At 42.4% G+C, this 963976-nt stretch overlaps 6 protein-coding genes, 1 long non-coding RNA gene, 1 other non-coding gene and 1 pseudogene across 18 annotated transcripts in view; 4 read left to right on the top strand and 5 right to left on the bottom strand.

Annotated features, from left to right (window-relative positions):
- Positions 1-16364, bottom strand: part of MRPS35 (mitochondrial ribosomal protein S35) — a 39695-nt gene extending 23331 nt beyond the window's left edge. Inside the window, exons 1-5 of the mRNA XM_061582516.1 lie at positions 16141-16364; positions 14384-14436; positions 13147-13314; positions 9965-10025; positions 6218-6357 (exon numbers count right to left, since the gene is read on the bottom strand). Coding sequence (XP_061438500.1) covers positions 6218-6357; positions 9965-10025; positions 13147-13314; positions 14384-14436; positions 16141-16264 — 546 coding nt within the window. The 5' untranslated portion in view covers positions 16265-16364. The remainder of the gene's footprint in view (positions 1-6217; positions 6358-9964; positions 10026-13146; positions 13315-14383; positions 14437-16140) is intronic.
- Positions 16365-41214: 24850 nt separating this feature from the next.
- LOC133363374 (potassium voltage-gated channel subfamily KQT member 1-like) lies at positions 41215-607450 on the top strand. The gene is made up of 16 exons (XM_061582770.1): positions 41215-41621; positions 62536-62626; positions 74513-74639; positions 77304-77382; positions 79117-79213; positions 83299-83439; positions 91929-92039; positions 92218-92313; positions 94709-94834; positions 102991-103153; positions 110876-110990; positions 303255-303330; positions 312327-312421; positions 320628-320668; positions 323761-323822; positions 607295-607450. Exons 1-16 carry the CDS (start codon positions 41215-41217, stop codon positions 607448-607450), a joined length of 1983 nt encoding a protein of 660 aa, XP_061438754.1.
- On the bottom strand, positions 201690-201824 carry LOC133363533 (small nucleolar RNA SNORA5). Its single transcript, XR_009757700.1, has one exon. It is a non-coding gene; the product is annotated as a small nucleolar RNA SNORA5 (small nucleolar RNA).
- Positions 607451-770962: 163512 nt separating the features above from the next.
- LOC133363203 (uncharacterized) lies at positions 770963-796047 on the top strand. Of its 3 annotated transcripts, none has more exons than XR_009757619.1 (4): positions 770963-771049; positions 787855-787934; positions 791945-791978; positions 793250-796047. It is a non-coding gene; the product is annotated as an uncharacterized LOC133363203 (long non-coding RNA). The 3 variants fall into 3 exon arrangements; XR_009757617.1 differs by lacking the exon at positions 770963-771049 and adding an exon at positions 778530-780210; XR_009757618.1 differs by lacking the exon at positions 770963-771049 and adding an exon at positions 783967-784043.
- On the bottom strand, positions 774413-779733 carry CDKN1B (cyclin dependent kinase inhibitor 1B). Its single transcript, XM_061582515.1, has 3 exons — positions 778670-779733; positions 777478-777611; positions 774413-775764 (listed from the first exon to the last, which is right to left on the bottom strand). Exons 1-2 carry the CDS (start codon positions 779160-779162, stop codon positions 777490-777492), a joined length of 615 nt encoding a protein of 204 aa, XP_061438499.1. The 5' UTR covers positions 779163-779733; the 3' UTR covers positions 774413-775764; positions 777478-777489.
- A 30974-nt stretch (positions 796048-827021) lies between the features above and the next one.
- LOC133363433 (5S ribosomal RNA) lies at positions 827022-827140 on the bottom strand (annotated as a pseudogene).
- Positions 827141-850722: 23582 nt separating this feature from the next.
- LOC133363201 (cyclin-dependent kinase inhibitor 1-like) lies at positions 850723-871269 on the top strand. 3 transcript variants are annotated; one of them, XM_061582514.1, is made up of 3 exons: positions 850723-851003; positions 859103-859524; positions 868084-871269. In XM_061582514.1, coding segments are annotated over exons 1-3 (492 nt in total). In that variant the 5' UTR covers positions 850723-851001; the 3' UTR covers positions 868152-871269. The 3 variants fall into 3 exon arrangements, with proteins under 3 accessions (XP_061438498.1, XP_061438496.1, XP_061438497.1); XM_061582512.1 differs by lacking the exon at positions 850723-851003 and adding an exon at positions 851034-851160; XM_061582513.1 differs by lacking the exon at positions 850723-851003 and adding an exon at positions 852365-852447.
- Positions 871270-893299: 22030 nt separating this feature from the next.
- GPR19 (G protein-coupled receptor 19) lies at positions 893300-910281 on the top strand. 5 transcript variants are annotated; one of them, XM_061637882.1, is made up of 4 exons: positions 893300-893377; positions 895767-895906; positions 896609-896778; positions 908871-910281. In XM_061637882.1, exons 3-4 carry the CDS (start codon positions 896738-896740, stop codon positions 910138-910140), a joined length of 1311 nt encoding a protein of 436 aa, XP_061493866.1. In that variant the 5' UTR covers positions 893300-893377; positions 895767-895906; positions 896609-896737; the 3' UTR covers positions 910141-910281. The 5 variants fall into 5 exon arrangements, with proteins under 5 accessions (XP_061493866.1, XP_061493863.1, XP_061493861.1 ...); XM_061637879.1 differs by lacking the exon at positions 893300-893377 and adding an exon at positions 893733-893981; XM_061637877.1 differs by lacking the exon at positions 893300-893377 and adding an exon at positions 893733-894336.
- Positions 910282-912118: 1837 nt separating this feature from the next.
- On the bottom strand, positions 912119-937368 carry CREBL2 (cAMP responsive element binding protein like 2). 3 transcript variants are annotated; one of them, XM_061582510.1, is made up of 4 exons: positions 937351-937368; positions 921035-921232; positions 918009-918156; positions 912119-914183 (listed from the first exon to the last, which is right to left on the bottom strand). In XM_061582510.1, the coding sequence occupies exons 1-4, from the start codon at positions 937351-937353 to the stop codon at positions 914179-914181; spliced, it is 354 nt and encodes a 117-aa protein (XP_061438494.1). In that variant the 5' UTR covers positions 937354-937368; the 3' UTR covers positions 912119-914178. The 3 variants fall into 3 exon arrangements, with proteins under 3 accessions (XP_061438494.1, XP_061438493.1, XP_061438492.1); XM_061582509.1 differs by lacking the exon at positions 937351-937368 and adding an exon at positions 926400-926426; XM_061582508.1 differs by lacking the exon at positions 937351-937368 and adding an exon at positions 925873-926081.
- Positions 937369-963976: the final 26608 nt, after the last annotated feature.

Here is a 963976-nt window from a genome sequence, read left to right as displayed (position 1 = left end):
GTTGTACAGGATGGACCTCCTGATAAGATAGGATCTGCAGGAGGCCCTCACCTGCAGAGCGCAGTGATCAACTGGGCATATAAAATATTGACTACCAAAGCAATCTAAGTCATTGAAGGCTGGCGGGAATGGAGCCGGCAGAAGGGCCCGCCACATCCAGCTGCTGTTCAGGAGCCATTGGGATGGGGGGATGCTGGCTGTGCTGGCAGGGCAGGGTGGAAGGAAACAAAATGTGTTTTCTTCTGCCACCCTGTTTCCCGATGTAGTGTCTGCTGGGATCAGGAGGCTGCAGGACAGAGCCAAATGGGACCTGGTTGTAGTGTATCTCTCATCGACCCTTTTCCAACATGCCCCCGGAATACCCTTTTTTGGGGCCTTGGGCCAGCTTCCCTTACACCAGACTGGTGGATCCCTGGCTGCGCTGGGTTGGGCCAGCTGCCCTGTGGCTGTGCTGGGGGGGGCGGGGCTTTGGAACCTGTGTGCTGGCAACTTCAATCTGATGGCAAGGGCCAAAGTTAGTCGGATTTATATTGGGCAGGGCTGGCCCAAATCAGGCCTGATTGTTTACCAAGATATTCAGACACCTGGCCCTAATAATCCCTTTCATTGGGTTGAGTTAACTAGGGAGGCAATAACTTTTTCAAACCTGAAGATTGCATGTTTGATTACCTAGCTCACCAAACAAACGAAACAAGTACCAAACTTTGGTGTCATTTTTCTCTCTCCAACTCCCTCTCTCTGTTACCAGACCCCACAAAATGATCGGACAGAATTCAATGTGAAAAATATGCAACAATGCAGAAATTCAGATGGGGCAAATACTTTTTCACGGTACTCTAAATCTGGGTTCATAGAATCAACCAACTGGAAGGAACCTCAAAGACAACCTACTCTAAATAACGTAGGAATTTAACTATTACAGCATCCCCACTAGGCAGCCATCCAGCATTTACTTAAAAACTTCTAACGGAGAGTCCACTGTGTTCCAGGCAGTCTGTTCTGCTGTTGAACAGCTTGTACCTCCAGGAAGTTCTTCCTAATGTTTAGATGAAATTCCCTTTTTATAATTTGAAGACACTGGCTTGGATCCTGCCTTCTAGAACAGGGATGAAGAATCTGTTGCTCTCTAGGTGTTGTCAACCCCAGCCAGCCTGGTCAATGGTCAGGCATGATGGGAGCTGTAGTCCAACAACATGTGGGCCATAGGTTAGCCTCCCTTCCCTAATACATCCAGGCTAGCTCCCTGTAATCAAAGTGTCTTCCCCCCCCCGCTCAAAGTATCTTTTTTAAATGCTCACAGGCTGACTGCTTAATTAATTACTTTAGAACATTCCTAGGTACACACATCAAGCTGACCGGCTGGTTGTTACCTGGGTCATCTCTCCTCCCACCCCCTTTAAAATTGCAGACATTTGCTTGCCTCTAATGCCAATAATTATAGACAGAGGCTCTGAGATTGCATCTACACTCATTTCACACTCTATATGAAACCATTAGGAGCTGTCATCTTGGGATTTGGAACATGGCATCAACAGTATGCTGATGATACACGACTGTCTCTCCATTCCATCTCAATCAGGAGAGAGAGTGACGAAGCTGGACCCGTGTCTGGAAGTACTGAAGGAGGCCAATAAACTGACGATGAATCCTGTGAACACTGAGGTGCTGTGGTGGGTCTTGTGTCTGGGAATTCGGTGTATGACCTGTCCTGGCAGGGACTGCACTTCCCCCGAAGAAAGGAGTTCATTGTACTCTTGGGTTCCAACTTATCGCAGGAGTCCCAAGTGGCTTCTGTGGCTAGAAGTGCTTTCTTACTATTCTCCTGATTCTTATACTGCATTTTCCACAAATACACATGTAATCAAAGCTGTTATGCCCAGCTTAGGCTGGTTTGCCAGCTATGGTCATTCTTGGACTCAGATAACCTGGCCTCAGTTGTCCATGCTTTAGTAACTTCCTGCTTAGACTACTGCAATGTGTTTTCTATGGGACTGCCCTTGAAAATAGTCCAAAGGCCACGTGCAGAATGAAGCTGCTAGATTGGTAAAATGATGGGATTGTGTGTCACCAGTCCTGAAAGCTCTGCACTGGCTGCCAGTGAGCTGCCATGCCCAATTCAAGGTGCTAATACTATCACTCAACCCCCTAAATGGCTTGGGAGCCAAGTACTGAACTCTCCCATTATCAACCATCTCAGGCCCTGCAATAGTCAGGGAAGGTCCTGTTGGAGGCAGGGCTTCTGGCTGCTGTCTGGTTGGCCTTGACCTGTGACAGGGCCTTCTCAGTAGCAGTTCCTGTTTGTGGAATGTCAACCCTGGTGGGATGAAATCTGTATCCCTCCTTATTGACGTTCAGTAGAAATTTAAAAACATTTCTGTATATCAAGACATTTGATGGTTGAAAGATGCTGGCCATGGCAACTTTGAAATTAGCAACAGTGACGGTATGCGATTGCTTTTAAATGTTTTAAGATGTTCTAAATGTTTTTAATATATTTAATTTTAAATCGTTTTAACTTTTTGTTTTTTTTTTTACAATAATTTTTATTCAAATTTTCATAAAACATACAAAACAATCATAAAACATTCAAAGACAAAAAACAAAACAAAACAAAAATGATTAAACAAAAAAATAAAATGTCGACTTCCCATTTGTCGCAAATCAAATCAGTTATAGGTCTACAATATATAACAATCCTGTCTCTTAAATTATATTATAAAATCACTTCCCTCCAGTAGTTACCTTAATTAATCATCAAATCTTATAAACATTACTTTATTCTTTCCACAAAAAGTCAAAGAGAGGTTTCAATTCTTTAAGAAATATATCTATCAATTTTTCTCCAAATAAACATGTCGATTAATCCATCTCGTTAATAATAATAATAATCTTATTGTCATAACCATAGTCCAAATAAACATATCGATTAATCCATCTCATCAAAATCTGTTAGGTCCAATAATTTCAATAGCCATTATTCCATTATCCCTATTAATTCCATCTTCCATCTTCAATAGTCCTGTTAAGTCCAGTAATTTCAGTGTCCAATCTTCCATTATCAGTATTCCATAATAATCTTGCTGTCATAGCCATAGTCATATAATAAGAGTCTGATGGGAATTTCCTCTCTCCCAAATATTTTCTTGCCATCAATTCTGAATAAGTTGCTGAAATACTGTTGTAAAGTCATATCTCTGTTCTTCTTTTTTACAAAATGCACTGGTTCATCTCTTGAGAGTTTTTCCATTGTCACATGGCTGCTGTTAGTTCCATAGATTTTCTCTATATCAAGCTCCATCACGTCATTCCAGTCCAGAAGATTATCCAAGCCATTGATAACTTTATCTCTAATATCTTCATTAATTTCTTCAGAGATAACGTTAAATTCCAAACAGTAGATTTTATTTCTAATATCCATAAACTCCAGATCTTTTTCCAATTCCACATTTGTTCCAATCTCCAGGGCTTGTATCTTCCCTTTATTGTTTCTTTTCTCATCTCTGATCTCATTCTCCTCTCTCACAGGATCCCCTATTTCTTTAAGCTCCTGCGTCATTTTGCTCAGTTCAATTTTCAGCTCCTTACTGCCCTGTCGCAGGGTTTGTTTCGTTATCTCAATCTCATCCTTATTTTCTGAAACATAATTACTTCCAGATTCTCAGCCACTTTCTTGATTGCCATTTTTTAAAACCACGAAAACAAAGCAAAACAAAAATAAAGAAGAACTACTTCTTATTTCAGCAACAATTGGGTTAATATTCCAGGCTTGATGACATCACAGTATAAACAGAGCAGCCTGCCTTATCTCTCTATGTTCAAGAATACAAAACAAATTTAGTTCCCAGCATCAAAACAGTTAGCGGCGTCGTGAAGAAGCAGATTCGTCAAAATAAAATAGACCAAAAAGAGAATAGTCCCAGACAATATAATGTTCCTCGGAATAGAAATCCCTCTTCTGTGTATATCTTTAGAATGCACTTCCAGGACAGCTTTTTGCAATAGAAACAGAGATAAGCTGTTAATTTCGTGAATAACAGAGAAGAGTTATGACTCACCCAGAAGCTCTTTAAAGCTGATTAAATTGACAAATCTCTTTTTGCTGCAACAATTTAAACCAAGTAAAAAAAATAATAGAAAGAAGGGTGCTTGCCTGTTAGTCTGTTTTCTCTTTGAAGAAAAGATAAACGTATCGCATTAAACAGATAGAGCTTGTTCGGAAGTCCGTCCGGCATTGCTGGCTGGACCTTTTCTCATAAATTAATGAAATCCAGTCCTCCCAACAAAAACAGGCTTTTGAGGTTGATCTCTACGTTTCTCCCTGCCCGGGAGAAATTTCATCAGTCAAAAAAAAAAATGTTCTGACTGATTTATATCTGAATAAGCTTCTTTTGAGGCGGGAGCCCGTCTCAAAAGCAGGCACAAGCGAAGTCACCCTTCCCGGAAGTCAATCGTTTTAACTTTTTGATGTTTGCTGCCATAGGCGTCTTCGGAATGAAGGGCAGGATAGAAATTTAATAAATGAATGAATGAACGAACAACATATTCAGACTCATTTCTGAATTCAAAAACAAAATCTTCAGACTCATTTTGCAAAATCACAGGTGCGTAATACACAGGGAGCTCAAAAGGCAAGATACGTATTTAAATATATTCTGAAAATGTCAAAGTTGCAAGTTCTGACAAGGTAATTACATAATGCATTAGATGTACACAGATCTTCACAAGTCACTCATTGAAGTAGCAGTCCCATGTCTGTAAGAGTGGACTGTATCACTTGATCACATGTGGGGACTCAAATAATGGGATGCTTCCCCACAGAAAACACTGTCTGCACAAAAAAGACAAGCACATCAGAGAAAGATAGACTAGACCAGATATGCTCCTTTTTGATGCACAGGGAAGGGGTTTCCATCCTTCCAGGGAAGCGAGGAGGATTCCATCATGAAAGTCTCCACATGCAGTTTGAAACGGTAAAGTCCGAACACAGCTTTGTCAATCCAGTGTGCTGTAGCCCCCATTCAAAACAGTCTCAATACTATCTGCTTTTCACCTTCAAACCTCTCCCTGCCCCATTCCTCCCAGCAGATTATGTTGACAAAAGGTTAACAGGACACCATCACAAGACAGGATTATCAATCACATTTCATCTGATCATAAGTGCTAGGAAAAGCCATATGGCGGGTTGCTGCATGTTTTAAAAGTCTACATTACGTGCTGCCTGTTTCAAAAGATACATCTAAAAACAAGCACATGGTTTTATACAGAAACAACTGCATAAAGTAATAATTGGCAAGATTGATTGCTTGGACATTATTTTGATCAGTATCTTGCCATAGAGATAAACAGCACCTCGTAAGATTATTTTAAGGATTACCAAGAATGCAAGTAAAATGCTTTAGATACTCCAAACACATTACATCAGGTTGAGGAACCTTTGACCCTCCAGATATTGCTGAACTACAAATTATATTAGCCCTAGCAAGCAAGGCCAACGGCAAGGGACATATGAAGGCCCACGGGTTCATCACATTGCACTAGATAGCTTTTCTTTGCCAAACCAGTTATGTTGCTCCAAGCTTCTCAAATTCATTAGCCCTAGTCTCCATCATCCCTCAATGCCTCCATTTTCTCCTTTAGATTTTAAGTGTCTTGGGTAAGGCCTTTTCTACTTCTGCTAAAGAGAATCATGGACACTGATGGGATAGTAATAAATGAAGGACCTCAAAAAAGTTTAGTCTAATAAAAGTATGGCCTCATAGATCCATTATATATCTCCAAACATTTTGTTCAACATTTCTTACTAAAACTGCACTGCTAAAAGATTCTTAAAGAAGCACCCAAACAAGTATGAACAGATGAACCCACTCAGCCTTTACTCAACTATATTACATGTTACTTTATTTTCTGCCAAGAAATGATTGTTTCCTTGTGGGCAGTTCTTAACTTTTAAAGTTGGTTGCTTCAGCAGTGCAAACACTTCTTGTAAAGTCTTTCTTAGTATACCAGCAGGTTGTATCCAAATAAGTCCTACTCAGAGTAGACCCAATGAAATTAATGAACTTAGTTAACCATGTCTATTAACTTCAATGGATCTACTCTGAGTAGAACTAGCAGTGAATCACTCATTGTTTATTTTTGCCTGCCTTGCAATCAAACCAAATGAACTCATTTTAAGAGTCCAATATTAAAAACCAAGCGTCTTCTGCAATTTACTTACTCTTAGGGTCACCACTCTTGCTTTAGGATTACGAACAGATGGGCCTGCTGAAATGTAGTCTACTGTGTCAACTTCAATGGGAAAGTGCTGCAAACATTTCTCATCATTATCCAGGACAGCTGGCCACTCTGTGCAGAAGCCTGAAAAGTCAGCAATGGGAGTAAGATCATAGCGACAGCAACTGCGACTCACAGCAAACGTTTTAATAACTTCAGGGAGGAATGCGACATGTGAATACACCAGCCAGAGGTACATGGAAAGATTGAAAAGTAAGTAATGCCTGCAGGGTCGCTAAAACTCCACAGCTCTGCCCCACATGTCTTTACCACTTATTTTTTAATTTATTTTTGTAGATTATAAATTATTTTACCTGCTTTCTAGTGTTTAACCATATTGCACTGGCAATGTGAACATTGCTACTCCATGTCACTCAATGAAGTGTCAAAACGTCAATGCATGAAACTAGTGGACCCAGTTGCCAGAGAAATGTGGGAAGGACTAAAAAAAGAGAGGTGGTAAGAGGTGGTGTAGCATAATGGCTAAGGGATTACCTCCCTGGTTCGAATCTCACCTCTATTGCAGAATACTCTTTCTGTAAAGCAGGGATGGGAAACATGTGGCCTTCCAGAAGTTACTGGATTCCAACTCCCATCAGCCCCAGCCAGTGTGACCAATGGTCAGGCATGATGAGCAATTATAGTCCAGCAACATCCAGAGAGCCATACCAACGCTACAGTATTCTCTCAAGGGTTGATTTGATTTAAATCAAATTGATTTAAATCACTTTTCTGAAGGACTCAATTTTAATGATTTAAATCAGTTTAAATCACTAGTGAGGGAGATTCTATTTAATCATTTTTAGTAAAAGTACATTATTGTTTAATAAAACCTTCATACATATTCAGAGATGTAGGTTTCATTAGAAGGTAGGTACACACGAAGCAATTATTCTAAATTGTTTTCAGATTAATTTTCATCAAAAATGGGATGATAATTTGGTCATTTTAGTACTAAAGCAAATTAACCTGTAAATTCATTCAGGAGATGAACCAGATCCAACTGTTGAATTAATCATGATATTTTTGTCATGATGTGCCAGAATCACCACCACCAAACAAGCTTTCAAATTGTACTAATAAGGTTGTTTAATCTTCTAGTTAGGCACATGGATTTTTGCATGGTTAATTATTTCAGTTGTTAGATAAATGAAAAGTTCTTTAAAAAAATAAAATTTAGGCAATTTCAATCAAGTCAACATGAGAAACTTAAAATATTGGGTGGTACATTTAACTCGGTCTTCTTCACTTTTTTCTTGTTCACTGTCTGGAAAAGAAACGCAAGCTTTCCTGCTTTTTCAGTTCCCAACTTATTTCTCAATTTACAATGAATTAGTCCAAAAGAAGAATAAATTCTTTCTACACCTGCAGAAGAGGTTACTGCTAAGAGCTGGATTACCACTTCAGCGGTCTCCTCCTTGTTCAGATCTCCCCTATCTCCCCAAATTCTCTATTTATTGACCTTTATCTTTGCACTTGGAGACAGGCAAGGCCTTGAGAGGGAGTGCACTTCATGTGCACCACCTGCAGAATAGGACTGATCAAGTTATCTCCCATCTCCATAAGCTGCTGTTAACATATTAATTGAATATAATTAGAAGTTGTATAATTAGTATTCATTGGTATATCTTTGACCTAGGCTCTTTTTAAATTAATTGTTTTAAGAAAATTTTAAAATCCAATTTCAATTAAAAATCATTTTTTTTCAATCACTGATTTTTTTATCAGCCCCAATTCTCTCATTAATGCTTTTTCACCAGTGTACAATTCCTACACAAAACAGTTCATGTTGGACATGACCCCATGTCTGACTTGAGAACCCCTGGACACTCTAATCCAGGTGGTCACTGCCATGGTGCCCGTGAAGGCCTTCAGCGGTGCCCCCAGCAGGTGGTCCAGAATCCAAGCTTTCATTTTTTTTAAAAGAGGTAAGTCTCTAGCCCTCCTAGAATGAAAGTTGTGGAGCAAAATGTGCAAGTACCCTTCTAAGCAATGTCCGTGAAATAATCCAGCCTGGTTGCTCCTGCCTGTCAGTGTTATTAGCCAATGAGTGAAGTCAGAGCTGTGACTGATGTGCGGTTTTTGGACATCAGGCGATAGGAATCCCTTGGGTCCTAAAGAGATGCTGTTTTGTTCTTCCCACCCAAGCTCTTGGAATCTCTATAGTTTGCCCTTCGTTTTCCCCTAGCAATCAGGATGCATCTTTCTTGGCCTGGGTTCACTGAGATCAGGTAGTCCCTATAAGTTACTTTCTGTCCCGACCCGCCCCCCCCGGCAGCCATTTTGTGACTGGTGCCCCTAGCACTCTCTCAAAATTTGAAATGTGTCTTCTGGTCCAAAGTTTGGCCACCCCTGCTCTAACCATCCTCTGCAGGCTTATTCCAAGAACATTACCCTACATGCTGATTACTTTGCATTTGTTAACCTTGGAGACAGAGTTTTCATCAGAGAATTGATAGCCTTTAGAATCTTTTAACTTGAGTGGTTGAACTGCTTATGGAGCGGGCAGAGCTGCACATACAAGCTTTTGTTAGCTTGCCCACCAGCATCCAGCAATATGGCATGAATTTCATGTCATCTTCACTTGTAGCTGCAATGATGTGGAAGCTGCTTTCCTTTAATTCCGTGTTTGAACGTCACAACCATATGGGTAGGACCAACTGCCTACATCTTTCCTACCTTGCTCCAAGCTGTCAATCAAGTAGAAAAGACTCACAGAGTTGCATCGTTCATATACAGCCCACAACTGAACTGGATGACACCATGATGGCTCCCATGTTACTGCAGCTACATGTGAAGGAAGACTTATACATCCTGACACAAATTTGTTAGTAACTATAGATCTTGATGGTTCTCAAGTCAAGCAACTCACAGTTAAATACAAGCTGTGTCCATTAACCATTTAAGGCTTCTTTATAATTGTAAAGTGCTAGGTGGTTTACAAGTTCCTGACCTTCACCTCTTTGTTTAACAGAGCTCAAGTGCTGAGTACACAGTATTGCCTTCCATCTCTATATTTTATTTACAGTATTTGTAGCCTGCTCTTCAATGAATAATTTCAATCCCAGAGCAGAGAACAAAATAAGATAAACAGAAAAAAATACAAAACATACAAAATCATATGAACAGGCCCAGTATACAAATTAACAATTCTGTCATAAGGCAAGCAAGCAAAACTACAATGGGGACAAAAAGTAAAGTTTTCAATTTAACTAAATGCCTAGTAGAGCAACAACAACACAGGACATTGAAACATATTAAACAATTAATGGGTTAGGGTTAGCAAGAACTCCACTTTTCACTGATGGCAGCCTTTCCCCCCCCCAATCTCTCACACAAAGACTGCCCCACTCTGTACCAGCAGACACTCACTCTGTGGCTTTTGAGCAACTTAACACTTTCCACCTCCACTCTCCACCCCAGCCAAGCTCTCAACCTGACTGGTACGAAACATCGTCCACAAGCACCCCAACCCTTGTCCATAGTAGCAACAGAGCAAAAAAACAGACATAAAAGAAAAAGACTGGCAATAAGCCACAACTCATGTTCCTCTTCCCTTACCAGTCCTGACAAAACGCACATGCCCCAAGGTCAGTAAGGCTCCTAGGGAGGGATGTACAGGTGGATTTGCTGGCCTCTCCCTTCTCTCTTCTCCATAAACAGCATTAAGGGGGGGAAATCTGAAACTTGCCTTTTAGAGCAGCACAATGCTTCCTGATGGCAACTGGTGTCAGATGCAAAAAATTGGGGATCTGAAATTAGATGCAGCTTATTAGATTTAGCCTATAATTTAAAACACCTAAATGATGGCAAAGGATTCATTCAGTATTTCTAAATACTGGACTTATATGGACTTGCTTTTAACAGCCCTCTTAACTGTATAATAACAGTGAATCCATATGTAGGATTACATTTAACATTACTGCTTTCTTCAAGTTTCATACATGAGTTAGCAGGTGCAAAAGGTGCATTAATATGAAAAACAGTTGTAATTTTCATTAAAAATATAATACCAGAAAGTTTTCACTGAACTGTTTTGAACAGATGGAATGAATAGTTCAACTATTAAGCTTTGGGGACACACCAGTCCAAGATAGAGTATGTATTTGTGACTCAGCAGCACTGGAATATCCCCCTCCCTCAAATTACTGAATGCCAGCTTTATACTAATATTATAGAACACTATTTGAAGTCCTTTTTAAGGAAGGTGAAGTATTGGGAAGTGAAAAAAAAAAGCTTTATATTACAAGGAACTTACATGACTTGGAGAGTAGCCTGTTTTGCTAAAAAGGCTTCCAGCCTCAGGAAAAGACATCTGAGACCTTTTCAGTTAACTGCTGTGGAGATTCTGAGATTTGAGGGTATGAACTTATTCCAATATGCATTTCTTCTAATATTTTTAGTTTTGTTTTTGTCTTGTATATTGATTACTGAAACCATCTAAGGCTCAATTCAGGTATCATGCCTAACCATGGTTTAGAAAGCTTAAATATAGTTTTTCATGGATGGATATACTATAGCTATAGCTTCAAAGGCCACTGTGCCTGAAGACAAGAGTCTTGAGCCAATGGAAAACAAAAGCAGACAAACCACTTTAAACCATGACCTGAACTGAGTTGTACGCTGCAATCCAATACACACTTACCTGGGAGTAGTTCCCATTGAACCCAATGGAGTTTATTTCTGAGTAGACATGTATTCTTTGCAAGCCTTAGTTATAGTAAAAAGAAACTAGGCTGCATTATTTTGAGGACTGACGTACAGTTAAAGATTGCCATGGAAGGCAGCTGTTCTACAATTATGTTGGTGGTGCTGCCTCTCGCTGCTGGCCAGCTGGCACTGAGCCTAGTTGATAGGGCCTTCTCAGTGGTGGTTCCCTGTTTGTGGAATGCCCTCCGTAGTGAAGTGCACCTGTCTCATCACTGACTTTCAGGCAAGATTAAAAAGCATTCTTATTTACCTAGACATTTGATGGCTGAAACAATACCAGCCATGGCAACTTGGAAAACTGTAAGAGTATGTAATTGCTTTAAAAAAATTGAGATGGTTTTTAAATTGCCTTGAAATGTTTTTATTGTATTTTAAATTGTATTGCTTTAACTTTTTGATGCCCGGGGCTCCTTTGGGAGGAAGGGTGGGATAGAAATTGAATATATATAGACATTCTTACCTGACATACAGGCAGAACATCTTATAAACCATCTTATAGCCACCTAAGGAGAATTAGAAACATCTGTCTACCCTCTACCCCTTTCTAGCATTGGTACAAGGATACAGGGACACCGGAAGCTTTGCTGAGGAGGTGGGCTCCTCCCTCCATCAACTGTCACCTGGCAGAAGCCAGAATATTAGGTTGCAGCTGAGGAGAGGGAGAAAGCGGGACGGAGGGCTCCATCTGAGCTGCTGAAAAACCAGAAGCTTTTGGCTCCTCCTCACCTTGAACTTTTCCATCCCAGCTAGCTATTAGAAGTTGTAACTATGAACTTGAACCCCTGTTCACTCCTTTCTTCCTTCTCCCAATTTCTATCAGTTTTTTTTTTTTTTAAATGTAAGCCTGAGGGGAGGTACTGTCTTCTTTCAGCAATTTGTAAGACACTCTGGGCATCTTTTTTTAGCTGAAGAGCTGGATAACAATTGCCTAGAAGCGACTGTCCCTTATCCAAGCCAATGCTAATCCTTAGAGCAGGCTTGCTGTTATCTTAACGGTGTGGAGAAACAAGCATTCTATTTATAGCCTAATGCAAGGATGACCAGAATGTTTTAATTTGGATTCCTGCATTGAGCAGGGGGTTGGACTCAGTGCCTTACAGTCCACTTCCAGTTCTGACTCTCTGATCCCCCTAAATTGGATTGCTAAAAACGAACATCTAGGAAAAAAATAGGAGTGGATTTTTGCGTGAAAGGACTTGTGAACTTGGTTGTGTTAGTGGTCACACATTCCTAGGCTACGTAAGTACTCAGAGGCATCCTGGCCCTTAATTCTTTGTGTATGTTCACCCAGTTGAGTCATTATTTTGCACCTGGTTTCAAATGGTGGACCTATGGGTTCAAGTAGAAAAGCAAAGGAGCTGTCACAATCCTCAAATCTGCCCACCCTGCTCTACTGTATTACATTTAATAACACTTAGTTCATTATCACTGTTAAAAATGTTTTTAGATGTCCTTAACGTTTTGAAATTTTTATTTATTTATTTAATTTATTAGTCGCCCATCTGGCTGGTTGTCCAGCCACTCTGGGCGACGTACAAGATAAAACAATACATTAAAACATTAAAATTTAAAACCATAACAATAAGAAACCTAACCCACCCCAAAAACCTGACTGAAGAGTCAGGTCTTCAAGGCCCGGCGGAAGCTTATCATAGAAGGGGCATGGCGGAGATCATTTGAGAGAGAGTTCCATAGGGTGGGGGCCACTATTGAGAAGGCCCTCTCTCTAGTCCTCACCAGTCTAGCTGTTTTAACTGGTGGGATCGAGAGAAGGTCTTCTGAGGCTGATCTTGTTGAGCAGCATCCCTGACGATACTGAAGGCGCTCCTTCAGATAGAAATGGCTTACATATGTTTTATTTTAATTGTATGTTTTACCACTTTGTATGTTTGCCACCCTGGGCTCCTTTGATTAGAAGGGCTGAATAGAAATTTAATTAATAAATAAGAGATACTTTGTTCTGTGTCATGTTCTCAAGGCCCTCTGAATTCATCAAAAACAAGTCAGGGTCTTAGAATCAAACTGTTTAGGAGAAAACTGCTAATTATTTTATCCTTGCAACTTGTGTAGAAAGTGCCAGACTACACTGTACCACATCAGTTTCCTGCAACTACATTCTATATTGAAAAAAAGTGTCTTTAAAGTAGCAGCATACAACCTTACCTTTAAGAGTTCCAAGTTCCCTTCTTTTTCTAGAGGTACACCCCTTTTCACCGGGTAGCCCATCCGAACAGGAAGGGGCACAGAGGAAGGTTTAAAAGCAGCTGCAGCTGGGTACACATTGGTCCAGTCCTGATCAACCTCCATCTTCACAGTCCTGGGAATTCCATTCTAATGAGAGTTAAAAATAAAGTTTTAAAATATGCAACAGATCTAAATTTTTATCACAGAAAACCTGCTTTCACATATGTCAGGTCTGAGATGGTCTAGTACTCCCCTTATATAACACATGGGTTTTAGACTCTGATTGGAGTGATCTTGGCTCAAACTCCTGTTCAGCCGTAGAGGTCAATACATAGCCTTGGACTAGTTATTAGCTCTGAACTAAACAGTTTATCTGATGGAGTGCCTCCAGCGCCACCAACCATGCCGCCCAACAAGATCAGCCACACAGGGCCTTCTCTCAGTCCCGCCAACTAAAACAGCTAGGTTGGCGGGGACAAGAGAGAGGGCATTTTCAGTGGCGGCCCCCACTCTCTGGAACTCCCTCCCGTATGACCTTCGACATGCCCCTTCCCTGAATGTATTCCGCCAAGCTTTGAAGACCTGGCTCTTCAGACAGGCCTTTGGGACTTACGGGGAGGGTTAAATTTTTACGACGAATAGCCTACTACTCTGTACTGGAACTGTTTTATTGTTTTATTGTATTTTATGATGTATTCTATTATGATGTAATGTATTGTTGTTAAATTGTACGTCGCCTAGAGTGGCCATTGGCCAGATAGGCGACCCACAAATTAAATTATTATTATTATTATATAACCAAGGTCAAAGCAATTCACACCTTCATTACATTCTTTTTTAAGCTGTTGTTTGACCATGTTTGAACAAGAACTGATACCAACTACTTTCTGGAGAACCTTTTCTGAACTATTCAATGGCTTAATTTTGTAATCTTGCTACATCACAAGTAACTAACATTCAGAAGTACATCTTTGTTAGTTGGAAGCCTAAAATGAGCACGACACCACTACAGATTTAAACCTATTTCATATCAGTATAGCCATGGATCCTCATCCCCTTGTGAGAATTTTTTTTGCTAAAGTCCTAATCCTTTCACAAAGTTTTAATTTCAGGGTTTCTTATTTAGGATCAGTAACAGTTGTGGACATACTCAACTTGAACAAGATTCTATACGGTTAAAAAATTATGTGACCCACATGCATCCTGAGCTCCTTACCTCTCTCCGGGATTTACCATTTTGAGAGGCCCTTCCTCCTCGTACTGATGCACCTATAATGTAAGAGTATACTTCAGCAGAATACATGCCTTTATCATTCAAAAAGCAAGCTGTAAGAAACTTTAAAACTCTATTTAAAGTTTAAACCATCAACAGCTTATGGTGTAAAAAAACCCTTCATAGTAGATAGGAAGGCACAGATAAGATTTTGGCAACACAACACCATAATCTGCTGAAATTTGAGCATCACCAATATTATTACTTACAATCAGACACAGAAGCAATATAATAGGGGCTGGGGCAAGGCATTCCTAAACGAGGCATAGTCTCTCCCCTTACCATAGAATATGAGCACACTGAAAGGATCTACACCGTCTAAGCTGTGCCAAGACTCGGTTCCAAAATCCATTTTCAATATTGGGGCAAATCCCTCATTAACAACTGAAGTACAGTCTCCTCATGTGTAGAGTCCTTTTTGCCTCCCCATATCACCTTGATGAAGAAAAAAGGCTTCCACAGCAGTTTGAGCACTGGCATCCTTTTTTCACATATTGTGTGTAAAATCACACAAAAGCTGGGATCAAAACCAGGTAAGCCAGTGTTTACAAACAAGGATATGAACGATTTAAGTAATAGATGTCTACTACAATAACTTTACCATGATGGCTAAGAGGAACTTTTATTTCAAGACACTGTTGCTCTTAGTAGTGGATTTTTTGAACAGGATGTTGGACTAGATGGACTTTGATCTGATCTAGCAGGCTTTTATGTTCTTTCACAGTCTTGTCATTTAGTAATGATTTTGCTTATGTAACTGCTTGATCCCATGCTTCTAGATCTAGCGTTATACTTCAACTTCTGTTCATCTACATTACCACCTACCTGTTCTGCTTGGAATTATCTTCCTCTGGATTTCATCTGTCTTCCTTTAAAGGTCTTTTTAAAAAACATCTTCAGTAACGTGTATCATCCATGAAGCTAAATTCTTGCTCAATAAGCCTCAACTCCCCTATTATCTCCCTCCCTTTCCTTTCCATTCTTACATATTTTGAAGCTTGCAGATAGAGATGATAAAATTAAGGCTGTGATCCTACACATTTACTTGCAATCACATTGCACTGAATTCTGTGAAACTTGTCCATGTTATTTTTACTGAAGAATAGCACATACTGATGGAAGGAGTTGTCATTTACCCTTGCTTGGGTACAGGCAGTAAGCCTTATTGCTAGTGAGAAATTGGTTTGTTTTAACAGGGAAGCATCAGTTGGGCATATTTACTCTTAAGTATATCCCATTTATTTCAGCAGGACTTATTCCCTTTTAAGCGTGGCCAGGTTTGCAGTGCTACTAGAGAGTAAGCCTTATTGAAATGTAGAACTTACCTCAGGTACTGAATGATACTGCAAGCCTAGGCATGGTAGGTTGGGAGTAAGTCCCATTGAAATAGATGCGACTACCTCAACACGTTGACGTGAAAGAAAGCCTTGTTATTCCTTTTAAGGGGCTTACTCCCAAGCAGATATATATATATGGGACTGCAGACCCATATATGTTATGTTCATCAGGATACAGCAGCTTTAATCTAGGCATACTACTAGCAAATCCCATGGAATCCAACGGGCGTTGTTTCCATGGAAGATGGGCACGTGCTCAACCCTATCTATTCACTATCGAGTAAGCAGGTTGTAAGAGTCCTTTAGGGTTTCCACGACGGGAAAGAAAACGGCGACAAAAGAGGGGGACCTCCAACACCGTACCTTTGTTCCGGCCACTGTCGACCTTCAGGGCGGTTGAGTAGTAAACAGAGATCCGATTTAGCCAAAAAAGGCGCCCTTGTAGCAGTGCACTGAGACCCGAAATATTTCCACAGGCGGCCACCATATTCGCAGCAGCGCAGAGCAATCACGTCAGTCTACGATGCCCGAGAGCAAGAACCGTCGCTTCTCTTTCACCCGCCGCTGTGACGCATCTAGATCGGCGCATGCGTAGTTGTATTCAAACGTGCACTCTTGTCATTTTAGGCTGGCGGGCGCATCTCTTAACTGAGAATTAGCTTTGCTCACCAGCGCTTACGGTGCAATCTAGTACGTCTACTCAAAAATAAACTCCATTGGATTCAATGGGACTTACTCCCAGGTAACTGTGTATTGGATTGCAACCTAAGTTTCCTCCTCGTTATTTCTAAAGTCCATTGACAATTCAGGTCAACAGCCAGAAATAATAATCTTATTGAATGCTATGAGTCACTTTTTACATTTGTCCCAAGGCGATTTACAAATATTTCATTAAAACAGCTAAAATAGTTTTAACAACAGTATAACAACTAAAGACAGGTTCAAAAACAATACAAACACCTAAGGCCTTTTAATGAAAAGCTTGTTGAAAGAAAAATTTTTTTTCCATTGTTTCTAGAAAGTACAGATACTGGGCTCCTGCTGTACCCCTACAAAGATGCTGTTCCACACAACGGGTAGTCACTGAAAATCCTGCTCTTAGTTACTGTGGAGCAGGCTTCTGATTTTGGGAGGATTTTCAGGAGAAACCCCTACAAAAAGTACTGGGATAAGTCTATTAGAGAAGAGATCTTTCCCAGTCTGCATCTACACTGGAATTGTTTTTAATATTTTTTTTGCATTTTAATGCTTGTTTGTCATCCTGGGCTCCTTTGGGAGAAAGGGTGGGATGTAAATTTAAAGAAATAAGGGGGTCTCTCAAGTAACCTGGTCCAGAGCTGTATAGTGCCTAATATGATAGTACCAAACCCTTGAACTTGATCCAGTAGCGGAGTGGCAGCCAATGCAAATCTCACAAACAAGGTATTATGTGCTGACAGTGGTTTGCTCCCACAAACAACCTAACTGCCACATTCTGGATTAGCTGCAGCCTGTAGACCAACCTCAAGGGTTGCCCTGCATAGACCATATTATAGTAGACCAACCTTGAAGTTACCAGTACATGGATGAATGTGGTCAAGCTATCCTGATCCAGGAATGGCTGTAGGTATCTTACCAGTCAAAGTTGGTAAAAGGCACTCCTAGCCACCAAGGACACTGGTTCCTCCAGTAACAGCTGGATCTAGGAGCACCCCCATATGACACACATGCTCCTTCAAGGAGAGTGTGACCCCATCCAGAGCAGGTAGCTAACCAACTTCCCAGACCTGAGAACCACTCACCTACACACCCTCATTATTGCCAGGATTCAGACTCACTTTATTAGCTCTTATGCAGCCCACCACTGAATCCAGCACTGATCCAGGCCCCACACAGCCATTCCCAAACCAGATGTTACAGAGTCATAGAGTTGGGTATCATAAGCATACTGATACCATAATACCTCACTCCAGATCTCCTAATGACCACTCCCAGTCCCAAATGCTTCATATATATGAGGAGGGTAAGGAACCTCAATCCCATGGGCCAATCACTGTCCTTCAGACCATTTTCTCCAAACTGCACCCATCTATCCATCAGCTAATATCACTGGTGATGTCAGCTAGGGTTGCCAGGCTCAGGGCCTGAGTCTGATCCTGTATCTTTAGGAGAAGAAAGTCAGCCAAGTGCAGGTGTTCTTGCAACACTGTAATGGGAAAAACCACAAGGTGGAATTCTCCCTTCCCCCTGCACAACTTTTAAAGATACAGAAGACCTCTTGGTTGCCAGTTTCTTTCAGTTTTGTAGCCAATACGTGAAGTCAGGATTGTGATTTGTTGACCTCCAGGCAGTGCCTAGACTACATTGCAAGGCCAGAAAACTGTTGCTTTTTCCTCTTTATCTGAAAATCTCATAAATTGAGTATGTAGCTTTCAGTGTTTTTTCTCTTGTGTTCAGGAGTCAAACAAGTTGAAGAGGGCAGTGTTTTGAAAAACCTTCCCAATATGAAGCTTTAATCCAATACTTGCTTCTCTGGGAGTAAAGCTGCAATGCTAATCCCACATATGCGGAGTAAACCCCACTGAATTCAATAGGACTTACTTTTGAGTAGACAAGGTTAAAATTGTGCTGTAAATTAATGTGACTTTTGTGTTGTAAATCTTTCTCTTCTCCTCCAATCTTATTTTTTAAAGCAATGTCAGGGCTTACTTAGGTATCACATCTTTTATTATTTAGGAAACTAATACTGGTTTTTTTTTAAAAAAGTTCTGCAATGACCAACTGGTTTTGACAATAAACTATTATATGGGGTGTATGTATTTTTACATTTCGTGTGTGTGTGTATGTGTGTGTGTAGCCTTTCCAACAACCCTGTGAGGTGGGATTGGTGATTGGAAACCAAGGCAGCTCACAATAAGGAATAAATCCCTTTAAAATCCAATAACTATAAAAGCAAGTATAAACAGTTGCAAAACAGCATAAAGTGTTATGATTCTGAATTTTGGGTTGGGTGAATGAAGTTCCTTTTCACTCAAGGTTGCAGTCATGTGCACACTTCCCTATTTGAGTAAGCACCACTGAATACATTTGGACTTGCTTCTGAGTAAACAAATGTGGGATTGCTCTATAAATATCTTTACAGGTTGTATAAATAATAAACATCTTTGACAGTCATGCTTAAATATTTCTTCATACTATGTCCCAATAAGTATCTGATTTCACACAATGGTTGTATATTTGTGACCATCCTGATATCAAAGCCATCAGCTTTGTGGGATCTAATCAAGCTAGAGAATATATCTATGAAAAGGGTTCCAGGAATGGCAAGAGAGTGCAGGCCAATATGGTAAAACTATGCATCTGTGTTGACATCTCTGTTCATAGGAAAGCTGTTGATGATCCTGAAAACACTTTTAAAATAGTGATAATTTTAATGCCTTGAGTTGTAATTCTGATGTTTTGGTATTTCATTTGAAAATGGGAAACTTTGAAACCATTGTTGACATACAGTACATTTTAAACATGATTAACCCCAAACCTTTAAATATATATTCAGTAACTCTTAATTCTCTAGCAGAACATTTCAAATATGTAAAAAGCTTTTTGTGACTCCCTTTAATCCTTGCTTTGCATTAGATAGAGGTGATCCAGTGGACATAGTGTACTTAGACTTTCAAAAAGCGTTTGACAAGGTACCTCACCAAAGGCTTCTGAGGAAGCTTAGCAGTCATGGAATAAGAGGAGAGGTCCTCTTGTGGATAAGGAAATGGTTAAGAAGCAGAAAGCAGAGAGTAGGAATAAACGGACAGTTCTCCCAATGGAGGGCTGTAGAAAGTGGAGTCCCTCAAGAATCGGTATTGGGACCTGTACTTTTCAACTTGTTCATTAATGACCTAGAATTAGGAGTGAGCAGTGAAGTGGCCAAGTTTGCTGACGACACTAAATTGTTCAGGGTTGTTAAAACAAAAAGGGATTGCGAAGAGCTCCAAAAAGACCTCTCCAAACTGAGTGAATGGGCAGAAAAATGGCAAATGCAATTCAATATAAACAAGTGTAAAATTATGCATATTGGAGCAAACAATCTTAATTTCACATATACGATCATGGGGTCTGAACTGGCAGTGACCAACCAGGAGAGAGACCTCGGGGTTGTAGTGGACAGCACGATGAAAATGTCGACCCAGTGTGCGGCAGCTGTGAAAAAGGCAAATTCCATGCTAGCAATAATTAGGAAAGGTATTGAAAATAAAACAGCCGATATCATAATGCCGTTGTATAAATCTATGGTGCGGCCGCATTTGGAATACTGTGTACAGTTCTGGTCGCCTCATCTCAAAAAAGATATTCTAGAGTTGGAAAAGGTTCAGAAGAGGGCAACCAGAATGATCAAGGGGATGGAGCGACTCCCTTACGAGGAAAGGTTGCAGCATTTGGGGCTTTTTAGTTTAGAGAAAAGGCGGGTCAGAGGAGACATGATAGAAGTGTATAAAATTATGCATGGCATTGAGAAAGTGGATAGAGAAAAGTTCTTCTCCCTCTCTCATAATACTAGAACTCGTGGACATTCAAAGAAGCTGAATGTTGGAAGATTCAGAACAGACAAAAGGAAGTACTTCTTTACTCAGCGCATAGTTAAACTATGGAATTTGCTCCCACAAGATGCAGTAATGGCCACCAGCTTGGACGGCTTTAAAAGAAGATTAGACAAATTCATGGAGGACAGGGCTATCAATGGCTACTAGCCATGATGGCTGTGCTCTGCCACCCTAGTCAGAGGCAGCATGCTTCTGAAAACCAGTTGCCGGAAGCCTTAGGAGGGGAGAGTGTTCTTGCTCTCGGGTCCTGCTTGTGGGCTTCCCCCAGGCACCTGGTTGGCCACTGTGAGAACAGGATGCTGGACTAGATGGGCCACTGGCCTGATCCAGCAGGCTCTTCTTATGTTCTTATGTTGTTATGTAACACAGCCGTATTTTCCTTGAAAGTCTGAGACTATTTAAACTAGTTGTTTAAAGATTAAGGTTTCATTCATGTTTCTGTTTCTGTATATGGATATTGTTTATATATTTTGCTTTGTAAATTAACTTGATATGTATTGTACCTTGTGTATTCTGTTGTAAACCGCTTTGAGAGCTTTTAGATAGTAAGTGGTCTATAAATTGAATAATAATAATAATAATAATAATAATAATAATAATAATTCCTCTACATTTTGTGCCCTTCTTCCTTGGAGTGTTCATGGTTCCCCTTTAGTTGTTTTCATCCTGAGGGGCAGATAGGCTGAGAGATGGCGAGTAGCCCATGGTTACTCAGTAAACTTTATAGCTGATTTCCATTTTAAAAAGTAATTAAAATGATTTACATGCAGGCAACATTTATCAAGTAGATCCACACAATACATTTAAAGCACATCCAGTTTGCATTTAAAGTATATGACTTCCCTCAAAGAATCCTGGGAAGTATAGTTTTCCCCTCACAGTGATAGTTTCCACCACCCTTAACAAACTACAGTTCCCATGTTTCTGTGGTGTAATTCATGTGCTTCAAATGCGTGTTCAATGTGCTTTAAATGAATGGTGTGGATCTGCCCTCAGTATGATGTGCATTCATTACAGAATTGAAAAGAACAATTTTAAAATATGTTTTTTTAAACAGGGGAAGGGCTATAGTTCAGTGGTAGGGGACATGCTTTCCATGTGAAGGTCCAAAATCCAATCTCTGGAAAAGACTATTGCCTGGAATCCTGAAGAGCCAATGCTAGTCCATGTCATCAGGACTCAGCTAGATGGTACCAAATGGCCTGAGTTAGTATGATGCAGATCCACTATATTGTAAAAAATCTCAAAGTGGTTTACAGAAGGAAAACAATAAAATTATTGGCAAAAACAGTTAAAGACAGGTATTTAAAAACGTTCAAAAATAATTTATTTATTTATTTTATTTTATTTAATTTATATAATTTATATATAATTTATATAATTTATATATAATTTATATACCCTAAGCCCATTAACCAACAATGAATTAAAAGCAGATAAAAAACTCAATAGCTTCTACCTGCCTGGGTAGGCTTGCATAAACATGTTTTTAGCAGGTGCTGAAAAGAGTAAAATGAAAGTGTCTGCCTAATGTCAACAGGTAAGGAGTTCCAAAGCATAGATGTTGCCACACTAAAGGACTGATTTCTTACAAGAGCAGAACAAGTACTATGTGGCACCTGTAATATGGAAAGCACACCTTGAACGTGGCCTGGTAGCAGTGCAAAGGTATTATGTGCTGATAGGGTCTCACTCTTGTCAGCAATTGTGCCACAGCATTCTGCACTAACTGTAGCCCCTAGGTCAGGTTGTGCTGCACGGGGATTTCTATGACTGTGGCTGACAGGAGTTTTTTAGTTTTTGTTTTTGGTTATGAATCATGACTGGTTGTGGGATGCTGAGTTTTCTGCCTTACCCATAGGAATTTTGTTGGGGTTGGTATGGTCTTGCATTTAGGAAATCCTCAGGGTCTTTTTTCTTTCTCTGTTTGCATTTCATTTACCTTTAACCTCACTCCCTTACATCCATAGAAGCAACAACAGTGGTCCCATGCGCTCAGCTCAACCCCCTTAAACCCACTTATGATGCACCTTGTTGGTTGCATGACTGTTTGTTTCTTGCCCAACAGTAAAAGAGAATTCACATACTGGCCAGCTTGGCTGCAATTGTTGTTGTTCCCAAGCTGCTGTCTGTGAAGGTGGACCAAACCCTGTGTTTTATCTCTTTCAATTATTATTCAGTGGAATTGGGTTGGCTGTCAAAGTGAGGTTATAGCTGCCCACAAAGTAGAGGGTCAAATCTGTAAAGACGTTTGGAGCAGCCATGTTAAAAGATACAGGCAGGGGGTTGCCAACCCTGTTTGGATATGGATATCTTTGTAGAGGATCCCTAGTCAAGTTTTACCAACAGCACAATCAAAACCATATCTACCTATTAGAATGGTCCGCCCTAGGCGCCTGATGGATCCGGATGGATTCCTAACTGCGCTAGGGGAATTGGAACCTGCTGAAGGTCGCCCGGTCGAAACCCTGGTGAGGGAGTGGAATGATGGGATCACCAGCGCATTAGACCGGGTGGCTCCAAAACGTCCTCTCCCCCTGAATAGAACTCAGTTAGCACCGTGGTATACACCACGGTTGCGTTCTCTGAGACAGGAGGTGAGACGACTAGAACACCGGTGGCGGAAATCCCGCTCCGAAGATGTCCGGACACAGGTTAGAGCAGCACTAGCTGCCTACCAAGTGGCAATAAGGGCAGGAAAGAAGGCTTTCTTTGCTGCCTCTATTGCGTCTGTGGAGTGCTGTCCCAGGAGGCTGTTCCAGGTGGTTCGAAGCCTGGTCGGTCCAGTTGCCCAAGAACCCTTGGAACAGTCAAAGGCCTCCTGTGACATATTGGCAAAGCACTTCGCCGATAAAATCGAACACTTATGGAGCTCGATCCCGTGCGCTGTGGATACAGTAAGTGAACCAGAGTTGGCCAGCTGAAGGCCGGTAAGTTGGGATTGGTTTCGACTTCTCCCTTCTGAGGATGTGGACAAGGTGCTTTCGACTGTGAAGCCTACCACTTGCCTAACTGATCCTTGCCCATCGTGGCTCCTTGTGAGCTGCAGAGAGAAACTGGGCATGGGGATTAAAGCGGTGGTAAACGCATCCTTGCAAGAGGGTGTGATGCCATCAGCTTTCAAGGAGGCAATTGTAAAGCCCATCTTAAAGAAGCCCTCCTTGGATCCCCAAGTCTTCAATAACTTTCACCCAGTTTCGAACCTACCATTCTTGGGCAAGGTCATTGAGCGAGTGGTGGCCAACCAGTTGTCAACACACTTGGATGAAACGGATTATTTGGATCCATACCAATCGGGTTTCAGGACTGGTCATGGAACGGAAACAGCCTTGGTCGCTCTGGTAGATGATATGAGGAGGGCATTAGATAGGGGAGAATTCACCTTTCTTGTCCTCCTCGATCTCTCAGCGGCTTTTGATACTGTCGACCACAGTATCCTTTTACATTGCCTGGAGGGATTGGGAATTGGAGGTACTGTATTGCAGTGGTTCCGTTCCTTTCTCTCCGATAGGTATCAACAGGTAGCATTGGGGGAGGAGGTTTCAGACCCTTGGCCTCTCAATTGTGGTGTGCCACAGGGCTCTATCCTCTCTCCCATGCTATTTAACATTTATATGAAGCCGCTGGGGACAATCATTAGGAGATTTGGGCTGCAGTGTCACCAATATGCAGATGACACTCAGCTCTATCTCTCGTTTAAATCTTCACCAGAGTCGGCTGTGGAGACCTTGTCCAAGTGCCTGGAATCTGTGAGTGGATGGATGGGAAGGAACAAGCTGAAGCTGAACCCCGATAAGACCGAGGTACTACTTGTGGGGGACAAGAGAAGGTTGGGAGATGTCGACCTGAAGTTCAACGGGGTGAGTCTATCCCTGAAGGACCAGGTCCGCAGCCTTGGGGTTGTACTTGATTCCAGGCTGTCCATGGAGGCTCAGATTTCGGCAGTGAGCCGGGCAGCCTGGTATCAACTACACCTCATACGAAGGCTGCAACCCTACCTTCCTGTTCATCAGCTCCCACTGGTGGTACATGCCCTGGTCACCTCTCGATTGGATTACTGTAATGCGCTCTACGTGGGGTTACCCTTGAAAAACGGACTGGAAATTACAACTTATACAAAACGCGGCGGCTCGACTACTTACGAATAGTCGCCGCCGGGATCACATCACACCAGTGTTGTTGGAACTACACTGGATTCCAGTTGTCTTCCGGGCCCAATTCAAGGTGTTGGTATTAACCTTTAAATCCCTATACGGTTCCGGCCCAGTTTATCTAAAGGAGCGCCTTCAACGCCACCAATTATGCCGCCCGACACGATCAGCCACACAGGGCCTTCTCTCAATCCCGCCGACAAAAACAGCTAGATTGGCGGGAACTAGAGGGCATTCTCAGTGGCAGCCCCCACCTTCTGGAACTCCCTCCCACAAGATCTACGGCACGCCTCTTCCCTTAATGTATTCCGTAAAGCCTTAAAGACCTGGCTCTTTCAACAGGCCTTTGGGATTTCCGGGGAGGGTTAACTGCTATGATTAAAATGCCTCTTACCCTGTTTAGTATTGCTTTTGCTGCTGCATTATTGTATTATTGTGTTTTATTGTACTGTGTTTCAATTGTTTACATGTACGTCACCTAGAGTGGCCATCGGCCAGATAGGCGACATATAAATTAAATTAATTATTATTATTATTATTATTACTGAGAAGTTCTGTTGAGTTCTATGGGGCTTAGTAAGTGTGTTTAGAATTGCAGCCTTCAGGGGCATCCATCTTTACTCCAGAATGTTCCTGTCTAATATCTCTACAACACTAGGCTCCTTTCTTCCAAGAGTGGCCTTCTGGTGACTGGCCTGGCCTGAGGACACTTATACCCTTCTTGGCAGAAGCAAGTAGGCTAGATTAAATGTTCCCTACCTAAGCTCTATCTTTTAGCTAAGATTTATGTCTTGACTTCCAATCAGAGAAATGTTTTTGTTTGAATTGTATGCTCCAAGCAACTGTGGTTGATGCTTAATGTATCATGCTTAATGACATCACTAGGGCCCGCCCCTGTGACATCACTACGACCTGCCCCAGTGACATCACTAGGGCCTGCCCCTGAAATCTCAGGGTTTGGGATGTTTCTGACCTGGCAACCCTAAATTGTGACCTGTGGGGTTTTTTTATCTGTAAGATGGGGAAATCATACACAATTGGGCCCCTTATATTGGCTTGTAGAGCAGATGCAAGTTTCTTTCCAACCCTTCTTAGTAGACATTTCCTGTATAGCATGTCTACTAAACCAATCATTTCACTTTGATCAGTCACTTCAAGTACAACTTTTGCCAATAGTTTGTTCCCTCCACATTATGAATGGGGGTAAGAGTGAGGGATCCTTTTCCAGTGCATTACTAACATTTGAAGCAAACCTACTAATACAATGCTAGGACACTTACTATAATTGAAGGAAGGGATCAAGTAACAGCTGAAGCTCAGCGTACAGGAATTTGTATTGTCTCATTGTTTGAAAGCTTTCGACTGCTGCCATCCGATACCTCTTCGATAAGAATAGGCCTAATATTGCAAGCAGTAATTCTTGCCTGCTTTTATGTAGCTCAATGGAGAACGTTGAGTATTACAAGTGTACAGTGTCTTCAACACACCAACTTATTCATTCTTTCCAGTCATTTATATTGATAGAATGATGAAATATGGATTTTGTAACATACTGCATTGATGAAAAAAACACATTAGACTCATGACTTAATTTCAGATTACCAGCCTGTCCTATTCTGAGAACATGCAGTTGATGGACACAATGAACTATAAAACTGGGAAACAATAAAATGTTATTAACATATTGCATAAACTTAAATCTGGTTACTACAAGTGTGGTTCACTAGAAGGCATTGAATTTAGGCTCCTGAGAGAAGATAGGATATTTTAAAAGTGAGATTCAGCTGACTACATTTTTATTTATTTAAAGAAAATTTATATACCTCTTACTTGATAGAAAACCTGTAAGTGGTTTACAAAAAATATTAATTAAAAAAACAAAAGCAAATATTAAAAACAAGCTGGTATATTTTTTATTAAAATATAAATAAAATCAACAATTTTAAAACAATGATACATAATAACATTACATGTTAAAAATTATATGCCTGGGTAGGCTCACTTAAACAAAAGTTTTATCAGGCTCTGAAAACAATACTGTACAGTGAAGGGGCCTTCTTAAGATTAATGGACAGGAGGTTCCAAAGAGTAGGTGCTGCCATACTGAAGGATCAATTCCTTACAAGCACAGAACAAGCATAATGCACTTAAAGTGGTTGAATAGGCACATATGGGGTAAACTAATCCTTCCAAGTAAACTGGACTCAAACTGTTGTGAGTTTTATATAGGAATAGTAACACCGTACATTTGGCACGGTAACAAATCAGCAGCCAGTGCAAATCTTCAAACAGGGATGTAATATGCTGACAGGGTCTCACTCCGGTCAGAAATCATGGTGCAGCATTCTGCACTAACAGTAGTTTTCAGACCAAGCACCACATGCATAAAGTATATCACAGTAATCCAGTCTTAGTTACCAATGCCTGCCCTGCACTACTGTGGTCAAGCTATCTTGATCCAGGAACAGCTGCAGCTGTTGCACCAGCCAAAGCTCATAAAAGGCCCTTCCAACCTCTGAGGCCACCTGGGACTCCCTTGACAGAGCTGGATCTAGAAGCACTCCCAGACTTGCATTTCACAGTGAGTGCAGTTCTGCCCACAGCAGGCAATTGGCCATTTTTTTTGGTACGCAGGAATCACTTACCACAGTGCTTTTGTCTTGCCAGGATTCAAACTCAGTTTATTGTCCCTAATCCAGCCGACTAAGGCCTCCAGGCAATGATCCAGGGCCTGCGCAGCCTCTCCTGATTCAGATGTTACAGAGCTGAGTATCATCAGCATACTGATGGCACCTTCCCCCCAAACTCCTAATGACTGCTCTCAGCAGCTTCATACTTGTATTAAATAGCGCTGCAGATAAAACAGTGTCTTGTGACATCGCATAGCATAACGGCCAAGGGCCCAAAAGGCGCTGCCTCAATGTTACCCTCTGGATTCGGCCACATAGGTAGGACTGAAGCCACTACGTCCCCAACTGTATGATACATTTAAAGCACTAGTATTACACCATTTTAAAATCATGGCTTCCCCCAAAGAATCCTGGGAACTGTAGTTTGTAAAGGGTGCTGAGAGTTGTTAGCAGACTCCGACTCCACTCACAGAGCTACAATTTCCAGAGTTCCCTGGGAAAAGGGACTGATTGTTAAACCACCCTGGAAAAGTACTTAATCATTTTTCCTTACAGGAACAGAGACTGGTTTGGAGCAGAAAAAATAACTGCTGCACACTCCCCCAGCAACTGATATGGGATTGGTGACTATTGCCTCAGTGATTACAACCCTTCTCCAACAGGAGGATCCCCCATGCAGATAGCAAAGGCCCCATCTGTGGAGGAGGGAGGATGATGCACTTGGGCAATGTCTGTCTCTCATTCATTCACCAACACCTTCTGTGCATCTGTCCAGAGACATGGACTTGGTTCTAGTTGCTCCTCCATTCACATAAAGGGGGAGGATTTCTGGTGGTTGCTGGTGGTCACTGGACCTGGCAGGGTTGCTAGGAGGTCATAGAGCAGCCTTTCCCAACCAGTGTGCCTCCAGATGTTGTTGGACCACAACTCCCATCAGCCTCAGCCAGCATTGCCAATGGTCAGGAAAGATGGGAGTTGTGGTCCTACAACATCAGGATGCACACTGGTTGGGAAAGGCTGTCATAGGGGCATGGCCAACCTCTAGTCTTCTTCCCATCCTCTTCCCTTGCAAAGATACTACGGACACTTAAGCATTGCAATTGTACCAACACTCAGCACCTAACTAAACTGAAAAGTGTTTTAAGGCTGTTCCACCTGCTCTAGTTCTTTCTTTGCAGAAACAGTGGATACTTGCAGTTGTATAAATAGCTAGTACTTAACTAAGGTTGCTTACACACTTACCCATTTATGGCACAAAAGTGTAGTTTTTCTTAATACAGAATCATTCATGCTGCTTTCAATCTCGATTGATTGTAGATCCTGCTGTCCACAAGGGTGGGTGTGGCTACTTGATATGTGTTTGAAAACCCTCCTCTTGATCAGATTACACATGTGAAAACCCTCCCCCTTGTGATCTTGGCATTTGCCCACCCACAATGCCTTTGGGGAAGTGTGGATACACCCCCCCCATTGCTTGGACTGCCTGCATCTGTTTTCAAAGGGACACACAATGCAGAATCAAACTGCAATGAGCTTTTATTTTTGGAATGAAACTAGTTTGTCAAGAAATCCTTCTCAAGAGCAAAAAATATGCAGTAGGTCTAGATTGTGTGTGTCTAGTTAGAAAAAAACAAGACCTCAGTCTCGATTGATTCTATAATAAGATGCCATGTTTATGCAGCCTCAATGTCCTTCTTTGGTTAAGAAGGGGTCCCTGCTATCACAGATTCTAGTGTGGATTCATGTCACAGTAACCATATATTTTTCAGAAACAACCCCCACAATTCCGTGGGGATTGCTCCCTGACAAGTGTGTCCATGATTGTAGCCTGCATTAGGTACAGGGTATTCTCTGAAGGCACATGAGGCCACCACCTTGCTGAAGCTAAGCAGGTCTGGGTCTAGTCAGTGCCTGGCAGGGCCGGCACCAGGCATGCTGGGGCCCTTGGACACCAGCCTGTCTCGGGCCTCGACACCTGCATGCATGCCCCACCTACCTACCTTTCCCTTGGTGAATGCTGATTGTGCTGCAGGCGCAAGCCTGCCATCAACGATGGCGGCCGAGTTTTCCTTAAGGGGTTGATGCCTCCACCATCATCTTGGTTGATGGCACGCATGTGTGCTATGCGTGTGCATCCCTGCCATCAATCAAGATGGCAGCAGAGGCATCAACCCATTAGGGAAACCTCAACCACCATCTTGGTTGATGGCAGGCTTGTGCCTGCAGTGCAACCAGCATTTATGTCAAGGGAGAGGTAGGTGTAGCATGCAGGCGGGCATTGCGGGCCTGCACGGCAGTAGGAGGGGTGCCTGGGAGCTCCATCTCGCGATCCGTGGCAGGGTCGGGAGCCGACACTGCCGTGGATCACGGAAGCGAGTGCTACCCACCTACCCTAAGAAGGGGCCCTTCAGAGGCCTTCGGCTAGGCCTGACTTGGCCGCCTTCTGGCTCCGGCCCTGGTGCCTGGATAGGAGACCACCTAGGAACCACATGTATGCCGCTTTGACTTCGTTGGTGAAAGAAAGATGGGATATAAATGTAAGAAAATGAATAAATGAATGAAAGAGCCTGTTGGATCTGGCCAATGGCCCATTTGGTTCATCATGTTGTCACAGTGGCCAACGAGATGCCTGTGGGAAGCACGCAAGCAGGACCTGAGCACAACAGCACTCTCCCCTCCTTCAGTTTCCAGGAACTGGTATTCAGAAGCATATTGCCTTCAACCATGGAGGAAGAGCATAGCCATGATAGCAATCATGGCCATTGATAGCCTAATTTTCCATATACTTGATTGTTAGCACTCGCTACCCCAGCAGTAGCAAAGAGAGAAGGCAGCCAGATTATCCACCCAGTTAGAGAGTAAGTAGTGCACGTTAACGTTTATTGACTGCCATCTCTCTGCCTGTGATACTCTTGCAGGGCAGTTGGGCTCTGCAAGAGGGTTTGGGTTCCTAGAGGTCCAGCCAGGCCTGATTCAGCAATTCCAGATTGCAGGCACCTGTTTCTGCTTTTACCAGCAGCTCCACAGGGGATTATAAGGAATGCTGCCTTGGTTGGCGGACCCATCGCCAACGGGGTTGCCACCAAAGGGATAACACCAAATGGATGTGTCCCTTTGGGAGCCACTCGGGCAAAGGTGCTACCCCCCTGGTGTGTTTGACTGCTGATTGGGTTGATTACTGTGTGAGAGCCAGGAGTAACTGGGAGGGTGTGTATATGCCTAACCCATCCTCTTGGTGAGAGGAGTGCTGGGAATGGTGACCTGGTGAGAGCATGGCAACCATTCATGGGCATATACAGAGGATGCTTGTTGGGTGGTTAATGTGATATTGAGCTCTCCTGTTTGGGGAATGAGCAGTAGCTGTGGGACAGAGAGGAAAATCAATAGCAGAATCATGTACCCGGGCCAGAGGAAGCAGGCATAGGAGGTTCAGGGGGCTGCTATTACCAAGGTCCTGGGAATGGGGATGTATAGAATGGGAGGGTAGGCAATAAAAATAAAAGAGCAGGGAGGAGACATTTGTCACCTGTTGCCCCTGCTCAGCCTCCACCCATCAGAGGCTTGGGTTGCCATGATGACCTACCCTCCCACCTAGTGGTGCTGTTAATTAATGCTAGATGAGTCTACAATAAAAACGACTCTCATCCACGTTTTGATCATGGATTATATGGCTGATCTGGTATGTATTACTCAGACCTGGATGGGTGAGCTGGGAGGCCCTGACCTTACCCAGCTTTGTCCACCTGGGTATTCAGTGCAGCATCAGTCAAGGTCAGAGGGACAGGGAGGGGCGGTGGTAGTGATCCATAAAAATGCCATCATTCTCATTAGGAGGCCAGTCCACCTGGGAGCTGGTGTTGGGAGACAGAGACAGAACAGGGATCTTGTTGGTTTACTGTCTGCCCTGCTGCCCAACAACCTCCCTGACTGAGCTAGCATAGGTAGTTTGTGGTGTGGTGTTAGAGAATCCCAGGACACTAGTCCTGCTCCCTGTTGAAGCTAAGCAGGGTCAGGTCTGGTCAGTGCCTGGATGGGAGACCTCCTGGGAACCATATGTAAGCTGCCTTGGGTTTCATGAAAAAGAAAGCTGGGTATAAATTTAATAAATAATAAATAAATAATACATAAATAAATAGTCTTAGAGGATTTCAATGTCCATGTTGATTTTGCCTTGTCTGGACTGGCTCAGGACATCATGGCTGCCGTGACAACCATGGAGCAATTACATCGTGCACCCAACACATATTGCAGGTCATACCCTAGATCTGGTTTTCACTACAGGCATTGGGAAGGATCCATTGATCAGGGAGGTGACTATTACCCCATTGTCATGAATGTATCATACCCTGTTGAGGTTTGGATAGGCTGTGACTGACCTTCCGCTGCAGGGACCAGTTAGATCGGTCTGCCCCAGGAGACTGATGAAAGCTAAGGGATTTCTGAATGCTCTGGAGAATTTTCCAGGTAGCATGGCTGGTGCTTCTGTCAAGGCCCTAGTTTCACTAAGCGACCTCTCCGACCTCTCTCTGTTTACACTTTGAACTCTCAATTCTCTCTGTATTGCCATGAAAATTTAGAGGGTTGTTAAGCAAGCGTTTCTGAGTTCAGGACCAGGGCCAGCTCCAGGCATGCGGGGGCCATTGGGCATCAGCTTGCCCTGCCCCCCCCCGGTGTCTGTGCGTGCTAAGATGGCGGCAGCAGCTTCAGTACATTAGGGAAGCTGCAGCCGCCATCTTCATTAAGGGCAACGCTAAAAAGCCAGCTGACAGGTAAGTGGGGGGCGTGGATCGTGGAAGGGGAGCGGAGGGCCCCTCAGGGGCTCCTGTAGCTCCAGGGCCCTCGGGCCACTGCCCAACCTGGCTGCCCTTTAGAACTGGCCCTGTTCAGGACTATAAGTTTTGTAAGGTTTTGTTTTAAAATGAGCTTATGGGAAGCATCAGAATGGCATGGGGGGTATTTTCCATTTAACATTGCGGAATGCAAAAAATCCATGCTGACTATAGTATACACTCACTCTCGTGGCTGTATAATTTTTGATGATATACTTCTTTTGGATCATGACAGTAGCTGCCCAGTAAATTTTCTCAAGCAATTGTGGTATCTTATCATCACTTCATATAGAAATGTTTATGAGATAATTTGGATTGCTAAAACGCATTTAGGACTGTGGAAATAGTTATACATGCATTCACTATCTGTAATGAGAATTTTTGTGTTTTACAAAATCCAATAATATCCAATTAGCCTTTTGTGTTGTATATATGTTTTATTATGACATATGATTTTACAAATAAATCAACTAACTGGTTTATGCATATCTTCAGAGGTATTAGGGCTAGAAACTTGATTTTAATAGAATCTGAATCCACTCAATACCAACATACACACAACCATGAACAAATCTGGATAGGAATCCTTTAAGGTGGTTGGAACCTGAGGCCTGCTTTTGTGTTTCTACAATGCTGCAAGCCTCTCAAACCTTCACGTGTTTAGTTTCCCTGTAATAGGTTTCACACCTTTGTGTGGATAAAAGTACAACAGAAACTCAGTGGGATGTCGCAGTCTGCACATTTACTCTGAAGTAAGTCCCAATGGGGCTTACTCCAACCCTAGTAAACATGCATAGAATTGCAGCCTTAATGATGCAAGACAACTGCTATATTTTCATAGAGTGTTTCATGAATGAATTCTGCCGTTGAGATGCAGTTCTAGGAACAGAATGAAAAGAGTCACTATAGTTGTATATGAGGGCTTGGACATGCCCAATTTTAATTCTTTTCTTTCTTTGAATAATAGGCCCCCACCCAGCTCAAACAAACCATGACCTCCACTTTGGATGAGATTGTGGTTTGTTGCTTGATCACAGTAAACCATTAAATATGGTTTATAATGATGTGTGTATGCAGCCAGTATTCATTAGGAAGCTCAGGAGTTTTGTATTTCCCTTAGAAGTGCATTAAAAAAAAGATTTTGTACGTACCTCTACCAGCCTGCACCCATTTCCAATTCGTAATGTAAATGGCTAGACTTGCTCTTGAATATTCTGAATTCTTTTTTCTTCAACAAGACAGTTCCAAAATAGCAGCTGTGTTGATGATGTCTAGTTGGTACAATTAAGATACAAGGCATGCTGAAATTACCCTGCGTGGATTTCAGTAAATCTTCATAGGCATTTTTAACACTCAAGGGGGCTGCAGATTCTTCAAGCTTTGCTAGTGCCATGTCTGAATTCAGAGGAAATATGAAAACTGTGCTTAATCCACTTGTTCTGAATCTGAGCAGAGGGAAAAATCTGCCTGCCCAAGCGCTCCCCCCATGCTAAGAACTGCAAAGCAAGGGAAAAGCCACATTTGGCCATTACAAAATGATCAGCACCATCAAAATGATACCCTCCAGGTTTTCTGCCAAAGGAAAACTAAGGAGACATGGGGAGGCCCTCTCTCTGGTTGGGTAAGGGTGGGGTTTCATCAGCCAGGGGGCAGAGCCAGACAACTCTCTTGCTGTTCCTATCCTTGGATTATGCCATATGGTGCAGAGGGAAGCACAAAAACCAACATGCAACAGGAGAGGGTATGTCCCGCTTTCCAGATGGCTTCAGGTTTTGCCTTTTCTGTGTGCATGCATCAAATCAGGAGGATGTATTAACAGTAGCTTTTCAGTACAAAGATCCACTTTACGCTATCAGATATTTGTCTGGGTATGTCAGCCAATTTTATTGCTTAAGGATTTGAACATGCAAACTTCCTATTTGCTGTTTTATAAATTCTTCGTGAAATGTTAAACTTAAGGGTAGAAACATTAAATATTCCCATGTTCTATCACTAGAAAACTGAGGAAATATTTATGGATAATTTACTCAGTGGCGTTGGAAATATTTAATCTGTACCATATCAAGGGTTTACACAAATAGATGTATTTATACAATGGAACTGTTTAAAACTTTTCAAAATAACAATTTATTGTTAGTAATACAGAACAAATTCTGGGGATGGGCATGTTTTGACAAGAAGTTTAAGCCTTAAATTCTCCCATCCAAATGAGGGAAGGACAGACTCTATGTTATGGTATGTTTTGAAGTTATTCAGTTAGAAGGTTGTTGAAGCAACAATGATGATGATTGACTTGAAGACAATTTTAGTACTAATGACAATGTTTTCTTATGTTTTGATGTGAAACATGCAAGTCTTTTTCTCCATTTTCTTTTTGATAATATAGGATTAATTTGTTCAGAATTTGTAAAGCAATTTCCTGAAGGAACAAAAGGCAATCCTCAAGGGGGTGGGGGTTGTGTGTGATGTGTGTGCGCTTATACAGACCAAACACAGAGACACTGAATGCATTAATATTGGACATGTGCCTAATCTTGTAGTGAACTGTAAAATACCAAAAAGTTTTACTTGCATTTGGGCTGCGGGAGCTTCCTATCTTCTTTGGAAACTCTGTGTAAATTCTTACTGACCAAATGTAAAGGATACAAATTACAAGACAATAGCAGTTTAACTACTATGGGTTCCCCCCCCCCATAATTGAGTGTACACAAAGGAAAACAGCTAGTTCACATAGATACTAGAAATAATTACTTATAAAATGCCTAAACTTGTATATACTTGTGTAACTTTTCAATATTTCATAGGCAGAAGCCTGGCCCTTTCAGAGCATTGAGTATCTTGTCTGTCTTATCTCAATGTCACCACTGGGTTTTACAAATATAACTGAGTGGAATCTGGATGCCAGACAAAGCAGCCAAAAATGCTGATACAAAATCTAAAATTACTGGTGTCAACTTTACAATTGTTTTGCTGCCAGGTCAAACTGATCTATTTGCCCAGGCATTTTAAATTTGGTAGTTTAGTCTGCTCTGATTGTTTAGTTGTCCGTAATTGTTTTTATGATGATTGTTTAGTTTTATTATATTGCACTGGTACGTATGGTATACCTCCCTGGTATCTGCATGGATGGACAAAGTAGAAATGGCTTGAATAAAATAATAAAAGTAAAAGGCATCTAAGCAGTTCTGCCTTGCTGTTTAACTGTACGGCCTTTTAATACCTTACCCAGCAAATTCAGGTCCGCCACAAAAAGAGCAGTCAACAGGGAAATGCAGCCAGTTCCAGTTATCTGGCATGTGTTTGCCCCATTCAATTTTCACTTTTAAATGTACACTTAAACATCTTAGGTGAACTATCTCATAGACAGAACTGTTAGGTGAATTTTGAAGTAAATAATATGGCTGTCAGAGATTATGTCTAAAATTATACAACCACAAGAGTGGCTGTATACTATAACCAGCGTGGATTTTTCACATTCCGCAATGTTAAATACCCCCATGCCATTCTGATGCTTTCCATAAACTCATTTCAAAAGAAAACCTTACCAAACTTACAGTCCTGAACTCAGAAACGCTTGCTTAACAACCCTTTCAATTTTCATGGTGATACACAAAACAGTCAGAGAGAATAGAAAGTTCAAAGTCTAAAAAGAGAGAAAAAAAACCCAGACCCCTTTTGGACTTTTTTCTCTGAGAGTTCTCATAATCTGTTGAAATTCATTAAAAATCAGCCATATTCACAGAGGACCTGTAATCCTATTACTGACCTTGCCCCATACTCTGACCTTCATCTACTGCAATTTAAAAGTTAAAAAAAATGCCTGGCAGATTTTTAATTAATTTAAGAAATTTCGCATTGATCTGAATGATAATGTCGGGCATGCTCAGTAAGAACCAGCTGTCAGTGTTCTAAAAGCCTCACAGCTGCTGGGCTTGGCTAATCAGGGGGCCACACCCACATCAGACTTTGATTTCACCTGAGACAGTCATGGCTTCCCTCAGAGAATCCTGGGAAGTGTGGTTTGTGAAGGGTGCTGAGAGGAGACTCCTATTCCACTGACAGAGCTCCAGTGGCCAGACTGGTTTAACAGTCAGCCACTCTGGTTGAAGGTATGTGAGGGGAACAGGGTGTCTCCTAGCAACTCTCAGCACCCTTCACTAACTACACTTCCCAGGATTCTTTGAGAGAAGCCATGACTGTCCAAAGTGAACTAAAGGCCTGGTGTGGATATGGCCAGGGACAGCTTTGGTTTACATTTGGGTGGGAGGCTACATGTGCCTGCTGTAGAATAAAAAGGTGAGGGAAACGCTGAAAAGCAATGATACTGTTCATAATGTTTTCCTTTTGAAAAGGGTTTTCCATTCTGCCCAGTGCCCACCCACCCAATCTCCTCCCCCTCCCCGCCACTCCCCCAGGTCAGTGTTGGACTAGGACCTGGGATTGGGTTCGAATCCCCACACAGCCATGAAGCTCACTGGGTGACCTTGGGCCAGTCACTGCCTCTCAGCCTCAGAGGAAGGCAATGGTAAAACCACCTCTGAATATCATTTACCATGAAAACCCTATTCAAAGGGTCACCATAAGTTCGGTCAACTTGAAGGCAGTCCATTTCCATTTTCAAACATGATTGCACAGAAATAAATCCCATTGAACTCAAAAAGTATGCAAATGATCAAACTAGGGTTGCCAGGCCCAGACTCCAAGAGGTCTTCTGTATCTTTAAAAATTATGCAGGGGGAAGGAAAATTTCACCTTGTGGTTTTTTCCATTACAGTGTTGCAAGAAAACCTGTACTTGGCTGAATTTTCTCTTCTCTTAAAGATTCAGAATCATTCTCAGGCCCTGAGCCTGGCAACCCTAGATCAAATCCACCCTCCTTTCTCCCTCCTATCCACTCTCTCTTGCCCCTTCACTCCCCCTTCCTTTGCCCCTCCCTCCCCATCCCCTTCCAATCCCCTCCTTCCCCTTCCTCCTCCTCCCCGTCCCCTTCCTCCTCCTCCCCATGGTCAGTTTTTCCTATCCTAACCATGATTGCATAGGAATAAATCCCATTGAACTCAATGGGATTCAGAAAATGGAAGTCTTGTCCGAATGAAGAAAATAAAAAAGAACACAAACTCTGGCAAAAGAAATACAAGAAGACAATAAGGGATGCTAAAAAAGAATTTGAGGAGCACATTGCTAAGAACATAAAAACCAACAACAAAAAATTCTATAAATACATTCAAAGCAGGAGACCATCTAGGGAGGCGATTGGACCCTTGGATGATAAGGGAGTCAAAGGTGTACTAAAGAACGATAAGGAGATTGCAGAGAAGCTAAATGAATTCTTTGCATCTGTCTTCACAGTGGAAGATATAGGGCAGATCCCTGAACCTGAACTAACATTTGCAGGAAGGGATTCTGAGGAACTGAGACAAATAGTGGTAACGAGAGAGGAAGTTCTAAGCTTAATGGACAATATAAAAACTGACAAATCACCGGGCCCGGATGGCATCCACCCGAGAGTTCTCAAAGAACTCAAAGGTGAAATTGCTGATCTGCTAACTAAAATATGTAACTTGTCCCTTGGGTCCTCCTCCGTGCCTGAGGACTGGAAAGTGGCAAATGTAACGCCAATATTCAAAAAGGGATCCAGAGGGGATCCCGGAAATTACAGGCCAGTTAGCTTAACTTCTGTCCCTGGAAAACTGGTAGAAAGTATTATTAACGCTAGATTAACTAAGCACATAGAAGAACAAGCTTTGCTGAAGCAGAGCCAGCATGGCTTCTGCAAGGGAAAGTCCTGTCTCAGTAACCTATTAGAATTCTTTGAGAGTGTCAACAAGCATATAGATAGAGGTGATCCAGTGGACATAGTGTACTTAGACTTTCAAAAAGCGTTTGACAAGGTACCTCACCAAAGACTTCTGAGGAAGCTTAGCAGTCATGGAATAAGAGGAGAGGTCCTCTTGTGGATAAGGAATTGGTTAAGAAGCAGAAAGCAGAGAGTAGGAATAAATGGACAGTTCTCCCAATGGAGGGCTGTAGAAAGTGGAGTCCCTCAAGGATCCGTATTGGGACCTGTACTCTTCAACTTGTTCATTAATGACCTAGAATTAGGAGTGAGCAGTGAAGTGGCCAAGTTTGCTGACGACACTAAATTGTTCAGGGTTGTTAAAACAAAAAGGGATTGTGAAGAGCTCCAAAAAGATCTCTCCAAACTGAGTGAATGGGCGGAAAAATGGCAAATGCAATTCAATATAAACAAGTGTCAAATTATGCATATTGGAGCAAAAAATCTGAATTTCACATATACGCTCATGGGGTCTGAACTGGCGGTGACCGACCAGGAGAGAGACCTCGGGGTTGTAGTGGACAGCACGATGAAAATGTCGACCCAGTGTGCGGCAGCTGTGAAAAAGGCAAATTCCATGCTAGCGATAATTAGGAAAGGTATTGAAAATAAAATAGCCGATATCATAATGCCGTTGTATAAATCTATGGTGCGGCCGCATTTGGAATACTGTGTACAGTTCTGGTCGCTTCATCTCAAAAAGGATATTATAGAGTTGGAAAAGGTTCAGAAGAGGGCAACCAGAATGATCAAGGGGATGGAGCGACTCCCTTACGAGGAAAGGTTGCAGCATTTGGGGCTTTTTAGTTTAGAGAAAAGGCGGGTCAGAGGAGACATGATAGAAGTGTATAAAATTATGCATGGCCTTGAGAAAGTGGATAGAGAAAAGTTCTTCTCCCTCTCTCATAATACTAGAACTCGTGGACATTCAAAGAAGCTGAATGTTGGAAGATTCAGGACAGACAAAAGGAAGTACTTCTTTACTCAGCGCACAGTTAAACTATGGAATTTGCTCCCACAAGATGCAGTAATGGCCACCAGCTTGGATGGCTTTAAAAGAAGATTAGACAAATTCATGGAGGACAGGGCTATCAATGGCTACTAGCCGTGATGGCTGTGCTGTGCCACCCTAGTCAGAGGCAGCATGCTTCTGAAAACCAGTTGCCGGAAGCCTCAGGAGGGGAGAGTGTTCTTGCACTCGGGTCCTGCTTGCGGGCTTCCCCCAGGCACCTGGTTGGCCACTGTGAGAACAGGATGCTGGACTAGATGGGCCACTGGCCTGATCCAGCAGGCTCTTCTTATGTTCTTATGTTCAATAAGCATGCAAATGATCAGACCTGCTTTTCCCCTCCTTCCCCTCTCCTCTCCCTTTCTCCGTCCTCCTCTTCCTTCTTCCTCCTCTTCCTTCTTCCTCCTCCCCTGCCCACTCCAGCCGTCCCTTCCCCCCGGTCAGTTTTACCTATCCTAAGCATGATTGTACGGCAGTAAATCGCACTGAACTCCATGAACATGCACATGATCAAACCTGTCCTCCTCCTCCCCTCCCCCTCCTGCCTGCTCCTATCCCAGTCCTCCCCTCTGCCTTTTCTCCCCTCCCTCCTCCTCCTCTTCCTTCTCCTCCCCTCCCCATCCCCAGTGGTCAGCTTCACCTATCCAAAGCATGATTGCAGAGGAGTAAATCCCACTGAACTCAATAAGCATGCAAATGATCAATCCATTCTCAGCAAATTTGCACAGGATCCCATTTCTTACCTCCTGGATTAAAAAGCAGAGAAATTCACTAATAGGCAAAAAACCTTGCGGTTTAAGGATGTACCTATAGCCAAAATTTATTATTTATTTATTTATTTAAAACATTTATAGCCCGCTCTATTTTCAAAGAACTCAGAGTGGCGAACATAAACAATCAAGAACAGTAAAATTAGCATAAGAACAACAATATTAAAATACACATAGTCAACAACGAAATATATCAAAAGTTAAAAACATCCTATGTAACATTTAAATTAAATGCTTGACGGAATAAAAACGTCTTAACCTGATGACGAAATATCATAAGAGAGGGAGACAACCGTACTTCTGCTGGTAAAGAGTTCCAGAGTTGGGGAGCAATTACGGAAAAAGCCTTAGTTCTAGTTCTCATCAAATGAGCTTGGGAAATTGAAGGAATCACAAGAGGTTCAACAGAAGACCTTAAGGGCTGAGAAGGCTCATAAAGGAATATTCAATCAGACAAATAGCGAGGACCCAACCCATGTAAAGCTTTAAAGGTCAAGGACAAGATCTTAAACTGCGCCCGGGAACAAACCAGCAGCCAGTGTAATTGTTGTAAAAGGGGTGTTGTATGAGCTCGTGAGTCCGCTCCCATTAGCATCCTAGCTGCCGCCCTTTGCACTAATCTAAGCTTCCGAGCTGTTTTCAACAGAAGCCCTACATAAAGCGCATTGCAGTAGTCTAATCGAGATGTGACTAAGGCATGTGTTACCTTCGTCAAATTGGATGTCTCTAGAAACGGGCGCAGTTGGCGAACCAGTCGTAACTGGGCAAAAGCGCTCCTGGAGACTGCCGAAACCTGGGCTTCTAAGTTCGAAGCAGAATCCAGAAGCACACCCAAACTGCGAACCTGAGACTTCAGGGGGAGAACTACCCCATCCAACCTTGGCAAATTCCCTACTTCCAGATCAGTCATATGACTAACAAGGAGCACTTCTGTTTTATCCGGATTTAATTTCAGCCTATTCAACTTCATCCAGCCCATCACTGAGGCCAGGCACTGGTTCAGGGATAAGACGGCTTCACTAGTATCTGGAGGAAAGGAGAAATAAAGCTGAGTGTCAAAATGTGTTTGTATTTTGACCAATTTGTAGGGCAGTCCAATATCTCAGAGAGGAGGTCAGGTCTCCTGCTCCCCTGGTGCATTCACTATAGCTGCCCAATTTCCCTGCTTTTTAAAGTTTGATAGAAATATCTGTGGGCTATAAGTACATTCTTAAACCGCAAGGGTTTTTTGCCTATTAGTAAATATATTATTGGGTCATTGTCAATATTTCATCACTTTAATCAATGTGTTCATTTGTTATGGAAGGTGCCTCTGTCGTGTGCTAATCTATGAATAACACTCAACATGCCCTTGACTTGCTTTGCTTTATTGCATAGTGACTGTTTAATTGTTCTCCTTCAGAGCCTTGATCTCTTACTTGAGACTTCTGCTATCTAAATATCTTCTTGTGATTTCATTTCAGAATCCCAGTAACACGTGACAGACTGCTGTATGCAGTGATGTTGCAGAGGTGTCCCACAATAATATTTGACTTTTTATGAGGCGGCTGAAGAATGCAAAAGGTAGAGAAGATATACAATACCTTTTATTATTTTAAACATTGATCAAGCTGATCAATACTCCTACTTCGTTACAGAATGTCTTATGGTAACGGTGAAACTGGTGGGTACCCAATGTATCACCTTTGCAGTAGAGTTCAGTGTCCTGATTCACAAGTGGAGAACCTGAATGGACACAGGAAGTCTGCAATCATTTTGGAAGTAGGAACAAACTTAAACAGTATGCAGTACTCTTCTGTGGCACTTGATCCTGATTCTTTGGTGACGAATGGATCAAAAATCCCTCCAAACTCTGAAGAGGAACATTCACATAATCCTGCTTTCCAGATAAACAGTGAATCTATGACAGGGAGTGAGGTACGCCAGCCCTACACTACAAAATGCTTTTCCAGCCCGTATTTAACCAAAACTAGTATGCAGGGAGATGTGTACAACTTTCTGGAACGGCCCAGTGGATGGAAGTGTTTCATTTATCACTTTACAGTGTAAGTACCTACCTTTTTCATATGACTATTGTCTTGTTGTGAACCTGCACTTTTTTGGTTGCAAAGAAAGTAAAGTATTGACCTTAATCTGCAAATACATTCTCTGTGAATGTGGATCAAATAAAATGCTAGCACCAGAACAAACCAGGATACAGTGCCTTGCAAAAGTATTCAGACCCTTGACCAATGCTCTCATATTACTGAATTACAGATGGTACATTATAATTTCGTTCTGTATGATATTTTATTTTGAAACACGAACTCAAAATCAATTATTGTAAGGTGACATTGGTTTTCTGTTAGGAAATGTTTGTAAGAAACATAAAAAACTGAAAGATGTTGCTTGCATAAGTATTCAACCCCCACACATTAATATTTGGTAGAGCCACCTTTCACTGCAATAACAGCTTTAATTCTTTGGGGATAGGTATGTACCAGATTGCACACAGAGGAATTTTGGCCCATTCTTCTTGGCAGATTCGCTGTAGGTCATTCAGGGTGGTTGGATGTTGCTTGTGGACTGCAAATTTCAAAGAGTGCCACAGATTCACAATGGGATTGAGATCAGGACTTTGACTGGGTCACTGTAGAACATTCACCTTTTTGTTCTTGAGCCACTCCAGTATCGCTTTGGCCTTGTGTTTGGGATCATTGTCCTGCTGAAAAGTGAATTTCCTCCAATGCTTCAGTTTGTTAGTGGACTGAAGCAAGTTCTCTTGCAGTAATTCCCTATATTTTGCTCCACCCATTCTTCCTTCAATTTTAACAAGGTGCCCAGGCCCTGCTGACGACAAGCATCCTCACAGCATGATGCCGCCACCACCATACTTCACTACAGGGATGGTGTGTCTTGAGGCATGGGCAGGTTTGCGCCACACATAGTGCTTTGAGTTTTGGCCAAAAAGCTCTATCTTGGTCTCATCTGAACACAAAACCTCCTCCCACATCGCAGCTGGGGCATTTTCATGCTTTCTGGTAAACTCCAGATGTGCTTTCAGATGGTACTTTTTGACTAACGGCTTCTTTCTTGCCACCCTCCCATACAGGCCAGTGTTATGCAGAGCTCTTGATATGGTTGACTTGTGCACCATTACTCCACTCCCAGCCACTGAACTCTGTAGCTCCTTCAAAGTGATTGTTGGCCTCTCTGTGGCTTTTCTCACAAGTCTCCTTCTTGTTTGAGCGCTGAGTTTTGAGGGACGGCCTTTTCTTGGCAGTGCCTGGGTGGTGTGATGCAGCTTCCATTTCCTGATTATTGATCCAACTGTGCTAACTGGGATATCCAAACACTGGGATATTATTTTGTACCCTTTTCCTAACCTGTGCATTTGTATTACATTATCTCTCACTTCTGTAGAATGCTCTTTGGTCTTCATTTTCCTTCAGATCCACAACCTGACCAATGATCCTTCAACAGAGGTTTTTATCCTGACAATGTGACAGCAACTTTAATAGTTCTCAGGTGGAGGCCAATAGTAAGGTAACTGTGTCCTCAACAGGGCAATTTCTTTCATCTGTGGGAGCTTCCACAGCAGAGAGGTTAAATACTTATGCAAGCAACATGTTTCAGTTTTTTAATGTTTCTTACAAAAATTTCCCAACATAAAATCAATCTCACATTATAGTAATTGATTTTGAGTTTCAGTGTTTCAAAATAAAATATCATAGAGAATGAAATTACAGTGTACCATTTGTAATTCAGTAATATGAGAGCATTGGCCAGGGGTCTGATTACTTTTGCAAGGCACTGTATGTGAAGAACCCACCCATCCACTCACTAACTTTTGGTTTCCCTCAAAATTCCTTAAATGTTTGCCAGAGGATGAATCCTCAAAACCACTCTGAGTTTTTTTTATGCAACATATTGGTGACCATTCTAGAACACAATAATGTAAATATTTATCTGGTGAGATGTGTAGTAGCTAAGAATATGATCCATGACTAAGAAGTCTCTTACAGACAAATCTTACTTCAATGATGAAGTTACCAACTGTCCTTAGGTAAACTGCTGTTTTCTCAGCCTTAGCACAATACATACCCTCTATTTACAGTGTCAGGGTAATGCTGACCAAACAGACTATTAGGAGAATGTGCATGGAACACTCCCACACTCAGAAAGCACTATATCAAGTTCTAAGGTAGTATTAATGGTTCATCTGAGCACCTGCATTGACAAATCTACCTTTTCTTTAGGCATTATTGAGCCTTGCTTTATCAAGGCTCACTATTTTTTACCCATCATATTTTTATAATTATGTGGAAACAGGTAACATTAATAATGAAATAATTCCATGTAACTTAGCATCAGACCTCTACATAAGTTCCTTTGAAGCTACCTGCAAAAAGGATGACTGAAGTGGTTTAAAATGTTCTAGGCTGTGTACACACTACAGTTTAGTATGCATTCAGTGAGGTCTGTGTACAACTTTTTTTAGCATTATGCACATGTCAACCCTGATCCAGACATATCCCGTTTCTTTCAATGTTAATGCATTTTTTCACAAACCACAAAATCTGATTATTACAATGCTATATGTCAGTCTTCTTAACGTGCCTAGATCATAGCAACCAATTCTGACTGTGCAAATTGTGACAGATTTTAATCATATGAATTTACCTGAAAATAAGTTCCATGGAAATTGCAGTGCAACCCTAACCATATCTTCCTCACATAAATAAGTCATGTTGAATTCAATAGGGCTTGCTTTCAGGTAGGTGAGGTTAGGATTGCAAGTTTATGGAAATTTGAATACATTTCCATAGGATTAGACTGTACAGAGTATGGAGTAGGGTTGCCGATGCAAAACAGAAGGCTTCTGCATCTTTAATAGCTGTACAGAACACAGCTATTACAGGTACAGGCGTTCTGCGTTTTTTTGCATGTGGTCGCCCAATCCCATGGCGACACATTAAAGTACCCCCATTTCCTGCTTGTTTCTGTATGTGGTCTCAGTGTGATGGGGGAATGACATTAATTTTTAGGCCCCGTCAGAGAGCCTGAACCTGGTCTCAACTTTGGCTGTTTTTATTAAGAAGGCTGGGAGGTGAGCGGAGACTGAAAACAACCACCCCCCAAATGAATAGCTTTAATATGAGAAGAAGCTATCTCTGTATGACACAACAGATACTCCTGTTAACGCATGTTTGCTCTTTATTGTCCTCCCCATCCCTTACTGATTTTGTAAATAAAGACTGTTGGCGAATCATGAGAGCTTGCTGAGTGAAAAGAACAAGACCTCCTTTCAAGGTCTATACTAAAAGTGTATAATCAAGTCTAAAGCTTAAACAGATTTCATTTTTGTTGATTCAAATATATAAATAGTCATGGCTAAGCCTATTTGGAGCTAGGACTTAGTTGTCTCACTAAAAAAGCATTTGAAATATGAAATATTAGTGATGAGAGCAAACAGTGTGACCTTCCTTTTTTACATTTTAAACAGAATCATTTCACAGCAATATTCCTAGGAGACTGAGACTTCACAATTGAAAGCTTTTTACATATCTGACTAAATGTAACCCCAAATACTTACTGATTTTAAAATGTGAAACTTGAACTTCATCAAGGAAAATAAAAAATATTTAATACTATGAAGGTAACACAGTAGCCAGCATATACTTCTCCTACTGAGGCTTGAATATAAAACATTCAATGTATTTATAAAGTGCTGATTGCAGGCTTATTAATATACTAGGCTCTGCACTCCTGCTTCTTCCATTTGCCAGCACCACCCCACCTCCCACCTCCATTAACCTCCTAGAACTTCCCCTTCTTTTCCACAGTCTGAACTCCATTTCTGAAACCATTTCACTTCTATTATGAAGCCCTGCCTTGCACCCATTTTCACTTACACCCCAAGTACGTTCCTCCCCCCTTCCTTTTGTGCAATTCCCCTTTGCAGACAAACCACCTCCATAGTAACCTCCTACACCTTCCTCCTCCCAAACAGGCCGGACCTGGCAACCAAGAGGTCTTCTGTATCTTTAAAAGTTGTGTAAGGGGAAAGGAGAATTCCACCTTGTGGTTTTTCCCATTACAGAGTTGCAAGAACACCTGCATTTGGCTGACTCTCTCTTCTCCTAAAGATACAGGATCAGTCTCAGGCCATGAACCTGGCAACCCTACCAGGAACACATTTACTTTAACTGAGGTATTACTGTATTTAAAATGTATACTTTATACACTCACTGTGTGTGTGTTGGTTGTGCACTGACATGCACGTCACTGTGTACAATGTACTCACAAGATTTACTGACACACAACAAAGTGCTGATGAAGACAGACACAGAAGACAACACAGGTGTAAATAAAATGCAAGCCTAACCTAAAAAAATTAGGGTCAAAATTCAGGGGCACTGCATAAGTAATTCAGACCGAGGAACATTTTTTTTCTTTTTTAGAATAAGGATGGGACTGGGATTTATTGGGAAAGAATAGAAAACAAACAGGTATATATGAAAGCTGGTAGGGTATTGAAGGAACAATAAAAGACAAGCCGAACAAATGCCACCCAACTCTTTCTAATGTTCAGAGAACTTACAGAAGAGTAATAGGCAGTGAGAGGAACTGCTTTTAACCCTTCACCACCCCCACCGCCCAAGCACTGTGTTTGGCGAGTATTGGGTGAGATTCTGGATCTGGACTGGAAGCTAGAGCTGTTGATGAGCAAAGTCCAGCTCCCCTCTTGCCCCTCTTTCCACACTGACATTCTCATTGTATGTTGCAGCTCTTGGAGACAGGCTGTCCGGTTTTCTTAGAGTGTTTTGAGCTCTGACGTGATTCGGATCCAACCCTATGGCCAAGATGGGGGGACATAAAGAAATTACACTTTTCTTCTCCTTTACACATGAGGACTACCTGTTTCTTGCTACGTGTATAGTTCAAGCTTTTGCCTGCACTGGAAGACCAAGCCAGGGGATGGGGGTCACTAGCAGAATTTAACCTGCCGATTCTGTTATGTCTGTGAGCTTCCTACTTTGGATTTCTAAAACATTGCTCTCTTTGGCCAGGTCATATAGCAGAGGTGAGACAGACAAAGTTAGGGCAGAATCTGTCACAATCGGGACTGGAGGAACCTGAAGGGCAGGGAAAGATCTGTGTCAGAATTTTCTGCCTAAGATAAGATGGAACCTGGTAGGTTAGGGATGAAGGAGTCTGGCAGAATGTCAGGACTGGCACCAGAGGGTGGCTAGGTTGGGCCCTGGCTGAGGGTCCTTGCGGTCCAGAGTGGCCCCTGAAGGGCCCCTCCTTAGGGTGGGAGGGTTATGCTCCCGTTCTGCCATCTGCAGTAGCATCAGCATCTGACCCTGTTGCGGATTGCAGAGAGGGAGCTTCCAGCCCCCCCCATACAACCACAGGGGCGCCCCACCTACCTCTTCTTTTGCAATGAATGTTGTGTGTACTGCACGTGCATACCCACTATCAACCAAGACAGACTGGGTGTCTGATCTGCGGGTGGCGCAAGAGCAGAATCTGTTCTTCAAGGAGAAGCTCTCCGAATTAGCAACACAGCCTCCCGAGGGGCAAGAGGACTTTGCGCTGAAGGGGGGGGTATTGTATCACCGTGATGCCATTTATGTGCCTCCTGGAGAGACGAGAGCCAAGGTCCTGCATCAGTGGCATGATTCCCCACTGCTGGGCATTTCGGAGTCTTTAGGGCTCTATAAGCAGTAACTAGGGAGTTTTGATGGCCTTGGATGAAACGAGCACTACATTCGGTCCTGCCCCACTTGTGCCCGGCCAAACACACCATGGGACAGCCGGCGAGGCTTTTAGAGCCACTCCCCACCCCTCAGAGTCCCTGGCAGATCGTCACCATGGATTTTTTTTCACCGATTTTCCTGCTTTGCAAGGAAAGACGACCATGTTAGTGGTGGTGGATGCTTTCACAAAGATGGCCCACTTCATTCTGTGCATAGGACTCCCAAGTGTGAAAGAGACGGCCTGCTTGTACGTGCAGCGTGTATACCGGTTGCACAGTCTGCCGGATGGTTTGGTCTCGGATTGAGGGATACAGTTTATGGCACGGTTCTGGTGTGTGATTTGGCAACTTTTACAGAGTGAACTGCGATTGTCGTCGGCTCATCACCCACAGATGGACGGGCAAACAGAAAGAGTGAATGCCACGTTAGAGCAATACCTGTGCTGTTATGTCAACTACCAGCAAGATAATTGGGTCTCCTTTTGCTCCTGGTGGAGTTTTCCTATAACAATGCTGTGCACATGACCATGCAACAAACCCCATTTTTTGCTAATCTAGGATATCACCCTCGGGCGTTTGCCGCCCCACGAGTCAGTCTGGCCATCCTGGCGGCAGAGGACTTTGTGCAAGAGCTTTAGGCTATGCAGCAGCTCTTGAAGGAGCAACTAGAGCAGGCGAAGGAGGACTACAAGAAGGTTACGGATCGACATTGTCAGGAGAGGGCACCTATCCGAGTGGGGACAGAGTGTGGTTGTCCACGCATTACTTACCAACACAGGGACATTGTCATATGTTAGAGGATCGCAGGGTGGGACCCTCTGAAGTGGAGGTGCAAATCAATCCAGTGGCCTTCCGCCTGAAACTGCCTCCCACCTTCAAGATACACCCCATGTTTCTTCGCTCCTTGCTGATGCCAGAACACCCCCAGATCCTCACAGAGTGCCAGAGAAGCGGTTACCCCATCTCATCGTGGATGGCCAGGAGGAATACAAAGTGGAATGGATTCTGGACTCGCAGAAGCGCCGGGGAAGACTTCAGTATTTAATTCACTGGAAGGAATACGATCCATCGGAACGCTCTTGGGAAGCAGTGGGTGATGTTCATGCACCAGACTTGGTGAGGGAATTCCATGATGCCTACCCAGACAAGCCCAAGCCCAGGGGGTGGAGGGGAATGGTGCATGGAGGGGCGGGATGATGCTGAGCCCCAGCTATCCCAAGCGCATCAGGGAGAGTGGGCAGAGGAGGATGAGACTTTTGAGAGCATTGAGGGAGAGGGAACACTAGCCACTTTCCAGTTTCTCTGGACAATCCTCCGGGCGACTTAGACCCTGCTCCACCTGAAGGTGCCTTGCCACCGGCAAGTGCTCTGCCAGAGCCATTGGGGAGCAATCTCTTTCGTGTGCCAACTCCAACCCCCCAGGACTCCCCGCCTGGACCTTCAAATGTTCCCTGCCAACTTGCTCCCCACCTCCTGAAGCCAAGCCAGCACCTAGCGAGCCTTTACTGTCCGATGAGCAGTCAGAGGCTCGCCCTCCCTCGCGCAGGGCGAGATGACGCGAGAAGCCGGACAGTCAGAGGGTGGAACCAGGCAGGAGTCGGAGATTACGGGCAAAGACCTTCCCTACTTAAGGCGGCGCCCCCCCCCGATTAGAGTGCTGAGTCAACTTACTCCACACACTGCAGAGAATGTGCAGGTAGCATAGTTAGCATCAGTAGTGAGTCAGCATAGATAGGTCTATGAAGCGCACTGCTTTTGATATAACTGTGACTCTAATAAAGCAAGAATTATTGCCAGTCTCGCCTCCATCTCCTCTGTCGGGCTCTGGGCGGGACAGCTTCAACTGAAGTCTGCAGGCATGGATATTATGAAAAATAATCAGAAGAATTAGACTTGCTTGGACAGTATATCAGAGTATAAGCCTGAAGCTGCAGCATCCAGCGTTTAATGCAGGCTGGTGGTTGGAATGAAGCGTTGGTGAACATAGGTAGTAGCAGCTTATGATGTGTGATAATTGTAAAATGTGCGTACAGGTACAAGTGGAAGTGTAAACAACCCCACAGTACAGCAAAAGCTTCTATTTCCATTTATGAATAACGACATTCAACTGCTGAGTATCACTTGCATGTGCTATGGTAAAGATACGGCCATTGGAGTCAGTTTTTGTCAATACAGCCCCAAACACAACAGGCTCGCTTCTACTATGAATTATGTGTTTTTCTGGAGATCAAGATATGTCATTGTTGTGTCACTAGAAAGGGCTGCTTTAAGGTGTGATAAACTGTTTGATGCTTATCATTTCAAAGCTTTGGGTTTGCTGGTGAGCTCCCTGAGTTATGGGACTGGATTTGGGATGAGACGGTCATAGCATGTGGCAAGGCTGAGTTGGTTTCTGAGTTCAGATGAAGTCTGCGGGTCTGCAGCTTCTTGTATGGCTGCCACTTTCTTTGAATCAGGAGAAGCACCATGTGAAGAAAAAAAATAACCAAAAACTCTAGTTTTGTTTCGTTCTCATACTTCTCAGGATTCAGTGTGAGATTGTACTGCTGTAAGTGACTCAGAACTGCTTCAGGTCTGTCATAATGTTCCTTTTGGGTTGCCCTAAGCACAGGAATGCCATCCCTGAGGTTGAGCACTCCAAGGAAGCCAGAAAGAGCTTCTCAGATTACACTCTGAAAGATTTCAGAGGAAGAAATACTAAAGCTTTGTATTTTGTATCCCCAAAGACTCGCATGAGTGATAAATGTGGTGTTATATCTGGATTCAGGGTGAAGCTCCCGTTGGTAATATCCAGCTGTGAAAATAGGTTTGGAGAAAATTCTTGTCCAATTTAGGTCCAAAATAATGTCATACACAGTGGGTGTATGATGGCATTCTCATTGTATGGCTTTGTTGGCCAGACACATATACAGAGTCTGATTTTTCCTAGTTATGGGTTTCAGGGCAACTGCAGTTGGTGAAATTCATGGGATACGGCCTTCCACCTTCTCAATTGTATCCAGTACTTCTAAGCATTTCAGTTCCTCTTCTGCTAATTTCTACACATAAAAGGAATCTGATTATGTGGTAAAGCTGTAGGCTTCTCATTGCCATCGATAGTCCATATGCTTGTCTGTGCCACTGGACATCTTTGCGTGAGCTTGAAGAATCTGGTCTAGACAGGTTGGCTGGATGGAGATATTATGGATGAGCTTTAGAGCAATGGCTGTTTCATAGCTGAGAAGGGCATCAGTGCCATCATATGCAACATAAAAACATAGCTGTTGTATGGAGTTGCAGCTGTGTTTGGAACCGTCCACATATTGAAAATGGCTGTTGTGATCCACATGGATAAAGCTTCACATTTGTTTCTTGTCAAGTAGGTTTGTTAATGACCATGCTATAAATTCATTGTAGCATGACATTCACTCAGGCACCTGTATTGACAAAAATCTCTGTTTGTTGTTCATGTATGAGAATTTTACACCATGGTGAAACTCTACACCCAGTTTGTGCTTTGTATACTGGTAATATGGTAAAAGCAAATGGGTCTCTGAGAATATTAGCGGTTGAGAGATTACCTGCCACTGAAAATATCCAGCATTATCTGCAGAGTGAGAATCAGGATCAATTGCGTTAGCAGCCTTCTATTCCTTTGGATTCCTGTAGTGAGATGGCCTGACACATTTTTAGAGGGTGACCTTTATGATCTGCAGACTGCAGCAAAATAGCTCAACTTGTCACATTTACAACAGATATTCCCTTTGGCTGGCCAAGTGTACTCTTGAAGATATTGTCCTTCACAATGATAGCATGTTGTGTAACTAATGTGTGTGTCGTTCAAAGTCAGGCTCTCCCCATCACAGGCTTAATTACCACTGCTACTGTGCCTCTGCTAGCAACAGTGCAGGCATCCATTTGCTGAGGATGTATGTTTGCCATCTCATCATGCGAGCAGTGTCCTGGAGTCTAGGGAGCCGCAAATCTGAATCCCTCAATATTGCCGTCCTGAGGCATGGGAGAGGCATCCTTGTAATATCTGAGCTGACACCTGCCTGTTGATATTGCTGAATTCACGGGAAGCACCTAGGTGTCTCAAACATGCATGAAACTGATCCAAACATTCTCCCTGGTTCTGTCTGGCCTGGCAGAACGTAAATACTTCAAAATCAAAGTTTTTCTTTGGAGTAAAGTACTTTGTCAGTGCTTTCTTTGCTTTCATATAATCATCATTACCTCCTGCATCTGGGAGGATGGTAAAGATGTCACATACTTGTTCTCCAGCATAATGCAGAAGGAGAACACACTTTCTAGTATTGCAGTCTATTTCCATAGCACAGAACAAAATTCCCAGGCTCTAAATCCATTTATTGCAGCATGGCCATAAGGTTGTGTGAAAATGATGTGCATCATATGAGGGAAAGCCATAGTGGGTCTAGTTTTCTGCAGAAATTGGCCATCCCTGTACTACACCATACTGGCTCTTGTGGCACCAGGAGGAAGTACTGGAATAACATCTTTCTACTTGTGACATCACCCTTCCCCCAGGTCCTGTGCCACCTGGGAAAAGGAGATCCAGCCACAACAGAGTGCACCCCTCTGTCCGATCATTCTTTCCCTGCTTGCTGCCACCAGATAAAGGGGGGAAATGTTAGTACTAGACTGCATAAAAACCCTTGGGTCTCTCTGAAACCTCTCAAAGTAGCATAGTTTATGGCTCCTAGGCGTGGGAGGTATTTAAATAGAACAGAGAGCACAGCAGGTTGATTGCAGTGGGGGTGGGGGAAGTACACTAAGACAAAAGAATAAGGAGTTTTAGGAAAAGGATATTGTGTGCAAAAGTTGCAGAAAAGCAGTTTATTCCCCAGTGAAGCAAAACAAAGAGTGAAGCACAATCTTCTAACACTGGGTCTAACGACATAACCTGTAGCTATATCAGCTAAATATTTGCCGCCCTGGGCTCCTGCTGGAAGGAAGGGCAGGGTACAAATAAAATAATAAAATAATAAATAAATAAATATTCCTCTGTTATCCTCCATATAAACCCCATACACTCTCCTTGCCAAGCTTTTGAGCTTTCCTGAGTTCTTTCTTGGACTGCCTGATTCCAAGCTCGCTACCTGCAGATATAATCGCTGTTTACCTGAACGCTGCCAATCACAGGTTCTGCCCAGCAGCAGGAAGTTTGTAGCTTTTAGTTTTCCCTGGCTCAAACAAGAGATATATCACCCCTCACATACATAATGGAGTTCTGCTGCCTTCTCATTTGAGCCCCAGGGCAGGTATAGCCAGTAAACCCTATAGTCCCCAAACGGATAGAGAAGATATTCATTCCCATATGCTGCACAACAGTCCATAAAAGCCAAAAGTCCATGCCAACAGTCAATTTCAGCAAAGTCTAATTCCTTCACAATACTAAACATTAGTTTTTCCCTTCTTTCTCTGCCTATGTAGTGGATGAAATATGTTAGAAAACTAAAGGGCATCCAAATGATGAAGGGCCAGTACCACTCTAAAGCATATTGCTGCCTGAAGCAAAGCACAGCTGATGTCCTCCCCAGCCAGCCACCCTGCCCCAGCCAGCCACCCTGCCCCAGCCAACACTTCAGTGTTTCAAGATTCATACTGCAATTCCTGCCTTCATCTACACCCCCTCATGGTCTCACCTGAAGTGGGTCACTTCACCCTGCAGTTTGGCAACACTAACCCTGTGTTAACACTAAGTACAGTCATATTTGGTAATTTCTGGGTGGAGTAAGAAGTGTTTTAAGTACATTTGAGGTTTGAACTTGGAGACTAGGATGCTTAATGTAACAGTTATCTTGGTTACTGATACTAAAAACATTTGCAAGCAAATTAGCAAAGTGTTGCTCTCAATATTATCATGTTAGACCTTCACTCAGTTTTTATCTGTCGGGAAGAAGTTATCTTAAACTGCTTGAATTCTTAGAAATGCTATTTTTAGGTTGGAGCTTGATCCCCAAGCATGTTGTCATTCATATATGTATATAAACTTGCAGTTAGGTACTCATGCAGGTTACACAAGTTATAAGTTACGCACTCTTTGCTAGTTTTGTAGAATATTGAGGTGGAACAGAAGAACTGCTACACAATTGACTCCAAGTGGTTTTTTTTAGCTCTAAAAGAAACGTGAAGCTTGTTTACAACATAGCAGCATGATTATTCACTAGTGTTGACAAGAGTAACGTTAGACCTTGTTACAGAGTAGCTTGCTTCAGCTGAAACTCTGTGCATGAGACAGAATTGTTGGAATGTATGAGGTTCAACTCCAACTTGGTGGGTTGAGGCTGCATGGGGTTAAAAAGGGTAGCTAGGGTGGAGACCTCTTGGTTGCTAGGCTATACCTGTCCTTTGATCCTTGCGTCTCTCGTCTCTCCCCTTCCTGCTAGACTGATATGCAAATGATGTTGATCCCAGTTCCTTCCCGCCTTCCCAGTTTTTTCTTCACTCTCGAGAGGGGAGCAGACGTCTTTCCTTTGTCTTTCCCTCTCAACCAGCATGAGAGCTGCACTGGGACCAGTGCAGGCTGCTCCAGCATAGCTAGTTAGCTAGATATAGAACTCTTTCCTATCAAGTATGTACTTCCAGAACAAAGTAGTTCTTTCTTATTTTGAAGCTTAAAGTCTCTGTCTGAATAATTTGCAGGGAAGGTAGAATCTTAGCAAAGATTGACTCCAAGTGGTTTTTTTTAGCTCTAAAAGAAACGTGAAGCTTGTTTACAACATAGCAGCCTGATTATTCACTAGTGTTGACAAGAGTAAGGTTAGACCTTGTTACAGAGTAGCTTGCTTCAGCTGAAACTCTGTGCATGAGACAGAACTATGTGAGTGATTTTGCTTTACTATGAGCAAAGAGAGCATAATTACAATAAAGCACAGTTTGTGTACAGTTCAGCATGGGTCAGCCACAAGCAATTGGATGTGATTGCCTAATTGATCCCCTGGAACTTGGTGACATGTCTAATCCAAGCAATGCCTCTAATTTGGCCAGTATTTTTAGTATTTTAGTATTTTAGTTTAGTATAGGTTTTTTGGAAATTTAATGAGTTATGTTTTAAATTGATTAATGTGTGGTTTTTAAATTGTATGTTGATATTTTGATGTTGTGAACCGCTCAGAGAGCTTCAGCTATGGGGCGGTATAAACATTTAATAAATAAATAATAAAATAAATATTAATCATCCTTTGCAAATGAATGGGAGCCAGCCAGCAAGTATATCCAAATGCCCCTTTTGCCTTCCCTGAGAGGTCTAAGCCAATTCCTCTTTCAGCAAGAGCAAGATTATGTTCCAAGAATAAGGCTGTGTCTGTGAACACACTAGTTACCTACAGCAGAGCGTTTCCATTAGCAACACCTGGAGGGGAAACAGGTTGATCTGCCAATCAGCTACAAAATCTCTTTGAAGCTGATTTTTTTTTTAAAAAAATGCACTCAAGCTGATCCCACCAGTTTTACAGTGAAAAGGACCAGGGTTTGACTAACATTGTGTGCCCCCATTTTCAGAAGAGAGAAGTGAAGATGCACTGGAGCTGGCAGAACAGTGAGTTTGTCTCTACTCTTAAGATTTGAGGGATGGTGATGCTCCTGTGATTTGTTGTGGAGACGCACTCATTGTTCTGCCAGTTCCATTGCATATCCACCTCTCTTTTCTGAAAACGGGAGCACACGACGTTAGTCAAACCCTAACCCTTTCTACTGTAAAACCTGGTGGGAGCAGCTTGAGTGATTTTTTTTTTAATTGCTTCAAAGAGATTTTGCAACTGATTGGCAAATCAACCCATTCCCCCTCCAGGTGTGGCCAATGGAAACGCTTTGTGCGATTATCGTGTTCACAGCCTTGGATTTAGCCTTGTGACGTGACACCTGGTTGGTATGACTCAGTCTGTCCCAGGAAACTTTACACTTGTGCCTTTTTTGTTATGTAATGACATTAATATGACATTAATATTAATCTGTGAATAGCCCTGTTCAGATTCAAAGCAAGGCTCGCTGATACATTTTTCCTTTAACTGGATGTACAGTGCAACCCCAATTTGTTCAGCTTTTTGGGACTACACCGCACAGCTGCTCTGTGCTACTCTTTTTCAGATCTTTTACACATCCCTCCCCAGTGGATGGTGGTGGGAAGAAGTGGCTTCTTTTCCCTTCTTTCTTTGAACTAAGGAAGGGCCAACTACAGTAATTCCAAGGACTACTAGAAAATAAGAGAGAAACAGGCAAAGTACACTAAAGGGGAAGCAGCTCTTTAGGATCCCAGGAATTCCTATTGTCTAGTGTCCAAAAAGACCCTCCGTGGCGCAGAGTGGTAAGCGGCAGTAACGCAGCCGAAGCTCTGCTCACGGCCGGAGTTTGATTCCAACGGAAGGAGGAAGTCGAATCTCTGGTAAAAGGGGTCGAGGTCCTCTCAGCCTTCCATCCATTTGTGGTCGGTAAAATGAGTACCCGGGCATATGCTGGGGGGTAAAGAAAGGCCGGGGAAGGAACTGGCAATCCCACCCCATACATACGGTCTGCCTAGTAAGCGTCGCAAGATGTCACCCTAAGAGTCGGAAATGACTCGCACTATAAGTGCGGGGACACCTTTACCTTTACCTTTAGTGTCCAAAAAAACTCAATTATTAAGCGCAGTTCTGACTTCACTCATTGACTAAAAATATCAACTGTTAGGAGCAGCCAGGCCAGCTCATTTCACAGAAATCACTTGGAAGGGTTCCTGCACATTTTGCATCATAACGTTCTTTCTAGGAGGGCTAGAGATGTACTTTTTAAAAAAAGAAACATCAGAGTCTGAGGCCCCTTCCTGGGGGTTCCAGTGAAAGCCTTCATGGGCAACATGGGCACAGGCACTGGGTTGGTGACCACCATTCCATGTAGTATCTTTTCTGTATTGATGTTTCAAACTGCAAAGCCATTAGCCTCAATGAATCTAATGTGCTATTTTCTAAATAAGGGCTGGCTAATCTGTGGCCTGGGTCCCGTCCCGGCTCTCCCCCCCTTTTCTGATGCCAATTAAGATTTTATGGCCATGGTTATAGATCAGCTGGGGTTCCTCCACCATATGGTTGGGCACCTTGTAACGAAAATAAGCCCATTCAAAGGGCATTTTAGAGGAATTCTAAAGGGTAGCAAACCATGGTTTGTCACAGAGTGTCTGTGCAAAAATCCATTCCATTCTGAAGTCTGTTGCCTATCCTGAATGGGGTTGCATGAAGGAGCAGTTGTGTAGCTGGGAATGCTCCTAGACCCAGCTGTGTTACAGGAGGCTCAGATTATCTTGGTGGCTAGGAGTGCTCTTTACCAGCTTCTGCTGTTAAGACAGCTACAGTCGTTCTTGCATTGTGACAGCTTGACCACAAAGTTGTCCATGTATTGGTAATGTCAAGGTTGCCGTACTGTAATGCACTCTATGTGGGGCTACCTTTGAGGTTGGTCCAGAGGTTGTAACTTGGGCAGAACATGGCAGTTAAGTTTCTTATGGGGGAAAACTAATTTCAGTGTCATGGGTCCCTCTCAGAGTTCATAGCAGAGTGATCAGGAGAACTGGGATCCAGTGGGCTGTGATGGGAAGCGGCTGAAGCAGGAGAAGGCTTTGGTAGTCTAGACTCCCCTTAGCTCCTGTTCAGGGGTACAGTCATCCAGGGTCTCAGGGGGTCTTTGGCCCCTTACGTTTTTGGGAGCAGGGTCCCAAGACTGTCCCTATGCCTCCAGCATCCTACAATCCAATTAGCATAAAAGCGGAGTGTGTGAGCCACCAAGAAGAATTTTCCAACATGCTTCCTTGTCCTTTCCTGCTAATTAGAGCCAATCAGAGTGAGTCATTCACTGAGAAGACTCTTTTCAATAGCTACCACTCTCCCCTTTCATGCTGATTGGCCCCTAAGGATGCCTGTTGTTGTGGAAGAAGGCATTAACAAGCATCTCAACCCAGCAATAAAAAAGGGGTGTGTGTGGCTGTGACTATCATGAAGGGACCCTGCAGTTCTGAATTTGCCACTACACTACAATTGAAAAAGCACTACCTGACAACGAGCTGGCCCTTCTCCCATTTCTCAGCCCTGCCTTGACGCTCAAGCCACCACCTGCACTTCCTCCAGAGGAGGAGGAATTGGAGGCTCAACCAGAGGCGGTGTCAGAGGAGGATCTGACTGAGGTCTCTCCACCCATGTTGTCAAGGATGCACTGGCACTCCTGTTTGTAGGAGTGCCTAATTGCTAATCCAGCTCTGTTCTGAGAAACCTTCACCACACAGATAGAAAGCCCGCCTTGAACCTACTTAAAGGGTCTCAAGGGTCATGTCCCATTGCTGTGACAACAGCTTAGTTTGAGCAGTCATGCCTAGTTATGCTGTATAGAAATGCAGAGTCCTGTGTAGCTTGTAAGCTGATCCATGAAAAGCTCTCAACTGAGATTCAATATTAAACATAATGGAGAAAAACACACCACTGAGTCTAAGTTGGAATCCAGTGGGGTTGGCCAGGCCCAGGACAACCAGCATATAACATCTTGTTTGTGGGATTTGCACTGGCTGCCAGTCTGCTATTGAATCACATTCATGGCTTTGGTACAAGACCATATACAGTGCAGGACTAGGTTATCTGAGAGACCACATTATTTATTTTATGATATTTATTAAATTTAATCCTGTCCTTCCTCCCAAAGGAGTCCAGGGTGGCAAAAAGCAAGCAATAAAACATAAAAATTCCAATACAGATGTAGATGACTACTACTACTTTGAGGGAGAAGACATCATTTTAAATGGTCCTTGGAAGCTTCTCTCTTTATGCTTTCTGATGTTCCCTCTCCCACCTTCCCCCCACCTCCAGTTCTCAGTTATTTCCCCCCTAACGGTCAGCCACCATTTAGTGGACATTGGACATGTTCAGTCTTCTCTGGGCTGTTTTGGGATTCGGGGGGGGCTGTTGTGGGGAAGAAACAAGGAGTCTGACCACATTAATATAGAATGTGATGGCTTTATTTAAAACCCATTTGCGCGCAGGTGCGCGCACACGCACACACACAATTGCTAGCAATGAGAGAGAGATCCCCCAACAACAAGACTGGAAAAGCTCTCTCTGACCTCCATGAGCATGAGGTCTAGTATTTATTACAAAATTACAAGCTAACATCATTAATTATGTAAAAGAACAAAGTGATGGGTCATGAAGACACGTTGCAAGGGACTTTCCAGAGTTCATCAGACAAGTTATTTTGACATATCAGGTCCAGGTGTGTTTCTCGGTTATCTCAGAATCTGCCCCAATTGGTCGACCACGAACGGTCCTTATTCTATTCCTAGTGCTTAGATCAGCCTTTCCCAACCAGTGTGCCTCCAGATGTTGTTGGACTACAACTCCCATCAGCCTCAGCCAGCATTGCCAATGGTCAGGAAAGATGGGAATTGTGGTCCAACGACATCTGGAGGCACACTGGTTGGGAAAGGCTGGCTTAGATGCTTTCAGTGTCCTTCAGCTGACTTCTCAGAAATAACTTTTATGTCAGGCCAAGGCGATATGAGAGAGCAAAATGGATGCTAAGTAGATGCTAAGGACAAAATGGATTCCAATTGTTATTTTTTTCCTCCACAGTGTCATAAGATTGTTTTGTATTTCAACAAACGTCAAGATTGTCCTGAATCTGTTCTTGCTCATGGCTATTGCCATTTGGGTTACACAAGCGATATCATTCAAAAAATTGAATTGGAATTTAGGGCGGGGGGTTGTGGTCTGTATATGTGTATACATAACATTAATTTAGTATATATAATGTATGTATACATGGTAACTGAAATGAATTCTTCTAACTTTTGTTTCTGTGGAATTTATTCCAAGTTCAAGAACTCTAAGCAAAGCAAGAAATTAAAGACCTTGTTATGCATTGAAAGAGATCATTATAGAATTGAGGTGCAATGTACGGGGGTGTCAGTTCATTCTTGGTGGTAAGTCTTATTATTTTGCCATGTGAGGATCATGGACCTGAGCTTGGTGTGGTCTAGGATTTATTCAAATCTGCTTTGTATGTGCACGTGACAAACCAGCTGTGATCCTCAGATTAAAACGAACTGACCTTTTTTGCTTGATCCTAATTTATAATTGTATAGCTGGTTATACCAGTGACAGATTGTCTTTGTGCTGCTGACAGTCTATTTGAAACTGTTGTTTTTGTTTTAAAATGTATTTGCCTAATGCAGAGTTTTAAGTTAAAACAGTTAATGCTGTCAGCTGAAAATTACCATCCATGGCAGTTACACAGTAAGACCCAGAATACTCTAGAGAAGCTTTTCTCAAAACACTTGCACCAGTGAGGCCTAATTTCCTGTAAAATTGCATTATTGCTGTATAGCAGACGTGATTAACTGAAAAACAGAAGTCAGCAGATATCTTACAAAAGCATACCAAGTTAGCAGCGAGGGCCTTTTTACTTTATTTATATAGAAAGTACTTACATGCTGCTCAAATGTGGCTTACAAAAGACAGTGTCATAAACATGATACTGTATATAGGTGTTGCGCAAAGGCGGTGTACTTATTACTGATCACCGAACAGAATCCACAGCATCACTAAAAATGTAATATTTTATTTTTGGGAAAATGTGATTCCTGTACTCCCTCCCAAAATTACTTTTTACAGAGTTGGTGCATTTTGTACTGTATCCAAACTGCCAAAGAATCACTAATCCCTCTTGGCTAGTGCTCATAACATGACTATCTGCCTTCCTGGCCATACCATTATTTCTTTTTACTTTTAAATTGTAAATTAAACTAATTTTAATTTTAAAATGTGCTGCTTACTGCTTTAGAGGAAGAATACGGGGCCACTGGGCCTATCCAACAGATAGTGCTGAGCATGAAGCCCTTGAAAAAACAACAAAAGTAGCAATGAATGCCAGCAATTCTCTCCTCCCCTCTTCTCACTGATGTGCTGCTATTTTATGAAAAGTACAATTTCTTTTTCTCTCCAGCACAACAGAGCACAGTTGTCCGTTTTAAAAAGATTTGTGTCAGGCTATCTTTGTTGAAAAGCACATGTACCCTGTCCAGGAATACGTTTAGGTCTCCTACTCTACTAAGAATAAGTAGTGTTACTCTCTCCATTAACTTGCATTAACTGACCATGCAGTTAAGCATGCATGCACCTAAATAAAACGGAAGTGACCTTTCAAACGCTACCTGCACAATTAACCCTATCTAGATAGCGTTGCAGCTGGGTTAACAGCCAAAGCGGATGGAAGGCACTTATCAAAATCTCTTGTGCCTCTAGTGACAGAAGTGGAGCCAGAAGAAACCCCAAGCTGTGCACTTACTCCTTTAGGGGGAATGCAACCCTTTGCAGAATCCTTTCCAGGTCCTGGCAATGGGGGGTATAGCTACACCTGCCCAATAACGTTGTGGGTGGGCATATACCAAGATCACAATCACTGGTTCTTCTTCATCCACCTGGGGCATGTGCTGGTAGGAAAAGGGGTGGATAATCTAATCAAATAGTGTGTTTTCAAATGCATATCATGTAACCACACTCATCCTTGTGGATGATAGGACATAGAATCAATCTAAATTGAAAACAGCATGTTGAAGAATAATTCCAGTTTGGGAAAAACTACATTTTTGTGCTATAAATGGGTTAGTGAATATTCAGCCAACATGCTGCTTTCAATCTAGATTGATTGCCTCACCCTGATAAGATACACGTTTGAAAATCCTCCCCTGGTGGTCTTGGTATAATATACGCACACCCACAACATCATGGGGCAGGTAAGGGTACACCCCTGCCCCATTATTGGGATCGCCTACATCTGTTTTCAGATGGATACACAGTAAGGTAATGCAGAATCAATCTGCAATGAGATTTTATTTTCAGAATGAACCTAGTTTGTCAAGAAGTGCTTTTTGGCTACATACACACAACACTTTATTCTAGAATCAACGGAGACTGAGTTCTTGTTTTTTAGTCCACACATGATCTAGTTCTATTGCATATTTTTTGCCACTGAAATGTGCCTTCAGGGGCAAAAACTATGCAGTAGAACTAGATCGTGTGTGGACTAGACAGAAAAAAACAAGAACTCAGTCTCCGTTGATTCTAGAATAAAATGTTATATGTACCCAGCCAAAATGAAAAAATGGAAATGGACTGCCTTCAAGTCGATTCCGACTTACAGTGACCCTATGAATAGGGTTTTTATGGTAAGCGGTATTCAGAGGTGATTTACCATTGCCTCACTCTGAGGCTGAGAGGCGGTGACTGACCCAAGGTCACCCAGTGAGCTTCATGGCTGTGTGGGGATTTGAACCCTAGTCTCCCAGGTTATAGTCCAGCACTCTAAACACTACACCACACTGGCTCACCCAGCCAAATCCTAAGCAATTTATGCTGCAGTCTTATACATGCTTACTAAGGTTAGGGAGTAAGCCCCACGGAATTCAGTGGGGCTTCTGAGTGGACATGGATAGGAGTCCACAGTTACTGTGGCATAAACCCAGTCTTGCACATACAAGGTTATGTCACATGTTTGTTGGGTGTTGTAGTTAGAGTAGCGTGAATGGACAGAAGTTCAGTCCTTGATGCCGTTACATAGTCTGGTGGAGTATAATCCTATCCATGAAAATGGAAATTGATGGCCTTCAAGTCGATCCTGACTTATGGCTACCCTATGAATAAGGTTTTCATGGTAAGCAGTATTCAGAGGGGGTTTACAATTGCCTCCCTCTGAGGCTGGTCCTCCCCAGCTGGCTAGGGCCTGCTCAGCTTGGCACAGCTGCACAAGCCAGCCCCTTCCTTGTCCGCAACCACCAGCTGGGGGGCAACTGGGCTCCTTGGGACTATGCAGCTTGCCTGCAGCTGCACAGGTGGCAGGGCATGTAACCCCTGAGCCACTCCCTGTGGGGGTGATCTTTAGCTGGCCCTTGACACCCAGGAGACACGAGTGGGGATTTGAACTCACAGACTCTGGACTCCCAGCCAGGCTCTCCTCCCCACTGTGCTATACCAGCTGTAATCCTATACATATTTACTCAGAATTAAGTCAGATTTATGATGAGATAATCATATGGTTGTTTCTATACGTCTTAAGGCATCTGTACTTAGTAGCAGGCATACTTTATTGCTAAAATTTCTGTATTTGCCTTTTTGCCAAATTAAGCACTATTTTAAAAAATGTAAGAATACATGGGAACTACAGCTATTTTTAATTTAGTGCATATTCCTTTTTTATTCCAACAGATTTCTATTGGTGCTGGTTTGTTTAATTTTCAGTGTTCTATCCACTATAGAATACTATGCAGAATTTGCCACTGGGACACTTTTTTGGATGGTAAGTGATTTAACTTAAAATTTTAGAAAAAATATCTGTATGTAGACCTGTTTGAAACTTGCTGTAAAAAGCTGAACAAACAAAAATTATCCATCTTTATTTATTTATATATTGTTTTATTCATCGCTTACTAAGAGTACAATCCTAACCATTTCTACTCAAAACTAAGTCCTATTAAATTAAATGGGGCTTATTCCCAGGTAAGTAGGGCTAGAACTGCAGCCTTACTTTTATTTATATTCCATCATTCTTCTGTTGTGGAACACATCTAAGATGCTCTCATAGTACAATCCTGTACAACTACATATTTACTCAGAAGGAAGTACCACTGTCTAGAATGTACGTGTGTATATGATTGCAGTCTTATACCCAATTACCTGGGATTAAGCCCCATTGTAATCAGAGGGATTTACTCTTGAGCAGACATGTATAATATTGCACTTTAAGGCTGCAGTCCTGTGTACGTTTAGGAATAAGGCACCTAGAAGTGTCACATCCACACTAGCTATCACCAGATGCTACAATCACCAGAATTCTCTGGGAAGCGGGGCTGGAGCTCTGCCAGGGGAATAGGAGTATTCTAATAACTCTCAGCACCCATGACAAACTACACTAGATTCTTTGGGGGAAGCCATGACTGTTTAAAGTGGAATAAATGTCTGGCATGGGTGTGGCCCTCTGATTAGCCAAGCTAAACAGCTTTTAATATGGCTTTTAAAAGGCTGACAGTTGGTTCTTACTGAGTATGCCTATGCTATCACAGACTCCAATGTTAATTTTCTTAAATTAATTAAAAATCAGCCCTGCATTTTTTTTAACTTTTAAACTGCAGAAGAGTATTGGGCAAAGTCAGTAACAGGATTACAGGTACTCTGTGAACATGGCTGATTTTTAATTAATTTCAACAAATTATGAGACCACTGACAGAAAAAAGTCCAAAAGGGGTGTGGATTTTTAATTATTTTTTTAGACTTTGCACTCTGGATTCTGTCTGAGTGTTTTGTGTATTGCCACGAAAACTTAGTGGGTTGTTAAGTGTTTCTGAGTTCAGGACTGTACATTTTGTAAGATTTTGTTTTGAAATGAGCTTATGGGACGCATCAGAATGGCATGGAGTATTTTCAATTTAACATGTCGGAATGTGAAAAATCCATGCTGGCTATAATATACAGTCACTCTCATGGCTGTATAATCAAGGTATAGTAAGTGATATGATCATGTTCTCATTTTCAAGGCAAAGAAATATGCTTTCAAATTCTAAGAAATGAATATTAGTTTTGCATGATGTAGTGACCAATTTCATTTTTTGGGGGGGTCTGGTTTGTTTTGTTATTCGATATTTTATGAGATGGTTTTCATTTGCATGCTTTATGTGTGTCAGGTTATGTATATACTTGAATGCGTTTTCGAAAACCAATAAAAGTTATATGCCCAAAAAAGAGAGAAATGAATACTACACCTCTTTTTATTTATTTTGCATGTAACATACATGTAACATATCATTTTGCATAATTATATGTACTGAGTGTATGTGCTTTGTAACTGGGAAGCCCTTACGGCTAAATAGTGGCAATTTTATCAGGTGGTTGGGATCAATTTCTTTTTTTCATGTTTGCGCTCTGGACCAGAGTTGGGAGAACCGTATAGGTTCTAAAAATACTGAAGGCCAGCCATTCCTGCACTGGAATAATGTTTTCAGGTTTTTAAAATGAAGTAAATGAGACCAACGTAGCATTTTTAAAAAAACAAAATAGGGGCAGTACATCTCCAGAATTCATGCATAGAACTGGTGTGTCCATGGTAGGCGCATCTGTCTTGTTTCAGTTAGCAGTATCTGGTCTGGGTATGAATGTCTAAGGGGAAGAGTAGACCCCCTGTGGGTTTCTGTGGGTTTCAGCTTGAAAATATTATGAGCATATGTTTCTTAGAGCATCTTTATGCTGGCATCACCAAATGTTATAAGGCCTGAGCATATAACTTCTTCTGATGTTGAAAGCTTAGCAGATAAATGCATATCTATTTGCTGCCCTGGGCTCCTACTGGGAGGAAGGGCCGGATATAAATCCAATAAATAAAAATAAATATATATTTACACATACATAGTGATGTAGTTTGCCATATGTTTTCGTCCCATATGCTCTCTGACAGACTGTTTATTCTTCCTGGGCCGTGGCTGTCCGTGATCTGCAAAGCTACATCTTTTCCATCGCACTGAATTATAGTGGCAGAATGTGACATTATTGATGATGTCTTGTCTAACAATTGTTTAAATGTCTATCAAATAGATAATTTCTACATCAAATTTAAGTTCCGATACTGCTGATGTTATCTCCCTGTGTTTCCTGATTATTTTTATTCACAAATCAATGAGCCAGCTGATTTCTCATCAAGTAGTCATTTGCCCCAAGGGTTATTGTCTATCTGGGACATGAATAGTGAAAGGGCACGAACAACATGGTGAAATGATTAGGCTTGCTGAGCTGAGCTGAACAGAATCATTTTTAAGTATTTTGCAATGGTGAAACTGAACGCACTAACCTACCTTGTAGGTTTCTTGTGCAGCTCTGAGAAGCAAACATGTGGTAAATTTACTCCAACGCTAACATGATTATTGTCAGCAGCAGTGCTTTGGAAAACTGTTTTGTTAAGATCTTATGATTTTCCTAAATACATTGTTCAACGTTTGGATTGCAACGCATGCACTATATTCTTCTGGCCTGATTCTTAGACTGTGAATAATAACAATAATAAACTTTTATTTATTAGTCGCCCATCTGTCTGACTGTGAGTGAGTGAGTCCTCAAGCATCCAGCAGCCGTCAGGTCATTCACAACAACCCTACGAGATAGGATGACATCTTTCATTTTTTTAACCATCACAAAGTCGCACACCGAGCTTCATGGTTACACGTGCATTTATGCTGATGTATCAGCGTCAAAGGACATTGTCTTTATGAAACACTGGTTATGGTTCCAAAGCAAATATGTTTAGGATTGTAGCTTGTTTTAAACTGTTCGTAATGTTGTATTTTAAATTGTTGTGACCTGCCCTGGGACCTTAGGGTGGAGGACAGATAATAAATTGAAGTACTAACTTTAACACTAACACTAATAATTTATCTGCCCTTCAGTATTCCTTAAAATATCAACTAATCTATACTAGAGCTGGATACAGTCCACCAGTACAGACTAACGTTTGGTTAACTTTTATGCTTCAGTTTCTCTCATACCAGTTATGTGATAGCCTGAGTCCCACTCCCCCTGCCCTCACCTCCTTTATAATAATAAAAATAAATTCAGCGTGCTCATTTCTGTGCCCACCCCAGCTTGTGCGTGTTGTGATTGTGAAAGAAATGACTGAGTCATTTCATTGATCGGATTTGCCAAAGTGCCAATGTGGCACACACTTAGAGAAGTCAACGTTTAGTGGAATAAAAACAGTGTCAAAAATGACCTAGTTTTGTTAATGATATTGTAGAGGCCACCAAACTTTTTTTAAAAATGTGGTATCTGCAAAAGCCGCAAGCGTTTGAGTTAAATGCATCCATTCCTTGCACAAGGCGAATGTGTGAACTGATTCAGAATCCATGCTTATGTTCGACTGAAGCAGATTTCTCCCTCATCCCTAGGCATACGTGATGCTACACCTAGCTTTTCCTGTAGTTATATTAATGACAGCAATTTCTAGGGGATGGTCAGTGGCTCAGTGGTAGAGCATATGATTTGCATGTAAAAGATCCCAAGTTTAGTTCCTGGCATCTCCAGGTGGGGGTGGGAGACCTGACTGAAACCTAGGAGAGCTAATGCCAGTCAATGTAACAGTACTGACCTAGATGGACCAATGATCTGACCGGTATAAGATAGCTTTCTGTGCCTGTTTTGCCAAGGAAGCTTCTGCTTTCAGTAAAATATCTGCACAGAAATAATAATGTTAGCTAATGGAACTCTTTGGCTGCATATCATACATACATTGAAAAGTGCAGCTTATTCTCTTCCTGCTGCTCCATCGCGTAACCGTTTATCCTTCTGGAAATAGCAATGGATTTCCCACTCTCTCTCTTTTTTTTTTTACAATAATTTTTATTCAAATTTTCATAAAACATACAAAACAAAATCATAAAACATTCAAAGACAAAAAACAAAACAAAACAAAAATGATTAAACAAAAAAATAAAATGTTGACTTCCCATTTGTCGCAGATCAAATCAGTTATAGGTCTACAATATATAACAATCCTGTCTCTTAAATTATATTATAAAATCACTTTCCTCCAGTAGTTATCTTAATTAATCATCAAATCTCATAAACATTACTTTATTCTTTCCACAAAAAGTCAAAGAGAGGTTTCAATTCTTTAAGAAATATATCTATCAATTTTTCTCCAAATAAACATGTCGATTAATCCATCTCGTTAATAATAATAATAATCTTATTGTCATAACCATAATCCAAATAAACATATTGATTAATCCATCTCATCAAAATCTGTTAAGTCCAATAATTTCAATAGCCATTATTCCATTATCCATATTAATTCCATCTTCCATCTTCAGTAGTCCTGTTAAGTCCAGTAATTTCAGTGTCCAATCTTCCATTATCAGTATTCCATAATAATCTTGCTGTCATAGCCATAGTCATATAATAAGAGTCTGATGGGAATTTCCTCTATCCCAAATATTTTCTTGCCATCAATTCTGAATAAGTTGCTGAAATATTGTTGTAAAGTCATATCTGTGTTCTTCTTTTTTACAAAATGCACTGGCTCATCTCTTGAGAGTTTTTCCATTGTCACATGGCTGCAGTTAATTCCATAGATTTTCTCTATATCAAGCTCCATCACGTCATTCCAGTCCAGAAGATTATCCAAGCCATTGATAACTTTATCTCTAATATCTTCATTAATTTCTTCAGAGATAACGTTAAATTCCAAACAGTAGATTTTATTTCTAATATCCATAAACTCCAGATCTTTTTCCAATTCCACATTTGTTCCAATCTCCAAGGCTTGTATCTTCCCTTTATTTTTTCTTTTCTCATCTCTGATCTCATTCTCCTCTCTCACAGGATCCCCTATTTCTTTAAGCTCCTGCGTCATTTTGCTCAGTTCAATTTTCAGCTCCTTACTGCCCTGTCGCAGGGTTTGTTTCGTTATCTCAATCTCATCCATTATTTTCTGAAACATAATTACTTCCAGATTCTCAGCCACTTTCTTGATTGCCATTTTTAAAACCACGAAAACAAAACAAAACAAAAATAAAGAAGAACCACTTCTTATTTCAGCAACAATTGGGTTAATATTCCAGGCTTGATGACATCACAGTATGAACAGAGCAGCCTGCCTTATCTCTCTATGTTCAAGAATACAAAACAAATTTAGTTCCCAGCATCAAAACAGTTAGTGGCATCGTGAAGAAGCAGATTCGTCAAAATAAAATAGACCAAAAAGAGAATAGTCCCAGACAATATAATGTTCCTCGGAATAGAAATCCCTCTTCTGTTTATATCTTTAGAATGCACTTCCAGGACAGCTTTTTGCAATAGAAACAGAGATAAGCTGTTAATTTCGTGAATAACAGAGAAGAGTTATAGCTCACCCAGAAGTTCTTTAAAGCTGATTCATTTGACAAATCTCTTTTTGCTGCAACAATTTAAACCAAGTAAAAAAAATAATAGAAAGAAGGGTGCTTGCCTGTTAGTCCGTTTTCTCTTTGAAGAAAAGATAAACGTATCGCATTAATCAGATAGAGCTTGTTCGGAAGTCCGTCCGGCATTGCTGGCTGGACCTTTTCTCATAAATTAATGAAATCCAGTCCTCCCAACAAAAACAGGCTTTTGAGGTTGATCTCTACGTTTCTCCCTGCCCGGGAGAAATTTCGTCAGTCAAAAAAAAAATGTTCTGACTGATTTATATCTGAATAAGCTTCTTTTGAGGCGGGAGCCCATCTCAAAAGCAGGCACAAGCGAAGTCACCCTTCCCGGAAGTCCGGATTTCCCACTCTCCTGCAATGCTGTGTTGGGGAAGAACTGGTGTCGTCAGTTGATATATTTAGTACTAAAGGAAGCTACCTCATACTGAATCAGCAGTTGTCTTCACTGGTTGGCAAAGGCTCTCAAGGGTTTCACATGGGATCTTTCCCAGCCCTGTCTGAAATGTCAGTTGTGAGGCAGTTATAGGGTGTGGCCTCCCATCAGTCAGAGGGAATAAATGCAGTCAACATCTATGAGATGAAACAGGCCACAGCTTTATTGGTTTACAGCATGTAAGGTTCAGTCTATTCATGCCTTCCCATCTGTGGTGAAGGAGATGGGGCTCATCCTCCCTGGCTCCACCTCCAGCATCTTGTTCTGTGCTGGAGGCAGTTCAGCAATAAGAGGTGGGCTGAGAGGCGGGTCTGCTGCTGAAGGCAGGGAATGGAAATGAGCTGGCAACAACTCAGCCCACTCTCTCATGCCAGGCGACACCTTCACGCCTGAGATGGCCACAGGCAGATCACTTGACCCCTCCCTATCAACCTCATCCATTAGGCCCAGATCACTGGGCCCCTGTCCCAAACCCCAGTCCTCCTCTTCGTCAGACCACTCTGGCCACAAGTTCTTGCCGAGGCTCATGACCGCGATCTCGGGCAACTCCAGTACTGACTTTGGTTAGGGACATCTGAGGCTCCACAGCCACTGGCCCCAGCAACTGGCTCTTGTGAGTCCTTCCAAAAGGTAAAGCACTGCCTCATGGGCAGGATAAATGTGTAGAAAGAAGTGTAGAGCCCAAGGATGGATTGATGCTGGGGCCAATGCCGGGTGACCAACCCCATCCTTATGCTCATCATTTCTTGGCGGCGGCAGGGGGGTGCCCCTCCTATTGCTAGATTGGGGAGACTGCCAAAAGCTCCAAAAGGAGCCCTGAGCTGGTTGGGTACATGTGCATGCAATCCTGGAATGTGGTCCTGAGTAGGTCTCACTGTCATGGGCATGTTTGTACCTGCATTGCTTGCATTTTGCTTGGTTGTACTCCCAGCAAACCTTTCCTAAAAAGTGATGTCGAGAAGCTCTTCTGCTCCTACCCTCACCTGACTCTGGCTTGCTGGAACTAAGCAGCTCCATCCACAGCATGCCACCAATTAGGTCTCAACATATGTGCCTGTTCTTGATCGTCCTGCAGTGTAAAGCCTCAGTGTAAGTGATGGCTTCTTCATCACCGGCATACCACCCCTATGTGATTGGAGAGGTGCCAACCTCTTTTGGGATATCCTGCCTACACCACTCCCATTAAGACTAGGTACCCCTCTACCCAGTTGTCAAATGACCTTTCTACTTGTCTCCTATACCCCATTCATGTCACACTGGCCCTTTTTAAGTTCCAGTCTCAGGAGGAACAATATAACAATGTATCTGCAAAGTAGCCTTCTAGGATCTTTTTCTGGGTCCTGCAAGACCCAGGACCTAGGGGCTCCTGCACTCATTGGGCTGAAATATCTAGCTTTCTCCCCCAAACAAAACCCCTCTCTTGGAGAAGTTGTTGCCATGGTCAGCTCCTTTATCCTGCATCATGCTTAACCAAGGAGACTGGATATGGACTCCTTGTTTCTTCAAAAACTTAGACCCTCAGAAGGGAACTCTTCATCTGAAGATGCCTCACCTGAAGATCCTTCACTATCTGAGTCACTCCTATCCCTGTGATCATGTCTTCAGCTATTGTGTCTTGAATGAGACGTTGACTTGCATGGTCTCACCTCCTTGATTGTCAACAGTTTCCCAGAGTCAGGGGTACTGGCAGTCTCACCCACTGCTGCTGGTACTTCCATCTGTGAAACCCTTGAGTCCCTTCTCCCCCTGCTGTGGATGACTGGGGTTGATGGCCTCCAGCACTCAACTGCCCTACTTTATCATTAAGCTCCATCAAGACACACCACATAGTAGAATTATCATGTACATCTGTGGGATTGGCCAAAGAGTCATGTGCAGCAGGAGCTGCATGTTTGCCCCTCCTATTCTCAATACCCTTCTTACATAGGGGAGAGAGGGAAGGTTTGTGGGTTGCAGCAGCCTGTTTTGGGGACCCATACATGGTGAGAGAAACTGCAAGATCGGTTAGTGACACTGGAAGAGAAGCAAGTTGAATGAAGTAAGCTCTCATGAATTGAGCCCGACCATCCACATGCCGTCTTGGGTATTCAGGCTAGGCATTGCTTCAAGGTAACCCAGTATTAACAGTATTAACAGCAGGGCTGGTGCCAGGCATGACTGGGCCCTTGGACAGCTTGTTTAATCATGGACCAAGTTTAAAGCCATAGGTAAACAACATGGAATTGCTAGGGGATGAAAATCCTATTCAGAAGGTACTTGCAAATGCGAATCTGCCTCAAGCAAAAACAGGTACATACATTTGATTATGAAGTCACGATTACGTTATTTTAATATGTTTGATGTCTGTGCTCTGATGATAATGTAGAGCTAAAATAAGTGATTAATCTGAAGAGCCACTGTTCTGTTAGAATAAAAAGTATCTGTTTGGCATGCATAAAGGTCTCTGGTTCAATCCCCCACACGACCCCCATCCTGTTCCTAGCTCACAAACCTGTAACGGAGAGGGGGTGCCTGCCTGGTTCAGAGTCTGACTAGTTTTCGATGAAAATCTTGAACGGGGGTGCTGGTTTCTGCCTTAACTTCTTTCCAGTAACACTCTGTGCCACATGGATGGATGTCCAGGTGAGGAGGCGGGGAGAGAAATGGCAAGGGAACAGCTGGGAATAAAGTGTTGAATTATTGTTCCTTTGTTAGCCTACCTAGGATGAGTGAGAAGGTTTGGATTGTTGGGGGGAGGCTGGGGGGAGGGGAAGAGCACAATGGGTCTCTCTGGCATGTTTCGAAATGCTATTATATGGCTGGAATTGTTCCTACTTCCTAGCACATCAAATAGCTGAGGCCACATTTACACAGAAGAAACAATTTCTTAACGCAAAGAGGAAAATGATATAAGAGAATGAAAGAGAGTTAACATGATTTTTAAATTATAAGGCCAATTGAATTGATGCGTGGAAAATGTAGTTTACAAAGTGCAGAGCAGTCTTACCTCTGCTTAGCTTAAAGCCTTAAACTAAGAAGCATTCTAATAATTATTACTTCAGGTAACTTGTCAGGTATGATATGATGTTGATTGTGATAAGCCCATTTATGAATGCAGATAAAAGAAGAAGAGTACATAGAAATGAAAACAATTCATTTAAAGAAAACTGTTTTAAACATAAATATTCTTTATAATTATTGGGTGGGTGAAAACAAAACTTTCTTGGAAAAATGGATTTAGCCGACCGCTTAATTTTCTTACATTTTCAAGTAAACGTGCTGAAAAAAAAAGAAAATAGCGTATGTTAAACATACAACCCCCCCATGAGCCTGAGGTATATTAAAATATAAACTGGAATGATGCTATGAATATATTACTGCTGTAAACCTCCCAGAGAGCTTTGGCTATGGGGCGGTATATAAATGTAATAAATAAATAAAAGGCAGAGACAATGGACTTAATTCTTTAGTTTTGTGAGTCAGCAGCATATAATTCCATTTCCTGCTGGTGCTGTACAGCTCCTGTGAGGTGAAAAAGAAAGGGTTAAGAATACAACAAACAATGAATTGTAATGGCTACAGTCATCAACACCTCATTGTCAGAAGTGAAAGGCAATACACAATTCAGCAGTTAACACAGATGGTTGACATAGATAAAAATAAATGTTCACAATATCGATCATTTCCAGGGGGATTTTGGAAAAAAACAACCCCAAACCCTGGTATCAGAAATATCCATGGAAAGTTGCTGCTTCAAAATCCTATCCTCAGAAATAACAAATATACAAACTATTAGAAAATACGATGTGAAATCCAAATTCTGCAAATTTCTTGCCTGTCTCTGCTCTTGGTAGACTTTGACAGGTTGAAAGCACTCAAAGCAAGCAAGGAAGTCTCTCACTTTTCATCGACTTGAGCAGAATTCATTTCCGGCATTCAGTGTTACAACTTTGGGCCCCCTCTGTCAAGCTTTGTACCAAATCCTGGGCATAATCCTGACTTAAATATCTCAGCTGCCTTATATATAGCAGTGATAAAAACAGTTCTGCTTTGATGTTTCTTTGAAGCAAATAATTATGGAGGTTTTAGTTGAAGCCACATGTTCATGTTTTATGTTTAAACTATAGCTAATGCTCCAGTAAGGAGTGCTTGAGTACCAAAGCCAAAGTTTGTATTTGGAAACAAATTTTCCCAAGGACAACATCCTGATATTTACAAATAAAAATGCTTCTACCCTCCAATATCAGTAATTATTATTCTTCCCAGGGATTGTGAATGCAATGACCCAAATTTGTATCTTTTTTTATGTTTCGTTTTAATTTCAATTAAATTTCCCCTTTATTTCCTTATTTCTTATGTGTTTTTGAATTATATGTTTTTAATTAAATAAATAAAAATATATTTTTAAAAGAAACAAACTAATGTGCAGATAACATTTTGCAACCACAAGATAGCTTCTTGAGTGACTCCTTTGGATGCAGACCCCTAAAAACTTCTTTTATGTTACGGTGAGTCATGTAGAATACCCTGCGACTGGAAGTCCTTGTTTGGTAGATAAGGTCATGAGATGATGCACAATTCAATTGAGTTGGTATAATCGAAGAAAACTTCTTGATTTCTTTGGGACTTTAGAATAGTTTCTCTGCATCTTTTTCCATGGATGTTTGATACCATCTTAGTGTGGCAGCACCTACACTTTGGAACTTCCTGCCTAATGACATCAGGCAGGTGCCTTCACTGTATTCTTTTTGGTGCCTGCTTAAAATATTTCTATTCAGGCAAGCCTATCCAGACACATAGATGTTGATGTGTTTTAATCTCTTTTTAAAATGTTTTTAGTTATTTGTTTTAAACTGTTTTTATAATTTTAGTGTTTCTTGTAAACTGTTTAGAGTTGTTTAAACAATCAAGCAGTATATATATTTTGTTAAATAAATAATACCTTCTGTCATAAGAATTGTCATTTACACTGGTGGCATTTTGAGGTTTGATCTGGTTTAATTAGGTACAAGGTAACTCTGAAAAGTTGACGAATGTTAGATTTGGTCAGGGCAGTTCAGAAGAAATACAAAACTAGAACAGAATTGATTCATTTGGCGCCTCAGTCCTTCTTATACATCAGTGCAGAAAGCTATTGGGCGGTACATAGATGACAGCTTAGTAACACATACTTGCTATTACTTGGTTTTGGAAAAATCATCCCTGCTGCCTTCCAAGGGAAAAAAGTCAAGTGTCTGATAGTTTCAGGTAGAAACAAATCAAACGGCCTATAGCCCTTTTCAGACCCTCTGTTCGGGTAGGTACACTGAATGTGGGGAAGAGAGAGAGAATCATATGTACTCTCCCCCTCCAGCGTACACAGCTTCAGCTGAAGGTTGGAAAGAGCAGAGCCTATGTGTATTGGGCTCTCTATGCTATCAGAAATCCTGCTTTTGCAGGGTACAGCCTACTCTGACCTCCAAATATATGGACGCTTTAGCTGCTGAGAAAGTGTTCAAAGTACTAAGTCATATCGTCCAGTCAAAAAGCCAAAGATCCTGTGAGATCCTGGGTATGCAGTCAGATAACATCTCTATTAATGAGCTTTGCATTTACGCTGGTGATTCCCAAACATTTTGATATGTGTGTGCATGCAAGCATATTCAGCGTTCCTGTAGAGAAGTATTTATATAAATCCATCTTACTTCTTTTGTCTTTATGCCTTTGAGACAAAAGAAATATTAAAATAAACTTTTATTTTGTTAGTTGTAGCTACCATATGTATAATAGAACAATTATGAAAATGTAATATATACACAAAAGCCTTTAATATTGTTTTTAATTTCAGGAAATTGTCTTGGTGGTGTTTTTTGGTGCTGAATATATGGTGAGGCTCTGGTCTGCAGGTTGCAGAAGCAAATACGTTGGTATTAAAGGAAGAATACGTTTTGCTAGGAAGCCTATATCGATAATAGGTGAGATGGCCTGTTTTAAATATAAAAATATATCTGGAAATCAAACCCATGGCCTTTTCAGTGAGCAGCAGGACTATGCTGGCTCTATGTACACTTGAGTTGACTGAAGTTTCCAGATGGATATTTTTATTAGACTTCTTGGGAGGTGGTCTGATACAAGAATATGAACTAATACATTCCTGGTTGATATTTCCCCTTGGTGATATTCTAGGTGGCCTTAGCAAAGTCATTATTATCTTATCTTCAGCCCCAACTTCTGTAATATGGCAATTATCACACTGGCCTACCTTCAACCCTATTTGTCTTTTTTCTGAGATAGAATACTGTACAAAGGCTAAGTACTGAAACATGGCCCTATCTAAGGGGGATTCTACAGTTTACTATGTCAGCTGAAAATATTGAAGCACAGCTGGTTAAATTTTTTTAATGTGGTGGTTGGATATACAGATGTGTATATTAGAAGAAATTTACACTAAAATGCTGATGAATTTTCATGAGGACCTTTTTAAGAGAAATCACAAACTGATGTGGAAATGTGGAGAACTGAAATTAAGACTGAAAACATGAGAAATGGAAATTGACAGGTTTGCCCATCCCTACTTGAGGCTGCTGTCCTTTGGGATTCGGCTTGTTGAAATCAGTGGGATTTGGGGCACATCTGTAAGTGATGGCAGCAGGACTCAGCTTGGGTTCACATATAAATTAGCACATGTTTTCCATATGGGGGACGATATTGAGTCCAGCATGGGTGCAAGGGGCTGAACCCACCCTCCATGACCATTCTTTGCCACTAGAAACAGGTTTTTTGGGGTGGCTGTTTTTCCACTGGTGGGAGTTATTTCTACCCTCAACATTTTACTGAAATAAAAACAGCTATAAAAGCAGTTGGGGGAGGGATGCATGGATGGGAAAAGGATTTAATTCTTCCACACTGCACTTCTGATTTCTTCCATCTTCCCACAGCTTTATAAAGATTCAGACATGAATACTTGCATGTGGTTGCTGCCATCACACCTGGTTACACCCTGAATGAACATGGGTAGCACTGGGCCACAGATTTCAGTGGAAGGCTAAACACGTATTCTCCCTCTCTCATTGAAATAAGTGGGAATTACATGACTTTTTGCTGCACTGTGCCTAAAAAGGAAAACTAGGAAGGTCTTCTGTGGCACATTGAGCTTTCAGATAAGGCAGTGGCACCGAAGGAGTTGCAACTCTGGGAATTGCATTGACCTGGGATTAATGCATTTCTTTATCTAAGGAAAAGAAAATATAGATTGTAGTAAATTCACCCCTAGAGGTTGCCCTGATCTGGATTCCTTTTTGGTATCAAAATAAACCCAGAGCTTGGAAAAGTTACTACTTTTTTGAACTACAACTCCCATCAGCCCCAGCCAGTATGGCCAATGGTCAGAGGTGATGGGAGATGTAGTTCAAAAAAGTAGCTTTTCCAAGCTCTGAATAAACCTTTTGTCTTAGCACCTGTAAGCCAACATGTGAATTATTAAATGAAAAATGGAAATGGACTGCCTTCAAGTTGATTCCAATTTATGGCGACCCTATGAATAGGGTTTTCATGGTAAGTGGTATTCAGAGGTGGTTTTACATTGCCTTTCTCTGAGGCTGAGAGGCAGTGACTAGCCCAAGGTCACCCAGTGAGCTTCACAGTTGTGTGGGGATTTGAACCCTGGTCTCCCAGGTCGTAGTCCAACACCTTAACTACTACACCACGCTGGCTCTCAGAATAATTAAATAGGAAGCGTTTATATAACACTTTAGAATATTTAAGTACTTGGCATATACTGAGGTGGTTTGCACATTATGCTAAGCCAAAATGTGGCTTAGTATGAATGTGCAAGTTTGTGGGACCTTGGGGAGGTTGTCGTTATAGCTGCTTTGCTCTGTACTCCTGTTGCTGCACTGCTATGAGCTAAGCCATGGTTTGGCTTAGTGTGTAATTGAAAATGAAGCTCAAGCCATAAGCCCAGGTCTAGACAATATACTAACTAAGCCAAGCCTTGGCTTAGATCATAATAGGTAGTAGCAGCAGCAGGATCAAAGGAGAAGCAGAGTGGTACAAATGTGATTCTAGTTGAAACTGGAGGCTTCCAAATTCATAGCTAAATTTCTGACAAGTTGTACACACTCCAGAGAGATCGTTTATTTCTGAAATAACTACAGTCTTACCTCTGCTTTATGTGATTTGTACACACAGACACACTATGGATATTTTCTTCTACTCTGCAATATAAATTATTATTAGATACATACCTAAAGGATGTATATGCTAAGGGAAATGTCAGTTAATGTGAATATTAACCAACAATTGTGCACGTTTGCTAGGTGTCATGGAGAATGTGCACGTAATCCTTCCATGAAGAGGGAATTGTGCACATTTCCAGTCGATATACATAACCTCCAACAGGCTTTGAGAAACATGCATATATCGACTGAATTTCTGCCATTCTCTGGCCATTATGCATAATCCCTTTGGGGAATCTGCATCTCTTGGCTGAATTTTGTACATCAAAGTCAGGGATTTTTGTGGCTTTGATACTGAAAGGCTGAAACATCAAATCTCTGTTTCATAGGAAACCCCTTCCCCCAACTTTCCTTGGATGGTGTTCAAATGTATTAACAGTTTCATTATCCATTTGTCAACAGATCTCATTGTTGTGATAGCTTCAATTATTGTTTTGAGTGTAGGATCAAATGGACAGGTGTTTGCCACATCTGCAATAAGGTATGTCTTCAATAAGATATGTCAAGTTTTATATTTGCTTCCTCACGGTAAAAACAATTAGATATCTGTTTCAAAATTTTTGAGTTGACATAAATTGTACAAAGACATTTGTTTACCTCTAGTTGCATTATGTGCTGCTCAAAAAAAAGTTTGACAGCTTCTTACCTCAAGGGGCTTAAAATAGGTACGGAGAAATGGAGGCAGGGGTAAACAATGGAAAAATATGTGATTATTTCAATCACACATACTTTAACTTAGTTACAATAGGATATTCAAACTCTTTCCAGAAAAGGCGAGTTTCATGGAGCGATTTGAAAAAAGTAAAGGAAGTGGTTGCATGGAGGCATTCTGGAATGCAATTCTATGCATAAAAGTCTGCAAAGGAGAAAAGGAGGTGTCATTTTAGGGAATAAAGCCTCTATAGCATTTTACTACATTTTCTAATGACAGTGTTCTGGGAGTTAGAAGTAGGGATGGGATCCGTTGGCCAGTGCTGCTTCAAAAGCATTCTGTCAACCTAACAAGCAGTATAGATTTGAGTTTGTTCTTTGCTTGCTGTCTATTGTTTTCACTGGTCCAATTTTTGTTTCTCCCCCAAAATATCAATATTAATATTGATATTTTGAAGGAAATGATCAATATTTTGAAAGGAATATCAATATTTTGAAAGAAACGATCAATATTTTGAAAGGAATTACGGATATTTTGAAAGGAAACGCTTTGCGTCTTCCTCCTGCTCTGTTATAGGCTATTATAGGCTTGGCTTGCTTCCTTCTTGCTTGGAGCTTGGATTATTCGAGTGGAGGGGGGATGGAAGAGAGAGAGAGAGCTGTACTGCTGTGTTGTACTGTGAGTGAAATCAATAAAAGAACAATATATTCAAGGGAATGTTTGAGGGGGAGAAATCCAATGTCGGGGGAAAGCTGCTGAAGTTCAGAGCAAACAGGATCACTGTGCAAAGATGAATATGTGGACTACTGAAAAATTTGGTGCTAAATCTAAATTCAGTTAAATTCTTGCCCAGCCCTAGTTAGAAGTGTATTTTCCTGTGTCAGACAGATGTCCTCAGACTCCATATTCAAGTTCCCAGCATCTAACAGTAAGAGCAGATGCACTCAGGCATAACATTACAAAGAAATTCATACGCCTGTTGCTATTTGAGAGTACACGTTACATATACTGCAGAAGGAAACACAACAGCTACTTGTGAGCAGGACAGAAAACCAAGGTCAAGGAGGAGCCATGCAACTGTACTTTGAACTAAAAGGAGAATCAGGGAAGATACAAAGAGCTCCTTCCCGCCTTCCCTCTGAGCTCACTGGGGCTGCTGTGGGAATCAGATGGTGAGACAACGGGTGCTTGATGCTCCCAACCCATCCCCCTCACAACAATATACACAATCAAAGAGTGATGTAACATTAAAATAGTAAGAAAACTTCTTTCTTTTCCTCAAAAGTGGAAATGTGCACAATTTGCTTGACACACCCAAATTAAAGTATTTTAGGGCTGACAGGGACCAGATAAATTTTCCTCCCCTGTCCCATAAAGCTGCCATTTGGCTATCTATGACCTATATATTATTTTTTTGTCTGAATACTTTTAGTACTGAAATGCTTTCAAATTCCATGGCAGTATTCAGAATAATATATTTTCACTTTTTCAAGAACGGGTCTTCTATGTATAAAGGGCTCTCACTTCATTCTACCATTTTTTCCCATAACTCTTTCTGTCAAGGGGAATCCGTTTTTTGCAGATTCTTCGCATGCTTCATGTAGATCGACAGGGTGGCACTTGGAGGCTGTTGGGATCTGTTGTATTCATTCATCGTCAGGTATTGTATATGAAAAGGTCATTGAATATGTTTGACATGTGTAAAGCTTTTATCCTAACCTCAAGTATGGTGAAAATAAGAAAATGTAGCATTTGGGGTATGTCAGGGGTTGCCAACGTTTTTGAGCCAGCAGGCACAGTTTGAATTTTGTGAAAGCACTGTGGGCTCCAGTCACAAATTGGCTGCCATTGGGGGAGTAATATAACACAAAATGGAAGCTGTGGGGGCATAGCATAAGTCAAACGTAAAGAGAGTACAGTCATTGCTGCTTCCTGCCCTCCTGAACAACCTTAGTCTTACCTTGGGAAGTCAGTTGTACGCTGCTGGTCCTGACTGTGGAGATCACAGAATATTGATCTCTCTCTCTCACACACACACACACTGATGCTGTTTCCTTCTCATAACAACAGGGAGCACTCCCTAGTATGAGGAAAAATAAACAATATATCATTTCCCCCAAAAAAGCTGTCCTCCTCCTATGTAAATTACTGCTGGCAATCTTGTTCTAACCTTGATTCCTGTTTACTTCTCACTCCAAATCATGTTATTTTTGCTCTGATTTCTGCTTTTGCCATATGTTCTAAAAGTTCTTTTCCCAGAAGGCACGTTTAGGGTGATACCAATGAGGCCTATTTGTGACTTTGGAAACTGAGCGGCTTCTGAGGAACACAAAGGAGTCTTCTGAATTAGCATTTGGGGAACGCTCTTGGATTCAACCCAGCTTCTGGAGAGCTCACAGCAGTGGGAGGCATGGTGTTTTGTTTTTTAAATCAGCTTCATCTTATATACCAACTGCACACTTTCTTGGAAAAAACAAACTTGGCCTTCCACAGTAGACTATTGTAATGAGCTCTACTTGGGGCTGCCCTTGAAGACAGTCTGGAACTGCAACTGTCAACAACACTTTATTGCAATCTGAGCCATAGGCCTTGTGCAAAGTTACATACATACAATACCTAAAAAATATATATAGATACTATTAAAATCAATGTCAGTTCAGATCGTCTAAGTCTTTGACAAAGGTTTTCCTCAGTTTTTGGGCCGCCAATGCAAAATTGGCGACTGCAAGGGTCACAGAATTATAATTATCATTTAAAAGAAAGTTGACCCTCTCATTATCTGTGCAAAGTGCTAAAGGGACTAGAATTAAGGATAAAAATTTCTGCCTAGGGTCCTCATATAAGGGGCAATATAGTAAATAGTGAACAATCTCTTCTATCCTGTTAATTCTAAATTATTATATTTTGATTTTAGACTGTACAGTTTTTTGTACAGTTTTGTATTGTGTTATTTTTATTGTATTTTTAATGTTCACCGCCCAGAGAGCTGTTGCTAGTCGGGCGGTATATAAGCTTAATAAAATAAAATAAATAAAATAAATAAATAAATAAAAATTGCCTTACAGCCGTAAACACATTGGCGTTGAGCCACAGGAATACCTCTGTATCGGCCCTCAATATAGGCCGTGGGTATAGCTTGAAAGCGAAGGGAAGTAAAAGCTCTTCTAATTGGGGCACTGTCAAGAGCGTCTAAATAATTAGACATAAAATGATTAGTTTTAAAACAAGGAAACCACGATGAATAAGGGGCCATTTCTATAGATAAATGATCCTGGGCAGCGTTGTTATCAAAAATCCAATTGCGAAGAGCATCATTGCTTAATTCCATCATCTGGCAGTTCTTAGCCCATCCTCCCAGCCGCATTTGTTCTAACCAGCATTGTTTTGCTAGGGTTGAATCATCCATGTTGAGAATTCGGAGCCAATATCTAAGGTATGCCAAATCAATGCGAGCCTCAACTGAGGGAATCCCCAATTCCGCCCTGAGATGGGCTGCCGGAGTCCCCATGGGAAGTCCTAAAATTTGCTTCATAAAACTATTCTGGAGAGTATCCATATAAGATCTTGCAGTTACCCCCCATAATTCTACTCCATATAAAATCTTCGGTAATATTTTGGTTTTTAATATTTTTATCATAGGGGGAACAAATTGCCCCCCCCGCGTAAAAAAGAATTTTTTCGTCAAGCCCAAGGCTCGGGAGCCGATTAGGGTCATTGCCTTAATCTGTTCTGTCCAGGAGAGTCTGTTGGACAAATATATACCAAGATATTTAAAATTAGAAACCTGTTCTATTGGGACCCCATTTATTGACCAGTTATTCTTTGCATTCATGAATTTGCCGCACACCATACTTTTAGATTTTGCTTGATTGATCTTTAAATTCTGAGAGTGGCAATAATCCTCCAATTTTAGGATCATGCGCTTGAGGCCTATTTTTGTTAATGAGCATAAGGCCACATCATCGGCATACAAAAGAATTGGAATCTTATTTGTATTAATTGAGGGGGGAGGAAATTTAGACGATGACAAAGTCTCAACAATATCGTTTATAAAAAAATTAAATAAAAAGGGAGCCAACAGGCACCCTTGTTTAACCCCCCTATAAACTGGGATTTTAGGTGATAAAGTGCCGTTATTCCCTAGTCGCACCTGGATGACATTTGATTGGTAAAGAGCCCTTATCAACCATAATAGCCTTTGGACTATATTTGTTTGTGCCAGCTTTTGCCAAATAAGGCCTCTGTCCACTGTGTCAAAAGCTGCAGCAAAATCTATAAAGGCAATATATAAAGATTGATTGGCTTTAGCTCTTGTTTTCTTTATTAAATGATGCAAAATAAAAGCCTGATCTATTGTGCTCATGTGTGGTCTGAAGCCAGCCTGTTCTTTGCATATTATCGAATTATGCAACTGTCAAGGTTTTGACTAGTAACAGTAAATCATAACACACTGCATCTATCTTATACAAGCTTCACTGAGTGGCAGTCTGTTTCCAAGCTTAATTTGAGGTGCTGGTTTGACCTTTAAAGCCCCAAATGGCCTGGAACCAGAATATCTCAAGAAGTGCCTTTTTCCACAGGAGATTGACTAATAATGTTAGTCTTCTCCTGAGATTCTGCTCTGGGTCCCTTCACTGTAAGAATTATGGTAGGAAGGTATCTGATGAAGATGTGTTTCCCAAGACATAGAACAACTTCCTAAACCCCGGCTCCATCACAGTTCCCTTGTAAATAGACAATGAAGAGAATTTTATTTTTGTGAGCTTTTGCGGAATATTCTTAATATGCTTTTAGGATGTTGGTGCTATTTAGTTTTCAGATTTTTAGTTTGTTTCTGTGAGGGGTTTTTAATGATTGTGTATTTTAATCTTGATTGTAAGACATCTTGGATATTTTTATAGAAAGTTGGAATATAAATTTCAGATGAATGTTATGTCAAGGGCCACATTCCATCAGGGGTAATCTGCCAGGGATTGCATGGTGGGGCTGAAGCCCACAGTGGGCAGGGCCAGAGTTTTTCTCTTTCTTTCTGCCACCCCTTCTCCCTCTCTCTGCCCACCTTTCCCTCCCCACTCAGTGAGCTGCCAGACGTCTGAACTGATTGCTTGCAGAGGGCTTTTGAAGTTAGGGTGAGGGCTGTAAGTTACCTACCTGTTACCCGCATTACAGTATTGTAGATTCTCCGGTTTTTGCTGCCAGAGCAAAGCACTACAATTAACAGGTTTCTTCTGGCCAAATGTGTTATTTGGGTAATTCTAATGTCAGGCTTGTATAGTCTGTTACAGTGTATTCATTTATAATTATGTGGTTATGATCATGTGCATAAACACATGTTCCTTACCTGCACCTGTTGAGGTACCACATAAATTAATCACACACATTTACTCTAGTGCTTGTTATCCAGAAACATGGCACTTCTTCATAATTTTGTGGGTATATGTATAAAGGATAGCATAACAATTCAAAGATGAGACATGCTGGGAGGCAAAGGCAAGGTCAGAATAAGGGGTTGTTGTCCAGGTGCCCTTCCTTACCATGCCATTGATATATACATATAAATGTGTTTAATATGCAATCAGGGTACAGTAAATGACTGCCAGTGGTGATAAAACAGACCAGCATCACTGGAGGGGTCTTATTAAAAATACTAGATGGTTACAACAATTTTTTTAAATTAGAATGAACAATTGTACTATATGCAAGTGAATAAGCTTCCAGTTAGTAATTTAGTTTTGTTCCTATTAGGAACTAATAACTACACTGTATATTGGATTCTTGGGACTGATCTTCTCATCATACTTTGTGTACCTCGCTGAGAAGGATGCAGTGGATGAGGAGGGACAAACAGGGTTCTCTAGCTATGCTGATGCTCTCTGGTGGGGTGTGGTAAGTGTATCTCTTATTGCTTCTTATTGGTTAGACTGATATTCTCAGGGCTATCATCACTTCTAGTTCCTTCTCCTTCTTCCCACAATTCTCTCTCCCTACCTTTTGAATTCAGCTAATGTAGATGATTAGCCTTTCCTATCCATGTGTACTTTCTTAATAAAATGAGTTTGTTTTGTTTAAGATGAACACCACTCTCTTTCATAGTCTTTTTATATCTCCAATGAACTCTGCTGCATAGAGTAACTCTCTTCATAGGGTATGGGCCCAGACATAATTGGAGATTTATAAAAGGAAAAGGAAAAAGGAGTCTGTGGAGTCTATAATACAGACAGATTAGATAAGAAAGGATGGCTACTTCTGAATCTGCTCAGAGGTCTGATGCCACTGAGCTGCTAAGTGACTCAAACTACAGAAGATGGTCCTTTCAGATGAAAATGATGCTGAATACTTTGAGGGTTAGCCTTTGTCCTTGAAGAACCAAGGGCAACGGCGTCTGGAAAGAAACAAGATGAATTGGATGCTGCAAACAGGAAAGCCATGGAACACATATTGAAGATAAGAAAACTGCAAGTAAAATGTGGGAAAGGTTGAGGCAAGTTTTTCAACATAACACAATGAATGCACAAGTTTCCCTGATGCTAAAACTCTGTAACAAGAGGCTTAAAGATCCAATTAATATATTGGAGCATATGAGCTCTTTCTTGGGAACAGTGAGATGGAGCAACAGGAGATAAATTTTCCTGAGGCAGCTAAGATTGGCCTTTTGCTCAATACTTTGCCTCCAGAATATGAAGGAATAATTAAACTGCTTCAAGTTAAGGAAAATATAAATTTGAGTTTTGTCGAGGAATGTTTGCAAGAATTTAATCTAAGAGAACAGATACAAAATGAGGAAACTAAAAACCACGTCTACAGACTGACTCAAGGCAAGCATTGTTTCTTTTGTGGTAGTAATCAGCATTGGAAAAGTGCTTGCCCTCACCTGAGAAAACCCCTTAAGGGCAAATTCTAAGGGAATGAGTCAGCAAGACCAAAAGACAAAGGGGTAAGGGGGATTGCCTCTCCAGGAAATAATTTTGGAAAAGGAAATAAAATATATATTGCAAAAGAAATAATTTGTAGACTTGATTCAAACCAAGCCCACAACAAGATTTACATAGGCAGTGGGGCAACTTCACAATTTGGATATTTTCTCAGATATAGATATGGATCGTGAAGTCTCTGTGTATCTTGCTGTTGGACAATGTAAACTGGGTGAAAAGAGCACCAGTGAGGTGTGTGCTCCTGGAACTTACTATATGCCATCTCTACATAACAGTTTAATGAAAGTAAAAACAGCTACAAAGAGAGGATGCAGAGTTTTGTTTAGGAAAGATTGTTGTTTTGTGTTCAAAGGCAGAGAACTACTTATGAGAGTATTTTAAAGTAATGAAGACCTTTATGAAGTAGACTCTGTGAGACCGCAAACTAATGCTACTAAAGAATGTCTTCATAAAGATTGCATGGGGTTGTTGGATTGCAGATTTGGCCACAAAAATGTTGAAAGCATTTCAAAACTTGTGAAAGACAATTTAATAAAGAATATAGACATAAAAATATGCAAGAGTGTGTTGATTGTGTTAAAGCAAATGCAACTAGAGCCAACTACAGGTCATATCCTGAAGTGCAATCAGAAAAAAAAACCTGGTTTTAATCCACAGTGACATCTGTGGACCCTTACCTGTCATGACACTAGGAAGGAATGTTTATTTCCTTACTTTTATAGATGATTTTTCAAGATATGTGTACATCTACCTCCTTAAAGGGAAAAATGAACTGTTACAAAAGTTTAAAGAGTTTGTGACTAGAGTGAGCAATAAATTTGAGAGAAAGCCCAAGACTCTGTGCACTGACAATGGTGATGAATACACAGGGAAAGATAGTGACAAGAAAGTGACAAGGCATTAAACATGAAAAATCAATTCCTTGTATCCCAGAACAAAATGGAGTGTCAGAAGGGAAAAATAGAACACTGTTAGAAATGACAAGAAGTAGGCTTCTCGATGCTGAATTGCAAAACAAATATTGGAGGGAAGCAATTATGACAGCCACTTAATTGCAAAACAGGTTACCCACCAAAGGCAGAGAAGCAACACCATTTGAACTGTGGAATGGAACCAAACCAAGTGTAAGGCATATTAGAGTATTTGGATCTAAGGTGTATTCAAACATGTAGGTTACAACATACAAGATTGACCCCCCCTTCACTCCTCTCTCTCTCTCTCTCTCTCTCTGTGGGGGGGGGAGGGTGGAGATAGGAGGAATATTTGGCACAACTTTAGTTGTATAGATTTTATCCTGGCATTTGTCATCTGTGAAACTGTATGTGAGGATATCCAGTAAATGGCGAATTCAAATAAAGTTTGCCTTACCCTTTAAATATGAAGACTGAGCAGATATATAATAGCACTCTTCAAGGAAAGGTTGTCACAAAGAGGAGGGCAAGGATCTCTCCTCAATCATCCCAGAATGCAGGATACAGTACAACGGGCTCAAGCTACAGGAATCCAAATTTCGACTGAACATCAGGAAAAACTTCCTAACTGTTAGAGCGGTACAACAATGGAACCAATTGCCTAGAAAGGTAGTGGGCTCCCCAACACTGGAGGCATTCAAGAGGCAGCTAGACAGTCACCTGTCAGGGATGCCTTCAGTTGGATTCCTGTATCGAGCAGGGGGTTGGCCTTGATGGCCTTATAGGTCCCTTCCAACTGTACAATTTAGGGTTGCCAGGTCGGGACCATTCAAAAACCTGAGAAAATGGGGGCGGGCCCTAGTGACGTCATGGGGCGGGCCCTAGTGATGTCATTAAACGTGATACATTGTATCAACCACAGTTGCTTGGAGCATACCATTCAAAAAAAAAATCTCTGATCAGAGATTAAAATAGAAATCTTACCTAAAATACGGTGTTCCTAGGTCCATCTGAAATGACAAGGTCATTCTTTCTCACAAGCTTAGGGAGTATGGATGGAAAATGGAAATGGAATGCCTTCAAGTCGATCCCGACTTATGGTGACCCTATGAATATGGTTTTCATGGTAAGAGGTATTCAGAGGTGGTTTACCATTGCCTTCCTCTGACTTTGGACACGTATACTTTGGACACATAATGAGAAGACATGATTCATTAGAAAAGACAATAATACTGGGAAAAACAGAAGGGAGTAGAAAAAGAGGAAGACCAAACAAGAGATGGATTGATTCCATAAAGGAAACCACAGACCTGAACTTGCAAGATCTGAACAGGGTGGTTTACGACAGATGCTATTGGAGGTCACTGATTCATAGCGTTGCCATAAGTCGTAATCCACTTGAAGGCACATAACACACACATACAATATGAAGAGAGATTCCATTCTATGCTTATATGTAATTAACCTATGAAAGTGATTGTCACATAACGTCTACTAGGATATAAGGGTAGACTTATAGTTGGCTAATAGCATCATTAGGCAGAAGTGAAATCTCCATATTTTTAGAGATGATACAGTACATCTGACTACCAGGCATAAAGGAACCTAGGGGAAAGAGATCATCATGTCATGCTTGAAAAATTCTCGTCGTGTCTTCTGGCTGGCAACTATCGAAAGAGAAAGTTCTGAATCAGATGCATCATTGTTCTGATACTGCATGGCAATTTTGTTGGAGTAGTGGAGGAATTGGTCAGAATTTAATAGTCAGAATTTGGTGATGCAAGCCATGTTGCATATATGACACCCTGTCTTCTAATGATGAAAGTTTCTTGCTGTTTAATGCTAGAAAAGTAAGAGACATGACATCCCATCCCATCCCATCCTGTGGCTCAGTGCAACATACAGTAAAGTGATGTTAGTTGTGCACCCAGCTATATCATTGCAATGGGCAGTTTGCATCTTGAGTGCTCACCTGGGTTTTTGCTCAACATGTTTCAGATTTTTTTTGGAGGGGAGCAGAATTTGGAAAACATTGTTTCTTGTCACAGAGTTGGGAAAGCAACTTGGGATGTGTAGGAAAAAATAGAAGCAATAATTTAGAGACAGAGGAACCCAAATGTAGAATCCTAGGGAGGAATTTTTGCTGACTGAAGACCTATTTTCTTGAACACCGCTACTTGGATGGGAACTCTACCCAATTCTTTTTCTATTTATTTACTACATTTGTATTTTGCCTTTCCTCCAAGGAGTTCAGGGTGGCATACATGGACTGACTCAAGAACACCTAGTGAGCTTCACGGCTGAGTGGGGGTTTGAACACTGGTCTATAATCTACTACTCTAACCACTACATCACACTGGCTCTCTGGTGCTTATAAAAAAATTTACCATGCTGGTTCTGTAATTGCCTATCTGCAGCATGGGCAAGTAAGGGACAAGTATGTTCTGAAGTTGTTACTACAGATGACTGCGTATATGCCTTGGGTTAGCATTACATCTGTTGCTGCTCTGAATAGAAAAGGCCAAATGCTCTTTTGCCACTGAATGACTTAGTGCAAAAGTCACATCTACAGTAGGTGATGGAAAGAGAATGAGTTGGGGGGAATCAAGAAGATACAGATGTATTTCCATGCTTTATAAAACAGTATTCAAGCTTTCTACAGCAGTGGATATGGGCAAAATATACTGGAAGGTCTCAATTTGTTGACATCACTAAATCCCTTATTCTTTCCCTTGATACAGTATTATCATGTTCCCTGTTTGAGGAATGTGGAATACCACTCCCAATGGAAATTACCCTGCAATTTTCCAGTTTCCCAATTTTTAGCTTGTGTGCACACATTTTATTTTCTCTGTTTTCTAATCTTTCCAGTCCTTATTAAATGTGAAGTATTTCTGGGTCTGTACTTTCTCCGTATTCTTTCTTAATAGGGACTGGATGAACTGTACAAAGAGATTGCGTTTGGTTTTCTAAGTCAGGCCACCTCTCTTTAGATTACAGGGATAGTTTGCAGAGGCAATGTACCGTTATGTCAAAATTTAATTAAAAATTGAATGATGCAGTGGAATATGAAGCATGTGCTTCCTGATTCTTATTAGGTCTGGAGTCTATGGTGAACCTGCCTTGAAGTAAGTTAAAATAGCACAAAGACACTGCAGGTGCAGCCAGGAACAGAACTCAACTTTTCCTTAACTGATGTTTGAATACTGAGGTGTAGACTTCTAAGCATGGGATGTGGCCTAATGACGCTTTTGCAGGGGAAGGTATAATCCAAGAGCATAACATTTTTTGAGCAGGTGAAGCTTTGTAGGAGAAAATAAATGGAGTACAAAGAGGCTTCATATCAGCCTTAAGAGTTTTAAATCTGGATAATGTGCAGAGGCATGTTATTTTGCCTGCACTTGGAAACTAGGCAAAGATGGCAAGAATGAGCCTTTCCATAACTATTTCCTGTGGGTTTTTTGTTTAGTATGTTTATCAAACAAGGAATTTGGGGAGATTGTTCATTGCTTTAGATAGAAGTGGTGGTCTTAACATGATGGCATACTGTATCTAATGTCTGGCTCTACTTCTGTAAATTAAGAGAGCTGCCTTATAGATAAATACATACCACATTGTCCTTGCCTCAAGAGAGCTCCCAGTCACCAAAGAACAGTGAAGTGGTACAATGAAAGAGAAAATAGGGATTCAGTACAAATGTAGATTGCTTCCATCATCATGATCTAGAATTCTAACTTCTTGGTCTGCCTTTTCACATTTTTCTGATGAAAGGGAAGTATCCTCAGGATTTTTTTATATTGAGTCCAGTTCAGGCATAGCATCAAGGAGGAGATTTTAAAGTTGTGTAGATCCTCCATAAACTAACAGCTTGTGGATGACTATAAGGACAGCACCATGTAAAGGTTTGGTAGTCAAGCTTGAACAAATCGGAGTTTCTGTTTGGTTATTTTACCCTCCCAACTGTGATTTCAACATTCAGATTAAAACAAGGTTTGGAAACTTTCTTTAAGCAAAGCTCAGAGATTTGCTACTGATAATGGCAGGGGTAGTAAGATCTAAGAAATTCTCTCTCTCTCTTCAGCCTCTCTATCTCTCTCTCTCCAGCCTCTCTATCTCTCTCTCCAGCCTCTCTATCTCTCCTGCTCAGGCTGCAAGGCCGCATGGGCCCCGTCTTGGCAGCGGTTGCTAGGAGACGGCTTCCGAGTGGCCTGCAAGCCTCAGCAGGAGTGGAGGCCGGCCAGGGCCGGCTCCTTCTTAGCCCCAGAGCCGTTTCCCCTGCTCCAGAAAGGACGGCCGGCCCGGCGGCTTCACCCCTCCTGCTGTGGGTGCCACTGGGTGGCAGCGGCCGCGATGGGGCTCAGCAGTCTCTGGCTGGGGGGGCCCATCGCGGCCGCTGCCGCCCAGCGGCACCCACAGCAGGAGAGGTGAAGCAGCCGGCCGTCCTTTCCGGAGCAGGGGAACTGGCTCCAGGCCGGGGCTAAGAAGGAGCCAGCCCAGCCTGGCCTCCACTCCACTGCCACTGCCCCTTCACGGGCTCCTGCTGAGGCTGCCAGGCCGCTGCTGCTGGGGGGGAGTCGCTGAAGGGGCGGCGGCTGGACGGAACCCACGTCATCGTGGCAGACGCGGGCCAGGAGGCTGCCCTCGCTCAGCCAGGCGGCTGCGGGCTCCACGTCCAGCAGCACCCTCACCTGCAATTGTGTGTGGGCTCTGGGTGGTGGCTGCTGCTGCAGCTGCGTGCTGGGGGGGTCCCTGCAGGGGTGGCGGCTGCTCAAGTCCATGCTCTCCAGTGGTCCCTGCCTGACTGACAGGGCAGGAAGGCGGCCAGCCACAGCCCAATGTATGCATGTGTCAATCACGCATGCGTGGCTGAGGGGGCCAATGAAAAGCCGGAGATCTCCCTGTTTAAACAAAGTATTGCCGGAGGCCGGAGACGGCCCCCTTTTGCCGGAGACTCCGGCAGAAAACCAGAGACCTGGCAACCCTAGTACAATTGTATGAGGCAGCCAAGGGTTTTCATTTTTTATCTGTTCTTTTTCTGAAACCATAATAAAATAAAATTTAAAAAGCCTTGCACAGCTTCAAACAATGGCTTGGCTTCTTGCAGCAATGCTGCATTCCTGAACAGAATGTCCCTGGGCTCAAATTTACATCATGATGTAGCATCTTTCCCAGGTCCATTCTTGGTAGAAAAAGATGATTTCCCCGTTGCCACATGTTTAACATGAAAAAAAGAAGAAGCAAACTTTGTATAAACAATTGGAAAACTACTCCAGGGTCTCTCTCTGTGCTATGCATAAGCAGTAGAGATGGGCAAGAAGTCTACCCACTTCATATTTAAAACTGGAATTTTAAACTTCTACTGCAGACCATCTATGTTACAACATATAAGGCTCCCCTCCTGTTTTTCATGGCAAAGGGGGGTACAGCATTTAAAGGGATAATTAAGGAGATAATTAAAGAGACAGAGGGATAATTAAAGAGAATAAAAAAGAAGTCTAGAGAGGCTTCCGCACATTAAGGCAAGCCCCTCTAGGCTTCCCTGTTAGTCTCTATAGTGTTAATCCTTTAAATACATTTTCTGCCTACTTCCTTCACTTGAACAAATGAAACCTGAAGTTATCGGGGGGGGGATTCCAACCCTAATCAATAGATATTAGTCTCCCCCTGTAGTCAGTCTTTCCTGTGATCAGCATAAATGATACTGAAACCTGCAATAGTGTTGGTTTTTATGACCTTTGCTTCAGTACACAGACCGATATATGATTGCCTGGAAGGCAATGAAGGTGTTTTCAAACCATGTCTGCCACTTTTAAAATATTACTTCCATCTTCATACATAATTATGATTTGTATCAGGAAGCAGTTATATGTAGTCCTTAGGTTATAACTTTCTGCTGTTTGCTTGAATCTCCCAGAGCCATCCTAAGCACATCCACTCAGGAAGTGTGTTTGGGATAGAAATTGTGTGACCAAAACATCAAGACCAGGGTGCAATTCTTACTTGACCCTACTATGTGTCTGTGAAGCTGTACAGATAAACCTAGAAATAAACTCACAGATTTAAGGAGCTATAAACACACATTGAAATTGGGACTTGCTGGGTTTTCCCCCCTGTCCCTCACAATTCATATGACAAGCATACTAGGCAGTGAACTCACAATGCTGATTCAATATTCTGTTGTGTGTCTCCCACAGTGCCTCAGGCAGACTTTTAAATGTGTGTGTGTGTGTATATATATATATACAGTAGGATTCTTGTAGAGTTAAACAATCCAAATAAGTGCTTGTTTTCTTTTGGGGGTGGGAAAATGCCCTGAATGTTTTTTTAAAAAATGCTGCAAAAGTGCATTGGAACCACTAGCCAGTCAGAACTGTGCACATCTGACTTCTACTGCAGACCATCATAATTGAGCCTGACAGGAATGCACAGTAGTTTCATTTTAAATCTACTGCAAAAGAACACAAACATGAACCAGCCTTCAACCTAGTAGCATTACAACCTTTTTGTAAATGATTTCTTATCTATTTTATAGGTTACAGTCACAACTATTGGCTATGGTGATAAAGTGCCTCAGACATGGATTGGCAAGACAATAGCATCCTGTTTCTCTGTGTTTGCCATCTCCTTTTTTGCTCTTCCAGCAGTGAGTGGAAATCTTAAATAATTATCAAACCAATTAGTAAATATTGCTAATGTCTTGAAGAAACTGGTTGATGTGTATGCTGTATTGCTTATTGGGCATTCCATACCTTGGATTGTTAGTTTTACATGTAAGCATTAAAGAAAGTTTTATTTAACAAATGACTGCTTTTGGCTTTCAGGGGATCCTGGGTTCTGGCTTTGCACTTAAGGTACAACAGAAACAACGTCAGAAACATTTCAATAGGCAGATACCTGCAGCAGCATCTCTAATTCAGGTAAATGCTTGATTATCAATGCCCAATAAAATATCCTTTATAAAGCATTCACGTATATAATCAACTCAAGAGTTTCCCCTTGCAGTGTTTTAGCAACACACACGTGCATTAGTAATATGATGGGTACATGAATGAAACTGAGGATATAACAGCCGTGGTAAAACTGTGTATGCAAAAAGGTCTACAAAGTTCAACAATAAATAATGGAGAATATTTAATGCAAAAGTTCCACTCTGGAAATAAGGTCAGGTAATTCTGAATTTGAAAATCTAAGAGAAATGAGAATTTTAGATGTGAGAATTGATGATGCTAAGAACAATGCCATGTGGCCAACTTGAAGCACCTCTGAGCCCCTCTAATTGTTGATGGGTCATGGGAGAAAGACAGAAATGTTTAAGTGCACTTATATCACTTTTTTAAATTGACTGATAGCAATGCAGGAAGTGGATTTACAGCTGCATTTCAAACTTCTTGTGTTTGGTGTGCCATTGTAAATAGAAGCTTTCTTTCTGAAGTGCATGTTTAATACTCTATCTTCTGAGCTGTGGGGATATTTAAACCAGGAAAAGCATAACTTGTGAATGGTGGCAATTAGAGGTAGGGGAGAAATTTGATTCAGTTTGCATTTCAAGCTGAATTTATCAAATCCACACTTTCTGAAACAATATGAGAACTGAAAACAGCTATCTTTCAAAATTGGCGCTTACTGAATTTTGTGGTGCTGTCCAACCAATGTTTACAAAAATGCATATATTAGGGGGAAATTTTCATAAAAATGAATATTTTATGTTATGTTATGTTATAATGTTTATTTATACCCCACCTTTCGGCCAAAAGGCCCTCAAGGTGGCTTACAGAAAAAGTAAACACAAATATAAAAATACATCAACAAGGCAATACATCAATAAAGCAATACATGAATAAAGCAATACATCAGTAAGCAATACATTGTACAAAACATTAAATTAAATAGCAAATAATAATATATTAAGAAAAAATATCCATAAAAGACATTCCGTCTCGCCTGAACTTACAGCTATTTCAAGAGGCAGTACACGAGTCCAAAACGGCGACAGCCTGCGGCTCAGGCCAAGAGTAGTACAGCTTAATGCTAAGGGTCTCCGTCTGCGTGCCCTGGCCCATGACACTGCCACCACCGCTGGTAGAGTAGAAATAGGGTGGCGGCAACCGGCAGGCTGACCAACTGGTCTGGCCCGCGGGCCCTCTGACGCTGCAGCGGTAGCTCCCAGGCCTCGTAGTCTTGCAGTTCTTCCAGGGCGGTGGGTGCCACCATAAGTTCCTCTTGGACTGGCTGAATGACTTGCTGGCGGCGTTTGCGGGTGGAGCAAATAGACCTGGTAGATGTATACCTTGGTCAGCCAGTTGTCATTGGCTTGTTGTTGTCGTCGGGCAGCATGGGATTGAAGAAGCCGCAGGCCACAGCGTGGATGACGGTGTAAAAGGGGCCAAGACGGTGTGTGGGTGCACCTGCTGGGGTGGCTTGCTCTCATCGTTGCAGTTGTAGTAGTGTAGCAGGTGGTGGCAGAGCAGGTAGTCCGGGCACCGCAAGTCCACAGTGACTTTGAAGGGCCCCAGTGTGTAGAGGAGGCAGTGGGGCTGCAGGAAGCTGCTGTCACGCCGGCACCCCTATTAGTGAAGATAATGTACAACAGTGCATTATATTAGGAGAAATTGCTTGCAAAAATGTGTGCATTAGCCAAAACTGTCTACAAAAATGTGTTTATTAGGAGAAATTAGCATTAAAATGCTGGAGAATTTTCATGAGGATTTTTTAAGAACAAAAATCACTAATTGCAGCAGAAATGTGGAGAACTGAATTTATGATTGGAAAAATGAGAAACTGAGAGCTGAAAATGACAGATCTTTCCATCCCTAGAAGAGATGTGATAGAATCCCACCGAATTCAGATTTGGTACTGAATTTTCCATTAATGTGCTTATTCGCTATTGTTGCAGATTGTATTTTTATGTAGTGATTTTATCCTGCTATTTTTGGAAATGGATTTCTTTTTAAATCAGCATCTAAAATATTGACATTAATATCAATATTTTATTGATATTTCCTTTAAGTTATCAATATTTCCTTTAATTTATTGATATTTCTTTTAAAATATTGATATTAATGTCAATATTGTTTCTGAGGGAAAACAGATTGGTAAAAGCAGTGGTTTGCGGACAAAACCAAACTTGAATCAATACCAGCCTGTTAGACTGATGGAATGCTTTCAGTCAACAGAACCCATCCCTAGCCTGTGCTAGAAATCTTTTGCACTGTTCACATTGGACATGTAATGCTCTTTGTTTACAATTGACAAGTTCTGTATTTTTTCATTTATATATGATATTAGTAATAACTGTGTGTTTATGTCCTGCAGACTCTGTGGAGGTGTTATGCAGCAGAGAAGTCATACAGCTCCACAGCAACATGGAAGATCTATGTCACACCAGCTCAAAACACAAAGAGAACAGCAGCACCATCTAGCCCTAATTTCAGAAAACAGGTCAGAAGGACCATGTTTGTTTGTTAGTTACACTTACATTCTGCCTGCCTTTCCTCCAAGGAGCTCAAGACAGCATAAATGGTTCTAGGACTCTATAGAATAAGTCCAAGTGTTAGGACAACTTGTTGAAATGGTACTCGTTGTATCCCACTCCAGGAAGCCTTGATTTTGAGTGCATGTTTCACATTTTAAATAGTAATTTACCATGTTGTCCAGCTGTTCTACCCTAAGCATGGCTTCCTGTAAAGGAAATCATTCATCAGTTAGCAAGGAAAGCTTTGTTCTAGGACAACTTTTAACATATTTTATTTGCATAGGGTTCTCAACTTCTTCCTCACAGTAGACCCACTGATGACTAACTTTGTTGTTGTTATGTGCCTCCAAGTCGACTACGACTTATGGCGACCCTATGAATCAGCGACCTCCAAGAGCATCTGTCATGAACCACCCTGTTCAGATCTTGTAAGTTCAGGTTTGTGGCTTCCTTTATGGAATCACATGACTAACTTGGCTCCATTGATTTCAGTGGGGCGACTCTAAGTATGTCTTAGTCAGATAGTTATCATATGTCATATCCTGGAAGGCCCACAACAGAACAGAATAAAATGTAACCAAATTGATGGAATTTCTCCATTGTTTCCCCATCATAACCATGAGCCCCAAAGGCTACCCATGTTGGATGTTGTATCTGGCGCAAGCAGATGCCCAGAATGCAGAACAGAATAGTGACAGGCTAGATGCCAGTTGAAGCAATGAGCCGGACAAGCAATAAGTTTTAAGAGTTACTTTACTGACAATATATCACAGCTCTCTCTGTACAAACTCCTTGACCCCCACACTCACAAGTGTCTGCTGGCCCTCTATATAGATAAGGGCAGCTGCCCGAGCCTAGGTTGCATAGCAACGTGTCCTTGAAGATGGCTCGAGCTCTGCCAACTTTCGCTTCTAAGTCACGTAGCTCACTTGTGGAAATTTAACCTCTGCTTTCTCGGTTTAATAGCCAACAATCCCTCACCTTAAATTTCCACATTCAGCCAGTTACATTTCTTTTCCATTTACATGTGTTACATTTCATATTTACATTTGCATCATCTGGTTTTACAGCCATTACATTTCATTAGAATCTCAGCATCATTTTTATTACATACATTTATTACAGCAATTATTCTTCATGATTCCCATCATCCCACTTTCGCTGTCATACCTACTTGATTTATCAGTTTTAAGAACTTGTCTTCACTTAGTGGTTTTGTCATAACGTCAGCCAGCATATCAGCAGTGTTACAATAAGTTAATTCCACAAACCCTTGTTTAATCATTTCTCTGACATGGTGATATTTGATGCTGATATGCTTGGTTCTCTTGGTGTGTGCTTCTGACTGAGCTAGCTTAATGCAGGTCTGATTGTCCTCATATATTTTGATTGGTTTGTCTATGCCTTTTCCAATTTCAAACAGTAGATGGTCGAACCAGGTAAGTTCGTTACAAACCAGAGACTACGCTATATATTCAGCTTCTGAACTCGATGTAGCCACTATAGTTTGCCTCTTACTGCACCAATCAATCACTGAATCATATAATAGAATGACAACACCAGTAGTAGACTTGCGGCTACTGGGATCGCCAGCATGATCCGCATCTACATAGCAGCACATACTCCCGTGTTTACTGCTGGACAACACTAGACCTTTACTGCTAGTACCTTGCAAATACCTCAGGACTCGTTTTATTCCTTGCCAATCTGTCTCAGTAGGCTGTTCTACTTTTCGACTTAAGATGCTAACAGCATTACAAATGTCAGGTCTTGTTACCTTAACAAGATATTGCAACTGTCCTATGATGTGTCTGTACCTAGCAGGGTTTTCACAAGCTGTCTCTGTGGTTTCTTGTTGAAATGATGTTGTCATGGGAGTCCCTACTGCCTTACATTCAGACATCCCACATTCTGCTAGTATTTGTTTTATCTTTCCTTCCTGTTTTAACACGAAACTCCCATCTGAACCCCGTATGACCTCTGTACCTAAATAATGACTTACAGGTCCCAAACTTTTCGTTACCACATGTTGTTTCAGACTATTATGGAACTCTCTTTCGTCTTCCTCCCCATGGGAAAAGTACAGGATGTCATCTACATAAACTAGGCAGTATGTGAGCCCCCCCTTTGTTTCTTTCACATACACACAGGGGTCTGCCACACAACGCTTGAAATTCATTGACTGCAGAACATCATCTAATTTTTCGTTCCAACAGCGCGCACTCTGGCGCAGACCATAAAGGGATTTCTGTAACTTGCAAACTAGACCTGGCTGTGTTTCACATCCGGGAGGCTGTTCCATATAGATTTCTTCTTTTAACTCCCCATGTAAAAACGCCGTGCCGATGTCATAGTGGCTTACATGCATGTTTTCTATGGCAGCTATTTTTAGCAAAACCCTGATTGACTCATGTTTCACCACGGGAGCGAAAACTGCATCGTAGTCCGTCCCAAATTGCTGTGTAAAGCCCTTAGCTACTAGGCGTGCCCTATACCTTTGTATCTGTCCTGTACTCGACCGCTTATGTTTAAATATCCATTTACACCCTATAGCTTTCTTCCCTGGGGGCAGAGGTACTAGCGTCCATGTGCCATTTTTTCGCATTGCTTCCAGCTCCTCTTTCATCGCTGCATGCCATTCATTCTGCTCGGCTATGGGTAATTGTTTTATATCCCCGAGGCTTGAGGGCTCTTTGTCCTGCTCTGTTTTATTAGCCACAACATCAGCATCAATCACTGGTGTCTGTGCTTTCACTGACTGTGTTAGGTTAATCCCTATTGAACCTCTATGTGTCCTGTCTGTGTCTTTACTGAGGACTCTCAGCTGCATATAGAACAGTGACTTCTTTACTATCCCTTTCATGAATATTTTTTCTCCTCTCATAATATGCACTGAACCCCTTTTGAACATTACAATGAACCCCATTTCATTGAGTTTTGACACAGCCATAATGTTGACTTCAATGTCAGGAACAAACAGCACATCTGTCATAATGGTATTGAAACCTGCTAATTTCACTGTACCCCTACTTTTGATCAGTTTCTTAGATCCATCAGCCATTATTACATGATCCTCTACGTCACAAAATGTATGAAACATAGATTTATCTTTGATTATACTATTTGTTGCCCCACTGTCAATTGCCCATAAATCTTTACAGTTATTTCCCTGCTCATTGTTACTATATTGCTTATTCTTACTAGCATAGATCACCTATACACATGGTTTTCTTCCTCTTCCTCTTCTTCTTGCTTCACAATTCCTTTGAAGATGTTGCTTGGAACCACAAAAATAACATGCCTTTTGTCCATACAGTCTCTCCTCTGCTGCTTTGTTGTTATGCTTTTCCACGTGTTTAGACTCAGTCTTTTCCTGCTTTGCCATTTCTTGCCTTCTTTGAAATTCTTGTAATAGTTTTCCTTCAATATAATCCATGGTTAGGTTTGCGTCATTCATCGCTTCCATAGAACTCACCAGAGCATCATAACTTGAATCCAGACTTGGTAACACAATATAAACTTTTTGTATTTGGGAATGTTCAACGTCACGTTCCGTCAATTCATCAAATTGTCTATTCATCTCCAATAAGTGCTCTGACATGGTTGTATCTCCAGATAAGCGCATCTGATATAATCTTATGGCAAGATATATTTTAGAACTAGCAGTCTTTTTCACATGAATATTTTTCAAAGTTTCCCAGGTTTCCTTTGCTGTTACTGCGTCACGCACGTGCAGTAATTGAGAATCATCAATAGCAAGAACAATTAACGCTTTTGCCCTCTCATCCAGCCTTCTCCAATCTGCTGGAATTGGCACCACGGCGGGTGGGTCTTCTGCGATTACATTCCAAACTCCTCCTTTCACTAGAAAAGCCTGCATTCTCTGTTTCCAACTGCCATAATTTTTCCCTGTCAGCCTTTCCAAGGGAATCCCGGCCAATAACGTAACAGACATACTTTCACTTTTCACAGTTTACCGCCTTTGTAATTAGAGCTTCTCACCTCCGTCCTTCAGTCAGTTATTCCCACGGCTCTCTCACAGCTTTCAGCTCAGCTTTCGGTTTCACCGTCTCTTCACACGCTTGTCCTCTTTACTCCTCTTTTGGCTTTTCTTTGGACATCCGTCTGCGCATCGAAACCATCCTCTGCTACCACTTGTTGGATGTTGTATCTGGCGCAAGCAGATGCCCAGAATGCAGAACAGAATAGTGACAGGCTAGATGCCAGTTGAAGCAATGAGCCGGACAAGCAATAAGTTTTAAGAGTTACTTTACTGACAATATATCACAGCTCTCTCTGTACAAACTCCTTGACCCCCACACTCACAAGTGTCTGCTGGCCCTCTATATAGATAAGGGCAGCTGCCCGAGCCTAGGTTGCATAGCAACGTGTCCTTGAAGATGGCTCGAGCTCTGCCAACTTTCGCTTCTAAGTCACGTAGCTCACTTGTGGAAATTTAACCTCTGCTTTCTCGGTTTAATAGCCAACAACCCATTATAAGGCTTCTGAAAGGAGGCCAGGTTTGGAATCTGTAACGAGAGGAAAGGCAAGCAACAGATCTACCTTTCTGGTATCCTTTCTGATGTATAGACAGCACTATTAGGTGGGTGACACTTAATGGATCTTAAATATTGTAATGGAGCACAAAAGAACATGTAGTTGGTTCCAAGGCATTAAACATTCTATGTTGTCTTTCTTACCACCATTTAATGGAAGTGTAGTCATTGTGGCAGCATGTCAGTACTTCTGTCTGTCACTAAAGTCACAGTGGGCCCCATTTGGACCAGTAAAAAGAATGAAAAATCAGGGTTTTGCTGAAATCCCTCTTTTTGCTCGTTTTAACTTGGTTTCTGTGACTTGGTATCTTATTGACTTATTTGATCAGTTATACACCATCTTTCAGAAAACCACTTCAGGAGGTTTACAATATAAAATAATACATTCCTGGATAAGACATAATTATCTGGATCAATGCCAATCTGAGTTTAGGCCTGGGTTCAGAACAGAATCAGCCTTGGTCACCCTGATAGAGAGAAGGACATGGGGAGTGTAACCCTGTTGCTTCTACTTGATCTCTCAGCAGCTTTCAGTATCGTCGCCATGGTATCATTCTGGACTGACTCTGCGGTATCAGTGGTACTGTGCTGGGGTGGCTCCATTCCTACCTACAGGATTGTGTAAAGAAAGTAGAATTTTTAGAATGCTCTTCAGCCCCCTGGTGCTTATGCTGTCGGGTGCTACGGGATATCATTTCCTCCCCAATGCTGCTCAATATCTATGTTAAACCATTGGGAATGGTCACGAGAAGTTTTGGAACAAAGTGTCATACATACTCTGATGACACCCAGCTCTATTTCTCCCACTAAATCTGAGTCAGGAGAGCTATGCAAGCCCTGGACTGGCATCTGGGTGCAGTAGTGGACTGGGTCAAGATCAGTAAACTGAGCTTGAATCCTGGAAAAGTGGAGGCCTTGTGGGCCAGTGGTTCCCGTATCAAAGAGATAGGTCAATTGACTGTTCTGGATGGAGTTGCACTCCTTCTAAAGGACCAGGTCTGCAGTTTGGGAGCCTCTGTAACAAGTGACTGGGAAGCACCTAGTGTAACACCAATTTCTAAAAAAGGATCCAGGGATGCAGAGATGGTCAGAACAACAGATTATATAGAGTTAAGAGATGACAATAGGAATGTTTATGATAATTTATTGACTTTATGAAGACTTGGATAGTCAGTTATAACATGTGCAGGAGATATAGATGAATTGCCTGTTGTAGACAGGGTTGCACTTTCCCTGAAGAAGCAAGTCTACAGTCTGGGTGTACTCCTTGAGCCATCTCTGTCACTAGAGGTCCAAGTGATCTCTGTGGCTAAGAGTGCTTTCTACCACTGTTATGCCAGCTGCAACCATTCCTGGACCATGACAGCTAGACCACAGTGGTCCATGCATTGGTAACATCAAGACTTGATCACTGTAACACGCTTTATGTGGAACCACCTAATGTATCTGGTTGGAAGCCACAGCTAGTACAGAATGCAGCAACCAGATTGCTCTCACCTAGTGGCAATATGTTACGCCTCTGCCGAGAGAGCTATACTGGTTGCCAATTTGCTACTAGGCCAGGTTCAAGGTACTTGGTTTAACTCACAAAGCCCTAAACAACTTGGGCCCAAAGTACCTTAAAGATTATCTGATTCTTTATGCTCTACCTTGTTCGCCAAAGTCCTTTTTGTGGTTCCTATGCCCCTGAGATTCAGTCAGGCTTTACTAGGGACAGAGCCTTTAGTGTGGCAGGCCTTGCCCTTTGGAACTCTCTGCCAGCAGAGGTTTGGCAGGAATCATTCCTACTTTCTTTTATATGTCCCCTAAAAACTGTGTTATTCAGATAGAACTTCGTAATGCAAACTTCTTTTTAACAAGCAGTATTCATTGATGTTTTTATGGATATTTATATTGTCTTTGTAATTTTATATTATTATTAATTATTTATTGTATATCCTCCCCTTCCTCCCAAAGGAGCCCAGGGCAGCAAACACATCAACAAAACAATTTGACCCCCCTCTCCCAAAAGACAGAACAGTTACAGTTAAAAACATTCATCCAGAGATCTCTGGGTTGCCAGGAACAGTCTCATTTAGTTATCAAATGCCTGGGTAAACAGGAATGTTTTCAAATTCTGCCTAAAAGTCAACAATGATGGAGACAGATGCACCTCACTGAGGAGGGCATTCCACAGATGGGGAGCCACCATAGAAAAGACCTTGTCATGGGTCAATGCCAACTGGGCAGCCTGCATCCCACCTTGTTGTATTTTTATGGAAGTGCAGTCTATAAATATTTCAATAAATAAATAAAGGCTTATTGTCTAATAATATAATTTAAAAGAAAACAAGATACAAACAAGGATAATAGAAAAATCCAGGTACCAACACTCACAAAGGAGCTGTTCCCTGTTACCGCTGGAAGGTTTTAATTTAAATAATGCAAGGCATTTGAATACAGGAATACCCCTCATTAACGTACGCAATGGATCCAGAGCAAGTACGTAAACCAAAAATGTACTTAAAGTGAAGCTCTACCTTTTTTCACTTGTGCCGCCACTGTGCCACCTCTCCTTCACACGGAGCCTCAAAGCCCCGCGCTAAAGCCTCTGCTGCTGCGCCTCTCAGCTGATCTTGATAGCGCCTCCCAGCTGATTCGCGGTTGTGCGATCGCGCCTCTTTCTACCCCCCACCGAAAGAACAGGCCACAACCCAAGGTTAAGTGTCCCTTCTTGCAAAGCAAAGTACGTAAATGGGAATGGTGCTACTGTAAGTATGTATGTACTCGCGAGTGTCCGTAAAGTGAAGGTCTGTATAGCGGGGTATTCCTGTACAAACTGCCCTGGGAATTTGTGGAAGGGCAGGTTATAAATCAATCAAACAACTGGCTTGTAGATGGTTCCCAAATACATACTTGCTGCTGCATTCATCAAAAATCAAGCAATATGCGTATGTGAGTGAGCCATCACACTTCCTTATTAACTCATCCATTTGTGTGAAGGATGCCTTAAAAAACCCCACTGAACCCAATGGAACTCTGAGTTGACACATGTAGAATTGAACTCTAGACAGCTGGAAAGGTCCATATAGAAATACGGTCTCCTATATTTCCGGCAAGAACCTGGCGCCCACATTTTTAGGATGTCTGGGTGTTACAGTCATTTCTTCAGAGAGCAAAAATACTCATGATAGAATGGAAGACTGACTTTCTGTGAGGGAGCTGAGCTGTGGCTTCATGGCAGGCTCATATGTATAGACAGGAGACACACAACATGCATACAATATATATCAGGTGTGTATTAATATGTTCTGTTGTTGCCCACTTCATAAGAAGTGTGAGATGAAAATACATGCTGATTGTTTTGAATGAACCTTTTAAAAAAACTTAAGTCTGATTTTGTTCATACATTATCTATTTCATAGATTCATAGAATAGTAGAGTTAGAAGGGGCCTATAAGGCTATTGAGTCCAGCGCTCTACCCAATGCAGGAATCCAAGTTCTATATATACCTCTTAATCATAGTTTTTAACCTCTACGTTGACATGTTTGGGGTATGGAAATGGTCTTTTACTCTTTATTACAGAGCAAAAGAAACAAGAGGAAAGGAAAACATGGGCGTGATAATGGTTCCACACCTATAATAAATCCAGGGGAGACAACTTTGCCTGCTCCACAAATTGCTTATGACCATACTGATGAACGAAAAGACAAGAAAGACATGAGCTTCTACCTTGATGAGCCTGGAGGTAACCTACTATCTTACAATGAATCCTTTAAGAATACGTCAGCCATGTGTTCCTCTTTCAATCCTTGATTTAGTTCTCATTGGCCATGATGCTAAACCACAGTTATAAATTAACTGTAGATTAATATAAATAAGCAGCATTCTGATACATGCTGCTCATTAGGGCCTACTTCCCCCATGCTTCTGACTTTGCCATGCTGGATGGACACAAACCAGAAACTGCTTAGCATTATGTGTAGACAAACACACTCTGAGTGCTGCTTCGCACATAACGCTAAGCCAGCCTCTGGTTTGTTTCCTCGTGGCACAGCAAAGGCAGATTTGGCAGAGGAGCAATGCAGGCACTAAGGAATTCTGTGTGGTGTGTCCCTGGGGCAAGTGGGGGAAAAAACAGGAATTGAAAGAAGGTCCAGAGGGGTAATAATTAAGCATATTCCCTTGTTTGCTCTTCTTCTGAACAAATGCAGGGAGATGCTCTTCTGGCTACCAGAAGCTCCCAATATAGGTGGGTAAGGCTCAGATGAGGGTTTCTATAGGATATGAAAAGGATGGGTGGCGACATGCATCTTCACTTAAAATGGGCCTCCTGCAGAGTTTAATATATTCCAGGGATAAGTTCAAGCATTTGTTCTCAGTGTCAGAAGTTAATTCTGGAATATATTAAGTAAAAATTAAAATGCATTTGAATATATTAAGAATGCATTTCCATCACAACTGAGTTCTCTTACCTCAGAAATGATCACTCGCCAACCCCTCCGCCAGCCCCCCCATTCCCTTTGCCACTGCCATCCCAAGCACTCCCACTTGCCTTGCCTATTGCAGCATTGCCGCTGCCCAGGGCAAATTCTGTGGGTACTGTCACTGGTTTCTACACTTCCATGCAGCTGCTCAGTCTTCAGCCACTGCTGCATAGCCCTCTTGCCTGCCAACCCCTCTGCCCACCACCATATGCTCCACAGATACCCACACTCCCCATCCCAACCTGCTTGCCTCAGCCGGTCAGCCATGATTTTTTTCTTAACGCACTGCCACTGTGCCTGGCCCCTGACAGTACATTGTCTAACATCAACACAGTGTGACGGCGTAACATCTTCCATTTTTATTTATAATGTCTGTGTATATTTATGGCAACAATAAACCCAGAAGTTGAACAATGAACTTACAGAGATATATTGCTGATTTCAAAGAGTGGTAGGCCAGCTAACCACAGAAAAGAAAAACATACTGAGTTTGATGCTGCTTTAACCTGGTGCTTGCAGGCAAAAGTAACTCAAAGAGGAGCAAAAAGCAGCTTGCAAATGCATGCATCTGATTGGCTCAGATTCAAATGCATGCCTCTGAGTGGTTGGGGAGACTCTTCATAGTGCTCGCCTTATGCTGAGGAATTGGGAGCTATAACGCAAGGTCTGAACGAGTGATATCAGTGAGATTTCACGGGAAACATATTAACATAACCATCCAAGTGTATGCTCCAACAGCAAACACAGAAGAAGAGGAATTGGAGAGATTTAACATAGAAGTACAGGAAGAAATTGATCACACACCCAAACAAGATGTTCTGATAATCACATGGGACTGGAATGCAAAAGCAAATTTTGCATAAGTGCCACTTTTGAAGGATGGCTGTGTTTTGGTTCTCATATTGTTTTGGAAAGTGCAAGCTTGATCAATTCAGCTTTAAATGCAATCTGAATTAAATTTCTCCCTTATTCCTAGGTGGAATGGATATAAACTCAATAATTAAATAACGATAAGGACAAACATCTATTGCCAGCCAGCCTGTCCCCAATTTTGAAATGGGGTGTGTGTGTGTGGCCAGATTTGAAATTTTGGGAGAAAAAACCCCAACCTAAAAAGCAAAGAAAAAATAATCTGGGACACAGCCAGGATATTCAGGCCTATAAACAGTGGACTTTACATAGAGGTCATCAGCAAGTATAGTATGTGTCTGTCTGCTGGAACAGGCTTGCTTGGGCGCGGTGTGCAGGCAGGGTATGGTCTATGTTACTGTGCTACATGTAAGCTTCACACACTGAGTTCTCATCTGAACCATGCCCTGCACCATCCTACTTTTTGTGATGGCATGTTAAATCTGCTAAAGCATTTTATAGTTTCTTTATCCTCACAACAACCCTGTAAAATAGATCATAATACATGTTCCAGCACGCTGTTGAAGAAAGCCCCCCTTCCTCTCAACATAAGGCTTTACTGCTACAGGATTAGCAAACACACTTAAAAAAAATAATTTATGTCCTTCCAATATCCCCATCTATTAAAAAGATGGTATAAGTAAAAACCATTTGCAGCAATATCTCAGTTAATGAAGTACATGTAGGGATTGAATCCTCTCCTTTTTTACGTTTTGTTTTTAAATGTGGCCCCCTGGTGGTCATTAACAATCCAATTTCTCCTTCCTCTGATATTTTTTCATTTTTCCGATCTCCTTCAATATAATTTGCGGAGAATTATCAGTATTATAATTGCTATTTATTAATGAGTCTTTACTGGTATTGATCTTTATTCTGAACTCTGTAATGATGACCTCTTTACATTCCTTTTCAAGTGCACTACAGAGCAGACAGATAAAGGCAGATAATCAAGTCAGTGTCTTCCCCCCTGCTGCTTACAATCAGCAACTCATTCCCCCCTGCTGTTTTCTGTCAGTTACAATCAACACTTCATTGGCATCAGTGAAAGGGAATACACATTTGAAGAGCTCACATAGAAAGTAGATTGATAAAAGTATCACTCACACTATTAATGATTTCAAAGCAATGTTTAAAAAATCAGAAAAGAATGAATGAATCAGAAACCAGGCGCGGAGAGTTGCTACTTCAAAATTCTCTCTGCAAAGATAGAGAATATCAGAAATAATAATTAATCCAGTGGCAAATCTGATTATTGCAGAAATGGAGCCAATCAGTTTCTGGACATTATATCTTTAACAGAAACTTTGGTACCAGACGTAACAACATGGAAAGAATAGGGGTAGGTTTCTACACTACCAAAAAGAAGATCAGTTCAACATATTTCAGCAAACTTTTTATTCAAAACTAACAATATGCATGTCTGAAATGAAACAACCAGGTCAGGTAAGCCTTGCATACAGACCACTTGAAGGCTTCTTCAAAAATGTTTCCAGGGATGCCTGCCTTGCCTTTTTTCTTTAATCATGTAGCATCTTCCTATAACAATCTAAAGCTTTGAGTAGTTCTCTGCATACACTTGAGCAGACAGGAAAGCCACCCCCACTACCCTTGCTCTCTCTCTCTGTCTCTCTCTCTCTGCCATCCTCCCCTACACTTGAGCAGATGCATATACAGTAAACAGTGCTTGCAGGGCATCCGAAGCACTGTTTACTGCAGAGGTGTCTATGCCACCTGGCAAGGAGCGCTATTCCAGCCATATATGAGGGAGCTGCCTGCAGCGACTGCAATCCAGTAGACAAGCAGTCACATTCTGACTATGTCAGAGTGTACATGCCCCATGCCCCCCATAAAGACTTTGTTAAAAAGAGCTTCTTTCCTGGAGGATTTGTTGATTGAGGTATTACTGTATTTTACAAACAAGACACAGTGTGTCCAGTGGTGCTCACTCAACACAAAAAGGCAGTGAAAGAAAAAGAAGCAAACAGCAAGAAAGTAAAAGAAGCAAACAGCACATTGCTGGGGTCAAGGCCAACTCTAGGGTGATGTCCTATTTAGAGTAGATCCATTAAAGTTAATAAACATGACTAACTTAGGTTTATTGATTTCAATGGGTTTGAGTAGGACTTAGTTGAATAGTCTGGAGCATTGGGCTGAAAACAGAATGAAATTTAACAAGGGATAAGTGCAAAGTTCTACGCCTAGGAAAAAGAAGCTAAATGCAGTTGCAAGATGGGGGATATTTGGCTCAGCAATACTACATGCAAGAAGGATCTTGGAATTGTTGTTGACCACAAGCTGAATATGAGCCAACAGTGTGATGTAGCTGCAAAAAAAAAAGCAAATGCTATTTTAGGCTGCATTAATAGAAGGATAGTTTCCAAATTGTGTGGAGTATTGGTTCCCCTCTATTCAGCACCGGTTAGGCGTCATCTTGAGTATTGTGTCCAGTTCTGGACAGCGAACTTTAAGAAGGATACAGACAAACTGGAACAGTTTCAGAGGAGGGCAATGAGGATGATCAGGGGACTGGAAACAAAGCCCTATGAGGAGAGACTGAAAGAACTGGGCATGTTTAGCCTTGAGAAGAGAAGACTGAGGGGAGAAATGATAGCACTGTTCAAGTACTTGAAAGGTTGCCACACAGAAGAGGGCCAGGATCTCTTCTCAATTGTCCCAGAGTGCAGGACATGGACATTTTCACGAAGAGCACTTATTCAGAAGCACAATCTTGACATTTTGTAGACAAATACATGGGAACAGCCTAATCAAGCAGAGCTGATGGAGAACAGGCACATTTCCCTGGTAATTCAGTCCTCCCCTGAGGGATTTGTTGAGACTTGCTGGATAAGAGGAGAACAACAAGAGGATTACTTTCAGGCATGCTTAACTGTTAACTATCTTTAATTATTTGTAGGGAGGATTAGCTCACGAGGTGGAAAGAAAGAGCAAGGGAGAGACCTATTTGCAGTGTCTGAATGACTCATTTGCAATATTAAGCCCTGTCTGGAAGCACCTGCAATCTGTACAAAAGTCATGAGAGTGGCTATTTCTTACAGGACCTTTTTTTTAGGTGCTCAGGAAAGAGGCTTGGAGAAGGTGGAAAGGGGTACAGAAACTAGTAATTAACTATGGCTGCTTTGCTAGACTCTTAGCCTATGATGTTATGTGTGCTTACTTTGCAGTAAGTTTCATTGAAAGTATGACTAACTTCTGAGTAAACATGTATAGGATTGCACTTTAAAAGTGGTAGTATTTATTTATTAAGCACCTAAAAATAGTTGGAGGAAATTGAGTTTTAGATCCTTTGGAATCCCATTGTGAATTGTTGGCAAGGCACATTGAAGGTAAAGTTGCTCGTCTCTATAGCAATCTTGACACTCCATCCACATTTATTGTTGTTTCCAGTGAGGTGTCCAGTACAATGTCCGCTTCATCTTCTTGGGATCAGCTTCAGATTATGTGGTCTGGTGATGTGGACAATGTGCTTGTGGTGACGCAGCCAGCAATGTGTATTTTTGACCCTTGCTCTTCATGACTTATTGAACCTTGATTGAGGGGGTATGACCAAGTGGATACAGGGTGTGGTCAACAAGTCTTTGCAGGAGGGTCCCAGACACCCTGCAAGAGGTGGTGATCCAGCTGCTCCTGAAAAAGCCCACCCTGGACCCATTGGTTTGTGATAGCTACTTTCCAATTGCAAATAACCCCCCTCCCATTTTAGGGAAGGTGATTGAGAGGGTTGTGGTACGGTATTTGCAAGTACTCTTGGATGAAACGGATTATCTTGACTCATTCCAATCTGGGATCAGGCCTGGTTATCAGGCTGAATGAGCCTTGGCCACTATAATGGATGACCCTTACCAGGAGAAGGACAGGAGGGTGCGACCCTGTTATTCTTACTTGATCTCTCAGTAGCGGTTGATACCATTGACCATGGTATCCTTCTGAGCTGACTTGGTGAGATGGGTGTTGGAGGTGCTGTTTTACAGTAGTCCCGATCCTATTGCCAGTGTTGGTTTCAGAGAATAGCATTGGGTGATTGTCTCTTGGCCCCCAGCGCTTGAGCTGTTGGTTGCTGCAGGGTACCATCTTGTCCCTAATGCTGTTTAACTATATGAGGCCATTGGAAGTGGTCATTAGGAGATTTGGGGCGAGGCGTCAGCAGTATGCTGCCGATACCCAGCTCTATTAGTTGGTAACACCTGAATCGGGAGAGGTCATGCAAGCCCTGGACTCGTGCATGGACTCAGTGGTGGGCTGGATGAGTTCCAATAAACTGACTCTGAATCCTAGCAAGGTGGAGGCACTCTGGGTAGGTGGTTCCAGAGTCCGGACAATGGGTCCATTGCCTGCTTTATTTATTTATTATTTGATTTATATCCAGCCCTTCCTCCCAGCAGGAGCCCAGGAACATGTTTTGAATGGGGTCGTACTGTCTCTGAAAGAACAGGTTCATAATCTGTGGGTGCTCCTGGATCCATTTTTGTCGCTAGAGGCCCAGGTGACCTCTGGCTAGGACTGCCTTTTACTTTTATCCTGACCACTGTTGTCCATGCACTGGTAACCTCCATGCTGGATTACTGAAATATGCTCTATGTGGGGCTGCCCTTGAGGTTGGGCCAGAAGCTGCAGCTGATGCAAAATGCAGCAGTGTGACTGCTCACTGGGACAGGACATTGCCACCATGTTACCTGCTGCTGAAAGAATTGCACTGGCTGCCCATTAGCTACCAGGCTAAATTCTAGGTGCTGGTTTTGGTGTATACAGCCCTATACAGCTTGGGACCAGGATAGATGAAAGATTATCTTATCCTTTATATACAAGTTGATCTCTGCACTCTGTTGGTGCAGATACCATCTCATGAGGAGGTCTGTTCCACACAATATAGGAATGGGGCTTTAGTGTTGTGGCACCGACACTTTGGAACTCCTCCTCTTAAATATTAAACAGGGACTGTCTCTATTGGCTTTTGGCACCTACTGAAGACCTTTCTCTTTCAACAACCTGTATAAATAGAGATGTTTTTAAAGATTTTTAAAGATGTGGACTCATCCCAGTCCACATCTGTGCTGGAATTGTTTTATGCTGTTTTTAAAGATTTAAAAAAATATATTTTATAAAAATACTGTGTTTTAAAGATGTTTTATTTTTAAGATGTTTTGTAGATGTTTTTAATATTTTGTCATTTGTTTGCCGCCTACTGTTAGCAATCCATGTAAGATGTGATCCTAAACATGTTTTCTTAGAAGTGAGAAGCACTAAAATTGTGATAGGACTGGACTTTGCAGCTCGCAGTTACCCAGTAATCTACTTGTTATATTTGTGCACTAGTTACTTTAAGGCAGAAAATATAATAAATCACACACAAAATGTTTATTGATCCAGAGACCATTACACAGCAAATCTTGATTTCCTACATATGCGACAGAGTCCAATTAAGATTTTTGACACTTTCAAAGTCCTGAAATAGTATTTAATCTGAGACATACTTGTGGCTTTTAGGATGGTTAAACCTGATTTTCTAATGGAAAACACGGCTTGAAAAGGATGCGCTGAAAACTGCATGGCTTGTCTTTATGTGTTTAGCTCTTTGCAAAATGCAATTTTGTGCAGATACAAAGCTTGTCATAAGGATGGGCACATCACTAATATTTACATAAATATTTCACTTGTCATTATTTCCTTTGTCTTTCTGTACACTATGTCCATACTACCTTTAAAAAAGAATATTGCGTGCACCGATTTCATGCTCATGCAGGTCTTCCTACTTCCAATGGACCTGCTGTCCTTGTTCCTTGGCTAATAGGGTCAGCCTTCCCTTCTCCTCTGCATTGAAATGAATAGGAAGTCTTTGCAGATAAAAAAAGAAACCCCATGGGCATATGAGCACTTCTACCTATAAACAGTTGCTTTGAGGAAGGAGAGAAATAACAGGATGATGTATTTGGACAAATTGGTTGAGGGGCATTAGGATTAAATGGTAACAACTACAGCATAAATTGAATGCCTTTGGGCGATGTGAATCTTTATGTTCTATATCTCTAATGTGTTGCATCTTTACATACTTTGTTTAGTAAAAAAACGTTTGGAAGGGAACAGCGGTGAAATGTCAAGGGCCAACAGTTTCACAGAAGACATTGACCTCATTTCTGAAGAGGCACCTCTGCCTGCTGTGTCTGATGTGTCACAGTAAGTGCAATAATTATTATTGCTTCTTAGTACACTGGCATTTCCAGATGCTGAACAGTCACCTGAGTGTACAGCTGGATGCCAGTCAATTTGGAAATATATTGTTTTTGGCCAGTGAATTGGTGCTGTGTTTTTGGCTCTAGTTAATTGTGTGAATAGAATTAATGTGTCATCCTTTGTTATATAAATAGCAGCTCTGGGGAAGCCTGAGCTGTTTCAGGACCATGAAGGGTAGAGAGGGAACATTGAACCTTTCCTCTCTTTGCCAGGGTCCCAACAAAAAAACCTGCCTCTCCAATGCGCCATCTGCATTTCAAGCCCTTCTGGCATCACTGAAGGTTTCCCTTGAAATGCAAATAGCTGCATAATAAAGAAATGCACATTAACTGGGCTGAGCACCGGCCATCTGATTTGGAGCCCTGACCTGACCCAATGCCCTCTGGGACTGATATGACCCAGGTTCCGAATCAACTTGAGATTCACAATTTTGGAGAACTTTGGAAAAACAAGCAGTGGCTTCATTACTGTCAGGAGAAAGGACTTATATAAGCTAACAAAAAAAAACCCTTGAGACAATGGAATAAGCGATATATTGGAACACCTCAATTAGTGCATATGTAGTGTCTTTTCAGTTTGAGGTTTGTGATAGAACTTAACAATTTACTAATTAAATCAGGTGCTTTCCATAGGATAGATGTTCACTTCCATAGGATAGATGGTAACCAATATTTTTATTTATTTATTTATTTTTAATGATAGTTAAATTTATATCCTGCCCTTCTTCCCAAACCCTTGAATAAGGTCTGTTTATTAGCGTCTCGTGGGTAAGGTATTGTTTTCGTCTGTATGGCCTATTTAGTTTTGTTTTTATACAATGTGCCAAACAAGTTGAGTGTGTATTATAATGTAAAAATAAGACTAGTAATATTTAAAGTTCAGGGACGTACACACTTCAGATATCGCCTTTTACCTGATGTAGCCCTTTGCCTATTAAGACTTATTTCGGGGCCCTGTTTTGTGTACCATCACTATAATCAGCAAGGCTTCAGGGAGAAGTGGGGCCTCTTGGCAATGGCGCTCAGGCAATGGAATCCTCTTCTAGAGGAAGATTAATAAAGCAGAGTCTTATGGGGTTTAGAAGAGATTTATTTATTTATTTATTTATTTATTATTTGATTTATATCCCACCCTTCCTCCCAGCAGGAGCTATCTTGCTCCTATCAACAACCTATCTTTCCCCCACCCTTCTTGTTTTTTAGCATTCACTAGCTGATCACGAGGGGAGGTTATTGGTGGCATTCACTGCTGCTACTCTTGTTTTCTGAAGTTTCATTGATTCATTTGTTTCTGTAATGTGTTTCATGATAACTATACTGTATGGAAGCGGTGAACATGCTGACTGTAGGCTGGTGTAGTTGGTGGGTGGGTCCTGGGGCCTGTTTGAAACCATTGGATCCTAGGCCACCTCTGATCCACCCCAAACCTGCCTTGGAACTAGGGATGGGCAAGAAATTTGGTTCAGTTCACAACTGAAGCTGAATCTGTCAAATCTGCACTTTCCGAAACAATATGAGAACTGAAACACAGCCATCATTTGAAATTCACATTTATTTGAATTTTGTAATGCAGTTTGCCAACAAAACAATGCTTACCAAAAAAAAAGCATATGTCAGGGGAAAGTGTGCATAAAAATGAATATATCAGTGAAAATAGCATACAAAAAAGCATTATATGATGCAAATTGCTTGCAAAAATGTGTACGTTGATCATCAAGACTGCCTACAAAAGAGTGTTTATTAGGAGAAATTCACACTAAAATGCTAAAGAATTTTCATTGAGGATTTTTTTAAAAAAAATCACAAATTGCTGCAGAAATGTGGAGAACTGAATTTAAGATTGGAAAAATGGGAAACTGAGAGAACCAAAATAGATTTTCAATCCCTTCCTGGAACACCCTGTTTTGATGCCTGTTGCCAGCAGAAACACAGCCAGCGATAGATTTACATGCACAGAGCTATTTGTGGACATACTAGGAACACCAGCGTGGAGGTCCGCTCTCTAGTAGTGGAGGGTCACTTCTACCCCACCCTAATTTCCTCTAGCCAGTAAATTTGCAAATGCAAATTTAGAATATCAATTGTGTTTAGAGTATCAAGGGATGATGAATATGGAAACAAAGCTGAGCCTTTAAATTTGATATCTATTAAAGTTCATCTTGTTCAGCAAAACATAGCTTCAGCAATATTAATGTTTTTGATTAAAAGAATTAAGTGTATGTAGCTTTCTTAAAATGGAAAGTGTGCGTTAAAACATTTTTCATGGCTTTTAATATTCATTGTCAACATTTTGTTGTGGTGCATTAATGCTCTTCAGGAAAATTGATCTAGAAATTACAAAATAGAGGCACTTGGTGTGTTCTGAAGTCAGATGTCCTGCCAGACGTTTGAACCTCAAAATAGAAATTTCAGAGAGTAAATAAAGATTATGAATAAATGGTTTTATAAGGCATGGTAAATGACCATAATGGCAGAACTTACTGAAATCATATACTTATGTGATGATGGAAGACAAAGACAAGAATACGTTTGAGAAGCTTTGGCCTCTTCACAATATTCAGAAATTCAATGCAGACATTTTCTTATAAGCCCTTTTCACTGCAATAACAATAACAACAACAAGAAGAAGAGTGGATTATTGCTACATTGATAATACATATGTATTAATTTATTCAAAGTATTTATAAGCCACTTCTTAATGCCAAGACCTCACAAAGCAACAGCCACAATACTCCAAACGTATTAGGCTCCTGCAAGTTTGGAAGTTTGATTTCAAGTTTTATGAAGAACTCAAGCATAATTGCCATTTCGTGAGCCTGTCCCAAATGCACCTGTTTAGTACACTAACATGGGGGGGGGAGCTCTTTGTTACTGTGTTTTGTTACTGTGTTCCATGATATCTTTAAGGATGCAAGCAATAAATCTGTAATGTTTTTAATTCCCTGTACTGAAATGTAAGTTGTTTGTGGGATTTTAGAAATGACTGGAAAATGAATTCTCATTCTCTGACATCACTTCAGTGACTATGCCTATAGCCTGCGTTTCTTACCTTCCAACAGCAGCAGTGTTGTCAGAAAATACAGCAATAAGAGCAGGAGTGAACAACATTTTTCCATCAAGAGATGAATTCCCTTAGAGATAATCTGTCAGCAGTGGGCAGGGCCAGAACTCCCAGTGGGTCCCTCATACTTTCTCTTCCAGCCCTATTCCCTGTTGGGTAACATTTTCTCAGTTGGTTAGCTCTTCCCTTTACTGCAATCCCAATGATCATTGGCCTCATGCTGCTATTAAGCTTTTCCTCAAGCTTATGATAGTTGATATGGGGGACAATTTTAATAAGATTGTGGGAGGGAGAGGGAAGGTTTTAAATTCCCCTCTTCCTGCAATCCATTCTGTGGTGCTCAGCTGACCAGGAAACAGCTGAAAGTGAGGTAAAAGAGGTTGGACTGAAGAAAAATGTTAATCTGGAGCTCCATCTTTCCCTCTGCTGAGTGGAAGGCCCATGTAAGATTAGACAGTGGGCCAGAAACAGCTCAGGGAACACAAATTGCACACTTCTGAACTAGAGATGGAAAACAAAGGCATGTCTCTTGAAGGTTATACATAATGACCAGCGAATGTACAAAATTCAGTCAATATATGCACATTCTCCAAGGCCTGTTGGAGATTATGCATAATGGCTGGAGAATGTGCAGAATTCAGTTGATATATGCACATTCTCCAAGGCCTGTTGGGGGTTATAGATAATGACCAAAGAATGTGCAAAATTCAGTTGATATATGAACATTCCCCAAGGCCTGTTGGGGATTGTGTACACTGACCAGAAAATGTGCATACTTCCCTCTTCATGGATGGATTATGTGCACATTCTACATGGGGCCTTTATGCACATTATCTGCTCAACTTACATTCCCCTTAACATATGCGTATGCACACACCTCCATCTTCCTGGAAGAGGCAAATAAATGGCATTTTCTCAGTTCAAGGACACATTCCAGCCAAGTAAAAGCACTCAAGGAGGGTGCAGAGTAGGGCCAGTAAGAGGTGTGGCCTGGTGAGGGGTTGTGGGCTAGGTAGGATCCCGTCGGCCAGATAGAGGGGCCTGGAGGTTTATATTTGGCCCCAGGCCTGAGATTCTCCAACCCTGCTGTAACCCCTATGAGGTTTGTCTAGCTGACTGAGTACTTTGATGGAGAAAATGCAAGGATTAATTTGAGCTAGGAGTTAGCCCCCAGGACAATTTTCAAATGTCAGGGTTCAGAAGTAAAACCATTTTTTCAAGCATGTGCAGAATGACTTCTTCCCCACCCTACTCCATCAATTTGTTTAGGATTAGGATGTGTAGTTTGCAGGTCAAAGCATACCATGGTGACTTGTATGTGGTCTCAGGCTTGCAGTGTGGATACTGTAGATCAAGGAAGGGAACTGCTGGAAAGGGAGAGAATAACACAGGTAATTAGTTATCTGAACCAGTGGGAGGGTGCTAGGCAGAAAGAGTAATGTTTATGTTCCTCTCACTGCCTGTTTTATAACTTGGTTGTTTGTTTGAGACTCTTTTCCTCCTCCTTCTCAGCCCACATTCCCTCCTGTGTTCTCCGTTCATGTTGTAAGGATGTGCCATCCTAAGCTTTCACTCAGAGAGATGGCTATGAATTCTAGAAGTAAAGAAATCTTAACTTTTCTTTCTCACCTTTACCAGTGGTCTTGACAGTCTGATATGTTTGCAGCTGCTGTGTAACTCTGAACCAATCTTGGCCTGCCAGGGGTCCAGTTTAGCCCGTGAGGCTCTCTTCCCCAAACCATGTAGATAGCATTTGAAAGACGTGTGGATTATTGTATGTGTGTGTTTCATTGGCAGGCTGAAACACTTGCAGAAAACTCACATTAGGATGCAAGTTTATTCAGCCATTCTCATTGATTTAATAAAATATACAGTTTTATTTAACCATACTTGTGGTGAAACAGAATTGAAATGAAAATCAGTAGAATCATAGTGTAGTATACCATATTTTTATTAGATATGTAGCTATGGAAAAAGGTTAAATGGGTTTCTTGGATGTATTATGTAAGGTTTTTTTATAGAATGAATAGGTTTTCTTGGTTTCTCTTAAAAATCTGTGAATCAGGTAGATTATTTTAAACACTTGCATTGATACTTTTCATTACTGGCATCTTCATCATTCACAATGGTGGTAAGAAAAATAAGTACGAATACCACACCCGTTGTGGCAGAGAAGACCCTGTATTAGGTATGCACCACACATCTATGACTTTAATGGGAAAAGGGCAGGCCAGTGCTGACTGGGGCATATGAGAAGCACTAGTGGATTGGCAGGTGCTTTGAATGGGGAACTAGATGAATACTAGCCAAATGGTCAGGATTTTGAACGGGGGTACTAGCATGCATAATTAAGTCACTTCTGCCTCCCTAATCAGGAAGAATGTTCTATTTTAAAAACAATACGCACACAATGAAGAGGATCTGCAGATGCCACTTCTATATGAGAAGAAAAAAACAGCTGCCTTTAAATTGGGAACAAAGCACACTCAGGCTAAGATTCAAAACCAAAATCAGAATTTTCCTGTGTCTCAAAAACTGTGTATCCACTTCAGTGGATAAATGTCCTGAACCATTTTATGCAGAAGTATTCACAGGTGGGGATGTGTGAAACTTACTATATTTTTGTATGTCTGTTGGTAAAACCATTGCAGATTTTGCTAGATGACAACTTTTGGACATTAGAGGGCACTCTATCATAATAAAATGGTGAAAAGCACTTCACCTTTCAGCAAATGTGCTTTTAATATTAACTGATAAAGCACCTGTAGTGAACATACATTTTGAGACATACATTGAATGAAGTAACTAATTAAATACAGGGTAGCTGCATTTGGGTGGTGCATCATGCTCTGTAGTAGCACAGACACATGTTTATATATAGCAGATGTGGGGAGAGTTTGGCTTTCCAGATGTTGCTGAACTACAGCTCAAATCATCCCTGGCCATTGGCCATGCTTGCTGGGGCTGATGGGAATTGTAGTTCAGCAAGGGCTGGAGGGCCCAAGGTTCCCTAGCCCCGATATATATGTCATGTAACATACTGCTTACCAATGTTTTAACAGAACTAAGCATCCAGTGTTCTTTAATGAAACTAGTGATAATCATAAAGCAAACTGTAGTTTTGGGTGTAAATTGGGTTAGCCAGGTTTTGCCCAGTGGTCATTTTGGCCATTAATTGGCCCAGATTCCCTCTTTATTTAAAATAAAGGAGGGCAGGTAAGCATGTTTCTGGCTCTGGCATAAAATATGATGTAAAATGTACAGGCAATGTTCTACTCATTTGTTTACTGAGATACAAGCTTTCTCTGACCATTCTCTGAGGAAGACTGACATGTAAGTGAAGCAATGATATCCTGTATATACTTAGTATGATAGAAAAGACTAAAGAGACAATTTAGCTTTCTGGAGATAGGACTATCTTTAAAGCTATCATTTTCTCTCTCTGAAGTGGAAGTGAGAGTTGTCCATAGAGAGGAATGGACAAATCTCAGAATTGTGGCATACCTGGGTTAGGGCAGTGATTATACAGCCACAAGAGTGGCTGTATACTATAGCCAGTGTGGATTTTTCACATTCCACAATGTTAAATTGAAAATACCCCCATGCCATTCTGATGCTTCCCATAAGCTCATTTGAAAATAAAACCTTACAAAACTTATAGTCCTGAACTCAGAAATGCTTGCTTAACAACCCTGTCAATTTTCATGGCGATAAACAAAACAGTCAGAAAGAATCGAGAGTTCAAAGTCTAAAGAGAGAGAGAAAAGAACCCGGAGCCTGTTTGGACTTTTTTCTCTGAGAGTTCTCATAATCTGTTGAAATTCATTAAAAATCAGCCATGGTCACAGAGTACCTGTAATACTGTTACTGACGTTGCCCCATATGCTGACCTTCATCTTCTGCAGTTTAAAAGTTAAAAAAAATGCCTGGCAGATTTTTAATTAATTTAATAAATTTTGGCTTGAACTCAATGATAATGTCGGGCATGCTCAGTAAGAACCAACTATCAGTGTTCTAAAAGCCAGACTCTCAGCCGCTTGGCTTGGCTAATCGGGGCCACACCCACACCAGACTTTGATTTCACGTGAGACAGTCATGGCTTCCCTTAGAGAATCCTGGGAAGTGTAGTTTGTGAAGGGTGTTGAGAGGAGACTCCTATTCCACTGACAGAGCTCCAGTGGCCAGACTGGTTTAACAGTCAGCTGCTCTGATTGAAGGTCTGTGAGGGGAACAGGGCGTCTCCTAGCAACTCTCAGCACCCTTCACTAACTACACTTCCCAGGATTCTTTGAGAGAAGCCATGACTGTCCAAAGTGAATTAAGGGCCCGGTGTGGATATGGCCAGGGACAGCTTTGGTTTAAATTTGGGTGGGAGGCTACATGTGCCTGCTGTAGAATAAAAAGGTGGGGGAAACCCTGAAAAGCAATGATACTGTTCACAGTGTTGGAAAGGAAAGCAGCTTCCCCTTTGCCTAGTGCCAACCCACCCAATTTTCTACCCTCCTCCTCCCCTCCCTGCCCCTCCCCCAGATCAGTGTTGGACTAGGACCTGGGAGACCAGGGTTCAAATCCCCACACAGCCGTGAAGCTCACTGGGTGACCTTGGGTCAGTCAGTGCCTCTCAGCCTCAGAGGAAGGCAGTGGTAAAACCACCTCGGAATACCATTTCCCATGAAAACCCTATTTATAGGGTCACCATAAGTCAGGATCGACTTGAAGGCAGTCCATTTCCATGTTCAAATATGATTGCACAGAAGTAAATCCTATTGAACTCAAAAAGTATGCAACTGATCAAACCCACCCTCCCTTCTCCTCCTTCCTATCTCCTCCCTCTTGCCCCTTCCTTCCCCTCCAATCCCCTCCCCCTCCAATCCCCTCCCCCTCCCCATGGTCACTTTTACCTATCTTAAGCATGTTTGCACGGGGGTAAATACCATTGAACTCAATAAGCATGCAGATTATCAAAGATGCCCTGCCCCTTCCTTTGCCCCTCCCCCTCCAATCCCCTCCTTCCCCGTCCCACTCCCATCTCCCCTCCCTTTTTCCTTCCCTCTCTCCCCTCCCCCTGCTCCTCCCCCTTGGTCAGTTTTACCTATCCTAACCATGATTACATACGAGTAAATCCCACTGAACTCAATAAACATGTAAATGATCAAATCTGCCCTTTTCCTCCCCCCCTCCCCTCCCCTCCCTCCTCCCCCCTCTCCATCCCCTGTGGTCAGTTTGTTTATTTATTTATTTATTGCATTTGTACACCGCCCCATAGCCGAAGCTCTCTGGGCAGTTTACAACAATTAAAAACATTAAAAACAAATATACACATTTAAAAACACATTTTTAAAAAGCAATTTTAAAACACATGCTAAAATGCCTGAGAGAAGAGGAAAGTCTTGACCTGGCACCGAAAAGATAAGAATGATGGCGCTAGGCGCACCTTCTCAGAAAAATCATTCCATAAGCATATTCTAAGCATGATTGCAGGGGAGTAAATCCCACTGAACTCAATAAGCATGCAAATGATCTATCCATTCTCAGCAAGCTTGCACAGGATCCCATTTCTTACCTCCCGGATTAAAAAGCAGGGAAATTCACTAATAGGCAAAAAACCTTGTGGTTAAAAACGTACCTATAGCCCACAGATATTTCTATCAAAAACTTTAAAAAGCAGGGAAATTGGGCAGCTATAGTGAATGCAAAGTAAATCAGACATATTGAAAGTGACTATCTGAACTATGTCAACTGTCTTAATAATGTTGCTTTTTCCCTGCTAAAACAAGATCAGCACAGCATATGTCTTGTTTTTGTTATTTGGGCGGATTGCAAGTGTTGCCATCACTCACCATATGCTCAGAGTCACATGTTGCCAAATTCTTCCAAGCTACACAGGAAGTGGATTGGACTGTGAAAGACCAACCCAAATTGTGTTTGCTTTTTTATAAATTTGTAGGGCAGTCCAATATTTCAGAGAGGAGGTCAGGTCTCCTGCTCCCCTGGTGCATTCACTATAGCTGCCCAATTTCCCTGCTTTTTAAAGTTTGATAGAAATATCTGTGGGCTATAGGTACATTCTTAAACCATAAGGTTTTTTCCCTATTAGTAAATATATTTTCATTTCTCCTTCACCCCAACAAGAGCTATAAGTAAAGAAAAGAGCTCGTGCTCTTGGGCAGAGCAATACAAACCCCCTTTGTTCCAGATTGGTTTTATTCTTTTATTGGGTGGATATGTCCCTCTGCCCAGCCCTTCTGACATCTAGGTGGGTAGAAGTGCTTGTGGTGGTTTCCTTTGCCAGCACAAAACCCTTAAATGGGAAGTTCCAAAGTTGGGGAGGGAGTGGTCCTGGATCAGTAGCATCCTAACTGAGCCCTACTGCCATCACCTGGTGGCAAAAGGCCTAATCTGGGACCAATAGGCTGGCAAGATGATTTGCCTGTCCCCTACCTTCTGTCCAGCTACTGTGCGCAGCAGGGCTGCAGAAGTTGTGGTGGCTCTGCTGCTTATATCAGCCCTTCCAGGGACAACACACCTGTCAATCATGTGATGTCATAATGATTTTGTGTGATTGACAGGTGGGTTGCACTGCTCACCTATCAAAGTTAGCCCGCAGTAACCAAAAACATGATCTATTAAAACGGAGGGTTGGGTTGGGGGATTAAGTGGGATGTAATACAGTCAAGTAGCATCAAAAGATGCTGACCAAAATATTGGTTTTACTCTCAGCAGTTAGACAAGCTGTAGCTTTATTTTGAAATTTCCAAGATGTTTTTAAATTTCAGACTCATGAACATATTTGTACAGGATGTTGTGCCTCAGGCACTGCAGCATGAAGGCATGAACCAGCTTCATTAATCTATGAGACAAAGAATTAATTACTCAACAGCCACTTGATTATAAAAGCTCACCATTCTGTTTGCAAAAAGGTCAGTCCAATATGAACTGTGACCACAATGGTAAACAATTCCAAGAATGTAAGATCTGCCGTAAGCCCCCTAATTTTCCCATTGTCAGGTCAACACTTGGCACACTAACAGCCCTGAAAGTAAATACCCATGCCCCAAAGCCAAACAGCATCAGAATGAACCTGCATTTCAGCTTCAAGGAATAAATCACTCTGCCAAAAGCAAGCACCATTAAACTCAAACCAAACCTACAAATCCTGCATGCCACCAGAGATTCTAAGCTAATGGTGCATCCCAAAGGTTTCTCAAAAAGGCCCTATCTGGAATCATGGCCTTACGAGCAAAATTAAGATGTCCAGCTAAACCCTGCATGTCCCTGAGGGTTATCTTACTTGAAGCTATGGCAGCTGCTACTCTGTGCTTTAAGCCAGCCAGTTTAGCAAGAAGCAGTCTGGACTCCTGAGTCTAAATATCCAATTCAACACCTAAGAAAGTTAGAAAAAGGATAGGGCCATTAGTTTTTTTCAACAGCCAGGGGCATGCCCAAATCTTTAGTTTCTGAGGCTTTAGCTTCCAAAACCTGTTCATGAGAGCCAGACATTGGCCAGAGTAACACTTTCCAGCAGAAAAGGGAATCATTCAAATAATGGGTGACACAGGCATAAACCTCACTGTTTGAAGCAACATGGCCTCTTGCTGCAGCGTCCCTTGGAATTAAAATAGAACAGAGCAGGTGGGGTTGAACCCCTCTGCCCTGCAGATTCCATACATGTGGAACCTGCAGGAGACTGGACCGAAAGGTAGCCACTATCAGAGTGCTTAGCCAGAACTTTGTGTTCAGGACCAAGGGCCTGTGTCCAAAGTTCCTGCTGTGTAACATCCCATGTGAGGCTGGGGTTCAGGGCACCCATCATTCTAAACTTGTCATCATACCTGAGCCATGTGGGACCCAGGTACTCATAGAAGGCCTGATGGATAATACAAAACCAATAGCCTAGTTAGAGTTGCCAGGTCCATGGCCTGAGACTGATCCTGTATCTTTAGGAGAAGAGAAGGTCAGCCAAATGCAGGTGTTCTTGCAACTCTGTAATGGGAAAAACCACAAGGTGGAATTCTCCCTCCCCCCTTGGCAGCTCTACACTGCATCAGCAGTGTCAGGGGGGGCTGGAAATTCCTGGGTCTTTGGCAGGGAAGGAAAGTCCTTAGCCAGCAGTCGGGTTGTAAATCTGCCAGGCCTATCCGAAGCGTACTTGCCGAGTCAGAAGTCCAGAAGCGAGGTCAGTGGAGGTCCAGGATCAATTGCCAAGGAGGTCAGTCAAAGAGATGCTGCAGGGAAACTAGGTCTACACAAGCCACACCTGACGTTGCAGTCAGCAACAAGCTACAGCCAAGGTGTGCCTTATAAAGAGCAGGATGGACAGCAGGTGTGAGCCCTCAGTGTTTGGGCCTTAAGGAGACAGGCCTGCCTCTCTTCTGCCTGACCTTCTGCCGTCTATGTTCTGCAGGTGAGGGGGGAGTATTCTGTTCACTGTCTGTGTCTGGCTGCAGGGCTCTGCTGTCCCTGGAGTGCTCTGCAGCTGAGGGGCAGAAGGAGCTGGATTCTCAGGAGGCTCCTCCGTGTCTCCTGCTGCTCCTGGGTCTGCTGCTGTTACTCCCGAGTCGTCCTCATCTGAGGAGTCCTCTGACGGGGCCATGACACTATCCCCTGCCCCACGACCAACCCTCCGCCTCCTGCCGGGGCCCGGCTTAGCCGGGTAGCACTGGTGGAAGCACCGGACCAGACGAGGGGCATGCACCTGCGCCGCATCTTCCCATGAGCGTTCCTCAGGGCCGTACCCCTGCCAGTCTATGAGGTACTGGAGGCGGCCCCGATGCCTCCGGGAGTCCAGGATCTGCGCCACTTCGAATTCCTCTTCCCCGTTGACTTGTATCGGTGGTGGGGGCCGTGGTTGACTACCCAAGGGGTGAGGCGGGAGAGCGGGAGTCAGCAGTGATCTATGGAAGACAGGGTGAATGCGGAAGGAGGCAGGGAGTTGGAGCCGGAACGCCACCAGGTTAATTTGCTGGGTGATCCGGAAGGGACCTGCATTCTGAGCCTCCAGCTTGTGAGACGGCCGTTGTGACCGCAGGAATTTGGTTGAGAGCCATACCCGGTCGCCTACCTTCAGCGGCGGGCCTGGTTGGCGGTGGCGGTCAGCAAAGCGCTTATACGTGTCCTTGGCCTGCTCCAGCTGCTCCTTCAGGACTGCCTGCAGGGCTTGCAACTCCTGCAGCATGACATCCGCAGCGGGGACTGGCGACGGGGGTCGCACTGAGGGGAAGAATCGGGGGTGGTAGCCGTAAGAGGCAAAGAATGGGGTCTGGCACGTGGAGGCATGCACGGAGTTATTATACACGAACTCCGCCAGCGGTAACAGATCCACCCAATTGTCCTGTTGGAAGCAGGTGTAACACCGCAGGTATTGTTCGACGGTGGCGTTGGTACGTTCTGTTTGTCCATCTGATTGAGGGTGGTGGGCAGAGGACAAGTGGATCTGGACGTTCAGGGCCCGAAACAGGGCCTGCCAGAACCGGGCGGTGAACTGGGCTCCTCGGTCAGAGATCAGGTGGTCGGGGAGGCCGTGTAACCGGAAAACCTGGGTCAAGAACAGTTGCGCAGTTTCTGGGGCAGAGGGTAGGCCGGCACAGGGGAGGAAATGGGCCATCTTGGTGAACAGGTCTACGACTACGAGGATGGTGGTCATTCCCCAGGAGGCCGGTAAGTCCGTGATAAAATCCAGGGAGACCGAGCGCCAGGGCCCGGGGGGGTAGGCAGTGGGAGCAGGAGCCCCGGGGGCTTGCCGGGGTGGCTCTTGGCTCACTGGCAGGTATCATAGGCCGCTACATAGTCCTTGACGTCCGCTTGGACCCGGGGCCACCAGAAATCCCGTAGGACCGGGTGGAGGGTTTTATACGTTCCAAAATGCCCTGCCGGCTGGCTGTCATGACATAGGTGGAGCACCTCTCCCCGCAGAGCTCCCGGGGGAACGTACAACCGGTTCCGGTGATACAAGAGGCCCTGCTGCAAGGAAAAGGGGCTGTCCCGGGCGGGCATCCCTGACTGGAGCTCTCGCTGCTGGGCCAGGGCGTAGGGGTCCTTTTGCTGCTGTTCCTGCACCCGGTCCAGGAGGGGTTGTGGCTGGTGGGTAGCGGCGAAGTTCTCTGGGCGAAGAATTGGGCGAAGAGGGCGATCGACCTGCTCGGCTCGGTATTCTGGCTTGCGAGAGAGCGCATCTGCTAGGGTGTTTCGGCAGCCAGGGAGGTAGGTGACTGTGAACTGGAACCGGGAGAAAAACAGGGACCACCGGATCTGGCGTTGGTTCAGCCGTTGGGCGCTTTGCAGGTGCTCCAGGTTTCGGTGGTCTGTTCGTACCTGGACCGGATGGCGTGCCCCTTCCAGGAGATGACGCCAGGTCTCGAAGGCTACTTTGATGGCCAGTAACTCCTCCCAAATGGTGTAGTTCTGTTCTGAAGCATTGAGTTTCCGGGAGTGGAACGCACAGGGGAGCAGGGACTGCTTGCTCCCCACTGGCTGAAGTAGGACCGCTGCCACTGCCTTATCCGATGCATCGGCCTCCACTATGTAAGGTTGGGTAGGGTCGGGTTGCTGGAGGATGGGTTCACATGTAAAGGCGTGTTGGAGGCGCCGGAAGGCCTGTTGAGCGGCCTCGGTCCAAACAAACTTCTCTTTGCCTCGAAGCAGGTCTGATATGGGCGTGGTGAGTTCGGAGAAGTGGGAGATGAACCGGCGGTAATAGTTGGCGAAGCCCAAGAAGCGCTGCACATCTTTGGGGCTTCGCGGAGCGGCCCAGTGGAGGATGGTCTCAATTTTGGCGGGGTCCATCTGGATACCCGAGGGCGAGATCTGATGGCCTAGGAAATCCACGGTCGTGAGGTCAAAGGCGCATTTTTCGAGCTTGGCGAAGAGGCGGTGCTCCCGCAGGCGCTGCAGCACCGCTCGAACGTGCTCCTTATGTTCCGAGGGGTTCCGCGAGTAGATCAGGATGTCATCCAAGCAGATCACCAGGAAGCGTTCTAGGAGGTCCCGGAAGATGTCATTCATGAAGTGCTGGAAGACGGCAGGAGCGTTGCACAAGCCAAACGGCATCACGGTGTACTCAAAGTGCCCATAACGGGTGCGGAAGGCCGTCTTCCACTCATCGCTCTCCCACATACGCACCAGGTTGTAGGCCCCTCTCAGGTCTAGTTTGGTGAAAATGCGAGCGCCCCGCAGCCGCTCTAACAGTTCTGGGATCAGGGGCAGAGGGTAGCGATTCCGAACTGTAATCTGGTTGAGGGCGCGGTAGTCATTGCACAGCCGGAGTTCCCCACATTTCTTTTTGACAAAGAGGACAGGGGTGGCTGCAGGGGACGTGGAAGGGCGAATGAACCCTCGGCGCAGGTTCTTGTCGAGGAACTCTCTGAGGGCTGCCAGTTCGGGTTCTGACAGGGAATAAAGCCGGCCCACGGGAATCTTGGCTCCGGGGGGCAGATCAATGGGACAGTCGTAAGGACGATGGGGTGGCAACTGGTCTGCCTCTTGCTTCCCAAACACATCCGCGAACTCCCGGTACTGTTCCGGTAAGGCCTCGGGCACGGAGCTTGCCTCCTGGGTCATCAGGATGCGCTCCTTCGGCCTCCAGCAGTTGGCTTGGCAATAGGGGGATCCGAGGGTCAGTCGGCCCGTGGACCACTGGATGATGGGGTCATGCCGCTGGAGCCATGCCAGGCCCAGCACGACCGGGAAGTGGGGTGCGGCAGCCAGGTAGAACTGGAGGCTTTCCTCGTGCTCCCCCAGGGCCATGTTGAGCGGCACTGTCTCCTGTACTACAGGGCCCGAGGCGAGAAGCCAGCCATCAATAGTCTCCACCAGGAGGGGGCGGTGAATGGGTTGACTAGGAACCCGGTGGAGCTTGGCAAAGGACACGTCCATAAAATTGCTGGTGGATCCTGAGTCCAGCATGGCGGGTACTTGTAGGGTCCCCCTTCCGGGGACTGTCAGTGCGATCAACACGGTCAGATGCTTGGGTGGTGAGGAACTGAGGTGGCAGGCCCCTTGACCCATGAGGTTGCCCCGGCTCAGGGGCCTGTGAAGGCCAGGGCATGGGCGTTTCCCGAGGCAGGGGCTGTGGGTCGTGTCGCGGAACACTGGGCTGCAAAATGTCCCAGGGCCCCGCAATACAGGCAGAGGCCCTGTTGCCGGCGTCGCAGCTTTTCGGCCGCAGAGAGACGTGGCCGAGCCCCTCCCAGCTGCATCGGTTCTGCCGGGGGTGTAGGGTCCTTGCCGACAGGCTCCAAGGGCCCAGCCACTGGGGCTGATGCTCTGTAGACTGGCGGGGTCGGTTGGCAGCACGCCTGCTTTCCAGCCTCCCGTCAATCTGGAGACACAGGCGTATGAGGGCTTGCAGGGTTCCAGGGCGCTCCACCCTAGCTAGCTCATCCAGGAGCTCATCCGACAGCCCCTCCTGAAACTGGTCCATGAGAGCGGCTTCGTTCCAGCCCAGGGTTTGTTGCAATAGACGAAAGTCTGTTACATATTCCCCCAAGGGGCGTCGGCCTTGCCGCAGCCTGCGTATCCGGCGGTTGGCTGTGGCAGATTGGACTGGGTCCTCGAACATAGCCTTCAGTTCTCTGGTGAAGGCGGCTAGGTCGTTGAGCACGGGGCTCCGCTCGAGGAGCAGGGACGTGGCCCATCTAGCTGCCGCCCCGGTGCAGAGGTTAATCAAGAATCCCACCCGGGTCTTATCATCTGGGCGTAACTCCATGAAGAGCTGGGCCTGGGCCAAGAAGGCTGAGAGCTGGTCGGAAGCCCCAGTAAATTTCTCTGGGAGAGTCACAGGGCACTTGGCTCTCCCTGTAGGGAGAGGGGGTGGGGCTGCTGCTAGCTGGGTTTGCAAGCCTTGGACGGCCAACAGCAGCTGGTCTACTTGTGAGCGCAGGAGCAAGTTTTCCTGCTGGAGTTGCTCCATGGTCAGCACTTCCCCCACTCCTTTGTTGCCTGCTTTGTTTGGGCTGACTGCAAACTGTCAGCTCTACACTGCATCAGCAGTGTCAGGGGGGGCTGGAAATTCCTGGGTCTTTGGCAGGGAAGGAAAGTCCTTAGCCAGCAGTCGGGTTGTAAATCTGCCAGGCCTATCCGAAGCGTACTTGCCGAGTCAGAAGTCCAGAAGCGAGGTCAGTGGAGGTCCGGGATCAATTGCCAAGGAGGTCAGTCAAAGAGATGCTGCAGGGAAACTAGGTCTACACAAAGCCACGCCTGACGTTGCAGTCAGCAACAAGCTACAGCCAAGGTGTGCCTTATAAAGAGCAGGATGGACAGCAGGTGTGAGCCCTCAGCGTTTGGGCCTTAAGGAGACAGGCCTGCCTCTCTTCTGCCTGACCTTCTGCCGTCTACGTTCTGCAGGTGAGGGGGGAGTATCCTGTTCACTGTCTGTGTCTGGCTGCAGGGCCTCTGCTGTCCCTGGGGTGCTCTGCAGCTGAGGGGCAGAAGGAGCTGGATTCTCAGGAGGCTCCTCCGTGTCTCCTGCTGCTCCTGGGTCTGCTGCTGTTACTCCCGAGTCGTCCTCATCTGAGGAGTCCTCTGACGGGGCCATGACACCCCTCCACAACTTTAAAAATAATAATAATAATTTAATAATTTAATTTATGTGTCGCCTATCTGGCCAATGGCCACTCTAGGCGACGTACATCTCGGTTACAATGAAATACATCATAATAATACAATAAAAGATACAGAAGACCGCTTGGTTGCCAGGCCCGACCTCCAAGAGGTCTTCTGTATCTTTAAAAGTTGTGCAGGGGAAGGGAGAATTCCACCTTGTCGTTTTTCCTATTATAGTGTTGCAAGAACACCTGCACTTGGCTGACTTTCTCTTCTCCTAAAGATACAGGATCAGTCTCAGGCCCTGAGCCTGGCAACCCTACAGCTAGTAGCCAACAGTAAATGGTTGCCTAAAGGAAGGCCAGTCTCTCCATAAGGCAAAGTGCCCGTGCTATGGGCCCTAGAGAGAGCCTGACTACCAACAACTAAAGTCCAAGATAGGCTACCCCAATGCAGTTGCTGGCCAACTGGGATATGAGAAACACGTTGTCAGACCTAATCACGGGGAGCCTAGGAAGGAAGATATTAAGAAGCCCTAGGAAGCTTAACAGAGTCGACTACTGGAGTCATGGTTGGCCAGAAACTGGATGGCCATGTAAATCTTTAGCTGTATCAACAGGCCTCCGAAACCAGCTCCCTGCATGATCCTCCCTGAAGGACCTTAATTTAAAAGTACAGTGACAGCCCCTGGGGAATGTTGGCTTCCACACTGAGAGTGAAATAAGGCGATCTGACTGCCCTTTTCCAGCCAGAAGAGAGGCTTGCATAGGAGTGGACAAAATGGTGCCCATGCCTCCCAAATCCTCTGAATCACCCCTAGAAGGGGATTTTATTCTCAAAGAAGAATTTATATTCCAACTCACTTCACTAAAAGTAGTGCTGGTTGATACAAGGAAGAACCTCATATTCCCTTTGGAGACAAAAATATCTGAAATTGGCTCACTCTTAGAGGGGTTAGCGGAAATGGCTTCGGTGGCCATGGATTTAAGCACTTCACATGATAGACTATACATACATTTTGAGACATACATTGAATGAAGTAACTACTGTAATGCCTTAGAAAGGAGAACCAGGAGATTAAAAACAAGGTGGAGAAAGCTGAGAATTGGGCAAGACATAATTTATGCTTGAGAGAGATTAAGGAAGGCATGGAAAGGGACAATTTAGCTGATTTTGTGGTGAAATGGTTTAAATCTCTTCTCCCTATGCTTGAACTATTGGTGAATGATTTAGAATGGGTGCATAGGGCTGCTATGATGAGACCAAGGGAATCAGCTCCCTTGTATGATTCAGAAAGAAGAAATATTGCAACAATTCAGGAGGGATAGAAGAGATATTGCATGACAACCAGCCAGTGATGGTATTTTAGGATCTTTTGCCAGAAACCCTGAGAAGGCATTGGGAACTGTGCCCCATCACAAACAAGATACAAGATGCAGGAGTGAAATGGCAGTGGGCCTTCCCTTTCCAACTGATGGTTGTGTGAGGGAACTCCACATTATCTGGAGCAACCTTAGGGAGGTGATCAAGTTCTTGGTAACCCTGCTCACCAGATATTTTGGCTCTTTTGGACTGTAAAAGGGGAGGGTGGTTGACGAAAGTGATGGCTTGGCAGCAGGCGCATGGGAGACTGGCAGGACTGGAAACAAAGCCCTATGAGACTGAAAGAACTGGGCATGTTTAGCTTGGAGAAGAGAAGACTGAGGGGAGATACGATAGCACTCTTCAAATACATGAAAGGTTGTCACATAGAGGAGGGCCAGGATCTCTTCTCGATCGTCCCAGAGTACAGGACACAGAATAATGGGCTCAAGTTGCAGGAAGCCAGATTTCGACTGGGCAGCAGGAAAAACTTCCTAACTGTTAGAGCCATACAACAATGGAACCAATTACCTAGAGAGGTAGTGGGCTCTCCAACACTGGAGGCATTCAAGAGGCAGCTGGACAGCCATCTGTCGGGAATGCTTTGATTTGGATTCCTGCATTGAGCAGGGGGTTGGACTTGATGGCCTTATAGGCCCCTTCCAACTCTACTATTCTATTCTATGATTCTAAGGAACAGAAAGAACAGAAATGCAAGATGGGCAGCAACAAGACTGGAGCCCCCACAGCACTGGATAGATCTCACGACTTACAGATGGTGAAACAAAGATAGGAAAGACAGAAAGTGAGTTGGGTATAAGATGTTTATATCTCCCTCTCACATTGCCCACTGTTTGGGTAATCTGGACTACCCTTTCTTGACTTTATGATTTATCAGGACTAGGCTGTCTCTTCTGCTGCTTTGCCTCTAGGGAGAGCAGTTGGGGAAGCTCTTACTGATACTGTGACTATTTTTGGCCTTAGACTGAGCCGTGATAGTGCTTTGCATAAAAAGCTGTTCTCTCCCCACACCCCCTTAGATGAAAAGATTTCTACATTTGCTTCTCCTAATTAAACTTGCTGTGAGTTTTCTTGGTCATTCAGGGGTGGGAGTGCCCCCATGTGGTTAACGGGAGCACGAGCTCAGTCAAGTGTAAATTTATTTCATTTTCTAGGTTATCTTTTGTTTTTAATGGTGCTAAGGAGGTTACTATTTAAAGCATATATGGAGCAGGCACCCTTTGTTGCAGTTAATCTGAGGATCCCTTTTTCATCCTGGGGGAATGTTTTTTTTTTTATTCCTTTGAATAGTCATGGCAATGGACTTTAAAGCAGTAACTCTAAATGTTAAGAGGATGGGGGACTCAGTTAAGCATAACAGAATTACAAACTTTTTCCCAAAGATGAATCCTCATGTAGTATTCCTTCAAGAAATCCACAAGGCTAATCCAAAAATTCTGCTGTTAAACCATAGATGGTTGGGAGAGCAATTTATAGCTGGGGGAACCCCCTAATTCTTCATTCTCACGTGAACTTTGAACTCAACAAGGTCCTAAAGGGCAATGGGTGCAACTTGTTTGTTGAGGGTTCTCTGCAGGACTCCTGCTTGGTCACTGTGGGAGCTATATATTCCCCTAACAGTGGTCAACTTAAATTTCTATGTAATTTTTTTAAACATCTGGGGGACTTTTCTGATGCAGAGCTTGTCTGGGGGCAGGGGCTGTTAAGGGCATGTATTGAATGACTTATTTCGTGACAGATGGTAATGCAACTATGCTTCAGCAAAGGATTGGAAATATTACACAGACCAATTGGGCTCGCTGCAGATTTTTAAGGTGTGATATATGAGGGATATGTGGGGAGAATTACACCTGGGGATAGTTGTTCTTCTTTTTGCTCCTGCAGGTTCCACTCACAATTCCGTACTGACTTTTCATAGAATCATAGACTTGGAAGAGTCCTTTGTTAGTCTCTGTGTCTCTATTCCACTTAGTTTGTTCTGTTTGTGTGGGGCTTATTCACATCACAGAACATGCCCCAGTGGAAACCACCATGGAACTTATTCCCTCAGAGTCCAAAATGCCTGCATGTTCCTTTAAAATTACTTTACTGACCAAATTGTGTGTGAATCGCTACAAGAGACACTGTTCACATATTTCAGGGAAAATGATACCCCAAATGTCTTGAACTCAATTTTGTGGGAGGCAATGAAGGTTGTTATAAGAGGAGTCTGTATGAAAGATTTTTTTTTTAATGAGGCAGAGAACGCAAACGATGAGGTTGGAGCAAAATGTATCTGATTTGCTGCAAATGTATAGGGCGACTGGTTCTGAAAGAGTTTATAAACAAATTGAATGCAAACACAAAGAATTGGAGACTCGGGAATTTAACCAAACCACTATTAGCTTGTTGTATTTACAGCAGAAAGTTTGGTGGGAAGGGTTCTAAACTTATGGCGATAAATTGAGGAAGAAAGAAAACAAATCTAGAATTTTGGGGATTGTGAAGAAAAGCAGATGTAAATTGTTCTCTACTTCAATTTGTGAAGAATTTGCAGGTTTTTACAGCTCTTTATATGACTTCTCTCCGCCTCCCTCAGCACTGATTCAAAATTTCGTAAACTCCTGCTTTACAACTCCTGGTGCTGGGGGAGATGGACAGGATCTTTTTAGGCACTGCTTGTATCCACAGATGAAATCATGGAGATGATTAAAAAAAGCTTAAATCTACAAATATGCCAGGCCTAGATGGCTATACAGCCTCTTTTTTAAAATGTTCCAAGAAACCCTTACTTGCTGCATACACTTAATGATGAGATTGAAGGTGCTCCATTACCACAGACTTGATGACAATTCCGTATAGTAGTTATTCGAAAGCTGTTCACCCTTCCCTAGTATAATCCTATCACCCTATTTCTTTGCTAACAAGGATTCCAAAATATTAACTTTGTTTTTAGTTAATTGGCTGCAAGGTTTTATTGGAAAATACATTCATGTGGATCAAACCTGTTGTGTCCCACATGGATAGATAGTGGACCTCATTCAAAAACTCCTCAATATAATACAATCATTGCAAAGTAAGACAACACCCTCTGGCAGTCATGGCACTAGATATCTTCAATACGTTTGACTGTATGGAACCAAAATGTCTAACTGGCATTATGGGAAAATGTGGATTTGGTCCCAAATTTCTCACAATACTCAAACATATATACAGTCGTTCATTTGATAAAATTGGATAAATAATTTGGAATCATGACAATTAGAAATGTGGCATGGGACAAAACAAGGTTGCCCCCTCTCACCTCTGTTATTTGTTTTGATTATGGAACCTCTAACAGACAAATTAGATCACTGGGTGATTTCCTAGATATAACTATAAATGGCAAAACACATACCCTCAGTCTCTACATGGACAACATGGTCCCTTTTACCGTACATCCTATGGATGCAGCATCAACATTCATTTTGCTCATACATGATTTTATTATCTTGGTGACAAAGTGACCAAATTTTTAAACAAATTGTATGAAGCTAATTATGGGGCAGTCTGGAAAGTTCATAACAGAGATGTGAGGCATTGGAATAAATTCAGTCTGTCTATTATGGATTGATTGGTAGCAATAAAAATGATAGTTCTTCCCTGCCTTATGTTCCTGTTTCAAGCACTTCTGGTTTGGATTCCCTCAGCACACCTGAATCTGTGGCAGAAAAAAAATGGAATGCTTTCATATTTGAGTCTAAGCATCCCAGAGTATGCAAAGCACTGCTATATTTCCACCTAAATGGCAGCTGGGGTGTTGCAAATCATCGATGTATTATGATGCCTGTCAGCTTCAGCAAATGATACCTTTCATTTTGGACAACAAGGATAAACAGTGGATGAAACTTGAATCCAGAGTATATGAGGTGTACCTATGAGTCTCTTTCCTTTCTGGAAGCCCAAATGTCAGAACTTAAATGGCATAGTCAACTGATTTACGTTTACTCTCATTAGAACTTGGGTAAAGTGGGTGGCCTCCCTTGATCTGGGGTGTCCTCCCTAATCCCACTGTTTTACCATCTGGCTTTCAGAAATAAAGGAAAACTTACAATATTCAGTCAAGGAAATGGTACAGCTTTTACTGCCTGTGCAACTTTTACAAAGCGGGTATACCATAACCAATGGATGTTTTAAAAGAATCTCTGTGAAATATCCCCATCCCTTGGCTTCTAGGCTGTCAAATCCATTCTTTCCTGCTCAATTCGACAACAAAAACAGTTGCCACAAGGCAGTTATCTCCATTTGAGCAATTAATGATATGAGGGTCTGGTTTCAGTACTGTATCAGATGCTTTTAGATGCAACATTTGGTTTAAATTTCAGCCAAAGGCAATGGTGGGAACAAAATCAAGGAGTTCCTATAGGGGATGAGATGTGGTCATGTTTGTGGTCTAAGGCTCTGTATAAATACCTCTCAGCCCAGACCAGGGAACTCTCCTTAAAAATACTGCATGGATGGTACCTAACCCCTAGGCCAGCCTTTCCAAACCTTTGGGTCTCCAGATGTTGCAGGACTACAATTCTGATCATTCCTGACCATTGGCCATGCTGGCTGAGGCTGATGGGAATTGTAGTCCAACAACATCTGGGGACTCGAAGGGTGGGAAAGGCTGCCCTTGGCAATACTTGTTCATGCACCCAGGCACATCCACATGTGGTGGAAATGCTCAAGAATCTATGATTTTGCAGTACAAATTTTTGTGGAAATATCATCAGTCACTAGGCAGTCTATTCCATCTAACTGCCTACCTGGCTCTTCTAAGTCTTTTTGTTGGTAATGACAGGAACATCAAGAATAAGGAATTGGATACACACGTTTTGGGCCCTAATAAACTGCTTCTGTTTGACAACAAAGTATTTTTACTGCTTCGTGACTGACCTTGGCATTCCTAAGGAACCGGTTTCCTCTTTTGGTTCTCTTGTTTTTGGTGCCTCCCTCCTGCATCTGTGTCAGCTTTTGTCATACACTAGAGCACAATAGCTAAATTTGGAAAATATTTAATCTGACTAATCTGGAATGTTGGTATAATAAGGTGTGGCAGGTGGCTCTACTAGAAAAAATATCACAAAAATTGAAGGCTACTAAGGGATAAAGTATCCAAGACATATTTTTTTGTATATGATTTTATTTCATATACAAATTACACAGACCAGTCACTCTGTTCCCCAGCATATGCTACTACTGGGTTTTGGTAATTGGGGTTATGTTACACTTACACTGCTGTTGAATCAGCTCCTGTGTGGCCTAAAGCTCTTCTCACTATAATGTTGTTAGATTTTTTCCTGTAACAGAATAAGATTTGCTTTGTATTAAGTCTACTCCATTGTATCTAATTTTCTATATTTTATTTCTAATCATTTTGGAATTTGGTCTTCCTTTGTCCCTCCCTGTTATTGTTACAGTTTTTATTATTATTTCATGTCACTGATAGTTTTGATTGAACAATTTTGCTTTGTACCAATGACCAACTTCAATTTTTTTTAAAGAAAAGAAAAGAATAATAGAATAATAGAGTTGGAAAGAGACCTATAAGGCCATCGAGATCCAATAGTGACAAGCCCACCAAAGCAAGCAAGGCAACATCCAGCCCCTGTTGTTACCATGGAAGAGGGGAGGCAGCACAAAGCAAATAAGTGTTTTGTTAAAGTGAGGGGGCAACAGGCAACTATCCTTGAAATAGGACATAAATGAGCACACCAAGCAAGAGGGAGAGGTGGGGAAGCCAAGAAATCCCACAGACAAATCCCCTTTGATGTGGGGTTTACCCCAAAGAAACACCTGAGAGAACAAGGGGGAGGGGAGAGAGAATCCCTTGCAAACCGGGCTGGCTAAAGCTTGCAATGCTCCACCTCGCTGGGGGTGGAGTGAGTGGAGGTGGTCAAGTGCTACCAAAGCTGCCAACTGTGCCACACACCTGATAGAAACCTCAGTGCATCACAAGAAAACAAGGAGGCCACAGCAGAGCAAACTGAAAGCCATGTGCTTCTGCCAGAATCCAATTGCAGAGGAGGATGAGGGAGCACCAGGCGCAAATCAGTCCCTTGGCATTCAATCCTGGACCTACTCCCATCCCCAAGGATCCATCCCGTGTTTCATTGCTCTATGCTGACACCAGAGGCTCACACATCCATACCAAGGTGCAGCTCAAGGCTCCCCTTGTTGGAATACGTGGTTGAACTCCAACTTGTGGGTTGGTACTGCATGGGGTTAAAAAGGGTAGATAGAGAGACCTCCTTATTGCTAGGCTATAGCTATCCTTTGATCTCCTGCTAACTCTTCCTTCCTGTTAGACTGATATTCTCAGGATGTTGACCACATCTTCTTCCCTCCTTCCTTCTTCTTTCTCTTGAGAGGGAGAGAAGACACCTTCTCTTTGTCTCTCCCTCTCCAAGCATGAGGGCAAACACTAGGCTTAGTGTTTGCATTTCCAACTTAGCTAGTTAGCTAGATGTAGAACTCTTTCCTATCAGTTATGTATTTCCAGAATAAAGTAGTCATTTCTTATTTTAAAGCTTAAAGTCTCTGTCTGACTAATTTGAGGGGAAGGTGTAATCTTTAGCAAAGATTCAAACACCTAAAGGCTCACTCAGTCTCTCCATTCCCAATTTCGCCACTCTGCGACACCCCTCACACCAGAGGTGATCGGCAGCCATGAGGAGTATGAGGTGGAGCAGATCCTTGACTCCTGCTTTCACCAAGGCAAGCATTTGGTCCATTGGAAGGGCTATGGACCAGAAGAGAGGTCCTGGGAGGCAGCTTCAGATGTGCAGGTGAGATGTTTCCATGGGTGCCACCCAGATAAGCCACAGCCAATGAACTGGGGAGGGGAGGAGGAGTTGGGTTATGGTGGGAAAGGTTATGATGTCATGGGCCCTGCAGTGAGCTCTTGGCAAACTGCTTCTGACAAAGAGGAGGAGGGAGAATCAGGAGAGGTACTCGGGTATCAGCAAGAGGGGGCTGGTGGTCTGAATGGGGACAGCCATGAGTTGTAATATGAGAGCTTGAATTCGAGGCAGAAGATTCCTGTGGAACGGGTTAATGAGACAAGCTCCTGCCCCTCATCCGCATCCCTGCCAATTCAGTCACTGCCCACTTCCCCTCTGAAGGAGATGGGAACCAGCTGCAAACAGAGAGCACGGAAGTGGAGCCCTCCCCATCCCTGTCAAGCCATCCACTGCTCGCTGCTCCTTCTGAAGTCAATAAGGGCCAGCTGCAGCCAAAACACTCAAAAGAAGGGGGGCAGAGGGTGAGTTGGCAGACACCCCTCACCTCAATTGCCAAGGATGTGTTGCAAACTACGCACACGTGAACAGATGGAATCCCCCATTCCCTGCCATAGAACTGTCAGTTTGCCTCCCCAGTTCCAGTTTGAAAGACAGTTCCTGCACAAGAAGACTGCCCACCCAGATCCTATGTAAAAGGGTCTTGGAGGCATGACTAACTGTTGCAACAATGTTTGAGGTTGTGTAGGCTTGCTTGCACAGGTCTTTGTGAGCTGCTGCGACCTGTATAACCTGTAGTTTGATCTATGTCTCATAGCCCTTTTAAATGGTACAATAAAGCTTTAACGAAAAAGACTTCCAGATCCCCTGAGTCTGAATCTGAGAGTGACGAGAAGGACATGAACAATATGTTAGAGATGCTATCGCTGTTCTCTCTGTGTCCAAAACCACACGCGCGCACACACACATACAGCACCCTCTCTCTAATTGCTGAGCTGTTTGTTTGTATTGCTAAGGGAATTTATCTCTGGTCTCTAGGTCAAAATAAATGTATCAGACCATAACAGTACAAAAAGGTTAGTGTATGGCCACTCAAGCCTACAGCCTTATTGAACACTATATTGGGTCCTGCGTGCCTTTCATTCCATGTGACTGTTTGACTTTGCAGTGAGCTGTAATGGCATTTCTCATAAGTTACTGATACTTATCTCATCCTGGTTTACTTTAGCAGGAGCGCATACAGCCAGATAGCAGTGGCTAGATCATCATAATGGCGCCTACTTAATCTGCTGTCAGCAATATATTGTTTTGTGCTCCTCATTTCCTTGAATGATAGGAAACCTCTGGGGAGCAGCTTTTTTAAAGGATGAATTTTCTCAGGAGAAGAGGGCACTGGAGACCTCTGTGTTTGCAATCTGTTTATTTACAAATATAAGCATAGAGCATAAGGATACAGGCAAACACTCAGTAGAAGTCTGTAAAGTAGCAGTACTCATGTAACTGTGGAAACCCCCCACCTCCAAGGCGACTTTTTCTCAGCCACTGTAAAACTACCTTCTTCCTTCTTGGCAAGCTATATTCGTTACGTTTCTCTCAGGTATCCAGCACACATTGAGGTACTGTATATGCATACTTCAGTAGCGAGTAGATACCAGGCAGTAATGTTCATTTAAGCGATCATCCATTAATGAGTGTTAAAGGATTATGGTTAGCTATTAATTGTATAAAAACTTAAGGGATGGTTCTTTTGTGTGGCAAGTTAATACCATATTAAATCTCAGCACAGTTGGGAATGTCTGATTCTCTACTGTCTGCCCAAATGAAAATTACTGCCGGTGCATTGCAAAATTAAAATATCAAGGAGGAGAGTTCTAGGGTAGCCTTGACTTTCATGTCTCAGTTTTATATGTGCATTATTATTTATGGAGCTCATTCAAACGTGCAGTTCCCCACTTATAGACTGTGACATAATCAGGAAAATATCGTTGTAGGGACAACATACTATTTATTTTAAAAAGAAAACACTCAACAATATTGCATAGAAGCTGGTTTTGTTTTATATGCTTGTGTTTTATTCATGTTTAATAATTCAATCAGTCTAAAATTTGTGAAATCATTGATAGGTAGATACCTACATTGGAAGTGACAGAATCTGTCATTCTGAGCAGGCACTTAAAATCTGAATTTAATGCTAGACCCCCCCACAGGATGTTTACTCATGAACTTGTTGCAATGAAGTCAGGAGGAAGGTTTTAAACTTACATCTAAAGCTTTGATTTCTCTTGTGTACAGTGGATAATATTAGATTACAAATATTAATAGTGTTCATGCATTAATCTAGACAGTAAAGTCTAGACTTAGGTGAAGAAAGTAATCAAGCTTTCCATTTGGAATAAATGCTTAAAGTAAAACAAGACCTTAGCAAAAATTACCTCAGCATAAGCTTTCAAAAAGCTAAAGCCCATTGTTTGCTAATACAGGAACTGACTTTTTCAGCATAAAAGCATACATGCCTGAACAGTACATATCTGTCAAGACTTGAAAGCAGTCATGCATGGAGGTCTAACGTTTCCCAACTTCTGTTTGGGACGTGGCCATTTTGTGGTAGTAGAGGTGATACTCTTGGCCCCAAAACATCCCTGAAGTGGATTTGGACACTCAAAGAATATAGTGAGTGGGTAAAGTGGAATTCAATTTAAAATTAGTCTTATTTCCTCTCTTACTGCTTCATTGGAAAAATCATAATGAATTTATGGCTTATCTACACTACAGACAGAAGCTGGCTTGACTGTCATTCGCTTTTCACCAGTAGCCCTGGGAATGCAAGCGGGCAGATTCATGGGAGAGGGACTGCTAAAGGAAAAAAGAAAGAAAAAGTCTTGGATAAGAACATGGAATACATTGACCAGAGACACACAATGTGGTGTCCGTTAGAGATGGTACAAAAAAGCAACCTGGAGAATAGCATTGATACTGATATTAGTGAAATAGCCATCATGATGTGAGGCTAATATATGGCAGTCATTCATTTCTGTAGAAGAAAGCAAAGGTGTGATTCAACCATGGAGGAGGGGTGATGGCCCACGCAAGAGGAGGTCAGAAGGTCATGGTTGTGAAGGCAAAGACACTTTGGACTAGAGTCCAAGGTGTGGGTTCAACACCACAGATGATGCTCACACAACCAAAGCCAAGATGTCCAAGTTGTCTCAGCGAGGGCCTAAAGCAACTCTTTTATTGCAGGACTAGGTAGTCACTGACTGGAGGACACCCCCCTGTGACGATCCCACCTTTGGCTCCCCCTGTCAGGTTCCCACCTGCTTGTGGCTACTGCCTTTCACTAGGGACCACCAGGGACACCACCATAGACAGATAAATATGTCTTCTATATAAACAGCACTTACCATATTTACAATATAAGCAGGAACATCACACCCCCCTCTGAGTGTTCCCTCCTGGCTAAGCTGGCATCTTTGTTGTACCGTCTTTGAATCCTGCTAAAAACATTTTTGTTTAGGCAAGCCTATCCAGATATGTAACTATAGTTTGGTGATAGTGGCCCATTCATTGGGAACCTCTAGACTTGATTACAGTAGTGAACTTTATGTGGGGCTGTTCTTGAATTTGGTTTGGAAGCCGCCGTTAGTGCAAAATGCTGTTACACAGTTGCTTTCTGGGGCAACCTATCAACAACATGTAACACCTCTGTTTTGAAAGCATTGCAGTGGTTGCCAATTTGCTACCGAGTTAGAGTCAAGGTTTTACTACTGGTGCTGTTCTATAATGTGTTATGCCTCAGCCTGAGGATTCCTCATCAGTACCAGGCTAGAACAATATATTTCTACCAGTACTGTGCCTTGTACCTTACCCTCTGCTTGCCTGGGATTGGACCTTGGACTGCCCCTCAACTTGACTCTTGCATGAGCCCTTACTTGAACTGCGGCTTGCTTGGGACCTCAGACTGGCCTTGGATGTTGCTGCTGCCTGCACCTATGATAGGTCTGTTCCTCTGGCACCCGGGACCCGGGACCCAGCTAAGACAAGACATCACATATAATTTTGGAGCAGGTTATCTGAGAAGCTGCATGTCCCTCTACATCCCATCCTAGTCACTTAGATCTATGGATGAAGATCTGTTGGTGATGGTGCCATGTCATATAGTTACGGGATGTTTCTTTCACAATGCATGCACTTTTAGTGCGGCAGCACTAGTTCTTGAAATTCTCTTCCCTTAAAAGTGCAGCAAGCCCCAACATTCTTTTGTTTTTGATGTTTAAAACCTTTCTCCCAAGTCTTCCCAAATTAGCCCATTTTATTTCTGCAGTTTTTAATTTGTGTTGTTTTTTTGTCTTAATAATGTTTTTTTTTATATTGTAAGCTCTTTTGTGGAGGAAGTTCCTCAAAAAGCAGGGTGAACATTTTTAATTAAATAAATAAAATAATATTTTATCATGTATGTTTAAAACTGATTTTATCTATATTTTGGTAATGTTATTATGTCTACTGTTTTTAATGTCTGTCTTATTGCTATTTTTAAATTAATGTGTTATACTATTTAATGCAAGCCACTTAGGTTTTTTTAATAAGCAGTAAATAGTGCACATCTTGCTAAACAAAGAAAGAGGTAAAAGACCAGTGTCTTCTGCTGCAACTGTTGGATCCCTTCAGGGTAATGGTTTCTAGCTATGTGGATCTCTTGTCAGAGCTTTCTTGATCCCCTGTGGACCAGTCATCAGAGTCTGGTGGCAGATGTGCCTCCTCTGGTATCAGGGAGGCGCCAGTGTTTGTAGTCCCACATGAGATGGACCAGGGTGTGAATTAATCTCATCTTTGGAGCTGCAGTTTCCTGAGGACTCTGACTCTGAGGAGTCCTGGGCCATGACAGGTATAGATTCAGGAATGCCACTGGAGTGGAAGTGAAATTTGCCCTTCTACTCTTGGTGACCCCAGTGTCTGGAATTGCCCTGCCACAGAGGGGTTTGTGTCCCTGATTATAGCCCCTATAGTTTATGGAACTTAATGGAAGCCATTAAGAACTAAGCCACCCCCATATCTCCATAGCCCTGCTGGGAGATCTGTTTCTTGGTTACATCAGTCTGTGACAGAACTGTGGGATAGCGTGATGGGATACTGGAAACTAGCTTTACCTATAACATAACGGTAACAAGCTACCAATTCCAAATGCAAATGTGTTGTTATATTGTGACTTAGGAATCACATGCATATAAGCAAAGCGTTTCTTCAAATAATTTCATTTGAGTACTGCAGCTCTTCTTGAGCTCCCTGAAGACTTAAGGATGTAAGGCTTTCTGAGTGTTACCTCATTCACCTATATGTCATAAAGTATTTTATGATGGTTTCAATGAATGAGTTTTTCTCTCAAGAAATGTTTTGTTTACTGCTGTCCTTAGTTGGTAGGGTTTGTTTAATATAATCTCTCTGGTATGCAAAACTTTCTGTTAGTTTTAAAATGGCGGAGGCAATAATACTTTCAAAAAGGGAAGTGCTGAAAACATGCACATGATCGGTGGCATGTGGCTGAGAAGTGGGGATGAAGCATTCTCTTACTGGCAAGACTCCAAACTGGTAATGGTAGAATAATTCAGGCAGAATGAAACTTCTTGCACTATCTTTGCTGGGTGACCTGGCAGGAACCCACACTATGGCTTGGTCCCATAACAGCATTGCCCATGTTTCACAAAAACTGTTGGAGAACATATTGGTAGACTTCTTCCATGTACGTGTGTATAGCAAATACGTGTGTATAGAAAAGTCAGAAAGGAGTTACTTTTACTTGCTTTTCCGAACAGTAACTGTATTGGTCTGACATATTTGCTCCTGGCTCATGATCTCTCTATGGTTTTTGATATCATTGACTAAGGATGCATAGGAATGGGGGAGAAATTCAATTCAGTTTGCTTTTAAAGCCAAAACTATCAAATTTACACGTCCTGAAAGTATATGAGAAGTGAAACACAGCTATCCTTCAAAATGTGCATTTATCCAAATTTTGCAACACAGTTCTTCAACATGTTTACAAAAATGCATAATGCATTAGAGAAAAGCATGAATAAAAATGAATGTCAGTGAAAATATTAGAAGAAATTGATTGCAAAATGTGTACATTAGTCAAAACTGCCTACAAAAATGTGATTATTAGGAAAAAAATTCACACTAAAATCCTGGAGAACATAAGAAGAGCCTGCTGGATCAGGACAGTGGCCCATCTAGTCCAGCATTCTGTTATCACAGTGGCCAACCAGATGCCCATTATTAGTTATTAGATTTATTAGTTGCTTGATACCCGAAGGTCCCCAAGCGACTTACACAATGTTAAAACAAAAACAAATAAAACACACTATAAAAAGATAATAAACAACAACAAAACAGTAGCAATAGCAACCCCATGCAGCCACAGGAAGGTTTGGCAGCATATTAAAACAAAACATCATCACAATCTATCAAATGCCTGGGAGGAAATGTTTGTCTTTGCCTGGCGTTGAAAAGATGACAATGAAAGTGCCAGGTGGACCTCACTGGGAAGCATATTCCACAGATGGAGAGCCACAACTGAAAAGGCAGGCCTTTGGGGTGGGCTAGATTTTAACATTGCTTTTAGATTTTAATGTTATTGTATTGATGTGTCATTTTGTGCTGTTTTGCTTATTTTGTACGTCGCCCAGAGTGACTGGTTAGCCAGCCAGATGGGCGACTAAGAAATCCAATAAATAATAAATAAATAAATGGCTTTCTCCCTTGTCACCACCCTCCAAGCCTTCCTCAGAGGGGGGACCTGGAGGAAGGGGCTCAGAGGGAGACCTAATGGTCTAGGTAGGTTCATATTGGGAGGGGCATTCCAGAAGATATTGGGGCCCTGAGCTGTAAAGAACTTTATAGGTCAAAACCAGCACTTTGAATTGGGCTCGGAAGCCAGGCAACCAGTGCAGTTGGATCAGGATAGGTGTTATATGCTCTGTTTACCTTGAACCTGTCACCCCATCATGGGAAGCCCGCAAGCAGGACCTGAGGGCAAGACCATTCTCCCCTCCTGCAGTTTCTGGCAACTGGTTTTCAGAAGCATATTGCTTCTGACTATGAAGGCAGAGCACAGCCATTATGGCTAGTAGCCATTGATAGCCTTCTTCTCCATGAATTTGTCTAATCTTTTAAAACCATCCAAATTGGTGGCCATCACGCCTCTTGTGGGAGCACTTTCCACACTTTAACTATACACTGCATGAAGAAGTACTTTCTTTTCTCTGTCCTGAATCTTCCAACATTCAGCTTCATTGAATATCCACAGGTTCTAGTGTTATGAGAGAGGGAGAAGAACTTTTCTCTCTCCACTTTTTCCATGCCATGCATAATTTTATACACTTCTATCATGTTGCCTCTTACTCACTTTTTCTTTAAACTAAAAAGCCCCCAAAGTTGGAAACTTTCTTCCTATGGGAATTGCTCCATCCCCTTGATCATTCTGATTGACCTCTTCTGAATCTCTTCCAACTCAAACTGGAGAATCTTCATGAGGATTTTTGTTTTATAAAAAAATGCCAAATTGCTGCAGAAATGTGGAGAACTGAATTTAAGACTGGAAAAAAGAGAAACAGAGAGATCTGAAACTGACAGACCTTCCATCCATATCATTGGCCATGATATCCTTCTGGACTGGCTCCGTGGAATGGGAATTGGGGGCACTGTGTTACAATGGCTCCAGTCCTACCTATGGGACCAATTCCAATTCCAATTCCAGAGAGTTTCAGGGGGATTCAGCCCCCTGGCAGTTACACTATGGGATGCCACAGGTCACTATTCTATCCCCAGTGCTATTTAATATCCATATCAAGCTGCTGGGAGTGGTTGTGACGTCCTTCCCTGGTTCTCCCTGTCAGGTTCCCACCTGCTTGTGGCTACTGCCTTTCACTAGGCACCACCAGGGATACCACCAGTCCAGACCGTCCTTTATATGGTTTCTCACTCCGCTCTAGCACAGATTTCACTAGATCCCCCTGCTAGGCAGCACCACCAGTCACGTCCTATAACCAATACTCCCAGAGACTTTGCCTGAGTCTCTCTCTAGCTGGTTACTTTGTGACTGTGTGCTTATGCTGTTCCCAACCCCTTGTAGATAACGCATACAACTCTGGGTTGCTCTGGATACTTGAATTGTTATTATTCCTCCCTTCACCGCTGCTACCATTAGATACTGTTTCTGTTCAGCCTTGGTAATTACCTTGCCCTCCCTTCTGGTCTGTATATCCCCAGCCAAGGATCAGGCCTTTGGTAAACCAAATAAGTATTTATTAAATATCAGAAATAACAAGATTAGTTTTAGAATGTTTCACAAGCGTATGGTTTCATCTATTCCTGTTTTGTACTTGACTTATTATTAATCAGAACTCCAACTCCCTCTTTCTCCACACTCCTGACCTCCACCCTCAAACACCTCTTTCTCCACACTCCTGACATCCACCCAGATTCAACTGTCATTCTTCCATTTATACTCCCAGCCATTCAAACGCTCAGCCAATCATCCAGCATTCTACTGCTCATGTACTCCCCCCTCCTCTTTCACTCCACTTACCATATGTCTTCTATATAAACAGCACTTACCATATTTACACTATAAGCAGGAACATCACAGTGGTCCTTAGGGGTTTTGGGACAATGTGCCATTCGTACACTGATGACACTCAAGCTCTGTTTCCTCATAATATTTGAATCGTGAGAAGCCGTGTGGGCCCTGGATCAATGCCTGGATGCAGTGGTGGGTTGAATGAGGAAACATAAGCTGAGCTTGAATCCTGGCAAGACTGAGGCACTGTGAGTGAGTGGTTCCCATGTCTGAGAAATTGGTCAATTTGGTCATGGACCCAATGGAGAATGCTTTGCTGGACTAGGAGGATAGAGAGGGGTTTGGTTGTGTTGTTAAAGGAAATGAAGAAATCACAGAGGAAAGGCTTCCAGAAGCCTCTTGGCCTGCTAGATGAATTGCTCAGAAAGTCCTTGACCCCCACCATCTCTATCAGTCAGTGAAGAATCTTCACTGACACCCAGCCCAGACCTCGCCCTTGAACAGACTGTAAAGAATCAGTCTAGAGTTATGAGGATTCTCCCTCAGAAGGAGGGCTGACAGTTTCCCTGAGGTCACATAGAAAAGCCAAAAGGCAGTTACAGTTAGATAAATTCTCCTCTAGGGAGCCCACACCTTCCTGAAAAGGGTAGAAAATACTAGAGTTAGCCGGTGCAAGTAGTGTGCCTGCCTCCCTCTCCTTTTTAAGGAGTGTCTGGGGGAAGAATCCTTGTTGCAACCACACTCAATTGCTGCTTCCATGCCTAGTTTGCATCTAGCAGTGCTCTGGTTCATGCCTTGAATGTTTGATGCTGTGTTCCTGTACTGACCTTAGGAATAAAGCTTCATGAAAACCCAGTCCTGAGTCTGCTTCTCTGGTTAGGAGCCATGATGGGTTGCAATCCCCCTAAAGAAAGAGGTATGTCAACTGGGGGTGCTTCTGGATCCAGCATAGTCATTAGAAGACCAAGTAGCCTAGAAGGGGCTAGAAGTACCTTTACCAACTACGCCTGGTAGACACTACAAACTTCCTGGACTGGGAGAGCTTGACCACAGTAATTCAGGCATTGGTGACTTCAAAATTGGATTACTGCAATATACTCTATATGTGTGGCTTCCCTTGCACTTGATTTGGAAACTGCAGTTAGTGCAGAATGCTGCAACATGGTTGTTGACAGGAGTGAGAGCCTGTCAGCATAGAACACCTCTGCTCAGAGATTTGCAGTGGTTGCTGATTTGTTACTGGGCCAGGTTCAAGGTGTTACTGTTAGTGTATAAAGCCCTTAACATCTTGGACCAATTTACATGTAGGATCGCCTTACCCCACATGTGCCTACTTGATGGCTTTGAACTGCAGAACTGGCACTGTTACAGGTGCCACATAATATTCATTCAATACTTGTAAGAAGTTAATCTTTTAGTGTGGCAGCACCTTCATTTTGGAACTCCCTGTTGTGTGCTCAGAAGCAAAGTATTTCCACAAGGACAGTAAAACAGGCAATTGTGGGGTTAAGCCAGCAATGTGTTCGTGCCAAGGCCAAACTGCAGATGTTGCTGAGCAAGGGCACAGAATGAGATATAAGCGCTGGGCAAACCGAAAGCAAGTGTGGGGGTTGTATTGGAGCTTGTGATTCTTGTAACTGAATGTCTTTTGGAATTAAGACTCTTAAACCTTTTAACGCGTCTGAATCTCTACCGGACCTGATATCCTTTAACCAGAATACTCTTAGCAATCTCTTGTGCCAACTGGGTTCGCTGCATCACACAGAACAACAAGGGTTATGGGCCCAGGCTACCCAGCGTAACACAGAGGTTACAGGTTCGAGAAGACGTGTAAAGACTGTGGCTGAGTGTTGGAGAGGTGAGCAGAAGCGTGCTGCTGAGTATGGCTGTGGCAATGTCAGCAGGGTTACCTCTGGAGCGGCTTACAGAGAAGAATTACAGTAGCTGGAAACTACGGATGAAAGCATTCTTGACTAAAGAGGACCTCTGGGAGGTGATCGATGCAGCCCCACCGGCGGCTCCGCAGAGTGAATGGCTCCGCAAAGATGATAAGGCAAGAGCGTTTATAATACTGTCATTGTCAGACTCTCAATTGCTATATGTGCAGCATGAGCCGACTGCTAAGCGAATGTGGTCTGTATTAAATGAGATCCATGTGAGACAGACAGCGGGATCTGAAATATTTCTGGCCCGGAAGTTATATCAGATGAGACTGGAAGAAGGCTGTTCCATGTCTGAGCATCTAATGGAATTCAGACGGCTGTTCGCGGAATTAGAGGAGAGAAATGTGGCACATTCTAGGCTTCAAAGGGTGTTTATCATATTGTCGTCTCTTGATAAATCCTGGGATTCCCTTGTGACGTCGATCGAAGCGATGCCTGAAGCCGGTCTTAATGAGGAATATATTACGTCTAAACTTCTTCAGGAATGGCAGAGAAGAGAAGAATCAGCAAAGACGGAGCAAGAAAGAAGCAAGAAGCAGAACTTCAAAGACACTGTGAATGGGCAGAAAGCATGTAATTCCTGTGGAGCTACAACGCACTTACAGCGAGACTGTGCAGCCAAGCGTGGCAGACGAGGCTGGCAGCAATCCAGCGTGAAACTGGTGAGTGAAAGAGCTCATAAATCAGAACCTTGTGAGTGGATTTGTGATTCGGGAGCTTCTCACTGTTTGATAAATGATCCAGAACTGTATCATACATCGAGATCCGTGTCAGAGACTGTGGTATTGGCGGATGGATCAAGAAGTGAGGTTTTGGCTAGAGGAACATTGAAATTAAGTAAGCTGCAAATGATAATAACAGATGTATTGTGTGTTCCGCAATTGAATTGTAATATACTATCTGTCAAGAAACTGAATGAAATGGGTTATTCTGTATTATTTGACAAAGGGAAATGTAAAGTGATTAAGAACAATGAGGTCTGTATGGAGGGGTGCCTTAAAGACGCTCAATATGTGATTCAAACCAAACATGCTTGGTGTGCTAAATTCATGTGAATAAAGAAACTGAGTGTGTGTAAACTGATGAAATGGAAATGAACTGAAATGGGATGGAAAACAATGTAATGTAAAATTATCCACTGTCTTGTGGAGGTGGGGGCTGTTGTGTGCTCAGAAGCAAAGTATTTCCACAAGGACAGTAAAACAGGCAATTGTGGGGTTAAGCCAGCAATGTGTTCGTGCCAAGGCCAAACTGCAGATGTTGCTGAGCAAGGGCACGGAATGAGATATAAGCGCTGGGCAAACCGAAAGCAAGTGTGGGGGTTGTATTGGAGCTTGTGATTCTTGTAACTGAATGTCTTTTGGAATAAAGACTCTTAAACCTTTTAACGCATCTGAATCTCTACCGGACCTGATATCCTTTAACCGGGATACTCTTAGCAATCTCTTGTGCCAACTGGGTTCGCTGCATCACACAGAACAACACTCCCTGCCTGTTGAAATCAGGCAGTTGTCCTCACTGTACTTTTTTCAGTACCTGCTCAAAACATTCTTGTTTACGCAGCCTACCTAGGCATGTGGATGCAGATGCGTTTTAATCTCTTTTTAGCTTGCTGTTTAATCTTAATTATTTTGTAAATGTTTTTAAATCACGGTTGTTTTATTTATTATATTATTTTATGGTAAAATGCTTAGAGGGTTTATTACAATCAAGCAGAATATAAATTTTGTTAAATAAAAATAAAATAAGAATAAAATGCAGTGGAGTTTCCTTATGAATAGACCTGCATAGGGTTAAGAATCCTAATGTGAGATAGCTGTGTTGACAATAGAAGGAGGGCCATTTTTTCTGAATTAGTTAACTGTTGTCTCTGACTCTGCTGGGGTGGAAAGATCTGTCAGTTTTGGTTCTCAGTTTCTCATTTTTCCAGTCTTAAATTCAGTTCTCCACATTTCTGCAGCAATTTACGATTGTTTTTAACAAAATCATTATGAAAACTCTCCAACATTTTAGTGCAAATTTCTCCTAATAAACACATTTTTGTGTGCAGTTTTGACTAATTACCCATTTTTGCAAGCAATTTCTTGTCATATAATGCATTTTTGCATGTTACTCACTCATATATTCATTTTTATACATGCTTTCCTTTAACAGAAGCATTTTTGTAAACATTGGTTGCTTGGTGAACTGCATTGCAGAACTGCAAGTTTTGAAGGATGACTGTTTTGGTTCTCATATTGTTTTGGAAGGTGGAAATTTGATAGATTTGGCTTGAAATATGAACTACACAGAATTTCTCACCCATCCCCAAGCTGTACCCATAATTGGCTTCATCCATCCCTGGCATACAACCCATGATTGATTACCGCCAAGGTTGCCTACCCCTGAGATACATAATGTAGAAAGTAACTGTACTACATCAGTGCCTTACATTGCAAAGGTCTCGAAATTTTTCCACGTGCCCAGAACATTATCTTCTTGGCCAGTTATCAGAATCAGAGGTTCGGGCTTCCTACTGTTAGGATGTTGAGGAACGCTTGAATGTCTGCACACTGCAAAGGATTCTGAAATGTAATCTAGGGCACATGTTTGGCTCTCAGGAGTCACTGGCCATTCCTGTTGGGCCTTACTGTTGGCCAGTGAGGAGTTCTGCTCAGAGCACACTGAACACTTCACTACATCTTGTCACTGTTCAAGTACAACAGTAGGGATCATTCAGTATGTGACTTAAGGGGTTAATTCTGTTATTGGTTTGGTTGACAGCAGATTCTGATTGGCTGGAGGTTTTAATCAGTAGGAAGTCAGCTGTCAGTGAGGGAGATTGTTGAGATTCCACAGTTGGTGGAGTTGGAAGGAAAAATGTTTCTGAAGGAGTTTTTTAATTATGTAGGCCTGACCTAAGAAAGCCAAACATCTCTGTTTATTTTCTCCTCATATCATATACTGTTTTTGTTTGTTTTACCTCTGTAAAATATCATTTTCTTTTTTCTCTGGACTTCATCTGCTTTATTGCAATCACTCTGCTAACAGTCACTGCAATGTGGATTTGTAATGGTAGGAAAACATGTCTTTCATTACTATTATTCAGTTTGAGGAAACACTAATATGCTCCCAAAGAACTCTGGAGTTCCCTGGCATTAGGGATGTGTGAATCTGTCAGGTTTTTTCCTCTCTGTTTCTCATTTTTCCAAATTTAAGTTCAGTTCTACACATTTCCACATCAGTTTGCGATTTTTGTTTTTTAAAAAGCCCTCATGAAAGTTCATCAGCATTGTAGTGGAAATTTCTCCTCTTATACCCATGTTTGTATGCAAATCTGCCACATACACTTTTCTGCAAAGCAATTTTCCCTGACATAATGGATGTTTGAATGTTATTTTCACTAATATATGCATGTTTGTACTTATTATTTGGCTGGAGAGCTGCACTGCAAGATTCAGAGAAGGATGGCTGTGTTTTTGTTCTCATATTGTTTCAAAAAGTGAAAATTAAATGTGAATTGAATCAAATTTCTTCCCCATCCTAATATGGGATGCAGCTTGAAAACCACTGCACTGGATTTAGGCCCTTGATTTGGCTGTGTCCCGCCCTGTTGCAAGTATAGTGCAACAATTAATTTAGCCCTGTTTGTGTCTCCAGGGGAAAAAGACCTTTTTAATGAGCCTGTTAGTTGTTTTCCAAGCTTTATAATAATGCTGCTGTTTCATTGACTGTAACTTCTTAATTAAATAGTAAAAAGGAACTTAGAGAACAGGCTAGCTGGTCTTGAATAGAAATGTATTATTTATCTGTAGGGTTGGAACATTTCTAAAAAGTACATTATGGCCCTGGTTAAAATAACTGTACTTGGAGCATCTAATTAGAGTCTCTGAGATCACAAACCAAAACGCTTTCTTTTTTTTTTTGCATTGTGTAAGAGGCAAAGAATGCGGTGATATCATAGATGATTATGCCGAGTGACATACAGAGTATTTCTTCCTTGTGCTGAAATGTGTTTATTTTTATGAGTTTTAAAAGTCGCATTACTTGGTGCTTGCTATATTGAAACGGTAGAGCATTGGATGCGAAAATGTAATTGTTTTTGCATGTTCATTTTCTTGAAAAACAAACTAAAGCTGAAGATTAACTATAGTCCTCAAGAGTGCTGACAGCTGTGTGAGAAATGTTTTACTTCAAATACACATTTCCTTGTCCCACAATTTCTTGTAGTTAAACAGATTTTTCAGGTTGTTTTTTAAAAAAACATTTTTTCAATTGATTTTTCCAATGTTTCCACTCTACATCTTTACAAAAAATTCTCAAAGAGTTCCGCAGAGGTGAAAGTTGGATGAGTGTATGCACAACACTGACAGCTTTTGAAATAAAAATATTCTGGTGCATCAGTAGAGCCTTCTGGGTCAAAAAGGAGATCAGTATATGTTCAGTAAGGAAACCAGGGAGTGGAGAGCATGGAATAGTCAGGTTCAGAGATGGGCCACAATGGCTTCTAGTGGCAGAATTGGCTCCAGGTTTCTGTGGGCTCTCAGCATGGCCCCCCTGTGCCTGTGGGGTACCCTACTACTATGGGTGATACCAGGTACTTTCTTTTGTCTTCCCGCCCCTCTGTCCTATAAAAGTCTGATGTTTTTGGCAGACAGGCAGCAGCTCCCTATACACAGCTGTAAATGAGAGAAGGTGATGGTAGTATAGCTGCAAGAAGCAGAAGCACCGGGGGGGGGGAGAGGGAGGAGAAATAGTGACAGTAGAGACAGTGGTGTGAGGAGGTGGTGCCAAGCTTGGCAGCTGCCTGATTATACTACTGGCTCTGTCTGATGGATCTGGGGGCAAAGACCAGCACAAAGGCTGTATACTCACCTAAGGTGTACAACTGAACAAGCAAACAAAATGAGTGTGAGAAGAACAGCCTTGCTCCTTCCTTTTTTAGACATAGTACACACCATAAGCAGCAACTCTCACAACCATTTTCAGCTCTGTTCAATGGCTTGTCTCCAGCTTATGATACTTGTCAATCCAGTTTATCCTTGCTCTGAGAAATCAAAATACAGGTTGGTTGGGGTTTTTTTTAAAGTGAGACAAATAAAAGGGAAAACATGAGTTCAGGTAGCCCAGACTTGTACATACATACATTTCACATAAATCAGAAAAAAAAAATTAAAAGTGTATTTGAAAGTTCCTCCTCAGGTGAAATTTCTGAGGAATGTTGAAAGAAGTCAAAGGAATTTCAATGAACGGTTACTTCAAAAACAAGCAACATTTCTCAGCTATGTTCCTTACAATCATAGTCGTAAACTACACACACAAAGAAAACATTCACCGCTGCTGTAACATGTAGTATAAATGAAGCCAATGTGATGGGGTCTTGTTTACAGGGAGGTTATTCTAGGCATAGAAAAGCAGTGTACAAGAAATGAACAAGATACAGAGAATGAGAACAAGAAAATAACACTTTTGATGGGTGAAGGGATTGCTAGCTGCAACGATTAAAAACTATCATTAAGATTTTCTCAGTGTTTAAGAGATTGTTCTGTTCTTGATCAGTTAAACAACAAACTAAAACTCCCTAAGTAAAATGCAGTTCTTAGAACCTGTGTGACATATGATGTACATGTAAATCATATATTTGCATGCAAGAAATCTGGATTTCGGTAACAACATTCTGTTTGCTAAATACAAATGTGCTGTCTCTGGTACTTAGTAATGCAGACTGAACAAAATGGAGTGATCTAAGAAATCCATGTGTGTGAAGCAGGGCTGCACCCAATTTTTGTAGGGTTGATTTTCCACAGTGAAAGATGCTGTTTGTGGGGGAGGGGAGGGATGAAGTTTGAAAGAGGGAGGCTCCCCGGCAAAAAAAAGTACTCTTTCGAAGAAAAAAACCCACCATCCCTCCTCTTTTGGCAAAGCATTTACCTAGGTGGGAAGGTATGCAGTGTTCATTATTCTTTATATGAGGGGGCTACATACCTCCATCTTTCTTCATAAAATGTCTGACCAAGATGATATTTGCAGTCCACAGTGATATAAGACCTTCTGAGTGCATGAGATGAACAATTAGGGCCCCTTGCTTACCACATTCATGATGCAGTCAGGAGGTGGGGGGATTTAACATGCAGTACTCAGTGTGAGTGTGAATTGGCTCTGTATAAATGCCACTTCTCCTATTAGCAAGGCCAAATGTTTCTGCATACAAAAAGTTCTGCTGTTCTTTCTTCCTTGTTATTTTGCTGTTATGGTACAAGTTAAATCCAAAAACCTCTGAGAGATGAACTGAAAGTATTAATGGAGAGAGAACTGAGTGTCTTGAGGCTTTTTACATGCAAATACAACAGGTCCTGAATGAGTTATTTTTAGCTGCTGTTTTCCTCAGAGGGCTTGATAAATGAAATCAGCTGTGACAGACAAGATTTCACTAGCATGTAAGAGGTTGATAAAATACAGAACCAACAAACAAACCCAGAATGTTTCAGGGAGAATAAAGATACAGCGGTAAGTACACTAATGGAATTCCTCCTGAAGAAAAAAAGAAAAATCCCAGGGGGATTGAAAGAATGTCTTCACAAATTCTCATTACATACAGCTTGTCTACAATAATGGGTGTATTCAGTGCTAGTCCTACTCAAAATAGAGCCACTGAAGTTAATGGACATGACTAACTTAATTAATTTTAATGGTTCTACCCTGAGCAGGACTAACATTTAATACCACACTTAATGTTCTCGACTATAAAAATACAAGGATTGGTGGAAGGTGGAGGTGGGGTAAGAAGGAGAAAAAAACAATGGACTTTAGATGGCTTGAGATTTTAAAAAGTGGATCTTGGGGCACATCAATATAGCTCTAATTTCATGATCGAGGGGTGACTGGGTGCCTTTTCAGCAAAGAGAGAGTTGTGACACAACCAGGAATGGGCAAATCTGTCCATTATGATTTCTCATTTTTCCAATTTCAGGTTCACTTCTCCAAATTTCTACATCAATATGTGTGTTTTTTTTCAAAGTCCTCAGTGAGCATAACGATATAGTGATGATATAGTGGGCATAACGGAGACCTGGTGGAATGGAGGAAACCTGTGGGATACAGTTATCCCTGGATATAAACTATATCGGAAGGACAGGGAAGGACGTATTGGTGGCGGAGTCGCTCTATACGTGAAAGAAGGCATTGAATCCAGCAAGCTGGAAACCCCAAAAGAGGCGGACTCCTCCACAGAATCGTTGTGGGTGGTGATACCATGCCCCAGGAGGGATTTAATTCTGGGAACGATCAAAATGCTCAGGGAGACCTTGAGATGAGATATGAAATTGAGGAAGCATCCAAACTAGGAAATGTGGTAGTAATGGGTGATTTCAACTACCCAGACATAGACTGGCCGCATATGTGTTCCAGTCATGACAAAGAAGCAAAATTTCTAGATATTCTAAATGACTATTCCCTAGACCAGTTGGTCATGGAACCAACCAGAGGGACGGCAACCCTGGACTTAATCCTCAGTGGGGACCGGGACCTGCTGCGAGATGTAAGTGTTGTTGAACCGATTGGGAGCAGTGACCATAGTGCTATTAAATTAAACATACATGTAAATGGCCAATTGCCAAGAAAATCCAACACGGTCACTTTTGACTTCAAGAGAGGAAACTTCACAAAAATGAGGGGATTGGTAAAAAGAAAGCTGAAAAACAAAGTCCAGAGGGTCACATCACTCGAAAATGCTTGGAAGTTGTTTAAAAACACTATATTAGAAGCTCAACTGGAGTGCATACCGCAGATCAGAAAAGGTACCGCCAGGGCCAAGAAGATGCCAGCATGGTTAACAAGCAAAGTCAAGGAAGCTCTTAGAGGCAAAAAGTCTTCCTTCAGAAACTGGAAGTCTTGTCCGAATGAAGAAAATAAAAAAGAACACAAACTCTGGCAAAAGAAATGCAAGAAGACAATAAGGGATGCTAAAAAAGAATTTGAGGAGCACATTGCTAAGAACATAAAAACCAACAACAAAAAATTCTATAAATACATTCAAAGCAGGAGACCATCTAGGGAGGCGATTGGACCCTTGGATGATAAGGGAGTCAAAGGTGTACTAAAGAACGATAAGGAGATTGCAGAGAAGCTAAATGAATTCTTTGCATCTGTCTTCACAGTGGAAGATATAGGGCAGATCCCTGAACCTGAACTAACATTTGCAGGAAGGGATTCTGAGGAACTGAGACAAATAGTGGTAACGAGAGAGGAAGTTCTAAGCTTAATGGACAATATAAAAACTGACAAATCACCGGGCCCGGATGGCATCCACCCGAGAGTTCTCAAAGAACTCAAAGGTGAAATTGCTGATCTGCTAACTAAAATATGTAACTTGTCCCTCGGGTCCTCCTCCGTGCCTGAGGACTGGAAAGTGGCAAATGTAACGCCAATCTTCAAAAAGGGATCCAGAGGGGATCCCGGAAATTACAGGCCAGTTAGCTTAACTTCTGTCCCTGGAAAACTGGTAGAAAGTATTATTAAAGCTAGATTAACTAAGCACATAGAAGAACAAGCCTTGCTGAAGCAGAGCCAGCATGGCTTCTGCAAGGGAAAGTCCTATCTCAGTAACCTACTAGAATTCTTCGAGAGTGTCAACAAGCATATAGATAGAGGTGATCCAGTGGACATAATGTACTTAGACTTTCAAAAAGCGTTTGACAAGGTACCTCACCAAAGACTTCTGAGGAAGCTTAGCAGTCATGGAATAAGAGGAGAGGTCCTCTTGTGGATAAGGGATTGGTTAAGAAGCAGAAAGCAGAGAGTAGGAATAAACGGACAGTTCTCCCAGTGGAGGGCTGTAGAAAGTGGAGTCCCTCAAGGATCGGTATTGGGACCTGTACTTTTCAACTTGTTCATTAATGACCTAGAATTAGGAGTGAGCAGTGAAGTGGCCAAGTTTGCTGATGACACTAAATTGTTCAGGGTTGTTAAAACAAAAAGGGATTGCGAAGAGCTCCAAAAAGACCTCTCCAAACTGAGTGAATGGGCAGAAAAATGGCAAATGCAATTCAATATAAACAAGTGTAAAATTATGCATATTGGAGCAAAAAAATCTGAATTTCACATATACGCTCATGGGGTCTGAACTGGCGGTGACCGACCAGGAGAGAGACCTCGGGGTTGTAGTGGACAGCACGATGAAAATGTCGACCCAGTGTGCGGCAGCTGTGAAAAAGGCAAATTCCATGCTAGCGATAATTAGGAAAGGTATTGAAAATAAAACAGCCGATATCATAATGCCATTGTATAAATCTATGGTGCGGCCGCATTTGGAATACTGTGTACAGTTCTGGTCGCCTCATCTCAAAAAGGATATTATAGAGTTGGAAAAGGTTCAGAAGAGGGCAACCAGAATGATCAAGGGGATGGAGCGACTCCCTTATGAGGAAAGGTTGCAGCATTTGGGGCTTTTTAGTTTAGAGAAAAGGTGGGTCAGAGGAGACATGATAGAAGTGTATAAAATTATACATGGCATTGAGAAAGTGGATAGAGAAAAGTTCTTCTCCCTCTCTCATAATACTAGAACTTGTGGACATTCAGAGAAGCTGAATGTTGGAAGATTCAGGACAGACAAAAGGAAGTACTTCTTTACTCAGCGCATAGTTAAACTATGGAATTTGCTACCACAAGATGCAGTAATGGCCACCAGCTTGGACGGCTTTAAAAGAAGATTAGACAAATTCATGGAGGACGGGGCTATCAATGGCTACTAGCCATGATGGCTGTGCTGTGCCACCCTAGTCAGAGGCAGCATGCTTCTGAAAACCAGTTGCCGGAAGCCTCAGGAGGGGAGAGTGTTCTTGCACTCGGGTCCTGCTTGCGGGCTTCCCCCAGGCACCTGGTTGGCCACTGTGAGAACAGGATGCTGGACTAGATGGGCCACTGGCCTGATCCAGCAGGCTCTTCTTATGTTCTCAGGAAAATTCATCAGCATTTTAGTGTGAATTCCCCCCTACACACACATTTTGTATGCTTTTTACACTAATATATGCATTTTATGCACGCATTACCCTAGTATATGCAGTCTTGTACACATTACTTGGCTGGAGAACTGCATGGAAAAATTCAGAGAAGTGTAAATTTCAAAAGATGGTTATGTTTTACTCCATGTTTTGTTTTGGAAAGTGTGAATTCGGTAGGTTTGCCTTTCAATCAAAACTGAATTGAAATTCTCCTCCTTCCCTGATTGACACCACTGGACCTTTGGATGCATTGTAATACTAATCTAATGTGATGCCTAGTGCAGCCTTGCAGCAAGTCAACTGGCAAGGGTTCTTGAAGACAGAATATTTTGAAAAACACATTTTTAGGCCATACGGTATCAGGCTTGACAAATGCCTGTATCTATGTCCTACCTAGTGATTGGCAGACCCATTGAAGTCTGGTCCGCCCCAGTGCTGCATGGGGATGGGGCTAAGTCTATCCCATCCCATTTCTGGGCAGATTTTAAATGGAAAACTCTTGAAAACCCATGCAAAAACACACTTTAAGAGAAATGAAATTATTTATGAAGAAGCTCAAGGGTTGCTTGCTGCCTCCATTTCTCTAGAAACAAAAAAAATCTTCTTTTGAGCTTGCAAAATAGGGCATTGTAACTGCTCCAGGCTGTAGGGAAATTGTGAGGGAGGGCTGTGTGCCACCACAAACATTTGAGTGCAACTACAGTGAGTCCCCCTGGGAGCAATGGGATTTGATGATGATCCATTGCTCTCAAGGGGAATTGTACAGAAAAACCATGACTGCTCCCAGATAAACACTGCGGCAGCCTTGTTTTTTCCCTACAATTCCCTCTGTGAGTGACAGAATGTCATCAAGTCCTGACACACAACAATACAAGTTCAGCTAAAATGTATATCACAGATCGGAAGAGGTATTTTAATGAGCAGAGTCAAGGAAGTTGTTGTTATTAGTGTTAGTTGCTTGTTACTTGAAAGTTCCCAAGCAACTTACAATACTGTTAAAAACATCAATAAATATATCATACAATTTTTTAAAAAACAGTAAAACAATAACAACTCCCATATAGCTACAGGAAACTTTGGCATAATACTAATAACAAATAGTATCATCCTTGTCTATCAAAAACCTTGAAAAAAAGATAAGTCTTTACCTGGTGCTGTATTAGAGTCCAAATGAGGAAAACAAAAAGGAACCCAAACTTTGGTAAAAGAAATGCAAGTAGACAAAGAAATGCTAAAAAAGAATTCGGGGAGCACATTTGCTGAAAACATGAAGACTAACCATAACAGGTTCTTTAAATACAGTCAAACCAGAAAAGGGGTTAGGGACACTATTGGACCTTTGGATGATAAGGGAGTCCAAAGATGTGTTAAATGAGAATAAGGAGATTGCAGAGAAGCTGAACAAATTCTTTGCATCTGTCTTCACAGTGCCTGGACTAACTTTCACAGGCAGGGAGCTTTAGGAACTGAAGCAAATACTGGAAACAAAAGAACAATTCTAGTTTTTATTGACAAACTGGAAAACTGACAAATCAGTGGGTCTGGATGGCATCCACCTGGGAGTTCTTAAAGAACTCAAATGTGAAATTGCTGATATGTAACTTGTCTCTAATATCAGCTCCCACACCTGAGAACTGGAAAGTGACCAATGTAACACCATTTTTTTAGCAAAGGATCTGGTGGGATACTGAAAATTACAAGCCTAATAGCTTAATGTCTGTCCCAGGAAAACTGGTGGAAAGCTTTGTTAAAGATAGAATTCCCAACCATATAGAAAAACAAGTTTTGTTCAAGCAGAACCAGCATAGCTTCTGCAAGGTTAATGTGGCAAATATTCCCACTTCTAACCTAACCTAGCTGGACCCAAAGACAATGGAAGATTCAGAGCTAATATTTATATTAATAATTCCTCTCAACCAAATGGGGCACAATTAAATCTGATTCACAGGGTATAGTCATCCTTTTGTCTATTCATGATGGCATCTGATAGAAATAGGGTTGCCAGGTTCAATCCCTGCGACTGATCCTGTATCTTTAGGAGAAAAGAAAGTCAGCCAAGTGCAGGTGTTCTTGCAACTCTGTAATGGGAAAACCCACAAGGTGGAACTCTCCCTTCCCCCTGCACAACTTTTAAAGATGCAAAAGACCTCTTGGAGGCCGGGCCTGGCAACCAAGAGGTCTTCTGTATCTTTAAAAGTTGTGTAGGGGGAAGAAAGAATTCCACCTTGTGGGTTTTCTCATTACAGCGTTGCAAGAACACCTGCACTTGGCTGACTTTCTTTTCTCCTAAAGATACAGGATTAGGGATTGAACCTGGCAACCCTAGATAGAAACCAGAGAACATCTTTGGTGCTAAAACATCTCCAGCCATAAAACCATAAACTTCAAGGTTATCTCAAAGACATAAAATCAGGAGCAATTCAATCACACTGATAATAAGGCCATTAATTTCCTATATTGTAAATTGTTAAGTGTCAACTTTAAGGGTACATAAATCTTCTGTTGTCATTACTTTAGTCTTCTTGACGTTCGGCTGTAGTCCTACTTTTGTGCTTTCCTCTTTAACTTTCATCAGCATTCATTTCAAATCATTACTGGTTTCTGCTAAGAGTACAGTATTGTCTGCATATCTTAAATTATTAGTCATGTCCAATAGGTCTATTCTGAGTAAGACCAGCATTGAATACCACCCTCTGTTTTCACAGTGGCCAATTAGAAACCCATGGGAAGTCAGCAAGCAGAACCCGAGTATGACGGTGCTGTCCCCACCTGCAATTGCTACTGGGATTCAGAGGCATTAGTAGAGGTAGAATATAGCCATCATGGCTAGTATTCACTGAAAGCATTATCTTCCATAAATTTGTCTCATCCTCATTTAAAGCCATCTAAGTCAGTGGACATCACTTCTTCTTATGGGGGCAAATTCCATAGCTTAACTATGTGCTATGTAAATTAGTGCTTCATTTTGCCTCTTTTGCATCTTCCAACATTCAGCTTAACTGGATGTCCATGAGTTCTAGTATTATGAGAGAGGGAGAAACACTTCTATCTACTCTCTCCACACCACGCATAATTTATATACTGCTAACACGTCCCCTCCTAATCACCTTTTCTCTAAACTAAAAAAGCTTCAAATGTAGCACTTCCTCATAAGGGGACTTGATCCATTCATTTAATCATTTTGATTGCCCTTTTCTGAACCTCTTCCAACTCTACAATATCCTTTTTGAGTTGGGGCGACCACAACCATGCACAGTAATCAAAGTATGGTCACACCATAGATTTGGATAACGTCATTATGATATTGGCAGTTGCATTTTCATTCCTTTTCCTAATGATCCCATGCATGGAATTTTCCTTTTTTCACAACCGCCCCACAGTGGGCTGTGATGTTCCTCTATTAGTGTATATATGGTAAGTGCTGTTTGTATAGGAGATACATGGTAAGTGGAATGAAAGAGGAGGGGGGAGTGAATGGGCAGTAGAATGCTGGATGATTGGCTTAATGTTTAAAATGGCTGACAGTATAAATGGAAGGATGTCAGGTAAATCTGGGTGGATGTGAGGTGGAAGGTGGATGTGAGATGTGAGGTGGAGTGTGGACGTTAGAGGGTTGTTTGGTGGGTTTATGAGAGGAGAGTGTGGAGTTCGGATTAATACTAAGACCAGTACCTCAGGAATAGATGTAACCATATGCTTAAGTGCCTTTATAAAGTAATCTTTGTTATTCAATAAATACTTTTGGTTTACCAAAGGCCTGATCCTTGGCTAGGGTTTCACAGACCAGAAGGGAGGGTAAGGTAAATACCAAGGCTGAAGAGTGACAAATGGTGGCAGCGGGGAAGGGAAGAATAACACCACAAGTATTCAGAGCAAACCAGGATTATCTGCATTGATACAAAGGGATTGGGACAGCTTAAGCACGCAGTCACAGAGGTAACCTGACTCAGGCAGAGTCTCTGGGAATACGGGTTATAGGACGTGACTGGTGCTGCTGCCTAGCAGGGGGATCTGGTGAGGTCTATGCTAGAGCGGGGAGAGAAACCATAAAAAAGGACAGTCTGGACTGGTGGAGTCCCTGGTGGTGCCTAGTGACAGGCAGTAACCACGAGCAGGTAGGAACCTGACAGGGAGAGCCAGGGAAGGGCGTCACATGGGCTGACGTCTTCATTGAACTATCCACTATGACCCCAAGGTCTTGTTCTTGGTCATTCCTCACCACTTCAGACCCCATGAATGTATATGTGAAATTTAGATTAGGAGAGAGCATTTTGGAGCTCTTCGCAAAGCTACCCTGAACAAAATTAGCTATCTCACTGCTCAGCCTTAACTCTAGATCATTTTTGAACAACTTAAAAAGCACAGGTCCTAATACCAATCCTTGGAAGACTCTACTTTCTACATTCATCCACTGGGAGAACTGTCCATTTATTCCTCCTCTCTGCTTCCTGTTACTTAACCAGTTCCTGATCCACAAGAGGACTTTTTCCCTTGCTCCATGATGCTAAGCTTACTCAGTAGATAATGAAATAAAGAAAAAGAAAACATTGTATCATATCACAAATACTTTCTGCATTTCCAAAGGTTAACACTAAAGCCAGAGTGAAATATAGAAAATTATGTTTTACAACTTTTACAATTGTCTAGATTTTATCTTATAAAATAAGTATATTGGTTCAAATTAAATTACCTCTAATACTGCTGTTCAAACATTATTATGTTGAGATTTGTCATTCCAATATTTTACAAGCTTATACCAAGGTTCTGATACATTTCTTTGTCCATTTGCTGAACCTTCTCATAACCTTTTATAAGATGTGATCTTAGGTACAAGCACCCTGTGCCAAACAGCTATTTCCCATTCCATGATTGATGGAATTTGCTTCTTTCCCCAGTAGTTTACAACTAATGTATGAACTCCCACCAAAAATATTTTCCATCATGTCTCTGACTTTCTTTGGGACCATTTCTTTTACCTTGCCCAAAAGGAAAAACCAAAGGAGTGCTGTGTTGACCTAGCCGGAAGGCTGTTACAAAGTGAGACACTGATTGCCTGTCCTCTGCCTCATTTGAGGAATGGCAGGATGGGCAAAGCAAGACAGACTGTGTCTGACCTTCCTAGGCACACCATGCAAAGTGATAATTGACAGTATGGTCCGACGGATGGGCTCCTCAAAACTTCAAGCAGCTGCACTGAGGTAGAGCAGGCATTTGGGAGAAGGATGACTACTCTCAGTCTTTTGTCTCATGGAACAGGTTGCTCCCTGCTTCCCCTAACGAGAGGGAAAAGAGTCTAACTGCAGTGGTGAGCCTAGTAGGTTTGGTGAAAAAGATGCAAACATCTTGGTGAGTTGAGGGGAGGGCCCTCTGCCTTCTGGTGGAGTGTGGAAAGAAGCAGCAGCCTCTCGTTGTGGTGCTTAAAACAGCTGCTGGAATTAAGTGTAAGAAAAGGCTTGGGCAAAAAAATACAGCCACACATTGAACTGAGAACAGCTCTGGTGAACTGCAGATGCAGAGAAGGCTGCAGGCAGAACATCTCAATGTTGACTCCTAGCCCCAAATCCTCCAGGAGACGAAGTGCGATGATGAGTGGGTGATTGAAGAGGCCCACAAAAGGCCACCAGATGATGTTGGTGTGTGTGGGGGTGCAGGGCAGCGAGGACTCCCTCCAACCTCGGCAGCGGCCCACCTCCATTGGGTGTGGTGAATGCTGGCCTGTGGCTGGACAGGGAGTGGGCGTCAACAGCCTTAGAAGCGCTAGGAGATGGAGGCCTAGCAGCCACCACTCAGCCATCACCTTCCCCCACCAATCAGCCCAGCAGCCCGCAAACTGCATATGGGGAATGAGGCTGAAGGCTCTAGATGGGTACAGAGCTGGAGGCTTAGCAACAGCCTCCCAACAATCGCTCCACAACTGTCCCCGTGGTCCTTCACAATCACTGTGTCCCGTGGGGGGGGCATCACCTGCTAAAATGATCTCTTTCAGGTTTTCAGAGACTGAGAACAGTGGCAGTTGGGCAGTTCAACTCAGCTTACCCAAGCACCCCTTTTGATGTTTAAATCATATCCCCTCCCCAGCTTTAAACATGAATGGGTCAAACTTGTGACCAGGCTGGGACTGGCAACCAAGAGGTCTTTTGTATCTTTAAAAGTTGTGCAGGGGGAAGGGAGAATTTCGCCTTGTGGTTTTTCCCATTACAATGTTGCAAGAAAACCTGCACTTGGCTGAATTTTCTCTTCTCCTAAAGATACAGGATCAGTCTCAGGCCCTGAGCCTGGCAACCATAGTTCAGGTACGTCTGCTTTCTATGTTTAAATAAATAAATAAATAGATAATTATAGAAACACCATGCAACTTCAGTATGCTGTCTTCACAAGGAAACTGATCTTGAAATTCCTAGAATTCAGGGACCTGAGGGAGCATAGAGTAATTATTTACTATGAATTAAAAATGTATTCACAGTGTAGCTAATTAGAGACAAGGATAATGCAACTTGTCCATCTTTTTTCATCCCGTGTCCTAGAGCCACATGTTTAGTTGGCATTTGCTCTCTCTCTCTCTTGCACAACAAGTTCTCATTCATTTCTGGCTGTGTGCAGCTTTTGACCTTTTCAATTATAGTACATTTAGATCCCTTCTGAGAACAAGTAGGCAAAAGAAACAAATGTATTTATTAGTGTGCGTAGGATAAAACCCCATGTCTTGTGAAGATGTGCACATGGCTAACTTGTGTGCAGTGACAAACTGTTACTCTGGCCTGGTGCCAGCTGGAGGTCAGATTAGGCTGAGGCTGACAGGGGCCCCTTTGGCTAGGTGGGTGTAGCTCCTGTTCTGTGATCTGTGCTAGTATTGGGTTGTTGAGCATGCATTCTGTGACCCAGTGCTGGCATGAATCACGGAGAGGGAGCCACCTTCCCAGGCAACACCACCCGCCACCAGGGCAGGGTGACCACAGCACTTCCTATGTTGCTGCGCATGCTAGGTGTTGGGTGATAGCAGGCATGCGTGCACAGCGCTCTAACACACTGATACGGCCATTTATTTAAGCCCCTGCCGGTGATTATGGTAGTGCCACCACGGCACCACCTTCAAGTGCTGCTGCAGCCTGGTACCCAACGGTCCGCTGAAGTCTTGGTACCATCCCTGCTGTTACTACTGTCCTCAGTTTCTCTCTCTGTCTTCATAAGTATGTAAGACTTGCTTTGCAGGATCTTACCAAACATCCCATGCATAATACAACATGGCCGCATTTCTCACCTGGTAAAGCATTTGCTTTGCATGCAGAAGTTCCTCGGTTCAATCCCAGGCCTATCCAGATAGGGCTGGAGAGATCCCTGTCTGAAATCCAGGAGAGCTGTTGCCAGTCAGATTTTAAGATAAGTGAATGGAAGACAGTTCACAGAAGAAAAGGTCTCTGTTCCCTTCTTGGTCCTCCACTGCCTGATCTCCTTCAAAAGCCTCGCTTCTGGAGGGGGAGTGGGGACTCTCCTGAACAATATGGATGGTGGGGTAAGGAAGTTGATGAGGAGGAGAGAATCATTGGTGGAGGCATCTTCCATGAATGTCCAATTTGGAGTAATAGTCCCTTTCCCCTACATACCCCCACACCCCATCCCATATTATTCAGGAGGGTTCCTCCAACCCTTCCCTTCAGGTAGGGATCTCAGGGTGCTAAATTGGGGAAGAGGGAACAGAAACTTTCCTCTCATAAAATTCCTTCCATTCACTTATCTTAGGATCCAAACCTTCATATGTAACTGAGCAAACATTTAATGTGCTCCAGAAAATAATGGGAAGAGTTACTCCGGACGATCCACAATGGTCATAGGAAGCAGTATTGGGGGTACTCTGACAATTTATCAGGAGACGATTCCCCATTCCATTCCTTTATATTCATCTGTTTCACTCTGCCCATTGTTCCACTGTTCCTGAATTTCAGTTGAACAAGGAGAACGTAACTAAGAAAAGAGGCAAAAGAGGAAGGAGGCACTTCTTGCATTCTTATGAGGCTGCAACAGGTTGCTAGTTATTTCCCAGGCCCAATGAAAAGTGCTGACATTTACATTTAAAGTCTTCAATGTCCTGGGATGCAAATATCTGCAAGACTCTTTCTTCTATATTTACCTGCTGTGCTTTAAGATCACCAGATGAATTCCTATTGAGTGGTTTCATAGAATCATAGAATAGTGGAGTTGGAAGGGGCGTATAAGGCCATCGAGTCTAATCCCCTGCTCAATGCAGGAATCCAACATAAAGCATATCCAACATGTGGCTGTCCAGCTGCCTTTTGAATGCCTCCAGTTGGAGAGCCCACCACCTCCCTAGGTAATTGGTTCCATAGTTGTACTGCTCTAACAATTAGGAAGTTTTTCCTGATGTTAACTTGAAAGCTGGCTTCCTGTTAGTTGAGCCCATTATTCCGTGTCCTGTACTCTGGGACGATCGAGAAGAGATCCTGGCCCTCCTCTGTGTGACAACCTTTCAAGTACTTGAAGAGTGCTATCATATCTCCCCTCAGTCTTCTTTTCTCACACCCAGTTCTTTCAGTCTCTCCCCATAGGAATTTGTTTCCAGTCCCCTGTTCATGCTTGTTGCCCTTGTCTGAACCTGTTCCAATTTGTCTGCATCCTTCTTAAAGTGCTATGTCCAGAACTGGATGCCGTACTCAAGATGAGCCTAACCAGTGCTGAATGGAAGGGAACTAATACTTCACACGATTTGCCTTTTTTGCAGCCGCATCACACTGTTGGCTCATTTTCAGCTTGTGATCAACAACAATTTCAAGATCCTTCTTGCATATAGTATTGCTGAGCCAAGTATCTCCCATCTTGTAACTATGCATTTGGTTTATTTTTCCTAGGTGTAGACCTTTGCACTTATTCCTGTTAAATATAATTCTATTTTATTTATTTATTTATTTACTTAGTTACTTATTTATTTTATTTTATTTTATTTATATCTCACCCTTCAACGCAGAAGGAGCCCAGTGTGGCAAACAAAAACATTGAAAGCACTTTAAAACATCCTAAAAACATCCTTAAAACATATCAAAACAAAAGATCTATAAAAAAAAACCCATTATAAACATCTTAGACAGCAGTTCCAGCACAGACGCAAAATGGGGTACAGTCTGTGCTTAAAAGGCTTGTTGAAAGAGGGAGGTCTCCAATAGGTGCCAAAAAGGTAAGAGATGGTGCCTGTCTGATATTTATTATTATTTAAAGTCTGTTTTTATGATGTTTTAAAGTGTTTTAGTGCTTTTGTTTGCCACCCTGGGCTCATGCTGGGAGGAAGGGTGGGATATAAATCAAATAATCAAATAAAGAAATAAATACATATTTAAGGGGAGGGAATTCCAAAGTGTTGGTGCCACAACACTAAAGATCCACTTCCTATGTTGTATGGATCGGACCTCCTGATAAACTGGTATCTACAAGAGGCCCTCACCTGCAGAGCGTAGTGATCGACTGGGTATATACGTATATAGTTCTGCTGTGTAGTAAACACTTTAAAAATCCATAAAGGATTATGTCTACTGCTGTTAGATATTTGGGGTGGTAGTCAATGCTAGTCCTACTCAGAGTAGATCTATCGAAGTTAATAGACACGGCTAACTTAGGTCCATTAATTTCAGTGGGTCTTTTTTGACTAGAACTTAGCTGAATATAACTCATAGCTTGGAGGTCTTGCTTAACAATATTTTGTTGTCACAGAGTAGAAGGGGTTTGAACACTTTACGAAGGAAAGCATGTTGGCTTTCCGCCAGTGGAACAGGAACGAAAAGAAAAGAAAAGCAGCTACTACAAAGACTACTTCTCTGGCTCAGTAGCTTAAATGCATGTGTGGTAGGGAATTGGAAGGGAGTATGGAGTCTATTAATTTAACAAACCCTGAATTCCATCAAATACTAGCAGCTGCATGTGTGTTCCCTTGTTTAGGGATTGGTCGGGAACACCGTCATATTCCAAACTTATGTTGACTGTTTTGTTAGTCGCAAATGTTTGGTTTAATGACTTCTAAAACTACATGCCGCTCACTTAAATAATAGACTTTCCTCTGCTTTAATTTGGAAAATATGGAAAATGTCATAGAACTGAAATAGCAACATGGGAGAAATTACATTAAATGCTCTTGAGTTCCCACATCACTAGCAAATACTGCAAAAATGGTACTCTGTGATTTACTCATAAAAGATTATCCTGGCTTAACACCCTATCCCTGCCCCAAATATTTTAACTGCATACACATTTTATGCTGTGTAGCTCAATCAAAGAAACTGATTATTACTTTATGAACTGAAATTTTATTTTTGTCCTAATACGGAGCAGCTGGCATTTGGTCACTAAATGAATAAATGAAGTTAGGACAAAAGGGAGCCTGAACAGTCTCTTGACTTCAGAGCTAAGGGACTGTGGCAGTGGATATAAAAGCGATCTGGCATCTGACTGAGGAGCTGGGAGATCTTCAGCTAAAGTCCTAGGAAAATGTGGTGGCAAGATCTGAGGGTGCCAGCTGAGTACAGAAGAAGAGCCCTCCTACATCAGACCAAAGGCCTGTCTTATCTAGCATCCTGTTAGGAGAAAAGCTCTGTTTTTTGAGGTACGGTAACCAGAACTGTATGCAGTATTCCCAGTGGCCAATCAGATATCTATGGGAAGGTTACAAGCAGAAAATGAGTGCAATAGCACTCTCCTCACTTGTGACTGTGACTTGAGTAAAGCAGACAAAGTTTAGAGACAAAAAAAATCCTGATAATACTTTACTGAGTGAAACTGAACAAGAACAGATTATAACTTGAGGGAAATTAAAGAGACAGTATTTGTATTTCTTAGGTCAGCCTTTCTCATAGCAGGAAGATATTCAACAACTAAACATATAGGAGAAAACTCCCTCAGAACTACACAGCCAGTCAGAGCACGAGTTGTCTCAGCAAGGGTCATGCCATTCTGATCAGTTGCTAGGAAACAAAACTACCCTCTTGGCTAACTGGCAAACTGTAAACAGAATTAACCCTTAGGTTATTAATTGATGGATCCCTGCTGTTACATTTCCAAAAGTGATCCCCAGCAACTGGTATTCTGAGGCATACTGCCTCCAACATTGGAGGTAGAACATGGCTAGTAGCTATGGCTTATCCTCCATTAATTTGTCAAATCTCCTTTTAAAGCCATCCAAGTTAGTAGCCATCATCAGGTGGACACATATTACATGGTTTAACTATGTGGGGAAAAATCTTCCTTTTACCTTTCCTAAATCTCCCAGCATTCAGCTTCATTAGGTGACCTTGAGTTCTAGTAGTATGTGAGGGAGAGAGAGAAAGAAAAAAACGCTTATGAATCCACTTTCTCCACACTATGCATACTTTTATACACCTCTGTCAGGTCCCCCTCACTTGCCTTTTCTCTAACCTAAAAAGCCTTAAGTGTTGTAATCTTTCCACATAGGGGAATTGCTGCATCCCTTTGATGATTTTGGTTGTCCTTTTCTTAATCTTTTCAAGCTCTATTTTTTGAGGTGCCATGACCAGAATTGTATGCAGTATTATAAGTGTGGTCACACCACAGATTTGTGTAAAGGTATTAAGATATTTGCAGTTTTATTTTTAATCTCTTTCCTAATGATCTCTAACATGGAATTAGCCTTTTTTCACAGATGTCACACCCTGGGTCAATATTTTCATTGAACTATCCACCATTACCCCAAGCTCTCTTTCCTGGTCAGTCACTGGGTCAGAAAATGGGGAAAGAATATTTATAATTACAGAGTTAATTCAAGGAGAGCAGGGGGGAATTCACCCATTACTTTTTCCAATGGTAATAGTAAGACACTATGCTATTGCTGTTTGGAATTTTTTCTAATGAAATTAATCAATACTGCCTGCTAGGCATGGGGAGAAATTTCATTACATTAGCGTATAAAACCAAATCTATCAAATTTTCATTTTCTGAAACAATATGAGAATTGAAATACAGCAATCCTTCAAAATTCACACTTACTTGAATTTTGCAGTGCAATTCTCTAAACCACCTATGTTTGCAAAAATGCATATATAAGGAGAAAATGTGCATAAAAATGAATATATTAGTGAAAATAATATTCAAAATGCATTTTATTAGGAGAAATTGCTTGCAAAAATTGCATTAGTCAAAGCTGCATACAAAAATGTTTATTAGAAGAAAATCACACTAAAATGCTGAAGAATTTTCATGAGGTTTTTTTTTAAAAAAATGCAAATTGCTGCAGAAATGTGCATAACTGAATTTAAGATTGGAAAAATGAGAAACCGAAACTGAAATTGACAGATCTTTCCACCTCTACTGCTGTATTTTTTAGGACATGAACAGGGACCCTATGACAGAGGTTCATTTGTATTATATGACAGTATTAAGGCAATGATTAAGGATGGATTTTACAGAAGTGTTAATCCTAATCCCACTTACCTAAGAGTAAACCCTATTGAATTCAATAGGACTTACTTCTAAGTGGACATGTGCTTGAAGTTTAGTTTGGACTCTGCAAAAGCTGTCAGTTTGGACCAAATCATACTGGGACAAAATAGCAGCTCCTATTTCCTCTTTAAAACCATAAAAGCAGTAGTTTAGATAATTTACTTGTCAGAAAATCTCTTGCTTTTGGGGTGAAGCATATTTACATGGACCTCTGAATATAATTTGGGGAGGCTGTGTTGAATATGCCTCACATTTTGATTTTGAGGCCAATTGCCTCTTTGAAGGGAGTAGTAATTTATAAAAAAAAAACTACAAAAACACAACATTTTTGGAGTTGGATCCAGACTTGGGCATACTTAGAGTAGACCCATTGAAATACATGGAGCTTAAAACAGTCATGATTAACTTCATTTGTTTTAATGGGTATATTCTGACTAAGTTTGGATCCATTTCTTTTATTCTTTTAGGTATTATTATTTTCATTAGCTGCAATAGCAGCTGCTGCTTAAGGGCCATTTTTTTCCATTGCTCTGTCCTTCTTGCACTACCCACATAGTTAATCCTAGCCAATCAGTGATTGCTTAGATAACATAAGTAGTGGGCTCTCCGACACTGGAGGCATTCAAGAGGCAGCTGGACAGCCATCTGTCGGAAATGCTTTGATTTGGATTCCTGCATTGAGCAGGGGGTTGGACTTGATGGCCTTAGAGGCCCCTTCCAACTCTACTATTCTATGATTCTATGAAAATGTTAAGATGCTACATAGCCAATCAGGGATTACCACATATTGATCTTCAGTGAGAGCAATGCTTCCTGAATAGGCAAGCACTTTCAAAACAGTTACCAAAGAAGCTGTAAATTAGAGGATGCTTTTCAATGCTGCTAAAGAAATTCATGAAGAGTAATGAGTGCTTTTGACAGCCCTACCAATTATTGCTTAATAAATCAAAACACCGATATTCATTGCATTTCTATGAGCTGTGATGTTCACCTATCCAGCTTGTTCATTTGTGTCCTTTGAACTTGCTGTCAACAGTCATAGTTCCCCCCCCCATGGCTAGGATGGAGAAATGTTCCCCATCTGAGGGTGAAATAGGTAAAAAAAAATGCAACTTTTAAGTTTTTGTTGATTCAAGTTCTCTCAACTAACACTAGGATTATTGCCATAACTATCCCATATTACACCTTTGTTTAAGCTTATGAAATTCTCCCCAGATTTTGAAGTCCTAAATTACTTTAATTTTTTTGTCATCCATGTGTTAGCAATTTCCATTCTATTTTTTTCCTTAGAATTTACCGATGTGTTACAACAAATATTTACTTGACTCATAAACCAAAGGGCAATCTTGATGTGATTTACAATCACATCAGGATTCCTTTTTATGCTGTGATTTAATTAATGCATGTGTACATATGTGCAGATTGAAATGGGTACAAACATGAGAAGTGTAGCAAAATAACACTTCTGAAATTAATTCTAAAAGTCCTTCAACCTAAACTGGAAAGTCAAACAGAATGCAGTGCAAAGGTGAACTCGTAGAGCATTCATGGAAAAGAATGGGGGAAATTCCTAATTTTTATCCAGTTTTGACATAGGTATTTCCAAGTAGCATGCATATTTTAATCTTGCATGGGATTACATCAGCTTTGTTCTAGAAATCTCTGCCTAAATAAAGTAGCTTTTTCTTATTTTACTAAGTCTTAAGTCTCAGTGATATAAATACAGGGTAAAAGCCTGCTTCTTAGGTAAATACACACTGGCACACAAAGCTCAGACCACTGAGATACCCTTCATATGCATGACAAAGTGGTCCAGTAAACTAAATTAAACTAAACTAAACTGAACTGTGAGTCATGACTGAAAGCTAAAAATCTAAGTACTGTGTGTGATTTACAAAAGAGATCAAAAAGAGACTTTAGGTTAGAGAAAGAAAAGCAGAACAAAAGATAGAAAATCATGGCTGAAGAATCAACACTTAAGACAAGTGTCCCAAGGCTGGAGAAAGACAATTATGCGATTTGGAGTCTTTGAATGACAGCACTTTTGGAAAATGAGGATCTGCATGGAGTCCTAACTGATCCTGAACCCACAGCAGAGGATCAAGCAGCCACTGCCTCCTGGAAGTGCAAACAAGCGAAGATCAAGTCACTTCTTATTTCTGCTTTATCAGATGAGGCACTAAACATTTGAATGGGCTGTAAAAATGCTAAGGAAATATGGGGAAAGCCTGAGAAAGTGCATCAGAGAAAATCTAAAAATCATGTGATGTTTCTCTATAAGTCACTTTACTTGCTGAGACAATGTAACACAGAAAATCTCAATAAACATCTGGACAGATTTATAAGTCTGCTCCGAGAATTAGGAAGTTGTGGAAAATCTTTAGATGAGGGAGAAAAGTCAAGTACTTCAAAAATTGAAGGACTATATCCTAATTATCTCCAACAAATTTGGCAGAAAGCCACAAATGATAAGATCTGACAATGCAGGAGAATATGTGTCCAAGGCTTTGCAAGTGTTTCTACATGAAGAAGGCATAGAGCACCAGATTACTGTTGTTTATTCTCCAGAAAAAAACAGGGTCACAGAATGCATGAACCAGACTCTTGGACACATGATTCGTTCCATGTTGGAAGATGCACAGTTACCACAGAAATGTTGGGGGAAGCAGCACCACCTATCAGCTGAACCAACTTCCAGCAGCTCCAACCAACAAGACACCTTTTGAGTTATGGCATGGGTGCACATCAAGAGGGTGTTTGGGTGTGTTTGGGTGCAAGGCCTTTGTGCACATCCCAAAACAAAAGAGATCAAGATTTGACGACACTGCAAAGGAAGGAATATTAATCTGATATTCTTCAGTGCAGAAGGGATACCGAATTGTAGATCCCCAAACTGGCAAACCTGGAGTATACAGAGCTGTCCACTTTGATGAAGGAAAGTGTGCACACCAACCAGAAGGGGCGCCACACCAAACAGATGACAATGAAATAGAAGCTGCGCTATTCTTCCATAACAGAAGGGATCACAGTAATACACCAGCAGAGAAAGGCAAGGAGTCTGAGCCAGAAGAGGCATCAGAGCCAGAAGAAGCAGCTGAAGCACCAATACCCAGATGCTCTGAACACACCAATAAACCAGAAATACTTGCTTACCTCATGAGAGATGAACTTCCAGAGCCAGAGACCTGGAAAGAGATTGAAGCCTTACCCAAAGCTGAAGCTGAGAGGTGGAGGCAGGCAGCCAAGGAAGAGCTGGAAGAATAAAACACAAGGATAAAACTTGGACACTGACAAAACTTCCTCAAGAAAGAAAAGCTGTTGGCTGCAAGTGGATATTCAAGAAGAAGATGGATGCTGAAGGAAATGTTGAGTGATACAAGGAAAGACTACTAGCCAAAGGATACTCTCAAAAGTATGGAGAAGACTATGGTTAAACATTTGCTCCTGTAGTTAAACACACAACCATCAGAACCTTTCAACAAGAACATGCAGGTGGAGCACAGGGATATAAAAACAGCATTCTTGAATGGAGAAATACAAGAGGAAATCTACATGCAACAACCACCAGGGTTTGAAGTTCCAAGAAAAGAAACCCTAGTGTGTAAACTTCAAAAATCCATCTATGGACTTAAACAGGCTGCCAGAGCCTGGAATGAGGAACTAAACAAAATGCTCTTGAAAGAAGGCTTTGTACAAGGCATAGCAGAGCCATGACTGTACAGCAGATTCATGAACAACAGATGGACTGACTTACTGATCTTTGTGGGTGATCTACTGTTGGCCCATCAAGACCCACTGGACAAGCAATAACTGGTGAATTATCTCAACAAAGATGTTGAAGTGAAGTGCCTAGGTGATGTCACTCACTACCTCGGAATACAAATTGAAAGAGAAGATGATGGATCCTTCTTGCTGAGTCAAAGACAAAAGTTTCAAAACCTTCTCGAGCATTTAGGACTGAAGGATGCACATCCTGCATCTACTCCAATGGTAGTAGTATACCTGAAACCAGACCACAACCATGAGAAGACCATGAGAGCTACAGACAAGCCATCGGGAAACTTCTGCATATCAGCAGCGGCAGAAGTGGGATACTTGCACAGAAAAACCAGCTCACCAACCAAGAAGGACAGGGAAGCAATCAAGAGAGTGGCGAGATATCTGAAGGGCACTGCAACCATGAAACTGAAGTTAGTGGCTATCCAAGATCCCAAACTAGTGGGATATGCAGATGCTGGTTGGGCTGAAGACACTACAGATTGAAAATGCACTAGTGGCAACATCTTCTACTATGGAGATTCAGTGATCATCTGGGCAATAAGAAACAAGAGACTGTAGCACTCTCTTCCACAGAAGCAGAGTATGTGTCAGCTTCTGAAGCAAGCAGAAAGTTGAAATGGCTACTTAAACTGTTCAAAGAATTAGGCATCTCTATACCTGGGCCAATCATGCATCTGCTCACCTGCTGTGCCCACTGGGATGTGTGTGTTGTTGTTTAACACCAGATCGGTACACAATAAGATGACACTTATCCATGGTTTGATCATGGATGAAGGTGCCGATTTGGTGTGCATTACTGAGACTTGGGTGGTTGAGCTGGGAGTAGTTGATCTGAACCAGTTTTGCCCACCTGGATACTCTGTGCAACACCAGCACAGGCTGCAGGGACAATTGCTGTGGTCTATGGAACATCCACCTCTGTCACCAGGAAACCACTCTGTAGTGGAGCTGGCTGTGAGGGCGTGCACCTGGTGTCAGGCCAAGGAGACAGTAAACTAGGGTTGCTGCTGGTGTACCATCCACCCTGCTGCCTGGCAGCTTCTCTGACTGAGCTGGCAGAGGCTATCTTGGCAGTGGTATTGGAGGAGACCAGAACCATAGTCCTGGGTTATTTCAATGTCCATGCTGAGGCTGCCTCTAGTCTTCTAGCTCAGGACTTCATGGCCTCCATGATGACCATGGGGCTGTCTCAAGGTGTCACCGGCCGGACACAAAGGACAGGGCACAGCCTCAACTTGGTTTTTGCTCCAGATGGAGGAAGGGGTGGTCTGGAGATGGGGGGGGTGGATGTTACCCCATTGTCATGGTCAGATCACTTCCTGGTGAAGTTTAGACTTATGGCTCTGATCCTCCCCTACAGGGGTGGTGGACAGATTAAGATGGTCCACCCCAGGAGACTAATGGAATCCACAGAATTCCTGAATGTCCTTGGGGAGTTACCAGTAGATACAGCAGGTGACTCTGTTGAATCCCTTATCATGTGGTGTTGGAGGAGAGCTTTGCGCATACAGTAGGGCCCCACTTTACGGCACTTTGCTAATGTGGCGGTCTGAATTAGACGCAATTAGACTAAAGCCCCACTGATACGGCGCTTGTTCCGCTTTCATGGCAGTTTTGGGGCATTGTGCACTGTGATGTTCCTCTATTAGTGTAAATAGGGTAAGTGTTGTTTGTATAGGAGATACATGGTAAGTGGAATGAAAGATGAAGGAGGAGTGAATGGGCAGTAGAATGCTGGATGATTGGCTGAATGTTTAAAATGGCTGACAGTATAAATGGCTGGATGTGAGGTGAATGGGGGGAGAAGAGAAAGAGTGGGTTTGAGAGAGTGGTTTGTCAGGAGAGCGTGGAGAAGGAGGGGGGTGGAGTTCGGATTAGTATCAGATAAAACCATATGCTTATGTGCCTTATGAAGAAATCTTGTTAGCTTGTTATCTGTGTTATTTAATAAATACTTAATTTGGTTTACCAAAGGCCTGATCCTTGGCTGGGGTTTCACAGACCAGAAGGGAGGGTGAGGTAAATACCAAGGCTGAAGGATAATATGGTGGCAGCGGGGAAGGGAAGTATAACACCACAAGTATTCAGAGCAAACCAGAATTATAAGCAGTCTGAGTAAATCAAAGGGATTGGAGACAGCTTTAGCACTCAGTCACAGAGGTAACCAGATTGAGGGAGACTCAGGCAGAGTCTCTGGGAATACTGGTTATAAGACGTGACTGGTGGTGCTGCCTAGCAGGGGGATCTGTTGAGATCTGTGCTAAAGCGGGGAGAGAAACCATAAGAGAGAGCGGTCCGGACTGGTGGAGTCCCTGGTGGTGCCTAGTGACAGGCAGTAACCACGAGCAGGTAGGAACCTGACAGGGAGAGCCAGGGAAGGACGCCTCACATGCACCATTCTATTCAATGAGTTCCTCTTTACAGCAATTTTCGCTTTACAACGGGGGTCTGGAACGTAACCTGCTGTATGAGTGGGGCCCTACTGTACCGTGGACTGCGAAAAAGACAAATAATTAGATGTTAGAACAAATTAAACCAGAACTTCACTAGAAGCTAAAATGATGAAACTGAGGTTATCATACTTTGGGACACATTATGAGAAGACATGATTCACTAGAAAAACAGCAGGGAGTAGAAAAAGAGGAAGGCCAAACAAGAGATGGATTGATTCCATAAAGGAAGCCACAGACGTGAACGTATAAGATCTGAACAGGGTGGTTAATGACAGATGCTGTTGGAGATCACTGATTCATAGGGTCGCCATAAGTCGTAGTCGACTGGAAGGCACACAATGGTTAAAAGGGACTGTTTTAAGTGGAGGTTAGGTGCTGTGTCCAAGTAATATATGCAGATGCTACAAATTCCTTTAAAACTCTTAGGGTTCTAAGTAGCAAATCTGTCAATGGGCTCCTTATTGGAAAAAGGGTAGGATATACTTTTAAATGAAATGTTCGCTCAGTTTTTCATTTTTCCACTCAAGTTCAGTTGTCCACATTTTCACATCACTTTGTAATTTTTTTAAGTCATGAAAATTCATCAGCATTTTAATGCAAATTTCTCCTAATATACACATTTTTGCAAAGCAATGTCCCCAAATATAATGCATTTTGCTTTTTTCTGCACACTTTATCCTATTATATGCAATTTTTGTACAAATTACTTGGCTGGAGAACTGCATTGCTAAAACTGTGAATTTTGAAGGATGGCTATGTTTCAGTTAGTATATTTTTTTAGAAAATGTGAAATAGCTTTGCCTTCAAATGCAAACAGAATTTAATTTTCCCCTTATGCCTAGTTCTAATTGGTTTTAAACTTCCTTCTTGTAGGGAGCCCTTTCCTTTCCACATTGACTTGTCTGCTAAGAAAACGCAAAAGATCTGCTATGAAAGTATTGTGCTGGAAGTCTTTTTCTAAGATGCACGTTCACTTCACATGGAGCATTGACCAGGCCTACTGGGCCTCACCATTGCCCCACATGAACCAATGATGTGGGATGTAAAATGCTACATTTTTCTGAAGAAAATATTCAGCTTTTAAAAATGCATTGTTTCATAAATTAATAACAATGAATGAACACAATATATATGTTAACTTGGGTTACTGAACTGACTACTATATTAAAAAATGTAAATGTACTGCCTTCAAGTCAATTCCAACTTATGGCAACCCCATGAATAGGGTTTTCATGAGGCTGAGAGGCAGTGACTGGCCCAAGGTCACCCAGTGAGCTTCATGGCTATGTGGAGATTCGAACCCATGTCTCCCAGATCGTGGTCCAACACTTTAACCACTACACCACACGGGCTCTAGCGACTACAATATTAGTCAAGTCTAAAATCAAATTTGTAATTTAACTCCCCCACCCCAATAACTATCCTTAAAAAACACACACATTTATGCACATGTAATAAAAATGATTTCTAAGTAAAGCTTTCCAGGTAAAGCACATTGTTGGACGGACACACCCCACATCACTACTTGGGGCTACTGAAAATCTTTTCTGGTGTTATATACAACAAGTATAATATACTTTTTTGGAGTTTTGTTTACCAAAGGTAAGCCAAACAGAATGTTAAATCTGGCATCCGTCAATTTAGGGTAGGAGAATACACACATCAGTGACACCTAATGCTACTCTGCACATGCATTGCAGGGAAATATTGGGAGCAGTTGGGCTTTTCAAGGGCTCCTGCCTACCTTTCCATGATAAACAGAGGCTTAAAAAGCTTCAGTCTGTTTCCAACCTTTGTTAGCGTAAGTTGCTCACTTGGCGTTATCTGTGGTCCTGATCTTCTGACCTGCTTCATCTCCAGCCTTGTATTCCCTCCCTCCCTCTCTCACCCACCTCCTGCCTTGCCACCTTCTTCATGGGATCCCACATCAGATTGGAACATGATGGGTGGTTATAGTTATCGCCTTTGAATTTTGACAGGTGTCAATCACCTGACACCATTGTGACATAAGATGATTGACATATGGATAGTTTTGCCCACTTGTCAAAATTGGCCTATGGGGGATGGGGAATTTGGGAATCAAGCTTGCTAGTTGGTTCCAGTTCCATATGATCACAGGGAATTCCCCTATCCTACCCTAGTCTGACCTAGTGAATCTAGGGTTTGGATTGCATAGTAAATAAAGTTACTGTTCTCTGGTTGAGAAAGAGCAGGGCTGGCCCAATAAATTTTAGTGCCTGAGGCAAAGTACAAAATGCTCTCCAGCTCCATGTACCAAACAGGACTGTTAGTTGAATTTTTCTCCATCACTGGTGTTGTCCACCACACCTGAGGGCAGCAGACTGTCTCAGGCGGTACAGCACTGGCTGTGTAGCACACACACATCTGGTGTTGCCCAGTCCCTCATTGCTGCTTGCTGTCCCCCTGCCATCAGCAGCATGTACCCCCCTCAGGCAACTATCTCATTCTGTGTTATGTTAGAGCCGGCCCTACATAAGAGAGAATCAATTCCCTATTTTAAATTTTGATCGATTTCATTTGTAGAGTTCAGCACATATTGGTTGTTTGTTACAGTTGATTAAAATATTTCTTGAGCATTGCTGAACTGATTTCAAAAGGTGTTCTTATATCAGACACAGTGGCAGAAATGCTGTTATGTTTGAAGTACTGTGTAAACGACCCAATCAGATGTGATTTTAAATGTGTCTTTGCATTTAATGAGAATTAAAAAAAAGCAAATAGAATTATCAGCATCACAGCAGAGGGAGTTTGTTTTCCTTCCCTTTGCCGCAAAGGAAAGCACTGGCACCAATGGGGACTTTCCTCCCAATGCTTTGGAGCTTTGGAGGACCGTTCTGGGATGTGGAAAGACTGTGTTCTCCATTCATGCTTTAAATTGTACCCACCCATCTCCACTTTACATGTGAATGGGGCACAGCAACATTTAAAATGCGTGTGCTACCATCGCATGTAGCTTGGTCCTTAGAAAGAGCAGGCATTTAAATTACAGTGCTACTTTTTTCAGAAATGAATTGTGATGAGAGCATGTTGTGTATTTTAGCAAATTATAGGAATTAGCAGGCTCATATTTGTTCTAAATTAGTCTCCCCACTTCCAGCCCTCTCAGTTCTCTTCTGGAATGAGTAAATTTTATGTTTTTGAATCCATACTTTATGGGTAACTATTAAGGAATGACCTACGGTATTAGAATATTTTTATTCAGGTTAAGTATAAAACAAATATATTACTGAGGGCAACCTTTATCACCCTTCCAAAGCAATTAGCCTTTTTGGTACCAATGGTTTAGCTGAGGGACATGGGATTAGCAATGTGTTAAGTGAAAAAGAGGGAGCAAACTATTTAAAAAACTGGTTACATCTAATTTCTCTGAAAACAGCAGGAAAACTAGGTCATGGAGGCTCAGGACTGTGAGTCATGACAGCTAGAGGCTGCAGAAACACTGAAGCATGGGAGGTCATTTACAGGGCATGAAAAGAATCTGGAGCGTGTAGCACATTGTAAGGTGGTAGGAGGGGAGATTGCAGTGTAACTTATTCACAATATTTGTGAGTAAAACAACGATACTTCCTGTTTCTGTTTAATGTCTTTTAATCTGGTTACTGTGCGTATACCAGGGCCTGAATTGTCTCTATTTTTGCTGTGATCAATAGATAATTATTATTTATATCATGCTTAAAAACTAAGCACTGTATCAGGACAAATGGGAAACAGAAATAGGAAGTGTAATATCAAGGGAGGAAAGGAAATGGGTAGACTAGAAACCTGAAGTATAAATGCCACAGGGGTTGAGTCAAAATTCCTCAACACCTAGAAACAGCCATTCAGGTGTGAGTGGAACTACTAGAGAGCAGGGCCAGACACACCCAGTTCAGGCAGTTTCTTCAGAAGGACACCGTGCTCAATGATACAGAAAAAGCTAATGTAAGGTCTGGGGGGAATCAACAGGGTGGTCTTCTCCCATCTCTCTCTTTAAACCCACAATATGTAGAGCTTTAAAGGTTGTAACCAGCACCTTGAACTGAGCCTATATACTAACTTAGAATCATAGAATCATAGAGTTGGAAAGGGCCTTGTAGGCCATCAAGTCCAACCCCCTGCTCACAGCAGGAAATCCACAGCTAAAGCATCTCCCGCAGATAGCTGTCCAGCCTCTGCTTGAAGACATCCAGCGAAGGGGATCCCACCACCTCCCTAGGCAGTCGGTTCCATTGCTGAACTGCCCTTACTGTCAAGAAGTTCCTTCTAATGTCCAATCTGAATCTACACTCCTGCAACTTAAAACCATTAGACCTAGTCCTACCCTCTGGGGCAGCAGAGAACAAATCTGTACCCTCCTCTATGTGACACAGCCCTTCAGGTACTTAAAGAGTGCAATCATGTCACCCCTCAGCCTTCTCTTCACCAGACTGAACATGCCAAGTTCCTTCAGCCTTTCCTCATAAGACTTGTTCTCCATACCGGCTATCATCCTCGTCACCCTCTTCTGAACCCGCTACAACTTGTCTATATCTTTCTTAAAATGAGGTGCCCAGAACTGAACGCAGTATTCCAGATGAGGCCTGACTAATGCAGAATATAGTGGGACTATTACTTCCCTCGACCTGGAAACTATAGCTCTGTTTATGCATCCCAAAACCACGTTTGCCTTTTTTGCCGCAGCATCACACTGCTGGGTCATGTTTAACTTGCGATCCACTACAATTCCAAGGTCCTTCTCACACGCACTACTGCTAAGCTGGGTATTTCCCATCCTGTACCCGTGCATTTTGTTTTTGTGGCCTAAATGCAGAATCCTGCATTTGTCTTTATTGAATGTCATTTTATTAATTTCAGCCCAATTTTCTAGTCTATCCAGGTCCCTTTGGATTTTATTCCTGTCTTCCATTGTGTTAGCTATCCCTCCCAGTTTCGTATCATCCGCAAACTTCATAAGGCTTCCCTCCACCCCATCATCTAAGTCATTGATAAAGATGTTGAAGACTATCGGCCCCAGGACAAAACTTTGTGGCACTCCACTCAAAACCTCCTTCCAGTCTGAAGCAGAGCCACCGACGACCACTCTTTGAGTACGGTTTTCCAACCAGTTGTGAATCCACCTGACAGTATTTCCATCTAGTCCGCATTTGACCAGTTTGCTAATCAAAAGGTCGTGGGAGACTTTGTCAAACGCCTTGCTGAAATCTAGATAGATGACATCTACAGCATTTCCACCATCTACTAAGCTAGTGACCCGATCAAAAAAAGAGATGAGATTAGTTTGACAGGACTTTTTCTTGACAAACCCATGCTGGCTCCTACTAATCACAGCATTGTCATCTAGATAGTTGCCAATGGACTCTTTTATTATCTGTTCTAATATCTTTCCCGGTATTGAAGTCAGACTGACCGGCCTGTAATTCCCCGGATCTTATTTTTTACCCTTTTTAAAGAGCGGGACGACGTTTGCCCATCTCCAATCCTCCGGCACCTCTCCCGTTCTCCAGGATTTCTCAAAGATGTTGGCAAGAGGTTCTGAGAGTACATCAGCAAGTTCCTTCAATACTCTGGGATGCAGTTCATCAGGCCCTGGAGATTTGAACTCATTTAGGTTAACTAGGTATTTCCTGACTATCTCCTTATCAATCTTGAACTGCAATCCCAACCCTTTACTGAGATTGCTACCGATGCAAGGTTGCACACTGTTCCCTTTTTGGGAGAAAACGGAGGCAAAATAGGTGTTGAGCAGTTCTGCTTTTTTCTCGTTATCTGTCAACATTTTGCCATCCTCATTGAGCAGCAGTCCCACCGTTTCCTTGGTCTTTCTCTTGCTTCGAACATATCTGAAAAACCCCTTTTTGTTGTTCCTCGCTTCCCTCGCCAGCCTCAGCTCATTCTGGGTTTTAGCTTTCCTTACGCTATTCCTGCAAGCCCGAGCCACTCGTCGGTACTCTTCCTTGGTGATGCGTCCTTCCATTCTTTATACATGCTCTTTTTTATTTTGACCTCCTCCACCAGTCTTCCGCGTAGCCACATTGGCTTTTTCTGATGTCTTCCATTTTTTTCCTCTTTGGAATTGTTTGGGATTGCGCTTTTTGTAATACGTTCTTCATGAACTCCCACGCTTCTTGGGCTCCTTTTTTCTTTAGTCTATCTAGCCACGGGATCCTACCCATCATTTCCCTGAGCTTGCTAAAATCGGCTTTCCTGAAATCCAAGGTCCTTATTTGACTATATTCTTCTTTGGCTTTCCCCAGAATCCCGAATTCCAGCATTACGTGGTCACTTTCCCCCTAGGTACCGACCGCTTTAATTCCCGTGACCAATTCATCCCTGTTAGTTAAGATCAGGTCCAGGATTGCCGATCCCCTTGTTCCTTCTACTACTTTTTGAAAGAGGAAATTATCAGCAAGGCCCATCAGGAATTTGTTGGAGGTTTTGTGCTTCGCAGAGTTTGTCTCCCAGCAGATATCTGGGTAGTTGAAGTCCCCCATCACTACTACTTCTTGCCTCCTTGAGATTTCAGAGATTTGTTTGAGAAAGGCCTTGTAACTTGTAACCAGGAAAGCTGTCTTTAATTTTGTTTCACCAGAAATAAGTCATTTGCTGTCTTCTTGTCCATCTACAAGAGTAATGTTTACTATAGAAACTAAGTCTTGAAAGATTGGATACTGAGGTTTTGCCGTTACAGCCCACTCTAAAAAGGCTATTTCTTAAGTTCTCCACACAATTTTGGAAATAAACAATTTTCTGTGTTAGATATATGTGTGCTAAGGCTTCTGGTATGAATTATGAAATGTTTCAGCTCAGAACACAATATTGCTTTTTCTGATCTCAGATGGTTCACACATAGAGAGCAGAAACAAATTGTGTCTGTGTCTGTGTGGAGCAGCTAGTTTTAGGTTAGCTTTGGACCACCTTTTTGGCCCCATAGGCCACATGCAGTAGTGGGTGATTTGGGGGGGGTCCTCTCTTGTGCCTGCATACACATGCTCACAAAACCTTCCCTTCCACTAATGTCTCACACAAAGATGCATGCAAGCACCTAGGCTTCAACATGCTCACTGACACACACACACACACACACACACCCCTTTCCCCATCTCAGTACACAAGGAGGCACATAAGTGGAACAATATTTCATGCTTCTCAGATCCTGATATTGGATGCAGACAAACTGGAACAGGTTCTGAGGAGGGCAACAAGATGATCAGGGGACTTGAAACATGAGAGACTGAAAGAACTGGGCACGTTCTTCTCTTGAGAAGAGAAGACTTAGGGGAGATATGATAGCACTCTTCAAGTACTGGAAACATTGCCACACAGAATAGGGCCAGGATCTCTTCTCGATTGTCTCAGAGTGCAGGACACAGAATAATGGGCTCAAGTTACAGGAAGCCAGATTTTGGCTGAACATCAGGAAAAAAGTCCTGACTGTTAGAGCCATACGACAATGGAACCAATGACCTAGGGAGGTGGTGGGATCTCCAACTCTGAAGGCTTTCAAGAGGCAGCTGGACAGGCACCTGTCAGGCATGCGTTAATTTGGGTTCCTGCATTGAGCAAGGGGTTGGAGTCAATGGCTTTATAGGTCCCTTCCAACTCTACAATTCTATGAATTAACAAAATTAAAAAATAAGGGCAGGTGCAGAACTCAACTAATTCTTGTAAGGAAGCATCCCCCCAGATGACTGTGCATGTACTTCAGTAGCTGTGGTTCTCCAGCCAAGGATGTGGAATAACTCTCCCAGTGGGTTAGTGGTAGGGGAAGAAATGTTGATCCAGAAAGCAAAGTATCTGCTACCTGAGGAGGGTGGTTTTGATGAAGAAAACATTTAAACACTGGTATTATGAGCCATTTGGTAGCTTGAAGGTGGTAATGAATAAAGCCCCATTTACATGGCAAGGACCCTGCTGAATTGGACTGAAAAGCCCTGCAGAATCAGCCCAAAGGTCTGTTTAGTCCAGCAGCTTATTGACAGTAGTGGCCAGTCAGATACTTCAGGGAAGCTCAAAAATAGGGTATGAAGGCAACACTTCTCCCACATGTATGTTCCAATACCTTGTACTAGCTCTCAAGGTTAATAGCTATTGTGGGTTCATGGATTTGTCTAACCTAAAAAGCTATCTAAAATAGCGGCCTTCACGATATCGTGTGGCAGCGAATCCCACCATTAGCTAAATATTGTGTAAAATAGTACTTTGTGTGGCTTGATGTGAACCTTCTGCAAATCAATTTCACTGGGTGAACCTGAGTTCTAACATTATAGCTACAAGAGAGGGAAGAGGGGGATCTCTTTCTTGTCCTCTCAGTCAGTTGCCATATTTACTAACCTGAAAAGCTCCAAACATTTTAGTCTTTTTCCATACAGAAAGTGCTCCAGGTGCTTGATCATTTTGCAATTGCTTTTCTATCTCTTTTCCAGCTCTGTGCCATTCTTTTTGACTTTGGGAGGGAAGAACAGTAAATTGTTTGAACTGAAAGTAAGTTAAGTCCAGGAGGGCACAGTTTTTACAATCTTCAATGAACGGATTTGCCTACACATTTGTGTGTGTGTGTGTAAAGTTCACTTTGGGCTTGTATTTATGTTTTGGGACAGGGATTCATATGTTGACACATATGGAGGAGCACATCAGCATTAATGCTAACATAATACAGCAGGAAGAGACCACCCAGCAATGTCAGGATGTCTGGGTGGCCTTACTTGACACTGGTTCTTTCTCTTGCAATCCTTAATTCTTAAATTGCTACCAAATAACTTCTCAGGAGAATCTGGTCAGAATGACCCAGAAAAGGGGCTATGGTTTCAATTTCAAAGCCACCCCAGGGTGTGTCTAATGGGAATGCAGAAAATATATCTGAACCCTTTTTCACCCCTCATCTGTCAAAGTGAAGCTAAATGTATGAAAAGATGGCATAAATGTTCATTTTAAAGTTTCTGAAAGAAATACCTACCATTATTTAAGTTTTCAAACTAATATCTTATGATTCTTTGGGTGGAGGCACTGTACCGTATGCAATACTCAACTACAAGTTTTCGATTGGCTGAATCCCTTTGGGCCTAATGGTGCATTACACATTGTTAGGTGTGTTTGCTCAGATGCTCTTTTTTTAAAAAAAAAAAAGCAACAAAAGGGAATTTGAAGGAAAGGAGTGGGAGGTGCTTAACCCTTTCTGCAGCAGCAGCTGTTCCATCACACCTCCCCATCCAAAAGCTTCCTTGCCCCGAGCAGAGTTTCAAATACATTTTTGTCCTGGTGTGCACATGTTTAAAACTAGGGGGCAGGAAGTGGCTTGGGTAATCTGAAACAGAAAAGTGACTTCCAGGAAAAGGGTTAAGCACCTCCTGCCACCCCCGCAAACCAACTTTGATGAATTAGGAAGAGGAAAGACTCCAGGCTCTGTGACACATGTTTGCATGTAACGTGTAGTTCTCATCCAATTGAAATGAAGTTAAATATATGTAACTTCATTTACTGCCGTCCATCTTTTGTTGCCTGTTTCCCCTCTTTCCTTCCTTCCCTTCTCAACTTTTGCTAGCTTCCCCCACCGCTCCATAAAGCAGAGCCCTGTTTCCGTTTTATTATGTTACTCAGTATAGCACTGTGTATATTGGTGACACTGCAAAAATAAGGTTTATAAAAAGTTAACATTCATTCCTTTATTTTATTATTTTACTAGCATAATATTTGTCATTATGAGTGCAGAGCGGAGGGGCAGAGAAAGGACCTGCCCTGCAACTGCACAAGCCCCAGAGACAGGTTGCCAGAGCAATGACATTGCCAAATATAGTGCTTTCTTGGCCACTTAACTTATATAGAAGAAATTAAAACACTGTTTCTCTAACTGTTTCAGAACCATTTCAGATGTGATGAAAATGAGAGGATAATGAGAGGAGAGATCATATTGGTTGTAGATGCCCAGTAGCCTGATCCAGAGTAAAATGGCTTTATAAATAGTTACCTACTCATAATTAGGCATATGCAGTGCTGGCTTTTTAAAATCTATTTCAGTTGATCAGGTGGCACAAAGGGCAGGTAAAGTAAAACACTTGGAAGCACAACGCTTTTGCTTTTAAGAAATGATATGACAGAAGTTTCATCATTGTTCTAGTTTGCTGTGCCAAAGACTCTGTTGTGGATCAAAAATGGATCACTGTGGAGTGTTTCATGCCAAGTTCCAGTTGACTGTGAAAGTTCCTGGCTCTTGGATTCTATTAGGGTTGCCAGGTCTCCAGTTTTCTTTAATGCCTCCCTTTCATGTTTGTAGCCAATAAGTGAAGTCAAGGTTGTGATTGACAAGAGATTTGTTGACCTCCAGGCAATAGATAGGACCTATTGCAAGTCCAGAAAACGGTTGTCTTTTCCTGCTTGTCTGAAAATCTCATAAGTTGTGTGCAGGTCAGGAGATACAGAACAAAAAATCACAGCAGGATCTTGGTAGGCAATTGTTTACTGTAAACAATTTCAGTTATGATTATAAAAAAGTGTACATGCAGAGTTTTTTTAATTACTTGCAAAAATAGCATATTATACATTATTTCAAATTATTTTGAACAGAAATTTAAAAGAAGTGTACATGCAGCTTATGATTACAATGTGTAATAGTTTTCTATTTTATAAATTTATTTATTAAATTTATATCCTGCCTTTCCTCCCAGTATTATGAGTCAAACAAATTTTAAAAATACTCCCTTAAATCCATAGAAGCAACAACAGTGGTTACATGTGGTCAGCTCAACCCCCTTAAACCTACTGATGATGCAACTTGTTGTTTGTTCCGATTTCAGGGGTGGGCTCTAGTGATGTCATGGGTGTGGGCCCTAGTGATGTCATTAAGCATCAACCACAGTTGCTTGGAGCATACCACTCAAACAAACAAAAAGTCTCTGATTGGAAATTAAGATAGAAATCTCAGCTAAATGAGGGTGTTCCTAGGTCCAGCTGAAGTGACCGGATCGTTTCATCTCACCTGCTAAGGTAGCCTGGGTAGGGAACATTCAATCTAGCCTACTTGCTTCTGGCAAGAAGGGTTTAAGTGCCCTCAAGCCAGGCCAGTCACCACAAGTCCATTGTAGGAAAAAGGGAACCTAGTGTTGTGGAGATGTTAGATGGGAGCAGTCAGAAGTGAAGATGGATGCCCCTGAAGCCTGCAGTTCTAAACACACTAACCGAATAAGCCCCATAGAACTTAACGGGACTTACTTCTGAGTAGATATGGTTAGGATTGTGCTGTTGGTAAGGCTGGACTAGGGTTCCCTTGCAAAGATATCCATATCAAAGAAGGGTTGGCAACCCCCTGCCTGAAATGCCCTGCCTGCCTTTTAATGCAGCTACTTCAAACTACTTTACAGACTTGACCCTTCACTGCAGGGAGAATTTAAGAAACGAGTTAAGAAGATACTCTACCCTTTTCAGCCTACCGAGTGGGCTGCTGTAAACTCACTTTGACAGCCAACCCAATTCCAGTGAGTAATAACTGACAGAGAAAACACACATGGTTTGGTCTACCTGCCCAATGCCCAGTATGTGAATTCTCTTATACCACTATTGGGCAAGAAACAAACCATCATGCAGTCAACAAGATGCACCATCTGTAGGTTTAAGGGGTTGAGCTGAGCACGTGGAAGCACTGTTGTTGTTTATGTGGATGGAAGGGAGTGATGTCAGAGGTAAATGAAATGCAAATAGAAAAAGAAAAACAAAAGACAGTGATGATTTCCTAAATGCAATACCATACCAGCCACAACAAGATTCCTATGAGTATGGCAGAAAAGCATCCCACAACCAGTCAGGGTTCCTAACCAAAGCTAAAAAAATCCTGGCAGCTAGTCAGCTGAGTTCACAGAATTCCCCATGCAGCACAACCTGACCTGGGGGCTGCAGTTAGTGCAGAATGCTGTGGCACGATTGCTGACATGAGTGAGACCCTATCAGCACATAATACCTCTGCTCTGAAACCTGTACTGGTTGCCGATTTGCTACCAGGCCAAGTTCAAGGTGTGCTTTCCATTTTACGGATGCCACATAGTACTTGTTCTGCTCTTGTAAGAAATTGATCCTTTAGTGTGGCAGCACCAGTGCTTTGGAAATCCCTGCTTATTGACATTGGACAGACACCTTCATTATACTCTTTTTGGCACCTGCTAAAAACATGTTTTGTTTCAGCAAGTCTAACTTTAAAAGAAATGGAGGTGCCACAGCATCTGATTGTCCTGATGTGCAACCTATACTCTGGACAAGAGGCTACTGTAAGGACAGAATATGGAGAAACCGATTGGTTCCCAATAGAAAAAGGTGTGAGACAGGGGTGTATTTTATCACCCTATTTGTTTAATCTATAGGCAGAACATATTATACAGAAACCAGGATTGGACCAAGATGAAGGAGGTGTGAAAACTGGAGGGAGAAATATCAATAATTTAAGATATGCAGACGATACCATACTACTAGCAGAAACCAGTAATGATTTGAAACGAATGCTAATGAAAGTTAAAGAGGAAAGCACAAAAGCAGGACTATAGTTGAACGTCAAAAAGACTAAAGTAATGACAACAGAAGATTTATGTAACTTTAAAGCTACATAACAAGGACATTGAACTTGTCAAGGATTATCAATACTTCGCACAGTCATTAACCAAAATGGAGACAATAGGCAAGAAATCAGAAGGCGGCTAGGACTGGGGAGGGCAGCTACGAGAGAACTAGGAAAGGTCCTCAAATGCAAAGATGTATCATTGAACACTAAAGTCAGGCTCATTCAGACCATGGTATTCCCAATTTCTATGTATGTGTTGGACAGTGAAAACTCCTTTGAAATGTGGTGTTGGAGGAGAGCGTTACTCATACCATGGACTGCAAAAAAGACAACTAATTGGGTGTTAGAACAAATTAAACTAGAACTATCACTAGAAGCTAAAATGATGAAACTAAGGTTATTATACTTTGGACACATAATGAGAAGGCATGATTCACTAGACAATAGTGCTGGGAAAAAGAGAAGGGAGCAGAAAAAGCAGAAGGCCAAACAAGAGATGGATTGATTCCATAAAGGAAGCCATAGACCTGAACTTACAAAATTTGAACAGGGTGCTTCATGACAGATGCTGTTGGAGGTCACTGATACATAGGGTCTCCATAAGTCGTAATCGACTTGAAGGCACATAACAACAACAAAAAAATACACCCACTGGAGATGTGAAAATACATCCACCCTATATAATAGTTTATGGTAAAAATCAGTTGGTCATTGCAGAACATTTTTATAGTTCTATTTTATAGTTTCCTATAAATTAAATGCAGTGACGCCTAGGTAAGTCCTGCCTAATTGCTTTAAATATAGGATTATATATAATAGGAGGAGAGAAAGAGTTATAACAGAAACACAATCCTTTGCTATGTTAATTCAAAAGTCCCATTGACTTACAGCACAATCCTAACCGTGTCTACTCAAAAGTAAGTCCTATTGAATTCAATAGGGTTTACTTCCAGCATGTGGGATTAGCATTGCAGCTTTACTCCCAGAAAAGTGAGTATAGGATTAAAGCTTCATATTGGGAAGGTTTTCAAAACAGGCTATGAATTAGACAAATAAACTGCCCTCTTCAACATCCCAGGAAAATTTCAACTTATTTGACTCTTCATAATTACATTATAACATTGCAATCACAAGCTCCATGTACATTTCTTTTAAATTTCTGTTCAAAAATTATTTGAAAGATAAAATGTATAAAATGCTATTTTTGCAAGTAATTAAAACCCCCCTGTATGTACACTTTTAATATAACTGAAATTGTTTACAGTAAGCAATTGCCTACCAAGATCCTGCTGTAATTTTTTTTCTACATCTGGTGCACACACCGAGAAAGGAATTTTTGCTAAAGCTATATACTTACTCAATTTATGAGATTTTCAGTCAAGCAGGAAAGGACAACAGTTTTCTGGCCTTGCAATGGGTTCTAGCCATTCTGCATAGGTCACCAAATCTCTCATCAATCACAACCCTGACTTCATTCATTGGCTACAGACCTGAAAGGGTAGGGTTACCACAGCCAGCTACAAGCTCATTTAACAGAAATTGGGGGGCAGTTGACATTTTGGTGTGTATCTCTTGAACCAGACCACTTAGAAATTTAATTTTTTTAAAAAATGAAAGCCAAGTGTCCGGAGATTGGGGTGACTCACCTGGGGACCCGGAGAGCACCCCAAAAACCCAGAGTCTCCAGCCAAAAACCAGAGACGTGGCATCCCTACTTTACAGTGAAATTAATAAAACTATATAAACTTAATACTAAAACTATAAACCTATGAAATATTGTACATTAGAAAGCAACGTTAGAAGACATCACATGAAACAAGATTAAAACCAACAGATCTGACTAATATGGCAGGACAATTGGTAAATGCTCTCCAACATTAAATCATCTTTTATAAAAGGAGGAAGACAAGAAAACCTCCCTGGGTGGGCAGCCCCATAACTGGGGTGCCACCAGATCTCGTTACCTTGAAAGAAATGAAGAAACTCAAATAATCAGAGATGGAAGCGATGGAATTTTGGTTCTCTCAGTTTTTCAGTTTTTGAATCTTATATTCAGTCATTCAGTTTTGTGCAGTAGCTTGCTTTTTTAAAAAAAAAAAATCCACATGATTTTTTTTTTGCATTTTAGTGCGAGTTTCTCTTAATAAACACTTTTTTCTAATATTTTTTGTAAACATTGGTTGGAGAACTGCATTGGAAAATTCGGATAAGTGTTTTTTGTGTTATTGTATTGTTTTGAAATGTGCAAGTTTGATAGATATGGCTTTAAATGCAAAGTGATTCAAATTTCTCCCATATCCCTATATGTAGCTATTGATGTATTTGCCATAAGTTTACTATATTCTAAAATTCTCTTCTGATTACTCCAAAAATATTCCCCCAGATTTTCTCTAAATGCTTGAATACTTGTTAAATATTTTGCCATTTACATGATGTCCTATGTTTGATTTCAGAAAGACCAGGTGATAGGGAGGGTGCTATTGAGCACTGCTACCCAAAGGTACATGGAGCACCTTTGGACAGCAGTGCCCAGTGTTCCTATCTGAGGAGCATTTCCTGAGGGAAAGGCCAGGTGAAATGGCATGCTGTGTTGGACTATCCAAAGATGCATGGAGCACTTTTGGTCCCCCTTCCCAACCAGTCTTTCCTAGGGAAAAGGCTTGCACAGTTAGATATAGGTGCTGGAACATTCATGGAGTGGGCCCAAAGGCCCACTGGCCTTTTCTTTCGGAAAGTCAAAGATATTGTGTGGTGTTGTATGTCCGCCGTGTTAGGTTTGCCTTTGTCAAATTGATTGTAGCCAGTACTCAGTCCTTTCTTTTCCAGTTTTTGAAATGGGCAGTATTTATCAGGATGGGAGAAATTGGGATGATCAAAGAAAGGGAGGGGGGAGAGGGAGATGGGGAAAGTTTTTTGGCTAATTTTTGCCAAAGCATGAAGGTTATCTGGAGAAAGGGATTAGAAAAACATTTAACTTTAGAAAATGAAAGAGATAAAAAGGGCATAGAAGATAACCTTGGAGAAGTGGCGGAAAAGTCCTTTGCTACCCATGGAATAGCAGTATCACATCAAATGATACAATATGTATCATTTGTTTCAATTGACAAGAATCATAGCCATAAATCGAGGAACCCAAAGCCTCCCCATTGAGTAGGTCAGTAAAGCACAACCTTATGTAACCCAGACTGCTTTCCTTGTCCACTGAAGGTCCAATGCCATTAAAAAAAAACAGCATCTGGTATAACAATGGGGAGAGTTAGCAATAGAAACAAACTTTTGGAGGGACATCTTCTTTAAGACAGCAATCCAACCAAGCCAGAATAGGTTAACTCTAGCCCATCCAGCAATTTCCTTTTTGACAGATTTCAGTGAGAGGTTAAATTTTATCCTTCTTAATTACATAACTCCTTATTGATGTGTACTCCAAAACAGCAGAAGCTACTAGACGACAAGGAAAGCCCCAGCTCAAATTTTAAACATTCCTGTGTTGCCTTAGAAATAGTGATACGTAAGAGTTCTGACTCAAAGTAATTAATTTCCAATCCTGCGCAAGCATGGAAATCACTTAGGTGGTTTTGAAGGTGAGATAATTTGGAGTGGATTACTAAACATGAGCAATATATCATCTGCAAAGAGATTGGTTATATGTATCTTGTTATTGACTAATTCTGGTGATGTCTGGGTCAGTTCTCCAGTTTTCAACTAATGTTTCTATTGCCCCAGCAAACAGAATAGGGGATAAGGGGCAGCCTTGTTTTGTTCCACAGGAGAGTGTGATAAAGGACAAATAAAAAGTATTAACCCTGATAGTGGCAAGGAAGTCAGAATATAACTGTTTAACTGTGTTCAAGAATAGCAAGTTACAATTAAGCTTATTCAAGAGATAAGACCATTCCAGGCAATTAAACGCCCTGAATGCAGCCAAAGACAGCTAAGCCAAAGGAGTTTGTTGAACCCTACTATAGTGGATTGTGTTCAAGACCCTTTAAATTGAACCTGGGAACTGCCATCTTGGCATAAAGCCCATTTGGTCTTCTTTGATGTAGATGGTAATGAACTTATCTAGTCTCATCACTAAGATGGCTGTAAAAAACTTGGTATCTTCATTAGGCAATGCTGTTGGGCGGTATGACCCTAGAAACCCCAGGTCTTTGTGACTTGGGAATCACTACCAATCTAGCTCTACGCTAGGTTTTTGGGATCACAGCCACCTGCATAGTATCATTGAAGAGATTTCAAAGGTGCAGGAGGAGAACAGCACCTGCCACCTAATTTGTCCGACTCACCCAGTCCAGTCATGGGGCTGGCCCTTGCCTATATAATAGCTTTCCTTCACATATTAACTTTGCTTTAAACTTTATAGACATATTCTAACTCATATTATTTCAAGTACACAGTCATATTCCAGTAAATTTCCCATTAATTTCAATAGGAGAGAAAAGTGCATCCTTAAGTCTGCATTAAAATGGACAGAGGGCTTTAAATTATCTTTGGCTGAGGCATCTCTACTAGCTTTCTTGACAGTGAGAGGTTTCTGTCTTGTTTGGTTCCAAACACTGAATGCCATACACTATCTACAGGATATATCAAGTAACATCAAATACTTGATAACTAAAGTAACCACCTGGCTAGGGATAACAGCTTGAGAATGTGATCGCTATGAATGAGGCAGTGGGCAGGTGAATGAATTGTTAACTCCTGCAGGCAAATGACTGAGAAAGTAAAGTGTAACTTAAAACTTGAGCACCAAAATGCATGTTGACAGACTTTGCCAGGATGTGTCTATCAATAGTACATTCAATGGAACACCATATGGTTAGTTGCATTATAGAAACGTCTCATGCCGTGCCTGCATATGGCACCCACTATTGAAAGGAAGCGCTGCTACATGTTGTTAAAAAGCTAACATTACAACCTCCTTTCCTGTCTGCCAGTTGAGGAGTTAGGTTACATAGACAGGACCATCCAGCTTTTCAGCTCCTGTCTGGATAATTTCAAGATGCCTACATGGGATTTTGTTGTATGGGATGCGTTAAGATGGAGAGACTGAGCAGACAGGAACTGGAGCAGCAAGAATGTCTTTACTGAGGCCCAAATGACATTTGACACTTAGGCAAGTGTAGTTTTTCTTTAACTTCTTTTTCTTTTTTAAACAACAAAACAAAAACCAAAATCTGCAGAAGCTGAAGCCTTGAACAGAGAATTAGTGAGGAGAGGAGCTTCTTAACCCTTTGACTTTCAACCATTTTCTGCTCCACATTGCCTCCCCAAGTAGGGCGGCCACATGCTCTGCTTTACAGAAGACAGTCATTTATTTGAAGGTATCTTCTATTTAAAGGTCTACCCATTATTTATCTTTAAAGATAAAGAACCATAAGAAAGGAGAGCAAGGGCTTTGTAGTTGCTCATCAAGAATGAGCACCTGCCACTTGGACAGCAACTATGTGAGATGTATTGTTTTTCTATTTAAATTATTTAAAAAATGCTAAATTCAAATCTATGTATTATCATATATGAGGTTTATGCAAATCTGCACCCTCTTTTCTCTTTTTGTAAGTGACCACCCTATCCCCAAATAATGGTTGACTCTTGGGGAGGTGTGTGTATGAGGGAGAGGGAGAGGGAGAGGGAGAGGGAGGGAGAGGGAGGGAGAGAGAGAGAGAGAGAGAGAGAGGGAGAGAGAGGAATACTTATATTGGTTCCCTTCACATCTCTACCTCACCTGCATTTCTTTATACAAGCCTTCACATCTCTTGGTAGGGGTGATTTCTGAATGTGAAAATGGCTAGAAGTCAAATTAAAAAAAGTGCCCTTTCTCCTAGTTCTTTGCAAGAAGATTTCAGCCTTTGTAACTGGTTTTATTCTTTGAAAAACTCAGGGAGAAATATATTTGTCATGATGCTTGGTCCTAACACAGCAGATCCAGTCCTGCCATTAGATGGAGGTGGTAGTTCCTCTGACTCCCACCCCCCCATTATTCCCCATGAGCCCCCATAGCCATTTCCTTCCTCCTGAGTCAGCATCCCAGTGGCAATGATGCTTGCTTATTGCTGGCCCGGCTGGTTGGCTTTTGTGTCTAGTTGCCGTCGCTCAGCACATCACAGACAGCACCAACGGGAGAGGCTTCTGACCAAGTGAGGAGGCAGAGAGACAGTCAGCCAGACCAAGCCTCACACTTCACAGGCTTTTGGACCCAGTTTCCATATTGCCCTGAATATGTGGTATGCACGGATGACAGTGCTGCTGGACTGCAGGATTTCAGCAGATGCCAGGCAAAGTGATGACTGAACACCACAAGATGTATAGGACAGAGCAGGGGTGACACATGATCTGACCTGCACTCCTTAAACTGGCATACTGCTCTCAGGTGCAGGACAATGTTCTGTCATCTGTGTTAAGAAAGATCAAACTGCCAGTCCGCTCAGCTTCTATACACAGAGAGGGGTGCTATCTTGTCCTTTGTCTTTGTACCAGCCATGTAACACATCAAACATGTTTTAAAACTCTCAATCGGAAATACACTGAGCAGTCTGGCACAGAAGACAAAAAACACTATTCATTTAATTTGAGCACAAAAGGATTTTAAGACTCTTTGTAGTTTATGATATTGAGACCAATGTGAATGTTGTTCTAAGCAACAATAAAAGTAGTATTAGCCTAGGTGTAGCAAGGATTTTTTTGTGTGTGTGGTTGCATTGCTTAACCTTTTGTGGTTGCATTGCTTAACCTTTCCTGAGTCAGGAAATTTCTTTGTTATAAAGTAAGACAGATTTCTGGAGTTCACCTAGAACTTTCTCCAGCCTGTCAGGTCCTGGGCCACTCTCTTAATAAACAGAGGTCGTCAGTGGCAGTGCAAGGGGGAGAGAGGTTTTCCCCGCCATCTCTCCATCCCTATCTTGGGACATGGGATGTTCCAGGCCATGCCAGATGTCTACCTACAATCCCAGTGACCCTCTAATGAGTAAGGGGGGTGTTACTAAATATGCTTTTGTACTTCCGCCACAGAGCACTCCACAAGGAAAGGGAGCATGGCAGGTCATTTGTCACAGCACAAGGAAGAGCTCCTAATGAGAAACTTGCTCTGACAAGAGTTGGAAGTTAACGGAGACCTTTTGAGCTGCTGCCTCCAGTGCTATGCTCCACCTCCTCTTGGAGAACTAGAAACTCTTAAAAGTCCAACTCTCTGACATGAAAATGGACATTTTTCTTGTACTCCATGGGGTACTCCTGTGACATTAGACCGGTAAGGTAACATGAAAGTCACTTGAAGAAGGTGTCTGTTGTTGGGAGTGAAGCACCAATGCTTGTAACAAGTAACCTGAACTGGGGAGTGGTGGTGGGAATAGACAAAAAGACAAGTTATTCTCCCCTCACTGATTCCTTCTTTAGTAACTACTTGTGTTTTTTCCTCAGGCTTTACTTCCTTCCTCTTCCTTTCTAGTCAGTCAGAGATAGTTTCTTTCAGTGCAAGCTTCATGGCTCTACAATGGCCACATGTATGCCTGTTGTCAAAATGACTTTATTTCTCAGTGGTAATAAACCTTAAGTTGCTTTATTCTTTCAACCAATGGTCTTACCAGACTATTTTATTCTGCACTCTGCTGCAATATATAAAAAACTCCAATCCCTCTGAAGCCCAGGCACCAGTTCTATGAGCCCTGGTACTGTGGGATCTGGTTCAGTGAGCTCCTGCTTGCCAGTGTTGGGTTCAGCAATCCCCCTGATAGCCAGTATCAGGCTTAGAGCCAGGAACCCGGTCTGGCTCCTTAACTGGTGACCCTGTAGCCTCTGATTCAGTGTCCTGGTCGCTACTGCAATCTGGGGTTATGACACCTCATTCAGATCTTCTCTTATGGGATGTATAGTAGATTCTGCTTCCAAGATGAAACATCTGTTGGGGAGCAAGGAGTTGGTACCCCCTGTCCTACTGGTTCATAGCCTTTTTGGGATATGTGAAGTGAGCCTCAACCATGTAAGGTCTTTTTGCATGTACCCACAGTGAACTCTGAAGTTTTGGCAGAGCAGAATGAGATAATTTATTCTACAAAACTCGACAGAGCAGAACTGAGAAGTTATTGTCATTCGTAATTACAAAATACCCCTAATCTTAAAATGTACATATAAAAGGCTTCCCAAAACACACAGTGAAATTTATGCCTATTGAATGTATGAGCCTGATTATATGAAAACCCTCTAATCCTTGGTTTGCAATTATAATTTTGTTGAAAATTTAATGTTGGGCTAAAATAATTTGGGTTGACCCTGAAAACAGCAATTGAGGTGGGGAGTGAAGTTTTCAAGAGAAAGGAATGTCTAACCCTGCTGAGAGTGATAGTTTAGTAGCTGAAAAGTTAAACATGCTCCCTCTCTCTCTGCTGGCTCACATTCTCCTCTTCACCCCACCCCACCCCACCCCACCCCACCCAGTGACTACTGTAATGGTGCTAAACATTGATGTGCTGCTGACTAGCCTAGTTTTCAGAAAGATAGTATACTGTGTTTGGACTGTACTACTTCATACTGCAGGTAGTGGCTCACGTAATAAAATGCACCTCCATTAAAACAGACAGACACACATACATAAAGCACCCCCTTGCACATAAACATTGAGCATGACAGGAAAGAGGCTGTTGAGAAAACCCTTTTGATAAAGCCCACATTGAACTCCACCAACCTATATAACTATCAGCCACTCCCCAATTTGCTATTTGCCAGCAGATGGTGGAGCACAATCCTAACATATGGGATGGCACCTCCATCTGGGTGGGTTAGGCAGGGTCCCTGTCAGTTTTCTGCTCCTCTCCAGGAAGAGGAGCCATCCTACACTCCAGACCGTTTGGATTTGGTTAGATCTGACTAAGCCTCATCTTTATTAGTCTTCCTCTAGCGTAATGTCATGTTTTTGTGTTTTTAAATTTTATTTTCACATTTGTCTGTGAAGATCCACCAGGTATCACCTCAGACAGAGCAGGTTTTGCTGTGACTGTCCCTTTAAGGCAGACCCCAAAATCCAGCAGCTGCTACCACCAGGGCCTAATGAAGGGCTCTTCGAGTAGATCAATCAAGTGGGGGTGGCAAGTGGCTTCCTGGGAGAGAGGGGGAAAGGAGCAAAGACCACCAGCTCCCCTGCAGGCCTTCTCCTATTTATAGGGAGGCACAGGGAGCCCTGAGTAAACGCCTTCACTGTTTCCCTAAGCCTCTTGGACAAGGATTTGGGAGGACCATCTGGGGTGTCCCCAGAATATCTTAAACGGAGGCTAGTAGCAGAGCCCTTAGACCTTTCACATCCCAAACTCTTGAATCCTGGGGAAAGGGGCTATTGAGGGTCTTGGGATGCACCATTTGAGAAACTGTGATTGTACTGCCTGAGAAGGGCATATGGCATTGGGCCCCCGATCCTGTGCTTAATGCTATGGCTTAATAAACTTAATAAGCTTTGTCAGAGATCCTCATTCCGGGCTTGATTTTGAGCATATTCCTCCATGGAGACCATGGACCTTGAAGCACTTGAGCTGCCCCTTCTGCAGGTTGGTATCACATTGTCCTCTCCTGTTTATTTTATTGCACTTTTCCTCGTTTTACTTTGATTTTTTTCTTCAGTTTGTGTGTTAGCTGTCTCCTTACTATCTGTGGGGCTTTGTTCTTTCTTTTCCCTTTCCCTGGTGGTGTTAGGGGCAAAGGGGGTGATGAGATGAAAAGGGTTGTTCACCCAGATTTTCCTCTATGTTTGGCTGTGGAGATCACTGTTTAGGGGTATGGAGGTTTTGGCAGGTCTTGCTAATAATCTGGTAAGCAATTTTGGATCAGCCATGTGTGTCTTTGACCTTCTCTTTCTGCTTCTCAGCTCCACTGTTCTGGTGAGCCCTGCACCAAAAAAACCCCAGCGGGATCACCTGTCTCCCCCTCATTGCTGTGAGACAGTTTCTAAACTGAAGTTAGTTCCAGAAATCTAGTAGAATATAGTGGAAATTTAGTGCTAATTTTTGTGATAATACCAGAAACAATCCATTTGCAAGCCTGGGAACCCAGAAGATCACGGAAAGTTTGTGCTAGCTGCAGCCAGTCACGTGACAGGCATTCCTGCATGCAATGCTTTGCCTGATGAAAATTGTGCCAGTATTCCTGCATAGGTGTGGGGAGCGGCATTTCCTTCCACCTTTTCCCACACACACCTGTGTCCAGGCACTAACTCAAGCAGGAAATTATAGGGGAACTACAGTGTGCATGTGTTCATTGCAGCAGTGTGAAAGACAGTTGCACAAAATGCCAGTATATCAGCCGAAAAAGCCACAGTTCCTTAATCCAACAGGTTCTGCGGTGTGAAAGGAATTTTTGAAATTGGGACAGAATCGCTACCATTTTAATCCATTCAACGAGCACAATAGACCATGTCGGAATGCAGCCCCTGGCTACAGGAGCTAAAACTTGTTTTCTTCTCCCACCAAACCGCCTACAGTGCTTTTAAAAAAAGCTTTCAGTAATATTTGGACGGTTGAGTGGGCTCTCTCCAATAAGTTCCTGCCTTGATGGCTGATGTCAGGTCCCTTTACCCAGAGTTTGTCAGCTGGAGCAAAAAGTGCTAATCAAGATTTTGGGAGATTGTGTTCATCACACGTGAAGTCAGAATCCACTACAGGTGGCAGGGTAGCTCCTGCCTCTTTGTTTTTCAAAGAGTGGGACTATGGATTTGTGTCGTGTAATCACTGCAGAGGGGTCATATGGTGTGTCAGATTGTTGTTCCCTCTATGTTGAGGGGTTACAAGGAGATTTCCTCAAACCTTGTCAACCTTATGTCAGTTCCCTCTCCACTCAGAAACATGAGAGTGGCATGTCTGGTGTGGAACCCTAACAAGTTCCAGGTTTGTTCCTGTGGAGAGGTTAGACACTTTCCTTCCCAGAACAGACAGGGGTGTAAGAAGCTGGGCAGAGATACGGGAGTAGAGATGTGAAAGCCCAGGGGAAAAAACAGAAAAAATTTGGGGCAGGTCGTTTTTTTCATTTTTTTTCCTGAAGCATTTTTGTTTTTGTTCTTCTGAAAAGAAAAAGGTAAAAATGGGAGAACTTCCCCCCCAAAATGTTTCCGTTACTAGCATAATATATTTGATGGTACTCACTCTTTTTCAAAGGTAGGGGCTTCCTGATTAGGATTTTTTTTTTAGTGCTACACTACATCATCTCCCTAATTCAAGAAGTAGGAAGTTACAGTTCATGTCAATAGCAAGGACCCAGTTAATTCACCTATACTAGAATGTGTTGGGGCAGAAAGGGGACAAAATATGATAGCAAGGAGTTCTTAAAATTGAATTAAAAAATAGAAATGGGTTTTAAAAACTGATTACAACACATATGAACTGGTTTATATCTTGAGCAAAGAAAAAACAGGTTGGGTGTACATTTATTAAAGGGAAGGGGGAAAGTGCTGAAAGATTTTTATTATGTGAGAAAGATAAAAAAACCCTAAGGAAACATCTGGACAATTAATCTTTTCAATCTTTGTATGTAACATAAAGAAAATTCCTTAGATAATGGGGGAGTGGTATCCAGAGACAAATTAACCATTGTAAGGAGAGCATTATAAATGATCAAACACGTAATTGGATCTTAGAATTGGGTGCACCTTTCCCAAAGAGGCAGATACGGAGGCGTATCTAAAGTGCACTCACCTTAGGAATAGGATGAACGACATGCTTGTCCTCTACTTTTTTGTAGTTCTGAAATGATTGCTTTTGGCCAGACAAACTCATCTGTCAGCCTTTCAAGGAAGCTTGTGTCATTGCAGGAGAGATTTCTTACAAACTGCTTGAGCCTGGCTGGTTTCCGATGAATGGAATAGGACCCTGCAGCATCTGGTAGACCTGCTGTTGCTCTTAGGTGTGTGTACATTATGTAGCAATCATTCTCTGTTCCTCCGTACCTGGTGTAGAGTTTCACAATGTCCAGGAATGATGGCACTTGTAGTTCAGCAACATCAGGAGGGCCAAAGGTTCTCCATACCTGCTCTACACAATAATAACAGGTGAATGAAGAGATGGTCACACTTGTATGGGCTTGTGAAACACCTGTTTTGGGATATGGAGAGTTTAACCTGACATTTTAAAAATGCTTTATTGATTTTTGGAGATTGTTGTTTGGACAAACGGCACTCCTTAATCCTGATGCTGTATCCATAATCGGGCAACATTATGACATTTTATAGCTGGTAAGTCTGAAACATAATGCACAGTTGCATGTATGGGTCCTCTGTTTCTTTTAAAACTAACCACAGTTGTATGAGACTGCAATCATAAGCAAAGGAATAGGGCAGAGGCTGCTTGACTGTCAATCCTCCAGCAATTCTGGTACTCAAAATTGCTGCCCACGCTGCATTGCTTTCTTTTACTTGATAGGGAAAAGATATGGGTAGTGTCTTCCTGTGCTCACATTTGCAGGTTCCTCTGGCTGCTTTTGTTTAAAAATCAAAAATATCTGGAGAAACATATGAATTGTGTGTCACATCTTTCGGCCAGCAATGTGTCCTCTTGACCCTTGCCCTTCTTGGCTTATTAAAGCTTGCTGAGGGGGTTTGACCAAGTAGATCCAGGGTGTGGTCAATGCGTCATTGTGGGAGGGAGTGGTTCCAGCCACCCTGAAAGAGGCAGTACTCCCACCACTCCTGAGAAAGCCCACCCTGGACCTATTGGTTTCTGACAACTATCGCCTGGTCACAAATACCCCCACAATGCTTGTGATGCAGCAATGGCAGGTACTCTTGGATGAAACAGATTATATTGACCCATTCCAATCTGGGTTCAGACCTGGTTATGGGACTGAATCAGCCTTGGTTGCCCTGATGAATGACCTTTATCAGGAGAAGGATGGGGGAGTGCAACCCTGTTATTCTTATTTGATCTCTTGGTGGCTTTTGATACTATTGACCATGGTATCCTTCTGAGCTGACTTGGTGAGATGGGTGTGTGAGGCACTGTTTTACAGTGGTTCCGATCCTACTTCCAGAGTCATTTTCAGAGAATAGCACTGAATAATTGTCTTCCTGGCCCCGGCAGTTGTGCTGTTTGGTGCTGCAGGGTACCATTTTGTCCCTGATGCTGTTTAACATCTATATGAATCCCTTGGGAGTGGTCATCAGGAGCTTTGGGGAGAGGTGTCAGCAATACGCTGACAATACCCAGGTCTATTTCTCTGTAACATCTGAATTGGGAGAGGCCGTGCAAGGCCTGAACTGCTGCCTGGACTTGGTGGTGGGCTGGATGAGGGCCAATAAACTGAGTCTGAATCCTAGCAAGATGGAGGCGCTGTAGGTTGGTGGTTCCTGAGTTTAGATAATTGGTCAGCTGCCTGCATTGGATGAGATCGTACTCCCTCTGAAAGAGCATGTCCATAGTGTGAGGGTGCTCCTGGATCCATCTTGTCACTAGAGGCCCACGTGACCTCAGTGGCTAGGAGTACCTTTTAACCAGCTTTGGCTGGTAAGATAGCTGTGGCTGTTTCTGGACCAGGATAACTGCAATGTGCTCTGTGTGGGGCTGCCCTTGAGGTTGGTCTGGAAGCTGCAGCTGGTGCAAAATGCAGTGGTGAGACTGCTCACTGGGGCAGGGTATTGCCAACATGTCACCCCTCTGCTAAATGAATTGCACTGGCTGCCTATTAGCTACCAGCCTAAGTTCAAGGTTCTGGTTTTCGTGCACAAAGGCATATACTGCTTGGGACCAGGATACCTGAAAGACCGTCTTACCCCTTATATACCCAGTTGATCACTACACTGTGCAGTTGAGGGCCTCTTGCAGATACCATCTTATCAGGAGGTCTATTCCGCACACCATAGGAATAGGATTACAGGTACTCTGTAAACATGGCTGATTTTTAATTAATTCCAACAGATTAGATGAACTCTGACAGAAAAAAAGTCCAAAAGGGTTCTGGAGTTTTTCCCTCTCTTTTTAGACTTTGAACTCTCTATTCTCTCTGACTGTTTTGTGTATCACCATGAAAAATTAGAGGGTTGTTAAGCAAGCATTTCTAAATTCAGGATTATAAGTTTTGTAAGGCTTTGTAAATGATCTTATGGGAAGCATCGGAATGGCATGGGGGGTATTTACAATTTAACATTGCGGAATGTAAAAAATCCATGCTGGGTATAGTATACAGCCACTCTTGTGGCTGTATAAATAAACACATTTAAAATTTGGAGGGGCAGGAGGGCCTGGTGCCAGTGTCTGCAGAAAAACTATGCTCAGAGCTCACAAAGAGTTCTGAGGCCGATGAATGACAGATCGTTGCTGTGGCAGCTGTTTAGACCAATCCCCACCACAGGAAAGGCAGACAATGAATTTGACACAGCTGCAGAGGCATTTGTGGATAGAAACAGACTCATCAACACCCCAAGAGTTTTTATGTGCATAGAAAGCTCTAGTTACCTCAATGAGCAGATGGAAAAAAAGGAAAACCAGGAAGCCAATCCTAAACTGAGCATGTTCTGCACCAGGGATCTCCTTTATAGACCAGTTTGACCCTCCTTTAAATTTACTTTGTGTTGGAGTACCTCAGTTCTCACCTCGCCCTCCTCTTCCAGTTGATCCATCAGTGCCAGAGAGGGCCTCTCCTTTAGGCATCAGAACTCACTTTTCTTATCTTCTGTCAGTGTTAAACACAGCTCCAGATGCTTCAGCAGGTGACTCAGGAGCTCGCTCTTGTCTCTCTTCATGGTACTGGCAGCTGCATACTCAGCCAGGGAAGGGAAGACTCTTGGAAGTCAAGCATTTCAATCACACTACCAACCTCTCTGCTCCAGCCCCACCAAATGAAGACTTTTCAGAAGGTTCACCAAAGGGAGACATTCCAAACCTGAGAAAGCTGGACGGAACAGGAAGTTTTTAAACATGGATACAGAGGATTGTCACAGTGCTCTTGAGATTACTAACCGTGAAGTTAAAGAAAAAGATTATACTACAGAAATATATACGCACACCTTTCCCCAATTCTGCGGTAGAAGCAATCAGATTCCACGAGCAGAGCTGCACAAACGATTTAAGCATCCTTACTGAATTTGCACACTAGATTTGGAGAATAGAATGAGGCAACTTCCCCATAATCCAGGAAGTAAGGAACTCTCTGGACACCATTGAACCTTTTCTGTCCTCTGCCCTAAGGGGGAAACTTGGTGGGGTTTGTCCATTAAGTGCAGTTTCCATTTCAGATGGCCTCCACAGCCACAATTTACCGGGGTGGTGGTGGATATGGCCCTTTATTGTACAAAGATGCTTTGCTCTGCTTAAACAAACCAGAATTTGATGCCTATGATACAAGCACTAAGTCCTCTTTTGCATTTTATTCCTCCATCTTTATCTCCACAACAGCCTTGTGAGGTAGGTTAGGCTGAGAATTCATAACTGGCCCAAGGCCAGAGTGGGAGGCAGTGTAGCATTGTGCTTAGAGTGTTGGCCTAGGACCTGTGAGACCAGGGTTCAAATCCCCACTCAGTGATGAAGCTTGTTTTGTGATCTTGGGCCATTCACTATCTCTCAGAGTAACCTACCTCACAAGGATAAAACTGGGAGGGGGAGAACCGTGTATTTTGGAAACTGCACAAGGGCTCCAACCACATTAATCCAGCCTTGACTGTTGCATAAATTTCATGGATTACCAGGAATTATGCACCTGATGTAGTAGACTCTAGCCCAAGAAAGTTCATTTTTAGTTTTTAAGATGGTAGTACTGTTCTGTTTTGCTAAAATGGTACTGTGACCTACATTACAGGATTGTTGTGAGAATAAAGGACTATGAAACATTTTGGCAAATTCTGGCAAATTTAAAATGCTATTACAAAAGTAGGAAGCTTCAGGGGATGGTTCAGATGAGAATGCCGTGTGCAGAGCCTATATGTAATATGGGAGCATGGATTACACCCTGCCTGCGTGCACATGCACACCTAGCCTGTCCCAGCAAACAGCCACCCATTGGATTTGCTGAGGGCCTACATGGAAAGTTCAATATTTGTAGGTCTGAATACCCTGGTTGTGTCCCAGATTCTTTTTTCTTTGTTTTTGGGGTTGGGTTTTTCTTCATGATTCCAAAGCTGCACCCCTCCCCACCCCAAACTCAAAATCAGGGACAGACAGGCTGGAGAGAGACTTTTTATTTTGATTATTTCTTATTTATCAGCATTACACTTTTATCCATTCCACCTTTCATGGCATTCATGGTCTCCTTTCCCCCCATGTTATCCTCACAACAACCCTATGTTGTTCCCTTGAGCATTTTCTCTGTATGTTTCCTAGTGCATTTCAGTCCATTAATTTGTCATAATTTAACTTAGAATAAGCTCTGTTTACAGTTCTGTTGCTTTCATGATTATTTTTCCCTCACTGTTGTCTCCTAACACTTTTAAGTTGTGGTAATATCTTTTCCAGACCATCTAAGTTTGAAATGTCTTGTTCGGTTGTCTTCTATATGTTCTTATTCTTCTCCAGTACATTTTGAGCAGTGTGTTCTTGCAGCCTGGCTTCTTGCCAAAGCAGCTTGCCAAAGTGGTAAGCCCTTCTAGCTGTGCTGCTCCAGCAATGCAGTGTCTGCAAGCTGTTAAATGAGCAAACACTGGTCCTCAAAGCACCCGGAAGATGTTCTGGCACAATACAAAAGCCCTCTCCTCTCAGTCGGAGGGGTCGGGTGTTCTGCCAGGGGTCTGCAAGAGGTTTGTAGGGATTCAGACAAGGCAAGGAACACACCAGAAAGTTCCTCTATCATTTATTTTATTAGAGGATAAGCCATACAAAACAAGAGAGCAAAAACAGATATACAGACTGACAAGGTTGGAGGCTGGGCCTGGCAACCAACTTCTGTATATTTAAAAGTTGGGCAGAGGGAAGGGAGAATTCCACCTTGTGGCTTTTCCCATTACAATGTTGCAAGAAAACCTGCACTTGGCTGAATTTTCTCTTCTCTTAAAGATACAGTATCATTCTCAGGCCCTGAGCCTGGCAACCCTACTCCATACCTGTGGATTAGAAAGTGGCTAATGTAACACCAATCTTTAAAAAGGGATCCAGGCAGGATTCCAGAAATTACAGGCCAGTTAGCTTAATGTCTGTCCTGGGAAAACTGGTAGAAAGTATTGATAAAATAACCAAGCTGAAGCAGAGACAGCACCGCTTCTGCAATGATAAGTCTCTTATCAACCTATTGCAGTTCTTTGAGAGTGTCAGCAAGCATATAGACAGCATTTTATTTATTTATTTATTATTTGATTTATATCCTGCCCTTCCTCCCAGCAGGAGATCAGAATCAGAATTGATCTGGTTGACATTGTGTACTTGGACTTCCCAAAAACTTTTGAGAAGGTATCTCACCAAAGATTCCTGAGTAAGCTTAGCAGTCATGGAATAAGAGGAGAGGTCCTTTTGTGGATCAGGAACTCATTAAGCAGCAGGAAGCAAAGAGTAGAAACAAACGGACAGTTCTCCCAATGGATGGATGTAGAAAGTGGAGTTCCCTAAGGATCAGTATTGGGATCTGTGCCTTTTAACTTGTTCATAAACTATCTAAGGTTAAGGGTAAGCAGTGAAGTTGCCACCTTTGCTGATGACACTAAATTGTTCAGGGTTGTTAAAACAAAAAGGGATTGCAAAGAGCTTGAAAAGGGCATTTCCAAACTGAGTGAATGGGCAATAAAATGGCAAATGCAATTTAATGTGAGCCAAGTGTAAAGTGATGCATGTCGGGGCAAAAAAAATCTTAAATTTATATATATACTCATGGGGTCTGAACTGGCAATGACTGACCAGGAACAAGACCTTGGGGTCATAGTGGATTTGTTGTTGTTATGTGCCTTCAAGTCGATTAAGACTTATGGCGACCCTATGAATCAGTGACCTCCAAGAGCATCTGTCGTGAACCACCCTGTGCAGATCTTGTAAGTTCAGGTCTGTGGCTTCCTTTATGGAATCAATCCATCTCTTGTTTGGCCTTCCTCTTTTTCTACTCCCTTCTGTTTTTCTCAGCATTATTGTGTTTTCTAGTGGATCATGTCTTCTCATTAGGTATCCAAAGTATGATAACCTCAGTTTCATCATTTTAGCTTCTAGTGAAAATAAAACTGCTAGTATCATAATGCCATTATACAAATCTATGGTGGAACAGCATTTAGAATACTGTGTTCAGTTCTGGTCACCTCACCTCGAAAAGCATATTGTAAAGTTGGAAAAGGTTTAAAAAGGGCAACCAGCATGATCAAAGGGCTGGAGCGACTCCCTTATGAGGAGTTGCAGCATTTGAGGCTTTTTAGTTTAGAGAAAAGGTGAGTAAGAGGTGACATGATAGAGGTTTATAACATTATGCACAACATGAATAGAGAGTTTTTCTCCCTCATAACTCTAGAACTCATGGGCATTCAGTGAAACTGAATGCTGGAAGATTCAGGACAGATAAAAGAAAAGCACATAGTTAAGCTATGACATCTGGTCCCCCAATTTGGACAACTTTAAAAGATTAAACACATTCATGGAGTAATAAGGGTATCAAAGGCTACTAGCCACAGTGTCTGTGCTCTGCCTCTGAATACCAGTTACTGGAAACTGCCTGGGGGGGGGAGAGTGTTCTTGTGCTCAGGTCCTGCTTGCAGGCTTCCCATGGGCATCTGGTTGAGAACAGGACGTTGGACTGGAGGGGCCACTGGCTTGATCTAGCAGGTTCTTCGTCTGTTTTTAGACAACAGGAAAGGTGTAGCTATAAAGTGTAGCTACTTCTTTTCATTAACTTGAGTTTTGCATATCACTGGAACTTGTACTTCCCCAGGAGAAGTGAACCATAATAATGAACCATAATAATAAAAAGACCAGCACTTCTGTGTTATAAATAGAATGGGATGAGCTGCCCTATTCTACTCTCAGTCAAAACGCCAAATCATTCTGTGCCGCAAAACTTTGGACTGGATAACAGAAGCCAGAATTGTTTCAACAATTCATTTCAGCTTTGCATAAAAACTCATAGCATGGCTTAGCCTCACTGTATATTCACAGCAGCTCAAGGGGTGATGTTCTTCTAACCAGGGGGAAAGCCTGTGAATTTGTAGGGTACCCAAAGGTGATAGGAAAGAGTCTGGAATTGTGGTTCCTAGTTTTGGGGTCCCCAGGTCTGACCACCTCAGCCATTAGAGCTACATTTCCTCTAGAAGGCTTGTTGACGGAACTTTATTTCTCAAAGGCTCCACCAACCTGTCTTTGACTTAACATTCATACATCTGATCTTTGTGTGGCACCTTGGCCACTGGAATGCAGGGTGGAACTGAAGCCTAGTGTGTGTAGCTCTGGTGCACTCTTCCACAGAGAATGATTGAATGGTGAAATCACATACCCAGTGTAAAGATGTGGTGGAATTACCAATCCTCAAAGAAGACTGATTACAAGGAGCCAAAGCACTGAATCATGCAGTGGTGCAGTGATGCAGTGGTGTACTTTGGGCTCAAAGGGATCCTTTAATTGTTTAATTTCTCGTGGCACATCAACAGTTCTTTCACAGCAAACAGGTTAGGAATTACTCTGCTAAATATTTCTGTGCCAGGACTTTGCTATAACATCCATTCTGCCTATGTCTAGGTTGTTATAATTTGTTGTTATAACCTTCTGTCCTTGAGCATGAGCCATGACGTAACCTTTGTCAACTGAAGAGAAGACCAGCATAAGTTACATTTTGTATAGTAACTCTATTGGCACAGGCTTTATTGTTCTACATTGGTGACTGCTGAGGTAAGATATCTGTCCCAGGATGGGCAAAACAGTGCACATAACATGGAGATTATCTAATTAAATTGCTGACTGGTGTTTTAGCTAGTGTTCATTTAGGTAAATCTCTGTTTTTCCTGTTGCATTCATAACAGCAGAAGACTTCCTGTTAATTATAAACTTCACTCTCCAGTCATAGTGAATCTGGCAGGCAAAGGTTGGGCTTCTGTGTAGCCAATTTCCCATCTTCCCTTCATTTATTGTGAGCAATCAATACAGCTATATTTTAGTGCTGAGCTTCAGCCAATTTTTTTCCGTCTGTTCATATGGTAAAAATAAATCACCTTGCAAAATTGGTGTGGGGAGGGAGAATTTCAGCAAAATGTTCAAAGGTGAGGTTGCGAGTGCTGTTGTTATATGCCTTCAAGTCAGTTATGACTTATGGCGACCTTATAAATCGGCGACCTCCAAGAACATCTGTCGTGAACCACCCTGTTCAGATCTTAGAAGTTCAGGTCTGTGGCTTCCTTTATGCAATCAATCCATCTCTTGTTTGGCCTTCCTCTTTTTCTACTCCCTTCTGTTTTTCTCAGCATTATTGTCTTTTCTAGTGAATCCTGTCTTCTCCAAAGTTCGATAACCTCAGTTTCATCATTTTAGCTTCTAATGATAGTTCTGGTTTTATTTGTTCTAACAGCCAATTATTTATCTTTTTTGCAATCCATGGTGTCCACAACACTCTCCTCCAACACTACATTTCAAGTTAATTGATTTTTCTCTTATCTTTTTTTTTCACACTCCATGTTTCACACCCATACATGGAGATCAGGAATACCATGGTCTGAATGATCCTGACTTTAGTGTTCAGTGACACATCTTTGCATTTGAAGATCATTTCTAGTTCTCGCATACTTGCTCTCCCCAGTCCTAGCCTTCTTCTAATTTCTTAACTATTGTCTCCATTTTGGTTAATGACTGTGCCAAGGTATTGATAATTCTTGACAAGTTCAATGTCTCCATATAATTTCCCCATTTCCATAGCATCTAATTTATTCTACTATTGACCCCATACACATTTTAATTGCAAGGTAACAAATCTTTTCCAGTTAAGGTGGAGTAATCCATCATATCTGCCAAGACTGTTAGGAAATCAAATGTAATTCTATGCAAAGATCAGGTAAATTATGTCAATGGTAGCTTTCCAATGTTGCTTTGCTTTTCTGCCATCTGCTCAAAAGTGGGGAGAAAAAAACTATGTTGCAAGCAAAAATCATAGGACAAGCTAAGGTGAATGTCAAAAGTCAAAAACACTGTTGAAGAGAAAGTCAACATTAGCCAGAAATTAAAACTGACTGAACACTCAATTACTCCTCAGGGTTATTTGTTTAAACACTTAACAGCACAAGAATAAATTTGTAGCCATTCACTACAAGACCTTTAAGTGTATTCTGTTTTAAAACCCTGTACCACATTTTAAGAAAATCACAGCAATAATGTGGGTTTTAAATTGCACTTGGTTAACATAATTTAATCTGCAATTTCACACAGACAATCTAAACATTTGTTACAGGAGTTCAAACTTTCCCATGGGAACGTTACATTAGTTTTTTTAAAAAAACAAACAAACTATGTGTGTATTTGGGAGTGAGAAAGATATTATAAGGCACAGACTTGGGAAATAATATGGAATATTATTTGTATTTTATTTACAAACTAATAACAATCATTTGACTCCCAACTGGAGTTATTATTTAGTGAATAAGTTAAACATTTTTCTTGATTTTTAAATGATAGCTGTATGTGATGCTAACTTGCCTCTGCTCTAGCCCATTACTAATCTAATGATTCCATTTAGATAACTGTATGGAAGTAGGGGCTGTACTCTTGCTCACTCCACTTGCCAACCCCAACATTAACCCCATGGCCCCTTCACATCCCATACAACTACTAAGCTCCCTGTTCACCTTCCCAGCCCCACTGTTGCCCATGGCCTGGTAACTTCCAGGCTGGGTTACTAAAATGTATTCTGTATGGGGCTGCTCTTGAGGTTGATTCAGAAGTGTTTACTAGAGTAGGATATCGCCACTGTGTTACCTCATGGCTGCCCACTAGCTATTGGGCTAAGTTCAAAGTGCTGGTTTATAAAGCCCTAGACAGGACCAGGATACCTGAAAGATTGTCTTACCCCCTATATACCCAGTCGATCACTCTGCTCTGCAGGTGAGGGCCTCCTGCAGATACCATCTCATCAGGCGGTCCATTCCACACACTATTACCACCCTGGGCTCCTTCTGGGAGAAAGCACAGGGTATTACTACTGCTACTGCTACTGCTGCTGCTGCTACTACTCCTACTACTACTACTAAAGTCACTTCTCTCTTCTATTCTGCAGCCCGACTCTGCACCCGTTTTCAATTTCACCTCCATGTCCATGCCACTTATTGCCCCTCCTTTTGTGCAACTTCCCCTTGCACACAGACCACCCTGATGGTAACTTCCTACGTCTTCCTCCTTCCACGCTTTGCAACTACTGAGCACACTTTTCACCTTCCACCCAATTACAAAGCCACCATCTTTGAGGACAGACTGAAAGAACTAGGAATGTTTAGCCTTGAGAAGAGGAGACTGAGGGGAGATATGATAGCACTCTTCAAGTACTGGAAAGGTGGTCACACAGAAGAGGGCCAGGACCTCTTCTTTATCATCCCAGAGTGCAGGACACGGAATAATGGGCTCAAGTTACAGGAAGTCAGGTTACTGAACATTAGGAAAAACTTACTGACTGTTAGAGCACTATGAGAATGGAACCAATTACCTAGGGAGGTGGTGGGCTCTCTAACACTGGAGGTCTTCAAGAGGCAGCTGGACAGTCATCTGTTGGGTATGCTTTAAATTGGATTCCTGCGTTGGGCAGGGGGTTGGACTTGATGGCCTTATAGGCCTCTTCCAACTCTACTATTCTATGACTCTATGGTTCTATGATCTTCTATTCTGCAGTTCCCTTTGTACCCCCACTTTCAAGTGTATCTCCATTTACATACCTCCTACTCCCTCCTTTTTTATAACCCCCTTTACCAGTGGCGTCACTAGCAGGAGTGCGGGGGGGGTGCGGAGCTCTGGTGCGTGCCCTGCCGTGCGCGCACACACGCACACGTTCCAGGCTGGTGGTGGAAGGCCCGTCCTGGCTTCACCACCAGCGAGCGGGCACCTGCTATCCATCTCGCCCGCCCGCCTCCGAGGAAGAGTTGGCTGCGCCGACCTGGAGTGCTTCTCAGCTACTTTGGTGGGCAACGGCGCAGGGCGGGGCGGCTCTGGGTGTCACCCCCCTCAGGGTGTCACCTGGGTGCGATCCGCACCCTCCGCACCCCAGTAGTGACGCCCCTGCCCTTTACACCCCATTTTCCTCCCTTTCTTTATTCAACTCCCCCTTACACATAGACAATCCCTATTTCCATGCCTCTCCCTCTCTCTCCTATTGTGCATCCCCTTTGCACATCCACTCCATTTTCACCTTCACCCACTTTCCCTACCTCTTCCCCCTTCTTTTCTCAAGTCCCCCTTGCACACATTCCATCCCCTTTCCCATACCTCCTCCTCCGTCTTATTCTGCAGTCCCCTTTGCATGCACACCCTGTGATGATATATATTACTGTATCTTTAAGATGCATAGAATCTAAAGAGCAGGCCTGTGAGTTTAGCTTGTTCAGTTAGAGAAAGTTAAGTTCAATTGATGGATGTTGTATATATGTGTATATTTCCTTGTTAATAAAATACCTGTTCTAAATAACTACATTGAATCTAGAACGTGTCTTCAATAAGAAGACAACAATGGTACCAGGAATGAAATACATTGGGTGAAAGTACTAAGGAATATTTGAGGGCTCCACATCCTTTGTCTCTCCTACATGAGGCAGCTCATGAATAAAGGGAGAAGTCTGAATAGTGTGCGGCAGCTGTGAAAAAGGCAAATTCCATGCTAGCAATAATTAGGAAAGGTATTGAAAATAAAACAGCCGATATCATAATGCCATTGTATAAATCTATGGTGCAGCCACATTTGGAATACTGTGTACAGTTCTGGTCACCTCATCTCAAAAAGGATATTATAGAGTTGGAAAAGGTTCAGAAGAGGGCAACCAGAATGATCAAGGGGATGGAGCGACTCCCTTTCGAGGAAAGGTTGCAGCATTTGGGGCTTTTTAGTTTAGAGAAAAGGCGGGTCAGAGGAGACATGATAGAAGTGTATAAAATTATGCATGGCATTGAGAAAGTGGATAGAGAAAAGTTCTTCTCCCTCTCTCATAATACTAGAACTCGTGGACATTCAAAGAAGCTGAATGTTGGAAGATTCAGGACAGACAAAAGGAAGTACTTCTTTACTCAGCGCATAGTTAAACTATGGAATTTGCTCCCACAAGACGCAGTAATGGCCACCAGCTTGGACGGCTTTAAAAGAAGATTAGACAAATTCATGGAGGACAGGGCTATCAGTGGCTACTAGCCGTGATGGCTGTGCTCTGCCACCCTAGTCAGAGGCAGCATGCTTCTGAAAACCAGTTGCCGGGGACTTCCGGGAAGGGTGACTTAGTCTGTGCCTGCTTTTGAGACGGGCTCCTGCCTCAAAAGAAGCTTATTCAGATATATCAGTCAGTTTTTTCTTTTTTTTTTGACTGATTAAACTTCTCCCGGGTAGGGAGAAACGAAGAGATTAACCTCAAAGCCTATTTTTGTTGGGACGACCAGATCTCATTAATTTATGGGACGAGGTCCAGCCGACGAAGGTGGGACGGATTTTTAACAGCAAGCTCTATCTGATAAAGCGAACGTTCACCTTATCTTCTAAGAGAGAACGCACTAACAGGCAAGCACCCTTCTTTCTATATTTTTCTTTTACTTGACTTAAATTGTTGCTGTTTAAAAGAGATTTGCCAGATTGATCAGTTTTTGACATCTCACTGGGGAGCCATAACTTCTCTCTGCTACGCACTAATTAATAGCTTATCTCTGTTTTTGTTGCAAAAAGCTGTCCTGGATTTGCATTCTAAAGATATACACAGAAGAGGGATTTCTATTCCAGATTTTTATTTTGAAAAATATTATACTGTTTTGAGACTACTCTCTTTTTGGTCTATTTTATTTTGACGAATCTGTTTCTTGACGATTGCCATTAATTGTTTCGATCCTGGGAACTGCATTTTGTTTACTTAACTATTGGAGAGATAAGGCTGTCTGCTCTGTTTATACTGTGATGTCACCAAGTTTGGAGTATTAACCCAATTGTTGCTGAAATAAGAAGTGGTTTTCCTATATTTTTCTTTTAAAATGGCAATTAAGAAAGTGGCTGAAAATCTGGAAATAACTATGTTTCAGAAAATAATGGATGAGATTGAGATAATGAAAATTGAATTGAGTAAAATGAAGCAGGAGATTAAAGATATAAGGGTCCCTGTGAGAGAGGTGACCCTGGAAGGGGTCCCTGTGAGAGAGGAGACCCCGGAGATTGGAACAGGGGTCCCTGTGAGAGAGGTGACCCTGGAGACTGGAATAGGGGTCCCTGTGAGAGAGGAGATCCCGGAGATTGGAACCAACGTGGAACAGGAACAAGATTTGGAGTCTATGGACTTTAGAAATAAAATCTATTGTTTGGAACTCAATGTTATCTCTGAAGAAATGAATGAAGATTCTAGAGATAAAGTTATCAATGGCATGGATAATCTTCTGGACTGGAATGATGTGATGGAGCCCAATATAGAGAAAATCTATGGAATTAACTGCAGCCATGTGACAATGGAAAAACTTTTAAGAGATGACCCAGTGTATTTTGAAAAAAAGAACAGAGATATGATTTTACAGCAGTATTTCAGCAACCTATTCAGAATGGATGGCAAGAAAATATTTGGGATAGAGGTAATCCCCATCAGACTCTTACTATATGACTATGGCTTTGACAGCAAGATTATTATGGAATACTGATAATGGAAGATTGGATATTGAAATTACTGGACTTAACAAGACTACTGAAGATGGAAGATGGAAAATGGAACTAATAGAGATAATAGAACAATGGCTACTGAAATTATTGAACCTAACAGATTCTGATGTGATGGATTAATTGAAATGTTTATTTTGACTATGGTTATGACAATAAGATTATCATAATTAGTAATGAGATGGATTAATCGATATGCTTATCTGGAAAAAAAAATTGATAGATATATTTCTTAAAGAATTGAAACCTCTCTTTGACTTTTTGTGGAAAGAATAAAGTAATGTTTATGAGATTTGATGATTAAGTAAGATAACTACTGGAGGAAAGTGATTTTATAATATGACTTAAGAGACAGGATTGTTATATATTATAGACTTATAACTGATTTGATCTTTGACAAATGGGAAGTCAATATTTTACTCTTTATTTTTTATTTTTGTTTTTTTTTTCTTTTTTTCTTTTTGTTTAACTATTTTTGATTTTGTTTTTTGTCTTTGAATGTTTTATGATTTTGTCTTGTATGTTTTATGAAAATCTGAATAAAAATTATTGAAAAAAAAAAAAAAATGAAAACCAGTTGCCGGAAGCCTCAGGAGGGGAGAGTGTTCTTGCACTCGGGTCCTGCTTGTGGGCTTCCCCCAGGCACCTGGTTGGCCACTGTGAGAACAGGATGCTGGACTAGATGGGCCACTGGCCTGATCCAGCAGGCTGTTCTTATGTTCTTAACAATGGTACCAGGAATGAAATACATTGGGTGAAAGTACCACGAGCTAGAGGGAGCCCCAGCTGACGAAGCGTCAAGGCCCCAGCTGACAAAGCGTCAAGGCGAGTTAAGCAGCAGAGCGAAAAGAGGGTAAGTAGCTCCCATTTATTCCATTATTTAATTGAAGTAAAACAGCTCAGAGCAATAAGTAATAAGGGCAGCCCAAGGTCACCCTGAGCTAGGAGCCAAATCCTGAAAGAACCTATATCTTAGGAGACAGATCCTAGGAGAAGGAAGCCCATAGAAAGCTAGTTTTCAACACCACCCTAGCAGGAAAGCTTCAGGGGACACTGTAAACAAGGCTAAATTCCAGTCGGAGAGAAGGGGGAAAAGGAAACTCCACCGACACATACAGGGAGAGAGTCAGCTCAGTCCTTGCTAAAAAGGGCAGCTTCAGCCTTCCTGAAACACAACCACAAGCTCTGTTTCCCTAGGTTAAAGAAAGGTCAGGCTGTTCTAGGTGGGAAAACAACAAACACAAAAGACTTGCCTGGAAGGCGCAGCCCCTTGATTAGATTAAAAGCAGCCAAAAGCTTAAACAGCCCCGCCCCTCGCTCAGGAAGGAAGGAAGCCTGAGAGAATACTAAAGAGTTAAGCCCCAGCTGATAGCCATCAGCCTCAAGTAACACATCATTGGCTGGCAGCAGTAGCTGGGAGGAACCAGCCACACATATAAAGTCAGAGCACCCTAGTGAGGGAGCCTGCTCCACGAGCTAGAGGGAGCCCCAGCTGACAAAGCATCAAGGTGAGTTAAGCAGCAGAGCGAGTTCGGCAGCAGGGCGAGGAGGCCAGGGCCCCCCACTCTGCCCGTCTGTTCCCTGACCTCAACTAAACACAGTCTCCAACCCATTAACGTAATAAACCTTAAACAAAACTATGCAGGGAAGAAGCCAGCAGGGGTGTGGGGGCTTTCCAGTGTTTTGCACCGCCTGCAGCATGTACGACTATCTGCCTGTTGGACAGAAATCGTGGGTGTGCTCTCGGTGCAATGAGCTCCTGGCTCTCCGGGAACGACTTCATTTCCTTGAGGCCAAGGTGGTGGACCTGGAAAAGCTGAGAGAGGCAGAGAGGTGTGTGGAGGAGGCCTTCAGGGACGTTATAGCTGTGTCCCACTCCAATGATGATAGCTCTCCTGCTATCATGGAGAACGATGGTCTCGGGGAAGGAGAGCATCCAGCTGAGGAAGAGGGAAACGATCCCTTAGAAGGGACCCATTCCTTGGGGGATGAGCAGCTATCCTCTCGTGCCAAGGATATATCTCCAGGGGGTGGAGGGATCCTTGTAGTGGGTGATTCGATCATTAGGAACATAGACAGTGGGGTGTGTGATGGGCGTGTAGACCGCAAGGTGTTGTGCCTGCCTGGTGCGAAGGTTGCGGATATCGCCCGTCGTTTAGATAGTTTGGTAGACAGTGCTGGGAAGGAGTCAGTGGTCGTGGTGCACGTTGGCACCAACGACATGGGGAAATGCAGCCGTGAGGTCCTGGAAGCAAAATTTAGGTTGCTAGGTAGGATGCTGAAAGCCAGGACCTCCAAGGTGGCTTTCTCTGAAATGCTACCGGTTCCACGCGCAGGACCAGCCAGACAGGCCCAGCTTCGCAGTCTCAATGCGTGGATGAGACGATGGTGTCGGTTGGAAGGGTTCGGATTTGTTAGGCACTGGGGAACATTTTGGGACAAGCCGGGCCTGTACAAAAGGGACGGGCTCCACTTGAACCAGAATGGAACCAGACTGCTGGCACTTAAAATTAAAAAGGTGGCAGAGCAGCTTTTAAACTGACTGAGGGGGGAAACCCGACAGGAGCTGAGAAAGGTCCGGTTCGGAATAAACCTCCCCCCTGGGATAAAAACCAAAGAAAGGATGAAATTTTAAAAGGGGTAGGCCTAGAAGTAGGCATTGTGAGAGCAGGGGCACAGGATATAAATTCAGAAGAGCAAAATTACCACAGGCCTAACCACAAGTGCCAAAGACACTTGAAGAGAGACACTGCTTACAAGTGCCTGTACGCTAATGCTAGGAGCCTGCGAACCAAGATGGGAGAACTGGAGTGCTTGGTCTTAGAGAAGAGCATTGATATAGTGAGCATAACCGAGACCTGGTGGAATGGAGAAAACCAGTGGGATACGGTTATCCCTGGATATAAACTATATCGGAAGGACAGGGAAGGACGTATTGGTGGCGGAGTCGCTCTATACGTGAAAGAAGGCATTGAATCCAGCAAGCTCGAAACCCCAAAAGAGGCAGACTCCTCCACAGAATCGTTGTGGGTGGTGATACCGTGCCCCACGAGGGACTTAATACTGGGAACGATCTATCGTCCCCCTGATCAAAATGCTTAGGGAGACCTTGAGATGAGATATGAAATTGAGGAAGCATCCAAACTAGGAAATGTGGTAGTAATGGGTGACTTCAACTACCCGGACATAGACTGGCTGCATATGTGTTCCAGTCATGACAAAGAAGCAAAGTTTCTAGATATTCTAAATGACTATTCCCTAGATCAGTTGGTCATGGAACCGACCAGAGGGACGGCAACCCTGGACTTAATCCTCAGTGGGGACCGGGACCTGGTGCGAGATGTAAGTGTTGTTGAACTGATTGGGAGCAGTGACCACAGTGCTATTAAATTAAACATACATGTAACTGGCCAATTGCCAAGAAAATCCAACACGGTCACATTTGACTTCAAAAGAGGAAACTTCACAAAAATGAGGGGATTGGTAAAAAGAAAGCTGAAAAACAAAGTCCAGAGGGTCACATCAGTTGAAAATGCTTGGAAGTTGTTTAAAAACACTATATTAGAAGCTCAACTGGAGTGCATACCGCAGATCAGAAAAGGTACCGCCAGGGCCAAGAAGATGCCAGCATGGTTAACGAGCAAAGTCAAGGAAGCTCTTAGAGGCAAAAAGTCTTCCTTCAGAAAATGGAAGTCTTGTCCGAATGAAGAAAATAAAAAAGAACGCAAACTCTGGCAAAAGAAATGCAAGAAGACAATAAGGGATGCTAAAAAAGAATTTGAGGAGCACATTGCTAAGAACATAAAAACCAACAACAAAAAATTCTATAAATACATTCAAAGCAGGAGACCATCTAGGGAGACAATTGGACCCTTGGATGATAAGGGAGTCAAAGGTGTACTAAAGAACGATAAGGAGATTGCAGAGAAGCTAAATGAATTCTTTGCATCTGTCTTCACAGTGGAAGATATAGGGCAGATCCCTGAACCTGAACTAACATTTGCAGGAAGGGATTCTGAGGAACTAAGACAAATAGTGGTAACGAGAGAGGAAGTTCTAAGCTTAATGGACAATATAAAAACTGGCAAATCACTGGGCCCGGATGGCATCCACCCCAGAGTTCTCAAAGAACTCAAAGGTGGAATTGCTGATCTGCTAAGTAAAATATGTAACTTGTCCCTCGGGTCCTCCTCCGTGCCTGAGGACTGGAAAGTGGCAAATGTAACGCCAATCTTCAAAAAGGGATCCAGAGGGGATCCCGGAAATTACAGGCCAGTTAGCTTAACTTCTGTCCCTGGAAAACTGGTAGAAAGTATGATTAAAGCTAGATTAACTAAGCACATAGAAGAACAAGCTTTGCTGAAGCAGAGCCAGCATGGCTTCTGCAAGGGAAAGTCCTGTCTCAGTAACCTATTAGAATTCTTTGAGAGTGTCAACAAGCATATAGATAGAGGTGATCCAGTGGACATAGTGTACTTAGACTTTCAAAAAGCGTTTGACAAGGTACCTCACCAAAGGCTTCTGAGGAAGCTTAGCAGTCATGGAATAAGAGGAGAGGTCCTCTTGTGGATAAGGAATTGGTTAAGAAGCAGAAAGCAGAGAGTAGGAATAAACGGACAGTTCTCCCAATGGAGGGCTGTAGAAAGTGGAGTCCCTCAAGGATCGGTATTGGGACCTGTACTTTTCAACTTGTTCATTAATGACCTAGAATTAGGAGTGAGCAGTGAAGTGGCCAAGTTTGCTGACGACACTAAATTGTTCAGGGTTGTTAAAACAAAAAGGGATTGCGAAGAGCTCCAAAAAGATCTCTCCAAACTGAGTGAATGGGCGGAAAAATGGCAAATGCAATTCAATATAAACAAGTGTAAAATTATGCATATTGGAGCAAAAAATCTTAATTTCACATATACGCTCATGGGGTCTGAACTGGCGGTGACCGACCAGGAGAGAGACCTCGGGGTTGTAGTGGACAGCACGATGAAAATGTCGACCCAGTGTGCGGCAGCTGTGAAAAAGGCAAATTCCATGCTAGCGATAATTAGGAAAGGTATTGAAAATAAAACAGCCGATATCATAATGCCATTGTATAAATCTATGGTGCGGCCGCATTTGGAATACTGTGTACAGTTCTTGTCGCCTCATCTCAGAAAGGATATTATAGAGTTGGAAAAGGTTCAGAAGAGGGCAACCAGAATGATCAAGGGGATGGAGCGACTCCCTTACGAGGAAAGGTTGCAGTATTTGGGGCTTTTTAGTTTAGAGAAAAGGCGAGTCAGAGGAGACATGATAGAAGTGTATAAAATTATGCATGGCATTGAGAAAGTGGATAGAGAAAAGTTCTTCTCCCTCTCTCATAATACTAGAACTCGTGGACATTCAAAGAAGCTGAATGTTGGAAGATTCAGGACAGACAAAAGGAAGTACTTCTTTACTCAGCGCATAGTTAAACTATGGAATTTGCTCCCACAAGATGCAGTAATGGCCACCAGCTTGGATGGCTTTAAAAGAAGATTAGACAAATTCATGGAGGACAGGGCTATCAATGGCTACTAGCCATGATGGCTGTGCTCTGCCACCCTAGTCAGAGGCAGCATGCTTCTGAAAACCAGTTGCCGGAAGCCTCAGGAGGGGAGAGTGTTGTTGCACTCGGGTCCTGCTTGCGGGCTTCCCCCAGGCACCTGGTTGGCCACTGTGAGAACAGGATGCTGGACTAGATGGGCCACTGGCCTGATCCAGCAGGCTCTTCTTATGTTCTTATGTTCTTAAAGTACTAAGGAATATTTGAGGGCTCCACATCCTTTGTCTCTCCTACATGAGGCAGCTCATGAATAAAGGGAGAAGTCTGAATACAGTGGGAAAGGAGAGACACTCAAAGGAAAAAAGTGATAGTTATTAAACAATGGCAAAGGTTTGCATAAAGCAGGGATTGAGGAACACTGAGAGGGAAATGGTGGTTTTAAACAACGGCAGAGGTTTGAATAAAGCAAGCGGGGACAAACTGAGAAGGGAAAAGTCATGGTTTAAAAAAAGATTTGAGTACAGTGATAAGGGAGTTTGGAAAACTGTTGTGTTAGGTTCTGTGTTGTACCCATCCCAGCCATTTCTCTTTGTTAAACTTTAAAAACAACAACCCCCCAATGTTCCTCCCTTCCCAATCTAGTCAGACCTCTTCCGTTGTCTCAGACCACCACTTTCCCCGCCAGTGTCCCTTCCTTCTTGCTCCCGCTTGCAGCCGCTGCTGTGGTGCAACCTGCCTTCTCCTTTGCTCCCCTACCCCACCCTGACTTCATGCAAATCCCAGGATTGTGATGAAGCACTAACCATCCTCCAATAGGGTATGCGTGATTACACATATTTATTATATGTAAGAAATATTGATATTAAGTATTCATTTCCCCCTCCTTGAATTTTCTTCATTCTTCTATTTCATTTTTAAAAAAAACACAAAATAGTAAAGTAAAATTATGTTTTCTTCAAAAACTAGAGTTGAAAATAATGAGTAAATACTAAAAATGTACAAATTTTGGGTGTGATTTTTTGAATGTGATTTAAAATGTGAGTGTTTTAGGTTAGAACTGAACCAAGTTCTGACCCCAACAATGTTGGGGCCTAATGAAGGATTTCCCCTTCCCATCTGGTTTTCTGTCTCCCTCTTTCAACAGTAAGCCAGCCATACTAAAACAAAATAAAATAATATCAAGAGGTGGGTGGAAACCATCCTGATATGCCACCTTGAGTTCCTTGGAGGAAAGGTGGGATATAATTGTAACAATAAACAGTCAGCCAGCCAGCATTCTGAAACCATTGAGGCTGCTCAATCCTCACTGGGTGGTTTGGGAGTATTTTCTCCACCTTAGGGGCTTTCCCTAAAGGTTTTGGGCTTTTTTATTCACTCCTGCAAAATATGGGGTTCCCCAAGCCTGCTAATACCTTCTTATTCTGGGTGGTGCTATTTTTGATTGGTAGGAACTAAATTGTAATCTAGGATGATATAAAATGATTAGATGATATTTGATATGGGAACATGGGAGAATTTTGAAAAAAGTTTGGAAGAAAATTGGAAGGGTAAGGGTTAGGATTGAGGATGAAGGTGCCCTGCCCTTTTGTGGCTCAGGATATGGGATGCTGGTGACAGGAGGATCTCTCTGTTACAGGAAAGTTGAAATTAGGGTTGCCAGGTTAGTAGCACCCCAAACACTGAGATTTCAGTGGTGGGTCCTAATGATGTCACAGGGGTGGGCCCTAGTCATGTCACAGGAGCAGGCCCTAGTGATGTCATTAAGCATGATACATTAAGCATCAACCACAGTTGCTTGGACAATGCCACTCAAAAAAAATCTGTGATTGGAAATTAAGATAGAAATCTTAGCTAAATGAGGGTGATCCCAGGTCCAGCTAAAGTGATGGGATCATTCCTTCTCACCTGTTTAGGGAGCCTGGAACATTTAATCTAGCCTATTTGCTTCTAGCAAGAAGGATTGAAGTACCCTCAGGCCAGTCACCAGAAAGCCATTGTAACAAGAAGGGAGCCTGGTGTTGTGGAGATGTTAGATGGGAGTACTCAAGAGTGAAGACTGATGCCCCTGAAGGCTGCAATTCTAAGCACACTTACTAAGGGAATAAGTCACATAGGATTCAACAGGACTTACTTCTGAGTAGATATGGTTAGGATTGTGCTGTTAGTAAGGCTTGACTAGGGATCCTCTGCAAATATACCAATATCCAAGCAGGGTTGGCAACCCCTTGCCTGGAATGCCCTGCCTACCTTTTAATGTGGCTGCTCCAAACTTTTTTTACAGACTTGACCCTTAACTACTTCGAGAGGTTTGAGAAATGAAGATTCTCTACCCTTTCCTACCTATCCTGTGGGCTGCTGTAAACTCACTTTGATAGACAACCCAATTCCAGTGAGTAATAATTGACAGAGATAAAACACACTTGGTTTCGTCTACCTTCACAGGCAGTAGCTTGGGAACAACAGCAGTTGAAGCCACACTTCCCAGTATGTGAATTCTCTTTTACCACTATTGAGCAAGAAACAAACCATCATGCAAACAGCAAGGTGAAACAATGGGTTTAAGGGGGTTGAGCTGAGCACATGGAACCACAGTTGTTGCTTCTGTGGATGTAAGGGAGTGATGTCAGAGGTAAATGAAATGCAAATAGACAAATGCAAGCAAGCGAAAGTGGGCTAAAAAGAGAAAGGGGCTCACCCTGTCTCCCCGGCCAGAGAAGGCGTAATGTGAGATGTCTCACATGGTGTGGGTGATCCGCACAGACGCCAGCAGCGGGGGCGCCTCAACACCCACCTCCACACCGTCTTCTGCCTTCGGGCCAGACTCCTGGTTGCTGGATAGAGGCTACGTGGGCTGTTACTTAGCCATGCTGAAAGTGACCCAAATGTTATTACTGCTGATCAGATTCATCTGCATAAGATCTTCACGGTGGACAAATCACAGTACATACACCTACTTAGAAATTATCTCCATGTATGACTTAGTTATGATTCTAATTTCCTACATTGTCTACATCTTCAGAATTTACCGAATGCTGGCCTGCGTCAACTGGCCACTTGCAGACCTTTCTTGGGAACTTCTGAATTGGCAGGATTCCCTTGACTCCAGACTGCAGCAGGGCCTTTGAAATGTGATGCACTCTGCAATCTGCATTTGTAGCTGCCATGGTGATCCAATTTAGGTTCCAGTTTGTAATATCATTTATTCTACATCAACAAAAAATGTTGATTTTTGTCTTATTTGAATTTATTGTTGGCTTTTGTAAACTTGCTTCTCTCCGTACCCCCAGCGCTTCATATTTTGATATTTTGAATGTTCATTGTGAGCCACTTTGGGCACAGCATGCTGGAGAAAGGTGGCATATAAATAAATTCAATCAACCAAATAGAAAAATAAAAACAGAAGATAGTGATGATTTACTAAATGCAACTCCATACAAACCTCAACAAGATTACTATGAGTGAGGCAGAAAACTCAGGATCCCACAACCAGTCAGGGTTCCTAACCAAAAACCAAAACAAAAAAACTTGTGGCAGCCAGTCAGCCAAGGTCACAGAAATCCCCGTGCAGCACAACCTGACCCAATGGCTGTAGTTAGTGCAGAATGCTGTGGCACGATTGCTGACACGAGTGAGACCCTATCAGCACATAATACTTCTGCTCTGAAATCTGCACTGGTTGTCGATTTGCTACCAGGCCAAGATGAAGGTGTGCTTTCCATGTTACGGGTGCCACACGGTACTTGTTCTGCTTTTGTAAGAAACTGTTTTTGCCAATAATTTTATTGTTTTAATTCCTTCTGTAAACTGCTTTGAGTTTTTTTACAATAAAGTGGTATATAATTGTTGTAAGTAAAATTAATAGATAAATTTCTGAGTCGCTGTGGCCCTTGGGTTTCTTTCTTCTTTTAGAAACAAAGGAATCTGCCTTATACCAACCCAGGCCTTTTGGTACTATCTAACTCAGTACTGGTGACATGGACTAACATTGGCTCTCCAGGATTCCAGGCAATAGTCTTTTCCAGACACTCCCCCATGTGGGAGAACGTCATGGGGGATGCACATTATTTATTTATTATTGTTCATTAAATTTATATCCCACCCTTCATCCCTGAAGGAACCAGGGCAGCAAACAAGTGACAAACCACTAAACACATATTTAAAAACTTCTTTATAATAAAACATATTTAAAAACAATTCCAGTAGAGATACAGACAGGGCTAACTTACCTTATGAAATGTACAAGGTGGCAAAGGGGGATATATTTTCCTTTCAAGCTTTTAAATACTGCCAACTTCACTTGCTGTGGTATGGGGTTCTTCACAGAAAGGCTTACATCCTGGCAGCACTTCCTAGGATACCCATGTGACTATGCAAGTTTGCCAACAGCTGTAGTGAATGAGGGAAAAATAAAAATACTAGTTAATATCTTACTATATAATATTTGTCTAACCATCACACTACCTGTGAACACTTCTCTGCTGACATGCACCTGTGCAGAAGCAGTCATGAGTAGCATCACACTGCGAGGTGGGGCGGCAGAAGCAGTGCTCAAGGCGCCTGGGCAGTAGCAGTGCATGGGTGTGTGAGCAAGAGGGGTGGAGGCAACTGGGCATGGTTGGGCCTGGCCAGGCCTGGCCCTCAGTGGGTGGGTGCGTAGGAGGGAGGCCCATGGGGGGAGGGGAAGAGTGCTGATGACCTGTGGGAGAGGGAGGGATGCACTGGTGACCTGTGGGGGGAGGGAGGGGAGAACTGGTGATGTGGGTAGAAGGACAGAGGAGTGCTGGTGACCCTTGAGGGAGAGCACTGGTGACCTGTGGGGGGGAGGGAGGGGAGCACTGGTGACCCCATGGGAGGGAGTGCTGGTGACAGTAGGCAGGGTTGGTAATTGAAGCGAGCAAGGGCAGAGCCCCTAGTTAATAATATTTACTGTGGTTAGCAATTGGAAATGATGCTGATGCTGAATTTGAAAGCTGTGGCTAAATATGCCCACAAGGTTTAATCATAATTCTTAGCAATGAGAATCAAATAAAATGTAAAGAACACAGATAGCAAGCTTTTTTTTCTAAAAAAGTATGCAAATAAGGATGGATTGATTGGGAAAGAACAGAAGACATACACAAGCTGAACCTCCACCTAACATTTCTGAGGCAGAACATACAAAAGATTTCTGTATTTTAAGACTTCTCCTGAGTACTGTGATTGGAGAGTGTTGGGCGGGGTGGTAGCAGTCAAGCCTTCATCCCTCTCTTCCCACCCTGGTGTTCTCTTTGTATGGTGTTGTAATTGCTTCATTTCTGGGTTCATTAGAGACTGTTTTGAGCTACAGATCTGTACTAATCTCTACAGATTGATTCATGACTAGCCAATCCTCTCTTTAGAGATTTGTAGCTGCTTCAAACCAATCTGGACAGGATACAAATCAGCCCAAATCGACCCAATTTAATTTGTGATTTGTACGAATCCAGTGCACAGACCTCCTTACAGCAGCACAGGACTCTTCACTCAAAGGCTTATATCCTGGATACTGTGGTCCATCTTCCATTACTGTGTGAGGTCAAGTTGACCTCAATAAGGAGCAGGACTTTTTGGAGGTGGCCTCAGGGCTCCAGAATGGCCTCCTAGAAGTAATCCTGACTTTTAGGACATCCCTTTTTAAAAAGGGCTGCAAGCCTTGAGCTGTGTACTGAAGTGATGTTCCCAGTGTTATCATTCACTTCTTGCAATTAAGACATTTTGTCTCCAACAGTGTTTGTGATCTTTTAATGGAGCCCTTGTGAATACAGGAGTATCTGTGTCTAAGGTATGTTCTTGCATTTTGCTGTGAGTTCCCTAGTTGGTTTGCCTTGCTGCAAATTCAGAATTGATGCTTTGAGTTTGCTGTAATGAAACATGTAATTTTACAATGTTTTATATGGAAAAAGAAACATTAGGTGGTATCCAGCTAACATGTTTTATCAGTGCAATGATTTTTGCTTGTGAAGGGAACTTTCCACTCCTCCCCCTCCCATACACCCCAAAATCTGTTCTGGGCACACATGGGGAGGGAGGAAATTCCATTCAGCAAGCAGAAATCCATGTACTGATGGAACGAGCCAGTTGGTTACTGCCCATAGTTTAGTGTTTTTGACAGTGGATTTTGTGAGACTGATGTTGTTTATTTATTTATTTATTTTATTGCATTTGTATACCGCCCCATAGCTGAAGCTCTCTGGGCGGTTTACAACAATTAAAAACAAATATACAAATTTAAAAACATTTTTAAATCACATCATGTTAAAGATGATCTTACAAACATGAGACTTTTTGATATTGTATTTTAAGGTCTTTATATGGTTTAAGTATGATTTCTGAATTGTTAGATTCCTTACAGTGGTTCCTATCTTACCTATGGGATTGAATCCAGAGAGAAGCTTTGGAGAAATGTCTCTTAGTTCCCTGGCACATGCAAGTCTTTGAGCGCTATGTGGATGTAGTGGGGGGCTAGATGAGGGCCACTAAACTGAGTTGAAATCCTGGTAAGACAGATGCACTGTGCATCAACAGTTCTCATGTATGGTAGATAGGCTAGATGCCTGTATTGGTTCCACTCTTTCTGAAGCAGTCACCGGTACACAATCTGAGGATACTCCTGGATCTAGCTTTGTATCCTGAGGCTCAGGTTCCCTCCATGGCTAGGGGTGTCTTTTGCCAGCTTTGGCTAGTGCATCAGCTGCAACCATTCCTGTACTGGGATACTTTGGCTACTATACTGCCAATATTGTAATGTGTTCTGTGTTGGGTTATGCTTCAGGCTGATTCAGAAGATGCAGCTGGTGTAGATTTCTGCAGCCCAGTTGTTATTAGGTGTTGGCTACAGGTAACATATCACACCTGTGCTGAAGGAGCTTCCTAACCGGCATTACACTACTCAGCCACCTTCAAGTTCTTACTATCAGTATATAAAGCCCCAAACAAACTGGGGCCAGTGCACTAAAAAAAACTGCCTTATTCATTGTATTCCTGCCTGATCATTGTGTTGTCTCACTGATGACACCTGGCAGTGTCAGACTGTCCTCAATAAGAATTTCTGCATTTAATGTGGTGATACTGGGATTATGGAGCTCTCTACCTAGTGAAATCAAGCTGGCATTGTCTGTAGTGAGTTTTAAGCACCAACTTATGACCTGACTACTTTAGCAAGCCTTCTTATGAAAATGATTTATTGTTGTTTATAATATTGTCAGGTGACCCATTTTTGTATGTTTCTTTAAAGTATTCTGCTTGATTTTGTATGTTGTGTTGGTTTGATTTTGAGATTTGTACACCATATAGATACACTTTTATATGGCTTTGTGGTACAGAAGTGTATGAATGGATTATGATTTGCCTCTCTCCTCAGTCCTCTGCCACCATTTTTCTTGCCCCTGACATAGACTCCACTCTTGTGTCTGAGGACTTGGCCGGGTGGGGGTGTCCCCTGAATTCCCATGCTCATTTGGCTGTCCGGCTATAAATGGCCACATCTACATGATATTACAGCCATCTCTCCCTTTGAGTGGAGCTGTAAAAACGTATTATTAAAGAATCATAAACCCAGACTGAGAACATTTTATATTACTGGCATAAATCCATATCTGAAAGTTAGAGGATTGTCAGCTATTACAAGGAGGGGGGGAGGGGGGAGAGGGAGGGAGGGAGGGAGGGAGGGAGGGGGGGAGAGAGGGAGAGAGAGAACCAGTAAAGATTTTAAAACTAAATATTGGACTCATTCATGGTCATGCTTGTAGATGCTCTGTGAACAACTGAACTAGCTAAATAGTATTTATTATTAGGCACTCAGTAGTGTTGTGTCTCACTTCACAAAACAGTGAGTAATTACTAATTGTAGATGTTTGAATAGTTAAACTTTTAATCCAATGAACAGTAATACAAACTGCCTCCAACGATTCAGATAAAGACAGTGAAACTGCCAATTAGTTTTTAGGCTTAATTCAAGGTCCTAGTTTTAACCTTTAAAGCACCTAAAGGCTGCCTTCTTCTCTATGCCTTCTGCAGCTACCAATTATGATCTGGGCCCCAGCTCCAAATCCCTTAATCCTGGCTGTGGTCGAGTACCTTTTCTGTTGTGGGACCAACCCTATGAAATTTCTTGTCAATGGAGGTCTGTCAGGCAGACTCTGTGGAGAATGGTGTATTACCCAGCACAAGAGTGGGTGTATACTATAGCCAGCATGGATATTTTGCATCCCCCAATGTTATTGAAAATACCCCCATGCCGTTCTGCTGCTTCCCATAAGCTCATTTCAAAACAAAACCTTACAAAACGTATAGTCCTGAATTCAGAAACACTTGCTTAACAACCCTCTAAATTTTCATCATGATAGACAAAACAGTCAGAGAGAATTGAGGGTTCAAACTGTAAAAGGGGGGGGGAACCAGACCTTTTTTGGACTTCTTTTTGTCAGTTCTCATAATTTCTTGAAATTAATTAAAAATCAACCATGTTCACAGAGTGCCTGTAATCCTATTACTAACCTTGCCCTCTTCTGCAGTTTAAAAATTGAAAAAATGCATGGCTGTTTTTAAAATAAATTAAGAAATTTAACATTGCAGTCTATTATTATGTTACGAATGCTTAGTAAGAACCAACTGTTGGTGTTCTAAAAGCCAGACTAACAGCTATTTGGTTTGGCTAATCAGGTGGCCACACCCATGCCAGACCTTTATTTCACTGTAGGCAGTCATGGCTTCCCCCATAGAATCCAGGGAAAGGTAGTTTGTGAAAGGTGCTGTGAGTTGTTATGAGACTTCTCTTCCCCTCACAGAGCTCCAGTGGCAAGAGTGGTTTCACGGTCAGCCCGTCTTCTGGTGATTGTAGCTGTGTGAGGGGAATAGGGCCTCTCCTAGCAACTCTCAGCATCCTTCACAAACTACACTTCCCATGATCCTTTGGGGGGAAACATTACTGTCTAAAGTGAAATAAAGGTCTGGTATGGATGTGGCCAGGGACAGCTTTGGTTTAAATTTGGTGGGAGACTACATGTGCTTGCTTTAGAATAAGAAGGTGGGGAAAACCCTGAAAAATACAGATACTGTTCACAATGTTTTCCTTTTGAAAAGGAAAAGGGCTTTCCCTCTGCCCAGTGCCCACCCACATAATCTCTGAAATACAGAAAAATGTCATGTGCTGTGCTGTGCTGATCTGGTTTTAGCAGCGAGGAAGCAACTGTTAATGCAGTTGATATAGTTCAGATAGTCACTTTAAATATGTTTGATTTACTTTACAATTTTAGTGAAGTTTCCTATAGTAAATCATTTCCTTTTACTTCTGTTTCTGTGAATATGTGAAGTACAGCAACATTTTGCAAAATTTGCACTAAAAGCACTCCAAAAACAATTGTGGAATAATGGCACTGACTGTTTTGCACAGCGCCGGTGCCAGGCATGCTGGGGCCCTTGGGTACCAGCCTGCCCTGGCACAGGCACACATGCATGCACGCTCCACCTACCTACCTACTTTTCCCTTGGTGAATGCTGCCTGCGCTCTGCACACATGCCTGCCATCAACCAAGATGGTGACTGAGGCTTCCCTAAGGGGCTGATACCTCCACTCGTCTTGGTTGACAGCACGTGTGCATGCTATGCATTCGCATCCCTTTTGCCTGCAGTGCAACCAGCATTTACATCAAGGGAGAGATAGGTGGGGCATGCAGGCTGGCTTTGCAGGCCTGCGCAACAGTAGGGGATGCCTGGGAGGTCCCTCTCGCAAACATGGAATGGAACACTACCCACCCACCCAAAGGAGGGGCCCTTCAGGCATCCCTAGGGACCCAGGGGCCTGACCTGACCACCCTCTAGCACTGGCCCTGGTTCTGCAGAATAGTCTCCAGTGGACATGAGGAGTGTCTCAGTTTGCACAGGATAAACAGTCGGAGTTGAAAGAAATTCTAGTAAATATATAGGTGAGCTCTACGCTTTTAATTGAACATGCCCACCCTTCCTTAAGTGGAGTGATTTAAGCATAGCAGGCTAAAAACATGCCTCTTGGGCAGGCCAAGTTTGTTTTTTGCAACAGCTAGATTCATTCCTGAAGTAGCAACATATTGTAATCAGTCTGATTTTACATCAAACTACAGTTTCAGATTCAATTGTTAATGCACCCAAAATAGAAATAGAACACAACCTCCAGTTTGAAACACAAAAGGATGTCTTCACCATCATATCACATTGACTAATGAAAAGGCTTTGAAATTAATAAAAATAAATTTGACACAGATTTCTAGGATGAATAATGATAGAACTATACAGGAATTCCAGTGTTTGAATCTTTTGCACTTGGGACCCTTGTGTCCTACTCTGGCTTTTATACTGTGTATATGTATACAGATATTGTTCTTGTTTTTTGTTTTGTAAATTAATTTGATATGTTTTTATTGTACCTTGGCACAATAAGGTTAGATTCTAGGTTAGATTCTCTGTAAAAATAGTAGTAACACAGGAAAGAAGCAAAGGAAGAAGACCAACGAACATTCAAAAATAAATTTCTCCATCACTCACCATATGCTCAGCGGCACACATTACCAAATTCTTCCAAGCTACACAGGAAGTATATTGGACTGTGAAAGGCCAACTCAAACTGTATTTGCATTTTGATCAATCTGTAGGGCAGTATAATATCTCTGGATTTAGAAAGGGAAGAGGCACCAAAGACCATATCGCAAACATACGCTGGATAATGGAACAGACCAAGGAATTTCAGAAGAAAATCACCCTGTGCTTTACAGATTACAGCAAAGCCTTTGACTGTGTAGATCATGAAAAACTATGGAATGCTTTAAAAGAAATGGGGGTGCCACAGCATCTGATTGTCCTGATTCACAACCTATACTCTGGACAGGAGGCTAGTGTAAGGACAGAATATGGAGAAACCGATTGGTTCCCAGTCGGAAAGGGTGTGAGACAGGGATGCATTGTATCACCCTATTTGTTTAATCTATATGCAGAACATATCATACGGAAAGTGGAAGTGGGCCAAGATGGAGGTGTGAAAATTGGAGGGAGAAATATCAATAATTTAAGATATGCACATGATACCATACTACTAGCAGAAACCAGTAATGATTTTAAACGAATGCTGATGAAAGTTAAAGGGGAAAGCACAAAAGCAGGACTGCAGCTGAATGTCAAAATACTAAAGCAATGACAACAGAAGATTTATGTAACTTTAAAGTTGTCAACGAGGACATTGAACTTGTCAATGATTATCAGTACCTCGGCACAGTCATTAACCAAACTGGAGACAATAGTCAAGAAATCAGAAGAAGGCTAGGACTGAGGAGGGCAGCTATGAGAGAACTAGAAGAGGTCCTCAAATGCTAAGATGTATCACTGAACACTAAAGTCAGGATCATTCAGACCATGGTATTCCCAATCTCTATGTATGGGTGTGAAAGTTGGACAGTGAAAACAGAAGATAGGAGAAAAATTAACTCATTAGAAATGTGGTATCGGAGGAGAGCTTTGTGAATACCATGGACTGCGAAAAAGACTAATTGGGTGTTAGAACAAAGAACTAGAAGCTAAAATGATGAAGCTGAGGTTATCATATTTTGGACACATTATGAGAAGACATAATTCACTTGAAAAGACGATAATACTGGGGAAAACAGAAGGGAGTTGAAAAAGAGGAAGGCCAAACAAATGATGGATTGATTTCATAAAGGAAGCCATAGACCTGAACTTACAAGATCTGAACAGGGTGGTTCATGACAGATGCTCTTGGAGGACACTGATTCATAGGGTCACCATAAGTTGTAATCGACTTGAAGCCATATAACAACAAACAATATCTCAGAGAGGAGGTCAGGCGTACTGCTCCCCTGGTGCATTCATTATAGCTGCCTAATTTCCCTGGTTTTTAAAGTTTGATAGAAATCTGTTGGCTATAGGTATGTTCTTAAACTGAAAGGTTTTTCGCCTATTCGTGAATTTCTCTGCTTTTTAATCTTGGAGGTACGAAATGGGATCCTGTGCAAGTTTGCTGAGAATGGACTAATCATGTACATGCTTATTGAGTTCAGTGGGATTTACTCCCCTGCAATCATGCTTAGGGTAGGTGAAACTGACCACAGGAGATGAGGAGGGGAAGAGAGGGATTGGAGAAGGCAGAAGGGGGAGGGCAGGTTTTATCATTTGCATGTTTATTGATTTCAGTGGGATTTACTCCCGTGCAGTTATGCTTAGGATAGGTAAAACTGACCTTGGGGAGGGAAGTCTGGAGTGGGCAGGGGAGGAGGAGGAAGGAAGAGATGGGAAGGAAGGGAAAGGCAGGTCTGATCATTTGTTTGTTTGTTTGTTTGTTTATTATTTAAACTATTTCTATCCCGCCCTTCTACCCTATAGTAGGGCACTCAGGGCGGCTTACAATATAATTGAACCCATACATAATAAAATTGTACAAAATAAAGGTCACAAAAACATTAATATATATTAATATATCTCTCCTAACTATCACCGAGCAATCAGGGAGAGCTACCAATTGCTGGCAAACTCTGAACATTTTGCTAGAGCCATCAGCAGGCTTCCTGTTGTAGCATTTCACCAGCCTCCTAATTTGCGCAGACTGTTAGTGAGAGCTGAGCTTAAGCCACCTATCACCAATCCAGGGTCTCATTCATGTCACTCCAAACGCTGTATCACCTGTGTGTACCTCAGGGAGACAGCCACTTTTACAAGCACTAGGACAGGCAGGACATATTACATCAAACAGAACATCACCTGCAGGTCCTGCAATATAATTTATGTCATTGAGTGCAAAAGACCAGGAAGTCATATCCAATACGCAGGACCACAGCTGACCTACACACACACTTCAGAAACCACAAAATGGCAATCTTAACAAAAAAGTGGAGCAACCAGTTGCAAAACGTTTCAACATTGAGGGTCACAATTCTATAACAGCTATAGTCCAGCAGCATTGACTAAAAGGGAGAACTTTTGGATATACTCTCTGGACACATTGGCACCGCATGGCCTGAACCTGGAGGACAGTACCACCACTACTTAGCTTCTGCAAATGAAGCCCTTCTGAGCATTCCATCCTCAAAGCTCTATAACTGCCACCTTGGTAACAGCATTTGTATCTTAGCAGCTGATGAAGGCGGAAGCAGCTGATGAAGTGGGTTGATGGGAGCAGAAGGAGGGGGAGGAGGAAGTAGGGGAGTGGAAGGGGAGGGGGAGGGAGAAGAAAGGGGGAGGGAAGAGACATAAAGGAGGTGATGGGAGGGAGGGGGAGGGGAGGGGAGGTTTGATCATTTGCACGCTTATTGAGTTCAATGGGATTTACACCCATGCAATCATGCTTGAAAATGGACTGCTTTCAATTTGATTCTGAATTATGGTGACCCTATGAATAGGGTTTGCATGGTAAGCGGTATTCAGAGGTGGATTACCATTGCTTCCTCTCAGGCTGAGAGGCAGTGACTGGCCCAAGGTCACCCAGTGAGCTTCATAGCTGTGTGGGGATTCGAACCCTGGTCTCCCAGGTTGTAGTCCTAGGATAGGTAAAACTGACCATGGGGGGAGGAGGAGGGGGGAGGGGATTGGAAGGTCATTGGGGAGAGAAGGGAGGGATGAGGGAAGGGACAAGACAGAGGGGATAGGATGGAGGAGGAGGGGAGGTCAGGTTTGATCATTTGGATGCTTTTTGACTTCAGTGGGATTTATTCCTGTGCAATCATGCTTAGGATAGGTGAAATTGACCAGGGGGAGGGGTGGGGGAAGGTGGAAGGGGGAGGGAGGGGGAGGGGATTGGTGGGTGGGCACTGGGCAAAAGGGAAGCCCCTTTCCTTTCCAAAAAGAAAACATTGTGAACAGTATCATTCTTTTTCAGGTTTCCCCCCACCTTTTTATTCAACAGCAGGCACATGTAACCTCCCACCCAAATTTAAACCAAAACTGACCCTGGTCACATGCACACGAGACCTTTATTTCACTTTAGACACTTTAGACATTCTCCCAAAGAATCCTGGAAAGTCTCGTGGCTGTATAATTCTTCTTCTTGGTGATCACTCGTGACCGAGTAAGAATTGTCTTCCAAAATATAGTCTTTAACAATGGATCCGTCTGAATCTGTATCTACCGCCGATGTACCAGACCATGACTAGGGGCTTCTGGATTTCACAGTCCTGCCCCCATCACCATTTGCCAATCGCCATGGGACTTTTGTTATGGAAGACGCCTGTGCGTGAATTTGTTTTATGTGGGGAGATCGGTGCACCACGATCAACACACAATCTTGACAGAAAAATACTTTAATCCAATGGCATGGGTACCATGACGATTGGAAGTCCTTTATCTGCTGCAGCCTTCATCCGCCTTCACAGCCATTGTAACATACACATTGTTATCCTCCGCCTGTTCTCCAATTGAGGACTTTCTTGGATCGTTCTTTGTCTGGTTCCTCTCCCTTGACCTTACCGCCATGGGTGACCCTGCTGGGAGTACATGACTCCTGACAGCATCGCTCACAGGGTTCATTGGAACACGCAAGCCCAATCACCACTACAAGGTGATGATCCAGCGAGGGGGGCTGTATAATACACGCTACTAGGAGTGTGTTGAAAGTATTTCTGAGTGAATTGGTAGCAGTGGAAAATTCATGAAACAGAGATACCTAAGTTTGTGTTTACACAAAATGAGGCTGAGGGAGCCGGGATCCCTAGCCAGCCACATAATTATACTGTTGCAGACTCTTGTTGAAGATCTGGATTTTAAAGGGGCATGTGATTAATTATGTAATATTTGCTTGCTTAGTTCTATGTTGCTTTGTACTGCTGGAATTTGTTAAACAGGCTGAATATTGTTAACTTGAATGTACGTTCGTGTTTAAGACACTTTTTTCCTGCTTTTATTACTATTTGTTAGCCACCTTGAGTCTGTTTGGAGAAATAATCTGTACAGAAATCTTTAAAATAAAATTTCAGAGAAGTGGCACCTTGTTTCAGTTCGAAAAATAATTTGTGTGGATCACAGGGACCTGGGAACCAATAATGCTATTGGGAAGCAAAAATTAGTTTTCTGGGTTTTCTGGGCTTTATATTTGTTGAAGTACAATCATAATCATAACTCTTTCCAACACTTTCCATCCCACTCTGTTGACATACTATCACACTGTCACCAAAAAGCCACACTTGGGGAAGTCTTTGCAGATAGGGAGGTCTTAGTTCCACATGGCTCCCACCCAGTTCTATATAGCAATATGTTATACTGTTGGGAAGGGAGCAAAACTGCTTCCACACATCCCACCTTCCAAGAAGTTGACTTCGTCTGATTCAAGTTTAGTTCCCACTCCAGTGATTTCCTTGGATACATTCCTTCACTTTTCCCCATATAAGCAAAAGGTTTCCATTCACATATATTTGGGGGTTGGATGTAAGGGACCACACTTGAGAATATTATGGTTGGGCACATAACTCGCCCCTGATATTTTGGGGCCCTCTCTACTAAAAGGATCCTACATGGCCATTTGGATAAGGAGCCATCAGGTCTACAACCATGTGGAACTTTTTGGATTTGTGCACTGCATCTCCTTATAGAAAGCCCATTGGGTTTTCCTGAGCTGTTGCAACTGTAAAAAGCTTCTAGAGCAAGTCTGGAGTTGCCTGGGCAATGTCAACTTAGCCTTGTTTGATTGGCTGCTGCTGTACCTGGCTCTTATTCCCCTGGCTGAGTTTTAGTCTTCTGGATACCCGCTTGGCCCCAGTTCCAAGGACTCCTATCCTGCTGGCTGACTTCACTGCCTGCAGCCCATATGGGCAGTCTCTTTTCCTCCTTCCTCAACTAGCTTTTATCAGCCATGAGAAACATGGGCCAAGAAGGCGGGTGGCTGATCACATTGCTGTGACCACCTTATCCATGTCATTGAACTGTAACAACTGAAATTGATTCCATAGAACAGTGGAAGGTAGTACATTGGACACCTCACCTGAATTTGCCACAGTGATAATATCCAGGCCACTGCAGAGCTGGTCAACTAAAGTACCAAGCAAAGAAATCACAGCTGGATTCTGAAGCAACCAAAACCCCATCAACTGGGGCAGATGGTAGCAGTGTTTGAACTACTCAGAAATATTTCACTGGATGGCCACTAGCAGATGTGATGGAAGCAGCAAAGGAAGTCTTTTTTGCTACCTCTACTGCCACATGATAAACACAATTATGTGTTATAAGGGGTGTTTGATCAGCCTTGCAGCCTTGCTTCTCCAGTGAAGTATTTATCACTCCCTGGACCCACCCAGTCAACCCCCTAAGGCTAGCTCTAAGAAGCCAAGATGGGCAAGGGTGCAGGTAGCTAACCACACTTCTTCAAGCAGCTTGTCCACAACCTCGGGCCACAGCAATCAAACCTTGATCTAGTACAGATGGAATAGACAGTGCTCTGGACACCTTTGTTAGACTTGCTGTAATGATGGCATCCAGCTCTGTCCAAATCTGAATGATTTTGACCCTAAACTGCCTTGTATAGTTGTTACAGCAGATCTCCAGGGGTGTCAGAGCAACGCTTTTTTGACCAGACAACAAAAGCCCATTCACCATTCAGAAAAGCTCTGCTGGATGGCTACTTGCAGATGCCTTGATGGGGTGGAGAAGTATACCTTCTTTGCTGCCACCTCTGCCACATGGTAGGTATGATGGTGCAACCTTACCCGTGTTTGGTCAGGTTCAGACCAAGATTTATGCCACCTGCGCTCCAGCCACCGACTCTCCTGTTTCATTGCACACAGATCACTGCAGTACCAAGGTGACCTACGTGTCCATTCAAGGGCCAGTCCTGCACCACACTTTATCTAAACCTTAACCTACATATGTTGCAGTCCTGAGGTTCTAGAACAGATTGTACCACTACAGATGGAATGCAGGAGAAATGTTTTTAATTCTTCCCTAGATAAAATAAATTAACTTGTAAGTGTCAAAAATAGCACAGCACAAACTAGAACTGGGCTGAAACATTTCTGCCAGGGTTTTAAAATATATACACACTTCGAGAAGTTTTCCTTTACTATAATTCTCCTGAAATACAGTTTATTCTTGAAAGACGGGCGGGGGGGTGAGAGGAGGTTTTTTTTTGTAAATAAACAATGTACAAGAAGCAAATACCAGACTCCATGTCACCAGTTTCTCATCTAAACAGAAACTATGTCAGAAAGCCTCCAAGTTCAGCCAACACTAGGTCAAAGGAAGAGTGTGCCCAGATAGTAGTTAGAGGCTCCATGATTCTAAGGAAAGATTAAAAAGATTTGCTTCATCACTTCCGTATAATCACCACTTAAGTTACTGCAGAAATTGTTCTTGTGTTGTCTGTGCTCAAATGAGGAGACACTGAAAGTAAATTATTTAGGTCAAAATCTCAGTGGTCATATGTTTTCACTAAAATTGTAACCAAGCAAACTGCCTTCAGAAGGAATGTATTCAGAAGAATCCTAACTATATTATAGCTGAAATTCAAAGTTCCTTTCTTCCCTACCCCCCAAGTATTCCACTACTTCTGTATCAAAATGGGATGAATATAGAACTGCCTTGGTAGGTCAGGCAATGGCTATCTGATCCAGCAGTCAGGTGCCTCTTGGTGCTCACAAGCAGAGTGTGAATGTGGCAGCTGTGCCATTTTGTTTGCTCCCAGGATCTGGAATTCAGAAGCTACACAGTAGCTTCATTTAGTGGTACTAGGACTGTGCCCCTGCTTGCTTCACTTTGCCTGCTCAAGCCACCACCGCCACTCCTCCCCTTACAGCTCGCCCAAACTACCCCCTCCACCCCTTAGAGCTTGCCAAGAGCCTTTTGTGATTCTCCCCACTTCTCCTTCCCCCCCCCCCATGTTGGAGGTGCAAAGGAGAAGTGGGGGGTGATTGCAAAGACGCAGACCTTGTTTCTACCTCATGCCACCACAGCCACCAAGCAGGAGGAAAAACGGGCCCAGTGGGAGGAGCAGCATGGAAAGGAGAAAGGCAGCCGGAAGGCAGCGAGGCGGCCTGGGAATCGGTGGCTGCAGCAGCAGATTGCCCGGCTGTCTGGCCACCACTTCTGGCTGTCTTCCTCCTTCCCACACTGCTCCTCCTGCCAGACCAGCTGTTTATCAGGCAGGCAGCACTGCAGGCTGACTGGGGAGGAGGAAGTTTGCCGGAAGCAGCACCAGCCGGCCTCAGGGCTGGCAGGCTGAGGAGCCACTGGAGCTGGCGCACTGCTGGAGCCTGTTCTGACTGTCCCTCTGTGGCTTGCCTCAGCCGCCAGTCCACCGCTTCTCATCCTGTTGTAGTTCGCAGCACCATCTGTCTATGCCCCCAAAACTGCAGCATGATAACATTCTTACATTTTTATGTAATATGGAAGGAAAGAGAAGAAGAGGAAGACCAAACAAGAGATGGATTTATTCCATAAAGGAAGCCACAGACCTGAACTTACAAGATCTGAACAGGGTGGTTTATGACAGGTGCTACGGGAGGTGGCTGATTCATAGGGTTGCCATAAGTCATAATCAACTTGGAGGCACATAACACACACATGGAAGAAATGGGTAGCCCTAACCCTAAATGATTTGTTTAATTCTTTTTAAAGCCAGTGTAAAGCAGTGAATTCCATATTTTAATTATGTGTTATATGTGGAAGTAATTTTCAAAATAAACTTTATTGTGCCATCCTGAATTTCAGAGCTTGGAAAAGTTACTTTTTTGAACTACAACTTCCATCAGCCCAATCCAGTGGCCATGCTGGCTGGGGCTGATGGGAGTTGTAGTTCAAAAAAGTAACTTTTCCAAGCTCTGCTGAATTTTAATATGATGAGAGGAGGGGGATGCCTGTATTCTTTGCCTTTATACATAATCCATAATTTTGTAAATGTTGTCTTTTTTAAAAAATTAAAAGTACGAAATGCTTTAAAATGATAAAATGTACCATTAATAGAGCACTAGAAAACTCTCTAAAAACTTTTATATACATGGTCTTCTTTTAATCCTTACAACAACCCTGTAAAATAGGTCTGTGTTGTTATCCTCATATTGCACAGACCAGGAATGAGGGAGTGTTGAGTCTGACAGAAGCAGGCTTGCCTAAGGCTAGTTAGTGAATGTGTAACAGGTGTGTGATTCAAACTCACTCTTAGCCCCTCAACTACGCCAAGTGTTAATTTTTAAAATATAATGATAACCTTGCCATTGATTATAAAAGAAAGCCCATTATAATCAAATTCACATTAAAGTCAGAGCCCTTGTTTGGTCTGGGGCGAGGGCATGGGGAGCATAAACATTGCTTCCCATTATTAGGTCCTGTTGGCATGCTGCTGCTGTTGGAATGGGAGACTTGTATTTAGTTATCTGAATCAGTGGAGGGTGATAGAGAGAAAAAGTAATCCTTGTGTTCCTCTCCCTGAATCTCTTGTAACTTGTTTACTTATTTGTTTTTTTAGCCTCTCTTCCTCCTTCTCAGACCACACTCTAATTTGTTCTCTGTCCATGTGTAAGGACGTGCCATCCTGAGCTCCCCTCAGAGATGGCTTTGTACACTAGAAGTAAATAAAACTTTTATCTTTCTCACCTTTATCGGGAGTCTTAACAGATTGGTTTTGCTGAAACTGCTATGTATAACTCTGATGACTTCCAATAGTTGCCCTGCATATGGTGTGCTTGCTGGGGTAGTCATTTAAGGCAGTGGCATTGGAAAACACCACTTGCACAAGAGAAGTGCAGGGCAGAGACAAATGGGCCTCCTAACTTGTAATGTGATGTTTATACCAGAGAACAACATCAGTGTGCATCATAGATGAGCAATCTGTGGCCTAGCAGTCACATGTGACCGCAAACTCATTTTATGTAACCCGTCCTGAAGATGTCCCTTTCTCCCATCCCATCAGAGTTCATTCCTTCCTGTTTGCTTCTTCCTTGTCTTTCTTTGTTTTTAGGAGTGTTTTTCCTTCTTTCTGTGTGGTTTTAGAATTATTATTATTTTATTATTATTTATTGGATTTATTAGTCGCCCATGTGAGAGGTTGCCCAGCCACTCTGGGCAACGTACAGCCAAACATATAAATTACATTCGACAATAAACGTAAAAACATTAGCACATCAAAATCTATTGGAATGGGCAGTATTCCAATAAATTGATTAAAAAAATAGTTGTATGGCTGGAGGAAAAATGTTTCCTGAGAACAAATTGGCAGGCCTGCCTCTGTGTGTGTGTGTGTTTGTTTGTGTGTGTGTGTGTGTAGCACACAACAGTCAGAAAGGAATTACTGTCAATAGAGAATGATGAATGGTGGGCACTATGGAATAGAGTACCTTATAAATCAGTTTCATCTTGTACCCCATTAATGTCGTTAAAAACTTCTGAATGGATGGAACTTAACCCTGCAGCTAACATTGCTTATAAGCCCGGGCATCTCCCCCAAGTGTTTGAGGGGTTATCAAGTAGTAGAGATGTACCAACACATGTAGTGAGACTACAAAGATGTGCAGGAACAGACAGGGGGAAATCCGGGAAACTTCTAAAATTAGCAGCAATTAATCCAGCCAGATTTGGGACTCACATTATTATACAGCCACGAGAGTGGCTGTATACTATAGTCAGCATGGATTTTTCACGTTCTGCAATGTTAAATTGAAAATACCCCCCATGCCATTCTGATGCTTCCCATAAGCTCATTTCAAAACAAAACCTTACAAAATATATAGTCCTGAACTCAAAAACACTTGCTTAACAACCCTCTACATTTTCATGGCGATACACAAAACAGAGAGAACAGAGAGTTCAAAGTCTAAAAAGAGAGGAAAAAACACCAGATCCTCTTTGGACTTCTTTCTGTCAGAGTTCTGTTGAAATTAATTAATAATCTGTTGAAATTAATCAAAAACCTGCCATGTTCACAGAGTACCTGTAATCCTATTACTGACGTTACCCCATACACTGACCTTCATCTTCTGCAGTTTAAAAGTTTAAAAAATGCCTGGCTGATTTTTAATTTGCTCAGAGGCACAATGTTACCAAATCACACACCTCTTACCAAATTCTTCCAAGCTACACAGGAAGTGGATTGGACTGTGAAAGACCAACCCCAATTGTGTTAGCATTTTTACCAATTTGTAGGGCAGTACAATATCTCAGAGAGGAGGTTAGGTCTCCTGCTCCCCTGGTGCATTCACTATAGCTGCCCAATTTCCCTGCTTTTTAAAGTTTGATAGAAATATCTGTTGGCTATAGGTACATTCTTAAACCGCAAGGTTTTTTGCCTATTAGTGAATTGAATATATTTTCAGACCCATTGAAGGATCTGTTATCTAAGATGCTTATTTCACATCTGCTTAGTACTGCTAGAGCCATTATTTTAGAACATTGAAAGGATTTAAAGTATTCAGATTTGAATCAATAGTACAAAAGGGTGTGGCATATAGCCATACTGGAAAAATGGACAAGTAAAGTCAGATTAATGAGGAAAAATATATTGTTTCAATGTGGTATTAATTTATTGACTGTGTTAACGATTCTGGGGTTGGATGTCCATCTCCACAGAGATATGCTTCAGTATGGCACAAATAGATTTCTGTAAAAGAGAAAATGATAATGAATCTGATATAATAGAAAATATTTATTTACTGTATGACATAATGATACAATATAGATATAATGAAAGGATTACTCTACCTAATGTGTTTGGCCTCACCTCCAATGAATGGATAAATATATAAACGATATAATGTATTTCCTCTCACCTCTTTTGTGGAAGTAAAACATAATGAGTTCCATATGTATGTTAAGATAACACACATACTGAGATATTAATTTTTATGTTTTATAAATATTTAAAAATATATATTTAATTAGAGAGGAATTACTGTCACTTGCTTTCCAGAACTGTGGCTGTATTGGCTGTTGTCTTAAAAATATTCCTCTGTATACTTATTAGGAGAGTAGTGCCATCAAATCCAGTAGGTCTTACTTCTGAGTTAATCTGCATAGGATTGAGAATTCATACCTGAGATAGCCATTGTGAAAACTGAAGGACTGTCTTTATTCCATTTTAGTTGATCCAGAGCTTTTTTGTCTGCCTACTGCCAGCATGTGGCCCCGACTGATTAGCCCTGAGGGAATGCAGCCCTTTCCTGTTTACATGGTGCTTTATAAGAGCTGGTATAGCACAGTGGGGAGGAGAGCCTGGCTGGGAGTCCAGAGTCTGTGAGTTCAAATCCCCACTCGTGTCTCCTGGGTGTCAAGGGCCAGCTAAAGATCACCCCACAGTGAGTGGCTCAGGGGTTATGTGCCCTGCCACCTGTGCAGCCGTGGGCAAGCTGCATAGTCCCAAGGAGCCCAGTTGCCCCCCAGCTGGCAGTTGCGGACAAGGAAGGGGCTGGCTTGTGCAGCTGTAGCAAGCTGAGCAGGCCCTAGCCAGCTGGGGAGGACTAGCCTCAGACGAAGGCAATGGTAAACCCCCTCTGAATACCACTTACCATGAAAACCCTATTCATAGGGTAGCCATAAGTCGGGATCAACTCGAAGGCAGTCTTTCCATTCATTTCCATTATTAGAGCTGGTATAGCACAGTGGGGAGGAGAGCCTGGCTGGGAGTTCAGAGTCTGTGAGTACAAATCCCCGCTCGTGTCTCCTAGGTGTCAAGGGCCAGCTAAAGATCACCCCACAGTGAGTGGCTCAGGGGTTACGTGCCCTGCCACCTGTGCAGCCGTGGGCAAGCTGCATAGTCCCAAGGAGCCTAGTTGCCCCCCAGCTGGCAGTTGCGGACCAGGAAGGGTCTGGTTTGTGCAGCTGTGGCAAGCTGAGCAGGCCCTAGCCAGCTGGGGAGGTCTAGCCTCAGAGGGAGGCAATGGGAAACCCCCTCTGAATACCGCTTACCATGAAAGCCCTATTCATAGGGTAGCCATAAGTCGGGATCAACTCGAAGGCAGTCCATTCCCATTTAGCTTGGAAAAGTTACTTTTTTGAACTACAACTCCCATCAGCCCCAGCAAGCATGGCCACTGGATTGGGCTGATGGGAGTTGTAGTTCAAAAAAGTAACTTTTTCAAGCTCTGCATTTACACAATTACATTTTAAAAAGAACAGAAAAAAGCTACGTCTCTGCCCTGAGGGACTCATAATCTAAATTTCAACCATGGAGGGAGAAGATAAAAGGAGGGAAGGCAAGAAGCAGAGGAGAGAGGTGAATGATGGATGAATACAAACAAGTGCACTTAAACATATTTATACTTCATTTCAGTTGGGAATAAGGAGAGGCTATACAGAAAAGATGGATTTTCAGGACAAAGGAAAAATAATTATTCAGATTGGACTAGGAATGGAAGGATCTGTCAGTTTTGGTCCTCTGTTTCATATTTTTCCAATCATTGATTCAGTTCTCCACATTTCTGCAGCAATTTGCAATTTTCTCATGAAAATTCTTCAGCATTTTAGTGTGAATTTCTCCTAATGAACAAACTTTTGTTTGCAGTTTTGACTAATGTATGCAATTTTGCAAGCAATTTATCCTAACATAATGCATTTTTGTATGTGATTTTCATCAATATATTCATTTTTATGCACATTTCCCTCAATATTTTCTGTAAATACAGTTTGGTTGGAGAATTGCAATGCAAAATGTGGGTAAGTGCAAATTTCAAAGGATGGCTGTGTTTGTTTTCACATTGTTTCAAAAATGTGAATTTGATCGCTTCAGCTTTAAATGTGAACCAAGTTGAATTCCCCCCCCCCATCCCTAGCCTCGACTGGTGTAGTGTTTCTGTGGGACATTTTCTCTTGGCAAGTCTTGATATGCAGTGGACACAATGGCTACTAATTAACATTTAAATGAAAAAAACTAGTAAGTGAGTAAGGTCAAGGAAGGACAAGTTACATTTCCAGAAGTTATGTTCACTTGGAGAGATTGCACTCTTTTTGAGAAGACAGGTTAGCATAAAATCTCTGAGGTTAAGAATTCCCATTTATCATTTTCATGTCCTGGCATGGCAACATTGTCTGAGGTTCTTCCTCTGCCATGCATTGAGATTGCTGCTTGCTTGGTGGGAAAATAGGATTTGGCAGTAGCACATCTGGTGAAAAACCAAGATGTAGAGCTGCCAGTAGTTTTTTGATCTATGCACAAAAATGTGTTGCAATTTGCATTGACAGCAGTGAAACCCAGCCTCCATCCATGCAACTGTCAGAGCCTGCTGGCTATAACAGATGCTTTTTGCCTAAGACTAAGCTACTTGTTTACCCCAAGTAAAGGGTAAAAAAAAGTTTGGCATGACTCATGCACTGCAACATCTGTAGTCAGAGGAATTTGAATTGGCATGATTCAAATGATTTCTTCTATTCAAAGTGGCAAGTTCCTGACAATCCTTTAATAAAATTATTCAAATTAAAATGTTTATATATAAAAACGTTTTTAAAATGGCAAGTTCTTTGCTATAGCATACACATTATAAAACTATTTGCAGAGAGAAATCTCATGTTCATCGTATTGGTAATGATGGTGATGATAAAGTTGAGGATGTATAGAGATTATCTGTCCTATGTTCTCTTTCCTTTCCCCCGGATTCCCTATTGTAAACCTCAAATGAATATTCACAAATGTCCAAATGTTTCTAATTTTGCCATTTATGTTTTGAATGTGACATTTAAAATTTATTTTTTTTAAAATTTAATTTTTTAAAAATTTATAATATGAGTTTACCTCATATTAGGACTTGTAGGCATCTTTTGTTTTGCTAGATAAAGAGAAAATATGACCTCTTAAGCTGTCCACTGTCGAATTCTAAATACCATTGCATATGATGTATCGAATGCTAAATGGCATTACAATTGTGTGTGATCACACAGGAGTAGGGAACGTTTTTCATCCAGAGGGCTACATTACCTCATGAGCAACCTTCCAGGGGACATGTGCCGGTGGTGGGCAGGGCCAGAAGCAAACATTGGATGGAGCAGTACATGTGACTTATATTGTACTGCAGGCTACATTTCAAGCATGCAAAAGTCAGATTTTTTAATACACAACCTGTCCATCCTCCATCCAGGCAAGTATCACAGTTCAACAACACATTGTAGCTAGGCAAAAGCAGTTGAGGGGGATTGCAGAGCTGGACCAATATTATCATCATCATCATCATCATCATCTATTATCATTATTAGTCATCTCTTTTCCTAACTAAAAAACATCCAAAGTCTAACATGTGATATATGTTGTATAAGGTTTCATAATGGAAGTAAAGCAATGACTTAGGGGATACTGAAGGAGGAGCTAGATGTTATCAGGATCCTTGTGCTAATTTATTAAGTGTTGGGCACCTGCTGGAGTGAATTGCTGGGTGAAAGTGGGTGTTCTTCACTCCCCCCCCCATTTCTGCATATGTTCCCAGATGCATTTATCCCAGACAGGTTCAGAGAATAGAAATAAGGTTGACTGTTGGGATGAATTTATAAGAAAGCTGGTAGAAAGATTTAAGTACCTCCTTTCCGGTTTTCCCTTAAAAACCTCTCTCTCTCTCTCTCTCTCTCTCTCTCTCTCACACACACACACACACACACACACACACACGTGTTACCTTGGCAATCATGAGTTGTAGTCAACTAATTCCTACTTATAGTAGACCTTAGTTGTGTCCATTAACCTCAATGGGTCTTACTCTGACTAGTGCTGAATACCACACCATGGATTTGGAAATGTGTTTACTGGGGTAATATGTAGTTCTACCCTAAGTAGTTCTACCCTAGTTCTACCCTAAGATGCTCTTGGAGGTCACTGATTCATAGGGTCGCCATAAGTTGTAGTCGACTTGGAGGCACATAACAACAACAACAACCCCTAACTATTTAATTTAAGATACGTGGATGAAAGATACCAGACGCCTGTTGCAAGTTATTTTCAGTGTCAAAATAACTTTGTCCCATTGATGTTACTGTCAGTAGCTGTGGAACTGCCTCACAGTGAGTCACAGTGTTGTTCCACCAAGTTCAATATTGTCTACACAGATTCACAGCGGCTCGCCAGGTTTTCAGACAGGGTCTTTCCCGTCCCTAGAGATGCTAAGAACTGAACATGGGACCTTATTTATTTATTCAATTTATATCCCGCCCTTCCTCCCAGTCAGAGCCCAGGGCGGCATGCAAAGCATTTGTCCTAACTCTGAGCTATGGATCTTAAACCTAGCCTAATGTTATGATGCCACTTTAATCACATTCTCATTTATCCAGATTTAGGACTCTCATAACATTCTTACACATAAAAATGCTATGACAAGAGTTGCTGTAATTAACCTGTATGTTGATATAACTTCCTTGAATCTGTGTTGTTGAAACGTATGATTACACAGCACATTCAGACCAACGACCTAATGTTTAAATGTTGGATGTCTGTTAATGCAGTAATCATTATAGTTCCAGAAAGAAATATGGATTGGCTTGGAATTTTTAAACTATTTAGCTTTTAGGAGCCAAACTCCCACCATTCATAAACACTCTATTTTGCACTGCAGGGTAGCTGAGACGGAACCAATCTCAGGGCCCTGGAACCCCAGGCAACTCAGACAAGTGGCATGCAATTTATTGCAGTCTGCTGTGCTGGCTCGCTTCACTTCCTTTATCTTACATCTTTATTCTGCCTACAAAGATGTACAGTAGGTGGAATCTGTCAGGCATAGAGCCAGCAGGCAATGTGGAAGTGGAGACGGCTGGCGTCAGATTGATTAAGTCTGTGCACGTGTCTGCAGAGAGCAAGACGTGAAGTTTAATCACTTGGCTGCATTGCTGTCTGCTCTGTTTTCTGGTAGTTAATCTGTTACGCAACATTTTAGTTTGTGCAATGTATACTGCAGGAGCTCTCCTGTAATAGCACAAACCTATCCATGTTTGCTTGGAAGAAATACGACTTACTCTCAGTCAAGTGGGCACAGGATTGCAGCCCTTAGAAATGTAATCAAACAATACTTCCTTTCCCTAGGTATACTGCTACCTTCTCTTACCAAAAGGTGTAGCAGATTTACACTTGTGTGGTATAGTTAATTAGTATAGGCTAATTGGATGCTTAATTTGTTTACTTTAGTAAATAAATGTAGCTTTGTTTCCATATAATGTTATCCTGATATGTGAAACATCTGCTGTTTCCATACGTGCTTATGTTGCTTCAAAAAGTGGCTTGTTTGGGACACTTATCTAGAAATAAGATAGGGTTTTTATATTATCCTGTGTTAGTTTGGATCACTGTATTGTTTTTAGAGTTGGAGGGACAACAGCTCAGCAGTAGAGCACATGTTTTGCCTGCAGAATATACAAGATCAACCACTGGCATCTTCGGTTAAAGCAAGGTTGGCTAACCTATGCCCCTCCGTAGTGGGTGGGGCTGATGGGAGTTTGTGTCCAGCAACATCTGAAGGGCCATGGGTTCCCAACGTCTGAGTTAAAGGATCTAGATAGTAGGACTGGAAAAGACAAGTGATGGATGAATGTACCCTATCAGAATTCATGATTTGCTCACTGAGTTATGGATTCCATGGTACAATCTTGGACAAAAGTTCTCCTGCCTACGAAGTGGAGTAAAGGAATGGCAGGGGCATGGAGGGGGTGGCTAACCCTTTCAATGCTGGCTGTTCTTCCACTCCACATTGTCCCTCAGTTGCTTCTAATTCCATGAGGTATAGGCAAATGCTAGGAGTGTACATGGAACCAAGTATTCCCCTTGAATACTGTATACTATGGTTTCTTTGTTTTTGTTTTTTTAAAATCTAATCTGTTTCTAACTTGCTCTGTGCTATTTCATTTTGAGGTTCAGGTTCTGAGCCACTTGGTGTAAAGTAACATTCTGTGTTTCCCATTCACTATAATGGGGAATCTCAAAATGTCGATAACTTTTCTCCTTTTGGCAGAAGAAAATGAAATTTTGCAGGCACATGAGCCCCCCCGAGTGAATTTTGCCAGCCAAATTGCAGACAATAGGTCCAGATGCAAGGCAAATTTGGGGTCCATGCACACACCTATCTACATATCTTAAATTGTGGGGTGGGTGTGGGGGGATCAGAGCATAAAACTGGCAAATTTTCTCCTTTCATGACTGTAGCCTCACAAGACTGATTTTTTAAAAACTGTTTAGATTTCTATAATTGTGTTTTTTTATTCAGAAATGATCAGGCATAGTGGTCTTTCCACATGATAAGCTCATTAAATTCATGTGCACATTTTGTTGGCTTTGGATCTTCACTGCTTCTCCAGAATATTTGGATATTGTTGCTGAGTGCTTGCATGTATGTTACTGTCCTGGCCTGTGGAATATCGGCTGCATAAGAAAATCTGCCAGGGAAGTCATGGGGGAGAGGGGGCAGAGCCTTTCCTTTAGTGCTTCCTTTTCTTCATTAACCATATCTTCCAAGGCCTTCCTTCCTTCTGCCCCACTTCCTTCTCCTGATAACAAATATGTAGTGGCATATGTGGGCCTCAATTCCATTCTTAGTATATTTGAAGTGCTATACCACTGAAGACTGGTTTACTGATTTTTAAAATTTAATTTTTTTTCATGTATTAGCTTTTGACACAAGCTCTTAAATACATAATAATGCCAGCTAAAAACAGTTAGGAGACAGTTGAAGCCAACAGTATAATACCAGTGGTATAGATTGCAGGGTAGGATTGCCCCTATTGTGATCATCATGGACACAGGAAGATATGGCACTGGGGGGTGGTCTGACCAAGTAAAGCGAGGAGACCATAGACATCTTAGGCAACCCCCAGCTGACAAGGTTTTGGTGGTTCTCCAAAACAAACATGGTGGTACTGTTAGTCAACACCAAGAGAATCCATAATAAGTCATCTCTCATCCATGACTTAATTGTGGAAGAGGTGGCCAGCTGGCATGTATTACTGAGACATGAGTAGGTAAGCTGGGCAGTCCTGACCTGACCTGACCCTATCCAGCGGTACTCGCCTCCACACTCAGTCTAGCGCCATCATAGGGATATGGGTCAGAGAGATCATCATTATCATCCCTAATTCCCAGTCATTTATGAATAACTTTAAAAAGCACTAGTCCTTATACTTTTTTTTTCAATTAATTTTTATTCCAATTTTCAGAACCAAAACAATACAAAAAGAAAACAACACAAATCAATAACTAGTACAATACAAAAAGAAATATATATATATATATATATAAAAGAAAGAATATTGACTTCCGATTTGTCATAGTTCAGCTATAAATCTATAATATATAACAAACCTATCTCTTAATAGATTATAAAATCACCTTCCTCCAGCGGTTATCTTAGTTGGTTTCAAATCTCATTAACATCATATCATTTTAATCTTCCACAAAAAGTCAAAGAGAAGTTTCCAATCCTTGAGATACATGTCAATCAATTTTTTTTCTAAATAAACATGCCAATTAATCCAACTCATCAAATCTACTAAGTCCAGTAATTTCAAATCGCTATAATTCAGCTATAAATCTATAATATATAACAAACCTATCTCTTAATAGATTATAAAATCACCTTCCTCCAGCGGTTATCTTAGTTGGTTTCAAATCTCATTAACATCCTATCATTTTAATCTTCCACAAAAAGTCAAAGAGAAGTTTCCAATCCTTGAGATATATATCAATCAATTTTTTTACTAAATAAACATATCAATTAATCCAACTCATCAAATCTACTAAGTCCAGTAATTTTAAATCGCTCTTCTGTCATTATCCATATTGGGTCCATCTTCCATCTTCCATCTTCACACACCCAAAAATCTTGCTGTCATAGTCATATAATAAAAGTCTGATAGGAATTTCCTCCATCACAGATATTTTCTTGCCATCAAATCCAAACGTATCACTGAAGTATTGTTGCAAAGCCGCATCTCTGTTCCTCTTTTCCACATGATACACTAGTACATCTCTTGAAGGTTTTTCCATTGACACAAAACAGGGATTAATTCTGTTAACTATAAGCACTAGTCCTTATACTGACCCCACTTCTTACATCCATATATTGGGAAAACAAATTATTTCTGCTCTCTGCTTTCTGTTCCTTAACCAGTTATTGATGCATAAGAGGACCTGTCCTTTTATCCCAGGACTTCTAGGCTTACTTTAGAAGCCTTTGATGAAGCAGTTTATGAAAGCTCTGTGAAAGTCTAAGTACACAATGTCTACTGGATGAGTACTATCCATATTATTACTGACACTGTCAAATAATTCTAAAAGGTTATTTAGAAAGGTTTTATCCTTACAGAAGCCATGATGATGCTTCCACAGCAAGACTTGTTCTTCTATATGCTTGGTAATTTTATCTTTAATAATAATTTTCCATAAGTATTCCCAGAACTAAACGTAATTTTCCACATCTTTAAAAAAAATGTGTTATATTGTCCACTTTCCAATGCTCAGCTAGAGAAGCTGATCTTAGGGACAAATTATTTATTTTTTGTTGGAACATCAGCAGTGTCATTTGATTTCTTTAAAAAGCGACAATAAATAACTGTTGAGTGGATACCATCTGGACCTGGTGATTTGTTTGATTTTAATTTGTCAACAAGGCATACAACTGAATCTCTTGTCACCACTATTTCCCTCAGTTTCTCAGATTCCCCTACTAAGAAAGTTAGTTCAGGCACAGGGATGTGCCCTATATCCTCCACTGTGAAGACAAATGCAACGAATTCATTCAGCTGCTCTACAATCTTCTTTTCCTCCTTTAACACATGTTTGGCACTTTTGTTGGCCAATGTCCAACTACCTCATTAGCCAGTTTCCTGCTTTGTGTGTATGTTATATAGGGATGGGGTTCAGTAGCTGGTTCCTATCCATTTGAATTCTGACAGTCGGGCTTTTAGTACCGTTTTCCATCTTTTGTTCCTGATTGTTTGTGTAATTGCCGATTTGTGGTTTTCCTGCGAAAAATATAACATAATTGCTAATGAAAATGCTTATGCTGTAGGCACTTGTTCCACTGAGTTAAGAATTCATCAGCTTAGAGGAAAGCGGGCCGGGCAACCAAGAGGTCTTCTGCTATGCTAGTGGGGTGGTATAAAAATTCAATAAATAAATAAATAAATCTTTAAAAGTTGTGCAGGGGGAAGGGAGAATTCCATCTTGTGTTATTTCCCATTACAGTGTTGCAAAAACACCTGCACTTGGCTGACTTTCTCTTCTCCTAAAGATACAGGATCAGTCTCAGGCCCTGAGCCTGGCAACCCTAGTGGAGGAAAAAAAAGAGAGGGGGTGGTGGTGGTCAAATATCAATGCAAAAAGGAGAGGGGGTATAAAACCCAAATGACCATTAGCGTTCTGAAGTTGTTTATTTTATTTTGTGCTACAATACAAACATATATACATTTGCATAATTAATACTTCATTTGTATTACATTTAAAATTCTTAATAAACAATAGGAAAACACACATTTGTAAAAACTTTTTACTTACATTTTTCTTTGTCTATTTGTTTCTCTAACTGTTTATAGCATTCTCTTTACCTTCTTTCTGTGTATTTGTTAAAACTAGATGACATGCTTTTATATGTAGAGTGGTACTCAGCTGAGATGTGTATTTCATTATCTATTCAGAAATTGCCTGTAAGGGATCCTCTAAAAACTCTGTATCACTACAAAAGAGGAAGAAAATCCAGTTCTCCATTTAATCCTGAAGGAGACATGGTATTTAAAGCCAAAATCCACCATATTTCTCTTTTTAGGAGTCTACTGTTATTTTGTCCCCACACTTTTTCTACACCCCAAAAATGAAAATCTTTCATAGTGTGTTTATATTCAAGAAAATGGTCTACTAATGGTGAACCCTTTCTGCTGCACCTTATATTACTAAGATGTTCTCCTATTCTTACTTTCAAGGGTCTAGTTGTTTGTCCTATATATAATTTTGAACAGCTACATTCTATGGCATAAATGACATATGAAGTTGCACATGTAATGTAATTTTGTAAAGGAAATTCTTGTTGATTCTGGGGATTTTTAAAGAATGTTTTCTTACTTGTATATTTACAATATGTACAATGTCCACATGGGTGATGACCTGTTGGTTTAGGAATTTCCATTATTGTTCTTTGTGTATCCTGTTGCTCTCTATATGTTCTTTTAATTATGTATTCTTCTATATTTTTTGTCCTTTTAAAAGAAATAATTGGCTTTTCTGCACACCCTGGAATATGTTTCAAAATATACCAGTATTTTTTAATACTATTTTGTAATCTATTTGTAATATGATTAAATGTTAAGCTGCAATGCATTCAGTTAGAAATTTTCTTGGGTTTAGATGTTAGAAGGGTGGTACGATCTTGTTGTAAAGCTGATCTAAAGCTCTCTTCTACTCTTGATGATGGATATCCTCTATTTATTAATTGTTGTTTTAAAGACTGTGAATGATCTATAAATTCTTTATTGGAACTACAATTCCGTCTAATTCTAAGAAATTGTCCATAGGGCAGATTATTTTTTATGATTTTTGGGTGTGAACTTTCATAATGAAGATACGTATTTCTATCAGTAGACTTTTTGTATAATGTTGTGGAAAGTTGTTGACCACATTTAATGACTTTTATATCTAAAAAATGTACAGTTGTTTCACTATATACTGAATCAAATTTTATACTGGGATGTTTATTATTTACCCATACCAAAAAGTCTAATAGCTGTTCTTTTGCTCCTGTCCAAATAAGAAATACATCATCTATGTATCTAAGCCAGCATTTTATGTTGGATTTGAATGGACTAGAATTAGTTATTTCTAGTGGAGGGCCTATGCAGGATATATAACACTGAAGTATTGACTATAGTTAGTAGGTAGCCTCTTCTGAATTAAGACACATTTTGGGTTCTCTTAAACCAGCGTTTCCCAACTAGTGAGCCACCAGATGTTGTTGGACCACAATTCCCATCTTTCCTGACCATTGGCAATGCTGGCTGAGGCTGATGGGAGTTGTGGTCCAATAACATCTGGAGGCACACTGGTTGGGAAAGGCTGTCTTAAACTGAGTCACTTGCCATTTTACACATTCATACTGGAGTTTAAAAAGGATCTACCCCAAAATAATTAAATGGGATTCTTCCCTGCTTGAGTGTTACTAGGCATGTTCTGCTGTGTCTGGCAAGCAAGCAATGAGAGCACAGACAAGAGATTCTTAAGCACATGTGGCTGAAAAGTACCTATTTTAAAAAACTTGGTTTCATAGAACATAATGAAAACGCCAAAAGGAAAGGTCATAGTATCTTTTAAAAATATTTCGTATCAGTTTTAATGCTGACTTATATGAAAGCATTGTGATCTCATTCTTCGCATTTTACTGCAAGTATATACTTTACCAAAACTTAGATACGAAACTTCTAGGTGCTTAAAGGGCAGGATACAAATTAAATAATAAATGAATAAACTACCAGGGGGCCCAAAGACAGTCACCCAAAGCTATTCTCTGAGAGCGACCCTAGAGGTGTAGACAGTAAACAGTGCCTGCAATACCCATCTTACCAAGTCGGCCCAGAAGGATACCATGGTCAATGGTATCAAAAGCCACTGAGAGATTGAGGGCTTATCCAAACGGAGCGGGATAATCCACGGTTTCCATATTTGGTTTGTCATCTGATAGTCCTCATATTGCCTTTTAGTTCGCTCTTTCCCAATTAAAAAAAAATGCTTTTTTGCACCCACACCCGCAGCGGTAAGACCCCTACATTCTTTTCGCTTTTTCCAAGCTCCGCCTCTAAAACCTCCACCTATCAACCAATTGGTCAGCAAAAAAATTACGTATGCTCCTCTCCCCCTTTGCAACGAAGCACAATATGGCTGTAAAGGAGTTCTCGCCTGGGAAGGAAAGGCTGCTGGTCGGTTTCACGCCTGCTTTCCCACGAGAATGAAATTGACAAAGCTTTCCGAGCAGGCTTGAAACCGACCAGAAGCCCTTTTCTTGTTTGCATTTGCGATATTACACTTAAACGAATGTATGCTTTTCTGCCTTTATTGATATTTAAGGAGATACACACGCTGGCAATTGCACTTATTTCTCCAAAAAAGCAAGAAACGTGTCCCCCCCTTCTCCCTTTCCTTCCCACGGAGAATGAAATTGACAAAGCTTTCTGGAGCAGGCTTGAAACCGACCAGCAGCCCTTTTCTTGTTTGCATTTGCGATATTACACTTAAACGAATGTATGCTTTTCTGATTTGAAGCAAAAACCCCAGCAAGTAGAATGAAATTGACAAAGCTTTCGAAGGCAGGCTGAAACCGACCATTCTCCCTTTCTTGCTTGCTGTGCATTGCAAATCTCACCCAGAGCGGCCGCCCAGTTTGCAGGCTGGCAAAAAATAAAATGCATCTGCGCAGTAGTTGCAGACCCCCCCCCAACACCCCACCATTGCGATGATTAGTTCAATTCTCCCGGGCTTATTCTCGCACATGCGCAAAAGTGCAGATACGTGATTGGCTGGAATGAGGAGAAGGGGCAAGGGGAAACGCCCAAGAACCACCCATCAGCTGTAAAGTCCGTGGTATTGCATCCTAACTCCTGAAGGCACAGCGGATGATTCCCGATTTTAAACAGTAAATCGCATTTTCTTTTTTTTTTTTCAATAATTTTTATTCAGATTTTCATAAAACATACAAGACGAAATCATAAAACATTCAAAGACAAAAAACAAAATCAAAAATAGTTAAACAAAAAAGAAAAAAAGAAAAAAAAAACAAAAATAAAAAATAAAGAGTAAAATATTGACTTCCCATTTGTCAAAGATCAAATCAGTTATAAGTCTATAATATATAACAATCCTGTCTCTTAAGTCATATTATAAAATCACTTTCCTCCAGTAGTTATCTTACTTAATCATCAAATCTCATAAACATTACTTTATTCTTTCCACAAAAAGTCAAAGAGAGGTTTCAATTCTTTAAGAAATATATCTATCAATTTTTTTTTTCCAGATAGGCATATCGATTAATCCATCTCATTACTAATTATGATAATCTTATTGTCATAACCATAGTCAAAATAAACATTTCAATTAATCCATCACATCAGAATCTGTTAGATTCAGTAATTTCAGTAGCCATTGTTCTATTATCCCTATTAGTTCCATTTTCCATCTTCCATCTTCAGTAGTCTTGTTAAGTCCAGTAATTTCAGTATCCAATCTTCCATTATCAGTATTCCATAATAATCTTGCTGTCAAAGCCATAGTCATATAGTAAGAGTCTGATGGGAATTACCTCTATCCCAAATATTTTCTTGCCATCCATTCTGAATAGGTTGCTGAAATACTGCTGTAAAATCATATCTCTGTTCTTTTTTTCAAAATACACTGGGTCATCTCTTGAAAGTTTTTCCATTGTCACATGGCTGCAGTTAATTCCATAGATTTTCTCTATATTGGGCTCCATCACATCATTCCAGTCCAGAAGATTATCCATGCCATTGATAACTTTATCTCTAGAATCTTCATTAATTTCTTCAGAGATAACATTGAGTTCCAAACAATAGATTTTATTTCTAAAGTCCATAGACTCCAAATCTTGTTCCTGTTCCACGTTTGTTCCAATCTCCGGGATCTCCTCTCTCACAGGGACCCCTGTTCCAGTCTCCAGGGTCTCCTCTCTCACAGGGACCCCTGTTCCAGTCTCCAGGGTCTCCTCTCTCACAAGGACCCCTAAGTCTTTAATCTCCTGTGTCTCCAAACAATAGATTTTGTTTCTAAAGTCCATAGACTCCAAATCTTTTTCCTGTTCCACGTTTGTTCCAATCTCCGGGGTCTCCTCTCTCACAGGGACCCCTTCCAGGGTCACCTCTCTCACAGGGACCCCTATATCTTTAATCTCCTGCTTCATTTTACTCAATTCAATTTTCAGCTCCTTACAACCCTGTCGCAGGTTTTGTTTCGTTATCTCAATCTCATCCATTATTTTCTGAAACATAGTTATTTCCAGATTCTCAGCCACTTTCTTAATTGCCATTTTAAAAGAAAAATATAGGAAAACCACTTCTTATTTCAGCAACAATTGGGTTAATACTCCAAACTTGGTGACATCACAGTATAAACAGAGCAGACAGCCTTATCTCTCCATGCTTAAGTAAACAAAATGCAGTTCCCAGGATCGAAACAATTAATGGCGGTCGTCAGGAAACAGATTCGTCAAAATAAAATAGACCAAAAAGAGAGTAGTCTCAGACAATATAATATTCTTCAAAATAAAAATCTGGAATAGAAATCCCTCTTCTGTGTATATCTTTAGAATGCAAATCCAGGACAGCTTTTTGCAACAAAAACAGAGATAAGCTATTAATTAGTGAGTAGCAGAGAGAAGTTATGGCTCCCCAGTGAGATGTCAAAAACCGATCAATCTGGCAAATCTCTTTTAAACAGCAACAATTTAAGTCAAGTAAAAGAAAAATATAGAAAGAAGGGTGCTTGCCTGTTAGTGCGTTCTCTCTTAGAAGATAAGATGAACGTTCGCTTTATCAGATAGAGCTTGTTGTTGAAAATCCGTCCCACCTTCGTCGGCTGGACCTCGTCCCATAAATTAATGAGATCTGGTCGTCCCAACAAAAATAGGCTTTGAGGTTAATCTCTTCGTTTCTCCCTACCCGGGAGAAGTTTAATCAGTCAAAAAAAAAAAAAATCTGACTGATATATCTGAATAAGCTTCTTTTGAGGCAGGAGCCCGTCTCAAAAGCAGGCACAGGCTAAGTCACCCTTCCCGGAAGTCTCAACAGTAAATCGCATTTTCACCGGTATTGCAAGGAGCAGATTTAACCCGTGAAAATGCATAACAGCGCAAGATGTCATTTGGACGACCGAAAAATAATGAACACACATAGCGGGTGTGTCACACATTTGCAGTCGTCTGGATGAGCCCTGAGTAAGAATATCAGGGTCGCACTTGCCCTGCCCTTCTCCCAATAAAGGTAATCCATCAGGGCAACCAAGGCTGGTTCAGTCCCATAACCAGGCCTGAACCCAGACTAGGATGGGTCAAGATAATCTGTTTCATCCAAGAGTACTTGCAATTGCTGCGCCACAACCCTCTCAATCACCTTCCCTAAAAAGGGGGTATTTGCAACCTGTCAGTAGTTCTCACAAACCAATGGGTCCAAGGTGGGCTTTCTCAGGAGTGGTCAGATCACCGCCTCTTTCAAGGCTGCTGGGACCACTCCCTCCCCTGATTTAGTCCCAGATTTGGAATTTCTGGTGTTTCCCCCACCCACCACCCAACCAGGACAGAAGTTGGAACTGACCATAAAAATCAATTGAGAAATCCAGGGTTTTAGAGCAGCTGTGACTGGACACTACTAGTATGTTTCCACAAAAACAAAAGGTAACAGCAAAGACAGGAGTTTCTGCTCTTTCTAACCCAGGTCTTATTTTGTGTGAATTGTTAGGGCTTTTTGGCATTCATAAGAGTAATATGGCAAATGAAACAAAATACTTCTACATGCAATTGAGTGTTAGATTTGGGCTGGGAAGAGACAATTTAAGGAGATTGACTTTTGCTACAACCTCAGGGGTGTGTTGTGTTGGGATTTTTATCTGGAAATACAAACCAGCTTCACCCCTCCTGTAATCTGCAATTCTAAAACTGGTCTATGCAGGACTGTTGTATGCTACTCTTTTAGCCTTAGCTTCCTCAGCCTACAATATTGTATTGACACTGGAATTTGAATACACATGGGTTTTTTTTTTAAAAAAAAAAGTTTAGAAACTCATAAATGTTTCATATTAAAACCTGAGTTAGAAATGACAGGAACTACTCTCCTTTTTTTGGGTGGGGAAGAATAAATCACACTAGTTCACAATCATAACTACTAATATCTTTGATTTCTCCATAGATTTCTGCCCCAAGCATATTTAAAAAATGTCTTCTCCAATGAGATCACCTATGCAAATATTAAGATACCTGTCTCTGTGGTTTTATTTTATTTTATTTTTAAAGACATTCTGCCATTTTAAAAATAAAAAATGGGTTGTACAAAGACCTATTGAAATGAACTGATATGGCAAACTTAGGCCCATTCTTTTCAATAAATTGTATCAAACACCACATGAGCAGCATTCTGCTTGCACAATGGAACTTCACCTTCTCCGCATGCATCTCCCAAAATCTGCTTCAGAGGGTCCCCAAACCCCTGAAGTAGATTTCAGAGTTCGTGGGAAGGTGCAGAGGAGAAGAGGGGAAAATTCCGTTGCACAAGCCTGTTGCATAAGCAGAAGGGCAACATAGGATAGAATCTAATGGGTCTATTCTGCATAAAACTTAGTTGGCTACAACCCCATGCTTAAAACTACAATTCAAAAAAGGAAAAATAAGTCTCTGGTAGGCCCCTTTAAATAATGTATGTACCATATAAGTCTATATGTCATTAATTCCAGATGACTTTTTAAAATCTGCATCTCTATAGGATGGAGTACATAGACTAACTATGAAGGAGATGTTCCGAGGAGGATCTTAACTTGGGAACCAAGGATCAAACTAAAATTTGAATTTAATCTTCAGCATAAATTTCTAAGAGCAGCTTTTGATGGGTAACTAGACATATCTCTGTATTGGAAACTATCTGTACGTGAGGATGAGTGGGGCTGTGGTAGTAGATCAAGATTACTGAACAGAGCCACAAGCAGTGCTGATAATGTTGCAGTATATCGAGCGTATATTTATTTTTACCAACCACCACTGAAAGGAAGGGACAAATTTTAGGTTCTCTAGAGATAACTAGATAAGGCAATCACAACAGAGGTTTGGGATTTGCTGGTAATAGGAATACATACTCACCCTACAGATCTTAGCTTGCTAGAAGATTATGTCAGGTTTATATTTTTTTCATCTGAATAATTGGCATCAGTGAGGAATGCTTTTGCAGGGGAAACTTAAATGTAACTGAGTCAAGAGCTTCAGTATCTGGTGAGAAGCAGGTTAAGAGTATTTTGGCAGTAGAGTATCAGAAGAGCCCTACTGAACCCCCCAAAAGTCCATCTAGGCCAGCAATGTATTATCTACATTTGCTAGTCAGATGCTTAGTTTTCCGGGTTATAATGCTAGCGCTTCTGTCTTGATTTCTGATGTTGCTTTTACATTGCAGTACCTATTATATTATGGAATGGATGGTCTTCGGTTGATATACTACCATGCTGAATTCAGTTTCATTCACACCAGTGGGCATGGTCTGACACAACAGAACATCATTGGATGTGCCGCCATTCCCCCACCCTTTCCACCCATGCACCATTCTGTTCCTGCATGGTATGCCAAAATGCTACCCAAAATGTTGTTATATGAGTGGTAGGGGCATCATCCATGAAAACCACAGGAAATTTGCAACAGAAAACTCCCATGATGTGCCAGGTTTCTAGGGTTGCAAACAGATTTTTTCTGGAAGCAAATAACACAGCACTACATTTCTACTAGATTCTATTAGAGTTCTAGAAATGGCTTTTATGTCATGTGAAAGATCACATAAAACACAAAATTAACTGGTAAAACAGAATAAATTAACAGGAAGACAGAATAAAGTGCCATCTAAATGCAGCCTTAGTCATTAATATTCACGCCAAACATGAAGAAAATCAGAACTGGGGGGAATTACATTTCCAGCAACCTACGTCATTAGATTTTAAAATCACATCCAGTCTTTCACAGGTCAAATTTGTTCACACAGCATTTTAAACTGGATTTTCTTGGGCGTAAGCTAAGGGCAAATATCTGAGTGGAGATAAATATATATTTCTTCCTGCTTGTAGCGGTGAATGCTATTCTTAGATCATTTTCCCACTTAATGTTATATTGATCTTCTTTAGGTAACACTTCTCAAGGGATATTATACATTGTAAATGATGGTCCTTTACATTTCTGAGCTATCAGGGTTAATTTTCCAACCTTAGTTAACACTTTCAATCAATAAAAATCTTCCATTATATTTTGCAACAAAGAGGAACCAGAAATGTTATTGTTGTCCCAAGAGTTTTTCTGCTCAGAATGCAACACAAGTTCCTGAATATGCGCTGAGAGTGATTGTATCTATTGTTATGCCAACTCCAGTGCTCAGTATTTAAGGCTAAAGAGACCTGTGGGAAAGCCCAATGATACTCCTAACCATGGGGGGTGGGGGGTGGGGGATGGAGAAGCTGTGTAGGCCCAGAACCTGTCTAACCAAGTTCTCGAGAGCTTTGTAACCCAAACAGCCAATAGAAAAGGAAAGCCTTTTATTGCAGAGTCTTGCTAGTTATTCTCCATTACTTTGTTTTTTAGTTATCTCTTTGACTTATACTGAAACAAAATATTTTTTAAAAAAGTACCCCTAGAAATATTCGTGTTCAGTTCAAATTGGTGAGAACAGTGGACTACAGCAGCCATATTGATCAGGTGAAGAACAAACAACAAGAATTCTATGACATCGTAAAGACTAATGAATTAGTTAGAGGACTGAAATGTTGTTTTCAGTATAAGAAAAAACTGCATTTGCAGTATCCTTTATGTTATTCTACTGCAGCCAAGATATTTTTTAAAAGTGGAAATGTCCAGAAAAATTCAATATTCTCGCTTGATGTATGATGCTGATAAAAATCATGTTTGCATTTTAAATAGAAAGTCTAAGAACCATGCACCCTTTGAAATGTAGCCGCTTCAGATTGGTTTTGTTTAACAACTCCATTCCCAGTCTCACATTAAAGATTCGTGGGTTCTACTTTTAATAACGATGCCACATAAAGATGTTTCCCTTTGAACAGTTTCCTCATGTTCAGCCGTGCTCATTAGGAAATCCTGTGTTTCAAAGATCTTATCAAGTTGTATGATGTCTGTAATTATGCCATAATAGCAGTCTCCAAGGCCCTGCTTTTAGCAGTCTCCAAGGCCCTGCTTTTTAGAGGTCTCCAATTTTTCCATTTCTTGTTAATCTTCTTGGCCCTGCTTCATTGTGTTACACTCTCTAGTCAGAAACAGCAGAAACCATCACTGCATACAGACACTAAATTGACAATTGATAAGTAAACTAGAAGATAATTACTAACTTGGGGAAGGGGAAATGTAGCCAGACAAGCAAAGGCCACTTCTTTGAGTCTGTGTTCAGAACGTATAATTGTTCCTCCAGTTGATGCGTAGGGAAGGATTTGAATTTCTACTTACTGTAGTTGCTTATTGAAGAAGTATCAAGTGAATATAAGGAATACTCACTGGTGCTCAATGTACGCGTTATATGGATTTCCATGATTTTGTCCTTTCTTTCTTTTTTAACATTAATCCAAAGTGGCATAGGCAGATTACAAACTACATGATGGAAGAGTAATTGGGAAGAGAATGCATAACACTTTCCCTTCCTATCATTTTCCAGCTTAAAATAATGCTCCACAAGCAATTTTTTTCACCCATGTGAGAGGTAACTTGGAAAATATAGGGACCCTATCCTTCTTCTGCACAAGCAGAGCCTGCTTGGGGGTTAAAAACAAACAACCCCACACAGAGAGAAAAGGAAGGACTATAGAACTCTGTGATATGTTCTTTGTGGCTGACATTTCACCTAAAGCAATTGTCAAGCCAAGTAATACAAGGATATAGTCATTGAGGGTCCCTGTGGGGTCTTAGACCTCTTACTTTTTTGGGAGCTGGATTCCAGCCCAGTCCCTATGTTTCTGGCAATCTTTCCTGCTGATTGGAGATAAGCAGAGTGAAAGGAGGCACATCAACTATTGAGAAGACTCTTCTCAGTAGCTAACATTGCCCTTTCATGCTGATTGGCTCCTAGGAACAACTGTTGTTGTAGGAGAAGGCATGCTTGGGAAGGACTAAAGAGTGTGGAGACAATGATGAGGAATAAGCAAGCAAGGGAAAGTGGAAAAGGAGATAGGATAGGGGAGAACTTGGGCTGAAAAGGTCTCTCTCTCTCTCTCTCTCTCTCTCTCTCTCTCTCTCTCTCTCTCTGCTGCACAGCCTCCAGTTCATTTGTTTACAAGGATCCTATTCTCTACCTAGCAGCAAAAAAGGGAGAGGAAGATGTGTGAATTTGTACCAATCCACAACTAAGAGCTGTAGAAGGGGAGGAAAGACAGAGGAAAAAAATGTGTTCAAGGCAGGGGAAGAAAGTGTGTGTGTGTGATGGTGCTTCAGCTTTTAATGACATTCTGTATATGTGTGTTGTGCATGATAAGGTGAAATACAATTGAATATGCCAGTGAGTGTGTGGTGCAGCCAACACGAGAGGTTAAGATCAGGAATTTCCATACTTACGTTTCCTCCTAAATCTCATAAGCTATGCCCAAATGTAGTTACTCTTAGTCTTAATGTGACAACCAAGAAGGGAAACTCAGCAAAGGAAGTTCCTTACCTTTCAGCATCTAAATACATTTGCCCTTGCATGTGCACAGAAAATAGTAGATCTGGCTGAAAGGCAGCACATGGTGATTTGGAATCATCTTTGCAATGCATCAGTAAGGGAAAGTACTCCAAACAAAGTAAGAAACTGAAAGCTCATCTTATTATATAATCTTAGTCACTGCCTCTCAGCCTCAGAGGAAGGCAATGGTAAACCTCCTCTGAATACTGCTTACCATGACAACCCTATTCATAGGGTCACCCATAAGTCGGAATTGACTTGAAGGCAGTCCATTCATTCATTCAGAAGTTTGTATACTCTTAGAAGGGTGCATGGCTGTGTGGAGGTGTGGTATGACTATCATGACGGGACCCTGCACTTATGAATTTGCCACTACACCATTTCTGTGTATTAAAAATTCTGAAAGGAGCTCTTTAGGTAACTTTGAAAGAAAAAGGCTGGTGAAAAGGGGGGCAGCAAATCCTCAAATGTTTGGAGGTGGGAAAATAACTGGATTCTGAAGGTTGAAGATTTGAAAAGAGGGTGTGAGCCTCATTTTTTAAAACATAGTGTTGCCCCTGCCTGAAGTGGTGGCAGTGCTTCTTAGAAGGATGCTATGAAGGAAATGGCAGCTGTCAGAGCTGTTGATAGCTCCATCATCCCTTGCAGCAGTGACATTATATATTACAAAATACACATGTTGCTGTTTATATGGCTCCCTTGTCATTCTGTCTACCCAGCTGCCAACTCATCTATTCCTATTTGGAACTATCAAGGCTGGGCCATGAGCAGCAATCTGAGATGAGCCAGGAGCTATGAAAGAGTAAGCTACAACCAAAGGACAACCAGGAGACAGAGTCAGGAGGCAAACAAAAAATCATGATCAAAGAGCAAATCAGGAGCAAAGGGCAATTCAAGAGCCAAGACTGTGCAAAAAGTCAGAAGTGAGAATGAAGGACAACCAAGCAATTCAGAAACATACCAGAGCTCGGGCAGACCTTGTTGCTTCAGCAAGGATTATTTGGAAGATGAAGCCTCCTTATGCTCCTTCCTACCTGGAAGGATCAAGTTCAGGGCCTGAGAATACAAAACTGGCTATGCAGGAGCTGCTGCATGCAGTTCAGTGGCTCATCACATAGGAAAGCCACACAAGCCCAAATGCTCCCAGTATAGCCCCTACCAGAGGGGAGTCTCAGATCGCCGACATTTAAAAGTATACTATCTTCACTAAAGTCTATCTTTTTTGGACTATTATAAACATAGGAGCTCTGTTCCCCAATGCAACTACTCCCCTTAATATGAACATGCTGCTTGGTAACTGAAAAAAGTATCACACAGTGAATACCACACTGTGAGAGAACTGGTAATTTGAAAATATCCTGTGGAGACAGTGAGACTAGACTATTTAAAGACAAATAATTAAAAATTGCCAAGTCCAGCATATTTTACCATGTTTCTTATACTTATTACTGTGAATCTATATATGTAGGAATGGGGGAGAAATTTGATTCAGTTTGCATTTAAAGCCAAGTCTATCCAATCAACACTTTCTGAAACAATGTGAAAACCAAAACACAGACAACCTTTGAAATCTGCACTTATCTGAATCTTCCAACGAACTTCTCCAACTAAAGAATGTTCACAAAAATGTGCATGTTAGGGAAAGATGTGCATAAAAATGAATATATTAGTAAAAATAACATTCTTGCAAAAATGTGAACATTAGTCAAAACTGAATACAAAAATGTGTTTATTAGGAGAAATTCACACTAAAATGCTAAAGATCTCATGAGGAAAAAATCACAAATTGCTTCAGAAATGTGAAGAACAATTTAAGATTGGAAAAATAAGAAACTGAGAGATCTATCCACCCCTAGTGTGTTGTATTATCCATGGACTAAATTCTCTGGTCATGACCATGCAGATTTCAAAACAGGCCAAAAGAATCTTCAGTTCATATTAAGAAAAGGCAGCAGGCTCAGAGGTAGCTCGGAGATCTCCAGAATGCATCCACATACTAGAAGGAGGTTGGGAGTCCTTGAAGCAGCATGGTTTCTTAACTCCATCCAGTGCCACTGTTGCTAAAACATTTTCAACATGCCTCTGTCTGCCTCTCCTAGTCCGGCACCCACCATCTGTTAATGTATTGAGATCCTTGTATGTAGCCATATGTTTGTAACCATATGTATACTTCTCATTAGGGACATTAATCCCACTCTGACATTAGAAAAGTAGTAGAATAGGATGCCTTCCTGATCCCATGAGAAAGGCAGTGTGGCTATTCCGCCAAGGAGCATCTCATCTGAACATATGAAGTTGTATTTTATTATAAAGCCACAAGAGTGGCTGTATACTATAGTCCCATGGATTTTTCACATTCTGCAATGTTAAATTGAAAATACCCCCATGCCATTCTCATGCTTCCCATAAGCTCATTTCAAAACAAAACCTTACACAACTTAAAGTCCTGAACTCAGAAACGCTTGCTTAACAACCCGCTAAATTTTCATGGTGATACACAAAACAGTCAGAGAAAATCGAGAGTTCAAACTGTAAAAAGAGAGAGAGAGAAAACAGACCCCTTTTGGACTTCTTTTTGTCAGAGTTCTCATAATGTGTTGAAATTAATTAAAAATCAGCCATGTTCACAGAGTACCTGTAATCTGATTACTGACCTTGCCCCCTACTCTGACCTTCATCTTCTGCAGTATAAAAGTTTTTAAAAAGCCTGGCTAATTTTTAATTAAGAAAAATTAAATTCTTAAAAATTAAGAAATTTAGCATTGAACTCAATGATAGTGTCGGGCATGCTCAGTAAAAACCAACTGTCAGTGTTCTAAAAGTCAGACTCACAGCTGCTGGGCCTGCCTAATCAAGGGGCCACACCCACATCGAACCTTTATTTCCCTTGAGATAGTCATGGCTTCCCCCAAAGAATCCCAGTAAGTATCGTTTGTGAAGGGTGTTGAGACTCCTATTCCCCTGACAGAGCTCCAGTGGCCAAAGTGGTTTAACAGTCAGCCACTCTGATTGAAGGTCTGTGAGGACAAGTGGGCATCCCCTAGCAACTCTCAGCACCCTTCACTAACTACACTTCCCAAGATTCTTTGGGAGAAGCCATGACTGTCTAAAGTGAAATAAAGGTCTGGTGTGGATGTGGCCAGGGACAGTGTTGGTTTAAATTTGGGTGGGAGGCTACATGTGCCTGCTGTAGAATTAAAAAGGAGGGGGAAACCCTGAAAAAGAATGATACTGTTCACAATGTATTCCTTTTGGAAATGAAAGGGCCTTCCCCTCTGCCCACCCACCTAATCATGAAGTGGATTGGACCGTGAAAGACCAACCCAAATTGTGTTTGCATTTTGACCAATTTGTAGGGCAGTACAATATCTCAGAGAGGGGGTCAGATCTCCTGCTCCCCTGGTGCGTTCAGTATAGCTTCCCAATTTCCATGCTTTTTAAAGTTTGATAGAAATATCTGTTCATTTATTTATTGTATTTATATACCGCCCCATAGCCGAAGCTCTCTGGGCGGTTTACAGCAATCAAAAACATTAAAACAAATATACAATTTAAAACACATTTTAAAAACAATTTAAAACACATTTTAAAATTTAAAACAATATAAAAACAATTTAAAACACACACTAAAATGCCTGGGAGAAGAGGAAAGTCTTGACCTGGCACCGAAAATATAACAGTGTGGGCACCAGGTGCACCTCATCAGGGAGATCATTCCATAATTTGGGGGCCACCACTGAGAAGGCCCTCTCCCTTGTTGCCAGACTCCCAGCTTCCCTCCGAGTAGGCACCCAGAGGAAGGCCTTCAATGCTGTGCGTAGTGTACGGGTGGGTTCGTATTGGGAGAGGTGTTCCATCAGGTATTGTGGTCCCAAGCTGTGTAAGGCTTTATAGGTTAAAACCAGCACCTTGAATCGAGCTCGGAAACATACAGGCAGCCAAAGCAAGCGGGCCAGAATCGGTTTTATATGTTCAGACCGTCTGGTCCCTGTTACCAATCTGGCTGCTGCATTTTGCACAAGCTGCAGTTTCAAAGGCAGCCCCACATAGAGTGCTTTGCAGTAATCTAATTTGGAGGTTACCAGAGCATGGACAACTGAAGCCAGGTTATCCCTGTCCAGATAGGGGCGTAGCTGGGCCACCAGCTGAAGTTGGTAGAAGGCACTCCGTGCCACTGAGGCTACCTAAGCCTCAAGTGGTTATTGTTAAAAGGTTGTGATGACAAACTTCTTTTTCTGTCCTTAATGTTCACTGTACATTGCCATGATATTTATAAGCCAATTAATATTTCACTTCCATAACTGATAAATGTTTGTTTATTATTGGTTGTGTAGTCTTTTTTACTCCACGTTATTGTGCAGTAATTGTTCTATTTTATTTGCATTTTTGTAGTTGTTGTTATGTGCCTTCAAGTCGATTATGACTTATGGCGACCCTATGAATCAGTGACCTCCAAGAGCATCAGTCATGAATCACCCTGTTCAGATCTTGTAAGTTCAGGTCTATGGCTTCCTTTATGGAATCAATCCATCCCTTGTTTGGCCTTCCTCTTTTTCTACTTCCTTCTGTTTTTCCCAGCATTATGGCCTTTTCTAGTGGATCATGTCTTCTCATGATGTGTCCAAAGTATGATAACCTCAGTTTCATCATTTTAGCTTCTAGTGACAGTTCTGGTTTAATTTGTTCTAACACCCAATTATTTGTCTTTTTCGCAGTCCATGGTATGCGCAAAGCTCTCCTCCAACACCACATTTCAAAGGAGTTGATTTTTCACTGTCCAACTTTCACATCCATACATAGAGATCGGGAATACCATGGTCTTAATGATCCTGACTTTAGTGTTCAGTGATACATCTTTACATTTGAGGACCTTTTCTAGTTCTCTCATAGCTGCCCTCCCCAGTCCTAGCCTTCTTCTGATTTCTTATTGTCTCCATTTTGGTTGATGACTGTGCCGAGGTATTGATAATCCTTGACAAGTTCAATGTCCTCATTGCCAACTTTAAAGTTACATAAATCTTCTGCTTTCATTACTTTAGTCTTTTTGACGTTCAGCTGTAGTCCTGCTTTTCTGCTTTCCTCTTTCACTTTCATCAGCATTCATTTCAAATCATTACTGGTTTCTGCTAATAGTATGGTATCGTCTGCATATCTTAAATTATTGATATTTCTCCCTCCAATTTTCACACCTCCTTCATCTTGGTCCACTTCCGCTTTCCGTGTGATATGTTCTGAGTATAGATTAAACAGATAGGGTGATAAAATGCATCCCTGTCTCACACCCTTTTCGATTGGGAACCAATCGGTTTCTCCATATTCTGTCATTACAGTAGCCTCATGTCCAGAGTATAGTTTGGGCATCAGGACAATCAGATGCTGTGGCTCCCCCATTTCTTTTAAAGCATTCCATACTTTTCATGATCTACACATTCAGAGGCCTTGCTGTAATCTATAAAGCACAGGGTGATTTTCTTCTGAAATTCCTTGGTCCATTCCATTATCCAATGTATGTTTGCGATATGATCTCTGGGGCCTCTTCCCTTTCTAAATCCAGCTTGGACATCTGGCATTTCTCACTCCATATATGGTAAGAGCCTTTGTTGTAGAATCTTGAGCATTACTTTACTTGCATGGGATATAAAGGCAATAGTTTGATAATTACTGCATTCCCTGGGATCCCCTTTCTTTGGAATTGGAATGTATATGGAATGCTTCCAGTCTGTGGTCCGTTGTTTAGTTTTCCATATTTCTTGACAAATTTTTGTCAGAATTTGGACAGATTCAGTCTCAGTAGCTTGTAGCAACTCTATGGGTATGCCACCTGTTCCTGGTTGTTTGTTTCTTTTATTTATTTATTTATTTGTTTATTGGATTTATTAGTCGCCCATCTGGGAGGATATCCAACCACTCTGGGCGACGTACAATCAGAAGTATAAAATTACAATGAACAATAGACATAAAGACATTAATACATTAAAATCACCACCAATAACTGCAGAGCCCACAGAACCTAATTTTAAGTTGTTCTGAGTTTATGGCTAACTTTAACTTATTTAAACTGTATCCCTGTTGTACCTTGCTTGGAAAAGGCAGGATATATTTAAATACATAGAAGTATTGAGAAGATCCATTTGAAATCCACTTTACCCATCCCATCTTGAGCGGCTCAGAGACAAAAGTATTTTAAGAGCAGCTTTCACATTGCATTCTGAAATTTCCTCCATGAATGAATCTGTCATCCTGGCATCTCTTTTATATAGTTCTTCAGTGTTTTGCTTCCATCTTCCTTTTATTTCATCTCGGTCAGTCGTGTTTCCCTGTTGATTATTCAACATCTCTACTCGTGGTTTAAATTTCCCTTTCATGTCTCTAATCTTTTGGAATAGGGCTCTTGTTCTTCCCTTGTCGTTGTCCTCTTCTATTTCTATACAATAACTATTGTAATACTTCTCTTTGTCCCTACGTAGTAGTCGCTGTATTGTTGTATTTAAGGATCTGGCCATGTTTCTACCTCCTTTTGCTTTTGCTTTCCTTCTCTCTTTAAACATGTTAAGAATTTCATCAGTCATCCATTGAGGTCTTTTTCTCTTTTTAACTTGAGGTATTGTCTTTTTGCATTCTTCCCTGATAAAGTCTCTGACTCCACTCCATAGTTCTTCTGGTTCTCTGTCAACTAAGTTGAAAGCCTCAAACCTGTTTCTTATTTGATCTTTATATTCTTCTGGGATGTTATTTAAATTGTGTTTTGGCATTATGATTGCTTTGTTGTTCTCCTTTAGCTTTACTCTGATTTTCATTACGACCATTTCATGCTCCTGGTCTTGTTTTTGCAGAAAGTATGGAACTTCTCCATCTTCTGTTGCCAATTATATAATCAATTTGATCCCTATATTCACCATTTGGTGATGTCCACATATACAGTTGTCTTTTTGGTTGTTCAAAAAATGTATTCGCAAGAAACAAATTATTGGCTTCACAAAATTCAATAAGTCTTTCTACTGCTTCATTTCTGTCTCCTAAGCCCCCTTTCCCCACAATTCCTAGTTCTTCTCTGTTCCCTACTTTTGCATTCCATGCCCCCATGGTTATCATCATATCTTGTTTTGGTGTGTGAGCAATTTCTTCCTGTACTTCTGCATAAAATCTCTCCAATTGCTCTTCTTCTGCATTTGCTGTTGGAGCATAGACTTGGATGATGGTTATATTAATTAGTTTCCCATTTAATCTTAGTGATATCAGTCGCTCAGACCTTGCGTTGTAGCTCCTAATTGCTTTTGCTACATCACTTCTCACTATTAAAGTAACCCCATTTCTTCTTAATTTCTCATTTCCTGCATAAAATATTTTGTAGTTGCCTGATTGAAAATGTCCCATTCCCGTCCATTTTAATTCACTCACACCAAGTATTGTAATGTTGATATGTTCCATTTCTTGCTTGACAATTTGTAACTTTCCCTGGTTCATGCTTCTCACATTCCATGTTCCTATTGTGTGTGTCGTACAACTCTGGACTCTCCTTTCGCATCTGTGCACATTGGCCTTTGGGCTTCCTTTCGGCTTTGACCAAGCTGCGTCATTAGCCACAGCGCTACTTGTCCTTGTCCTTTGTTCTTCCCCAGTAGCTCAGTGAGTGCCATCTTACCTGGGGGGTCTCATCTTCCAACACTATCTCATGTTGCATTTTGGATTCTCTGTTCATAGGGTTTTCATGGTAAGAGGTATTCAGAGGTGGTTTACCATTGCCTTCTTCTGAGTTTGGATGCATCTTAGTCTGGTGTCTCAGCTTTTGACCATTCCGCCATGGGTGTCCCTGCTAGGGGTCTAGCCTCTTGGTGTAGACTCCTGACGGCATTGCTCTCAGCTTCTTCAACACTCTCAAACCCCCTCACCACGTTAAGGTGTGCATCCTAAAGGGGGTGCATTTTACAACAACAACAAACTTTATTGCAAACTAAGCCATAGGCCATGTGCAAGGTTACAAATGTACATAGAATAACAAAAGATAGAAGTATTTTTAAAATTAGTGTCTTGCTAAAATAAATGGGTTAGCTTTTCAGGGCGTTGGCCCTTTTACAAAAATTTTCCTCAGTTTTTGGGCCGCCAAGGCAAAGTTGGCGACTGCCAGGGTCACTGAATTGTTATTATCGCATAAAAGAAAATTGACCTTCTCTTCGTCTGTATGGCAGGTTAAAAGGGCTAAAATTACGGATAAAAATTTCCCTCTGGGGTTTTCGTGTAGAGGGCAGTAAAGTAGGTAGTGGACTAAATCTTCTATTGCCTTACATCCATAGACGCATTGACGTTGAGCCACTGGTATACCGCTGTACCTACCCTCTATATAGGCCGTGGGCATAGTTTGGAATCGGAGGGATGTAAAAGCTCTTCTGATGGGGGCGGAGTCGAGGGCGTCTAAATAGTTAGACATATAATGGTTAAGTTTGAAAGATGGGAACCAAATTGAGTAAGCAGCCGCTTCTATATGTGCATTTTTGTAAATATTGCTAAATGTTAGCTGCATTTGTCCAGTAAAATGCTTTCTACAAGGTACTTCAACAAAGACTCCTGAGTAAGCTCAGCAGTAATGGAATAGGAAGAGAGGTCCATTTGTGGACCAGGAACTGGCTAGGAAACAGAAAGCAGAAGAGTAGGAATAAATGGGCAGCTCTCCCATTGGGGGAATGTAGAAAGTGCATTGGTATTGGGACCTGTGTGGGACCTTATTCATAAACTATCTAGAGTTAGGGGTGAGCAGTGACGTGGCCAGGTTTGCTGATGATACTTAGGCTGTTAAAACAAAAAGGACCTCTTCAAATTGAGTGAATCAGTGATAAAATGGCAAAAGCAATTCAATGTAAGCAAATATAAAGTTATGCATATTGGAGCAAAAAATCATAATTTCACATATACACTCATGGGGTCTGAACTGGCAGTGAGCGACTAGAAACCTTGAGGTCATAGCAGATAATTCAATGAAAATATTGACCCAATCTGCAGCAGCTATGAAAAAGGCAAATTCCATGCTAGGGATCATTACGAAAGGTATTGAAAATAAAACTGCCAATATCATAATACCATTATACAAATCTATGGTGCGGCCAAATTTGGAATGCTGAGTGAGTTCTTGTCACCTCACCCCAGAAAGGATTTTGCAGAACTGAAAAAGGTTCAGAAAAGGACAACTAAAATGATCAGAGGGATGGAGCATCTCCCCTAAGAGGAAATGTTGCAACATGTGGGCTTTTTAGTTTAGAGAAAAGGCAAGTAAGAGGTGACAAGATGGAAATGTATAAAATTATGCATGGCATGGAGAAAGTGGGTACAGAAACATTTTTCTCCCTCTCTCATAACACTAGAACACATAGACATCAGATGAAGCTGAATGTTGGAAGATTTAGGATGGACAAAAGCAAGTACTTCTTCACACAGTGCATAGTTAAACTATGGAATTCACTCCCGCAAGAGGCAATGTTGGCCATTAACTTGGATGGCTTTAAAAGAGGATTAGAGAAAGTAATTGAGGACAAGGCTATTAGTGGCTACTAGCCACTATGGCTGTGCTCTGCCACCACAGTTGGAGGCAGAATGCTGGACACTGCAGGAAGGAAGAGGGCTCTTTGCGCTCAGGTCCTGCTTGTGGGTTTCCCCTGGGCAACTGGGTAGCCATTCGGTGAACAAGATGCTGGACTAGATCAGCCACTGGCCTGATGTAGCAGGCTCTTCTTCAGTTTTTATGGACCAAAAATAGATAATGATGGTGCCAGGCATGCCTCCCTAGGAAGAGAATTCTACATGCAGGGGTCGGAGCACCACTTGTGAAAACATAGATTATCTTTATATGCATGTACAGTATGTATCTTATTGTCCAGAGGGTCACATCACTCGAAAATGCTTGGAAGTTGTTTAAAAACACTATATTAGAAGCTCAACTGGAGTGCATACCGCAGATCAGAAAAGGTACCGCCAGGGCCAAGAAGATGCCAGCATGGTTAACGAGCAAAGTCAAGGAAGCTCTTAGAGGCAAAATGTCTTCCTTCAGAAAATGAAAGTCTTGTCCGAATGAAGAAAATAAAAAAGGACACAAACTCTGGCAAAAGAAATGGAAGAAGACAATAAGGGATACTAAAAAAGAATTTGAGGAGCACATTGCTAAGAACATAAAAACCAACAACAAAAAATTCTATAAATACATTCAAAGCAGGAGACCATCTAGGGAGGCGATTGGACCCTTGGATGATAAGGGAGTCAAAGGTGTACTAAAGAACGATAAGGAGATTGCAGAGAAGCTAAATGAATTCTTTGCATCTGTCTTCACAGTGGAAGTTATAGGGCAGATCCCTGAACCTGAACTAACATTTGCAGGAAGGGATTCTGAGGAACTGACACATAGTGGTAACGAGAGAGGAAGTTCTAGGCTTAATGGACAATATAAAAACTGACAAATCACCGGGCCCGGATGGCATCCACCCGAGAGTTCTCAAAGAACTCAAATGTGAAATTGCTGATCTGCTAACTAAAATATGTAACTTGTCCCTCAGGTCCTCCTCCGTGCCTGAGGACTGGAAAGTGGCAAATGTAACGCCAATCTTCAAAAAGGGATCCAGTGGGGATCCCGGAAATTACAGGCCAGTTAGCTTAACTTCTGTCCCTGGAAAACTGGTAGAAAGTATTATTAAAGCTAGATTAACTAAGCACATAGAAGAACAAGCTTTGCTGAAGCAGAGCCAGCATGGCTTCTGCAAGGGAAAGTCCTATCTCAGTAACCTATTAGAATTCTTTGAGAGTGTCAACAAGCATATAGATAGAGGTGATCCAGTGGACATAGTGTACTTAGACTTTCAAAAAGCGTTTGACAAGGTACCTTACCAAAGACTTCTGAGGAACCTTAGCAGTCATGGAATAAGAGGAGAGGTCCTCTTGTGGATAAGAAATTGGTTAAGAAGCAGAGAGCAGAGAGTAGGAATCAACGGACAGTTCTCCCAATGGAGGGCTGTAGAAAGTGGAGTCCCTCAAGGATCGGTATTGGGACCTGTACTTTTCAACTTGTTCATTAATGACCTAGAATTAGGAGTGAGCAGTGAAGTGGCCAAGTTTGCTGACGACACTAAATTGTTCAGGGTTGTTAAAACAAAAAGGGATTGCGAAGAGCTCCAAAAAGACCTCTCCAAACTGAGTGAATGGGCGGGAAAATGGCAAATGCAATTCAATATAAACAAGTGTAAAATTATGCATATTGGAGCAAAAAATCTTAATTTCACATATACGCTCATGGGGTCTGAACTGGCGGTGACCGACCAGGAGAGAGACCTCGGGGTTGTAGTGGACAGCACGATGAAAATGTCGACCCAGTGTGCGGCAGCTGTGAAAAAGGAAAATTCTATGCTAGGGATAATTAGGAAAGGTATTGAAAATAAAACAGCCGATATCATAATGCCGTTGTATAAATCTATGGTGCGGCCGCATTTGGAATACTGTGTACAGTTCTGGTCGCCTCATCTCAAAAAGGATATTATAGAGTTGGAAAAGGTTCAGAAGAGGGCAACCAGAATGATCAAGGGGATGGAGCGACTCCCTTACGAGGAAAGGTTGCAGCATTTGGGGCTTTTTAGTTTAGAGAAAAGGCGGGTCAGAGGAGACATGATAGAAGTGTATAAAATTATGCATGGCATTGAGAAAGGGGATAGAGAAAAGTTCTTCTCCCTCTCTCATAATACTAGAACTCGTGGACATTCAAAGAAGCTGAATGTTGGAAGATTCAGGACAGACAAAAGGAAGTACTTCTTTACTCAGCGCATAGTTAAACTATGGAATTTGCTCCCACAAGATGCAGTAATGGCCACCAGCTTGGATGGCTTTAAAAGAAGATTAGACAAATTCATGGAGGACAGAGCTATCAATGGCTACTAGCCATGATGGCTGTGCTGTGCCACCCTAGTCAGAGGCAGCATGCTTCTGAAAACCAGTTGCCGGAAGCCTTAGGAGGGGAGAGTGTTCTTGCACTCGGGTCCTGCTTGCGGGCTTCCCCCAGGCACCTGGTTGGCCACTGTGAGAACAGGATGCTGGACTAGATGGGCCACTGGCCTGATCCAGCAGGCTCTTCTTATGTACTTATGTTCTTAATACTCATTTCCTAATTGAAGTTTTTATGGTGCCCAGATCTATTGCTTTGCTATTTGTTAAAAACATACAATAAAATAATGCTATACACCCCCAAAATGGGAGGGTGGAGGGGAACAGAAACTCTGGCTTAAGCCATCCCAATCTTTCTGTTTTCTTTCTGAACAACAACATGGAATAAGAGGTAGGATAAATCCTGTCATGGAAGATAAAATGGTGGTGGTGGTGGTGGGGAGAGAGACCAGTCTACAAGCAATTATGCAGTTTAAAAAGTATTGCATTTCTCCTGCAGACTATGAAACACTTGAAGACAAATGAGGAGTTGAAGCAAGGTTTACAATTCATTGAGTGTACTGTTTTGATTTTGATTTTGTACTGTTTGGCAGGATTAGGCATGTTGAAGGGTTAGTGGGTAGGGGATTCCAGTTTTTCAGCCTGACAACACATAGTGCTCTCCATCGTAGGTTTAATGAATTTACAGGATTAGCTGAAGCCTCTCTCTCTCTCTCTACCTGCGCTATGCCATAGTAATGGTGATAGTTGAATAATACCACTTCTCCTTCGCATCCCTTCATAAATTGCATCACGTGTCCTAAAGAGGCCTGCCAATGGGTCAGTGAAGGGCAAGCACAGAAATCAATTAAAACATTATCCTATTAGGCACTTGACCCTTTGTGACCTGAACCAACCAGCTTTTGGGACAGTAGCCTACTGTGTGCTTTATGTCAGCAGCTTTTTAACTAAAGCACCAGTTCTGTTCTGTTCTTTTCTTTTTGCAAAAGATATAAAAGGCTGACAAGAGGACTGAAACCCGTTATAGGGAAGCGTAACAAAAAAAAAAAGGAGGGGGGATTTCTCCAGCTAAAAACTGAAGTTGAAGATCATGTAATTTAAAAAAACCTAAAAACAGTACATGACTTTCTTGCATTTTGCTCCATGTCCCCAAAAGCTTCAACTTACCCACCTAAGGCAGCTATTCAAATGTGAAAATAGAATTAACTGCATATGAAATAATATTTGGTATGAAAGGGACATACTTGAGAAGTGATCATGCAGCAGTCTCACTGCATTGACTGAGTCCATATCTGAAGGAATGAGTCCTCACATATGTTTGCTCTCATTTCTCCATAACAGGCGAGACATTCTTAGCAGGGCCGGCTCCAAGCATGCCAGGGCCCTTGGGCATCAGCTTTCCCCGAGCCCTGGTGTGTGCATGTGTGTGTGCACGTGCGCGCGCATGCACATATGCGCACACACACCCCATACCTACCTGTTGCCTGTCTTTTAGCATTGCCATTAACCAAGATGGAGGCCACGGTTTCCCTAAGCGGATGAAGCCTCCGCCGCCATCTGGGTTGACGGCATGCGTGCATGCTATGCATCCGCATCTCTGCCAACAACCAAGATGGCAGCAGGGGCTTCAGCACCTTAGGGAAACCTTGGCCACCATCTTCATTAAGGGCAATGCTAAAAGGCAGGAGACAGGTAGGTGGGGCAAGGGAATGGAAGCTCCTGCCCTGCAATCCGTGGCGGCTGCTGTGGATCACAGGAGGTGAGTGGAGGGGCCCCTCAGGGGCCCCTGGTGCAGCTCCAGGGACCCTCGGGCCAGTGCCCCACCTGCCCGCCCTTTAGAACCAGCTGTCTTGCCCAGAGTGAGACTCACGAGACAGAGACGAGGATGGAATTAATTCCTGTTTTATTAAAGAAACATCAAAGGCAATACGTTTCATAGGCACACTATGCTAACTCACTGCAATCCCTAACTAGGCTACCTAAGTACACTTTGCAGCATGTGAAGAAAGTTGACTCAGCACCAGGTCAGAGGGGAGCACGCTTAAGTAGGAAAGGTCTTTGCCCGTAATCTCTGACTCCTTTGAAGACTCTCCCTCTGACCGAAGCACTTCTCCTGGCGTCTGGCGCGGGGCGAAAGGGGTCGTGCCTCCGCTGGATCATCTGACAATACAGTCTTGATAGGTGCCGACTCGGCTTCAGGAGGCAGGCAAGCGCTTGAAGTGGCTCAGGGGGGTGGAGTTGGCAAGCGCCAAGACATCACCCAACGGCTCTATGGGGGCATCTGGAAGTTGAGCGCGGTCTTCTTCGGCGGAAGAACTGTCCGTGGGAACTGGCACAGTGTCAATCACACCCCCTCCCACCTCGTCCTCGAAAGTCTCAACACCCTCTGATTCTTCCCCTTGTCCTAGCGGCCGGAAATGACGTTCAGCCAGCCCCCCTCCTTGATCCTCCAGAGGGAGCTGGGGCTCGACACCGGCCCTGATTCTTAGGGTGGACTCTAACTTATCAGAGGCTCCAAAGGTGGCAAGTAGATTCGGGGCCTTTTCCCAGATCCCTGCCTTTACAGATTTCTCCATTTCCATAAAATACAAAATCTCTGTTAAGTCTTCTATAATGAAATTTGTTTGATAGCATATTGGGACTAAGTGTTTACAAGCATGTTATTATGAAAATGGCAGAAGTTGTAGGCAATATCCTTCATCAGATTACCTAAGGGAGAATTTTGGATCACTGGGGAAAGATTGACGGTGCTGTTTCATAGATTTCTGCTAGTTATTTAATGGCTTGATACTTTATTCTTATGCCATGGTTTTATTGTATGTTTCAAAGATAATTAGCATTTGATAGTAGTAGGGTTGCCAGGCTCAGGGCCTGAGAATGATTCTGTTTCAGTGTCAGGGCCCAGGCTCCAACACTATTCCCATGATGAGGGAGAAAGCAAGACTAAATTGTAGATTATGCTCGTGGATAATTATGGACACTTATTTCTAGAGCTTGGAAAAGTTACTTTTTTGAACTACAACTCCCATCAGCCCCAGCCAGCATGGCCACTGGATTGGGCTGATGGAAGTTGTAGTTCAAAAAAGTAACTTTTCCAAGCTCTGCATTTACACAATTACATTTTAAAAAGAACAGAAAAAAGCTACGTCTCTGCCCTGAGGGACTCATAATCTAAATTATTATTATTATTATTATTATTATTGCCAGGCTCCGGGCCTGAGAATGATTCTGTATCTTTAAGAGAAGAGAAAATTCAGCCAAGGGCAGGTTTTCTTGCAATGCTGTAATGGGAAAAACCACAAGGTGAAATTCTCCCTTCCACTTGCACAACTTTTAAAGTTACAGACCTCTTGGAGACTGAGCCCAGCCTCCTATCCTACATTTTGTAATAGTATTATAAATTTGCCAAAAAGAATTACAGTTTTTTATCTTCACAACAACCCTGTAGATCATAGTGCAATTTTAGTAAAACAACAAAAATAACAGTGCCAGCACCTTAAATAATAAATATATGGCATAGGCTTTGTTGAGCTAGGGTCCACTTCATCAGAGGCATCACTTTTGGGAATCCATGAAGTTTAGCAGTAATACATTTGCTGTAGCCTTAAAAGTGCTACTGGGCTATTTTTTTCATTTCTGCTATAAGCAATGGCTAGTTGGCCACCAAAGTGTACTATACCATTTTAGGTATAATTACTGAGAGTAATGTACCCAACAAAAGATGGCGACTGAGGCGGATGCTTAGCCGGGAGCTCCGCGCTTCAACTCAAAAACATCTTTAAAAAACTTCAATACCATCAATACCATCATTATCATCTGCCGGTTTGTCTGCCTGTCACTACGGGCTGAATATTGCTGCATACCTGGGGCCGTTGTCGCCGCCGTTACCCGCTGTTGTCGTCCTTGCGGGCTGTGCTGCCCGGGGCTTTGCTGCTGCTTGTGTGCGGGCGTCGTTGCTGGGTTGTGCCGCAGCCACCGCCTGCCCGCTGCTGCCGCTTGCCCGCCTGCCGCTGTCGTGGTTGTGTTGCTGCCTGGGCGTTGCGGCTCTGTTTCATCGCCGCCGCTGCGGGCCGTGCCGTGCTGCCGGGGTGCCGTTGTTGCGGCGGTCGGGCCGCTCTTCGGAGTGCCGTCGCAGCGGCTGGGCCGTTGCTTTTCGTCGCGGCCTGTGCTGCTGTTACCGGCGCCTGCCCGCCCGTGTGCCGCTGCGGGCTGTGTCGCCGCCCGGGGCGCCGTCGCTGCGGCTGGTGCTGTCGCCGCCGTTGTTGCGGGCCCGCCCGTGTGCGGGCGTTGTGACCGCTGCCTCTGGCGCTGCGGGCTGTGCTCTCGCCCGGGTCGTCATCGTTGCGGCTTGTGCTGCCGCCGCCATCGTCGCCCCCGCCGCCGCGGGCCGTGTCGCCACTGGAACGTCATCGTAGCGGCCGGGCCCATTGCTTTTCCACTGCTGCCGGGGCCTTCGTGCCGCTGTTGCTCGGACATTCTTTCGGCTGCTTCTGCCTGCTCCTTGTTGTTGTTTCATCGCTGGATCGTTGCTGCTGGGCTCCGTTGCTTCTGCCTGCTCCCATGTCTTTGTTTCATCGTGGCTTTCTGCCTGCTTGCCGCCACTCCATTCAAGTTCGCTGCTTGGGGCGTGTTTTACCCTTTTGGCTTGCTTACTTGTTTGTTTGTTTATTGGGTCGTGGGCAGATATTTTACAACTTTATTTGCAGATATTATTTATGGACGAAGCTTGATGCGGAGGAGTATTCTTAATACCGGCTGCTAGTGTTGATGTTTGGGTGTATTTTAACTTGTTAGTTAGTTTGTTTGTTTGTGCGTGTGAATGAGATTGTATGGATGTGTTTGTGTGCGTTTATGTGTATTTTATGTGTTGTTGTGTGAATGTGCCTGTTGTGTTTTAGTATTTTTAAATATGTGCCTGGGAGACCATATTTTGCATTTAACGGGGAGGCTTTTGGGGGCCCCAATTAGCATAGTGACGGGTTATGGGAGGTATGGCGCTAGGAGGAGAACGTGCCAGGTAAGGGGAACTCGCCCCAGACAAGTTGTGTCTGTGCCTTGTTCCGGTTCTCCTCAAGGCCACAGAACTGCTGGTTGTTCTATCAGCCAGCCCTTAGATCTCCAGGTGCTGCTTTTGAATGCCAGGTCGGTATATAATAAAATCTCCCTTGTCCACGACTTAATTGTGGATGAGGGTGCTGACCTGGCATGTCTAACTGAGACCTGGGTGGGTGAGCAGGGAGGAGTTGCTCTCTCTCAGCTTTGTCCTCCTGGGTATACGGTGCAGCACTATGGTAGACCTGAGGGTCGGGGAGGCGGGGTCGCTGTGGTCTATAGGAGTACTTTCTCTCTCACCAGGCATCCTGTCCAGATGGCGACTGGTCTACAGTGCCTCCACCTTGTGCTGGGTCAAGGAGACAGACTGGGAATCCTGTTGGTGTACTGCCCACCTTGCTGCCCAACAGCTTCCCTAGCTGAGCTGACAGAGATAGTCTCGGAGGTATTGCTGAGGTCCCCCAAACTTGTGGTGTTGGGGGACATCAACATTCATGCCGAGACTGTTTTATCTGGGGCGGCTCAGGACTTCATGGCCTCCATGACAACCATGGGGCTGTCTCAATTTGTTACTGGCCCAACGCATGTATCGGGTCACACTCTTGATTTGATCTTCGCCACTGGTCATGGAAATGGTGATCTGGAGGTGGGGTGTTTTTCATCTACTCCATTGTCATGGACAGATCACCGCCTGCTGAGTTTTAGACTTACGATGACTCTTTCCCTCTGCAAGGGTGGGAGACCTATTAAGTTGGTCCGCTCTCGGAGGCTTATGGATCCTATTGGTTTTCAGACGGCTCTGGGAGTTTTTCCAGCTGATAGTACTGGCGCTCCTGTCGAGGCCTTGGTCGAACTGTGGAATACGGAGATGGCCTGGGCTATTGACACGATTGCTCCCGCGCGCCCTCTTCGATGCAGAGCTCATACAGCTCCGTGGTATACCCCGGAGCTGAGAGTGATGAAGCAAGAGAGAAGGAGGCTGGAGTGCAGATGGAGACGAACTCCAGACGGATGCAGTTATGCTTTGGTAAGTGCCTCCACTAAGTCGTATATAAAAGCAGTAAGGGCGGCGAAGAAGTTTCACTTCGCTGCCTCTATCAGGACATTTCTCTGCCGCCCTGCAGAGCTTTTTAGGGTTGTACGAGGACTCTTACATTCTGGTCCTCGAGATACTATTGAAACATCTGAAGCTCGCTGTAACGACATCGCAGGGCACTTCCAAAATAAAATCGCATGCATCCGTAGGGACCTAGACTCCGATGTTATGACAGATGAATCCATTGGAGTGTCCAGAACACGGTCTTGTCTTTCATTATTGGATGAGTTTCAGTTGGTGCAGCTTGAGGAAGTGGACAAGGTACTTGGATTGGTGCGGGCGACCACGTCTGCTCTAGATCCTTGTCCATCTTGGCTAGTGAAGGCTAGCAGGACTACTACCACCGGCTGGGCCAAGGAAGTGATAAATGCCTCCTTGAGTGAGGGAGTAGTCCCTAGTAGCCTCAAGGAGGCAGTAGTAAGACCTCTCTTAAAGAAACCTTCCTTAGACCCAGATGACCTGAACAACTATAGACCGGTGGCGAATGTCCCCTTTTTGAGCAAGGTTCTGGAGCGGGTGGTTGCCGGTCAGCTCCAGGTGCTCTTGGATGAGACCGATTATCTGGATCCGTTTCAATCCAGTTTTAGGCCTGGTTTTGGCACTGAAACAGCCTTGGTCGCCCTGTATGATGACCTTTGTCGGGAGAGGGACAGAGGGAGTGTGACTCTGTTGATTCTCCTTGATCTCTCAGCGGCGTTTGATACCATCGACCATGGTATCCTTCTGGGGAGACTCACGGAGTTGGGAGTTGGAGGCACTGCTTGGCAGTGGTTCCGCTCCTACTTGGCGGATCGTCACCAGAAGGTAGCACTTGGGGAACATTGCTCGACTCCTTGGACTCTCCATTGTGGAGTCCCTCAGGGGTCGGTTTTGTCCCCCATGCTTTTTAACATCTACATGCAGCCTCTGGGTGCCGTCATCAGGAGTTTTGGAGTGCGTTGCCACCAGTACGCTGATGACACGCAGCTCTATTTCTCCTTTTCATCTTCTACAGGTGAGTCTGTGGATGTGCTGAATCACTGCCTGACCGCGATAATGGACTGGATGAGAGCTAATAAACTGAGACTCAATCCAGACAAGACTGAGACACTGTTGGTGAATGCCTTCCCTGCCCAGATGGTGGATGCTTACCCTGTTCTAGATGGGGTTACACTCCCCTTGAAGGAACAGGATCGTAGTCTTGGGGTTCTTTTCGATCCTTCCTTGTCTCTGGAGGCGCAAGTGGCCACGGTGGCAAGGAATGCATTCTACCACCTTCGGTTGGTAGCCCAGCTACGCCCCTATCTGGACAGGGATGACCTCGCCTCCGTTGTTAATGCTCTGGTAACTTCTAGGTTGGATTACTGTAATGCGCTCTACGTAGGGCTGCCCTTGAAGACAGTTCGGAAGCTTCAGCTTGTGCAAAACGCAGCAGCCAGACTGCTGACGAGGACCAGCCGGTCAGCGCATATAACACCGGTTCTGGCCCGTTTGCACTGGCTACCTATTTGCTTCCGAGCCAGATTCAAGGTGCTGGTTTTGACCTATAAAGCCTTACACGGCGTGGGACCGCAGTATCTTGTGGAACGCCTCTCCCGCTATGAACCGACCCGGTCACTTCGCTCAGCGTCTAAGGCCCTCCTCCGGGTACCAACCCATCGGGAAGCCCGGAGGACAGTTACTCGATCTAGGGCCTTTTCTGTAGTGGCCCCCGAATTGTGGAATAGCCTCCCCGAAGAAATACGCCTGGCGCCGACGCTTCTATCTTTTCAGCGCCAGGTTAAGACCTGGCTATGCTCCCAGGCATTTTAATGCGTTTAATGTTACAATTTTAAATCTCTTTGTTTCAGTTTATTTATTGTGATATTTTGTATTTCTGTACTTTTAATCTTTTGTACACCGCCCAGAGAGCTATTCGCTATGGGCGGTTTAAAAATGAAATAAAATAAATAAATAAATAAATAAACATGAACACTAACACCATGCCCAGATGTTGGAAGTAATTTGTTACAAGTAACAAATTACTTGTAATTCATTATTTTTTGAGGAATGAGTGGGTATTTCCTTTACATTTTGATTGTAATAGAACTAGGAGTAATTTTATTACTTTTGTGGAGTAATTGTAATGTTTCCAGCATTACCTTTGGGCATTACTTGGGGGGAGGGGAAGTAGGGGGAGTCCTTTGCTCCTCTGATTTGTGGATGGAAATCATGTGACTCAAACGGGGCTTCTGTGCAGCATCGCTCTTCCCTTGTCCTCTGTGGGTGGGGAGGAGGCAATGAGGGAGGAGGTGAAGAGCGAGATGGGGTGGAGTGGAGAAAACAATTGTTTAAAAAATGGATGGATGGTGGTGAAGAATGGAGTGGAGGGAAAAAGGAGCCGGAGGGCTAGAACATGGATAAAGGAGAAGGAGGCAGCTGCAGAATGGAGATAAAGAACTGTGGAGGTGAAAGAGGACAACATGTGTGTGTGTGAATACTGTGTTTGCACTTGGCACACAAAGTGGCCTCCACCACCCTCTCTGGCTACTGTGCTGCATTTGCAATATTTTAACATTTTTGCATCTCAGGGAAAAATGTTTGCTTGGGTGAGTGTCCCTTAGTTGGTGGCAGAGCAGGGTCCAGGAGGTGGTTAAGTGAGAGAGATTATGCTGGCTGGCTGGGGGGGGGTTGCACTTGGTTTGACATGCAAAGATCTGAGTAGTGGCCTCTGCCTCCTTCCCCACCTCCCTTACCAGGGGAGAGACCACCACTGCTATCTTATGGATAAAAAGAATTATTTTACCACCTCTGTATGTGTGTGTTTATTTTTAATGTTGTTTTAGGCTACTTAGATGTGCAGCAGCCAAGGCCAGCACCTTGTAGGCATCTTTTTTAAAAAGTAACTGAAATGTGATTGTAGTGATTACTTTTGGGGAAAGTAAAGCAATCAGTTACTTTCAGAGCAATTGTAATTGTAATTACTACTTTTGTGGGCCATGTAATTGTAACTGTAATTTATTACTTTTTAAAAGTAATCTCCCAAGCTCTGACCATACCATGAGTCTTGGACAAAAAGGAAGAACTATAAAGCAACACTCAAACCCTCAGGGGGCTGGTTGGGGGGGGGGACTGCAAAAACAAGACTTTTGCCAATTGGCTTCCAGAAAAGGAAAATGTACAGGCAATCAAGTGATGTTGCCTAAGGAATTTCTATGAGCACCACCAATCCCTCCTGGTCACCGACAGCCTCCTCACACAGATTTGAGCAGGGAGAGGCATGGTTAGGAACTATTAGCCTCAGAAATAAAGCGCATAAGCATGGTACAGAGTGCACCTTTCTTGCCAATTAGAAACCTCTGTTTGCATTTAATCAGATGATTCTACAACACAACAGTAACTTTAGCCTGCAGTAAATCCTTGTTTTTGTTTGCCAGCCACATGATGAATGGAATCACAGCTGTTACCACTGCAGGAACAAATGCTGGTCAAAAGTAGGGATGGAAAGACCTGTCAATTTCAGTTCACTTAGTTTTTCATTTTTCCAGTCTTAAATTTAGTTTTCCACATTTCTGTAACAATTTCTGAATTTTTTAAAAAAATCTTTATGAAAATTCTTCAGCATTTTAGTGCAAATTTCTCCTAATAAACACTTTTGTAGGCAGTTTTGACTAATGTACACATGTTTGCAAGCAATTTCTCATCATATAATGCATTTTGTATTTTATTTTCACTCATATATTCATTTTTATGCACACTTTCCCCTAACATACGCATTTTTGTAAACATTGTTAGTTGGATAACTGCATTGCAAAATTTGAATAAGTGAATAAGGAACTTCTCATTCCTTAAAGAGGAGGGGTGGGGAGAAAACCAAGTTGAGTTCATGCCACCCTTCCTTAAATAGGACCAGCTGAGTCTGTTACAGCTTTGGGACAAGAAACTCTCAGGAGAATGTGTGTATGGACTGGTTGATTCCAAGTTCCCTCCGTCCCCCCCGCCGCTGCCAATAGAGTCCTGGGTTGCTAAGGGGCCAGGGTGTGTGCATTAGCCTCAACAGCCTGGGATTGCTTTACACACACACCATTAGAGTGTGCACTGACCCCCACTCTAATTTGTGTCCCCAATTTGTGAATACAGATCAGGCCCAATCCAGTCTGGACAGATTAGAAACCACCCTGGATCGGAATTTGGCTCTCAATCTGGATATTACAAATCTCCAGAAATCCCATTGACTTACATTGCAAAACTGAAACAACCATAACTTTCTTGTTATTTTACCTAGAGATACAAAATTTTGAGACAACGGTAGCTGCTATATAGGAGATTAAACCTGCAAAGGTGCAGTTGGATAGTTCCAGGGGTTTTCATGCTAGCCACCTTCAATGTTTAAAATGTTTTAAAAGTAAAACAGACATAACAGTTTTGTTTTTTCACACATTTAGTGGCAAGATAACCCCTATAGATGGAACTAACCCTGCCAAATGTCAGGTGGGTAGCTCCAGGAATTTTCATGCTACCCACCTTTAAAGTTTGCTTTACAAAATTTTTTTAAAAAGAAGACTGTGAGTGCTCAGTCACGCCAATTCTCATGTTCCTGTGTTTCCCCTGTTCCTTTCTTCAATAATAACAGCAACTACTCCTACTACTGTTGTTGTAGTTGTTGTTCAGAAAGCTGTGGCTGAACCACAAGGTTTATTAATCATTCTTCGCAATGAGAATCAAATCAAATAAAAAATAACAAGACATTTTTTTAAAAAAAAAATGTAAATAAGGATGGGACTAGGATTGATTTGAAAAGAACAGAAAACATACACAAGCTGAACAAATTACACCCAATCCCCATCAAACATTTCTAAGAGATAAAACTTACAAAAGATTTCTGCATTTTAAAACTTTATCCCTTCCAAGCACTGTTGTTGGAGAGTGTTGAGTGGGGTGATAGCATGCTAGCCTTCTTCCTTCTCTTCCCACCCTGGTATTCTCTTTAAATGGTTTTATAATTGCTCCATTTCAGAGACACCCTGTCTGGGTTCATTAGAGTCTGTTTTGAGCTACTGATGTGTCCAAATATCTACAAATAAATTTGGAACTAGTTGATCCACTCCATAGAGATTTGTAACTGCTTCAGCCCAATCTGGACAGGATGCAAATCAGTCCAAATTGGCCCCATTTGGTTTGTGATTTCTGATTTATACAAGTGCAGTGCACAGCCTTACATCCCCTTGCTGCCACATCACAACACCTAAAGTTGAGAAGATGTGTGTGTGTGTGTGTGTATGCATGCGTGCACACACACACATGCATGCATGCACGCACAAGCACATCCTGGAGGACTTCTACAAAGGGCAGCCCGCTTCATGCCTTAGCCTGTCCTGATGATGGGTCCTTTGTGTTGCCATATGATCATGAGGGAGGAGCAGCTTGAAAATCAGAGGGAAGAAGCAGTTTTTAAAAGCCCACCTGCCTCAACTCGTCTGGGAATGCACCCCTTCCTCCACACTTCTTAATGTCACATAATGGGTCCCTTCATGCTGTCATGGAACCAGTAAAGAGGAACTTGAAAATCAGTCAAAGACTCAGGCTGCAATGCTATCCCTTCTTTCCTGGGAATAAGCCACATTGTAGGGCTTACTGCTGTTCTGAATAGAGAAGGTTAGGACTGCAATGTCAGTGAGCAGTTTTAAAAAGCCCACCTGCCTCAGCTTGGCTGAGAATACACACCTCTCCAAACATCTCAATCAGCCTAATTGTGAGTTCTTCTAGTTGCCACCAGGAAGCAGCTTGAAAGTCAGAATGAAGAGTTTTTTTTGAAACCTCAACTCCAACTAGGGAACCTGCCCCGCTCCCCACTTCTTAATGAGCCCAAGAGTAACTGGAAACTCAATACGAAGAAGCCTTCTGGGCTGCACCACCCAAAAATGGTTAATCCAAGCTCAGCACAGCCCCATTCTGCTCTTGTCCCCCAAGTATAAGCTGAATTTGATGGGCCTCTTGATGACTCCCATGAACCCTCTTACATTACTCAGTCTTTCAGACTGAACAGTCTCTCTTTACGTGTCCAGGTTTCTTTCAGTGAAAACACACTCTAGCTTCTGTCCTCTGCCTGAGGACTTTGCCTGCCTTGAGAGCTGTCTCCAGTCGCTCAGTCTCCTTGCTTGCCCTCTTTTTCTTCCTGCACCTATACTCATTAATTAGCCTGCCTTTAACATTTCTAGAGTCAGTTCTGGTTTCGGTTCTGGTTCTGGTCTCAAGGGCATTAATCAGGGCACTGTATGATTAAGGGAATTTGCGCAACTGTAGTGCTGCAACATGACTGTCCTTCAGTTCCACCCCATTCCCCTTAAGCAGCTCCACAATTTCCAGCATGGAATTCACATGCTCCCACAGCCCCTGAACCCTTTGCAGCCTCATCCCATACAGCTTGCATAGCAGGTACAGCTTACTGTTTAAGTTTGCATGTTCCTGTAGCCTTTGTAAGTCATTCCACATACCCTTAGCTGTACCCTGCTTCTTTATGTGAATGAGCTGGACATCTTCTGTAAGCAGATTGATCACTGCCTTTGCTTGCCTGATTTTGTTTTCTGGGTTTTCAACAGACCTATGTTGAAAGATTGTCTTACCCCTTACATACCAAGTTGATCACTGCACTCTGCAGGTGAGGGCCTCCTGCAGATACCATCTTATCAGGAGGTCCATTGCACACAACTTAGGAAATGGACCTTTAGTGTGGTGGTGCCTACCCTGTGGAATTCCCTTCCCTTAAATATTAGACAGGTGCAATCTCTATTATCTTGCAGCACCTACTGAAGACCTTCCTCTTTCAACAAGCCTTTTAAATTGAGACCTTATCCCAGTCTGCGTCTGTGTTGGAACTGCTTTTTAATACGTTTTTAAACCTCTTCTTTTTTAAAAAAGATGTTTTTAAAAGCTTTTTTAAAATATTTTTTAAAGATTTTGTTTTAATATATTTTAAAGTCTGTTTTTATGATGTTTTAAAGTGTTTTTGGTGCTTTTGTTTGCTGCCCTGGGCTCCTACTGGGTGGAAGGGCAGGATATAAATCAAATAATAAATAAACAAATATGTTAATAACTTCCCACAGGTCATCCTTGGAGAGAAGCATTTCTATCTTGAACTTCCATAAGTGGTAATTCCCATTGTTCAGTTTCACAATTTCCAGTTTAAAGTCTGAGCTCCTTGTAATTTTTTTCTCAGAGATCTGCTCTGCTTTGGGCCTTTCCTTTTCTCTCAGAGTCACAGTCACTGGTTATGGTAGCAGTGTTTCTGGGCCCATAACCTGTTAAGAGTCATTAGAATAAAGCAGATGAAGTCCAGAAAGAAAAAGAACATGATAATATTTTACTGGGTTAAACTAAATAAAAATAGTATATGATATTAGGAACAATAAAGAGAAAGGTTAGTCTTTCTTAGGTCAAGCCTACACAGGAGAAAAACCTTTAGAACCACTTTTCCCTTCAACTCCTCCTGCTGTCATATCTCAACTGTCATCCTTGTTTGTGGCAACCTCCCAGCTGACTAGAATCTCCAGCCAATCAGTGTGCTGTCAGCCAGACCAATAATAGAATCAACCCCTTAAGTTACTGACTAAATGGTCCCTGCTGTTGTACTTCCAACAATTATCCACCCCTTTTCTATATGAAAGCTCTACTTCAAAAAACTAACTGCTGGAGCGCAAACATACAGTATTTCTCAATTATATCCTATCTGTACTTTTTATTACTACTACTATTAATCATCTGGAACTAAGCTCAGCTATTCTCAAATTTAAAAAAAGTTGAACACAAAGGAAGAAAGAAATGGGGTTGATCCTTCCTGCTAACAGCAGTATATATGGCAGAAAAAGAAGCTGGATTCCCTTTTCAGTAATATAGGTGTTAGTTGTCAGTCCCAACTTTTTAAATGCCAGTAGCTACTGGGCAAGACTATTGTACCAAAACTATTGACAAGAGTCCTTTATCTTCTGTTGTTGTTGTTTTTAATCTGGGCCAGCGCAAGACAGTGGCTCCCTCCTCCACAACCACCACCTGCTGCCACTGCCACTTCCTCTTCCTGTTTCCTCTAGACTGTCTGGCTCTGAGGAACGTAGGATCCTATCACGAAGGAAGAAGAACACCTGCGCTGCCACTGCTTTTAAGTGGCAAATACTGTTTAAAGTTTCACTGTAATAAACCATGAGCTCCACAAAAGGGGTGGGGAACCTTTGGTCTTCCAGATGTTGTTGAACTATAACTCCCATCAATCCTGTCCATTGAACTCTTGCAAAGTTATGCAGAAAGTTACACCAACGCTAAAACACAATGTAAACAAAAATAAAGGGAAGGGCCCTCGCTCAGTGGCAGAGCATCTGCCTTGCATGCAGAAGGTCCCAGGTACAATCCCCAGAAACTCCCAGTAAGGGCTGAGAGAGACTCCTGTCTGAAACCCTAGAGAGCCAGTGCCAGTCAGTGTAGGTGATACTGGACCAGTGGTCTGTATGAAGGCATTGGACTCTGCTGTCCTGGACTATTAATACGGACTATGAATTTTTATGGAATGCTGTGTATAATATGGGAGTGCATGTCTTTGCTTGTTCGTTCATTGGGGATTATAGGGTTAAGTTGTCCAAAACACCTGGTCTAGCTGATCACATGACCTGGGCTGGGGGCACAACTATCAATCAAGTCAGTGTGACTGCCATTGCATATGCGTGGAAAGCCACATCTCAGTGGGGGGGGGCATTCATGACTTCCTGTGTCCTACTGGGGTGGGGAATATGACTGGCAAGGAGAGTCTTTAACAAGGAACGGCCATCTGGAGTTTTTTTTTAGTTTAAGGACTCCTGAGATAACCAGCTTTTCGACCAAGGATCTCAGTGTGATAAGGCAAAGCATGGTAAGCCTGGGAGGTAGGCAAAAACCAAGAGGAAAGGCTGCTACTTGAGAGTAAGATTCTCCTGAGAGCCCGGTGAATTTAGGGATTGTTTTAGACTAGGGATAGAGGATGGCATTTTAAATCATTTTGTTTTCTTAATTTGCTCCAAGGAAGAATATACTGATTTCCTGATATTTTTTCTGTATTGCATATTTTTCCTCAAATCTCATATTTTTCTTTCTGTTTTAGTAAACTATTTGTTTAATAAACCTAGCGTGGCCTCTTTATTTTAACCCATTTCTAAATACTGTGCTACCTCAAGAGGCTCCTGAGAGATCCCAGGTAAATTCAGATGCTGGTTGATAAGGGGCAGCCTTCTTAAACTATTTAATTCCTTATCCAGTGGCGACAAGAACCTCAAATGGGGGAAGGTAGGGCCAAACAGAGGGGGCACACTCTGTTGTGGCCAGATCTCCCCCAGGTGGCCAGGGACCCAGAGTTGGCTGGGTGATGGCCATCAGAGTCTGACTCAGTTTAAGGCAGCTTCCTATGTTCCTATAAAACAATAACAACTATTTTTAAAATGAACCATATTACACACTATAAACTCAGCAGAACACGGCGGTGTTTTATAATCATTACATGCACACTATACATTCAGCAGCATAAATCATTACACACTGTAAATTCAGTAACTCGGACCTTGAAAAAGATGTTTCTGAAGTGAGCTCCTCCCCATTATGTCTCAAGACAACAGTTCAGAACTGAGGTGGCACTCCAGGCTGCTTAATAAAATGTTGCACTGGGTCTCAGTTGAGTTGGGAGAAAACAGCTTTAGCCCAGTAATCAAAAAGTAAAATGCACCACATTGATTATACAACTGATTATAAAACAAAACAGTGGTGTGTTCTGAAACAAGCTGCATACTGAAAAGAACAAGGTTGTGTATGTATGCGTAAAACAACAAGATTAGAGGCACTAAAACAAAAGGAAGCAAGCAACTTTCCAGCAGGACTCCTTGGGGGGGAAAAGGTACTTACACTTTAACATTGCAAAGGGACATAAATTTCCTCACGAGATTATTCAAGTGTTTGCATAGAATTCCAGGCCTCGCTTTCTTTGCATTGTAGCTATTTTTATCAGAAGGTATGCTAACTCTGTAAACAGATAAATCACATATGGTGTTAGATATTAGATATGCTGCGTTCCATGTGACCACGTGCATTACTCTCTCCTGTCTGCAGTTATGCTAAAATTTGCACATTCTTGATGTGCGTACCCAAGGCGGAAATAGCATGTCAACTGCTAAAGAAGAATGTAACCTTTGCATCTATATTTTCTTCACAATCTTGATCTTTGACCTTCTTAAGTATGCATTTCTCGGACCACTTACACTGGAATAGTCCCAGTGGAGTTTGAAGGTAAAAATGGTGATTTTCCAGAGCTAATGGCTTGACTATGTAGATGAAGTCGCTGGGGCTAAGATGGTTCAGGCACAGCAGGCTAACACCAACAAAACATTTGCACTCTTAAGGTATGAAAACACAGCTCTTTCTGTCCCTGTCTGTCCGGCTTCTCTCTTGTGTCTACATTGTCTCAACCCATCATATTATTTTAATGCCGCTTCTCATATCTTGAGACATACCTCCATCAATAACTCTTGCTCTCGTGACTGATGGGAGAACAGTGGAGTGTTTCCTGCACACATTACCAAAATACCATTTCAGACCACATGTGAAGCACCCGCATTTCTGGCCAACTTGCTGGCTATATACATTGAGGAACTATTGTTATAATCTTACTATTTAATGGTGTCGAGGGCAGGGCAGCAAGAAACAAAGATGGCTGACCAGGTGTAGGGTGTCCAAGGTAAGCAGGTTGGGGAGGGGACTGTGGGTGTCTGGTGGTGGTGAGGGGAAGGGGGGTTGGCAGGGGGTGAATGAACAAATGAGTGGGCTATATGGTGGCAGTGGCAGCAGCAGCCCTGGGACGCCAGCAGCAGTGGAGCAACAGCCAAGGCAAGTGGGGTGGGGAGTGTAGTACCTGGTAGGTAGCAGTGTTGAGGGAGGCAGCAAAGAGGTGCTGCAAATTGCAGCGTGACTGAGTCGGGAGGTTGGGAAGGAGACCAAGCAGAGATCCAGAAGAATGTGCAAACACTGGTGCTGGTCTGGCTGACCTGCTTCATGGGAGACCTCACAGAAGGGACAAGTCCTCCCAGGAGCCAGCTCCACACCTCACCAAGGTCACCACCACCACTGCCCATGTGCTTGCCTCCCTCTGGTGAGTCACTCACTCACTTGATCTCCAGACCATGTGGTGTAAAGGTCTATAGGGTGAAAGGGAGGGGGCTTAGTGAGGTCTAAAGGGGGGGAGAGAGGATGGCTTAGCTGTCATGAGCTGTGTAGAATGTCGGTGGAGCAATGATGAAGAAGAGGAGGAGATGGACTGGGATCTGGGGGAGGGCCCTAGTGTTGCACAGTCAGAGGGTGTTGAAGTTGAAGGTTCCACCTCTGTTAACACTGACAGCTCTGCCCCATAACTCCAGTTACAATGGAGGAGATGTTACCTGATCAAGAGACTCCCCTTTCACCTCCTTTGCACCCCCTTCCCCATCCATACCACTGCTGCCACACTCTCCTCCTCACAAGGAGGAAAACGTTGCAGATGTATTTCTGGCACCTTTGTCCCAGACTTGGAGGCAACTGCGCTGGCAGGCTCAAAGGCTTCTCCCAATTCCTCAGATGAGGAGTGCTCAGATGCATGTGCTTGTGCTCCCATTTAGTGACATCTTCACACAAGTAGATGAAATTGCCCACACTTACTTAAGGGTTGTAAGGGAATGTGCCTAATTGCTCTGACAATGTCTTAGCGCAGTGTAGCCATGCCTAGTTATGCTGAATAGAGTTACAGTGTTCTGTATAATCTGTAAATTGATCTATGAAGCATTCTGAACTGAAATTTTCTATTAAACATATTGAAGAAAAGCACCCCTTCACATCCGAGTCTGACTTCAGCAACCTAAGGCAGAACATTAGCAAGGTCTAAAGGGGGAAAGACAGAGGGTGTCGCGAGGTCTAAAGGGGGAAAGGGAGAGGGCTTAGCAAGGTCTAAAGGGGGAAAGGGAGAGGGCTTAGCAAGGTCTAAAGGGGGAAAGGGAGAGGGCTTAGCAAGGTCTAAAGGGGGAAAGGGAGAGGGCTTAGCAAGGTCTAAAGGGGAAAAGTCAGGTCTAAAGTGTGGAAAAGAGGGGGCTCAGCAGTTGCAGGAGGTGAAAGGGGAAGATGTAAGGGGGCAACAGGGTTGGTGGGGGAGTTTGGTGATGGTAGGATGGATTGGCAAGCAAAGCAAGCAGGGGTGGCAGCCCTAGTATATTTACACCATTTCTATGCCGCACTTCATTTAAATGATAGCAGAGCAGTTCACAATATACAAACTCAATACTGCTCCCCACTAAAATCGAAATTGTGACTACTGTCACCACAATGTTGTAATCATGGCCATTTACAGATTTAGGTCATATTGTCCATGTATGCTATTGGACAACAACCTATGCTGCATCTTGGGCTATTTCCGCATCGTGCATTTGTGGAAGTTGGTTGAAGTCCATGAACACTTATGCAACAGTAAATCTGTTCATCTTTAAGTTTCCATACGAAGTAATGTTTTTGCTGCTATGCTCACCCAGATGGATACTCATATAGCTGGGCTAGAATGCTCATGACACCACTGACAAGCAGGCAATCCCAGTGAGGAATGAACATGCTGAATGGGGATAGAATGCTGACTGATACTGGGGAGGACAAGTGGAAAACTGGGGGGAACGGGGAGTGGAGTGGGCAGGCTGCCTGGCTGGAACACTGAATAGGAGCACTCCATGCTGCAACATTTTGTTGTATATCCCACTTGTATCATACCTTGCCTTAAAGTGCTTTTTCTGGCAACAATAGCTCCTCAAAATAACCCACATTTACTTTAATGCAATCTCTTTGTATTTGATTAGTTGTTGTAAGCCTCTAAGGGGCTTCCATCTTAACAGTAATTTGTGCACAAATCAAAATCTGTGCTTTTAAACATATTTGTTAAATTTTTTGAATTTTCCTTACTCCCTCCTTCCACAGCGAAGAATGCCAACAGCCCAAAATTTTACTGGTTTGAATAACCACATTCTGGCAGGTGACCATAATGCATCTGAGGGCTGAAAGGCTATTAAGGTTCAGAGTGGGCCAACAAAGAGAGTTCAGAAATCATGCAGTGATGACTTCATAGAGGGATGAGTAAGAAACAAAAATATGAGGAAATAAGAGAGTTGGGTTAGAAGGCACATAGCAATCACACCAGGAGAAATGGTTTTCATAAGTTAACCATTAACACACAAACCACTGAAGGAAGGTGCATATTTGCCCTCATGTCAAGCAAAGATTGCTACCTACAGGTAAAATAGAACTGAGATTAGATGTAAATCACAGCTTCGGCGTTAAGCAATAATATGGCAGGAGCATCAGGACTTGGGTCCGCAGTGGACCTTGAGCAGGTGACCTCAGGGCTGCTAGGTGGGAATTTAACCTGTGTGCCATCATCCAGCTGTAAAACTGTAGGGTTGTGTTGGGTTGTGTTATAAGTAGGGGAGCCATGCTGGGGTGGGGATCAGGGCAGGGAGTAGGGGCATTAACCTTTCCTCACTCTGTGACATTTTCCTGATTTTAATCACCCTCAAATTTGCCCAGGATAGGAGACTGACCTTCCTTAGGTGCTAGTTGCTGTCTTGGGAAAACATGCAAGCATATGGTACCTGTGAGGCAAATAGTCGTTTCAGGGGGGGAATGTAGAACACAAAAATGTTCTTAATCCCCCCTCCCCCAGTACTGTAGCCCAACAAGTTCCTTTAAACCTCCAAAAGGGGGGGATGCGGTGTCAGATTCAATATCTCAAGGTCTCATGGCATCTTGTCTAGGTTTGCTCTTACAAACCTGCTTTTTGCAAATCAACGGTGAGAGGGACTTCTCTCATGAGCAGGAATGCCTGAAAACAAAGGGGGCTGCTTGGTTTGGCTGTGTGTACCTGTTCCCTACTGGCACACAGCCAAAGTAAGCAGCCTCTTTTTTTCCAGGCGTCATGTGAGCAAGGGAGAAGTCTCAGCTTTCCTTCACCCATCTGATACTTGGGGGGGGGGGGGAAAGGGGGCTGCTTATTTTGGCTCAGCCAAGCTGAGCAGGATTTAAGCCCCTGCTCATCAGCTACTGAGCAGTTAAATCCTGCTGCTAGGGCTGCTGGCACCTGTTCCCTCGTCGGGACAGGCACCCATAGCCAATGCAGAATTGAACCATGCCCTCCTGCCTATCAGCAGATGTCATAAGCAATGTCAGCTGATTGACAGGTGGACGTGAGTTGGGGGGAAATTGCCTTGCAGGGTATTTAGGACCTCTGGTGGGCCAGGATTGGCCCATAGCCCGGGGGATCCCCAGCCACTGCTCTAAGAGATGGGCTCTTGCTGACTAGACTAGAGACTGTCTTTGCTCTCTCCTCTTCGCCTTGCCTCACTGCACACATGGAGAATTCTGAAAAAGGAGCAAGAAAAGACTTTTGAAAGTGTACAATTGTCTACATCCTCTTTTCTAGATTGTCTTTGGCTGTTTGTATTATGTGTGTGCTGGTTACGTAATAGGGAAGGATTCATCCACTTCATATTCTTTTGTTTGTTAGTATCAATATAATTTTGTATGGGAAGGTATTCCTGTTGAGCAAGGGTGTTAGCAACCCAAGAGTTGCACTATGGGTAGTCAGTCCTAGAGGGTAGCCTGATGCCTACCTGGGTAATCAAAGTAACCAAAACTTTACACTGGTTAAGGAGAGGGGACACTTAAAGGAAAGTATTTTAAATATCCTGGCTGTTACACATGCTACCGAATTGATCTCCTTAATACTTAGGAAGGAGTAAAATTTATTAATTCACAAGCCCTAACTCCCATGGGGTTTTATAACCTCGTCGTATTACTGCTGGTGGTGATCATAATAGTTGATTGCAATCAAGTACCGAATTGGCTTTGTCCCGACAATAAATGTTTCTCTAAAACAATAATCTAACACTGTCCAGTGAAGGACAGAAACTCTATATCTTGACTTCATTGCAATGTTAACTTCAATGCTGAGGAAGGTTCTGCCAATTTTGGATTAATCAAATCAAGCTGGAAACTTTGTCTCTTCTAAGTCAACGTTGACATTCATTTTTATTGCATACATATTTTTAGGAAGATAGATGTGAGAACCTTTTTGTCTGATCTATACAGTAATACTTTGATATAAATGTATTTGCTTGAACAAATATTTCTGGAAGTTTAACACAAACACGTGGCACAGTTTTCAAAGCCTACCATGTAATTACACAGACTAATATTTATATACTTGGCCTCAGGCAAGTTAAAAATGTTTATGCACCGTTCCTTTACTGAACAGTAATATGCCATGAAAAAACTGCTGGTGTGCTTGAGAGAAATAAAGTTATGGCTCATGTAAGCCCCAAGTCCCTGCCACCGTATCTCTGTATGATTCTCTGTTCTCGCCTTGCTTCCTTTCAGTTAGCCTCCAAAATGGCTGGGTGGTTCAACTTCATCACTGAAAGTGTCATTGGACTGTGAATTCCATCCCTCAGAAGAGGGTGTATATTCATCTCTGCATGCTTCACTATTCTAGGCTTGCTTCTTCTTAAGCAAGCCATGCCCAGATCTTAGAAATACAGGCTCCTGTGGGGTTGTGTAATTATCAGAAATTTACAGTGAAATACTGAAACCCTATATACACTAATCTAGAAGTAAGTCCCACTGAACTCAGTAAGGCTTCCTTCAGAATATTTTGTTACCTTTTGCAATTTACTATTTATATACTGCTCTTCTACAACAAATGCTCAGAACAGTTTACAAAAAAGAACATATAGAAACATTAATATGAAGATTCATGAACATGACCAAGATCTTTTTTTTCCAACCAAACATAACACAAACATATAAGTACATCATAACATCAAGTTTTAGAGTGATAAACTGGAATCCACACAACATTCACAAATGCCCCATTTAGACTGCCTAAATCCTTCACCAAGTGTCCATCAGTAGAGGCATCATAAGGTTACTGCTATAGCATGTGGCTTGTCCAGAGTACATGAGTGCAACATCAGTTCACAGTAACCTCTTTGAACAAAAATAATCTCTCATGGCAGCCTCTGGTGGATGCCTCCACTGCTCACAAAAAATCAGGATGTGAAGCTGATTTTCTACTTAGCTAATAAATCCTCACAAAGCTATGCCATCTCTCATGGGGAAAGGCAAAATGCTGGTTCAGTGACCCACCATCTTTTCCACAGTGAGGATGCAAGGAGGAAGAAGGGGCATTCATGGGCTCTCCACCTATCTGTGTTGCTCTGGCCATAGCCAGAGTAGACATATAGGATTGCACTGTATACACCTAAAGATTTTTATTATTTTCTGGGGGGAAATATACGGGGTTATGCATTTTTCAGCAACTGAAATATAATAGAGAAATAAAAAGAACAAATTACTTTGTAATCATCTTTTAATGTTGCTAAATGAAGGACCAGTGGTGAATGGGCTATGTAAGAGGTCCTAGGAGGTTTTATCTGCGATATCTCCAGCTAAAGGATTTCGGGTACCAGGTCTGGGAAACAGCTCTGGCTGAGTTCAGAAATGCTGCCTTTCAGAGAAGGTTAGATGAGCCAATGGTCTGCATTGGTATTACGCACTTTCATAGATGTCATGGTTCCCTCTGAGGTCTCTAATACAAACCAGGAGTGGGAGGCTGTGACGATCCCACCTTTGGCTCCACCTGTCAGGTTCCCACCTGCTTGTGGCTACCGCCTTTCACTAGGCACCCCCTCAGGACACCACCAGTCAGGATCGTCATTTTTATTTTTTCTCACTCCGTTCTAGCACAGATCTCTCAAGATCCCACTGCTAGGCAGCACCACCAGCCACTCCCTGTAAACAATACTGCTAGAGAGTTTGCTTCAGTCTCTCTATAGATTGTTACTTTGTGTCTGGGTGCCCTTGCTGTCCACAACCCCCTTGTATCTTTGTCTATAAAGCATATAATCCTGGGTTGCTCTGGATACTTGACGTTGTTACTATATCTCCCTTCACCTCTGCCACCATTCATTACTGTTTCCCTTCAGCCTTGGTCATTACCCTGCCCTCCCTTCTGGTCTGTGTATCCCCAGCCAAGGATCAGGCTTTTGGTAAACCAATAAAAGTATTTATTTGATAACACCAAGAAATAACAATATTACTTTAGGAATGTTTAACAAGCGTATGGTTTCATATAGTGTCACTCTTTATGTTTCTGGTCATATATATACTGTCTAAATATCAGCCAAATATAATCCAACCCTCCCTCAGAACTCTGCCAACCAACCCATCCAAATAACTCTCTAACGACTCTACAACAATTCTCACCAACCGACCCCCTCTCAACTGTCATCCTCCCATTTATACCTTCAGCCATCCAAACACTCAGCCAATCATCATCCAGCATTCTCCAGCCTTCCAACCCATGCTCTCCCCCCTCTCATTCAATTCACTTACCATATATCCCTTAATAAACCCGCACTTACCATATTTACAGGTTTTAACATATAAGGACATCACAGAGGCACATGAGGACGAGAACTTGGAATGGGAGGGGGGAGGAGACTATGCAACAGAACCTGCTTGATGAAGTTCCCCCTCTGCCCTTGGATGCACCAGACCTGACAAAGTAGAAGACCCAGAGGCTGCCACTTCCCAGCCTGTGGAAATGAGGGGGACTCAGCAGGGGTGCAGGCTGCTATCTAGGCATGGTGGAGAGTTTCGCAATAATCTAACATGAATGTGAGCTCTGCACCTCTTTGCTCTTTCCCAGCCCATCCAGTTGGTTGCTCTCCGTGTGAGCACTAGCGATCTTTTCTTTAAAAATTGCAACATTAATGGCAATGTTTTCAAATCTAGGACATATTTAACAATGATTTCTTATACTAACAGTAGTTGATCAGAAATCAATCAAGTAGAATCTGTTCTTGTTACACCCTTTAGTGAAGGAAAACCCTCCAGAACTGTCTATGGGCCATCAGTGATTCATTAACAAACTATAAAAAAGGAAACCACCCTACATCAAAGGATCTTGGCTCAGAATGTCCTCTCACTCTTCAGACTGAATTAGTCAATTTCTCAGAGAGGGCTAGGGACCAGATATGACTATATCAATTGTCCAGTGTGAAGTCTAATGACATTTTCCACCCTCCAGTGAGTGTCGTTTGTGCTGCAAGCAAAACTAAATTGACGAGGTCTGTATGTCATAACTTGTGACCTAATTGCAGGGTCAGAAGGACTAAAGCAGGAAAGTTGGGAATAGATTGTTTCATGATTTTAGAGAGGTGATCAAACACAAGTTCCTAAAAGCTTTTGGCATATGAACATTGCCACTAAATATGGAAGAAAGGTCCTCTAGTGATGCAGCCTGTCCAACAATTAGGGGACATATTTGTAGCTCTACATAATTCATGTAGCTCTAATGAGCAGGTGTCAAGTGCCACCTTTAGTGTGGCTTCCCTAACTGTTGGTGATATATCTTTAAGGAAGGTCTCATCTATAATGCATTCCAAGCTGCATCATGTATGGTTTCCCTCAAGTTCCCTCCCAAGCCATTTTAACTCCTCCCCCAAAACTTCCATGCAAAATTGATGTATGCATTTGAAAAACTGTGTACAGTTCTGGTTACCTCACCTTAAAAAAGAATATTGTGGAGTTGGAAAAAGTTCAGAAAAGAGCAACTGAGATGATCAAGTGTCTGGAGCAACTCCCCTATGAGAAAATGTTGCAGCATTTGAGGCTTTTTAGTTTAGAGAAAAGGTGAGTAAGAGGTAGGGTTGGAATCCTCTCCTTTTTTATGTTTCTTTTTAAGCGTGGCTCCCTGGTGGTTGTTAACAACTCAATTCCTTTTTCCTCTGATATCTCTTCATTTTTCCAATCTCGTCCAATTTTTTTTTTTGCTTTGCAGAGAATTATCAATATTATAATTGTTATTTATTCATAAGTCTCCACTGGTATTGATCTTTATTCCAAACTCTGTAATGACTGCCTGTTTACATTCCTTTTCAAGTGCATTGCAGAACAGATTAATGCAGGTAATCAAATCAGTTTCTTCTCTCCTGCTCTGCTTACAATTGACATCTCATTCCTTCCTGCAGCTTTCTGTCTGTCAATTACAATCAACACTTCATTGACATCAGTGAAAGGGAATACACATTTGAAGAGCTCACACAGAAAGCAGATTGATAAAAGTATCATTCACACTATTGATGATTTCAAAGCGATTTTTTAAAAAAAAATGAATTGGAAAAAAAGAAGAATGAATTGGAAACCAGGCACAGAGAGTTGCTTCTTCAAAATTCTCTCTGCAAAGATAGAGAATATCAGAAATAATAATCCGATGGCAAATCCGATTACTGCAGAAACAGAGCCCATTCCTAGTAATTAGTGACATGATAGAAGTGTATAAAATATGTATGTAATGGAAAAATTGGATAGAGAAAGGTTTTTCTCCCTCATAACACAAGAACTGATGGACATCCAATGAAGCTGAATGTTGGAAGATTCAGGCCAGACAAAAGGAAGTCCTTCTTCATATAGCGCACAGTTAAACTGTAGAATTCACTCCCACAAGAGGCAGTGATAGCCACCAACTTGGATGGCTTTAAAAGAGGATTAGACATTCATGGAAGATAAGGCTATCAGTGCCTACTAGCCATTATGGCTATGCTCTGCCTCCATAGGCAGTATGCTTCCAAATACCAGTTGCTGGAAACCACAATAGGGGAGAGTGCTCTTGGGATCAGGTCCTGCTTGCAGGCTTCCCATGAGCATCTGGCTGGCCACTGTGAGCACAGGATACAGGACTAGATGGGCCACTGGCCTGATCCAGCAGACTCTTATGTTTTTATATAAGCATGTCATAAATTGTAGAAATTGTCCCCTTATTACAATCAGACTGCTGAACACATTCATTCTCAAATGGCATTAGAGGCCTATTCAGACCCTCCCTCTCCTTGAACCTCCTTACAAACCTATGCTGTTGAGCAGCCTTGAGCCAGGAAAGGGGGTAAGCAGTCTTTCATGAGTCAGCAGCTTTCAGGGATCGATCATTCAGCCTCTGGATGCCCCGTCTCCCACTCTTTATACTGATCATATCATTCATTGGTGTCTAGTAATCACTGCATTGCTTTCAAGGTGCTTACAGATTGACCGCTTTATAATCTGCTCCAGAATTGTACAGAGGATTGATGTCAGGCTGACTTATCTGTAGTTCCCAGGTTCCTTCTGTCCTGTTTGCCCTTTTTGAAGATGGAGACAACATTAGACTTCCTCCAGTCATCCAGCACTTTACCAACCTCCATGATTTCAAAATAGTTCAAGTATCATAATAATTAAATGACATTTAAACATTAAAATAATATTAAAAGATAGCAGCAGCTAAAAGAAAAAATCAGATTTCAAACAGGGAAATAAACAGTCTAAGTTCTATATGAATAAGAACTGTATTTAATAATATCCATATCTTTCTGGAAAAGAGCAATATCCAAGTGGCACCCCAACCCAATTGCTTTAACTACACCATTCCAGAGTTCTGATATTTTACAGCAAAATACCAATGAAGAAAGGTTGCCAAAAATAGGATTTTTTTTGGGGGGGGGAGACAAAGATTAACAGCACAATCCTATGTCTACTCAAAATCCCATTGACTTTCTGCACAAACCTATCTACTCAAAAGTTAGTGCTGTTGAATTCAATGGGGTAATAAGACACAATAAATGAACACACACACACACACACAGCCAGGAAAGCACCCTCCATGCTTTGATTGCCACAGCACACTCCTGATTTTTTACAACACACAAGCCTCTTTGTAAAGTGTTCCGTTTGCATTTTTTTTTGCAGGGTTTGGGGATTTGTTTATTTATTTATTGCATTTATATCCCACCTTTTCATCCAAGGAACACAAGGTGGCATACCCAGTTCTCCCCCTCTGGCTCTGGCTAAGGCTGTGGCAGAGTGGAAACAGGCAAGACGAATGAGCTGTGGTTAGTTATTTTTCAGTTACTAGATTTGGCCAAAGGTCACCCAATGAACTTCATGGCCAAGTGAGGATTTGAACCGTGGTCTCCCGGTCCAACCCTCCAGTCCTATTTTTAAGCAATTAGGCAGGGCTTACTTAGGTATCACTGCTGTTATTTGACAGGAAACTAATACTTTTTTAAAACAAAAGTTCTGCAGTGACCAACTGGGTTTAACAATGAGAGAGAGAGAGAGAGAGAGAGAGAGAGTTTTTTCCCAACAATCCTGTGAAGTAGGTTTGGCTTAGAGTTGGTTCAGTCAAGCTGCACATGCGTGTTTGTTCATTGGCAACGTGTTTTGGGTTTTTTTGGTTCATATTTTGCTGTAAAATACCAGAACTGTGAAATATTGCTATTAAAGCAGGGGGGGGCTGTTTTATGCATGCTTTTTGCCCCACTGTGCATGGTCTGTGAATATGACACGATATATTTGCACTTCTCTTTTCTTCTGAGTCCTCCTTCCCACTTTTATTTTTGCAACAATCCTATGAGGTAGGTTAGGGGAAGAGTTGCTTCAGTCAAGCTGCACATGCTTAGAGTACTTTTGTGTGTGTGCTAACTCCTGCTGGAGCCCAGAGTTGGACATGGGGTTCTACTTGTTTCCCTGGATAGCAGGTATGTGGGAGACCAAATTGAGAAGTTGGGGCATGGAGGCCAGAGCACTGCCCACACAGGGCCATTTTATTGCCATATTTTATTTTAAATTCATGCAAAATATTCACAATTCTGGGCAGAGACTGAAAGGAGGAGGAGAGCCTCTTCCATCCACATCTAAGAGCAGCACTTACAGGAAATCAACCCAGGCAGCATAGGTAGCACAGGGGGATTGGGGAATCAGAAAAAAAACTGAATGGGCAGAGGCAATAGGGAAAGGACCTGCAGGGAAACCACCAACAAAGAGGACATGAGGCAGATTTACACATTTCTTCTTTGACAACACTAGAAAAAGGGGGGGGGGAAGAGAGTATATGCTTGAAAAACTTACCATGAAGAATATCTTATCTGGCTTATTAACACCCACTCACATTAACTGTATAGTAGAATCTGCAGAAACTAACTCATGATGATTAAACAGAGATTACAAAGAGACAAGCCATTAGGCAGAGAGGAGAAAACAGCAGCTTTTAATTCACTTGCCAATCATCAATCATAGCTCTGACTTCACTCATTGGTTAAAAAACCTGAAGAGGCAGGTGAGCTCATTTTGCTGAAATTGTGTGTGTGGGTAGGGGGGAAGGCTCACCGTTTAATGCCTAGTTTTCTTTCTAGAGCAATTTGAAAGGGTTTTTTTTTTAAAAAAAAAAGAAAGCTAAGAGGGAAAAACCAACCCTTTTTACCGTCTGTTGGCAGCCCTGCTTCCACCATCCCCAGTACCAGGGTATTGGGGCAGAGCAGACAATGGGGGACAGGACTGGACAGGACTGATAATGAGCCCACTCTCTAGTCCAGCCTTTCCCAACCAGTGTGCCTCCAGATGTTGTTGGACCACAACTCCCATCAGCCTCAGCTAGCATTGCCAATGGTCAGGAAAGATGGGAATTGTGGTCCAACAACATCTGGAGGCACACTGGTTGGGAAAGGCTGCTCTAGAAGATATCAAAAAGCACAGGCAAGAGCATGCCTAAAGTCTGTCAAAGAGCTGCTGCCCTGCTGCAATGTAAGAATTGACATGAAAGGCGAGAACGACTTGCCAGCCTATGGTATAAGACCCTTCACTTCCTTTCCTTCTTCTTTCGGATCCCTGGGGCCTTCATCGGTATCTGGTTCTCCTCCTCACCATCTTGCCCCAACTGCTGCCAGGCCAAAGGATGCTTGAAAGCTCAGCCTTCTCCGCTTCTGCTCAAAAGCTTGGCAGATAAGCAGGGCAAGTTGCTGGAACAACTTCACAGCTCCTGTGCAGTTCTGGAACTCTTTCTACTAATTTTGGACTCTTGAACCTGGTCTTTGCTGTCAGACCGGATTTATTGTTGCTACTCCATTAGATTGCTATAATAAAAGTTTACTTCTTTACTTACAAGTAAATGCATTTGTCCAGGTTTAATTTCTCTGTGGCAGAAACTTGTGGGCACCTTCAAAGAAATTGAAGGCTATCACGGTCAGGGCTGGCACCAGGCATGACTTGGCCCTTGGGCACCAGCCTGCCCCAGCCCCGCAGTGCCTGCCCATATGCCCCGCCTACCTCTCCTGTCACCTCACATTAATGCCAGGTACACTGAGTGCGCAAGCCTACCATCAACCAAGATGGCAGTGGGGGCTTCCCTAAGGGGCTGACTCCCCTGCCGCCATCTTGGTTGATGGCACACATGAATGCTATGCTACATGTACACATGTCTGCCATCAACCAAGATGGCAGCAGGGGTGTCAGCCCCTTAGGGAAACCTCCGTCGCCATCTTGGTTGATGGCAGGCATGCTCACACAGCATTCACGACAATGAGAGAGGTTGGTTGAATGTGCGTGCAGGCTTATTGAAGCCTGCACAGTCTGTTTGGGAGGGATCCCTGGGAGCTCCCTCTCTGTGATCGGCAGCTGGGTCAGGAGTCAACACTGCTGCGGATTAGGAACAGCAGCGCTACCCTCCCACCCTAAGGAAGGGGCCTTTCAGGGGCTCCTCTGGGCCACGGGGCCTCAGCCAGGGCCCGACCTGGCCACCCTTTGGTGCCAGCCCTGGTCACAGTGCTCCATATTTGCCTGTATTGTTAGTTGCTTGCACTGATGGTGATTTCTCCTAATCTCCAGAGTTGTCCATACTTAACCTTTACTTATTCTTGTTTAATGTCTCAAACCACTAATTGCCAAATTGTGCCAGGGCACATCAGTGTGCCCTGAGCAATGCTAGTAGAATAATTAGAGGCTTCTATAAACCTGACCCTGCTGCTTCTCTGCATGATCCACTGCTTGGCCTTGCCTTCTTGCAACCAGGAACAGAGATGTTTGAACAGTGACTTATGCAAGGAGACAGGCACAGATGCAAAAGGTGAGCTCCTTTGAGGGCAGGTAATTCTTTCTCTTTCACACTCTAAACCATTTTGGGTATGAGCACAGTGTGTGTCCATTCCGAAATCAGCTGTCAGAAACTTGGAGGATACTATACAAAATTGATACAATAAGGCAAAGTACAAACAGCTAAAGGAACATGTATGCTTAATATACTGTTGTAAATTTATACTGAAAAGCTGTGTATTTAAATTTTTAAAAATATGTCCCTGGTTTGTTTTGTAGGCTAACAGAAGCACACCGAACAGCTGTCAAAGTCATAAGGAGAATGCAGTATTTTGTAGCCCGGAGGAAATTTCAGGTAATAAATGCCAACAGCAACAGAACCAAGTAGGGCATACCATAAATGTTTGAACTAATTTGTTAAACTGAACTGGTTCATTCCGTAACTTTGTTAAGCCAAACTAGTTCATTCCATGCATTGGCCCTTCCCTTGGAGACCCAACAAGGAGGCGGAAGCCCTGAAACTTCTTGCCAAACCCTGAGACCTGAGAATTCTACTTATGTACTACCTTTCTGCTTACAAGAAAAACCCAACCATCGATGTAGGGATGTTGGGTGTTTGTTGGGGGGGGGCTGAAAACCAGGGGGAATGGAGTATTGGAGTATATATATATATATATACACACACACGCACACATTTATATCCCACTCTCTATACCTTGGAGAAATTTAACAATGTTACATTTAAACCTGAGGTACTGCGAACAGTAACAAACATGCCAACCCTTTCTAAATTGCCTCCAACACATGGTGTACTGCAGCAACACTATGAACGAGCATACCTCCAAAAAGCACTATACAAGTCTGCCAATCTAATTAGTTCACCTCCAACAGACCCTCTGGATTTTGGATGGAAGATTTTGTCAACTCCATCAGAGGAGTACACACCTTGCAAGCTGCCACTCCTCTAGCACCTAAAATGGTACTGAATCCTATCAGATGTTCATGCACCAAAGGTTGTAGTCATGCATGTGGGTGCAGTAAAGTCCAATTAAAGTGTACAACATTCTGGACCATCTAAAATGGTAAATGCAGTAATAAGTGCTGTTTTTAATTCTGCATTTTTGTTTGAAGGACAGCAACATGCTTAATAGTCCTGTAAAAGTGCCCCCCAGTATCCTTCGATCCATGACTAATCATTGTTCTCAAAATTCTTAAATAATTTTAAGATGCTTATCATCCAAATTAGATGAGTCTCATGCAGTTGAATAAAATGAAGAATAAAAGAAAAACAAAAAGGTTCAGTCTGCTATATTGAGAAATTTAGAATTGAAATTGTGAAATTTAGATTGTGGCACTCTTAGGATTCAGAGTCAGTACATCAAAACCATAAAAGTAAAGTAAAAACACTTTATATATGATGAAAAGCAAGGTTCAACCAGAAAATAGCCCTTCTCCCCCAGATAATATGGGCAACTGGGGGGTACCCTTAACAGAAATATTCCACACTGCAGCATTTTGTTGTAGACTGTGGGAATGCTGTGGACATAATATATCTCGACTTCAGCAAAGCTGTTGACAAAGTGCCCCATGGTATTATGATTAGTAAGGTAGCTAAATGTGGGCTGGATGGAACAACTATCACGTGGATCCACAGTTGGCTCCAGAATCGTATTCAAAGAGTGCTTATCAATGGTTCCTTCTCAAACTAGATAGAAGTAACGAGTGGGGTACCACAGGGCTCAGTCCTGGGCCCCGTGCTCTTTAACATTTTTATTAACAACTTGGATGAGGAGGTACAGAGCATGCTTATCAAATTTGCAGATGATACAAAATTGGGGGGGGCATAGCTAATACTGTGGAAGACAGAAAGAAAATTCAAAGGGACCTTGATAGGCTGGAGCATTGGGCTGAAATCAACATGATGAAATTCAACAGGGATAAATGCAAAGAACTACACTTAGGAAAAAGAAACCAAATGCACAGTTATAAGATGGGGGATACTTGGCTCAGCAGTATGACATGTGAGAAGGATCTTGGAATTGTCGTTGATCACAAGCTGAATATGAGCCAACAGTGTGATGTGGCTGCAAAAAAGGGAAATGCTATATTAGGCTGCGTTAACTGAAGTATAGTTTCCAAATTGCGTGAAGTACTAGTTCCCCTCTATTCAGCACTGGTTAGGCCTCATCTTGAATACTGAGTCCAGTTCTGGTCTCCACACTTCAAGAAGGATGCAGACAAACCGGAACAGGTTCAGAGGAGGGCAACAAGGATGATCAGGGGACTGGAAACAAAGCCCTATGAAGAGAGACTGAAAGAACTGGGCATGTTTACCCTTGAGAAGAGAAGACTGAGGGGAGATATGATAGCACTCTTCAAGTACATGAAACGTTGTCACACAGAGGAGAGTCGGGATCTCTTCTCGATCATCCCAGAGTGCAGGACACAGAATAATGGGCTGAAGTTGCAGGAAGCCAGATTTCGACTGAACATCAGGAAAAACCTCCTAAGTGTTAGAGCCATACGACAATGGAATCAATTACTTAGAGAGGTAGTAGGCCCTCTGACACTGGAGGTATTCAAGAGGCAGCTGGACAGCCATCTGTCGGGAATGCTTTGATTTGGATTCCTGCATTGAGCAGGGGGTTGGACTTGATGGCCTTATAGGCCCCTTCCAGCTCTACTGTTCTATGATTCTATGATCCCACTTGTTCTGAACATACCATCATCAAAATCAGTAGAGGATGAATGTTGGGACTAATTTGCTTCAGCTATATCTTAAGGCTCCTAAGTAGGGAGACATCTTATTCTAAATGGTGGTTCCATTAAGTTGTATTGTGCAGCATGATTAGCTAGTGGTGGTTAGTATTCAGAACCTGGCTACACTATGCTATTCTACACTATAGACATTAAATATACGTTCAGTCGGCTGAGAATTCTGAAGTCTGTTTCAGAAACAGGCAAAGAAAACTGGATGGGAATGTATAGTTTGGTGACTGCCACTCTCCACCTGTGGTTTTTTTAAAAAAATCTCTGCTTATTTTACCTCTTTTTACCAGCTTATTCTCTGTGCCCCTCTCCCTCCCAAGCCCTAAGGAAAGTTAGTTGCTTAAGAAGAGGTAAAAGAGGATAGAGAAAAAGGCGGGCAGTGGCTCTAAGATCCCCTCTGGCTTTCTCTGCCTGTCTTTGGGGAGCCTTCAGCATTCTCTACCATCACAACCTGCCTTACACAATGGTTTTGTTTCATGTGATGAGGGTAATGTGTAGCAAATCTCTCCCTCTGGACTGAATGAGTCATTGGCATAGATCACAATCAGGTTTTGTTGCAGCTTTTTATTTTTCTGGCATTTACACTTCAAAAGAACCATGCAGAAGATGCCCCTCCCTTTTTGCTTTCGTTTTTGCTATTGGGTTTTGAGTCATCCTAAGCATTTTACTGGTCCTCCGTGGCGCAGAGTGGTAAGCGGTGGTAATGCAGCCGAAGCTCTGCTCACGGCCAGAGTTCAATTCCAACAGAAGGAGGAAGTCAAATCTCCGGTAAAAGGGGTCGAGGCGAGCCTCCCATCCATCCGTGGTGGGTAAAATGAGTACCCGGCATATGCTGGGGGGTAAAGAAAGGCCGGGGAAGGAACTGGCAATCCCACCCCATATAAACGGTCTGCCTAGTAAGCGTCGCAGGACGTCACCCTAAGAGTCGGAAACGACTCGCACTACAAGTGCGGGGACACCTTTACCTTTTAAGCATTTTACTGGGCTAGTCCAGTAAATACTTTACAGCATACATATTTAATGTGGGTAATTCTATATTAACAAAAGGAGGTTTGGAAAAATAAAATTTATTAGGAAATAAGAAAATTATGCATTTGGGTATCCTTTTTTCTGGTTTTGTTTTCAAAACCTTTATAGTACATCTAGGCTCTGTGCCATTATGATTCAATAGAGAGCCTCAAAACTAGATTTTGGGAGTGGGTAGGAGGGGTACGTTTAGACAAACTACTCTCAAAGCACCTCTGCCAGTCATTCCAATGAGCGATACTGGCATAGTTGCCCCGTGGGAGAGACAATTATCTGTTTTTTTTCTGGACAGGAACGATGATGTGTCAGCATCTGCAAGCAATGAAGTTGGGAGGGGGGGAACAATAAATTTGGAGCCTTTAAAAAATGGAAGTATAACAGTCCTCTCTTCCCTCCAAGCACACATACACACATGCCAAGAAAACAGTGAAGCTGTGTTTCCCAAAGCCTGTGCCCAGATTGCTGAAGGCTGCCTAAATAGTTTTGTCTGTATGGTTTTCTGCTTTGTGGAGGGAAGGGGTGGTTTTTTTCTTTTTTGCAAGATTTGTTTTTCCTCTTTGCTTTTATCTGCAATTTCTAGGATCCCATGGCTGCCCTCCAAGCATGACTCCATCGCACACTGGAGGTGTTTAATGCATGTTAATGGCTCTGGCTGAGGCTGTGGCAGAGTGGAAACAGACAACAAGACCAATGAGTTGTTGTTAGTTAGTTTTCAATTACTAGATTTTTTCACTGTACCTTCCCCCCTTTTTCTACTCCCCTGAACCACTGCCAAAGGGGAGACCCATCTTGCCCCCAGATTCCCCTGAGTTTATGCAGATTCCAAGGCAGCCAAAGCTAGTACAATCTCTCCACCTCGCAACTTTTCCTGGTCTTTCTCCATTAATATTAGCTCGTGTATATTTCTCCAAGTTTACTTTTTCTCTTTATCTTCTATGAAACTCAGTCACAGCCAAACTAGGCAAAGCCTTGGATTTTCAGCAGCAAAATAGTCTGATAGCAAATTAATGCTTTTGCGTTGCTTTGCTATTCCCACTTTAAATTTAACATGTATAGTACATCTGTATGCAGGGATGGGGTCCCAAGTCTTCCCCACATCCAGCATTGCATGATGTGCTTAGTTCCAAAATGGGTATCACCAAACTCATATTTATGCTCATAGGGTTTCATTGTGGAAACAATAAGGAGAATTGGATTTTTTTCTGCAAAATAGTTTAATTATCAATCCAAATATGCCATTTTGAAATTTCCACAGTTTGATAATCAGACAATGAGCCAGTTCACACACTCACCAGCTGATGATGATTCTTCTTTGTTATGGAGAGGGGTGGAGTTCTCAGACATGTAAGTTAATGTAGGCCTAAGTATACATAAGTATCAGCCCCAGTTCCTGTGAAGCTGAAGGCAAGGTAGTCTGTAGCCAACAAAAGGAGCTGGTCAACTAAGGAGCAAGTCTGATGTAGATGATTCTGTTCAAAACCCACAGCAAACTTGACTTCTGATACCAGACTTGGTTTGTCAGGTGACACACTCATGCCTTTTGCAGAGACAGACTAGGGTTGCCAGGTTCAGGGTCTGTAATGGGAAAAACCACAAGGTGGAATTCTCCCTTCTTTTAAAGATACAGAAGACCTCTTGGTTGCCCGATCTCCAAGAGGTCTTCTGTATCTTTAAAAGTTGTGCAGGGGAAGGGAGAATTCCACCTTGTGGTTTTTCTCATTACAGAGTTGCAAGAACACCTGCACTTGGCTGACTTTCTCTTCTCCTAAAGATACAGGATCAGTCTCAGGCCCTGAGCCTGGCAACCCTAGAATAGACCCTTCTTGAGTTCAGCTATAAAATCTGCAGCTTCCATTTCCTGTAAGACCTGGTTTTCCAAGGCCCTAATATAGTGGCAGAGGGACATTTAGCCTGGGGGAGGCTTTAGGGTTAAAAACAATGCACAGTGTACTTTGAAAGATTCTTTATTAAAAAGCAGAAATGAAATCAGCCATGGTCATATATATTGGTTATAGTTCATTTTAGAACTCATTTAAGGAGCAGGCAAACTTCTCCATGTTAACTATTTGGTAAGTAGGTCATCTGTATTCACCCAGACAGAGCATTATCCAATGAAATAGTTCTGTTAGCCCAAGGTTTTCCATTTGTGCAACAGAACCTCCCCTCTCTCTCCTCTCCCAGCATGCCCACACACCCTTCCCAACCTGGTCCAGAGGGTTGGGAGGGAAACCAGAACAGATTTAGGGGGTGCATGGGGAGGGGAGGGGCGAGGGAGGGAAAGTTTCATTGCACAGCCAGAAGTCCTTTCACTAACATAACTACATAACAGTTGGATACTGCTGATAACATATTGTTATGCACACCCCTTTTTATTCTCTGAGCTGTGAGAGATTTCATGTGTCCTAGTGTGTGCCCCAAGACTGATTCACTTGGAATTGAATAGGGATGGTGACAAACTTCACTAACATCAAGCACAAGAGTGATCTTCAGGGGAGACTGCACATTCGTGAATGGACGAATATTCCGCCAATAATGCAAGAGATTATAAGCAGTCTGTGATACTGAATCTTCTGATAATCTTTTTACCCCAAACATCGCCTCACTGTTCTTGATCTCCAAGCTAAAGCTCAATTTTTTTAAAAAATTGAATGTGTATTGGAAGTTGAAACTTGTCTATGCACTGCACTCTGTCTTTGTTTTTTTAAATGCAAATTCTTTGTGCAAATTGTCTCCACTATGGCACTGCCAGCAATCAGTGTGTGCACTGCAAAAAGCAGAAAAGAGGAAACTAAATGGGACTTACTTTTGAGTAGACATGTATAGAATTGCACTGTTAATGTAAAACTAACTTAATGGGGGGGAAATTCACCAGACATCTCCTTGTCCTGCCTGCGCCCCCGTCCCCAGCCTGCTATTCCATGTTTCTTTCTCACTTTTATCTGAAACACCCCTCAAAGCTGTTGTGTTTTTATTCTTTTTATGTACGTCACCTAGAGTGGCCATTAACTCAGCCAGATAGGCGACTCAGAAATAAAATTTTATTATTATTATTATTATTATCATTCATGAGGATGAAATCCTACTCCTATTTAACTAGGAGTAAGTCCCAGTGAACTCAGTGGAACTTACTTCAAAGGAGACTCACAAAAAAACCCCTCTATTTCTCCCTCAAACTGACAAGAGCCTCTAATTGGATTTTTGGGCAACACTGTGTGTTTCTGAACACGCTCAAGGGCTCATTAACCTCACAGATGGGAGGTTGGCTGGGATTATCCCACTGGTTGTTAAACTGAGTTACTGGTCTTCAGCAGGCTGTCTCCCAGTTCTCCAGGAAAGTTGTGGCTTGCCCTGAGGTACCCCGAAACATCCCCTCCCCCAAAACATTACAGCAGGTCTATGCTTTGCAGGCAAAGAAAGAGCTGAATATTAAAAACATGCCGTTCTTCTTTGTGTAATGTTTGTTTGCCTTGGGAGCAGATGATTTGCATTCAGGTTGACATCAGTCATGACGTTTGAGCTACAGCTTGAAACTTTCAGCTAGTTGGGCACCAGAGCCAATTTCAAGGTCAAAAAACTTGGTACGGGCCAACCCTGTTCTGCAATAGTGAACCAAATGTTGACACGAAGCAAATGGGCATGACAAGAAGCATGAGCCCATAATGAGCCCATGCAAACAACGACCCCCATCCCTAGAATAGAATGAAGGTCACTGGAGACTTGTGGCATTTCTGTGACATAAAGTTTTATTTTCACCTAGATACAGGTTGGACACAAAATGGACGATTCACGGCATCAACTCTTTCACCCACAGACACCTTGATGACATCACCACCAGTCAGTGGAGGCGTGGGGGGAGGGGGAGAAGACATGTCTCTTTTCAGAAGCTCTGCAGCGATTTCCTTTCTAGGGCAACACATTTCCTGTGTTTGACCATCTCTTTACTTATGCCAAGGTCCATGTTCCCAACAAAATCTGCCAGGCTCAACTTGTTCACTTGATTTGATTTCTTTAACAATCTCTTTTTACAACTAGTCATAGGATTGGGAGAATGATTTTGACCTTTTTTTAAACCAACCCCCCCCATCTCATTGTAATATAAAGGGAACTTCTACTATAAATGCACTTCAAGTGCTCCTGAACAAATGAACTAGACAAATGAGCATATAAATCCCTGCCCATTCCCTCCCCACCCCCCATATTCAGCCGCTGCCTACTCCTAATCTTCATTCCACTCCAACAGGTGACTTTTTTTTTTTTAAAGTCCCTGCAGATGAATGCTCAGATGTGAATCTTTCCATGTTGGCAACTGGCTGCAGGACTCTTAGTGAATTTTCCCCAGACACAGCAGGAGTGAGTGGTCAAGTGGGGATGAATAAACATTTTATATGCTGGTATGGTTTTGAGCAGTGGCAGCTGAGGCTTCCTGGGGTTGATGGGTCAAAGAACAAGGCAGGGAGGAGCTAAGGGTAAGCAGAGCACCTTTGACAAATTCAGACACAGTTGATGCACACAGAGTTTACGGGGAAGGGAGAGAAAGGGCAAGGCTTGAAGGGGTCAGAAACAGTGAGGTTTATGCAGGGAGAGCTTTTCTGTACTACTGTAAACAAGGAAGTCATGTTCTCCCCCCACAGCACAGAAACCAAATGATCTTGTCTTAGTTTCCTCACCCTTCTTTAAATCAAAGCAGCATTATCTGTCTGCTGCTTCCTGCCAAGTCTCATAACTGGTGAGTTAGCTACATTTCTCTCCTTCCCCCCCCCTTCCGGAACTGCAGAAGTAGTAAAGTGATTGGTTGCAAACATCCTGAATGAAGTCTGATTGGTTCAATCACTGAAGGGGCACCATTCAGAGTAAAATTGGAGTGCTATCAGAGGATTCTTGTGGGGGTCATTGTGGAATGAACCACTTTTTGCAAATTGCAGCAAGTGAATGCATACTTAGTGATTCACTAGGTGATTTCAGTCTCAAGAAAAGAATAATGGAAGGCCTACCTGAGTGGCTAGGAACAGGCCACAGAAATGCAGCCTTCAAGAGCTCTGGGGTTAGGGGAGGCAAGGGCTCCGTATACAGTTTTCGGCTGGATTTGAATGCTTATAAGATGTATCTCTGCACATGAATCTCTCCCTCTGCATTAGGGCCAATGTTTAGTCTTTGATGAAATAAAGCTTCCACATGCCTAGGATACTTTAAAGGTCTGTAAAGAGGATATATTTTTTATGTTTGAGGCTGGTTAGTACCTTAGTAGCTAAGAGACTGAGCTACAAATCAGGAAGTCCCTGATTCAAGTCTCATGTCTGCCATGAACTTACTAGTTGACCTGAGGCAAACCCCTTTCTCTCATTCCCAGCCCACTTCCTGTCTGAACAATGGAGATGATGATAAAATACTGACCAATTTTGCAGGTGTGCTGTAATGATTACATTAAGATAATATAAGAAGCATTTTAAAGCACAATACACATCCTTAAGTATTAATATCAATATGACTCAAAGTGAGTGACACAAAACAAGGAATCTCTCATCATTTCCATTTTTATTTCTTCTCTTATTTTCACAGCAAGCTCAGAAGCCTTATGATGTTCGTGATGTAATTGAACAATACTCTCAAGGGCACCTCAATATGATGGTTCGGATAAAAGAACTCCAAAGAAGGTAAGCAATCTGTTGAGCCCAAACTGATGGTTTAACAGTTGCTTCATTGACCCTGTGGGCTAGCAAGGAAGGATATACATGCTGTGCAAAGAAATCAGTATAATATGCATAACTTCGATATGTTTCCTTAAATATAGTGCTACAGAAGACATGATTCACTAGAAAAGACAGTAACGCTGGGAAAAACAGAAGGGAGTAGAAAAAGAGGAAGGCCAAACAAGATGGGTTGATTCCATAAAGGAAGCCACAGAGCTGAACTTACAGGGTGGTTCATGACAGATGCTCTTGGAGGTCACTGATTCATAGGGTCGCCATAAGTCATAATTGACTTGAAGGCACATAACAACAAACGTAAGGTACAAATTATTGTTCCCATGGAACAATGGAATATTACTTAGCTTTTCTTCAAGTGCTCAAATCATTTCATGCATGTTATTTTCTTGCAATTTTTACAGCAACTGAGTAAGGTTGGTCAGAATTATTGTCCCCGTACTGGTGATAGGAGGCTGAGAGAAGATGATGATGATGATGATGATTAGATTTATATCCCGCCCTTCCTCCCAGCAGGAGACCAGGGTGGCAAACAAAAGCACTAAAAACATTAAAACGTCATAACAACAAACTTTAAAACAAAACATCTTCAAAAATGGTACTTAAAAAACTATGAAAACATCTTCTAAGATTAAAAACATTTTAAAAAAGAAAGTTTAAAAACATATTAAAAAGCAATTCCAGCACAGATGCAGACTGGGATAGGTCTCAACTTAAAAGGCTTGTTGAAAGAGGAAAGTCTTCAATAGGCGCTGAAAAGATAGCAGAGATGGCGCCTGCCTAATATTCAAAGGGAGGGAATTCCACAGGGTAGGTGCTGCCACAGTAAAGGTCTGTTTCTTATGTTGTGCAGAATGGACCTCCTGATAAGATGGTATCTGCAGAAGGCCCTCATCTGCAGAGCATCGTGATCGACTGGGTATATAAGGGATAAGACGGTCTTTCAGGTATTCTGGTCCCAAGCTGTATAGGGCTTTGTACACCAAAGCTAGAACCTTGAACTTGGCTCGGTAGCAAATGGGCTGCCATTGCAATTCTTTCAGCAGCAGGGTGACATGTTGGCGGTACCCTGCCCCAGTGAGCAGTCTTGCCGCCGCATTTTGCACCAGCTGCAACTTCCAGACCAACCTCAAGATATGGCTTGCCTAAAACTACCTAGTTCATGACAGAGGAAAAAATCAAACAGGAAGCTTCCTGGTGTTGCTCAGTTTTCTAAGCAACATGCCATACCAATTATCCGTGGTATGCAATGGATCTTTTGCTTTTTAGCAAAAAGAACAGAGTCTTTAACAAATGCATTATACCATAAGCATTCATGGGCCAGAGCCCACTTTATCAGATTCTTTTCAATGATTTCTTGGCACTGTTTTACCAACAGCTTGGTTGTATGTGTCTATTAGTGAGAGGAGATCATCTGGGGGAGCACTATTAGTGGTTTCCCCATGGGCCAGAAGCACAACTCATGTCAACGGGAAGTCATGCTTTCAGTGTTGTGGGTCCAACTCTATGGAACTCCCCCCCACTAGAAGTTAGACAGGCACCGTCCCCGCTCAGTTTCAGACATCTGATTAAAACCATGTTGCTTTGGGAGGTCTTTGCATCATGAACGTTTTTCTCAGGGTTTTAATTTGTGAGGTTTAATCTTATTTTTTAAATTTTGTATATTGCATATTTTATCATTGTAAGCTGTTTTGAGACATAGATGGTGAAAAGTGGGGTGTACATATATATTTAATAAATAAATAATGGGAAGCCTTGCTGCAGAGGGAAAAGCCTGTTGGCATTGTTCGACCACTTCCAAAATGTAACCTGTAGTCCCATTCTAGTTAACAGTGAAAATTTTCTAGTGACCAGATGAGATCACCAGTAATGTTTGGATTATTGAATTTCACTTCAGAAACAGGAAGAAAATGTCTTTGAAGAGCAAATCCACACTGAGGAGCAGTAACCTCTCTCTGCTTCCCTCTGTTTCAAGGTTTTCATGAACCCTTACTAGGGATGGGGTTCACTACCTAGCTGTGATCCACTAGTATTCCAATAGTCCATTGTTCAATCCTGATCAGCCTTTTTTTTATTCCCACTTGCTTTTGCACTTGCCATTTCGATCGGCTTTTTGGGGTTTTTTGTGGTGAAAAAATTACATAATTTTTAACATAAATGCTTATGTAAATCCATGGAATTTAATGGATAATAGTGATTGTAATTATGAAGATAATTACATAAAATCGGGGGGGAGGGGAATTGGGTGGAAAAGCCATGCTGATTACAGCTGCAACCCACCGCAAGAAATCAGTGCCAGTCCAAAAAGACAGCACTGTCGGATTCAGTCAAAATCTGGTGCTAAGTCCAATTTAGCGGATGTTCTCTCTCATCCCTAACCAGAGCTTGGAAAAGTTACTTTTTTGAACTACAGCTCCCATCAGCCCAATCCAGTGGCCATGCTGGCTGGGGCTGATGGGAGTTGTAGTTCAAAAAAGTAACTTTTCCAAGCTCTCCCCTAATCTTTACACAAATGAGTAAATAAATGTGCAGGCCTTAAGTTGGAAGAGAGAAAAGCTAGAGCTGTCAGGTATGTTTGGTTTCTAAGACCAGCCAGTGCGATGTTAGGACGCTTATAGGGGCTGCAGGCAGGGTGTGAAGACAAGGCTCTTACCCAGAAGCCTAAAGGAAATAGTTTTCACTGGAAGGAAAGGAGTAACCAACAATGGTGCCACATTTCCTACCCTGTGCAACTAGGGCCATGAGAAAAAGCCCAGCCATCATCCAAAGCAACTGTACCAACGTCCTGCACTCGATTGTCCTAGTGGGGTCCTGCTTTTGGAGCCAGCCCTACCATTCTTTTGTGATAGTCAACAGGACTAGCAGCTACCCCCTCACAGAAGGGAACAGTCTTCCCTTGTTGTTTGTCTCCAGAATATGGTATTTGGAAGTATACAGCCAAGCGAAGATAGAGGTTCAATTCAGCTACCATAGCTTTCTCCTTAATGAAATTTCCCAAACTTTTACAACATACACAATTTAAACTAATGGCTTTATCACATCTTACAGTGATGACAACAGCTGTAAGACAGGATGGAAAATGTGGAAGAGCTGAAATCCTAATAATTACCTCTTGCAAGGAGAGGGGAAGAAGTAGGAGTGGGTTCCTGAGTGTCAAAGAGTCCTAAGAGTCTGGAGTCATGGCTTTATGGTGGGGGTCTTGAATCAGCTAGGTAAACACAAGTCTCTGAATGTAAGCCACAGTCTAACTAAAGTTTCTTAAAAATTCCGAGAACATGTGGCTTCATATTCCTCCAATGGTTCCTGGCTGATCCAAGGAAAACACCAAACACGGAAAGGAGCAAGGGAGGCAAGGGAACAGTGTAGAGGAGGCAAGGAGGGGGGCTAGCTAAGGTTGAAGCAATGTCTCCTAGGAGAGGAGATTGAACAATGTGGTTTCTTGAGGACAAATGCAGTCTTGGGTTCCTGAGAATAACCTTGGGTAACCTGAGACAAAAGGTGAATGAGGTTGAGACCACTGGCTAGAGGAGGGAGGGGATTCCATCATACATAGTTGAGATGCTACAGGGTGTGATGTACAAGTTTCTTGTCACACGGTGGAGGGGGCAATCTTAGGGAGCAAAGGTGAGGGTTGTGGGCCAAATCAGACAAATATCTTCAGTCCAGACTGTACTCGGTCTTGAGTGCTAATGGAGTTCCTGGTGCAAAACAGAGGTTGACTATCTTATTATTAAGCAATGCAAACAACTGTTGATTTGTTTTCCTGGTGGAGGCAGTTCTTACCTGGCTTGCGTTGTTCTTGCCAAGGCTAATTAATGGCCAAATAGAGGCACATGCTTGTATTTTCAGTTAGCAAGTAGCTTATCAAGCATTAGGCATTTGCATCCTTCCAGAGCTCTTGGTCCTCCCAGACACTGAGGGCAAGTTTGTCTGTTATTAATGAGGAGTAATGGTTAAGGTGTTCGGCTACAACCTGGGAGACCAGGGTTCGAATCCCCACACAGCCATGAAGCTCACTGGGTGACCTTGGGCCAGTCACTGCCTCTCAGCCTCATGAAAACCCTATTCATAGGGTCATCATAAGTCGGAATTGACTTGAACGCAGTACATTTACATTTACCATAGCCGAAGCTCTCTGGGCAGTTTACAACAATTAAAAACATTAAAAACAAATATACAAATTTAAAGACACATTTTTTAAAAAGCAATTTAACACATGCTAAAATGCCTGGGAGAAGAGGAAAGTCTTGACCTGGCACCGAAAAGTTAACAGTGTTGGCGCTAGGCAAACTTCGTCAGGAAGATCATTCCATAATTTGGGGGCCACCACTGAGAAGGCCCTCTCCCTTGTTGCCAGACTCCCAGCTTCCCTCCGAGTAGGCACCGGAGGAGGGCCTTTGATGTTGAGCATAGCGTACGGGTGGGTGCATGTCGGGAGAGGTGTTCCATCAGATATTGTGGTCCATGGCGCAGAGTGGTAAGCCGCGGTAACGCAGCCGAAGCTCTGCTCACGGCCGGAGTTCGATTCCAACGGAAAGAGGAAGTTGAATCTCCAGTAAAAGGAGTTGAGGTCCACTCAGCCTTCCATCCATCCGTGGTTGGTAAAATGAGTACCCGGCATACGCTGGGGGTAAAGAAAGGCCGGGAAAGGAACTGGCAATCCCAACCCATATATACGGTCTGCCTAGTAAACGTCGCAAGGCGTCACCCTAAGAGTCGGAAACGACTCGCACTATAAGTGCGGGGACACCTTTACCTTTTTAAGCCATGTAAGGCTTTATAGGTTAAAACCAGCACCTTGAATCAAGCTCGAAAACATACAGGCAGCCAATGCAAGAGGGCCAGAATCGGTTTTATATGTTCATGGGCCAGAGCCCACTTTATCAGATTCTTTTCAATGATTTCTTGGCACTGTTTTACCAACAGCTTGGCTGTATGTGTCTATTAGTGAGAGGGGATCATCTGGGGGAGCACTATTAGTGGTTCCCCCATAGGCTAGAAGCACAACTCATGTCAACGAGAAGTCATGCTTTCAGTGTTGTGGGTCCAACTCTATGGAACTCCCCCCCACTAGAAGTTAGACAGGCACCGTCCCCGCTCAGGTTCAAACCATCTGGTCCCTGTTACCAATCTGGCCGCTGCATTTTGCACAAGCTGCAGTTTCCAAACTATCTTCAAAGGCAGCCCCACGTAGAGCGCATTGCAGTAATCTAACTTGGAGGTTACCAGAGCATGGACAACTGAAGCCAGGTTATCGCTATCCAGATAGGGGCATAGCTGGGCCACCAACCGAAGTTGGTAGAAGGCACTCTGTGCCACTGAGGCTACCTGAGCCTCAAGTGACAGAGATGGTTCTAGGAGAACCCCCAAACTACGAACCTGCTCCTTCAGGGGGAGTGCAACCCCATCCAGGACAGGTTGAACATCCACCATCTGGTCAGAAGAACCACCCACTAGCAGCATCTCAGTCTTGTCTGGATTGAGCCTCAGTTTATTAGCCCTCATCCAGTCCATTCTCACAGCCAGGCACCAGTTCAGCACATTGACAGCCTCACCTGAAGAAGATGAAAAGGAGAAATAGAGCTGCGTGTCATCAACATACTGATGGCAATGCACTCCAAAGCTCCGGATGACCACACCCAACGGTTTCATGTAGATGTTGAACAGTGTGGGGGACAGAACTGACCCCTGCGGAACCCCATACTGGAGAATCCAGGGTTCCGAGCAATGTTCCCCAAGCACCACCTTCTGGAGCTGACACGCCACATAGGAGCAGAACCACCGCCATGCAGTCACTCCCACTCCCAGCTCAGCCAGTCGCCCCAGAAGGATACCACGGTCGATGGTATCGAAAGCCGCTAGGAGATCAAGGAGAATCAACAGAGTCACACTCCCCGTCTCTCTCCTAACAGAGGTCATCATACAGGGCGACCAAGGCTGTTTCCGTGCCAAAACCAGGCCTGAAACCTGACTGAAATGGATCCAGATATTGGTCTCATCCAAGAGTGTCTGGAGCTGGCCTGCCACCAGTCGTTCAAGGACCGTGCCCAGGAATTGAACATTTGCCACCGGCCTATAGTTATTAAGATTTTCTGGGTCCAGGGAGGGTCTCTTTAGGAGTCTTTCAAGCGGCCAGGGATCACCCCCTCTCACAGAGAGGCATTAATCACTTCCCTGGCCCAGCTGGCTGTTCCATCCCTGCTAGCTTTTATTAGCCAAGAAGGGCAAGGATCCAGCACAGAAGTGGTTGCATGAACCTGTCCAAGCACCTTGTCAACGTCCTCAAGCTGTTTTTGTTCTCCTTTTCTCCTCTGAGTTTTTCAATCTTGCAACTTTCTCTTTACCTTTGTCCTCTCTGCCTTCCCTGTCTTGCATCAGCTGATTTGCTCTGATGTTGCAGTATGAATGAATAAATGAATCATTTTATTACGGTCACAGACCACATATTAAAAGAGAGACATAAAAAGCAAACATACAGCATGGAGGATTTAAATATTTACAAAGCTACCATAGTTCCAAAAGCCCAGAGACAATTCTTTAGAGAGCGGGTTGAGAACATTTTTTCCTAGATGTTGCAGTAGTGTTTTGCATGTAGTCATATTACAGGACCATGATGGACATTAACTTAGCTGCTCTGAGAGACAGTGGTGAGATAGGTGACTGAATCCTCAAGGTATCACTGGAGAGATGAGAAGATTCAGAGATGCTTCAGCAGTTTTACATAATCAGAACCGTTTTCTCTGACAGCACAACTTTTGAATGGGATTTTTTATGAGACCTTGTTGATGCACATCCGCCATGTGTTGAAGCCTTTTGCTGGGATGACCTTTAAATAAATATCACAACAACTTCAAATAAAGTTAAGCAGTTTTACAGATATTTCAACAAATAACTGTAATACCATTGTTTAACTATAGTAAACATAACTTTAGCTTCTGTATCCCTTCCAGAATGTCTTTCCCAAGATTTTCATATTGAAATGTATTAGCACAACAATGGATGTATTTATGCCCAACATTTTAAATAACCTTTTTTATTATAATATTATACTTTATACATTAATATTCAGTTCTAAGTATGTTTCCCATTTCCTAAAGATGGAGTTTTTTTTTCTTTCCAATATTTGGCTGGAAATATTCAGGCAACAGCTAAACTATTCCACTAGCACAAGCACTTTTGATCATGCTGCTGAACTTTGCTTGCCTCTCCTCTTCTTGTATGCCCCCTAAATCTGCTCCAAAGCATGTTTAGGGGGTGCATGGGGGTACCAAGGGACAGGAAGTTCTCTTGCAAAGCCAAAAGTGCTTGCACTAGAAGAACTGGTAGATTCCACTCACAGTTTTTCATCCTCAGTCTCTGTGCCTGTTTGCAATATGGAGACAATGTTAGTGATTTATTTTACAGGATTTTTGCAAGGATTATGCCAATATAATATACATTAAGCTCTTTAAAATGTTATAAGATAAATACAGATAGGGATAAGCTAAATATATAAAGTATTAATATAATCATCATCATTGCTACCATCAGCACCATGACATATATCCAGGTTGATTGCGGAAATACCAGGCCCCCAATGACAGCCCAAATCAAATGGATCATGATGCTCTCAAGAAAATTGCCTCTGTTTTGTCCCTTGTGTCTGCTAGCCTCTCTCACTGACAGACATACAAGTAAGGCCTCTGTAATAGATTTTAAATCTCTGGCAGGTTTTTATGAGTGAAGGTGGTCCTTCAAATAACCTGATCACAAGCCGTTAGTGGCATTAATGGTCATGACCTGCACTTCAAATTGGGCCCAGAAGTGCTCGGGCAGCCAATGCAGCTGACACACCAGCCAGTTCCCCACTCACAGTATTTCTGTCTTGTCTGGATTAAATTTCAGTTTGTTTACCCTCATCTATCTCAAAACTGCCTCCCGACGGCTGTTCAGGCGTTTCACAGCCTTTCTAGGATTGGTAGATGGAAACATGAGGTAGAGTTGTGTGTCGTCCACATGCAAACACAGGATGAGAATGAGTTCTGTTCGTCCCTGCATAGGATCTTGGCTTGTTCTCTATAGATCATATGAATCAAATTGTAATTACTACAACCTGAAACATTATGGAAATCTACTGGATAACGTTCTTACGTAAGCTATTCCTTTCCCCCCCCAGGTTGGATCATTCCTTGGGAAAGCCTGGCCTCTTTCTTCCAGGTACAGAAACATTTCTATAATCCAGAGGTTCTTAACCTTGGGTTCCTGGATGGGCTTAAGGGAGTGCATGAACCAGGCACAAAAAAATCAATCTCCAACCCAATAAATAAATTGTATTTATTTATTTATGGGGGTCCATAGGTTTGTATTGTTCTATGGTCCTATTCTTAATGTTTTAAATTGTCTTAGTATCTTAAGTGTATGTTTCATGGTTTTAATGTCACAAATAGTATAATTCTATTTTAATTGTATATTTTTGTATGTTTTTTTACCTATGTGTAGTTTTTATTTGTAAGCCGCCCTGAGTTCCTGTTTTGGAAAAAGTGCGGGGTAAAAATAAAGATTTATTATTATTATTATTATTATTATTATTATTATTATTAATCAAATTGTCAAATTGTGACCCAGAAAAAGTTAAGAACCACTGTTATTAACCTATCAGTTGCATCAGCTGATGAATGGGGGGATGACTTAACTGAAATTTAACCTATTATCTAATTACTAGATTCAGTTGATAAGTTATCAAAAGGTTGTGGAAGGCATCTCCGTTGGTCCATATGTGCATCTTTTATTATTTATTTATTTGTTAGATTTACATCCCACCCTTCCTCCCAGTAGGAGTACACCATACATCTTTTACTATGTATGTCACGACAGCAAATATCAGAGGAACTGCCATCTTATGGGTAACGTTCACTCATCTTCAGTTACAGATCTGTGGGCTTCTCTAGATTGGTGTTTTGTTGCAGTATATTCTGCAACATGTTTGTGACCCAATAATAGTGCATTAGAGGTGAATTTGTTCCACTTTAGTTTGTTTCGAGATGCCTTCCTAATGCTACCACATTAATGCTATCTGGAGGGGCGACAGCACAACAAAAGCTGGACAAAAATATACTAGAACATTTGTGGTGTAAAAAGTTATGGGATTTCAGCAGGAAATTACAAGACTGGAAATGAAGCAGTGTGACTGACTCAAGATGCAAACAGTACTGAAAGCCGGATGGTGTGTGACCGCTCCAATAGCATCATGAGCACAAATCATCATAAATGCACAATAAAAAGGACACCTGGAGGGGCCCTGTGTAACATAGGAATGGCTGCACAGAAAGTGCTTATTGATTTTCAAGTAGCAAAAAGTGGTACCCTCGTAAAAAAAAACTTCAGAAGAGTTCGTCTGATCATTTATGTTGCTCTCTTTTTGGATTAATTAATTTGTGCCCTCAATAACATCAGCTCATAGCCAAATCTGGTTGGCTATATAGCATCATAACGTTATCATATTTGCTGTAATGATCCATGATGATCCCCCCGTTCCTGCTGCTCTGCTAATCATTGGAAGAGCATGCCTTGGACCACATCCTGAGGGTGCAGATTTCACACTACTGAACAAGAGAAAGAAAAAAGGCATGTTTCTTGGAAACTATGCATATTGCCTGGAGAATATACAAGATGCAGTTAAGATATATATGTTCCCCAAAGCTTGTTGGGAATTACCCATAATAGCCAAAGAATGTACAAAATTCAGCTAAGAGATGCATATTCCACAAGGCCTGTTGGGGATTATGCATAATGGCCAGAGAACATACAAAATTCAGGTGATATATGCATTCCAAGGCCTGTTGGAGAGTGTGCATAATGATGGGAGAATGTACAAAATTTAGTCGATATACTCACACTTCTCAAGGCCTGTTGGACATTTTGTATATTGACCAGGAAATGTGCTCAATTCCCTTTTCATGGGAGGATTATGTGCACATTCACCATGATGCATAGTGAATGTGCACAATGGTTGGTTATTATGCACATTAACAGGGCAATTTACATTCTCCTTAACATATACATATTTGCCCGAAAAGTCTTCCTGTCAAAAATCCAAATTTCAATACAAAAAATTAAACCTGTCAATATTTGGCTTAGCCCCAATAAATACAATGTTTGTGAGAGAGTTCATAAGCTGTTTATATGTGTACAAGTACTTATGTAGACAGTGCAATCCTGAACATGTGTACTCATATGTAAATCTCATTGAGTTCAGTGGGGCTTACTCCCAAGTAGAAGATTATACTTGTATAACGTTGGGTATAAGATTGCAGCCTTACAGCATGTATCTTAATGAAATGTATTATGGCAATGCATCAAATTTGATGACCACTGTTTTCATTGATTTGAACATACAAAGATGTGAGGTTGCTTTACACGCAAAGTCCAGCTATACACTATGCTCCTCATATGAAAAGTAGCCACATATAAGATATCAGGTTCTGACTAGAGATGGAGAAGCTCTCTCTCTGCTTGCTTTGGCTTGACTTGGAAAGGATCAGCATTCTTTCTCTCTCTCAAAAAAGGAAAGATCACTTTTCAAACCAATACAAGGTGGTTGGGGGGGAAGTGGAATTCTTCTCTGGCTTGGATTTCAATTCAAGATGGAGAATAAATAGTTGTTTCCCTCCCCACTTCTTGCCAGACTTCCATCCCGAAATATCAGACCATCTGACTCTTCTCTTCTCCCATTACTGGGACAATGGCAGCAGTTTGACTAGGAGAAGGATCTGAGCCAGACCTTTGGTCGATTTAGTTGAGAAGGCAGAGGCCTTTGTCATCCCTGCTGAAATACCTTTAACCGAGGATGTCAGGAATTACCCATCAGTTCTGCCCCAAGAAATTAGTATATCTTTGTATCCAGTAGTAGTTGGTGTGGTGGGGCAGAGCTGTCCTCCCGACACTGGTGTCAGTACAGCTTTCGAAGATGGCAGAGCAGGACAGCAGCAAGGGTGGGGCTGCACAGAGTCATGATGGAACCAATCCAGTCCTCCTGCTGTTGTGTCCACACAGCCATGTCTTTGACATTGCCCTGCTGCTCCTAGCACTGTCCAGATAAGCTATAGCAACATTGGTGTCGGGAGGACAGCTGTGCCTCACCCCACCAGCCACTACTGTTTGTATGCATCTGTTATGGAGATACATTCCAGGTTGCAATCATGTTGCCAGTTAATTTTCTGCTACCTTTTCACTAGAACCCAGTTAAGTAAAACTAGCTACATTTTTCCAGTGATATAATTGAGTGCCTTCTTTCCTTTTCTTTATTTTAGAAAAGGGAGTTGACAAAGGGTACTATACTGTAGGAGCCAGACTGATCCGACTGGAAGATAAGGTAAGGTGTTAAAAAAAAAAAAGGAAGGAAGTCCCCCAACAAGTAATGATATCTGATTTATGTGTTGTGAACAGTGTGTCTTAGCATCGTTTACTATAAAACTCCGAGAAACCAAAATAAGGAAAGAATATACTAATATTTGGAAAAGATTTGATGAAATTTGTATAGACTGTGTTAGGACTACTCTTAACACCCATTGTGTGAACTTTGGCTCAAAGCAGAAATATTTGCATCTTGAACCCAGACCCTGTGGTTAATGTAAAGATGTGTCCAAAACTTGAAGCACCAAAGGGATTATAAATGTACTTTGTTTCAAAGGTTACTACATCTAATGCATAGTAATTTGTTGACATACTTTACTAGAGGTACTGAGAGCTGAGAGCTGATTTTTATATATGGAGGAAAATATGGTAAACTATTGAGAAACATCAAGAAAGTGGTGCTGAACTGTAACTGATGGGCAAGCTGAATGGACAGTGCCATACTTTGGTGAAAGGGGATGGGCAGAGAGGGGATAGTATTTCTTTCTAAGAGAAATGAAATGGTATGAGAGATACTCTCGTTTCTGGTTATCCCACTGTCTCCTCTGTTGAAACAGGATCTGTAAGTGTTTGTAGGGTTTTTTATTTTTATCTGTTTATTTGTTAGTCACCTTTCCACACACATTTGTGCATGACTTAAAGTTAATAAAAATTAAAATTAAAACAAGTAAAAGATTAAAAATATAAAAAGTTAAGAACAAAATAGTACCGTTTCAGTGAAACAGGCTTTGCAAGGCTTTGGAGACAAGAGTGTGGCAGAAGAAATATGTGGTGGCTGTGTTTGAAATTATTTTCAGTCTCTAGCCAGGAATGGTATATGTTCAAACTACACCTTCAGTTATTATCTTTCCTTGTTGAAAGGACGTAACCCCCTGTGATCTGCATGCTGGCAGAGCCAGCCAGAAGTGGGAAAGAAAATCTGGGTATGTGTGTGGTGATACAGCCACACACCAGTGAAGATGCTAAGAAAGGGTTAAAACAGAGTAAGTTCAAAGGTGGGTGGAGTGCTGAGGTTGCAGCTAACTAGGTCAGGAACAGAACCAGAAGATGAATGGACAAGACTGTTAACAGTAGAGATGACCTCAAGAGGCTGGCAATAGAAACAGATCTGAATGGCAAAGTACTGCTGGGGAAGGTATGTTCACAGCCTTTAAGGACAGAAAGTGGTGTAGAGCTAACCTGGCCCAGTCTCACATGGCATATGTTTATTTTTGTTTATTGGAATAAATCTGTATGTTGTTGAGCCACACGCCTTCTTTCTGCATCCATTATTTGGGGAACCGTGGTGAAATATATAGAGCCTACGAGGCCGAACTCTCCCTGCAAGTCCAGGCACCATGACTGGTGTTACCCCCACCCTGCAAAGTGATATAGTTTGCTTGGCTACCCCAAATTATTTAGATGCTGGAGGTGGAAAATCAAAATGGCACACACATATCTCTCTATGTATGCTAACATTGGACTGAATCCAACAGATTTTTTGCTGTGCATGTCTCATTGAGATGAAAAAGAGCTATCAAAACATTAAGATCCCAGGCTTTTAAAAGTTATTGCAGATGACCCAAGGCATTAAGAACTTTGTAAACAAAAGACATCATCTTGTGCTAAATCCAGAAGATAACAAGAGTGAGTGCAGATATGACCACTGTATAATGAACACTCTATGATCTTTCCCTAAGATCCTCCGTGGCGCAGAGTGGTAAGCGGCAGTAACACAGTCGAAGCTCTGCTCACGGCCGGAGTTCGATTCCAACGGAAGGAGGAAGTCGAATCTCCGGTAAAAGGGGTCGAGGTCCACTCAGCCTTCCATCCATCCGTGGTCGGTAAAATCTGCTGGGGGGTAAAGAAAGGCCGGGGATGGAACTGGCAATCCCACCCCATATATACGGTCTGCCTTGTAAACGTCGCAAGATGTCACCCTAAGAGTCGGAAATGACTCGCACTTCAAGTGCGGGGACACCTTTACCTTTTTTTATGATCTTTCCCTAATCCATCTTCTGTCTTAAGAATGAGGCGCCCTTGTCTTCCCCCACTTTTTGTCATACCCCCTTGTATTGCATTAGTTCAGCATGTCTCCTGTGAGCTTTTGTTGTTGCTTTAGTGCAAGCAATAGAGTCCGATTGCCATTGTGGGCGCTGAGAGTCTAGCTTCCAACCTAGTGCTATTGCTGCGTAGGAAGGCAGGATAGGCTATTAATTTGATCCCTATAGCACTGCTACTCAGTGCTTGTAAAACCTGGAGTTTATATCACTTAACATATGTAACTTATTAAGTGAGGAACTTCAGCAATTGAAAGCTGTCATGCCCTGCATATATCCCCATCATCTTTAGCTAAATTGTGACATGTTTGTGTAGACATATATATAAATTAGATATTTAGTTGTTTCACAGAATGCTAGTTCCCGGTTTCATTTTAGGGCACCTTGGAAAAAAGGCACCTAAGGAGGCCTCCAGAGGAGGAAGGGCATAGACAGCTCTCACCTGCCTCTGATGTCCTTGCCTACTTTGAGCCAAGAATTGTAACATTTTGGGATCAACAGTCACTTTACTGGTCTTGGGGGGGAGGGGCTACAAATGCCTAATTTTGCTGCCTTTTGGAGCAATCCTTGAGTCTACTGGTTTGTAGGATAGACGTATCAAACACCCTTTTGCCTCTTTGAACTACCACTGATCGTTAGTGGGCTATGCTTAATTTATGTTACGCTACACTGATTTATTGGTAAGTTAAACCTAACTGCTTTTTGACTTGCTTTTGCTCTTGCTTACAAATAACTCACGCTGTTGTGGTTCGTATTGTAGCTGCTTGTGGTTCAATTCAAAGACTACATGGAAATCTTCAAAATGAGAGTGGGGCCCTCTCTCCAACATCAGAAGTGTGCCATTTGGCTGAACCTTCACTAGCTGCAGTATAAGCAGTTAGCTTTAAATTATGGTCTGTAGCCATTCACAGATTCCTTTAAATATATTTGGACAATTGTTTCCAACATGATCTAGTTGTTGGCATTAGAGTCTGCTTAAATTTGTAACCTGATGCCTCTTTAAATTTAGATGGGGTATTAGGAATACCCTTTTTAATATTCCATTTAAAGAGGAAAAACATTTTTGCTACAAGGTGAGGGAGGAAGCAGAGCAGTCTTAAAAATAAAACTGGAAGAGACAGGAGTTGACAAATAGAAAAAGTGTGCAAAAGGCAGCTGTCTTGAATTTTGAAAAACATACCTATTCTATATTTTTATAATTATATGAAAATCCCTTGTGATATTTATAGTTACGATTGACATTAATAACCACATAACTGTTTCCACATTTATAGACAAACAAGTGACAGCATGCTGAGCCAAAGCAACCATTTGGTAACATTTAAAATGGGCAGAAATGCTGAGAGAAGCTGAGCAGTGAAGCTGAAGACTTTAGACCCTTGTGTCAGACACAAGGCAAGCCCAAACAAAGCACAGACCTCCATAAATACATACTTAATTAAAATAAGTTTTGCTTTTATTTTTAGCCAAAGCCAAAGAAGTACACTGCATTTGTGGAAAATGCAAGTTTGAGCCTTTGAGGCCCTGGGGGGAATGACCCCCCCAACAAGGAGCTCAGGACCCCCAGTATATTTCTTCCATCTAGAAATCTGCTTTGCCCCTTCTGTGCCCATCCTCTGGGATTTTTTTCCGTCGGTCTGCCTCCCCACCCCCGCTTTTTCCTTTGCCAGTGGTGCTATGTCTGTGCCGCCACATTCACGTGCGCCAGTGCTCTAGGCCTGCAGTGCATGTGTGAATCCTGCCACTGGGCTCCTCCCTCTTTCTTGCGGTGCGCCACCGCGCGCCCTCTGGGAAGTCGACAAGCAGGTACCTACTGCTGCTGCTGCCACTGAGCTTTGTGCGCAGGCCCGGGGGATACACAGCGGTGGCGGCGGCGGCAGCAGCAAAGGCGAGCCCAAGGCAAGCTTGCTCGCTCACTCCTGTCCCTCCCTGCTGCAAGCAGGGGTGAGAGAGTGGGGGGTGGGCAGGTGTTAGGATGAGTGAGAGAGTGTGCAAGTGGGGGGGCAGGGGGTGAGCGATCGAGTGAGCGGGGGCAAGAGAGTGGGGGGTGGGAGGGCTTTGGAATGAGTGAGCAAGTGGGGGACAAGCTAGCAGGGGGCATTAGGACTAGTGGGGGAGTGAGCAAGCAGGGGTGGGGGTAGTAGGGCCAGTGTGCTAGCAGGCAGGTGGGGGGGAGAGCGAGTGACATCTGGAGTGAGTCTGGAGATCACCCCTGTAAGCCGGAAAGGTCTGGTAACCCTAACACACACACACACACACCTCTTCAACTCCATTCTGCTGCTGCCTCCTCTTCCATCATCCTTGCCCTCCGGCTTTCTCCTTCCACTCCTTTCTTCTCCACCACTGTCCATTCGGTAGGGCACTGATATGCACCCTGCAGGATCAGTGCCTTCTCTGAACATCTGTTGAGCAGAGGCAGCAATCCTGCATGGTGCTAGTTCACAAGCAGCTTTCCTGCAGGAAAGCCACTAGCAAAGCAGCACCCTCATCCTGCAGGAGCAGGGCCGGTTCTAAAGGGCAGCCAGGTGGGGCACTGGCCTGATGGCCCCTGGAGCTACAGGGGGGACCTCAGCTGCCCCTCCGCTCCCTTTCTGCAATCCACGCCCCCCCCCACACCCCACCTACCTGTCTGCTGTCTTTTACCATTGCTCTTAATAAAGATGGTGGCCGCGTTTTCCCTAAGGTACTGAAGCCCCTGCCGCCATCTTAGTTGATGGCAGAGATGCGTGTGCATAGCATGCACGCGTGCCATCAACAAAGATGGCAGCGGAGGCCTCGTCCCCTTAGGGAAACTGCGGCTGCCATCTTCATTAAGAGCAATGGTAAAAGATAGCAGACAGGTAGGTGGGGGGGCAGGGGGGCTGTGTGCATGCATGCGCACACACACACACACACACACACACGCCGGGGCCTAGGGCAAGCTGATGGACAAGGGCCCCGGCATTCCTGGAGCCGGCCATGTGCAGGAGCTATGCCTCTGCTCAGCAGCTGCCACCCTGCACCTAGTTACCTGGCAACAAGTCCCATTAAACTCAAAGAGACTTCCTTCTGAGTAGCTATGTATACCACTGTACTGTAGGTTAACTATACAGTGAACTCTTAATGAGTGCCTAGTCTTTAGGTCCTGCAGAGCAGGAGATATGTCTAAGCATCTTTACAAAGTTTTCACATTTGGGAAGGGATTCATTATCCACCCACACTTATTGGGTGGTAGTATTTGCAGAAAATAACTTCTAGGGATTTTTTATCTCAAACAAATCTTAGTTGCTTGGAAAAAACAAAGGGCAAACTACAGAGATTCTAAGGAGTACTAGAAATTAATTAAAGCAGAATCAGGAAAAGTGCACTATAGGGGAGTAGAAAGCTGTGGCTATTTAGGGCCCCAAGGATTCCTATTGCCTAGTGCCCAGACAACTCATTTATCAGTCACAGGTCTGACTTCACTCATTGGCTAAAAACTCTGATAGGTGGGAGCAGCTAGGCTAGCTCATTTCACAGAAACCACTTAGAAGGTTACCTGCACATTTTGCTTCATAACTTTCTTTCTAGCAGGGCTAGAGACTTTTTAAAAAAAAATAAAAGTTCAGACTCTGGAGTCTCTGCCCAGGGGAACCAATGAAGGCCTTTGTGGACACTATGACACCCTCTTTTTTGGTAAGCCCTAGTTTAACTCTTAGTTAAGCTAAACTAAACCATAGTTAAAAGTGGTTAAAATGTGAATGCACAGCATGCTGGTGCATACTGCTGCAATCACAAGCGCTCGGCTCCTTCCCTGCTCCTGCTACACTGGTGACATCTAAACCATGGGCTGGCTTAGCGTTATGTCTCAAACCAGGCTTGTAGTTTGTTTCCCCAAAACCAGCCATGAGCAGTAAACCAAGAACAAACCTTGGTTTACCACTCATGGTTTGTTTTCAAGAGAAACAATTCACGAGTCTGCGTTCAGATGTAATAGTAAACCAGACCATGGCTTAGCTCCCAGCAGTGTGGCAGCGAGAAGAGCGGAAGAGGATCCAGGCACCTGCAATTTCAGCATTGTGCACCAGCATTTTGTGTATTCACATTTAAACCATAGTTTAATTTAACTAGTGTTTTAAACTGCCATGTGAACCAGGCCGGGGGGGGGGCTGATTTGGAGGTTATGGTAAAATGGAGGCCTCGTTTTCTTCTATTTCAAAATAGGAAATGTTCAAAATGAGACACATTGGATGGCTGCTTTAAGAATCCAGTATTTGATATTTACAGTTTTAAAACAATTAACATAAATCATATCTGGACTTCATCAAACTCTTTCAGAAATCAGACTCATTGATTATTGCTTTAATCTCTACCAAATGTGGTCTATACGGTCAACAAACAGCCACGTTCAATTTGTATACACACAGAGCCCTATGTAAATAACATTCACAAGAGGAGCAATTTTGCTACTGGGGAAAGATTAGTGTGGTCTGTTTTATGTACTGTATATATTTAACCTATAATGAGCCTGCTTACATGAATACAAAACCATGAAAAGCTATTAAAAATGTCAAGACTATGTTAATTCAGTACTGAAAGGAATCCTTCGCTCTAAGTTATACCTCAGGAATTATATAGCTCATTCATGAATATTATGTTTAAACGGCTGTTTCCAAAAATGTCACAGTAGGATGGAAGAAAAGTTCATTTTCCTTGGCTGGTATTCTGTACCTGTGTTCATTTGGCTTCATTCAGGCACTGAAAGGATGGAGACTGAAATAACTCCTCACGCATTCACATGTGCCTGCAAAGCAAATGAACTAAGGTATGCTGTATGGATGCTGCAGAATGGGGTGGTAGAATACTTCAGGCTGTTGGTGGGATCATATTTTTAATGCTCTCCTGTGCATATAGTTCTACTACAAGGAGAACACCAAGGTAGTGAGGAAGTTGTTTTTCATAGATATAAAAAAGTCTATCTCTGCCCCCAATCCCATGATTCTTCCCTACTGAATTCAAACAGCACACTAGGGTGGCCACTTACTCATCACAAAAACTCTGCACAGATTTGCATAACACCTTCCAGAGCTTGGAAGTAATGCATTACCTTATTGAGGAACGAGTGGGTAATTCCTTTACATTTTGATTGTAATAGAACTAGGAGTAATTTTATTACTTTTGTGGAGTAATTGTAATGTTTCCAGCATTACCTTTGGGCATTACTTGGGGGGGGAAGCAGGGGAAGTCTTCTGCTCCTCTGATTTGTGGATGAAAATCATGTGACTCCAACGGGGCTTCTGTGCAGCGTCGCTCTTCCCTTGTGCTTTGTGGGTGGGGAGGAGGCAATGACGGAGGAGGTGAAGAGCGAGATGGGGTGGAGTGGAGAAAACAGTTGTTTAAAAAAATGGATGGTGGTGGTGAAGAATGGAGTGGAGGGGAAAAGGAGCTGGAGGACAAAACACGGATAAAGGAGATGAAGGAGGCAGCAGCAGAATGGAGATAAAGGACTGTGAAGGTGAAAGATGACAACATGTGTGTGTGTGAATACTGTGTTTGCACTTGGCACACAAAGTGGCCTCCACCACCCTCTCTGGCTACTGTGCTGCATTTGCAGTATTTTAACTTTTTTGCATCTCAGGGAAAAATGTTTGCTTGGGTGAGTGTCCCTTAGTTGGTGGCAGGGCAGGGTCCAGGAGGTGGTTAAGTGAGAGAGATTATGATGGCTGGCTCAGTGGGGGGGGCTGCACTTGGTTTGACGTGCCAAGATCTGAGTAGTGGCCTCTGCCTCCCTCCCCACCTCCCTTACCAGGGGAGAGACTACCATTGCTATCTTATGGATAAAAAGGATGATTCTACTACCTCTGTATATGTGTGTTTATTTTTAATGTTGTTTTAGGCTACTCAGATGAGCAGCAGTCAAGGCCAGCACCTTGTAGGCGTTTTTTAAAAAAAGAAACTGAAATGTAATTGTAGTGATTACTTCTGAAAAAAGTAAAGTAATCAGTTACTTTCAGAGTAATTGTAATTACTTTTTTGGGCCCATGTAATTGTAACTGTAATTTATTACTTTTTAAATGTAATCTTCCAATCTCTGAATCTGCATATGCTAATTATTATGTATAGATGCTCCTAGGTGAATTGTTGGTGGGAGCAAAAGCCCTCCATCATAGGGGTCCCTCATGATTCCATCTTATGGGATGCCCTCCCCTTCTGCCCCCCCCAAAATAGCAGCCCTTCAATTGTGGGGGAAGCCAAACTGTTACTCCATTCATTTGCAAGATGTTTTTTGCGCAAAGAAGCTTTCAAAAAGAGTGCCCCAACCTCTGTTCTGAAGTGGTACAGCCCACTCTTACACCCACAGGATTTTAACATCTCATTCTGCTGCATGTGTTGTGTACACTTGAGTTAGGGATAGAGCAGTTGTTATAAACAAAACGCCCTGGCCCCTTTTAGGGGTCCTAGTGGCTGGAGGTTCGCTCCCAGATACTCACCCAATAGAGCTCAAGAACGAACGAAACAAGATGGAGGATGGAGTATATTTATTGCTAACACGTGCACATGGAGAAGTAGCAAGCTAGTTCTGACTCAACTAGGCACTGTCAAGTCTTTTATCAACTTTGTTTTACTAATTATTCATGCATCATTATGATCATAATTACATCACTTTAATCCCTGCCCATCTCCTTCTGGTAACATCCCCTTTTCCTAAGTCCATATTTGGAACTTGTTTTTCACAACTTGTTATGTTCAGTTTAACCTTGTATCTGCAACAAAGTTTGATACTTTTCTACAGCACAGCTGAACATTGAAACAAAAAGCCTGAGGCCTTATTTTTGCAAATGCAGCTTTAAACAAACAATGATAATGCAAGTCAGCAAATTAACATTTCTTCTAACACACACACAAGTAAATTAACTGTCAGCAAATTAACACACAAGCAAGTTATCCTGTCAGTTTGCCTATGCTATAATTTCAAACAGGCCTAGCACTTTTTACTTTAAAGCAACATGAGGGAAACTATATTTTTCATTTAAACACATGAAGTTCAGTGTCACAATTCCCCCCTTAGAAGCTTTTTGATATTTATATCATATAGCTTCTTCATTTTGAATTATTTGTTGATACATAATTTTACCATACATCTGCATACTATTCTTAGCTGCATTGTCTGCTATACTACGAATACCATTCATAATAATGGGCATTAAGCAAGGCAAAAGCATACATCCCATTAAAATCAGAATAACCAATACGATCATTGTCTTCATTCCTCCAAACCAATTGAACCAACTTCCCCAGTTTCCAAGATTTATCCCTTTCCAGGTTTGCACTGGAGTATAAGCAAGCTTTTTGATTTTGTTAGCTATGTCTTTTATTATTTCGCCATTGTCATCAATTCTCAAACAACACTCTGTCAAATTTAGGAGTCCACAGACCCCTCCTTCTTTGGCTAACAAATAATCCAAGGCCAGTCTGTTTTGGAGTATAGCCTCTCTCATTTGTGTTGATTGATCAGCAAGCAATGTTAGGGCTTTAGCTGTTTGATTGGTTATTATCTCTAATACCGCCTGAAGTCTAATGAGGTGATTCAAAATATATATTGGACCACGGTATCCCGCTGTGCCATCATGTGCCCATGAGGCAGGATCATGAGTTGCAATGATACGTTCTGGAGGCCAAGTATCTTCCCAATCATTCCCTTGGCCCTTTGTCAGAGAAAGATCAAGTGCCCTTTTCTTTCTTTCAAACTGTTCTTCATCAAACACTGGGATTAAGGGATTCAAACCTCCACCTTTTATTGCATATTGGGGTTGTATGATCCCAATATAACATATGCCTGTCCAATTAATTGGTAAAATTGAGTAGGCTATAGATCCACAAATCCAATAATGGCCTTTTAATGCCGGAAGTGCTTCTTTGTTAAACATAGATTTATTCATTTGATATGGGATGTAGTATGATTCATTTCCAAGAGGGCTTAAACTAGCCTGGGTTACTGTACATCTCCATAACCTTGTTTCATTTTTCCATTTGCAGACACACCCTGGTTTTGTGTGGTTAGTGACTGCCCAATAGTTTTGGAATCCACTCACTACTGTCCCATTTAAATGTTGCCAAACCCATTCTTTTCTATTGAGGGACTGATTCTTGTTACTTTTGAACCAGGCACATAACTGTCCCTCTTGAGTTAAATTATTCCAATGGGTACGACATGAATATGAATCGTTTGTCCCATTCTTTTTCATCTGAATACATGGTGCCCAAGTACCATTCTTTAATGCCACATGTGTTCCATTACTCCACAAGGCACAAGGAGTGGTGGTCTCTCCAGGTCCTGGATAATATCGAGTAACATATTGGAGAGTCCAATTACACTTACGATTTCCGAGCCAATGCATTGCCTTGGTAGAGTTCTGTGAAATACAATACTGGCTGGTAGGAATCCAATTTAAATACCACCAGTGACTCGTTTTCCAAACTCCCGTTCCATTGTGTACCTCACTAAGGTTACTTAATAACCACTTGGGGTTGAGAGGTATTGCCATCCATGGCCACTGGGGAAACCCTCTTGGATTGCCACAGACCCAACAATTGCTAAGGTTAAATCCTTTGGCTACCTCTTGAGCGAGTTCAACAAACACATTTTCCCTTTTTTCCTTCTGGAATGAGCGCCTTTGACCTCTACGTATTCTCGTTTCTTGCGTGTAAAAAGAAGTTGGGAAGCAGATATATACCACAGATAAAGAAATGAGACACAAAATAGTACCAAACATAAGCTTAAAGCCCAGAGAGTTAATATCTGCAGAGTTTCTTCCCATTTTGACATAAGGTATAACTTAGATCATCACCTAATATTACTGTTTGGAATTCTGTGATTTACCCAAGTCCGAACTACTGTATGCCACTGATATGGTCTATCAAGGCGTGAACCAATTAAGGGTGGTCGTTTCTGGATCACTACCACAGGAACCCGAAGGTACCTTCCTCGGTTTCTTTCGTCTCTTTCAGCTATAATTGCAATTAATGGAAGAGGTGGAACACTTCCTCCCATTGGCTTAAGGGCCTTGATCAAGGATGTATCGATCCGCCCATCTACGCCACACACGTCGTTGGTATGTGAGATCTGTTTTATGTACTAACTGATAAAACCGGTAAGGGTCCTTATTTGCATCTACAATCAATGGAACACGGGGTAATGTAACAGTTACTTCAACAAGCCCCCAAGACTGATCTTCTCTGCGACGACTAGGATATACTGTTGGTGGCTGCGTTGGCGGAGACCCTCCCATCTACCACCTCAGGCGTACAGCTCTGAGATCAATATCGGGTGGTAGAACAGAATTCAGAAAGGTTCGAGCAATAGTATGTAGATGTTGTTTTCTATTCTTAGTACACGTATCTACAAATTGGACTACTGTTATTGGAACCTTCCTTCTAGGATCTCCTAGCACTTGTGTACTAATAGCCTGGATGGGAAAAGGTTTCCTTGAACCTCCCATACAATTTCAGTCTTTCTGTCTCTTCAACTTGAGCTTCAGGTTGAAACCCGGCACGGTTTCCGACAACCACTTTTCTTCAGGCGCTTGATCCTTCGCCCCTCCAGGTGGGGAGTCCTTGGCTACTCCCTTCTCTGGTTCCTCAGTAATGACAGGCTCTGCTCTCTTTATCCGGCTAGCGTGGACCCATCGCTTGTGACCTACGAGTTTTACTGCCGATTTGGTAATCAGGATAATCTGCTCAGGCGGTCCCCACGTGGGCTGCAAGGGCTCTTGCTTCCACTTCCGGACTCATACCCAATCACCGGGTTGATATTGATGGATCGCCACATCCAAGGGTAACCTCTGAAACTCACGATTGTGCCTGTGAATAGAGGACAAAACACCCTGCAAGGCAGTAACATACTCCAATAACTGTCTGTTCCCCAATTCCCCACTAATCTCTGTCTGGGGCCCAGGCTCAATGGGAAGTCTGCCAAACAGTGACTCAAAAGGAGTCAATTTCGTTTTTCCCCTTGGAGTATTTCTCATAATGGTCAAAGCCAATGGCAATGCTATTACCCAATTCAATTTGGTTTCTTGACATAATTTAGTCAACAAAGTCTTAACCGTCTGGTTAGCGCGTTCAACTTGACCAGATGATTGTGGTCTCCATGGAGTATGAAGGTTCCATTTGAACCCCAAGGCCGCACTTACAGCACAAATTATCTTGCTCACAAAATGCGGTCCTTGATCTGACTCAAATGTCTCTGGCATGTTGTATCTTGGAAAAATTTCCTTTAACAAAGTCTTTGCAACCACCGTAGCTGTTGCGTTTCGAGTTGGAAATGCCTCCACCCATCCAGTCAACTGATCAATAATTACTAACAAGTATTTGTACCCTTGACATCTAGGTAACTCTGCAAAGTCAATTTGTAGTCTCTGGAAAGGATAGTAGGCCCATGGTCTTCCTCCCATAGCTGGTGGTGGCTTTGGAGCAGGATTAGTCGCTGCACAAATAGTACATCCATATACTGCTCGCTTTGTCTCTTCATATAATCCTGGTGCAACTACTTGTCTGATCAGAAGATCTCCTAAAGCACTGCCTCCAAGGTGAGTCTGTCTATGTATCTCCATTACAAGGGCTCGAAGCACTGTTCTTGGGACAAAAATTAGTCCTGTGGGTAACTGCCACCAACCATTAGGTAACTTCTGAGCCCCATACTGTACTGCAGCATCTTCCTCCTTCTTAGAATATTGAGGAATCAACTCTCTCCATGGGATCATGATGTTCATTAAATTCTTCTCCATCGGCTGTCCACTCAGCGCTGCTTCCTTTGCTGCCTCATCCGCTTGGTGATTTCCTTTTCGCCTAGCTGGATCTGTTTCTTTCCCATGGGCCTTCACATGGATAATAGCTACTTTCTTTGGTAGTTGAACACAGTCCAAAAATTCCTTTATCATCTGTTGATGCTCAATTCTGTGCCCATCACTTTTGATGAAACCTCTTTCTTTCCATAACATAGCAAAAGCATGTGCCGTTTGGAATACATACTTGGAATCAGTATATATATTCCCTTCCTGCTGGTCCAATTCTCTCAAAGCATCTATGGCAGCAGCCAATTCCGCCATCTGGGCTGAGTAGGTAGCCGGCAACTTGACACTTTTTATGGCCTTCAAATCCTCACACACGGCGTAGCCTGCATACCGTTGTCCATCTATCACCTTCGAGCTTCCATCTACATACAAATGTCGTCCAGCTATTGGCTGATCAGTCAGGTCTACTCGGGGTTTCAATGAACATTCTAGTGTCTGGATGCAATCATGCACCAACTCTCCTGGTTGGGGCAGTAGTGTTGCTGGATTCAGAGTATTACAAGCTCTCAGGCGTAAGCCTTGTCGTCCCAGCAACTGTTGTTCATACTGGGTAAGCCTACTTGGACTGAGAACCTTAGCTGCTTTCTCTCCCAGGATTCTTCTCAAATCATGCGGTCCCAATACTTCCACAGGGGCTCCCATCATGATCTTTTCAGCTTTCTTCAAAAGGATTCCTGTGGCTGCCACAATACGTAGACATGCTGGCCATCCTTTTGCTACAGGATCCAGTTGAGACGAGTAGTAGCCCACAGGTAGATGGTCAGGGCCCCACTGCTGTGTCAAAACTCCACTCGCAGTTCCCTTGTTTTCTGAAACATAAAGTCTGTATGGTTTGAGCCCATCTGGTAAGGCTAAGGCTGGTGCTTTCTGCAAAGCTCGTTTGATGTTTTCAAAAACTTAGTTACATTCTTTAGTCCATTTCCAATCTATTTCCTTCTTCAGTAACTCATACAAGGGAGTGGCATAACTGCTGTAATTTGGTATCCATTGTCGGCAAAAGCCAGTCAAACCCAAAAATGATCGTAGTTCTCTGACATTCGTTGGTGCTGGTAAACCACAGATCGCCATCCGCCTTTCAGTTGACAACATTCGTCCCTCCTGTGATAGCTGGTATCCTAGGTACATCACTTGCTTCTGGTTCCATTGTACCTTATCCTTGGACACTCGATATCCACAGGCATGCAAATGATTCAATAGGCTCACAGCATCCTGCTCATTGCCCCTCTTATCTGGGCTACAGATCAAAAGATCATCCACGTAGACCAGCAATGCTGACTTTGGTTGTTGTTTATACCATGGTCCTAAATCTTTCTGCAAAGCCTTTGTAAATTCAGATGGGGAACTGATAAATCCTTGAGGCAACACGGACCATGTTAGCTGACACTGCCAATGGTCAACTGGATCTTCCCATTGAAACGCAAAAAGGTCTTGGCTGTCCTCATGAAGGGGTATTGAAAAGAATGCATCTTTCAAGTTGATGACAGTAAATCGGGTAGTATTGCCAGGTACATGAGCCAACAAAGTATGTGGATTTGGTACTACTGGGACATCTTCTAGGACTTTTTCGTTGATAATTCGCAAATCTTGCACCATCCTATACTGTCCTGGGCGGCCTTCCTTGGAAACTCCAAATATGGGAGTATTGTGTGGACTAGTAGTCTGATGTAACCATTGATATCGGATGAAGTCTGTCACTAATTCCTTCAGGCTCAAGCGTACTTCTAGTTTCAAAGGAAATTGACGTACTGGAGTTGGGCCTACCCCAGGCTTCAACCTGACCTTCACTGGTTCAGCGTTAACCGCACGAGCAGGATTATTCTTCCAGGCCCAAACATCAGGGTGGATTCCTTCTGGGGCCTCCCACTGTTGCTTCTCTTTGGCCTCTAACTCCCCCCTTAAGATCATTTGAAAAGCGCATTCTTGCTGCTTTGGTATCACCACTTCCAAGGTGTTTCCTCTAAAAGTGATCTGGGCCTGAAGTTTTGCTAGAAGGTCCCTTCCAAATATTGCAATGGGGCATCCATCCGAAACCAAAAACTGATGTGTAAAATATTGTTGCTTATCTTCCTTACCAGGAAGGTGTACCTGTATGGGTTGGGACAAAGGGACTCAATGACGCTGTCCTTCTATTCCCATTACATCTTTAGTTTCTTTAGTGAGGGTCAAGGGTAGACGGGACATTGCTCGTGGAATCATAGAGAAGGCCGCTCCTGTATCCACTAGTCCTTGGATCACCGAATTATTCAGGGTAAGGGACACATATGGTCCTTCCCACGAGCCGCCCTCATATCCTGTCCACCTTCATTCTGACTCCTCCTCCTGCCCTCTGACAACCGCGATCCGGGCATGAGGTGGATTTGGATCAGAACTTAAGACTGTCCTGGGTTCCCTATAGTTGTCCCGAGAGCCAGGGACTTCTCTATAGCCATATGAGCCTCTTCTCTCATCCTGGCGAACCCTAGGAACCCTCTCATTTCTGCAGTCTTTCGCCCAATGACCTTTTTTCAAGCATTTGGCACACTGGTCCTTCTCTATTCTCATCCTTGGCCCTCTTTCCTTGCCTCTTTGGTTTACACCAACCACTGCCGCAATCAAGTCACATTGCTTTTCAAGCATACTGCATTGCTTTTTCATCAACTTTCCTTCTTCCTTCTTACTTGTTTCATCCCTATTTACATAGACCTTGAACGCAATGTCTATTATCTGACCCAGTCCCATCCCCATAACTCCTTCCACCTTCTGCAGTTTCTTTCGAATGTCTGAAGAACTTTGGCCAATAAACAAGGAAATTAGAAGCCGTTGATTTTCAGCTGCCTCAGGATTAAGGGTAGTAAATCTCCGCATAGCTGTAGTAAGGCGGTTAAGGAAGGAAGAGGGAGTTTCCTCTTTCTCCTGATAAATTTCATATAATTTTGCCACATTCATTGGCTTGGGGATGGCATGCTTAAGTCCATATAAAATCAGTCTTTTATACCTAGTAATCTCAGGGGCTCCTACTCCTGGAGTTTGAATCCACCTACGAGGGTCCACAGTTGGTAAAACATGTACTGGGGCTAGACCAGGTGCGTTGCCACCTTGTCTTTGCTCTTCCAATGCAAGAACCGTGGCTTGGGAGAGTACTAATGACTTTTCCTCTGAACTAAGAAGGGTATTCATCAATGTCTGTATATCCGCCCAAGTAGGGTGGTGACTAGCAAAAATAGTCTCCCACAATTGGCAATGTTTATCTTGGTCTTCTCTCAGGCCTGGCATCTGATTTTTCCAATTATACAAATCAGAGGTGGTAAAGGGCACATGTACATAGGCAATTTGTCCCTGGCCATCTAGCATCTCTCGCATTGGTGCCATAAAGTGAGAGGCATCAGCCAAAATATCATCTGGTGCATCTCTACTTATGGGAGTGGAACTATATGTCCGCCCACTCCGCAAGGTGTGTCCGTCCACTCCTTGATTCTCCCTCCTAACTTCCTCAATCATCTGGAGACGTGGATTAATCATTTGGGGCGAGGCTCCTAAACCTTGGCTTTGTAATACAGAATAGGCATAACGGTCCAAAATATCATATTCTTGTCTTATCCGCCCTAAAGATTGACTTAAATCCTGGAACGTTACTGCAGTTCCGGACGAAGTTCCAGCAATGGGTGATTGGCTTAAGTCTTGTAACGTTGCTGTATTTCCAGAAGGGGTTCCAAAACTAGTGGACTGGGTCTGCGGGACAATAGACTGTTGATACATTGGGGGCTGTACTTGAGCTGATGGCACAGCCTGAACTGATGGTCCAGCCTGAGCTTGGACGGGTGGCACAACTTGGGCTGGTGGCGGTTGGACCATCTGTGGTGGCTGAACTGCCTGCGATGGCGCTGGTGGTACTGGTGGTGCTGGCAAAGGAATGGCCGGAGGTGGGGCCGGAGGCGAAACCAGCCATTCCTCTTCTTCTGCCTGGAGGACTGGGGGCTTTATTTCCAATTTCTTCCCCTTATTAATTTGGCATTGAGCCAAGGCCATCTCCAGCGCACACTCTTGCGGTGGGTCTAGACAGATGATTCTCCACCCCCTAGCATACCACCACGAGGTTGTCTCGTCTGGCAGCATATCATAGAGGGTGGCTTCCAACTGCCGAGCCCTTGTAATGTTAAACGTCCCTCCCAGCGGCCAATCAATACCCAACTGCACCCACTCTTCATTACAAAATGTTAACAATTGTTCTTCATTCGGGACCGGCCCTCCAGAAGAAAGTACACTTTTCTTAAACCTAGCAAAATTTTGCAAAATACATTCAAGGGGGGTCATTTTCCAATCGCCCTTTTTCTTCTGACTCTTTCTGGACCCTTTCTTGACTGTCCCCTCTGTCCCCTCCTGTTTCGAAGCACCATTCCCCATCTCTCCCGTGTCCAGTCCCCACTGCCCTTTGCAGACAACGTGTGACACTCGGGTAGCCCTTCCTATTTACCAGGGGAAGTGTCTAAGACGAAACAACAGACAGATGACTTACAACACCCGCTTCCCTCTGTTCGTGGCCCAGCCTCTCGCGAGGACGTGGGAAACGCACTACTGGAGGTCCACTCTCGCTTCAGGGTAAACTGCTGCGGATAAGCCCTGTCTCATACACACACTCTCACACACCACTCTCTTCACATTTAAGCCCACTGGGCTCCTTACCACTGCCAACCAGGAACGTTGGAACGTTCAATCCCCTGCTCCGCTCCAACCTTGTTTCGATTTAAAAGGGAGTCATCTCAGCAATACCTCGTCACCCCGATCCGCTCCCACAGGCTTGGGCAGGCTGAAGATAGCCTGGAGCGCTCTTCCCAACCCCCTGCAGAGACCACGTCCGAGGCAAAGAGGAATGCCAGCAAGATGATGTCCCGGCGGAGTCGCCAAATTGTTATAAACAAAACGCCCTGGCCCCTTTTAGGGGTCCTAGTGGCTAGAGGTTCGCTCCCAGATACTCACCCAATAGAGCTCAAGAACGAACGAAACAAGATGGAGGATGGAGTATATTTATTGCTAACACGTGCACATGGAGAAGTAGCAAGCTAGTTCTGACTCAACTAGGCACTGTCAAGTCTTTTATCAACTTTGTTTTACTAATTATTCATGCATCATTATGATCATAATTACATCACTTTAATCCCTGCCCATCTCCTTCTGGTAACATCCCCTTTTCCTAAGTCCATATTTGGAACTTGTTTTTCACAACTTGTTATGTTCAGTTTAACCTTGTATCTGCAACAAAGTTTGATACTTTTCTACAGCACAGCTGAACATTGAAACAAAAAGCCTGAGACCTTATTTTTGCAAATGCAGCTTTAAACAAACAATGATAATGCAAGTCAGCAAATTAACATTTCTTCTAACACACACACAAGTAAATTAACTGTCAGCAAATTAACACACAAGCAAGTTATCCTGTCAGTTTGCCTTTGCTATAATTTCAAACAGGCCTAGCACTTTTTACTTTAAAGCAACATGAGGGAAACTATATTTTTCATTTAAACACATGAAGTTCAGTGTCACACAGTGGCTCCCAATCTGGGGGTTGTGACCTCCGGGGAGGGACGTGAAATAATCCAGAGGGGACGCAAATGGTAAAGAAATGAATTATTTATTATTATTATTTTTAAAAAGTCTTCACTCCCTGGATGCCATCTGCTCCTCGCTGCTGCTTCAGATGACACCTCCTCCTTGCTACAAATGAGAGGCGAGGACATTTGATGAAGTGCTAGAGTGTCTTTCAGGTGTGCCAAGGGCAGGCATCTGCCTATAAAACATGTGGCAAACACCAAAGGAGGCTGAGGGTGGAGCTACCAGGAAGAAGAGGGGATTACTGTTGTTGGCTCCCGCCTCCTCGCACTGCCACTGCTGCTGACACCCCTACTGAGACCGAGAGGGGAGGGCTTTTCATGAAACAAAAAGAAGCAAGGCCGCAAGGAAAGGCTGCTTTCCCCCTTCCTTCCTGGCAGTCGGCCTGCCTGCCTTTCTTGGCTTCTCAGTTCTGACAATCATCCCAAGGCCTAAAAGCACTAACCCCCCTCCTCAATCTATCCACCCTTTTATCTTCACAATCTAGCATCCCCACCACTACCACACTGGTGCTTCTTGATTAAATGTAATGTAAATGTACTGCCTTCAAGTTGATTCCGACTTATGGCGACCCTACGAATAGGGTTTTCATGAGGCTGAGAGGCAGTGACTGGCCCAAGGTCACCCAGTGGCTATGTGGGGATTTGAACCCTGGTCTCCCATGTCATATTCCGACACCTTAACCACTACGCCACACTGGCTCTCACTTCTTGATTAATTTTCTTAAAATCTGTAGTTCTACTCAAAGCTGTGATTACATAGCAGCCCTCTTCCGGTGTTCTATATTGGTGTTGAGTCATCATGTGAGGGGTGCCCCCCCAAGTCTCCCCACTTCTGAAGATTGCCCTCCAACTTGCAGAGTGCAACTGGATCAACAATAGGTATAGTGGTAGAACTAGCATGCTCATTCCCACAGCCCCCCTCCTTGCACATTTACTTAATCCTAATATAGAACATCTGATAAGGGCTACTGAGATAAGTATGTTTGGGAATAGCCATTCCCCTTATATGAGGATGAAAGTCTTCTTCCTCTTTCTCACTCAATGATTGCACAAAGCTAAATAATAAATTAATATAGTTTTGTTTTTAATATGCTGCCAAACCTTCCTGTGGCTATGTGTGGGTGGTATTGCTATTGTTTGTTGTTGTTTCTTGTTATGTTTTTTAGTCTGTTTTATTTTTATTTTGTTTTAACTTTGTTTGCGTATCAAGCAGCTGTTATTATTATTATTGTTATTGTTATTATTATTCTGTATATAGTTCCATAAGTGGACAAGAAGAGCCCTGATGGATCAGGCTAAATGTCCATCTAGTACAACACCCTGTTCTCATAGTAGCTAAGCAGATGCCTCTGGGAAGCCGACATACAGGACCCGAGAGCAACAGCAGCATTCTCCCCACTTGTGATTCCTAGCCATTGGTATTCAGAGGCACACTGTCTCCAACACTGGAGGCAGAACATAGCCGTCATAGCTAGTAGCAGTTGATAGCCTAATCCCTTTTAAAGCCATCCCAGTTTATGGCAATCACTGTGTCTTGTACAAGTGAATTCTATAGGTTATGCACCATGTGAAGAAGTATTTCCTTTTGTCTGTTTGGCATCTTCCAACATTTAGTTTCATTTCATGGCCCTGAGTTCTACTATTATGAGAAAGGGAGAAAAACTTCTTCATATCCACTTTCTCCACACAAAGCATAATTTTATAGAGCTCTTATCATCTCACCGCTTACTTGCCTTTTCTCTAAACTAAAAAGGCTCATATGTTGTACCTTTCATCATACAAGAGTTGTTCCATTTAGTTACCCTTTTCTGAACCTTTCCCAAATCTACAATATCTTTTTTGAGTTGAGGGGACCAGAACTGTGTGTTTTTGTTTTTTTGAGTTATATTTATTGTATTTATATATTGTGCCTGCGTTTACCTTTTATGTACACCGCCCAGAGAGCCTTCGGGCTTAGGGCGGTATATAAATTAAATTAAATAAATAAATAAATAAATAAATAAACTGTACACAGTATTCCAAGTGTGGTCTCATCATCCATTTGTATGGCGGCATCATGATATTTGCAGTTTTATTTCCAGTCTCTTCCCATTAAGCTCTCCACTATGACTCCAAGGTCTTGTTCTTGGTCAGTCACTGCCAGTTCAGACCCTATGAACATAAATATGAAATTCGGATTTTTGCTCTGATGTGCACAACTTTCTACTTGCTTACATTGAATTGCATTTTTCATTTTACTGCCTATTTACCCAGTTTGGAGATATTCTTCTGGAGGTCCTCACAATCCTTTTCGTATTAAGCACCATGAACAATCTGGTATCATCAGCAAACGTGGCTACCTTACTGCTCATCTCTTACTCTAGATCATCAATGAACAATTAAAAAAACTAAACTTTGGGAATAAGCCCCACTGAACTGAATAGTTTGCATCATTTTGCACCATGAGTATTTATAGCCTCTCAAATCGTATGATACATACCTACTTTGCTGGAGTCTAATTAAAAATATAAGAACCAAAGGGAGACTATTTTAAAGTACAGCAAGGGCATTTCTTAAATTAAACATACAATAACTGGCCTTCATTTCACTCTTGGAGAATTTCCAGTTCTTGGAGGTTTTGAGCCAATGTTGGTAAATAAGGCACAGTTCTTAGTTTAACTGCTGAAGTGTAAATTTGTGGATTTGACCAAAAATCCCCAAGCAAAACATGCAGATAGATGGTGATGCAAAGGTGGTTTTTGCTATAGTTGAGCTTTTGTTCCTTCTTTTGGAAGAAATTTGACTGAATCTTACATGTCATATTCTGTGCTGGAGTATCATGAATTTAGAGTGGCAAAGATAAGACATCCTGATTAGGAAGTACAGCACTGAGAAGGACTGTGGCTGTGCAGGTTCACTACCTGTCAGAAGGTTCAGAGGGGACTCTACCAAGCCCTCAAAACACAGTTTACAATAACAATGATAGTTTTCTATATGCAAAGACCTATTCCATCAGGTGGGCCCTAACCTGCTATCTGAAGTGGTACAGTCCAGACACAGGTTTACCATCTCATTGAGGACTAGGCTACAGATTCCAAGCTATCCTTGACTGACAGATTAATTTGTTAAAATGGGCCTCAGTACAAGGGTCTGATCTTGGATGTTGTTTTACAAGCTCTGCTGCTCGCTATTTAGGAAAGAGAAACCAGGCCGTGGTTGTGTAGATTACACAATTCCACAGCAGCACCAAAAAGCAATAGAATTACATAGCCACAAGAGTGGCAGTATACTATAGCAAGCATGGATTTTTCACATTTCACAATGTTAAATTGAAAATACCCCCATGCCATTCTGCTGCTTCCCATAGCTCATTTCAAAACAAAACCTTACAAAACTTACAGTCCTGAACTCAGAAACCTGCAATCAGGCCATATAACAGAAACAAGACATGTGCTGTGCTGATCTTGTTTTAGCAGAGAGGGAGCAACAATATTGAGACAGTTGACATAGTTCAGATAGGCACTTTAAATATGTTTGATTTACTTTGCAATATATACGGTCTGCCTAGTAAACGTCGCAAGACGTCACCCTAAGAGTCGGAAATGACTCGCACTATAAGTGCGGGGACACCTTTACCTTTTACCTATTGTAAATCATTTTCTTTTGCTTCTGTTTCTGTGAATATGTGAAGTACAGGAATACTTTGCAAAATTTGCAATAAAAATACCAAAACTAACTGTGGAATAATGGCACTTAATGTAAATGTACTGCCTTCAAGTCGATTTTGACTTATGGTGACCCTATGAATAGGGTTTTCATGAGGCTGAGAGGCAGTGACTGGCCCAAGGTCACCCAATGAGCTTCATGGCTATGTAGGGATTTGAACCCTGGTCTCCCAGGTCGTAGTCCAACACCTTAACCACTACACTACACTGGCACTTACTATTCTGCAAAATAGTCTCCAGTGGACGTAGGTAGTGTCTAAGCTTGCACAAGATAAAATAGTGGGAGGTGAAAGGAATTCAAGCAAATTTCTAGGTGTGCTCTATGTTGTCAATTGACCATGCCCACCTTTTCTCAAGTGGAGTAGTTTAAGCATAGCAGGCTGAAAACATGCATCTTGGGTAGGCCAAGTTTGTTTTTTCCAACAGTTAGATTCATGGTTTAAGTAGCAACATATTGTAATCAGTCTGATTTTACATCAAACTGCAGTTTCAGTTTCAACTGTTAATGCATTCAGAATAGAAGTAGAGCATAACCTCCAGTTTGAAACACAAAAGGGTATCTTCACCATCATATGATACTGACCAATGAAAAGGCTTTGAAATTAATGAAAATAAATTTGACACATTTCTAGGATGAATAATGAGGGAAATATAATTTTCTAGGTTAGGTTTTCTAGAAACAGTAACACGGGAAAGAAGCAAAGTAAGAAGAACACCAACAAACATTAGAAATGTAATTCTCCATCTTTGGAGATGGCAGGTTTGCCACCACTCACCATATGCTCAGAGGCACATGTTGTCAAATTCTTCCAAGCTACACAGGAAATGGATTGGACTGTGAAAGACCAACCCAAATCGTGTTTGCATTTTGACCAATACAGTACAATCTCAGAGAAGAGGTCAGGTCTCCATTATAGCTGCCCAATTTCCCTGCTTTTTAAAGTTTGATAGAAATATCTGTGGGCTGTGGGTACATTCTTAAACCACAAAGGGTTTTTTTTGCCTATTAGTTAATATGATACTGGGTGCTAAATCCAGCTTCCTGGGAATCTGAGCTTCCATTTAACAATAAAATGTATCTTCCATTCTGAGCAAAACCAAAATAAATTCTGCAAATTTGCTCAGCTGTGTTCCAGACTGCAGGGTTTTTTTTGCCTGGATGTAGGATTTCAATTGTTTTGGCACAGAATACACAGTGCCTTGTCATCTTAGCTCTGTCTACTTTAGCAGCCGTCTCTCTTAAACTGTTACTAGGCAACTACGTTGTGAAACCAGGTCCTCCTGGGTCCTAATGCCATCAAATTCCACTGCTCATTTTTCCTGTCTTCCAAAGCTTTTGTTTGTGTGAATTCTACAGATGAAATTTCAAGCAGCTAAACTCATCTCAACAGCATCTGTCTGTGGACATGGAGATGAAGCCAATAATGTTTAATAATCCCTCCTAATAATATTGCGGAAAATTTCATTAGTGTCAGTATTTAGTAGGATGAGAAGATACTGTACTCTGCAAGAGTACAAATGAACTACTTTACTTTTTAAAATTCATCAGCTAGAGTAGCCAGGTGTCCTACTTTCCAGAAGACAGTTGTCTGTTTGAAGGAGTCCTCTTCTATTTGAAGAACTATCTGGTCCAGGTAGGGTTTAAAGATAGCAGGTGCCTTAAAGTTGTCCATCACCTGGCGAGAGTCTCCCCACTATGTATAATGAGTTTTATTTCTATTTAAATAATAATCATTTCTAAATGTGCATGTATACATTTAAATTAGTATGTAGAAACTTTATTCAAATTTGTGTTCTCTATTTTGATGATGTGTAAATTGATATCTTACATTTGGCCGCTGACATAGATTTCTCAAGTATATTCCCCCTTTTAGCTATATCTGGGATGATTTCCCACATGCAGGGTGATATGAAGGCAAAGGGCTTTTTAACCCCCTTCTCCATGTTTAAGTAACAACAGGGACCTTGGTAAGGACCTCTGCTCACTTCCTTTGTCTGAGGGAGATTACACTGCTCTTCTGTAAATAGTTGTACTTTCTGTGTACTGGGTCAAGATGAAAGAACCACAGGGAAAATACAGGGTGACAGTGATTGGATAACAGTATCACATGGATGACCATAAAGAGTGAGTGAATGAAGTGTGGTTGTTCTCTGCTGAATGGCTAGTGTAGACGTGCCATGTGTCTCAGCTCACACAAATTAGAGAACATAAGAAGAGGTCTAGCAAAACACTGATAGTTGTTCACTTTCAAGATCAGGCCAAGGAGCCCCTTTTCATGTTTCATCTTGCACAGTGGGTGTATATCAAACTCTGTTATAAAGGCTTGTTTTCCCTCTGCCAGGTTCAGGCTGGCTCAGCCAGCTCCTGAAAGGAGTCTGGAACAGGGGTACACTGGTTTCCTATAGAGAGAGTTTGGATTGCTCTGCCACTGCCTCAGAAGTATAGTGCCAGTAGATTTCCCAGACTCTCACTATTTAGAAGATTGCTATCATTGTGGTAGTGAATTCTGGTTCGTTCTGCACAATATAGGAAATGGACCTTTAGTGTGGCGGCACCTACCCTGTGGAATTCCCTTCCTTTGAACATTAAGCAGGCACCATCTCTGCTATCTTTTTGGCGCCTTTTGAAGACTTTCCTCTTTCAACAAGCCTTTTAAGTTGAGACCTATCCCAGTCTGCATCTGTGTCAGAATTGTTTAACATGTTTTTTTAATAATGTTTTTAACCCTTTTAAAAAATATTTTAAATGTTTTTAACACTTTTGTTTTAATGTATTTTAAGATCTGTTTTATGATGTTTTAAAGTGTTTTAGTGCTTTGTTTGCCGCCCTGGGCTCCTGCTGGGAGGAAGGGTGGGATACAAATTAAATAAATAATAAATAATGCCTTTTAAGATGAACTGAAATGACAAGTTACAAACCATTCAAAGGGAGATTTGGGAAGAAGTTAATTTTGAAGTATTTGAAATGAAAAGGCTCATCTTCAAAAGCCCCTTAAGCATACACGCCTGGGATATTTCGTAGTCCCCTCCCTCCCTCATAGTGCCTCATGCTGTGTTGTACGAAGATCCCAGATTCTACCAATGATTGTTGTGGCTTTTCAGATGCCATTCTGTGAACAGAAGGCTGTTGCAGAAGCCCTACAGTATATAGGAAGATCTATAAGTAGGGTTACCAAGTCTCCAGTTTTTGCCCAGAAGCTCTGGTTTTTAGGGATCCTCTCTTGGTTGCCGGGTGAGTCACCTTAATCTCCAGACTCTTAGCTTTTATTTTTAAAAATATAAGTTTCTAGGTGGTCAGGTTCAAAAGATATAAACCAAAATGTCAGCCGCCACCTACAACTTCTGTTAGTACTGGCTGCTCTAAGGGCTTCAGGTTTTTAGCCGATAAGTGAAGTCAGGGGTTGTGACTGACAAGATTTGTTGACCCCCATCCAATAGCTAAAGCCATTTTCAAGTTCTAAGAACAGTTTCCTTTTCCTGCTTGTCTTACATCAGGAATTCAGTAAATATATAGCTTTCAGCAGCAGAAAGAGTACTTTCTCTGTACAGGATTGGGACTTGCTTCTGAGTAAACATGCATAGGATTGCACTACAACAGAAGATCACAGCAGGATCTTGGTAGTCATAAAAGTGTACATGCACGTTTTTTAATTACTTGCAAAAATGGCGTATTATACATTTTATCTTTCAAATAATGTTTGAACAGAAGTTCAAAAGTATAAAAGTTTAAAAAATATACATGCTGCTGCAGTGTTATACTTTTCTAATTAAGGAGTCAAAGAAGTTTAAATTTTACTGGACTGTTGAAGAGGGCAGGTTATTTATCTTATTCATAACCTGTTTTAAAAACCTTCCCAAAAATGTGAAGTTTTTCTGGGAGTAAAGCTGCAATGCTAATTCCACATACCTGGAAATTAACCCCATTGAATTCAGTAGGACTTACTATTGAGTAGACATGATTAGGATTGTGCTGAAAAGCAATGGGACTTTTGAATGAACGTAGAAAAGGATTGTGTTGTAAATCTCTCTCTCCCTTCCCCCAATCCTTTTTCTTAAGCAGTTAGGCAGGGCTTACTTAGGTGTCACAGCTTTTATTTGACAGGAAACTAACATTTAAAAAAATTCTGCAATGGCCAACTGGTTTTGACAATAAAGCATTATATGGGGTGTATATATTTTTACATCTCCAGTGTTTTTGTATATGGAATATTTCCAACAACCCTGTGAGATAGGGTTGGAAACCAAGGCAGCTCACAACAAAAAATAAAGCCATTTAAAATCCAATAACCATAAAACAAGTATAAAACAGTTGGAAAACAGCTTAGAGTGGCCTGATTCTGAATTTTGGATTGGGTGAGTGAAGTTCCTTATCACTGAATGCAGTCCTGTGCTTGTGCATTGAATGCATTGGGACTTGCTTTTGAGTACACATGCATAGGATTGCAGTATAAATATCTTTACAGGTTGTGTAAATAATAAACATCTTTGACAGTCATGCTTATATAAATATTTATTCATACTATGTCTTGATATGTATCTGATTTCACACTATGGTTCTAAATTACTATTTATATAAATTATTATTTACATTTTAACTGTGCTCTTCTTCCTTATGGTGGTCATGATCCCTCTCTGTTGTTTTCACCCTGAGGAGCAGATTAGGCTGAGAGATGGTGTGTAGCGCATGGTCACCCAGTAAACTTTATAGGTTATTTCCATTTTTAAATTTAATTAATATGATTTATATGCAGGCAAGTTTATAAAGTAATGCAGATCCACATAATACTTTTAAAGCACATCCAACTTGCATGTAAAGCGCATGACTTTCCCCAAAGAATCCTGGGAAGTGTAGTTTCCCCTCACAGTTATAGTTCCCACCACTCTTAACAAATTACAGTTCCCAGGATTCTTTAGTGGGATTCATGTCCTTCAAATGTTATGTTGAATATGCTTTAAATGCATGGTGTGGATCTGCCCTAGTATGCTGTACATTCATTAATGAATTGAAAAGAACAATTTTAAAAGATACTTTTTAAAACAGGGCTGTACCTCAGTGGTAGGTCACATCTTTTGCATGCAAAGGTCCAAAATTCAATTTCTGGAAAAGGCTGGAATCCTGGAGAGCCAGTTCTAGTCCATATCATCAGTACTGAGCTAGATGCTACCAAATGGCCTGAATAGGTATAAAAGAGGAAAGAGTCACAGTGACTCTGAAATTCATTTATGTATTTTATTTACAACATTTCTATACCACTTTATTGTAAAAAACCTCAAAGCAGTTTATAGAAGGATTTAAAACAATAAAATTATTGGCAAAAACAGTTAAAGGCAGGTATTTAAAAACATTCAAATTAATAAAACCAACAATGAGTTAAAAACAGATTTAAAAAACGTAATTGTTTTATGTACCTTGGTAGGCTTGCCTGAACAAAAATGTTTTTAGTAGGTGCCAAAATGAGTACAATGAAGGCACCTGCATAATGTAAATAGGCAGGGAGTTCCAAAGTGTTGGTACTGCCACACTAAAGAATCAATTTCTTACAAGAGCAGAACAAGTACTATGTGGCAACCATGACGTGGAAAGCACACCTTGAACTTGGCCTGGTAGCAAATCAGCAAATAGTGCAGGTTGCAGAGCAGAGGTATTATGTGCTGATAGGGTCTCACTCATGTCAGCGATTATGCCACAGCATTTTGCACTAACAATTGCCCCCAGGCCAGGTTGTGCTGCATGGAGATTTCTGTGCCCTTGGCTGACTGGCTGCCAGAATTTTTTTAGTTTTCATTTTTGGTTAGGAATCCTGACTGGTTATGGGATGCTGATTTTTCTGCCTTACTCATAGGAAGTTTGTCGTGGTTGGTATGGTATTTCATTTAGGAAATCATCACTGTCTTTTTTCTTTTTCTTTTTCTATTTGCATTTCATTTACCTCTGACCTTTCTCCCTTATATCCATAGAAGCAACAGTGGTTCCATGTGGTCAGCTCAACCCCCTTAAACCCACTGATAATGCACCTTGTTATTTGCATGGTGGTTTGTTTCTTGCCCAGAAGTGGTTAAAAAGAATTCATATACTGGGACGTGTGGCTTCAATTGCTGCTGTTCCCCATCTACTGCCTGTGAAGGTAGACCAAACCATGTGTGTTTTCTCTCTGTCAATTATTACTCACTAGAATTGGGTTGGCTGTCAAAGTGAGTTTATAGCAGTCCACAGAGTAGGCAGGAAAGAGTAGAGAATCTTCTTAACTCTTACTCATTTCTTAAACTTCTCTCTGCAGTGAAGGGTGAAGTGTGTAGAGAAGTTTGGAGCAGCCATGTTAAAAGGCAGGGGCAGGGCATTCCAGGCAGGGGGTTGCCAACCCTGCTTTGATATGGATATCATTGCAGAGGATCCCTAGTCAAGCTTTACCAACAGCACAATCCTAACAATATCTACTGAGAAATAAGTCCTGTTGAGTTCTATGGGGCCTAGTTCCTTAGTGAGTGTGTTTAGAATTGCAGCCTTCAGGGGCATCCATCTTTACTCCTGAGTGTTCCCATCTAGCATCTCCACAACATTAGGGTCCCTGCTTCCTACAATGGCTTTCTGGTGACTGGCCTGGCTTGAGGGCACTTAAACCTTTCTTGCCAGAAGCAAGTAGGCTAGATTAAATGTTCCTTACCCAAGCTCTCTAAGCAGGTGAGAAGGAATGATCCCATCACTTGAGGTGGACCTGGAAACACCCTCCTTTAATTTCCAGTCAGATAAATTATTTTTTTTAGTGGTATGCTCCAAGCAACTGTGGTTGATGCTTCATGACATCACTAGAACCCACCCCCATGACATCACTTGGGCCCACCCCTATGACATCACTAGGGCCTGCCCCTGAAATCTCAGGGTTTGGGATGCTTCTGACCTGACAACCCTATCTATAAGTCATTATTTGGATCCCAGTCACCAGATATTCGTTTTGTCATACCTAATGCCTTATATCTGTCATAAAGAAGCAGCATTGTACCGAATTCACATATACTACTAGCCAGGGCCGGCTCCAGGCATGCTGGGGCCCTTGCTCATCAGCTTGCCCTGGGCCCCAGCATGTGTGTGTGTGCGTGCATAGCCCCCCCATGCCCCTCCACCTACCTGTCTGCTGTCTTTTACCATTGCCCTTAAATGAAGATGGCGGCTGCAGTTTCCCTAAGGGGATGACGCCTCCGCCACCATCTTTGTTGCATCTCTGCCATCAACTAAGATGGCGGCAGGGGCTTCAGTACCTTAGGGAAACCGCGGCCACCATCTTTGTTAAGGGCTATGGTAAAAGACAGCAGACAGGTAGGTGGGGGGCGTCGGGGGCCCGTGGATCATGGAAGGGGAGCGGAGGGGTGGCTGAGGGGCCCCCTGTAGCTCCAGGGGCTGTCGGGCCAGTGCCCCACCTGGCTGCCCTTTAGAACCGGCCCTTCTACTAGCAGCATGGCAGTCACTTCCCCATGGCAAGATCTGAAAGCAGGAACTGCATGTACTGGGCCAATCATGTGAGTACATTCAGAGATGTGGAACCTGTGGCTATCCCGATAAGGGCCAGCCAAGGGATAAATAATGTGCTTCAATCGATTCTGACATCCATACACACCTTCATCTGTTATTTTCCATTCCACTGTAATTGGTTTATTTTGCACAAATCTCTCTTCAATTTTGTCCTCTGCTGATGCGGCAATATAATTTTTTAAAAATGTATATCATAGTGCACAATAGATGCTCATTTCTCAGACATCAGCAGATATTTAAAATCAATTGCCTTTGTCTTCCTTTTCAAAGTTATTGAATTTCCAGAGGAGCAATCCTGTTATTTTGTAGTCTTTTGCCACTTAAAAAGACAAATTTATTAAATGGCCCATCACAAAGTCATCTATGGCTGCAATCCTAGCCATGTATACTCAGAAGTCCCATTGAATTCAGTAGAGCTTACTCTCATGTAAATGGGGCTAGGATTGCAGTTTATATTGCTAGCATAACCCATATATAAACATGTCCTTCTGCTGGAAGGGCTATCCACAAATAATTGGCTGGTCGCCTGTTTAGCAGTCACTCCTGCTCACACTCAGTCTCTTCTGTGTTGCTTTACAGACACATTTGATTCTACAGGATTGACGTTCTGCCCTTTTTAGCTTACTTTTAAATTAATAGTTGAACATCAGCTTTGTTCACTCTCAAGCTCATCCTTTGTATGCACCACTGAAAACCCATTTGTAAAAATAAGTTCAAAATTGTAGCGTTCTTCAAAATAAAAAAGAAAATATTCTCTTCAGGTTTTTTTTTAATTACTATGCTGCTAAATTTAGTGTGTTTGCTACCTGCCAAAGGATTTTCTGTTGTGTGAAGCCCAGACTGTTGAGGTTTACCAATAATTATATAAAATTTTATCCCAGTAATGATGATCCTTCTCAGCCAGCATGGCTTCTTACATCTCATTCTAATTTTTTAAAATCTCTCAAATTTTCATAGTCTGCAGGGTTTGAGGCAGGAGGTGAGACGACTAGAACGCCGGTGGTGGAAATCTCACTCCGAAGACGATCGGACACTGGTTAGAGCAGCAATAGCGGCCTACCAAGTGGCAACAAAGACAGCAAAGAGAGGTTTCTTTGCTGCCTCTATTGCATCCGCAGAGTGTTGTCCCAGGAGATTGTTCCAGGTGGTCCGTAGTCTGGTCAGTCCAGTTACGCAGGAACCCATGGAGCACTCTAAAGCCTCCTGTGACGCATTTGCAAAACATTTTGCTGATAAAATCGATTGCCTGAAGAGCTCAATTCCGTACGTCGTGGATACAGGAAGTGGGCCAGAGACGGCCAGTTGCTATCCGGTCCGGTGGGATCGGTTTCAGCCTCTTCCCTCTGAGGAAGTGGACAAGGTGCTCTCTACTGTAAGGCCGACCACCTGTTTGTTTGACCCTTGCCCCACGTGGCTCATTATGGGCTGCAAAGAGAGACTGAGTGAAGGGATCAAGGTGGTGGTAAATGCTTCCTTGGAAGAGGGTGCATTGCCATCTGCCCTCAAGGAGGCGGTAACAAAGCCCATCTTGAAAAAGCCCTCCTTGGATCCCCAAGATTTGAACAACTTTCGCCCAGTCTCTAATCTACCATTTTTGGGCAAGGTGATCGAACGCGTGGTGGCCAAACAGTTACAGACACACTTGGAGGAAGCAGATTATTTAGATCTATTCCAATCGGGCTTCAGGACTGGTCATGGAACTGAAACAGCCTTGGTCGCTCTGGTGGATGATTTGAGGAGGGCGTTGGATAGGGGAGAACACTCATTCCTCGTCCTCCTGGATCTCTCAGCGCCTTTCGATACCGTTGACCATGGTATCCTCTTGGATCACCTGGAGGGAATGGGAATTGGAGGCACTGTTTTACGGTGGTTCCGTTCCTACCTCTCTGACAGGCACCAACGGGTGGCATTGGGAGAGGAGGTTTCGGACCCTTGGCCTCTTAATTGTGGTGTGCCACAGGGTTCTATCCTCTCTCCCATGCTATTTAACATCTATGTAAAGCTGCTGGGGGCCATCATCAGGAGATTTGGGCTGCAGTGCCACCAATATGCGGATGACACTCAGCTCTATCTCTCATTTAAGTCCTCACCGGAGTTGGCTGTGGATACTATTTCCAAGTGCCTGGAGTCCGTAAGTGAATGGGTGGGAGGAAACAGGCTGAAACTGAACCCCGACAAGACCGAGGTACTGCTTGTGGGAGACAAGAGAAGATTGGGAGATATTGACCTGGTGTTGAATGGGGTAAGATTGCCCCTAAAGGACCAGGTTCGCAGCCTCGGGGTCATTCTTGACTCCCAGCTGTCCATGGAGGCTCAGGTGTCAGCAGTGAGCCGGGCAGCTTGGTATCAATTACATCTGATACAGAGGCTGCGATCCTACCTTCCGGTCCATCTGCTCCCGCGGGTGGTGCATGCCCTGGTCTCCTCTCGCTTAGACTACTGTAATGCGCTCTACGCTGGGCTACCCTTGAAGACGGTTCGGAAATTACAACTGGTACAGAATGCAGCGGCACGGCTGATTATGAACGGCCGCCGCCGGGATCATATCACTCCAGTGCTAGAAGATCTACACTGGTTACCAGTTGTCTACCGAGCCCAATTCAAGGTGTTGGTGTTAACCTTTAAAGCCCTATACGGTTTCGGTCCAGTCTATCTAAAGGAGCGCCTCCTGCATCACCAAATATGCTGCCTGACGAGATCGGCCTCACAAGACCTTCTCTCGGTCCTACCAGTTAAGACAGCTAGGCTGGTGCGGACCAGAGAGAGGGCATTCTCAGTTGTGGCCCCCGCCCTCTGGAACTCTCTGCCATACGACCTTCGCCATGCCCCCTCCCTGGCAGGTTTCCGCCAAGGATTGAAAACTTGGTTGTTTCAGCAGGCATACAAGTCTCCTAGATAATTTTAGTTTTTAACGTACAGAAGTGGGTGGGCTGATTATCCAAAGATTGATGTTATAACTGTATTTATATGTTGTATTTATTTTAATCTATGTACGCCGCCTAGAGTGGCCGTTCATTCGGCCAGATAGGCGGCCTAAAAATAAAATTTTATTTTATTATTATATTATTATTCTATCAAGATGCAAGTAAAAAGAAAGATTCCAGGTCTAATTCTAACTTGACTAGCATTGTATCTTGGGACAGGCAATATTTAACTCTGGTGGTGGTGTGGACACATGTGCATATGCTTTCTCCCCCTACAACTCAGTTAATTTTCTGGTCAAGTTCCATTTCTAAAAATAGCTTCCCACATTTTATGCAGGAATGTTTGCCTATGCAAAGTAAACACCTATTTGTAAGGCTCCTTTTAAGGAATAATCTTGACTTTTGAAATTTATTTAGTCTGTTTTACTTATGAGAACTAATTATGGAAAAACTAATTTTTTCCTTTTTTGGTACTGCATAATCCTCAGTTTATTTTTTTCACCCAGAGGAGCTGATTTATTGATGTGTTTATTCTAGGTGTCTCGGGGAAAGATGTGTGCTCTACAAATTTTATTTATTCTTTTAAATAAAAAGGCTGTGGGTTACATTGTGAGGGGTACTGCAGCCTAGTGACTGAGAGCTGTGTGCTTAGAGTTCCCAGTTTGAAGTCTTACCTCAGTAATGAACAGCTCACTGGGTGGCCTTAAGCAAACTATTCTCACTTTCAGCCTCAGCCCTACCCCCTGTACTATGGGAGTAGCAGTATTGGCCTGCCATACATAGTGGTTGACATAATGTATTTGAAATGCTTTCAGTGACTGGATATTATACGTTTGATAGAAACTGAGCATTTAGCAATGCATTTAAATATAGCCAACATAATTAGAAGCTAGACAGAAACATATGAGTTCTTGTCAGTACTTCTTTTGAAAACAAAACAAAACAAAAAACCCTGAGGTGCTCATACTCACACCTTACATATAGGGACAAGTTGATCTCTCTTAGAAAGAAACAGAAGAAAAAGAATAGTTCTTCTACTCAGAGAACCCCACCTCCTATTCATATTTAGAGCTAAGGGTCTATGGGGCATGCAGAGGAAAAGGAAATGCTTTCAGAGTGGTTGACTATACGGAGCCCTTGGTTCAGCTCTGGCAGTTTGCTCCAATCGTTATAGGCTGCTTTCTCCCCCAGTCTAGTAGTCCTGGTCAGGGCCGGATTTAAATTTGTTGTGGCCCTAAGCTATAACATGAGTGAGGGGCCCTTCCCTCTTCAACAAATAATAAAAAAAATTAAATGCAAAATAAGGACTGTGCAATTAAATGGAATTTGATAGTCGTGTACGAAAATCGATTGCACGATAAAATTGCTTAAAAAATGGTCTAATAGGTACATGAGCATCACAGTCACTGGTTTAATTTGTATAATAAGAATATAATACTAATTCTTTTTTTTTATATATATATATAATTTTTATTCAAATTTTTCCAAAGACAAACAAAACAAAGTCAAAAAAACATAACAATACAACAACAAAAAATGAAAATAAAATAGTTGACTTCCGATTTGTCACAGATCAGCTATAAGTATATAATATACATCAAACCTGTCCCTTAATATATACATACAGAATCCCTTTTCTCCATAGGCTGTCTTAATTAATCGTCAAATCCCAGTATCATCATTTTATTTTGATCTTTCAACAAAAGGTCCAAGAGAGGCTTCCATTCCTTAAGAAATGTATCCGTCGATTTTTCTCTAAGTAAACATGTCAATTTATCCATTTCTACTAAGTCCATTAATTTCAATAGCCGTTCTTCCATTGTTGGTGTTGATTCCATTTTCCACTTTTGTGCATATAATAATCTTGCTGCCGTAATCATATATAATATTATTCTTCCATATTTCTTTTCTATTTGTTTATCCATAAAACCCAATAAAAAAAATTCTGGTTTTGACTGAATATTTATCTTTAGAATTTTTTGCATCTTCCTACCTATCTGTGCCCAAAATGATTTTGCCTTTTTACATAACCACCACATATGATAAAATGATCCTTCTTGTTGTTTACATTTCCAACAAACATTAGAAACATTACTATACATTTTTGACAACTTTTCTGGAGTCATGTACCAACGGTACATCATTTTATAAAAATTTTCTTTAAGATTATAGCATAGTGTAAATTTCAAACCTTTTTTCCACATATTTTCCCATTGATCCATTTGTATATTATAACCAAAATTTTTTGCCCACTTTACCATACACTCTTTTACTTGTTCTTCCTCCATATCCATTTTCAATAAGAGTTTATACATTTTCGCAATTATATTTTCATCATTTGTACACAGTCCTATTTCAAAATCAGATTTACTTATTTCAAACCCATACATTTTCTTGTCCATTTTATATCTTTCTAACAATTGTAAATAGGCAAACCATTGAAAACTATATCCTTCCTTTGTCAGTTGTTCTCTCTCTTTCATTGTATATTCTCCATGTACATTTTCTAATAGTTCTTGATAAGTTAACCATTTCTCTTTTCCAGCCATTTCTCTTCTATAAAACGCTTCTTGACTTGAGACACATAATGGTATTTTCGAATAAAACCTTGGTTTATATCTATTCCATATTTTCAACAGAGGACGTCTTATAAAATGATTGTTAAAGTCTACATTTACTTTTACTTTGTCATACCATAGATATCCATGCCATCCCCACTTCAAATTATGGCCCTCCAAATCCAATAGTCTTTTATTCCTCAATAAGATCCATTCCTTTATCCAGACTAGACAGCAGGCAGCAAAATAAAGTCTCAGATTTGGTAATCCCAGTCCTCCTCTTTCTTTGGCATCTTGTAGTAATTTAAATTTGACTCTTGGTTTTTTTCCTTGCCATACAAATTTAGAGATATCTTTTTGCCATTGTTTAAAAGGTAAATCAGAGGATATTACAGGTATTGTTTGAAACAAAAACATCATTCTCGGTAATACATTCATTTTTATCACAGATATTCTACCCATTAATGACAGTTGTAGTTTATCCCATCTTAGCAAGTCTTTCTTTATCTCTGTCCATAATTTTTCATAATTATTATGAAACAACTTTGAATTTTTATTTGTCATAATGATACCTAAATATTTCAACTTTTTCTCTATTGTAAAATCTGTCTTGTCCATTAACTCTTTCTGTTCCCTTAAAGTTAATTTTTTCACCAACATCTTTGTTTTTTGATTGTTGATCTTAAATCCTGCTAACGGTCCAAATTCTTTTAATTTGTCCATCAATACATTAATTCCTTCCAAAGGATTTTCTAGTACAATTATCAAATCATCAGCAAATGCTCTCAATTTATATTCTTCTTTTTTTATCTTTAATCCCGAAATTCTTTTATCTTGCCTTATATCTCTAAGCAGCACTTCTAAGACCAGAATAAATAAAAGAGGAGATAAAGGACATCCCTGTCTTGTACCCTTTTGTATTTCACATGAATCCGTTAAATCTCCGTTAACAATTATCTGAGCCTTCTGAGATGTATAAATCGATCTAATCCATTTTATAAAATTGTCTCCAAAATCCATTTGCTCTAAAACCTGAAACATAAATTTCCAATTCAAATTATCAAATGCTTTTTCAGCATCTAAAAAAATCAAAGCTGCTTGTTTATCATTTCGTTGTTCTAAATATTCCAAGACATTCAAGACGTTTCTGATGTTGTCACGTAATTGTCTTTTAGGTAAAAACCCTGATTGATCTTCCTGAATAAATTGTTGCAATATTATTTTCAATCTTTCTGCCAAGATCATTGTAAAAATTTTATAGTCATTATTCAATAGAGATATTGGTCGATAATTTTTTGTTTTAGTTAAATCTTGCTCCTCTTTAGGTATTAATGTTATATTAGCATTTTTCCAACTATCCGGTATCTTTCCCTCTTGCAGAATAAGATTCATTGTAGACTGTAAAGGTAGTAAGAGTTCTTCCTCCAAACATTTATAATACATTGCAGATAACCCATCTGGTCCTGGTGCCTTTCCTAATTTAATTTTGTTTATAGCTTCAGATATCTCTCTTAACGTAATAGGGCCATTAATAGCTTGTCTCTGAAAGTCTGTAATTTTAGGCAAATTCTGTTTAGATATATACTCTTCTATTTTTTCAGATGGAATTTCCTGACATTTGTACAATGTTGAATAATATTGATGAAAAATCTTTTTAATTTTTACATTATCTGTCAACGTCTCATCTCCTTGTATCTTTAAAATGATATTTTTTTGACGTTCTTTTCTTAATTTATATGCTAACCATTTCCCAGGTTTATTTGCAAATTCAAAAGTCCTTTGTTTAGCAAAATTTAGTTTTCTTTCAATTTCTCTAACTGTCAGCATTGATACTTGCTTCTGTAACATTTTGATTTGATTTACAATAGAAACTTTAGTTGGATTCTTTTTCAATTCTTCCTCTTTTTGTTTTATTTCTTCCAAAATTAATTGCATTTTCTGTTGTTTCTTTTTTTTTAATTCAGAGTTACATTTAATAAGATATCCCCTCATAAATGCCTTACTTGTATCCCAAACGATATTTTCACTTGTTCCTTTATGTAAATTATGTTCAAAAAACTCTTTTAATTTCTTCTTATATTCTTGTACTACTTTGTCATTCTGTAATAGAGATTCATTTAGTCTCCATCTAAATCCAAGATTTTTCTTTTTTAAAGTTAATATCACAGGGTTATGATCCGAAAAAGTTTTTGGTAATATATCCATTTTAAAAGTGTCCTTCGCTAAAATTTTAGACATCCAGATCATATCAATCCTCGAGAATGTTTTGTGTCTTTCTGAAAAATAAGTAAATTCCTTTGCATTATCATTTATATATCTCCAGGTATCCACCAATTCTAAATGTTCCATCAGTTCAAAGCAAATCTTCGGTAATTTACCCTGTGTCTCTTTGATATTTTTTTCAGAAAGCCTATCAATTTTTGGTGTGATTACCCCATTCCAATCACCCATAACGCACCAATGGTCATATGAAAACTCTGACAATTTTTCCATAAGTCCTGTGTAAAACCTTGTTTTATCTTCATTGGGGGCATAGATACCCACTATCAAAATGTTTGTACCCTGTAGAGTAATTTCAACCCCCACAAATCTACCACTATCATCCAGTAATACCAATTTAGGAAGCAATTGTGGGTTAATGTAGAGAACAACTCCATTTTTTTTTTTTGGTCCAGCCGAAATAAATTCTTCACCCAAATTTTTACAAATCAAATATTTGGAATCTTTCTTCTTAATATGAGTTTCTTGTAAACAAATTATATCCAATTTTAATTTTTTCAAATAGTGAAACACTTTCTTTCTCTTCTGCGCCGTATTAGCTCCATTTATATTCCAAGTTAGATATTTGTAATCCATCTTTAAGCGTGTATTTTAAAATGTGCCTGATGCTCCTTTTAATCCATCATCTTCCTTTCCTTCCTCTGCATATCTTTGTTGACTTTGTTCCCCAGGAATTATATCCATATCTTTGAGTTTATCTTCATCCATATCTTTTGAAGCTTTTCTCAAGAAGTCCCTTGCTTTTTGAACAGTATTCAATCTATATTTCTGTTGTCTGAATGTAAAGATCACTCCTTCTGGAACATCCCATCTAAATTGAATTTTGCGTTGCTTAAGTTTCTCTGTAAGGAAAGCATATTCTTTTCTCTTACGTAAAAGTCTAATAGGAATTTCTTTCATCACCAGTATTTCCTTACCATCAATTTTAAAGGTATTTTTAAAGTGTTGCTGTAATACCATATCTCTGGTCGTCTTCTTTATAAAATGAACAAGCACATCTCTTGGAATTTTATTCATTGTTGCATATCTGGAATTAATTCTATACACTTTATCTATTTCAAATTCCATCCGATCTTCATTCAAATCCAGAAATTTTACTAGAGCATTAACAATTTTATCTCTGATGTCTTCACCTGTTTCCTCAGGAATTGCATGGAATCTCAAACAATGTTCTTTGTTTTTCATTTCAGTCACAGCCATATAGTCCAAGTTTTTTTCTAATTCCAGATTTAATATATCTGTTCTATTCTCCAAGATTTGTACCTTTTCTTTAGTGTTTTTTGCATCCTCCTTTATTTGCCCAATTGTCCCTTTAATCTCATCCACTTGTGTTTTAATATAGTCTTTTATATCTGTCAATTCAGTTTTCATTTCCTGTTTTATATCATTAATCCCTTCCATTATTTTTTGAAACATATCTGGGGGTATAACCCCTTCCCGTGGATCAGTAGAACTTCTTCTTCGCTCCTGGGTCTTAGTTGCTTTTTTAGTTGTCATTTTCAAGAAAAGCCTTTAATTTCTGATATTAATCACTGTTCCAAAACCTAGAGGCAGTCTATTTCTTTTTTTTTCCTCCACCAACAAAAAAGTTAATATTCCAGGCCTGTTATTAAAGTCCAGCCAGCACAGCACAGTTCTTATCTACATCCAAGAATGCAAAACAATTCTGGTTGCCAACACCAAACAATTAGTAACATATACGAGCAGCAGATTCGTCCAAAAAGAAATAGTCCAAAGAGAAAAATAGTCCAAAATATAATAATTACCTCTCATCCGTTTTTAAACTTTAAAACTCCAAATTCAGGCCAGCTTTTTGTCGTAAAAAAAGTATATAAGTTGTTTACATTTTCTTTCTTCCTTAATTATATTTAAAAGAGAAAAAGTATGACTCACCCAGGTTTCTCAGTTGCTGATTCGTAAACAAATCCCTTTTATTGTAGTAATTTAAGCCAAATGATAAGATTTAGACAGAAGTAGGCTCGCTGGTTAAGAACGTTTTTTTTTTGAAGAAGAAAAAAAACGCTTCGCTTTTTTCCAGTACAGCTTGCGTGGAAATCCTGACTCCGTCTTCAGCCGATCGGCATGCCTTCTTATCTCAGGGATTTCCTGATCAATTCCAGCCGCCGACAGCTCAACGAAGTCTTGTGGAAAATCTGATCGGTTCTCCTATACCTTGGAGAACATTTAAGCCAGTCCAAGATTCCTCTTGGCTGGCTTTTAACCTGAAAAAAGCTTCCTCTGAGGCAGAGCTCCCTCAGAGACAACCACCAGCCAGCACTCCTTCCGGGAAGCCCCGAATATAATACTAATTCTAACTACAAAAAATAAGATAAGGAATGTACCTTTTTACTTTTATTGCAAGATGCAAAGCTCGTCAATACTTCACAACAGCGCACTACAGTGGTTCACATATCGAAATAAAGTAAATAGTATTCATAATTGACTTGGATTTGCATATACATACTACACATGTCAAACCATTGACCATACGCTCAATGCTCGGCTCCATGTATATGCATTACTTATAGGGTTAGCGCAGTTGATGCCGACATGCGGGCTATTTTCTGCAAGAATCCAAAAGGCCGCATGTGTACGACGTTCTATAGAATTATACAAAAGAATAATGGAATTTTGTAATTCCCTTACAAAAGGGAAGGTATTAGCTGGCTTAGGGGAACCCTTGTTGAAGTTTAACTTCAACCACTGCATTGTCTCTCTGTGTGCATCTATTGACCATTAGGGGCAATAGATATAGTTAGCCATTTGAAAGGGCCCCTGCTTGAATTCTCTCCTTGTTACTTTCCGCAAGTTTAAGCATGCCTCTGATTGGTTAGAGTGATATTCTCAGGGCTATCATCACTTCCAGTTTCTCCTCTTCCCACAATTCTCCCTACCCCTTCCTTTTGAATTCAGCTAGTGTAGATGATTCGGCTTTCCTATCCACGTGTCCTTTCTTAATAACACGAGTTTATTTTGTTTAAGATAAAACACCACTCTCTTTCATATTCTTTTTTTTATCTCCAATGAACTCTGATGCGTAAAGCAACTGTCTTCAACCCCAAGGTTTGCAGGAATACCAAAAACCTTTAAAAAATAAATCTGGGGTTGGGAAGAGAAGGGGAAACCAGTCCAATGAGGAATGAAAGTATGACCACACTAGGATGGGAGCTGTTGTCTGGTGCCGGTTCAAAAGCATTCCGGCGACCTAACAGGCTGGTATTGATTCGAGTTCATTCTTTATCCACAAGCTGCTGCTTTTACTGATATGTTTTTTCCCCTTGAAAAAATATTTTGAAAGGAAATATCAATAAAATATTGATATTAATATCAATCAGAGTAGTTTATTTGCATTAGCCACAATTGGAATAGAAACTAGAAACTAGATAAACAACTTGATAAAATTGCCTGACTGAAATTCTGAAATTTACATGACACAAACTAATAAAATTAGTGTACAAACTTCATCAACATAAAACAACTAATAGATAAAATTATCAACTGAACAAAAACTATGCCAGATTTATTTATTTATTGCACTTGTATACCGCCACATAGCCGAAGCTCTCAGTATTCAGATTGAAACTCAAGGTGCCATAACACATCTTGTTTTAATGGCACCCACTAAACATTTTGCAGACATTATTGTCACCAGCTTCTCTTGGTCTGCAAAAAAAAAAGCCACATAAAAATTAGTTGAATAGCCTGGAAAAGATGACAACACTGGGGTAATCAGCTCACTTCTGAGATCTCTATGGAAAGAGCAACATAGCAGTTCATGGGCTACTGTTGCAGTACTGCCATCTCTGTATGGGCATACGCGATTTTACAGGGGGGTTCTTTTAAAACTCCCCTCTAATTAGGCTGGCGGTAGTATGTTCAGTCTTGCTCTAGTAAAAGCTCTTCTATGTTTCAGGATTGTTAGATTTTGCAAATAAAGTGTTGCTGTATTGAGAGAACTAGATGGAAAACTCATACCATGGGTAAAATGTTCTTATATCAGCTAGATTATTCAATATCGTAGAGGCGTGGTCTGATTAGATCTCATGTTTTCCTAGGCCCTAAGATATTAACTGTTGAGAGAGCAAACCAGCAGGAGTTGAGTTTAACTGCAGCCAATAATTAAATGTCCTAAGCCAAACCTGTAAAATAATATAGGGAAGATTGGCTTCCAGTTGCAATAAGGCATTAGGAGTACAGCAAGGGGTAGAAAAATTTGTCTAAAAAATCTGAACTGAACACTTCCAATGGTCTTAAGCAAGCGTCAGCCCAAATTTGAGTTCCATACAATAACTGGGCTGAGGATTTAGCCTTAAGACTTCAAGTGCTGGAGGTATTAAGTTACCACCATTTGTGCAGAAAAAACGCATTAAGATTTTACTGCTCTGTAAGGCTTTTTCAACCAGGTATTTCTATTGCACTAGCCACGTCCCTGTTGACTGAAAAACTGTGCCCAGATATTTTAAACTTTAACTTGTTCAATTGGCTGCTTATCCAAAACCCATCTCTGGGGTCTATATCGTTTGGAGAGTACTATAACCTTAATTGTGTTATAGTTCACCGTTAGGTGTTTTTCCCCGCAGTATTTGAAAATGCCCCCATCAGTCTTTTCAGACCCACTCTTGTTCAGGAAAGAAGCACAGCATCATCTGTGCTCAATAAGATGAAAATAGCTTTTGTAGCCAGTTTGGGAGCATGAAAGGCTGGAGACGTTAAGTGCTCAGCTATGTCATTACACAAATTGAACAATACAGGAGCCAAAATACAGCTTTATTTAACCCCTTTTGTCACTGGGACAGAATCTCTAAGATGTCAATCTAAAGTGCACTGCACCTTCAGCCAAGTATTATTATATAATAATTAAAAAGGAGTCTTTTATCTATAGATGAGAAGCTAATTTTTCCCAGAGTCTTATGTAAGAGATTGAATCAAATGCCACCTTCAAATCAATAAATGCTTTATATTACACCCCACCTGATTTTTTGTTGCATATTTGTTAATTAAATGGGTTAGAACAGCCTTTCCCAACTAGTGGGCCACCAGATGTTGTTGGACCACAATTCCCATCTTTCCTGACCATTGGCAATGCTGGCTGAGGCTGATGGGAGTTGTGGTCCAACAACACCCGGTGGCCCACTAGTTGGGAAAGGCTGGGTTAGAACAAAGCAAGGATTGGTCTACCTTGCCTAAACCCTGTTTGTTCATCAGCCAAAATAGCTTCCTTGATTATCCAATCAGTTCACTTATTATGAAGATGCTTTGCACACAGTTTACTAATTACACATAGCAAACCAATTGGATAATAATTTGCTGGATCAGATTTGGATCCTTTTTGAATACAGGAATAATTATGGCAGTACCCCAGACCTCGGGCTTTAACCCCATTGAGGTAACTGAGAATACGACTGTCAACAAAGAAGCCCACCAGTTGATGTTAGATTTCAAAAGTTCTGGATGTAAAAAGCCAATGCCCAGTGCTTTATGATTTTTAGCTATAGGGTAAGGTTCTTGACCTCAGTTACAGATACTGGTGGCCAATCCTGTAAATTTTCTGGAACTTTTAGTGTTTGATTCTCTTTGATGCCATGCTCAAAAAATAATGACTGATAGTGTTGTTTCCATTCATTGGGACCAACGGCACACAATGGAACTGTGCAACTATTCTCTTGAAGACATGATACTGAATATCAAAAGAGGCAAGTATCCCTGTCATTGGAAGCCTTATAAAGTTTGCCAAGCATGTTTTTTAACTCACTGTTTTTCCCCTTTTATCAGAAGTGTATACTCTTGCTTTAAGGAAACATACTCAGTAAGCAGAGAACCTGAATTGGTATTCCTATATTTATGGTAAATTCTCCACAGCTTTTGGCTGTCTAGATGTTATAGAAGTTCTTCTTGAGCCAGTGTTCATAACTTTAGTCCTTCAATGATCCTGCAATCTATCCATCAGTTGACGGACTGAGTTAAACTTTGTCATATCACAGAGCCAAAGTACAAAGGACAGAGGAATGCATGTCATGCTACATCACCCATCAGATGTTATGGATGGAATAGATGGATGCTTCTCCTGCTTTCTTTGACCCCCCCCCCCAACATAGCTGAGGGGCTATGAGTACTATAAGACCTGGCTTTTTATACCCTTTTCTGTGGGAAGGCATGTTCCCATGGTCTTATCTGCTTTTTGCTACTTCTAATTTGGCTCTCATCAGAAGCTTAACTTCACCATATAAGGATTTCCTCTTCCTTCACTTTGACTGTTTACCTGACATACTGGCTGTCTGCCCAGACCTGTTACCTTGTACTGTACTCAATTTCATGAGAAAATCATGGTCTATCTAGTCCAGCTGTTTCTTAGGAAAATTACAACTTTAGTCGGGAAAAAAGGGAGGCAGTTTCAAACTACTCCTGTTTTACTATTTATTTATTTATTGCATTTATATACTGCCGCATAGCCGAAGCTCTCTGGGCTGTTTACAACAATTAAAAACATTAAAAACAAATATACAAATTTTAAAAAACAATTTTTTTAAAAAGCAATGTAAAAACATGTGCTAAAATGCTTGGGAGAAGAGGAAAGTCTTGACCTGGTGCCAAAAGATAACCTTGTCAGGAAGATCATTCCATAATTTGGGGGCCACCACCGAGAAGGCCCTCTCCCTTGTTGCCAGACTCCCAGCTTCCCTTGGGTTAGGCACCCGGAGGAGGGCCTTGGATGCTGAGTGTAGTGTACGGGTGGGTACGTGTCAGGAGAGGCATTCCATCAGGTATTGTGGTCCCAAGCTGTGTAAGGCGTTATAGGTTAAAACCAGCACCTTGAATCGGTTTTATATGGTTCTTATGCATACAGCAGACTTTATTTCATTAATTCTTAAGCATCTTCTAAGCAACTTTAAGCACATATAAATGATTTCAGCACAGTATATGCATATTTGAAACTATTATATAGATTTTTCCCATTGCAATTGGAACCCATTGAGTGCTGAAAGGAGGATTCTCAAAAATTGTCTATTACTGTAAAGCCTCTTAATTGATTTTAAATATATTTTACCTGAAGAAAGACTCAGTAATGATTTCAGATGTCATTTCATCCAGAAAGTGGAGCCCTAATTAGGAAGTGGCCTCCTGTATTATATGCTAGACAAATTTTTGTTCTGGACCTCTGATGGACCTCTGAAACAGTGCTACTCGTCAATAATTTATTTTCTTGAAAGATCCACTTTGAATAGGGAGTGAGGTTTGACAGACCTGTATTTCAACAGCCACAATTGGAAGTGGACTCCTAGCCAGCTGCATTAGCACAGATGTTAGCTTAATGCCTCATTTTGCTACTAGGATGGCAACTGGAGTTCCCCAGTTGCTGATCCTTAGTATATTGTATTGTACTTTTTCTACATTTATATTAGACTGTCTGTTCTTTGCCTGCATGGGGTATTACTACCAGAATTATATCAACCTTCTTTGGAAGCAGTCTTACCAAAGAAACTTTTGAAATAACACATTCAGTGTTTAAGTCTTACAATGACATGAATTCCCACAGATCTAATTAGTTACACTGAGAGTCAGTAGCATCTATAAATACTTCCCTTCTGGGACAAGCACTATGTTTTTTATGTAAAAAAAAATCTTGTAGAGAGAGATTGGCATTCCTAGTAAATTAAAAACAGTTTGTAGCCATCCCCTTCAAAGAACTGCATAAATCCAGCATGGCAAGAATGTAGCAGAAAAAGAGTAAAGGGGTGATGAGAAACTCTCATACTTTTCAGGGAGGGGGGTCATACAAACAATTGGGAATTGCTAAAACCATTAATCATACAACATCCATTCTTTTTAGAAATGACAAAGGAATAGGAGGCCCATGGCACTACAGTGTGACTTGGACTATATTTATTTCTCCCATCTTTGCAAATAATAAATTTGTGGAGAAAGTTGTACATTCTTAAAATATTAGAGGGCTTTCCCCAACATTTGGTTAGTTAATTCCAATAAACACAATCCTTCTTTCTATCCACCATGTAGTGAAGTATGGAAGAAAATTTTCTCTATGCTCCCATCCTTGCGCTCATCTCTCTCTCACACACACCATTTTCCTCGTCCACCTTTTCCTCCCGCACATTCTTGCCCATCTTTCTCCCCCCCCATTTCCTTCCTGCTGCATGTGCATTTTGCAATGAGGCTTCATCACCAGAAGAACAATAGAAAATTCGCTAATAGGCAAAAAACCTTGCGGTTTAAGAACATACCGATAGCCCGCAGATATTTCTATCAAACTTTTAAAAGCAGGGAAATTGTGCAGCTATAGTGAATGCACCAGGGGAGCAGGAGACCTGACCTCCTCTTTGAGATATTGTACTGCCCTACAAATTGGTCAAAATGCAAACACCATTTGGGTTGGTCTTTCACAGTCCAATCCACTTGCTGTGTAGCTTGGAAGAATTTGGTAACGTAACTCTGAGCATATGGTGAGTGGTGGCAACACCTGCCATCTCCAAAGATAGAGAATTTTATTTTTATATGTTTGTTGGTGTTCTTCTTACTTTGATTCTTTCCTGTGTCACTAATGTTTCTACAGAGAATCTAAATGAGAAAATTTTATTTCCCTCATTATTCATCCTAGAAAACTGTGTCAAATTTATTTTTATTAATTTCAAAGCGTTTTTATTGGTTAATGTCATATGATGGTGAAGACAGCCTTTTGTGTTTCAAATTGGAGGTTATGGTCTATTTCTATTTTGGGTGCATTAACAGTTGAATCTGAAGCTGCAGTTTGATGAAGTGCTACTTCAGCAATGACTCTAGCTGTTGGAAAAAGAGGATGCATGTTTTCAGCCTGCTATGTTTAAACCACTTCATTTAAGGCAAGGTGGGCACATTGTATTAAAAACATAGAGCACAGCTAGAATTTTGCTAGAATATATTTCACCTCCCACTGTTTTATCTTGTGCAAATTGAGACACTCCTGACGTCCACTGGAGACTATTCTGCAGAAGTCAGTGCCATTATTCCACAATTACTTTTGGAGTTTTTTTAGTGTAAATTTTGCAAAGTGTTGCTGTACTTCACATATTCACAGAAACAAAACAAAAGAAAATGATTTCTTATAGGAAACTTCACTAAAATTGCAAAGTAAATAAGACATATTTAAAGTGACCATCTGAACTATATCAATTGTCTTAATAATGTTGCTTCCTCCCTGCTAAAACAAGATCAGCACAGCACATGTATTGGTCTATTATTTGAGCTGCTCAGAGGCACATGTTACCAAATTCTTCCAAGCTACACAGGAAGTGGATTGGATTGTGAAAGACCAATGCAAATTGTGTTTGTGTTTTGACAAATTTATACGGCAGTCCAATATCTCAGAGAGGAGGTCAAGTCTCCTGCTACCCTGGTGCATTCACTATAGCTGCGCAATTTCCCTGCTTTTTAAAGTTTGATAGAAATATCTGTGTGCTATAGGTACATTCTTAAACCACAAGGTTTTTTGCTTATTAGTGAATTTCCCTGCTTTTTAATCCGGGAGGTAAGAAATGGGATCCTGTCCAAGTTTGCTGAGAATGGATTGATCATTTGCATGCTTATTGAGTTCAGTGGGATTTACTCCCATGCAATCATTCTTAGGATAGGTGAAACTGACCACAGGGGATGGGGAGGGGAGGAGGAGGAGGAGGGAGGGGAGGAAATGCAGAGGGGAGGACTGGGAGGGGAGCAGGCAGGAGGGGAAGGAGAGGAGAAGGACATGTTTAATCATTTACATGTTTATTGAATTCAGTGTGATTTACTCCCATGAAATCATGCCTAGGATAGGTAAAAGTGACCAGGGGGGAGGGAGGGAGGACTGGAGTGGGCAGGGGAGGAGGAAGAGGGAAGGAGGGAGAGGAGAGGGGAAGGAGACGAAAAGCAGGTCTGATCATTTGCATGCTTATGGAGTTCAATGGGATTTACTCCTATGCAATCATGGTTAGGATAGGAAAAACTGATCATGGGGAGGGGGAGGAAGGAGGGGAAGGACCGTATTGGAGGGGGACAAAGGAAGGGGGAGGGGAGGGCAGGCTTGATAATTTGCATGCTTATATGGTATGCAAATGGTATTTACTTCCATGCAATCATGCTTAAGATAGGTAAAACTGACCAGGGGGGAGGAGGGGGAAGCGGAAGAAGATGATTGGAAGGGGATGGAGATGGGTACAGAGGGGCAAACGAAGGGAGAGGGAGGGAATAGGAGGGAGGAGAAGGGAGGGTGGGTTTGATCGTTTGCATACTTTTTGAGTTCAGTGGGATTTATTTCTGTGCAATCATGTTTGAAAATGGAAATGGACTGCCTTCAAATCGATCCCGACTTATGTTGACCCTATGAATAGGGTTTTCATGGTAAACAGTATTCAGAGGTGGTTTTACCATTGCCTTCCTCTGAGGCTGAGAGGCAGTGACTGGCCCAAGGTCACCCAGGGCGCTTCATGGCTGTATGGAGATTCGAACCCTGGTCTCCCAGGTTGTAGTCCAACACTGACCTAGGGGAGGGGCAGGGAGGGGGAGGGGGAGGAGGAGGGGAAGAGATTGGGTGGGTGGGCACTGGGCAGAGGGGAAGCCCCTTTCCTTTCCAAAAGGAAAACATTGTGAACTGTATCATTGCTTTTCAGGGTTTCACTCACCTTTTTATTCTACAGCAGGCACATGTAGCCTCCCACCCAAATTTAAACCAAAGCTGTCCCTGGCCACATCCACACCAGGCCTTTATTTCACTTTGGACAGACATGGCTTCTCTCAAAGAATCCTGGGAAGTGTAGTTAGTGAAGGGTGCTGAGAGAGTTGCTAGGAGATACCCTGTTCCCCTCACAGACCTTCAATCAGAGTGGCTGACTGTTAAACCAGTCTGGCTGCTGGAGCTTTCTCAGGGGAACAGGAGTCTCCTCTCAGCACCCTTCACAAACTACACTTCCCAGGATTCTCTGAGGGAAGCCATGTCTATCTGAAGTGAAATCAAAGTCTGGTGTGGGTGTGGCCCTCTGATTAGCCAAGCCCAGCAGCTGTGAGTCTGGCTTTTAAAACTCAGAGAGTTGGTTCTTACTGAGCATGCTTATCATAGGGTGCCAGACAAAATTTCTTAAATTAATTAAAAATCAGCCAGGCATTTTTTTAAACTTTGAAACTGCAGAAGATGAAGGTCAGAGTATGGGCCAAGGTCAGTATTAGGATTGCAGGTACTCTGTGACCATGGCTGATTTTTAATGAATTTCAACAGAACTCAGACAGAAAAAAGTCCAAAAGGGCTCTGAGGTTTTTTCGTCTCTTTTTAGACTTTGAACTCTCTATTCTCTCTGTTTTGTGTATCGCCATGAAAATTGAGAGGGTTGTTAAGCAAGCATTTCTGAGTTCAGGACTATAAGTTTTGTAAGGTTTTGTTTTGAAATGAGCTTATGGGAAGCATCAGAATGGCATGCGGAGGGTATTTTCCATTTAACATTGCGGAATGTGAAAAATTTTCTGCTGGCTATAGTACACAGCCAGTTTCATGGCTGTATAATATTTTTGTAGCCAGCTTAGACTATGGTAGTCTTGTATTCCCTGAAAATATTGTACTGATAATTGAAGGGCAACACACAGTTCAATTAGATTTACTTTGTTTGTTTATTTATTTTATTTAATTTATCCTGCCCTTCCTCCCAGCAGGAGCCCAGAACAGCAAACAAAAACACTAAAAACACTCTAAAACATCATAAAAACAGACTTTAAAATATCTTAAAACAAAACATCTTTTAAAACATATTAAAACAGAACAGCTTTAAAAACGTATTTTTAAAAAAGCTTTAAAAACATGTTAAAAAGCAATACCAACACAGACAGAGACTGGAATAAGGTCTCTACTTAAAAGGCTTGTTTTCAATTGACATAGAATTGCAGCTTACCCAAGCGGTGCCTTCCTGCTTCTTTTTTCTGAAGTGTTGTTTTTTATCTTGTGTGAGTATAAGTTGTTAATACCTAGAGACACAGAATACAACGGGGCTGGCTCTCTGGTAGTCTGCTTCCTTCTGCAAATTTTAAAAAACAGTGGAATGCATCAGTCATCATTGTTCTTTTCACATTTTTATTTTGTTATCTGTGGACTTTATCTGTGGTTCTCACTTAATGTCTAAGCCTTTTCATCAAAGTGGAGAGAACCATCTACATTTGACTGTTCAGTGTTGACCACTCATCCCATAAATCTTGGTTTAAAATGTGCCCTTGCCCTACTCATATCCTCTCTCCCTGATGCCTGAGTGAGAGTAAGGAGACAGGATCACATGCTTATATTGAATAGTTAAATCAAGGTACTGAGATATGCTGCAGTCCTTAGTTCTGAGTAGACATACATAAGAGAGCAGCTATAGATGGCTTTATGATGGGCCATTAACTACTTCATTAACTTTGTCTTTAAGGTGCCACAAGACTCTTTCTTGTTTTTGATGTAAAAGACTAACAGAGCTTCCCCTTTGGAAATTCATTAACTTTGAAAGGTAACACATGGGTAAGGTAATTGATTTGTAAATATCTGTTGATGGCTGAGATGCATTTATATTGTGTACTATGATATGTTAATATACATATACTAGTGGCTGCCACCCCTGCTCGCTTCATTTGCCAACCCTGTCTACACTCTACAGCAACCTGAAGGCCTCACCGCACCTCCTCTGCCAGGTGCTCCCTAGCCATGTCTCCATCGCCTCTGCCATGACATCCCCCTCTATCACTCTCCCCACTGTATCTGCCAGGTGCCCCTAGCCATGCCCCCATCCCTCACCAAGCTCACCATACACAGGTCCCAGAGCCCCCGATGTACACATTTGCTGCTGAAGCTCTCCCCCTCCAAGTGTTCAAAGTGTTGGTATTAACCTATAAAGCCTTATACGGCATGGGACCACGATATCTGTTGGAACGCCTCTCCCGATATGAACCTGCCCGCTCACTGCGTTCTGCTTCGAAGGCCCTCCTCTGGGTTCCGACTCATAGAGAGGCCCGGAGGGTGGTGACAAGATCTAGGGCCTTCTCAGTGGTGGCCCCCGAACTGTGGAACAGTCTTCCCGAGGAGGTACGCTTGGCGCCGACACTGCTATCCTTTCGGCGCCAAGTTAAAACCTTCCTCTTTCCCAATGCATTTTAACTTAAGCTATTGATTTTTCATTTGTTGTAATTGATTTTAGACTGTTTTATTGTTATATGTTTTTATTGTATTATATTGTGTATCTTAGTATTTTTGTTGTTCACCGCCCAGAGAGCTTCTGCTAGTCGGGCGGTATAAAAGTTTAATAAATAAATAAATAAATAAGTGTCTCCAACCTCCCCCACTCCACAGGTCTCCAAAAAACCCCTCTAAACCTCCCCCTCCAAGGGTCTCCAAGCCTCCATCCTCTCCCTCCAAGGGTCTCCAAACTTCACTCCTCTTCCTCCATGGGGCTCCAAACCTCCCCCTCCCTCTCCCCGGGGCTTCTAGCCTACCCCACTCCTCATGGCTCTCCAACATCCCCCTCTCACTCCCCATGGCTCTGCAAACCTCCCCCTCCCACTTCCTAAAGCTCTCCAAACCTCCACCCCCCAGTCCCTTCACCTTCTGCCTTCTCCTCACTACTGCCACTGCAGCTAAGGTTTGCCTCTCCTTGCCCTCCTCGCCTGTAAGCATGTGAACAGCACAGGCATGTCTGTCAATTGTGGCATCCATGACACAAACTGGCTAGCCATGTAATATATTTATTTCATGAACTTCTCTGCACTGAAAATGATTATTTGGGCTCATTTGGTGTTTGTGCAGGACCATATTTTCTTACATTGAAAGGCTTCCCAAATAAAACTACACTGTTTCATGTGTCTTTTCTGGCTACAGTCCAACAAAATTATATATACCCACAGTCAAGCGTTTCTTTACAGTTTCTGTTTTTTATTCTCATGGTCTCAGGACAGAAGCCACCTGAAAGTTAATTGAGAACTCTAGACAAAAATTACATGGCCCATTCTTAAAAAGACTTGAATTATTTAAGCATGGATGAAATGGAAGGGGTCTTGAACCAGGAGTTCTGGTGGCTGTTCTTCAGTGCTGTACCCTCCTGTATTACCAAGGCAGCATGTCTACTGAAAGTTTGCAGGCTGAACTAAGTAACTCAGAGATGCCTTCTCTGTAGGACCCAAACTTTAAAAAGTCATGCCACACCATTCAGACATCAATTCCTGCCTCTCATTCCCCCCACCCCTCATGATGCAGCCTAAAGTAGCTCACTCCACCCTACTGCATGGCTGAAACCCAACATAGTGCACTATAAGGGATTGTGTGTTCTCTAATATCAAAGCCCTCCGTAGCTACACAATGGAATGGAAGGTGTACAAAATCAGCCCCTGAGATTGGCAGGCAATATGAAGTCTTGGAATTGAACTGAGGTTGAAGACTTCTCTTTTTGATTGGTTAGCACAGGTGTGGGGAACCTTTGACTCACTAGATGTTGCTGAACTACATCTTCCATCAGCCCCAGCAAGCATGCCCAATCGGCAGAGATGATGGGAGCTCTGGTTGAGCAGCAACTGGACAGCCAAAGTTTCCCCACACCCGGGAATGGCACAATAGTACTTTCTTCCCATTGCATTTCAGACAATTAAGTCCTGCCCCAGCTTAAGCCCTCAAAGACTGAGGAACTGAAGTGATGGGACCCCTGCTTTGATTCTTTATGGGTATGACTTGATTCCAACATTTAAGGGGAGAAGCAAATAATATGTTGTATACATTTAGGGTATTTTGACTCCAAAAACTGACAGGGAAAGGAGGAGGGCCACCACCAGGCATGACTGAGCCCTTGGGTACCAGGCTGCCCCCGGCCTGTAGCACCGTAGCCATACGCCATAGCCATACAGGCAGCGCGGTAAGCCCACCTACCTCTCCCTTCTCTGTTAAAGACATGCAGGCGACATGCACATGTCTGCCATCAACAAAGATGGTGGCGGGGGCGTGACCCCCTTAGGGAAGTGCACGTCCTTCACAGGGACGGGAGAGATAGGTGGGGCATGCGTGCGGGCTAATTGAAGCCTGTGCTGACTATATTGGAGGGGTTGTGCCTGGGAGCTCCCTCTCTGCAATCCGCGGTAGGGTCAGAAGCCAACACTGCCACAGATCGCAGAACAGGAACGCTACCCCCCACCCTAAGGAGGGGCCCTTCAGGGGCCTTGGCCACCCTCTGGTGCTGGCCCTGGGAAGGAGCAATCAGGATCATGACTGCAGCATGGGAAGGTAGCTTTTTCCCCTTTTCACTGTAGTTCCAATGAAAAATCCTCTCCCTGCTCCAGCAGCTAAACAAAAACTGATATTTGCCCCAGGAAGGAAACTGCTATTAGTGCCTGTAAACTTCCAAGCTGTGCAATAACCAGATTTGTTTCCTACAGAGAATAAATGAAAGTATACAGATGTCTGACTAAAAAGAGAATCCCTGGAAACTCTTGCTGGCAGGGAAAGTAAGAGTTTGCCTGTTTGCCCTTGTTGACCCTTATGCCAGGAACTCCATCCTAGAACGTAACTCAGCTCTCTCGCAGCTCAAAAGCTGTATTCAGGCATTCAGATTACTGTCTCATGACACAATCATGCAAGGGGAAGCAGGGGTGCCCTACCAAGGCCTTTCCTCCTAGTGTACCATGTTTATCCTGTTTCAGACCTCCATGAGTTTGAGGGCAAAGGTCCGAAGTAGGAAACCTTCCCGGTACCGTTTAGTACTGGTTCTTACCTGTGCAGGAGCTTCTTCAAGAAGAAGAGGCTTCTCACTTCAGATCTTTGCTCTTATGGAGGCAGATTGAAGGTGACATGCCAGAGGGGGAGGAGTTTGGCAGCGCATCCCTCTCTGCTCCCGTTTGCATGATTGTTTACATATGGTCAGTAAACTGAATTCTGAACAGAGCTTAAATCTACTCCTTCAATGAAGTTTTTAGCTTAACATGTTAGCCTTCATAGTCAACTGAAATGAAGTGTAAGTGCATGTCACTGTAATTGCTTTCATTCATCCCTTGTTACCCTTTCCTCTGTTGTCCCCCACCTTATCTGTCTAAATTTAGATTTTAAGCTCCTCAGAGTAGGAACCAGTCTTTTGCTGGTATTAACTCTTTAAAGCTCCATTTACACTAATACTAATAGTATTCTTTAATTATTGTAACTATTTTTGATAGATTTTCCACACACAACCATGGGAAACTGAGAGCAATCACAGAAATGACTCCTCAAACCCTTACACAGATATAAAAGCAAATAGGTTGAATTACTTGCCTGTATTTGTTGGCAGATGTGTGGCCTTTTTACCTAGCAACATAAAGGATTTCAGCTGAATCCTATTGTGAAGCATTATTTTTTCCTTTTTCCCTCCCTGGAGAAATCCCTGAGGTCAACAATGTAATAAACAGCAGGAAGGACCCAATTTTCTGCACCTGTGGCCTTCCTTGTCTGCAGTTTTCCATAGGTGAATGAGCACTGAGGACACAGAAAGGAAGTGAATTCAATAGCTCAGTTTTTAAAACTCAGCATGCTAATCCACAAGCATGCAGGTGAAATAGTGTTAAAATTTGTTTCTTAACACAGTATTAATGGGGATGGAAAGCAGCTACAAACTATGTAGATAAATTGCTTTGTTCAAATCTTCCACTGGGCCGATGTGTATTCTCAGAGTAATTGGCATGCTTGATGTGAACTGTACTTAGGTTGTTACGCACGATATAAACTTTACATGTGGAGACACTGAATATGAATTTCTAGTACAGAATTATATTCCTGTATTCCTTAAAGATACCGAAGAAATAATCCAGCAAGCATTGCTATACGAGTTATTTATTTATTTATAAATATATATATACAACAAATTTAAAAAGTACAATAAAATAAATTAAAAATATGCTAAAAACAAAGGTCAACTATTGCAAAAAGACATATTTTTAATTGCCTATATAAGCCTGGCAGAACAGAAAGGTTTTTAGCAGGGATTTAAAAGTTAAAACAGAAGGTACCTGCTGAACCTCTGTAGGCAGAGCATACCAGAGAACTGGACTGATGACACTTGAAAGCTCAATTTTGTGCCATTGTTGAATGAGACTCGCCAGCGCGGGGTGACCAAAGCTGCTCTTGCAGATGATCTCAGTGATCAGGTTATAAAAGTTCAGGCTGTCCCTAAGATACCCCGGACCCAAGTTGTTCTGGGCTTTGTAAATGAATACAAGGACCTTGAACCTGGCTCAGTAGTGGATGGGCAGCCAATGCAGATGTTTTAAGAGTGGTGTCACATGTGCCCCCATCTGCAGTCTGGCCACCACATTTTGTACCAGCTGAAGCTTCCAAACCAGAGCCAAGGGCAGCCCCACATACAGCACATTGCAGTAATCCAGCCTCAAGGTTACCAGTGCATGGACTACAGTGGTCAGGCTATCCCTGTCCAGGAATGGCTGTAGCTGACAAATCAGACAAAGCTGTTAAAAGGCACTCCTGGCCACAGAGGATATCTGGGCCTCTAGTGACAAAGATGAATGCAGGAGTACCCCTAATCTACAGACCTACTCCTACAGAGGGAGCATGGCCCCATCCAAAACTTGCCTATCTTCTGGATGGAATCCATCTACCCCAACAGCCTATGTTTTCTTAGGATTCAAGCACAGTTTATTGGCCCTCATCCAGTCCACTACAGCATTTACACCGATCCAGAGCGTACACAGCGTTTCTTGATTCAGCTGTTATGGAGAAATAGAGCTGAGTGACATCAGCATACTACTGACACCTTGCTCCCAAAACTCCTAATGACTTCTCCGAATGGCTTCAGAGGTGTTAATTGGCACTGGGAAAGAAAGTACCCTGTGGAACCCCATAGCACAAGTGCCAGGTGGCTGAGGAGCACTCATCCACTACTCTCTGAGTGCAGCCCTGAAAGTAAGTGGAACCACTGTAATACAGTGCCTCCGATACCCATCCGGCTGAGTTGGTCCAGGAGGATACTATGGTCAATGGTATCAAATGCCGCTGAGAGACTGAGCAGAAGTAGCAGGGTCCTAGTCCCCCATCTCTCTCGCGATAAAGGTCATCCATCAGGGTGACCAAGGCTGATTCTGTTCCAAAACCAGGTCTGAATCCAGATTGTAATGAGGTTAGATAATCAGTTTCATCCAGGAATGCCTGCAGTTGCTCTACAACCTCCTTCTTCACCACCTTTGCCAAGAAAGGGGTATTGGCAACCTGTAGTGTAGTGGCAAATTCAGAAGTGCAGGGTCCCTTCATAGCCACACTCCCTCCACCCCCTTTTTGCTGCTGGGTTGAGAATGAGATCCTTGTTAATGCCTTCTCCCACAAGAACAAATGTCCCTAGGGGCCAATAAGCATGAAAGGGAAGTGTTAGCTACTGAAAACAGCCCTCTCAGTGGCTTTTACTTCCTTTCAATCTGATTGGCTCCAATTAGCAGAAAAGAAGAAAGCATGCTAGAAGACTCTTCTCAATGGCTAACACACTCCCTTTTATGCTGATTATGCAGGATGCTGGAGACATTGAGACCCTGCTCCCAGAAAAGTAAGGGGTCTAAGACTCTTTGAGTCCCTGGACAACTACACCCCTGTTGTCAACTAGTCTATAGTTGTTACACTCCTTGAGTCCAGTATGAGCTTTTAAAGAAGTGGACACACCACTGCCTCTTTAAGGGCAGTGGGCATCACACCATCATGCAAAGATGTATTTACCACACCAGTGACTCATTCAGTCACTGCACTCCAGTTAGCTTTTTACATGTATCTACTTCTTATTTCCACTAAGGACACAATGATTATTTCTGCTTTTAAATACCATAAAAAAGCAAAGCATGTATACATAGCTACAGGATATTGACTTATAAAGCAGCAGGTTTCTGAATAGTTGGTACAGACTGAGGGAGGGGTGATGACATTGTGCAAGATGTCACACACCTGTAATCCAAGTTCATGTAATAAGGAAATAAGGAAATAGTCTGTCTTTTGTATAAAATTACTTAGTACCAAGCGCAGTAGTAAACTGGTCAGAATAAGGATAAGCTGTAAGTGTGTAATGGGTGTTTCTGTGTTCTGTGCATGGATCTATGAAGTGAATGAAAACTGTGACTCAATGTGCCATAGCTATGAAATATTCAATGTTATAGATTATTAGGAAAGGCAGGGGTGGGAAACCTTTTTGGCTCTGCAGGCCAGATCCTTATCGGGATCTGTCTTGCATGCCAAATCCCTTGTGCTTCCCTTATTTCTCAAGACCAGTGACTTAGCCTTCGTCAATTTCCCCCCTCCCCCATTAAGTCCCTGATCAGGGAGAATTAAAAGGAAAGCATAGTACTATTAAATTAAATTAAACATACGTGTAAAATGGCCAATTGCCAAAAAAATCCAACGTGGACACATCTGATTTCAAAAGAGGAAACTTCATTTTTAGAATGAGGGGATTGCTAAAATCAAAGTTGAAAGGCAAAGTCAAGAGGGTCAAATCACTTCAAAGTGCTTGGGAATTGCTTCAAATCACAATATTAGAAGTGTAACTGGAGTGTATATCGTAGATCAGGAAAGGTACCATCGGGGCTAAGAGGAAGCCAGTGTGGTCAATGAGCAGAGTCAAAGAAGCTATTAGAAGCAAGAAGGCTTTTCTCAGAAAACGGAAGTCTTGTCCAGATGAGGAGAATAAAAGGGAACACAAACTATGGCAAAAGAAATGCAAGAAGACAAGAAGGGATGCTAAAAAAGAATTTGAGGAGCACATTGCTAAAAACATAAAAACCACCACCAACAACAAAATATTTAAATACTTTCATAGCAGGAGACTAGGGAGGCTGTTAGACCCTTGAATGACAAGAGAGTCAAAAGGTGTGCTAAAACAGGATAAAGTGATTACAAGAAACAAAATGTATCCTTAGCATTACAGCAGAGGATATAGGGCAGATCCTTGTGCCTGAACTAACTTTTACAGGAAGCAAGTCTGAAGAACTGAGGCAAATAGTGGTGATGAGAGATGAAGTTCTAGGTTTAATAAACAAAACAAAAACAGACAAATTGCCAAGTCTGGATGGCATCCACCCGAGAGTTCTCAAAGAACTCAAATTTTTATTTTATTTTTTATTTATTTATTAAATTTATATACCGCCCGACATAAAACAGCATAAAAATACAATAAATAACAAAACAATACTAAAATACAAGCAACAATCCAACACAGTAAACATTTTTAAAATTAAATCAGTGTAACTTAAAATGCTTCAGAGAATAGGAAGGTTTTGACCTGGCGCCGGAAGGAGAGCAGAGTCGGCGCCAGGCGTACTTCCTCAGGGAGACTGTTCCATAGTTCGGGGGCCACCACTGAGAAGGCCCTAGATCTTGTCATCACCCTCCGGGCCTCCCTGTGAGTTGGAACCCGGAGGAGGGCCTTCGTAGCAGAACGTAGTGCACGGGCCGGTTCATATCGGAAGAGGCGTTCCGCAAGGTATCGTGGTCCCGCACCGTATAAGGCTTTATAGGTTAATACCAACACTTTGAATCTAGCCCGGAAACATATTGGCAACCAGTGCAAGCTGGCCAGAACAGGTGTTATATGCTCGGACCGCTTGGTCCTTGTCAGCAATCTGGCCGCCGCATTTTGCACTAGTTGTAGCTTCCGAACTGTCTTCAAAGGTAGCCCTACGTAAAGCGCATTACAGTAATCCAAACGTGAGGTTACCAGAGCATGTACCACTGATGTAAGGTCCTCTTTACTCAAATAGGGACGTAGCTGGGCTACCAACCGAAGTTGGTAAAACGCATTCCTAACCACTGAGGCTACTTGAGCCTCAAGTGAGAGGGAAGAGTCTAAAAAGACTCCCAGACTACGAACCCGGTCCTTTAGGGGGAGTGTAACCCCGTCCAGGACAGGGTATATATCCACCATCCGATCAGAGAACCCGTCCACCAACAGCATCTCAGTCTTGTCTGGATTGAGCTTCAGTTTGTTAACTCTCATCCAGTCCATTGTCGAGGCCAGGCAACGGTTCAGCAAATCGACAGCCTCACCTGAAGAAGATGAAAAGGAGAAGTAGAGCTGCGTGTCATCAGCATACTGATGACAACGCACTCCAAAACTCCTGATGACCTCTCCCAACGGCTTCATGTAGATATTAAAAAGCAGGGGGGACAAAACTGACCCCTGCGGGACCCCATATTGGAGAGCCCGCGGTGTCGAGCAATGTTCCCCAAGCACTACCTTCTGGAGACGACCCGCCAAGTAGGAGCGGAACCACTGCCAAGCAGTACCTCCAACTCCCAACTCCGCGAGCCTCTCCAGAAGGATACCATGGTCGATGGTATCAAAAGCCGCTGAGAGATCAAGGAGAATCAACAGAGTTACACTCCCTCTGTCTCTTTCCCGACATAGGTCATCGTACAGGGCGACCAAGGCTGTCTCAGTGCCAAAACCGGGCCTAAAACCCGATTGAAATGGATCTAGATAATCAGTTTCATCCAATAGCGCCTGGAGCTGGCCAGCAACCACCCGTTCCAAGACCTTGCCCAGGAATGGAACATTCGCCACTGGCCTGTAGCTGTTAAAATTGTCTGGGTCCAAGGAAGGCTTTTTCAGGAGTGGTCTCACCACTGCCTCTTTCAGACAGCCCGGGACCACTCCCTCTCGTAAAGAGGCATTTATCACTTCCTTGGCCCAGCTACCTGTTCCATTCCTACTAGTTTTTATCAGCCAGGAGGGGCAAGGATCCAGTACCGAAGTGGTTGCACGTACCTGTCCAAGCACCTTGTCCACGTCCTCGAGTTGAACCAACTGAAGCTCATCCAACAAAACAGGACAAGACTGTGCTCCGGACATCTCACTAGGATCTACTGCTATAACTTGAGAGTCTAGGTCCCGGCGGATACATGAGATCTTATTCTGGAAGTGATCGGCAAACTGATTACAGCGGGCCTCCGATGATTCCACCGTGTCCGGAGGGTTTGAATGGAGAAGCCCCCGGACAACTCGAAAGAGCTCCGCTGGGCGGCAAAGAGATGATTTAATAGTGGCAGCAAAATGATGTTTTTTAGCTGCCTTCACTGCTCCTACATAGAGCTTAGTCGAAGCACTAACCAGCGCATAATTGTATCCGTCGGGAGTTCGTCTCCATTTCCGCTCAAGCCTCCTCCTATCTTGCTTCATCGCTCTCAGCTCCGGAGTATACCATGGAGCTGTATGAGCTCTACACAGGAGAGGGCGTGCAGGAGTGATCGTGTTTACAGCCCGGGTCATCTCCGTATTCCACAGAGCGACCAGGGCTTCAGCAGGAGCGCCAGTCCTATCAGCCGGAAAATCCCCCAGAGCCCTTTGAAAACCTTCAGGATCCATTAGTCTCCGGGGGCGGACCATTTTAATAAGTCCCCCACCCTTGCAGAGGGAAGAGGTTACTGAAAGTCTAAACTTCAGCAAGCAGTGGTCTGTCCATGACAAAGGGAGTGTTGTAAAACTCCCCACATCCAGATCACTTTCCCCATGCTCAGTAGCAAAAACAAGGTCTAGAGTGTGCCCCGATACATGTGTTGGGCCACTAACATATTGAGACAGCCCCATGGCTGTCATGGAAGCCATGAAGTCCTGAGCCGCGCCAGACAAAGTGGTCTCGGCATGAATGTTGAAATCCCCCAGTACTATTAGTCTGGGGGACCTCAACAATATATCCGAGACCACTTCCGCCAGCTCAGTTAGGGAAGCCATTGGGCAGCAAGGTGGGCGGTACACCAAAAGGATTCCCAGCCTGTCCCTCTGGCCCAACACAAGGTGCAAACACTCCAGGCCAGTAACTGAATGAACATGGTGCTTGGTGAGTGAGATGGAACTCTTATAGACGACAGCAACCCCACCTCCCCGACCCTCAGATCTACCATGATGCTGAACCAAGTACCCCGGTGGGCAGAGCTGAGAGAGACCAACTGTGAGATTGCTGATCTTCTAATAAAAATATGTAATTTGCTCCTCAGATCTGCTTCCATACCTGAGAACTGGAAAGTGGCCAATGTAACGCCAATCTTTAAAAAAGGATCCAGGAGGGATCCCAGAAATAACAGTCCAGTGAGCTTAACTTCTGTCCTGGGAAAACTAGTAGAAAGTATTGTAAAAGATAAAATAACCAAGCATATAGAAGAACAAGCCTTGATGAAGCAGAACCAGCATGGCTTCTGCAGGGTAAGTCCTGTCTCACTAACCTATTAGAGTTGTTTGAGAGTTTTAACAAGAATATAGATAGCGGTGATCCAGCAGATGTGGTGTACTTGGACTTTCAAAAAGCTTTTGACAAGGTAGTTCACCAAAGACTCCTGAGTAAGCTTAGTAGTCATGGAATAAGAAGAGAAGTCCTCTTGTGGATCATGAACTGGCTAGGAAACAGAAAGCAGAGAGTAGGAATAAACAGAGCTTGGAAAAGTTACTTTTTTGAACTACAACTCCCATCAGCCCTAGGCAACATGGCCACTGGATTAGGCTGATGGGAGCTGTAGTTCAAAAAAATAACTTTTCCAAGCTCTGGGAATAAATGGGCAGCTTTCCCAATGGAGGTATGTAGAAAGCGGAGTCCTCCAAGGATCGGTATCGTGACTTGTTCATAAATGATCTAGAGTTAGGGGTGAGCAGTGAGGTGGCCATGTTTGCTGATGATATTAAATTGTTCAGGGTTGTTAAAACAAAAAGGATGGCAAAGGGCTCCAAAAGGTCCTCTCCAAACTAAGTGAATTGGCAGTGAAATGGCAAACACAATTCAATGTAAACAAATGTAACATTATGCATTCTGGAGCAAACAAAGCTTTATTTCCCATATACGTTCATGGGGTCTGAACTGGCAGCAACTGACTAGGGATGAGATCTTGGTGTCATAGTAGATGCCTCGAAGAAGATGTCGACCCAGGATTAAACACTGTCCTCCTTCCCATCAGCTGACATCACTAGTGATGTCAGCTGGTGGGCGAGTGGTCATAGTTTGGGGGAAATGGTCTCAAAGGCCAAATTGGACCCCTGGAGAGCCATGATTGGCCCAGAGGCTGGAGGTTCCACACCCCTGAGGAAAAGGATTGAAAATAAACCTGCTAGTATCCTAATGTCATACAAATCGATGGTGTGAACATACTTGGAATACTGTGTACAGTTCTGGCCACTGCATCTCAAAAACAATATTGTAGTGCTGAAAAGGGCAAGCAAAGTGATCAACATGCTAGAACAATGGTAAGTAAGGGGGAATATGAGAGAGGCGTGTAAAATGGTATTATGGTGTGGAGAAGTGGATAAAAAGAAGGTCTCTCTCTCTCTCTCTCTCTCTCATAATACCAGACTTCATTAAAGCTGGATGTTTAAGATTCTCCACAGACAAAACAAAAGGAATCGCACAGTGCACAGTTAAACTATGTACATTTCTACTACAAGATGTAGCAATGGTTGCTGTTTGGGTGGCTTTAGAAATGGTTTGAACAAAATCATGGGGGCTAAAGCTATCGGTAGGTACCAGGCACGATGGATATTTACTATATCTAGTGTTGGGGGCCATATGTCTCTTAATGCTAGTTGCTGGAGATCCCAAGTGGAAGAGAGCTGTTGCACTTAGGTCCTGTTTGTGGGCTTCTCCTAAGCAACCACGTTGTCCCTCTGAGAAGAGGGTGCTGGATTAGATGGGCCTTTGGTGTGATCTAGCAGGGCTCTGCTTCTGGTACCTTTCCTGATCTACACTTCTAATACGGTGATTTTAAGCAATTCCCAAGCACTTTGAAGTGATTTGACCCTCTTTGCCTTTCAGCTTTGTTTTTAGCAACCCCCTCATTCTAAAAATGAAGTACATGTTCACGGCAAGCAGTCTACATAACTGCACAACCTTCACATGTTTTAACTGTTTCTGCCTCTAGCTTCCATTTTATTCTTATAACAACTATGAGTAGAGCCTTTTTTTTTCTGAAGACATTGGCTAGTTGATGACATCACTGAGGGCAATGAAGCATATGGATAATCCTCTCACTCTGAATTTTGTTTGCCCTGGGTGATGTCATCTAGCCAAAACTAACTGGCTACATGAGGAACTCGTGTTTTCTAAAGTGAGGAAGGCCAACTATAAAATTAAAAAATGGTGCCAAAATAGCAGACAACCAGGGCTGCCAACTGCAGCAAATCATCTTCAAAAGGGTAAGAAGGGGAGGTAGTGGTGAAGGAAATCCCCCCTTCCCCTTACGTGCCGATATTTGAATCTTGAGAAAGTTCAGTGAAGCACTGTTCCATATGCATATTTTAACAAAATGGAAGTCTTTATTGTTGTCAGTGAAATATCTGGCCAAACGCACACTGCTCAGCTCAGGCCTGTCATGCACATCAAATCTTAAAGATACACACTTACACAATCTCCAGTGCTGAAGTGAAAGCCAATAATAACAGCAGTGTAATATCTGGATTTTAGTAAGACCCAACCATAACATAATGTGACATATAATGCTGCTTTTTTAGCTCTGAAATTACTGACATTCAAGCAGATGTGGTATCAGGAGAGGTCTCAGAATCCTGTTTCGAAAGACATTTGAGATGTCTTGATTTGTAATTATTTCTAATTGTTTATTACTGCTTCAACTGCTATTAATAATCCTGCTGGTAAGCTTTGCTCATGTGCACTGATACTCTGCTTCAAGCTAATTTGACACCATGCCTTTTCGATGACCTTAACAAATCAGACCTGTGAGGTTGTTAGGGAATATACACCAGACTGCAGTGCCTCACTCTTGAAATGTAAGTGACTGCCTCAGGAGTATAATGGGACACCTGTAGAAAGGGAAAGGATGCAACAGATCATCTAACTCTACTGCCATGAACCATACCACCTGTGTTTATAATAATTCACTAATAGGCAAAAAAAAAAACCTTTGCAGTTTAAGAACATACATATAGCCAACAGATATGTCTATCAAACTTTAAAAAGCAGGGAAATTGGGCAGCTATAGTGAATGCACCAGGGGAGCAGGAGATCTGAACTCCTCTCTGAGATATTGGACTGCCCTACAAATTGGTCAAAATGCAAACACCATTTGGGTTGCTCTTTCACAGTCCAATCCACTTCCTGTGGAGCTTGGAAGGGGTAGGGAGGGGAAGAGATTGAGTGGGTAGGCACTGGGAAGAGGGAAAGCCCCTTTCCTTTCCAAAAGGAAAACTTTAATAGTATCATTCTTTTTCAGGGGTTTCCCTACCTTTTTATTCTACAGCAGACATATGTAGTCTCCCACCAAAATGTAAACCAAAGCTGTCCCTCACTACATCCACACCAGACATTTATTCCACTTTAAACAGTCATGGCTTCCCTCAAAGTATCCCGGGAAGTGTAGTTTGTGAAGGATGCTGAGAGTTGTTAGGAAACACCCTATTCCCCTCACAGAGCTACAATCCCTAGAATTCTCTGGGAATAGGGGCTGGCTGTTAAACCACTCTGGTCACTGGAGTTCTGTCAGAGGGATAAGGAGTCTCCTAACAACTCCCAGCACCCTTCATAAACTACATTTTCCAGGATTCTATGGAGCAAGCCATGACTGTTTAAAGTGGAATGCCTGGTATGGGTGTGATGGAGAATTTTTTTTATTTTCTCCTGTGGGATCTTTGCTGGGGGTCCTTTAAGTAATCAATGACACAGGCTTAAAGCAAAAGGTAGGCCTTTATTCGTACAAGCATATGCAGGGTCATTTCTCCAGAAAGTCTGGAGAGGACTGCAATGAGGTATAGTCTGCACAGATCTTTTATACTGTACAATTACAGCATGTGACAGTAATTAACCAATCCCCTAAGTTCTTCCCCACGTAACGTAACAGTTCTTCCCTCTTGCAATAACCAACCAGATAACTTTATTAAAATGAATTCGCGTATATTCATAATTTTACAGATACCTCCCATCCTATTGTCTTGTCTTCCCAGATTGATGTCAATCTGTCCCCTTGACTGATATTACCACTATTCTGCTGTCATATGTTACTGATGATTTTGTTCCATACATTCCATTCTATCATAGCTTCTGATCAGCCAAGCTGGCCAGGGACATCTCTAGGACATTACAACCTGTTCTTTTAAGTGATACCATGATGCAAGGCCAAGTTTGGTTCTCCTTAGAGTGACTGGAAGTTTCTATATGAAATTCCACTTATAATTACACTGTTATAAAGAAAGATTAATTTTAAATCACCATATTATAGCTGAAAGCCACACAATATAAAGAATGATTAGGGAACCCAGTAAAGGAAAAGGGGAAATTCTGAGCCAATCACCCTCCACCAAACACAGAGGGATGAAGAAGGCAGCCCACCTCAGAATACCTCTTACCTCAAGAAAACACTTATTATATTTATGAAGTAAAATTATACACATCATGCTATTGTAAAAAAATCAGTATCAAGCTCAGATTTTATCTCCCTTCTACCTTGATTCTGTTATGAAGACTTCCCTTAAATGAGGCCATTGCTCTGCAGCATACGAGACCAGAAGCCTCTTTTCCAAGATCAAATAGTAAAAATATATTAATCAAAAGATGGTACAGCAGGGCCCTGCTTTTTGGTGCCCCGCTTTTCGGTGTTCCACTGTGCCAGTGGGGCAATCAGCTGGAGGGGGGGTGGAGCTCCCCGCTCTCCAGCTGATCTCGCTGGAGGAGGGGAAGGTCAGCTGTAGAGCGCTACAGCTGATCTCCTCCTCTTCTGGTGCGATCAGACTCCCACGCTCGATCGGGCAGGAGGAGGGGAAGATCAGCTGTAGCTGCAGCTGATCTTCTCCTCGGGGCGATAAGACTCCCGCACTCCAGCTGATCCTGCCGGAGGAGGGGAAGATTAGCTGTAGAATGCTACAGCTGATCTCCTCCGGCACGATCAGCGGGTTAGGTTCCAGACCCTCACCTGCTACAACTGATCCACTTTTCGGCAGTTTTCGCTTTTCGGCATGGGTCTGGAACCTAACCTGCCGTATGAATGGGCCCTACTGTACACATTTTGCTTAAAACAATACCAAATTAATGATCTGCCAGTTACGCATTGGCCAATTTTGGCACAGAAAGAGCTCAGGAATTTACAACAACCCTCAATGGGAGGCAGACCAAAAGGAGGCCTGGCGCTCTTTATTTCTACATCTTTGGATATACAAATTCTATCTTTACAACCGTTGGAAACATCTGCGATGGCAGCTTTATTATCCAAGGGGTTAATTTCTCTACTACTTGTTAATGTATATATCCCTCCTATGTTGTCACGTAGTGATACAGAAAAGCGCTGGGAGAAATTAGACCAATATATTTTAGATCTAGAGACGAGCCATCCTCATGCTCACTTATAAATAATGGGAGATTTTAATGTGAGGATAGGACCTAATAATAACTCCTTGCTCTCCTCTAAATTATGGCGAGGTGAATTCTGTGATTATAATGCCTTTACTTTGGGCAGGAACTCGAAGGATACAAAAATCAATATAGGAGGTATATGTTTAGCGCGCCTTGTGTCCACCCACCATCTGACCATATTAAATGGACTTGAACATCTAGATGAATGTGCTGAATTTACGTTCATATCCCGGTTAGGAAGCAGTGTGATCGATTATGTTCTTGTATCGAATACACTGCTTCCTTTGATAGGAAAGTTCGATATTGGTACTAACTTAAATAGTGATCATCTTCCACTCTGTCTCTCCTGCAACATCCCTGAGAGACTTTGTCTGACTACTAAGTTTAATGTATCATAGATCAACATAATACACAATACAAACGCTATACTTGGACAGCTCTTTTAGCCAAGAGAATAGAAACCGTTTTATTCTCTTCTAAACTTATGGATATTAGGAGGCTTTTAATGAACTCAGAGCTCCCGGGAGAATTGCTTAACCTATATACGATGATAACCGGCCATTTAGAAAACAAGATGTGCTCTATACATGCAGGTTTTAACGTTCACAAGAACAGAGGCCCTAAATGGTTTGATAACGAATGCTTCATGCTTAAACGACAACTTTCGCAAGTTTATATTCATTACCGTCAACAACAATTACACCACCTTCCGCCAAATTATTACCAAATAAAACAAAAGTACAAAACAACCCTAGCACTTAAGAAAGATTTAGCCAAGAAAGAGGAATGGAAAAATCTTATCATTGCATCGAGGTCAAAAAACTCAAGAAAGTTTTGGTCTATAATTACAAAAGCCTTCAATCCCTCGCGTCCTGTGTTCTGTAACATCTCCCCATATGTTTGGGAAGGTCATTTCAGGACGTTATATAATAAGGACACTCACTCCGATATTGGCTCATATTTACCCCCAAATTCTCAATCGTTAATGACATGGCTTCCCGTGACAACTGCTGAAATTAAATCTCTAATTGCAGATCTAAAAACAGGCAAAGCACCTGGTTCTGACAATATCCCCCCGGAACTCCTAAAAAACTTCCCAGATTGGTGGGCTCCTTTACTTGCACAATTTTTTACCAAACTCAATGACACGGGGTGTTTTCCGGTCTCTTGGCATGAAGCAATTGTTATACCGATTTTTAAAAAGGGGGACAGAGAAGATCCATCTAACTATCGCCCAATTAGTCTCCTTTCTGTAATTGCTAAATTATACGCAACCTATTTGAAAGAAAAGTTACTGAGATGGATGGAGGAGCAAAATATTCTCGGCAAAAAACAAGCAGGATTCAGAAAAGGTGCATCAACTCTGGATCACTGTCTGATCCTACAACATCTTGCACACAAGTATAGCAAACAGAAGGGAAATGGCCTATATGTCGCCTTTATCGATTTAAAGGCGGCATTTGACTCAATCCCTCGAGATATCCTATGGTCAAAGCTTTCCAAAACCACAATCGATAAAAGACTCCTGTTCTTAATTTATCAATTGCACCAACAGACTACCTTGCGCATACGATGTGGTAAAGAGGGCGGGTTGACAAACTCTATCTCCACAACTGCAGGGGTGAGGCAGGGTTGCATACTTGCTCCATTACTTTTTAATCTTTTCTTAAATGATTTAAATGAAAGATGCCTCTCCCATGATTTTCATACACCTAAGATTGCAGATGTGAGATGCCCCTTACTACTCTATGCCGATGATGCAGCAATTCTCTCATTATCGAAGGTGGGATTAAAACGTACAATAAGGGCTTTTATGTCCTATTGTACAGAAAATCATTTAACCATCAACTTTGACAAAACCAAGATTTTGGTGTTATCTAAAAGAATAAGTTCCCCAACCTGGAGAGTGAATGGCCATTCTATAGAACAAGTTACTCATTACAACTATCTAGGTCTAAATTTCCATTCTTCATTGAATTGGTCATTCCATATCAAAACAACGATCAGACGAATAAAAATAGCCTTGAATAATCTGATTCGTTTCTTTTATTACAAAGGGGGACAATTTATCCCGGCGATTATACAAATATTTAAACATAAAATTGTCCCTCAATTATTATATGGAGCTCCAATCTGGATACACTCCTTGAAACACTCAGCAGAAATATTTGAATCTATTCTTTCCTCCTTTTTACGACGATTGATAGGGGTCCCTAGATGTGCGCCTTCGGCGGCGCTAAGACTGGAATGTGGATTTTTAGCTTTGGAAACCCAAGCTTGGCTTGCTTCTGTAAATTATTGGATAAAAATCTCTACTGTCACTACTTTGGGTTACATTTCCTTATTATGGATGGATAATTGGCCATCTCAATGGAATCAAAAATTGGAATTGAAATTACAACAAATTGGCCTTGCAAAAGAATACTTAATATCTCAATCCCCAGAGGATGCCTTGGCGACAATACGTACATGAATCAAGGATATAGATTTCCAAACGGCAATTTCTCAAGCGTCTAAAAGATGTTCACCACTTCATTTAAAATTAAACTTTGCTCCTGGAAAAATTAGTGAGTACTTAGACCAGCTCTTAATCCCTAAGTTTCGTGTAATGTTCTCCAAAGCGAGATTTAATACTTTACACTCAGCAGTTTTAGAAGGAAGATTTAAGGGGATTCCATACGAGTAACGTATTTGTCCATGTGGTATTGATATTGAAACCCCTTCACATACCCTTCTCTCCTGCTCCCTATTCTCTCAGATTCGTGCTAAGTACCTTAAAGAGATTTTAAGAAAAATTTCACATAAGTCTCCTGAAGCTTCTACTGTGTACTTACTATCTGGATCTGACAAACAAACTACTATACAAGTAGCCAAGTTTATATATGTAGCGCAGCAAACACGAATTTCAATAGGGTGTGTATAATTTACCCAAATTAGATGTATATAACACATATTTTAGGGGCTAAGACAGTAATAACCTTTATATATTTGTACTTATGCAACCCATACTATATGACTCAGCCGTGTAACCTAATTGGTTATTGTAAGCCTACTTTTCTATACTTCTTGTAAACCCTGAAGAGTTTTAATTTTAGTTTTATTGATATTTTATATGTTATTTTAAATGTATTCGACATTGCCTTTCTGTAACTAATTTTGATTTGGATGAACGGGTCTTTGACCGTAAATAAAGGATTGATACAGCAAGGTGAACTTGACCATTTTCCTTCTTTCCCTACTCACAGGCCTGCTTTTATTGCCTGTTGTGTGTTAATATAGGGAAATAAATCCATTTTTCCTTCATCATTTTCAAGGGCCCAAAATTGCTTGGGGCCAGGATGCTTGAGGGATCCTCCATCAGGTGTGGCCCCCTGATTAGCCAAGCCAAATGCTGTTAGTCTGGCTTTTAGAACACTGACAGTTGGCTCTTACTGAGCATGCCTGTGCTATCATAGACTTCAATGTTAATTTTCTTAAATTAATTAAAAACCAGCCATATTTTTTTTAATCTTTTAAACTACAGAAGATGAAGATCAGAGTATGGAGCAAGGTCAGTAATAGGATTACAGGTACTCTGTTAACATGAGATTTTTAATTAATTTCAACGAATTATGAGACCACTGAGAAAAAAAGTCCAAGGTGTCTAGATTGTTTAGTCGTGTTTTGGACTTTAAAGTCTGGATTCTCTCTGAGTTTTTTGTGTATCACCATGAAAACTTAGAGGGCTGGTTGTTAAGCAAGTGTTTCTGAGTTCAGGGCTATATGTTTTGTAAGATTTTGTTTTGAAATGAGCTAATGGGAAGCATCAGGATGGCATGGGGATATTTTCGGACTTCCCAGGAGGATCGCTCCGCCTGTGCTGCCTTTGAGACGGGCTCCCATCTTGGATGAAACTTTTTCAGTTTTAAAACCAGTCAGAAGGGCTTTTTGACTGGGGATAATTTCTTCTGGATAAGGAAGAAACGTAGAGATTTCCCACACAGCTTTGTTGTGTTTGTTGGAGACTGGAATTCATCAGAATTTGTGTGTGAAAGAAGGTCTTCCAGCAGCTCAGACGGAGCTAGGATTTCTAGCTAGCTCAGCTGATTAAGTGAGCCGTTTTTTTTTCTACAAAGAAAAACGGATTAACAGGCAAGCATTCTCCTGTCTACGCTCATTATTTTGTTATCTATACAGTTAAAGAGATTTGTCAAAGAACCAGCAATTAAGAAACCTGGGTGAGTCATAACCTTCTTTTTTATTCACGGAACTAAGGGGAAGAAAATAAAAATAGCCTATCCTTTTTTTTATTGCAAAAAGCTGGCATGGAAATCAGCATTATAAAGATTATAAACGGCTGAGGGGTTTCTAATTTAAAGAGAAATTTTTTTTTTGATTTATAAGACTTTTGAGTAATATATGTCTGGGACTATTTTTTCCGGTCTACTTTTTTTTTTGACGAATCTGCTCATTCTTCCTGCTACTAATTATTTGGATGCTGTGAATTAAAGTTGTTTTGGCACTTTTGGACATACAAGAGATAAGGCAGTTCGTCTTGTCTAGAGGGTGACATCAGCTGGCTTGAAAGATTAACTCCTTTGTATCTGGATAAAGAAATAAACTGTTCTTTGCTTGGGACATTGGAAATTGAAGGGACTGTGTTTTTTTGGTTTTAAGAATGACAATCAAGAAGGTGGTTGAGATCATGGATGTACAAGAAGGGACTTTCTCTTTAGATATGTTTCAGAAAATAATGAATGAGATTAAGCTAACAAAACAAGAACTCAGACATAACAGACAAATGATGATAAGTGAATTTGGCGAAATGAGACAGGAGCTGAAAGAAATTCAGGATTCTATGAGAAAGGAGAACAAAGATAAATTTGGAAAATTAAAAAAGGATGAAAGAAAAATTAAAGGGAAGGTTCAAGCCCTGGAGATTGGATTAAATATGGTCTTGGAAAAAGATTTGGATTCCCTGGCTGTGATAGATCCTGGAGACAAATATTACTGTTTGGAATTCAGCGCTGTCCCTGAAGGAATTGGTGAAGAGATTGGAGATAAAGATATCATCGGTTCGAGAAAATTCATGGACTGGAAGGATTTGATGGAACTTGAAATGGAGAAAGTTTACAGAATTAATTCCTGTTTTGTGACAATGAAAAACCCTTCAAGAGATGTGCTAGTGCATTCTGTAAAAAAGACGAACAGAGATGCGGTTCTGCAACAATACTTCAGTGATATGATCGGAAATGATGGCAAGAAAATATTTGTGATGAAGGAAATCCCTATCAGACTCTTATTATATGACTATGACAGCAAGATTATTGGGTGCGTAAAGATGGAAGATGGAAGATGGAATCAACACGGATAAAGGAAGAAGAGCAATTTGAAATTACTGGATTTAGTAGACTTGAAGAGTTGGATTAATTGACATGTCTATCTAGAAAAAAATTGATGGACATATATCTCAAGGATTGAAAGCTTCTCTTTGACTTTGTGGAGGAATAGAATGATATGATGTTAATGAGATTTGATACCAACTAAGATAACCGCTGGAGGAAGGTGATTTTGTAATCTATTAAGAGACAGGCTTGTTATATATTATAGACTTATAGCTCAACTACGACAAATCGGAAGTCAATAGTTTTTTTTCCTCTTTTTCTTTTTTTATTGTATTAGTTATTAATTTGTGTTTTTTCTTTTTGTATTGTTTTGGTTTTGAAAATTTGAATAAAAATTAATTGAAAAAAAAAGGATGGCATGGGGATATTTTCAATTTAACATGGCAGAATGTGAAAAATTCATGCTGGCTACAGTATACAGCTACTCTCATGGAGCTACTCTCAGGAGAAACAATCTGAAGCCAAGTACTGACAATCCAGTACCTTGGATGCGATGGGCTTACAGGGCTACATCTGGGATATTTGGATTTAGTTTAGTTTTAGCTGACAGGGTGATGAACGTTTTGGGTAAGTCATTGCAATCATAAATGTATGTATAATGCAGCTGTCTTTTTTGGACTCTAGGCCAAAAGAGGGTAAGCAAAGATAGAAGGATCTGTCAGTTTGGGTTCTCTCAGTTTCTCATTTTTCCAATTTTAAATTCAATTATCCACATTTCTTAAGCAATTTGCCATTTTTTTAGTCCTCAAAATTCTGTAGCATTTTTGTGTGAATTTCTCCTAATAAAACATTTTTGTATGCAGTTTTAACCAACGAACACATTTCTGCAAGTAATTTCTCCTAATATAATGCACTTTATATGTAATTTTCATAAATATAATCACTCTTATTCACACTTTCCCCTAATATATGCATTTTTGTAATGCCAGATTGGTACACAGTAAGACCACACTCATCCATGATTTCATCATGGATGAAGGTGCCAATTTGGTATGCATTACCGAGACCTGGGTGGGTGAGCTGGGAGTTGATCTGACCCAGTTTTGCCCACCTGGATACTCGGTGCAACAGCAGTACAGGCTGCAGGGACGTGGGGGGCAGAGTTGCTGTGATCTACAGAACTTCCATTTCTGTCACTAGGAAACCACTGTTCTTGGAGCTGGCTGTGAGGACCTGCACCTGGGGTTGGGCCAAGGAGACAGGAAACTAGGGTTGCTGCTGGTGTACCATCGATTCTGCTGCCTGGCAGCTTCTCTGACCGAGTTGGTGGAGGCCATCTTAGCTGTGGAGCCTGGAACAATAGTCCTGGGTGATTTCAATGTGCACGGTGAGGCTGCCTCTAATGTTTCAGGTTGGGACTTCATGGCCTCCACGACAACCATGGGGCTGTCTCAAGTTGTCACTGGCCTGACAAATAGGGCAGGGCACACCCTCAGCTTGGTTTTTGCTCCAGATGGAAAAAGAGATGGATGTCACCACATTGTCATCTGGAGATGGGGGGGGGGTGGATGTCATCCCATTGTCATGGTCAGACCACTTTCTGGTGAAGCTTAGACTTATAGCTCCGATCCTTCCCTGCAGGGGTGGTGGACAGATTAAGATGGTCCGCCCCAGGAGACTAATGGAATCCACTGGATTCCTAAATGCCCTGGGGGATTTCTCAGTAGATAGAGCAGGTGATCCTGTTGAAGGCCTTGTCATGCTGTAGAACAGTGAGGCACGTCGGTCTCTTAACATGGTTGCCCCTGAGTGCCCTCTCCAGTATTGTGGAGCCTGGTTTGCACTTTCTTATACCAGTGAGGTAAGGACAATGAAAAAGGCTGGACAACATGGCTAGAGCACAAGTGGCAAAATACTTGCATGAGTAAAGCATCATAACCGTGCCTACTTTGTGGTGGTGAGGACAGCAAAGGCCCACTTCTCTGCCACCATTGCATCCTCAAGTAGCAGTCTAGTGGAGCTTTTCCGTATTGTCTGGGGTCTGTTGACATCAACTCCAGGAAATGGAGTTTTATACTCTTCAGAGGCCCAATGTGAATTGTTTGCAAGGCACTTTGAGGGTCAAGTTGCTCACCTCTGTGGCAATCTTGATGCCGCGTCCACATCTAATGTAGTCTCTAGTGAGGTTGCAACTTCAACATCTGCTGCAACTTCTTGGGATCAGTTTCACTTGATGTGGCCTGATGACATAGACAAGGTGCTTGTGACAATGTGGCCAGCAACATGTCCTTTCGACCCTTGCCCTTCTTGGCTTATTAAGGCATGGCAAGGGGGTTTAACCACATGGATCCAGGGTGTTGTAAATGCATCATTGCGGGAAGAAGTGGTTCTAGCCACCCTGCAAATACCCGCTTCTTAGGGAAAGCGATTGAGACGGTTGTGGCACAGCAATTGCAAGTACTCTTGGATGAAACAGATTATCTTGACCCATTCCAGTCTGGGTTCAGGCCTGGTTATGGGTCTGAATCAGACTTGGTCACCCTGATGGATGACCTTTATCAGGAGGACAGTGGGAGTGCAACAGTGTTACTCTTACTTGATCTTTCTCTGGGTTTTGATACCATTGACCATGGTATCCTTCTGGGCACTGTTTTACAGTGGTTCCGATCCTATCTCCAGAGTCATTTTCAGAGAATAGCATTGGGTGATTTTCTTTCAGCCCCCTGGCAATTGTGCTGTGGGGTGCTGCAGGGTACCATCTTGTCCCCCATGCTGTTTAACATCTATATGAAGCCCTTGGGAGCGGTCATCAGGAGGTTTGGGGTGAGGAGTCAGCATTACACTCATGATACCCAGTTCTATTTCTCTGTAACATCTTAATCAGGAGAGGCCATGCAAGCCCTGGACTGGTGCCTGGACTCGGTAGTGGGCTGGATGAGGTCCAATAAACTGAGTCTGAATCCTAGCAATATGGAAGCATTGTGGGTTGATGGTTCCCGAGTTCAGATGATTGGTCAGTTGCCTGCTTTGGATGGGGTCGTACTCCCTCTGAAAGTGCAGGTCCGTAGTCTTGGGGTGCTCCTGGGTCCACCTTTGTTGCTAGAGGCCCAAGGGACCCCAGTGGCTAGGAGTGCCTTTTACCAGCTTCATCTGGTAAGATAGCTGCTGCCGTTTCTGTACTAGGATAGCCTGACCACTGTTGTCCATGCACTGGTAATCTCCAGGCTGGATTACTGTAATGCACTCCATTTGGGGCTGTCCTTGAGGTTGGTCCAGAATCTGCAGCTGGTGCAAAATGCAGTGTCATGACTGCTGACTGGGACAGGGTTTTGCCAACATATCACCTCACTGCTGAAAGAATTGCCCTGGTACCTATTAGCTACCAGGCCACATTCAAGGTTCTGGTTTTGGTGTACAAAGCCCTATACTGCTTGGGATCAAGATATGGGAAAGATCGTCTTATCCCTTATCTACCCAGTTGATCACTACGCTGTGCAGGTAAAGGCCTCCTGCAGATACCAACTTATGAGGAGGTCTATTACACACAACGTAGGAGGTGGACCGTTAGTGTAGTGGCACCTACCGTTTGGAATCCCCTCCCCTTAAATATTAGACAGGCGCTATCTCTGATATCTTTTTGGCACCTACTGAACACCGTCCTCTTTCAACAAGCCTTTTAAGTAGAGACCTTATCCCAGTCAGCTTCTGTGTTGGAATTGCTTTTTAATATGTTTTTAAAGCTTTTTTAAAAAAAAATGTTTTAAAAACTCTTTTTAAAAAAAGAATGTTTTTTTAAAGTTTTATTTTAATATGTTTTAAGGATGTTTTGTTGTAATATATTTTAAAGTGTGTTTTTATGATGTTTAGAGTGTTTTTAGTGCTTTTGTTGGCCTCTCTGCGCCCCTACTAGGAGGAAGGGTGGGATATAAATCTAATAAATAATAATAAATAAGTGTGAATGTCAAAGGATGGCTGTGTTTTGGTTCCCATTTGGTTTTGGAAAGTGTGCATTTTTAAATATGAACGGAATCAAATTTGTCCCCTATTCCTAGGGGTCAGATATGGAAATGAAGATCTCGAGCTAGGTACAGTGGATATGAACTGGCTTAGTTCACAGTGGCTTCCATTGATTCTATAGTCATATGCAGGTGTTTTACTCATGGTTTCCACTACAACATGACTGGGAAGTAGGGCAGCACTAGTAGCCCCTGGTGTAGAATGCTAATATTTGAAAGAGGGAATAGGCTTCACTTAGTCTTCCGAATGATATGGAACCTTGATCACTCTATGTAGATATGAGGGAGAGGGACATATGTATCAATATGTGGTCTGTGTGAGTGTGTGTGGTGTGTGTGAGAGAAGGAGAGATGCATTTGGGTAGAAAGAGAAAGAGAAATATATGTGAAGTGTGTGTATATGAGTGAATGAGAGAGGTGTGTGTCTATGTATGTGTGTAGTGAGTGAGTTCATGTGTGAGTGTGGTGTAATTGTATATTTTTCCTGGTACTGGGGAATGCTCCCTGTTGTTGTTAGACAGCAACAGCATAAGTGTGTGTGTGTGTGTGTGTGTGTGTGTGTGTGAGAGAGAGAGAGAGAGAGAGAGAGAGAGAGAGATCAGTTTTGTGTTATCTCCACAATCAGAACCAGCAGGACATAGCTGACGTCCCTTTGTAAGCCTGAGATTGTCTACAGGAAGAGAAGGGAAGCAGTAATGACTGTACTTTCTCTTATTTTGTGTTATACCACATCCCCATGGTAGCCATTTTCTGTTATGCCATGCCCCAATGGCAGCCATTTTGTGATTGGTGCCTACAGTACTTTCTCAAAATTCAAAATATACCCACTGATCCAACAGTGTTGGTGACCCCGATGTAGAAAGTTGCCTGCACATTTTGCTTCATACCTTTCTTCTAAGAGGGCTACAGACTTATTATAAAACATGAAGCAGCTCAGAGTCTGGGTCCCATAACAGGTGTGGGCCCTGGTGCAATCGTTCCAGACTACACCATTATAATCCAGCCATGCTTACCCCACCACCACCACCTGATACACTCTTGTTTTCCCCCAGAAATCCCCTCTCCACAATAATACACAAAGATGTAATTTTGTGGTGAGCAGAGTTTGGGGACCTGAGGGGGGGGGAGTGGCTGCCAGAAGCTACTGGTGCCATACAAACTGCTGCAAAATATATTGGGAGGAAGAGAGAGATGTGCCAAATATCCCTCCCCTTTGCCAGGGATTTTTCATCCCCAATCCAGTAACTTTCAGGGGCAGGCCATTTTTCAAATTGGGGGGTATTATCTCTTAAAGATAAGGTGGCCAAGGATTTTTCTTTAAAAAAACAAAACACAACCCCTCCAATGATATGACTGGCCTGGCCTGTTGTTGAAGAGTATCTTGTTTGTGACCCATATGTCCTTGACGTCTGAGCTCTGCAGTTCTGCCCAAAGTCATTTGACATTTTGGGTCTTTTGCAGCTTAAACAGGCATGGGGACAACAACTTCCTTATGCCTTTGCAAGGGACCTGCGCATTAAGCTGTATTCAGCCCACCAGTCATGTACTGTGCCTGCTAGCCAGTTCTTGCTGTCATCTGGATTTTGCAGCCCCAGTGGGGTCAGTAAAGACAGAAGCTTCACTGAGACCCTGCTGGGTTGTCTGATGAGGTACATGTCACCTGGTAGGTGAAAAGCTGTGTGAGTAAGGGATGATCGGAAGGGAAGGGAAGCAGCTCTCCCGTGTGCCTTTTCTATATGTTTATAGAACAAAGTAAGTGTTAGTGTAGCTTGTCTTTCCCTCTAGCAGGTATGTGCTGTGGTATGATTTATTCTAGGGTTGGCAGTATTTGATCTTGCATAAGAATAACTGGGGGAAAATAGAGTGCTAATTAGTGGTGCTTCAGCAGATGGTGCTGTTTCCTCTGTGTCAGACGTTGATTCTTATAATACTGTTTATTATTAACTGGGGGGTGAGAGGAGGATATATATATTTCTGCCAGGCTGATTAATTGCTGCTGTCTCATTACCAGAAAGAATCCAGGACTGAAATTGATATTCTGCCTACTTATATCTATGCTTTAATTGAGTTCTAATTTGCTGTAAAATTGTAGGGTAGTCATTAATAACAAGTTTTCATGCCATGCATGTTTCAGTATAGTTGGACACTAGGCACGTAGTTAGTTTTACTCAAGCACCGGCAGCGTTGTGCACCACTTTCCTCTCTTCAGTATAAGCAAGTGGCTGCCACTCCTTGGGAGCATTATTATTTCCTTCCTTTCCCTGTCCTATTAAAATGGAAATCCTGCAGTAAAATCCTAAACAACTAAAATAAGTGAAATTAAAGAATGCATAGAATCATGGTGTCTTGTGAGTGGGGAAGCTAAGGCCTGGGGGGTTAATGTGGCCCTCCAGGCCTTTCTGTCGAGCCCTTGGGACTCTCCTAGGCCACATACCTCATTGGCCCTGCTCCACACTATCCTCAAGTACTTTTTCCTGGATGGAATGTGCTCTTGAGCTGTGATAATAGCTTGGGTAGATGTGGTATGTCTGTAGAAAACTGGCTTTTGCATATCTGGCATACCTGTAATGTAGCCACTGTCAGAGCTTAGACAGCTGTCGTTGCTGTCTGCACACCCATGACAGTTCCCTCCCCCAGCTGTGCCAGATTTCCCCCCCCCAACAGTCCCATCCACAGGACAAAGTGTTCATTGTCAGCCTTACATGAGCAATACCAACTCAGCAAACCTCCAAATAAATGCCTTGGGGATGCCAAGAGAGGTCTTCATGGATGCCCAGGCACCCACGGGTGCCAAGTTAGCAGGCCCCAGCATATATTGTGGAGCATCTAGATAGCTTGCCTTTCAAAGGTCACCTTTTAGATTACCTAGAAATTGTGTGTCCAGGACACAGTGAATCTTTGAGGCTTGAAGGGCATTCTGTCATATTCTTCAATGCGAAATCCCATTGCATCCTCTGACAGGAAGATGTAGAATGGCCATTAACCACAAGAGCAGTACAGATTCATCTCCTTCACTGGAAAGACCTAGAGTATGCGTTGCCAATTTGTAGCATACGTGCCAATTGACATTTTTAGTAGTTCTGGTTATGGCACAGTCAAGTCTCTTGCCTCTCTTTCCATTGCTGTGCTTTGGTCTGCTTCCCAGCTCAGTAGACCAGATAGGAAACAAGCCCAAAACATGGGTGCTACATACAGACAGTTCTGTACACTAGAGCCATGCTCTTCCATATTTTTTATTTTACTTCCATATTTTTGATTTACACCTCCATGGTGCAGAGTGGTAAGCAGCAGTAACGCAGCCGAAGCTCTGCTCACAGCCGGAGTTCGATTCCAACGGAAGGAGGAAGTCGAATCTCTGGTAAAAGGGGTCGAGGTCCACTCAGCCTTCCATCCATCCGTGGTCGGTAAAATGAGTACCCGGCATATGCTGGGGGGTAAAGAAAGGCCGGGGAAGGAACTGGCAATCCCACCCCATATATTCGGTCTGCCTAGGAAACGTCGCAAGACATCACCCTAAGAGTCGGAAACGACTAGCACTATAAGTGCAGGGACACCTTTACCTTTTTACACCAGCCTAAAGATTATACACCATTGCCCTGGTGGAAAGCCAATACGCAAAGAGGACTGTAAGAGCCAGATGACATGCTGTGTAATTTGTTTTAAACTGATTTTAATCCTATATTTTAGATTGTTGTGACCTGCCATGGGATCTTCTGGTAATGGGCGAGTAATAAATGTAACGATGATGACATTTGCTACAATGGCTTCCCCATGACATGTCATCTCCTTTCCCAACATAGCTACCAGAAGCATTTTGTTCTTCTCCCCATTCTTGTGAATTCCCCTGCCCTTCAAAAGCACTAGCCAATGAAGAGGTATGAAGGGCAAGACAATTAAATTATGTCTTTTGTATCACTAGACATTATGAGGGAAAGCACAGCAGGAAAGGTAAGGCTTTTGGCAGTAGCTGTGCACCTGCAGTGATGTCTAGTTCCTGTGTGCATGTTCCAAACATCCTACCCTTGAACACCTATGTGGTGTGGAGGGAAGAGTGTTGGACTTGGAAAAGGGAGACCTGGGTTCAAATCCCTGCACAGCCATGAAGCTTTCTAGAGGTTCTTGGCTATTCACTGCCTCTCAACTAGATCCATCTCCCAGGATTATTCTGAGGACAAAATGTGATAACCCCTTATGTATGCCTCCCTGAGCCACATAAAACAAGGGTGAGATAAAAATGTAAGAAAGTATATAAACTGAGATCTAGCAAATTGCAGTTAATCGGGAGAACTAAGTTTCATATAATGGAGGTTTTAGTCCTGCTTGAACCCTATCATGATACAATAATTTGAATTAAGAGAGAGTTGTTCAAATACATTGGCAGCTGTTCCGGTTGCAGTCTTGAGTTGACAATGATTTAGTGGGACTTTGGTCACCATCTGCCATTCCTTTTGGCAGCACTATGCTGGCTAATTTTCCATTATGTCTCCACTGACTAATTTCAGTCCAAAGTAAAAAGTCATATGATAGTGTATATCACACATTATAAAACATGTGGATGGTCTCACTATTACATTCTTGGCTAAGCACTTTACATGTTCTTAGCTTCTCATATTTTGACAGCAAGATCCAGATGGCTCTCTTTATTCTAAGGGTTGGGGGGAAAAGCAACTTTGGAGTGAGCTGTTGGAATCCAACCCCCCTTGGCCGTCTTCCATTCCTAATCAAAATTCACTTGAGGTGTGCAGCTGGCAAACAGTTAAAGCTCTAAGCACAACTGATAGTTGCCAGAAGAAAACAGTGTGGATTTCTAGACTTTCAGGCCATAGTGTTGGGAGTAAAGCACCAACACATGTTACAAATGATCTGAACCAGTGGGGAGCAATAGAAATGCAATCTATTCTTTCTTCTGCTGATTCCTCCTCTAAGGAGTTTGTTGTTTTTGCAGGCTTTGCTCCTCCCTTTCCTCCTTTCTCTTCCTGTCATTGTTCTTAGTTAGTAATGGCTCCTGAGTGCTGGCCTCATGGCTGCTTCAACATGTATAACTTTACCTCTTTGTAATAATAAACCTTAAGTTTCTTTATTTTTTCAACTACCAGCCTTAACAGTCCAGTTATTTCTGCACCTCTCACAGGTTGTGGGTCCAGCTTACTAACAGTGCAAAAGTTTGAATGAAAGTATAATGGCACAGACAGATATTAATGGGTGTGCCTTGATTGGTACCAGAGAATTTCCAAGCATGGCTCTACAGAATTGACACTCAGCCAGATGAAGAAGAACTTCTGGAAGTTCTGATGACAGAAACACCCATGGAAGGAGCTGAGAGCATTACGGGATGGAATTCCAAAAATCGTAATACAAAAACCCTATTAATCCAGTGTTTGCCTAGCTTATACATGTGACGAATGAAGGAACTGCTAGAGAAATGTTATTAGCCTTGAAAAATCTATATGGGAAAACTGGGATGAAAGATCAGATTCAGATTTACAAAGAAACTGTTTTCTGCTCAATTAAAGGGGGCAGAGAGAACGCCCTGAAACATATGGAAAGGTTGTTGAGTCTTGTGGATCAATTGCATGCCTCAGGAGGGAAATTGGATAATGAACAGAAAATTGCAATTTTGCTGGCATCCCTACCACAGGAATATTCTGCTTTTATTTCTGCAGTTGATGCAAAGGCAAGCCCTGACTTTAAACAGCTCTTAGCAGTTTTTAAGAAGAAATCTGGAGAGCCAAGTGAGATACTCTAAACAGGGAGCTACTGGATCAAATTACACAGTCAAGAAAAAGAAATGTGCATGCATGCTTACAAGCAAGGAGAGAGACAAATGAGAGCTGATTCAAATCAGCAGTTTCAACCAAATGCAAACCCATCCAAGTCTTAAAGTCATAAAGGCTTTTCAATGGCTCATTGATAGTGGGGTCTTCATCCAATATGACATCAGATGTGATTTTTTTCCAGTGAATTAGACCCAAATAGAAGGGGACATGTGTTTATTGCAAATGGGAACTTTCTGCCTGATAAGGGATGTGGGGAGAGAGTTCTTACCTGCAATACAGAGCTTGGAAGCCATGAGACAGAAACAAGAAACGTCATGTTTATTTATTTGTTCATTTATTATTTGATTTATATTCCGCCCTTCCTCCCAGCAGGAGCCCAGGGCGGCAATGCCAAGCTTGAATGGAAATGTTTTAAGTGTTGCCACTTTAACCAAAAAGGGCTTCAGTGTGAACTTTTGTGACAACTTGTGCACAGTAATAATGGATGGAGAATTGTATGCCAGAGCTTTTGAAAATCAGGTTGGGTTTGAACTAGACTGTCCCAAGGGAACCGGCAAATGTGATAAAATGCTGTGCAAGTAGATTGCCTTGAGCTATGGTGCAGATATTGTGATATAAATGTTATGCTTGATCTGGAAAGGAAAGATCTAGTCAAAGGCATAACAGTAAAGATGTGCAACAGTGGCAAAGACAGATTCATGGCCTGTATAAAGGGGAAAGGCACAAGGCCATGTATTCCCAAAGAGAGCAAAAAGCACTCAAATAAACCACTCAAACTAGTACCCGCTGACTGTGTGGCCCCATCCAGACTTTTGAAGCAGGAAACAATTTTTTACTAACATTTGTAGCTGACTATTCCAGGTATTGCATAAGCTATCTTCTGAAGGAGAAGAGGCAGACCCTACAACTTCTGAAGGAGTACATTGGGACTGTGAGAAACAAATTTGGGAGGAAACCTCAAGCTTTTCAAACAGACAGTGGGGATGAGTACATGTCACGCAACACCGAAGCATACCTAAGAGGGCACGGCACGGCACAGCACACAGACACACAATAACTTACATGGCAGAACAGAATGGCATTGCAGCAGGGATGTAGTCCTCCAGGCTCTCGGGGGTCTTAGAACCCTTATTTTGGGGGGACCTGGACAACTGCACCCCTAATAAAGACTTCTTTTTTACATGGAGAAATTAAAGAGGGAATCTACATGGAACAACCTCTTGTATTTGAAAAGTCAGGAGACAAACCACTTGTGTACAAACTTCAAGTATATATGAACTGAAACAAGCAGTAAGCGTGGTATAAGAAACTGAACCAGATGCTCATCAGAGCAGGTTTCAAGCAAGGTCATGGTGATCCCTGTCTCTAAGTGCGATACAGAAGTGGCAGATGGACTTATATACTAATTTATGTTGATGATTTACTTTTATTTATTTATTTATTTAATTTCATTTATAAACCGCCCTTAGCCAATGGCTCCCTGGGCAGTGTACAACATACAATAATAACAATAATCAACAAAAATCACAAGATATAAAATACAGATACATAATAGGACTACCTAATGTTAAGGTAATTAAAACATTAAAATACATACAAATGAATTAAAATGCCTGGGAGAATAGGAGGGTTTTTCCTGGCGCCAAAAGGATAACAGCGTAGGCACCAGGCGTACCTCCTCGTGGAGACTATTCCATAATTTGGGGGCCACCACCGAAAAGGCCCTAGATCTTGTCATTACCCTCCGAGCTTCTCGATGAGTCGGTACTCGGAGGAGGGCCTTAGATGTCGAATGAAGTGCACGGGTAGGTTCATAGCGGGAGAGGCGTTCCATCAGGTATTGCGGACCCACACCGTATAAGGCTTTATAGGTCAATACCAGCGCCTTGAATCTGGCCTGGAAACAAATCAGCAACCAGTGCAAACAGGCCAGAACAGGTGTAATATGTGAGGACCGATTGGTCCTCGTCAACAGTCTGGCTGCTGCGTTTTGCACTAGTTAGAGTTTCTGAACCGTCTTCAAGGGCAGCCCCACGTAGAGTGCATTACAGTAATCCAATCTAGAGGTCACTAGAGCATGAACAACTGAGGCGAGGTCATCACCACAGAGATAGGGGCGTAGTTGGGCTACCAATCGAAGATGGTAGAATGCATTCCGAGCCACCGAGGCCACCTGAGCCTCAAGTGACAAGGAAGGATCGAAAAGAACCCCCAAACTACGAACCTGTTTCTTCAGGGGGAGTGTAACCCCATCCAGAACAGGATGAACATCCTCCATCTGTGTGGAAAAGGCAGTCACCAACAGCGTCTCAGTCTTGTCTGGATTGAGTTTCAGTTTATTAGCTCCCATCCAGTCCATTATCGCGGCCAGGCAACGGTTCAGCACATCAACAGCCTAACCTGAAGAAGATGAAAAGGAGTAATAGAGCTGCGTGTCATCAGCATACAGATGGCAACGCACTCCAAAACTCCGGATGACCGCACCCAGGGGCTTCATGTAGGTGTTGAAAAGCATGGGGGACAGAACCGATCCCTGAGGGACTCCACAATGGAGAGTCCAGGGTATCGAGCAATGCTCCCCAAGCACTACCTTCTGGAGATGATCCGCCAAGTAGGAGCGGAGCCACTGCCAAGCAGTACCCCCGACTCCCAACTCCGCGAGTCTCTCCAGGAGGATACCATGGTCGATGGTATCAAAAGCAGCTGAGAGATCAAGGAGAATCAACAGAGTTACACTCCCCCTGTCCCTCTCCCGACAAAGGTCATCATACAGGGCGACCAAGGCTGTTTCTGTGCCAAAACTGGGCCTAAAACCGGATTGAAACCGATCTAGATAATCGGTTTCATCCAAGAGCGCCTGGAGCTGGCTGGCAACCACCCGTTCCAAGACCTTGCCCAGAAATGGAACATTCGCTACCGGTTAATAGTTGTTCAAATTATCTGGGTCCAAGGACGACCTCTTCAAGAGAGGTCTCACTACAGCCTCCTTGAGACAGCGAGGGACAACTCCCTCTCTCAAGGAGGCATTGATCACTTCCTTGGCCCAGCCGGCAGTTCCAGCCCGGCTAGCTTTTACTAGCCAAGAGGGGCAAGGGTCCAGTACCAACGTGGTTGCACACATCAGTCCAAGCATCTTGTCAACTTCCTCAAGCTGCACCAACTGAAACTCATCCAATAATTGAGGACAAGACCGTGATCTAGGTACCTCAATGGATTCAACTGTCCTGACATTAGAGTCGAGATCCTTTTGAATTATTAAGATGAAACTCACTTCCGGGAAGGGTGACTTAGCCTGTGCCTGCTTTTGAGACGGGCTCCTGCCTCAAAAGAAGCTTATTCAGATATATCAGTCAGGTTTTTTTTTTTTTTTTTGACTGATTAAACTTCTCCCGGGTAGGGAGAAACGAAGAGATTAACCTCAAAGCCTATTTTTGTTGGGACGACCAGATCTCATTAATTTATGGGACGAGGTCCAGCCGACGAAGGTGGGACGGATTTTCAACAGCAAGCTCTATCTGATAAAGCGAACGTTCATCTTATCTTCTAAGAGAGAACGCACTAACAGGCAAGCACCCTTCTTTCTATATTTTTCTTTTACTTGACTTAAATTGTTGCTGTTTAAAAGAGATTTGCCAGATTGATCGGTTTTTGACATCTCACTGGGGAGCCATAACTTCTCTCTGCTACTCACTAATTAATAGCTTATCTCTGTTTTTGTTGCAAAAAGCTGTCCTGGATTTGCATTCTAAAGATATACACAGAAGAGGGATTTCTATTCCAGATTTTTATTTTGAAGAATATTATATTGTCTGAGACTACTCTCTTTTTGGTCTATTTTATTTTGACGAATCTGTTTCCTGACGACCGCCATTAATTGTTTCGATCCTGGGAACTGCATTTTGTTTACTTAAGCATGGAGAGATAAGGCTGTCTGCTCTGTTTATACTGTGATGTCACCAAGTTTGGAGTATTAACCCAATTGTTGCTGAAATAAGAAGTGGTTTTCCTATATTTTTCTTTTAAAATGGCAATTAAGAAAGTGGCTGAGAATCTGGAAATAACTATGTTTCAGAAAATAATGGATGAGATTGAGATAACGAAACAAAACCTGCGACAGGGTTGTAAGGAGCTGAAAATTGAATTGAGTAAAATGAAGCAGGAGATTAAAGATATAGGGGTCCCTGTGAGAGAGGTGACCCTGGAAGGGGTCCCTGTGAGAGAGGAGACCCCGGAGATTGGAACAAACGTGGAACAGGAAAAAGATTTGGAGTCTATGGACTTTAGAAACAAAATCTATTGTTTGGAGACACAGGAGATTAAAGACATAGGGGTCCTTGTGAGAGAGGAGACCCTGGAGACTGGAACAGGGGTCCCTGTGAGAGAGGAGACCCTGGAGACTGGAACAGGGGTCCCTGTGAGAGAGGAGATCCCGGAGATTGGAACAAACGTGGAACAGGAACAAGATTTGGAGTCTATGGACTTTAGAAATAAAATCTATTGTTTGGAACTCAATGTTATCTCTGAAGAAATTAATGAAGATTCTAGAGATAAAGTTATCAATGGCATGGATAATCTTCTGGACTGGAATGATGTGATGGAGCCCAATATAGAGAAAATCTATGGAATTAACTGCAGCCATGTGACAATGGAAAAACTTTTAAGAGATGACCCAGTGTATTTTGAAAAAAAGAACAGAGATATGATTTTACAGCAGTATTTCAGCAACCTATTCAGAATGGATGGCAAGAAAATATTTGGGATAGAGGTAATTCCCATCAGACTCTTACTATATGACTATGGCTTTGACAGCAAGATTATTATGGAATACTGATAATGGAAGATTGGATATTGAAATTACTGGACTTAACAAGACTACTGAAGATGGAAGATGGAAAATGGAACTAATAGGGATAATAGAACAATGGCTACTGAAATTACTGAACCTAACAGATTCTGATGTGATGGATTAATTGAAATGTTTATTTTGACTATGGTTATGACAATAAGATTATCATAATTAGTAATGAGATGGATTAATCGATATGCTTATCTGGAAAAAAAAATTGATAGATATATTTCTTAAAGAATTGAAACCTCTCTTTGACTTTTTGTGGAAAGAATAAAGTAATGTTTATGAGATTTGATGATTAAGTAAGATAACTACTGGAGGAAAGTGATTTTATAATATGACTTAAGAGACAGGATTGTTATATATTATAGACTTATAACTGATTTGATCTTTGACAAATGGGAAGTCAATATTTTACTCTTTATTTTTTATTTTTGTTTTTTTTTTCTTTTTTTTTTTTGTTTAACTATTTTTGATTTTGTTTTTTGTCTTTGAATGTTTTATGATTTCGTCTTGTATGTTTTATGAAAATCTGAATAAAAATTATTGAAAAAAAAAAAAAAGAATTATTAAGATGAAACTGATGGTGAGGAAATCGTATATCACCAGAATTGAGAGGTAGAGCTGAAGCAACTCGGAGACATCACCTTGGGATCAAAATAGAAAGAGGGGAAGATGGAAGCTATAATAAAAGCGAGAAATAAAATATCTTTGAAATGCTAGAGTACAGTAGGGCCCTGCTTCTCGGCGCCCCGCATTTCGGCTTTCCGCTAATACGGTGCCAGCGGAGCGATCAGCTGGAGGGGGTCTGGAGCTCCCCACACTCCAGCTGATCTCGCTGGAGCAGGGGAAGATCAGCTGTAGAGCGCTACAGCTGATCTCCTCCTCTTCTGGCGTGATCAGACTCCCGCACTCCAGCTGATCCCACCGGAGAAGGGGAAGATCAGCTGTAGCGCACTACAGCTGATCTTCTCCTTGGGGCCATCAGACTCCCACACGCCAGCTGATCGCACCAGAGGAGAGGAAGATCAGCTGTAGCACTCTACAGCTGATCTTCTCCTCCAGTGCTACCAGCAGGTCAGGTTCCAGACCCCCGCGCTACAGCTGATCTGCTTTTGGGCGGTTTTCGCTTTTCGGCGGGGGTCTGGAAGCTAACCTGTCATATGAGTGGGGCCCTACTGTATCTAGGACTCAAGGATGCTAATCCAGTGGCCACATCCATGGAGACAAATTATTTAAAGGAGAATGAGAACAGTAAACCCCTTCCACAAAATGACAAATACAAGACAGCTATAAGGCAGTTGCTGTACCTGGCAACCACAGTGAGACCAGATACAGCCACAGCAGTAGGGAAAGAGATGGTTATAAAGAGAGTGGCCAGATATTTAAAAGGAACTGTAAACCTGAAACTAGAGTTACAAGCCACCAATAGTCCCAGACTACACAGATGCAGATTAGGCCAGAGACATAGCAGATTGCAGATCCACCAGCAGAAACTTGTTCTTCTATGGAGCCAGAACAGTTAGCTGGATAAGTAAGAAGCTGAATGCAATGGGAGCCTCATCTACTGAAGCAGAGTATGTGTCAGCTGCCTAAGCATGCCAGGAACTCTAACACGTAGAACTCCTGTTGAACATAAGAATGTTGTTTGCATTAACTCTCTCTGTCTCTCCCTCTCTCCCTGTGTGTATGTGTGTGTGTGTGTGTGTAACTTGGCTGTTTTTAAAGATATAGTGTGGTAATGAGTAAACTTCTTAGTAGTGATATGTTTTATCCTTCTGAAGGTTTTCTTTTTTTTTTTGGTTGGCCATTTTATTATCGTGAATCCAAAAAAGCTTGTGGATTAAAAACAAAGACTTGTTTGTAAAGAAACTTGCTGTTGATGGATTAGGGCAGTGTGCCTGTTGTAACCAGACCCACAATGCAAGTTCATTCATTTAGAGTGCAGCATTCTGACTCACTCCCTTCCAACTCTATTCTTTGCCATCCAGCTGGTGAAACTTAACACCTCCTGAGATTTTATTGCTGATCACAGTTCACCAACAATGTGTGTCATGCTGTGTGAAAAATATAGCTATAAATCAAAGTCAGGAGTACAGTAGAGCACTAGCCTTCCCAAAGTGCCTCATTGCAAAGCTATAACTAAATAGATTTTTGTTGTCTTTGTGTGAAAATGTATATAGATCTACAGCAAACAAAGGCTGATGCAAAGCAGTTCAGTGTTCTAAGCTAGTTTTTATTAGAGTATAACAGCTTGAATATAACAAGTTTTATTTTCACTAGTGTTTTTAAAACTAAAGAAACATAAATAACAATAAGGGCTACAGCCTGATTAAAATGTGTGGAATTGATTAATCAGCAGATTTTACTCAGTTAAGTTTATAAGGAAATTTTGTTTATGGGGGACACAGATATATCAAAATTTTCTATTCTATTTTTTTGGGGGAAATAAAACGATAAATAACATATCATACTGAGTGAGCTGATTTGCTATGATGACCGTATCCATAGTTTATTTGCATCTGGTATTCTGAGGTGTACTGCTTCTGAACATGGAAAATCCACCCCTTAGAATTTTGATAAGTAATGAATATATGAAATAGGAGTGGGATCCATTGGCCATTGCTGGTTCAAAAGCATTCCGTCAACCGAATAGGCTGGTTCATTCTTTGTCCTCAAGCTGCTGCTTTTATTTATTTATTTATTATTTGATTTATATCCCACTCTTCCTCCCAGCAAACTGTTCTGTTTTTTTCCTTTGGAAAAAATACTGATATTTTGAAAGGAAATTTTGAAAAAATATCAATATTTTGGACACATTTCTTTAAAAAAAGCCAAAATAGTTGCAGAAAATCACTACATAAAAATCTGATCCACAACAATAGCAAATAAATGAATTAATGGAAATTTTGGTACCAAATCTGAATTGGGTGGAATTCTAGCACATCCCTGATATGAAGTATTTTTTTTCAAAAGAACTACATTGTTGGACGAGATCAAAGAAGCACAGATCCACCACCCTTTTTCTTTCTCTTGTTCCCAGCCCAGTTCACTTGCCACCTCCTCACCTTAGGCAGCTGCAGTGAAAGAGGCTAGCAGGAACCTTCCAGCTTTCCACTTAACGCTTCCAACATGGACTGCTTCAGTCCTTGGCAACTGGCTGGAGTTTTAGTAATTTCAATAATTTCTTGTATTCATTTTTCTTTAATTTGTCTGAACACAAATACAAGGAATATTTGTTGATTGACACTATCAACTTGCTTCTCAGTAAATATTTCTGCCCTTATGATGTTCAGTCGATGGGTCTAATCCAGCTTCTTTCATACTTCAGGTGCATTCAATAATGTCCCTTGATTTGGGACCCTGGGTCACTTGAATTGGGAATGTTGAATCTGTCTTGAGAATGCTTCACAATACACCCAGATAAGAACATAAAAACAGCCTGCTGGATCAGACCAGTGGCCCATCTAGTCCACCATCTTGTTCTCACATTGGGCAGCCAGATGCGTATGGAAGTCAGCAAGCAGGAGCTGAGTGTAGGAACACTTTCCTCTCCCGCAGTTTCCAGCAACTGGGATTCAGAAGCATACTGTCTCTGTTTGTGGAGGCAGAGCAAAGCCAGCATGACTAGTAGCCATTGATAACCTTATCCCACATGAATGTCTAATCCTCTTTTAAAGTCATCCAAGTTGGTGGCAATCACTGCCAGATCATGGGTCATCATATCTAGCAAAACTCCTAACCCATGGATAAATAACATTTTCTGTTCCTCACTGCATTCCAGTTTAAAGTCTTGCAGTAAAGATTGTTTTGTATTCTTAGGGCTACTCTTCATTTGTCTGAAGATATATTTTACAGGCTTGCTAGGATTTTGTGGAAAACTGAAACTAAAGCCAGGAAACATACATCAGTAAAATGCTTGGCCTCTGACCTACTCAGACCTTTAAAAACAAACTGGATTTATGATTTATTTTATGCTGTTATGATTGATTTTATATTCTGCTGCTTTTACTGCCTTTTATGACCGTCTTCTAGTTTATTGCAGTTTTAGATGCTATGGTTTTACATTGTATATCACTCTGCATACTTTTGATGAGTAGAAAAGTCATAGATAATGAAATAAATTGAAAAGGTAAATATTGAGGTGCCATTGTTTTAGATATTAACAGGCTGAGTAATTTTGGAGTCGGAATAAAGGAGGACTCATTTGGACCACATTTTTAAGTGACCTGATCTAATTTGCACCTCCTGGACTAATATGTATCAGAAAACAATAATCTTTTGGATTTCACACATCTCTGAATTTGCAGTATAGTTCTCAGTTCAAAAAAACATACAAAATGCATCTAGAAATGAATATATTGAAATATATATTTTCTGATCAAATATGTATTGAAATATGAAATTTCATATAGATTTTTTTAAATTGAGCTTAATGTAGAAGCAGGATAGAACAGACTTACGAATGAACACATGAGAAACTGTCATGGACCAGAAACAGATTGATTTGACTTTGGTTGCAGTCCCATACACATTCAACAAAACTTACATCCCCTTACCTTATACCTTAAGGCATCTCCACTGACTGCCAATTTATTTCCATGCTCATTTTAAAGTACTAGTTCTTGCCCTTTAAAGGGCTAAATGGCGTGGAACTTGATGATCTCAAGGAAATCTCCTCTTGAATGAGCCCCCTCCCAGTAGTGGGATCCTCTCATAAAGCTCTGCTCCCATCTTGGGGGGTTCCACCAAAAGCAGGGCCACCAAAGTGGTAGCTGAACACTCTGGAAGTCACTTCCAAGAGAAATCTGTACCTAGAGCTTCCTTTTTCTTTCAGAGGGCCTTTGAGAACAAGAATTTGTCACTGCTGTACCTTACACACCACCAGTGCCCAAGCATAATTTCTTTTGCCTAATACACCCTTGTAACATACCCCCTAATCATTTGTTTTGAAAAATAAAAAAGAAAGGCCTTCTCTGCTTTGAAAAAATGGAGGATTATCTGATGCCATTTAGGTTCTTTGGGTGCTTTTGTTTAGACTCCTTATGTTTCTGGGTGCCTGATTTGTATTTATTACCAGACAAAGCTCAAAGAGAGCTTCTCAATGGTTCCTTCTCAAACTAGACAGAAGTAACGAGTGGGGTACCACAGGGCTCGGTCCTGGGCCCAGTGCTCTTCAACATTTTTATTAACGACTTGGATGAAGAGATGCAGAAATGCTTATCAAATTTGCAGATGATACAAAGTTGGGGGGGACAGCTAATACCGTGGAAGACAGAAAGAAAATTCAAAGGGACCTTGATAGGCTGGAGCATTGGGCTGAAAACAGGGATAAATGCAAAGTTCTACACTTAGGAAAAAGAAACCAAATGCACAGTTATAAGATGGGGGATACTTGGCTCAGTAATACAACATGTGAGAAGGATCTTGGAATTGTCGTTGATCACAAGCTGAATATGGGGCAACAATGTGATGTGGCTGCAAAAAAGGCAAATGTTATATTAGGCTGCATTAACTGAAGTATACTTTCCAAATTGCGTGAAGTATTAGTTCCCCTCTATTCAGCACTGGTTAGGCCTCATCTTGAATACAGCGTCCAGTTCTGGTCTCCGCACTTCAAGAAGGATGCAGACAAACTGGAACAGGTTCAGAGGAGGGCAACAAGGATGATCAGGGGACTAGAAACCAAGCCCTATGAGGAGAGACTGAAAGAACTGGGCATGTGTAGCCTTGAGAAGAGAAGACTGAGGGGAGATATGATAGCACTCTTCAAGTACATGAACTGTTGTTACACAGAGGAGGACCGGGATCTCTTCTCAATCATCCCAGAGTGCAGGACACGGAATAATGGGCTCAAGTTGCAGGAAGCCAGATTTTGACTGGACATCAGGAAAAACCTTCTAAGTGTTAGAGCCATATGGCAATGGAACCAATTACCTAGAGAGGTAGTGGGCTCTCTGACACTGGAGGCATTCAAGAGGCAGCTGGACAGCCATCTGTCGGGAATGCTTTGATTTGGATTCCTGCATTGAGCAGGGGGTTGGACTTGATGACCTTATAGGCCCCTTCCAACTCTACTATTCTTTTTATTTATTTATTTATTGGGAATATACATAGAAAAAGTGTATTTTAAATATTAGCGTAGTTCAAAGACCATATATACAAAGACTAATACTTTACATATGTGCTTGTTTTCGGTCTATCACTATCTACTTACAATACAGATACAATACATATTACTTAACATTAGTTATTTGATGATAATTAATTAACAAGTTGACAAATCTTGAATCAAGGTATTGTTTGTTCTCCAAAAAAAAAAGGAAAAACTATTGTAGCCATAAACTCTTAAAGGCAGTTGGAACCTGTGTTGATGCTGTTGTTTTGTCTATATGTGTAATAAAACACGACCATTCTGTAGCAAAACTATCTTTTTTCTTTTGTCCTCTTACTACTCTCTGACGTTGAGTGAGTTTCTCTGTAAAGCGCTATTTCCCATACTATACTGTACCATTTCCTTATGTTTAATCCTTTTGCCTCCTTCCAGCATTTAGCTATCAGCATACGTGCTGCTATTAGGAGATACTCAATTTGCTTTTTGTGTAACATGGTTTGATTTTGACCATCAACTTTATTCAGTAATGCCAATTCCGGTGTTTTTATTACTTTCGTTCCCGTTATATTGGATATTTCTTCAAAGATCTCCATCCAGAATGTTTGAATACGTTCACATTCCCACCACATGTGAACAACTCTACTATTCTAATTCTGTGAAAGCAATATGGCATGTGTGTATATTAGTTATGTACAATTGCACAGAGAAAATCCCTTTCTATGCAGCCTGAACAGTAGAAGCATAATCGTTTCATTTACATATGTTTGGGGCCTATCAATCCTGTCAGCAACATCAGGTCCTGCTATCCCTGAGATCTCAATGATTGTGTTTGTCGTTATTGTGCTTGTCCCTCCCTCCTGCTGCCAGCTGTATGACACACCTTGTTGGCTGCTCCTGCCTGACCATTGTAAATGCCAGTAGGAGTTCTGGGATTTGTAGAGGGCTGCTTGGCACATAGGAAAACACACCTCGGTGTGGATCTGAAACATACAGATGCTGATCAGGCTCACTAAGCTTAGACTCTGGCATTAGCTTCAAGAGTTTGTATAGCTTGCTCCAAAGAAGAGGCAAGCCTTATGATCCCACATTCTCTTCCAGAGAAGAATGATCAGCTTATCCCCAATTCCCCTTTGTCTTTAAATCATACTTACTGAGCTGCACAGCAGGACCAGCAACGCTGCTCCAGCCACAATAAAAGGGAAGCAGGTGTTTGGATCCCTAGCCCGCTCACTATAGTTCTACAGAAGAAGTGAATTATAATTAAACCAGTTTACCTACTTGTGGGGCAGACCTATTTATTGTCCGCAGTCTCCTTTTTCTGAGTTTGTCTCTTCCAAAGGTGTTTTTGCTCATGCATAAGTCTCTTGCTCTGGGTGCTCAGAAACTGGGAAATGTTACTTAGCTACAGTTACATGGTCAGATTCAGTATTTGGCTGCTAGAAAAATTAGTACCATAAACATTTTGGGAAACTGAGCTTCTCCTGCTTGCCATGTTTCATTTTCTCTGATTCTCTTTGAGTAGAACGAGTGTTGATTTAACATTAGACGATCTACACTAGGAGAAACTAGATGCCTTTTGTCGGCAGGATTTTCTTGAATAAGGCAAAGGTCAGGACCTCAGTGAGAGCAGGGCAGGTCCAAATATATGTGAATACAGGCTGCTTTCACGCATGTGGCTTATTGGGTCAGTTTTGTGGATTAAAATTGTAGGACTTCTGACCTGTTGGGTCAAGGAACTGTGGCTTTTTTGGCTGACATACTGGCTTTTTGCACAAATATTTTTCACCCTGCTGCAACAAACACCATCTTGTTTTTGTCCCTCACCCGTTATACACATGCGCACTGTAGTTCCCCCATAGTTCACTGTGCAGGTTAGTGTCTGGACATGGAGATGGTGGTAAAAGGGGGAAGGAGAAGCTGCTACCTGTGTCTACACTGGAATATCGGTACAATTTTTGTCAGGCAAAGAAAAAAATGACGCAAGCCTAAAGGACGGGAACATATTGCATGCCAGGTTGGCAATCATGTGAGTGGCTGCAACTAGCACAAAACTCCCACCATTTTCCGGGTTCCCAAGCTTGGAAACAGATTTCTGGGATCATATACCAAGGAAATGAGCACTAAATTTCCACTAGATTCCACTAGATTTCCGGAACTAGCTTTTATGTCATGTGAAAGATCAAACAAAATGCATAAATTACCAGGTAAGAAATCGTTGGAATAATGGAATAAAATGCAGGGTGAAAGCAGCCACACTCACTGCCCACTCCATAGGATTAACATCACCATGTGATTTTAATCTAGGTAGGTATTCTTGGTTTATGGGAAATGATAGAATTGAACAGGCTGATTCCTATAAATATCTGGGTATTTGGTTCCATGAAGCAGCAAACTGGGGAACCCAGGAAAAATTTGTTAAGGCCAAAGCTGAGAAAAACATGGGCGCATTGACCCGCTTCTTTTTTATAAAGGGTGAAAAATTTCTGCCAGCGGCCGTCTGTGTTTTTAAAACTAAAATAGCCCCTCTGATTCTTTTTGGGGTACCAATTTAGTTTCCATATTTCAAGGGTTCACTTGAAGGAATTCAATCCTTTTTTCCTCAGGTCCATCTTTGGTGTCCCAAGATGTGCCTCTGGAGCCACCCTTAATCTAGAGGCTGGCCTCAATTCCCTAAAATGCTTAGCCTGGATTTATGCCATTCATTTCTGGCTTCGCTGCTGTCTGGTGCTTACTCACAGCTCCCTTACATCTCAAGCAATGAGAGATTCCGCGGGGTCATCTTGGTCAAAGACAGTGGTGAAAAAAGTTATTTCAGTAGGCCTCTCTCCTTCTGATCTGTTCTCTATGGATTTTGCAAGCGCCAAAGGGATTGTCAAACAGAGGCTAGTGGATATTGATAACCAAGAGCTCTCCGCAGCTGCACAGGGTCCTTGTTCTCCCCAGTCACTGGGTCTATCAGGTTTCCTTCACAAAGATGGGATGCCCTACTATGCTGGCTGCTTATTTATCCCCAAGTATAGGAGGGCATTCACTTTGGCTCGATTTAATGTCCTATCCTCTTAACGGTTGGACAGCAGATATAAAAAAACTCCAAGAAACAACAGATGTTGCCCCTGTGATAATGATGAAGTGGAGTCTATTTCATACGTCCTGTTTAATTGTAGCTATTATGAAGGGGCCAGAAAAGACCTAATATACCCTATTATGCAGTCTTTTCCAGGCTGTTATTTTGAGTCCCTTTTGATTGTTTTGCTTGAGGGTTCAGATAAGGCAATTACTGAGCAAGTGGCAAAATTCCTGAACTTGGCCATCCGGACTAGACCCTGTATGATTGTCAACGGTAATTAAATAACTTGAGTTGTTTATATAATCCAGTTTGTTGCTTGTTGTACCCTGTGTTACTATGTAGTCTTATTTTATAACTCCCAGCATTGTGTTTTATATTTGTGGTCAGCTGACTGTAAATAAAGATTGATGATGATGATAATATAGATATACAGATATTCATTTCAAAGTATCCCTAGTAGACTGTCTTGTTAGAGGTTTGGCTTTCAAAAGGTGCTTTAATGGATGAATGCAATTCCAACATACACGCCTGACCACTATGATATATCCTATAGCAACTTGTAGGTTGGATTAATGCGGTGTTTTTTTGAAGGAAGGGGAAGTCTGTCTTTGAAGAGTGTCCAGGAGTTAGATAACTCTGGAAATGTTATCCAGAATGTAGCAGCCAGACTGTTAGCAAGACCTGTTTATAGGAAGCATATTAACTCAATACTGAAAAAGCTGTGCTGGCTTCCAGGTAGTTTTCGGGCTTCAGTTAAAAGAGTTATTGTTTAATTTTAAAGCACTACCCTACTTTAGCCTTTCCCAACCTGCTGACCTCCCATGATCTTTGACCACTGGCTGTGCTGGCTGGGGCTGATGAGCACTGTAGTCCAAAATATCTGGAGGGCACCAAGGTGGGGAAGGGTGTTTTACATGATGATCTCAGGTTATCTAAAGGAGGCCCTTTATCTTACTTGTGCCTCCCTGAATCATAAGATTTGTGTAATGTACTGCCTTCAAGTTGATCCCTACTTATGGTGACCCTACGAATAGGGTTTTCATGGTAAGCGTATTCAAAGGGGGGTTACCATTGCCTTCCTCTGAGGCTGAGAGGCAGTGACTGGCCCAAGGTCACCCAGTGAGCTTCATGGCTGTGTGGGGATTTGAACCCTGGTCTCCCAGGTCGTAGTCCAACATGTTAACCACTACACCACACATCTGTAGATGAGACTTGGTTCTGGGTGCAACCGTTATTGGAAGTGGGGTGAATGGCAGTATCTTTTCAGTGGTGGCACCCTCTGTATAGAACCTCTTTAGGAAAGCCTGGATGGCCACTTTTCTGAAGTATTTTAGCTGATTAGTTAGTTTTCATTCTTTGTTTAGAAAGGCACTCCTATTGCCTGGCTGCTAGTAGTGGTTTTATCATGTTTAGATTTAATTGACTGACTATCTTTTATTTTTAAAATCTGCCACAAAAACGTTTAGGTTAGTTACAGTATACATATATTAGCATTGTGATTAAATAAATAAAATGCATTCTACATGTGATGAAAAGGTGGAAAAAGTTGTTGGCTTTTTAGCAAGGCTATTTTTAGACCTTTTCCCTTTGGAGTTTTAAGAACCGCTAGGATGGCAATAACTTTAATTTTAAAAAGACGCTTGGCACTTTCTTTGGTCCTTTGCCTATCTCCACTCTTTTCTTAGAAACCATTTGTATCCATTCCATTTTGTGCTCTATAACAGTAAAACCTGCAGTCTGAAAATGTGTTTAACAGAAAGGACTCTGAAAAAAGATATATAACACACACAAAGACATTATAGTAAAAGACCAATATTTTATGGATATGGACATTAATGAAAATGTTGACAGTACCAGACAAATTTTGTGAATGTTACAAAATATAAAGACATGCTGGTGACTGGTGACATCATCTATAATGGAATTGCATTCCCACTGAAACCCAGGCAAGAAGCACATCACAGCTTCTGTACAATGAAATCCAGAATATAGGTTTGCATATTTTGAGTGTTAAACTGAAAATGGTCAGTGAGATGTGTGATTTACTTTATGAAATGTAAACATACTTGAGAATTTGTTTGGCTTGATACTGTTGTTATTGGCAGTTATATAGCACTGTCAATGTGTACATGGCTTGCTAGAGGCTGGGATCCAAAGCGCTGCTTGTGCTGCTCTATAAGTGCACTGAGACTCTTCCATCTGCTTCCATCTACTGCGCCTTGGCATCTGAAATCCATTCTTGAATGGATTTCAAAGTCATGTACTTTGTGACCTAAGGGCTGCACCATGGGGAGGGAAGAATGAATAATTCTCATCCACATGTGGAAGAAATTTTTGCTTACTGTAATGTAAGGGGAGAAAAGAAGGTCCCTTCTGCAATGAGCTTACAGTTTAAGGGAATGTATATATTCGCTTTTCTTTTTTTAGGGGCAAAAAAAAGAGGGGCAAAAAAATGCGAGATTGTCCCTCCTCCCAGTAGGGTTCTTATTGTTCTTTTCTAGGGTTACTAGATCTCCGGCTTTCGGCCGGAAGCTCCAGCTTTGGGGGGTGCTCTCTAATCTCCAGTCAAATCACCCCCAAATCCCTGGATCTCCAGCTTTCCAACTCCCGCCCAGCCGGTCATGCGGGTTTGACTTCCAGCCATGCATACACCGAAGGCTCCAGCCACCCCTTCCCAGGGGAGTCATCCTCTCTCTCTGCTTGCTGGGAAAGGGTCTGGGGGGTGCTGCCTTCCCTCCCTCCCACTTAGCAACCAGCTCCTGCCGCATCCCTCCCTCCCTAGTCCTGCCTCACCCCACCCCTTCCTCTTGCTTGGCACAGGAACAAACTTTAGCTGGAGAATCCCTCACCCAAGAAGCAGTGCTCAGCTTTACCAAAAGCATAATCCAGACTAAGAAGTAATTCTTGTTGAGTTGTATGGGGCTTAGTCCCTTTGTAAGTGTGTTTAGAATTGCAGCCTTTGGGGGCATCCATCTTTACTCCTGAGTGCTCCCATCTAACATCTCCACAACACTAGGCTAGTTTCTTCCTACAATGGCCTTCTGGTGACTGGACTGGACTGAGGGCACTTAAACCCTTCTTGCCGAAAGCAAGTAGGCTAGATTAAATGTTCCCTATCCAGGCTCCATCTTTTAGCTAAGATTTCTATCTTAATTTCCAATAAGAGAAATGTGGGTTTTTTTAATTGTGTGCTCCAAGCAACTGTGGTTGATGCTTAATGTATCATGCTTAGTGACTTCACTAGGGCCCATCCCTGTGACATCACTCAGGCCCACCCCCGTGACATCACTAGGGTCCACCCTTGAAATCTCAGGTTTTGGGATGCTTCTGACCTGGCAACCCTATTCTTTTCCATCATAGGCATTACATTTATCATACAGAAACCTTGGATGCTGCCTTATACCAAATTGGACTGTTTCTTCATCTAGCAGCAGCTGTCCCATGTGTCAGGCATTTACATCACCTGCTCCCCAAGATTCTTTCATCTGGAGGATGAGAAAAGAGAACCCTCAGGCTTTTGTCCAGCATGGGTTTCAAACCCACAGCAGAGGCAGCACCAGTGTCCCAATGGAGCACTTTTAAGTTGGCCCACTTAACAAGAGGAAAGGGGAAGGAACACTAGTCCTTCCTTGAAGGTTCATTTCATCCTTCCGCATCAATGAAACCTTAAAGAGGATTGCATTAAAGGCAAGCCGCTGTATCTCATCACACCCCAGAAATAAATCAGCATATCAGGCAGGAAGGACAGGGACTGCCTTCCCTTCTCATTTCTGGGCTCTTGCCTTCATCTTAATGGCCCTCAAATGATTCTACGTAGCATCATCCCAGCTGAGACACTTGGGGAGGGCTACATGGGATTGCACTGGGGGGGGTTGCTTTGTGTCAAAGAGGGCCTAGATTCCAATAAACTGGACAACATACTATTACATAAAATCCAAGGGTGATCTTGGGATCAACAAAAAAAAAAAGGAAGGGGATGAAGCCAAAGAAACCTGTGGGGTAGCAATGTGCAATAAATATCCTCTGTTGACTAAGTAAGGCCACAACAAAGAGCCGAAGTTTCTGGGTGTAATCAGTGACTGATCCTTGGAACTCTGACTGGATTTATAATGGTGCAATTGGAGTTATGGCACAGGGACCCATGCCTGCAAGGGGGTCCAGACTTTTGAGTTTTCCTTTTTTAAAAAGGTCTATTGGCCTCCCAGAAAGAAAGTTAGGAAGCAAAATATATGGGCAAATAGGATAGATTGGCCAATCCTGCCTTTCATTGCTTTTAGCCAATGACTGAAATCAGAGCTGTGATTAATGAGTGAGGCTGGGTACACATCATACCTTAAAACACATTCAAAGTACATCTCCCTCCCAAAAGAAAGAATCCCGAGTACTGTAGTTTACCCCTCACAGAACTACAATTCCCAGGATTCTTGGAGGGGTGTATGTTTTAAACATATAGTGTGTATGCAGCTTGAATTTTGACACCAGGATATATGGATCCCTGGTTCCTAAAGAGCTGCTCTTCCCTTTCGTGCACTTTCTATCTCATTTTAAAGTCCATGGAATCTCTGCATTTTGTCCAGTCCTGGCCAACAGTCAGCCAGGTCAGAGAAACCTATGTATATTTGTAACTAATGTAGCACAGTCTTTTTTATCCTGAATGTTTTGGTACATCCCCCCTCCCAACACACACACACCTTCAAAGCAACCTGGTAAACTGGGAGAAAGTTTGGAGGTTTGGGGATAGGAAGTGATTTATAGTGTTCTGTATGAACAAAGTTAAGCGTTTGGCTAAGTATCATCTGAACAGCATGAGACTGCATGATTTCTGTGCAAAGTAACAATAGTGAGAAGGTGGTGGAAAAGAGATGGTTGTTGTTAAGATGTGTAAGGGTTTATTACTGATTAGGATTTATCTTATTACTGATCTTTGTAGGCCACTCTGGAAGCTTTTTGTGGCTGAAGAGTAAAATGCTTTATTTTTCTGTGAGTTGTACAGTATGCAAAATAAAAATCTTGCTGCTTCAGAACAATGGACCTTGTTGGATTCTTGAAGCAATGAAGTGTGGTAACAAGTTAGTAAAAATATGTGGACTCTCTGGTTTGTTGGTAAACAATATTTTCTTTTTAAAAGTGGGGGAGTCCCTTTTAATGTAAGAACAACAAGACTGGGTCAAGCCAAGGGTCCATCTAGTCCAGCATCCTGCTTTCCCACAGGCAGCCAGATGCATCAGGAAGCGCATAAGCAGGGTCTGAGGCCAATAACCCTTTTCTGTTAGTTTGTCTCTCCTCCTTCAGCATATTCAGATGTAGACTGCCTCTGAACCTGGAGAAGGAAAGATATCCATCCACGGTTATTTAGACAAGATCGTTATATGGAACCTTCAGGTTCTGAGGCAGTGTACCTCTGAATAAGTTCAAGTTGGTTTTGGACTCAAAGTCGGTACAAGTTTGCAGCCTTTGCTTTCTTGTGAGGAAGGGGCAGAACTTAAATATAGGCAGTCCAGTATAGTTAAAGTTAATTTATAAAAGAAGAGAATACAATTGAACAATTTCAACACAATTAGGTTATAATTAATAACATAACATTATTGTATAATATTTTAAAATTATATCTGAGAATGGTCATTGGGAGTTCGGGGCAAGGTGTCATCAGTATGCTGATGATGCTCAGCTCTGTTTCTCCATAACAGCTGCATCAGAAGCGGCTGTGCAGGCCCTGGGCCAGTGCCTGGATGCAGTGGATGAAGGAAAATAAACGGAGCTTGAATCCTGGCAAGACGGAGGCACTGTACCTGAGAAGTTCCTGCGGCTGAGAAATTGGTCTATTGCCTGCCCTGGATGGGGTTGCACTCCCCCTGAAATAACAGGTATGCAGTCTGGGGGTGCTTCTGAATCCAGCTCCGTCACTGGAGGCCCAGGCAGTCTCAGTGGCTAGGAGTGCCTTTTATCAGCTGCACCTGGTAAGACAACTACGACTATTCCTGGACCAGGGGAGCTTAGCAACAGTAGTTCAGGCATAGGTGACTTCAAGACCGGATTACTGCAATGCAGTATATGTGAGGCTTCCCATGCACTGGACATGAAAACTGCAATTAGTGCAGAATGCTGCAGCCAGATTTCTGACCGAGATGAGAACAAGTCAGCATATAATACTTCTGCTCAGGGATCTGTAAGGGTTGCCAATTTGTTACCAGGCCAAGTTCAAGGTGTTACTAGTGGTACATAAATCTCTTAACAGCTTGGGACCAGTTTACTTGCAATATCACTTTACCCCATATGTGCCCACTTGAGTACTTCATTCTGTGGAACAGGCATTGTTACAGATGCCACATAATAATCATTCTTTCAGTGTGGCAGCACCTATACTTTGGAACTCCCTGCCCACTGACATCAGGCAGGTGCCTTTGCTGTATTCCTTTCGATGCCTGTTTAGGCAAGCCTGTTTATGCAACAGCAAATTTTACGTTTAGGCAAGCCTTTCCAGACACATAGATGTTGAGCTGATTCAATCTTTTTAGTTAGTAGCTATTTTATTTATTTTAAACATGTTTAAATTGCTTGTTTTTAACTGTTTTATTGATAATTGTAATGTTTTTTATAAACTGCTTACAGGTCTTTACATTCAAGTGGTATATAAATTTTGTTAAATTAAATAAATAAATAAATTCCTGTTAAGTATCTCAGTCCCCCTCTAGGATGCACACCTTAATGTGGTGAGGGGGTTTGAGAGTGTCGAAGAAGCTGACAGCAATGACATCAGGAGTCTAGACCAAGAGGCTAGACTCCTAGCAGGGGCACCCAAGGCGGAATGGTCAAAGCTGAGACACCAGACTAAGATGCATCCAGACCCAGAGGAAGGCAATGGTAAACCACATCTAAATACCTCTTACCATGAAAACCCTATGAACAGAGTATCCAAAATGCAACACGAGATAGTGCTGGAAGATGAGACCCCCAGATCAGAAGGCACTCACCGAGCTACTGGGGAAGAACAACGGACAAGTACGGGTAGTGCTGTGACTAATGATGCAGCTGGGTCAAAGCCGAAAGGAAGCCCCTAGGCTGATGCGAACAGATGCGAAAGTCCAGAGTTGTACCATGTACACAATAGAAACGTGGAATGTGAGAAGCATGAATCAGGGAAAGTTAGAAATTGTCAAGCAAGAAATGGAACGTATCAACATTACAATACTTGGTGTGAGTGAATTAAAATGGACGGGAATGAGACATTTTCAATCAGGCAACTACAAAATATTTTATGCAGGAAATGAGAAATTAAGAAGAAACAGGGTTGCTTTAATAGGAGAAGGGATGTAGCAAAAGCAATTAAGGGCTATAACACAAGGTTTGAGCAAGTGATATCAATGAGATTTAATGGGAAACCTATTCACATAACCATCATCCAAGCCTATGCTCCAACAGCAATCGCAGAAGAAGAGGAATTGGAGAGATTTTACACAGAAGTACAAGAAGAAATTGATAACAGGGAATTTTGTAGTTTGTTGGACTGGGGGTCCTTGAGTAAAATCGAAGAACACAGGCTTGCAGCAAAAAGGTAGGCCTTTATTGGATGACAAGCGTATGCTTGGTCAGTGTCCCTCTGAGTGAGTGGAGAACTGCAACAAGGCACTGATTGCCTGGGGTTTTTATACATTTCAGGACAAAGACTTTAGCATCTACCAATCAGGAGGTTACAGATCAGTATGACATAGGCATTACAGTATTACACAGGCATTTGCCCAGGTATTGCATAGGCACTGCATAGGTACTGCACTTTCTGCATCGTGTTCTGGTGAATTTGGCAATGTTCAGTACTTCATATAAAAGTACATTTTCACTCTGAGCTAAGCATTCCAGCTAATGCAATCCTTCCTACGTCTTGGAGAGTAAAGAGATGTTCAGAGATGTTCAGTGTCTATTCAGTGTTATCATAATTGGTTAGAGTTCTAGCTGTTCCATACAAACCAAAACAGCCAGAGAAGACATCTCCGAGAAGAAAAAGGTTCTGGCTGGCTACTAAACTTATTAAATGTCAAACTAAACTATTAAAATGTTATAAACCTTTATAAAGTTTTATAGCTTTATAAAAGAATGTATTTCGCTTATTGCTTGTATATAAAGAGTTTCCCCAACACACACACCAAAACAAGATGTGCTGATAATCATGGGGAACTGGAATGCAAAAGCAGGGAACAGAGAACTAGGAAAATGGGGCTTAGGATATAGAAATGAAGCAGGAGAAAGACTTATTGAATTCTCTGAAGCCAATAATTTGTTTCTTGCAAACACATTTTTTGAGCAACCGAAAAGATGACTATACATGTGGACATCACCAAATGGTCAATATAGAAATCAAAGTAATTATAATTGGTAGCAGAAGATGGAGAAGTTCCATACTTTCTGCGAAAACAAGACCAGGAGCAGAGTGCGGTACAGATCATGAACTGGTAATATCAAAAATCAGAGTAAAGAAGAACAATCATAATGCCAAAATACAATTTAAATAACATCCCAGAAGAATATAAAGATCAAATAAGGAACAGATTTAAGGCTTTAAACCTAGCTGACAGAGAACCAGAAGAACTATGGAGTGAAGTCAGAGACATTATCAGGGAAGAATGCAAAAAGACAATACCTCCTGTTAAAAAGAGAGAAAGACCTCAATGGATGACTGCAGAAACTCTTAAAATGGTTAAAGAGAGAAGGAAAGAAAAAGAAAAAGGAGATAGAAACACAGTCACAACCCTAAATGCAACAATACGGCGACTAGAACGTAGGGACAAAGAGAAGTATTACAATAGTTATTGTATAGAAATAGAAGAGGACAACAACAAGGGAAGAACAAGAGCCCTATTCCAAAAGATTAGAGACATGAAAGGGAAATTTAAACCAAGAGTAGGGATGTTAAATAATCAACAGGGGAACACACTGACTGACCAAGATAAAATAAATGGAAGATGGAAGCAATACACTGAAGAACTACATAAAAGAGATGCAAGGAGGACAGATTCATTCACAGAGGAACCTTATGATGAAGAACCAGAAAGAATATGAGGTGAAAGCTGCTCTTAAAATACTTGGAAGAAACAAATCACCAGGAATAGATGGCATACAATAGAGTTGCTACAAGCTACTGAGACTGAATCTGTCCAAATTTTGACAAAAATTTGTCAACAAATATGGAAAACTAAACAATGACCCACAGACTGCAAGCTTTCCATATACATCCCAATTCCAAAGGAAGGGGATCCCAGGGAATGTGGTAATTATCGAACTATTGCCTTAATATCCCATGCAAGTAAAGTAATGCTCAAGATTCTACAGCAAAGGCTCTTACCATATATGGAGTAGGAAATGCCAGACATCCAAGCTGGATTTAGAAAGGGAAGAGGTACCAGAGATCATGTCGCAAACATCCATTGGATAATGGAACGGACCAAGGAATTTCAGAAGGAAATCACCCTGTGTTTTATAGATTACAGGAAAGTGTTTGACTATGTAGATCATGAATGTTTTAAAGGAATGGAGGTGCCACAGCATCTGATTGTCCTGATGCACAGTCTATGCTCTGGACAAGAAGCTACTGTAAGGACAGAATATGGAGAAACCGATTGGTTCCCCATTGGAAAGGGTTTGAGATAGGGGTGTATTTTATCATCTTATTTGTTTAATCTATACGCAGAACATATCATATGGAAAGCGGGATTGGACCAAGATGAAGGAGGTGGAAAACTGGAGGGAGAAATATCAATAATTTAAGATATGCAGACGATACCATACCACTAGCAGAAACCAGCAATAATTTGAAACAAATGCTAATCAAAGTTAAAGAGGAAAGCACAAAAGCAGGACTACGGCTGAACATCAAGAGGACTAAAGTAATGACAATGGAAGATTTTTGTAACTTTAAAGTTGACAACGAGGACATGGAACTTGTCAAGGATTATCAATACTTGGCACAGTTAACCAAAATGGAGACAATAGTCAAGAAATCAGAAGAAAGCTAGGACAGGGGAGGGCAGCTATGAGAGAACTAGAAAAGGTCCTCAAATGCAAAGATGTATCACTGAACACCAAAGTCAGGATCATTCAGACCGTGGTATTCCGGATCTCTATGTATGGGTGTGAAAGTTGGACAGTGAAAAAAGTGGATAAGAGAAAAATCCACTCATTTGAAATGTGGTGTTGGAGAGCTTTGTGCATACCATGGACTGTGAAAAAGACAAATAATTGGGTGTTAGAACAAATTAAACCAGAACTATCAGTAGAAGCTAAAATGATGAAACTGAGGTTATCATACTTTGGACACATCATGAGAAGACATGATTCATTAGAAAAGACAGTAATGCTGGGAAAAACAGTAGGGAGTAGAAAAAGAGGAAGACCAAACAAGAGATGGATTGATTCCATAAAGGAAGCCACAGACCTGAACTTACAAGATCTGAACAGGGTGGTTCATGACTTGGAGGTCACTGATTCACAGGGTCACCAGAAGTCATAATCGACTTGAAGGCAACATAACAACAAGAAGTATCTCAGTGATTTTGCTGTGGGGCACTGGAGATGGTTCCAGAATAGGCTTGGATTGTGACTGTACTTGTCACACAGGAATTAAAAAAAGAAAAGAAAAAAGCCACAGAAAAGCCATATTTGCTAGCCAATATTTGAAAGTAAGCCTCCTCTCTTAAAATTAGGTTGACTGTCACCAGCTAAAAGAAAGGCTGGTGCTATTTTCTTCCCCATTTTCACCTTCTACACAGCCCCACAAAATGGCTGGGAAAGTTGCTGCTGAAATGTTTGGTCCTTTGCCACTAAAACGTGCCTGTCTTTGTGTCTAGGACTGTACTTTAATGAGTTAAGCCAAAGCTTTTCCCCAAAAGTGGGAATTGTGAAGGCATTTAGAAGTAGGTAGTATCACAATAGGAGATATGAGGTGGAGGTCTAGGCATTAAAAGGCAGCAAGCAAGGTTGCAATAGGTGGAGCCATGCTAATATATTTATCATCTTTATGCTAATACATTTATTTATCAGGTTTTCTGAGTAGAATTCTTGTTGAAAGAATGGCTCCTGTTTAGCTTGTCACTTTTTTCCCCCTCTGGGAAACAAAAAAGAGTTAATGTCAAAGCAAATATCTGAGGCAGACAAAGCATCGTGAAAACCTAATGAGATAATCAAGTTGGATTCTGAAGGGGAAAATAGAAACATTTTGAACACGAGTTAAGAATTGTCCCTTGGGTATCACAGCTGTTGCACAATGCACAAAAGGTAAGTAGCTTAATTGAGAGCCCTGCACTGCAGTAGAAGAAACACATGACATGAATGGCGTGATCATGATTCATTAGATCCTTAGAAAATATAGGGTTCAGGCTCCAGTCTTTCAGTTCCGGCTTGTTAACCTTATTAGAAATGGAAGAATGGCCAAGAGTTAAGAGAAAGCAAAGCTCATTTTCAAATACCCTGATTTAAAGATTCCTGATCCAAATGCTGCCATTGTTGAGGGAGTGTTTTATTACCGTTGTTGGAATTTGCAAATCTTTAATCACTGTGTTAGTTAATACCCTATTTATCACCATCACTTGCTATATATTAAAAGTGCTAAATTCTGCATGTGAAAGTGCTTAGTGTAATCAGGTAATACATTAGCAAGGTGCTACTCATCTGTCAGTCTTGAGGAAAACTGGGATATTCCATGCACAGCACTGAAAAGTAGGAGGAGGGATAGAAGGATCAGAAGGAATGGGAGATTTTGTTAAGTTGGTTAATCAAGCATCTACTTTAGCTGCTAAATCTTCATATCCCCAGAAATTTCATTGCTTGCCTTTTTGATGCAAAAGAAATATGGCAAGTGTGTAAGTTGTTTTGTGCTGCCCAAAGAATTTGCAGAAGTGATATCAGAAGCTAAGTAGTTGCCCAAAAGTAAGAAAATACATATTTGAAAAAAAGTATCTATTTCTGGATGTAACCTGGTTTTCTGTGTCAACAGTTCATTAAAAATGTACCTGTGTGCATGCATGTGTGCTAAGGAGTGGGAATGAAGTTAAGGGACTGTATAAGCTGCATTATAAGAATTAGAAGAAATATGCATACTTCCAAATGAAAGTAAAGTGCTTCATCTGGAGGTATCAGTGTCAAGTCTTAGCATAAAGCACAGGCAAATAGCTGCCTTAGATAGCAGATTTTTTTACATTTTTAAGGGCAGTAGAATGGGAACAGTTCTGACTCATAAACATCCATGGTGATTTGGCTGAAATTTGGAATTACCTGGTTTCAACTAAATTTACATAACTTATAATACTCAGAAGTACCAATTAAATGAAATTTTTCTCAGTTCTTCTATGGATTTGAACACAGATGAGCTTTTTGAAAAGGCAAAGAATATGATTTTAGTTTATGTCTATTTTTTATTCCTGTCCTTGGCACAAATCACTGCTCAGAGCTAAGTAAAAAAGTCTCCAAATAATAATGACTTAACTGGACATTACAAGCAAGTTCTAGGGATAAGGGAGAAATTTGATTTAGTTCGCATTTAGAGCTGAATTTATGAAATTCACACTTTCTGAAACAAAAGGAGAACCGAAACACAGCCGTCCTCCGAAAGTCACCCTTATCCACGTTTTGCGTTGCAGTTCTCCAGCCAAGCAGCGTTTACAAAAATGCATCTATTGGGGGAAATTGTACATAAAAATGAAAAGATTAGTGAAAATAACATACAATATTAGGATAAATTGTTTGAAAAATATGTACATTAGTCAAAACTGCATACAAAAATGTTTTTATTAGGAGAAATACACTCTACAGTGCTGAAGAATTTTACAAAATCGCAAAGTGCTGCAGAAATATGGAAAACTGAATTTAAGTTTAGAAAAATGAGAAACTGAGAGAACCGAAATTGACAGATCATTCTATCTATTCAAGCAGCACAGCTGTGACTTGCCTTTCATGTCTCTTTACTGCTTCTGCCTCAGCATAATATGTGATGTGATCATCATTTTGCTGGGCATTCCCCTGCCTCAGTGGTTAGCAGCCAGTGATGTCTGGCAGGTATGCCCAGCACAATTAGATCGCGCCACTGGTTTATGCTGCTTCCTCCCCCACCCTTCATTTTTACTCCATGTTATTGTTTTTTATTTATTTGATTACTATATGTTACTGTAAACTGCCCTGATAATTTATGTTGAAGTGTGGTATAAAAGCTTATTCAACAAAATATAAAATAATATGCTAAGTGGAATACTAATAAATTAACATCCTGTTTATCACAATCAAGTCCTGAGCTCTGCCCACCCACCCCCAATATCTCCCAAGAGGCAAAAAAAAATAAAAAATCACAACCAAGGTTTTGGGCTCAAATTAAACACTGGGTCATGTTCTTTTTGAGTGGTCATGAATTTACTAGTTTCTGCTCCATGCTATAACATGCATGCTTTTAACTACCTCACCAATCTACTGCCCATCCACAATGCCAATGCAGCTGATGCACGCGCTGCAGAAATTCTTTGACCCATTTCTTTGTATGGACTATATGACTGTTTTGAAAGACTGCTGCCAAATGCCTGTCACTGAAGTACTGAAAACCTGCTGAAATGGATTTTGCTAAACTAATCCTGGTTTAGGCCTGCTATCCTGACACCTAAAGCCCTCCATGTCCATCTTTATCTTCTGCTTCAACAGGAGCTGATAAGTCATGAAATAGGGTGCACAGAGTGCATCTGTTTCAAAACTGCAAGCAGGAGATGTCTTGCCTGTGACATTGTTGGTTCAGCAGTGCATCAGATCAAAGAACCAGGTTGCCTTGCTGTCTTGTGGAAATTCCTGTATGCCCTTAAAAGCTTTTGTGTTGCTTGATGCATATCTTCACTCGTCAGAAGACACAACAGTACACAGGCTGGGATGATAAATATGCATCTGGCTCTAAAAAACAGCAGTTGTACATTTAGTTCCTCTCTCCATAATTAACTCCTGTTGTGAGGTCATAGTATTTGATTTTTCCTTACCTCTGCTCCACATCATTGGCTACCTATGGGGGGATGGGGTGGAGTATTGCCACAACATGAGGTAAGTTTTACTAGATATTATGGAGGAAATGAGATACACCAACTCCAGGCCCTCTTGGATGAAACTGATTATCTGGATCCATTTCAATCCGGCTTTCGGCCGGGGTTTGGTACAGAAACAGCCTTGGTCGCCCTGTATGATGACCTCTGTCGGGAGAAAGACAGAGGGAGTGTAACTCTGTTGGTTCTCCTTGATCTCTCGGCGGCTTTTGATACCATCGACCATGGTATCCTTCTGGGGCGACTCGCGGATTTAGGAGTTGCAGGCACTGCTTGGCGGTGGCTGTGCTCCTATCTTGGGAATCGTCTCCAGAAGGTGATGCTTGGGGAACACTACTCGAGTCCCTGGGTGCTCCAGTATGGGGTCCCGCAGGGCTCAGTTCTGTCCCCCATGCTTTTTAATATCTATATGAAGCCGCTGGGTGAGGTCATCAGGAGTTATGGAGTGCGTTTCCAGCAATATGCTGATGATACACAGCTCTATTTCTCCTTTTCATCTTCTTCAGGTGAGGCTGTTGCTGTACTGAACCGCTGCCTGGCCGTGATAATGGACTGGATGAGAGCAAACAAACTGAAACTCAATCCTGACAAGACTGAGATGCTGCTAGTTGGGGGGCCCTCTGCTCAGATGGTTGATGTCAGACCTGCCCTAAATGGGGTTACACTCCCCCTAAAGGAACAGGTCCATAGTTTGGGGATCTTATTAGATCCGCTTCTGTCACTTGGGGCCCAGGTAGCCTCGGTGGCACGAAATGCGTTCTACCAGCTTCGGCTGGTAGCCCAACTACGACCCTATCTGGACAGGGAGAACCTAGCCTCAGTTATTCACGCTCTGGTAACCTCTAGATTGGATTACTGTAATGCTCTCTACGTAGGGTTACCTTTGAAAACGATTCGGAAACTTCAGCTAGTGCAGAATGCTGCGGCCAGAGTTCTTACTGGGATGAAGAAATTCGACCACATAACACCTATTCTGGCCAAACTGCACTGGCTTCCAATATGTTTCCGGGCCAGAATCAAAGTGTTGGTCCTTACCTGTAAAGCCCTTAACGGCACTGGACTGCAATATCTGATGGAACGCCTCTCCCGCTATGTTCCTACCCGTTCACTCCGCTCGACGTCTAAGGCCCTTCTCTGGGTCCCAACCCATACAGAGGCCCGGAGAACAGTAACAAGATCTAGGGCCTTTTCGGTGGTGGCCCCCGAATTATGGAATGCCCTCCCAGATGAGATACGCCTGGCGCCTTCTCTGTCATCTTTCCGGCGCCAGGTAAAAACCCACCTCTTCACCCAGGCATTTTAAAGTATTTTAAACTTTTAATCTTATTTTTTTTAGTTTTCTTTTACTTTGTTTATATAATGTGTATATTGTCTGCGCAATACACGCTGTATTTTAAATATTGTGGTTTTATCATGTTGTACACCGCCCTGGGAGCTACTAGCTATAGGGCGGTTTAGAAATGCAACTAAATAAATAAATAAATAAATAAAATAAGATCTTGGGTTTCTGATTCTGCTTGTAGTTATGCATTTATCACTGTACTAGTTTGGCCCTAAGGATAAGAACATCTCTAAGAAATTCACTAGTTTTATCAGAACTCTTCTGCTCCTCATGAAATTTCAGGAATAGCAAACAAACAGGCTTTGGAACAAAGCATGGTATGTGTCCCCCCCACCATTTTTCCCGTTTTTCTTTTCTACCAGGCATTCACATCTCTAGTCCACACACCATCTAGACCTATTCCAGATCTTTTGCCCCGGAAACGTGCTTCTTGACAAGCTGATTTCATTCCAAAAATAAAAACTCATTGCAGATTGATTGTGCGTTACTCCACAGTCTATCCATTTTAAAAGAGGAGGTGTAGATGGTTCCAGCAATGGGAGGCTGCATCCATATCTGCCCAGAGCCACTGGGAGACAGGTAGAAAGGATTTGTTTCTACCAGGCCTGGGGTCAGCAGGGGGCCCAGATTCTTTGCTTTCATTTAAAAAAAAGTAAGTTCCTACGTGCGCTAAAAAAGTTATAAACCAAAATGTGAGCTTCCCCCCCCCAAAAAAATCTGCGAAATGAGGTAGCCTGCTGCTCCAAATCCCCACCCTTTCAGGTTTTAAGCCAATGAGTGGAATCAGAGCTGTGATTGATAAGTGGGCGCCAGGAATCAAAAGCTGCTGTTTTCTCCTCTTATTTTTCTTTCTGGCTCCTCCTAACCTCTGTTTTGAGATCAGGTACTCCCTATGAGTTATTTTCTGCAGGTTCTATTACACATTAAATGAAGGTGGGTGTTAAAGAATCCCCACCCCCTCAAAAAAATGGCAAATGCCAACTGAACACTTTGCACAGAAGCTTAGGTATGTCTTCTGTTGTACAGGACCTGCATTCCAGTCACTTCTTAAAAAGTTACTGTAGTTAACTTACAGTACAATGATATGCATCTTTACTCAGAAGTATGTCTCTTGTGTGAGACTTCCAGGTAAGTGGATACAGGATTGCAGCCTAGGCTTTCTTGTGAGGAAAGGCAGAAAAGGATTCATGGTGAGAGGGTCTCTTGTGCACACTACCTGGGAGTAAGCTCACTTGAATAAAATTGGGAATTATGTATCTGATCACAATATTAATGCTGGATGGGTTGAAGCCTGGAGGTGTACTACTTGGGGTGGAGTGGGATGGGTGGAGAACAAAATGTGTCCCCTTATGAAGATGCATCACTTTGGTCAAAGGAAGAAAAAATTGATGCCTATAATATAAGCAGTAAGTCCCCTTTGGTAGCCATTTTATACCACCTGTATCTTCACAACAGCCATGAGAGGTAGGGGGTACCCCAGACCTAAGTTGTTCAGAGCTTTGTAAATTAATACAAGGCCCTTGAACCTGGCTCGGTAGTGGATGGGCAGCCAGTTCCTATTCAAAGAGGTTCAGAAAAGCACAACCAAAATGATCAAGGGATGGAGCATCTCCCCTACAAGGAAAGGTTGCAGCATCTGGGGCTTTTTAGGTTAAAGAAAAGGCAATTAAGAGGCAACAGATTAGGAACATAGAAAGCTGCCTTATATTAGTCAGACTATTATTTATGCTCCCCAGCAGCTGCTTCCTGGGTTTCAAGCAGGAGTCTCTCCCAGTCTCACATGGAGATGCCAGGGATTGAACTTGGGACCTTGAGTATGCAAGGCAGATGCCGTACCACTGAGCTACAGCCCTTTCCCTTACACTTAGAAGTGCATAACATTATGCATGGCATGGAGAAAGTGGGTAGAGAAATGTTTTTCACCCCCTCTCATACCTGGGGATGAGTTCGCTGCCTAGTTCCAATCCGCTTGCATTCCGATAGTCCGTCGTTCGATCCCAATCCACCCTTTTTGTGTTCCCGCTTGCTTTGGGACTTGCCGATGTGATCCACTGTGGGTTTTCTTGGTTGCAAAATGATTGCCTAATTTTTAATGTAAATGTCTTTTTAAATGATTACGGTGTTCCACGTGATTTATTTTTTCCTATTTATCACACCTACACACTGTTACCAATAGAGGAAATTACAAAGGTATTTATATAAAATAGGGGAAGAAATTCAGGGGAAAAAATCCATGCCAATTATGTTGCAAAGTAGCAAAATTAGGCACCTGAGTGTTTGAATCTTTGCTAAAGATTACACCTTCCTTGGAATTAGTCACACTGAGACTTTAAACTTTAAGATAAGAAATAACTACTTTATTCTGGAAGTACATACTTGATAGGAAAGAGTTCTACATCTAGCTAACTAGCTAAGTTGGAGACGCAAACACTAGGCCTAGTGTTTGCCCTCATGATGGGAGGAGAGAGACAAAGAGAAGGTATCTTCTCTCCGTCTCAAGAGAACAAAGAAGAAGCCGGAAGATGTGGTCAACATCCTGAGAATATCAGTCTCACAGGAAGGAAGAGTTAGCAGGAGACCAAAGGATAGGTATAGCCTAGCAATCAGGAGGTCTCCTCTCTATCTACCCTTTTTAACCCCATGCAGTCCCAACCCACCAGTTTGAGTTGAACCACATATTCCAACAAATTACAGCTTTGGCCCGCCGCAAAAAATCTGTGCCGATTACAGCTGTAGCCCGTCGCAAGAAATCATTCTAAAAGATAGTGGATTGTTGAATTCAGTTGGAATCTGGTACTGTACTAAATCCAATTTAGCAGATATTCTCTCCCATCCCTATTCATAACACTAGAACTCATGGACATTAAATGAAGCTGAATGTTGAAAGAATCAGGACAGACAAAATAATTTCTTCATACAGCACATAGTTAAACTGTGGAATTTTCTCCCACAGGAGGCAGTGACAGGCACCAACTTGGATAGCTCAAAAGAGGATTAGACAAATTCATGGAGGATAAGATTATTAGTGGCTACTAGCCACAATGGCTATGTTCTGCCTCCATGGTGGGATGTAGTATACTTCTGAATGCTAGTTTCTGGAAGCCGCAGGAGGGGAGAATGCTCTTGCATTCAGGTCCTGCTTGTGGGCTTCCCAAGGGCAACTGGCTGGCCACAGTGAGGACAGGATGCTGGACTAGATGGACCATTGCCGTTATCCAGCAGGCTGTTCTTATGTTCTGAAAGAGATCAGGATGGTATACATGGTTCTCCCCCTTTCCATTTTATCCTCACAGCAATTCTATGAGGTAGGCTTTTAAGTTGAGACCTATCCCAGTCTGTGTCTGTGTTAGAATTGCTTTTAATATGTTTTCTTTAATAATATGTTTTTAAACTTTTTTAAAAAAGATGTTTTTAAAGCTTTTCTTTTTAAATATCTTAATGTTGTTTTGTTTTAATGTATTTTAAGGTCTTTTTATTATGTTTTGAAAGTGTTTTTAGCATTTCTGCTTGCCGCCCTGGGCTCCTGCTGGGAAGGGCGAGATATAAATCAGATAATAAATAAATAGGGTAAGCTAAGAGATAGTGATTAGCTCAAGGGCACCAAGTTAGCTTCCTGGAAGACAGGATTTCAAATCCTTTTTGCTCAAAAATGGGGAAAAAACTTTGCTTTCATTATTAACAGCAATAAGTAGCAATAAATAGTCATAACAAATGAATACAATGCTTGCTTTTTAACTATTTAAATCTTGGATTTATCCAAGCATAAGCATCTGAAAAGAACTGCTGTAAATATTAAATCAGTTTTGACCCCCTCCATCTGAAATACCATACCTGGGTCTTGCACTGAATGTAATATTGCTAGCCTAAGATAACTAGATGAAAGACCTACAGTAACACAACTCATTTACACAGCTCATGAAAAATGTGTTCTTTGCATGAATTAAGGTTGGCACTGAAAGATAGTAGGGCTGTCAGGCTTTTAAGAGCCATGTGATCGGCAGATATTAAACAGAGTATTTTCTTGTATTAAAACTTGAATTCCATAGAATTCAAATTGTGACATAATAAAATGCAATATAAGTAGTAAAAGAAGCAATAAAATACAATTAAAGATCAGTATGAATAGTCAATGAGAGCCAGTGTGGTGTAGTGGTTAAGGTGTTGGACTACGACCTGGGAGACCAGGGTTCGAATCCCCACACAGCCATGAAGCGCACTGGGTGACCTTGGGCCAGTCACTGCCTCTCAGCCTCATGAAAACCCCATTCATAGGGTCGCCATAAGTCGGAATCGGCTTGAAGGCAGTGCACGCACACACACACACACACACACACACACATGAATAGTCAATGTGATGGATATGCCGTCTCTCATCTTCAACCACAAATCCACAGACATGTCATGGACCATCTGAATGAAGCTCACAGACAACCAGTGGTCAATGGAACCTCTGTCCTATGGCATTCAAAAAGATGCCCAATCATATAAATTAAAATATAAACTCAATAGATGGAAAAGCCTGATGGCAGGAATACTTAACAGTCAATCAGTAAATGTGTAAAGTGATAAGAGGATAATCTGGTGAAAGTCAAGTAAAGCAGCTAATCTTACTGAGATAAGAATGTCTGAAAATTACTAACCACTGAGGTCAAAAGCAGTGTTTTCTTCAGCTCTTGCTCTGTTGGTTATTACCAGCACGCTAAAGGACTGCTAAAGGCAAGATCAAGAGTCAAAGCCATGATCCTGCCCCTGGCTGCTGAAACTAAATCCAGGTCACATCCACACCATACATTTAAAGCACTCATATCACGTCAACAGTCATGGCTTCCCCCAAAGAATCCTGGGAACTATAGTTTGTTAAGGATGCTGAGAGTGGTTAGGAGACACAGAGCTACAAGTCCCAGCACCTATAACAAACTACAGTTCCCAGCATTCTTTGGAGGAAGCCATAACTGTTAACATTTTAAATGTATGGTGTGGATGTCACTAGGCTCTGAGGAGGAGGTAAGAGAAAAGTAACATTTTGCTCTTCTCTTGCTTCTCTTGAACATCTGGGTGTTTGCTTCCTTGCTTCTCTGGGTTGCTGTCTCTTGAGACAGTTGAAGTCCCTGGAAAGTGCTGCAAGGACTGGGACCCCCTGCCTGACCATGACCCCAGAGAGAGGCTGCAGTTAGTCTGGCAGCCTCTTACATCAGCTTCTGGCCGGGTCAGGTGGCATAAAGGCCCAGCTGCCCTTGGGTGGCATGTCTGTCACAGCGGGGTCAACACCAAAGGGGAAACACCAAAGGGGAGTCCTGAGGGCAAGGGTGCTACCCCTTCTATTTTAAAAAAAACAATCTAAAGGAGATTGGTAGTGGGGAGGATGTATGGCACATGTGTAGTTCCTCCACAGGGTGAGACCCAGTGCGATTAACTGAATGATAGGAGAAAATCACCAGATGCCTCCAGAGTGAGGATCTGTAACTGGCAGAAGGCTGGCCCTTCCTGGGTGTGAGATGGTGGGGAGTAGATGTGCCCTGTGTGAGAGATATTGAGTGGGTCTGACTGTTCCCAATTCTCTCAGAGGCTTACTGGGATAATAGACTCAGGTAGGTTTTGTTGGGTCCATATCAGATGTTTAGGAGGAATCTTAGTAAGGAGGAACATGGGTAATGCCACCCCAATTTCAGTGATCATGGGGAGAGAGAGGTATGGCCATGGGAATGTGGTGAACTACCATAGAAGAAGAGGTCAAGGCTATCTATACGTTGTTCCTCGCTCCCACTCCTCTCATGGATGGGTTCCTTGTTGCTCATCTGCTATGCCCACTAGCCTGTGTGTGCTGTTGTTTAATGCCAGATTGGTACACAGTAAGACCACAGTCATCCATGATTTGATCATGGATGAAGGTGTCAATTTGGTATGCATTACCAAGACCTGGGTGGGTGAGCTGGGAGGAGTTGATCTGACCCAGCTTTCTCCACCTGGATACTCTGTGCAACACCAGCACAGGCTGCAGGGACAGGGGGGAGGAGTTGCTGTGGTCTACAGAACTTCCATCTCTGTCACTAGGAAACCACTCTTGTCTTGGAGCTGTCTGTGAGGGCCTGCACCTGGTGTTGGGCCAAGGAGACAGGAAACTAGGGTGGCTGCTGGTGTACCATCCACCCTGCTGCTCAGCACCTGGTGGAGGCCATCTCGGCTGTGGTATTGGAGGAGCCCGGAACGATAGTCTTGGGTGATTTCAATGTCCATGCTGAGGCTGCCTCTAATGCTCCAGTTCAAGACTTCATGGCCTCCATGATGACCATGGGGCTGTCTCAAGTTGGCACCGGCCTGACGCATAGGGCAGGGCACACCCTCATCTTGGATTTTGTTCCAGATGAAGAAAGGGGTGGTCTGGAGATGGGGGGGTGGATGTCACCCCATTGTCATGCTCAGACTACTTCCTGGTGAAGTTTAGACATATGGGTCCAATCCTCCCCTGCAGGGGTGATGGACAGATTAAGATGGCCCACCCCCGAAGACTAATGGAATTAACAGGATTCCTGAATGCCATGGGGGAGTTCCCAATAGATAGAGCAGGTGATCCTGTTGAAGCCCTTGTCACGCTTTGGAACAGCAAGATGCCTCAGGCTCTTGACATTGTTGCCCCTGAGCGCCCTCTCCAGAATTGTGGAGCCAGCTTTGCACCTTGGTACACCAGTGAGCTAAGGGCAATGAAACAGGCTGGACGATGGCTACAGCGCAAGTGGCAAAAGACATGCTGTGAGGCTGATTGGGCATGAGTAAAGAGACATCTGTTATGACAGTAGTGTTACATGTTATGGAAGCAGAACCTCCTCGTCTGTTTAATGGTGCCCATCTCTTTGATGGATATGTTCAGCCTTCATCTGGTTTGATTGCTGATGTTCAGCCCTTGTTCAGATCTGTGGGTGAACAAGAATGTTTTGCCCTGAGATCTTTTTTTAATACAGCAGGGATCCTTGATATAAACCATCAGAGGAAACCTTTGATTCTCTGACTATCTTTTAGCTGTCTGCGGCACAATGCAGGAACTATGATGAAGGGGTGAGGATGAGCCAGAACAGCTTACATTAAAGATTTAGCTTTATTTGCCAGCAAAAGGAATAATCATTGTGGCAAACTTACTACGGAGTGAATCATTATTAAAAATGAAGTGTTTGAGCGCTAATTCTTACATTAGTTCATGCTCTTTGAATTAATTAATCATCCCCATCTACAAAAAGGGTGACTCCTCCAACCCCGCTAACTTCCGTCCAATCAGCCTGTTGAACGTTGTATCCAAACTTTACGCTAAATTCCTTCTTAATAAACTAGAAGATTGGGTACAGACACAACAGATTTTATACCCTGAGCAAGTCAGCTTCCGTAAAGGCTCCTCTCCAATCGATCATTGCCTAACACTCCATTTCCTGGCAAAACAGTCCATCGCCGGTCCTACCCGACATCTGTATGTAGCATTTGTAGATTTGGCCACAGCGTTCGACTCGATCGATAGGAATGCTTTATGGCACAAACTGTATCATCTGAACATCGACCCCCGCTTGCTATACCTTATTCGTATTTTATACACCTTTGCTGTAGTTAGAGCTCCCCATTCTGGAGTCCTATCTGATCCGATACCTGTGGACAGAGGCGTCAAACAAGGATGCCTCTTAGCTCCCCTGCTCTTTAATTTGTTTCTAAATGATATCATTCCTTTTTTATCCGGACCTCAATTTTTCTCCCCCTCTATCGGCCAAAGGAAAATACCGACACTTCTCTATGCTGACGATATGGTCCTTCTTTCCCTAGTTCCAATTGGACTTAGAAAGATGTTGAGATCCCTACAGTCCTATTGTTATAAGGAAAAACTCAACATTAATTATGATAAAACCAAAGTTTTAGTTTTTGGGAAAAGATTCAAAGGACATCGCTGGCATATAGCTGATCATCAGTTAGAACAACCTCGAGAATTTAAGTACCTGGGTATTTATTTTTCAGATACCCTTTCCTGGCAATATCACCGACAATATATTAAATCGCACGCGGTTAAGACAATAGGGACAATTTTAAAATTTTCTCATTCTGTCGGGGGCGGTCAGATTCACCCTACTTTAAAGATCTTTAAAGCAAAGGTGATCCCACAAATCCTATATGGAGTAGCCGTATGGGGCTGGGATTATAATATCGTAACAGCCCTGGAAACTATACAAAATAGTTTTCTCAGGCGCTTGTTATCTCTTCCTGTGGGAACCTCTGCAGCGATGACTCGAATTGAGACGGGCTCCCCCGCACTGATGGCTCTCATACATTTTACCCTTCTGAAATTTCTGAGAACACTCAATGGGCCCCAGCCCGGGACATTATTACAATTATGTTTTGACCACCCATTCGCTTCTATCTTATGGCGCTCTAAATTAACTAAACTGCTATCAATTTACCACCTTTTAGAGCAGGATTTCAACGCAATGCCAAATAATAAATCTCTACGTGAATACATATTCCTCCACTCTATGAACCAGGATACGCTATCCTCCATCAACTCAAAGGTATCTCCTTGGTACTGGCGATTTAAGCTTGACCCCCACTGCTCTACTTATCTCCTTCAACCAATACCCCTTGTCCTTAGACGGGCGTTTACAGCCCTATGTTTTTTCTCCTTACCAAACGCGGACAGGGAAGGTCGACTAGCCGGTGTCCCTAAGGACCAAAGGAATTGTGTCTGTGGCTCACCCTCGGCGGAAGACCTTCCCCACGTTTTGCTCTACTGCCCAATTTATACTCAGCCCAGAAATAGATTTCTTAGTAAATGGTTAGAAATCCCTCAGCTTGATTCACTTGATGGAAAAATCATTTTTTTAATGTCAGATCATAACTTGGAAGTAACCCACAAAGTAGCTCTTTTTGTAATAGCAGCAAGAAAACTTAGGGTCAATTACATTGCCCTTCGAGATATTACATAGGCAAGTTCTCTTACATGAGATCCCCGCTTAAATGTTTCCTTTTTAAATGTCTCCATTTGATTTTAAGGTATTGTATATGTATTGTTTTAATTTGCGTTGGCCTTTGGTCCTGCAAACAAATCAATAAATAAAGTAAAATAAATTAATTATTTTGAACATAACACAATTTTCCTGATAGAATACAAAGCCAAAAATCTATTACACGTGTCAAAACACATTTTTGTCACAACTATTATTGCATTATGCTTCAGACACTTAAAAATATGGCTACAATCCTAAGTTGACACACCTAAGAGGAAGCCCCATTGAAGTCACTGGAATGCACTTTTGAAAAAAGATACATAGGATTTCACTCTTAGGCTGCAATGCAATACATGTCAGCTCAGAGGTAAGTTCAGTGGGATTCAGTGGGACTCACTCCCATGTAAGTGTGTATCGGATTGCAGTCTTAGTCAATTATATTAGTTGATTAAAACATTTTGATTGATTGAAAACCCAATTTAAAAAAAGATTTGGTTTTAATACTAGTAGTTATAAACATGCAGATGACAAGTCTCATATCAAAAAGAGATGCCACTGTGTATGTGAAAGACTGGAGAATGCCTTTTCTAAGATGAAGCCTGCTGCAACACTTATGTACATAATATAAAAACCAAAGAAGTATGTTCCCCCCCCCCCGGAACTATTGCTTTTTCTCAGATGCAACTGTATGCATTTAATTGTTTTATCAACTAAAATACGATTAATCAAATACAATTTGATTTATCAGGTAACCTATTTAATGAAAGAGAACTGTCTCAACAAGGGATGGATAAATCAGTCAGTTTCTCATTTTCCTTATATTAAGTTCAGTCTGCAGTATTTTCATATTAGTTTTTTTAAGTATGCACAGACTTTGTATGCATCTTTCTGTGCGTATCTTCTAATGTAGATGTTCTTGTTTCCAGTTTTGCCTAATATATGGTTTTGCAAGCAGTTTCCCCAAATATAGTACAGTTTTGTAATTTTTACAATTGTCTGAATTTTTGTTCACACTTTCCTTTAAAATACTTTTTTTGTGTGGAGAATTGCATTGCAGAATTTGCAACAGCAAGAACAGACTGATGGGTGCACCAGATAAGCAGTCAGGAACCTGGTCATGGGAGGGTTGGGAGCAAATAACAAGGGGTAAGTAGCCTCCCCTTTGACTTCTATGATAACTTACAACCTCCCCATAGCCATGTCTCCCTCTGCCCATGATCACTGGTATTGGAATTGGGGTGGCATCACCCATGTCCTTCTCTCCCATGGTACCTCCTCCTAAACACATTATGAAACAACACCCTACTAACACAAATGTGCTTGGGAGAAGAGAAAAATTGGAGGGGGGGGATGATAGTACTCTTCAAATACCTGAAGGGCTGTCACATAGGACAAAGACTTGTTCTCTGCTAACACAGATGGCAGAATTACATCTAATGTGTTTAAATTACAGGATGGTAGAGTTTGGTTTGGTTTGCCATTAGGAGAAGTTTTTTTAACAGTAAGATCAGTTTGACAATGGAGCCAATTACCCAGAGGTGTGGTCTCCATCATTTTCTCTAGGAATAAACAGATTAGTATTTTCCTAGTCTCTCAGTTTCACATGTGTTCATTCATAAGTCTGTATCATCCTGTTTCTGCATTAATTAATCTGCTTTAAGAAAACTGCATGAAAAATCACATTTAAATGCATATTTTGAACTATTTTCTCACAAAACATGTATTTACAAATGTATTTGTCTCAAAGTACTAAATAGATTTTATATATATATAAACCATTTTATACTTTTTTGGAGTCAAGAACACATCACAACATTTGCAGAACTGCGAAATCCGAAAAACAACAATCCACACATTAGTCTCGGAGGTACGGATCAGGTCAGTTGCTTTGAAATGTGGACTGAAATAAATCCTCTAGGATGGTCTAGCTCTAGATTTTCTGCATGGAACAGGGGGTTAGACTTGGCGGCCTAAAAGGCTCCTTCCATCGCTGTGATTCTATAGTCCTGTGGGAGGGCACATATGAACTGCCTTCATGTGGGCAGTTATGAGTGGAGGCTTTAAAAAAACACATTCTTATGTGGCAAAACTAGAAGAAAAGTCCATGGGTCTGGGTTCTACCTCTGTAGAAGATCTTAAAGACTCTGTAGTCTTTAAGTATATGCACATATAAGTTTTCTGTGATGGATTTTACTTTTTAAAAAAGTGTTCAACTGTGGTATCTTTATTGATGGGTAGAAAAGGCTTTTCCAAACAAAATCAAATCCACTTGCTCAAGTTACTGTACATGTTAATGATCAGTGCTCTTGGCCTAAGGATGGAGCAGGAGAGGCAAGCTTTGATCAGAGCATGCAAGCATGAAACCATTTCCCCCGACGTGCATTGTTTTTTCCAATCTTACCCAATGTTTTTAGTTGCTGTAAACAGCCCAGAGAGCTTCGGCTATGGGGAGGTATACAAATAACATAAAATAAAATAAAATAAAATAAAATAAATAAATAAATAAATAAAATGTGTTTAAAGGTCTAGAAAGAGAGGTTAGTATTTCTTAAATACGAAAGGAATTAGAAATTAGAGAATTGAAATTTATTATTGCTGTTGTTGTTAATTCAGTGGTAGAGCATCTGGTTTGCATGCAGAAGGTTCCATGTTCAATCCCTGGCATCTCCAAGAAGAGCCAGGGGATATCCCTGGATAGCCACTGCACACAGTGCAGACAATACTAAACTAGATAGACCAATGCTCAATTGGGCTCACTATAGACGCAATATAGTGAAGGGCCGTAGCTCAGTGGCAGAGCATCTGCTTTGCATGCAGAAGGTTCCATGTTCAATCCCTGGCACCACCAGGTAGGGGGCTGGGAGAGACTCCTGCCTGCCACCCTGGAGAGCCCCTGCCAGTCAGGGTAAACAATACTGAGCTAGATGGACTGATAGTCTGACTCGGTATAAGATAGCTTCCTATGTTGCTTTGAATAAGCTGGTTGTTGGTAAGTCTTGGGACCTCTGGCTACTGAAACCGTGTTGTTGTTTTTAATGTCCACATGTGGGGGGGAAATCTGTCTCAAAAAGATGGGAATAAAAAGCTTCCATGCTATGAAGGTAGCATGAGAAAGATCCAGTCCTTGCTATTTGCCCTCCATGAATGAAGGATATGACCCTAAATCTTCTGCATCATTCAGAGGTTTTGTCAGTTGGCCAGCTGATGGGCAAAGGATTCTCTGAACGTAGAAAGTTTGAGGACCTATTGCAATGAGGGAGTATAGTTTCTACACCACACTTGTGAACTTCTAGAAGCAGCTGGCTCTGACCACAGCTGGACTGCTCTGACAGAATGCTGGGTTAGATGGACCTTGGCCAGATCGAGCAAAGCAGTTCTCCCTCTTTCTAGTATCTCCTCTTTAAAATTATGGGATATGTCTCCTGTCTATGACCTCAATAATGACTAATAATAGTCTGAAAGAATGAACTGAATGTTTCTCTTCTGTGGTAAAGGCTAGACAAACCTGACACATTATCCTAAAGATGGACCATTCTCCATGTATTGCAAACAATTTCAGTTTTTTGAAAACAATTCCCCTGGCATAGTTATTAAAAGGCTTGCCTGCAGACATGAGGGCAGTAATCTGACTGGAGCCAGGCAGTCCATGACCTTACGTGCACTGTGTAGGGGGAAAAAAACACCTCAAACCTTGCCCTCATTCTTATTCCACCCTCTGCAAAACAAATCACACCACTCTAGTTTCATAACTTTAGAGATAAATTGCCCATTTTTGTCATAAAGCTGTCACCAACAGGCATAGTCACGGAATTTGATAGAGTATTATAGATGTTAGGTAAAAGTTTTCTGTGCTTCTCTGTGACATGAATACTAAGTTTAAAAACAATTTTAACTTGGAAGAACTTACTTTCAGATAAGTATACATATGGTATCAGTTAGAGCTAAAATAATACTTTGCAAAAAAATTGAAATTCAATGAATTTTGAAAATATGCAATTTAAATTTTGATTTTGGAATCAAAAGTTTACATCTGACTTTTCAGTTCCTCAGTTTGCTGCAGTAAAATAATAAGGTTAATAGGAAATGTACTATTTTCAATAGTGAATCCAGAATCTTAATAAATGTTTAATCATACCACATGTCACCACTAATACTGTCAAGGGTTGACTGCTACTGCAGAAATCTTCACATGCCAAATGCTGATACCAAATAACCAATTACTTCTTTAACATACAAAACATTCAGAAAATTCAGAAGTTGCAAAGGAGAATTTTGAGGAACAGATTTATTTTCATCTTGAATTTTAGCACAGTTCCTGGATCACAAACCCTTCTGTACCATATGTTATTTACTATTGATTTGGGGTTTTTTAGAACGTGTACTCCACCTTCTAGCATAAAAAACAGCTCTGAAGGTGGGTTATAATATCAAAATATAGAGAAAAATCAACAGAAGTCAATTAAATGTGATAACAAAAGTAATACAGTACCAAACCTTTTTGGAAAAAACAAAAACCCACACAGTCCATGAAACAACAGAAAATCATAGCAATGGATCTTATAGTGCAAAGGCATTTATACATAAAATATCTTCACAAGCCTTCGGAAGATTGGAAGTGATTAGGTTTGGAAGGTCTCTGTCCTCCTAGAAGTCCTTATCCTTGGTTTAGTGCTCTCAATAAAATGGTTCAGTTTCTCCTGATGGAAAGTTATCTGACTCAAAATGCAATGGGCCTTAATACTGTTGTTTTAAAGTACACCTTTTGAGATGTTCTGTTCTTTCCTTATAGCCAATTGCCTCATCAGGACCATCAAAAGCAGACCCTCCCTGGCTGAACCTAGAGTCTGTGCCCTTTGAGGGTTGTACTGATATGCCTGAGTTATCTGGCAGATAAAACACCTAAATTCTGATTTGTTAGACTTAGGTTATATTTGTCTTAAACCCATACATTAATATTTTGGCAATATGTTCATGTGAATGCAATAGGAAGGCTTTGGACCATAGGAACATTGACCTTTTATTGCCATTGCCCACTCACTTGCTTCTCAATCAGCACCACATCCTAGAGAGAGAGAGAGAACAAGGTGTGAGATTACTGCTGTAGTAATGGGTAACAACATTGTCTCCAGTTATTATGGGGTTGTTGGAGCCAAGACTCCACCCTTTAGCTTGTTCTTGTAGTTGCTTTCATTTTCCTATGCAGTTGTGTATTAACCTGTTCAATAAACAGCCTCGTGTTCTGGACCTATAAAGTGAGTAACCCAGCTTATATTAAACAAGAACTTAACAGTGGCAATGATAAAAAAAAAGTCAGATATGTCACCGTATGGGAAAATTGAGAAATTTAATCAAGAAACAAAAAAATGACAGCAATATGTAGAAAGCTGGGCCATTATTTCATTTCTAATGAAATCACTGAAATTCTAATGCCCTCCGAGAGAGAACTGAAACAGGATAGACTGGAATGTGAAGGCATCATTTCCCACGCACAATTTTCTGAACGAGCAACACCGTAGTACCTGTGGTTAAGAGTGATGGGAGCATGTGCATCTGTGAGGACTAGAAAGTAGTAATCAATCAAGTTTCTAAACTAGACAATTACCCCATTCCATGAACTGAGAACTTGCTAGTCGTGCTTGGTAGAGGCCTACATTTTAACAAGTTGGACATGCCCCAACAGGAGACAGAACTTGAAGACTGTAAGAAATTCACCACAATCAATACACATAAAGGGTTGCAAAACTGTAACAGTATTCTATAGGTTGTCCTATGGAATTTTGTCAACTCCAGTCATATTCCAAAGGGCCATGGAAAATTTCTAAGGAAATCTGGAGTAGTGGTGAGGATTGATGATATATCCTCATCACAGGCACAAGTCATCAGGACCATCTCTCAACACTCAAGAGAGTATTTCAAAGACTGGAAGAAACAGGGATACATTTGAAACAAAAATGTTTTTTTCTGAGGCCTGAAGTACAGTATGTAGAAAACAAGACTGATAAGAAAGGAATTCATTATGTGACAGACAAAGTTTTGGCTATTGAAAAGACACCAGCCACACACAATATCCCTAAACTTCAGGCATGGGGATGTTGAATTATTATCATTGATTTCTTCCAAACCTTTCTGCCCTGTTAGAACCTTTACACCATCTCTTAAGAAGAGCAACCTCATGGCACTGGGAAGACAAAGAGAGGCTTTCCAGAAATCTAAAAGACACTCAGATTTGCAGACTTACTCATCCATTTTGACCCCAACAGAAAGATAATTCTGTCCTGTGATCTTTCATCTTATGGTCTAGGGGCTATTCCATCCCATAATATAGATATAGTGGAAGAATGGCCTATTGGTTGTGCCTCTAGAACACTAAACAAAGCAGAATGAGCCTATTCTCAGTTGGAAAAAGAAAGGTTAGCATTAATATTTGGCCTAAAGAGGTTTTACCAGTACCTGTATGGAAATCTTTCATCATCATAACAGACCACAAACCTTTGGTAGGACTGTTGAAGGAGACTACAGCAGTACCCACAATGGCTGCAGTCTGGCTGCAGTGTTGGGCATTGACCCTAGCTGCTTATGAATACAAGATACTCTACAAGGTGGGCAGTGAACATGCGGACAGCAATGCACTCAGCAGACAACTGCTCCCACAACAATAATAATAATAATAAATAATAATAAATTTAATTTTTAGGTCGCCTATCTGGCCGAAGCCACTCTAGGCGACGTACATATTAAATTCAATAAAATACAATAAATACAGTAAATACAGTAAATACAATAAAATACAGATAATCAACAATAACAAAATAGCAGCATATTCAGTACATAGTAACGGGCATTGAGTATATAACTAGCCCATCCCGATAGTCCCAAAGGCCTGACCAAACAGCCAAGTTTTTAAGGCTCGGCGGAAGGTATCCAGGGAAGGGGCATGTCGAATATCGGACGGGAGGGAATTCCAGAGAGTGGGGGCCGCCACCGAAAAAGCCCTCTCTAGTTCCCACCAACCTGGCCACTTTTGTCGGTGGGATTGAGAGAAGGCCCTGCGTGGCTGATCTTGTCAGGCGGCATAGTTGGTGATGCTGGAGGTGCTCCTTCAAATAAACCGGGCCGAAACCATATAGGGATTTAAAGGTTAACACCAACACCTTGAATTGGGCCCGGAAAACTACTGGAAGCCAGTGTAGATTAAACAATACTGGTGTAATAGATCGCGGCGACGGCTGTTTGTAAGTAAACGAGCCGCCGCATTCTGTACCAGTTGAAGTTTCCAGACTGTTTTCAAGGGTAACCCCACGTACAGCGCATTGCAGTAGTCTAATCGAGAGGTGACCAGGGCATGTACTACCAGTGGGAGCTGATGGACAGGGAGGTCGGGTTGCAGCCTACGTATGAGGTGTAATTGGTACCAGGCTGCCCGGCTCACTGCCGAAATCTGAGCCTCCATGGACAGCCTGGAATCAAGAACAACCCCCAGGCTGCGGACCTGGTCTTTCAGGGGCAATTGTACCCCATTAAGCCTCAGGTCAACAGAACCCAGCCTACCCCTGTCTCCCACAAGTAGTACCTCGGTCTTGTCAGGATTTAGCTTCAGCCTGTTCCTTCCCATCCATCCACTTATGGATTCCAGGCACTTGGACATGGTCTCCACAGCCAACTCTGGTGAAGATTTAAACGAGAGATAGAGCTGTGTGTCATCCGCATATTGGTGACACCGCAGCCCAAATCTCCTGATGATAGATCCCAGCGGCTTCATATAGATGTTAAATAGCATGGGAGAGAGGATAGAACCCTGTGGCACTCCACAAGTGAGAGGCCAAGGGTCTGAAACCTCATCTCCCAATGCTACCTGTTGATGCCTGTCAGAGAGAAAGGAACGGAACCACTGTAGAACAGTGCCTCCTATTCCCAGTCCTTCCAGGTGATCCATCAAGATACCGTGGTCAACGGTATCAAAAGCCGCTGAAAGATCTAGGAGGACAAGAAAGGTGAATTCTCCCCTATCTAATGCCCTCCTCATATCATCCACCAGAGCAACCAAGGCTGTTTCAGTTCCATGTCCAGTCCTGAAACCCGATTGGTATGGATCCAGATAATCCGTTTCATCCAAGTGTGCTGACAATTGGTTAGCCACCACTCGCTCAATGATCTTGCCCAAAAATGGTAAATTCGAAACAGGGCGAAAGTTGTTCAGAACTTGGGGATCCAAGGAGGACTTCTTTAAGATAGGTTTTATAATTGCCTCCTTGAGGGCCAGTGGCATCACACCCTCCGCTAAGGATGCGTTTACCACCGCCCTAATCCCTTCGCCCAGCTTCTCCTTGCAATTCACAAGGAGCCATGATGGGCAAGGATCAATCAGACAAGTGGTAGGCTTCACAGATGAAAGCACCTTGTCCACTTCCTCAGAAGGGAGAGGCCGAAACCGATCCCACTGGACCGGATTGCAAATGGTCAACTCTGGTTCATTCACTGCATCCATGGCATACGGAATCGAGCTCCTTAGGTGTTCGATTTTATCAGCAAAGTGTTTTGCCAATTTGTCACAGGAGGTCTTAGAATGTTCCAGAGGTACCTGAGCAACTGGACCGACCAGGCTTCGGACCACCTGGAACAACCTCCTGGGACAACACTCTGCGGATGCAATAGAGGCAGCAAATAACTCCTTCTTTGCCGCCTTCACTGCCACCTGGTAGGCAGCTACTGCTGCTCTGACCTGTGTCCGAGCACCTTCGGAGCGAGATTTCCGCCACCGGCATTCTAGTCGTCTCACCTCCCGCCTCAGATTGCGCAACCGTGGTGTATACCACGGCACTATCTGAGTTCTGTTCAGGGGGAGAGGACGTTTCAGGGCAACTCGGTCCAATGCCCCGGTGATCCCCTCATTCCACTCCATCACCAGGGTTTCGACCGAGCGACCTTCAGCAGGTTCCAATTCCCCAAGCGCAGTCAGGAATCCATCTGGATCCATCAAGCGCCTGGGGCGGACCATTCTAATAGGTCCTTTGCCCCTGCGGAGGGCGTGTGGCAACGAGAAATCTATATTCACCAGATAGTGATCTGACCATGACACAGGGGTAGAAGAAATAGCCCCCAACTTCAGAACACTTCCCTCCTCTCCTAGGACAAATACAAGGTCGAGAGCATGACCGGCTACATGGGTGGGCTCAGTATTATTAAGGTGCAGTTCCCAGGAAGCCATGGTTTCCAGGAAATCCCGAGGGGCTCCAACAAGAGTGGTCTCAGCATGCACGTTGAAGTCCCCGAGAATTAACAGCTCTGGGGACAACACTCGTACATCCGAGACCACCACAAGCACCTCGGCCAGGGAGTCTGCCGTGTTGCGGGGCGGGCAGTACACAAGCAGGATCCCTAAACTGCCCTTCGGGCCCAACCTCCAATACATGCAATCAACAAACAGTCCTCGGGAGCGGAGGTCTGGTGAAAACCAATGATTCCCGGTAGATGACTGCCACTCCCCCTCCCCGCCTTCCCACCCTCGGCTGCTGGGCGTAATGGAAACCCGGCGGACACATGGCCTCAAGAATGGGCGCTGAGGCCTCTTCCAGCCAAGTTTCCGTAACGCACACCAGGTCTGCGCATTCATCCAAAATCATATCATGGATGATAGATGTTCTTTGTGACACAGACCTGGCATTACACAACAACAGTTGAAGGTCGGTAGGAATCCTGCATCTCCCAGTTATCTTCTGGATTTGGGCAGACCCGGAACAAGGGATGGATATTACACATCTATCTCTTGTTCCTCTAAACTGACATGGTCTGCCCCCAGCATCGACCCAGCGTCTGCCGCCCAGTCTTGATATAGCTTGGCCCCCCTCCCTCTCTGTCATAACTCCCCCTGATCTACACATGCCCCTGACCCCGTCCACTTAATGGGCAGGCCACCCACCCTAAACAATATACAGAACGGAGGCCCACCTCCGTAATACACGCTGACCGCAATCAGCTAATCCCTCAATCAATGGGAGGGTACATCAGCCTGCAACAACACTACTAAAATATAAAAATTACAACCACTACATCTACATATATACCCACATACAATTCCTGTCACATACATCTCACATTCCAGACCTTACATACAATCATACACACATCCACTCATCCAAATTAAATCAACACAACAACACAGTCCGAAACTCTGTGCACGTAATAAAAATAAATAGAATTAATGAAAATATAAGTACAAAAAAAACTTATCAACAATCAACCCCTTCTGAAGAAAGTAGTCAGGGTGTTACAACATCTAGAGCAGACCCCCGTGAAGGCATTCCACATCAGAATGTGGACTTGGCAGGATTCTGTACTATCTAGGATACAGCATTACATCTTACAGGGATGATCAAAACAGAATCCAAAAGAAAGTCAGCCCTTCTGGACAATGAGTATGGAACTGAGCATAAAGGATGGCTGCATCTTGTGGGACATGTGGATGATGGTACCCCTTCAAGGGTGACAGAAAGTTCTGAGTGAATTACATGAGGCACATCCTGGAATTCCCTGGATGAAAGCTATAGCTCATAGCTATGTATGGTGGCAACACCTGGACAAAGATCTGGAAAGACAGTTAAGAACTGTCCCCAATGTTAGCTACATCACAAAACTTCAGCACAGGCCCCCTTGAACTCATCGGAATGGCCAGAAGAGCCATGCTATCATTTGCATCTAGACTCTGCTGGCCTCTGCTTAAGGAAGATGTTCTTGATCCTCATAAGTGAACATAAGAACATAAGAAGAGCCTGCTGGATCAGGCCAGTGGCCCATCTAGTCCAGCATCCTGTTCTCACAGTGGCCAACCAGGTGCCTGGGGGAAGCCCGCAAGCAGGACCCGAGTGCAAGAACACTCTCCCCTCCTGAGGCTTCCAGCAACTGGTTTTCAGAAGCATGCTGCCTCTGACTAGGGTGGCAGAGCACAGCCATCATGGCTAGTAGCCATTGATAGCCCTGTCCTCCATGAATTTGTCTAATCTTCTTTTAAAGCCATCCAAGCTGGTGGCCATTACTGCATCTTGTGGGAGCAAATTCCATAGTTTAACTATGCGCTGAGTAAAGAAGTACTTCCTTTTGTCTGTCCTGAATCTTCCAACATTCAGCTTCTTTGAATGTCCACGAGTTCTAGTATTATGAGAGAGGGAGAAGAACTTTTCTCTATCCACTTTCTCAATGCCATGCATAATTTTATACACTTCTATCATGTCTCCTCTGACATGTGCTCATTCAAAATGGTTGGAAATGCATACTATGAACTCCACAACCTTAGAAACACCCTGTAACAAACTTCAAATGATTTTTGCCATGCATGGCTTGCCAGTAGTAGTGGTCACTGATAATGTGCCAAACTTCATGAGTCAGAACTTTAAAGAGATCCTTAGCGAAAGTGGAATTAAACTCATTCAGACATCACCCAATCACCCAGCTTCAAATGGCTTTGCTGAAAGAGCACTCTTTAAAAGAAAGGGTGGGGAAATCACCATTAGAAGTCTGGCGATAAAACTGGCTTGCTTCCTTTTGAAATGCAGGACCACATCTCCAACCACCACAGGCATGAGTTGGCTCAGTTACTGATGGGAAAGAGGATAAGGACTCAGCTGGATTTACTGAATCCTGATATGAAAGAAGTGCAGAAAAATCCAGACTTGTAAAAAATGCCTACATGACTATCACACCAAAGGAGAGTCTTTGGGGTGCAGAATCCAGTCTACACAAAAAGCTTCAGTACCATCAACCTACATGGATTACAGGCATGATCCAAGAACAAAGAGGGCCTTTATCATTTAACATGGTGACCCCTTAGTGCTGAGTGGTGAGGCAACATCAAGATGACATCCACATAATGACAGACACACCATAAGTTACAGAGCAGTCACCAGAGAGGAATGGCTTTACACTGGAATCAGAGCCCAGCAGGGTAACTGAGAATTCTTAACCCAGTAATTTGGGGGCATTCAGAAGCTCTGTTGGTCAGGAAGACTGAGGGATGGTCACATATACCCCACAAGATAGAGGAGAAGCCTACTCCTAAGGAGGAGCCTTAGGCAGTGAGAGAGTGGGGGGCTCCTCATTATTTGAAGGCCTATGCCTGGGTTGTGAATTAAGGGGGAGGAATGTAATAATGGGTAATGATAAAGTTTAACATTATCTCTGGTTATGGGTTGGACCTAAGACTCCATCCTTTAGCTTGTTCTTGTAATTGGTTCCAGGCTATAGTCTGAAGGCACATGAGGCCAGCTCCCAGCAGGGTCAGGTCTGGTCAGTGCCTGGATGGGAGACCGCCTGGGAACCATATGGAAGCCGCCTTGGGTTTCATGAAAAAGAAAGGTGGGGTATAAATGTAATAAATAATAATAATTGCTTTCATTTTCCTTTGCAGTTGTGTATTAAGCTTTTGTTCAATAAACAGCCTCTTGTTCTGGGCCTACAAATGAGCGACCCTGCCTAATATGAAATCATATTCTCCTGGAGAGGAGAGGGCAAGTGAATTGGCAGAAACAACAAGGAGAAGGTGCAGCAGAGTCAGGAGTCTTTGGGAGTTGGCAGTGGGCCATCAGCTAGGGCGAATGTCTGATGATGCTAACTTCTGATGCTGGTCTAGAGTATCAGCCACATGGACAACCTGCCACTTCTTTAAAAAGTTCAAAGATGTCATGCACTAAGAACACCCCACCCCTTTAGAGTTTGGCCTAGGATTTAGCTCAGATGCATGGTATATTTTTGTTGTAATATTGAAAATGTTTTCTTTAGGACTTGCATATGTGCTACTTGCCAAATGCAAAAGAAAGCAGCCTTGTATTTTGTAGGTTAAAAGAAAAATGTTTGTGGTTAATTCATGCCCCATAGCTCACAGCGCTTAAAAGTACCGGGTGGGTTACTTCTGTGTTTTGTTTTTCAAAATTATGCATTTCAGTCCTCTGTAGTTTTCTTGTCCTTTATGTATCATCATTTCAAAGCAAGCTCTCACTACTCTGTTTATAGGTGTGTGTGTGTATGTACGTGTATGTGTGTGTGTGTTTCCAGATGTGTGACTGTTGGGGTACCACTCCCTTCCCATGTGACCACACACATTTCTGCTTCCCATCTTGAAGCCGTGTTGCCAGGTAGGTGGGGAGCTCCTTCATGAGGTCCCTAGGCATGGGCAAAACAGCAGCCACAGATTGTTGTTATGCTTCCATTAGCTTGATTTAAAAACAATCAGGATCAAGATGTAAGACATTTACTTAGAACAGGAAGGCCAGACAGAGATGCCTATTACTTTTTTGCAGAGCTAGCTCAGGCAAAACCTCTTAGAAACAGATAGCCTGATAAATGTTCTGATAATTCTATTTTTGAGCCTTTTCCTAAATTGTTGAAGACTTTCAGGATTTGGGGGGAAAATGGCTCCCCAATTTCACTGCCTATAAATAGGGTAAACAATTTCAGGTACAACTATAGACCCAGTTTTAATATTATTTATTTTCTTTTAATATTGTTAATATGGACCTCTGCTTCTTCTAATCACCCTCTCTTAGCCAATTGCTAAGAGAGAGTCCTTTATCCTCTGATTCGTTCAGTATTAAGTGAGCCAAATTTCTCAGGAGAGAATCTTCTGATTTTTAAAATACAATTTTCTTTTTATAGGTCCCCTCCCCCAACTGTTGAAGTCCCCCCAGATAATACTCAGTGAAATGCCCATCTCCCTGCCAATTTCTCTGTCCGTGAATTGAGTGAAATTTTTGGGAGACCATTTTCACCCAGCAAGCTCAAGACAGCACTCACTTGCATCATTTTGATTTTCATGTATGGCTTTGTCTCTGTTCTCCTTTGTGGTCTCTGTGCCTACATAGTGCAAAATTGGGGGCCTTCTAGAGAAGGGGTTCTTAAACCTTCTACCCACAGAGCTCACCTAAGATGGCTGAAAATTACTGAGGCCCACTAGTCATAAAATAATGGTGCAGGGTCAATGGATGGCAGATGGAGGCAGTTACAGACATCATTTCCTACTTATACTTAATTCATCTTTGGAAATTGCTAGATTCTACGCCATAGCATTTTTCTTGCAGCAATGAGTTCCATAGCTCAGCTTTCCTCAAGGCAAGTACAATTATTTGCTCTGGAGGTACTGTTACAGCCTCCCATTTTAGGCAGAATTTGCTGATCCAGAAGCTCTGAGTGGACAAGGCTTTTTCTTTTATATTTTTCCCTTCCTATCTCCACATGCTTCTCAAAGTTTTTTTACTCATCTGCTGTAATTTGTTCAACCATTCTCTTTTCTCTTTTAACACTCAATTTGTACCATATTCCCCACCCCCATTCCAAAACGGCCAGTTTCTTTCATCCCTCCTCCTCCCTGGTCCGTTTATCTCTTCCTCCTATAACCACTTTCCTCTCTTATCTTCTTCCTTTCTATTCTCAGCTTTATTTACTACTGCTGTTGCTATTTTCACCATCGTTGTCATCATCAGTGCTTTTTTTGTGACAGTACTTAACAGTACAGAATACTATCCCTTCTTTCTTGGCTGCCCATGGCAGCCATTTTGTGCTGGTACCTACGGCACTGTGATCAAGATATGAATGCCAGCACCTTATTTTTTATAAAAAAATAAAAGCTGTTGTTGTTGTTGTTCTCTTTCCCCTCAGAGGAGAGGAGTGAGACATTCCTCCCCTCCTCCTCCCCTGAACTTTTCTGTCTCCCAGCCACCTTTACTCAGCATGCAAGGAGTTGCTGGTGCTGGCTATACCATGGCTAAGGGGCAAAGTAGAGAAGTGAGGAGGCACTGGGTACACTGTGACCCTGAGGCACTGGGCATGCTGTGGCCCTGAAAGTGGCCCAAGGCCCAGTTTGAGAAACACTGTTTTAGGGCTAAAAGGTTTTGGTAGGAGGCCTGCCCCTGGCCCTCAGGGCACATGCGCAAAGGACATGGCCCCCATCTTCCTGCTTGGTTCCTTCTTGACCACCACAGCAGTTGTATCAGAAGGGGCTCTCTTCCATTTTTCTGTAGAGGGAAGTGGAAAGCTAGACTTTTATTGTTTTTCTCATTTCTTCTCTCTCATTCTAATTTTGGCACCCAGGCCCAGGCTTCCTGGATGCAGTCCAGAAAGATCCTGATCATGAGATCCAGATCAGAAGGAAAGATAAGACTCCAGACAGGTATCAGTTGATGTTCCCTACCCACACACGGTTCTTTTCTGCTCTGATTATGTAGGTGACTTTAATAAGTAGCCGATGATGATTTTGATTTAAATTTATATCCTGCCCTACCTTGCAAAAGGAGTCCAAGATGGCAAACAAGTGTTAAAACAATAAAAACATATTAAAAACAGTTCCAATATTGAATCAAACTGGGATAAATGTATCTACTTAAAAGATTGTTGAAAGAGGAAGGATTTATTCCCAAAATGGGGATAATAAGGTTGGGCCTCCATATTTGATTAATAAGAATACAGAATAACACTTCTAAATGCAACCCCCACATTAAAAAAATCCCTTGGAGAAAAGTTCTAAGCCAGCCCTTTGCCTGCTGTGCTGTTTTTTATTAGCAAGAAGTTTTAATGAAGAGAAGGGTTAAAAACAGGACCCCTATCTTCAGTCTGAGTAGTTTAGTTTATTATACTACCTCAGCACCCTACCACAATTCTGTGACGTGTAGGTCAGGGTTAAGGTTACCTTACAGGTTGCTGTACAGATTGTTAAGATAATGCATGTGGAGTGCTTTGAATACATTCTTGTTTGGAAAGGCCCTGTCATCAAAGTCTATAGCAAAATATTGAAACATTTGCGACGTCTTGAATCTTCACATGAAATAAATTAATGCATATAATTGTGAAAACATAATCTTGGTTTTTAAATTGTAGAACTTTCTGCAGCATTTGTAGTCAGAAATTTATCAAAGGCCTGCTGGGCTTCTCTCAGTTTTGTGTGAAACTAAGCAGAATTTTCCCAGGCTGTGTGTTTATTGTGGATGCTTGTTGTATCTTGTCAGAGCCTGCAGTGGAGGTAAACAAAGTGCATGATAACATCAAACCTTCCAGACCTAGAGACGTGGGAATATTTTTCAGCATTAATATCTGTATATTGTAAATTAGCTCAGAGCAAATAACCATGAAATCATCATAAGTTAGTCCTGAATTAAGGCTAGAAGAATGTTCTTTTCTTCAAATAGCAGTATATATTCATATAGATATATTTTTATCAGTTGCCATTTTACCTTGTCTAGGGGCTCATCCAGACGACTGTATAATGTGTGACACGATCGCTTTGTGTTCTCATTATTTTTTGGTCGTCCAGATGAACTCGCGCTCTTTTGCACATTTTCGCGCGGTTAAATCCGCTTTGGCATAACGCGAAAAATGCGATTTGGTTTTTTAAATCGGGAATAATCCGCTGTGTCTTCACCTGCTTGGATGCAATACTGTGGACTTTACAGCTGTGGGTGGTTCTTGGGCGTTTCCTTCCCTCAATCCCAGCCAATCACGTATTTCCACTTTTGCGCATGTGCGCGAATGTCCAGGGAAGGCCCGGGAAAAGGGAACCAATCAGAGCAATGGTCCAGTGTTGGGGGGGCTCTGCAACTTCTACTGCGCAGATACAGGAAATATTGGCACAGGAATACCTCGCATTAATGTACTCAATGGGACCAGAGCGAGTACATAAACCGAAAATGTCTTTAAAGTGAAGCACTACCTTTTAAAACTTTTTTTACCTCTCCTTCATGCGGAGCCTCAAAGCCTGACGCTAAAGCCTCTGCTGCTGCGCTGCCGCAGCACTGCCGCACCTCCCAGCTGATCGCACCTCCCAGCTGATTTGCGGTGGCACGATCGCATCTATTTCCACCCCACGCGCTAAAGCCTCAGCTGCTGCGCTGCCGCACCTCCCAGCTGATTGCGATCACTCCTCCCAGCTGATTTGTGTACGTTAAGTGAAGGTCCGTATAGCGGGGTATTCCTGTAAGTGGTTTGCTAGAGCATCACGCTGCGTTTCTGGAGAACTAAGTATCTCTAGAAGCGTTAATATGCGTAAAGGTGGAAATGCATGCAGTCGATTTTGCGAAATATTGCAAATACAAACTAACAGAAATACAGGTATTATTGGCATATAAGTGGTTTTCACATTTCTTTTATCAGTGGGAACACCGCAAAGCCTGTGCCGGCTGCTTCAGCGCAGCTTTGCACGGCAGCGTGCAGGGCTCTTTTCTGCAATTTTAATATGGATTTATGGGTGGGGGGAGCGAGTTGTGTAACTAGGGCGCCCTAATCATCTGCAGGGAGTTGTAGTTCAGCAATATCTGGAATTCCACAGTCAATCAGTTGAATTTATTTGCTAAACGATTGGTCATCAGAAAAATACAAACAGGTTGAGGTACAGTAGGGCCCTGGTTATACGGCGGGTTCCGTTCCGGACCTCCACCGTAAAGCGGATATCGCCGTAAGGCGGAACCCCATTGACTTTAATGGGGTGTGTCGTGCGAAAATGATGCAAAAATGCCGCAAAATGCCGCAAAAGCAGCTTTTAAAGAGGGGAGGAAAGCCGCCGCATTAGCGGAACGCCGGTAAGCGGGGCCCTACTGTACTGTGCTGTGCTGAAATTGTTCTCTCCCCATGTCCTTATTCCAATGCTCCACAAATGTATGTTATTCTTATTTAATGTAAGCAACAGCTTATGTGTCCTTAAAATACTCCTTAACCTGGATTTCAGAGACTTTGTTGTTAGAATGGCGTTGGCTTGCAGAGTTGAGTTTGCCACAACTTCTCCCTTACAATATGCTTTCATTGAAAATATTTGAAAGAGGGGTATCCCCTGGCTCCAATAATTTAATGTTATGCCCTGATAATGGGTAAATTCTTCTCCATCCACATCACTAAATTTAAGTTAAGCCAGTCACTCATCTACATTACCAGATACTGTTATCTAGTTTAAAAAAAACACCTGACTGGAATAGATTCAACAGGATAATTGTTCCTTGTTGAGAAAAAACTAAGTGACAAATGAATTTCTACAGCACTGGAGCCCTGCCAGGAAAAAAGGTGGCAACCATACTTAAATATTAAATATGTCAAAATTAGATTTTAATCATTGAGACTTTGGGTCATTTTTCAAATGATGCAAGTTGTGCTAAGAACTTTAAATGACAAAGGAAAGAGCTGAGCAGCAAAAGACTATTTTAGTTAAGTCACTACGCTCGACGTCGAAGGCCCTTCTCCGGGTCCCAACCCATAAAGAGGCCCGGAGATCAACAACTAGATCTAGGGCCTTCTCGGTGGTGGCCCCCGAACTATGGAATGCCCTCCCAGACGAGATACGCCTGGCGCCTTCTCTGTTATCTTTTCGGCGCCAGGTAAAAACTTACCTTTTCGCCCAGGCTTTTTAAATTTTGTAAATTTTTAAATATTTTAATTTAACATTTTAAACTTAATATGATCTTAATTTAAATCTCAATGGCAATTTTATTAATGTTTTATAATTGTACTATATATATATATATTTTTTCCACACTTGCTCATATTTTAATTGTGATTTTATTTGTTGTACACCGCCCTGAGAGCTTTCTGCTATAGGGCGGTCTAGAAATGTAATTAAATAATAAAAAATAAATAAATTTAATTTATTTTATTTGAACAATTTATATACCACTAACACTGTAACTTCTAGTAGTTTTTACCAATAGTTAGGAAAGGAATCTATAGCAGATAAATTCTGAATTGTGCCCATGTCATTCTCATCTATAGCTGAGTTCTGTAACTGTTGCCTATTCCATTGGCAAAACATATACTTTTTGTTGAAGGGCAAGCTACTGTTGAACCACTTTCAGTTAGCACAATGTACTAAAGGGACATTCTGAATTTTGCCTGAAGCAATGATTGTCATATTTGCATATGTGAATTTCTATTGCATCATCAGTAAGCTGTTTTGGAATTGCAACCTTGTGAAAGCGAAGCCAGAAACCAGACTTGAAAAACTTGTGGCCCACAATGAATGTATGGCAGCCTACTAGGAGTTCTAGAAACCCCCATGCTTTGCTGCCTCTTTAGGTCTCCTGTTTAGAAGAAGCAAGGGGGGGCTGCATCCAGTTTGGTAGGCCACAGATTTTGCTGGCCTGCTATGTAAACAATCATAAGAACATAAGAGAAGCCCTGCTGGATCATGGAAATGGAAATGGACTGCCTTCAATTCGATTCCGACTTATGGCGACCCTATGAATAGGGTTTTCATGGTAAACAGATTCAGAGGTGGTTTACCATTGCTTTCTGCTGAGGCTGAGAGGCAGTGATTGGCCCAGTGTCACCCAGTGAGCTTAATGGCTGTGTGGGGATTTGAACCCTGGTCTCCCAGGTCATAGTCCAACACCTTAACCCAGCCTTTCCCAACCAGTGTGCCTCCATATGTTGTTGGACCACGATTCCCATCTTTCCTGACCATTGGCAATGCTGGCTGAGGCTGATGGGAGTTGTGGTCCAACAACATCTGGTGGCACACTGGTTGAGAAAGGCTGCCTTAACCACTACACCACACTGGCTCTCTTCTGGATCATAATAAGGTCCAATTTAGTGAAAAGCATTACAAAGGTTAAAATGCCAGACTGGGGAAGACCCAGGTTCAAATCCCAACTTAGGTTACTTGTTCACTCTTTCAACCAATTATCTTTTATAGGATTGTTGGGAGACGGGACCATGCATGTTTCCCCAAGCTTCTTGGGAAAAGAACTTTATTAAGAACATAAGAACATAAGAAGAGCCTGCTGGATCAGGCCAGTGGCCCATCTAGTCCAGCATCCTGTTCTCACAGTGGCCAACCAGGTGCCTGGGGGAAGCCCGCAAGCAGGACCCGAGTGCAAGAACACTCTCCCCTCCTGAGGCTTCCAGCAACTGGTTTTCAGAAGCATGCTGCCTCTGACTAGGGTGGCAGAGCACAGCCATCACGGCTAGTAGCCATTGATAGCCCTGTCCTCCATGAATTTGTCTAATCTTCTTTTAAAGCCATCCAAGCTGGTGGCCATTACTGCATCTTGTGGGAGCAAATTCCATAGTTTAACTATGCGCTGAGTAAAGAAGTACTTCCTTTTGTCTGTCCTGAATCTTCCAACACTCAGCTTCTTTGAATGTCCACGAGTTCTAGTATTATGAGAGAGGGAGAAGAACTTTTCTCTATCCACTTTCTCAATGCCATGCATAATTTTATACACTTCTATCATGTCTCCTCTGACCCGCCTTTTCTCTAAACTAAAAAGCCCCAAATGCTGCAACCTTTCCTCGTAAGGGAGTCGCTCCATCCCCTTGATCATTCTGGTTGCCCTCTTCTGAACCTTTTCCAACTCTATAATATCCTTTTTGACATGAGGCGACCAGAACTGTACACAGTATTCCAAATGCGGCCGCACCATAGATTTCTACAATGGCATTATGATATCGGCTGTTTTATTTTCAATACCTTTCCTAATTATCGCTAGCATGGAATTTGCCTTTTTCACAGCTGCCGCACACTGGGTCGACATTTTCATCTTGCTGTCCACTACAACCCGAGGTCTCTCTCCTGGTTGGTCACCGCCAGTTCAGACCCCATGAGCGTATATATGTGAAATTCAGATTTTTTGCTCCAATATGCATAATTTTACACTTGTTTATATTGAATTGCATTTGCCATTTTTCCGCCCATTCACTCAGTTTGGAGAGGTCTTTTTGGAGCTCTTCGCAATCCCTTTTTGTTTTAACAACCCTGAACAATTTAGTGTCGTCAGCAAACTTGGCCACTTCACTGCTCACTCCTAATTCTAGGTCATTAATGAGCAAGTTGAAAAGTACAGGTCCCAATACCGATCCTTGAGGGACTCCACTTTCTACAGCCCTCCATTGGGAGAACTGTCCGTTTATTCCTACTCTCTGCTTTCTGCTTCTTAACCAATTCCTTATCCACAAGAGGACCTCTCCTCTTATTCCATGACTGCTAAGCTTCCTCAGAAGCCTTTGGTGAGGTACCTTGTCAAACGCTTTTTGAAAGTCTAAGTACACTATGTCCACTGGATCACCTCTATCTATATGCTTGTTGACACTCTCAAAGAATTCTAATAGGTTACTGAGACAGGACTTTCCCTTGCAGAAGCCATGCTGGCTCTGCTTCAGCAAGGCTTGTTCTTCTATGTGCTTAGTTAATCTAGCTTTAATCATACTTTCTACCAGTTTTCCAGGGACAGAAGTTAAGCTAACTGGCCTGTAATTTCCGGGATCCCCTCTGGATCCCTTTTTGAAGATTGGCGTTACATTTGCCACTTTCCAGTCCTCAGGCACGGAGGAGGACCCAAGGGACAAGTTACATATTTTAGTTAGCAGATCAGCAATTTCACCTTTGAGTTCTTTGAGAACTCTCGGGTGGATGCCATCCGGGCCCGGTGATTTGTCAGTTTTTATATTGTCCATTAAGCTTAGAACTTCCTCTCTCGTTACCACTATTTGTCTCAGTTCCTCAGAATCCCTTCCTGCAAATGTTAGTTCAGGTTCAGGGATCTGCCCTATATCTTTCACTGTGAAGACAGATGCAAAGAATTCATTTAGCTTCTCTGCAATCTCCTTATCGTTCTTTAGTACACCTTTGACTCCCTTATCATCCAAGGGTCCAATTGTCTCCCTAGATGGTCTCCTGCTTTGAATGTATTTATAGAATTTTTTGTTGTTGGTTTTTATGTTCTTAGCAATGTGCTCCTCAAATTCTTTTTTAGCATCCCTTATTGTCTTCTTGCATTTATTTTGCCAGAGTTTGTGTTCTTTTTTATTTTCTTCATTCGGACAAGACTTTATTAAAATGGAACAAATAAAACATAACATTATTTGCCCAACAATACCCAACACACAGATTACCCTGAGAAGCAAAGAGACTGCATACTGCAGTAGTAATTGTGTATGATGTACATTTAAACATAAGTAGTCCCAGTTGGACTTCTAAAGCAAACACAGAAACTGTATATGTAGTATATTAATCCCCATATATCTGCAAGTAACCACTTGTTCTCCTTAACACAGCCTTTCCCAACCAGTGTGCCTCCAGATGTTGTTGGACCACAACTCCCATCAGCCTCAGCCAGCATTGCCAATGGTCAGGAAAGATGGGAATTGTGGTCCAACAACATCTGGAGGCACACTGGTTGGGAAAGGCTGCCTTAACACTTAAAAAGAAATAAAGTTTCCCTTTGAGAAATCTGTTCCTAGGATAATTATACAGGAAGAAAAATATCTTCCACCTCTCCATGGCCACAAATACATAAACAATAATTTATGTATATATTTTATTTTTATGTAACAGTTTTATTGCTTAAAAATGAGTTAAGATACATAAGTATATGTTATATGGAAATGGAATAGTTAATGTGCATAATCACCGGTTGTTATACACATTCATTCAGCATCATGGAGAATGTGGACATAATCTTTCCACGAAGAAGGAATTGTGCACATTTCCCAGTCAATATATCTAATCTCTAATAGGCTTTAGGGAATGTACATAAACAGCCTGAATTCTGTACATTCTTCAGTTATTATACACAATCCCTAACAGGCTTTAGGCGATGTGCATATCTCAGCTGAATTTTGTACATTCTCCAGTCAATATGCATAATCCCTAACAGGCCTTGGGGGTTGTGCATATCTCAATTACATTTTGTACATTCTCCAGCAATATGAACAGTCTCCAAGAAACATGCCTTGTGTTCCCCATGTCTTCTTCAGAAATGTACAATCTCCTCCCCTGTGCTGGTTCTGGCCGACTGCCAGAATCTTACATGACCCACAACATACTCTCTCACTAATCAGCACTGCAGTGGTGGTGGTGGGGCCTCCAGATAACATTTAACTTTTTTCTGCAGTCCAGCCCCCATTTCACCATTCTCACCTCTTTCCCAGTCAGCTGAGCAGCATGATGGAGGTGCAGGGAGACAAACATTTTTAACCTTCCCTCCACCTCCCATGATTCTAATGGAAATCCCCATTACCCTTGTGTATACTGTGTAGTAGAAAATAACTTCTGGGCACTACCTGATCTCAGGGGAACCCAGCACAGGAAAGGTGCATCTTGGTTGCTACCAAAAAAAAAAAAGGAAAGGCAAACTATGGAGATTCCAAGGACTAGAATAAAAGACAAAAGCAGGAAAAGTACACTAAAAGGAAGGGCAAAACATCAGCTCTTTAGGACCCCAGGGTTTCCTATTGCCAAACAACTCACTTATCAGTCACAGCCCTGGATTCACTCATTGGTAATAACTCTGTCAGGCAGGAGCAGCCAGGCTGGCTCATTTCATATAAACGACATAGAAGGTCACCTGTACATACATTTTGCTTCATAATTTTCTTTGTAGGAGGGCTAGAGACTTACTAGAGACTCAGATTCTGTGGCTACCTGCTGCGGATGCAACTGAAGGCCTTCACAGGTGCCATGGTGCCACAGGCAACAGGTTGGTGACACCCTGATACAGGACTATCCAGCTCATCTCCCTGCATCTTGGTTATACATGCCAATTCGCTCCCCATCTACAATCAAACTGTAGATGATATGTTTTATTCTGGACAGACCTGGCATTTAACAGCAACACCAGACCAGGCAGTCAGCTACCTGCATTCCCAGATTCTGAAATGCAGCGGGCAAATCAGAGGGATTAAGGGTTTTGATGGAATGTGTCCTTGAACTGTGATAATGCCTCTCACTTGCCTAGATGGAGCATGGAGATATGTGTATGTATAGAAACATCTGGTTTTTATGTAGCTGAAATATAGCCTACTGTACAAGAGTAAGAATCGCCTTCATTGCTCTGCCCACTTTTGTCTCTGTCTCCATCCATCACTGACATGTGGCCTCCAGAGGGTTCCCCACAAGGGAATGTGACCATCAGGCTGAAAAAGTGTAACCACCCTGGTATAGAAGGTGGAGACACGCCTTGTCCATTTTGATAGAGAGATTTAAGGAAATGCAAGCACATTTTGTCCTAGCTTGCTAGATCTTGCTAGCAATATTTTCCAAACAAAATTAAGAAAATTTGAGCCAAGGTGATTGTCTGGGACAGGCTGTATGTTCTCTCCAAGATCACCAGAAGTTCTAGCCAATGAAGCATCCATCCAGTGTACATTAAGGGCATGAGATTGATCTTTGTATTAGGTCCTTTAAAATGAAAATAGCATCAGCTGGGGTGGTTGGCATTTACTGAGATTGCAGGAGGTGAATAAAGGGAGATGTAAATCTTTAGGCTTTCTTTTCTTTGGAAAAGGCTACACTCCATCTTCTCCACCTGCTGTGAGCCTCATAAACAACAGCCACACTAGCTGATCCTCTTTGCTTTTAAAAATATATGCATGTGAACTGCTAATGCACACTTACCATCACATCATATCTAGGTTTGCCCTGTGTTTTAGCTTCTTTGCCCCATCTACTCTGAAGTGACACCAGCCACCAGTTTATCACCTCCACTGCCTCCTTGGGATCAGAAAATGGAAAGAAGCATAGAACAGTGTGTCAGCATACTGATGATCCTTCAGCCCAAACCTCCAGGTGACCTGACCCAGTAATTTGGTGTAGATGTTGAGTAGCATGTTTATACACTGCTATGAAAATAATAATTTAGGGGATTTTTGTTAATAATTCAGGGACTTTGTATTTTTCATTAAGGGAGATTTTTCAGAGTAAGACACTACATAATCACAAAGGTCAGACAGCTGGGAGGAGGACAGAACTGTAGAGGAACCTGCAAAAACAAACGAAACTAGAGCAAAAAAGGAACAGCACCATGTTTATATTCATGCTTTTTCTTTTTAGCTATAATTAAATCTTAAAACAACCCCCCAGCGTGAGTTTTCAAGTGGAAATAACACTTTAAAATAGAATTAAATTATTCTGAGTTTCAGAAAGGCATAATTATGTGAAATATTTTTAAGGATTTCCCCCCGCCCCCAATCTGAGGAAAAGGTGAACATTTGGGTGTCTGGTTGGATTGGAAACAGCTGTAGAAAGTTTGTAGGTATGGAGGGTTTCTAATTCTAAGTTAGATTTAATTCTAAAATGGAACGGAGGCAAGGGGTGAGTTTCCTTCTGGTTAAAACACTCCTCACTGAAATGTTTTCATCCTTATTCACAACCTTTCTCTTAAAATTAATAAGACTTCGTATTTGACTGGTCAAAGTGCTTCATGCCCGTTACAAGAGTTATGTAAAGTAAGTCAGAATTATTTGCTTTATTACATGTGTATCTTGCGCTTCCTCCAAGGGGATGAGGATGGCACAGAGCCTGAGGCACTTTATTACCACCCAAACATTAATAATCAAGGACTAGGCTGAAGGGAAGGGCATGGAAGCTTTAGTGCTGAATCCAATTCTGAAATCAAATACACCTTTGATTAAATTCTGAAGTGGGGGTGGGGAGAGACACCAGATTATAGTTATCTGCTCACCATGGATCCTTTTCAAATTAGATCCCAAATCTTCTGGACTTTGGTCCAAATTAATCCAGATTGGTCTACTTAGATATCTCTAGGACCTGGCACAGAATTATAACAAGGCCAACCAGAGACATTCTGTTGTCTGGGGTGAAGGGCAAGATGACACACACACGCACACCCTCAATTCTACATATAGAAGTAGGCTGGACAGGTAGTTGAATCTTCAACACAGGCTGCCACCACACTGTATGGCAAACACAGCTGTCTTCCAAGACCTATCCAGTACTCCCTCCCCCCCCATCTGCTTCCTGAAGTATCCGTCTCTCTCTCTGCCTAATGATAGGGCTGGTCCTGACTCAAAGGTCTGGAGACAGAGCTCCTGCTTCACCTTCAGGCTACAATTTGGAACCATCAGTGCCTTCCCCTTCATGTTAGTTACTAAAGGTGATATGGAGACCTCAGCCTGAATAGTACATTAGAGTTTCAGGCCTCTTATCAGAGCATTCATGTCCTGTGTGAGTTCAGCAGCAGAAACAGGAGGCCAGAACAACAACTTCCCTGCCCCTCTCTTTGAGCTAACAAATCCCGAGTTCCCAATTGAAGAAACAAAATAATAAAGAGCAACAGATATGCCGACAGAAAGCCAGCAGAGGATGGGGTGGGGACTATCGAGTTATTGTTCTGAATGTTGCATGTACATTTATCTGCTTCCCGGGCAGAAGTCAATGTCTGTTCAGTCTAGGGATGGACAAGAAATTAGTTTCTGTTTGCATTTCAAGCTGAATCTATCAAATTCGCGCTTTCCGAAACAATATGGGAACTGAAACACAGCCACCCTTCAAAAGTGGCACTTATTTGAATGTTGCCATGTACTTCTCAACCCATGTTTACAAAATTGCATATGTTAGGGGAAAGTGTGCATAAAAGTGAATATATGAGTGAAAAAACATACAAACATGCATTATATGATGAGGAATTGCTTACAAAAATGTGTACATTAATCAAAACTGCCTTCAAAATTGTGTTTATTAGGAGAAATCACACTAAAATGCTAGAGAATTTTCATGAGGATTTTTTTTAAAAAAAATCAAATTGCTGCAGAAATGTGGAGAACTAAATTTAAGATCAGATCTTTCCATCCCTAGTTCAGTCCAATAAACTCTTGGCTGTCAGGGTACAAGTTCATTGCCTTGAAACCAAGGTAGCTGAGAGAAGCAGAGATGTTGGTGGATTAGGCCTTCAGGGACATGATCCTACTCCCATGTTGACAACTCCTCTGCTATGATGGAGAAGGGACTCCTTCCTTGTAGGGACAAACATTCTCTCGTGCAAAGGGTATGTCTCTGAATAGTAGGGGGCTCCTAGTAGTGGGTGATTCAATCATTAGAAACATAGATGTCTGGGTGTGTGAAGGGCATGCATGTGATTTGCCTGCTGATGCAAAGATTGCAGATGTCACATGTCATCTAGATGGCCTGGTGGATAGCAATGGCAGGGAGTCAGTGGTCATGGTGTACATTGGCATCAATGACAAGGATTGCCAGGCAGTCCGGAAGAAAAATTTTGCTTCCCAGGTAGGAAGTTGAAAGCCAGAACCTTTAAGGTAGCTTTCTTTGAAATGCTATCTGTTGCATATGCAGGTCCAGCTCGACAGGCAGGCCTGAGGAGTTTCAGTGTGTGGTTGAGACACTGGTATTGGAAGGAGGGGTTTGAATTTGTTAGGCACTGGAGAAACAAATGTTTTGATATAAACTAGGGACTATATAGAAGGGATAGGCTCCACTTGAACCAGTGGAACCACACTGCTGATACTTAAAATCAAAAAGGTGGTAGATCAGCTTTTCAACTGACCCCAGGGGAAAAGCTGACAGAAGCTGAGGAGCATCTGGTTCGGGATGAATCATCTCTAAGAACTGAGAGTGACAATGTATTTGATTGTCCAATTTTGGGGGAGGGGGAGAGAGAGAACTAGGCAACAAAAGTGCAGGAGGGTATGACAGCCATTCAAAAAGGCCAAAGTGCCCTTGGGGAAAATGCACATGTCAGAGACGTCTGGAAAGAGACACCATGTATATGTGTCTGTATGCTAATACTAGAAGCAGCCAAACCAAGATGGGTGAAGTGGAGTGCTTGGTTTTAAAAGAGAGCATAGATATAGTGGGCATAATGGAAATTTGGTGGAATGGGGAAACAGTGGGACATGATTATTTCTGGATACAAATTCTATAGGAAGGACAGGGAAGAGTGTACTAGAGATGGTGTCACTCTGTACATCAGAAAGGGCATAAGAGTTGATCAAACTGGAAATCCCCAGAGGAGTGGACTTTTTCACAGAACTGTTATAGACAGCAATACCATGCCCACAAAGTAATTTAGTATTGGGGATATACTGACCACAAATGCCCAGAGTAAACTTGACATGGAGGCATCAAGGGGGAAGTGTTGTAGAAATGGGTGATGTCACTTGCCTGTCATGGCCCCATCAGAGGACTCCTCAGATGAGGACAACTCAGGAGTAACAGCAGCAGACCCAGGAGCAGCAGGAGACACGGAGGAGCCTCCTGAGAATCCAGCTCCTTCTGCCCCTCAGCTGCAGAGCACCCCAGGGACAGCAGAGGCCCTGCAGCCAGACACAGACAGTGAACAGGATACTCCCCCCTCACCTGCAGAACGTAGACGGCAGAAGGTCAGGCAGAAGAGAGGCAGACCTATCTCCTTAACGCTGAGGGCTCACACCTGCTGTCCATCCTGCTCTTTATAAGGCACACCTTGGCTGCAGCTTGTTGCTGACTGCAACGTCAAGCGTGGCTTGTGTAGACCTAGTTTCCCTGCAGCATCTCTTTGACTGACCTCCTTGGCAATTGATCCCAGACCTCCACTGACCTCGCTTCTGGACTTCTGACTCGGCAAGTACGCTTCGGATAGGCCTGGCAGATTTACAACCCGACTGCTGGCTAAGGACTTTCCTTCCCTGCCAAAGACCCAGGAATTTCCAGCCCCCCCTGACACTGCTGATGCAGTGTAGAGCTGACAGTTTGCAGTCAGCCCAAACAAAGCAGGCAACAAAGGAGTGGGGGAAGTGCTGACCATGGAGCCACTCCAGCAGGAAAACTTGCTCCTGCGCTCACAAGTAGACCAGCTGCTGTTGGCCGTCCAAGGCTTGCAAACCCAGCTAGCAGCAGCCCCACCCCCTCTCCCTACAGGGAGAGCCAAGTGCCCTGTGACTCTCCCAGAGAAATTTACTGGGGCTTCCGACCAGCTCTCAGCCTTCTTGGCCCAGGCCCAGCTCTTCATGGAGTTACGCCCAGAGGCCTTCCCAGATGATAAGACCCGGGTGGGATTCTTGATTAATCTCTGCACCGGGGTGGCAGCTAGATGGGCCACGCCCCTGCTCCTCGAGCGGAGCCCCGTGCTCAATGACCTAGCCGCCTTCACCAGAGAACTGAAGGCTATGTTCGAGGACCCAGTCCAATCTGCCACAGCCAACCGCCGGATACGCAGGCTGCGGCAAGGCCGACGCCCCTTGGGGGAATATGTAACAGACTTTCGTCTATTGCAACAAACCCTGGGCTGGAATGAAGCCACTCTCATGGACCAGTTTCAGGAGGGGCTGTCGGATGAGCTCCTGGATGAGCTAGCTAGGGTGGAGCACCCTGGAACCCTGCAAGCCCTCATACGCCTGTGTCTCCAGATTGAAGGGAGGCTGGAAAGCAGGTGTGCTGCCAACCGACCCCGCCAGTCTACAGAGCATCAGCCCCAGTGGCTGGGCCCTTGGAGCCTGTCGGCAAGGACCCTACACCCCCGGCAGAACCGATGCAGCTGGGAGGGGCTCGGCCACGTCTCTCTGCGGCCGAAAAGCTGCGATGCCGGCAACAGGGCCTCTGCCTGTATTGCGGGGCCCCGGGACATTTTGCAGCCCAGTGTTCCGCGACACGACCCACAGCCCCTGCCTCGGGAAACGCCCATGCCCCGGCCTTCACAGGCCCCTGAGCCGGGGCAACCTCATGGGTCAAGGGGCCTGCCACCTCAGTTCCTCACCACCCAAGCATCTGACCGTGTTGATCGCACTGACAGTCCCCGGAAGGGGGACCCTACAAGTACCCGCCATGCTGGACACAGGATCCACCAGCAATTTTATGGACGTGTCCTTTGCCAAGCTCCACCGGGTTCCTAGTCAACCCATTCACCGCCCCCTCCTGGTGGAGACTATTGATGGCCGGCTTCTCGCCTCGGGCCCTGTAGTACAGGAGACAGTGCCGCTCGACATGGCCCTGGGGGAGCACGAGGAAAGCCTCCAGTTCTACCTGGCTGCCGCACCCCACTTCCCGGTCGTGCTGGGCCTGGCATGGCTCCAGCGGCATGACCCCATCATCCAGTGGTCCACAGGCCGACTGACCCTCGGATCCCCCTATTGCCAAGCCAACTGCTGGAGGCCGAAGGAGCGCATCCTGATGACCCAGGAGGCAAGCTCCGTGCCCGAGGCCTTACCGGAACAGTACCGGGAGTTCGCGGATGTGTTTGGGAAGCAAGAGGCAGACCAGTTGCCGCCCCATCGTCCTTACGACTGTCCCATTGATCTGCTCCCCGGAGCCAAGATTCCCGTGGGCCGGCTTTATTCCCTGTCAGAACCCGAACTGGCAGCCCTCAGAGAGTTCCTCAACAAGAACCTGTGCCGAGGGTTCATTCGCCCTTCCACGTCCCCTGCAGCCGCCCCTGTCCTCTTTGTCAAAAAGAAATGTGGGGAACTCCGGCTGTGCAATGACTACCGCACCCTCAACCAGATTACAGTTCGGAATCGCTACCCTCTGCCCCTGATCCCAGAACTGTTAGAGCGGCTGCGGGGCGCTCGCATTTTCACCAAACTAGACCTGAGAGGGGCCTACAACCTGGTGCGTATGCGGGAGGGCGATGAGTGGAAGACAGCCTTCCGCACCCGTTATGGGCACTTTGAGTACACCATGATGCCGTTTGGCTTGTGCAACGCTCCTGCCGTCTTCCAGCACTTCATGAACGACATCTTCCGGGACCTCCTAGAACGCTTCCTGGTGATCTACTTGGATGACATCCTGATCTACTCGCAGAACCCCTCGGAACATAAGGAGCATGTTCGAGCGGTGCTGCAGCGCCTGTGGGAGCACCGCCTCTTCACCAAGCTCGAAAAATGCGCCTTTGACCTCACGACCGTGGATTTTCTAGGCCATCGGATCTCACCCTCGGGTATTCAGATTGACCCCACCAAAATTGAGACCATCCTCCACTGGGCAGCTCCGCGAAGCCCCAAAGATGTGCAGCGCTTCTTGGGCTTCGCCAACTATTACCGCCGGTTCATCTCCCACTTCTCCGAACTCACCACGCCCATATCAGACCTGCTTCGAGGCAAAGAGAAGTTTGTTTGGACCGAGGCCGCTCAACAGGCCTTCCGGCGCCTCCAACACGCCTTTACATGTGAACCCATCCTCCAGCAACCCGACCCTACCCGACCTTACATAGTGGAGGCCGATGCATCGGATAAGGCAGTGGCAGCGGTCCTACTTCAGCCGGTGGGGAGCAAGCAGTCCCTGCTCCCCTGTGCGTTCCACTCCTGGAAACTCAACGCTTCGGAACAGAACTACACCATTTGGGAGAAGGAGTTACTGGCCATCAAAGTAGCCTTCGAGACCTGGCATCATCTCCTGGAAGGGGCACGCCATCCGGTCCAGGTACGAACAGACCACCAAAACCTGGAGCACCTGCAAAGCGCCCAACGGCTGAACCAACGCCAGATCCAGTGGTCCCTGTTTTTCTCCCGGTTCCAGTTCACGGTCACCTACCTCCCTGGCCACCGAAACACCCTAGCAGACGCGCTCTCTCGCAAGCCAGAATACCGAGCCTAGCAGGTCGATCGCCCTCTTCGCCCAATTCTTCGCCCAGAGAACTTCGCCGCTACCCACCAGCCACAACCCCTCCTGGACCGGGTGCAGGAACAGCAGCAAAAGGACCCCTACGCCCTGGCCCAGCAGCGAGAGCTCCAGGCAGGGATGCCCGCCCGGGACAGCCCCTTTTCCTTGCAGCAGGGCCTCTTGTATCACCGGAACTGGTTGTACGTTCCCCCGGGAGCTCTGCGGAGAGAGGTGCTCCACCTCTGCCATGACAGCCAGCCGGCAGGGCATTTTGGAACGTATAAAACCCTCCACCCGGTCCTACGGGATTTCTGGTGGCCCCGGGTCCAAGCGGACGTCAAGGACTATGTAGCGGCCTGTGATACCTGCCAGCGAGCCAAGAGCCACCCCGGCAAGCCCCTGGGGCTTCTGCTCCCACTGCCTACCCCCCCCGGGCCCTGGCGCTCGGTCTCCCTGGATTTTATCACAGACTTACTGGCCTCCTGGGGAATGACCACCATCCTCGTAGTCGTAGACCTGTTCACCAAGATGGCCCATTTCCTCCCCTGTGCCGGCCTACCCTCTGCCCCAGAAACTGTGCAACTGTTCTTGACCCAGGTTTTCCGGTTATACGGCCTCCCCGACCACCTGATCTCTGACCGAGGAGCCCAGTTCACCGCCCGGTTCTGGCAGGCCCTGTTTCGGGCCCTGAACGTCCAGAACCACTTGTCCTCCGCCCACCACCCTCAATCAGATGGACAAACAGAACGTACCAACGCCACCGTCGAACAATACCTGCGGTGTTACACCTGCTTCCAACAGGACAATTGGGTGGATCTGTTACTGCTGGTGGAGTTCGCGTATAATAACTCTGTGCATGCCTCCACGCGCCAGACCCCGTTCTTTGCCTCTTACGGCTACCACCCCCGATTCTTCCCCTCAGTGCGACCCCCGTCGCCGGTCCCCGCTGCGGATGTCATGCTGCAGGAGTTGCAAGCCCTGCTGGCAGTCCTGAAGGAGCAGCTGGAGCAGGCCAAGGACGCGTATAAGCGCTTTGCTGACCACCACTGCCAACCAGGCCCGCCGCTGAAGGTAGGCGACCGGGTATGGCTCTCAACCAAATTCCTGCATTCACAACGGCCGTCTCACAAGCTGGAGGCTCGGAATGCAGGTCCCGTCCGGATCACCCAGCAAATTAACCTGGTGGCGTTCCGGCTCCAACTCCCTGCCTCCTTCCGCATTCACCCTGTCTTCCATAGATCACTGCTGACTCCCGCTCTCCCGCCTCACCCCTTGGGTAGTCAACCACGGCCCCCACCACCGATACAAGTCAACGGGGAAGAGGAATTCGAAGTGGCGCAGGTCCTGGACTCCCGGAGGCATCGGGGCCGCCTCCAGTACCTCATAGACTGGCAGGGGTACGGCCCTGAGGAACGCTCATGGGAAGATGCGGCGCAGGTGCATGCCCCTCGTCTGGTCCGGTGCTTCCACCAGCGCTACCTGGATAAGCCGGGCCCCGGCGGGAGGCGGAGGGTTGGTCGTGGGGCGGGAGATAGTGTCATGGCCCCGTCAGAGGACTCCTCAGATGAGGACGACTCGGGAGTAACAGCAGCAGACCCAGGAGCAGCAGGAGACACGGAGGAGCCTCCTGAGAATCCATCTCCTTCTGCCCCTCAGCTGCAGAGCACCCCAGGGACAGCAGAGGCCCTGCAGCCAGACACAGACAGTGAACAGGATACTCCCCCCTCACCTGCAGAACGTAGACGGCAGAAGGTCAGGCAGAAGAGAGGCAGGCCTGTCTCCTTAAGGCCCAAATGCTGAGAGCTCACACCTGCTGTCCATCCTGCTCTTTATAAGGCACACCTTGGCTGCAGCTTGTTGCTGACTGCAACGTCAGGCGTGGCTTTGTGTAGACCTAGTTTCCCTGCAGCATCTCTTTGACTGACCTCCTTGGCAATTGATCCCGGACCTCCACTGACCTCGCTTCTGGACTTCTGACTCGGCAAGTACGCTTCGGATAGGCCTGGCAGATTTACAACCCAACTGCTGGCTAAGGACTTTCCTTCCCTGCCAGACCCAGGAATTTCCAGCCCCCCCTGACACTGCTGATGCAGTGTAGAGCTGACATTGCCCTCATATAGACTGGATAAATCCAGCGTGACAAAGAGGTAAAATGTCTAGCATTTGGGGTTACAGTGGATAGCTCAATGAAAATGTCAGCCTACTGTGTAGTAGCTATGAGAAAGGTGAATTCCATGAGAAAAGGGAACGAAAATAAAACTGCCAATATCATAATGTGCTTACACAAATCTGTGGTGTGGCAGTACTTTGAATACTATTGGACAGTTCTAGTCAAAAGGAATGTTGTAAAGTTGGGAAAAGTGTGAGGAAGACAACCAGAATAGTCAAATCAAATCAATCTTTATTTACAGTCAGCTGACCACAAATACAGGACATAGTATTGAGTATTATGAGATAAAAACTGCATGATACAGAGACTACAACAAACAGGAAAAGCAACTCAATTACTTGAATTGCCATTAACAATCTTGCAGGGTCTGGTCAAGATGGCCAAGTTCAGACATTTTGCCACTTGCTCAGTAATTGCCTTATCAGAGCCCTCAAGTAAAACAGTCAAAGGGGACTCAGAAGAGCAGCCTGGGGACTTCCCGGAAGGAGTGCTGGCTGGTGATTGTCTCTGAGTGAGCTCTATCTCAGAGGAAGCTTATTTCAGTTAAAAGCCAGTCAAGAGGAATTTTTGACTGGCGTAAATGTTCTCCACGATAAAAGGGGAACCGAAGAGATTATCCACGGAACTCCGTCGAGCTGTAGATTGCTAGATTTGATCAGGAATCCCCCTGAGATAAGAAGGCATTTCTAGCAGCGGAAGACAGAGTCTGGATTTCCAACAGGCTGTGCTGAAAGTAAGCGAGACGTTTTTTTCTTTCTCTTTTAAAAACGTTTTTAATGAGCTAGCCTCCTTCTGTCTAAATCTTATCAACTAACTTAAATTACTATCGTAAAAGAGACTTGTTTACGATCGGCAACTCAGAAACTTGGGTGACTCACACTTTTTTCGTATTATACAAAGCTAAGGAAGAAGGGAGCAATTCAAAGAACCTGCTTTATTTTTTATGACAAAAAGCTGGCTTAAAGCTGGAATTACAAAGATTAAATGGATAAAAGGCAACTTATTAGATAAGATGATTTGATTATTTGAAGGAAATATATGAGAATTTTTTTTTTTTGGATTAAATTTTTTTTTGAACGAATCTGCTGTTCGTGTATCTTACTAACTGCTGGATGCTGAGAACTGGATTTGTTTTACATTCCTGAATGTGCTGGAGATAAGAACTGTGTTGGTTAAACAGACCTGGAATATTAACTTTTTTGTTGCTGGGAGAAAAGAAACTGTTTGCCTCTACATTGGCTAATAATAGAAAAGGTTTTTTTTTTTTTTCAAGAATGACAACTAGGAAAACAGCCAAAGTTTTGGAGCGAAGAGTTTCAATTGATACACAGGAAGGGATGGACATGTTCCAGAAAATTATGGAGGGATTTAGTGATTTTAAACAAGAGTTGAAACAAGAGATGAAACAGGACAGACAACAACTTAAAGATGAATTTTGCAATATGAAAAAGGATTTTAAAGATTTACAAGATCATATTAAAACAGAAGTGAGTGAGATTAAAAATAACATTGGGCAATTAACACAGGATGTAAAAAATGTTAAAGATAAGGTGCAAACCTTAGAGAATAGAATAGATATTATAAATATGGAATTGGAAAAAAGATTGGACTATATTGCTGTTATGGAACTTAGAGATAAAGAACATTGCTTGAGATTCCGTGCAATTCCTGAGGAAACAGGTGAAGATATCAGAGAGAAAATTGTTAATGTTTTGGCAAAATCCTTCAACAGGAGCGAAGATCGGATGGAATTTGAAATAGACAAAGTTTATAGAATTAATTCCAGATATGCAACAATAAAAAAAAATCCCAAGAGATGTGCTTGTTTATTTTTTAAAAAAGAGGACCAGAGATATGGTTTTGCAACATCATTTTAACAATGTCTTCAAAATTGACGGTAAAGAAATACAGGTGATGAAGGAAATTCCTGTTAGGCTTCTACGTAAGAGAAAAGATTACGCTTTCTTCACAGAAAAACTTAAACAATGTAAAATTCAATTTAGATGGGATGTTCCAGAGGGAGTGATTTTTACATTTAGACAACAGAAGTATCGATTAAATACTGTTCAAAAAGCAAGGGATTTCTTGAGAAAAGCTTCAAAAGACATGGAAGAAGATAAACTCAAAGATATGGATATAATTCCTGGGAAACAAAGTCAACAGAAACAGGTAGAGGAAGAAAAGGATGATGATGGATCAAAGGGAGCAACAGGCACAGACTTTTCTAAAATACATGCTTAAAAATGGATTACAAATATCTAACTTGGAATATAAATGGAGCTAATTCATCGCAGAAGAGAAAGTATTTCATTATTTGAAAAAATTAAAATTGGATATAATTTGTTTACAAGAAACTCATATTAAGAAGAAAGATTCTAAATATTTAATTTGTAAAAATTTGGGTGAAGAATTTATTTCGACAGGATTCAAAAAAAAATGGTGTGGTTCTTTATATTAATTCACAATTGTCTCCTAAATTGATATTATTGGATGATAGTGGCAGATTTGTGGGAGTTGAAATGACCATTCAGGGTACAAAAATTTTGATAGTGGGCATTTATGCTCCTAATGAAGATAAAACAAGGTTTTATACTGGACTTATGGAAAAATTATCAGAGTTTGCATATGATCATTGGTGTGTCATGGGTGATTGGAATGGGGTAATTTCACCAAAAATGGATAGACTTTCTGAGAAAAATATTAAAGAGACACAGGGCAAATTGCCGAAGATCTGTTTCGAATTGATGGAAAATTTAGAATTGGTGGATGCTTGGAGATATATAAATGACAATGCAAAGGAATTTACTTACTTTTCAGAAAGACATAAAACATTTTCGAGGATTGATATGATTTGGATGTCTAAAAATTTAGTGAAAGATATTTCCAAGATGGATGTGTTACCAAAAACCTTTTCGGATCATAATCCAGTGATATTGACTTAAAAAAAAAAAATCTTGGATTTAGATGGAGACTAAATTAATCTTTATTACAGAATGATAAAATAGTGCAGGAATGTAAGAAGAAATTAAAAGAGTTTTTTGAACACAATTTACATAAAGGAACAGATGAAAATATTGTTTGGGATACAAGTAAAGCATTTATGAGGGGATATTTTATTAAATGTAATTCTGAATTAAAAAAGAAGAAACAGCAGAAAATGCAATTGATCTTGGAAGAAATAAAACAAAAAGAGGAAGAATTGAAAAAGAATCCAACTAAAGCTTCTACTGTAAATCAAATTAAAATGTTACAGAAACAAGTGTCAATGTTGACAGTTAGAGAAATTGAAAGGAAATTAAATTTTGCTAAACAAAGGACTTTTGAATTTGCAAATAAACCGGGGAAATTGCTAGCATATAAATTAAGAAAAGAACGACAAAAAAATCTTATTTTAAAGATACAAGAAGGAGATGAGATGTTGACAATTTAAAAATCCAAAGGGTTTTCCATCAATATTATTCAACTTTGTATAAGTGTCAGGAAATTCCCTCAGAAAAAATAGAAGAGTATATATCCAAACAGAATTTGCCTAAAATTACAGATCTTCAGAGACAAGCTATTAATGGTCCTATTACGTCAAGAGAAATATCTGAGGCTATAAGTAAAATTAAATTAGGAAATGCGCCCGGACCGGATGGACTATCAGCAATGTATTACAAATGCTTGGAGGAGGAACTTTTACTACCTTTACAGTATACAATGAATTCTATTTTACAAGAGGGGAAGATACCGGATAGTTGGAAAAATGCCAATATAACATTAATACCTAAAGAGGAGCAGGATTTAACTAAAACAAAAAATTATCGGCCAATATCTTTACTGAATAATGACTATAAAATTTTTACAATGATTTTGGCTGAAAGAATGAAAATAATATTGCAACAATTTATTCAGGAAGATCAAGCGGGGTTTTTACCTAAAAGACAATTACGTGATAACGTCAGGAATGTTTTGAATGTGTTGGAATATCTAGAACAACGAAATGACATACAAGCTGCTTTGATTTTCTTGGATGCTGAGAAAGCATTTGATAATTTGAATTGGAAATTTATGTTTAAGGTTCTAGAGCAAATGGACTTTGGAGATAATTTTATAAAATGGATCAGATCGATTTATACATCACAGAAGGCACAGATAATTGTCAATGGGGATTTAACGGACTCATGTGAAATACAAAAGGGTACAAGACAGGGATGTCCATTGTCCCCCCTTCTATTTATTCTGGTTTTAGAAGTGCTGCTTAGAGACATAAGGCAAGACAAAAGGATTTCGGGAATAAAGATAAAAAAAGAGGAATATAAATTGAGAGCATTTGCTGATGACTTGATAATTGTATTAGAAAATCCCTTGGAAGGAATCAAAGTATTGATGGATAAATTAGAAGAATTTGGACCATTAGCAGGATTTAAGATCAATAATCAAAAAACAAAGATGTTGGTGAAAAATTTATCTTTAAGAGATCAAAAAGAGTTAATGGAGAAGATAGATTTTAAAATAGAAGAAAAGGTGAAATATTTAGGTATCATTATGACAAACAAAAATTCAAAGTTGTTTCATAATAATTATGAAAACTATGGACAGAGATTAAGAAAGATTTGTTAAAATGGGATAAATTACAGTTGTCATTAATGGGTAGAATATCTGTAATAAAAATGAATGTATTGCCGAGAATGATGTTTCTATTTCAAACAATACCTGTCATATCCTCTGATCTACCTTTCAAACAATGGCAAAAAGATATCTCTAAATTTGTTTGGCAGGGGAAAAAACCAAGAGTTAAATTTAAATTATTACAAGACGCCAAAGAAAGAGGAGGGCTGGGATTACCAAATTTGAGACTTTATTTTGCTGCTTGTTGCTTAGTCTGGATAAAGGAATGGATTCTATTGAGGAATAAAAGATTATTGGATTTGGAGGGTCACAACCTGAAGTGGGGATGGCATGGATATCTGTGGTATGATAAAGTAAAAGTTAATGTGGATTTTAATAATCATTTTATAAGACGTCCTTTGTTGAATATATGGAATAAATACAAAACAAGGTTTTTTTCGAAAATACCACTATGTGTTTCAAGTCAAGAAGCATTTTATAGAAGAGAAATGGCTGGAAAAGAGAAATGGTTAACTTACCAAGAACTATTAGAAAATGTGCATGGTGAATATATAATGAAAGAGAGAGAACAACTAATAAAGGAAGGATATAGTTCACAATGGTTTGCCTATTTACAATTGTTAGAAAGATTTAAAATGGACAAGAAAATGTATGGGTTTGAAATAAATAAATCTGATTTTGAAATAGGTTTGTGTACAAATGATGAATGCATAATTGCAAAAATGTATAAATTTTTATTAAAAATGGACATGGAAGAAGAACAAGTAAAAGTGTATGGTTAAGTGGGCAAAAATTTTTGGTTATAATATACAAATGGATCAATGGGAAAATATGTGGAAAAAAGGTTTGAAATTTACATTATGCTATAATCTTAAAGAAAATTTTTATAAAATGATGTATCGTTGGTATATGACTCCAGAAAAGTTGTCAAAAATGTATAGTAATGTTTCTAATGTATGTTGGAAATGTAAACAACAAGAAGGATCTTTTTATCATATGTGGTGGTTGTGTAAACAGGCAAAATTATTTTGGGCACAGATAGGTAGGATGATGCAAAAAATCTTAAAGATAAATATTCAGTCAAAACCAGATTTATTTTTATTGGGTTTTATGGATAAACAAAAGGAAAAGAAATATGGAAGAATAATATTATATATGATCACGGCAGCAAGATTACTATATGCACAAAAGTGGAAAATGGAATCGATACCAACAATGGAAGAATGGCTATTGAAATTAATGGACAGTTGAGATGGACAAATTGACATGTCTTTTTAGAGAAAAAACGACAGATACATTTCTTAAGGAATGGAAGCCTCTTTTGGACTTTTTGTTGAAAGAAAAAAATGAAATGATGATAATGGGATTTGACGATTAATTAAGATAGACTTTGGAAAAAAGTGAATTTCGTATGTTTTAGGAGACAGGTTTGATATATATTATATACTTATAGCTGATCTGTAACAAATCGGAAGTCAAGTTTTTCTTTTTATTTTATTTTTTTCTGTTGTACTGTTTTTGTTGTATTTGTATTTGTTTTTATAAAAATTTGAATAAAAAATTATTATAAAAAAAAGAAGAAGAGTGGCCTGCGAAAGACTACATAATAGGGTATATTAGGTCTTTTCTTGCCCCTTCGTAATAACTGCAATTGAGCCAAACATGTGAAATAGACCCCACTTCATCATTATTACAGGGACAGCATCTGTTGTTACCTGGAGTTTTGTTGTATCTGCCATCCACAAGTTTAGAAGGTAAGACATTAAATCGGGCCAAAGAGAATGCCCTCCTATACTTGACAATAAATAGCCAGCTTAGGTCGGGCATCCCATCTTTGCAAAAAAAGACCTAATAGACCCAGTGACTGGGGGGGACAGGGACCCTGTGTGGCTGCAGAGAGCTCTTGGATATCAATATCCACTAGTCTCTGTTTAACAATCGCCTTGGCGCTTCAACCAGAATAATCCCAGAAAAAGGGGAAAAGATGGCGACTGAGGCGGATGCTTAGCCGGGAGCTCCGCGCTTCAACTTAAAAACATCTTTAAAAAACTTCAATACCATCAATACCATCATTATCATCTGCCGGTTTGTCTGCCTGTCACTACGGGCTGAATATTGCTGCATACCTGGGGCCGTTGTCGCCGCCGTTACCCGCTGTTGTCGTCCTTGCGGGCTGTGCTGCCTGGGGCTTTGCTGCTGCTTGTGTGCGGGCGTCGTTGCTGGGTTGTGCCGCAGCCACCGCCTGCCCGCTGCTGCCGCTTGCCCGCCTGCCGCTGTTGTGGTTGTGTTGCTGCCTGGGCGTTGCGGCTCTGTTTCATCGCCGCTGCTGCGGGCCGTGCCGTGCTGCCGGGGTGCCGTTGTTGCGGCGGTCGGGCCGCTCTTCGGAGTGCCATCGCAGCGGCTGGGCCGTTGCTTTTTGTCGCGGCCTGTGCTGCTGTTACCGGCGCTTGCCCGCCCGTGTGCCGCTGCGGGCTGTGTCGCCGCCCGGGGCGCCGTCGCTGCGGCTGGTGCTGTCGCCGCCGTTGTTGCGGGCCCGCCCGTGTGCGGGCGTTGTGACCGCCGCCTCTGCCGCTGCGGGCTGTGCTCTCGCCCGGGTCGTCATCGTTGCGGCTTGTGCTGCCGCCGCCGTCGTCGCCCCCACCGCCGCGGGCCGTGTCGCCACTGGAACATCATCGTAGCGGCCGGGCCCATTGCTTTTCCACTGCTGCCGGGGCCTTCGTGCCACTGTTGCTCGGACATTCTTTCGGCTGCTTCTGCCTGCTCCTTGTTGTTGTTTCATCGCTGGATCGTTGCTGCTGGGCTCTGTTGCTTCTGCCTGCTCCCATGTCTTTGTTTCATCGTGGCTTTCTGCCTGCTTGCCGCCACTCCATTCAAGTTCGCTGCTTGGGGCGTGTTTTACCCTTTTGGCTTGCTTACTTGTTTGTTTGTTTATTGGGTCGTGGGCAGATATTTTACAACTTTATTTGCAGATATTATTTATGGACGAAGCTTGATGCGGAGGAGTATTCTTAATACCGGCTGCTAGTGTTGATGTTTGGGTGTATTTTAACTTGTTAGTTAGTTTGTTTGTTTGTGCGTGTGAATGAGATTGTGTGGATGTGTTTGTGTGCATTTATGTGTATTTTATGTGTTGTTGTGTGAATGTGCCTGTTGTGTTTTACTATTTTTAAATATGTGCCTGGGAGAGCATATTTTGCATTTAACGGGGAGGCTTTCGGGGGCCCCAATTAGCGTAGTGACGGGTTATGGGAGGTATGGTGCTAGGAGGAGAACGTGCCAGGTAAGGGGAACTCGCCCCAGACAAGTTGTGTCTGTGCCTTGTTCCGGTTCTCCTCAAGGCCACAGAACTGCTGGTTGTTCTATCAGCCAGCCCTTAGATCTCCAGGTGCTGCTTTTGAATGCCAGGTCGGTATATAATAAAACCTCCCTTGTCCACGACTTAATTGTGGATGAGGGTGCCGACCTGGCATGTCTAACCGAGACCTGGGTGGGTGAGCAGGGAGGAGTTGCTCTCTCTCAGCTTTGTCCACCTGGGAATACGGTGCAGCACTATGGTAGACCTGAGGGTCGGGGAGGCGGGGTCGCTGTGGTCTATAGGAGTACTTTCTCTCTCACCAGGCATCCTGTCCAGATGACGACTGGTCTAGAGTGCCTCCACCTTGTGCTGGGTCAAGGAGACAGACTGGGAATCCTGTTGGTGTACCGCCCACCTTGCTGCCCAACAGCTTCCCTAGCTGAGCTGACAGAGATAGTCTCGGAGGTATTGCTGAGGTCCCCCAAACTTGTGGTGTTGGGGGACATCAACATTCATGCCGAGACTGTTTTATCTGGCGCAGCTCAGGACTTCATGGCCTCCATGACAACCATGGGGCTGTCTCAATTTATTGCTGGCCCAACGCATGTATCGGGTCACACTCCTGATTTGATCTTCGCCACTGGTCATGGAAATGGTGATCTGGAGGTGGGGTGTTTTTCATCTACTCCATTGTCATGGACAGATCACCGCCTGCTGAGTTTTAGACTTACGACGACTCTTTCCCTCTGCAAGGGTGGGGGACCTATTAAGTTGGTCCGCTCTCGGAGGCTTATGGATCCTATTGGTTTTCAGACGGCTCTGGGAGTTTTTCCAGCTGATAGTACTGGCGCTCCTGTCGAGGCCTTGGTCGAACTGTGGAATACGGAGATGGCCCGGGCTATTGACACGATTGCTCCCGCGCGCCCTCTTCGATGCAGAGCTCATACAGCTCCGTGGTATACCCCGGAGCTGAGAGTGATGAAGCAAGAGAGGAGGAGGCTGGAGTGCAGATGGAGACGAACTCCAGATGGATGCAGTTATGCTTTGGTAAGTGCCTCTACTAAGTCGTATATAAAAGCGGTAAGGGCGGCAAAGAAGTTTCACTTCGCTGCCTCTATCAGGACATCCCTCTGCCGCCCTGCAGAGCTTTTTAGGGTTGTACGAGGACTCTTACATTCTGGTCCTCGAGATACTATTGAAACATCTGAAGCTCGCTGTAACGACATCGCAGGGCACTTCCAAAATAAAATCGCATGCATCCGTAGGGACCTAGACTCCGATGTTATGACAGACGAATCCATTGAAGTGTCCAGAACACGGTCTTGTCTTTCATTATTGGATGAGTTTCAGTTGGTGCAGCTTGAGGAAGTGGACAAGGTACTTGGATTGGTGCGGGCGACCACGTCTGCTCTAGATCCTTGTCCATCTTGGCTAGTGAAGGCTAGCAGGACTACTACCACCGGCTGGGCCAAGGAAGTGATCAATGCCTCCTTGAGTGAGGGAGTAGTCCCTAGTAGCCTCAAGGAGGCAGTAGTAAGACCTCTCTTAAAGAAACCTTCCTTAGACCCAGATGACCTGAACAACTATAGACCGGTGGCGAATGTCCCCTTTTTGGGCAAGGTTCTGGAGCGGGTGGTTGCCGGTCAGCTCCAGGTGCTCTTGGATGAGACCGATTATCTGGATCCGTTTCAATCCGGTTTTAGGCCTGGTTTTGGCACTGAAACAGCCTTGGTCGCCCTGTATGATGACCTTTGTCGGGAGAGGGACAGAGGGAGTGTGACTCTGTTGATTCTCCTTGATCTCTCAGCGGCGTTTGATACCATCGACCATGGTATCCTTCTGGGGAGACTCGCGGAGTTGGGAGTTGGAGGCACTGCTTGGCAGTGGTTCCGCTCCTACTTGGCGGATCGTCACCAGAAGGTAGTACTTGGGGAACATTGCTCGACTCCTTGGACTCTCCATTGTGGAGTCCCTCAGGGGTCGGTTTTGTCCCCCATGCTTTTTAACATCTACATGCAGCCTCTGGGTGCCATCATCAGGAGTTTTGGAGTGCGTTGCCACCAGTACGCTGATGACACGCAGCTCTATTTCTCCTTTTCATCTTCTACAGGTGAGTCTGTGGATGTGCTGAATCACTGCCTGACCGCGATAATGGACTGGATGAGAGCTAATAAACTGAGACTCAAGACAAGACTGAGACACTGTTGGTGAATGCCTTCCCTGCCCAGATGGTGAATGCTTACCCTGTTCTAGATGGGGTTACACTCCCCTTGAAGGAACAGGTTCGTAGTCTTGGGGTTCTTTTCGATCCTTCCTTGTCTCTGGAGGCGCAAGTGGCCACGGTGGCAAGGAATGCATTCTACCACCTTCGGTTGGTAGCCCAGCTACGCCCCTATCTGGACAGGGATGACCTTGCCTCAGTTGTTCATGCTCTGGTAACTTCTAGGTTGGATTACTGTAATGCGCTCTACGTAGGGCTGCCCTTGAAGACAGTTCGGAAGCTTCAGCTAGTGCAAAACGCAGCAGCCAGACTGCTGACGAGGACCAGCCGGTCAGCGCATATAACACCTGTTCTGGCCCGTTTGCACTGGCTACCTATTTGCTTCCAAGCCAGATTCAAGGTGCTGGTTTTGACCTATAAAGCCTTACACGGCGTGGGACCGCAGTATCTTGTGGAACGCCTCTCCCGCTATGAACCGACCCGGTCACTTCACTCAGCGTCTAAGGCCCTCCTCCGGGTACCAACCCATCGGGAAGCCCGGAGGACAGTTACTCGATCTAGGGCCTTTTCTGTAGTGGCCCCCGAATTGTGGAATAGCCTCCCCGAAGAAATACGCCTGGCGCCGACGCTTCTATCTTTTCGGCGCCAGGTTAAGACCTGGCTATGCTCCCAGGCATTTTAATGCGTTTAATGTTACAATTTTAAATCTCTTTGTTTCAGTTTATTTATTGTGATATTTTGTATTTCTGTACTTTTAATCTTTTGTACACCGCCCAGAGAGCTATTCGCTATGGGCGGTTTAAAAATGAAATTAAATAAATAAATAAATAAATAATCAAGGGGCTGGAGTAACTCCTCTATGATGAAAAGTTACAATATTTGGGGCTTTTTAGTTTAGAAAGAAAGGTGAGTAATGGTGAATGTGATAGAAGTGTATAGAGGAGTATGAAATTATGCATGGTGTGGAGAAAGTGGGTAGACAGAAGTTTTTCTTCTTCTCTCACAATGCTGGAACTCGTGGGCACCCAATGAACCTGACAGACAAAATGAAGCATTTCTTCACACAGTGCATAATTAAACTATAGAGTTTGCTACCTCAAGATGTAGTGATGGCCACCAATTTGGACATCTTTAAAAGGGCAAAATCATAGAGAATATGGCTATCAATGGCTACTAGTCCTGATGGTTGTTTACTTCCCCCAGTATCAGGGGCAGTATGAATGCCATTTATTGAGAAACGTCTACAGGAGAGTACTATTGTGCTCACGTCCTACTTCTGGGCTTCCCATAGGCATCTGGTTAGGCACTGTCTGAACAGGATGCTGGAGCATATGAGCCTTCTTTGGTCTGATACAGCTGGGCTCTTCTTGTGGCCTCTGTGAAGGGTCTCTTGTCCACAAATGTTGCCTTCCTTGTCATTTCCTCTACTTCTTATAAGTAACAGCAACAAAAATGAGGGTAGTGGAGAGGGCACCATATGAACCCTGAAGCTTGCAGCATGTCTTAGTCTCCAGGCCCCTTCACATCATGATGATGCCATTGCTAAATAATTGACTCTGCCCCAACCTGGACTCCAGACCGATGTTACAGAATCTTGTTAATATCTTTGGATTACTTCCAAAGAGGTCTTAGTGTGACCATCCTATCTTTGATACATCAACTATTCATCTTCTGCCTGCATTAACACAGAGGGAGCTCACACCATCAAAGCACAGTCAGGCAGTCACTTTTATTCCCATTTACAACCTCAAGTTTTGTGGCTAAAATCTTTTGCAAGAGATAGTATTCAGCTCTTCGTCCTGTTTAGGTTAGCCAATTCTACTTTTTCCTATTGCATATCTTGTAAAGAAGGAGCAACTATTTTGTGACAAGCAACTACTTTGTGATACGTTCCAGAAAAATACAAAGCAAGGAAAAGATTGGCAATCAAAACTTCTAGGTAAGTACACAACAACATGACCCCTATGGATATGTTGCAAGTTGCAACTCTACAACTTCCTTAGCACCATGGACACTCTTACTGATAGGTGGGACAGTAGAAAGGAAAGGAGGCAGCTGGAGGTGGGGCTATGAAGCAGGGAGCATGTGTGTGTGAACTGTAACAGCCTACTGCATTTTTCTTAAAAGCAATGAAATGAATTGTGTCTGTTGTAAAAGCGAAGTCTTAAATCCCAACCCAGTATGCAATTTCAGTCATTGAATCAGCAGCATGACCAGTACCAGGTAATTTTTGTGCAGTCAGCCTTTTAGAATCCAACTGTACTTAAAAATAGGTGTTTCCCTCTAAGCTCGGAGCTATGAATAGACAAGTGATCCCAGTTTAAATGAAATCTTTCTGCTTCTGCTACAGCTATAGCTACACCCAGCTCTTGAAGCAATCTGTGGAAAAGAGAATCTTCAGTGAATTTTCCATTGCCATCCCCTCCTCAGCAATATACTTCTACCATAGAAACTTTATAAATATTGTCAGGAAAATAAAAATCTGATTGCATTATACCAGAAATAATATTGATACAACTTAAAAAGCTGGTTTGAAAAAGTTTAAGGCTGTATAAGGCTTTTTCCTAATAATCTACTATTGATCTAGTTTTTCACGTTTATAGACCAAACATTCTGTCTATGGCAGGAGAGGCTAAGCGGTGGCCCTTTAGATGTTGCTGGACTATAAAACACTTTGGCAAACGTAAAATGCTATTACAAAACATAGGAGTATGTAGATGATGGTTCAGATGGGAACTCGGTGTGCAAAGCCTATATGTAGTACAGGAACATGGATTGCATCCTGCCTGCACACTCTACCCAGGCAAGCCTGTCCCAGTAAACAACCACACATTGGATTGGTGGAGGACCTACATGCAAGTCCAGTGTTTATAGATCTGAATATCTTTCTTGTGTCCCAGATTCTTTTTTCTTTGGTTTTTAGGTTGGACTTCTTTCATGATTCCAAACTTGCTCCCTCCCCCAATTCAAAATTGGGGGCAGGCAGGCTGGAGAGAGACTCATATTTTGATTATGCTTTATTTATTTCTATCCATTTCCTATCCATTCCACCTTTCCTCCAAGGAGCTCAAGGTGGCATTCCTAGGTCTCCTATTCCCTATGTTATCCTCACAAACCTGTGAGGTAGGTTATTTATTTTATCTATTTATTTAAAATATTTCTATCTCCCGCTTCTACCCTAAAACAGGGCACTCAGGACGGCTTACAATAAAATCATACATAATAAAAACACAAAGAAATTACAGTAGATAAAAAATACATAAAATACAGTTAAGAAAACCAGGGGAGTGATATTAAGTCTCTCCCAAAGGCTGTCTGGAACAGAATGGTTTTCAAAAGTCTCCAGAATACCATCAGAGAGTGAGCAGAGGGGGCTTCTTGGGGTAGGGTATTCCAGAGCTTGGGGACCACGGCTGAAAAGCCTCTCTCCCATGTGCCTGTCAGTCTGACATCTTTCATTCCAGGCACACAAAGGAGACCAGAGGCAGGTGATCTTAAATCACATAGGTAGATATGGCTAGGTACATATGGGCATAAGCAGTCCCTCAGGTATATTGGTCCAAGACCATTTAGAGCTTTAAAAGTCAAAACCAGCATTTTGAATGGGCCCAGAAATAAATTGGGAGCTAGCGGAGAAGATAAAGCGCAGGGGTAATATGATCCCCACACGGAGATCCAGTTAACATTCTGATTGAGAGATGGGGACTGGCTCAAGGCTACACAGTGAGCTTCATGGTTGATTTTAACTTGGGTCTCCCAGGTTCTAGACCACTTAATATCCCAATACCTTATTCCATATTCTGAAAAAATATGTAGAAGTTAATATGCTGGGGGAAGGTAATAATGTTTTCCCATAGGTCTGAAAATTCATGGGGTCCCTTGTTCACAGTCCTGTGTGGCACTTTTAAGATTAACCGATTCAGGTTGCAATCCTGTACACAGTTACAAGGGAGCAATCCCCATGGAATTTAGTGGGCTTGCTTCTGAGTACTATGCAGTTATTGTGGCATGAACCCATATTAGAAATTGTGACAGCACAGTAACCCCTTCTGAACCAAAGTAAGACACTTTTCAGTTTAGTTAGGTGCTGGTTGTAAAACTGCAATGCTTAAATGTCCACGGTATTGGTGCAAGGGAGAAAGATGAGGGCGGGAAATGTCCCTGTGACCTCTCATTGGCCACACCCCTTCATGACCCCCTAACAGCCCACCAGATCCAGTGGGCGCCAGTCACCATTGTACCTGAAATCTCTTTTTGACCAGATTTGACCAGATTGACCAGAATTGAATCTGTAATCTTGTGTAGGCAAACCATATGCTCCACTACTAAGTTGTGATTCCTGTCAGTGAACACTTTCTGCGTGCCAAATGCACTTGCCTACTGGCTAAAGAACCATACCCCAACCCCAACCTGTCCTTTTTAAAAAAGGTATTATTTGGGTTCCTCAGACATTCTCCGTTAGACCCCTTTTGGCTTCAGGGTCCTAGTAACTACTTCTGCCATGAGCAACTTACCACATGAAATAAGGGTGAACATGAAACAAGTGATATCATGTCCATGTCTATCACTAATGGTAGCTGACTCTTCAGAAATCCCATCTACAGAAGAACGTTCAGTGCACAAAAGACAAGTAAAACACAAACATCTTTCATAAATCAGTTGTATGTGTGTTTAGTTTTATTTATTTTTATTTATCGCTCATTCATACTTTTGCCCTGTATACAAACTTGTTGACTCACTATTGTTGTAATTTTTATGTTCCTCATGGGCACCCAGCAGCTGTGCCTGTTGAGTAGACAAGTGTTGGTTTTTGAAACAGAAGGCTAACCAGCCAGCTGCACTGGGATTCACAGACACACAGGCTTTCTTTCTGACTCGCTCCTCATTCTGCACAGACAAACCACAAGCCTATACATGTTTATTCAGAAGTACATCCCTGTGAGTTCAATAGAAGTTACTCCCTAGTAAGTGTGCATTGGACTGTATGAGTCATTTTTTAAAATTGCATAGGAATGTTTTCGGCAGCTTAAGATATGCTTTGGGAGACATTGGTCATCAGAATTAAGAGTTTAGAATTTAAATGCAATGTACCTTATTAAACATTAATAAAGCACTGACTCAAGCTTTAGAGTGGTAAGCAGCGGTAATGCAGCCAAAAGCTCTGCTCACGGCCAGACAGCCGGAGTTCGATTCCAACAGAAGGAGGAAGTCGAATCTCCGGTAAAAGGGGTCGAGGTCCACTCAGCCTTCCATCCATCCGTCATCGGTAAAATGAGTACCCGGCATATGCTGGGGGGTAAAGAAAGGCCAGGGAAGGAACTGGCAATCCCACCCCATATATACAGTCTGCCTAGGAAACGTCGCAAGACATCACCCTAAGAGTCGGAAACGACTCACACTACAAGTGCGGGGACACCTTTATGTTTTTTAATTTCCAGAGGAAGAGGATTAGGGTTGTTAGAGGAGATAAGACTTCTTTCTTTCACCATCTGTTCTATGTAAAACCCGAAAGCAGTTATATTCTTCACTTACTTTAAAAGATCTATCATTTAAACTGTAAGCTCATCTAAAGGGGTGGTCAATATAGAAAAGAAGTGAGCTACACACACACACACACACCAAATTGCAAATAAAAGCTCTACACTTTTTTTGGTGAAGGGGTACATCATAATAACTTCGCTGCCAACATGAGGAATTTGTGTGATTGGCATTACTACCTATTAGCGATGGGAGAGAATATCTGCTAAATCAGACTTAGTACCAGATTTTGACTGAATCCAACAGTCTGCTAATTTTTCGGAATGGCACTGATTTTTTGCAGCAGGCACGGCTGTAATTGGCAAAGATTTTCTTTCCAATTTCCCCCCTGATTTTCCATAATTATCTTCATGTTGTTGTTATATGTCTTCAAGTTGTTTGCAACTTAAGGCAACCCTATGAATCTGCGACCTCCAATAGCATCTGTTATAAACCACCTTGCTCAGATCTTGTAAGTTCAGGTCTGTGGCTTCCTTTATGGAATCTCTTGTTTGCCCTTCCTCTTTTCTACTTCCTTCTGTTTTTCCCAGCACTATTCTCTTTCCTGGTGAATCATTTCTTCTCATTATGTGTCCAAAGTATGATCATCTCAGTTTCATCATTTTAGCTTCTAGTGATAGTTCTGGCTTAATTTGTTCTAACACCCAATTATTTGTCTTTTTTGCAGCTCATGGTATGTGCACAGCTCTCCTCCAACAGCACATTTCAAATGAGTTGATTTTTCACTGTCCAACTTTCACATCCATACATAGAGATCGGGAATACCGTGGTCTGAATGATCCTGACTTTAGTGTTCAGTGATACATCTTTGCATTTGAGGACATTTTCTAGTTCTCTCATAGCTGCCCTCCCCAGTCCTAGCCTCCATCTAATTTCTTGACTATTGTCTCCATTTTGGTTAATGACTGTGCCAAGGTATTGATAATCCTTGACAAGTTCAATGTCCTCATTGTCAACTTCAAAGTTACATAGATCTTCTGTTGTCATTACTTTAGTCTTCTTGACGTTCAGCTGTAGTCCTGCTTTTGTGCTTTCCTCTTTAACTTTCATCAGCATTCATTTCAAATAATTACTGGTTTCTGCTAGTACTATGGTATCGTCTGCATATCTTAAATTATTGATATTTCTCCATCCAGTTTTCACACCTTCTTCTTCTTGGTTCAATCCCACTTTCCGTATGATATGTTTTGCGTATAGATTAAACAAATAGGATGATAAAATACACCCGTCTCACACCCTTTCTGATTGGGAACCAATCGGTTTCTCCATATTCTGTCCTTACAGTAGCCTCTTCTCCAGAGTATAGGTTACGCATCAGGACAATCAGATGCTGTGGCACCCCCATTTCTTCTAAACCATTCCATAGTTTTTCATGATCTACACAATCAAAGACTTTCCTGTGATCTATAAAGCACAGGATGATTTCCTTCTGAAATTTCTTGGTCTGTTCCATTATCCAACCTATGTTTGCAATATGATCTCTGGGGCCTCTTCCCTTTCTAAATCCACTTGGACATCTGGCACTTCTCACTCCATATAGCCTTTGCTGTAGAATCTTGAGCATTACTTTACTTCCATGGGATATCCAGTCTGTGGGCCATTGTTTTCCATATTTGTTGACATTTTATTTTGAATCTGTCATCCTTGGATCTCTTTTATATATTCTTCAGTGTATTGCTTCCATCTTCCTTTTATTTCATCTCAGTCAGTCAGTGTGTTCCCCTGTTGATTATTCAACATTCCTACTCATGGTTTAAATTTCCCTTTCATTTCTCTAATCTTTTGGAATAGGGCTCTTGTTCTACCTTTTTGTTGTCTCTTCTATTTCTATACAATAACTATTGTAATAGTTCTTTTGTCCCTACAGACTAGTCACTGTATTGTTGCATTTAAGGTTCTAACCATGTTTCTGTCTCCTTTTTCTTTTTCTTTCCTTCTCTCTTTAACCATTTTAAGAGTTTCATCGGTCAACCACTGAGGTCTTTCTCTCTTTTTAACTAGAGGTATTTTTTTTTTGCATCCTGCCCTGATAATGTCTCTGACTTCAGTCCATAGTTCTTCTGGTTCTCTGTGAACTAAGTATAAAGCCTCAAATCTGTTCCTTATTTCATCTTTATATTCTTCTGGGATGTTATTTAAATTGTATTTTGGCATTATTATTGCTTGGTTGTACTTCTTTAACTTTACTCTGATTTTCGATATTACCAGTTCATGATCTGTACCACAATCTTCTCCTGGTCTTGTTTTCACAGAAAGTATGGAACTTCTCCATCTTCTGCTACCAATTAAATAATCAATTTGATTCCTATATTGACCATTTGGTGATGTCCACGTGTGCAGTCGTCTTTTCAGTTGCTCAAAAAATGTGTTTGCAAGATACAAATTATTGGCTTCAGAGAATTCAATAAGTCTTTCTTCTGCTTCATTTCTATTCCCTAAGCCCCATTTCCCCACAATTTCTAGTTTTTCTCTGTTCCCTACTTTTGCATTCCAGTCCCTCATGATTATCAGCATATCTTGTTTTGGTGTGTGATCAATTTCTTCCTGTAATTCTGCGTAAAATCTTTCCAATTCCTTTTCTTATTCCTGTGCTCTATGGAGCATAGACTTGGATGATGGTTATGTTAATAGGTTTCCCATTAAATCTCATTGATATAACTCACTCAAACCTTGTGTTATAGCTCTTGATTGCTTTTGCTACATCACTTCTCACTATTAAAGCAACCCAGTTTCTTCTTGATTTCTCATTTCCTGCATAAAATACTTTGTAGTTGCTTGATTGAAAATGTCCCATTCCTGTCCATTTTAATTCACTCACACCAAGTATTGTAATGTTGATACGTTCCATTTCTTGCTTGACAATTTCTAACTTTCCTTGATTCATGCTTCTCACATTCCATGTTTCTATTGTGTACGTCATACAACTTTGGACTCTCCTTTCGCATCTGTGCACATCAGTCTCTGGGCTTCCTTTCGGCTTTGACCCAGCTGCGTCATTAGTCACAGTGCTATTCATACTTGCCACATGGAACACCGTAATCATTTACATAGGCATTTGTTAAAAATTATGCAATCTTTTTTGCAACCAAAAAACAACAGCAGATCAAATTGGCAAGTGCCAAAGCAAACTGGAACAAAAAAAGGGTGAATCAGGAACAGACTATTGGAATACAAGTGGATCAGAACTAGGCAGTGAACCCTATCTCTATATTACATCAGCCCCTTAGCTTGCCCGGATTCTCAGCTTTAATTTTTTTTAAAAAAGTTTCTAGGTGGGCCGGTTCTCGAGATATACATAAAAACATCAGCCTCCCTGTTAAATCTTTTTTTAAACTACTGTATAGCACTTCGCAGCTTTAACCCCGCCCGTTCAGGATTGCAGCCAATCAGTGAAGTGTTTGTTGACCTGTGGCAGTGTCTAGTAAACCTCATTGCAAGGCCAGAAAATGGTGGTTCCCCCCCCCCGTTTATCTGAAAATCTCATAAATTGGGTAAGTATATGCATTTCAGTTTTTTCCCCTCTTGTGTGTAGGAGTCAGATCCTGGGCAGTGTTTTGAAAACCTTCCCAATACTTGCTTTTGTGGGGGTAAAAGCATTGCTAATCCCGTATGTCCAGAGTAAATCCCATTGAATTGAATAGGATTTACTTTTGAGTAGACATGGTTATGAATGTGCTGAAAATCAATGGGACTTTGGAGTGAATGTAAAAAAGAATTGTGTTGGTGTTCTAACTCTTTCTGCCCCCTTCTCCAGTCCTATTTTAAAGCAAATAGGCAGGGCTTACTTAGGTATTACAGTTTTTATTCTGTAGGAAAGTAATACTGATTTTTTTAAAAACTAATACTGATTTTTCTGCAATGACCAACTGGTTTGACAATAAACTATTATATGGGCTGTATGTATTTATACATCTGCAGTGTGTGTGTGCGCGCGCGTGTACGGAATGTTTCCAACAACCCTGTGAGGTAGGGTTGGAAACTAAGGCAGCTCACAACAAGAAATAAAGCCATTTAAAATCCAATAACCATAAAAACAAGTATAAACAGTTGCAAAACAGCATAAAGTGGCATGATTCGGAATTTTGGGTTGTGTGAATGAAGTTGCTTATCACTTGAGGTTGCAGTTCTGCCCCTGTTTGAGTAAGCCCCACTGAATACACTGGGACTTGCTTCTGAATAAATAAACCTAGGATTGCACTATAAATATCTTTACAGTTCATGTAAATAATAAATATATTTGATAGTTATGCTTATATAAATATTTCTTCATTTATCCTATTTTTGGTTAGGAATCCTGACTGGTTGTGAGATGCTTAGTTTTCTGCCTTACTCATAGGAATCTTGTTGTGGTTGGTATGGTATTACATTTGGGAAAGTGTTACTGCCTTCTGTGTTTTTTTTCCTGTTTGCATTTCACTTATCTTTAACCTCACTCCGTTACAGCCATAGAAGCAACAGCAGCATATGCAAGATAATTAACTCCCATTAGTGATAAGAGCAAGAACTTATAATTATTATTTTAATTAAAACAAGAGGCTTATCAGTACTTTGAAGAGGACCAGATATTTATTTTCTTTCTGAGCCCAGGACTGGGTCTTTCACGATGCCTGGGGGAGGGGGGGGAAGCAGGAGAGTAGTTGATAAGACAGACATCCTGGCATTGGTAATCTAATTAGCAAGGTATGTGTGGGGTTGTTGCACACTTCTAGGCCCAGTTTCATTTTGAGTATGGAGGTGGACCCTGTGTAGATGTGGTTGATCAAAGGGAGAAGAAATTTTGAGTTAAGCAAAGCTCTGCTTTTCTAAAACCTAAGAAACATACAGATACTTTGAATGTCTGAGTGCCTGCACCAGTGGAATACTGGAGGAACTTGTAAAACTTGCTGCAACAGTATTTACAACTGAGCATGTAGTGTGAAAGACTCCTTTTCCTAACATTTTGGCTTCTTGTTTTTCTCCACCCACCACATCTCTGAAATATATCGTATATGTAATGGTTAACCGTACTGCTACCCTGACTTACTTTATGTTTGTTGCTATTTTGTGTTTTTATTGTGTTTTTATGTTGATTGTGTATTTTTATTGTTTTTATTATATTTGTAAGCTGTCCTGAGCTCTCTTTTTAACAGCAGAAGGGCAGGATATAAATCCTCTTAATCAATCAATAAATATTCCATAGTGTTGGAAACTAGAGTCTAGGCATTTAAGGCTGAAAATGTTGCTTTTTAAAAAAAGATTTCTCACATCTTTCCCCAGTATTTGGTGGTAATTCCTAGGCACAAAAACAAAACAACTGGACAATCCAAATATATGCAAATAACTTGCATAATATGCAAATTAGCTTGCCCGGATTTGTGGGACTGGAATATGGCAACCCTAGGAAAGGTGCATGTGACCTATTGACGGGAAGAGGAAATGCCTTCCTTAAATGGCACTTCATGTTTAATTGGCGCTACATATTATATGATAGAGCAAGATAATGCTAATTTTAATCTCAAACAGTGCAGTCCTATATATGTCTAATCAAAAGTAATACCCACTTTGTTCAGTGTAGCTTACTCCCGGGTAAACATGCATAGAGATGCAAAGGCTATTGCACTGAGCCTCATTTTTAAAACTCTTTGCCCCTGGGAAACTCCTCATTCCCATTTCTGGGAACAGTAGATTTCTACAGGGGGAATATGGCTGCCTTTTCACATTCAAATCCAGTGGCCCTGGAACAGAAACAAGGAACTTCACAGGTACAGCGTCATGGTGCATGCTACAAGCAGCAAACAGCAGCAGTAGCTGAGCTGCTGGGCACACTGAGGTTAGGAAGACCCCACCACTGCCAAGGACTCTGGGAGGGAGCAAGAGAAAAGGAGGAATTGCAGCCTGAGCTCAAGCACTGGGCCTCACTGACTCCGGAAGTGGTGGCAGTAGGTGAACAGAGGTGGTCACTAGGGATGGGGGAGAAATTCAGTTCGTTTGCATTTGAAGCCCAATCTACCAAATCTGCTCTTTCCAAAACAACAAGAGAACTGTAACACAACCATCCTTCAAAATTCACACATATCCAAATTTTGCAGTGCAGTTCTCTAACCAATGTTTATAAAAATGAATATAGTAGGGAAAAGTGTGCATAAAATAAATATTATCTCTGAAAATAACAAACAAAAAGGCATTATATTAGGGAGAATTGCTTGCAAAAATCTGTACAAGGATTTTCATGAGGATTTTTTAAAAAGAATTTGCAAATTGCGGTAGAAATGCAGAGAAGTGAATTTAAGGTTGGAAAAATGAGAAACGGAGAGAAATGAAACAGACAGATCTTCTCCATCCTTAATGGCCACACCTGGCCTGCCTACAGTGCTGGCTGATGCCAACTGGCACTGGTGGGGCAGAAGACACAGAGCCCAACAGTAGCTGGAGCCAGAGCCAATGACAGGTGCAGGCAACTAATTCTAGTTTTGGCCCTGTTTTCCTTCCTGATGACTGAGTTCTACAAGAGACTAAGGAGGGGAGGAAGCTCGCAGGCAGGAGCACCCACTGGACTGGTTGCAAGTGAGAAGGTTGGCAGGTGGAGGCTGACTGAGGGCAGTCTGAAGGTGGTGGGGGCAGCGCCCCACTGGCCCTAATTAGGGATGGGGTTTGCTGCCTAGTTCTGATCTGCTTGTATTCTGATAGTCCACCATTCGATCCCGATCCACCCTTTTTTTGTTCTCTCATCCTTTGGCACTTGCCAATTCAATCTGCTGGGTTTTTTGTTGTTGTTGTGAAAAAGAAAGTGGAATTTTAAATGTAAATGCTTATGTAAATGATCAGTGTTCCACGTGGTTTATTTTTTCTTATTTTTCACACCCACACACTGTTACGAATGCATCAACTTAGAGGAAATTATGAAGATAATTACGTAAAATCTGGAAAAAAATGGGAAAAAATCTCATGCCAATTACAGCCACAGCCTGCCGCAAGAAATCCGTGTCAGTCTGAAAAGACAGCGGGCTATTGGATTCACTTGGAATCCATTACTAAGTCCGATTTAGCAGATATTCTCCCCCACCGTTAGCCCTAATAGATGAGCCACCACCAGCCACCTGCCACTCTGTCCTTCACATACTCAGTGGTGGTGACAGAGCGTGAGTAAGGAATGGGCTCTTTCTCCTTCTTGGCCAGTATTGACTCACCCAGCTACTCTCCTCACCTTTCCCTCTGAGGTATTTTTTCTGAATCACTTCCAAGAAGGACTCCTCCTTTTCTGATTCCTCAGCTCTCCCTTCCTTCCCAGAATATGAATAATTATTTTTAAAATACAACACATACTAGGGATTCCCTCAGGGGAAACCCAGCCTCTCCAAGATGCCTGGAGAACTCTTATCAAAAGCCGGAAAGCTACGCGGTAGTAAGGACAGAGAGGAAACAATGGAGGGGATTCGCCTGTCCCTGTGGGAAGCCTTTGCCCCATCTCTCCCCTTCAAGTAACTGTTTCTGAATTTGCATATATGCATATATATCTGCATATATGCAGTTTTATGCAGATTTGCTCCCTAGGGGCCTGTGTCCCAGATCTTATAAGTATCTCTGCTAAAAAGACAAGATGCACAAGGGAAGGAGGGCAGAGGGAAAAGGCAGAGGAGGAAGGTCAATTCCTCAAGGCCAGAACCAAGTGGTGAGCTATAAGCAGGCATTTCTATCCTGTTGGGCCCAAGCTGATCTTCCCTTGCTGGTGTTCTTGCTTGAATAGTCATTTGTGGGAGTGGTTCCAGTGGCCAATGGATGGGGCCAGAGTTCTTTCCCTCTTACCTCTGCAGTCCCAGAGCAGCTGGCAGTTGTAGGGAGGAGGGAAGACAACTGTCTGCAGCTGCTCCTTCTCTGACGGATGGATGGGGACATGATGTTTTTCCTAGAAGGCAAGGGGTGCAGCTGGTGGCAGAGGCCTGAAAGCACTTCCCCTCTTCCCTTCTGTTTGATGTGCTCTATCCCATTCCCAGGGCCATATGAGTGAGCTCTGCATAGCTTACATCATTTCTGGGTCTTCTTGGGCTCTAAATTCTGAATGTTTCTTCGTCAGCTGCGTTGGAGAGTAAGGAGGAAATGGATTGGTGTATTGTTTTCTGCTGTTGTCATCACTTTCGAAGCATGAAAAATAGACAGAGCTAACTGGTTTGTTGGCTGATGCTGTCACAACTGTCATTCACAGTTGACTTGGAAATTTGTTTCTTACCAGGCGAGTCACGTGGCATCTTTTAGTCATTTGAGTTTTCACATTGAACTGATTTGTTTAGCATCATCGACATAAATGCCTCTTTTTAAAAAATGAGAAGACAAGTCCCTACCCTGAAGGATGTACAGTCTAGAAAACTGATACAAAGAAGACAACAGATGGAGGGAAATGAAGCTGGGATAGACAGGGGAAGAATATATATATGTTCTTCCACACATGCATCTCAATGCCATGTACAAGATACAATAAAATACATAAAAGCATAGAAAATAACAGCAGTTATTCTACATGACAGAGACCTATTTATCGAGGTAGAAATGCTTGTCAGAACAACAATGCCTTAAATTGTTTCCAGAAAATGCAAATTGTGGGCATTTATTGTATCTCGACAGGACGGCCACACTGGAAGCTCTGCTCCAAGTCACTGTGGATAATATGTGATTATCCCAGTTACACGTTCTTAGACTTGAGCAAGTATTGGGGACTGGTGTGTGTGCCAGAGACTGAGAAGTGGCATTACAGAGGCATTCTGGGAAGCAGTTGCATTACTTCCCATTTGAGACAGGAGATAAAAACTCTATCCAAGCAGTCACAAGGATATGTGAGGACTTAAATTGGGGAGGGGACACACACATGCCATTCCCATCCCCAAACATCCTCAGGTGCACCCACTTCCCTTTCCCAGTTCAAGCTCTCAGGTGTTCTTTTGAATGTTTGAAATTCATTCTATTTTATTTTTCTCAAGTTCACCAAGACCCACACACACACACAAACCAGTATTCTGCGAATCGCGGAAGGACAGAGGGGCCCCTGTAGCTCCAGGGGCCCTCGGGCCAGTGCCCCACTTGGCCGACCTTTAGAACCGGCCCTGTGTGTATGTGTGTGTGTGTGTGTATAGTATTTTAATGGCATTTATGTATTTTAATTTATTTTAATGTTTTTGTGATTTTATTGTTTACAATTCTATTATGCACATGTTTGATTTTATTTTTGTAAGCCACCCTGAGTGCCCTGTTATAGGGTAGAAGGGCGGGATAGAAAGATTTTAAATAAATAAAATAAATAGATAAAACTCCCATCATCCTTGGCCCTGCTTTCTAGGGCTGATGGGAGTTGTGGTCCAGCAACTTCTGGAGGGCCAAAGGTTCTCCACTCTTGCATTTTAGAGTTCCTCCCTATAAGGTTAGGGTTACTGGTTGCAAAGGAAGGAGGGCTTTTGGATTTTTAATAGGTGTTCTTCTCGCTATTGCTTGACAAGCTACACTTGCCAGTTGAGGAGTATTTCAAGCCTGCCCTTGAATGTTCAGTGGGTTTTAAGCGAAATGGTAACTACACAGGTCAAAATTACCCTTGGATCTTGGTAGCCTGAAAGAATGAAGACTGAGTTTTCTGTAAAGAATAAGGAATGCTGGCATGCTGTTTAAAAATAAATGGTGCTCTAATTGTTTTATGGTACCATTAACTCCAAACTTTTCAACATCATTAACTATGGAATGAAAATGCTACCAGTGTTCAAGGCCATAAATTAAGCTTAAAAACCCTTCTGTTTACTGAAACAGTGAGGAAGGCTGCCGAGAAAGACCTTTGAGAGAGAGAGCATGCAGCAAAAGCTCTGAAGTACATCTATACTTCTCTCTGGTCAGGGCAAGCCAAATGGTCTAGGGCAATTAAAATACATTTGCTTTGTTGTGCCAGAAAATATATTCTTAAATACGTTTCCTATTTGTCTGAAAACCCTAGTAAGTACTGGGCTGGGGAACCTCAGGCTTGCAGAACAAATCCAGGCCTCCCTGTCCAGGCCTCAGGCCTCTGCCTTGGCCATGCCCCCCCCCCACCGTTCATGCTAGACACACATATTTCTTCTATTGCTTCATAACATTTGAACTGGGAGAGGCGTGAGGGCCTTGGACCAGTGCCTGAATTCAGTGGTGGGATGGATAAGGGAAAATAAATTGAACTTGAATCCTGGCAAGATGGAGGCACTGTGGGTAAGTGGTTCCCTTGTCTGATGGATGCCTGCCCTTGATGGGTTGCACTCCCCCTGAAAGAGCAGGTATGTCGTTTGGGGATGCTTCTGGATCCAGCTTTGTCACTGGAGGCCCAGGGTGGCCTCAGTAGGTAGAAGCAGCTTTTACCATCTGTGCCTTGTACAATAGGTATGACCATTCCTAGGCATACACTTTTCAATGAGGTGTTATGTCTGAAAGTTACTAGATGGGAAGAGAAGGTAATGCCTGCCCCCAAAAGCTGCTGCCTAGTTCATGACATGGAAGAAGAAAATGGGACATGAGAACTGCTCCACAGTTTACAGAGATTTTTTTCTTGTATATGTATTACACCAGTGTTTACTGGAGCAAAAGTGTAAAAGACATAATTAAACACCCATATGCATAGGGTGGAGGTCCTTCTCAGTTTTTGGACACTTAAAATCTCTACATTTTTCTCTCCCAATTTCCTTTCCTAGTTGTTGATTGTGGTCACTTTGAAGAAAGAGGGCCTTCATGCATTGTCACGATTTCATATACCGTATAAAGAGCCATCATCAGCACCTGCCATTTCTTCTTTCATAACTGTGCCTTAAAAGCCTCAGATGTTTATTGAATTTCTTAGTCACCCATCTGGCTGGCTATCCAGCCACTCTGGGCGACGTACAAAATAAGCATACAGATACAATAAACATTAAAAATCTGGACACAAAGATAATAAAATCTAGCCCACCCCAAAAGCCTGCCTGAAGAGCCAGGTCTTCACGGCCCGGCAGAAACTCATTATAGAGGGGGAATGGTGGAGATCATTTGGGAGGGAGTTCCACAGGGTGGGGGCCACAATTGAAAAGGCCCTCTCTCTAGTCCTCACCAGTCTGGCTGTTTTGACTGATGGGATGGAGAGAAGGTCTTTTGAGGCTGAACTTGTTGGGCGGCATAGCTGATGATGCTGGAGTCGCTCCTTCATGTCACAAGATCATGTCAGGACTGGCAGAGCACTGAACATCGATTGTACTATCATACTAATCTTTCCCATTTTATAAAGCTGCCTGGCTTTGTGTTGGTTGCGATCTTTCCCCTTTAACTACTACAAAAATTCTTAGCCAGAGCTCTTTATAGGCTAAAAAATGAAATTCTGCAGCCTGAAAAATGAAATGTATAAATTATGCAAATTAAGCATATTTGCATAATGCATGATTTGCATAATTTTATAATTTTTATTGCATACTTTTGGTGTTTATATGTCATTGAAGCTATACCCACAACTATCAGAAACCTTAACCATCCTTCTGGTTTTGTCTTCCATAAGCTAGGAACAGAGAAGGCAAACGTAGCTCCTTCTTCTGAAGGTAGAAACAATTGACATTGCATGTTCAAGTGTTTTGCTGGCTCCAGACTCTCTGGATGGCACACGTTGGATATATATGGAGTGTCAGTAATATGTGAACCTAATCTAGTGAGCTACTTTAGGCTATGTGTGCTCAGATCTCAGAGATCTCTTCGGGCATCAGAGAGAATAAAGGTATGTAATACCAGGCCCTGCAACTGGCAGGAAATAAGAAATCTCTGGATTGACTAGCCTGATACATTGGGAGCCTGGCCTTCTGACCGTTGCTTGATCAATAAAGGAATACTTTGTGCCTACTGCCCTTCAAGTTCTTTCTACCTGTCAAAGTATGGATCAGACCAAGGGTGGGGAACCTGTGGCCCTCCAGATGTTGCTGAACTACAGTTTCCATCAGCTCCACTAAGCATTACCAGTGGGCCACATATGATGGAAGTTCAGCAACACCTAAAGGGCCAAAGGTTCCCCAGACCTGTATCTGAGGCACACTCCCCAGCTCTATATTGGCCATCCTGGTCCTGTGGCATGCTTGCATTTAAAGGGCCTCAAATGTGCCTTTGTTTGCGGGACCCACTCTGTCTGTCCTAATAGTCAGCAACAATTCCATTGAGACTGCTAGACTTATCCGTTAAAGCCCCAAATGACTTGGGACTGGGTTCCCTTCAGGACTGCCTGCTTCCATGCCAACCCGCCTCTACTTTCAGCTCTGCTTCTGAAGCCCCCTCAAGGCACCCACCTATAACGGAAGATAGACATGAACTGAACTGCAAAACTAATATTGGTCCCTGATTTGATAAATTTATCTGATGTTGGATTTGGGTTGGTCCTCTTGGTCTTTATTAATGTTCTGAAATACTGTTTTAAGATTTTTGTTGCTTAAACATGTATTTTATTGATCTTAAATTGTATTGTATGTTTGACATGTGGCTTGGAAACCACTTTAGGAATAATTTTTCTTGAAAAGCAGTATACAACTTTATTTTAAATATATAAACATACAAACATATGGGGAAACTTTTACTTGCAAAATAATTTACCAATAATGTGACATTAAATTGTTTTTAACACAACTGTTAACTTCAGTAGTCTACAAAACATAACCCAATACGTTCAGATTTTCCCTTCATTTTAGACTTAAATTAATAGGCTGTAACATATACTTTGTTTGTTTGTTTACCAGTCACCACGTAACCAAGGTTCTCTGAACTACAACCTTTATAGTGGTTGCCAACTTTTATTCCAACAATTCTGGGGACGTATGGGGTATTGTCAGTATGGTGTAGTTCACAGATAGGGATGCTAACATAAAAGCAATTCTCACAGCTGACACTGGCATATTACTATGTTGCTATGCTAGTAACACCCACCTTTTGGGAAGGTGGCTATGTAAGAACCACATGCATGCACCTCACAGCCTCACCAAAGCCATGTGTGAAAAAGTGCACTGGTGCTCAAGGGTGACACTGTGGATTGCACAATTTAAGCACACACATTAAGACAAAATAATGCTGCTCACTTTTACTCAAATTCTGGTATTATCAAGCAAGCAATATAACAATTCTGGCAATTAACCCAGAGGTAATAAAACTGGCTACATTGGTGGTTTTGTTTGTTCATTTGCCTAAAAGGTTTCTTCTGTAACCTTTTCATATGATTTTCTATTTAAAAATGGTTATAAATGCAAACCTCTTACCCCGCCCCTTGTGGTTTAGGGTTGATATTTTCTTTCAGCAAGGCTGAAAAACTTTCTGGGTCTCCTAATTTGGAAAATGCTCCTGCCAAATCGGATATATTAAACCACATAAGAGGGATATTTCTCCTTTAAAAAAATCATTTGAAGTTCATATCAGGCAAATGTATGAATTTATTGTCTGGCACTATATCCTGTACTTTGAGCAAGCCACGTGCTGTGGGTGTGTTCAAATGGGGGAAAAAACACTGTGTTGGTTTTGGATGGTTTCTGCTTGTAGAGATATGTTTTTGGCTTGTGTGGGCCGGAAGGGAAATGAATGACCTGAAGAGCCAAGCATGGATCCCAGTTAAAACATTTACACAGCTGAAACCAAGAATCTCTCCAACAAGTAGAAAAACAGATGAAATTGTGAAGCATTGCTAAAGCAAGCCATGCCATAGGAAGATGGAGAATTAAGACAAGGATTTCTTTTTTATACCTTGCAGTTATAGAATGTTGTCTTTCAAAATTTGCTTCTTGAATAAGAGTCACTAACCAATGACCCCGGGCTAATCCAGCCACTTGAGGAGTTCTAACTGGCCTCCTAGCTACAATTCCAAAGATGAAAAGAGATATGGAAAGAGAAACTGTAACGGTAGGAGTTGCAACTGCATTACTTCAGAAGTGTTTGACAGAGAATATTCCCTTCCCAGAGTGGCCCTCTAGCAGCCCGAGTTGCTAACCAGGGAACTGCAGGAAAACAGTGAGAATATAGTGCAAAAAGTCAAGCCCCAGCAGGATTGGGACTGAAATTTATTTTGTATTTATTTGTTAAATTTCTATCCCGCCTTGTCTCTTAAAGGGAGCCCAGGGCAGCGAAAAAGAGTAAAAAAAAACATATTTAAAACAAATACCAATACAGGTACAGACTGAGATAAGGTATTTACTTAAAAGGCTTGTTGAAAGTGGAAGGTCTGTTGTGTCCCAGGTGCAAGGGGAGCTAGATCAGCGAGAGGAGTCAGATGAGGATGTGGTCCCTGGGGGCGTCGAAGGAGGGGGGGACTCTGCCATACCGCAGACTTCTTCAGCTGACATTCTTTAACATCTTTTCAAAAGGCAATCAACATCCGATTTATGCTGATAGTATGAAGTTGTTTTTCATCTTATTATTTATTTATTTATTATTGCATTTATATCCCACTTTTTTCCAACGAGCTCAAAGTGGCGTACATGGTTCTCCCCCTCCTAATTTAATCCACACAACAACCCTGTGAGGTAGCTTAGGCTGAGAGGCAGTGACCGGCCCAAGGTCATCCGGTGTGCTTCATAGTTGAATGGGGATTTGAACTCTGGTCTCCCAGGTCCTAGCCTAATGCTCTAACCACTACACCACACTGGCTGTCTTACCATAATGTAAGATGACAAGGTCTCACATGACTGTTACTGAGAGGCAGCAAAAAATTGGAGTAGCTTGCACAAAATTGGCACAGAATTGAGCTTCATCTATTTTTGGTCCATCGTGGCTGTCCTAATGTTTGCTGGAATTTGATAGTTCTGAAGGCCTAGCAAGGTCCAGATTAAACAGGCCCATGTCATGATTTTAACTTTACAATAATCTCACCAGAACAGAACAGAGTGGGCCTAAAATAGCACTAGGGATGCATGAGAAATTTGATTCACTTCACATTTCGAACTGCATCTATCAGATTCACACTTTCTGAAACAATATGAGAGCTGGAACACAGCCATACCTCCAAATTTGCACTTACTCAGATTTTCCAATTCACCAACTAAACATTGCTTACAAAAATTCATATGTTTGGGGGAAGTGTGCATAAAAGTGAATATATGAGGAAAATAACATTGCTTGCAAAAATGAAAAATGAAAAAAGAAATTACTTGCAAAAATGTGTACATTAGTTAAAATTGTCTACAAAAATGTGTTTATTAGGAGAAATTGGCACTAAAATGCTGGAGAATTTTCATGAGGCTTTTTTAAAAAAATCACAAATTGCTGCAGAAATCTGGAGAACTGAATTTAAGACTGGAAAGAGGAGAAGCTGAGAGAAGTGAAACAGACAGCTCTTTCCATTCCCAGGAGACCCTGAGACCCTGCGCAGTTTCCCAAGAGGCTCAGGGAGAGAAGAAGAAAAGGGGAGGAGGAGAGGGGAGGCCTCTGCTCAGCAACGTTCTGAGGGGGCGACCAGGGCCTGCCTTAGCATGGTAACTGGGAGGCATCTGTTTCCACTGTGGGATGGGGAAGGACTAAATGTGTCTGCTCATCTCCCCCATAGGCCCTGCTTCAAGACAAGCAAAAATAATCAGCAAAAATCTTTTTAAAACTCCTTAGTATAAAAATAATTCACTAAAACCAAAGATCAAGCCACTTTTTTGTACCTTGGCTGATACTTGATTATTAATGTTCGTATTCATCTTTTTTTAAATTGTGGCTTTCTTCATCCTTTACACTTGCTATAAACCTAATCCTTTGCTCTCCTGTGAGCTGTGGGATTCCAGCTGTGCAAAGATCATCAGCATTTCAAAAAGTAGCACGAACCCCAAATGAAGTTGCAGGAAAAGGAGAGGAGAGGCTGGTTGTGTTCTTCAAAAGGAGGCTGTGTGCAGCTCTGCTGCTCTTGGATCCTAGGGCTATTTGGCTTGGCTGTAACTGTAAAGCTACAGGGCACAGAATTGCAGGCAGGAAAGGGGGGGACTTTTGCCACTTGAAGAATCCTTGATGAAATCTGAGCACATTCCCCCCCCTACTAGATGTGGAGGTTGCCACACTTCATAACCACTTCTTCCCCCTCTTTCTTCTCTCTGTTGTTTTTTAAACTTTAAATTTTGTTTGAAGCATTAATCTATTCTACTCCATCTAGTTTACTACAGCATAATGGCTAAATGACAGGAGCTGTGAACTAGGAAAACCTTGGTTCAGATGAGCTTATTACAGCCTTAGGCAAACCATCTTTTTCACCACTCCTATATGCACTACATATTACAAGTGCTTTAAGGAGTCAGAAAGTACCGTCCATATACAAAGTATTATTTAGAATATATGTGTTACGAATATAACTCTTTTCTAAAGTGTTTGCTATGATCATTGTATGTCAGGAGGACCTTCATCCTGGACATCAGCTTGGATTCCAAACTGGAGAAGAAGAGGCAGACCAGATCAGTGGGAACCAGTGGTGGAGGCCAGGCCTTAGAGGAGCCAAACCCCAACCTAAGGCCTTACACAGCCTGAAGGAGAGTCCATCCACCAAGAGACCTCTGAGCAGGAATCCCCAGAGAATGCAACCCGTGTTCTCAAGGTCCCCAAGAAACTAACCACTCAGCCACTTTGGGATCCATGTTCCCCTTTGCGGCAGTGCAGGTAATGAGCCAGGAGGGAATTAATGGGACAGGGGCAGAATGCTAGTCTTCAAGACAGTAGGCTGCCCCAGTAAGCTCCTCACTCTCCATAAAGAGGTGAGGCCTCTTTGGGGACAGAGGGTACACACAAGATCAGGCTTAGCAGTCTTTTAAATTCAAGACTGAAAGCAGATTCCACTCAAATAACAATGACCAGTATTTTTTTCCTGGTTATCAGGTTCAATGCTGGGACGTTGGTTCCATTATTGCTGTAAATGCTTGAACACAAATTGCATTTGGTTGGCTGGTTTGCTTGCTTTTAGTCTGTTAAATGATTATACCCAATCTTTAAGGTATGAATGCTATCAAGCAAAACAAAGGCCACATTCACACCATACATTTATTCCACTATTATTCCACTTTAAACAGTCATGGCTTCCCCCAAAGATTCCTGGGAAGTGTAGTTTGTAAAGGGTGCTGAGAGTCATTAGGAGGCCTGCACAGAACTACCATTGTCAGAGCTCTCTGGGAAGAGGGACTGACTGTTAATCCACTCTGGAAATTGTGTCTCTGTGAAGGGAATAGGGGTCTCCTAACAGCGCTCAGCACCCTTCACAAACTATCCTTCCCATGATTCTTTGGGGGAAGCCGTGAGTATTTAAAGTGGAATAATTGTGGAATAAATGTTTGGCATGAGTGTGGCCAAAGTAAAACCAATCCACAATAAAACAATAGTTATTAAACACAACAAATTTAAAGAAAAGCACCAGATAAAATCACTTTCAGCTAATATTTTTTAAAGTTATGGAAAAAACATTAACATCTGCACTAGGTCGCCCTGATGCATGACCTTTATTGGGAGTAGAATGGGGAGTGCAACCCCGTTATTCTTACTTGTTCTCTCAGCAGCTTTTGATACTATTAACCATGGTATCCTTCTGAGCCAACTTAGTGAGATGGGTATCGGAGGCACTGTTTAACAGTAGTTCCAATCCTACCTCCAAGGTTGTTGTCAGAAAATAGCACTGGGTGACTGTCTTTTGGGGCCCTGGCAGTTGTGCTGTGGGGTGCCACAGGGTACCATCTTGTCCCCCATGCTGTTTAACATCTATATGAAGCCCTTTGGAGCGATCATCAGGAGATTTGGGGCAAGGTGTCAGCAGTACCCTGATGATACCCAGCTCTGTTTCTCTGTAACATCTGAATCAGGAGAGGCTGTGCAAGACCTGGACCTGTGCCTGGACTTGATGGTGCGCTTGATGAGAGCCAATAAACTGAGTCTGAATCTTAACAAGACAGAGGTGCTGTGGGTTGGTGGTTCCCAAGTGCTGATAATTGGTCAGATGCCTGCTTTAGATAGGGTTGTACTCCCTCTGAAAGAGCAGATCCATAGTCTGGGGTGCTCCTGGATCCATCCTTGTTGCTAGAGGCCCAGGTGACCTCAGTGGCTAGGAGTGCCTTTTACCAGCTTCGGCTGGTAAGACGGCTGCGGCTGTTTCTGGACCGGGATAGCCTGACCACTGTTGTCCATTCACTGATAACCTCCGGTCTGGATTATTGTAATGCACTCTGCCCTTGAGGTTGGTCTGGAAGCTGCAGCTGTGCAAAATGTGGCAAAGTGACTGCTCACTAGGCCAGGGTATTACCAACAGGTCACTCCACTGCTGAAAGAATTGCACTGGCTGCCCATTTGCTACCGGGCCAAGTTCAAGGTTCTGGTTTTGGTTTTGGTGTACAAAGCCCTATACAGCTTGGGACCAGGATACCTGAAAGACCATCTTACCCCTTATATACCCAGTCGATCACTGCAGTCTGCAGGTGAGGGCCTCCTGCAGATACCATCTTATCTAGGAGGTCTGTTCTGCACAACATAGGAAGCAGATCTTCAGTACAGCATCACCTACTCTTCGGAATTCCCTTCCCTTAAATATAAGACAAGCACCATCTCTGTTATCTTTTTGGTGCCTACTGAAGACCTTCCTCTTTCAGCAAGCCTTTTAATTAGAGACCTTATCCCTGTCTGTCTGTGTTGGAATTGCTTTTTAAGATGTTTTTTAAAACAAAATTTAAAAAGATGTTTGTAAAGATATTTTGTTTTAAGATGTTTTGTTTAAATAGATTTTTAAGTTTATTTTTAAGATGTTATAGAGTGTTTTAGTGTTTTGTCTGCCTCTCTGGGCTCCTTCTGCAAGGAAGGGCAGGATGCAAATTAATTAATTAAATAAATAATAGGTGAACCTCCACAGGAAGAGCAATTCCTTATAGCACTGTGACTTAACCCTTTTCAGATATTATATTTGGGTGAATGACATACATGGCAGTGGAGGAGCATTATGGAAGCAGGTTCCTCCTCTGACCTGTGTACATTCATTAGAATGCATTTAGAGAGCCCCATTCATGTATGCAGCACATAGCTCAGGAGAAGAGCCCATTACTACAATGCCACAACCACACACATTCATTTAGAGCTAAAGTAACATCCAAAAAGGCCTTTAGACTAGCTGAGTTTTGTAAAAAATGTAGATGAAATGGCGTATCGGTACCCCATGCCGAGCAAAGGCCTTCCAAGTCCACTATCCTGTTTCCCACGGCGGCCAATCAGATTCCTATGGAAAGTCCATGGGCAGGACATGAACGTAGCAGTTCATTTGTTCCCCCAGAGCTTCTGATAGTGGAGATAATATTGATCCATCATGACATCAGAAATATAAAATTGTTGGGTTTAAGATCTGCATAGAAAAGGATGCGAAAATTATGGCACAAATCTTGGATTGAGGACTGATGGTCCCAGTTTCCAGGAGGGACAGTACCGGCATGACAAGAAGAAATGGAATGAGTTCCTCTCATGTGTCCTGGGACTTCTGATACTGCCTTCTGCAAGACTTTGCATGACACACAAAAAATGTGTTATTTATATATTCATTTATTATTTAAATACCACAATAATTTAAAAAATCCTCTAAGTGGTTTACATAGAAGAATATAAAATATTGATAGGAAATATTGATAAAATCATCAGACTCTTGATTTTATGGCAGCTTTGGGGATCCTTGCAACCATTGGCTTTTCACATCATTGGACTCCAGCTGAGCTAATTGCTGTCTCGGACCAGCTGGAGTTGGGGGCACCTAAGTGCAGCAAAGGTCAGTCCAGCAAGCAATGATGATAGTAATTGGACACACTAAGTTACCTGCATCTCTGTCTGCCAGACTCTCTGCATGAGACAATTGTTCCCTTGCATACATTTATTCATGCACATTAAAAGCAGTAGAGCAGGGCAACTGGCCATCCATCACCCATCCCATAAGTATTGGGCAGTTCTGCATGGCACAGGGAAGTTGTGGATTAGGCTCTCAGAAAACAGTTTATGCAACTTTTTTCTCAATGTCTGCAAAGTTTTATTTTTGTACCTGGTAAAATAAAATGAACTACATAGATGGGCCGAGCGCTTTCCTTTGCTACTCCAGTTTCTGTGAAACGTATGATGTTTGGCAGAGGGAGACTTTGCATAATTAAATACAGAATATCTGTTGACTTGGAAAACCCTCGACATCATTCCAGTGACGGGGATGTGGTTGAATTTATAACTGAGAGATGGCATTCCTTTCAAAGTAATACACTCTCTTGCATGAGAATTGTAAGCATTGGGCAATTGTCCAAATGATGATGGGAGTCAGTTCTGACTAAATCAAGAAAACTGTGCTGGAAAATCTGGTAGAAGCAACATATTATCAGATGATGTGATGTGTCACTTGTGGCAGACCGTTTCCGAAGGCTTAAATCAGGGCTTTCCAGAAATATTCAGGATGAAGAGTTGAGGCTAAAAGGATTCCATTTGACTGTATGAAAACTAATGGTTTTACAACTGGCTTATGTAATTTTGCACTGCTCCTTTTTTAAAAAAAAAATCTGAACATGTTTCATTTCCAACTCATTTTAGAAACTTCAGTGAGCTACTGGACAAGCAAACACTTTCAAAATATTCGTACAAGAGCAGCACCAGAAGTTATCCCAGGATAACCTCCAGTGGAAGCCTACTCACTGTGCTAAAGAACATTAAAATTCTGCATTAAAGTAATTGAAACTCTGCAGGACAGTAAAACTACATTTAGGAACTGAATACATTGTGCATATGTGTATAACTTCTCTTTCTTTGCATTCTTCTGGTTTTGCCAGGCCTTGAGAGGAGTAAGAAGTGATGCAGACCACTGAAGTCCCATCATTGATCACTACTAGCTTGACTGCTGAGGTTTCAGCAGCCAATGTTCACACACTTGCAGGCATATCTCAGCACACATGAGGAGTTTCCCCCCCTTTAAAATAGAAGCTGAGGTCAGGACTACCATCAGCATTTGGCATACTTGGGGAACTGTCAAGGCACCACCTGTTCCTGCAGGTCTGACTGGCACCAGCACCTAACCGGAAGAGCTGCCAGTCCACTCCCCCACCCCCAGTGCTGCCATTCATTGGCTGTAACATCAGAGCCAGCAGCACCAGGGCAGCCACCACCAGGTAAAGCCAGGAATCAATCAGTAAAAGCAACATCAAGGGAGGCGTTTGTGGCACTATGCTGAGGGCCCACTCAGACCTGGCAACAGCCCTGGCTGACCGTTTTTCATTTCATTTTATTTCATTAGGAATTTGCATTCTGTACCCAGTAACACATTATCTACACATTTTGTGTTCCTCTGGAATTGCAGTTAGGGATGGGTAACTCTGTCGCCATTGGTTTCTCCTAGTTCCTCATTTTTTCAATTTTAAGTTAAAGTGGCCTAATTTCTGCATCAGTTTGTGAATTTTAAAAAAAAGTTCACATGAAAATTTGTATAGATTTTCATGCACATTTCTCCCAAGGTATGCATTTTTCCCTAATGTAATCCATTTGAAATTTTATTTTCATGAATATATGCATTTTTCTATACACTTTCACCTAATACGCACTTTCTTGTATGCATTTTTTGGTTGGAGAGCTACACTGCAAAATTTGGAGAAGTGTACATTTCAAAGGATATCTGTGTTTCTGAATAAAGAGCTGACTTAGAAATGCCAGATGTCCAAGCTGGATTTAGAAAGGGAAGAGGCCCCAGAGATCATACCGCAAACATACGTTGGATAATGGAACAGAGCAAGGAATTTCAGAAGAAAATCACCCTGTGCTTTATAGATTACAGCAAAGCTTTTGACTGTGTAGATCATGAAAAATTATGGAATGCTTTAAAAGAAATGGGGGTGCCACAGCATCTGATTGTCCTGATGCGCAACCTATACTCTGCACAAGAGGCTACTGTATGGATCGAATATGGAGAAACCAATTGGTTCCAATAGAAAAAGGTGTGAGACAGGGGTGTATTTTATCACCCTATTTGTTTAATATGTACGCAGAACATATCATACAGAAAGCAGGATTGGACGAAGAGGAAGGAGGTGTGAAAACTGGAGGGAGAAATATCAATAATTTAAGATATGCAGATGATACCATACTACTAGCAGAAACCAGTAATGATTTGAAACGAATGCTGATGAAAGTTAAAGAGGAAAGCACAAAAGCAGGACTACAGCTGAACGTCAAAAAGACTAAAGTAATGACAACAGAAGATTTATGTAACTTTACAGTTGACAATGAAGACATTGAACTTGTCAAGGATTATCAATACCTTGGCACAGTCATTAACCAAACTGGAGATAATAGTCAAGAAATTAGAAGGAGGCTAGGACTGGGGAGGGCAGCTATGAGAAAAGTAGAATAGGTCCTCTCCAGCAGTCTTTCCCACCCCTACCTGAAGATGCCAGAAATTGAAACTGGAACATTTTGCATGCAAAGCATATGCAGCCTTTGTTGAGTTTCAGTTAATATATTTTTTCAGAAAGTGTGAATTAGGTGGGCTTGTATTAAAATGTGAACCAAACAAAACTGCCCACTCCCTAATGGCAGCATACAGGTAAGGCTGGACAGAGGAGGCCAGTTGTGTCTACAGCACACTCATTGGCGCTGGGGCTTAGCACAAAAGAGGAGCAGCGCAATTTCTTCCACTTCACCATATAGATAATGTCTTATGTGAACAGTTCCTACAAATGCTTGGTTGATATGATTCGTCTCTCTCAAAGGAGTGAATGATCACAAGAACAAGGCAATGGCACACTTGTGTTGAGTTCCCAGCTCATGTGAGATGATATCTGTGTATGGGGAAGGGAGGCAAATTCCCTCCTCTCCCACACAAATTAAGTTTTGGTCCTGACAAGCTTAGTATTTATTAGTTCTGTGCACCAAAGGCAAGATTCAGTTCAGATCTTGCATTGGTGTTCTGGTTTTTTATTGACGGCAGCCAGATGAGGGCACAATGATCTTTCTGTACAACAACTTTCCCCCTCATATGTAGGACTTGATCTTTTCAAGAGCCCACACAATGGCCAGGCATTCTTTTTTAACGGATGAATAATTCTTTCCTCTGTCATTTAATTTTCTGCTGTAGTAAGTTATGGGATGTTTTACTCCTTCAAGTTCTTGTAGTAATTCAGCTTCCAGTTCCAACATCTTTTGGACCTTCTGTGGATATCCGTCAGCACTTTCCCACTGACCCTATAAGCAGCTGATCTTATGGGTGTGTGATCCCTAGGGTTTATGCCATGACTGGTTAAAGTGGTTCTCCCAAGCTTTGCACTGAATATGTGGGCAAATTAAGCAAGTACCTCCATCATTGCACCTTTCACCTGCTCAGAGATATCTTTAGCCCTCTCCAGACATTACAAACCTCCCTCCTGTTTACTTTCTTGGAGAAGATCCTGGTTCTCACCCTCTCCCTCCTTTGGGAATACAATTATTTGCAATACTGGTGTATTCATAGTATGGTTTCAACATGTTGACATGTACTACCTTTTCACTGTTATTACGTGCCGCCACTTAAGTTGTTATTATACAGCCACAAGAGAGGCTGTATACTATAGCCAGTGTGGATTTTCGCATTCTGCAATGTTAAATTAAAAATACCCCCATGCCATTCTGATGCTCCCCATAAGTTCATTTCAAAACAAAACCTTATAAAACCTATAGTCCTGAACTCAGAAACACTTGCTTAACAACCCTCTAAATGTTCATGGTGATACACAAAACAGTCAGAGAGAATCGAGAGTTCAAAGTGTAAAAAGAGAGAGAGAAAACGAGATCCCTTTGGGACTTTTTTCTGGCAGAGTTCTCATAATTTGTTGAAATTAATTAAAAATCATGCATGTTCACAGAGTACCTGCAATCCTATTACTGACCTTGCCCCGTACTCTGACCTTCATCTTCTGCAGTTTAAAAGTTAAAAAACATTGGAGACTATGATAGTGCAGGTATGCTCAGTAAGAACTATCTGTCAGTGTTCTAAAAGCCAGACTCACAGTAGTTTGGCTTGGCTAATCAGGTGACCACACCCACGCCAGACATTTATTTCACTTTACACAGTCATGGCTTCCCCCAAAGAATCCTGGGAAGTGTAGTTTGTGGAGGGTGCTGAGAGTTGTTAGGAGACCCCTTTCCCCTGACAGAGCTCCAGTGGCCAAAGTGGTTTAACAATCAGCCCCTCTTTTGGTGATTGTAGCTCTGTGAGGGGAATAGGTACCCAATTTCCCTGCTTTTTAAAGTTTGATAGAAATATATGTTGACTATAGGCATATTTTCAAACTGCAAGGATTTTTTTTCCTATTAGTGAATAGTATTTGCCAGAAGACACTGTAAATTAAGAGTTTTAGTTTCATTTGTTTATTCACCACGTTCCTGACTGATATTTACTTATGGCTTGCAGTAACGAAGCATAAGCATGAGTATGGAACAATAAGAAAACAGAATAACACTTTATTATTTTCAGATGATAATTTTTAAACCTTACAGATAGAAATAAGCTCTGACACAATATATCACTACACTACAATATCTACTATATCTTAATCCTACCCAGACCAATCACCATTCTCTCCCCCAATTCCAAATCTATCTAGAATAAAAGTTAGAATAAAACCAACTCCTCCCTGACAAAGCCTCCAGTATAATTTAAACACAAACCCTCACTCATTCCCTCCTCCCAACCAGAGCATCCAACATCCAATCAGAAACGTTCATGCCAAACAGTCATTCCCTAACATTCCATGTTACTCATCCCCTCTCTACTTACCAAGTAAGGACATATGTTAGCAAATAGACATAAGCAAAAGCAGGATTGCGTATTGACATAGTCTTGTGATGTCACAGATCACTTCACCTCAGACGCTATGAGCATGACTTGCTTTGTCTTGGGTCTGAAGAAAAGCCTCCTTTGGAAATCTGAGGCTTGGTACCTCTCCCTAGAAAAATGAACAAATGGCTTGTTTGTTATACTTTGTGACAGAATTTGATTAAATTTGCAGGCATAATAGCCTCTTGGAGTAGATGAAGCCTTTCAAATTTTAAACCGACAGGTGCAGTGGTTTCTGTCCTGGGTGCCTTTACATTCTGATGTGTTTTTTAAGGGGAGACATAAGATGTGTTATAAACTGGGCCTATAATTCAGAGAGTGTGTGGGCTTGGCTGGACTGTAGTGAGCTCAGGATTTCTAAACTAGGGTTTCATTTCCACTAGGACACACAGCCCAGACTTCAGTCTCACTGCTAGTGACATCGAAGTCTCAATGACACATATCTAATAGAAAATGCAATGTTCCATTGCATTGCTTTTCATTTTAATTTGTATTTTTAGGGTAAGATCAAAAGAGAGGACATTCACTCACAGCAGACAGAGAACCACAGATAGATTTATGCTAGCTGTTTTCCTCACAGTGGAAGAGACAGTCTTATTTTTAAATGATTTCTTCAACAGTGGGAACCTGCTAGAAAAGTTCCAGTATGCACATGATTCTCTCATGCATGCACATGTATCTTCTTTGGATCTTGGCCATAGGGCTGGCTTTGTGTTGTAATGTGATAGCATGGGGTTACTGTCCAACAAATGCAGTACCCAAGAGCAGAAGGCATTTTAAGATAATATTGATAATTAAAATTCCTATCATAGAGAAGGACTTTTGCTTTATTGTATAGAGTAACTGATGCTACAGAACACAGCCAGCCCTATTGGAGTATTCTGATAAGCCCTTAGAAGGTTGATTAAAGAGGCCTAGCTATTTCAGACATAAAGGCAAGCCTAACCATGTTTTTAAAGTCGGCCTTAGTTAAGCACAATTCATTATTAACCCAATAAGCCACCATTATTCCATTTCTTGAGTTCTATTCAAGCCTCTATTTGAGGTTAAAAGTGCCCCACATCTGTTAATTAAGATGCATAATCACAGAGGAAAATCCTTCATCTTTGTGTATCAGCACTCGGATAATTAGCCAATACGTGGCTATGGACACAAACTAGGTCTGAACCTTGGCCTGGCATGTCTTTGCACTGTAATTGCTCCACACAATTTCTCCCTTCCTCAACTGGATTATTTCACTTACAATGAAAAATTAGTGCCAGGTACTCAAACTGGGAACCTTGGGGCCTTAACCAAGGAGCTATTGAGAACCGATTTACTCACAACCCCTTGAGTCACAGAAGGAAACAGAGGTACCAACCTTAGCCCCTGTTAGCAGGAGATTGTGTGAAGCCTCTGGACTGACCTCTGAATCAGTGTTTACTTTCCAGAAGTTCATGATATGGGTATTCATCGGTAGAGTTTGGAATATGCCTATATGCCAGAAGGGAAATAAACATCAGTCTGACATTCTGTTTACAGTGTATCCAAAGACTTCAGGTCAGCAGTATAAAAAGAGTTTATAGGTGGTCTCCTATGCTGGCACTGGCCAGATCCTACTTAGCTTTAGCAAGATGCCTTTAAGAATTAATTGACTTTGGACCAGGAGTGGGAAATGTTGTGAACAGCATTCCATTTGGGGGAAAGTGTTTGAGGGCCACATACTGGTTTTGGGCAAGGCTGGGGCTGATAGTGGGTGAGACCAAAAAACTACCCCCCACACACACATCATCATCATCATCACACATAGCCTATTCACACACACACATCCACATTTCACATGCTCCACACATCCAACCTGCTCACCCACTCAACCCCAATTCACATAAACCCATTGTGATCATACTTGAAGCTGTGGTACATGAAAGCAAGTCTGGATAGTTTTTCATGATACACTAGCAGCCAAATTGAACAAAAAAGACTGTTCATACTAGGGATGGGGTTTGTTGCCTAGTTCCAATCTGTTTGTATTCCAATAGCCCATCGTTCAATCCCACTTTTTTTGTTCCTGCTTGCTTTTGCACTTGCCAATTCTATCTGCTGCTGTTGTTTTGGCGGCAAAAAAAATGTTATTTGTAACATAAATGCTTATGTAGATCCATCAAAGTTAATGGATAATAGCAATTGTAATTACGAAGATAATTTCATAAAATCACTGGGGAAATTAAAAAAAAAACATGCCAATTACAGCTGCGGCCTGCGGCAAGAAATCAGTGCTGGTCCAAAAAAACAGCAGACTGTCAGATTCAGTCACAATTTGGTACTAAGTCCAATTTAGCAGATATTCTCCCACATACAAGTGTTATTCATGCATGTGACCTGGAAGTCAGAACCTTATGGCAGATTGTAGCTATTCATGGATTCAGTACGCATGGACAATGAACGCTTGAAGGAGATAACTTGCTGCTTTTGACCTATAAAGCCCTACACAGCATGGGACCGCAATACCTGGTGGAACGCCTCTCCCAATATGAACCTACCCGTACACTGCGCTCAACATCTAAGGCCCTCCTCCGAGTGCCATCCCATCGAGAAGCTCGGAGGGTGGTGACTAGAACTAGGGCCTTTTCAGGGGTGGCCCCCGAACTGTGGAACAGTCTCCCTGATGAGGTGCGCCTGGCGCCGACGCTACTATCTTTTCGGCGCCAGGTGAAAACCTTTTTATACTCCCAGGCATTTTAAAGTGTATTTTAACAGTATTTCACTATTATCTTGTATTTTGGACGTTGTTTGGTTCTTTTATTGTTTGTTTGTTTTTGGTTCTTGATTTATTGTATTTATTGTACTTATACACTGTGCTTGTTTTATCTTTTATGTACACCGCCCAGAGAGCCTTCGGACTTAGGGCGGTATATAAATTAAATAAAATAAAATAAATAAATAAATAACAAGAATGTGCAAGCTAGCTCTGCCCATTAGACACCAATGTTTAACATCAGTTTGAAGGGAACCACTTGTAGCCTTAGGCACATGCACGCAGCTCACTGATGCTGAACACACAGCAGCCAAGGGTGTTTGGCTGACATGGGGTGGCATGTAGCAGGCAGACTAGCCCACATGTTGATATCTCCTCATAACCATACTTCCCCTACCCCCACATGTCCTTTATATGTTGCTAAAATATTATATGAAATGGAAATGGACTACCTTCAAGTCAATTCTAACTTATGGCGACCCTATGAATAGGGTTTTCATGGTAAGCAGTATTCAGAGGGGGTTTACCATTGCCTCCCTCTGAGGCTGAGAGGCAGTGACTGGCCCAAGGTCACCCAGTGAGCTTCATGGCTGTGTGGGATTCAAACCCTATTCTCCCTGGTCGTAATCCAGCACCTTAACCACTACACCATACTGGCTCTCAAAAATTTTATATAATTGGTTTTAACTAGTTTTAAACTGTTTTAAATATTTATTTTATATTGATGTGACCCACCCTGGAATGTTGTAGTGAAGGACGGGTAATAAATCTAATAATATATGTAAAGACTTAGTATTTGTACCATGTGTACCTTAATCTAATGCCTGCATGCTCAGGAATAAATGTAGTTCAATCTCATGTATTGTTGCACACACCCCAATCTTCGAACAGGCTCAAACATCAACTTCATGTTACATCATTCTCAAGAGGTGCCGCTGCTGTCGTTTTGGTGCCCAAGAGTGTAGATGGCACACCTTAGACGTCCATTGTGCTGTCAGGTTCTATTTGGACAGAACCTTCCAAACTTCCAGAAAATTGGAGTACCTATTTGTTTCCTTTGTTTATCCATCTGTGGCCAAGAAGGCTTCCACAGCTTCCACCTCCAGATGGTTACATGAAGCCATTGACAAAGCTTATGAGGTGTTGGGGAAGCCTCTTGGGGGGGGATCGCACATCTGCTGAGGGGTTCACCTACCCTACCTCAGCTGCATGTCAAGGTGTTTTTCCGGTAGTCAGCATTTGCCAGACAGCCACTTGGGGTTCTCCCCACACGTTCACTAGACACTACAAGGTAGATGAGTTTTCCTCCACTGATGTAGGGTTTGGCAGGCAGTTTCTGCAGAAGGTAGTGAAGTATTAGGGTGGAGCAGAGGAAGTTCTCCCTGAATATGGTTACTGTTCTGGTATATCCCTATCAGAGCAATAGATTATTTGGATTTGGAGGGCCCTCAGGAAAGATGCTTTTAGTGGTCCGCATTAAGTCTGTAACAGGTGAGGTGTGTGAATGGACTATTATCTCACCCTATCTCTGATCTTCTTCTTGGTACCTCTGTGAAGAGGGATGGCACTTTAGGAGTAGTGGTCCCTTGGTCTTGAGGCCCTAGCCAATACCTTAACCTCCCATTCTCTAGAGCTGGCCCTGGAAATAGCAATATATATATATTGTAGATCTCTTTCTCATTCCATCCTATTCAGTTAATGACAATAATGTTTAACAGGTGCTTCCTCCATGATTATACCCTGAGATTTTTTTAAAAAATCAACTACTTTGAGAGTTTGTTCCATAGATCATATTTAAATTATAACTTAAAGGTGTATCCTGTTTACCATGTCATAATTATATCCTGGACTAAACAAGCCATTTTGGATATTTTCCAGTCTATTGTAGTCTGTCTAATTGGAGTATGACATATTAGGAAGTTCAAATGGATAGTTCAGCAGCCAGTTGTAAAAGTTAAAAGGTTCACACTCTACACTTTTCTACAAAACCAAAACAGAAGTTTTATTCATCTTGGAAAACAATTTAACAAATGCAATATGTCTCCAGAATAAATTACTTAACAATGTTAATAATGCAGCTGATGGGCAGATCAGTCAAAACAAATGACATTTGTGCTGCTTCTTTAGGAAGTTATTATTTGTTTGAGCGAAATGTTAACAACTCTACCGAGCTTTCATAGTTGTGTGAGAAGAACAACAGTCAGGAAGTGGTGTAGCTTTGTGTTGCTAAGAGTATGAGTTGTGAAATCCCTCCGCAGTTTGAGTTTCACCTCTACCATGAGCATTCTAGGTGATCATTTGCAAGCAACTTTTTCTATCTTGCCTCCAGTACCCATCTATAATATGGGGAAAATACTGGCATATCTTATTTACTGAAATGATGGCACATGTGTTCTTTCTAAAAAGTGACTCTTAACTTGAGTGAAATTTTAAGATCCATTTGGAGTGTTTGTGCTGAAAGGAAAGAACAGCATTTTGAAGTAAGTGTGGCATTGTGATTTAGGGCTTATCCACATGGGAGCATTACTTCATAGTACTAAAGATGCTGTAATTACCTCCGTTTTCTATTTGCACCATCCATAGTAAGGGCTCAATGCCAGTTGCAAACATGGTGTTTTCTGTTCACACTGAGGGGAGGGATCAATCAAACAGTTCCCTAATGACCACGCCCTCTAATTTAACATTTCCAATCCCTCTGGTTATTTGGCAACCAAGCATCTTCAGTTTGTTCTACCAGCTACAGTCAGTTCCATTTAAAAAAACAACCCAGAAGTGTGATTATTTGCATTTTCACTAGTATGATACAGCTCAAATGTAAATCTTTGAGCAGTGTTATGCTTTTGTGCGCAAGTTAGGGATAAAAGGAAAATAACAGTACCATTTGCAGCAACATAAAAAGGGCCAGCAGAATAGAGGAAAGCAGCCTGGAGTTGCTTGTCAGCCCACAGGAACAAAATGAAAGAAGGGAGGAGGAGACAGTGGGCATCAAGAGGGGAATGATTGACACACCCACCTAAAAGCATCGGTGCAAGGAGGAACACAGCGCAGTGGAGATGGTTTTTTCTCCATTTTTCATATTATCAGATTGGGTTAGGATAGATTTACCAGAGCTTGGAAGATTTTAAAAAGGAATAAATTACAATTATTGTTACATGGCCCCATAAAGGAATAAATTACCATTAACATTACAATTGTTCTAAAAGGAATTGATTACTTTACCGTTACTCAAAAGTAGTCACTACAATTACAGTTACGTTACTTTAAAAAACCATTAGAGTGCTGTGATGCCCCTGTAAATGTTGTACAGTAATTATGGTAAGTGTTTGTTTTGTAGGGTAAATGTGGTAAGTAAAGTGAGTGAGGAGGGGAGTACATGTGTTGGAATGAGTTGTGGTTGGCTGAGTGTCTGGGTGATTGAAGGTATAAATGAGAGAATGACAGTTGGAGAGTGGTTGGTTGGTTGTTGGTTCTGGGTTTTGGAGGGGTGGATTTGTGTTTAGGCGGGTAGTGAGGCAGGTTTTAGGACTAAGAGATATAAAGAGAAAACTATTATATGTAACCACACGCATGTTGACTGAACTTAAAGTAATCTGGTTTATTCCTTGTGTTATTAAATAAATAGTTTGGTTTCACAACATGCCTGATCCTTGGCTGGGATATTACAGACCAGAAGGGTAGGCAGAGCAAATACCAAGCTGGGAACAGTATCAATGGTGGCAGCGGTGAAGGGATAGTGTAACAGCAGCAGGTATCCAAAGCAACCCAGGGCTGTAATCTTTAAAGGCAGAAAGATACAGGGGGATTGTGGCCTGTAAGTGCACCCAGGCACTATGTAGCAATCTGTGGAGGAGACGAACAGTCTCAGGGCAGTATTGTGTTACAGAGTGTCAGGTGGTGGGGCCTAGTAGTGGGATTGTGAGAGACCTGTGCTGGGGCCAGTGTGAGAGATCCATTATGAGACCAGACCCAGAGTAGGGGTCTGACAGTGGCCTCCAAGGTGTTGGCCTTGGCTGCTGCACACCTAAGTAGACTAAAACAACATTAAAACACACACACACACATGGAGGTAATAGAACAATTCTTTTTATCCATAAGATAGAAATGGTGGTCTCTTTGCTGGTAAGGGAGGGAGGTAGAGGCCACCACTCAGATCTTTGTGCGTCAAAATAAGTGCAACCCCCACACACATACACTCTCAGCCATCAAGTGTCATCTCTCTCATTCAACCACCTCCTGGATCCTGCCTTGCCACCAACTAATGCATACCCGCTGAAGCAAGTATTTTCCCCTGAGTTGCAAAAAGGTTAAAACACTACAAATGCAGTAAAGTAGCCAGGAAGGGCAGTGGAGGCCGCTTCTCACATCAAGTGCAAACACAGTATTTACACTCACGCACCCCTTCATTCCACTGCTGCCTCCTTCTCCTTGATCCACATCCTTGCCCTCCAGCTCCTTTCTCCCTCCACTCCATTCTTCTCTGCCACTGTCCAATTTTTTAACAATTGTTTTCTCCACTCCACCCCGACTCGCCCTCCAACTTCATAGTGTTTACTATGTTATTTTTTAAATGACAAAAAAATCTACTAAACATTAAGCTATATACTGCATGGTATAAGTAACTGAAGCAGAATAAAGGCTGGCTTTATAGCAAATTCTCTCCCAAGTGGATACTAAACTTACACCTTTCCAGTGAAATTGTGGAGTAGAGATAATAATGCCAGCAATGTTTCTTATAAAAATGACATCTTTTTTTCTTTATCTTTTTTAGTTTTCAATGCCACTGTAAACTCAACAGTGAGGGCCACATGAGAAAGTAGATTGTGTTGCTGTTGTGAAGGGTGCTGAGAGGAGACTCCTATTCCCCTGACAGAGTTCCAGTGGGAACTGGGCATCCCCGAGCAACTCTCAGCACCCTTCACTAACCACACTTTCCAGGATTCTTTGGGGGTAGTCATGACTGTCTAAAGTGAAATAAAGGTCTGGTGTGGATGTGGCCAGGGACAGCTTTGGTTTAAATTTGGGTGGGAGGCTACATGTGCCTGCTGTAGAATAAAAAGGTGGGGGAAACTCTGAAAAGCAATGAAACTGTTCACAATGTTTTCCTTTTGGAAAGGAAAGGGGCTTCTCCTACCAAGTGCCCACCCACCCAATCTCCTCTCCTCCTCCTCCTCCTCCTCCTCCCCTTCCTGTCCGTCCCCCAGGTCAGTTTCACCTATCCTAAACATGATTGCACAGAAATAAATCCCATTGAACTCAAAAAGTATGCAAATGATCAAACCCACCCTCCCTTCTCCTCCCTCCTTCCTCTTCCTTTGCCCCTCCTTCCCCCTCCCATCCCCTTCCCCTCATGGTCAGTTTTTACGTGTCTTAAGCATGATTGCACTGGAATAAATCCCATAGAACTCAATAAGCATGCAAAAGATCAGCTACGGCTGATAAGACAGCTGCGGTCATTTCTGGACCGGGGTAGCCTGGCCACTGTTGTCCACGCACTGGTAACCTCCAGGCTGGATTACTGTAATGCGCTCTGTGTGGGGCTGCCCTTGAGGTTGGTCCGGAAGCTGCAGCTGGTGCAAAATGCAGCGGCGAGACTGCTCACTGGGGCAGGGTATCGCCAACATGTCACCCCATTGCTGAAAGAATTGCACTGGCTGCCCATTTGCTACCAGGCCAAGTTCCAGGTTCTAGTTTTGTTGTACAAAGCCCTATGCAGCTCGGGACCAGGATACCTGAAAGACCGTCTTACCCCTCATATACCCAGTCGATCACTGTGCTCTGCAGGTGAGGGCCTCCTGCAGATACCATCTTTTCAGGAGGTTTGTTCTGCACAATATAGGAAACGGACCTTTAGTGTTGTGGCACCTTCCCTGTGGAATTCCCTCCCCTTAAATATTAGACAGGGGCCATCTCTGCTATCTTTTCAGCACCTTTTGAAGACTTTCCTCTTTCAACAAACCTTTTAAGTTGAGACCGATCCCAGTCTGTGTTAGATCTGCTTTTAATATGTTTTCTTTAATATGTTTTTAACCCTTTTTAAAAAAAAAATATATGTTTTTAAAGCTTTTTTAAAAAATGTTTTTAACGTTGTTTTGTTTTAATTTATGTTAAGGTCTTTTTATGATGTGTTTTTAGCATTTCTGTTTGTTGCCCTGGGCTCGTACTGGGAGGAAGGGTGGGATATAAATCAAATAATAAATAAATAAATAAAGATCAAACCTGCCCTCACCTCCTCCTTCTTCCCATCCATTTCCTGTGTAGCTTGGAAGAATTTAATAACGTGCCTCTGAGCACATGGTGAGTGCTGGCAACACCTGCCATCTCCAAAGATGGAGAATTACATTTTTATATGTTTGTTGGTGTTCTTACTTTGCTTCTTTTCTGTGTTACTAATGTTTCTACAGAGAAGCTAACCTGGAAAATTATATTCATCTCATTATTCATCGTAGAAATGTAATCCTCCATCTTTGCAGATGGCTGATGTTGCCACCACCCACCATATGCTCAGAGGCACATTACCAAATTCTTCCAAGCTACACAGGAAGTGGACTGGACTGTGAAAGACCAACCCAAATTGTGTTTGCATTTTTACAAATTTGTAGGGCTCTCCTGGTGCATTCACTATAGCTGCCCAATTTCCCTGCATTTTAAAGTTTGATAGAAATCTCTGTTGGCTATAGGTACGTTCTTAAACTGCAAGATTTTTTGCCCATTAGTGAATTGTAATGGCATTTAAATCTCCTGCACACAAGAAATATTTTTTCTACTGCTAAAAGCTATGAATTTACTCAGTTTATGAGATTTTCAGACAAGAGGAAAAGAACAACTGTTTTCTGGACTTGCAATGGGTTCTATTGATTGATTGATTGATTACATTTATATACCGCCCCATAGTTTAAGCTCTCTGGGCGGTTTACAACAACATTGCCTGGAAGTCTGCAAATCCCTTGTCAATCACAAGCCTGATTTCACTTATTGGCCACAAACTTGAAAGGGAGGGATTACAGCAGCCCGCTAACAGATCATTTAACAGAAGTTTTTTGGGGAGACATTTGGTGTATAGCTCTTGAACTAGACCACCTAAAAACTTGATTTTTTTAAAATGAAAGCTGAGAGTCCAGAGATTGAGGTAACTCACCTGGAGACCCAGAGAGGACCCAAAAAATCTGGAGCATCCAGGCCAAAACCGCAGACCTGGTAACCCTAGTATTGACAAGCTCATCTTGGATCTCCTTGAAGAGAGAGAGTGACTGAGAGGCAGAACAAGCACCTCCTGTAACTTCACACTGAGAGGGAAGATTGACAGATGAAAGCAAGCTGTCTCTCAACAAAGCTTGTTTACTATTATTGATCTTCTCATAGTGGAACACTTAATAACCTTCCAGGAGCCTGAAAGTTCCTCAAAACACCGTTTTAAAATAATTTGGAGTAGGCAATTTAAAAATTACATCTCAAGTACATTGATTTTCATCCATGGGAAGCCTGCATTAAAATCATGCTTGAGTTTTGAAAGAATTAATCTGTCCCTGCTCCGCCCACATTGCCAACTAAAACCTTTCAACTTGTAGTAGGGGATATCATACAAATGCTGTTCCCAACTTCAAATAGCAAAACAAATAAAAAACTCCACCCTTTCCTTACCAAATAGATATGAACCACTATGTTCAATTGGGTTTGCTCCCTAATAGGTATGTTTAGAATTGCATCCATAGTATGGAGGCAAAGTTTCTTCTATTTATGTAATTTTTGACTTTTTTTTTGCTGATAACATACAGGGGGGAAAAAAAAACTTGATCCAGCCAAACTAATCACTATTCACCACATAGATAGTGATGGGAGAGTTACACATTATTTTACCAGGCACAAGTGCCAGAAAATAGGGACTTTCCTTGATAAATAGGGACTACTGGAAGATGTGACAAAGTCATTGGCTGTGTCCTCACTAGGGTATTATTGTGTACATGTGTGACTATTTCTGTGTGCTCATTTTTGCACATGAATGTTTTCAATTTTATGTTGCCCAACTCCTGATGTTTCCTGCCCACACTAAGGGTGATGCTTGATAGGATATATTCACTCTGTGTTGTTGTCCCCTCCCCTCTGTTACTCCTTCCCTGCTGGGGGTGTAGGAGAAGTCTGCTGAAAATGGAAATAGGAGCAGAAATTGCTAGTGTTCACTTATCACTTATTTATCCCATATCTGGAATGGAAATCCATCCATGAATACGAATCATATATGCTGCTGCTGTTGCTTTCACTTGCATTGTATTTCCTTTGCACTGAAATGAATGGGGTGGAATAATATAATTATATAAGTTATGTAATTTCACCACAGTGGACAGTGAGACAAATAATGTAGTTTTTAGCAGAGGAATTGCAACAGAACTGAAACACTGCTGCATGCAACAAATCCATGGTGGAAGAAAAACCGATGCCTTCTTGCATCCATATTCCCTGCCCATCATAAGTTCCGGAAGCCTGAGGGGTTCATTGTAGGCATGTGTGCAGGTATTTGTTTACCTGTGTGTGCACCTTTTACTTTTTTATTTTTGAAATACAACTTTTTCAATATACATTTTCACCAAAAGCAGTTCTTTAAAAAAAGTTTGTCCCTCCGAGCCAGGCATGGGTTTGGAGTGGCTCCCATGAAAGGCTGCCACTTCTGTTCTTCCCCTTTTCGTTTGCCACCTCCTGTACCTGCAAGGGCAACTTTTATTTTTATTTCTCATAAAGCTGTTTTGTCCCAGAGCAGTTCTGTGCAAGAGAACTGTTCTAAAAATAAAAATATTGTGAACAAGCCTGTAGCAATGACAAGTGAAAATGCAGGCTGCATTCTTTCCATTGGGTTTATGGAAACAAAATGGAAGTTGGGGGTGTTCTGATAGGCTGTGCCTAGCAAAATATCACCACATATGTAAAAAATCCCACCCACAATGTTTTTCAGTATGTCCACAGTCAGGTAACATGTAATTTTATACTGGATTTTCTTCCGTAATCGGATTACTGTGAATTAAGGGGTGGGGGGAGTATACGCTGTTACTTAGATTAGGAGGACAACATATAGACACTGCAAAAAAGACACTGGGCTCCTGCTGGGAGGAAAGGCGGGATATAAATCAAATAATAAATAAATAAAGATCTAGACACAAGCAGCTCCAAATCCACACAAAACTCCCATGTGGATTGTTTCTCAAGCTATACATGCTCTTCCCACTGTAATCTATTCTCAGAAATGTTGAAACCAAACCAAACCATGGGGAAATACACCCAACTCATATTGGTAACAGTGAATGTGGTGATGTCACAATGCTACACAGCCAGTCATTGACGGCAAACCTTATTGGATTTCTCACTAGTCAATTAGGGATCACATAATAAATGTAACATCATAACAAGACAACATAGCCAATCAGCTGATATTACTGAGGGCCAATTAAGTCAATTCAAACTGAGGGCGGTACTTCCTAGTGATACTGATGAAGTTCTAGTGGGGCAGCAGCTTGAAATGCAAACTTTTCTCACCAGAAAAAGTGCATTTCATTCAAGTCAAGGATCAATCTGAAATGGGGTTCCCCCACTGTTCCCACTGCCACCCTTCCTCTGGCAGTCCACCCACCTCCTTGCCAGCAAAAAGAAAAACAAAGCCTCACTTTTTGAGAAGAGGAAGAGAATAGCCACTGGCAAGGAAAGTCACAGATAGGCAGCTTAAAGTAAGACAGACAGGCCCTAGTTAGCGCCTCCCGTTGGGGTTCTCCATCATTACTTTTGAATGCTTGAAAAACTCCTTGAGGTTTGTTGAACATTCAAAGAAATCACTTGAAAAGCTGAAATGTATTTTGGGTTGGGGAGAGGCTCTCACATCACATTTATTATATTTATTGTACTTATACACTGTGCTTGTTTTATCTTTTATGTACACCGCCCAGAGAGCCTTCGGGCTTAGGGCGGTATATAAATTAAATTAGATAAATAAATCACAACTGTTTTATTTTGTGCTCCCACTGACGCGCTCTCTCGCATGCATGCACGCACACACGCACACGCACTTTTACACTTATTTGGAGGCTGGCATTCTTTTCTTTTTAAATTTAAGGATCTGCAAATTCATTGCTGCATTCAAAAGTTATAAAACTAACACCAAAAGAAACAGGGTTTGTTTTATGTCTTTCCAATCTCCTGTCTTTCCTTGCTTGCCTCTTTCCACCTGTCGAGATGTTTCCACAGTAGGATAACAAACAGCCTCAGCTGTTAGGAGTGGAAATTAAAACCAGTTTGTGGAGAAAGGGAGGGAGGGGTTGCTTTTAGCTCACAGAAATCAAATGACTGCAATTGTCACATCACATGCCCATGAGTGTCTCTGGTTTGTGAGCTCTGCATCCAAACACAGGAGGCAAACGTGCGGGCATACTGATCCCATTGATTCTGTGTTGGTGCCAGTTTTTCAAATTAGCAACGGATGTTTCTTTCTCCAGAAGTCAAATAATCTAGCCTTGTCCAGCTTTATGTCACTTGGGCTTTCAACACTGTGGATGTTCTTATCTTGTTGTTTCCCCATGTAGTAGTGTAACTAGGGATGCTTCCCTTGGACATAAGCTGCACAGTGGGACCAAATGAGCAAAGTTAATCTATTGACTGCAATTAAAATAATGTGACATTACATTAGGTTCTCATGCTTATAGCTGGATCCAAAGAACTCTGAGCAGAAGGAAAATATCTGCTAACAATGTTCTGCGAATGCTTGTGCAAGAATTCACACAGTGGTATAATACAGAGTTTGAGAGTTTATTGATTTGATTTATTTCCCACTCGTCAGCAGTTTCCCAAGGCATCTTACAAAAATTTAAAATTACAATCAGATTAAAACAAAAAGATTAAAACAAAATAAAATCACTATAAAGTAGTTGGTGGAAGTAAATACCAAGCAGCATAAAAATAATGCACAGAGAATGTTAAGGCCTGAGAAAATAAAAAAGACTTTGCCTTGCGCAGAAGTGATGTCATGTTGTGCCTTCCTGGGGAGATCATTTTACAGTCAGGGTACTGGCACTGAGGAGGCCCTTCCCCATCTAGCCAATCCATCTGCCGCACTCCAGTAAAAGATAGGTAGGTAAACATTTGCATTCTTCTTCCTGCTCAAGAGGAAGAACATTTGTAGTTATTTTTATCTTATTTAAGAACATACAGGGCTGGCATCAGGCATGACTGGGCCCTTGACACCAGCCTGTCCCAGGCCCATAGCATCATACTCCCCAACACCCATTCCTGATGCAGGTGGTACAGGGCTTAAATAAACCCACCCACCACAAGTGCACACCTCCCATCACCCAAGATGGTAATGGAGGCATCAATTCCTTAGGGATGCCCTCGCCGCCATCTTGGCTGATGGGAGGCATGCATGTGCAGCATGCTAATGTGCTGATGCAGCAACACAGGAGGTAGGTGGGGCAGGCAGGCTTATTTAATCCTGCATGGCCTGTATCTGGGGGTGTTGCCTGGGAACTCCCGCTCTGTGATCCAGGCCAGCATTGGGTTTCTGTGTCCCTCAACCTGATGTTGGCGTGGATTGCAGAGCAAGAGCTCCACCCTCCCAGTCTAAGGAGGTGTCCTTCTGGGATGCAGGGGCTCTTGGCCAGGGCCTGACCTGGCCACTTGCTGGTGCCAGGCCTGAGAATATATAGAACATATAGATACATATATCTATACCTCACCTTTATTTAAAAAATGGATTTCAGGGTGGTGTTTCACTTTTTTCATTCTAGTACACCATATAAAGAGCCCTTCTGTGAATGGACAATGCCTTCATATGTGAAAGGGCAACTTTTGACCCAGCCATAAATAGGGGCAGAAAGCTAAGCAAAGTAGCACTATTATGGTTTCTCACTGGCAGGGCCAGCCCCAGACATGCCGGGGCCCTTGGGCCCTTGGGCAAAAGCCTGCCCCAGGCCCCAGCACTCCCCTTCCATGACTCACGCACGGCGAGAGCTTCAGAGCTCTGCCATTCCCTTCTTTAACTTACCTTTTTCTGTGGTTGAGAACGCAGCGGTGCCCTTAAGAAAGATGGGGGCTGAGGTTTCCCTAAGGAGCTGAAGCCTCTGCCGCTTCTTGGTTCATGGCAGGGATGCAAGCGCACAGCATGCATGCGTGCCATCAGCCAAGATGGCGGCAGCGGCTTCAGCCCCTTATGAAAACCTCAGCCTCCATCTTTCTTCAGGGCACAGCTGCGTGCGCAACCTCAGAACAAGGTAAGTTAAGGAAGGGAATGGCGGAGCTCCGACGCTCTCGCCCTGCGATCCACGGCAGCAATCCTCCCACGAATCGCGGAAGGGGAGCAGAGGGGCCCCCCAGCGGCTCCTGTAGCCTCAGGGGCCCTCGGGCCAGTGCCCCACCTGGCCGCCCCTTGGAACCAGCCCTGCTCACTGGCCCTGTACTTCCAGTCTAACATATAGCTTATTCAACCAGTCTGCATAAACAGAAGCATAGTGTTCAGATCATGAGAAGTAATAATCCCACATCTGGTTGCATCTGGAGTATTTTGTCCAGTTCTGGGCACCATATTTACAGAAGGACATTGACAAACTGGAGCATGCTCAGAGATGGTGCGGGGGTCTGCAAACCAAGTTGTGTGAGGAATGATTAAAAGAACTGGGTATGTTTAGCCTGAAGAAGAGAAGCTTAAGTGGAGACATGATGTCGACCTTCAAATATCTGAAAGGCTGTCACAGAGAAGATGAAGCGGGCTTGCTCTCTGTTGTTTCAGAGGCCAGGAGAAGAACCAATGGGTGGAAATTACAGGGAAGCAGATTTCAGAGAATCCTAACAGTAAGAGGTGTTCATTACATTGCTTCCAGAGATGGTGAGCTCTCAATTGCTGAAGGTACTTAAGCAAAGGCTCGACAGTCATTTGTCTGGAATTCTGTAGTTGCATCCTGCATTGCAGAGCCTGTATTGAGCAAGGGATGGATTAGGTGTCCTCAAAAGTACCTTGCAACTTTATGAATACCGTTATTTCTTAGTTTATTTGTTTGATTTATGACTGACTTCCCATGAGGCATCCCAAAACATATATTCAAAAGACAACACAATTGCATATATAAAAACCATTTAAAAACTAATTAGAAATAGAAAAACAGTTTAAAACAACAGCACATACAGAAAATCAGTTTCATTCCAAGACAGTTACCAACTGGGATGAAGATTTTAGAAGGCTTGTTGAAAGTGGAATATCTCGAGTAGGCACCGAAAAGACAATAAAGTCACCTGTCTGATATGCAATGGGAGGAACTTCCAAAGGGTAGGTGGTACCACATTTAAGGCTTGATTCTGGCATCATGCAGAACAGACCTTCTGATGCAATGGTATCCTCAAGATACACTCTCCTGCAGTGATCACTTGGGTATGTAAGGAATGAGGCAGTCTTACTTATCCTGGTGCAAAGCTGTGTAGGGCTTTGTACACCAATACCAGCACCCTGAACCTAGCCCAGTAGCTAGTTGACAGCTAATTTTCTTCTAAAAACCTCATAAGATATGTGAGATCCAGGAACTTCAGAAGCAGTACACCTGAAGGTCCACAACCACTCTGAACCCATCTTGGTGCTGATTCTGTAGAGAGGGGTGCAGAAGGGGCACACGGCAACAGATACAGAAAGTGCTTGTTTTACAGCACTGGCCCATCTTTTTTTAAAAAACAAGTTAATCTGTTGAGTTGCAACTTTAATCTGCAAGTTGCTATTGTATCTTCTCTTTCTTTCTGACTTGGCTTTTGCGAAAAGCAAATCATCCTCTTCCCAAAACAGACTTCTGAGAAGCTGATATAATCAGGGAATATGTCCCTAAATAGATGACACATGTTTCAGACATAACTAATAACAGATCCCAGTTGCTGTTTGTAACAAATGTTTTTAGAGCAGCCTCGAAATGCCTGGGATATGTTTGATGGCATGTGCAACATGTGTGGTATTGACAGTTGTTGTCCTTTCTGTTGCTAAAGTGGTCATTGCAGGTACAAATGTGCTTTGTAATACTTAAAAAACCAAAAAGGGTATCATAGCAGAAATTGATATAATAACCATCCACTGTATTACTAAAGACCCTAAATTATGTATGGTTATCTGTTTTTTGGGGTGGAAATGTCAAAAGATAAGGTGCAGTTTTTGTTGGTGGCAGCAAGGCTAACAAAATCTCAGAACTAGAAGAAAGCCAGTGGTCTTAGTATTGCAAAATAGTACAATAAAGTGTGGGAAATGATGTTAATGGAAGAATTAATGCACCACCTAAGAAACTGGAGAGGGACAGATGTCCAGATTCTTCCTTTGCCATTTGCCATGAATTTATTTAGTTTGTAAACCAAGAGAATGGTCAAATCAAAGTACCAGTTAAATGTACTTTTATTTGGAAATTGTGATGGTTAGAATAATGACAAGATAGATGGTTTGTTGGGAGTCAGGATATCAGCCAAACTGCTACAGGCTACAAGACACCATAACAAGAGTCCATGATTTCGCAGGCTCTGCAACAAAAATAAGACGCGATTAAACTCTTCAGTTATTATATACTTCGTACTTACTCCAATTCAAGATTTAAGCTTTATGATTATATATACACCATCTGTTGAGGCACTTCCAAAATCGTTTATTATACATTATAATCTATTGAATTGGTTGACTTTTATCTATTTGTTTCTATCAGAAAATATAATAAAAATATTTTTTAAAGTTTAATGGATGGCTTTTAATATGTGATAACATGCCTTATGCACAGTTGTCATTCCAAATACACCAAAGGATGGAATTATATGCTATAAAGCAAGCTCCAGTAATTTGGCCCTAAGAGACTGATGCAAAACTGCTGTTACCAGGATCATACCTACCCCCTTATGGATGTGTGAAATCTGGGCCCAAATATTATTGTTCATTTTTAAAACAATTATATAATTATTAATTCAGTGTTTCCAAAATTATTGAAAGTTTGTCTTTTCCCGGGTCAGAAAACAAGTGATTATCCTGCCTCAGCATTTCTTCATGCATCCCTGTGCCTCCTGATTGTAATGAAGCGCGCTTAGAGCAATGGCACTTCTGGCTCACACAGCACATTACTGTGCTCTCACACCCAGTATGGGAATTACTGTATTGATGTCTACACAGTACTTTACAGAGTGTTAAAAACAAAAAGCCTTGTGTGCTTAACTGGTTAAATAATTGGAAGAGCATAACAATAACTTCCAAAATCATGTCACAAAAAATTAAGAGGCATAAACAAAATTGTGGGCAAGAATGATTTGGATTAAGCACCTGTGATGTTGTCATCTAATATGCTGATTTCAACAGTGATGGCCAATTTTCTTCTGATAGGCTAAATGTCTGGATAGAAAGAAGAAGTTTAGCTATTTGTCATTACAGAGCTCATGGGACTAAGCTAGCCCCACCCCTACCACAACTGGTGACCATACATTCCACCTCCTATGTGTTCAGTGTGGATGAGAAGTTGCTCTACTTACACGGTATACCAACACACATATGTAGAGATCCTAAAGGCGAGGGGGGGATCCTGCCCAATCAGGATACTGGTGCATGCTTGAAGCCTCTTCTAACCTAGGGTTAGAATCATAGAGTTGGAAAGGGTCTATAAGGCCATTGAGTCCAACCCCCTGCTCAAAGAAGGAATCCAAATTAACGCATACCCAAGAGATGGCTGTCCAGCTGCCTCTTAAATGCCTCCAGTGTTGGACAGCCCACCACCTAACTTGCAGTTGGTTCCATTGTTGCACTGCTTTATCAGTTAGGAAGTTTTTCCTGATGTTCAGTTGAAATCTGGCTTCCTGTAACTTGAGCCCATTATTCCGTGTCCTGTACTCTGGGACCATCGAGAAGAGATCCTGGCCTCTTCTATGCAGTAACCTTTCCAGTACTTGAAGAGTGCTATCATATCTGCCCTCAGTCTTCTCTTCTCAAGGGTAAACATGCCCAGTTCTTTCAGTCTCTCTTCATAGGGCTTTGTTTCCAGTCCCCTGATCATCCTTGTTGCCCTCCTCTGAACCTGTTCTAGTTTGTCTGCATCCTTCTTAAAGTGCAGTGTCCAGAACTGGATGCAGTACTCAAGATGAGGCTTAACCATTGCCAAATAGAGGGGAACTAATACTTCACATGATTTGTAAACTACATTTCTGTTAATGCAGCCTGAAATAGCATTTGCCCTTATTTGCAGCCACATCACACTATGAGCTCATGTTCAGCTTGTGATCATCAACAATCCCAAGATCCTTCTCGCAAGTAGTATTTCTGAGCCAAGTATCCCCAATCTTATAACTGTACATTTGGTTTCTTTTTCCTAGGTGTAGAACTTTGCACTTATCCCTGTTAAATTTAATTCTGTTGTTTTCGACCAATGCTCCACCCTATCAAGAACCCTTAGAATTTTGTTTCTGTCATACAGGGTTTTAGCTATGCCTCCCAATTTTGGAACATCTAGAAATTTGATAAGCATTTCCTGCACCTCCTCATCCAAGTCATTAATAAAAATGTTGAAGAGCACTGGGCCCAGGACCGAGCCCTGCAGTACCCTGCTTGCTACCTTAAGCCAAGGATATCTGATCCTCTAGTTGCTTTCTCCACTTTTGTAGGACAAAGTTATCTCCAACATAAGTCACGAATTTTTTGGAGGGAATTTGTCTCCCAACAGATATCAGGGTGATTGTAGTCCCCCATTATTACTACATCATGCCTCCTTGAAACATTGGCAATTTGCTTTTCAAAAGTTTCATCCTCATCTTCTCCTTGATTGGGTGGTCATTAGTAGACTCCAACCACCATGTTCCTTTTATTTCCTGCCTCATTAATTTTAATCCAGATACTTCTGTTCTTTTTGAACAAGTTATATCCTTCAATTGCTGTATTCCAGTCATGGGAGTCATCCTACCAAGTTTCAGTTATACCTATCAAGTCATATTTACTCTCCTGTATTAAGCGTTCAAGTTTGTCCTGTTTACTTCTCATAATCTGGGCATTAGTATATAGACATCAAAGACCATGTGATTTACATTTTGGCTTGCTTTCTACATTTTTATGAAGGCTATTGCTGAGCCCTATTAGAACCATTCTCTCAGTACCTCTTATTGTGCAGAAAACTTTGTTAGTCGTTACCGCCAAGTTTACGTCTCTCTCTCTCTCCCTTATGATTCAGTTTAAAGCTCTCCTGGTGAAGTTCTCCATGCTATGGCCAAACACATTCTTCCCAGTCCTTGTGAGGTGCAACCCATCACTTGCCAGCAGTCCATCTTCCAGGAATCATAGTCCGTGGTCCCAGAATCCAAATCTTTCTTGTCAGCTCCACTTTTGTAGACACTCATTCACCCAGAATATTTTTCTTTCCCTTTCTGCTCCTCTTCTAAGTACCAGAAGGATGGATGAGAAAACTACAGCAGGGCCCCGCTTCTCGGTGCCCTGCTTTTTGGTGTTCCACTAATACAGCGCCAGCGGGATGATCAGCTGGATGGGGGCTGGAGCTCCCCACAGTCCAGCTGATCGTGCCAGAGGAGGGGAAGATCAGCTGTAGCGTGCTATCTTGTTCTCAGGCAAAAAAATAAACATTGCACACACCTTGCAGGTCATCACTGGAGTGTCCTTCCTCCATAGTCTCTGCTGCCTTTTCTTTCTTTCTGCTTTCTATATTGGAATGACCTGTGCTTTGTCCTCTCCTCCTTTTGGGTAAACAGGAGAATCCCACTGGTATATGGTGTGCCATACAAGAAAAAAAATTCAGACCTCCCCGCCAAACTCCTCTGCCAAACTCCTGTTAGCTCTCTCTCTGAGACCTGGCTCCCTTGTATCTCCTCTGGACCAGGCGACACAGCTCCCTCTGCTCTGCTCAGTTAGGAGTCAGGAAACAGAATGAAAATTCCCAGCCCACACAACTGCTCCTAGTTGCACTCAGCAGTCCCTTCCAATCAAACTGCTATGGAGCCCTTCAGAGCACATGGCGTCAGAGCCCTCTTTGTCTTTGTCTGTCTCTTCCTCCCTACACCTCCTCTGCAAAGCTCCTGTTAGCTCTCCCTATTCTCTTGCCCTCTGAGACCTGGCTCACTTGTATATGCTCTGGACCAGCTGACACAGCTTCCTCTGGTCTGCTCAGTTAGGAGTCAGGAAACAGAATGAAAATTCCCAGCCCACACAACTGCTCCTAGTTGCACTCAGCAGTCCCTTCCAATCAAACTGCTATGGAGCCCTTCAGAACACACGGCGTCAGAGCCCTCTTTGTCTTTGTCTGTCTCTTCCTCCCTACACCTCCTCTGCAAAGCTCCTGTTAGCTCTCCCTATTCTCTTGCCCTCTGAGAGTTGGCTCGCTTGTATATCCTCTGGACCAGCCGACACAGCTCCCTCTGCTCTGCTCAGTTAGGAGTCAGGAAACAGGTTGCCAGGTCAGAAGCATCCCAAACCCTGAGATTTCAATGGCTGGCCCTATTGATGTCACAGGGATGGCCCTCAGAGGCAGCTGCATCCCATCAGGGAGGTGAAGAAGAACTTCCTCCTCCTTCCCTCTGGAGGCACATCAACAGGCCCAAATCTCCCTTCTCTGTAGTTTTCCTAATCCCTGGACTCCGGAGATCGCTTGTGGTCACAGTGGTGGTGGAGGGTGGTGCTGGTACATGTACAGCCAGGCAACCAGAAAACTGGAGATTAGGGCGACTCACCTAGAGACCCAGGGAGGACCCCCCAAAAAGGAGTCTCTAGGTGAAAATCAGAGACCTGGCAATGATATTCTCACCTATGGAAGGTGGATATTGTGGGTGCTAGGAGCAGCAGGGAGTAGGGCTAGCGCAAGCAGACCCATGATTTGTTCTTTGAACACATGGGGGTTGTCTAAACCTGCGAACAGATGTGAAATAGAATTGTAGAAAAAACTTGCTCAGTAATCTCCATTTCCCATTTTCCTGTCCAATAATCATAAAATAAAATCAGAGAACGTAAGCCTAAATGCATCTTGCAGTAAAGAACACTTTTCACTGAATTGTTAAATGCTGCATTAAGTTTAGAGATGGGGCAAATTTCGGCATTTTCAGATTTGTTACTGAATTCTGTCAGAATCCGTAAATCCTGTATATCTTCGGATCAGGTTTGTCTAATGCTTGCGACTATCAGAAGCACCAGCTTTTTAAAAAAACAAATCTGCTGCTAATTTGACATCATTATTAACATAAACAGCTTTGCTCTGAAGTTGCTGCAGTGTGTATCCCTTTGAAGTTCTGTCTCAATGAGGTGATAACAATTGCCATTAACATGGTCAGCACAGCAGTAACCTGAGGCAAGAGGCAGAATTGACAAGTGATGGTCTGCCTAATTTAAACTTAAATAGAAAACCCAAGAGACCATCCATAGAAAGATCACCAACAGTATTAGCAATTTCCTTAGCTATTACAAGCAGATCAGAAATAGCAAAAAAACAAAAAACAAACGGGAAAATGTTGTGGATCGGCACCAGTGAGGAAGGCAAAATGAAGGCAGAAGTGCTCAATTCCTACTTTGGCTCAGTCTTCTCCCAGAAAAGGGTCTATGACCCTCCCAGGAAACATTAAGTAGAAGGGGCAGGATTGGAGCTTGAGCTTGACAGACAAACGGTCAAGGAATACCTAATCACTTTGAACGAGTTCAAATCTCCAGGGCCCGATAAACTGCATCCTAGAGTATTGAAGGAACTGGCTGAAGAACTCTCAGAACTGCTGTCTATTATCTTTGTGAAATCATTGAGGACTGGTGAAGTGCCGGATGACTGGAGGAGAGCTAATGTTGGCCCTATCTTCAAAAAGGGCAAAAAGGAGGAACAGGGGAACTACAGGCCAGTCAGCCTAACATCAATCCCTGGAAAAACTCTGGAGCAGATTATAAAGCAGTCAATCTGTAAGCACCTTGAAAACAATGCCGTCATTACTAGGAGCCAACAAGGATTTATGAAGAACAAATCCTGCCAAACTAATCTTATATCATTTTTTGATCGGATAACCTCCCTTGTAGACTGTGGGAATGCTGTGGACATAATATATCTTTACTTCAGCAAAGCTTTTGACAAAGTGCCCCATGATATTCTGATTAGCAAGCTAGCTAAATGTGGGCTGGATGGAACAACTATCAGGTGGATCCACACCTGGCTCCAGAATCGTACCCAAAGAGTGCTTATCAATGGTTCCTTCTCAAACTGGGCAGAAGTAACAAGTGGGGTACCACAGGGCTCGGTCCTGGGCCCAGTGCTCTTCAACATTTTTATTAACGACTTGGATGAGGAGGTACAGAGGATGCTTATCAAATTTGCAGATGATACAAAATTGGGGGGCATAGCTAATACCGTGGAAGACAGAAACAAAATTCAAAGGGACTTTGATAGGCTGGAGCATTGGGCTGAAAACGACATAATGAAATTCAACAGGGATAAATGCAAAGTTCTACACTTAGGAAAAAGAAACCAAATGCACAGTTATAAGATGGGGGATACTTAGCTCAGCAGTACGACATGTGAGAAGGATCTTGGAATTGTTGTTGATCACAAACAATATGAGCCAACAGTGTGATGTGGCTGCAAAAAAGGCAAATGCTATATTAGGCTGCATTAACAGAAATATAGTTTCCAAATTGCGTGAAGTATTAGTTCCCCTCTATTCAGCACTGGTTAGGCCTCATCTTGAGTACTGCATCCAGTTCTGGTCTCAGCACTTCAAGAAGGATGCAGACAAACTGGAACAGGTTCAGAGGAGGGCAACAAGGATGATCAGGGGACTAGAAACCAAGCCCTATGAGGAGAGACTGAAAGAACTGGGCATGTTTAGCCTGGAGAAGAGAAGACTGAGGGGAGATATGATAGCACTCTTCAAGTAAATGAAAGGCGGCTACACAGAGGAGGGCTGGGGTCTCTTCTCAATCATCCCAGAATGCAGGACGCAGAATAATGGGCTCAAGTTGCAGGAAGCCAGATTTCGACTGGACATCAGGAAAAACTTCCTAACTGTTAGAGCCATACGACAATGGAACCAATTACCTAGAGAGGTAGTGGGCTCTCCGACACTGGAGGCATTCAAGAGGCAGCTGGACAGCCATCTGTCGGGAATGCTTTGATTTGGATTCCTGCATTGAGCAGGGGGTTGGACTTGATGACCTTATAGGCCCCTTCCAACTCTACTATTCTATGATTCTAAGCCAGTTGTGAAAACCAAAACACGGACCAGAACCAAACAGCAAACCCCATCCTTAATTAAGATGTTTCATAGTTATTACCGTTTTACCAAAATGATTAAGCTCCTTAAATTGAGATACTCTGCTTTTTCCTTAGCAGTGACAATCAAGCCAAAACATCATGTTTGGTGGCAAAGAGGCCTGGAAACCCCAGCCATCTCTTCTTCTGGCAGGGGCAAATTGGGATTTGTATGGAAGAAACTGCTGTGCTAAATCCTCTCCCTGGTGTGCTATTTTATGGTATGCAAGGATTTATTTTTTTTAATATGGGTAAATGTAAATGTACTACCTTCAAGTCAATTCCGACTTATGGCGACTCTGTGAACAGGGTTTTCATGAGGCTGAGAGGCAGTGTCTGGCCCAAGGTCACCCAGTGGGCTTCATGGCTGTGTGGCGATTCGAACCCTGGTCTCCCAGGTCGTAGTCCAACACCTTAACCACTACACCACACTGGCTGGGAGTAAGCATTTAAAATACGGGAGTAAGCATTTAAAAATATGATTCTCCCCCACTTGCCAGCCTGCAGGAAGATGTTTAAATGCCACTCCCCACCCCCAAAAAATCCTGTAAGTAGAAACTAGCAAATTAGGGGGTAAGTTGGGCCATAGTTTTTCTTACTGATGTGCTAGTTTGCTACTTTGTGCCTGTGTGCAAGGACTTCCCCCACACAGGACCACTGAAAGATCATATCCTCCACCTATAGCCTGAAGTTGTACCGTTTATTCTCCCACCTCACCATTCATCCACCTCACCTCACATACAGATTCAGGCTTATTCCTTCTGGCATGTGCAAGAGGGTTAGGAAATATATCGTATTTAGAAACATGTATGCTTCATTAAAAGCTTCATAGAAAACTTTGAAACAAACTTCCCCCCCCCCCAAAAAATATGAACTCTCAGGACTTGCAGACACTCACACCTTATACAGAGCTCCACAGCTTGTAAAAATTACTTCATTTCATTGTTTCTCATTTATAGAGAGTGGTGCTCCTGATTTTAGCTTTATGGGTTGTGTCATTCTACGTTTGCTCAAAGCAGACTTGGGACATGAAATATGAAACCAAAATTAATATTTTGGCTGTATAGACACATTGCTGACCCCTGCACAATTACTGCCAAGTCCTGACACTTTTCTTCCCTCCGCTAAGTTATTCTCCCCCCCCCCTTTACTCCAATCATGAAAAGCATTAGGGCTATTCTAAGAATAATGTCTTAATACAGTACATACGCACAACCTCTTTAGACTCTGGATTACATCTTAAACAAGAACCTTGACAGCTGTAATATATATATATACCTTAGGCTTCTGATAGTGATATTCTGCAGCATTTTAAGTGCAGGTTTTCATGGGCTTAAAAAAATTAAAATCAGGTCTGGTTTATTTAATATATGAGAAAATGTTTCTTTAAAAGAGCCACAACTCTTTAATTTGCTTTACAGTTGTGATGTATCACTGGAGTGAATAGGATTGAAATCTCAACAAATCAGAGAGTAATCCGATACTAATTACTAGACTGTTTAACTTTTCTTAACTCACTGAAAATGAAATGGACTGCCTTCAAGTCAATCCCGACTTATGGCGACCCTATGAATAGGGTGTTTATGGTAAGCGGTATTCAGGGAGGTTTACCCAGAGCTTGGAAGATTACTTTTTAAAAGTAATAAATTACAGTTGCAGTTACATGGCCCAAAAAAGTAATAATTACCATTACAATTGCAATTGCTCTAAAAGTAACTGATTACTTTACTTTTCCTCCAAAGTAATCACTACAATTACATTTCAGTTACTTTAAAAAACCCGCCTGCAAGGTGCTGGCCTTGGCTGCTGCACATCTAAGTAGCCTAAAACAACATTAAAAATAAACAAACACATACAGAGGTAGTAGAATAATTATATTTATTCATAAGAGAGCAATGGTAGTCTCTCCGCTGGTAAGGGTGGTGGGGAGGGAGGCTGAGGCCACTACTCAGATCTTTGTATGCCAAACCAAGTGCAACCCCCCCCCCTCAGCCAGCCATCATAATCTCTCTCACTTAACCACCTCCCAGGCCCTGCCCTGCCACCAACTAAGGGACACTCACTCAAGCAAACATTTTCCCCTGAGATGCAAAAAAGTTAAAATACTGCAAATGCAGCACAGTAGCCAGAGAGGGTGGTGGAGGCCACTTTGTGTGCCAAGTGCAAACACAGTACTCTCTCTCTCTCTCTCTCTCTCTCTCTCTCTCACACACACACACACACACACACACACACACACAGTGTCACGTTTCACCTCCACAGTTCTTTATCTCCATTCTGCTGCTTCCTCCTTCTCCTTTATCCATGTTCTTGACCTCTGGATCCTTTTCCCCTCCATTCCATTCTTCACCGCCACTATCCATTTTTTAGAATAATTGTTTTCTCCACTCCACCCCGTCTCACTCTCCGCCTCCTCCCTCGTCGCCTCCTGCCCATCCACAGAGCATGAGGAAAGAGCGATGCTGCACAGAAGCCCAGTTTGAGGCACATCATTTTCATCCACAAATCAGAGGAGCAGAAGACTTCCCCTGCTCCCCCCCAAAAAAGTAATGCCCAAAAGTAATGCTGGAAATGTTACAATTACTCCACAAAAGTAGTAAAATTACTCCTAGTTCTATTACAATCAAAATGTAAAGGAATTACCCACTCGTTACTCAAAAAAGTAATGAATTACAAGTAATTCATTACTTGTAACTAGTTACTTCCAAGCTCTGGGTTTACCATTGCCTCCCTCTGAGGCTAGTCCTCCCCAGCTGGCTAGGGCCTGCTCAGCTTGCTACAGCTGCACAAGCCAGCCCCTTCCTGGTCCGCAACTGCCAGCTGGGGGGCAACTGGGCTCCTTGGGACTATGCAGCTTACCCACGGCTGCACAGGTGGCAGGACATGTACCCCTGAGCCACTCACTGTGGGGATGATCTTTAGCTGGCCCTTTACACCCAGAAGACACAAGCTGGGACTTGAACTCACAGACTCTGGACTCCCAGCCAGACTCTCCTTCCCACTGTGCTACCAACATATAAAATAGAAACTTTCAGGAGTCCTCTCTAAATCTTTTAGAGTAGTTTGTATATGTATTTATTTATCCCACTTTTCTACCAAAATTTGGTTCTCAAAGTAGTTCAGGTCAATTAAAATACAATACAAACATTAATGAAAATGCAGTACAAAATGCTACTTGGGAGCAAGGATGCTCAGCTAGATCTAGATCCAGGCATAACGAAAGGGGTTTGGCTGTTGCTTCCCCTTCTTCTGATAGCCATTTCAGTTAGTGTTACCTGTGCACTGACACTAGTCTGGAAAAGGCTGAGCCTCCCCCCCCCCCGGTTGAAGTTTTTTAAAAATGAAGCACCCGGCTGGCAAACGTTTCAGCGAATGCTACCGCCTGTGCTTGTGTAAGTCCAGCTTCAGCAGTGAACTCGTGTCCATGGAGGACTCTGGGCTCAGAGTTACAGGAGAAGGAAGCTAACGGGATTCATTGGAGAGCTGTGGCATTTTTGGAGACCTCAGATGGTCTAGCTTTCACTTTTCATCATAGGGAAATTTCCTGTATGCCTTCGGCTGGTTTGACTAGATTGCAAACTGGATGGCAAGTTGAGGGAAGCTACGCATGTTGTGGTTGCTTCTGGCTGGACTATGTTTGGCTGGAGACACATTATTTTATTTTTCAGAATGTTGAAGGATACCATTTTCCACGGTATGTAAATCTATCCTACTATTAACCAATTGTGCAGATTTCGTAGTGCTTCAAAATCTGGAAAATCTCTTTGGTCAGAGATTACAGTCAGGCAAAATATGCCTAGAGTGGGGAACCTTTTTTTCATCCTGAAGGCCACATTCCATCATGGGCAACCTTCCATGGGCTGCATGCCAGTGCTGGATGGGGCCAGGTGCAAAAGTGGGCAGAGCAATGGATGTGATCCATACCTTTGTACCATGGGCCGCATTCCAGCCATGCAAAAGCCAGACATTTCTACATATATACACCTCTCCATCTTCAGTTCAAGCAAGCAAAAGGCAATATCACAGTTCAAGGGTACACTCCAGCCAGGCAAGAGCAAGGCCAGTGAAGGGGTATGGCCTGGGGAAAGGGGTCATGGCTAGGAAGCATCCCAAGGGCTGGAGAGAGAGGCATGAAAGCCACCATCACCTCCAGCCTGAGGTTCCTTGATGTTCTGCTGTCTTTATTAATTTAGGATGGGGGTCGGCAACCTGGAGCTCTTGGCCTAATTTCATGCGGATGCTGAGGAGGGAAATAACACGGGAAACAGGGTGGAAGGAAGGAAGGAAGGAAGGAAGGAAGGTGGCTGTTCTACCCACTTCTGGCTGTAGTCTCACTCACCTCTGGTTCTGGTTCTGACAGATTACCCCCGAAGGAATGCAGCTTTCTACAGAAAATGCACCCCACCCCTGATTTAAGACATTTGTTTGCTACCCTTCATAATACATATCCCTGGGCAGATAGCATCCCAAACCGTTTTCAATTCTCTGGGCAAGGGTGCAGGGAGCTATTGCCAAATTCCAGCCTTGGATAATGTTGCTATAAGACTTTTAACTGATGCCAGCCTGACCGAACAAAAGAGAAAAACAGTGAGGGTGATGGGGCATGCTTAGAGTACTGAATCCATCCTGTCTAAGTGCATGCGTTAGCAGTCCGGATATTGTAATCCAGTGATTTACAATGTGTTCCACTGAAGAACTGTGAGTGAGAAATCATTTATAATAAAACAATTAAAGGCTGCTTGGAGCCAGAAGTATCCACCCACAGAAGAGGTTCCTAATCTGCCTGATTCACCAATTGCTTGCATGCTTTATTACAATGATTTAATATCTTGCTCTTCACTCTGAGGGTTTTCAGAGTATCTTGCAACAATTGAAACATCAATCAATAATATAATCAATAAGATTATTGAAACCAGCAAAGCAGCCAAAATTATCAAGACACGAGAGTAGAAAATTAAAATATTTAGAGGATCTGTAGCCTTGCCTCCTTGCCAACCTCTGCTGATGGCAAGTAATTCTGCTCCATCTCTGCACTTGGTATGAAGAGCATTCAGTCATTCGCATGGCAGAAACAGTTTAATGACCCACCCTTGGAGGAGTCTGCCTGATGTATCACTGCTCTTGGCTTGCCTCCTTCCAATCAGATATCACACTCAGTGACGTGCAAAAATGATAAGGATGTGCAGGGCCGGCGCCAGGCATGACTGGGCACTTGGACACCAGCCTGCCCCGGGCCCCCTGCTCCCAGCCCCGCTGCAGACTGCTCCACCTACCTCTTCTCTGTTTCTGTAAATGCCGTGCATGCTGGGCACGCAGGTTGTTGCCATCAACCAAGATGGTGGCGGAGGCTTCTTTAAGGGGCTGATACCTCCGCCGCCATCTTTGTTGATGGCACGCATGCATGCTATGCTGCATGCATGCACATACCTGCCATCAATCAAGATGGTGGTAGGGGCATCAGTCCCTTAGAGAAGCCTCTGCTATCATTTTGGTTGATGGCAGCTGCGTGCGTAGGACGCAGGGCATTCACAAAAAAGGAGTAGGGGTAGGTGGAGTGGGCAGGCACTGCGGGCCCGCACGGTCTGTAGGGGGAAGCTGGGCGATCTGCGGCAGGGTCAGGAGGCAACCCTGCCACGGATTGCAGAAGGGGAGCACTACCCCCACAACCTAAGGAGGGGCCCCTCTAGGCCACAGGGGCTCTCAGCCGGAGCCCAACCTGGCCGCTCTTTGGCATCGGCCCTGAGGGTGTGCAATGTATTGTTACATGCTCTTACAAGTAAACCTTTTCAGGTCTAAGAGTGAAGTGAATGAAGCATGTCTCCAATTTTAATTTAAAAAATATGTCTCAGCTATCAGAAGCTTGGAAAACTGTTTTGATCATGATACGCTTTTTGCCCTGGTGGTGTTTCAGTTCCAGAAGACATTGTTTATACTTAAAAAAAAAAGTTTCTGTAGGAATCTCTTGCTTCTAATTATGATTGATTACATTTTGTCTCTGCATTGTGGGAAGTGCTGGTACAAATCCAGCTTAGCATGAGGAAGCTGCCACAAAATTGTGAGATTATAAAACAGCTCAGATAAATGTGGGCCTAATTTATTTCATGAGATTTCAAGTTAAGAAAGCAAACTTTGAGACTAGCTGCTTGCACTGAATATTTGCAGAAAGATATACAGCTGCTCAATACGTAAGTTCTGCATGTTCTTCCTCAATATTTTGGAAAATCTCTAGTTGTATTGCCATAGACATCGTATTTATTTGGGATTTAAAATATTTTTATTGGTAAGATGAAAAAAGAATGTCAGGCTTCAGCAGGCTCTTGTTTGAAGCTGTGTCAGACATCAATCCAGAGGAAAGGGAGCAGAAATGGGGAGTAGTCCAAAATAAGCAAGGCTGAGTCCCTCAGAGAGCAAAGCAGAATTTCAAGGGGCCAGAGGCAGGTGTGTAATCAAAGTCAGTTGGAGGTCAAAATCCGAGGCCTCAGTACAAAGGTGGAAGGGCAGGAGTAGATGCAAGACCCAAGTTAAGCAGTGGTCACAACCCAAAGTAGGAGTCAGGGAAAGGCAGCAGGAGTGCATTCAGAGTTCTTATACTCCAAACAAGTTCCTCTGGCTGACGGAAGAGCAAACTCTGAGGCTAGTGCTTGGCGAATAAGGGCTGGCCTGTGGGGTCCATTGACAAGTTGATTTTACAAACTAGATGGCATCCTTGAATCAGAGAGAAACGTAATCTGCCAGGCTTGCCAAGGAACCAGAACACTGGTGGCACAAGAGTTAAGGCACCAGTGCCTGGCTGCTGGAAGACCTGGTTTCAAAGACATACGCATACCTTACAAAGGATGACAGGCATCTGCAGGCTATTATATGAATAGCCAGTTCCCAAACTTCTGTCTATTTCTCACTCTCTATAATGGTCACAATAGAACATCATAGAGAAAAGAAGTTAGGAGACTTGCTTTAAAAGAGAAAGAGCAAATCTCACCCCTCTTTCCCAGTTGCTGTCTCAGGACTGTTCTTTTGCTTAATATTGCTATGATTTGGGACAGTGGTTGTCAAACTGTTTTTTCCCAAGGACCACTTGAAAATTGCTGATAGTTTTGGTGGACCACTTAATTATTTTTCTGCCTGCTGTAGCCATTGTACTGCACTCTGTTAGATGCTGTATGATTCTCCAGTCTCAGCTAGCTTTGTCCCCTCCAGTAGGCCACCCCAGACCTATGAGGAAACCAGCCCTTGGCTTCCAGGAATGCAGAGTATCAGTGTCTAAGCTTCAGGGGACCTGTCAAGCCACATTGGGCCAGCATACATAGGAATATTAGGGTATTTGCCAATCTTATACCTTACAGTCTATATACAATGGCAGGCCCAAGGTCCACAATAAACTTTTCCTTTCTTCCTGCAACCAGGAATAATGCAACAGCAGAAATGATAGTGTGCAGGCCTGAAGACTCTCAGTCCAAGGCCTGCTTACTCTTACATGAGCCATGCTGTACTGTTTTGTCAACCAGGCAGAGCTTTCTCTTTCTAGGATCTTTTGCACCCTGCTGATAAATAACGAAGAGTAAGTCTTTCCTTAGTTAAACTTGAATCTACCTCCATGGACAGACGCCTACTAGCTCTGATCTGTGGCCTTTACCAAAATACCCAAATTCGGATCAGATGCAATCGTGCGGGTAATCTTACTAAACCTATTGCCACTCTTAAGGGAGTCATACAGGGCTGCATCTTGGCCCCAACCCTTTTCAACCTTTATATTAATTCCCTAATTAAAAGCCTGATGCAAAGCCCTACACATCACCCTACCTTAGCAAATAGACCTCTATCGATATTACTGTATGCAGATGATGCAGTCCTTCTATCGCTGTCAAGCATTGGTCTTCGCCGCTTATTAAGAGCTCTTTCTACCTATTGTACTAAGGATCTGCTGGTGATAAATCACAGCAAATCCAAGGTTGTAGTCTTCACTAGGAAGAGGTTGCAACATCGCTGGCATGTAAATGGCATTCCCATCGAACAAGTTTCATCATACAGGTATTTGGGAATTACTCTTCACTCTTCTGGACTTTGGCACCTGCAGGCAGCGAATGCTAGAGCGATTGCTAAGAGGACTTCCAAGGCTCTTCTATCTTTTTTCTATACAAACAGTGGCCAATATGTGCCATCCGCACTACAAGTGTTCTCCGCTAAAGTGATTTCGCAATTGCTGTCTGGTGCCCAAATAAGTATCTATGGTACCTGTACTCCTCTAGAAATTGTTCAATCTAAGTTTCTTAGGAGCGTTTTTGGCACCCCTTCCTGTGTATCTAATGCGAAATTGCGCCTCGAAGCTGGCCTCCCAACCATTGAGGCTCGCATATGGATTCTTAAATTTAGGTATTGGTTCAAATTCATCTTTGCCCCAGTTGGATTGGCCCCACTTGTGTTGTTGGATTCTTATCAATCTAAATGGAAGAAATCTCTATTCTCCAAACTTGCCCTTTTAGGTTTCTCCCCTCCAAATATTTTAGCCTCTGGACCATCTAAGGCTCTGGTGGATATTATGCAGAGGATTTTGGATGTGGATTTTCAATCTCTTCTATCCCTTATTGGTTATAACTTTGTTTTTAATCCACTTTCAAAGCCTTTCTCCCCGGCGCAGTATTTAATCTCCCTCCACACTACTAGGCTCAGAAAGGCATTCACATTGGCCAAATATAACGTTCTGCCATCTGCTCTTTTAGAGGGAAGGTTCCACAAAATTCACTTTGCTGAACGATATTGCCCATGTGATATTGGTGCTATTGAGGCTGCAAATCATGTCCTATTAGAATGTATATTTTATAATGATCTCCGCAGACGGTTTATCACCCCTTTTCTCCAGAATTTGCCGGGCAGGGATGTAACTTTTTATGTGCATTACTTCTTTGCAGACACAGACCCCTGTATTACATATAAGGTTGCAAACTTTTTTGCTGCAGCGATTGATTTACGTAAAGTGCTTATAACCCAGGGACTGCTGCACTCTGCAACATCTGTCTAAATAGTATGTATATACATACTTTTAGGGGATACTGCATTGTTAATCCTGTTTTGTACTGTCTATGCTTGTATGATATATCTTTCTGGTCATCGACCGTAATGAACTATTCATTCATTCATTCCTTAGTAGCTTATGATTTCTATCAGGCTGGTTTTTTATTACAAGTCATTTTTGAAGATTTGGATATGATTGTTGTCTAGGTCATAAACCCTATACTTACAGATCTAAACTGGTTTAAAGACATTTGCAGAGAAACCAGGAAACTGTCCTAGTAATCTTTAACAGACAATTCTTAGCACATTCACAAAAACTACAAATCCAATGTTTGCTCATGTGCATAAAATTTTCTATTTGGGAGTCAGACTTCAGACATCAGAACAGTCTTTATAATATATGCTATTTATTCATATCTTGCACACTACAACTAATAAAATGCATTCTAGGTGGCCTTAACCATTACTGCAGAAACAGAAAAATAGAAATATATATTCACTAATAGGCAAAAACCTTGCGGTTTAAGAACGTACCTGTAGCCAACAGATATTTCTATCAAACTTTAAAAAGCAGGGAAATTGGGCAGCTATAGTGAATGCACCAGGGGAGCAGGAGACCTGACCTCCTCTCTGAGATACAGTACTGCCCTACGAATTTGTCAAAATGCAAACACAATTTGGGTTGTCTTTCACAGTCCAATCCACTTCTTGTGTAGCTTGGGAGAATTTGGTAGCATATGCCTCTGAGCATATGGTAAGTGTTGGCAACACTTACCATCTCCAAAGATGGAGAATTACATTTGTGTATGTTGGTATGCTTATTTTGCTTCTTTCCTGTGTTACTATTGTTTCTACAGAGAATCTAACCTAGAAAATTATCTCTCTCTCATTCATCCTAGAATTCTGTATCAAATGTATTTTTATTAATTTCAAAGCCTTGTTATTGGTCAGTGTCATATGATGGTGAAGACAGCATGCTGTGTTTCAAACTGGAGGCTATGTTCCATTTCTATTTGGGGTGCATTAACAGTTGAATCTGAAACTGCAGTTTGATATAAAATCAGACTGATTACAATATGTTGCTATTTAAGCAATGACTCTAGCTGTTGAAAGAAACAAACTTGGTCTGCCCAAGATGCATGTTTTCAGCCTCCTATGCTTAAACCACTCCACTTAAGAAAAGGTAGGCATGGTCAATTAAAAACATAGAGCACGCCTAGAAATTTCCTAGAATATATTTCACCTCCCACTGTTTTACCTTGTGCAAACAGAGACACTCCTCATGTCCACTGGAAACTATTCTGCAGCATAGTCGTTGTTATACAACTGTTTTTGGAGTTTTTTTACTGTAAATTATGCAAAGTGTTGCTGTACTTCACATATTCACAGGAACAGAAGCAAAAGAAAATGATTTACTATACGAAACGTCACTAAAATTGCAAAGTAAAACAGACATATTTAAAGTGACTATCTGAACTTTATCAACTTTCTTAATATTGTTGCTTCATCTCTGTAAAAACAAGATCAGCACAGTTCATATCTTCTTTCTTTTATTTGGGCTGATTGCAGGTGTTGCCACCACTCACCATATGCTCAGAGCACATGTTACCAAACCCTTCTAAGATACACAGGAAGTGGATTGGACTGTGAAAGACTAACCCAAATCGTGTTTGCATTTTTACAAATTTGTAAGGCAGTACAATATCTCAGAGAGGAGGTCAGGTCTCCTGCTCACTATAGCTGCCCAACTTCCCTTTTTAAAAAAAAATGATTGAAATATCTATTGGCTATAAGTACATGCTTAAACCACAAGAGTTTTTTGCATGATACTGAATTTCTTTTTTTTAATCTGGGAGGTAAGAAATGGAATCCTGTGCAAGTTTGCTGAGAATGGATTGATCATTTGCATGCTTATTGAGTTCAGTGGGATTTACTCCCGTGTAATCATGTTTAGGATACGTAAAACTGGCCATGGGGGGAGAGGAGGAGGAGATGGAGGGAGGCCTGGAGTGGACAGGGGAGGAGAAAGAAGGAAGAGGGGCAGGGAAAAAGAAGGGAGGAGGAAGGGAGAGGAGAGGGGAAGGAGGGGAAAGGCACGTCTGACCATTTGCATGCTTATTGAGTTCAATGGGATTTAATCCCATGTAATCATGCTTCAGACAGGTAAAACTGACCATGCAGGAGGAGGAGGGGGAAGGAGGGTATAGGAAGGGGATGGGGAGGGGGAAGGAGGAGCAGAAGAGGGAAGGGATAGGAGGGAGGAGGAGGGGAGGGCAGGTTTGATCATTTGCATGCTTTTTGAGTTCAATAGGATTTACTCCTGTGCAATCATGCTTAGGATAGCTGAAACTGACCTGGGGGAGGGGCATGGAGGAGAGGAGGGCAGGAAGGGGAGGGGCAGAGAGGGGAACAGGAGGAGAATGGGTGAGTGGGCACTGGGCAGATGGGAAGCCCCTTTCCTTTCCAAAAGGAAAACACTGTGAACAGTATAATTGCTTTTCAGCGTTCCCCCCACTGTCACTGGCCACATCCACACCAGACCTTTATATCACTTTAGACAGTCATGGCTTCCTCCAAAGAATCCTGGAAAGTGTAGTTTGGGAAGGGTGCTGAGAATTGCTAGGAGATGCCCTGTTCTCTTCCAGAGCTTCAATCAGAGCGGCTGACTGTTAAACCACTCTGGCCACTGGAGCTCTGTCAGGGGAACAGGAGTCTCCTCTCAGCACCCTTCAAAAACTACACTTCCCAGGATTCTTTAGGGAAAGCCATGACTATCTAAAGTGAAATAAAGGTCTGGCTCCCTGATTAGCGAAGCCAAGCAGCTGTGAGACTGACTTTTAGACCATTGACAGCTGGTTCTTACTGAGCATGCCCGCGCTTATCATTGACTTTAATGTTAAATTTGTTAAATTAATTAATAATTAGCCAGAATTTTTTTTAACTTTTAAATTGCAGAAGATGAAGGTAAGTGTATGGAGCAAGGTCAGTAATAGGATTAAAGGTACTCTGTGAACATGGCTGATTTTTAAGTAATTTCAACAAATTATGAGAACACTGACAGAAAAACATCCAACAGGGGTCTGTTTTGTTTTCTCTCTCTTTTTACACTTTGAACTCTCGATTCTCTCTGACTGTTGTGTGTATCACCATGAACATTTAGAGGGTTGTTAAGCAAGCGTTTTTGAGTTCAGAACTATACGTTTTTTAAGGTTTTCTTTTAAAATGAGCTTATGGGAAGCATCACCCCTCGCTGGATCATCACCTTGTAGTGGTGAGTGGGCTTGCGTGTTCCAGTGAACCCTGTGAGCGATCCCGTCGGGAGTCATGGACTCCCAGCAGGGTCACCCATGGTGGTAAGGTGAGGGGAGAGGTACCAGACAAAGAACGATCCAAGAAAGTCCTCAATGGGAGAACAGGTGGAGGATAACAATGTGTACATTACGGCTGTGAAGGTGGATGAAGGCTGCAGCAGATAAAAGACTTCCAATCGTCGTGGTATCCATGCCATTGGATCAAAGCCTTTTTCTGTCAAGATTATGTGTTGATTGTCATGCGCTGATCTCCCCACATAAAACAAATTCACCCACAGGTGTCTTCCAAGTAAACCAAACCAAACCAAAAGTCCCATGGTGATGGGCGAATGGCGACAGGGGCAGAACTGTGAAATCCGGAAGCCCCTAGTCATGGACCGGCACATGGGCAATGGATACAGACTCAGTCATCCTGGTTCAAGGACCGTGGCAGTTGAGTAATTCGGCAGCTATATCCACGACTGAGCAGTCCTATTCAGGATCCACTCTGCTTACCCCATATGGGAAGGGGGCTAGAAAAGGTGCCCTAAACATAGTCTGCCTCATCCCTCTTCCTGACTGGATGTCGAGCCTCCGCTCTCTCTCGACAAGCAGGGAGGGAGAAGGCATGAATTGCAGGTGCCTCCCCAGCCAGAAGGCGCGGAAGGTCCAGCTGTTGTTGTGTCTTTTCCAGCCTTGGAGGAAGGGAGTGTGTTAGATGCTCCGCCAATTCCCCCAGGTGAACCTTCCCCCTTTCAAGATAGTGCTCAGCCTCCAAATGCCCTCTCGGAGCCGTTAGGGGAGGATTCCAAAAGAGCAGTAACTCCTCCTTTGCCAAGCTGTGAAAGAGCAGTAATTCTCCCTTTGTCCACCCATAACTTAGAGATGTCTGAGGCTTCCCCGCCTTCTACTTCCCTGTCTGTTGATAAGGACCCTGTTTTGTCAGATGAGCCCTTGGAAGTTCACCCCCCTTCACCTCGCTCTCGACGGCGGGAAAAGCGTACTGGTCAGAGGGCGGGGGTACGAAGGAGTGAGAGATTGCACTCCAAAACTTCCCCTATATAAGTCTGCTGAGTTGGGAGGGGGGTGTTGTGTCAACTCTCTTTTACGTTGCAGAGCAGGTCTAAAGTGTTGTTAGGGAATTATAGTGAGTTATTGTAGGAACTCTATGAAGCGCACTGCTTTTGATGTATCCATTACTCTAATAAAACAAGATTTACTTGCACCAACATCTCAGCCTCTTGGGTCTGACTCTGGACAGGACACTGGATTACTGCGTCCAGTGGGGTCACCACTTAGCGGTCGCAAAAGACAATTGAATTTTGGAACATGGAATACACGGACATTGCTGGACAATTCAGATAGTGAACGTCCTGAACTCAGGACTGCCATCATCGCAAGGGAGTTGAGATGTTTTGATATTGACATAGCAGCACTCCAAGAAACTCAAAGAGCAGGAGAAGGACAACTGAAGGAAGAAAAAGGAGGTTATACCTTCTTCTGGAAAGGACTGCCTGAACAAGAATGATGAATACATGGAGTAGGCTTTGCTATTAAAAATAATCTTGTGAAGCTCTTGTCAGAAGTTCCTATTGGCATTAATGAACGACTCTCAACTCTCCGATTGAAACTTGCCAAGAACCAGCAGGCAACTATTGTAAGTGCTTATGCACCAACATTAGATGCTGATGAAGACATCAAGGAAAATTTTTATAACCAGCTGGACACCATCTTATCAGAGATACCTAAGGAGGATAAGATTATCCTCTTAGGTGATTTCAATGCAAGAGTTGGGCATGATTTCGATTTATGGCCAGAAACCATTGGGAAAGAAGGATTTGGCAATAGCAACCTCAATGGCATTCTACTTCTGACTAAATGTGCAGAGCATAATCTTGTTATTACAAACACACTCTTTTGTCAGAAAAATAAATTTAAAACATCATGGAAGCACCCTCGGTCAAAACACTGACATCTCCTGGATTACATAATTGTCCGTGCCAGAGATCATTGTGATGTACTCCTCACTAGGGCCATGACAAGTGCCGATGACTGCTGGGCAGATCACTGATTAATTCGATCCACTATGGCCATTAATATTGTTCCTCAACGTAGGCTCCAAGGAAGAAAACCAAGGTGTAAAATGAACATCCATGCCCTTCAAGATCCTATTAAGCAAGCCTGCTTTCAAACAACTCTCAAGAAACATCTACCAACGGAACTCCCTGAAAACGTCGAGGAACACTGGATTAAACTGAAGACATCCATTATTGCAGCATGTGAACAAACTATTGGATACCAAACTAAGAAACATCAGGATTGGTTTGATGAGAATGATAGTGAGATTGAACATATCATCGACAAGAAAAGGAAAGCCTTCCAGATATGGCAGAAAGACATTAACTGTGCTGCTAAGAAAAAAATCTATGCCAGTGCAAAGGCTGAGGTCCAGAGAAGAACTAGAGAACTTAAGAACACCTGGTGGATAGAGAAAGCTCAAGAAATCCAGCACTTTGCAGATGCTCACGATGCACGGGGCTTTTTTAATGCCACAAAGGCCATCTATGGACCAACAAATTATGGTACAAATCCCTTACGCTCAATGGATGGTAGCAAATTTCTTAAGGATAAAGAGTTTATTGCACTGCGCTGGAAAGAGCATTACCACAACAATCATAACTCTGTCATGGCTGATGAGGTCTTCTCGCAAATTCCACAACAACAAACTAGAGACGAGCTCGCAGTATCCCCTAATTTGGATGAAGTCAGTAAAGTCATCAATCAAATGAAGAACAACAAAGCTAGTAGACCTCATGGGATTCCTGCTGAAGTCTTTTAAAAAGGTGGGCCTGAATTTACACAACAATTTCATACGCTCATCAAAAAAATCTGGATGAGGAGATCCCAGAAGACTTTAGGGATGGCATAATTATCACCCTTTTTAAGAAGGGTGATAGATCAGATTGCAGGAACTATCAAGGTATCTATCTTCTTGCTACCACAGGTAAAATTCTTGCAAGGATCCTCGCAAATCGCCTCCTGCCGATCTCAGAGAATGTCCTCCCCGAATCTCAAAATGTTTTCCGCCCTTCCAGGGGGACAGTGGACATGATCTTCACTGCATGACAGCTTCAAGAAAAATGCAGGAAGCAGAACTGACCTTTATATATGGCGTTTATTGATCTGACTAAGGCCTTTGACACTGTGAATCGAACCGCTTTCTGGACCATCCTTCTGAAAATTGGATGCCCTGATAAATTTGTGAATATTTTGTGACTCCTTCATGACAACATGACAGCAACAATTTTGGACAACAATGGCTTTCAGAGCAATCCATTCAGAGTCAGATCTGGTGTAAGACAGGGGTCATTGCTCTGACCTTATTTGCTATCTTCATTGCTATGATTCTACACCTCATTGAGGGGAAACTTCCTACTGGTGTGGAAATCACGTATCGAACCGATGGAAAGCTTTTTAATCTCAGTAGGCTGAAAGCAAAAAGTAAGGTAATGTCAACCTCTGTCGTAGAACTTCAATATGCTGATGATAATGTAGTCTCTATACATTCAGAGAAAGATCTTCAACCTATCCTAAATGTCTTCACAGAAGCATATGAAAAGCTTGGGCTCTCACTTAATATTAAAAAAAACAAAGTGCTTCATCAACAAGTGCGAACTAGTAGTAGTACCATCAATCCAGCTTAATGGTGTGATGCTGGAGAATGTTGATCACTTCCTCTATCTTGGCAGCCATCTCTCTGTAAAAGCTGACATCGATGCTGAAATTCAACATCGTCTGAGCTCTGTGAGTGCCACATTCTCCCGAATGAAGCGTAGAGTGTTCAAGGATCGGGATATTCGCAGGGAGACCAAAATGCTTATTTACAAAGCTATTGTACTACCGACCTTACTGTATGCCTGTGAAACATGGACCATTTATAAACGCCACTCCCAACTTCTTGAAAGATTCCACCAACACTGCCTCCAGAAAATTCTGCAAATTACTTAGGAAGACAGACGGATTAATGTTAGCGTTTTGGAAGAAGCAAAGACCACCAGTGTTGAAACAATGATCCTTCAACATCAACTTCACTGGACCGGCCATGTTGTTCGAATGCCTAATCACCATCTTCCAAAGCAGCTACTTTATTCCCAACTTAAGGATGGAAAATGGAACATCGGTGGACAGCAAAAGAGGTTTAAAGATGTTCTTAAAGCAAATCTAAAACAATGTAACATGAACATCGACAACTGGGAAGTCTTGGCCTATGAACGTCCCAAATGGAGATCGGCTATTATCAAAGGTGCTGTGGACTTTGAAGAAGCACGAATACAGGGCTAACGGGACAAACGAGCTAAGAGAAAGACACGTCAAACAAATCCTCATTGTGCCCATCTTCCATCTGGTAACCTATGTCCTCACTGTGGGAGGCTGTGTGGATTGGCCTCCACAGTCACTTATGGACCCACTGTTAAAGACCTTATCTTGGAAGACAATCTTACTCAGCCACAAGTGATCGCCAATGAATGAATGGGAAGCATCAGAATGGCATGGGGGTTATTTTCAATTTAACCTTGTGGAATGCAAAAAAACTATGCTGGCTATAGTAAACAGCCACTCTTGTGGCTGTATAATATCAGCATAAAAGAAATTGCTTTATATCCATTTAACATCAAATTATAAAACTCTGAAGGCACATCTTGATTAAAACAAGTTACAACAGTTGAAGGACTGAGTTAAACAGAACCAAAGTACAAAGGACATAGGAATGCATGTCATGCTACATCACCAATCGGATGTTATGGATGGAATAGATGGATGCTTCTCCTGCTTTCTTTGACCCCCCCCCACTCTAACAGAGCTGAGGGGCTATGAGTGCTATAAGACCTGGCTTTTTATACCCTTTTCTGTGGGAAGGCATGTTCCCATGGTCTTATCTGCTTTTTGCTACTTCTAATTTGGCTCTCATCAGAAGCTCCAAAATAGTCTTTCTTTCTCAACTAATCAGCTTAACTTCACCATATAAGGATTTCCTCTTCCTTCACTTTGACTGTTTACCTGACACACTGGCTGTCTGCCCAGACCTGTTACCTTGTACTGTACTCAACTTCATGAGAAAATCATGGTCTATCTAGTCCAGTTGTTTCTCAGGAAAATTACAACTTTAGTCAGGAGCTGGAGGAAAAGAGGGGCAGTTTCAAACTACTCCTGTTTTACTGTTTGGCTCTTATGCATACAGCAGACATTATAGACTATTCCATTAATTCTTAAGCATCTTCTAAGCAGATTTAAGCATGTGTAAATGATTTCAGCACATTATATGCATATTTTAAGCCATTATCAGGATCTTCTCATCACAGGATTTTAAAGAGCTTAAACAGAGTTGGCTTTTGTGAAACCCTTTTCTCTGTAAGAATCAGGAAACACCCTCTCCCCAAAAAACAAGCAACGCAACCCCTTCCCAACCAAACAACTATTTAAAATAGTGTTCCCTGTTTCCCTAAGTCTCTGAGCATGGGCAGAATGCACAGAGTGAACAGGGGTTTTGAAATTGCCATTTTGACCCTCACCACTCAGTGGATGCTCTGGGGCTCACCCTCCTAATAAGCACATGGACATGACTGTCAGGATGCTATTGCCTTGGCTCTGCCCCAGAAGCTTAGAACCACTTCTGACTCTATGTTCTATACCACACTGGTATAGTATCTATATTTCATACTTTTTTTTTCATGTGCAAACAGGATGGAATGGACTTATGAATGAACACAAGTGAAATTAACTTGGACCACAAATATACTGATTTGTCTACCCCTAAAGGAGACTATACATGCATTACCCACTCTTGAAGAATACTGAAATATCCAAAAGACCCCTCTCCACACACATGGGAAACTGCAACAGGGACATGTGGACTTAACATTTACAAGCAGTTCTTTGGTCCATTAGGAAAAAAAACCCAAGAGTAATAGGAGCAGGAGGGTGCAATCAAAGTATCACAAAGTTGTGTGAGCCAGTGGTCAAGTTTACCAGAACATGTTGGATATTAAGCAAAAACAAAAACACAGCCTCCAAAACAAATCAACAATGGACATGGGATGGAGTGGAGAGAGAAAACTGTTTCAGGGCAAGATGGAAAAGACTCAGTCAGCAGTCTGTAACTGTCTTGGACTGGAAAGTAGGTTGCGTACTCTAGTCTGACAGCACAATCCTATGCAAGTCTACTCAGAAGTAAATTCCATTAGGATTAACGGTACATACTCTCAGGTAAGATTTGAACAACTGCTGTATATGTGAAATGGGGTTCCCCCTGCTGCATAGACTTTGCCTCTACTCGGCCAGGATTATTTGCTCACTTAGGGAAATCATTTAGGGAATCACATAAACAACTTACTCCTGTTGAACATAGTGACACTAATAATAATGTTACATTTCAGCATAATGGAAAAAGCAGGTCAAGAATTACAGTTTGTTGCAGAAACAGAACTACACCAGGACAGAAAAAGCATCACCTCTGAACTATTGTCAAGGTGAACAAAATGAGCTTCATACATTCCTAGTTACAACACAGTTACAAGTCTGTAGTGTAGATAAGGTTTTCTGAAAACCATTCTGATATTATTATTTTTTTAGCTGTCCAAATCACTGTACAGGGACAAAGAGGAATAATGCAGTAAGAATTGCAACACAGGAATGCTAGTGAAGGCACAGACTACGCATACAATGGTAATAATTTTAGGGATTCTGTCCTAACGCTTTTCATGTGGCTGTGTTTTGGGTTACTCACTTCCATATTTAAGGAAGTTACTCACTGCAGCCTTTCAGTTTCTGCTACCGGCGATTCTTCGTGCTTTAATAAAGTCTGTTTTGTTTCTTTATGCATGTACAGATTGAACAAGTGGAAAACAAAAAGGCACAGGCACAGCATCCATCCTCCAAAACCAATTGCACACCTTTGCAACTCCAATACTAATCGCCAGCCATCTCCAAAAACACAAACTGTTTTGCGTACTCTGGCTACATCCCAAAGTGCAAACCCTGTTTCTTTTTATCCCACACACAGGTAGGATAAGAATGAAACAAATTGTATTCACCTTGCCTATTGCACTGAATTTAAGATACAAGCAAGTTAATGAGCCATTCATGTCTATTAAGCAAGGCTATTCTTCATCAACTGGGAAGTGACACAAAAACTAAGGAGGTAATGAATTTTCTGCTCTCAAAGTAAAAAACTCAATTTTCTTTGAGCATAAGTTTCCAAACAAAAGTAAGTTTGCCAAGATTTTCAAAAGCATGACGAATTGCACAAGCTGTGTTATACTGCTGGCTGTGCTTTCGAATGAGTGGCATGATATAAAACTGCCCATAGTAATATATATTGTTGTTGTTATGTGCCTTCAAGTCGATTACGACTTATGGCGACCCTATGAATCAGTGACCTCCAAGAGCAACTGTCATGAACCACCCTGTTCAGATCTTGTAAGTTCAGGTCTGTGGCTTCCTTTATGGAATCAATCCATCTCTTCTTTGGCCTTCCTCTTTTTCTACTTCCTTCTGTTTTTCCCAGCATTATTGTCTTTTCTAGTGAATCAGGTCTTCTCATTATGTGTCCAAAGTATGTTCACCTCAGTTTCATCAATTTAACTTCTAGTTATAGTTCTGGTTTAATTTGTTCTAACACCCAATTATTTGTCTTTTTTGCAGTCCATGGTATCCGCAAAGCTCTCCTTCAACACCACATTTCAAATGAGTTGATTTTTCTCTTATCCGCTTTTTTCACAGTCCAACTTTCACATCCATACATAGAGACTGATAATGCCATGGTCTGAATGATCCTGACTTTAGTGTTCAGTGATACATCTTTGCATTTGAGGACCTTTTCTAGTTCTCTCATAGCTGCCCTCCCCAGTCTTGGCCTTCTTCTGATTTCTTGACTATTGTCTCCATTTTGGTTAATGACTGTGCTGAGGTATTGATAGTAGATACCCTTTCCGATTGGGAACCAATCAGTTTCTCCATTTTCTGTCGTTACAGTAGCCTCTTGTCCAGAGTATAGGTTACGCATCAGGACAATCAGGTTCTGTGGCACCCCCATTTCTTTTAAAGCATTCTATAATTTTTCACGATCTACACAATCAAAGGCTTTGCTGTAATCTATAAAGCACAGGGTGATTTCCTTCTGAAATTCCTTGGTCCATTCCATTATCCAACGTGTTTGCGATATGATCTCTGGTGCCTCTTCCCTGGTGCCTCTGGTGCCTCTTCCTCTAAATCCAGCTTGGATGTCTGGCATTTCCCACTCCATATATGGTAAGAGCCTTTGCTGTAGAATCTTGAGCATTACTTTACTTGCATGGGATATTAAGGCAATAGTTCGATAATAACTGCATTCCCTGGGATCCCCTTTCTTTGGAATTGGGATGATTATTGAACGCTTCAAGTCTATGGGCCATTGTTTAGTTTTCCATATTTGCTGACAAATTTTCATCAAAATTTGGACAGATTCAGTCTCAGTAGCTTGTAGCAACTCTATTGGTATGCCATCTGTTCCTGGTGATTTGTTTCTTCCACGTATTTTAAGAGCAGCTTTCACCTCAAATTCTAAAGTTACTGGTTCTTAATCATACAGTTCCTCCATGAATGAATCTGTCATCCTTGCACCTCTTTTATAAAGTTCTTCAGTGTATTGCTTCCATCTTCCTTTTATTTCATCTCACTCAGTCAGTGTGTTCTCTGAATACCTCTTACCACGAAAACCCTATGAACAGAGTAATATTATACAGCCACAAGAGTGGCTGTATACTATAGCCAGCGGGGATTTTTCACATTCCGCAATGTTAAATGGAAAATACCCTCTGCATGCCATTCTGATGCTTCCCATAAGCTCATTTCAAAACAAAACCTTACAAAACTTATAGTTCTGAACTCAGAAATGCTTGCTTAACAACCCTGTCAATTTTCATGGTGATACACAAAACAGTCAGAGAGAATCAAGAGTTCAAAGTCTAAAAAGAGAGAAAAAAACCTCAGAGCCCTTTTGGACTTTTTTCTGCCAGAGTTCTCATAATCTGTTGAAATTCATTAAAAATCAGCCATGTTCACAGAGTACCTGTAATCCTAATACTAACCTTGCCCCATACTCTGACCTTCATCTTCTGCAGTTTAAAAGTTAAAAAAATGCCTGGTTGATTTTTAATTAATTTAAGAAATTTTGGCTGGCACCCTATGATAACACGGGGCATGCTCAGTAAGGACCAACTGTCAGTGTTCTAAAAGCCTCACAGCTGCTTGGCTTGGCTAATCAGGGAGCCACACCCACACCAGACTTGATTTCACTTGAAACAGTCATGGCTTCCCTCAAAGAATCCTGGGAAGTATAGTTTGTGAAGGGTGCTGAGAGGAGACTCCTATTCCCCTGAGAGAATGGTTAACAGTCAGCCACTCTGATTGAAGGTCTGTGAGAGGAACAGGGCGTCTCCTAGCAACTCTCAGCACCCTTCACTAACTACACTTCCCAGGATTCTTTGAGAGAAGCCATGATTGGCTTTGAGCCATGGCTTTGAGAGAAGCCATGATAATTGTTTTAAATTGTTTTTAAAAGATGTGTTTTTAAATTTGTATATTTGTTTTTAATGTTTTTAGTTATTGTAAACCGCCCAAAGAGCTTCGGCTATGGGGCAGTATATAAATACACTAAATAAATAGATAAATAAATAATGATTGTCCAAAGTGTAATAGAGGCCAGGTGTGGATGTGGCCAGGGACAGCTTTGTTTTAAATCTGGGTGGGAGGTAGGGTTGCCAGGTTCAGGGCCTGAGACTGATCCTGTATCTTTAGGAGAAGAGAAAGTCAGCCAAGTGCAGGTGTTCTGTACATTGTAATGGGAAAAACCACAAGGCAGAATTGTCCCTTCCCCCTGCCCAACTGTGAAAGATACAGAAGACGTCTTGGTTGGCAGGCCCAGCCTGGTCAGTTTTACCTATCCTAATCATGATTGCATAGGAGTAAATCCGATTCAACTCAATAATCATACAAATGATCAGACCTGCCTTTTCCCTCCTTCCCCTTTCCTCTCCCTGCCTCCTCCCCTCCGCTCTTCCTTCTTCCGCCTCCCCTGCCCACTCCAGCCCTCCGTCCCTCCCCCCGGTCAGTTTTACCTATCCTAAGCATGATTGCACGGGAGTAAATCCCACTGAACTCAATAAACATGCAAATGATCAAACCTGTCCTTCTCCTCCCCTCTCCATCCTGCCTCCCCCCACCCAGTCCTCCCCTCTGCCTTTCCACCCCTCCCTCCTCCCCCTCCTCCCTTCCCCATCCCCTGTGGTCAGTTTCACCTATCCTAAGCATGATTGCCGGGTGTGTGTGTGTAAATCCCACTTACGATCAATCCATTCTCAGCAAACTTGCACAGGATCCCATTTCTTACCTCCAGGATTAAAAAGCAGGGAAATTCACTAATAGGCAAAAATCCTTGCAGTTTAAGATTGTACCTATAGCCCACAGATATTTCTATCAAACTTTAAAAAGCAGGGAAATTGGGCAACTATAGTGAATGCACCAGGGGAGCAGGAGACCTGAACTCCTCTCTGAGATATTGTACTGCCCTACAAAGTTGTCAAAATGCAAACACAATTTGGGTTGGTCTTTCACAGTCCAATCCACTTGCTGTGTAGCTTGGAAGAATTTGGTAACGTGCCTCTGAGCATATGGTGAGTGGTGGCAACACCTGTAATCAGCCCAAATAATAGAAAGAAGATATGTCCTGTGCTGATCTTGTTTTAGCCGGGAGGAAGCAACATTATTAAGACAGTTGATATAGTTCAGATGGTCACTTTAAATACGTCTGATTTACTTTGCAATTTTAGTGAAGTTTCCTATAGGAAATCATTTTCTTTTGCTTTTGTTTCTATGAATATGTGAAGTACAGCAACACTTTGCAAAATTTATACTAAAAAAACTCCAAACATAATTGTGGAATAATGGCACTGACTTCTGCAAAATAGTCTCCAGTGGACCTCAGAAGTGTCTCAATTTGCACAAGATAAAACAGTGGGAGGTGAAATATATTCTAGCAAAATCCTAGGTGTGCTGTATGTTTTTAATTGATCGTGAACACCGTGCCTTAAATGAAGTGGTTTAAATATAGCAGGCTGAAAACATCATCCTCTTTTTTCCTACAACTAGAGTCATTGCTAAAGTAGCAGCATATTGTAATCAGTCTGATTTTACATTAAACTGCAGTTTCAGATTCAACTGTTAATGTGCCCAAAATAGAAATAGAACATAACCTCCAGTTTGAAACACAAAAGGCTGTCTTCACCATCATATGACATTGACCAATAAAAAGGCTTTGAAATTAATAAAAATACATTTGACACAGATTTCTAGGATGAATAAGGAGGGGGGAAATTTTCTGGTTTAGATTCTCTGTAGAAACATTAGTAACACAGGAAAGAAGCAAAGTAAGAAGAACACCAACAAACATACTCCATCTTTGGAGATGGCAGGTGTTGCCAGCACTCACCATATGCTCAGAGGCACATGTTACCAAATTATTCCAAGCTACACAGCAAGTGGATTGAACTGTGAAAGACCAACCCTAATTGTGTTTGCATTTTGACAACTTTGTAGGGCAGTACAATATCAGAGAGAAGTTCAGGTCTGCTGCTCCCATGTTGCATTCACTATAGCTGCCCAATTTCCCTGCTTTTTAAAGTTTGATAGAAATAGCTGTGGGCTATAGGTACATTCTTAAACCGCAAAGTTTTTTTGCCTATTAGTGAATGTATACAGTGCCCAACAATTACTATGATCTGCTTTGAACATCTGTTTAGTGACTATATCTACTGCACATGGGATGGCAGCATGGAAAAGGCAAAATATCAGTGAAAATGGGGATCAAGATTCTAGAAAGAGAGAACTAACTCTTCTAGCACAACGCAGTAACACATGTGACCCATAATATTGCCACATTACATATGGCATGAATCCTCAGATCCTTGATCCCCAACTTTGGCAAATGTAAACCCATGCCATGTACTTTATATTTAAGCAGTCTCCAGACACAACAGGGTAAAATAAGGACAGCTCAATTTATCTTTAACTTTCTTTCTTGGATTTTAAATATAGTTGCTTATGGTTTAATTTCCTCTGGACACTTTCTTTTTAAGCATTATTAAACAAGAGGAAATAAGATATTGGAACTGAATAGTAAATGGGACGAGACACAAGTCCATGAGCTCAATGGAAACATGTTGTGTCCACCTGTAATTTTGCAAGTTTGAGCAATTACACCGATAGCCCCAACTACTCCAGCTCCTGTGTTTTTCTGTTCCTCTGGTTCTGCTGTGGCAGCTTTACAGTCGTTAGCGCTACCTAACCACAAAAGTCAGAATTCTATGCCAGAGTAGAACAGCAGGGTTCTATGAGCTCTGGGAACATGAGAAGAGTCCTACTGGAACAGGGCAAACGCCCATCTAGTCCAACATCCTGTTTTCACCAGATGCCTATGGGAACCCTCAAGCAGCACTCTCTCCACTTGTGATTCCCAGCGACTGGTGTTCAGAGGCAAGATATTGGAAGAAATATACATCCAGCATGGCTAGTAGCCATTGATAGTCATATCCTCCATGAATTTGTCTAATCTACTTTTAATGTCACCCCAAGTTGCCGGCTATCACTACGTTTTGTGGAAGCAAATTCTTCATTTAATTTTGCACAGTGTGAAGAAATACTTCATTTCGTATGTCCTGCATCTTCCAACATTCTGTTTCATTTGATGACTTTGGGTTCTAGTGTCATGGGGGAGGGGGCTTCCACTTTCTCCTCACCTTGCATAGTTTTATAAATCATGCCCACCCTTATTCACCTTTTCTCTAAATGAAAAACCCTAAATGTTGTAACCTTTCCTCATATGGGAGTTGCTCCGGCCCTTTGATCATTTTGGCTGCCCTTTTATGCACTTTTTTCACCTTGAGGTGCTGTGACCAGAGCTCTACACAGTATTCCAAGTGTTGTTGGATGATACCAGTTACAGAAATGTATATGATGTCTCTTGTTCTGCACAATCCGGTGTGCATTTCCTTGCTATTTAGCATATTTCATTCTGCTTCTGCTATTTATTGGGAGGACATATTGCCTAGCCCTTGACCAAGAAGAAATGTTATTCAGCCATCCCTTATGAGGTTTTACCAGCATATCTTTGTCTGGGTGTCAGTTCATATGGGACAGGTACATAACAAGAATTGAGGGCTATGTTGAGGGCCAGGTGGGAAGAGTCCAGGGGCCAAATTCAGTCCCTGGGCCACTCTGAGCCTATCCCTAATGTAATAGTAGGTCTTTTAACAAATGCTTAAAATGCTGCATAGGCAGTAGCTATACCTTATGTATGATATGTAGCTCCTTGTCCTCTTCTCACCCCTGGCAACACTTAATAATGCAAAAGGCATGACACTTAATGGTGAAAGTTAATTGTCTGTTGTTTGTGAGGTAGAGATACTTGCAAGACAATGGGGTTACAATGCACATTTTACATTGTTAAATGCTACTGGGAGAGAAAGAAGGCGCAACATAGGAGAACCCACCACCTCCCTAAGTCATTGGTTCCATTGTCGTGCCATTCCATTCTAACAGTTAGAAGGTTTTTCCTGATGTTCAACCAAAATCTGGCTTCCTGTAACTTGAGCTCATTATTCCGTCTCCTGCACTCTGGGATGATCGAGAAAAGATCCTGGCCCTCCTCTGTGTGACAACCTTTCAAGAATTTCAAGAGTGCTGTTGTTTCTCCTCTCAGTCTGCTCTTCTCAAGGCCCATGTCCAGTTCTTTCAGTCTCTCCTCCAGTCCCCTGATCATCCTTGTTGCCCTCCTCTGAACCTGTTTCAGTTTGTCTGCATCCTTCTTAAAGTGCAGTGTCCAGAACTGGATGCAGTGCTCAAGATAAGGCCTAACCATTGCTGAATAGAGGAAAAGTAATACTTCACACGATTTTGAAACTATACTTCTGTTAATGTAGCCTAAAATAGCATTTGCTTTTTTTGCAGCCACATCGCACTGTTGGCTCATATTCAACTTGTGACTGATCAACGACAATTCCAAGATCCTTCTCGCATGTCATATGGCTGAGCCAAGTATTCCCCATCTTATAACTCTGCATTTGGTTTCTTTTTCCTAGGTGTGGAACTTTGCACTTATCCCTGTTAAATTTCATTCTGTTGTTTCCGCCCAATGCTCCAGCCTATCAAAAATGGAAATGGACTGCCTTCAAGTCGATCCTGACTTTTGGCAATGCTATGAATAGGGTTTTCATGGTAAATGGTATTCAGAGGTGGTTTACCATTGCCTTTCTCTGAGGCTGAGAGGCAGTGACTGGCCCAAGGTCACCCAGTGAGCTTCATGGCTGTGTGGGGATTCGAACCCTGGCCTCCTAGGTTGTAGTCCAGCATATTAACCACTACACCACACTGGTTCTCAAGATCCCTTTAAATTTTGTTTCTGTCTTACAGGGTTTTAGCTATACCTCTCAATTTTGTAACATCTGTGCATTTGCTTGGGGGAGGCTAAAAGCACAGTTCCGCTCCCAAGTGACCACGACATTGCCCTACATACAAGTAACCCATGCATAGGGCTGTATTTCATATCATGACACCATAACACGATTTAACCTAACAGATTTGACTGTGTGCTGACATCACTTAAGGCAAACAAAGCTAATTTACAGTGAACACATTTTTCCTGCACTAGTCTCATAAGTAATTGTAACTGGTTAGGAAGGTAAGGCCAAATGAAGCCTATTCAGTGCAATATTTTCTGAATGAATAATTTCATTCGATTTGCAGTGATTGTGAAGGCATATTTCAATGGTGATGAAACTGTTCACAAAAATACCACTCCTCCCCTTTCTGGGTTAGTCCTACTTTCAGTATCATCCAACCAAATTGTTTAGCATTTATTGTTGCTTCTCACACTTGTTTTCCAACTTGCCGCCATGTCTTGTTCGTTTCTTTGCTAGTTCAAGACATAAAATGTGTGAGCTTTCAGATTTCAGCTTTAAACTGCTAGTCTTGGAAGATGGAATTTTCTGTTGTTTTATCCCATTGGGAGAGTGCATTTTCTGCAGGGCCGGCTCCAGGAATGCAGGGACCCTTGGGCATTAGCCTGCCCCAGGCCCCTCCGCTCCCCTTCCGCGATCCCATGGATCACAAGACAAGACCTTCCGAGCCACCCGCCACCCCCCTGCCATCCCCCCCGCTTCACCTACCTTTCTCTGCTGTTCATTGCGGCTGCACGCACAGGGTTGCCATCAATCAAGATGGCGGCCGAGGTTTCCGTAAGGGACTGAAGCCTCTGCCACCATCTTGGTTGATGGCATTCAGTGCGCGCATTGCTGCCATCAACCAAGATGGCGGCAGAGGCTTCAGTCCCTTACGGAAACCTTGGCCGCCATCTTGATTGATGGCAACCTGCGTGCGCAGTGCATGCAGCCGCAAAAAACAGCAGAGAAAGGTAGGTGAAGCGGGGGGGATGGCGGGTGGCTTGGAAGGTTTTGTCTTGCGATCACAGAAGGGGAGTGGAGGGCCCCTCAGGGACTCCTATAGCTGCAGGGCACTCGGGCCAGTGCCCAACCTGGCCACCCCTTAGAACTGGCCCTGATTTTCTGATTTTGCTCATTGCCATGTCATGCCTTTCTCATTGTCACTGCCATTGCTATATCTTATTCGGCAGAAGCATCTGCCTGGAAGCTGGCATCCTATGTTTGTCTTACCTGGATAGAACATGAGTTAACTGGGCTTCTGGTTTGTTGAACTTGTTACTGGAGCAGTCAAAACTGGAAATGTACACACAAGACCTCCCTCTCTCCCCAAACAAAAGGCAACGGGAAGCTGTTTAAGTTAGGGAGTAGAAAAACAACAGGGTAGTGGGGGACTAAAGGAGGTCCACCTGCTTTTTGGTTTGGTTTGTTTTGCTTTTGTTTTGCTTTTTGTGGGGAGGGGACAGACTTTGAAGTCAGGGGGCTTTCCTCCCTCCTCATTTCTCTTGTGTAACTCAAGTGATGATAAATGCAGTACATCCGCCGAAGAGTATAACCTGTAATTCCATTTGAATAATGCTCAAAGGCTGAATTGAACACTACCTTAAACCCAAAGGGTGAAGAAAGTGAGTGAATGGAGGAGGAGGTAGAGAAGGGGGGAAGCAGCAAAGAGCACAATGCAGAGGAGTGTTCTTATTCATGGCCAGGATTAACCTTGCCTACTCCAACTCCTGGCAGTGATAAACGGGTGGGCCGACAGATCCTGTCAGGTCCTGCATACAAACTCCCCCGTGAGGGGCGACTAAATTCTTCTCTCCCCCACCCTCACCCCCTTCTGCAGACTCCCTCCGCTGCAGCGCTAAGGTCTGCAGGGGGTACTGAGATGTGTCATCTAATGTTCGAGGCAATGCTCCATTCGAAAAGCAATTGTGGGGAAGGGAAGCTAAAAGGATAAACACTGTCACTTATTTGAAACTATTGCAGTCTTTGCTCTGTACTGATTAGTCTGTACCAGCATTTCTATTGTGTATAATATCCTTCTCACTTTAGGGTGCTGGTGCGAAGAAACCTCACAAAGACTCTGGGACCTTTTCTGAGGAACATTTCAAATATATGATACTGTATTTTGCATTTAAAACTATTTGTATATGTTTGACAAGAAAGAATAGGAAAAATAGAAAGGGGGAAGTGAAACCAGGTCTGATATACTGCATATAAAGCATAAGCTGGAAACAAAGCCAGGAAAAAATGAGGTTCAATTGAAAATTCCTTGTTGGACATAGATAAGAAGCAAATATTTGACTCTGGGGTCCAAATCACACATTAGAAGTCACTTTAAGGGGTGCTATTTATCCCCCAGCTGCCCAACTGTAAGGTAAGATGGAGGAATTTTCATTGGTAGCTCTGGGAATGAGAGTTTATGAAAAGTCATACTGAGGTGAGAGGGATATCGTTGGGCTCTCCCCACTACTACAACTGTCATCAATGTTGTCAGAGAAATATTAATGTTAAGTAATATCTCTGTTGATCTTAATGTAAATGTTGCTCTGTGGTGTGCTATTTTACTCTAAAGTTAAACTTTCTAAATAGCATCACATATAGGGTTGCCAGGTTCATGGCCTGAGACTGATCCTGTATCTTTAGGAGAAGAGAAAGTCAGCCAAGTGCAGGTGTTCTTGCAACACTGTAATGAGAAAAAACACAAGGTGGAATTCTCCCTTCCCCCTGCACAACTTTTAAAGATACAGAAGACCTATTGGCCTTCAAGAGGATGGAGGATCAGTCTCAGGCCATGAACCTGGCAACCCTAATCACATATAAACTGAAATGCATATAAGCCTCCTTTAACTGCAGGTGCGGGGAGGGAAAGATTTTGTTGACTGTCTTTGTAGCAGAGACAAACAGTAAGCCTAAGGCAGCAGATATACTTGATGGGCAATTATGTGCCTCATTTACATGTGAATACACTATTAGTAGCAAGATTAGGATAACATCAATAAACTGTCATGCAAACATAAACAGAAGTAGCAATATTTTTTCAGGGGGGGGGGAAGAAACAGTATTTATAGCAAGTAGCAGAAAATAATCAGTGAGGGACTGGTCCCACCAGCCAATCTGATGGAGTGAGAATCAAATTGGCACCAAAATGCAGATCTCAACCGTAATCTCTAAAATGTGGAGAGGGTATGGGGTGCAGGACTCAATCCCACCCCTGACCTTCCCGCATTCTGGAGAAATGACTGAAGGGGGATTGTAAGCATATTCAGTTGAATACGCTTCCCAATCTCCTCACGATCAGGAGGCCTGATTGCACTGGGTTCCTAATCTTGGAGAGGAATGTAAACACATTCAGCAGAAGGCACTTAACAATTTCCCTTCAGACCTTTTGGGCTGAACATGGGAAGATCAGGGGTGGAAGGGATGGGGCTGGCTTACACAGTCCCAAGACCTCACTACAGATACAGGTTCCAAATGCCTGAAGAGGGCTAGCTTGTCAAAGGGATAGATTTGGTCTACCTTTCACAGAAGAAGCTTGTAAATATGCAGAACCTTTTCCCCACCTGCAACCTGAAGCTGTATAGTCAGGGAACAGATGTACCACTTTTTCCTGTATATGTAGAAATAGCCTTAAGGTGCAATCTTAGTCATGTCTACTTGGAAGTCCCACTGAGCTCAGGAAGACTTATTCCCAGGAAAGTGTCATTCCCAACAGCATTCTCATTTTGCTTTATCATGGATATTTCTAAGTTGCTCTGAGAGCCTTTTTTTGGCTGAAGAGCAAGATAAGAATGCTTTAAATAAACGGGTGGATGGATGGATGGATACCATTTCTTTAAAATATACACTTTCAAATTAGATTTTATGGCATTTTAAAAGAGCAAGGCCCTTTAAAAAGTGTTTAGTAGTAGTTCTTGATCACATTTACTGTATATCTTGCCCCTTCTGAGGAAGTTTAGGTTATTTTACCTCACCAACCCTGTGGGGTACATGAGGCTGACAGAGAGTAGTTTGCCAGTCAAGCAGGGACTGGCCTGCCTTGAAGGACAGTGTGGCAGCCACCTCAGGAGGCAGATGGCAACTGTTAAGTTATTTCAGTTGCCATTGTTGTTGGGGGGTTTTACATCTGTGTCAAAAATGAGATCTTGTGTAAGTACCTGTACATTTTGTTCTGTAAAATGTAGCAGTCCTGGATTCAGAACCTGATTTCTTCAGTGTTATTTCTGTGGATGCCTACACATTCCAATCCTATGCTGGTTTCTCAGAAATAAGCCCGCTAAGGCAAATACAATTTACTCTCTAGTGAGTATAGCAGGGCTGGGGAGCCTTTGGCCCTCCAGATATTCCTGGACTGCAGCACACACACCCCATCCCTAACCACTGGCCATGATAGAGGACTGCAGGTCCCCCAACCCTGGTATATAGAGTTGCTGCCTTAATTTGCCATTGCATAAGCATTTGAGGAGGACATTGACTGGGTTGTTTACCACATGAATCCATACAGGGCTCACATTTCAGACTGCAAAAATTGGCTCACAGACAGTGAACTTGGATGTTCATACAAGATGAGTTTAAGCAGATTGGCACAGAGAAGTGGGCAAAAACAGGCTTCTGTCTGCAGTGTCAGCCTGAGCCAGGCTGCTGTTTTGTTTAGTGTCTGGAGAGCTCATTTTCATAATTAAACCAGCTTTCAGCTCCCCCTTCCCCTTTGTTTTGTTTTGTTTTTTCAAAAGAGACTGAGGAAATGAGGAACTCAAAGGGATTCCTCTCTGCTGTGTGTACACTGCTGTAGCAACTTTTACATCACGTTTGTGTGTTCGCTTGGATGTTGACTGGTTTAAAAGAAACTCCTGTGTGTCAATACATTGAATACCATGGGTATTGTTTTTAACAGGAAAACAGGGAGAGATGAGAGAGAGAACTTACATACTTTCCACCAAATATAAAGACAAGATTGATATACAGTCAACAGGCTGGGGCCAGAATGAAGGATCATTAATTCACTTATGTAGAAGTTTTCATTGACAAGCAAAAGTCTTGAGCCTGTTTCTTTTACTCATTCTTTCCATCTTAAATTCTTAAGACATATGGATGGAAATGAACAAGAGAAAGAAAGAAAGAAAGAAAGAAAGAAAGAAAGAAAGAAAGAAAGAAAGAAAGAAAGAAAGAAAGAAGGAAAGAAAGAAGGAAAGAAAGAAGGAAAGAAAGAAAGAAAGCTGGCTAGGACTTGGTGTCTTTGTAAAGTGAAAATACTCAAGTCACAAGTCTGACATGCTATTTGGTAAACCTTCCTGATGTCTTGGGGCCCTGTCAAGCAAGGGTAAAATGTGGAAGTTATTATTGATATCACTGGGCAAGATTCAAACAATGTTAAGTCTTCTTGATCTTAATGAGAAAGCTAAGCATGTGCTTAAATTTCATCCTTTGAACTAAATGAGACTTAGAAGTATGCAGCTTTGTCTGAATTGTGCCCAGTAATAATTAGATTAATTAATAGGAGTTATTCTTTTTCATGAACATTTTCTCGTGAAACAAAATCGTACATTCCATTAATAGGACAAAAAAAATGTTGGTACCTTTTCAGACGGTTTTCACTTCTAACCACCTGCTGCTTTACTGTTATTACATTTTATTTTTTTTAAAAAAACAGGATTCCAATTCTGTTGGTGTTAGCGATGGGATCTAAAGCCACTGTGAATTTGTCACCAATCCCCCGTGCCACCCTCCTACCAACATTGAGAAGAAGGAAGCAGGAGAGGAGAGCCCCCCAGATTGAATGATAGATTTGAGGCATAAGAACAGCCTCTCCAGCAGGGCTAGACCATGAAGGAGGCAGACGAACAGAAAAAGAAGGCACCACACCATAGGGAAAGAAACAGGCTGCAGGCTGGGGCAGATGAATATCTGCTTAATTCTGACTCCCCCCCCCATCTCAGCTAGCAGCCTGTCTCTCTGCAGTGTGGTGCCTCCTCTTCCTGTTCCTCCTCAACGGTCTGGCCCTGCTTGGAGTGGCTGTTGCTGAGGCTTTGCTACATTCTTTGGACCAGAGTGCCCTCCATTCCTGCCTTCTCCTTCTCCGTGGTGGGGGTGGCTGATCGGCAGCAAATCTGTGGCAGCTGCAGATACCATCCTTAGTTGGTATACCAACCACTCTGCTGCCAAACAGGTTCCATGCCTGACTTGGCTAAAGGTAGTCTTAAGCGTGGGTATTGAAAATCCCAAGTCTAGTGGTCTAGGAGAACAAAATGTTCATGCTGAGGCCAGCTTGTCTCAGGATTTCATGACTATTATGTCAACCATAGGTCTGTCTCGTATACTATCTGGCCCAACACATGTGGTAGACATACTTTGGATCTGGTTATCTGTAATAGGTTTGGGGAAATGATTGGTGGAGGAAGGAGCCAGCAGTGGCTTCATTAGCATGGACAGATCATTACCTCATCAGGATTGTCATTCAGCCTATCAATTTCAGCAGGGGTGGAGAGCCAACTTTCCACCCAGAGGTTGTTGAATTCAGATGGTTTCTTGGGGCCTGTTGGGGATTTTCCTCCAGGTTTAGACAGCAATACTGTTGTGGCACTAGACTCTGCTTGGAATGAAAAAATTACTGGTCAATCTCTGGAATACAGAGGTGACCCAGACGGTGGACACTGCTGCTCCAAAGCGCCCTCTCTCACCAGGGGAGGCCCGTAATACACCTCGGTTTACTCAAACTTTGGGCCTGATGAAACAGCAGAGAAGACGGCTGGGGCAATGATGGAGAAAAACTCAATCTGCTTCCTACCAAACACAGGCTAGAGCTCATTTTCAAGCCTATCATATGGCGGTGATGGCAGCGAAGAAAGTTCACTTCTCTGCCACCATTGCATCTGCTCAGTGTTGTCCAGCAATGCTTTTTCGGGTGGTCCGGGGTCTTTGGGGCTTTGGTCCCACATTAGACTCTGAGCCCTCAGACGCTCATTGTGACATGTTTGCGAGGCACTTTGCAGATAAAATTGCCCGCATTTGGACTGACTTGGACTCCTCATTAACTACAGTTGTGCCAGATGTCCCCAAGGCTTCCTCTGGTCACTTTTCTATAGAAACTTTGCAGCTTGTAAAATCTGAGGATGTGGACAGGACTCTGGGAGAAATGAGGGCCACTATTTGTTCTCTTGACCCTTGCCCTTCCTGGTTAATCAAATCTGCCAGAGTGGGAGTGGTTGACTGGTTGGCATATTTAATTAACACCTCCCTAAGGGAAGGTTCTATGCCAACATTGTTGAAGGAGGCTGTGATAAGACCTTTGTTAAAGAAGCCTTCGTTAGACCCTGCGGATCTTAATAACTTCCGCCCAAGCTCTAATCTCTCCTTTTTGGGCAAGGTGATTGAGAGGGTAGTGGCTGCTCAGCTCCAAGTTTTCCTGGATGAATAGGAATGGGAGGGGGAGGGAGGAATTGGAGGGAGGAAAGGGGAGGGAAGGGGGAGATTGGAGGGGTGGGCACTGGGCAGAGGGGAAGCCCCTTTCCAAAAGGAAGACATTGGGAACAGTATCATTCTTTTTCAGAGTTTCCCCCACCTTTTTATTCTACAGCAGGCTCACATAGCCTCCCACCCACATTTAAAACAAAGCTGTCCGTGGCCACATCCACACCAGATCTTTATTTCACTTTAGACACTCATGGCTTCTCCCAAAGAATCCTGGGAAGTATAGTTAGTGAAGGGTGCTGAGAGTTGCTAGGAGATGCCCTGTTCCACTCACAGAGCTTCAATCAGAGCAGTTGACTGTTAAAACCACTCTGGCCACTGCAACCCTGTCAGGGGAATAAGAGTCTCCTCTCAGCACCCTTCACAAACTACACTTCCCAGGATTCTTTGGGGGAAGCCATGACTGTCTAAAGTAAGATAACGGTCTGGTGTGGGTATGGCCACCTGATTAGCCAAGCCCAGCAGCTGTGAGTATGCCTTTTAGAACACTGACAGTTGGTTCTTACTGAGCATGCCCCCGCTTATCATTGACTCCAATGCTAAATGTCTTAAATTAATTAAAAATCAGTCAGGGATTTTTTATTTTTTTTTTTTGCTTTTAAACTGCAGAGGATGAAGGTCAGAATATAAGGCAAGGTCAGTAATAGGATTACAGGTATTCTGTGAACATGGCTGATTTTTAATTAATTTCAAAAAATTATGAGAACTCTGATAGAAGAAAGTCTATCATGGACAGATCATCGCTTGCTGAGTTTTAGACTCACGACAGCCCTTTCCCTCTGCAGAGGTGGGAGACCTATTAAGTTGGTCCGCTCCCAGAGGCTTATGGATCCTGAAGCTTTCCAGAGGGCTCTGGGAGTTTTTCCGGCTGATAGCACTGGTGCTCCTGTCGAGGCCATGGTTGATCTGTGGAATATGGAGATGACCCGGGCCATTGACATGATCGCTCCCGCGCGCCCCCTTCAGTGCCAAACTCATACAGCACCGTGGTATACCCCGGAGCTGAGAGTGATGAAGCAAGAGAGAAGGAGGCTAGAGTGCAGGTGGAGGCGAACTCCTGACGGATGTAATCATTCCTTGGTAAGTGCTTCCACTAAGTTGTACATAAAAGCGGTTAGGGTGGCAAAACAGTATTATTTTGCTACCACCATTAGATCATCCCTTTGCCGCCCAGTGGAGCTTTTTAGGGTGGTACGAGGGCTTCTACATTCTGGCTCTCATGATACTAAGGAAACATCGGAAGCCCGCTGCAACAAACTTGCGGAGCACTTCCAGGATAAGATTGCATGCATCCGTCGGGATTTAGACTCTGATGTTATGACAGATGAATCCATTGAAGTGTCCAGAGCGCGGTCTTGTCCTTTATTATTGGATTAATTTCAGTTGGTGCAGCTCGAGGAAGTGGACAAGGTGCTTGGAATGGTGTGGGCGACCACGTCTGCTCTGGACCCTTGCCCATCTTGGCTAGTGAAGACTAGCAGGGCTGTAACCGCCGGCTGGGCCAGGGAGGTAATAAATGCCTCCTTGAGAGAGGGAGTAGTCCCTGGTAGTCTCAAGGAGGCAATAATAAGACCTCTTTTAAAGAAACCTTCTCTGGACCCAGATGTTTTGAACAACTACAGACCGGTGGCGAATGTCCCTTTTTTGGGCAAGGTTCTGGAGCGGGTGGTTGCCGGCCAGCTCCAGGCGCTCTTGGATGAAACCGATTATCTGGATCCGTTTCAATCCGGTTTTAGGTCCAGTTTTGGCACTGAAACAGCCTTGGTCGCCCTGTATGATGACCTTTGTCGGGAGAGGGACAGGGGGAGTGTGACTCTGTTGATTCTCCTTGATCTCTCAGCGGCATTTGATACCATCGACCATGGTATCCTTCTGGGGAGGCTCGCGGAGTTGGGAGTTGGGGGCACTGCTTGGCAATGGCTCTGCTCCTACTTAGCGGATTGTCGCCAGAAGGTAGTGCTTGGGGAACATTGCTCGACACCCTGGACTCTCCATTGTGGAGTCCCTCAGGGGTCGGTTTTGTCCCCCATGCTTTTCAACATCTACATGCAGCCTCTGGGTGCGGTTATCAGGAGTTTTGGAGTGCGTTGCCATCAGTATGCTGATGACATGCAGCTCTACTTCTCCTTTTCACCTTCCACAGGTGAGACTGTTGATGTGCTGAACCGTTGCCTGACCACGATAATGGACTGGATGAGAGCTAATAAACTGAAACTCAATCCAGACAAGACTGAGACACTGTTGGTGAGCTCCTTCCCTGCTCAGATGGTGGATGCTTATCCTGTTCTAGATGGGGTTACACTCCCCTTGAAGGAACAGGTTCGTAGTTTGGGGGTCCTTTTTGACCCTTCCTTGTTGCTCGAGGCTCAAGTGGCCTCGGTGGCACAGAATGCGTTTTACCACCTGCGCTTAGTAGCCCAACTACGCCCCTATCTGGACAGTGATGATCTCGCCTCGGTTGTTCACGCTCTGGTAACTTCTAGACTGGATTACTGTAACGCGCTCTACGTAGGGCTGCCCTTGAAGACTGTTTGGAAACTTCAGCTAGTGCAAAATGCGGCAGCCAGGCTGTTGACGAGGACCAATCAGTCTGCGCATATAACACCTGTCCTGGCTCGCTTGCACTGGCTACCTATTTGTTTCCGAGCTAGATTCAAGGTGCTGGTGTTGACCTATAAAGCCTTACACGGTGTGGGACCGCAATACCTTGTGGAACGCCTCTCCTGCTATGAACCTACCCGTTCACTTCGTTCAGTATCTAAGGCCCTCCTCCGTGTACCAACTCACCAGGATGCCCGGAGGACTGTTACTAGATCTAGGGCCTTTTATGTGGTGGCCCCCGAATTATGGAACAGCTTACCGGAGGAAATACGCCTGGCGCCTACGGTTCTTTCTTTTAGGCGTCAGGCTATACTCCCAGGTATTTTAATGTTTAATGCTTTATGTTTATGTTTTTAGTTTAATGTGTTCCTTTGTTACTGATTTTATTCTATATTGTATTTTAATCTCGTTTTGTACACCGCCCAGAGAGCTATTAGCTATGGGCGGTCTAGAAATGAAAATAAATAAATAAATAAATAAATAAAAAAGGTCTGGTTTCTCACTGTCTCTTTTTACACTTTGAACTCTTGATTCTCTCTGACTGTTTTGGGTATCACCATGAATATTTAGAGGGTTGCTAAACAAGCATTTCTGAGTTCAGGACTATAAGTTTTGTAAGGTTTTGTTTTGAATTGAGCTTATGGGAAGCATCAGAACGGCATGGGGAGTATTTTGTATTTAACATTGCAGAATGCAAAAAATCCATGCCGACTATGGTATACAGCCACTCTCATGGCTGTATAATATATATATATTGTATTTGATGTATTTTAATTGTATTTTATAAATTTTAATGTTTTTGTGATCTTTATTGTGTACAATTTTATTATTATTATTTATTTTATTTATTAAAAATATTTATAAGCCGCTCTATTTTCACAGAAACTCAGAGCGACGAACAACATAATAAAACATATAGATAAAAGCACAAATACAACAATAAACTTACAATCTCTATATTTAGAGGTCACAGTTAGCCCAATCCAATACTTAGAAACTCTAATTATTCATTTAAATTAAATGCAACCTGGAATAAAAACGTTTTAACCAGGCGGCGAAATGACAAAAGCGAAGAGGCAAAACGTATGTCCACAGGTAACGAGTTCCAGAGTCTAGGAGCAACAGCTGAGAATGCTCTATCTCTAGTCCCTGAAAGATGAACTAGTGAAACTGGCGGAATTGTAAGAAGAAAATCATTAGCGGATCTCAAGGGACGGCGGGGTTCGTAAACAGACAATCGATCGGACAGATAGACAGGGCCCAAGCCGTGAAGGGCTTTAAAGGACATCACCAGCACCTTGAATTGGGTCCGGAAGCAAATCGGCAACCAATGAAGTTGCTGTAACAGGGGAGTCGTGTGAACACGAAAACTAGCCCCGGTCAGCAACCTAGCTGTAGCACATTGAACCAATTTTAGCTTCCGAACAGTCTTCAAGTGCAGCCCAACATAGAGTGCATTGCAGTAGTCCAACCGGGATGTAACCAGGGCGTGTGCCACCTTAGTCAATTCAGGCGTCTCCAGAAATGGACGCAGCTGGCGGACCAGCCTTAGCTGGGCGAAGGCGCTTCTGGAGACCGCTGAGACCTGGGCTTCCAGATTCAAGGCAGAGTCCAGGAGCACCCCCAAGCTGCGAACCTGGGTCTTCAGGGGGAGTGTAACCCCATCCAACACAGGTAAATTACCCGTTGCCAGATTAGTCCCACGATTGACGTAGAGCATTTCTGTCTTATCTGGATTTAATTTCAACTTGTTTGCCTTCATCCAATCCATCACTGCAGACAGACATTGGTTCAGGGGAAGGACGGCTTCCTTGGCATCAGGCGGGAAGGAGAAATAAAGCTGAGTGTCATCAGCATATTGGTGATAACGAACTCCATATCCCTGGATGACATCACCCAGCGGCTTTACATAGATATTAAATAACAGTGGAGATAGGACAGAACCCTGTGGAACCCCACAGGTCAAGGGCCAAGGGGGTGAACAGGAATCTCCTAGTCTTACTCTCTGGAACCGGTCCTCCAGGAAGGAGCGAAGCCAGCACAAAACAGTACCCTCCAGTCCTAACCTGGATAGACGGTCCAGAAGGATACCATGGTCGATGGTATCAAAGGCCGCAGAAAGATCCAAGAGAACCAACAGGGACACACTCCCCCTGTCTAGTTCTCTCCGAAGATCATCAACCAAGGCAACCAAAGCCGTTTCAGTCCCGTGGCCAGGCCTGAAACCAGATTGGAATGGATCAAGGTAGTCCGTTTCGATTAGAAACTGTTGGAGTTGAGTAGCCACCACACGCTCCACTATTTTACCCAAAAATGGCAGATTGGAGACTGGCCGATAATTGTTCAAACATAAAGGGTCTAGGGAGGGTTTTTTCAATAAAGGTCTTACACATGCCTCTTTAAGGCAACTTGGGAAGAAGCCCTGTTGCAAGGAGGCATTAACTATTCCGCAGACCCAAGTAGCCAAAGTCCCTCTCGCTTGTTTTACAAGCCACGATGGACAAGGGTCAAGTGGGCAGGTGGTAGGTCTCATCTCTCCTAGTAATTTCTCTATATCTGCATATTGAACAAGTTGAAAGGAATCCATCTTAATAGGACAGACAGAAGCCCGAGGTACATCCTTAGAGACTGCATCAAAATTGGCCTCTAAGTCGGAACGGATCTGATCGACCTTGTTCGCAAAGTAAGAAGCAAATTCTTGACAGTGAGATGGCGATGCGTCCATATTAGTATCCAGGTGATCAGGACTGAGCAGGCCCTTAACCACTCGGAAAAGTTCCGCTGTTGATTAACGGCCGTAGAAATAGACATGGAAAAGAAGGCCTTTTGTGTAGCTCGTCGTGCATCTGAGTAAATTTTGGTAAATGCTTTAACACAAAGTCGGTCAGATTCGCTCCGAGTTTTTCGCCAACGACGCTCTAGGCCCCTACAAGTACGCTTCATCACCATCAGTTCATCAGAAAACCAAGGAATCGATTTTGCTCTGTTGCGCCTGAGGGGCTGCTCAGGAACGATTGTATCTAATGCCCTGCTCATCGAGCTGTTCCAAAGGTCGACCAGGGCATCGATAGGGTTGTTTACTTGAACGACAGGAGGCTCCCCAAGAGCGTTCAGGAAACCAATCGGATCCATTAATCTCCTGGGGCGGACCATTCTAATAGGACCCTTCTCCCTGGGGCGATTACGAGTCGCAATTAATCTAAATTTGACCACATAATGGTCAGTCCAAGACAACGGCACTATTGAAGGATCCAACACTCCGCGGTTATTATCATCCCTTCCCGCGTAAAAGACCAGGTCAAGGGTATGACCAGCTGAATGGGTGGGACCCGATATTAGTTGGATCATCCCCATGGTTGTCATAGCAGCCATAAAATCACGGGCATCTCCACGAAGTACAGATTCTGCGTGGACGTTGAAGTCACCAAGAACTAAAAGTCTGGGGGACTCCAACAGCAACTCAGCAATCAGCTTCGTAAGTTCGGATAAGGAAGCCCCCAGACAACGGGGAGGACGATAGACCAGTAAAATCCCGATTTTATCTCGACCCCCAAGCTTAAGGTAAAGACACTCGACCCCAGGCAATTGCGGTATAGGGCCTCTGGTCATGGGGTTAGAATCATGATAGACTATTGCGACTTCCCCACCCCGACCCTCTGGTCTGGCTTGATGTTGCACACAGAAACCTGGCGGGCAAAGACCAGTGAGAGTCACCCCACCTAATTCGTCCAACCAGGTTTCTGTAATACACGCCAGGTCGGCATGCTCATCCACGATAAGATCGTGGATGGTCGCAGTTTTACCATTAACCGACCTGGCGTTAAGAAGCAGAACTGATAGACCAGGGGAATTGTCGTTCAAGTACACCCGTCTATTTGCCCGAGGTAGTCGTGTAAGGATCGATAAACAACGGTGGCGATAATTCCTGTTCAGGTGATAAGAGATTTTATTTGTGTCATATCTCCCTCTCCCGAGTAAAGTTGACATCACTTCCCCATCGGCAAGGGCCCTTGGGGTCAATAGAGCATCCTCATTGGTAATCCCTAACATCATTTCTGAGGGAGAAGGTGAGCTAACTGACTGAATCTTATGACATCAGTGAGATCCAGAATCCTCTTGATGGACTAGAACTACATTGTGTAAACTGTGGTGAACATTATCCACTAAAGCATTCCTTAGTATCTCTGGTATGTGGGTATTATATGATGACTCCGATCTAAGGTCAGTGTAGGATCGAACCGACCTATACCTCTTATCCTGTAGATTAGAAAGCAATTTTTGCAAGTTATTAATAATATCTTGCTGGGCATTGTCAGAAAAGCTGGTGAAATTAGACAATAATTCCTCTGTTCCATCATACGAGGATATAGATAATATGTCTCCATATATGTCTTATGTATGTGTTGATTTTTATTTTTATGTATGTGTTCGTTTTATGCTTTTCAATTTCCTTTGCAAATTTGAGTAGTGACTTTTTCTGTGTAATTTGTGGTTGCACGAGGAACCCTCTCCTTTTGGTTGGCAGCGTTTTTATTGGAAGCCACCGAGTGCCCTATTATAGGGTAGCATGGTGGGATAGAAATATTTTAAATAAATCAATAAATAACATTTGCTTGTTCTCCTCCTCCTTCCCATCCTTTCTTTCTTTTATGTCAGGTCTTTTAGGTTGTAAGTTTGCAGGCAGGCATCGTCTTGCTTCTAATTGTTTTTACTGATCTCACTGAAAGAGTAGAGGATAAGAATGCTTTAAATAAATAAATAAATAAATGTTGCTGTCCAAGCTACAGCCACTGATGAGGGATTGGGGGTGGGGGGGAATCAATTCAGTTCCCATGTAAAGCTGGATATATCAAATTTGCACTTTCCAAAACAATATGAGGACCAAAACACACCCATCCTTCGAAATCTGCACTTACCCAAATTTTGTGATGCAGTTCTCAAACCAATTTTTACAAAAATACATATATTAGGATAAACTGTGCATGAAACTGGATATATCAGTGAAAATAACATATAAAATGCATTATATAAGGAGAAATGGCTGGCAAAGATGTGTACATTAGTCAAAACCGTTCAAAAATGTATTTATTATGAGAAATTCCCACAGAAATGCTGAAGAATTTTCATGAGCATTTTTTAAAAATCTGCAGATTTCTGCAGAAATGTAGAGAACTGAATTTTATTGGAAAAATGAGAAATTGAGCGAACCAAATTGACAGATCCTTCCATCCCTAATACTGATAGACCAATCCTCCATGAATCCTCATCCTGCTTTTGAAATTTGATCATGTGCTCCTTAGGACTTCTCTTTTTTTGCTTATGGTTATATTTGTTGATGGTTATTATTACTAGTATTAATAATGCTGTTGCCATATTAACACAGATCATTCCTCCTTTTGCTCTTTGTTTTTATTAGTAGCATGATTTGAGATGAACTATCTGCTATTCCATTATAATTAACAGGATAATATCTTTTAAAACCCCCAACAAAGATTGGTTTTTAACTGCAGATCCTTTAAAAAAATCATGTTATGCATGACTGGAAATATATCAACGGGCAATTATTTGTGACGACCTTAGTAATTCTTTTTTTAAAGGCCAAGATATGAAAGCAAATCATCTCAGTGTAACAGACAGCAAATCCTGTCTTTGGAACTAGTGGCTTAACAAATTGAAAGAGGAAAAAGCATGTGTTACTAAATCATTCTGATGTTTATGGGCATCATTTATGAGTTCAGGTTTGCTGGAATAATTGGACTGAGCTACCAATGAACTGGGGCAATCCATCCGTGAGACCATCTAGGGGATATGAATACATCTCAGATTCATAAGTAGGGAGGATCTATAATGAAAAAGGGGGACTTTTAGACACATACTTCTTTACCCAAAGAAGGTTGTCTACACATTTGATTTTCTCTCTGTCTGTCTTGTATGCCTACAACAGCCCAGAAATATAGTTTAGATTATGAAAATGCATTTAAATAACAAAAAACCAGTAACCGCTGGATTTGTTATAGGGCTACAGCTGCACAGCTTTCTTTTGTTGAGATGGAACAGATAAATGATGAAATAGGTTGGTCATTTCATGCAAGCCAAAGTTGCTATAGTACTACCATTGTATTTTGCTTTGTTAATGATGAATTCAGCAGTGCACATAATGAAAAATCTGCCAAGATATCCTAATGGATATATGTATGCAAATGGATAAAGACTAAAATCATCCCTTAAAGCAAGCTGAAATAGCAAGAATATTAAACTAGCCACCTCAAACTGATATGTAACATGGAAAAACTAAATCGTTTTTATTAATCTTGGTAATAGTAACATTATCCTAGACAAGTGATGGCCAGACTGTGTACTGGGGCACACTAGGAAATAAATAAGCTAAAAATATGAATCTCCTGCCCTGCTTGTCATTTTTCCACTGCAAGTATTCCCCGGAGGAATGGGGAATGTCTGTAAACCAATATTAATTTGTAGTATAGATATGCCCTTAGTGCAGTGGTTTTGAAACCTTCATACGTTGAAACTCTTTCCACATAGTCAGCCACAGAACTCTTGAACACACACCATGAACCCCTTGCAGAGAATTCTGGTACGTGCTCTGGGGTATATATTTATTTGACATAGACATGCTTGGCCTCATTGCTACCCTGAGAGACCTGAAAAAGCACATTAGAATGCATCAACATTGTCCTGTGGCTGCACATTGCAGGAAAAGACTGGAACTAATGGGAAGGGAAGCATGTCCTCCATTATTGATCTTATAACAGAAAAACCTCTAATCAAGTACCAAAGGACTCCAGGGTCCTCTGGAATAGAGTTTGCAAAGCCACTGTTTTAGGGTGTGGTGAGTGGGAGAGAAGGGCATCCAAGTGAGTAGGAGAGTGATGGCCCCCGGTCCTTCTCTGGTGTGTGAGGTTGAAGGGGGTGAGCATCCACTTTTCTCTAGCAGCAGCAAGGGTGGCTACACTTTCCCTTCCCTTCCACCAAGTCTGCATCTCCTTCCCTCTCTCCTCAGTCACTCAAAAACCGAGTGTGCCAGATGCCAAGTGCTCATCAGGAACCGAGATCAGGGGTAGGGAATATGTTTGAGCCCAACGGCTGGATCAAGAACTGGCCCACCCTCCATAGGTTGATTTTGAGAGGTGGTGGGATGGCCCACCTGTCAATCACCTGATGTCATTATGGTGTCAGGTGATAACTTCCAAGAGGCTTGCTTGCAGCATTGATCAGTTGCTCATCAACAGTTCATAGACAGTTCATGGACAGCAGACTGACCAGGACATAGGTCACAGTCTTCCCCATTGTAGTAATATCTGTTGTATTTCTATTTAAATTATAGTCTTTATTTCCAAATGTGTGTTTAAATTAGCATATGCAAGTTTTGTACTATTTGACGTCTTCTTTTTTTGGTAATGCATTTCCTCTTTTTTTGGGGTGATCCATAAGTGGCCACCCTTTTCACAACTATCATTCTACAAGGGTGAAGACATATTGATTTAAACTTCAGAGTCTGGGCCTCCTGCTGGCTCTGGGCCCAGTACACCAGGATTCCCCTGTATCTCCTAATGGCAGACCTGAAGCAGCAGCATATGTATGTGAAAGCTGCTGCTGCTGCTGCCATATGTTTTTGCGTTTTGTGAGTATTTGAGAGATGCTATTTGTGCAAATGTATGTCTGTGTGTGAGAGGAATGTCCCACTGCCTCATGTATGTGTACGCCACATATGTATGTTTGTTTATACTTGTGAGATTAACACATATATGCATTAATTCTCCGCAAAAAATGTCATCTGACATTTTCATCTTTCATGTCAGGACTCTCCACAAACTTTTCAAGGATTAGTTAAATCTGTCATCATCTTATTGTAAGAAGGCATTTGCTATGTCTGCGTTACTGAGCCAAGAGAACTAGCTGGTCTTCATACAAGAGTCAAACATGAATTGACATGACTGCTGGCTACTCTCGTACAGGGTTTTCCAAACCAATAGCTGAGGCACAATTTTTCTGAATTGAAAAAAGAAAACATACTGCTTCCTTCTGCCCTGACCTTCTCAGGTTTCCAGTGAACATTATATATTCTTGAGGACCTCCCACTGAGAAAGAAGGCAGTACCAGGCTCTTGAATTGCTTCTTTAAGCGGAAGTGCTTCCCTACCCTGCTTCCAGAACAATCCTTCCTTTGACAAAGAAGGAGGATCATTGATGAGTTTCTTGAGGGATTGCTATTCAAACATTGTTCCTGTATTTCTTCCTTCTCTCCCAAAAGGTACTTGGACTGGTGTGTGCAACCACCTCTGTACTAGATCCTTGCCCCTCTTGGTTAGTGAAAGCTGCCAGGGTTGAAACAGCCGGCTGGGCCAGGGAAGTGATAAATGCCTCCTTGAGAGAGGGAGTGGTCCCTAGCCGTTTGAAAGAAGCGGTGGTGAGACCACTCCTGAAGAAACCTTCCTTAGACCCAGATAATTTGAACAACTTCAGACCGGTAGCGAACATTCCATTCTTGGGCAAGGTCTTGGAACGGGTGATTGCCAGCCAGCTCCAAGTGCTCTTGGATGAAACCGATTATCTAGATCCATTTCAATCCGGTTTTAGGCCCGGTTTCAGCACTGAAACGGCCTTGGTCGCCCTGTATGATGACCTATGTCGGGAGAGAGACAGGGGGAGTGTAACCCTGTTGATTCTCCTTGATCTCTCAGCAGCTTTTGATACCATCGACCATGGTATCCTTCTGGGGAGACTCACGGAGTTGGGAGTTGGAGGTACTGCTTGGCAATGGCTCCGCTCCTACTTGGTGGGCCGCCTCCAGAAGGTAGGGCTTGGGGAGCACTGCTCGATACCCTGGACTCTCCATTGTGGAGTCCCACAGGGATCGGTTCTGTCCCCCATGCTTTTTAACATCTACATGAAGCCGCTGGACGCGGTCATCAGGACTTTTGGAGTGCGTTGTCATCAGTATGCTGATGACACGCAACTCTATTTCTCCTTTTCATCTTCCTCAGGTGAGGCTGTTGATGTGCTGAACCGTTGCCTGGCCGCGATAATGGACTGGATGAGAGCTAACAAACTGAGGCTCAATCCTGACAAGACTGAGACGCTGTTGGTGAGTGCCTTCTCGGCCCAGACGGTGGATGTTCAACCTGTTCTGGATGGGGTTACACTCCCCTTGAAGGAACAGGTTCGTAGCTTGGGGGTTTTGTTTGATCCATTCCTGTCTCTTGAGGCTCAGGTAGCCTCAGTGGCACGGAATGCGTTCTACCACCTTCGATTGGTAGCCCAGCTACGTCCCTATCTGGACAGCGACGACCTCGCCTCAGTTGTGCATCCTCTGGTAACCTCTAGATTGGACTACTGCAATGCACTCTACGTGGGGCTGCCTTTGAAAACAGTTCGGAAACTACAGCTAGTGCAAAACGCAGCAGCCAGACTGTTGACGAGGACCAGACAGTCCGCACATATAACACCTGTTCTGGCGCGTTTGCACTGGTTACCTATCGGTTTCCGGGCCAAATTCAAAGTGCTAGTTTTGACTTATAAAGCCTTACACGGTGCGGGACCACAATACCTAGCGGCACGCCTCTCCCAATATGAACCTACCCGTTCACTACGTTCAACATCAAAGGCCCTCCTCCGAGTTCTGACTCACAGAGAGGCTCGGAGGGTTGTAACGAGATCTAGGGCCTTTTCAGTGGTGGCCCCCGAACTATGGAATAGTCTCCCCGACGAGGTTCGCCTGGCGCCTACACTTTTATCTTTTCGGCGCCAGGTTAAAACCTTTTTATTTTCCCAGGCTTTTTAAAAATTTTACATTTTATTGTTGTTATACAGACCAGGCTGTTAATTGTTTAAAATATATGCTCAGTGTTACTATTGTCATTTTAATGTATCTTTATTGTATTGTATTTATTGTGCACCGCCCAGAGAGCCTCTGGCTTCAGGCAGTATAAAAATTGAACAAAATAAATAAATAAATAAATAGAATGTGCAAGTTAGGTATGGACTTCTCATGAGTTAGGAGGGAGGAATACGGATAGCATTAAACATCTGCTATTTAGGCTATGGAACCTTTGCTATGCAGCCAGAAGCTCTCCAGGATCTATTCAGGGTGTATGTGTTTTCTTGGTACCAAAAAAGTCCAGGGATCTGTGACCATCTTCACCCACAAGTTTCCTTTAGTGGGTAAAAAATGCAGACTGGGAGAGAGGTTCCCTGAGGTGGGTGAACAAAAAGTACTTTCTGACTTACACACTTAAGTGGATGAATGAAAATTTTTAGGACTTTTATTTTGGACTACAATGCTTAGAAGTTGATTCATTAGTTAGATGAATCAATTAAAGACCTTCTGATTTATTAAAAAGGATCCCCAATTAATTAGGTAGCAGATTTTAAAAATATTGTTCATAATACAGCTTCTTATAAAAACTTTGGTGGGCAGTGGGTGCCAACTTGGAGGAGGCATTCCCTCTTGTTTCATGGAAAGGAATGCCTCTTCCAAGATTATGTCTTCTGGGACACACACATGTCCACCTAAAACCAAAGAAAGGCCTCTGACATTCTCCCCTATTTATTGAGTACCACATATTTCCAAGGGCTCCTTTGGCCTGGGCTAGAAAAGTGAAGAGACAACCATCTCTTTCCTCTCCCCTCTTGTGCCAACCTAGTAAGTAGGGTGAGGACAGTGGGAGGAGGTTTGTGGGGGAGGGATTTTTGTGGGTGGGTGACATATTTCTGGAGTTGGATTGGCTCAGAAACAAGTCAACGTATTTTCCAGATTTTGGAAGTGGCTCAACTTATTTTCCAAACCAATCTGGCATAAGGCCGGAGGAAGATGCCCATCTCTGCCTCCATGTGCATGTCACAAATCTGAGGGAGGCAATACAAACAACCAATTTAACAGGGCTATTTTTTATATTTGTATCTGAATTCTATTAATTATTCAGTCAACTAAAGAATATAGGATTGATCAAGTAAAGCTTCTTTAGTTGGGTGACAACCCTGCTTTTACTGACACTTTAGAAACATGCTGTGAACACTTGAGTATCGTCTATAATCGAAGCACCACTAAAGCATATATAATTCCGAATCCTACAGTTGCATTCCAGTTTATTTTTCATGACAATTATCATTCAGACCCAGGCACAGGGCTGTCATCCCTCTCTTCCCCCCCCCATTTACCCACAAATAGCAAACAGGGAAAGCTAAGGGGGAGGAAAAAGGTTTTTGTTAATTTAAACAGGAAAGGTCGATGGAAACCAAAACAAATGAAATTATTTTCAAAGTTAAAGTTTGTGTGTTCCAGGTCAAAGACGTTCTAACACCTAACCTAAGAATGGGTGGGTATGTTTGGAATAAAGGAAGGGAGGACAAGGAAATGATGGCGTTTCATAGATAAGTATGGTGGAATGAAAATAAACAAGAATGAATGGGAAACTGAAACAGGATAATCACATGGATTACAGGTTTGGCTCCTCCCCTCCCCATGTTTATATGGATTTTCTTTGTCACAGTAACAGCTTTTTCATAAAAATCCAGATGGAAACAAATTATGTATTGTTGAAGTTCAATATAATGTTAAATTAGTTTTTTTTAATCAAAATTCCCCTTTGACTCAGTCACAGTTGGGTCCAATCATATTAATTATGTTGTTATTTTGCGTGCCATTGCTCAACTAGTGTAAAGTGGCACAGTTTCAATCTGGGACCAGGTTTGAACTGTCAAACCAAGGCATCCTACTCTGTGTCACCATGATGGTTTGTCAAGTTAGGGCCTATTTCAGCGGTTTCAGCATCACCAATGCAGATGACGAGAGGGACGTATTGCAGCTACAACTTCAGTTCATCCTATAAAACCCTGGCCTAGCTCACTGGCTCAGCTCTTTACCTGACCAACACCTACTTCATCTCCAGGTTTATCACCAGCTCTGACAACTTAGGTATAATGGCAGGTAACATTTCTTTATTTTATATACGGTCTACAATGTAGACTCTATATATTAGCTTTATGTCATTTGAAATGGCTTCTGTGTGGTGTCTTCTCCGTGTCTTAATATATAGTGGGCGTGGAAATTACTGCAGCTGACTCCATATGCCTCAGACATGGCATACATATTACACTGCTCATGGAAGTAACTCATTTTCATGAGTAAAGAAGGCCACCCAAAGCAACATCTGAAAGACACTGTTAGGTGGTTTGGACAGGGATGTGCAAAACCCTCCTGATGGTTTTTGCTAGCCTCATAAAATTTCTCAACATTCATCAGGTATTTGCCCAGCCAAAAACCTCCAGATTTGTCCTGAGATTTTAAGTAAAATTCTTGACAATCTAGGGATGCATGTTCTGGAGGGAGTTGCACTCCCCCTAAAGGATCAGGCTTGGAATTTGAGAGTGCTCCTAGATCCATGATTGTTAGTGGAGATGCAGGTGGCCTCAACTTAAGCTATCTTCACTGAGAAATTTTGCTACCTTTTCTCTTATGTCTGTCTTAAGGAAGAGCCCCTTTATTTGCTTCAAATTTTGCTTTCCATGAAATTTTAGTGATTACTCTGGTGAAGTTTCATACTGCTATGAAAAATGTAGTTTCCTTTTCTTTTTCTCACAGCACAAATATAAGTTTCAGTATATGAATAACTGAGAGCTCAACCTATTTTTCTCATCTTCTTTAAAGAACTGAAGTATGGGTATCACATGTAGTAGTGTAGGTATTTCATTGAAATGAGGACAGCTGCCAAGCTCACCTGTCTCCATTCAGTATGCAAATCAAATATTGGGTCTTCTAGAAATGCTATGGCTTGACTTTCTGGGTTTCATAAACCCATTGGCCTAGATCTGTCGTTCAGTTGTGACATTTCCTCTTTACTGTTGTACTGTGCAAGAAAACACCGGCAATTACTTGCTAGCTCTGAAAATTAAATCCTGATCAGGTGATTTCTTTCATAAAAGGAGCCACTGTCTTCAATTAGGTCCTTAATCATAAAACTTACTTTACGTTAATGGTAGGCAAGCTCGTCTCATAATTACTTTGATTTTTCCAATTTTTCTCCAAAAAAACCCCATCCTAAGACAAAATCAGCATATCTACAAGAGCTTTCGGAGAGAGCTTTCGGAGAGATGCTTGCTCCTCTCCCTCCTTGCCAGCTCCCACCATCTTTCCATACAAACTTATCCAAGCATAGTGAAGGGGAACTGGTGGAAGAAAGGGCTGGTTGGCTAGCACTAGGAAGAGCTTTGGAGGCCCCATCCTCACCTGAATGCTCCTAAGTCCACTGAGGAGCATGGGAATTATACTCCAGGCAATTAACAATAAAAGTTAAGAAACCATAAGAACAATCAACAATCACTCTAAAGAATAAAACTAACCGCTGCAAAAAGTAAACAAACCTGCAACAGCAAAACATGCATTAACACAGTAGTGCTAAAAATACTGAATATCTTACAATGATCTCAAATCACCTGAGACCAGTGCCGGGGGGGGGGGAACCGCATAAACACCAGACAAAACTCTCCAGGAAGGACATTCCATAATTGGGGTTCCTGTTTTAAAGAGGTTGGAGGAACTACTCTCATTCTTAAGGAGGAATCCAGAACCTCCCGGACCCACCCTGATCAATGTAAATTCTAGAGGCCCAGGTGACCTCAGTGGCTAGCAGTGCCATCTAGCAGTTTTGGCTAGTGAGACAGCTGTGGTCTTTTCTGGACCAGGATAGCCTGACCACTGTTGTCCAGTGGTACAACAGTGGTAATCTCCAAGATGGATTATTGTGATTTTACTGTTTACAATTTTATTATGTACATGTTTGATTTTATTTTTGTAAGCCGCCCTGAGTGCCCTATTATAGGGTAGAAGGGTGGGATAGAAATATTTTAAATAAATAAATAAATAAAAATAATGCACTCTATGTGGGGCTGCCCTTGAGGTTGGTCCAGAAGCTGTAGCTGGTGCAAAATGCGGCAATGAGACTGCTCACTGGGGCAGGGTATTGCCAACATGTCACCCCGCTACACTGGCTGCCCATTAGCTACCGGGCCAAGTTCAAGGTGCTGATTTTGATGTACAAAGCCCTATACAGCTTGGGACCAGGATACCTGAAAAATCATCTTATATACCCAGTCGATCACTGCACTCTGCAGGTGAGGGCCTCCTGCAGATGCCATCTTACCAGGAGGTCCATTCAGCATAACATAGGAAACTGACCTTTAGTGTAGTGGCACCTACCCTTTGGAATTCCCTCCCCTTAAATATTAGACAGGCACCATCTATGTTATCTTTTTGGCACCTACTGAAGACCGTCTTCTTTCAACAAGCCTTTTAAGTAGAGACCTTATCCCAGTCTGTGTCTGTGTTGGAATTGCTTTTTATGATGTTTTAAAAGCTTTTTTTTTTTTTTAATGTTTTTAAAGATGTTTTAATATATTTCAAAGTCTCTTTTTAAGATGTTTTAGAGTGTTTTTAGTGTTTTTGTTTGGCATCCTGGGCTCCTATGGGGTGGAAGGGAAAGAAAGAAAGAAAGAAAGAAAGAAAGAAAGAAAGAAAGAAAGAAAGAAAGAAAGAAAGAAAGAAAGAAAGAAAGAAAGAAAGAAAGAAAGAAAGAAAGACCATACAGCGCTGTAGACAACTCCACTAATGGAACCACATCAAATAGTCCCAGACTATGGTCTGAAGGCACATGAGGCCAGCACCCTGCTGAAGCTAAGCAGCGTCAGGTCTGGTCAATGCCTGGATGGGAGACTATCTAGGAACCATATGTAAGCCGCCTTGGGTTTCTATCATGAAAAGAAAGATGGGGTATAAATGTAATAAATAAATGTGGAGTTTAAGTTGTGACAGATCTGAGTGGCTTTATCCTAAAAATGTCTTGCAAACTTGTCACAACAGAGTGCCAAGGGTCCCTATATCTCTTTGGGCCAGATTGTGAGAGAACATCAACCATCCAGAAAAGCTCTGCTGGATGACACTGAGAGGGTGCAATGGTGGTAGAAGCAAACTTCTTTGTCACTATCACTGCCATAGAATAGGTTTGATAATGAATTCTAACCCGTGTTCAATCAGACTTGTTATGAGCCCTCTTCCACCTACAGTGTTCTAGCTGTTTCCACTCTTGCTTCATTGGCCTCAACTCAGGTGTACATGCCAAGGAGGTGTCTGGGCTCTACTCAGAGGGACAGGGCCTTAGGGGCGATTGTGTTAACTCTGTATTTAGGGCTGGCAGGAATTGGGAGAGGAGCTCCTTCAAGTACTTGGGTCCCAAGTCATTCAAATCTTTTGTATACCAATATCAACATCCTGAATTGAGCCTGGTAACAAAGAGGCAGTTTGTGCACCTTTTTGAGGACTGGTGAAATATGACTCCATGCCCTTGTGCTGCTCAGAGGCCTAGGGACTGAATTCTTCGCAAGCTGCAGCTTCCACTCCATCGTCAAGGGTAGCCCAATATAGAATGCATTGCACAACAGATCTCAGGTTTCCTGGCTTGGAGTGACATATGCATTTTAAAATTATTATTTTTGACTGCTCCATGCTCTGGTAACCTCAAGCAGTCAAAAATAATAATTTTAAAATGCATGTGTCACTCCAAGCCAGGAAACCTGAGATCTGTTGTGGGCATGCATTCAGGTATTTGTTTACCTACACAAGCACACCTTATAAAAAGTGTTTTCTTTAAATACAAGTTTTTTGAAATACCATATTTGCACAAAAGACCAGAGAGAGAGAAAGAGACAGAGAGGGGGGGGGGGTTGAGGTGGTGGTGGGGTGGTGGTATGGGTATGTCGTTCCAAGCTAGTTAAGGATGTGGAGTCACTCACATGAAATGCTGCTGTTTGCTTTCCTCCCCCTTTCTTTTCCTGGCAATTTTTATTTTTAATACAGCTGTTTTGTGCAAGAGCAGTTTTGCACAAAAGAGCTATTTTAAAAATAAAAACAAAAATACCTCGAAGCTGCATTCTTTCCTTTTTGTTGATGGAAACGAAATGGAAGTAACGGGTGTGGTAATAATAGGCAGCACCCAGCAAAACATGTACAATTTATACCTTAAAAAAAAAAACTCCCACATAATGCACTTGAGGTCATCTACAGTTAGGTAACATGTGATTTTATACTGGATTTTCTTCCCTTATTAAATTATCTCCAAATCAGGGAAATCCGGATTTAGCAGGGGGGAAGCACAGGCTGCCATTTTGATGAGGAGGACATTGTGTTGATTCTGCCAACAACAAAAAACAAATAGAGACACTGTGGATGAGCCTCTTTAGGTGCAAAAAAATCACTGAAAAGGGGATACCTTTCACAGGGAGCAAAAGTAGCCCCCATGCAGCTAAGAACTACTCAGAGACTTATCTTGGGTTCTCCAAATGAGAAGATCAGTTATGGGCAGGCAAGTTTACTTGAAAGACAGCATGGCTGCCGCCGCCACTAATCTTTCCCTGCAATGTGCAGCCACATTGTATGTGTTCTTCTAGGATGTCTCTGTGGAGCACTTGCGCAACCCAGCCAGTTACTACCATCCCATGGGAACCGGGTGCAATATGTATAGCAGTGCCTTGTCGTCAACATCCTGGGCTTCTCAGCAGACAACATGATCTGAGAAGAGCTTCTTGAAGGCAAAGTGTTCGAAAACTGTTCTGATGGGGAATTAACCTTTATAGGGTAGAGAACAAGTGTGGCTGCATCATAGATTTGTGAACCAAAATTTGCCCCCTGCTTTTCTTCCAACTGCCCTGAAAGTGCCCCCTTTCCCCAAATCCAGGTGGTTGGGAACAAAAAAAGACAAAGGGTAGAGACACACTTTCTGTTCAGATGGTTCCAGTGCATCTCTGAAAATGGGAACACACAACCCTAATCAACCCTGACCCTGTTTACTGTAAAACCTAGTAGGATCAGCTCGAGTACCATATTTTAAAAATTCAGCTTCAAAGAGATTTTGCACTGATCGGCAGAACAATCCATCGTCTCTCCAGGTGTGGCCAATGGAAACGCTTCGCTGTAGGTGACTGGTGAACTCATAGTCATTTGTAAGTACTGATGTGCTGTGTATTTATTTGGAGTTCTACTAAACTCCTAGTACAGAATGTCATGATCATTCTAAAGAAGTGCTCAATGTTCAGGTGCCACTTAGCCCCAAGGAATTCTACCTGGGAGAGAATTATTGACAGCAAGCCTCAGGCCTCGCCTTCTCTTATGGTGAAGCCCTATTCAGTCTTTCTATGGACTCGTTAACCCAGGGGTGGGGAACCTTTTTCAGTCTGAGGGTCACATTGCCTCATGGGCACCCTTCCAGGGGACACATGCCAGTGGTTGCTGGGGCCAGAAGCAAAAGACAGTGGAGCAACAGATGTGATGCTTAACCTTTGTACAGTAGGTAGGCTACGTTCCAGCCATGCAAAAGTCAGGGGTTTCTACACACTCCTCTCTCCATCCATGCAAGGACATATTCCAACCACACAAAAGCACTCTAGGAGAGCATGGAGCCGGACTAGTAGGGACGTGGCCTGGTGAGAGTCTTGAGGCCTAAGATTCCCCGTGTTAAATCAACATGAGAGAAAGGAGTGGGTCTGCATCAGGAAAGCTGTATGCACAAAGGCACCACCACCACAGAAGTTTGTGCTGTGTGTGCAAACACCAGAGAGAGGGTCTACTTGGTGTGTTCCACTCCCCCCCTTGCATGGATTTAATGCATAAGTAGAATGCCTGAATAAGCTTGAACAGAAGGGAAATGAGATAACCCATATTTATAATATTGTGCCCATGAGTGCAGGGGTGCCCTTGAGGCCTTCTCCTGGCACCATGAACCCTCTGATTCCCTCCCCACTTCCCCTTCATCTTGGGGTAATGAAGGCAGTTACATTCCTCCCCCCTTTGAAAGGACATAGAACTAAAATATGAAGTAGGAAGTGTTCTTTCTACTTCTTGAAGTTTGGGCTAACAATAACAATTTCTTCCTGTAGGGGTGGAGGATCCATTAAGATGTTTCACTCCTGGAGACTTATGGACTGTAATGGATTCTTGAATGCTCTGGGGATAATTTTCTGGTGGATTGAACTGGGGATCTTGTCTTGCTGTGGGCTGGTGAGAGGCAGAGGCCCATAGATAGCTCCTGTGTGCCCTCACCAACATTGTGGAGTATATTTGGCTCCCTAGTATACTGGGGAGCTATATGTGATGAAACAGGCCTGGTGACAGCTAAAACACAGGCCAACTCCATCCCCAAACCACTTTCAAATCACATCTTTCCATTGACTAAACTCTAAAAATCATAGCTCCAGAGCTTTCCAACACTGTCGTGGTGCAAAAATATGGATCTAAGAAACTTCCTTATGAATCTTAATGATTTTTACAAGGAATCTCCACAAACCACCACCAAATCAAAGTCCACCACAGTTGTATTCTGCAATTTGTTTGTAGCTTTGTTGTCATCCTTTCTAAAATTCATGAAGATCTGTGCCTTGGATCAATGTTTTTGAGGTGCTGCAAAGCACTGGATGTGTTATTTTTTTACTGTGCGACCTATCGATGTTAGCTTTAATTCAATTATAGCTTTGTGGAGATGCTGTGTGAAACCGTGCAGCTTCAACAGGATCCAATTTAATTCTGCTTTAATCCCAGCCCCTATGAGCAGAGAGTGTGCATTTTCTCTTTGGGTCTCTCTTTCTGACCCAGGGGAAGGGGGAAGGAAGCAACCAGGGTGGTGTATTTCCTCAACATTTCAAATGGGCCCCTGGGCTCAGAATGGTTGGTGACCTCTTCCACATTTTGTTAAATAAAGAATATCCTGGTTCAGTTATTCCCTTCTGCTCATGGTGAGGGGCGCAAGTTGTGTTTCTTTCATTTAAGAGTACATGAGGGATATAATAGAATCCCGCCCAATTTGAATTTGGTACCAAATTGAAAATTCACTTATTTTCAATAGCTGAGGTTTGGGTTTTAATGTAGTGAGTTTCTGCAGTTATTTTAAAACGGACTTAAAAAAAACAAGTCTGCCTCCAAAACATCAATTGTGAGAATAATAATTTATCAATATTTCCTTTTAAAATATTGATATTTTCTTCAAAACCGATTTTGTTAAAGGAAATGTTGATATTTCCTTCAAAATGACAATATTTTCTTTTGAAATATCAATATTAATATCAATATTTTTTCTGAGTGAAAATAAACATGGATCGGTAAAAGCAGTAGATACAGAACAAACACGAATTGATGCCAGCCGGTTAGGTCAACGGAATGCTTTCAGACCGGCACAGGCCAAGAATCCCATCCACAGTGTACACCTAAGATTGTATTAACATATACCTTAAAAAGCTAGTGCATGAATGAAACCAATACATGTTGGTGTCCTGGAATGTATTATTAAAGGTAATTTTATTATTTGATTACAGAACCAAGATTATCTGCAACTTTCCATCAATTATATACGTAACATTTGCTGCTACATACTGTAAAGACATATTTATCATATAGGCCTAGCTGAAAAGTTTGGTTGAGATGTTTTCAGCTCACATGTAGACTGTGCCAATATTGGGTAACTCTTTCTTCTGTTGGTAAAGTGTTGTTGAAAAACATTTTTTAAAAAATTATTTCCCTTCAAGGGAATGTAATAAGCTATTACCAATTCTCACTTCCTTTAAATTGTTAGAGCAAAGAAATATAAATTTCAAAAAGCAAAATAGCAATGGAATAGCCCGTTCCAAGAACCCAGACGTACACTTGAGAGCACATTTCAAGATGTACTCTCAAGAAAAACTTTCTAAATCATTCAGGATAGCCTCAAGGTATTTTCTGGCTGTTTGATCCCATTTCTCTGCTTTTAGTGCTCTTAATGCTCTGTCATTCAGACTAGTGGCCCTGTTTTAATTTGGGGTCTGTATGATCATTTCTTAAAGACTGTGTTGAGTCAGATCGGACTGGCGGCAGCTAAACAAGCTTTTCAAAAAGTGAGGTGTGTGGCACACTCTCTCTCTTTAAAGAAGGGGAAAATCCCATGCTTTTTAACCATTTAAACTCTTGCTCCAGACTTGCATTTAACTAGCTGTTCAGCAAGACATGTCGTTGGGCTCATCCAGATGACTGCAAAATGTGTGACACGCCCGCTATGTGTGTTCATTATTTTTCGGTCGTCCAAATGATGTCTCGCGCTGTTATGCATTTTCGCGGGTTAAATCCGCTCCTTGCAATACCAGCAAAAATGCGATTTGCTGTTTAAAATCGGGAATCATCTGCTGTGCCTTCAGGAGTTAGGATGCAATACCACGGACTTTACAGCTGATGGGTGGTTCTTGGGCGTTTCCCCTTGCCCCCTCTCCTCTTTCAAGCCAATCACGTATCTGCACTTTTGCGCATGTGCGAGAATAAGCCAGAGAAAATTGAACCAATCATCGCAATGGTGGGGTGTTGGGGGGGGTCTGCAACTACTGCGCAGATGCATTTAATTTTTTGCCAGCCTGCAAACTGGGCGGCCGCTCTGGGTGAGATCTGCAATGCACAGCAAGCGAGAAAGGGGGGTCGATTTCAGCCTGCGTCCGAAAGCTTTGTCAATTTCATTCTACTTGCTGGGGTTTTTGCTTCAAATCAGAAAAGCATACATTCCTTTAAGTGTAATATCGCAAATACCCATACATTTTCTTGTCCATTTTATATCTTTCTAACAATTGTAAATAGGCAAACCATTGAGAACTATATCCTTCCTTTATCAGTTGTTCTCTCTCTTTCATTATATATTCTCCATGTACATTTTCTAATAGTTCTTGATAAGTTAACCATTTCTCTTTTCCAGCCATTTCTCTTCTGTAAAATGCTTCTTGACTTGAGACACATAATGGTATTTTCGAATAGAACCTTGGTTTATATCTATTCCATATTTTCAACAGAGGACGTCTTATAAAATGATTATTAAAGTCTACATTTACTTTTACTTTGTCATACCATAGATATCCATGCCATCCCCACTTCAGGTTATGGCCCTCCAAATCCAATAGTCTTTTATTCCTCAATAAAATCCATTCCTTTATCCAGACTAAACAGCAGGCAGCAAAATAAAGTCTCAGATTTGGTAATCCCAGTCCTCCTCTTTCTTTGGCGTCTTGTAGTAATTTAAATTTAACTCTTGGTTTTTTTCCTTGCCATACAAATTTAGAGATATATTTTTGCCATTGTTTAAAAGGTAAATCAGAGGATATGACAGGTATTGTTTGAAACAAAAACATCATTCTCGGTAATACATTCATTTTTATCACAGATATTCTACCCATTAATGACAATTGTAGTTTATCCCATCTTAGCAGATCTTTCTTAATCTCTGTCCATAATTTTTCATAATTATTATGAAACAACTTTGAATTTTTATTTGTCATAATGATACCTAAGTATTTCAACTTTTTCTCTATTGTAAAATCTGTCTTGTCCATTAACTCTTTCTGTTCCCTTAAAGTTAATTTTTTCACCAACATCTTTGTTTTTTGATTGTTGATCTTAAATCCTGCTAACGGTCCAAATTCTTTTAATTTGTCCATCAATACATTAATTCCTTCCAAAGGGTTTTCTAATACAATTATCAAATCATCAGCAAATGCTCTCAGTTTATATTCTTCTTTTTTTATCTTTAATCCCAAAATCCTTTTATCTTGCCTTATATCTCTAAGCAGCACTTTTAAGACCAGAATAAATAGAAGAGGAGATAATGGACATCCTTGTACCCTTTTGTATTTCACATAAATCCGTTAAATCTCCATTAACAATTATCTGAGCCTTCTGAGATGTATAAATCGATCTAATCCATTTTATAAAATTGTCTCCAAAATCTATTTGCTCCAAAACCTGAAACATAAATTTCCAATTCAAATTATCAAATGCTTTCTCAGCATCTAAGAAAATCAAAGCTGCTTGTTTATCATTTCGTTGTTCTAAATATTCCAAGACATTCAAGACATTCCTGACGTTGTCACGTAATTGTCTTTTAGGTAAAAACCCTGATTGATCTTCCTGGATAAATTGTTGCAATATTATTTTCATTCTTTCTGCCAAAATCATTGTAAAAATTTTATAGTCATTATTCAATAGAGATATCGGCCGATAATTTTTTGTATTAGTTAAATCTTGCTCCTCTTTAGGTATTAATGTTATGTTAGCATTTTTCCAACTATCCGGTATCTTTCCCTCTTGCAAAATAGAATTCATTGTATACTGTAAAGGTAGCAAGAGTTCTTCCTCCAAACATTTATAGTACACTGCAGATAACCCATCTGGTCCTGGCGCCTTTCCTGATTTAATTTTGTTTATAGCTTCAGATATCTCTCTTGACGTGATAGGGCCATTAATAGCTTGTCTCTGAAAGTCTGTAATTTTAGGCAAATTCTGTTTAGATATATACTCTTCTATTTTTTCAGATGGGATTTCCTGACACTTGTACAATGTTGAATAATATTGATGAAAAATCTTTTTGATTTTTACATTATCTGTCAGCATCTCATCTCCTTCTTGTATCTTTAAAATAATATTTTTTGACGTTCTTTTCTTAATTTATATGCTAATCATTTCCCCGGTTTATTTGCAAATTCAAAAGTCCTTTGTTTAGCAAAATTTAGTTTCCTTTCAATTTCTCTAACTGTCAGCATTGATACTTGATTCTGTAACATTTTAATTTGATTTACAATAGAAACTTTAGTTGGATTCTTTTTCAATTCTTCCTCTTTTTGTTTTATTTCTTCCAAAATTAATTGCATTTTCTGTTGTTTCTTTTTTTTTAATTCAGAGTTACATTTAATAAAATATCCCCTCATAAATGCCTTACTTGTATCCCAAACAATATTTTCATTTGTTCCTTTATGTAAATTATGTTCAAAAAACTCTTTTAATTTCTTCTTACATTCTTGTACTACTTTGTCATTCTGTAATAAAGATTCATTTAGTCTCCATCTAAATCCAAAAAAAATTTTTTTTAAAGTTAATATCACAGGATTGTGGTCTGAAAAAGTTTTTGGTAATATATCCATTTTAAAAATATCTTTCACTAGATTTTTAGACATCCAAATCATATCAATCCTCGAAAATGTTTTATGTCTTTCTGAAAAATAAGTAAATTCCTTTGCGTTATCATTTATATATCTCCAGGTATCCACCAATTCTAAATTTTCCATCAATTCAAAGCAAATCTTCAGTAATTTACCCTGTGTCTCTTTAATATTTTTTTCAGAAAGTCTATCAATTTTTGGTGAGATTACCCCATTCCAATCACCCATGACACACCAATGATCATATGAAAACTCTGACAATTTTTCCATAAGTCCTGTGTAAAACCTTGTTTTATCTTCATTGGGGGCATAAATACCCACTATCAAAATTTTTATGCCCTATAAAGTAATTTCAACCCCCACAAATCTACCACTATCATCCAGTAATATCAATTTAGGAAGCAATTGTGGGTTAATGTAAAGAACAACTCCATTTTTTTTTGATCCAGCCAAAATAAATTCTTCACCCAAATTTTTACAAATCAAATATTTGGAATCTTTCTTCTTAATATGAGTTTCTTGTAAACAAATTATATCCAATTTTAATTTTTTCAAATAATGAAACACTTTCTCTTCTGCGCCGTGTTGGCTCCATTTATATTCCAAGTTAGATATTTGTAATCCATCTTTAAGCGTGTATTTTAAAATGTACCTGATGCTCCCTTTAATCCATCATCTTCCTTCCCCTCCTCTGCATGTTCCTGTTGACTTTATTTCCCAGGAATTATATCCATATCTTTGAGTTTATCTTCTTCCATGTCTTTTGAAGCTTTTCTCAAGAAAATGTATGGGTTTGAAATAAGTAAATCTGATTTTGAAATAGGTTTGTGTACAAATGATGAAAATACAATTGCGAAAATGTATAAACTCTTGCTGAAAATGGATATCGAAGAAGAACAAGTAAAAGAGTGTATGGTAAAGTGGGCAAAAAAATTTGGTTATAACATACAAATGGATCAATGGGAAAATATGTGGAAAAAAGGCTTGAGATTTACATTATGCTATAATCTTAAAGAAAATTTCTATAAAATGATGTATCGTTGGTACATGACTCCAGAAAAGTTGTCTAAAATGTATAGTAATGTTTCTAATGTTTGTTGGAAATGTAAACAACAAGAAGGATCATTTTATCATATGTGGTGGCTGTGTAAAAAGGCAAAATCATTTTGGGCACAGATAGGTAGGATGATGCAAAAAATTCTAAAGATAAATATTCAGTCAAAACCAGAATTTTTTTTATTGGGTTTTATGGATAAACAAATAGAAAAGAAATATGGAAGAATAATATTATATATGATTATGGCAGCAAGATTATTATATGCACAAAAGTGGAAAATGGAATAAACACCAACAATGGAAGAATGGCTATTGAAATTAATGGACTTAGTTGAGATGGATAAATTGACATGTTTACTTAGAGAAAAATCGACAGACACATTTCTTAAGGAATGGAAGCCTCTCTTAGACTTTTTGTTGAAAGATCAAAATAAAATGATGATATTGGGATTTGACGATTAACTAAGATAGCCTATGGAGAAAAGTGATCCTGTATGTATATATTAAGGGACAGGTTTGATATATATTATATACTTATAGCTGATCTGCGACAAATCGGAAGTCAACTATTTTATTTTATTTTATTTTGTTGTATTGTTATGTTTTTGTTGTTTGACTTTGTTTTGTTTGTCTTTTGAAAAATTTGAATAAAAATTATTTTTAAAAAAAGTGTAATATCGCAAATACAAACAAGCAAAGGGCTGCTGGTCGGTTTCACGCCTGCTCCGGAAAGCTTTGTCAATTTCATTCTCCGTGGGACGGAAAGGGAGAAGGAGGGGGGGTGACACGTTTCTTGCTTTTTCGGAGAAATAAGTGCAATTGCCAGCATGTGTATCTCCTTAAATATCAATAAAGGCAGAAAAGCATACATTCATTTAAGCATAATATCGCAAATACAAACAAGGCAGGCGTGAAACCGACCAGCAGCCTTTCCTTCCGAGGCGAGAACTCCTTTACAGCCATATTGTGCTTTGTTGCAAAGGGAGAGAGGAGCATACGTAATTTTTTTGCTGGCCAATTGGTTGATAGGGGGAGGTTTTAGAGGCGGAGGTTGGAAAAAGCAAAAAGAATGTAGGGGTCTTACCGTTGCGGGTGCGGGTGCAGAAAAGCGGTTTTTTTAATTGGGAAAGAGCGAACTAAAAGGCAAAGTGAGGACTATCAGATGACAAACCGAGTATGGAAACCGTGGATTATCCCGCTCCGTTTGGATAAGCCCATTGTCTCTCCATTATTCTTTGTATGATTTCAGTTGGCAACCGCATGCTAGAGGCAATTATATCCAATCTTATCTTTTTTTCCTCTGTAAAACAATAAGAAATATACAACCTGATGTGCTTTCTGAAAAGATTAGTTATGAGGTCAAAGTGGATAAGTTCTAATTTCTCCTACACAGAAGGCTGAAGAAATCGCTATAAAAGGCACGTAACATCCCAACTATTTCTTTGGATGCTGGATAATTGTAGCATTAAAAAGGTTTGAGTGTCTTGAACATTACTAGGCAAGATGGCATGCTCAAGGTCTTCTTCCTGGTTGGCCATTTTTATTTGCAAGGAACAAAAAGATACTGAGCTGCCACTACTTTTTCGAGCAAGTTGTTGCTGGGTGAGATCAGGACCGAATGTCCGAACTCTACCAAGACAAGGATTTAGCCCAAGATTCAAAAGTTTATATGTTCACATGGGCTATCACTTGTTTAAAGTTAGGAGAATAGAGCTACTCTGGATAAGCTTGTGAAATGTCAATCCTTGCCCTTTGCTTCTCCCCATTTTATACTCTTATACATCACACAGCTGTGTGAGCACATCATCATCATCATCATCATCACAGCTTCACAGCTACTTATAGTCATTCTCCCTTAGCAGCTCCTTATGGTGGTATTTCTCTCTCTGTTTCATTCCTCTGTGAGTGATTTCAGCAAATCAGCTATCGTGATGTGATGATACTGCAGGGCCATATAGCAAATTAGATTATCTCTGTGGTTCCACAACTTTTTTCCCTTTTATTCTATAGGCAAATGAAGCCTACTAGAGGGAGGGCTATGCTTTCTGGCCTGCTCACATGGCAATCTTACTCAATCAGAAACAGCTATAAGCATCTAAGAACCATAAGGACTGCTGAAAAGGCGAGGGGGTTCACTTTCAATTTCAAAACTTTTTACATACTGCTTGAATACTTGAATTCACACATATTACAACCATGTGAGATAACCCTGTGGAGACGCAGTTGAAGTGGAGCTCTCACTATGTGTGTTTGTGATGGGGACCAATCACTACACAGATGTGTCACCCACTAATTAAGAATATTTTTAAGTGGTGCTAGTTACAATGAGTGCCTACATTTCCATTCATTCTTTTTATGAACTCTGCATAACTCCATCACATTAAAATTAGCTGTAATATTCATGTGGCTCAGTATGCAATTGGCTGTAATATTAATTTGACTGGGTATAAGAAATTAGCTACCAGGCATTCCATTGGAAAAATATTTGTGTTGCTTGCTGGCAACCAATGTTTAAATTATTGTTTATTTATTTAGACAATTTATATACCACTTAACTGCAGTCATCTCTAAGATGTACAAGCAATAAATATAAAGGAAGTAAAAATCAGTTAAAACTATAAACACATTTTAGCATGTGTTTTTAAATTGCTTTTTTTTAAATGTGTTTTTAAATGTGTATATTTGTTTTTAATGTTTTTAATTGTTGTAAACCGCCCAGAGAGCTTCAGCTATGGGGTGGTATACAAATGCAATAAATAAATAGATAAATAAATAAATAAATAAATAAATAAAACCAATAAATAAAATACCTGCTGGAATAAAAAAAGTCTTCAGTAGGCACCGGAAGTTCAACAGGGAGGGGCCTGCCTGACCTCAGCTGGGAGTGCCATTAAATTAATAATTTAATTTTTATTGGATTGATTACAGTTAAATGAATGCATATCACATCTTTTTACAGTACTAAAGGAAGTGTGAGATAATTTTCCATCATTCATTGTTAGAAATATTTTTCTACTGTAGTCCCCAAAGACATTGTCCAGTGCAACATCTAATGCAACTTCTTGGGAATGGTTTCAGTTGATGTGGCCTGATGACGTGGACAAGGTGCTTGTGATGATGCGGCCAGCAACGTGTCCTCTCAACCCTTGCCCTTCTTGGCTTATTAAAGCTTGCCAAGGGGGTCTGACCTGGTGGATCCAGGGTGTGGTCAACGCATCATTGCGGGAGGGAGTTGTTCCAGCCACCTTGACAGAGACACTGATCAGACCACTCCTGAAAAATCCCACCCTGGATCCATTGGTTTGTGACAACTACCGACCAGTTGCAAATACCCCCTTTTTAGGGAAGGTGATTGAGAGGGTTGTGGCACAGCAATTGCAAGTACTTTCGGATGAAACAGATTATCTTGACCCATCCCAGTCTGGGTTCAGGCCTGGTTATGGGACTGAATCAGCCTTGGTTGCCCTGATGGGTGACCTTTATCAGAAGAAGGACAGGGGGAGTGTGACCCTGTTATTCTTACTTGATCCCTCAGTGGCTTTTGACACCATTGACCATGGTATCCTTTTGGGCCGACTTGGTGAGAGGAGGTATTGGAGGCACTGTTTTACAGTGGTTCCGATCCTATCTCCAGGGTTGCTCTCAGAGAATAGCATTGGGTGACTGTCTTTTGGCCCCCTGGCAGCTGTGCTGTGGGGTGCCGCAGGGTACCATCTTGTCCTCAAGCTGTTTAACATCTATATGAAGCCATTGGGAGCAGTCATCAGGAGCTTTGGGGCGAGGTGTCAGCAGTATGCTGATGATATCCAGCTCTATTTCTCCATAACATCTAAATCAGGAGAGGCCGTGCAAGCCCTGGACTCAGTGATGGGCTGGATGAGGGCCAATAAACTGAGTCTGAATCCTAGCAAGACGGAGGCACTGTGGATTGGTGGTTCCCGAGTTCGGATAATTGGTCAGTTGCCTACTTTGGATGGGGTCGTACTCCCTCTGAAAGAGCAGGTTCGCAGTTTAGGGGTGCTCCTGGATCCATCTTTGTCGCTAGAGGCCCAGGTGACCTCAGTGGCTAGGAGTGCCTTCTACCAGCTTCGGCTGGTAAGACAGCTGCGGCCGTTTCTGGACCGGGATAGCCTGACCACTGTTGTCCATGCACTTGTAACCTCCAGGCTGGATTACTGTAATGCGCTCTTTGTGGGGTTGCCCTTGAGGTTGGTCCAGAAGCTGCAGCTGGTGCAAACTGTGGCGGCGAGACTGCCCACTGGGGCAGGGTATCACCAACATGTTACTCCGCTGCTGAAAGAATTGCACTGGTTGCCCATTTCCTACCGGGCCAAATTCAAGGTTCTAGTTTTGGTGTACAGAGCCCTATACAGCTTGGGACCAGGATACCTGAAAGACTGTCTTACCCCTTATATACCTAGTCGATCACTGTGCTCTGCAGGTGAGGGCCTCCTGCAGATACCATCTTATCAGGAGGTCCGTTCTGCACAACATAGGAAACGGACCTTTAGTGTGGCAGCACCTACCCTGTGGAATTCTCTCCTTTCGAATATTAGGCAAGCACCATCTCTGCTATCTTTTCAGTGCCTTTTGAAGACTTTCCTCTTTCAACAAGCCTTTTAAGTTGAGACCTATCCCAGTTTGTGTCTGTGTTAGAATTGCTTGTTAATATGTTTTTAATAATGTTTTAACCCTTTTTTAAAAGATGTTTTTGACGTTTTGTTTTAATGTATCTTAAGGTCTGTTTTTATGATGTTTTAAAGTGTTTTTAGCACTTCTGTTTGCCGCCCTGGGCTCCTGCTAGGAGGAAGGGCGGGATAGAAATCAAATAATAAAATAAATAAATAAAATATTTTTAATTTCTCTGTAACAGTAACATACCAAAGCAAAATGGCCTCAAGAATCAAGATGTGTGCTCATAATTTGCAGTTTCAATAACTGATTAAAATTTGCTGATTAAACTGATTAAAATTTGCTGCCCAAGAAAATATGTTTTGCTGATTGTAGCCAAGGTAACATGGGAGGTAGAGATTAATAGAGAATTTGTAGTACCCTAACCAAGCTGCAATTCTCAAGTTTTGTGTATAGAAGCCACATGACAGGTAATGGACTGCCTTCAAATCAATTCCGACTTATGGCCACCCTATGAATCTGGTTTTCATGGTAAGCGATATTCAGAGGGGGTTTACCATTGCCTTCCTGAGGCTGAGAGGCAGTGACTGCCCAAGGTCACCCAGTGAGCTTCATGGCTGTGTGGGGATTTGAACTCTGGTCTCCCAGGTCATAGTCCAGCACCTTAACCACTACACTACACTGGCACTGGTATAAAATTGATATATGTCTGTGGAATAGTCATAACCTACAAGTACATATGTGATGAACTATATACTTAATTTTACAACAGGTCACACAGATCGACCAAAAGCTGAATGACATCCTGAATGCTCTTCAGACTCACTTTGGCAAGCAGTCAACAGAGTGGACATCATCTTCAGCCACCCCTAGAGCTAGCCAGTTACGGCCTTCATCAGGTTCTCCTCCAATGAGCCTTAAGATGTGAAAACAGTTGAATACTACTACATCGTTCTCATTCTTGCATAAAGAGCTATTGGTGGTGTTAAGACTGAAGTTTGCAACTGATTCAATGGATCCATGAGCAGAAAAAGTAAGACAAGACACATCCCTATATGCCATTATTTTAAGTCTGACACCTTCCTCATACTTTCGTAATTCACATCATCAAATGGAATCAACAGGATGTGGGCAATGCTCAACAGGCCCAAAGATAAGAAACCTGTTTCAGAGGGACAATTCCACCAAGTAGTAAGATTAGTCAAGTCTGTATGTTGGAATGGATTCATGTAATGCTTAATTCCTACAAAAAGAGATGCCAGTGACTGGAAACCATCTTATGATCTGGATTGTCACTCATTGATGAGGGAAATGCACTCTGTGCTTGCCCAGAGGCAGTTTAATTCCAAGGTTGACCCATGGCAATGAAAACATATGTCAGAGCAAAGCCCTGGTCCAAATAAGGCCCTGTACATACAATTAAAGCACTCCCCCCTCCCCAAGAATCCTGAGAAATGTAGTTTGTAAAGGGTGCCGGACATTGTAGCTCTGTGAAGAGTAAACTAGAATTCTCAGGATTCATGGCAGGGGTGGAGGGATGCGCTTTATTATTTATTTATTTATTTATTTATTGCACTTGTATACCGCCCCATAGCCGAAGCTTTCTGGGCTGTTTACAGCAATCAAAAACATTAAAACAAATACACAATTTAAAAACATATTTTAAAAATAATTTAAAACACAATTTTAAAATTCAAAACAATATAAAAACAATTTAAAAACACATGCTAAAATGCCTGGGAGAAGAGGAAAGTCTTGACCTGGTGCCGAAAAGATAACAGTGTTGGCACCAGGCGCACCTCGTCAGGAAGATCATTCCATAATTTGGGGGCCACCACTGAGAAGGCGCTCTCCCTTGTTGCCAGACTCCGAGCTTCCCTTGGAGTAGGCACCTGGAGGATGCCCTTTGATCTTGAACGTAGTGTATGGGTGGGTTCATATCGGGAGAGGCGTTCCATCAGGTATTGTGGTCCCAAGCCGTGTAACGCTTTATAGATCAAAACCAGCACCTTGAATCGAGCTCAGAAACATACAGGCAGCCAATGCAAGCGGGCCAGAATCGGTTTTATATGTTTGGACCATCTGGTCCCTGTTACCAATCTGGCTGCTGCATTTTGCACAAGCTGCAGTTTCCGAACTGTCTTCAAAGGCAGCCCCACATAGAGTGCATTGCAGTAATCTAATCTAAATAGATTACTCTGAATGCGCTTTAAAGGTATGATGTGTATGCAGCCTTCTTTTCTAGTATGGGATAACTCTAGTATAGTTGTCGAACAAGGGGGATTCATAGGGATCCTAATTTAATGAATGGTTAAGACATTGCCACATCACAAGTTATCTGATTTTTCAGGCTTGTACAATAAAAACACAAAAAAATAAGAACATAAGGACAGCATGCTGGATCAGGCCAATGGCCCATCTAGTCCAGTATCCTGTTTTCACTGTGGCCAACCAGTTGCCCATGGGAAGCCCGCAAGCAGGGTCTGAGTGCAAAGATCACTTTCCCCTCCTATGGTTTCCAGTAAATGGTATTTGGAAGTACACTGCCTCCAATCGTAGAGACAGAACATAGCCATCATGGCTAATAGCCATTAATAGCCCTATCCTCCATAGCCCTAATCCTCTCATTGAGTTGGTGGTCATCACAGTCTCTTGTGGGAACAAATTCCATAGGTTAACTATGCACTGTGTGAAGAAGTACTTGCTTTTGTTTGTCCTCTATCTTCCAACACTCAGTTTCATTTAATGTTCATGAGTTCTAGTGTTAAGAGAGAGGGAGAAAAACTTCTTTCTATCCACTTTCTCCATGTCATGCATAATTGTATAACTTCAATTATGTCACCTCTTACTCATCTGTTCTCTAAACGAAAAAGCTCCAAATGCGGCAACCTTTCTTCATAGGGGAGTTGCTCCATCCCCTTGATCAATATGTGTCAAAACATTCACGTGATTTGAACCATTCACAGGCATGACTACAAAAAAAAACCCAAATCTTTCAAAGTAAGGACAGAAGCTGTGTGAATTTTTGCAGATAGGGCTCCCACTACCTTCCACATTGTTGAGTTTTCCAGTTTTATTTTTCAGTGAAATTAATATTCCCCTAAATGCCATCATATATAGGAAATTCCTTTTTTCACAAGGAGGAGAAGTGGGGATTACCCTAAATGTATGCTTTCAACCTTTGGACTGGGTAAATTATTGGCACTCAGCCATATTTTGTGTCATTGAGGCAAATGTGCAGGACATCAAGGGAGTCCTTCCAAATGAAGAGCCTCTGCTATTATTAGCAAAAGATGTTTGCAAATGAGACAGAAACATGTTGAAATGGTGAACAATGGTAGGCAAACTGAACTTTGAATACAAATGTTTTAATAGCTATCAGCAGTACTGATTCCTATCGAAAAAGTTATTTTTCATTCAGAAGTGAGACTAAGGATGTGCAAAACCTGACTCTTTATTTCTGCCTTCTTGCATTCTGGTATCATATGATTTTTGCAAAGTGGATCCAAAATATTGTTGTGCTTCACTTGCATATGATCCATAACTAGGCATCTGATTCCACATTCAACTCTTGAATTACTGGTACAGTTGCATGTGTAGTATTATCCCAAATTGTGCTTCATGTTTTTCCTTCAAAAGACATAACTGAATCGTTGCTTCGCATTGCCTGTACAATTTACCATCTTGTTTAAGCCAATTGCACCTTATGTTTCCCATTAAAAGCAAAAACCAGCAGTGTAATTCAAATCTGAGTAGATCCAAATTATGGTTGTGCATCGAGCGCCCCATCCAAATGTTCAGACAAGACAGCAGTACAGGTCTGAATCAGTGTTATGTATTGCAAGTGCATTTAGTCTAATTTATGCATCATGTTCCTTGTTCAAAAGCAAACAGAGCAGCATGAATTAACACAGATCTATACCTTTGTGGCTGCACATTCCATGGGAAGTTGGCTTGATTGTTACATACACATAGAAGCCATTGCTTTTTTGTACATTCAACAATAGTATTTGCAAAACACTTAAAACCAAATTGTGCATATTGGATTTATTTGTGTTTTTTCTTCAGAAGCGAGAGGGCCATAAGCTCAGAGATGAAGCTGGCTTTAAGGTCATTTGTCCAGGTGGGCAAAGCGGAGACACATCCACTTTGCCCAACTCACCCAGTTCTCAGCAATGCATGCCAGGTCAGCTCCCTCGTCCGCAATCAAGTCACAGATGAGTGAGGTCTTATTATCAACCAATCTGGAGTTTAAAAGCAGCAGCACCTGTTTAATGGTGTTTTAAGCACCTTAAACGCATCTGTGGTGCAGGCTATAGAATGCAAGAAACAATTATACATGTACATGACGTAGATGGGCACTAGTGATATGGATTAACCAGTTTTGTACATATGGGAAACTGTTGCTCTTTTAATGTAATTTTGATTGTATATCAATATATATATATAGTCTGCTGATTAAAGTATAGTTTCTTTCAAATGTCCATGAGCTGTATATTGCTGATGTAACAGAGTACATTTTATCTTGTATTTCAGAAAATAATTTAAATGAACCAATATTGGCAGATATTGTAAATAGCATGCCTCAACTGAAAAAAAATCTTATTTATTAAAGCATTTTTAGAAACATTTCTTTTGGCATACAGTTTCTCATGGAATTGCCTGGCTAACTGACATGAACATTCATCCCTTGCTGCCTGCAACATCAAGTGAACTTGCATGTGTAAATGTCTCATCATGTGACACCATAGATAAAATGATCAGATTATCTCAAATGAAATGCTTTCCTGTGGAGTTAGTTCATACACATAGTTGCCACTTATCAAGGGTACAGTAATCTAGTTTAGCAAAACCATGTGATGTGCACATATATGTGTAAGAAATTAGCAAGTGTGAGGAACCTTAAGCCTAGAGGCCAATGCAGCCTTCCAGGTCTCTAGCTGACCCTCAGAACTCTGCCCAGGGTACGCCCACACCATCCTTGAGTGCTTTTGCCTGGCTGGAATGTGTCCTTGGACTGTGATAATACCTCTTGCTTATCCAGCTGGAAGATGGAAAGTTGTGTGTGGATGTCCGTGTGTGGAAACCTCTGACATCTATGTGGTTGGAATATGGTCTAACAAAAATTTATATACTGCTTGAATGTAAAGACCTCTAAGAGGATTACAAAAACATTAAAATTATCAATAAAACAAAAACAAGTAATTAAAACATGTTTAAAACAATTGAAACAGCTACTAACTAAAAAGATTAAACAGATCAACATCTATGTGTCTGGAAAGGCTTGCCTAAACAGAAAATTTTTAAGCAGACACCAAAGAAATAAAGCAAAGGTGCCTGCCTGATGTCAATGGGCAGGGAGTTCCAAAGACTATGTGCTGCCACACTAAAAGAATGATTTCTTACAAGTGTGGAACGAGTATTATGTGGCACTTGTGACAGTACCTGTTCCACAGAGTGAAGTGCTTGTGTGGGCACATATGGGGTAAAGCGATATTGCAAGTAAACTGGTCTCAAGCTGTTATGGGCTTTATATATCATGAGTAAAACCTTGAGCTTGGCCTGGTAACAAACTGGCAACCAGTGCAGATCTCTGAGCAGAAGTGATATATGCTGACATGGTCTCACCCCCATCAGCATTCTGGCTGCCGCATTCTTTACTAATTGCCATTTCCAGGTCAAGTGCAAGGGAAGTCCCACATAGAGGGCATGGCACTAATCGACTCTTGCGTCACCAAAGCCTGAACTACTGTGGCCAAGCTCTCCTGGTCCAGGAATGGTCATAGTTGTCTCACTAGGTATAGCTGATAAAAGGCACTTCTAGTTTCCCATCTTTCCAAACTTAAGTTCCATTTGCCCCAATGCCACATGCGTTTGTGTTTTTTTTTAAAAAAGAGTCCATGCCCATTTTCTCTTGTCTAACATCAGATTCATTCATGGAGATTGGACTTGAAGGTACATGACAACAACAACATCATATTCAGTTCAATCTAACCTAATATTATATTAAATTCAGTGCCAAATGCAGACCCCACTGCTTTCCTGAGGGAATGGATCCAAATAACACCATATGACATCAGGTAATTGATGTGGGTGAACCTGTCAATAAGAAGCAGCTATTTGACAACCTAATAATCTTCTATACATGGAGACATCACAATCCAGAGAATAACATTAATCCAATACATAGGGAGAAATGAGACAAGCAGAGAAACTTAAAAGAAAAGTCAGGTACAAAACTTAGGGGCAGAAATTGTACTTGCTGTTTGAAAAACCAACCCTGCAATACACTGTTTGGAGTTTTACCGCCTAACGACCCTTACAGTCAAAAGGGTAGGGAGACATTTTGAAGGGGCTAACAGAAAGCAGGCCAATGCAGTGGATTTATTCCTGGTAGACTCCCTTGTGACTTTCTTTAGGGCCAGGTAAAAACCCAGGCAAATAATACAGCTTCAATTTAAAGCTTTTCCTAAGCAAGTGTGGTTCACACTGAATTTCATCTAATTCAAGTGAATTAGATGTTTCTGTTCAAGCAAAACATATGAGGAATGTTGAAGAAAGCTAAAAATATTTTGTAAGATGAAGAAAGTTCCAAATGCAAGTATTTCACATCCTTCAGTTGCCACTGAATTCTGCCTAAAAGCAACATTTGAAGCATAGTTGAGAGCTCCTACTTGAAAGAGAACATCTACAAAATGTTGAGGGAAGCTTAAAGAATGGTGACATTTCTTAAAGGATGTTCATACATCCTTTGTTCACAGCGACCCAATGAATTGAGGACAATGGGAAGCGGCCATAATTCAGTGGAAGAGCACATGCTTTGCAGAAGAAGGTCACACGGGATCTGCCTGGTATCTCCACCTTATAACTCAGAAGGTGGAGCTGGGAACAACCCTTGCCAAAGGCATTGGAGAGACACTGACAGTTGGAGAAGGCAGCTTTATGGACTAATGCTCTGATCCCGCTTAAGGCAGTTTCAGGTGGTTATAATGTGACTTGCAAAAAAAACTTATGCATGTATATTCAGAATTAAGTCTCGCTAAGTTCAATGGAGATTACTCCTAGGTTGGTGTGTGTGTACAGCATCTCTCTTACCAAAGTCTCTACATAAGGACATCAGTTACTGCTTCTGATCACAAAGAAACAAAACCCCTATTCATGGTTACGCATATATTGAGCCTTAGCATGCTGAGGGGCAAACAAGGCCATGCTTTTAGCCCCACCCCAATGTCAGTATTCCTTTTTACAACAGCCGTGTATGGTGGCTGCAGAGATATTCCAGTGTGCAACCCCACTGTGCAGTGTCCTGATCGTACAGGTATAGTGACTTCTTCACATTTCCATGCAAAGAGCGTACTGTGAACTAATCTGTGCCTCATGTGCCTCAAACTGGGCTTCTGTGCAGTGTCGCTCTTCCCTCATGCTCTGTGGGGGGGGAGGAGGTGATGAGGGAGGAGGTGGCGAGTGAGACAGGGTGGAGTGGCTACTGTGCTACATTTGCAGTATTTTAACTTTTTTGCATCTTGGGAAATGTTTGCTTGGGTGAGTGTCCCTTAGTTGGTATTAGGGCTGGGTCCAGGAGGTGGTTAAGTGAGAGAGATTATGCTGGCTGACTAAGTCGGGGGGGTGCACTTGGTTTGACGTGCCAAGATCTGAGTAGTGGCCTCTGCCTCCCTCCCTCCCCACCTCCCTTACCAGGAAAGAGGCCACCATTGCTATCTTATGGATAAAAAGAATTATTCTACTACCTCTGTATGTGTGTGTTTATTTTTAATGTTGTTTTAGGCTACTTAGATGTGCAGCAGCTAAGGCCAGCACCTTGTAGGCGTTTTTTAAAAAAGTAACTGAAATGTAATTGTAGTGATTACTTTTGAGAAAAAGTAAAGGAATCAGCTACTTTCAGAGCAATTGTAATTGTAACGGTAATGACGGCTGTTTTGGGGGGGGCGTGTAATTGTAACTGTAATTTATTACTTTTTAAAAGTAATCTTTCAAGATCTGATATGTACATCTGCTCTGACAGCCATTTCCAAACAGCAATTTAAAGCTTCTTGCTTGCCCTGCCCAATTCAAGGAAAGCTGAGATGGCCACACCACATGCACAATGTAGATCAGACCCCCTTGCCTTTCCTAAAAAATATGGGGTGCATAGTCCCTACATGAAGGTCTTGTGATCTGTGGTATTTATTGTGTCACTGTTACACTAGAATTACAAAACAAATTGATACAATTGACCCACCTTCATGTGTTAAAAGCTGTGTTATGCAATTTTCTCAGGTCAGCAGGAATAAACAATGATGTTGATTCTAGGTAAGTTATTGTCTGCCATTTGCAGATATATATTTATATGGGTGGGTGGGAAAACAGGATATGTGGAATTGTGGTGGGTGAATTGCATACTGGGATTTGTAGACATAAAAAGAATCTGGGGTGAATCAGAAAGAAAGGATGGGGTCGGCATGTTTGGAGAAGGGTGGAGTTTAGATTTAGGGTAGAAACACTCACTGTTCTGCCTGTTCCAGTGTGTCTCTATCTCTCTTTTCTGAACACAGGAGCAAACGATGCTAGTCAAACCCTGCCCCTTTTTACTGTATAACCTAGTGGGAGCAGCTTGAGATTTTGCAACTGATCAGCAGATCAACCCATTCTCGCTCCAGGTGTGGGTAATGGGAACGCTTTGCTGTGGAGACTAGTGTGTTTACAGCCTTAGTTTCAGTTCTGAGAAAATTACTGGAATAAAGAAGTTTCAAGCAGTCTCTGGTGTTTTAGATTTGTCACTATACAACATAACTACACTGACTCTTGGTCTCTTTTGGAACACAGTTCAAGGTTCTGATCTAAAACTAAACAGATTTGGACTTTGGTATTTTAAGGACAAACTTCTCCCTCATGAACCTGTGTTTTAGGATCGTCCTTAGAACTCTAGGCCCTTCTCCCATCCGCGGTGATGCAAGTGGTGACTGGGGATAGGCAACTCTTTTCCATTGTGGTGCTCCACTTTAGAATGCTCTCTCAAGGAAGGCTTGACTGGTGCCAAGCTTGATATCTTTTTAACAATAGAAATGCTTGCACAGTGCTTCCAAACAGCCCAGCAACCTGTTGGTCAGCAGCTGATTCAAAGGTGCTGTTCAAAGTGCTTTGTCAATCCTATGATTGGGGCTTAGGAAGTGGTGAGGACAGGGCTTCCCAAACACCCAACAACCAGCTGGCAGTTGGGTGTTTTGGAAATGCTGCACAAAGCGCTTTGCAAGCCCTTTCTTCACCACTTCCCAAACACTGAGCACAGGGCTGGCAAAGCACTGTGCACAGTATTTCTCAAGTGCCCAATGACCAGCTGGTTGTCAGGCATTTGGAATGCACTGTGCAACAGGGCTTTGTGGGCACTGCCCTTTCAACCAAGTCCCACCTTTACCTATTATCACATACGATATAAATTTTAAGCAACCTAGTGAGAGGAGCCAGTTGCATGAGCTACAGGGAGCCCCAGCTGACAAAGCATCAAGACTAGTTAAACAAGAGAGCATGTTCAGCAGCAGGGCAAGGAGGTCACTGCACACCACTCTGCCTCTCCTTTACTTGACCTAAACAAAATCTAAGCTCCCAATAAAGTAACTCAATAAAACAGTGATGCAGTTAGAAAGCCAGCACTGGTGTGGGGGGTTTCCAGTGTTTTGCACTGTGTCATACGCTACTCGTTCCACGTGCAGGGCCAGCTAGATAGGCATCGCTTTGTAGTCTTCATGTGAGACGATCACGTTGGGAAGAGGGATTTTGATTTGTTAGGTACTGGAGAACATTTTGGAACAAACTGGGCCTGTACGCAAGGAAAACTGGTGGAAAGCATTGTTAAAGATAAAATAACCAAGCAAACAGAAGAGCAAGACTTGCTGAAGTAGAAACAGCATGGCTTCTGCATAGTTAAGTCCTATCTCGCTAACCTATCAGAGTTCTTTGCGAGTATCATCAAACATATAGAGGTGATCCAGTTGGCATAGTGTTATTGGATTTTCAAAAAGCTTTTGACAAGGTACCTCAACAAAGACTCCTGAGTAAGCTTAGAAGTCACAGAATAAGAGAGGCCCTCTTGTGGATCAGGAACTAGCTAGGAAACAGGAAGCTGAGAGTGAAAATAAATTGACAGATCTCCCAATGGAGGGGTGTAGAAAGTGGAAGCCCCTAAGAGCAGGTCCGTAGTCTGGGGGTGCTCCTGGATCCATCTTTGTCGCTAGAGGCCCAGGTGACCTCAGTGGCTAGGAGTGCCTTTTACCAGCTTCGGCTGGTAAGACAGCTCCAGCTGTTTCTGGACCAGGATAACCTGACCACTGTTGTCCACACACTGGTAACCTCCAGGCTGGATTACTGTAAGGCGCTGTATGTGGGGCTGCCCTTGAGGTTGGTCCGGAAGCTGCAGCTGGTGCAAAATGCAGTGGCGAGACTGCTCACTGGGGCAGGGTATCGCCAACATGTCACTCCGCTGCTGAAAGAATTGCACTGGCTGCCCATTTCCTACCAGGCCAAGTTCAAGGTTCTAGTTTTGGTGTACAAAGCCCTATACAGCTTGGGACCAGAATACCTGAAAGACCGTCTTACCCCTTATATACCCAGTCGATCACTGTGCTCTGCAGGTGAGGGCCTCCTGCAGATACCATCTTATCAGGAGGTTCGTTGTGCACAATATAGGAAATGGACCTTTAGTGTGGCGGCACCGACCCTGTGGAATTCCCTCCCCTTAAATATTAGGCAGACGCCATCTCTGCTATCTTTTCAGCACTTTCCTCTTTCAACAAGCCTTTTAAGTTGAGTCCTATCCCAGTCTGTATCTGTGTTAGAAATGCTTGTTAATGTTTTTTTAATAATGCTTTTAAAGATGTTTTTAAAGGTTTTTTTTAAAAAAATATTTTTAACGTTGTTTTGTTTTAATATATTTTAAGGTCTGTTTTTATGATGTTTTAAAATGTTTTTAGCGCTTCTGTTTGCCACCCTGGGCTTCTGCTGGGAGGGAGGGTGGGATATAAATTAAATAATAAATAAATAAATAACTTCTGTGTATCACCAAAGTTTATCGTGTATGCTTTGTCTTTGTTATCAAAATGATGGTTGATAACAATATAGGAATAAAAAAATTTTTTTAAAGCATTTAACAAAACAAAAAAAGGTAGGTGAAGTAAAAAGTGCCTGAGACCTGGATTTTAAAATCTCACACAACAAACCAACACATGTTTGGAAAGGTAAACAAATGGCTGACCAGGAAAGCTGAAAACAAATTAAACTGCTTTCTCTCCTCCTTCCCCCTCAAATTTTTCAGCTCTGTTTTTCTCCTTTATCTGTCTCCAACAGCCAGTGACAGCTGACCTTTAAAGCTCCAGAGAGAGGCTCTAGCAGGTGATTTACTAACAGCTGTGCCAGGCGACAAAATGGAAAAGGTCAAGGGTCACCACACAATGCATCTAGCCAGTGAATTCAAGAGCAGGATTTAATTAAATAAAGATGCATTGCACTTTTTAGGGGGGGTGCACGTGTGTGTGTGTACGTACACACACAGGCATGAACATACATTATGTCTCTATCCCGGCACCTGGACATTTTTCCTTGGCTGCATCTCCATTTTCCCTGACCACCACCACTATGCACACACAAAATTACCAGTTCCCAACATGCCCTATTGACAATGCACACTGGAATCTCACACTTGCAACTGAGCCCTGAAATGCATAGGAACAGGTGGTGGGTAGTCAATAAACAGATGAGAACAGCAGCTGACAGCACATGACATTCCTTCATGAACCTCAATATTCATGAGGTGCTTTCTGGCTGTGTGTGTGTTTTCGCCCTCTACAACAGCCCTTTCTTCTCTGAGAGCTTTTGTTTCTGGACTGTATCGTTAAGTGGCTCAAATTAGTCTTGGCTGTTTCCCACTATCATATATTTAAGGTTTGAACCAGGTCCTACAAAAGATGTTCTATTCATTGCCAGAACCATTAGCTAAAGCATGTTAGTTTAAATTTCCAGAAGGATGTGGGGAGTCCACCTTGAAAGATACCACTTTTCTTATTGAAATTTGTTTTGCATCCCTCAAAATGCCTTGTGTTTTTCTAAGCAGGAACACATACAGACACCTCACACACAAAAATAAAATTAATCTATTTTTTTATATTTCAGACACAATTTTGTGGCACCTCTAGTTGAAAGTCTTCCCAGCTTTGCTCACTATGCAGAGACTATGCACAGTCCCACTTCCCCACAATGCAGGTACCCCCGTGTGAGGGAGGTTGCAGAGCTGTGTGAGCTAGACCCTCCCACACACAAACATACACACTGCCAATGCACCCAGTAGCCCCAGACACAAACACATCTGCCACCTACCTATTCTGTGAATATGAGAAGGGGCTCTATGCGCACACCAATCTCCCCACTCTCTTTGAGATATTCATTAGACATATCTACATTTTTGCCATTTCCTTTAAAATTCCATGGATATTCTGCCCAACCAAAATCCTCCAAATTCACATTGACTGCTCCTTTCAGAAGTATTATGTCAGTAAATATCTTAGCCTTAATCCTGGTGCTGAGAGAAGATCTTGAAGTGGCAACTTGAAGAATATTGGGCAGAGATCAACCTGTGCACTCCAACAGCAGCTCTGGCTGAAGGAAGTAACTGCAGCCACACCAAGCAAGGAAGTCTTTCTTTTACACCAAAAGGACCAAGCAGGTCAGATAGCACTCTGATGACCCCTATGAAAACTTTCTGGTCAGATTTGCTAGTTAATGCAACAAAAAGACTCTGCTCCTTGCTCCCTTTTCCTTGCTCTCAACAGGAGCCATTCCAAAACCTTATTGGTTTCACTGAACTGTTCATTCTTCTCCTTGGACTGGGAGTGTGTCACAGGAGATGCTCAATCTTTACTATTGAGAACCCCATCACTTTTTACATTGTCCTTTGATTTATCTGGAGTTGTCCAAGATGGGTGTCTTGGCTACACAGATCAAAGGTGTAACCTAAAAGGTATTTATGGCCATGCTTTGACATATGGCATATAGCCACTTGGTATACAGATGCCATGATTTATGTGATCATGATTTGTGACTTACCACTTAGCGAGGCTTTGGCGGGTGATTGCACGTTTGTGGCTGTTTGGGCATGTCATGATTTGTGTAACTTTTCTTTTTAGCTGTAATAACACCTGCAATGCCACATGAACACTATTTGACCACACACCTATCAATGCCCCCACACACACACTCCAAAGGCAGAAATGTGGGATCTAGCATAAACATCAACACAATACAATTGCACCTGTGTTATAGTATCTATCTAAAAATGTTATCTCCGTCCAGGATATAATTTTCCTGGAATTTCAGTATTTAATTTTAAAATGTATTTTGAGTAATCTTTAAATGTTGGATATATATCTAGAAGGCAGGATGACTTTTAGTGGTTATAGGTTAAAACTAGGCCTTGAATTGAACCGCAAATGGACCAAGAGCCAGCACAGTTGTTTTAAGATTGGTGTGATATGTTGCATACACAGTTGCAGTTAGAAATCTAGCTGCTGTATTTTATAACTGCAGCTTCTGAACTGTCTTCAAAGCAGGGCTGTGGCAGTGGCGTCACTAGAGTTGGTGTCACCCGGTTCGGTAACTCATGGTGTCACCCCCATGGACCTCGTCCCATACCAGACCATACAGAATCCTTAGTTATGTTATTTGTACTAATGTTACTCGTAAACCGTAATTCCCGTATATCACTGAATGTAATGGCAATAGTAGTGACATAAACAACTAGCAAAATTAAAATTACACCTTTAAATTACAATATCATACACACAGCCTAAATGTATTTACATTTACATAGTTTCATGTGGTTAAAGTGAAAATTCGGTAAGAAAACAATAGAATTCAAAGTAAAAACGTTTAAGAACTACATCAAAATTGATAATATCGCAAGATTAGAAAGCCTTGACTGTCCCATGGCAGATCACAAATAGTTCTTTATAAGTTCTTTATAAGTTTCAGCTTTGAAAAGCTCCTCTCACAGGGTTGTTGGAAAGACTCCACACACACACACACACACGCGTAAAAATACACCCCACATAATAGTTTATTGTCAAACCAATTGGTCATTGCAGAACTGCCTAATTGTTTTAAAAATAGGATTGGAGAGGAAGGGAAAGGTTTACAACACAAACACAACTTTGTTATGTTTACTCAGAAGTCCCATTAATTTACAACACAATCCTAACCATGTCTACTCAAAAGTAAGTCCTAATGAATTCAATGGGGTTTACTCCAGGTACATGGGATCAGCATTCCTTTACTCCCAGAAAAGCAAGTATTGGATTAAAGCTTTCATATTGGAAAGGTTTTCAAAGCACTGCCCTCTCCAACAGCCCAGGGTCTGACTGCGTGCTACGCACAAGAGAAAAAAACTTTAACCCATATTCTTACTTACTCAAACTGAAGACCTCAAAACCACCATTTTGACGTTGTAATGAAGCCTAAGCTCTGCCTGGGTCAACAGATCACAAGCCTGGCTCCCCTTATTGGCTACAATCCTGAAAGGGCGGGATTAGAGGCCAAAGCTTGGAAAAGTTATTTTTTGGAACTATAACTCCCATCAGCCCAATCCAGTGGCCATGCTGGCTGGGGCTGATGGGAGCTGTAGTTTAAAAAAGTAACTTTTCCAAGCTCTGGCTAAAAGCTGCTATACAGATAGGTTAAAAAACAGATTAAACAGTTGCGGGGGGGCTAACGTTTTGGTGTATATCTCGGGAACCAGATGACCTAGAAACTTAGTGTTTTTTTTAATTGAAGAGAGTCCAGAGATTAAGGTAAGTTAGCTGGGGACCCAGAGGGGACCCCCCAAAACCAGAAACTCCAGCCAAAAATCGGACACCTGGTAACACTACTCCTGGGAAGCCACTCAGGCACACAGCCCAAGAGCAGGCAGGGGATTCAAACCTCCCGCCTAAAATTCACAGCTGATGAGCGGGCAGGCCAGGCCAGGCAGGACGGGGGGGGAAACCGCTCTGCAGCCGAAGAGCGGGAGATTCCCCAAGAGGGAAGTTGCTGACGAGATGGCCACTGCAGGGCTGGTGCCTAGGGGCAGCTCTGGGTGTCACCCCCTCTGATGGTGTCACCCGGTGCGGTCCACACACCCCGCACCCCCCTAGTGACGCCGCTGGGCTGTGGAGTCAGTACGCCAAACCTTTGACTCTGACTCCTCTATTTTTCTACTGTCCGACTCCGACTCCACCCAAAATTGCTTCCAACTCCACAGCCCTGGAAAGGGCTGTAAATGTCTTTTTAAATTGGAAGCTCTCATAGGAGCATTTTTATCGCTGCCTGAATATGCGCTGATCTTGGCATCACAGCATTTGTCTTCATCTGGGTCCCGCATCATACACTGATACACAAAATGTTTTCCTTCTTGAGTTATGGTGAAATGCTAAACTACAGCTGACTTCATGGGAAGCTTCTTTGACATTTTTAATTTATATTTTTAAAAAATTGTCAGTCAAAATTTATTTTGAAGCCAGAGTCGGAGTCGGTACATTTCTCCACCCAAAATTGCTTCCGACTCCAACTCCACAGCCCTGCTTCAAAGACATTATAAAATCTCATTTCGATTAATCTAAGAATGGGAGGTCATCAGAACAAACTTTTAAATTGAAAATGTTTGGCTTAAAAAAGAAATAGGATGAAGGTTTACAAAATTACTGACGGTCTGGGAAGAGTGGGCAAAAAAAGATCCTGGGAAGTAGCTTCTGACGTCCACGATCCAGACTTTGTGAGAGAATTCCATTAACACTATCCAAATAAACCTAAACCTCAAGACTGAGAGGAGGACTTGCACGGGAGGGGGGAATGATGTTATCCGCCCCACAGAGCAGTCCTGGAGTGCTGAAGAAGAAGAGGATAAAGATACAGAGTAGGACCCCGGGGGAGGGTCCGAGTAACTTGCAGTCAGGAAGTACTGACCCAGAAGGCTTCAGTACTTTTGACAGTGACAGCTCCTCCCCCTTAACTCCAGAAAGAGCCATTCCTCCCCTCCACTCCCGTCTCCTCCCAATGCGCTGACACTGTGCACACCTCCTCTAGGAGCTTGAAGAAGTGTCTACCGTGACACCCATCGCCCCAGACAATTGAGACAGCAGGTGTAGCTAGTCCCTTCTTTCCCACCTCGAAGGAGCACTCACATGTACACATGCTCCCATTCTGTGACACCTTCCGCACACAAGTAGAGAGCCCACCCAAACCTAGGTTTGAAAGGGGGGTGTCTAATTGCTGCAACAACATCTTAGCTTTGAGTAATCATGCCTAGTTATGCATGTAGAGCTGTAGAATCTTGTGTGATCTGTAATCTAATCCATGAAGCACACTAAACTGGAGGTTTCATACAGGAGAAGAATACACCACGGGGTCTGAGTCTGATTCCAGCAGCTTGGACCAGGACACCCTTAGCCTTGGTCGCCTTGATGGATGACCTTTATCGGGAGAAGGACAGAGGAAGTGTGACCCTGTTATTCTTACTTGATCTCTCAGCGGCTTTTGATACCATTGACCATGGTATCCTTCTGGGCCGACTTGGTGAGATGGGTATCGGAGGCACTGCGGCCATTTCTGGACTGGGATAGCCTGACCACTGTTGTCCATGTACTGGTAACCTCCAGACTGGATTACTGTAATGCGCTCTGTGTGGGGCTGCCCTTGAAGTTGGTCCGGAAGCTGCAGCTGGTGCAAAATGCGGCGGCGAGACTGCCCACTGGGACAGGGTATCGCCAACATGTTACTCCGCTGCTGAAAGAATTGCACTGGCTGCCCATTTGCTACCGGGCCAAGTTCAAGTTTCTAGTTTTGGTGTACAAAGCCCTATACAGCTTGAGACCAGGATACCTGAAAGACCGTCTTACCCCTTATATGCCCAGTCGATCACTGTGCTCTGCAGGAGAGGGCCTCCTGCAGATACCATCTTATCAGGAGGTTCGTTCTGCACAATATAGGAAACGGACCTTTAGTGTGGTAGCACCTACCCTGTGGAATTCCCTCCCTTTGAATATTAGGCAAGCACCATCTCTGCTATCTTTCTGGTGCCTTTTGAAGACTTTCCTCTTTCAACAAGCCTTTTAGGTTGAGACCTATCCCAGTCTGCGTCTGTATTAGAATTGCTTCATATGTTTTTTAATAATGTTTTAACCCTTTTTTAAAGTTGTTTTTTTTTAAAAAAATGTTTTTAACGCTGTTTTGTTTTAATGTATTTTAAGATCTGTTTTTATGATGTTTTATTTTTTTTTTCAATTAATTTTTATTCAAATTTTCAAAACCAAAACAATACAAAAAGAAAAAAATATTAAAATATTGACTTCCGGTTTGTCGTAGTTCAGCTATAAGTCATAATATATAACAAGCCTGTCTCTTAATAGATTATAAAATCACCTTCCTCCAGCGGTTATCTTCATTGGTATCAAATCTCATTAACATCATATCATTTTACTCTTCCACAAAAAGTCAAAGAGAAGTTTCCAATCCTTGAGATATATGTCCATCAATTTTTTTTCTAGATAAACATGTCAATTAATCCAACTCATCAAGTCTACTAAGTCCAGTAATTTCAAATCGCTCTTCTTCCATTATCCGTGTTGGTTCCATCTTCCATCTTCCATCTTTACGCACCCAATAATCTTGCTGTCATAGTCATATAGTAAGAGTCTGATAGGAATATCCTTTATCACAGATATTTCCTTGCCATCAATTCCGAACATATCACTGAAGTATTGTTGCAAAGCCGCATCTCTGTTCCTCTTTTTTACAGAATACACTAGCACATCTCTTAAAGATTTTTCCATTGACACAAAACAGGGATTAATTCTGTTAACTTTCTCCATTTCAAGTTCCATCAAATCCTTCCAGTCCAGGAATTTTTTCGAACCGATAATATCTTTATCTCCAATCTCTTCATCAATTCCTTCAGGGACAGCACTGAGTTCCAAACCGTAATATTTGTCTCCAGGATCCATCACAGCCAGGAAATCCAAATCTTTTTCCATGTCCATATTTAATCCAATCTCCATAGTTTGAACCTTGCCTTTAATTTTTCTTTCATCCTTTTTTGGTTTTACAGGTCTATCTTTATTCTCCTTTCTCATAGAATCCTGAATTTCTTTCAGCTCCTGTCTCATTTCATCAAATTCAATTCTCAACGCTTGACTATTATTTCTCAGTTCTTGTTTTATTGAATTAATCCCATTCATTATTTTCTGAAACATATCTAAAGATAAAGTCCCTTCTTGTACATCCATAATCTTCTTAATTGTCATTCTTAAAACCAAAGGAACAAAACTCCTTCAATTTTCAATGTCCCAAGCAAAGAGCAGTTTATTTCTTTATCCAGTTACAAAGGAGTTAATCTTTCAAACCAACTGACGTCACACTCTAGACAGCCCTTATCTCTTATATGCCCAGAAGTGCAAAAACAGCTTTAGTTTACAGCGTCCAAATAACTAGTAGCAGAAAGAATGAGCAGATTCGTCAAAAAAAAAAAAGTAGACCAGAAAAAATAGTCCCAGACATATATTACATAAAAGTCTTATAAATCAAAAAAAATTTCTTTTCTCTTCCAATCAGAAACCCCTCATCCATTGTAATCTTTATAATGCTAATTTCCATGTCAGCTTTTTGCAATAAAAAAAAGATAGGCTATTTTTATTTTCTTCCCCCTTAGTTCCGTGAGTAAAAGAGAAAGTTTTGGCTCACCCAGGTTTTCTTAATTGCTGGTTCTTTGACAAATCTCTTTAGCTGTATAGATATCAAAATAATGAGCGTAGACAGGAGAATGCTTGCCTGTTAGTCCGCTTTTCTTTGAAGAAAAAAAAACGGGTCACTTATTCAGCTGAGCTAGCTAGAAATCCTCGCTCCGTCCGAGCTGCTGGAAGACCTTCTTTCACAGACAATTCTGACGAATTCCAGTCTCCAACAAACACAACAAAGCTGTGTGGGAAATCTCACGTTTCTTCCTTATCCGGAAGAAATTATCCCCAGTCAAAAAAAACCCTTCTGACTGGATTTAAAACTGAAAAAGTTTCATCCAAGACGGGAGCCCGTCTCAGAGGCTGCACAGGCGGAGGGATCCTCCTGGGAAGTCTGTTTTTATGATGTTTTAAAGTGTTTTTAGTGCTTTGTTTGTCGCCCTGGGCTCCTGCTAGGAGGAAGGGCGGGATACAAATTAATTAAATAAATAAATAAATAAATAAATAAATAAATAAGGTGGTGATGGTGACCTTTTTCTCCTTATAAAGTAGATACAGCTGAAGGGGTAAATTGGAAGAGTGACACTTTCTTGCTTCCTCTTTCACCTCTTTCTGGTCTCCAAGGATCAGACTAATTTGATTGGATCTGACTTTTGCCCAGATTTCTTTAAAAAAAAGGTGTGTGTGTGTGTGTGTGTGTGTGTGTGTGAGAGAGAGAGAGAGAGAGAGAGAGAGAGAGAGAGAGAGAGCATGCATGTGCATATACACTTTCTGTGTTTTAGGGGACCTGGTCTGGGGATGGGGGGCACAAGTGACAATAGGAGGTGGCGCTCACAGCACTTGCTCAAAAATCCAAATGTGCCCACAGGCCTAAAAAAGCTGGTGATCGCTGTAATAAACTTGACATTGTAGGGCTGTGATCTTTTGACCAGTCTGACCTCTTCAAAACTTGCTTGCTTAAATACATAGAGAATCCTTTCTATCAAGTACACATGTAAGATCTATCGTTTGTTATAATAAAAGTTTGCCTTAAAAATTGGGGGTGCATCAAGCAGTGAAGATCTACTGCAGGGGTGGGGAACCTTTTGGGCTCCATGGGCTAGATCCTTATCAGGAACTGCCTTGCAGGCCAAATTTGATAGGTAGGCAGGCCCACCAATTTGTCAATCACATGGTGTCATTATCATGTCACATGATTGGCAGGTGGGCGGGGCACCCATCTGTCAAAAACCCTTGCTCTTCCCTTAAGCCTCCATGATCAGGGACTTGAAAGGGGAAGGGTGGATACTCGCAAAAGCGTTTTCCGTGTCTTTATACATTTTCCTTTTAATTCTCCATTATCAGGGACTTAAATAGAGTGGGGAAGAGACTTGGTGCTCCCCTGGCCTTTGAGCAAAGGGAGGGCCTCAGGCAATGGGACCACTGTGCAATGATCTGGCAGCTTCTACCCATGTTTTTCCAGCAAGGTTTGGTGTGGGCTGTTTCTCATGTGTTGGTCATTTGCCTGGGTGGTAATGACCTTGGTTTGCTGAAGGGCAAGGCCCATAGTTTGTAGGCCTGCCATGACTTTCTGGTCATTAGGCAGTGTTGGTTGCCTGTCCAAAAGGTTTGCTCTGATACCCCTGCCTCGCTGGGTGTGAAGGTGACCCTAGGGGAATGAATAGGGCTCACACACACAAAAATCAGGAGATCCATCTGGCATTGCTCAGTGATGGGGGTTTGGTCTTGTATCACCCCAAATTGTGGCACGCTAGAGTTGAACTACACAAGTCTGATGCCATACACCTGTTGGATGCAGGTAAATATATTTTTCTTCTGGACTTGCAAAGGTGTCTTCAAAAGGTTGTTGTTGGTCATGGGATAAAGGGGGACTAAACTGAGATTCGTCTCCCTTTGGTGGCAGTAAGGGGAACAAGTTAGGTCATCTAGTCGACCCCCTTAGGCACCCTTGGGGGAGACCGGCAGCTCCCGAGGCCTGTACCTCAGGGCTATAGGACCAAGGAGTAGAATACAGGGTCTAAATTAGTGGCCAATACCGTATGATGTGCAGTGTAAAAAATATTTTCTCTTAATCTATTGCTGGCCTTTAATTTCACTTTGGTGTCTTCCTAACTCACAGCTACAGACAACATTATACACACAAAGATTAGCCCGTGGCCTATTGGTTTAAGGGGATTGAGCTAAGTGCATGGAACCACTGTTGTTGCTTCTATGGATGTAAGGGAGTGAGGTTAAAGGTGAATGAACAGCAAATCAAAAAAGAAAAAAAAGACAGTGATGATTTCCTAAATGCAATATCATACCAACCACAATAAGATTCCTATGAGTAAGGCAGAAAACTCAGAATACCACAACTAGTCAGGATTCCTAACCAAAAACCAAAAAACAAAGAAACCTGGCGGCCAGTCAGCCAAGGGCACAGAAATCCCCAGGCAGCACAACCTGACCTGCAGTTAGTGCAGGATGCTATGGCACAATTGATGACATGAGTGAAACTCTATCGGCACATTACACCTCTGCTCTGAAATCTGCACTGGTTGCTGATTTGCTACCAGGGCAAGTTCAAAGTGTGCTTTCCATGTTATGGGTGCCACATAGTACTCGTACTGCTCTTGTAAGAAATCAGTCCTTTAGTGTGGCAGCACCTACACTTTGGAACTCCCTGCCTATTGATATTAAGCAGACACCTTCATTGTACTCTTTTCAGCACCTTCTAAAAACATGTTTTGTTTAGGCAAGCCTACTCAGGCATGTAGAAGCTATTATGTTTTTATCTGTTTTTAACTCATTGTTTTTATTATTTTGAATGTTTTTTAATACCTGGCTAACTGTTTTTGCCAATAATTTCATTGTTTTAATTTCTTCTGCAAACTGGTTTGAGATTTTTTGCAATAAAGCAGTATACAAATGTTGTAAATAAAATACATAAATAAGTTTTGAAGTCACTGTGGCCCTTGGGTCTCTTTTTACTTTTAGGAACAAAGGAATCTACCTTATACTGATTCAGGCCATTTGATACCATCTAGCTCAGTATTGGTGACATGGACTAGCATTGGCTCTCCAGGATTCCAGGCAATAGTTTTTTCCAGGAATTGAATTTTGGACCTTGCATGCAAAGCATATGCCCTACCACTAAGCTACAGCCCTTCCCCTGTTTAAAAAAGTATCTTCTAAATCTGTTATTTTCAATTCACTAATGAATGCACATCATACCTAGGGCAGATCCCCACCATTCATTTAAAGCATATTCAACACACATTTGAAGCACATGAATCCTACCACAGAATCATGGGAACTGTAGTTTGTTAAGGGTGGTGGGAACTATAACTGTGAAGGGGGAATTACACTTCCCAGAATTCTTTGGGAGAAGTCATGCACTTTAAATGCGAGTTGGATGTGCTTTAAATGTATTGTGTGGATCTACTTAATAAACTTTGCCTGCATGTAAATTGTTTTAATTATTTTTAAAAAATGGAAATCAGCTATAAAGTTTACAGGGTGACCATAAACTACTCACCATCTCTCAGCCTAATCTGCCCCTCAGGATGAAAAAACAGAGGGGAACCATGCCCATCCCAAGGAAGAATGGCACACTTAAATGTAGAGAAAATAATCATGTACAACCATAGTGTGAAATCAGCAGAGCCTGGAAAAATTACTTTTTAAAACTACAACTCCCATCAGCCCCAGCCAGCACGGCCACTGGATTGGGCTGATGGGAGTTATAGTTCAAAAAAGTAACTTTTCCAAGCTCTGGAAATCAGATACTTATCAAGACATAGTATGAAGAAATATTTATGTAAGCAGGACTGTCAAAAATGTTTATTATTTACACAACCTGAAAAAATATTTCTAGTGCAATCCTATCCATGTTTACTCAGAAGCAAGTCCCAATGTATTCAATGGGGCTTACTCAAACAGGGAAGTGTGCACAGAACTGCAGCCTCAAGTGATAAGGAACTTCACTCACCCAACCCAACATTCAGAATCATGCCACTTTAAGATGTTTTGCAACTGTTTCATATAGTTGTAGTTATTGGATTTTAAAGGGATTTATTTCTTATTGGGAGCTGTCCTGGTTTCCAGTCAGCAACCCTACCTCACAGGGTTGTTGGAAAGACTCCATACACACACACTGGAAATGTAAAAATACATATACCTCATATAATAGTTTATTGTCAAAACTGGTTGGTCATTGCAGAACATGTAAAAAAAATCAGTATTAGTTTCCTACATAATAAAAGCAGTAATACCTAAGTAAGCCCTGACTAATTGCTTTAAAAATAGGATTGGAGGAGGAGAGATTTACAACACAAACACAATTCTTTGCTATGTTCACTCAAAGGTCCCATTAATTTACAGCACAAGCCTAACCATGTCTACTCAAAAGTAAGTCCTATTGAATTCAATGAGGTTTACTCCAGGTATGTGGAATTAGCATTGTAGCTTTACTCCCAGAAAAGTGACTATTGGATTCAAGCTGTCAGCTCTTCACTGAGACAGCAGTGTCAGTGGGGGTTCAGGCAGGGCTGGAGATTCCTTGGTAATTGCCAGGCAGTAAGTCCTCAGCCGGCAGCTTGGCTATAAATCTGCCAGGCTAGCAAGGAGGAAGCAAGATAAGGGCAGAGGTCGTTCAAAGCTTATGTGCCAAGCCAGAAATCCAGAAGAGACATCAGTGAAGGTCCGGGTCTAGTTTGCCGAGAGATCAGTCCAAGTCAAGGTTCAGGGGATAGGAAGACACACAGTGGTCACGCCTGACGTTGTAGTCAGCAACAAGCTTTTAAGGAGCAGGTTTGTCAGCAGGTGTGAGCCATCAGCATTTTGGCCTTAAGTGGACAGGCCTGCCCCTCTTCTGCCTGACCTTCTGTTGTCTACGTTCTGCAGGTGAGGGGGGAGTATCCTGTTCATTGTCTGCGTCTGGCTGAAGGGCTTCAGCTGTGTCTGGGGTGCTCTGCAGCTGAGGGGGAGAAGGAGCTGGGTCCTCAGGAGTTTCCTCCATTTCTCCTTCTGGGTCTGCTGCTTCTGGGTCTGCTGCTGTTACTCCTGAGTCATCCCTGTCTGATGAGTCCTCTGACGGGGCCATGACACAAGCTTCATATTGGAAAGGTTTTCAAAATACTGCCCTCTTCAACAGCCCAGGAAAATTTAAACTTGTTTGACTCCTGCACACAAGAGAGAAGAAGACTGAAAGCTATATAGTTACTCAATTTATGAGATTTTCAGATAAGCATGGGGGGGGGAACAACAGTTTTCTGGCCTTGTAATGGGGTCTAGGTACTGCCTGGAGGTCAAGAAATCCCTTGTCAATCACAACCCTGATTTCACTTACTGGCTACAAACCTGAAAGGGCAGGGTAGGAGCAGACAGTTAGTTCATTTAACAGAAGGGGGTGGCTGATGTTTTGAGGTGCATCTCTTGAACTTGACCATCTAATTCTTAAAAAATGAAAGCTGAGAGTCCAGAGATTACAGCGACTCTCCCAGAGACCCGGAAAGGACCCAAAAAATCCAGAGTCTCCAGGCAAAAAACGGAGACCTGGCAACCCAAATTCAGACTCACACAGCCAGCTGCATTCAATTACACACAAACACACACACTTTCTCTCCCCCCTTCTCTATATTGGAAGTCATCAATTACACAGCCGGTGCAACAAATCAGTCTGTTAAGATCACTAGTAAAGGAAAGGGGGAAAAGTTAAAGGTTTAATTACTTCTAGCATGCATTGCCATATCTCCGAGTGAAAACTCAAGATGGCACATCCTCACAACATGGAGGGCAAACAAAGCTGGGCATGTAGGCTGAGAAGGAGGAAGAGAGGCTCAGAAAACAAAAAGTTACAACAGTGTCAGTGAAAGAAACACAAATGTTACTCTTTCTGTCTAGCAACCCCACTGGTTCAGGTAACTAACTACAGTACAAGTATTATCTCCCATTCACTGTACTCCTGGATTTAGGTTTTTGTTGTTGTTGTTTTGTTTGTTTGTTTGTTGCTGCTGGATTTGGAATTGGGATCCTTGTTAACAAACAACAAAGATAGTAGCTATGCGGCTGCGGCTGCAGCTTCCCCCCCCAACACACAAATCCCTACCTCCTAGGACTGTTGTAAAGATAAAATGAAGATAACATTTGTAAGCTACACTGTGCTTTTCTCCTTGGTATTCTTCCCATGCTTGCCTTCTCCCACAACAGACATCCCTAGGAGCCAATCAGCATGAAAGGGGAGGTGTGTGGTCCTCTCTCAGTGGCTGACTCACCCCATTTCACTCTGATTGGCTCCAATCAGCATGAAAGGACAAGGAAGCATATTGTTAGCAAGCCAAGAGAGAAGACTGTTCTCAGTGGCTATTGGCTACTATGCTCCGTTTCATGCTGATTGGATTATAAGACCCTGGAGACAGGGAGGCTGCTGGGCTCCAAATTGAAAAAAGAGGACAGGGACAACACCCCCTTGGCCCCCAGAAGTGCTGCACACCTGTTCATACCTCTTATTTAAAAATTAATTTTTGAATTTATCTGTTGTTTACACCTATACATCTATTGCCAAAAAACTAAACAAACATGCAAAAACTTTTACAATGTGAGGAATGCTTGCTTCTAGTTGCATGCGGTATTCCTCCTCCCAAAAAACAATTTAACTTTTCATTATCCAAAACACTTCTTTCTCTAAATTGAAAGACCAAAGTATTCGAACCAATAGACCAAAAAAATGTTTCATATGAGCCAGGGCACATCAGAGCATCGCAGAACATATTTGCAATGCATAACTCAGTCTTGAAAATGTGACGCAATAATCTCTGCCCATATGCAGAGTATATTACGCTAATGAGTAACTAATTAGTAGGATTGTGTACTGAATTCAGCAGAGTCCTGAACCGAATCAGGCCAATTTGGGGGGATCTGGGCATCACTTGAGTTGAGACAGCCCCAGATTGAGTCGATAGCCTAGAGCAATCTGGGACAGTCAGGGAGCAACATGTCAGGCAGGATGCAGAAGAAACCACAAAAAGAGAGACACCTACCTGACCAACTGGGAGCTGCGTCTTCTCAGGAGAAGGTAGAGGGCGGATGCCTTTGGGTCTCTCTCACCTGAGCTCTCTTTCCTGCCTGGTGTCTCCTCCTTGCCTGACACCCCACCCCCTGAGGTAGCACCACACAGGATGGAATTTTCTGCTCACTAGCTGGTAAGCAGAAGATTTGATCCTGCACTCTGCAGGGATTTCCCTGAAGAGAATCCTCTCATGAAGAAAAACACTTCACAGAATCAAACCCTGCTACTCTCAGTCGTAAGGGAGGAAAAGAGATGCAGCACCTCTTCCTTCCCCCCTTCCCAACCCTATGTTTAATGCGGGTTTTTAAAACCCTCATTAAACATTAACCCCACAAATGGATCTGGGGACAGATGGGGCAGGGCTGGTGGTCTCTGGATTGCCACATTTCCTCCTTTCAGCATTTAAGACGTTATAAATTTAAGGGAGGGGAAGGACTTATTGGAAGCAGATCTACACATACACATTCACCTTTTCTGAAAAATACTCTAGAATTGCACATTACTCCAATCAACCTGCCCTGCTCCACCTACCAGCTGCTGCAGCTTTTAATAAATGAATGGAGGGAAATGGTTTTTATAGTGTTTGTTGCAACACATACACAAGTCACCCACAATTTTCCTCCCAATCCTCCAATCACAAAAATAAATGTAAAATGATTGTAAAAAACAGGTAGATATTAGTTATAGAAAGAGACTCACATTGTGTCTATGCTTGCTTGCTTGCTTTCTCTCTCTCTCTAGTAAGGTCACAAGACAAATACTAAATGAAACAATTAAACTCCTCAAATCACTGCTGCTTATCTGGTTATCATCAGGACATGCTAAGATTTGTGAAGAGGTATGCCTTCAAAGAATCAGTTTTGAACACATTATCTATAATTCTGAGATAGACCTACTAATGTAGTTCTATGACTGTATGCTAATTCCTATGTCCTGATTGGCTGGACGGCTCTCATGGCAACAGTGAGAGAAACCTGTGAAACTGCTAATTTTTACTTTTGTTCTTCTGCCTGCAAATAGATGGGAGGGACTTCCCAGCCAGAGCAATAGTTTGGGATTCGGATTGGCTGAGCAGTGGAGAAAGTTGATGGCCAGAGAACAGGAGATTGACAGAAATGTTTCTCTAAGTTCAAATAAGTGGGTGGAAGGGAAGAAAGACTGGGGCTTTGAGATTTTTATGAATTTAGGGGGGGGGAGTTTTAAATGTTTTGCTTGCAATTTCTCTTGCCAGGGCAATGTCCTGGTTTGCTCTAATGGAGTAGCTTTCACTGAATATTTTTATTGTATTGTAATTCTACAATGTTGTAAGCTGCCCTGAGTAATGCATTGACACTAGAAGGATGGGACAGAGAGACAAAAAGAGAGAGTGCATGTATAGGGTGGCCTTACACCTGGTTCATGCAACCCAACCGTGAGCAAGCTTTTTGGGAAGTATGTCACAAATGAAATCTAAAATACTATGGATTGAAGTCAGACATATTATCAAGGAAGAATGCAAAAAGACAATACCTTTCATTAAAAAGAGAAATACCTCAATGGATGACTGAAGAAACTCTTAAAATGGTTAAAGAGAGAAGGAAAGCAAAAGCAAAAGGAGGTAGAAAGGGAGGTAAATGCAACAATACAGCGACTAGTACGTGGGGACAAAGAGAACTATTACAATAGTTATTGTATAGAAATAGAAGTGGACAACAAAAAGGGCAGAACAAGAGCCCTATTCCAAAAGATTAGAGAAATTAAAGAGAAATTCAAACTAAGAGTAGGGATGTTGAACAGGGCAACACACTGACTGACTGACATGAAATAAAAAGAAGATGGAAGCAATACACTGAAGAACTCTATAAAAGAGATGCCAGGATGACAGATTCATTCATGGAGGAACGGTATGTTTAAGAACCAGTAATTTTAGAATTTGAGGTGAAAGCTGCTCTTAAAATACTTGGAAGAAACAAACAACCAGAAACAGGTGGCATACCCATAGAGTTGCTACAAGCTACTGAGACTGAATCCGTCCAAATTTTGACAAAAATGTGTCACGAAATATTGGAAACAAAACAATGGCTCACAAACTGGAAGTGTTCAATATATATCCCACTTCCAAAGAAAGGGGATCCCACAGAATGCAGTAATTACCGAACTATTGCCTTAATATCCCATGCAAGTAAAGTAATGCTCAAGATTCTACAACAAAGGCTCTTACCATATATGGAGCGAGAAATGCCAGACGTCCAAGCTGGATTTAGAAAGGGAAGAGGCACCAGAGATCATATCGCAATCATATGTTGCAAATGGAACGGAGCAAGGAATTTCAGAAGAAAATCACCCTGTGCTTTATAGATTACAGCAAAGCCTTTGATTGTTTAGATCATGAAAAACTATAGAATGCTTTAAAAGAAATGGGGGTGCCACCGCATCTGATTGCCCTGATGCGCAACCTATACTCCGGACAAGAGGCTACTGTAACGACAGAATATGGAGAAACTTATTGGTTCCCAATCAGTGTCCTGCCCAGAGTGAGAGTCACGAAACGGAGGTGAGGCTGGAATTAATTCCTGTTTTATTAGAGTAACATCAAAGACAATGCGTTTTATAGACTTAGCTGTGCTAACTCACTACATTCCCTAACTAAACTACCTAGGCTTACTCTGCAGCGTGTGAAGAAAGTTGACTCAGCAACCGGGTTGGGGGTGCTGCCTTAAGTAGGGAAGGCTCTCAATCTCTGACTCCTGCAAATTGCCAGCTTCTCTCAACCAGAGCTTGGAAGATTACTTTTTAAAAGTAATAAATTACAGTTACAGTTACATGGCCCAAAAAAGTAATAATTACCATTACAATTACAATTGCTCTAAAAGGAACTGATTACTTTACTTTTCCTCCAAAGTAATCACTACAATTACATTTCAGTTACTTAAAAAAACCGCCTACAAGGTGCTGGCCTTGGCTGCTGCACATCTAAGTAGCCTAAAACAACATTAAAAATAAACAAACACATACAGAGGTAGTAGAATCATCCTTTTTATCCATAAGATAGCAGTGGTGGTCTCTCCCCCGGTAAGGGAGGTGGGGAGGGAGGCAGAGGCCACTACTCAGATCTTTGCATGTCAAACCAAGTGCAACCCCCCCCTCAGCCAGCCAGCATAATCTCTCTCACTTAACCACCTCCCGGACCCTGCCCCGCCACCAACTAAGGGACACTCACTCAAGCAAACATTTTCCCCTGAGATGCAAAAAATTTAAAATACTGCAAATGCCACACAGTAGCCAGAGAAGGTGGTGGAGGCGACTTTGTGTGCCAAGTGCAAACACAGTACACTCTCTCTCTCTCTCTCTCTCTCTCACACACACACACACACACACACACATACACACACACACACACACACACACACACACAAAACACACACAGTGTCACGTTTCACCTCCACAATTATTTATCTCCATTCTGCTGCTGCCTCCTTCTCCTTTATCCATGTTCTTGACCTCTGGATCCTTTTCCCCTCCACTCCATTCTTCACCACCACTATCCATTTTTTAAAATAATTGTTTTCTCCACTCCACCCCGTCTCACTCTCCGCCTCCTCCCTCGTCGCCTCCTGCCCATCCACAGAGCATGAGGAAAGAGCGATGCTGCACAGAAGCCCAGTTTGAGGCACATCATTTTCATCCACAAATCAGAGGAGCAGAAGACTTCCCCTGCTCCCCCCCAAAAATGTAATGCCCAAAAGTAATGCTGGAAACGTTACAATTACTCCACAAAAGTAGTAAAATTACTCCTAGTTCTATTACAATCAAAATGTAAAGGAATTACCCACTCATTACTCAAAAAAGTAATGAATTACAAGTAATTCGTTACTTGTAACTAGTTACTTCCAAGCTCTGCTCTCAACGTCCTCCACCGGCTCATCTGACAGTACAGGCTTGATAGATGCCTCAGGAGGCAGGAAAGCGTTTGAAGTGCCAGGCTGGGAATCCGGGGGGGGTGGAGCTGGTGCGCCCACCCGGTCGTCCCTCAAAGCCTCTCTTGAGGTATCTGTAGGGGGAGTGAAGTCTGCTTCGGCGTGAGAACAGTCTGTGGGAACTGGCAGGCTATCAGCTACTCCCCCTCCCTCACTGTCCTCGAAAGTCTCATCTACCTCTGATTCCTCCCCCTGCCCTATCTGAGGAGGCTGGGACTCAGCCAGCTCCCCACCCTGATCCCCCTGGGAGAGCTGAGGCTCAACAATCAGAAAGTGTGTGAGACAGGGGTGTATTTTATCACACTATTTGTTTAATCTATATGCAGAACATATCACACAGAAAGCAGGATTGGACCAAGATGGAGGTGTGAAAATTAGAGGGAGAAATATCAATAATTTAAGATATGCAGACAATACCATACTACCACCTCCTCTTTCTGGCAGTGCAGATAATGATAATGTTGTTTCCATTTAATTTAATTTTTGTATATTGTATTGTTTATATTGTATATTATTGTATTTTTATACCTGTGTTTATTTTTCTTGTAAGCCGCCTTGAGGGCCTTTGACCGAAAGGCGGGGTATAAATAAACTAATAATAATAATAATACTAGCAGAAACTAGCAGATTTGAAACAAATGCTGTTGAAAGTTAAAGAGGAAAGCGCAAAAGCAGGACTACAGCTGATCATCAAGAAGACTAAAGTAAAGACAACAGAAGATTTATGTAACTTTAACGTTGACAATGAGGACATTGAACTTGTCAAGGATTATCAATACCTCGGCACAGTCATTAACCAAAATGGAGACAATAGTCAAGACATCAGAAGAAGGCTAGGACTGGGGAGGGCAGCTATGAGAGAACTAGAAAAGGTCCTCAAATGCAAAGAGGTATCACTGAACACTAAAGTCAGGATCATTCAGACCATGGTATTCCCGATCTCTATGTATGGATGTGAAAGATGGACAGTGAAAAAAGCGGATAACAGAAAAATAAACTCATTTGAAATGTGGTGTTGCAGGACAGCTTTGCGGATACCATGGACTGCGAAAAAGACCAATAATTGGGTGTTAGAACAAATTAAACCAGAACTGTCACTAGAAGCTAAAATGATGAAACTGAGGTTATCATACTTTGGACACACAATGAGAAGACATGATTCACTAGAAAAGACAATAATGCTAGAAAAAATAGAAGGGAGTAGTAAAAGAGGAAGGCCAAACAAGAGATGGATTGATTTCATAAAGGAAGCCACAGATCTGAACTTACAAGATCTGAACAGGGTGATTCATGACAGATGCTCTTGGAGGTCACTGATTCATAGGGTCACCATAAATCATAATCGACTTGAAGGAACATAACAACAAAACTACTGAACCAGTAGCAGCACAGTGCTGAAGAGGCAGGGAGAGGTGATTATATCATACATACCAACTGTCCATATTTAGTACTATTTACCAGAGACAGCACTGATTGTCTGGTACCTGTTTCTAGTGAATCACAGTGCCTATTTTTGCACACTGCCTATTTTTTCACAAATTTGGGGGGATGTCTTCTTACGATGTATTTAATATAAGATGCTAGGGTTATAATTCTTCATTCTTCCTCTCCCTCTTAAGAGGGAAATGAACGACTTCATTTCCTTGAGGCCAAGGTGGCGGACCTGGAAAAGCTGAGAGAGGCAATTGTCTTAATCCACAATTGGGGGACAAATGCGTTGTGCCTCTAGTGTGCAAGAATGCAAATACATGTACATGAACACTAAGGCACCATGCAGTCAACAACCTTCTGTTCCACATGCTGCAGCTGCTAAAATGTATCTTGGACTGTTGATAACACATTGTATGACAATTAGGGATGGGTGAGAAATTGATTCAGTTCACATTTCACGCTGAATCTATCAAATTCACACTTTCTGAAACACCATGAGAATCGAACAGCCATCCTTCAAATTTCATACTAATTTGAATTTTGCAATGCAGTTCACCAACCAAACTGTCTATAAAAATTGTACCCTTGTTGCACTGTGGAACAACGAGATGGCTGCCCCTGAGCGCCCAGTGGCGTCACTAGGGGGTGCGAGGGATGCGGACCGCACCAGGTGACACCATCAGAGGGGGGTGATTCTCAGCTTTAATTTTAAAAAAAATTAAGTTTCTAGGTGGTCCGGTTCTCGAGATATACATAAAAACATCAGCCGCCCCCGTTAAATCTTTTTTTAAACTACTGTATAGCACTTCGTAGCTTTAACCCCGCCCATTCAGGATTGCAGCCAATCAGTGAAGTGTTTGTTTGACCTGTGGCAGTGTCTAGTAAACCTCATTGCAAGGCCAGAAAATGGTGGTTTCCCCCCCTGTTTATCTGAAAAGCTCATAAATTGGGTAAGTTTCATTTTTTCCCCCTCTTGTGTGTAGGAGTCAGATTCTGGGCAGTGTTTTGAAAACCTTCCCGATACTTGCTTTTGTGGGGGTAAAAGCATTGCTAATCCCATATCTCCAGAGTAAATCCCATTGAATTCAATAGGATTTACTTTTGAGTAGACATGGTTATGAATGTGCTAAAAATCAATGGGACTTATAAAGTCAGAGCACCCTAGCGAGGGAGCCTGCTCCACGAGCTAGAGGGAGCCCCAGCTGACGAAGCGTCAAGGCCCCAGCTGACAAAGCGTCAAGGCGAGTTAAGCAGCAGAGCGAGTTCGGCAGCAGGGCGAGGAGGCCAGGGCCCCCCACTCTGCCCGTCTGTTCCCTGACCTCAACTAAACCGCAGTCTCCAACCCATTGACGTAATAAACCTTAAACAAAACTATGCAGGTAAGAAGCCAGCAGGGGTGTGGGGGCTTTCCAGTGTTTTGCACCGCCTGCAGCATGTACGACTATCTGCCTGTTGGACAGAAGTCGTGGGTGTGCTCTCGGTGCAATGAGCTCCTGGCTCTCCGGGAATGACTTCATTTCCTTGAGGCCAAGGTGGCGGACCTGGAAAAGCTGAGAGAGGCAGAGAGGTGTGTGGAGGAGGCCTTCAGGGACGTTATAGCTGTGTCCCACTCCAACGATGATAGCTCTCCTGCTATCATGGAGAACGATGGTCTCGGGGAAGGAGAGCATCCAGCTGAGGAAGAGGGAAACGATCCCTTAGAAGGGACCCATTCCTTGGGGGATGAGCAGCTATCCTCTCGTGCCGAGGATATATCTCCAGGGGGTGGAGGGATCCTTGTAGTGGGTGATTCGATCATTAGGAACATAGACAGTGGGGTGTGTGATGGGCGTGTAGACCGCAAGGTGTTTTGCCTGCCTGGTGCGAAGGTTGCGGATATCGCCCGTCGTTTAGATAGTTTGGTAGACAGTGCTGGGAAGGAGTCAGTGGCCGTGGTGCACGTTGGCACCAACGACATGGGGAAATGCAGCCGTGAGGTCCTGGAAGCAAAATTTAGGTTGCTAGGTAGGATGCTGAAAGCCAGGACCTCCAAGGTGGCTTTCTCTGAAATGCTACCGGTTCCACGCGCAGGACCAGCCAGACACGCCCAGCTTCGCAGTCTCAATGCGTGGATGAGACGATGGTGCCGGGTGGAAGGGTTTGGATTTGTTAGGCACTGGGGAACATTTTGGGACAAGCCGGGCCTGTACAAAAGGGATGGGCTCCACTTGAACCAGAATGGAACCAGACTGCTGGCACTTAAAATTAAAAAGGTGGCAGAGCAGCTTTTAAACTGACTGAGGGGGGAAACCTGACAGGAGCTGAGAAAGGTCCGGTTCAGAATAAACCTCCCCCCTGGGATAAAAACCAAAGAAAGGATGAAATTTTAAAAGGGGTAGGCCTAGAAGTAGGCATTGTGAGAGCAGGGGCACAGGATATAAATTCAGAAGAGCAAAATTACCACAGGCCTAACCACAAGTACCAAAGACACTTGAAGAGAGACACTGCTTACAAGTGCCTGTACGCTAATGCTAGGAGCCTGTGAACCAAGATGGGAGAACTGGAGTGCTTGGTCTTAGAGGAGAGCATTGATATAGTGAGCATAACCGAGACCTGGTGGAATGGAGAAAACCAGTGGGATACGGTTATCCCTGGATATAAACTATATCGGAAGGACAGGGAAGGACGTATTGGTGGCGGAGTCGCTCTATACGTGAAAGAAGGCATTGAATCCAGCAAGCTCGAAACCCCAAAAGAGGCAGACTCCTCCACAGAATCGTTGTGGGTGGTGATACCATGCCCCAGGAGGGACTTAATACTGGGAACGATCTATCGTCCCCCTGATCAAAATGCTCAGGGAGACCTTGAGATGAGATATGAGATATGAAGCATCCAAACTAGGAAATGTGGTAGTAATGGGTGACTTCAACTACCCGGACATAGACTGGCTGCATATGTGTTCCAGTCATGACAAAGAAGCAAAGTTTCTAGATATTCTAAATGACTATTCCCTAGACCAGTTGGTCATGGAACCGACCAGAGGGACGGCAACCCTGGACTTAATCCTCAGTGGGGACCGGGACCTGGTGCGAGATGTAAGTGTTGTTGAACCGATTGGGAGCAGTGACCACAGTGCTATTAAATTAAGCATACTTGTAACTGGCCAATTGCCAAGAAAATCCAACACGGTCACATTTGACTTCAAAAGAGGAAACTTCACAAAAATGAGGGGATTGGTAAAAAGAAAGCTGATAAACAAAGTCCAGAGGGTCACATCACTCGAAAATGCTTGGAAGTTGTTTAAAAACACTATATTAGAAACTCAACTGGAGTGCATACTGCAGATCAGAAAAGGTACCGCCAGGGCCAAGAAGATGCCAGCATGGTTAACGAGCAAAGTCAAGGAAGCTCTTAGAGGCAAAAAGTCTTCCTTCAGAAACTGGAAGTCTTGTCCGAATGAAGAAAATAAAAAAGAACACAAACTCTGGCAAAAGAAATGCAAGAAGACAATAAAGGATGCTAAAAAAGAATTTGAGGAGCACATTGCTAAGAACATAAAAACCAACAACAAAAAATTCTATAAATACATTCAAAGCAGGAGACCATCTAGGGAGACAATTGGACCCTTGGATGATAAGGGAGTCAAAGGTGTACTAAAGAACGATAAGGAGATTGCAGAGAAGCTAAATGAATTCTTTGCATCTGTCTTCACAGTGGAAGATATAGGGCAGATCCCTGAACCTGAACTAACATTTGCAGGAAGGGATTCTGAGGAACTGAGACAAATAGTGGTAACAAGAGAGGAAGTTCTAAGCTTAATGGACAATATAAAAACTGACAAATCACCGGGCCCGGATGGCATCCACCCAAGAGTTCTCAAAGAACTCAAATGTGAAATTGCTGATCTGCTAACTAAAATATGTAACTTGTCCCTTGGGTCCTCCTCCGTGCCTGAGGACTGGAAAGTGGCAAATGTAAGGCCAATCTTCAAAAAGGGATCCAGAGGGGATCCCGGAAATTACAGGCCAGTTAGCTTAACTTCTGTCCCTGGAAAACTGGTAGAAAGTATGATTAAAGCTAGATTAACTAAGCACATAGAAGAACAAGCCTTGCTGAAGCAGAGCCAGCATGGCTTCTGCAAGGGAAAGTCCTGTCTCAGTAACCTATTAGAATTCTTTGAGAGTGTCAACAAGCATATAGATAGAGGTGATCCAGTGGACATAGTGTACTTAGACTTTCAAAAAGCGTTTGACAAGGTACCTCACCAAAGGCTTCTGAGGAAGCTTAGCAGTCATGGAATAAGAGGAGAGGTCCTCTTGTGGATAAGGAATTGGTTAAGAAGCAGAAAGCAGAGAGTAGGAATAAATGGACAGTTCTCCCAATGGAGGGCTGTAGAAAGTGGAGTCCCTCAAGGATCGGTATTGGGACCTGTACTTTTCAACTTGTTCATTAATGACCTAGAATTAGGAGTGAGCAGTGGAGTGGCCAAGTTTGCTGATGACACTAAATTGTTCAGGGTTGTTAAAACAAAAAGGGATTGCGAAGAGCTCCAAAAAGATCTCTCCAAACTGAGTGAATGGGCAGAAAAATGGCAAATGCAATTCAATATAAACAAGTGTAAAATTATGCATATTGGAGCAAAAAATCTTAATTTCACATATACGCTCATGGGGTCTGAACTGGCGGTGACCGACCAGGAGAGAGACCTCGGGGTTGTAGTGGACAGCACGATGAAAATGTCGACCCAGTGTGCGGCAGCTGTGAAAAAGGCAAATTCCATGCTAGCGATAATTAGGAAAGGTATTGAAAATAAAACAGCCGATATCATAATGCCGTTGTATAAATCTATGGTGCGGCCACATTTGGAATACTGTGTACAGTTCTGGTCGCCTCATCTCAAAAAGGATATTATAGAGTTGGAAAAGGTTCAGAAGAGGGCAACCAGAATGATCAAGGGGATGGAGCGACTCCCTTACAAGGAAAGGTTGCAGCATTTGGGGCTTTTTAGTTTAGAGAAAAAGCGGGTCAGAGGAGACATGATAGAAGTGTATAAAATTATGCATGGCATTGAGAAAGTGGATAGAGAAAAGTTCTTCTCCCTCTCTCATAATACTAGAACTCGTGGACATTCAAAGAAGCTGAATGTTGGAAGATTCAGGACAGACAAAAGGAAGTACTTCTTTACTCAGCGCATAGTTAAACTATGGAATTTGCTCCCACAAGATGCAGTAATGGCCACCAGCTTGGATGGCTTTAAAAGAAGATTAGACAAATTCATGGAGGACAGGGCTATCAATGGCTACTAGCTGTGATGGCTGTGCTCTGCCACCCTAGTCAGAGGCAGCATGCTTCTGAAAACCAGTTGCTGGAAGCCTCAGGAGGGGAGAGTGTTCTTGCACTCGGGTCCTGCTTGCGGGCTTCCCCCAGGCACCTGGTTGGCCACTGTGAGAACAGGATGCTGGACTAGATGGGCCACTGGCCTGATCCAGCAGGCTCTTCTTATGTTCTTATGTTCTTATCACTTTGGAGTGAATGTAAAAAATAATTGTGTTTGTGTTCTCTTTCTGTCCCCCCCCCAGTCCTATTTTAAAGCAAGTAGGCAGGGCTTACTTAGGTATTACAGTTTTTATTCTGTAGGAAACTAATACTGATTGTTTTAAAACTAATACTGATCTTTCTGCAATGACCAATTGGTTTGACAATAAACTATTATATGGGCTGTATGTATTTATACATCTGCAGTGTGTGTGTGTAGTCTTTCCAACAACCCTGTGAGGTAGGGTTGGAAACCAAGGCAGCTCACAACAAGAAATAAAGCCTTTTAAAATCCAATAACCATAAAGCAAGAATAAACAGTTGGAAAACAGCCTAAAGAGGCATGATTCTGAATTTTGGGTTGGGTGGATGAAGTTTATTTATTTATTATTTGATTTATATCGCGCCCTTCCTCCCAGTAGGAGCCCAGGGCGGCAAACAAAAGCATTAAAAGCACTTTAAAACATCATAAAAACAGACTTTAAAATATATTAAAACATCTTTGAAAATATTTTTTAAAAGCTTTAAAAAAACATCTTTTTTAAAAAAAGAAAAGGCTTAAAAACATATTAAAAAGCAATTTCAACACAGACTCAGACTGGGATAAGGTCTCAACTTAAAAGAACAAGTTCCTTATCACTTGAGGCTGTAGTTCTCTGCACACTCCCCAGTTTGAGTAAGCCCCATTGAATACATTGGGACTTGCTTCTGAGTAAACAAATATCGGATTGCACTATAAATATATTTACAGATTGTGTAATTCATAAACATATTTGAGAGTCATGTTTATATAAATATTTGTTCATACTGTGTCCCAGTAAGTATTTGATTTCACACTATGGTTGTAGATGATTTTTTCCTCTATGTTTTAAGTGTGCCCTTCTTCCTGGGGGTGGTCATGGTTCTCCATTGTTTTCATCCTGAGGGGAGGATAGGCTGAGAGATGGTGAGTAGCACATTTAAGGTCTCTTCACCTCCCCCCCCCCTTTTTTATTCGTATTTATTTTATATTTCTCCAATATCTTCCCCTGGCTGTTTTTATGTATTTTAAATATTTTTAGATTAAATAAATAGGAAATCATAATTGTGAACCTCCCTAAAAGCAATTTACCTATCCTTATGTTTTGGCAAAGTGATGGTGTGAAGGCATGCTGGTAGAACAAGAGACCATGTTTGAGGCATGTTATAAGGTGTTTGAGGACTTTGTCAGCCATTACTTTTTGAGACCTGTAGATTCAGGTTGGAAAGAACACATGCACGTATTGAATGGTGGCTTGGGTGCTGTTTTTTCAGTCTACGCTGCATGCGTAGGGAAGGTGATACATCATCTGGCAGCTAGCTTCATAACGTGAGAATGAAAAACATTTGGATCACCATTCACTTGTTTACTTTTCTCACTATTGAGACCACTTCATATATTATTTTTTCATATACAGAAATTTAATCTTTGTATAGGAAAAAGTATTTTGTAAAATGTGAAGGACAGTGGCTGCTCATTCAGTATAACCACTGTACAAGATCTACTCAGCCACTGTAATTACCTTTTTGTTTTGGGTGCCCTTTTGTCTGGGTCTTGGTTCAGGTGTGTATCCTACTTTGATGTGCTTATGGAAGGGGTGTGCAAGTAGTGCCCCCCCCAAGTGTGGAGGCTTGGACAAACATTGTGTTATGGAAAACCAAAGTCTGTGTGAAAGTACATATTTGGGAATGCCATCAGTGTAATCCTAAACACACTTAATAAATAATATCGAACTTGCACGTCACAAAATATATTACGGTCATGTCCATATGCACCAGGAGGGTAGTCGCCCAGGGGATCTTAGTCCCTCTGCTTTTTTGGGAGCAGGGTCCCTATGTCTCCAAGCATCCTACAGTCAGCATGAAAAGGGAGTGTGTTAGTCACTGAGAAGAGTCTTCTAATAGGCTTCCTTGCCTTTCCTGCTGATTGGAGCCAATCAGAGTGAAAGGAGGTGAGTCAGCCACTGAGAAGACTCTTCTCAATTGCTAATGCTCTCCACTTACATGCTGATTGGCTCCTAGAGATGTTTGTTGTTGTGAGAGAATGCATTAACAAAGATCTCATTCTTAATCCAGGAGTAAAAAAGGGTGTATGTGGCTGCAACTATCATGAAGGGACTCTGCACTTCTGAATTTTCTACTAAACAACTGATAAATACCTATGTAACTTTGTGTCTGGAGACTTATTATTAAGAATCACTTTCCACACATATGCATCCCAGGCACCTAAATGAGGGGTGAGAACAGCATAGGGACATAAGCAGATGTCTTATACCAGGGGTTCCCAAACTTTTCTTCTGCATAGACCACTTGAAAATTGCTGAGGGTCTGAAAGTATCTGAAAATTTACTATGGGCATATGCAAGATAATTAACTCCCATTAGTGATAAGAGCAAGAATTTGGGCTGTGCATATGATATTGTAATTTAAAGGTGTAATTTTAATTTTGCTAGTTGTTTATGTCACTGCAATTGCCATTACATTCAGTGATATACGGGAATTACGATTTACGAGTAACATTAGTACAAAAAACATTACTAAGGATTCTGTATGGTCTGGTACGGGAGGAGGTCCATGGGGGTGACACCATGAGTTACCGCACCAGGTGACACCAACCCTAGTGATGCCACTGTGAGCGCCCTCTTTGGCACTTTGGAGCCTGGTTTGCACATTGGTACACCAGTGAGCTGAGGGCAATGAAACAGGCTGGATGCTGGCTAGAGTGCAAGTGGCAAAAGACGTGCTGTGAGGCTGATCAGGCAGAAGTTAAACATCATACACTATGTGGCAGTGAGGGCGGCAAAGAAGGCCCATTTCTCTGCCTCCATCACATCCTCAAGTAGCCATCCAGTGGAGCTTATTCAAATTGTCAGGGGTCTGTTGACATCAACTCTAGGAAATGGAGTTTTAGACCCTTCGGAGGCCTGTTGTGAATTGTTTGCATGGCACTTTGAAGGTAGAGTTACTTGCCTCCGTACCAATCTTGATGTCCCATCCACATTTCACATTTTTGTATTTTGTAATTGTGTTTTTCTATTTGTGTGTAAGCTGCCTTGGGGGCCTTTTTTGGCCAAAAGGCAGCCTAGAAATAAAACATAACATAACACTTAACTGTAGTCCCCCAGTGAGGTGTCCAGTGCAACATCTGCTGCAACTTCTTGGGAACAGTTTTAATTGATGGAGCCTCATGTTGTAGACAAGGTGTTTGTGACAATGCGGCCAGCACTTCTTTATTTTATTTATTTATTTATTATCATTATTTTTACCCCGCCCTTTTTCCAAAACTGGAACTCACGGCGGCTTCCAGATAAAAGCACACATATAATTAAAAACATACAAAAGTCTAGATTAAAATCAAATTAAACAATTTACAGTATTAAAACCATTCATACATACAGTTAAAATAATTCAAACTTGGCTTATTAAAGCTTGCCAAGGGGGTATGATCGAGTGGATCCAGGATGTGGTCAACTTGTCTTTGCGGGAGGGAATGGTCCAAATCACCCTGAAAGATACAGTGATCCAACCACTCCTGAAAAAGCTTGCCCTGGACCCGTAGGTTTGTGACAAATACTGCCCGGTTGCAAATACTGCCTTTTTAGGGAAGGTGATTGAGAGGGTAGTGATGCAGGAATTGCAAGTCCTCTTGGATGAAATCGATTATCTTGACCCATTCCAATCTGGGTTCAGGCCTGGTTATGGGACTGAATCAGCCTTGGTCACCCTGATGGATGACATTTATCGGGAGAAGGACAGAGGAAGTGTGACACTAGTATTCTTACTTGATCTCTCAGTGGCTTTTGACCATGCTATCTTTCTGAGCAGTATTGGTGAGATGGGTATCAGAGGCACTGTTTTACAGTGGTTCCGATCCTAGCTCCAGGGTCGTTTTCAGAGAATAACATTGAATAATTGTCATTCGGCCCCCTGGCAGTTGTGCTGTGGGGTGTCGCAGGGTACCATCTTGTCCCCAATGCTGTTTAACATCTATATGAAGCCCTTGAGAGCAGTTATCAGGAGATGTGAGGCATGATGTCAGCTCGCTCTGTAACATCTGAATCAGGAGAGGCCGTGCAAACCCTGGACAGCTGCCTGGATTTGGTGGTGGGTTGGATGAGGGCAAATAAACTGAGTCTAAATCCTAGCAAGAAAGAGGCACTGTGGGTTGGTGGTTCCCAAGTTCGGATAATTGGTCAGTTGCCTGCTTCGGATGAGGTCGTACTCCCTCTGAAAGAGCAGGTCCGTAGTCTGGGGGTGCTCTTGGATCCATCTTTGTCTCTAGAGGCCCAGGTGACCTCCGTGGCTAGGAGTGCCTTTAACCAGCTTCGGCTGGTAAGACAGCTGCGGCCGTTTCTGGACCAGGATAGCCTGACCACTGTTGTCCACGCACTGGTAACCTCCAGGCTGGATTACTGTAATGTGCTCTATGTGGGGCTGCCCTTGAGGTTGGTCCGGAAGCTGCAGCTGGTGCAAAATGAGTTAAGAGTTGGTCAATTGTGTTACCTCTGAAAATTGTGTTACCTCTGAAAAAGCAGGTTCATAATCTGGGGGTGCTCTTGGATCCATCTTTGTCACTAGATGCTCAAGTGACCTCAGTGGTTAGGAGTGCCTTTTACCAGCTTCAGCTGGTAAGACAGCTGCAGCCATTTCTGGACAGGGATAGTCTGACCACAGTTGTCCATGTCCTTGTAACCTCCAGGCTAGATTACTGTAATGCACTCTATGTGAGGCTGCCCTTGAGATTGGTTCAGAAGCTGCAGCTGCAAAATGGGGTTTTACAACTGCTTGGGCAGGGTATTGCCAACATGTTACCCCGCTGCTGAAAGAATTGCACTGGCTGCCCATTAGCTAGGGGGCTATAAGTTCAAGGTTCTGGTTTTGGTATACAAAGCCCTGTGCAGCTTGGGACCAGGATACCTGAAAGATCATCTTACCCCTTATATACACAGTTGATCCCTGCACTCTGCATGTGAGGGCCTGTGCAGATACGATCTTATCAGGAAGTCTGTTCTGCACAACATAAGAAGTAGACCTTTAGTGTTGTGGCACCTACCCTTTGGAATTCCCTCCTACAGACAGGCACCATCTTTTTGGCATTAACTTTTTGGCGCCTATGGAAGACCTTCCTCTTTCAACAAACCTTTTAAGTAGAAACCTTATCCCAGTCTGCGTCTGTGTTGGAATTACTTATTTAGAATATTTTTTAAAAAAAATTAAAATGATGTTTGTAAAGATATTTTGTTTTAATATATTTTTAAAGATGCTTTGTTTAAATATGTTTTAAAGTCTTTTAAGATGTTTCAGAGTGTTTTTGTTTGCCGCCCTGGGCTTCTTCTAGAAGGAAGGGAGGGATATAAATTTAATTAATAAATGTATAAATAAATACAAAAATGCATATGTTAGGGGACAGTGTGCATAAAAATGAATATATGAGTTAAACTTACATACAAAAATGCATTATATGATGAAAAATTGCTTGCAAAAATGTGTACAGTAGTCATAACTACCTTCAAAAACGTGTTCATTAGGAGAAATTCATACTAAAATGCTGGATAATTATCCAGCATTTGTTTCCAGGCACAATTCAAGGTGCTGGTCTTGACCTATAAAGCCCTATATGGCTTAGGTCCAGGCTATCTGTCAGAGCGCTTCTCCCTCTATGAACCAGTCCGGACTCTAAGATCCTCCAGCGACATCCTTCTTCTCACTCCTCCTTTTTCGCAAGTCTTTCTTACAGAGACACAGAATAGGGCTTTTTCGATCGCTGACCCTAATCTGTGGAACTCTCTTCCTAGCGAGGTTCGGCTGGCCCCTTCATTATCGGCCTTTCGTGCACAGGTGAAGACTGCTCTATTCAGATGGGCTTTTAATTATAGTAGTTAGTTTTTAACTTACTTTGTATCTAACTCACTTAAATTGTTTAAATTGAATATAGTGATGTTTTTTAACTGTTTCTGTTTTATTGTAAGCCGCCCTGAGTTCCTTCGAAAATAGGGTGGGGTATAAATGTTTAAAATAAATAAAATAAATAAATAAATAAGGATCTTTTACAAATGAATTTCACAAATTGCTCCAGCAATGTAGAGAATTTAATTTAAGATTGGAAAAATGTGAATTGGAGAGAACCGAAATGGACAGATCTTTCCATCCATAATGACAATTATGCTTTTCTAGTATGCCTTTAAGCATAAGAACACGTACAGCCTTGTCTCCTAAGGGACCCAGTCCTGCATTGCCTGTGCTATCATTGCCACACCTCGGCCACCCTTAATCTATGAGCTTCTTTACACATTTACATGAGACAAATCCAAGTCCAATCTTGGATCCTTAAAGAGATCGTGTATGTGTAAGGAAGGGGGCAGGGAATAACATGTGTTTGTAAATACAGCTTTGCCCCATATTTTCAAATGTGAAATTAAAATCTCTCAGATACACAAACAATCTGTAATGTTCGGATCATCTCTATGTTCTCTCTTTTCATATCATTTTATTAGTTTAGACTCATATTCAGGGAAAACTATGTGTAGTTCTGTAATTGTTTTCCCAAAAGGTTTTCTTTTTTCATGCTATGCAGGTGCATTGAGTGGAGGACTGGTGGTAAAGGCAAGCAGGGAGGAGGAGAAAGAAAGAGCGGCTCAATGCTTTCCTTGTCAGCCATTTGTTTGCTCAAAATTGCCCTCCCCCAAGCTATACCCTCTCCCCCCACATACCTGAAGAAAAACCCTTGGGGGAAAACAATCACAGAGCTACAGTTTTACCAGTGTTAGAATAATGGACACTTACTGTGATGCCCACCACAGACCCCTGGAAGAAACAGTCATTCCCTTTATTTTGTTAAAGACCTCCCCAGAGATTCATGGGCATCTGACAACAAAATAATTGATGAAAATAATGACATGATGATAATGAAAGCTTATTGTTGAGCTCTTCTACAATATAGGCTTTTAATTAGCCACCCTGCATTACAGTATCTCTGCTATTAGTCACTATTTATATCTCTGAACATCTGCTCCAGCAGTGGGATAGCTTGCTGTGAATATTTCACATAGTGCAAATGGAGGCAGGGTATTATTTGCTTAATTGTTCTGCCTTGAACAGCCTAGGCAAGGAACTGTTGGTTTAACTGTCTATGTGATCTATCTATCTCTGTAAAAGAAGGGAAGAAAGATATGATTGAAATGTGCTGATGCTAATGTCACCCCATCCCTTTTGATGGGTAGACTGCAGTTCAGTTTCAGCAGCAGAATAGTCAGCCAATACTCATTGCTCCAACGTTCTTCACGACCAGAGCTTGGAAAAGTTACTTTTTTGAACTACAGTTCCCATCAGCCCAATCCAGTGGCCATGCTGGCTGGGGCTGATGGGAGTTGTAGTTCAAAAAAGTAACTTTTCCAAGCTCTGTTCACAACCCAGGAGATGGAAAGTCCTATAACTGGGTATAATGTTATTGAAGAGATTATTAAGCAATATTCCCTGGGGCCACTAGCAGGCACTTTCCCCTCGGTACTTTACGGTCCATTGTCAGTAGCCTTTCCTGGTATCCATCATAAGGAAATTAATGTGTTAAAACTGGAAACCTCAGTGTGACAAAAGAAAGAAGGTATGGGGTCATTATTAAAAGGGAATGTAAAATACGGTTCTTTTTGAAGCTGAGACATGGGAGCAGTTACTAGAAGTATTGGAAGTGAGGGATACTGTTCTCAAAATTCTCCCTGGGTTTGCATCCCTATTGATGGTTCAGCACGATATTGATCTTCTTCCCTATACTCTGCTGAGTCAGTTACAAATCATTCTGTACTCTTAAAGGCACCAGATCAAGCAGGGAATAAGGATGCAATCCAATAGTGTCTACCCAGAAGTAAGCTCCATTGGGTTCAATGGGACTTACTCTCAGGTATGTGTGTATTGGATTGGAGCCTAAGAAACATGGGACAGTAGAAGTAGTGTGCTGTGACAGAGTTGCTGTGGAAATTTCATATACACAAAATAGATTATCAGGGATGGAGGAGAAATTCGATTTAGTTCGCACTTGAAACCAAATTTATCAGATTTGCACTTTCTGAAACAACATGAGGACCAAAACACAGCCATCCTTTGAAATTTGCACTTATCCAAATTCTGCGACGCAGTTCTCCAACTAAGCAATGTCAGCAAAATGCATATACTAGGGGAAATTGTGCATAAAAATGACTATATTAGTGAAAATATCATACAAAATCAATTATTTTAGGAGATGTTGCTTGCAAAAATGTGTACATTAGTCAAAAGTGCATACAAAAATTGAGTTTAGTAGGAGAAATTCTCACTGAAATGCTGGAGAATTTTCATGAGGATTTTTAAAAAATTGGAAAATTGCTGCAGAAATGTGGAGAATCGCAATTGACAGCTCCTTCAATCCCTAATCATCCTCATCCTCATTAGATTTATTACCCAAAAGGTCTCAGGGTGGGTCACAACAATATAAAATACAACATTAAAAACAGTTTAAACAAATTGTAATCACAACGAGAAGGGGTCCTAAACACATATATCTCAAGTGTCAAAGCCAGAAGTGTGTCTTCAGTTTACAACAAAGCTATATAATGAAGGTATAAGACACACCTCTGTGGGGAGGGAATTCCACATCTTCCAGGCTGGATACTCTCTGTGGTGTTAGAATACTTTACATCAGAACAACAACAAATTGCCAAAACTATTTTTCTAAACAATCAGGACAGTTAAGGAGGACAGAGATAGAGGCCAGACTAAGAACATGAAAAGGATTCATGAGAAGTTCAAAAAGGGTATCAAACAGACTCACCATCTCAGAAAGTTAAAGACTATGTGTAGGCCTTACTAGACGGTGGGTGGGCTTCTAAATCCCATTCCTCCTGTTCCTCACCAGTAGTCTGCATAAGAAAAAAGAATGGTAGTTTACAGCTTTGTTTTGACTACCATGAATTGAACTGGAAGACTACGCCAGATTGTCAGCCTCTCCCTCATATCCAAGATGGGTTGGATTGAAGTGCAAGTCAGGTTTCTCTATTTTAAATCAGGTTAAGGCAGATCATCATAGCCTCATGGAATATATCATTCTACAGCTCTCCCTGTACACTGGGCAGTTATCTAATTTTGTGAGGGTTTTTTTAGTTGAGAAAACTAAACTAAACAGTGTGCGAGAAAAGACCATTCAATATGTTTCTTTATGTACTTACATAAATATGCATGCATGTTTCATCAGGCTGCACATGCTTTTATATGGTAACAGAGAAAAGAAACAGCACTATTCTCCCAAAGTGCCACAATTTCATGAGAGAGCAGACATTTATTTATTTTCTTAATTGGTTTGTATCAGGGGTCACCAGCCTGTTGATGATGGTTGCCATGACACCAGCAAAGGCCTTCAGTGTTGCCCCCAGCAGATAGCTCAGAATCTGAGCTTTCATTTTTTTAAAAAAGTAAACCTTTAGCCCTCCTAGGAAGGACATCAAGGGTATACCCTGCCCCCTACACCTTTCACACCATCATGATTTTGTTTATTCCATGAGTTTTTATATGTGTAGTTAGGCTTGGGGAGAATATTCAAGGCCAGCATCAGGCGTGACTCGGCCCTTGGGCACCAGACTTCCACGGGGCCCCTGCTCCCCTACAGACCATTCAGGACCACTCCACCTACCTCTTCTCTCTTTCTGTGAATGCCCTGCGTCCTGGGCACGCAGGTCGCTGCCATCAACCAAGATGGCGGTGGAGGCTTCTCTAAGGAGCTGATACCTCCACTGCCATCTTCGTTGATGGCACACATGCATGCTACACTGTGTGCACGCACATACCTGCCATCAGCCTAGGGTTGCCAGGTCAGAAGCAACCCAAAACCTGAGATTTGAGGGGCAGGCCCTAGTGATGTCACGGGGCGGGCCCGAGTAATGTCATTAAGCATGATACATTAAGCATCAATCACAGTTGCTTGGAGGATACAATTTAAAAAAATCTGATTGGAAATTAAGATAGAAGTTTTAGCTAAAAGATGGAGCCTGGGTAGCGAACATTTAATCTAGCCTACTTGCTTTCAGCAAGAAGGGTTAAGTGCCTTCAGGCCAGGCCAGTCATTAGAAGGTCACTGTAGGGACGAAGGAGCTTAGTGTTGTGGAGATGTTAGATGGGAGCTTTGGAGAGTAAAGATGGAGGCTCCTGAAGGCTGCAATTCTAAACACACTTACTAAGGGATTAAGCCCCATAGAACTCAACAAGACTGACTTCTAGTAGATATAGTTTGGATTGTGCTGTTGGTAAACCTTGACTAGGGTTCCTCTACAAAGACATCCATCTCCAAGCAGGGTTGGCAACCCCCTGCCTGGAATGCCCTGCCCTTATCTTTTAACGTGGCTGCTCCAAACTTCTTTACAGATTTGACCCTTCACTTCAGAAAGAGGTCTGAAGAATCATGGGAACTGCAGTTTGTTAAGAGTGGTGAGAACTATAACTGTGAGGGGGAAACGACAATTCCCAGGATTCTTTAGGGGAAGTCGTGCGCTTTAAATGCGAGTTGGATGTGCTTTAAACGTATTGTGTGAATCCACTTAATAAATTTTGCCTGCATGTAAATTGTTTTAATTAATTTTTCAAAATAGAAATGAGCTATAAACTGTAGTGGGTGACCATGGGCTACTCACCATCTCTCAGCCTATCTGCCCCTCAGGATGAAAACAATGGAGAACCATGACCACCCCAAGGCATACTTAAAATGTAGAGGAAGTATTGTACAACCATAGTGTGAAATCGGATACTTATTGGGACACAGTATGACAAAATATTTATATAAGCATGACTGTCAAATATGTTTATTATTTATACAACCTGTAAAGATATTTATAGTGCAATGCTATGTTTGTTTACTCAGAAGCAAGTCCCAATGTATTCAATGGGGCTTACTCAACCAGGGAAAACTGTACCCTCAAGTGATAAGGAACTTGTTCTTTTAACAAGCCTTTTAAGTTGAGACCTTATCCCAGTCTGTGTCTGTGTTGGAATTGTTTTTTAATATGTTTTTAAACCTTTTGTTTAAAAAAATGTTTTTAAAGATTTTAAAAATGTTTTTAAAGATGTTTTGTTTTAATATATTTTAAAGTCTGTTTTTAGGATTTTTAAAGTGTTTGTAGTGCTTTTGTTTGCCGCCCTGAGCTCCTACTGGGAGGAAGGGCGGGATATAAATCAAATAATAAATAAATACAAATAAATAAACTTCATTCACTCAACCCAAAATTCAGAATCATGCCACTTTAAGCTGTTTTGCAACTGTTTATACTTGTTTTATGGTTATTGGTTTTTAAAGTGATTTATTTCTTATTGTGAGCTGCCTTGGTTTCCAATCACCAACCCTACCTCACAGGGTTGTTGGAAAGGACACACACAGAGAGAGGTGTGTAAAAATACACCCCACATAATCCTAACCATGTCTACTCAAAAGTAAGTCCTAATGGAGTATTGGATTAAATACTTTCATATGTCATAGCCCAGGGCAGCCTTTCCCAACCAGTGTGCCTCCAGATGTTGTTGGCCCACAACTCCCATCAGCCTCAGCCAGCATTGTCAATGGCTGAGGCTGATGGGAGTTGTGGGCCAACAACATCTGGAGGGACACCGGTTGGGAAAGGCTGGCCCAGGGTCTGACTCTTGCACAGAAGAGAAAAAGAAACTTTAAGCCATATTACTTACACAAACTGCAAAATCTGAAAGCCTCCATTTTCTGACGTTGAAATTAAGCTTAGGCATGCCTGGATCAAGAAGTCACAACCTGGCTTCATTTATTGGCTACAATCCTGAAAGGGCAGGGTTAGAGCCAGAGCTTGACAAAGTTACTTTTTAAAACTACAACTCCCATCAGCCCCAGCCAGCACGGCCACTGGATTGGGCTGATGGGAGTTGTAGTTAGAGTTAGGAGCTGTTCTAAACATCTGTAAAACAGATCTAACAGTCGCACGGGGGGCAGTTGATGTTTTAGTGTATATCTCAGGAACCAGACCACCTAGAAACTTTTTTTTTTAATTGAAGCTGAGAGTCCAGCGATTAAGGGGCGCTAGCTGGAGAGTCGGTGGGGCCCCCAAAAATCCAGAGACTCCAGCTGAAAACCGGAGACCTGGTACCCCCAAATCAGCCCCTTAGAGAAGCCTCTGCTGCCATCTTGGTTGATGGCAGCTGCAATCACAGTGCGCAGGGCATTCACAGAAAGGGAGGTGAGATAGGTGGAGTAGGCAGGCACCATGGGCCTGCACAGTCTGTAGGGGGGTGCTGGGAGCTCCATCTCTGTGATCTGCGGCAGGATCAGGAGTCGACCCTGCCATGGATCACGGAAGGAGAGCGCTACCCTCACACCCACCAGGGGCCCACCTGGTCGCCCTTTGGAGTCGGCCCTGAGAATATTAGCAATTTTTTATTTTTTACTGGAAATTGACATACTCTGCAAGTCCTCCTTTTGCATACTGGCTTTGACTCCTTGTTAATACCCTTAGCAGCTTTAAGCAGCACAATTTTAGAAAAAAATTAAAATCCATGGTGATTTTTTCATAATTATCTCCATAATGGGCTTTGCTCCAAACTGCTTCTGTGTTAATGAGGTGTTGACAGCAGCCATTAACATCCATTGTTCTTCTTTTAAAAAAAAGATTGAAGTTCCCAACCACATTTTATCTGAAAAGAAAAAGAATTCAGCCCACACTTCAGCCAATACTGCAAACAACCAGCACTGACCTGGGACGAAGCCCATTCAATTTAATAGGACTTATTTCAGAGTAGACATGGGTTTGTTACAGACTAATGCTGCTGAGTAGATCTGAAGCCTTTATTTTTAAAAAAATTCTTTATTGTTAGGCACATTGCCTTCTGTCATTCTGGGCAGGCACAAATTGTTTAATTTTAAGAAGGTCAATTATGTTTTTTTGTTGATTGTCTTTCAGTTTATTCAAAAGCAGGCAGCCTCTAAACTTCGAAAAGGAAAAGTATCTGTCACTTTATTGCTTTACAGAGCCTCCAGCCACAGAGGCAGTCTACCTCTGAATATGCTGAATTTTGGGAAATGAAAAGGGGAGGTTACAACAAAACCTGCTTTGTTGAAGCACCTTTCAAAAGATGTGTCATACCTCATGAATTGAAAAAGAATTTAGCCCACACTTCAGGCACTACTGCAAGCAATCAGCACTTACCTGGGAGAAAGCCCCATAAAATTTAATAGGACTTATTTCAGAGTAGACATGGCTTTGCAGATTACAGAGACAATCTACCTTTGAATATGCTGAAGTTTGACAATGCTGAAGTTTGTTGCTAGTTCCTAGTTCCTTATATGCTGGAAGGAAAGTTCACAGTTCCAGGAAATCCAAAGTAAATGTACATGTCCCTGAACCCCAAACTACTTGATGGGATATATATGTTTCATATATCTCCATGATCAGGGGACTCTCTCCCTCAAGCACAACAATAAAGTTATTGGATCAAAATTATCAGGCTTCCCAAATGCATGATGACATCATAAAATGTAACTGGGGGTGCACACCCCAAAATCTGCTCTGGGCTAGGACAAATCATATACCCCAAGAAAGGAGAGGGTGTCCTCTATGAGATGCTAGTGCTTCTCACCTGACCCAAAGCTTCTGGTGGGTGCACTGTATGGATATGGACATCTATGCACAACCAAAATAGACAAGGTGTGAAGAAAAAAAATAAGTAACTGGGGGTGCCACTGGGCCAGGACAAATCATACACCTGATCAAAGGGGAGTGTTTCCTCCATGAGATGCCACTGCGTCCTGCCTGACCCAGAGCTTCTGGTGAGCACGCCGCACAGATATGGGCGTCTATGCACAACCAAAATTGACAAAATGTTGGGAACCAAAATAAGTTCAACACCTAGTGCAGAGCTTCTTGTGGGCACACTGTACAAATAAGGGCATTGATGCAAAACTACAATAAACAGAGTGTGCAGATTTTGGGGTGGGCACCCCCAGTTACTTATTTTGTTTCTATGTGTTGTGACTGTTTTGGTTGACTATGTCAGAATGTGTGCCCCGCGTGCTCCTGCACCCAAAAAAGACTTTGTTAAAAGGAGCTTCTTTCCTGGAGGATTTGTTAACTGAGGTGTTACTGTATATAAATTTGTATAAACAGAAAGAGTCACTTTTTAAATATATAATGGGAGGATCACTTATTTAACACTGCAAAGCCAACAAATTATTCAACAATTACAGGGGTGTACATAAAGGTGAGGGTGACTATGTGGCGAGAGCAAGAAGCAGTTCTCAGTCTGAACACCACAAAGTGTGTAAGAAAAGTGAGGAGAATGTGGGGGAGAAAGTCATGCAAAAAAAAATCCAGCTAGACCCTTCACAAGTCGAGAGAAAACCAGTCTGGCTATACAGAGTCACTCTATACAGGGTGACTATAGGGAGGTGGGGTTCAGAGGCAGCTCACAGGCTGAACTCTACAAATTGGCAAGGAAGGTGAGAAAAAAGGGGGCAGAAAGCCACAATGAGACCAACCAGCTGCACCACAAGTCAAGAGACAGCAGTCAGACAGTCTAGTATTAGCTGCTTGTTTCTCATGCTTTGAATAAACTTTACTTCGCTGCCTCTATTAGGTCATCTTTATGCCGCCCAGCGGAGCTTTTTAAAGTTGTGCAGGGGCTTTTACATTCTGGCCCGCCCGATACTATAGAAACATCTGAAACCCGCTGCAACGAAATTGCTGGGCACTTTCAAAGCAAGATTGCTTGCATTCGTAGGGACTTAGACTCTGATGTTGTGACAGATGAATCCAGTGAATTGTCTGGAGCACGGCCTTGTTCTTTATTATTGTTTTTTTTTAATTAATTTTTATTCAAATTTTCAAAAACAAAAAACAACACAAAACAAAAACAATTATACAAAAAAAATAAAATGTTGACTTCCGATTTGTCGCAGATCAACCATAGGTCTACAATATATAACAATCCTATCTCTAAAATTATATTACAAAATCACTTTCCTCCAGTAGTTATCTTAATTAATCATCAAATCTCATAAACATTACTTTATTCTTTCCACAAAAAGTCCAAAAGAGATTTCAATTCCTTGAGAGATATATCTTTCAATTTTTCTCCAAATAAACATGTCGCTTAATCCATCTTGATTCAAATCTATTAGGTCCAGTAATTTCAATAGCCATTCCTCCATTATCTATATTAATTCCATCTTCCATCTTCAATAGTCCTGTTAAATCCAGTGGTTTCAGTATCCACTCATCCATTATCAGTATCTCATGATGATCTTGCTGTCATAGCCATAGTCATACAACAAGAGTCTGATGGGAATTTCCCCCTTCACAAATATGTCCTTGCCATCAATTCTAAATATGTTGCTGAAATATTGTTGTAAAGTCACTTCTCTGCTCTTCTTTTTTACAAAATGCACTGGCTCATCTCTTAAGAGTTTTTCCATTGTCACATATTTGTAATTAATTCCATAGATTTTTTCTATGTCAAGCTCCATCACATCATTCCAGTCAAGAAAATTATCCAAGACGTTGATAACTTTATCACTAATATCTTCATTAGTTTCTTCAGAGACAACGTTGAATTCCAAACAGTAAACTTTATTTCTAACATCCGTAAACTCCAGATCTTTTTCCAATTCCTCATTTGTTCCAGTCTCCATGCCTTGTATCTTCCCTTTAATTTTTCTTTTCTCATCTCTAATCCCATCAAAATCCTCTTTCACAGAATCCCCTATTTTTTTAAACTCCTGCATCATTTTGCTAAGTTCAATTTTCATCTCCTGTCTGCCCTGTCTCAGGGTTTGTTTCATTATCTCAATCTCACTCATTATTTTCTGAAACATAATTTCTTCCATGGTCTCAGTCACTTTCCTGGTTGTCATTCTTAAAACCACAAAAACAAAAAATTATTTCAGCCACAATTGGGTTAATGTTTCAGGCTTACAGACATCAATACACCCTGTCTTATCTCTTATATATTCAGGAAAACAAAATAAGTTTAGTTCCCAGCTTCAAGCAGTTAGTGGCGTCATGAGTAAGCAGATTCGTCAAAATGAAATAGACCAAAAAAAAAAATAGTTCCAGACATGATACTCCAAAGTTCATAAATCAAATTTGTTTATTTTTTTCCCCTCCTCGAAATAAAAATCCCTCTTCCGTTAATATCTTTAGAATGCACTTCCAGGCCCGCTTTTTGCAATAAAAACAAAGATAAGCTTTTATCGATTTCTTTCCTCCTTAGTTTCGTGAGTGAAAGAGAAATTTTTTAACTCACCCAGTTCCTTATAGCTGATTCATTGACAAATCTCTTTTTGGTGCAACAATTTAAACCAAGTAAAAAAAAATGGAAAGAAGGATGCTTGCCTGTTAGTTCGTTTTTCTTTGAAGAAAAGATAAATGTGTCGCTTAATCAGCAAGAGCTTTGATGGAAGTCCGTCCGGCATTCGCTGGCTGAACTTTCTCTCATAAATTAATGAAATCCAGTCCTCCCAACAAAAACAGGCTTTGTGGTTAATCTCACGTTTCTTCCTGACCAGGAGAAAATCTTAACCAGTCAAAAACAAAAAAAACATTCTGACTGATTAAAGCTGAAAAAACTTCATCTAAGACAAGAGCTTGTCCCAGAGGCAGCACAGGAGAATCACCCTTCCCGGAAGTCTCCCTTGTTCTTTATTATTAGATGAGTTTCAGCTCGAGGAAGTGGACAAGGTGCTTGGAATGGTCCAGGCAACCACGTCTGTTCTGGACCCTTGCCCATCTTGGCTAGTGAAAGCTAGCAGGGCTGGAACCACCAGCTGGGCCAAGGAAGTGGTTAATGCCTCCTTGAGAGAGGGAGTAGTCCCAAGTAGCCTCAAGGAGGCAATAGTGAGACCTCTATTAAAGAAACCTTCCCTGGACCCGGATAATTTGAACAACTACAGACCGGTGGCGAATGTCCCCTTTTTGGGCAAGGTTTTGGAGCGGGTGGTTGCTAGCCAACTCCAGGTGCTCTTGGATGAAACCTATTATCTGTATCCGTTTCAATCCGGTTTTAGGCCTGGTTTTGGCACTGAAACAGCCTTGGTCGCCCTGTATGATGACCTTTGTCGGGAGAGGGACAGAGGGAGTGTGACTCTGTTGATTCTCCTTGATCTCTCAGTGGCGTTTGATACCATCGACCATGGTATCCTTCTGGGGAGACTCGCGGAGTTGGGAGTTGGGGGTACTGCTTGGCAGTGGCTCCGCTCTTACTTGGCGGATTGTCTCCAGAAGGTAGTGCTTGGGGAGCATTGCTCGATACCCTGGACTCTCCATTGTGGAGTCCCTCAGGGATCGGTTCTGTCCCCCATGCTTTTTAACATCTACATGCAGCCTCTGGGTGCCGTCATCAGGAGTTTTGGAGTGCGTTGTCATCAGTATGCTGATGACACACAACTCTATTTCTCCTTTTCATCTTCCTCAGGTGAGGCTGTTGATGTGCTGAACCGTTGCCTGGCCGCGATAATGGACTGGATGAGAGCTAACAAACTGAGGCTCAATCCTGACAAGACTGAGACGCTGTTGGTGAGTGCCTTCTCGGCCCAGACGGTGGATGTTCAACCTGTTCTGGATGGGGTTACACTCCCCTTGAAGGAACAGGTTCGTAGCTTGGGGGTTTTGTTTGATCCATTCCTGTCTCTTGAGGCTCAGGTAGCCTCAGTGGCACGGAATGCGTTCTACCACCTTCGATTGGTAGCCCAGCTACGTCCCTATCTGGACAGCGACGACCTCGCCTCAGTTGTGCATGCTCTGGTAACCTCTAGATTGGACTACTGCAATGCACTCTACGTGGGGCTGCCTTTGAAAACAGTTCGGAAACTACAGCTAGTGCAAAACGCAGCAGCCAGACTCTTGACAAGGACCAGACGGTCCGCACATATAACACCTGTTCTGGCGCGTTTGCACTGGTTACCTATCGGTTTCCGGGCCAAATTCAAAGTGCTAGTTTTGACTTATAAAGCCTTACACGGTGCGGGACCACAATACCTAGCAGCACACCTCTCCCAATATGAACCTACCCGTTCACTACGTTCAACATCAAAGGCCCTCCTCCGATAGCCCAGCTACGCCCCTATCTGGACAGGGATGACCTCGCCTCAGTTGTTCATGCTCTGGTAACTTCTAGGTTGGATTACTGTAATGTGCTCTACGTAGGGCTGCCCTTGAAGACAGTTCGGAAGCTTCAGCTAGTGCAAAACGCAGCAGCCAGACTGCTGACGAGGACCAGCCGGTCAGCGCATATAACACCTGTTCTGGCCCGTTTGCACTGGCTACCCATTTGTTTCCGAGCCAGATTCAAGGTGCTGGTTTTGACCTATAAAGCCTTACACGGCGTGGGACCGCAGTATCTTCTGGAACGCCTCTCCCGCTATGAACCTACCCGTTCGCTTCGTTCGTCATCGAAGGCCCTCCTCCGGGTACCAACTCATTGTGAAGCCCGGAGGGTGGTTACTAGATCTAGGGCCTTTTCCGTGGTGGCCCCCGAGTTGTGGAATAGCCTCCCCGAAGAGGTACGCCTGGCGCCTACACTATTATCTTTTCGGCGCCAGGTTAAACCTGGCTTTGCTCCCAGGCATTTTAAGCGTTTAATGTTATAATTTTAAATCTTTTTTTGTTTGCTCTTTATGTTTACTGTTGGTAGGTTGATTTTATTGTGATATTCTGTATTTTAATCTTTTGTACACCGCCCAGAGAGCCACTCGCTATGGGTGGTTTAAAAATGAAACAAATATAATAAATAAAAATAAATAAATCCTAATCCAAAAGTGTAGCTATGGCAAAAAGGTCCCTCCCCTTGGTCTGCCATCTGCTGTTATGAGGCCTATTTAACACACCCACTATGGCAAACTAGGGATAGTCAGGTGGGAGACTGGACTGGTTCAAGAACAGCCCCACTTGGTAGCCTTAGTTTATATCAGAATCACCCATTGGTTCTGAGCATGCTCAGATATATATATAGACATATCAGTGAGAGGAGTGGTGGCAACATACCCCAAAAGCATGTTTGGCTGGCATTGAGGGGTTGGAATCTGGTTTTGTCATAGGCCGGACTGGGCCCGTACAGGAGAGGAGATTCTTGGTGGCAAACTGCCCCTAAAAATGTTTGGCTGGCATCTCTCTCTCTCTCTCTCTCTCTCTGTGTGTGTGTGTGTGTGTGTGTAGAATCTGGTTTCTTCATGGACTGGACTGCAAACTGCCCCCTCCATGTTTCACTGGCATCATAAGGGGGGGGGGGTGTGTGTGTGTAGATAATCTGGTTTCTTCATGGGCTGGACCTGGACTGAACCTTTTTATTGTCAGGGTGGGAGGGAGAGGAGACACTTGATGGCAAACTGCCCCAAGAATGGTCTGGCTTGGACTTTTATTTATTTAAAGTGTCTGAAAAGTTGATATGATCTCATGCAAGACAATTAGTTTCCACAGGGATAAGAGCAAGAAATAATTATTTTAATTAAAACTAAAAGCTTCAGAGTACTTTGATGTTTATTTTCTTTCTGAATCCAGGCCTGTGGCTTTCATGATGGAGGCTGGGGGAGAAGAGATCAGGATAGTAGTTGACAACACAGATATTTGGGCATTGGTAATCCAATTAGCAGGGCATGTGTGAGTTTTTTGCACATTTCCAGCCCCAATATCACTGAATGTGGAGGTGGAACCTATGTAAATGTGGTTGATCAAAAGGAGAAGGAATTTTGAGTTATGCAAATCCCTACTTTTATAAAAACCAAGACATTTAAATAAATTTAAGTGAATGTCTAAGTCCCCACATCAGTGGAATACTGGAGGAAGTTGTGGAATGTCCAGCTACAGTATTCAGAACTGATCATATGGTGTTAAAAACTCCTTTTTCCAACATTTTGACTTCTTGTTTTCCCCCACCTGCCATAACTTTTTCTCTGAGCAATAGGAGCTTACAGTTTACAGGACTGGTTTTATTTTTTAAAAAAGAAACTCTGGAGATCTTTAGGCAATAACTATTGATACTTCAATGATACTTAAATACACTTCTCCAGGTCATGGAGGTTCTTTCTGCGTTTCAGGAAATAAGCCAAGCATATATATTCCTGAACATAATATTTGCTGTTTTCTCCATAGAAGTGACACATGGTTAGATATACTGATGAGGAGGGATGATTTAGTTGTAGTAACTAATGTAATCCTATTAATTTTACTTAGAAGTAAGCCCCACTGTTTTTATTTAAATAGGTGTAGAATTGAACCCTGGTCTTCCAGATTCTAGTCCAACCATTACATTTATGATCCTATGATTTATACAATTACAGATGCTCATTTTAAATATATTTTAATTTAAAAATATATTATCACGTTACCCAAACATGTGTTTTCTTTTCTTTTTACTCGTCATTTGAGTTCTTGCATGGTTTAGGGTTGGCACTGAGGGAGAGCAGCACTCTTATTCCTTTAACAGCTGTGTGGCAGGCAGAAATTATTATGAACTAAAAGTGCATGGATGAACTTGAACTGAAGTATTTTGTTCCTATTTAAAATGACCTTTCCAAGCACTGCCAGTTACTAACACAATCCTATTCATCTTATTCAGAAGTAAGTAAACCCCACTGTTTTCTGTGGGGCTTACCCATGAGAGCAAGCACAGGATGAAAATTTCAAAGTCTTACTGAAGAAGTAATTTACTGAAAAAGGATTAGCATGGCTTCCACAAAGTTACTGATCTGTAAGTGGACCTCTCTTCTTATCCCATGACTGCTAAGCTTACTCAGCAGTCTTTGCTGGATCGAAGACGTCATTGAGGCTTTGCTTATGTGCAGCCAAGGTTTGCAAGGGAGAGGAAGGTTCTAAGGTGCACATGTGCAAACACACAGATTAGCCCACCTTTCTGTGAGAGGAACAGAAGGAAGGAGGGGGAGGAAGGCTCATCATGCTGCCTTAGGAAGCCAATGGGAGGCAGGCAGCTGTCTCCCATAAAAGGAGAGTCCTCCCTTATCCCTTGTTATTTATTTATTTTATTTATTTATTTGGTTACATTTATATACCGCCCTTAGCAAATAGCTCTCAGGGCGGTAAACAGCATAGGGTAAAATACATACATGGCAATAATAAAATCACAAAAACATATATGACATAAAAACAAATACAGTTAAACAGAAAATAAGAATAAAGACTTAGTATACAAGATTAAAAAGCTAAAAAGATTAGAGTGATTAAAATGCCTGGGAGCATAAAAAGGTCTTTACCTGGCGCCGAAAAGATAATAGTGTAGGCGCCAGGCGTACCTCTTCGGGGAGGCTATTCCACAACTCGGGGGCCACCACGGAAAAGGCCCTAGATCTAGTAACCACCCTCCGGGCTTCACAATGAGTTGGTACCCGGAGGAGGGCCTTCGATGACGAACGAAGCGAACGGGTAGGTTCATAGCGGGAGAGGCGTTCCAGAAGATACTGCGGTCCCACGCTGTGTAAGGCTTTATAGGTCAAAACCAGCACCTTGAATCTGGCTCGGAAACAAATGGGTAGCCAGTGCAAACGGGCCAGAACAGGTGTTATATGCGCTGACCGGCTGGTCCTCGTCAGCAGTCTGGCTGCTGCGTTTTGCACTAGCTGAAGCTTCCGAACTGTCTTCAAGGGCAGCCCTACGTAGAGCACATTACAGTAATCCAACCTAGAAGTTACCAGAGCATGAACAACTGAGGCGAGGTCATCCCTGTCCAGATAGGGGCATAGCTGGGCTACCAACCGAAGGTGGTAGAACGCATTCCTTGCCACCGAGGCCACTTGTGCCTCAAGAGACAAGGAAGGATCGAAAAGAATCCCAAGACTACGAACCTGTTCCTTCAAGGGGAGTGTAACCCCATCTAAAACAGGGCAAACATCCACCATCTGGGCAGGGAAGGCATTCACCAACAATGTCTCAGTCTTGTCTGGATTGAGTCTCAGTTTATTAGCTCTCATCCAGTCCATTATCGCGGTCAGGCAGTGATTCAGCACATCCACAGACTCACCTGTAGAAGATGAAAAGGAGAAAAAGAGCTGCGTGTCATCAGCGTACTGGTGGCAACGCACTCCAAAACTCCTGATGACGGCACCCAGAGGCTGCATGTAGATGTTAAAAAGCATGGGGGTCAAAACCGACCCCTGAGGGACTCCACAATGGAGAGTCCAAGGTGTCGAGCAATGTTCCCCAAGTACTACCTTCTGGCGACGATCCGCCAAGTAGGAGTGGAGCCACTGCCAAGCAGTGCCCCCAACTCCGCGAGTCTCCCCAGAAGGATACCATGGTCGATGGTATCAAACGCCGCTGAGAGATCAAGGAGAATCAACAGAGTCACACTCCCTCTGTCCCTCTCCCGACAAAGGTCATCGTACAGGGCGACCAAGGCTGTTTCAGTGCCAAAACCAGGCCTAAAACCGGATTGAAACGGATCCAGATAATCGGTCTCATCCAAGAGCTCCTGGAGTTGACCGGCGACCACCCGCTCCAGAACCTTGCTCAAAAAGGGGACATTCGCCACCGGTCTATAATTGTTCAAGTTATCTGGGTCTAAGGAAGGTTTCTTTAAAAGAGGTCTCACTACTGCCTCCTTGAGACTACTAGGGACTACTCCCTCACTCAAGGAGGCATTTATCACTTCCTTGGCCCAGCCGGTGGTACTAGTCCTGCTAGCCTTCACTAGCCAAGATGGACAAGGATCTAGAGCAGACGTGGTCGCCCGCACCAATCCAAGCACCTTGTCCACTTCCTCAAGCTGCACCAACTGAAACTCATCCAATAATGAAAGATAAGACCGTGTTCTGGACACTTCAATGGATTCATCTGTCATAACATCGGAGTCTAGGTCCCTACGGATGCATGCGATTTTATTTTGGAAGTGCCCTGCGATGTCGTTACAGCGAGCTTCAGATGTTTCAATGGTATCTCGAGGACCAGAATGTAAGAGTCCTCGTACAACCCTAAAAAGCTCTGCAGGGCGGCAGAGAGATGTCCTGATAGAGGCAGCGAAGTGGGACTTCTTTGCCGCCCTTATCGCTTTTATATACGACTTAGTGGAGGCACTTACCAAAGCATAACTGCATCCGTCTGGAGTTCGTCTCCATCTGCACTCCAGCCTCCTTCTCTCTTGCTTCATCACTCTCAGCTCCGGGGTATACCATGGAGCTGTATGAGCTCTGCATCAAAGAGGGCGCGCGGGAGCAATCGTGTCGATAGCCCGGGCCATCTCCGTATTCCACAGTTCGACCAAGGCCTCGACAGGAGCACCAGTACTATCAGCTGGAAAAACTCCCAGAGCCCTCTGAAAACCAATAGGATCCATAAGCCTCCGAGAGTGGACCAACTTAATAGGTCCCCCACCCTTGCAGAGGGAAAGAGTCATCGTAAGTCTAAAACTCAGCAGGCGGTGGTCTGTCCATGACAATGGAGTAGATGAAAAACACCCCACCTCCAGATCACCATCTCCATGACCAGTGGTGAAGATCAAATCAAGAGTGTGACCCGACACATGCGTTGGGCCAGTAACAAATTGAGACAGCCCCATGGTTGTCATGGAGGCCATGAAGTCCTGAGCCGCCCCAGATAAGACAGTCTCGGTGTGAATGTTGATATCCCCCAACACTACAAGTTTGGGGGACCTCAACAATACCTCCGAGACTATCTCTGTCAGCTCAGCTAGGGAAGCTGTTGGGCAGCAAGGTGGGCGGTACACCAACAGGATTCCCAGTCTGTCTCCTTGACCCAGCACAAGGTGGAGGCACTCTAAACCAGTCGCCATCTGGACAGGATGCCTGGTGAGAGAGAAAGTACTCCTATAGACCACAGCGACCCCGCCTCCCCGACCCTCAGATCTACCATAGTGCTGCACCGTATACCCAGGTGGACAAAGCTGAGAAAGAGCAACTCCTCCCTGCTCACCCACCCAGGTCTCGGTTATACATGCCAGGTCGGCACCCTCATCCACAATTAAATCATGGACAAGGGAGGTTTTATTATATACCGACCTGGCATTCAAAAGCAGCACCTGGAGATCTAAGGGCTGGCTGATAGAACAACCAGCAGTTCTGCGGCCTTGAGGAGAACCGGAACAAGGCACAGACACAACTTGTCTGGGGCGAGTTCCCCTTACCTGGCACGTTCTCCTCCTAGCACCATACCTCCCATAACCCGTCACTACGCTAATTGGGGCCCCCGAAAGCCTCCCCGTTAAATGCAAAATATGCTCTCCCAGGCACATATTTAAAAATAGTAAAACACAACAGGCACATTCACACAACAACACATAAAATGCACATAAATACATACAAACACATCCACACAATCTCATTCACGCAAACACATCCACACAATCTCATTCACGCACACAACAAGCAAACAAACAAACAATTAAAGGATTGGCTGAATGGTGCAGAGAGCTGATTGACCAGAGAACAATAGACTAACAGAAATGTTTGCAGAGCTTCTCTGAGGGCTCATCCAGCCGACTGCAAAATGTGTGACATGCCCGCTATGTGTGTTCATTATTTTTCGGTCGTCCAAATGATGTCTCACGCTGTTAAGCATTTTTGCCGGTTAAAAATGCGATTTGCTGTTTAAAATCGGGAATCATCCGCTGTGCCTTCAGGAGGTAGGATGCAATACCGTGGACTTTACAGCTAATGGGTGGTGCTTGGGCATTTCTCCTTGCCCCTTCTCCTCATTCCAGCCAATCACGTATCTGCACTTTTGCGCATGTGCAAGAATAAGCCCGGGAAAATTGAACCAATCATCGCAATGGTGGGGTGTTGGGGGGGTGTCTGCAACTACTGCGCAGATGCATTTTATTTTTTGCCAGCCTGCAAACTGGGCGGCCGCTCTGGGTGAGATCTGCAATGCACAGCAAGCAAGTAAGGGGCTGCTGGTCAGTTTCATGCCTGCCTCCGGAAAGCTTTGTCAATTTCATTCTACTCGCTGGGGGTTTTGTTTCAAATCATTTGGCAGGGGGAAGGAAAGGGAGAAGGAGGGGTGTGTGAATGAAATTGACAAAGCTTTCCAGAGGCAGGCGTGAAACCGACCAGCAGCCCCTTTCTTGTTCGTATTTGCGATATTACGCTTAAACGAATGTACAGTAGGGCCCCGCTTCCCAGCACTCCGCTTCCCGGCATTCCGCTAATGCGGCGGCTTTCCTCCCCTCTTTAAAAGCCACTTTTGCAGCATTCTGCAGCATTTTTGCATGACACGCCCCATTAACGTCAATGGGGTTCCGCCTTACAGTGATTTCCGCTTTACGGCGGGGGTCCGGAACGGAATCCGCCATGTAAGCGGGGCCCTACTGTATGCTTTTCTGCCTTTATGGATATTTAAGGAGATACACATGCTGGCAATTGCACTTATTTCTCCAAAAAAGCAAGAAACTGTCAACCCCCCTCCTTCTCCCTTTCCTTCCCGCGGCAAAATGATTTGAAGCAAAAACCCCAGCGAGTAGAATGAAATTGACAAATCTTTCCAGAGGCAGGCTGAAACTGTCCACCCCCCCCTCCTTCTCCCTTTCCTTCCGCGGCGAGAACTCCTTTACAGCCATATTGTGCTTCGTTGCAAAGGGGGAGAGGAGCATACGTCATATTTTGCTGACCGACTGGTTGATAGGGGGAGGTTTTAGAGGCGGAGCTTGGAAAAAGTGAAAAGAATGTAGGGGTCTTACCGCTGCATGTGCGGGTGCAAAAAAGTGTGTTTTTTTAATTGGGAAAAAGCGAACTAAAAGGCAAAGTGAGGACTATCAGATGACAAACTGAATATGGAAACCGTGGATTATCCCGCTCCGTTTGGATAAGCCCTGAGTTCAAATAGAAATATAAAATGTGCATGGAACAAGAAAGTGTGTGTGTGGCTTAGAGATTGGGGGGGATTTTTTTTTAAAAAAAATGCTTGACATTCTCGTTGGGAGGGCTGTGCCCAGCCTCCATTGGGCAAGTCTATTGTACAAATGAATCCAAAATCAACAAAGAGTCCAGTGGCATCTGAAAGACTTATATTGCAGCATATGATTATGTGGGCCATATCCTACTGTTATTTAAGTCTTTCAGGTGCTACAGGACTCTTTTTGCTACAACATAGTAACATGCTTGTTGGAATGTGCTCACAGTGAAAAGTCAAAACTCCTTGGGTATGTCACAGTAGCCCTTTTGAACTAGGTTTTGAAATGTACTGTATAAATGCTAAGTATTATTATTCTGAACATCCCATTTGTTGTCGGCACTGATAGACATTCTATTGATAGCTCCACCTTGCACTGCCAGGGCCCTTTTTGTACCAGTTGAAGGACAGCTGTTCCAATGCCAAAAATTCTTTGCTCTCTCTCTGGCTAGTCCATTTGATGCTGCCAATGGAGCTCCGATTTCAGCAAAGAATTTGATGATTGTCTGGTCAGTGTATAACTCATAATAGTAGCTTTGTTCCATGAACACATCAAAACAACTAGATCCACTTATAAAGCTGCAGCTTACTGGCTTTCAATTTATTATATTTAAGTTGTTAATATGAATTGTACAGGTTATGGAGAACTTGCTAGACCTATAGAGGGAGGCTAGGCTTCTGTGCTGGTTAAGTTAATGTATTTGGGATGTTTCAATAGTTGTTTATTTTTGCACTAAACCCAGCAGAATCTGAAAACCCATTGAAGATTAGTAGCATGAGGCTTCTGTGTGTTATGCTGAAGGGTGCCTTCTTAAAATGGTTTTTTTTAAAAATGAGTTTCTTAAGGAGTTCAGAATCCCAGCATCACAAGATCACAGTCACTTTACATTCAAACATCTAATTTCAGGATACCTGTCAATTCCATAATGTGTCTTTTCCAAAGCGCAAAAGTATTAGATTGGCAGACCTGAAACAGTGGCAAAATGACTGATGATTAAGTGGGTGGAAGTTACACATTCTACAGCGCCGACCCAAGGGCATTGCTGGGTTGTGTCAGGGCACAGGCCCATCACATAAATGTGCATAAATGTATAAGAGTCCCAGGGCAAATGAAGACAGTGGGTGGCTGGGCTCTCACTGACACTGCTCTGGAAGCAGGGGGGGGGAATACATTTTTTGAAAGGGGAGGAAATGATAGATATGGGACCTGTCACAAAGGATTCAGGGCCTAGATCCCATAGGGTGCCCCCTGACAACACCCATTCCTCGACCTATGCCTGCCTAACTCAGATGGCTTAACTGTAAGTGAAGAAAAAAACATAAAAACATGATAAATGGGAAATCCTTTTTTGGAATTTGGTCCCCATGTATTAGCTTCTTTAGAGGAATTAGGACATTGTCACATCCCTTTTAACTTCTATTATATATTTTTCTCTGTTTTCTGTTGAGTTTATAGGTTAAGCTTGTTAAGAAACTGTTCGATTCTTTCTGTTGCTACTGATTGCCATAATCTCAGGGGGTGACTGAAAAAGATAACTAGATATGTTTGTAGTAATTGTCAGTTCTGTGAAGATATATAAAATGTTGTTAATATAAAAACATCCAGTATAATTGTGAATAATATTACCACAGTTACGGAAGGACCAGTATTTTAAAAGATGGCTGACCTGCAAGCTTGTATTATTTGGCCAGGGCATAATCAAGAGCTAGAAAGGTTAGACCAAGGACCTATTAGCCAGGGTGAAACAGAAAGCAAAATGTGAAGGAACTGGGCTAGAATGTAACAGAATTTAGAGGTGAATCTGAGAGTCTGCTCAGACCCCTATCCTCCAACGGTCCTTTTTTCCCTTTAGCAAAAATCAGGAATGGCTAGACTTGCCATTCTTCAAGTTTCGGTTATCTTGCTCTGGTGTTTTGAGGTTAAATATTTGGGAGAGGGACAACTTGTTACTAGTGCACATACATTTAAATGTATGCACATACAAATACCAATGCACCATGTACCACGTAGCCTCTGTTTTGCCCATTGCAGCAAGAGACAAAGTTCATTTGAATTCTTGATTGATATGAGAAATGATAGTTTCTTAGTTAGTCTTAGTTGAGTACTGTGTCCAGTTCTGGACACCACACTTTAAGAAGGATGCAGACAAACTCGAACAGGTTCAGAGGAGGGCAACAAGGACTGGAAACCAAGCCCTATGAGGAGAGACTGAAAGAACTGGGCATGTTTAGCCTGGAGAAGACAAGACTGAGGGGAAATATGATAGCACTCTTCAAGTACTTGAAAGGTTGCCACACAGAGGAGGGCCAGGATCTCTTTTTGATCATTCCAGAGTGCAACTGGGTGCCCTCCAGATGTTTTGGACTGTGCTGGCTGGGGCTGATGGGAGCTGTCATCCAAACATCTGGAAGGCACCAAGCTGGGAGAAGGCTGGTCTTGCTTGTAACTTACAGTCATGCATAGTGAATTTTGCATAGTAAATCATAGTGGTTAGAGTGCTGGACTAGGACTCAGGAGACCAAGGTTCAAATCTCCATTCAGCCATGAAACACACTGGGTGACCTTGGGCCAGTCACTGCCTCTCAGCCTAACCTACCTCACAGGGTTGTTGTGGGAATTAAATTAGGAGGGGGAGAACAATGTACGCCACTTTGAGCTCCTTGAAGAAAAACAAGGATATAAATGCAATAAATAAATAAATAAATAATAGAACATGGATTAATGGGCTCAAGTTACAAGAAGTCAACATCTGGAAAAACCTTCTAACTGTTAGAGCTGTACGACCATGGAACCAATTCCCTAGGGAAGTGTTGGAGAGCCCACCAGTGGTGGGCTCTCCAACACTGGAGGCCTTCAGGAGGCAGCTGGACAGCCACCTGTCGGGTATGCTTTAAGTTATCCTGCATTGAGCAGGGGGTTGGACTCAGTGGCCTTATAGGCCCCTTCCAACTTCATGATTCTATTATTCTAGTCTTGCCAAATGAATGAACACTGTTTTCGTCTGACTCAGTGCAAGCCAGGCCATTGCTAACTACATGAGTATAACAGGGAGACAGCAGGTGGAAAAGAGCTTTCAGCAGTGTATAATTGTGTGGCAGGAGTGGGCAGCATGTAATATTTGCTGCTGCAAACTTTACAAAATATCACAGGGAACTGAAGTACGAACTAAACAAATATTGTGTACTATTGTGCAACTCTTGTGAGAAAGAGAAGCAGCAACAGACAGCGAGGCTCTGCCGTCTCTGCTCGCTGCTACTTTCACCGACTGGGCTGGGGTCCTCCTCTCCATTCACAATTCCACCTGTCCTGTGGGGAAGAACAACAGCACTATCTAATCGGGGTGTATGTGTGTGTAAGTGAGCCCCCATAAGCTTACTTCCTGTGATGGGAGTTACAAGAAGACAAGAGATTCCAGATGCGCCTCAGAAAGACAAGGCCTCCCCCTGTAAGGTCAACAACCTCTGGCTGCATTTCACTTCCAGGAAAATGGGTTGTCATGGGGTTTTCCCCCCCTCAAGGGTCGCCCAGGCCTATGAGCAACCAATTTCCGTCCTAGTTACTTATTATAAGATCCTTATTATTTATTGATTAGATTGATATCCTGCCCTTTCTCCCAGTAGGAGCCCAGGGCAGCAAATCCTTCTAACCTTTGCTGCTTGTGTTTGTTCTTCCCTCCCCATCCCTTTTCCCTTTTGTGTCAAGGATCTTGTCACAAGATTGTCAGCCTGAGGATAAATAGAAATAATTGTATCTCAAAATAGCTACCGCCCAAGGCTTCATTTATCTGTGGATTTTCTCCAGAACTGTTTCCCTCCTGCATGTATCCATTCACAGGATAGTTTGGTTCCTATTATCATTGTGAGAATGTGCCCAATCAGTGATCTTTGGGGTGAGAATAGGGGTGTGTTACATATATACAAGTATCCTATTTTAATCTGGCCATAATGCAGGAAGCATAATATATTTTGAAAGCACTTGGGAAAGAGGGAAATAATTATGTACTGGATATCAGAGAGGAGAGGTCTCTGGATCAGACCAGTGGCCCATCTAGTCCAGCATCCTGTCTCACAGTGGCCAACCCAATAACTAAGGAAGCCTGCAAGCAGGACCTGAGCTCAAAGACCAGTCTCCCCTCCTGCAGTTTCCGATTGTGGAGGCAGAGCATAGCCATCGTGGCTAGTAGCCTTTGATAGCCTTATCCTCTATGAATTTGTCTAACCCTCTTATAAAGCCATCCAAGTTGGTGGGCATAACTGCCTCTTGTGGGAGCAAATTCCATAACTATGCATTGTGTGAAGTAGCTTCTTTTGTCTGTCCTGAATCTTCAGCTTCATTGGATGTGTATGAGTGTTATGAGAGAATAAGAAAAAGTTTTCTCTGTCCGCTTACTCCATGTGATGCATAATTTTAATACACTTCTATCGTTTCGCCTTTTCTCTAAACTAAAAAGTCTCAATTGCTGCAACCTTTCTTCATTATGATCTCTGTCAGAGACCTCTTGGCACCCTCACCAGATCACAATTTCCATGACTCTTGGGTCAGGGGGAGCTATAACAGTTAAAACTAATATACAGTGAAGAAATGTCCTTTGAAAAGGGGGGACAGAGGTTCAATAGCATCATCCTTGGTCCTCTCACTAGTACTTCTGATTCACAGAAGAGACTGCAAAATTTACTTGCTGCATATTGGCACAGCTCACTGCATGGTACTCAATTTCCATGATCAGTTTCCTTATAAGAGGCATTACTGGATATGTGAGGCATTTTCTCTGTTACCTATGAATGTGTTTTGCATTAGCTATGAATACAGCTGAAGCAGGTGGAAAAGGCATGAACATTTTGCTCTTTCATCTCTGATCAGTTTTTGCAGGTCAATGTGTAGTGCTTCTAAAACTTGCTAGACCTGTTTGGCCAGCAATAAAAGAAATTAGTAGCCATGTCCACACTGTGCATTAAAACCAGCTCCAAATCTCTTTAACTGTCACTGCTCTAAGGGGGCAGGGAGGAGGCCTTGTGACTGGTTCCAGCTGATCAACATTGTTGGCAGATGGATTCTGCTGCTGGGATCTTCAGAGCTCAGTACTAGAAAGGGAAGTATGTATATGCCCATCAGACATGATGTGAAGAGCTTCCCAACCAGCTTCACCATTTTACAGATGTCCTTGGTGTCTTTTTCACCCTTAGAGAATTCAACTGCCTAAAGCTTATCACAGGAGGAATTACTCCAGTAGAGCAACCAAGAGATTAAATAGCATGACTTGTACCCCAATCCTGATAAAATGCCCCTGTTGGCTCACAGTGAAGGACTATCAGCTTGCCATAAAGTAGATACGGGAGAAAAGGAATCAGATGAGAAATTGTACAGATGGACAAAACTTTCTCATTTTTTTGTTTATTGCTTCCCTTAATAATGCACAATAACAATCAATCAGAGTGGAAGTCATAGTATCAATTTAAACTGAGAGGTCTGTGCCAAAGGGAAGAGTAAAGATTAGCACATGTGTCACACTCCCCTAAGGAGCTTCTCTCTAGGGTAGCATCCAACATGGCTGTAGTGTCCAAAAATTCCCTCTTTTCAAAGAGGCTGGATGCATCTGCATTTTGTTCAAAAACCATGTATGCAAGCCAGGAGACGTCAAAGGGGGCATTCTTGCGACATGACTTGTGGTCAGCAGAGGAAGTGAAAAAAGGAAGTCTGGGTTTCTATTAATCGTAGGAAAATCTTTGGTTTACAAGAATCTAGCAATGCATATTGCAGCAAATTTCAGTAAGAATGGAATTACTGTATATGAGTTTATATGATAAAGGGTGAGGAAAAACCAAACCCAGGTTCTGTATTGACTGGAGGCCTTCCTTCATGATATGCCTAACTCAAGGCAGTTTTGGCAACTTCAGCAGGATAGCAGAATTGCCATGTTTGATTCCAAACATTCTGGTACCTGCGCACAGACAGAGTGGCGTCTGCCAGAACCCTGGGGGAACAAACGATTTCTGATTGCTCTTGTGGCTGATTCTGGCAAATGTGGGCTGAACCTGTACTTGGATTCCAGAGTAGAGTGAAGGAGCTTCAGAGGAGGGAACTGGTTCTCAGAACATTCCTTGCAGCTGTTACTGCCAGCATACTTTGGTGCCACTCCTTGGCCTGTTAGAGATAGTTACAGAATAAGCACACACATGGACTCTGCAGTTTCTCACAAAGTAGTATTGAAATTGTGAACTAGAGCTGATTTAAATAATCTGGATCCTTAGGGTCAAACGGCACACTACTTTGAATCCTTTGCTTGAGGGTTCCCCTTTCTTTTTACAACCAGAAGCAACTGCAGGGGCTCCTGCTATGGATTGGGACCATGGTGTTTTGATGGAGAGGGGTGGGGGAGAAGGTTTGACTCTGTCCTGGCACCATCTTCTTGCTGTTAAATCATCCACCCTGAACACACTAATATCAGTAAAGAGCAACTTTGAGGACAAGTGTCAGCTTCAGCAGGAGAATGGAACTTTTCGGCAGCAAAATGGTGCAGGAGAAAGGGTTAAACACCCATACTAGGACACGCACCCATAGAGGCCTTCCCTGGCAGCTGCAGAGTTCCCTCCTAAACTGACATTGGGAGTACAGCCATGCTTACTGTTCTGCCGGTTCCCGTACATCTCTACCTCTCTCTTCTGAAAACGGGGGCACACAACACTAGTCAAACCCCACCCTTTTTTACTGCAAAACCTGGTGAGATCAGCTTGAATGCTTTTTTAAAAAATTGCTTCAAAGAGATCTTGCAACTGATCAGCAGATCAACCCGTTGCCTCTCTAGGTGTGGCCAATGGAAACACTTTGCTGTAGGCGACAAATGTGCTCACAGCCCAAGCTTCATAGAAATATTCTGTTGTAGCCAATAGACTAGGTTGCACTGTGTTCTTGGTTGTGGTATGTGTGTGTTGCTCACAATATGCCCAATAAGGGTGGCAAACCCTACCATATCATGATTCAAATCATGATCATGGGGGGGGGGGGCTGCAGCTGATTTTTACTGCTCACCAAGTAAGCCATCTTTGCACCTGCGCCCAACCCCTGACATCACACTGTGTGACATTGTGCTGGCTTACCTTTTTATTATACCTAGGAAGATTTATTACATTTCTCTTACGTTTCCCCCAAAGGAGCCCAGGGCGCCAAACATCAAAATGTTAAAACAATACTATTTAAAGTAAAGTAAAAACAAAACATTTCAAAGCAATTTAAAAGCCATCTCAGAACATTCAGAGCATCTAAAAACATTTTAAAACAATCACATATCTTCACAATTGCTAATTTCAATCTTCCATATAGCCAATATCTCTAGCCATCAAATATCTTTCTTCAGAAGGTCAGGAAAGACACACCGCACCAGAGAGGGCCTTCCACAAGCAGGAAGGTGAGAAGACCTGTCATGAGTCAGCACCAACTGGGAAGCAGCGAGAGGCACCACCACCAACAAGTCCTTTTGTGCTGATCATAGAGCCCCCAATGGTTGATATTCCAGGGAGCTGCTCTTTTAGGTACTTCTGTCCCAAGTCATTTATGGCTTTGTCTGGTGGTACCAGCACCTTAAATTGGGCTTGGTAGCTAATTGAGAACCAGTGCAGAACTTTCAGGACTAATGAGAAATGATCCCATTGCTTTGCCCCACTTACCAACCTAGAAGTTCCATTCTGCATTCGCTGCAACCTCTGGACCTTCTTCAAGGGCGACTCCTCAGATTCCACTGCAGTAGTTTAAGTGGGAGGTCACTAGAGCATGGGCAACTGAAGCCAGGTTATCCCAGTCCAGGAACAGCCATAGCTGGCAAACCAGCCTAAATTGGGCATAGGTATTCTGCAAAGAAAACGAATTCTTGAAATGAATTGAAGGAGTAAGTTATTTGCTAGGCACACTATCATCACCCAAATCCACAGCTTGGAAAAGTTACTTTTTTGAACTACAACTCCCATCAGCCTCAGCCAGCAGGCCACTGGATTGGGCTGATGGGAGTTGTAGTTCAAAAAAGTAACTTTTCCAAGCTCTGCCCAAATCTTAGCAGCAAATGTATGATTGATTGATTGGTTGGTTGGTTGGTTGATTGATTGATTGATTGCATTTATATAACGCTTCATAGCTGAAGCTCTCTGGGTGGTTTACAACAATTCAAAACATTAAAAACAAGTATAGTGGTTAAGGTGTTGGACTACGACCTGAGAGACTAGGGTTTGAATCCCCACAAAGCCATGAAGCTCACTGGGTGACCTTCAGCCAGTCACTGCCTCTCAGCCTCATGAAAACCCTATTCATAGGGTCGCCATAAGTCAGAATCAACTTGAAGGCAGTACATTTACATTTTTTATACAAATTTAAACCACACCAAATTAAAACCCATAAAAAACGATAGGCAAGTTAAAACACATGCTATTCAAATGCTGTCAAAAAAATGCATGGGAGAAAAGGAAAATCTTGACCTGGCGCCAAAAAGATAACAGTGTTGAATCCATGTGCACCTCGTCAAGGAGATAATTCCATAATTTGGGGGCCACCACTGAGAAGGTCCTCTCCCTTGTTGCCAGACTCCTAGCTTCCCTTGGAGTAGGCACCTGGAGGAGGGCCCTTGATGTTGAGCGTAGTGTACGGGTGGGTTCGTATCGGGAGAGGTGTTCCATCAGGTATTGTGGTCCCAAGCCGTGTAAGGCTTTATAGGTTAAAACCAGCACCTTGAATCATGCTTGGAAACAAACAGGCAGCCAATGCATGCAGGCCAGAATCGGTTTTATATGTTCGAACCATCTGGTCCCTGTTACCAATCTGGCCGCTGCATTTTGCACAAGCTGCAGTTTCTGAACCATCCTCAAAGGAAGCCCCACATAGAGTGCATTGCAGTAATCTAACTTGGAGATTACCAGAGCATGGACAACTGAAGCCAAGTTATCCCTGTCCAGATAGTAGCTGGGTCACCAACCAGAGTTGGTAGAAGGCACTCCGTGCCACCGAGGCTACTTGAGCCTCAAGTGACAGAGATGGTTCTAGGAGAACCCCTAAGCTACAAACCTGCTCCTTCAGGGGGAGTGCAACCCCATCCAGGACAGGTTGGACATCCACCATCCGGTCAGATGAACCACCCACTAACAGCATCTCAGTCTTGTCTGAATTGAGCCTCAGTTTATTAGCCCTCATCCAGTCTGTTGTCGCAGCCAGGCACCGGTTCAGCACGTTGACAGCCTCGCCTGAAGAGGAGGAGAAGGAGAAATAGAGCTGTGTGTCATCAGTGTACTGATGGCAATGCACTCCAAAACTCCGGATGACCGCACCCAACAGTTTCATGTAGATGTTGAACATCATGGGGGACAGAACTGACCCCTGTGGAACCCCATATTGGAGAATCCAGGGTGCCAAGCAATGTTCCCCAAGCACCACCTTCTGGAGCCGACCCGCCAAGTAGGAGCAGAACCACCGCCATGCAGTCCCTCCCACTCCCAACTCAGCCAGTCTTCCCAGAAGGATACCATGGTCGATGGTATCGAAAGCCGCTGAGAGATCAAGGAGAATCAACAGAGTCACACTCCCCATGTCTCTCTCCCAACAGAGGTCATCATACAGGGCGACCAAGGCTGTCTCCATGCCAAACCCAGGCCTGAAACCCGACTGAAATGGATCCAGATAATTGGTGTCATCAAGAGTACCTGGAGCTGGCCTGCAACCACTAATTCAAGGACCTTGCCCAGGAATGGAATTTTTGCCACTGGCCTATAGTTATTAAGATTTTTTGGGTCCAGGGAGGGTCTCTTTAGGAGTCTTTCAGGCGACCAGGGACCACCCCCTCTCACAGATAGGCATTAATTAAATTGGAAATCCAATCGGACAAAGGTTTGTTTCAAGGCCCGAAACGTAGAAGATGGTCTCCTTTGGTCCTGGAGGAAGTCAGGTCTATTCTAATGTCTCCTCTATTGATGGAATTAAGACATAAAGCTACCCTGCCAGCCAATGCCATTATTGAGATTTTTGAACAGATTGTATCCCATCTCCACCCTGTTGTCACCACATCCAAGGTCATCCCAGATATACTTCAACTTGGGAATAAACCGTGGTTTGATAAAGTTTGCTTGGCCAAAAAGAAACAGGTTTGTTATCAAACCCGTTTCACTAGATTACATTATTCGGAATCGGCCTTAGCTAAACTTTATACACTTAAAAAAGAATATAATAACCTACTAAAATACAAAAGATCAACCTATGTCACTTCATTTTGGCATCGGCTTGGAGTGGCGGCTCTTAATTCTAATCAGGAGAACTTCTGGAGATTGGTTCGAAATTCTCAGTCTGACAACTCCCATATCTCAATCCCTCTAATCCTCCCCGAGTCTTGGATTTCCCACTTCCAGGCAATTTTTGATGATCCATCCTCCTTGGACCAACCCTCTTTCACTATTCCTATTGATTGTCCACAATGGCCCCCAGTAACTGGAACTGAAATAGACAACTTGATCACACAACTGCGTTCTGGGAAAGCCCCAGGCCAAGACTTGTTGCCAGCTGAATTGTATCAATTTTTTCCTGTATGGTGGTGTCCTATTCTTGCCGCCTTATTTACTAAAATCAACGGAACAGGCTACATTCAACTCAGTTGGAAAACGAGCATCGTAGTCCCAATATTTAAAAAAGGAGATCCCACTAAACCATCAAATTTCAGACCCATAAGCCTTCTGGATGTTGCGGCAAAACTGTATGGGCGTTTCCTTCTACATAAACTCCTTGACTGGGACAAGGAGCAAGCTATTATATCAGACGCCCAAGCAGGATTTAGGGAAGGGGCCTCAACACTACACCAACTGTTCATTCTCCATCACCTTATCACGCATGTAAAGATGAACCCGCAGCGCTCTCTATACCTAGCGTTTATTGATTTCTCGGCCACCTTTGATTCTATTAACCGTCGTTTACTTTGGAGTAAACTTGAAAAGGCTGGCATTAATAAAAGATTGCTCTGGCTTCTCCAATCCTTACATCAAGACACTTTTAAGAATTCGCTTAGGTCACAATGGTCTTCTATCCCAAAAAATTCCAATGAGGAGAGGAGTAAAACAGGGCTGCATACTGGCCCCTTTCTTATTCAACTTTTTTATCAATGATATAGTCCCGGCAATGTCCTCTCCATCATTTTTTCCACCTTCAATCAAAGACAGAAAAGTTCCGGTCCTTTTATATGCGGATGACTTACTCCTACTCTCCCAAAATAGACTAGGCTTTAAACGAATGCTCTCACAATTCCAGACATACTGTGCCGCTCAATGTCTTCATATTAACTACTCAAAAACTAAAATAATGATTTGCGGAAAGTATAGTAAAGTTAAATCCATCTGGCGCTTAAATGGGCATACAATAAAACAGGTCCACACTTTCAAATATTTGGGTATATATATTAACAACAAATTGTCATGGGCTCAACAGTTGGCCCATATTAAACTTGTAGCCCTCAAGGCCCTCGGCCTCTTGAAGAAATTTTTTTACTCCAAGGGCGGCCAACTGATGAGACCCATGTCCAAACTTTATATATCAAAAATTCTTCCAAAAATCATGTATGGGTGTGAGATCTGGGGCCCTTCTCTACAGTCAGCCCTAGAACCTATTCAAAACACCTTCTTTAAGCAAATCTTAGGCTTACCCAAAGGCACGCCGGCGGCCCATATGAGAATAGAACTTAACTCTCCCTCCTTAATGGCCAGAGTCGACCTAGCGTTTTTACGCTTATGGAAAAAATTCTCGGAGGCCAATCCATCCTCACTGGCCAAACTCTGCTGGGAGGTTCAGCTAGAAAAAGGGGGTTGGGCAAAAAAATTTTATGCCCTGGGCATTCAGTATCTTCTGACCCCTTCTCTGCTCGCCAGTTTTAATTCAAAGGCTCTGTCTAACCAAATCTATGATAGTGACGCACAACAAGATACCGCAGTGATCGCCACCTCCCATTTTTCCAAATGGTTTACCCATATTAAACCTAATCACACATGGCCTCCCTACCTAGATGTTCTAACAAGCGCCCCCCTCAGAAGAGCTTATACCGAATTACGATTTCAGGTGATGCCCTCGAACTATCTGTATGGTCGATACCTTGGTATCCCATATGCCGAAAGGCTATGCATAGCAGGATGTAGAGTGCCAGAAGACCTAATTCATTATATGCTTGATTGCCCTCTATTTTCTTCCCCACGAGCAAAATTTTTATCACCACTGATCCCAGCAAATAATAATAACGACAATAAGTCTCAGACTTTGATTTTGTTATTATCTGCTACACAGCCACACATGATAATTTCTATTGCAAACTTTGCTTTAGCGGCAAAGAAACTGAGAGCCTCTTATTCTGGGAATAGTTGATAAAATTAATTTGCTTGAAATTTTAATTCAATTTAATTCAGGATGTTTATTTTACAATGTGTTAATGTATATGGTTTTTCTGGGAATAGTTATTATAATTAATTTGTTTGGAATTTTAATTCAATTTAATTCAGGATGATTATTTTACAATGTGTCAATGTATACGGTTTTTCTGTTGTAACAGCCTATGGCTACAAACAATTTATTATAAATAAATACAAAATACTACTGCAGATAGGCATTAATCACTTCCCTGGCCCAGCCAGCTGTTCCATCCCTGCTAGCACGAACCTGTCCAAGCACCTTGTCAACGTCCTCAAGCTGTACCAACTGAAACTCATCCAAGAAATCGGGACAAGGCTGTGCTCTGGATACCTCATTTGATTCACCTGCTATAACACTGGAGTCTAAGTCCTGGTGGATGCAAAAGATTTTATCCTGGAAATGCCTAGCGAATTCATTACAGCGGGCCTCAGATGGTTCTACCATGTCCTTGGGGCCAGCATGTAATAGTCCCCGGACAATTCTGAAGAGCTCTGCTGGGCAAGAGAGTGATGATTTGATAGTGGCAGCAAAGTATTGTTTTTTTGCTGCCCTCACTGCCCCTATATACAGCTTACCATAGGCACTTACCAGTGTATAATTGCATCCACTAGGAGTTCGCCTCCATCTGCACTCAAGCCGTCTCCTATATTGTTTCATCGCTCTCAACTCTGGGGTATACCATGGAGCCGTACGAGCTCTACACAGGAGAGGGCGCTCAGGAGCAATCATGTCAGCCGCCCGGGTCATTTCTGTATTCCACAGATCAACCAGGGCTTCGACAGTAGCACCAGCCCTATCAGCCGGAAAACTCCCCAGAGCCCTTTGGAAACCATCCAGATCCATTAGTCTCTGTGGGCGGACCAACTTAATAGGTCCCCCACCCTTGCAGAGGGAAAAGCTGCTGTAAGTCTAAACTTCAGCAATCAGTGATCTTTCCATGACAAAGGGACTGATGTAAGGCCCCCACTTTCAGATCACCATCGCTATGTCCAGTTGCAAAAACTAAGTCTAGAGTATGCCCTGCTACATGTGTTGGGCCAATGGCATATTGAGACAGTCCCATGGTTGTCATGGAGACTATGAAATCCTGAGCCGTCCCAGATAAGGCGGCCTCGGCATGGATGATAACATCCCCCAGAACCAACAGTCTGGGGGTCTCAACAATACACCTGAGACCACCTCCGTCAGCTCAGCTAGGGAGTCTGTTGGGCAGCAGGGTGGGCGGTACACCAACAGAGTCCCCAATCTGTCCCGCTGATCCAACACAAGGTGCAAACACTCCAGACATGGACAGGGTGCTTGTAGAGGGAGATGGAGCTCCTATAGACCACAGCAACCCCCCTCCCCAACACTCAGGTCTACCCTGATGCTGAACCACGTGCCCTGGTGGGCATAGCTGGGAGAGACTGACTCCTCCCTGCTCACCCACACAGGTCTTGGTTATACATGCCAGATTGGCTGCCTTATCCACAATTAAATTGTGAATGAGGGAGATCTTATTATGCACCGATCTGGTGTTTAGGAGCAGCATCTGGAGGCCTGAAAGCTGGCTGACAGGGCAACCAACAAACCTGCGGGTGTGGGGAGGACCGGAACAAGGCACAGCCATTAACTGCCTGGGCCACGTTCCCCTTACCTGGCAAGTCCTCCTCACAACACCATATCTCCCTCTACCCATCACTACACTAATTGGGACCCCCTCAAACCCCCCCCACTTGGCTCTGAGTCCTCTCTGCCAGGCACATAACTCAAGACCCACAAGTCCCACAAAAAGCCAGGCAGTCTGCAAAGCAGAAGTCCTGGATACCTGGGGGCCTGGTCCTGCAGGATGTGACAGCCTGCAAAGCAGAAGTCCAACAGGGAGAGGCAGTGATGGTACCCGAGCAGCAGCAACAACCCAGCCAGCAAGCAAGCAGGCAGGCAGGCAGGCCAGCGGCAGCAGCAGACAGCTCTCCTTTTTCCCTGGGCGGTGTTGGTCCCCTTCTTCCGGAAGGCACTGGGTCTCCCAAGTGTAGCAAGTAGGGCCATTGCAGATCTGTAGAGGTGCTGTATAGAGGATGGAATGTTAGACCTGGACTGGAAACAGGTGGGTTCATATTGTTTTTTTGCTGCCCTCACTGCCCCTATATACAGCTTACCATAGGCACTTACCAGTGTATAATTGCATCCACTAGGAGTTCGCCTCCATCTGCACTCAAGCCGTCTCCTATATTGTTTCATCGCTCTCAACTCTGGGGTATACCATGGAGCCGTACGAGCTCTACACAGGAGAGGGCGCTCAGGAGCAATCATGTCAGCCGCCCGGGTCATTTCTGTATTCCACAGATCAACCAGGGCTTCGACAGTAGCACCAGCCCTATCAGCCGGAAAACTCCCCAGAGCCCTTTGGAAACCATCCAGATCCATTAGTCTCTGTGGGCGGACCAACTTAATAGGTCCCCCACCCTTGCAGAGGGAAAAGCTGCTGTAAGTCTAAACTTCAGCAATCAGTGATCTTTCCATGACAAAGGGACTGATGTAAGGCCCCCACTTTCAGATCACCATCGCTATGTCCAGTTGCAAAAACTAAGTCTAGAGTATGCCCTGCTACATGTGTTGGGCCAATGGCATATTGAGACAGTCCCATGGTTGTCATGGAGACTATGAAATCCTGAGCCGTCCCAGATAAGGCGGCCTCGGCATGGATGATAACATCCCCCAGAACCAACAGTCTGGGGGTCTCAACAATACACCTGAGACCACCTCCGTCAGCTCAGCTAGGGAGTCTGTTGGGCAGCAGGGTGGGCGGTACACCAACAGAGTCCCCAATCTGTCCCGCTGATCCAACACAAGGTGCAAACACTCCAGACATGGACAGGGTGCTTGTAGAGGGAGATGGAGCTCCTATAGACCACAGCAACCCCCCTCCCCAACACTCAGGTCTACCCTGATGCTGAACCACGTGCCCTGGTGGGCATAGCTGGGAGAGACTGACTCCTCCCTGCTCACCCACACAGGTCTTGGTTATACATGCCAGATTGGCTGCCTTATCCACAATTAAATTGTGAATGAGGGAGATCTTATTATGCACCGATCTGGTGTTTAGGAGCAGCATCTGGAGGCCTGAAAGCTGGCTGACAGGGCAACCAACAAACCTGCGGGTGTGGGGAGGACCGGAACAAGGCACAGCCATTAACTGCCTGGGCCACGTTCCCCTTACCTGGCAAGTCCTCCTCACAACACCATATCTCCCTCTACCCATCACTACACTAATTGGGACCCCCTCAAATCCCCCCCACTTGGCTCTGAGTCCTCTCTGCCAGGCACATAACTCAAGACCCACAAGTCCCACAAAAAGCCAGGCAGTCTGCAAAGCAGAAGTCCTGGATACCTGGGGGCCTGGTCCTGCAGGATGTGACAGCCTGCAAAGCAGAAGTCCAACAGGGAGAGGCAGTGATGGTACCCGAGCAGCAGCAACAACCCAGCCAGCAAGCAAGCAGGCAGGCAGGCAGGCCAGCGGCAGCAGCAGACAGCTCTCCTTTTTCCCTGGGCGGTGTTGGTCCCCTTCTTCCGGAAGGCACTGGGTCTCCCAAGTGTAGCAAGTAGGGCCATTGCAGATCTGTAGAGGTGCTGTATAGAGGATGGAATGTTAGACCTGGACTGGAAACAGGTGGGTTCATATTAGCCTAACTTATCTCATTGGCTGTGGGAATAAAACAGAAGAACCTCATGTAAGCCACCCTAAGCAACTGGGAGGAAAAACTCCATGCGAATAGAAAATTAGCATATGAAACAAACTACACGTGAAGCAAAATTCCAAAATCCATATCAGGGCAATAACCTTTATTAGGCCAACTAGAATGCCACAAAATAGGGTGCAAGTTTTTGAGTTCTGCAGAATGTTTAATCAGTCTAGATGTTAAACTATGCAGTGGGGAAGGGGAAATGTTGGGTGATAGTGGAGCCATGGGGTTTGCATCTGGTCAAAGACTTAAGATAGAATGTGGGAAGAGGTAGCAGACACTCAAATGAAACTCTGTTAGGTGGCTATGAAAGTTTCAGGTTGCCCCAAATTTACTGCAAAGAAGGAACTCCCATCTCTGGAAATATAAAATCCAGATGTTACCAAGGTTTGTTTTAAGCAGAGTCTGATTCTTTCCAGCACAATTTAAAAAAAACAACAGCCTGGCCCAGAAGAAGAGTAATTAGGACAAGCTGCTTAATTCTTCATTTCTGTCATTTTTCAGGTTGGCTTTTTTAACTGCCAGGGTAAAGATACAGGAACACTGTAGCTTCCCTCTTCTGTAGTTTGAGAATGATTTTGAAATTTAAAAAGACCAGGGAGGAAGAGGTTGAGCAGCCTCTCCCCTCACAGCCAGGCTGCTTTTGATTTTAAAAAAAAGTAAAAGAAAAGAAAAAAGCATCACAGAACTGTTCATAATGTTTAGCATCGGAGAACAAGTTGTCAACTAACTTGCTCCTTGACATGCTAATATTCTATGTGCAAGGAAATATTATGAGTAAACATTTAATCCACCACCTGAATTCTGAAGTGGTATTACAGACCACCAAGAAACTGCACTGTCCACTTCTGCTGATCATGTAGTTTGGCACTAAATCAATAACTTTCTCCCAATACCTCTAACAAAATAGGCTATTATATTGCTTCTTTGTAAACCACAGGCATTAGGCAACTAATTCTGACTTGTGTTCTTAGAGTACTTTTATCACTAGGGATAAAGAGTGATCACCTGATTTGTGCCATCATCATCAAAATCAATCCTGCCATATGCCCACCCATCTCCACTCTTGCCTGCATGGTTCAAAATTACAGAATTTAGAAAATTCATTTCGAAGTTGCAGATCGAGCAGAACAAGTCATTTTAAATGCTTGGAACCTTAATGTGAAGGAAAAGGTGAGGGGTTTTATTTCCCATAATTAGCTGCTCATTTTCCCATGCCAGGTTTCGCAAGAGTGCAGGTGTTTGCCTGCAGTGTCTTGGCCATACTCCAAGTACCAAACGATGTAATTACACTCTGCTTACCTAAATTGTATCCCTTGCCCTCCCTAGCCTCACAAATTTGCTTGAATGCAAGGGGGGGTGTTGTTCACTAAAAGGTAACACACTTGAGCTATGCAAGCTGAGCAGCAGCACAATCTAGAGCAGGTGAAGTCACACCACCACTGGTGGAATTTTAAACAGCAAGCAACACCCTTCAGACTTGAGGGAGAGTTGGCAAAGCGTATCCAAGATAAAACACTATAAACTGCCACATATTACACCACCACTTCACTGGAAATCATCTACAGGTATGCATACCTGTCCTGAACTGACAAATTGCCCAGGATTAAAACTACTGAAACAGCCAGACTTCTGGATGTGACCTAATCTGTACAGCCACATGAAAGTATATCTAAAGTGAGTTGCATTACTTCCATTATTGTTTAGATATTTCTCAAGTAGGAGATTCCATGAGTTCCCTGAGTAATCTTTTATGTTGTTCAACCACTCTTACAGTTGCTAAACCACCAGAATTTGAGGCCAAGGTATAGAAGTACAACCAAAAGCTGCTACCTTCCATAAAACTTGACACATTAAGAATCGGGTCTCTGGTTGTGGCCTTTTGGTTTGGTTACTTGTGTATTGTGCAGAGCTTGGAAGTAATTCGTTACAAGTACTTGTAATTACTTGTAATTCATTACCTTTTTAGGAACGAGTGGATAATTCCTTTACATTTTGATTGTACTAGAATTAGGAGTAATTTTATTACTTTTGTGGAGTAATTGTAACGTTTCCAGCATTACTTTTGGGCATTGTTTTTTGGGGGGAAGCAGGGGAAGTCTTCTGCTCCTATGATTTGTGGATGAAAATAATGTGCCTCAAACTGGGCTTCTGCGCAGCATCGCTCTTCCCTCATGCTCTGTGGGTGGGTAGGAGGCGACGAGGGAGGAGGTGGAGAGTGAGATGGGGTGGAGTGGAGAAAACCATTGTTTAAAAAAATAGATGGTGGTGGTGAAGAAGAGAAAGAGAGAGAATACTGTGTTTGCACTTGGCACACAAAGTGGTCTCCACCACCCTCTCTGCCTACTGTGCTGCATTTGCAGTATTTTACTGCAGGAGGGGGTTGCACTCGGTTTGATGTGCAAAGATCCGAGTAGTGGCCTCTATCTCCCTCTCCACCTCCCTTACCAGTGGAGAGACCACCATTGCTATCTTATGGATAAAAAGAATTATTCTACCACCTCTGTATGTGTGTTTATTTTTAATGTTGTTTTAGGCTACTTAGATGTGCAGCAGCCAAGGCTAGCACCTTGTAGGTGGTTTTTTTTTAAGTAACTGAAATGTAATTGTAGCAATTACTTTTGAGAAAAAGTAAAGTAATCAGCTACTTTCAGAGCAATTGTAATTGTAACTGTAATGACTACTGTTTTGGGGGTATGTAATTGTAACTGTAATTTATTACTTTTTAAAAGTAATCTTTCAAGATCTGGTATTGTGGTATACTCTTTTCTGGCTACACAGCCTCAGGGTGAGAAACTATACTATACTTGCCTAAGAATGTCTTTATGTTGGAGGGACAGGCCTTATCTCCATGGAAACATGAAGGGGGGGAGCAAAGCAGGAATGTGGCCTCCAAACTATGTCTCTGCATATTCTAACAATACAGAAATCCTCTCCTGCCCTGGGGAAGCAACGGACAATAAGGGGGAAAGTGGCAGTTTAAAGCAACAAGCCTGAATATATTGGGAAGAAATAGGGTTGCCAGGTGTCTGGTTTTTACATCGAGTCTCCAGATTTTTGGGGTGCTCTCTGGGTGTCCAGGTGAGTCACCTTAATCTCCGGACTCTCAGCTTTCATTTAAAAAAAAAAGTTCTAGGTGGTCTGGTTCCCGAGATATACACTAAAACACAGGGTCTGCTCCAGGAATGCCGGGGCCCTTGGGCATCAGCCTGCCCCAGGCACCTCTGCTCCCCTTCCATGATCCGTGGTACGACCTGTGCCACGGATCGCAAGACAAGAGCTTCTGAGCCACCTGCCGCCACAGCCCGCCACCATCCCCCCGCTTCACCTACCTTTCTCTGCTGTGCTTTGCGGCTGCACGCACTCTTGGCGCAGGGTTGCCATCAATCAAGATGGCAGCCAAGGTTTCTGTAAGGGACTGTAGCTGCAGGGCCCTCGGGCCAGTGTCCAACCTGGCCGCCCTTTGGAACCGGCCCTGCTAAAACATCACCACCACCCACTTCAGTTAAATGAGCTCATAGCTGGCTGCTCTAATCCTGCCCTTTCAGGTTTGCAGCCAGTAAGTGAAGTCAGAAAACTTGTTTTTTCCTGCTTTTCTGAAAATCTCATCAATTGAGTAAGTACATAGCTTTCAGACTTTTTCTCTCTTGTATGCAGGAGTCAAACAAGTTTAAATTTTCCTGGGCTGTTGAAGAAGCCACTGTTTTGAAAACCTTCCCAATATGAAGCTTTAATCCAGTAGTCACTTTTCTGGGAGTAAAGCTGCAATGCTAATCCCACATACCCAGAGTAAACCTCACTGAATTCAATAGGACTTACTTTTGAGTAAATATTGTTAGGCTTGTACTGTAAATTAATGGGACTTTTGAGTGAACATAGCAAAGAATTGTGTTTCTGTTGTAAATCTTTTTTTCCCTCTCCAATCTTATTTTTAAAGCAATTACGCAGGGCTTACTTAGGTATCACTGCTTTTACTAAGTAGGAAACGAATACTGATTTTATTTTTATTTTTAAAAATGTTCTGCAATGACCTACCAGTTTTAACAATAAACGATTACATGGGGTGTATGTATTTTTATATCTCCAGTGTGTGTGTGTATATATGGAGTCTTTCCAACATCCCTGTGAGGTAGGGTTGCAGACTGAAAACCAAGGCAGCTCCCAATAAGAAATAAATCCCTTTAAAATGCAATAACCATAAAAACAAGTATAAACAGTTGCAAAACAGCTTAAAGTGGCACGATTCTGAATTTTGGGTTGGGTGAAGAAAGTTCTCTGCATGCTTCCCTTTTTGAGTAAGCTCCACTGAATACATTGGGACTTCCTTCTGACTAAACAAACATAGGATTGCAGTATAAATATCTTTACACGTTGTGTAAATAATAAACATATTTGATAAAATGTAAATGTACTTCCTTCAAGTCAATTCCGACTTATGGTGACCCTATGACCTCATGGTAAGCAGTATTCAGAGGTGGTTTACCATTGCCTTCCTCTGAGGCCGAGAGGCAGTGACTGGCCCAAGGTCACCCAGTGTGCTTCATGGTCATGCTTATATAAGTATGCCTTCATACTATGTTCCGATAAGTTTCTGATTTCATACTTTGGTTGTACAGTATTACTTCCTCCTGATTTTCCACGTGCCTTTCTTCCTTGGGGTGTTCATGGTTCCCCTCTGTTGTTTTCATCCTGAGGGGCAGATTAGGCTGAGAGATGATGAGTAGCCCATGGTCTCCCAGTAAACTTTACAGCTCATTTTCATTTTAAAAAATTAATTAAAATGATTTACATGCAAGCAAAGTTTATTAAGTAGATCCACACGATACGTTTAAAGCACATCCAAATTGCATTTAAAGCACATGACTTCCCCTAAAGAATCCTGGGAAGTGTAGGTTCCCCCTCACTGTTATAGTTCCCACCACCCTTAACAAACTACTGTTCCCATGATTCTGTGGTAGGATTCATGTGCTTCAATATGTGTTGAATGTGCTTTAAATTAATGATGTGGATCTGCACTAGGTATGGTGTGCATTCATTTGTGAATTGAAAACAACGATTCTAAAAGATTTTTTTTAAAACAGGGGAAGGGTTGTAGCTCAGTGGTAGGGCATATGCTTTGCATGCAAAGGTCCAAAATTCCATTTCTGGAAAAGACTATTGCCTGGAATCCTGGAGAGCCAATGCTAGTCCATGTCATCAGTATTCAGCTAAATGGCACCAAATGGCCTGAGTAGGTATAAGACAGATCCCTTTGTTTCTAAAAATGGAAGGAGACCCAAGGGCCACAGTGACTCTAAAATTTATTGATTTATTTAAATTAACATTTATATACCACTTTATTGTAAATAAATCTCAAAGCAATTTACAGAAAGAATTAAAACAATGAAATTATTGGCAAAAACAGTTAAAGACAGGTATTTAAAAATATTCAAAATAATAAAATCAACAATGAGTTAAAAATAGATAAAAAGCATAATAGCTTCTACATTCCTGGGTAGGCTTGCCTAAACAAAAATGTTTTTAGCAGGTGCCAAAAAGACTACAATGAAGGCATCTGCCTAATGTCAATAGGCAGGCAGTTCCAAACCATTGCCACACTAAACTGAATTCTTACAAGAGCAGAACAAGTAACAAGCACACCTTGAACTTGGCCTGGTAGCAAATCAGCAACCGGTGCAGGTTTCAGAGTAGATGTATTATGTGCTGATAGGGTCTCACTCATGTCAGCAATCATGCCACAGCATTCTGCATTAACTGCAGACCCCGGGTCAGGTTGTGCTGCAAGGGGATTTCTGTGACCTTGGCTAACTAGCTGCCAGGATTTTTTTTTAGTTTTGGTTTTTGGTTGGGAATCCTAACTAGTTGTGAGATGCTTAGTTTTCTGCCTTACTCGTAGGAATCTTCTTGTGGTTGTGTTTTATTAGAGTAAGGTCCAACAAAGACTGCGCTTTCTCATGAAGCAATACAGGGATACAGGTCCTGCGACCTTGGGAGAAAGTTGACAGAGCAAGGGGCTGCTTCCCGCCTGTTCTTTAAGAAGGGGCTAAACGGGCACGCAACCTTTCGCTCCTCCTTAACTCCCCCTCAGGTACTGCCCGCCTTCCCCCCCTTCTCTCCTGTCTTTTCAACCGTCTGCGTGTGCGTGGTGAGGGGGGAGGCATCAGGTTTTTATCCAGGAATTCCTTCAGGGCCTCCCTCTCAATCTCTGTGAGAGAGTAGATTCTCCCTGATGGAATGCTGGCTCCTGGCACTAGATCAATCGCACAGTCGTAAGGGTGGTGGGGGGGTAAAGTCTCTGCCTCCTTTTCATCAAACACATCTTTGAATTCTTCATACTTTGGCGGCAGGGTCACTTGCTCGATCTCTTGCACTGCCCCCGCTAAGGTGTTCTTGATTCCTTCAGGTTGACAGTTCTCCTGGCAATACTGTGAGGTGAACCACACCACCGCCTCCTTCCAACTTATTGTGGGTTCATTCTTTGCTAGCCAGGGCATTCCCAGAATCACCTCAAAGTTCGAGAGATCTGACACGTATAGCGAAATGAACTCTTCGTGCCCGGAGATTTGAAGTTTCACTTCCTCCGTGGCTTGTGTCACCCCTCCTGACTTCAGGGGTCTCCCATCGATAGTCTCCACAGCTAGGGGAGCGTTCAGTTTCCACCGGGAAATTCCATGACGCTTGACTACCTTTACATCAATAAAATTTGTGGAGGCTCCACTGTCAATTAAGGCAGTGGAATTAAACACCACTCCTCTGGAAGTTGTAATCCGAATAGGCAAGACCAACACCCCCTTTGAGGGAGGTTGGATCGTTGGGGGGCCTTTATACAACGCTGCCCCCAGTCCACCGGCCTGCATGTGGACTGGGTGTTCTAGTTTCCCGACGGCTCAGCTTTCCCCCCTTTTAGTCCACAGTCTCTGGCCACGTGGCCCGGCTTTGAACAATAAAAGCATAAACGTTCTCGGCGACGTCTTTCCTTTTCTTCTTCCAACAGTCTTGGCCTAGCCCCTCCCTGTCCCTCAGCTGCATTACCTGCCATTCCTGCAGAGGGAAGGGTCTTGCTGCGAGATGCCGAGGCTGAGTATCTCGGGACCTCCTGCTTCCTTTCCAGGTGCCTTCCTTCCATCCGGTGATCTATCTGTAGGCATAGCCGGATGAGCCCTGGTAGGTCAGCGGGGGGGGGGGAGGTCCTGGCCAACTCATCCAGGATTTCAGCATTTAATCCACTCCGGTACATAAACATCAGGGCGGCGTCATTGTAACCAGTTTCCTGGGACAGAATTTTAAAACCGTTAGTGTACTCGGAAACAGTCCCTTTAGTTTGCTTCAGAGCGCCTAGTTGCCGCGCTACTGTTTCAGCTCTTTGCGGGTCTTGGAACATCTCGGTCATCTCCTGTATAAATCCTCTGTACCTTCTTAAGACAGTATCTTTTCTCACGAGATACGGAGTCACCCATTTTGCAGCTTCTCCCTCCAGGAGGCTAATCACGAAGGCCACTTTAGCCCCATCGTCTGGAAACTCCATGTGCCTGACATCCAGATATAACTCACATTGAGCCACGAAAGTTGCCAACTGATCACTTTGTCCCGCGTATTTTGGGGGCAATCCAATGGGAACCTTTACTGCGGCAGCTGGAGGGGCTGTTTGCATCTCGTCTATCGTGGCCTTCAAGGTTTGATTATCCGTCTTCAGCGCCTTGACTGCTGCTAGCAGGGCTTGGACATCCGTCTGCAATTCAGCTACCTTAGTCCTCAAGAGTTTCACTTCTTCCGTCTCAGAAGTGGGGTTCGTCCCCCCCGCTGCTCCCTTTGACATCTTGTCCCAGTCAAGTGAAGAGAGCGTTGAGGGTGATTTAGGTGGCTCTGTCAAGCTGTCAGGCCCAGGATGCGACTCAGGAACCAGACCAGAGGTTGTACTTAATTCGTGTTTTATTAGAGTAATGTCCAACAAAGACTGCGCTTTCTCATGAAGCAATACAGGGATACAGGTCCTGCGACATTGGGAGAAAGTTGACAGAGCAAGGGGCTGCTTCCCGCCTGTTCTTTAAGAAGGGGCTAAACGGGCGCGCAACCTTTCACTCCTCCTTAACTCCCCCTCAGGTACTGCCCGCCTTCCCCCCCTTCTCTCCTGTCTTTTCAACCGTCTGCGTGTGCGTGGTGAGGGGGGAGGCATCACCTCCTCCTCTTCTGAAGTGTCCGATTCCCCTATGGGTGATAAAGGAGGAGCTGAGGGTAAACCATCTCTCCGCCTTTCTGCTGTGATCAGCCCTCCCTCTTGCTCTGAGCTGCGGAGAAGCGAGGGCCTGGGAATGTCTGGGGGGGATTCTAAACCTTCAAGGCTCTAAGGTCCCCGTTGCTAGGCGACCCTATCTCTGGCATGTCCTCTGTTTCGGCTTCGCTCCACAGAGGGTAAGTTCCTCCCTCCTCCCTCTGCCAGCCATTTGAATCCTCTTCTGACAACCCCCCAGGAGCCCAGCTCATCCTCCCGACAGGTTGGTATGGTATTGCATTTAGGAAATCATCACTGTCTTTTCTTTTTCTATTTGTATTTCATTTACCTTTATCCTCACTCCCTTTATCCATAGAAGCAACCACAGTGGTTCCATGCGCTCAGCTCAACCCCTTTAAACCCACTGATGATGCACCTTGTTTGCATTTTGGTTTGTTTCTTGCCCAATAGTGGTACAAGAGAATTCATATACTGGGCAGCATGGCCGCAATTGTTGTTCAAGCTCCTGCCTATGAAGGTAGACCAAACCATTTGTGTTTTCCCTCTGTCAATTATTATTTACTGGAATTGGATTGGCAGTCAAAGTGAGTTTTTAGCAGCCCACAGGGTTGACAGAAGAGAGTAGAGAATCTTCTTACTCTTACTCATTTCTCAAACCTTTTTCTGAAGTGAAGGGTCAAATCTGTAAAGAAATTTGGGTAGCCATGTTAAAATGTAGGGGCAGGGGATTCCAGGCATTGGGTTGCCAACCCTACTTGGATATGGATATCTTTGCAGAGGATCCCTGGTCAAGCTTTACCAACAACACAGTCCAAACCGTATCTACTGGGAAGCAAGTCCTATTGAGTTTTATGGGGCTTAGTTCCTTAGTAAGTGTGTTTAGAATTGCAGCCCTTCGGGAGCATCCATCTTTACTTCTGAGTGCTCCCATTAACATCTCCACAACACTAGGCTCCTTACTTCCTACAATGGCCTTCTGGTGACTGGACTGTCCTGAGCACACTTAACTCTTGACCCTTTTTGCCAGAAGCAAGTTGGCTAAAATAAATGTTCCCTATCCAGGCTCCATTTTTTCGCTAAGATTTCTGTCTTAATTTCCAATCAGATAAATGTTTTTGTTTGAATTGTATGCAGCAAGCATCTGTGGTTGATGCTTAATGTATCATGCTTAATGACATCACTCGGGCCCGCCCCTATGACATCACTCAGGCCTGCCCCTGTGACTTCACTCAGGCCCACCCCCCAAAATCTCAGGGTTTGGGATGCTTCTGACCTGGCAACCCTATGAAGAAAGGAACATTTAGGGTTGGGCTTTTTAAAGTTTAACAAGGAGAAAGATCAGAGATGGGTACAACAAAGTTAACACGGGTACAACACAGCCTTTCCCAACTCCCTTCTTGCTGTAGTCAAACCCCTCCCATTGTTTGAAACCAACACTTTTTCCCTCTCGTGTTCCTTGATCCCTGCTTTACTCTTACCTCTTCCATTGTATAAAATGGGGTGTGCATGCAAATTAGGCTGCAGAATAGGGGGAGGAGACGTGGAAATGGGGGTGGTCAGTGTACACGGTGAAGGTGAAAATGGGGAGAAAGGAGGTTGCAAAAAAGGAGGGAGGAGGAGACAAGGGAATGGGGATGAAGATGAAAACGGGAACAAGAGGGGCTGAAAAATAGTTGTGGCTTCATAATCAGGCTGAAGTTGAAAAGAGTATTTAGTAGTTGAAAAGAGTATTTAGTAGTTGCAGTGTGTGGGAGGAGCCCAAGGTTACAATGTAGTGGTCTGTGTGCAAGGGGGGTTGCAGAAAATTCATGGGAAAAGAGGAGGAGAAGGCATGGACACAAGGTATAGGTGAAAACAGAGGTGCAAAGTGGGGCTGCAGAACAGAAGAGAGACATGGCTTCAGAAATGGAAATGGGAAGGTAAAAAGAGAGCTTAGTAGTTGCATGGCGTGAGAGGAGGAAGCTCTAGGGGGCTACCACAGCAGGAATGACAGGGTTGGTGAGCAGAGCAAGCTGGAGCAGAGCCCCTAGAGAGACAGAGAGAGTGTGTATGTACACCAGAGCTTGGAATTAATTAGTTACAAGTATCGAATTACAAGTAATTCATTACTTTTTTGAGTAACAGGTGGGTAACTCCTTTACATTTTGCTTGTAATAGAACTAGGAGTAATTTTATTACTTTTGTGGAGTAATTGTAATGTTTCCAGCATTACTTTTGGGCATTACTGGGGGGGGGAAGGAGGCAAAGTCTTCTGTTCCTCTGATTCATGGATGAAAATCATGTGCCTCAAATGGGGCTTCTGTGCAGCATCGCTCTTCCCTTGTCCTCTGTGGGTGGGTGGGTAGGAGGCGACGAGGGAGGAGGTGGACAGTGAGACAGGGTGGAGTGGAGAAAACAATTGTTTCAAAAAATGGATGAATGGTGGTGAAGAAAGGAGTGGAGGGAAAAAGGAGCCGGAGGGCTAGAACATGGATAAAGGAGGAGAAGGAGGCAGCAGCAGAATGGAGATAAAGAACTGTGGAGGTGAAGGACAATGTGTGTATGTGTGCATGTGTACTGTGTTTGTACTGTGTTTGCACTTGGCACACAAAGTGGCCTCCACCACCCTCTCTGGCTACTGTGTGGCATTTGCAGTATTTTAACTTTTTTGCATCTCAGGGAAAAATGTTGCTTGAGTGAGTGTCCCTTAGTTGGTGGCAGGGCAGGGTCTGGGAGGTGGTTAAGTGAGAGAGATTATGCTGGCTGGCTGGGGGGGGGGGGTTGCACTTGGTGTGACATGCAAAGATCTGAGTAGTGGCCTCTGCCTCCTTCCCCACCTCCCTTACCAGGGGAGAGACCACCACTGCTATCTTATGGATAAAAAGAATTTTTTTACCACCTCTGTATGTGTGTGTTTATTTTTAATGTTGTTTTAGACTACTTAGATGTGCAGCAGCCAAGGCCAGCACCTTGTAGGCGGTTTTTTTAAAAAGTAACTGAAATGTAATTGTAGTGATTACTTTTGAGAAAAAGTAATCAGTTGCTTTCAGAGCAATTGTAACGGTTATTACTACTTTTGTGGGCCATGTAATTGTAACTGTAATTTATTACTTTTTTAAAGTAATCTCCCAAGCTCTGGTGTACACAAACATAAAACACATTTCCCATGGGGCATTTTTAAAAATCAGAATCTGCCCTCCTCCAGTCACTTTCCCTTCCATAGAGTCAGCAGATACAGGATTCCATAATCCTGCAGGTGTGAAAGCAGCAAGGGGCGGGTTGATTTCAATAAAGAAAAAAATTGCCCAAGAGGGAGGAGACACACACCCTGCAGTGGCATTTCAGATTTCTTTTATAAAGCTTCTAGGAGGTTGATCACCTGCATCACTGTGCCTTGTCTAGTATTGTTGTTGTTTGATGCTCAAAAGTGGTGGAAGAAAGGCCAGTATTGCCCATGCAAGCTTCCAGCGAGCTACAACTGGACCAGGCAGGAAAAGGGCTATTTGGCCTGGGCCTCAGGCTTAGTGGAAGGCCTCAGATTTAGACATATGTTTATGTTTTTGCATTTGATAAGCTTCACAACTTGTTTTTATGCACAAAGGACAAAATATGACACATCTCACCTTACAGCTGCACATTACTGCAAGACAAAGGCTAGCAAAGCATTACCTAAATAAAAAATATTCCAGTTGTGTCTTTTATTGGTGCCTTGTTTTTGTGCCACCATTTTTTAAAAATTATGGCTATGGGTCCCAAAGGCTGGAAGTTGCCCACACCTCTCTGGACGTCTGAGAGAGCCTGTCCTATATAGCCCATTGGTTCTGCCTGCCTAAAAATGCTGCTTGATCCAGCCTTGGTTTTTGCCTTCTGAATGTTGGCCTTGCTTTAGTGGCTCATTTTCTACCTTTGCGCATGTTCATTTCCCTTTTTGTCACATCCGTTGCCTACTCAATCTGCCAGTTTCTCTACCCAGATGTTTACTCTGCTAGCTGGTTGCATCATCACTTGATCCTATTTCTACCTTGCTTTAATTCTGCCTACAGATTGCTCTGCTGCTGTAGATTTACCCAGCACTCTCCATTCATCTCTAGTCACTGTCCTGCCAAGTCTCACAGGTCAGATACCTTGCAGTCTCAACTAGCCCTGTGCTGGCAGCCTCAGAGCCAATCAACACATTCTGATTGGTCATAGGGAACAGCCCCCTTGGGCCTGAACCATTTCAGAGAGCAGATAGGAAACGGCACATTTTAATTCTTTCTTCTGTGAAAACTCCCTGTGCCTAGTAAACTGGGCCATCAGGGAGCTAGTTTTCTACTACTCAGCCCCCACTCCACCCCAAATCAATTTGGGGCCTGGGCTAAAGCTTCATTAGACTGCAATCCTGCAAGGTGCAGGGAAGGCAGTTATGAAGGAGCACTCCTGCAGGATTGAATCCCAACTCCCCTCCCCCAGTACCTCCCCACCAGGCCCCAAGGTCCATTCCCAAGCCTCTGTTGCTGCACTGCCCAGGCCTACCTCCGCAACTGTCACTCCCTGCTTGCTTTTCCTCAGCCTGGGCCCAGCCCTTCATAGTAGTCCCAAGTGCCCAGCTAGTGAGTGGAGGATTCAGTCCTGCAGGGGACTTGTTCACGAAGCACTGAAGAGAAGGGGCTTGCAGAGAATCACCTGCAACCCACAGGATCAAACCCTTTTGGGGTCTGCTGGTGAAGCAGTCCCCTGTAGCCTTCCAGGCGAACCCACTCAAGATGATCCGGGGCTGTCACCACCTGACTTGGCTGAAGCCCAGATCCCCCCCAAAGCTGCCCTTTGGCTCGGGATTTGGCCAAATCCACTGCATAACCCTATTTTCTATAAACTGGGACAGGGAGTTTTTACACGGGAGAGTATTCAACCATGCAGTCCCTCCATCTCCACTTGTATTGTCTCATGTGACTTATAAATGAATAGTTCAGGTCTCAAATGTCAGTTGTTTCTTATCCTGCCACACTTGCTCCTTAGTTGAATCCATCCACTATCTAATTTGTTAACCCTTGCCTGTTGGAACTATCCGATAATCAAAAAATGTCAGTATGACAAATAAACTGTGACTTTACACATGGAACTGAATCAAGTGGTTTATTTGTCATAGTGACATTTTTTGATTACCGGATAGTTTTATACAGAATTTCTACATCCACCCCTGACGAAGGCAGTGATTGTCTTGCCAAAATGCGTTGGGTAGTTTTTCTTGATATTTTTAATAAATCCTTTCAAATTTCATTACCACGTCTTTTCCTTCTGAGATCCTGGGGTTCTTCCCCCCTCCTTCCTGACCCTGGTACTTTGGATGCCATCCACTTCTTAGGGATGCCATCCTTTTTAGGGGCCAAATGCAGATTTCAGAGAGTACAATGGAAAAAAATTGCTCATGTCTTGGGAGCTAACTTGTGGCATTCCGCAGGGAGTGATCTTGTCCCCCACATGAAACCACTGGGAGATGTCATCAGGGAACTTGAAGTTCTCAATTACATTATTTTAAAATGTAGAATTCCTATTTTGTAGTTTATTTTGATTTGTAATAGTTTATTCTGATCTTTAGAGGATATTTTGTTTAGTTGTTAAACTATGTTCTAAATTATAGAATTTTCTTTGTATTTTTGTAGGTTTTTTATTTTTTATTTTTTTTATTTGATTTATATCCCACCCTTCCTCCCAGCAGGAGCCCAGGAGGCAAACAGAAACACTAAAAATACTTTAAAACATCATAAAAACAGACCTTAAAATACATTAAAACAAAATGTTAAAAACATTTTTAAAAGCTTTAAAAACATGTTTTAAAAAGGGTTAAAAACATTATTAAAAAATCATATTAAGTTGATTATGTGTAATGTTTATTCTGATACTTGAGATGATGTCCTATATAGTCGTTAATTGTTTTTTATAATGTGGAATATTTCTAGCATTTTTTGTATTGGTTCTTTATTTATGTTTTAATATATGTTGAAAACAGCGTAGAGATTTCCCCACCTGAAATATAAGTGGTATAGTGTTATGAGCATGGGGGTTGGAATGGATTATCCCTGTGGGTCCCCTTTCCAGCCTCTGATTTGGAATCCTATGCCTTGGGGTGAGGGGCTGGCTCTGCTGGAGTTTCTTTTGTTAAGCTAATAGAGTGGCCAGGTAGGAGAATGGGTCTATCAGTTGCCCAGCAACTGGTGAATGGTCCAGGAAGACCCTTTTGTCATTGAAACTCTTCAGGAGAGCCTTCCCCCCTCTTCCTGGCGGCTAGCAGAAGTTTGTGCTTTGAGTGTTTTTAGAATTGTCAAGAAGAATTGCTGGGAACTGGAAGGCAGGCAGAGAGACTGGCTCTCTGCACCATGGCATTTGGGGTGCCTCCTGCAACCCAGATGGAAAAGGTGGATATTGGACTGCTGATGCCTTGAACTCCTCCATCCTAAGCTCAGGTTGGAATGTGTGTAAATAAATAAACCATATTTCATAAAGACACCGCAGTCTCTGCTGACCTTCTTCCCAAAGGAAACCAAACCCTGGATGAGCGCAGGGACCACAGAAATCTCACTGCTCGGAGATTGGGGAGGTGCGCAACAATATAAATTGTCTAAATCAGAATTAGGTGCCATCAGTATGCTCATGACATCCAGCTCTATCTCTCCATTCCATCTGAATTTAGAGAGACTATTCAAGTGCTTGATTGTTGCTTAGAGGCAATAAGGAGTTAGATGTGGACCATAAAATTGAAGCTGAATCCAGACAAGACAGAGGTACTGTGTGTTCCAGATTCTTGAGTTCAGGAAGTAGGGAGATGGCCAGTTCCAGATGGAGCTGCACTATCATGGAAGAAACAAGTGCAAGGGTATTCTTGATATTCACTAGGTGGTCTCAGTTGGAAGCAGTGTGCTGGGCATCTATGGGCAGAGGCATGTCAAAAAGACCTGCTTCCATCCCCACTCTCTTCCTCTTCCTCTACAAATGAACACAGTCAAATGCTTAATTCAACAGCTTTTGATAGGCATAAGGTATCATAGCACTCTAATTACCCAGTGATCCCACTCAAAAGTCCTCCAGAAAACACTCAATGCAGCCGTTACTTTACTTGTTCAAACAAGACAGCTCCTTTCTCTGCATCTCTCCCTCAACCTTTTTCAGGCAGGCATGAAGAAGTCCCCATCCAGGACCTTCCTGCTTTTCCAGGTAAGCAAATGTTGAATGAAGTCAGCGTCCCTGTCTGCACTTACCCCCTTCAGGAACAGGGTGGCTCCTTTCTTCGCCAGAGGACTGTAGCTCATTGAGTACCCAGGCTCTTCTTGTTCCTCCTCCTGGGGTTTTCTCTGTATCTGTCTTTGGCTCCACAGGAACTCTAGCCTGTCCCCCTGGTTCTACCTTTCTCTTTTGCTACAGAGCTCCTTTTATAGGGGGCTCTGAGGTAATTTTCCCCTTCCCCACCCCCAGCTGCATCTAACTCTAGCTGTTTTCTCTCAAAGTCCCTACCAGGAGCCGCTGTGGTGTGGGGCCCTGATTCTGCACCCACGTAGCAGCACACATAGGGTGCAGCAGGGCAATCCCTCGCACTCTGTCATGGGATTCCCTTCCCAGAGAGATCCATCTAGTACCTACTAAAACAGCCCACGAGGGTAACACACTCTGGCTGCAAAGTCAGTGGTGGAGCTCTGGTAAGGCTTCCACTGCTTCTAAATACATCTCTATGCAAAGCCACCAATTTCAGGAGGCATCCCAATGGTGGCCTGGGGGCAGGTCTAACCTCTGAGGCGCTGTCATCTTGCCCCTAATAGCGCTATTAAATTTTAATTAAGGTACAGCAAATGTTTGTCGGTCATATGGAAAAGAAAATGGTTTTCCAATAAGAAAGGGAGATTTCCCACTGTAATGAGACATTATTTTATGTATACTGTGTATGTAATATGTAAATGTATATATTCGTATGTAATGCTTTGCTTGAACATGTGTGGTACATAACTAGAAAAACTTTGGCCTGCCAGATGTTCCTGGACTACAGTTCCATCAGCCCCAGCCAGGGCTGGCTACAGGCATGCGGGGGCCCTTGGGCATCAGCTTGCTCTGCCCCCCCGGTGGGTGGGTGTGCACGCGTGCACATACATGCATGTGCGCAGGGCCCCCCCACAGCCCCACAGTCCCCCTACCTGTCTAGTCTTTAGCATTGCCCTTAATGAAGATGGCGGCTGCGGTTTCCCTAAGGGGAATGAAGCCTCCCCCACCATCTTTGTTGACGGCACACGTGCATGCTATGTGTGCACATCTATGCCATTAACTAAGATGGCGGCAGCAGCTTCAGTACCCTAGGGAAGCTGCAGCCTCCATCTTCATTAAGGGCAATGCTAAAAAGCCAGCTGACAGGTAATTGGGGGGCGTGGGGGGCACAGATTGCAGAAGGGGAGCGGAGGACCCTTCAGGGGCTCCTGTAGCTCCGGGGCCCTCGGGCCAGTGCCCAACCTGGCCGCCCTAGAACCGGCCCTGGCCCCAGGAAGCATGGCCAATTGTAAGGTTGATGGGGAGAGTTGTACTATAGTTTAGCAGTATCTAGAGCAGCCTTTCCCAACCAGTGTGCCTCCAGATGTTGTTGGACCACAACTCCCATCAGCCTCAGCCAGCATTGCCAATGGTCAGGAAAGATGGGAATTGTGGTCCAACAACATCTGGAGGCACACTGGTTGGGAAAGGCTGTTCTAGAGGGCCAAAGGTTCGCCACTCCTGTGCTTTATGGTGCTATCTTTGTAGTGGTGCCTGACTGTGCATAAGAAGCCCAGTTCAGGAGGCAAAATGCACTTCTGGACCACTGTCTGAACCACAGGGTGCCCCCAAGGAGGCAGAAGTTAGCCACCTGTGACAGGAACTGATTACGTATTGATACCTGTTCAAGCGCTTGAAACACTCTGAAGTGCTATAATAATGGTAAGTACATTACTACTACTTCTTTATTGGTATGTGAGCATAGAAAATCATTCATTCATACAACGACTACCAGTAATTTGCCTCCTGTAATTTTTAATACAACTTATTCTTGCTACTGACATTTTTTTATAATCAAACCTCTTATAAAATTGCTCATTTAGGACACCAAATACAAAACTTCCCCTCCCCCTCTCTTAATCATTTTAATATTTCTTCTCCTCCCCTTGCCCCTTTAATCATGTTAAAAGAAATTGGGGGGGGGGTTGTTTTTTGAAACATAAAACATTTGCAGGCAGAAATTGGTGGATGCAACAAGGGCTAAGCACCTGCCCTGCCTGCTAGCCAGTCCTCATTTGTAGATCACACACAGACATTATCTTGGCAAATGTGGGTTTGGGTCTGGGAACACATGCTAAGCAAGGAAACTTTTAGTACAGACTTGAGTCATGGTTTAGAGCATGGAAGAATGCTAGCCCTAATGTGCAGATGAGGAAGCAAGGGGACATAAATTAGTAAACCCTTCCTGTGTTGTCCTGTGTCTTATTTGCACAAATAGGAGGGGATGTTTGTTGGTAAAGCTGGTTTCTCAGAATTACTGTCTCCTTACTACATACCTTCCTACAGAATCTTACTCTGTCCCTGCCCCCTCTGCTTGTCTATGAGAGTCCTTGTTTGATGTAGCAACTTAGGGTTATCTCTGGGCCACTTGCTGAATACAGGTCCATTGATCTGGAGAAAGAACATGTAAATGTTTTTAAAGCTTTCTCCCCTCCCCCACCTCCTGCCAGCTAATCCAAGCATCCGTGGAGATAATGAATCACTGTTTTGGCTCTATAAATGGCAGAACTTATTCCCATCCCAGTTTCAAAGCCACTGGTTTTGTGGGTTTCAGGAGCAAGTACGCTGCTTTTTTCACTCCTGTTCTATTTATGCATGGGAAATACTGATGTGGTAGCTGCACAGAATGTCCTGCAGTTTACTGGATACAGCTCCAGGCACGTAATAGCCACCAAAGCTGTTATTAGCAGGATAACAGGACATCCACCCAATTTCCCCTCTTTTCTATGCCCTAATTCTCACAAAGGTGGTCAGTCTATGTCTGGGCTGCACCTCTACAGACTGCAGGTAGGGGTTTGTATGTCTTAATACTCCTTGAGACAAAAAATGTCTTCCACACAAAAAACTAGATGGCAGGTGACTGACAGGCCAGGTTTTTTTATGTGCAAGGATTTTGTTTGTTTATTTGTATGGAGGAGCATCATGCGTTTCCTCCATCTGCAAACTAAAGCAATACATCCCTGATAGAGTCTACCACTTCAGTGAGGACTAGATGGGAAGAGTAAAAGTGCTACTTCACTCACTGCATTTTTCAGAGTACACCTACAATCATATAGCACGAATTAGGGCAGAATTTGAACACACTATGGCCACTGAAAATGGCAACCCTGTGTCAAATAGTACATTGCCCTCTCCTCATATTACATGAGCGTGTGACATGTCATGATCATGTCTCCATTTCCATTCTGGCACCCAGAAATAGCTAACAGTTCGGAATTTGGCAGGGAAACATGTGATGTGACAATGTTACATTATGCATTTCTGTACCTATATGTTTTGGGGAGAGCAGGAAGAATTTGTTGCCATTTTTAGTGGCAACATAGGGTTGCAACATCATGTGCAGTTTAGCCCATTTGGAAACACATACCACACATGTACACTTATCCAAGGGCTTATCCAATGGGAGCATTTCTTCATAGACTGCTTTTACCGTCATACTAGATTTGTAAGGTCCACACACTTTGTGCTCTATGGTAGCTTCAAATCTGTTGTTTTCCATTCACACAAGTAGGCGTTCCTCTGGAAAGGATTAGTGTCGCTATTTACTTTTGGGCCCACCCTCTAATTTTACATTTTTACTCCCTCTGGTTGCTCAGTTACTGGGCATGTGCAAATATTTTTGACCTGCACAGTATTTCCACTCCCTCCTGTCTCTACCATTTCCTAAAGTTTGGCAGTTGAAAAGAGGTAGGGTCATCCACCCCCCTTTCCCTGCTACCCCTTGTTTTTTCTGAGTTGATTTTTCCCCACAGGAAAAACAAATCAATATAACATCGATATTTTAAATAAAATATCAATATTTTGAGAAAAAATCGATATTGATGTTGATATTTTTGAGATGACTTTTTTTAAAAAAATCCACTTTAGATTTTTTTTAGAAAAAGAATCAAACCAGGTGCGGAGATGTTATTTCAAAATTATCTCTGCAAAGATAGAGAATATGATAAAGAATGATAAAATCCAATGGCAATTCCCATCACTAGTTACAAGGAGTGAAGGAAGTTTACTCGGGGAGAAAGGGATGAAAGAAGGGAGGGCTGCAGCAAATTGTGAAAGGTGGAGGACAGAGCAGTCGGAAGTTGCTGAATAAACTACCAGAAACAAAATTGAATTCATGGGAGAGTTAGTGGGCAGAAAAAGGGGAATAGCTGGAAGTGATGAGGCACCTGCTCACTAAAAACCATCAGTGCAAACTATCTTCAAAGACATGTGGAGCGGAGTGGAGCTGTATTGTTCTAAACTTTTTGTATTATCAGCAGATTGGTTTAGTATGGATTTACAATGGGAAAACCGTGTGATAGCTTCTGTTTGCCGGTAATGTCATGTGAACCATGCGAATTAAAAGGTGATGTGAGTAGCACCAAACACACTAAACTACCGTATGGATGAGCCCCAAGACTCAGGATTGGCTGCCGCCATGTAACAGTATCCTGCCACATGTGGATTGGTGGTAACCTAATTAAAATAAATTAGAGGTAATATGGCGGATGGGGAACATTAGCTCAGGGAGATCAAATGCCTTTTTTAATTGCATTGTAAACAACTTCCTTGCTTGTGCAAAACAGCTTTTGGAGCCTGTTCATTTTGATACTGACAGCAAAGCAGTACTGAAAGAAAGAGGGTAGCACCAAGACAACAACAAAACAACACACAAAAACACTACCACAAAAAAGGAAGGAAGCCTCAAAATAGTGCCAAAATATATAAGGAACTCTGTTAAGTGTGTCAGTTGCCCAATGCATTGTGGTGGAAACCTTCCTCAGGGGCACAATAATCTTATTTCGTAGCAGGAGGAAGGGCTGTGCAGCTCAGTAGCAGAGCATCTGCACACAGAAGGCACAATCCACGGCATCTTCAGGTAGGGCTGAGAATGGCTCCCTGCCTGAAACCTTGGAGAGCCACTGCAAGTACTGAGCTAGATGGACCAATGGTCTGACTCACAATAAGGCAACCTCGTATGTGGATTGGCCACATAACTTCTTCATGTTCTGTAATCAAATTCTCCCTGTAGTAATTCTGCCAACTTTCAGCTGCCCACTCCCATTGTGCCTTATCTTGGGCCTCATGAAGGGAGGGAGGCTTTACATGTGATAAGAGCTGGGTTGACTGCAAGTCCTGCCCACTTTGACTAGACCTACGGTGCCATGTAAAGTTTTTATATCCTTTTCTATTGCTTTCAACAGTACATGGTTCTGACTAAGATTGGCTGGATTGTGCCCCATACATTTATTTCTTGAAAGAAAGGAGGTAATGACATACAAACTCTTTCATTGATGAGAAATATTCATCCTGGAACTGCATTTTATCTTGTTTATCTTTTATATTTATTTATTTATTTATTACATTTATATACCACCCCATAGTTGAAGCTCTCTGGGCGGTTTACAGCAATTAAAAACAATAAAAACAAATATACAAATTTTAAAACACACAAAAAAATTAAAAACACAATTTAAAAAAAATTAAAACAATTTAAAAACACATGCTAAAATGCCTGGGAGAAGAGGAAAGTCTTGACTTGGCGCCGAAAAGATAACAGTGTTGGTGCCAGGTGCACCTCGTCAGGGAGATCATTCCATAATTTAGGGGACTCCCAGCTTCCCTCAGAGGAGGCACCCGGAGGAGGGCCTTAGATGTTGAGCGTAGTGCACGGGTGGGTTCATGTTGGGAGAGGCGTTCCATCAGGTATTGTGGTCCTAAGTGTAAGGCTTTATAGGTTAAAACCAGCACCTTGAATTGAGCTCGGAAGCATACAGGCCAGAATCGGTTTTATGTGTTCGAACCATCTAGTTCCTGTTACCAATCTGGCCACTGCATTTTGCACAAACTGCAGCTTCTGAACCGTCTTCAAAGGCAGCTCCACGTAGAGTGCATTGCAGTAATCTAGCTTGGAGGTTACCAGAGCATGGACAACTGAAGCCAGGTTATCCCTGTCCAGATAGGGGCGTAGCTGGGTCACCAACCAAAGTTGGTAGAAGGCACTCCGTGCCACCGAGGCTACCTAAGCCTCAAGTGACAGAGATGGTTCTCGGAGAACCCCCAAGCTATGAACCTGCTCCTTCAGGGGAGTGCAACCCCATCCAGGACAGGTTGGACATCCACCATCCGGTCAGATGAACCACCCACTAGCAGCATCTCAGTCTTGTCTGGACTGAGCCTCAGTTTATTAGCCCTCATCCAGTCTGTTGTCGCAGCCAGGCACCGGTTCAGCATGTTGACAGCCTCACCTGAAGAGGAGGAGAAGGAGAAATAGAGTTGTGTGTCATAATTTTACTGATGGCAACACACTCCAAAACTCCGGATGACCGCACCCAACGGTTTCATGTAGATGTTGAACAGCATAGGGGACAGAACTGACCCCTGCAGAACCCCATACTGGAGAGTCCAGGGTGCCTAGCAATGTTCCCCAAGCACCACCTTCTGGAGCCGACCCGCCAAGTAGGAGCAGAACCACCGCCATGCAGTCGCTCCCACTCCCAACTCAGCCAGTCTTCCCAGAAGGATACCATGGTCGATGGTATCGAAAGCTGCTGAGAGATCAAGGAGAATCAACAGAGTCACATTCCCCCTGTCTCTCTCCCGACAGAGGTCTTCATAGAGGCCAACCAAGGCTATCTCCGTGCCAAAACCAAGCCTGAAACCCGACTGAAATGGATCCCGATAATCGGTCTCATCTACTACTACTGTTAAATATCATATATACTAACAGCAAACTCAGTTCTGTGTGCTGCTCCTCACATAGCCATTAACCCCAACATTTGTACATTATAAAAAAATCCCTTGGAACCCCACCCCAAAAAACAACCCTAAAGGGAAGGGGAACCAAAGGCAGCCACAAAACCAAACCAAAAGTGGCCATGGAATGCTAGCTCACTGTTGGGGGAGGGGGGAGAAAACTGAACCAAGTAATAGAATGGAATATCCTGGCAGAGGACATTGCCATAACCATGAACAGAAGCACTCCACACTGCAACATTTTATTGCAGGTCCCACTTGTTTATTGTATAAGCTGTTATAAGCCATGTTTACACAAGCATGTTGGATTAGGATTTTTATCTTGTTTCACAAGTGATTGCACAGAGGAATTGCCCATTTGGGAGGAAGCTAGCTGACACGGCAAACCTTTGGTGACTGCTCCATCCTCATTACAGCTGCTAAGTGCTAGCAATTAACCTGATTTTGCAAGCACAGTTTAATAATGCACCATGATATCCTTAGTCATATTCTAGTGCAGTGGTTCCCAACCTACGGGCCATGATCCCCATGGGGGCCGCAAAGTAAACCAGAGGGGGCCATGAACAGTAAAAAAAAATGTTTTTTAATTAATTTTTTTTTTAAGTCTTCACTCCCTGGACACTGTCTGCTTTCCACTGCCACTGCAGATGACACCTCCCCTTTGCTCCAAACGAGAGGGGAGGACTTTTGCTGAAGCACCAGAGAGTCTTTCAGGCAAGCCGAGGGCAAGTATTTGCCTATAAAACATGTGGCAGATGCCAAAGGAGGCTGAGGGTGGAGCTTCCAGGAGGAAGAGGGGGTTACTGTTGCCAACTCCCATCTCCTTGCACTGCCACCGCTGCTGCTGCCCTTACTAAGAATGAGAGGAGAGGGCTTTTCGTGAAGCAAAAAGAAGCAAGGCTGCAAGGAAAGGCTGTTTCCCCCCTTCATTCATGGCAGCCAGCCTGCCAGCCTTTCTTCGCTCCAGCTTCACTGCCCCCTTCCTTTAAAAAGTATTCTTATTTGCGAGGCTGCCCAGATCTCGCCTTCGGCCCAGATGATACCAAGAAGAAATGAGAAAACTCAGGACTTGCTCGCCCCCCTTTTCTGAGGCTGTGCGTGTGCCAGCATCCCCCCTTTCTTCCACCTACACTCCGCCCCACCAATCTCTCTCTCCAAGACGCTGTGGCAGTTGAGGGCTTTCCTCCTCCCACATGCCCAAATGCATGCATTCGTGCCTGCAGATGCTTGCAGGACAGGCAGGTGTGTTTGGATGTGTGCGTGAGCTGATCTGACTTCTGCTCCACTCTCATTCCCCAAGTGCACACTAACCAAGTCATCAGTTCTGACAATCATCCCAAGGCCTAAAAGCACTAACCGCCCTCCTCAATCTATCCATGTTTTTGTCTTCACAATCTAGCATCGCAATCACTACCCCATTGCTGCTTTATTATTATTATTGTTGTTGTTAAAAAACACAGCAGGTTGGCTGAGGCTGGGATCCACATACTGCAGCTGAAATGTATTTAATTATTATTGCATTTATATCCCACCTATCCTCCAAGCTGATCAAGGTGGTGCACATGGTTCCCCTCCCCCTTTCCATTTTATCCTTACACAGACCCTGTGAGAAGGCAGAGAGACTGTGTCTGGTCGAAGGTCACCCAGTGGGTTTCATGGCTGGGGGGGAGATTTGAACCTGGATCTTAGTCCAACACTGTAACCCACTGGTATTGGGAGACAGGACTGTAGAGACGGGGGGGGAGATACCAGTTTGATTGGACCTTTGCATTAAGAAAAGAAAGCAAAACCTCCCTGTCTGCAGGTAGCTTTTTATGGAAAAGGATATTTGGAGATGTGATTTTGCCATGCACCATTTTTTCAATTAACAAAGCTAAAAGTACAATTAGCATGGGGGGGATCACAAAAAAAAAGTTGAGCTTACAAAGGGGGTCCCATACTCGTAAAGGTTGGGAACCACTGTTCTAGTGTGACAACAAACAGAACCCAGGATGGGTCTATGCAAATGAAAAGACAAGCCTTTGAAGATAGGAACAAAATTGGTTTTCAGTGGCTAGAGTCATTAGAGCAGGGATCAAATTTAATATCTCACCCCAATGCTGTCCCTTTCATTCATTCCCTATAAATGAATGGCAACTATTCATGGCAATGGGGAAAAGTAAAGCACTGCAATGGGGGACATTGTTGCGATGAGGGCAAACCCTGTCCCGCATCTATGTTATTGGATGGCCTGGCCCTGATTGAATAAGATGCTACAAGTGGTCAAGGAATAACTAATCAGTTTGAACAAGTTGAAATCTGCAGGGCCTGATGAACTGCATCCTAGAATACTGAAAGAACTGCCTGAAGAACTCTCAGAACCACTGTCTATTATCTTTGCAAAATCATGGAGGATGGGTAAGTGCCAGATGACTGGAGGAGGACTAATGTTGTCCCTATCTTCAAAAAAGGACAACAAGTAGGAATCTAGGAACTACAGACCAGACAGTCTGACATCAATCCCTGGGAAAATTCTAGAGCAGATTATAATCTGGAAGCACTTTGAAAACAATGCAGTGATTACTAGAAGCCAACATGGATTTATCAAATGCTGCCAGACTAATCTTATCTCATTTTTTGATTAGTTAACCTCCCCGGTAGACTGTGGGAATGCTGTGAACATAATATATCTCTACTTCAGCAAAGCTTTTGACAAAGTGCTCCATGATATTCTGATTAGGAAGCTAGCTAAATATGGGCTGGGTGAAACAACTATCAGGTGGATCCACAGTTGGCTACAGATTCATACTCAAAAAGAACTTATCAATGGTTCCTTCTTAAAGTTGGGGGAGATAACAAGCAGGGTACCACAAGGCTCGGTCCTGGGCCAGTGCTCTTCAACATTTTTATTAATGACTTGCACGGAACGCTTATCAAATGTGCAGATGATACACAAAATTCAAAGTAATCTTGATAGGCTGGAGCATTGGGCTGAAACAACAGAATGAAATTTAACAGGGATAAGTGCTTTTTCTAGGAAAAAGAAACCAAATGCATAAGATGGGGGATACTTGGCTCAGCAATACTTAGGGTTACCAGGTCTCCGGTTTTTGGGCGGAATCTCCAGTTTTTAAGGATCCCCTCCGGTTCTTTGACTAGCACCCCTTAATCTCCAGACTCTCAGCTTCAATTTTTAAATAAATTAATTTTCTAGGTGGTCTGGTTCCCGAGACATATACCAAAATGTCAACCGTCCCCCCACACGAATGTTAAATCTGTTTTACAGATCTTTATAACAGCTCCTAGCTCTAACTACAACTCCCATCAGCCCAATCCAGTGGCCATGCTGGCTGGGGCTGATGGGAGTTGTAGTTTTAAAAAGTAACTGCTCTGGCTCAAACCCCACCCTTTCAGGTTTGTAGCCAATAAATGAAGCCAGGGCTGTGACTTGTTGATCCAGGCATGCCTAGGCTTAATTAAAGTGTCAGAAAATGGTGGCTTTGAGATTTTGCAGTTTATGTAAGTAATATGGCTTAAAGGTTTTTTTTCTCTTCTGTGCAAGAGTCAGACCCTGGGCTATGAAATATGAAAGTATTTAATCCAATACTTGCTTTCCATGTACCTGGAGTAAACCCCATTGAACTCCATTAGGACTTACTTTTGAGTAGACGTGGTTAGAATTGTGCTGTAAATTAATGAGACTTTTGAGTAAACATAGCACAGACTTGTGTTTGTGTTGTAAATTTTTATCTCCCCTTCCAATCCTATTTTTAAAGCAATTAAGCAGGGTTTACCTAGGTATCACAGTTTTTATTATGTAGGAAACTAATACTGATTTTTTAAAAAAATGTTCCTCAATGACCAACTGGTTTGACAATAAACTATTATATGGGGTGTATGTTTACACCTGCAAAAGAGAGAGAGAGAGAGAGAGAGAGAGAGAGAGAGAGAGAGAGAGTGGAGCCTTTCCAACAACCCTGTGAGGTAGGGTTGGTGATTGGAAACCAAGGCAGCTCACAATAAGAAATAAATCACTTTAAAAACCAATAAGCATAAAACAAGTATAAACAGCTGCAAAAGAGGTTAAAGTGGCATGATTCCAAATTTTGGGTTGGGTGAATGAAGTTTATTTATTTATTTGTATTTATTTATTATTTGATTTATATCCCACCCTTCCTCCCAGTAGGAGCCCAGGGCAGCAAACAAAAGCACTAAAAACACTTTAAAAATCATAAAAACAGACTTTAAAATATATTAAAACAAAACATCTTTAAAAACATTTTTAAAAGAAAAGGTTTAAAAACATATTAAAAAGCAATTCCAATACAGACACAGACTGGGATAAGGTTTCAACTTAAAAGGCTTGTTAAAAGAACAAGTTCCTTATCACTTGAGGGTACAGTTTTCCCTGGTTGAGTAAGCCCCATTGAATATATTGAGACTTGCTTCTGAGTAAACAAACATAGGATTGCACTATAAATATATTTACAGGTTGTGTAAATAATAAACATATTTGATAGTCATGCTTATATAAATATTTTGTCATACTGTGTTCCAATAAATATCCGATTTCACACTATGGTTGTACAATACTTCCTCTACATTTTAAGTATGCCTTGGGGTGGTCATGGTTCTCCATTGTTTTCATCCTGAGGGGCAGATAGGCTGAGAGATGGTGAGTAGCCCATGATCACCCACTACACTTTATAGCTCATTTCCATTTTGAAAAATTAATTAATACAATTTACATGCAGGCAAAATTTATTAAGTGGATTCACACAATACGTTTAAAGCACATCCAACTCGCATTTAAAGCGCACGACTTCCCCTAAAGAATTCTGGGAAGTGTCATTTCCCCCTCACCACTCTTAACAAACTGCAGTTCCCATGATTCTGTGGTGGGATTCATGTGCTTCAAATGGGTGTTGAATGTGCTTTAAATGAATGGTGTGGATCTGCCCTAGGTATGATGTGCATTCAAGAGTGAATTGAAAAGAACAATTTTAAAAGATACTTCTTACTCTTACTCATTTCTCAGACCTCTTTCTGAAATAAAGGGTCGAATCTGTAAAGGTGTTTGGAGCAGCCACGTTAAAAGATAAGGGCAGGGCATTCCAGGCAGGGGGTTGCCAACCCTGCTTGGAGATGGATGTCTTTGCAGAGGATCCCTAGTGATGGTTTACCAACAGCACAATCCAAACTATATCTACTCAGAAGTCAGTCCTCTTGAGTTCTATGGGGCTTAATCCCTTTGAAAGTGTGTTTAGAATTGTAGCCTTCAGGAGCATCCATCTTTACTCCCCAGAGCTCCCATCTAACATCTCCATTTTGTACTGGTCATTGACCATAATAAGAATTCATTCATTCATTCATTCATTCATTCATCTCCACAACACTAGGCTCCTTTGTCCCTACAGTGGCCTTCTGGTGACTGGCCTGGCCTGAAGGCACTTAAACCCTTCTTGCTGAAAGCAAGTAGGCTAGATTAAATGTTCCCTAGACAGGCTCCATCTTTTAGCTAAGATTTCTATTTTAATTTCCAATCAGATTTTTTTTTAATTGTATGCTCCAAGCAACTGTGACTGATGCTTAATGTATCGTGCTTAATGACATCACTCGGCCCCGCCCCGTGACATCACTCGGGCCCACCCCGTGACATCACTCAGGCCCGCCTCCATGACATCACTAGGGCCTGGCCCTCAAATTTCAGGTTTTGGGATGCTTCTGACCTGGCAACCCTAGCAATACTGCATGCAAAAAGGATCTTGCAATTGTTGATCACAAGCTAAATATGAGTCAACAGTTTGATGTGGCTGCAAAAAAGGCAAATGCTGTTTAAGGCTGCATTAAGAGCAGTATAGTTTCCAAATCATGTGAAGTACTGGTTCTCCTCTGTTCGGCAATGGTTAGGCTTCATCTTGAGTTCTGTGTCCAGTTCTGGAAACTATACTTTAAGAAGGATGCAGACAAACTGAAATGGGTTCAGAGGAGGGCAACAAGGATGATCAAGGGACCGCAAACAAAGCCCTATGAGGAGAGACTGAAAGAACTGGGCATGTTTAGCCTTGAGAAGAAAAGACTGAGAGGAATTATGATAGCACTCTTTAAGTACAGAGGAGGATCGGGATCTCTTCTCAATCATCCTAGAGTGCAGGACATGGAATAATGGGCTCAAATTACAAGAAGCCATATTTCAAAACATTCTAACTGTTAGAGCTGTACGACAATGGAACCAATGACCTAGGGAGGTGGTGGGCTCTCCCACACTGGAGGCCTTCAAGAGGCAGCTGGACAGACACCTGTTGGGTATGCTTTAAGTTAGACTCCTGCATTGAGCAGGAGTTTGGACTTGATGGCCTTATACACCGCTTCCAACTCTACTATTCTATGAGTCTATGATACAAGGGGATGCAATATGTATTGGTCTGCAAAGCTCATATAACAATATTGTTTCCTATAGAGGACTCTGGTAGCAGTTCTTACAATACTTGGACCCAAGCCATTTAGGACCTGAAAAATAATAATCAGCATGTTGAATTGGGATTGGAAACAAACCAGAAGCCAGTACACATCAAAACAAACTAGGGTGATATACTCTGAATAACTGGCCTCTGAAACTACTCTGATAGCAGCATTCTGCATGAGTCCAGTGCATTGCATTGCATAACCTGGATGTAATAAAAGCACCTGTTACACTTCTGACTATAGTCACAATCTGCCCCTCCAGGAGCAATTCTAGCTGAGGAGCACTCCCAGACAACATGCCTGTTTCTTTGGGGGCAATCAATTGGGAACAGAACTAACATTCCCAGCATAGGTGACCAAAAGAGCCTCCTTTTTACCTGGATTAATGACTAACGATGACACACTCCAGATTCCCCCAAGACCTCTTGCAGTTGCTTCATGTAGATGTTAAAGAATTGGGGGGATTAGATACCTGTGAGACTGCATAGTTCCAGGGCCAAGGAACAAAACGTCAGCATCACCTTCTAGATTGAACCTTCCTGGCAGGTAGCGCTGGCCCTAGCACAGAGCCATGTTATAAAGCTTCCTTGATTGGCGTGGCTGCTCTTCCATCAGCTACCCAAAGCTGTGTGCACAGGCTGAATCCCTCTCTGGTATCCTTCAGGTCCCCAATTCAAGCCCCCCCTCCTGCTTGAGTTCTGATGAGGACATTAATTCCATGGCTGCACAGTGAACCTCTAATGTAAGGGTGGAGAACCTCAGGCCAAGGGGCTATATGTGGCCCTCCAGCCTCTCTCTCTGTGGCTCTAGCTCTTCCTCAAATGCCTTTGCCTCACTTGAATGTGTCTTTGCCCCATGATAATGCCTCTTGCTTGCTTCTTTCTGTCTATGTGTAAACCTCTAACTTCTGAATGGATTGATTGTTGCCTACTGTTCAAAGGTATGAGTTACAATCACTAACCCACCCACTTTTGCCTCTGGCTCTACCCCACACACACACACACACACTGGCATGTGATTCCAGGAAGGCTCCCCAGAGGAGTTGCCCTCTGGCTGAAAAAGGTTCCCCACCACTTCTGTAACAGATAGAATTCAACCCACAGCTTCTCTGCATTACGAACTGATTGCAGTGAGGAGACTTTGGATTGTGGTCTCAGCGCACCAGAGGCTAAGGCTTCTGTCCCTCTTTATCAACTCAGACATCGAGAGAGATACTTCTACCATTGCTCTTCATGCCCATGAAAGAAGGAAGGCACTGGAGAAGGCAGTGCTGTATTCACATGTGCTTGCAATAGTTGATGGGCCTCTCTTCTGTGGCATCCTCACTAAGCTTCCCATCTCTACGAGGTGTGAATTGTTATACTTTACAGATAGAGTAGTTAATGGATGGCAGCTTGCTTAAGGCCTCCCACTAAGTTCTGTAGCCCACACTGGACTGTAACCCAGACCTCACAAGTAGCAAACGTGTCTTAGCTAAGGGGACCACACAAGCTTCCATGTTATGACTTTTCCTAACAGGTCTCCCACAGGTATGTACACAGATTTTTCGCTGGTGTGTGTATATTCCTCTCCCCCTTCCCCTTTAACCCAGGGGAGCAGTGGATATAAAATGTAGTGGGTAATTGTCATTAGAGAAGAGTCCTACATAAAAAATAAACTTGAGGGAGAATATTGGACAGAATCTTTCTCCATGATGTATTAGGTTTGAAGAGCAAGGATTATTGTTGTTCTCATTTTAAACATGGAACCATCCCAATAGAGCTCCATCACATTATTATTTTGAATATCAAGTCAATTAGATTCTTTAAGGTGAAATGCAATAAGTAGAAGTATATAAATCAGCACCTATAATCTTTTTCAAAAAAATAGAGACAATTAGATTTTGATTTTGTATGTATGCAGATTGTTCTCTTTTTTGTGAGAACTGGGCTGAAACTGTTCAGTTTTTCATGAACATTTTTGTTAATATTGAGAAATGCCCCTCTTTTGATTATTTTTGGCATTCTTTGTAGACCATTCCATAAAGCAACAACCAGAAGAGAGGGATATGGAACAGAAGCCACAAGAGACCCCAGAGGAAACAATAGCTATTCATATTATACAGCCACAAGAGTGGCTGTATACTATAGTCAGCAGGGATTCCGCAATGTTAAATTGAAAATAACCCCCATGCCATTCTGATGCTTCCCATAAGCTCATTTCAAAACAAAAACTTACAAAACTGAGTCCTGAATTCAGAAACACTTGTTTAACAACCCTCTAAATTTTCATGGTGACACGCAAAACAGAGAGAATTGAGAGTTCAAAGTGTAAAAAGAGGGGGAAACAGACCCATTTTGGACTTTTTCTGCCAGAGTTCTTATAATTTGTTGAAATTCATTAAAAATCAGCCATGTTCACAGAGTACTTGTAATCCTATTACTGGCCTTGCTCCATACTCTGACCTTCATCTTCTGCAGTTTAAAAGTTAAAAAAATGAGTAGCTGATTTTTAATTAATTTAAGAAATTTAACATTAAAGTCAATGATAAGCACAGGCATGCTCAGTAAGAACCAACTGTCAGTGTTCCAAAACCAGGCTTACAGCTGCTTGGCTTAGCTAATCAGGGGGCCACACTCACACCAGAACTTTATTTCACTTTAGACAGTCATGGCTTCCCCAAAGAATCCTGGGAAGTGTAGTTTGTGAAGGGTACTGAGAGGAGACTCATATTCCCCGACAGACATTCAGTGGCCAGAGTGGTTTAACAGTTAGCCACTATGATTGAAGCTCTGTGAGGGGAATAGGGAATCTCCTAGCAACTCTCAGCACCCTTCACAAAGTACATTTCTCAGGATCCTTTGGGGAAGCCATGACTGTCTAAAGTGGAATAAAGATCTGGTGTGGATGTGGCCAGTGGCACCTTTGGTTTAAATTTGGGTGGGAGACTACATGTGCCTGCTGTAGAATAAAAAGGTGGGGCAAACCCTGAAAAGCAATGATACTGTTCACAATGTTTTACTTTTGGAAAAGAAAGGGGCTTCCCCTCTGCCCAGTGTCCACCCACCCAATATCTTCCCCCCTCCCCCTTCCTCCCTCCCCCCTTCCTGTCCTCCTCCTCCCCACCCTGCCCCTGCCCCAGGTCAGTTTTACCTATCTTAAGCATGATTGCAAGTGAGTAAATCCCACTGAACTCAAAAAGCATGCAAATGATCAAACCTGCCTCCCCCTCCTCCTCCCTCCTATCCCCTCCCTCCTGCCCCTTCCCTCCCTTCCTTCACCCCTCCCTTCCCCTCCCCATCCCCTTCCAATCCCCTCTTTCCCCTTCCTCCTCCCCCCATGGTCAGTTTTCCATATCCTAAGCATGATTGCACGGGAGTAAATCCCACTGAACTCAATAAGCATGCAAATGATCAAACCTGCCGTTCCTTCCGTGTCCCTCCCATCACCTCCCTGTTGCCCCTTCCCTCCCCCTCCCCTTCCAATCTCCTCCTTTCCCCTCCCCCTCCTTCCATTTCCCTCTCCTTTCCCTTTTTTCTCTCCTCCCCCCTCTTCCTCCTCCTCCCCCATGGTCAGCTTTACCTATCCTAGCCATGATTGCACGGGAGTAAATCCCACTGAACTCAATAAACATGCAAATGATCAAACCTGTCCTTCTCCTCCCCTCCCCCTCCTTCCAGCTCCCATCCCCCTCCTTCCCTCTGCCCTTCCTCCCCTCCCTCCTCCTCCTCCCCTCCCCCCTCCCCTCCCTCCTCCTCCCCTCCCCATCCCCTGTGGTCAGTTTCACCTATCCTAAGCATGATTGCAGGGGAATAAATCCCACTGAACTCAGTAAACATACAAATAATCAATCCATTCTGAGCAAACTTGCACAGGATCCCATTTCTTATCTCCCGGATTAAAAAGCAGAGAAATTCACTAATAGGCAAAAAACCTTGCAGTTTAAGAATGTACCTATAGCCCACAGATATTTCTATCAAACTTTAAAGAGCAGGGAAATTGAGCAGCTATAGTGAATGCACCAGGGGAGCAGGAGACCTGACCTCCTCTCTGAGATATTGTACTGCTCTACACATTTTAAAAATGTAAACACAATTTGGGTTGGTCTTTCACAGTCCAATCCAGTTCCTGTGTAGCTTGGAAGAATTTGGTAACATGTAACAGGTACGTTCTGCAAGGTTTTTTGCCTATTAGTGAATATATATGAATATGCCATCAAAATGGCTCATTTATAACAGAAAATCAAACTGGAAATATTTGGTGCAGTTCTGCTTTTGGCTTAAACCAGTGATTCCCAAACTTTTTTCACCACAGACCACTTGATAATTGCTGAGGGTCTTGGTGGACCATTCGATGAATTTTCTGCCTGCTGTACCAATTGTAATGTGCTGTGCTAGATGCTGTTTGATTTTTTAATTGTATTAGTACAAACATGCTGCAGACCAGCTGAATGAAGCTCACAAACCACTGAATGAATTAATGAAGCTCACAATTTGGGAACTCCTGGCTTAAACAATGAAACTGACTTGATTCTACTCTGGTTATGCAAACACTGGAGGTGAGTTTATTAGGGTAACTGGGGCACTTACCTACCTACCAAATTTCAAAGCCACACTCTTTCCTGTCCTACATATCTTCATATCCTTCCATTTGAACTTAGAGAGACTCTGGGAGGTATTTCTGTCAATCTCTTCTTCTCTGGCCAATCAGCTCTCTTCAACACTCAGCCAATTCCAGTCCCAAACTATATTGCTATGATCATAAGGTCCCTTCCATTTCTCTCCAGGCACAAAAACCACGTGAAAAACTTGCCTTTTTCTAGGGCCTCTGGCACCTAGTGATTTTGCAGGGGGGCCCTCATATTCTCCTGATGGCAATCCAGCCAATCAGGACATGGAAATTATCATACTGCCACACAAGAACATTAGCAGGGCTTTGGCCATGGTAGACCCACTAGAGCTATTAGCCTATCATATATATGTTCTGAGCATGTGCAGAGCTGTTTCTTTAAGGCCATACTGACACAATAGCCAGCAGAAGTGTTTGTTTAAGCAACCTTTTTTGTTTGCTTTCCTTTTCTTTCACTAGTCTGCCTTTTGTGTGAGCAAGCACCACTGGACACACTGTATCATGTTTGTAAAAAAAATTTCTTTTACCTTTTCTTAAAATTATATATATGGAACATGGGGGGATTGGGAGGACTTAAATAATTATTTTTACGAAGTGTTTGCCAGTCCTGTAGCAGTTTACTCACATTCAAAACTGATTGAATAAAAAGGCTTCATTTTGCTGAAAGCAGGGGAGGCTTCCTTCAAATACATCCTAAGAGCCTGACATGTATTTATTTTTGGCCTGCAATGGATGTTGTGAGGCTGGCAATTTGCTGATACAGATTTGCTGGTAAAGATGAATTATTTGAATGGTAGTTTTCTGAACTATCTTGCCTGGAATATGTATTTTCCATATTAGGCATAAAGAGGTTTCCCATTTTGATTTGGGAAAGGGGGACTGGGAAGTAGAAAAAGGCTTAATCCTAGTTATACAAGCTATTTGGAGCAATTAAAGTTGATTGGGGGGTATCTTAAAAACTAAAGCTCTGAGACAGAAATGCCATATAATAAACAGTCTGAGAAGGTGTGTTTGTGGCTTGATTTGACCTGGATTATTGTGCAAGTGTACCCATTTCTGTTGGGCAGACTAAGTTCAGGATTAAATAGTCAATACTGTGGTGATTTTATGATGTACTCTTTACACCAAGGATGGTGACCAAACGCCTTTATTTGGAACAAACTGGAACACACGTTAGGCATGAGAAATGCCCACCAGAAATCTACTTATTTAACTGTCTCACAGCCTAGTCTCTGGGGCTCCTGAGCGTTGTGTAAGACCTACACTGGAACTGCTCTAGGCTCTGGTGAACTAGAACATGTAAAACAAAGACTGGATTCCCTTAACTTTAGAGTGGTTACTCTTTGTTGCTGCTACATCTGGCTTTTTTCCCCCTTGGCATTTTTTCCTACTCTGGTAAAAGAACAGCAGTGATTCCATGTGGCTGGCTGAAACTCAAGTTCATATTTCAGGCTGAAATTTCTGTTGTGGAATCATCTTATTAAATAGAGATTCCTCATTGGTGATGCAAGTGACTGTGCATACGTATGTCATTTATTCCTAAAACTCGTAATTCCTAATCATACCTCCCCCTACTCAAGTTTATGAGAGGAGACTTGTGGCGGCGTATGTGTGCTAATAGCAGGGCTGTGGAGTCGGTACGCCAGACCTTCCACTCCAACTCCTCTACAAGCCCAATCCCTGGGGCTGATGGGAGTTGTAGTTTTAAAAAGTAACTTTTCCAAGCTCTGGATTAACATGGTGGTGATGAAATGCCTTGTGCTACCATTTTACTACAGTAAATTTGTTATTACTAGTTAATATACATTTGCCATTTATGAAGGAGTCGGAGTCAGAGTCGGTACATTTCTACCGACTGCAACTCTACCCAAATTTGACTCCGACTCCACGACTCTGACTCTGACTCCACAGCCCTGACTAATAGTTGAACTCCTTAGGCTGCATCATAATTTGAGATTGGGTAGAATATTGCCTGTACATTTTTCTTCTCGGTAAGCTAAGTGGCAACAGCTAAATGAGGGTGTTCCCAGATCCAGCTGAAGTGCCGGGATCATTCCTTCTCACCTACTTAGGGAGCAGGAACATTTAATCTAGCCTACTTGCATCTGGCAAGAAGGGTTTAAGTGCCCTCAGGCCAGGCCAGTCACCAGAAGGCCATTGTAGGAAAAAGGGAACTTGATGTTGTGGAGATGTTAGATGGGAGCACTCAGGAGTAAAGATTGATGCCCCTGAAGGTTTCAATTCTAAGCATACTTATTAAGGAACTAAGCCCCATAAAACTCAACAGGACTTACTTCTGTGTAGTTATGGTTAGGATTGTGCTGTTGGTAAGGCTGGACAAGGGTTCCTTTGCAAAGATATCCATGTCCAAGCAGGGTTGGCAACCCCCTGCCTGAAATGCCCTGCCTGCCTTTTAATGTGGCTGCTCCAAACTTCCTTACAGACTTGACCCTTCACTACAGGGAGAGGTTTGAGAAATGAGTAAGAGTTAAGAAGATTCTCTACCTTTTCTGCCTACCCTGTGGGCTGCTATAAACTCATTTTCATGGCCAACCCAATTCCAGTGAGTAATAATTGACTGGGAAAACACACATGGTTTGCTCTATCTTCATGGGCAGTAGCTTAGGAACAACAGCAATTGAAGCCACACTTCCCAGTATGTGAATTTTGCCACTATTGGGCAAGAAACAAACTGTCATGCACCCAACAAGGTGCATCATCAGTGGAATTAAGGGGGTTGAGCTGAGCACATGGAACCACAGTTGTTGCTTCTATGGATGTAAGAGAGTGATGTCAGAGGTAAATGAAAAGCAAATAGAAAAAGAAAAAGAAAAAGAAAATATAGTGATGATTTCCTAAATGCAATACCATACCAACCACAACAAGATTCCTATGAGTAGGGCAGAAAACTCAACATCCCGCAATCAGTCAGCATTCCTAACCAAAACTAAAACCATCCTGGCAGCCAGTCAACCAAGGTCACAGAAATCTCCATGCAGCATAACCTGAGTTATGGGCTGCAGTTAGTGCAGAATGCTGTGGCATGATTGCTGACATGAGTGAGATCCTATCAGCACATAATACCTCTGCTCTGAAATCTGTACTGGTTACTAATTTGCTACCAGGCCAAGTTCAAGATGCGGTTTCCATGTTACAGGTTCCACATAGTACCTGTTCTGCTCTTGTAAGAAATCAATCCTTTAATGTGGCAGCACCTACTCTTCAGAACTTCCTGCCTACTGATATTAGGTAGATGCCTTCATTGTACTCTTCTTGGAACCTGCTAAAAACATTTTTTTTTTAGGCAAGCCTACCCAGGCATGTAGAAGTTATTATGCTTTTTATCTGTTTTAACTCATTGTTGGCTTTATTATTTTGATTTTTTTTAAATTACCTGCCTTTAATTATTTTTGCCAGTAATTTCATTGTTCTAGTTCTTTCTGTAAACCTCTTTGAGGTTTTTCACAATAAAGTGGTATATCAATGTTGTAGATAAAATACATAAATAAAGTTTGGAGTCATTGTGGCCCTTCAGTCTCTTTCCTCTTTTAGGAACAAAGGAATCTGCCTTATATCGACTCAGGTCCCAACTAGCTCAGTACTGCTGACATGTACTAGCATTGGCTGTCCAGGAATTCTGGCAATAGTCTTTTCCAGAGATTGGATTTTGGACCTTTGTATGCAAAGCATGTGCCCTCCTACTGAGCTATAGCCTTTACCGTTTAAAAACTTATCTTTTAAAATTGTTCTTTTCAATTCACTAACAAATGCACAGCACACGTAGGGCAATTCCACCCCATGCATTTAAAGCACATTCAACACCCATTTGAAGCACATGAATCCCACCACAGAATCATGGGAACTGATTTGTTAAGGGTAGTGGGAACTATAACTGTGATGGGAAACTACCCAGTATTCTTTGGGGGCAGTCATGCACTTTAAATGCAAGTTGGATGTGCTTTAAATGTATTGTGTGGATCTACTTAATAAACTTTGCCTGAATGTAACTCATTTTAATTAATTTTTTTAATGGAAATCAACTACAAACTTTACTGGGTGACCATGGGCTACTCATCATACTCTCAGCTTAATCTGCCCCTCAGGATGAAAACAACAGAAGGGAACCATGAACACCTGTTGAGCCCCAATTCCGCCAGGAGGAGCAGGGAGAAGAGTTGGTTGAGCCCCAGCTTTCCCAGATAAATCAGGGAGAGGAGCCAGAGGTGGATGAGGTTTTTGAGGGCATTGAGGGAGGGGGTAAAGTCGACAGCCCGCCAGTTCCCATGGACAGTCATCCCGTCAACACGGAGCTTGCTCCACCTACAAGCACCCCAACAGAGCCTTTGGGGGATGACCGCACATGCGCGCCCACTCCACGCCTCCAGGACTCCCCGTCTGGCACTTCAAACGCTTCCCCGCCAGCAGGTTCCCCACCCCCTGAAGTCAAGCCAGCACCTAGCGAGCCTGTCCTGTCAGATGAGCAGGCAGAGGTTCGCCCCCCCTTGCCCCATGCAAGACTCCGCGAGAAGCAGTTCACTCAGAAGGTGGAACTTCGAAGGAGTCAGAGATTACGGGTGAAGACCTTTCCTACTTAAGGTGGTTCCTCCCTGACTGGGGTGCTGACACTGCAGAGCATGTCTAGGTGACCTAGTTAGGGTCAGTAGTGAGTCAGCATAGAGAGTTCTATGAAGCGCATTGCTTTCAATGTAACCGTTACTGTAATAAAACAAGAATTAATTCTAGTCTCGTCTCCGTCTCGTCTCTTGGACTCTGGGCAGGACAACACCCCAAGGAAGAAGGGCACACTTAAATGTAGAGGAAATAATAATGTACAACCATAGTTTGAAATCAGATAGTTATTATAACATAGTATGAAGAAATATTTATATAAGTATAGCTGTCAAAGATGTTTATTATTTACACAACCTGTAAATATATTTATAGTTCAAACCTATGCATGTTTACTCAGAAACAAGTCCCAATGTATTAAAACAGGGAAGCATGCACAGGACTGCAACCTCAAGTGATAAGAAACTTCACTCACCCAACCCAAAATTCAGAATCATGCCACTTTAAGTTGTTTTGCAACTGTTTCATACTTGTTTTATGGTTACTGGATTTTAAATGGTTTTAGTTCTTGTTGTGAGCTCCCTTGGTTTCCAACCCTACCTCACAGAGTTGTTAGAAAGATTCCATATACACACACACTGGAGATTAAAAATACATACGCACCATATAATAGTCTGTTGTCAAAACCAGTTGGTCATTGCAGAACATTTTCTTTAAAAATTAAAATCAGTATTAGTTTCCTACAAAATAAAAGCAGTGACACATAGGTAAGCCCTGCCTAATTGCTTTAAAAATGGGATTAGTGGGGGAAAGAAAGATTTACAACACAAACTCCCAGGCATGTTAATGTGTTTACTTTTATATTTCTGTGGTTTCTGTTTGTGTTTATTATTGTTCCGCTGTTTTTATTATGATATTTGCATTTTAATCTTTTTGTACACCGCCCAGAGAGCTATTCGCTATGGGCGGTTTAAAAATGGAACAGATAAATAAAAATAAATAATCCTTTGCTATGTTCACTCAAAAGTCCCATTGATTTACAGCACAATCCTAACCATGTCTACTCAAAAGTAAATCCTATTGAATTCAATGAGGTTTGCTCCCTGTATGTGGGATTAGCATTGCAGGTTTACTCCCAGAAAAGTGAATATAGGATTACATATATTATATTCCTCCTTGATCTCTCAGCGGCTTTTGATACCATCGACCATGGTATCCTTCTGGAGAGGCTCGCGGAGTTGGGAGTTGGAGGCATTGCTTGGCAGTGGTTCCGCTCTTACTTAGCGGGCCGTCTCCAGAAGGTAGTGCTTGGGGAACATTGCTCGATGCCGTGGGTTCTTCAATGTGGGGTCCCGCAGGGGTCGGTTCTGTCTCCCATGCTTTTTAATATCTACATGAAGCCGTTGGGTGCGGTCATCAGGAGTTTTGGAGTGCGTTGCCATCAGTATGCTGATGACACGCAGCTCTACTTCTCCTTTTCATCATCTTCAGGTGAGGCCGTCGATGTGCTGAACCGTTGCCTGGTCGCGACAATGGACTGGATGAGAGCTAACAAACTGAGGCTCAGTCCTGACAAGACTGAGATGCTGCTGGTGGATGGTTTTTCTAATCGGATGGTGGATACATATCCTGTCCTGGACGGGGTTACACTACGGAGCAGGTCCGTAGTCTGGGAGTCCTTTTAGACTCTTCCCTCTCACTCGAGACTCATGTAGCCTCGGTGGCACGGAATGCGTTCTACCAACTTTGGTTGTTAGCCCAGCTACGTCCCTATTTGAGTAAGGAGGACCTCACATCAGTTGTACATGCTCTGGTAACCTCGCGTTTGGACTACTGCAACGCGCTCTACGTAGGGCTACCTTTGAAGACAGCTCGGAAGCTACAGCTAGTGCAGAATGCGGCAGCCAGATTGCTCTCTAGGACCAAGCGGTTCGAGCATATAACTCCTGTTCTGGCTCGCCTGCACTGGCTTCCAATATGCTTCTGGGCCAAATTCAAAGTGCTGGTATTGACCTATAAAGCCCTATACGGCACGGGACCACGATACCTGTCGGAACGCCTCTCCCGGTACGAACCGGCCCGTACACTGCGGTCTTCTACGAAGGCCCTCCTCCGGGTCCCGTCTCATAAGGAGGCCCGGAGGGTGCTGACAAGATCTAGGGCCTTCTCAGTGGTGGCCCCCGAATTGTGGAATAGTCTCCCCGAGGAGGTGCGCTTGGCGCCGACACTATTATCCTTTTGGCGCCAAGTTAAAACCTTCCTCTTCTCCGAGGCATTTTAAGTTTAAGTTAATTTAATTTTAATTTAACTCTAATTTCATTGTTAATTTAATTTTAGTTTAAGTTAATTTTTACTTTAGGTAATGTTGTATTGATTTTAGTTTGTGTTGTTTATACTACTTGTTGCATTGTACTGCGTGATTTTATTGCATTTGTGATTTTATGATATCCATGTTCGCCGCCCAGAGAGCTGTTGCTAGTCGGGCGGGATAGAAGCTGAATGAATAAATAAATAAATAAATAAATTCCCTTCATATTGAGAAGGTTTTCAAAACAAGCTATGAATTATACAAATAAACAGTCCTCTTTAACAGTCCAGGAAAATTTAAACAAGTTATATGTACACTTCTTTTAAATTTCTGTTCAAACATTATTTGAAAGATAAAATTTATAATATGCTATCTTTGCAAGTAATCTAAAAACCCTGCATGTACACTTTTATTATAACTGAAATTGTTTACAGTAAACGATTGCTTACCAAGATCCTGCTGTGATTTTTTTTGTTCTAAATCTCCTGATCTGCACACAGAGACAAAGCTATAAACCAGGAAAATACATAAGTTTTCTGACCTTGTAATGGGTTCTAGGTATTGCCTGGAGGTCAACAAATCCCTTGTCAATCATAGCCCTGACTTCAATTATTTACTACAAACCTGAACGGGTGGCGTTAGAGCAGCCAGCTACAAAAGTTGTGGGGGTGGCTGACATTTTGGTGTATAACTCTTGAACCAGACCACCTAAAAGCTTCATTTTTTAAAAAAAAAATGAAATCTGAGAGGCTGGTGATTGAGGTGACTCACCCGGAGACCCAGAGAGGACCCCAAAAATCCATAGTCTCCAGACAAAAACCAGAGATCTAGCAACCCTAGAATAGCCTAGTTGTGTCTTGAGTTCTTTTTTCTTTGATTTTTAGGTTGGTTTTTCCATGATTCCAAGCATGGCCACACACATACACCTCCCCCAATTCAAAATTGGGAACAAGCAGACAAGACTTTTTATTATCAGTATCCTTTATCAGTGTTACATTTATATCCATTCCACCTTTCCTCCAAGGTTCTCAAAGTGGCTTTCATGGCTTTCTTTTTCCCGTGATATCTTCAAAACAACCCTGTGAGGTAGGTTAATGTGAGAGACAGTGACTGCCCCTGTTGGAGTTTTGTATATATTGCAGCAGAGTGCAGAAATGAGTAGACTGGTAAGACTGGTGGTGGAAAAATTACTCCTGGGAAATAATGCTATTCTGAGTACAGACGTACACATGGCCATTTTTGGGTCATCACTCACACACACTAACTATAAGCAACAAGATGCTGTAATTGCAGGGGCAGGGGAAGAGTTCTTCCTACCAGCCCTTAGTCATATTTCATACATGGTGTAGTGAAGATTAGACGCCTGGTTAACCATATTACAAGCTATATGCCTCCCAAAAGAGTTGTCCCATCTCATTTCTTCAGAAATCACTGCAGTCAATGCAGTAGTCTAATTGATTTCAATAGATTGCATTTCAGTCTCAATCTACACATTACATGGAGTTCCAGACAGAAGTTCCAAGAACTTCCATATCGCCCAATATAAGTGCTTTTCAGTGGAGTAATTTCCTGCATTTAGCTGCCAGTCATAAATTGTAGAATACTTAAGATGTGAACAGGCTTGTATGAAAGTGGCTTGGACGTGAATGATATGTGCAAGTACAGGAAATATGAATCATACTTCCTATAAGTATATCAACTCATACTATGAGCATCCAAAATGACTCTCTCATGCGCGCACACAACATGTGTACCCACATCACAAATACCCACATCCACACACATCTGTGTCCTTCCAATGAACGTCCTTCCAATCCTTTTGGAGTGTCCTTCCAAAAGGTCTGTCTTATATATTGAGCTACCTTATAAGAAGTCAGGCCATTGGTTAGTATTGTCCGTCCTGGCTGGCAGCAGGTCTCCATAGGCAAAGATTGTTAACATGCCAGGGATTGGACACAACCCTTTCTGCCACTGAATTATGGCTGCTTAATATTAGCCTATGGTAGAATTAGGGGTGTGCACTGACAACAAGATTTCGTTTGAACTGCACTTGGGTGCTTTGGAAAAGACCAAGATTCAGTACAAAGTACTTCAGAGGCTGTCCAATTTGACTAAGGGTCCAAATCCAAATCCCAGTTAAGAGAAATGAAGCTTCATGAATCCCCATTTACTATAATTGGGAAGGGGGGGGGGAATCACAATAACATATTTTTACAGGATGAAATTTGTAGGCACATGAATGGATGACATCCTTCCAAATTACAGAAATATAGGTCCAGGAGTTTTTGTTCTGAGCACTTTTATATTTTTGTGGTGTAGTGGTTAAGGTGTTGGACTACGACCTGGGAGGCCAGGGTTCAAATCCCCACACAGCCAAGAAGCTCACTGGGTGACCTTGGGCCAGTCACTGCCTCTCATCCTCATGAAAACCCTATTCATAGGGTTGCCATAAGTCGGAATCGACTTGAAGGCAGTACATATTTGAATTTTTATTTGTTTGTTTAATTATTTAAATTAAATTATTTGTTAATTTAATTATTTAAATTATTTATTTATTGTGCCCCCCTGGGCTCCTGCTGGGAGGAAAGGCAGGATATAAATCAAATAATAAATAAATAAATATTTGCCAAAAATGAAACTATACACTCTAAATTTTACAGTTTGGGGTGCTTAAAAATGAATTCACTTCATCTCCCCTATGATTTTATGAGCAGTTTCTATGAAACATACGTGACAGAGGTACACTGACTATTGTATTGTTTTATTGCTTTAACATATGTACCACCTTGAGACAGATTATTATAGATGGCATACAAATATTTCTATAAAATAAATATTACTAACATTCCAAATAATTCCAAAATACAATCACACATAGATGTGACCCTTTTATAATTATGTTGGGTTGTGTTTTGTGTGTGTGTGTTTTGTTTTAATTTTGTTTTACCCCCTGTAAGCTGTTCAGAGAACGTTGGTTATAGGATAGCCTATGAATTGTATGGATAAGATAACAATAACTAACTAACTTGGACTTGCCTTTAAAGCTGTTAAATGCCATTTGGAAATTGTACCCCAAATTCTCCTGTGCCATTTCATGTCCTCTGCAATTTGCAGAGTCTCAGCTATACTCTTCACGTATAGTTCATTTTAACCATTAAAAAAATTCTTGACCCTGTTGGCCTTTGGTGTCCAGATGCCAAAGCAAACACAGTTAACCGGATTTTGCAACGAATAACTTACAATCTCTCTCTTTATCAATTTCCCTGACCCAGAGTCTGACCCATTGTAAACCAAATAAAGTTGTGTTGGTTGGTATCAGGCTAGCCTAGTGTAATGTTATGTTTCCAATTAAGTTAAACTTCCAAAATCCTATAGGGAATTCCATCATATATCTATGGTGCATATCCTTCCATAATAGAATAAAAGGAAGATCCAATGAATACTTATTTGAAAGTTTCATTGTAGTCAATAGGACTTGCTTCTTAGCAAACATATTTATAACTGGATGTGCCTTTTGGAAGCACAGCTTCATTGTTAGGCAATAGGGAAATGTAAAATGTGCATATGTTTAAATTAATTACAGATACACAAACTCATTATTTCTTTGTATATGTATAGACTTCATTATTAATGTTTTATTGGGGGTGTTTCATATATTAAATATAGTGATTCATTTCCATATCTAGTCACACTTAGGCCTGATTCTCACTACTGTTTGAAATGTACCACTTCAGAGTGCAGGTCACACGATGGAACACTCCTCCATGCAAAAAGTCTCTCCACACAGAAAAATAGAATGTCATGGGAAAAGATGAGCTCAAATTCTTCTCTGTGCCGTCTAACGTTTTATGTGGGTGGATTTTTAATTGTTTTGCCTCTGAATAGACAAGTATTCCATCATCTGGGCCTCACCCACCTCCTTGCATTAATTTCTGGACTGGTATAGTCCAGGCACAGTTTTACTATCTCAGTCAGGAGGACTAAGCATTAGTATGTGCAGAACTTTAGGGCAACATTTTAACTAAGACATGTTTTACAGACAGGCAGACAGCATAGATACAAACATATGCCTAATATTCAAATGCTGGAAAATAGTATCCAGATGTGAAAAAGGTATAGATTTTTTTTTAGGAAGTCTATTTTTTAAAAAGCATTACTGAGCTAGAATGCAATGAAAAAGAAAAGGGGTGAAGTGAGATGAAGAACAACTTCTTACTATCCCCAAAGGAGAAATAGCAGAAATGGGTACAACACAGAAGCTAACACAACATAGCCTTTCCCAGCTCCCTTCTCACTGTACTCAACCCCCTGCTTACTCTACTCTAACCTCCACCATTGTGCAAAGGCGGGGGCTGCAGAATAGGCGAGAGGGGAGGAGCCATGGAAATGGGAGTGGGCTGCGTGCAAGGGGGAGTTAAGAAAAAGGAGGGAGGAAAAGGGATCCAAAGTGAAAATGTTGCCAAGGGGGGTTGCAAAAAAGGAGGGAGTTGGAGGCATGGGAATGGGAGTAAAGATGACAGCAGGAGTACCAAAGGGGCAGCAGAATGGGAGGTGATGGTGCCTTCATAATTGCATGGAAAGTGAAAAAGGTGGTTACTAGTTGCTCTGTGTGGAAGGAGGAAGATGCAGAAGGTTGCCAAAGGGGAGTTCAAAAAGGAGGATGAGGGGGGAGATATGGGCATAGGGGTGAAGATGAAAATGGAGATGCAAAGCAGGGATGCAGAGTAGAAGTGGCTTCAGAAATGGGGTTGGGAAGGTGAAAAGGAAGCTTGGTACTTGCATGGGATGTGAAGGGAAGCTCTAGGGGTTAATGTGTGGTGGGTTGGTAAGTAGAGCAAGCAGGGGCACAGCCCCTAGTTTATAATAAAAAGGCACCAGCAAACATTGTGAGCAGCAACACTACTCCTCCCCATCATGCATTATGGAGAGACAGGATATTGTTCCCCTGATAATAGATGCAGGCTAGTGCTACTTTAGTACAATAATGACGTCTGTTTTAAGGTGGATTATTTTTCATGTGTTTGTTTGTTTTCCTTTTTTAGCTAAAGGGGCAAGAAAGCTACCAGTTTTACTGGCTTTTGATTTTACTAGGTATAAGTAAAAATACACTGCTACAATGCTATCTGAGCAACGTATAAAATGAGTTTGACTGGTGTTGGTCCAGCTTTGAACCGTAGTTAAATAAACTTATTATACATAGGCGAAAGTTAGATCAAAGTATTAGTTTTGGTTATTTCTTATTTTCTCTTCCAAGATACCCTTTAGTTTGTTACTCATGTTTGGTGTGTGTAAATATTAGTTCTATAAGCTTTACTTATTTAAAACATTTCTGTACCGCTCTTCATCAGTAACACTGGGATGGTTCACAACAATGCAATACAGTCAGTAGCAGCATGTGTGGTGGAGCAGAGCTGCAAAACCACCCTTCTGACATCAGCATTGCTGCTGCTTACCTATGCAGGATTCTGATAGGTCAGTAGCAAGGTCAGGTGGGAGTACTGGATTGGCAGTGATGGTTCTGGCAGTGTGTCCGCATATCTCATCATGACCCCACCCTGTCCTGTCCAGTGAGCAGCAACCATTTTGGTGTTGGGAAGGCAGCTTGGCAGCTCCACTCCACCATACACACCACTACTGAATGCAATAAAAGCAGCCCTTTAAAATACAATAAAGTTTATCATTGTCGACAACAGACCAGCCAGATACTACTCATGCTCAGTATTAACAACCCACAAATGCCTGGGCGAACACATAGGTCTTTTGCAACTGGTGAAACACATACTATTGAGACTAGAGACCTAATTCATTTACCCACATATGTTCTGGGGCCTGTAAATCATATCAGAACCATTGGCATCCTCTGTGCTGGTTTTTTAATCCCCTAATTGTGATGATGCTTGTCCCTCTCTCCTGCTGCCAGTTGGCTGCCACACCTTGTTGCCTCCTCCTGCCTATGCACAGGAAATACTAGCAGGAACTAATGAACCTAGGTCTTGTTGAGCATGTCACACAGGACATCACACTGTTCTCTAAAACAAGTCTTAAGAGTTTCCTGTACTCTTCTTTTCTAAGACCAGCAGGTTACTGTTCAATGTGTTGCTTGTTCTATTCTAATACACATCTGTTAATTTTTTCATATATTTATATACCATAGTATCAAAGCAGTACACACCAAGATCTTAATGCACATGTGAATCACACAGATCTGATTTTTTGGTGATGCACTTGTGTGCACTTTCATCCACACATGAGTGCTTTCCATTTAAATCGTAATGTTTTCCTAGGATTGCCAGGCTCAGGGCTTGAGAATGATTCTGTATCTTTAAGAGAAGCAAAAATTCAGCCAAGTGCAGGTTTTCTTGCAACACCGTAATGGGAAAAACCACAAGGTGAAATTCTCCCTTCCCCTAGCACAATTGGTCTTCTGTACCTTTAAAAATTGTGCAGGGGGAAGGGAGAATTCCACCTTGTGGTTTTTCCCATTACAGTGTTGCAAGAAAACCTGCACTTGGCTGAATTTTCTCTTCTCTTAAAGATACAGAATCATTCTCAGGCCCTGAGCTTGGCAACCCTAATTTGGAGACAGTTTTTTCCTCTTTCTTTCCCCTTTTCCTTTTCCACATCCTGTACCTGCAAGGGCCAATTTTCTTTTTTAATACAGCTGTTTTGCGCAAGAACAGTTCTGCACAAAACAGCTGGTTTGTTTTAAAAAATTACCTCCAGCAACTACCAATGGAACTAGGCGTGCTGCATCCTTTCCTTTGGGCTGTTGGAAACAAAATGGCTAGGTTGTGCTCAGGCGACAAGCAAATGGAAGTAGAAGGTGTGGCAATAGACAGCACCCAGCAAAATTTCACCATACTCTTTGAAACAACTCCGCCCAGACAATCTGCTTCAGTGTATCCACACCTGGGTAACATGACTTTATGCTGAATTTTTTCCCCCTTACCACATTATCTGTGGATCAGGAAAATCCTAATTCAAATGGGGGGGATGTGAACAACATTGTGTGGGCTATGCAAAAACATGCAGACATGGGGTGCATCAAATCCACTTTAAACTGCTACATGTACGCACCTAATGGAACTAAAAAACTACAATACCAAATAAAACAAAATAAAAAATCCCCCCAAAGCAAGATCAAACTGCACTTCTGTGAATACAGAAAATCTCACACAATCTAAATGCCTCATATAGGTACATAGACAGAATGGAATATGGCTGTACACAAATCCGCAGGCCTGATCTACAATATAGGCTCAATTTTTTCTTCATAACTGTGTGGCGCAGCCCCACTAAAATGTACCCACCCCCTCATGCTTGGGTCCTGCTTGGGTCCTGAAAAGCATTTAGATGCTATGAAAATGGGCTACTTTCTTTTTGATGGATGAGAGAGAGAAATGTTATGGTTGGGAAATCACCTGTTAAATAATAAAGATGTGAATTAGCTAAAGTCATATTTATTTATGTATGACTGCTGTATGCTTCCACAAACACTTTAAATGACCCTCTCAGCAAATCCTCAATAGGCCCTCCAAGCTGGTGTTTTATTGCTGATGTATTCCACAACATTTTCTTGACAGAATAATGCATTAGTGCTTGATTTATTCTGCTTTAGTTTGTTCTGCTATGCTTCCCCAATACTACCACGTTATTGCCGTCTGGAGGGGCCATAGTGCAACAAAAACGGGACAAAAGTAAGCCAGAACATTTGTGGTATAAAAAGTTATAGGATTTCAGCAGGAAGTTACAGGATATGCACTGATTGGAAATGAAGCAATGTGAGTAACCCACAATCGTTGCAGTCACAACCAGTTTTGAAAACGAGATTGTGTGTGTCCACCCCAATAGCATCTTGAGCACAAGCCATCATGCATATACAGTTAAAAGGATGTCTGGGGAGATTCTAATAACAGAGCAAAGTCTTAATAGTACTACCAGGTGCACTGTTATCTCAGTGGGTCTTCTGTAAATGGCAGGCTAGCTGGTACAAGAAAGCAGTGAAGAGATTTTACATGGCCGTGTATGTAGTACCAGCATAATGATCAGGGGTAGTACAGGAGTGTATGTATGGATGTATAGTTGTATGAGTGTGTGAATGTGTATGAATGTGAATTGGACTGAATTGTATTGTTTTAGTTAATTAATTTAATTTGATGTAATTTAATTTAGTTTAATTAATTAATTGAATTGGTTTAATTACTTTAATTTAAATTAGTAAATACTGCTGCTATAGTAAATATGTAAATATGTAAATTGGTGTATGTATGGATGTATAGTTGTATGAGTGTGTGAATGTGTATGAATGTGAATTGGACTGAATTGTATTGTTTTAGTTAATTAATTTAATTTGATGTAATTTAATTTAGTTTAATTAATTAATTGAATTGGTTTAATTACTTTAATTTAAATTAGTAAATACTGCTGCTATAGGGTACAGAGGCGGGTCTCCGGACTAATTTTATTAGGGTGGGTGGCCTGCTGATAAGCAGATAGGGATTGAGGCATGTGCAAGCCGGAGAGGGAGGTGGGGGGCCAAGTTATAGGAAGTTTGGGTGGCAGGCGCTGGAAGGGTGCTGCTAGCAGACCATGCCGGAATAGGGGAACACGGGACAGATGCATTATATCCATCCCATGTTCCGGGTCTGCTCAGAACCAGACGAAAACTGGGGGACGCAAGGTTCCTACCGACCTTCGACTGCTGTTATGTAATGCCAGGTCTGTGGCTCAGAAAACCTCGCTCATCCATGATATGATCTTGGATGGGCGCGCAGACCTGGCATGTATTACGGAAACTTGGCTGGACGAAGCCTCTGCTCCAATTCTTGAGGCCATGTGTCCGCCAGGTTTCCGTTACGCACAGCAGCCGAGGGTGGGAAGGCGGGGAGGGGGTGTGGCAGTCATCTATCGAGAGTCCTTGGTTTTTGCCAGACCTCCCCTCCATAGGACTCAATTTGTTGATTGTATGTACTGGAGGTTGGGCCCGAAGGGCAGTTTAGGGATCTTGCTGGTGTACCGCCCACCCCGCTGCATGGCAGATTCCCTGGCCGAGGTGCTGGAGGTGGTCTCGGCTGTACGGGCATTGTCCCCAGAGCTGTTAGTTCTGGGTGACTTTAACGTGCATGCCGAGGCCGCTCTCACAGGAGCCCCTCGGGATTTCCTGAAACCATGGCTTCCTGGGAACTGTACCTAAGTAATACTGGGCCCACCCATGTAGCCGGTCATGCTCTCGACCTAGTATTTGTCCTGGGAGAGGAGAGAAGTGGTCTGAAGTTGGGAGTGATTCTTGCCACTCCTGTGTCATGGTCAGACCACTACCTGGTAAATATGGACTTCTCGTTGCCATGCCCCCTCCGCAGGGGTGAAGGACCTATTAAAATGGTCTGCCCCAGACGCCGGATGGATCCGGATGGATTCCTGACTGCGCTTGGGGAATTAGAACCTGCTGAAGGTCGCCCGGTCGAAACCCTGGTGAAGGAGTGGAACGTGGGGATCACCAGGGCATTAGACTGGGTGGCTCCGAAATGTCCTCTCCCCCTGAATAGAACTCAGCTAGCACCATGGTATACACCGCGGTTGCATAGTCTGAGACAGGAGGTGAGACGACTAGAGCGCCGGTGGCGGAAATCCCACTCCGAAGATGTCCGGACACAGGTTAGAGCAGCAGTAGGTGCCTACCAAGTGGCAATAAAGGCAGGAAAGAAGGCTTTCTTTGCTGCCTCTATTGCGTCTGCGGAGTGTTGTCCCAGGAGGCTGTTCCAGGTGGTCCGAAGCCTGGTCGGTCCAGTTGCTCAGGAACCCTTGGAACAGTCAAAGGCCTCCTGTGACTTATTAGCAAAACACTTCGCCGATAAAATCGAACACTTACGGAGCTCGATCCCGTGCGCCGTGGACACAGTGGATGAACCAGAGTTGGCCCGTTGCAAGCCAGTAAATTGGGATCGGTTTCGGCTTCTCCCTTCTGAGGAAGTGGACAAGGTGCTTTCATCTGTGAAGCCAACCACTTGTCTTACTGATCCTTGCCCTTCGTGGCTCCTTGTGAGCTGCAGAGAGAAATTGGGCGAGGGGATCAAAGCGGTGGTAAACGCATCCTTGAAAGAGGGTGTGATGCCATCAGCCTTCAAGGAGGCAATTGTAAAGCCCATCTTAAAGAAGCCCTCCTTGGATCCCCAAGTGTTTGATAACTTCCGCCCAATTTCGAATCTACCATTTCTGGGCAAGGTCATTGAGCGAGTGGTGGCCAACCAGTTGTCAGCACACTTGGATGAAACGGATTATTTGGATCCATACCAATCGGGTTTCAGGACTGGTCACGGAACTGAAACAGCCTTGGTCGCTCTGGTAGATGATTTGAGGAGGGCATTAGATAGGGGAGAATCCACCTTTCTTGTCCTCCTCGATCTCTCAGCGGCTTTTGATACTGTCGACCACAGTATCCTTCTGCTTCGCCTGGAGGGATTGGGAATTGAAGGCACTGTATTACAGTGGTTCCATTCCTTTCTCTCCGACAGGTACCAACAGGTAGCATTGGGGGAGGAGGTATCAGACCCTTGGCCTCTCAATTGTGGTGTGCCACAGGGCTCTATCCTCTCTCCCATGCTATTTAACATCTATATGAAGCCGCTGGGGGCAATCATCAGGAGATTTGGGCTGCAGTGTCATCAATATGCGGATGACACTCAGCTCTATCTCTCGTTTAAATCTTCACCAGAGTTGGCTGTGGAGACCTTGTCCAAGTGCCTGGAATCCGTGAGTGGATGGATGGGAAGGAACAAGCTGAAGTTGAACCCTGATAAGACCGAGGTACTACTTGTGGGGGACAAGAGAAGGTTGGGCAACATTGACCTGAAGTTCAACGGGGTGAGTCTACCCCTAAAGGACCAGGTCCGCAGCCTTGGGGTTGTGCTTGATTCCTGGCTGTCCATGGAGGCTCAGATTTCAGCAGTGAGCCGGGCAGCCTGGTACCAACTACACCTCATACGAAGGCTGCAACCCTACCTTCCTGTTCACCAGCTCCCACTAGTGGTACACGCCCTGGTCACCTCTCGTTTGGACTACTGTAATGCGCTCTACGTGGGGTTACCCTTGAAAACGGTCCGGAAATTACAACTGATACAAAATGCGGCGGCTCGACTACTTACGAATAGTCGCTGCCGAGATCACATCACACCAGTGTTGTTCGACCTACACTGGCTACCAGTTGTTTTCCGAGCCCAATTCAAGGTGTTGGTATTGACCTTTAAATCCCTACACGGTTTTGGCCCAGTTTATCTCACGGAGCGCCTTCAACGCCACCAATTATGCCGCCCGACAAGATCGGCCACACAGGGCCTTCTCTCAATCCCGCCAACAAAAACAGCCAGATTGCCGGGTACTAGAGAGAGGGCATTCTCAGTGGCGGCCCCCACTCTTTGGAACTCCCTCCCACAAGATCTCCAGCACGCCTCTTCCCTAAATGTGTTTCGGAAAGCCTTAAAGACCTGGCTCTTTCAGCAGGCCTTCGGGGTATCCGGGGAGGGTTAATTGTTATAATTGTAATGCCTCCTGCCCAGTTTTAATATTGTTGCTGCAGATGTATTGTTTTTATATTGTATTATTGTATTTTATCAATTGTATTTTAACAATTTTGTAAGTCGCCTAGAGTGGCCATCGGCCAGATAGGCGACGAAGAAATTAAATTTATTATTATTATTATTATTATTATTATTATTATTATTATTATTTAGAATATGCCAAGGTCCATCTAATAGTTTATTTACTGTTAATCTTTTTACACCACCTTGTAAGAAGAATTGCCAGGGCACTGAGAAGCCTCTTTTTCTTGTACCTCAGCCAATGGGGTTCTTGCAGAATCTGAGCAAGCTATTCAACTCCTGATGACTCCCTCTCCCATCTTAATGCTAAGCATTCTGGTGCTCATTTCCCCCCATTCCCCTGGCACCCAGGCTACCCCTATCCAGTGTGGGAATGGAGCCCCATATGGAGACCTGGAAAATAGCAAAAGCTGGACTGCTTGAAGGTAAGCATAGGAGGTCTCTGGATGAAATCTGCTGGCAAATAATACAAAACATTTGGAAAATCAGCAGTAGACTCCATGTGGAGTCTGCTGATAAAGGGGAGTTATAATGGAGCCCTATGAGGGCTGGCTGTTCAATATCCTGCTCTGTGCAGAGAGGTTGGAAGTTTGCAACCATACTTAACTCTTTCCCATCACAATAAGTGAGATCCTAGGTGCTTCCTACTTCCCCAAATGGTGAGAAGTTTTAGGTCTGCACTACCTGAATTTGGTTATCTTTTAGAGGAGGGATCACTGAAAGTTTGTGGTGCTTTTGTAACAGATGATTTATTCACAAATATACAAATCGAACTAGGTGGCGACAATCAGAATAATACTGTTAGCGCAGAGCTTGGAAAAGTTACTTTTTTGAACTACAACTCCCATCAGCCCAATCCAGTGGCCATGCTGGCTGGGGCTGGTGGGAGTTGTAGTTCCAAAAATTAACTTTTCCAAGCTCTGTGTTAGCATACAGTAGAGATGTACTGCCTGCCCACATCAGACACCCAGAGAGATGGAACTGCTGCACCCCAAGATGCTTCCAGAGCTCACAGCTAGCTCTGCACTTTTCTCTGACTCTCAGTAGTAGCTATTTCTTTCAAAGGATACAGATCTTAGATCAGCCCCCATCCCTTAGCTAAGATAGAGAAGAGGTGAGGTGTGTCACATGGCTCCTTCCATTGGGAAAGCATCAGTTGTCCATCCTGAGTAATGAGGCAGCAATCTCTTTAATAAAAGAAAGGTATGGCCAGGAATAGCTGGCCATAACAATGATGTAAGCAATTATTTATTTATTTTATAAAATTATTTGTATACCGCTATTTCGTTAAAAACATCAAAGCGGTTTACCACATGTTTAAAACAACAACCACCACCATAGAATTTTTTAAAGAAATATTAAAAATACAATAAAACTAAAGGTCAACTTGCAAAATAGCACGTTCTTAATTGCCTATGTGCTTAAAAGTTAAAACAGACGGCGCCTGCTGAATCGCCGTTGGCAGAGCACTCCAGGGACCTGAGCTGATGACACTGAAGGCTCAATTTCATGTTGATGTTAAATGAGCCTTGCCAACTCGGGGGATGACCAGAGCTGCTCCAGCACACAGAAAGGGTGCAGACAGACCAGCTCCTCTAGAGCCCAGTGTAACGTTTTCTGACTCTCTTCACAACCTCCACACACAGAACAAGGAGAGATTTAGGGCATTAAGCAGCCTTTCATCCCAGTACAGACAAGCTTTAGTGTTATATTATTCACTAATAGGCAAAAAAACCCCTTGTGGTTTAAGAACATACCTATAGCCCACATATATTTCTATCAAACTTTAAAAAGCAGGGAAATTGGGCAGCTCCAGTGAATGCACCAAGGTAGCAGGATACCTGACCTCTTCTCTGAGATATTGGACTGCCCTACACATTTGTCAAAATGTAAACACGATTTGGGTTGCTCTTTCACAGTCCAATCCACTTCCTGTGCAGCTTGGACAAATCTGGTAACATGTGCCTCTGAGCATTACATTTTTGTGTGTTTGTTGGTGTTCTTCTTACTTTGCTTCATTCCTGTGTTACTGATGTTTCTACAGAGAATCCACTCTAGAAAATTTTATTTCTCTCATTATTCATCCTAGAAACCTGTGTCAAATTTATATTTATTAATTTCAAAGCCTTTTTATTGGTCAATGTCATATGATGGTGAGGATAGCCTTTTGTGTTTCAAACTGGAGGTTATGGTCTATTTTTATTTTGGGTACATTAACAGCTGAATCTGAAACTGCAGTTTGATGTAAAATCAGACTGATTACAAAGCAAATGTTGCTACTTAAGGAATGACTCTAGCTGTTGAAAAAAACAAACTTAGCCTGCCTAAGATGCATATTTTCAGCCTGCTATGTTTAAACCACTTCATTTAAGGCAAGGGGGGCACAGTCAATTAAAAATATAGAGCACACACAGAATTTTGTTAGAATATATTTCACCTCCCACTGTTCTGTCTTCTGCAAACTGACACTCTTGATGTCCACTGGAGTCTATTCTGCGGAATAGTCAGTGCCATTATTCCACAATTATTTTTGGAGGTTTTTTAGTGTAAATTTTGCAAAGTATTGTTGTACTTCACATATTCACAGAAATAGAAGCAAAAGAGAAAAAAGTCCAGAAGCGGTCTGGGTTTTTTCTCTCTCTCTTTAGACTTTGTATAATACAGCCACAAGAGTGGCTATATACTATATCCAGCGGGGATTTTTCACATTCCACATAGTTAAATTGAAAATACCCCCATGCCATTCTGATGCTTCCTATAAGCTCATTTCAAAACAAAGTCTTACAAAACTTATAGTCCTGAACTCCGAAATGCTTGCTTAACAGCCCTATCAATTTTCATGGTGTTACACAAAACAGTCAGAGAGAATAGAGAGTTCAAAGTCTAAAAAGAGAGAAAAAAACCCCAGAGCACTTTTGGACTTTTTCTCTCTCAGAGTTCTCATAATCTGTTGAAATTCATTAAAAATCAGCCATGTTCACAGACTACTTGTAATCCTATTACTGATCTTACCCCATATTCTGGCCTTCATCTTCTGCAGTTTAAAGGTTTAAAAAATGTCTGGCTGATTTTTAATTAATTTAATAAATTTTGCATTGAACTGAATGATAGTGTCGGACATGGTCAGTAAAAACCAACTGTCAGTGTTCTAAAAGCCAGACTCACAACTGCCTGGCTTGCCTAATGAGGGGGCCACACCCACACCAGACTTTGATTTCACTTGAGACAGTCATGGCTTCCCCCAAAGCATCCTGGGAAGTGTAGTTTGTGAAGGGTGCTGAGAGGAGACTCCTATTCCACTGACAGAGCTCCAGTGGCCAGACTGGTTTAACAGTCAGCCACTCTGATTGAAGGTCTGTGAGGGGAACAGGGCGTCTCCTAGCGACTCTCAGCCCCCTTCACTAACTACACTTTCCAGGATTCTTTGAGAGAAGACATGACTGTCCAAAGTGAAATAAAGGCCTGGTGTGGATGTGGCCAGTGACAGCTTTGCTTTAAATTTGGGTGGGAGGCTACAGGTGTCTGCTGTAGAATAAAAAGGTGGAGGAAACGCTGAAAAGCAATGATACTGTTCACAACGTTTTCCTTTTGGAAAGGAAAGGAGGGGCTTCCCCTCTACCCATTGCCCAGCCTCCCTTCTCCTCCCTCCCATCCCCTCCCTCTTGCCCTTCCCTCCCCCTTCCTTTGCCCCTCCCTCCCCATCCCCTTCCAATACCTTCCTCCTTCCCATGGTCAGTCTTACCTATCTTAAGCATGATTGCATGGGAGTAAATACCATTGAACTCTATAAGAATGCAAATGTCAAACCTGCCCTCTCCCTTCCTTTGCCCCCTCCACTCTTCTGCCTCCCCATCCTTCTGCTCCACTCTCCCCTCCCTTTCTCCTTCCCTCTCATCTCCCCTTCCCCTGTTTCTCCCCCATGGTCAGTTTTACCTATCCTAACCATGATTGCATAGGAGTAAATCCCATTGAACTCAATAAGCATGGAAATTACCAGATCTGGCTTTCCCCTCATTCCCTCTCCTCTCCCTTCCTCCTCCCCGCTCCTCCTCCTTCTTCCTCCTTACCTGCCCACTCCAGCTGTCCCTCCCTTGCTCTCCCCTGGTCAGTTTTACCTATCCTAAGCATGATTGTACGGGAGTAAATCCCACTGAACTCAATAAACATGCAAATGATCAAACCTGTCCTTCTCCTCCCCTCCCCCTCCCACCTGCTCCCCTCCCCCTCCTCCCCTCTGCCCTCCCTCCCATCCCTCCTCCTCCTGCCTTCCCCATCCCCTGTGGTCAGTTTCACCTATCCTAAGCATGATTGCAGGGGAGTAAATCCCACTGAACTCAATAAGCATGCAAATGATCAATCCATTCTCAGCAAGCTTGCGCAGGATCCCATTTCTTACCTCCTGGATTAAAAAGCAGAGAAATTCACTAATAGGCAAAAAACCTTGCAGTTTAAGAATGTACCTATAGCCCACAGATATTTCTATCAAACTTTAAAAAGCAGGGAAATTGGGAAGTTAAAGTGAATGTACCAGGGGAGCAGGAGACCTGACCTCAATTGGTCAAAATTGGTCGATTTTTCCAACAGCTGGAGTCATTGCTTAAGTGGCGGCTCAGGTGAGGGGATGGGAGGTTGTCTCCTCACCGAGTTCGCGGTTGAATTGAATTGAGCCAACTACGGGGCTGAGGCGGATGCGTTTGCGACGACTGTGACAACTTGCGGGTGGGATGGCTCGGGTCTTACCTGGAGCTCGGCGGTCCCTTGTGTGCCGTCTGGTGCCGGATCGAGAGTGGCACGGCCTTTTGTTTGGGGGCCTCCGCTTGACGGCCTGCTCGCTTCCGCTCCCGCTGCCGCTTGGAGGAGGTGGAGGAGAGGAGAGGGGAGGTGCTCGAGCCTGGCCTGGGTCGTGCCGGTGTCGTTCCTCTCCACAGCTGGATGTGGGGGCGTCTTGCGTGGCGGCTCGTTTGCCCAGCTTGGTCCATGCCGTGCCGACGCCGTCCCTTTCCACAGCGCTAAGGCGCCCTGTTCGGTTGCCCGCCCGCCCCGTTGCCGCTGGCCTGAAGGGGGTGGAGGAGGTGGAGAGGCACTCCCACCCGGCCCGGACTGTGCCGACGCCGTCCCCCTCTGCAACATCAAGTGTGGAGATGTCTTGCACAGGCTGCCTCAGACGTTGCGCGCCACCAAGGAGTTGCCATACGGGGAGATCTTCGCTTCTTGCTTTCTTTTCCACCTTATACAGTACAGCCTGCGAGCAAAAACGGATCCTACTTATGACCAACGCCATCTGTTGCTGGACCCTTCAACACCGCTTTTACAGAGTCCTGACTATCGCTGCAGCTCAGTGCCCTACCAATCCCGTTGAGCTTGGGATCTATAAGCAAGAGCTATAGTGGACTTACAGTACCCCACCACCTCTCCTGCACTTCCTCTTACCCTACGTGGTTGAATGAGGACAACGGCCGGGTCATCGACAACAAAAAGCTGAGATTGGAGTGCCTGTTGGATTTAAGGCAAACTGTGCAGTTAGGGGTGAGGGCCTGCCTGTTTGGCGGACAGGGAGTGGGGGATGTGCAAACCAGAGGGGGGTATCATGGGGGGAGTGGGGAGCCATGATATTAAAAGGCTAGGCGGCAGATCCTGGAGAGGTGCGGGTGGCAGGCCATGCCAGTTTAAGGGAACAAGGGATAGATGCATAATATCCATCCTCTGTTCTGGGCCTGTCCATAACCAGCAGATAACTGGGGGACGCAGGACTCCATCCAACCTTCGACTGCTGTTGTGTAACGCCAGGTCTGTGGTACAAAAAACAACAACCATCCACGATATGATTCTGGATGAGAATGCGGACCTGGTGTGTATTACGGAGACCTGGCTGGACGAGGCCTCAGCTCCTACACTTGAGGCCATGTGTCCAGCCGGTTTCCGATACGCACAACAGCCGAGGGTTGGTAGGCGGGGAGGGGGAGTGTCAGTCATCTATCGGGGGTCCTTGGTTTTCACCAGACCCCCTCTCCATGAGACCAAGTTTGTTGTTTGCACGTACTGGAGGTTGGGCCCAAAGGGCAGTTTAGGGATTCTGCTTGTGTACCGCCCACCCCGCTGCACAGCAGACTCCCTGACCGAGGTGCTCGAGGTGATCTCGGGTGTACGGGCGTTGTCCCCCAACCTGTTGGTTTTGGGGGACTTCAACGTGCACGCCGAGACCGTCCTCACTGGAGCCCCTCGGGATTTCATGGAAACCATGACTTCCTGGGAACTGCACCTTAGTAATTGTGGGCCCACCCATGTAGCTGGTCATGCTCTTGACCTTGTATTTGTCTCGGGAGGGGAGGGAAGTGCTCTGAAAATGGGGGCTGTTTCTTCCAACCCCGTGTCATGGTCAGATCACTATCTGGTGAATATAGACCTCATAATGGTAGATGATATGAGGAAGGCATTGGATAGGGGAGAATATACCTTCCTCGTCCTCCTGGATCTCTCAGCGGCTTTTGATACCGTTGACCATGGTATCCTTTTAAATCGCCTGGAGGGATTGGGAATAGGGGGCACTGTTCTACAGTGGCTCCGTTCCTATCTCTCAGACAGGCGTCAACGGGTAGCATTGGGGGATGAGGTGTCAGACCCTTGGCCTCTCAATTGTGGAGTGCCACAGGGTTCTATCCTCTCCCCCATGCTATTCAACATCTACGTAAAGCCGCTGGGGGCCATCATCAGGAGATTTGGGCTGAAATGTCACCAATATGCGGATGACACTCAGCTCTATCTCTCATTTAAGTCCTCACCAGAGTTGGCTGTGGAGACCATGTCCAAGTGCCTGGAATCCATAAGTGGATGGATGGGAAGGAATAGGCTGAAACTAAACCCCAACAAGACCGAGGTGTTGCTCGTGGGAGATAAGGGAAGGTTGGGAGATATAGACCTGGTGTTCGATGGAGTAAGATTGCCCCTGAAAGACCAGGTCCGCAGCCTTGGGGTCATCCTTGACTCGCAGCTGTCCATGGAGGCTCAGGTTTCAGCAGTGAGCCAGGCAGCTTGGTATCAATTACATCTGATACGAAGGCTGCAACCCTACCTTCCTGCTTATTTGCTCCCACGGGTGATACATGCCCTGGTTTCCTCCCGCTTAGACTACTGTAATGCGCTCTACGTGGGGTTACCCTTGAAAACGGTCCGGAAACTACAGCTGGTACAGAATGCGGCAGCACGTTTGAGTAAAAACAGCCGTCGCCGTGATCATATTACTCCAGTGTTAGGAGATCTACACTGGCTTCCAGTTGTTTACCGGGCCCAATTCAAGGTGTTGGTGTTGTCCTTTAAAACCCTATACGGTTTCAGCCCAGTTTATCTGAAGGAACGCCTCCAGCATCACCAATCATGCCGCCTGACAAGATCAGCCACACAAGACCTTCTCTCGGTCCCACCAGTTAAAGTAGCTAGGCTGGTGCGGACGAGAGAGATGGCATTTTCGATCGTGACTCCCACCCTCTGGAATTCCTCTCCCATTCGATCTTCGCCATGCCCCCTCCCTGTCAAGTTTCCGCCGGACCTTGAAAACCTTGCTGTTCAGGAACCCTATGGGATTTCTGGGGTGGGTTAGTCTTTTAATTGTTGTTACTAATTGGTGCTTAAATTAATTATTGATTACGGTCCTTTCTTGGAGTTTATATTGTATTTTATTGTATTTGTACATCGCCTAGAGTGGCCGTTCATTCGGCCAGATAGGCGACTCAAAAATAAAATTTTATTATTATTATTATAAGTAGCAACATATTGTAATCAGTCTAATTTTACATCAAACTGCAGTTTCAGATTCAACTGTTAATGCACCCAAAATAGAAATAGAACATAACCTCCAATTTGAAACACAAAAGGCTGTCTTCACCATCATATGACATTAACCAATAAAAAATCTTCGAAATTAATAAAAATAAATATGACACAGATTTCAAGGATGACTAATGAGAGAAATAAAATGTTCTAGATTAGCTTCTCTGTAGAAACATTAGTAACACAGGAAAGAAGCAAAGTAAAAAAAACACCAACAAACATACAAAAATATAATTCTCCATCTTTGGAGATGGCAGGTGTTGCCAGCACTCACCATATGCTCAGAGGCACATGTTACCAAATTCTTCCAAGCTACACAGGAAGTGGATTGGACTGTGAAAGACCAACCCAAATGGTGTTTGCATTTTGACAACTTTGTAGGGCAGTCCAATATCTCAGAGAGGAGGTCAGGTCTCCTGCTCCCCTGGTGCATTCACTATAGCTGCCCAATTTCCCTGCTTTTTAAAGTTTGATAGAAATGTGGGCTATAGGTACTTTCTTCAACCGCAGGGTTTTTTGCCCATTAGTGAATATTATTGAGAATAGGGAGAGGCTTTTTCCTGAGAACAAAAGATCTTGGTTGTGGGGGTGGGGAGGGGGGTTAAAAAGAGAATATATATTTTTGATTTCCCTTGAAAAACAGCAAGAAAATTCTGGGGGGGGGAAATAACCTTAATGCTAAGACCACGAATCCTAATTTAGCAGTGTAAAATATATATGTAATATTATTATGTTTGTAGTTCTGCTACTACAACCAGTAGATGTCTCTCTTCTGTTGAACCAATGAGATCTGTTTTGCACTAAATAAAGAGAGACTATGTTAAACAAATCTGCGCACAGAGAAATGTATTAATGCAGGTAACAATTTTGCTACAATGGCTGCATACTAGACATGGGCAAGAATTTAAATTCAGTTTGCATTTCAAGCCGAATTTATCAAATCCGCACTTTCTGAAACAATATGAGAACTGAAACACAGCCATGCTTTGAAATTTGCACTTTTTTGAATTTTGCAATGCAGCTTACCAACCAATGTTTACAAAAATGCATTATATGACAAGAATGTATTATATGACAAGAAATTGCTTGCAGTTGTGTACATTAGTCAAAACTCCCTACAAAAATTGTTTTTAGTAGGAGAAATTCACACTAAAATGGTAGAGAATTTTCATGATTAAATTGCTGCAGAAATGTGAACTGAATTTTGGTTTAAATTTCATTTAAGAGCTGAATTTAAGATTTAAGATTGATTTAAAAATGAGAAACTGACCGAACCGAAATTGACAGATCTTTCCATCCCTACAGCAAACACGTAAGCACTTCATCCTGGAAAGTTCATGATCCTGGGAAATCATTATCTTCTGAATGAGGTGATACTGGAGTATGTGATGTAAGGATTGCAGGAGGCTACAGAATGTGACCAACTGATCGTGACAGCTAGCTTGCTGGGGTTCTCCATACTAGAGGTGCATAAGCTCCACCTGCCCTATTTATTCGGGACATCTATCTTCTGAGACCTCTCTTGGTAAATCATTGTGCCTACTTTGTCTTTGGAGAGAGATTTTTGGGGTACCCTTAACAAGACTGTATGATCACAAGGTGGTTTTCCCAGTGTGAGGCTCATCCATTGCACTCTAGGTGTGTTTATTTCAGCTACCTTTACACTACTTCATCACTGACATGTCTAAGTAGTGTACATAAAGTTTACAAAAACCGTATCACAAATCAAATCAGTTAGAATCAATCATAAAAACAGAGTTTATTTATTTTTGCCATTAGGAGTTGCCATTCCTAAGGTCTGAGCCCCTTCCCCTCAGTTTCTAGGAGAAAGTAAAACTATCCATCTAACCTAGAGCAGCAGAAGGAGGTGAGTGGGAAGGAGGCAGTAGTTAGCTGAGATAGTGAGAGTGGGGAGAGGTGCATAGTTTAACAGCAGGCCTCACCCCACCCCTTTGCAGAAGCAGCTGCCTTCAAGAAACAGTTACCATCAGGACTTGGCCCTGCTGAGGCTGTATTCCATCTGCCTGAGTGGCTGCAGCTGCCCAGGGCACTCCCTAAACCACTGCAACCACCTTGCAATGGTGCTGGGGGAGGGGAGGATATAAACCAAATTGGGGCTGGTGAGTAGTGCTGCTGGCCGGAGTGACCCTGAAGAGGAGACACCAAAGGAGGTTGCCTTTTTGGGTTGTATCTCTAGGATGTGATGAGGGCATGGGCTGCCTCCTTTTTCATCAATTAGTTTTATAGGGTACTGTTTGATGTGTGGTAGTGATCATTTTTTCTTTGGGGGGGGAGGATTGTTGTGTTTTTCTCTGGCCATTTCCAGGGCTAGAGGCTGGAGAAGATCTAGAGTGGTGTGTGTTAGTGAAAAGTAGTTTCATGTCACTTGAGTGAGAGTCCAGCATGAAACTGTGTCCTTCCTGGGTGGGAGATAAGGGGGAGTGGGAAGTTGTTGTCCCAGGTGAGAACTGGAGTGTGAGCCATGTCTGTTTTCCTTGGCTGAGTGTCTCCTAGTTTGATATTATCCCACTAACCTATGCTGTATTCTTTTATTTTACTAGAGATGGGTCATGGAAGTATGTGTCTAGGCCATGGGCAGGGTGGGGATAGGGGTGGGACTGCCATCCCTATGATGGTAGGAAGGGGGAGATATGGTGGTGGGTGAAAGTATACAGGAGGGAGGAGAACTAGTTGCTTCAAAGCCCTTGCCTGCTTCACCTGCTGTGTTTCAAAACCTGGGGATGGCAGTTAGCCACCCCCTTGACCATTTGTTACATATCAGGTCTGTCCAAAATGAAACATCTATTATCCACATCTAGCCACACCTGGCATGCATAACTGAGATGTTGACGGATGAGCTTGGTGGCACTATGTTAACCCAGCTGTGTCCACCTGGGTACTCAGTGCAGCACCTTCCCAGATCAGAGGGGCAGGGAGGATGGTCATGATAGTTCATAAAAATTTCATCTCTCTCACCAGGAGAATGATCCACACTGTGCCGGGGTTTGAGGGATTGTTGTGCTTGGCCAGAGAGACAGAACGGTGATGTTAGCGTGCTGTTCATCCTGCTTGGATGTGATGCTGGAGAACCCTTTCACAGTGATGTCTGGGAACTTCATTATCCATACCAAGACTGTCTCAAATGGTCTGGCTTGGGACTTCATGGCCTCTGTTACAACCATAGGTGTCTCTCATATTCCTGGATATACCCTCAACCTGTTATTGCTAGAGTGGAAAGGCAATATTCTGGTTAGGGGGCTTGCTGTGAGTTCATTGTCATAGATGGACCATTCCCTGTTGATGTCTGAGCTGAATGTGGCTACTCCATTCTGCAAGGGTGGGGGACCCATTGAGATGGTCTGCCCTCAGAGACTTATGGAACCCGATGGATTCCTGAATGCTCTGCGGGATTTTCCAGCTGATATGGCTGGCACTCCTGTCTCACTGTGGAATGGTGAGATACGTAGAGCCATCAACATGATCGCTCCTGAGTTCCCTTGCCATCACTGTGGAGTACTTAGGTCACCTGCTATAGGAACAGGAAGAGCACAGGTGGCATAAATCTTGGTCTGAACCTGACCGAACACATGTGAGGGTGCATTACTGTTTCTACCATGTAGCTGTGGTGGCAGTGAAGGAAGCTTTCTTCTCTGCCATCAGTGTATACACAAGTAGCCATCTCGCAGAGCTTTCCAAGAGGTGAACAGGCTTTTGTCATCTAACCAAGAGATCATTACTGACACCCTTAGAGGCCTGCTGTGTAACAAGGTACTTCATGGGCAAATTCACTCAGATTCACACAGAGTTGGATGCCGCAGGTAGAGCAAGACCAGTGAAGGTATCCAGACCGCTGTCTGTTCCATCTGTACTGCATCAGTTTTGATTGCTGTGGCCTGAAGATGCAAACAAGCTGCTTGAAGAAGTGCAGCCACTCACCTGCCCCTTTGACCCTTGCCCATCTTGGCTTCTTAGAGCTAGCCATATGGGGCTTACTAGGTGGGTCTAGAGAGTGATCAATGCTTCATTGGAGGAGGGGGATGTACCATCCACCTTGAAGGAATGATCTCCTTGACAAGATGTGCCTGGTGCCAACACTGTTATCTTTTCGGTGCATTTTAGCATGTGTTTTTAAATTGGTTTTTTGTGTTTTAAAATTTGTATGTTTGTTTTTAATGTTTTTAATTGCTGTAAACCGCCCAGAGAGCTTCAGCTATGGGGCTGTATATGAATATAATAAATAAATAAGGAGGTGTTGATGCTTCCACTCCTTAAGAAGGCCTCCCTGGACCCAAAAGCATTGAATGACTATCTCCAGGTGGCAAATATCCCTTTTTGAGGGAAGGTGCTTCAGAGAATGGTGGCATTCCAGAGTCAGACATTCTTGAAGGAAATGGATTACTTTGATCCATTCCAGTCTGGCTTAAAGCCCAGTCATGGCACTGAAACTGCCTTGGTCGCCCTAGCCGATGACATCTGTTGAGGGAATGCAACCCTACTAGTTCTCCTTGATCTCTCAGCAACGTTCAGTACTGTTGACCACAGTATTCTTCTGGAGTGACTCAGTGAGGTGGGGATTATGGGAACTGTGCTTCAATGGTTCTGCATCTACCATCAGAGGAGTTTCCAGAAAGCAGTTATGGGAGGCTGCAGTTCAGCACCATTCCTGGAAATTCCTTTCTGGAATTAAGGTGTGATAACAAGCAATGGCAGGATGACAGGTTCCAGCCCAGAATAAAATTAAACCCCTGTGGAGACAGGCTGGCACGGATACTTTACAGCTCAAGGAGAGTTTGTTTAGTGACTGAGCCACTGTGCTTCATTGCCATCATAAAACAACCATTCCATATTTCAGTTTATACCCCTTCCTTGGAGATTTCACTGTTCCTGAATGTTTTTTATTTGTCTTTTTTTAACACACAAATGTTCATCAAAACATATAAAGTGGATTGTTTCCAACTAAGTTCTAGTCAGACTAGACCCATTGAAATGAATGGACCTAAGTTAGCCTTGTTCATTCATGTCAGTGGATCTGCTCTGAATATGACTAACACTGGGTATGACTCAGAGTTCTCCCATTTCAGTGCAGATAAGCAGCATTAGAGGGGACGTGGCTTATGAATTCAAGTGATAGGGGCTAAAATTGGTGTGGTCAGGCAGGAGGTGGAGTTGGGTGACCTGAAATGCAGAGATTAGATATGTTTTGTAAATGGAGAAATAAAGCCACACACAGAGACACACACTTACCTTTCCTTGCATAATTCAAGCAGTTCTTAAAAGCAGCAGGCAGGAGTGATTTCCACATCTCAATTAGAACGCACCAGACAATTCTTTGATTGCCAGCACCTATGTTAGAAGGTTGTAAACCTCCCTGAGCCTTCAGGATAGGGTAGGATATAAATTGAAATAATACCTTTGGAAATAAATTAATATAGGAAATTCATGGCAAGTTTTGACGGCTCCCATGGGGAGGGGATATATTTGAATTGGCCCTATGGGCAAAATATCAATACCATACAATAGGCCACATACATGGAGCTGTGGCTGCTTGCCCCACTCAGGAAAATTGCAGGCTTTTGTCCTGAACTGTAAAACGTTATGGAGAAGGAGAACATTTTATGAAACGTGGTTTATTTTTATACAATATGCAACAACTCTTGAACACAGATTTTACCCTCCTTTGGCTCATAACCATCTCTGGAAAGACTCTGTTGGTTGACAAATGATACTTTATGATGTATTATTGGAGTGATCCTGATCTATCTCTTCTGTTATTGTTACATTTGTTGTCTGATTATCTGTAAAGAAATAAAAATCAATAAAACATTTAAAAAAGAACAAAATGAAACAAAGTCCAGCTGATTTCATTGGGAAATGTTAAATAAGCACTTTATTCTCTCTCACTGAAGCTAAAAGTGGCATACTAAAGGCATGCATTTAAGGCATATCGTGCCAGCAACCTTGCTTAGGTTGTGTACATATCTAGCCTTTGAAACACACAAGGATCATTTTTTCACAGTGTGCTTTTGTACATAGCGATTTGCAATTGTACACACCTTTGTGCACTAATGCCATCTAAAGTGGCAGCTACTATCCATATTGTCTGTACAGGTGGGTTTGTTTTCAAACTCTCCTCCCCTCAATTAGTGTTTCCACAGAGGGGCTGGACACCAGTGTTTTGACGTACTGATATACAGGAATACATGCTTATGCACAATAACAGGAACTAATAGAATGGCTCTAATGGGGCCCAGTAATGGTCTTCATAAAAATGTAGGAAGGGAGCCAGACCATAAATCGCATGGTCTTCAACGTCTGTATCCTAGTGCCCAGAGTACAGAAAACAACCAGGATGAACTTGAACTCTTAATATAGGACTTGATAGGTGTAACTGGGTGGGATGACTCCCATGACTGGAACACAGCAACTGAAGGATATAACTTCTTCAAAAAGAACAGAAGGAACAGAAAGGGAGGTGGAGTCACACAATATGTTAAAAATATATATTCCTGCTCAGAAATACAGGAGGGTGAGCTTGGTAGTTCCACTAAGAGTATCTGGATTAAAATAAATGGGGCAAGGAATAAAAGGAGCATTGTGGTTGGAGTCTTACTATCGACCACACAATCAAAGAGAAGACGAGGATGAAACTTTTGAAAAGTAAAATGCCAATTTTTTGAGGAGGCATGATATAGTAGTAATGGGGGCCTTCAATTACCCCACTATATGTTGGGGAACAAATTCTGCCAAACACGGCCACTCCAAGAAATTCCTGACTTGTGTTGGAGATAACTTTCTCCTACACAACGTGGAGGAAGCAACTAGGGGAAGTGGGAAGACAGCAGAAGAAGCCAATATGGCGCCACAAAAAGCTTATACGTGACCTAAAACCAAAAAAAGGACACATATAGGAAGTGGAAGGGAGGCCAGACCACAAAGGAAGAGAACAGACAGGTAACATAGAATTACAGAGATGGCGTCAGGAATGCTAAAGCTGAGAATGAACTGAGGTTAGCGAAGCACGCTAAAAGCAATAGAAAAAGCTTTCTTCAGGTAAATCCATAGTAAAAGACAGAGAAAAGAAATGGTGGCACAGCTCCTCAATGAGGATGGCAAAATGATAACAGATGAGAAAGAAAAGGCAGAAGTGCTCAATTCCTACTTTAGATTAGTCTTTTCCCAAAAGAGGGTCTACGATCTTCCTGGGAAACATGAAGTTGAAGGGGAAGGATTGCAGCTTAAGACTGATAGACAAATGGTCAAATAATACCTAATACCTCTCGGAACCACTGTCTATTATCTTTATGAAATCATAGAAGATGGGCAAAGTGCTGGATGACTGGAGGAGGATTAATGTTGTCCCTATCTTTAAAAAAGGCAAAAAGGAGGAACCTGGGAATTACAGACCAGTCATCCTGACATCAATCCTTGGGACAATTCTGGAGCAGATTATAAAGCGGTCAGTCTGTAAGCACCTTGAAAACAATGTAGTGATTACTAGAAGCCAACATGGATTTATCAAGAACAAATGCTGCCAGACTAATCTTATCTCATTTTTTTATTGGTTAACCTCCCTGGCAGACTGTGGGAAAGCTGTGGACATAATATATCTCAATTTCAGCAAAGCTTTTGACAAAGTGCTCCATGATATTCTGATTAGGAAGTTAACTAAATGTGGGCTGGATGGAATGACTATCAGATGGAACCAGAGTTGGCTACAAAATCATACTCAAAGAGTGCTTATCAATGGTTCCTTCTCAAACTGGGGGAGGTAACAAGCAAGGTACCGCAGGGCTTGGTCCTAGGCCCTCAACATGTTTATTAATGACTTGGATGAGGGTGCAGGGAATGCTTATCAAATTTGCAGATACAAAATTGGAAGAGATAGATAATACCCTGGAGGACATAAACAAATAGGCTGGAACATTAGGCTGCGAATAATTCAATGAAATTTAGCAGCAATGAGTGCAAAGTTCTACACTAGGAAAAAGAAATCAAATGCACAGTTATGAGACAGGGGTACTTGGCTCAGCAATACTACAAGCAAGAAGGATCTTGGAATTGTTGTTGATAACAAGCTGAATATCAGCCAACAGTGTGATGTGGCTACAAAAAAGGCAAATGCTATTTTAGGCTTCATTAACAGAAGTATAATTTCCAAATTGTGTGAAGTACTGGTTTCCCTCTATTCAGAACTGGTTAAGCCTCATCTTGAGTACTGCGTCCAGTTCCTGACACCACACTTTAAGAAGGATGCAAATAAACTGGAACAGGTTCAGAGGAGGGCAACAAGGATGATCAGGGGACTGGAAATAAGGCCCTATGAGGAGAGACTGAAAGAACTGGGCATGTTTAGCCTTGAGAAAAGAAGACTGAAGAGAGATATGATAGCAGTCTTCAAGTACTTGAAAGGTTGTCACACAGAGGAGGGCCAGGATCTCTTCTCAATCATCCCAGAGTACAGGATATAGAAAAATAGGCTCAAGTTACAGGAAGCCAGATTTCAAATGAACTTCTGGAAAAACTTCCTAACAGTTAGAATGGTACAACAATGCATTCAATTACCTAGGGAGGTGATGGGCTCTCGAACACTGGAGGCATTCAGAAGGCAGCTGGACAGCTTCCTGTCAGGTATGCTTTAAGCACTCATCTGCATGGTGGCTTAGTGTGTGTTTGGTGCTACTCACATCTCCTTTAAATTTGCATGGTTCACATGATGTTATTGGCAAACAGAAGGCATCACGCAGTTTTCCCCCTGTAAATCCATACTAACCCAATCCTCTGATAATATGAAAAGGGAAAGAAAAAATGTCTTCTCTCTGTATCTGTAGTGCTTCCAGACACTTTGCTCCAATGCTTCTAGGTGGGTGTGTCATTGGTTCCCCTCTCCACACTCACTCACTCCTCCTCCCTTTGTTCATTTTATTTCCTGTAGGTTGACAAGCAACTGTTCTCCCATTCTGCTAGCCTTTTTATGTTGCTGCAAACTGAGACTTATTTTTCTTTTCCTTCTAACTTGTGGGCAAAAACGTAACACTGCTCAAACAAAGATTTGTATTTCAGCTGTATTGTACCAGTAAAAATACAAAATATTGCACTTCTGGGTGTGTGTGTTTTTAAATGAAACTTACTGGTAGAACAAACTGAGCATGCTTGGTTGCCAAGTATCCAGAAGGAGTGGTAATGTTAAATTAGAGGGTGTGCTCTTTGGGAAACTGTGTGATTGGTGCTTCCCTCAGTGTGAATAGAAAACACAGTGTTTGCAGCTGGCATTGATCCCTTACTGTGGATGATGCAAATAGTAAACAGAGGTAAAAACAGCTTCTTTAGTATGAAGTAATGCTCCTGTGTGGATAGGCCCTAAGTTGGTTTCCTGCATTGAGCATTGGACTCTACTATGCTATTATTCCATTAGGTGGTAGGGCAAAAAGTGGCTTTGTGTGTCTATATGCTCCTGCTGAGGCCTCAGCTTACAAAGAACTAACTTTCTGTCTTAGTGTATAAGTTACTGTACTGCTTCCTAATTTGCCTGTTTCATTCATAGACAAGTTAAACATGGTGAAGAGCAGTAGGACAGCCCTGCTACATCAGTACATCTGCCCCAATAGCTGAGACAGTGGTTTCTATGTACATATTATACAGCAAGTGCTTGAGAAGTGCATTCTCAGCACAAAACAGATTATAACCATTCCAGCAGAATGCACTTTAGATCGGCAAATAGTGTGGGACAGGGACAACATGGGGAAGAGATTGAGAGTATAGCACCCCAAAAAGGCACTTGCATCAAGCCTTCAATGCACATTGTGTGTCTGGTCAGTGTCCGGGTGAGAGAATGCCTGGGTAACCTTTAAAGGAGTAAATAAATAAACTTTGATAGTCTTGTGTCTTTACTGTGTAATTCTATTCAAAAGTGAGTTCAATGCGGCTTACTTCTAAGTGAGTGTGCATAGGACTGCAGTTTCAGGATTTAATCTTTTTACTTGTAGGAATATACCCAATTGCCCAGTATGCTCTGGTCAATGAACAGAAAGGTACTAGGATTATTGATTTTTAAATATATATGTTTTTGTGTGTGTTTATTCAAATTATTTAATAAATTAAACAACTTTAATGTAAACCTACTACTTGTACCCTAACTTTTGTAATTGGTTTTTTTCATCTTTTTCATCAATTTACAAATCCCCCAACCAATGTACCCTTAGGCCTCCCAACACCGTTAAATTTTGGCTACAGGCTATGGTAGATCACAATCTCCTTGTCGCAAGAGTTGACCTCCTCTGCCCCTTCTCCAGAGTGACAAAGGTTGCATACACGCCATAGACTTAAAACACATTTAAAGCACATTTCCTCCCACCTCCAAGAATCCTGGGAACTACAGTTTACCCATCAGGCCTTCTTTGCCTTACAAAGAGTATTTATGTAGCAATTTCCGGGGGGGGAGTAATCTCCCATTTTAGTCTTCTACAAAAAAACAAAGAGTCTTGTGACACTCCTAACCAACTTATTATAGCATAAGCCTTCTTGAACTACAATCCACTTCATCAGATGCATGGTGTATAATCCTCATTTGACAGGTGTACACACACACATACATAGGCGTAAAGAGGGGGATGTGACGTTTGGCATTAAATGGTAGTGAAATACAAAAAGTGAGTCTGGAACCATTCAGTTAGTACTTACATGTCCACTAAGCACAGTAACTGGTGAAAACACAGTAATTTCAGCATTGTTGAGTAAATGAACACATGCAGTAGGACAGGAAACCATTGTCTGTGTTCAACTAACAGGGATCTTTAGGGATGAATGTCAATTTCTATATGATGTCTTCCGAAGTGTTATTCATTTTATGAGTAACATAAAAGACCTGTCTCATCCACAAAGTTATATTGATTTATACCACTTCAGGCTAGAAAGGAAAGATTATACAGCCACGAGAGTATATTCAGAGCTTGGAAAAGTTACTTTTTTGAACTACAACTCCCATCAGCCCCAGCCAGCATGGCCACTGGATTGGGCTGATGGGAGTTGTAGTTCAAAAAAGTAACTTTTCCAAGCTCTGTAATATATTATACCCCCACGCCATTCTGATCCTTCCCATAAGCTCATTTTAAAACAATACCTTACAAAACCTACAGTCCTGAACTCAGAAACGCTTGCTTAATAGCCCTCTAAATTTTCATCGCAATACACAAAACAGTCAGAGAGAATCGAGAGTTCAAAGTAGAGAGAGAGAGAGAGAGAGAGAGAAAACAGACCCCTTTTGGACTTTTTTCTCTCAGAGTTCTCATAATTTGTTGAAATTAATTAAAAATCAGCTGTGTTCACAGAGTACCTGTAATCCTTTTACTGACCTGGCCCCATACTCTGACCTTCATCTTCTGCAGTTTAAAAGTTAAAAAAAAAAGGCTGGCTGATTTTTAATTAATTTAAGAAATTTTGCATTGAACTGAATGATAATGTCGGGCATGCTCAGTAAGAATCAACTGTCAGTGTTCTAAAAGCCAAACTCACAGCAGCTGGGCTTGCCTAATCAGGGGCCACACACTCACACAAGAATTTGATTTCACTTGAGACAGACATGGCTTCCCCCAAAGCATCCTGGGAAGTGTAGTTTGTGAAGGGTGCTGAGAGGAGACTCCTATTCCCCTGACAGAGTTCCAGTGCCCAAAGAGGTTTAACAGTCAGCCGCTCTGACTGAAGCTCTGTGAGGGAAACAGGGCATCTCCTAGCAACTCTCAGCCCCCTTCACTAACTACACTTCCCAGGATTCTTTGAGTGAAGCCATGACTGTCTAAACTGAAATAACAGTCTGGTGTGGATGTGGCCAGGGACAGCTTTGGATTAAATCTTGGTGGGAGGCTACATGTGTCTTTTCCAAAAAAAAATAAAGGGTGGGGGGAACCCTGAAAAAGAATGATACTGTTTACAATCTTTTTCTTTTGGAAGGGAAAGGGACTTCCCCTCTACTCAGTGCCCACCCATTTAATCTCCTCCCCCTCCCCTTCTCTCCCCCTTCCTGCCCTCCTCTTCCCCTCTCTGGTCCTCCCTCAGGTCAGTCTCACCTATCCTAAGCATGATTGCACAGGAGTAAATCCCACTGAACTCAAAAAAGCATGCAAATGATCAAACCTGCCCTCCCCTCCTCATCCCTCCTATCCCGTCCCTCTTGCCCCTTCCCTCCCCCTTCCTTCAACCCTCCCTTCCCCTCCCATATCCCCTTCCCTCCTTCCCCCTCCTCCTCCATCCCCTCCCCTCTGCCCTCCCCCATCCCCCTCCTCCTCCCCCATGGTCAGTTTTACATATCCTAAGCATGATTGCACAGGGGTAAATCCCATTGAACTCAAAAGTATGCAAATGCAAATCTGCCCTTCCCTCCTCCTCCCTCCCATCACCTCCCTTTTACCCCTTCCTTCCCCCTTCCTGTGCTCCTCCCCCTCCCTTTCCAATCGCTTCCTTCCCCTCCCCCTCCCCCTCCCCCTCCCCCACGGTCAGTTTTACCATGTCTGTACGGGAGTAGATCCCACTGAACTCAATAAGCATGCAAATGATCAGACCTGCCCTTCCCCTCTCCTTTCCCTTCCCCTTCCCTTCTTCCTCTCCTCCCCTCTTCCTTCTTCCTCCTCCCCTGCCCACTCAAGGCTTCCCTCCCCATGGTCAGTTTCACCTATCCTAAGCATGATTGCTGGGGAGTAAATCCTACTGAACTCAATGAGCATGCAGACCAGGGTTCAAATCCCCACACAGCCATGAAGCTCACTGGGTGACCTTGGGCCAGTCATTGCCTCTCAGCCTCATATGAAGACAATGGTAAAACCACCTCTGAATACTGTTTACCATGAAAACCCTATTCATAGGGTCATCATAAGTCGGGATCAACTTGAAGGCAGTCCATTTACATTTTCAAACATGATTGCACAGAAATAAATCCCATTGAACTCAAAAAGTATGCAACTGATCAAACCCACCCTCCCTTCTACTCCCTCCTATCCCCTCCCTCTTGTCCTCCCCTCCCCCATCAATCCCCTCCCCCTCCAATCCCCCTCCTCCTCCCCATGGTCAGTTTTACCTAACTTAAGCATGATTGCATGGGAGTAAATCCCATTGAACGCAATAAGCATGCAAATGATCAAACCTTCCCTCCCGTGCCCCTTCCTTTGCCGCTCCCCCTCCAATCCCCTCCTTCCCCTCCCCCTCCTTCCGCTCCACTCTCTCCTCCCTTTCTCCTTCCCTCTCCTCTCCCCTCCCCCTGTTCCTCCCCCATGCTCAGTTTTACCTATACTAACCATGATTGCATATGAGTAAATCCCATTGAACTCAATAAGCATGGAAATTATCAGATCTGGCTTTCACCTCCTTCCCCTCTCCTCTCCCTTGCTCTTCCCCTCCTCCTTCTTCCTCCTTCCCTGCCTACTCCAGCTGTCCCTCCCTCCCCCCTGGTCAGTTTTACCTATCCTAAGCATGATTGCACAAAAGTAAATCCCACTGAACTCAATAAACATGCAAATGATCAAACCTGTCCTTTTCCTCCCCTCCCCCCTTCCAGCTCCCATTCCCTTCCTCCCCTCTTGCCGTTCCTCCCTTCCCTTCTCCTCCTCCCCTCCCTCCTCCTCCTCCCCTCCCCATCCCCTCTGGTCAGTTTCACCTCTCCTAAGAATGATTGCAGGGGAGTAAGCCAAAGTGAACTCGATAAGTATGCAAATGATCAATCCATTCTCAGCAAGCTTGCACAGGATCCCATTTCTTACATCTCAGATTAAAAAGCAGAGAAATTCACTAATAGGCAAAAAACCTTGCAGTTTAAGAACGTACCTATAGCCCACAGATATTTCTATTAAGAAGCAGGGGAATAGGGCAGCTATAGTGAATGCACCAGGGGAGCAGGAGACCTGACCTCCTCTCTGAGATATTGGACTGCCCTATAAATTGGTCAAAATGCAAACACAATTTGGGTTGGTCTTTTACAGTCCAATCCACTTCCTGTGTAGCTTGGAAGAATTTGGTAGCATGTGCCTCTTAGCATATGGTGAGTGGTGGCAACACCTGCAGTCAGCCCAAATAATAGAAACAAGACATGTGTTGTGCTGATCTTGTTTTAGTAGGGAGGAAGTAACCTTATTAAGACAGTTCACATAGTTCAGATAGTCACTTTAAATATGTCAGATTTCCTGTGCAATTTAAGTGATGTTTTGTATAGGAAATCATTTTCTTTTGTTTCTATTTCTGTGAATATGTGAAGTACAGCAACACTTTGCAAAATTTACACTAAAAAAACTCCAAAAATTATTGTGGAATAATAGCACTTACTATTCTGCACAATAGTTGCCAATGGACTTGAGGAGTCTATCTGTTTGCACAAGATAAAACACTGGGAGGTGAAATATATTCTAGAAAATTTCTAGGTATGCTCTATGTTTTTAATTAACCATGCCCAGCTTTCCTTAAGTGGAGTACTTTAAGCATAGAAGGCTGAAAATATGCATCTTGGGCAGGCCAAGTTTGTTTTTTTCCAATAATTGGAATTATTGCTTAATTAGCAACATATTGCAATCAGTCTAATTTTACATTTGAATGAATTCAGTAATTTGGATGAAGTCAGTAAAGCCATTAATCAAATGAAAAATAACAAAGCTAGTGGACCTGATGGGATTCCTGCTGAAGTCTTTAAAGAAGGTGAGCCTGAACTTACACAACAACTTCATAAGCTCATCGAAAAAATCTGGATGAGGGAGGAGATCCCGGAAGACTTTAGGGATGGCATAATTATCATTTTTTTGAAGAAGGGTGATAGAACAGATTGTGGGAACTACAGAGGCATTTGTTTTCTTGCTACCGCAGGTAAAATCCTTGCAAGGATCCTCGCAAATTGCCTCCTACCTATCTCAGAAGTCATCCTCCCTGAATCCCAAAATGTTTTCCGCCCTTCCAGGGGGACAGTAGGCATGATCTTCACTGCACGACAGCTTCAAGAAAAATGCAGGGAGCAAAACCGACCTCTGTATATGGCGTTTATTGATCTGACTAAGGCCTTTGATACTGTAAATCGAACTGCTCTCTGGACCATCCTTCTGAAAATTGGATGCCCTGATAAATTTGTGAATGTTTTGCGACTCCTCCATGACAACATGACTACAACAATTTTAGATAACAATGGCCCTCAAAGTGATCCATTCAAAGTGGGATCAGTCGTCAAACAGGGATGTGTCATTGCTCCGACCTTATTTGCTATTTTTATCGCCATGATTCTACACCTTGTTGAGGGGAAACTTCCCACTGGCATGGAAATCACATATCGAACAGATGGAAAGCTTTTTAATCTCAGTGGGCTGAAAGCAAAAAGTAAGGTAATTACAACCTCTGTCATAGAACTTCAATATGTCGATTATAATGTAGTCTCCGCACATTCAGAAGAAGGTCTTCAAACTATCCTAAATGTATTTGCAGAAGCATATGAAAAGCTTGGCCTCTCGCTTAACATCAAAAAAACCAAAGTGCTTCATCAGCAAGTGCGAACCAAGCCCTCTGTAGCACCATCAATCGAGCTTAATGGTGCGATGCTGGAGAATGTCGATCACTTTTCTTATCTTGGCAGCCATCTCTCTGTAAAAGGTGACATCGACACTGAAAATCAGCATTGTCTGAGCTCTGCGAGTGCCGCATTCTCCCGAATGAAGCGTAGAGTGTTCGAGGATCGGGATATTCGCAGGGAGACCAAAATGCTTATTTACAAAGCCATTGTACTACCGACCTTACTGTATGCCTGTGAAACATGGACCATCTATAAACGGCACTCCCAACTTCTTGAAAGATTCCACCAACGCTGCCTCCAGAAAATTCTGCAAATTACTTGGGAAGATAGGCAGACTAATGTTAGCGTATTGGCAGAAGCAAAGACCACCAATGTTGAAACAATGATGCTCCAACATCAACTTCGCTGGACCGGCCACGTTGTTCGAATGCCTGATCACCGTCTTCCAAAGCAGCTACTTTACTCCCAACTTAAGGTTGGAAAACGGAATATCGGTGGACAGCAAAAATCTAAAAAAAAGTAACATAAGCATCAAGAACTAGGAAGCTTTGGCCCATGAGCATCCCAATTGGAGGTGGGCCATTATCAAAGGTGCTATGGACTTTGAAGAAAGTGACAAACGAGCAAAGCGGAAGGCATGTCAAGCAAATCCTCATCGTGACCATCTTCCATCTGGAAACCTATGTCCTCACTGTGGGAGGCTGTGTGGATCCAGAATTGGCCTCCACAGTCACTTACAGACCCACTGCTAAAGACCTTATATTGAAAGAAAACCTTACTCGGCCACGAGTGATCGCCAATGAATGAAAATGCAATCAGTCTAATTTTACATCAGACTGCAGTTTCAGATTCAACTGTTAATGCGCCCAAAATAGAAGTAGAGCATAACCTCCAATTTGAAACACAAAAGGCTGTCTTCACCATCATATGACATTGACCAATAAAAAGGCTTTGAAATTAAAAAAAATTAATTTGACACACATTTCTAGGATGACTAATGAGAGAAACATAATTTTCTAGGTTAGCATCTGTGTAGAAACAGTAGTAACACAGAAAAAGAAGCAAAGTAAGAAGAACACCAACAAACATACAAAAATGTAATTCTCCATCTTTGGAAATGGCAGGGGTTGCCACCACTCGCCATATGCTCAGAGGCACATGTTACCAAATTCTTCCAAGCTACACAGGAAGTGGATTGGACTGTGAAAGACCAACCCAAATTGTGTTTGCATTTTGACCAATTTATAGGGCAGTCCAATATCTCAGAGAGGAGGTCAGGTCTCCTGCTCCCCTGGTGCATTCACTGGAGCTGCCCAATTTCCCTGCTTTTTAAAGTTTGATAGAAATATCTGTGGGCTATAGGTACGTTCTTAAACTGCAAGGTTTTTTTGCCTATTAGTAAATATAACTTAGAAAAATTAACCAACTGCCATAGCTTCCCTTAAAGCATCCTGGAAAAAGCAGTGATGGTCTGTGAGGTAGTTGACTAGACAACTGAACAGTGATGGTTGGGTTTCCTGCCATTGGAGATGGGGGGGGGTGGTGCTGCAGCCAGTACAGTGTATGGTTGCTGAATGGATGGTTGCCCCAGTGCAGATTACTTACATCAATAGAGTGACTGTCCACTCAGCAACCATGTGGTTGCATGGTGCTGACTGCAGCACCCCATGCCTCTACCATTGCCTACAGGTAATAGGTGGAAAGGTTCATTCCATCAATGTTCCTGTACCCTGGCAGCTGGCAATTTCACCTAGAAAACATCACCAGCCTCCACTGCCTATGAGTGCCTCTGGGCTTGTTGCATATTATCAATGCCCATGTGAACATTGCTTTGGGAGATATCTTATCACACATAATCTATAGAATTTGTTCCCACAAGAGGCAGTGATGGCCATCAACTGGGATTATTAGACCAATTCATGGAGGATAAGGCTGTCAATTGCTACTAGCCATGCTGGCTTTGCCCTGCCTGCACAGTCAGAGGCAGGATGCTTCTGCATCCCAGTTGCTGGAAACTGCGATCTGGAGAGTGCTCTCCTGCTCAGGTCCTGCTTCTCGGCTTCCCTTGGGCATCTGGTTGGCCGCTGTGAGAACAGGATGCTGGACTCTTCTTATGTTCTTAAAGATACATTACATATGAAAACCATTTAAAATTGAATGTATATTCTAGCCAACATCATGTTTAACATCTAATTCTAAACCTGAGAAATACAAAATGTTCTTCTGGTGTTGTGGTAAAAAATGCCTGTAGAGAAAAACGAGGGCACTGTCCCGAATTTAAATATCATGCCCAAAGGACAAATGACAAGTCTGAACTGCAGGAAACTGGTTCTTCCTTCTGCGTTCCAGTCCGGCGCCAAGACCACGCTTTCCCCCCTGAAATAGATCTGAACGAGATTAAATAAAAAAGTTTCAAAGGCAGAAAAAGTAAAGCAGACAAAGAGACTTCTTTAATTACTACGCAGAGAAGAATCCTCTGTCCGTTGCTAGATGTTACTCGCCACTCCCCATCCTTGGGAAAGCCTCAGTCAGCCGGAGGGAAACTCCCACGTTGACTGACTGCTAATTGTAATGCAGTTTTAGAAAGAAGATGGGAGGAAGGCATATCTTGGGATGATGAAGTGAGTGAGAGTGTGTGTGTGTGCGCGCGTGCGCGTGTGCATGTGCATACCTGTATGCACATGCAGGGGGGTGCAGGGTGCAGGCTGATCCTATGCATGTTTATTTGGTAGTTAAGCCCCACTGTTCAATATACCCTATGTAGCCTAAATCTTATGTTGTTTATATTAGCTATTAAGAAAAAGTATTGTTATTTTCATCATCGGAGTTTTAAAACCGTCATCTTCACCATCATTTATATAGTGCTTTAAAGTGTTCAGTGGGTGTCATATACATTATCTTATATCCTCACAACAACCCTGTAAGATGGGTAAATATTATTATCTCCATTTTGCAGGGAGAAAAGCTGAGGCTAGAGATGGCCTGAGTTCACCAAGTGAATATAGTGGAGAGATGAGGTTTGAAACAGAAACTTACTGCTTTGGAGTTTGGCATTTTAGCTACCATGCTTTGCCCATTCTATGTTTCTGCACATCCTTCTAGAACTTGAATTACCATATTTTTTCTTCTCCCTTACATTTTTTTTATTGTCTTGCCAGATTGACCAAAGACCCACTCAGTCCATCTTTCTGTTCCCAATGGCAACAAGGTGAGCGTTGTGTCTAGAAGCAAACAAGGAGAGTATGAAATTGATGACCATCGCCTGTTATCTGTACCGAGAAGTAAACTGCCTCTGAGCAGATAAGCCCCATTTAGCTATTCAGACCTATATTCCATGAATATCTAACCTTTAATTTTTTAATAATAATAATAATAATAAAATAATAATAAAATTTTATTTTTGAGTCGCCTATCTGGGCGAATTAACGGTCACTCTAGGCGACGTACATAAAAGAGTAAAATACAACATATAAGTCAAAAAGCCCAATCTATAATTAATCTAAAACCACCCACTTCTATAACAAATAAAACTAATCCGCCCCTGAAATCTTGTAGGCCTGCCTGAATAGCCAGGTCTTCAAGGCTCGACGAAAACTCACCAGGGAGGGGGCATGGTGAAGGTCATAGGGCAAGGAATTCCAGAGGGTGGGAGCCACAATCGAAAATGCCCTCTCTCTGGTCCGCACCAGCCTAGCTACTTTAACTGGTGGGACCGAGAGAAGGTCTTGTGAGGCTGATCTCGTCAGGCGGCATATTTGGTGATGCTGGAGGCACTCCGTCAGATAAACTGGGCCGAAACCGTATAGGGCTTTAAAGGTTAACACCAACACCTTGAATTGGGCCCGGTAAACAACTGGAAGCCAGTGTAGATCTCCTAACACTGGAGTAATATGATCACGGCGACGGCTGTTCTTAATCAAACATGCCGCCGCATTCTGTACCAGCTGTAGTTTCCGGACCGTTTTCAAGGGTAACCCAACGTAGAGCGCATTACAGTAGTCTAAGCGAGAGGAGACCAGGGCATGTACCACTCGAGGGAGCAGATGGACCGGAAGGTAGGATCACAGCCTCTGTATTAGATGTAATTGATACCAAGCTGCCCGGCTCACTGCCAAAATCTGAGCCTCCATGGACAGCTGGGAGTCAAGAACGACCCCGAGGCTGCGGACCTGGTCCTTCAGGGGCAATCTTACCCCATTAAACACCAGGTCCATATCTCCTAACCTTCTCTTGTCTCCCATGAGCAGCACCTCGGTCTTGTCTGGGTTCAGCTTCAGCCTATTTCCTCCCATCCATTCACTTACAGACTTCAGGCACTTGGAAATGGTATCCACAGCCAACTCTGGTGAGGACTTAAACGAGAGATAGAGCTGGGTGTCATCCGCATATTGGTGACACTGCAACCCAAATCTCCTGATGATGGCCCCCAGCGGCTTTACATAGATGTTAAATAGCATGGGAGAGAGGATAGAACCCTGTGGCACTCCACAATTGAGAGGCCAAGGGTCTGAAACCTCATCCCCCAATGCCACCTGTTGGTGCCTGCCTGAGAGATAGGAACGGAACCACCGTAAGACAGTGCCCCCTATTCCCATTCCCCCCAGGCGATCCAAAAGGATACCGTGGTCGACAGTATCGAAAGCCGCTGAGAGATCCAGGAGGACGAGGAAGGTCATGTAAGCCAGTGGCCATCACTATATCTTCTGATGCAGAGCTTGGAAAAGTTACTTTTTTGAACTACAACTCCCATCAGCCCATTCCAGTGGCCATGCTGGCTGAAGCTGATGGGAGTTGTAGTTTAAAAAAGTAATTTTTCCAAGCTCTGTTCTGATGCTTAATTCCATAAATTAAGTGTGCATTTTGTGAAGAAATAGTAGTGCACAGATTAAGTAGGAGACACTTCCTCCTTTCTTTCATCTTGCAAAACATGGGAGGGTCAGGCTGCGGTTCACAGTGCAGGAGCAAGTCCAGTCAAAAGGGTAGCTGTCAACTTATATTTTAAAATAAACAAGAATTTCCAACCTGCCAGCCATTCACTCACAGATAACAAAGCTTGCCACCCCTTATTCTGATCATTTTCTATCAATCCAGCCTGGATGTTGCTAAACGGACTCTTTCTTGCATTGAAGAATTCCACATTCACAAAATTCTTGTCTATTTCGTTACCCCCCCTCCCCCAACATACCTCTTGCTTCCATCCATTGTAGTTAGGAGGGAGGGGAGGCAACAGCTGTGAGTAAATAGCATTGCATCAGTCCGAATCTGGGTTGCTTAACACATTTAATTAGCTTGTTTGTTTTGAAGACCGTGTCACTTACTCCAGAACACAATGACCCCTGTAGAGCATTGAGATAAAGGCCCCTATCCATTGAGAGAAAGGGAAGTGGGTAGAGTTGATATTGGCCTTGAGTCAAGGGGACAGGAAGCTTATATTTAAGGAATAAGTGAGAGGAAATGGCGCACAGTTCAGTAGTCTGTATTAGCAGAGCATCTGCTCTGCATACAATCTCCTTCTAAAGGTTTTCAGGTAACAAGTCTGGGAAAGCTGTGTCAGTCAGAGGGACAGAGCTAGGCTAGATGGACCAATGGGCCTGCACGGTATAAGGCAATCACAAACGTCTGTATAGAATACTCTTTGTTGATAATGGATTATTTCTAATGGGAATTCTTGTTTCATTTCTCTTTTCTTCATAAAAATGTACATCATTGAAAATAGCTATACGCACACACACACCTGGGATTATGTTTTGAAAGTGGAAGCCATGGCATTTTGAGGATAAATAAACATGGTTGGGAAAAGACTTAACTCAGCTGAAATCCTCAATAACTGATTTCTGGGGAAACACACACAGGATTGCACTGCACAGTTGTATATTTAGGTTCAATTCAAATGATCCTCCAAACTATGGTTTGTTGTTAAAAGAACAAATTCAGCCTTGCTGGGAAGTAAATGCCTTTGAAGTCAGTTAAACATGCTCTGGATGAAGAAGTCGCCTCTGGTCTGGCCCTGGGCCACAAAAGCTTTCATGCCTCAATAAATGTGTTGGGCTTTAAAAGTGCCACAAGTCTCTTCAATGCTGTGGCTTATAATTCTGCTAGAAATTAGTGACCATTATTTTCAGAACCCTTCCTTAATATTCTGTCGACAGCTCCTGGCAATTTCTTTCTTCGTTTTTCTCTTACGTGACAAAAGATACTAGTGAGCGCTTGCTGCGCCGACATAAGGGGGGGAGGCACAGCGAAAGCGTGGCTGTTTGCTTGTGTTTACATCGGCTAACTAAAGCGAGACTGGAGGGAGGGAAAGGGGGGATAGGCAAGTTAGACCTTCGCTCTTCCAATTCTGCGGCACCCCAACAAAATGCGGGTGGAGGAGGCGCGTAGAGAGACAGCTCTAAAGGCTTAAATTCAAATTGCACGTCTGGACCAATGGGCGAGGAGGAAGGTCATGCAAGCGAACTGGAACACCTACCCTGCTTTGCTCCTCCCTCCCCGCCCCCTCTCGTTGGTGGATCCACCTTAAAAAAAATAGTAGCCGTCTCTAATGGCTGCTGCGGGTACAGTACTTTGCTAGTCTGTTTTTCCCCGTTTCGCGGGCTCGTTGGTTTAGCCGCCGCCAATCCAGTTCACAGCCACCCTGTGGCCGCCAAACATGGGGGTGGGGATAAGGCAATTGAGGCTGAGATCCTAACTATATTTCCTCGAGAATAAGTGCCTTTGAATTCAGTGAAGTTTGTGAGTGCACAGGATCGGGAAGTAGTGAAGAAAAAAATGGGGCAAACGAATGCAGAGTTACAGTGGAAATAAGCACCGTTGGGTGTACTCCCAGGCATTTTAATGTTTTTACGTTTAATTTTGTTAGTTAACTTGCTGCTATGTGTTACTGATTTTATTATATTATTGTATTTTAATCCAGTTTTGTACACCGCCCAGAGAGCTACTAGCTATGGGCGGTCTAGAAATGAAACGAAATAAATAAATAATAATGGGATCCGGCTGTGGGGCTGCAACCCTCTGCACCCTTACACAGGAGTAAGAATCTCTGAAACATAATGAGGCTTGCTTCCGTCTGAAAATGCCCGGCCCACTGAATTGAAGAGCAAAGTAAACATACAGCCCAGTACGCGGCGGATCAAAACATCTAACATCTCCATCCTGGCGTTTAGTTGCGGCGGGGGGGGGGGGGTAGTATACAATGCCACTGGATGACGTTTCTTTCAATCCTGTGTTTACTTAAGAGTAAGGCTTACAATCTTATGCACACATGCTAGGCAGCCGCTGGATTGTTGTAGTGGGATGTAAACTGTGTAGGATCGGGCAGCAGGGGCTCTGCTGAACGCACCGATCCTATGCCTGTTTGGAAATAAATCCCAAACAATAAGTGCAGCTGGGGTCGAAATCCCATGGAAGTGAACAGGTCTGCTTCTGAGTAAACGTCGGATCGGCCTCGAAATGATCTCTCTGAAAATCCCACAAGATCAAATCCGCTGGTTTCAGAGGGAGAGAGCTGGGTGGGTTCGTGCGCGAATGGGGGGGAGGGGGGGAGGAGGAAGAGGAACGGCTCCACTTGGCCACAATGTAAACGCCATGATTGTTGTTACACTTTTGCTAGTGGAGGGGAGGAGATACAACAGGGCAGTCTTTCGCTTCGCCCGCCCGTCGCCTCTTTATTTTTGAATTTTCATTTCTTGGCCTTAAGAGGTGGGGGAGGGGAACGCTTCGCTCAGACGTTGGCCTTTAAGAACATAAGAAGAGCCTGCTGGATCAGGCCAGTGGCCCATCTAGTCCAGCATCCTGTTCTCACAGTGGCCAACCAGGTGCCTGGGGGAAGCCCGCAAGCAGGACTTCTCTTCCAGCGTTCTGGCAGGCAAACACCAAGTCAGAAAACACAAATCAGTTTCGTGACCGACTAATTTCTATAAACAGGAATTCGGTGTAGCGGAATGATTGCTTTCTTCCCTTCCTTGCCGCAACGGAGAAGGTCATTCCTTTTCTCTCTGTTGTTTTTATTTCTGCTCTTTACACAAACAACCAGGGCGTGGTCTCAGGTGAAAATTGTCCCTCGCTAGAAAATTTTCTAGGAGTAGCCCTGCGCAGCCTAAGAGCGTATCCAAGTTTACTCAGAAGTAAGTACCACTGATTTCAATGGGGCTTATTTCTACGTAGGTGTGTTCACGATTGTGATCACGCTTGCCTCCCCCCCCCTTTTTGGCATTTTAGCCTGGTTGTAGTGAGACCCACTGAGTTCGATAAAACGAACAAGTGTGCATCAGGGTGCAGTCTTAAGGGAACTTTTTTTAAAAAAGGAACCGAAACAAGCTCTTTTCCCTACATGCTGCCAGGAAGGTGGGAAAATCCGGCCAACCGAATGTTTTTTTTAAAAAAAAATCTGGAAGTTGCACATTTTGTGTTACGTCTGTTTCCTGAAATAAATAGGCAGGAATCCTTTCGGGTGGTAACTGTTGCATCAGAGAACTCTACGTGTCTTGGGCGGTAACTCTTGATTCGTTTAATAGAATGGGGCCTCTACTAAGTAGAACGGGATCGCAGTCCCCCCCCCCTTCATCACAGATCCTCAAGACGAATCCCTTCTACCCCTTTTGCTGGTGGTCATGCGAGAAGCAATGTTTTGATACCATCTTCGGGACCGGGCTAGAATGAACTGAGAGGTGTCTTTATGAAATGTTGTTTTGTTGTTCACCACAGTTGCTTTGCCAGGGGTGCGTTTCCCCAGTATTAGGGATTTTGTGAACAAGTCTGGAGTCAGGAAAAGAGACGTTTGGGTCGTAAATTCGCCTTCGATTGGAGCTTTTGAGGGGAGGTTCGATCTTAGGAAATGGGTAGGCACGAACTGCTTTGAAAGTGTGTTGACTCCTTGTAGTCAGACCAACTCTGGAAAAAACCCCACCACTCCTTTCCCCAACTTAGAAGCACACTGTGGAAAGGAGGGCCCAGAAGACCTGGATTTTGTAGTAGGAAGGCACAGAAGTGCCACCATTCAGAAATATGTGCGAGGGAGGGCCAGGGTGGTTCTCGGATTGGGGGAAGTATATTGGTAGCCACTCTCAACCAATATAACTAGGGTGGGGAGATAGGGACATGCAGTCCTGGCCATAGCATGGTCAAAGGTGCAAAATGTATCTATGTAGGTACTTACTAAATTTGCATCCTGTCTTTTCTCCAAGGAGCTGAGTGTGGTGTAAGTGGTTTTAATTCCCCTTTTATCTTCCCAAGGACCCTGGGTAACTAAGTCAGGCTAAGAGAGAGAGAGAGAGAGAGGCCCAAGGTCACCCAGTGAACCTCATGGGTGGATATCAAAGGTGGTGTAATCTGTTGACAGTTACAGGTTTAACTTACCTTATGTTTCCTTTTCTTTTTTATTATAGATATCTCTACCCCAGTGATTATCTGTCAGGTGGGGAGGTTGTAGACATGGGTAGTTTGGGCACTGATCAGCCTTTGGCTGATGACAAGTACAATATAACCAGGGCTGATGGGTATACATGAGGGCAAAACCTAGCAAGAGGCAATGCAGAAGACAGACTCATTGACAGCTTGTAGCCCAATGCTATGCATGCTTACTCCAGAATAAGTCCCACTGAGTTTAGTGGAGTTTACTCAAATGCCAGTATGGATGGGATTGTACTTAGTAGTAGTCAATGGCTCCCACACATCCAGGAGGCAGTTACACTTGCTGATATTTACAGCTGCACAAAGTTTCCCCTCTCAAAAGTCTTCATCCTTGCTAATATAGAAAGGGAAGACGAGAGTAGGCTAGAACTTTGAGAAAATGCTTTTACTAATGGCCCATTGACACATTCATGTTAATTATTTGATCAAGTGACAATGTGCTGTTATGAATTTACTTTTATCATATTTCTATATCCTACCATATTCCTAAGGCAGTCGGAGCAGCATTCCTGGGAATGCCCCATTTTATCCTAACAGCTCCGTGAAATGAGATAAGGTGAAAGGTAGTGTGGCTTTCATAAGAAAACTTCCTGGTGGTTTGTATTAGTTCATCGGTGGGTGGAGTAAGGTTACCAACTGACCAGGAAAAAACCCATTCTGGCCAGCCCATATGTCTTTAACAGCAGCTTGATCTGCTGAAATCAGCAGGTGACGTTTTTCATGGCATGGAGATAAGAATTTCACCTGCTAATCTGGACAGATCATCCTGCTGTTAAAGACACATAAGTAGGGGGCAATTAAAAAGTTGGCAGTGCTTAACCAGCTCTGTGAGATGTGTGACATTTGCATTTTTGGGCTCAAGCACCAAAATGTCTAGGACCTGCCTTGTGTGCAGAAAACCACCAGTGTTTTATTATGAGGTTGCCCTTCTAGCAACTTATTCAAGAACAGCATTGTTGGGATACTTTAAGGGTAGGTAGCTTAACATACTCTGAGGGCTAGTGATGCCACCAAGATTCAAATGTTGGTGGACTTGTAGTGTTTGCCTTAGTATGAGACAAGCATGATCACCCCCCAAAATTATATCATTATTAGTGATGGGGAACATTATATTTTTATAGTCTTCAGAGGGAGGGCTGTCTCGCTCTTTTCCTAGAAAGCTGTGTTCTGTTGGCCCATCTAACCATTGGTCCAGCTATGCTGTATTTTCTAAACTGACAGAAGCTCCCTAGGATTTCAGACAGGGGTCTTCTTTCAACACTACCTGTAGATGCTGAGGATTGGACCTGGGACCTCCTGCATGCAAGGCAGATTCTCTACCACTGAGGTATGGGCCTTCTTCCATTTCCCTGCTGCCAGAACAGCAACAAAGATAATGAGGGCATGGGAGGCTTAGCGGGAGTAGGAGAAGGGTCAGATCCTGCTATGTTCCCAATGGCACCATTGGGGTGACAGAGCCAAAGCAAAGCTCCAAATGAACCAAGCTCTTTTCTGAATTTTTGAGAGACAGTTCATTTTTTCTAAGCCTGCCATGTAATGTTCTCCCCATCACTACTCAGAAGTGATGGGGAGAACTGTTTAACACATAACGCACATGGCTGTTGCTTGATTCCGTATTTAGCATTACTCATGTGAAGCAGCAACACAAATACAAAGGGGCTGCCCTGTCCCCATCATCATGCAGCCCATGCTGACTTCCATATGTAACTTTTGCAGCCAGGAGCTTTGTCTGTTAGTGAAGACTCCCAGCATGATTTAGGACCCTGAACTTCCAGGGTGTTGCATATGTATATGAACCAACCCCCCAATGATTCTACAATGAAAATGTAGACTAGATCTCACTAGAGATATGGTGACTGAGACAGTAGAATCCTGAGGGGATAGAGTGGACTGTATCACTTCATACAAGTGCAGGGGTTGCCAATTTTGAATGTGCACCCATGTTAGCTACAGACATGAAAAGAAAGGAAAACCTCTCTGATTTTTTAAAAACTGGTTTATTACGGCAATAGATGATAGCCCAGCTTGGTCCACACTGCTTCTTCTATATTTTGTATTTTCAAGGAGTATTGGGGGTGGGGTGGGAGTTACATAGGGAAGCATTTAAAAAAGTCACACACAGCTGCAGTCTGAATTGTCCATGATTCTGCCACCTTAGACCTCCACTGGCTCATTTTACTACATGTGTAGCATAGGCTTAAGAGCTTTGCATTTTAAATACTGAAGTTCTAACTGTTGCATTTGATCTGTGAGCATGCTGTTGCAGTCAATGTGATTAATATGCAGATATGAAGCAGCCCCAATTTTTCACTGAACAGAAGCAATTCTGATCACAACACTCATTTAACTATTTGCTCTGCAGCGGTACTCCTGGGTTATAGAATAGTTTTGAGGATTGTTGTTCATGTCTTCAAGTTTTGAGTTGAGTTTTTTGGTATGTTAGTTGGTCTGTGTGTGTGTGTGTGTGCGCGCACACACTTCTTCACTATTCTCTTCTGGTGGTAGGTACAGTGCAATTTTTTGTGTTTTGGATTAAGAAAGGAAACAATGTTTCTTCAACTGGATGTTACCTGTTTATACCTTCCCAGGCAGTACATGCTTTTTCCTAGAAGGTTGTTTTAACAATAGTGATTTAAAATCCGAAGCAAAGGTTAGTGCCATCACTTGTTTCTTGTGCTGTGTGGTGGATTGAGCAAAGTTGGATGTTTAAGGCAGAAAAACTTGGATGTGAAATGATTTCAAAAGTGCTGAGGAGTTTTAAAAAACACTTTTAAAAAAGTTGTTAGGATGTATTGTTTGTTCTGCAGGCACGTGCACTACTGATGAGGAGAAAATTTAAGCAAGCGATTTAATTTAAGCAAGAAATTTAAGTCTATCACACTGATTTGGCAGGGAACAATACTACAGTTGCTAACCTTTTACTAGCCCTATTTCTCTGTCTTTAATCCACTAAACTCTGACCTGTGTCCCTCAAGGAAACTGTTAGAATGCCATGAGAAATAAATTAAGAAGGCTCTTTTATCCCTGTGGTATCTACCCTCAGAAAGACTACTTGCTGCATCTCTGGATGATTGTTTTGGACTTGCATCCTTCTTAACTGGACTCCTTTGGAGGATGGGTAATTTTGACTCATCTATCTCTATTGCTTACTATTGGATAATCCAGGCACTTCTGATGCAGATGTAGCCATTACCTGCCATCAGAAGTGTCATTCCCAGACAGTGATTCATACTGAAGCTTTCGTGGGCTGGCATCTTTGAGGGCAGATAGTCCTTATGCTTGCATATTCTAAAAATAAACTTTCAAAGATGTAATAATGAAATGTGCCTCAAAATTTCACTCAGTCTTAACTTTTAGAATTGGGGAAATTATTGCTTTAACACAGTTTGACATGCAGAAATTTATCTGGTGAAGCATTACTTGGCAGAACCAGCCTGAGACCTTTGGTGCCTGATGTTAAAAAAAACACTTAACTAAATGGAGAACCTCCCTCCACCCCCACCCCCCACTACTGTTAACATGCAGCAATTAACTGGTTAGTTTTTCTGCATAAACTCCATTCCAGTGAACATAGTAATGTTCTTCTGCAATTAATTTCCATGAGGTTTGCCCAGAGAACTTCCCAGTGAATGGGGAAGCTCAGCCAGATCTGGCTAACTTTTTAATCTTCATCCAGGTAAGAGGAAAGAACCCTGGACCACCAGTTCCCAAGAGCAACAAGGCACCATGGTACACATTGTAGCAAGGGGACAGCAGGCTCTGTTCCAATCCCTCTCCATGCAGGTGTCTGCCATAAACCTGAAACATACTAAACTAGGCATACAGTTGGCGTCTTAAGATGTCTATGTTGTATTGTTGTACCACAGGCAAGTATTAAGATAAAGTGTAGGGACCCACACCAGAACGGGTCCTAACCACCAGAAGTACTGCTTTGTCAATGGGAGCTAGTCCTCCTCTGATGCAAGTAGTCATCAACAAGCCTAGGAGCACTTAAAATGTTGCTGAGAAAACCAGTATAAATGTTAATAATCAGGATGTAATTAGGAAACAGGAGAAATATCTGTCTTGGGTCCTGTTCCCATGGAAAGTAGTTTGTGGGGATGTTCACCTGTCTCCTTCCCCCACCCCTTTTTAAAGCAGCATAGTATATATGTACCCAGTATAGTAGGTTGTGGTACATGCAAGGCCAGCTTCCTCCCTATCAGTTTCTTTGAGCAGCAGATTCTAGAGCAGGTACTATTTTCCATCATCCTTTTTTGTGCATAATGAGTGTGTTGGGTTTGTTATTTTAATTTCACTTCCAGACTGCAAAGCAGAGTAAGGCTGCAATCCTAGGAGGAAGCCCCATTGAATTCAATAAAATGTACTTCTGAGTAAGCATGGTTAGGATTGTGCTGTTAGTCCCATTAAACTTATTGTGACTTTCTTCTGAAAAAATGCACTTAGGATTGCATGGCAAGTTCATAGTCCTATACACAACTGTCTTAAAATTAAAAACAAAAGAAGTGTGTGTGTATTTATTGGATTTGGATTGCAGAGCTGGGGTGGAGGATAGAATTAACACTTTCCCCCTTTACTGTTTTCCCAGTGTAAACCTCCTGCAGCTGCTATGTGTCCTGTTAGGGAAATCATCTGGGTGGGTCCAGCCTTAGACACAGAAGAGGAAAAAAAGAAAGTCAATGGACATGTCTGGGAAGTGGCAAAACTTCTTTATTCTGCCAGGACTTATAAAACACTCAACAAAAGTTATTTTAGATATATATATATTTATATTTTTATATGGCAGTTTTCTTTATTGATTGCTTGATGTAAAACAATATCAGTTGACAACTGTTTTCACACATTACAAAAGGAATTAATCTTGGCTCAGTCTGCAATCATTTAAGCACAGCCATATTAACAAAACAAATCCCCCCAACAAAAACTAAAAAAAAACCACCCTACCAAATAGAGCATTTACAAATGCACAGAACACATGCCGCTTTGGCTTTATGGGAAAATATCTTCTAGATTTAAAAAAAAATCTTTAACATAAATAAGTTAGTATAATTTCTCAGTGTCTTTACAAAGTTATGTACACAGGTACATTTCAAAACTTTCATTTTTTTAACATACAGGCAATGTAAAAATACTGTTAAAGATGTAGTATTTCTTTCATTTTCCCACCCATGAACATCAGAGAAGTGAGTGAGATGACGAGGTTGAAGTTCAGGGTTTTATTTATTTCCCTTCCATTCTATTCAGAGCATGAATTTTTAAATTACTTTTGAAAGCATCTAAAGTAATATATTATAGATGGCAAAGAAAAAATACAGTTGAACGTTTAAAGGGTCCTGGGGCAGCAGTCAGACCCTTTATGCTGCTACATAATGGAAACAGAGTTCCTACATAAAGTTTTAAGACACAATCCCATAGAACATTCTTCTGTACATGCCCCATTAATGTTTTCTTCCAAAACTGCCATTCATTTTAGTGAGGTTTAACACAGGCAAACGTCCCACTGGATTGTGCCTTTAAATGAGGAGAAATTTTACCAGCAAATTACATCAATCTGCTGTAGCCAGTGTTAACATTTTTAGACTCCATTAACAGGGACAATACATCTTTAAGAAATAATTGAGCATGTATGCTGCTTCTCTTCATACAAATCTCTGCTTGCTAGATTTTGAAAGCAGACTTTTGAACCCATCACCTTTTACCATCCCCACCCCTTCCCAGAACAAACAAACCCAAAAAATGGGGTGGGGAAAGGTTTATGTGCTACATAACGTATGAACTATATACACAGGTAGTACAATGAAGCAAATGAGGAAAAACCTAATTGCAGAATGCTACATCCAATGCTTTCAGAGGCAGATCTTTTTAAGAGTGCCTAACTTTAGTGTTACTCAATTATGGGTTTGTATCTTTTCAGTGCTAATATGAGCTCTCCACTGAGAGAATCAGTGATATGTTTTCTCTTTTTTTCATATATAAACTCTGCATCTTCCTTGCTTCATGAACCCGATGCCTCCAAAAACAAGGAAATGAATGTTCTTAATTCTGAAATTAAGGAAGAGAGCAGACATTAAGTTGATGAGGACTACAATAGTTTGTTTCATTATTAGGGTACAAAAAATCACAAACAGCTATCAAAACACACAGCTGGTCAACACTGTTGCTGAAGGTGGAATAAGGTTCCACTTAGGATGTGGGGCAGAAAAACTGTGTACAACTAATCACTAGTTGCTAAGTATAAACTTATCTCACCCAACCAGCCAGTTTTGTACTTTCATTAGGCTAGCCAGTAGAACCATGTCTGTCAGGTAAAACTGTGTCCTGTCAGGTTCTGAGAGGCCTCCAGATCCTGCCAGGCAACACCCATCATGTGCCTGATTTCATCCTAGCTCTGACCATGACCAATCAGGTTTTTATTTCTACAGCAGCACTGAAGTCCATGCCACTTTATAGGACTTTCATAAGCAAAAGAGATCCCTACGTCCAAGAAACTTTAAATATATATATATATATATTGACAGTGGTAGTGACAGCAGGCAAGGAATAAGAGTTTTGTACTGGCTGTGTCAGGCCCAGCACTACCAAGGGAGTCCAAGGGAGCAATATTTTTCAAATCAAAAGTTGGCAAGACTACCTGCAGATGGAACACATCTAAGTTTTAGTTAAGCACTGCTAAATTTGGTGAAACACAACTGGCTATTTTCTAGAGATGGGGGAGGCTTTGAAAACAAAATGATGGCAACTCCTCCTTATTTCTCTCTTTAATGTGATTTTCCTTTCAAATAGCCAAGTAAACAGCAACAGCTGAACTTACACATTTGTCCCTGCTCATCCCAGTAGGATGGATTTCTTCGAAGTATCTACTTCTAAATGTAATCTTTCTACTTGTTTGCAAATCATGTTTGTCAACTTTCTTACAACACTTCTGCTCAAGAAAACTCTACCCAAGAGGCTATATTTCCCAAACTCTTGCCTTTTTAATTAAGAATTGTTACTCCATACGTAGCTTTGTGTCACCACTATTAGGATAGAGTCCTAAACTCACTTAGCTATTAAGTTCCATTGAATTCAGTAAAGCTTACTTCTGAATAAAAAGAGGGTTGGGATGTAAGCATTTTAAGGATGGCAGACAAAGTTCACCACATGCAGAAGCAAACCCAGACTATCTGAGAGGATGAAATATTTCCAAAAAAGAAACAAGCTAGTGTTTGTAGAGAAAAACCTTGCTTCCACTTGTCCCTTAATACTAAGCCAGAGCAAAATTGTTCTTCAGGTAAGGATAGCGTTAAATCAATTAACAAAACTGAAATGTCTTTAGTACACTCTCATTAATTAATGTAACTAGCATAGCACCCCAATACTAAGTACAAATGCAGCCTAAGCATATTTGCTCAGAAGTAGTAAATGACTGGGGCTCTACTTCTCAGTAAGCATGGATAAGATTGCAGCCCTAATTGGGGATATATTCTCCCATTTTTTGTGGAATTTTACATTCAAATTAAAGTATAACTATCAATGAAATTAATGGAGTAGATTTCTGAGTAAATACAGTTTGGATTAGTCTGCAGGTGTGCTTTAAGACTGCAAAATAAAATGCACAACAGTACTGTTCTGATATTATCCCGAGCCAACAAAATTGCACTGACTAAATTACCAATAAACTCAATCACACAGGTACTGAGGTGCCCTCAGAATGCATCCTTCCTCTTCTGCCACCTATACAGATTTTACTAAATGCTAGCAGGAAAGGAAACCCACCTAATAAACAATTTACGTCTGACGCCTTCTTGGGCTGGATTTCTTGGGCGTTTGTTCCACTGAGCTGGCACTAGGAGAGTCTTCCGAAATAGCCTCTTCTGTCGTGTTGGCTCTTTTGTTTCGAGGAGAGGAATCTAGGAGGGGTGGGAGTTAAATAAAAGGAGGGGGAAAGAAGCTTAACGTTAAAAATATATTTGCTGCCGGATCTTGTGCTAAATATGAAGGAGGCAGTCAAATGAAGGGGGGGGAGAAAACATATCACAGAAGCCACTCCTTGAGTCATCTGCCATTTGCAAGAAAGATGGGGCACTGTATAGTCTCTTTCGCTATTTGTTACATTAGAAATAATACCAAGATGGGTGGCGGCAGGGGGAACCCAGGTCAGTTGATTAAGGAATCTGATGCCAGGTGAGCCTGTGGCACAAACCTTTCACCTTCTCTGTTCCCATGATGGAAAGGAGCAATTTTCAAGCCACTGGCTTCAGTTGCAAAAGTTTTTTGTAAGTCAATTTCAGTGAAACAACCAAATTTACCTGACAGCTTGGATTAGGGGTCTCAGATTAACATACACTTTGGAGTAGCCCCAATGCTTTATGGGAGACTATCCCTACACAACTATCATGGGAACTGCAGCCTTTAAAAAGGAAACCTAACACAAATGCCACAGTTGATGGGATATTACAGTGTATGCCACCCAAAGCGATTTGGAAGAAGGGCAGAATACAAACATAGGGGGATAAACAAAGTAGGATTTACTTCCGAATAAAATCCGTTTACAAACAAAGTGATGTTCTTTTCCTCAGCTAACAACTGCCTTGGGTTTAGAAAAAGATTAGACAAATTAATAGAAGACAAGTGTTTCTGTGGTTACTAGTTGGATGAAGCCTCCATATATAGTAGCAGTATATCTCGGAACTACCAGATTCTGGGAACAACAGAGGAAAAGCATCACCCGATGTGATTTGCCAGCGGCATCTGGTTGGTTACATTTGGAGATAAAATGCTAAACTAGACGAACCTTTGGTCTGTTCCAGTTCTTAGGGTGTGCGATTGTGCGTGTGTGTGTTTTAAACTGCTGCTGGTGTAGAGGACCATTAATTTAACAGGAAGGCCTCTCCTTAATGTAATCAAGAAACAACACAGAGATGGCGTGTTTTGTTTACGGAGAGAGAGAACGAAGAAGGTACTTTACCGTCCGAAGCGGATCGTTTCCTTTGCCCCGGGCCCTGGCCCACTACACCAGTTTGAGCGCCAGCTGCTTCAGTCTTTTGATCTGCACCCAGAGCGTCCTCCTCCTCCTCTTCTGTGATTCCCTGAGAGCGCCTAAAGCCCGTCGTTGGGCAGTTGCCGTTGACATCCAAGCCCCCACAGTGCTGGCTGCTAGCCTTGGCCAGGGCTTTGCTTAGCCTGGGGGGTCTGCTGTAAAACTCGGGCAGGGCATCTTTACCCACGGCTTGCCACTCATACCTGCCTTCCAAGGGCTGATAGTTGTAGAAATCAAAATTCCACTTCCTTCGACTGGCCTCTTCTAGGTCCCGGCTGTGTTTCTCCAACTCCTGGGCTAACTTTTCGTGATCCACTGGGCCGAAGAGGTTCCTGCAAGCCGAGGGTTTGGGGTAGTCCGCTTGCCTAGCTTCCATCCTCTCCAGGGTAGGGCTTCCATTCGAAATGCGTACGTTGGACATCGCCTAAGCCGTCCCCAGCCGCCTTTGCTGTCCACGGTGGTTGAATCGGCGTCTTTAAAAATATCGATGTCGATAGTCCTCCCTCGATCTTGTGCGAACAGAGAGGGGTAAAAAGGCGGGTTTTAAACTCGACCCCAACTGCGAGGAAGCTTCAAAACAAAAACAAACCGAAAAAAAGCCCCCACTATCACCGCCACCAGCGCCTTGCATAAGCCGGGGGGGGGACACCCTGATATTCAAGCAGAATGTCTTATTACGAATCAAAGGTACCAACGGAGGAAGAAGAGGATCAGGAGTAAGAGGTAAAAACAGAAGGAGCGCTTAAATAAATATATATAAATGCTTTGCCCGCAAATCCAAATGGAGATGGATGCTGCCCGTGCGGATCCTGAGTTTGCAAAGTGAGCTTTTGCAAAGCCTTGTCCGATGTCAAAACTTTGCCGTGCTTTTTTTTTTTTTTTTGTAAGGTTGGGGAAAAACAAGGAGGGGAAAGGAAAAAAAAAAGACGAGCCTCTTTTCACACAGTTGCCCAATATGGCGATTGAAGGGAGGCTGACGGAGGAGAAAATGATTGACACGACCCGTCTATTTAAATAGAGAAGGCGCGCCATTGGTTTAAGAGCGGGCGCCGCCCCGTCACAACGCTCCTGACTCTCACGGAACGAGACTTTTTTAAAGGTGGCCCGGGAAGGATGGCCTTGCTGCGCACCAATATGGGTCGTTGCTGGAGGACCGTTTTGTCGGAAGAACTAGAGGGATTTTTTTGTTTGTGTTGAATAATATTTCTCAGAGGGTAACAAGCAGTGCAGTTTTGCTCGCTTCGAGCATGGTTTCTAGTTTCTATATCTGTACCAATCGTTCTCCAACTCTGCGAACAAAAAGGTAGGAGCGGGCGGGCTTCAGTGTGGATCTCCCATGCTCTCGAGGATCAGCTCAGTGTCCGCCTGGGCCAGCAATATTTGGAAGAATCCTAGGAGTTGCACTGGAAATTGGCCAGAGACCCTACCAGCGGATAACCGTTTTGTTTCTGCCTTCTCCCAAGCCCTGTGTGAGTTGACTATATAGGACCAGTTGGGCTGCCCTGTGTGAAGAATATGCTTGCTGCTGTTCTCTTCCCCCCCCCCTTTGTGTGCAGGTGGGGAGAGGAAGTGCAGGAGAGTTTCTTGGTGGTGGTTTCCTAACTGCAACTTTCCCTCCCCCACGCCACAACAACTAAGAGCTGAATGGTGAGAAGGGAAGGAGCAGGAGCTGGGAAAACGTGTGGACCTTCCCCCCCACCTCCGTTTTCATAATTGTCTATTTATGCTGCTCCGTACAACTGAAATGAGACTATTGCCTACTTAGAGCCAAAGAAATGGGGCTACAGTGAAGAAAACCTGGGGGGGGGTCACAATTACCTCACATCTCAGCCCTTTGAAGCAGGGCAGAGGACAACTGTGTTGGCCCTTAAGGATTTTCCAAGTTCCTGCAACCCCTAAAGCCCCCCTTGCCTGTTAGGTGGGCCTAGCCCTGGTGCCATGAGAAGTACATTATTACTATTTTTAGTAAGTTTATATCCTGCCCTTCCTCCCCAAAGGAATCCTGGGCATTAAACAACCAATGAAAAAAAAAATCTTTAAAACAATTCCAGTACAGATGCAGACTGAGGAAGATCTGTGTTTAAAAGGCTTGTTGAAAGAGAAAGGTCTTCAATAGGCACTGAAAAAACAAGATATATAATATATAAGAGGAGGGAATTCCAAAGAATAGGTGTCACAATGCTAAAGGCCCAATTCCTATATTGTGCAGAACAGGCCTCCTGATAAGGTGGTATCTGCAGGAGGTCCTCACCTACAGTAGTGTTCTTCATCGTTGGGTCTCCAGATGTTGATAAACTACAACTCCCATCATCCTTGATCATTGACCATGCTGTCTGGGGATGATGCGAGTTGCAGTCCAACAACAGCTGGAGACCCAAGGTTGAAGAACAGTGACCTACAGAGTACAATGATTGACTGGGTATATAAGGGGTGAGACAATGTTGAACTTAGCCCAGTAGTTAATTGACAGCCACATCAATTATTTCAGTAGTGGGATATCATGTTGGCAATATCCTGCTCCAGTGTGAGCAGTTGAGCTGCAGTGCTTTGCACTAGACACAGGTTCTGGACCAACCTCAAGGGCAGTCCCACATATAGTGCATTGCAGTTGCCCAGCCTGGATGTTACCAACACATGGATGACAGTGGCCAGGCTGTCTTGGTCCAGAAACAGCCGCAGCTGATAAAAGGCACTCTTGACCACTGAGGTCACCTGGGCCTCTAGTGACAAAGATGGATCCAAGAGCACCTCCAGACTACGGACCTGCTCCTGCATAGGGAGTATGACCCAATCCAAAGCAGGCAGTTGACCAATTATCCACACTCAGGAACCACCCACCCACAGCACCTCCATCTTGCTAGGATTCAGAGTCAGTTGTTTGACCCTCATCCAGCCCATCACCGAATCCAGGCATTGGACCAGCATTTGCATGGCCACTTCCAATTCAGATGGTACAGAGCTGAGTATCAACACCCCAAATCTCCTAATAAAGTGTCCCAGCAGCTTCATATAGATGTTAAACAGCATTGGAGACACTCCACAGCACACCTGCCAGGGGACTGAAGGAAAATCACCCAGTGCTATTCTCTGAAACAGACCCTAGAGATAGGACTGAAATCATTGTAAACTGTCTCTGCTACCGGTTTCAGTGTTGGCTCAGGAGCATCCCATGGTCAATGGTGTCAAAAGCCACTGAGAGACCAAGCAAGAATAATAGGGTCACACTTCCCCTGTCCTCCTGATAAGGGCAACCAAGGCCAATTGAGTCCCATAACCAGGCCTGAACCCATATTGAAATGGGTCAAGATAATCGGCTTCATCCAAGAGTACTTGCAATTGTTGCACCACAAGCCTCTTAATTGCCTCCTCTAAAAAGGGGGTATTTGCAATCAGGCAGTAGTTGTCACAAATCAATGTGGGCTTTTTCAAGAACTGTTGGATTACCACCTCTTTCAGGGTGGCCAGTATGCAACTCCTGCAAGGTTGATTACACCCTGGAGCCACTCAGAAGTGGAGGCTGTCTGCTGCATCTCTACATGATTTGTAGCTCTGAGCTTTTTTATTTCAAATCTGACCTTGCCAGTTCTGCTATATCTCTGCACTGGATGTGATTGGACACCTGATGCAGAGATAGCCACCCTCAAAAGAGGCTACACATAGTCACTACATCATGTCTGTCCTTCCAACTAGAGGCATATCCAGAACAGTGACTCATGTAAAAACACATGGCAGGCTCTTCTGTAGTTGGAAGCCTCTTGCCCATATCACTCTAAAAGTAAAACATTTCAGGTGTCAAGAGTGAAGTGCACTTTCAGGTTTTATTCAGAGAAAAGTGTGCACCAGCTGTCAGAAGTATGGGGAAACAATGATCTACAAGGTGGCTGTGGTGCCCTGTAAATGTTGTACAGTAATTATGGTAAGTGTCGGTTTTGTAAGGTAAATATGGTAACTAGAGTGAGTGAGAGGGGGGAGTACACGGGTTGGAATGTTGAGGAATGCTGAGTTGTGATTGGCTGAGCATCTGGGTGATTGAAGGTATAAATGAGAGAATGACAGTTGGAGAGGTTTGGTTGGTTGTTGGTTCTGCGTTTTGGAGGGGTGGATTTGTGTTTAGGCAGGTAGTGAGGCAGGTTTTAGGACTAAGAGATATAAAGAGAAAACTATTATATGTAACCACACGCATGTTGACTGAACTTAAAGTAATCTGGTTTATTCCTTGTGTTATTAAATAAATAGTTTGGTTTCACAACATGCCTGATCCTTGGCTGGGATATTACAGACCAGAAGGGTAGGCAGAGCAAATACCAAATCTGGGAACAGTATCAATGGTGGCAGCGGTGAAGGGATAGTGTAACAGCAGCAGGTATCCAAAGCAACCCAGGGCTGTAATCTTTAAAGGCAGAAAAATACAGGGGGATTGTGGCCTGTAAGTGCACCCAGACACTACGTAGTGATCTATGGAGGAGACTAAGGAACAGTCTCAGGGCAGTATGCATTACAGAGTGTCAGGTGGTGGCACCTAGTAGTGGGATCGTGAGAGACCTGTGCTGGGGCCAGTGTGAGAGATCCATTACAAGACCAGACCCAGAGTAGGGTATGACAGTGGCTCCCAATTGTATTCTAGATGAAGTTTGTTCTCCAGTTACAATGTTACTTTCCATTGTCTGAGCAAAATGCATGCCATGCCTAGACACTGTTCCCCTCTGAAATCTATATCTATATTCTCTCTCTCTCTCTCTCTCTCTCTCTCTCTGTGTGTGTGTGTGTGTGTGTGTGTGTAGAAGGGTAATTAAATGTACTTGATTGTTGATTTATGTGGAGGGTTGTATTCATTAGTTGTGGTGCCTATTTTGAATTTGGCACATAACTTTTATTCCAATGATCTTAATATTGTGTTCTTGCAAAGAATTGTTTATGTATATGGAAGGTCATTTGAAGAATATAAATTGCCGCTTAATGAAGAATGTTCCTAGAAAACTGAGATATAAATCAGTTAAATAAATAAAATCAACAAACGACAGTGTTGCTGCTTTACAGTGAGGGGGAGAAAGGGGGAACACATGTTTGAGGAAGCGCAAATAGTTTCCCGAAGCAGTAACTCATCCAAAGACACAACAGGCAGACTTCTCTGAACACTAGTAATTCTGTTGTGTCTCTGCGCTAGAAGAGGCTGAATGCCCCATTCACACCTGAAATACCCACCTCCCTCCCTCCCTCCCTCCCTAACAGGAGCTGATTAAAAGGAGGCAAGGCCAGAATAGTTTCACAGATGCACCAGTTTTCAAGATTCTATCCAACCATGGTAAAGTGGCCAGAAATTTCCCTGTTACAGTTTGACTGATCTGCTTGCAAGAAAAAGCAATTTTTGTTCTTATTGGTATAGTGAAATTTGGACACATACTATAGCTCTTTCTTGTTGAAACACAAGTCAGAAATGGAGTGAGTGCTAGTAGAGAAGTTGGTAGAATGGAGTTGATTGAGAGGTTAATTATCACACACATTGTTCTAGAAGGAAATGTCACTTTGTCACCCAGGTTTGCTATCAGTAGGAAGGCTTGGTTCACACACATGACTGATCCCTGTACGCTTGGGTTTAGCTCACAGAATGCAAAAAAGAAAGAAATAGGAGTTAATTCACTAATAGGCAAAAAACCTTGCGGTTTAAGAACATACCTATAGCCCACAGCTATTCTATCAAACTTTAAAAAGCAGGGAAATTGGGCAGCTATAGTGAATGCACCAGGGGAGCAGGAGACCTGAACTCCTCTCTGAGATATTGTACTGCCCTACAAATTGGTCAAAATGCAAACACCATTTGGGTTGGTCTTTCACAGTCCAATCCACTTCCTGTGAAGCTTGGAAGAATTTGGTAAAATGTGCCTCTGAGCATATGGTGAGTGGTGGCAACACTTGCCATCTCCAAAGATAGAGAATTATATTTTTGTATGTTTGCTGGTGTTCTTCTTACTTTGCTTCTTTCCTCTGTTATTAATGTTTCTACATACAGAGAATCTACACTAGAAAATTTTATTTCCCTCATTATTCATCCCAGAAATCTGTGTCAATTTTATTTTTATTAATTTCAAAGCCTTTTTATTGGTCAGTGTCATATGATGGTGAAGACAGCCTTTATTTTGTTTCAAATTGGAGGTTATGATCTATTTCTATTTTGGGTGCATTAACAGTGGAATTTGGAACTGCAGTTTGATGAAAAATCAGACTGATTCCAATATGTTGCTGCTTCAGCAATGACTCTAGCTGTTGGAAAAAAGAGGATGCATATTTTCAGCCTGCTATGTTTAAACCACTTCATTTAAGGCAAGGTGGGCATGGTCAATTAAAAACATAGAGCACACCTAGCATTTTGCTAGAATATATTTCCCCTCCCACTGTTTTATCTTCTGCAAACTGAGACACTCCTGAGGTCCACTGGAGACTATTCTGCAGAAGTCAGTGCCATTATTCCACAATTACATTTGGAGTTTTTTAGTATAAATTTTGCAAAGAGTTGCTGTACTTCACATATTCACAGAAATAGAAACAAAAGAAAATGATTTCCTATAGGAAACTTCACTAAAATTGCAAAGGAAATCAGACATATTCAAAGTGACCATCTGAACTATATCAACTGACTTAATAATTTATTTATTTTATTTATTTCATTAAACTTATAGACCGCCCCATAGCCGAAGCTCTCTGGGTGGTTCACAAGACAAGAAATATCAAAAATACAATAAACGTGTAACAATATAAACACATTAAAAGTTTAAAATGTTAAAAAATTAAAACAATATAAGCGCATACAAACATGTTAAAAAGCCTGGGTGAAGAGAAAAGTTTTAACCTGGCGCCAGAAAGATAGTAACGTTGGCGCCAGGCACATCTCCTCTGGGAGATCGTTCCACAGTTCGGGGGCCACCACAGAAAAAGCCTTTTTCCGCGTTGCCACCCTCCGAGCTTCCCTATAAGTAGGAAATCGGAGGAGGGTCTTTGATGATGAGCGTAGTGTACAGGCAGGTTCGTAACGGGGGAGGTGTTCCAACAGGTATTGTGGTCCTGTGCCGTGTAAGGCTTTGTAGGTCAGAACCAGCACTTTGAACTGGGCCCAGAAACAAATAGGCAGCCAGTGCAAGCGGGCCAGAATCGGTGTTATGTGGTCGAACCGTCTGGTCCCCGTGAGCAGTCTGGCCGCTGCATTCTGCACAAGCTGCAGTTTCCGAACCGTCTTCATAGGCAGCCCCACATAGAGCGCATTGCAGTAATCTAATTTCGAGGTTACCAGCGCATGAACTACTGAAGCGAGGTTCTCTCTGTCCAGATAGGGGCGTAGCTGGGCCACCAGCCGAAGCTGGTAAAAAGCACCCCATGCCACCGAGGCTATCTGAGCCTCAAGTGACAGGGATGGAGCTAAAAGAACTCCCAAGCTACGAACCTGTTCCTTCAGGGGGAGTGCAACCCCCTCCAGAACAGGTCAAACATCCCCCATCCTGAGAACCACCCACCAGCAGCATCTCAGTCTTGTCTGGATTAAGCCTCAGTTTGTTAGCTCTCATCCAGTCCATTGTCACAGCTAGACATCGGTTCAGCACGCCGACAGACTCACCTGGAGAAGATGAAAAGGAGAAATAGAGCTGCGTGTCATCAGCGTACTGATGGCAACGCACTCCAAAGCTCCTAATGACCACACCCAGCGGCTTCATATAGATATTAAAAAGCATGGGGGACAGAACTGACCCCTGCGGAACCCCATACTGGAGATCCCAGGGTGCCGAGCAATGCTCCCCAAGCACTACCCTCTGGAGACGACCCACCAGGTAGAAGCGGAACCATTGCCATACAGTACCGCCCACTCCCAAATCAGTGAGTCGTCCCAGAAGGATACCATGGTCTATGGTATCGAAAGCCGCTGAGAGATCAAGGAGAATCAACAGGGTCACACTCCCCCTGTCTGTCTCCCGACAGAGGTCATCATACAGGGCGACCAAGGCTGTCTCCGTGCCAAAACCGGGTCTAAAACCCGACTGAAATGGGTCCAGATAATCGGTGTCATCCAAGAGTGTCTGGAGCTGGTTGGCAACCACTCGTTCCAGGACCTTGCCAACCTAATGTTGCTTCCTCCCTGCTAAAACAAGATCAGCACAGCACATGTCTTCTTTCTATTATTTGGGCTGATTGCAGGTGTTGCCACCACTCACCATATGCTCAGAGGCACATGTCACCAAATTCTTCCAAGCTACACAGGAAGTGGATTGGACTGTGAAAGACCAACCCAAATGGTGTTTGCATTTTGACCAATTTGTAGGGCAGTCCAATATCTCAGAGAGGAGTTCAGGTCTCCTGCTCCCCTGGTGCATTCACTATAGCTGCCCAATTTCCCTGCTTTTTAAAGTTTGATAGAATAGCTGTGGGCTATAGGTATGTTCTTAAACCGCAAGGTTTTTTGCCTATTAGTGAATTTCCCTGCTTTTTAATCTGGGAGGTAAGAAATGGGATCCTGTCCAAGTTTGCTGAGAATGGATGGATCATTTGCCTGCTTATTGAGTTCAATGGGATTTACTCCCCTGCAATCATGCTTAGGATACGTGAAACTGACCACAGAGGATGGGGAGGGGAGGAGGAGGGAGGGAGGAAATGCAGAGGGGAGGACAGGGAGGGGAGCAGGCAGGATGGGGAGGGGAAGAGAAGGACAGTTTTGATAATTTGCATGTTTATTAAATTCACTGCGATTTACTCCCGTGCAATCATGCTTAGGATAGGTAAAACTGATGGGGGGGGATGGAGGGAGGGCTTGAGTGGGCAGGGGAGGAGGAAGGGAGAGGGGAGGAGAGAGGAAAAGCAGGTCTGATCATTTGCATGCTTATTTTCAATGGGATTTACTCCTATGCAATCTTGGTTAGGATAGGAAACACTTACCGTGGGGGAGGAGTGGGGGAGTGGGAAGGAGCGTATTGGAGGGGGGCAAAGGAAGGTGGAGGGGAGGGCAGGTTTGATCATTTGCATGCTTATAGAGTTCAATGGTATTTACTTCCGTGCAATCATGTTTAAGATAGGTAAAACTGATAAGACATTGGAGGGATTGAGAGCCAGACAAAATAATTGTTTCATCTGCACAGTAAACAGAGAGAAAAGTCTAAGGTGAAAAAGGAGCTCCGAGATCTGTCATGGATATTAACCAACCAAGACTGTTTAAAATGTGAGTTTTTGTGTCCTGAAGGCAGGTAAGATAGTCCATGAAATTAAAACCTACCATGAAATTTTAATTAAAATCCCCGCACACCCTCTGTGCAGCCAGCTTTAGCCAGTTTGCTGTTGCTCCAAGGGATGGGAAGAAAATTGACACCTTGTGTCTCTTTTGAAAATTTTATGTGCACGCTATAATTATCCCCTGTTCAAGAAAAGAAGTCATAGAAGGAAAGGGTTAGTGGTTGACTTTAAAGGCAAGTCCCAGTAAGTTCAATGGAGTTTAGTCCAAATTAAGGGATACTGAGTTTAACTGGATCTATTATAAAGCTAGAGACTATCCTTCAAGTATGTCATACTCTTTAAAAACACACACACACAAAACCCTCCCTTGCCACTTGTATCATTGTTCTGTTTTAACCTTTGTCATGCTACAACACTCATTTTGGACAGTACCTAAACATGCCTAAAAGATTCTAGGCTAAATTTCTTATTCTATTGCAGGGGTGGCTAATCTGTGGCTCTTTAGCAAACATCTCCCATAATCCCTGACCTTTGTCCATGCTAGCTGGGGCTGATGGAAATTGGAGTCCAACAACTTCCAGAGGACTATGTGTTAGCCACCCCTGCATTAGAGAAAGATTTAATGGCAGGTGCCAGGGCAGAAGTAATGGCCGGGGACCTGAATACTAGGTACTGATTACCAGGGTGGTCTGGACAAGGGGGAGGGCCATTACTTTCATACCATGCTTGTGGTCTTCCCAGAAGAACCTGGCTGGCTGCCACAAGGGCTGTTCTGATTCAGAAGGGCTCATCTTAATAACAGGTCCTCAGAGCAGAAAGTCAAGACCAACTCAATATTAACCATTCAACTCTGGTGTGTATCATTCAAAAGCAAATTTGCATCGCTCTACTGTTTACCCATAGCACATCTGACTTGTCAGGATTCAGTCTCAGAATATTAGCCCTCGTCTATCCCACCACTGTATCCAGACACTGGTAAAGGGCCTATTATCAAGTATACTGAAGACATAAGAAATAAGAAGAGCCTGCTGGATCAGGCCAGTGGCCCATCTGGTCCAGCATCCTGTTCTCACAGTGGCCAACCAGGTGCCTGGGGGAAGCCCGCAAGCAGGACCCGAGTGCAAGAACACTCTCCCCTCCTGAGGCTTCCCGCAACTGGTTTTCAGAAGCATGCTGCCTCTGACTAGGGTGGCAGAGCACAGCCATCATGGCTAGTAGCCATTGATAGCCCTGTCCTCCATGAATTTGTCTAATCTTCTTTTAAAGCCATCCAAGCTGGTGGCCATTACTGCATCTTGTGGGAGCAAATTCCATAGTTTAACTATGCGCTGAGTAAAGAAATACTTCCTTTTGTCTGTCCTGAATCTTCCAACATTCAGCTTCTTTGAATGTCCACTTCATTCCAGATCTCTGCATGATTGCTCCCAACAGTTTCATACAGATGTTGAACAGCATCAGGGGCCACATTTACACCATACATTTATTCCACCATTATTCCACTTTAAACACTCATGACTTCCGCAAAAGAATGCTGGAAACGGTAGTTTGTGAAGGGTGATCAGAGTTGTTAAGAGAGCCCTATTCCCCTCACAGAGCTACAGTTTTCAGAGTTCTCTGAGAAGGGGAACTAACTGTTAAACCTCACTAGCAACTGTAGCTCTATGAGGGGAATAGGAGTCTCCTAACAACTCTCAGCACCCTTAACAAACTACAGTCCCCAACATTCTTTGGGGGAAGCCATGAGTTTTAAAAGTGGGATAATATTGGAATAAAAGTATAGTGTGAATGTGGCCAGGGAGAGAATGGAACCTTAAAGCATCCCACAGCACAAGGGCCATGGTGCCAAGGTAAAGTCACCCAATGCTATTCTCTGGACATGGCCCTGAAGGTATGAGCAGAGCCACTGTAACACACTGCTTCCTATTCTCAAGCTACAGAGCCGCTCCAGGAAGATACCATATCAAAAGCTGCAAAGCAACTGAGAAGAATTAATAGGGTTGCACTCTGCCAGTCTGTCTCTTGGTAAGGATTATTAATCAGGGCAATCAAGGCTGATTCACTCCAATAACCAGGCCTGAGCCCAGACTGACAAGGGTCTAGATAATCAGTTTCTTCCAGAAACACCTGGACATCTTCCCTAAAAATGGGATATTTGACAATCAGGCACTAGTTGTCATAATCTTCTGAGTCCAAGATGGACTTCTTTTGGAGTGGGTGAACTACTGCCTCCTTCAGGGCAGCAGACACCCACCCTTCCACCAATGATGTGTTCACCGCACCTTGAACCCACCTGACTCATCAATCAAATCTGACTCGCTGACTCAGCAGTAAGTCTTATCATTCCAAGCATTTTGTCCACATCCTCACGCCTCAATAACAACTGAAATTTACTATATGCAAGGAAGCCCCTAGTTGCATGTGCAGCTTTCCACTATGGTCACAGGAGAGGTGCAGTAAGGAGGTTCACCTGGCAGCTCAGGGGCAGTCAGCTGCTGAGCACAGAATGGAGGAAGCCTCTGTTTCTGAAGTTTGTGGATGTGACACCCCTGACATCAGTACTCCCATCTTGGACATAGCATTTCTTGTAGAAGACATCTTGCCTAATCCTACATAGAGTTACATGGAACTAAGCCCATTGATCGCAAAGGGCTTAGAAAGCAGCAATGTGAGATGGAAACGTTTCCATTTCTAAAAATGCATTCTTTCATAAAACAAATTAATCACACAAAGAATATATATATAATATGAGCCAAAGTGGGCAGTTTCAAAGATGCAATTCATTTTTGCCAGATTATTATAGACAGGTTAAAAACAATATGTTGATACTTTGCAGTATTTTTATTTTTTCTTAAAATTTAAACAATGTCAGGGAATTTTTTTTATTTCTTTTAAGCACTGAGCACAGGGCCGGCAAAGCTGCTTTCTGCAGATATCGGCTGTGCAATCAAGTTCCCCATGGCGAATGGGGTCTCAGAGCTGATCCAGCAGGCTTGAAATCACCACCCATGTACTGAAGTTCCCATGAAGAACTTGTTCATGCAGCTGATCCAGCCTGCCCCAAATCTGATATCACATATTAAGGAAGGTGGGTGTAGTTTGGGGTAAATGGTCTTACGAACCAATTTGGGACCCATGGCAGGCCTAATTTGGCCTGTGAGCCAGAGGTTTCCCAACCCTCGTGTACATGCTTCCCTCCCTATTTATCCTCACAACAACTCTATGAGGTAGGTTAAGCTGAGAGAAGGTGGCTGGCCCAAATTCGCCCAGTCAACTTCAAGGCTCAGTGGGGGTTTTCATGCTATTGGTCATGTCTTAAATATTTACAAATATTCCAAGAAAAATAATTACCAAGTAAAGCTTTGCTTTGTTTGGCTACAACATTTAAAGCATATTGAGTTTGCTTTATTAGGAGTTTTTCTTAATCAAAATATTCAGTTCAATTATTCTGGCTACGGGAATTGCTCTGGAAATATTTAAATACGCAAATTACCATGACATATTTTTTGTCTTCTAAATATGTAAAATAAGCAAACTAAATCAAGTTCCAATGAATTTTTCACATTGGTTGGAAAATGTTCTAGTAAAATTTTCCAGTAAATAATATTTAGGAGTACCAAAGTCTGTGTAGGATTAGACTGCAAGTTGAATCATTTTCCTGAACAGTCCATTTTTTTTTCTTGCAAAGAAGTGGTGTAATCTAGGGAAAGGTTTGCTGCTTGCTTCTGTTAAATGTAAACATGTTTTTGCAATTTTTAAAAAATATTTTGTTTTAATCTTTTATAGTGGTTTTAATCTTTTATTGACTGTAAGTAGCTTTGTATTTACCTTGTGAAAAAAAGCAAATAACAAATTTACTAAATAAATAGTAATATATTTTTCATATATGAATTCCTGCAAACAACATAATAGCCCTCTCACTTCAATCCAATATTCTTGGAGCCCTCTTGTACATGCAATTATTATTGGATCGGCTTGCTATAATTTACTCTCTTTGTCCAGCAGGAAGAAATACACAATTCGAACCTGATTTAAGGTAAAGGTTTAAGGTGCATTGGGATTCATCTTCTATTAGTCTTATTTGTTTTGGAATCTAGTGAGTTTTCTTTTCATTTAAAATATCTTGTGAGATTTTTGCCCTTTAGAAAGAATAAAGCACCAGACCATTCCACCTTAAGCAGTTTGGGGCTGTATGGGGAAAAGCTGACTCTGTGTAGTGACCTTGCCATGATCTAAAGTGTTTAGTTTACTGTCAGCCACCCCCAATCATTGTAGCACATATTGAGTGAAGAAGAGGTTGTCCGCTATAGTAGCATTGAGACCTGGGGATGTGGGGAGAGAACTACACGGTCTAGGAATAAAGATCTCCAAATATCCCAGCGCCATCCTCTTGTGAAATGGGGATATAGCGGCCAAGCAAGATGCAGAAGGCAACTCTATTTAGCTAACCAATTTGAGGGAGTCACCAAGTACTTTTAAAATCCTGCTTGACATTGTCCTGAACTCTGGCTAGAAATGAACAGCTGTCTCTCCCTGCTTCCCTGCCCCTTTGCTGTCCCTGCAAATCAGGCAATTTGTATGGATTTTTTATCTCCTTTTTTGTTATTTTCTCCACTACACTTAAATTTCTCTTAAAGGAGAAAATGAATGAAAGGAAGAAAAAGACTTCCCAATATGCAGTTTGATTAAGTGAAAGCTTGGATTTAAAGAACTGATCTTGGCCCATTAGTTTCAGCAAATCTAAAAAATCTGCTTAAACTCAAGAATTTCAACACTGTGGGGCAGGGATAGATCAGTTGGAAAAGTTCAGTGCACATGGTGGAAAGGGAAATTTTGGGTACAAGCTGGCAAACAGTTCACCTTGTCCTGCCCAGAGTCCAAGACATGAGACGGAGGTGAGATTTGGTCTAATTCTCGTTTTATTAGTGTGATGGTTACATCCAAAGCAGTGCACTTCATAAACCTGTCTACTCTGACTCACTACTTTCCCTAATTAGCCTACCTAAACAGTCTCTGCAGCGTGTGGGGAGAGTTGACTCAGTACTATTATTTATTTATTTTATTTAAAACATTTCTATCCCACCCTTCTACCCTATAATAGGGCACTCAGGGCGGCTTACAAAAATAAAATCAGACATGTACATAATAAAATTGTAAGCAGTAAAATCACAAAAACATTAAAATAAATTAAAGTACATAAAATACAATTAAAATTCATAAAATACTGTATATGCACACATATATACATATACATATATATATACGCTGATGACACGCAACTCTACTTCTCCTTTTCATCTTCTTCAGGTGAGGCTGTTGATGTGCTGAACCGTTGCCTGGCCGCGACAATGGACTGGATGAGAACTAACAAACTGAGGCTTAATCCTGACAAGACTGAGATGCTGTTGGTGGATGGTTTCTCTAATCGGATGGTGGATACATACCCTGTCCTAGATGGGGTTACACTCCCCCTAAAGGAGCAGGTTCGTAGTCTGGGAGTCCTTCTAGACTCTTCCCTCTGACTTGAGGCTCAAGTAGCCTCGTTGGCACGGAATGCGTTCTACCAACTTCGGTTGGTAGTCCAGCTACGTCCCTATTTGAGTAAGGAGGACCTTACATCAGTTGTTCATGCTCTGGTGACCTCGCGTTTGGACTACTGCAACATGCTCTACGTAGGGCTGCCTTTGAAGACAGTTCGGAAGCTACAGCTAGTGCAAAATGCGGCGGCCAGATTGTTAACAAGGACCAAGCGGTCCGAGCATATAACACCTGTTCTGGCTCACCTGCACTGGTTGCCAATATGCTTCCGGGCCAGATTCAAAGTGTTGGTATTAACCTATAAAGCCTTATACGGCGCGGGACCACAATACTTGTCGGAACGCCTCTCCCGATACGAACCGGCCCATATTCTACGTTCTTCTACGAAGGCCCTCCTCCGGGTTCCAACTCATAGGGAGGCTCGGAGGGTGGTGACAAGGGTGGCCCCTGAACTGTGGAATGGTCTCCCCAAGGAGGTGTGCTTGGCGCCGACATTCTTATCCTTTCGGTGCCGAGTTAAAACCTTCCTCTTCTCCGAGGCATACTAATTTAAGTTAATTTAAAATCTGCTGTGATTGTTTTTAAATTATTTTATTTTATATGTTTTTGTTGTATTATACTATGTGATTGTATTGTATTTTCTGTGTTCACCGCCCAGAGAGCTATTGCTAGTCGGGCGGTATATAAGTCTAATAAATAATAATAATAATAATAATATAGGGATTGGTACTAAAGGGACTACGAAGGTAAAAGACACTAGAGCCTTGGTGGGCACCTGCTTAAGCAGGGAAGGTCTTCGTATGTAAACGACGGCTCCTCCAGAGTTTCACCCTCTGAAAGTCTCTCTTCTCACGCCTTCTCACGTGGGGCAAGGGGGGGTGAGCCTCCGATGGCCTATCTGACAGCCGGGCTTCACTAGGTGATAGCGCAACCTCAGGGAGCTGGAAGCTGGTTGGCGGGGGAGCGGGTTGGCACATTTGAAGGGTTGCTTCCCAATGGTTCAGGCGAGGAGCTCGCAGGCAGGGTGGGATCTGCCTCAATGGGGGTGCTGGCCGAGGAAGTCTGCGGGCTGGCAGAGGCCCCCCTCCTTCAACACCCCCAAGGACCTCGTCCTCATCTGACTCCTCTCCCTGATCTAATCCCCCTTGTGCATAGAGTGCAACATCACCCCCCTCCATGCTCCATCTCCCTCCACCAGGGCCAGCGCTAAGGGGCGGTGAGGTTGGGCCCTGGCCAAGGGCCCTGTAGCCCAGAGGGGCCCCTCTTTAGGCTGGGGGAGTAGCACTCCCCTTCTGCGATCCGTGGCAGAATCGCTGCTGCAGATAGCACTGCCCACCTGTTCCCTCGTTCCACTACCTTTCCTGTGTTTTGCGGATGCGCAAGCAGTGCTGCCCTTAACCAAGATGGTGGCCAAGGTTTCCCTAACGGGCTGAAGCGTCCACTTACCATCTTGGTTGAAAAAGCTTAACCTGCAGATTTCTGGGCATCTGGCTGCTGTTGAAAACACAGGAACTAAGATTGTCAATTGGCCAGAAGTGTGCACTCTCATGCCTTTAACAACAGCTTGATCTGGAGAAGTCAGCAGTTGAAGCTTGTCACAACATGAAGTTAAGCGTGGTTACCCACCGATGTCTGCAGACCTGGTGTGTTCAAGGTACAGAAGTAGGGATTGGTTAAAAAAAAAGTTGACAGTCCTAACAGGAGCAGAGCCAGACAAAAAAAATGCACCCACTTCATGGGTTGAAAAAACCCTACGACCTACTCCACCACGGTAATGTTCTTTTTCTGTCTCTCAGGTGAGATTCAGATCTATGCCACTGTGGAATAGAAATGGCTGACTCCTGAGATCTTCATGTCCAGTGTAGTTCCCACACTGTTTTCTCCTATTGTAAATTTCTTGGGCAATGAATGATTGCACTGGTGAGTTTTAGCCTAACTGCTGTTGAGCCTTTTCCAGTCTCATTTCATCGCAATAAAATTAAATTGATGTGACCATTAAGGGCACTATTCTGGTTGAGGATAAAGAAATGGGTTCAGGATGGCCTTCTGAAAACTAATGGTTTGAAGTGGCGCTGTGCAACTGAATAGCAAGGCAAGCATATTTAGGCCAAAGTGAGGCCCTTCCAAGGTAAGGACCCTCCAAGATGATCTGAGCAGAAATGACCCCCACCCTACCTACCCACTGAGCTCTTTAGAGATATTTGGAGTTTAAAAAACCATGATCTAAGCTGGATAGCCTGTCTCTAAAATGATAGAGAAAATGTAAACACCACATAAGGGAAACACCAGTGTGGGGAAGAGTTTGCTCACTGACACCTCTAGCTTCCAATCTAGGGCTGGAATCTCACTCAACACTCTCCAGTCACCGTGCTTGGGGGGGGGGTATGTTGATTCTATGAAATCTTTCTCCGAGTGCCTTTTTCTCACTCTTTGGCTAGTTCTCTGAATGTTACAAAGAGTTCATTGGTGGCATTTTGATTCAGCTTATCTCTTGTATTTATCCTTAACCCAGTCTTTCTACCTGTTTGGTTTCCCTTTGTTCCTTTCCATCTTTCCTAATCCATCCCAGTCCCTTCTTCATTATATATAAAAAAGTGTTTGTCGTATCTTGTCTGTCTTAGTTATTTATACTATCATTGTAACCCTTGGGTTGGCACCCAGGGCAGGGTTCAGTGTCCAAGGGATAGTCTTATATTAAGTGCCAGCTGGGACTCCTAAGATATTTGCAAGCAATTATATTCATTCAGCTAACAAACAACAGTGAATCAATAAAATATTAGCAATATGAGGAACAGTGCAAAAATATATTTTAGTCCAAAAGTCCAGCTATGCCAAAGGAAATCTGTGCCTTTATGACTTTCACTTGTTCGGGAAAGCAGCCAATGAATGAGATTCTTCTCGATACAGACTTTGAGAACATTGCTGTGGTATTGTTCCAGGAGGTGACAGCAGAGAGGCTACAGCAACGGCTGGGGCACGTTGCAGGCAAGAACTCCAGCAGGTGGCAGCAGAGAGGCTTTTGTGACTTCAAGTCAGAGTTGCTAAGCCAGGTACTAGGTACTAGCGTAGATTCTCTCCCCTAGGTGTGATTTTAGCAAAAGGTTATCCAGCAAGTGAAGCTTAACAATTCCCCAGTTCTGCTCTTCAGTCTTCACTCCACTTCATAATAAAAAAAACAGCTCCCCTCTCCTTGATCTTATTTGTGACCCCTCCTCTCCAGAGGTCAGTCATAGTCAATAAGAACCAGTATCCTGTAGCGACATTACCTGAGGGGAGCTAGCTGATGAGAAGGCACAAGTGGCCTAGGCACCTTTCTGTCCATCAATTTATTCAACAGTTACAGTAAAACATAAAGTATAGCTCTATTCAACTTGTAAATGAATGCTGCATGCTGGGTTTGGAATCCGCTAGTTCTTTTCTCTGCAGCTTCACATTAGTCCTCAGTTAGAATACTTATTTAAGCAGTGTCACTTCCTTTCCCCACCCCGCCCCAGTTTTGGGCACAGTGATTTTGCATTTTATTTATTTATTCAGTTCTCTGAATTAATCTCGTTCATTTTATCATTCAGTTCACAATAACCCTACCGATTTGTTTTTCTGTCCTTGCCCATCATTCCCAGTCCAACACAATCCCTTCTTTATTTGTTTTTATTGAGAATTTTAGAAAAAGAGAAAAAGCAAAATACAAGTAGAGCATATACAATTGAATTAAAGCACGTCATCATGGGTTGATAAATCAAACCCCTTCCATCACGAGCAGTAGTACCCAATTCAGTTCTGAAAGCCAAAAGGAAGGGGAAAAAACCCTGTTCAGAGCCCTGCATGAGTAGAGGGGGGGCGGAGAAATTGGCTATTTTTATTGATGAAGATAAGGAAGGGGAACCAAACTCTTACCATGCTTCGCCAAACCATAAATAACACTCTGAAGATACATCGGGTGTTCAGAAATAACTATGCTTCAGACTCCAGACTACCATCCCTGTCTGGAGGGGCTAGGCCACTAGACTCTGCTCTTGTTGAAGACTGCCTTCTTTATTATTAAAAAAGTGGGTTGTCTCTTGTCTGTGTCTTAATAGTTTTAAACCTAATAGTTACTTATTAGTCTTCAGTTCTTCGATATTTAGGCAATGTCACTTCCCCAACCCTGCACATTGTTGCCACAGTGTCTTTTTTTGCATTTTAGCTGTATTCTCTCACAGTCCTATTCATTTATTCCCTAATAGGCAAAAAACCTTGCGGTTTAAGAATGTACCTATAGCCCACAGATATTTCTATCAAACTTTAAAAAGCAGGGAAATTGGGCAGCTATAGTGAATGCACCAGGGGAGCAGGAGACCTGACCTCCTGTCTGAGATAGTGTACTGCCCTACAAATTTGTCAAAATGCAAAGACAATTTGGGTTGGTCTTTCACAGTGCAATCCACTTCCTGTGTAGCTTGGAAGAATTTGGTAACGTGCTACACAGGAAGTGGATTGGACTGTGAAAGACCAACCCAAATTGTCTTTGCATTTTGACAAATTTGTAGGGCAGTCCAATATCTCAAAGAGGAGGTCAGGTCATCTGCTCCCCTGATGCATTCACTATAGCTGCCCAATTTCCCTACTTTTTAAGTTTGATAGAAATATCTGTGGGCTATAGGTATGCTCTTAAAACTGCAAGGTTTTTTTTTTGAATTTCTCTGCTTTTTAATCCGGGAGGTAGGAAATGGGATCCTGTGCAAGCTTGCTGAGAATGGATTGATCATTTGCATGCTTATTGAGTTCAGTGGGATTTACTCTCCTGCAATCATGCTTAGGATAGGTGAAACTGACCACAGAGGATGGGGAGGGGAGGAGGAAGAGGGAAGGGAGGAAGAGCAGAGGGGAGGAGGGGGAGGGGAGCAGGTGGGAGGGGGAGGGGAGAAGGACAGGTTTGATCATTTGCATGTTTATTGAGTTCAGTGGGATTTACTCCTGTGCAATCATGCTTAGGATAGGTAAAACTGACCAGGGGGGAGGGAGGGATGGCTGAAGTTGGCAGGGAAGGACGAAGAAGGAGGAGGGGAGGAAAGGAGGAAGGGAGAAGAAAGGGGAAGGAGGGGAAAGCCAGATCTGATAATTTTCATGCTTATTGAGTTCAATGGGATTTACTCATATGTAATCATGGTTAGGATAGGTAAAGCTGACCATGAGGGAGGTACAGGGGTAGGGGAGAGGAGAGGGAAGGAGAAAGGGAGGGGAGAGTGGAACGAATGGACAAACAGGGGGAAGGAGGGGATTGGAGGGGGAGGAGCAAAGGAAGGGGCAGGGGAGGGAAGATTTGATCATTTGCATGTTTATTGAGTTCAATGCTATTTACTCCTGTGCAATCATGCTTAAGATAGGTAAAACTGACCATCGGGAGGAGGAGGGGGAGGGGAGGGGGAGGGAAGGGAAGGGAAGGGGCAAGAGGGAGGGGATAGGAGGGAGGAGAAGGGAGGGTGGGTTTGATCAGTTGCATACGTTTTGAGTTGAATGGGATTTATTTCTGTGCAATCATGTTTGAAAATGGAAATGGACTGCCTTCAAGTCGATCCCAACTTATGGCGACCCCATGAATAGGGTTTTCATGGTAAACAGTATTCAGAGGTGGTTTTACCATTGTCTTCGTCTGAGGCTGAGAGGCAGTGACTGGCCCAAGGTCACCCAGTGAGCTTCATGGCTGTGTGGAGATTCGAACCCTGGTCTCCCGGGTCATAGTCCAACACTGACCTGGGGGAGGGGGAGGGCAGAGAGTAAGAGGGGGAGGAGAAGAGATTGGGTGTGTAGGCACTGGGTAGAGGGAAAGCCCCTTTCCTTTCCAAAAGGAAAACATTGTGAACAGTATCATTGTTTTTCAGGGTTTCCCCCACCTTTTTATTCTACAGCAGGCACATGTAGCCTCCCACCCAAATTTAAACCAAGTTGTCCCTGGCCACATCCACACCAGACCTTTATTTCACTTTGGACAGTCATGGCTTCTATCAAATAATCCTGGGAAGTATAGTTAGTGAAAGGTGCTGCAAGTTGCTAGGAGATGCTCTGTTCCCCTCACAGTGCTTCAATCAGAGCTGCTGACTGTTAAACCACTCTGGCCACTGGCACTCTCTCAGGGGAATAGGAGTCTCCTCTCAGCACCCTTCACACACTACACTTCCCAGGATTCTCTGAGGGAAGCCATGACTGTCTCACATGAAATCAAAGTCTGGTGTGGGTGTGGCCCCCTGTTTAGGCAAGCCCAGCTGCTGGGAGTCTGGCTTTATGAACACTGGCAGTTGATTCTTACTGAGCATGCCTAACATCATTAGTACACTACGGTCTACTACGAAGGCCCTCCTCCGGGTCCCGACCCATAGGGAGGCCCGGAGGGTAGTAACAAGATCAAGGGCCTTCTCAGTGGTGGCCCCCGAATTGTGGAATAGTCTCCCCGAGGAGGTACGCCTGGCACCGACACTATTATCTTTTCGGCGCCAGGTTAAAACCTTTCTCTTCTCTGAGGCATTTTAATCTAAGTTATTTATGTAAATGTTGTAATTTTTATATTAGATGATGTATTTTTATATTTGTTATATTGATCTGGTATTTTATTATTGTATATGTTTCTATGTTTGCCGCCCAGAGAGCTGTTTGCTAGTCGGGTGGGATATAAGCTGAATAAAATAAATAAATAAATAAATTCAGTTCAATGCAAAATTTATTAAATTAAGTAAAAATCAGCCCGGCATTTTTTTAACTTTTAAACTGCAGAAGATGAAGGTCAGAGTATGGGGCAAGGTCAGTGTTAGGATTACAGGTACTCTGTGAACATGGCTGATTTTTAATGAATTTCAACAGATTATGAGAATTCTGAGAGAAAAAGTCCAAAAGGGCTCTGGGTTTTTCCTCTCTCTCTCTTTAGATTTTGAACTCTCGATTCTCTCTGACTGTTTTGTGTATCGCCATGCAAATTGAGAGGATCGTTAAGCAAGTGTGTCTGAGTTCAGAACTATAAGTTTTGTAAGGTTTTGTTTTGAAATGAGCTTATGGGAAGCATCAGAATGGCATGAGGGGTATTTTCAATTTAACATTGCAGAATGTGAAAAATCCATGCTGGCTATAGTATACAGCCACTCTCGTGGCTGTCTCATACCATCACAGCAGTGCCCCGTAAATGCTATGACACCCCCAAAAAACCACTTAAACACCAATGCTACTACTCCAGATTGTCACTACTGAGTCACCAATGCTATTATGATTCAGTAGTGTTGCAGGCACCTCCTTTGGGTGGATTTTTGTATATGCTGAGATTGCTTCTACTGTGTCCATATATTAATGAGGAACTGGATGGTGGGATCACACACCTGGTGCATGAATGTAATGAAACTTTTCAACCTGGAAAAGAGAATGCACAACCTTAACTAGGAACTAGCAGAGCAATCTTAACCATGTCTACACAGAAATAAGTCCTATTACTATTAATACTACTACAATTATTTTTTATTAATTTATATACTGCTTATATGCCAAAATAGCTTCTCAGCGGTTTACACTATAAAACCAATTATAAAATACATACTTAATCAAAATAACTACAATTCAATCAGAATATTAAAACATCCTTAATTAAAATATACAGTAAAACAACCAGTTTTAAAAATATGACTATTAAAACAGTTTTTTTTTAAAAAAAACAGTTAATCAGAAGCTCAAGTTCAGGGGAATGCTTGCCTAAACAGTTACCTAAATAGGAGCCGGCAGAAAGCTAATAGTGATGGAGCCTCTTGTATTTCAGCAGACAGGGCATTCCACAACATTGGTGCCTCCAGTGAAGAAGCCTGCCTCCATGTTACCACAAGCTGATACTAATCAGGCCATGGTAAAACTAACCAGGTTCCATTTGCTGATGGTAATGCCCTTAACAGGCAATGGAATGGAAGATGGGTTTTGAGGTAACCTGGTCCAGAGTCATTTAGGACTTTAGTTGCAGAACCTTAAAAGTAGCTCGTGGGTAATAAGTAGTCAATGTAGATCCCTTGGCACAGGCATGATGTGTGCCCAATAAGGAACACTGCTCACCATCCAGGCTGCTATGTTCTGCAACAACTACAGGCTCCAGACTAGCTGCAAGGGAAGCCCCACACAAAGTACTTTCTAAAATCCAGATGTGAGGTTACCACTGCATTTGTCACAATTGCCAATTTCTGTCTGTCAAGGAAAGCATGCAGTTGACGCATCAGCTGAAGCTGGTGATAGGAGCTCTTTGCCACAGAGGCCACTTGGGCCTCCTTGGACAAAGATAGCCCCAAGAGCACCCCCAAACCTATTCCTTCAGAGGGAGTGCAACCCCATCTAGAACAGGCAGACTCCCCAGTTTGTAGACCTGGGAACTACTTAGCCATAGTGCCTTTGTCTTAGAAGGATGCAGCTTCAGTCTACTGACCCTCATCCATCACTGCATCCAAGGCACTGGATTTTAGGGATGGGATCCATTGGCCGGTGCTACTTCAAAAGCATTTAATTGACTTAACAGACAGAATTGATTTTGTTTTTTGTCCACTATCCACTGCTTTTGCCGATCTGATTTTTTACTCCCAAAAATATTGATATTAGTATTGATATTTTATTATTTATTTTATTTACTTGATTTATTTGCTTTATATCCCACCCTTTTTTCCAGTAGGAGTCCAGGGCGACATATTTTGAAAACAAGTATCAGTATTTTGAAAGGAAATATCAAGACAGGAAAACAGCTTCACACCTCCTTCTTCGCTGTGACTGAGGCTGATCAGTTTTCACATTAGCAAGCAGAGACTGGCTGTGTTCCTTTTGGAAAGGAAAGGAGAAAAGCAGCTTTCAGTGTCCCCCGTTCCCACCTCTATCTCTAAGCTTGCCTTTTAATCATTTAAAAGGTTAACACTACAAAAAAACAGAAGACAAGGCTAGAGGATCTCACCCACAGTAAGGACTCTCTAGAGACTCTCTAGGGCTAGGCTTGCTTTTTAATCTCTGTTATACATTTGGCTTGCTTCCTCCCACTTGGAGCTTGGATTATTCAAGTGGAGAGGGAGAGGGAGAGGGAGGGCAAGAGGGAGAGGGAGGGCGAGAGGGGGAGGGAGGGAGGGAGGGGAGAGAGAGAGAGAGAGAGAGAGAGAGAGAGAGAGAGAGAGAGAGAGAGAGAGAAACCTGGGGAAAGACACTGAAATTCAGAGCAAACAGGATCACTCCACAAAGATGCAGAATATGTGGACTATTGAAAAATCCACTGCTAAATCCAAATTCAGCAGAATTTTTGCGCATCCCTACTGGATTTATTGAATTTATTGGGGCTTACTCTCAGGTCAGCTTGGCTAAGATTACAGCCTTATTAAGTCTCATCAAATCCAGTCGGACTTGCTTCTAAGTAAACATGCTTCAGTTCACATTGTATGGGTTCATTCTAATTTGCTGCACTAAAAAGTAATGTGTTACACAACTTGCCATCTCTCTTGCGTCTGAATATGCCCACTAATCTCAATAGGAGTTTCTCATGCATTTTAGATGACATAATACTTTATAATATTGCTATGTGTACTGTGGATACAGTTAGCACTAGACCTTGAAAACATTCCTTTCTGGTACCGTTGATATTAATCGTTTGAAGTGTTTGACAGTGTGAAAGGGGACAGGGGAGAGCAGCATATAATGGAATATAATAATGAAAGCCAGTGTAAACTGGTGGCTAAGAGAGAATATATCTTGAACCATTCCCATCACGTACAGTGACTCCTTCTACTTCCTGATTTGTGGAAAACATAGTTTGCCATCATGTCCAAATCAGGCAGTCCATGGTTACTGTTGACCACAATTTGCCTCCAAACCAGAATCACGAATCAATTTCAAACTGTAGTTTCTGCCTGATTCTGCTTTGGAGACAAGAAACAATGATTATTCCTAACCAAGATGTAAAGGAAGTAATTATCACATGCAATGAGGAAAGAGCACACAAGCCCACAGTACACTCTTACTTGCCAATGATGTCTAAACTGGCCTGAGTTATGAACCAGGAAGTTCTTGGATCAAATTTTCATATTTGCAATTGGCAGATAATACGACCATGGTTTCTTACAGGGTTCTTGTAAAGGATTACTGAGTGAGGTAAAATATTACTATGTAAATCCTACATATTATTAGTAGAATGGTGCACATTTTTAATGTTCACTTCCATACCATGTTCTGAAGGATGGGGGCAATACATTTATGAATGCTTATAATACTCCCCTCCTTAGATCTCTTGGGAATACCACAGCATTACCTGAGGACAGTCCTGGTTCCTAAGACCCTATATGAAAAGTATATTTCATTATTGTTCATAGAGACCAGCCAGCATTATTAATTTCAGTCATGGCTATTTGCATTACAAATCACCATGGCCATTTTTAGCAGAACCTAATGAATAGTGTTATACATTCACAGGTTCATAATGAAAATACTTGTGCCAGGTCAGGCCAGGCCAGGCCAGGGCCAGGCCAGCACTGGTGCCAGTATAGCAAAAGCCTTATCTCTGTTAGGGTGTTTACACTGGAAATGGGGCCCCCGCACCCTCACATATATACCTGGTTTAGCAGGTGTAAGGGGATGGCTGAGACATTCTAATTTGTAGCTGTACATCAGGGACTGAAGGCGTGGAAACTCTGTGCACAGTGCATCCAGAAAAGCTGGGACCCCTAGGAACGACTTCCCCACATCATTCTCATTGTCACTGCCACATGGCAGGATGTAAGGACCTCATCAGAACCTACTCTGGAGTTGTCCAGAAAATGTCCAAGAGCTATTCTGGATTATTTTCAGAAGCAGATTTGGGGCCTGAGTCTGCCTTATTCTACCCAGGGTGATTGTGCTGCATTTATGTGTCTGACTTCTTTGGGTTAGACAACTCTTCACTGTCAAATACTTTATAACAGATGGCCCAAAAGGTTGCTGCAATTTCTTGTATTGTTAAGGACTCAACAATATTATAAAAAATATTTTTTTTGTGCTATGTTATAACTCTAACAAAGAGGAAAACCTACTACAATACAACAAGATTAAACACTTGCCCACACCATGATCTTGGTAAACAAGTTTCTCAAAGAGTTAGATTACATCCAGACAGGATGACTCGGTGTTTGTTTTTCTACTGTGCTCGAACTTGGAACCTTTCTGGGAAGTTGTTATTTTCTGCCAGTGTTTTAGCAAGTACAATTCTTGAAGTTCCCAAGTGATGACATCTGAAAGCAATGTGTTTTTGGCACAAGATGTACGTCAGGGAAAGGGACACTGGCCCTGTTTTTAAGAGCCATTCATTACATAAAAACACCCAATGTCATATGTTATGTTTCCCTGAAATGTTTAAAGTCTTTAGTACATGAAATCAGATGATGCCTATTTTTTCCCCTAGAATTCAAAAACTAACTTTTATATAAAGAACAATTTTGGAAGACGTTGTTGTTATGTTTCACTTTGGAAATTAAAAAAGGTAAGGGATTTTTATTTTAGCAAAACACATCTTTGAGTGAAGAGAGAAGACCCCGGAAAATATTCTGTGTGGTTCAGTTTGAACCTGGGAAAAGCCAGCTATGGCTAGCATATATTGAAGTGTACCTATGCCATTACCAACTCTCGAATATGGGTAACACCCAGTCTAGGGTTCTCCATGACAGATTGGTTTTCTCTGTACAGGGAACTGTTTTCAGTAGGAGAAACATTAAAGTATATGATTGCCCACCCCCCAGCAGTTTGAACTGGAAACATTTGCTTATTCTATATAGGAAAAGTTTCCCACTTCACTCTGTTAATAGTACAAATTGTCATTTGTTAAAACTATCATTCCAAGACTTTCAATGCTTTCACTGTACAGTGATTCATTACTTTGTTTTTTCCCTTAACTTGGGCTTATATGTATTGCATTCTTGTACCAATGTAGTACTCTTCCATTTGTAAGTGGCTGGCCATGCCATTGTTTGAGCAAAATGATGAAGACAGGGTGAAGACATACACCTGAACTTGTATTGTTTGGGCACAGGGTCTAGAGTGCTTCCCCCACCTCTGGAGTGCTCAGCAGCAGCCCAAGGCAGTCATTCTGCCTTCCAGAGTGGACCTGGCTGGATGTTCTCACAAGTACTCTGCAGCTCAATATGTTTGCTGGCTAGAAGAAGTGAGTCAGAGAAAGCAGCTGGTCCTGAACAAAATGGAAAGTTCTTCCCGTGAAGTATCCTGGTCAGTGAGTGGAGCAAACATGAAAAGGTTAACTTACTCTGGAATGGAACGTTCTGACAGTTTTGGTTCTTTTCGTTTCTCATTTTAAATCTTAGATTCAGTTCTCCACATTTCTGCAGCAATTTGAGGGTTTTTATTTTTTTAAAATTCTCATGAAAATTTTCTAGCATTTTAGTGCAAATTTCTCCTAACAAACACATTTTTGTAGGCAGTTTTGACTAATGTACACACTTTTGCAAACAATTTCTCATTCTATAATGCATGTTGCATGTTGTTTTCACTCATTCATGTTTATGCACACTTTGCATTTTTGTATACATTGGTTGGTTGGTGAGCTGCATCTCTGAATTTGAATAAGTGAATTTCAAAGGATGGCTGTGTTTTGGTTCTCATATTGTTTCGGAAAGTGTGAATTTGACAGATTCGAGTTCAAGTGCAAATTAAATCAAAATTCTCACCCATCCCTATGCTGGAGGCAGGGTCAAATTTTTGAAAAAGCATCATTGGCCAGCTGGAAGGGAGGTATCCTTCCATGTAACTTGCAGTTGTTGACAAGCCAAACCAATAGAGGCCGGCCAGAGAAACTTTAACTGTAAAAAACTTCATAGAATAGATATAAACAGAGAAAATGTTAGGAATAGCAGGAAGCGAGTTGTCATGGGGTGTTCTCTGTAATCTAGCATCTTAGAGCTGAGCTGAAAACCCAAGCAGGCAAACCTAGGTAAGATCCATTCTTCCCAGACAGATTGCCCACTCTAGTCTCAGTGACAAATGCCAGATCAGCTCCCTCATTCACAATCAAATTGTGGATGAGTGAGATCTTATTATGAACCAACCCGATATTCAATAAGGCAAGGATGGGGAATCTTTGCCTGATGGCTAAACATGGCCCTCCAGACTTCCCCATTTAGCGCATGAGCCTGTTTTGGGTAATCCATGCTCACCATCTGGCACTTGATGTCATATATGAGGTGTGGGTCAGGTAAGGACTAGCATGCAATAGCATGTGCTGGAGAGTCTAGGGAGGTTTGTTGCCATGGTCCATAGGTCTTCTATCTTACTCACCAGGAGATGTCTCCATCTGGGGGCTGGCTTTGAGGGCCTGCACCATGCGCCAGGCCAAAGAGACAGATTTGAAATGCTGCTGGTGTACCACCCATCTTGTTGCCCAGTGGCCTTCCTGACCATGCTGGCAAAGGCAGTCTCTGGCCTGGTATTGGAGAAGCATAGGACTATTGTCCTGGGGGACTTTGATGACCATGCTGAAGCTGCTCCCATTGGTCTCCATGGCAACTATAGGGCTATCTCAAGTGGTCATTGGCCTGACACATACTGTAGGACACCCTTTTCATTTGGTGTTTGCCCCTGGTGGAGAGGCTGATGGTCTGGAAATAGGGTGGCAGTTTCTGTTACTTTGTTGTCATGGTCAGATCACATCCTGGTGCAGTTGGGGCTAATGGTACCAATTTTCTCCTGCAGGGGTGTGGGACTGGTCAGGATGGTCCACCCCAGAGACTTGTGGATTTAATGAAGTCCTGAATGCTCTAGGGGATTTACCAGTGGATAGTGCTGGCAATCTTTCCAGGGCCTTTGCCTTGCTTGAGTGCCTTCTCTGGTGCTGCAGTTTGACTCTCTGGTTTACTGGGGAGCTACATGCTATGAAACAAGCTAAATGACAGATAAAATGCAGACAACCAAACATATTTTAAAGTACATAACCGTGCCTACCACATGATGATGAAAGCAATGAAAGGGGCCTACTTCGTTGTTTTCATTGCATTCTCAAGTGTTGTTTTCATTGCATTCTCAAGTGAATAACCAGCAGAGCTTTTCAGGGTACTCTATAAAGTGTTTGATACCTATATCAATGGAGAGAGCCTGGGACCCCTCAGAAAGATCCTCTGTAATTTGCTTGATGAGCACTCTGAAGGCAAAGTCATTCGCATCCATAGTGAGCTAGGCACCATGATTGCCATTAACCAAGATGGCGGCTGCGGTTTCCCTAAGGGGATGAAGCCTCTGCCGCCATCTTTGTTGATGGCACGCATGTGTGCTACATGCACACATCTCTGCCATCAACTAAGATGGCGGCAGGGGCTTCAGTACCTTAGGGAAATCGCGGCCGCCATCTTTGTTAAGGGCAACGGTAAAAGACAGCAGACAGGTAAGTGGGGAGACGTGGGGGATGTGGGGGGGGCTGTGGATCATGGAAGGGGAGCAGAGGGGCAGCTGAGGGCCACCCTGTAGCTCCAGGGGCCGTCGGGCCTGTGCCCAACCTGGCCGCCCTTTAGAACCGGCCCTGTATACACATTTAACACTTCAACGGGGAATAGCTCAGCAACAATACATATCTATTAACATCAGTGGGGATAGCTCAGTAACAATACATGTATATTAATATCAGTGGGAAATTGCTCAGTAACAATATGCATTTCTTTGGTGTGTGGGAATTAGCTAATTAATCCTAATCACAACTAAACTAGCACACATATAATATACAGGGCGCGTACATACGACTGTATAATCTGCAGTGTAATTGCTTTGTGTCCTTTAATTCACCCTTGTCCATATGATGTTGCAAGCTATTATGGATTTGCACGCTCACAAATAGCACATCCAGAAACCTGGGAATTAAAAAACACTTCCGAAAAAGCATGCAAAAAGTAAACGACCATTCTTGACCAGTCACTGAAAAGGGGTGGTGTTAGGAGATCGGCCAACACTTCTGCACAGATGCAAAAATGTGTAGGTGTGTATGTGTCAATCAATGTTTCTGCGCAGATGCAAAAACTGCATTTGCGCAGAAGCAACTCTTGCTGCTCCCATTTTTTGTGATCATAACAGTGTGACATTTTGAGTTGCTGGTTTGTGAGGAGTGGAGTGGAAGATGGCACAGCATCGGGTTGTCTCTTCTGAATTTAGTGGTCCAGAACTTTCTACTGGGACCAGAGGTCCAACTTGGCGTTCCAAGCAGATTTGGGGGCTGAGTCTGCCTTATTGTACACAATGTGATTGTGCTGCATTTATGTGTCTGATTTCTTTGCATCAGAAACTTAGCCTGAACTCTTCACTGTCAAATCCTTTATAAGAGATGGCCAGAAAGATTGCTACACTTTCGAATCCAATTATTCTAATCTCCAAAAATTGAAATAAATGGATTAGTTTTAGAAAACATTGTTTTTATTTGCTACCAGAAGCATGGTGCTTATCCAAATTTTCTGTTTAGCCAGCATTTTCCCTTATGTGTTACACAGGGGGGGGGTCACTTTGCATGCCAGAATCACTATGACTATTAAGTTCATCTGGGTATCCACAACAATAACTGAAGATTCATCAGGGTCATGAGTGGAATGTTGGGTTTCCTCCACCACTTCTGATGAAATTGATTTTGGTGGTAAATGCACTGTGGATGAAGAATGCAATTGTGAGTTGCCAGTACAGTTGACGAAACCTACAAATAAAACACAATGCATTGCTCCACTTTTTCCATAATTAATTAGAAAGAAGCAAATAATCTGAAGAGATATGCTGCTCTTTTCAATGTAAACAAGATTACATTGTTGAAACAATGTGGAAATTACATTACATTACATTAAAAGATGCTATGGCAACATATCACTATACATCCAGAAAACCACAGTGGACAGCACTGCATAGTAAAAGAACAAGAATTAAAGGTGGGAGAATTAGTAATGCAAGCAAAAGCATGTCAGTGAACCCAGAGATATCATGCATTCCTGAAAAAATCATATCAGAAATAAATGTAAAAAGTTTACTTTAAAAGAGTACTTACCTGCTGGCTAGCGATCCTCCCATGAAGGGCGCCCTCCCTCCTTTCACACTTTGCTACACTTTTGCTACAAAAGCAGATTTGCTAAATCTGCTTGAAATAAGGTGGTATTTCCTGTGTTGGAACTTTTCCTTTAAATCTCTCCATTGCTGTAAACAAATCTTTTAATCTTTTGGACTGTGATCACAATTGGGCGGGTGTGCAAAAGTACCCTGCCTCACAAAGCCGCCAAGCCACCCTCTGAAAAATTGGTACTGTTAATAAGGGGGTGCTTCTCATTAATCATTCCACTCTACCTGCATCTTGAATAACAGAAAGAAGTTGCAGCTCCTCTGAATGCCAGTATTTTCCCTTTCTCATGGGAGTGTAAGGCATTCCTTTATTGCCTTTTTGCCACACTGAAATTTTAAATAAGCCAAAACACACCTTTCTGTTCTTTCCAAAATGGCATAAGCACTCTGCGTTTGTTTTGAAAAGTGGGGTTTGCATTGCCTTAGAGTGGCTCACAACCATAGAGAGGTTTGCCTTCCTAGAGATGAGCCCTCACTATTTCTGCTTCATGCTTAAACATAATGGTGAAAGATCCAAAAAATCATATTTGTGTATATAAACACATTTTAAATATACAGAGAAACAAATCATCGTACAATCAATTTAGCAATGTACCAAACCTACAAGCAAGCAAACAATGCAGTGCTTTAAATGTGTGGTCTGGTTGAGACAACAACACTAAACTATTAAACAAGTAAAAATTGTGTTTCAAGCTATGTAATTCAGTTAACCCTGAAATGTACACATTGGTCAAAGCAACAAGGACATTTCAGAAGACAACAAAATTTGGCCAGTCATCCATTTACAAGTTATTGCCCATGATAAACTGGGCTATAGCAGCTCTAACTTAATTCCCTCTGCAAGCATTGGTATTATCATGTTTGCAATATTCTTCCTCATATGCAAGCAGTTCCAAATCTTCTGATACATCAAATAATTCATGTAGAATATGTCCTCTGCTCTCACAAATGTTGGGTAGGATAACACAGGAAGTCACAACACCTAACAAAATTCTCCTCAGCAATGGGAAGCAAGCAGTTTGATGTCTCCAGCGTGATTTCAAACGACCAAAACTTCTTTCCACCACATTCCTGCAGCGGTTAAACACTCAATTAAAACTCATCTTGCAATTGTCCAGATGCCCATCATAGGGCTTCATCAGCCACTTGTGCATTGGGTAGACAGCATCAGCCAGGATGAGTGGAGACACCTGCACCCCCCTTATAGTGATTGTGGGGTTTCCAGGCACGAAGACTCCTGCATCCATTGCTTGATAATTGCTGAATTCTAAAAAATGGAGGCATCATAGTTTCTCCACTCCACCCAACCCCAATATTTATGAAACGTCGAGTATGGTCACAAGTCCCTTGCAATAAAATAGAATAATAACCCTTGCGGTTTATATATTCCCCACCCTGCCCCAGTGGAGCCATTATGGGAATGTGACATCCATCTACAACCCCCACTGCTTGAGGGAATCCCATCCTCATGAAGCCATCCATAATCTGAAGTATCAAACATGCACATTGTTAGTGTTGTGTTTTCATGTTTTTGCGAAAATGTGCAAAATACAGTAAAAAAACCTCCCAATGATTTCCAAGATTAACTGTTCTTGACAGAAGGACATATTCTATGGCCAGGCAGAACTCCACAACAATGTCTCCAACAGTAGACTTTTCAACTCCAAAGTTCACTGCTACCTCCTGATAGCACTCCAGTGTTGCTAAGCCTCCATACTGTAATGGCGAGCCTCTTCACCACTGGAATGGTGTTACAAATTACAGTTCCCTGTCATTCTAGTTGAGGACGAAGTAGATCCGCAATTTCGTATAATGTTGCCCTGGTCATACAAAAGTTGGCGAGCCAGAGATTATCATTCCAATATTGCAAAACTTCAGTCTCCCACCAGGATCTTGCACAATCTCAAACCCAAACACAGTGTGGGATATTTCTTTTGAAGGTACAATGTATCATCCCAGCAACATCTGTAAAGGTCTACAACTATATTTGTGGTGACTCTGCAGTAGCTTACGCCTCAGAAAACCCATTCAATTTCAGCAATTATTTCAAGGACACAACTAAGCACTGCTGATTCTCTTCCCCTTCTTGTACCGCCCACATAAAGTTAAGGTAAACATCATTCAGCTGCACGAGGCAGGCTGTTAACAACTGTAAATGAAGTTGCACAAGAGACAAAAGGTCTGTGAACTCCATTGCAGCCACTGAAAACAACAGTCTGCCACAACAGTAAAACCAACAGTAAACTCAAATTTCACGCTCTTCTGCTCAGTCAACAAATGTGCATGCACATGGACATGCACATTTGATAACCTGTTGTTCTGCTTTAGCTCAACTCCGGAGGGGGCTAGGACACATCATATTTTGTCGAGCAATTGGCTTATATGGGTGGAGTGACAGACAGATTGTGGCGAAAAACTGAAATAAATTAAAATTCGCATATGGATGCATAAACTCTGGATTTCTTAATATTGAAAACCATGGGCTTCCGGGAAGGGTGACTTAGCCTGTGCCTGCTCTTGAGACGGGCTCCTGCCTCAAAAGAAGCTTATTCAGATATATCAGTCAGATTTTTTCTTTTTTTGACTGATTAAACTTCTCCCGGGTAGGGAGAAACGAAGAGATTAACCTCAAAGCCTATTTTTGTTGGGACGACCAGATCTCATTAATTTATGGGACGAGGTCCAGCCGACGAAGGTGGGACGGATTTTTAACAACAAGCTCTATCTGGAAAAGCGAACGTTCATCTTATCTTCTAAGAGAGAACGCACTAACAGGCAAGCACCCTTCTTTCTATATTTTTCTTTTACTTGACTTAAATTGTTGCTGTTTAAAAGAGATTTGCCAGATTGATCGGTTTTTGACATCTCACTGGGGAGCCATAACTTCTCTCTGCTACTCATTAATTAATAGCTTATCTCTGTTTTTGTTGCAAAAAGCTGTCCTGGATTTGCATTCTAAAGATATACACAGAAGAGGGATTTCTATTCCAGATTTTTATTTTGAAGAATATTATATTGTCTGAGACTACTCTCTTTTTGGTCTATTTTATTTTGACGAATCTGTTTTCTGACGACCGCCATTAATTGTTTCGATCCTGGGAACTGCATTTTGTTTACTTAAACATGGAGAGATAAGGCTGTCTGCTCTGTTTATACTGTGATGTCACCAAGTTTGGAGTATTAACCCAATTGTTGCTGAAATAAGAAGTGGTTTTCCTATATTTTTCTTTTAAAATGGCAATTAAGAAAGTGGCTGAGAAGCTGGAAATAACTATGTTTCAGAAAATAATGGATGAGATTGAGATAACGAAACAAAACCTGCGACAGGGTTGTAAGGAGCTGAAAATTGAATTGAGTAAAATGAAGCAGGAGATTAAAGATATAGGGGTCCCTGTGAGAGAGGTGACCCTGGAAGGGGTCCCTGTGAGAGAGGAGACCCCGGAGATTGGAACAAACGTGGAACAGGAAAAAGATTTGGAGTCTATGGACTTTAGAAACAAAATTTATTGTTTGGAGACACAGGAGATTAAAGACATAGGGGTCCTTGTGAGAGAGGAGACCCTGGAGACTGGAACAGGGGTCCCTGTGAGAGAGGAGACCCTGGAGACTGGAACAGGGGTCCCTGTGAGAGAGGAGATCCCGGAGATTGGAACAAACGTGGAACAGGAACAAGATTTGGAGTCTATGGACTTTAGAAATAAAATCTATTGTTTGGAACTCAATGTTATCTCTGAAGAAATTAATGAAGATTCTAGAGATAAAGTTATCAATGGCATGGATAATCTTCTGGACTGGAATGATGTGATGGAGCCCAATATAGAGAAAATCTATGGAATTAACTGCAGCCATGTGACAATGGAAAAACTTTCAAGAGATGACCCAGTGTATTTTGAAAAAAAGAACAGAGATATGATTTTACAGCAGTATTTCAGCAACCTATTCAGAATGGATGGCAAGAAAATATTTGGGATAGAGGTAATTCCCATCAGACTCTTACTATATGACTATGGCTTTGACAGCAAGATTATTATGGAATACTGATAATGGAAGATTGGATACTGAAATTACTGGACTTAACAAGACTACTGAAGATGGAAGATGGAAAATGGAACTAATAGGGATAATAGAACAATGGCTACTGAAATTACTGAACCTAACAGATTCCGATGTGATGGATTAATTGAAATGTTTATTTTGACTATGGTTATGACAACAAGATTATCATAATTAGTAATGAGATGGATTAATCGATATGCTTATCTGGAAAAAAAAAATTGATAGATATATTTCTTAAAGAATTGAAACCTCTCTTTGACTTTTTGTGGAAAGAATAAAGTAATGTTTATGAGATTTGATGATTAAGTAAGATAACTACTGGAGGAAAGTGATTTTATAATATGATTTAAGAGACAGGATTGTTATATATTATAGACTTATAACTGATTTGATCTTTGACAAATGGGAAGTCAATATTTTACTCTTTATTTTTTATTTTTGTTTTTTTTTTCTTTTTTTTTTTTTGTTTAACTATTTTTGATTTTGTTTTTTGTCTTTGAATGTTTTATGATTTTGTCTTGTATGTTTTATGAAAACCTGAATAAAAATTATTGAAAAAAAAAAAATATTGAAAACCATGAACAAACAGCTCAGGTAGGTGTGGATGGACCCACATTAGGCATGGGGTTCACTGCATGGTTCCGATCTGCTTGCATTCCAATAGTCCATCGTTTAATCCCGATCCGCCATTTTTTTGTCCCCACTTGCTCTCACACTTGCTGGTTCAATCTGCTGTGCACATTTTTGGATGATTTGATCCACAGTTGTTGTTTTTCAGTCACCAAAATTTTGTTGTTATCCTGTTGTCAGGAGCCATGGAGGTCTCAAGATATTATAATGTATGTTAAATGTCTGAATACATGTTGCTTGTTTATCTATTCTTTACCAAAGAACGGCAGATCCTGAAGGACCCTCTGGGAAGAGAGGAACAGTTTCCCATTCCTCTCATGCATAGGTCACTATCAGCGACAGATACAAAAGGCAAGCCACAAAACCGGGAAAGCACTTGTTACATTGCAGAAGCATCTTTGCATAGATCAGTCTTGTGAAAACGCCAATCAATGTGCTCTCCATATTTGATAATAAAGAGGTCAATCAGACTCCAAGCAAACAAGCAAAGCAAAACAGACCCACTTGAGGTAGTTCTGGATAGCTGATGCTGTCCTGACTACAATTGGACAGACTGAATTCAGACTTTCAATCTAGTCGGTTACCTCTAAAGGGCTCAGGTAATTGCAACAAGCGCTTTCTGGATTCCAAGGCAAAAGCCTCAGAGGTTACCTGATAAGAGCCAAATGGTGTCAGTCTTATGAATGGGTTACCCTTTACCTTTAGGACAATCTAGAGTCAAAACTGGCTTCATTGGGAACATTTCTGTAAAATACTAAGGTTCCTAAAATTTGGAGAAGTGAGGGAATGTGACAGCAGAGAAAAATGCAGCTAAAGAACAAACCCAGGGGGCTTTCTGGCATGGGTATTTTCAAGCGATGAAACATGGTTTTAAATTGGCTAATTGAAGCTGCTTTTCCTTGTTAACAATGCCCAGGGCTTGGCGAGCGGTTGATTGACAACAACTGATGGAGGTCACAAGGGCATGAAACACTGGCTTCTCAATGGATATACAGCATTTACCAATGCACCACTTGGGCTCCTACTGGGAGGAAGGATGGGGTATAAATCAAATAAATAAATTTACAGAGCGTTACAAAAATAACTCAACATAAAATAGGGGGCAAGTTCGAAAGAATAAATTCTTGCCGATTTGCAGCCACGGCTGCAAAATCCATACTGATTACAGTTGCAGCCCACAGCACGAAATAGGTGCTGGTCCGAACGGATGGCTAACTATCAAATTTAGCTGCAAGCTAGTGCCAGGTCCGATTTGGTGGATAGTCTCCCCCATCCCTAGCCCACACACACACAAAGAATTAAGTGCACAAGGCATAAGAGGAGATGGGGCAGGACTGAGTTCAGCACAGCTGAAGGACGTGCATCAGCCTGCTGTCTTTCCAGGCTCACGCTGCAGACCACGCCACAGTCATGTGCAGCTGGGCATGGAGGACCAGAGGGTGAAACAGAGTCACATATATACACAGAGGTAGGAGGCCAAAAAGAGATCTAAAAACAAAGTCACACACACAAAGGAAGGAAGAGGGAGCAGATGTGGAGCTGCAATTGGTGGAGAACAGATTTCTGGAAGACAGGATAAGAGCAGGATATACCTTTTCCAGCCGAGGTGGGCAATCCTGAAAAAGTAGAACTGGGGTGCATTGAAACTCCTGGGGCAGGCAGGGAAAACAGTAAAGGCAGCAGGCAAGACAAAGCCCTGAAAATGGTTTCTTGGATCTCTGTTTTAGCTAGCAAGAATTCAGGGAAAGAATTCAGGAAACATAGTGGAGCCCTTAAAAGGGCTTTTGGAGCAACTGCTGTGAGTGAGGGCCTCTGCTTCAACAGCCCGGATCCAGTGAGAGCAAACTGAAGGCAATGGGAGAGAAAGAGAATCAGATGCAAGGTCCTGGGTGGCTAAGTCATTCAGCAAGTGATTTCAGGCAGCAGAGTGGATCTGGGGAGCCAGAACAGACAACAGCTATAGGAAATTCCAGCACTGATTGGGGCTGTAAACACACTAGTTGCTGGATCAAAGTGTTTCCATTAGCCACACCTGGAGGGGGGACAGGTTGACCTGCTGCTCAGTTGCGAAATCTCTTTGAAGCTGGATTTTTTTTTTAAAAAAAACACTCTTCAACTTCAACCAGGTTTTACAATAAAAAGGAGCAGGGTTTGACTAGCTTTGTGTGCCCCTATTTTCAGAAGAGAGAGCTAGAGACACACTGGAACCAGCAGAACAGTGAGTGTGCTTCTAGCCTGGATCAAGGATGTGTCATGCTCCGTTTCCTACACCTGGTGTGAATCGTGTGGTCAGGTTGATGGGATTTTATTTTGTGGAGACAGGTGGTGATATTCACTCTGCAGCTAGTACACACATACACAAAGAGAGAGAGACACACACACAGAATGTTCATTGATCCAGCAACCATTCCAACCTTTCAGAAAAAGACAACAGCAAGATCACCATAAATTAGTGATCATCAAGCATTTTAGCTCTAATGTCAATTACAATATTTAAAAAATTAGCAACATTTAAAATAACAAAGGGACAGTCACTGTTTAAACATGCATCCAAAAGAGAAGCATTAGATCTACCTAGGAAACATTCCAGGATGGGGTGCAGCAATCTATCCCTCACATGCTTGTAGAAACTTCAGTACAGAAGCATGTATTCAATAGTTTCAACTACACCTGTGCCACATGGGCAGAATCTCTGGTTGCGAGGTATACCTTGTAAGTGTCCTTCCATCATCATAGAGGGCATGGCATTACCCATAGCTAGGAAAAATGATCTATACTTTGGCACAGAAAGTTTACTTAAATAAAGAGTGCATTTGTAGTTGGGGTGACATGTAGTCCTAGGGCTGTAGGGGAGCAGGAATGACTGGATAGGGCAGACAAACTCTTGTCTATTAACATCCCAAATCTTCTGTTTGATCAAAAACTTAGTGTGCAAGCAATTATGCCTACACAGCTCTGTGGAAGAGAAACTGAGAAATCTTTTGTGCAGAGCTTTTTTCCAGGAGGAAATAAATGGATCTCTCAGAGTCGATTGAACATATGAGTCCACATCTAACCCTGTGGTTAATTCCAATAACATAGGGCATAACATAAGCTTGTTAGAGAGCCAGCGGCGTCACTAGCGGGAGTGCAGGGGGGTGCAGACCTCTGGCGCGCGCCCTCCCAGGGGAATGGACAGGGGTGGCTGGTCTCGCACGTGCTCCAGGCTGATGGTGGAAGGCCCGTCCAGGCTTCACCACCAGCGAGCGGGCGCCTGCTTTCGGCGCGCACTGGACCGGGTGCCGGGGGGCAGCAGCGTCACTAGCGGGAGTGCGGGTGTGTGTGTGCGGCTCTGGGTGTCACCCCCCTCATGGTGTCACCCAGGTGCGATCCGCACCCCCCACACCCTGTTAGCGACACCTCTGTAGAGAGCATAAGCCCACTTCCAAATTAAGAACTGGGCCACATACACATTTTGGAGCACCCAAATGAAATACTGACTTGAGAATGATAAAAGCCACAAATTATTGTCCTATCAGTGAGTGGACATAGTTTTGAGCAATGTGAGAATGAGCCAAGCAATGGTCCAGTATGAAATAACCATTTTTGAAGCTGATCTGTTCTATGCAATAATGTTAGCTGACCTAACCCAATCTTTGATTGCAAAATAAAAAACAATTTTATTATTTTTATGCACTTCCAGAATATATGGATAAAATCCTCTTTTGATTTCCTACATCTACAACAAAATTAATTTGACTGATATATTTTTTTTATAGTTAGTAAGGTACCACTGATATGTAGATCTGAAAAAAATTCAGATCAGTACTTTTAAATGTTTTTGGGATTGATATGAATAGCCAAGACTAGGGATAGGGGAGAAATTCAATTCAGTTCACATTTTAAGCTGAACCTATCATATCCACACTTTCTGAAACAAAAGGAGAACCACAACACAGTCATCCTTCAAAATTCGCACTTATATGAATTTTATGATGCAATTCTCCAACCAAGCAGTGTTTACAAAACGCATCTATTAGGGGAAAATGTGCACAAAATGAACAGATTGATGAAAATAACATACAAATATGTATTATATTAGGAGAAATGGCTTGCAAAAATGTGTACGTTAGTTAAAATGGCATACAAAAATGTATTTATTAGGAGAAATTCGCACTAAAATGCTGAAGAATTTTCCTGAGGATTTTTAAAAATGTTTTTTCATAAATTGCTGCAGAAATATGAGGAACTGAATTTAAGATCAGAAAAATGAAAAACTGAGAGAAGCAAAACTGGCCAATCACTCCATCCCTAGCCAAGACTATTCTTCCTGTGTGATAATAAAATTATTATTTACCAAATCTTTCTCTCATTTTCTTTTATATGTATATAGGTTTTAACTGAGTGCATGCAATATCAGAGTGCCATAAATACATTTTGCTAATTTTTTTTTACACTTGTGCCGTGTAAGATATTAGATGGAGGTTCTAGCAGGGGAGCGCAGCTATCGTATACCCTTGACTGAAGAACGGTACACTCCTTCTATCTGGGATGGTCGTCCTCTTCCACTGAGCACGGAGCTTTGGGAGGGACGCACATGGAGTGGTGAGGGAGGAAGGGGACACCTGCCTAGCCAGCCAGATCAGCCAAATCAATCCTGGCGATCAATGGAGTGACAGATGTCGCAGCCAGATCGCCCTCACATTCATTCATTCATTCATTCATTCATTCATTCATTCATTCATTCATTCATTCATTCATTCAGATGGTGTAGATGACTGGACTTGTAGTATGTTTTCAAATACGAAATGCCCCATTCCCTCCTACCTGTTTGTCTGTGTAACAAAGCACTTTTAATTCTAGGTTTCTTTCTGTCAAAAATAAATTTTTCAATTTTCTTTTGCCAAATATTGCACTGTTCATCAGTGACCCAGACTTGCAACATACGAAAGAGAAAAATCAACTTGGGAAGAGGTATCATTTTTACTGCCACCATACAGGCTGATAAAGATAATTTAAGCCAGAGGTTGCCAACCTTTTTGGACCAGGGGGAACATTTTGAAAGATTACTGAGGGTGCCAGTCACAAAATGGATGCCATGGAGGCAAGGCATAACACAACATGGCTGCCAAGGGGGACATGGAATAACACAAAATTAGAAATAGTCCCTGCTGCTTCTCCTCCCCATCCCTCCCCCCCCAGACAACCTCACATTTACCATGGGAAGTCAGCTATGTTCCCCAGGTTCTGATTGTGGAGACACAGCCGTTAAATACACAAGAACCCTGTTTCGCACAATGCCAATCTTAAACCAAAGCCTAAGCCAAAGCTGCCATCTTACACCCGCTTACCTGGGAGTTAAACACAAAGAGGCTTATTTCTTTAGTCATGCAAACCTTTATACTATAAGTTATCTATACAGAGAATTCTTTATGAGTGCCTGGACATGAGCTCCTGCACAGCAGGAGAGATGAATAAGCTGAGAGAGGCTGAATCCCTCTTCCCTGATCTGCCCTTCGACTGACCAGGAGCACCTCTGTCTTGTCTGGATTTAGTTTCAATTTGTTCGCCCTCATCCAGTCCATCACTGATGCCAGGCACTGGTTCAGGACCAGGACAGCTTCCTTGGCTTTAGGTGGAAAGGAGAAATAGAGTTGGGTGTCATCCGCATACTGATGGCACCGAACCCCAAACCCCTGGACAACCTCTCCCAGTGGTTTCATATAGATGTTAAATAACATGGGGGACAAAACTGAACCCTGAGGGACCCCATAGGTCAACGGCCAAGGAGTCGAACAGGAGTCCCCCAGCACCACCTTCTGAGTTTGTCCCTCCAGAAAGGAATGGAGCCATCATAACACGGTGCCCCCAAGTCCCATCCCAGCAAGGCGGTCCAGAAGGGTACCATGGTCGATGGTATCGAAAGCCACTGAGAGGTCCAGTAGAACTAACAGGGACACACTCCCCTGTCCAGCTCTCTGTGAAGGTCATCCACCAAGGGGACCAAAGCTGTCTCTGTCTCGTAACCAGGCCTGAAACCAGACTGAAATGGATCCAGATAATCCGTTTCATCCAAGAATCTCTGGAGCTGGGCGGCCACACACGAACTGTACTAATTGTTCCAATTTTAAAAAACATTCAAGGCAGAAATGAAGCTTTCTATGTTAATTCTCTGTTAGCTGACCAAATCCCACAGATAACAGCAAAGGTTGCCAGTTTCTGCACGGCTGCTATGCGTTGCAGAAGAACTTTGTAAAACTGATAGCTAATTTGAGGGCGAGGATTCGATTTTAACGTGAGTTTATGCTAAGTGTGCTGTGATGTATTCTTAAAGTTTTAAATTGTCTTAGTATTTTAAGTGTATGTTTTATGGTTTTAATGTTACGAATAGTTTAATTCTATTTTAATTGTATATTTTTGTATGTTTTTTACCTATGTGTAGTTTTTACTTGTAAGCCGCCCTGAGTTCCAGTTTTGGAAAAAGAGCGGGGTAAAAATAAAGATTGATTGATTGATTGATGTATTGCATCATCTCTGTTTTTTATCTTGTACCTTTTTTATCATTATTTTTATGCTGGTCTACGACTGTATTAATAAATTTCAGTTCAGTTCAATTCAATTCATGTGCCTTATAGTCAGGGCCAGCGCCAGGCATAACTGGGCCCTTGGGCACTAGCCTGCCCCAGGACCCCTGCTCCCAGCCCCCCCTACAGACAATGCAGGACAGCTCCACCTACCTCTTCTTTCTTTCTGTAAATGACCTGTGCCTGGGCATGCAGGTCGCTGCCATCAACCAAGATGGTGGCGGAGGCTTCACCTCCACCTACCTCTCCTCCCTTTCTGTGAATGTCCTGTGCACTGTACGCGCAGCTGCCATCAACCAAGATGGCAGCAGAGACTTCTCTAAGGGGCTGATACCCCCGCCGCCATCTTTGTTGATGGCATGCATGCACACTATGCTGCATGCGTGCACATGCCTGCCATCAAGCAAGATGGCGGTAGGGGCATTAGCCCCTTAGAGAAGTCTCTGCTGCCATCTTGGTTGATGGCAGCTGCATGCACAGTGCACAGGGCATTCACAGAAAGGGAGGAGAGGTAGGTGGAGTGGGCAGGTGCCATGGGCCCACACAGTCTGTAGGGGGGCTGGGAGCTCCATCTCTGTGATCTGCAGCAGGATTGGGAATTGACCCTGCCGAGGATAGCAGAAGGGAAGCGCTACCCCACACCCTAAGGACCTAGTGTTAACCTAAATAAGTGAATAAGGGGGGAAAGTTTGAGTAATTGAGAAATCTAGAGAGTAACTTTGCTCTATTCTCCAATTAGTCTAGGAGAAGTAGATAATGTTCACTTCGACATGTGAGCAAACAGATCCCGTAAGCATCCCTAGGACAAAGCTGAAAGAGGTTTCACACACACCTGAGCTCATCCACCCAGATTTCAGTAATGCACATCAGGTTGGCCCCTCATCACTATCAAATGATGGGTGATAGATATTTTAATGTGGACCAATCTGTCATTAAAGAGCAATATCTCAAGACCAGAGAGCAAATTGACAAGACAATCCAAAACCCACTAGATGTGGAGAGGATCAGCACCCTTTATTTATCCAACTGATCACTGTGCCAGGAGATTTGTTTCATACGATGTAGGAATCAGGCCTTTAGGGTGGCAGCACCTACCCTTTGGAATTCCCTCTCATTAAATGTTAAGCAGGCACTGTCTCCAAGCAATTACTCAACGCTGGATATGATTGGAAACTTTAAGTTTAGATGTTTGGAGAGAAAACTGACAAAACAAGTATACACACTTAAAGGAGATCAAAACTAAGATGACTTTATTGAAATATGGTTTTGCTTTCTGTCATATGTGAACTCACAAAATAGGATGATACACCTACCAGCAACTCATATGCAGTTATGGAGGGGAGTTCTGAGCTGAGTCTTGTCTGTATTTTGTTCTTGGATAGCCATAGTATTTAATATTTTTTAATTTAATATTTGACTTACTAGTCGCTTATCTGGCTGAATTGTCAGCCACTCTAAGCGACATACAAAGCAGAACATGTAAACATCAAAACAATAAGAGACTACAATGCAGTCACAACCTTTAGTATGTTTGGAAACCTGCAAGGGAAAAAAAGGAAGTTATGGTTAAGTTGTAAAAGGAGGGAAGGGAAAGGGAGGTTTGAGGGATGGGAGATGAAAGAGGGGAATTGTTTACCTATTTGTTTATTCTTGAAAAAGTTAATAAAATATATTCTAAAAAAGCAGGCACTGTTTCTACTGTCTTTTAAATGTTTACTGAAGTCCTTCATCTTCCAACAAGCCTTGTAAGTGGAGATCTTCATCCCAGTCCACATCTGTATTGGAATTATTTTAACTGTTTTTATATATGGAACTGTTTATAAATGTTTGTATTGTTTTTATATATGGAATTGTTTTAAATTGTTTTATATACAGAACTGTTCTTAATTGTTTTTACATTTTTCTTGGTTTATGGTTGTAACTGCTTTATTTGTTTTATAATAGCATGTTTTATCATTCTAACCCACCCTGGGACCTTACAGTAAAGAGCAGGTCAAAATAAATAAATAAATAAATAAATAAATAAATAAATAAATAAATAAATAAAGGTAGCTTTTAGAAGCCTCACGGCCCTTCCTTCATATGCAGCTGTGGCTATTGGCTTGAGAAAGAGATTATTTCACACATGACCCATTTACATCGGTGGCTCAACTTAGGTAAGGACTCATGTATGAGATCTGCTTCTGCATGCCTATAAGTCCTCACTGGAGTGGAACAAATGCACTTAAATGAGAATGACAAAGCATACCTGATATGAGCTTTATTTATTTATAATAATGAAATGTCATTTTCCCTTTTAAATTTGCTTGGGTTCCCTTTCATAACAGGTCAGCAGTGCAAAACCCCTAATCACTCACATTCTATCTTCTTATATTCCCATCACATCACTCTCCTCACTCACCTTAACAAATAATCAGGAAAAACCAGCCTGAAGTTGGTATGTATTAACAGAACAAAAACAGCAAGCTTTAAATTCCTTGAGGCTTGTTTTTGTTTTGATGAAAAGAAGTGGGGCGAGAAGGAACACCACACCCATTTTCTCCACCCTGGCTGATTAGTGCACCTGTTATTCTGCAGGCGGTGGGGCGAGGAAAGGGGGCAGATGTGAGCCCGGTGTAACTGGGGTGAATGAAGGACACCGCTTCATTAACTTCAATAAAACTGCATTCACGTGACACCCACGCTGACATTTGACCCTGAATTTTACTTTATTTTTGTTATCTCACACTAAAATAATATCTGCCTAGAATCCCATTTGGGGATAAATGTTGTGCAGCAACTGGTTGGAGGCGTGTGGACTAAACTCTGACTGTAGTATGTGTAGGTTTCAAAACAAAAAGAACTCGAGCTTAACTTTCCCTTTGGTTGCGAAATAAAGAATAATGCATTACACAAAGTGCCTGTGTGTTACATATACATGTAATAAATCCCTATGGCTGATCTTGGCTGATGGTGGTAGGGGAAAACAGCTTCGGGGGGGGGGGCAACTTGCAGCACAGGAACATCAGAAGCTGCCTTACACTGAGTCAGACCATCGGACCATCTAGCTCAGTATTGTCTACGTTGACTGGCAGGGGCTCTCCAGGGTTTTAGGCAGGAGCCTCTCCCAGACCTGGGCGGAGAGCAAGGCAGCAAAACCCCAGGGCCTGGGTCTCTGGAGGTCACAGGCCTCAAGGGAGGGCCGCCGTCAGGCATGACTGGGCCCCAGCCTGTCCTGTGCCCATGGTGCCCGCCTGCACCTACCTCTCCCACTGCGTTAAATGCTGGCTGTGCTGCGCGCGCATGCCTACCATCAACAAAAAAGGCAGCCATGCGCACAGCGCGGCCAGCATTCACCCCAATGGAAGAGTTAGGTGGGTGTGCAGGTGGGCATCGTGGGCCCACACAGTTGTAGGCAGGGTGCCTGGGAGCTCCCTCTCTGCAATCTGTGGCAGGGTCAGGAGCCAACACTGTTGCAGATTGCAAAACAGGAGCGCTACCCACCCACCTTCAGGGAGCCCCAGCCAGGGGCCACCCTGGCTGCCCTATGGTGCCAGCCCTGCTTCTGGGGGTCTGGACTGTGAAAAAAAACTCTATATTACAAAATAAATTTTGATATCTCAGCAGACCAGAAAGTGGGTATAATATCTGTTGCTAAATCTCAGCATATCTAAGATTTCTATAAGTATCATTAATATGATTCAAACATGGCAAAACACGACATACACCTTGAGACCAGAATTACTAGGCCCCAGTTCAGTTTACAGAACTACTAGGCCTCAGTTCACATTTGCTCAACAAGTATTTCCTACAGTTCTCTGAAAGGAACAGTACATGGCAGTACATGGCAGAGAACGCTAATACATGTGTGTGTCAATTTTCTTATTATTTGGTCTGTGACTAGAACACATTAGGAAAAGGTTACATGCATTTTGGCATTGTTTTAAGGTAAAATTAACATTATAGAATATACAAATACAACTCTGGAGAACAAAGAAGAAACTAAAAGTGAGAAAATAAGAAAAAGCAAAGCAAAACAAAACAAAAAGACCAGGTGTTTATTCAGCCTGGACTTTATTTCAATATCATCATGTGATGATGAGGGAGATAGTGAAAGCCAGTCATCCAATGCTCAAACACTATTAAAAGAAGAAAATGCTAATGAGGATTCTGCTAAAGTAGAAGAACATTGATGTACTAGCACTAGTCAGGGTAAGGATGGATTGGGCTTGTATCTCATTATTGAATACTTCATTGTGAATTAATTTTCCTGTACACTTAGCACACCAGAAAAAAAATTGCATATTTAATGATGAAACCCTGGATGAAGTGACAGAAATCCAGAAGATCGTTTCAAGATAGATTTTTTAATATACTACAACTGTCAACAGTCTGTTTTCCAGCATTAAAAATCATTACGAAGCTGTGAAACTTTTAGATGAGAAATTTGGGTTTCTGTGGAAATATACCAGATAACCGAAAACCAGATTAAAGAAACATGCAAGTCATTCACTGAAGAGTACCATGCTGATGTCACAACATACTTGTGTGAAGAAGTGAAATGTCTGAAAGCAATTCATTTTGCTAACTTTGGAGACATTACTTTGGAACTGAACCTCTTAAAAAAGATTCATGACCTTAACATTTCAAGCTTATTTCCATATGTTTAGTTCTGCATATCTTTTGCACTTTTCCAGCAACTGTAGTTGAAGCAGAGAGGTCATTCAGCACTATGGTTCATGTTACATGGAGGATAAGTCTATAAATGGCTACTAGCCATGATGGCTTATGCTCTGCCTCCATGGTTGGAGGCAGCACAATTCTGAATACCAATTGCTGGAAACCGCAAGGGGGGAGAGTGCTGTTGTGCTCAGGTCCTATTTCTGGGCTTCCCACAGGCATCTGATTGACCATTGTGCAAAGTGGATGCTGGCCTAGATGGACTATTGGCCTGATCTAGCAAACTCTTCTTATGTTGTTATGTTAAAAAAAACTACCTCACATCGACTATGTGCCAAAGTGCCTCACAGGTTTGGGAACTGTGGTCACTGAAACAAAACTTGGAAGAAAACTAAACGTTGATTGTATAACTGAAACATTTGCTAATAGAAAAGCCTGCAAAGCACTGTTAAACGTGTTGTAGATGAACAGACTGTTCAAATGTATTAACACTAATTAAGTAGTTTAGTAATGTAGTAGTACTATAAATTAACAGTATAAACATATAACTATCCTGTTCTGATAAATGTTTTTCATTTATTTTCAACCTTTGTTGCCCTAAGTTAAACCTAAGCCACTTTAAAACCTGTTTACAGATAGTAGTAAAGAATAATACTGTAGTAACATTTGGTTTGGAGGAAGATTTAGAGACGGGGGGCTGATCATGCATCTTGTCCTGGGCTCAGTGCCAGCTCTCAGTTTCCCCAGATCTACCAGGAGATGCCAGGGATTGAACTTGGGCTCTTCTGCATGGAAAGCAGATACTCTACCAGTGAGCTACAGCGCCTCCTCCCTGCTGCTTTTTTCAGCTCCAAGTGGCCTCCTCTTGAAGCTACTTTCGTTCTTAAAGTTATCAGGACTATGTTACACTCAAAAGCATGTAATGTAGCTAGGCACAGAATCTCCTGGTGTAAAAGCAGTTGTGCCTTCTTAGAACATGTGATGGCAGCTGAAAGATTGCTTAGCTTCTCAGCAACAGGAACCCTGGGGCAGTACAGGGGTTTACAATATCATCTCCTGCAGTTGGTGGGCAATATGAAGCCCCTGCTAGAAGCCTGTCTTTCTGTCCGCTCTTTGCCTGGTCAAAAGAGCAGTACGTTCAATTCACTGTGGCCCTGCTCTCAATGTTGATTTTGTGGACTGAGCCAGAGAATGCAACTTCTAATTCTGGATTTGGGAGTAGCTGACAAAGATGATGATGATGAAATTTATATCCCACCCTTCCTTGCAAAAGGAGCCCAGGGTAGGAAAGTGCTAAAAGACTAAAATAATTTTAAAATCTGAAAAACAAATCCAGTTCAGATGCAGGCTGGGATAAATGTATCTACATAGAAGGCTTGCTGAAAAAGGAAGGTTCAGGAGGCGCTAAAAAGACAACAGAGACAGCACCTGTCTAATATTTTGTTGTTGTGTGTGCCTTCAAGTCGATTATGACTTATGCGACCCTATGAATCTTTTGGATTTATTCATAGGGTTTTCATGGTAAGAGGTATTCAGAGGTGGTTTACCACTGCCTTCTTCTAAGCCTACAGCACCTAGTATTCTCAGGTGGTCTCACATCCAAGTACTAATCAGGCCTGACCCTGCTTAGCTTCCGAGATGAGACGAGATCGGGCTTGTTCAGGGTAGTATGGCTGTAGGTCTAACATTTAAGAGGAGGGAATTCCAAAGGGTAGGTACCACAACACTGCTGCTGCTACCCGCACCTAAGCTGGAATACTGGTACAATTTTCATCAGGCAAAAAACCCCTGCATGCATAAAAGGCAGGAGTGCACTGCATGCTGGGATGCCTGTCACATGAGCAGCTGCAGCTAGCAAAAAAATCCCACAGTTTTCCAGCTTCCCAAGATTATTTCTGGTATTATTTATCATGAAAATTAGTGCTAAACTTGCACTATGTTCCACAAGATTTCCGGAACTAGCTTGTACGTCATGTGAAAGATCAAATAAAATGCGCAAATTACGAGGTAAGAAATCATCAGAATAATGGGATAAAATACAGTGTGAAAGCAACCGAAAGGTCCTCTTCCTGTGTTGTGCTGAATGGACCTTCTGATAAGTATCTGCAGAATGCAGTGACTGCAGAATGCAGTGACTGACTAGGTTTATAAGAGGTGACACAATCATTCAGATACCTTGGTCCCAAGCTTGTATAGGGCTTTATACACTAAAAACCAGCACCTTGAATTTAGCCCAGTAGCTAGTTGGCAGCCAGTACAATTCTTTCAAAAGCAGGGTAACATGTTGGCGATATCTTTCCCCATTGAGCAGCTGAGCCACTGCATTTCATACCAGTTGCAGCTTCCAGATCAATCTCAAGGGCAGCCCCACATAGAGTGCAATGTAGTAATCCAGCCTGGAGGTTTCCGGGGCATGGATGTCAGTGGTCAGACTAGTGCGGTCCAAAAACAGCCACTGTCTTACCATCCAAAGCTGGTAAAAGGCATTCCTAGCACCTGGGCCTATAGTGACAAACATGGATCCAGGAGCACCCCCAGACAACGAATCTGCTCTTTCAGGGGCCTTTTGACATCATCCAAAGCATGATCTCTACTTGGCTCTGTCAGCACTGAAGGTAGTGTGTGCTCCAAGTTACTACTTCTCATACGAGTGGCTCCCTCTAATGTAGAGGTACGCAATTAGTGCCAAAAGGGGCTCGGTCATTACAAACTAAATGTGATGGTGGCAACCATAGTTACTTATTCACATGTCTTCCGTGTTTGTATATAAAATGGGGCAGAGTGTAATTTAAAATTCACGAAGGATGCTCAGAAGGGTGGAGCTGAATCACTTCTGTTAATAGCCCTGCCAATATCCCTGCTCTACATGTGTTTGCCAACTTGCAAGGTACACATGTACCCCTGGAGGTCCCGTATTGGAGATCTTTAATCTGGAGATCATTGCACACCCCAGAGGTTATTGAACAGAGCCTGTATACACACACATATACATAGGAGAATTAGCAAAGATAACTGTGTCCCAATTTGGGTTGAAATAAAAGTATATATATTTACAGCAGCAAAATGGCAGACAGTAAATAAAATGGCTTTATGATGTCAAATGCAATGTTACAAAACAGAAAGATGGTCAGAGCAAATTATACACAAGTTACCCCAAACCCACATTGCCTGGACCAACTGCTTAACATTTGTTTCTATGATAGGGATTGAAACAGACAGAGGATTTTGTTTGCCATATAAGGTACCGGGAGAGGCTGTAGGGATCCATCAAGGCAAAGGAGGCCTACTCCTTTACGGGAATACTCAAATGGAAATTACTTGAATTTGGACCATGCAAGGGCAGGATAGCAATATATAGGAAATGTAGGAAATAGAGAGAACAGGGGAAAGTTGCACCACCATGCCCACGACAGCAAAACATTTACTTTGCCACCAGTGAGTCCACAAGTAGCTATCCGGCAGAGCTTTTCCAAGTGGTGAATGGGCTTTTGTCATCTAGCCAAGAGAACATTATGACACCCTCGGAGGCCTGCTGTAACAACTTTGCAAGGCACTTCAGGAACAAAATCACTCAGATTTGGACAGAGTTGGAAATCACGGTTAGAGCAAATCCAATGGAGATAACCAGAGCACTATCTGTTCCATCTGTACTGGGTCAGTTTCAATTATTGCTGACTAGGGATGTGGACAAGCTGCTTGAAGAAGTGTGGCTGACTACCTGCCTCCTTGACCCTTTCCCATCTTGCCTTCCTAGAGCTAGCTATAGGGGATTGACTGGGTGGGTCCAGGGAGTGATTAATGCTTCATTGGAGGAGGGAGAGGTACCATCTGCCTTGAAGGAGGCAGTGGTGCATCCCCTCCATAAGAAGTCCTCCCTGCCTCCAGAAGTGTTAAACTATTGTTCAATGGCAAATATCCTTTTGGGGCAAGGTGCTTAAGAAGGTGGTGGCAGTCTAGCTTCAGGCATGCTTGGAGGAAACTAATTACTTGGCTCTGTTCCAGTGTGGCTTCAGCCCTGGACATGGTATTGAAACTGCCTTGGTCGCCCTGGTTGATGACATCTGTCCGGAGAGAGATAGGGGGAGTGCAACACTGCTCATTCTCCTTGATCTCTTGGCAGCTTTCGATACTGTTGACCATGGTATCCTTTTGGAACATCTCAGACAGGTGGGGATTGGCTGTGTTTCAGTGGTTCCACTCATATCTCCAGGCCTCTTCGAAAAAGTACTTATGGGATGCTATGGTTTGGCACCATGGAAGCTGTCCTGAGGTGTCCCTCAGGGTTCCATGTTGTCCACATACTATTTGACATCTATATGAAGCCTCTGGAAGCTGTCATCAGGAGATTTGAAGTGTTATCAATATGCAGGTGACACCCAGCTCTATATCTGTTCCATCTCAAGCAGGAGAGGCAGTTGAGTTGTTAGACCAGAGCTTGAAGGCAACAATGGGCTGGATGTGGGCCAATAAACTGAGGCTAAATCCTAAATCCATGCTAGGGAGACTGTCTGTTCTGGATACAACTGAACTCCTCTGGAAGGAGCAGGTCTGCAGCATGGGCGACCTTGGTAGCTAGGAGGGCAAGTGGCTTTTTCCAGTTATGGTCCCTTTTGGACAGAAAGACTTGGATTATTGCAATGTGGTCTACATGAAGCTGCCCAACTCAGAAAGTTCAACTGGTCCAAAATGAAATGGCCAGATTACTGGTGGGGTTCCCTTTAGATCTCATATAACCACTGTTCTAAAACAAAACTGCATTGGTGTTGCCAGTTCATTTCTGGACCCAATTTAAGGAGCTCACAAAACCATAAATGAATTAGGCCCCAAATCTGAAAGACCGCCTCCTTTCCTACAGAGCCTCTCAGGTGTTAAGTTCAACAGAAGGGACCCTCTTGTTAGTTCCACCACCCTCAGTAGCTCAGGGTGGTAGTGGCCCAGGAGAGGAGATTCTCTGTGGCAACCGCTAAATTGTGGAACTCCCTCCCCACAGAGGCATGTCTGACAACTTCACTGTACAGTTTTCAGCAAATGCTGAACCCCTTTACCCTGGTGTCTGACACCTGAGATGTATATTTTTAGGACCCACCCTATTTTCTTATTGTAAGTTTGTTTTTTAATTGTTTTGAAGGATGTATTTTAAATTTTTGTAACCTGCACTGGGACCCCAGGCTGAAGGGTGGGTAATTAATCATAATCATAATAAAAAATCAGCCAACTTAGAGAAACCAGAAACAAAGTAGTAGAGAAAGGTCCTATTTAGTTGTACTGCTACAGAACAGTTGTAGAATTTACAATAGGTCATTTCCATATTGTAAACACTAGATGTCACTCTAAACTTCAGATGACAGGATTTTGCCAACTCCAGTTGTACAGATCCTATTCATTTAAGAGTGTCAAAGCTAAGGAAAAGTCTATAGCAACAGGATCCATTCACACATTCATGTAGATCTACAGATGTGAAGGCTGGGCAAAACTTGAAAAAAATCAGAAATAAAATGTGTGTGTATGGAGGGGTCCATTTTTCCCAAAGTCTTTGTTGTTGTTGTTTTTCCCAAAAATATTTGGACTATCACATATGAAAGGGTATAGAAGCTTGTTTAAATCTAGGAAAAACTTCCATTTTTAGATGTCCGTAATAAATATAATAGGAGGATGCAGAAAATACTGTATGATAATAGGAGGAAGCGATCGGTCAGAAAATGAGACTAATTACATTGTGTGTACTATTCATTGAGTTTTGACCCCCCCCTTTTTTTTTTTACTCATCTATTTTTATGGAAATGAGTGCTTTATGTCTGTGTGACACTGTGGAGGACTAGAGGAGACAATAATTTTCAGAATGCATAAATTTTCTTTTTTTTACTGTAATGTTGATAATTTCTCCTGTTGTTATTTTGACTGCTCCTCATAAACTGGCAACACAAAATGCTAGGTTCCTTAAAGTTCAGCAGCTTCTAGTTCTATTTGTAATTATTCCCAGAATATTCCCTGAATAAACTGTACTTTTATTCCCTGAATAAACTGCATTTGTAATATACCAAACATGATAATTTAATGGCAAACCAAATTATACATAATACATTTTATTTTCCTAAAGTAACAAAGTGGCTTTCAATTTGCAAAGGGCACTTAAAACAAAGTATTGCATATTTTTCAATTTCCCTCAACATTTCTGTTCTTTTTTTCTGAGCAAAACATTTTTTAAAGTTTTTTAAAAACTGTATTTTATTTATTTATTTAGTCAAATATTTATACTTTTATTCATACTACTATTACTAATGCCGCCTAGATATCCTTTCCATTAAAGTTGCCTTGATGATTTTCATTAAAGTATACCAAGGTGACATTAGCAATAGTAGATGAGGCTGAGAGAGGTACAGATGCAGATGAGAATGACGAGATGACTGGACTGGAAGATGCTGCAGAGCCAGACCAGATCCCACAACAAGCTCCCAGCTCCTCATCGCGAATCAACAAGGGTGTACCACCTCTATGCCTGTCCTACCTCGCAAAGTTGGTGCTATCCAGCAAACCATCAGCTTGGGAGGAGATCAAGCAGATGCCAGCATCCGAGGGGGCTCAGTGGAGAAAAGCCGCTCAGGAGGAGATGGATGCACTGCACAAGAATAAGACTTGGACCCTGACAGAACTTTCACCAGGCAAGAAAGCCATAGGATGCAGATGGGTGTTCAAGGTGAAACAAGATGCAGGAGGAGAAATTGAATGCTACAAGGCAAGACTAGTTGCCAAAGGTTTCCTGCAGAACTATGGGGAGGACTATGATGCTATTTTTGCTTCTGTTGTCAAACACAGCACAATAAGAATGCTACTAAGCATGGCAGCCTCCAAACAGATGCATGTCAGACATCTCGATGTCAAGACTGCCTTTCTTCATGGAGAAATAACAGTACATGCAACTACCCCCAGGCTTCATGAACCAGAAGCAAGCACATCTTGTATGCAAACTTAAAAGGGGCCTGTATGGACTCAAACAAGCTGCAAGGGCCTGGAATGAGAAACTGGATAAAATGCTCAAGGAGCAAGGCTTCAAGCAAGGTGAGGTAGACCAATTCCTGTACACCAGAAACAAGGATGGACATTTGACTTATATCCTGATTTATGTTGATGACTTGATGACCTGATCGTGGCGACTCAACGAGATCAAGACTACACAGACATTGTACATCATTTAAACAAGGAAGTTGAAATCAAAGAGTTAGGCACTGCAACATACTACCTAGGCATCCACACTGAAAGGGAAGCAGATGGGTCCTACCTACTCAACCAAAGGCAAAAGATTGTTGATCTTTTAGAGACTCTAGAACTCAAAGATGCCTATCCTGTAGCAACGCCCATGGCAACAGATTTTCTCAAAGACAATGATGTAGGTGAACCTTTACCAAATAACAACAAGTACAGAACGGCAATAGGGAAGCTTCTGTACTTAACCACAAACACCAGACCTGACATAGCAAGTGCAGTAGGGATCCTATGTAGGAAAACTAGCACACCCACACAAAAGGACTGGATTGCTGTCAAAAGGGTGGTGAGATACTTGAAAGGGACTATGGACTTTAAACTGAGATTGCCAGCCAATAGTAATCCAAAGCTTGTGTGCTACACTGACACTGAGTGGGCTGGAGACGGTTCAGACTCCAAGTTAACTAGTGGTTTCCTGTTTACGTGTGGAGATGGACCTATCTCCTGGGCTAGTCACCAGGGCCGGCTCCAGGCATGCAGGGGCCCTTGGGCATCAGCTTGCCCTGGCCCCCCGGTGTGTGTGTGTGTGCGCCCCCCCACGGCCCCCCTACCTGTCTAGTCTTTACCATTGCCCTTAATGAAGATGGCGGCCGCGGTTTCCCTAAGGGGAATGAAGCCTCTGCCACCATCTTTGTTGATGGCACATGTGCGTGCTACGCGTGCACATCTCTGCCATCAACTAAGATGGCAGCAGCGGCTTCAGTACCTTAGAGAAGCTGCGGCCGCCATCTTCATTAAGAGCAATGCTAAACAGCCGGCTGACAGGTAAGTAGGGGGCGTCGGGGGGTGTGGATCATGGAAGGGGAGTGGAGGGCCCCTCAGGGGTTCCTGTAGCCCCGGGGCCCTCAGGCCAGTGCCCAACCTGGCTGCCCTTTAGAACCGGCCCTGCTAGTCATAAGCAAGACATAATAGCATTTTCTTCTACAGAATCTGAGTATATAGCTGCTGCAGAAGCATGCAAAGAAGCCATTAGGCTTAACAGATTACTAAAGGACTTTCGAATAAGAGTACAAAGGCCAATCCAGATGATGGAAGACAAGCAAAGTTGTATTAGACTTTCTCAGACCCAGAGAATCACGCCACACACTAAACATATAGGGATAAAGTACCATATTGTGCGTGAGCTGACAGAGAAAGGATTCATCAAGATGAACAACTGTCCAACTACAGAAATGACAGCTGACATCTTGACAAAGACATTGCCTAGAGACTGTTTCCAGAGACTTCGTGTCAAGATGGGGCTGTTGGATTCTTGCATGCAAATTTGAGGAGGAGTGTTAGAATAAGCAAACTTGTATGTTCCCTTTAAGGGATATTTGGGGAAATATCCCATGTACTTGTTTACCATGATATAACTTCCTAATGGGTGGGGTTAGTTACCTGGTTTCCTCCTCTTTTGTCCTGGATATTAGCAGACTCCTGCATATCCGCCATTCCCACTACTTTTTACCTCTGGGAGAGGCAGCATGGAAGATGCTCTCCTGAGAGCATCATTACCAAAGACTAATGGACTCCTTTTCTTTCATCTAAGCTAGAGCCTATGTTTCCTGAACATATGAAAGGTCATGAGTAACCATTCTTTATCTTTTTTCCTAAGAACATTGTGTCTGCTGTTATTAGTGCCTAGGGAAAGGTGGGCTGGTCTTACTCTCACTTCCACTGCTTGCGTTTATATCTCTGCTAAGAAATAGGACCACAAAATTGTACCTATTTCATTTTTTTAAATTACCAAACAAGAAAAAGACTGAAAGCATACTTATTGAATCTGTGAGATGTTCAGAAAAGCAAGAAAAAATACATTTTCTGAGCCTTGGACCAGTCACTGCCTCTCAGTCTCAGAGGGAGGCAATGGTAAACCCCCTCTGAATACCGCTTACCATGAAAATCCTGTTCTTAGGGTCTCCGTCAGTCGGAATTGATTTGAAGAGAGACAATTCAATTTGATTCTATTGTTTTTGGCTCTATAATTCCTTGTCAATCACAACCCGGACTTCTTATTGGCTAAAAACCTGAAAGGGTAGGGACTAGAGCAGAACTTAGAGCAACTAAGAAGTTGTGGGGGGAGCTGACGTTTTGGTGTATAACTCTGGAACCAGACCACCTAGAAACTTTTTTTAAATTATGAAAGCTGAAAGTCCGGAGATTAAGGTGAGCAGGAGGAGACCCCCCAAAACCTGAGTCTCCATCTGAAGAACAGATCTGGTAACCCTATGTGGTTCTCTAGACTGGATGCATGTGGCCAGAGCTTGGAAGTTATTAGTTACAAGTAACGAATTACTTGTAATGTATTACTTTTTTGAGTAACGAGTGGGTAACTTCATTACATTTTGCTGGTAATAGAATGAGTAGTAACTTCATTACTTTTGAGGAATAATTGTAATGTTTCCAGCATTACTTTGGGGCAGGTACTATTGGTTTTGTCTTATGGCCTCCCGCCCTAGTCTGACTACCACACCCAACTTCCAGATATTGTTTTGCACTATACCCTTTCTTTAAAGAAACAGAAACAAAGTGTACATTGCAAGTGGGACCTTACGATGCATCTCCTCACCCCCTAGCAGGAATGATCCTGTTAGCCAGCCAGCGGCATCCTCCTTCACCTACAGAAGCTTTAAGAAATTTAAGCAGGGCATCCCCAGCGCAGTTTTCCATTCTGCTTTTCCAACTGACACTTAACATTTCATGGCTAGTGAGTGGGCCATTTTTAAAAAGTTTGCCCCCTTAGGGTTCTTTTAAAGGCCTCCCCGCTCCTGCAAACTTTTTCATGTGCACATGGCTATCTGCCTCTTGTTTCTCATTTCTCACCATTTCACTAATTGAATAAGCAAAAGCCTCGGTAAGTAGATTAAAATATATATATCCATTCACTATTTGAGTGCTCAAAGTACCTCTGAGCATGTACAGACGGATCCCCGCCACTGAGCAACTGCAATCTGTCCCCATGCAATTAGAATTAAGGAGCAGGGCCTCCTTCCAGGTCCTTTTTTTTTAAAAAAAGAATAATTTAAAACACTGCCCAAATATTTCATGATCGTTTTCTGAGAATACAATTCAAAACTGATGTTGAACCCTTCAGAAGTTAGAGTTTATGGTGGTAGCTTGCCACACTTAAGGATCATGCTGGTACTCCACACCCGTCCCAAACCCGCCCTTTTTTTCACTGCTGTTTCCAGAGGTGGTGGCAGCAGCAGACATGGCTTCGAATCTCCTCTTTCTCTCCCTTTCCCTAGCTGCAACCCTTGTGAATGATTCAGATTCTCCAAAACGCTCTTGGCTAAGCATCCTAGGAGCGGGTAGGCGGGAAATGGAAATGAGCCCTCTCCTTCAGGCTGTTCAAGAGTAGGAAGGTCACAGGAGTATGGCTGGAGTTTGGCCCTCTTTTCCCACTTTCCATTCTCAGATCCTCTTGTTATTTTTGGCTTCACATTTTTTGGACGTTCCTACAGACTAGAGCCAGCTGGTTCAAGAGAGGATATCCCATTCAAAGGCCCAGTTCCCAGTGTGGGTTGGTGTTTTGTTTTGTTTCCTCCTCTCCTCTCTCATTCTAAACAGTTGTAAAATGTTTGGTACAGTTTGTCTGACCTACATTTTCAAAGATAGTGTGGCCTGGATTATATCACTGCCCTACATTCTCCATTTGCTTTTTTAAAAAATAAAGCCCGGGAAGAAAAATGCCAGCAGCTATTGGCTGGAACAGAAAGATCTTGTCTAATGACGGGTAAAAGCCAACAGGCAGGCAGTGTTCTGAGAGAAAAGCTGGTTATGTAGATTCACACATATATACATTTCCAGACTAATGCTGCTTGCAAAACATGGTCTAGAGAAAGACGCAAGAGCACCCTTATTGTTCAACCTAAAAAGAATTGGGCTTTTGCCAATGCTAGATTCAAATGATCCCAAAAGCTTGAGCCTTTTGTAAGCACACAGTTTTGAGTGCTCACTCACAAAACTCACAAAGATGCTTATAAAATGCCCACCACAGCCACTTCACTCCACTTTCCCCATACCCAAAGACATACCTTTTAAGGGTGGAGAATGGCTTTTCCCAGATTCCCAACAGAGCATCTTTCCCTGCTGGGCATGGAAAGTACCAGTCTTAGAATCCCTGGAGGGAAAATGACGCTATTTGTGCCATTCCCTCCAAGGAGAAAGCCCTCAGAGGCCCAGTCCCATCTCCACTGGGGTCATGGGAGTGCCCATCATCACTGGCAGTCATTGTCTCCTTCCTTTGCTCCAAGATAAGCTACTGGACCTTGGGCATGGAATGGGGGAGGCATCCGTGGCATTGCAGGATGGAGGCAAGGGCCTGCTCATCTTGACACTGCTTGGGTGCATTCATACTTAATTGAATGCTTGCAATATTCTCAGCCTACACTGTTTGACAATTCATTTTCAAATTGTATTAAAGTTTATATTATCTTTGTATGGACATACTCTATGCTTTTTCCTTATTTATTTATTTATATTATTTCTAGATGGAACATGCCATACATTCATTTTGAAATTTCTGCACTGGCTCCCTGATTCCCTCTTTTCAGGTTCAATTCAAAGTGCTGGTTATAACATATGACCTGCTGATGAAGAGTGGGTAACAACAACAAAACAACAACAACAACAACAGTAATAGTAATAATAATTCTTGAAAATGTGGAGTCTGGGCAGATTTGAAATTGATCCATTTTGACCTCTGATATTCCCTCCTACCTTGCCACAAGCGCCCATGCTTTCCTCTCCCCAAACGTACCAAAGGCAAGGATGTTTTGGTTAGGGTTTGCAAGAACGCAGGGCCTCTAGTTGCGGCCTGACACCTGATCATATGCATCCCATGCATGCCAGAGAGCAGGGAAATTAAATTTCCTTGCTCCCTGTTAACGCTGGCTGCTGCAGTGCCAGGACATATGGGAATCCTTGCAGCATGCCTGGAATGCACAACACATGTTCACAGGAGCTACCAGGGCTCCATCAGAAGCCCCAAAGATTCTTGTAAACCCTCTTGGATGCCTCTTGGCTTTCATAAGTTTGGAGCACCTGGAGCGCTCTGGATGGACTGGTTAGTGGTAGTTGGAAGGCCTTTAAAACCTACCTTGCTCCCAGTAATGTAATCAGGAGCACAACAGGGCCTAGAGTCAGAAGTTGCAGATTCATAAGTTTAGTAATGAATTTTCAGCAAATGACCTTCAAAGGAATCCAACTTGTACGGGCACATTTTGAATCAGACAAGGCAGGGTTCATCACTGGTAGGTGTGTGTTTTATGTGCTTAAAAATTTTGCAGGTTGTACCCAGAGTATTCCAATTCTGTGCACAAAACAAAACTCATGTCCCTCCTCAGGTGTCCTGCACCTCATAGGGAGCTGGGTAGCTCCACAGTTTGCAAACAACTGTTGTAATGTATGGTTTGGGTCTTAAGGAAAGCCAAAAGACCTTTCTGGAAATTCTGGGCCTATTGGGTCATATACTACCAAATCTTATATCTAAACTACTGACCTCTTATGTGAATTCAGTCTAGAAAAATCCTCTCACACACGCAGACAACTCACAAACAGAAGGAGAAGGGGGGGGGCTTTGCCTAGATGACTAATCAAAGATTTCCAGAGACTTGCAGGGAAGAGCTAAAATAAACAACTCAAACATGTGAGGAAGAGGTCACATTGCAGCCAAGGAAGGGAAAGTGGGAACTGTGAATACTTCCACACAAAGGCTGTCTTATAGGAAAGGAAGGTGCAGGTGGCATGCAAGCCAATGTTTTTCAAGCTGGAAAGGGAGTGCAGCAAGAGGCATCAAAGGAACATCAGTCTTCATTCAGTTTGAGTTCTATATTAAGCCCAACTCTGGGTGGGTGAGGTCCCTTGCCTGCAGGCTGCTGAAGCAAATTACAAAAATCCTGGGGAGAAGAAAATATGACTTCACCATGTTTTAACTGGAAATAGGTCTCTAGCGCTAGAAGCAGAACTTGTTACACAACATATACTTTCATCTATGGTAGTTTCTTTCTCCTACACACACACATACAGACACACACCCTTCTGCCCCTCTTTTTAACATTAAATAGATTCTAGGTATTCTTGGTAATCTATATCCAGGGCTTATAAATATAAAAGCTATGGTGCTATTTCAGGGCAAACTGCAAGTTAAATTGCAGCCATGCATAATATTAGCAGCTTTTCCGCTGCAAAACATCCTCAGAATTGTTCCCTCTGATGTTCTCTTCTCTAAACTCTCCCACAACGGGATTTTTGGCCCTATGTTTGTAAGATAAACAAAAGTCTAGAAACCCATCAAGCATAAAAGAGATGTGGGGAGGGAGTTTTAGGGGAGAAACAATAGATGTGGAAAGGATTAAGCAGCTGCATGCAAAACATTTGTCCCAAGGATGCGTTGGAGCTAAGAAGCTATTAGGCTATCATAGGCTGGTGTAGCACAGAGCAGGCCTTTGCCTTTTTTGCACCTTGTGCCCTGGCTGGCATGAGCAGTGGATGCAGCAGTGACTACGCCACTCCTTCACGCCCTGCTGCTGTTGAGCCAGGGTTAGAAGGATTGCTCTGCCCACCGTGATGTAAGAATGGTTTGACGTGGTATGTGAACCAGGCCAAAGAGTATTCTGCCTTCATATGCATATCTAGTGGATGAGACCATTTATACCAATAGTTACTCATTGGCCCAATTTGCACATCACGTTAAGCCTCAAGTTAAACCATAGTTTATTAAACCATTATCTGTTAAACAAAACACAGTAAAACCACATGTTCCTGCCTACTTCTCCCCTACTTTGTACTCCTTGCCCGATATCCTGCACCCTACTTACCGGCATTGCTTCACCACGCCACCATGCCCTTTCCCATTGTCTGGCTGTGTGAGAGTGAGGGGGTGGAAATCTTCTCAGAGTCCTTTCAGTTCTTCACCGACTATTACCCCATGAAAGAAGCACCAAAAGTTCTTAGCAGGGCAGAGTTTCTTAACCCTTTCCTTCCATCACTCTGCGTTATCTGCCAATTCTGTTATGTAACATTACTCCCCTCTTTAGACGATACCTACATTATACCCTCTGCCACAAAGGCAAGCTGTGTGAATGTATCCCACTCTGAAGGCACAATTTTACACTATTGCAAACATTCTACAATTTAAAAAATGATCAGAGAAGAGGAGCTCATTTCCTTTTGCAGGCAAGATTCCATGCTCCTGAACCTGATATTTTGCTCCTGAGGGAAGGGGATGAATGGTGGGGCTACATTATGTGTGGAGATTTTGGAAATTGTGCTGCTGCTGCTAATATCCCCTTACTTTGCCTCTTTCTTCCTCTCTCCTGCTTGTCCTCAGCATGTTGGTGCTTTCAAAGTGGTCTGAAGCATTTCCTCTCCTCTTTTTAGTCCAATCTTGGTGATTTCTGATGTGCTTAGAATCCAAGCCAGCTATCAGCCCCACAGAATTTAATGGAGTTTACTCCTGAGGAGACATGTATAGGTTTGTGTAGTAATGTGGATAGAAGGGAGGGGGAAATTCTACACTGCTAAGGAGAGAGCCAGTGTGGTGTAGTGGTTATAGTGTTGCAATATGACCTGGGAGACCAGGGTTCGAATCCCCACATAGCCTTGAAGCTCACTGGGTGACCTTGGGCCAGTCACTGCCTCTCAGCCTCAGAGGAACGCAATGGTAAAACCACCTTACCATGAAAACCCTATTCATAGGGTCGCCATAAGTCAGAATCGACTTGAAGGCAGTCCATTTCCAATCAAGGAGGGGGGAGTCCTCCAGTGGCTGCTTGTGGGGTGAAACTTATGATAAATTTGTTGGGGTGTGACATGTCTTAAAAATGAGGTGGTAATCAGCTGAGGTATTTTTCTTGCTTTTAAAATATTTTTTGGCCACACCAGACATTTATTCCACTTTAAACAGTCATGTCTCCCCCAAAGAATCCTGGGAAGCGTAGTTTGTGAAAAGTGCTGAGTGTTATTAGGAAACTCCTATTCCCCTGAGAGAGCTCCAGTGGCCAGAGTGGTCTAACAGTCAGCCCCTCTTCCCAGAGAATTCTGGGAATTGGAGCTCAGTGAGGGGAATAACTGTCTCCTAATAGCTCTCAGCACCCTTCACAAACCAGACTTTCCAGGATTCTTTGGGGTAAGCCAAGATTTTTTTAAGTGGAATAAATGTCTGGTGTGGATGTAGCCATAGTCTCACTCTCACTTGAACATGTTAGCAGCAGGATTGTAAATTAAATAAAGTAGCGAAGGCCAGTAATAGTGGAGAATAGTCCCTTTAACCTTCTGCTTAAATTTCATCTCCATTCCACTGTGCGGTAAAGATGGAAAAGATATGAAAAGGGATGTAGTATTTTAAGAGGGGACAGAATAGAGATCCCTTTAAGATTTCATCACCATTGTGCACCACTGCTGTGGAGTGTAAGGAAAAGGATCCTGTTACCAGGCAGGCTTGGCAGCAATGTCATCTTCTCTAGTACAACCGGTGTGAGCAGCAGAGCATGGAGAGTGATTTCCTTTTTCAGCTACTCTTGTCCTGGCTCCCAACGAAAAAGAAGCAGACTCAGGACTCGAGGCCTGGATTTTTTGCACGAAGCTTTATTCAAGAAATATGTACAAGAATGCAGCATCACACTCTAGGCATAAATCAGGGTGCAGGAAAAAACTGGACTTATCTCAGGCTACAAACTAGGTACTGTGGAGGCGGCAAAAACTAATTGTCGCAATGAGAATTACAAGCATTGCTACGTTTATATAGCAGATAGAGGAAGAGACTGCACTCTTTGAATTCATTCTTGGTCTTTCTAGCCTTTGTGCAACCTTTTTCAATGAGCTGATAGTGACTTCTTCAGCTAATGCTGCCATCTGGAGTGTTAGGAGCCAGTAACACCCATTAGCCACTTTTGCTTTGCTCCTCAGCTAGATCTGGGCTGGATGCCAAGGCTATGGCAGGAGAGGGAGGCTTCTGGGCTGTTCTCAACAATTCTATTAGCAGGCTCAGAGGGCTTTGAAAATCCTTCCCCTATGCTGTCCTGATTCCCTTCAGCAGAACTGACAATCCCCTTTCTAAGTTCTATACCCCACTCTTTTCCCTCCCATTCCTGCCACAGTTCCCCTTGGGGCCCATGACAACTCTTAGCTAGTGTCTCTGTAGTTTGGAGGGCAATTTGGGTGGAGTGACCCACTTAGGTCATACCTAACCCATAGTTAAGAAATTGCCCAGGTTCACATGTAATACTAAACTATTGCTTAGCCAACAACAAACCATGGTTAATCTTCTCAAACAAACAATAGTTAATTAATCATAGACAAAGTATTGGGCTGGGTTCACTTAGGGTTGCCAGGTTCCTGGCCTGAGACTGATCCTGTATCTTTAGGAGAAGAGACGGTCAGCCAAGTGCAGGTGCTCTTGCAACTCTGTAATGAGAAAAACCACAAGGTGGAATTCTCCCTTCCCCCTCCACAACTTTTAAAGATACAGAAGACCTCTTGGTTGCCAGGCCTGACCTGCAAGAGGTCTTCTGTATCTTTAAAAGTTGTGGAGGGGGGAGGGAGAATTCTACTTTGTGGTTTTTCCCATTACAGAGTTGCAAGGACACCTGCACATGGCTGACCTTCTCTTCTCCTAAAGATACAGGATCAGTCTCAGGCCATGGATCTGGCAACCCTAGTTCACATGTGACACTAAATCATGGTTTATTAACTAAGGTTTATTCAAACCATGGTTTAACATTACATAAGAACCAGGCCAGGGTGTAAAAACCAGTGAGCAGCCCATAGGTGCTAGTCCAGAGGAACAGACAGGAGGTTGAAAAAGGAGATCTCCACCCTCCTCTTCCTCTCTAAATGGCACTCCTGATAAAAGATGATATAAAGTTTTCTCATTATTTCTCTCTAGTATCTAGTAGTGAGAGGCTCACTGCCTCTGAACATGTAGGTCTCACTTTGCTATCATGAGTAATAGTGATCAAAAGACTTTTAAAACTTGGGCACAAATGAACATCATCATTACTGTCATTGCTCACCACTATCTCAATTACCCATGTCCCAAATCTTTAAACTTAAATAAATTTCTTAGCTATAGAACAGAAGCTGCAGTTTAGCAGTCTCACAGGCATCTGCCTTTCATCTGCTGAGAAATTTACCTTGTTCTTCAAGCTAGAAGGAAATTGTGCCTGTTTACCATTGTCTCACCTAATTGTAGCCAGAGCACAGTGTGCTACAACTAGAAATAACTGGGAGTGCTTTTTCTTAATTTAGGAACAGACATTCTGTACCAGTGGTTTCATTCTCTTAGAAAATATGATTACATCAGATCTTGAGAATGTTTTAAGCAGGAATTTCCTTTCTTGGTAAATAATGCTACTGCTGTGTTGTTTATTTGTGATTTTAAAACAGAGCCAGTCATGATTTAAAAGAATCTATTGTGGTGAATTGATAATGTATTAGAGTTGTTTCCCAGTCTTCTATTATTATGCTGTTGTTGTTGTTGTTGTTTGTTGTGTGCCTTCAAGCTGATTACAATTTATGGCAACCCTATGAATTAGCAACCTCCCATAGCATCTGTTATAAACCACCCTGTTCAGATCTTGTAAGTTCAGGTCTGCGGCTTCCTTTATGGAATGAAACCTTTCATTTCAAGAAGATATACCATGGTAAATATTTAATCGGCGATGTTCATTAGATTTAAGCAGACAGCAGTGTCTTACCTATAGACACGCTCAAGGGATGGATTACACCTGTACATTTATCACTTTATGACTACATTGGTGATTTAAATATGTGAAAGATCCCTCACTGGTTGAACACTATGGCACTTTTGCATCACCTCCCATTAATTCAAGTACGATGCACAATTTACATATGCAGAATAAGGTGGCAGTGTTTGAAGTGGTAAAACAGACTTTGGTGTAAAGGAGAGGGTCATTTTAAATTCTCCCTTGTGTAAAGAGGAATATAAAATATATAAAAAAGATAACTAGCACAGCAAGGAGTAAGTTAGAATAGAACCTTTCGCCTTGATCTGCTTGTTCTTTAAATGCAGGGACTTTTTTTTAATATAAGGGAACATTCAGAAATGGTACCCCACACACACACCTAGCATGGTAGGGTCCACTGTACAACCTCAGGATTCTACTGCTTTGTTCTGCAACATGTGTACTACTACTGTTACTGTTACTGCCTAAAGTTGTCTAGATAGTATACAAAGATTTTTTTAAAAACCTCAGAGCCTATGATCTTATGGAGGTTTATAATCTTATGAGGCATGCCATTAGATAACTTGGTCTTTGATTGTGCTTTGCCAAGTGTAAGGTGTATTCTGTGTCCAGCTTCCAGCTTGTGTTCTAACTTTACTAAGCTGTCAGACTTCTGTCATGATGAAACCCATCATTATTAACAGAGTAGGTGTGTTTCTATCTATACACAGTACATTAATCTTATTTGCATGGTGTCTTCCCTTATAACTATACTGCGGGGCGGGGAGGCTTTAAAATCTTATACTGCAAGTTCTTCTTCACCAAGTGAAAGGCTAAATAAGTTTTTCTGCAGTATAGTCTACACGTTATCTTTTCCTATTCGTATATCACTCCAATCTAGTCTCATAAACCAAAAAACAAGACAGAGTCAGGAAAGTGCACAAGTAATAGGCTTCCATTGTGTATGGACAGTGTCAGCTTAGTCACTAGATGGCACTGGACCTAGTTGTATGTGAGTGGAGAGGAGTTTTGTTTCTTGGGGGCAGAGCAATGCTCAGTGGCAGCAGATGCCTGAGACTTGAGCTTTGCATCAAGGATAAACAGCCCACCACTGTCAAAAGAGCCACAAGAAGCAAACCATTGTGGTATGTCCTGGGAGGGGGCACAGAAAGTGTTAACCACCTACTTTAAAATACTCTCCAAAGTGGAGCAAGAGTGCCACAGGACCCAAGCAGAGAAAGCCAAATTGGTGACTAGCCCCACAGAGGAGGAACCCATGGAAATGGGCTCAATGGGGGTCATTGTCTCTGGAATGAAACAGCATCTACAACAGCAAAGAAAAGACCTGGTAGAGGAATGTACAACTGCCTTAAGCCCTGGCTAGAATCCCTAACCACTAAACCATCAGCAGCTGAAACTACAACTAACGAGGCATTTTATGTTTTAATCTTCTTTATTGATTTTCACTTTTTAATTCTAAGCAGATATCATAAAGATTTTGGAAATCAGTATCAAGGACAGGGGAAAAAACACAATTCTCACTATAATAATAATCCCAGCTTTGAAACTAGCAATCCATTTGTCTCAGACAAATATATGGTAAGTTGTAAAAGACAGATCTGATAGCTTCTCAAAAGGAAAGTTCTGACGAAACTATATTAACCCCAAATATGTCAAGGCAGCTGAATTTGTTATGCATTCCAGATCCTTACATAATGTGATGGGTGGGCAGTTGTGTTCTTTTTTTAAAGTTTTCTTTTATAAAACGTATAAAATCATACCATACTTTTACAAACATGTCTGATTTTGAAAAGACTTTTAGTATTCTAAGCTTTTGTGTTAATTACTCCATCAATGCTAGGTACTGTACCTTACAGTACCAATATTCCAGCAATACCCCCTTTCCCCTTTCCAGTCCTTTGCCATTATTAAGCAGGCTGCCATTAAGAAATGTGCTGTAAGAGCTGTGCTCTATTTCCAGTTTTTTGTTTAAGTAAAGATTCACCAAGATTAGCTGCAGATTTCTGTCCACAGGCTGTTGTATAATATTTTGGATTTTGCAAAATACACAGTTCCAGAAATGTTGGGCCCATGGACAGGACCACCACATACAGTGGTAGGTACTGATTTCTATATAGCCCTACCAACTTAAGGGCAAAACACTGGAGCTCATCCGGAACAACCTTACTGGGGTGATGTTCCATCTGTGCACTAGTTTGAGCATAGATCTTTTACATGGGTTGATGATGTTTGTATACCAGTTTTCAATTTCCTTTTATCAAATGTTACATTGTTTATCAGGGATCCAGACTGGCAACATATGAAAGAGAAAAATCAACTAGGTAAGTGCTGCCATTTTTACTGATGTTATACAGTACAGGCTGATAAAAACAGTTAAAGCCAGAGGTCGCCAGCCTATTTGGACCAGGGGCAGAGAGTGCTGCAGGTGCCAATCACAACATGGCTGCCATGGGGCATGTAGTATAACACAGCATGGCATTCCGTAGGGTGCCAGAGGTTCAAAGAGCAGTGTGGGGCTCTTTGCAAATGGGCTTTCAAACAGCCCTGTGCTGCTGTTTGAACCTCTGGTTTTTGGAGGTTCAAAGAGCAGTGGTGGGAGGGAGAAGTTATTTCCATTGTAACCACTACTAAAATGGTGACCTCTCCCTCCATTTTAACAGTGGTTTCAATGGAAGCATTTCCTCTTGCTGGATCATGGTGTGTTCCCACTGCCCATCAGCTGATGGATGGTGGGAGCATGACTTACTCCAGCAAAGGAACAATCAGGGGCTCACTTTAAGCTCCTGATGTTCCTTTGAAGCCGTACCCTTACTGGCCCCACAAGTGATGTCATGTATGATGTCAGCTGTAGGGCGGGTGGGCATAGGCTATTGCCAAATGTCCTCACAAACCAAATGGGGAAGTGCCAAGTTCATGATGACATACAATTGTAGAGGAAAACTATCTCAAAAGTTCAAGTGCTTGAATCAGACAACACAAGATCTAAAATTAAAAAGATGTTTTGGTTTTGTCCTGTGTCAGTGCAAAAATATTGTAGACTGCAATACAATGTAGATATTGTCTTCATTATTATAATTTGTGTTGTCAGTCTTTAGATTTTGTTGTTTGATTCCAAGAGACACATATAAAATCATGGAAGGGGTCTATAAGGCCATCGAGTCCAACCCCCTGTTCAACGCAAGAATCCAACTTAAATCATATGCAACAGGTTGTCTGTCCAGCTGCCTTGTGAATGCCTCCAGTGTTGGAGAGCCCACCACCTCCCTAGGTGATTGGTTCCATTGTTGTACTACTCTAACAGTCAGGAAGTCACTCAGATATATTTTTTTCCACATTTGAAATGGTAGCCACAATGGGGATTATAAGAAACTAGGGCGTATAAAAAGGTAGACATTTAATCACAAGGCATTTTGCTGTTTAAATTGCTATACTGAAATGTTTGTAGCTCATCAATCCATTAATAGAATTTTGTCTAGTGGTCTAAAAATCATGCACAGCAATGGAGAGTTTCCTAGATTTTTTTCTCTCAAAACATATCCCTAAAGTGAATTCTACAGTAGAATTAGAGTTCTACAAATTCATCTTTTCTCCCTCCCACCTCAGCATTGCTAATCTTCAAACTCTTTTGTCTTCTCCCAAAATTCCTTTAGCTTGAGACAAACTCTTTGATATAGACAAAATCTGGTGACACCCTCAGGATGCACTGGACCTTCCTGGGAAATGTCGTTTGGAAGGGTGCTGAGAAGAGACTCCTATTCCCCTGACAGAGCTCCAGTAGCCAGAGTGGTTTAACAGTCAGCCGCTCTGACTGAAGCTCTGTGAGGGGAACAGGGCCTCTCCTAGCAACTCTCAGCACCCTTCACTAACTACACTTCCCAGGATTCTTTGGGAGAAGCCTTGGCTGTCTAAAGTGAAATAAAAGTCTGGTGTGGATGTGGCCAGAGATCAGGATGTGGATGTGATCAGGCCTGGTCCAGGACTTGCACTGCAATTCTTGATTCAGAAGGAGAAATAAAACTTACTACACTCTTTTGGGTCCAGAGTGGGCTTTTTAAAGAGCAGACACACCACCATCTCTTTAAAAGTGGTGGACACCAGACCACCACACAGTGATGACCTCACAACACCCTGGACCCACACGGCTATGCCTTCCAACTATTTTTAACCAGGCAGGAAGAGCAGGGTGTGACAGACAGGGCTGGGATCCGTCTTCTCCATCTGCAGCCAATCCTGTAATTGAAATGTTGAGAAGGGGGAGAATGGAGAAAAAGGACTGTTTTGTCAGTTACGAGTTTAGATATGTTCAGTTAGGGATGTAGAGAGAGTTCAGTGGGTAGTCCGCTGAGGAGTGGGAGCAACATAGAGGACTGTAGGTTAGAAAGGATATAGAGCCAGGAGTAAGATGTTCTGCGATGTTAGTAAAGGATAGAGTGAAGCAAGAGACTGTGATAGTTAAAGAAAAAAGTCATTCAAGCCTATGAGCCAGCTATGCCTGTTTGTCTGTGAGATGTTGGTTTAAAATAAAGGTTTTCCTTTTGAGTTATCCTATTGCCTGGATCTCTTGAATGCTGAGGAAAATAAGGTATAATAGTATTGCAACCCATTTGGTACTGATCACGTGCCTAGGGAAATATTGGGACATGTTTCACATATTTATTTTACTGTTCTGTTTGGGCAGTTGCTTAATGGTGTGTCAGTAACCTGAGGGAGGTCCCAGAGGGCAGGTGAGGTGGGACAGCTAGCTCCAGTGAGGGAAAATGAAACTGGTTGTCCTCATTTGGAGGTGGTTAGAAGGGCTGTCGCACAGGGGTCCAGAAGACATGTCTTTGGAAACATCACTGCAAGCATCCTGTCGAAATCATCAGACGATACATATCAACTTGAAATGACCCCATAACACTGGGGCAGATTTGTTGTGACAGTGGCATGTACGTTGCTACAAAGTTAACCAACTTTGTCCTCAAAGAGACTTGCAAACTGCAAGCAGCTAGTCACTGTGTGTTTCAGGGACCTGCCGCCTGAATCTGGGGTGAATAATCAGAGAATTGTAGAGTTTGAAGGGGTCCACAAGGCCATTTAGTCTAACCCCCTGCTCAATGCAGGAATCCAGCTTAAAGCATGTCCAACAGGTGGCTATCCAAGCTGCCTCTTTGTTGCCTCCAATGTGTTGGAGAGCCCACCCTAGGTAATTGGTTTCATGGTCATGCTGCTGTGACATTTAGAAACTTTTTTCCTGATGTTCAGCCAAAATCTGGCTTCCCTGAGCCCATTATTTTTTGTCCTGCACTCTATGATGATTGAGAAGGGATCCTGGCTGTCCTCTGTGTGACAACCTTTCAAGTACTTGAAGAGTGCTATCGTTTCTCTTCTCAGTCTTCCCTTCTCAAGGCTAAACATGCCCAGTTCTTTCAGTCTCTTGTCATAGGGCTTTGTTTCCAGTCCCCTGATCATCCTTGTTGCCATCGTCATAATTCCATTAGACAGTATAGCAGTATCATAATTCTATTATACAAATATATTTTATATTTTAAGCTTTTAAAAAACTGTTTTAAATATGTGTTTCATTGTATTTTAAGCTGATTGTTGTGAACCGCCCAGGGAGCTTCGGCTATGGGCGGTATATAAATTTAATAAAATGAAATGAAATGAAAATGAAAAATCTATGGTGTAATCACAATTGGAACACTGTGTACAATTTGGTTCACTGCCCTTCAAAAAAAAAAAGAAAAAGAAAGGATATTGTAGAAAAAGGTTCAAAAAAATGGCAACCGAAATGATCAAGGGGCTGGAGCAACTTCCCCATGAGGAATCGTCACAATATTTGGGGCTTATTAGTTTTTAAAACAGGCAAGGAAGGGTGACATGAAAGAAATGTATAAAATTATACATAGAGTGGGAAAAGAAGATAGAAGTTTTTCCCTGTTGCATAATACAAGAACCTGGGGTCATCAAATGAAACTGAATGCTGGAAGATTCAGAAAAGAGAAAAGAAGTACTACTTTACATAGTGGCCTGGCATACACACAATGTTAAGCTACTGTTTAAAATTGGTTTAATGTGTACATGTGATGCGCTTTGCTCCTTCCTCACTCCTGACTGTGACATGCAGAGGGAGAAAACAAGCCAGAGACTGGTTTGTCGTAATCTGCTAACCCAGGCTCATGGTTTCTCGCCAAACAAACCACAAGCAGAAGCCAAGGTTTGTTCTTACCTTACCAATCATGTTTTGTTTGGAGGAAAGAAACCACACACCAAGGTTTACACATTGCAACAAGCCAGACTGTGATTTGTTTTTGGCTTATTTTCTCCTCCGCATAGCACAATCAGAAGCAAGGGAGAAGTAAAGTGCTTCTGCATCTTAAACCATAGTTTATTTCAACTATGGGTTAACATTATGTGTGTAGCAGGTTAGCGCATAGTTGTAATGAAGACCATCAACTTTAACAGCTTTAAAAAGGAATTAGACAAATTTATGGAGGATAAAGCTATAAATAGCTACTAGTCTTAATGGCTGTGTAGTACATCCAGTATCAGAGACGGTGTGCCTCGGTTGCTGTGGAACAGGAGAGGGGAGAGTGCTGTCACTCTTGTGTCTTGTTTGCAGGCTTTCCAGAGACATTTGATTGGCCACTACAGGAAACAGGAAGCTGGACTAAATGTGCCTTTGATCTGATCCTGTGGGGTGCACCTTGTGTTCTTAAGTTTATTATTACACATTTTCTAATTCTCTAATTTCTGTAATATAGGAATATGCAATCTTTCAGGTTGCATAGAACTTCACTAATTGATACAAAAGTAGCTAATTGTCAATTTTGTAGAGAACTCTGGGTTAATTATAAGGCAAATGTTTTCAGCAAATGTAAACAATGAGTTAATAAAGTTTTCCCCTCCCCTATTTTGTGAACATCCTCCCCTTCAACTTTTCCTGATAATTTATTTACTTTTTTTTAAAAAAAACCACAGTATTCCTGTCTGGTATTGTCTTGTGAAATTAAATCAATTAATCTAACTTAACTGGGCCAATCCAAATTCCATCTCAATAGCAAGACAGAGGGCATAATCGTATTTTCACCTCATCATTCTGCAAAAATAAGTGTGTGGGGGGGTTGGGTTTGTTTTTTGTCTCTCTAGTTTGCTTTACTTGGCAAAACTTTCCCAGTTGGGGGAGCAAGTCACGTTGCAAATCCACGTGCCAGTGGGAGCCTGGACCAGAGCCCGGAATGTGCAAGTTAATCAGGCGAGGAGCAAAGCAACAGATTTGCAAACGGGGGTGGGGGTGGGGGTGGGGTGGAGAAGGTTGAGAAAAGAAGTGGAGGAGGGAAGTTTGGGGAGAGGGACACACAATGAGGACAGCCACTGTACGAGAGTGATTTGACCTGCATTTCTCTCCAGCGATCTGCCCAACACAACAGCTGCAGGACTTTACTGAGATTTGCGGAAAGCAGGGAATGGGAAGACGTCAGACTCTCCAGGCTGTCAGCTGAACTACCCCGCGAAATTTGAAAGTGAGAGATCTCCAGATCTTACAGCTGCCGCACCCGCGAAGGAGCTGCTCTCCCCCAGCGATCAAGCTGAGACAGCCCCGCGTTAAATGTAAGTGATCTACGCTTTGCAACAGACCTAGGGAAAGAGCTGCAACCTACGAACTTTTTCAGTCACAGTTGATGCTCAGCTCCGGAATGCCAATAAGGCTACAGACAGTCCTGGTGCACGCTTACTTGGGAGTTACAGCCGAATCTTACGTGTTTAGGTATTGCAGCTTTGATTGTAGCATTGCGTGTTCATCTTCAGGAACCCTGAATTGCACCTCTAATTTCTGTTGCTATGTATATTGGATAAATGGCGTATTTAAATAAATGTATTGGGTGTATACTATTTTGTGATTTTATTATACTGCCTTTGAGAACGTTTTAATGAAAAGAACATTATAACTTTTTGAAATTCGTATATAAATATAACTGAATTACAAACATTGTAAAGAGATATATTTTAAGCACATATTGTAAAGCAACTGCAGCAACATTAAATTCTAGTAATGTACGTGATCGAGTTGCTTCTCTCCAATTTACTCTCAACAGAGGGGATGATGGGAGAGCTTCCGGGTTTTCAGTGACTGCGAGATGGTGCTGTTGGAGAATGTAATTTGATACCGGGCCAGTGCAGACAGAAGGAAAGGGTCGACGGAGGGAAGTGGAGGCAATGTGGCACGACTGGCAGGCCTACAAGTATAGTGAATTTAAGCTGCACTCCAGGGAACGCTCCTTGCGGAGTAACTCCCATTTAGCGTAATTCTAAGTGAGTATGTGATAGAATCGGGCTACACAAAGCTAATGTACAGATCTGTTCCTTTACTCTTGTGCCACGATCCTATCTATGCTTATTCGAAACGATCTTTATTAGTTCCGAGTAAGCACAGCACATTTATATGAAGCCCAACTACTTCTAGTTTTGGAGTGGACATAGAAAGAATCGGGCTGCATGTAGTTGCAATCCTTTTAGATTTAAGGCTGCAATCCTACTTACCTTGAGGTAAGCATGACTGGACACTGGGATTTACTTTTGAGGAAATGTGCATAGGATTGCACTGGAAAGCTCATTGAACACTGGGGTTGAGTAACCACGGGCAAGATCGACGTGTACAACACAGTTTTCATTAAAACGGAAAGGAATAAGCCGGGGTTCATTTTGCACAATTTTGGAAGATGAAAACTGACACCTCATCCCAGAGGAGTAAGTAGATTCTTTGCCTATCCCCCTAATAAATCTGCAGACTTTAAACACGTTGCCTTCTCTCTTATGGTTAGGTTGGATGGGCATTTGTAGAGGTTGCTGGGTTACTTGAAAAATAAGATTTAGCGGGCCAAAGTCCGCCAATTGAGAGTTGTTTACACTGCTGCAGAGATAGGATTCAAAGGCTCGAGACTCCTATAGGCTGCGTTTGGCGTCTGTCAAAGACACACCTACGTAAAATGCCCAGTCCCGGGGAAAAGTGGCGCGCTGATTTCATTGGAGAACCCAGGGCCAGACCTTTCAAAATGTAACCGCCTTAAACGGAATGAGTTTGCTTTTTACGATTGTTCAGTTGTTCTATGCTTATTTAAGAAAAATGCCCAAGTAAAAACTGTAAGTTTAGCATAGTAATTGAAAAGAGAGGGCAGAGATGGGTTTTATCGCACGGTTCTTCCGACAAGCTCAAGGCACTAAACACTGGTTTCCCTGAATACATTTTTTCCTCTGGACAGCCCTGTTAGGTAAGGTTAGGATGAGAGATGGCAGCCTGCTCAAGGTTGTCCAGTAACCTTAGCATTTAATTAGCACTTTGCCAGAGTTGGAAGTGCTTCATTCGCCTTATCTTGTTGGAATCTTTACAAGAAGATTGTAAGGTAGGTCAGTATTATTACCTCATAATCCAGATGCGGAGCCGAGACAGAAAAAGAGTGGTGAGCCTAGGCCACCTATTGAGGTCAGGGTAGGGTTGCCATATTGCCCGGATAGCCGGGTTTTGCCCGGATTCTATGCATGCCACCCGGTGCCCGGCTAGCCCCTTACGTGGCCCGGATTCCCAGCTTTAATTAAAAAAAAAAATTAAGTTTCTAGGTGGTCCGGTTCTCGAGATATACATAAAAACGTCAGCCGCCCCCCGCCCGTTAAATCTTTCTTTAAACAGTACTGTATTATATTATAGCACTTCGTAGCTTTAACCCCGCCCGTTCAGGATTGCAGCCAATCAGTGAAGCCAGGGTTCTGTTTCACTTTGACTGACCTGAGGCAATGTCTAGATTAGAAAACCTAACTGCTGCAATGCCTTTGCATAGGGACTGATAGGCAGACGTGCCGGCAGGGTAGTTGCTGAGAGGTGCGTGCGCAGACACGGGTCCTTCCCTTTGGCGGCAAAGCAGCCTCATTTTTTCTCCAGGCCTGGAAAAAAGCACGACCATTGCATGAGGGCAGCAGGCAGAGGCTGCTGAATTACACAGAGGAGGAGGGTGAGTCTGCCCTAGCCTAGGTGGACATTGGGCTGGCTCACTCCTGGCAGTGGCTATTTGTTTAACATTAAGTGTCAGCCAAATACTTCTAAAATCAACCAGTGATATTCCTGGTTTGCTTTTTGTTATTGCTGTTGTTGATGATGATGATTTTATTACACATTTAAAGTCTGTTCACCCCCCCCTTTATTTGTATTTATTTTATATTTCCCCAATATCTTCCCCTGGCTGTTTTTATGTACTTTAAATATTTTAGTAATTTTAGTAATAAGAGCAAGAATTTATAATTATTATTTTAATTAAAACAAGATGCTTATCAGTACTTTGATGAGGACCCGATATTTATTTTCTTTCTGAGGCCAGGACTGGGTCTTTCATGATGCTTGGGGGGGGGCAGGGAGTAGGAGAGTAGTTGAAAAGACAGACATCCTGGCACTGGTAATCAAATTAGCAAGGTATGTGTGGGGTTGTTGCATACTTCCAGGCCCAATTTCATTTTGAGTATGGAGGTGGAACCTGTGTATGTGTGGTTCATCAAAGGGAGAAGAAATTTTGAGTTAAGCAACGCTCTGCTTTTATAAAACCTAAGAAACATACAGATACTTTGAATGTCTGAGTGCCTGCACCAGTGGAATACTGGAGGAACTTGTAAAACTTGCTGCAACAGTATTTAGAACTGAGCATGTGGTGTGAAAGACTCATTTTCCTAACATTTTGGCTTTTTTTTTTCTCCACCCACCACATCTTTGAAATATATCGTATATGGTTAACTGTACTGCTGCCCTGACTTACTTTATGTTTGTTGCTATTTTGTGTTTTTATTATGTTTTTATATTGATTGTTTATTTTTATTGTTTTTATTATATTTGTAAGCTGTGCTGAGCTCTGTTTCTAACAGCAGAAGGGCAGGATATAAATCCTCTTAATCAATCAATAAATACTCCATAGTGTTGGAAACTAGAGTCTAGGCATTTAAGGCTGAAAATGTTGCTTTAAAAAAAAAGATTTCTCACGTCTTTCCCCAGTTTTTGGTGGTAATTCCTAGGCACAAAAACAAAACAACTGGACAATCCAAATATTAATATGCAAATAATATGCATAATATGCAAATAATTTACATAATTAGCAAATAAGCCTGCCCGGATTTGTGGAACTGGAATATGGCAACCCTAGGTCAGGGCAGAGGCAAGATTTGAATGTGGGGCTGATTCGTAGTTCAGGCTGCAATCCTATACAGTAATCGCATACCTGGGAATAAGACCCACTGAGCTCCATGGGACTTGCATCTGAATAGAAATGTATAGGATTCCACTGTCAGTCGTTCAATCGCTTTGAATCGCTATGCTGTACCAGCTGTCCCTAGATCACTTCTACGGTTAGATTACTGTAATGCATTGTATGTTGAGCTGCCTTGGAAGACTTCAGAAACTGCATCTCCTGCAGAAGTCAGTGGCCAGACTATTGGCTGGGATCCCGTGATCTGAACATATAACTCCAGTTTTGACCCAACTGCACTGGCTGTCAGTTTGTTTCTGAGTCCAATTCAAAGTGCTGTTTTGAACTTATAAAGCCCTGCACAGCTCAGGCCCAGTCCCCTAAGGACTGCCTTTCCCCATATGAACCTACCCAAACTCTGAAATTGGTATCCAAGTCCTTTCTCTGGGTTTTTTCAAAGAGATGTTCATGGGGGCCATAACACAATGGGTCTTTTCTGTGGTCCCCGCCTGTGGAATGCTCTCCCCAATGTGGCTCACCTGTCATTGAAATAATCTTTTCATATTTATTTTCCCAGGTATTTGGACCATGATAATGGCCTGGCTTTCCATGGCTACTTTTTGGTGTTTATGTTTGATCAGGGTGAACATCTTTTGCTTTTAAGTGCTTGTTAAACAAGCACATTTGTATTGTTTCACTGGATCTATTGTTATAGATTTATTTTAATGTATTTTTCTTTCTGTAAGTTGCTATGGGAAACACTTAATAAATGTAATAAACTAAACTAAAATATACTGCTGTGGATTGGCTAGAAACAAATGATGCCCTGGCCTAATCCTTGATCTGCAGGAAATGAAGGAAAAGGCCTTTTTTGCAATGTCACCCAGACTTTGAAATGCCAGCTTTTTGGTGCCACCAGGCAGATTTGCCCAGATATCTTAGATTGCAGCTGATTTTTGGAATTGTGTTCTATTGTTTTCAGCTTACAGGATTTTTTGTTTTGTCTTTTTTCATGCTTAATTGTTGACTTTAGATTGAATGTATGTGTGAATGAATTTTATTCACACTTTTGAATACCACTCTGAAATCTTTTGATGAAGGGATGCTAAGGTGTATTTTAAACCACATAAATCCTACTGAATTCAATGGGCCTTACTCCCAGGGTTATGTACGTAAGACAGTGCAATCCTGCACATGTCTATTCAGAAGTCCCATTGAAGTCAATGGAACTCCCAGGTAAGCGGGTTTAGTTTTGCAGTCTTAGGCTGCAATTCAGTACACACTTACCTGGGAGTAAGTCCCATTGAACCCAATGGAGCTTACTTCTGAGTAAACATATATTGGACCGCAGCCTTAGATTCCTCGAATTCAGTGAATTTACTTTTCTGTCTCCTAGCATGTTGTGAAGCGTGCTTCAAGAACATGGCTTCTCTGGCCATCTTCCTTAATAATAGTTTTTAGAACAACTTGGGGGCTTTCCAGCCAAGGTCAGCCTGCAGTCCTCTGCCAGAGGCCTTGGGAGTAAGCTCCATTGAACTCAATGGCGGTTTCTGCACAGCACTTACAAATCCCATTGCTTTCAGTGGAAAATATATACTCCTCAAGCAGGCTGAATTACGGTTAGTTCGTGCCCTTCGCTTGCAGGTAATTGGCTCTGGTTGGGAAAGCTATAAGGCAAAGCGATGCGAGAAGGAAGGGCTGGCTTAAATGGGAGGAGACTACTTGCAGTAGCTCAGGGTAGAAAGGTGTAATTAAATGAGAATGATCTCTCTGGAAATTAATCTGGGACAGAGATTTTCCCGCTGCCGGATCCGGGAAAAACTCGAATTACGCGCCTGCTTCAGTTGGTGCAGCGGCTCTACGTGCTGCGGGCTGCAAAGGCGGTTTAACCGGCGCGTTAAGCTGCAGGAGGCAGATGGCGCGAAAAAGGACCGAACCTCTTCGCTCCCTTCTTGGGGCCAGCACCATTGCGTGGCTTCACGTCTGAAAAAAAGAAAGCGTTTACTACGGAGCAATTTTCTAGGGTCTTCCCCAGTACTAATGTAGAACGTCTACATCGGAATCCGACTTTAATTAATTAACCCTTTCGACTCCAGTAATTTGTCATGCAAGGAAGTCCCAGATCGTTTGCAACATAGGTGTGGCCCTCTGCCTTAGCAGTTCGAGTACAAAAGTAGGTGGTGTAGGTCCTGATCCCGGACACATCTATATAAGAATGAATCACACTGAACTCAGTGAAAGTCACTTCAGAGTAAACAGGTTTAGGAGGGTTGCGCACGGGTCGGATTAAAACCGTTAAAGCAACAGACCTATAACCACTTACCTGGAAGTAAACCGTATTTAACTCGATGGGACTTACTTCTGAGTAGACCTGCATAGGATTACTTGAAAGTGAACCCTGTTAAATAAAATAACAGGGAATAAACACGTATAAGATCTGCCTGCACACATTTTCATGGGAAAATATCCCAAAATATTTTATTTTATTATTATTTGATTTATATCCTGCCCTTCCTCCCAGCAGGAGCCCAGGGTGGCAAACAGAAATGCTAAAAATACTTTAAAACATAATAAAAAGTCCTTAAAATACATTAAATCAAAACAACGTTAAAAACATTTTTTTAAAGCTTTAAAAACATCTTTTTTTTAAAAAAAGGTTAAAACAACATTTGAAGCCTGAAGTAAGAACAAAGAACCTCTTGCTAAGAATGGAGGTGACAGGACAAGATTACTTTTTATTGAGCATTCATCCCGATTTGCTTGCACAAGGTTTACACGGAGGTTAGGCTGTATCCTGTCTTTAGTGAACGCTTGATCTGATTTGTTTGCAGACGGATATAATGAGTGAGCATTCATCCTACATTTTTCATGATTTGCTTGTGGAGGGTGTATACATCTTTCTGCTAATAATTCATTCATCCCACTCTTTTCCCCACCACTTTCCAAACTGCAAATGGTCTGGTTCTTTTTGAAAGTGGATTTATTGTGCTAGGGTGTCAGAGCCCTTTAACCCACTTTAATTGTGCAAACCTAAAGTTCTAGTATGGATAGTGACTGTCTGGAGGCACCCTATAATGTATGAAAACTATTGTCCTCCCCTAGCACAGTTCATGTCCAGCAGTACTTGTCTGCAAATCCAAGAAAATCTGAAGGAAAAAGAAGTGGCACACTTGTATCTGTGGATTTGACATATTTTCACATAGCAAACCTATTTAAGTTGATACAAATAATTTCATGTAGGCTTGAAAATAATTGCTTGGTTGCCTGGGTGAGTAAAACAATGCTTCTGAGCAATCAAGCAGTAAAGATTTAGAAAAGTTTGGTTCTTCCCCCCTCCCCATCTACAAATGACTTAATATAGATGTGTAGTCATAATGACATTTATATAGTGCATTTTGAGTATTTAAAATACATTTGCATAGTAATAGAATAATAACTGTTGCAATAATCCTGTAAGTATTGCAGATGGGAGACAGAGGCTGAAAGAGTAATAGTTTGCCTGTTGGGAGAGATTTGAACCAGGAACCTCCTTTGACATGAACATAGATGTTGTCCATACACTTTGAAAACTATATGAATAGCCATATAAAGATAAAAAACCTTCTGATTGTAGTTTTTTTTTAATGAAAGCTAAGATTCTCCTGAAACTAACATCTATAGCCGCTACAATACACCACTGTTTTTCTGTGGATGAGGGATGTAGTTTTCCAGGGTCTCGGGGTCTTAAACCCCTTACTTTTTGGGGAGCCAAGTCCAGCAGGGTCCCTATGAGTGTCTCCAGCATTCTATGAGCCAATCAGCATGAAAGAGGAGTGTGTTAGCCACTGAGAAGAGTCTTCCAATTTGCTTCCTTGTTGTTCCCTGCTGATTGAAGCCAATCAGAGTGAAAGGAATTCCTATTCGTTCCTACTTCAAAAAGCCTAGTTGTGGACAGTGAGAATTCTGTAATTGCAGAAGAAGGGACAGTGAATCCTGATGATAGCATCCCATCTACATCATCAAGCAGTTTAGTAGCAGCAGGAGATAAACCTGTAGACACTGAATTCAGCAATGCAAGCAGTATCTGTGACATTTAGGAAAGACAGTCAGATGGTGACAGTGATAGAGAAGCAGTAAGCAATATAATCTTACAAGGTGGCCTGGCTGTGACTATTATGAAGGGGCCCTGCACTTCTGAATTTGCTACTGCACTGCTGGTGGAATTGCAGCATGCACAACACTTTGTTGGCCAGAACCTTGTAAGGCAGGAGCAACTTGTTACTGAGCTATTGGGGAGAATTCTGCCTGCATCTTTTTGCTCGTATAAGGAAAACAGCTAGCTTTAAAAAAAAAATGAAAGAAGAAAACGTAAGGGAAGGTTTTGTGTATTTGGGGGCAGGGACTAGGCCTGCACAGACCCTAACTCTAGTGGCCGCATCTCTGTAAACACATCGTAGCACTTTGGTTTGTTTGTGATAAAAAGATGTCTGAGTGTATTTCCGTTCTTGGTAGGGAGCTGCTGCTTTCTGGTCTCATAAACGACAGGCGGAAGAGAGAGGGGATGGAACCGACAAGATGCACAAAAAGAAGCCACGTGAGCCGGAATCTCTTTGGTCCTGTGGACCATGATCATCTCCAGCAGGACTTCCAGCACATGTTGTGCACTAGTATGGAAAACGCCAAGCGGAGGTGGAACTTCGACTTTTTGCAAGAGATGCCAGCCGAAGGCCTTCTGCAATGGGAAGAGCTGCAAGGCCATGAGGTCCCCACCTTTTACCACACTTGTGTGGTAAGGGAGGCTCGCAGACCCCTGCAGTCCATGAACCGGGCCGTAGCCAGGGAGTCCAAATCTCACCACAATGGCAAAGTGATTGAGAAACCTAGGCCTGCCAAAAAGGTGGCAGGGAAGAAGCGAAGGCAAACAACTTTGACTGGTATGTAAAATTTGTACTTCAATTTCATGTTTGTTATTACAAGAATGCAATATCACATGATAAAGGAAGCATAACCCAGAGAAGTTACCAGCCATATTTATTCAAATATTTGGCAATATAAAAAAGTACATAGCAGCTCTAGTGGTGGCATACATTTTAAACCTGAGTTTTGAGGACTAGGAATTAAATATGCCTTTTTCCCACGCCACCATGAGTTGTGGATTGTTCCATATGTGATTCCACATAGAGATGTGAAGACCTGAAGCTGTAACCCTAAACCCACTTACTAGAGAGTAAGCCCTTTGAACACTGGGGTGCTTACTTTTGCGCAAACATGAACAGGATTAACGGAACTGTAAAATTTTAGAGTTGGGAAGGATCTTGGAGACCAACTAGTCCAATCCCCTGCTCAGTGCAGGAATCTTGTAACGAACTATGGCACCCCAAAAATGGCCATCCAGCCTCTGCTGAAACACCTCCAGCAAAGGAGAACCTGCCAGCAAAAAGGCAGTCTGTTCCACCGTTGAACATTTCTTACTGTTAGGAAATTTTATCCGAAAAATAAGAACAAAACATTCCTGCACATGGAAAGGCGACATTTGCTGGAAAAGGGTTTTAGGCTAGCCTTCTGTCTGACATGCTAGTTTCTTATATGCAAGGAGTTGCACGGAGGAACATTCAGTCACGTGAGTCCAGACCTGCAGTCTACAGTGGTACAGCTCAGTGAGAAATAGGTCTTCAGTAGTCACTTTGTAGTTATTGTGACCAAAGATGATAACATACCAGACATGCACGCTATTAACAAATATAGAAATGCCTCATTACTATCACACTACCCTCTGGTTTCAGTTGATCCCACAATAGATGGATACTTGTCTTTCCAGCCAGTGTTGCGTAGTGGTTAGAGTGTTGGACTGTGACCTGGGAGACCAGGGTTCGAATCCCCACAGCGCCATGAAGCTCACTGGGTGACCTCGGGCCAGTCACTGCCTCAGCCTCAGAGGGAGGCAATGGTAAACCACCTCTGAATACCGCTTACCATGAAAACCCTATTCGTAGGTTTGCCATAAGTCGGAATCTACTTGAAGGCAGTCCATTTCCATTTTCCAACTATAAATGGGACTTAAGCTGGGATAGCCAAAGTGGTACCCTCCAGAATTTTTGGGCTACATTTCCCATCAGTCCCAGCCAGCATGGCCAATGGGCAGAGATGATAGAAGTTATAGTCCAAAGCATACACTAAGTTGAGAAAGTCAAATGGTTACAGAAACGGATGTGCTTTGTTACACTTGCCCAATAAACAAAATATATGTTGTGTTTTGTGCAGATAGATATTCTCTGCACTTCATTTAGTTCCTGGGGGGAAGTTCTTAGGCTTTCCTTGTCGCTTTTAATTCTGGATAAACGAGAATTGAACAGGCAACAGTACCAAAACTCTGAGTAGCAGTGCTTGAAATAACAATACATAAAATGAAGCTTGGCACCACCTACTAGAATAGTGAATATTAATGATGGACAGGCTCGCCCATACCTTTAGGGGGTTGGGGAACAGGGTCAAATCCAAAATGGATTGGGAGATTGGGGCAGATTCCAAAAATCTGGTGCCTCTTGTCTGTGAATGGAACTTCTAAAATTTAATTTAGCATATGTTCTCCCTGCGGCTGTCAATCAGATATTTCTACAGCCACAGAACTCAAAACATTATGACATTATGTGAGACCTCGATTTGTTTGTTTTTCAATTATTATTCTGTCCTTCTTTCCGAAGGTCTTCCCATGGATGTTTGTGATAACTGCAGGCTTTGTTTTCCATTGATCATGCTACTTGTGCTCCTCAGCAGTACGTGGCTGACCAATGTACATGTTATCCCCCAGCACAAATTGATGCTGGAGTAATGTAATGAAATTGGCTTTGCAGATCCTACAGAATTCTAGGGATCTTGCCAATAACATCTTTCTCTGGACCAAATGCAAGGCTTCAGCTGTTGGGGGAATGCTGGCTACATTCATTGCCTGTTGGGTTGCATGGGATACTGAAGTTTAAATAATCATGGGAACTGCTTCTTCGCCTGGTTCCATTTGGCATGCTAGTTTGACAGTTCGCCACCGGTCCCTAATTGGGTAGATGTTTTGCTTTTTCTTTGTAATTCATAGTAATTCTGCATGGAAGCTGGCTCTGTAAGAGTGGTGATGGTGTCAAGTGCTTTAACTAATATTTATTCATTGCCAGTGAGATACCTCTTGGCATCTAAAGAAGGAATTTAAATCCCAAAATACTGTAGCATTTTATTTTAAGTTATTCTGCAGTGAAACCCTGTTCATATGAGACCCATTTACTCGAGGTTTACTATACCTGGGGATGTAACTGCACATCCTACTAGACCTATGCCATTTAAGTTGTTTTGTGTTGTTGTTTTAATATAATGTACAGGGCATGCTTCATATGGGAAAAAATAGCTCACAGTCCAAATTTCAACACTGTGGGAGATGGGGAAAGGAAGGAAATGTTGGAATGTATGAGGTTCAACTCCAGCTTGGTGGGCTGAGGCTGCATGGGGTTAATCAGGGTAGCTAGAGAGCTAGACCTCTTCCTGGTTGAGGCTATACCTATCCCTTTGATCGTCTGCCGTCTCTCCCCTTCCTGCTAGGCTGATAAGCAAAGGAATGTTGATCTCAGTTCCTTTCCGCCTCTCTCTGTGTTCTCTTTCTCTCGAGAGGGGAGCAGACATCTTCTCTTTGTCTCTCTTCTCAGCCAGGATGGGGGCCAGCACTGGGACCAGTGCTCATTGCTCCAGCATAGCTAGTTAGCTAGATATAGAACTCTTTCCTATCAAGTATGTACTTCCAGAATAAAGTAGTTGTTTCTTATTTTAAAGCTTTAAAGTCTCTGTCTGACTGATTTGCAGGGAAGGTAGAATCTTAGCAAAGATTCACACACACACACACACACACACAGCTTGCTCAATACTCTCCATTCTGCAGCGCTACGCAACTCTGCTACGCATCTCAATAGAGAAATTCCGACAGGAAATACCTTCCCCAACTTACCATCTGCAGTATGGGGGTAATAGTATGCTCCTACATTACAAGGATTGCTGAAGTAATGAATGTGAATTACTTAGAACTTTGCATGAGATACATAAATGCCAAGTAGCACAAGCAGTAAAGAAATGTGTTACCGTTGTTCTGTGTGAATGCCACAATGTGAGAGGGTACAGTTCTCTAGGTTTAGGTCCAAACAGGAATGTTCTCATGAACATTTTATGCCTACATAAACCAATCCCAAAACAGACTTTTTCCCAGTAATTTTAAAGGTAGCAAATAAGTATTTTGTAGAAATGGTGTTTACACGGCATGATCTACTCTACCATATATTCATTGTTGCTTGGATGCACCTCTTTCAGGGCATGGGTAAGGGTCCGTGTAGGATGGAGTGCAGGATCCAATTTCCAGATAATCTCACCCTTCACTTTAATAATAAACAGATTTCTAGCCCTTATGGTTACAGATTTATCCTGAAAAGTGTGTGGGCAATCCCTTGTGAAAGCTATGAAGGAAGCAGGTTGGCTAAATAAGATTTTCAAAGAGGGAGAGGGAAGTGCCCCGCAGTTCTTTGCAGCTCTGAATAAAAATAAAAAAGAGAATAAAATATTATATTAATTTGCGTATTTATACAGATTGTTTCATAATTCATACAGGTCACATAATTCATTTTTTCTTGGTGTAGGATTTTTTTTATTTATTAAGCATTAAGTATTTTTCAATTTCATATTATCTAAAGCACTTATTTACTCCACTCTTTAAACAAAAAGGCTCCTAGAGTTGCTTACAAAAATCAATAAAAAGGCAGTCATGACACAAAAGGATTGGGAAGAAGGAGGGGGAAGCAAAGTCAGGTACTAGCTCTTAGTTATACAGTTCTTGTTGCTAAGATGCCTAGAGACCGTTAGGCAACTAACAAATGTATCATTATTATTATTATTACAATAATAATAATAATAATAATTTATAGTGACCAGCTGGAGTAGAAACAGTTAAAGGCAAGGAGGAGCCAAATGTTGCAAGTCTTTCAGCCGAGATTTGCTTCTCTCCTTCACTACAGCCTGGAGGAACCGGCATGCACACTGTCGTAGACTTCAAGCCAACTTTGTACAGAAAATACTAAAAATACTGGTTTGTTCCTGCTTGGTATTATGAAAGCCTTTCAGACTTTATTACTGAGACTCATTCTGTATACTACACAGAGGCCCCATCTGCACTATACATTTACAGCAGTATCATACCATTTTAAACAGTCACGAAAAATGAAATGGACTGCCTTCAAGTTGATCCCGACTTATGGCTACCCTCTGAATAGGGCTTTTATGGTAAGCGGTATTCAAAGGGGGTTTCCCATTGCTTCCCTCTGAGGCTAGTCCTCCCCAGCTGGCTAGGGCCTCCTCAGCTTGCCACAGCTGCACAAGCCAGCCCCTTCCTTGCCCGCAGCTGCCAGCTGTGGGGCAACTTGTCTCCTTGGGACTCTGCAGCAGGTGGCAGGGCACGTAACCCCTGAGTCACTCACTGTGGAGTGATCTTTAGCTGGCCCTTTACACCCAGGAGCCACGAGCGGGGATTTGAACTCACTGACTCTGGACTCCCAGCCAGGCTCTCCTCCCCACTGTGCAATCATAGCTTCCCCAAAATATATATAGTTTGTAAAGGGTGCTGAGAGTTCTTTCACATGTAGTGGACATGCTCAGTGAGAGTTGTTAGGAGACTGCTGTTCCCCTCACAGAACTACAATTTCCAGAGTAGTTTAACATTCAGTCCCTCTTCCCAGGAAACTCTGGGAATAGTAGCCCTGTGAGGAGAACTGGAGTCTCCCAACAACTCTCAGTACTAGGGTTGCCAGGTCAGAAGCATCGCAAACCCTGACATTTTGGGGGCATGCCTGAGTGAGGTCATAGGGGTGGGCCCGAGTGATGTCATTAAGCATGATACATTAAGCATCAACCACAGTTGCTTGGCACATACAATTCAAACAAAAACATTTCTCTGATTGGAAATTAAGATAGAAATCTTAGCTAAAAGATGGAGCCTGGGTAGGGAACATCTAATCTAGCCAACTTGATTCTGGCAAAAAGGGTTTAATTGCCCTCAGGCCAGGCCAGTCACCAGAAGGCCATTGTAGGAAGAAAGGAGCCTAGTGTTGTGGAGATGTTAGATGGGAGCACTCAGGAGTAAAGATGGATGCCCCCGAAGGCTGCAGTTCTAAACACACAAAGGGACTAAGCCCCATAGAACTCAATAGAGTCACTGTGGCTCTCGGATCTATTTTCATTTTTACAGAGCTTGGAAAAGTTACTTTTTTGAACTACGGCTCCCATCAGCCCCAGCCAGCATGGCCACTGGATTAGGCTGATGGGAGTTGTAGTTCAAAAAAGTAACTTTTCCAAGCTCTGCATTTTTAGGAACAAAGGAATCTGCCTTAGGCCATTTGGTGCCGTCTGGTTGAGTACTGATGACATGGACTAGCATTGGCTCTCCAAGATTCCAGGCAATAGTCTTTTCCAGATATGGAATTTTGGACCTTTGCATGCAAAGCATATGCCCTACCACTGAGCTACAACCCTTCCCCTGTTTAAAAATATATCTGTTAGAATTGTTCTTTTCAGTTCACTTATGATTGCACATCATACCTAGGGCAGATCCACATCATTCATTTAAATTACATTCAACACATATTTGAAGCACATGAATCACACCACAGAATCATGGGAACTATAGTTTAAGGGTGGTGGGAACTATAACAGTGAGGGGGAAGCTACACTTCCCAGGATTCTTTAGGGGAAGTCATCTGCTGCAAGTTGGATGTGCTTTAAACGTATTGTGTGGATCTACTTAATAAACTTTGCCCTCATGTAAATTGTTTTAACTAATTTTTAAAATGAAAATGAGCTATGAAGTTTACTGGGAGACCACTGGCTACTCGCCATCTCTCAGCCTAATCTGCCTTCAGGATGAAAACAGTAGAGGGGAACCACGAACACCCCAAGGAAGAAGTACACACTGACAATGTAGAGGAAGTAATACTGTACAACCATAGTGTGAAATCAGATACTTATCAGGACATAGTATGAATACATATTTATATAAGCATGACTATCAAATATGTTTATTATTTACACAACCTGTAAAGGTATTTATAGTGCAATGCTACGCTTGTTTACTCAGAAGCAAGTCCCAATGTATTCAGTGGGGCTTAATCAAAAAGGGAAGCATGCACAGAACTGCAGGCTCAAGTGAAAAGCAACTTCATTCACTCAATCAAAAATTCAGAATCATGCCACTTTAAACTGTTTTGCAACTGCTTATCAGAGCTTGGAAAAGTTACTTTTTAAAACTACAACTCCCATCAGCCCCAGCCAACATGGCCACTGGATTGGGTTGATGGGAGTTGTAGTTCAAAAAAGTAACTTTTCCAAGCTCTGCTTATACTTGTTTTTATGTTTATTGGATTTTAAAGAGATTTATTTCCTATTGTGAGCTGTCTTGGTTTCCAGTCTGCAACCCTACCTCACAGGGTTGTTGGAAAGACTCCATATATATACACACACACTGGAGATGAAAAAAATACATACACCCCATATAATAGTTTATTGTCAAAACCAGTTGGTCATGGCAGAACATTTTTTTTAAAAAGAAAATCAGTATTAGTTTCCTACATAATAAAGCAGTGATACCTATGTAAACCCTGCCTAACTGCTTTAGAAATAGGATTGGAAGGGGTGAGAAAGATTTACAACACAAACACAATTCTTTCCTATGTTCACTCAAAAGTCCCATCAATTTACAGCACAAAGCTGATCATGTCTACTCAAAAGTAGGTCCTATTGAATTCAATGGGGCTTACTCTGAGTATGTGGGATTAGTATTGCAGCTTTACTCCCAGAAAAGCAAGTACTGGATTAAAGCTTCATATTGGCAAGGTTTTGAAAACAGTGGCCTGTCCAACAGCCCAAGAAAATTTAAACTTGTTTGACTCCTGCACACAAGAGAGAAAAAGACTGAAAGTTATATACTTACTCAGTTGATGAGATTTTCAGAAAAGCAGGAAAAAACAAGTTTTCTGACTTGCAAAGGGCTCTAGTTACTGCCTTGTCAATCATAACCCTGATTTCAGTTATTGGCTACAAACCTGAAAGGGGGGGGGGAGTTACAGCAGCCAGCTATGAGTTCATTTAACTGAAGTTGCGGGGGTGAGGGTGGCTGAAGTTGTGTATATTTTGGGAACCAGACCATCTAGAAACATAATTTTTAAAAAATGAAAGCTGAGAGTCTGGAGATTAAGGTGACTCGCCCGGAGATGTGGGGAGCACTCCAAAAAAACGGACACCTGGCAACCCTATTCAGTCCCCTTTTTTAAAATGTATTTTTATTGAAATTTTGCAACACAAAATAATAGAAAAGGGTAACGTACAATAATCTATATGTAGTACAAAATTTCCGGGAAAAATAAATAAGAAAAACATTAATAAAATGAAAGAAATACAATACAAATAAAATAAGCATAAACATACAAAAATGTCAACTATAAAAGGTGATTGATCTCATTCAGAAATAATGTAGGATTTCCATTTACATGGGTTACATCACACAGTACTAAATAAAAGTCAGGTAAAGAATTTGAAGTTATAAAAGTCAGAAAGTCAAAAATTTAAGGAATTCATTCTAAGACATCCACAAAGAAGGGTGTGTCAAGGGAGTATGCCAATCATGCTCTTTGATAACCACAAAACTAATAAAACAAAAACATTTTTCATGAAATGTATCATTTTTGGTAGTGTCTTTTCATCTTCTCAATTTAGTAAGTTTTTTCATTAATGCCATTGTCCAGATCTGATTGTACCAATTCTTCATTTAAATTGCAGTTAATTTGTTTCCAGTTCCATGCAATAACAATATGAGCCACAATAATAAAGAAATTAGTAAATCTTTTAAAAGTACCAAATTGTCATCTTCTGTAAAGAGTTATGATAGAGCCATGAGGGAATCAGAAGTCAATGTCTACCCAGTAGTTCTCTCATAAAATATTTTCGTCCAGAATTCCTTTCACACTTAGCATAGCCACCACACATGAAAGAACTCTCAGCACCCTTTAAACACTACAGCTTTGGGGAAAGCCATGACTATTTAAAGTGGTCTCATACTGCTTTAAATGTATAGTGCAGATGGGGCCAGAGTGAGATGGTTAACGAAGGTGAGTGGATGCTGGACTGTATCACTTCAGGCTGTAGATGGGGTTTCTTTCATTCTGTTGAATGTTTCCCCAAGTAAGACTTTCTGCATGTAGTGAGTTACATCAGGGAATGGGTGACGCTAAATCTTTATGATATGCTAGTTTCCTACATGCAGGAAGTTGTTTTTATTTGCTGCTGCTTTGTGGAGGGAGGGGAAGATTAAAAATATGACAAGAATCCATCTGAAGTACTGTTCAGAATTTTACTGCCTCATTTTGTATTATGTGTAGGTTGCACGTGTAGCTTCTAATTGTTCACCTGTTTGTTTTGTTTTGCCACAGATTATTACACAGCAAAGAAGCAGATCAGAATGGATATGCAAACTCCTGTTAAGAAATCGGCCTTTTAGAACGGAGGAACTCCTTGCCATTTTTTAGAAAAAGAAGCTTCCCAGCTTATATCACAATTTGAAATTGTGTATTCAAATAACAAATACTTTGGAGCTTCACACAGGGGAAATTTGGGAATATTTGAGAAACTGAAAATGGGAACTTTTAGAACATCAAGAAACTCTTTCAATAGACTGCAATTAGACCAAATATACTGCATACCCTTTTTAAAGGGCATGTGTACCCTTTTCCTGCATACTCCTTTAAAAAAAGAAGAGGAAGCTGGTAATCAAGTATGAAACAGGCTAATTGTAGCAACAATACACCTCAGGATGTTGCTTATCAGAAAATGGTTAGCATAAGAGTAAATGTTCAAAATACTATGTATGTACAAATCATGAGCACCATTATATGGTCTTGCGTACTATGTGCTGTCATTTTTTTACTTATTTAATATATTGGCTCATGTCAGTGTGATAATAATGATTTACAGCTAACTGAATTTATTTTTTGGGATTTTACATTTTTGAACAAGCATACCACATCCTGATATAAATCCTGATATAAACGTTTGCCTAGTTTTGCACCCAAAAATTACTTACGTAGATAGATCTAGTTCCCTTACTTTGCATCAGGACACAGAATATTATTGTAGCTGCACTGTTGACATACCAGACCATAAAAGGGTAGGTTACTCTCTATGGATGGGCCAAGACTGAAGTGTTAGCACCTGTTTCTAAACACAGCCCATTAATACTGAGATCTTGGAATAACTATGTGATCAGCAGAATGATGTGGTGCAGCTCTTGATGGACATGTACTGCTTTTGATTGCACATGATCGTATGTTTCCCCTTAACAACAGAAACGTCATAGAAAATTAGCAGAAGGGTTCTAACTTAGCATTTTTTTTGACATGCTAATTTTGTACACCTTATGTTACAGCATTCAAGCATCTCACCTGCAGACTTGAGTGGCACTGAATGATTTTGCTGATGGTGTAGTCCCACTTTTAGGTTTACTTACTTAGCCAATATCCAGCCTGCATCTCATTCACTCCCAGTGACTCAATAGAAAATGTTGAGTTGGTATTCTCCAAGTATGTTATGCTAATGTGCCATAATTCTCTAGGAACACTAGACTTGCCATTGGTATGAAGTTGAAGAATATTCCTGTGTATTTAATAGCTGCATTAAGAGGGAGCAGTTTGCTAAGTGTACTTTTCCCATAACTATATTGAGAGTTGTTGCACTTCCATACATGTCTCTGTTATGCCCCAGTAAAAGGCACAGTTATTCCTGTAGAGTAAGAGTTGAAAGCCCTAGATCAGGCACATTAGGAGCAACTGGGTCTCACAGTCTTGTTTAGTCACATGTCTTACAGGTCAGATTTTCTTCTTATATCAAAATTATTCTGGCACCATTTATTTCAATGAATTGCCCTCACTTACATTTTCTTATAAACTGCAGTGTAGTCCTGCACATAGTTCTATATGCTTGAGAGCCACTGAATTCAGCTGGATGTAAGTATATGTAACTCTGTGTATGACTACTCAGATCAAGGGTGGCTAACTTGTGATCAAACCTGTGTTGCTGGACTCCCATCATCCCTGACAATTGGCTTTGTTGGCTGAGGCTGAGTTGTAGTCCAATAACATCTGGAAGGCTACCAGTTAGACACCACAGGCCTAGATGAATAGGTTGACCAAGTAAGGAAATGCTAATTATAAAATGACTTCATTAAGTTGCGGTCATGAAAATAAACATGTATGCTTCAAAATCAAATCATGGATCATTTCTTTTTTAATGTTAATTGTTGCAATACCATGAGATCATTGAGTTTGAATAGATGTACTTATTTGTGTGTGTGTTTATGTAACTCTGTGTGGTGTGTATTGTTCCTCCTGTAGCTCTTTGGATTATTATACAAAAACCAAAATAAAAGAGTTAACTATTTGTGCAGAATTATCCGGCATTGCATGGGACAGATCTTCCAGGAATGAGTACACCATATATGAAATATTGTGCCGCTCCTTTTTTCTGTCTTCTTCAGGGGAAAGAAAATGGCAGTCCAAAGCTACTGTGTGAGGTATAACTTTGAATAGTGTTGAGTCTATAGTAAGTTCACTGTGTAGTTCTGGAGCACTCTCCAAGGTTTGGTTTGAAGTCCACCCCTGAATAGTTTATAGTTAATGCAGAAGAAACTTTTATTCATTGAATTAACATGAATTAATTCTGTATCATTAACACCCTGATCCTAACCACATTTTGCTGGAAGTAAGTCCCCTCATAAGACTTACTTTCAAGTTGACATGTGTCCAAGTTTGCACACTTACTGAGGAGTAAATCTCAGTGAACTCAATGGGACTTATAAACCTACATGCATATGACCAAACTGGAGTTATTAATAATCAAAAGAATTTTAAAAGAATTTAATTTCTATGGGACAGGAAGAGTTTTGGAAAGAGTCTCCACAATGTACATTTGGAAAAACTATTGTATGAAGACATTTTCATGTCATTTGAATGTGTTTCATTGCGGGAGGTTTCTTTGAAACTGACAGGAATGGTTTCATCAGTATTGAATGATGAATATTAGCTTACCATATGTGTCCTGCATAGAGAAAATGTATTAAGGCAGCAATTAATTTGCTTCTCTGTTATCCAAAACAAGGTCCTATCCTATATTGTTCTTTTATTGCATTAGCCTCTAAAACATATGGACAATTAAAGCATCACTGTATTTAGCAACTGGGGTGGAAAATAAATAACCTTTTAAAACAGACATTCTAGAAAATTAGACTGTAGGAATGAATTAGCTTAGAAGGATTACCCTTTTTGCAGTGCGTTCCATTCAAATGCATTTCCTGAGCAGTGAGACCAACTGTGTTCATTAGAGTTACTCCCTCTAGTAAGTGTGTTTAGGATTGCAGCCTTTGAAAGTTTTGGAAACTTGATCCAGATATAAAAAGCTGCCTTCTTCTCCACCCCTGAATGAAAAGACAACTCTTTTCTTTGTGCAGAATATAAAGTGTACATAAAACATTATGCTATGAATGATACATTATATAAAAAGTTTATACGTAAAGAGATGTTACATGCAATGCTATATTTGTTTCATAAATAAAAATGTTGAATCTATTGCTAGCCTGTCTGGTTTTAACAGAGACAACTGTTTCTTGTTAAAACCACAGTTCAAATTAAAACTAAATATACCAGCTAAAATCTGTTGTCCATAAATTGGGTTGCAATTTGTTATCGTTACATTAACAGGCAAAATACTACCTCATTTGAAGTCTGACGCTGAAGTGTTCTGTTTGGTATTGCACGTCAGTGCTTGTCAAAGACACAACCGCTGGCTTCTGCTGATGATCATTGTGAAGGAAGGGCACTAGAAACTAGGCAGCCTGGCAGGCAATGTACAGGTCAGCTTTGGAAGCCTATGGTGGCTCCCTACAGCTGACTGCAGGGATTAGTCCAGTCTTGATACTTAGATGGTATTGATCAACAATCCGGAGGAGAGGAATGGGTGGACTTGCCTTCTGCCTTGGTTCCTCTTGCTCTCCTAGTGGTTGAAAATAATATTAGGAAAGCCCAAGAAACTGCAAATGATTAAAAAAAAAAGTCTAGCCCCATTAGCCTGGTTCCACGAGAAAATATGACAAACCAATGAAACAATTGGGAATTACTACTGAATAGGCTTGATCATGTAATTGGAAATATTATTAGTTGTTAACTTCATGTGGGTTTGTGGTTGTCTGATTCACAAGCTTGCCATAAAGAGAAAAGGATAACGGGAAATATATATTTCCTGACAACAGATTAATTTGTTAGGCTTGATTCATCCACAGTTAAGCTCTTCTGAGGCTGCAGTCCTGATTTTAAGGCTGAGTTACACTGACTGAACAGTTTGCAAGTTTCATTATGCTTAAATCTCTTTGGTTGAAATTGGTGGGACTTGAATTCACTTGAGGCTGAAATTCTATACCTACTTACCTAGGTAACCAAAATGGAAGCAGCTCCCCTATGAGGAAAGGTTACAAATTTGGGGCTTTTTGGTTTAGAGAGAAGGTGAGGAAGAGGAGACTTAACAGAGGTGTATGAAATTAGGTATGGTGTGGAGAATGTGGAGACAAATTTTAGTTAGACACGTATAGGATTGCTTGTACCAAATTTAATTGTATGCAAAATTATTTTATGCCTAAAAGGGCATATTGCACAAATGCGGTTTTTTTCTTGTGTCCATATGTGTCTGGATTTTGAAGACAGATGTTAACAAATTTACATAATACTCTTGAGAAAGGGAGAGTGTTCTTGCACTCGGGTCCTGCTTGTGGGCTTCCCCCAGGCACCTGGTTGGCCACTGTGAGAACAGGATGCTGGACTAGATGGGCCACTGGCCTGATCCAGCAGGCTCTTCTTATGTTCTTAAGTCTCTAGGGGAAACTAAATGTTCATTGAAATTCATGGTAGACTTTCTGTTCTAATAGGCTTGGTATTTCCTTCATTATCAAATATGTATAAGGCTTCTATAATGTTATCTTGCATTCTTTTTTAAAATTTCAGAGGTGGAGAGAAAGGGATACCCCCTCTTGGAAGGGGAAAAATCTTCAGGAACAGCAAACACTTTCCTCTTCTCATTCAGATAGACAGCAAAATATGACCTTGTCTGCTTAAAACTGAGCTCATGTTTACAGGCCTTGCTCTGATGTCAAGGCCCTACAATTTTACTTAAATATATAAGCAGTTGTAAAACCCTTGTCTCCTAGTGTGAATTAGTGCCATAATAAAGAATCTCAGGTTAATGCTTTGTATTAAGATAACATTTGAATGGTTTTTAAAAAGCTAATAGACCTAAGTCCATAGGCCACTTCCTGTAGAGAAGCCAAATTAATTTCAGTGGATTTATTTCGGTTAAAGTGCCCTGTGGAATGACAGCCAGAATACTTGATTTTAAGTTGATGTTGCAAACCCAAAAATGCTATAGTTAAATCACCTTCCACTGAAATCCTGAGGATTTGCTTCCAAGTATTGTGCAAGGGAAGGATAGGCAGTTGGCAGCCTGTGACCCCAATCCAGCCCTTGAAGGCTTCTCACCTGGCTGCCAGAAAAGCTCTCAGTCCTAAGAGATTGCCTTATTAAATACTTCAGCCACTTTCTACTGCACAAAGATGAGGCACAGGCTCATCCATCCATCAGGCTGTTTAACCCCTGCTCTCTCCAGTGTAGCAGCCATATGGGCCTCAAGTTCTCGTATGTGTATCTATCACTGACTCCATTGCAGAACCCAAGGCAGAGGAAGAGGAAACGAGCAGCTGGAATCACTAAAATCAAAAAAATCTGAAAGAGCTTCTGTTGATATTCCTGCTGAGGAAGAGGAGGCTCTTGACTGTTCCTCTGCACATGTAGGAAAGAGTCGGTAGGTGGACCCAATGTTCTTGGCCTTTAGGCTCAATCAGATATACCTCCCAATTAAACGTTACCAGGCAGGAACATATGATGCTCATTTCATTAAATTAGCTGGGTCTGACAGGAAATAGTACCCATGACACTACCCTTGACAAAGCGGTTTCCCATCATAAGGCTGGTTTTGCAGTGGCTTCATGTTAGGTTCCAAGCATTGTTAATAGCTCCACCTGTTTCAGGTCACCCTAAGAGTCGGAAACGACTCGCACTATAAGTGCGGGATCACCTTTACCTTTTACATTTACTGATTTTTCAAAAGGTTTCAAAAGATTTTTCAAAAGAGTTTCAAATATTGAGAACATTGAGAAACTAAGGCATGATGTTTAACGTAAGAAAAATTCTAACATTCTGAAATGTCATTTCATTCTTTTGAATCACGGAAAAATCTCGGTGCCTTACAGCCAGAGCTTGTGCCCACAAAATGAAAATGTATTGTGGCCTGCCAGGTGTTTTGCAATCCTAGACAGGCAACAAAACCATGAAGTTTACTGAATCTCTGGTGGGTTGCCACACATGGCTACTAAGGGTGTTTTGGCTTGGTAGATTACAAACTGCAGGCCTATTCTCTAATTTGGATGTAACTTGAGAAGAGTGCCAGACCACAACTCGGAACTTCCCAACCAAAGTTGGGAAGTTGGGTTCCCCTCCCCTTCCCCCAAATCAAACAAAAGTTAGAAAAATATTTAGGCATAATGGTAGCAGCACTGTTGAGGTCCTTCTAAAGCTGTCATATAGAGCTTTTCAAAATCTTGGCAGGGAGGAAATTGCACTAAAAATAACCCATCAAAGTAGAACACTATCAGCCTCAGCACACTAAATAACCAGACAATTGATCCATCTGAAGCCTCCTGGTTTTATGTACCTATGTGTGTGCCATCCGTGCACAACACAATATTAGCTGAGAGTGGGACAAAGAAGGGCAATTGGTACCTCTGCCCTGTATATGTAATTTTTCCCAACATAGAAAATCAATAATAATAATAATAATAATAATAAAATTTTATTTGTTAGTCGCCTATCTGTCCGAATTAACGGACACTCTAGGCGACTTACAGCAACATGATAAAATACAATAACAATCCAGAACACAATTACCCATTAAAACTAACATCAGAACATCAAGTAGTACATCAAAAGCTAAGCTACCCCAAAATTCCCATAGGCCTGCCTGAATAGCCAGGTCTTAAGAGCTCGGCGAAAACCCATCAGGGAGGAGGCATGTCGAAGATCATAAGGGAGAGAATTCCAGAGGGTGGGGGCCATAACCGAGAACGCCCTCTCCCTGGTCCGCACCAGCCTAGCTGTTTTGACCGGTGGGACCGAGAGGAGGTCCTGTGTGGCTGATCTTGTAAGGCAGCCTAATTGGTGATACTGGAGGCGGTCCTTCAGATAAACTGGGCCGAAACCATATAGGGTTTTAAAGGTCAATACCAACACCTTGAATTCGGCCCGGTAAACCACTGGTAACCAGTGTAGATCTACCAACACTGGGGTGATATGATCTCGGTGACGGCTATGTTTAATCAAGCGTGCCGCCGCATTCTGTACCAGTTGCAATTTCCAGACCGTTTTCAAGGGGAACCCCACCCATATATCAAGTCATATACATATATATACGTTGAGGTCTTTGGCTGCAAATGGGCAAACTATCCCAATAAGGCAAAACTGTCCTGGGACCATTTGAAATACTTACTTGTTATATTCAGGGTAAGCATAATGTTTTCATCTGTTGCTTAAGAAGAGTCTGCAAACTATTGCACAGGGACATCTGTTAAGACGGTACTTGGCACTTCTATATGCATTTATTACAGTAGTCATTCATCCACAATCCTCCACTATTATTTTTTTCTCTTTATTAGTGAATGGGTGGGATTATTATGTTATTGTGTTATCTCTTTTTCAGCATTTCATTCTGTTGTGCTTGGACTGTTGTAATAATACTATAGAATTCTGTAAATAAGCTCAATAATGTTAGTTTATTATATAATTTGGTTATGAACTGTGGATGTTTGTAATGTTATCAATAAAATCTAGTTTCTACCTACATTTGTCAACATATTAAAATTAATTTGTACTCTGTGAAGGTGTATCTCCGTGTTTTATGTTTTGGTACTTAACTCCAATTCTATTCTTCAAGCAATCAGGTTCTGGTTAAGATGCACACACACACACAAAGTGCCATCTAGGAGGGGACAGCACCAGTGCCTTCCCCCTAGGCTCTCCTGATTCGCTTACTGTTACTTTGCTTATTGACAACTACTCTCATTCGCTTGTGGATCAATACCCATATAGTAATAAGGAAAAACCCCTCCAATTGAATAGGGGCTAGATCCCACCACTAAAAGTTCCTTCCCCCTGCTGTCACACACACACACGTGTTAAGTAACCAAATTTCCTCTCGGCCACTTCATTTCCTTGCCATGAGAGGCAGTGTGGTGTAGTGGTTAAGGTGCTGGACTACAACCTGGGAGACCAGGGTTCAAATCCCCACACAGCCATGAAGCTCACTGAGTGACCTTGGGCCAGTCACTGCCTCTCAGCCTCATGAAAACCCAACAGTCGCCATAAGTCGGAATCGACTTGAAGGCAGTACATTTACATTTCCTTGCCGTGCAAGTTCTTCAGATTTAGGAGTCCCCCCCTCCCCACTGCATCCAAATACTTTCCTTAATACCTGGATCTGTCCCTTACACATAATGGATGGGAGTAATGGGATTCTAGAAGCTACATAGGGTTATTCAATGTCTAGACTAGTCAGAATTTTAAACTATTCCTCTTGTGCTGTTTGTCTACTTCATATAGCCCTATTTGTGCCTAATTCTTTAACAAACACTTTCACTTGGACTGGCTGGGTTGTGGAGAAGTCACTAAATAAGCCTTCCCATTCGCTTCATGTTACTAAAGAAGAGGAATTGGGATCATGAAAGGCACCTAGCGGTGACTAAAAAGGACAGGCAGATTACCCATTCTGTTTCAAACTCTGAGCTCCCCTTCCGGAAGATAGGTAGGTAGGAATCCTCAGGAGAGCACAAACAGCAACTGATTTGGTCAAAACGGGCTGATGGCAGCATTTCCATGTGTGGGATTCTCTTGTGAGTCAACAAGGATCCCAAACTGATGTCCTCACATTTCTACTCCACCCTTCCAATGGGAGCACAGAGAGTTTAACAATACAAAACATCACAATCACAGACAATATTAAAATACTGTTAAAATGTCATATCAAAGCCAAGCATAAACCCAGAATAAAACAGCAACAATAAAATCCGGTGATCCCAAGTTCAAGTATTATTTTATTTTATTTTATTTCATTAAACTTATAGACCACCCCATAGCCGAAGCTCTCTGGGCGGTTAACAAGAACAAAACAACATAAAAACACAATAGCATATAACACATTAAAACGCAATTAAAATACAGAATATTAAATTAAAACAATTCCAATACATACATACAAACATGATTAAGATGGTTAAAATGATTAAAATGCCTGGGCGAAAAGGAAAGTTTTAACCTGGCACCGAAAAGATAGTAACGTTGGCGCCAGGCGTATCTGCTCTGGGAGGTTGTTCCACAATTCGGGGGCCACCACTGAAAAGGCCCTTTTCCGTGTTGTCGCCCTCCGAGCTTCCCTATAAGTAGGGACTCGGAGGAGGGTCTTCGATGATGAGCGTAGTGTATGGGCAGGTTCATATCGGGAGAGGCGTTCCAACAGGTATTGTGGTCCTGTGCCGTGTAAGGCTTTGTAGGTTAAAACCAGCACTTTGAACCGGGCCTGGAAACATATAGGCAGCCAATGCAGGCGGGCCAGAACCGGTGTAATGTGGTCGGACCGTCTAGTCCCCGTTAACAATCTGGCCGCTGCATTCTGCACAAGCTGCAGTTTCCGGACCGTCTTCAAAGGCAGCCCCACATAGAGCGCATTGCAGTAATCTAATTTTGAGGTTACCAGCGCATGAACTACGGAGGCGAGGTTCTCTCTGTCCAGATAGGGGCGTAGCTGGGCCACCAACTGGAGTTGGTAAAAAGCACCCCGTGCCATTATGAGAGAGGAGGAGAAATTCTCTTCATCCGTTCCCTTTATGTTAAAAATATCTGTTGACCTCTCTTAGTAATTTTTTTAAAAGAATAAAAATCCTTAAGGGCTTAAGCCTTTCCTTATATACGAACATTTTATCAGTAACTGTAAGAAAAGAATTACCAAAACCAAATGCATTGCTTTTGGAAACCCATGGCAATCAGTGTTTTGCTTTCATTTCTTCAATAAAACCCAATATATGAGTTTAATTTTAGGTATAAATGTGGAAAGTGCATAGATTTTAATATTTTTATTCAGTGTTTTTAGCCTGCTTTGTGGGGGAGTGGCTATTAATTGCTATGCTTTTTAGAAAAACAAAGAGTGAATGGATAAACTTAGAATGTTAGATTTGCTGTCAGAAATGGCAGTACTATAACCCCAAATCACCTACTAACTTCTGACACTATCCAAGTTTTGGCACCTTTTCAGAATATCCTGGCAAATATTTCAGACATCCGCAATGCAGTGCCAAGTAACTGTTTTGTCTATAGATGTGGAACAAAGATTAGGAAACTGGTGACCGGCTGCATATTAAAATGTTCCTTGCGAAGCATAAAACTGCACACTTTCTGTTCCAACAGCCTGTCAGAAGTAGGGATGAACAGAACACCACAGCCCAAGAAATGTTGTTAGTTGTATTCAAACTTTTTTGTGTCCTTTTAAATTCTTCACGTTTCTCCAAAACAGAAACATCCAGTCTTGCTCTGAAATTTCAAAATTCAGTGATAACTCTGGACAGAATAAGTGTAGTTCTTACCCAGGTTATAAACCTGTGTCACATCACACTGCAGATGGAGGCTCAATTGATTGAATGATCACTTATAACAACCAATCAATCAAACAATCAAACAAACAAACCCTTCAGAATAGAAAACTAGCATGTCAGGGTGAAGTTTAGGCTGAACCATTTCCCCTGATACGCTGACTTTCTGTGTGCTGGGAATCTGGGATTTATTTATTTGTTAGGATAAACCCTGACCTGCAGTCTAAAATGGTATAGCCTACACACTGGTTTACTACTTCAGTAAGAATTAGGCCTATATGACTCCATAATAAAGAGGTATCTACTTTCCTTGTGATATTTATTTCCCTCCCCACTCCAAGCTTCAGTGATGAAACCCCAATGATCATGGCAGTTATTAACTCCTTGAAGTAGGTCTTTTGCAGCCTCCATGAAACATGACCTGTTCAGAAGCTTTTAATTTATACTCTTCTAAATGCTCGGTCATGGTGGATAGCTAATTCACCTCCCTGTTATAAAATAGTGAAGCTGTTATTTTAATGGAAAAACAAATATAGATTCACTATAAGGCTTGTTAATAATTTTTGCATGTAATAATTTTTTAAGCAATGCTTGAAGCAAGGACATCATGAAAATGGTTTTCCTCTTGCCCCATGGTAATCCACAGAAGGAAATCTCAGCAAGGCTTCCTTTCACAAAACACGTTTTTCACTGGAGTCAGGAAATGGTTCCCTCATGTGGTCAAAAATGTTTTAGGGTGAAACTCAATGTTCCAGACATGTGACTGCTGCCAGAATGGCAATCCCCTGTTGAGTTGCCCCCTCCCTGACATGTAGTATGTCATTCCCCATATATTAATAATAATAAATAAATTTTATTTTTCAGCCGCCTATCTGTCCGGGTTAGGGACACTCTAGGCGACGAACAACAAGAATAAAAACAATACATATACATCAACATAATCAAATTTTAAGCTAAAGAAACCATCCGTTAATTCAATTATAACATAAATTAATCTGTCCCAATCTTGTAGGCCTGCCTGAACAGCCAGGTCTTCAAGGCTCGGCAATAGCTGGACAGGGAGGGAGCATGTCTGAGATCAAAAGGGAGGGAGTTCCAGAGGGTGGGGGCCACAACAGAGAATGCCCTCTCTCTGGTCCGTACCAGCCTAGCTGTTCTCACCGGTGGGACCGAGAGAAGGTCTTGCGAGGCTGATCTCGTCAGGCGGCACAATCGGTGATTCTGGAGGCGTTTCTTCAGATATACTGGACCGAAACCGTATAGGGTTTTAAAGGTCAACACCAACACCTTGAATTGGGCCCGGTAGACAACTGGTAGCCTGTGAAGGTCTAATAACACTGGGGTGATATGTTCCCAGCGACGGCTATGCGTAAATATATTGATGTCCTCAGGGCAACTGCAGCAGAAAGAGAGATGAGATGATGCCATGCAAGGAGAAAAATGTATTAGGAGAAGGAACTCAGCACAGGTTGCCATGTTTGTTTGTTTTTTATAGAAGTATTTATATACTGCCCTCCCACAAAACATCAGGGCAGTCTACAGTAGCATAAAAGTGTTTAAAAGCAACATAAAACAATCATTAAAATGACTGACTACTCAAAAAATATTTTAAACAGCTGCATAGGCTGGCTAGCACAAAATGTTTTAAAACAGCTCTGTTTCTTTTCATGCTTAGCTCTGTTCTTATAGGGCATGATTTCTTTACTTCCTTTATAACCTCATCCAGCCTACCACCGAGTCCAGGCACTGGTCTAGGGCCTGCACGGTGTCTCCTGATTCAGATGTTACATAAAATAGAGCTGCGACGCATACACCTCAACCTAAATCTCCCGATGACCACTACCAACAGCTTCATATAGATGTTAAGCAGCATTGGGGACAAGATGGGACCCTACAGCACCCCACAGCACAACTGCCAGGGGGCTGAAAGACAATCACACAATGCTATTCAGAGAAAATGACACTGGGGATAGGATTGGAACCACTGTAAAACAGTGCCTCCAATACCCATCTCACCAAGTCAGCCCAGAAGGATACCGTGGTCAATGGTATCAAAAGCCACCAAGAGATCAAGTAAGAATAACATTGTTGCACTCCTACTGTACTCCTGATCAAGGTCATTCATCCGGGCAACTAAGTCCCATAACCAGGCCTGAACCCAGACTGAAATGGGTCAAGATAATCTATTTCATCCAGAGCTCGGAAAAGTTACTTTTTTAAACTACAACTCCCATCAGCCCCAGCCAGCATGGCCACTGGATTGGGCTGATGGGAGTTGTAGTTCAAAAAAGTAACTTTTCCAAGCTCTGATTTCATCCAAGAGTACTTGCAATTGTTGCTCCACAAGCCTCTCGATCACCTTCCCTAAAAAGGGGTATTTTCAACAAGGCTGTAGTTATTATAAACCAATGCATCCAGGGTAGAATTTTTCAGGAGTAGTTGGATCACCACTTCTTTCAGGGTGGCTGGGGCCATTCCCGCCTGCAAGGATGCATTGCCTCACCCTGGATCTACTCGGTCATACCCCCTCAGCAAACTTTAATACGCCAAGAGAAGCAAGGGTCAGGAAGACAAGTCGCTGGCCACATTGTCGCAAGCAGCTTGTCCATGTCATCAGGCTGCATCAGCTGAAACTGATTCTAAGAAGCTGTAGCAGATGTTACTCTGGACACCTCCCTGGAGATTACAGTGAAAGTGGATGTGATGTCAAGATTGCTATGCCGGTGAGCAATTTAACCCTCAAAGTGTCTTGCAAACTATTTATAAGTGCTTTAAACAGGAACACAAGTAAATGACAAGTTCTCCCTGCCCCCAAAGAACTTAAATATACAAATTATGAGAAGTATAGCTCTTAGGAAGAAAAAATAGGTAGGTTGCCATTTGCCCATGGTGCAATGATTCAGCAAAAATAAAGAATATAAACCGAAGGGCATGAACCAACCAAAGCCTCTTTTAGTTGAATAGCCAAGAGTTAAGTATATAAGCATATGCTAAAACACCTATTTAAATAATTTGGGTTTCATTGTGCTATTCTTAGGCTGAACCATGTCTTCACTCATGCCTTCACTCATACTCTTTGAAGGCCAATGTATACCCAATGCAGGATATTATAAATTTATAATGAAACGTCTTCAAATAACTTTTCTAGCTTTGACTCTGATATCCAAAAACAAAACACACACATATTGAATAATTAAGGGGAACATGTGTATATAAGTTGTGCCCTGTAAAAATATATATATACAGGTGATAAAAGTAAAGGATCAGAACACCAGTCACAAATTTTTAGAAGATCACAATTTTTTATATAAACAACTTGTTCCCTTTACAGCTGTTGTGATTTGTGTTTGTTTTATAGTGAGGTAGCCAAACTGATGTACAAAATGTTTCTGAAGAAATAGCCTTCAGTATTGAAAGCTGATAATTAAGCAATAATGGAGAAAGAAAATGATTCCTATGTACATATAGTCAGCTGTATTGAATATATATTCTAGCACAGTGGTTTCCAACCTTTATGATTACGGCATCCCCTTTGTAAGCTCAAAAAAGTTTTGTGACCATGTGCATGGCAAATCACATCTCCAAATATCCCTTTCCATAAAAAGCTCCTTGCAGACAGAGAGGTATTGCTTTCTTTTCTTAATGCAAAGGTCCATCAAATTGGTATCCCCCTCCCCCCACCCACAGTCTAAAGATATACAATCCTGTCTCCCAACATCAATAGTTACAGTGTTGGACTAATATCCAGGTTCAAATCCCCACCCAGCCATGAAGCCCACTGGATGACCTTGGACCAGACACAGTCTTTCAGCCTAACCTATGTCACAGGGTCTGTGTAAGGATAAAATGGAAAGGGGGGGGGGAGAACCATGTACATCACCTTGAGCAACTTAGAATCATAGAATAGTAGAGTTGGAAGGGGCCTATAAGGCCATCAAGTCCAACCCCCTGCTCAATGCAGGAATCCAACTTGGATAAATGCAATAACAATTAAATAAATAAATACATTTCAGCTGCAGTATGTGGACCCCAGCCTCAGCCAACCTGCTGAGCTTTTTAAAAATCATAATAATACTCAAGAAGCAGAAATGTAATGTATTTTTTTCGTAAGTCACTTGAGTTCGTTTTTGGAAAAAAGTGACTAATAAATATTATTATTATTATTATTATTATTATTATTATTATTATGTAATAGTGGTGGGGATGCTAGATTGTGAAGACAAAAGCATGGATAATTGAGGAGGGGTGTCAGTGCTTTCACCTCTGTAGCTATCTTCCCTCTTTATGACTTCCTAGCGCTTTTGATTTTCAGTCTTGCCTTTTCCTGAGTCATCCTAAATTTGCTGAGGCTCCTTCTTTAGTCTTTCTTATGTTTTCTACTGTGATTTTGTTCTTATGTTCAATTCTGAAGTGGCAGAAATGGAGTGAACTCCTTCAGGTGGTGTGTGGCAAAATCACATCTCCAAATGTCCCTTTCCATTAAAAGCTCCCTGCAGACAGAAACCCAGAATCATGAATTTCGTTAGAAACTCCGATGTGCTAATATTCTATCTGCAGGGACGTGTTGCTTTCTTTTTTTAATGCAAGGGTCCAAACAAATTGGTATCCCCCTTCCCACACACACACACACAGTTTGAAGATGTACAGTCCTGTCTCCCAACACCAGTGAGTGACAGTGTTGAGCTGCTGAGCTTTTAAAAAAAAAAAATCAAGGAGCAACAATGTGGTGGTGATGGGGATGATAGATTGTTCGCTGCAGACAACAGGGTGTATGGATTAAGTTGGGTGGTTAGTGCTTTTAGGCCTCGGAATGATCATCAGAGCTGACGACTCGGTTAGCATGCATTTGGGGAATGAGAATGGAGCAGAAGACAGATCAGTGCACACATACACACAAGCACACCTGCCCCTCCTGCAAGTATCTGCCGGTGTGCATGCATTCGGGCTTGTGGGAGGGGGGAAGCCCTCAACTGCCACAGCATCTTGGAGTGAGAGATTGGGGGGGGGTAGAATGTGGGTGGAAGAAAGGGAGGATGCTGGCACACACACTTAGCCTCAGAGATGGGGGGCGAACATGTCCTGAGCTTCCTCACTGCTCCTTTGCTCCGTCTGGGCAGCTTGCAAATAAGAATAAATTTTAAAAGGACGTGGCCGCGAAGCAGGAGCCAAGAAAGACAGACAGGCCTGGAAGGAAGGAAGAAAGCAGCTTTTCTTTGCAGCTTTGCTTCTTTTTGCTTCACGAAAAGCCCTCTCCTCTCATTTTGAGTAACGGCGTCATCAGCAGTGGCAGTGCGAGGAGATGGGAGTCGGTGATAGTAATCTCCTCTTCTCCCTGCTAGCTCAGTCTACTTCGGCATCTGTCACATGTTTTATAGGCAGATGCCTGCCCTCAGGGAGCCTGAAAGAACCTCTGGTGTTTCAGCAAATGTCCTCGCCTCTCGTTTGTAGCAAGGGTGAGGTGTTGTCTGCAGTGGCAGTGAGGAGCAGACAGCATTCAGGGAGGGAAGACTTTAAAAAAAAATCATTTCTTTACTGTTCGAGCCCCCCCCCCCAAGATTACTTTGCAGGTCCCAGGTTGGGAACCACTGGTCTAGCGTGTATAACTGAATATTTGTCTGTCCTATCATATTCAATAAGCAGGCCCACAGCCTCATCTGATGGAAATCAATATAGGTGTGTGGCACTGGACTTTTATATTATGATTATTACGTTTCTCAGTCATATACTTTTTATTATTCATTCATTAAAATGTTGAGGAATTGTCTGAAACTGACTTTGCATGCTTAGACCTGATAAAGTTGATACAAGATTCTTAACTTCTTAAGTCAGGGATTGCTTGTATCAACATTTCATTTGAGTAATGAACCAAAAAAATGGAACAAGAAGATGAAGCTGGTACAGATGGCAAGGTGCTTTCACTTTCTGTTGGCAAAGAGGTGAGGCATCCCCTGTTCTAGCATTGTAGAGATCTAGCAGGCTTGATGGGTAAAAATGGATCTTCCATGTTACAGGGTCAGACTGGAATTATATGTTATGCTCAACACAGAGCTAACACTCAAAATGGCAGCCTTGTATCAAGTTCTCTGCCTTGAATGCCATAATGTTGCTTATTTATTTATTATTACATTTATATTCCACCTTTCCTCCAAGGAGCTAAAGAGGCATACACAGTTCTCCTCCCTCTCCATTTTATCCTCACAACAATCATGAGAATTAGGTTAGGAGGCTCACTTACCCATCTGGTTTCCTTGCATTCCTTCTCCAGTGGCATATAAAATGGGGTTGGGAAACAATACAATGGCATTATGCCACAGGTAAATCTGCCTCTAGAGAGGGAAGAATCTGCCCCTACTGTTTGTGAGAAATGAGAAGATAGATACCTCATGTCCTTTTTGCAGGTTTCCCATGGGCATCTGGTTGGCTGCTGTGAGAACAGGATGCTGGACAAGATCAAGATGGGCCTCTGGTCTGTTCCAGCAGCACTCTGATGTTCTTGCCTGAGTACACTCATTTCTTCATGTTGACCCTGTTGGAAAACTAATCTCTCTTTGAAACGTTGGGAAATAAGGGCTGTTAACCCAATTGCCTTCCAGTATGTCTTCAGTCCACCTCTTTGCTGAAAAAGAGGGCAAACGATGCCAGTCAAACCCCATCCTTTTCTACTGTAAAACCTGGTGGGATCAGCTTGAGTGTTGTTGTTTTTAAAATGCTTCAAAGAGATCCGCCCATTGCCCCTCCAGATGTGTCCAATGGAAATGCTTTGCTTGTAGGCGGCTAGTGTGCTCACAGCCTACATAGGAAGAATGGAGAGGCAGAGAGGCAATGAAGAAACAGGGAGACAGTGCAGGCACAACAGTCCTTCCTCAGGTGAAGAACCCTTCCCTCCCTGGGTAACCTCTGTTCTGAGAATGCGGAGCATGGAAGGCACAGATTGGACCATCCCAGTTACAACTACAAAGACTCCCCGTGCCATACGCACAAGCAATATTTCGTTGTGGGGACTCACTTCTATCTCCTGCTGTAGTATTACAGGCCATGTGTGTCTCCTTCTTGACTACCCATTATTTCATCTATTCCTAGAGCTCAAGGCTAAGATGGTGGGTGTCGGAGGGAACTCCCAATTTTATAACAAAAGTGGTGCTGATGGAGGGAATGGTTATATTTTCTCCATGCGTCTTTTTCTGATGAAAATCACTACCCACTACCCTTCCTGGGCTGCTAGTGGTTCCACTGGCAAAAGAGAAGGGTGTACCCCTATTTTGCCTGTCTTTTTTCCAACAACAGTAGTTTGGAGGACCATTTCAGTCACTGGAGGAAACAGCACGAGGGGAAAAGATTACTCTCCCCTTTGCCAAGTGCCATTCGCCTAATCACATTAGTAGCTCCTCACAGTTGCTTTGATGTAAAGAAAAAAGACAACAGCACAGCTGATCATGGAAGTTCTGCGTCATCTAAGTTGAAAGGGATGCTTTGTAGATCCTTGTAGTGGGTGATTCGATCATTAGTAACATAGACAGTGGGGTGTGTGATGGGCGTGTAGACCGCAAGGTGTTTTGCCTGCCTGGTGTGAAGGTTGCGGATATCGCCCGTCGTTTAGATAGTTTGGTAGACAGTGCTGGGAAGGAGTCAGTGGTCGTGGTGCACGTTGGCACCAACGACATGGGGAAATGCAGCCGTGAGGTCCTGGAAGCAAAATTTAGGTTGCTAGGTAGGATGCTGAAAGCCAGGACCTCCAAGGTGGCTTTCTCTGAAATGCTACCGGTTCCACGCGCAGGACCAGCCAGACACGCCCAGCTTCGCAGTCTCAATGCGTGGATGAGACGATGGTGTCGGGTGGAAGGGTTTGGATTTGTTAGGCACTGGGGAACATTTTGGGACAAGCCGGGCCTGTACAAAAGGGACGGGCTCCACTTGAACCAGGATGGAACCAGACTGCTGGCACTTAAAATTAAAAAGGTGGCAGAGCAGCTTTTAAACTGACTGAGGGGGGAAACCCAACAGGAGCTGAGAAGGGTCCGGTTCGGAATAAACCTCCCCCCTGGGATAAAAACCAAAGAAATGATGAAATTTTAAAAGGGGTAGGCCTAGAAGTAGGCATTGTGAGAGCAGGGCCACAGGATATAAATTCAGAAGAGCAAAATTACCACAGGCCTAACCACAAGTGCCAAAGACACTTGAAGAGAGACACTGCTTACAAGTGCCTGTACGCTAATGCTAGGAGCCTCCGAACCAAGATGGGAGAACTGGAGTGCTTGGTCTTAGAGAAGAGCACTGATATAGTGAGCATAACCGAGACCTGGTGGAATGGAGAAAACCAGTGGGATACAGTTATCCCTGGATATAAACTATATCGGAAGGACAGGGAAGGACGTATTGGTGGCGGAGTCGCTCTATACGTGAAAGAAGGCATTGAATCCAGCAAGCTCGAAACCCCAAAAGAGGCAGACTCCTCCACAGAATCGTTGTGGGTGGTGATACCATGCCCCAGGAGGGACTTAATACTGGGAACGATCTATCGTCCCCCTGATCAAAATGCTCAGGGAGACCTTGAGATGAGATATGAAATTGAGGAAGCATCCAAACTAGGAAATGTGGTAGTAATGGGTGACTTCAACTACCCGGACATAGACTGGCTGCATATGTGTTCCAGTCATGACAAAGAAGCAAAGTTTCTAGATATTCTAAATGACTATTCCCTAGATCAGTTGGTCATGGAACCTACCAGAGGGACGGCAACCCTGGACTTAATCCTCAGTGGGGACCGGGAGCTGGTGCGAGATGTAAGTATTGTTGAACCGATTGGGAGCAGTGACCACAGTGCTATTAAATTAAACATACATGTAACTGGCCAATTGCCAAGAAAATCCAACACGGTCACATTTGACTTCAAAAGAGGAAACTTCACAAAAATGAGGGGATTGGTAAAAAGAAAGCTGAAAAACAAAGTCCAGAGGGTCACATCACTCGAAAATGCTTGGAAGTTGTTTAAAAACACTATATTAGAAGCTCAACTGGAGTGCATACTGCAGATCAGGAAAGGTACCGCCAGGGCCAAGAAGATGCCAGCATGGTTAACGAGCAAAGTCAAGGAAGCTCTTAGAGGCAAAAAGTCTTCCTTCAAAAAATGGAAGTCTTGTCCGAATGAAGAAAATAAAAAAGAACACAAACTCTGGCAAAAGAAATGCAAGAAGACAATAACGGATGCTAAAAAATAATTTGAGGAGCACATTGCTAAGAACATAAAAACCAACAACAAAAAATTCTATAAATACATTCAAAGCAGGAGACCATCTAGGGAGACGATTGGACCCTTGGAGGTAAGGGAGTCAAAGGTGTACTAAAGAACGATAAGGAGATTGCAGAGAAGCTAAATGAATTCTTTGCATCTGTCTTCACAGTGGAAGATATAGGGCAGATCCCTGAACCTGAACTAACATTTGCAGGAAGGGATTCTGAGGAACTGAGACAAATAGTGGTAACGAGAGAGGAAGTTCTAAGCTTAATGGACAATATAAAAACTGACAAATCACCGGGCCCGGATGGCATCCACCCGAGAGTTCTCAAAGAACTCAAAGGTGAAATTGCTGATCTGCTAACTAAAATATGTAACTTGTCCCTTGGGTCCTCCTCTGTGCCTGAGGACTGGAAAGTGGCAAATGTAACGCCAATCTTCAAAAAGGGATCCAGAGGGGATCCCGGAAATTACAGGCCAGTTAGCTTAACTTCTGTCCCTGGAAAACTGGTAGAAAGTATTATTAAAGCTAGATTAACTAAGCACATAGAAGAACAAGCCTTGCTGAAGCAGAGCCAGCATGGCTTCTGCAAGGGAAAGTCCTGTCTCAGTAACCTATTAGAATTCTTTGAGAGTGTCAACAAGCATATAGATAGAGGTGATCCAGTGGACATAGTGTACTTAGACTTTCAAAAAGCGTTTGACAAGGTACGTCACCAAAGGCTTCTGAGGAAGCTTAGCAGTCATGGAATAAGAGGAGAGGTCCTCTTGTGGATAAGAAATTGGTTAAGAAGCAGAAAGCAGAGAGTAGGAATCAACGGACAGTTCTCCCAATGGAGGGCTGTAGAAAGTGGAGTCCCTCAAGGATCGGTATTGGGACCTGTACTTTTCAACTTGTTCATTAATGACCTAGAATTAGGAGTGAGCAGTGAGGTGGCCAAGTTTGCTGAGGACACTAAATTGTTCAGGGTTGTTAAAACAAAAAGGGATTGCGAAGAGCTCCAAAAAGACCTCTCCAAACTGAGTGAATGGGCAGAAAAATGGCAAATGCAATTCAATATAAACAAGTGTAAAATTATGCATATTGGAGCAAAAAATCTTAATTTCACATATACGCTCATGGGGTCTGAACTGGCGGTGACCGACCAGGAGAGAGACCTCGGGGTTGTAGTGGACAGCACGATGAAAATGTCGACCCAGTGTGCGGCAGCTGTGAAAAAGGCAAATTCCATGCTAGCGATAATTAGGGAAGGTATTGAAAATAAAACAGCCGATATCATAATGCCGTTGTATAAATCTATGGTGCGGCCGCATTTGGAATACTGTGTACAGTTCTCGTCGCCTCATCTCAGAAAGGATATTATAGAGTTGGAAAAGGTTCAGAAGAGGGCAACCAGAATGATCAAGGGGATGGAGCAACTCCCTTACGAGGAAAGGTTGCAGCATTTGGGGCTTTTTAGTTTAGAGAAAAGGCGGGTCAGAGGAGACATGATAGAAGTGTATAAAATTATGCATGGCACTGAGAAAGTGGATAGAGAAAAGTTCTTATCCCTCTCATAATACTAGAACTCGTGGACATTCAAAGAAGCTGAATGTTGGAAGATTCAGGACAGACAAAAGGAAGTACTTCTTTACTCAGCGCACAGTCAAACTATGGAATTTGCTCCCACAAGACGCAGTAATGGCCACCAGCTTGGACGGCTTTAAAAGAAGATTAGACAAATTCATGGAGGACAGGGCTATCATTGGCTACTAGCCGTGATGGCTGTGCTCTGCCACCCTAGTCAGAGGCAGCATGCTTCTGAAAACCAGTTGCCGGAAGCCTCAGGAGGGGAGAGTGTTCTTGCACTCGGGTCCTGCTTGCGGGCTTCCCCCAGGCACCTGTGAGAACAGGATGCTGGACCAGATGGGCCACTGGCCTGATCCAGCAGGCTCTTCTTATGTTCTTATGTTCTTATGAAAATATGATATTGTTCTGCTTAAACATGGGAAAGTATTTACATTTTTTTAAAATGTTAGGTGAAATTAAATTAGTAAAACTGAAGCCAAAATTATAGTATCCATGAGGCATTTTAAATGTATATGTCTATTTTATTTGACAAAATAAACTGAATATCTCTTTAATCTACTCATTGTCTATAATAACTAGCAGTAATTATTATTATCGGCTGCTGCTTCCTAGGCTCCTTTAAGTTACAGAATGAAAACGGGAACTGCAAGTTTCTCATGTGTTCCTGAAAAGCATCTATTCATTTTTTAAAATCCTGTGAAATGTGGTGATCTGTCATGAATTTAGAGATGAGTTGTATACACTTCTAGCCCAATACAGATAGAAAAGACACCTGCCACAGGCAGCGGATAAACCCCAGTTGTGAAGGGGCTGATGCCAAAGGAGACCCTCCCTCTAGGGTGCCATAAGAATGAAGGTGCCCATTACTTGTAGTTAGTTTTTGAGTTGGAGAGCTGGTCAGTATACCCAGGGTGAGGACATGGGTCAGGGTGGTAAGAATGTGAATCCCCTGAGTGAGAGACAGGGGAAGAAGAGAAAATAGAGGAATGTTGCCCTGAGCGAGAAACAGGATCGAGTGACTAGTTTTGAATAAAGGGAGGAGTTCCTGGAAGTTTTGTACATCAGAAACCTGCTGTATTTTATGGTTGTCCTGAGCAGTGCACTGAACAACCAGGTGACTGAAGTCTCAGGTATGGTATTGGATCAGTGCTTTAACATATGCCTGGATAGATAGATAGATAGATAGATAGATAGATAGATAGATAGATAGATAGATAGATAGATAGATAGATAGATAGATAGACAGATAGATAGATAGATAGATAGATAGATAGATAGATAGATAGACAGACAGACAGACAGACAGACAGACAGACAGATAGATAGATAGATAGATAGATAGATAGATAGATAGATAGATAGATAGATAGATAGATAGATAGATAGATAGATAGATAGATAGATAGATAGATAGATAGATAGATAGATAGATAGATAGATAGATAGATAGATAGATAGATTATAACAGTTTTAGTTAGGGATGCACCTATTTCAGTAATTATGGGTAAGAGAGGATATGGTGCTAGATGTTGGACAGGCCAGGTAAGGAGAAGGGGGAGGTTAGATGTTTACAGGCTGTCCCTCTGCTAGTCTTCCTTCTCTCCTTCATTCCAGATGGCTCTGTTGCCTTGCTCTCTGCACTGTGGAGCTGTTTTTTTAATGCCAGGTAGAATCATTATTGGTCTATAATAAGATTTCTATCATCCACTATTTGATACTAGATAAGAGTGGTTAATCTGCCATGTATTATCATGACCTGGGTGAACAATCTGGGAGGGATTGATCTGACCCAACTGTGTCCACCTGGGTATTTGGTGCAGCACCAGCATAGGCTGTAGGACCAGTGAGGGAGTTGCCATGGTTTATACAGATTCCATCTCCCTCAGCAGGAGGCGCTTTTGCTCTGGTGCAGGATTTGAGGACCTACATTTGGTGCTGGGCCAGAGAGACAAACCTGGGATGCTTTTCATGTACCACTCACCCTGCTGTTCAAAGCCTCCATACCCAAGCTGGCAGAAATGGTATTGGGAATGATGTTGGAGAATCCCTGGATTATTAATTTGAACATTCATGCTGAGGTTGCCTTGAGTGGGCCACCTTGGAGACTTCACAGCCACCATGACAGCCATGGGGCAGTTTCAATACATCATTGGACAAAGCAAGGCATCCCCCTTGCCTGTTTTTTCCCAGGAGCAAGAGTAGATAATCTAGAGGTGAAAGATATTAAAAACATGTTGTCATGGTAAGATCATTTCCTGGTCAGTTTTGGTCTAGTAATGCTTATTTTCCCCTGCAGGGGTGAGAGCACACATTCAGATGGTCCACCCCTAGAGACATGGAATCTGAGGGATTCCTGAATGCTGTGGTGGATTTTCTAGGTGACAGAGCTGGTGATCCTGATGGCTCTAGTGACCAGGTCTGGTACCAGTGATCAGCCAGGTGAGGCACTAAGGATTCTAGGCTCAGAACAGCACCCTGTCCCTGCAGTGCCACCATTTACTCGTTGGGCCCTCAGAGCCATTTCATCACTGGGTGGATGATGCTGTCACTTTTGAATGGGAACCAAGCTTGGTGCCCATCATCCATCATGTTCAGTTACCCAAAATGCCCTATCTTGGCTTATAGATCTATACAATCTATAGTCCTGGTCCTATTGGGACTGTAGATTTATAAAATCTGTGGAGCTATCTATGGATTTTATATATCTATGATCCTACTGGGACTATAGATCTATAAAATCTATAGTGCTATCTATAGATTTTATTATAGATAGCTATACTACTGAGACTATAGATTTTATAGATTTATAGACCAGGGCAGTGCATTTGAGGTATTAACTATGATGGGCTGCTACCAAAGATGGGACTCAACCTTGGCTCCCATTCCATCATGGCAATGCTGCCTGCCCAATGCTGAAAACGCTCCAGGGGCCCAGTGGTGAGTGGAGGCCCTGGGAGAGGTGTAGTGGTGATGTTGCTATTCCTGCACATGGCAGAAAGCCGAGCAAGCGTCCTGCCCTGGTTAGGAGGTATTGAGGAATGGAGAAGCATGGGGAGGGTTGGCATTTCTGCCCCATGCATAATGGTGGTCAGGGCCTCTGTCCATGTTGGGGATATGTGAGGGACCTACTGTGTGGCAGTGAAGCTGGCAAAGGAGGTTTACTTTTACATCTCTCTTGCATCCTCAAATAGCCTTCCAGTAGCATTGTTCCTAGCAGGGCAAAGTCACTTGTCTCCATGCCAAACTGGACACCATGATTAAGACAGATCGAACACACCATCTGCTCTGGTAGTGTGGGATCAGTTTTAGCAACTGAGGCCTGTGGGCAAGGTGATTGGGAGTGTCCATCTGACTACATGCCCTCTCAACCTTTGTTTGTTATGGCTGATTCAAGCTAGTTGGGGGAAGGGCTTGTCCAGGTGGATCCAGGGTGTGGTTTGTTTATAAGATTTCTTATCCACCCCCCACAATAAGGTCAGGGCAAGCTACAACAACAACATAATAATAAAGTTAAAATCATATAATTTAGACAGCATAAGCACACAGATCAAACTGTATGAGGTGGTGGCGACGGTGGCGGCGGCTGCCACCCTTAAAAAGACAGTGGTGCATCCACTCCTTTCAAAGACCCAGAGGCCTATGATAGCTACCACCCAGTCAAAAAGGAAGGTAGTGTCTTGTCTTCTTCCAGCTGAGGGTCACAAAGGAGGCCAGCTTGACACCAGAGCTCTCACTGATCAGACAGGGGCCACTTCCCAAAAAGAAGCATCACAACAAGGCTAGTCCAGTCAAATCCAGCAGACACTGCCATATCCTACCAAAGCAGCAGGGCAAAAAGGCAGCTTGTCAACAGCAGTGCTTGCTATGCCTCACTGAGGAAAAGTTGTTGCCTCAGCAGCATACTAAGGCCTTCTGAAGGACGGCTGGCCTTAGTATGCTGCTGAGGCAAACTATTAGCCCACCTTCTCTGGGGAGCTGTCTGTTTTTAAAGACTTGATGTCATTTTTTGTAACTGCTGGCTCTTATAGTGCATATGTGGTGAAGGATGAATTGGAGGGGTGTTCTCTAAGCTAGACAAGTCTGGTAAGGCCACATCCTCTGGCCTGGATGATCCAGAAGTAGAGAATAATGGCTCCCAAGGTGATTCCTTCATTCCTTCCAAGTCAGCCTCTGAGCTAGATGGTAGGGTTGCCAGGTTCTTGGCCTGAGACTGATCCTGTATCTTTAGGAGAAGAGAAAGTCAGCCAAGTGCAGGTGTTCTTGCAACACTATAATAGGAAAAACGACAAGGTGGAATTCTCCCTTCCGCCTGCACAACTGTTAAAGATACAGAAGACCTCTTGGTTGCCTGGCCCAGCCTCCAAGAGGTCTTCTGTATCTTTAAAAGTTGTGGAGAGGGGAGGGAGAATTCCACCTTGTGGGTTTTCCCATTACAGAGTTGCAAGAACACCTGCACTTGGCTGACCTTCTCTTCTCCTAAAGATACAGGATCAGTCTCAGGCCCTGGCCACCCTACTAGATGGAAGTTCTATAGTTCTTGTGGCCATAGAATATGACCCATGCATTTTAACCTCAAGGTTGGATTACTGTAATATTTTTATGTGGGGCTGCCCTTGAAGCTAGTTTGGAAGCTGCAGCTATTGCAAAATGAAATGCTTGGCTGGTATGTGGTACAGCCTTTCAGAACCTCATAAGTGTTATTTCTTCAACATCTGAGAAAATAAAGATATAGGAAGAATTAGAGGTAACTCTTCGGTAATACTTTCGTTTTTATGGTTGCAGTCATTCCCAGCGAAGTCAAATTTAACTTATCCCAATATAAGGTGCTTGCATAGTTGTTTAGTTCAATCTCTTACGTTATGGCTTGCAACTGAGAGAGTACTTTGGAGATTTTCAAACTCAAGTATTTGAATGGTGTTTTATAAAGAGAAAAATCCACTAATAGAGGAACAGGTCTTTTGTAACCAGTTCTTTAGAATAGTGGGCCTTCAACTGTGGCCTAAGGACCACCAATGAATCTTCATCCACATTCAGATTATCTCCAAAGTCATGATGAAAATAACAGGGTTTCTTTGAAGGTTCCATCTCATGTTAAAGAGGTCAGTTACCATCTTAAAATCTAAACTAAACTGCATATTGTCATAGTGTTAGAATTGTTTTTAATTGTTTTTAATATGTCTCTTAATATCTGTAACCCTTTTTAAAAAGATGTTCTTAAAGTTTTTTTAAATGTTTTTAACGTTGTTTTGTTTTAATGTATTTTAAAGTCTTTTTATGATGTTTTAAAGTGTTTTTAGTGTTTCTGTTGGCTGCCCTGGGCTCCTGCTGGAGGGAAGGGTGAGGTATAAATAAAATGATAAATAAATAAATAAAGTGACAGTTGTGGAAATTCTGTGCATGTTTTGTTTCCTTGCTCACTTATATCTCCACCCTGCTTCCTTTCTCTGGGTCCTTCATTGCATCTGTAACATCTTGTGGGACTCATGGGAGGATTTTCCTTTGAGTGAGGTGCATCTGTCTCTGTCACTATTGACTTTCTGGATTTGAAAACATTCCTGGTTATCCAGGCATTTGTTGGAGGAGGGGGACTGTTCCTGGCAACCCAAAGATCACTGATGAAAGGATGTTGAACTGTAACTGCGTTTTAGCATGTTTTTATCTGTAATTGTATTTTAGAATGTTTTAAACTGTTTTTAGAATGCTTTTATATCATTGTTGTAAAATTGTTTAGTTGATATGTTTGCTGCCCTGGGCTTTGGAAGGAAGGGTGGGATATACAAGTAATTAATAATAATAATAATAATTTTCTCAGTTGAGGCATAGAAGCTTTTATACAGGGTGTGTAAGGAGGCCTACTGGGACACCATTTTTAGAGTTCAAGCAAGTGACGAAGACTCTGTCATTTTCATTTGAATTATTGAAATAAAAACTGATGTTGCTTTTTGCTTGTTTTACTGTTTTTAAAATTTGTTTCAGCTTATTTGATTTTAAAATTATATATTGCCTTGTTTGCTGTGCAATGTAAAAGCAGTTAATACATTTTACAAGCAAACACATATAAACAAATATAAGAACCCTTTGCACAGAATGGTTGGAAGCTCCTTCATGCAGTTCTGTTGCTTAACCGAAGTGGTTTGGCCCCTAAGCAAAGCCAGGAGAGGAGTGTTCCTGGGTCCCTCATGTAAGGTGCTCTGAGCTTTGGGAGGGAGAGCAGGGTATCAGCGCAATCAATGCATAAATGGGGGGAATAAAAAAGTGGAGATTCTACCAGGCTTTGATCTTTTAAACATAAACTGAGCAAAGATTAAGCAAGATCAGAATGACAACAGACTGAGTCAAACAGCAAACTGACGAAGGAGATTAAAGAGTTTGTGATACAATCCATATTCCTGTGTCTTTTAACCAAAACCTAGGGTTAAGAAGGAGATCTGCTTCCCAAATGCTGCTTTCCTGAAGCTGAGTGCCTTGACACATATGCATAGATTGTATCTCTTCTTTTTCTTCCCTTTTTTCTTTCTTCTATTGCCAGGGGCCCCATGGTAACTGTTGCTGAAGAAAATAATCCCCTTCAACAATCACACAGCACCATAGCAACCAGGACGTCAGCATGAGACAGCTGCAGGTTTCCATCCTAATTTTTGTCCTTCCTTGGGATCTGAAGCATTTGAGGTGAGCAGACAATGTGCGTATCGTGGGATATGAGAATGATGGAGAAAAACAATGGTAAAAAGGGAGACATTTCTCAATACCATGACTGCAAAGGTAGGGTGTGATTATGAGTGGGTTGATTTTTTAGGTGGAATGCTGCAAATGGTGCATTCTGTGCCTCATTCCTTTCATGGTGATGCTGGCTGTGCCCTGGGAAGAGGTGACTGGAAAGGCACAGCCACAGAGGCTAATGAAATTATTGATTCTCCAGTGTGGCAATTGCTTCGGAGGACATGCAGAGCAGGTTCATTAACTAGCTGTCCTCCAGAGACTCCATTGCTGTCCATGGTTCTGCAAGCCTTCTTTTCTTTTTTCCTCACGGCAAAAAACGACTTCCAAAAGGGATGGGGGTGCAGAAAGGATACTATTCTTCCCCCTGATTTGTTAAAGGCAGACCCCGAAGAAATGAATGAATCTTGCTGCAGGTGATATTGATGGCTGGTCATGAGTGGTAAAAGCAGAGGGTTGGAAATAAAATGTTTTCTTGCTGTGGGCTGATTATATTATATAAGAAACTGGCGCTTTTGGCCACAGGTTTATCTGTTTAAATAAAAAGGGGTTGGGGGAAAACCCTGTGTTTCATTTCTCATGTGATCAATTCTGTGAGCTTGGAAAGTGATGGGTGCCAACACTGACCAAAATATTATTGTTTCCTCCTTCCAGGGAACGAGGAATGTACAAAATATGTTCTCCCATCTAAGCTTCAGTTGGATTAATGTACAGATGTAGAAGTCTTTGGAGCAAATGTGAACATGCTTTTGATCCCCAGCACAATGAGTGACAGAATTCCTAATGGAAAACCCAGCTGAACTCTGCATTATGCTTAGAAGCAGGTATGGCTCATTCTGCATTCCTCAGGCTTGAAAAATAGTCTGGTTAAAGGAGGGGAGCTCTTTCAGTCTTCGAAATAGCAATCAGATTTGCCATTAAATTTGTTTGTTGTTTCTTTGAGCATTGCTCATCTGTTTTTCAAAATCCATCCTGGGGGAGCTGAACAAGAAAAAAAATCTTTGAAATATTGGGTTGTATTCAACTAAGTCTTACTCAGAGATGACCCATTGAAATTAATGGACCTAAGTTAGTCATGCCCATTAACTTCAATGGGCCTATTGTGAGTAGAACTAGCATTGGATACCACCCATTTTTTTCTGTCTAGGTAGAAATTGCCCCTTAAATACATAAGAAAGGTGAGCTTTGCCATTGGTTTCAAGGGATAATTTTAGTGGGTGCAACTATGATTAAAAATAGTTATTAAACTGAAGTTTTGATCCTTTTATCTTTCACTAACAGGCTTCAATGTAGCCACAGACGTGGGTCCCCTCTCCATTGTCTAAGAAGTACATTTTCATATTTCATAGTTGCTATTTTGTTCCTCTGATCTCAGAAGTGACAGAAAATTTGAATGCAGAGGGTCCCAGGCTCAATCCCTGGCATATTCTGTTAAAGAATCTCAGGGAAAAAGCTGCTGCCAGTCAGAGTAGGCAACACTGGGCTAGCTGGACCAATGTTCTAACTCTGTATAAGGCAGCTTCATATATTCTTTCAGCACTGTATCTAGTCTGCTATTGACTACACTTGTGTGCTTGTTGCAGCTGAGGTGAAGTAAACATATGACACAAAGTTTATGCCAAGCATCCACAAATCAATGACTTTCTTCAATAACTAGAAGGCTGAAAAAAAGTTTTTAAAAATGAGAATGCTCTTTTGAAAGATCAAGTTGCATGTCCTCAGGACAGCTCCCTCCAGTCACTGGAGGAAGTAGAGGCAAATTCCACAGATCTTGAGAGAAGTAGCAATAGCATGTGGGTTGAGGGCTACAGCTGCTGATGCAGGCATCTGGACTAGATGGAATTTGATCGGTTCCTGAAAGGCAGTTGTTATTTTCTGAACAATATGTCTACTTTTATTTGTTTTTTTAAAGGTGAAACTCCAAGAATATTAGACGCTTTATAAACAGGATAGTTTTGACCAAAAGGCCCACAAAGCAGATCCTTGTAGATTTTTCAGGGGAGGAGTTTCCTTAAAACCCGAATTGAAACGAGAACAAAAAGGCCCATATCAGGCTGCTCATAAACCAACTATTAGATGATATCCTACTGGTGGGTAGCTACCCATTCAGTTCAACTTGAAATTTGGCTTGGAACGGTGAGCTAAAATCAGTAAAATGGCTTGGTTAAATCAGATGTCAATCCCAAGACCAATTCAAACACTACTGAGCTCTTGGTTACATCACTGGAAAGGAATGCGGTGTGAATACTTCCCCACTCCTGCCACCCCAGCTCCCTGGAAGCCCTGAAGTCTTTAGCAACAGGGAATGAGGGTGATGGTGTTTTCCCCCACTCTCTCATCTTTGTTTCCCCTACCATCTCTCTCTCTCTCTCTCTCTCTCTCTCTCTCTCCCCTTTCATCTGTCTCTGACATTTGGAACTCTGCTGCCACAGCTTCCCAACTACAGTGGACACTCAAAAATGTTGTTTTCCTAGCTGTGCAGGGAACACCATATATTTCCCAGCATTCCCAGGATAGCAGTGTCCCAGGAGGCTGGGAGGGGAAGAGGATGACCTGTTGCCATTGCTGCCACTGCAGCAAAACATTACAAGCATTGAATGACTCTTAAACATCGCAGGAATGAAACATTATGGACATGAAATGATTACAAGCATTCACTAGCTTTGAGTTTATCGAGAGACATTGCTCCTGAAAGCTCAAAAGTCTGCACTCTCTTGCCAATAAACTAATATGATTAGCAGATTCAGGACAGACAACAGAAGGTATTTTCTCACACAGTGGATATTAAACTTATGGAATTTGCTGCCACAAGATGTAATAATGGCCATTGGTTTAGATGGTTTAGAGAACTGCAGGGAGACTTGATCTATCAATGGCAGTTACCCTCCATGTTCAGCAATAATCTACCTCTGATAGAGAGCAAACAATTGGGAGAGTCTTCATGCCTTATGCTGTGGGCTTCTTAAAAGCATGTGATGGGCCATTGTTAGTGGACAAGATGGACTGAGGCAGTGTGATCTAGTCCAGATCTTGTTATGTTTTGTATTTATTTAATTCTGAAGAGGAACTTTATATGAAGGTTTTGAATGTTCAACTGTATTTTTAATACATAAAGACTCTTAATCAATTGGTCAAAAGGCAAATGGTTAATCAAATAAAAACTATTTAAATTGACTGAGATTTATTTTCTCACTACAACCCACATCTGTTATGTGAAAATAAAACACCTGTGGCCCTACCGATGTTGTTGGACTTCCATCAACCCCAACCAATATGTCCAATAGACAAGTCAGGGCTGACATAACTAACAAAATAGAATTGAAAAGGGATATCCTATGACCAATGACAGTGTGTTGATGCACCTGAGTTTGCTATATATTCCTCTGAAGAAAGAAGGGAATTTTGTGTCTTCAAACAGGCCTCTAAATAGAGACAATTTTTGCCAAAGCTAAATTATGTGTTTTTGGTGAGTCAACTCATAATGCATTTATACATGAACTGTGCCGATGCTAAATATAGTGATGTTGGCGGCTTTGCATCACAATCTTCTTCATAATGGCTCAGAATTTAGTCTCACTGAGATCAAGAGAATTTACTCCAAGGTAATTATGTATGGGATTGCAGCCTTAAGTATGTGGAATACCTGTATATAGGGATGTGTTTAAAGGGGAATCCAAAGGTTCTGTTACAAAGAGTTTTGCCAGAGAGAATTTAACCTGGAATAAACTGCAGCATCCAGAAGGGATGCCACAGTCTATCCTAAGCATGCACAGAAAGGCCTAGTGTGGCTAGACCTCTGTAAGGAAGCTCTGAGATTTTCAGAGCACCAAGGGGATGGAAATATCAGCAATCTCTTGGCATCAAAATCTGCCTTTCTGATCCACAGTGTAAATCCTTATCCAGAGACAAAATAGGATTCCCATTATTAGAATTTTATATAAAATTACAAGATTGCATTTTCAGTTCAAGAGCAATAGTGAAAATTTAAACATTCAAGTGAATAATAAACGTTAAGCATTTTTTGGGGGGTGTACTCCAGTATAAATGAATATAGAGTTCATGTAGGGGAGTGCACTTACACAGTTTGTTGCATATGTGTCAGATGTATCATTGTATAGAAATTATGGAACCATTTTGTTATCTACAAATCTATCAGTTTATATAAAGACTAGGGATAGAAAATCTGTCAGTTTCAGTTCTCTCAGTTTCTCATTTTTCCAATCTTAAATTCCCTTCTGCAGTAATTTGCAATATATATATTTTTTAATCCTCATGAAAATTCTTCAGCGTTTTTGTATTAATTTCTCCTACCAAATCCCTTTTTGCATACAGTTTTGACTAACGTGGACATTTTTGCCAGCAATTTCTCTTAAAATAATGTATTTTTGTATGCTGTTTTCACTAATGTATCCATTTTGTGCACATTTCCCCCTGATATATGCTTTTTTGAAAAACATTGGTTGGAAAACTGCATCACAAAATTTGGATAAGTGCATTTCGATGGCTGTGTTTCAGTTCTTATATTGTTTCAGAAAGTGTGAATTTAATAAATCGAGGTTTAAACCAGATTGAATTTCTCCCCCATCCCTAATAGGGACTAGATATTTTGGCACTGGTAATGGTACTGGTATTGGGGCACAGCTTGTGGAAATGGGGGGATTCTGGTTTGTTATTATCAGGAAGGGTTGTAAAGAATGGAATGCTATCCTCATTAGGGGTAAATTTCCTTTCTAGTCTCCAGTGCAGTTTTCTCATCTCCCTTCTGGTTGGAAATCAAAGCTTGATAGCAAGCTTGAGACTAGAACAATCAGGCCTCTCTATGGAGCCTCTAAGACTGAGCAGGAAAATACAAATGCAAAATGTGAGGTACATAACTTCCTCTCTGATATATAAACCTTAAGGCCAAACTAAAATTTTGCACCAATGGATGTGTGACTGACACCCAAGAATATCAGCCCTGCATTTGCTCCCCTAGTCTTCTTGGTAACATTTAGTAAAAGATGCATGACATAGTGTAACTTATCTGAATTTTGCTGTCCCAGCTAAAGAGGTGTAGTTGTCCAGGGTCTCAGGGGGTCTTAGACCCCTTACTTTTTGGAAGGAGAGTCCCTATGTCTCCAGTATCCCAAGAGCCACTCAGCATGAAAGGGGAGTCTGTTAGCCACTGAGAAGAGTCTTCTAACATGATTCCTTGTCCTTTCCTGCTGATTGGAGCCAATCACAATAAAAGGAGGTAGGACAGTCACTGTGAAGACTGTTGTTGTGGGAGAAGGCATGTGCAGGAAGGTCTGAGGAGTGTGGAGATAACGACAGAGAGCAAGCGAGTGAGGGGCATAGCTGTGAGGGGGCATGGCATGACTATCATGAAGGGACCCTGAACATTTGGATTTGCCACTACACTACTGCCAGCTAATAAAGTTGAGCAGAGCAAGAAAACTCTGAGCTCAATGACATTACATGACCCTCCTTCTTCTACTAGGCATAAGTGAGAAGACATAATAAGACAGATGTTATCAGGGGCAGCAGCCATGTGCCTCTTGCTAAACTTTAGCCAGTTTAGCTAAAGTTGTGACAAAACAAGCAAGCAAGAAAAAAAAAACCAGCACATGGATGTCGTTTTATTTTTATTTTGTGGTATGGAGGAGTATTCAGTCATGGGAGCCCCCGCCTTCAGTATGACATGGTACAAGTTTACCAGCCGGAAGGTGTCAAGGTTCCAAAGCTGAGACATATACTCAAGTGAATAAATCTTGAAGACAATGTTCACTTTGATTACCCACTTTTTAAAGAAAAAAATGCCTTCATCAAAACAGCAATTTTCAGTGTGAAAATGGATACCTATGAATATTCAGCTGTATCAGAATAGGCATGATGCCTCCATGGATGGAAAGAAATGGCATGTTGGAGGCCAAGAATAATATTTGTGTCTTTTATTTTGTGGTATATAAGTCTGGGGTTTCTCCTCAAAATTATCTTCTGTGAATTTTATGTGAACTATTATTCAAAGCTTCCTAGAATATTTGTGAAATCTCAGACCACAGGAACAATCTATTCAATGCCTTACACAAACCTTATTTATGTAGTCAGAGTCCTCGCATGAGAGCAGCTGATGGGTGGGCTGCTTGCAGGAGGTGGAGAATGGCAGCAGGAAATTCCCACACATGGGATTGTGCTCATGACAGGCAGGAGCCGGATGGGGCAAGAACTCAATTTTTCACATCTGATGTTTCTGTATGACAATGTATGATGCTAATTTCAGTATCTGGTATTTGACCGTTGATATTTGACAGCATTGATAATTAACAAGAATGGCATTTAGGGTTAGACAATATATGATAGGTGACATGCCTGTTTTTAGTCTTTGACAAGTGATATCTAATGAGAGTTTATATTTGATGCCTGCCAAAGCAATCAAGAGATATCAAGGTCTAATTTGCTCAATTTTTGAATATTTGTGAATATTCAGTTCAATTCTAATCATTCATTTACACGTGAATGACTGTCAAAATATGTTGCGTAGAAAGAGAAAAAAATCCCAGGAAAGAGAAATATTTTTCTGCATTCAGCAAGTCTGACAGGCAAAACTAGTAAGATCTATAAATATGCATTCTGTTACGAGATGAAACTACAAACTATTTAGAATAGGATATTCATCAGACATTTTTTGTACAGTTCTTCCTTGGGCTATGTAATAGAAGGAAAAGGCAAAAAATTAATAAATAGCTGCATAGTGTAGGCCAACCTGCCTGAACCTAGCTCCACAGATATATTAGACTACAGCTCCCATCAGCCCCTGCCAGTACAGCACAGCATGGCAATGCTGCTGCTGATTGGAATAGACATTGTTAATAATTATTAATTATTCACTAAGAGGCAAAAATCCTTGCAGTTCAAGAACGTACCTATAGCCCACAGATCAAACGTTAAAAAGCGGGGAAATTGGGCAGCTATAGTGAATGCACCAGGGGAGCAGGAGACCTGAACTCCTCTCTGAGATATTGTACTTCCCTACAAATTGGTCAAAATGCAAAAACAGTTTGGGTTGGTCTTTCACAGTCCAATCCACTTCCTGTGTAGCTTGGAAGAATTTGGTGACATGTACCTCTGAGCATATGGTGAGTGCTGGCAACAGCTGCCATCTCCAAAGTTGGAGAATTACATTTTTGTATGTTTGTTGGTGTTCTTCTTACTTTGCTTCATTCCTGTGTTACTAATGTTTCTACAGAGAATCTAATCTAGAAAATTTTATTCTCCTCATTATTCATCCTAGAAATCTGTGTCCAATTTATTTTTATTAATTTCAAAGCCTTTTTATTGGTCAGTGTCATATGATGGTGAAGACAGCCTTTTGTGTGTCAAACTGGAGGTTATGGTCTATTTCTATTTTGGGTGCATTAACAGTTGAATCTGAAACTGCAGTTTGATGTAAAATCAGACTAACTACAATATGTTGCTACTTCAGCAATGACTCTAGCTGTTGGAAAAAAGAGGATGCATGTTTTCAGCCTGCTATGTTTAAACCACTTCATTTAAGGCAAGGTGGGCATGGTCAATTAAAAATATAGAGCACACCTAGAATTTTGCTAGAATATATTTCACCTCCCAATGTTTTATCTTGTGCAAACTGAGACGCTCCTGATGTCCACAGGAGACTATTCTGCAGAACAGTCAGTGCCATTATTCCACAATTGTTTTTAGTTTTTTTAGTATAAATTTTGCAAAGAGTAGCTGTACTTCACATATTCACAGAAATAGAAACAAAAGAAAATGATTTCCTATAGGAAACTTCACTAAAATTACAAAGTAAATCAGACATATTTAAAGTGACCATCTGAACTATATCAACTGTCTTAATAATGTTGCTTACTTCCTGCTAAAACAAGATCAGCACAGCACATGTCTTCTTTCTATTCTTTGGGCTGATTGCAGGTGTTGCCACCACTCACCATATGCTCAGAGGCACATGTTACCAAATTCTTCCAAGCTACACAGCAAGTGGATTGGACTGTGAAAGACCAACCCAAATTGTGTTTGTATTTTGACCAATTTGTAGGGCAGTCCAATATCTCAGAGCAGATATCAGGTCTCCTGCTCCCCTGGTGCATTCACTATAACTGCCCAATTTCCCTGCTTTTTAAAGTTTGATAGAAATATCTGTGAGCTATAGGTACTTTCTTAAACGGCAAGGTTTTTTGCCTATTAGTGAATTTCTCTGCTTTTTAATCCAGGAGTTAAGAAATGGGATCCTGTGCAAGTTTGCTGAGAATGGATTGATCATTTGCATGCTTATTGAGTTCAGTGGGATTTACTCCCCTGCAATCATGCTTAGAATAGGTGAAACTGACCAATGGGGAGGGGAGGAGGAGGAGGAGGGAGGAGGGAGGGGAGGAAGGAAGGAAGGGCAGAGGGGAGGAGGGGAATGCGAGCAGGCAGGAGGGGGGAGGAGAAGGACAGGTTTGACAGGTTTGTTGAGTTCAGTGGGATTTACTCCTGTGCATCATGCTCAGGATAGGTAAAACTGATCAGGTGGGAGGAAGGGACAGCTGGAGTGGGCAGGGGAGGAGGAAGAGGGGAGGGGAGGAAGAAGGGAGAGGAGAGGAGAAGGAGGGGAAAGGCAGGTCTGATCATTCGTATGCTTACTGAGTTCAGTGGGATTTACTCCTATGCAATCATGGTTAGGATAGGTAAACTGACCATGGGGAAGGAGGAGGGGGAGGGGGAGAGGGAAGGAGCGGATTGGAGTGGGGCAAAGGAAGGGAGAGGGGAGGGCAGGTTTGATCATTTACATGCTTATAGAGTTCAATGGTATTTGCTGCCAAGCAATCATGCTCATGACCATGGGGAGGAAGAAGGGGAGGGGGAGGAGGGGGAAGGGGAAGGAGGGGATTGGAAGGGGATGGGGAGGGAGGGGCAAAGGAAGGAGGAGGTGGCAAGAGGGAGGGGATAGGAGGAAGGAGAAAGGAGGGTGGGTTTGATCATTTGCATACTTTTTTAGTTCAGTGGGATTTGTTTCTGTGCAATCATGTTTGAAAATGGAAATGGACTGCCTTCAAGTTGATCCTGACTTATGGTGACCCTATGAATAGAGTTTTCATGGTAAATAGTATTCAGATATGGTTTTACCATTGCCTTCCTCTGAGGCTGAGAGGCAGTGACTGGCCCAAGGTCACCCAGTGAGCTTCACGGCTGTGTGGGGATTCCAACCCTGGTCTCCCAGGTTGTAGTCCAACACTGACCCACAGAAGGGGCAGGGAGGGGAGGGGGAGGGGAAGAGATTGGATGGGTGGGCACTGGGCAGAGGGGAAGCCCCTTTCCTTTCCAAAAGGAAAACATTGTGAACATTATCATTGCTTTTCAGGGTTTCCCTCACCTTTTTATTCTACAGCAGGCACATGTAGCCTCCCACCCAAATTTAAAGCAAAGCTGTCCCTGGCCACATCCACACCAGGCCTTTATTTCACTTTGGAGAGTCATGGTTTCTCTCAAAGAATCCTGGGAAGTGTAGTTAGTGAAGGGTGCTGAGAGTCGCTAGGAGATGCCCTGTTTCCCTCACAGACCTTCAATCCGAGCAGTTGACTGTTAAACCAGTCTGGCCACTGGAACTCTGTCAGTGGAATAGAAGTCTCCTCTCAGCACCCTTCACAAACTACACTTCCCAGGATTCTCTGAAGGAAGCCATGACTGTCTCATGTGAAATCAAAGTCTGTGGCCCCCTGATTAGGCAAGTCCAGCATCTGGGAGTCTGGCTTTTGGAACTCTGACAGTTGGTTCTTACTGAGCATGCCTGGCATTATCATTGGCTTCAAGACAAAATTTCTTAAATTAATTAAAAATCAGCCAGGCATTTTTTTAACTTTCAAACTGCAGAAGATGAAGGTCAGAGTATGGGGCAAGGTCAGTAATAGGATTACAGGTACTCTGTGAACATGGCTGATTTTTAATGAATTTCAACAGATTATAAGAACTCTGACAGAAAAAAGTCAAAAAGGGCTCTGGGGTTTTTTCCTCTCTTTTTAAACTTTGAACTCTCTATTCTCTCTGACTGTTTTGTGTATTGCCATGAAAATTGAGAGGGTTGTTAAGCCAGCGTTTCTGAGTTCAGGACTATAAGTTTTGTAAGGTTTTGTTTTGAAATGAGCTTATGAGAAGCATCAGAATGGAATGGGGTGTATTTTCAATTTAACATTGCGGAATGTGAAAAAATCCACGCTGGCCACAGTGCCCTGGATGGTAGTATCAGCACCTAACAGGTACTTCTAGAAATCCATCCCATCAGCCTTAAAATAAATTTGGCATCAAAATTAGCAGAGGAGAATTGTTGGAAGTAAATTTATTTCAGCTCTGTGCCTAAGATAATATCCTGATTTAAGACCAAATTCTAGTGTTTTGCCATACTTGTGGAAATTAGCTCCTTTAGCTCCAAAATGTATACATGGATCATTTGAACAAGTTATTTTTACATTTTGAATGGAAGGTATTCATAATAAATACAAAATGGGAACTCAAGCCTTTATGTGGATATTTTTATTCCATCCTTTATTTGTATTGGCCTAGGAATTGCATTTATGTATGTTGTCATGGGAAAATGATTGATAAATAAAAATGGAAATGGACTGCTTTCATGTCAATCCCAATTTATGGCGACCCTGTGAATAGGGTTTCCATGGTAAGCAGTATTCAGAGGGGGTTTACCATTGCCTCCCTCTGAGGATGAGAGTCAATGACTGGCCCAAAGTCACCCAGTAAGCTTCATGGCTGTGTGGGGATTCGAACGTAGCCCAACACTTTAACCACTACACCATAAATAAATCAGTTAATAAAACAGATCCTTCACCTGTGATGTGACCCTGACTTCCTTCCACCTTCGCAATTTGAATGACAGATGTTCATAACAGTCTTGCCCCACCCACACACTTCAGTTGTGCTGCCTGCCTATTTCCTTAAACACCATGTCTACCTCTGTTCATTCATTGCCTTAATTTTTTAAAACTGAAAGACATTTTTTAAAATAAAACATTATTCAAAGGACTGGGACAGGGGAGTGTTTTAGGGGCTTCATGAGCACCAGCCAGTCAGCACTATCTATAGCTGGCTGGCTGAAAACGTAAAAGGTGCCACACACACCCTTACCTCAACCCAGGAGAGGAAAGGTACATTGAACTGAATGCAGAGAGAGCACATGTACGTCTCCTCTAAAATGTTTCCTTTGACTTCACCCTAAATTCTAGATAAATTTCCATGTACCCTGATGGTGCTATACCAATAAAAATTCTACGTGCTGTGTCCACAACACACTTTCTTGGTGCCAGTCCAGCTAGGTCCCTATGCATGTATCCATAGCTGCATAGCTATCGAGAAAAGGGTTCCTGATCCAGTAACAGCTCTCCCTATATGAGCCTACCCGGGCCCTGAGATCTTCGGGAGAGGCCCTCCTCTCAGTCCCACCACTGTCACGAGTGCAATTGGTGGGGACGCAAGATAGGGCCTTTTCGGTGGCTGCCCCTAGGGTTTGGAACTCCCTTCCAAGGGAGACAAGAATGGCCCCCTCTTTACTGTCCTTTCATTGACAGGTGAAGACTTATTTATTCCAGCAGGCTTTTGGAGTAGAAGTTGTTTAAGACAGGACTTCTAGAGGTATCCCGTATTGTTTTACTGTTTGATTACATTATTCTTAAATTGGTTTTAGGCAGAGCTTGGAAGTAACTAGTTACAAGTAACGAATTACTTGTAATTTGTTACTTTTTTGAGTAACGAGTGGGTAACTTCATTACATTTTGCTGGTAATAGAACGAGTAGTAACTTCATTACTTTTGAGGAGTAACTGTAATGTTTCCAGCATTACTTTTGTGCATTACTTGGGGGGGAGCAGGGGAAGTCTTCTGCTCCTCTGATTTGTGAATAAAAATCATGTGCTTCAAATTGGGCTTCTGTGCAGCGTTGTTCTTCCTTCATGCGCTATGGGTGCTTAAGAGGCAATGAGGGAGGAGGTGGAGAGTGAGACGGCGTGGAGAAAACAATTGTTTAAAAATTGACAGGAGTGGAAGGAGAAAAGAGCTGGAGGCAATATATATATACAAAAATATGTGTGTTGAGGTATCATCATTGCTGGGAGTGGGGTGAGGGGATGTAAGATTCTGTTATGCCATTCTGTTAATCTTATGGACAAAAAAAATTCTACTACCCTCTGTGTGTGTGTGCTTATTTTTAATGTTGTTTTCGGTTACTTAGATGTGCAGCAGTCAAGGCCAGCACCTTGTAGGCAATTTTTTTTAAAAAAGCAACTAAAATGTAATTTGTAGCGATTACTTTTGAGTAAAAGGAAAGTAATCAGTTACTTTCAGAGCAATTGTAATTGTAACGGTAATTACTACTTTTTGGGGGCCATGTAACTGTAACTTATTCCTTTTTAAAAGTAATCTTCCAAGCTCTGGTTTTAGGTATTTTAGGTGATGTTTAATTGTTTTAATGCTGTAATGAGTTTAATTCTATTTTAAATGTAGATTTTTATATGTCCAAATTATATGTACCCATTGTTAGTTGTAAGCCGCCCTGAGTTCCAGTTTTGGAAAAAGGGCGGGGTATAAATAAAGATAACAATAACAATAATAATAATAATAGGAGTATGCATGTATAGCTCTTTTTTAAAAAAAAAGCTGGAATCCCAACAATGGGAGGGCTGCAGAAGGGGGTTGGATTCAGTCTGTCCTGCCCCCTCACCCACACTGCACCAGGATTCTAGCTCCTCCTCCTCCTCCTCCTTTTAAGCACCCAGCCCCAGTTGCGGTGCACACTCTTTACAACAGACTCACATTAGCTGGGATGAATGTGATATATATGTTTAATGACGGAGTATATTGTTTTTTTCATTTTGAATTTTTTCATCTTGACTAATAATTGGACTTCTGTCTCCATGTAGCCCTTTGAAGCAAAGACCGAATATGTTGCTTGCCCATGAAATAGAGAACAACGCTGCTCCTTTTCTTACCCCGACTTCAGGGCTGCCGCTACAGAACCACCACCATACAGAAACATCTAGCCCTCTGACAAACAGCAAGATGATTGCTTTATCCAAGGAGCATGGGCTTGAGAAAAATAGTACAGCCTTGCGGTATGAGTTGATGCCAGGAGAAATCATAGCAGCCAGCCTGCTTTTTGGGACTTTATGGTTATTCTCCATGTTTGGAAATTCCCTTGTTTGCCTGGTGATCCACAGGAGCAGGAGGACTCAATCTACCACCAATTACTTTGTGGTCTCCTTGGCCTGTGCAGACTTACTTATTAGTGTAGGGAGTGCTCCATTTGTGCTTCTTCAGTTAGCCTCTGGTAGGTGGACACTTGGAAGCATGATGTGCAAGCTAGTAAGATATTTTCAGTATCTCACACCTGGTGTTCAGATCTATGTGTTGCTTTCCATCTGCGTGGACAGATTCTACACTATTGTCTATCCACTAAGTTTCAAGGTGTCCCGGGAAAAAGCCAAGAAAATGATTGCAGCATCTTGGATCTTTGATGCTGCATTAGTGTCTCCAGCTTTCTTTTTTTTTGGATCAGGCTGGGACAACCATTGCAACTTTTTCCTGCCATATTCTTGGGATGGGGCCATTTACAGCATCATCCATTTGTTAGTGGCTTTTCTGATTCCATCTGTTCTTATCGTTCTGTTTTACCAAAAAGTAATAAAATATATTTGGAGGATAGGTACAGATGGTAGAACGGTTCGAAGGACGATGAATATAGTTCCAAGGACAAAGGTGAAAACTATCAAGATGTTCCTAATGTTAAATTTACTTTTTCTGCTCTCGTGGCTTCCATTTTATGTGGTTCAACTTTGGCATCCACTTGAGACAGACTACAGAAAGAGCTCTTTGGTTTTTATGTCAGTCACTTGGATATCCTTTAGTTCCTCAGCTTCAAAACCTACTTTGTACTCTGTGTATAATGCAAACTTCAGAAGAGGTATGAAGGAGACCTTCTGCATGTCCTCCATGAAATGCTACCGAAGCAATGCATATACTATCACCACCAGTTCAAAGATAGCAAAAAAAAATTACGTTGGGATCTCAGAAATCCCTGCACCAGCCAAAACTGTTTCCAAAGACTCCATCTATGATTCATTTGATAGAGAAGCAAAAGAGAAAAAGCTTGCCTGGCCTATTAATTCAAACCCACCAAATACATTTGTTTAATTAATTCCAGTTCTTTCAACAACTATTTGTACAACAGGAGCAAAGAACTTCTAACAGATTCTATTAACATTGGGGACGGGCTTGCATACAATTTGGCAGGGAAAATAAATGTTTTCTTTTATTAAATCCATTGACTTTATTGCATACTGGATTTTTTTTAATTAACTGTGTCCAAGGTCTCTGCATTTAAATTTATTTTGTAAAAGCTGATGGACTGCTGCAGATCACACTGTTACGTAAAAAAAAGAGTAAACTCATTAAGGATTTGCAGCATAATCATTATTTTTGCAAAGTTGGAGAACAGACCTAATGTGTTCCATGTGTCCTATTTATTAGGGACAGTCCCTATTTTCTGGTATCTGTCCCTGGTAAAACACTGCCCCTCTTTTATTAAGACCTTTCTATTCTGCATTTGGGGATATGTTGGAGAAAGCTTTTAAGGTTGCTAGAGCAAGACCGTTTTCAGTTTCCCCTGGATCTAGAAGTTCAAGGAGAGTGGATGCATCTTGACTGTAGTGTATAAGTATGTATATGCACACGTGGTCTTGGGCAAGGAAATAAATGGGTGATTTTCCTGTTGGCTAGCTTCTCGGGAGGGGGACAGGGGGGTTGAAAGGATACAGGGAGGTTGGGTGGCAAAGGAACTTCCACCTCTTAATGCATTGATAAAACATCGGGAGGAACAGAAGAAAATGACAAGTGTCTCCTTCAAAAAAAAGAAAGAAAAACAATGTGGGGGTGAGAAGGAAGTCAAAACCAGGAATTGTTTTGTTTTGTGGTGGGTTCAGCCCTTATTCAGAAAATCCCAGTTAGGCATGAAAAATGCTCTGAGGCGACCTGCCCAAGGGCTACATACATGGGGAGTCCACAGTTATTTAGAGGCAAGGGAAAGGCATTCTGCAAATGCTCAGAGGTCCTTTACTTCCTATATTGCAGGGCCCAGCCTGTGTTTCCAGGACAACCCTGGTGAGGCCTTGGCCCAAATTCAGTTGGGGGAGTGGGGTGATAAGCTCTATAGCATGAAAGCAGAAGAAGGGGGGGTTGTAGAGTTGTTGGATGCAGGGTTACAAATGGATTGGTGTGCAGAGGGAAACAGAATTACATATTCTTTGGTTAGTTTGCTGGCAGTAAAGACGGAATGAGTGCTTAACTGCCCAAGAGAGGGATGTTGGGAGTGGCCACATTCACACTAGGGTTGCCAGGTGCCTGGTTTTTGCCCAGAGATTGTTGGGATCCTCTCCTGGTCTCTGGGTGAGCCAGCTTAATCTCCAGACTCTCAGCTTTCATTTTTAAAAAAAATTAAGTTTCTATGTGGTCTGGTTCACATGATATACACCAAAACGTCAGCCATCCCCCCCCAACGCCTGTGAAATGATCTCTTCACTGGATGCTCTAATCCCACCCTTTCAGGTTTGTAGCCAATAAGTGAAGTCAGGGTTGTGATTGACAAGGGATTTCTCAGTCTCCAGACAATACCTAGACCACATTGCAAAGGCAGAAAACTATTTTTTCCCGTTTATCTGAAAATCTCATAAATTGAGTATGTATATAGCTTTCAGCAGTACCACAAGTCTTTTTTCTCTTATGTTCAGGAGTCAAACAAGTTTAAATTTTCCTGGGCTGCTGAAGATGGCAGTGTTTTGAAACGCCATTGAATTTAGTAGGACTTACTTTTGAGTAGATATGGTTACGATTATGCTACAAGCAACTATCATTGATTCTTAGGGTATCATCCTTAATAACATCACTATGACTTGCCCTGTGACATCACTAGGGCCTGCACTGAAGTCTCAAGCTTTGAATGCTTCTGACCTGGCAACCCTAATTCACACCATACATTTATTCCACTATTATTCTACTTTAAACAGCCAGAGAATCCTGGAAAGTGTAGACTGAAGGTCATGTCCCAATGCCCTTTCTGCCCACTCCCCACAATGAGCCTTTTACTAGTCCTTTTAAGAAAAGTTCAAAAAATGTCTGAAGTTACATCCACTTTAATACATAACAAAGAGAACAGACTTCAGAATCTTACAATAATTTAAGTAGTTTCTTCAAAGCAAACATATGTGAGTGACATCAGCTTGTAAGAGACTAAGATTTTCACTTTCTGATGGACGACGTTACAGTCAGGCTACAGAGGGAGTCTGCAGGACACCATGCATCAAAAATCCAGAATGGGGTCAGGCAGTTATACATATCTATTCACTATGCTGCAAAAACATCCTTCTCCCTCCCCCTCAATAAATGTGCTCAACTCAGTAAGGGAAAAGTCAATGTTATGAGTGCTGGACAGACCATTTCTATTCCTCTCTTTCTCCAGCAGCTAGCCAGGTGGGAAATGCCATCCCCTTTACAAAGCTGCTGCTTGACTGCATGGAGAAAGGAAAAAAGATTGCATTAACAAGCATGGTATAAACAGACACACAAGCTAAAGTAATCTGAAGCTAAAGTAATCTCATGTTCAAAAACAACTATGGCGGCATTTTACTTTCAAAGAGATTGTTTCACTACAGTTTAACACAGGCCATCTCATTTCACAATGAACCCTTGAAAGATGTAATTAATTCAAGTGGTCAAATTAAATTAACCTATGGCTGGCTAAACCTGCTGCCTGTGGTGCTCGAGACTCCCGTAACTGCAGGTGGCCATGACATTGCCTGAATGAGATCAGGATAGCCTGTTGCCCCAACTGAAATTGGGAACAGTGATTCTCAATCAGTGGAATAGGGCACACAAGTGTGATGGATTTTTCCCAAAAGTATGTTTAAGTCACTATGTTGGATGCATTCACCACTCTGTGCTCCTCAGAGGAGGGTGATCTGGTGCAAGATTGGTTCCCCATGCTGTCTGCCAATATGCGGACAGTGACATTGTCCCAAAGGACAAAGGATGTACTGGGGTTGTTAATGTAGCTTGCACCTGAGTTTGATGAGTATGGGAGAATCTCAGAAAAGTTGCTCAGCAGACGTAGTGCCATCCCTGATCCCTGGCTAAGTGAGCAAAATGGAGGGTGGGAAGCAATGTTAACTGGGCTGCCCTGCAATAGCAAGGAGAACACCTGACCATTAATTCTGCAAGCTGATTGGAAAATGGGGGGGAAAGCGTCCCTCCTATTTTGATACATATATTTCCCTGCCTCTCTAGGAAACTACACATGCAGCATACTGAGGTGAGAGAACAGATTGTAACATTATAGATAGTAGACAAGAGACACAGTTTTTGTACAAAAAAGCAAACAGATACCTAGCACATCAAAGAAGTGTTCCAGCCCATGCCCACCCCCACCTGTGCTAGTTTTCTACTTGCATGGAGTTTTGCATAGGAAAGCATCCACAACTGTTTCTTTTTGAGTACTTAAAAATGCATCTCAGATGTGATATCAGGCATATTTGCAACAGTCCTGTACAAAATAGGCCAGTATTATCACTCTAATTGCAGATAATGTGAGCTTGCCTAAGGCCAACAAGTGAGCTCATGGCAGAGGCAAGATTTGAACCAAGGACTTCCTGGTTCACAGGTCATATTCTTAACCACAATGCTACATTGGCTCAGAAATAACAAAAGTGTAAAATCATTACATTTTTGCAGCCCACCATGGGAAATGGGGATTAGTATGACAACATGGACCACAAATAAATACCATACACATATACTACTTCAATGTCAAGACCTAATCCTTTGCTGCACATTTTATTCAATAACCACTCCTATGAATAATAAACAGAAAAATCAAACACATAAACCATAAACCCTAAAAGCAATTATAACACAAGTCTAGATATTTCCTTCATTGTTACAGCAGACATTTCTACATACATATATGCTGTAGTTATATAACAAACTGAATTTTTAAAAGTTGTAGATTTAATTCCACTGGTTTTCCATCAGGTTATTTTGGTGATTCATCTCAACTATCAAGTTCTTTGAAGCCTCAGCAGCAGCATGACCAGACACTGTCACCATGGAAGGGGTTAACATAAAACCCACAAATCGTTGTTGTTGCTTTAAATATGGACTTCAATCTCAGCTGATTGATCTTCACCCTGAAACAGAAATCAGACATAACTGTAACAATATTTCACAGCTATTCATGGTTTCAACTTGCCACCTAGGAAACCCAATACACTTCTGTTATGGCCAGCATGATGGCATCAGGTCTCTGCCAAAATGTTTGCTGCTGCTTTTCTTTGACAGAGGGAGGGGAAAGGAAGTTAAAGAGACCTTTGCCCAGGTTTATGAGACCTTTGCTCAGTTTATGGAGGAGCGAAATAACCTTGATGGCACCTCACCCTTCGCTCAGTTCAAAATACAACCCATCAAACATGTAGTCAACCGATTCATGCATCATGCTAAGGTAAAGCCATGATGGGTTAGCATGAATGTTGACACCTCTGGGAGAAGAGATCATGGCAGCTTTGCGCCTCCTCAGGTTGTTCTGCTGCTGCACTGAAAGCCATGGCTTGTCATATTGTCGAAATGTGGGCTCATGGTTTAGCTTTCTACAACTAGTCACAAACTGTAACCAAGGTTTATCCAATGGTGTGTGGCTTGTGGTTTGTGTGGGAGAGCTAAACCACGAGCCCGGGTTCTTCACATTGCAGCACATACTCTCCCCCCCGCCACCCTGCCCCCTACTCTTCAGGCAACAGCCTCCCATAGTAGCTACAAAAAGAAGCACAAAAAAAGATCCACGATTAAAAAAAAACAGAAGCAGCCAGACAAAAATAATACATAACTAAAAAGTCTGGTCAAATAAAAAGGGACTTCACCTGGTACTAAAAAGATATCAGCAACAGCACCAGGGGGTCACAACTGAAAAGGCCATATTGCAGGTCACTGCCCTCCTCACCTGATGGCGCCCCTCTGAGGCAGATCTTAGCAGTCAAGGAGGTTCATGCAAAGAAAGGCAGTACTTGAGCTACCCATCTCCAAGCTATTTTTAAATCTTTAATAAAGCATCAGAAATTTCCTAAGCATTGTGAAGGAGTTAAAAGCTAGGACAGCCTCTGCCAGCAGGTTCACAATCTAATACACATAAAGAAAAGGGAATGGGTAGGAAAAAGAAAAGAAAGTGCTGAAACAGCTGCTCCTTTGCTGGTCAACGGACGGACAGAGCCAGACTAGTCTTCCCCTTGCCACGATATTGTCCCTGGGAGGCAGGGGGTGTAGCCTCTCAGTGGCCCTAGATCTCCTGACCAGTGGCAAAGTCTGTATTCCTTCCAGCTCAGCTATCCCAGGGTAACATTTCGGGCTTCAAATGTTAAACCAACACCTTGAACGAGGCCTAGCAATGATACAACAGCTTATGGCATGGGTGGGTGTACTGCTGCAGGTATATGGTCCTCAGTTGTGAAATCTTTGTGTGCGCCTGTTTTTTGAGGAGAAAGAATTGTCCAAGTCATGCCTACACATCTACGATGATTTGGGCAAGGCTCTTGTGTCATATGCTTATTTAATGCATTCCATATATATAACCTGTTCCCCTGCCAAGTGAAGATAATCAGGGAGACAGGTGGGTGTATGTGGTGATATGAAGCAATATGATGGCTTAATCACCGATGCCAGTCAACATAAGAGACAAGCACTGGTGAACAGGGCCCGAGATGCTATGCTAGCATAGCTGTGGGGTGCCCACCAATATGCCAGGAACGGCAGCTGCTACCCGCAGAACTGGGCAATGTGTCCCAGAAAGAGCTTCTGTTCACCCATGATAAGTGCAGCAAGGGAAACAACAAGTTAGAGAAGCTGTCAATCTCTCAAGTGAAGTCCTATAAGCCAGTATTTCACACAAACATGAGTGTTTAAAATGCATTTGGGAACAGCCACATTTAAATGTCCTGGGGCTAGGATTTGGGACAATGTGTTTTTTCTTGATGAGAGATAAAAAGCTAAAGGGCAACTCTCAGTTCTACTATGGCACGAATCTTGGTAGGCAGTACAACTTCAGGCTGCAAGTTGGGGATAATGTGATTAGATCATCTCTTGCATAGACTTCAACTGGGATGCTCTCATTCAAATCCCTTCAGTCAGGCCAAGTTAGGCAAAGGCAACCCATAGGCAGCAAGAAGCAGTATCTCCTAGTTCTTCACATCACTGAGTAATCCTGTTGCAAAAGCCTTTAGAGGAATGCAGCCTTCTCCATTCCAGTGGTGTAAAGAGGCTCTCTTGATTGTGTACCATTCCCTCCTTTAGCCACAGATGAGTGGCTACCATGAGAACAACTACTACCTGATAGCCAGATCAAGACCAATGGCAAGATCAAGTCTTGGCATCTGCTCAGCTGGGACACTGTTCTTGGGCCACCCCTCTAGCTCAGCCTAATCTGCATGACAGGGCTGTTGCGAGGATAACCACTATGTGTGTGACTCGATTATTCTGCTGATTTTCTGACAGAACCATACTGTGTTCACAACTTTTTCACATTAAAGGCAGAGGTGTTATGTGTCTCGAATTCTCAAGTCTGGGAGATGGAGAAACAGCGTGGTCTGGACAGGGTTGCACTCCCCTGGATGGAGCAGGTTCGTAGATTGCGGAGGAGGCTCAGATGGCTAGGACTGCCCTGTTCCAGCTATGGCTGGTTTGCCAGCTATGGCCCCTTTTGGACAGATGATTTGGCCACTGTACTCCATGCTCTGGCCACCTCCAGATTGGATTATTGCAATGTGCTCTACCTACTGCTGCCCTTGAAGACAACCTGCAAACTTCTACTGTATGTGGCTCCATTTAGATCTGATATAACCTGTTTTAAAACAGCTGCACTGGTTGCCATTTCCTTTCTAGGCCCAATTCAAGGCCCATGCAAAGACCCCAAATAGCTGAAAGACCGCCTCCTTCCCTGCAGAGTCTCTTGGGTGTTAAGATCAGCAGAGGGGGCTGTTCTGAGCCCGTGGTTCTGAAACCCACTTTGTCAGACAGTCAACTCAATCTCTCTCTTTTAATCAGAACTATTTTATTAAACCAGAAAACACAAAGGTATGCAGAAACTTCAAAGAAAGCGTACAGTCTCTGGGGATGGTGAACTGAGGATGGTGATGATGATGAAGGAGGTTGATAGCAGGTAATTATATTGTAGGATTGTTGGTGAGGTAGATTAAATGGAGGAGAGGTATCTTCTGAGAGAGAAGCTTCTGGAAGAGGCAATTCTGACAGAGAAATATCTTCTGAGAGAGAGATAGGTAAAAAAGCAGTGTTGTCCTCTGGGGCTACTAGGCCTGCTGCTAGCTTCAGTGATGACTGAAACAACTGAGGCAGGTTTTGGAGGGAAAACTAACCAATTAAAGAGAGGGGTGATGTCACCTGACAGGAAGTTACTCTAAGGCTAAGGGAGACAGACCTCTAGTTTTCCATAACTCTAACCTAATAAATGTCTTATTTAGCACAACAGAAGGAATCTCTCTATATACAATTCTAAACTCTGCGGAGGCAGCACAGGGGCCCTCTTGAGAGTTCCAGTGCCCTCAGAAATTTGGGGGGGTGGCATGGGAGAGGGCATTTTTTGAGGCAGCCCCTACGTTGTGGAACTCCTTCCCCCAGAAGTGTGCCTGGCACTTTTATTAGACAGCTTTCGCTGTATGCTGAAGACGCACCTCTTTACTCTGGCCTTTGGCACTTGAGAGATATATTTATAAAACCCACTCTAGTTACAAGTGTAATTTTTAAATTGGTTTTAAACCTCTCTTGGGACCTTTTAGTGAAGGGGAAATCATCATCATCATCATCATCCAGGTAGCTTTGCTCTTTCTAAATTTGAGACACTTAGTAACAAGAAAATATTACTTCTTCTGCCCAACTGCTGCTACTGATCTTTCCCAGCTATACATTCTGGTCTATTCCAAGAGCCGTAAAGATGTTCATAAACAGGTACTTACAGGAACTGTGACTGTTTGCATCAGCCTTGGCCGCTTTGGCCGCCTTGGCCACATTCTGCTGGGGTTTGCTTTGCTCTTCTCCGCTGAGTAGGGCTTTAATTTCAGAGGGGATTTTTCCTTGGTCCATTGCCAAGCACCACTGCTTGTACTAAAACGTAGACAGAACACAAAGAAAAACAATTGGATTACAGAAACAGAGGGTTGCAATTTTTGACTTTCCCATGTGACCATTAGAGAGTCCTGCAGCTGTTGTTGTACAGGCTTGATGATTGGACTGGGGATGTGGAAATGCTAATCAGCAGGGCTATGTGGAATTCCAACAAGTCCTACCCTAGGTTGCTAGAAAGCATGTGGGCATTGGCCTGCAAAGCCTCAGCAGCCAGAAGGGTTGCTGGATAAGATTTCCTCCCTGGGCAAGGATCAGGTTTTCCATGCCCTGCAAAGCTCCTTGCCAAATGGTAAAAACTGCAGGCTAAAGGATGCCAAAATTACATGAAATTACACAAATTTCCTTGATCTGCATAATGTCTACAGGCAGCTGCTTTTCTTGGAGCTAAATTTGGATTACCTTGAACACAGGATTTGAAAAAAAATGTTAAGCACACACAACTCTATTAATGAACAGGGCCTCTCACATTTCCATTCCAAAAGCTATTATTTATTTACAATAAATACACACTGCCTTTCAATAAAAAGTTCTCAAAACAGCTTACATAAGAAAACTGAGCAATAACTAAAACATCCTACATATACCTTAACTCACACTGTACCTAGATCTTTAATTTTCTGTTCTCTTCCCCGAACAGGACATTCCAGTCGTGTAAGCCTCTGCAAGCAGACAGCAACAACTCCCTGCTCTCAGAAGTCTAAACAGCAGTAGCCATTGGAGACACTGGGGACATAGTGATGTCAGCCACAGGGAAAAACAGTATACATGCGTCCACAGACACCCCTCAGAAGCACGTTACTAAGCACTTGGCTTCTCACCAGTCTGTGAGAAAGCTACAACTCCTGATCTTCTTGTAATTATGAGACTTAAAAACCACAGAAACAACCAGTCAGGTTCAGGAAATCACTCCTAACCACGCAGAAGCTTCTGTATCTTTCAGGCTTCCATGACCAAGACAAGTCTGACAGACCGTCTCCTTCCTTGACAGACCCTCTCAAGTGTTAAGACCAGTCGAGATGACCCTCTTGGTAATTCTGCTGTCCTCAGAAACTGGTGTCTGTGTGTGGCATGGAAGAGGGCATTCTCTGTGGCAGCCCCTAAATTGTGAAACTCCCTCTCCACAGAGTTGTACCTGGCAACTCCACTATATGGTTTTTGGTGAATGCTTAACACACCTACCCTGGCTGTTCACACCTGACATGTATAATGTATTTTTAGGACTCACAGCAATTTTTGTTATTATAATTTGTTTTTAAATTACTTTTAAGAATGTATTTGAAATTGTTGTAACGCACCCTGAGACCTAAGGGCAGATAATAAGTCAATCAGGGTTTTCAGCATTGTTTGGAGAAGATGCCTTGGTCCATGCAGCAGTCCCTTTTCTCCTCCTATTGTTGCCTGGAGCCCATTCAAGGCCATTTACTCCAGGTCACTTATCATGACCAGGAAATCCTATGTATGTTTATTCAGAAGTGAGTCCTACTGGATTCAATGGAGCTTTCTCCCAAATATATGTGCACAGGACTGCAGCATTAGTTTCCCCTGACTGCACCCCTCCCCAACCTGCTGTCTTGCAGATGTTTTTGACTTCAGCGCTCCTCAGCCAAGATGATCAATGGTCAGGGATGTTGGGAGCTGTAGTCCAAAACATCTGTAGGGCACCAGGTTGGGGAAGAGTGCCCTACCTACCTGGTGCTATGCACACAAGGCTGCTCACCAAATGCAACACGGGGCAGCAGGATTGCAGCTCCTATCCATGCATTTCCTAGAGTTTATGCCAGGATATACATATATAAATATAATTCATATATATGTTGTATATGCACATATGTGTGTATGTCTGATAACAAACAAGGGCTAATACCCAATGATGTGCAACGGATTGCCACTCATGCCATGGAACTTCTCTTTCCCTTGTAGCCTCCAGTGTGCCCCCCAAATCTTCTCTGAAGAGTTCCCCAACCCTCCACAGATTGTAGAGCTGCACAGAAGCTGTAGATGGAGTAGAGGAAGGGGTACAAATTACATGAATGGAAATCTGCTCATGCGATGCTGGGTGTCACCCTTGATTGTTACATGTGAACTGCTCAGAGGACTCGTTGATTGGACAGTCAACAGAAATTCTAAATAAATAAAATTTACCACCAAAAATATGAGAGAGGGAAAGGTTAAAACAACAACAACATGTGTGGAACCCATGCTTTTTGGAATGTAAACAACACAGATTAATTTATACATCACAGAAAATGCATGCGGGGATGGTGGTACAAGGCTGACACAATCGTTCTGTCTCACCTAGAGTACAAAGTTATAGAATGTAAAGCTCTCAGACAGAGGTTGGGGAGGGGCAGACACACCTAGCCATTCACCAAATGACAAATGAGCGCAGAATCCATATAACCACTTTGTAAGCCGAGCTGTCTAGAGTCAACACATTTCATTTGAGTCCACATAGACGAATGTTTGTGGTAAAATCTTCACTATTTGGCTAGAGATGTAAAGGCCCAGAAAAAAAGTAGAAAAATGGGGGGAGGATGCCCCCCCCAGTTTTCCCCCAAATTGTTCTTTTTTTTCACATGATAATACAGACAAGCCAATTACCCTGACAGTCTTCACCCCGGGAGTTGTTCAACCAATCTTTATAGGTTCTCTGTGTTATCCTCCCAAGTAGAGAGAATCAGAGGCAACTGTGTTGCCAAATGGTTGCTTGCAGTCACCCCTACTAACACTAGGTCTAGTTAAAGAGTGAAGCAAGGGGAAGTTTTTCCATTCTTTCAGTTAGTTAATGCTTCTAGTCAAAATAAACAGGATCCAAGTCAAAACCGGGCTAAAATTAAAAAGAGAAAAAGTAAATTACCATTTCCAACTCTTCTCTCAGAGCACAGATTGCTCTCTCTCTGCTCGAAACCAATTCTTCCAGGTACTGGTATCTCAGCTTCTTTCTTGCCCTGCATTCCCTCGCACTCTGCCGGCTCCTCTCAAGTTTGGCTTTCAAATCTATTTTGGCTGGTTTACGGCCACGTTTACCTGGTTTTTTCACTTTGCCTCCAGCTACCTAGAAAAACAACAACAAATTTTGTTTCAGTAAGGGGAGCAAAAAACAAGATTTGTCTGTGCCGATTGTTATGAAAATAACAAAAAGAAAGAAAACAAAGTGATACTTAGACTTATGGCAAGTATACACTACTTGATAATTTTAGCTGATCCTAGATAGCACAGGAAGAAAAAAAAATTAAGAACTCTTCTACTATTCTTCTATTAACATACAAAATCACTTAAATTATAATTGGCATTCTTATTACCCAGAGATCATATCGCAAACATACGTTGGATAATGGAACAGACCAAGGAATTTCAGAAGAAAATCACCCTGTGCTTTATAGATTACAGCAAAGCCTTTGACTGTGTAGATCATGAAAAACTATGGAATGCTTTAAAAGAAATGGGGATGCCACAGCATCTGATTGTCCTGATGTGCAACCTATACTTTGGACAAGAGGCTACTATAAGGACAGAATATGGGGAAACCGATTGGTTCCCCATCGGAAAGGGTGTGAGACCAGGGTGTATTTTATCACCCTATTTATTTAATCTATACGCAGAACATATCATACAGAAAGCAGGACTGGACCAAGATGAAGGAGGTGTGAAAATTGGAGGGAGAAACATCAATAATTTAAGATATGGAGACGATACCATACTATTAGCAGAAACCAGTAATGATTTGAAACAAATGCTGATGAAAGTTAAAGAGGAAAGCACAAAAGCAGGACTACAGCTGAACGTCAAAAAGACTAAAGTAATGACAACAGAAGATTTATGTAACTTTACAGTTGACAATGAGGACATTGAACATGTCAAGGATTATCAATACCTACAATAGTCAAGAAATCAGAAGAAGGCTAGGACTGGGGAGGGCAGCTATGAGAGAACTAGAAAAGGTCCTCAAATGCGAAGATGTATCACCGAACACTAAAGTCAAGATCATTCAGACCATGGTATTCCCAATCTCTATGTATGGATGTGAAAGTTGGACAGTGAAAAAAGCGGATAAGAGAAAAATCAACTCATTTGAAATGTGGTGGTGGAGGAGAGCTTTGCAGATACCATGAACTGCGAAAAAGACAAATAATTGGGTGTTAGAATAAATTAAACCAGAACTATCACTAGAAGCTAAAATGATGAAACTGAGGTTATCATACTTTGGACACATAATGAGAAGACATGATTGATTAGAAAAGATAATAATGCTTGGAAAAACAGCAGGGAGTAGAAAAAGAGGAAGGCCAAACAAGAGATGGATTGATTTCATAAAGGAAGCCACAGACCTGAACTTACAAGATCTGAACAGGGTGGTTCATGACAGATGCTCTTGGAGGTCACTGATTCATAGGGTCGCCGTAAGTCATAATCGACTTGAAGGCACATAACAACAACATTACCCAGAATCATATTATGTTTACTTCCAACTAAATTAATGTTTCCTCCTAGAAAAAGCATATTGTTGCTTCAGCTCAGCTCCAATTCACAACATTCAGAGTGAAGGTAACTATAATATTTTTAGAGCAGTGGGACTACTCTGGAAGTGCCCTTTTCTGTGATCAAGCCAGATGTACCCATTGCCGAATGGGGCAATGGGGAAAAAACATATTTCCAAGTTTGAAATAAAAGCAGGCCAGGAAGAGTGCTGTTTGGCTGCCCCCCCCTCCGAGGTCACCAACAAACCTGCTCAAAACACATTCCTAGTTTTGCACTTTACCTCTTAATGTTTCCTCCATTCACTCTCGTTTTCAGAAGGAGAAGCACAATAAAATGCCAAAGGAATAGACTAATCAAGGGTTGTCAATGTGGCACCCACAGGCATGTATGTGCCTACAAAAAGCTCCCCTGGCACCCACACAGCCCCCTCCCCTGCTGAAATCAGGCTTGAAAGCAGCTTTCCATTGTAGCCAATGGACAGAGTTGCAGTGTGTGCTTGGGTCAGTCTGTCTGCAGAGCCCACAATAGCTTCTCTGGTTTGCAAATGTATCTGCAGGCCCAAAAAGGTTACTGACCCTGGGATTAATGGATGTGCATTCATGCGGCATTTCCAAGGGAGGCCTGTCTAGCTTCTTCTCTGTTGAATCCCGTGGCTAGATAGACTAAAGAAAAAAGGAGCCCAAGAAGCATGGGAGTTCATGAAGAACGTATTACAAAAAGGACAATCGCAAACAATTCCAAAGAGGAAGAAAAATGGAAGACATCGGAAAAAGCCAATGTGGCTACACGGAAGACTGGTGGAGGAGGAAGACTGGTGGAAGGAAGGACGCATCACCAAGGAAGAGTACCGACGAGCGGCTTGGGCTTGCAGGAATAGCGTAAGGAAAGCTAAAACCCAGAATGAGCTGAGGCTGGCGAGGGAAGCGAGGAACAACAAAAAGGGGTTTTTCAGATATGTTCGAAGCAAGGGAAAGACCAAGGAAACAGTGGGACTGCTGCTCAATGAGGATGGCAAAATGTTGACAGATAACGAGAAAAAAGCAGAACTGCTCAACACCTATTTTGCCTCCGTTTTCTCCCAAAAAGGGAACAGTGTGCAACCTTGCATCGGTAGCAATCTCAGTAAGGGGTCGGGATTGCAGTTCAAGATTGATAAGGAAATAGTCAGGAAATACCTAGTTAACCTAAATGAGTTCAAATCTCCAAGGCCTGATGAACTGCATCCCAGACTATTGAAGGAACTTGCAGATGTACTCTCGGAACCTCTTGCCATCATCTTTGAGAAATCCTGGAGAACGGGAGAGGTGCCGGAGGATTGGAGACGGGCAAATGTTGTCCCGCTCTTTAAAAAGGGTAAAAAAGAAGGACCTTGGAATTGTAGTGGATCGCAAGTTGAACATGACCCAGCAGTGTGATGCTGCGGCAAAAAAGGCAAACGCGATTTTGGGATGCATAAGCAGAGCTATAGTTTCCAGGTCGAGGGAAGTAATAGTCCCACTATATTCTGCATTAGTCAGGCCTCATCTGGAATACTGTGTTCAGTTCTGGGCGCCTCATTTTAAGAAAGATATAGACAAGTTAGAGCGGGTTCAGAAGAGGGCGACAAGGATGATAGCCGGTATGGAGAACAAGTCTTATGAGGAAAGGTTGAAGGAACTTGGCATGTTCAGTCTGGTGAAGAGAAGGCTGAGGGGTGATATGATTGCACTCTTTAAGTACCTGAAGGGCTGTCGCATAGAGGAGGGTACAGATTTGTTCTCTGCTGCCCCAGAGGGTAGGACTAGGTCTAATGGTTTTAAGTTGCAGGAGCGTAAATTCAGATTGGACATTAGAAGGAACTTCTTGACAGTAAGGGCAGTTCGGCAATGGAACCGACTGCCTAGGGAGGTGGTGGGATTCCCTTCGCTGGATGTCTTCAACCAGAGGCTGGACAGCTATCTGCGGGAGATGCTCTAGCTGTGGATTTCATGCTGTGAGCAGGGGGTTGGACTCGATGGCCTACAAGGCCCCTTCCAACTCTATGATTCTATGATGTTCTGGTACCCGGCAAAGACATTTTTCTTCAGATAGCCTTTGAAGTCATAAGCTGACTTGCTATGGCCAATGAAATACAGTGAATTTCTCCCACTGGTTGTGGTTCTTTAAACGGGTTTTTGTTTATTGATGCATTTTACCCATCTTGCTTTTATGATTTTTTGTTTTTATGCACTTTTTTTTATTTTACTACTGTTAAGCCACCTTGAGCACCATTTAGTAGAAAGGCAAGATACACATTTAATATTTCTGAAAGGCTCACTGACTCCTAGAAGTATGAGGCAGCATAAGGCTAACAATTGAGCAAGTTTAAAATTTGCTGGTATGTCTGTCATTTCAGGTGTAAAGCTGGACTCATCTTGCAGCTCAAGGAAACATTGTTAGCTTGATTTTTACATCAAAAGTCTTCACCGTCCATTATCATGTCTGCCAATTGTGCAATCTTTACATAAAATGGTGACCTCAAGTTACCCTAAGGCCCAAGGAGAGACTAAGGACCAAAGGCAAGATAAACAAATACTTCTGGGTACATAAGGTTAAAGAGTCCTATCATATAAAAAACTTCATAATTTTCAAAAAACTGTAATAGGAAGTAGCAATCTGTAACATCTATTGTACACAACAGACAGTAGTTACTCTTGGCAGGCTAGCTCCATTATTAGATTCTACAAATATAAGGATAATCCTAGTGACCAACTTTACAGCTTTGATAAAAGTATGTGAAGGACTTTGAACAGCTGCTATGTAAATTCTAAATATATTACCTGAAGTATCCTAACAACACTTTGCATTTTTTTTTAAAAAAAAGGTTTCCTACATCTTTTTGAACTCTACTTCACTGTTCAATTCAAGGAATGGGCATATTTGTTAATAAATAACATTTTATCTAGCACTTAATATTGTTCAGAACACTTCACATACATTCTTCTTTTCATCCTGACAAAACAACCCCATAAAATTGGCCAGCATCATCCATCATATTGCAGATGGGGAGCAATTGCTTACCTAAAGCTATGTACTGAAACAAGATATCAACAACTCCCTTATGCATAGTCCAGCCTGTTAGCCTGCAGTCCTGTGCCCACTTATAAGGAAAATGGGAGCTGAAATCCCCCAAACACCTGGAGAGCCGCAAGTCTCCCTGTCCCTTGGACCACCCAATTATACACATCATTCACTTACTTTACTATCATCCATGTGTGCAGCCGAGCCAAGAAGAAATGTTAAGCCAAATATAGCCTTACAAAAACAAATAATCACACGCCAGCCCCCCTCTAGGCTGGACAACCAAAGGACTTCTTCTCCATTACATGTTGCTTCCTTGTTTTGAACTCTTTCCACTCTTCTGCGCACCTCCCAAAAGGAGGGCCAGCCCAATGCATTTTGGTAACTGTAGTTCCGCGCCTTCCCCTCCATAATCAAGAAGGAGGAAGTAGCGAAGCGTGAGAACTACAACGCCCATGAATGGAGAATGCAGTTACATAATGACGCCCGACATTTTGCCGTGAGAAATCACAGAGAGGGCTTGGGGAAGTAGAGCGACAGACTGCTAAAATACAACAAATTGATAGAGCGACGCACGACGGGCCGTTCATTCCTTTGTAATATAGCAATATTTATTTAGTATCTCCGTATCTATAGGACCAACATGGAATCAGATGCACCCTTCCAATTTCCATCTGGAACAGCATTACTCCAAAGTTACTTACATTTCCTATCATGCTCCATGCCCTTCCTTGTGCTTTAATACCTAAGGCTGCAATCCAATACACACTTTCCTGGGAGTAAGTCCCAATGGAGGTTACTTCTAAGTAGGCAAGTATTGAAGTTGCAGCCTAAGTCTCAAAAAAGCAATGCCATACCACCTAGTGGGGTCCTTCGTTAGGGTGCCGTTGGTTACCTAACAGATAGTAGATTTGTGAGTTTTGAAAAATGTCTGTATCGCAACTAATCTGAATACAGTACTGGTGAATTTTGGAGCTACTCAGAAAAAATCAGAGCTTGGAAAAGTTACTTTTTAAAACTACAACTCCCATCAGCCCCAGCCAGCATGGCCACTGGATTGGGCTGATGGGAGTTGTAGTTCAAAAAAGTAACTTTTCCAAGCTCTGGAAAAAATATGATGTAATGTATACTTTTTTTTTTATTAAGTGAAGTGCTTTCTTAAGGTTGCCAGTTGCAAAGAAGAATATGGCTCCTGTTCTGTTCCTTTTAATAGTTGGGCAGATGATTCTTTACTACAGATGCAGCTTTTGCAAGCAGTGGCCAAAATTCCCTGTTTCATGTTAACCAGGAAGGCCAACAGGATTTCCTGGCCCTGGTCATGTAACCAACTTTGTAATCCTGGGAGGAAAATAAAGATATATATAACAAAATAAATATGCACAAATAACATTATATGTTCATGTCTTGATTTATTTTATTTTAACTGTAACATTTCATTTACAGCAAAATATGCTCTGCCCCCCCCCCCCGGTTTGCCAGTTCTGATGAGCAACAGAAACCCTGCTGCTAATTATGCACAGCTTCACACCTTTAGTGTCTGAACTGTCAGCTCCCAGCCTAGCCTACCTCACAGGGCTGTGATAAAAGGGGGAAAGACATGTACACAGTCTTGAGCTCCTGGGAGGGAAAACAAGATACAAATATTCAACAACAAGTAGCAAATACTCTAAACGTGCAGTTTCACACACAAAAAACATTTTGCCAAACAAGCAAAAATCCTTGTGCTAAAGTAGTCTTTAGGAATTTTAACTTGCTGCAGCTGCAAGATGTCTGGTTTTTATGGTTGTATTTGCTGATTTATTTTGTATTTTATACTTTTATTTTATGGTTACTGTATATTAATAAAGAACAGCCCATGGTGACAAGCAGACCAGTAGTGGCTTTGTGGGAGACATGGAAAAATCAGAGGAAGAAGGGGGGACTACGATATCACCATGTTTTCTCTGTAGGAAGGAAGCCTAATTTATTTCAAGGGAGTTACTTCCCAATATACCAAAGCCAGCTAATTGTGTTTATACTGTTGCATGCACCCCAGTCAACAAGCGGTGAGAGATTTCCAGGGATTCAAGTGATTACCCAGGGTTTGTTTCCTTGGAATGAAGGTGATTGGAGACTATGGTATCTTTATGATATTTGGTTTCATGTACACATATATGCATCCTGAGCATAAGATGGAAAGGGATCACAGCATTAACACTCCAACAGATCTTGCTTCCCCATTAGGTTTTATTTATTTATTTATTGTTTTATTTATACCCCACCCTTCCAGCAGGAGCCCAGGTTTCTGAGAAGGCCTCCCAAAGTCACGGGTTTGGATTCAGCACACAGAGCAATCAAGCCTCTCTGTATCTTTTCAGCTCCGCACCTTCAGAGCAGAGTCACTAAAAAAACACAGGCCATCTTCTGGCCCTAAGATCAAGGCTGGCACCAGGCATGACTGGGCCCTTGGGCACCAGCCTGGCCTGGGCCTGCGTCACCATACCCCAACCCCCCCCCCATATAGCCGGCGTGGGGCTAATAGGCCTGCCTGCGTGTCCCACCTACCTCTCCCATCTCTGAATGACGTGCGCGCTGTGCTCGCATGCCTACCATCAACCAAGATCTTAGCTGATGGCAAACATGCGCATACAGTGTGCACATCATTCACAGGGACAGGAGAGGCAGATGGGGCATGGGTGCAGGCATATTGAAGCCCACACTGATTGTATGGGGGGGGGTGCCTGGGAGCTCCCTCTTCATGGATCGTGGAACAGGAGTGCTACACTCCCACTCTAAGGAGAAGCCCTCAGCCAGGGCCCAATCTGGCTGCCCTCTGGTGCCAACCTTGCCTCAGATGGGGTGGGGGGTCTCCAGCCAGGTGAGGAGGAAAAGCCTATCCCAATCTTGGAAGAGCATCATCAATCCTTTGTTCCCATGGCAACACATCTACTCTTGACCAAGTCAAGACCCACAGACATAATCCAAACCAGCCCCCTAATCCCAGAACAATATAAACACAGCACACTTGGAAAGTGAATGAAATAACATGGGCGAAAGCGCTTAAACAAACATAGCCAAGTATTCTCCTCCATCCAGCATCAGGCCAGCAGCAACGTCGTTTTGTGTTGCTCTGACAGGCCCCCAGTTCTTCTGATTGCTTAGCAACAGTGATTATTTGTCCTCAGGAATAATTTTTAAAAAGGCAATAGATATGTTTCAAGCGATATGGTATCTCTATTAAGTATGTGGCACAAAAGAAATATAACAACCGCTGGCCACACATAGTCTCCTGTGGAACAAATGTATAAGATTACACTGTAAATAAAAAAAGGAGAATTTTGGTCATAATAGAGAATAGGAAATCCTTTATTGTATAACATAGATACAACCAATGTTCTTAACCATGTTATTTATATGTTTATGATGTTAAATGTTATTTGTTTTTGTACAAAGCAAATGAAGTTTTTATTTTAAAAAATCCCCTAGGTTTAAGCTGTGACATCCATCGGAAATGTCAATGGCTTTAGTGCTGAGATCTAAAATTCTGTTTTGTACAGTTTTTCTATAAATGCAATTCTCCAAATTTGCAGGTACCTTTCAACTAACAAGTTGCCTTCTAAATCTTTTCTTCTAACTATTGCAAGTGACTGCCGAAAGTAAATTTTTTAATAAGTCCTTATTCGTAACTTTTTAAGTTTCCTCCGGGGCCAGTGCCAGGTGTGACTGAGTCCTTGGGCACCAGCCTGCTGTGGGCCTACAACACCATACAGTGCAATACCCCCTCCTGGTACAGGCAGCGCAAGGCTTAAATAAGACTGCCCGCCCCACCTGCCTCTCGCATCAGTGCTCATGCTGCGCACACTGCACATGCTTGCACGCCTGCCATCAACCAAGATGGTGGAAGGGTTGTCAACCCTTAGGGAAGCTCCCATTGCGGTGCTTTCTGCTGGTCTCGCTGTCGCTGTGATTTTGGCGCTATCTTCATCGCGCTATTGTGACCTCGCTGTGTTTGCCGCTCCACCTTCTGCTTGGTATGGATTGGGTCGCCTGCTGTTTGCAGGGGTCGTGGCCGGCTGTCATCGGGACGGGGGTTTCTTTCCCGTGGTCGTTGCCGCGGCTTGTGCTTCCATCGTTGGGCGTGGTCGTGCCCTCTACCGCTGCTGCTGCTGCCGCTGCGCCTCCTTCCTATTGAGGCTTATGTTTTTATCTAGCTGTGGCTGGCATTCTCCTGCTGCTGGCGTGCCTTCCATCCCTCACGCTGCGGGTTGTGCTTCGCCTAAACGACCCTCGCCTCTACCTCATTGTTATCATCAGGATTTTTGAAGGTGGCATTTTACGTGGGAAGAAGAACGGTCTTAGAGCTGGCGTTTGGGCGCACAGAGTGCGGGACTGTGTCTTCTGTGTGGGCTTGAAGTGGATGAATGGGTGTTTATATGAGTGTATGTTGTGAGTGAATGTGTTTGTATGTATATGAGTTTTTTGTACTTATAGTTTATCATGTGCCTCGGGAAGAGATTTTATCATCAAGAGGGGAGACCTGAGGGGGCCCCAATTGCCGTAGTGACGGGTAGAGGGAGGTATGGTGATATGAAAGGGACGTGCCAGGTAAGGGGAACGCGGCCCAGACATGTAGTGGCTGTGCCGTGTTCTGGTCCTTCTCATACCCGCAGGGTTGTTGGTTGTCCTATCAGCCAACTCTCAGATCTCCAGTTGCTGCTTTTTAATGCCAGATCGGTACATAATAAAACCTCCCTCGTCCATGATTTGATTGTGGACGAGGCGGCCAATCTGGCATGTATAACCGAGACCTGGGTGGGCGAACAGGGAGGAGTTAGTCTCTCCCAGCTCTGCCCACCGGGGTATTTGGTTCAGCACCATGGTAGATCTGAGGGTCGGGGAGGTGGGGTTGCTGTGGTCTATAAGAGTTCCATCTCACTCACCAAGCACCATGTCCATGCAATCACTGGTCTGGAGTGTTTGCACCTTGTGCTGGGCCAGAGGGACAGACTGGGAATCCTTTTGGTGTACCGCCCACCTTGCTGCCCAATGGCTTCCCTAACTGAGCTGACAGAAGTGGTCTCGGAGGTATTGTTGAGATCCCCCAGACTATTAGTACTGGGAGATGTCAACATTCATGCCGAGGCTACTTTGTCCGGGGCAGCTCAGGACTTCATGGCCGCCATGACAACCATGGGGCTGTCTCAATATGTTAGTGGCCCAACACATACATCGGGGCATACTCTTGACCTGGTTTTTGCTACTGGACATGGGGATAGTGATCTGGATGTAGGGAGTTTTACATCTCTCCCGTTGTCATGGACAGATCACTGCTTGCTGAAGTTTAGACTTTCAGTAGCCTTCTCCCTCTGCAAGGGTGGGGGACCTATTAAATTGGTCCGCCCCCGGAGACTAATGAATTCTGAAGGTTTTCAAAAGGCTCTGGGGGGTTTTCCGGCTGATAAGACTGGCGCTCCTGTCGAAGCCCTGGTCGATCTGTGGAATGCAGAGATGACCCGGACTGTTGACACGATCGCTCCTGCGCGCCCTCTCCTATGTAGAGCTCATACAGCTCCTTGGTATACTCCGGAGTTGAGAGCGATGAAACAAGACAGGAGGCGGCTTGAGCGGAGATGGAGACGAACTCCCAACGAATGCAATTATGAGCTGGTTCGTAAGCTCTATGTAGGAGCGGTGAGGGCGGCGAAAAAACAACATTTCGCTGCCACTATTCAGTCATCTCTCTCATGCCCAGCGGAGCTTTTTAGAGTGGTTCGTGGTCTACTCCATCCAGGCCTACAGGACACGGCAGATACATCGGTAGCTCGATGTAATAAATTTGCTGAACACTTCCAGCATAAGATCTCATGCGTTCGCCGGGACTTAGACTCCTATTTAATAGCAGTTAATCCTATTGAGGTGTCCGGAGCACAGTCTTGTCATGTTTTGTTGGATGAGTTTCAGTTGGTTCAGTTCGAGGACGTGGACAAGGTGCTTGGACAGGTTCGTGCGACCACTTCGGTACTGGATCCTTGCCCCTCTTGGCTAATAAAAACTAGCAAGGAAGGAACAGTTGGCTGGGCTAAGGAAGTGATTAATGCCTCTTTACGAGAGGGAGTGGTCCCTGGTTGTCTGAAAGAGGTGGCAGTGAGACCACTCCTGAAAAAACCTTCCTTGGACCCAGAGGATTTCAGCAGCTACAGACCAGTAGCCAATGTTCCGTTCCTGGGCAAGATCCTGGAACGAGTGGTTGCTGACCAGCTCCAGGCGCTATTGGATGAAACCGATTATCTAGATCCATTTCAATCGGGATTCAGGCCTGGTTTTGGCACTGAGACGGCCTTGGTCGCCCTGTTTGATGATCTATGTCGGGAGAGAGACAGAGGGAGTGTAACTCTGTTGATTCTCCTTGACCTCTCAGCGGCTTTTGATACCATCGACCATGGTATCCTTCTGGAGAGGCTTGCGGAGTTGGGAGTTGGAGGCACTGCTTGGCAGTGGTTCCGCTCCTACTTAGCGGGTCGTCTCCAGAAGATAGTGCTTGGGGAACATTGCTCGACACCGTGGGTTCTCCAATGTGGGGTCCCGCAGGGTTCGGTTCTGTCTCCCATGCTTTTTAACATTTATATGAAGCCGCTGGGGGCGGTCATCAGGAGTTTTGGAGTGCATTGTCATCAGTACACTGATGACACGCAGCTCTACTTCTCCTTTACATCTTCTTCAGGTGAGGCAGTCGACGTGCTGAACCGTTGCCTGGCCGCGACAATGGACTGGATGAGAACTAACAAACTGAGACTCAATCCTGACAAGACTGAGATGCTGTTGGTGGATGGTTTCTCTGATCGGATGGTGGATATATACCCTGTCCTGGATGGGGTTACACTCCCCCTAAAGGAACAGGTTCGTAGCCTGGGAGTCATCTTAGACTCTTCCCTCACACTTGAGGCTCATGTAGCCTCGGTGGCCCAGAATGCGTTCTACCAACTTCGGTTGGTAGCCCAGCTACGTCCCTATCTGAGTAAGGAGGACCTCACATCAGTGGTACATGCTCTGGTAACCTCGCGTTTGGACTACTGCAATGCGCTTTACGCAGGGCTACCTTTGAAGATGGTTCGGAAGCTACAGCTAGTGCAAAATGCGGCGGCCAGACTGCTAACAAGAACTAAGCGGTCTGAGCATATAACACCTGTGCTAGCTCGCCTGCACTGGCTTCCAATATGCTTCCGGGCCAGATTCAAAGTGTTGGTACTTACCTATAAAGCCTTATACGGCGCGGGACCACAATATCTGTCGGAACGCCTCTCCCGATATGAACCGGCCCCTACACTACGGTCTACTACGAAGGCCCTCCTCCGGGTTCCAACTCATAGGGAGGCTCGGAGGGTGGTGACAAGATCTAGGGCCTTCTCAGTGGTGGCCCCCGAACTATGGAATAGTCTCCCTGAGGAGGTGCGCTTGGCGCCGACACAATCATCTTTTCGGCGCCAAGTTAAAACCTTTCTCTTCTCTGAGGCATTTTAATTCATGTTAATTTTAAACTATTATTATCTGATTTTAGACTGTACAGTTTTTTGTACAGTTTTGTATTGTGTTATATTACATTGTGTTATTTTTTATTGTATTTTTAATGTTCACCGCCCAGAGAGCTTTTGCTAGTCGGGCGGTATATAAGCTTAAATAAATAAATAAATAAATAAATAAATTTTGGGTGATGGCAGGCCTGCGTGCACAGGGCATGCACACTGATGTGCTAACATGACAGGTATGTGAGGCAGATGGTCTTATTGAAGCCCGTGCTGCCTGTATGTGGTGTGTGTGTGTGGTGTGTGTGTGTGTCCCTGGGAGCTCCCGCTCTGCGATCTGCAACAATGTTGGATCCCATGACTCTGATTAGGGACCCCTCTGGGCTACAGGGCCCTCAGCCAGGGCCCAACCTGGCTGCCAGCTGGTGCCAGGCCTGGTTTCCTCATTAAATATAATAATGACACCAATCCCAGGATCTAAGTCTAGTGTGTGATAAGTTCAAGTTTGTACAACATTTCCCCCCTAAAGTTCCTGTAACTTCTTACAAGACTATCATATATGAAAATAGGTTACTCAATACCATTCTGTTCATCGTCTGCTATCCATCAGCCAGTTCTTAGATGAGAGAAATTTAGCTCTACAAGGAACTGGGCAGGTTATGAAATACTTGGTGATACCCATAATAGTAATATTTAGGACAAGTAGAACCTATGGCCAAATATGACCAACTTATAACAGAACATGCCAGTTGAATCAAAAGTAAGGAAATATATTACCAATATCTTGGGCAAAAACATGAATGTTGAACTGATCTCAAATCATGCACTGAAGAAAATCTTAATAGTTAAAGCATCAAAATACCATTCTACCATTATAGATTGAACCCCAGATATAAGTCATAAACATTGTTAAAATACAGCAACAATACCATTACAATTATCCTGGCTCCTACCCCAAAACAACAACCAGTGCACTTTCATGTAAGTAAAGAAGTGAGTGATTATTATTGCAGACTAACGGTACCAGCTCAGCATTGTGGGAAGAGCAGAATACAATTTCTGGTGCACTTGCAGATCACAGAGGAAGCAACAATAAATCTCCTTCAAGGTCATGGCCAAGGTTCAGGTGTCCAAGATGAGTAACAAGGGTTTCAAGACTGCACCAGAGCTGTGAAGCTGTTCCAATGAGTTGTCCTGCCTACCCACAAAGCTCTTAAGCAGAAACAGAGAATGCCCAATTACTCATGAAAATCCCTGACTATGAGGGAATTCCTGGCCAGAAGGCAGGTACTCTGCCTAGGAAGATGAGTCTCCTCTCTTCTCTTGATGTGCTGTCTCTGCCCCGGGAGGCACTGCTGGACTTGCCTCCCCTTCTGAATGCTCCTGAGCTCTCCCCACCCTCCAGCTGCCTCCATAGTCTCTAATATCCCCTCCTCTGCAGTTGGGGGAGACAGCCTCTGGGACTCCCACCTCATCAGTAGATCCAGGTGTGTCCACAGGCAGAGGTGGTTGTTAAAAGGACTTTGCTCTGTTATTTCTGCTAGGCAGTCTGCTTCTGTGTTGGAATTGCTTTTGAATATGTTTTCAAACCTTTTTTTAAACAATATGTTTTTTAGCTTTTTTTAAGTTGTCTTCAAAGCTTATTTTAAAAAACATTTTTAAAGTTGTTTTGTTTTAATGCATTTTTAAGTCTGTTCTTATGATGTTTTAAAGTGTTGTTAATGCTTTTGTTTGCTGCCCTGGGCTCCTGCTGGGAGGAACAGCCGGATATAGATATAATAATAATAATTTCACCTCCTTCTTCCTCTCCTTCGGAGTCCTCCTAAAGTGCCTCCTGCTCCTGGTCTGAATTAGAATAGTCAGAGGGGATCATGTATAAAAGATCAGTATAAAACACAAACAGATTAAGCTATAAGCTTCAACACAGACAGGTCTTAACACGTTTTTCAAAAGCCAAACCTCAAATTCCAAATAAAAAGCAATAAAAAGACTAGGAGAGTAAAAAAGTATTTGCCTGGCATCAAAAATAATACAAAATAGATGCCAGGTGAGCCTGTTTGGGGAGGGCATTCCATAATCAGAGTATGATCACTGAAAAGAACCTTTTGTAGCCACCTGCTGGATCTCACTTGCCGTTGCCAGAGGCACTTGGAGAAGGGCCTCCAAGGACGGGACTGGAATATATGAGAGGAGGTAATCCTTCAGGTAACCTGGCCCAAAGCTGTCGAGGGTTTCAAAGGTTAAAACCAGCACTTTGAATTCATCTCAGAAACGTACTGAAAGCCGGCGTAGCTTCTGTAGCATTCGTATAATATGTTCAAAATGTCTAGTCTCAATTAACGATCTTGAAGCCTCATTCTGGATTAACTAAAGTTTCTGAACTGTTTTCAAAGGTAGCTCCATGTGCAACTAATTACAGTAATCTGAATGGGAGGTCATCAGAGCATTGTAAATTGTAGACACCTATCTCTTCCAGGTAGGCTATACCTTGTTTGTCAGCCCAAGCTGATAAAAGGCACTCAGCCAATGAGGACAGCTGTGCCTCCAGGGACAATCCCTGAACAATTAATACTCCCAAAGGGTGGACGTGATCCTTTAGAGGAGTGAAACCCCCTCCAGAATATGTTGAATATCACTTGACTTTGTAGGTTAATCACTCACTATCTGTATGTCTTCCTTGCCTGGATTGAGTCTCACTTTCTTTGTCATCCACATACTGATGACACATCACTCCAAATCTCTGTATGTTCTCACATACATGGTTCCGTTGCACTCACTGGGTATGTTTGCACATCACACTAAACCATCATTTAGCAAGAATGAGCCACAATCAACCTTTGAAAGCTTTTCCTTAACCGTAGATTGTCCTGCCATCTGGCCCTTGAACTTTCTCTGCACATTAAAAACAAGCAGGGAGAAAACAAGGCTACAACCCTCTGCCTTTTAATCTATGTTGTATGGAAAAGCAATCAGTCATGTGAGGCCCACCTACAGTCTGAAACGATATAGTTCCTTATCTGCTGTTTGTAGGGACCATGGTTAAGATTTTAAGTCTAAGGGCAAGACTTTTATCACGTTGTGTGTGCCGTGTATAGTTACAGGCAGCAATAGATAGTACCTGGATTGGATAAGTGTTTGGAAGACCACACTGAGAGGCCACATCTGCCATATAAGCAGGAGAAAGGTGCCTCTACCATTTCACTTAAATCAGATGTGCACATTAATTTGGGATATTGAGTTATATTCAAAATATCTTTTTCTCACATCTCATATAATCAGATTTCAATAATTTTAAATAAATCCCTCCATTTAATAGCTGGTTGTAAATATCAGTAATGCAGCCCAGTCTAACACCAACACCACCACTGGGCTCAAAAATTTCCCACCGAGTTCAGTGGGACTTACTCCTAAGTAAGCATGTACAGGAGTGCAACCTTAGCCTGAAATTTTCATACATGCTTAATTTTATTGATTGATTAATTAAACTGATACCCCACCCTTCCTTCCAGGAGCCCAGGGCGGCAGTTTGGAAAAAGTGCTGTTGAACTCAGGCATACCTCTGAGTAAACACTAACTGAGCTATCAGTGTCACCTTTTGTGGGAAAGTTGTGGCTAAGCACTGAATCACTTATACAAGTTTAGCAATATTTTGTTGGGGAATTATTTTAATAAATATATAATTGCATATGAACATAATGCAATTGTAACTGATGCTGTGATGGATTTTCTGCTCTTTGAAATTATTGCTATAAAATGACTGCAATTATGCATTTATCCCAAATGACAAGAATTTCATAAACAGTATCATCAAGTCTCAGCAATCTCCTGCTTACGCAGACCGAATTTAAAATACTTAAGAATTAGGGAGAATTGGTGGCTTATAATTAAATTTCACCCCATGGTGGCAGAATTGTCAGAAAGCACATTACTTGTGCCAGCATGATATAAAAAGAGAGAGAACATTAAAAAGATGTGAAGGCGAACAGTTTTTAATAATGACTGAGAATCCAGAAAGGCTTCAGTAGTCTTGAAAATAGGTAATAAATGTTACTGGCCTACACACACATTCACCTGCCAAAACATAATAATGTTACTCATTTGTGGTGTAAAAGAAAGACCCAAGCTGCTTGTTTACCTGAAGGCAGTTCTTACTCACCATAGGCAGCTAGCTGAGTGTATGTTTATAAGCCTACAAGCCAGAGGGTTAGATGTCTTCATCCCATAAGTCCACTGTCATTCAGAATCACAGAGTTGCAAGGGGCTTATATTGAGCCCAACTCCCAGCTCAATGCAGGAATCCAAATTAAAGCATATCCAACAGCTGCCCTGAAAATGAGGTGTTCTGGAGGCATGGCAGGGGTGGAACTATGGGGGGGGGAACTTACACAAGATCCTTCTCACATTCAGACCCCTTCCCGGGTCCCGATCCATCTGCAAACTCTTCCGGCCAAAAGGCAGGTGGAGTAAAAAAAAATTGAAATTTCCATTCAGGCCTATGGGCAGTGTATTCAACCAGGGTGGCGGCTCCGGAGTGGGAGGAGGATCCATCTGCTCGTCCTCTGACGGTTCCCCCTCTGCTGGCTTCCAGGCAGTTGGATTGCTCTGTAAGCCTCAGAGCCTGGGCTTCAGGGCACCTGGCAACCCTACCATCAACCTAGATTCCTAATCAGTTTTCCACCTTGCAAAAAGAAATCCAGAATATTAGACACATTTTTTCTACAACTAGAACCTAGTAGCCAAAGACTTGACTGGATATTTTTTTAAAAAAAGGTTTTTAGCCTTCTTCCCCCCTGCAGTTCCTGGCTAAGTACCCCTCTTCTTTCTAAGTCAGGGCACCCCTGGACCCACAAAACCACTGAGCCCCTCTCCCCATTCCCTCCTGCACAAGGTCACCAGTGGCAACTATTCATCTAATTCTGGCAACTAGTATACCCCACCATAGGCGTAATATGATTTTTAAAGGGAGTGAGAGAATACCTCTACCAAAACAGCACACAGCTATGTTTTCCGGGACACAACGTGAATTAGAATGGCAGAGCTTCTGTAAACACACTACTGACTGCTCTCTCCACGAAAAAAACTCCTTGGGAAAGTTACTTTTTTGAACTACAACTCAGCCCCAGCCAGCATGGCCCCTGGATTGGGCTGATGGGAGTTGTAGTTCAAAAAAGTAACTTTTCCAAGCTCTAACAGCAGGTACAAAGGAGATGAACTTAGGTTGCTTCTGTAAAGCAAGAAGCAAAAACCTCCTTCTTATTACTATGAGCAATGATTGGTTTACCAATCCCAAGCAAAATGTATGGAGCCCTGCCCTTCTATAGGATCAGAGCAGAACAGGGCATCTCAGCCAATTACTGCCAGAGGGTTCACCACCACACCACAACATATCTCAGTGCATTAACAAGGGATAAGAAGCACACCACAAAAGAATAACATCTGGCTACAAGAAAGAGTGGTGTTAAATTCCTAGAAGTAAGAAAGGGGATAAAAGTCAACCTTACAGCAGAATCAACAAACAGAGCAGAGCATTACAATGTACTTCATTCAGGGGTGTCACAACCATGCTGATATGTATATCTGGCACTTAAACAACAGGGAATTATCACTGCTCCTATGGTAATTGCAGAGGTACAGAAAAAAAGTGGGTGGGTCATGTGAAATTCATGGAATACTTGAGGTGAACTCAGACAGCAAAAGTATTAGTCATTTCAGTGGTGTACACTTCGTGTGACTCGCTTTACACAAGTGCATTGTTCATTTTCAAGAGAGAGGCAAACATGTGTTCCATCTCAGACCAGGGCTTTTTGTTGGTGGTTTTTGTTCTAGAAATATTTTTCTGATATGTTTTCACCCCTTTGGCCTACGCGGAGAAATATGCCTATATATGCATACCTATTACAGCGAGAGAACACACTGTGATCTATGAATGACCCTTTCAGACTCAGTGATTTGGATGTGCTCATGAGTATGTTTTAAAACCAGAAAGAAAAGAAGGGCAACAACAGCAGTAACAAAGATGGGATTAGTAATGCCTTGTGCATTTCAACAATGTGCCTTGGGCATATTTCCCCTTGAGAACCAGAACTTTGAGAGTATAGTTAATAACTACACTACAGCCTTAAAGTATAGATTAGCTCCATAGGAGTGCTGGAAATGGTAGGGGTTTTGGGGGGAGTGACTAGGGATCTATTACAGAGAAAACTCAGGAAATTACAATTCCCAGGATTCAAGGGGGTGGGCAGCCATAACAGTTAAATGCATATTAAACTTTTGTGAGTAGATATATCCTGAAGGAGAACACTTCTTTGAAAGGAGAACACTGTGATTGCTCTTGAAGAAGACTCATTGTCAAAACATGCTTTGCATTTTTATTCAGTTCCATTCACCTGCCATTTGGCATGGTGATAATTGTCACAGATCTGTTCCTTGATCCAACCAATATTTCAGAATGCCTTGGGTTCATAGAATAGTAGAATTGGAAGGGGCATATAAGGTCATCGAGTCCAACCCCCTGCTCAGTGCAGGAATCCAAATTAAAGCATACCCAGCAGGGTTGACTTCAGCCCTGACTATCCCAGGACTTACATTACACTAGAAGGGCAAGGGAAATTCTATAAATTAGAATGGCAGTCTACTTCTGTCTGTATGAAGGGAAAAAATGTTAACATTTAAATTTACATCTGTTAAACTTAGGCTGCGTACACACTAACCTACTTATAGCGGATAAATGTAGTTTTCCTCAGTCTGGAATTGTTCATGCTTGTCCTCAACATTCTGCTTTCAATCGAGATTGATTCTACATCCTGCTGTCCACAAGGGTGGGTATGGTTACTTGATATGCATTTGAAAGTTCTCCCCTTTATTAGGTTGTCCACACCTTTTCCCTCCTGCACATGCCCCACGTGAATGAAGAAGGAAGTGCCAACTGAAGTCTTGGTATATGCCCACCCACAATGTCATTGGGCCTGTGTGGACACATGCATCCCTTGCCAGGACCATCCACATCTGTCTTCATATAGACACACTGCAGGGTAATGCGGAATAAATCTTCAATGAACTTATATTTAAGGAATGAACCCAATTTCTCAAGCACTTTTCAGGGGCAAAAAATATACTATAGATCTAAACTGTGTGTGGACTACATAGAAAAAAAAGTACTCGGTCATTATTCCTAAGAGTTGCATGCCCTGACTACAACAGGAACCAGGTTAAGGTTTTTATTTTATTTAACACGATTAATACACTGCTTAATCATCAAAACCTCTAAGTGATTTACATAAAATAAAAAATAACATTAAGGTTGCCCCCTCTAGGATGCACACCTTAACGTGGTAAGGGGGTTTGAGAGTGTCGAAGAAGCTGAGAGCAATGCCGTCAGGAGTCTAGACCAAGAGTCAAAGCTTGAGACACCAGACTAAGATGCATCCAAACTCAAAGGAAGGCAATGGTAAACCACCTCAACACAAGATAGTGTTGGAAGATGAGACTCCCAGGTCAGAAGGCACTCACCGAGCTACTGGGGAAGAACAAAGGACAAGTACGAGTAGTGCTGTGACTAATGATGCAACTGGGTCAAAACCGAAAGGAAGCCCAAAGGCCGATGCACTCAGATGCGAAAGGAGAGTCCAGAGTTGTATGATGCATGCAATAGGAACACGGAATGTGAGAAGCATGAACCAGGGAAAGTTAGAAATTGTCAAGCAAGAAATGGAACATATCAACATTACAATACTTGGTGTGAGTGAATTAAAATGGACAGCAATTGGACATTTTCAATCAGGCAACTACAAAATATTTTACGCAGGAAATGAGAAATCAAGAAGAAATGGGGTTGCTTTAATAGTGAGAAGTAACTGTATAGTTGACAATGAGGACATTGAGCTTGTCAAGGATTATCAATACCTCGGCATAGTCATTAACCAAAATGGAGACAATAGTCAAGAAATCAGAAGAAGGCTAGGACTGGGGAGGGCAGCTATGAGAGAATTAGAAAAGGTCCTCAAATGCACAGATGTATCACTGAACACTAAAGTCAGGATCATTCAGACCATAGTATTCCTGATCTCTATGTATAGATGTGAAAGTTGGACAGTGAAAAAAGCAGGTAAGAGAAAAATCAACTCATTTGAAATGTGGTGGTGGAGGAGTGCTTTGCAGATACCATGGACTGCGAAAAAGACAAATAACTGGGTGTTAGAACAAATTAAACCAGAACTGTCACTAGAAGCCAAAATGATGAAACTGAGGTTATCATACTTTGGACACATCATGAGAAGATCTGATTTACTAGAAAAGACAATAATGCTGGGGATAACAGAAGGGAGTAGAAAAAGAGAAAGGCCAAACAAGAGATGGATTGATTCCATAAAGGAAGCCACAGACCTGAACTTACCAGGTCAGAACAGGGGTGGTTCATGACTTGGAGGTCACTGATTCATAGGTCACCATAAGTCGTAATCGACTTGAAGGCACATAACAACAACAACAACAACAACGTTACCGATAAAACCAGATGTTACATCTGGAACTCCCTGCCTATTAATATTAGGCAGGTGTCTTTGTTGTATTGTTTTTGATTCCTGCCACAAACGTTTTTGTTTAGTCAAGCCTACCCAGATATGTAATTTTATTATGCATATTTGTTTTTAAAACTGTTGATTTTATTTGTATTTTGATAATTTTATTGTTTGCTGTTTTTAAAGTCCGTTTTTACCACTATTTTAAAATGAATATATTATCCTGTTATACAAACCACGCAGATATTTTTTTTTATTAAACAGTATATAAATGTTACTAAATAAATAAACAAACATTTTGGAGAGCCATAGGGCTGCCCACCCCTGTTGCAAGGATTTTAGGTAGACAGTACACGTGCAGTGCTTGGAGCAATTGAAAGTGATGTATAAATGAGGTGTTATTAGCAACCTACCCTCTTCTAGCTGAAAAAGGGGGCAAAGACTGTGAGCTAGCCTGGAAATCTATGGTAAAGAATGAATGTGGGCATATAGAGGTGAGCAACAACCAGTAGCGCTCAGCCACCCACTCAGACCATCTTTATGGCCACATTTCCACTCACATTACCAACATTTCCTAGTCATAAATAATGCTTAATATTTTAAACATCCAACTCACGCCAATCACCAAATTGGTTGATTTTTCACTTTTCTGTAAGAAGTACAAAGGAGAGACATGTTTCTTTTTCTAAAGCATCTCTCTCTCTCTCTCTCTCTCTCTCTCTCTCTCTCTCTCTCACACACACACACACACACACACACACACACACACACACACACATCAACCCTTCAGTCTTTACACAGCAAAGCTACTTATTAACCAAAGACCTTGTGACTATAAGATCCGGCATGTAAACATTAACCAACGAAGCAATGGATCTACAGTACTGATTCCCTGACCTTTCAGATGGCACAATTTGGCAGAAAACCATCACCTGCCTCATGTGTCAGCCTAGCACTCTGCATAAAATGTGTCATGATAAATACGATCGGTGGTGAAGTTAGGTAATGTTAGACTCTCAGCTTAATGGCCTTAACCCTTAACCAGGGTGGGGCTTTAGATACTACTGCAGATGTGACGCATATAATTAACATCTCTCTCCCCCAACCCCTGCAATTCCATGCTTTACAAACACTTCCACAATCTGGATACATTATTAGAGCAAACAATCAAAAACAGCCAAAACCCTGATATCTATCTACAGTAGGAGTCAATGGTGTAGCAAAGGCAGGACAGCAAGGCGCACCTAGCTTCCAGACACTGAGCATTGCTGCCACTTACCAAGAGGGAGAAGGGTGAGAGGAGGCCATGTGGGTGGCAGGGCAGAAGCCTTGGATTGTCTTCACCCTTGCACTCACACCTCCCCCTCGTCTTCTTGGTTATCAGCAGTGATGCTTAGCACCCGGAAGCCTGGTGCGCAATGCCACCCCTGTACTGCACCACCAACTGCTGCTGTGTCAGGATTGACAAACTGAAGAGAGAGAGAGAGAGAGAGAGAGAGAACACATGCAGTTTCACATTTTAAAAAACCACTTAAATCATAGCACCATCATGACTACAGTAAAAATATGCCATTTACTTCTGCTGTCCTGATGGTAAATGCATTTAATGGGGAATAATTATTTTGTAGTAGACAGGAAAGTTATACAGCAAAATGTGTGGTACAGCAAGCCAACCCTGGGTGTGTCTGTGTGTGTTGTTAGCTAACATAGCTACTCAAATATATGTGTCCCTCACCGATAAGATGTTTGTGGAGCATTATTATTATTATTTATTGAATTTATATCCCTCCCTTCCTCCTGAAGGAACCCAGGGCGGCAAACATAAACAAAACCATTTAACAAAAGAAAAACATTTTTAAAACAGTTTAAAACATTCCAAAGCAAGATCACATTTAAAAATATTCTAAAACACAGCTAAAACATTGTTTCATCTGTGATCTTTAGGTTGTCAAGACCAATGCTCTTCAGACATCAAATACCAGGGTAAACAAGACTGTTTTCCAATTCCTCCTGAAAATTAATACTCATGGAGACAGACTCACATCAGTGGTGAGGGCATTCCACAGATGGAGAGCCACCGCTGAAAAGGCCCTCTCACGGGTCATCACCAACCGGGCAGTGCTCTGTGGAGGCATCACCAAGGCCTGTCAATCATAGGGTCTGAGATGGTCGATACTGGGGAAGGCACACTTTTAGATAGTTGGGTTCCAAGCCATTTAGGGCTATATATACCAAGCCCAGCAATCTGAGTTGGGCCCGGTAGCTCAGTGGCAGCCAGTGCAGCTCTTTCAGGTCTGGTGTCACATGGTTCCATAGGACTGCCCTGATTACCAACCTAGCTGTTCTATTCTGCACTAGCTGCAGCTTCCAGACCTCTGGCAGCCCCACATAACAGCACATTATAGTAATCCAGACAGGAAGTCACCATAAGAACATAAGAACATAAGAAGAGCCTGCTGGATCAGGCCAGTGTCACATCTAGTCCAGCATCCTGTTCTCACAGTGGCCAACCAGGTGCCTGGGGGAAGCCCGCAAGCAGGACCCGAGTGCAAGAACACTCTCCCCTCCTGAGGCTTCCGGCAACTGGTTTTCAGAAGCATGCTGCCTCTGACTAGGGTGGCAGAGCACAGCCATCACGGCTAGTAGCCATTGATAGCCCTGTCCTCCATGAATTTGTCTAATCTTCTTTTAAAGCCATCCAAGCTGGTGGCCATTACTGCATCTTGTGGGAGCAAATTCCATAGTTTAACTATGCGCTGAGTAAAGAAGTACTTCCTTTTGTCTGTCCTGAATCTTCCAACATTCAACTTCTTTGAATGTCCACGAGTTCTAGTATTATGAGAGAGGGAGAAGAACTTTTCTCTATCCACTTTCTCAAGGCCATGCATAATTTTATACACTTCTATCATGTCTCCTCTGACCCGCCTTTTCTCTAAACTAAAAAGCCCCAAATGCTGCAACCTTTCCTCGTAAGGGAGTTGCTCCATCCCCTTGATCATTCTGGTTGCCCTCTTCTGAACCTTTTCCAACTCTATAATATCCTTTTTGAGATGAGGCGACCAGAACTGTACACAGTATTCCAAATGCGGCCGCACCATAGATTTATACAACGGCATGATGATATCGGCTGTTTTATTTTCAATACCTTTCCTAATTATTGCTAGCATGGAATTTGCCTTTTTCACAGCTGCCGCACACTGGGTCGACATTTTCATCGTGCTGTCCACTACAACCCCGAGGTCTCTCTCCTGGTCGGTCACCGCCAGTTCAGACCCCATGAGCGTATATGTGAAATTCAGATTTTTTGCTCCAATATGCATAATTTTACACTTGTTTATATTGAATTGCATTTGCCATTTTTCTGCCCATTCACTCAGTTTGGAGAGGTCTTTTTGGAGCTCTTTGCAATCCCTTTTTGTTTTAACAACCCTGAACAATTTAGTGTCATCAGCAAACTTGGCCACTTCACTGCTCACTCCTAATTCTAGGTCATTAATGAACAAGTTGAAAAGTACAGGTCCCAATACCGATCCTTGAGGGACTCCACTTTCTACAGCCCTCCATTGGGAGAACTGTCCGTTTATTCCTACTCTCTGCTTTCTGCTTCTTAACCAATTCCTTATCCACAAGAGGACCTCTCCTCTTATTCCGTGACTGCTAAGCTTCCTCAGAAGCCTTTGGTGAGGTACCTTGTCAAACGCTTTTTGAAAGTCTAAGTACACTATGTCCACTGGATCACCTCTATCTATATGCTTGTTGACACTCTCAAAGAATTCTAATAGGTTACTGAGACAGGACTTTCCCTTGCAGAAGCCATGCTGGCTCTGCTTCAGCAAGGCTTGTTCTTCTATGTGCTTAGTTAATCTAGCTTTAATCATACTTTCTACCAGTTTTCCAGGGACAGAAGCTAAGCTAACTGGCCTGTAATTTCCGGGATCCCCTCTGGATCCCTTTTTGAAGATTGGCGTTACATTTGCCACTTTCCAGTCCTCAGGCACGGAGGAGGACCCGAGGGACAAGTTACATATTTTAGTTAGCAGATCAGCAATTTCACCTTTGAGTTCTTTGAGAACTCTCGGGTGGATGCCATCTGGGCCCGGTGATTTGTCAGTTTTTATATTGTCCATTAAGCTTAGAACTTCCTCTCTCGTTACCACTATTTGTCTCAGTTCCTCAGAATCCCTTCCTGCAAATGTTAGTTCAGGTTCAGGGATCTGCCCTATATCTTCCACTGTGAAGACAGATGCAAAGAATTCATTTAGCTTCTCTGCAATCTCCTTATCGTTCTTTAGTACACCTTTGACTCCCTTATCATCCAAGGGTCCAATCGTCTCCCTAGATGGTCTCCTGCTTTGAATGTATTTATAGAATTTTTTGTTGTTGGTTTTTATGTTCTTAGCAATGTGCTCCTCAAATTCTTTTTTAGCATCCCTTATTGTCTTCCTGCATTTCTTTTGCCAGAGTTTGTGTTCTTTTTTATTTTCTTCATTCGGACAAGACTTCCATTTTTTGAAGGAAGACTTTTTGCCTCTAAGAGCTTCCTTGACTTTGCTCGTTAACCATGCTGGCATCTTCTTGGCCCTGGCGGTACCTTTTCTGATCTGTGGTATGCACTCCAGTTGAGCTTCTAATATAGTGTTTTTAAACAACTTCCAAGCATTTTCGAGTGATGTGACCCTCTGGACTTTGTTTTTCAGCTTTCTTTTTACCAATCCCCTCATTTTTGTGAAGTTTCCTCTTTTGAAGTCAAATGTGACCGTGTTGGATTTTCTTGGCAATTGGCCAGTTACATGTATGTTTAATTTAATAGCACTGTGGTCACTGCTCCCAATCGGTTCAACAACACTTACATCTCGTACCAGGTCCCGGTCCCCACTGAGGATTAAGTCCAGGGTTGCCGTCCCTCTGGTCGGTTCCATGACCAACTGGTCTAGGGAATAGTCATTTAGAATATCTAGAAACTTTGCTTCTTTGTCATGACTGGAACACATATGCAGCCAGTCTATGTCCGGGTAGTTGAAGTCACCCATTACTACCACATTTCCTAGTTTGGATGCTTCCTCAATTTCATATCTCATCTCAAGGTCTCCCTGAGCATTTTGATCAGGGGGACGATAGATCGTTCCCAGTATTAAGTCCCTCCTGGGGCACGGTATCACCACCCACAACGATTCTGTGGAGGAGTCTGCCTCTTTTGGGTTTCGAGCTTGCTGGATTCAATGCCTTCTTTCACGTATAGAGCGACTCCGCCACCAATACCAGAGCATGAACAACTGAAGCCAGGCTATCCTGGTCCAGGAACAGCTGTACGTTCCCCACCTTTGGCTCCCCCTGTCAAGTTCCCACCTGCTTGTGGCTACCGCCTTTCACTAGGCACCACCTCAGGACACCACCAGTCAGGATCATCATTTTTATTTTTTTCTCACTCCGCTCTAGCACAGATCTCACAAGATCCCACTGCTAGGCAGCACCACCAGCCACTCCCTGTAAACAATACTGCCAGAGACTTTGCCTCAGTCTCTCTATAGCTTGTTACTTTGTGTCTGGGTGCCCTTGCTGTCCACAACCCCCTTGTATCTTTGTCTATAAAGCATACAATCCTGGGTTGCTCTGGATACTTGACATTGTTACAATATCTCCCTTCACGGATGCCACCATATGATACAATGTATGAGAACCAACCCCCTCTGTCAGGTATGTGGTGTAAAATTTTCTCATCTTTCAACTGAGCACAGAAGTGAAGAGATCAAATACTGGGAGCCCAAATCTGATAGTGATTTGGAGCACTACCTTGGAGTGCAGAATCCACTCTGCTTGAATGATATCTGTCAGCTGAGCCAGCCCACTCTGTGGTTGTCTATGCCTGACATCATCATCGTTGTCATCATCATCATCATCATCATATTATTATTATTGTTGTTGTTGTTGTTGTTGTTAATTAATTAATTCATTAATTAATTAATAGCAAGCCCTTCGTCTTAACAGAGCCCAGTGCAGCAAACACATTTACAACAAAACATTTTAACAACAACAACAACAACAATCATTCTAAAAACAATTTAAACATTCTGAAAACAGTTGCAGATAAAAACATTCTTCCATCTAGTGATACCTGGGTTGCTGGGGAATAGTCTTCTTCAGCCATCAAATGCCTAGGTAAACAAGAATGTTTTCAAATGTCAGTAATGATGGAGACAGATGTACCTTACTGAGGGCATTCCATAAATGGGAGCCACCACTGAAAATACCTTGTCATGGCTCATTGCCAACTGGGCAGCCACCAGTGGCACCACCACCACAGCCTCAGCTGCTGATCGTAGGGTCTGAGATGGTTGATACTGGGCAATGCATTATTTTAGGTACTTGGGTCCCAAGCCATTTAGGACTTTATATGCTAGTACTAACACCTTGAATTGGGCCTGGTAGCTCACTGGCAGCCAGTGCAGTGCCTTTAGGACTGGTATCACAAAGTCCCATTGGGTTGCTCCAATTACCAGTCTAGCAGTCACATTCTGCATGAGCTGCAGCCTCTGGACTCTCTTCAAGGGCAGCTCCACGTACAGTGCATTTACAGTAGTCCAGATGGGGAAATCACCAGTGCATGGACAATCGAGGCCAGGCTATCCTGGTCTAGGAACGGCTGTACCTGGCAAATCAGCCTAAGCTGGGCATAAGCACTCCTATACAAAGAAGCCACTTGGGACTCTAAGGACAAGTTGGAATCCAGAAGTACTTCCAGACTATGAACCTATTCCTTCAGGGAAAGTACAATCACTGCCAGCATAAGTCATACACCTAATTCTTGGACAGTTTGTTGGGCCCCATCCAAACAAATGGATCACTGCCTCCAGACACCTGTCCAGCACCTTCCCAGCCTCTCCTGATTCAAACAAAATGGAAACATAGAGCTGTGTGTCATCAGCATATTGATGACACCATGCTCCAAATCTCTGGATGACAACTTCCAATGGTTTCATATAGTTGTTAAATAACATAGGAAACTGGGACTTCCCGGAAGTGAGTGCTCAGCTGGTGACTGTCTCTGAGAGATCTCTGCCTCAGAGGAAGCTTTTTTCAGGTTAAAAGCCAGCCAGAGGAAACTTTGACTGGCTTAAATGTTCTCCAAGGTATAGGAGAACCGATCAGATTTTCCACAAGACTTCGTTGAGCTGTCGGCGGCTGGAATTGACCAGGAAATCCCTGAGATAAGAAGGCATGCCGATCAGCTGAAGACGGAATCAGGATTTCCATGCAAGCTGTACTGAAAAAAAGCGAAGCGTTTTTTTTTCTTCTTAAAAAAACGTCCTTAACCAGCGAGCCTACTTCTGCCTAAATCTTATCATTTGGCTTAAATTACTACAATAAAAGGGATTTGTTTACGAATCAGCAACTGAGAAACCTGGGTGAGTCATACTTTTTCTCTTTTAAATATAATTAAGGAAGAAAGAAAATGTAAACAACTTATATACTTTTTTTACGACAAAAAGCTGGCCTGAATTTGGAGTTTTAAAGCTTAAAAACGGATGAGAGGTAATTATTATTTGATGGAAATATATTTTGGACTATTTTTCTCCTTGGACTATTTCTTTTTGGACGAATCTGCTGCTCGTACATGTTACTAATCGTTTGGTGTTGGGAACCAGAATTGTTTTGCATTCTTGGACGTAGATAAGAACTGTGTTGTGCTGACTGGATTACAATAACAGGCCTGGAATATTAACTTTTTTGTTGGTGGAGGAAAAAAAAAAGAAATAGACTGCCTCTAGGTTTTGGAACAGTGATTAATATCAGAAATTAAAGGCTTCTCTTGAAAATGACAACTAAAAAAGCAACTAAGGCCCAGGAACGAAGAGGTTCTACTGATCCACAGGAAGGGGCTATACCCCCAGATATGTTTCAAAAAATAATGGAAGGGATTAATGATATAAAACGGGAAATGAAAACTGAACTGACAGACATAAAAGACTATATTAAAACACAAGTGGATGAGATTAAAGGGACAATTGGGCAAATAAAGGAGGATGCAAAAAATACTAAAGAAAAGGTACAAATCTTGGAGAATAGAACAGATATATTAAATCTGGAATTAGAAAAAAACTTGGACTATATGGCTGTGACTGAAATGAAAAACAAAGAACATTGTTTGAGATTCCGTGCAATCCCTGAGGAAACAGGTGAAGACATCAGAGATAAAATTGTTAATGCTTTAGTAAAATTTCTGGATTTGAATGAAGATCGGATGGAATTTGAAATAGACAAAGTGTATAGAATTAATTCCAGATATGCAACAATGAATAAAATTCCAAGAGATGTGCTTGTTCATTTTATAAAGAAGACGACCAGAGATATGGTATTACAGCAACACTTTAAAAATACCTTTAAAATTGATGGTAAGGAAATACTGGTGATGAAAGAAATTCCTATTAGACTTTTACGTAAGAGAAAAGAATATGCTTTCCTTACAGAGAAACTCAAGCAACGCAAAATTCAATTTAGATGGGATGTTCCAGAAGGAGTGATTTTTACATTCAGACAACAGAAATATAGATTGAATACTGTTCAAAAAGCAAGGGACTTCTTGAGAAAAGCTTCAAAAGACATGGATGAAGATAAACTCAAAGGGAAGGAAGATGATGGATTAAAAGGAGCATCAGGCACATTTTAAAATACACGCTTAAAGATGGATTACAAATATCTAACTTGGAATATAAATGAAGCCAACACGGCGCAGAAGAGAAAGAAAGTGTTTCATTATTTGAAAAAACTAAAATTGGATATAATTTGTTTACAAGAAACTCATATTAAGAAGAAAGATTCCAAATATTTGATTTGTAAAAATTTGGGTGAAGAATTTATTTCGGCTGGACCAAAAAAAAAAAATGGAGTTGTTCTCTACATTAACCCACAATTGCTTCCTAAATTGGTATTACTGGATGATAGTGGTAGATTTGTGGGGGTTGAAATTACTCTACAGGGTACAAACATTTTGATAGTGGGTATTTATGCCCCCAATGAAGATAAAACAAGGTTTTACACAGGACTTATGGAAAAATTGTCAGAGTTTTCATATGATCATTGGTGTGTCATGGGTGATTGGAATGGGGTAATCTCACCAAAAATTGATAGGCTTTCTGAAAAAAATATCAAAGAGACACAGGGTAAATTACCGAAGATTTGCTTTGAACTGATGGAACATTTAGAATTGGTGGATACCTGGAGATATATAAATGATAATGCAAAGGAATTTACTTATTTTTCAGAAAGACACAAAACATTCTCGAGGATTGATATGATTTGGATGTCTAAAATTTTAGCGAAGGATACTTTTAAAATGGATATATTACCAAAAACTTTTTCGGATCATAATCCTGTGATATTAATTTAAAAAAAAAAAATCTTGGATTTAGATGGAGACTAAATGAATCTTTATTACAGAATGACAAAGTAGTACAAAAATGTAAGAAGAAATTAAAAGAGTTTTTTGAACATAATTTACATAAAGGAACAAGTGAAAATATCGTTTGGGATACAAGTAAGGCATTTATGAGGGGATATTTTATTAAATGTAACTCTGAATTAAAAAAAAAGAAACAACAGAAAATGCAATTAATTTTGGAAGAAATAAAACAAAAAGAGGAAGAATTGAAAAAGAATCCAACTAAAGTTTCTATTGTAAATCAAATTAAAATGTTACAGAAGCAAGTATCAATGCTGACAGTTAGAGAAATTGAAAGAAAACTAAATTTTGCTAAACAAAGGACTTTTGAATTTGCAAATAAACCTGGGAAATGGTTAGCATATAAATTAAGAAAAGAACGTCAAAAAAATATTATTTTAAAGATACAAGAAGGAGAAGAGACGTTGACAGATAATGTAAAAATCAAAAAGATTTTTCATCAATATTACTCAACATTGTACAAATGTCAGGAAATTCCATCTGAAAAAATAGAAGAGTATATATCTAAACAGAATTTGCCTAAAATTACAGATTTTCAGAGACAAGCTATTAATGGCCCTATTACGTCAAGAGAGATATCTGAAGCTATAAACAAAATTAAATTAGGAAAGGCACCAGGACCAGATGGGTTATCTGCAATGTATTATAAATGTTTGGAGGAAGAACTCTTACTACCTTTACAGTCTACAATGAATCTTATTCTGCAAGAGGGAAAGATACCGGATAGTTGGAAAAATGCTAATATAACATTAATACCTAAAGAGGAGCAAGATTTAACTAAAACAAAAAATTATCGACCAATATCTCTATTGAATAATGATTATAAAATTTTTACAACGATCTTGGCAGAAAGATTGAAAATAATATTGCAACAATTTATTCAGGAAGATCAATCAGGGTTTTTACCTAAAAGACAATTACGTGACAACGTCAGGAATGTCTTGAATGTCTTGGAATATTTAGAACAACGAAATGATAAACAAGCAGCTTTGATTTTTTTAGATGCTGAAAAAGCATTTGATAATTTGAATTGGAAATTTATGTTTCAGGTTTTGGAGCAAATGGATTTTGGAGATAATTTTATAAAATGGATTAGATCGATTTATACATCTCAGAAGGCTCAGATAATTGTTAATGGAGATTTAACAGATTCATGTGAAATACAAAAGGGTACAAGACAGGGATGTCCTTTATCTCCCCTTTTATTTATTCTGGTTTTAGAAGTGCTGCTTAGAGATATAAGGCAAGATAAAAGAATTTCGGGATTAAAGATAAAAAAAGGAGAATATAAATTGAGAGCATTTGCTGATGATTTGATAATTGTACTAGAAAACCCTTTGGAAGGAATTAATGTATTGATGGACAAATTAAAAGAATTTGGATCGTTAGCAGGATTTAAGATCAACAATCAAAAAACAAAGATGTTGGTGAAAAATTTAACTTTAAGGGAACAGAAAGAGTTAATGGACAAGACAGATTTTACAATAGAGAAAAAGTTGAAATATTTAGGTATCATTATGACAAACAAAAATTCAAAGTTGTTTCATAATAATTATGAAAAATTATGGACAGAGATTAAGAAAGACTTGCTAAAATGGGATAAACTACAACTGTCATTAATGGGTAGAATATCTGTGATAAAAATGAATGTATTACCGAGAATGATGTTTCTGTTTCAAACAATACCTGTAATATCCTCTGATTTACCTTTTAAACAATGGCAAAAAGATATCTCTAAATTTGTATGGCAAGGAAAAAAACCAAGAGTTAAATTTAAACTACTACAAGATGCCAAAGAAAGAGGAGGACTGGGATTACCAAATCTGAGACTTTATTTTGCTGCCTGCTGTCTAGTCTGGATAAAGGAATGGATCTTATTGAGGAATAAAAGACTATTGGATTTGGAGGGCCATAATTTGAAGTGGGGATGGCATGGATATCTATGGTATGACAAAGCAAAAGTAAATGTAGACTTTAACAATCATTTTATAAGACGTCCTCTGTTGAAAATATGGAATAGATATAAACCAAGGTTTTATTCGAAAATACCATTATGTGTCTCAAGTCAAGAAGCGTTTTACAGAAGAGAAATGGCTGGAAAAGAGAAATGGTTAACTTATCAAGAACTATTAGAAAATGTACATGGAGAATATATAATGAAAGAGAGAGAACAACTGACAAAGGAAGGATATAGTTTTCAATGGTTTGCCTATTTACAATTGTTAGAAAGATATAAAATAGATAAGAAAATGTATGGGTTTGAAATAAGTAAATCTGATTTTGAAATAGGATTGTGTACAAATGATGAAAATATAATTGCGAAAATGTATAAACTCTTATTGAAAATGGATATGGAGGAAGAACAAGTAAAAGAGTGTATGGTAAAGTGGGCAAAAAAATTTGGTTATAACATACAAATGGATCAATGGGAAAATATGTGGAAAAAAGGCTTGAAATTTACACTATGCTATAATCTTAAAGAAAATTTTTATAAAATGATGTACCGTTGGTATATGACTCCAGAAAAGTTGTCAAAAATGTATAGTAATGTTTCTAATGTTTGTTGGAAATGTAAACAAGAAGGATCATTTTATCATATGTGGTGGCTGTGTAAAAAGGCAAAATCATTTTGGGCACAGATAGGTAGGAAGATGCAAAAAATTCTAAAGATAAATATTCAGTCAAAACCAGAATTTTTTTTATTGGGTTTTATGGATAAACAAATAGAAAAGAAATATGGAAGAATAATATTATATATGATTACGGCAGCAAGATTATTATATGCACAAAAGTGGAAAATGGAATCAACACCAACAATGGAAGAATGGCTATTGAAATTAATGGACTTAGTAGAAATGGATAAATTGACATGTTTACTTAGAGAAAAATCGACGGATACATTTCTTAAGGAATGGAAGCCTCTCTTGGACCTTTTGTTGAAAGATCAAAATAAAATGATGATACTGGGATTTGACGATTAATTAAGACAGCCTATGGAGAAAAGGGATTCTGTATGTATATATTAAGGGACAGGTTTGATGTATATTGTATACTTATAGCTGATCTGCGACAAATCGGAAGTCAACTATTTTATTTTTTATTTTTTGTTGTGGTATTGTTATGTTTTTTTGACTTTGTTTTGTTTGTTTTTTGAAAAATTTGAATAAAAATTATTAATAAAAAAAAAAAATAACATACGAAACTGAATGGACCCTTGTGGAACACCACAGCCCAAAAGCCATGGAGCCAAGCAACTATCTCCCAGTACTACTTTCTGGGAGTGGTCCTGCAGGTAGGAGCAGAACCACTGCAGTACAGTACCTCCAACTCCCACTTCCTTCCACCACTCCAGGGTGTGGTCAATGGTGTCATAAGCCACTGAGAGATCAAGGAGAACCAACAGGGCCACATTGCCCATCTCTCTCTCAATAAAGGTCATCAGTCAGAGCCACCAAGGCTGTTTCTATATGCCAAAACTGGGCCGGAAACCAGATTTAGATAATCTGCAGCTGGCCAGCCACCACCCTCTCAATCACCCTCTCAGTCACCTTGCCCAGGAAAGGAATATTAGATACTGGATAGTAGTTTTCTAAAACCTCTGGATCCAGGGAGGACTTCTTCAAGAGGGGTCACACCATCACCTCTTTCAAGGCAGTGGGCATAACTCCCTATCGTAGTGAGGCATTCACCACTCCCTGGACCCATCCAGTCAATCCCCTCCTACTAGATTTCACCAACCATGATGAGTAGGGATCAAGTTGGCCTCACTGCTGCACTTGTCCTGTCTGCATCCTCAGGCTACAACAACTGAAACTGATCCCACAACCTGTATTTCAACAATGCTCTAGGGACCTCCAACAAGCCTGAACCAATTGTGGCATCAAGTTCAGCATGAATCTGAGTAATTTCCCCTTCAAATTGATCTTCTCTGACAGGTAGCCAGATTCTTGGACCAAGGCTTTTCCCAGCCCTGCTACCTGTTAACTGGAGGTGTCAGAACCTGAACTGGGAACCTTATGCATGTGAAGCATATGCTGTAGCACTGAGCTGTTATTTAGTTATTTAGTTATTACATTTATATACCGCCCCATAGCTGAAGCTCTCTGGGCGGTTTACAGCAATTAAAAACATTAAAAACAAATATACAAATTTTAAAACACACAAAAATTTTTAAAAACACAATTTAAAAAAATTAAAAAACAATTTAAAACCACATGCTAAGATGCCTGGGAGAAGAGGAAAGTCTTGACCTGGTGCAAAAAAGATAAAAGTGTTGGCGCCAGGCGCACCTCATCTATGAGGTCTATGAGTAGCAACCGACAGTATGATGGGATGGTGCAGCTCACCTGGCCTCTGATTGGCTGCATTGCTGCTGTTTACCAGGAGGTAGAGGGTGAGCAGGCAGGGAGGTTGTCATGGTGCAAATGCACTAGCAGGAAGGCCAGACTGGCTTCACTGGTGTGTCTGCATTTCACTGACTTCAGTGCCACCTCACCCCTCCCACTCTACCTCCCAGCAAGCAGCAGTGACGTGACTGGCAGTGGCCCATCACACCATCTGCTCCTGAACATGAGTCCTTGACATTTATTTTTGTCCTTTAACAATTAGCCATGACACATAAAATGGGGAAGGTCACATGGCTACACCTTCTACAATAAGGCTAAGTTGTTCACAACACACAACCTCAGAAATGTTGGAAATGTCACTCAGATTTTAAGATTCTTTAGGAGTGGTATCTTCCCCCAACAGGCAGATGTTCAGACAGACGGAAACTCAGTTAAGTTGGTAGTAAATGCCACAGTCCTTATATATTTTAACCTACAAACCAAATAAAGATGAACTTGGAATGTCATGCAGTGGCTGTTTGAATAATGTAGCTATGAATCGGTCTTCCAAATGAAAGTAGTTTGTTTCAGTTTACATGTGTTTGTATTAGACAAACGTACAGCAATTTATTTATGTATTTATTTATTATTTGATTTATATCCCACCCTTCCTCCCAACAGGAGCCCAGGGCTAAAAACACTTTAAAACATCATACAAAACCTTAAAATACATTAAAACAAAACTTTAAAAACATTTTTAAAAAAGCTTTAAAACATCTTTTTTTAAAAAAAGGGTTTAAAAAAGGGTTACAATATTTACAGAAAGAAAGGCTGAAAGAAAGGTAGCTGTATCCTGATGTGTCAGTGCTAATGTGTAGACATTTCAGCTGGACAGACTGCGAAGACTTCTAAACAGATGGACTTACGATGGCGTGCACACTCAACCACTGATGACTGTAAACTCAAGTGAGAATTTGCATATCTGAATATGCCATCACAAATCAGTGTCATTGCTACATCTGCAGCAGTTCTACACTCAACAAAAAGTAACTCCTATTTCTGATTTAGTAGATGGCCTTTCTGGATGGGGTTTCCCTCCCTCTTAAGGATAGGTTTGTAGTTTGAGAAGATGTATTAGATATTAAGAGGCCCAGATGGCCTTGGCAGCACAAAGCACCTTCAGCTGGTTTAGCCAGGTTTACCAGCTATGTCTCTCCAAAAAGTTGATAGGTTAGCCACAGTTACTCCTGTTTTGGTTACATTCCGTTTGGACTATTGCAGTACGTTTGTTAATCTATTATTGCATTTCAGGGACTTCTATGCCAGCTTTCAAAACACAAGATTTTTCTAAGGAATAATATAAATCAAAACAGCATCAGTATAGAAATATGAAAAACTAAAAACAGGGATGTAGTTGTCTGGGGTTGTGAGAGGTCATCAACTTCTTACTTTTTTGGGAGCAGGGTCCCAGCAGGGTCCCTATGTCTCCAGCATCCTATGACACAATCAGCATGAAAGAGGAGTGTGTTAACCACTGAGAAAAGTCTTCTAACATGCTCCCTTGTCCTTTCATCCTGATTGAAGCCAATCAGGGTGAAAAGAGGTAAGTCATCAACTGAGAAGACTTTTCTCAGTAGCTAACACACTCCCCTTTCATGCTGACTGGCTCCTGGGGATGCATGTTGTGGGAGAAGGCACTATTCCCCCCCCCCGAGCTAACGGATATCATCTGCCCCATGAGAAGGAAGAAGAAAGCAAGGCAGACAGGCAAAGACAACATCAGTCAGACTGTTTCTCTCCCCCCAAACAACTGTGTGATCTACTGTTCTACAGAAAAAGACACTCCTGCTGCTGAAAGGTATAAACTTACTCAACTCCTGATGTGCAGATAATCAGGAAAAGGAAGTTATTTTCAGGACTTGCAATGGGTTCTAGCTATTGCCTGGAGGTCAACACATCCCTCATCAATCACAACCCTGTCTTCACTTATTGGATAAAAACCTGAAAGGGCAGGGATTAGAGGAGCTGGCTACTAGCTCATTTAACAGAAGTTGTTGTGGGGGGGGCAACATTTCAGTGTATATCTCTTGAAGCAGACCACCTAGGAGCTTAATTTTTTTTAACGAAAGCCAAAAGTCCAGAGGCTGGGGTGACCCATCCTGAGACCCAGAGAGTGCCTGAAAACCTGGAATCTCTAGGTGAAAACCAGATACCTGGCAACCCTACTAAAAACATATATAAAACATTTTAAAAACAAAACATCTTTAAAACATCATAAAAATAAATATATTAAAACACATCAGATGACTTTCCCAAGTATCCTAAAACCATGGGAGATAAGAAAAAACCTTATAGCACTCCAAAAGCTGAGGCCATGAAGTGGAACGAAAGTCCCCCAGCACCACTGATTGAGTTGGACCTGCCAGAAAGGACCACTTTAACACTGTAATATATCCCAGACCCACTCTGGCCAGACAGTCTAGAAGGATGCCATGATCAATGGTACTGAAGACCACTGAGAGGTCCAGAAGAACCAACAGGGTCACACTTCCTCATTCATTTTATGGTTTAAGTCATCCACCAGTACATCCTATCCCAAATCCTCAGCACCAGGTACAAACTCTCAAAACTGACACCTGTGGCCTGTCAGGGTGTCCAATTTAACCTGTGAGGCCATCTCCCCCAAACTATACTCACCAGTCAATCAGTTGATATCACTGGGTCACATGCAAAGCAGATCACAGCAGCGAAAAGGACTGAACCCTCCACTCATCAGTTCATGAGTGTAGAGTTCAGTTCTGCTGGCTGTGCTTTGCCAGTGTGTTCTCTGCAGAGAACACAATGGTGAAGCAGACCCCTTCCACCATCTCTGTGAGTCAAACTCTGAGTCTTATAATAAGGTATTTTATGCATTAATATTCTATCCCAAAAGTTTTTTCCCCAATTCCCTTAGAGATAGAATTTGGGGTTGTTATTTTTCAGTATATGGCCACTAATATTAAAGTGGGAGACAATGTATTTTCTACCTTTTTCTATAACATTTAGGTACTGTTTCATCTATAGTTCCTAGTATTTATTCATTTATTATTACATTTATACCCCACCTTTCCTGCAAGGAGCCCAAGGTGGCGAACAAACATAGTGCTCTCTCTCCCGATTTTAACCTCACAACAATCCTGTGAGGTAGCTTAGTCCGAGAGTCAGTGACTGGCTCAAGGTCACCCAGTGCGTTTAATGCTGAGAAATAACACTGTGAGAACTATAGGTAATTTATGCCCTGTAATCCTAACAATCACTTTAACAACTTTGCGTAGTATTTAATTAAGATGTACTCAGAACCATTGAAATTAATGAGACTAAATTAGCTATGTCTATTAACTTCAGTGGGTCTACTCTGAGTAGTACTAGCATTGAATACCACTCCATGTTCCAAAACATCTTAATTTTCTTACATTTCCACAAGATATGTTTAGAATTTGCATAATCTTTCTCACACCTCCAACAAAAAGAATTGGAAAGCTTACATTTTTGTAATTTATGTGGAGTAAAATGCTATAAATATAAAATCAGGACCCCCATACCACAAGGATCACCTCTTTCCACACAAACAAATCTAGACTCATCATCTGAGGTCCATCTCTGTGTGGCGTCTCGGAGGGAGGTGCAGATGATATGTGGCAACTCTTCTTCCTCCAACTCTCACCTCCTGCAGCCACCAGACTGCTGCTGTCACTTTCTGGGCCCCCAGCTGCTGCCATGATGGCAACTGAGCCACCCCATCATAGCTAATACTCTTGCATTTCAGTTCTCATCGTACTTTCATTCTGGAAGAAGTCTAGAAAGACATAGACATAGTCTAAAAAGTGAAAAGAGTGCCCATGCTTCATATTCCCTCGCTATTGGAAGTTGGGGCACATGGCTGACCAGAAAGATGTATCTTACTGAAAAAAGCTTGTGCCTTTCTCCTGCCACATTGCAGCACTCGTTGAAACTGATAAGATTAGAGTCTCATCAGAAGAACATGTCATAGCCAAGACACCACATGCAATACACCTCTGGTCTGGTCAGCCTCAGCTTAAGTCCAACATGATGGCAACACCTTCGCCATGACCCACTTCATACGGCCTCGTGACCCACCTATAGCTGCCGATCCACTGGCTGAAGATCTATGTTTTAGATAATAAACCCTTTTGAGAATTTCAATTAATTAATATGTTTTCAATTTTTGTAAGTGATGTAAATATATCATTATAAAACTATAATGTCTCTGAACATTACACTCAAAATACATCCTAGCTTCCTGAAAATAATTTATGGTGGAGAAAGAGGTATAATGAACAACATTCCTGCATTATTCCAAATTCCCATTATTGCATCCCTTATTGTATTAGATTTACTTATTTGTTTTGTACTCTCCTTTGCCCATATCCATTCAGTTAATGGTACTGGAATTCCTAGCTGTTCCAATGTCCACTAAGAACTTTTCTGATCAAACCGATGGTATATTAGGTACTGCTATTCCCCTCCCCCGGCAGCTCTCTGTTTTCTCCTGGCCTGCTTGCAGAGCAAGGTTAACCCCCAGCTGTGGAGCAGAAGGGCAAAGCAGAGCAGTGATCACAGCATACAAAGCCTTGTGAGCTTAGTAAGCTCCAGGCTGGGGCAGCTGAGGCTCCAAAGGAGGGATCCATGGCGTTTTGGATCTAGTGAATTCAAAACTACTAGAGACCAGCTGTTTACAGATTACCAGTGGTGGGAGAACTAGATGGGCAGTGGTGGAGCCCCCACTCCACTGCCAGAGGCCTGCAGAGTTTGGTGGAGGGTCACTTCTGCCATATCCTAACCCTCTATTGCAGCAAAGATCAGAGGGTTATTATGACTGCACTGTTAGTACCATGTATGGATGTATTACTTCTGGCAACAGATTTATGTGAGATTAGTACACCTTAATATAACTTTTCCCTTAAAATCTCTTTTTCTCCTGGATCCAGGAGCACTGCCTCCTCACTCCTTGGCTTCACACCAGGTGCACGAGCATACACACACCATGAGTGGTTGGTTGGGCTGTTGAAGGTGGGGCCAGTGCTACAGATTGGGGTTCCAGAAAGGGTCCCAGATCTTGATAAGTGGCAGATCTCTTCAAGATATGGGAATACATTAATCTTTCCCTTACGTCTAGGCTTGTGCATGACATAGAGCAGCTGAAGTGAATAAGGGGACACATTCTGTCAAAGCAGCTGAGATGCAGAATAGTGTCCTGGGCCTATGCCTGCCTTAATAGCCTGGGCCCATCATGCCACAGAGACCTCCTTGTACCATAGTAATCATAAAGATCAACTGAGATTACCTTCCTGACTGTGCCATCCATGCATCAGCAAGGGTGCATAAAAAGGGATTCTTAATGGTAGTTCCACAGCTGAATAACTTTCTTTTCCTAGAGTTCTGCCCTTGCTGTACCTCTTAGCCAAATTACTCTAGGCTCAACCCTGCATAACTAATATTTTTGAAATCAGAAGCTGACAATCTTAGGTGACTAAAATGTGTGTTCTGGGTCTTAGAGCATCTTTTGGGTACCTAAAACTAGTGGGACAGAAAACACACAGGTGTCATGCTTCCCCAGCCTATGCTTGTTTAGAATATCTTGTGTAAAGAGCAAAAGATGTGCATACCTATGCACATCAAGAGCATGTATTCTGTGTATGGAGACAGCTGAAGGCCAGGCTCAGGAGGCCCAAATGACAAAAATACATGGGAAATGCATGGCTGGATGTCCCAACATTTTGTCCCACACACACACTTCAAAGCAACAGGGCAGGCTGGATTGTACTGGAACCATAAGAATATAAGAAGAGCGACTTCCCGGAAGGATTGCTCCACCTGTGGCTGCCTCTGAGATGAGCTCTGTCTCAGAGGAAGCTTTTTTCAGTTTAAAATCAGTCAAAAGAGAACTTTGACTGGTATAAATGTTCTCCCAGGCAAGGGTGAACCGAAGAGATTATCCACAAAGACTTCGTTGGGCTGTCGGTGGCTAGAATTTATCAGGAATTCCCTGGGAAAAGAAGGCATACCTAGCAGCCGAGGACGGAGTTAGGACTTCCAGCAAGATGGGCTGAAAAAAGCGAGACGTTTTTTCTTTTAAACGATCCACAACGGGTGAGCTTTCTTCTGTCTAATCTTATCATTTGGCTTAAATTACTACAGTAAAAGAGATTTGTTTAAGAATCAGCAATTAAGATACCTGGGTGAGTTACACTTCTCTCTTTTATACAAGGAATTAAGGAGGAGGAAAGAAAATTTAAAAAGCTTATCTTATTTTTTATGGCAAAAAGCTGGCCTGAATTTGGAAACTATAAAGACTAAAACGGATGAAGGGCAACTTACCCGAAGAGAAAATCTGATTTAGATGATTATTTGATTGATATATGTCTGGGACTACTTTTTCTTGGACTACTTTCTTTAGACGAATCTGCTGTTCGTGTATGTTACTAATTGTTCGGTGCTGTGAACCAAATTTGTTTTGCATTCTTGGACGTGCGGGAGATAAGAACTGTGCTGGCCAGATGATGTCAACAGGCCTGGAATATTAACTCCCTTATTGCTGGAAAAAGAAGCAAATTACTCTTTGCTTGGGAATTGTGGCTATATTGGAAATTTGAAGGGGTTTTTTTCGGCTTTAAGAATGACAATCAAAGAAGTGGCAGAGACCCTGGATGTACCCCTGGAAGGGTTTTCCCCTCTGGATATGTTTCAGAAGATAATGGATGAGATTAAGATAACGAAACAAGAACTGGGACAGAGTAGACAAGAGATGGCAACTGAATTTGGTAAAGTGAAACAGGAGTTGAAAGAAATAAAGGATTATATGAGAAAAAAAGCAGATGGACAAGCAATAGAAGATGAAAAAGAAATTAAAGGGAAGGAACAAATTCTGGAGATTGGATCAGATATATCAAATGTGGAACTGGAAAAAGATTTGGACTTTATGGCAAAAATTGAAGGGAGGATGCAAGTCCTGGAGATTGGAACAGATATATCAAGTGTGGAACTGGAAAAATATTTGGAGTTTGTGGATCCTGGAGATAAAGATTACTGTTTGGAATTCGGTGTTGTCCCTGGAGAAATTGATGAAGATATCAGAGATAAAGCTATCAATGTTTCGATGGAATTTCTGGACTGGAATGATTTGATGGAACTTGAAATAGAGAAAATTTATAGAATTAATTCCAGATATGTGACAATGGAAAAACTCTCAAGAGATGTGCTAGTGCATTTCGTAAAAAAGAGGAACAGAGATATGACTTTACAACAATGTTTCAGCAACACATTCAGAATTGATGGCAAGGAAATATTTGTGATGAAGGAAATTCCCATCAGACTCTTACTATATGACTATGACAGCAAGATTATTATGGGTGCAAGGATGGAAGTTGGAAGATGGAATTAACACTGATAATGGAAAAATGGATATTGAAATTACTGGACCTAGCAGACTTGATGAGATGGATTAATTGACATGTTTATTTGGAGAAAAATTGATGGATATATTTCTCAAGGAGTGGAAACCTCTCTTTGACTTTTTGCGGAAAGAATAAAGTGATGTTAATGAGATTTGATGATTAATTAAGATAACTACTGGAGGAAAGTGATTTTGTAATGTATTAAGAGACAGGTTTGTTATATATCATAGACCTATAACTGATCTGCGACAAATCGGAAGTCAACATTTTATTTTATTGTTTAATTTGTTTCTGTTTTGTTTTGTTTTGTTTTGTTTTGTTTGAAAATTTGAATAAAAATTAATGAGAAAAAAAAAGAATATAAGAAGAGCCTGCTGGATCAGGCCAGTGGCCCATCTAGTCCAGCATCCTGTTCTCACAGTGGCCAACCCATTGCCCATGGGAAGCCCGCAAGCAGGACCTGACCTCAGGAGCAATTTTACCTCTGTGGTTTCCAGCAACTGGTATACAGTATACAGTAGCTGAGATATCTTAAGGAAGCGCTCTGTTAAAAGCTCTTCTGCTCTTCACACAAAATTAAAGAGGACTTTGCCCATGCCTTGGCTCATGTTGGTGTCTCAGTGCGTGCAGCCAATGTTGCTAGCCCTTCAGCACTTCCTCCATTGAAAATAGCTGTTAAAATGGGTGTATAGGTCAAAACTAGTATTTTGAATTATTGCACCCAGAAAAAGTGGGTTCCCTGATCATACAGAGCCTTTAGACATATCTGTTGTATGCGCTAGTCTACTGATTCCCAAACTTTTTTTCTCCATAGACCACCTGAAAATTGCTGAGGGTCTTGGTGGACCACTTATTGATTTTTCTGCCCGTTGTAGCGCTTATAATGTGCTATGCTAGTACTGTATGATTTTTAATTGCATTTAATCACTTGATTTTGATTGGATTTTGATTTTAATATTTCTACCCCGCCTTTCGGCCAAAAGGCCCTCAAGGCGGCTTACAAAAGAGCACACATATAAAGATACATCAA

The sequence above is a fragment of the Rhineura floridana genome, chromosome 8 (genome assembly GCF_030035675.1).
Source record: "Rhineura floridana isolate rRhiFlo1 chromosome 8, rRhiFlo1.hap2, whole genome shotgun sequence".
NCBI classification, from domain to species: Eukaryota; Metazoa; Chordata; class Lepidosauria; order Squamata; family Rhineuridae; genus Rhineura; species Rhineura floridana.
The sequence above is the reverse complement of the archived record's forward strand: the minus strand, read 5'-3'. Positions and strand labels throughout refer to the sequence as shown.

Coding starts and splice junctions, on each gene's coding strand:
- CREBL2 (XM_061582508.1), bottom strand. Junction 918,157..921,034: donor TGAGAGAAGAGTTGGAAATG/GTAATTTACTTT, acceptor TCTACGTTTTAG/TACAAGCAGTGGTGCTTGGC.
- LOC133363374 (XM_061582770.1), top strand. CDS start 41,215: ATGTCTTATGGTAACGGTGAAACTGGTGGGTACCCAATGTATCACCTT. Junction 74,640..77,303: donor GAAGCCTATATCGATAATAG/GTGAGATGGCCT, acceptor ATTTGTCAACAG/ATCTCATTGTTGTGATAGCT. Junction 79,214..83,298: donor TTGTATTCATTCATCGTCAG/GTATTGTATATG, acceptor TGTTCCTATTAG/GAACTAATAACTACACTGTA.
- CDKN1B (XM_061582515.1), bottom strand. CDS start 779,162: ATGTCCAACGTACGCATTTCGAATGGAAGCCCTACCCTGGAGAGGATG. Junction 777,612..778,669: donor GAAACGATCCGCTTCGGACG/GTAAAGTACCTT, acceptor CACCCCTCCTAG/ATTCCTCTCCTCGAAACAAA.
- LOC133363201 (XM_061582512.1), top strand. CDS start 851,075: ATGCTCAGCTCCGGAATGCCAATAAGGCTACAGACAGTCCTGGTGCAC. Junction 851,161..859,102: donor GCCGAATCTTACGTGTTTAG/GTATTGCAGCTT, acceptor CGTTCTTGGTAG/GGAGCTGCTGCTTTCTGGTC. Junction 859,525..868,083: donor AAGGCAAACAACTTTGACTG/GTATGTAAAATT, acceptor GTTTTGCCACAG/ATTATTACACAGCAAAGAAG.
- GPR19 (XM_061637882.1), top strand. CDS start 896,738: ATGGAAAACCCAGCTGAACTCTGCATTATGCTTAGAAGCAG. Junction 896,779..908,870: donor TGCATTATGCTTAGAAGCAG/GTATGGCTCATT, acceptor GTCTCCATGTAG/CCCTTTGAAGCAAAGACCGA.